The sequence below is a fragment of the Lissotriton helveticus genome, chromosome 7 (assembly GCF_964261635.1).
Source record: "Lissotriton helveticus chromosome 7, aLisHel1.1, whole genome shotgun sequence".
NCBI classification, from domain to species: Eukaryota; Metazoa; Chordata; class Amphibia; order Caudata; family Salamandridae; genus Lissotriton; species Lissotriton helveticus.
The window spans coordinates 470,398,661-471,552,093 of record NC_136068.1 but is presented as its reverse complement, the minus strand read 5'-3'; the positions used below and the strand labels follow the sequence as shown (position 1 = coordinate 471,552,093).

Here is a 1,153,433-nt window from a genome sequence, read left to right as displayed (position 1 = left end):
GCAAAAGTAAAAATTCGCCCCTCAGCATAGTCCGCATTATCTCTTTGGAATTTGTAAGCTTTTCTCTTACTAATTGTTTCCTCTTCCTTTTGGAGTCTTACCATCATATCACCTCGTAGTTTGATGCATTCTGTCATAAGCTCACCACTCGACGATTCAATCTCTGTATTTAGTTCTTCTATTTTTGCCTGTGCTTTCCGACGATCACTCTCAGCATAGCGTACTAATAACTGTACCAACCCGCGTGCGTGATCGAGATTCCACTCTGCCCACTCCCTGAGCATTTCTGGGTCAGGGTCCTCATAACTGGGGGCCAGCATCACTCGCAACCCCCGCGGTATTCTGTTGACCTCTAGATAGCGACTCAGGGAGCGGTGTTCCCACCATTTCGAAAGTTCACGCCTCATGAGTTTTTCCAATCTTTTAAACTTCTCTCGGGTGCTGGTCATTTCGCTCGCAGGTGCATCCTGTACTACTGACCCAGATGGCTCCCCAGCCGGGGAGTCATCAAACGCATTCAGGGCTTTCAATTCCCTTGCTTTAATTGCGTCTGCCGACATGTTATATATATATGAAATACATACATTTTCGTCATTAAGGCATGCATGGTAAATGTATGTTCATGGTAAAAATGTCCGTGGTATAGGCATATATGTGGTAATGGATGAATGGTAAAGTTTTATAAGACAGAAAGAGAAGACTTTATTCTTCTGATTTTAAGGCGCCACAATTTTAAACAATGCCGGGTTGCACTTTTCTTCCTAAAATCTCCACCTGATCCCTTTGTCTGTTTTTCGGTAGCCATCTTTTTATGGGCCTGTATGATAAGGAGAAAGGCGTGAGGTTAACAGAAAATATAATGGTTTTTAACTTACAATTATATCTAGAAATTAGCAATTTGATGTAAACTAACTACATTCGGTCTATAAGGTATATAATGCACTTATGTTTTTTAAATGTCCTGTAAAGATTATTTTATGTACTTTTTAGATAATTCTACTTGCTATAGGATTTTAACTTGTTACTAACTGGGGCTTGTTGTTGATCACTGTTTAAGTTGTGCTTTTATGATCCGTATTTAAGAGATCGAAAAAAGATTTTATTAATTGAATGGTAAAGGTATGTCATGGTAATGACTGTGTTGTAAAGGCTGCATCCCAATGTAGACTCCAGTATATCTTAAGGCCTGATTTTCAAGCCAAACCACTATACAGAATTCAAGTAGATAAATGTTAGGTTTCCTTTTATCTAGTGCACCGGGCACCTACATAATGTGCAATTTATTTACTTGTAGTGCCATAGATTAATGCAATGAAGGACTAAATATAATGCTTGAATGATATGAAAATGTAACGCTTGGAAATGTTTAAAAGTGAGAAGTGCTGAATGCGTCCTAATGTTACAGATATCTGATTAATCCAATGAGGTCCACAATGGAATTGGGCATTGGGACTGAAAGAGAGGTGGTTTCTCCAACCAGAGGCCAAGTACTGAATGGTAGTTGACACTTGGTGACACAATGTCACTTTTATTTTATTTGCATTTAATGACCAATTACACATATAAATCAACGTTTTGATTTAATGCACATGATATTTTACCTTTAGATTGACAATAATGACTACCTTTCACTTCAACTATTAATTGTAGTTAGAGTATAGTCAGAACAAGTTAGCATGAGTAGTGGTATGCCCCCCAAAAAATTACTCCATTTTAGTTATATGATATGCTATATGAATTTATAGAGTGAATAAGATACCTGAGGGCTTCCTAGTGCTGAATGAGTCATAGAGTACACTTGCGCGATTCTAGGCAATTCATATTTAAGGTTAGTGGGGGTGTAGCCGTGTTTTGAGCATTTTTCTGAAGCTTTCTCATTCATTTAATTTCTGAGCTCAGCTGGCATCACGTTCCAGGTGATCATAGAAATGTATTTTCTTGGGAAACAACCCTTATCCCGCAGTCAGAAAAACGACCTGTCTTTACAATGCAGCCACTACCCAAACTGCGACGTTATCACAAGTTCCTATAACCCACAAGTCGTTACAACAACTTGCTTTAGGGGGCGCGTTGTTAGACTGGTGTTGGGTTTTAAGCCCAACACCTTCTCTACTGTTGTGTAGACTGGAGTTGGAATAGTAATTTGGAGTTGGAATAGTAATTTACACTATTCCAAAGTCCAGCACGCCCTTAAGGCAAGACGTTGTAACGACTTGCGCGGTAAAGTAACGCGTGGTTACATCGCTGTTGAGGTAGTGACTGCGTTGCAAAGGCATGCGGGGTTCCGTCATTCAACCTGTACTCGTTAGCTGTGCATATTCTTTCCCTCATTCCAGGCACTAAGAGCTACCATGATTTTGTTCATCTGAAATGTTGTTCTTGAAACTTTGTGTGAAGGCCGTTTCTCAAAACGAATGATTTGAATGTTAGCTTTCTGTACCTGGGAAGGGATGGAGTCAGAGGAGAAGAAGTCCTCCCTATGTCTGATATCTCTGATGACCTGCTACTGGTGTTGCTTGTTACCATAATCACGTAAAAGGGGCCAACACAGAGCTCTCCCTGACTGTTTAAATTTGATTGGCTCCTATATTTTGAGAGCTCATACAATGTATCTTTTAGTGGTTATTTCATATTTTAATTGTGTGGCTCAGGCCCTAGTTAGGCTTGCCCCTATCCAACTTATATTTCCCTCTTTTGAGACCCACATGCTCCTTATATTTCTGGTCACAGAATTACTTTCTAGAGTAAGCCCATTTCTCAGAACCTTCATATGTTTCTACTTGCAATGCTAATTATCTGACACCTGCTGCTTCTGAATTCCCCAACACACCCTCAACCTAGTTTATTATTGGGGAGTTTCCCTTCATGGGAACATAAATGTGTCTCACTGTGCATATGTTGACTTTTAATAACTTGCTCTCACGTTTGCTCTTTGACTTGCCTGGTTATATTCACTTATGTTGCATACAGGTGAGTATTCATTTATGATTAATCTGATTCGATTTTTTATTGTAACTTTACATATTTGTGAATAAACCTTTATGGTTTGCAACTCTATCCTTCTCTGTTATCACTGTGGGGCAAAATCGGTTTCACTGTCATTGATATGTTACTAAATTTACAATGTTAGCTTCAGTTTGAGACAAAGATCCATCCAAGTGGATTTAGCTGAGTTTCCAGGGTGTGTCAAGTTTGCGTTGTGTAAACAGCATCCTTATCTCTCACGCTGTCACACTCAACAACTTTCTCCACCTCATATTCGATTTTAGGGCGGAGGTTCAATATAAGCCTGAATTTCCCCATAAACAATTACAAATCCATCCATCCCACCATCTGTATGTTTATCCCTAAGTGTATCTGTCTGTACGACGCTGTCTCTGTGCGGCTGCTTGCGTGCTGCCTGTTTATACATATTTGTGCCATCTGTGTGTGTGTGTGTGTGCACATGTATCTGTATGTCTATTGGTTCGTGTGCATGAGGGACTGCATGCCTGGTGGTCTCTGTGCCTGGATTTCTGTAGGTTTGCAGTTCTATGTGCATTAATGGCTGCAGGTGTTCTGCTCTGTCTGCATCTGTTGCAGCATGTGTGATCTATGGTAATACTTGTGCATATGCTAAGTGTCTTTGTGTGATTGACTTATACAAAAGCACTGACCTACTGGCTTTGACAACGTCTGTATACGTGCCGCTTTCCCAAGCTTCTCTAATGCGTTCTTTGGCATCGGCCTGTGTCCAAAAGAAGAGCTTGCTTCTTTAAAGCTGGGAAATAAAGGCTAAGAGGTGCTCATGAAAGTGCAAGATTCTAGCGATAGGACGTGTGGGACACTATACTGCTGGCAGGATCAGTGCAAGAATCGTGGCATCCACGGCGAAGGGACGTTTTACTGTCTCGTGCCCTGGAAACAGAGACATATTTAATTCTTTAGGGAAATCTGTGGCCTCAGTGTTGATGACACTCCACGCGGCTGACTGGCTCCTTCACAGAGCATTATCCATGATTCCAGCCTATGACAGCAGCGAGAATGCGAATGAGTGTGACATTTCGTGTGAGCGCACACTTCCTTTATGAGGCAAATGAGTGAGACTGTGTGAGTGCACACTTGCATTATGAGGTTAATGAGTGAGGCTGTGGGTGCACACTTCCATTATGATGTGAATGAGACTGTGAGCGCACACTTCCTTTATGAGGCTAATGATTGAGACTGTGGGTGCACACTTCCATTATGAGGTGAATGAGTGAGACTGTGAGCGCACACGTCCTTTATGAGGCGAATAAATGAGACTCTGTGTGTGCACACACTTCCAGTCTGAGCTGAATGAGTGAAACTGTGAGCGCACACTTCCATTATGATGTGAATAAGACTGTGAGCGCACACATCCTTTATGAGGCGAATGAGTGAGACTGTGTGTGTGCACACTTCCATTGTGATGTATTCCTATAGGTTCTGAATCGATCCCCCTATTCCTGACCCTATTCTGGTTAAACAAACCAACAAGTTAACTAGCAGTCAGCCCATGAGGCAGAAAACCCCCATGATGCAGATACCGTTATCTGACGCAGTCACACTACGGCACAGGAACGTGTTATCTGATTAGGTCATAACGCTTGCGATCTAATTAGACAAGCGATATTCCTCCAGCCCCTGATAAGGCATACGGAGTTCTCATAACAAATCAAACCTATGACAACCTGGGCAAAACCCTGCGGCCATTGTTTTGATTTCACCGAGAACTTCAGCAAAAGAATGTGCTAACGAGCAAGTCGTATGACATCCTTATTGACGTATCTATGTCCATCCTTACGTCAATCTCGGCACCTTAAAGGTATAAATATTACCGATATTGCCCTATGCAAACACACGCGGTGGTGACGAGACGGAGCAGCCATACTTGCCGAAGCGAAGAGCAGAGCAGACCCCGCTGGCGCAGCCCCGCCTTCCTGACGCGCTGAGAACGAGAAGCTGCTTTCTCCTGCCGAGAAATCCAGCACCGGCGCTTCCGGGTAGCCCTCGCAGGCAGCCTGGAATATCGAGACCAGAGAGAGAGATACCATCCCTCATTCAACCTAGATTCCAGGTACAGAACTGAATAACCCCTCGCAGAGAATTCTTTAGTTATTTACTTGGCAAAAACAAACTTAACTTAAACTGTAACTTTCTATTCCCGCCCACGTATTAGGCTTAGGTCAGGTACACGGGGTAGGCGTATTTAGAAACACCAGTTGAGTACGTTTAGTCAAATGTATATGTGTATGTAATATATTTTATTCATTTTAAAACATCTTATGGCTTAGAAACCATATCAATGTTTTTACAGTATTATTTCATACTATTGCTTTTAATGTATGCACTTTACTTAGCTATAAGTATTGCAATAATATCGATCCATTTCTCTTGTATGAGAAAAGAGACTGATCAATAAATAACATCTTTTATTGAACACGCCCGTCTCTTCCTTTTCTCTACAATCTGATGAGACTAAGAATGCACGTACTGACTGAGTAAAATAAATTGCCTTTTGTTCACACGACTCTCGAGATACACTCTTGATTAGGGGAGAGCAAAGTTGTCATGTTCTATGGTTGTCAGAAACTAAATCCCTTCTTGTCTAATCAGGGAAGTTAATTCCTTCCTGAACATTCGAGAAAGTTTCTAGTGAACTCTGAGCTAGCTGGCAAACCCAAAACTTTAAGTCTAATATCGACAGTAGTAGACCTAGTTAACGTCTGGTCTAGACCTATACTATTGAAGGTATTATTCCAATGCGCAGAGCCTATTGGGATCATAGGAACTACACTACATGGCGCCCAACGCGTTTGGAAGGGCGATAAAACTAACGTAAGACATTTAGAGTAACTCAGTCGTGCTTTCTCACTCAGACCCCTTTCTCCCATAATACTCCAAAGACGTCTGGAGTGGGTAAAAGGTTATATCCGCCAGACCTCGCAGGAGGGAACTCCTATGTATGGTTCTTGGTATAGTCAACGTTGAAGGATACACTGTTCCAAAATATTGTGCATCTAATCTTTTGTTTCCATAAGAAACCTGATCTGCAAACAAAAGAAATAACCATCCTGTCAGTAAAATGGGAGACAGTGATGAAGAAAGAGAGGCAGTTAGATTAGCAACTGAACTCGCAGCAGCTGATGCTACCATGCAGGAAGCAGACCAGGATATAATACTCATCCCGGTCATTAAAAGGAAATCTATAACCATAAAACTTATAGAAAATGGACTGACACCTAGAGGTGGTACAGTCATATTCGTAATTGAGGCACACGAATATCGGCAGACAGAGGTATACTATTCATGGATACATTTTCCAGCAGCAAATCCTGTAACAAAGTACTTCCACTATTACAAAATAGAGGAACCTCCTGAAACGTACACTCCTTTCGAGGAGGTGGAAGTACCACTCAAATTTCAAGAGCATTTGCTCTTATTTGATGGCGCCCTAAAACATAATAATCACATCACCAGGCTCGGTCCTTTAGGTAGACCAGGAGCAACGTGGCCGGTCCTAGCCGGATACACACCACATCCAGACATCGACGGGATGTCTGCAGCTAACCTGTTAACACAGCTAAAACAATTAATAAAAATACATAGACAATTAGTCCAGTATGTGATGCGGACTTCAACAATTCAGCCAGCGATTAAACTCCCACAGCTGACCCCTCACCAGGGGAACACAAATAAAATTACACCACAGAACATCCAGTCCTGCCTAGGTAAAGTACCGGCTAAACGGGAACAAATACCATTCTGGCTAGCGCAGAAAATCACCCAAATAGAGGCGGTGTTTCCAGACACCACCCCGCTAGAAAAGCACAGGATTCTGACTATCTGTCTTCCAATGGGAATCGCACCACACATTGAGGACTGTGACACTTGGGGTACAGTCTTTGCTTCCATCTACGCAAAAACGCACGGTGTTCCATCCATTTCGGTAATACCAGATGTGCTAAAACAAATTCAAGATGAATACGGTCCAGAACCCGCTTTAACTCTTGGTATGAAATTACTAAAAGACTTCAAGCAGGTCTCGGCTATATTATTAGCCAACATAAAGGGAGAAGCAGCAAACGTGGCGATCCGCCAGAGGTTAAAGGAAACAGATATAGCAGACCAACCAGCTGAAATTGCCAGAATCATAGTAAAATCCTATGAGGAACTAGGTAGAGATAGTTTAGGTGGAATACCAGTAAAACCACAACTGATTGAAAGTCCTGAAAAAATATTTTTTAATAATAATTCAACATCACAGAAAAAGAGCTGGGATGGAAACAAACAATCCAATCCCAAAGAAAAGAAATTCCAGTCCAGAGGAAGGTCTCCTAGGCGAAGAGAGAAATCTCCGAACCAAAGACACAGGTCACCCCAGAGTGACCCCTCTGGGAAAAGATATAACCTTAGAAATAGGGATAATATAAAAAAGCCTGATAGATATCAAGACATTGATACACGTCCCTCTCAATCTTTTCAGACTTCCTCGCAGAAATCGGAAAGAAGAGGACGATCAGAACAAAGAGAAGAGCACGCCAAGTCCAAAGACAAGGAACCTGCTCAGCTAAAAAAGAAATTACAATTTCCAAAGAAGAAGGTAGCCAGCATTAAAATAGTTAACAATGCCGAGAATTCTGAGGACACAACTAAAAAACGGGGAATGGGCTCAGACAATGCTAGACAGCGCAGCAGAAGTGAGCATAGCTCGCAAAGTCCTTATGAATCATCTGGAGACAGTGGACACGAATGAATATCTTCAAGTGGAAACTGCGGACACCAGAGTTAGCAAACCTCACAAAATATACGAAATAACATTGCGTATAGAGGGGGATAAGACTAGAAAAATAAGGGGACTATTTTGGGATAATCTCTCCAAGGGCTATGATATCCTTCTAGCTGAAAAAGACTGGCCACCAGAGTTTGTCAGGGATTGCCCTCATGGCGAAGAAGTAATTATGCCTGCCTTCTCAAATCATATCCCAATTCATAAAAAATACACACTTGCTAGAAAGTGGGCAGTGGCTCTAGCTCCTGCTTTATATAAAAATCACGTGGGATGGGATGAGGACTCTCCTCCTCACAAAATCCAGTTAAAATCACAACCTACTGCACAAAGGCAGTACCCAATTAAGCAAGAAGCAAAAAAACAGGTAAAAGAAATACTAGATCAGCTAGAATACCAGGGGGTGATTGAAACTTGCACCTCACAAATGAACAACCCTTTGTTTCCAGTCTCCAAACCAGACAATTCATATCGTCTAGTTTTGGATTACCGACACCTTAACACATGTTGCAAAACTTTTGCAGTGCAAAACTCACATAGTGCTGCACTAATGAATAACATAGTGCGCAAAAAATACAAAACAACATTAGACATCTCTAATGGATTCTTTTGTCAAAACATAGCACCAGAGAGCAGATATTTGTCTGCGTTCTCAATAAATGGCACTCAAAAACAATTCTGTCGGTTAGCCCAGGGGTACAAGAACAGCCCGGGAGTATTCTCAGCGAGAGTAACAGAATTACTACAAATATATGATGATGAAGCATTATCTTATGTCGACGACATTTACTTAACAGATGATGACTTGGATACTCACTTGAAAAGAGTGAACACCATAATACTTGGGTTCGCAGCAGAGGGTTACAAATTCAACTTTAAAAAATCCAGAATTGCCCATCTGACAGTCCTGTTCTTAGGATATGAATTATCAAGTGTAGCCTGGCTGACAATTTTCCAGAACTAGAAGAATTAAAAAATCTAGAATATGAAAAAACATACCCTCTGCCAATCGACATTCTGCCCTTACGACACTACGCTTGTGTAATCTATACAAACGGACATGCTCAACCCTCCGTTTGGGGAGAACAAGCATACAACCCCACATGTGAGATTACAAAAGAAGTGTGGCGCGGAGGTAAACTAAAACCTCTATTAACAAAAACACACTCAGTAGAAACTAATTCAGAACAACAAACTGAGATATTAGCTTTGAAAATGGCGCTAGATAATGCGGATCGCGAATTCCCGACACTTATAGTGTCAGATTCATATTACTGCGTCAAATCATATAACAAGGATTTGCAGACATGGATTCAAAACGGTTACAAAGATGACACAGATGCACCAATAAAGCAGAAACTGCTCTGGGAACAAATAGCTCTTTTACAAAAAGAACTACCAAAGACTCACGTGACACACTCACTGAGTCATCAACGTGATGGCGTTCACGTTGCAGGGAATTCATTGGCTGAAACAGCCACAGCGGTAGCCACTACATCGGCTCCCGTAGTTCGAAAAAAGCGTACATTAAAATACATTGACGGTGAAACAGTGCTGGCGGTGAAAACGTCATCAAAAGGCGACTGCTCAGCGCTACCGATCAACTATCCACTCAATTATACATACATAATCGATGCAAACTCCGTCCCTTTTGCTCGAATCCCTGGAGTGGGGGATAGAGTGATTCCAAACATGGACAGGAGAAACTTGTTAATCGCAGACGCACATATGGGCGAGGGTCTGAGACACCTCAAACTAAAAGATTCTCTGGAAGAATTACAATCACGGTACTGGTGGCCAGGCATGAGCCTGCGTCACACCATGTTTGTAAAAAACTGCCCAAACTGCAACAGAGATCGCAGTGGGGAGAGAAACAGTTTAATACCTCGTCGTTTTACTCCAGAAAAAATCAAGAGTAAAAAGGAAGGCTTGCGATTAACATATACAGGCTAGTTTCCACTTATAATGTAGGTCACCAGCACTCGGCTGACCTCTGGACTGTTATACAAAGATTTGCGAGTCTAAATGGCATATACGCTAAGAGCATGCTACGTTTGACCATTGTTTTCACTCTAGCCCTCCAGCCTGATGGGAAACATGGCCAAATGAGCATAGCACAGCGGGAATCTTCTCACTTCCTTCCTGAGGGATACGGGATGGTGTAAAGAAAAAACCAAGGCATAAAGCAATCTATAACGGAAAGGATATTAGGTTCGGGAGCTGGGTGGGTCAAACATCTAATAAGTGTCCAACGTAGTCTAAATAACTTGCCAAGAAATTCTCTGAAGGGATTCAGTGCGTACGAATTATTATTTGGAACTAGGATGTTGATCTCTGACATTGATAGTCAGACTTCAGTGGTAAAAGAAAAAAGCTTTGATATCAAAGACCGTTTGGCTATTTTGCAGGACTTAAACAAAACAAGAAAAGACCTGAGCAACATAAAATTGAAACAACAGCCAACAACCACTGAAGAACCACCACCTGTCCCAGCAAGACCTGTCTGGATTCCAAAAGTCAGGGATCTAGTCAGAGAAAAGATCGCGGTAAAGAAGGAATTTGGGCCTTCTTACAGAAAAGCAGTTCCTGTCTTGTCTATCAACGGGACAAGATCAGTTGTACTACCGCCACTTGCTGGTAAAAAGGAGAACCGAGTTGTATCCATCGACCTGGTAAAACCACAATCATGTGGCCGATAACAAACAGTAGGCCAAGTGGACTCCCAATAAGTAGCAGAACACCAAGGTTTGCTACCAGTACAGAGGTCCTAACAAAGAGGCTCATCACATTCGAAACGCCTACACAAGAACAACAAGGACTATGCAACAATGCAATAGAACTCAGACCTCTGAAAACCCAAATAAAAACATTTAGCAGAGACACACCAATCTATAATGAAGTACCAAGTGAAAATGCAAGAAACAGTAATCCTGAAGCAATTGGAACAATTGACAGAACTGCATCCGGCTACTTCATAAACTTCGATGATTCCTCTGAAGGCTTCAGTGAATCAAAGACACAGCCATCATCAAAAACCTTTAAAGATAAAGCTAAAGAACTTTTGAAACAACTGAAAGAAACATATCTGATTTCTCCATGGATCGAATTTTGGGTGGGTTTTGGTGCATTTATCCTCATACTTTGGCTCATCATGGTACTTACTTTGGGACGCTTCATTGAGGGAAAATATGCTAAAATGGACACAGCAAGTCAGAAAATCAACTTAATCCTCAAACCACACACATCTTCACACGTCGAGAAAAGAGAACTTTCTTCAGTCAACTTCACAGCCAATCCGATACCGGGTGGGGTAGCCTGGGACAACACTGACTATGAAATTTATGGTCCGGTCGAAATCCTGAAATATCCACACCAAATTAAGATCTCATTGAGTGACTTTGAAAAACCAAGCTCATTTGCTGATGATTGGGACTTCGAAAGCATTAATAATATGATGTCTGACTTAGTAATGTCTGCTAAATTTACCAAACATGATTATTTGCAGGGTTCTACAAATTATGATAGTATGTACTGTTATAACCACTATGGTAACCATTTTTTACATAGATCTGCACAACCTAGAAATGTTTTAAATTATAATCAATGGGAACATTGTGCAACCCCTCCAAAAGGAAGCTCAAGAACCTTCTATGACAAATATTCATACTTTTCAGGTTTTAACACAAGTAATGCTGAAGCATTTTATTTCAAATTGTCAAACAAGACAGGAACTAAGACCATGATAACAAACACAAAATTGATATATTCAGACTCATTCTTTGTTTAGAGCCTGCATGATCCCAGAACAAATGATATTTTTAAATGACACTGTTCAACAAACTACCTGTCTTGGCCTAGCCAAAATCAAAGACTTAAATAAACCATCTATTCCAAAGCCAACAATGAGCAGCAATAGCTCTATAGATGAAGAGATAGACGTAAATTATGTATTAAACCAAAACAGAACACATCCTGATTGGAAACAGTGGTTGATCTGGCCCACAGATACTAATAACTGTCAAGACAGATTCCTGAACAAAACACAGGGGTTCAAAATGACCAGGCCAGACCCTAGATATCCTCAAAGACATCACCCAGGGATAATAACCACCTACAGTGTGGGCAAATTATGCCTTCAATGGCTACAAACTTCCACACTGACAGAAATTAAGCAACACCTAACTTTACTTACTGATGGTGCTGACTTGCGTGATTTCATTATGGGACCGCGCAAACAGCGTCAAAAACGTTTCATAGCAGCCTCTGTATATGCAGCATACAATGAGGCCTGGAAGGTTACTCAAATTGAAACAGCAGAGAGAATACGGGAAATTGACCGTATTAATTTGGAAAAATCACTTTCTGTAGTGGACAATGGGTTAATGACTCTGTCCTCCAGAATTTTTTCTTTGGACAGCATTGTGTCTTCAGCAATCGACATATTATCGCAAGACTTACTGTAGCTGCAACACGGTCAGTCTCAATTGCGTTCTATTGTACAGCTTGGCTGGACGTTACAAAATCTACGTTCAGGCTATGTGCCTTGGCGTTTAATCAACACAACGTCACTATTCCAAATCTTTAACCTTACTGATAGACAAATCAGTATGGCACAAAAGGGTGCTGAATATACAATCTTGAGCATTGAAAAACTCGAAAGATTACCAGTGACAATGTCAGAACGACCTGTCAGTGAATGGATAATACATGGGATAATAAATATTCCAATCTCAACCTTCAGGTTTCAATACTGCCAAAAATATATACAGGCTGGCATGTACGAGAAATTGGGAAAGGGGTACATTAAAACAACATGGAACCTGCCCTATTCACATGCATGTGTCAGTAATAAAGGACAGAAAGTGTTTCTTAGTGGCAATAATTGTGCGATGTCACTAAGCGGCACGCTTCTGTGTAACGGAATTAGTTTGCATGGAGCCTGTGAAGGGAATTCATACAACCTTTCATGTCACCAGCAAGGCGCACCTGCAACAGAGATAGAACCATTCTTTCAAAGACTCTATAATGGGAGTTACATTCTAATTGTAGATCGCAGATGTTGTAGTCTTATGCCCGGGACTCCTTATCTCGTAACTACGACTGCGAAGGTCAAGTGCTGTGGACGCTCATTGTTCCCCAGCTCCTTTCCAGACAGGGAGGCAAGGGCATGGCCCAATTTGAAAATTACTTCTATTCGAATAGATACTTTAAGCAGAATGAAAACAGTGCTTCTTCAGACGCCTACAAGGCTCACGTCATCAAAAGAAACGTATGATCTACAAGTCGCAAGGACGACTGCAGAGATACATTCATTGTTATCAACTAATTCCCCCATACATTTCGCAGAAATCCTGAATGAAATCTTAAATATTTCTGATACCAATGGGGTCTCAAAGGTATTTAAGACAGTATTTTCGATGGCATTAACACCATTCAAAGCCATACTGGGTATTTTTCCAGATTTCGTCCATTCGATTTTTGGCGGACTTCCCCTGATCTTGGGACTAATTGCAGGAATGCTATTCTTAGTCCTTATTTTTCGTTATGGCAACCCATGTCACAGACAAAACTCTTGCGACAAGGGAAGAAACAATCCTAGCCATTGGATACCGGGACCGGATATCAAAAATCCTGGGACTCTCCCGGCTTAGAGACCTGAACATGACTTGGTTTCTATAATTTCGACCAATGTGGCAAAGATGTGTTTTACCTGTATTAAGGTGTCTGCTATGCGGAGAAGAATGCGTGTTAGACACCTGTCTGACGCTACAATAGGATGCGCCAATGGATGCAGAAACATTGTTGAGCCCGATCAAGGTTCACGCTTTGTGCTGCCCTCAAAGGCTACCAATCCTGATGACGGCATTCGTGGAAGCTTCACCACTACGATTGAGGGGTAGTGAAGTTCAAGATGAAAGCAGCATCGAACAGGTACGACCTTCTGTCAGCAATGCGAATCAGAATGTCAATGGAGAGAATCATGTGCACGAATGCATGGTTACACCTTTTTCCGAGTTAGTGGAACTTTCCCAGGAAGCTGTTGACAGTTTTTTCGAAAGCCTAAATGATATGATGTTCTCACCAGAGCAGAAATAGAGACTTTTGAGCAAGCTCGCACACGGCGTTCCCTGAATTCGGCCTTCATCTTTAAAAATAAAGTCACATGAACAATTTTACCTCCAGTTCACGGACAGCAATTTTTCAGCAGCCCCCAAATATTTTTGCATATTTTTCGGGACACTATCTTCTGCTTAAAGTAAGAACTATTCTTAGAGAACTAAGGTTTCTAAATTTTAGATAGCTTATAGACATTAGCTGCCCGCTGGTATGTTCATAAATATTTTATTCTGTGATGGAATGGTCTCGAACTTTTTTTCTGTATTAAGAGCCATTTCATGTGTAAATTCTCATATACCAAATAGCAATAATGTATAAAAATGCGTGATTACTTTGGCATTATTCTACAGCTTGAGTGCATACAATACATATGACTGCAATTTTTCAGTATATTTGATAATTTCAAAATGCATTTATGTATTTTGGGGTGGTAAGGTATACACTATACTCTATAGTATGTTTCACTATGCATAGATTAGTAAATATGTTCATAGTTAGCGTGGAGTGGGTGTGATGTATTCCTATAGGTTCTGAATCGATCCCCCTATTCCTGACCCTATTCTGGTTAAACAAACCAACAAGTTAACTAGCAGTCAGCCCATGAGGCAGAAAACCCCCATGATGCAGATACCGTTATCTGACGCAGTCACACTACGGCACAGGAACGTGTTATCTGATTAGGTCATAACGCTTGCGATCTAATTAGACAAGCGATATTCCTCCAGCCCCTGATAAGGCATACGGAGTTCTCATAACAAATCAAACCTATGACAACCTGGGCAAAACCCTGCGGCCATTGTTTTGATTTCACCGAGAACTTCAGCAAAAGAATGTGCTAACGAGCAAGTCGTATGACATCCTTATTGACGTATCTATGTCCATCCGTACGTCAATCTCGGCACCTTAAAGGTATAAATATTACCGATATTGCCCTATGCAAACACACGCGGTGGTGACGAGACGGAGCAGCCATACTTGCCGAAGCGAAGAGCAAAGCAAACCCCGCTGGCGCAGCCCCGCCTTCCTGACGCGCTGAGAACGAGAAGCTGCTTTCTCCTGCCGAGAAATCCAGCACCGGCGCTTCCGGGTAGCCCTCGCAGGCAGCCTGGAATATCGAGACCAGAGAGAGAGATACCATCCCTCATTCAACCTAGATTCCAGGTACAGAACTGAATAACCCCTCGCAGAGAATTCTTTAGTTATTTACTTGGCAAAAACAAACTTAACTTAAACTGTAACTTTCTATTCCCGCCCACGTATTAGGCTTAGGTCAGGTACACGGGGTAGGCGTATTTAGAAACACCAGTTGAGTACGTTTAGTCAAATGTATATGTGTATGTAATATATTTTATTCATTTTAAAACATCTTATGGCTTAGAAACCATATCAATGTTTTTACAGTATTATTTCATACTATTGCTTTTAATGTATGCACTTTACTTAGCTATAAGTATTGCAATAATATCGATCCATTTCTCTTGTATGAGAAAAGAGACTGATCAATAAATAACATCTTTTATTGAACACGCCCGTCTCTTCCTTTTCTCTACAATCTGATGAGACTAAGAATGCACGTACTGACTGAGTAAAATAAATTGCCTTTTGTTCACACGACTCTCGAGATACACTCTTGATTAGGGGAGAGCAAAGTTGTCATGTTCTATGGTTGTCAGAAACTAAATCCCTTCTTGTCTAATCAGGGAAGTTAATTCCTTCCTGAACATTCGAGAAAGTTTCTAGTGAACTCTGAGCTAGCTGGCTGTGGTAAATAAATAATTAATTACCGGTTCTATTTTTCAGGATACTCATATAAACAGATAGCTCAATAAATAAGAGTCAGGATTCGAGGTAGCTGGAGTCTACAGGCTTTAATCAGGCATAAAGGACAGGAACAGGACAGCCTGCATGGGAATAGGATGGCAGCTGCCGGGGACAGGATCTGGGAATAAGGCTGGCAATTGGCAACTTTTAATATGGGTGTACAGTATATATACTTAAACAAATACATTACATTCAATACAGTAGGCGTAGCAGTAGGCGTGACTCGTAGCAGTCGCGAAAGATAAGGGCAAAATGATGTAACAAGAAGGCGTGTACAGGGCGTATACATAGACATGTGATGTAAACGTAACAGAATATGTCATAAACGGGGCGGAAACATGGAGGGGGCTACCTGAGCAGCTGGGACCTCTAACCTAGTGGTGCGCGCAAACGGGCAATGACGTGTTACCAGGGAGAACTGGGGGCTATGACTTCTGCGCTAGAAGAGGAGACTAAAGTCTGGAGTGTCAGAGCGACATGTACCTAGGCATATCTAGTATCTGGTGTTTATAGTACATGTTGATAGAATCCAAAAGTTATCAGGGCAAAGGCTAACAGACTCTAAGACTGGTGCATGCATTATTCTACATGTATTGTGTGTGCTAGGAATATTCTATGAATATAGATGCAGTATTTCTCTTACATGGAGACATAAAGGCTAGACCGTGACGGAAACTATTGATGCGATTCAGTAGCTTAGGAATGCAGAGAAGGAGGGCTGGACTGATAACTAGAAACATAACATATTCTTGGCAGACTGGGAGGCAGAGCCAGGCCGGGCCGGGCACTGCGTGGCATGAAGCAAGCTAAGGGTCAGGGATGCAGGTGGGGGCTGTATCGCTCCTCGGAGAGGGTTCAGGAGACAGGAGCTGAATCTGAGTCCGGGCCCTTTTGAGGCCTAGAAACGGGGACAATTCAATGAATTAACGTGCACACTGTAAAATGTGGCAACGTAGGTTTACATAGGCCTAATATTCGTTGTTTTCACGAAGACTGGAAACTGACATACTAGAGATGGACACAACTGTAATTGCGTCTTTAATCGATCAGAGGGGAATACATGCATATCGATCATGCACATATAACATAAGATGGGGAACACGTAGGCACATATAACATGGCAAAATTTACTTTTCCACATTGCAAACCCAAAACTTTAAGTCTAATATCGACAGTAGTAGACCTAGTTAACGTCTGGTCTAGGCCTATACTATTGAAGGTATTATTCCAATGCGCAGAGCCAATTGGGATAATAGGAACTACACTACATGGCGCCCAACGCGTTTGGAAGGGCGATAAAACTAACGTAAGACATTTAGAGTAACTCAGTCGTGCTTTCTCACTCAGACCCCTTTCTCCCATAATACTCCAAAGACGTCTGGAGTGGGTAAAAGGTTATATCCGCCAGACCTCGCAGGAGGGAACTCCTATGTATGGTTCTTGGTATAGTCAACGTTGAAGGATACACTGTTCCAAAATATTGTGCATCTAATCTTTTGTTTCCATAAGAAACCTGATCTGCAAACAAAAGAAATAACCATCCTGTCAGTAAAATGGGAGACAGTGATGAAGAAAGAGAGGCAGTTAGATTAGCAACTGAACTCGCAGCAGCTGATGCTACCATGCAGGAAGCAGACCAGGATATAATACTCATCCCGGTCATTAAAAGGAAATCTATAACCATAAAACTTATAGAAAATGGACTGACACCTAGAGGTGGTACAGTCATATTCGTAATTGAGGCACACGAATATCGGCAGACAGAGGTATACTATTCTATACTATTCTATAAAAGACCTAGCGTAAGGCCTGCGTGTTGTTTCAGCCAACGCTGAGTACCATAAGGCAGGGCCTCCAGAAATTGCTCGAGGTAAATCTTCTCCATAACTGCGTCCATGTTGGCTTCGTGTGGCTTAAGCCAAAGGTCAGCGGCTTCCTTTATTTTATAGAACAATGTCTTAGGCAGGTCCCCCTGGGCTCCCCGTTCTTGGCGAAAACGCAACCGATGCGTTTCTTCGTCCACCCCTAGGCGGTCTAGGATGTACTGCTTGACAACAGCGTATGCACAAGTGCCATCCCGATTCACCATTTGGTACGCTGCTTGAGCTTCTCCAGTCAAGAGGGGGGCAAGATAAAACGGCCATCTGTCTCCCGGCCATGCACTTGCCCTGGCCGCTCTCTCGAAATTTAGGAAGAAGGCCAAGGATTCGTCCCCTGGAGCAAACTTTTGTAGGGGGACCACGGTACCAGGAGGGGGTGCGGTTGGCCTGCCCTGTCCCAACACAGTCAGAAGTTGTGTCTGCCCCTCGGCCAACCGGAGCAGGCATTCGGATTGATTTTGCATGGCCTGAGTAAAGGTTGTACGGTACGCCTCTGCTTGTGTGGCAGTTTGTCCGACTGCCCATTCTAGTTTCTCTTGTCCCTCCTTCATCTGTTGGATGACTGCTTCCATCCTGTATCGGGTGGTGGCTCGCTCCCTCACCTCCTATCTGGCTCACCACTTGTAAGGGAGAGGGTCTTAAGGAGGACAATAATGGCCAATAGTCGTTCGTAGGGAGTGGATCGTTGTTTAATTCACGATCAACAAAAAGAAACAGCTTGTTCACTCAGTCTCTGAATACACAATGAAGATCAAGAAGCGAGGTCCTCAAGTTTCTTTCACTTGGTCCGGGACTTCTTAACTTGGGTCCGCAATCTCGGCGTCATGAAAAACAAGGAAAACACAAACCGACCATTTCTGTCACGTCCGAGTGCTTCACTGAGAAGGAGGGCGGGAAAGGGGGAGTGATGAGTCACCGGGGCCCGACACCAAACATGATTGTCGTTTTCACTGGAAGTGAGACACACAGTGGGGGTACCGGGTCCTCCCTCAGTCCTCCCTTATCGGTTCCCACCCTGAGAAACAAACAATCCCCTCAAACGGCCCTGTACCTTGTCCAGCCACCCATTCCCAGAAGTGTGGCAGGGCGGTTCGTGGTGACGGTGGCCTCCAGGTGTGTTCCCTTCGTCTGCTTCTCGTCCTGGAAAGGCGTCTGCTTCTCGTCCTGGAAAGGCGTCTGCTTCTCGTCCTGGAAAGGCGTCTGCTTCTCGTCCTGGAAAGGCGTCTGCTTCGCGTCCTGGAAAGGCGTCTTGAACGGCGTCCAGCTCCCGATTCCCTTCTCCGGCTTTCGCCCTGTGTTGTTCCGGGAACTCCTCTTTATCCGCCCCCACGGTTGTTGATAGGTCGGGAGCGTCCGACGTCAGAGGAGCGGAGACCGCCTCCACCGGGGAGATCCAAGCTGCGTTAAAGGGACTGTAGGGTTCCTGAGGACGGGGCGGAAAGGAACAACAGTTAAGGTCCCCGCCCCGTTCCACGCTGACTCCAGAGGCTTCGTGACAGGTGATTAAGTGAGGCTCTGTGTGAGCGCACACTTCAATTCTAAGTTGAATGAGTGAGACTGTGAGCGCGCACTTCAATTATGAGGTGATTAAGTGAGTCTGAGTGAGCGCACACTTCAATTCTAAGCTGAACAAATGAGCGCACAATTCCATTATGAGATGAATTAGTGAGACTGTGTGTGAGCACACACTTCTATTATGAGGTGAACGAGTCAGACTCTGTGAGCGCACACTTCCATTATGAGGTGTACGAGTGAGACTCAGTGTGAGCGCACACTTCCATTATGAGGTGTATGAGTGAGACTCAGTGTGAGCGCACACTTCCATTATGAGGCGAATTAGTGAGACTGTGTGTGAGCGCACACTTCCATTATGAGGTGAACGAGTCAGACTCTGTGAGCGCACACTTCTATTATGAGGTGAATGAGCCAGACTCTGAGCGCACAATTCCGTTATGAGGTGTACGAGTGAGACTCAGTGTGAGCGCACACCTCCATTATGAGGTGTACGAGTGAGACTCTGTGTGAGCACACACTTCCATTATGAGGCGATTTAGTGAGACTGTGTGCGAGCACACTTCCATTATGAGGTGTACGAGTGAGACTCAGTGTGAGCGCACACTTTCATTATGAGGCGAATGAGCGAGACTCTGTGTGAGCGCACACTTCTATTATGAGGTGAACGAGTCAGACTCTGTGAGCGCACACTTCCATTATGAGGTGTACGAGTGAGACTCAGTGTGAGCGCACACCTCCATTATGAGGTATACGAGTGAGACTCTGTGTGAGCACACACTTCCATTATGAGGCGATTTAGTGAGACTGTTTGGGAGCACACTTCCATTATGAGGTGTACGAGTGAGACTCAGTGTGAGCGCACACTTTCAGTATGAGGCGAATGAGCGAGACTCTGTGTGAGCGCACACTTCTATTATGAGGTGAACGAGTCAGACTCTGTGAGCGCACACTTCCATTATGAGGTGTACGAGTGAGACTCAGTGTGAGCGCACACCTCCATTATGAGGTGTACGAGTGAGACTCTGTGTGAGCACACACTTCCATTATGAGGTGATTTAGTGAGACTGTGTGGGAGCACACCTCCATTATGAGGTGTACGAGTGAGACTCAGTGTGAGCGCACACTTTCATTATGAGGCGAATGAGCGAGACTCTGTGTGAGCGCACACTTCTATTATGAGGTGAATGAGTCAGACTCTGAGCGCACAATTCCGTTATGAGGTGTACGAGTGAGACTCAGTGTGAGCGCACACCTCCATTATGAGGTGTACGAGTGAGACTCTGTGTGAGCACACACTTCCATTATGAGGCGATTTAGTGAGACTGTGTGGGAGCACACTTCCATTATGAGGTGTACGAGTGAGACTCAGTGTGAGCGCACACTTTCAGTATGAGGCGAATGAGCGAGACTCTGTGAGAGCGCACACTTCTATTATGAGGTGAACGAGTCAGACTCTGTGAGCGCACACTTCCATTATGAGGTGTACGAGTGAGACTCAGTGTGAGCGCACACCTCCATTATGAGGTGTACGAGTGAGACTCTGTGTGAGCACACACTTCCATTATGAGGTGATTTAGTGAGACTGTGTGGGAGCACACTTCCATTATGAGGTGTACGAGTGAGACTCAGTGTGAGCGCACACTTTCATTATGAGGCGAATGAGCGAGACTCTTTGTGAGCGCACACTTCTATTATGAGGTGAATGAGTCAGACTCTGAGCGCACAATTCCGTTATGAGGTGCACGAGTGAGACTCAGTGTGAGCGCACACCTCCATTATGAGGTGTACGAGTGAGACTCTGTGTGAGCACACACTTCCATTATGAGGCGATTTAGTGAGACTGTGTGGGAGCACACTTCCATTATGAGGTGTACGAGTGAGACTCCGTGTGAGCACACACTTTCATTATGAGGCGATTGAGCGAGACTCTGTGTGAGCGCACACTTCTATTATGAGGTGAACGAGTCAGACTCTGTGAGCGCACACTTCCATTACGAGGTGTACGAGTGAGACTCAGTGTGAGCGCACACCTCCATTATGAGGTGTACGAGTGAGACTCTGTGTGAGCACACACTTCCATTATGAGGCGATTTAGTGAGACTGTGTGGAGCACACTTCCATTATGAGGTGTACGAGTGAGACTCAGTGTGAGCGCACACTTTCAGTATGAAGCGAATGAGCGAGACTCTGTGTGAGCGCACACTTCTATTATGAGGTGAACGAGTCAGACTCTGTGAGCGCACACTTCCATTACGAGGTGTGCGAGTGAGACTCAGTGTGAGCACACACCTCCATTATGAGGTGTACCAGTGAGACTCTGTGTGAGCACACACTTCCATTATGAGGCGATTTAGTGAGACTGTGTGGGAGCACACTTCCATTATGAGGTGTAGGAGTGAGACTCAGTGTGAGCGCACACTTTCATTATGAGGCGAATGAGCGAGACTCTGTGTGAGCGCACACTTCTATTATGAGGTGAATGAGTCAGACTCTGAGCGCACAATTCCGTTATGAGGTAAATCAGTGAGACTCTGTGTGAGTGCACACTTCGATTCTGAGGGGAATTAATGAGACTCCTTGTAAAGGGCAGGATGCGACGAGGAGGATGAGTGCTCTTCCGTGTGGTGCACGAGGCCGGTGGAATGGTGAATGGCTGAGATCTCTTTGGAGACAGTGGGGCCAGTGACTCGCTCTTGCATCGTCACCCTGGAGTGAGGGGGGTTTGGGCGGACCTTGCAGCCTTATCAGGAGAGCTTATTCCACAGTCCCAGGATGATAACAGTGATGGCGAAATCCGGTTTCACCCGGACGCTGCTCTCAGCCACACTCCTCTTATGAGGGCGAAGGTGAGGCCGACAACCTTCAGCTGTCACAGCCCCTCCTCAGGATGCCTTTGTGCTCGCCTCCTCTCACCTGTGCTCAGACACCGGGAAGGTATAACAGTAAAAAGAAACTTACCCTTCCAAAGAAATTAAAAACAACAATGCACTATTTGCTCCATAAAGAGAGCAATCAGATGCAAGTAAATATTTCAACTCAACCTCGCTTACACATTTGATAATGGTTTTGGTTAAATCATGACCAGGGGCGTTGCTACCATTGGTGCAGCAGGTTCAGTAGCACCAAGGCCTAAAGGCCCGAGGGGGCCCATTGAGCCATAAATATTGCATTATATGGCTACCCAAGCAGCAGGCAAAGAGACCATTTTCCTTGATCATGCCTGAGCCCATGGCATCTTCTACTGGGCATGGCATCATTTTGGTACATTCAAGGTTGGAACATTGTTTTCGTCTGGAGTGTGTGTTGTGGAACAAAGCCAATAGGAAGCATTCTTGTGTTGAGGCGGAGCTGTTCAGATGACATATTCTACAGATCACGTGGGATGAGGGGTCGGCAGCGGTGAGAATGACAGTGTAACAAGATATCTGTCCGATGTATATTGGACAGGATAGGAAGGCAAGGACAGGGTGGGGAAATAGGACACAAAAGTCTCGAGACAGGCCCCGACCCCCAATTTACTAAGGTGCTACCAACTGTGAACATTTTGGAGCAGTGTAATGTGGAGGTCGCGTGACTGCCGCACGGTTTCGGGTAGAGCCATGGGGAGGTACCATGAATATCTAGAATTCAGAGGACCCTTGTTTTTACATCTCCCCTGTACCTAGGGGGCCATATTGAAAGGCTGGGGAGCAATAGGCTCGATTTAACCTTCTGCTCCGCAGGCCTCACCCTATTGCTTCGTAATATTGACCTCTCCCTTGGGATGTATGACCAAGCCTGTCAGGCTTGGAGTCAGAGTGGGTGTGTCATGGTGGGAGATCTAGTTCACCAAGGTGTGCATTTAATCGCTCCAGCATGGCGAATCTGGCTTCCAAGAAGGAGAAGAGAGGCTTTACTATTTACAAGTTAGAAGTTGGGTCAGGAAACCTCAGGTTAGGGAATGTAGGGCCAGAGCACTGATGCTATTTGAAACACTTATTAAAAAACTACGGACTATTCAAACCTGCACAAGATCTCCTATTCATTAGGTCTGAACAAAACAATTGACGTAGAAGAAGCAACCATTCCAGAGCAATGGGTAAGGAAGCTTTGGCTCACCCTTGAGGAGGATGAAAGGAGCAAATCTTCCAGCCACATAATTATTTTGTTTAATACAGAGGAAGGAAGTGCCCTTTAAAATAAGAGACGAGTGGTGTTCCATTCCTGTCTGATGCACAGATTGAATACTCCTCTGTCGGACGTCTACTGCAGAGGGTGTGGAGAACAGGCAATGCTTACTCATGTCCTGTGGTCATGTCCGCGACTGAAGTGTTGGTGGGGTACACTTGACGAAAGGGCCTACGCTTGCTAGATGCCATTTTTTGGGGTGGAAAAGTCCCTTGCATGGTGATGGATGTGTACCCCTGCACTGAGTGCCCCCAATTGCAATGATTTCTGGATCCCCGGTGTAGATTTTTGTTGTCATGGATGAACACAAATCATGCTTGTGAGCCATGACGTAGGCCCGTCTGACTAATTGCAGTCTTCTTGGACCGAGAGAGATGCTCACAGCACTACCCTCATAGTGGTGAAAGCCTACTGCCTTTGCCAGGAGTTAGCAGAACGAGTGAGGTGGTGGAAGCATACTGTGTAGTTAACAGGTTTTTTTATTTGTTTCACTGGAGTGAGGCCTACAAGTACACTCATGTAAAGTTCCACTACTGTGTGCTTAACTCACCCCCTGGCCTACTTCAGGTTAGTATGTAGTGCGTGTGTGTTATATGTAAAATAAATTATGATGTAAAATTTCTATTGCTAAGTGGATCCATGGTCTTGTGTATGGTTTATAGACTATTGTCTAAATAAACTTTGATTTTACTACTACTACTAATACTATATACATGTGCTCAATGTATGTGTGCCTGTTAATGGTAAAATACATGGAAGATGTAGTGCTGTATGCAGCATGGGTGTTACGTGCATTTGCTGGGTGCATGCGTGCCTGTGAATGGTACAATACATGGAAAATTCTGTGTTCCATTTTGGGAGACTAAGGGCCAACTGGAGGAGCACGAGGAGGTAGAGGGGTCTCCCAGACAGCTTTGTGGATTGCTGCATTCCTGTGAGCTGGGTGGGACACACTGGATGAAGAGAGATCAAGCTGTTCAGTACTCTTCAAAGGGTGCTCTTTGAATCAGAGAGAGGTAACTGGGACAGGTGTTGGGCACATCTCAGGAAGGAGCTGGGGCTGATCTTTGAACCATAAAGAGTAGGGCTGAGGCCCTGAAGTAACCTTTTGATACATATATCACTGTGGTTGAAATCCATTGTGTGAACCTCTAGTCATTCCTATGGCCTGTGTTGTGAGGCTATCAGATTTTGAGTTGTTCCTGCTGTGATAATATGCTTTATGGAGGAAGGGTACGGTAAATGAGAGAGCACTTCAAAAAGAAGCATACCAGCAACATAATCTTGAAAGAATCAATCCTTAAATCACATTTGGTGTCTGGAAATGGAGTATAAGAAGGGGAGCAAATGCCCCCCAAAATTGTCAACTGTCAAGCAGTCAATTGGGCTGTGCGAGGATGAGAAGCTCCACTAGGTGTCTGCCTGTGACCAGGACTGGAGGCTAAGACCTGCCAGTCTCCCAGCTGGTTAAAGGGAATCCAAGACTACCTGCCCCTGGAGCCTGGAGCACCAGTGCCTGCCTTCGTGCAAAAAACAGTGTGCCCCCTGAGAACGAGGAGAGTGTTGGAGAATGCATGGTCCACTGGGAGATAATGGCCATTGGATCTCTGAAACAAGGTGTGAGGAGATGGTTTTTGCACTAATTGAGTGACTGGAGATGGAAGTCGATGACCCTGTATTCCAGGTGGGACTGCTGCGAATATTGCTGACAGGATGAAAGGCCAAAGCCAATGTGCAGAGTGAAGTCAGCTTCCCCGTAAGCCAGGTGGGGCTTCCAAGAAGATTGCTGCAGTGCTGAGTGGGCCACTGGGAGAAAAGCAAGGGGAGTTGTCTGGTCAAGACCATTATCAAGAGGAAGAAGCCACCGTGTTAACCCATGCATATCCAAGCCCCAACTGAGGATCTGCACCAGGAGCATAGAATGTCTACCCTCCACCTGTGGGGAGGACCCAAGGAAACTTACTGACACCAGAGGAGCATGGAGGACACCTGTCAGCTGCTCCCACAGTCCACATGTGAGGAACTTGAGGACATCCGATCACTGCCCTTGGAGGGCCACATGTCCGATACTCACAGGAGACACTTGCTGCAGCCTCCACGCTCTTGAATGTGGCCTTTTTGTAGACTCCGGTCATGCAGGTCCTGCTGGTACAGGTAAGACAGATAAACGGGCTAGACAACCTCGAAGGAACTTGCCCGTTATGTAGAGCTTCGGCCCGGAACACTTTTGACTTTAATTATAATTGGAGTAGGACTCCTGAGGTTCGGACTACTAGTGGGGCGTGGCATCCTGATTGTCAGGTTACCCAAAGATGTAACAGAATGTCAGGTTTATGAGGGTTCCCTAGAGGGCGGTTGAGCTAGACAGACCGGAGCAGAACATATAACTACATCTGCTCCTGGAGCCGTCATTTATGTATCCATTCAAATTACAATAAACCCTCTCTTCATCGACTGCCATTGTCTGCATATAACTACATGCCAACATGTATCACTACAATGGTGTCGAGCTTCAAAGGTCCTAGTGGTGTAAAGCAGAACTGTTCTACATGGATTTTTTTGGTAAGAATATAGGGGCATCTGTATGAAATCTGGAGTTTGCGATTCTCAAAATGTGATTTTTAGCGAATAGCATTTTGAGAATCGCAAAAGGTGATGTAAATAAAAAATCGCTAATAATTAGTTATTCTCAAAAAGTCGCAGAATTTTACTGCGACCCCGCAAATAGTGATTCCTTAATTGCGAATTCGCTATTATCACAAAAATAGAGAATCTGCAATTAAGGTGCAGCTTGATGACATCACACCCAGGAAGTGTAACTGCCCATGCTGTTCCAGATTGCCTGAGGCTGTGTCAGAGGCTTGGAGGAGAGGCAAATAACTGAGTACTGCACTCCAACTATTCCTAATGGATCCCCATGAGAAAGAGAAGGACAAGGAGGAGGCTGGGAGGCTGGGAGAAAAAGAAAGCAGAAGTTCTGCGAGAGGGAGCAGGAGGAGCTGATAGAGGAAATGGTACACAGCCATGAGTTGCTCTTTGGGAAAAAATCACTCCGTGTGCCAGAGTCAAGAAAAAGAAAAATATGGCTGGACTTCCAGGCAAAGGTAAATGCCATCGGTGTGACCCAGCGCTCTGTGAAGGACCTGCGCAAGCGATGGTATGATATGCTCCAGGTCCAAGGACAAGGTGGCAACCAGGCCAGCAGAGGCAAAGAAGACTGGTGGGAGAATTTCAACAGAAACAGAGTCTACACCCCTCGAGGAGTTGGTGGAGTCCACCCTTCTGCCAGAGAGTGTCAGTGGTGTGGCTGACATTGACAGCTTCGACCCTCCAAACACCTGTCAAGGTAAGACGCATGACAAACCATACCTCACACATCACCATCTCAATCACACACCCCAGAATGCACCAAGTACAAAGTAAATATACTACTCCAGTACACTTTTCCCAGCACACCCAGCAATGTATCATGGGAGATGTAGTCGCATGCATCATACAGTTGAGCAATAAGACACAGCAATGTAGAATCAGTATAAGTAAATCATTAAAGGCAAAAAATGCTAGACAGTACTTAGCTAACGCAAAATCATAAAACTTTATTCAGTGAACGATGTTGAGCAGAACACACAATTAAAATGTGCCTTTTCATGCACAGTAGCACCTGAAACACAGGATGACAGTGCAGGAGCTGAGGAGGCAGCACATACAGAGGAGCAGGCAGGGCAAAAGAACACAGAGGAAACCACACTGACAATACCTGTCCCGTGGAGACAGCTTAATATTGTGCCTCCACTGCCACTGTTAGAGGCAGAACTACAGTCCGAAGGGGATGATGCCCAGCCAGACCATGGCCAGCGTGCAGCACAGGTCCAAGAACAGCCCACTCTGCACCGTAGGGAGGAAACATGTATGAGATGCGGGCCAAGGGCGAGCACCAGTGCTGCTGCTGATGAGGAACACACAGGGTTTGCTGGACTGGAAGGCAGCATGGTCAAGATACATCACCTGCAAACAAGATCAATGCGGTCAATACACCGGCAGCTGGTCTCAGTCAACCACAACCTGAGTGACATGAGGGAAGGCATCAGGGAAATGACGGGCGCAATCAAAGAACTGTGTGCCACGATGAAGCAAGACCAGGCAGCCAGATGCAGAGGGAGACAACGTCTCTACAGCCGTTTGGACACCTACAGCAAGGCAGTCAACTGCCTATGCACTGCCACCTCCCTGCTGTCACGCCGCTCAGGGAGCATGCATGTTGAAATGGCCATTGCAGCCAGGATGTGGCCAAAGGCCTGGTGAAGGTGACGAATGCCGTGGAACAGCTGCAGACAGCTACCACACATGGCACAAGACTTCTGGGCTCAGGGGATAGTGAGGAGCTGTCAAGCAGGAGCAGCATCACCCCACCTGTTCCCGAATCCAGACTGCGCAGTAGGAGGCAGGGTACAACACCTGATGAGTCAAGGGAGAGCAGTCAGCACCCTGAGCGTGCGCCAGCAGGCCGTTCCGATAAAAAATAAACTGCCACCACAGAGGAAAGCCAATAGGTGAAGCAACCCATTGCATGTGGACTTGTGTTTCACCTTTATACATGCACATGTAGACATAACATGTGCAACATCTTGTTTCACACAAACTGTCTGTTAGGCTGTGTAACTGAATTCATCCTACTGCTAAATGATTAATTAAACACAATTGTGCACACAACATCTTTTGCATTGTGTCATCATTACTCACCTAGAAATAGTTTTGTGTTATCTCATCTCGTCTCGGTCGTCTGGCAGCTGCCCCAACACCACCTGCTGGTCTGCAACGCGGACCTGGGCCCTCATCCTAAGAAGCGTCTGTATCAGTAAGTTCTACTGGAATGCCTTTTTCCTAGCTATGTTGTGGAGGATGGCACAAGTGGCCACAATCATGCAGCAGGTCTCTGCACTGCATTGTAGTGCTCCTCCATTTTTTTGCAGGCAGCGGAACCAGCTCTACGGTATTTCAAATGTCCGCTCAATTACAAAGCTTGTAGATTTGTGTGCGCAATTAAATCTTCGCTCCTATGCATTGGCTGGATTGAGGTATGTCCTGCACTGCATATGCACTGTCTCCTACAAGATGAAGGACATGAGGTCAATCACTGTCCTCCCACTGCAGACCTTAACTGTATGTTAGAATGTTAGACATGCATTTACCTAGCAGGTAGCCCTCACCAAAATAGTCACCAGTGAGACGTCTGTACATCCCACTATGTCTAAATATACATTTTGCAACAATATCGTTGATGAGATATTTGGCATTGCAGATGACCTTTATTTTTAGTGAATGGTAAGATTTGCAGTTCCTAAATACATACTCATTGTTTGATGGGGGTTAGAGGGCTACATGGGTTCCATCTATGCAGCCAATTACGTGGGGAAATTGGGCAATCTGGTAGAAGTCCTGTTTTGTTTGCTGTAATGCCTGTTGTGTGCTGGGGAATTGGATGTGATGATGTAGCCTCTGTACCATTGCATCCAGGAATGCATGGAAGAAGAGGGACAGGCAACTCTGGGAGATCCCACCTGCTGCTGCTATCACCCCTTGGAAACTCTCTGAGGCCAGTAAGTGCAGTGAACAGAGGACCTGCACATGGGTTGGAATGGTTAGGTCCTGCGTGTTGGGTGATCCAGCAAGGGTTTTAGCTAGTCTATCAAGTCCATAATGGTGGCTGAGTCCAGCCTCTACTTCTCATGGATCTCCTCGTCAGTCTGCTGGAACAGAGTGAAGCGCACTCTGAAGATCCGTTCCTGTCGCCTCCTTCTCTGTGCTGCAGCCCGAATTCGCATCCACCTGGCTATCACATACAGCACTGCCATTGTGGAAGTCCTTGTTGCATTGTGGGCTTATTTAAATAGGTTGCACCTGGTTACCACCTGCTTTGAGTTGATGGTTAAATCCATGTGCAAAATTGCAAATCTCACAAATTCGCATTTTGCGATTTTTTCATACATCTGTTTGCGAATTTGCAAATTGCGATTACGCTATTTGCGATTTCCTGTAAATGCGTGTCACAGATTGTGAGTTTGCAATGACTATTCGCAGATTTCAGGCCTCGCAAAATTGGTATTCGCAATTTGTGATGTGACCCTATGTTATACATAGGACAAGTCTATTTTGTGGTCGCAAACACCGTTTTGTTTGCTATTCGCATTGTTTGCGAATGCAAAATAGCTTGATACATATGCCCATAAATCCTATTTCTTACTTCCTTTCAGAGAGGTACTGTTTTTGTATGCACTTTTTACCTCACCAGTGCGTTCTACCTGGCAGCCCTGTAGAAAGGAAGAAGCAGGCCTATTTAAAAAAATGTCTATATAAAAACCTGTGGTTCGAAGGTGCGCCGGTTTAATCGAGCAATTGCTGATAAAGCTTTGTGTGTCTAAGCTCACAAGTGTGTCCAAGTAATCTTGTTGCAGATGGATGTTTGCCCATGGAAAACATGGTTTGTGCATTCAAAAGCTGTGCAAAAAAAACCACTGTGGGGTGTTCCCTGACGGGGAACTTAACACTGAAAAAAATATCCTACAGAGAAAGAATTTTCATTTGCGTGGAAATAATTCCTCCAAACTGATTTTAACATTGAGCCTTGTTTTCATAAATAAATCTCCACGTTTTGCAGGACAGTTTTGTTATACGGCCACAGGTGGGCACTGCTTTCAGTTTATTGACGTTTTTTTCATGCTTCATTGTGTAAGCAGCTGTTGCGGGTTTTAAAGTAACACATTTGGTAGCTAAAGAGCAGCTTTGTTTAAAGTCGCTGCAGCCCTTCCTCTGGTCTTTCCTGAAGAGGTCCAGGCCTCCAGCAGCACGAGCGAATCCCCATCAGCTCTTTCATCTCATGGGTATAGTGACAAAGCTGCCAAGTGTTCAGATTGCTTATATGTGACATTTCCATGATTTCACTGACATTTAGAGTGACACTTTCATGCTGAGTAAAACTATGCAATGAAGTGCAGGGAAACATAAACATTATAATTTACACCCTTCTGAGCAATGACAGGCAATAAAATAAAATTGAATCTGCTGCAAACCCACTGAAATAGGTCAACACTTGCATAATAATGAACCAGGATATCTGTATGTGCTGTGAAAGCCTATCTTACAGTGTATAATAGAATTTTAAAGCAATGTTCATGTTCACAATGCTTCCAGTCAGTGGGGGCTCTTCCCTAAGGCGAAGGAGCCCCACTGCCTGGAGCAGCAAAGAAAGGAATACATAAAATGATAATAACGGAATGTTATTATTATTTTTTTTTCTCCTGCTGTGGCAGTGCTTGAGGGGGCGGGGCAGAGCTGCAGGGGAGGAGTGGTAGAACACTCCTGTGCGCAATTACTGTTTGGTTGGCCCTCTCGGGCCGCCCATAACCGTCATGCGCACTTTCCTGTTCTGCATGTAGGTTGCATTACAGCCTGCGTGTAGAACATGCCCACTCCTACAGCCTCTGGCTGAGTGCTGTGTCACAGCAATCAGACCAATCACAATGCTGCAGCGTTGTGATTGGCTTAGGGGTGTAAGTTTGGCTGCCTGCTTCCTGTTCCGACCTGGAGTCGGACATAGGCAAGCAGGAGAGAAGACGCGGGACCCGGCTGTGTCAAGGTACGTTTTTTTTATATGCATTTTTTTAAAGCAGCCCATGCCCCCGTCCCTCCACCCGCGAACCAGGCTGGCCGCCCCTGCTTCCAGTTGTAGGCGATAATCTCGTAGCACTGTACTATGATTTATCATTTTTCACTTAGTTGTGTGGTTATTTGGTATGTAGTCTCTTAAAATGAAAGAAAAACAGAATCATATACAATATGTTCCCTTCTTTCTGTTTTGGTATGAGATCTAAGCTGCATTGGGTGCTCAAGCCCACTTTTGCCTTATGACCCCGGAAGTTTACACTTTCACCAGAAAGTTAGGACTGACTTTAGTGTCGGATACCCGAGCATGTAGCTGGAAATTGCCAAACATCACTAACCCATATTTGAATAGTTTAATTGTTAAGTATAGATTAATTTTAGCTTGAACAAAAAACGGGAGCTTCCTATCTAAATCGAAAGTGTTTGAGTCTTTATATGGTATGCTCCTGTGCAGACTTCAGAATCAAGCTTAAAGTACCTTAAAATCCACAAACATTCCTGGTCCTCCTCAACAACTTTGTGTAGCTCCTAACAGAGAATTGATAACCAGACAGTGAATGCCTATTCTCCCAGCACTGAACGACTCTCTCCTATTTACTTATAATAAGTAAATAAGAGAGAGGTGTTTAGTGTTGTGAGCATGCAGCTCTCCTCTCAGCAGTACAGCAATCATGCTGCTTAAATGAAGCCCCTTGTAAAGAACTTCTCAGGGTGGTCCTGCGGGAGCTATAATGTGTGCCTAAAGTTTTTTATGTGGTGATTCAGATACCAACACTACAACACGTTAGCCTAACCCCTGATGCGTGCTACTTGGACGGGCTGTAGTGAACCATTCGACCTGCGCAGAGACTCTCTACATAAATGTGTGCAACCAGAACTCATTTAATCCAGGACTATGCATTTATTTATTTGAGTTTATATAGCGCTGGCTAGACCCGGAGGTATCAGACCGCTTTACATAAGGATCCACAAAGTTACAAAATTACATCAGTTACAAGTTACATCAGTTGCAAGATAACATTTCCAGAGCATTAGAAGGCGAAGTACATGGAGCTTAGAAGGGAAAGGGGAAGGGGTATAGTAGGGAGAAAGGATGAAGATAGGATGGACGGAGAGACGAAGGAGAGTCTGCCCAATGTCCGGCTAGGTAGGTGAGGTCCATGGAGGAAGTACACAGCCTATTTCCTCTATAGCTATCAGGTGGCTCCACCGGGCATCAGTCAAGCGGCTAGGTCTCAATGAGAAAACAGTTAGAGAGCAAGGAGGAGGAATAAATGGACCATAAAGGAGAAGTGGGTGGAGTAAAGGGGTAGGGGAAGAGTACGACGGAGAGCCGAAGTAAGGTCTGCCCAATGTCTGTTGGGTAGGCGAGGGGCGAAGGGGTAGTCCACAGCCCATCCCCTCTATATCTATCAAGTAGTTCCACCGGGCATCGGCCAAAAAGCTAGGTCTCCACGGTCCAAGGAAGGTTCACAGATTCGGTATCCTGAAGGGTAGGACGGATGGGGGATGAGTTTGAGGTCTGGTCGAAGTCCGGTTTATTCTCAGACGAGTAGCACGAGTGGTGGGGAACACAGTGGCAGCCATTTTGGGGTCAGTCAAGGGATCAACAGGTAGTAACAGGGAGGGCTTAAAAACTTGCTTGCCAAAAGATCATGGTGGTCCCCATGCCCTTCACCACAGACCTGGCCTTGGGGAGCATCCACCGAAGAACCAAAAGTATGCAGCAGCTCAGCAAGTAGAACAAGGACATGCTTGAAACATGCACATTAGATGGGATCCATCGCTATCTCAAGATTGAATGTGGGTATGAAGCACTCCGGACCCTCTCTGTGCAGAGTCTGACGATCAGGCACGAGAAGTCAACGGGTGCCACTTTCAACACGGCAACTGGGATGACCGGGGCAGCAGCCTGTCTTCCGCCAGTCACGGACGGCGAACTCCACTTCCGAGGGTCCCCACTGCCTCCTAGGGCTATCCTTAGAAAACCTTTTAGGGCCTTATAAGTAAATGCCTGCTGATTAAGTCTTCCTGAGCACTTGCACTTGATGACTGGCATGGGTGAGGTGTAGTACTGCAATTTTCACTGCTGAGCGCTGTCAGTGCTTGTTGATCTATGGGGAAGGCACAGACCCCCTTCTTCTTTAAATCCCTCCTGCTGTGTTGAGGTATTGGATGTTGCTGGGGCACCTAGCGCAAAACCCCCTCATTTATTCGGTCTTCTGCTGAGTGCCAGCTGCCATTTTAGGGTCAGACAAGGCTCCGGTTTGCTGTCGTTTTCTAGCCGGTGTCTGGCTGTCCGGTACTGAAATTGTTCCCGCTGCCCTTTAACCACACCCAGTCGTTTAATTGCGCCCAGCCTCACCGGATGTAAGAATTGCGCCTTCCAGGGGACCATGTGTCCGCAACGGGGGTCCCTACCAAGCTCCTCCGGTCACAGTATGCAGCATCCCGCTCACCGCTCATTCAGGGATCACGATGGGAGTGCAACCATCATAAAACCTCCCAGTCTGCTCCGATGAGGCGTATAGGTATCAGCAGCTCTTCCTCCCTCCAAGTGCGGCGGTCGCCATTTTGTGCCGCTCTGCTGCTGATCTCTCAAAAAAGATCTTATCTCAGTATGTGTGGCACTCGTTTAGCCCCTACTGGATCAGTAGCATTTTCGCAGCCTCTGAGAGAAGTTTGGCAAGTTTTAAGGGCGCTTATGCGCTTGGAACACTGACGCCGACCGGGAGCCGAGGTGAATCACATCCATCTTGCTGATAGAGTACATTGATGGACAGCTACATTTCATTCACAATTTACTTGTTAATATCTGTGATTGCGATGTCAATGCACTCCATAATAAATGTACACATGACAATGTCAATACCCGTAAAAGCAATGTCAATGTACGGCATAATATATGTGCACATAACAATGTCAATACCGGTAAATACATTGTCGATCTACGCCATGACAAATGCATGCATAGAAATGAGAAAAATGTGAGATCAATAGTCACCATGTTATATGTACATGTAGTAACATTCCTGTATCATTGCTGTCAAATCCTCCCGAGATGACCTCCCCATCAACCCCGAGCCAGACATACATGGTCAGACAGGCCCTGCGACCCAACCCAAGCCTACTGATTGATAGGTCAGAGGTGGGGTTACACTTAGCCCAAAGACAAATGCGCGAACAGGGAAAGCCCAGATTGATCACACAGATCAGCTTCACCACAAAAGTTAGTCCCAATACAACACGTTTGGCCAAAGGTGCGCACGTTCCCAGAATACCACAAAGTCAGATACCATATGTAGTTAGGATATAAAAAAAAGAGAGAGTGGGCGACCCAAACAACCCTTGATGGCTTGGGAAAAATAAATGATAAGGTGAGAGTGCCTTCAAGGGATTTATTCTAATGTTTCAATTATTTATATAGTTGAATTGTAAGGTCAAATAAATGATTGCCTTAGTGGTGGTTGATTCTGACTGTTTGATACCTCAATTTAGTAGTGTTCAGTATTTACAAAGTAAATACATTTAACATATATGATCCAAATCATCAATGTTAAAACATACAGAGCAAATAAAGAGCAAAATCGGGTGTGTATAGAAAAGTATTCACTTTTATCATATTCAAATTAGGGCACTATTTGTAAAAATATACAGACAATGCAACAGGAGAAAAGAAGGTTTTTCTTTCAGTCCGGGATATACGTGCCTCACCATGGGGTGGTGGGAACAACAGATTGCATGGCACCCCAACAATGACAGATTTGTAAACAAGATCACAAAGTGGCTAAGGTATATCGACGACCTCCTAATTGTATGGGATGGCACAGAGGAAGAAATTGAGGAGTACTTCAAGATCTTAAATACAACAGTTTCAAATTTCAAATTCACATATTCCATCAGCAGTGAAAGGGTTATTTTTCTGGACACAGAAATCTACATTGCAAACAACAAAATAGAAACCACCCTACATAGAAAGAAAACATCGACAAATGCCACCCTGCATGCCAAGAGTTTCCATAGAACCACAGTAATTGAAATATCCCATATGGGGAGTTTTTGAGCCTCCGGCGCATCTGCTCGGAAGAAAAAGAATGGATGAGTCATAGCCAGAATACAATTAGGAGATTTAAACAACGAGGCTACAAGGAAAATAATATTAAAAAAGGATGGCAACGAGCAAATGATAAAAAACGGGAAGGCACTTTGAAGATGAAAAAGCAAATATCCAATGAGGAACATACTATGAGAGATCCAGTCAGACTTGTTTTGGATTATACTAGGGAATCCAAACAGATTGTCCAGATTCTAATGAAAAGTTGTAAATGATTGCAAATTGACACCACGGCTGGGCAAATTATGGGCAAACATCCAAGTATTACTTACAGACGTGCCCAGAATCTAAAGGATAAATTGATACATAGTCACCATCAAAAATCAGGAAGAAAGAAGGGAACTGAATGGTTGAAGACCAAAGGCTTTATTAAATGCCAAAATTGTAGTCTGTCAAATTGCCAAAAACACAACTATGGCAATCTTGCCTAACAATAAAATATGGCAAATTAAGGAGTTGATCACATGTAAGAGCCAGTATGTTGTATATGTAATCAAATGCCCGTGCTCACTAAAATACATTGGCAGCACAAAATGTGAGTTAAAAAAACGAATGCTGGAACATGTACGAGCAACTGTGAATTGTGACAGGGGCGACGCAGTTATGAAGCACACGGAGACAAACCATGGAGGGGACTGGAAATTGCTACCATTCTATGCACTTGAGATGATCTCCACCCGTGAGAGGGGTGGAGATCGGGAAAAGAAATTAAGACAGAGAGAATCACGACAAATCTTAAATTTCCGAACTTTTACTCCGTGGGGTCTCAATCAGAGTGAGGAACTATATGTGCATCTTTGAAGGACTTGTTTTTGCTTTCTGTGCTGTTTTGGATATCCTGTTTACATTGGTTACATTTGTTATTTTGTTTGTTTCACTTTGGGGTGCAGACATTGTATTAATTTTTCTTTTAACTGTGGCAAGCAAAATGGTACATAATCAAGTTGGTAGAGGAAACAAGTTTGTTTTCCTTAAAAGACTTATTAACTGATAAAATGAACATAAATGCGATGGCGTATCTGGCCCACCGGAGGGCTTTAACATAGGAAATGAGCAAAACAAAGTAGTAATAATAAAAAATAATAAAAAATAGGTTGAGTAAATGATACTCTCCCGGGGGTACCCGTTAACAACTGTGGGAGTAAAATACCCACCAGCCCACTGGAGGGCTACAAATATAGGAAATAGGTAATATAAATGGTTGTGTAAACAACACACCGCGACTGGGAATACCTGTATCCATTAACCATGTCTTTCCCCCTATTTGACCACTAGCGGGTGATAGAACGATTTACTTTGGATTTAAGGTTAATTTATTTTACCTTGCGGTGTCCCTGCCCAAATGGCTGAGACACAACAAATGTTCATGAACTTTGGATTCAATGCCATCATTTTTTAGGGAGGGGTCCTTCCCGATGGTTTCGAGGGATAGTTTCCTTCTGTAAAATCTTTGGAATAAGGAAACTGTGTAAATAGATAAATACCACTAATACAAACTGTAAATATATACATAAAATATAAAAAGTAAAAAAAACACAAAAAGATATATATATATAATAAAATACGGCAGGTGATTAAAACAAACATAAATTTGTCGTACAATTAGTAAAAGTTTTCATTTTGATCTGCACTTATATCAATGTAAATGTAAATATAATGAACTACGAGTACCAGAATCCTTTGGTTAATGTCAGGATGACATCACAAGTCACATGATATAATGTGGAGTGTTTTTAATGGTTGGTTTTCAATTGATAGTTTGTAACCGTGAGCAAGTTATCAGGGGATAACGAAACGCGTCGGTTCTTTGTTTATGACCTGGGATTTGCTTTTGTGATGAAATAAGCAATAAAGAAGACTTGGGGATACTTTGAAACCCTGCGAGTGCTTGATTCATTACCCTTTTCGAGTAAGAGGGTGTTTGTGCATATATATATTTATTTATATATATATGAAACAACAGAATTCTAGTAAGTCCAATAGAATCCAGACGAGCCCGTAATGCTTTTTAGATGTTTATTTCGGCACAGCAAGCGATCGAGGATAACGCGTTTCGAACAACCCTGGTTGTTCTTGGTCACATGACCCGCGTTCCTCACACACCACCTTTTAAAGGTGTATTCACGTTTATTTCATCAATTTGTGCTTTATTACTTCATGGCACAAACAAAACATTTACATGGTACAAATTAATGATCCTCATTTATCTGATGAAAATGCGTGTAGAAAGTGACACAATCAATTATAATCATTGATCATTTGTGCAATTAATGTGAGAAAGTGCATAAAAAACCAGCTCATATTTTAGTTTTCATCTTTTTTCAATACAGTGGGCTATCTGTAATTTCAATATATAAATAAATACATATATATATATATATATATATATATATATATATATATATATATATATATATATATATAATATATATATATATATATATATATATATATATATATATATATATATATATATATATATATATATATATATATATCTGACACTGCTTCTCCCTCGCAGGATACGGAAACAGAGCACGGACCACAAAGCTGTTATTAAAAAATGCCTCAGTTTATTCCAGGTTCAGCATACAGTCAAACGAAGGCAGCCATGACGCGTTACGTCCCCGCAAGGGGGACTTGATCACATATTACCTACTGACGGTCGCCAGTAGGTATAAATAGTTAGGATTTTTTTTCTATGGGATTTTTGAAAATTCTATGTCTAATAACTTTGGCGTTTGTGGACGGAATTGGCTGAAACTTTCAGGAAAATGGAACATTTTGTTTCTGAGCAGCCCCTGAAAATTTGGAGGGGTTTCGTCAAGGGGGGGCCGAGAAAAAAGGGGGGTCCCAAAACACGTTTTTCCCATGTTAATTTCCATAGGGCGGTTGGCCTCACTTTTAGCTCGAACGGCTGAATGGATTTGCACGAAACTTGGCAGAATTGTAGGGACTGGTAGCCCGATGTGCCTTTGCTAGGTCTCAATATATGTGCTCCAGTGGATTTTGAGAAATTAACGTTCAAAAAAATATATATATATCTGTAACAGCGCTCCGGATAGCGCTCCGGTTCGCGTACTTGACGCGTAACGGAACTTCGCGAAGCGAAGCTGATTGGCTCTCCGGTGCCTGTCAACATTCTAAACAGTCCGGAGCGGCCGCCATCTTGTCTCTCGGTAGGATCGAGAGACAAGAGGAGGCCAAAACAAAGGGGGAAATGACCATAAGGGGGCATAGTAGATCCTCCCTGACCCCCTAGGTTTGATGTGGAGGCTTTAAAAGGGCCCCGCAGGGCAAAAAAAAAAAATATAATAATAATAATTTCCGGACACCATCTTGTCTCTCGGTAGGATCGAGAGACAAGAGGAGGCCAAAACAAAGGGGGAAATGACCATAAGGGGGCATAGTAGATCCTCCTTGATCCCCTAGGTTTGATGTGGAGGCTTTAAATGGGCACTTCGGGGGAAAAAAAAATAAATAAATTCCGGACGCCATCTTGTCTCTCGGTAGGATCGAGAGACAAGAGGAGGCCAAAACAAAGGGGGAAATGACTATAAGGGGGCATAGTAGATCCTCCCTGACCCCCTAGGTTTGATGTGGAGGCTTTAAAAGGGCCCCGCGGGGCTAAAAAAAAAGAAGAAAAAAATCGGTTTTTTTGCGTGGGGTGCGCCCGGTACGCGCACCGGAAAGCGGTCCGGGGAGCGTACTATGAGGAAAAAAGAATGATACTTTTCAAATATTGTATGTTTAATGATTGTTCGTTTTGTTGTTTTTTTTTGTTTTTGTTTATTGATTGTTCGTTTTGTTGTTTTTTTGTTGTTTTTTTAATTTATTTATTTATTTTGGTTGTACTTAATGAATTAGATATAATAATGAATAATGTCTCAAACAATTTTTAATTATTAAATAAAAATTTATTGGTCAGAATTTTCATAGTTCAATAAAACTTCCAGCATTACATCATCTGGAATCTCCTCAAACATGCATGTTTCTATGTCTTGTAAGCATTCAATAAATTGTTCATCCAAAGACTGATCCATAAAATCTTCATGTAAACATTCTTCATTTAAAATCTCCTCAGATGTAATGTCGAAGGAAACATTGATATTTTCGTGCTCCCCTTCCATTTTTTTGCTGTAAATAGCATAAAAAATAACTATATCAGAAGAGTTAGGGCACTGTTGGGTTTAAGTTCAGACAAGTAATTCTAATTTTTTAACAGTGAAGTTAACTTTGGGTAGTGTATGGTAACAGGCAGGAAGTAGAAATATAAAAAAGTGCCTGTGAAGAAGTGTAAGTAAATTCATAATTATAGCAGAGAAGCCTAAGTCAATCTATAAATATAAAAGAGGAGCCTATCTGTATCTATAACTATAGCAGGGGGACAGTAAATAATTATCAAAAAACGTTTTTACAAATTAACTTAAAGTGCTCCTTACAAATTATCAACTTACTTTACAGAGAGGTTAAAAATGCTATTGAAATGTACTTCAGGAAGTAGTAGTCAAAATGGCTGTGTTTCTCTCTCTTTCTTTATATATATTCAGGTACATAACCATTCAAATGTCAGGTAAAAAAAATAAAAAATGACAGGAACATTTTAATTGGTTGTCAATTCCAACACTTCAGATGTGTTTTGTGAAGTAATTTACCTCAGGGAATTTAGAGAGGTCTGTAGGTTAAATGGTTAAATGGAATTCCAATGAAATTTGTCAAAATGGTAGGGATTGGTATGTAGTATGAGCTAATCTATATTTGGTGAAAGTGTCTCCAGTGGTTTTTCTGTAAATTACTTTCACACCTTTTTTATGCGATCGCTTCTCACTGCGCGCCCCGGTACGCGAACCGGCAGTGTTACGGGAGTCCTCCATTTTGTGTTTCCGTAGAATTGAGATACAAGATGGAGGGCAAATAATGTTCAGAATGGGTAGAAGGGGGCATGGTAGACGTATCCTGACCCCCTAGGTTGTCTGAGGGTGGCTGAGGAGGCCCATATGTGCGAAAACCCCCCATTTTTTTTCAAATTTTCGCACGGTTTGCGTCCGGTGCGCGTACCGGGTAGCGATCCGGAAAGCGTAAATTGTGAAAATTAGTGACAAAAAGTTACATTTAAAATTTGTTTATAGTGATCATAGTTAGGGTAGCTCTGAGAAGAGCTTTTGGTTCTGTGGTACATTTAGGTACTTATAAGTACGTACCAATACATAGTCTTAAATTCAGGATGAAAACTCTGTTCCCCTCATCTGAGAAGTGAACTCCATCTCCTCTGTAGATATCTTGCATGTAGTAACGCAAGTTATTGTTGTAGATGCAGCCCATTCCATGGTCTCTCATGTAAGCTGAAACAGACTTATTTACATGCTTCCTCGATTTCTCAATTTGTGGACAAAATTGGTTGGACCACTTCCATTTCTGTCTTTGGCATATATTTGAATATACCAAGGCAGTTTGAGGAAAAAGTGCCATCAATTGCTCAAAGGTGTCCTTTAAAAGCATTTCCAGACCTACCCCAGTCAAAGTGTCCAAGTCATTTCCTCCACAGTGCACAATTAACAGGTTAGGTTTTGGCAAATGCAAAAAGGTTTTCACCAATGGTATCAATTGGTGACATCTTAATCCTCTGTGGCCAATCCACTTGATTTCCACGTTTTGTAAATTGAGGTTAGGTAAATTTCTGTTATCAGCATACTTTTGAGCCCAGTGGATGTAACTATGTCCAACAATCCAGACAGAAAACATGGTGAGAGGAGGTTCTGCTGCAGTCAGATGAAGTGTGGGAATGAAATGGCAGTTCAAACAGTAGGAGTTTGTAATGAAAAAAACTGTGGAGTTTCTGTGCTAATGATTCAGTAGCAGTGATTGGTGGATTTTGATTGCTGAAAACAGAAAGTTAGGGTGCATGGATGAGTTGTTTGAAAGATGTAATTTGAATGGTCAAGAAAAAAACATTTTAAGAAAGATTGCACTGGATACGCAGGTGTACTGAGAGTTCAGAGTTCAATTGAAACATTGTTGTGTGAACTTTCAAACACCAGAGGTCTTTCAGGAGGTGGTTGCTATGGAAAAAAGGCAGAAAGGGCAGAAGGGGGAAGGGTGTTGATTTGAAAAAAGTGAGGGAAGAGTTTTGATTGGGTGACATTAGAGATATGTGTGATGAATTACAGCATTTGTGTGCCATTGTTGGTTGCAATCTCTGGAGTGCATACCCTTTGCTCTTCTGAAGACAAATTGGTGTGTGTCTGAGACTGTTTTCAAACTTAAAAAGTATTTGCTAAGGTGAGAAAAGATTCATTTAATTTAAATAGAGAATAGTATGCTTTAGGGAGAAAATTCAGAAGAAAGTTGTGTATTTAAAATGTTGCTTTGTGTCTAGTGTTTTACAAATAGATTTTGATTCTTTGAGTTACATAGCCATGTTAAAAGTGACGTAAAAATGTTGCAAGGGCCTTAAAAAAATGCTTTCATGTGTCTTAGGGCATTTTAAATCACTTTCCATGAATATGGTTGAATAATTGTTTTACATGATGGGTTTAAAAACGTTTTTTGAAATCAATTAGGTTTGTTAATATGTACTGCTAGAGTTTCATAGGTTGCTTGGGATATATTAACAAGCAATTGAGGGCCCGATGTAGGTCGGTCGGTAACGGCCAAAAATCGGTATTTTCGGCCGTTACCGACCGGTATTTGAGCTTTGGTATGTAGGGACACATATGTCACAGAATCGGTTTATTTACCGATTGGTAAATTTACTGATTCTGTAAAATACCGAATCGGTATTTCTACCGATTAGGTAAATTTGGTATGTAGGTGAGACTCTTATGAGTCCCACAAGCCTTATCGATTCGGTATTTTAGCATCAAATTGAATTTGATGTTAAAATACCGATTCAGGTGTGCATGTATATGTGTGCATGCACACCTGTGTCATATGACTTAAGACCATAAGGCTTCAAAGCCCATAGGAATGAATGGAGCATTTCCGGTCGGTATTTACCGAATCGGTAAATACAGATATTTACCGATTCGGTAAATGGAACATCTGGATGTTCCTACATACCCCCCTTCTTATTTAGCGATTCTTAATTACCGAATCGGTAAAATTCGGTAATTAAAAATCGGTAAATAAGTTCTACCTACATCGGGCCCTCGAGTCCCTTTGATGTTATTTTTCCCATTTTAATTTAAGACATTTCCTCGTGGTGCAAGGTCCTTGTAAATACGCCCCCATGTGTGCTTGGCAAATTTAAATTTTGATTGTTTGAGTTACATAGTTATGTTAAAAGTGATGGAAAAAAAGGTGCAAGGGCCCAAAAAAACGCTTTCATGTGTGTTAGGGCATTTAAAGTCAGTTCCCCATGAATGTAGGTATATAATTGTTTTATATGATAGATTTAAAAACGTTTTTTAAAATCAATTAGGTTTCTTGATATGTACTGCTAGAGTTTCATAGGTTGCTTGGGGCATATTTACAAGGTCTTTGAGTCCCTTTGATGTTATTTTTCCCATTTTAATTTTAGACATTTCCTCGTGGTGCAAGGTCGTTGTAAATACGCCCCCATGTGTGCTTGGCTAATTTAAGTACTGATATTGTGTGCTTCTACATAGGACCTGTGTTGTGTATTAAAATTTAGACCAGAAAATCAAATTTTTGAGAAGGTCATATTGGTGTCTGCTTCTTCAAATAAATATTGAACTGAGAAGTATTAAACTGAGGCTAAATTTCATGTGCAACCCTGAGTAGGCCTCACCTCAAACAAACCTGTAGATAGTACACACCTTATCGTTATCTTGAATCAATCATTTAAAGTGTTAGGTGCAGATTTATGATAGCCGTGCGCCTCTTTTGTGCTGCTGTTCTGTCACTTTTATAATGCAACAGTGATTTACAAGATGTACCATGTTGCAAGATAGGCCTCACTTCATTGGTAGGCTTGCACATGTATTATCTCCTCTATATTCTTCAACAAGCCTAAATTTCATCAGTAACCCTGAGTACGCCTCCCCTCAAACTTTTGTGACGCAGCGGCGGAGCAAAAGATGCGCTATGTTGTGACATATTTATAACTTGAAGCATCAAGGAAGATGTGTCATGCTGTAAAGTCCTGCCCCACATGAAACGTGCGTTAGGTTTCATGTGGGCGTTTTGTTGCAGGGTGGGCAGTCATTTGCATGAAAGCCCTGTAAAACTAACACAGTAAAATTAAGAAGATTTCACTGAGTCAACTTTATGGCATTGCTGAATCAAATCTTTACGCCTGTTTGAAACAGGCATAAGGAGAGATGCACCATGCAATGTGTGGCTTGCTCCTGTGAATTGCAGTAGATATGTCGCGTTTATGACGTGATTCCTGCAATGCGCCGTTTTTGAGGAACAGATGTGTGATGCATCTGTGCTGTTTTTGCTGAATGGTGCTCTGCATTGTAAATGCGGTACATGATGGGTGACAGAGCAGTGGCGCACGTTAACTGGTGCATCCCTGGGGATGTGCCATTTAACATAAATCTGCTCCTTTAAATTTAAGTATAAGCAGGGGACACAGTGTTTGTGAGGTTATCTAAGGTTAAGAAGAGATGAGTCTTGTTCACTGAAAACTTGGACATAGGCCTCATCTCCTCAGCATCGCTGGACATGGTTAAATAATATCTGCAAAATGTTACTCTTGGTAAACAATTTTACTATTATAGTGTCTGATATTTGTCTCTTACTCTGCAACATCTCATTGTTGTTCTCTTTCTTTAAAGATAACGACAACATCAAGCATGAGTGATAATGAGGAATCTGTTGATCTCGATCTTATCATTGAACTTGTCATTGAAACGTCAGTGGAAGTAGATCCCTTGGATGATTTATATCCTGTGGATGATGAAGTAGTTGATGAGGATGCTGATTTGTCAGAATTGTATGACATAGGGTGGGCACCTGACCTGCTCGAGCCGATTAACCTATAAAGACTTTTAAAAATAAATTTAAGTTACTCGAAATGAAAAGTAACCATGTAAACCGTTTTATTAAACATTAAATACAACTTCAAAAACAAATTTTGTGAAGTGTCTTTAATGAAATAGTAAAATATACTAATAAAATTAGTTCAGATTCACATATAAAAGATCACAGGTCAAATGTAGAAGCATTCCATTTCTTTGCAACTACTTGTGAGTTTTAATTTTCATAATGCACTAAAAATTATTGTATGTAGAATTTATAACTAGTATGTTAATTTTTTGACGACTGTTATTGATTTACTGTTTGGTAATAGTGGTTAATAAATTTTTTTATTATATTTTACTACAGATTCAACTGAAGATTATTTCGAAATTAGACAATGCCGTCTAAGGATAGAATCCGAAAGGTTACAAAACGTCAAAGACAGCAGATTAATAAATGTTTACAAAAGTCCTCTACAATACAATCTCGTCAAGTCACCAAGAAAGCTCCGGGTAAGAGAACAAAATCATTCCTTAGAAACATTTGTAGAAACAAAAGTATACCTACAGAACAAGTTTTAGTCCAGAAGAAGAGAGCCAAGTTAAATGGAAAGGAAAGGCCAAACAAAAATGTTACTGGTAGAGCAGGAGATAACTCTGTGCATGGTAGTAGAAGGAAAAATCAGTTTAGGGACATTCGTAGACGAATGTTCCGCAACAGGATAATTGGTAATTTGTTAAAAAATATTAAGAAAGGTCAACAGAAAGTGGTTTTTATAAGAGAAAACAAAAAGTTGAGAAAATTATTGATCAGGCTTTTGAAATTAAGCGAAAGTTATTTATTTTGATAATCAATAGAATTAGGAAACTAAACAAGGTAATTTATGATTTAAAAACAAATAGTAGATGGAAGAGAAGAGTTAATCGTAGTAATTTTTGTGAAGTTTTTTCAGGAGAATGGATGCATAGTTCAAGTTCTGAGGCATTTTTTAATGAGGAGAGTTACTTTCAGGATAATGATTTGGTGCATGCAGTTGACACCAGTGGTCGAGCTTATGAGGTGAAAGATGGTAGTCCGGTTGAAAAAGAAAAACGTGTGACAACAGAGGCAGAAGAGGTGTTAGGTAATGAGGTTTTAGGAAGACGTCCTAAGGGACCAGTGTATACCTGGAAGTGTAGTAGTATTTGCAGTGTGTGACAGGATTCCATCAATTTGCTTTGTGATTTTGTACGGACATTTAATAAGAAAAGTTTGAAACAGAAAATGAAGATGTTGCAAGAATTAGATCCTTGCAGAGTGAGGGAAGTGACAGGTTTGCATGGTCATTCACTGGCTTGTCTTTCCAGGAGAGTATGCCAGAGTGTTTTTCATCATTTCAGGATGCTAGCAGTGCATCATAATAAAGTGAGGAAATTAGTTAGAATGTTGTATTATGCTATGAGTCCAGCAATTATGCTTAAACAATTATGCACTGCTCTTTTGCATGGTTCTGAAGTAGATGTGAAGAATATTTGTGAAGAAATTGAGTTTTGTTACTTTACAAGTAAAGAGGAGAATGTTGAAATTGACCCAGAAGAAGAGGGTAATGTCGAAGATAGTGTACAGGTTTCCAGTACAGATAATTTTCAGAAGGAAATTGCCACGTTTCAGGTGAAATCAAGTGAGAGGCCTAATTTCACTTGTGTGTGTTGTCGACGGACTTATTATAAGAATCAGACTAAGTTAGTGGATTTATACAGTACGGAGACAGCACTTTTATTTATGGTCGAGCATCTGCGGGCAGTGCTTGATGCAGGTCAAATGGCGGCGCTTGTTTTGTTAGACCTGAGCGCCGCCTTTGACACCGTCTCGCATGGGGTTCTCCTGCAACGCCTCGAGGAGGCAGGTGTGACTGGCACTGCACTACAGTGGTTCCTTTCGTTTCTTGCGGATCGTTCCTTCTGTGTGGCTGCCCCGCCCTACCAGTCCAAATCCCATCCTCTGTCTCTTGGGGTCCCGCAGGGTTCCTCGCTGAGTCCCACGTTGTTCAACCTTTACGTGAGGCCGCTGGCTGAGGTTGTGAAGCTCTGCGGTATGACCATGGTGTCATACGCAGATGATACCCAGCTAGCGGTCACGATCAGCGGGGACTCCGGGGTGGAGGCCTCCAGATTCAGGGATGGACTTCGGGTGGTGGCCAGTTGGATGACGTCCAACTGTCTCCAACTGAATGCCAAAAAAACAGAGGTCATGGTCTTTGGCAAACGGACGGAACTTTGGGGAGATACTTGGTGGCCTTCTGAGTTGGGCCCCACCCCCACTCCGGTCTCGGAGATTAAAAATCTGGGGGGGTGGTTGGACCCCTCACTCAACTTTGTCGGCCACACCAAAAGGACGGCGGCCTGCTGCTTTGGCATCCTGCGTAATCTGAGACCTGCACTCAAATACTTTGATGCCGCAACCCGTCAACTTGTGGTTCAGGCGACGGTATTGACTCGGCTAGACTATGCCAGTTCCCTCTTCATAGGGTTAAATCAGGCCGAGCTTACTCGTCTCCAGAGAGTGCAACATGCAGCAGCCAGAGCAGTTGTGGGCCTCCCTAGGTTTTGTTCGGTCTCCCACACCTTGTGTGCGCTACATTGGCTGCCTGTTAGGCAGCGGATCCACTTCAAGGTGCTCTGCATGTCCTTTAAGATCTTAAAAGGCCCTTCTGCTCCAATCCTGCACCATCTTTTGTGTCCTTATATCCCTGGCCGCTCCCTCCGTTCCTCGGATCATGAATTAGCAGCAGCTCCACGCTTTAAACGTAGTCGAGCTGGGGGACGCTCCTTCAGGGTGCGGGCAGCCGCACTATGGAACGCCCTCCCTTTGAAAATCCGGACCCTTGACGACCTGCTTTCCTTTCGCAGGGCCGTTAAGACCTTTTTGTTTTCCCAGCACTATTAAACGTAAAATTTTAAAATATTCTGTTCCCTAGTTATGTTGTGTGGCTACCCTGTCGGGCGCCGGGACGCTCCTTCGCTGGAGCAGCTGCGCGCATTACAAATGCCACTAACATAACATAACATATGCGAAAAGTGAAAGGGAAAATAATAGTGAATGGAAGGATTTTGCAACATACTTGATGGTAGAAAATTCTTTTGATTTGGGATTGGATCAACGTGTGTGTACTTATTGTTGTAACAAATTAAATCAAAACCGGATGCCTGCCAGAGCGGTTCATAATAATCTGGAATTGGTTGAGATTCCTTCTGAATTGAAGGATTTAAATACTTATGAATCTATTTTGATTCAAAGTATCCATCCCTTTCAGGCTATTGTAAGAATGGAGCCAAAGACAGGGAAATTGCCTCCATCAGATTTACAGAGAGGATTAAAGGGGAGAGTTGTTTATTTGCCTCTAGATTTGAAGAAAAACATTAATACAATTGGAGTAGAGAAAGTGGAAGAGGAACCTCTGGTTATCTTAGTTAATGGGGTTCCGACAAAGAGTAAGAAAATATGGCAAGATTTAGTAGATGTTAGGAAAGTCAAAAAGGCAACATTGTATTTGAAGAAAAACAATAAGTACTACAAGAATGTATATGTTGCAGAAGAGGAAGTAAGTGAAGAAGAGGATAGTGATTTGTGTGCTGGTCAAATTGAGAAAGTAGAACCCTCTAAAAATGAAGAAATATATGAACATTATAGTGTTCATCCTTTGCATTCCAAGGAACTCATGGGGAATGCTATTGAGTTGTTTCAAATGAAACAAGCCAAAGGGAGTCCCGTTAGTGTTTGGGAGGAAAGTTTGGAAGCTCGGTGTTTCCCACAGCTATTTCCAACAGGTCAAGGAGGAAGATATGATGAGCGACCTGATCAAATTCCTGCTTCTGAATACCGCACTTTACGATTGTATGCAGAAGATCCTAGGTTTCGTCAATGCATTCCCTATTTGTTTCATCTCCTGTTTGAAAGCGATCTGTCTGGACTGTCATATGCAGTGAACCATATCTTGAAAAGTGGTGTACACATGCAAAACATCTCGGCAAGTGACTTTATGGATAAAGTCAATGTGCAAGACAGTATTTTGGATTCTCACCTGATTAATCTCATGGCGTGTCAGCGTGGTACTAATGAGTACTGGTACCGTCGTCATGGTGATTTAAAATGTATGCTGAGGAACTTAGGAACTCCCACATGGTTCCTCACTCTCAGCTGTGCCGAGTATGGCTGGGAAGACTTACTTGAATTTCTACGAGAGGCAAATGGAAACATTGAAAATATCGAACTCAAGACACCCGGAGAACTGTGCTCTTTGGATCCAGTGAATGTATGCAGGTACTTCAATCATAGATTTGAAGCTATGATGTCTTTCATCATGAACAAGAAAAATCCACCTCTTGGAGAGGTGTTGGATTTCTTCTGGAGAAAGGAGTACCAAGCCAGAGGTGCTCCTCATATACATATGCTGCTGTGGATCAAAGATGCACCCAAATTTGGAACAGATCCAGATGACTTAGTGATGAGTTTCATAGAACAGTATTCTACATGTGCTGTTCCAAAGGCAAAGGAAGACAAAAACTTAAGAGAACAAGTTTTACGCTTCCAAAGCCATCGTTGCAGAAAATACTGTCGTCGTAAATTCAGAAACAAGGACAAGTTCTACACAAAATGTCGTTTCGCCTTTCCACGACCGGTGATTTCTAAAGGAAGAGTGAACAGTTTGATGTCTTCGCTGCGACATAATGTGATGAAGAAATCTCCCAAAAATACATACAATTTGAAAAGGAGCGAAGAGTCCAAGTACATCAACGACTACAACCCAGAGATTTTGTCCATGTGGAATGCTAACATGGATATACAGTTTGTGGCTGATAACTGTATGGCTGTGGCTCGGTATGTGACATCTTACATCACCAAAAAAGAAAAGACAGAATTGAAGGATATGTGGGAGGACATTTCCCATGAAAAGAGCCTCAGTAAGAAGTTGTACAGTTTCAGTTTGAAGATGTTGTCGCATCGAGAAATCGGAGCTTATGAATGTTCTGACCGGTTGTCTTCAGCAAGTCTCTATGCCAAATCAAGGAGTATCGTTTGGGCGAGTCTTGGTCTTGCTGCAACGCGTAATCGAGTTCTGAAACCTGTACGGGAAATTGAGTATTTGGCGGAAAAGGAGCCAAACAGTACAGATATTTTGAAGACCAACATGTTGGATACATATTATCCAAATAGAAGCAGTCACCTCGAGAATGTTTGTCTGTATGAGGTTCTGCAAAATTACATATTCAAGAGGAACATCAAAGAAGATATTGATAAAGGAGTGTATGCTGTAATTGGAATTGAGGGATGTCTGGTCAAGCAAAGAAAATGTCAATTGGTAAATCATCGAAAATTGAGTGGTGAATCTCCTGAAAGAAAAGAGTTTTTCTATTTAGCTCTTTTGCAACTTTTCAAGCCTTGGCGTGCAGAAGAGGAACTGCTTGGAGATTTCCTCTCTTACGAAGACTCTTTCAATGCCGCCAAAGAGACCATAGAATGTCCTGTTTTTCCCAAATATCTAGAAATGTTGAATGCGGAAATCGAGTAGGAAGCAACGATTGCAGCAGAGATTGCTAGAGACAATTCTCAGGATAGTCAGAGTTCTGTTTCATTGAGTCAGGATCCACTAGGAGGACCAGTTATCGAAAATGAAGCTGCCACTGCCATGGTTGAAGTGGAAAGAGCCATGGCACATGCTCAGGAGGATGCGGTTAACTTAGAAGACTTGGAAAGACAACTGAACGTTGAGCAGAAGAAAATATATGACGAAGTTACCAACCAAATTGATCATGGATTAAGTCATGAGAAGAAAGAGTGCTCATGTACGTCGTTGAAGCCTGTCCGACTGTACGTGAGTGGAGAAGCGGGAACTGGAAAAAGTTTCCTCATTAAAGCAATTTCATGTTATTTGCAGAAAAGGACTGAGTCATCGCTGTCTTGTGTTGTCACCGCTCCAACTGGACTGGCAGCACATAACATTAAAGGTATTACTTTGCATCGTCTACTGATGCTGCCAGTGGAGCATGATAACAAATTACAATACCCCAAGCTATCTGGAGATGCTTGTTGTGAAGTTTCAAGAGTCTTGAGGAAAATGAAACGTCTTATCATTGACGAAGTAAGCATGGTTTCCAATGTCATGCTTGCCTTTGTGCATTTGAGAATGCAAGAAGTTCTCAAAACAGAGTATGATGTGTTATTTGGTGGCAAACACATCATTGTTTTCGGTGATCTTCTGCAGCTGACACCAGTGAAAGGACAACCTGTGTTCAAAATGCTCACGCATGAAGATACCAGGAAGTGCAAGGGAGCATTGGCAACGTCAATATATGGTTAAACTTCAATTATGCTGAACTGCATGAAAATATGCATCAGGCGAAGGATGAAGTTTACAAGACTATTCTACAAGATGTTAGAATTGGAAAAGTGACCGAGCATGGGAAAGAAGCTTTACATGCACGATTATTGTCAAATTTGTATCCAGAACAAGACGTTGTGCCTGAGAATATTTTTCAGAAAATTACTGAGAAGAAATCTGGAATATGTTTGATGCCAACTCTTGCAGAATGTGCCATCTTCAACAACAAAATGTTGCATTTAGAAAACCAAGAGATTGTGAAACTGGAAGGTATTGACAGAGTAGAGCATATGGGATCAACAATTATTTTGTCTGAGAATTTGAAATCAAAATTGGATTCATTAGAGAAGACTATATCTAAAACTGCAGGTTTTGAAAAGACTCTGAATGTGTGCTTAAATTGCCGTATAATTTTAAGAAGGAATTTACATGTTGAAAGAGGTCTGGTAAATGGATCAATGGGTAATGTTGTTGATTTTGTGAAATACAGAAATAGAGATGGAATTGAATTTTTAAAAATTAAATTTGATGGCATTGAGGAAGTACAGCTAATTGGTCGTTGCTCTGCTAGGTTTTTACTTGTAAAAGACTTATATGTTAGCCGTAAGCAGTTTCCTGTTTGCTTGGCATATGCGGTGACAATCCATAAATCGCAAGGTTTAAGTGTAGACAGTGCATTGGTGAATATTGGCAGTTCTGTGTTCAAGGAGGGTATGGCATATGTGACATTGTCACGAGTCAGAACTTTATCGGGATTGTACTTGATTGAGTGTGATGTCACAAACATTTGTGCGGATCTAGATTGTGTTAAGGAATACAATAGGTTAAGAAGAGAGTATGCGCCACATTTGCCTCAATATCCTTTGTTTGAGAAACGTGTGGTAGGCCGGAACGAAGAAAAGTGACCAATAGTAGGGAGGTTCTAGCAAAAAGACGAAAAGTCGATGAACCTGAAATTATAAGCAGAAAGAAAAAGGATTCTGTTGAAGATGTTGTTGGTTTTCAATTTGAAAATAGTTCTGGTGTCAACTGCTATGCTAATGTAGTGGTTAATGTTGTCTTTTCTCTAGAAACTTTAAAACAACAGATTGTGATCAATTCGGATCAAAGTTTTTGCTGCTTGCTGAATTCTGTGTTAGAGAAATGTAGCACTGATAGAACAAAATTAGAAAGTGTGTCTGAAATTCGAAATCTGTTAGACAAATGTTCAGGTCAAACGCAATTCTCTCAAAATATTCAGCAAGATTGTCAGGAGTTTTTAATGTATATGCTTGATGTATTGCAAGATGAAGGTGTAGATGTAGATCACCTGTTTGGCCTTTCTTATCAATGGCAGCATGACTGCGAGAATTGTAGTGTATCAAGTACTAGTAGTGTAGACTCAGAAAGATTTATATATTTAACTTTGCCAGACAGTAAATCAGTGTCCTTTAATAAGCTAGTAAAATCAGCCGATCACAACATGGAGTGTAGCCAATGTAAGTCAGCAATGCTGTCCACATTATTTATACAAACATATGGCCAGTATGTCATTTTAATGTTCCAACGATGTAGGCCTGATGGAACAAAATTGACAACTTTAATAAAAAAAATTGTGGCTTCGCAGTTGTCAATATCAGGAAGGACTTTTGTAACTGCAGCAAATATATATCATGACGGTCCTTCAACAACATCAGGACATTACACAGCTTATTTAAAGTCTAGAAACGGCTGGTCATTCTGCAATGATTCTGTCTTAACTTTTTTAAGAAATTGCCTTTTGACCTTAAAAATTCTTACCTGGTGTTTTTACAACCAAAATTTTAGGGATAGCATCTCGTGATGTGCTCTGAGGAAATTCAAGAGGTTCTAATGGCTCCTACACTATTTGGCCTTGAGGATAAGTGTAGTACAGAGTCAAAACTTAAATGTGGAAATGTGGAACATGAGTGAGCAAGAAGGGTGAGATATTACTAATACAGGATTGCGAAAGTGATCTTGAACGTTTTCTTTCTAAAAGTTGCGGAAAAATAAAAAAATGACGGGATTTGCTTAGAAGAATTCCAAGTGTTATAAATGGCTCTTACACGATTTGGCCTTGAGGAAATGTGTGGTAGAGAGCGAGAAGTCATTTATTGTATGTAACATATTTGTCAAAATGATGGAGCTTTTCTTTCAGAAAGTGGCGGGCAGAAAATAATAGCAGCACAACAGAGTATAAGCTGTTCATAGGACATCCTTCGACGTCATGGAAAGTAAGTTACTTTTGAGGAGTTCTGATTTCTGATTGGATATGTTATATGGGTTTTTTAAACACAATCATTTTGATTGTGTTTTTTTTTCCCCGCTGTTATATGATGAATACCTTCAACTCACTGTTTTTAGTGAAATTTGATACATTCTGAGAACAGCAAAAATAAACTATTTAACATGTATAATATTTCTGTACCTTTTTGTATTTATGATATTCATTTAGAACTGTGTAGGAGGCATGGAGAAACTGAGGCTTCTGTAAGTATCAAGGGACGTGAGTAATGTACATTGCTCTGTTGCATACAGTCCTCACCTTCTCCATACTCTTGGATATGCTAGACTAAACCTGCACAATGACATACCTAAGCTGAGGAAATACAGGTGATGTGATTGTGAAATGAGGAAAAAAAATTGCACGTTTTTCAATTACATTACCTGTGTTTCCTAACATTATGAATCACATTGTGCAGATGAGGTTTAGGCCTGTCCAGGAATACAGAAGAGGTCTGGCCTTTGTTCAAGAGTGCAGTGGACATGACTCACTTCATTGGTAGGCTTGCACATGTATTATCACCTCTGTACTCTTCAACAAGCTTAAATTTCATTTGCAACCCTGAGTAGGCCTCACCTCAAACAAAGCTCTAGATAGTCCATACCTTATCGTCATCCTGAATCAATCATTTAAAGTGTTAGGGGCAGATTTATGATGGCCGTGCGCCTCTTTTGTGCTGCTGTTCCGTCACTTTTATAATGCAGCAGTGATTTACAAGATGTACTATGTTGCAAGATAGGCCTCACTTCATCTGCAACAAGATACCGTCAGTTTAAAATGTATATATTTAGGACTGTGTAGGGGGCATGGAGAAGCTGAGGCTTCTGTAAGTGTCAAAGTTGTTGCATACAATACTCACCTTTTGCGTAGTCTTTCATATGCTAGACTACATCTGTACAATGAGATACCTAAGCAAAGGAAAAACACAAGTGATGTGATTGTGGAATGAGCAAAAAAAATGGCACGTTTTTCAATTACATTACCTGTGTTTCATAACATTACGAATCACATTGTGTAGATGAGATTTAGGCCTGTTCAAGGAGATAGAGGAGGTCTGATGTTTGTTCAAGAGTGCATTGGACATGACTCACTTCGTTGGTAGGCCTGCTCAAGTATTATCTCCTCTGTACTCTTCAATAACTTAAATTTCATCTGTAAATCTGAGTTGGACTCACCTGAAACAAATCTGTGGATAGGCCACAACTTATCAGCACTTAGAAACAATCATTTAAAATGTTAGGGGTAGTTTTATGATGGCCGTGCGCCTCTTTTGCGTTGCTGTTCCGTCACTTTTGTGACGCAGCAGCAGTGCAAAAGATGCACCATGTTGCAAGATAGGCCTCACTTCATCTTCAACAATATACCCTCAGTTTAAACTGTATACATTTAGGACTGTGTAGGGGGCATGGAGAAGCGGAGGCCTCTAACTTTATTTGTTTGTAAAATTGGATGATTGTCAATCTTTTCCCTTGTCTTTTTTAATTTTTAAATACATGTTTTAATATTTTTCAAATTTTTGTTCTTTCTTTCACAGATTGAAAGTATAAAAATAACAAGTGACTTGGGGCCCGATGTAGGTCGGTCGGTAACGGCCGAAAATCGGTATTTTCGGCCGTTACCGACCGGTATTTACAAAATGGTATGTAGGGCCACATATTTTACAGATTCGGTAAATTTACCGATCGGTAAATTTACCGAATCTGTAAAATACCGATTCGGTATATTTACCTATTCGTTAATTTCGATATGTAGGTGGGACTCTTCTGAGTCCCACAACCCTTACCGAATCTGTATTTTACCATCAAATATATTTGATGGTAAAATACCGATTCCGGTGTGCATGCACATGTGTGCATGCACACCTGTGCCATATGACAGGCAGACCTGCCCTTAGGGCAGGTATGCCTGCCACATGGCACCCAAATCTTTTTTGGGGGTGCTAGAGGGTGTCAAAGTGACACCCCCTGCACCCTTGTCAAAATCTGTATTTACCGATTCGGTAAATACCGACCGGTAATGCCCCATTCATTCCTATGGGCTTCAAAGCCCATAGGAATGAATGGAGCATTACCGGTCGGTATTTACCGAATCGGTAAATACCGATTCTTAACGATTCGGTAAATGGAACATCTGGATGTTCCTACATACCCCCACTTCTTATTTACCGATTCTTAATTACCGAATCGGTAAAATTCGGTAATTAAGAATCGGTAAATAAGTTTTACCTACATCTGGCCCTAAGTTAACGAAAATTATAAGGTAAATGTTTTGTACTCTTTTCGTTACGTTTCTATCACATTTAACTTCTATTAGTTCCACTGCTTCATTTCTTTAACCCTCAGTTTTCAGCATTTGCTACTTCCCTCATTCCTTTCTCTATTACTTACTTACTCTACTCCTTCCACTCCTTTTCTCAGTCCCTCTGTTCTCATAGTTACTTAGTCTTGTTCACTCACTCCGTTTTGTATTACTCTCACTGTCTCTGACTCATCTCTCTTTCACTACTTCTTCATTATGCTTTCTCCCTGTAGTTCAAGCATACTAAGGGGCATATTATCAACACAGGCAAAAAAAATATCGCTGCTTTTATCGACAGAAAACTGCCGCAAAAGCAGCTTTAGCGGCAGTTTTCTGTCGCAAAAGCGGATTTAGCGGCAGATTTCTGCCGATAAAAGCAGCGATAATTTTATCGCCTATGTTGATAATATGCCCCTATGTTATTTACATTTCTTTGCTGTTTCAATCATTCCTTTTCTGTTACTTCTTCTTTTCTGCTTTCTGTTTTTTCTCTGTAATTCCACATGTTTTAATCTTATTTTGAACATTCACTCACATTCCCAAAAAACTCTTGTTTATTATTCTTCTCCTCTCCTTTTTTTCTTTCATTTCCTTATCTATTTTGTTTTTCACAATTATACCCTCTTCCATCTTTTCTTTGGTAAATAGATCTATTAAACAGTATCTCTGTGTTACTCCCTCTAGCTGTCTTTCTTTTAACATTACTCTCTGTTTCCTTCCATTATACTTACTCTTCTTTTTTTTTTTTTTTTTTTTTTTTTGGTTCGCTTCCGGTTCGCGTACCGGCGAGCGAACCGGGAAGCGAACCAAAAGAAATAGAGGTTCCCAGAGTGCTAAACATTCTAGCAATTTTTTTATAAAGGGGAGGTAGTTCTGAAAAGAACTTTTTTATTTATTATTTTTGTTGTTTTATATTTTTTTTATTATTTTTCTGAATTTTTTTTAACTTTTTTTTATTTTTTGAACGGTTTTATATATTTTTTTTTTTGGGGGGGGAAACGAAAACGATTCATTGTAAAGGGCTCAACAGGAGCAACAAAAAAAAAAAAGATAATTTATTATCTGAATCGTTTTGTACAAACATGATTGTCAATTGCTAAGTTGATTAGATTGATGCTACTTTCTCTGTAGCAAATCAACTGACCGCAACCCACGCACACTTGTTTGACTTCCCCGAACCTCATCTGTATATTTGGGACCATGTCCCTCGCCACTGGTCCCGTCACTTCCTGTACATTTGATCTACTGGCCACAGGAGGAGGGTTATCCTGCAGGTGACGTACCTGCGCAGCACTATAGTTGATAGGGTGCCACCTGTCCATATGGCGATGCATTGTATAATTGCCATAACTGTATTTTTTATCTGTCCCTCTGGACAGATCTTTCTTGCAGATAAGGCAAGTTACATACCGGGCATTCACTTTTCTTTGGCCCCGGGGATATTTAAAAAATTGCCAAATATAATTTTCTTTGACATGAGACCTCCTGGGCTCCTCAGGCAAAAACTGCCTCTCTTGCTGCTCTTCCTCTTCTTCCTCTTCTTCCTCCTCTTGCTGAATGATAACTTCAGCAGGTGGTCCTCTCTTCCTAGGAGGTGGTGGTGGTGGTGGGGGTGCACTAGCTGAAGCTATAACACTTGCCATTGCTAAGTGATGAAAAAAGGTCTTCCTCTCACAAAGATGAAAGTCAGAGTGAGGAAACAAGGAGGGTTTTCATCATTTGGGAAAAAAAATGTGTTCTAAACCAATGAAAAGTGATATTTTTAGGTCACATGACCTAGCCTTACATCATTAGGAAACCAAAAGTGAAATGAACCAATAAAAAGTGTTATTAATAAGTCACATGACCTGTTATGCTTACGTTACGCGCTCCGCGCCGCGGTCCAAATTGCTTCCGGAAGCTGCGCTTCGCGCCTCGCTTCGCGTACCGGAGCACTTCCGGGTGCGCTAACGCGACGTGTCAAATTACGCATTAGGCGACAACGCGATACGTCGCGCTTACGTGACGCATCACGATGTTGTTTTGTAACGCGACAGTTGCGCAAACGGAACGTTTACTGGCTCGCGGACCGGGTCGCGGCAGCAATTTGAGCTAACAGAAAGCTAACCGGTTCGCGGACTGGGAGCGAAACAAAAAAAAATGAAAAAAAAAAAATGTATTAATAAACATATAAAATATATTTTTCCTTTAAAAGAATAATACATTTTACAGCTTTTGATATTTGCTATTAAAAAACCATTAAAATTTACTGAAAAAACCATAGGTTATAGACCATATATAGTTAGGAATTAGCATTTACAAAACCTTGAAAATTCACTGAAAAAACCATAGGTTATAGACCATATATAGTTAGGAATTAGCATTTACAAAACCTTATTTTACTCACACAAAACCATTGAAATTCCATATATAGTTAGTTGCACTAACTATATATCGCGCACCCGCAATCCACTGCTGATGATGTCACATATTACATCATTCATGACATGGTCAGTGACATCACTGATGACATCACTGATGACATCTCAAATGACATCACTGATGACATCACTGATGACATCTCAAATGACATCACTGATGACATCACTGATGACATCTCATTTGACATTACTGATCACATCACTGATGACATCATTCATGTGATGATACGATGAGCCTCTTCAGACTCTAATATAACCTTAGATACACTCAGTGTAAACAGACACTCACAGACTGTCACTCATCCATGGAGTTACTCACACACCTAGTCAGTCTTGCAAAAAATCAATCACACCTCCATTTCCTCAACTATATAGTTATACACACCTTACTTATTGAAACATATACTAACACATATTTACTCTCTTATACAATCCCTGATACAAGTTCACAATGATCCATACAGCCACTCACACATTCACTGGCTCTTATGCACAGTTATTTATATATGTCAACTCTCACATGTACTGTGTTTTACATATGTACTTACTTTGACATGTAGCACTGAGATATCCATTCACTCACCAATACACTCATGCACACAGTCAACCGCCCATACAGCTGTTTCCACGTGCACTTTTGAACCCATACATCTAGTGAATCAACTGCTCACACATCTATGCACAGAGTCATACACCTCCCAGCCACCCACACACACACTCAGTCTCCCATACAAATACTTGGGCAACCAATCAATAACCCATATAGTTAGTCATATAGCTAATGATCAACACATGCAGCAGATTACAGAACAACAGACACAATGATGCACAAATTAAAACAGTTTAGTCACTAACCCATGCACTCAGTGAGACACATTTAATCACTCACTCATACAGTCAGTCATGCACCTACTAAATCCTTCATCCAGACACTTATACATCCACTCATTCTTCAATATGTAAGACATATTTTAACTTTACAGAAACATACAGTCACTGGATGTTGTCATCAGTGATGTCATCAGTGATGTCATTTTTTCAGTGAATATATATATTACCTACTGGCGGTCGCCAGTAGGTATATATAGTTAGGATTTTTTCTCTATGGGATTTTTGAAAATTCTATGTCTAATAACTTTGGCGTTTGTGGACGGAATTGGCTGAAATTTTCAGGAAAATGGCACATTTTGTTTCTGAGCAGCCCCTGAAAATTGGGGGGGGTTTCGTCCAGGGGGGGTCGAGAAAAAAGGGGGGTCCCAAAACGTGTTTTTAACATTGAGTTTTCCATAGGGCGGTTGGCCTCACTTTTAGCCCGAACGGCTGAATGGATTTGCACGAAACTTGGCAAAATTGTAGGGACTGGTAGCCCGATGTGCCTTTTGTAGGTCTCAATATATGTGCTCCAGTGGATTTTGAGAAATTAACGTTTAAAAAAAGATATATATCTGTAACAGCGGACCGGGCAGCGTCCCAGGACGCGTACTTTTCGCGCAACGGAGCTTTGTGAAGCGAAGCTGATTGGTTCTCCGGCGTCTGTCAACATTCCAAACAGTCCGTAGTGGCCGCCATCTTGTCTCTCGGTAGGATCGAGAGACAAGAGGAGGCGAAAGCGAAGGGGCAAATGACCATAAGGGGGAATAGTAGATCCTCGCTGACCCCCTAGGTTTGATGTGGAGGTTTTAAAAGGGCCCCGCGGGGCAAAAAAAAATAATAATAATAATAATCGAACGGCTGAATGGATTTGCACGAAACTTGGTAAAATATTAGGGACTGGTAGCCCGATGTGCCTTTGCTAGGTCTCAATATATGTGCTCCAGTGGATTTTGAGAAATTAACGTTCAAAAAAAGATATATATCTGTAACAGCGCTCCGCTTCGCGTACTTTTCGCGTTACGGAGCTTTGCGAAGCTGATTGGTTCTCCGGCGTCTGTCAACATTCCAAACAGTCCGTAGCGGCCGCCATCTTGTCTCTCGGTAGGATTGAGAGACAAGAGGAGGCCGAGGCGAAGGGGGAAATGACCATAAGGGGGCATAGTAGATCCTTCCTGACCTCTTAGGTTTGATGTACCATTTTGCCAAGTTTGGTGTAATTCCGTTCAGCCATTCAGGCTGTAGACGTATGTAAATGTCCTATGGAAAATTGCATGGGGAAAACACATTTGAAAGTGTTGAAATTTAGAACCAATTAAAATGTTACTTTGGTTTTGTATTTGTGTGTGATGAAAGTTAATTGGTTATGTATATATGTCAAATGAGAGGAAACCACAGCCATTTTGTGATACTACTGTCTGAGGTACATTTGTGAGGAATTTTTGGTGGTGAATTTCTGGTGTTTGATTTACACAGTACTAACACTTTTCCTACTTTTAAAAAGGTGAGTTGTTAATTTGTAAGGGGAACTATGTTGTACACTTGAAGATAATTTGAAAAATGTTTTCTGTTATTTATTTGCAGTCCTTCTGTTATACTAAATACTTGATAAAGTTAGTTTTATATTATGTATTACTAAAAACGATAAATGAAAGTGATTATTTTTTTCTGCAATTTACAGCAAGCAATTTCAAAATAAAATGGCTCACAATGAAGAGACCGTGGCAATTTCTTTTGAATTGTCCACTACATTGATTGAAATTGAGAGCACCAATAATGAAATATTGTCACAAGGAGGACATGACTTGTATGATTCCATTAGATTGATTGAAATGGACAGCACCAAGAATGAAATATTGTCACAAGGAGATGACTTGAATGATTCCACTACGTTGATTGAAATTGAGAGCAGCAATAATGAAATATTGTCACAAGGAGGAGATGACTTGTATGATTCCATTAGATTGATTGAAATGGACAGCACCAATAATGAAATATTGTCACAAGGAGGAGATGACTTGAATGATTCCACTACATTGATTGAAATTGAGAGCACCAATAATGAAATATTGTCACGAGGAGATGACTTGAATGATTCCACTACATTGATTGAAATTGACAGCACCAATAATGAAATATTGTCAGAAGGAGGAGATGACTTGAATGATTTTTTTGATCAATCTCTTGATGGCAAATTTATCGAGTGTTTGGAGACCATAGAGTTACAAGAATCATTATTGCAGACTTTTCATGAGGACATTGCTGATGAGGACATGTTACTAGTTCTTTCAAATTTAGAAAATTCTGAAGAATAAATTTATATTTAGAAATCAAAAATTGTTTGAGACATTATTCATTTTTATTTTTAATTTATGAGGTTGTAGCGAAGTGATTGTAGTATAAAATGAGACTTATAGTATAGAGTGCAACATTTTTATGTTACATGGTAAGTTTACTCATATTTACTTCCCTTCTGCCACTATATTATCTCCAATGTGTATTTGACATCTCTTCTTCATCTCCGGCCTCCTTTCTCTCACTGTGTGTCTCCGATGCATCTTATCGATGCTATTTTGTGTAATTACAGAAGAGAGTAAAATAAAATAGTTCGGAACGTGAAAAGGGGGCAAAGTAGAGTACTCCTCACCCCCTAGGCCTTTTTAGGCGGTCCCAAAAGGATCAGTTTCTGCTTTCCTGAGAGATTATGGTATGAGTTCCATATACCACAATAACTTGCATTACAACATGCAAGATATCTATCTCCTATTACCAACTTTTGGAGATATTCGCGCTAAGCGCGAATATCTCCAAAAAGTAACACCTGCCCTGAGCAGTTCTTAGCCATGTTATCCAATGGGAGGTGGATAACATGGCTAAGAGCATTAGCTCGGTAATGTATGAATATCGCTGAGTTTTTAGCGATATTCATGCATTGCGGCCGTTTATTATCGCATTTGTGATAAACCTTGATAAATGCAAGGTTTATCTTCGATAATTTCTGACGATGCTTAGCGGTAAAAAATTCGTTGGTAAGCATCGTTAGCGATAAATATCGCTTAACTTTGGTAATATGCCCCAACGTCTGTTAACGTTCGATTCGAAGGAAATGAGGAAGTGTTGAAAAACATTGTCTGCGCCATCTTGCCTTTTTTGAAATGCCACACTTTTGTCGTGCACGGCAGCCATTTTAGATGTCTTGACCAGACCCACTCTCTGCACGCTGTCGATTCGTAGCATGGCTCCTCACCCTCGCAAGCATCTTCCCCAGGCACTGGTCACCCCCGCTCTCTGTCTTATGCATGGGCAATAAACCTCCCCCCATCTGCGCTGCTCTTCCCTGAGAATCACACTGTGCCCGCCCGACACCTCCCTTTCGCCCTATTCACTACCGCACCCTCTGACACTCCTCTTCCTCTGTGTCCGATTGTCCAGGCTATCAGCTAGCCCTGCAGATGTAGTTTATGGCCCCAGCTGTAAAGAATCACCCCTCTTCAAAGGAGTTATAGTAGATCAAGGCCCACACCCGATGAGATTCGTCACACCACACGTGTTCCTACTATCTGAAAACTATCCTGTATTGTGATTGGGGAGGGGACCGAGCCTGAAGCGGAAGATTCCAGGAATGACTCTTTGTACATCAAAGTTTTTACAATTATGTGTCACATTAAAAATATATAGCACTCCAACAAAGTAGTAGGAATATAAAACTTTAATAACATATAAATATATACAACAAAACAAAAACAGTAAAAACATTTAAACAACGAAGAGACCGTGGCAATTTCTTTTGAATTATCCAATAGATTTATTGAAATTGACAGCACCAATAATGAAATATTCTTGTCAGTAGCGGTCTGTTGTGTGAATAGTTCCAAGGCAGCAGAACGCGCTGAAATCTAGATGGCACGAAAGTGATGTCTAGTAAGTTGCCGCCCAGCAAATAACGGCGTGGGGCGCCGCGGGGGTGAGTGAGTCCAGTAGGCACCACAGCTATTCTTACCGGCATTGCAGAAATACTGCTGGGGACAATGCCTGTGCTGTAGCAGGGTCACAGCAGAAACAAAAAGGATTCTGTTGAAGATGTTGTTGGTTTTCAATTTGAAAACAGTTCTGGTGTCAACTGCTATGCTAATGTAGTGGTTAATGTTTTGTTTTCTCTAGAAAATGTAAAAGAGGGGGAGGCAGTCCAAAGTTCCGTTAAAAGGGCAAAGGAAAGGATCGGTGGTTTGAACTATCAGTCAAAAAGGGGAGGGGGTGCAACCATTTTTCCTACAGGGTCACACTGTGCTTTCACCGGAAGTGAGGTCTGCAGGATTCTAGTAATTCAAAGTGAGGCTGGCGCCGACGTCCCGCGGATACAGTTTCGTCACTCCACGGGTGATCATGGCAGTCATTCCCCATCGGGGGTCGGAGACTCCCGCGGCTCCTCTAGAATCTTCAAGGTCGTGGAGGACTACGGTGGTGGAGTCAACCAGTGACCGGGCCATTTCTTTATGCTGGGCCCGCTCTTGCCAGGTCGACCGCCATTTTGAGAGTTCGGTAGCTACTGGCGATCGCGGGGTCAAATGAGCGGACGGGCTCCACCCTGCCGGGCGAGACGTTGCAGCATGGCCACAGTGGAAGAACTCTTTTCCGGGCGCCTGGAGCGCTGAGGGTGCAGCTGGGAAGCCTCCACTGGGGAGGCGGGAGAGGCCTGTTCGCACCGTCTCTCCCTCCCAGTGCACCCCACGGCGTCTCGCTTGAGATTTGTTATGGCCGGACCAGGCGATGAGGACGAGGGGGGGGGGGTCGGAGGCATGTGCAAGACATCCCCCCCCAGGGTTGTTGCAGCAATTATACAAGAAAGAAGAAGTGTCCCGTCCGTCTTCGGGCCGGGCTTCCGGTAGATGTCGGCCGGACGCCCCTGGCTCTGGCCCCATGAACGGGTTTCTTGGTTTATCGGCTGCAGCCGGATCCCGTCGGCCTCGGCCCCCCGACCGTTGGTGTCCGGACCGGAAGAGCATGTGGCGGGACTACCTGCAACTCTCAAGGGCCACCGCGGCCGGACTGGGAGAGAGAGGGGAGGGTCGAGGAGACATTCCCCCCCCCGCAACTGTTCAGCGTTGTAAAGGCAATCCCCTGGCCGGGTCCCGCTGGTCTCGGCCTCTCCTCCGGCTACACCCTACGTTAGGATCTCCTGGCCGAGGCGTGGCAGCAGGACCTGCCTTATATGGGCTGCTCCCGGCTGGGCGTAGCCGGAACCCTGCCCCACCTTGGAAGTTTCCAGAGTGGGGGCGGATGTTCTACTGACTTGCATTTTCCCTAGTCTATCGATTTTTTTGGCGTGGCAGGCGGTGGGACAGCGAGGGGTGATTTGGTTTCTCTTACTGTTTTTCTGGTCTCTCACCACTGGCATATTTTAACGTTTTCTTGTTTCTAGGACATTAATAGGTTTTATCATTACGTTATGTTATCGTTTCTTTGTTCGTTGTTTAATAAAAGTTCATGTTCATCAGTGGCCTACTGATTTTCGATTTCCTATTCTTTTCTTTCCAGGTTGTTTCATGCTAAAGTTTCTGTTAACAGGATACAGTGATCACTTCGTTATTATTGCATATGTCCTTTTCACTAGGGGTGCTCTCTGGTCGGGCCAGATGACGTATGTCTAGTAAATGGTCCGGGTGAAACAGGTGCATCAATCAGTGGGGAGTAGATAGGCATGACAGATTACAACGGGGGAGAAAGGTCCGCATTACGTACCCTTTCACTACTTGCAAAGATTTTCCTACGTTTATTTGCAAACAGGGAATACCTCCAAAAAGAACTAATTCCCAAACAGTCAATGTTCGGACAATCAATCAATCAATGAGGAATGAAATAGGTACGACGTGTTAAAGGCTTGCGTTACCTACCCTTCACTATCTGCAAAGGGAGAGAGAATATTCCTATTCTTCCTCGTTTGCAGGCAGAGAAGATCCTTAAGAGAACCAACTTCGAACAATTCAATGCTCGATTCAAACAATCAACAAGGGGTACTGTGAACACAAATGAACGCCGCTTATGTACATACGCATTGCTATTTTCAACAGGTTGTTCCTAATGTTTCTATTTTAGCGAGGTCAAAAAGAGATCCCATTAGTGGCCTACTGATTTTGCTCGATTCCTTTTGTTTTTTTACACGGTTTTTCGCTATCTGCAAAGACTAAACAGAGTATTTTGACTCTGTGCTTGTTTGTAAATAGAGAATGAACCAAAGAGAACAATCAATCAAATGGAGAGAGAAGCAGGCACGACGGATTACAAAGGGGGCAAAGGGCTGCGTTAACTACCCTTCACTATCTGCAAAGAGAGAGTACTCCTAATAGAAATGAGGGGTGGGGGGCAGCATTCAAAGCAGATCAGTGTGCATAAACACGAAAATGTTTTTACTTACCACGTACTTGACATTCGACAGCTTATGATATTTGCTATTAAAAAACCATTGAAATTCACTGAAAAAACCATAGGTTATAGACCATATATAGTTAGGAATTAGCATTTACAAAACCTTGAAAATTCACTGAAAAAACCATAGGTTATAGACCATATATAGTTAGGAATTAGCATTTAAAAAACCTTATTTTACTCACACAAAACCATTGAAATTCCATATATAGTTAGTTGCACTAACTATATATCGCGCACCCGCAATCCACTGCTGATGATGTCACATATTACATCATTCATGACATGGTCAGTGACATCACTGATGACATCACTGATGACATCTCAAATGACATCACGGATGACATCACTGATGACATCTCATTTGACATCAATGACCACATCACTGATGATATCATTCATGTGACAATACAATGCATCTCCTCACATTTTAATATAACCTCTGTTACACTCAGTGTTAAATACAGAGTATAATTTTTGAAACCATTGACACACCAATACTAGTTACTACATACGCACTCACTGATTCCTACGTCTACACACACATTCACTCATTCACCCATACAATCATTCATACATACAATCAATCATCTTTACAACACTATCATATGCACTCATACACCTATACAGACACTCACACTCTGCCACTCATCCATGGAGTTACTCACACACCTAGTCAGTCCTGTAAAGAATCAATCACACTTCCATTTTCTAATCTATACAGTTAAACATAGAGCACCTTACGTTTTCAACCATATACTAACACATACTTAGTCTCTTATACAATCATTGATACAAGTACACATTGATCTGCACAGAGTCACACACCTCCCAGCCAGCCACACACACACACTCAGTCTCCCATGCAAATACTTGGGCAATCAATCAATAACCCATATAGTTACTCATATAGCTACTGATCAACACATGCAGCAGTTTACAGAACAACAGACATAATGATGCACAAATTAAGACAGTTTAGTCACTAACCCATGCACTCAGTGAGACACATTTAATCACTCACTCATACATTCAGTCATGCACCTACTAAATCCTTCGTCCAGACAGTTATACTTCCACTCATTCTTCAATATGTAAGACATATTTTAACTTTACAGAAACACACAGTCACTGGATGATGTCATCAGTGATGTCATCCGTGATGTCATTTGAGATGTCATCAGTGATGTCATCAGTGATGTCACTGACCATGTCATGAATGATGTAATATGTGACATCATCAGCAGTGGATTGCGGGTGCGCGATATATAGTTAGTGCAACTAACTATATATGGAATTTCAATGGTTTTGTGTGAGTAAAATAAGGTTTTTTAAATGCTAATTCCTAACTATATATGGTCTATAACCTATGGTTTTTTCAGTGAATATATATATATATATGTATATTACCTAATGGCAGTCGCCAGTAGGTAGTAATAGTTAGGACCTATTATCCAAATAAAAAGCGTTTTTTCTTTTCCCAGTAACTTTGGCGCTGGTTGACGAATCTTTGCTAAATTTTCAAAACCTATGGCTCGCTCCGGTCAGCTCCTATGTTGAAAGTTTCGGCGTGATTCGTTATGCGGAGGGCAAGAAAAAAACGTGTTTTCTCCATGGTAATTCCCATAGGAAACTTTAGACACGGCTACAGCCTGAACTGCTGAACGGAATTACGCCAAATTTGGCAAAAAGATAGCCTTTGGTTCAGAAAGAACTCTTTTTGTTAAATGTTGTTAATCCGTTCAGTAGTTCCTGAAAACTAACCAAAAAAGAGGTAAAAAAATGCATTTTCCATAGCAAACTTTAGACACGGCTACAGCTCGAACTACTGAACGGAATTACACTAAATTTGGCATGAAGGTAGCCTTTGCCTCAGAAAGTACCCAGCTGAACAAGGCTGCCGTTTTGAACTTTTCATCACTGGATCAGCACGTCGCTCTATATGCTAATTAGAGCCTGCTAGAGTGAGTCTTACCTACTAAGGAATTAATGATGAAAAATGCAAAAACGAACATTTGAACTAACAATAGGAAGAGTGTCATTACGCGCTGAAGACTCCATGTCCCATCATGCAATGAAGTTATATTTTGCATACGCCCACCGGGGCCGTCACATGGTTAAATAAAGAGATGGTAATCATTCAGCTGCGCTTTCACATGTTGTTTTTGAGCCCAGGAAGAAGAGGTTGAAAGACCTTGAAACGCGTTGGCAACAATAATATATAAATGACTTACGAAGACAGGCTGCATCTTCAGAGCCAGTGGCAGAGCGAGGTCGTGTGCGCTCCCAAGCTGCAGGGAGCTTTGTTTTCAAAATTTCTACGTGGTGGTCCGACCGTGGGAAGCTGCACTATTGGAGGCTGGGAGACAAGTACCCAGCTGAACAAGGCCGCCGTTTTGAACTTTTCTTTTTTTTTATTTCAAATGTTTTTATTGAATCAAATTTCACATATACAATGTATACAGTTGTCTTTCTTGGGCTGCTCTTACAATGTATACTTGGCCTAGTGGTGCCAAAGAGAGAGAGAAAAGAGAAAAGAAAAAGGAGGAAAAAGGGGAAAAAAGGGGGGGTTCACTGCTTCAGATACGCGTCTAGGGCCTCCCACATGTCTTCTTTGGCTGTGTGGTTTGCCGCCTTGTGTTTGGCGGTAATGTTGTCTGCCCCTCGAAGGAAAGTTACCCAGTTAAACCAGCATTTGAAGGTGGCTTTGCTGGTGGTCTTCCAGTTCCCCAGAATGGTTTTTACTGCAGCCGTCAGGAGCACGTCGACTAAGTCACGTACTTCTTTGGATTGGAGCTGTGTCCCTAGGAATCCGGTGACTATCCCTGCTAGCCCTCGTTGTATCTGGCATCCCGTGATTGTGTCTATTAGGTTGTATACTTTATTCCAGAACGCTTTGACTTTGGGGCATTCGTATATCATGTGGGCTAGATCCCCCCTTGCCTTATGGCAGTTCCAACAGACGCTGCTGCCGCTTGCCCCAACTCTTTCTAGTTCCGCAGGTGTCCAGTGCAGTCTGTGTAGTATCCAGTATTTTGTTTGTGCTAATTGTGGTGTGATCTTGTTTTTGGACGCCGATGTCCATAGTCTGGCTCTCTCCTCTTCATTTAGCGGTCTCTGTATGGTCTCTTCCCAGAAGGCTATTGTTTTGTTGTTAAGAGTAGTGGTGCGTGGTGTGATTATTTTGTAGATCTGCGCTGTTTGTTGGCCTGTCTTGTTTAGGTTCTGTGCATACTGTATGATGGTTGGTTTGTGTTTGGAGAGGTTTGCTTTGGTGATGGCTGCTTTGATTCTTAGGAACTCGTAGAATTCCTTGTCTGGTAGACTGGTTGTCTGTTGCAGTGTCTTGTAGGTGAGTGGATTGTTCCCTACCTCTAGTTGAGCCGGCATTGTGATACCTCTGCTGAGCCATTCTCTGCTGTCTAGCGTTTTACCTTTGTATGTGATTTTGGTGTTGTACCATATTGATTCCCATTTGGTGCCTCTGATGCTTACTTCTAGTTCCTTGTCTACTCTCAGTAGTGCTGTTTTTGTGTTCCGTAGTATTGTGTTTTTGGCTTCTGGGTGTCTGTTTGCCGTGAGGGCCATGATCGGGTCTGCCCCTCCTAGAATGCCCCTCTCCAGGTCCAGCCATACTGGCCTGTATTCTGGTATTGGTGCAACCCAGTGTAGCCCCTGCTTGGCTAGGCATGCAGTTTGGAAGGCCTTGTAGTTTGTGAGGTTCAGTCCCCCCTGCTCTCTTTTTAGCCTGAGTTTCGCTAGGCTTATTCTTGGCTTTTTCCCTCCCCATAGGAACGTGTTGATGGCTTTGTCCATGTGTTTATGGAAGTCTATGGTTAGAGTTAGTGGCAGCATGGACAGCAAGTAGTTTAGCATAGGGGTGATCATCATCTTGATTGTCTCTATTCTGCCCCACCAGCTAACAAATTTGGGTCCCCATGTGTCTAGCTTCATCTTGATCTTTTTCAGCATTGCCTCCTCATTGTGCTCTAATGTTGATCTGAGGTCTTTCCCAAAGAGAAGTCCCAGATATTTTAGGGTTTTGTTTGCCACGCCAGGCCTGACGTGCCCAGGACTGTTCTGGTGGTGTGGCAGTTCATCGGTTTGCATTCAGATTTCTCCCTATTGAGTTTATACCCTGAGACATGTGCATATTCCTCTATTGTTTGTACGAGTGCCTCTATTGACTCTTGTGGGTTGCTTGTGGTGATCAGGATGTCGTCCGCGTATGCCGCCAGTTTGAAGGCTTGACCTTCTACTTGCACACCTGTGATCTGCGTGTTTGTCCTGATCATGTGGAGAAGAGGCTCTAGTGCCATCAGGAATAACCCTGGTGACAGGGGGCATCCTTGTCTCGTCCCCCTACTTAGGGTGAGTGTTTCTGATGTTGCTGCGTTGACCACCACTCGAGCCCGGGGGTTTTTGTACAGGGACATAATCATTCCTCTGTATCTTTCTCCAAATCCGAATTTGCGCATACATTGGTTTAGGAAAGGCCATGAGACCCTGTCAAAGGCTTTTTCCGCGTCTAGTGCGATCATTACAGCCTTCTCTGTGCTGTTTGCCGTGCGGTTTATTAGGTGGCAGAGCAGTCTGGTGTTGTCCTGTGAGAGTCTGTTTTTCAGGTATCCCACTTGTGTTTTGTGTATGAGGGCGGGTAGGTATGTATTTATTCTTGCTGCCATTACTTTAGCGTAGATTTTGCAGTCAACGTTTATTAAGGAGATTGGCCTATAGTTTTGTGGGAATTGGGGGTCCTTCCCTTCTTTGGGTATGACAATAATGTTTGCTTCCGCCATTGAGTCTGTCATGTTCCCCTTCTCTGCACATGTCTGGAAGACTCTGACTAGTATGTCCTTGAGCAGCGGTTGGAACTTTTTGTAAAAGGTCACTGTGAATCCGTCTGGCCCTGGGGCTTTGTTGGGTTTTAGCGAGTCTATGGCCATCCCTACTTCTGCTTTTGTTATGTTTTGGTCTAGCGCCTCACTTTGTTCGCTGCTTAGTTTGGGTAGGTCAAGTTTCTCTAGAAGGCTAGCCCCCCCGTCTGCCTCCAGTGCTGTGTCTGTGGTGTATAGGTCTTTGTAGAACCTCCTGAAAGTTTCGAGGATTTGTTTGTTCCCTGTGTGCGTTATGTTGTCTGTGTCGGTGATTGCCGTAACTGAGTGCTGCCTCTGTTTGGCTTTTAGGTATCCTGCGAGTGCCCTACCTACTTTGTTGGCTGAGCATAAGTTTATGGATTTGTATTTGTTTATCCATGTTGTGGCTCTTTCGCTTAATAATCTGTTGAGTTCGTACTTTTTCTTAGTTAGTGCTGTGAGTGTATTTCTGTCTTGTATGTTTGTAGTGTGGTTGTTTTCTAGTTCCTTTATCTGTTCTTCCAGTTCTCTAATTTTTTTGTTCCTCCCTTTGTTCATTCTTGCCTTAATGCTTATGAGTTTCCCCCTTATTGTGGCTTTGAGTGCATCCCATAGTGTCCCTTCCTCTGTGTCTTTTGTGTCATTGAATTGGAGATATTCTTTGATTGCCTCTCCTATTTCGGTGACGTTGGCGGGGTTTTCTAGTATGTCGCTGTTTAGACACCATCTCCTGCTTGGTAAGTCGTTGTGTTTCCCGCTTATGGAGAGGGAGATGTGGGCGTGGTCTGAGACTGTTATGGGCCCTATCTCTGTTTTGTCAGTCATGTGTGTGTGTGTACTTGACATGAGGATATAGTCTATTCTGCTGTACGAGTTGTGTGGTGTTGAGTAGAATGTGTATTCTCTGGCGCTGGGGTGCTGTAGTCTCCATGGGTCTGATAATGCAAGTTTGGTGCATAGGTTTTTGAGTGTGTTCTGTTCTTGTGTGCCGTGACTTGGCCTGTGCGGGTGTCTGTCTATGGCATTGTCCATCGCCTGGTTCATGTCCCCTGCCGTTATCAGTAGTTCTCCCAGTGGGATCTTGCTAAGTTCGCTTTCTACCTCCTCCCAGAACTTTTTCTTTGTAGCGTTCGGCCCGTAGATGTTTGCTATGTGCATGGTTTCTTCACCTCTCTTGATGCTTGTGACTAACCTCCTACCTTCCGTATCTGCCACGCTGCCTAGAATCTTGAATTTTCCTTTCTTGCTAATGATGGTGATCACCCCTCCCTTTTTGTTGACTGCTGGTGAGCATACCATCTCACTTATCCAGTTTGCCTTAAGCTTGTTTGCGTCTTCTCTGGACACTCTAGTTTCTTGGAGGACGTATACGTCTGCTTTGAGTCTGTTCAGGTAGTCTAGTGTCTTTCGTCGCTTGACGGGGTGGTTGAGGCCTTTGACGTTAAGCGATACTATCTTAATGTCAGTGGTTATCTGCGCTAGGCCTTGAGTGTTGTGTGCGGTCATGGTGTCTCTGTTAAATTGCTGCTGTCTGGGGTGGAACCTGTGTTTGACCTCTGTAGTCGGTGTATACCTGCCGCTCGCCACCAGTCTTTGGGCCCCCCCCCCGGGGTATGGATTGGGATGGGGAAGTGTGTGTGAGTAGAAGAAAGAAAGAAAAAAAGAGTTGATAGCCCCACCGAGCTATGATTGTCTGCGCTTCATGGCCTCCCCCCTGCCCTCTCTCCCTCCTCCTCCCCGCCTCCCCCCTCCCCCCTGTCAACGTACTGTAAACGTGCGACAGCAACGGTTCTCCGCCCTCCGCCCCCCCCGGGTACATTAGATCTTCCCCCCGCACCCTTCCGTGCTGTGTGTTGATTAAAGGATATCTTGCCGATCCATGATCCATGGGCCAGCCCAATGTTCTGAGAGTTTTTGTACTCTTGTCTGGAGATCTCAAATCCTTCATATCGTTTTCCCTGAGGTAGATGTCCTTATAGCAGTTCCTTAGTTCTTATATCCATTTATCATGAGGTAGGTGTCTTCTTCCAATTGAGGTAGCTATGTTTGTTTGAGGTAAGTGTCTGCGCGTTCCCTTGTGGGGAACGAGTCTTTCATCGGCGACCTGCTGTTCCTTTTTCTCCTGTCTCCGAGCCGTCCGATGAGGCTCTTCTCTTTGCCGTTCCCGGGCTCTTTTGTTCCATCTCTTCTTGGTCTGGCTCCTGAAGGTATCTGCGTAGCTCTGCCGGGTCTTCGAACAGTCGTGTGCCTTTCCTGTCTGATATCTTCATTTTTGCCGGTCCAACAAAGCTGCACGTTATCTTGGCCTTCTTCATCGTTTCTCTTAGTGCCAGGAACGCCTTCCTTGTTTCTACCGTGCTTTTAGAGAAGTCCTGGGTGATGATTATCTTTTTGCCCTTCCAGTTGAGGGATTGGCCCTTACGTGCGAAGGTAAAAATGGCGTCTGTGTGGTTAGCTCTCAGAGGTTTGCAAATGATAGTTCTCGGGCCTTTCATGTGCAGCTGTCTTTTGGCTGGTACTCTGTACGCTTTGTCAATCTCGAATGTTCTTTTAAAGTTTAAACCGGTCAGCTTGGGTATCAGTGTTTCGAGTAACGCTGCGCATGAGCCCGCTTCGTCTTCCTCCTCTTCTGGTATACCTAGGATTCTGATGTTCCCTTTCCTGTTTTTGTCTTCTTGTTCCGCGAGCGTTCTCTGCATGTCGCTAGAGATCTTGGATATGTAGCGAACATCTCTTTCCATGGTGCCAGATTTGTCTTCTATTTCGCTGATTCTTCTTTCCATCTCTCCTACTCTGCCCACTATTTTGCTCTGGTCTGCACGTATGGCTGTAAGCTCTAGTTGGACATTGTCCATGGAGATCTTTGTGGCTTTTGCCAGGTCATTGGCTTCGGTTATTTTTTTTAAGAGCAGGTCCATCGCTGTCTCCATGTTTTGCATCATCTTCAGCTTGATTGGCGATTCTAGATCTTTCTTAATCTTTTTGATGTCACTGGTCGTCATCCTGCCCAAACCTCTTCTTTCTTGATGACCGGACAGCCTTTCCTTCTTTTGCTGGTCTGCTTGTTGTGTACCTTGTGATGGGCTTGTTTTTGTGTTGGTCGTGTCTTTATCCGCCTTTGTGGTGCTCCCGAACGTGAACCTGTTGGGCCACCTTATTGTCCTTGTTCTTGTTTTCCCTGACGCCAGGGCTACTGTCCCTGTGCGTGGGTGTTTTGTCAGTCTTTTATCTGGGTGTGCTCGGTGGCTTCCTTTCACTTCCTGTGTCGCTAAGCTTGGACAGGCTCTTTGGGCTTCTGTCTTGCTAACCCACTTACGTGCTTTGGGCACCTTCTGCTTGGTGCAGGTGCCTCACCCCAGCCTCCTACAGCGTCTCTGACCCCCCCCCCCGTTTCCGTGGTACCTTCGTCGGTCACTTCTGGTGCTTCTGGTACTCTCTGGTGTGGGTTGTTGGGTATGGCTCCCCTCCCGGGGCCTCCCTGGTGTTCGCCTCGTTCCGTTCCGCACCTTCCGCCTTTTCCTCTTGCCGCTGGTGGCGCTCTATCTTTTTCTGCCCCAGGGTGCTTCGGCTGGACCAGGACTGCTTCCTGCGCCTTACACACGCTGCTGTTCGATTGGGTGCTTGGGCATTTGACTTCGCTGCGCCTGACGCACGCAGAGCCTCTTGTTGTTCCTCCCGCTATTGGGAGGGCCGCTGTCTGTCTGGGGTTCGGTAGAGTTCTGGTTCTTGTTAGCAATTGGTCTTTTCCCTTTCTGTGCTTGCCAACCAGTAAATGCCTCTTCTGTGATGGCCGCTGCCTGTTCCCCCTCTCTAAGATGGCCGCCACTATTTTTCTCACGCTTGTGCCGACCCTTGCGTCGTACCTCCTTGTGTGGCTGCCGGTTACTCCGTTTTCGGGTGCAGGTCCCCTCTGACGAATGCTGGCTTTTATCGCACTGCGCTTCTGTTGGTGCGTTTCTGATGTGTGGAGGTTTTCGGTACGATATCTTGCCAACCGGTGAATGCCTCTTCTGTGATGGCCGCTGCCTGTTCCCCCTCTCTAAGATGGCCGCCACTATTTTTCTCGCGCTTGTGCCGCCCCTTGCGTCGTACCTCCTTGTGTGGCTGCCGGTTACTCCGTTTTCGGGTGCAGGTCCCCTCCGACGAATGCTTCCTTTTATCGCACTGCGCTTCTGTTGGTGTGTTTCTGATGTGTGGAGGTTTTCGGTACGATATCTGGTTGCCCCTCCTAAGATGGCCGCCACTGTTTTGTTCTCACCTTTCACTTTATGATGAAACGCCGCGTTTGTTATTACGGGCGGCTTACTTGGAATTTTGTTTCCCAGTGATGGTCGGCGCTTGCAGAGAGATCCACAGCGTTTCGCTTTGCCCAGCCACCTTGCCTGGTTTTGCCCGGCTCAGCTTGGCTCCTCTCGCTCCGTTCTAGCGCTTGCAGCAGGTGATAGTTTCGCGGCTGTGCCCACTTTTGTTTTGCTTCTCCGCTCCTGCTCCTCAGTATGTGGCAGCTTGTACTTTGTTTATCGGCTGTAGTTTCCGCCGGCGAGCTCTACGCCGGATTGCACTGCGCTCCGTGTGCTTCCCTCCTGGCTGCACTTCTGCTGTGTTGTTCAAGCCGTAAGAGACGATTAAGATGGCCGCCACTTTATGGCTTGGTTCCTTGTCCTTTTCACCCTTTGTTATTTTTTGTTTGTCCTGGCCTGACTTTCGCTCGCTTTGTGCTTGTCTTCCGTGAGCTCTGTACACTGCGTCAACGCGTCCCAGCGTTCACTCCGTCCCAAACCTGGTGCTGTTTCCAGAGTCGTTGTGGCTGCTCTGTGAGTTTTTATTGCCCCGCCATCTTGGTCTGCTTCCTCGTTTCCCCTGTCTCGGGGAGTCTTGGCTTTTTCAGCTTTTTCCTCTGATGTGCCGCTCACTCTGGCTACCTTCCCCGCTGCTCTGCGTGTTCCTACACACTTCTTGCTTCTTTGTGCAGGAGTTTGACGTGTTTCGCCATTTTCTCGCTGCTCTTTACCCCCGGGGTCGCGGAACTCTCGAACTTAGGCAACCGCCTGCGTTGCCATCCAAGCCACGCCCCCGTTTTGAACTTTTCATCACTGGATCAGCATGTCGCTCTATATGCTAATTAGAGCCTGCCAGAGTGAGTCTTACCTACAAAGGAATTAATGATGAAAAATGCAAAAACGAACATTTGAACTAACAATAGGAAGAGTGTCATTACGCGCTGAAGACTCCATGTCCCATCATGCTATGAAGTTATATTTTGCATACGCCCACCGGGGCCGTCACATGGTTAAATAAAGAGATGGTAATCATTCAGCTGCGCTTTCACATGTTGTTTTTGAGCCCAGGAAGAAGAGGTTGAAAGACCTTGAAACGCGTTGGCAACAATAATATATAAATGACTTACGAAGACAGTCTGCATCTTCAGAGCCAGTGGCAGAGCGAGGTCGTGTGCGCTCCCAAGCTGCAGGGCGCTTTGTTTTCAAAATTTCTACGCGGTGGTCCGACCGTGGGGAGCTGCACCATTGGAGGCTGGGAGACAAGTACCCAGCTGAACAAGGCTGCCGTTTTGAACTTTTCATCACTGGATCAGCACGTCGCTCTATATGCTAATTAGAGCCTGCCAGAGTGAGTCTTACCTACTAAGGAATTAATGATGAAAAGTGCAAAAAACGAACATTTGAACTAACAATAGGAAGAGTGTCATTACGCGCTGAAGACTCCATGTCCCATCATGCAATGAAGTTATATTTTGCATACGCCCACCGGGGCCGTCACATGGTAAAATAAAGAAATGGTCATCATTCAGCTGCGCTTTCACATGTTGTTTTTGAGCCAAGGAAGAAGAGGTTGAAAGACCTTGAAATGCGTTAGCAACAATAATATAGAAATAACTTACGAAGACAGGCTGCATCTTCAGAGCCAGTGGCAGAGCGATGTCGTGTGCGCTCCCAAGCTGCAGGGCGCTTTTTTTTCAAAATTTCTACGCGGCGGTCCGACCATGGGGAGCTGCACCATTGGAGGCTGGGAGACAAGTACCCAGCTGAACAAGGCTGCCGTTTTGAACTTTTCATCACTGGATCAGCACGACGCTCTATATGCTAATTAGAGCCTGCCAGAGTGAGTCTTACCTACTAAGGAATTAATGATGAAAAATGCAAAAACGAACATTTGAACTAAACAATAGGAAGAGTGTCATTACGCGCTGAAGACTCCATGTCCCATCATGCAATGAAGTTATATTTTGCATACGCCCACCGGGGCCGTCACATGGTTAAATAAAGAGATGGTAATCATTCGGCTGCGCTTTCACATGTTGTTTTTGAGCCCAGGAAGAAGAGGTTGAAAGACCTTGAAACGCGTTGGCAACAATAATATATAAATGACTTACGAAGACAGGCTGCATCTTCAGAGCCAGTGGCAGAGCGAGGTCGTGTGCGCTCCCAAGCTGCAGGGCGCTTTGTTTTCAAAATTTCTACGCGGTGGTCCGACCGTGGGGAGCTGCACCATTGGAGGCTGGGAGACAAGTACCCAGCTGAACAAGGGTGCCGTTTTGAACTTTTCATCACTGGATCAGCACGTCCCTCTATATGCTAATTAGAGCCTGCCAGAGTGAGTCTTACCTACTAAGGAATTAATGATGAAAAATGCAAAAACGAACATTTGAACTAACAATAGGAAGAGTGTCATTACGCCCTGAAGACTCATGTCCCATCATGCAATGAAGTTATATTTTGCATACGCCCACCGGGGCCGTCACATGGTTAAATAAAGAGATGGTAATCATTCAGCTGCGCTTTCGCATGTTGTTTTTGAGCCCAGGAAGAAGAGGTTGAAAGACCTTGAAACGCGTTGGCAACAATAATATATAAATGACTTATGAAGACAGGCTGCATCTTCAGAGCCAGTGGCAGAGCGAGGTCGTGTGCGCTCCCAAGCTGCAGGGCGCTTCGTTTTCAAAATTTCTACGCGGAGGTCCGACCGTGGGGAGCTGCACCATTGGAGGCTGGGAGACAAGTACCCAGCTGAACAAGGCTGCCGTTTTGAACTTTTCATCACTGGATCAGCACGTCGCTCTATATGCTAATTAGAGCCTGCCAGATTGAGTCTTACCTACTAAGGAATTAATGATGAAAAATGCAAAAACGAACATTTGAACTAACAATAGGAAGAGTGGCATTACGCGCTGAAGACTTCATGTCCCATCATGCAATGAAGTTACATTTTGCATACGCCCACCGGGGCCGTCACATGGTTAAATAAAGAGATGGTAATCATTCAGCTGCGCTTTCACATGTTGTTTTTGAGCCCAGGAAGAAGAGGTTGAAAGACCTTGAAAAGCGTTGGCAACAATAATATATACATGACTTACGAAGACAGGCTGCATCTTCAGAGCCAGTGGCAGAGCGAGGTCCTGTGCGCTCCCAAGCTGCAGGGCGCTTTGTTTTCAAAATTTCTACGCAGTGGTCCGACCGTGGGGAGCTGCACCATTGGAGGCTGGGAGACAAGTACCCAGCTGAACAAGGCTGCAGTTTTGAACTTTTCATCACTGGATCAGCACGTCGCTCTATTTGCTAATTAGAGCCTGCCAGAGTGAGTCTTACCTACTAAGGAATTAATGATGAAAAATGCAAAAACGAACATTTGAACTAACAATAGGAAGAGTGTCATTACGCGCTGAAGACTCCATGTCCCATCATGCAATGAAGTTATATTTTGCATACGCCCACCGGGGCCGTCACATGGTTAAATAAAGAGATGGTAATCATTCAGCTGCGCTTTCACATGTTGTTTTTGAGCCCAGGAAGAAGAGGTTGAAAGACCTTGAAACGTGTTGGGAACAATAATATATAAATGACTTACGAAGACAGGCTGCACCTTCAGAGCCAGTGGCAGAGCGAGGTCGTGTGCGCTCCCAAGCTGCAGGGCGCTTTGTTTTCAAAATTTCTACGCGGTGGTCCGACCGTGGGGAGCTGCATCATTGGAGGCTGGGAGACAAGTACCCAGCTGAACAAGGCTGCCGTTTTAAACTTTTCATCACTGGATCAGCACGTCGCTCTATATGCTAATTAGAGCCTGCCAGAGTGAGTCCTACCTACTAAGGAATTAATGATGAAAAATGCAAAAACGAACATTTGAACTAACAATAGGAAGAGTGTCATTACGCGCTGAAGACTCCATGTCCCATCATGCAATGAAGTTATATTTTGCATACGCCCACCGGGGCCGTCACATGGTTAAATAAAGAGATGGTAATCATTCAGCTGCGCTTTCACATGTTGTTTTTGAGCCCAGGAAGAAGAGGTTGAAAGACCTTGAAACGCGTTGGCAACAATAATATATAAATGACTTACGAAGACAGGCTGCATCTTCAGAGCCAGTGGCAGAGCGAGGTCGTGTGCGCTCCCAAGATGCAGGGCGCTTTGTTTTCAAAATTTCTACGCGGTGGTCCGACCGTGGGTAGCTGCACCATTGGAGGCTGGGAGACAAGTACCCAGCTGAACAAGACTGCCGTTTTCAACTTTTCATCACTGGATCAACACGTCGCTCTATATGCCAACTAGAGCCTGCCAGAGTGAGTCTTACTGTCAAGCTTGTGAAATAGTTGCCTCGGAAACACCATGGAATTGACGTAATGTCCACAACTCCCCCTCACAGGTTCACTCTGCACCAATGATATGTTATAACTGGTAACAGAAAGTGATGCCAGTGTGGGGAAAGCAGGGAAACAAAACAAGGAAAGGCGGGGAAACACAGGGTCTTGGACGCAGGTAAGGTGTTCCTTTCAGGGGACCAGGAGACTTCTGTTAACCTTTCCCTAGGAGGCAAGAAATAGAGGTTAATACCAATCCCTATGTTTCTATGGATATATGATAGTGAATAAAGTAGTAAACTACCTGTTCGTTATACAGTATGAGTATTTGTGGATTCTCCAATGTCCTGTTCACATCACAGAATAAAGGGAGATAGGGAGAATACTGTTTGGGAATGCCTGGAAGGTAAATATATAGTATATTCCTTAGTGAGAATACTTCAAGTGAATAGCGTGAAAAGCTGGAGGAACATGTGTGTACCTGCTTGTTGAATGCCAGTGCCTATATTGTGGGGATCTCCTACGTGGAAAATGCCCTTAGATATTCTTCTGTTATCTTCACATCAGAATATAGAGAACACTGCTGCGTCATAGACCCTAAAATACATATATATGCATTACTGCTGTGAACCAGACCAAACCAAAAGATCATGTATCAGAGATTTCTAACTCTGATTACCTGTGTGAGGTCATTCTAAGTAATTTCCTGGAAACGAAACTCTAACCTATAGAGAGTCCAAAACATAAATCAAGGGACAGCGCTCTAAACCCTGCACTGTCCTTATAGGCACAATAACCCAAAAACGATACCAACAATATCATAACAATGGTCACTACCAAAGGACCAAAAAGTAAGGCACCTGACAATAGCCTCCGTACATAAAGAAAACGGTACCGACTCACCGAGTACGAATACCTGAATCAGACTAGGAAACTGCGGGGAACTGAGAACGCCGATAGGATTCCCGACGAGACCCGACAACCGCCACCACCGTGACCCGGAAGAACTGCAGCCACGACGTAACCCGGATGGAACGCGAAGCGTCTCCTGGATGTCGAGGAAGGACTAAATACTATTCACACGCATGCGCTGACCTCCGCGCATGCGTATCGGTGTCTCTCCGTGTTTTGTCAACCATTGCTGGCTCCAACAATGCCAACCACCGGACCGCGATCGGCACAGGCGTGACACTTACCTACTAAGGAATTAATGGTGAAAAATGCAAAAACGAACATTTGAACTAACAATAGGAAGAGTGTCATTACGCGCTGAAGACTCCATGTCCCATCATGCAATGAAGTTATATTTTGCATACGCCCACCGGGGCCGTCACATGGTTAAATAAAGAGATGGTAATCATTCAGCTGCACTTTCGCATGTTGTTTTTGAGCCCAGGAAGAAGAGGTTGAAAGACCTTGAAACGCGTTGGCAACAATAATATATAAATGACTTACGAAGACAGGCTGCATCTTCAGAGCCAGTGGCAGAGCAAGGTCGTGTGCGCTCCCAAGCTGCAGGGCGCTTTGTTTTCAAAATTTCTACGCGGTGGTCCGACCGTGGGGAGCTGCACCATTGGAGGCTGGGAGACAAGTACCCAGCTGAACAAGGCTGCCGTTTTGAACTTTTCATCACTGGATCAGCACGTCGCTCTATATGCTAATTAGAGCCTGCCAGAGTGAGTCTTACCTACTAAGGAATTAATGATGAAAAATGCAAAAACGAACATTTGAACTAACAATAGGAAGAGTGTCATTACGCTCTGAAGACTCCATGTCCCATCATGCAATGAAGTTATATTTTGGGGGGGGCGCTAGAGGGCGCACTGCGGGATGGCTGGCTCCTGAGTCAGCTCCGCCGGACGGGAGACTGCTGAGTCTGCTTGCGTCATGTTAATGGACCAAAAATAGTCGGACACCGATTACTATGCCGTCGGAGCATGTGAGGAGTCCCCAACAAGTGTTTCTGGCGGAATACAACTGTGCGCTGGAGTGATATCGGAGGTGATTAGTGCTGCAATCGGACGACCTGTCAAAATGGCGGGGACACTGAACGACAGCGGAGGACCAGGCGGGCGTCATCTGACTACTCTATGAACCCTCTGGACGCTGGCGGAGCTACGTGGCAAAGCCGACCATAGCACGGAGCGGAGACACGGGTGCGGACCCACAGAACAACAGACAGTGAGTACTTGGTGCGATGCGTTCCACTGCTCACAAAATGGCGGCCAGCGTGGAACGCACGGATATACGGCGGAATATAGCCCGATACCTACTCTAATGCATGTTAACACTGCCGGACAAGCTAACTGAGCGGGCCTCCACCTCCCCTGCGACGTCTATGAATGTTGGCGGTGAGCTAGCACGCAGTGAAATGCAGGACATGGCGACAACGCGGGCACGCTTTATGGGGACTCGAGGGACCGGGCTGTTGTAGAGCCAGCACTGCGGACTGAAGGCTGTGGGAAGGGTGTTAATTATCGTGGCCCCGGTCTCCCGTGATTGGCGCTCTCTCCACTGTCAGATGATGACCTGCGCTGGCTTGTGGTGAATTCATTGTTATCAGCATTGTGACTGCTGGCATGCAGTGGACCCTGTGGGCCATCCCTAGCATCTAAAGCACCTTTCCAGACACTTTGGTCCGGGACCACATTGAAGATACCACGAACGAGCGGCGTTGACTGGAAATAGTGATGGCACCAACTGCGTCTCACTATGTGTGGTGACAACTCGTGCAATACTACTGATGAAACGCGGCCTTTGCCATAGAATTGACGCACTACTAGCATACTGTCCCCGCCGTCTGAGGAGGTGCACGTGACGCGGGGCGTACTACTGGATCGCGCTCTGCCTGTATGCGCCAACGGTGGGAGGAAGCGCGTTTAGCTGAGGCCGTGAGGGTGGAAGTCACAGCGGCACCAATACAAACGAACTGTGCGTCACTCTAGGAAGCAAACTACCCAAGGTACTTTCATCGGATTCGGGTGCTGGAGCAGCCGCGACTACCTCCGCTGTGACGGTAGGCCTTTACTACCAGCGAATGACAACAGTAACCAGGAAGACTCACGCCGCCCAAACGCTACAGCGTCTCAACCGCGGATCACCAAGTGCAGCCGGCGTTATGGGCAAACCTGAAAAACAACAAACAAAGCTGTAATTCGAGGCTAAGAAACAGACCAGAGGGGCGGCTGGAGGATCGGAAACAGACGCTGACCCTGAGACCACTGAGAGGGAATTTTGAGGGCTATTCAGTGCAGCCTGCAGGAAATGAATGGCAAACTGGACACTCTCCCGCAAAGGGTGGACCACATGGCCACGAAAATGGACAAACATGGTGAGCGGCTGGTGGAGGCTGAAACGAGGATCTCGGCAGTAGAAGATGTCTCTAACACAAACGCGAAAACCTGCAAAGCCATGGAGAAAGCGTTGGACACACTGCGCATTAAGACAGAAGATTTAGAAGCGCGGTCCCGCCGCAATAATATTCGCATAGCGGGACTGCCGGAGACGACCAATACAGGGAAAATGGAACTCTACGTGGAGGACCTACTTAAAGAACTCTTTGGTGAGGAGGCCTTTTCTGCAGTGTTCTTGGTCGAACGAGCCCACCGTTCGCTGGCACCCCCCCCCCCCGAAACCAGGGGCACCTCCACGCATCGTCATAGCGCGTCTCCTAAATTACAGAGATAGAGACATGGTCCTGCGGAGGGCACGTGAAAAAGGAAACATTACCCACCAAGGGAACAAACTCGACTTTTATCCGGACCACACCATGGCCGTGCAGTTGGCCCGCAAAGAATTCCAGTCGGCAAAAAAGAAACTCAGGGATCTAGGAGTGGAGTACTCCATGCTCTATCCAGCGAAGCTCAAGGTTAATCAAGATGGTAGATCAACAATTCTGGTAACACCGCAAGCAGCTCATGAATTTATCAAAAAGCTGATCAAGAGGAGGAAATCGCCGGAGCAGGGAGAGCAACATGAAGACGAAAGCTGAGAAGGACATGCAGTTGCTGATTTTGCCCGGGAGGGCACATGACAGGTTGTCTTCATTTCCAGAACTTTACGGAGCAACAGGTACTGTGTGCATGGCTCGTATGAAGTGTGGAGGGCAGCTGGGGCTAATTGACACAGGTGGGATTGTCCTGTCTCCCGATGTGCCTGTCACATGTATACAGCAGTTCTGACATACATGCTCTACCAAGTACTGAGTGGTCAGTGCGACTGGCCGCGAACATTGGCGAACTTATTGACTGTGATAACTCACCTTCGCATGCAGCACGAATGGGTCGGGAACAAGGGACAAATTTAGATCAGAGAGACACGATCAAGGAGGGACATGTTGACTGAGTGATACTCTCATGCTATAGCCCAGCTGTACTACGACGAACTATATGAGTGTGCCCTGAAAGTGGAAATGTGGGGACAGATTTGGGAGGAGGGATATGCGATACTGGCACAGGGCGCACCATGGCGCATGTATTTGAAACGGTTTTTGGTCCTATAGACCACACAATATTGCTTACTGTGATGATGTAGTCTACCCGTCCACATCCACATATGTGGATGCAGATGTGTGAACCTGGCGGACCCCCGGATTGGGTGTCCCCCGATGAATGTTGGTTTCAAACGTTATCTGAGTTGGGGTATTGGCTTTGGCAGGATTGGGTTGCTGTAGTGGGGGGGGGACAATAGCATCAGTTGGGGAAGTTGTATATAATTCACTGTATCTGAGACACATTGCGAACTCCGCTCTGTATTATTTACCAGGGTTGGTAGCTGTCCGCAACACCGGCATAGGGCCGAACTGCACGCCACGCATGAGACACGACACCGAGCCCTTGAGAGGTGGTAGGGTCACACATTGATGTTGTGAATGGCGCTAACCTCAATCTTATCACTTGGAATGTCAGGGGAATGAATCACCCAAAGAAAATACGTCTAATATTTGCCTACCTCACCAGACATAAAATAGATATCGCTTTCCTTCAGGAAACGCACATTGCGGCACACACCACACCGACCATAGGGAGTAGATGGGCGGAAACCATCCATAGCGCTAACTATTCATCCTATGCAAGGGGGGTCAGTATACTCGTACGAAAGGGGCTCAACTTCCAGGTGTCTAAAGTGATTAGAGATCCAGAAGGCAGGTTTGTCGTAGTGATTGGTTTACTTAGACGTCAATCGATTGCTTTCATCAACACGTATGGACCGAACACTGATGACCCCAGTTTCTACACTAACCTGTGGCACACTATCTCCGACCTGCAGGTTCCACATTTGGTGTGGGGTGGGGATTTTAACATTGCCTTACAAGATGGGGTGGACAGATCGCCGAACACTGTGGAAACACACAAACAGGCACGCGCTGAGCTACTAGACGCTATTGAAGAACTACATCTGAGTGATATTTGGAGAACTCGTAATCCAGGAAGTACACTAGCTACATATGTGTCGGCAGTACATAATAGCTGGTCTAGAATCGACTATTGGTTGGGATCGAGAGATGTATCTCTGTGGGCGGTAGATATCAAGCACTTACCGGGCACACTCTCAGACCACAACCCTGTCTTGCTCTCATTACAGCTACCACATTACACACCACCACCCTTTGCTTGGCGATTTAACGCGACAGCCTTGCACGACACTGTATTCACTGAGACAATCCACAATGCCATAGAAGAATATTTTGTCCTCAACTCTCCCTCGATGGATGACAAGGGGGTTTTGTGGGAAGCTTTTAAAGTGACGATTAGGGGGAAATGTATTAGTACTACAGCGGGAATACTGAAAGACATCAGACAACAAATAAAACTTAGGGAGTCCAAGTTGCATGACCTGGAACTACGATATGCCCATACTCAAGATGCCACTATACTAGGGGACATAAAGCAAACCTTAACGGAACATAAGGAATACGCCACGGCAGAGCTAAAATACATAACCAAACGGGGTATCGCTAGAGCATATGGCGAAGGGGGGAGGCCCGGGAGGACATTGGCTCAAAAAATATGTACCGGTCGCATTCCGCAGCACATCCATACGATCCGCAGCGAAGCAGGAACGAATAGGTATGACATGCAAGGGATACTGGAAGAATTTAGTAAAGCATATGGACAACTGTATGAATCACAGCTCTCCGCGTCGCCTCAGGCCATTCTGGACTACATGGCGGATATAGAGTTGGCGTGGCTATCCGATGGGCACAGAGCATATTTGTCCAGACCAATCACAGTGGAAGACGTGACCGAGGTCATTAAAGCTCTCCCAAACGGTAAAGCGCCGGGGCCTGATGGCTTCACGGGGGAATTCTACAAAGCGTTTGCGGATCAGTTAGCCCCTCATTTGGTAGAAATGTATGGGGATGCGCATGAGAAGCAAATCCTCCCAGAGTCTCTGCGAGAGGCTATGCTTATAACATTACTCAAGCCTGGTAAGGACCCTGACCTTTGTGATTCCTACAGGCCCTTATCACTCATAAACGTCGACGTTAAAATTCTCGCCTGCCTGCTGGCGGCGAGGCTTAAACCTCTGATGACTGCACTGATTAGACCTGACCAATCGGGGTTTATACCTGAAAGATCAACAAAGCACAACACGAGAACTCTGTTCGCACTATCGCATTATCTAACGCCTGAAACCAAAGCAGCAGCGATCCTACTGGACGCTGCGAAGGCTTTCGACACAATAGGGTGGGACTATTTACACACAGTTCTGAGATGCATGGGTTTTCCGGTGATGTTTACGCAATGGATATCACTCCTTTACACAGGGCTATCAGCCAGAATACGGGTGAACGGTTTTCTATCTGACCCCATTGTAATAAGTAGAGGGACCAGGCAGGGATGCCCCCTGTCCCCTCTGCTGTTTGCGCTGGTGCTGGAGCCACTGGCTTGCAAAATCAGGCAGCATCATCATTACTCAGCCCTACAGTTTCCAACAAGGCCCTTACACATATCGCTTTACGCGGATGATATGGTACTATACGTCAGAGATCCCGCCCAGAACCTCAACCCCCTATTGAGAGAATACATTAAGTTCGGCCAGCATTCTGGCCTACAAATTAATTGGGCCAAATCTCAAGTGCTGGCACTAACTGATAGTACGGTCCCATTCACGTTGGACTACCCGTTAGAATGGCAAGATGAACCCACGAGATATCTAGGAATTTGGTATCATCGTGACCCCGAACTGGTCATTCGTACAAACTATGGTAGGGTGATCTCGGAATTAGAGGAGAAGATAAAAAGGTGGAACAAACTACCACTCTCACGGGCGGACAGGACTGCGATAGTTAAAATGGTAGTACTACCGAAATTCCTTTACTTATTTAACAATATTCCAGTCAAGCCACCAGCTGCACTTTTCCGTAATATAAATAAGTTGGTACTAAATCTTATCTGGGCAGGGAAACAAGCCAGGATACAACTTCGTACGCTTACACTACCGTACGCAAAGGGCGTATTATTTATGTGCACAAGCACAGTTCGCGTTCTTCTGGTACCATGAAATACCGTTTATGTCACACGTGGCGATAGAAACAGGGGACGCGCACCCCATCCCGTTGCCCTCCATACTACTGCACAAACGCCCTCCTTTACATGCAAACGATATCAATACAATTGACACTACTAACGCGGCGTGGCTCTTAATGGGTAAAAAGGCGGACAAACTCCCGCTGTATGCGCCGGAATTACCCCTAGCACATCACCCAGACCTATCAGTAACGCAAGAAAAAGTAGGCATGACGCTCTTACAACAAGCTGGAATAGATAAACTGGGGGATCTTTATGAAGATGGGCAGTTCAAACAGCTGGACACTCTGACCTACATTAGCAATCAGACGGCACTATTCACCTTCACCTATTATAGACTGCAGAGAGCAATGAAGGAACTATATACGGGGTATCCTGTTGAACCTAGTCCGCCAACTTCATTACAATATCTACTGACGACACCCACGGCGGCTCATATAGTCTCTCGATTGTACACCAGGTTACAGGACGACATAGCCAGCGACACTGACCACGTGCGGATTAAATGGAATACTGTATTGGTTGACCCACTCTCCACTGAGGACTGGGCTAGGGCGTGTATGCTTACTGACATGTTAACCCCAAACGGGAATCTGCGTATAATCCATTATAAATACTTACACCAAATATACCATACACCACGCAGATTACATAGATGTGGGCTGAGGGACGATTCAAAATGTAAGAGATGTAGAATGGAGGACGCTGATTTTTTGCATCTAGCATGGGACTGCCCCAAGGTGGCTGATTACTAGAAAGAGGTAACAGGGGCGTTGGGAGTTATGTTGGGCATGCCCATAGAATGTTCAGCGAAGGTGTGTTTGCTGGGCCTGGTTCCGGCTGTGCGCGCGACCAAGCGTAAGTACTGTGTGATAGCGTTGTTGATGGCAAAGCGCCGAGTGTCACTCCATTGGGACAGCAGAAGATGTCCCAAGTTGACAGACTGGTTAACAGATTTAACGTATTGCAAAGACACACTGAATACCTATGAGGAGGAACTACCTTCCGGCTCAAGACCCCGGGACTTCTGGATGTACCTGGTTGAATACTTAAAGGGGAGGGCACAGCCTGCTACAGGATCAGATCTGGAGTGCTAGTTGTGCTAGCAGATGCGTGGGAAAGCTGAGTGGACAGATGCAAAAAAAATACGAATTGCAATAAAGGAGTGAGAATGTTGTGATACAGTGATAGTTCTTTAGTCGTAGGTAACTTTACCTAAGTTTAGTATGTTATGTTGAAAAATGTTCTACTGTGCTATAACGTCAGATTTATCATACCTACAGTGCATGACCTGTCGAAACTGTCATATATTGAACGCCACCGGACCCCCGGGTTGTCGGTTTTAAGGCTGTATTATACTGGTAACGATCGCGTACTGAATACCATTGGGTAGCTGCCGGCCTCCGGGTTGTAGGCGAAATAGCGGTGTACTGTATTTCACTCGCAATAAAGCAGTTTTGAACCAAAAAAAAAAAATAATAATAAAAATAAATGAAGTTATATTTTGCATACGCCCACCGGGGCCGTCACATGGTTAAATAAAGAGATGGTAATCATTCAGCTGCGCTTTCACATGTTGTTTTTGAGCCCAGGAAGAAGAGGTTGAAAGACCTTGAAACGCGTTTGCAACAATAATATATAAATGACTTATGAAGACAGGCTGCATCTTCAGAGCCAGTGGCAGAGCGAGGTCGTGTGCGCTCCCAAGCTGCAGGGCGCTTCATTTTCAAAATTTCTACGCGGTGGTCCGAACGTGGGGAGCTGCACCATTTGATGCTGGGAGACAAGTACCCAGCTGAACAAGGCTGCCGTTTTGAACTTTTCATCACTGGATCAGCACGTCGCTCTATATGCTAATTAGAGCCTGCCAGAGTGTGTCTTACCTACTAAGGAATTAATGATGAAAAATGCAAAAACGAACATTTGAACTAACAATAGGAAGAGTGTCATTACGCGCTGAAGACTTCATGTCCCATCATGCAATGAAGTTACATTTTGCATACGCCCACCGGGGCCGTCACATGCTTAAATAAAGAGATGGTAATCATTCAGCTGCGCTTTCACATGTTGTTTTTGAGCCCAGGAAGAAGAGGTTGAAAGACCTTGAAACGCGTTGGCAACAATAATATATAAATGACTTACGAAGACAGGCTGCATCTTCAGAGCCAGTGGCAGAGCGAGGTCGTGTGCGCTCCCAAGCTGCAGGGCGCTTTGTTTTCAAAATTTCTACGCGGTGGTCCGACCGTGGGGAGCTGCACCATTGGAGGCTGGGAGACAAGTACCCAGCTGAACAAGGCTGCCGTTTTGAACTTTTCATCACTGGATCAGCACGTCGCTCTATATGCTAATTAGAGCCTGCCAGAGTGAGTCTTACCTACTAAGGAATTAATGATGAAAAATGCAAAAACGAACATTTGAGCTAACAATAGGAAGAGTGTCATTACGCGCTGAAGACTCCATGTCCCATCATGCAATGACGTTATATTTTGCATACGCCCACCGGGGCCGTCACATGGTTAAATAAAGAGATGGTAATCATTCAGCTGCGCTTTCACATGTTGTTTTTGAGCCCAGGAAGAAGAGGTTGAAATACCTTGAAACGTGTTGGCAACAATAATATATAAATGACTTACGAAGACAGGCTGCACCTTCAGAGCCAGTGGCAGAGCGAGGTCGTGTGCGCTCCCAAGCTGCAGGGCGCTTTGTTTTCAAAATTTCTACGCGGTGGTCCGACCGTGGGGAGCTGCACCATTGGAGGCTGGGAGACAAGTACCCAGCTGAACAAGGCTGCCATTTTTAACTTTTCATCACTGGATCAGCACGTCGCTCTATATGCTAATTAGAGCCTGCCAGAGTGAGTCCTACCTACTAAGGAATTAATGATGAAAAATGCAAAAACGAACATTTGAACTAACAATAGGAAGAGTGTCATTACGCGCTGAAGACTCCATGTCCCATCATGCAATGAAGTTATATTTTGCATACGCCCACCGGGGCCGTCACATGGTTAAATAAAGAGATGGTAATCATTCAGCTGCGCTTTCACATGTTGTTTTTGAGCCCAGGAAGAAGAGAAAGACCTTGAAACGCGTTGGCAACAATAATATATAAATGACTTACGAAGACAGGCTGCATCTTCAGAGCCAGTGGCAGAGCGAGGTCGTGTGCGCTCCCAAGCTGCAGGGCGCTTCGTTTTCAAAATTTCTACGCGGTGGTCCGACCGTGGGGAGCTGCACCATTGGAGGCTGGGAGACAAGTACCCAGCTGAATAAGGCTGCCGTTTTGAACTTTTCATCACTGGATCAGCACGTCGCTCTATATGCTAATTAGAGCCTGCCAGAGTGAGTCTTACCTACTAAGGAATTAATGATGAAAAATGCAAAAACGAACATTTGAACTAACAATAGGAAGAGTGTCATTACGCGCTGAAGACTTCATGTCCCATCATGCAATGAAGTTATATTTTGCATACGCCCACCGGGGCCGTCACATGGTTAAATAAAGAGATGGTAATCATTCAGCTGCGCTTTCACATGTTGTTTTTGAGCCCAGGAAGAAGAGGTTGAAAGACCTTGAAACGCGTTGGCAACAATAATATATAAATGACTTACGAAGACAGGCTGCCTCTTCAGAGCCAGTGGCAGAGCGAGGTCGTGTGCGCTCCCAAGCTGCAGGGCGCTTTGTTTTCAAAATTTCTACGCGGTGGTCCGACCGTGGGGAGTTGCACCATTGGAGGCTGGGAGACAAGTACCCAGCTGAACAAGGCTGCTGTTTTGAACTTTTCATCACTGGATCAGCACGTGGCTCTATATGCTAATTAGAGCCTGCCAGAGTGAGTCTTACCTACTAAGGAATTAATGATGAAAAATGCAAAAACGAACATTTGAACTAACAATAGGAAGAGTGTCATTACGCGCTGAAGACTTCATGTCCCATCATGCAATGAAGTTATATTTTGCATACGCCCACCGGGGCCGTCACATGGTTAAATAAAGAGATGGTAATCATTCAGCTGCGCTTTCACATGTTGTTTTTGAGCCCAGGAAGAAGAGGTTGAAAGACCTTGAAACGCGTTGGCAACAATAATATATAAATGACTTACGAAGACAGGCTGCCTCTTCAGAGCCAGTGGCAGAGCGAGGTCGTGTGCGCTCCCAAGCTGCAGGGCGCTTTGTTTTCAAAATTTCTACGCGGTGGTCCGACCGTGGGGAGTTGCACCATTGGAGGCTGGGCGACAAGTACCCAGCTGAACAAGGCTGCCGTTTTGAACTTTTCATCACTGGATCAGCACGTCGCTCTATATGCTAATTAGAGCCTGCCAGAGTGAGTCTTACCTACTAAAGAATTAATGATGAAAAATGCAAAAACGAACATTTGAACTAACAATAGGAAGAGTGTCATTACGCGCTGAAGACTCCATGTCCCATCATGCAATGAAGTTATATTTTGCATACGCCCACCGTGGCCGTCACATGGTTAAATAAAGAGATGGTAATCATTCAGCTGCGCTTTCACATGTTGTTTTTGAGCCCAGGAAGAAGAGGTTGAAAGACCTTGAAACGCGTTGGCAACAATAATATATAAATGACTTAAGAAGACAGGCTGCATCTTCAGAGCCAGTGGCAGACCGAGGTTGTGTGCGCTCCCAAGCTGCAGGGCGCTTTGTTTTCAAAATATATATATATATATATGTAAATATATACTAGCATGGTACTAGCATTACCATTTTCCATGAGAAACTGAAGGCTTGGAGGGAGAAGAATCTGATCGCAGAGTCAGAATTTAGATTCCTATGTGTCAAACAGCCGGTGTCCCCCTGTTTCTACATGCTGCCTAAGGTGCATAAGGACCAAGAAAATCCCCCCGGCAGACCTATTGTTTCAGCCAATGGCAGTCTCCTAGAGAATGCATCCATTTCTTAGATACATTTCTCTTTCCCTATGTCCTTAACCTCCCGTCCTATTGTAGGGACAGTACAGACTTCATTACCAAGATTGATGGTATCAGGTGGGAGAACAATCATTGGCTAGTTACTATTGACGTGATATCGTTGTATACTTGTATCAGGCATGCTGATGGCTTGATGGCATGCAAACACTTTCTGAGGGACAGATCTGTCTTTTTCCTTCATCAAATGTTGGAGTTTTGTTTACTAAACAATTTCTTTTTTTTTGACGATCGATGGTATAAACAGGAGGTGGGCACGGCTATGGGAAGTTGCTTTGCTCCTAGCTTTGCTTGCATGCTGATGGGGTGGTGGGAGGAACAAGTACTATGGTTGGATGCAAATGTCAATCACACCCGTCACATTGCCTTCTATACGAGGTTCATTGACGACATTTTTCTGATTTGGGAGGGCTCCAAAAGAGAACTGAATAAATTCCTCGCCTCCCTTAACAGTAATGATGTAAATCTGAAATTTACCAGCAAGGCAGATCAAACGGAAATGGACTTCCTTGATATAAAAGTTAGAATTGAGGAAGGGGCCATACAAACCAGTCTGTTCAGGAAACTGACCTCAGGCAACAGCATTCTACATGCCAAAAGTCACCATCCCAAGATTCTCAAAGAGAGTATCCCGTATGGGGAATTCTTAAGGGCAAAACGTAACAGTAGCTTAGAAACTACGTATGAAATGGAACAAGCCTCTATGAGACAAAGGTTCAGGGCCAGGGGTTACTCTAACCAGGTAGTCTCAGCAGCAAGAGAGAAAGCGAGAGCCGGAGACAGAAAGACACTCTTGACCAAAAAGGGACCTAGAACTACAGAGAACCAGGAATCCAATAATGTCAGGCTGATAACATCCTACAATGTAGAGGCGGGTAGTGTACGTGAGATCCTGAAGAGGCACTGGCACATTGTCAGGAGCGACCCGGTGATTGGCAAAACAATCAATAAACAACCCCAGATAACATACAGGAAGGCTCGCTCTCTGAAAGACATGCTAGTGAAGAGTTACTTCAAGACCCCCAAAAAAACAAAAGATTGGCTAAAAGAACAAAAAGGCTTCTACAAATGTGGCAAGTGCAAAGCCTGTGCCAATAGCAAGAATGTCAAAATGTACTCTCTCCCTACTGGTAAAAACGAACAAATTGGAAAGTTTATGAATTGTAACACTGACTTTTGTGTGTACGTGATTGTTTGCCCCTGTGCGAAGTTCTATGTTGGTAGTACCATCTTTCCAATCAAGAAACGCATATTGGAGCACATGAGGGCCATCAAAAATGTTGACATGAATTATGCCACTGCACGCCACTGGTTACGTTATCATAATAGCAATGTTAACCAATTGTCTTTCTTTGGTATTGACAGAATTCCTGCGAATCCGAGAGGGGGCAACAGACTCAAGCAGCTACGCATACTTGAATCCGAGTACATCATCCGTCTAGATTCAAGGAACCCCTTTGGTATGAACGAGGATGAGGAGTTACACGTGCACATTGGCTGAAGACCTTATGTTAGGCCCTCAATGACTTTATATTATCTCTGCACGTGGATTTCTCGTTACCTCCCTATCCAGCTGTTGTGTATGCTACCTTCAACACGCACTATCCCATTGGAGAGGGCTCTCTCCAATGATAGCTGCTGAGTTATGAGCTTCACAATCTAGCATAGAATTTGATTTCGGCAGTCCACACTTGCTCAGGCACGCAAGATAGTTTGCACTTTTTAAAAAAATGTCACCATCTCACTTGCGGTACTGTTTATTCTTTCCCTTGGAGCACACACCATATTTCCACCAATTTTTAACCACACAATCACACCCACAATTGTACCTTATGGTGCAGGTCTGAGGAGGCCGCCCATAGTCAGTATAGGGTTCACACCTTGCACCAATCACAGTGCTAAAAGACGCAATTTTAGCACCAATATAATTTTACAAAAAATTCTTATTTTTATCCATTTTTTAGGTCCGACTTAATCCCTATATGAGGATGGGCCTCACTTCCCACACCCCCCCAAGCTATCCCCCACCTTCCCCCCTTGACATAGCCCGACCTCCCGATTTATTGGATTAAATTTGGTGACGTCATCTGGTAGGATGAGATGCTACTCCCTGATTAAAACTCCCGCTCGTCCTGATGGATAGTTACAGGTTGGGAGAATGCCCTACCCAGATATAGGCCACCTGGCCAGGCGTAGGCATGTGCCTCTCCGGGCCATGTTCACTTGAAATATGAAATGGTTTAATAATGTAATAAGGCCACTTGGCCTAATACTGTGTGACTAATTTAACTTGGTATTGATGTGTAAATTTAAGGAGAATCAAATCCAACATGTTGAAATGTGCGATTGGCCACTGGGCCAGTATGTTTAATTTAATTTAATTTGACTTGCTTATTTAATTTACTCATTTAATTAATATGATGAAACTGGTTAATTAAAACAATAACAAAATGTAAAATGCAATTTAGCAATACACAAGTAATAGATACTATGCAAATATGTTTACATGTAAGACATTTAATTTCCCTTCTGAAAATGGCATCATGAAATGGTGACATAAACGAGTCTTTCTTCTATATAATTTGTAGTCCACAGAGGCCCTGTAGTTCGAACTTTGGAATGTGGTCCTATGTCTATGTTCACTGATCCCCTGGTGCACTTTAAAATGGTGATTGTATTGTTTGCTTGGTTGGCTATCGAAGAAGACCGCTAGGTCGAAACGCGTCACCAATAAACAACTTACACACGGACCCTGGAGTGCGAGTCTTTTGTGTTTCCTAAAGCTAGGAGTGGGAACCTCTTCTGACATATATATATATATATATATATATATATATATATATATATATATTTTTTTGGCACTGTCGTTTTCGGCAAACAGAGAACCACGAACCACCAGAAATGTAGGCAATCGATCTTTATTCTTCCTCAAATTACGTGTTTCGGGCATCACTTGCCCTTGATCACATATCTGAGAGAGCAGTATGCCATCTTTTTTAAATGCAGTGAACTCAAATCACGTGGTAAAACAAACATGATGAACATAGAAAACACACTGGCACGTTATTCTACTGGTTATGGAGTCTGTTTTTTAACCTATAACGTATTGTCTTACCAATATACAAAAGCATTCTTCTCAGTGGTATTGAAATGCACATAGTGAAAGAGAAACATACAGTACGAGTTAATAAATGCTTGCGATCAGACGATTATGGACATGAAATGATAATTTCATAATTATTTTAAAATACCACTGTGTAAAATACACCACGGTTAAATGTGTTTGTATAAATACCATAAAACCCAAGGATATAAAATAAAGAATCCAATATTGTGTTTAGGCATACACAAAAACAGTCATTAAAATACATAATATTATTTATGACCCAAAATATTTGTGCAAACCATCGCTACTCGTACTGTAAACTGTCACTCTGTGTAAACAATAGACCAAGTATATTTAATTTTTTTATGTTTTTTCACTGCATATATACTGATAGACTAGGATAAATACTTACTAAGCCACATCTCCCCTATATATTGGAATTGATCTCAATAATAGACACAATAAAAACCATGCAGAATGTATTCAAAAGTGCTGAGTGCTAAAGTGCTACCCTATGTGCATATCTAGAACATCATTAAAGTTCAAGTGCAAAAAATACCATTGTTAAAATATTATATTGCAAAAAAACATGTACAAACAATGCGAGCCTTAAATAATTAAATTCAATTAAAATTTAGTTAAAATTCAATTGAAGAGGCCGCATCGAGAACTGATTCCTATTTACAAAAGATTATTTCCCGTGTATACAGAAGTCATGGGAAACCAAAGTACCAAACATCCAGATTAACATAATTGGCTTGGTTTCGATTTTGTTCAGAATATTTATAGAAAATGATGCAAGTCTTACGTGTTGTTAAGAACATATGGGAACTTGCTGTCCAACTCTATATATACATATATATATGTACAAACATTGAAATGCAAATTTATATTACATGCTCTATTAACATGAAAGTGGTGCATGGGGCGCTTGTAAACAACAAGCATTTGCAATGCAATTGGTCTAACATTTTATCAACTTTGATCTATTGGTATCGTAGTGACAATTGCAGTTTTTTTAATACATAAATACAAGACATTGTCATTTACAATGCCAATACTCAAAATCTTGTGATTGCAAGACCTATCTGGTTAGCTAACAGGGCTACGATCCTGGACAGACAGGAGCCCTTTTGGGGGTAGAATTTTGCTCTTTCAAGCGCATGCTGAATTTTTTCCAGAGTGAAAGTTTGGAAATCACCCAGCCTGTAGGACCTGGAATTAGAAGAGGGGCTGTCGTTTAACTCAGCAGTAAATTGGTGTGACTTATTAGTGAAGTTTTGATAGATTAACTTGATCTTATCTTCAAGTTAATCAGCAAGAGAATCGCATAATTCCTGGGTTGCCTGAAATGTTTGTGTACAGGCAGGGGGGTGGACACACTCCTTAAGAGTTTTAAACAGTTATTTAGAGGAACTGGCTTTAACGAATGAATGAGTAAAGGGGTAGAGAAGAGTGTGACTAATGATGAAGTATAAGAACAATTAATAAAGGTGAAGGCTAAATGCTGTAGAGTTCTGCCTGATATCCAGAAGTATTACTGGGTGACACAACTTACCACCATCAATAGTTGGGGTTTTCTTCCCCCAGATGAACCTGCATTCCAGATGGACAGGCTCATTACGCAGTTATTGGGTTACCTCAGGGCTAACTATTGCACAGCAAGGAACACCTCTGTCATTTGCCCAACGGCAACTGTGGTTACTCTTGGGCATACAGCTTTGAAGGCCCTGGGATGGCGAGGTAAAATCACACAAGCTACTCCCCTTTGGGATACTGCGAAATTAGGTAACCTGGGAGCACAGCCAGGGTTTGATAAGTGGTCCTAATTGGCCTTTGCCAAGTAGGGGACCTCTGGGCTCATGGGGGCATTCTCCCCTGAATGGACTTCCAGCGCAATTATCAACTACCCTCCACCGAGATCTACTGCTATTTCCAGGTACGTCACACACTTAGGGCAGTATTGATAAAGGGAGCAGAGCTCCCAGAGTCTTCACCTCTAGAAGATTGCATATTAGAAGAATACATGCCATGGATAGCGACCACTTTGACTTTGACATATAAAAAGTTACTCCTGTCTGTGATAACTTTATTTCGGTCAACGGACAATAAAAGTGCAGATAAAATACATACAAAGCACAGAACATTAAAACAATAAATAAGGAGCAAGTCGATATTAGAGATAAAAAATGAATTAAACTCGACAGTTATCAAAAAGACCAGCGTATATAAAAATTCATAATTGATCACATATATTATAGGAAACTTTTCCTTCTACGCCACATGCCAAATAAGAAACGGGATACCGCAAAAACAATAGGGGGATGGGTATCATAGATTAAAACCCGACAGGCCTGGATGAAGTGTCGGAACCCAAGGTTCCTGCATAGTGGGACCAGCCAACATTTTCTTATAGTTGCATACGCAGTGCAGAAGAACATGACATGAGAAACATCTTCGCATTTATAGTTACATGCCGGACAGGCTACTTTGTCTAATTTTGCCCATTTACATGTAAATGCCCTGAGTGGCAGACTGCCATGCCTTAGCTGGACGTATAACTTCCTCGCAAGAGGTGGTTGTATTACATCTAGGAATTCCTCAAATCGGGATTCCATTTTTACTAGGAGGAACTCTATAGACAGCCTGCCCAGGGTTGCTGATCTCTGTACGGGTAGTTGATTCTGCCGCCTCATCAAGGTTTGAAGTTCCGATTTGGTTATCCTCGGGCAGCACAGCTCAGGGGTCTCCCAGAGCTGTGGCAAGCCTATCCGCGTACTAACAGCCCTAACATGGAGCAACCATGGGATGTTTTTACTTTTTAGGAGAGCCCATACCTCCAGGAATTCCGCTCTATAGGAAGCCAGTTCTGGGACTGACCACACCCTCTTCCAATAGAGCATAGGCCGTGCAGCTACGAGCTCCTCTATTGACTCCAAGCCCAGATCAAATCGCAGAGGAATAAGTGGTGTGCTTAGTGGTAAACCTATCAGATTCCTCATGAAGTTTGACTTCTCCCTCAGAAGATTAGATATATTTTTATGGCCCCAAAGTTCAGCACCATACGTTGTGGCCGTTCTGGCTTGGAGTCGATATATTTCAAGGACTGGAGCTGCTGGTTTGAGATCGGATGTTCGATGGACTTTGCTAATACCCCCAATTACTTGAGATAGCTTAAGGGCTGATTTGGAAATTTGGGAGCCCCAATCAATGTTCTCTGTCAGGGTAATACTAAGATAGACAAATGTCTTAACCCTTTCCAAGGGAATACCATTGAGAATAGGGTTTGGGCGGGTCTGCTTCGGGGGATTGAAAATCATAAATTTGGTCTTGTCCAAGTTTATTTCCAATCCCGTGGAAGCACAGAAGGTTGCAAAGCCGTCCTCTACTCGCTGAATGCCCGATGATGTTTTGGATAACAACAAAGTGTCATCCGCAAACATCAGAGCGGGCACTCTCCCAGTCGCTAACCTAGGTGCGTCACTGTCTATTACACTAGCTAAATGGTCAACAAGACCATTGATGTAAAGGCAGAACAATGTTGGGGCCAGGACGCACCCCTGGCGTACGCCCTACAAAACAGGAAAACACCCTGACAGATCTCCATGCCTCCCGCACCTAACTTGGGCATAATTTCCAGTGTGTAGTCTAATTAGAATAGCCAGTAGGTAGGGCGGGAGACCCAAGTCTGCCAGAACTTTCAACAGCTCTTCCCTGGGAACAAAGTCGAAAGCGGCCCGCAGGTCGACAAAGACAAGGTAGAGGCTGCCACCCTCCGCACTAAACGTTTTCCAAAATAAAACCTGCAGCCGAAAAATTTGGTCCAGAGTAGAAATGCCTGACCTAAATCCAGCCTGGAGTGTGGTCAATATTTCATTTTCCTCAATCCACCCGATGATCCTATCTAAAATGATTCTGCCCATTAGTTTTTGTGTTGTATCTATGAGACTAATGGGCCTATAGTTGGATGGGGTTAGCGGACAACCTTTCTTGTAAATGGGGACGATCTCAGCTCCAAGCCAAGTGTCTGGCGGATCAGTCCCCAATAAGATCTCATTGAATAGGACAACCAAATATGGTGCCCGTATTTTAGGTTGAGAGCGAAATAAATCCCCAGGCAGTTTGTCTAGGCCAGGGGTCTTGTTAGGAAGTAGCCTTGCTATTGCTGACTCGATCTGCTTCAGGGTGATAACATTGTGCCATTCAAGGTGGAACTCAACCCCAACCTCCTGGAACTCCCACTGCCTCCAGTCGCCCAAGGTCCCCGCCAATCGATACTCATGGTGGGAAGCTGGGGCGGCCGGCAGAGAAAGCACCACATCAGCCCCCGGGACCAAGTCTACCGAGCCCACCAGTCCATACTCCTGGGATGGTTCGTGACTTGGAGGGGATATGGTCTCTAACACGGCGCCAGCATAAAGTGCGCTAAAGTGTGCTTCCCACATTGAGGGGGCTATATTCGGAGCAAGTGCCGGGCCACCCCCACTCACACCCGAGCTAACAATAGTCCAGAATGTCTTAGAATCCTTCCTTTTTAGTGCGGATCTAAGCTCCTCCCACGTCTTCTCCTCCCAGTCCTTCATTCCCCTAGTGATTGCCTTTTTATAGAGCAGTTGGGATTTCTTAATACCTACTCTATCTTTACTTTTAATTGCAGATAGCAGATCTTTTTTTGCCTTCCCACAGAAGGCATCGTACCAGGGATGTGCCCTGACCCGCTGCGGGTTTTTCCCACCCACAGGGCAGAAGACATCCACTAGCTCGGCAACCAGCTGCTTGTGAATTTCCACGGCTCTACCATGGGAGCCAGTATCCCCCATGGCAGAGATGAGTGGTATTGCTCTATCATATATTTTGGCAAGTTTTGAGGGGGAGTCCTGAAGATGTGGCCATTTTACCCTTCGCCTATTGTTTGCTATCATGAGAGGGAGGATTGCACAAGTTGATTCAGGGGCCGGGTTTGTCAGCCCAAAACTCCCAGGTTTCAATGTTAAGACAAGGGCATTGTGGTCACTATCTTGTCTTGGGTGAACCCTGAATTCCAGCAGCCTGTCCCAATGTCTGGCCTCCATCATTATATAATCAATGATGGAGGTTTGGTCTAGTCTGTTGAATGTAGCCGACCCCGGTCTGTCGGGCTCCAACCTCCAGTTACACGCCCGCAGAGACGTTGTAAGGGAGAGTGATTTTATTTGAAGAACCAATGGGGTCCATGCCCTGACAGAGGGGATCTGTGGGTCAGGAACATGCCAGAACTGGTCTTCATCGTCCTGCTCACCCTGACCCGTACTCACAAGAGGCTCAAACTGACAGTTAAAGTCTCCTCCAAGCACTAAAACAATCGATGGGTCAAGGGTCTGCATAAAATTTGCTAATGCATCGATTGTGTCAGATTATCACCCACTCTTGACTGGTCTTGAGTAAATATTTAATATAGTCACCTGCGGCATGTTTTTGGGGGTTAGGAGTACACACTGGAAATCTAAGGAATTAGTTGGCAATTGGGCAGCCTGGGCACCCAAATGCGTGCCCACCCATATTGAAAGACCAACCGATGGTCTCCCCCTACCCTCAGTTGTTGCCAGGATGTCAAAGGTAGCATAACCAGGCCTTACAGTCTCCTCCAAAGCCCATGTTTCCTGCATCAGTCAGACATCATGCATTGCCATAAAGGATCCCCACTCAGGCACGGGCAGTTTATTTTTTGAACCCGGCCACATTCCAGGACAAAACTTTTATGCTTCCATCCACTATCCCAGGACTGGGTGATGGTTTATCCTTGCCTGTATCAGAGCCAACACCAGAAATTATAGTTCTAGACGCAGATGTCCTTGCCCTTTTTTTACCACTTAGCAGAGCCTTGTTAGGGGCACAGGGCCCCACATGATGGGTATTTTCCCCCAATTCCGTCCTACCCTCATTGGTCCAGTGTTGATCTGCTATTAAGCTTTCAGGGCCAATGTTGACATCATTACCCTCAAGAATGACTGCTCGGGTACCTGTACTACTCTCAATTGATGGTGTAGAGTTCAGCCCCACATGGCGTCAATCCACTCGCTCCAGTGAGCTGAACCTATTTCTTTGGGGAAATAGTGAGAGTAAAAGTTACTCAACAACATACCTAATGCACTGCAGCACTTGAGGGAACAATGGGCCAAGGACCTTGAGGAGCTAGAAGATGGTGATTGGGTGGAGGCTGTGGCATCCCTGAGGGTGGCGGCCATATGGGTGCCTTCCTATTGGTTCAATTAAAATGACTGCATCTGTCCTACTATGCCCAGACAACATTGGTTAAGATGGGTAGAGTGAGGATGGAGAGTTGTCTGCATGGGTGTGGGCAAATAGGCATGTTTGTCCATCTTGTGTGGGAATACCCATCCCTACAAAGCTTTTGGACAGCCGTGATGGCATATATGTGTCAAGTGACTGGGTGCTTGATTATCATCTCTGCGAAATGGTGACACCTTAACGTCTGGAGCGCAAGAAACCTGAATCGCATGGCACAAATATGGTGGACACAGGGACTAATGGTTGCTAAATGTAATATTGCACGATTTTGGGGGACAGAGCAGCCGCTCCAGTTGGGAAACTGGAAACGTGATATAGGTTGGTGTATGTTGGCTGAGAGGGTGGTATATGAAGGATGGGGTTGCCCCGAAAGTGGACAAAAATCTGAGACCCATGGAGTGCTTACAGGGGCAATATTTATAATGCTTTAGGGCCTGATTTAGATTTTGGCGGACAGGTTACTCCGTCACAATGGTGATGGATATCCTGTCTGCCGAAATATAAATCACATTATATTCTATTGGATGTATATTTTGTGGATGGGCTATCCGTCACCATTGTAACAGAGTAACCCATCCGCCAAGATCTAAATCAGGCTCTTAATTGCTTGTGGTCTGTGTCCCTCACGAATGTTAGCTGAGTTGATGAGTGGGGGTTCTGTTGTTATGTTTATTCAATTTATTGAAATTTCAGTGCACCACTATTCTATGTAGCTGTCTTTTACTGAACTGTCAAGCAGTTTTAAAAAAGGAAAGATGAAGGCTAATGTTTCTGAAAGTGTTGCACATGGCCCTTAGGGTCTCACCTACCATTGACCACAAAATAAAACGTATGGGTGAAGAAATACATTGATATTTTTAAATTATGACATAGAAAACTAAAGTAAAAAAAGAATCAAAGAAAAAGAAAAAGAAAAGGAGTTAGCAAAGAGGCCAGAGTTGTCAGCAACTATCGAAAATTGAACCAAGGACTTCTCTGTAAATACCATTGTAATATGTGAGAAGGAACCAGCATGAAGTGTTTGCTTGTGTAAGTGCATGGATGTAATAAGTCAAGCACATACCAGTTTTAGAGGTACAGCCTGGCTGACATCAGACGAGAATTATAGAGGTAGGAGAGGTGGGGAAAAGAGCGTGACATAGGGCAAGCTTGACAATAACTAAAGCCTCCACTTGAAGATACCCACAAGACCCTTGGTCATGAGGCACTGGAAAATAGGCATCCTCCCTTTCCAGGGCTCCTCGCCCAGGGAGGAGTAGATGCTAGTAACAGAAGCAGGATTTTACAGGGAAGCATGCTGGCCTTAGAACAAAGGTTCAGGCACAAGGCAATACTGCAAGCTTAATCACAAGTGCACTAAGAGTCCAGGGAAGCATGCAGGACTACAAAGCATGGCTACTGCAGAGGGAATTTGGAACAGTGATAAAGGAAAGAGAAAAGGGACTTTTGGAAAGGCCAATACTCCGGTTAAAGTGGAAACACTGGGAAAGTGGTTGGACCACCACTCAGACAAAGAAAGTGCAAAAATAATATGGATAGGCTTAATGGAGGTTTCGCAAACCCTAGAGTCGGCCCAAACATCCCTGATGGGCAGGGAATTTGCACAGCATCAATAGAATGAGAAAAACCTCATTGAAAAAAAATGTGGGAAAAAGTTCCTGAAAGTAGAATGTGTGGCCCATTTTAATTCATGCACGAATAAAAGCTGATTATACAACCTTGGAGCATTATACCCAAGAAGGAGAGAGGGAGAGTTCAGATTAATGGGCAACTTGCAAGGGCCAGAAGGGAGGGGGCCAATAAAAAACCATCACAAGGAGAGAAGGCCGCACAGTTCCTTACACCAGTGTGGGCAGAGCCATAGACATGGTGAAGAGCCGTGGAAGCGGAGATGATATGGCAAAATGTGATATTAAAGGTGCCTTTAGATTGTAGTTGTTACACCCAAACATAGGTGCTAGGAATCCAGGTTGACAGCATAATGTACGTGCAGAAAGCCATGCCAATGGGTCATTCGATATTGTGTTCGTTTTTTTTAAGGATTTTGCACATTCTTATGGTGGCTAGTGAGGTGGGAAGGAGGAATGGATTTGTCTTTGCATAATCTTGACAACTTCTTATTTGCAGAGCTGATGAGTGTGAAAACTCGTGTAGAAAGAAGGGTGTTGCATGAATTCTCGAAGATACCGGAAGCATCCAACAAAATATTGTATTTTTAGGAATAGAGCTGGACTTAATGAAAATGGGAAGCAAGGCTGCGTTTGGAAAAACTGACAAAACTAAAAGAGCTTATTGGTGAGAGAAAGAGAATGAAAAAGTGCGAACTGGGGAACAGTACAACAGCTACTGGAACACTTTTAATTTTGCATAGAAATATTCAGCACCAGGATAAGTGATTTGCAGGAGATGGGCAAATGTGATAAAAGTTGTTCAACAACTGCATCACAGAAAGAGCCTGAACAAATGAGTAGGGAGGATTTGGAGACAAGCAAGAGGTTTTTACCCAACTGTAATTTGGACTGATGCACAGTTGAGACACTGGCAGTTAGTTTTAAGAGAATTTGATAGCAGCATGCACAACATGTTTTGGTGGGATGTATGACGATACAACGCATGCTTTTACATCGCATGCCTTTACAACGCGGTTTTTACATCGCATACCATTACAACGCATAGCGCTTTTGGGTGTTGGATAGTGAATAGTTTAATTTACTATTCCAACTCCAGTCCCCGTGGACACTAGGGAAGGTTATTGGATAGTAAATTAACCTATTCCCTATCCCCAGCGAAATGCGTCGTAATAGTTTGCGTTGTAATGACCGCGTTGTAATGGTAGTGCGTTGTAAAATCGTTGTAAGTGATGTTTACCGTTTTGGTGTACTGGAAGAGTGCTTGGTGCCCTGAAATGTGACCAAAAAAGTGGATGGAGAAAATGTATGGCATTGCATTTATGGAGTGCATCTTTGCGCCGGTGATATCGGTGCCCTGACGACATGAGGTCAGCAAAATTAGAGTGATATTACTGAGAGATAATGAAACATTTGAGTAGGCTTTGAAGAGATTGTCTGTGAAGGAGAAATGCCTGAGTAAACTGTTGAGAGAATGGGGCTACAATGTTTGCCTTTGACCATTGTGAAGCAAGCAAAACATAATTGGTATGAACAACAATGTGGCTGATACGCTCTTGTTTAAGGTGGACGCGGTTCAATGGACTGGCTCCAGAGGGGGATATGTTATTCGGAATTGAAAGCAATTTGTTCAGAATTCTGTACATTGTTAATATTTTGGGTGGGTTTAGGATATCTAAAATATTTAGGAGAAAATGAGGCAATGGTTTGCTATGTGATAAGGTGAAGATGGATGAAATTGGTATGTTTGTAGCGAGGGAAGAGCAAAAGGGACCAAAAATGCAAAGGAGTGGTAGTATGGCTAAACGAATTGGAGGACGAGAGAGTGTGTCAATGGATGTGGGTGAAGACATTTTGCGAACACGTGCAGAGAATGGGAGAAAATATCTTTACACGTGAAAATGGAATGAGAGTGAAAGAAGGAGAAGTGCTGGTAATCTGAAGAAAGGGTTGGACAGGTTGTGGGTTGAAAGAGATAACATTTGGAGCTCATTTTTTCCACATCGAGGCAACCACAGAAGGGGTAAGGATAGGACTGAACAAAAGAGAGGTTATGAAACTACATAGGTGGTGGTCAGAAAAGTAAAGGGTGTATGCGAGGGACAACAGTGGACATGAATCAAGCAAGTGATGGTAATAATTGTTGTTTTAAGGTAGAAGGGGGCTGGAGATTTGGATATGTGGATATTTCATAGTATTATAGGTGGAAAAGAATATAATGGCTTGGGAATGCCGATAGGGTTATGCTTGAGAAGTAGAGGTGACACAGTCAGGTAGAGGGGATGAGATGGCCACAGTTACAGGAACAGGAAAAAAGATGCTTTAATAAGGTGATGTTACATTTCAGAGAGAAACACCCTACAAAAGACAAGACTAGCATTGATGAAGTTGAATAAAAAACAGGCCTGGTTCCGATAGGTGAAGGTTGCGGGGCTGAAAGGTAAGGTAGACACGATAGCTGCTGAAAAGAGTGTGGAGGGGCAAGGAAAGCCTCAGCAGTGGATAAAGAAAGAAGTGGATTGGACAGAGAAATTGGAAGTTTCTGTAAAATGCTGGTAGAAGGAGTAACGGATCACCCACTGATAAAGTATGATTGTCCAGAGATACTAAGGCAAGATGGAGTACATCCATCACGTGGAGGAATAGAAGTGCACCTGTCAGTACTGAGGACATCATAAGCGAATTTGCCGAGAAAAAAAGGAAGATAAACAGCTGGGTGGAGGCAAAAAAACAATTCCAAGTGTCCTGAAAATTAAGAAAATAACTGTTATGTGTTGCACATTAAATAAAAATGTCATCGAATTGAGACACATCAAAATACTGCAGCAGTCCCACTGGAGTGGACAGGCAACAGAAAGACAAGTTGATTCTAGTTATAAAGTTGAACAACATAAGGACGTTGGAATGTGGGTGATCGTCATGTTCTCTCCGAATCAACCACTGGTATCAGCGTAAGGCCTCAGAAGACATACACCTCCTCCCTTTACAAGTCAGAGCATTGCAGAAATATACTCTGTCTTACTTTTACAATAATCAAGTGGCGTTACATCTTGGAAGCAGTTTAGGCCTTTAGCACGTGGTGGATTTTCCAGCTGGCTCTAGGTTTGGTACGTAGCAGTCGTGAATACATTTATCGTCACTCCAAGGCCTGGAGTGCTTAGAAGGCAACGAGAAGCTTCACACTCCATCTGTTCCTCACCTTGGTAATACATCACATTCCCGAGTCAGCCCAGAGCACGCGCCCGGGGCCATAAAGACCCACCCGTGTGTACAGCTGTGTAATTAGCAGATTACAACGCCCTCGCCAGGCCTCGCAGATGTACATTGGTCAATACCATATCCTGTACATCCTACCTATAGGCGCCACATAGAACTATATAAGAGAGGGCTGGAAGAACGACTGGAACACGTCACTGCCTGCTTCTTTCGTGCACCGGATTCATTCGGAAAGCCAGGTGAGTTTTTATGCAACTGCCACTACTCTCACGGGTTTAACCGCTTATTTGTAAGTCTTTTTTTTTATGTCAAATGAGTGGCGAGGGCAAAGGTGGCCGCTTGTGAATATCAGTTATCGGTATCGATACACAGATAACAAATATAATGCAGACATCAACAGCACAAACTAAGCTCCACCAGCATAGCCAACACCAACACCTTCAGCAATAGCAGCGCAAACTTCGCTCACACCCATCACGTACACAGCACGTGCCGCTGCAGCGCGTGCATCACTCACATGGAACATGTGTGCATGCATGTGCAGCATGGGCAGGAGCTGGCAAAGCGTCCCTCTTACACAGCTCACGCCCTGCAGAAATGCAAGCTTCCTTCTCACAGAAATGCCCAGAAGGCACAGAGGCAGGGCAAGCTTCCCTTGCGCGGGGCCAGTGAATGTGCATAGAACAGAAACAGTGACGTGACGTTACGTGACGTGACGTTTGCGTGGTATGGAGTGAGAAGGGCAAACGGAAAGAATATGTTGTTACAGATTGACCACCACTGTCTTTAACCCCTCATTCCCCTGCTCTGTCCCCAGGATGATCGTGCTGGTTGCCTCCCTCCTGCTGGTAGAGTCTGCATTTGCTGCAAATAGTAAGTAACAAGCACAGATAACGCTAATAGGCTTGCCTTTTTCATAGAGCTTGGAAAGTGAAACACATATCCACACACTTACGCCTGGATACAGCAACTTCGCTACAGGCATCCTTACATGCAGACTGAAACCAACACCCATACAGAGGCCGAGGTACAAAGAACAGTATGGACCACTGCCCCCATACACACGGAACAACACCCCTACATAGAACAACTCACTCAAAACAACAGAGACTCGGGCACTCATACACACAGATAACACATGTGCAGACATACATTCACAGACAGCGCTCATGCAGTAGTAGATGCACGCACGACAACATACACATTAGTTACAGACCCCCTACACCCCATACATTGATGACCATAGGCACAACTGTCAAAAAATGTAAACAAAACACCCAGACATGCCTTCTTGCAATTAGTGAATACTTCTCACGTACCCATGCCCACAATGTACCAAAGATGCAGACACCCATGCACAAAGACCACACACACATGCACGTGCAAGCAGTGGGTGGGTGGTGGATGGTTAGATGGATGGGTGGATTAATTCATGGGTAGATTCAATACCTTCAATCTTTATGATATTTTCAATTAGTTCTGTTTGTATTTTGATACTTTGAAGGTAATCACTCTTTACTATGGTTAATACTACGCGAATGTTGCCTTTCTACCTCGCACCTAGTTCCTTTTTTCAGATTGCGAATAGGCGTTATTTTGGTGTGGTTTAGCTTTAGTAAATATAAATAAAGGGCATCTTAGACCCAGTTAACGAGGGTGGATGGGATGAGTACTTATTCAAACATCTTCGCATGCTTTGCATGCTAAGCACAAACACAAACAAATCGAACACATGCCACAAGCCAAGTAAAACATTATCACTACTTTAAGTTCATTGTCCAAGTATTTGAATACAGTTGTGTATTTTCTAGTTAATAACCCCTTAAAATATGTGCTGAAATGTTCAGCATCTCAACGTTCATAAAGAAGCATTTTCGAAGGGGTCACATAAACCTAAAATAACTCCAAACTTCAGCATCTGTGCATTGTTGTGGCTTTACTGAGGCCTTCAAATAAATATCTAACTGCCAGGGAGGGTTTTGATGCTCCCAGCAGCTCCACGGTGTGAACAGAAAATAAATCTCACACTGACAATCAGTAGAAAGATTTAAATCCTGTATGTCACGACCAGAATATGAATGGTGTGCCTGCCTTCTAGTTCAATAAATCTCTATACCGTGGAGAATAACCTGTGCATGCTAACTGGCAAATGTGAACATTTCTTGTCCTGAGGAAAAACGCGGTATTTCTAAAGCATCAATAGCCGTTTGATATCAGTCACTGAGCATGCTAAAAAAGCTACAATACCTAGATAACAATGGAATCGAAAAGGCGGCTAAATTTGCCTTTAAATGCACAATATACCATCTAATTAGCCTCTTTCCCACTGCAGCGTTCAGGCAGCCCATTGCATGCTCTGCTGGTGAATATCTACAGAATTCCAGTGGCACCGTTTCCAAAGTGTAACATCTGCAGACTTAAGCACATGAATGCTGCTGCAAAGTGAGTCACTTCTACACTGGATTATTGGGTTCTAAGGTACTTCAGTACCATTGACATCCTGTCCTTTATGTACCTTGTGCACGCGATTGGTTCAGGGATAGAATAGAATGTGTCACACTGGCAGCATTACCAGAAACATGTCACTAGACAGTGTCTCTACCCCACTTGTTACAACAGGAATAGTGACCAAGAAAGACTGCCGATCTAACTTTTTAGGGCGGGCATAACCCGTTATTTTTCTTTAAAAAAAAAAATATATATATAATATACACATAGACATGCACTTGCACTCTTGGCCTTGGGTGAGCCACCTTCAGCCATTACATTCTTCGGTTAAGGATCCCTCAGCCACTGGCACGAGACGTCAGTGGTGCTGGAACAATTTTCAAAGCGGGTGCAACAGCGGACGGTGCAGGTAAGCGCGGTGGGGCGGGGCGCAGCAGGGGGATGTCAACAGACGACAGAATATGAGTTATTGATTTATTTTGTTTGCCCTATTCCGTCGTCTGTCAACATCTCCCTCACTCCGCCCACCCCACCGCGCTTACCTGCACCGACCACTGCTGACTGAGCAATGCCATCAGCGAAACATCACCAAAGTCATAGGGAGGCTGCAAAATCATGCAGAGAACAAGTGTATCAAATGAGCCACGCCAGCAGCGCAACTAAACTTGAGCCCCGCCCCCCCCTGCAATGTACATGGAGGGGCCCCCCTCCAGACTCAATCAGGAGCTCTCAGGCCAAGTTACTGTGCTGAGGTAAGGGGGTCCTCTGATGCTCAGGGGAACCCCTGCACTGCGGGGGCTGCGTGGGCCTTTGTTACGCCACTGAGCCACGCCCATTCAGCAGGAGCATGGTAAGGGTATGGTATGTAGCTGGTGGTGCATTTTGGAGTACATTTCACAAATATATTACAAAAGCGAGGCGAGGTAGTGCACTATCTTTTACAGACAGCACATTTTCCATTGAAATGGTTAATAAGTGTGCACAGTCATGCAGTTTTATCGATAAAACTATAGAGAGAACAAACAACAAACCATGTAAATCTGTTTTCGGTGAAGATGTATCATTTGCACATCACTAAGTTAAGTGTCCTGATTTGTTTTGATGCTATTAACACAGTTGTTTCCATCACACTTGAGAATTACAAAAAGGTGCTTCATTTGTGCTTTCTTACCTGCTGATATATCTGAAGTATTTGTACAATCCCTTCACAGGTATTTACATTTTGTTGTGTTAGAGCGAAAATGATGTTCCACCGCCATTCCTTTCGCACTCGTACTCCAGCAAAATTGCCACATCATTTATTTTATAAAACCCTTTCACTTTGTGGTCAGAGAATGAAAAGTAGACTCCATTCTCCATGTTAAAAGAATAAGCAGCAGTTTGTCCAGAAGACAGAGCCTGATATCTGACCTCTGTCTTTGAATGCCCATAAAATGTCCTAAGGTAAAAACAAAGTGTAAAGTCATCTTTATTGCTCATTCACCTTCTGAACTCCAGCATGATTATTTCTGGGGGTGCTGCGGTGCCACTGCCTTCTTTCTGGACACCCGATGATGCTTGGTCAAGGACCGCCCTCTTACCTGCCACTGAGATGCTATTGACAGAGTGAGTGCACCATAAAGTATATCAAAAGGGATGGATGGAATGCTTGAGTTAATCCCTGCCACTGGTAATTAGTCGGGCTGCATCCCAATCCATCATTATTTTGCCACCTCAGTTTGGACCCAGCTATAAGCAAATCAGTCTTGACCGTCCTCCTATGGGAACAATCCAGCCCGATGTTCCTAGCCGGGTCCTCCCTAAACTGGAACACAAGCAACCCTGGACTAGTTTTGCCTGATTTTGCCCTTGTTAAGCGTTCACCAGCCGGGTATAGCTTGGCGAGTGCACCCAACAGCTCTTCTTTCCTGCCACCGGGATGCTGTTTACGTGTGAGCATGGCCGGTAGCTCTATTCCCCTTCTCTAGGATGTCACTCACAACCAGAGCACACACCCAGCGACTCTTCTCATTTGCTGCCAGGCCATTGCTGCTGTTAAACATGGCTGGTGGCTTTCTCCAGCTGCACACAAACATTAGCAAAGCCAATGGGTATGGCTTGAAAATCACCTTATGAAGTCAACTTATTGACTATGCCCATGCTTGTAAATACAATGTCACTGAAGCTAAACACACCAGTCACCTATGCACATTTTTAGGAGTCACCTATTGCAGATCAAACATTTCAGTTATGTGAAAGATCATGTTATCTAACGTCAGAAATAAGTCGTTAGGTGCTCTGGGGGCAATGAACTATTCAGCCTAATTACGAATCTGGCCCAATACTGTCTCCTTGCTGTCAGAGTCTCTTCTCACATCTTCTCCCCTTGACCACCTGCTCGCATTAACCCCTTTCACTTACTTACTCTCTTTCTCTACGTAATCCCTTTACTCACCCCTTCTACTCTCACCCTCTATGGTTTCTATCATCCATTCACTCTCTCAACACAACCACTCTTTCTTTGGAACGCTTACATGCTTTCCAGTTCCACCCACCGTCTCACCCCTCCACTCTCTCTTTAACCCCTTGTATTCTACCAATCAGTCTACTTTCTCACAGCCTTTAGTTTCTCTCACCTCCATATTCTATGGCCTGTCCAGTCACACTGATCAATCTCACACCCAATGTCTTTCGTCCCATTGCTTAAAACAACTCTAATATCTAAACCCACCATTCTCTGACCATCCATTAATCCGCTTGCCCTGTTCAACTTACTCACACTATTACATCGTCTGTCATCACTCTATTCACACTCTCAATCCTCTATTCACTCTGAGCTAGCCATTTACTCCCACCCTTCCATTTATCTCTTACCACATCATCCATTTTCTCCCCCCTCCACTCTCATTTCCCCTGTTCCCACTTTATCTGTCTCTAATCAGCATTCACCATTCATTCCTTCACCCCAGTCAGCATACTTATTTCTCTCTCATCCCTGTGCCCAGGCATCCACTGCCCCGTCGACTCTCGCACTATTCATGTTTTCTCTCCATCAGGGAACTCACACCTATATTTAAAATCTCATCGCTCCATTCACACTCTCACCACATCCATTACCTACCACTTATACAGTTTCACAATCATTTACTTTGATGCCTCCATACTCTCTAACCACCAACACTCTCACTACCTCCACAGTCTTGCCACTATGCTCTTTCCACTACAACCTGTCGCACATACACTCTCCGGTTCCACTTTCCCCCAGGGACCATCTGCTCTTTCATCCCATCCACCAACACACATTATTAACTCTCTCCCTTTTCCTCCATCTCATCTTTGCAACCTTTTCCCAATCCACGTTGAAACACCCATGAACTGCTTCATGTTCCACTGCGCTCTCTCAACCAACCTCTGTTCCACCTAGGGTTCTAGCTATCAGTATTACAAGAGGTGCAGTGGCATGAGGCTCGGAGGTATGAGAGTCCAAAACACTCCAATTATATCTGGTTTTGAAACCACTGGATAGAAGAAAATGAACACTGCTGAAAAAAAAAACTGCCATATCAGCACAGCTGGACTGGGAACAGACACCATCCCTGGCAATTCCGCTCAACCCGCCGCTTGGGAGGGGGATGAGGGAAGGTGTGCTACTGAGAAGTGTCGGCTGGGGCATGGGGGAAAGGGTGCTAGTGTCAAGCACCGCTGGTGTAGTGGTAAAGGGAGGGCCGATATTGCAGCACTGCTGCAAAACCGGCCCCCAATAACAAAGCCGACCCCATGGGTCAAAAAACATCCCCCTCCCTTCCGACCCACCGGAAAACGCCCGGTGCCCACTACGGCCAGTGCGTCCCTTCATATCAGCAAGGAACTCTAAATTTAAAGACCCACTATCCCAAACATAAAAAGAACCCTCCAAATATGAAATATCCACTACATTATGTTACAAAAATATAATACTTCGATGCCTATAATCCCAATTTAAAAGCCTGTGTCCAAATTCCAATCAGCCTTCAGAAAGACCGAGGCTATCGAGCCGTTTGGGGGCGAAACACGTGTTGGTTGCTCACAGTACACAAACAATATACAAGTGCAACATTCACTGGAGTTGGAGCGACACAACTATTACCAAATTAAAACAGAAATTTCAAAGAGACAGCAAGGATTCTGCACTTTTTTTTTTAACTTAAGGGTAGATACTTTTTATTAAAGGGTAGATGCACTCAATCCTTTCCGCAAGTATACCAATACAGAGGGTAAGTGGGTCCAAACCTCAACAAGTGGACTACCTACTCGGACTATGAATATTTCTCAACCGCGAGGGAGTGCTGGACCTTGATGCACACCATAACAAAAACTGAAATAAGTTATTATAGCTGAGTTCTCATGTCACAATTACTAACGTCAGAGTCAGCAAGCAGGGCCAAGGAGGTCATCGAGCAAAATTACAGGTGCAGCTTAAACATTGTAAATATAAATGTAAATGTATTTGTATTTATATAGCGCACTTCTACCCAGAGGTCTCGTAGCGCTGTATTCATACCGCTGTGGAACCCATCCTGGCTTTCCTGTGAAATGTCCACTACTGGGCACCCCCAAGCTGAGGCCAGACATCCAAGCGCTGCTGGGGCCGTTGTGGAGATTAAGCAAGCTATTGCCCAGAGTCACAGAGTGGGACCCATGATTAGACTAGGCACCGAGGCGAGAATTATCAGGTCCAGGGAAATTGAGTCCAAGAGCCGCCGAGGCGGGAATTGAACCCTGGTCCCGGGCCAGACCTCTGCATCAGCGTCTGCCGCTCTAACCATTGAGCCACGCTTCTCCAACATTGAAAATGGGAACTATTTTTTTTCTTCTGCTATGGTTTTCTAGAAAGAAAAATGTTTCATAGTGAAGAAGATATTTATGGCAACATGTTTGCTTTATATGTCATTGCAGGAAAGGTCATTGGGGGAAAGATCGAATCTCTGAATATTTCTACACAATCTGAGCCACAGCATGGTTTAATCTAATTTACATGAAACTGAATCCAATTTTTTCGTGTAAAAATTACTTACTACTTTTTTGTGTGTTTAATTTTGCAGTGCAGATTTATTCTGCTTTTATCATTCATGTCTAGAATGAACTTGAATGAGCAAAACACCAGTAACTGAAGCTGATTGTAGGGAGGGTGATGGTATGTCAATGACATATATGGAATAAAATATAGTCTGCCATACATTAAAAGAATATTGCAAGTCATGCCCTTATAAAGGATTTCGGTCTTCCGCCTCGTTGTTAGGGGATACTATATTACATATAATGAAAGTTACTTCAAATGTCTGTAGCATTTGACATGCACTTTATGAGGTAAAATATACTCATTTGTACATAATCAGAATATTGCAAGTCACAGAGGATTTCCATGATTTTATAGAAGCACAAGGCAAGTTCCCCTATAATGGCATGCAACTATAAGGTGATTAAAAATAGCCCAGTTTCCAAGGGGTATTTTTGTTCCTCCTAGTATGTAGCCCCTTAAAGGGTGTTAATATTGATGGAGAGAAGTATCTGAAAGGAAATGCGCTATTTTTCCTTTCAAATCCATTAAAACGTTTGGAGTTTGTGAAATGTAGAGGAGTGTTTTAATTACATAAAATATAATATTGTTTAAGGATTGCACCTTTTCTTGTCTCGATCTTAGAACAGGAAATAGTTACAATTTCAAATGCGTCTAGACTTTCCTTTAGAAAATGCTTCCTTACAATTGTGTCTACTGAGGATTACACAAAACAAAGAGTGATTGGTGGAATGCTTGTATTAAATTCAGTCCCTGGAAATTACTCTGGGACACATTCCAGTGAATCACTTTTTAGTATGAGTCTGAAGGAAGCTGTCGCTATGGCGACAATCTTTCGTATCTTAAAAAAAAATATCTCTAAAATGGGGCTTTTAGTCTGTCCATTACTTACCATTCGTTGACATAGTTATCATTCTTTCTTAAATGTATTTTTCATTTAATTGGTGGCCATGCGCTGTGATTGAGCCTATTGTGGCATTTTTAAATAGCACAAACTCGACCCCATCAGAAGGTATTAAGGTGCTTTACATGAACAAAAACTACTTTACACAAGTTTGCATTCATTTTTTTAAAAAGGCAGGAGATTTAGGGCCTGATTAATAGTTTGGCGGTCCTCCTGTAGGACCACCACCTGTGCATCCACAGGAGGACTGCCAAGTACATGGTGCATCCGCCCACCAGATTCTGTGTAGAATCCAGGGCTTGTGGGCAGGTCGGCAGCAGTCCCATGGTGGTGGCATGCTTTGGCTGAGGATTACAGCCAGCAGTCATGCCACCGCCTTGGGACCACTGCTACGCCCTGTGTACTGTATGGCATGCACCATATCGTGCATGCCACAGTGCATGCAGGAGCATGGACTTGTGCAGATTTCGCCTGGGGTGGGCCAGTTGGGAGCCCCTTTCCCTACCTTTCCGCCAAGCATTTCATGGCGGTCTTAGTGCCATGAACTGCTTAGTAGAAAGGCAGGTCATAATTCAATCGGCTGTGCCGGCCTCGCCACCGCCCCAAAAGTGGCTGCTAATCCGCACCCCCACTGCCGCAGGATACTGGTTCCTTGCGAAGGAGGCAGTTCTGTGGTGGTCAGACCGCCACACTCCTAATAGAGCGGGCAGACCCACAGGGGTGGCAGCGGTCGGACCTCGGACTGCCTTACTCACACCCGCGTGTCGGGTCCCCCCCCTCCTCCGCGCGACGCCAGCTCCACCCGGGTCCCCCTCCAGGAATCATAACTCCAGACAAGAGTGGGTAAAGTGCATGACGATAGCGGAACGACGTGGGGCCCCTCTACACTGACCCCGCTTTTTGCGACCACAGGTCCCTCCCCTCCCCCCCTGACCCCATAGTTCCCGAGTTACACGCCCCCAAGTTTAGTTTGGAAACTGGATTATCTCTTAACCATACCCTTTACAGTGGGCTTTGGACTAGAGACAGTCATACGGGTCGGAGGACAGCGGTAATCCTACCACCGACCACCTCCTCGATGCCTTCGGGCACCTCCGGCGGAGATGATAGGAGGGATAAACCCCCCTCATCAACAAATCAAGTACGTGATTAATTACCCCACTGCCCTTTGTTATAAAGTTGTTAATGTTAATTTGTACTACCAAAGCGATCAAGTTGATTACTGTATGACTTGTAACATGATAAAATCCAATAAAAAGGTTTATAAAAAAAATAAGGCCCTAAAGGCCAGATGTATCAAGATAACCTTTTGCGATTCTCAAATAGCGATTTTTTGAGAATCGCTATTTGAGAATTGCAAAATGGTATGTATGTAGAAATTCGCTATTTTTTAGCGATTTCTTAAAATTCCTTAATTGCGATTAGCAAATTGCTAATCGCAATTAAGGAATACTTTCCCATTCATTTCTGTGGGCCAGGAGGCCCATAGGAATGAATGTGAGATTATTCCCAATTTGCGATTCTCAATTTGCTAATCGCAAATTGAGAATAATTTCAAGGGTGCAAGGGTGTCTTAAGGACACCCTGCTGCACCCCTGAAATTGACATGTGTGCGCATATGGCGCACATAGTATGAGCGTCACATGGCACCTTTACAAATTGCAAAAAGTGCATTTGTAAAAGAATTCGCAAATTACCACCAACTACAAGTTGGTGGTAATTTGCGATTTCTTAGCCTAAATTCGCAAAACTTAAATGCTTCATACATAGCATTTAAGGAATCGCAATTTGCGATTCCTTAAATGCTTACGAAATATTAAGGAATCACAAAATTTGCAATTCCTTAATATTGCGAGACTTTTTTCTTCATACATTCCATTTTCCTATTTTTTTGTCGCAAACGCTGCTTTTTAGGGATTCGCAGCATTTGTGACAACATTTTTTTTTGTTGATACATCTGCCCCTAAGTGTTTTGCCCAGAATCACAGGATGTTGAGGCAACACTGTAACTCAAACTGCCAGCTGCTCTTCCCGCTCCCATCAGCTCGTCCACTCAAGTTGGGCCTAAAAAGCTGCGTCTTTCTCAGTGAAAATGTGCAACAGCACAGCATCTAGTGGGATGACTGTGGGTCACAATAACCAAAGCTGGGGCTGGTTGTAGGTGAAACCAGAGCACAAGCAGCATCAAAGTTGGCCCATTTCAAGCTATCTCAACTGATTTTGTTTTTCTTAATGTCGCATATGATTCATCTTGAGGCCATTAGCTTGGTTGACATTGAAACAAAGGAGTTTTCCCACATAAAAAGCCTATAAAACTTGTGATGAGTGCCACTATCATTTTCGCAATTTAAACCTCCTGAAATGTAAATCAGGTATTTGTGAGGGTCGGATTGCTTTTTACTGGGCAGTTGGGTAAGGCTCTTTCTTCAAAACACAACACGCACAAAAGGTTTATGCCATGCTTCAACACAGGCAATTCTCCGTCAAACAAAATACTATTCAAATTTTCCCATTTCACCCTCTGGCTTCTGACAGACAGCTTATAAATAAGGCTCCTTTGCGTTTTTACTGATTTTTACAGATAAATACAGACAGAAAACCATTTATTTTCCTGTCTGTATTTATTTTTAAATGTGGACAAAAACGGAAATTGGGTTGTTTTTGAGTGATTCTGAATGCTGTCAATAATGACTACCAGGCCAAAAGTTGTACAGGTTAACTGTCAAGGGGATTACAAAAATAAAGGAATTTTAGTAAAGAGCCTTAAACAGCAGTAGATTTGCACAACCATGATACTAAAATGTGCATGTTTTCTTGTAAGTTCATATTTTATCATCTGCGTGTGTATATATATATCATTGAAACCTGTCAGGCATTCAGGCACGAGTGTACATTAACCAATTAAATAAATTCAGAAATATACACATTTTAGCTTCATTTGTTCTCAAAACCTGAAATAAATATGGATAAATATAGGTAAAATTTGCAAAAAATAAGTATGGATAAATACAGATGGAAATGACAAAAATATAAATACCATAAAACCGGGAGCCCTACTTATAAAATGGCAGTAGTTAAGGCAGCTTTTTTGGTTGCTCTTGATAGAATTCTGTCCTTATTAACAATATCCAGATCATCAGGGAAATAATTAATTCAATAGATATTCATACTGTTAGTTTATGTATTTTCGTCTGTACTTGTGCGCAGCCCTTTGTCTACTTAAACCTCTGTGTTTTGAGCTTAAACACGGGAAACAACCTTTACAACGCAACTTTTACAACGCACTACCATTACAACAAAACTTTTACAATGCAACATCCATTACAACGCATGCCATTACAACGCAACCATTACAACGCATGACACTACAACGCACACCACTACAACGCATGTCTTTACAATGCAGTCATTACAACGCATACCATTACAACGCATAACATTACCATCCAACACTTACCCTACTGTTGCACCCCCTGGAGTTGGAATAGTAATTTTTACCCTTACACTATCCAACACTTACCCTACTGTTGCACCCCCTGGAGTTAGAATAGTAATTTTTACCCCTACACTTTCCAACACTTACCCTACAGTTGCACCCCATGGAGTTAGAATAGTACATTTTACCCCTACACTATCCAATACTTACCAAAACATGCAATGTAATGTTATGCGTTGTAATGGTATGCGTTGTAAAGGTATTATGCGTTGTAATGGAATGCGTTGTAATGGAATGCGTTGTAATGAATGTTGCGTTGTAAAAATGTGTTGTAAAGGTATGCGTTGTAAAAAAGTGCGTTGTAGTGACATACATCCCTTAAACACATGCAAGGTGAACCAGACAATTGTCTGCTTGAAAGCTGAGAAATAATGAACCGTTGGTTATGTAAGGGTTGTTTATTGTTTTGTATTGATGCAAAAAAACCAACTCTCAACTGGTCCGATGAATGACTTTATTACAAAGGTCACGCTTCTCTGCCAGCAACCCCAATCATGCTAGGACTTAGATCCTTCGTTTCCTTACAAGGGTGCGGACCAGAATGCTGCAATGTACCTAGTACTATAAAGAGTTACAACATTTTATCACTTTCTTTAGATGCCATTAAGATAAGGTGTAAATACTAACAATGGCTTTGTGTGTAACCTGGCTACAGACACTGAACGCTTGTAGATGAGTGAGAAGGCGTCACATGTTGCTGCACCTACATGCATATTTACTGAAATAGCACTTTATTGATTGAAGATGCCCTTAATCATTCTAATGTTATATTTAAAATACCATCAGTAGCCATGGGGTGCACAAATTTGGAATACATTGGGTAGACAAAGGTAGAAGCTGAAGGGCAATTTAAAAAACCCAATGAAGAACATGCATTGCTCGTCTGCAAATTGCAAAGACTGAAGTTAAAATTGCTTTTCTTCACATCCTTTAAGGGAACAGTTTAGGACGTGATCTAACATAGTGGTGCGCTGAATATCCTATTCTGCTTGCCTAATTGTTTATTGTGAAAGCATTACCGATTTCTCATGCGGCTACCAATTCATAATTTATGCTGTTATTCAAAGAGGCCCAGACATGGGTCCCTTGCTCACTGTGCCACTGGAGAAAAGCTAGCCTGGCTGATTAGGGCTGATACCCCAAAACTGCTTCCAGCATGCTTGTTTCCGGTCCAGGGAGGGCTTGGTTTTGCAGTTCGGGCGCGACTGTTCCCTTGTGGAGTAGGGTCAAGACTGGTTTGCATATGGCTGGGTCCAAACTGGGGTCGCGTGGTGATCAAGAAAATGATAGAATAAAACCAGATCTATGCGAATGTTTGCATTGTTCAACATTCCATTCATCTTTTGTTCTTTTTGCTCGTTATTCAAAGAGGGCCACAAAAGATGGTGTGAAACCAAACCGTCTTCAACATTACCAGTCTCTCTCTCTCTCAGTATGGGTTTTTGACAATGAAGGCAACATGTATTACAGATTTTCAGTTTTCAATGTACTTTATGTAAATTTGTGTAAATGTATTTCTTGGTGGACATCCTGCACACTATGCCAATCTACTCTATGCCACGCCATTCCACTCTATGCCACTCCACTCAATTCTACACAACGCCATTCCATTCCATGCCATTCCACTCTACACCACTCCATTTCCTCTACGCCACTCCAGTCCCCTTTACTCTACTCTATGCCACTCCTCTCCATTCTACACCACTTCACTCTATGCCACTCTACGCTAAGCCCCTCCATTCAACTCTACGCCTCTCTGCTCTACATCACTCTACTGCACTCAATGACACTCTACTCTATGCCACACTACACCACTCTAAGCCAATCCACCCTATGCCATTCTACACCCCTCTACTCTGTGCAACTCAACTCTATGCATATCTACTGTCCACCACTCCACTCTATGCCACTTCACTTTACACCTCTCCAGTCTACTCTGTGCCACTCCAGTCACTGCCACCCTTCTGTACAACATGACTAAAAGACACTGGCAAAGCCAATAGTTCTCGCATAGACGAGACCTATTGCCTTTGACAATTCTTGTTGCTCATTGTGCCACTCTAGACAGAAAGCAACCACGCGCAATAGTTTATAGTCAGCATTTCCATAGAGACGTCAATGGAATGAAAATAACGCTAGCGCATTGTGTTTCCTTTCCAGGGTTATTCCCTAAGCACTCTCTGCTCTACCAGCATGCTTTATAATCCTCCATACGATGGGAAAAGGGATTTCAATAGCTCTGCTCAATGTTGACACGTGCAAGGATTTCTGTCTATCAATATCGAGCTGTTTTAGATCTGAAGATCCTGATGAAAATTAAAGCTAACTGAGCGGCGGGCAGACAGCCAATTCACTTCATCTCTCAGCTAATGAGTGATAACAGGAGAGAGATGTGGGCTGGCGGTGCCTGGAGGAGGAGAGAACTTTCTAAATTAAATAGGCAGTTTTATAAATTAGGGGCATGTACTTACTTTTTTTCTTATTACAGGCTTATTCTGACACCAGACTTCACTTATAATTAGAAATAAAGGACATACCTTTCTAAGGATTTTACAGTCTCCCACATATCAAATCCTTGTAACTTACCATTGGGTTTACTTGCTCTACTAAGTGCCAAATTTAACTTTCAGTAGCACTATGAGAGGTGTGCATTAAACACTTTCACATCTCTATACAAGGGGCACATGCATCATTGGAAATTGCATTCGCAAATGGTGCGAATCGCAAAATTCGGCCGTTTGCGAATGCAATTCCCATTTTTGGGATGCATTATAATTTTTGTAATTTTCGCAATTTAAGAAATCGCAAAATTGCGATTTCTTAAATTGTCGATTGCATTTAAGGAATCTCAAATTGAGATTCCTTAAATGCAATGCATCAAACTTTTAAAATTTGCAAATTCGCAAATAAGGGGAGCAAATTACCATGAAGTTGACCTTCATGGTAATTTGCGAAAACTTTGAAAAATGCACTAAAGTGCATTTTTCAAAGTTCCATTTTACACACACACATGCCCTTGGGGCATGTGAGTGTGCAAAATGTACTTCTAAGCAGATTTCAGGGGGTGCATCAGGGTGTCCTTTGGACACCCCTGCACCCTTGAAATTGCATTCTTAATTTGCGAATTTCTAAAGGTGAATTGCAAATTAGGAATGTCTTTCCATTCATTCCTAGGGGCCTCTAGGTCCATAGGAATGGATGGGGAGGTATTCCTTAATTGCGATTCTCAATTAGAGAATCGCAATTAAGGAATTTTAAGAAATCGCAATTTTTTTAGCAATTTCTTGAATCATTGCAGTTTGCAATTCCTTAATTGCGATTCCTTATTTTTCGCAATTCAGGAATCGCAAATTACAATATTTATGCATGTGCCAGCTAGGGATGTAATTACAGGTTCGCAGTTGAAAATGCTTAATCTTCGAGCACCTTTTCCCTTCTCCCTGTGACGGACCTTTATAGGTGCCTGAAGAATAGATGGGTCAAGATCAATCACAATTCAGTGTAATTGATTTGGTCACACAGTAAAACTGAGTCAAACGTTGGTTTAAGTATGGATTTATTACAAATCCAAAGCCAAACTGACATACACAAGTCTCAGGAATATATTGAAAAAAATACAGAATCACTACAGGACGGCCAAAACGACGATTAAAGTTTAGCCTTAGCAAGATAAAGCACACAAGACATTCCGTGATATATCACAAAGGATCAAAAAGAGAATCTGACTATCTGTATAAGATTTGCTGTCCTCTTGCTTATAAGCATATAATGCATGAGGAAAATATATGGGCCAGATGTGTGAAACTATATTGCGTTTGCAAACGATGTGAATCACAAAATTCTGGTGTTTGCGAAGGCAAAATGGCCTTTCCTTATGTATGAAAGGCTTGTATTAGAAATGTAGGTAATCACAATGTTTTGCGATTACCTAAATTGCAAATGTAAAAAGGAAATCACAATTTCCGAATCCCTAATGCAAATGTGAAAAGCCTTTCCTAAATGCAAACTGTGCATTTAGGAAACGCTAATTACAATCAACTTCAAGTTAATGGTAACCATGTGAAATTTTTTTAAAATGCATTTTTCAAAGTGTCATGTAGCGCACACATGTCCCTAGGGCATGTGTGCGCTTTACTTGTGCACAGTTTACATTTTGGGTGTGCTGGGAACCCATGGCTTTGCATTAGCTAATTCGCGCTTACCTATTAGATAATCGTAAATTAGCAAATGCAAAACCATTCACATCTTTGGGCCTTTTGGCCCATGTGAATGAAAGGAGTCATATTACTGATTCGCTATTTAGCGAATCACTATTAGGTAATATTAAGGAATGGCAAAAATGTTACTGATTCCTTAATACATTACATTCTGTGATTACCAAATAATGATTAGGAAAAATCCCTATTTGGCAATCTCAGTACGTTGTAACCCATTATCTCCTAATCTAATTCTATGCTAAATAACTGAATAGGGAAACCCTCACTAAATCCATCAAAGAAGAAAGGTGTCAGCATAAGAACCACTGTAGAATTCCCTAAAGGTAAGAATATTGCATAGGATGAAGCCACAAAACAGCGATATAGCAAAGAAGTCGAAAGGGAATCTGATTAAACCCAAGGTGGGTTCACCTATTAAAACCTACAAAGAACATTCTCAAGTTGTACATCACACATTCCAGTATCGTTCCCTTTCCCACAAGGAAACTTGCCACTTTCCATTACTACTCCCATCTCCTGGTCTACGTATCCGAAACATCCTTGGATTACTCCCTTCTTCAGATATTATCCAACTGGTAGTACCCCATTTGTTCATTATACTTTCTCGACTTTGCCAAAGTTCATCCTAAAGCCTCACTGTTTCACGAACACAATATACCTTTCACGAACTAATGAATGCTTTGGTCTGCACCTGCACAGGAGAGAACTTGCAAGCGAAACAACTTTCACATTGAAGTTTAAATGTCTCGAACTGTAAGCTTAAGGCACACAGCTATGTTAACTTAGCAATTCAATATTATAATGGACGGTGATTATGTTGTGTACATACAATCAAATAAATGCAAATCTTTAATAATAAAAAAAAATGATACATCAACTGTACCTTTAATATACACAGTATTACTGGATAATCATGCATGTAAAACAAAATGATAACTGGACACAATTTATAAGCAACGCATTAAACACACATACAATTCAACGTCCATATTCCCTTGTGAATGCACAGCGTTAAATGCATTTTAGCGCACCACTTTACATTCTATTTGTATACAAGATAAATGTAAAATGCAAATGCTTAAGGCCCTTGGCCAACGTAACGTATTTAAATGCGCCATTAAGGATAGATATAAAGTTACAATACACCAATGTAGATATATATATATAGGAACTGCAAATTCAATGTTAATGTAATGCAAACCTTAATGTGCACACATACGCACACCCATATATCAAGAGTGTACAGGAAATGACATTTACTTTCTGTACTATTAGTGCACCATATTACATTAAAGATGTTACATCACATGAGTACATGAAGCCATATGTAATTATATACGTAGCCTAATCAAATATGAAAGGGGGGAGCTAAAATTATGCTGCTTGTTGGGTAGGCATTTCACAACAGGCTAGTGAGTTTGAATTTCATATAGGAATTTTCAGATATATGTCTCTCCCTTGTCACTGACACGCTAACTCACTCTGAGTAACCCCTACCGGACCTTAAGCCCCCTTTATAAAATTACATTGTAATAAGAGCATGGTGCCCTAGAACATTGCTTAGTACATTTGTACATTTCTGAGGATAGAGAAAACAGCTGGTGCTCCTTACTTCTTGTAAGAACTGGGGGTCTCTAGTTGGCTGAGGTAGGTACCTTAGGCCAAATAGGGACCCTTGCTTCTAAGTCAGGGAAAGGAAGGACACCTTCTCAGATAGCCCCTGCTCACCCCCTCGGTAGCTTGGCATGAGCAGCCAGGCTTATCTCCAAGGCAAATGTGTAAAGTATTTGCAACCAAGCTCTCAGTAACCCAATGATGACACCACAAATATACTCCACATGAGTTTCATAAAAAACAAGTATATGTTTATATTAAAAGATATACGATGAGACTACACGATAAAAATCCAACAAATGTGTATTTGTAATATTTCACCTGGAAGGTTATTAGGCCAGCAAGCCCATGTATTTTCTTGCAGTATTAATGAGCAATTCTAGGTGATCTAATGCAGTTCTAATGCATTGCTATACAGTTCGTAATGCAAGAATCAGGCACTTCGTAATGTAACAATAAAGCAGTTCATTATGCAACAATCAGGCAGTCCGTGATGCCAAAATAATGCAATGTGGAATGCAACAATCAGGCAGTTTGTTATGCAAAAATGATGCAATGTGTAATGCAACAATCAGGCTGCCTGTTATGTAGAAATAATGCAATGCGTAATTCAACAATCAGGCGGTTCATAATACCAAAATGATGTAATGCGTAATGCAACAATCAGGTAGTTCGTTATGCCAAAATAGTGCAATGCATAATGCAACAATCAGGCAGTTCGTAATACCAAAATGATGTAATGCGTAATGCAACAATCAGGCAGTTTGTAATACCAAAATAATGTACTCCGTCACCGATCACGATGCTCGGGACGGTCTCTATGCCACTCCTGCTGCCCCGCAGTCAGCTACTGCCAAAATATGCCCCCAACATGGGTATGGTGTAAAACAAAGTGTAGCTCCACACTCTGGCCCCGGTACTGCCACTCCTCGGCAAGTACGGGCTGCAATACCGACTTCAGCGGAGGCTCGCACTGCGAGAATGGGAAAGGCCGAGAGCGTTTCTCTCCTAGCCGCACCCCACCCTACGCCCGACACACGCTCGCTCGCTGAGCGTTACCTGGGGGTACGATTTAAATCTCCTCTCCTCGCGACTTGGGCCTCCGATGCGACTTCGTTGATTTTGGGCAGTAGATCTCGGGCCCCGCCGGGGATGGTTCGAGGTCCCTCCTTGGCAAAGACAGGCTCAGACCGATGTCACAGCTCCTCTGAGGATGCCTGTCCGGGCCGATGGCAATGATGAAGATCTCAGCCTGTATGAAGCACACACACCCAGCGTCGCTGAGACTCTCTTGAGTTCCGGGTGCACATGATCACAGGGCAATCCTCACAAAGGTCTCAGGCTGCACAAAGCACACACACAGCTTCGTCGAGACTCACTTGGATTCCGGGTGCACATGATCACCGGACGATCCTCACGAAGGTCTCAGGCTGCACAAAGCACACACACACAGTGTCGCAGAGACTTACTTAGATTTCTGGTGCCCACGATCACAGGGCAATTCTTATGAAGGTCTCATGCTGCAAAAAGCACACACACACAGCGTCGCTGAGACACACCTGGAAACTTTTGTGTTCCTGAGCTTCCACAACAGGGAGCCAACTCTCCTCGTGCCCTTGGGGATAAGTTACTTCAGGACACAGCACACAGCAAAGTCCTATGAAGCAGGGGGACACAGCACACAGCAAAGTCCCTTTAGCCTCTCCTTGGTTAAATCAGCAAACTGCAGGCCAGCCCCAGAACACACAGCCTTCAGTCTCTTCAGCTGTTTCTTCCTTGGCAGAGGTTCCTCTTGACCACGAAGTAGTTTCAATCCTTTACAGTCTTGATCAGTTCCATTCCAAAGTCCAGGGGTTTCAGCTCTCATAGATTTATCCCTAAATGTCTTTGAAGTCTTTGTGTTCAGGGGAGCACAGACCCCTGTCCAAACTAGTTCTGGGTGTCTCCCTGCCATTGACACCTTCTTCTTTTGATAGTGGGGGTCTGGATCCTTAATCACTGAGCAGGAGATGGAGCCATTGTTTTATGGCAGCAGCCTAGGCCCCTTCGCCTCCAGGGGCTAATCCTCCCCCCTACACTCCAGATGCAGGTCCGCCTGTTGCTGTCTCACCTCCTCCCCTGGGTCAAGACATTTCCCTGAGCCTATCACATTCAAATCCAGACAATCAATCCACAACCAGGAAGAGACACACAGAAATGTTAAAACACAAAAACCCAGCCACTTCTAAAAGAGTGTTTTCTAAACACACAATGCAAAAACCACCTTCACAAAAAGATGTGTTATTTAATTGTGAGTTCAGGCTTACTAAACTTCACCTCTCCATCTTAAGCCTATGGGAAGATAGGCTGGAAACATATTACAGAGCCTCCCCCATTTTGCCCTATGGGCAAGATGGCCTTTCAACAGTGAAAAACGAAATGGAGAGCATTTCACTGGCAGGACATGGTACACACCTCAGTACCTGTCCTACCTTTCACATACACTGCACCCTGCCCAGGGGGGTACCCTGGACCTACCATAGGGGTGTCTGATGTGCATAAAAAGGGAAGGGTAAGGCCTGGCAAGTGGGTTCACTTGTCAGGACAACATGACAGTTTAACAAACTGCGTGCATGCATTGCAGTGGCAGGCCTGAGTTCTCTCTTTAGGGCGACTTGTGTGGGTGGCACAATTAGTGCTGCAGGCCCACTAGTAGCATTTGCATTACTAGTCCGGGCACACATAGTGCACTTTACTAGTAAGGCAAATGTACCAATCATGGAAAACCAATTATCATTACACTTCACACAGGGAGCACTTGCACTTTGACACTGATCAGCAGTGGCAAAGTGCCCAAAGCATCTAAAATAGAGGAGGTAGAGGGGAAAAGTCCTCGAACAGCATGTGCTCACCTCACTTTCACACCACCTGGAGGCTAACCACTTCTTACAATTCAACCAGACAGGTTTCCGAGCACACCACAGCACTGAACTAGTCATGCTGTCGGTACTGGACGGACTGAGATTGAGGGCCGACTCTAAGAAACCTTGCGCCCTGATCCTATTAGATTTATCCGCGGCCTTCGATCTTCTCCTGTCGCGGATGGCCGATCTTGGGATTCAGGGCATGGCTCTCACATAGCTTACATCCTTTCTGAAAAACCGCTTCCAGAGAGTGCAGCTGGGCGATGCGGTGTCCAAGCCAGGCACACTTTCATGCGGAGTCTCGCAGGGATCTACATTGTCACCCCTTTTGTTCAATGCATATCTCCAACCTCTGGTAGCTGCACTGAATCAGCTGGAATGCTAAATTTATAACTATGCTGACGACACCCAAATTATCATTCAGATTGATAATTCCCCAGATGCCCATACCAGAGTTCAGAGCATCCTCAAATTCACAATCAACTGGATGTCAGCCAACTCCCTGAAAATCAATCCCAATAAGACAGAGGTGTTGGCCGTCACCACTGTCTCCAACCCATGGAGCAGTCTCTTCTGGCCACAAGAGCTGGGTAAATACCCCGAGCCAGCCATGGTAGTCAAAAGCCTGGGCATTAAGATCGACAATAAACTGACCATGGTCCAACAGGTGTCAACAATAGTGGTTGTCTGCTCTAACTTGCTAAGGCAACTGCGGAAACTGGCCCCCTCCTCACATTTGACACCCTTAAACAAGTGGTAGTAGCACTCATTATATCCAGGTTAGATTACCGAAACTCGCTCTACCTGGGACTCCCAGGCCATCAACTGGCCAGACTCCAGATCATTATGAACGACGCAGCCCGACTGGTGTTCAAAGTTCCTCGTCGCACCCAAGCCTCCCCCCTTCTTCGCCAGCTTCATTGGCTCCCGATCAGGCAAAGGACAAAGTTCTAGGGTCTTTGTATCGCACACAAAGCCATCTTCGGCCAGGCCCCGAGATACATCAAAAACAGCCTAGCAAACTACATCCCAAACAGAGCACTTCGCTCCTCCGAGGCTAGGCTCCTAGTCTGCCCCCGCTCTCGACTGGTCTCTCTCGGAGGCAGAGCCTTCTCCACCATCATTCCACAGATCTGGAATAGGCTACCCGATAACATTCAGAAAGAACACTCCCTGCTACCTTTTAGGAAAAAACTAAAGACCGTACTCTTTCAAGCGGCTTGGGGCATCAGTAAAGTACTCTCTTCCCATCACCAACCTAATGCAGATTTTCCTCTCTCACAGCGCTTGGTGATAATGTGCTATATAAATACAAATTACAAATTACAATTACAAATTACAAATTACAAATTACAAATTACAAAAGTCAGAGGTAATCATGCCAAGAAATGCCAGGTCTAACACTTCTCTTCTGCCATTAGCATTCATTGAAAGCATGATAGAAAATGTACACTGCGTGCAAATGGTTTGCTACGTATACTTCACAGCAATAAAATACACAGGCCATGAGGTTAGCAGATGGAAACTCTGTCACAAATGTGGGGGATGTCCCATCCACTGTATTACAAGTGCCATGGGGTATATGGTACTTGTATTAGGGCAGTGTAAACTAACAAAAAAATGGTTCTGCATATGCAATGCATGGATGAGATAAACAATAAAAAAATCTCATAATATTTTTCAGATGTAAAATAATCTTGCATGCATTCCAGTAGACCCTAAGCGATACAAACAAATAGCCAGTAGAATGAAAATTAAAATAAAGTACTCCTGTGTGCTGATCCAAAATACGATTGCCAATGGCTGAAGGAGGCTGAACCAAAACCTCCAAGAGTACGTATAGAACACCGTATGCTTGTTGTGAATAGCAATTGCACCACAACACGTCAAATCAAAAAATGATATCCAGCACTACTATTTGTTCTTCTAGCCAAGCTGCAATCTGCATTGCATTGCGTCTGGAAACAAATAAAATTAACTACAAAAATCATTCTTTCGTTGTTCCAGAATAACAGTGAGATAAACCATTTACAAAGGATGAAATATATATCCTGCAATGCATTTCTCATTATGAGTAAGAGAGGGGGGTTGAATTGCACACTGCTATGAAATGAAATGTGGGACGAACACATGACCCCTGCAAAGTAGCGCATAAGATCCAGAAAGGAGTAGATTCTGAGATTGCTGTATACAGTAAAAAAAAAATCTAACAGTAAATTCTTTAAACAATTATAACCAGAAGACAATGTCACATTTATTGTGTAAATGTACAGAAATTGTGAGGCAAAATAATGTATCTTTTTGTTAAAATGTGCAAAAACTTCAAACAAAACAAAATATATAGCATTGCCTCAAAGTACAGAAATTGCTCATTAAACCACTGAAATGTATTGAAAGAGTTTTTGAATATTTTGAAAAGAAGAAAGAGGTGACCATATTCACAATTTCGAATACTTTAAAGTAATATCCAACAGCCCTGACCAGTTCTACTCATCATCAACTAAGCAGGCATATCATAATTAAAGAGGTCTGTCAAATGCTGCAGGCCAATACACAACTTTAATTTACCCTATCTTACAGGTCCTAGCAACATACTATGGCCGCTTCTTGACCTTCTAACAATGATAATCATATAAGGGATGATATTAACAAAGTCCATTTCAGCAGATCTCCCCTCCATCTCTCACTCCACCCTTTGCCTACTTAGGGCCATAAGCAAAATATCTCAGAGTGTAGAAACCAATGTAGTAACCAGCTAAGTTGACTGTGATCATAAGAAATACCAAAAAGGAACCTGCCGAACTGCTCAAGTTCGCCAACTTACAGAAAATAATATACTGCATTACTGGTTCTAACATTTTTTCATCAATCACACAGTGGTCATCACGCACAACATGGAAAAACTTCCCACATAGTATGAAAACAAAGACAACACACTTCCAACCACACACCCTACATATTGTAGTGTGCTACCCATGTAGGCAAGGGATTTTGTGTCCAACATAGGGGTAGTAAGCGCTATATAAATGTTGCAGTGCAATATAATCCAAAGCTATACCTCATACAAAATGACTTTCCGCAAGCGGAATGTTGCCAATCCCACTACATCCTGTCTTCCTCATTAGTCTTACCAATGTGATGGCGAGTTCTGCCCATGAGACAGGCAGTGCTATAGCCCCCAACATACACTATGTTCATTTTAGGATTTCTCTTGTCTAAACCTTAGGTATAGTCTTTAACCTCTTTCACTGCTCCAGGGTGAAACCCCAATCCAATCCTAGATCTCCACCTGCAACAAGAGAGGTTTTTTCCTGCCTCTAGTTGGAGACATTCTTCCCTAATTCCTCAGTGGGTGTCCAAGCTCTTTCATATGGACTCCATGTAATGAAGAATACAGGTAAGTACTTGATCCATTACTACAGTACTACAGTTCTATTGTCTTTAAATATACTTCACTAGCGTAGGACTGAACAATAATTAACCTAACCCCTAGCAGTACTATGAGAATGCTGCACTCTACTGGTCATTGCTTATGTGAAGGCTGTAGTTTTTGAAAGCTTTTTTCCTTGCACCTTTGGCAAATATGGCTCTTGTTGTTACTTTCTAGTCCAGAGTCGATTCTCTTCCTTTGCTGGGGAGTACGGAGCTGGAGGCGGAACCGCATTCTCCGACTCAGGACCACATATGAAAGGACCAATCACAGCCCTTCGGATACGTGAGAATCCCAGCCACATCATTGGGTAAATTCTACATCTTCGTATTTCATGTTGTTAACTAAATGTAAAAGCATAGCACAGTCCCTCCTTTACCACACACTACCTATTTCTTGCCTTCTTATCTATCTCCCTATTTTTTCCATGTCTACCATATTTCCTGCAATCTTTTCCTCTCCTCTAACACTCACTACCCTCCCCAGTAAGAAACGCAAATCACCATTCTATTATACTCCATTGTTGGTCTCACAGTTTCCCCAGTGTACACATCAGATCTTTCTCTGCTCACTGAGTGCCTCCCTGCTTGTCCACCGGCCTTAGTGTTGTAGACTCTTTTCAACTCACTCTTAATTGGAGGGCAACGGCAGCACGCTGACAATGAAAGACAATTATATACAATAGTGGAGCACTACTCAAATGTACGCAGTAACATCACTGTACTTCATAGCTCAAACTGCAGAACACAAGTTCTTTTCTGTAGAGTAATTAGTAAATAAATAAATAAATGAATAAATAAATAAATAAGTGTGGCGGCCTCATTCAACAATCCCTAGCTCCAATGTCCAAATCACAAGTCTCCACAAAGTGTTAGTGTAAATAAGTTCTCCGCTTTATTTTTCAATCGTCAAATGCGTCCAATACATCCAAACCAAAAATGTAGCCAACACGTGTTTCGTCTATTGTAGGTATACCGACTTCATCAGAGCTACAAATTAAAACATAATTAACCTTAGTTCTGATGTTGGTCTAACCAAAATTGAGCTATCACCACAGTGAAAGTGACCACAAGAGAAGAAATTGTTTAGACCCCAAGCCAGGAATGTACTTATGGGTGTTGTTATATATTGGCAAACAATAGTGTCACAGTTCTACCTCAGGATAGTCCAATCACCAGAATGAATAAATCCATAAAAATTCCTTGTAAATTGAAAATAGAGAAGAAAAGCTGGAGATTAAGCTAGTGTGCCCTAATAATTGAGAGCATGCCATGCTCTCACCATAATACCGTGAATATATTTTAAGCCATGTAATGCTGTTTTAAATGCGTTCAAACGTAATCATGAACAATTCTATCGCAAACAATCTGAAGTGCTGCGGACAAGTATAATAGCTACAGTCTTCCAATAGCCTTAATAAACAAAGTCAAATTATCATAATACTGCTATTCGCCCATAAATCCAATACTGTTGTTATAATCCTGGTGTAAACTTTTTACCGTGTCAATTACCATGGCCGCCAGCCCTTGTCAGACGCAATTTCTTCAACTGAAATAAATGTATATTATTTGTAAGAAATATATAATTATGCCAAATAATCAAGTACATTATCCAATCCTATAACATATCAATAAACTCACTCTTTAATCTAAATGCGTATTATGCCAAAACACCTCCCAACCTCCCTGGTTTAGTAGTATACATATGGAACCATCCTGTGTCATGTATACACCAGAACTGGCTACAGTAAAGTTATCAAGGCACATATCACACTAATAATAAACTCGTAATCCCTAGAATTCCAATTGGAACAATCCCGCAATTATCAGTCTTGTAAAATATTGAACAAACACGCCAGATTATTGATATATCACATGTGCATGATACACTGGTAATTGCATTGTTACCATTTCGACCTACAAATCATCAGTTATCATTCGATAGCTAGCCATCACTAATATCAGCAGTTACCCTTTTATGTTCCATCGTAATTGTGTGGGAACACATTTTATTGTGCATTGGAAAATACTGTTGACAATATAGCTGTGAACCTATTAATATCAAAAATATAAAAACAGACTGTATTAGGTTCACCATAAAACAAAATAATAGTTGAATAGCTATAACTGAAATGAAATCCTTTTGTATCCACTATAAATATCCCGTCGATGGGGAGAACAACTATCACTATCGAGGTAAAAAAAAAAAAACTGTTCCCATGTGCGTTAACTATCTGCCTGATCTTAACTGACGGCAACATAGACCCCCACTGTCATTATTTATTTTATTAATTTAGTGCATTTTTATATAGCGCGGACATTACCCGAAGGTGTCAGAGCACTGTACAATAAGACCAGTTACGTTACATGAGAAAAGTGTCACACAATAGAACGTTACAAAAATAAACAGGAGACTAAAAAAGGTAGGGTACACAAACATAATATCCAACACAGCAAGCAAGGGTGAGGAATGTACAAGAAAAAATTAGAAATTTACAATGATGAGCGAACTTCCTAGAGGGGCCTGAGAATGAAAGAATTAGTTCTGAAAGTGTCTTCGGAAGAGAAGAGATTTGAGGTCAGCTTTGAAGATCCGGGTAGAGGAGAAGGCACGGATCAATGGAGGAAGCGAGTTCCAGAGTAAAAAGAAGGGGACCCCCTCTAAAGCTACAGAACAAGGTCAGGGAGAAGAGGGGAAAATTGTCAGACCAGAAAGATAGTCTCCCTCATTTTTTTTTTTTTTTTTAATATCTTTATTGGTTTTCGCAGGTAGCGCACATCATAAATCACAATGCGAAACAGAACTGAAGAAACTCAGCATATCATCCCGTGGATGTACAGAGCTATGCAATAGAAAATAACAAGGTGTCACAGGGCATTATACATTTATCACGTCGCAGAATTCAAAGAAAAAGCACGCAGGGATACCTTGGCTACAAAATAAATCACATATCGGAGAAGCGACAGGTTCATCTTCAGAAAAGGAGGATATCGAAGGAGCTAGTGAACCATGACGGGGCCCAAGGCGTGACGTGAGCAATTAAGGAGGTTCATGTAGCTGAGGGGATTCCAGAGAGTGTACAGTTACATAGTCATAATCACTGTGTGGCTGCGGTTGGTGTGTGTGGTGCAATGAGGTATAATTACGTGCCTGTGCATCTCCATCTGCCCGTATCAGTAAACATGTATGTGACATAGCGTCCGGGACTGTGCTACTAGGAAAAGCGTGCTGGTATTAGGCAGTACGTGCGCAATTCGATATTCGAACTGTTTAATAATAATGTGAAACTGTATGAACAATAAAATACTAAAAAATAATAGCAAAAGAAAAGAAAAATTTAATAAGTAAACAAAAGGAACGTCTGCGTGCTGTCGCTCATGTGTACTGTCGGTCCAAGGAATAGTCAGTGTGGGAGTCTGGAGGCAGTGTCCGCCGCAGTTGGGAAGCCTCCAGAGGGGGGGGGAGTGAACACCCCACGCCATTCAGGCGCTAGTTCCACGGTGTACTGAGGAGAGGCCACCAGTGTGTGAGTCAGCAGCGTGTGTATGTAGTGTGGCTGAAGTGTACTACTTAAGGGTACCAGAAATAAAACTGTGGTGTAGGTGCTCAGCGCTGCAGTCCGCCTATCTGCCAGGTGGGGTCAGGGGAATACACGTCTAGGCAACTCCATTGCGGAAACACGCCAGGTGGAAAGATTTTAGTGTATCATCCCAAAGCTGCGCAATAGGGAACTTCCGCAATCCTGCCGTTTCTTGTCTATGAAGGGTTGTGCTTTCCGCCTTCGCCCAGTTATCAAAAGAACTACGCCAGTAAGCTGCCTGAGGGGATTCCAGCATTTCCAGCACTTAGTGATCAGCCTCTTCGCCGTAATCAGCCCAAGGTCCTAAAATCTTGAGGGGACTCTAGTCTGCTTCGTCCTTTTATATAGTCACAATAGGCATGTTTCCCACGTGTGCCCCAGCTCCCCGCCAGCACCCTCCACCAGTGTGGACGTCACAGTGTGCCAGTAGGCCTGTAGTGTGGGGCATGACCACAACATGTGTAGGAGATCCGCGCCCACCAGTGCACATCTCGGGCACGCATATGTCAGGACGCCAAAGGACCTGTTGATTTTATCAGGTGACAGATATGCGCGGTGTATGATATAGAATTGAATGAGTTTGAAGTGGGAGTTGCGCGGGATATTGGTGGCGCCGGCCAGCACCACCGCCCATTCCTCATCAGTCCATGCCCTTCCTCTGTCTTCTACCCATTTATCACGTAGGGTTTGGGAGGAGCACTGCGTGTGGGCCAGGAGAGCCCGCACTAACCAATGAACCACGTGGGAGCCATGTCCCATGACATGCAAGTACTGCACCAAAGAGTGTGTCGGTAGTTCCTCAGAAACGTCGCCCCAAGCCCGCGTGAACGTGCGTATGAGCGTGGCGTGGAGTAGAAACTGTCCAACCGGAAGGCCCGTATCAGTAACTAGTGCGTCAAAGGGGATTAGGGCGCCTTCAACGTACAAATCACCCATTGTGTCTACTTCGGCACGCGTCCAGCGCTCCAGTGCTGCTTCCGTCACCACTCCCCCATCCCTGGACGTTCCCAACAGTGGAAGCACCGGGGCATACGGTGTCACAGCACGGGTGAGTTTTAGGCTTCTCACAAAGCATTTGCGTGCCACTGTCAGGTGCAGTTGTGACGGGCAGGGAGTCTTGGTTAAGGGGTGAAACAATGTATGGATCTGTGTTTGGGTCCAGACAGCGGTGCCCGTGGCAGTGTCGCACAGATTTTTCCCACTTAGCCATCGGCCACCCACTGCAGCTGAGCTGCTAGATAGTAGAGCTCCGGGTTAGGAACTGCCAAGCCCCCAGCATCCGGAGATGCGTAGAGTTTCTTTAGCGCCACACAAGGCCTTCCAGTGTTCCAGATGAGGTTCCTAATCAAGGAGTCTAGCTCACGGAATTTACGGGTCGGGACATAGACTGGGAGATTGACATAATAATACAACAATCTAAGCAAAACTATCATCTTTGTCAGCGTGACGCGGCTGGGGACATTTAGGGGGAGGGTCTTCCAAAAGGACATCTGTGTTTGTAGGGAGGAGATAGCTCTCACCAGATTGCCATTTAGCGCATCTGGCAGGGTTCAATAGATATAAATCCCGAGATAGCGGAACGTGGTGGGGTACCAATTGAGTCGTTCACCACTGATGCAGATCTCACACTCCTGCGTGTCAGCATCAAAGGAATACACTCCAGACTTGGCCCAGTTAACCAAGATAGTCTCCCTCATGACCAAAGTTTTTTATACACTGGAGTTAATCCAAATGAACAGTGTGAGCCCCCAGACCAATGTGTTAATCCACTCAGAAAAAATGATTACGACAAACCTAAAAAATATAATTTTTTTATTTTCATTTCTTTTTTCAAATAAGTTTTCAAAACTATACAAATCTATAAATATTTTTTATAAATAACATTTTTCAACATAGTTAAGTCACAAATCAGCACAAATGAGAAAAACAATACATTCAATCAAATCATAAAGACCCGGGAAGAGACAGACAGCAGCATCACAGCATCACAACAACCCATTCAAACCCAACTCACACATATCCAGACAAACATTCACATTCACAACATATCTGGGGGACACAATTACGGAATGACAAAGTAATTGAGATGACCAAAGACAAAAACTGCACAAAAGCAGGATGTTCTAAGGGCAGATTCTCACCGCATTACCTGAGAAGGATTGTTCCATCGATCTTTCCCTTTTGAAGGAGGGGTTCTCAAGCAGAAACTTTTCCGCATTGTGCAAAGGTCTAGAGCCTCCAGAATATTTCAATTTATTCGCCAGGTAACGAGGGGAGGAAGTGTGCAAGGCTTTGTGGGTGATGCAGGCAGGTGTGTAAACGGATCTTGCCTCAATGGGAAGCCATCGAAGAGAAGACAGGATAGGAGTGATGTGGTCTCTTCATTTAGACCCTGAAATAAAGCGAGCTGTTGAATGGAGGATGGATTTGAGAGGGGAGAGGAGGGATTTGGGTAGGCCTGTCAGAAGAGAATTCAGACACTCTGCTCATCACCACCCCCTTTTCTGAATCGTTTTTGGCCACTATAGGTGTGGCTGGGATGGGGCAGTGAGCTAAATAACGGTGATGGATCAAGCCCTGATCTTTGGACTGGGTAAGAGTGGTCTGCTTAATTCAGACACTCTGTTCATCACCACCCCCTTTTCTGAATCGTTGTCAGAAGAGAATGCAATAATCCAGTCCAGAGAGAACCAGCGATTGTCCCAAGGTTTTTAGGTCTTTCTCTGGGAAGAACTGACGAATCCCGCACAGAAGGCGCAACTGGTAACATGCATTCTTAGCGTTATAGTTTATACGGGAGATTGTGTCGAGTGTTTTGTCAAGTATGACACCTAGGGATGTAGCGCTGTCGACAATGATGGGATTATTGTTGAGTAAGTTCACCTGATCCAATGCCATCCAAGATTGAACAGGAAGAGGGGAGAGAGAGGTAGATAGGATGAATAATTCCATTTTGGAGGGATTTAGAATGAGTTGGTGAGCTAACATCCAGTTGTGAATAGAGTTGAGAGTAGAGTTGAGTAGTGAGAGATCGTGTAGAAGACACCTTGAGGTAGATTTGAGTGTCATCCGCATAGAGATGGGAATGGATCCCAGATTTACTTAGGGGGTTCCCTAATGGTTCCAGGTAGAGATTAAACAAAGTGAATGCAAGGTGAGAGCCTTGAGGGACGCCTTGACCTAAGCTAATGGAGGTGAAAGACTGTTCGCTAGCTTGATCATTTGGGATCTGTCCGAGAGGAATGAGGCAAGCCATTTAGGCACTGTGCCTTCCAAGCCCATTCTCTGTTGAAAAGTGTTAAGGGGGGTGTTATGATTAACAGTGTCAAAGGCTGCAGAGAGGTCTAGAAGAATCGGAAGACACAATTCGCCAGAGTTGAGTATATGCAGCACATCATTAATCACTTGCAGCAGGGCTGTTTCAGTGCTGCAATTTTGAATGAAGCCAGACTGGAAAACGTTGAGGAGATTATTGTCCATAATATGTAGGGAAAGTTGTTTCGTAACACATTTTTCTGTGATTTTCGAAAGAAAAGGGAGGTTGGTGATAGAGCGGAAGTTGTTGAGGTCGTTCGCATCAGCGGAGGATTTTTTTAGAAGAGGGGTAACCTGTCCTGTTTTGAGTGCAACAGGGAGGGAGCCTTGACTGAGGAGGAGATTAACTAGCCTGGTCCAGTAAGAGAGAGTATGGGTGTAGAAATCAATGGCGATGTCACTAGGGATGGGGTCAAAAGAATGGTTGGAGGGTTTGGTTTTGAGGATGCATTTGAGGAGGTCATCTTCCGAGATGACGTCAAAGTCCTGCCAAGTGACTAAGGATTTTCGCTCCTCAATGGGGGTGGGGTGGGTGACCTGATCCACTAGTGATTTGACCTTTTCATCAAAGAATGTAGCTAATTCTGCTGCTTTCTTTGTAGAATCCGCAGGCTTTATGGTTAGGGGAGAGCAGTTTGGGTTTTTGATGAGGTAAAATAGTTTTTTGGGTCTGTTTCTGGCTGAGTCGAAGAGGGATCTGAAATGTGATGCTTTTTCATGGAAGATGTGATTGTGGTATTTGGATCTTGCTGAACGTTAAAGAGAGAGATTGGAGGTGGTTGTAGATTGTCTTCAATGTTTCTCCAATATTCTAAGGTTCTTCCTTTCATCATAGAGAGCTTTATTGAACCAAGGTGCTGAGGGGGTGGGTCTTTTCCTTTTGCTTTGGAGTGGAGCGGCTTTATCGATTTCGACTACAAGGACTGAGAGGCAATGGGAGGTGAGATCGTTGACATCCATGATAAGGTCTATTCTAGGAAGTGAATGCATAGCAGAATTGCATAGAGTGTCGAGATCAATGTTTTTTGTGTTGCAGAACCAGGTAGAAGCTCTTTTAGGTTGGCCGAGAGTTATAACATGTGATAGGCGAAAACGGAAGGGAATGAGGAAGTGGTCTGACCAGTCTACATGGATGGGGGAGCAATAGTAAGCAGGTCTTCTTTGGATATAACAAGGTCCAGAATTGAGCCCTTGGAGTGTGTAATTTCCGAGCAATGCTGGAAGAGATCATTGGCTGAGAGAAAGGTGGCTTGTTGGCAGACAAGTCTTCAGTGGAGATTGAAGTCACCCAGGAAGATCTGTCTGTCACTTTGAGAATATTGGTCACTGATGAAGTCAGTGAGTTCCTCTAAAAAGGAAGAACAGTTTCTGGGCAAGTGGTAGATGGTATGGAATCTGAAGGGTGAGCCGTGATGTACTTGAAGATCTAGGGCTAGGCATTCGTATGTAGGGAAGAGGTGGTAGGAAAGGCTTTAATTTGAAGGGAGTTTCCGAAGATGATAGCGACACCGCCCCCAATGTTGTCTGTTCTGTCATTTCTGAGGATAGAGTAGTCAGTGGGTATCAGAAGATCAAACAAAGTATAAGAGGAGTCATTAAACCAGGTCTCAGTGAGGAAGAACATGTCAAGGTTGTGGTGGATGATATTGTCAGAAATTTCAAGTTTGTGTTTGATTGCAGATCTGCAGTTGTGGAGCAAACAGTGCAGCTCTGACGTAACTGTTTTGGTGATGGGGGTGTTTGGGCTGTTAAGGGAGATAGAGATAAGAATCTTGAATGAGGGTGCCCGGGGAAGAAGAAGGCTGGTTAGTTCTGACAGAAGAGATGGTCTGAATAGTGAACTGAGTAGAATTATTAGGAGAGGAAGGTGGAGGGGAAGTGATGTTGGTAGTCTTGTAGCTGGCCAGTAAGTTGGTGATGTCTGCAGAGGACAGACTGTGGTTGGCTTTATTGGGACCCTGGAACAAGGAACTCCTCAGGAAGTTGTTAGGGTAGGGGTATATCTTGGCGCTTAACCCCTCCCACGCTCATGACGAGCTCTGCTCGTCATGAGCCACGGTTCTCATGTGCTTATGACGAGCTGAGCTCGTCATGACCGCTAGAACGCTCAGACGTGGGGCTAATTCCCCTGCTGTGTTGGGCGTTCTAAGGAATGGGCGTGTTCATGACGAGCTTAGCTCGTCATGAGCACACGAGAAACATGGCTCATGACGAGCAGAGCTCGTCATGAGCACCGGGGCGCTGTGCGTGCCCCCCTCCCCCCAGCACAGTGGGAGAATCGGCCCCGCAGCCAAGGGGTTAAAAGTGAGATGGACGCTACAAGCTGGGAAATGGAAGAGATGAGAGAATCAAGTTTATTTTCCAGGGAGGGGAGGGCTGAGCACGGAGTGTGGGTGGCTCGATGGATAAGGGAGGGAGTGCAGAGGGTGAGGGAGGATGCGGAGGGGTGGTGGAACGGGGGTATTGGGGAGCAAGGGTAGAAGGTGGGGAAAGATGGTGGTCGAAAGGAGTGGAAGGTGATACAGTGGTGGCAAGAGAGATATTGTTACTGGTGTTGAACAGAGGGGAAGATTAGAGATCATAAATAGGAGGAGACAGTTGAGGAGTAGAGAGGGAGGGTGGGAGGTGGGGGGAAGGAGGAGGGTCAAATGAAGGCCAAAGGTACTGGGAAGAAGAGAAGAGAAGGGGCTGTACAGGGAGGGAAAGGAGGGGGGCAAATGAAGGCCAAAGGTACAGGGAGAAGAGAGGACAGGGGATGTACAGGGAGGGGAGGGAGGGGGGTCAAAGGAAGGCCGGAGGTATGGGGGAAAGAGAGAAGAAGGTGCTGGACAGGTGCTGTAGGCTATGAAAGGTGAATGTAGGGGGACAGGCAACAGGTGGAGTGGGGGAGTTGGGCTAGATGGTAATTAAGGGAGGAGTAAGGGACTGTAAGGTCAGAGGGAGGGAAGATGAAGGAATTACTGAGGGGGGAGACATGGTTGTGAAGCAAAGGGTGAGGAATGGGAGGTTGAAGAGAGATGGGAGGTGTTATTATTATTATTATTAAAAGGCTCTTCTATAGCGCATGGCCACTCGGGAGCATCCCAGCGCTTAAGGTGTAGGAGGATAATTTAGGGTACGAGATAGGGGGAAGAGTGGAAAAGGATAAGGAGAAAGAAGGAGGGAGGGGGAAGGTAAGGAAATTTGATAGGTAGACCAGGATGTAAAAAAGGTGGATTAAGTAGGGGGTAGGTAGGCGGGATTAGGGGGATCAGGGGGATCAGGGGGGAGGGGATAGAATTGGAATATCGGGAAGATGCAGCGTGGGGAGGGGGAGTGGGGGCCTGCGCGAAGGCAGACAAGATAGGGTGAAGATCATATTGGGAAGGGGTAAGAATGGGAGAGGAGAGAGCAAGAGAAGGGGGGGGACAAAGGGTAGGCCTGAATCAATAGCCCCAACTGAATATATGGATAATATAATGGTCCCCACAGCATAATCAATTACCAGTGTGTCCCTTAATCATAATATTAGGTCTCTCCCATGAGTGTATTTCCTTAATTTTATTGGCGCCATCATGTAACATCTATATATACTTCCGTCTCATCTAACAACATAGAAAACAGACTGAATTAATATCAGCGTGTTGAGCCAGCGCCATATTTGTATAGTCTCCTGACATATTTTATACAGGAAGAACATCAAATAATTATTACAACCCATATCCTAAGCCTTAGTGTGTTGAGGAGCGGATGACTGTAGTGAATTTTGTTAATACCTACTGTGTCTCAAATAATACTATAATCCAACGCTTACATCTTTTTCTATTACTCGTAATATTCATATCCACACCACCTTATCACATCTTATCAGATCTATATATCAAACGCTAACATATTTTTCTAGTACCCATAATGTCCATATTCGCACCAATTTGTACCATCTATATATAATCCCATCATGTAAACAATGTAAATATTGTACCATGGTGGTAACGGTGTACTAAACCAGCGCTATCTTTGTACAGTCTCTTGGGTAGTGCTGTTTAGAGAAAATAACTAAAAAAAGACCATGATTTATATGCAAAACAATACTATATTTGAAAAACGAAAAGCAAAAGGGAGTTATATATACATTATTCATAACTCATATGCACATTACCTCAGCATAACAAGTGTATTCAAAATCATGATTATTTAATAGGAACTTATATGTACATTTTATTATAATTACTCTTTATTTTTTTCATTGCGTTTGCGGACCTCTTTAAATTTACACCCTTCCGCAGTTTACTCATTTTATTTATGCTATATCTACTTACAAACTTACCTTATTTTAGATGTCAGTTATGATGGACGTTTGGATTTTATAATGATACCGTGGCTCTTTGATTGAGTTGTCTTTGTTTTGTTCCTTTTTAAATAATTATGATTTTGAATATACTTACGCCGAGGTACTGTAAATATGAGTTGTGGACGATGTGAATATAACTCACTTTTGAGTTAAATTTTTCAAATATACTAGTGCTTTAGATATGAATCGTGGTAGTTAAGCCATGTATGTATTAACCAAATATCGATTTGGTATTTGGAAGGGGCGTGTTTGGGGCACCCCTTCCAAATACTGAATCAAATTGGTTTGTAATAATTCTTTGTGACTGAATTTTGTTGTACAACATTAATCATTTACTACTTCCTCAAACGAGGTGGTAAGCCATTCACAAACAGGAAGGGTTCTCCACAGGACCTTCCCTTTTCTGACTGTTGACAAAATCCTTTTTTTTTCAAAAGCATCCTGTTTTCTATTAAGGAAATTGGATTGCAATTTTGTTAATGCTTTGTTTTAATACATTCACAGAAATGGTGGCCTGCTTACCTCAGCAGGCCACCATCCCTGTGATGGCTGCGATTTGCAGTTGATCACAGTTTGTGACTTACCTTATTATTATTCATAAGATAGGTCGAATTGCAGCCTACTAGGAATTTGCAATTTGCGAATTGACCTATTACTACCTAGGTCCATTTGCAAATTACCACACGAGTCACAAAAAATGCTAGTCGCAAGATTTGCAACTCGTATTTGGCACTTTGTGCTTGAAAGTAAATATCCATGCAAGATTCTGCATCACTTTGTATGACTTGGTTTAAGTCCTTTGTAAATCTGGCCCATTGTGTCGTTATCTCACTCTTGCAGGTTCTTTTCCACCTCTGATATCTCTTTATGTCACTGTTTTGGCTTTCTTTCGTTTCTGCCTTTCTCTTTCTTGCTCTGGGTCAAAGTCTTATAATGTAAAATAAGTGTTGGTCCCCAAAAATGAATGTAGTTCCCTACCACTACAGACACAAATTAAGCACCATTGCATATGAAAATCGACTAAAATCCATGATTATGAGGGATAGAGTAACATGCAGGCAGTGCAAAGAGGGGCATCCTGTGGTTACCTATCAAATTCCTTTCAATGACTGATTGTTTTTCCATTTTCTTCAGTCTCCAGATAAAGTATGGCAATGAGTGGAGCCAGTACTATGGCAACACTGCAGGGACAATCCTGGAGGTGAACCTTCACCCTGGTGAGTACATCACCCAGGCCTCTGGCAAATTTGCCTCCTACGTCAATGAACTGATTTTCCTCACCAACAGAGGGCGCCTCTTTCGCTTTGGTCAGCCCTCAGGCACCAGCTTCAATGACTTCCCACTCTACCAGAATGGAATTCTACGCTACGTCAGTGGGCGTTACTCTTCTGTCATCCACAGCATCGGCTTCCACTGGGATCGCAGTCCGTATGGTGACTGTGTCCACTGCGCTTTAGAAGAGAAAAAGCCAAGCAGCTAACTGTCTTTCCAGCCCACTTTGCATGTCTGTGAAATGTACAAATATATTCTGCAACCGCTTGTGTCCAATAGAAGAGGGACACCAGAACTGTGGATCCAAGTGTTTGCCTTTGTGTAGGAAATCCGCTATTCAGTACCAATGTTTTACCTTACTTTACACAGACAGCCAGCAATGTCATCCAACCAAATAAACTTACTATGCACTGTCAAAAAGCCTCTGAATTTATTTCTTGTTTCTTGGAAAAAGGACAGCATATATCTTTTGGAATAATGGAGAAGTCCTAACTACACCCCTGGTCAACCGTAGAATATTGGATCATTCATAAGCCAGATTTATGGTGCGTTTTATGATGTCAGACATGATTATGCTATATAGAAAGAGGATAACAAGTTCTTGGTATTATAGATAGGTGGATAACAGGCATTAGTGGCTCTAGGATCAAGCTGTCTATATGGGACCTAAAAGGGAAAACAGAGAAACGGGTCAAATATCCCTCATTGTCACACCACGGTTTCAGTCCAGAGTTTTCAATAAAGAACCTAATTAGTATTAAAATTTTTAATCTTAGTTCACTTCAATTGAACCAATTACATTCAATTAGCAGATTGAACTGATTTGTAAAAGGAACCTCTGAACTATAAACATAGTTACCCATGTAACTAATATTTATAACACAACACGAGGCACAAGCAACTCCTCAAAGCTCACAAACATGAACAACACACAACCAACCTTGCTAATCTAAGGCGCTAGATTTAAAATATTGTGCCCTCTAGGCACACTAGAAGAATTGATGGCTCTCAATCGACCAGAGTCTTGATGGCAAGGGCATTTAAAGGATTGTATTTCAACACTAAACTATCAACACTATCCTAGAAACTTGCACAGTAAGCAGAGATCAGAAGGCAAAATGGCCAGCTAGAGTGCAAGGTTTAGGTAGGTTTTCGGGAACAGTGTAGGAAACAGTGAATCAATCAATCAGGGGTTTGTATAGCATGGCTACTCACCAGTGAGGGTCTCAAGATGCTAGGGGGGCGTGGGTGCTGGTCCTTGTGAGTGTAGGATAATTCAAAGAGCCAGGTCTTGATGCCTTATTGAATTGGGTCAGCGACGCGGATTGCCTGAGGTGGAGGGACAGTGTGTTCCAGGTCTTGGCAGCGAGGTAGGAGAAGGATCTTCCTCTGGTTCTGGTCTTGTGGATCGTGGGGATGGAAGCTAGGGCGAGTTGGGCAGAACGTAGTTGTCTGGTGGGTATGCGGAAGGAATGCGAGGCGGTGGTTCAGGTTTGCTGGTCCTTCGTCGTGGAGGGTATTGTAGGCATGTGTGAGGAGCTTGAAGGTGATTTTCTTGTTGCCTGGGAGCCAGTGGAGTTGTTGGAGTTGTTTGGTGATGTGCTGTGGCGGGGGATGTCGAGGACCAGTCTGGCAGTGACATTTCTGGCGTTCTGTATTTTCCTGAGCTGTTTCTGGATGACGCCGGTGTAGAGTGGGTTGCTGTACTTGAGTATGCTGTTGATGAGTGTGTTTGTGACCATCTTGGATCCATCTGAATGTCTTTTGAAGCAGGCTGAGCGTATGGAAGCAGACTGAGGAAACTGCGTTGATTTGGCATTTCATTGTGATCGAAGAGTCCAGTATGATGCCAAGTTGCGCGGGTGGTCCGTCGGGTTGGGAGGGGTTCCCATAGTGGCTGCCCACCAAGAGTCATTCCAGGCAGAAGGGATAGGTTCCAGGATGAGTACTTCAGTCTTGTTCGAGTTGAGCTTGAGGTAGTGTTAGAAATGGCGGTCTCTAGCTCCCTGGGTAGCTTGGCACAAGCAGAGAGGCCTATCCCAAAGGCAATGTGTAAAGTATTTGTACTTAAAACACACCGTAATACAGTGATAACACCACAAATGGACACCACGCCAGTTTAGAAAAATAATGTATCTTTATCTAGACTCAACAAGACCAAAGCGACAAAAATCCAACATACAAGTATTAAGAAAAGTGACTTTCAAAAGGTTTTAGCAACTAAGTCCATAGGAAACTATGGCTGCGTGATTTCTTGCATAGTACCTGTCGTTGCGACAAAATATGCTGCAAAACTGGCCCCCAGTAATGAAAACATCCCACTGGGGTCTAAATCTGGCCCTCACCCTGGCGGCCCACCGGGGAAATGCCCCGTGCTCGCTCCGGCTAGACGGCCCAGTACAGGACTTTTGCAGTAAGTTACTGTAATCAAACCCATCTGGGTCCACGGATAATGTCTTCCTATGGAGGAACATATATGGAGGTCTCCTCTGTCTTCCAAACACTTTGCTGAACAATCCTCTCACAACAGCTTTATTTTCAGCGGCCAGTCGATGGTACTAAATGTACCTACGTAGAATTTTAGAAGGTTTTCAGTGTGCTATCGTCCAGGTTCTATTTGTCTATCCTGGGTGCAGAGGGCCTCAGGGATCAGGTGGAGCTAACTTGGTTTGAGCCCAGCAGCTGAGACTCTGTCAAAAATGTCAAATAGCACATAAAATGTATATAAACACCCCAGAAACCACACCATTCAAAAAGGAACTGAGATTCCATTCTCACCCACAGAAAAATGAAGGTTTTAGTGCGGCAAAGAGCTGTTCCAAGGTCAAAGTTCTGTTGTGCAGGCAACATGACTCACCTGGCTTTGATGGTACTTGACAAGCGGCACTAGACACCTTTTAACAGGCAATTGGTTACTTCTAGGGCAGGGAATGGGATAGAACCCAGAGTAAGTCCCACAGGTTTCCGAACTTTGGAGATCTGTACCTTGTGAATTGCTGGGTGCAGCAAAAGGTTTAAAGTGCAGCAGCATTCACAAAATCTATGGGAACCTGTTGGATCCTATTCTGAGTTGTAACTGGGGGCTGACATTTAAGGCCTGGGAGCAATTTCACATTTAAAAATGTGGTCCTCTTAGCCTGCATGTGACAAAGAGTTGCTTAAACTTTTCTGAAACGGCTGTGACTATGCTCAGGTAATAGAACTCTATCTAAACTCTACCCAGATGTTTAGAGTGAAAGGAATAAGACATTTACTTGTCTATGACTAGCAATAGACTCATACAGACTCCCACAAAGTAAATGGGACTAGCAGCTTTGATGGATTATTACAAGCTCTGTCCTTTCAATATCTCCTGCAAGTTGTGATGGCTTTATGATTGGTCTGTGTCAGCTGGTGTATACCCTATACTGGTCTTTTGTCAGTTTTGCACCCCCTCCCCCTGTCCTTTGTTTTTCTGGTTAGCGTTACTGCTCTCTTTCCTGAGGAGTCCAAAAACTCTTCTTCCAGATCAGGCCAGAACAGAGGGGGACTTCAGTGTACTACATGTGGTCACAAGTTTGTGGGATATTGCAGCAGGTTCAGGTGTACCGGTTCAGGTGACATGTATGTATATGTTATATTTCTGCAGTGCAAGCCCAGCCAAATGGCAGTGAAGTGCTGTACAGAGTCAACACAACACTTACAGTCAATGAGTGATATGGGAGGGAGTTGATTTGTGGACTGTTAATGCATTGTGATTTAGGGCCATATGTATCAAGCTAATTAGCATTCGCAAAGGCCGAAATTCTGCGAATTTCGGCCTTTGCGAATGCTAATTAGATAAATGGTATGTATCAAACATGTTTGATGCAAAATAAGGAATTGCAAAATTTGCTATTTCTTATTTTGCGATTGCACTTAAGGAATCGCAAATTTTGCGATTCCTTTAATGCAATGTATCAAACAAAAAATAATCAAAAATTGCCATTAAGGATTTGCAAACTACCACCAACTTCTAGTTGGTGGTAAGTTGCGAATTCTTTTCAAAAAGCTTTTTTACAAAAAACCAAAGGTGCCATATGACGCCCATACATGCCCTTAGGGCATTTATGTGCGCCATATGCTCCCAAATGTCTTTTTCAGGGGTGCAGCAGAGTGTTCTTGAGACACCCCTGCACCCTTGAAAAAATTCCTAATTTGCGATTAGCAAATTGCTAATCGCAAATTGCACTTTCATTCCTATGGGCCTCCTGGCCCATAGAAATGAATGGGTAATTTGCGATTAGCAATTTGCTAATCGCAAATTAGGAATGGTAAGGATTCGCTATTGAAAAGCGATTTTGTACATACATACCGTTTTGCGAATTCCAAATAGCGATTCCTTAAAATTCGCTATTTGGAATTCGCTAAACGGAAGTATGATACATACGGCCCATAATGTTCTTTAAAGACACGCCTCACTTGAGCTGGGGTGCAGAGCTTCTTCTGAGTCCAAAGGGAATACAAGGATCTGGTTCTGGGGTCTTGGGCATATGGAGTTCTAGATCATATCAAATTAAGTGGGCAATGTCTGGAAAGTAGGGTCCAGTGACAAGGTGCTCCACCTTTAAAAACTCACAACTCATCTCAAATCATCTTAGGGCATCTGTTCCTGGGCATTTTGTTTATAAATAAAGGGAGGTTTCAGGCACCATCCCCCCCAGCGGGGGGCCTCTTATATGTCCAGACATCTCTAAGCTCAACACATAAAACTGTGGGGAGTCTATCTTCAGGCAAGTAAGTAAGCTGACCAAACAGGGGAATTAAATTGGCATTCACATCATTTGTTCGTTCTTAGGCCTAAATGTAAATTCTATTCACGTATCAGCATTGATATGCTGTGTCTGAGGTGTAGATCCAGGACCTGCTGCAAAGCCTTGTAAGTCCGAGTGGCCTTAACCCTTTGGAGGGAGCCCCCATTTTGTTGCAGTGTTGAACACAATGCATATAGCCTCCATGCAGGTCACCTGTGCATAGTGTCACACCACATGCACTTGTGGAGAAGAAAGCAGATTGCATTAAAGGGGTCCCCTTGATTTACTGAGAAGGTCCCTGCCCAACAAGGCGAGAGGCACAGCTAAAAAATTATGTTCCCCTGTTTATGACTAATTTGCCACCACCCATCAGATTCTCCACAGCTTGGTGAAAGGACACTGATGACGCACCACTGTGGGTGGGGGTACACTTTAGGTGTACTCACTGTTCAGCAAAGTCTAGAAGATTCTAGCACCTAATTGGGGTAGTAGCAGCCAGTGGTTGCAAGGTTTGAGGCCAGTGAACAGATAAACAGGCAGGGTGGCCATGACACAAAACAGAGGAAGCATGTTTCAGCCAACTGTACGTAACACAAAATAGTCATCATATTGTAGCCCGTATGGATGGCCCAAGGTGTTCTGGTGTTGTTGACAGATAATTAATGTATACTGCATACGTTTAAAATTAACTCCTCTTATTACTGTAGCATTCAGTTTGTTAATTCTATTCCAAGTTATTCTTGGGAGCTGCAGACCTTCTTTTTTCCACCGTCTATCTCTAATTTTTTCGTATATTGGGCACACATTTATTGTCATAAAAAATGTTCACCCATGCGCTAACTGACCGTTTTACCGGGACTTCGAGAGCTTCACTTATACCTGAACTTATTGTTATAATTCTAGCATACATATTTTCCATAAAGTGCCTTACGTTAATGAATGACCATTTAAGCACATCCTTTGAGTGAAGAGGCCCAATTTCTATCTCAGGCCAGTTTTTCCAGGAGTCAGAATTAACAAAATCTCTAACTTACGTATATCCATTCTCCTACCACTTTCTTAAGATGCCAGTTTGTAACAATTTCTCCTCCCCAGTGTAAAGACGAGACAGCCTCGTTGATCCATTTATCCTAGGGATACTATAAAATACTAACAGTTGTGTTTTTCGTTTAAAAATCCCTTGGAGAACCTTATACCATACTTTCTTAGGATACTTAACTATTCTCTTTGGATCTAAGATTTTATATTTCATTAAGATTTTATTAGTAAAAAAATATATATATATCCATCTCCGGGGGTCCGACAGAGAAAAAAAATCTGTGACTGTTGTGTGCAAAATTTGCATGATAATACCCTCTTATATTTGGAAGGGACAACCTTCCCTCTTCAATAGGATAATTAAGTGCAAGTCTAGGTGCTTTATTGGCCCATAGCAAGGATGAGAACAAACTGTCTATCTCCTTGAAAAAAGACGATTGTAACCCACACCGAGCAGCTGCGAATAAAAAGTTAAATAGAAGCAGGATAGATATGCGTATGAGTGCCACTCAGCCTAGTATTAATAGTGGGAGTTGGTTCCTTCACGTTAAAAGAAGTTTAACTTTTGGTATCAGCTGGGTATAATTCAATTGGAATAGATCCTCCACTTTCTCCACCCTCATGCCGCCACCCCTACCTTCCACCCCAGTTCCTAGTTATGTCCTCTAGTTTGCACCATTGCAGCAAAGAGCTGCAGCTTGTTTAAAACACAATATGGTCTTTTCTAACATTTGTTCCTTTGCATGTTTAGTGCAAATGTTGCATTGTGCACCCCACGGACGAACAGTTTGCACTTTTTTTTAAGAACATACTTTATATATTTTTTTGGGCAACAACATGCTCCAAGAGCCATTTTATACATGTATATGCTGAAATATAGCATTGGCATAGATAAACAGTATGATATTTTGTTATATAACAACAAAGAGAAAAAGAAAAAAAACAAAAGAGAGGAACAAAAGAAAAAGAAACAACCTGCGCTAGAAGAAAAAAGAAGCAATCTCGGGTGACCGGGTCCCCATGTCGCTATCCTGGTGATCCATCCCTATCATCAACTTGTTGGCAGTAGACATAATGTAGTAGATGGGATGTGCCCTTTTTGGATGAACCTGGTCCTAGTAATCCAATGGGACCTAAACCAGTAGAACGTTCTTTTTTTCTGAGGAGATTCAGCATATGAAACTGAGACAAAGAAAAAACTTGGGAAAACAACGAGGGGCAGGAGAATTAACAGAAAATATAAGGATAGGCACGAGGAGGAAGAACAAGAACAAATCTTAGGTTTTACCTAGCGAGCGGGGGTACTGCCACTAGAAATTATGAGACCTTTATCAGATACCTATATCGGTTGTTGAACATAATGTATTACAACATGGTTTATCATTTTGTCCTCAAGAGGATTGTGATTTTGTACATTTGGAAATTGATCTTTTTAAATTTGCAAGAATTTGAAATTGAAAAGTTTCTTCTCTGATTATGATAAGAGATGTATTGTGGGCAGCATTGGAATAAAAAGATCTGAATTTACAATTTCTGATGTCCATACATTTATTGTTATCTTTATCTAATGAGAATGAAGTAGACATGAATGACTTACCTGGTATTTTAAATGTACAAACGGACTATAGTTGCACTGGTGGCGTAGCACAATCATTCAAAATCACCCCACAAGGTTATCGATGTGTAGCTATTGATTTATTTGTTAACAAAACTTTGTGATAAGGGCAGAAATATTGTGATTTTACGAAGGGAAGACTGTAACTCTGAGATCCATAGACAGATAGGTGATACAGAAAGCTTTAAGAAATTAAATAGGAATCCAATGCTGGATGCCACTGGTTTGTTAGCTACCAGATTATATTCTAGGAAAGAAATGGGACTCATAGATGAAAACAAGTTCAAATATCTCAATGTACAGCATCTGAGATATTCTTTTATTTACATCCTTCCCAAAGTACACAAATCAAGGGAGAAGCCACCCGGAAGGCCCATTATTTGAGGTATCGGAGCCTTACTGAACACCTATCTGAATATGTTGATATTTTCCTCAAACCTTTGGTGGTTAATTGACCCTTGTTCATCAGGAACACCACTGATGTGTTAAATAAACTAGAGGATGTGGATTGGGACTCAACACTACTGTTTACTAATTTGGATGTGGTGTGACTATACACATGTATTGAAAACAAGTGGGGGCACATTACCCAAAGATATTATGTATCTAAGAGAAACGCTAGTCTAATGGAACACTCAAATATGATCATTGAGATGTGTGATTTCAAATTCCAAAACAATGTTTTCTTATTTGAAGATGAATGATATCAACAAGTGAGGGGGACGGGTATGGGGTTGAGGTTTGCTCCCTCTTACGCCAATCGCTTTATGGGATGGTTTGAGAGGGAGCATGCCTGGACTGACAATATAATATTTTGGGGTTGTTTCAAAAACAACATTCTGATGATTTGGAGGGGTAGTGTAGAGAGTTTGACAGAGTACATTGAATATTTTAACAACACTAACATGAATGTGAGCTTCACTAATTGTTTCAACAAACATCAAATAGACTTTTTGGATATATGGCTGTACATTGCTAATAACAAGGTTCATAGCAAATTGTTCAGGAAAGAAACCGCAACTAATAGCTGACAGGGCCCACCCTGCATCTGTTATTTCAGGAATCCCTTATGGGGAAATGATTAGATTAAAAATAAATTGGAGTATGGAGGAGGATTTCAAGCTAAGTCTTATGGATCTTAAACAAAGGTTACGAGATCGGGCTTACCCTGAATCTATCTTGGATATGGAAGAAAAAGGAATAGCTAGCATAAAACAAAATGATACTCTAAAGAAAAAAATCCCAGAAGAAGCATGTAGAAAGGATAGCCTTGGTTACGACCTTCAACAGACATCATCACCAGATCTTTAAAATCTTACAGAAAAATTGTGACCTGTTAAAAGGTATAAAAGGGCTGACCTCTGTAATTACTGATAACCCACTGATCACATGCAAAAGAGGTCCTACCATCAGAAATACGATTATGAGGAATTATCCTGGACCACACATGGGGAGAACATGAATCCCCAACTGGTTGACTTCTTTACTTGTCGGGCGTGTAGTGTTTGCAATATTGGGGTCAAATGTAAGTATTTCCACTACAATACACCTAAGAGACGTAATTCACCAATTCATTAACTGTAATAGTACATTTGTAATATCTGTTATAATTTGCAACCGCTGCAAAGTTTACGTCGGTAGTACTATTAGAGCACTCACACTAAGAATTCAGGAACACAGGAGAGCTGTAAAAAAACAAAGATGACAGGTCTCCATTAGTCCAACACATGATTGCTAACCACCCAGATGAAATAGAGTTTGGGTTCCATGGAATCCAAAAGCTAGCAACTGATCCTAGAGGCGGGAACAAAGAATTGAGGCTGAGACAGAATTAAGCCAAATGGATTAGTAGACTAAGAACTATGTTTTTGACCTTAATTTGGAACATGAGCTACATTTCTTCTTGTAAGAAATTCTTTGCCACCTATTTCTGTAGAAAAGATATTGTGCACTATGGTACTGTTCAGTCATTTATTCTGATGAAGACTTAATGTAAACATATGACTTTGTGTGCCGAAGTCTCTTTGTAGTATAGATACACTTGGTGATTAGTTTATGATCGATTGAATGGGGATTATAACCTTTAGGGAAGCAATGATAGTATGGCATTTGGCATGATAAGGTGAATTGTAATGCTACTTTTAATTCTCATTCCATTATGCCAATGGTGTCTCACATTTGGAAGACATAGGTTGCTTGTTTTGGTGCATATGATGAGTTTGAAATGATTCTGCTAACACAGTTTTTCACACGCTTATGGTGCTTCTTATATAGAGCACATAGCTTGGCAGTACTCCCCTAATTTTGGATTTTATTGAGTACTATGCTTCAATATATTTTTGTGGCTGTTCACTTGTGCGTGTGACTACCTGTCTACAAGTGAAAACATATATTTTTGTTTGATGTTGATGATAAGTATCTTTGATTCTGTTGTTATTAGAACATATATAAATTTTTGATTAGGTTGACTTAAATATACTATGTAAGATCCTAGGTTATCTGTATGGGGCTTCTTTTAGAGCTTCTTCCAGGCCTTTTACTTTCAGCTGGACTGTCCTTTTGAAATATGATTCACGTTTTGCATTTATTTGTGGGTATGTTAGGTCGTGGAGCTATTATACATTTGATTTTATCGGGCTCCGCTTCGGGTTATCATTTAAAAAAAATGTTTGCCCATTGGGAAATTGGACTTAATTAGTTCTATTAAGGAATGATGATTTTTGGAATTTATTTAATTTAGATCAGCTTTGTTCTACATTGAAAATAATCCTTTGCCACTTATTAAGTATAACTCATATGGAAACTTACGTTGGTTAGTTACCATTTTTCAAAAAAAGACCAGAATCACAATTCTCAGGATTGGCTTTTTTATCAGGTGGAAATGATGACTTGCAACTGTAATGCGGATGTTGTACACACAGTATCTCCCCTCCGAATAGGAGCATTGTTTTTGAACATTCACGTGATTGGAAAAATTATGCGGAAAAGACCAGAATCACAATTCTCAGGATTGGCTTTTATATCAGGCGAAAATGATGACTTGTAACTGTAATGCGGATGTTGTACACACAGTATCTCCCCTCCGAATGGGAGCAGTTTTTGAACATTCAAGTGATTGGAAAAATTACGCTGAGTTTCTGAATGAAACCCTTACCGGGTTTTCTGCATTTATGCTAAATCTGGTGGCTGTTTGAGTTTTTACCTGATAGGATAATATTTTTAGGTGGGCGAGCTCACGTAACTGCCCTCACAGTGGTGGCGTGGAACTTGTCTTCTGTTTGGCTGGGTGATATGGCGGACCAGAGTGAAAACCACTATCGGTTTGAATGGTTGAGTAGAATTTGCTGTCTGTTTGGCTGCATGATATGGCAGACCAGAGTGAAAACCTCTATAGTTTTTCTGTATGACTATTATGCTAAATCTAGGTTTGACCGAACTTTTATCTGATAGGAACATATACTAGAGCGGACAGCACATTGAACCGCCCGTGAATGGTTGAGTGAAACTCGCTCTCTGATTGGCCGCGTGATATGGTGGACCAGAGTGAAAACCGCACCCGATTTTCGGCATGACATTTGTATTGGGTTGGTTAAGTGTGCCTCTGATAGGCTGATCTTTTTTGCGGCAACATGAATGCTTGATGGTTGGTTATGTCACTGCTTAAAAGGAGTTTAGGTGGTGGCGAATCCTCACTCACAGATAGACGACTGGCAAGAAGACTGAGGACATTTTCTCAGGAGGTGAGAGGATTAACTGTAGGTGAACACCTATACTTTTTGCCTATAACCCCGCTTTTGGCAACTTTGCACTCTCTTTGTGGGTAAAACATTTTTTCATGAAGGGCAAAACACAATTCTTAGCTAATGTAATAATGAATCAGCTATTCATGGGTAGATAGTTTGTCAATACTTGTTGTTTAAGCTAACCTTACCTTCTTTACGCTATGGGGAATCCCAGTGATTATATATTAATCAAGAAGGATTTTTTCTGATAAGATTCAACTGAATCTATTTATCAATAAAGAATAACTCAATTCTTGGAAATTCTTATCTCGGAGAGTATGATTAGATGTTCATCCCTTCTTTAGATTTTTTTATTTTTTATAATGGGATTCCGGACTGGGCTCAATTTGCATTTTCAATTTTTTATAGACCGAAGAACTGAGGCTTTAACTTGGGTGATTGATAGGACGGTATGGGGATTCACAACACGAAATATAACTATTCTCTTTCGGCAGGCCTGATCCATTGGTATTGATACCACGTCATATTTTGAGTGAGTTATTTGCATTTAGCTATGAATATTATTCAGCGAAAAATAAAGATTTAGAGACCTTACAATGTATTATAGTGATGATTCAGTGCTTATTAATTTTATATATCCTTAAAATTTATGCTGTGGAGATTAGTAACTGATTTTTAGAAGACTATAACATTTGTTCATGGGAGATTGGAGAAACGTGGAAATAAGATGTAGATGATAACAAACCTATCTTCTTTTTAGCTTCAAAGGTGACATTATGGGAAACTGGTTACCATCCCTCTTAGTGCATTGAGAACAAATCGACCTCGCCAGAATTTATAAGATTGTATAGATTCTTTGTGCATTGTGCTTTTTCTTGATGTCATGATCTACGTAGATCTATTATAAAATGGGTATAAAATGATTGTGAAAATAACTGTTATCATTATTGTAAATTAAAGTGTATATAGCAGGGGGTCCCTTATGCAATTTTGACTGTGTAATGATTAATGGATGGTCTAAGAATTTGGGACAGAACACACTAGTCTTGCTGATAGCTGTCTTGTCTGTTTTGTGTCTTTATTTGAGTTGTATGCTTTAATTTTGAAGTTATTTAGTTGATACTAAAAAAGAGTTTATTTAATTTTTTTTACAGCCCTGAAGTTACGGACAAAATGCATTTGCTGGACTGATGCATGTATTCATTCTTTTATTTGTGAAAATAAAAGCAACATAACTGAATTCAAGAACTATCAAGACTCCAGTCTCCATATGTTTAATTAATGCCATGGTTTAAAAGATTATATTGTACTTGACATTTGAATTGCTTTAGATATTAGTGTGCTCCTTGAAGTGTGGCTCAATGGTTAGAGCGGCAGACCCTGATGCAGAGGTCTAGCCCGCGACCAGGGTTCAATTCCCCGCCTCTGCGGGTCTTGGGCTCAAAAATTCCATGGACCTGATAATTCTCGCCTCGGTGCCTATTCCAATCATGGAGTCCCACTCTGCAACTCTGGGCAATAGCTTGCTTAATCTCCACAACGTCCCCCACAACGCTAAGGATACTTGGCCTCCACCTTGGGGGTGCCGAGGAGTGGACACCTCACAGGGAAAGCCAGGATGGGTTCCACAGTGGTATTCGTACAAGCGCCTTGAGACCCTTGCGGGTGAGTAGTGCGCTATACAAGTATCAATTTATCTTTGCTATTGGAAGAGAAATTAGTTTTCTCTGAAATTTGACCGCTCAGTAGTGGGGTCAAGTCAAGTGTGAGCACCTTTGTGCTATATCTGATTTTGAGGACTTATTTAGTGGTGCAGCCCATATAGCCCACACTACTGTTCCGTTACCTTTTCTTTTGTATACCTAATGTATGTGTTAGCCGTGGAGCAGAACCTCTACATCTGACGATGTGGGCTGTGGTGTCAGTGGGGTCAAGGCAATACCTCTATAATCTGACAATGCATGCAATGTTTTTGAGGGCATCCTGAGCCTTAAATACTGGATCCTCCAACCCCTTGCAGACATCTAATCCTCGCTTACAAACACCCAGCAGGGTTGAGGAATTTGCTTTTCAAGAGCGGGCTGTGTCCCATTTAGCCATGGTCAGACCCAGAAACAGCAGGTGGTGTTTGTATCTGTTACTACCAACATCCTCAGTGGTATGTATTAACGCAGGCTGTGGTGTACTGTGTAGGGTCCATCCTAGCACCACAGCCAGGCACCGAAACACTCCCTGCCAAAACTTATCAAGGGCCGGGCATGTCCATACCATGTGCAGGAATGTGGCTTCTTCCACCCCACCGTGTTGACAAGCTGGGGAGGCGATGAGCCCTGCCCTCCCAAGCCTCAGGCGTGTATAATATGATCTGTGTACATACTTTAGCTGGATCAAGCACAAAGAGACTGTGGCTCCATTGGGGGCTCCAGAGCCTCTCTCCAGTCATCATTGTCGATGGGAACCTATATCAGCTTGCCAGGTTTCTCTAAGAGTAACAAGTGTGGAGGCACTTTGGGTGACTAATGTCTGATATATTTTGGAACTGTTATGGTCTGCTAGGTCTCCCATGAGGAGTTTCCCTTCCAAAGGGATCAATTCAGGGTAGGCTGTGAGGTTTCTAAGATAGGGTGAAAGGGCATGATGGAACTGTAAATATTTGTAAAATTTAGTAAGCGCCATGGCATATTCTTCTTGTAGGTCTGAAAAGGATTTGAGAGTGATGCCTTGGAGAACGCCCCAGATGATGAAGAAATCCTGTTCTGGTCCCAGCCTTGGAAGCCCTGTAGATGTTGCAAGTGTGGCAGGAGGTGATTACACCATAGCGGGCCTCACACGTGAGACGATTCAGCCAGCCTATACGGTAAAGAGACTGTCTCCATGTTGGCAACACTACTTTAGTGGCCAGGGGAGAGCGGGGTTATTTGGAAATCCGTACAAATATTTGTACAGCGACGGATCCCCTAGCAGCCATCTCTCCATAGCATATGCTCGTTCATCTCTTGGGCCATACCACCAGTCATTTGGAACTTATAGGTGGGAGCCTGCATAGTACGACTGTATGTCAGCGGTCGCAATGCCCCCACAATAAGTGGAGAGAAAAATGGTGCGAAGTGGCAGTCTGGCCGCTCCGCCCCCCCACAGGAACCCATTTCGCATGGAGTTGATCTTTCTGAACCATATCTATGGAATGGGGTAGGGGTGATTTTGTAGTTGATATAAGTGCTGTGGGAGAGATATCATCTTATATATTGCTGCAGGGCCGTATAAGGATAGGGGCAAACCCGCCCATGACTTCAGCTCAGTTTTAACCTTAGCGAGAACCATGTCTATATTGAGCGCCCTGGAGACCTCCAGTCTATCAGTTATGAAGATCCCCAGATATTTCATGCCAGCCTGAGTCTGACAGAGATCCACGACCCATCTATAATCGCTGAGAGACCTGTGTAGAGGCTATAATGTGGACTTATTCACATCCTTAAAAAGACCTGAGGTCTCGCCAAATATTCACATGATTTGAAGGATTTGGGGGCCTGACCTGTGAAGGACTGTCATGAAGAAGAGAACATTGTCCGCGTATAGGGCCATTCAATCTGACACTTTGACAGATCACTCGAAGCCCCTGATCTGGGCATCCAGATGAACCCATGCCGCCAACGGCTCGATGGCTAAGGTGAACAATAATGGAGAAAGTGGGCATCCCGCACTGGTGCCCCGATCAATTGGGAAGGGTGGAGATACTCTGCCGGCTATACGCACCAATGCAATCAGCCCATGGTATATCATGCATATGTATGATATGAATTTGGGGCCATAATTTAGATGCTCAAGGAGGATAAATAAATAGGTCCACTGACAGAGTTGATGTCGGCCAGGAAAAGGGCCGCTGGGCGGTGAAGGCGGTCTATGGTGGCAATCGCGTTGTGAGCTTGATGTATATTGTGTTGTGTGGTGCACCGGGGCATGAATCCCGCCTTGTCCGGGTGAATCAGGTCAGGGAGGTGGGCCAGGAGTCTAGTGGCGAGCGCTTTGTTGAGGAGCTTGGCCTCCACGTTTAAGAGGGAGATCGGCTGATAGGAGGCATGGAGCTCCGGAGGTCGGAACAGTTTGTACTTTTGATTATATTGCAAACCCTGATAAAAACATTTACAAAAATAGAGACTAGAAGATTTAGCACCCAGTGATGCAATATTTTTGTAAACGAGCTTTAGGACACGATATACATATCAGACGATATTTCTGACAGCATTAATCTGACATACAAATCATCCGCAAGGTTTACATGGTGTCCTGCCTCAGAATTTATGTGGTATAATATGACTGCTCTTCAGGCTGCAGGTGTGGTCTTGTTACACTGAGTTCCTAAAATGTCTGGAGTGACTAGAGCACCCCAATGGAGAGGTGGGACTGACTCGTACTGCATGTGTCAAGGCCTTAAGCCACACCTGCTCAGTGTCAGGCTGTGGGTAAACCCTGCAGCCTCGTCTCTATAAGGAAGCTCTCAATGTTTATTGGAGGCTAGATAAAGGTGGTGAGTGCATGTGACTGGGGCAGGTTAAGCCAGGTTGGAGGTGCTGCATCTGGCCAGCAGGTTGAGTCAGCACCCAACACTGGTGTAGGAATGCTGAAATTCTAAAAGTGCGTGCCAAGGGATATTATGCAAAAGGATCTCGCCATGAAGGTTGGGAACCAGTAAGAGACAAAACTTCGGCAATGGTTTGAACCCTATTGATCTAAGATTGAAACCTCCAAAGGTGACTCAGTGAGGCGTCTTCATACTAAGCTTAGGCCGGGCCATTTGCCGTTACATAGATGGGGGTTAGTTGGGCTACGAGCAAGAGTGCAATAGCGTATATGGTCAATAGGTGGTCATATAATAAATGTGTTATATTGTGCCTATTATGCAGCCACCTAAGAGCCCATAGCTTAGGCCTCTTTGCCTTTCCAATGGAATTAGGTCTGTTTGGCCCTAACTATGAGTACTTCGGGGGCGCTAGGTGGCGCACATCCAAGATGGCCGCATACCTGTGAGGCTCAGGAAGCTTGGTGCATTTATACAACATTTATCCTCATTTCTACTATGGCGACATAGGTTTCACTGCTGCCTTCTGGGTCCTGAGTAAATCCGCTACATCTGTGCCAAGAATTGTGCTTCCTGAGATATCCTTGCTCTGCTGGTGAGGGGGTGTTGCCTGCGGGGGCTGCGGCGGGCTTACATGCTGGAGCCCTGACTCAGCTTCTGAGCTCAATTGAGATCCGCGGCCTGCCGCCATGTGGTGGTAGGCCCCAAAACCATCGGCCGGTCTGGACCGCGGCTCCATTGCCTCCACTGTATACTTTCCCTCATTCACTGACCTCTAATCTGCAATGGTCGCTGCTCCTTCCTGTATGGAGGATTGGACCCTTCTGGAGTGACAGACCGCTGAGAAATGCGGTATAGGCTGCATCGCGATATTCTCATTGACTTTTTAATCACCCGGGAAGCCATATATCGCACCTTGGATCTTCCCTGCTAGTTCCCTTTTGTGCTGGTTGTGGCCCTGAGTGCCGGCGGGAGGACGGTGATGTGCGTGAATGCTTCCGATCACACATCGCGGCTGTGAGGCGCGTCCCTGCTGTGCCGTCCTGGCGGGGTCCTGCTGAGTGACTGCAGGCTCATGCAGCTCTTCCACGATCCTGCAGGTCCGAGTGTGACTAATCTGTGAGGCTGCCCACATCGCATCACACACATCTACAGGCTTAATACTCTGCATATGGAGCTGGATTCTTGAAAGGTGCAGGCGTTTCCCAAGGCCCCCTATAGTAATGGCTGTGCACCATGCTATAGACCTACCCTCGTAACAAACTGCTGCTGACATGCTACCACCCACACCGCCACAGCATCGCTAACTGGGCATATTCTTGGCCTTTTTTTAGGTGTTTTATCACAGAATAAGGGAAGAAATATCCGCTACTTGACCTTCACACCGTGAAGCTGTGGTCAGAGAGCTCTCCGACTTTCGTAGCATTTACAGCCTGCATAGGTATCCCTGGAGGCGCTCCCTCAAGAAAGCCTCTGCCTTGGGGAGAGACCTTGAGTTATCGGGCAACAGCCCTCCATAGTGCTTGCAGTTCCCTCCGCTCCATCTCAGCGCCACTGACCATCAGTACTTTCTTCAAGCTGTTGCAGACCTGTGTAGTCCCGCAGGCCCAAGACCTTAACCTCCCTGCCGCTAATTGGGTGCTTTCTTCTTTCCACAGAGGAGCTGCTTACATGACAGACGGCGGCAATGGGGAAACCTGATGACCGTCAGCCACGCTTAACTTTGAATCTAAAAAAAACGCGACGAGGTCAGCGTCTGTGGTTGCTGAATCCGCAACTATGGATCACGCACCAACCACCCTGCAATCCTCTGGAAATTACGTTAAATCGTTGCTTATAGCGGTGCAACATAGCCTGTTGGATCTCTCTGGAAAGATGGATACTATGAACAATCGGCTTGACTTTTTGGTGCAGAAAGTAGATAAACATGATGGGCGATTGAAGGAGGCCGAAAAACGCATATCTGACAATGAAGATGTTACAAATCGAACGCAGACACAAGTGGCTCATATGGATCAACTTCTGAAAGTCATTGCGGCTAAGAATGAAGAAATCGAAGCCAGGAGCCGGCGCAACAACATTCGCCTCCTAGGTATTCCGGAGAGCACGAATACGGGACGAATGGAAGACTAAGTTGAACGCCTCCTGAAGAGCTCACTTGAGGAAGAATCCTTCTCGCGCACCGTTCCTTGGGCCAGCAGCCCCGTCCAAGAGAAGTCCCTAGACCCATCATTGCGCGTCTTCTCAATTACAGGGATCGTGATGTGGCACTGCAGAAGGCCCGTGAATAGAAGACACTGCAATTTTATGGCAACACATACTCCATTTACCCGGACTTTACATTAGCAGTTCAGGAAGCCGTCGGAAATTCCTCAACGTAAAGCAAAAGCTTCGGAAGGCTCAGATCGAGTATGCTCACTTATACCCTGGGCGGCTCTGAATTACGTACAATGGGAATCACGTCTTCTGTACGAATCCACAACAGGTAGATGACTTTTTGAAACCAACTTGAGACGCTCCCCACGCCGTAACAGTGCTTCCAGATCGCCTTCTCCTCTACATGGCTGACTGAGCGCACGATGTCCACCTGATATGCGCTGTGTCTACTTACATCGCCTCATGCTCACCATGTACTAGAACATTGTTAATAGCTACATCGTCCGTGTTTGCAGAGGACTACGCATAACTGTGCCTTCTGCTATGTCGATCCCACTATATAGACACATGAACAGATAAGTGCCCTTGGTATTTTTCTTTACCCTTTGGGACCCAGAATGTATATCTATATTATTTGCCTCATGCTAAGTAGATTTAAATGACACTCTGCAAATACTCTTCCCCCCTGTGCCACTCTTATCCGCTATGGGTTTACACCCAGGGACTGTGCTGCAGATAGAGTTAGGCCCCAGGAAGGGAATACTGCCCCCTGGCGACCCCTATGGGAGCTCCCATTTCCTACTGTTTTTTTCTCTTTCTGATGTTTTTCATTGCTATGTACTCTCATAATTTCATTGGACCCGGTTGGTTGTAATGATTCAGGCGTCTCTGTTTCTTTTTTGGGTGTGCTATGCTATGCCGGCACGTATGGGGTGTCGTTGTGGGAGGGGGTGGTAAGGTTTTCCTGTGTTCCTGCGGGGACCGCTTGTTGCAATGTTTTTTTAGGGGGGAGGGTTTGGGGTGCGGATGTTCTTCAATACTCTCGTACATATTGGACAGCTACAGCTAGACAGAGCCATGATTATGTGCATGGTTACACTCAAGTGCGATAATGGCAGCCTCAACGTGTATCAAGGCTAAAACTACAGAGATGACACAAACTGATCTTCCTTGTCTCAAACTGCTCACATGGAATGTCAGAGGCCTTTGTGACCCTTGCAAACGCCGTCAGGTGTTCGCTTACTTAGACAGGCACCACATCCAAATAGCCATGCTTCAGGAAACACATATGGACACTAGTTAGTCTCCTTTTTTCGGCACAAAATGGGCCTCTACATGTGTCTATTCGTCTTATTCCACCTACTCACGCGACACACTTATACTAATAAAGAAGAATACGCCATTCATAGTGGGGGCACATATAGTGATACCAATGGCCGAACCTGTATACTCTGGGGTATGCTGGCTATGCAGTCTGTCACTCTTGCTTGCAGTTACAGTCCCAACACAGATGATCCTGGGTACTTCACCGCCCTTTGGGGTCAAATATTAAAAATAGGCTCCACACATATCATATGGGGCGGGGATTTCAATACTGCTCTTTTCCCATCCCTGGACCGCTCTAACCCCCTTCCCCATCACTACACTAACACTTGAGAGACCTTGTATGGCCTGCTTGAAGATGCGTGGAGGTATGCCCATCCCATAACCAGAGAAAGCACTTTTTACACGGCAGGTCACTCCAACTGGTCTCGATTGGACTACTGGATATGCTCCCGCACCCATTCAGATCATGCGCCGGTGTACCTTGAAATAATACCCCTGTCGGAAAGGCGACCCCAGGGGAGACAAAAGGTGTCTGACTGTCCGCCCCGAGGCCCACCTCTCTGTATGGAATAGGCCGAGCGCCGTAGGGAGGCCTCCTTGGCGAGGCTCCTCTCCTACAATCGTAACAGCAGAGCAATCACACTACTTACAGATAGACACCACACAGGAAGGATGTTCACAAGAATCTTTATATAAGTTTTCAAAGCAAGTTCTTGGCAGGGTAGCGGCAAGGATCGAGGGATCCGTAATGTCGTGGTCTCGGGGGAAAGGGGGTAGCGGGACAGTCTTGGCACCCACTGGTGCGTGGATAGTTCAAGGGTTCAGGCCGCGACAGCGTCAGCAGGGCCTCGAAGGTGGTTCAGCTTGGACAGGCCGCGACAGCGTCAGCAGGGCCTCAAAGATAGTTCAGCTTGGACAGGCCACGACAGCGTCAGCAGGGCCTCGAAGATAGTTCAGCTTGGACAGGCCGCGACAGCGTCAGCAGGGCCTCGAAGGTGGTTCAGCTTGGACAGGCCGCGACAGCGTCAGCAGGGCCTCGAAGGTGGTTCCGCTTGGACAGGCCGCGACAGCGTCAGCAGGGCCTCGAAGATAGTTCAGCTTGGTCAGGCCGCAACAGCGTCAGCAGGGCCTCGAAGATAGTTCCAGGTGCAGGAGTTAGGATCAGGATCAGCCGCAACGAGGTCAGCAGGGCTTCGACTCCAGATACAACTACTGTCTTGATCCGGGGCTGGCCCAGATATAGGACTGGAGGGCTTTTATGTCCGGACCCTCGCGCCTGGGGGTCAGAGGGGCCGGGATGAAGGTGTCCAGACACCCAGCAGGGGGGCGGAGCCAGCGCCCAGGGAGCCGGGAGAGTGATCGATACCAGGCGTCCGGGGCGGTGGCAGGCCCATCGAGACTCTCCTCCTCCGGGGTCTGGTCGAGTGGCCACTTTACCACCTGGGAGGATCCTGGTGCCTCGATGTCTGGGCTTCGCTGGGGTCGGGCCCGGGATGGCTGCGGCCACGTGTTCCGGGCGTGAGGGTCCCAAGATGGAGTCGGGCCGGAAAGGGTGGCCTGGTCAGGGTGCCAGGCTGGCAGCGTTGGCGAGCAGGTCCTGCCGGGGTACCAGGGAGGGGGAGAGCTGTAGGTGGCCCGGGAGGCTGCTCGCGCCGATGGTTCGTGAATGTGCGTGTCAGGGGGGTCGATAGTCGGTGAATGGAGGGCCGATGTCGTCCCGGGCCCTCCATGCGGACGGGGCCGGACCACGCCACGAGGCCGTGTCCAACACACGTCCCCTCCAGCTGAAGGCGGGGAGAGTCACCCATCTTCCTGGGGGCTCTCTTCGTCGAGGCGGAAAAACCGGGACAGGCCGTCAGCGTTGGCGTGGTCACTGCCAGGGCGATGCTCCACAGTGAAATCCATGCCTTGGAGGGAGATGGACCATCGCAGCAGTTTGGGATTTTCGCCACGCATGTGCATCAGCCACCTTAGGTGCCGGTGGTCAGTCTGCACCCGGAAGTGGGTGCCGAAGAGGTAGGGCCTGAGTTTCTTGAGGGCCCACACAACAGCGAAGGCTTCTCTCTCGATGGTGCTCCATCGCTGCTCTCGGGCCAGCAGCCGCCGGCTGATGAAGGCCACAGGATGGTCAGTTCCCGCGGAGTCCATTTGTGATAGGACCGCCCCGATGCCGTGCTCCGAGGCATCGGTCTGGACCACAAACTCTCGGCTGTAGTCGGGGGCCTGGAGCACAGGGGCGGTACACATGGCTGCTTTCAAGGTCTCGAAGGCCACCTGACACGGGGGTGTCCACTGCACTTTTTGGGGCCGGTTCTTCGAGGTCAGTTCTGTGAGGGGGCCCACAATGCTCCCATAGTTCTTGATAAAACGCCGATAGTACCCCGTGAGCCCCAGGAAGGCTCGGACGGCGGTTTGGTTGACCGGGGGTTCCCAGGCTAGGATGGCGTCGATTTTGGGTTGGAGGGGAGCCACTTGGCCGCTCCCCACTTGGTGTCCCAGATAGGTCACGGACCCTTGGCCTATCTGGCACTTGCTGGCCTTTACAGTTAGCCCGGCCCGGCGAAGGGCGATCAGGACTTCCCAGAGGTGTTTCAGGTACTCAGCCCAGTGGAGGCTGTAGACCGCAATGTCGTCTAGGTAGGCGGCACTGAACTCTTCCAGCCCCGCCAGTACCTTGTTTACTAGTCTCTGGAAGGTGGCCGGGGCGTTTTTCATGCCGAAGGGCATCACCTTGAACTGGAAGTGGCCGTCGGGTGTGGAGAAGGCGGAGCGCTCCTGGGCGCCAGGGGTGAGGCCGATCTGCCAATACCCGGCGGTGAGGTCGAAGGTACTGAGGTACTTGGCGGCCCCCAGGCGGTCGATCAGTTCATCGGCCCGGGGGATGGGATGTGCGTCGGTTCTCGTAACAGCATTCAGCCCCCGGTAGTCGACGCAAAACCGGAGTTCTGGCGGGGTGCCAGGTGCGGCGGCCTTGGGGACCAGGACCACTGGGCTGGCCCAGGGACTGTCGGAGGGTTCAACTACCCCCAGGGCCAGCATCTTGGTGACCTCCGTCTGGATGCAGGCCCTAACTCGGTCGGGGACCCGGTAGGCCCGGTGTCGTACTGGCTGACTGTCCCCGGTGTCGACATCGTGGACACACCATTGGGTAACCCCGGGGGTGAGGGAGAACAGATCCGTGAATTGTCCCAACAGCTCGTGACAGTCTCGGCGCTGTGCGGGGGTCAGGTCGGGGGAGAGAGAGATCCCTTCGACGGAGCCGTCCTTCTCAGTGCACTTTAGGAGGTCGGGCAAGGGCTCGGAGTCGTCTTCGGTCCCATCGTCGGTAGCGAGTAGCAGGCTCAGTTCGGTGCGGGCAATATGAGGTTTGAGCCGGTTGGCGTGCAGAACCCGGAGGGGGTTCCGGGGAGACTCCATATCCACGAGGTAAGTGACGGGGCTCTTGCGCTCGATCACCTTGAAGGGCCCCGACCATTTGTCCTGGAGGGCACAGGGTTCGACCGGGGACATGACCCAGACCCGCTGGCCCGGCTCGAACTCGATGGAGGAGGAGTGCTGGTCGTACCAGCGTTTCATGTCCTCCTGACTGGCCTCCAGGTTGGCCTCTGCAAGGGCCCGGAACTTCCGAGTCTGGTTTCGGAGGGTCAGGAGGTACCGGTAGACATCCGGTGGTGTGTCTTGGACGGTAGTTTCCCAGCCCTCTTTGACCAGGCTGAGCGGACCTCGGACAGGGTGTCCGTACAAGAGTTCAAAGGGGCTGAACCCCAGGGATTTCTGTGGTACCTCCCGATAGGCAAACAGGAGGCAGGGCAGCAGGACATCCCATCTGCGTCGTAGTGGCTCTTCTAGGCCCTGTATCATCCCCTTGAGTGTCCGGTTGAACCGCTCCACAAGTCCATTCCCTTGGGGATGATACGGGGTGGTGAACTTGTATGTGACCCCGCACTGTTGCCACAGGGACCGCATATATTTAGATATAAAGTTTGTGCCCCGATCGCTCACGACCTCCCGGGGGAATCCTACTCGGGAGAAGATCCCCATCAAGGCCCGCCCCACCACGGGAGCGGTGATTGTTCTGAGGGGGATGGCCTCAGGATAGCGGGTGGCGTGGTCTACCAGGACAAGTATGAAGCGATGCCCTTGTGAGGTTTGAGGGTCCAGGGGCCCCACAATGTCTATTCCCACTCGCTCGAAGGGGGTGGTTACGACTGGAAAGGGTTGGAGCGGGGCCTTCACCTTCCCTCCGCTCTTTCCGCTGGCTTGGCATGTCGGGCAGGTGCGGCAGTGGTTATGTACATCAGTGCGCATTTTGGGCCAGTAGAAATGGGTCACCAGGCGGCTGTAAGTTTTGTCCTGCCCCAGGTGCCCTGCGAGGGGTACGTCGTGCGCCAGGTTCAAAAGGAAGTCTCTGAATCGCAGGGGAACCACTAGCACTCGGCTGGCCCCCAGCTCGGCAATTTTCTGTTCGCTATATAGGAGGTCGTGGTCCCAGTAGACCCAGTGGGACCCTGAGGTGTCCCCGGTAGCTTGGGCAGCGGCTTGTTGGTGGGTCCCCTCGAGGGAAGGGCAGGTCTTCTGTTCCTGCCGAAACTGTTCTCGAGTGGGACCACCCTCTTGGCGCCATTGGGCTAGTTCGGGGATGTCGCTGAGCTCGTGGTGGTCTCCGGGCTCCGAGGGCCTGGTCTCGGAGTCGCATTCTTCGGGGATGGCAGAGGGCGGTGGCTCGGGCCACTCCGGCTCCTCGGTCGGGGCGGCCTCGGTCGATGCCGGGGCTCGGGCTGCCATAGATCGGGTCGTCGCACAGACCCACTCTGGTAATCCCATCATTCCTAGGTGCTCTCTCCGCTCGACTTGGGCCCAGGGGGACCTCTCGAGGTCATTCCCAAGGAGGCAGTCCACGGGGGCGTCGTCCCGGACGGTCACCTTGAGGGTGCCCGACACTCCCCCCCATTCGAAGGGAATTCGGGCCATCTGGCATAGAGTTTCTGAGTTGTCGGCGGCCCTCACGGGGCAGCGTACGTTCGGGATGATCTGTTCGGGGGTCACCAAGTGGCAGCGGACGGCCGTCACACTGGCTCCCGTGTCCCGGAGGGCTTCGGTCCGTCGTCCATTGATGTGGACCCACTGACGGTATTTTCGAGTGTTGCTCGGTAGCGGGGCCTGGGGTACCAGGTCTCTATTGCCCAGGCAGGCTAGGGCCATGGCGGCCGGTTCATACTCCGTTTGGTCTTCCTCGTAGACCTCTACGTCTTCTTCTCTTTCTTCTCCCAGTGCTGCAGCAGCGAACTGGCGGGTCGGAGGCCCCGTGGTGCCGGGACGCTGGTTCATGGGGCAGAGGGGGTCACTGGCATAGTGACTGGTCCGCTGGCATCTGTGGCAAGTAATGTTCGGGTGGGGCCCCGGCCGTGCTGGGGGGTCCCTCTTCAGGGACGGCGAAGTGTTACTCGGGGGGTTCCCTGGAGGGGGACCCCGGCCCGAGGCCGGCGGGAAGCTTCGGCTCGGGTTCTGTCCTCCTCCGCCTCCCCGCTGGCGGGGGTGCCCCCGGCCGCCCTGACCGGGTTCTCCTATCGGTGTTCGGGGGACCCGGGTGCTCACCCATCGATCGGCCTCGACGGCGAGTTTCCGGGGCTCGGTTAGCTTGCTGTCGAGTAGATGCTGTCGGAGCTCGACGTAGCAGTTGTTGGAGAGGTGCTCCCAAACGATGAGGTCGAACAGCTGCTCGTAGGTGGACACTTTGCTGCCCTTTATCCATCCTTCCAGGGCCCTGCTATAAAAGTTCACGTACTCGACCCACGTGGTGCTGGGGATTTTCTTGCAGTCTCTGAATCTCTGCCGGTACATCTCGGGGGTGAGGCCATACCGGACAAGCAGGGCGTCCTTCATGTGGTCATAGGAGGACATTACGTCGTCGGCCAGCTCCAGCAGGGTGTCTCTTCCTTCGCTGACGAATCTCCCCCATAAGCCGGCACCCCAGTCTGATAGCGGAATGCGGTGCGCGGTCATGGCAACTTCGTACGCCTTGAACCATTGCTGGATATCGTCATTCTTGTAGTACTCCTTGACGATATCCTTCGGGATGTGGACCTTTGGGTCGGCAGGAGGTGAGGGGTTCCGGGCTACCGTGGCGCCAGCTTCTTCGAGTTTGGCTTTGATTTCGAGTTCTTTAAGGCCACGCTCGTGTTCGTACACGAGTTTTTTTTCTTCCAATTCTCTTTGCCGCCGCCTCTCTTCCAGATCTCCCTCTAATCGCAGTTGTTCAAGGGCCATTTTCTTTTCTGCTAATTGGAGTTCTCCGTCCAGCCGGAGTCGGGCTAACTCTAGTTCATGGAGCCGACTCCTCTCTCGCTCCCGGGCATCTTCGTGGGAGAGGCCCGGGTCCCTGTTGGCTGTTCTTTCCTCTATGGGGGCTATGACGGTACTCACGGGTACTTCTCGGACAATGTCATCGTTCGGTTGGGGTGGGGTTTCTCTGGACTCCACCCAGGTTTGCAGCGCTTCTTTGAAAGGGGGTAGCTCTATTGCATGACCGCTGTTTGACTTGAACCAGATCTCTGGCTGCTGAACTGACCCAGTGGTAAAATTGAGAGGTGGCGGTATTAGGGTCAGTGGATAACAAAGGAGTGGTATCTGTGAGCAGATTTTTTAAGCTGCATTCATCTATGTCATCCCAAGCCAAGTATGTTTGATGAGGGTTACCGTTAGATTTATTAATCGGGAGATCATGAATTTGTAGCGATGAAAGAATAAGATGGTGGTCAGACCATGTTAGAGGCAGTATTTTTGTAACTTGAAAGCCGGTGGCATTTGATAAAATGCCATCTAACATATGACCTCCTTCATGCGTGGGGGCATGAACCAAAGTGGCCAAGCCAAAGGTAGATAAGTCTGCTAATAGAGTGGCTGTGTCAGGATTATCAAGGGCATCAAAATGAAAGTTAAAATCGCCAAGAATGGTAAAAGGGGTATCTAATGCAGATACTTCCAAAAATGACCTGAAGGCGCCAATGAAATCACCTCTAGGCCCTGGAGGACGGTAAAGAAGAATCCCTTTAAAGGTGTAAGATGGAGACATTTTAATAGAAAACTCAATGGCTTCACACGAGGTCTGTACAATAATAGTAAACCTTACAGTGTAGGTGTCACGGGCGATAATGGCGATGCCACCTCCCTTTTTCTTAGTTTGCCTATCTAATCTGTGGGTGGTATACCCCATCGGGACTGCTATGACCAAATCCGGGTCGGATGCTGGGCCCATCCATGTTTCAGTCATGAACAGGAGATCTATTTTGTGGTCATACATACATACATACATACATATACATGGATCAACTCATGAATGTCTTGGCTATGCTTGCCAAGCGAGCGGACATTTGTGAGTGCTATCGTATATGTTTCCATAGTACGCAGTTTACTTTGCGGGGGTTTATGGATAGCGGGGATCATAGTGTGACAGCCCGAGCAGTAAGTTACAGGGCTAGCGAGCAGGGAGATCGGGTGGGAGATATGACAGGTTTCACTAGTCATGGGGCGAAAACGCATAAGCTGGGCGGCCGAGTAATGAATGCGAGGAGACTGGTCAAGCGGGCCAGGGGGGGTGGCCCTAGGCCCGGGCCAGGCGCGGACGGGCGCAGACGGGCTTGCCTTAGGCGCGCCTTCGGCGCGCCGTCGGTGCACCCGCTGCGCCCGCCCGCTGCGCGGACGGGTAGGTCCCTTGCTTATATACATGGTGGTGGGGGCAGAGGAGGGTGGGAGGGGCGCCGAGCTCTCCGGCCCGCCTTCCCTATCCAAGATGGCCCCTGAAGTGGAGATAAGGGTTTCCCAGCGCCTGGCAATATCGGCGTGGTGAAACTGAAAGAACCTCGGCGAAGTAATCTCGCCTCGAGGTGAGTAGAGTGTAGAGTGTCTAAAATCACACCATTAAAATATAATACAGTATTTAAAAATGTCAACTCGATTATAATTTCAATCAGCTTCTTAAATTTTGACAGCGTGCAGGGAACACAACAAAACCTCCGGCTTTGCGCCTCAGAGGGAACACACAACACAATCACTAGGGGAGAGGAGTCTCACCCTTAAATATCCTGGGAGGGCGGGAGGGGCGCCGAGCTCTCCGGCCCGCCTTCCCTATCCAAGATGGCCCCTGAAGTGGAGATAAGGGTTTCCCAGCGCCTGGCAATATCGGCGTGGTGAAACTGAAAGAACCTCGGCGAAGTAATCTCGCCTCGAGGTGAGTAGAGTGTAGAGTGTCTAAAATCACACAATTAAAATATAATACAGTATTTAAAAATGTCAACTCGATTATAATTTCAATCAGCTTCTTAAATTTTGACAGCGTGCAGGGAACACAACAAAACCTCCGGCTTTGCGCCTCAGAGGGAACACACAACAGAATCTTGAGGGTGTTCTCCTGGCTGGCACCTCTCTGCGGACATGTTGTCCTTCCTCAGTAGACTGTACGCTTATGGCATGGTCCCGTATCTGTGATCATATGCTTGCGCTTTGCTTATATTCCTCTCTTCTGCCACTCACTTATCATCCAGATATCTTGTTGTTACAGGAGGGCCTCTTCAGGAAGATGGCACGTGAGAGGAAACTCAATTACTGGGGAGACCTGTACATCAATGGGAAGTTTTGTACACTCCAACAACTATGTCCTGACCCACCTCCGTCCACTATGGACACATTTATTTATGCTCGCCTGCGTCACGGTATCCAAGCGAGCACCCTTCTGAGCCAGCCACACTGGCCTCTTTACACCATATTTTGCAGGCACCCTCTACTTCACACCTAGTGTCTGCACTTTACCATATACTATATAGTGATGTTGAATATCCTTCCTGTGCAGCGCACACTAAATGAGCATTGGAACTAGAACAGGACATCACTGACGAACAATGGCTGTTGTGCTGTAAACAGATGAAACATATCTCCTCAAACAGCTGGCTTCGAATTATTCATTATAGGTTTTTGCATCGCAGCTATCTTACACCGGTTAAACTTCATACATTTTGCTTACGAGACACTACTAGATGTTATCGGTGTAACAGAGGGAATGCTGATTCTTTGCACCTAGCTTGGGATTGCCCACATATACACACTTATTGGAGCCATGTCCTTACTGTCCTTGATGCTATGACTGTGCTGCCCGTCCCAAAATCCCCACTTGTGGCCCTACTGGAGTATACTAAGAAAATCGTAGCCCAACATCATAAATTTGTTTCCCGTCAGCCTCGCCATTGCCAACCGGCGAATAGCTTGTAGATGAGGAAGGGGAAGAGCGCCCAAATTTAAAGACTGGCTATCGGAGATGATATTTTGGAAGGATCAACTCTGTGCCTATGCTGAAATGCTCCCACGGGCTTCCCACCCGTGTGAGATTTGGGGCCCGCTACAGACATATTTATTGGAACACTCTGACAATGATGCACATTTGTTTAGTGCTTATTTTATTTTGCTACCCAAGTTTCATATTTGTATGTATATATCACCTCTCTTCCACATGACCAACATATGGAATCACTTTGGACTCCTGCAATGAACTTGTGCCTGTTGTTCTGCAATTATTACAGTCTATGTCGCTGCGTTGTGAATGTATTGGCTAAAACATTACCATGTTGTTGCCTTATTTTGAATAATGGTAATTCCTCTGTGATCGTGGAATCATCCATGTAATTGCCTTAGACCTTTGATTGATGGCCTTTGTATATTGTGCCTTTATATGCGATATTTGATTTCCTTCTGTCCTAGCTGTATGATCCTTGTGCTTGCTGTAATGTATTTTATGTTCTTTATGGAAAACTAATAAATACATGTTTTAAAAAAAATAATTATGAGTACTTCACAGGGGTTGGCATTAATTATTGTACACAATAAAATCTGATATCCTGTACTTTAGTATTCATCAGATGTGATAATTATCACTTACAATAGTTTAGCCATCACAGTGGGGCATAACATTGGTGTTTCCAAAAGCTAAATCTCCATGTGCAGCTACTCACAGGGCCTTTTTCTCTTGTAAATTTCGATGGGTTTCACTTGCCTAAATTCACACAGTGGATGCAAACTTCATGTCAACCGATGATAAGAGTGTGATACACTATGCCAATTCATAGTCTAAGTACTATGCAAAGGTGTTAGAGTTTACAAGGAAACCACCTATGGATCAGAATTTTCTCCTCTAGACTGGAAATAACCAGTGGGTCAGAATTTCCACCTCCGTTTGCAATGTGGCGCTAAGAGGGGTGATAATGGCAATATTTGCAAATTCAAGGAAACTTTCTTCACCTGAGGTAGTGGGTCATTTTAAAAGTAGGGCATTGCAGGAAACTTCTGAAAGTTTGTAATACTTTTTATCATAAAGTTGTAGGGCTTGATTTTATATTTGGTGGGCAGCCAGTCCTCTGCTAGGGCAATGGAGTAATTTACTCTGGAGTGCTGCTCCCCAAAATTTTGAAATGTTAGCTGGCCCAGCAGACATTCCAAGTGTTGACAGAAACTGATGTCCTGGCAGTTCCTGTCAATGCATTGTAAGTTTAACGGATGACTCTGTCAAAATGACAGAGCCGTACGTCAAATGTATACCTAGGCTTTCCTGTTTTCAGTTTCTATTTTTGGTAAATTCTGGTGGTGTTTTGTCAGTGTTTTCCAGTGATATCAATACCTACAAAAAACAGTGGTTACTCATTTCCACGCCATAAAAAACAATGGAAACCATGTTTTATCTGTGTTTATGGAAAGCTTTGCTTTTATTATTGCTGGCTTTCTTCATTGATGCATGGTATATGACAATGTACGTACAGTGTATATGAGGGCCAAATACATTTTTACAAGTCAAATTTATTGTAGTACACCATACAATATTTCTTCAGTGACTCTTTGGTCATTCGCGCTCTCTCTTTCCTTCCCATGTATACTTTTATTTGTGAAAAGGCCCTCTCAACATTGGCACTTGAGACTGGAAACGCCAAAACAGACAGTACACAATTTGCCAACTCTGGCCACTAACGTAGCTTTCCATGCCAGTACTGGTGCACCTCAAGGTTGATATTCTCTGGGCCAGGTTCTGCAACATATGCGTTGAACTGGGTGCATATGGCCTCAGAGGTATTAAAGCAGCCAAAAATTAAGCTGTACTTTTCAAAGTTCAGAGAAAATTCCCCTTCACGTTTTCTTTTGAAGCGTGTCATTGTCTCAGCAAGTCACATCTGGCATAGGCTGTCACTATTAGGTGTTTTTTTCAATTTCAAGTGGGTCTTGGTGACAAGATGTTCAGCAATTCGGCTTGCAGTCTTCCCAGTTACTATTGGGACATCTTTTGCCCACGCACTTCTTCAACCATGAAATCTTTGTTTTACAGCACATAATCTTCTGCCGTCTTTATTCTCCAAGGCATGTTGTTCTGCGCAAACTAGATCAATAAAAAAAACACTTAAAAACCGGTTGCGTACTATTGAGAAAATAATGATGCCACTAAACAGGCTGCCAACCAATTGGTGAAATTGAAGAACACATATTTGCGGCATAGCATAAGAATCCATTTTATGCTTTTTTTCCTTCAAATTGGTTCTGGATGTATCTTGTAATGTATTCTCAACTTTAATGTTTTTGGGTATTGCTAGAACGTATCGCATGTTTCTCTGGACAGTAGCTTCATGCTTATGCCAAAGATACCAGAATTTCAGTAGAGTTTTCTCAGTGAACCAAAATCCCGTCTCTGTCACTCAGTGGTAGCTAGTGATGTTTGAAAGTAATGGGGTGTAACATTCATCTTTGACTTTCAATGAACGCGCAAAGTGAGTGACGCCAACTGACCGAAGGGATTTCGAAGATGAAGGATATTGTCTCCACATTCAATAGGCATACAAATGTATGCAGACGGGCTTTACATTATTATCGTTAACTCACAACATAATTCAGAAGTGGTGGGGACTTACTGTTTGTTTTCATTTTACAATATTGCTACAGCACTAGCAAGATTTTTTCAGATTTGCGCTTTTTGTTTATCAGACAATGATGATTGAGTTCAACTGAGTACCCAAATCATAGTGACTAGTGGTAGTGGTTATGTCATGAAATCATTGTGTGTGCGCTAAGATGAAGCAATCGCTTTATAAGCCTTGTGGGAGCAGTTCACCCTGAAATATTGCAAATGCTGCTTTAATTACAAAAATGCGGTGAACAACCTTTACAACGCAACTTTTACCACGCAGTGCCTTTGCGACGCAACTTTTACAACGCAAACCATTACAACGCATTGCGCTGGGGGGCGCTCTAAGATAGGGAATAGGTTTAATGTACTATCCAACACCTTCCCTACTATCCACGGGGACTGGAGTTGGAATAGTAAATTAAACTATTCACTATCCAGCGCCCAAAAGCATTATGCGTTATAAAGGTATTCGTTGTAAATACCGCGTTGTAAAGGCATGCGATGTAAAAGCATGCGTTGTAATGTCATACATCCCAAAAAAGCTTTGCCTTTCAATTCATACGCTCATGGGTTAGTGCAATCTATAACCAGAAAAATATCCTAATTTCTTTTGAGATGGGCAGAGGCGCAACTAGAGCCACATTTCGAGGAGGTTGTGGGCTAATAAAAATTTCGGGGGGGTTGGGGGTTGGTAATTCTTCCAGCAACCTGCAGTGTGAAGATGCAGGGTCAGAAGAGGTTGCAATGCAACTGGTACTCATGTAAAGCGCTCTGATATCTCCGGCTCTTGTTGGCGCTAATAAAACACTACCCCCTAAAAAGTTAATAATAATACATGCCAGATTTTCATGATAGCTATGTAGCAAAAATTCACACACCAGTTATAACTGGAACTCCTTAACATGGTCAGTACAGTACAGAAAATCTGGCACTGATGTGTTACTCCTGGGCCTGCCTTGGGTTAGAAGAACTTGCTGAGGCTCTCCCGTCATTTAACCATGAAAAACCCAGAAGCTACCATAGGATGCCCTGCAGGCCCTTGAGTCCCGTACAGTGCCTGCTAGAGGGGTTCCCTGACATACTGGGGTGCCAGAAATCATCACTGCGGCACAGAGCAACCCATGTCAGCACTCCTCCTAACAAGAGGTGACCAGATCCATGTGCGTCCTCCAGTCCCCGCCTACACAGAATACCCAGCACTTTTCCAAAGCGTAGAAATGAATTACATGTATTTCTTCGTGTTTGTTTTAATTTTAAGTACTTCCTGGCTCTGTAAGGCCATCTGTTTTACTTCCAGTGTTTTTGTGCATTTTATTTCAAAAGCCAAACAGGACAAACTGAGTGAATTGACCCATACATCCACGAAAGGCCGTAGACAGACAGATCGAGTGCACAAAGAAACTCGAGGTGCAACTAGTGTCAAAAATTGGGGGGGGGCTAAGAATACATTTTAGCGGAGGGGGGCTAATTCTTCAAACAATTGGCAGAGTGAAGTTGAAGGGGCTCCACGAAGGGGTGAAAGAACAACAAGGCCTCGTTAGCTAAATGGTCTTTTAAAGACCTGGGAAGTACTCGGGTGCGGCTGCAGTAAAACGGATGCCAGACCACAACAGCTCCTCCCACCAGCCCATGTGAGCCAGGCAGGGGGCCTGGTGTTGCGCTGGCCCTAGGGGTGTCCAATGTCAGAAGAGGTTGTAACGCAACTGGTGCTCATGTAAAGCGCTCTGATACCTTCGGTTCACTTTTTTGGGGAGACTCCGGCAATAATCTCAAATATTCCAGATTTTGAATGAATGAAATAGCTGGATAGTGTTGTTTTTGCGTTTCAAATTAAAGAATTCAGTGAATTCAGTGAAAACACGGCATTCAGTGATACCTCAATGTAAAATTACCCCAGAATAAAGAAAACCACAGGTGCCGAATCAATTAACAGCCCTAAACCAAAAAGTCAACCCGTGATGAGCTGCCTGGAAAAGACTCTAAATCTTTGAGGTTACGAGCCATTATTTTTATGGGAGCAAAGTAATAATTTAAAGATTTGCCTGTCCCGGGGCAGCTTTCTTAGTGCAAATCCATCTACCTCTTCATTCAGAAAAGCAATTACTGTGGGATTACGTGTTTTAAAACCACAATCAACAGTAAATCTAAACAGTAAATCTCAGAGCGGCGCATTCTCCTCTGGAAGGTTTTATCTAATAATAGGGCAAACAGTGCGGTGTTTAGAGAGGGGCCGCGAGAGCCCAGCCTGTGTTTAGCCAGGTAGTTTGCATGACAATTTCACCTGTGGGTGGTTTGGGGATTAGCCTGAGTGTGAATAGTAAAGGGACCCCCAGCACTCATCCGTCTGCCTTGCCTCATGCTGGGAACAGGATTGAGGAACTGCGTGATTTAATCAGGAATGCTAATGATAGGATTCCGAGGAGCAACCAGCTCACAGCGGCAATACTTTCACGAAGAATGTACCTCTGCGGCATCCATCCCTGCAGCCTGTTTGGCTGCTCCGCTATCAGAGAGATTAATTTCTGTTTTTTCTTTTTATTATTGCCCCATAGGGTGGAGCGGGGCTGCAGCACACCAGGCTCTGGTTCCGGGGGACAGAAGGGGCCAGTGAGGGGCCCACGCTTAAGGACTCAGGCCGCCCGTCAACACTGAGTCCGTATGTGGCCCCACACAGGCAGCGCAGTGGGTTGTGTGCTGGCTGCATGGTGTGTACAGGGCCAGATGTAGGTAGCCTAATACCAGTCGGTAATGGCCGAAATTACCGAATTTCGGCAATTACCGACCGGTATTAGGCTTTTGAGATGTAGGTGGCCAATTTACGGATTCTGTAATTTACCGAATCGGTATTTTAAGGAATCAGTAAATTACCCCCCTTGCACCGAGGGGAGCTGGGGGCTCGGCATGCAGCTCGTGCTTGCCCTACTCCATTGTTCCTCTGGGTGCAGCAGTTATTGCCCGCTACCAACACTTCTCGGGCATAAAACACCCGGACCCTTCTCGCCACAGACGCGCCTGGTATGCCCCTGGCCCTATGCTGCTCACACTGTGTGGCGCGGCTGTCATGGCCCTCTCCTCAGAGGCTTGACATATGGTGACCATGCTGCATGGGGTTACAGCCAGGCCTCCGCCCCACATGCATGCATGCCTGGCTGTGTGTTTGTCCTTTAGAGTGCCGCTGCCCGCCAGACTTCCCTGACAGCCATGACCTCGCCCAGATCTGTTTAACAGCCATGATCCCCCGCACTACAATTACGTCCTGTTTTAACCATGGCCTGACGCCTCCCCTGCTCTGCTCGAGCTCACGGGTCTCCCCCTTTCCACCTGCCCCAGCTCCGAAGGGCCTGTCAGTTCATGCGCTGCGCTTTCTGTTTACCACTTGCCTGTATTCCCACTAAGAGCGTAATCACTTGACAGACAAAATGCGTGTCTCCCCCCCCGAGATTTGTCTTCATGCGCCTTTAAGATAAAGGGTAGCCGCTGCACGCCCATTAAGATAAAGTAAGTATCTTTAAAGCTCACATTCACACTGTAAGGATTTGGCTCCATTAAGTGGCCAAATGGTGCAACAACGGGGCAACAAATATGCAAATCAGTGACACTCGGTTTAAGCCGAGTCAGCTGATTTTGATCCGGTAGTGTACTATCGGGCAGAGTCGGTTTTAACCGAATTCCGGACAGCCTATGTATACCTTTTTTCATTTTTAAACAGAAAATCCCAAAGTGGGATTTTCTTTTTGGTAATAAAAAGAAACAATTTCCCCCTTCACAATGGGAGTTTTCTCCCATGGTGAGGGGGCATTGAACACTTTTCAGTGCCCCTTGCCACAAGGATTTTTTCTGGAGGTGATGGGCATTGGAAAATGAATGTATGTTCACCCATCTCAGATAAGTGGGCGAGCATCCAGCCAAACTTATGACGGCCCTTACTCCGTTAAACTGTCAGAGGGTTAAGACTATGCTAGATGGAGTAGTCTCTGCTGTCATTAAACTGTGACCAACCCAAATATAAAATCAGGCAGGCCAACCATTATGTTGGAGGAGAGGGAACTTTGTGTCCGTTGCGATGGAGTTCCCTCTCCGCCAACATACTAAACAGGCCCTCAGTTCAGATTTCTCCTTCACTTATACATAAAGAATACAAAAATAAAATATTTATGTAATGAAAATCAGTAGACCACATAGCTAGAGTTTCCTAGTCTCTTTGTTACAAAGTAACACCTGTCATCAGGCAAGTCACTTTAAGGTCTCTCTAAGGCTCCATGACCTCCAGATATATTTTGTTACATAGTATTTAATATTCACATCTGAAGAGTCCTGTAAAAAGAACATGGTTACAGAGGAGTAGGCCAATCACTGTAGAGTCCTGTAACCAAAAATGTTTTGGACATGAAGGGCCAGATGTAGGTAGCCTAATACCGGTCGATAACGTCCGAAATTACAGAATTTCGGCAGTTACCGACCGGTATTAGGCTTTTGAGATGTAGGTGGCCAATTTACGGATTCTATTCTGTAATTTACCGAATCGGTATTTTAAGGAATCGGTAAATTACCGATTCCTTAAAATACAGAATCAGTAAATGACTGAATCTGTAATGTAGGGAGCACTCAAATGAGTGGATTGCATAGTTAAGGATTCGGTATTGACCACCAACTAAAAGTTGGTGGTAAATATTGAAAACCTTTGAAAAAGCAAATTTGTGCTTTTCCAAAGTGCCATGTGGCAGACATACATGCCCTTAGGGCATGTATGTGTGCCACATGTGCACACATGCATGATTCAGGGGTGCAACAGGGTGTCAATGTGCCACCCTGCCACCCTTGAATGTCTTCCCCCTATTGCTGCCCCAGCCCTTGGTCTGTCCCTGGGCCTGCTGCGTGGCAGGCTGCCGTGGATGGGGTCCGGTAGGCCCGGGGAGCCTCCCCTGAGATGGGATTTGTCCTTCAGCCCCGGGGAGGGTGGCCTCCCCACCTCAGGCTCCGTCCTCGGTCCTGCTGCATGGCAGGGTTCCCGAACGAGGTCCCGCAGGCCTGGGGAGGCTTCCCCTTTGCCTCTTGGCCTGGGAGCCTGGGCTGGGTCCAGGGGCCCAACGGGCCCCTGGCTCGGGTACCCCAGTGATCACTCAGCTGGGGCAAGGTCGTGTAATCACCCCTTGCTTAGATATAGTATACCTATGTCTAAACCTATATCTGGACACATATACACCTATAAGTTACTCCTATGGCAGGCCTTAAACAATCCTGGAGGCAGAGTGCTTGGTTTATGTGAGATGGTGCTCTAGCATGAGCTGAGCCTGTCTGCAGCTTTCGGAACCATGTCCTTATAGCTGTTCCAGGGTATTGCCATACCATATACTCTTAAGTGCATTATAATCCTCGCGGTTATTGCTAACTTTGGTTTGGCTTTATCAAAACATGTCGTGTAAGGTGTCATACACTTTGAAATACTACCCCATCGCCGGTTCTGGCGACAGGGGTAGCATTCCACCCTTCTAGAGGGAGAAGACATGTTACTTTACTTAAATGTGGTTAAAACTAACCAGAGCCTCAGCATCACAAAATGGATGCTGCTGCCACAGACACAAGTCTGGCCTCCTGCTTCTGACCGAAACTCCGGCAGGGGAGGCCTGGACAAATGGTATCCTGTCACAGGGAGGTGTTCCACCACCCCAGACAGGAGATAGTGGATTTAGGCAGGCAGGGCGAGTGAAACTAGACACTGCCTGGGACGCACAAGGCTCCCCATGCATAGCCCAGTTCAAACCGGTGCTGGGGCACACCAGCCCCAGCTCTGGCACGAAACTGGACAAAGGGAAAGGGGTGTAACCACCCCCTTCCTGGGTCCACCCATAGGAGGGACCTAGCAGGTAATCCAGCCCCTTGATTTGGAATAAAGGTAGGAGCTGTGTCCATAGACATTAGCTTTATCCTGACTGAAACTTTGATAAAGAACTCTGGACCCTTCGACATCCCACTCGACGTGGAAGACTGAAGAATCTCCCTTGTGGTGAAGGAGTGACCACCCTGTGCAAACAGGCACCATCCAGCGCCCAACGATTTGCTTTGTTGCAGCTCCCGCCGGAGCTCGAGCAACAGAGATCAACAAGAACCAGATTCCCAGACATCCAACAGCCCGATCCACAGCCACAGCAAAGCTGAGACCCGTGGAGGTGACGTGAGACGTGGGACCAGCCATCTTGAAAATACTGCGAAGTGCAGACCGTGCAGCTCCCAAGGCACCCTCGAAGCTGTGCATTGGGGTTTGAGAACCCCAGCCCCGAGCAGCTGGTGCACCGAAGATCACCCCTCCACACTCATCGAGTGCTGCGTGGGGCCCTTTTGCATTTTCCTGCTTGACGCGTCTGTCCGGTCACTTGCCCGTTGGCTAGTGACCTCTATGACGATGAATCTTTGAATCTACTCTGCTGGTCTAGTTGCTTTAGACTGGCCCTCGCTCCCCTGAAAAGGAGCAACATCTCTGACCTTGCTGGTCCGAGTAAGAAGCGATCTTCCAATCCTGCGTGGGTTGCCTTTGCCAAGGCCTTGTTGACTCCGATCCGGAAGCTGATACCGCCGACATCGCTGACAGCGAGAGCCTTCGTGGGACAGCTCGTGTTCCACTCCTGGTCATCGTCGATGCCCCCGAGTCCACGTGGCAGCGGAGTCAAGCTTCTGGACAACCACCTGATTGCGCCCGACATTGCCTGGTTCCTTCCTGGTTCCATCCTGGTCACTTGCTAGTGACCCAGACTCTGTCCCCTCTGCTTTCAGGTACTCTACATCTTCGATCCACCCTTGGATCCAACCGGACTCTTCTCTCCTGGCCGCCTGCTGCATCTTCATCTTCAGGCTCCATAGAACTCCACGACGAAACCCGACACACTTTGGCACCTATGCACCCGCTTCCTGTGGGTGTGGTAACGATCAAACAGCGGGGCTCCTGTAGCGGTTTACACCTCTACTGTCCTAGTTTAAAGTGGCTAAGTTCTAGTTCAGTCGGAATACTTCCAAAACAGTAACATTGTAACTTTTACGCACCATTGACTTTGCATTGGTGCATGCGTGTGCTTTTAGCGCTGCACCCGAATCCCGCGGGCTACTCCCGTCCTAACTACTTTTAGTCCAGTGTAGTCCCAGCGATTCCCAATGCCCTAGGCCTTACCATTGTTCATAAAGTGGTTCTTATACCACTTATTTAGTATATGGTTTGAGTGGCCACCGGCCCTATCCATGATCGTGCAACTTGTGTATGTGTGCTTTTGTTTAAACACTTGTGCCTCTGGACTCATAAAGAGTACAGAGGATTATTCTAGTAATCAATACATATATTTTTATAATATATAACTTGTGTGGTGTCCTTTCATTTGATATTACAGGATTGCATATGGTAAAACAGCTGGCTTCACATGCCCTCTTGAGTTAAGCCTAAGACTGCTTAGTCCATGCTACCACTAGGATAGCTTGTCTATAAGGTTGACTTTACAACCACCACCATAAGGGTTGTTTGGACTAATACAAGGTGCTCACTAGAATAGTGAACATCATACATCAGGCCAACTTCTGACATTGATGTGCAGCGGTTGGGATTTGAGCTTGCTGTTGTTTTACCAATTGTAATCTTTATATCATTTGAAAGATCACATTAAGTACCATAGGTACATATAAACAAAGCTTATATTTATTTATTTATTTAGTGTATTTTGTATAGCGTGCAGCTACCCCAACGGTGTGTCCTGACGCTCCTGTGCGATTGTACATACTTAAGTTCTACTGAACTTAGTAGTTGTAGACTAAAGGGCTTAGCACACCCTGACTACAATTCACTAGCATGGTTCCAGTAGGAAAATACATAGTGTAGGTAAGTGCACACACTTACACCTCACTAGCCATGTCTGGCACAGGTGAACCAGCCAGTTCTCTGCCTGTGACAGGTGACGTTACCAAGGCACCTTCCAGCTATGGAAAACTCAGCTTCAGAGACTTGAGTGCCTTGTGCACTACAAGGGGGCTGAAAAAGGGTCACAACCCTACCATTCCAATCCTGATAGGAGTCCTAGAAAAGGATGACCTTGAGAAGTCTAGTGCAGGCCCCTCAGGCAATCCAGGAGATGGAATAATACCCCTAGATGATGATACCATCACCCCAGAGGTAGAGGATGAGGAGGTGGATGATGATCAAGACTCAGATGATCAGGGGGATATCCAGGTCCAAGTTAGGAGGCTTAGCCAGGCTAACTTGAGCCTACATGGGGATGGAGAGGTGAACCACCTTTCCAGACCTAACAGTAGAATACTCCCTGGCAATAGAAGAGAGAGATCCCTTTCCAGGGAATCTAACCTTTCTAATGCCTCAAGGGCTTCTCAAAGGGGAATGACTTCCCCTCAGAGAAAAGAGCATAAGGCCAGGATGAAGGCTGTCAAACTCCAGATAGAGAGGGAAGAGATAGCCCTAGCCCACGCGAAACTTGCTTAAGCAAGGGAACAAAAATTGAGAGGATTAGATTCCACTGTTCGCAGCAATTCCCCTAAAGATAAAGACAGGTCCTATGAACATTGAAACCTGACAAAGATTGTGCCCCCCTACAGAGAAGGGGATGACATCCACAAATGGATGACTGCTCTGGAGAGAGCCTGCATGGTACAGCAGGTTCCCCAAGACCAGTGGGCAGCAATCTTATGGTACTCCTTTTCTGAGAAAGGGAGAGATAAGCTCCTCACAGTTAGTCCTGGGGATGCTAAAAACGACACTGTCCTGAAGAGCGCTCTTATTGATGGGTTTGGCCTAACCACTGAGCAATACAGGTTGTTGTTCAGAGATACCCAAAAAGCTCAGACTCAGGACTGGACTGATTTTGTAGATTGTGCTACTAAGGCTCTGGAAGGTTGGTTACTTGGAAGCAAAGTACATGACTATACAGGATTGTATAATTTGATTATGAGGGAACAGATCCTTAGTAATTGCCAAAACCAGCTTTTGCACCAGCACCTGGTGGACTCAGACCTGACCTCTCCACAAGAATTGGGTAAGAGGGCAGACAAATGGGTCAGAACCAGGATTAGGCCTAAGAATCAGGGTGGTGACCAAAAGAAGGATAATTCCAAGGCTCAAGAGAAAGGTGGGGATAAATCAAAAGACAAGTCTCCCACAGGGCCCAAAAACTCCAAGGATGGGGGTGGGTCCCAAAACACTTCCTCTAACCAAAAGAAACCTTATTGCCATGCCTGTAAGCAGCCTGGCGACTGGAAGACTGACAGCAGTTGCCCAAAGAATAACAATAAGGAAAATATTCCTCCAAGTAAGGCTCCAACACCTCCTGTTACTATTAGTAGTAATCCCCCAGGTGGTGGGAGCACCCCCAAGAATTTGGCTGGGTTTACTTTTGGAACTCATGTGGACTCTGGCCTAACCAGGTCCCCTACTACAGCTACTCTTGTCTGTGAAAATGGCATGGGGTTTGCCAACTTCACTGCTTGTCCAAACACTTTGAGCAAGTACAGGCAGGAGCCCCTCATCAATGGTCAGAAAGTTGAGGCCTATAGAGACACTGGGGCTAGTATCACTATGGTGACTGAGAATCTAGTCCCCTCAAGGCAACTTTTACCTGGTGCCACATACCAGGTGACCAATATTGATGGAGTGCAGACAAATCATCCCATGGCAGTAGTAAATCTCAGCTGGGGAGGTGTCACTGGCCCCAAGAGAGTGGCAGTGTCAACAAACTTGCCTGTAGATTGTCTACTGGGGAATGATGTAGAAATCTCAGCCTGGGCTGAGGTAGAACAAGAACCCCATTCTAAAATGGTAAATCTCCATGGAAAAGTTAGTGGGGCTGTGATGGCCACAGCCCCAATCCAAGATGTCCTCCCTGAAAAGGTTGGTAGGGCTGTGCTAGTCTCAGCCCCATCTCAAGCAGACTCCTTCCCTAGACAGATTAGCAGGGCTGTGATGGTAACAGCCCATACCCAAACTGAGTCCCTTCCTGAAAAGGTTGGTGGGGCTGTGATGGCCACAGCCCAAACTCAAACATTCATGTGTTGTGAAGCCTGAAACTATGGATCACTCCACACAAACAGAGAGCATTGAGGAGGAAGAGAAATATCCCTCCCACCAGACTTTAGGAAAGGATCAGCCTCCTCAGGGAACGGATCTTACCCCTTGTGAAGAAACTGCCCCAGAGGTAGTCAGGCCTAGCCTGGCAGAGCCCCTGATGTCAGTGGACCCTTCCAAGGTGGGACCCAGTCTGGAGCAGGTAACCTGCCCCTCTCTACCCTGCATCAGCCAGCCCAGGGCTGCAGAGGTCAAGGAGGTCAGTGGACCCCAAAGGGCCCCCTGTCCAATAAAACAACCCCATCAGCAGATTAGGGGCACCAAAGCTAGCAGCCCTAGCAAGGTGAAAAATTCAAAAACTCCTGAGGGATCTCCCTTACACCTAGTTAGGAACCTCCCCCAGATGGACACTGTTGGGCACAGCCAAACCTGGGACCCAAAGGCCCCAAACCTGCCCTGTCCCTCCAGTAAGCCAACAAAAGGGACCCAGCCTCCAGCTGTAGGCAGCCAGAGGTTGACCCTGAGAGCACAGTGCAACTCAGTCATGGAAAGAAAGGCACCCATGGTGGATAGTGATTGGAGGAAGTTGAGCCCTACATTAGTGGAGCCTCACTTCAGTACTCCATCTCACCACCAGCCTTTTACTTTGCCAAAACACACCACAGGTAGTAATTCCCTATGGTGGAGACCCTCTGATACCCCTAGGGTGAGGGATTGCTTAGTGGACCATGAGATAGGGGGTAACCATGCTAGTGCAGGTCCCTCCTTATATGGCCACTCAGGCAATATAAGCTTACCTGGTCAAGGATAGCCTTATCTCCTTTCGTTTGGGGGGGTTATGTAGTAGGGTGGATACCTGACTATGGTTACCCCAGATTTTTTGCCTTGTGTTTAGCTGGTTTTCGACTTAGTTGCCTGGGATCCTGCTAATCAGGGCCCCAGGCTATCTGCTCTCTCCTTAAAATGGACTCCATGTACCCTAGGTGCATTACTAATTGGATATTGGGTCACCTTTTCAGCCCCTGTACAGTGTACTATAGGTACCCAGGGCATAGGTGCATCAAAGGCCTACCAGGGGCTGCAGCATATCTTTTGCCACCCCTGGCTGGCCATCCAAACTGACACAACTGGCTGATCAAAACATGTCGTGTAAGGTGTCATACACTTTGGAATACTACCCCCTCGCCAGTTCTGGCGACGGGGGTAGCATTTCACCCTTCTAGAGGGGTAAGACATGTGGATAACGGTAAACGCGGTTAAAACTAATCAGAGCCTCAGCATCACAAAATGGGTGCTGCTGCCACAGACACAAGTCTGGTCTCCTGCTGCTGACCGAAGATCCAGCAGGGGAGGCCTGGAAAAATGGTATCCTGTCACAGGGAGGTGTTACACCACCCCAGACAGGAGATAGTGGATTAAGGCAGGCAGGGCGAGTGAAACTAGACACTGCTTGGGGCGCACAAGGCTCACCATGCATAGCCTAGTTCAAACCGGTGCTTGGGCACTCCAGCCCCAGCTCTGGCGCAAAACTGGACAAAGGGAAAGGGGTGTAACCACCCCCTCCCTGGGTCCCACCCATAGGAGGGTCCTACCAGGTAATCCAGCCCCTTGATTTGGAATAAAGGTAGGAGCTGTGTCCATAGACATTAGATTTATCCTGACTGAAACTTTGATACAGAACTCTGGACCCTTCGACATCCCACTCGACGTGGAAGACTGAAGAATCTCCCTTGTGGTCAAGGAGTGACCACCCTGTGCAAACAGGCACCATCCAGCGCTCAACAGTTTGCTTTGTTGCAGCTCCCTTTGGAGCTCGAGCGACAGAGATCGACAAGAACCGGATTCCCAGACATCCAACAGCCCGATCCACAGCCACAGCAAAGCTGAGACCCGTGGAGGTGACGTGAGACGTGGGACCGGCCATCTTGAAAAGACTGCAAAGTGCTGACCGTGCTGCTCCTGAGTCACCATCGAAGCTGTGCATTAGGGTTTAAGAAGCCCCAGCCCCGAGCAGCTTGTGCACCGAAGATCACCCCTCCACCCTCATCGAGTGCTGCATGGGGCCCTTTTGCATTTTCCTGCTCGAAGCGTCTGTCCGGTCACTTGCCCGTTGGCTAGTGACCTCTACGACGATGAATCTTTGAATCTACTCTGCTGGTCTGGTTGCTCCAAACCAGCCCTCGCTCCCCTGAGAAGGAGCAACATCTCTAACTTTGCTGTTTCGAGTAAGAAGCGATCTTCCAATCCTGCATGGGTTGCCTTTGCCAAGGCCTGTTGACTCTGATCCGGAAGCCGACACCGCTGACAGTGAGAGCCTTTGTGGGACAGCTCGTGTTCCACTCCTGGTCATCGTCGATGCCCCCGAGTCCATGTGGCAGCAGAGTCAAGCTTCTCGACAACCACCTGATTGCGCCCGACATCTCCTGGTTCCTTCCTGGTTCCATCTCGGTCACTGGCTAGTGACCCAGACTCTGTCCCCTCTGCTTTCAGGTACTCTACAACTTCGATCCACCCTTGGATCCAACCGGACTCTTCTCTCCTGGCCGCCTGCAGCATCTTCATCTCCAGGCTCCATAGAACTCCATGACCATACCCGACACACTTTGGCACCTATGCACCCGCTTCCTGTGGGTGAGGTAACGATCAAACACCGGTGCTCCTGTAGTGTTTTACACCTCTACTGTCCTAGTTTAAAGTGGCTAAGTTCTAGTCCAGTCGGAAGACTTCCAAAACAGTAACATTGTAACTTTTACGCACCATTGACTTTGCATTGGTGCATGCCTGTGCTTTTAGCGCTGCACCCGAATCCCGCGGGCTACTCCTGTCCTAACTACTGTTAGTCCAGTGTAGTCCCAGCGATTCCCAAAGCCCTAGGCCTTACCATTGTTCGTAAAGTGGTTCTTATACCACTTATTTAGTATATGGTTTGAGTGGCCACCGGCCCTATACATAATCGTGCAACTTGTGTATGTTTAACTGTGCTTTTGTTTAAACGCTTGTGCCTCTGGACTCATAAAGAGTATAGAGGATTATTCTAGTAATACATACATATATTTTTATAATATATAACTTGTGTAGTGTCCTTTCATTTGATATTACAGGATTGCATTTGGTAAAACAGCTGGCTTCACATGCCCTCTTGAGTTAAGCCTAAGACTGCTTAGTCCATGCTACCACTAGGATAGCTTGTCTATAAGGTTGACTTTACAACCACCGCCATAGGGGTTGTTTGGACTGATACAAGGTGCTCACTAGAATAGTGAACATCATACATCAGGCCAACTTCTCACAATCGCTCTCACTCTATCTATCTATCGCCCTCACTCCATCTATCTATCTATCGCCCTCACTCTTTCTATCTATTTATCGCCCTCACTCTATCTTTCACCCTCACTCTATCTTCCGCCCTCACTCTATCTATCTTTCGCCCTCACTCTATCTCTCTGTCGCCCTCACTCTAGCTATCACCCTCAGTCTGTCTATCTATCTATCTCCCTCACTCTACCTATCTATCTATCTATCTATCTATCTATCTATCTATCTATCTATCTATCTATCTATCTATCTATCTATCTATCTATCTATCTATCTATCTATCTATCTATCTTCCTCACTTTATCTATCTATCTCCCTCACTCTATCTATCTATCTATCTCCCTCACTCTATCTATCTCCCTCACTCTATCTATCTATCTATCTCCCTCACTCTATCTATCTATCTATCGCCCTATCTATCTATCTCCCTCACTCTATCTATCGCCCTCACTCTATCTTTCGTCCTCACTCTATCTTTCGCCCTCACTCTATCTTTAGCCCTCACTCCATCTATCGCCCTCACTCTATCTATCGCCCTCACTCTATCTGTCGCCCTCACCCTATCTGTCGCCCTCACTCTATCTGTCGCCCTCACTCTATCTGTTGCCCTCACTCTATCTTTCGCCCTCACTCTATCTATCTGTCGCCCTCACTCTAGCTATCACCCTCAGTCTGTCTATCTATCTATCTCCCTCACTCTACCTATCTATCTATCTATCTATCTATCTCCCTCACTCTATCTATCTATCTATCTCCCTCACTCTATCTATCTATCTATCGCCCTCACTCTATCTATCTATCTATCGCCCTCACTCTATCTATCTATCTATCGCCCTCACTCTATCTTTCAATTTATCGCCCTCACTCTATCTTTCGCCCTCACTCTATCTTTCGCCCTCACTCTATCTTTCGCCCTCACTCTATCTATCTGTCGCTCTCACTCTAGCTATCACCCTCAGTCTGTCTATCTATCTATCTATCTATCTCCCTCACTCTACCTATCTATCTATCTATCTCCCTCACTCTGTCTATATATCTATCTCCCTCACTCTATCTATCTATCTCCCTCACTCTATCTATCTATCTATCTCCCTCACTCTATCTATCTATATATCGCCCTCACTCTATCTATCTATCTATCTATCGCCCTCACTCAATCTATCTATCGCCCTCACTCTATCTATCTATCCCCCTCACTCTATCTATCTATCGCCCTCACTCCATCTATCTATCTATCTATCTATCGCCCTCACTCTATCAATCTATCTATCGCCCTCACTCTATCAATCTATCTATCTATTGCCCTCACTCTATCAATCTATCTATCTATCGCCCTCACTCTATCTATCTATCTATCTATCTTTCGCCCTCACTCTATCTTTCGCCCTCACTCTATCTTTTGCCCTCACTCTATCTATCTGTCGCCCTCACTCTAGCTATCACCCTCAGTCTGTCTATCTATCTATCTCCCTCACTCTATCTATCTATCTATCTCCCTCTATCTATCTATCACCCTCACTCTATCTATCAATCTATCGCCCTCACTCTATCTATCTATCGCCCTCACTCTATCTATCTATCACCCTCACTCTATCTATCTATCTATCACCCTCACTCTATCTATCTATCGCCCTCACTCTATCTACCTATCGCCCTCACTCTATCTATTTATCGCCCTCACTCTAGCTTTCGCCCTCACTCTATCTTTCGACCTCACCCTATCTTTCGCCCTCACTCTATCTTTCGCCCTCACTCTATCTATCTGTTGTCCTCACTCTAGCTATCACCCTCAGTCTGTCTATCTATCTATCTCCTTCACTCTACCTATCTATCTATCTCCCTCACTCTATCTATCTATCTATCTCCCTCACTCTATCTATCTATCTTCCTCACTCTATCTATCTATCTATCGCCCTCACTCTATCTATCTATTTATCGCCCTCACTCTATCTTTCGCCCTCACCCTATCTTTCGCCCTCACTCTATCTTTCGCCCTCACTCTATCTTTCGCCCTCACTCTATCTATTGCCCTCACTCTATCTGTCGCCCTCACTCTATCTATCACCCTCTCTCTATCTGTCGCCCTCACTCTATCTGTCGTCCTCACTGTATCTGTCGTCCTCACTCTATCTGTCGCCCTCACTCTGTCTATCTATCTATCGCCCTCACTCTAGCTGTCTATCTATCGCCCTCACTCTATCTATCTATCGCCCTCACTCTATCTATCAATCTATCTATCTATCTATTGCCCTCTATCTATCTATCTATCGCCCTCACTCTATCAATCTATCGCCCTCACTCTATCAATCTATCGCCCTCACTCTATCAATCTATCGCCCTCACTCTATCAATCTATCGCCGTCACTCTACCTATCTATCGCCCTCACTCTATCAATCTATCTATCCATCGCCCTCACTCTATCTATCGCCCTCACTCTATCTATCGATCTATCTATTTTTCGCCCTCACTCTATCTATCTATCGCCCTCACTCTATCTATCGATCTATCTATTTTTAGCCCTCACTCTATCTATCCATCATCCTCACTCTATCTATCGGCCTCACTCTATCTATCTATCTATCACCCTCACTCCATCTATCTATCTATCGCCATCACTCCATCTATCTATCTATCGCCCTGTAGGAGAGTAGGGTCTGCTTTCCTATGGTCACCCCAATTTTTGCTTTTTGCTTCACTGGTTTTTTACTTAATGTGGCTGTGGGCCTGCTAATCAGACCCACAGCCTGCTGTTCTCTCTCTAAATTCAACACCATGTACTTTCGGTACATTACCAATTGGGTATTGGGTCACCTTATGAGCCACTGTACAGTGTACTATAGGTACCCAGGGCATAGGTGCATCCAAGGCCTACCAGGGGCTGCAGCATATCTTTTGCCACCCCTGGCTGGCCATCCAAACTGACACAACTGGCTGATCACTCAGCTGGGGCAAGGTTGTGTAATCACCCCTTGCTTAGATATAGTATACCAATATCTAAACCTATATCTGGACACATATGCACCTATAAGTCACTCCTATGGCAGGCCTTAACAATCCTGGAGGCAGAGTGCTTGGTTTTATGTGAGATGGTGCTCTAGCATGAGCTGAGCCTGTCTGAAGCTTTCGGAACCATGTCCTTATAGCTGTTCTGGGATACTGCCATACCATATACTCTTAAGTGCATTATGATCCTCGCGGTTATTGCTAACTTTGGTTTGGCTTTATCAAAACATGTCGTGTGAGGTGTCATACGCTTTGGAATACTACCCCGTCGCCAGTTCTGGCGACGGGGGTAGCATTCCACCCTTCTAGAGGGATAAGACATGTGGGTAACAGTAAACGCGGTTAAAACTAACCAGAGCCTCAGCATCACAAAATGGATGCTGCTACCACAGACACAAGTCTGGCCTCCTGCTGCTGACCGAAACTCCGGCAGGTGAGGCCTGGACAAATGGTATCCTGTCACAGGGAGGTGTTACACCACCCCAGACAGGAGATAGTGGATTGAGGCAGGCAGGGCGAGTGAAACTAGACACTGCCTGGGACGCACAAGTCTCCCCATGCATAGCCCAGTTCAAACCGGTGCTGGGGCACCCCAGCCCCAGCTCTGGCACGAAGCTGGACAAAGAGAAAGGGGTGTAACCACCCCCTTCCTGGGTCCCACCCATAGGAGGGACCTAGCAGGTAATCCAGCCCCTTGATTTGGAATAAAGGTAGGAGCTGTGTCCATGGACATTAAATTTATCCTGACTGAAACTTTGATACAGAACTCTGGACCCTTCGACATCCCACTCGATGTGGAAGACTGAAGAATCTCCCTTGTGGTCAAGGAGTGACCACCCTGTGCAAACAGGCACCATCAAGCGCCCAATGGTTTGCTTTGTTGCAGCTCCCGCCGGAGCTCGAGCAACAGAGATCAACATGAACCGGATTCCCAGACATCCAACAGCTCGATCCACAGCCACAGCAAAGCTGAGACCCGTGGAGGCGACGTGAGACGTGGAACCGGTTATCTTGTAAAGACTGTGAAGTGCTGACCGTGCAGCTTCCGAGGCATTCTCGAAGCTGTGCATTGGGGTTTGAGAATCCCCAGCCCCAAGCAGCTTGTGCACCGAAGATCTTCCCTCCACACTCATCGAGTGCTGCGTGGGGGCCTTTTGCATTTTCCTGCTCAATGCGTCTGTCCGGTCACTTGCCCGTTGGCTAGTGGCCTCTACGACGACAAAACTAGAAAACTACTCTGCTGGTCTGGTTGTTCCAGACTGGCCCTCGCTCCCCTGTAAAGGAGCCACCTCTCTGACCTTGCTGGTCCGAGTAGGAAGTGATCCTCGAATCCTGCGTGGGTTGCCTTTGCCAAGGCCTGTTGACTCCGATCCGGAAGCCGACACCGCCAACAGCGAGAGACTTTGTGGGACAGCTCGTGATCCACCCCTGGTCATTGTCGATGCCCCAGAGTCCACGTGGCAGCGGAGTCAAGCTTCTGGACAACCACCTGATTGCGCCCGACATCGCCTGGTTCCTTCCTGGTACCATCCTGGTCACTTGCTAGTGACCCAGACTCTGTCCCCTCTGCTTTCAGGTACTCTACATCTTCGATCCACCCTTGGATCCAACCGGACTCTTCTCTCCTGGCCGCCTGCAGCATCTTCATCTCCAGGCTCCATAGAACTCCACAACGAAACCCGACACACTTTGGCACCTATGCACCCGCTTCCTGTGGGTGAGGTAACGATCAAACACCAGTGCTCCTGTAGTGGTTTACACCTCTAGTGTCCTAGTTTAAAGTGGCTAAGTTCTAGTCCAGTCGGAAGACTTCCAAAACAGTAACATTGTAACTTTTACGCACCATTGACTTTGCATTGGTGCATGCGTGTGCTTTTAGCGCTGCACCCGAATCCCGCGGGCTACTCCTGTCCTAACTGCTGTTAGTCCAGTGTAGTTCCAGCGAATCCCAAGGCCCTAGGCCTTACCATTGTTCGAGAAGTGGTTCTTATACCACTTATTTAGTGTATGGTTTGAGTGGCCACCGACCCTATCCATAATCGTGCAACTTGTGTATGTTTAACTGTGCTTTTGTTTAAACGCTTGTGCCTCTGGACTCATAAAGAGTACAGAGGAATCTTCTAGTAATAAATACATATATCTTTATAATATATAACTTGTGTGGTGTCCTTTCATTTGATATTACAGGATTGCATATGGTAAAACAGCTGGCTTCACATGCCCTCTTGAGTTAAGCCTAAGACTGCTTAGTCCATGCTACCACTAGGATAGCTTGTCTATAAGGTTTACTTTACAACCATAATCATAAGGGTTCTTTGGACTGATACAAGGTGCTCACTAGAATAGTGGACATCATACATCAGACCAACTTCTCACAACGGGTGATAAACAAATATATACGAGTGGAAGAGAGAATAAAATACAACAGACCAGTAAGCTAGTGATAGGGAGTGTCGAGAAACTGTGATGAGAAGACAAAGTGAAAGAATTCGAGAGTGCAGAGAAATTAGAGTAACACGAGAATAAAATACAACAGAGCAGTAAGCTAGTAATAGGGAATGCCGAGAAACTGTGATGAGAAGACAAACTGAAAGAAATCAAGAGTGCAGAGAAATTAGAGTAACACGAGAATAAAATAAAACAGACCAGTAAGCTATCTACTAACAAGCTCTCGGCATTGCGTGGCGGGGGGCCGGGGGAGCGGATTTCTCTGAAGTCTGATGGGGGGGCGGGGGAGCGGATTCCTTTGAAGTCTGATGCCGAGGCTCAGACAAATGGTGTGCGATGTGGCTGGCGATGTGCACGCGCCCGGCTCACATGAACTGTACCCGATCCGCCGTTTGGGTAGACTTTTGAAAGCCTTAATATAATCTCACCAAACAAGCATTGCTAAAGCAATGCTGTAGGCGAGACCTAAAAAGGATTGGGCATTGGGGGGGGTATTGTGTGATAGGGACTCCTGGCATTCCTTGAAAATGGGGTTGATACAAGCAGGGCCATCCAAAGTTGTTATTTGGAAAGTTTGGGTATGGAGTATTGAATTGGGGACGGGGACCTCCAAAGAAACCCATGCCTCTCCCCCTTCTATGGGGCTTTTTCTCATAGTCACTGTCCCCACTACTAGAGCTGGTTCGATCAGATGTTCTCCGTTCTCTATTAGTACCATTCTTCATATCCTCAATTTTTTTCTGCGAGTATTCATCAGTAATATAGGGGTACACCTTCTCCCTAGAAAATTTCTTTAAGTCCTTCTGTAGTTTATCAACTTTAGATCTTAATAGATAGTCCTCATGTTCAGCTATGTCATTGTTTATCTCCTCTAATTTATTTTTGAAGGTGGCAGACAGGATTGTTGTCTTAATTCCCTGTTCGTTCTCCTGGATCTTAATGTAGAGGGCATCGGCTCTTCTCTTGGCTGTATTTATAATGAGAATCAGCCAATCCCTCGTACATTTCCAGGCGATTAGGGACCAATCCTTCCTAAAGACTGGATCTTCTAGAAAAATCAGGAGCTCATTTGTCACCAACAAACCTCTTGGTGCTGCATTCCCTCTCAAATATTCTGTTAGGATTGCCCCATGTAAGATAGTTTTGACATGGGATTTCTTTAACTCTAACAATGTATCCCAGCCTTCCCCTTGGACCAACACTTGGTTGGCCGTGGTGTCCCCAAGTAAAGATGGCCCTCTGAGGATTTCAGCAGCTGCTTCGTCCCCATAGGCCAAACCAATTTTTCTCTATGTGGAAATCCCCCTCAACTGAGACCCAATTGGGTATTGTTTGCTTTCGAGGTTGGGTTTAACAAAAGTATTGCCCCTGCAGCTCAGCGGCCGCTCTCAACACGGAAAATTCACTAGAACAGAGGGGTGAGAGGATCTAAACCCTCTTCGACCTCCCGCTCAGACTTTTATCACAAAAAGAAGGGGGATTAAAAAAGAAAACAAGAAAAGTATCTAAGAGTGAGTAAAGGAAAAAGCACCTTGCTTTTAAAACTGCCCTCACACACAGCAAGCTGTGTCATGCTTCATCATAGGGCTGCTAACACACCTCCGTGTTTACCCAACACTGGAGGTGGAACAATAGGGAGGGGAAGACAATACAACATACAGTGAAGAGTTAGTGAAAACTCAAAGGTGAGAAAATAGTGCAGGATCAGTCTAACTAAAAGCGGGTCCCAGGGGATCCTTATTACAATTTTAATATTAGGTCCCTTGTCCAGGATTTAAAATGAAAAACGCGGATGCTGAGTGGAGGAACTTATTATGAGACTCCACCTTCTCCACACTGCATAAATGTCGACATGTTTCAGCCGGCCATTGACAATGCCCCGGCTTTCTTCAGGACTCTCAGCTCTGTGAACCTGGGTGACACCCCTTGCCCTTCTACCAATTCAGAAGTGAGTAAAGGGGGATATCACCTTTCAAAAGATCCCTTCGCTTTGTGAAGGGGAACCTATATATATAAAAACAAAAAACAAAACAAAACATGACGCTGTCAGTGGCCCTTGTTTATATTCATATACAACGTAACCACTGGCAAACATTAATCTAAAAACGCAAGTTACTTGGTGCCCAACTTCCCATCATTCTCAACACACTCTTAAAAAACCTAGTGCTGCCCTCATCCACTGAATCTTGTGGTAGAGGGTGCACTATTAATGTAGTGCCCCTAGCCTAGTTGATTGGCCTTTATCACCAATTTTATAAATGATACCGGATTAATGCCATATTAACTGTCCAGTGTATAATAATCCATCTTCATCTCAGAAATCTGAGTGATCCAAGGAAATACCCATGGGACACCACTGCCCTCCAAGCTAATGTAACCCAACACTTACCGAGTTTATATTAGTAAAAAACTTGAAATGGTGGGGGAGGGGAACAGCTCCTATTAGCACTCTCAAGGGAAGCAAAAATATTCATTAAAAACATCACTCCCAATCTTGTTAATGTCCATATGAAGCTTGTATGACATTTTTATTGGGAAGCCTGTAGACGTATATTCTCCTTAGGTGAAGTAGTGTGGCTCACTGGTTAGAGGCGGCAGACCCGAAAGCAGAGGACGGCCCGGGACCAGGGTTCGATTCCCGGCGCGGCAGGTTTCTGGACCAGGGTCAGCGGACTCGATAATTCTCTCGCCTCGGTGCCCACTCTGATCAGCGATCACACTCGGCAACTCTGGGCATTAGCTTGCCTCATCTTCACTAACGGCCCCACCAGACCGCCGGGGATGCCTGGTCTCACCCTGGAAATACCCATTAAGGGACCATCTCTCAGGGAAGCCAGGAAGGGTTTCGCAGCGGTCGAAGCGCCTTGGGACCCTACGGGTAAGTAGTGCGCTATATAAATGCCTATACATTTACATTTACATTTACGTAAATTAGCCCCATCATTTATGTGCATCAAATATACCAGTGCCCAGAATGAACACCCGAGATGTGTCCTGTACCCCCACATCCTTTACTCACAGCTGGACCTTACTTAGTGGTATTCTGCCACTCTTAATTATCACAAGGCTTAACCCTTTGTTTCTTTCCAACCCTTTTAGGTAATAGAAACTAAACTCTCTGCCAGCCCGAGTTGGTATAAAAATGCCAGGACTGATAGTACATGCTCTCTACCCTCATACCCAATGCCGGCAACTGTGCCTACTCGAGTTCAACAATATTCGCACCCAAAACACCCTCAAGTGTACCAGAACACCTTTTGGTCCGTTTAATTGTTCACCCACGCGTCTTCTCAATCACTTGCTGCTTGCGAGGTAAACTGTTGGCCGACTCAACCGTCTCTCCCACCCGCCGTGTAGAGCATTTCCCCATTGTTAGGACGTCTCTCTGGAAGAGGTGAAACCACGCCTCCAACCGGTGTAGGACACCACGAGGGGAGCGTCAGTCTCATAAGCTCTCCCAACATTAAAACGCTAACCCCTCCGTACCTGCAGACAAATATAGCATCCATTTAAACACAAAATGCTCGTGATTAAGTTGCCTAATACCACTTGTAGCACCCTACTCCACTATCAGTATTTAAAATTAGTGAATAGGGGCTATGATAAATCTAATGAACCCTGTATCTTCAAAGGGCCTCTAGTGCCCAATTAGGGTGCTCCTATCTTTATAATAATGCAAATTAATGTCCACGAGGGACTTGACGGTACCATTGCCTTCTGCACACCAAATCTGAAAAACAGGGGAGGGAAGAGAGAAAAGGGGGGCGGGGGGGGGGGGGGGAGGGCTTGTGGTGGGGTGGGGGGTTTTTGTTGACTGGTTGGGTAGAGGGGGCAGAGTTCTTGAAAAAACTGACCAATGTCCTGATCCCCATTGATTGTGAAGGGAGGTGCCATCTCTAAATCTGCTGTTCTTAAACAAAGGGTAATACCTCAATTATGCAGCTGCCATCCTACCCCCCTAGGAGTTTTAGAGATTATTCAGAGTATTCCAGGGGATATCGTTGTTCAGCCCCCTGGAAAAACTCTGTTCCCTATAAATCCATTTTTGCTCTCTGATGAATAGGGTTCTATCTGGGTTCCCTCACTCATGTTGATGTTAGGTTTTTCCACAACTGTCCAAGTAAAATCTTCGGCAGAGTGCTTTTTCTCTACAAAGTGGTTTGTTAGTCTGATAACATTCCGTTGGCATCTGAATGTGGATCTATGTTCCATAATTCTTGTCATAACCTTTGTCTTAACCTTTCTAGTGGTCATTCCCAGTTTTAGCAGCCCTGCCAAGTTTCCCAAGTCCAAGCGTAATGTGCTGCTCCTGTCGGGTTTTTTCAAATAAGTCTTTATTTCGACAAACAGTCATAAAAGAAAACACAGTAAAACATAAAAACTACATTTCATACTAGTTACATCCATTTTTCTCAGTATACAGAAGAAATTCATTTTGATCTATCCGATCATTGCTATTTACAAGGCGTTCCAACTCAATCATTTAAAAAAATAAATACTATGTAAATATAAAATCCATTAAAATTCAGTGCCATATTTTCATCTCATAGGTTCATCAGTGCCAGTTTATAATGATGCAGACTGCTGTAATTTTAGTTTATTCCTACGTATTGTCCACATCCATTTTAAGAATTTAGCAAGTGCAATTACCATGCTATCAGTGTAATCTGTTCTAACAATTCTTAATGCCACAGATCCACTTTGGATGCCTTTCTGTATACAAATAGGTCTAATCCATTTAAGACGAGGGGCTTTGTAAGCTGGACATATAAATAAAGCATGAGCTAAACTTTCTGGTTGGGCTACACAGAAGGGACACATGTGCTGATCTTTGTTGCTTGACCATTTATTAGTAAATGAATTGATAGTTAACGATCCCACCCTATATTGATGAAAAAGTTTCCTATCATTTGGGATGGTAATGAGGTCCCAGTATCGCTCATAGGCGGGAATGTGTTTTTGTGCCAGAAAATCCCTAGTGAGCGATGGATCGATATGTTTTTGGTACTCCTTCTGAGTTATGTAGGCCCAGTACAACTCTTTTAAAATCTTTTGAGATGGAAAGGTGTTTTCTAAGGGATTTTCCCATAATTCCATCATTCCTAGGGCTTTAAAAAGGAGCTTGACCTGTCTAAACCATTGTATTTTGCCCCCCGAATCCATGTTCCTGGTTTCGAGAAGCGCTAGAGCATAGTGGGAAAGTTCGGGTGTAACCCATAGCCTCCTCCAATATGCAATAGATCTATAGCTAGCTATATCCTGTATTTTCCTACAGCCCAAATCCATAAACAAGGGTACCATTGGTGTAGATTGCGGGAGCCTTGTTAGGCACCGTAGGAATTTATTTTGTGCTTTGGTCAAGGCCGTGACGTCAGAAACCCCCCACAGCTCCGCCCCATACAGCATTGAAGCCCTAACTTTTGTGTCATATATTTTAAGGGCTGGCGCTATAGGTTGCGTAGCTGAGGTTTTTAACTCTCTCAGTAAGATGCCAGACAGCTGTGCATGTTTGGTGGTTAGATAGATCATGTGTGGCTTCCACTCTAACCGGGACCCCAGTGTGATGCCCAAATAGCTAAAACTATCAGTTTGTTCTAGAAGCTCACCATTCATAAAAACTGTGCCCCTTACTTTCTTGTGTCTATGCATTACCATAAATTTTGTTTTCGACATATTGATGATTAGACCATAATCATTACAGAACTTCTCGAAACAGCCAATTGCTTTCTGTAGCCCTTCTTGCGTTTTGGAAAGTATAAGGGTATCGTCTGCAAACATTAATAAGGGAACTGGGATACCATTTTGTTTGGGTGCATCTGTGTGTACTTCCCTATAGTACTCCGTGACTTTGTTTATCTACAGCGTAAACAGAGTTGGTGCAAGGACGCACCCTTGCCTGACTCCCTTTTCCGTTGCAAATTTGTCAGTGATCTGGCCCTGTTTCCCCCACCTGACCTGAGCGTAATTATTTTCATGAAATTTGATCAGGAAGGCTAGGAGTTCGTGTGGCATGCCTTGTTCGTGAAGCACTTGCCACAGCCTATTACGCGGCACAAGATCGTAAGCCGATTTCAAATCGACAAATGCGGCAAAGAGAGTACCCCCTCCAAGAATAACCCATTTCCAATATATGGCACAAAATCTAAAAACTTGATCCACTGTACTCGTAAATGGACAAAAGCCTGCCTGAAGCACAGACATAACCCCTGAATCATCTATCCAGTTCTGAATCCTGAGGAGGACGAGCCTGGCCACAACCTTCTGAATGCATGCGATTAGGCTGATTGGCCTATAATTCGAGGGATCAGCATGATTCCCTTTCTTGAATATTGGTATTATTTCGGCTCCTCTCCATACTTCTGGTATTGGCGAGCTCAGAGATGGCATTCGCCAGCAACTCTATGTACGGCACCCAGACCTCCCTACTATGCAGAAAAAGGTCTGCCGGAATCATGTCTGGCCCCGGTGCTCTTCCTCTCGGTATTGTGTTAAGAGCTTGTTCAATATCTCTCCTACTAAATACCAGCGGGGTACTCGCTGTGTAGTTTGCAATGAGGTCCAGACTTCCTACACTTGCCCCTTCAGGGCGTGCAAACTGTGATTTAAAGTGCGTTATCCAGCATTCTGGAGGGACAGAATTTTCGGGCTGCGGTTTGTGATTCCCTTTTCCCCATCTCACTACATTCCAGAAATCAGTCATGTTTCTGGACTTACTTGCCTCATAATTCATCCCAGTATTTATTGTCCCATGATCTTTTTGCTTCCTGCTGTGTTATTTTATAGTGATGCCTAGCATCACGTATAAGGAGCCTGTTCATTGATCGCACTGCTAGTGCTAGGGATTTATAAGCAGTTCTACAACGTTTACCATACCAGGAGTCTGGCTTCTTTCTGCTTTTACGAGGTGGATTTTTACTTTCCTTAATAAAAAATTTGCTAACTTTAAAAAAAAGAGCTGTGTGAATTGGGACCACCCTGGTCACATAGTCATCATCGGATGAGCAACCCTGTAACTCGGAAATTGCACCCAACACCAATGCGTCCATTTCTATAATGCAATGGCAATTGCCTAGACATTCACCCCACTTTAATCGCCTTGTATCGTTAGCAAGAACGATATCATTTGTTGTGTCCCTTACATCCCCTCCCTTGCCCTCCAGGAGCTGTATCTCTAGGCTAAGGGGATTATGGTCACTCTCAATTCTTTTAATAACAGTCATATCCCGAATAGCTGACCAAAAATCAAGATTGACTAGGATGTAATCTATCCGGCTTGAGCTAGTGCCATTATTAAATGTGGGACTACCGTGCTTGTCCCCATTGGCTGCTCTGAGTCCACACTCAAGGCATAAAGTCTTGAGTTGGAGAGCTGCCTGAGTCCACCTCTTTATGGGAGGTATGTTTAGTTGGGGGATTTGCCAGCTAACATCTTCTGCCTCTGTGAGATCAATATCAAATTGGTCTAGGGGCTCAAAGGAACAGTTAAAATCACCACATATCAATACATTAGCTTTTCCCCTAAATGTTTTTACGAGATGTCCCAGTTGATTAACCACCTCTGAAGATTTGCCTCCTGGTTTCCCCCTAGCATACACATTAAAGATTATTAGGTCTCTGCACATGGGGGAGGTTATTTTTACTATTAGAATATCCTTGAATTGGAATCTAATTGTGCCGTAATATACCCATCATCCTGCTTAACCCATATGGTCAGGCCCCCCATTGGCCTTCCCCTGTTTGTGTGGGTTGCCTGTATCGAGAAATTTAGGTATCCAGACCTATACTGGGGTTCCATTGCCCAGGTTTCCTGCATGGTGATTATTATATATTTATCCGTAAAATTTGACCAGTCCCTGGAAACCAATTTATTCCTGAGACCGGCTACGTTCCAAGACACTATAAACTGCCTAGCCTGATCTTTACTTATTTCGCTAGGAACATGCTCATCCTGTCGGTACACATCCTTCTCGGGAACGGTAGGTCCGGAGGAGTCATTAATCTTTGCTAACCCATCGCTCAGGAGGCTATCATTGGGTACTTCGACCTCTACTTCTACTATTTCTGACACCATCCTACTTGGTTTGTAAGAGACTGTACTATGTTTGATTGTATCTTCCCCTCTGCTCCCTTTACAAGCTACTTGAGGGTACATTCTGATCAAATCTTGTGGTCCCACAGAGGCTACTTCAAAGGCCGAGACTTTTTGAGCCGTTTGTATACTTAGGGAATCAACATGTGTTGATTCCACATAGGTGCCATTCACAGAGTGACGTGGAAATAGTCTAATGTGTTTACGCCAGCTGTTACTGGCTACATTGGTTCTCCCCAAAGGCTGATGTAAATCCAAGTTAGATATGTTTGACTTGGGAAGCCCGTGATCTTTGACTGCAGAACTGATAGAGTGTATTCGACCACCCGTATCCCATATATGCTGTAATCTTCAGTTGCAATCTTCCATGCCTGAAAATACATCGAACCGGTTTACTGTCTCCAAGGGTGTGAATGGTCTCAGATGATCCATTCTCCTATTAGCATTGGTGTTATACCTAGGGGGTACGATGTTCCACCCAAAAGGATCGACAGCAGGTACTGGATATTGTGCATGTAGATGGTGCCTGGTGTTATCTGGGATTGGAGGATAGATGTTATTAAATGATTGTCCGCTAGTGTAAGTTTGGGGGAGTACAAGGGATCTGGGATAGAAGTACGTCAGGGCACGAGGAATGATGCAGTTGTTATCATTACCGGGGGGCCAGTTTAGTATAAAATTGACCGCACGCGGATCTCTAAAGTTGACTACAACTACATCTCCATCAATGTCCTTGCCTCTTCCACCCAGCCATTGAAGTCGACGTACATATACTATTTCGCCATTGATGTTGTTTGCAATTGGTCTGTATATACTAAACCAGTGAATGATTTTATTCTTTAACTGGGCAAACCCTTCACTCTTATTTTCTGCCAGTTTGGGGACGCCTGTGAGGACAACCACAAACGGGACAGCTTCAGGTGGAAGTTCTACCGGTGGGCCCCTGATTGCTGGAACCTCTGGATACCTAATGCCTCCCATCACCCCTCGAGATTTCCCCGTATGTATCTTCTCCATGCCCCTTGTGGGTTGAGAGGCAGGGTTCGCGACTGATTTAATCGTCTGCTTTGGGGGAGATTGCTTATGTTGGTTGGTGATTATTGCTTTGGGGGGTTTGGATGACGCTATCGTCGATTTATTTGTGGCATTTGGGACAGATATAGTTGGCAATATAGTTAATGTTGGAGGTTGCACTGCCACATTCGATAATACCTTTAAAGGGCCATCCTTACTCCTAATTTCCAGCTCTATTACTTGGAGACGTTCCTCCACCCTGTTCAGCCTCTCAATGATTGATAGGGTGTAAGACCTGATAAGATGTTCTATACTGTCCAGTGTAACGGTGGAATGTGTTGGTAGCTGCAAGGATTCAGTAGAACCTGCTGTTGGTATGCAGGTACTAGCGTCCCTGTCCAGTTGTAAGGACGTCGAGGGGACTGTCGCGTCTGTCAATTTATCAGGTGCAGCTGTTACAACTTGATCTGTAATACCAATAGGCTTGGAAGATTTTCCAAAGTCAGAATGACTGATTTTTAATTTTTGCCATTCCATCCCCTTACGTCTTCTTTTGCAGGGTGGTGGACCATGGGCTGTAAGCGGCATAGTCTTCTTTGTCTTGCTTTGTGCAATTTTACTCTGTGTAAGAGTTGGGACAGTCCGGGTTTCTGTTATGCTTGTTAGGCTTGTAAAGCTTGGGGAAGGAATGTGGCTCAAAGGCTGTTCAGTGGAGACACTAGGTGTAGGTGAACAATCTCTAAGTAGAAGTGGCACACTCTCCAGAGATGTGAGGTCATTAATACCACTACAGCTACCTTCATTTAATGAGGGGGTATTGGACATGAGATCTGCCTGCGTTATGTTCTTCATACTTTCTACTGAGCGACGGCGCTGCGCCCTTCGCTCTGCTAGTGTTAGCTCTAAGTCTAAGTCAGTTGGAACTTTTACAAAGTATCCATCAAGAGTGCCATTAATTGACCCCCCCTGTTTTTCTACAATGGCTTTCTCAGGGCTTATAACCATAATAGACATTTCATTAAACAAGAACTAAATACCTGGCTGTAAATGTAAATGAATGAGCCCTGCCCGGCCTCACTCGGCCTCTGAGGGCCTAAGAGGGCCCGCCCTTTGCCCGGGCTTCGCCCGGCGTCCCGCGAGGCGGGGCTCACGCTGTTTTTAACCGCCTCCTGCCGCGGTTTCAGAGCGCACGTGGCGCATGGGCTGCTGGGTATTGTAGTTCTCTTGAGCTGCTCTCCCCTCGGCGGCCGCGCTGCGTGATGGTAAGTTACAGCGGGGCGGCGGGAGGCAGGGAGCACCACACCCACGGCTTCCCCACACAAACAAGAAATGTCCGGAGCAGCAAAGCGTCCAACAAAAGGGTCAGTGGCAATGAATTCTGTTCCCCTTGTAGTCTTGTTTACTGCATTACAAAACAGGACTACAAGTCCCACAATTCAAAGAAAAAAACCTGAACTTGAACAGCACATCACACATGGACCTGGGAAACTTGGCAGCTATTTCTTTGTGTGCTCAAGCAAACCATTCCATGCATTCACTCCAGTTTCTTTGTGGTGGATTAAATTAATAGGAGTTATTTGTTCCCATTAGTAGGTGTTTGGTAGAATTAATAGATGATCTGGTGAAGGTTAGGTATTGTTAGGTTGCAGGGGTATGCCTTTCGGAGTAAGAATATGATCTTGCAAATGCTCTGTGGTCAGTTTGCAGAAATAGAATAATAGAGATTATGGCAAACATGCATGTGACACAGTAGGTATTTGCGCAGAGAGGGAGATGGCATGCCGAGGATGGAAGGGAAGGAGAGGGCAATTTGTAAGAATAAAAGAGATGCAACAATAAGACGTTTTGAGAAAAGGTCGTTTTTCAAACTATATTTTAAAGATATAGAGGATCTTTTTCAAGCATGCAGTTAGATAATGCAAGACTACACAGAAACATTACTTGCATGTAAAGATGGCGCTATATTAGGTATTTCTGATACGCACTAGAATCAGGTTTGTTTTCACTGTGCGATTGTTTGAATTGTTCCACAAATACTCTACACATTGCCTCTAAGGTAAGCCTGACTGCTCTGTGTCAAGCTACCAGGGGGCTGAACACAGAATCATTTAGGGTTTTCTTGGGACTTTACCCTGACAAGGACTGTGGTTTCTGAATGAGTGGTGATTTACCCCCCTCAACTAGCAGCCCAATTTCTTATATAGCCCTAATGGGCAGCAGAGACATGGGCCGGCATTTACTCAAGGTGTAAGGATCGGCTGAATTGTTTTTATTTAGATTGGAGCAAACTATCTGAGAGAGGAAATGACATTATGGCATGCTGCAGGATGTGTTAGGTCTTTTACAATGTTGAAAATTTCCCCAAGGAGATTTTGGGGTGGTTTTAGTCTAGTATTGTGATGCATGTCATGATTGAACTAAGCAATGGTAGTGTTTGCTAGCCAATTTACCAATCAGCTTATCATTAGGGTTGGAGCAGGAGCGCCAAGCATTCTCCAACGTTTTGCTCCGTTGTTTAGCAGCCTTCAGCTCATTGTTGTACCAGGATGCCGTAGGTGTCTTATGGAAGTAGCACTGTGTCTTGAGCGGGATAAAGGAATACAAGGCATTGCCTAACTAATAATTAAAATGATCAGAGTCTACAGCGATGTGTGCAGAATTTCTAACAGGCTTAGACTTCAGCACTTCGGAGAGGTTGGTGGAGTTGACCATGGCCCAGCAGTGCAGAGGTAAACTGGGTCTTGAGTGGAAGTGGTAAGGGAACTGCCTAATGATCTAACTAGATGAGTAGAAGGGGGAAAGGTGTGGATACTGAGTGTGTTGGAAAAAATAGGGTTGAGAAGGTGCCCTGTTTTGTGAGTGGGGGGCCAAATCATGAAGGGATAAGCCTAAGGTACTTAAGGAATCTTTCAGGGAGACTGCAGTTGAATCAATCGGAGGAGATGTCAAGAAGAATATTAAAGGCACGAAGGACCAGAACATTTGTGAACTTCAACAAAAAAGAGGCTAATAATTCAAACAGATTGTCCACAAATTTAGTGGTCAAATCGGGGATTGGGGGGAGGTTGTCGAGGGCAAATGAGAAGGGGAATGGTGAATTAAATTTCTGTGTGAGAATCATTACGTCACCTAAATTATAAGGGCAAGGATTGAGGAGTGTGCTGGTAAGAGAAGATTCATAAATAACTGCAAGGCTACCCCCACACTTACCTTGATGGTTAACGTAAGAAATGGAGCAGCCCGAACGGATGGCAGCCGCAATGTCAGGGGAGGAGGAACCGCATAGCTAGGTTTTGTTAAAGAAAATAGCTTAAGGAGAGGAAAGGGCTAGGAAATCAAAAATATCCGGATGACGCTGTGGGAAAGATGTACTGTTGAGAAGGAAGCACTTGGGAGGGACCTCAAAGGATGGATCTGAAATGCCATGTGAACTTCAAACATTTGACACGGAAGAGAAATTGTATTGATGACAACCTAGAGAACTTCCAAACCGGTAGGGAGTGATGGACAGGAGGGAGCTGACTGACCAGAAGTGTTGATGTCAAGAAATTGAGAGGACGAGTATGTGATGTGTGAAGTGGAAGAACCAGGGTTCACGGTGCAAGGTGGGGAACAGGTACAGACGGGCAGATGGACTTGCCTTAAGTGTGCCTTCAGCATTCCAGCGGTCTTCCAGCTGCCTGCACGCACAACTGCGTTGTTTTTATGTGTTTCTATGGGAACCAGGGATGTTAGGCCAGAACACGCTAAGCGCGATGAAACCTGAGGGGCAAATAAAAGCCTTAACTGGAGCGCAGCTACTCCAACTGCAGCCACCTAGCTCCCTGAACGGCTGTAGCTACTGGAAACAAAGTTTAATTAAGATAACAGTGCACAATCAAAAGCATAAAATAATTAGAAGCGGTACTTAAACTGCATCAGCCCAGGTGTATGCCATTAGTGGAGATGTCTGGAGCCGGGCACCTCCAAATATAGGGAAAAGAAATACTCATGTTAAGGAGTAGCTCGAGGATTATCTGCCTCATAAATCAATGTCACAAAAGTGAAGATGGTGGCTGTCAATAAGAGTTAAAGGCGGAAGTCCTATAGGAGTGGTAAGAAGACAGACTGCCAATACCTGATCAATGCATTCTTTAACCTCCGTGTCAAGCATGCCGCTGGGGAAGGGGCGGGGCAACAGGTATATAGGGGTGGCCCCTCCTCCCTCGCGCCCACTTTTGCTGCTGCTCCCCATCAGCCCGGTCGCGTTCCAGGCTGCTCCCAGGCCTCTTCATCCGCCTCGGCCATTAGGTAGCTCCCCCTCCCCACTTCAGGACCCCCCCCCCTAGATCCTAACCCTTACCGAATTCCCCTCCCTACCGCTCACCCATTGTAAGGGTGTGAAGTGGGGGCGGGGGGGGACTGCTATTAATGTTGTCTCTTGTTGCAGGAGGAGTTACAGGGCGATCCCAAAACAGGAAAGGCGCAGGAACAGGACCTGAAGCCTCCAGTGCCAAGCGCACCATGCATAAGTCATACATGCTTCAAGGGGTCCTTATTGGGAATTTGGAGTACGACGGCGCCCCGTTAGTCCTTAGGGCGGTTGTAAACCTGAGCAACCGGGGGCTTGCCATATAGCGCTCCGCCCGGCTGGGGAAGGTGTGAGTCACTCTCCCTTGCTCAGTGGGCGGAGTTATGGTGGACGATAGGTTCACCGGTGGGAGGAGTAAGTCCTCCCAGGTACAACACCGGGCTATGGCCGCTGGTGGTTCTTTGGCTAAAACTTCAGGCGCCCTGCAACGAGGGGTTGCTGGGCGGACGGGATCGCCTGTAAGATAACCCACCTTTTATTTGTATAACAAATAAACCTGCAGCTCCTTTTCCAAAATAACACTGTGTCTGTGTATTATTGTATGAATACTGTGGGGTGCTGCGGGTCGTGGCGTAACGATAGAGGTACTATGCTGCTTTAACAATGTGTTGCCCATACTGCATCAGCTGCTGCATCCTCCGGAGCGGGGACTCTGCTGCTGCTGTTCCAACTCAAAGTTTGGCTCAGCCAATGGAAGACTGGCGAGGCTCATGCAGTCGGAATGAAGAGATTGCAGTCAAACAATGCAACCATTCCCGGCATGCTTTGTTTTACAGTTGTACTTCCGCTTTCTTTTAGCATGTGATATTGATCAGTGTACGTATGCGGAGGCAATCGTTTTGGCCGCCCTCTGGATAACAGTCCTTTCACCATGAATCTTCATTCCTCTTCTGCTACCAACATTTTAGCCCAGATCTTAGGGTTGGGGAGTGGGGTAGGGCAGGGCGGTAATAATATTTTAGTTCTCGCCTAAAGACAGCTCTTAGCTATCTGTTGGAGAAGACCTATATTTTGTATACTACCAATAGTTACAACGGGCCCCAGTTCAGCCCACTGCTTACCATTGGTTGCCTCTATTGTCAATCTCTTTTGCTTGCTCCTTATTCAATGGCTTTCCTTTCTCTTCCTGGGGTTGTCACCCTTCTGGAGCATAGCTTCCTAACCATTATTTTGATTGGAATACTATGTATCCTTCCACTGCTTAAATACAGGAAACTACTTTCTTGTTTTTCTTTCACTACTCGGAGGAAGTGCTGTCTTGCTCTTGTGTGTCTCTCCCACTATATTCCCCTGTGCTCTCTGTGTTGCTGACCTACCACTCCTGCTTTGTTTTTCTTCTTTGTAGAGCTAGTGTTCCATGAAGACCACGCAACGCACTGGGGTTACATTTCGACTTTGGAGGAAGCTTTTAAAATGCTTAATTGATTAAGCCTACATTTTCTTGCTGCGTACCTTTACTAAATTAATGTGCACTGATAATGCACTTTTATTTCTAATATTAACAGGTTACATGCCCTTAGTTGCAGCATTACAGGCAACAACCATAAACACCCCTAATGGAAGTGCATCTCATATGGCCAGCAACATCACTACCTGCAGAATAGGTTGTCACTTGCATAGGTGCATTTGTGTCTAAAGCTTCAATGCTTTCAGCGGTAAATGCTGATAAACATGCATACTATTATCAGGACCGCATTTAACCTCAGTGCTTTTAATTGCTTAATATGAGTGTAACGGGGTGGTGCAACACCCTACACTGGACATGGACAACGGGACTCCCCCTGGGGCTCTTACCATCCCCACCTACTTTGTTCCCTATTACAGAACGAACTTCCCTCTGTTGAGTTCGAAATGGGCGCCTCCAGTGACCAGGAGGAACCGTGGCCCTTTAACTGGAGAACAGGAGAGGAGTGGGCGGGGCTTCCCACGGAGGAGGCGGTGTTAAATACGGAAGCCGGAAGGGAGAAGGTGTGCTTGTACACCCGGAGAGACGAGAGCAGGAGAGGAGAGTCGGAAGAAGAGCGTGGTGAGGAGAGGAGGATTCGATCGGAGGAAGAACGAAGGAGAGCCGAAGCTGTGACAGCCACGGAGGAGACGCCAGGAGGCCAACGTTCCCACGAGCCGGGGAGGCGTGTGGCTCTCTCAGGTACGGAGACGAGTTGCGGGTTGGGTCGGGAGAAAGGGCAGCGCAGCCGAGTGATTGGGGGACCCCTGTCCCGGTGTACCTTTCCCCTTGAGCACTACACCCCTCACTGCACGAGAGCTATTGTGTGCTGCACTTTGGGAATTCCTCACTCCTTTTCCCCTCAAACGCACGAGTGCCGGACCCTCCACTGACCCCCTTCCTTCTTTGTGTTTTCCTTTGTGAGCGGCGCCACGGACAAAGATCAGCCCTTAGCGAGGAGGAGACCCGAAGGGCTACGCCGAACGGAGCCAGCCAAACCGAGAGCCCGTAGGAGGAGCCGCAGTCTATTCCCCAGAAGGACCCTGGTCCCTAGGAAGACCTGTACAGACTACTTATATGCTGCAATAAAGCCCTCTGTGACAAAAACACGTCTCCTGCCCATTCCTCACACCCCCGAGATAGCCGTTCCCGTAACAGTGGTGGAGAATGTGGGCACTACACCCATCTGTATAGAAGAGATGGAGGCAGTTGTGCAGCAGATGGATACAGTGGTGCAACAACTCGTGAAAGGACAGGACCGACTGGAGTGGGTCGTTGAACAACAACTCAACTCAGCCCAAGCTGACCGTGACATTCTAAAGCAAGCCCTGAGGGCCCGGGAGACCGACCCGTCAAAACCATGGGGGGAAACCCCGCTGCGAGCTGGTGGGAAAGAGCGGATCATACCTCATGGGTCAGGGGGGGTCTCTTTGCAGAAGTATCACCAGGAGAGGACCCCGACACCTTTCTTTTAAACTTTGAGAGGGCAGCCTAGGCGTGTGGATGGCCTGTAGGTAAATGGCCGTTCTTCTTGGCTCCTCTCCTGGTCGGGGAAGCCCAGGCGGCCTACCAGGTCGCAAACCCCTCGGGGGATACCCCATACGCTGACGTGAAACGCGTCATACTGGAGCATCTAGGCTTAGATGCAGAAGCATACCGCTTGAGGTTCCGAAAAGAAAGAGGCAGCCCCGGGGAGAACCTGAAAACCCTTTTTGTGCGTTTGAAAATGGCCGCAGATAAGTGGCTCACCCCTCACAGTAGCTCTAAGGAAGAAATAATGGACCGCATTTATCTGGAGCAGTACTTGGAAGCTCTGCCATACGCTACCCAGCGGTGGCTGAGACACCACCACGATATTACCACTGCCCAGGCTATCGAGATGGCCGCTTCGTTTTCCCGAGCCCAACCTAAAGCACCCGTTTGGGAAAGCGATCGATCCTCTAGACCAATTCACAAACCCGAGAAATGACCTCAGCGTGTGCCAGAACCTCCCCGACCTCGGAATTGGACACCTGACCCTCCCGGGCCCTCCGGTCCCCAATGCTTTGACTGTGGCAACTGGGGCCATATCGCCAGACTGTGTCCTCGTCGGAAATCCCCGGACGAGCCTATGGAGGTTGAATACCTCCCGAAGGCGGTGCTCTATTCAGCCGAGATGGGGTACGCATTCAGAGTAAGTGTGAAGGTAAACGGGTCCCCCATTCAAGCCCTTCTCGACTCTGGCTGTCGCCAGTCAGTGATCCAATCCCAGCATGTAGCCCCCGCCCAATATGTTCCCAGAGAGATAGTGAATATCCGTTGTGTGCATGGAGATATCAGACCCTACCCCATTGCCAACATTCCCATTCATCCATCACAGGGGGAAGTCCGGGTCGTTCGAGTGGGAGTCCTGTCCTTCCTCCCCGAGGACCTAATCATAGGTACAGACAACCCTGCCTTCCTCCACATGTTTCGCCAACACCTAGACCAAGTACCAGGGTCCCCCCTCCGCTCTAAACCCCGAGATCCTCTCCCTGCATTTGTTTCTCAGGAACCATGGGTGATGGATAGGAGTTTCAGATTCGCACAAACAAATGATCGCACCCTCTTTAATGCCTGGGAACAAGCCCATCAACAGCAAGGTACCACCCAGGGCCCCTATCCCCGGTTTCACATCCAGAATAGTCTGTTGTATAGACAAGGTCAGAAAGACGGCCTCTCTCAGCTCTTGGTGCCTCTCTCTTTCCGAGAGCAAGTGCTGTTCTTTTCCCACTGCCACTTGGTGGCCGGACATACAGGTGCGGAGAAAACCACCCAGACCGGAATATGTAAAGACGCTTCGGTGTACTGCCGGGAGTGTGAAATATGTCAACGTAAAAACATGACAAAACCGCCAGCTGTCCCCAATCATCGGGAAACCATTCGAAAGGGTCGGGATGGATCTCATCGGACCCTTACCCAAGACCAAGAAGGGGTACCAACACGTCTTAGTAGTGGTCGACTATGCAACCAGGTTCCCTGAGGCCTTCCCACTAACAGCCACCACCTCCAAGCAAGTCGCGGACAGGATGATAGAACTCTTCAGTCGGGTCGGGGTCCCAAAAGAGATCCTGACGGACCAAGGAACACCGTTCGTGTCCCACTTTATGAAAGAAGTTTGCACCAACCTGGGGATAACACAGATCCGTACGTCCGTCTACCATCCCCAGACGGACGGTCTGGTGTAACGGTACAATCGGACGTTAAAAACCACCCTCAGGAAAATGTTAGAAGTCAGCGGTATGGATTGGGACCAGTTATTGCCTCTAGCCCTACACGTCATAAGGGGTCAGACCCAGAGCAGTCTGGGCGTCTCATCATTCGAACTGTTATACGGTAGACACCCTCGTTCCCTTTTGGAAATGACAAAGGAAGCGTGGGAGCAGGAGGTCCCTGAAGAAACAACCAACACCCTGGAATACGCCCAGAGTCTGAAATCAAACTAGGAAGACTGAGAGACCTAGCCTACACCCACCTGGAAAAGATCCAAACCCGCCAGAAAAATGCCTATGATAAGGGGAAGAAATGGAGACATCTGAAAGAGGGTGATTGGGCTCTCGTGCTGCTCCCCTCATCCACCCAGAAATTTAGAGTTGAATGGGTCGGTCCCTACAAGGTACTGTCGACTATCGGGAGGACCATTTATAGGTTGAAATTGGGTCCCAAAAAGACCCAAATATACCATATCAACCTGTTAAAAAAATGGCTGGGCCCCTGCCCTCCGGAGTGAATCTGGCGACCAAGTCCCGACGACGGCCCCAGTAACCTCCCTAGATCAGTTGGTGATTAATGACGAGCTGGACGAACAAAAGAATCAAGATCTACGAAAAACTCTCGACCCATACCACTCTCTGTTTTCTAATACTCCCGGCCGAACCGCACTGGCAGAACACTGTATTGAGACCCCGCCAGGCAAAATCATAAAAATAAGACCCTATAGGGTACCAGAGGCCCGAAGAAACGACATCAGAAAAGAAGTACAGGACATGCTAGACCTAGGTGTTATACGCCCTTCCAGAAGCAATTGGTCCAGTCCTATCGTTATGATCCCAAAGCCGGATGGGACTCGAAGGTTCTGCATGGACTTTCGGGCCCTGAACGAAATATCCTCTTTCGACGCCTACCCCATACCCCGGGTGGACGAGCTCGTCGAGAAGTTAGGAGACGCAAAATACATAACAACCCTCGACTTGACCAAAGGCTATTGGCAGGTGCCCCTAAGGGAGGACGACTGTAAGAAAACAGCTTTTTCCACGGACGATGGCCATTACGAGTTTACAGTCCTCACTTTCATGGGGCACCTGCCACCTTCTAGCGCTTGATGAACACCGTGTTGAAGGACCTGACCAGGTTTGCATCGGCCTACCTCGACGACATCATCATATACAGCCCGGACTGGAACACCCACCTGACCCACCTACAGGCCGTGTTCACAGCTTTGGAACAAGCAGGCCTCAGTATCAATTTGAAGAAATCACGCTTGGCCTTCCAGAAGGTGAAATACCTCGGATACTTATTGGGACATGGGCTCATAGAGCCCCAAATAGAGAAGATCCGGGCTATTGCAGACCCCCCCTTCCCCAGGACTAGAAGAGAGATGAGAGCCTTCCTTGGTCTAGTGGGATATTACAGGCGGTTCATCCCCCAATTTGCCCACATAGCAGCGCCCCTCACTGACTCCCTTCGTAGTTCCGGGAAGTCCACTTCCCCTATCATCCCCACCGAACTGATGCAGAACGCCTTCCACTCACTGAAACACCGCATCACCTCTACCCCTGTCCTGTCCTCTCCAGACTTTACGATACCGTTTTCCCTATATACTGATGCCTCAGACTATGGAATCGGGGCGGTCCTTTCCCAGATCAGGGAGGATGGGTTAGACCACCCCATCCTGTACATAAGCCGCAAACTGTTCCCCAGAGAGTTAAAGTATGCGACCATAGAGAAGGAATGCCTGGCAATTGAGTGGGCGGTGGAGAAGCTGGCTTATTACCCTGAGGGGCACCCGTTTACACTTTACACCGACCATGCCCCTTTGCTCTGGATGGCCCCTGCTAAATTCAAAAATGCGAGAGTGTTGCGTTGGTTTTTGGCTCTTCAGCCCTACTCCTTCAAAGTGTTACACAAGAAAGGGACGGACAACTTGGGGGCGGATTTCCTCTCCCGCCATCCACTCCCCGAGAGGGAGTGTCCTAGGGGGGTGTGTAACCGGGTGGTGCGACCCCCTACACTGGACATGGACAACAGGACTCCCCCCTGGGGCTCTTACCATCCCCACCCTCTTTGTTCCCTATTACAGAATGAACTTCCGTCTGTTGAGTTCGAAATCGGCGCCTCCAGTGACCAGGAGGAACCGTGGCCCTTTAACTGGAGAACAGGAGAGGAGTGGGCGGGGCTTCCCATGGAGGAGGCGGTGTTAATTACGGATGCCGGAAGGGAGAAGGTGTGCTTGTACACCCGGAGAGACGAGAGCAGGAGAGGAGAGTCAGAAGAAGAGCCTGGTGAGGAGAGGAGGATTCGATCGGAGGAAGAACGAAGGAGAGCCGAAGCCCTGACAGCCACGGAGGAGACGCCAGGAGGCCAACGTTCCCACGAGCCGCCCTGCCACACACCCGGGGGAGGCGTGTGGCTCTCTCAGGTACAAAGACGAGTTGCGGGTTGGGTCGGGAGAAAGGGCAGCGCAGCCGAGTGATTGGGAGACCCCTGTCCCGGTGTACCTTTCCCCTTGAGCACTACACCCCTCACTGCACGAGAGCTATTGTGTGCTGCACTTCGGGACTTTCTCACTCCTTTTCCCCTCAAAAGCACGAGTGCCGGACCCTCCACTGACCCCCTTCCTTCTTTGTGTTTTCCTTTGTGAGCGGCGCCACGGACGAAGATCAGCCACTAGCGAGGAGGAGACCCGAAGGGCTACGCCGAACGGAGCCAGCCAAACCGAGAGCCCGTAGGAGGAGCCGCAGTCGATCCCCCAGAAGGACCCTGGTCCCTAGGAAGACCTGTACGGACTACTTATATGCTGCAATAAAGCCCTCTGTGACAAAAACACGTCTCCTGCCCATTCCTCACACCCCCGAGATAGCTGATCCAGTAACAATGAGTTAAAGACAGAGTTTGTTCACATACATATATATAAATGTGCTTCTTAACACCTCAACATTCTATATAAATCATACAACACAAAACATTGCTCACATAATCTTTAACATAACTATCCTTCGGCACACTTACTTAACAAATTGTCAAGACAAACATACACTCAAACTTCCCCGAATACACTTACTCAATCTATAACTGTTAGACTTGGCATCTTTTGGCGTGTTTCCCCTGTCTTTTTGCTTTCTGCCCTCCCGGTTTTGACTCTGTTTTTGCTAATTTAGTGCCTTTGCTCACTTTCTCACTGCTGTTCGGTGTTAAAATGCAAGTGCTCCTGTTGTAAAATATGTTATGGATTGGTGTTTCCATGATTGGTATGTTTGATTTACTGGTGAAGTTCCTAGTTAAGTGCACTGAGAGTGCCAGGCTGGTAAATCAAATGCTACTCGTGGGCTTGCAGCACTGGTTGTGCCACCCACATGAGTAGTTCTGAAACAGTAACTCAGATCTGCCACCGCAGAGTCTGTGCGCAGTTTGTAACTGCCATGTCGACCTAGCAAGTGCACCCACTTGCCAGGGTCCAACCTCCCCTTTTTCTACATGTCAGACACCCCAAGGTAGGCCAAAGGTACCCCTGTGGGCAGGGTGCTGTGTATGTTAAAGGTAGGACATGTCTTAAGCTGTGTGACATGTCCTGGTGGTGAATTACAGTGTATTTCGTTTTTCACCATTGCAAGGCTGCCTTTTCCCATAGGAAAGAATGGGGAGTTTGTTTATAACATCTTATACACATAAGGGGCCCTGGGAACAAGGTAGAGAAATAAAGTTTAGCATGCCTGAACTCAGAATCTAAAGATGCATCTTTCAGCGAAGGTGTTTTTTGCATTCTGTGTTTGAAAGTACTACTTTTAGAAAGTAGGTGATTTCTTGCTCAGCCATCCAGTAGGCCTCTGCTGGGTTTGTGGATTGACTGTCAGGTTTTGGGATGACATGGGCTGGAGAGGAGCAGTGGCTCCAGAGAGTCTACATGGGTCAGGAAAGGGATGAATAGACCTGTTCTGCATTTAGAGTAGGGGGAGGAGATTTCCTTTCACCTGAATGGGCCTGGTCTGCCTCTGACAATGCTGTCTCCACCTCCTGCCAGGAAGCTGCACCAGAGGGGACAGAATTGGTTCTGGCTGGGCACAGACATTCTCTGCCTGAGAGTACAAATGATTTGGGCTATAAAAAGTGGGGCCAAAACCCCTACACTTTAGAACTCTTTTGGGCCAAGAAGAAGAGCTGGAGAAGCTGTGAGAAGGAACTACCACTTTGCTGAGTGCTTTGCTGTGTTGGCCTGCAGTGGCTGCTTCTGTATTGGGCAGTGAAAGGACTGGACTGAACTTTCTGCAACTTCTTTCTTTGAGTATCTTCAAGGGCTTGAGGTAGAGCTTGCCCCCTGTTCAAGAAGTCCCAGGAACAGCAAAGACTTCAAGTTCTTCTGCTATCAGCACTGGGGACTGTGTGTTTTGTGCTGCAGCAGAAGAAAAAGCATCCTGACGCCTTCTACGACACCGCTGCTGACTCCGTGTCCTGAAGGCAACGCAGACGGCACCGTCGCAATGCCGCCACGCGACCCTGGTCTCACCGACGATGGCATCTGACGCTGCCACCAAGCCGCTGCTCGCACCGCGACCTTTGGGCACCCCACTTCACACCGCCTCAACAGGGCCGGACTGGGAACCAAATACGGCCCTGGCAAAGTACTCGGCTGCCCCCCCCCGCCCCCAGCCCACCTGAGGGGTTGGGGTGCGATCGCGCTCTTTGCCGGGCCGGTTTTCGGCTGATTTTGTTACAGGGCCGTTTTTGCAGCTATGCTGCATAAACAGCCCTGTAACAAAAACGGCCCCCAGGGGCCCAAAACCAGCCACCACCCATGCGGCCCACCGGGGGATTGCCCGTGCCCACAACGCACAGTCCGGTTCACAACGCCGCCTTGGTATCCCCGGCGCCACCGCTCCAGGCCGAAATCTATGCCACTGCTTGTACCTTGGTCCGAGGGAACCATTTGTAAGTTATATGACACACCATCCTCATCCCTTGGCCTACAGACACCAGTGCCATCTACTCCTGTTTGTCAGCCGCGACAGCGCTTCAGCAACGAAGACGCCACTGCCTGCACCATGACCTGCCAGCACCGTGACGAGCACCACGTCACTTTGCATTGTGACCCTGGCCTCACCGACGATACCATATTACGCCGCCTCCAAGCCTCTGCTTGCACTGCAACCTGAGGGCATTGCACGCCGCACCACTGAACTCTGCACCGCAGCACCTGACGCCTGCCGAAGCCAGCGCTCCTGACTTCAACCAAGAGGAGTTCGATCTGCAATGTGTGTGACTTCAAGGGCCTGACGACTACTGCACAGACCTACAGAACCAAAGCCTGTGGACGCCGTGCTTTCGGAGCTCAACTATAGGCCGCTGACGCCCTGCATTTCTAAAGGTGCTGTTTTGCGGGTCTTCCTGACACCATAGTTGGCCCGCAACGCCGCGGTCTGCCAGAACTGTTTGGATTTGTTAGTTCATGACGCTGTGATCTTCACGGGTGAGTAGCGCGCTCTACAAGCGTATTGATTGATTGATTGATTATGATAGCCCTGGACGGAGCTATCCACTTCAATGAACTGTATTTCAAGGTTATTTTGATAACTGAAGATTTCTATGTACTATATTGTGGATTTTTATCGTTTTTTTGTCTTAAGTATATAAAAATATTGGATATTTTTCTAAACTGGTGTGGTGTCCTTTTGTAGTACTTACACTGTATAACTGTTGGTTATGTGCAAATTCTTTACACACTGCCTCTAAGATAAGCCTGACTGCTCATGCCAAGCTATCAATGGGGTGAACAGGGGTTATTTTAGGAGTGTAACTCCCTTATCCTGACTAGAAAGAAGGGTCCCTTCTTGGACAAGGTGCAAACCATTTCCAACTAGAGACCCCCATTTCTAACAATAACCATCAAAATTTCCCAAGTGTTAGTAATTGGCCCATGCTCTCCATCAATACAAATATTTACTCATTCTCACAATCCACCTTACCAAATAGTCTAATCTCTTATATTTACCAGTGCTTAGTTTTTTTATTTTGCTTTTTATGGATGCTAAACAACACTGGGAAAAAGTATTTATAATGCCAATGGCTCTTCATTAGGACAGCCAAAATGGGCAACCTATTGGCTTTGCAAATGCGTGTTTCTCTATTTTGCACCTTTGACTCTGAAGGCAAAAATGTAGCTGCCGTTAAATATTCTTTTATTACAAATGTAACTTAATACACTGTTAGAATTTGGGATATCCAGTTGGCAGAAGTATGCACCCTGTCCACGTTGGGACCACAATCCAAGTCAGGGTGAGTTACAACACAACCTAAATTATCCTGTGCTCACCCTCTGGTAGCTTGGCAGAACAGACAGGATTAACTTATAAGACAATGTGTAAAGTATTTGTGCAATAGCTCATGCAGTAACACAGTGAAAACACCACAAAAAAGACGCCACTCCCAGTTATCAAAATAGATTATGATTTTATGAATGAAACAAGATCAAAACAACAAGAATCCATCCAGTAGAAGTAGAGATATGAATTTTTAAAGATTAAATGCAAAGTATAGCACTTAAAAGCAAGTAGCACCTAAAGAGTTAATTGGTCAAGCTGGACCAGGACAAGGTCAAGACTTCAGGCTGACCTCGATGGAGCGCGGGGGGACACAGGACCCATGCAGGCCCCAGAGCAAAAATACCTTGATTGTAACAGTGAGATGCGTCGATGATCCCCACGCAGGTCAGGTTTTGCGTGGAATTTCTCCATGCAACTGCGACAATGTGTTCAGTTCGTGAGCAATGCATTTGGTTCCGAGGTGCGGCAGTTCTGAAGGCAATGCACTGGGATTCTCCACGCTGTACAGGTGATGCATCGATCTTCGGCGATGCGTTGGTTCCCGAGTGGTGGTTTCGAGTGCGATGCAGTGGTTCCGAGTGCGATGTGCCGGTCTGGTCCCGCAACAGCAGCGATGTGGCGATTCTGCTCTTGTCGTAGAGGATGCATTGGTTACACTGTCGCAAACCCCTAACTCCTCTCCCAATGTCCCAGAACCGGGGTGACATCATTTGGCAGGACAGACTCACAAGCAGATGAGCCCAAATGTTGGAACAGGGGGTTCTAAGTCTTCTGTGTCCCTGAGACTTAAGCAACAGCAAGACCTTGAAGTCACTTTGGGATCAAGTGATGCCAGTCCAGTCCTTCTCACCCAGGCAGGGAAACAGTAAGCAGCAGGGCAGCTCAGAAAGGCAAGAGCAAAGTAAGGTAGAGTCTAGCAAAGCAGCAGTCCTGCAGAGTGGCAGTCATTTCACCAGCACAGAAATTCATCTTTCTGGCAGAGTAGTCACAGACCCAGAAGTGTACCCATTTGTTACTGCCAGAGGTATTTAATTTACAGGCCCTGGGCACATGTAGTGCACTTTACTAGGGACATACATTAAATTAAATATGCCAATTGGGTATAAGACAATTTAGCATGTTTAGGGAAGAGAGCACAAGCACTTTAGCACTGGTCAGCAGTGGTAATGTGCACAAAGTTCTAAAGCCAGGACAAACAAGTTCAGAAAAATGGAGAAAGGCAGGCAAAAGGTTGGGGAAAGACCACCCTAAGGCTGTTAGGTCTAATATGTGCCCCCCCCCCCAGCAAAATGGGGGGCGACCTACCCAAGCCCTTAGGAGCTCTATTCACTATGTTGGAAGAATCAGGAGACAGCATTGGAGTGGTCAGTCACTGGGCGATCCTCCACCATAAAGTCCATTCCTTGTAGGGAGATGGACCACCTCAACAGTTTGGGGTTTTCACCCCTCATCTGCATGAGCCATCTGCGCTGTCCATGTTTTGTCTGAACCAGGAAGTGAGTGCCAAGCAGGTATGGTCTCAACTTCTTCAGTCTCCAGACCACAGCTTCTCTTTCAATGGCAATGGAGGACCTCACCAATCCCAAGATGACCAACTTCCATCAGGGCCTGTTCAACCTCAGACGCACCCAACAAGTGGAAGGCCCCACCCATGGCTCAAGACACCTCCTGGACCCCAGCTTCAACAGCTGCAAATGGCTTCACAGTAGACAAGCCCACATCAATTACCTGATCCGACTATGGCCTCATCAACTTCAGCATACCCTTCCCACATCACCGCAGAAATACTATCGACAAACCTTCACAATGAGACTGGAACAAGATCTTAGAAGCATCCTGGGATTCCAAACTCCTACACCACTGGCTTGACATAACAACAACTTCCTTGAGTCGATATCCAATGTTAACGCTCGGAAAACTACCTGCACAAACACCCTGGAATCTCTCAAAGCCACAAAATCTTAAGAACCAGATTACAAGCAAGCTGGTACACGGAAGAGCTCAGGTTCAGCAAATGTCACTGCAACCAACTTGACCGCAGATGGAGAAAAAGTCAGAACGACACTGACATGAGCAACTTTAACCCCCAAACACATAAATAAGTGCTACCAAACGCTCTGCACTTACGACCGGATTGAATGCAGCACCAGAGCACCAAGGACATATTCCCCATCGTGAAATACTTCACCTCGCAGGTAGCAAGCTCCAGCAGCACAACCCTGTCTCAGGATTTCTGACCCAGCCATCCCAATACTTCAGCAATAAGATCACCAGTAACTGCGACACGTTCGAGTCTCAACCTGCCCCTTATACCCTCACAGCCCTCCTGTGCATCTCAGCCAACACCCACTGAACACGATGAAGGTCTGGTCCACCATCACCACTAAATAAATAGCAATGATCATGCAGCCCATCCACTTCAGAGCAGCCTTGGACCCATGCCCTCACTGCGTCTTTATCAAAGGACTAGACCCCAGCAGTGCAGCCCTCTCCCTGATCCTGAATGCTTCAATCATCCCAACCACCTATTCAGATGCCTGGAAACCAGCCATAGTGCTTCCCCTCCTCATGAAACCCTCAGCAGGACAAAGATGCTAGCCAACTACCAGCCTATCTCCTTTTTATGCTTCCTGGCAAAAGTCATGGAAAGGTTGATAAATACCTAGACACCCACCGTAACGACAACCACCTCTTCAACACCTCTCAGTCTGGATTCAGGCTCAACCACAGTACAGAGACCACCCTCATCACCACCATGGAGGAAATCCTAAAGGATCATGGACTGCGGTGACATTACATCCCTCATCTTCCTGGACCTTTCCCCAGCCTTCAACACCATCTCCCATCCCATCCTTATCCAACAACTGCACAAAGCTGGCATCCAAGGACGTGCAGCTGCTTCCTGAAAGACCTCATCCAGTTGTTCAGGGTGGCCCCCTTCACCTTGGACTCATGGACCTCATCCACAAGGATCCTCACTCAAACCCACTGTGTTCAAGGCCTACATGAACCAACTTGCCAGCATCCTCCGCGCCTACAGGATCAACATCATATTCTATGCTGATGGAACCCAGCTCATACTCTCTCTCTCTCTCTCTCTCTCTCTCCGATAAGACGCCAAACACCTGCACCTATTTCTCCAACTGCATGACCAAAGCTGGCAGATGGATGAAACCCAACAGCCTCAAGATAAACACAGATACGATGAAAGTAGTAATCGTCAGCAAAGACACCTTCCTTTGGGACTCCATCTGGTGACCAGACGGACTCCTACTCGCACTCACACCCCGCATATACAGAACCAGATCCAACAGCCTTGCCTTTTCTTACCTCAATCCTAAATCCTGGAATGACCTACCACTGGACATCAGAGCCCCCTCCTCAGTTCTTGAATCCTGCAAGGAAATGAAGACCTTGCTCTTCAACCAGACTCAGCCCTGGCTAATAAAAGCCCCTGCTTCAGTGCCAGGATAACATTCTGGGTGAATTGTGCACTATACAAATACTCATAACATAACAAAAAAGAATGAAGGTGAACGTGAAAGATAGGAAAACTGTTTCAAAAGCAGAAATGGGGGTGAAAAGGAAACTGCAACAGTGAGATAAAGAGACAGGAAGTGGAAGGTAGTGGAAGAAAGGGGCAGTAGGTGGAATCAAGACGAGGCTGCCTTGGTATCCGGCAACCCTGGCATTCAGCAGCACCGGTGGAATCCTCAAAAGAGAAACCTTTGGCCCTTCGGTTATTTTCTCACACACTAGAGTGCTGTTCAGTACCTGCCCTCTTTGGAATGTCATTTGGAATGACATTTCAGGAACAATGCAGTCCTTACTCCATCACTAGTCCATCCATTGCCTCTCTAAAATCATATCTAGGTAGCACTGCAGTTCAGTCCCTTGGTTTCTTTAATTGCAACAAAGGCCACCGTTAGTTTTTCTGCACCCGCCATCTACACCACAAACTGTGTATCCATTTGTGGACCTTTCGATAAGAAATCAATGATTTTGGATTAGAAAATGGAAACAAACAAGACTACAAGTGCTGAAATGCACTGATTTTTTCACATGAAAGTGTAGGACCAAAAAGCATGGGGCCCAGTGTGTGAAGTCAAACTAGCAAAATGTGTATTAGGTTCCGTATTTCTGCTTTCAAATAAACAATATGATTTTCAACATGTCTTGACAAAATACATTTAAAAAAAATAAAAAGTGCTGCACACATTCTTTTGACTTTTTAAAAAGTGACAGCACACATTTGACGTTCATGGAGCATTATGTTTGTGTCTTAACTTTCAAATAAATGTAATGTTTTGTCATTGAGGAATAAGATTAAAAAACTTTGCACCTGCCACACAAGTTCTTTTGCATGTTTCCCCCTGCTTAGTTATCCGCATGCTTATCTTTCCTCAAAAAGTAGTCCCTGCAAAAATCACTGTAATGCAAAGGAGGGGGGGGGAGACAAACACAGATCCATTCTTAAAAAAAATGAGGATGCTACCATTGGCATGCAGTGTCAGATGTGAATAGTACAGCTACCATAATAAATGCCTAGCTAAGTCCTCTGCTACATACAGAGGACATGTGCGCATCGCAGTGCCAGTGGGCCACCAATGAGAAGAACAAATGTGATATATCGGAGAAAGCTAAATCACTTTTCTGAGTCATGAGTCTTGTATTCCTCTCTCTACCATTTGCAATCCAACCCAAAGACGAACCCCCACATTTTCCATGACTGAGGCCAGTGCTAATAAGTCAAGTCTAAAAAGGGAAAGGTTGGCACGTAAAAAGCAATCAAATTCCTAAATGTAAAAATAAATTCTGAAATAAAATCTAAACAAAAGAACAATTATCATTAACAAACAGTTAAAAAAAAGTTCGTATGAGCCTGTATTATACACTCTCTACAAATAGCATTGGTTGGAGACACTTTCTCCTTAACAAATCACACGTTACTAAGCTTACCGGACGACGTCATGCCACCTTGGACAGAGTAGTTCATACTTGGTTTTCATCAAGCATCATCGTGCATTCTGGGAGTTGTAGTCTTCGTTCATACAGTTTGTCCCCAGTTTAGGGGTGTCCCACAAATAATATTGTTTTTAGGTCGAGCAGACGTACTCTCAATGCGTGAGCATTGAGAGTGTCTGTCTCGACAACTATTGTTGCCGCTTTTTGGGAATGTGGACACCTATCTGGCACGAGCGTTTCCCTTGCAGTTTTCACCGCGGGAGCGCGCGCGTCTGCCCCGCGCATGCGCAGAGTAACTCACAGCCATTTTTTTTTTTTTTTCAGCCCCGAACCGAATCAGGTATCAGAGCGCTTTACATATAGGCAGCCCCCACCCCTCTGCATGCACGCACACACAGGCGAGCGCATGCACACACATACAGGCACACGGCACACAGACACTCGCTCACACACACACCCCCCTCCCCCACAGTCACACACACGCACTCCAAGACACATACACACACGCACGCACGCACGCACACACACACACACACAGCCCGCCACTCGCGCGCGCGCACACATGCTCCCCCCTCGCCCCGCTCAGCAACCCACTCACCGGCTTCCTTCGTGCGGCGGCTCTCCTCAGCTGCAGGGCCCGGCAGCAGGACTCTTCTTCCCTCCTTCGGCACCGGGGCGCAGGGTAGGCTCCTGCCTGCTCCGGTGCTCCCCTCCAAACACGGCTCCAATCGCGGCTCTTCCGGTTGTCGCGCCGGCCTGCCTGACTTCCTGGTCGCAGGCCGGCAGAGTGACGGCGGTGATTTGCGGTACTTATTTATTTAGTTATTTATGCATTTTTATTAGCGCGGACTTTACCCGAAGGCGGTATTAATTTATTTATGTATTTATGCATTTTTTTTGTACTAATCAGTATGTATGGATCGTGACTTTAATTTTGTAAGATTCACCAGATAACAATGATGTGTCAGAGCGTTTGACTTTGACAATGCTTGTTTGTTTACTCACTGCCTCCTTCAGCAGCGCCTTGGTTTTGTCTGGGCTGATTCCTCGCCAGCTGTTCAGCATCCAGGCAGACATTTGGGGCAGACAGTCTCTAGCCAGCGAGGCCGGAGAAGCCATTAAGCGTAATTCTCTTAATTGGGTTCGTGCATGACACACAATGTGCACCTTTGCAACGGGTCCATTGAAACTGAATACATTCTAAAGCAATCACGAGAAGACACAAAGTAACCCGCCATTATGAAGCAACCCCAAACCGGCTTAGAACTGTAAGGAGCCTTTCCATGCCCCCAGAGCGCTTAAACAATAATACATTGAATAATAAAAAAAATAACGCTGTATTCTTTGTCGGAACCAACAGTTCAGCCTAACAAAATTCCTACAAGATTGCAGACAGGCAGAAATACAGCTGTAGGTGGTTGGACAATTGCGCTAACTCCCTAGGGGGTACTTTGCATGCAACTTTATCTTGAAAACAAAACAGCAGCCACAGAGCTCCCAAGATTCAGAGTTTGTGATTTTATAATGGGATACACCAAACTACAGGTCCCAGAATGCAAAGCAATAACCTGGACTGCATGGGAATTCGAGAGTTCTGCATACATTCTCTGCCCCCCCCCGCTCCCCATGTGCACCATATTGTTTGTGCATATTTAGAGCCAACAATCTTGACACAGCCTTGATTTTAGTTTTTCTCTAAGACCAGAACAGTATAGCTCACCACATGCAGTGAGTCATGTGTGACTGAGCAGAATCAGGTTTTTCGGCCAACAGCAGTGAGCACGGTGGGACTTTTGGGCCTATGGTTGTAAAGGGTATGTTAAACATGTGTAATACTGTTGACCGAAACATAACAGTTCTGATATGACGCGTGTTTGTTTCTTATAATACCCCTAACTACAAGAAACACCAAGAATTGCCACGCAAACATCCAACAACATAGTTGCCAAGTTTCCTAGGTGTGACTAGTTACTTAAATACCAAGACACAAACCTCACATGAACAATGTGTTTCCAAAACGTTTCAGCAGTAATCCTGTTTTTATTTGGACAATGTCAGTCTGTGCCATTTAAATTTGAATGCTGTTTACTTTTTTAAGAATCAACAAACCTCACGTGAACGGTGCGGTCTCAAAACGCATTGGCGCTAATCGAGTTTCAGAAATTGTGAGGAACTTTATAGTTAATGCTGTGTCTGTTGATATATTTTGCTTTCTACATTTTAATTAGGTTCCCTGTTTTTTATATCCAGTATATAAGTATATTGCTCTCTCATTACACTGCCCCCTCACACACTGTGCCCCCTCACACACTGTGCCCCCTCACACACTGCCCACTCACACACTGCCCACTCACACACTGCCCACTTACACACTGCCCACTCACACACTGCCCACTCACTGCGCACTCACACATTGTGCACTCACACTAGTTTAGGCCACACACACACTGTACCCTCACACACCCCGCACCCTCACACACTCTCATTACACTGCACCCTCACACACTGCCCCCACGCACTGCCCCCTCAGACACTGCCCCCTCAGACACTGCCCCCACACACACTGCCCCTTCACACACTGCCCCCTCAGACACTGCCCCCTCAGACACTGCCCCCTCAGACACTGCCCCCTCAGACACTGCCCCCTCAGACAGACTACTCACATACTGCCCCCTCACGCACTGCCCCCTCACACAGACACAACCCCCCTACACACACAAACACACAACCACGCACGCAAAACCCCACACACACGCAAACCCCGCCCACACACACGCAAAACCCCCCACACACGCAAACCCCCCCCACACACACACGCAAAAACCCCACACACATGCACAAACACACACACAACCCCACACACACAACCCCACACACACAACCCCACACACACCCAACCCCACACACACACAACCCCACACACACACAACCCCACACACACACAACCCCACACACACACAACCCCACATGCGCACACAACCCCACATGCGCACACAACCCCACACGCGCACACAACGCCACACACGCACACAACCCCACACACGCACACAACCCCACACACGCACACAACCCCACACACGCACACAACCCCACACACGCACACAACCCCACACACGCACACAACCATACACGCACACAACCACACACGCACACAACCACACGCACACAACCACACACGCACACAACCACACACGCACACAACCACACTCGCACACAACCACACACGCACACAACCACACACGCACACAACCACACACGCACACACGCACACAACCACACACGCACACATCCACACACGCACACAACCACACACGCACACAACCACACACGCACACAACCACACACGCACACACCCACACATGCACACACACACACACACACACAAACACACACACACACACAAACACACACACACAACCACAACCAGACACAATCACACACCAGGATAGCAAAACATAGCATAGCAAAACAAAACATAGCATGGCATAACAAACATAGCATTGCATAACAAAACAAAACCTAGCATAACAAAGCATAGTTTAACAAAACACAACAAAACATAGAATAACAAAACATAGCATAGAATAACAAAGCATAGCATAGCAAAACATAATAAAACAGCACCACTCAGCACCACTCAGCACCACCACAGCATCACTCCGCACCACCACAGCATCACTCAGCACCACCACAGCATCACTCAGCACCACACTCGGCGCCACCCCAGCATCACTCGGCGCCACCCCAGCATCGCTCAGGGCCACCCCAGCATCACTCAGGGCCACCCCAGCATCACCCAGCGCCACCCCAGCGCCACTCAGCGCCACTCCAGCATCACCACATCATCACTCAGCGCTACCCCAGCATCACTCAGCACCTACACATTATCAATCAGCACCACCACAGCAGCACCCCCACACACCACCACACACCACCACAGCATCACTCAGCACCACTCGTGTTAGACGGGGACCTGGAGGGTCGGCCGAGCACAAGGGGAGAGGCCTCCGGTGAGGGCCGTCTCCAGCGATCGTACAGACAAGTAACTTCCCCCCCCACAGATGGACACCACACGAAGATCAGAGTAACACCTTTTATAGGCAGTTCTTGAAGTAAGGTAGTACGATACAAGGAGATCAGGACACGATGATCCTCTCAATTCTAGTCTCTAGTAGGGGAAGGGGGTAGCGGGACAGTCTTGGTACCTACGGGTACTGAGGTGAAACGGCGGTAGCTCACAATCCTCGAGCTCGGTGGTCGGACGGGTCGGACCGCGGCAGCGCCAGCAGGTCCCGAAGAGATCGTAGGTGGCAACGGGCCGCGGCAGCTCCAGCAGGTCCCAACGAGGATGGAAGGTACAACGGGCTGTGGCAGCGCCAGCAGGTCCCACGAGGATGAAGGTTGCAGAAGGCCGCGGCAGCGCCAGCAGGCAGGACGATAGTTCACAAGGCAGGGCTGCGGCAGCGCCAGCAGGTCCCACGAGGATGAAGGTTGCAGAAGGCCGCGGCAGCGCCAGCAGGCAGGACGATAGTTCACAAGGCAGGGCTGCGGCAGCGCCAGCAGTCCGTCAAGGATGAGTTCTTCTCGGTGTCTCTCGACTCCAGGATACAACTGCCTTCCTGCTCTGGGGCTGCCTCGGTTATAGGTCTGGCGCCCTTTGATGTCCGGACCCTCGCACTGGGAGGTCGGGAGGTCCGGGATGAGGGAGTCCAGACACCCAGCAGGGGGGTGGAGCCAGCACCCGGGGAGGCTGGGGGCGATCGGCACCTGGCGGGGGAGAGCCATCGACACTTCTTTCTCCCATTAGCCTGCCAAGTGGTCCGTTCACCTCCTGGATGGATGGTGGTGCCGGGATGGCGGGGCCTGGCCGGGCCCAGGGTTGGGGTCGAGCTGAGGCCACGCGGCCGGGTGGTGCAGTGTCCAAGATGGCGGCTGGGCCGGGCAATGGGGCTGACGGGGGCCCGGGCCCGTGGCACAGAGATATCCGGGAGCAGGCGTCCCGGAGGGGACGGGTTGCGGGTTGCTTCTGCGGGTAGCCCCCGGAGAGCCGGTGTCTGGGCCCTGTCGTGCGGGGAGGGAGCGAGCCCTTCGTGGGGCCTGTCCAACATGCGTCCCCCCCAGCTGAAGGCGGGGAGAGTCACCCATCCTCTTGGGGACTCTCCTCGTCGAGGCGGAAAAAGCGGGACAGGCCATCCGCGTTGGCGTGGTCTTGGCCAGGGCGATGCTCCACAGTGAAGTCCATCCTCTGCAGGGAGATGGACCATCGCAATAGTTTGGGGTTCTCCCCCCGCATTTGCATTAGCCATTGCAGGGGCCGATGATCTGTTTGTACCCAGAAGTGGGTTCCGAAGAGGTAAGGCCGGAGCTTCTTGAGGGCCCATACTACTGCGAAGGCCTCTCGCTCAATGGTGCTCCAGCGCTGTTCTCGGGGCAGGAGGCGTCTGCTGATGAAGGCCACTGGTTGGTCGACTCCCTCGGGGTTCAGTTGGGAGAGGACGGCCCCGATGCCATGGTCTGAGGCATCCGTCTGGACGATGAACTCACGGCTGTAGTCGGGGGCCTGGAGCACAGGAGCGGTGCACATGGCGGCCTTCAGCCTCTCGAAGGCCGCTTGACAGTCGGGAGTCCAGTTGACTGTTTTTGGGTTGGTCTTGGATGTGAGTTCCGTGAGGGGCCCCACAATGCTGCCATAGTCCTTTACGAACCGCCGATAGTATCCGGTGAGCCCCAAGAAGGCTCGGACCTCGGTTTGGGTTACGGGGGGGCGCCAGGACTGGATGGCAGCGATCTTGAGCTGGAGGGGGGCCACCAGACCGCTCCCCACTTGGTGTCCGAGGTAGGTCACGGACCCCTGGCCGATTTGGCACTTGCTGGCCTTGATTGTGAGGCCGGCCCGTTGGAGGGCCTGCAGGACCCCTCGGAGGTGGCGGAGGTGGTCTGACCAGTGGCGGCTATACACCGCGATGTCGTCCAGGTATGCGGCGCTGAACTCTTTGAGGCCCGCCAATACCTGGTTCACAAGTCGTTGAAACGTGGCTGGAGCGTTTTTCATGCCGAATGGCATCACTCTGAAATGGTAGTGTCCATCCGGGGTGGAGAAAGCGGATCGTTCTTGTGCCCTGGGGGTGAGGCCGATCTGCCAGTAGCCCGCCGTCAGGTCGAAGATGCTTAGGTAGCGGGCCGCCCCCATGCGGTCAACTAGTTCGTCGGCTCGGGGGATGGGGTGAGCGTCGGTTCGGGTGACAGCGTTCAGACCCCGATAGTCGACGCAGAACCGGAGCTCGGGTGTGGTGCCCGGGGCCGCAGCTTTGGGGACCAGTACAACCGGGCTGGCCCAGGGGCTGTCAGAGGGTTCGATGACTCCGAGTGCGAGCATCTTGGAGACTTCTTCTTGGATGCAGGTGCGTACCCGATCTGGTACCCGGTACGGCCGGTGTCGGATAGGAGGACTGTCGCCAGTGTCCACGTCGTGCAGACACCAGGGGGTGACCCCGGGTGTGAGGGAGAATAGGTTTGCAAATTGCAGCAGGAGGGCCCGACAGTCTTGGCGCTGCTCCGGGGTCAGAGCCTCGGAGAGTTGGACCCCGTCCACCGAACCATCTTTTTCCCCGGCCCCCAGTAGGTCAGGGAGGGGCTCGGAGTCCTCTTCTGCCCCACTGTCTGTAGCCATCAGCAGGCTGAGCTCCGAGCGCACGAAGTGGGGTTTGAGTCTGTTGGCGTGGAGGACCCGGAGGGGGTTCCGGGGGGATTCCATGTCGATGAGGTAGGTGACGGGGCTCTTACGCTCGATCACCTTGAAGGGCCCCGTCCATTTGTCCTGTAAGGCACAAGGTTCGATGGGGGACATCACCCATACCTGCTGGCCCGGCTCGAATTCGATGGAGGAGGCATGTTGATCGTACCACTTCTTCATGTCCTCCTGACTGGCTTCAAGATTGGCTTTGGCGAGCTCTCTGAATCGCCGGGTCTGATTACGGAGGGTCAGGAGGTACTTGTAGACGTCTGGAGGGGTCTTCAGGGGGGCCATTTCCCACTCTTCTTTAACTAGGCTGAGAGGCCCGCGAACAGGGTGTCCGTACAGGAGTTCGAAAGGGCTGAAGCCGAGGGACTTCTGGGGGACTTCTCGGTAGGCGAAGAGGAGGCACGGTAGTAGCACGTCCCACTGGCGGTGTAGGGGTTCTTCCAGCCCCATGATCATCCCCTTGAGAGTGCTGTTGAATCACTCGACCAGTCCGTTTCCTTGCGGGTGATAGGGGGTTGTGAATTGGTAGGTGACTCCGCACTGTTGCCATAGGGATTTCATATATTTGGAGATAAAGTTCGTGCCCCTGTCGCTGACGACTTCCCTGGGGAAGCTCACTCGAGAGAAGATCCCCATTAAGGCTCGACCTACTACTGGTGCTGTTACAGTTCGAAGGGGAACCGCCTCAGGATAGCGGGTGGCGTGGTCCACCAGGACCAGGATGAATCGATGCCCTTGTGCTGTTCGGGGGTCCAGGGGCCCCACAATGTCTATTCCCACCCTTTCGAACGGGGTGGTCACAACGGGGAATGGTTGAAGAGGTGCCTTGAGCTTGCGGCCGCTCTTCCCGCTGGCCTGGCAGGTCGGGCAGGACCGGCAGTGGGTGGAGACGTCATTTCTCATTTTCGGCCAGTAAAAGTGAGTCACCAGGCGGTTGTATGTTTTGTCTTGCCCCAAGTGTCCAGCCAGGGGGACATCATGGGCCAAGTTCAGAAGGAAGTCTCTGAAACGGAGGGGCACCACCAGCACTCGACTGGCCCCCAGCTCCGCTATTCTTTGTTCGCTGTACAGTAGGTCATTGTCCCAATAGATCCAGTGGGCCCCTGCGGTGTCTCCTGTGCCCTGGGCGAGCGCTTGCTGTCGCAGTCCCTCGAGGGAGGGACATGTCTTTTGCTCTTGCCGGAATTGTTCTTGGGTGGGCCCCCCTTCCTGACGCCACTGAGCCAGGTCCGGGAGGTCTTGGGGCTGAGCGGGCTCTTCGTGGGTTTGTTCCGGGGTGTCCGCAGGGATGGAGTCTCCCTCTGAAGCGATCGGGGGAGGAGGTGCTGGCCATTCGGGTTCTTCAGATCTAGGGATGGTGTCGGCGGCCATGGACCGGGTTGTTACGCACGCCCAGCCCGGGAGGCCTAACATCCCCAGGTGCTCTCTTCTTTCAACGGCTGCCCACGGGGAACTCTCGAGATCGTTCCCCAGGAGGCAGTCCACGGGGGCATCGTCGCGGACAGTCACTTTTAACATACCGGAGACTCCTCCCCATTCGAAGGGGAAGCAGGCCATCCGACACAGGCTCTCCGAATTGTCGGCCGATCGGACGGGGCAAAGAACGTTTGGCAGGATTTGTTCTGGGGTCACCAGGTGACAACGGACGGCCGTCACACTGGCCCCTGTGTCACGCAGGGCTTCGGCCTTACGCCCATTTATGTTCACCCACTGGCTGTATTTCCTGGTGTTGGCTGGTAGGGGAGCCCGCGGGATCAGGTCTCTTCCCCCTAGGCAGGCCAGGGTCATGGCGGCAGGTTCCCACTCGGGCTGCTCCTGCTCCTACTCTTCAGGCTCTTCGGAGACTTGCTCTTCTCCTAGGGCGGCGGCAGCCACCTGGCGGGGTCCGGGGGTCTGGTTCTTTGGGCAGGTCGGGTCACTGGCATAGTGGCCGACTCGCTGGCATCGATGACACGTAACGTTGGCTCGGAACCCCGGGCGCATCGGGGGGTTGCCCCGGCCGGCCGGGGGCGGGGTGTTGTTGACGGGAGCAGCCGGGACGGCGTCTCTGCCCCGGCCCTGTCCTCCTCCTCCTCCTCGGGGACGATGATGACCTTGGTTGGTTCTGTTCTGCTCGTTTGGCCCACTCCGGGTCACTCGGGTGCTCTCCCATCGGTCAGCCTCGGCGGCGAGCTGCCGTGGGTCAGTCAATTTACTGTCGAGGAGGTGCTGCCTGAGCTCGACGAAGCAGTTGTTGGAGAGGTGCTCCCACACAATGAGGTTGAAGAGCTGTTTGTAGGTTGTTATGTTGCTACCCTTGATCCATCCCTCGAAGGCTCGGCTGAAATAGTTTACATATTCTATCCAGGTTGTACCCGGGATCCGGGTGCAGTTGCGGAACCTCTGGCGGTACATCTCGGGCGTCAGCCCATATCGACTGAGGAGGGCGGCCTTCATGTGGTCATAGGACGTCATTTGATGGTCCGGAAGCTGCAGCAGGGCATCCCGGCCTTCATTGACGAATCTCCCCCATAGACCGGCTCCCCAGTCATTTCGAGCGATCCGGTGGGCAGTCATGGCGATCTCGTAGGCCTTGAACCACTGCTGTATGTCGTCGTTCCGATAGTATTCACGGACCACATCCTTGGGGATGTGGACCTTCTGTTCGGTAGTACCTGGGGGGCGCGGTTGCTCGGGCACCCCTAGGTCTTTGTTCTGTTTGCGCATTTCTATCTCCGCTAGCTTGCACTCGTGTTCGTATGCCAGTTTTTTTTCTTCGAGTTCTCTCTGTCTCTGCTTTTCCTCTTGCTCTTCTTGGAGCCGTAAGTGTTCTAAGTTCATCTTTTGTTCTGCCAGTTTCAATTCTCCGTCTAATTTGAGCCGTGCCAGCTCTAACTCGTGTAGTCTATTTTTCTCTCGTTCTCGGATCTCTTCCCGGGAGAGATCCGTTCTCCTTTCTTCCGTCAGAGTGGTGTTTGTTTCCGGGGCTTCGGGGTCCCGGGGTCCGGCGATATTTGTCTCTGCCCAGGATTCTAGGGCGTGTTTGAAGTCCTCTTTCGTGCTCAGACCGGTGGTGGCAATGCCTAGTTCTATGCAAAATTGTTTTAGCTCTCGTAGTTGTACTCTTCCAGTTTTTCCATCTGGAATTTCTCTGCAGATCCGCTCTCTCTGGTCGTCATTGTGGATTAGTCGTAGGGTGAGTTACTCTCTGTACGGTTTACGCGTTGGTTCGGATCGCGCCGCTGGCCACCAATGTTAGACGGGGACCTGGAGGGTCGGCCGAGCACAAGGGGAGAGGCCTCCGGTGAGGGCCGTCTCCAGCGATCGTACAGACAAGTAACTTCCCCCCCCACAGATGGACACCACACGAAGATCAGAGTAACACCTTTTATAGGCAGTTCTTGAAGTAAGGTAGTACGATACAAGGAGATCAGGACACGATGATCCTCTCAATTCTAGTCTCTAGTAGGGGAAGGGGGTAGCGGGACAGTCTTGGTACCTACGGGTACTGAGGTGAAACGGCGGTAGCTCACAATCCTCGAGCTCGGTGGTCGGACGGGTCGGACCGCGGCAGCGCCAGCAGGTCCCGAAGAGATCGTAGGTGGCAACGGGCCGCGGCAGCGCCAGCAGGTCCCAACGAGGATGGAAGGTACAACGGGCCGCGGCAGCGCCAGCAGGTCCCACGAGGATGAAGGTTGCAGAAGGCCGCGGCAGCGCCAGCAGGCAGGACGATAGTTCACAAGGCAGGGCTGCGGCAGCGCCAGCAGTCCGTCAAGGATGAGTTCTTCTCGGTGTCTCTCGACTCCAGGATACAACTGCCTTCCTGCTCTGGGGATGCCTCGGTTATAGGTCTGGCGCCCTTTGATGTTCGGACCCTCGCACTGGGAGGTCGGGAGGTCCGGGATGAGGGAGTCCAGACACCCAGCAGGGGGGTGGAGCCAGCACCCGGGGAGGCTGGGGGCGATCGGCACCTGGCGGGGGAGAGCCATCGACACTTCTTTCTCCCATTAGCCTGCCAAGTGGTCCGTTCACCTCCTGGATGGATGGTGGTGCCGGGATGGCGGGGCCTGGCCGGGCCCAGGGTTGGGGTCGAGCTGAGGCCACGCGGCCGCGTGGTGCAGTGTCCAAGATGGCGGCTGGGCCGGGCAATGGGGCTGACGGGGGCCCGGGCCCGTGGCACAGAGATATCCGGGAGCAGGCGTCCCGGAGGGGACGGGTTGCGGGTTGCTTCTGCGGGTAGCCCCCGGAGAGCCGGTGTCTGGGCCCTGTGGTGCGGGGAGGGAGCGAGCCCTTCGTGGGGCCTGTCCAACAACTCGGCACCACCACATTATCACTCAGCACCATCACAGCACCACTCAGCACCACCACAGCACTACCACAGCACCACCACATTATCACTCAGCACCACCACGGCACCACTCTGCAGCACCACAGCACCACTCTGCAGCACCACAGCACCACTCTGCAGCACCACAGCACCACTCTGCAGCACCACAGCACCACTCTGCAGCACCACAGCATCACTCTGCAGCACCACAGCATCACTCTGCAGCACCACAGCATCACTCTGCAGCACCACAGCATCACTCTACAGCACCACAGCATCACTCTGCAGCACCACAGCATCACAGCATCACTCTGCAGCACCACAGCATCACTCTGCAGCACCACAGCAGCATCACTCTGCAGCACCACAGCATCACCCTGCAGCACCACAGCATCACTCAGCGCCACTCCAGCACCACCACATTATCACTCAGCACCACCACAGCGCCACTCCAGCACCACTCGGCACCACCGCATTATCACTCAGCACCACCAAAGCTTTCTTGCTTTGGGTTCTGTTTTATCTGTTATGTTGAGTTGACACTGTAAGTTGCCTGTGGAAAGCGCCGGGACACTCTTTTAGAGTAGCCGCGCGCTATAAAAATGCACTTTAACATAACATAACATAACAAAGCGCCACCACAGCACCACTCAGCACCACTCAGCACCACCACAGCACCACTCAGCACCACCACATTATCACTCAGCACCACCACATTATCACTCAGCACCACCACATTATCACTCAGCACCACCACATTATCACTCAGCACCACCACATTCTCACTCAGCACCACCACATTCTCACTCTGCAGCACCACAGCATTACTCTGCAGCACCACAGCATCACTCAGCGCCACTCCAGCACCACTCAGCACCACCACATTATCACTCAGCACCACCACATTATCACTCAGCACCACCACATTATCACTCAGCACCACCACATTATCACTCAGCACCACCACATTATCACTCAGCACCACCACATTATCACTCAGCACCACCACATTATCACTCTGCAGCACCACAGCATTATTCTGCAGCACCACAGCATCACTCAGCGCCACTCCAGCACCACTCAGCACCACCACATTATCACTCCGCACCACCACAGCGCCACCACAGCGCCACCACAGCGCCACTCGGCACCACTCAGCACCACTCAGCCCCACCACAGCACCACCACATTATCACTCCGCACCACCACATTATCACTCCGCACCACCACATTATCACTCCGCACCACCACAGCATCGCTCTGCAGCACCACAGCATCGCTCTGCAGCACCACAGCATCGCTCTGCAGCACCACAGCATCGCTCTGCAGCACCACAGCATCACTCAGCGCAACCCCAGCATCACTTAGCGCCACCACATCACCATCCGCGCCATCACAGCATCAATCTGTGCAACCATTTAACAACAACTGGTTCAAATATGTTCTCTCAATGTTTCACGCTTTAATACAAATGTCACAAAAAGATGGTAATATTTCACCTCTGTTCTTGGATTTTCATCACAATAAAATACACTGAACATAATCTTCACAAAAGTTATTTACAAAGTTTAAGCTATTTCCATTATAAATTACAATCACTTTTATTTAAGTATTAATTATTTTAAAAAATTAAAAGCCATTGTTATTTGTAATATCAATACATCTAAGTCACGTAAATACAAAACATGTTGCATTACAAATGCTATAGGTGTCACATTTGTGAAAGTTATAACTATTGGCATTGTAAATGACAAAGCTATTAATTTAGCTATTTTGAAAACCAACACATAAATAAAAGAATTGTCATTTACAAGACCAATAGCTCAAACTTTCATAATGCGAGACCTATTGCATTGCAAATGCTTGTTTTTATTGTGCTACAGCAACGAGGTCGATGAATGAACAAGTGTGTGATCCCGGCTGAATGAAAGAGGGCTCGTTGAATGCCACGTTTAGAATTTGGAGTTGAAGCCCATCCATTGGGTCATGTGGACAACCCGATGAAAAAGCAAAACATACTTTAAACTTAACAAATCGGTTGCATTCAGGGCCTTCGCATCACAGGAGACCACAGTTTTTGGTACCCAAATGTGATCAGTGTTTTTCTATTACCTGGACTGTAAAGTGTGTGAAGTGCTAGGCCTCTTAGGGCTGAGAGCTGATGCTTGATTTGTGTGCGAACAAGTATGAGTGGAGGCCATTGCCTCGGAGGCCACACTCTGTCCTCCCATTGGCCACCACGTGGGAGTGAAACGTGTAGCCCCGCCTCTTCACGACATATAAACGTATCAGGTGTGCTTGAAGTGCCGTTACTAGAGACACGGATCCTGCGAGGGTTTGATTTTTAAAGGTGTTTGCGTCTAGCGCGCCCTCTTTCTTGTTCGGGGCCTGGACTTGATCTGTTTTAATAACGAACTCTGATTGTCTGTGTTTGTTGCTAAAGATTTTTAAAAGTGCCCAGGGATCCCTACTAGCACGTGTGCTTATGGATGCTGGTGGGGTGGTTTTCCTTTGCTTTGTGTCGGTGCAGCCACTGGATGGACCGAGGGGTCGGGAGGCCTCTTTCTTGGGAGGTCCGGGAGATTTTGGGTCCTGGGCAGTGCTTAAAATGGGCCGGTACTGAGTACCGGCACTTCTCTCTTTTTTTTTTTTTCCCCCTCTGGAGTACCGGCACTTCTCCGTTACTAACGAGAGTACCGGTACTCACTGTAACAAGGCGGCATTTTAGGACATACATAGTTATGTGAGCATGCATTGTATTTGTACACTGCGGCGCATGCTCACATGATGTTAATTTCACAGAGGGGGACAGTGACGCCCCACGGCAGAGGAACTTGTGACGTCACCTTCTCAGGTACCTGTGCGGCGGGAAGAAAGAGGAAGCCAGGGAAGCCCTTTAAAAAGCACAGTGAGTTTGCTCTGGCTTTCCCTTTCTTCTTTTCGAGCACAGGAGAAAGGGAAACCGCCATAAAATGCCAGTGAGCAAAAAACAGTTTTCCTATAAGCGCCAGTGCCTGTCCGATTGAGAATCCAGCGACAAACCGCGTTCTGCCACTCTGGAGGCGAGTGCCCTGCGCGCCCCCAATGTCCTCGAGCCTAAAAAAATGAATGTGTCCGTGTGCACTGCAGCCTGCAGGGCCAGATACAGCGCTTCATCACCGTGCCCTACCTTCCAGGCTTGCACTCGATGCGGGGTGCTGGAGCAGGGCAGGGACGAGAACAGGTAGCTCTCTGTCAACTAGTACAATGCAATACATGCAATGGCACCACACATACATTACAGATTCAAGCAATTTGTCATCATACACACCCCAAAAAATTCTTGATCCCATAGAATATTTTTCATTGGCCCCGCACTTAGTCCTGTCTCTAGACCCGCCTCCTTGTCCCACCCCCTTGCCCCGCCCCCAGTTCCATCTGACGAGTACCTGCATTTTTTTTCTCCATTCAAAGCACTGGTTATGGGACAGTTTTTATAGGTTTGTGTAATGTTTTCCTGGAGATGCACATGATTATCTTCTGTTAAGGTGCGCCCTTCTGGGTGTTGTGTAGCTAGAAAAACAAACGACCCCCACTTTGAACCATACCACAAATAGCTCTAGCAAGCAGGGGAGGCAGGCGAACCGGCAGTTTCTCAGGAGGCTGCTTTTCCTGATGGATTTTTGAAATTCTTTACCTTTCCTTGTTGTTGCCATTCTTCTTCTAGTCTGTTCTACTTCCTTTCTGTAATTTTTCCCTCCCACCTTTGTCTTTCTTTTTTGTTCCTATTTCATCTATCATCTTTCCTTCTTGCCATTCCACTGTCCACCCTGCTTTCCTTCTCCATCCATTTGACCTGTTTTCCTTCCATGATTACTCCTTTCTATCTACCTTTTTTCTTTCTCTCTATTTATACTTTTGTTCCTATTTCATCTATCATCTTTCCTTCTTGCCATTCCACTGTCCACCCTGCTTTCCTTCGCCATCCATTTTACCCGTTTTCCTTCCATGATTAATCTTTTCTATCTACCTTTTTTTTTCTTTCTCTCTATTTATACTTATCAGTCAACATCCATCTGTTTTTTCACTCGTCCCCCTTCATCCTCCATCTTGGCGTCCCTTTCTATTCTTCTCTGCACTCTCCCTTCTCCACATACATACCTCTATTCTCCTTTCCAGCCATCTCTACAATAATCTTTCCACACTTCTAACATCCATTCCAACTCTCCTCCCTTCTTTCCATTACAAGAGGTCGTGCTTATGAGCTTCTTTCAGACCAGTCTCTCCAATCCTAGTCTAAGGAGCCATAAACCCCTGCCCATGCTTTCTATTACACAGAATTGTCTAGTGACATCCACTCCCGCTAAAGCTGGGTGTTAATTAATCCCCAGGTTTGGTACATAGTGTGGTCCTTTGTGCTAGCGGTGCATTGGTTTAACAATGTGCTTGAGCTGAACTTATTTCAGAGGTTTTTGCTTTGCATGCTGGTACTTGCAGTTCTGATTTTACGATGTGAAGGACCACAAATCCCAAAATGCATACCAATAGCTGGTGTGAATTAATTAGTTACACAAGGACCGCTGTAGGTTAATAGCTTTGCCTTTCCTAAGGGGGAGGTTCTTGAGTGGAACTCGAGTGATGGTGTTTCCTGGAGTGGAGTGGTAGTGCATGGAGAAACATTTTCATGTGTACTACTTGGGGTCAAACATGAAGTGGGCCGTCACCTTGAGAGGTTACTTGGTAGGCGGATAGTGGTTATTTTGTGAATAAACTACATTTTTAATAGGGACAACTGCAGTTTTAGCTTTGACTCGGATTGGCAAATTTTCTTGGAAACCCCTTTGCCATTGTTTGTTACATGTTTGGAATGGTGCGAAGGGGTGACCGTCTATGAAAGTGTTGTATTTATGGGAAAATAGTGTACGGTTAACTGGCGCGTGCTTTTTGGTGGGAGACGATGAATGGATTTGATGGGCGATATCTAGGCCAGCCAATGAATGTCACTTGGACATAACTTTTCCATTCCTGAACTTTGCTTTTGCATACCATTGTGACCAAGCCAATTGGGTCAATATAAAATAAACCAAGACTACAGCTCCCACAATGCACTGAGTTACTGTTGGCATGGGGGTTGTGCTGTCCCATGAGTGCATACATGGACTGGGGTGTCCTCCTTTATGGAATCCTGGAAAAGGGAGAGGGGTTTGTGATTGCATGTGGTTGACCAGGGCTTCCTGACCCATAACTATTGTGTATTAACTCTTATGTAAATGAATAGATTTTTTTTGTCTGTGTTGACGGTTAGTGCATACTTTATTTGGGTGGGGAGGTCCCTGGTTTAAGTCTTTAAGTTTAGTTTTGATTGGTGTTCTTCTGGGAGTGGGCCGACTTCTCTCCCACCAGCTGGTTGCAGGTCCCCTGGTGTCTTCTATTTTGGTGGAGTCCAGCACTCTAAGTAATGTAGGAAACTCTGATTGTAGTGGATGGAGCACCTATGCTTCAGGAAGGAAGGGAGTGAAGCAAGAGGCCCAGGTTGTTTTACTAAAATGGTTACTACTCAAAGACCTTGGAGTTCTCTGCACTGTTGCCACAAGGACTTCAGCAGATAGGGGCGTGGTTCTTGTTGCTGCTTGTGATGTCTGTCCAGGTTGGCTGGAGGACACTTTCCACAAGAGGAGCATCTCTGCTTAGCAGGTGCCTAGAGAAGCATTAACGTAACGCTTGGTCTGGGTGAGTTGCACATGGACTGGGGGAAACTTTAGTTCTACATTTCCCAGGGGAACCTCTGGGGAGTGAAGTCTCACTCCTCACTGGGAGTCAGCAGTTTCTCTTGGAGTATTTGTGAATGGAGAGCTTTTCATGGAGCTTTCTTTGGGGTTTTCAACTTGTGGTGCAGCAGGTTATCCCTTTTGGGGTCTCAGTACTTGGCTGTGGGTATATAGTATTTTTTTATTTACATGTGGAGGGGTCCACAGCAGCTTTTCTTGGGCTCTTGTGGCTGATCTTGGCAATTCAGTGTGCATTTTGTTTAAAATTTTTGTGATGGGGTGATTGTCTTAGAGTATTTTATAGGGAGAAAAAGGTGTGTAGGTAACTAGGGTGTGTTCTTGGTTGGGAGTGGTGAATGGATTTGGTTGGGAATGTATCATATGACAAGGTGTCTACATGCCAACAGAAAATTGTTTTTAAATATAATTTTTAACAGGGGGGTTGGTCCAGTTGGCTCAATTAAAATGTACCAGATTTTAAACTCCAGTTACCTGGACTAGGAAGGGGTTTGTAAAACTAAAGGAAGAAATTCCTTATGGGAAGTGACTGGGTTTACATAAGCAAATTGATTTGTGTCCCACCCGTGTTGTAGCCAACTGTAAACTTGAGACGTCTCGCATGGGCAAGGACTGGAATGAGTAAGATTAACTAGGGGGCAGTAGGCTGTCTAGGCAAACCCTAGTTTACATCTTGATGGCTATATCTCTGGTATGAATGTTTAAACCAATAATCAGTACTTTAATTCATAACATAAGTAAAGCTTTGAGTTGGGTGGCATTATCTCCTGCTGATACACTCTAATGGTCTAGTCGTTCTTGCAAAATACATTTTCTTCCTTTGTAGTCCCTCTCCTCTGTTTTTCACTGTAGTAAGTTTACCACTTATTGATATACATCTCCCTCCTGAATTTAAAACCAGGCTGAAAAGTGACTGAGTTTTGCTTCGCTAAAGCTTGAGGATGCCGACCACAAACGAAAAAGAGGAGCGTCGAAAGAGTTACAAGAAAAAATGCAAGAATACAAGTGTAAGTACACCAGAGATGCGCGCACAACTTTACTCCAGGCTTAGCTACATTTCTGTGGAGTATAGCATATTTGAGTGGCGCTATAATTATGGGTGATAAAATTACTTTGTGTTGTCTCCAAATCCTTGTTGATAGCTGGAGTCTGGTTCTCTAGCTTCACATTGGTAAAGCATTGCTGCGTTGACGTGGAGCTCCTGTGGCTTGTATCCTTTCAGATAGCTACTTTTCTTAAATATCACCACCATCCAATGGTGACTTGATTTAAAGGTCACATTGTGTCAATTTTTATAGCCTGGTGAGAAACCTAGTATGAGGTCTAGCATGAAGTCTCCATTTTCAGACTAACCTGAATCCTTTGATCATTTTAGGTTGTGTTTAGTTGTTTCTAAAGCCAAAGGACTTGTGTCTAAAAGTTATGAGTGAGACATAACCCGATTTAATTTTTGCTGTCTGCAGCCCGATTCTACATTTGATTGTGGCATTTGTACTAGTAATGAGTGCGTTTACTTATTTTTTAACCAATTTGCAGTGACGTCCTATGGCACTAAAGTTAAAATGTGTTCATTTGTCTGGTGGTATTTTTCAACAGTTGGTACCAATGCAACACATTCCAATATTTACATATGCTCACCATTAAAGCTACAACATTGTATGTTTTGCAAACTTCAAGTGTTCTACATCCTGGCTGCTTACATGGATGACAAACTATCCTGTTCTTTGAGCCTTGTACATGTCATGCATGCAAAAGGGGACCATATAGCTGCATTAAAGATTACTTCAATATGCAAATCACATTGTTTTATTTTTCTAGGGATCACTTTAAACGTAACCCTCTTGGTCTTTCCTTCCTTGAGTTTAATCAGTCTTCTGGTCCGGTCTCTGCCCAAGTCTCCAATGAAGTTCATAACCTGCACAACAAATCCACAGAAACCAAGAGTCTACCTTTTGGTGCTTCTTGTAGCTTGGATAGTAAAGATCTAAACAGAATTTTGTTTTGCCTGATTCGGGTATATATCAAGAAAGGAAGCTCTGACAGAAATTGTACTTACTTGTTAACTTGCCCTCCTGGGATTACCTATGTTTGTAAAATCTTAACCCCCCCCCCGCCCCCCACCCCACGTAAAAAAGTTTCAGCTGAATGTTTGATTTATTCAATGTTAACTGAAGCATACCTGTTTAGTCAAAGGCTGCTAGCGGATTTGTTTGCTCAAGAGGCTTCTAGGAGACCACTGTCCAGTGTTTATAATATCTGTGCTTTGGATATAGGATCTGCCACAGTGGTGTGTACTCTGCATGCTCTGGGTTCTAGCAATCCATCTTTGTTTTTCCAACCTTATTGGAAAAAGTGGTTACTCTGGTTGTATTCAAGTCTATGATAAAATCCGGAGGAAAAAATGTATTTCTTTACCTGGGTAGTCTGGGAGGTGGGGGGGGGGATGGAATTTTGGTTGAACGATCTGAAGGCCTTGCTCATTGGGTCCATCCTTCATGGGATTAAAGTCAAATAAAAAGTGAGATGGTGATCCACTTACTTTGTAAAACAACCCTTTAGTTGACCATGATCGATGCTTGGGGACATCGACACAACCAGGCCTTGTAGTGACTTAACTAAGTTGGAGGATATCGAGAGTAGACTGGCATATATTGCTGGAATGGAATTGCTGTGAGGGTGAAACAGCAAAATCTCATGTGAAGACTAGGAGTTGCTTCTGAAATGAACTTGGACATCAACTACTCCACAGATGTGAGGAATTTCAGCAGCAGAGAATTCATAATCCAGCTTTGAGGAGTGAAGTTAGGACTTTAAACCACAAAGGACAGGCGTGTAAAAACCAGATACAGGAGATGTTCACGCTCCAATGGAATATTACTGGTGGTGCCTCCATCAAACGTGCAATACAGAAGAACAATGAGATGAAAAACATACTTGGAACAAGGCGTTCATCCTGCAGTCTGACTTGAACAGACATGGGACAATTACAAACCTTGAGGGATGTACAAAATAGAAAAACCACATCTTTTTTTTAATTTTTAGGTCTCGACCTCCCAATGAGCAAGCACATTGCAGCTCGAGACAGAGTTGGATCGCGAAAGCTGACCAAGGGGCTTTGGCAGGCGGATTACGCAGAGTGCATGTGCCCGTGCACTCGCTTGCCATTTGCTCCCCGAGCCGCCTCACATCATCGCATCAGACCTGCCACAGCATCTGAAGCTTCCCCAGCGCGCGCTGGGCCTCACTTCTCCTCACACCCCAATTCCCTCCCGCCGACTTCAAAGTTATGTTATGTTAAAAAATGCTTGTTACCGCACACGTACACCAATTGGTTTCATGGCGCTCAAGACAAGTGGGGGGGACTCAGGGGGTGAAAAAGGCTAGTCGTAAGCCAGACGGAACAGGTGAGTCTTCAGAAGTTTACGGAGAGTGATGTAGTCCGGGGCAAGGCGAATGGAGAGGGGGAAAGAATTCCAAGTAGAAGGGGCAAGAAAAGAAAAACAAGCACCACCGTGTTTCTTACGTTTAAACCTGGGAGTGATCAAGAGGTTTTGGGCAGAGGACCTAAGGTGTCGTGATGGAACGTGGGGGTGGAGACTGAGAGAGATAAAAGCAGGAGCGGGAGTGGATAGAGATTTAAAGACGGTGCAACCCATTTTAAAAATACAGCGGTACGCTACCGGGAGCCAGTGAAGTCTTTCCAATAAAGGTGTGACGTGTTGGTATTTCGGCTGTTGGAAGACCAGTCTGGCAGCCTGGTTTTGTACCAGCTGGAGCCGGTGAAGGTGGTATGCAGGGATCCCACGTACAGACAGTTGGCGTAATCGATACGTGAGGTGACAAGGGCCATAATGACTAGAATGAGAGCCTCCGGAGATAGATACCTTCGGATTTTCCCGATTCTCCGAAGATGATAGAAGCAGGCCGAGGTAACCGCATTAATTTGGGGCCTCATCGAAAGGTCACAGGAGATGATGACGCCGAGGCTTTTCACAGTATTAACGGGGCAGGGGGCAGTACCAAGGGCAGAGGGCCAAAAGTTGGAACTCCAGGGGTTCGTGGACCCACCAATCAAAACCAGCTCGGTCTTGCTGGGGTTGAGCTTCAGCTGGCTGAAGTTCATCCACTCATAGATAGTGAGCATTATAGTTTGAAAGTTAGAGCGAGAAAGAGGGGAAGAATCAATGGGAAAGATTAGTTGCAGATCATCTGCGTAGTTAAAAATAGTAACAGAGGAGTGACGAAGAGAAGCAAGAAGAGGCTGCATATATAAGTTGAATAGGAGAGGGGACAGAGCAGAACCCTGGGGGACACCACAGGAAAGTGAGATATGGGGGGCAGAAAAAGAGGACAGCTGAACTGATTGGGAGCGGTGTTGAAGGAAAGATCCAATCCATGACAGGGCAGGGCCCTGGATGCCTGCATTTCTGACATGGTCGATCAAGATGTCATGATCGACCGTGTCGAAAGCGGCCGAGAGATCTAACAACACCAGGGACTGGGCCAAGTTCTTATCCGCCCCCTGTCTCAATGCGTCCATGACCGCTACCACCACTGCCTCCGTAGAATGGGCCGGTCTGAAGCCTGCCTGCTGATCATCGAGGAAATGGGATCTCTCAATGAAGGCGCTTAGGCAGCGGGTGACATGGGTCTCCAGTACCTTGCCCAAATAGGGGAGAAGGGAGATGGGTCGATAATTCCCCAAAACAGTGGGGTCAGATCCAGGTTTTTTTAGGATGGGTACTACCACTGCTTTTTTGAAAGCATCGGGGACAGAGCCTGTAGCGAGGGAACGATTGAGCAGGTCGAGGGGAGGGCGTGGGCAAGCCATGAAAGCGTCTCTTAGAATTTGGGGAGGGCAGCAGTCATGGGGGGAGCCAGAATTGACTGCCAGCAGGAGAGAGAAGAATACATCTAAGGACATGGGGGGGAAATTCGTGCAAACTGCAGGGGTTTAAGGGAAGGAGGACACTGACATGGGAAAGGGAAGGGGGGGATATTGTTTTTGATGATGGAAATCTTGTCTATGAAGAATGAGTTGAGGGAGTCACACAAAGCCTGTGAGGGTTGGGGCTGAGCCGTGACCCGGTCGGGGAGGGAAAATTCGGCCACAATAGAAAAGATCTCTTTAGTTTTTGATGCAGAACTGAGGATTTTTTGAGAATAGTAAGAGGATTTGGCCGAGATAATTGATTTTTTTTATATGATTTTAGTAGATCAGTGAAAATTATTTTAAATGAGGGGTCATAATTTCGCCTCCAACGGGGCTCAGCATGTCTAAGAGATGGCTTATCTGCCTTGAGTTGTTCGGTGAACCAACGCTGGGCGTCATGTGGGCGTTTGGATTTGATGGTTTTCACCGGAGCAACCACATCGCTGGCTTGGGACAACCATTGATCCACTATGGTGGTTTGAAAGTTCAGGTCAGAGTGATCGTTAGGGAGAGTAGTGGCGAGGGTTGAGTGAAAAAGGGGGATGTCAGCGTGTTTCCAATTACGTGCCGAAAAATTCGATACTAGTGGAGGGCGGGTGGGTAGTGACAGTTGAAATGAAAAAGTGGTCAGACCAAGTACAAGGGGGGGGAGAAATATCCAAATTGGTTGTCCATAGCTGATCAAGGATATGACCCTTGTTATGGGTAGCAGTGGAGATATGTTGCAAAAAATTAAGACCAAGTAATAGGTTTGTAAATTCGGTTGATGAGGCAGTTTCATGGGGATCTAGTGGCCAATAGTTAAAATCGCCTATGATCAAAATCCTGGCGGAGTTGATGGCCAGCTGAGAAATAAGATCGTCAAATAGGGACGAGAAAGAGTGCATATTAGCGGGGGACGGTAGACTAAAACACAAGTAAAGGAAATTTTAGGAGACATGAATTTTAAAGTTAGTAAGTCAGAATGTAGTATGGAGGTAGTAAGGGAGGTGAAATGTAGTTTAGAACGAATAATGGCGGCAACACCACCACCCAGTCTGCCAGAGGACCTGTTAGATTGAAGAATGTAGAACCCTGTAGGGATGGCGGCCAGGATATCTGGAGGAGAGTCCTCATGGAGCCAGGTTTCTGAGAGAAGCAGAATATCGATTTTATCGTTATCTAGTAATTGGAATACTTCAAGCTGATGTTTAGGGAGTGAACGGGTATTGAGGTAAACAATCGAGAGGGAACAGGCAGCTGGAGAGCTAATCCTGGTGGCAGTGGGGGCGGGATTACAGTGAGGAGATGGGGCAGGGATAAAAACTGGAGAAGTATGAGAAGGAAGGGAAGACAGGATGCCACAAGTCTGGGCAATAGTAGCCGCGTGGGGGGCAAGAGGGGCAAAACAATGGAGAGAGAGGAGATCCTGGGAGGAGTAGGTAATGCGGCGGGAAGCATGCATGGCCCCGGGCCGCGGACGGGCGCAGACGGGCTTGACTTGCGCGCGACTTCGGCGCGAAGTCGGCGCTCCCGCTGCGCTCGTCCGCTGCGCTTACTCCAGGTCACCATTTATGCCGTCCGACGTGAGCCACTAGACCGCTAACCTGCACGGTGGAGAGGCAGGGCGGAAGTGGTGCAGAGCCGAGCAGGAAGTGTCGCTCGTAGGAAGGACCCTCCGCACAAACGGCACACTGCCGGGGCGGACTGGGGTCGAGAGCGAGAATAATGAGGTGAGCTGGCTAACCAAATTAACAGAGTTGAATATGCGGGCGCATTTGCATAAGTCACAGAACAAGTTTAAAATACACAAAGTACACAACACAGCTCGTAGTCAGCTGAGTTGCAGGTTAAAAGTGTCAGCAGCGCTGGAACACGCCCGTAGCCTGCCCGCCACAGTTGTCAAAGGAACGCCGCTCCCCTGCTCCCCGACCCCCCCCCCCCTAATTCACCCCTGCTGTTGCTGCCCAGGGCCGCGCTATCACTTTCACGGCCGCGAGGCCGTGTCTCTTTCATGGCCAATGCTTGTTATTTTGCGTTGTCATTTTAATCTGCACGGTAGCAGTGATCATGTGACGTGCTTATGTTATAGAGTGAGTGCTACAACTAATTTCTATAGGTGCTGACTTGTCACTGCTCCATTCCCAGGCAGCTGCTGGGCGTGCCGTGCTGTACTCTTTGCTGACTTTGTTATATGCGCTGCTTTCCTCTCCTCTTCCAGGCAGCCGCTGCACCAGAGTTCCACCAGCTGCTGGGCATGTGGTGCCAGGCAGACTCGGCCCGCTGTACTCTGTTAGTAGATTGCTGCTAAAAATCTCCCCATGGTGACGGAGGATCTTCACAGTATGGCGCTTATTTCATTGTAATATGCACGGTAGCAGTGATCACGGGACGGGCTTATGTTATTGTGGGCAAAAAAAACGGGACTTTAAAGCTGACCCGAGTAATTACCAGTGGTTGAGAGTTCATGCATCCCATTCTTAACATGGTCTTGGACTGCCGGCCACCTCCCCCCTTGAACACCGACTGAATTACCCAATTCAACCAGTCAACACATGGGGGTCTTTGGAAGTCAAGGGGGGGTACGGGGCCCCCCCCCTGGCCGTATTTATTAAAATATAAAAACAAGTCAAAAATTTTAATCAAATAAACATTTCTGACAATTATTAAAATGCACACTTTTCAGACGATTAGATTGACATCCGTTCCGACATGGTATGATGGGCTAACCTTAACAAATAGCTAGTACAGCGTGTTTCCTAACGTAATCTAATCATCCTGAAAATTAAACTGCATTCTAATATTTTTAATAAAGTCCTACGGCAAGGTCGCCAACCGGTGTCAGATCCTTTTACAGCTGCGCTCCCACGTTGGAGATGCGCATGCGCAACCCAGGGCACGTTACACCCACGTGCGCTCCCTGAACTCCATTTAACCATAACAGGAGGGCCCAGACACTCGCGCACCTTAGTGACGTCATAGTGTTGTGAGGGGTGGCTACTAGCCTGAGGAAAGCGTAGACTCCCTCCCCGCACCCTTTAAAACGGGATATCATATCCTGCCCCTGAAGTTCTGAGAGAGACCAATGGCCCCTCCCGCGGGCGGCCCCTTTCGTGAATGGGTCCGCCCCCCCGTAAGGACCTTAAAATGCTGCTCACCGATTAATGACCTTACCGCCAGACACACATAATAAATACGACATTGCTATTCTAAAAGGAAAAAAGGCCTAAGGATAACATTTGTTAATACACAGCAAAAGCACAAAACATCTACATATACAGATACTCCTGTAAGCGGGAAAAAAGGGCCTAAGGAAAGAATTGGTTAAATATCACGGCACTGCACAAAATGTTTAAATCTGTTCTACCTTCCAGTAAACGGGAAATTCAAGGCCTACTGGATCAAGCCCCCCTACACCTATATTCCGGCACCTTGACAAACCTGATACTTACCATTTGCCAAGCCCCAAGGTCTGCTAATAAGGGATGGAGGGTGGGGAAAATTACACGGCCCCACGGTGGGGCGAGGAGCGAGCCTGGGAGCGCGGGCACAAAGAGGCCGCTTCCCGCGCTCCCCAGGCTTTTAACCCTTTCGCCGCCGCGACCCCGCCCCCTCGCCCCGGAAGCACACCAGTACTTCCGGGGCGAGGGCGCGGGGCAAGCGGCCCCGAAAGGGACGGGGTGTGTGAGGGGCCGGGCCCCGCCATGCTTGCGTGGGGGCCTATTGGCCCCCCCTTGTATCATGGTCTTGGACTGCCGGCCACCTCCCCCCTTGAACACCGACTGAATTACCCAATTCAACCAGTCAACACATGGGGGTCTTTGGAAGTCAAGGGGGGGTACGGGGCCCCCCCCCTGGCCGTATTTATTAAAATATAAAAACAAATCAAAAATTTTAATCAAATAAACATTTCTGACAATTATTAAAATGCACACTTTTCAGACGATTAGATTGACATCCGTTCCGACATGGTATGATGGGCTAACCTTAACAAATAGCTAGTACAGCGTGTTTCCTAACGTAATCTAATCATCCTGAAAATTAAACTGCATTCTAATATTTTTAATAAAGTCCTACGGCAAGGTCGCCAACCGGTGTCAGATCCTTTTACAGCTGCGCTCCCACGTTGGAGATGCGCATGCGCAACCCAGGGCACGTTACACCCACGTGCGCTCCCTGAACTCCATTTAACCATAACAGGAGGGCCCAGACACTCGCGCACCTTAGTGACGTCATAGTGTTGTGAGGGGTGGCTACCAGCCTGAGGAAAGCGTAGACTCCCTCCCCCGCACCCTTTAAAACGGGATATCATATCCTGCCCCTGAAGTTCTGAGAGAGACCAATGGCCCCTCCCGCGGGCGGCCCCTTTCGTGAATGGGTCCGCCCCCCCGTAAGGACCTTAAAATGCTGCTCACCGATTAATGACCTTACCGCCACAGGCCAGGTAGTTAACCGACTATCTGGCCCCCCCCCAACCGCCTACACTGAAAGGTCATAACTTCCTAATCCAAAACCCTCTACCCCTGCTATTTTGTTCCCTACCCCTATGGCATCCCTGACTCTGTCCACTGGACCCCCCACCCTGTGAGTAGAGCCTCTAATAAACGTCAACTCCTCATTATCAGCCGACTGTTAGTCTACTTGGTCCTGAGATGACCCCTTGTGGGATATTCTGTCATTAATGTGTAGGAAATAGTTTCTCCAACCAAGTGTAGATCCTCTTTATCGAGTGATTCTTCACCGAGTGACTCCGTGCACTCGCCTAATTCCCCCCCCCCTTTTACGTGCAGCCGGGGGGAAACGCAGCCCCCCCCATGGTGCAATCTGGGTCCTATCATCGTTACCCCATGTCCTAAAATGAACGAGGGTGTGGGGGCACGCCTCTCGAGGGTCCCTGCAGATGCTGTGACCGGGGGTATCCTGGTACTCCCATTCTACTCTTCCCACTGGCCTACTGTACAGTCTGCTAACCATCCACACCCAGCCACTACGCTCTGGAAGTGTTTAAGTGTATGGTACTACTTTTACCCCACGTCCTGAACCGGGGAAATGAGGCGTTGCATAGGCCTATCATTCCTGGGGTTGCCGAAGCTAGGAATGTACACCCTTGTGTACTGTCCCATCTCTACCGTTGTCACTTACCATTTGGTGATCTATGCATATCATGCTGACACTGGTGGCCCTGCGTGCACAGGCGCCGTTACTGTAGGTATACATTTTCCTGTTACGGCAAATACTGCCATTTTTGTGAAACCACATCCTGCTACATTACTGCCGCCAGCCCAATATACGGGCTTACACACCGAAACAATCAACTCTGTGTTGACACCTCTTGCGTCTTTTGATCGCTCGCCCATCACACTTGCGTTGTTGTTTGCCATCCTGTACCTGACGTCAGCATCCCTTGGGCTGTCCACCTGTAGCAGCTGTTGTGATGCGGAGCACTCCAGATATCCACCATGGACCCGGCCATACATAAATGGAAAAGATAAACACAAACCATTAGTGTTTCTGGCGATAACTGCTGTATACGTGCTAGTCTTACATTGCCATCCCTTGCTACGTTTGAGATACAATTGGCGTCAGATGCATACTCCTAAACACTTCCGACTAAGTGTTGCGCATCGCCTCAGTTTGTGTCCCCTGTAGCCTGACTGTACTAGTGTTACGAAGAGTGCCCTGTAAAATGGCCTTCAATAACGAATACTACCCAGTGTGTAGTGCAGTGACACAAAGGATGGAGTCCCCAGTGCACCCCATAACGCCCTCATGACTCCTTAAGGATGATTAGGATATCAGTTTAAAAGGAACAGTCAGTTTGTATTAACACCCACCCAATCACAACTTGATGAAATATACGTAATCTAAGTATCGAACCCCTCGCGCCTGACTGTTGGCTTCGACCGTGGCTGACAGTGGTAACACGTAATATAACTAAGGGGCAACCGTAACCTATATATATTATTCTCATGATCCCAGACTGAGCATCATTTCCTTAACAAGTTGCAAGTAACAGGTGGCCCTCCCGCTGCCACACTTGATTGTCCAATCAGTTCATATTATACCGCCACCTATTGTAAATCATGATGCAACATTAGTTTCAACAGATCAGGGTTTAATGTGTTACCGTTCATCAACCCATTCTGCCTCCCCCAGTTCAGCCCTGTTCATCTGCAAATCTGTCTGACCCTCCTGCCCATATAAGAGCACCAGCAGTATCAGAGATGGGATTTAGGCATGGTCACGACCTTCCTCTTTAGATCCACTCTACTATCGTGAGTTTTTGCGTGCTCTATGTCCTCTGGGGAAAGTACCTGAAACTAACAGGCCTACTATGGAATGGCAATTTCCTGGCTGACCTTTGGTATGGCTGACTTACTTAGGCAAAAAACAGGTGGGGAAGAATTAAGTGCCAAATGCTGTTAAGTTGACATGCAAGTGCATATAGGCCTAGGCAAGCACGTACGCCAGTGTAACTTGAATCAGCAAGCCCCCCGGTCACCCCGAACTAGTATTGTCGACTACGTAGACCACTCTGCCATGTTACCGTTGTAAGTAGCGGGCAGATACCCAGGTGAAGTGGAAACACCCAAAAATTCCCGCACCCAGAAAAATTATTATGGGGTTGCGGGGTCAGTGCAAGGACGGTGTCAAGCAGGGATCAGATTGCAGTGCCCGCCCAGCCATCATGGTCACATTGTCTAACTACCACATAAGTAGCTACCACGACCGTCTTGTCGCTGAGTCATAAAGGAACAGCGAGGGCACAGCAACTGTTATCCTAATGTCACAGTAGTTAAACCCATGTGGGCAGCTTTTCATGCTCCTTGCACTCAACCATTCTGACAAATGATCGTTTGACGTGTTCTTGCCCCACTGTAGGTGTACAATGGGCGGCATCCCTGAGATTAGAATTAACATATTAAATGCATTTAGATACAGTGCCTCTAAATATAACATTTTTTATAGCGTGTTGGTTTTCCTGCAAATCTGTCATGGGTGCAGCCCTCCTGTGCCTACATTGGACATTCCTGATTTAACGAAAAAAGATAAAATTCTTCCCATTTCAGCAGGCAATTTATTATGGCCCTGACCCATCCTTTTGAATAACTTGTGAGCTAACATGGCCCATTGCCATATTGCTATCACCAGTAGCCGGTGGTCACCCTGGCCAACTATGTCCTGAACCCACTCGTTTGTAAACAGGTGTGATAGGATGTGGGATAGTACTCAACCTACCCACACAATTCTACTTAAAATTCCCACTGCCTTATTGCAATCCCCAGTAGCAGGTGGTCCCCCGGTCAACAATTCCCTGGACCAACTTGCTTGTAAACAGGTGTGATAGGATCTGGGATAGTACTTATCCTACCCCACTATTGTACTTAAATGAAAATTTGTGAACATCAGAGGCTGGCAGTTGCTGGTAACTTGAGCCCAAAACCCCCAAGACAGGGGATTGACCCCTGGTCCCGGGCTAGACCTCTGCATCAGGGTCTGCCACTCTAACCATCGCGCAACCCTTCACCACCAAACTGGAGCAAAACAGTACTTGATATAAACGTGTAAACAGTAATACATCCACTCTGGGCATTTGAAACTGAACTGGACTAATTACGTCACTTCTAGCATGAAATATTATTCCATTGTGGCTCTTTAAACAGAAAGGAGTTGAGCCTATCCTGTTTCCACCTTACTCCCAAGATATGTGTTTTAATGGCAATTTAAGCATAATTGACGTAAAAGGTAGGGACAGGCTAGAACTTAGTGTACAGAAACCTCTGTCGCCCACGTGCAGTAATACTCTATCCACCAACCCTCAGTTCTATAGAGATAAATGTCTGACAAAGGGAGACACCCAGTAGCCGCTAACTGATGACCCAGGTCCCGGGGCATGATCGGTAATTATCATTACCCACTAATGTATGAAAAGAAACTTCGCTGAGGAGCAATTATGAAACAAGAACTGGATAATCCTCTGCTGGGCAGAAAAGTTTGTGCTTTGTTTCAAGCACTCCCGTGCTGTGGCTAGCCAAGTTTACCATTAGTGTTCATTAGAGAAATGAGACACTATTATGTAATATTTAATGTACCTTTGCCTAAAGTGAACACCAGTACCGTGCACCACTCATCTCTAAATGTTTAGGAGTTAATATCCCAGGCCCATGCCAGGGACTAACATCACGCATATGAAAGATGTGCTTTACAAAGACAGTCTATTCTCGCGGCATTGTGCAAGTGGTGACGTTATTGGCGCACTAGATGGCAGCATAGACCGTTTAACCAATCTATTTATCACGAACGAATCTCACCACCCGTTAAGATTGCCTCCGTGCATCTTCATGCCAGCCAGTGCGGCGTCTAAAATTGCTACCTACGAAGCCTTCCTCAAAATTAGCAATGGAAGGGGAAACCTATTGACGTGGTGGTACCCTCCATCTTACTTATCTGCTTTTTAAGGCAGCTGTATGCCCTAAAGTGCTCCTACCCTGGGTCTTTATTTATGTATTTATGCTTTTACATATAGCGCGGACTTTACCCAACGGCGACATAGCGCTTCGCGATAAGAACAACAATGATACATGATGAGAACAGTCCCCGAGAACAGATTACAAAAGCAGACGTTAAGTTACGTGAGGTAATAGCGACAAATGCGAGCAAACAAAATTCATAGGTAGCCAAAACTGCACAGGCAGAAAGTGACCCGTGTGCAGACCACAAGAGGAAAACAAAGTACAATCTGAGGTATGTTACTCTAAAATGTGCTAAACACAGCAGGCACAAGGACAAACGCCACACCGGCCTTGGTGGCATAAATTCTCCCCTCTGAAAATTTTTTGCGCCCTATTATGGTCGGCCCTTTCAATGCAACCGAGACGTGAGTGATTCGGCACTCGCCACTGTTCGTCCACATCAGAGTTCAGGAGAAGGGGGGAGTAGCGCTATCTCTGGTAATTCATCCCACCCATATAATAAATCTGGGAGCGCAGGCCTGCTCTGCCCCGTCATCCTGCAGGACCGGCTTACATCGCCATACTCTATGACCCAATTTCTTACACTCCAGAATGCCGGCTGCGGCAAAGAACCTGTGTGCCTCTTATGCCCCTTTTAGTGCTGCAGGACATAGTATACCACAAGTGCTGAAAGGATTAATATCCCAGCTGTATCATTCGTAATAACAAAACTATTAGGACACGCATGGTAATGCCGCAGCACAAACACAGCAGTACTAACCTTTTGAGTTCCACAAGTGATGTAGATAAACAGCGATATTCTAGCCCCAAGAAAATTCTTGCACAGAAATTAAACGTTCCTTTATCATGTAGTGATCTTTTGTTAACTAACTGAGAATCGATAAACATTAACATTGCCCTGCAAAACATACAACTGGCAGAACAATTCCCGTTGTTCGTCAAGTGCAATTCCTCTAGCTGAATCCCCTCACTGGTAATGTCCAGTTAGAATATGATGTGAGACACAACTAAGGTTCGTAAACGGCCTCACCTTTCACGGACAAACTAGTCAGCTCCTTTTCGACGCACCCCCCATGTCCACACTGCCCCAAGTATTCAAACCCCCATGGCACGGACAGGCATAATCACCCCCATGGCACATGGCACGGACAGGCATAATCGGACCCCCGTCTCCCCGTCAGCATAGCCCGGAGGCAACATTTATGACTGAGCAAAAGTGGGTTTAGATCATTTTGTCATGGCTGCGTGAGACATGTTATAGGATTTAGTAGCCGAAGACACTACTTCAATGTATGATGCTGTTCGAACTTAGCATAGCAAGGTACACACATGGATGGCCCCTCATTATAATGCAAAACACTCAGTTAGGTAAGCCTCATGGTTTGATTGCATTTGAGCAGGTGAAAAAACTGACATCCAGTCCTTAGAGCCCCGCATAACGAAAAACACAGCACCCGTGGCTCACCTAAAGCCCAACTGTCCTGCCCACTCCCGGGCTCCGTTCCGATTGATGGTGAATCCGCTCCGTGACGACACCGCAGTCCTCCCGCTGTCCTTCCGCAGTACGTCGGCAGAAAAACCAGGCGATCACCGCAGCCCATTGCAATCCTCAGGCACCTGAAATGAAAAACGAGAGAAAAATAACCAGAGTCCTCCCGCTGTTCTTTCCGCCGTACGTCGGCTGGAACCAGGCGATCACCGAAGCCCCTAGAATCCGCCGGCACCTGAAATAAAAAACAAGAGAAAATTACACGGCCCCACGGTGGGGCGAGGAGCGAGCCTGAGAGCGCGGGCACAAAGAGGCCGCTTCCCGCGCTCCCCAGGCTTTTAACCCTTTCGCCGCCGCGACCCCGCCCCCTCGCCCCGGAAGCACACCAGTACTTCCGGGGCGAGGGCGCGGGGCAAGCGGCCCCGAAAGGGACGGGGTGTGTGAGGGGCCGGGCCCCGCCATGCTTGCGTGGGGGCCTATTGGCCCCCCCTTGTATCTCTTCTTTACCTCTATTTTCTAAAACACTATTGATTCTAGCTGGGTGCATTAACAGTAAGTGCCTGACCGCACTAGTCTTGATGCTGCCTACAATCACGAGAATACTGACTGATGCGTGGAACTTCGAGAGTGAACTGAATAATCATAAAATACTAAGAGAACAAGACCTGACAGGCAAAACTAAAGAAACAATATCCCCAAAACGTATCTGTCTGTTTTTTTCTGAGATCTGAGCGGTCTGCATTTGAGAAACATGGTTTGCCCTTCACACTACCTCAGTATGAGAAATGGCAACAGTGGTAGCCCATGTAACCCTCCCCCCGCCCCCTCGGACGAAAATGCAAACACCGACGTGATCATTCTCCTGTTTGAGACCGTAACTACTCTGCTGTTTCCTCGCAAGGTTTCTCCCACTCTTAAAGCACTGTCTCCGTGCAGAGCACCCCCAGTTACTCTACTTTCTTCAACCTGAAAAGGTCTGAATTCTGAACTTTTTTTATTCAAACAACCCTCCGCATTAAGTCACCCGTTTAATAAACTATTTAAAATTGAGTCTGTCCGTTTGCAGTAATTTAATATATATTCATAAATATATGCGTATTGCAATAGGTCTCACATTTGTTTACTCCTCCCTCCATTCTGTCTTCTCCTTTCCCGTTCGATGAGCCTTTACTCATTCCCCTCTCCTTTCTCTTCTCTCCTGTCTCTCCCTCCCTTGCCTCTTTTCCTCCTTTCTCTTTATCTCCCCCTTTCTATTCCTTGTATCCTTCTACTTTCCTTCATTCTCCAGCTTTCTTTTTCCTTGAGGGTTTTCTCCTCCATTCCTCATTTCCATATTCGGCTGTCTCCCCTTCATTGCGTCCTCCCCTCTCCCCCTCCATTCCTTCTTTCTCTTCTCTCTCTTCCTTACGCCACCCCATCCATTACTTCTTTGTCCTCTCTGCTGTCCCCCCTTCCATTCCTTGGTTTTGGAGTATAGCGGCGTCAGTGCTGTCAAAGATCCCCCTTTTTCGGAAGTGAAACGAAGATTGATTATCACATTATTAGACCAATTTATAAAACCAAAAGTGTGCGTTTTAATACATTTTACATTGATTAGTGAAAAATAAAACACAATTGGAAAATAAAATTGGGAATCGTGGAGTCGTCTTCTACAGATGGTGTAAAATGTTTAATGTAAGTATCTATCAATCTTCCTGTGTGTGTCTCATCTGCAGACGGAACAGTGTAAATAACAGGCGTTGACACAGTTGTACCCACATAAGTGGTACTCGTTTTATCATCCCAGAGAGCGAAATAATGGATTGATTGTGCCGTGGCCGGCAGTATTTTGTTCGGGAGTTGCATAGAACAACTTTCTTGACCCCCATTCTGGAAACATGGCCCTCATTCTAAAGATAAGCAAATTGCAAACCTCGTGTTACACTGTTGTTGTGCAGCGGTCTCCACTTCTGTTTACCTTTATTTTTTTTATAAATTACACCTGAGATGTAATTGCTTAAATTATACTAAACCTCTTTGGGACCGTTGTTTATGCCCCTGCTCCTTACTTGTCCTGCCTGGTCTCCGCTTTAAAAGACCATTTACTTGTTAGCAAAGCTTTGTGTTTTCACCCATTCATCTCTGCTCTGCCTATTGCTGGAAGCAATAGCCCCCCCTCCCCCCCCCCCCACATCCGCTCTCTTAGCAATCCTTCATACCATCCAGAGCCCCTGCTCTACATTAGGTGCAATAATCAGACCCCCCAGGATATAGCGGCATGGATTCGCAAATTTAGCGGCACAAAAATGGAAATTTAGCGGCACAAATATGGAAATTTAGTGGCAATTTTGCTGCATTTTATTTGGCCATTTTTCCTACAACAAACAGATATCTTAGCTTTTTTAGTTATTTAACAACATGAAGCTATATCGAGGTGTTAAACTGGTACTAATGAGGTGCATCCAATGCCCATAGAGTGTTACCAAGTTGAAAAGTACCGAAATAATGACATAATCCAATGACAAATTTGCTACATTATACCGCAAAATTTGCCCTTTATCGCCAACAAAATTACTCAACCCTACTGCATAATTTAGCCTTCTACTGCCACATCATTCCAGTAACCCTGATTATAAACTTCCTTTTAAAAGCTTGGTTAGCCTAAAACGTATTGTGATTCTTTCTCTAAGATAAACATGGACCATTCTAAGATGGCAGTCTACTTTTCCACTTCCCACTCCAAATATTCAATTGCATTACAGAAAACAGCAGCATCACTTCATTTACACAAATACTATTACCCTTAACTAAATGTTAAAGCATACTAGAATATGGCACGTTTCTTGATAGAATACATTAGCTCACAAGGCTGTACGTTTCACAAATGCAGTTCATCTGTTTGTGAGCCGGACACATTTTTGTTGGGCAATGGAATTTCGGTGCAGCCTCCACACGGATATCTGGTGATTTGCCCAAGATCACACAATTGGGTTAAGTGGTGCTTGCCAATATAAAAGCTGAAATGCGCACTTGACCCAGCCACTGATGTAGAAGCCACTTGCCAAAACCCATAGTTTCATCTTTGCATCCTGAACGACCCTCGCCAGGGTACCTTTTCCACCCCAGCCCGTTGCATTTCCTGCCAGCCTTTCTGCCCAGCCCGCCTTGGCTCCGAGGTAATCAGCCCCACATGCGAACTCGGCACACGGAGCGCGTAGAAGGCCCGTGGCCCATCTCAGGGCGCTACTGTTTATTTGAACTGCGCCGTCCCCACTCTGCGCGGGTTCAAGCGGTCAGGGGTGTGGAGGCGCATTAATGGCCCGGGCGCTGACGTGGCAGTGTTTGGGCACAGGGCTCTCTGGATGGGCCCCGCTGCAACCCGCCCACCGGCCTGTCAATCTCCCTGACCGAGGGGGTCACGGGATGCCGTGAACCCAGACATGTTGTGACACGTGCTTCCGGTGTGCACGGCTTCGTGAGCGCCTTTGACCTCTTTGCGGGGTGCTCTGCTCCTCACGAGCCAGGTCACTTCAGGCCCAGAAGGATTCTTGTAAAATAACTATCAGTAATTCTTGTAAAAAAAAACTTAATCCGTAATGCTCTACATAATCCGTAATGCTCTACATAATCCTGATTTATGTACACGCTGTTGAACTGTGATGTGCGGTGAACTGTGTTAATTATATAAACATATTTCTCATGGTTTGGGTGCAGGTGAAGAGTTATTTGGGGTGTGCCTGTCACTCACGTCCTCAGTGGGGTCACAATCTTTCACTTCTTCCTCTAGACTACAGGACATGGATTAGCTTTTGTAAAAATACTGTGATTTCTACAAAAGTGCCGATTTAGCAGGCACTTACTTTCGTAAAAATCGCGGCATTTTTACAAAAGTGCCGATTTCGCTGCAAATTGCGAAATCGCGATATCCTGGAGGGTCTGAATAATTCACTACGGATGTTAAACGTGGGGGGGGGGGGGGGGTGTGCGCAGCTGCGCTTTTGAACCTGCAGCTCTATCAATCCATAGTGGTACTGATGAAGCAAAGCTTCGCATATTTTGCGGCTTGCCGAAATCAAGAACCTCGTTTATGTGTAATAAGGTAACAAAAGTGTATGTTTTACTAACATTTATTTTGTTTAGGCAAAGTTCCCGAAGCTTGCCTATGTGTATTTCTAATGAATTAATCCGTGTCCCTAAAAATGGCCGCCGCTTGTATTTTAGTTACTGCGCATGCGTCAGCCACACTCACGTGTCCTGACGCGTCTGCAGAAGTGGAGGGAAAGTTATGCGCATGCGTAATTCATAGCTGTGCTTATCATGTGGTACTGCTCGTGCCACTGCTCTTGTGTCCGTATCAATGTAGCTAACATTTAGATGCAATAAGTTTATTTCTTGATGATGAGTTAAAAGTACAAACCCTGTGATGTGTTTTCATAATGACATTATTATGTATTAATTTGTTTTCGCTTACTTTTCATGTACCGCGGGAAATGGGGGTCTGAGTGAGAGGAGAGCCATATTGGAGGTCCCTTCTGCGCCTGTGCGACATTCGGCAGCACGAGGGACCTTGGCTGATGGAACATAGCCAGTTGGCAGTGATGGGCGAGATGCTCCTGAGAAAGTCACCTCTGCCCTGCGAGAACAGCGAATGTTGCTCCTCATATGATACAATGTTAAATTATCATTGTGTTTCTGCACAGTTTCTCCTGGGAACCCCAAACCTGCTAGGCGGTACCCAAATATGTTAATGAAGGCTTCAAATCGTGTATTGTGATTGGTGTGTTACCCAAACCCTACCTTAGGACCAATCGAAATTGAGGGATTCTGACACTTTGCAACATTGGGGGGTGGTACACTGTCCCCAAACTGTATATCTACCATGGGTTCACCTAGTGAACCGTCCGACTTGTCTGGTTTAGCTGACCTGTCACTGACCCAACGCACTCAATAGGTGACTGAAAATACAGAGCACTGCGGAGCACTCTGTCCGAATTTGACCATAGACTAAGGTTCTACTGAACCTTAAAGTGCTGGCAAGGCACTTAGCTGGGAGTTCGCTGACCCAATCGGGGTCTTGATCGATAGCTGCAGAGCGGGTGGAGCGCAGGCGTTGCTTCCGAACTGTGGGTTCCGGTCCTGTCCTGAAGAGGGTCCTGTCCTGAAGAGGGTCCTGTCCTGAGGGTTTGCTGTCCTGTCCTGAGGGTCCTGTCCTGATTCCTATTCCGAGGGTATCCTGTCCTATCCTGGGTGTCCATTCTGCACCTGCTGTCCTTTGAGGGGTATCCTTCCTTGAGGGTTTCCTGTCCTTAACTGACCCGTGGCCAGGGTTTGGTTTCCACACCTTTCTAGGTAAATATTACTCTGAACCTCTTGAAATTCTTGCACCTTCTGAATTTCTAACTTTTGCTTTAATAAAGTTCAACATTGCATATGTGATATTTTCCATGCCTTTCTGCAACTATTGAAAGTCATTTATAATTTTTGCAAAGTTATTCCTATGCCTTCTCATTTGTTAGAAATTATATTTTGCATAGCAGTGTGTCATTTCCTGATATGGTCTAGAACTTCGTTGCCTAGATTGTCCAAAGGCCCTTTCACCTTAAGTGAAGCGTGTTATTCATTATAAGCTCTCCTATAGTCACCCACACTTAGTCTATCCCTGTCTAGATAATACTGACTTGCATAGTATTTTCTCGCTACATTTTATTTAGTACCTTGATGATTACTCTGTCATTATTTCTTCATGCTTATGTGATTTACGTTATCTTGGTTATTGATTGCCTTATTTTACTGTACCTCATGCAAGAAAATATTGAACTTTAGATAAACATTTTAAAACTTCCAGTTGTCCGTGGTCATTTTAACAGTATTTGAATGTTATTGGTTGGGTTTGTATTTTGCTGCCTTTCCTTTACAGCTAGCTCCCTGATTCATTGTGGTCATTAGGCACTCACATCGGTGGATGGTAAGTCGGGTGCACCGAAAATTGGTAGCAGGGAACACACACACATCAACCTGGTAGAGCTCGTGAAGTCACCCGATCGATGTATATGGTGATTTGGAAAGTATATGGGCCCTGAAGCCGGAAACGGCGGAAACTATTGGCCGGGTGGCCTCGCGCGCTCTATCAGTTTTCTGGTAGCTAGAGGATGGTTAGGGACTAGTTGAGAGTAAGGCAGGGATTAGTTGGACTAGTTAAGTCGGAAGCTGCTATTATATTAATGCTGCTATAAGAGCGGCTGTTCTAAGAGACCTGATCAATCTCTTGTGAATACGCACGAATAATATCTTGTAAAAATAATTCATGAATTTTTGTATTGTCATTATTCTTGTTCTTATATTGTTATATGTACTAATCCATGCATTTGTAAATCGAATCGTTAAGTGTTGTCCGAACTCCCCGGGGAATTGAAAGGGCAAGTGGTGAATAGAATCCATTGTCCTGAGGTCACAGGTTCGAGGAAAGTTAGGTGCAGGTTAGGATAACCGGGAAGCACTAACTAGGGTTTTCTGAATACATGTGTGAATAAATGACAGTAACGGGGTTCATTGGCAAAATTCCCATAGTGGCGTAACCTAGTAAGGGTCACATCGGAAGAGTAGCAGGTTCCTCGGAGCTAGCGTGAAAGCAGAGGGGTCCGCTGAGAAACCTTAAACTCGGAATATATCCCGGAAAGAAGTGGATGAGTTTAGGGGAATAACAGGTTCACCAATGCTAGAGTGAAGGGTAGGCGGAAGAGATCTGCCCGCAGCGAGTGAAAAGTAGATGGAAGTACTTTACTTGCAGTAAAAGAATTCTTTCTCTGTCTAGACACTTGAGCACTGTGGCGAATGTGTATTTGTTGTAAAATAACCAAGCACTGAGCACTTTTAAAGAAAGAAAGTTTCCGTTACCTTGTGAAGGGAGGGAGTCAGTCGCGAAGCGCCTCTGACGTCACTCTGTGCCGCGCTGGGATTGGTAGAAGCAGCGGGCGGGTAGCGGAGCTGAAATTTTAAAGGAGGGGTGAGCGCCGGAGCGTGGGAACTGTCTCACGAAGGGGCCGCGCACCCATTGGCGGAGCTTATTTTGTGTCGCGCACCCATTGGTTGCACGAATTTTCTGAAGCGCGTTCTGATTGGAGGTAGTTTGTAAACAAAGTTAGCGCAGAAGTCGTATGTGGCACTCGCGGACTACAGAGACTCGACCTGATCCAAGGCATTTAGGGTTTGAAAGGGATCAGTGGAAGGCTAACAGATACGATATTATGTACGGAACCAAGAGAAAAATGTCCCTTGTAAGTAAGGTGAAAAATTATTTTAGAACGGACAAACCGATTAAATCTAGAGAAGGTGTTCTTGTCCCAGCACCCAATACTCCCGCCTCATTCATGATGTTTGACCGAGGGTACAATACCTGTGTGTGGCTGGAGAATTGGGTGAAGTACACAAAAGATGACGGAGTATTGGCTTTTCCGTTAGATGGTACTTTCAATGGTAGGATCTTATTTAATTTAAGAACTCGGATGAATGAACTGCATCCCAGACCGAGACTAACACAGTATGAGGCATTAGAGGAATGGGAGATTGAGGCTTTTGAAAGAGCAAGACCCCGAATGGACAAGGGTTTGACCAAGTGGTACCCCAGGCAGAAACAGGAATCCAAGGATAAAAGGATGAAACAGTGGAGGCAGAGCATGATTGTTGAGGGTCTGTTTCCCATGATGCCGGCATGTCATAACATTGGAGCGGGTGAGAAAAGTACTGAAAAATGTAAGCATTGGGGGGCCCTGGGGGATTCAGATGATGAACTAATAGATGACATCTGTACCAGAAGTCCGCCACCTTACAATGAGGGAACCCGACCTTCCAGTGTAGGAGATGTTCCCCGACGCCACTTCCTAAAGGAAGAAGACAGGTCCATGGGACTGGGAGGGGGTGGTCAAGTATTGCCCTATCCTGAAAAACCCGAACTGACGGAAACAAGGGATATATATCCCAAAGTGCCCGCAAGTCAGGAAGAAAAATATTCACGTACGAAAACCTTTTTTCCCAGACCCTTGTATGAAAGCGAAGAGAAACCATCGAATTCAGGACTGCCTTTTGTTCAACCTCCATATGGGGAAGAGCGCAGGTCCTTTAATACTGGAACTTTATTCCCGAAACCAAATTATGGGGGAGGACCAAGTGAAACGCATCCTACTGCCCCGAGTTTTACTCCTCCGTTGACCCCACAGATATTGCATGACACAACTTTAAGAAGGGTACTAGTGGAAAAGGAGCAAGAGGCTCTAGCTAGACAAAGGACAGAAATAATTCAGAAAATTTCCCAGTTAAATACCAGTCCTGAGGCATTGACTATTCCAGTAACTATCGGACCGGTGGTCCCGTTATACGGAAATGGTCAGGGAAATCCGATTACTCCAGTTATGACCCCAGTCATGGCAACCCCGAGACAGGAACCGATCATCATAGATGATCAGTCCAGTGAGTGCGAGTCTGAAGTTGCGTTTTTGGAATTGCCAAACAAACAGACTGGAAAGGGAATACAGCAGAGGTATAACCCTTTTAATACAAAAGAAATTAAATTAGAGACAGCAACAGGTACTAGGAATGTCTCTCTGGTAACTCCGGATGAAATTGAGAGTTGGAGTCGTGAATTAGAGAAGCAGACTCCGCAAACAAAGCCTTTAGATCTCTACAAGCTGAGGGTCGAAATAGAAGAATTAATGGCAGGAAATGTGGGGTTGGATCGATTGAATACCTACTCTGAAGAAGAATTGTCGTTCATATGTAAAAGCTTTACAAGGAACACCAGAGTGCTCCACGAAAAACTGACCGAAACAGCAGTTAGTATGGGGGTAGATATCTCAAAATCCAAGCCCTTACAGAAACCGTACAGAGCAGACTTCTCAGACAAAGATATAGAACACCTGAATGTGGCAGGGAAGAAGTTGCAGATTAAAGAATTAATGGGGGTACTGCAGAAATGGGGAGATGTGGAAAGATGGAGAAGCAGGTGGGCGAAAAAGAGGGAAGAGGTTCGCTCCCGACAAGTGACTCCTGAGTTTGCTTTAAGGGAGGTAGAAAAACCTGAGCAGTTATGCCCCATGCGCGAAGTTCCAGGAGGGAAATATGTGCATGTCCCCTGGTCTAGGCAGGATATTGTGTCCTTCACGAACGATTTCCCAAAATTACGAGAGAAACCAGTTGACTGGTACAGGCAGGTGGAAAGGTTCGTGAAGGTACAGAAATGTCTGTGGAAAGACCTGGATGGGTTTTTCGACATTGTGGTTCCAGTAGATTTATGGACCCAGTGTAAAATAAACATAGACTGGCCGAGTGAGGAGTACCCCAGAAACAAGGAAACTGGAGAGCCATCAAAGGATGTCATGCGAAAATATGAGCAGGTAATTCAGCATTTGAAAGAAAAGGTGCCCGCAAAGGAAACTGATTGGACAAAAATAGATAGGACAACCCAGGAAAGGGACGAGACAGTGCACTCCTTCTATGAGAGGTTATTGCAGGTATTTAAAACATACAGCGGTATTGATAACATCGACCTGAAGGATATGACGCACTTTATTTACAGGTTTGTAAATGGTTTAAGACCTGAAATTTGTCAGTGGATAAAAGATAATAAAATCTGTTGGCATACTAAGAAAATGGATGAGGTCCTGCGGTACGCTAAGTACTGCGAGGACGAGATGGCAGAAAAGAAAAAGGCCCTTAAGGAGAAGGTTATGTGGGCTCAGGTGAAGCTCGCAGAACAACAGGAAAAACAATTGAGTAACATGGTTAAAAATGCTGAGAACAAAGGTCCTGGGGGAGGGGGTGGAGGAAAGCCCCGGCCCAAATTTAGCAGGGAAGAGGCTATGAAAAAATTTCCCTGCCATCAGTGCGGCGAAATTGGACACTGGCGAAACGAGTGTCCCCAATTAGTCGATGTTAATGAGAAAACTCCTGATTTAACTCCACAGACGCAGAAAGAAAGACCAAGAAAGACTCAACCCCAGGTAAAAACAGTTCAGGTGCCTCGAGCACCCAAGCAGGTATACAGGGGAAGACAGGCAGAAAATGAAGAGATAGAGGTTTGGGAAAGCGGGGAGAACAGAAATACAGCAACTTCGCAGTATCTGCTAAATGATACCTTCCTTTGTAACGATCAGGACTGACTGGGCCTGAGAGGGGAGGACGAGGAGTGCGTACTTGGCGCTTCCTTGCCGGTAGACCAGTCTGGACCATATATTGAAGGAAAGGTTGACGGAAATGATGTCACCTTCCTGTTGGACACTGGCGCTACCCGTTCTACTGTAAGAACAGTGGACGTTCCAAACCTACCCCTCTCGGGAGAAAATATCCAAGTAGTAGGTGTATCTAATCAATTGATTAGTACTCCTGTTACCGAACCAATGGAGATTTCAATTGGAAATTTTAAACAGATGCATAGATTTGTCGTCTGTGACACCAGTCCAGTGAATCTACTGGGACGTGATTTGCTGTGCAAAATGAACTGTACCATCTTTTGCACACCAAAAGGTGTTGAAATACAGACCCCAGATGAAGACGGCATTTATAAATTATTGTTGCTTAGACCTGACTCAGAAATTAAAAGATTGACCCTGCAGGACTTGCCCCAAGAACTACAGGAAGCTGTAAAGCCAGAGGTGTGGGATTTCACTGGAAAGGATGTGGGGTTGATGAAAGATGTGGACCCCATACAAATAGCCATCAAGGACAATGCAGTATATCCTAACACTAGGCCCTACCGAATGAATGCTGAAGTGAAAGCAGGTGTCACTCTGGAAATACAAAAATTATTGGAAGGAAACATCATACAGGAAGTGATGAGCAGCCCATGCAACTCACCGATTATGGGCATCAAAAAGCCTAGTGGCAAGTATAGGGTAGTGCAGGACCTGAGAAAGGTTAACAAAATTGTAGTTCCTTGCTGCCCTATTGTCCCAAACCCTGCAGTGATATTGTACCAGATTCCTTGGGATGCTGAATGGTTCACTGTGATTGATTTGTGTCATGCATTCTTTTCGATACCCCTGCACCCCGACAGCAAATTTCTTTTCTCATTTGCTTTTGAGGGTCACGTGTATTGTTGGAACAGGGTCCCTCAGGGGTATACAGAGAGCCCCTCTATCTTTAATCAGATCTTGAAAAAATGTCTAGAGACTTTGATCTTACCTGGGAACTCTGTGTTAGTGCAGTACATAGACGACCTTCTACTGGCGTCTAAAAGTCACCGGGACTGTGTAGTTGACACCATTGCCCTCCTAAATCATCTGTGTGAGAAAGGGCATAAAGTAGCCCCTGACAAACTACAGTTCTGTGCGAAATCTGTAAAATATCTGGGACACCAAATAGAAAAGGGTGTCAGAAAAGTCACATCAGAAAGAGTGAGAATAATTCAAAAAATGCAGTTGCCCCGCACTCAAAAAGATGTCAGAATGTTCCTGGGTGTATTAGGGTACTGCAGGCAGTGGATTCTGGGATTTGCAGCCTTAGCCAGGCCCTTGATAAAAATGACCACGAGAGGAATGCCAGATGTTGTACAGTGGGACGATGAAAGTCTAATGGCTTTCACGAGATTGAAGAACTGTCTGTGTACAGCCCCTGCGTTGGGAATGCCAGATTATTCCAAAGAGTTTGCCCTTTTCTGTGACACTCGCGATAATTGCGCATTGTCTGTCCTGACTCAAGAACATGGCACGACCAGAAGGCCTGTGGCTTATTTCTCTGCCACATTGGACCCAGTAGCTGCTGGGTTACCAGGCTGTCTGAAAGCGGTAGCTGCTACCTGTGCAAGTTTGGAACAGAGTGAGTCCATTGTCATGGGACATCCTGTGACCGTGTATGTTTCACATGGAGTGGTAATTCTATTGACCAGAACTAAAACACAGTATCTCACCCCTAGTCGGCTGACTAAATACGAGAGGATTCTTGTGGGTGCAGCAAATGTAAGCATTGTTAGGTGCGGTATTCTGAACCCTGCCACCTTACTCCCCGACCCATTGGAAATAGAAGGTGGGGATGATGATGAACATGATTGTATTGACCTGACAGAGTTCAGTACTAAGCCACGCCCAGACATAAAAGAAGTACCATTGCCTGAGCATGATAAAGAACTATTTGTGGATGGTTCCTGTCTAAGACATGAATTAGGAGGCTTGAGTGCTGCTTATGCAGTAGTGTCTTTCACAAAAATTGAACAAGCAGGTTACCTATATAACATCAAGTCTGCACAAGTAGCCGAATTGATAGCCATGATAAAGGCTTGCAAAATTTGGAAGGACTTACGCATAACAGTGTATACTGACAGTCAGTACTGTTATGGCGTTGTGCATGACTTTGGCCAATTATGGCTACAGAGGGAATTCATGACTTCCTCAGGTACTCCCATTCGGAATGCAAAAGTTGTTCATGACCTTTTAGAGGCCATCCAGTTGCCCAAAGAACTGGCAGTGGTAAAATGTACTGCTCATCAAAGGAGCATGGACAGAGTATCACTGGGAAACGATTATGCTGATCGAGTGGCTCAATGGTGTGCCAAAGATCGGTATATTGTAAATCCAAAACGAGGGGGGCCAGGAACCAGCTGCCAGCTTCAGGTGTTTGAGGAAGTGCCTACATGGGATGAGGTGAGAGAGTGGCAGGAGTCGGCTCCTTGGCAAGAAAGAGAGAAATGGAAGGAGGATGGGTGTAGACCGAGACGTGTGGATGGTGTCATCTTGGGCCCAACTGGTATGCCTGTGTTACCCCGACACTTGCTTGGCACAATGGCTAGATTAATACATGAAGGATCACACATTGGTAGGGATGCCATGATTCTGGTATTTCAACAGACTTGGTACAGTAAAAAGTTCAGGAAGGTAGCGGAGTCCCTCTGCCAGAGGTGCCTGTCATGTCAACAAATGAACCCAGGCAAGAGGACAATGGTTGAACTGAGCAAGATTGGGAGATCAGGGGGTCCCTTTATAAGGATACAGGTTGATTTCATCACCATGCCCCGTTGTGAAGGGAAACGATATGTCCTTGTCATTGTTTGCGTATTTTCAAAATGGGTAGAAGCTTACCCTACTCCTCAAAGTGACGCACTGACAGTAGCGAAGTGTTTACTAAAAGAACTGATACCTAGGTTCGGAATACCATGCATTATTGAATCAGATAAGGGTGGACATTTCCAGAATGACATACTGGCTGAACTCTGTAAGGCCTTTGGAATAAGGCAGAAACTCCATTGTGCATACCACCCAGAGGCTTCTGGAATAGTGGAACAAGTAAATGGAACTATCAAAAACAGACTAGCAAAGCTGACAGATGCTACTGGCATGACCTGGGTGAAGGCCCTACCCCTGGTCCTGATGGGACTGAGAAGTGTTCCAGACCGCAAGACAGGCCTAAGTCCCCATGAAATCATTATGGGAAGAGTGATGAGACAAGCATGGGTGCCAGGAAGCAAACTGTTGAGTATTACTGATGATTTGGTGCTTGAATACTGCAGAAGATTGGGTGACCAAGTGCGTTCTATCTCTCGCCAGATTGGAGACGACGGCATCCTCAATCCAACGACTCCTCTCCACAGCTTGGTTCCAGGAGATTGGGTCAAAATAAAGAAGCACACTCGATCAAGCTGTCTGGCACCAAGGTGGGGAAAGAAACGCCAAGTAATCCTGGTGACAACCACTGCAGTGAAGGTCGCAGGTGTTCCTCAGTGGATCCACGCTGGACACACCCAGAAGGTATTGCCAGACAGAGGATTTGAAGAAGAAGGGCAACCAGCAGAGGACCCTGAAGGAGCCAGACCAGAAGCAACTGACAACGAGCAGCCCAGCACCAGTCAGGTTGCAGGAACAGCAGACGTTGGCCCAGGAGTAGTTGACTACGAACTGCCAAGAATCCAGCCTGCTGAAGAGGTCCAGGAAACTGAGCCAGGAGTAGCTGAGGACGAGCTGCCAAGCATATGGCCAGAAGAATGGATACCGATGATTGATCTGACCGAAGATCCTATCAGAACAAGAGAACGACTTAGTGAAGGTAGAGAGTGGACTAGTCAGGAAAAGCAAGGCACAGGCGAAGAACCTCAGCCGCTTGAGATTCAAATCAAAACTGAGGAAGGAGAAGGACAGACAGGGACAGAGCAGGTATTCGATACACCACCGCGAACACCTGATGCAGATAAGGGAAAGACTAGAAATAGAGTGATAGTTCGAGCAGAAGAAAATCAAGAGATCGAAGTGCTTGAACAGGATCAGAGAGGGTTAAAAGAACGGGTTCAGGAAACAGAAACAAAAATAAAGACAATCGAAAGCCAAAAACAAAATATTCCTGAACAAGGCCAGATTAGCAACCAGGCAGAAGAATTTGATGCTAGCCCTGGAACTAGCCAGATAAGGGAAGTAGGAGAAGAAAGAGGAGAAGAATTACCACACGATAAAGAGAACAAGAGAATAAGAAAAGATAGTGAAGTCCAAGTACCAACTAAGAGACTAAAGAAAAGAAACAACCTTGAGCCTAGGTTTGTAAAAAGATTGAGACTAAGGATAAAGACAGTGGAAGAAAAACGTGCAGAAGTAAGAAGAAGTGCTCGAATAGCAGAGCAAGAAGAAGACTCTTCCAAAAGAAGGAGTGAGCGAATAAAAAGACAAAACAAAAAGTACAAATCTCCTGAATGGACACTGGTTTTGGAAGAACTTGAAGATCTTGATATAACTGACGTGAGCGACGGGGAGCCCGTCCCAGAGTACTCAGCTGAAGAGGAAGACGAACCACCGTGAATTTGCACAAAGTAAGCTAAGTGTGTAAAGCCAAAAAGAGGGGTTCGAGAGACTCCTTCAGAGCCCAAAATGTCTGATTCAACAGTGAATGGTAGACCTAGTTGCAGCCGTTTCAAAACGTGTTGCAAGGTGTGTATATGTAGTGTAGTAGTACTGATAGTTATCTGGATAGGATTAACAATTTTCATTCCCTTTGCTGTAAGTAAAGATACTAACATTGTCCCTACTGAAATTGTAAATACTGACAATGAGGAGCTAACAACACAGAGTGTAGAAAGACATGAGAGAGCATTGAGACAAACTAAACGAGACTTAGAAGCATCAGATGAGGGAGGACTACATTATCATGGAATGAAGAACAGGACACACTTAAATGTTTTCGCAAATTTGTTAATACACTATGTAGAGACTATGGAAATTGAAGATTGCTATGTCTGCATGAAGCTACCTACTTCGGTGGCTGAAGGCGTGACATACCATCATCTGCCATTGACATATGGAATTTCCTGTAGCATTTTAGCTAGTTTATTTTACAAAAGGGGACCGTTACAGTATTATTACTCTAACAATGACGTGATTTTTTCTGAACTTCCTATACGTGGGAACTTGAATCTTGTACATACCAAAACTGACACCATAAGATATATGGGAGACTACTTTCTGACTATAGGGAACATTGACATAGCAGACGCACACAGAGATAACTTGACTTGTTCTTTGCGTGAGCAGGAAAAGATGTTCCTGAACATGGCAGAGAAAAGGAGAATTAAAATTCAGAAGAAGGCTAATGACGAAAGTCAGAAAAAGCCAAAATGGGCAGAAAACATGGAAGGCACCTCATCTGGTGGAGCGGGTCCTGCTCTGTTGCTGGATTTTGAAAAGAAAGGCAAGCTATGTCTTCACCGCGAGAAGACTAGCTATTATAATAATGTTTTCATTGGTTCCAGTGAATGCGAACATAATTACAAGGTAATTGGAGGTTGGGGTTTCAAAAATGGGTCAGAGCCTGTGTTTCCTGGAATTTATTACATTTGTGGGGACAAGGCTTATTTCAAATTGCCGGATCACTGGTATGGAAGCTGCTACTTTGGCATTGTTTTCCCGAAAATATACCATGTGAATGGAAAAGCTGGAAGCAATGAAGTTACTAATGGCTTAGTGCGTAGTAAAAGAGAGAGTATAGGTGAAATTATGGGTAGTATTTTCAGTGCACTGATACCTGGAGTGGGAGTGGTTCTGAATACTCACAGAATTTGCAAATTGTCTACTATAGTAGATGTGCTGTCTACTGAAACAGCTCATGGATTTCTGCTGGTCAATACCGAAATGGTTGCGATCAGATCAATGGTTTTACAAAATCGACTTGCTCTTGACACCTTATTAGCGAAAGAGGGCGGAGTCTGCCGGATGTTGAAGGCGCAACATTGTTGCACTTATATTCCGGATAAAAGTGTGCAGATCAAAAGATATGTGAAAAACATTACTAATTTGGCAAAGGAACTCAAACCACTCGAGGTTGATAGTGCCTGGAAGAGACTAGTAGATGGTCTCTCAAATGTAGGTCATTGGCTTGCTAGCATAGGTAAAAGCTTATTATTCAAAATTCTGATGCCAATTGGTATTATAGGTCTTATTATACTTTCCATTTTCTTATGCTGTAAATACCGCAAGCGCACCAAAAAGCACGAGGTAAATGCAAGAGGAGTGAAACGAAGTGTGGATGAGATTGAATTAGAGGAAGTGAATGATCAGATATACAAAAAGGTGAAGACTTCTCACCCTGCTAAAACTGAAAGAGAAAAGTTAGAACGGTTGCTGGAAGAAATAGAACTTTATAAAGTGTGAAAGAAAGTTGGCATCTGGTTCCCTTATAATTTGTGATGATAGTAGATATCATCAAAGAGGGGATTGATGAAGCAAAGCTTCGCATATTTTGCGGCTTGCCGAAATCAAGAACCTCGTTTATGTGTAATAAGGTAACAAAAGTGTATGTTTTACTAACATTTATTTTGTTTAGGCAAAGTTCCCGAAGCTTGCCTATGTGTATTTCTAATGAATTAATCCGTGTCCCTAAAAATGGCCGCCGCTTGTATTTTAGTTACTGCGCATGCGTCAGCCACACTCACGTGTCCTGACGCGTCTGCAGAAGTGGAGGGAAAGTTATGCGCATGCGTAATTCATAGCTGTGCTTATCATGTGGTACTGCTCGTGCCACTGCTCTTGTGTCCGTATCAATGTAGCTAACATTTAGATGCAATAAGTTTATTTCTTGATGATGAGTTAAAAGTACAAACCCTGTGATGTGTTTTCATAATGACATTATTATGTATTAATTTGTTTTCGCTTACTTTTCATGTACCGCGGGAAATGGGGGTCTGAGTGAGAGGAGAGCCATATTGGAGGTCCCTTCTGCGCCTGTGCGACATTCGGCAGCACGAGGGACCTTGGCTGATGGAACATAGCCAGTTGGCAGTGATGGGCGAGATGCTCCTGAGAAAGTCACCTCTGCCCTGCGAGAACAGCGAATGTTGCTCCTCATATGATACAATGTTAAATTATCATTGTGTTTCTGCACAGTTTCTCCTGGGAACCCCAAACCTGCTAGGCGGTACCCAAATATGTTAATGAAGGCTTCAAATCGTGTATTGTGATTGGTGTGTTACCCAAACCCTACCTTAGGACCAATCGAAATTGAGGGATTCTGACACTTTGCAACATTGGGGGGTGGTACACTGTCCCCAAACTGTATATCTACCATGGGTTCACCTAGTGAACCGTCCGACTTGTCTGGTTTAGCTGACCTGTCACTGACCCAACGCACTCAATAGGTGACTGAAAATACAGAGCACTGCGGAGCACTCTGTCCGAATTTGACCATAGACTAAGGTTCTACTGAACCTTAAAGTGCTGGCAAGGCACTTAGCTGGGAGTTCGCTGACCCAATCGGGGTCTTGATCGATAGCTGCAGAGCGGGTGGAGCGCAGGCGTTGCTTCCGAACTGTGGGTTCCGGTCCTGTCCTGAAGAGGGTCCTGTCCTGAAGAGGGTCCTGTCCTGAGGGTTTGCTGTCCTGTCCTGAGGGTCCTGTCCTGATTCCTATTCCGAGGGTATCCTGTCCTATCCTGGGTGTCCATTCTGCACCTGCTGTCCTTTGAGGGGTATCCTTCCTTGAGGGTTTCCTGTCCTTAACTGACCCGTGGCCAGGGTTTGGTTTCCACACCTTTCTAGGTAAATATTACTCTGAACCTCTTGAAATTCTTGCACCTTCTGAATTTCTAACTTTTGCTTTAATAAAGTTCAACATTGCATATGTGATATTTTCCATGCCTTTCTGCAACTATTGAAAGTCATTTATAATTTTTGCAAAGTTATTCCTATGCCTTCTCATTTGTTAGAAATTATATTTTGCATAGCAGTGTGTCATTTCCTGATATGGTCTAGAACTTCGTTGCCTAGATTGTCCAAAGGCCCTTTCACCTTAAGTGAAGCGTGTTATTCATTATAAGCTCTCCTATAGTCACCCACACTTAGTCTATCCCTGTCTAGATAATACTGACTTGCATAGTATTTTCTCGCTACATTTTATTTAGTACCTTGATGATTACTCTGTCATTATTTCTTCATGCTTATGTGATTTACGTTATCTTGGTTATTGATTGCCTTATTTTACTGTACCTCATGCAAGAAAATATTGAACTTTAGATAAACATTTTAAAACTTCCAGTTGTCCGTGGTCATTTTAACAGTATTTGAATGTTATTGGTTGGGTTTGTATTTTGCTGCCTTTCCTTTACAGCTAGCTCCCTGATTCATTGTGGTCATTAGGCACTCACATCGGTGGATGGTAAGTCGGGTGCACCGAAAATTGGTAGCAGGGAACACACACACATCAACCTGGTAGAGCTCGTGAAGTCACCCGATCGATGTATATGGTGATTTGGAAAGTATATGGGCCCTGAAGCCGGAAACGGCGGAAACTATTGGCCGGGTGGCCTCGCGCGCTCTATCAGTACGTCCGGTCCAGCGCCTGGAGTCTGGGAGTAATTCCCGGAATTATGCCACATTTTCCCCTCCAGAGCAGTTAAACAATGTGAACGACCAGAACACTGGCAGCTCTTGCTTGCAGCATGTGTTTTTGTGATTTTTTTTTTTTGGTTGAGCGTGAAATGTGTTCTATCCAAAATGTACACAAAGATAAATTTCACAGAAAAATATAATGCTAAATGTCCGTTTTGCATATTGTACAATTGCCTGTAATGTTATGCAAAAGCTCTTGCTCTCACGCTCTTGCTCTCACGCGCCTCGCTCACGCTCTTGCTCTCACGCGCCTCGCTCACGCTCTTGCTCTTGCGCGCCTCGCTCACGCTCTTGCTCTCACGCGCCTCGCTCACGCTCTTGCTCTCATGCGCCTCGCTCACGCTCTTGCTCTCACGCGCCTCGCTCACGCTCTTGCTCTCACGCGCCTCGCTCACGCTCTTGCTCTCACCTCGCTCTTGCGCTCTCTCTGTCCTCGCTCTTGCGCTCTCTCTGTCCTCGCTCTTGCGCTCTCTCTGTCCTCGCTCTTGCGCTCTCTCTGTCCTCGCTCACGCTCTCTCTGTCCTCGCTCACGCTCCTCGCTCACGCTCTCTCGGTCCTCTCTTGCGCTCCCTCTCGCACAACCACAGCATCACTCGGGGGCACCACAGTATCAATCTGTGCAAACATTCAAAAACAACTGGGTCCAATATGTTCTCTCAATGTTTCAAGCTTTATTACAAATGTCACAAAAATTTTGATATTGCCCTTCTGTTATATTTTAGTCACAATAAAATGCACTGAACATAATCTTCACAAAAGTTATTTACAAAAGTTTAAGCCATTGCCATTATAAACTACATTAACTTTTAATTAAGTATTAATTTAAAAAAGTTATTTGTAAAATCAAGACTTCTAAGTCACGTAAATACAAAACATGTTGCATTAAAAATGCTATAGGTATCACCTTTTTTCAAAAAATAAAAGTATTAGCATTGTAAATGACAAAGCTATTTTCACAATTTTCAAAAATAACAAGTTTGTCATGTACAAGACAAATAACTCAAACTTTCCTAATGCGAGACCTATTGCATTGCAAATGCTTTTTTTTATTTTCATTTTCTTAAAATTTTACAAACCACCAAAACATCAACAGATGTATATATCGTGTGACCGGTTCAGCATAATATTCAATGGTCATGGCCGCCTATACAATCAAAGCTACACTCGTATAGTAGCTCTTCCTACTCTTCTCCCACTCCCTCCCATTCAGTTTTGGAGGTGGTTCCAGCACTCCATGTATTCTGAGGGCCTGCACTATGTTTCCCAGCTATTGTGAGTCTTGTCTGGTGGGTTGTTTCGTCTGTCTCATCCTCCATTTCCAAGCTGTAGTATCTTAGCCATGGCTGCCAAACATTTCATAAATTCTTGGGACGCTCTCTGGCAGCGTATGTAGTTTTTTCAGCCCCCATGTAGAGATCCATGTTAGCCCACCATGGTAGGCATGTCTGCCCTTCCTCAGTATTCAGCAATGTCCCCTTTTGCCCAAGTTACTTAACAGGTGTTTGTACCTGGGTACATCAATGTCAGTGGGTATACCCAGGAGGATATACTTAGTATCTATTGGCATCTGGGTTTCTAGTATATTATTCAGCTCTTGTATTCTACGTGACCAATATCTATTTACCAATGTGCATTTCCATAGGGTGTGTATGTATGTTGGACCCGGCCTCGTGGCGTGGTCCTTCCTGACCCGTGCAGATCCCCATGACCCTGATTCACCCGACCATTCCCTCCATGGCCCACATCCCCGGCACTGGGCTTCCCCGTCCTCTCCCTCCATTTCCCTGGTACCGAGGCCCATGTCCCTGCACCTAAGATGGCCGCCCCAGCCCGACCTCGGCGCCATACCCGGCCAGGGGGTAGAGCGCTCCCTGTGAGTGAGAGGTAGGAGTAGCTCGATCACACCTCCCACCTACCCTTGGGAGGTGAGTTTCGATCACCCATCCGGCTTCCCTGAGGGCTGGCTCCAGGCCCGCTGAGTGTCTGGGATCCCTTCAGACCCAACTTGAAAGGAGCTGCCCAGGCGGAACCCCCAACAACCGGCCCCCAGGTGCTAAGACCTCCGCCGGCGAGGACTCCGGACATCAAAGGGGAGCAGTCCTATATCAAGAGTGACTCTAGGGATGTTCCCCCAGTTGTATCCTGGACTACGTGAGCCCTGCTGACCTCGTCGCGGCTCCCCTGCAACCTGAAGACCACGTGAGCCCTGCTGACGCTGTCACAGCTCCTACCGAGCGGAGAAGGACTTCTGCCCGAGACCACCTGAGCCCTGCTGAAGCTGTCGCGGCTCCCCTGCAACCTGAAGAACCACCTGAGCCCTGCTGATGCTGTTGCGGCTCTCGTGCAACCTGAAGAACCACCTGAGCCCTGCTGACGCTGTCACGGCTCCCTTGCAACCTGAAGAACCACCTGAGCCCTGCTGACGCTGTCGCGGCTCCCTTGCAACCTGAAGAACCACCTGAGCCCTGCTGACGCTGTCGCGGCTCCCTTGCAAACTTTAGACTCCTGAGCCCTGCTGATTCGATCGCGGCTCCCCAAGACCGTAAGAGTTAACTTCCTTGCTCGAGCCCTGCTGATTCGATCGCGGCTCAGACTACCCTGGTCCGGCTGGACCCCAGATCACCTGTATCCACCGGCTCGAGGATTGAGCTGTGCGCAGGATACGCACCCGCGAGTAACATTGAACTTTGAGACTGTCCCGCTACCCTATCCCTACCGAGACATTTTTGGGTCCTTTCTCACCTGTACATAAAGATCCATTGCTGGGTCCTTTCTCACCTGTACATAAAGATCTCTGGATCATAAAGATCCATTGCTTTTCTTGAAGATAAAGAATATGTTCTCTTAATCCTACAGTGTGGTGTCCCTTTGTCGAGTGGTGCTAGTGCAGCGTGTACAATCCTAGATCGGAGGTCCTCTCCCGGAGGGGTCTCCCGCCAGTGCTCTGCTGTGTTCCTAGGAGAGGTGGGTCACAGGGTGGTCAGGTGTCGAATCTGCCCTCCCCTGGGATCGGCCCTCTAACCATGTAGGAACCACGATCTGTTTTACAGCGTAGACAATCTGGTGTCTCTGCCCTGCCCATTGTGTAGAGTCGCGCTCTGTCATAGTAGACCCTATGCAGGATCTTAAACTATACCGGTCGTAGCATGAGCTTAATCATAACCTCCCTCTGGTGCATCAGTGCTGCTTCTCGGTCAATATCCTCCAGTGGGCCTGTTTCCACCCATCTGCTTTTAAGGGTTATCAGCATATCCGGCATAATGTTTATCTTTGTCTTGTACGTTCAGGAGACCGCCTTGGACAACACCTCTTCCTGCAATAGTCTCCCACCCAATGGCGTGTATTCGGGGATGCCTGCAAGGTTAGGGTTTTGTCTTCTCCAAGCATGCTGTAGCTGTATATATTTGTATCATCGTGTGTTTGACAGACTGTATTCTGCTTGCAGGTCTGCAAAAGTAAGTAGGCCCCCGTTCAGTATTACATCTCCTAGCGTTGTGATGCCTTCTGTGTCCAAGTTTCTAAAACCCTGTTTTGCCAGCTCTGAGCATTTTACCTCCACACATCCGTGTAGACTTGGTTAGTTTTTTTTGTCCCCACCCAATTTAATTTCCGCCCCTCTGCAGGCCTCAATCTTCCTCTGTGTTGCTGGGAGTAACCCTCTCACTCCCGCTCCCCCTTATAGGTAGGGAAGATAGGAGTGTTTATGAAATTGTTGCCTTTCCAGGGCATACGTGGGGTGGTCTCCCGGGGCATGGCTCCATTAATTAATCTCTATTAGATGTGTAGCCCGATAATTGTCTTGAATATCAGACAGAGCTATACCTCTGTTATATTGACTGCGTTGTAATGTTTGCAGTGCCACTCTCGGTTCCCCCCCATCCCATAAAGTGCGTAGCTCGTCACTTTTTGCCTTGAATACCACTTCTGAAATCTTACAGTATGTTCTGAAGTATGTAAGAGTTTGGGAAGCGTGGCCATTTTAAACATGGCCGCCTTTCGCAGCAGCGTCACAGGGAGAAGTCTCCATCTGACCACGTCTCCTCTGAATTCAGCTAGAATACGCTTAATGTGCATGAGGCAGTCTGTTGTATTCATGGAGATGTATAAACCTAGATATTTAAAGCCGCCTTTGGTAATATGTAGACGCTCTGGTATTGCGCTTGGGTCTATGGGGTCTCCCACCAGGTAGACTTGATTGCTCCCATTGATATAGTACGCTGCATGTTTGCTATAGTCTTACTAACTGGAACGTCCGTGTGAGTGTCATGCCCGAGTTGGTAACTTAAAGCAGGATATCATCTTCATATAAGGAGATTCACTCAACTCTTAGCTTGCCTTCGTCATCTTGAAAGCCCTTGTAGTCTGGATTAGTTCTAATCTGGCAATGCAAAGGCTCCAGAACCAGTGCAAATGGCAGGGGGCAACCCTGTCTAATCCCCCTGTTGGATAGGAAAGTCTGCTGATTTGACTCATTGACTCTCCTGTGCTCTGGGGTTTGTATATAAATGCTCCGCCCATGCCCCGAATTCTGGTCTGAATCCTAACTTCACCAGGACTTGCCTCATAAACGGCCAATGCACTGTGTCAAATGCATTCTCTGCAACCAAGGAGAGGAGCAGCTGTGAGGTAGGCCTGTCTTTGACAGTGTCTAGCCAATTAGCCAATCTGCGCAAGTTGAGATGTGTGGCTCGTCCAGGAATAAAGCCAGTCTGGTCTTGGTGAACCAGGGAGTTAATTACTGGTAGAAGCCTCACCACCAATATAGAGGCGAATATCGTAGTTTCAACATTCAGTAGGGAGATGGGACGGTAGGAACTGCATTTTTCTGGGGATTTACCTAATTTCAGTAACTGCCACCATGGCCTGTCAAAGATCTGGCAGTAGTGTACCCTCTTGTGCCGCCAAAAAACAGGTTTAGCACGTGGGGGGCTAACGCACTTAAATTTTCCTTAAAAAAAAAAAGCTGGCAGCCAGCTTGGCCCTGGGGTTTTCCCCCTGATGTTTGTCTGGTGAGGGCTTATAGCACTTCATTTAAAGTAAGGTCTGTCTCTAGGGCATTGCAGTCCTCCTGTCGAAGTGGGTATATCTGTCATTAAGATAGCATATAATTTGTCTCTTCTACTAGTGGCCTAGCCCGTATAGGTCCGCGTAGTAGCATGCAAAGGCTCCTGCTATGGTGTGTGCGGTTGTGTCGTATCCATCTTGTATGTGGTAGACTCAGCTCGCCTCCTGTTCTTTCTGACCAAGCCAGAAGTTGTCCCACCCTATCCCCTGCTTCGTATGATCAATGGTGTGTGGCTTGTATTTGGGCCTGTACTTCTCATTCCGCCAGCACACAAAGTTCCCTCCGTGTGACTGCAAGTTGCCGCAATAGGGTTGGATCATTATGTGAAGTGACGTTTCTTTCTAGATACAAGCTTATGTTCTAAAGTTTCTATCTGTTCTGTGTCTTCCTAAGTTTACATGCTATTGTGTCCTGCAGCCTGCCTTATAGGCCTCCCATAGAGTGGCAGCCGAGGACACCAAGCCCTCGTTTTCTCTGAAGTATAGTGTAGTCTCTGCTCTTACTGTTCTGTCGTGGAGTTCCAGGGATTAAATCTCCAGTCCTGGCGTTGCCTGGGCCTCTCTGCACCATCAGCCATAGCGTTGAGTGATCTGAGATACACCATGCCAGGTATTCTACCTTGCCTATCGAGTGGAGTTCACCTCCTGGGCAAGGAAATGGGCCAATCTGGAGAAGACCCTTTGTGCCCCTGAGAAGAGAGTATGTGCAGTCCATTGGGAGGTGATGGTGCCAAAGGTCATCAGCCCTAGTAATCTCGCCAAGTCTGCTGGACTTGGCGAGCTGTCGAGTCTCTCATCCTCTATGCGGAGGAGCTCCCCTCATCCAGACCTGCTGATATATTTTGCAATATTTACGTTCAGTGTCGCCGGACAAGCCCCCACAGATTGTTGTAAGTGTACCTAATGATGTATATTACACCAGCATGACAATATCCAATTCATTATCTTTATAATCACTTTAGTGCTTCATGATTTGTAATTGTCGCCACATGTTATGACTGTTCTACTGTTTTGTATGGGACTGTTGCTGATATTGTGCATTACACATGCTTAACTAAAATTTCAATAAAGGCTTCTCGATTTGGCAGGCGAGTGAGCCGAGCGCAGTAGAGAGGTTGCCTACAGCCCATGAGAAGCCCTGCTATTGCTTGCCCGGATGAGATCTATCACCTGTCGGCCCAGGGAGCACCGAAGTGGGAAGCACTGACGGGCAGCGAGTGCGGCCGTGGAGGGTCCCTGTTGTGGGTGACTTGAAAATCGAGGGCCGGACATCCCTGATCGAAGCAGTCCGCCCCATTGAATCTGCCACGTGTGGGGCGCGCAGCCAGCGCTGCTGACTGCCCCTGGAATTGAGGTAAGGCGCTGTGGCCCCGTGACCAGCGTTCGAGGAACAGTGAGATGGGGGTGGCATGAGAGCTTGGCGCTGAGAAGGCCCAGCAGGAGCAGCGCAAAAATTGAGGCCTGTGCAGCGGGGCCCACGCGATCGGCCCGCCTGCTGCCTTCTACAGCCCGGCGAGCGCCCGCAAAGGAGGTAAGGAGTGGAGGGTGTGCCCACCAGCGCTCCTGGGACTGCAGCAGCCTGCTCCTCAACACCACGGACGTTGATCGGGAGAGGGTGCGCATGGAGGAGGCCCAGAGCAGTGACTGGGCCCCCAGGGGAGACCCAACGAAAGGACTATCAGGACAAATCAGTGGGGTGCCCCGCAAGCGAAGGAGTTCACCGGTCCTACCCGAGAGCGGCACCAGAAGCGGCCAAAGCAGTCAGCAGGCCAGACTAGGTCTGATGTATGTGTCACCGGTGTCGTTCCACCCCCCCCTCCCAAAAAGAGAGCGGCAACAGTGGCCCTGAGCTGATAATCCTTCAGGGTCCGGACGCACGCTACTGAGGGACCCGACCTTACACAAGTACCTGCTCTATGGTAGAGAGGCCCCACTAGCCATAACTGTGAACGAAGGGAAGCACGGAGTGGGAGTACTTGAGAGCCGTTGGTCTAGCCTCACAAGCCCGGCTAGACAAGGGGCCCTCTGGACTACAGCTCACGCACATACCAGTGAGTCGGAGCCATCCACACCTTGACAGAAGGGCAGGGGCCTACAGGAGACTGCTCACCTGCTGCCCTTACGGAGGCACGGATCCCTGGTGAAGGAACGGCCCACCTTACTGCCCTCGGAAGGGGGTTCTCGCTGGGCATCTTGCGCCCATGTGGCTCGGTCACAGGGGGGCCGGTCCCTGAGATCCCAAGCAGCCAGGAACGGAACTCGCTGGTAGGTGGCAGCGGAGTGTGGCCAGTGCAGGGAGAAGAGGCGGGCGCACGTTCACCGAAATGCTCTTTAAGGGCCCTCCCAAGGGTGACAAGGGTGCCCCCTCCATCAGCGGCCAAGCAACTCACGGACCAGGGGGAAGGGGAGGTACCCATACCCAAATCCTTCCCCCAATCTCTATTCAACTCCTTGCGTGAGGACTTTCTGACACTGAAGCGGGAAATGGCCGTGAGCATCGAACTTTGCAGAGACGTAGACTGTTTGGGTGAGCAGGTGGCGGCTGTCTAAGAGGCGGAACAGTCCAGTAGCGAAGAAGTGGAACAACTCCAGCAAGAGCTCATCCATCTCCAAGAACAGTTGATCTTCAGGCGCTTGCAGAGGACCTCACAGGTCCAGACAGAATAACCTCATGGTTCGAGGTGTGCCATCGAACGCAGACATACACATGGAAGAAGGGTAAAATAGGGACAACAAAATTGTTTCCCCCCATCTATTTCCATTTACGATTCAGTTTTAATTTCAATGGTGTGTATTCCTAATACATTAGTGATCCACTGTAGACAGTTACTCATTGAATACTTTCAAAATAGTAGTGATGGGTCCTGACGAATCGCCCGTTAATGAACACTAGCGAGAAACATGTCGACCAGATATTAGCACCCTCTGGAAGGGCTTTGGAAACAGAACATTCCAGACCCACCCTCCAGATTCTGATTTTAATTAGAGCAGCGGACCGCCAGAATAAATCATTCCTTGGTACCCCTAGCTTTATTTTAACCACTCACGTTGAGTCTACAATTCTTACTGGCCCCACACCCGCACTTCATCCAAACAGCTGTTGGAAAAAGATCTCCGCTAAAGAGCCCCTCTTTGAGGTGTTGCCCATTGTTTATTGCACCGCCGACCCAACGAGGAGCAAGCCCAAATGATGAAGCATGACACCCTGCAAAGATGTGAGGGCATTAAATCCAACAAAATGGATTCCCAGGGGTAATATCCTTTTACCCTGAGAACACTCGCATCTCCCAACGCATATCTTTCCTCCCTAGGAACAGCTCAGCAACCTCTATAGTATTTGTATCCTGGCATTCCTGCCCGACTTTCCTTTAAAAGAGAGAATCCTTCGGGAGGCGCGTCGGAAACAACCTCTCGTTCAAAGGGCAGCCGGTGGCACTTTATCAGGACCTTTCAGCCATCACACTACACAAACGGAAAGCATTTAAAGTAATCACAATGTTCCTGCGAGATAAGGGAGTCCCCTACTCATGGGGCCATCCCTTCAGATTGACCTTTAAGTGGTATGGGACCCTGCACCAGATGAGATCCCTACAAGACACCTGTGCCCTGCTGGGCATTGAGCTTAACGAGGAATCTCCCTTGCAAGAAGCCTCGCAGCGACCTTCACAGAGGGTGGCAAAGGGTTTGCTGCAGATTATCACCCAGAGCATACATGAAACCAGATCGTGGCACAGGAACAGGCCTCTGCCATCCAAGAGGTGTCCAGAGACACATCAGCAGTGGACTGACCTTGCTAGGAGAGGGGTCTCTTTCGCATCACCACCATGCAGGTCGGTGGGGGTGGATGGGGGGGCCAGACATGTCGCCAATGCCACACATTCCTACACATAACTTCACCACAGGCCTGTGTTGCGTGTTAACTGGCCTGGGACTATGAAACGACATTGGAGTCTGTTTGGGTTAGGGTGGGGGGAGGGGGTGTTTGGGTTAGGGTGGGGGAGGAGGGGTGCCACTTATCAGGCGGAGTGATGTTCAGCAGTTGGTTTGGTGGGGAGGGGGAGGCGGGAGGGCGGGTGGTCCGGTTGGGGTGCCAGAGTTGGGAGAATTGCGGGGTGGGAGGGAGCCAGTGTGCTGACAGGGGCTGAGGCCCGCGTGCAGGGTACAGTGCGAAAGGCAGATAGTAGACTGCTCAAGATTTACATCCTGTTAATGAATGTCTGAAACTACGTTGAAAGTTCTTATACTGAACGTGAAGGGGCTCAACAACCCCATTAGGAACAACCCCATTAGGCGGCATGCTATCCTGTCATATTTAGAAAACTCACTTATTCACTAAAGATTGGCATAGGATGAGGTCCCGCGCGTTCCCTTAACAGTTCTTTTCATCAATTCCTGACAAAAAGACGGGTGTCGTGATTCTGGCTGCCAAATATTTTCATGGTCGGGTTGGGGAGATCAAAGGCAGACTTCTTGCCCAAAGCATCCCGGTGGGAGGCATGACCATGACCGTGGGATCCCTTTATGCCCCTAACACAAGTCAGGAGCCCTTTATCAAAAATGCTTTGTCGGAGGCCCTATGTTCCCCCGACTCCTTCCTACTCATGGGGGGGGGGGCTCAACTTGGTGATGGATAAAGAAAAGGACCAGTCGGGCCACCACTTAGACAACGCAGGTGCCATTTCTGCGGCAGGGAAAGAGTGGTTGACGCTGAGGGACCTGTGGCTAGTTAAGCACCCCAAGACCTCGCACTACACTTTTTATTCTCATGTGCACCACACGTACGCCAGGTTAGACCACTTCATAGGCTCTTCTGAGTTGGAGACTCGGGTAGTGGATGCGAATATCACTCCCGCTGCCATTTCAGATCATGAGGCCGTGGAAATAATGTTTAGAGTCCCGCGCATCATGAGGGAACCCCTCCTGCAACGTAAGGAGTTAGTCCAACAACTCCGTAATGCATCACTGATTCTATCAAGCTTAATGACTGGCCGGACACGCCTTTGGCGGTGTGGGGGGCGTTAAAGGCAATGGTGAGGGGTGAACGAATAGCCATTTCAGCAACAGAGGTCCAAGACTGCAAAACCAAACCGGAATCCCTAGCGGCCAAAGTGGTTGAACTGGAACGGGTGCACAGTCATACGGGAGCTCCAAGTATTTGTAAACCGCTAAAAATCACCAGAGCTCAACTGGCAAGTCTAGATACAGATCGTGCCGAATACGCTTCTCTCAGACTGTGACACACACTACGTGGGGGAACAAAACTGGACACCTCCTAGCGAGCGCAATTCGGGCCAAGGTGCAGCGCTCCAATTTTAACCTTGCACAACAAAGAAGGGGAGGATGGACTATTGTGCATCTCTCTACAAGGCAAATCCCACACCCTGAGATGGTGCCGAAACTTACTTGCACGGCGCAGCCACCACCACGTTGAACACCGCAAACGCAGGGTCCTTAGAAGCACCTATCAGAATTGAGGAGGTGGCCAGCACCATCTCACGCCTCAAACCCCTGAAATTGCAAGGTACTGATGGCTTCTCCTCCGGTTTTTACAAGGTTTTCTGTCCGATACTCGCTCTGATTCTTACTAAACTCATTAACTCATTCCAGGGCCCTGGTTCCATCCCACCTGACATGCTAGAGGCTGACATCATAGTGATGCCTAAGCCGGGCAAGGATACCACCCAGTGCTCCACCTACCAGCCAATTACCTTAACCACTACCTCCAACTTTTCACGGGGGTACTAGCCTCAAGGCTTGGACCTTGTCTCCTGGGGATCATAGAACCGGACCAGTCAGGCTTTATCCCCGGTCAACAATGTAGCGACAACAACAAACTCTTCCTCTACTTAATTGACAAAGTCTATTTCCAACACTCAGATTCTGTGCTCCTGGCCATCGATGCTGAGAAAGCGTTCGATCGAGTCGATTGGGGTTCTCGAGAGGGTTCTAATGCACTTTTTGGCGTTGGGGGAAAAGCTTTCGAGTGTGGGTTGCAAGCTGCTACTATCTTCGACAGGCGAGGATCCATATCAATGGACTGTGCTCATGCCCCTTCGAAATCCAATGTGGCACCAGGCAGGGGTGTCCACTTTCACCCCTTCTGTTTGCACTCTATATCGACCCGCTAGCACAGAGGGTGTGTGATAATCCTAATATACACGACATAACATTTGGCGGGGAGCCACACCCAATCGGCCTCTATGCTGACGACATTTTGGCGGTGCTTGAAAGTCCTAGGCGCTCAGTGCTGGCCTTTCTAGAAGAGGTGGAGGCCTTCGGCATGGTGTCGGGCCTCAAGATGAATAGAGGGAAATCGCTGAAATTACCACATGGTAAAAATGCCCACACACAACAATGAGCACCCACGTATGGAGGGAACTACTAGTTCAGATGCAACTTCCCTACCTAGGTATCGTCCTTATGCCATCCACGGAACAAATGGTGTCCCTAAACTATGCCGAAGTAACCTCACAGATCCATAGCAATCTTAGGCGATGGCAGAAACAACCATTGTCCTTGCTAGGGAGGATTGCGGCTGTGAAAATGTCGGCACTCCCCAAGATACTATTCAATCTTTCAGACTATTCCAGTGCTACCTCCGGCCAGGACCATCAAGATGCTGTAAGAGGCAATTCAGCACTGCATCAGGGTTGAGAAGAGACGGCGTATGAACAGACAATTAGCTTTTTGAGGGATGGATGAGGGGGGGGCCGAGGGATTCTCTATCTGCAACAATACTTTCAAGCTTCACAGCTAAGATATTTGGAATGGTACAGGCCCGAATCAGAGAAGAGGTGGTTCTTCCAAGACTGGGCTATGGCGCAGACCTCCTTATGGAAAATACCATTCCTCCGCCGCGCACACAGACCGCGCTACCTCCAGAAATCACCCATTACGCGTACAGTACTGGGTGTGTGGGACTCGGTGGCTACTAAGTGGGAACTTGCATCATTCCCGACCCCACTAACTCCTCTACTGGATAACCCAGACTTCCCTCCAGGTACTGACGCCCACATGTTTCCACAATGGCGAGGCTCCAACTACAGATCGGCGGGGCATCTTTTTTACTTGGAGGGCTTACTACCACTCGCCAAACTGTCCCAGTTCTATGATGTCAAAATGCCACAGCTCTTTCAATATTTCTAACTCCGGCATTCGGTCACACAGCCTGAGACTAGTCCCTTAGTTGGTAGGCGAATGACAGGATTTGAAAAATGGCTAGTTACAAAAGATTCGGACCGTGGTTTGATTAAAAAAATCTCTGAGATGCTTTTTCCTCCCTCAGACACACCGATCGGCCAGTCAGAGGCGATGGAAAGAGGAATTGGGGATAACGCTCACAACCCTGGAGTGGCAGTCCATTTACTATAGGGCCAACCACACGGCTAGGAACACAGCGGGTAGGGAGTCAGCCGTGAAGCTAGCCACATATAGGTACCTAACCCCAGGTAGGTTACATAGGGGCAACCCGTCTCGAAGTTCGACCTGTTGGAGGGGGTGTGGTGAGACAGGTACTCTGACGCACCTTCTATGGGACTGCAAAGAGATCACGGCATATTGGACATCTGTCCTCCACCATGGATACCTCCCTTGACACCAAAATCCCACGGTTTCCATCCTACACCATTCTAGGACTTCCGAACACGCTCACTTGCCCGCTGAAATCCATTAGGGAGCGACAAATGGGTCTGGCATTGCAGGCAGCCTCCCAACACATCCTGTCTCTTTTGGAGACTAACACACGGCCCACTCACACAGGCTGGTTGCACAGACTTTGGTACTCCCTGGGGATGGAACGCATTCAAGCCACACTCGCGCAGACCACGGCCACCTTCCACACGATCTGGCAACCGCTGTTAACACTTATCCCAGGAATTTATCAAAATAACGTGCCCGAGATTACTACGCCTAACGGATGCAAACCATGCCACCATAGAATCTGAGACTGAGGCACCGAGTGCTCCACACTTACGCTCTATCTAACTCACACACATCGGCACACTAGTTGGGGTAGGGGGGTTGGGGGGGGGGGGGGTTTGTTGGCTTTGTTACTTAGCTTGGGTTCATAGGAGATCCTTGTCTAGATCCAAAAGTTATCATGGAGACGCCACCCGAGGACATTTGTGGGGCCTGACAGCCCCTGCAGGTTATGTGCAACTTTATGTAATTTTGCTTCAGTCTGCCATACCCATTCTCTTGTGGACTCAACACCACAATGCCATGTATTTGCTATTCTCTGAAACCTATAAAACAAGTTTAAACCCCCCAAAAAAGAAAAATAAATACTTACAACATTAAAAAAAAGTCTGCCAATGGTGTAGGGATTTGGGTTCCAGTTGCCATCTGCGTGTAACCTAGCCGTGGGTCTACGTCATTGAAGTCTCCTCCAATGAGGTGTGTAGAGGAGCCGAAGTTGCGCAGTATCTTACCAACCGCTTCCATAGTGTGGGCCTGTAGAAGTGGCGGGCATAACACTGACTAGTGTGTATTCATGCCGTTGCCATGTCCCTTGAACGGCAACGTAGGTCCCATTTGGGTCAAGGAAAATCCACAACTTAAGCAAAATATGTTCTTTGAGAGTGTGTGCAACTAGCATAACACGGAGGACGCCTGAGGTTTGTACCTTTATCCTGGAGAAGTGGCCTGCTTCTGTCATGTCTGAATGTTATCTTACAAACTCCTGGTCGCTTCTGGCCTCCAGATGCAAAGCTATTTGGACCCCTAGGTGTAGCTACTTTGTATAGAAGTGAAGAAATGCTCTGTTAAGTGAGCTAACGGAAGGTGGAACTTGACAGCCGGTCCTGTCTAAAGTGACCATGCAAAGTTTATGGTTCGGCTGAGCTTTCCCAATGTATATGTAGTTATATCTATTAATATGCAGACTGTTCAAAGTAGATCCAAGATTGGATTAACATTCTGTAACTCATTCTCATCTGAAATGAACTGTGCCAGTGTTGCTGACTTTTTTTTCTTTTTTGTTTGTTTGTACCTTTTTGTTACAATTTTATGAATTAAAGTAATAAATGCATTGCCTAGATCACTAGAATAAAACGAGTGGCCTATGTAGCTGTACTACATGAACATGCCGTATCTTTAAAGCACATCTATTGGGCTTTGGGATAAATATTGTCCCACTGCAAGGGGACCCCTCAATCTGGGTTTACCATCTTTTATAAGATCCTGGATTCTTCTTTCCTTGTTGGAGATTACACAGCTCCTATAACTGGGGGAGTATTATTGAGCATCAATTTGCTGTTTGTGTTAGAACCACCTTGGAAGATTTTTGTGATTCCCTTGTTGGAAGCAAACCAAGCCGCCTGCTCATACGAAGGTAACTAATTATAACCAGATGAGGGGATGGAGATCTGAGAATTGCAACTGGGTTCTGACTGGCTGGGAATTTTTTGGCATGTGTTTCTCATGCCAAAACTTCATGCTCACCATGTGAAGAAAGTGGTGCCAAGGTCCCATAGGTGGCCACCAGGGTCTCGGTATTGAAGAAACGTATGTCCTATTCCTTTCATGACTTGAATATTTTTGATCGATTTTAATCCAAAATTAAAGTTTGTGGGAATCTGTAATTACTCAGTCATTTTGATAATGCTAATTTCTACATTGACACCTTGCTGAGGTCACTATCCTAATCTAGAAATGTTGGCTTAAAGTGTGCATTGTCATTGTCCTGCATACATTGCTTTGCACCACTGCCATTAGACATTTCAGTGTTTTTGTTTTTTTGGGTGTTTTTTTAATTTTGCATGACTTTGCTGACACCTCAATCATTTTCGTGGCATACCTGCAGTGCCAAGTGATGTCCTAATTGTAAATGATGTGATAAAACCGTGAAATCTGCAACACTATATAATTGGCTCAGATGCAGCTGTAACAGGATACCAGCTATCGTCCGCATGGCAGGCCGAATGATTTTCATCCTCAGACGCAGTAATGTGGTTACTGGGGCTGGACCACTTTGAGGGTATCTAGCTGGATGTTATATCGAATATTAGCTGCTCATGGAATTGGTACTGCGAAGATCTCTTGGATCCCTCAGTAAATCATTTGATTGGGGGCACTATACCTGCCCCATGACGTTACCACCCCAACCCCCCCCCCCCCCCCACACACACACACTCCACTTCATCAGTAGTGAGTGGCACAGGGATCGTGAAGGAGGTAGAGCAGTCCTTGTTTCTCTATTTTCCCAAACAGGTCACAACTTTTACTGTGGCCGATGGTCTGGAGTCCTCCACCACCCTTGGTAAAGTGTTTCCTCTTATGTTCTAGGTGGTTGTACATGTGAACAGCTCAGTTGGAAGTTAAAGAATTTAAAGGATGCATATGAATTTGCTTAAGGATAGTTTAATGTTAAGCGAAGTAGGTCTGCAGAGAACTTTCAAAACTTCGTGTGGGTCCCCTCTAATCACTGGTTTCTCTATAGACAATTGGCTCAAACAGTGATGGCATTTAGGCCGAGGATCTCAATAATGAATCGTATCCCCATAATTGATTACTTATGGAATGGGGGCAACAAAATCAAACTAGTCTATAACCATTTAATGGTTGGCATCCAGGATGATTTGGAAAAAACGGAATCTGCAATTGCGGCGAAGCTAGGCGATCCAGATGCGGATTTAGAACTAGCACTTGCATTAGATAAGAGACTTTTACGATCCTCTAACCTACGGGCTCAGCACTACAAAAAGCTGTTTAATTTGTATCCTACTCCGGCGAAGCTGCATGCCTGGGGTCTGGTGGAGAACGATAAGTGCCCTAGATGCGATAAGGGCCCAGCTGACTTAATTCATATGTTCCATCAGTGTGATCAGCTATCTTTGACATTAAGGGAAATTGGAAATTTCTTGGAGGGGCTGCTAGAATGTAGGATTGTTCTATCCCCTTCACTAATGCTATTAGGGGTAGATAAGAAACGGCAGTTAGGAAGTGCTGCTGAAGCTTTGGTTTTTATATCTACTGCTGTACTTCGCATTTTAATTTCAGCAGGATGGAAAGATTCCCCCCCCCCCCCCACCTTTCAAATGTGGATAGCAAGGCTGCTAGATATGCATAATATCGAATCTTGCCTCTATGAGCTAAAAGGTAAAAAATACAGGGAATTAGGACGAAATATCTGGGCACCACTTGCTAGGTGGAGAAGATTGAATGGCTGAGTACGTTTTTTTAATATGTATCTTGATTTGCATTGTTTATTGAACTACTGTCAGAATATTTTAATAGCACAGTTTTAGATAACATATATTTATTACTGAATTATTATTAATCTGTATTATTAATTTCTTAATGTTTAATTGGAATAAGGATATAATGAATTTGTATATACCACTTGCGTATGACATCAATTATCTCAATAAAACATCTTTATTTTTTTTTAAAAACTTCGTGTGGGTATGAAGGGTAGTGGAGTCTTGGATTCCTCACTAAATTGCTTGGTAACTTTCAAGGAGTACAAGTTACACCATTAACCTCTGGTCACACGGGATGAAAGTTAACGTCAAAGCCTTAAAACCTGTGCAGTGTTGGCATATTATGGTCTGATCTGACACTGTTGCAGCAGTAGATCGGCCTTGACTTACTCACTTATAATGTCAGTCTCAAGGGTCCACATCTTTTAATAGTCCCCTAATCCAGCCAGCACTTGCCGTTACTGACTCTGAACCCCCTTTCCAGCACCTTCTGATGGGTCTAATATGAAGGCACTAAAATGTATTTAGCTTGTAGATTACTTGTAAACTCTGCTTGGAGGCAAACTTTTACCTTTGAAGGATCATACTATAGGAGGGCAGCTCCAACACAGGAGATGAAAAAACTGTGCTGGAGTCATTGTGCCTATTTTCCTGAGTTATAGGCTACTGGGTAGCATTAAAGCTGGTTACCTTGTAGGATTAATTTTTGAATACATAATTGCCATTCTCAATGATTTCTTAAAATGCTGGCATCGCACAATTTGATTCCTGGCAAGGCGTACTTTCATTCTACTGAGCTGGGTAAATGAGTATTATAAACCTGTTTACAGTCCATAAATGAGTGTGGGATAAGGCTCTTTATTATAAAAAAAAAAAATGATGCAACACATTGCATTGTAGCCTTTCCGACCACTTGTCAAGTGTCTTTTGGAGCATACAGTCCAGCAAGTGAGTTGTGCCCATAAATATATATGCTTCTATATTAGCCAAATTCTCCAGGTGGAACCTTGATGACTTTATGGACGGATTAGTCAACTTGTTGAATTCTGTCTGTAAGTTAATTTTTTTTTCACATGGTCTGTTTCATGGCAGGAGCTCAGACGGCGCAGAGTTGAGGTGTCCATGAAGATCAGGAAAGCAAAGAAAGCTGAGCAGATATTGAAACAAAGAAATGTTACTAGTTTTGACGAAGAGGATTGTCTCTTCCCAGAGCAACAGAAAGCTGGGGCGGCACCGGTGAGGACGAGAGCAAAGCTTAAGCAGAACGGGGTTATGGTCAGGATGGTTCTTTCTACTGATGTGAGTTGCTGGTGCCCTAAAATGTTGAAGCACCTAATTCTTATTCATTCCCTACACTGGGTCATTACTTGGCGATCAATGCCCCTTGCATTGGATCTCCAGGGCTCTTGTTCTGAAGCTATAGTCTAGGATTTTTCATTACCAGTGTTTGATCCTGCTCAGACTGGCCACCGGGCAATCTGGGGCTACTGTGCATCTTCTGTGGGGCTGGTGTCACTTACCTCTATCCCGGGATCTACGCTGCAATGGCTGTGCAGAACGGGCATTTACAAACCCTTCATCACTTGGCTCTCGGTAGTATCAATGGTGAACTGTCACGGCACCTCAGGAAGGTAGTGAGGAGGGGCATCAAGCTCTCAGACAGCACTCTTCCAGTTGTCAAATCCATTGCTTATCTTTTTTAAATTACTTTAGTTCACGTAGATGAGATGCTACATACTACAAAATGCTGTTGCAACTACCCACTGGTGCAGGCACACTGTACCCTGGGTTCAAGCTCCCCTAACTTCCCCGAACTAGTTGCAAAATATGGTACCGTGGATTATCAGATTCAGTGCTACCTCCTGTGCTCAGTTTCCCAGTTCTAGTGTGGGTGTATCACCAATGAAAGTCTCCCTTCTCTCACTGGTGACGGTCTGGGCTCGCAGCACACATCTGGTTCACCATCCCAAAGGAAGAATCCCCTGGCTGTGAACGTCTGCACTCTGTCCTGTTCATGTAACCAGATGCAGAGGCTGTACATCAGTCTGACTAGCATTACTGCCAGTCTCTGGTCATTTGTAGGTCCTGTTCTGGGTGCAGTGAGTTTGGCTGGGTCAGAGGTCATGGGGCCACCGAAGGCCCTTCTGAGGGTAGCACTGCATCTCACTACTCTGGGTGATGGGACAGTCGCTTGGTCCACACAAGTGGGGTCAGTTGTCAAAGCACACCAGTCTGCTTTATCCACACTTCAGGACCATGCTTTGAGGCTGGCTGCCTTCAGGGTTACAGTGGCATTCCACTCAGGAACACTTTAGCAGTGCCATCGTGTAGTCGTGTCAGGCAAGTGTCAGCCCCTCTAATCTTCCTGACCAGAAGGTCTGGTGCCAGGTACTTCTGCTTGTCACTTACTCATCACCTCCAGCAGCATCTGCACACTCACTCTGTCTTGGGCTAAGCAACATCCCCTCTCCAAGTGCTTCAGACATGGAGACTAACCTTGATTCCGATCAGCCTCCAACTAGTCTCCTCACCTTTGGGAAGCTGGATGCCAGCTTTGGTTGTCTATCAGTACTCTCGGTACTTTGCAGAGCTTCCCTTCCTTCGCCAAAGAACTTAGAATTGGACCATGTGTCAGCAGCTCCCATGTTAGCAGGCACCCCGTTCACTGTATTTGTACAATTGGGACCAGTTTGGTTAGCACTTCTTTCATGCGCTTTTTTCCAGACTCTGCTTTTGCGGATTGATGCTCCTCTCACCAGTGTAATCCTTAGTTGATAGCACTCACAGCCGAGTAGCAATAGTGTGGACGTTATGCACCTGGCCATCGACAGCCACTCTGAACAGTGATCAGGAAGAGGGACCAGACTGGCTTCACCTAAAGGACCCTTCAGACCCTTAAGAGGCTGCAGTTCTACTTTACACCTGTCCGATACCAAATTGCAGCCCTTTGAGACTAATCAGCAGTTCCTTGCAGCAAAACGACCTAATCGGACTTCAAAAGTAGTCTTGTATCTTCTTCTTCATTTCATTGTCTGGTTCTCATCCCTCCAGCTTTAGGAATGTCAGCAATACTCCAGTGTTTGGGAAAACATCCTCACCTTCCCTTGTGCACATGAACCGACCAGGAGATTCCCAAAAGGAACCCAGAGACTTCCATTAATCTGGTTCACTCATACAGTGCATGCACAATGTACACCATACATACATTAATTTGGGTGTTGGCACTAGGACGAGAGTTAACATGTATCAGCAACAGATGAGGTCTTGTCACAACTAATTCACAAAATACCGTAGTCTCCTCTACCACTCTACATGCTAAACCCGTGACTGGACAGTTCAAGGTCTAATAAATGAGGGCGTTTGTACCCCTCAAGGTCTGACCCAATAAGTCTTGCTTATGTCCAGAGGCTGGCCCAGCTCTCGTTTACACACTAGATTAGTGCCAGGGTAAGGCCAGAATCCAAAGCTGAGATTTCATATACTTGCTGTTGTCTCATGGGTGGACAACACATCTGTACACCATGTACCTAGTCCTCCACTCAATTATCAGGTGCTTCTATCTGAAGAATTCTATTATCTGCACTCATGTTTCATCTAATGTGGCAGGTCCAATCGCTAGTACAAGATTATCTTCATAGAATTCTCTGGTGAAAGAAGTGAAGTGGTTCAAATTAGAAGCGGTGGGATGATTTGAAAGGGACAGATTTGAGATTGGGTGAAGGGCTTTATGCCATATCTGGCTTTGGATGTTTGTGCAAAGTATTAAAATGAGTGGTGTAAACTAGTCTTTCTCACTACTAGACTATTTTCCAGAACTCTAGATATTGGTCTCAGGTGTTGCAGTATATGAGCCTCCTTTACTGCTTTTGTAAAGTACCAAATGTGAGGCCCTTGTCTTTTGCGATCTCACAATAAATAAGTCTGACCTCTAAATTATTGTAGTTCCTTTTAACTTCAGTTGACATTAGCTATGGGTTGTTTGGGAGGCTTCTGGTGCTGGTAGTTCGATCTGAAATGACTGTCAGTGTGCAGACTCAAGGTTTCATCACCCAATAAAATCTTAATGAAACGTGGTAATGAAATTGTGCAGATTCCAGGCTAATCGAGCTAGGTTTCCAAACTAAAGGTTTCAAGCTGTAGTGATGTTGCTCATATTGCTGTTGGCTCCTATTGGGGTGGATGAATGAAAGTTGGTATTGACTATAAAATCCTGTGGGATTGACAGTCCTGGAGGGTGAGGTAGTGAAATGCCCAGTCTTGTGGTCTTCTGGCTTTCTATCAATCTCCTTCTATCAATTCTTTACAGATTATGCCGATGACCTTTGTGGATACTGACCCGGGAACGAGTACTATAGACCGAAATGTTGAGTTGGAGTTAAAGCCGTTAGGAAGGTATTGGCCATTGCGCTTCCTGTATTGAGCTTCTATTTAGTTTAAATGTTGTCCTAGATGCTGGTTCATTGAAATTAATGACACTTGATTATGTTCTAAGTTAATTTGCATATTAGAACTTGACACTTGTGCAAATGATTTGGTCCTAGTCCTCTGTTTAATGTGGGCATTAAATCTACCCTCTAATGCCTCTGTTACAAGAACCTGAATTTTTCATGCATTAGAATTTGATTTTTTTTAGGGACACAGTCACGACTGCTTTGCATATGGCTGGGTCTGAACTAGGGTGGGGAAGGGAGCTAAAGAACAATGATGGATTCAACTCCGATCTGGGGGTGAGTGTCTGACATTTCAGCTCTCCGTCTTGTGTTTGCTTTTGGGTTGTTTATCTGCCTGCTCTTTGCCTCCGGCATCTCTTCTACTTTCCAGTGACTGGCACTTTCCAATGCAGTGCTGACAGACCAGTCAATAACCAGCATGGCTAATTGAGAAGTAAATCCACTGAAGATGTATGCATTTTGTTGCTAGTTAGTCTGGAAATACAGCTATCTAAAACTTTCTCATCATGGAAGACTACACGTTGCCTGAATTGTTTCAGATTGTGCTCACCTTGAACATCATCTGTTCATCCTTCCAGAGAGATGCTATTGGAGGAGAGGAATCCTCCCATTGATGAGGTCATTGAGCGTGGGAATATCCCCTTAACGGTGGAGTTGTTGGCCCGCGATGAGAACAGTACTCTGCAGTTTGAGACTGCTTGTGCCCTGTCTAACATTGCTTCTGGGTCCTCCGAGCAGACCAAGGCTGTGGTGGAAGGTGGAGCTATCCCAGCTTTTATTGCACTGCTCTCATCGCAGCACCCGCAAATTAGTGAGCAAGCTGTGTCGGCGCTAGGCAACATAGCAGGTAAGGGGAATTCTTTGATGTAATGGCAGCGTGTTTTGTTTTTCCAATTTAAGCTTTGATATACTAGTTCCAAAGGTATTCGTTAACTTGTGTAGTGTGCATGTGTTTAAAGAATGAACAGTATGTGAATATAAAGCAGATCATGCTTTTAAACTGGTGTTTCTTGTTGAACCAAATGGGTACTGTTACAGAATAAGGTTAACTGAAAATTAGCATACATTATTTAATCCAGTTTGTTCTCGCCATTAAATCAATGTTGAATAAGTAACCTGCAATGCATGGACTCTAAGGTAGCTTAATTTTTTGCTGTTTATCGTTGCAGATGCTGGCCCACTCTACGGAGATTCTTTGATCAAATGTAATGTTGTTCCCACACTTCTTTCCCCGGTGACGCCCCAGACACCAGTAAGTGACCTTTTGAAAATTGAATGTTGATCATAGTGACTTTCTATCTGTATACAATTATGAGTTCTTGATCTACAAGTAGGTGGTTTTAAATGAGCAAACTCCACACAGTGCCTAGAGTTATTCAAAATGGCCCAGTTCATCCAGTGTTAGCTTCCTGTCCATGTCTATTCAATGCCAGAGCCTGAGCACTGGTATGTAAAATGGTTTGTAGCTCTCTAAGGAAGGAGGATCTCAGATGGGAGCCTAGGCACCATGCCAACACCTTATATGGCGATTTGTATTCTTCTCAAGACTGTATGAAAATTCCTCTTCGAGAGATTGATGCAAATGCCTCGTTGAATTTGAGTGTCATGTAAACCGTTGTTGCTACAGCCTGTTGTAGCCCCAGGCATATGTCAACGTTATCCAAGTTCATGCTATGGATTGTCAGTTTATAAGGCATAAAAGCATGTTGGAGTCATTGGTCAAGCTAATCTCACTTAAATATCCCACCTGTGTAAAAGTTTGTACGTGCCAATTTTCCGTGAGGGGTTGATTAGCCAAATGTTCTACATTCCCACTGAAACAAATTGTTTTCTGTAGCTTCTGTATTTAGAACATTGAATTGAAATTGCTTGATGTAATTTAATGAAGATGGTGTAATTGTACGGACTAACATGGCTTGTAGCCGACAAAGGCTTTGGGAAAGACCATGGAACTTGGTTTTCAAAATGTTTTGAGTGGTTTAAACCATGTAGCCCGTTAAATGCTATCCTTTGGAGAATTCAGCCATTGACTTCAGGCAATCAAATTCCCCATTATCATTTGCTAAATCTTTGTGCGTATCTGGTTGTTATCGACAGGATGAGCTTTTGTCAAAGGCCCACTTCTCTTCCTCCTGCCCCCCACCTTCCTGCATCCACATACACCCACATTCTGCTGGTTGAACCCTTATGGATGCTGGTTGCAGTTACATTGCTTGCAGTGATTTTTGCCTTTCTTTGACCCCAAATATTAATTGGATACTTTGAAACATGGTCTCTTTGGGCAAGTTCTTCATTTTAAGGATCAGACTGTTTGTACATGTGAGCGCAAGCAGGGCTGACTCCTAGGTATCAACAATTTTACCTACTTTTTGTCAGTTATGTGGTGTCAGTAAGCCAGTCATTCCGATAGTTGGATGGCCTGGAAGCTCTTTGGAAAGTAATTTTGTAGAAGAGAAGAATGTGAAATGTTCCAAAGGACGCAATACTCTGACAAGGTTGAGGGGCTGGGGCTCCATAAACCACACTGCAAGTGGCTCTGAAAACAAATAGTTTAATTGTTTGCCAACTTTTATTTTTTTTATTTTAAAACTGGATATTGATGCGTTTGTAGTACTAAATATTGGGATAATATGGACTCTTCAGAAATGGATCTTTGCTAATTTTTTTGAATATATACCATACACCACCTCCACTTTGTTTGGTCTCCAAGCATATTTATTTTCAAATGCTCCATTTACTATGAGTAACCAGTACAGCAGGTATTAAGCTTGCTGAATTTTAAAATGCTCCTAAAACCTAGTAATATATTATATTGCACATGTTAAATTAAAGCACAACTCAATATCCGGAGTGCCTGTTTTAGTGAAGTTTAAGCATTTCCTCTAATTGTAAAGTTGTTTTTTTTTGTAGCTTACCACTTCACTTTGTCTAGAACACTTTTCGTTCACAACCAATTCTCACAGGGTCTTGGCATAAAGTTTGAGTGATGGGGTACACCTACCATTACTGCGCCCTTCCTTAGACTGAAATATGATGAGGAGCATTGATGGATGACTTCAGTACAAATTAAACCATGTCCCACACTTCAATGGAAGATGTTACTTAAAAGTAAGCATTAATCATATGAAAGTGATCAACTAGTTAGAGAATAGAAATTGCTAGAACTTAACCGGCAGAATAAAGGCTAGACCTCTATACTTGTGTTTGTGTTTTTTGTTTTGTTTTTGTGGCGCTATCTGTTCATTTGCACACAGGCACAGCTGTGGCATTTGCTTGATTGTTAGGGTTTTTGCCTGGAATCTCTTCAAGGATTGATAATGAACAGCTACGAAGACCAACTTAGTTGAAATGGGTGTCCAGTGATGCAGTACTGACTTGCATTAGTTGGCATACGGGGAGGTAGGTGTGCAGGGAAGGGGGTGGGCCTGCAGCTCCCCAACAAACACTTTGACGTTCAGAAGGTTAGTGGGCATTAACAAATGCCTTTACATTTAATTTTGAAATGGGTCAAATGTCAGGCTTGATCTTCTGACAAATGGCTGCTTATTCTTCACCTGGAAATTGCATTTGAAGAAAGACGTGGACCCCAAAGTGAGAGTATTTTGTAAAATGAACTGACCATTTGGAGGGGGGGCTCCCGGATATTGCTCCTTCTACTGACCCACAACTTGAGCTGTATAAATATTTCAACTTTGAGTAGTTAGAAAAGCACAAATAAAGCACTATTTTGTAACTTCGAAGTTTTGGAAACCAATATTTCAATGGGATAAAAACAAAGCACCTTTGCTTTGTGATGCACCAGTATCTATTCATTGAAACACGATTTCCACACATTTGTGGGCTGTATGAAGTTTTCAGTAAAACTTCATGGCTGCAAGAATGTAGGGACCATTTCATTAGAATTGTGCTGTCTGTAAAGTAGTGTTCTTCCACACCATGTTTTAGTAAGCTATTTGCAACAGTGCACTCCCAAATGCACCACTGGTTACATACAACACCCTTCCTGCTTTCATTTGCTACACTTTGAGGGTATTATCCGTTTTATATCAATGACTCAAATTGTTCCAGCACCACTGTGTGGGTGTTAACGTTTGAACAACTGTACAGTTGCTGCTACAAAACTGCATTGAGGCACATTGAAAGCTCTGCAACCCGACTATTTACTTATTTTGTGGTAGGCAGCCTAAAAAAGGTGGGAATTGGAATTTCTTTATTATGCATGATTAATTAAAACCGTTGCATACAATAACTTGTTATAAAACATCTGATCATATATATTTAAAAAAACTGTTATATGGTCCACATTTAATTTCAGTTACTCATTAAAAAAGGCGAAGTTAAGAGATGGAGGAGGGCGGATGCCACAGTTATTGGACTTCTTCCAATGTGCCATTTAGCCTTTTTCCTGTGGGTCGCAGTGTTGTTGTAAAGAGGGCCGTGGCCGATGTAGGGAGAATCCTCAATGTCATTGCCTTAACTCTTGATTTCCATCGACAACTTGTGACACTTCATTAGGAGGAACCTCTACGGAGTGTTTATAACTTGGATCACCGTGGAAAGCTTTTTTTACCACTTACTACTATTTTAAGTGTAACGAAGGTAGGAAGAGATTTTGGGACGTTGGCTCCGTTAGTGACTTCTCCCTGTTCTATTTAATGGGTTTATCCATTTGGCAAAGCTTCTGTTGAATGTTCCAAGGGCAACGTACGTAAATTTTCCAGTCGCTTAGCTGTTATGTCGAAAAACTGTTAGTCGACAATTTAGCTGCACTCTCTGGGTTGAAACACAGCCGAGCCGCTTGTCTACAGGTCCTAACTCTGTATTGGTTGAACACAGGTTTTAAAAGGCTTATTCTTATGTCTTAGGTTATTGCAAGTGCAAATGATGTGTAATAGGTCCTCCACTCCGCAGCCACAGAGGCGACAAGGCTGATCACCGCCTTTTCTCTCCCAAGGGGGAAGTAACTGATTAATTGCACCAATCCCCAAGCGGAGTTTTAAGAATTTTTCTTTTGTAGTTTTATTCCGATTTTCAAGTAAGATTGCGGTTTTAAAGCTTTATACGTATTCAGTACTATCCAACCGTGAGATCATTTGGATTGCGTGTTTTTATCTTCTGCAACTGACAGTTGTCGGGATACCTTTGCTACGTTTTTTTTAAATAGAGTGTGACACTGTAATGCTCCAGAGGTCTGTCAGTCCTAACAGTTTGAGTCCTGCAGATACTCTCTGGCTGGTGATTTTGTAGGGCGGAATAACTCTGTCCAAATATGGCTGTTCAGGGATCCTTCTGCTGATTCTTTGATTTTATGCCAGCATTTTACGTACGCTCCCCTTCTTTCGATTGATTGTTTTTGTAGCCCAAACTCCAACCGTATTTGGGCTGGGGAAGCATACCTAGGGAGGTGAAAGATGGATCGATATGCGTTATTGTATTTTCTATAGCTATTGCATCTTTGCCCTTCATTGCTGAGCTACCGTATGTTATTGTAGGATGAAGTTTTGCTTGCAGGACTTTTATTAATGGATCGAGTGTTAGGTCCGGCAGTAGCTCCTTTAGAGGTTTTATTGCCCAATATACCATTACCCCTTTCCTCCGTACGGATTCCATCTGTGGTTTGAATTAGTTATTTTGGTCTAATATTAATCCTAGGTATTTGTAGCTAGGTGCTTGATCTAAGCAGTGCCCATCCAGGAACCAATTGAAACCTTTCTTCCTATGATTTACTGCCATTATTCTTGTCTTACTATAATTTATTTTCAGGGTGTTCAGTTCTGAGAAGCTGTGAGTCACATTCAGTAGATGTAATCCAATAGGAGGTCGACTTATCAGAACCAAATCATCGGCATATAACAGATTAGATAAGGTTATTTCCTAGTTTTGGAGCATGGTTTTTACACTTGTCCAATTCCCCTGGTAAGTCTGCTAGATAAAGGTTAAAAAGCGACGGGGCTAAGACGCACCCTTGTTTTAACCCTTTTGATGTAGGGATTTCTTTTGATATGCGAGTCCCTGCACCTAGCTTTATCCTTATCCAGGTGTTTGTATGCAGGTTTCTTAACTGGTCCAGAAGCAGAGGTGGTATTCCCATCCCTTGTAGTTTTTGCCAGAGCTTTGTTCTGTCCACGTGGTCAAAGGCGGCTGTAAAGTCTATGAAGCATAGGAACAGGGGGTGTTTCCCCTGTTTTGCTGCATCCATTAGTAAATTTAGGGCCATAATATTTGTTGTTCCCTGACCTTGTCGGAACCCGGTTTGTGTTGGTGAAATAACGTGGTTGTCTGAAGCCCAAGTTGTTAGGTCATTTAAAATAAGCCCCGCAAAATATTTGACCTCTGTCTGAGTGCTATTAATCGATAGTTTTTTGGCTCAGACCTCTTCCCTTGTTTGTAAATCAGGCTTATGATTGAGCCTCTCCAAGACTCTGGAATAATAGATGTTTCAAATGCATATTTGAAGACCGGTTCTAGTGCATTGCTCCCAAATTCAGGATCATGTTTGTACAGCTTTGGCGGAATGCCATTGGGGCCTGGGGCGCCTGCCTGTCTTCCCTTTGCTTTTTGTTTCTGAATTAAGGTTGTTTCCAGGCTATTGGGCTTCTCTCTTGTACTTATGACATTACTTTGGGTCAGTGTTCAGTCCGTTTCCCTTGGTAGTTGGGCGGAAGCTTGGGAGAATTTTTCATCTAAATGGACATGGTTTTGGTTTAGCATCTCCTTCATCGAGCTGATCGCTCTCTCAGTGCAAGGAGTGGCGCTTTGAGCAAGTATAGAATTGGTTTCATTAAAATTATTATAAAGAAAGTCGACCCAGGCCACTTCAGAGGTGTTGGAGTTTATCCCAGGATGGGTTGGGCGTTGTAATCTATTGATTGATTGCCAAAACTTGGCGCTATTTTTCATGTTCGATTCGTAAAGTAATTTAACCCATAGATCGTTGTTCAGTGATCTTTTACTGTCCCATCTCCTTTGCTTTAGGAGAGCCTTAGATTTACGGAGAGATTGCTGCAGTTTTTGATCTGTCAGTGATTTATGAAGTTGCCTTAAGGTGTTTATGATCTGTTTCGGTTTTTTTGAGACAGGGCTCATAGCCTTTTTTGTTACGTTGACAGCCTTGCTGCTCTGTTTCTGATTAATCCCAGTTGGAATTTTGTCTCCCAGTGACGTGGTGAATTTTTCCCAACTGTCCATCGGATGTTCTGAGTTTTCCTTTGCACAGATTAGTATATTTTTTGCTGTGCTTGATACTAACTCCATGTTGGTTGAGTTGCATCTTAGTCGCTTGAGATTTATTGCTTCAACTGAAACTATATTTTTGTCCGCCTCCAGTAGTAGGTCTGTCTTTGTTTTCAGCGTCCACTCCTGTGGCATATGGTCACTCGCTACATTGTTACCTATTTTGAAAGTGGCTATTATTTTGAACAGTGATAAGGACATAAAAGTAAAATCCATGTTTTTGCTGAGTGGTATGTGGGAGCTGGTGGATTATCCTCCTTGAAGCAACCGTTTACGGATCTTAAATTTAAGTGTTCCTGAATAAGAAATTTGGAGCAACATGTTTGCTTCACTGTTTTTACGGGGTCTTGGGCTGGAATTCCCCATGCGTCTGTGTTCCTGGGTCGTGTCGTCATCATAAACTCCCCCCAGGAGATGCGTGTTAAAGTCACCGGCCAGGATGATGTGTTCGGTGTCCTCTTCTTCCATTACTCTTTTTAGTTCTTTACTCCGTTCTTTAGCTGTTTTTAATTTGTGTTTTGGATGTACATGTTTATCATTATTACCTTTTGTGCCTTTTGATCCATAAACAGTTGTACTATTGATGCCTGAATGCAACTTGGAGGAGTCATACTGATCTTTATAGGAAAGATTTTGTTTATTCGGGTTATTGCAAAAGGGGACTGTAGGCCCCCGGATCGACGTCCAAAGCCCTTCCTCTTTATTGCCGGAACAGAGCTAGAAGTATAACCTTGTAACTCGGGTGGTTTTTCTTCCTAGCTTTCCTGAATATAGAGGACATCGAAGCGTGTTAAGTAATTTAGGACTTCTTCGTCATTTAATTTGGATGTTAATCCATTTATGTTCCAAATACACATGGTTATCTCATTTTTTGCTAGTTGTGGATTTTGAAAGTTAGATTTCCCATGTCAATTTGGGTGAGCCGGTGTTGTTCGTTGTATGCTCTGCCAGTTGCTTGTAGGCGAAAAGCAGGTTAATGCCAAATGACCGAAGGTTGGAGAGCTGCTCCTTTTAAAATTGAGGAAGACTTATTGTGTTCGTTGATGGTTGCTGATCTTAAAAATACCTTTGGAAGGTATTTAGTTCCTGTATTCTCCTTGCTATCTCTGGCATTTTCCATCGGGTTTTTGTAACCTCTAGACTGGCCAGCGTGCTGTTTAACTGGAATTCAATTGACAGTAGGTCCAAGGTGTTAATATTCGCAAGATTGGCGATTGATTGCAGAAGTCTTAGTGCATTTCCTCTGTTCAAAATGTCTCCTCGGCCCCTTTATTTATAGTGGGGGGAAAAGATGATGGTGTCTATTTATTCTTCTGTATTGAATTCGTAGTTTGAATACTGAGGGAGCTCCCCCTTAGTTGTAGTGTGCTCTTCTGGCCTTATGTTGTTGGTGCTGTGTTGCAGCGTAAGCGTTGTCTCCTTAGGTTTACCGGCAGTATTTTGCGCCATATTGGGAGAATGTGTTTGAGTGGTGGGGCTCTTTTAATTCATCCTGTGTGGCTACCCTGCTTCATTATTGTGTGTGTGGCGACTTTAGTTGATGCTTTAATAGTCAGTAAGTCCTTGGTAGACGCGCTTTTCTTGCGATCAGTCTCCTGGTTGCTCTGGAGGTTATTGTGTGTTCTCTTCCAGGGGTTATACTTGATGCCTCATTAGTGCCATCTCCCTTCTTTGGGTTTTGTGTGAAGGGGAGGGGATCTCCTAGCCGTGGCGTCAATGGCACCCTAGATCCTTCTTCCACTGCATGTTCTGGAGAGCCTGTGAGCTGGGGAAGCTGTTTTCCATGGAGCTTGATCTGGTTAATTGTTCCTTTCCTTCCTTTCGCCGGGTGTTCGTTGTCAAGGAATCTTTGTCAAATGATTCATTTTTAGGTCTCGCTCTCGAGACCTATTGTCGTTGAGATGCCTCTCAAGGGAGACAGACCGGGGCATGCGCAGATTGTGGTCTGCGCACGTCTAGCCACGCGCACAGTGCCTGTCCCGCAGGCAAACCAGCATTCAGTTTCGCTTTCGCCCTATCATTGGAGCGACCCGCAATGGCGGGTCCGCTCAAGAAATGAACATTGATACTGTGCCTTCATCGGCACAAATAGAGAATGCTCATGTATCAGTTCTGTTCCTATTGTGAAGCGCTCTGACACCTTCGGCTAAAGTCCGCACTATACAAAAACGCAATAAATAAATAAATCCCCCACTCACCCGGTCTGCAGTAGGAGGTTCCTCCTCCACGGCAGCGTATGGCGTCCGGGAAGGCGCTGCGGGGTGGAGTTGGACTGTGTGCCCACTGGTTGCATGGCGACTAAACATGCGCTCCAGGCTGCCTGCAGCGCAAGGGCCGGTCTATCGAGGCTTGCAGGCCCGTGCATGCGCCTTCCAAAAGTGCATTGCAACCGCCCACTGCGGGGAGGAGATGAGTAATAGACCCCCGTGCTAGTGTGCGGGACCCTTGAGCCAATTAACAACCTGCAGAGATGCATGTAGCCAATCCCATGCCAGGCTCGAGGCAAATGAACATTGGAGAAGATCTCTGCAGCCCGCCCTCTCACGAGTACCTAAACCTATCGGTATGATGTAAACAGGGGTACAGCACGGGCTACGGAGGGACAACGACATCCTGAGAGATGGGAAGAGTGAGTGAGGGTCTGTGTGCTCTTGCTGGACGGACAAAAAAGGTCTGAACAAGCCCCCGGGTAATTTACATAACTTGATCTTGAGGTATGATAAGGTAGGTTAGAGAGAATTCCTTTTGCAGACTTTATAAATCTTTCCAGAGGAAGGAGCAGGGACTTGGGAAAGGTCAGCGTGTAGGCTGCTGAAGTAGTCCAATTTGCTTTGAACTGGCTGACCAACTCGTATTTTGACCATATGTAATAGGGTGTGCAGATGAGGAGTTCTCTAGAAGCAGTGGTAGAGAGGTGATGAAGGTTTCAAAGGTCAGGCCTCTTGAAATGTATACCCTGGTTTCTAGCTGAGTGTGCAAGGGTGAAAGTGTCGGGGGAGAACCAAACCGAATTGGCACATTTGTGTGTTCTGATATGTCATTGAGTTGATAGTTTTGGCTTTGAAATAGTTTACCAGCAGGGAACAGGTAGCCATTCACTGACGGACGTTTGTGAGGCAGTCCATGATTCTCAAGTGGGGAAAAGGAAAAAAGGTGTTCACTTTGGACCCTACCTTTTTTTTTTTTTTTTTTTTTTTGTTTTTTTTTTTAATAAAATCATCTCTTAAACTGTAATAAATAAAATGCTGGTCCAGGTGTAGAAATAATTTCAAAAGGGGGTGGTGATGGACAGAGTATCTGAGTTAATCAGAACACTCCTACCCAGTCAACAGATCAGGGCTTGATCCATCACCGTTTTTTTTAGCTCACTGCACCAACCCAGTTCAGAACCTGGCTATATGCAAATTAGTCTGACCCTGGCCCAGTGCATCATGGGAACAGGGCAGACCAAACTACCAAGCCAATTCTTCACTGGAAAGGGCCGAAGACGCCTGATATGGCAGAAACCGGTCTCCGGAAGCTTGTTTCCTTCCCAGTGTAAGAATTGGCTTTTGTAGTCTGGTCTGCCCTGTTCCCATGATGCACTGGGCCAGGGACAGACTAATTTGCATACAGCCAGGTTCTGAAACTGGGATGGTGCAATGAGCTAAAAAACGGTGTTGGATCTAGCCCTGATCTCTTGACTGGGTGAGAGTACTCTGCTTAATTCAGAGACTCTGTCCATCACCACCCCTTGTTGTAAATAATTTGGTCCAGGTGTAGATGCCTTAGGAATGATAATATGCATAGAAAGTGAGTGTGGATGAGGTAGGGCGCTTTTGTTATACCTCTCTCTCCCATGCCCACTTTGTTTTAGCGATCTGTTGGTCTGCATGAGGTTGTGTTCAGGGTAAGATCATGTGGATTTCACTGTGACATCCTTAGATCAGTTATCAATGATCGGCTGATTGGAAGTGTAGAATGATGTCCAAACGTTATTGTCACGCATGTTTGTAGATTTGAAATCAGAAGTTGGCAACACAGTCCGGTGTGTAAGTTGAGAATCTTGCTTAACTTCCTAAACTGGTTTGCAAGGGAATGTGAGATGATTGTTTAGTGGTGTGGTGTGTCTTTGGTGGGACATGGAGTAGTCATTGGACTGTAGGGTTAATGCTAATTGGATAACGATTGAGTGTGGTCTAGGCTTTGGGATCCATTGTGGTGTTCCTTTCACAGAGCAAAACCAAAGGGGACAGAATTAAATGGGTGTATGGATTAAATGTTTTTAAGCATAGGTGGAAGTGAATTGAGAGCCTGTCAAACAGGGGTTGCTGTCGGTTCTAGTGTTGGCCTGGCTGTCGGTGGTTGTTGTGTGGGCTACGAACAAGACAGAATGGATACTACTAACAATAAGGCAAGCTATAGAAACTGGTAGACCAATCAAGAATGTGCATGCACCCTAGAATGCATTCCAAGGCAGGGGTTTCTCCAAGAAACTGCAGTCACTGTCTTTGCTGAAACAGGGCCCATAAACAAGGCTTCGGAGCCTTGACCTACACCGTACACATCTTGTACCCACATCAGGAAGCAAAGTCCAAGCATCTCCTAGTTTCTTGAGAAGAGCGAAGTCGACATGTGTGGTTGCTTTTGATTGGCTGCCCCAGAGTTGGCTTGTGCACTGAGCTGCCCCAGAGTTGGCTTGTGCACTGAGCTTTCTCAATAGGATATGAACATGTCACCAGCAGGTTAAAACGTATAGATCTACAGCAGGTCCATTCTAAGGTGCGCCATTCGGAGTGTTTGCTCTTCCACCTGATATATCTAAAGCGCACTTTCTGTTGGTATAGATGGTGAGGTTTACTGTGTTTTTAAGTATTAGAATTGTAAATAACAATGCCTTCTATTTATGTTTTAAAAACCCAAAACATAAATAGAAGGCATTGTCATTTACAATGCCAATAGGTCAATCATGTGAATGCGAGACCTATTGCATTGCAAATGCTTGTTGTTGTTCTGTTCAATCTCTCTCTCTCGATGTTTTTATTGTCTCCAAGACTTCAGGTTCCATTTCTTTTCCCCTGAAGGTGGGTGGTTAGTTAATCACTATGATCTGGGTTTCATTTTTTGGTCTCAGTGGATAGTAAATCACCCAGTATTAATGGAAGCGTGAGTGGTTTGTCCACTATTGGAGCGCAAGTGCATTCTTGTTGTAACCTGTCTGTAACGAGGTAGGGAAACAGGACACTCGTGACTGGTGGAATCCTTACCCCACTGACTCTGCACCCCCTCCTTCTTTGCAGTCTGAACGGTGGAAGAAAGGACGGAGCGGACCCGACGACGAGGACAACACTAGCGGCTCCTTTAATTGGCCGTATGCCACGGAGGAGGAGGACACGCCCCCGACGGACGCCAGAATGACCGGATTGGTCAAAAGACGGGAAGTCATGTACACCGGGTGTGCGAGCACCTCGGAGGAGAGACAGGCGGAAGTGAGCGGTACGGAGGAGTGTGGCGAAAGCGGAGAAGACTAGGAAGGAGGCAGCCCGAAGGAACATCACGGAGGAGACGGAGAGACGGAGGACAGAGTAAAGCCAGGAGGCCAACGACCCCGTGGACCGCCGTGCCACACTCCCGAGGGAGGAGTGTGGCTTTCCCAGGTACGGCGGCGTTGGGCAGCCTGGGTGGGGAGGCGTAGTGACAGCGTGTAATTATTGTGAAACTCCCGGTTTGTTCCTTCCCTTTGTGGTTATCCTTCCCTTCCATTCCCGTTTTCCTCCCCGGTACCTCACGCCACCCCCCCTACCCTGATCACCGAGCACTATACAGATAAAAAAGCACGTCTCACTGGGTTGCCTTCACTACCCCGGGACCCTCGTGGTGCAACTCCCGTAGAGGATTGCGTACTAACGGCTTCCCTCTCTGTTGGTCTCTTGCATGTGCCGGAGAAAGCTGTAAAAACACCCTACCAACCCTCTACCAGAGAAGGAGAAGACCACCGTCACAGACCCCAGTGCATTCGCCCGAGAAAGACTGACCCTACGACATAGAAAGACGCTGATGTCAAAACCCCCTAGACCTTTGAAAATAAAGCCTTCTTTAACCCCACTACTTGGTGTCACGGTCGTCCCTACTCCCACGCCCACACTGGTGTCAGAAGTGGGATTCTCCCCTCAGGAAACGACCATGGCCATGGAACAAGTGATCCAAACCCTCATCGAAGGGCAACACAAACTGGAATGGGCGATCAGCCAGCAGATCACCACAGCAGATGCCGATCGAGAACTATTCTGAACATCCATGACTCAGCAAATGGACAGTATTCATAAAGTCGTACAGACTCCTGGCCTCCCTATACCCAGGTCAGCTGGTCCATACCCCTCAGGAGTGGCCTTGCAGAAATACGTGGCAGGGGAAGATCCCGATGCATTCCTGCTAAACTTTGAACGCGCAGCTAGGGCGTGTGGATGGCCCGAGGACAAATGGCCATTCTTCCTAGCTCCATTGACTGGAGAAGCCCAGGCAGCTTATCAGGTGGCCAACCACTCCGGAACCTCCTCCTACGCCGACATAAAAGCGGTGATACTGGACCACCTGGGAATGGATGCGGAGGCTTATAGACTCTGCTTCAGAAAGGAGAAGGGTATCACGGGTGAGAACCCTAAAACCATGTACCTGAGAGTCAAGATGGCCGCCGAGAAATGGCTAAGGCCTGATTTACGAAGCAAAGAGGACATCATGTCTAGCATCATCCTGGAACAGTTCATGGAGGTCTTGCCGTATGGCACCCAGAGATGGTTAAGGCAACATCCCGGGCTAACGGCGGCCCAGGCTATCGAGATGGCCTCCAACTACACTAGGGCGGCGCCCCGAACCTTCCCTTGGGATACGGACAAGAGTGGCAAGCCCAACCTGACTCCTACCAAACCGGATAAAAAGAAACAAGTCATAGAACCTTTCACACCCCGACCCTATCGAATGGAAGCACCCCCAGTCATGAAGGGGCCACAATGTTTTGAGTGCGGAGAGTGGGGACACATAGCCCGGATGTGCCCCCACCGAAGAACCACCGAGGAACCCATGGAGGTTGGCTACATCCCCAAAGCAGTGATGTACACCGCGGAAATGGGCCCTTCATTCTATGTAAGGGTACGGGTAAACCATAAAGTAAAAGCCTTACTAGATTCTGGATGTAGGCAATCAGTCATCCAGGAAAGATTGTTGAACCCCTCCCAGATAGGTCAGGATGGCATCGTTCACATTAGATGCGTTCACGGTGACGTCAAACCCTATCCCATGGCCCGCATAACCTTGCACCCAATAGGTAGGGAGCCATGTTCGGTGAAAGTAGGGGTGGTAGGGACATTACCAGAGGAGCTGATAATCGGAGTGGATAACCCTGACTTCCTATCCCTGTTTAAAAGCGAACTAAAAGACACAATGCCAGTGCCTACCTGTCAACCGAACCATGGGTTTCGGACAGGGGTTTTAAGTTTGCTCGGTCCAATGACCCGACCCTCGTGAATGCTTGGGAGGCAGCTCACATCTCTCAAACCTCTCCTGCTCCGGGGTATCCCAAATTCAGTATTGTAAACGACTTACTGTATAGGGAAGGGAAAGCAGGGGATCCAACACAACTAGTAGTACCGAAAGAGTTCAGGGAGCAGATTCTTTTCTACGCCCACACCCACCTCACGGCTGGGCATAGTGGTACCGAGAAAACAACGCAAAACATATTGCGGCTTTTCTTTTGGCCCGGGGTTTACAAGGAGGCAGAAACCTATTGTCGTCAATGTGAGGTGTGCCAAAAGAAAAACTTGACACGACCTCCAGCAGTTCCCCCTACAACCGCTGCCCATAATAGGCAACCCCTGGGATAGGGTGGGGATGGACCTGATCGGTCCCCTACCTCGCACATCACGAGTACATACCTATGCCCTAGTGATTATCGATTACAACACAAGGTTCCCAGAGGCCTTCGCCCTCAGCGCCCCAACCACGAAGAACGTAGCAGAAAAACTGGTAGAGCTGTTTTCACGGGTGGGGTTTCCGCGAGAGAGCCTAACGGATCAGGGTACCCCCTTTGTTTTACGGATGATGGTTGAGGTATGTAAGTTGCTGAACCTCCACCACATCCGAACGTCCGCCTACCATCCTCAAACGGACGGCCTCGTAGAGAGGTATAACCGGACTTTAAAAACGACCCTAAAAAAATTGAGCGCTGAAAATAAGGACTGGGACAAGATGCTACCACTGGCCCTCTATGTGGTGAGAGCCCAAGTACAGAGCAGTTTGGAGTTTTCACCGTTTGAGCTCCTGTACGGACGGCACCCGAGGTCTCTTCTGGAGATAACAAGGGAAGCCTGGGAGAGGGAGGAAGCAGCCGAACAAAGAAACCTACTGGAGTACACCCAGCAGTTGCGATCAAGACTTGGAAAGCTACGGGACTTGGCATACTCAAACTTAGAAAGAAACCAAGGTACCCAAAGACAGTACTACGACAAAGGCAAGAAGTGGAGGACCCTTGCAAAGGGGGATTGGGCCCTGGTGCTCCTACCGTCTTCTACCTAAAAGTTTAAAAGCGAATGGAAGGGTCCCTACAGGGTAATAGATACCATCGGGCGAACAACCTACCGGCTACAAATCACTCCCACCTGGAGACAAATCTTCCACATAAATCTCCTCAAACGGTGGATAGGACGGCCCCCTCGCTCGGCCAATTTGGTGTTACCCTCCCGTAGCCCCACCACCACTTTGGAGCACCTTCCAGTGAATACCGAATTGAGCAACGCCGAAAGAAAGGAGTTGTTGTTGACTCTACACCCTTTCTCCCCGATATTTTCGGACACCCCGGGGTGTACCCATTTGGCAGAACACCAAATCAGAACAAAAGGACAGGTGGTGAAACAGAGGGCATATCGCATACCCGCTGCAAAAAGGGCAGATGTGAGGAACGAGATACAGGATATGCTCAGGCTAGGAGTGGTAAGACCGTCAAAGTAACTGGGCATCCCCAATAGTCATGGTTCCGAAGCCCGACGGGTCTACCCGTTTTTGTATGGACTTCCGTGCGCTGAATGCTATTTCATCATTTGACGCTTTCCCCATACCCCAGGTAGATGAATTAATAGAACGGATAGGGGAGGCTCGGTACATTACAACACTCGACCTGACCAAGGGTTATTGGCAGGTGCCCCTAAGGGAGGAGGACCGACACAAAACCGCCTTTGCGACTGAGGATGGGCTCTTTGAGTTTAATGTTCTTCCTTTCGGACTCCACGGAGCCCCGACCACCTTCCAAAGATTGATGAACACCGTGCTAGCTCCAAACACCCAATACAGTTCGGTGTATCTGGACGATATAGTCATCTTTAGTACCACCTGGGAAGAACACATGGGACACTTGACCAGTGTCCTGACGGCCCTACGAGAAGCAGGCTTACATGTGAATGCGAAGAAATCAAGAGCCGCTTTCTCGAGAGTAAAGTACCTGGGATTTATGCTAGGGGAGGGCGTGATAGCCCCTCAAGAGGAGAAGATCAGAGCCATAACCAACACTCCGTTTCCTTCGACGAAGAGAGAACTGAGGGCATTCCTAGGCCTCGTTGGTTATTATAGGCGATTCATTAAGAATTTTGCTAGCCTTTCTGGTCCCCTAACCGACCTCCTACAGAAAAACATCAAAAACACCCTTCCGAATGCTCCCTCCGAAGAGGCCTGTGCTGCCTTCCAGTCCCTGAAGACTGCTCTCACTAAGAGTCCAGTCCTCATTCCTCCAAATTTTGAGAAACCCTTTTCCCTGGCTACTGATGCCTCAGACACTGGCATCGGTGCGGTATTGTCCCAGGAAGGGGATGACTGAGTCGAACATCCTATACTCTACGTGAGCAGAAAACTTCACCCAAGGGAACGCAAGTATCCCACGGTGGAAAAAGAGTGCCTGGCAATCCGCTGGGCTGTAGACAAATTGCGTTACTACTTGGAGGGAAAGCCCTTCGTACTATACTCGGATCATGTCCCCCTGCAATGGATGCAGAGAAACCGATGCCAGAATGCCAGAATCCTTCGTTGGTTCCTCTTCTTACAGCCCTTTGCCTTCACGATATTACATAGGAAAGGAAGGGACAACGGGAATGCCGACTTCCTTTTCAGGATGCCAGTCCTCCCCGAGCGGGTGGACCCAGGGGGGGGAGGGGGAGAGTGTAACGAGGTAGGGAAACAGGACACTCGTGACTGGTGGAATCCTTACCCCACTGACTCTGCACCCCCTCCTTTGCAGTCTGAACGGTGGAAGGAAGGACGGAGCGGACCCGTCGACGAGGACAACACTAGCGGCTCCTTTAATTGGGCGTATGCCACGGAGGAGGAGGACACGCCCCCGACGGACGTCAGAATGACCGGATTGGTCAAAAGACGGGAAGTCATGTACACCGGGTGTGCGAGCACCTCGGAGGAGAGACAGGCGGAAGTGAGCGGTACGGAGGAGTGTGGCTAAAGCGGAGAAGACGAGAAAGGAGGCTGCCCGAAGGAACATCACGGAGGGACGGAGTAAAGCCAGGAGGCCAACGACCCCGTGGACCGCCGTGCCACACTCCAGAGGGAGGAGTGTGGCTTTCCTAGGTACGGCGGCGTTGGTCAGCCTGGGTGGGGAGGCGTAGTGACAGCGTGTAATTATTGTGAAACTCCCGGTTTGTTCCTTCCCTTTGTGGTTATCCTTCCCTTCCATTCCCCTTTTCCTCCCCGGTACCTCACGCCACCCCCCCCCCCTGATCACCGAGCACTATACAGATATAAAAGCATGTCTCACTGGGTTGCCTTCACTACCCCGGGACCCTCGTGGTGCAACTCGCGTAGAGGATTGCGTACTAACGGCTTCCCTCTCTGTTGGTCTCTTGCATGTACCGGAGCCGGAGAAAGCTGTAAACACCCTACCAACCCTCTACCAGAGGAGAAGACCACCGTCACGGACCCCAGTGCATTCGTCCGAGAGACTCACCCTGCGACATAGAAAGACGCTGATGTCAAAACCCCTAGACCTTTGAAAATAAAGCCTTCTTTAACCCCACTACTTGGTGTCAGTCGTCCCTACTCCCACGCCCACACTGTCCTTGAGTGCTTCCTCTTGCCCTCGTTTTATTAGCCTATTCAAGTCTGCTAATTTCCGGTCAATCCCTGATGTAAAGTCCGCTAATGTTTGAAGTACTGTTAACTGAAGATCCATTTTATGAGATTGGTATTGCATTGTGCTCAATAGCGCCGCCCAAGTCTTATTGTTTTTTTCCTTTGTTTCTGGATTTGCACAGTTTGTTTGTATTTTTTGGTCGTGACAAATTCCTCCCATTCTTGTGATGCTAAGAAAGACATATCACCATTAGGGTTATAGTTACTTTCATGAAGGAACGGCTCACTCCATTCTGGTATTCTAATGTCTCGAGATTTACCTTGAGACGTTTGTGGTATTATGGTTTGTAATTGGTTAGTTGACTGGTGTGGGGTAATGGAGGTTTTTTTTTTAGCGTGTTTTGCTCCTTTGATTTATTTTCTGCCTGGTTGGCTGTTTTGCTGGTGGTGGTTTCGTGAAATCTAGTTGTTTAGTTTTATCAGACTAAGTTGTTGCAATGCTTTGCATGTTTTTGAGGCACCTTGTGTCTCCTCTGCCTGGTAGAGTGTTTGAATACATTTAGTGTCTGTTCTGATTTGTGACCTACCCAGCTGTTCCATTTCTGGAGTTTCAAGCTCACTCCCCTCTGTGACTGCTTTTAAAGGGCTGTGGGGGTTCTTCGTAGTTGTACAGTGAGCTCACCACGATTTCCTGCTTCATCTGCCTTTGGTCAATTTCAATTGCCCTTATTTGTTCTTCATGACTGTATCCATTGTCTTTTTTGTTTGTAAGCCCCATAGTTGGTTCCGGCTTGTCATTTTCTTCTATTTCTGGATTTTGTTGCAATTGTTGTTTCCTCTTCCCTTGGTTTGGGAAGATTATTCTTAATGAATTAACACAACTGTTTAATTTGGTCCCCTTGTTTGGCTGTTTGTTGGTTGCGGGAGTTGATCCTGGTTTCCTGGTTGCAAAGGAGTTTGCAGCCCTTTTTATTTCTCCTGTTTTTGAGAATATTACGGTCCCTGGGTCTTTTAGAAATGAGAACTTGGTGTATATTTTGGGCTGGAATAAGGTGAGGTTTCTTGACTGCGGTGCGCCCTTTATGCATATTAGGTCAAGCGTGTCGGGGCCTGAGCTCAAGGTAGCTGTTGAGTCTCTTTTTGCCTCCATTTTTATTCCCTCTTCTGATAAAGATTCTGTTAATGATTTCTTTTACTGTGTAGTTGAGATTTTTTAAATTAATAATTGGTGAAGGTGTTTTGAGGGAAGATCGGGGTCACGTTGGCCTCGTCGGTTTCTTTCTTTTCTAACTTCCCACGTTTTGTTTTTTGCCCAGGCGAACTGCCACCATTGCTGCTATCCCCGTTTTTCTCCCTCTTGTGTTCTTTTTTTTGTTTTTTTTCTGTGATCTTAAATTGATTAGCAATTTTCTTTCTTTTCCGGACCTCATAGTCTCCTACTAGCCTGCTAGCTGTAAGTCTGGGTCAATCCTAAATTGTTAGCGTCAAGATGCTTTAGGATTTTAGCCAATTCCAAGGTGGAGGTAGTGGCTCACCCTCTTCTTGCACCCCCGCAACTCACAATCCGGGCTCTCGCCTATCCTCTCCTTTCTTCCCCTCTCCCTTTACTGCTCCCGGGTGTTGTCAATTACTGTACTCACTGCGGTTATCGAGTCCTGGCCTTAGATCTCCGGCCTGATGGACCTCTGGCCCCTCCACCTGGTCCAGGCTCTGGGCTCCACTGCGCTCTCTGCCAGCTGTTACTCACTCTGCCACTCAGCCACCTCCTGCGGGGGAGGGGGGCAGGTGTCCACTAGCAGCTGCATCTTAAAATTGCTGCAGTACCGCCCCAGGGGTCCTGCCTCACCGTTTTTCCTTGATGCAATGACCAGGGTGACCCCTGTTTTGGTGGCAGCAACGGTATCTGCAAGCTGTGGACAACGCTGGCTGATAAAGTCCTGCAATGACTACCTGAATTTCCCAAGTGTTCCGTGGGAGTCTAACCGTGATTAGCCAGTCGGCCCGTCGGTCCCGTCTGCCCCGTGCCCCCCCTCCCTCTGGAAGGGCTGGGGGGGGGCAAGGTTGGCACAGGCTGCACGGCACGACTGAAGGCCAAGGCTGGAGCAATCTACACAGCTGCATGAGGAAGCGCAGAGGGTGCAGTTTCACAGCTCCGCAGCTCTCCCTGCAGTTTGCCTCCACACTGCGTCTGCTCTTTCTAAAAAGCACGAACTGGGGAATCAGACAGGACTAGAACTGTCATCCGCTGTGTCAGCAATTGCAGCAGTGGGAGCGTGGTCATCCGCCCCAAGCGGCCAGCAAAATGAAAGGTTCGCTGTGTGTCAACCAAATGTCAAGCTGTCAGGCGGGAGGGTGGTTTCTGTACTTGTGGTTCCGCTGCTCTATGGCTCCTAAGGCTCGCGTGGGGATTGTTTGAGGCTCGGTGCTTGTCTCTCTGCCCCCTGGTCGCGGCTCTCCACACCTGCGTCTCTGCGCGCTCGCCACCCTTGCCTCTACCTCCGCTCCGGCCCGACACGCCGAACGGGGCCAGGTGAGATCGCGGTGGTGTCGGGCGGGCGGGACCGAGTTGGCGCCGCGAGTCAAGAATCACCCCTCCACTCCTGCCACAAGAGTTCAGCTGGGGGGGGCGGCTGCACCACCGCGGTCCAGTGGAGCCATGGGGTCTTACTCCTGCTCTCGTCAGTAAGTCTGCGAATCGGCAAACTGCAACCCGACTAGTCTAGCACCATTCCTAATGGCTGAAAAGGTGGTACTGAGAGCTTGAATTTACAAATGTTGGCGCTTGGAGTAGTAAGTAGGGACTTGACCTGACAAGGTGTGGTTGCTTTGTGGTGGGTGTGCAGGCCAAGTAATTAAAACTTCCTATAGAAAATGACAGGAAATGAGTGATATCCAAGCTCCCAGTGCTGATCTAGCCTGGTCAAGAAGCCAAATGCTGTCTATGTATGACTCCTTGATGGAGAGGAGCAGGTGGTCCCCATCGCGTCTAAAATTTGAGGTTTGTGTGAACTATGCAGGTGGATGTATCTATAGCCTCAAGTTGCATGATTCAGGTTAATCATGCAATGAGGGCTGCAAGGGCTTCTCGAGGGACTGCTTGCCCAGTTGTGGTTTAATGATCCAATTTTTAGCCAAATAGCCTTGTAGAATTTGCCAGTGCTTCAGATATACAGTGGTGACATCCTAAATTAGAGCATTCTCCAATATTTTCTGTACCTATTCCTTTGTAAGCATAGGTGGTTGAGCGAGTTCTAATGGTACTGGTCACTGGTCTGACATTAATTTCACCCTTCCTTAGTTTCACGAGTCTTTCTTTCAGGTTGGCTTCCTGTGCAAAATCACCTGGACACTAAGGAATCTTTGCAGGAATAAGAACCCTCATCCTCCAATGGAAGCCGTTCTTCAGATCCTGCCAGCGCTAATAAAGTTGCTTCATTACGATGACAAGGATATGTTATCGGCCACCTGCTGGGCAATGTCATACCTAACAAATGGCTCAAATGACTGCATTGATGTCGTGGTGAACACTGGTATCGTGGAGAGACTTGTCCAGCTGTTGGCCAGTGAAGAGTTAGCAATTTTGGTATGTACAGATTCTCTCCTTTAATTCTCAGATTAGGCGATTGGATAATTCCTTGATTGTTTTGTGCTTGAAATAACTGATTTGTTTTGGGTTAACTTGCTAGCTTGTGTCCTACTTTAGGGTGGAAAACATGACTGACCCAAGCTTTCCATTTCTCTGGTCCATCACTGGGGAGATGGCCATTTTCAGTTTCACATTAAACATAGCTGTGGTTGGTTGTGCATGGTTTACGTGGTTCTTCAGGAGTTTGGGGGTGGAGAACAGATCTCCGCCTACCTCTATGGGATTGACAAATGGCACCTTATCCTGGTGATGCACTCACTGATTGCTCTTCTACATTGAGAAGGAGCTCCTTGGTCTGTCAGACCAGAGGGAAAGGCAACCGGTTTCCATTTCTTTCATAGTTCTGGTGCGAGAACTCCATCTTGACTGATCCATGGTTAACTTGCATCTTTGTTTGGATTGGGTAATTTAACATTCATTCTGATTTCAATCCCTTAAAATGGATATCTGATCAGTGGGTGCAACTATATATTCCTTTCGGGGGCAGTTCTGAATACTTTAATGTAGTTTATGATTCTTGGCTCCCAAACAAAGTACCCTTAGCTTAAAAAAACACCTTCCCAAAAAGTAATTTCCTTGAATCTAAGGACTACAAAATACAAGCCTAGTTCTACTTGTAGCCTTTGCTTGGGTGTTTGAACTTCAAATGCGATTCCTAAATTAATCTTTCCATTTGGGTATGTCTGTGATTTGCCTTGTATTTTCATCATGGTTCTGTAGATGCAGACCAGGATCTATCTTGGTTGACCAAAATTGAGGTAGATCCTTGAACAGCAGGCATGGCAAAGTCTTTCTAATGTTGCGTTTGTTCAGCTGATTACCCCATAGTGAACAATAGCTAGGCTTCGTGCACCAGAGCATCCATGCTGCTCAGCAAATGTTCCATTATAAAAACACCACCAGCTGCATTGCTGTCAATCAGCCATGCTTTTGTTTCAACCCCACCATGCAGCTTTCTTGTCTCTCTCTCTCTCTCTCCTGATAAATCAGCTATTCTTAAATTTAGGAAGGTATTGAAAGCGCAACTGTAGATGGACTGATTATCATTACTTTCTAAAAGCCTTTCCCTTCATCTTCTCGCATGCCTCCCACCAGATTATTGACCCACCTACCTAGTGATACCGGATTATCTGTTAATGTTTTGCCTCCACCAGGGAGCGGTCTAGCACAATCTTGGGTGAATTCCTTCTTTTATTAAGCAGTTTGCATTGATTAATTTAATTAGCTTGTATTTAACATAATATTCACTTGAGTAGATTAACTGTGTTGGTGCCACTAGTCCTGGTCGATCACCAACCGTATCCTCTACAATAGCTAAGATCCAAGTGAAGTGCTTCTATGGATTCATTGTGTTTTTAAAAGCATTTATTAATGCTACAGAGCACAAGGATCTCCTATATCATTGATTATAGATAACTTTTTGGTTCTAGATAGTGAGCACCTTTGTTCAACCTAAAAGGTAAACGTTGTCTTCCATTTCCAGACTTCAGCTCTGCGTACAATTGGGAACATTGTCACTGGAACAGATTTCCAAACACAAGTGGCCATCAACTGTGGCGTATTGTCGGTTTTGCCCCAACTGCTGCGCCACCGCAAGCAGAGTATCCAGAAGGAAGCGGCATGGGTGTTGAGTAATATTGCTGCTGGGCCCTCACAGCAGATTCAACAGATGATCAACTGTGGCCTGCTCCCGCCACTAGTGGAGGTTCTGAGCAAGGTAATGATGCACGTCTCATCTTAGTTTGTGATGAGTACTGGCAGGTGGCTGCCTCTGCGCGAACAAATTTACATTTTCATACCTGAATGGACTAATGTTGAAGGCTAACTATCCTGTAAGGAATATTATAGACCACTTTTCGGGCTATTGTAACTTTACTGCCATTATTGCTAAAGTTTCAGTGTTGGAGGGAATTGAGTGGGTAAGGGTTAGTGCAGTTCACTCAATCCGACTCTTCTGAGTCAGTTGTGGAAACAGTCAAAGACACATGCAAGATGGATAGTAGTCTGAAGTTGCTGCTTAGACTGTATTCTCCAGTTTACAATGTACCATTTGCCTGTTACTAGATCATTAATGGATGGGATAATGGTGCTGTAGGGTGCTCTATGCTCAACTTCATTTTAGTTCTGATGATTACTGACACTGGTGTTTACAGTAAATTTTGTGCAACAGTTTAAATTTAGTTCTGCACCTAGAGTAAAAAAATAGCCTTTTTGTCTTCACTAATTTCGTGGTCATAACCTACTTCAAGTGGTGAATGGATTCTGTTTGGAAGTAGTATTGTGTATGGCTGCTTTATCTTTCTAATCCAATGACTTTCAACAATGCAAGATATGATCAGTTGAATTGTATGTAGATGAGCAATCCATAAAGTTGCATCTGCCTTACTTTTCTGGGTGACCGTTTAATCTTCGTTTTGTGGGCTGCATTTTCTCTAGCTGCAATCTTGCTTTCTCTGTAGCTGCCAATGTAGCTTTCTCAACTTCCTCCTTAAAATTAGCATTGTCAGTATCCAACTTAAGTGGACAAAAGGAGAACATTAGTACTTGAATTTTAACCACATTCAGCCCCCCATCCTGCCAAAGAAAAGCGCTATTCAAATATTCTTTGGTCACGTGGACAAGCTGCCACCCCTTGACCCTTCTCAAATGAAAAAGTTCCTCTGAGGCTGGGGAGTACTTTCAATGCTTTTACTTCAAGAGTTATTCCTGCAGTACCTTCTATTTTACATTTGGATTTGTCCTACAATCTAAAATTTAATATACAATTCTTTTATCTAGAAAAGACAATGTGCTTCTATAATCTGCTTTAATAATGTATTTAAGCTTACTGTTGGACTTCTGCTGCTTACAAGAAATGGGCACCATGTGGCTCTAGGGTTTCCTGATTAACAAGTTCAGTCTACGGTGAAGGGAATCTAAAGTAAAGCATCTGAGCTGAAAGATCCTGTGCCTTGTAACTGGAAGCTCATGTGATCCAACCTTCGGTAGTTGCTAGAGCAGAACACCTCTAGGCAGCCTCTCCGCTTGCTAGGTTTTCTCTTAAACACTTGTCTGGGATCATTGTTAACTAAGACCATGTTGGATGTTTTCAGATTGTCTGGACATTTTGAGAATTACTCTGTCTAGAGCCACATTGGGTTTGAGGCTAAGTGAGCACATCTGTGGGAATAGGAATTGCTCTAGACTGCAATAACTGTACTCCTGATTCTTGTATCTAAAAGATTCAGATATTGTATTAAGATTTTGTACATGGAGCAGTAAATGGTCATCTGGAGTTTATAATCCAAGGGCTTAGTTTACCAAATTTCACTCTTGTTTTCCTAAATTCTTTCTGTTTAGAGTTGTGCACCATTATCTATTTTATACTGTACAATACTACAAATGTTTAACTTTGTAACCACTACATAAGTGCAACGGATTTTTAAACACCATTTTAGTTTCTTTTACTGTTCTTGGATGGGAGAACTGCTAATGCATATATTAGTTTGTTTAATGAGCACAGTCTGTTAAAAGTTTTTGAAGACTGGGGTGGATATGTCTGGCATCAGTCATTGAAGTGTTGGCACTAAACCTTGCAATTGTCCATTCTTAATCACAGGGTGACTTGGAAGCTCAGAAAGAGGCTGTGTGTGCTGTCACAAACTACACCATTGGTGGGACGGTGGAACAGGTGGTTCAGCTGGTCCTGTGTGGAGTGATGGCTCCTTTACTAAACCTGCTCACTTGTAAGGACAGCAAAGTCACTTTGGCCATTTTTGATGCCATTTCCAAGATCTTCATGGTGAGCAATCTGCAATGTAGGGTTATTGTAGCCAGTATGAGAATGCTGGCATTGGCCTTCAAAGACTGGTCTCAACTATATATTATGCAGTGCTCCGATACACACTCTGGTAGGGCAGTGCTAGAAAGTACTTAACAGTGTAGATATCCTTAAGTAAATGTGGTTTTAGTCTTAAGAGTGTGGGGCTATTGGGAGTTGGGATGATGGGAATAAAAGGCACTGTGCAGTGCATCAAGAGATTGTTGATCTTGTAAAGGTGAAGGGTGCCATTCTTCGTTCCCCAGGAAGCCGTGTAAAAAGGCTTAGGTTGCTGTAATTCAATGGTGGTTAGTAAGGGACACAGTTTACTGAAGTTCTTGGTCAAGGCTGCTTTGATGTACAATCATGACTAGGGAGGTCTGGGCATGGCTGACTTAAACAGTAGGGGATTTATGTTTTGGACATTGCTACCGAGCACAATCAAACTCGCTTCCATGAAGAGTGGCATAATTGGAGAGATCTAAATGATACAAGTTTAGTGGCTTTGAAATTGGTGTGGATGCTGCTAATATTCAATGGTGTGCTAAACTTTAAACACTGGATTAAATGTGTACCTTTAGTTTCCCATGGGTAGTTATTGAACCACTTGCCCTAGTTTTCATGCAGCCAGTGTAGCTGAATTGGGATTTTGATGATTAGCCTGCATAGGTTAGACTTGTCTAATTGACCTACCGCCTTTTCAAGAGCAACTGTTTGATGTCTAGTAATTGGCCAATACTGCTTCTCCATCAGCCCACCTTATTTTATTTCAGTTCTGGCAATTACAGATGTGTTTCCCAGAATCGAGATCAATGGCCACTCTTTGGGTTCCAGATTTTATACACTTATCAAAATTGCTCTTCTGCACTGCATATAAACACTTGCAGTCATTACTACTTGCCATCCTCCACGTGTGTAACTTGTCAAAGCTGAACTGGTGACCTTGTGGGATTTTTTTCTAATCCTTTAAAACCAGGTTTAATTTTAAGCGTTGCTCTTATTTTAACTTGCATCTGTAGTTTTCAGGGATGGTTAGTATTAATGAAATCACGCCACAACACCTTTACTGGTGCTGTAGAAAGCGTGTGATCTATACTGAATAAATTGTCAGTGGTGCTGACCATTCCTCTAGTTTAAGTATCTTGGCTTTCTTTCCAACGGTGATTCTGTTTCTTTAAAGCTCACTTCCTTTGATCAACAGGCAGCGGAGGAGCTGGGAGAAGTGGAGAAGCTCTGTTTCCTGGTGGAAGAACTTGGTGGCTTGGAAAGCATCGAAGCACTACAAACCCATGAAAACCACATGGTGTATCGAGCTGCTCTCGCACTGATTAAACAATACTTTTCATCAGAGGTTTGACTCCGGTTTGCTTTTAGTTTAAGTAACTTTAAGACCTCTTCTTTAGTATGTGTAGAAGCTCATTGAAACTGTTTTACCTACATGGTGAAGCCATGTGTATCCGATAAAATAAGTACAGAAGGGGAGCAGAGACCACTTTTACCTATCAGCTTTTTCATGGTATTTCGTCTTGACACTGACCAAATTAGTGTTCTATCTTGTACATGGAAATGTAAGGGAAGAATTAAATATTTGTCAACATGTCTTAGCATAATGTTTCAATGTATACCTAACATTCTCATTTTTGTTGTTTTTCTGCTCCTCGAATGGGGAATTATACTCCATTATCCAATGGGATACAGGAGATTAAAATGTTGATCCGAACCATGTTCAACCTTAATGCACTACCTCAAATGGCATCAATTCATACTGATCCTCACTGCTGTAGTAGTAGCAGTAACAGCTGTTTGGTGCTTTTATTATTTTTTGGGGGTGGAGGAGGGTTAGAAAAACCGAATTGTCAACATGTCAAAGTCACTTGGCCACTGTGTAGCGATATAATCCATTTAAATAAAAAAAACATTTTTTAGTAAACCTTTTATTGATTTTCATCGCGACAATCAAAAATACATCACATTTACTCAACATTCCTCCCCCCCCCCCGGTGAAATGTTTATTAGTTGGTTCCATTTCAAGTCCACCATTTTACTGATCAATTTCCATGTCCAATGTTCCCCCTGTAGGACACGATGAAACTGCAACAGACCGATAATCCACAGGCATTTCTGCACTATAACCGACACTGTTTACATACTATATCTAATCAAATGCACAAATAAGAAACCCCTTCCCCCCTCCCTTCCACTGGTGTGTTCCATGTATCCACAACAATTCAATAGTTAAGGTTTGTGTTGACTTAAAGCCAGGATGCCCTTACAGGGTGTTGCAGTTCCCCCTTGTGCCCCATCCATCTACTCCCTGTTTTCCTCAGTCGATTGGCCTATTAGCGTCTGGACCAACTCCTCCCATGCCTGTGCCGCGTCCAGCGCCTTCATTCTGACGTCGCTCCTGCTGGAGGTGAACTGCACACTCACTACCAGCCCACTTAAGTAGCTCGGCCTGCCATCTCTTAATGCTGGGACCCTCTTTCGATTTCCAGCGCATCTTTATTTCCCATTTCGCCAGCACCAGACTCATATCTACAAACTTACTTGTGACCTTCATCTTAGAAGTGTGAGAGAACCAGTGCAGAATGCATGTAGCCATATCAAAGTACAACTGCGCTCTGTGATTAAATTTAATAGGTCTCCCACTTCTTCCCAATAGCTTCCCAAGTTCGGGCACTCCCACAACATATGCTGCAATTCTGCTCCTACTCTTGTGCATCTAGGACACATCACATTGTTAACATTATAGTATTTCATGATCTTGCCAGGTGTCAAATACGTTCTATGTAATATAAAGAAATGCACCAGTTGGAATCGTGCGTTCCTTGTGCCCTTCCACGCCCTACACAGGGTGGGCTCCGGTATGGGCTTCCCAATGCTCTCCTACCATTTTATTTGCAGTGTATCTAACGGGGCTAAACCCTCCGTCAACCTCCTCGAGTACAAGCATGTAACTGCTTTAAACGTACCTGAAGCCATCACCACATACTGACATGCCATCATTGTTGTAGGCTCTATTAATCCCCCCCCTCCCAATGCTTCTGTATTGCCCGCACCTGGGCCGCATGTATCAGAAAACCTCCCCTCTGGAGATCAAACCTCTCCTGCAACACCCGATAAGGGAGCAGTACGCCATCCTCGTATAGGTCCCCTATCACTTGGATCCCTGTCTGCTCCCAGTCCCACAATGACACCCAATCTCCTCCGTGGGGCAATGCTGTCAGCATCCCTAGTGGTATCTCAGGCGCATAGGGGTGCTGCACACCCGCTCTCTGCTGGCTCCTATTCCAACACCACCTCAGCCTTCTCTTCCACTGTAAGATCTCCCAGGCCCAATTACTGTTGCATTACTATAAAGGATAGGACATGTCTTGGAATTCCCCTACCTCCCACAGATTCAGGGCCCCGGAATTCCCCGGCAACCGCCTGTGTAAGAACCTGTAGTTGGGCCGCTATATAATACAATTCCAGGTCAGGAACCGCCAATCTGCCCTCCACCTTTGGTCTCCTCAATGTTTTTAGTGCCACTCTGCGCCTCCCTGACCCCCATATGAACCCCACGATCATGGAATTCAAGTTGGTGAAAACTGAGCATGGCACCCATCTTCAACAGGGCTATCCTCCCAATCACCGACAACGGGAGGGTACTTCAAAATGCCACGCTTCCCTTTAGTGCTCGTATACATCGCCCTATATCGCCTTCTAACATATCACTGGCTCCATGATAGACATGCACTCCGAGGTACGCTAAACAAGACGGTTCCCACCGCACTGTCTGCGACATCCTAGGTGCCGCCCTCCCTGGTCTCACTGGAAATAAACATGTTTTAGACCAATTAACCCTCAGTCCTGAAACCGTCCCAAAATCTGATAGCAGGTGTGCCGCCCCCTCCAATGCTTTGTCCGTATTTGCCACAAACAAAAACGAATCCTCTGCGTATAACTAGATGTGCTGCTGCTCTCGTCTAAAAGCTAGGCCCTCATACCACTGTCCCGACCTAGCCCTCGTTGCCAAGGTTTCTATTGCTAAAGCAAATAACAGCGGGGAAATAAGGCAACCCTGCCGTGTCCCACGGGCTACCGCATATCGGGGAGAAACCATCTGCCCTACCTTTACTCTAGCTACTGCCGAAGTATATTGCACCGTCGTCCACCCCACAAACGCCTCACCCAGCCCAAAGTGCCCCATCGTTTTATACAAATATGGCCATTCTAGGCTGTCAAAGGCCTTTCCTATGTCCACTGAGAGGATTGTGGCCATGGGTGAGCCTTCGCAAGCTTCTCCCAAGACCCTCATCAGCCTCTGCACATTGGTGGTAGCATTCCTGGTAGGGATGAACCCCACCTGGTCTTCGTGGATCAGGCTAGTCCTATGCTGCAGCAGGCGCGATGCCAGGATCCGACTGAGTATTTTATAGTCTGTGGACAACATGGACAATGGGCGGTATGCTGCCGTGCCCGTATCGTCTCGTCCCAGCTTTAATAGTGGAACAATGAGGGCCTCTTGCATGGTCATCCGGAGCTGTCCCAAATCCCGTGCCTCACCATAGACCTCTAGGAGCCTTGGTGCCAATATGTCTATATATTGCATATAAAATTCAATAGGTAATCCGTCTACTCACGTGGTCTTATTCCGCGCCATCTGTTTAATGGTGCTCCTAATCTCTTCAAGCGTAATGTTTCGACCCAGGTGTTTCGCCTGTTCTTCATCTAGCTGTGGGAGTGTTACACTCTCCAAGAAGGACTCCATATCCGCCTCGTCTGCAGTTAGTGTGCTCTCATAAAGCTTCTCATAGTACTCCCTGAACCCATGCATGATCCCACTTTGTGTATAGACCGCTGTACCTTCATCCGACCCCAGTGCCAAGATCGGGGAGCCCTGCGGTATCCGATTCGCCAGCCAAGCTCGTAGTGTTCCTGCCTTATCGCCTTCCGCATGTGTCTTCTCAACATACTTCCTATAATCAAAACAGCGCAGCCTCTCTACCTCCGCAGCTAGCTACTTCTTAGCCTCCAATACGTCTTTCTGGCATTCCGGGTGCTCTGCCCTTGCTTGTTCCGCCACCCTCAATCGTTGGTCCGCTTTCTCAACATCCTGCAGCAGGGTTTTCCTTACTCCAGCCTCTCTACCTCCGCAGCTAGCTTCTTAGCCTCCATTACGTCTTTCTGGCATTCCGGGTGCTCTGCCCTTGCTTGTTCCGCTACCCTCAATCGTTGGTCCGCTTTCTCAACATCCTGCAGCAGGGTTTTCCTTACTCCAGCATACTTGCTTATGCATATCCCTCTTACTACCACCTTAAAGGCGTCTCATTCCACCGCCCTAGTGGTAGCAGTGCCTGCGATCTCATTAAAGTAATGAGTTATCCCCTCTTCCACCTCTCTACTGAACACTGGGTCATCTAATGTCTCTGGGCGCAATCACCATGTGGGTATTTCAGCCTTTTCTTTCGTCCAATGCAAGGTGATCAGCAACGGGTTGTGGGTGGAGAGGGTCCTAGTGAGATATTCAGAGTGTGTTACAGAAGGCACTACCAATGGGGAGCACAGTATTGCATCTAGCCTAACATGAAGCTCGTATAGTGCTGAGAAATAGGAATAATCCCTTGGCTGCGAATGATGTGACCTACGTACATCAACCAATTGCCACCTAGCTTGCCAATCAAGCCTATACTTGGACAATCTATGAACCGGTGAATCTGGTAAGGGGGGGTGCGACCTGTCCTTGACCGTGTCCACTATTGAATTAAAATCTCCCTCCAAGATTATCGGGCCCGCCAGGAAATGTGCCAGCATGCTGGACATTCGATCCAGAAACCTCGCCTTATCCACATTTGGGGCATAAATACTACACAAGGTTACCTCCCTGTCATACAAGCGCCCTTCAACCCCAACAAATCTGCCTTCGCCATCTATCGTTTATTTAAGCACCTGAAAGGGGACCCCTGCCCTGACCCAAATCAACGCCCCCTCGCAAACGCCGAATAATATGTGCTAAAAATCTGCCCACTCCACCTACGCTGCAATGTTAGGCCCTCTGACTTAAGATGGGTTTCTTGGAGCAATGCTATATGTACCCCCCTCCTGACCAGATATACATGGACCTTGTGGCGCCTTGTCATTGTGTGTAGTCCCCGTACATTCCAAGTAATAAATCGCAAATCAGGTACTGCTCGCATCATCACAATTCCGCCACTTCTCCTCTCCCTTAAAACCATTGAACACACCGGTGAACCCCAGGCCCCAACCCCCCCCCCCCCCCCTCCCCTCCCTCAGAACCGGTCCTAAAACAAAACTGTTAGTCCCCATCCAAACCATTCCAACACACACCTCATAACTAAGCCCAGCAGTAGTCCCTGCAGGCATACATTAAGGGCAACGGGGGTGGGTGGGTGGGGCCTAGTGCCAATGGGTGACAGCTCTCCCAAATTCATTAAATATGATCATGAAAGTTATTGCCTGGTGAAAATTGGCAAACACGATTTGGTAAGACCCACTTACTCTGCTGGTAGTACACATCAGTTTCTCCAAGTCTACTGAGCAATTACTTCAATTAGTAAAAAAGAATTGTGAGAGTCAGTCTTTGCTGGAAAACAAATTTGCTTTGACTATCCCTGAACTTCAAAATCAGGCGTAGTTTTGAGGAGCTAGAGTTCAAACAATCCCCCTCCTTGGCTTAAGAGGCTTAGAAGGGCTTTCATTTGATTCCCAACACCTGTTAAGTAGGTACAATTCCCTCACGTATAGTACGTCTTGCTAGAGGATGCTTAACTTGTCAAAGTGGCTTTAACTCGGTGTGGGTTTATCTTTATCAATAGATAATGGGTCCTTGCACACAGGTTAGAATTTAAGGGTTTTTAATATTGGTGATTGGATAAAGGTGCCATGGCCCATACCTCTCACTATAGACCAAAATATAATCCAATTCAAAGGGCCTCATGGGAGATCTCATGGCCAGAGGCATGCCTTTTTATCCGCAGTAGGATACTAAAACTCAAGAAGTTGACTGGACAATCTAGCCATGAAACGTGTTTTCAAACTGGAGGTTTGAGATGCAAGCTTTGTTTTGCTGTGAAAGGCTTTACTTGGCATTTTGATATATTTGAGATGGTAGCTGGGCTGTTCATTTTGTTGCACATGGTCCTACTCCTAAAGTCCAACCTGTGGTAGTGCCTTCAAATATTTTTTTTCTTTTTTAAAGGAATTATTTGACTTGGAAGCTTGGGCTTAAAGTTGGTTGGCTTACCCTTAGGTCTCGAAAAGGAGACGGTCTGCAGATCACAGCTAGCTTAATATGGCACTGACTACTTTTCACTCCATGGGTAGCTGTGATGCTCAGGCTATTGGGACAGTGGTGGTATGAATGGCTTGCAGTGTTCACACAAAGAACTGAGGTAAATCATTTTTAAAAAATATTTTTAGTTTTTTAAGAAGTCTTGCCAACACTTATGGGGCAAACTAGTCAGGTGCAACCTAGCACTGCTAGTTCTTACGAGGTGGTAAATTTAGTACGTAAGTGAGTAATAGGCTGTACATTATTTACCGCCCTTAAATGACAGAAGTGCTGTATGACATATTGGGCTTTGATTAAGGTGCTTGTTTGTATACTGCAGTATGCAGAGCATTCCACTGTGTGCTTCAAAGTAAGCATTTGGCGCAATGAGCACAAGCAGTTTTCCCTCTAGGAAATTTTAGGGTTATCCATAGTTTTTGATCTCTGGGTTCATATTACTCTTGATGAATTCGTTAAATCTAGATTATCTTGACCAATTGTGAATATATTTGTAAAGTTTGTGCAATTTTTATACTGTCTAATTTGTAGGTTCTTGTCAAATTTATCGTGTATTTTCCTTTTTAAAATCAAACTTTTTCCATGTAGGAGGATGAGGACAAGGACGGTGTTGCAGGAAGATGAGGACGGTGTGATTACAGTCCGGCGTGGCGACTACCTGGGAGTTATCTAAAACGATTGAGAAAGCACAATGTACTTTGATACCATAAAGAAAATCGGAGGTGCCTTAATACATGAAATGTATGACTAACGCACTGGAATCGGAAGTTTGGCGTCTCTCCAACCAAAAAAAGAAGAGCGGATTTTCCCGAACGCGACATGGATTACAATCCTTTATTTTTGTTTCTTGTTTGTCTGAGCAAGTTCATTTTTTGAAATTCTCCTCTGCTGATAAGAGGATTACCAAAAAAACCTCCTCGTTTTGAAAGTTTCCTTTTGTGGATGGAGACTATTTAGAGGGGCAGATAACACTTTCCCTGTCTGCAAAGTGAGGGCTGAGAAGGCTGCAGCCTACCACTGCAAGTTTATCTGTGATCTGATGAAGATCGATAGAATTGAAAATCCAGGTTTAGAGGTCCTATGTTTTTTCTGGCGGGTCCTGGTGAAGGTGGTCTCCATTGCTGCTGTTCCACCGAAACGCGATGGCCATTTTCCCTATATTGAGATCCAACTATTATGGTTGCATAGTGGACAACAGATATAATACGGCAGGATACTTTTTGTCTGTATTGAAGTTATGCATGTTTAGGATGAGTGTGTGAGTGTGTGTGGATGTGGTTCTCTACCTGGTATAATATGTTCTTTTGCAATTAATGTATTAATGTATTTATGGATTGCATTTGATATGTATCTAAAAAAAATTGTGATGTATATGGAATAATTTTCTACATTTAGAAAAATGATATAAAGAAATGAGAAAAAAGACTTTAAAATATAATAAATTGAATAAATAAAAAAAGATGTTTTGTGTATGCCGGTGCTGTCAGAGGTTATACCCTGTTAGAAAATACATATAGGTCAAGAGGGAGTTTCCTTTTTGTTGTTTATTTCTTCCCCTCTACGCCCTGACCTTTGAGTGAAGTTGAGAGGGTCCCCATCTTTTTCTATTCGGTGTTGCACTCGAGCCAGAGTCTGGTGAGGAAGGCTACACTTTAAAGTTTTGTAGTGAAGCTAAAGGTTCCGTTCATTTCTAAACTGGACAGCACTTTGGATTTCTTGTCATAGCACTTGGAGAAGAGACTTTTGGTCTCTTTTAAATTAATAAAGGTGGTTTTGCATAATCGTGTTATTTTGTTAGGATGGCATAGAAGTTAATAAAACGAAGATTTATTTTTCTCATAGAAAAAGCGGTGTGGTTGCTCCAACACCTACCTAGTCAAGTCTGTGTGGAATCAAAATTAGACCTGATACTGCACAACTTTCCTGTGTTGTAAACCACTTCCATTCTCCAAGAATCCACAAACTGATTCCTAAGTTACAGAAACCAACGTTGTTACTGTCTACTGAACAAAGTGCCTCCAATTCAAAGCATTCTTGCGGATGCCAGATTAGTGTTGATCTTCCTTCCATTGGAAGGCTCTTGTCTTGTGTACCTCACCCAAAAAGTCCATCCTATTGACAATTTGATCCTAGCATTGTGTGCCCCATTCTGCAGTTTGGCATAATTCTATACAAATTCAGAGGAGAGTTGGCCTAAGTGCTAGGGCAATTGACCTCTAATCTGGGGAACCAGGTTCGTGTCTCGGCAATGACGCTGAACGTCCTGTGATTCTGGGCAAATCACTTAATCTCCCATTGCCTAACAAAAATGAATGTGTTATATGTAACACAACTGGTGCTATGTAAGCGCTCTGATACCAGATACCTTTGGTCAAGTTTGCGCTATATAAAAACTGTGTTTAAAAAGAAAAAAAAACATTGTGAGGTTAAGGGCCCATATGTATAGATAAGTCTCCTTCATGGTACTTAAAATAACCTGCTTTACCAAACTGCCCAATCCCAGATCTGAATTGATGACCAGTGCTCCACTCTTGACCATTCACTTTACACAAAGCATGAGTATTCTGCCTCTAGGCAGGTCACCTTTCCATAGTTGTAGGATGGTCACCATTCTTTAGTATTAGTTTAGACTTCTCAACCTGCCCCTGGTATTTACAAATATTTTTGTCTTAGGGACAAGCCCAGAACTGGGGTGCAAGACAAACACCTCAGTGTTTTCATAATCTATATCTCGCATACTTTGGATTAGACACCACATAGCCCTTAACTCGCCCCCCCACCCTGGTCAACCCATATAGATTGCTAACTTCCCTGTGCCCCAACTTCAGCTGGTGCAAAAGGGTCCACTTCCTGTTCCTCCTCTCACTCCAGGGGGCTCAAACAGATCATTGGATAAATGAATTGAAACTCCCTGAAGTGTCGGACAGCAGGGTAGAAGTGTGCACAACTCCCAGCTGCGGCCTGTGCAGGTAAGTGGTGGGGATTTTTTTCAGACGATGGGTAAATTATGTAATTTTCCCTCATGGTCGTCTCTCTAATTCCTGCCCCAATGCTCTTACCTGCATAGGCTGCGGCTGACTACTTTAGTTCTCACATCAACTCCAATAAAGTTCTCTAGCGTGGTGGGAGCATTCAGAAGATTAACCTTGGGGGGTAATCTCGATCTACCTGTAGGAAGGTGGATATCTGACTATATGGTTACACCAATTTTTTTGGGTCTGCCTTTTTAGCTGGTTTTCGACTTAGTTAGCCTGGGGCCCTGATGAGCAGGAGCCCAGGCCATCTGCTCACTGTAGAATGGACTCCATGTACTTTAGGTACATCTCCAATTGGGTATTGGGTCACCTTATGATCCCCTGTATAGTGTACCATAGGTACCCAGGGCATAGGTGCATCCAAGGCCTACCAGGGGCTGCAGCATGTATTATGCCACCCTGGCTGGCCATCCAAACTGACACAACTGGCTGATCACTCAGCTGGGGCAAGGTCGTGTAATCACCCCTTGCTTAGGTGTAGTATCCCTATACCTACCATTACATATAGACACATATAACCTATAAGTCACTCCTATGGCAGGCCTTTACAATCCTGAAGGCAGAGTGCTTGGTTTCATGTGAGATGAGGCTCTCGCATGAGCTGAGCCTGTCTGCAGCTTTCGGAACCATGTCCTTATAGCTGTTCTATGATATAGCCATACCATATACTTTTAAGTGCATTATAATCCTCGCGGTTAATGCTAATTTTGGTTTGACTTTATCAAAACATGTCGTGTAAGGTGTCATACGCTTTGGAATACTACCCCCTCGCCAGTTCTGGCAACGGGGGTAGCATTCCACCCTTCTAGAGGGAGAAGACCTGTTGTTCCTGTTAATCCCGGTTAAAGTTAACCAGAGCCTCACCATCACAAAATGGATGCTGCTGCCACAGACACAAGTCTGACCTCCTGCTGCTGGGTGTCGTTCCAGCGAGGGAGGCTTGGACAATAGATTTCCTGCCTTGGGAGGTGCTAGCACCGCCCCAGACAGGCCATAGTGTATTGGGGCAGGGAGGGCTGAATGAAATGAGACACTGCCTGGGGCACATAAGGTGCTCCATGCATAGCCTGGTTCAAACCAGTTGCTGGGGCGCCCCAGCTCTGGCGTGAAACTGGACGAAAGGGATGTAACCCCCCTTCCCTGGTCCCACCCATAGGAGGGACCTAGCAGGTAATCCAGCCCCTCTGATTAGTATATAGGTAAGAGCTGAGTCTAGAGACTTTTGATTATCCTGAACTGAAACTTGGAACGAAACTCTGGACCTTCGACATTCTACTGCAACTAGAAGACTGAAGAATCTCCCTTGTGGTCAAGGAGTGACCACCTTGTGCAAACAGGCACCATCCAGCGATCTGCGGTTTGCTTTGTCGGAGCACAGAGCCCAACAAGAACTGGACTTCCAGACTTCTTTGACCCCGATCCACAGCAAAGCTGAGACCCGTGGAGGTGACGAGAGACGTGGGACCGGCCATCTTGGGAAACTTGCTCATTGCTACTTGTGCAGCTTCTGAGGCACCCTTGAAGTTGTGCATTGGGATTGAGAAGCCCCAGCCCTGAGCACCTTTTGCACCGAAGCACAGCCCTCCACACTTCACGAGTGCCGCGTGCGACCTGCTGGTACTTTTGTGCTCAACGCGTCTGTCCGGACCCTTGCCCATTGGCTAGTGGCCTCTGACGACAAACCTTTGAATTTACACCGCTTGCCTGGTTGCTCCAGGCTTGCCCCTGCTTTCCTGAAAAGGAAAAGCCCCCCCCCCCCCGACCTTGTTGGTCTGAAACAGAAGCCATCTTCGATTCCTGTGTGGGTTGCCTTTGCCAAGGCTTGATGACTCCAATCCGGAAGCCGACACCGCCAAAAGCAAGATCCTTTGCGGGACAGTCCGTATCTAGCTCCTGGTCATCGTTGACGCCTCCTGGTCCACGTGGCTGCAGAGACAAACTTCACGACATCACCTGATTGCTTCACGACATCGCCTGGTTCCTTCCTGGTCACTGGCTAGTGACCCAGACTCTGTCCCCTCTGCTTTCAGGTACTCTTCATCCTCGATCTGCCCTTGGATCCAACCGGACACTTCTCTCCTGGTCGCCTGCAGCATCTTTTCACAGGTCTCCATAGGATTCAGTGACGAAACCTGACATAACTTGACACCTATGCACCCGGCTCCTGTGGGTGAGGTAACGCGAGTACTCCGGTGCTCCTGTGGGTATTGACTGACTATCCAAGTGTCCTAGTTTTCAGTAGCTTTCTCCTAGTCCATCCGGAAGTGTCCTAAATCAACTAGTTTCTAACTCTTTCGTTCCCATTGTATTCCTATGAGAACCTGTGTGTGTGTGTTAAGACACTGCACACGCATCCTGTGGGCTTCCTGCTTCCTAACCTTTGTAAGTTCAGTGTAGCCCCAGCGATGCCCTAGGCCTACTCCCTGTTCGTGACATGGTTCTTATACCACTATTTTAGTATATGGTTTGCAACGCCCCTAGGGTTCGACTGTGTTTTGTGCAACTTATTGTATGATAATTAAGTATCTTATGTGCTTGTGCCTCTGACCTCAGAGTTCAGAGGGGTTGTGTTAGTAATAAATACATATATATTTTATATATAACCTGTGTGGTGTCCTTTCATTTGGTATTAAAGGGGTTACACATAGTAAAACAGCTGGCTTCACATGCTCTTTGAAGTTTTAGCCTAAGACTGCTTTGTCCATGCTACCACTAGGATAGCTGGTCTAGAAGGTTGACTTTACAACCATCACCATAAGGGTTGTTTGGACGGATACAGGTGCCCACTAGAATAGTGGCCATCACATATCAGGCCAACTTCTCACAGAACCCCTCCCCCGTCCTTGTTATTATGCATATCAATGTCCCGGGGAAATTGCATCTTTTTATTTTCTGTTTAGGATATATTAATTGTCATCCTTTTCTTAGTCATACCCTTTTGACTTATTGTGGTAAGTTCATTTTTTTTTGTAAGTTGATTTTATTTTTATTTGCTTTGGTACTCTACTGAGGACCACAAATTTAAGCATAATATTCAGGTGTTTTTTTTTTTACACCATTTAAAATTTCTTGTGCTAATACAAAGTTAAAGGTTTTAAAAATGTATAACTGACAAATTCATTTGGTGGAAATTTACATAAAATGATCAGTTCCTTTGCTGAGTTAATCCTACATTTGACGTATATGGATTGCAGATACCTCTTCCTTGCCATTACCACCTTTGGATTTGGACATACAAACATTAAATGCTCAACGTTCTGCTCTCCTCATTACACAAGTTGCATTTAGGACTTTCCTTTAAGTGTCATTTAGATGTTACAGTTTTGACCGGTAATATACCGAGCCGGAGCAGAACAATCGCTCTCCTGACACTATGATTTAGGTTGAAAGCGGTATACTGTTGAATTTTCTTATGTTATAGTTTCAATAAAATTCTTATGTAGATAGTTTAGAGCAGTGCGAAAAGTCAAAACTAAGCCTTGAAGTGAAATGTTTCAAAAAGAGCTTAAGCTGGGCTGGTGTCCAAGCTAGCAGCAAATTGGTGTTAGTCTCTGCTAGCTTAAAGGCTACTGACATGTTTTTTCTAAAAACGTGTTTGGATGAGTCACGATCAAATGTTTCTGTTTTGAGCAGGATCGAAGAGTTCCTTCCTCGGCATGCAGGAGATTATACGCCCACCTGATGACTTTGGCGATTCCTTGAGAATAGGAGCTGGTTAGTGAAAACTCGAGGCGGAGAGCTTGTACTGGAACAGCCTGTGACACCTTCGTTAGTCTCTGTAATATTTTCCCTTCTTTTAAGTCTAAGAAGTTCCATTGGTTTATGGGAATATATTCCAAGGCATATGATAGTACAGGCGGTATCTTGACACTATATACCTTAAGCAGGGAAGAGAAATGCCTGTGTCCTGATGCTGCGTATAATCTTGAGAGCTCCCACGTGTACATCAGCTTTCCTGGTCAAGTTCACAGTATGTGGCTGATTTTTTAAAGTCTTGGTGAAGATTCTGCCTAAATAGGTGTATTCATTTACCTCTTCCACCTTTTCTCCCCCGAGGGTCCAGTTGTATTTTGAGCTCTTTTGCTTTCCTGAAAAAGAAATTATTTTTGTTTTAGTGATGTTAATTATCCACCTTAACCCTCCTTCGTAGCCCTGACTGGGACACCACTGAAAATGGGCACATTACGATATGAGGCAGGTTAAGTGCTGGGAATTGCAGGTTCCTGCTTCCATTGACCTACCCCACCCTCCCACAGAGCTGATGAATTTCCTTTCCCAGCTTTTTCAGTGCACTTCTTAATTACCTTTTTAAACACTGGGTGAAACCAAGTTAGTCTTTTTTTTTTTCCTTTTCTCTCTCCCTCCAGAGGATCCTTGGTCTGAATCCCCAAAAAGTATATTGAAACATAGCTCTTCATTGTCCAAATTGCAAGCGTTGTCTCTGGGAGGCAACTGATGTAGTGGTATACCAGTTTCAACAAAAGCATCTCTAGACCCCACCCCCACTAAAGGAACAATCCTGACATTTTTCACACCATTATCCTTCAAGGAATTCACTGTGTATTTTGGCTTGGTAAGGATAATCTTGTTTGTATTCTGTACTTAAAACAGAATTGCAGACCTTTCCAATGCCTAATTGGAACTTGACACTCCTTTCCAATAAAGACCAAATAGAAAACAGGATTTTTTTCAATTGGAGAAAAAATAAATAGATCAGATGAGGCACCCTCCCCTCGTTGACATCTAACTGCATACTCGAAATAAACGTCATGACCTAGCTCAGAAGGAGAACCCTCCTAGGGAGTATAACTACAATATAGAGGAGGCAGAGATGGACGCTGGGAGGGGGAATTAAGTAAGCTCCCTTTGTCTGGTTTAAGCAAGGGATCATGATGGGGGGGGGGGTACCTCCCTTACTCGGCATATGGCAATCAGTGTCCAGGAGAGTGAAATCTTACCCAATCATTGCCTCTGTACTGGCAGCTGCTGGTGTGAACACTAGTTTCATTTCTTGAGGTTTCATCTGAAACGTAGCCCATGTGTATTTGCCCCCCCCCCCCCCCAATGGAGAACCGCAGTCTTTTATCGGCTTGTGGGGCATTGCCTGCCTGAGCATCAGCGAGGATTCCACTGTAGTTTAAAGAACAGTGGAAGACTGATTCCCTCCTGATCACCTCCAACCATCAGAGCCCCATCCTCCTGTGACGGCATAGTCCCGCTTAAGACACTTGTGGCATAGAGTACAGGACATAGCTAAAAGTGATGGCAGAACCATGACTAGAAATGTCTGGCACTGCTTCTGAGTCAGTTCTGGACCATTTTCGATAGAATCCAGTGATAGTTCGATGGGATTTAAAATGTTGCTGAGAACTTCTGGCAATGCAAAATGGCGTATTTGCTTCTTGGTTTTGCATAGGAGAGGAAGAAATGACACTGAGTGCAATTTCTTCAGTCATCGTATTCGCACGTCATGGCACAAACTGTGCCTGAAAGTTTGTCAGGCAAATGATCTGAGGAAATACTGCTCACAAGCACATTAGGCAACGGCCTACAGAATAGCTGGCACCTCAATGCCACTAGAGCAGTAGATGTTATCCAGCTATTCCACTGCCTAGGCTTCAAAAACTGACCAAATACAACCAAGTGACTAGTAGTGGACAGACTGATTGAATGAGGTGCAGAAAGCAGGCTCTCCTCCAGGGGCACAAGCTGTACAAATCCATTGACTGCTGCCTCCACACAAAGGGGGCTTATGGCTCTGCTGCACTTAAAATGACTGTGAGGGACAAGATCGCAAAGCCCAGCACTGTCACTGCTGTCTGTGCTGGACTGGCCACAGCCTGGTGTCATCCTAGGCTGATAGGCTGGTGTGCAAAAATGCAGAGACCAGCTCAATATAATGAACTTGCTGCCCCTGGGACTTCCAGGTGGGCAGCTCCGGCAAGATGGGGTCCCGCGATGTGTGCAATAGAAATTGCAGTCTAAAGTGCGGTGTACATGCCTTCTGTAGCAGCAAGCTGCACCGGCCTAAATCTACCTGTTTCTGGTCCTATTTAGAGAGGACTGTGGGCACCTAGGCCCTCACCTGCACTCCATTACAGCCGTATGAGCCATCCTGCACCACTTGGACCCAGGATCTCCTATGCTTAACTTGGCACAGCCAGAAGAGGTCCAGCTGGGCCTGGGCAAAAAACAGGAGACCAAAACCTATGGCCGCTGCCCAGGAGCTGCAGTGGAAGCACTTCACTGGAGTTTGGAGCGTGTGATGTCAACCCATCAGCAGAAGATCAGTTCTGTATGCAGAAATATGGTCAAGGGGTAATTGCCACTTTTTCAGCTACTTTTGGCATACGTCTTCAATTATAGTGCAGAACTTAATTTTCTTCCATTCCTGCTTACAGTGAACTAGAGAATTCCTTAGACACTTCAGGGCAACAGGACCCCCCCCCCCCCCCCCCCACACTTGGCATGCATCCTGCAAATAACACACTAGACACCAGTGTTAGATTGGGAATAAACTGCTGCAGGTTTATTTTATTACATTACAACGTTATGTAATCATAGTGGGTTATCTGACGGGCAATCCAAGGGCAGGCTGCATTCTCGCCACCTGCCCGCCTGATGAGCCAGGCAGCACCGTGGCGAACCACCATGTGCTGCCCCTTATGGTAAACATAATACTCACGCCCCTTGCGGGGCGTACTAGGCAAACCCCCGGTTGCACAGGCCCACAACCGCCCGAAGGACGAATGGGGCGCCGACACGTGTTCCCGGAACCTCCCATGAGGCCCCAGGTCTTAGGCTCTGGCACCCCTATGTGCTGAGGTTCAGTGCTGAACTTCTCTGCTTCCGGATTGCCCTGTAACTCCGCCTGCAACAAAAATTAGAACATTAAAACGTTCAAACTGTCCTCCACAAGCTGACACACCGGGTGAGAGGTCGGGAGGGAAAATGTGTGTCCCCCACGAGGACACTATGACGCGTCCAGTGCGGCAAAGAGGCAGAGAAAATGGCGAGGGGGGGCTTAAGTACCCCTCGCCCTGCCTGCCGCACCGGATGTGACCACCCAGCTCCTCCTAGCTCCCCTCGGGACCCCGCCTGCCCGGGGAGGAGAGAGGCTAGAGAGGGGCGGGGGGAAGCCCTCAGTGTCTAAGGGGCCGCCCTTCTAATGGCCACTGCGTGGCCTCGGGCAGCCGCATAGACACTTCAGGGCAACAGGACCCCACACTTAGCATGCATCCCGCAAATAACACACTAGACACCAGTGTTAGATTGGGAATAAACTGCTGCAGGTTTATTTTATTACATTACAACGTTATGTAATCATAGTGGGTTATCTTATGGGCAATCCAAGGGCAGGCTGCTTTCTCGCCACCTGCCCGCCTGATGAGCCAGGCAGCACCGGGGCGAACCACCATGTGCTGCCCCTTATGGTAAACATAATACTCACACCCCTTGCGGGGTGTACTAGGCAAACCCCCGGTTGCACAGGCCCACAACCGCCCGAAGGACGAATGGGGCGCCGACGCGTGTTCCCGGTACCTCCCATGAGGCCCCAGGTCTTGGGCTCTGGCACCCCTATGTGCCTGCTGAGGTCCAGTGCTGAACTTCTCTGCTTCCGGATTGCCCTGTAACTCCGCCACAGCCCGGCCGGCAGCAACCGTCGCCGCCCAGGCCCCCCACTACTTAGCTTCCTTCCTACCTGCAACCTTTGTCCTTATGTCCTGCAATTAACTTTTTCTCAGTTAGCAGTGTCCCTAATACGGGATACTAACACGTTTTTATACTATTGTAGCTTAAACTTGCTTACGCACGGCCATCCCAATAGCAACCAAGAGGCAGAGCCTTAGACTTTACGGTCAAGTACTGGTCTAACTGATTATTAGTGCATTGTGAGCATCCAATAAAAAGGGGGCATACTGTTGGAAGTTCAATTATGAGAGAAAGCACTTCGCTATTACTGAAAGAAAAATGTAAGGGAAGCTAAAGACCCGCTGTCCCAGCTGGTCCATCTCTCATAAACTAACATAAGCATAAAGATGGAAAAAGAGGTAAATAACCTGACTTTCAGAAAGAAAATATTCTTATTTCTGCAGCACATTAAAAATGGCAAGTTGACAGACTGGAGCTGGTCTTTATCGTTAGGATGACATTGCTTTCATACTCCTTAGTCCCTGAGATAATAGGCTCACTTGCACACTGTTCACCTCGCACTTCTGGCCTTCAGCCTTACCACTGCATGGCGAACCGGATTGTGCCCATCCTAATGCTTTCTAATCACTAATCCTGACCTTTCCATCCCTCTGATAGTATGGGGTCATGATTAAGAATGAGGAAAATCATGACTATAGGAGAAAAATTCATATTTCTGCAGCACAACGACGAGTGACGGATGTCGGACTGCTGCCGGGTCTTATAGTAGGCGACATTGCTATCTTACTCCTTAGTATATAGGAAAATTAGGCTCCCACATGCACTCCGTTCATCTGGCGATTCTAGCCTTCTGCCATACAACTGCTTAGAGGACCAAGAGTGCCCAACACAAATGTCTAATGGTGAACACATCTTCCACTAAGTGGGGAGCCTGTACGCCCAGGTTGAATTTACCCAAGACTTATCCCTGGAAGCCTGCTAGATCCCCTGTGGGACCCGGCAGTGGAAGGCACGTTAGCTGCTGTTTACCGGGCTCTCCCACTATGACCAATGCGAAGGACATGTTAAACAACGCAGTGCGTGTTTCCCGGAGTACTGGGATGCCGCTTTTCTCATAAGACTTTTGTATCCTAGCTGCCTCGCAAGATGCCATGGTTCCATGGGCACCTACGCTGTACAAGCCTGTGCAATCCAGCTGACAAGTACGGTCAGGGGGGAGATCACAAAGCCCAGGAAAGGGTGCAGCTGAGTACAGGCCACCCTGTCTTCTAATCAAAAAGGGCACAGGCCGCCAATAGTGCCCCCACACGACAGAGGTCAGGTAAGTTGTACAGCCTGAGCACTAGGTTGCCCCCCAAAACCTGGTAGGAGTTGGGTGTGGCACAAGCATGCTTCTTTCCGGCGCCTGATGCAGAAGTGAAGCGTCGCGACACTAAAACAAGATTCACATGCTAAGTATGATGATGACCAATGCACCTAGGAGTGTGCGGAAAAGACACTACTGTACCCGTCCCATTCTGCTTCAACTCCGGAACACCTCCTCCTCCCGGGCCGACAAGCTGACCTTGAGGTTCTTCTCCTTAAAAGACACCTCCCAAAACTACAGGCCCTCTCCATTGAAGAGGACCTAACGATATAAGATCTCCTATAATAAGGAAGGGCCCTCACATTGTTACCCAGAGGAAAGAGTCTGCCATGTACAGAGAATACTCTCTCTCAACTAACATGCACGCGTCACTTAACTCTACGTCACAGGGGCAAGGGCTTGCGTGCCTACAGCGCCTGCTGCATAAGTAAAGTGAAGGCGTGGGCCTACAAACTGACCAACAAGATCTCCCCTTACTTACATTTCTAGTAATTCTACTTTCCTCGGGTGTGGAAGTGTCTTCCCAGTGAGATCTTGTTGTAAGAGAGTCTGACAACTTGTCAAGTGATCTTCTACCAGTGTAATAACTCGAAGTGACGTACACTTATTACTAACCTCTTGAAACTGCTAAGTGCTACAAAGCAATGATTGGTTACCAGACCAGCACCAGTGACACTAACGCCTGCGTAACCATTCGCTCCTGGGTAGGCCTGTCTACCAGCAGGCAGGGTTGGTACCACCTGTGGCCCTGGAAGCCCTCGGAGAGGTGGCCCACATACCCGGCCAACAACACATGTAAACCAGCCAAAAGGCTGTTCTCACTGGGCTCATCCACAAGATAAGTTCGATACCTATCAAATGTTTAATGCTCAAAGGTGGAGACACAGGAGATAGCCAAAGCGCTGCTTAAAAGGCTGGAGAAGTGAGGAGAGAAAAGTGGCCAACGCCGTGGATGCACAAGTGGAGCCTGCCAGGGCATTCGCTTGGGAAAATTAGCAACTTATATGCATAAGACTACTCTTAAACAAGTAAATGGGGGCATTCCTCATCACACAGTGCGCTAAGCTATATCCTGCCACTACTGCAATACTCCCTGGTGCAGCCTAGCCCAGTTAGCCAAGGTAGCTATTCTGTAGTAACTCAGTTCTATTGGTTATTAGCTTTACAGTGCTGTCAATGGCGAAGGATTGACTGTATGGAGGTCCATCTAGGCTGTGCTAAAATTAGGATAATTAAGCAATTTATAGGTCTTGCCCTTTGCTAATAGGATCCAAAATAACCCCAAGCGCATTTCAATCTCCTGGAGCCTTAACCAAGAGGTGCAGTTAAAATCTTGTTATATGAACCAGCCCGGGACCTGCACTATTGTTAACTTAACCTATAGGAAGAAAAGGTCACATGACAATAGTCAATTCGCTCTTCCATAATACTGCTGTTGTCTGTCTGTTGTCCAAGGCTCTTGAATCTGGAAGGCAGCCCAACTGCTGTGCCATCAGTTTAGGAGCACGTGCTGCCACTCCGTATAATGTAGGGTCTACAGCCTGCAAGTTAAACTCATTTCACATACAAGTGGAGGAACTGTTGCAACCTCAGCCTGAGCCTGGACTGCCAATAAAATACCTGAAGAAGTAGATCCCTAAAAGACTGACAATATAATATTGCTCACGAAGTGATTTACAGCTGTTAAGAGAACTCCGGTGTAATTCTCTTGCTGGGGCCGTAATCAGCCACGTTTACTGATGGCCACCAAAAGCATTTTTACATACAGGAGCGCTGGGCCTATCATACCTCAGCGACCTCAAACACATTTTGAAATAGGAATTACTGGTGTACAGATAAAAAGATGAGGATACCAACAAAGATTATATAATCCCCATTTCTAAATTGACACTATGCTACAGATGCGCAATACTTGCCGAAAAATATGATGCCTTCGACAAACCTATATGTGGTACAACATTGGAAGACTATATCAATGGTATGCAAGTGAGCCATGCTAGTGCGCTCCTTAACTCGAGGGCTCGTGATAAGGGGATCAAACTAATACTCTGTAAAGCTGGAGGGTATGCAAAATATTCAGGGTACAGGATAGGTCATAGAGACTGAAAGTATTAAATTATTCGAACTAGAAGCAGGGATCAAAGAAAAGGATAGCTTTCAATGTATAAGTCTATATTGAACCTCTCGCACCCTCCATCGCAGACAGTGTAACCGTTCTGCTAAATCTCCTGATGATGCTGAAAGAATATTCAATATTTATCTTAGATATCTGATCATGACCATGTCATTTGCTACCTAAATGGCTGTTATTATAGTGTAATGGTTGGACAACTTATAGCAAGATACCAGTGGTACAGGATGTTGCACACAACGTCAAAATCCCACTATGCCGTGGTACCAACACAGCAACAAATTAGCGCTCAGGAAACAGTGAATTTCGATGAAATTCATAAGTTGCATCCTACACAATGAAATACTGGTAACGTTTTAAGGCTCGTGCACCCACGCCTGTTCCTGGAGACTTGGAAGGGAGGCACAATCGTTATGGGGTGAGAGTTCTAAGAAGTGACAGGTATTAAGGGTTAGCATTGTCACCGCTGACCCTCCCAATCAGACATCAGTAGCGCTTTGTCGTCCCTCACTCAAAATCGTATTGTGCCTTTCTTTAAAATTGCTTGTCATTTACAAAACACAGGTACATGGGAACAATAACCAGGAAAAGTTGTTTCAGCAAACCGGTATTTCCACTTCCAAGAATTCTGCACTCGGTGTCGACACATTAGCGCAAAGCATATTAAACCACCCAATCGCTCACGGAACGGTACGAAGGACTTCCTGTTGATTAACATTAATTCATTACATTAAATCATAAACCGATAAGAGTGCATAGTGTACTTTGGAACTCGATGACAATGCCCTGGAGCTGCAAAATTTGGCGAAACACCATGCCAAATGGAGAACGGTAAAACATTTTCTCAGGCCTAATCGACGCGGCCTAAGGTGCCAACGCTGCTTTAGCCAAATTGGTACGTTCCTTGTCATATTTTACATTAAGTTACTACAACTACTTTAATTTATGGCTTGGCCATTGTGATTCACATTCCCAGGGACGGCTCCTCTGCAGTGGCGGATTGTCAATCCTCTGGCTCGGATTGTGCGTTTCTTTAAAATTGCTTGTCATTTACAAAACACAGGTACGTGGGAACAATAACCAGGAAAAGTTGTTTGTTTGTTTGTCAATCCTCTGGCTCGGAGCCAGCAGCAAAAAAATAAAACTTTCAGTATTTAAATTTAAGCCGCTGGCTCATCCAGTGTGTGCAGGGAGGGGTGGGCTGAAGAATGGGAGGGGGGCTAGTACACTCCCTAAGTGCTTGTGTGTGTGTGTGGGGCCGGCCGTCTCGGGCTAACCAAAAACTCACATGGGCACTTGGGTTTCTCTAACCTGCCTGTATTGAACAGCTGAGTTACAGAACCCCCACAGACTCCCTTGTCTGAGTAGGGCGTCTTTCTAGCCAGCTTGGGCTAATCACTGCGCTGTTCTGCAGCTCAAGGTTTGGCCAGGGAGTCTGTGACTAGCCTGCAGTGTCTGCTGGGACAAGGAAGTCCCAGTACGAAGGAGTGATGCAGCCGGCAAGTTTAACTTGTTTTTCATAATCTTGTCATCCTGCACTTCGTATTGCTCTCCTCACCCGCACTTCCACTTTGTGTATGTTGCAGTCGCCCCTGCACATTTCATGCAATCCCCTACCTTGAATATAAACGTTACCGCCAGAACTGAGGCACACCCCTGGGTTTGCTGGAGGGTCTAGTAGCATTTGCAATTTGGTGACCTCAAGATCCAGTAGGATGTCTGTGCCAATGATCTGCCCCAATTGTACATAAAATGCAACAACTGTACACATGCAGCAGGTTCTCCATCTGGTTTGTGTACAGAAACGACCCACACAAGCTTTGAGTTGCACTACCGTCTTCAACACTCCTTCTGTAGCTACGTGACATTTTATTGTATGTTCCGGCTATTATTCACTCTTCTTGCTTCATCAGCACTAAATGATATGACACCTTCAGACTTTGCTGCTCTGTGGTCGGAAGTTCAGTAAAGACCGTACCTCCCTGACCACATCTGTATTTCCCTGTCAGACCTCAACCACCTCCATCTAATGTCTAAAAACAGATTCTAATATCGCCACCAATTCATAGGGGCTTAAGGGGTTGTCTGTTTGACAAATCCTGAACCTGTCCCTGCAATATCCCTCAAACCTGATTTTCCTTTGCTGGGAAAGGCTTGCCCTAATCAACAGCTACTTGTTTACCTCCCCCCCTTCTACAACACATCTCGCTGTTCCCTAATTTGTACGGGAAATTGCCCACTTTGTACAATTTCAACAAACTCCCATTGCTACCCGAGATTTGTTTGTCTGAATAAGACAAGCGTATGCATTGACTCAATCGTAATATTTCTCACTGTACTGCCTTGTTTCTCCCTGGTAATCCACCCATTGCATGCATATTAAAATAAACTTTCTTTCCACTATGAATGGACTCTAGATTTTAAATCCCTTTGTGAAAAGATCCTTTCCTTGTGCTAATCACACTTATTTTCTCTGGCCTAAGCTTTACTAACTTTCTCTTTTGAAATACCTGATTGTTGGGGGTGGCTGCCGAAGTGCTCTGTGTCTTCCAGCCGGCAACTGGGACCGCGACCCTGCTGCTAGTCTCCCCCTGCCTCTGTTGCCTTTCCAGACCACGGCACGGCCGCAGTGAGGGGGGACTCCATTTCCCAGCTCCCCTTGCGCCAGGAAGCTGCAAACACCCTGCCCAGCGTCCGGAGGTGCATAACGTTTGGCGAGAGCCCCGGTGGAGCGGGGCTCTCCTTTTGAAATACCTGATTGTTGGTGGGGGCTGCTGAAGCTCTGTGTCTTTCAGCTGGCAACTGGGACCGCGACCCTGCCGCTAGTCTCCCCCTGCCGCTGTTGCCTTTTCAGACCACGGCACGGCCGCAGTGAGGGGGGGGACTCCATTTCCCAGCTCCCCTTGCGCCAGTAAGCTGCACACGCCCTGCCCGGAGGCGCATAAAGTTTGGCGAGAGCCCCCGCGTCGCGGGATTGCGTGCGGGTCAAGCCCGGGACAAGGGCGGGCCGTCCGAGGACGGAAGAGGCCGGGCTGGGCCACCCCCCTTGGTTGTAGAGGAGTGCAAGACTCGTGTTGTCTGTTGGACTGAGAAACCGTATACAAAGTAAGACATTAAGACTGTTAGTCATTGTGAACAGAATCAGGATGATTCATAACATCTAATGTGGTATCTGCTAAGGTTATTATTTGGGTGTTTAGATGTGCTAGGGTAGTGTGTATCGAGGGAAAAACAGGGTAGGTATATCATTTTTCTAATAACTTCATTCTATCTATAGCATGGCTAGCTGCGTGAAAACCCGTTCATCAAAAGTTAAATCACATAATACCCCCACATCTCAAACCACACAGCCGGAGCCTAACCTATCGCTCCCGCGAAATGCACAGCCCACCGCGATTGACATCATGCTGCGGAAAGTCATTGGGGCAGTTTCTAGCGAGATCGACCTCAGAGAGACGCCTCTCCTTAACCCCAACAACCGACCCGCCTGCTTCTCAGAATAGTACTGACAGTGAGATAGTGGTGGTCTCCCCTCAGGCTACTTTGGCGTCACCCGCGTATGATATCCCTTGTGCTCAGATGCCCGTTGTGGCAGAAACGCTGGCAAATGTACCCGATAAAGAAGAATCTAGCTGCAAAACAAAAAAGTATACCCAAAGAAACCAGATGCCAAAAAATAAAAAGGAAGGCTACCGCATTGCCGTCAGAGTACATAGATTTAGAGGATAGGGAATCCCAAGCAACAGAGCACCCTGTTCCGCCGAGGTGGATGGCTCAAATAATTTTGGGCATACAAAACCATTTAGAAATGTTTATTGCAAGCCAGATTAAACCACTAGCTAGCAGGCTAGATAGAATTTTAAATGAATTAAATAAACGTGGTAGGACACAAGATACCGCTATGATCACCAAAACATCAACCAACACGGTTACTAGGGTCAATAGTACGGAGCCTCAATCACTGACAGAAATTACTAACCAAGGTAACAAGAATCAGCCTGTCAGCCAGGTACCAACTTCATTTAACACTACCATACAATTGGGGGCTGGTAACAACACGGGGATAGAGCCAAAGGGTGCAGACAGGGGAATGGATCAAGTGCAATCCCAGTCAAGTAATAACAAGCCTCCTACCCTATAACCAGTAGAAGTTTCTCACATAAGGCAGGAGAGCACTGGAAGAAGTTCGACTTCCGTGACCACTATTAACTTACCACCTGAAGCCTGCCCCTATGTGGTTGTACTGGTGGGGGTCCCGGAACTCAGGCCAGAACAGAAAGAGACGCACAATGAATTAAAAAACAAAATAAACTGGTTAAATCTGAATAGGCCCTTGCCAGAGAATAAATGTGCGGAGATTCTCAATGTGAGAAGAGTGAACTGGCTAGGCACAAGAATTAAAGACACAACAGGTAATTGCATAATAGTGAATTTCAGGGACACAAGTTTAGTGGAATACATATTGTACAATGGCCACATAAGCCCTATAAGTTCAATAAGACTACTACCATTGGGTTATTTTTATCCAGTGCATGGTGCCACGCTTAATGCAAGGCATCTGCCGGGTAGACCATGGCTGGCTTCAAGAGCACATAATGTTACCAATTATAGCTGGGAGGGCCGCATGCAGAATGTACAGGGTGCTGCCGAATGGACAAATAGATTTAGCCCCCTTACGTCCCTGGACGCTAACGATTGACTGTCTAGATCAGCTCACTACACCACTGATTCAATTGGGGCGGAGCTAGGAACCACTGGGGTACAGGTATTGACAGAATCCACGACAGGGTTGACTGATGTTATTGTCCCATCACAATCCCCGGATATGAGACTAATTTGCATGTACAGCATAAAAGGGGCAATATTCCGGAGTACGAGAACCAACATATTATGCAGGAAGGCCCCAATAGTGTAATGAGGCTAAGGGTGGTTCCAGCACAACAACCTATGTTTGCCCAGGGGGAACAGCCTGTGCTGGCAAGGTGGGAGGAAGGGTTAACAAAAGCACCCTCGGGACCAACGGATAGGACAAATGAATACTCACTAGAGGGGGGACTGAAAATTCTGTCATGGAATGTAGCGGGACTGTCGGGGAAGTTTCACAACAAAGAATGGCAACAATATATTAGTGGGTTCCAGGTTATAGCTCTGCAGGAGACATGGGCGGTGGATAGTACCCTGTATCACATAGCAGGATACAAATGTTTTTTTGTGCCTGCTCAAAAATCTAGATCGGGTAGGGCAATTGGAGGGTTAGCGCTATATGTTGACCTAAATCTAGAAGGAGTTTGGACATTGCCCCCTCTGGTCCTCATTTACCCTTCAAGGAGCTGGATTTACTGGGAGTGGGTGGAGGTTGATTTTATTCAACATCTATAACACGGGCTTGCAACAGGAACTAATTCCCCGATACAGGAATTAGATCATAGACTTAGTCAGGAGCTAGCTGGCAAGAAAGGGGTTGTAGAACCTTCTGTCCTAGTGATGGGTGACTTAAATTGCCATTTATGCCCAAACTTGTTTCCATTGACTGGTGATTGGTCATCTTGTACAATCGAGAAGGGCTCTCACTTTGAACACACTGTAGAGGGAACAGCCCTTAGCAAGCTTCTAAAATCCTACGTGTTGGAACACACTATAGACATGGTTAGCTTGGAGGAAGATGGATCGTTGACCCCCACCTTTAAAGGTAGAGGTTGGTCCGCCTATATAGATTATATTGTGGTTTCCAGGCTTTTTAGAAATTGTATTACCTCGGTCAGGATAGACTGGAGCATATTCAGTGACCACAATCCCTTGGTTCTTGTATTAATAGATGGAGGTAGGCCCAAGAGGAGTTTAGATCCGGATATTTAATTGAGAGCTACGGACCAGGGTAGACGACTGAGGTGGGCTAAAATCGACAGCAAAGTTTTTTTATAAATCTTTAATGGATAAAAGGGAAAATTGGATTGAGCAGTGCTTAGATCTAGAGATTGTGAGCAGCCCCCTGGTAGAGGCATTTCGGTCAGTCACTAGCCTGGTCGAAAACCTTTTAAAGGCAAAGGGCCCTGGGGGGAAATATCCCCCATTCAAGATGGTTTGATAACAAATGCTCACGTGCACTAAGAGACCTAAAAGCAAGCTTGAAAACTAAGCCAAGGGATAGACTAAGGATAATCCACTGTAGACAGATATATAAAAATGCTCTGAAACAGAGGAAGTCTTCACTTCAAGCTGAAGCGTGGGCCGATTTAAGGGAGGCTGGAGAAAAAAGAGACCAGACAGCATTTTGGAGAATTATCAATAGGCCATGCTTCCAGGACAGTACTACCCCAGACAAAGGGAACAATATCCTGCCCGCACAGTGGGTGTCTCACTTTGAGGGCCTCTATAATCATGACCTGGCAGGAGATGGGGTGGGGGTTCGGAGTGAATGCGGAGTACGGACGTAGAATTCTCTCTGGAAGAAATTACAAGGGGCATCCAGGGCCTGTCCCATAACAAAGCTCCAGGCCCTGATGGTACACCACCTGACCTATACCTAAGCAATGTTGACTTATGGGCCCCCATCTTAACAAGGGTTTTTAATGCGGCAGTCAAGTCCGAACTACCTCGCTCTTGGTCGACCGCAATAATTGTCCCCATCTTTAAGAAGGGCAATAGGGACAGCCCTCAATGTTATAGACCCAGCTCACTGATCTATGTATCGGCTAAAGTCCTGGGCCAGGTCATCCTTGAACGGTTAATTGACTGGACTGAAGAACACAGCATCATCGTAGATACCCAGTATGGCTTTAGAGCAGGAAGGTCCACCAGCGACCAATGTTTAAATCTGTACATGCTGGTGGCCAAATACACCAAAGCCAGCAATGAAGCCATATACATGGGGTTCATGGATTTAGCGGCGGCATTCGACCATGTGAACAGGAGCAAGTTTTTGGGCGATGATGAGTGAGATGGGCATTGACCCTGGCCTGATCAGTATTCTTAGGGATTTACATCGGGATACAACCGCACAAGTGCGCTATAATATGGATGGGGGGAATACTAACCCTTCTAGGTGTACCAGTGGAGTGAGACAAGGGTGCATTCTCGCCCCTTTCCTTTTCTCGCTCTATATTAACAATCTAGAGAGCTCCCTAATTGCCCTAAACACAGACTGCCCGAAATCAGGCTCGCGCCATATACCGGTGCTTTTGTACGCGGATGACGCGGTCCTGCTTGCCCGCACCCCGAGGGGTCTGCAGTGTCTGATTGACGATTCACTAATTTTATGGACACTTTAGATTTATCAGTGAATCTGAGTAAGTCATTCATGATGCTGGCAGGCACTAATCCCTGTAAGAAATTTGTATATAAGATAGGGTCTCACAACCTAGAGAAGGTGCAGTCTTTCTCTTATCTTGGCCTGCTTTTTGACGGGGCACTGAAATTTAAACCTCTAGTTGATGAGCGGTGCTCAAAACTCATATCTGCTAATGGTGCCATTACAAATTTTGCCCGCAGGCTTGGCCGTTGGTCTCCGGAACAACTTATGAACTTATACGGAGCCATAAGTTGCACCAAAGACATGTATGGGGCAGAAGTGTGGGGTTTTGTGGACATCAAGCAGTTGCAACTGGAGGAAGAAAAGTATTTAAGAAGGGTTTTAAAAATCCCAGCAAGCTCCCCGGCAATAATAGCCCACAGAGAATTAGGCAGACCATTTATGGAGGATCAGGTCAAGCTCAGGCCAATTATGGCATGGCTGAGAATCTGGGGAAACCAAGAAGCTGACCTGAACAGACAAATCATGAGAGACTGTTTGAACAGGGATAGGAGCCAGCATATCCCGTGGCTTAAATACGTGAAGGACACTCTAAAAGATTTAGATGAGCTGGACCTTTTTAATAATCCTCGAGCAGTATTGAACCTGGAAAAATTGAAGATTAAAAAACGGTTACTTGATCAGTTCGATGCACGCAGGGCACAAGTGGAAGCCTCGAAACGTACAGTCAGATCCCACTGCCTTATTAAGAATAGTGTGGGCATGGAACCCTATTTGTAACTGATGCATAATGCCCAGGATCGTTTTTAATGGTTCGTTTTAGGCTCAATTTATTACCTAATATACTGGCTGATCCACCAGGTTTTACCGTAACCATTGAGCAGAAGGGTGCCCGCCGCTGCGACAATAGGTCTCCGCAGGACACCCTTCATTTTGTACTTTTATGTTCTTATTATAGGTTCCCCAGACGGAAATTCTTGGTAGAATTGTAGCTCTCCATTGTAGCTCTCCATTGGACAGACCACAGCTGTGTTCCCTTCAACTACAAAAAGACTACGACCCACAAACACCAACAACAAATTCCCCGTAGAAACTGGAACAAAATCACCACCGACCAACTCTTCACATCGCTCCACCAACACCCCCTGCCCATTCATCAGACCCAAACCAAGCAGCCACCAACCTTGCACAATGGATCACCCGCAGCGCTGACGATTTAGCACCCCTGAAAAACAACCCTACCAAGAAAGATCACAAAAAAGCCCCCTGGTTCAACAATGAACTTAAGAAATCCAAGAAGACATGCCGATCCCTCGAGAAAGCCTGGAAAAGAAACCCAACAACCGAAAATCTAGCCACGTTCAAAAACACCACCCGCAAACACCATCAACTAATCCGTTCCACTAAAAAATCAGCATTCAAGGACCGACTCGACAACAACACCCACAGCAGCAAGGAACTGTTCAACATCGTTAAAGAATTCACCAACCCCTCAGCCGGCACCAATGACATCACTCCTTCCCAAGACCTCTGCGACTCCCTAGCCGCATTCTTCCACAACAAAATCGCCGACATACACAACAGCTTCAAAAACCAGTCCGGTGACCAGCCCACCCCACTCACCTCCGAACTAAATACCCCTCCTAACACCCTCTGCAACTGGAACCCAGTCACTACGGAGGACACCACCCGCCTGATGAACTTCATACACTCAGGATCGCCAACCGACCCTTGTCCTCATCACATTTTCAACAAAGCAGACTCCATCATCGCTCCCCACCTCCGAGATGTCATCAATTGCTCCTTCGACTCCGCAACATTCCCGGAAAGCTGGAAACACGCCGAACTCAGCGCCCTCTTGAAAAAACCCACAGCAGACCCCACAGAACTTAAAAATTACCGCCCTATCTCGCTCCTCCCTTTCCCTGCCAAAGTCATTGAGAAAGCTGTGAACAGTCAACTATCCGCCTTCCTCGAATCCAACAAATCACTCGACCCATCTCAATCCGGATTCCGAGCCAAACACAGCACCGAGACCGTCCTCATCGCAGCTACAGACGACATCCGAAAACTACTGGACAATGGAGAAACAGTTGCCCTCATCCTTCTCGACCTCTCCGCAGCTTTCGACACAGTCTGTCATAACACCCTTATACACCGTCTCAGCAACATTGGAATACAAGGAAAAGCACTGGACTGGATCATCTCGTTCCTCGCCGGAAGAACCCAAAGAGTCCGCCTCCCCCCTTTCAGATCAGAGGCCACCGAAGTCATCTGCGGCGTACCACAAGGTTCTTCACTCAGTCCCACCCTCTTCAACGTCTATATGAGTCCCCTCGCATCCATTGCTCGACAACACAACCTCAACATCATCTCCTACGCTGACGACACCCAGCTGATCCTCTCCCTCACCAAAGACCCAAACACCGCCAAGACAAACCTACACGATGGGATGAAAGAAGTGGCCGAATGGATGAGGAACAGCCGCCTAAAACTCAACTCGGACAAAACGGAAGTCCTCATACTAGGATCATCCCCCTCCGCTTGGGATAACTCATGGTGGCCTCCGGCCCTAGCAAACGCCCCCACACCTACGGACCACCACGTAATCTGGGCTTCATCCTAGACTCCTCCCTATCAATGACCAAACAAGTCAACGCCGTCTCTTCCTCATGCTTCAACATCCTACGTATGCTCAAAAAAATCTTCCGTTGGATCCCCAACGAAACTAGAAAGACGGTTACCCACGCACTGGTCACAAGCCGTCTAGACTACGGAAATACCCTGTATGCTGGAACTACAGCCAAACTACAGAAAAAACTCCAACGTATCCAAAACGCCTCAGCCAGACTCATTCTAGATGTCCCCCGCAGAGCTCACATTTCTAATCACCTGAAAGACCTCCACTGGCTTCCCGTCAACAAGAGGATAACGTTCCGTCTCCTCACCCACGCACACAAAGCCCTATACGATCTAGGACCCGAATGCCTCAACACGCGTCTTTCCTTTTACACCCCCACCCGCAAGCTTCGATCGTCCAATCAAGCCCTCGCCGCAATACCACGCATCCACAGGTCCACCATGGGGGGAAGATCCTTCTCATACCTAGCGGCCAAAACCTGGAACTCACTCCCCACCCACCTCCGCCTCACTCAAAACCACCTCTCCTTCAGAAAACAACTCAAAACCTGGATTTTTGATAAGTAATTTCTCACCTTCCCAAGCGCCTTGAGACCCCATGGGTGAGTAGTGCGCTATATAAATGCCAAACTTGAACTTGTAGAGATTTTAAAACAGGCGAAGTTAAGTCATGCCAAAGATGCCCTACTGTTTTTACGCCGCTCGTAGAGGTGTTTGCTGCCTGAATTGGAGGTTGTGCCTTACGGAGGTACTGCGAGGACCAGCAGCCCATTTTGACACACAGCTGCAGCCTCTTCCCTCAGCGCCCACGCCCCCTGCCTGGACTTTGAAATACTTCTCACGGCCCCCGCTCCGTGGGAGCCACTTGTAGAGGTGTTTGCTGCCTGAATTGGAGGTTGTGCTTTACGGAGGGACTGCGAGGACCAGCAGCCCATTTTGACACACAGATGCAGCCTCTTCCCTGAGCGCCCACGCCCCCGGCCTAGACGGATATCACAGACTCCATTTACCCACGACGCGGGACGTGCGCGGGTGCGCGCCGGGCGAAGCCCGGGCCAAGGGCGGGCCCGTTTTAGCCCGTTCGAGCCCGATAGAAACCGGACCGGGCCCCATCTCTTTCGTCCACCTTTAAATAAACTGTACCTACTTTGTTATTGTAAAACAGTACGCTTGGTTGAGGCTTTTTATATATCAACATGCCAGCACGGGAAAGCAAGAGCAGAGTTGCTGCAGGGGGGGCCTACTTTAACAGGTACCCTGGACAATTTTATCACAAGAGCAAACTCCGTAATAGACCAAGGGATTATTTTGATGGAACGCCGGGTGTCTCAAGATTTGGCCATGGCGAAAAGATCGTCCATGGGACATATCGCTACTGCTCGAACCCCAGAACACCCAGTAAGAGCTAATATAACTGAAGTTCATGCACTTGTTCACAGTATCCCTACTCCCCACGAGCAGGTACACATTCAGTCTGGGAGTGTCTTGCATTCTTTAAAAGGAGCAGAGGTTAACATGGAAACAACAAGGGATTCCTCACCACAACAATCTGATACCATGCAACTAAGGGAGAGAAGGGAGGGTGTAAAACCAAAGAGAAAGCGGGCTAATACAATTGCGGTGGGAGGTAGAAAGCCAAAAGTAGCTAAAGGCATGGGGAATACTGACATATCCCATAATCAAAAGGGGGAGGGCGAAAGGATCACTCAAACTAGGCAGACAGCCACGACATTAAACTCTCAGTGTGAAGATTTGGTTTCTGAAGTTTTACTAAATACTGACATAAGAAGCGAGGAAGATGAGGACCCATTGGTAAAAAAAATTGGGGTCCCTGTTAAAATGCTTTCTTACACCCCTGGAAGATAGACTATCACAGATCGAAACACAACTTCTTCAACGAAGCGATCACTGTGGGCCTGTCAGCTACTTTGAAGGAAAAGGAGCTATGCCCATGTATTGCATCATTAAGCACCGAGTTGGCTGCACAAGAAACCAGTAAATCCCCGCCCCTCCCAAAGCAACCGAATCTAAATAACTTAAGTGCACCAACGAGATTTTCCACCGTTAGAACTACCTGGTCCCGTTGTTTTCCCTGAGAAAGGCATCATTGCATCTAACACCCCCCCAAATGATGCTAGAGGGGGCCTGACATTAGATGCTCCACAGGGGAGACATATCATAAACCTTTCCCCAGAAACCAGCCCATACTTGGTTGTATTAACTGGAGTCCCAGAACTAAGTGCTCACACGGAGGAATCATTTATGACCTTGAAAAACAAAGTAGCACATTGGCTAAACACTAACCGACCCCTACCCCCTCATATGACGAGTAAAATACTGATGGTTAGAAGAACTGCATGAGTGGGGAACAGTACAAAAACAACTCCGGGTGACTGTGTACTGGTCAACTTTAGGGATCCCCGTACGGTTGACCATATCTGTAGTTGGAGAAATTATAAAACGCATTCACCCATAGAAGCCCGCCCACTTTCCTACTTTTACACTGTAACTGAAACACCTGATTTTGATGGCAACTGGATGCGGGTTAAGCATCAGAATTGGGATAGAACAGAAAGGGGGGGTATGGCCAAATAAATAGATGAACTCGCGAACCGGGTAAAATCAGGCTCTCCGAATGACTGCTGCCCTCCGTCTGCCTCAATCTACCCGACTGCATTTTACCTCTGCTGAATGGCTCCCTCAGCTCGGGTACTGTCCCCAGCTCCTTCAAAGAGGCCATCTTAGTGCCCCTCCTGAAGAAACCTGGCACGGACCCGGCGGAACTTGCCAACTACCGCCCCATATCTCTCTTGACATACTTTTCAAAACTAATGGAGGCCCACGTCACCCGGTGTCGCTCCAACTTCATCGAGACCTCCGGCCACCTGGAACCTAACCAGGCTGGCTTCAGGCCAGCCCACTCCACCGAGGCCGTCATTCTGGCAGTCCTTGACACGCTAAGGAGGAACGCTGATACAGGGATCTCCCAGGCTCTCGTACTCCTGGATCTGTCGGCCGCGTTCGACACGGTTGACCACAACATCCTTCTTCACCGTGTCGAGCAGGCTGGCATCCAGGGTCCTGCCCTCAAATGGACTCAGTCCTTTTTGACCGGCAGAACACAAGCCGTCCGCTTGGGCCCCTACACAGCGCCCAAAACTCCCACCACCTGTGGAGTCCCTCAGGGTTCCTCCCTGTCACCCCTACTATTCAACCTCTACTTTCGGCCCCTGATCCACTCGCTTCAAAACTGGGACATCACAGTGTACAACTACGCTGACGATCTGCAGATCATCTTTCCACTCAACTCTTCGAAAGCTGTGGTCAATTTCCATTCCGCCATGATACACATCCAGGAGTGGATGAACTGCAATCAACTAAAATTAAATACGGGAAAAACCGATCTCCTTCTTCCCGGATCCAGCTCCTCCCATTGGGGCCCGCAGTTCTGGCCCAACAAACTAGGCCCCCCCCCCGATGCCTGCGAAATCGGTAAAGAGTCTCGGTGTGACCATCGATGCCGAACTCTCCCTCAGACCCCAAGTTGGCACAGTCATCTCATCATGTACGTTCCAGCTTTGCAAAATCCGCAAAGTTAGTCATCTACTCCAACCAGCCGCTCGGATTCAGGTCATCATCTCCCTGGTGCTATCCCGCCTGGACTTCTCCAACTCCTTGTATCATGGACTCCCAAAATCACTACTACACCGCCTCCAGGTCGTGCAGAACCAAGCAGCCCGTCTCATCTACAAAAACCCCAAATGGCAGTCGGCTAAACCCCTACTGCACAAGCTGCACTGGCTGCCTATAGAACAGAGGGCGGCCTTCAAGCTAGGCCACCTCACGTTCAAAACCCTCTACTGTACCAGCCCCGCTTTCCTGACCTCACTCATCAACCCACACCGCCCTACTCGCAACCTCCGCTCAGCTCACCTCAACCCACTTGCTGTCCCCAAAACCAAAAACAACAAATTCGGTGGCCGTCGGTTCGCCCTCCTGGCCCCTAAATTCTGGAATCCCCTGCCCCTGACCATCAAATCCAGTAGCTCCCTCCTTCATTTCAGGAAACTGCTCAAAACCTTCCTTTTTTCCCCACCTTGCTAAACCCCGCTTCATCCGTCCTCAGCCTCACCTTTGTCCTACAGCGCCAGGAAACCCATGGTGTCAGCTCGCTTTACAAATCCCATTTAACATAACATAACATAACATAACAGAGGCGTCCCTACCGAAAACAGGTTTCGTTGTTTAGATATGGTGGACTGACTACGGCCGACTGTAAAACAAAAAAATGAAAGTAAACATGGGTCCTGGAATCAAAATTCGCAATTTTCTCCTAAGCGTACCGCATTAGGTAAAGGGGGAGGCAGTAACCGCATCATTGATAAGTGTGAGACAGGGAACTTTAATACCCTGTCGGTTTCATTACCAGTGGTGCCTCAAGAACAAGTGATGTCAGACAATCAATGGGGCATAGAAATACAACTAACTCAAACATCGCCGTGCACTAGTCTGGTTGTTTTAAACAACGACAGGGCCCCAAATAATATTGCATCTAAGAGCGATGTTACTACCCTACTATCCCGGAACGTAGCAGGTTTATCAAATAAATTTAAGGAGCCGGTGTTCTTGTCTTTTATAGAAAATTATTCAGTTATTTGTTTACAAGAATGCTGGGAGAGGGAGGAAATCCATATCCATGGTTTCCGTACCTTTCATACACCTGCTAAATCGTCAAGGAGGGGTAGAAACTCAGGGGGCTCTGTACTTATATTTCCAACACTGCAGCTGTCATTGTTGGAAAATATAACATGGAATCAGATTATTATCAGATTCTGCCATTGACCCTGGGAGGAAACCAAGCTTGTACGTTGATCAACCTTTATAACAATATTCCAAGGGAAGAACTAAACAAGGTCTTTGAGGGTCTTACACAAAGTCTGCAGAATTTGGTTGAATATACGCAGAGGGGGGGAACTGTGTTATATTAATGGGGGATTTTAACTGCCACTTATGTAATCATAGTTACTCGGGTGTTTGTGGGGTGGAGAATCTAAAGGGTGATCCTTGCTCCCATTTTGAACACTCCAACACTGGGAATCTTTTTAATTCTTTGATCTCCCAATTAGATCTGGGATTTGCAAATGAATTATGTAGTCCACCGGTTGCTTTGCAAACCACCTATAATGGCAGGGGGGGTTGTTCTGTGATAGATTTTGCCCTGGTTTCCAATAGTTTCTCATGCAATATTTGTGGCTTTGAAACGGGAGACATAGCACTAAGTGATCACTTTCCCATCAGTCTCTCCTTATATTCCCCATTGTGAAACAATAAGAACAATGATGCAATTGATAATCTTTATAACTATGGGTTAACCTTAGCAAAATTGAACGGCTACTCCATAAAATGGAATAAAGTAGATTCTACTGCCTTTTTTGCAACATTGTTGAAAAATCAGTACAAGGACTTTATGACCTGCCTATCAGAAAACATCTTTTGTCCTTCAGTAATTGCAGCCTTTCAGAAGATTTCTGAAGAAATCGGCAAGGCATTAAAAAGGACATCTAGGAAAGGCGCGAGCGCAAAGGCAGAGGGGTGGTTTGACTCAGCGTGTAGCAAGGCACACGCAGTCCTGAAAACAACCCTCAAGAGGGAACCGAAAAATGTTCTCGAGAAAAGAAAGGCTAGAGCCACATATTATTCTACTATTAAATCTAGGAAAAAGGAACTGAAGCAGGAAGCATGGCGAGTTCTACATCAAGCATGCATCCTGAAGGATAATATTGGCTTCTGGAAGGCAGTCAATGCCCCTTTCTTTGTGAATAGAAATACTGATTGCATAGAGACTGCCATAGATGAAGGAACCTGGGTAAATGACTTCACTACACTGTATACAAAAGATGAGCATGTGGGAACAGGGCACATAAATAGCCCCGGGAAGGGGGGACTAATCTACAGGGCTTGTTCCCATTAGACATTGAGTTCACCCTACCTGAAGAGGAATTAGCAATTGCAGAAAGCGCAGCTGTTAAAGCAGCTGGGCCCGATGGGGTCCCGGTAGATATCTATAAGTCAAATATAAAACTATGGGCGCCCCTCTTGATTAATGTTCTTAATAGCAGCAATAAAATAGGGTTTATTGACACTTGGCAACAGGCGATTGTGGCCCCAATATTTAAAAAAGGGGATCGAAATGACCCAAAGTGTTATAGACCCATTTCTCTTTTAGACTCCCTGATGAAAGTGGCAGGCAGAATTATCTTAAACAGACTGCAGTCATGGGCAGAAGAGACAGGTGCCCTTTCGAAATTTCAGTATGGTTTTAAAACGGGACTGGGCACTGTTGAACAAGGGCTAAATTTGGCAATATTAGTTGGGAAATATGTGGTGGCAAAAAAAGGTAACTTATATTTAACATTCGTTGACTTGAGTTCGGCTTTCGACTGCCTGAGTCACGAAATTTTATGGGATACCATGTCACAACTGGAAATTGAACCTAATATGTTGAATTTAATTAAGGAACTATATAGGGGCGCAGGGGCTAAAGTACGCTTTGGATGTAAGGGTGAATGTACATCTATATTCCCCATAAAGAAAGGAGTCCGACAGGGCTGCATCCTCGCGCCCTTTTTGTTTAATCTTTATATAAACAGTGTGGCCAATCACCTTACTTTAGATAAACTGGGCTTCCCCCAAATTAAAGACAGCCCAGTCCCTATACTACTGTACGCAGATGATGCAGTAATTATGGCCAGAACCCAAATAGGTCTACAACGGGCGCTCACCACGTTTTCAGATTATATGGGAGCCAGAGGCTTGAAAATTAATATTGGGAAAACTTTTAACATGTGTTGTTCAACTAAAATTAACGTTCAATGCAACACGTTTTTAGCAAAGTCAAAGATAGAGACAACGAATAATTTTTCTTATTTAGGGATTGAAATTTTTTTAAAAACTTTTTTTAATACTGAATAATTTTGTAATGTATTGTACTCTGTTGCTTTTGTGATTTTAAAACTAAAAATCGAATAAAGCTATCTTTGACTTTGACTTGACTACAAAGAGCAAATGACACATACACTTTATGTTGTATAATGAATTTCATTAAGGTATCAGTTAGGATGAGAAAAACTAGAGGTTTGAGCTAATGAATGTTAGAGATAAGCCTGTTTCTACCTTTTACCTGTATTGACTTTTTTTATGGAGTTCAGAGACTGTATTTAATTCGTTTTTAATTGTAGATATGCGCTTTTATGATTTTTTATTCATCGAATAAAGATTTCTGAACTGAACTGAACTTTCTCTTGTTCCACCAACCTTTTATAACTAGTGCAGCACCTCTGCTAACTTTGTTTGCTTTCAGCGGGGCAGTGAACTTGGACTCCCCCTTTTTTTTTTCCTCCCCCCTTTCTGATGGAAATTTTAAACATTACCCAGTAATGGGTTTATTATAAAAATTCTGCTTCCTGTAAGATTTTGTTTCCTCATTTTTGAGGATATATTTTGTCTGGGCAGGCAAACACTTGTACTTTTGTGAATTATTTCAGTCAATAATGATGACAATAAGGAAGTGCCTTTATCATTTAGGAATGAAAAAGGGGTCAGTCCCATGGTGCAATGTTGTGACATATTGTAATTACTAACTTTCTGAGTAACAACTGGACCCACATTTAGCCCTGAATTCAAAGCAGTGTGTATGCCGTCCTCAATGATACTCTTGCACTACTCAACCAACCCATCCAAGGAAGATGATCAAAACTGAGCTTTTAGTTCAATGTCCATACTGCACAAACATCTTCTCATATGGTTAGACACAAGTGTGTACTGCGGTCTGTTACTACAATTTTAGGTGTGCTTCCAGAACAAAAATACTTTCTAAAAATTTGATAATTGTCTCGGAGTAAAATGATTCTGTGAATGATGCATCTGCTTCAAGACCTAATCAAAGAGAAACCCAGTGTACCTATTACTGACTGGCAAGGTGGGCTAAGGCCCTGCAAAATGTAACCCTAGTTTTGTCTAAGTACTCTTTGAATCAGGTTTCGGGTGTAAGAGCATGCATGCGTTCTCAGTGCTTGTGTAGACACTCAGGACACCTGTCCATCTTGAGCATAACTATTCATATCAGGCACCAATAGGGTTGCTCAACCTTCATACGTGTCTTGGTGGTTCCCCTGTGACCTAAATGTGCCAAGGATATTATTGTGTTGAACAGTTTTGTAGGTGAGGCCTCACAATCCCTTTAGAGGACAACTCCATTAACCAAAGTGACATGAGTTATTTTTTCTCTCTCTCCAAATCGCCGTCTAAGAATGTCTCCACCGGCAAACCATGGAATGTATACTCCATAACCGTTCCCAAAATGCATTCTTCTGCATAAGCATTTTACCACGCTTGCTCACTCATAGCAGAGTGATGCTCAGCGATAGCATCTCATTTCCACACATTCTGCAGAATCCAGTACAAGAGTAAAATTACCTGGCACTGTGCTGGAAAAAAAGCCAGCGAGGAATAAATGTCCATCCAGGATATGCTCAGCAGTTTCCTGTATGTCACCAACCAATGATGCTGGAACCTCTCCAACCACTACAGGGTTGTCAGAACCTGGGAATTCATAGAAGTCCATTTTGGCATGGTCCTGCCACCCAATACTATTTCTGCCTTTCCGTGCTACATACACTTTAGTGTATGTTTCTCTATCCAGACAAGACCCATTAGTTTTGAAGTAGCCAAGCATATCGATATCATTCTCTCTGAACGTCTTGGGATTAACATCTGTGGGGAGTAATGTGCAATTAGTGCTCCACGACTCAGGAAATGTGGTGTCTCAGAATGGTGATGGGTGATCCAGAATCTGCCATGACCATCGACGGCATTACCAATGCGACTTTTACATGATAGACCCTCCTCAGGTGTGGACTGATCAGTACAGTCCACTATGTGGACAACATTTGAAGGGTTCTGCGCATATATCCACATTCACACTTCCAACCTTCACAGGTTGTTTCACATTCTTGCACGCGCTTTGAAAATTACCCTTTTTTTTTTTACACAGTAAACCTCTCTTGCCAACAGAAGGACAGCCAGGAAAATTACTGAGATGAGTTTTTGACCCACACCTATGACATGAACCAAAAAATCTTACCAGTGTTTAAAAAAGGTTCACTTTGGAAAACAATTAGTGATCTCTCGAGCTCTTGGCTAATTCAACAACTTCTTGCAAAGTTTGATTCCTGCAACTCAACAATCTTTCCAGAATCTTCCTTGAATAACAGTTAAATACAAACTGGTCACGAATAAGTGTCTAAGTAGGACCAAATTCACACGGTTTAGTTAGAACTCTAAGGGCTGTTGCATATTCTTCCAAGTTTTCATCTGGTTGTTGCTTACGCTTGCAGAAGATGACATTCAAGCATAATGATCAGTGGCGGCTGCCACTTAACGGCGGTTGGGGGCATGAAAATACATTTAAAAATAAATCATTTGGCTGCAGGCCAGCCGGTGCAGCCCTCTTCGGTCTATGCCGGGACTCAATGGACAAGAAGCTGGAAGCACACAGGCACCCAGACTCACCTAACCGATCATAAATCTGCCTTCCAGACCCATTTTGATTGGTCTGAGCGCGGTAGTTCGACACTCCGGCATGGAGTGGCAGCCTGTGCATGTTCTCCACCCAGGCTGTGCAATAATTGCTAAATGCGCATGACTGTTTGGCCTGCCAAACTGCCTTGCGTGGTTGAAGTGATCACCACTCCTCCCCCCTGCTCCTCTGTCACGGCTCAGCCCCGTCCCTAACCAGCTGACTGCAATGATACAATGATAATGCAGTATTATATTTTTGTTTTTCCTTTCCTGCTCACAGAGCAGTGTGGCAACGCTCCTCCGGCGTAGCGGAGGAGCCGCCCCTTATTGTTAGGCTTCTGAGAATTATTTTCGCATCCTAGTGATAGCCTCCATATAAACATTCCACTGACCATCTTCAGATGGCCCTGGTACAGCCGGTAAGCTGTCAAAAACTTGTTGGCCAGAATGGCCAATGCTTCCAAATTAAAAGGCAAATTTGCACACCGGTCTGTACCCATTGGCATCTATTGCAGCCAAAGGAATGGTTTACCAGGTTAAGTTAGAAAAGGAGGTGGCTGAGTAATTTACTGGTGAGTGGCCATGAGAAACATGTAGTAAATGTGCAATTTGCAAAACAAAAACCTGTACAAATAAACAGCCAACATCTCAAAAGTAGAGGTAAATAACACAATTCAAAAAAATTGAGGACACATCAATGTCTGAAGTGTACCTTAAATGTGCTCCTGTATCTGACAATGGACTCCAGGCAAGACTCAAGAGAAACGAAAATACTTTGACCAAAAATGCAGTAATAAAATGTAATGCTGAAACCCTAACACAAGTACCTAAATGAAAATGCAAAATCACTGCAGAGTACCTTGACAATGATGAAATGGTATGCCTGTTACTGAGTGTGTAGGCAATCTTTAAATGAAATACCTTGCAATATTACAATTCGTGGCTGGTATGCGGTGATGGAAGAGTCCTTCCCTGAAGAAAAGGTGTGCCCATTACCGAGTGTGAAGGCAGATTGTTGATGAGAATGCTCGTGTGTGGTGATTCAATGACAATCAAGACAAAGTGGTGTGTCTGTTACTGAATGTGCAGGCAGACTGTAGTTCTCCTTCAAAAATTAAAATTGCCACCACGCTACGCTGTGACGTGTGCTGCTGAATAATACATTGAAAATGCACACGCACCAGTTGTGTGAGAGCTCTCATGGCAATGCGCTTGGTGTTCTAAGACAAAGTGGAAAGTGTTGAAAAATGCCAAGCGTTCTTCCAAAGCAACCCTGAGGTTGTGTGGAGTACTAGCAAACCAGGGTACTCTTACCAAAGAACACCAAATGGCAATGGAGACACGCCTGTGCTCTTGTCTTGACAGCCTTCTCTGTTATGATGTTGCCCAACAGCAACTAAAGTTTGCCGTTAGTCAGCTGCATGCGTGAGCCATCATTACAAGGCACAACAGAATGCTTAGTCAAACCATAACAAATGCTACTAAGTCCGCGCATACAAGAATGCATATGACGTGCCAAACATTCAATCCACTAAACTCTTGGCCTGGGCAAACATGATCTCTCCAGTGTCATACATTGGATGACAGCCCACATAGGCCAGGGGGGATAAACCTAATAACGCTTTAGGGAGAGACTGCAGAGAACCGGTCTCTATGCTCTGCCATCAAATTAAATCCACAAATGACAGTAAGTACTAGTATAGCAAATTGGGACAATATGTCCCACAGACAAACTTCTCAAGGAGAGCATACAAACTCTTGTTGCAGGATGTGATCTGAATATCTAAGCTTCCTTGCAGTTTTTGGGGGACAGTTGAGATTAAGATATACTGTACTAGGTTGTTAATTATCATGCTCTGAAATGTAACTTTTTTTGGGTTATCAAAAAATACCAAAACTTGGACTACAGTATTCCTGACAGAAAGCTGTGTACTGAACAACTTGATGGCCACTGTAGCAAAGAGTGTACTGTTCAACGCTTGTAGGATATGCGCATTACTCTGGTCATGCATAGCTGCTAATTTGTAGTCCTCACAATCCAGATAACACAATTAAGCTGTTAATTGTTCTGCTGCCTTTTGCAAAATGAGTGTGAGCTTAGCGGTCATGCGCATTAGAAATGCAAAACTCTCTTGCTGTTTTAATGAGTGTGTCACAGTAGCATGCTCGATAGCAACAAGGTTGCATCTGTTAGTTAAAATAAAAAGAACTGTGGGAAGGTCGATGCCCCTTGTGTGGGAAAGAGCAGACTGCATAAAGGTGTAGGTACGTTGGGTTCAATCATGGGGCCAGTAAAAACAATTGCTTCCTGGGTCCTCTGCTAAAGTGACCTTTTTCAGTTTCGCTCACTTGAACTGATTTCTCGATCATGAACGTTCTCCCTCTGTCTCTCTACCCAGGGTCCTTTTATGGATTTTGGAGCCCCAGACAAGACTGCTGTTTTGTGTGAAAGTCTAAGTACATTTTAATATGATCTTACATCATGCAGGTTTGAATTGTTAGAAAATATGGCACTTAATTCAACATTTCTCCAAAATCCTTAAGACATGCACAGCTTGATAGCACAGACAGGCAAAGGGAAACCTGGGCAAGAAGAAACCATAAACTCACTAGAGGAGCCAATGTGTTAATATGGAGCTCTTGTTTTGAGAAATCTTTTGGTGTTAGTAGGACACCCAGGAGTGTAACTTGCAAGTTCGAGAATTAGATGTGGACAAGGGACAGTGCAAACAATGCAGCTCATGTGTAAGACAAGGGAACCCAAAAGGCTATAAAGAAAATAGCAGTTTTCTGAAAGTCTAGTCTATCAATCACCTACAGATTGTATATGTAATAAGACGGCCATTTTAATTTTGAACTAGTAGTCGTTCAAATGTTTCAAACAGAGGTGGATTTAGCTTCCATTTCCTAGCAGAAGACCATAGTGGGTAGCAGGAGGTACAAATCACAAGTTTAATACACAAAGCAAAAAATCACCGAAGCAAAGTATCAAAATGCTGGAAGGAGAGGGGGTCAAAAGAAGACAATTAGAGGTGAACAAAGGGACCCTTAAATTAGGGCAAGCTCATAGCATTTAAAGTGTAAAGGAAACATGGGGCAATTAGTCCATACCAAGCATGTAGAACTTTCTTGAGGCCTATTCTTTTCCTGGAATTGTTGTTTGGTCTTTCGTGGTTAAAAATCATTAGTAGTTCTGGAACCTAAACTAACCATGACATTTCTCCACCCTCAGTAGCCAACCGCAGGTTGTAGTTGGGCTATAGTGATGCAACGAGAAGCTTTTTCTAATGAGGTTTCTTCTAAGATTGACCCTTCTGTTTAGCAAATAGCCGCCCACTGTCCATTCCACCTTTCATTACAAGACCATACCATGTAGCCACTCAAACATGTCACCTTTTGTTTCATGCTGCCATCCATGTCAGTGTTGTGGGCTACTCTTTATAGGAGAGGGCTCTCATCCTGCTTTGTAGTGTTGGGCAATATGTGTGAGCATCAGCTGGAATCTCAAACCATTTCAATATTTAATTCAATTTATAGAAATGTATTGGTGCCTTAACCTAAGTCTTCAAAGTATAGGAACCATGAGTAAAAAACGACTCTTCACTCTAACCATGTGTGATACTAGTCTTGGTAATATTACAAGAATCCTTGTCTGGAGTCACATAGTGGCTCATCTATGAATCAAACCAAAAGCTGAGGCAGCCATTTTTCCATCTTTGTAACACACACTTCTGTATTTACTTGTGTCCCTTAAAGAATTTGTAAAATGTTTTGGACCACATATCGGACACAAAATGTAGAGTGTGGGGAAAGTGTGCACTTTTTCTATGGTAGTCATGCAAAGGGCTGACCACACACAACATGGTACTCCACTAGCCATGCTAAATGTAATAATGGAAACACCAGGAACTTAGAAGAAAAAAATAGTGCATTCTAGCAGTCTGGATGATGGAGACTGGGGTCTACCTTTGAGGGAGCTCTAAAGTGGGCATGTGTACTACAAGAGGCACGTATAAAAGGTTTTTATTTAGTTTTTTTGGAAGAATCCCTGTTCACACTGACATGTTCTATACCCCTTACACACAATTAAAGTATAAATACCTAAGTACACCTTTTACATATTTATTTATTGTATACACACCTCAAATGGAAATGTAGGGCACGTAATGTAAATGTGATTTACAAGGATGGAATTGCTAATAACGTTCCCTTATAAGTAATTATGCAGCATAAAAAACAAGGGCTTGGTGGTCATCAACGTCTGAATATCACCATCCTTCTGTACAGCTCACTGACTGCGCAGGTTGTGCTTCGAAACTCATGGTCCTTCTTTCTTTAGTTCCTTGTAACCTATGGTTTCTGGACCCAACTTGTGTGGGTAGTTGGGGTTATTTTTGTTCCAAAGTTCAGGGTTGTTCTTTTCCCAAGTGGCCTCTGAATGCTTCATCACATGCAGCGCGTACATTAATGAACCAATGGCTCCAAGCCCAATGAAAGCGGCTACAGGGATAAAGTTTGGGTTCTTTGTGACATTGCTCAGCACACAGCTGAACATGATAACTGCGGTTCTCTGGTTAGTCACTAGACTTCCGGTGTAGACTTTAATGAATAGTACCAGACCTCAATAAAGGGACAGCCTTTTTTTTTTATCTTCCAGCACTAAAAGTGATTCGATCAGAAGAATGAGCTGCAGGCTTGTGAGTGATCAGGGCTACACTTGGACATATGACCTTATTCTGGTGGCCTCTGAATGGTTTCCATGGTCATGTGACCACATTTGTTTGCTCACAATGGGACCAGCAATCACTTTGCTAGCGGGTTTCCTTGGAATGTTTAACTATTTTGATTCTAAAGCCTGTTCACTTCAGTCAAGGAAAACCACAAAATGTATGTTTTCTATCCATTATCACTGAATGCTGCAAACTAAATGACATTATCACTTGATGGTAGATTGGGGGGAGGGAGGGGGAATGAACAACACTTCCCTGGAAAGCCATGCACTTTATGGAAGAACTGGTTTTGTACAGTAGCCACCAGGAAGCTGCTGGATGGGTTAAATATGAATGTTCTACACAGCAACTTGGATTAACCATCTCACACATTGCACCCACTGTCTTTTCCAGCCTCTGTTCCTGGAAACAAAGGCTGGAACTTGGACTTGAATGTGGAACAGTGAGTACATTCTACAACCTTGCTTATGCCACTACTAAACTTGCGTCAGGGATTCCAAATGGAACATATCACATATTGAAACAAGAACATAGAAGAAATACATTGCAGACGAAAATAGTTACCACAGTGAATCCGTATACATAAAGAACACTACAATCGCCTTTCCAAAAAGTTTGATTAAATATTAAACCTATTACAACATAAAAGACCTGACATCCCAGACAAAATAATACAACACTGCACTTGAGATTGCAATAAAAGATCACCATACCTCGCACAAAACGGAAAAAATTAATGAAATGCTATCATAGGAAATGGCTAGAATGAAAATATGTACAGATTCGTAATATAAGTGTTAACTATTGTGGAAGAAAACAGGACACGTTCTGGTTTTCTTTTGTAGATTTATTTCTGGATCAAAGTACCCATGACCGGAGCCATTCAGCCACGGAGAATCCAACATCCAATCTGGAGTTGCTGGGATTCTTCGCAACTAAGCGGCAACGCTCGAGAATGTACAAGGAACAACAATAACAATGACCATGAGTCGCGTGGTAGCACGCAACTCATTATGAAACATAATATTATAGCATTACAACTTTAACTTTGACTGTTTGCAAGGCTGAAACAAATGCATAGTAAAATCCTCTTTATTCGGCTAATACTAGCAATAAAAGTATGCAGAGTTCCATAAGATTCACTGATAAAAATACATACAAAAGCCAATATAAAAGTTTTCAAATGACATCACATGAAAATACCATAATAAGTGACGTACTATAAAAATAAGCCATCTATTTGAAAACTCAGAAAAAACATGTAAAATATCTAATATGCCATGGTTGTTCTTAGCCCTTATAATACAGTAAGGATATAAACCTTATGTGACTTAAGGAAACTGTAGTAATAAGCTTGCACGAAGATGAGTTTCCAGATAGGATTTATTGTAGAAGCACAGCTTAACAACCACGAGTAGGAGAGCCAGACAATCCCTCAGCTCCTCTGCCTCCAACCAACGAACCAATTCAACCACAAACATTCCATATGACATAGTACAATTCCAAATAATACTCACTGAATGGAATACCACACACCTCCCCCTTTTTGAAAGAAAGAAAAAGTTAAAAAAAATAATAAAGTAAAATAAATGTAAAAAAATATATATATATATATATAAAAACTGTATACAAACAACTAGAAACGAACATAGTCTTTGAATTTTGATGGAACAAATTTAACACGTTCCCTTCTCCTAGGAGAAATTTCTTCAAGTTCAAAATTAGAAGGACAATTAGACATATTCTCACTAGTATTCTCATATTCATTAGAATTAGAACTATTTACATTTTCATCGTGATGATGCAACCTATCATAAACTTCATGAGTACCAGGAAAACTATCTAATTTATCAACCAAATCCTTTGAATTGTACATTTCAACCATTTGGTTTTTTGGATTGCAAACATCAATAGATGGTTTACACAAACAAATTATTCTAAAATTCCAAATTTTTCCACCTTCCACTCTGACAGCCTTGCTAAAGACTTCTATATTTTTTACTGGATCAGACCATTTAGACACTCTCTTATTAGTCTGTCCACCACATTTCACTCGCACAAAATCACCCACATTAAATTTGCAAACATTGTATCTTCTCTTAGAATTATATTGTACCATTCTGCTTTGATATTTGCCTATTCTATCCCTCACATCCTTGAGATCAAATTCATAAGAACAATTCCCTTTTAGCCACTACGGCATAAGTTTTGAACCTGGTTTCCTGCCACCTAACATTTCAAAAGGAGATAACCCAGTGACAGAATTAGGAGATGCACGATAAGTTAACAAAGTGGCTTGCAATGCTTTCTTCCATTTCAAACCGCTCTTTATTGCTAACTGACAGGACTCCTTGATCACCCTATTAAATCTCTCAACCTGGCCATTAGCCTGTGGAAAATAATTAGAAGTTATTTTGTGTACAACTCCACAATTGCAAAGAAAAAACTCAAAATCCTTACTGATAAATTATGGACCATTATCAGAAATAAGTTCCTCTGGTAGACCTTCTCTTGAAAATATTTCATCAAGAAATTCTATGACTTTCTCAGAAGAAACTCTTTCTACAATTTTTAACTCAGGCCACTTAGAAAGGTAGTCAATCAAAACTAATGCAAATAACTCCTTGCCAGACTGATAATTAAATGGATCAATAATGTCAATATCCAATCTTCGCCAAGGACCATTAGCATATTCAATAGGAGTCATCTCAACAGAAAGACTTTTCACAGATTTTTCACTCAAAGTACAAGGAGAACAATTCCTTGCCCATTTGTTCACCATAGCATCAACACCAGGCCACCAATAGTATTCCCTAATTCTTCTTTTAGTTGTTGACATGCCCATGTGACCTTCATGTGCTTATTTGCAAATGAATTCCCTGAGCTTAAATTGAGGTACAATTTTGTCAGCCCTTACCACCATGTCCTGACTAAGCATGAACTCATCTCTAATTGTAAACAAAATTAAGCTAATTCACCTGTTAACTTTCTTTCCTCAGCCCAACCCCCTGACAAAAATTGCTTGACCTGCTTTAACACATCATCTTGGCTCATAGCTTCAAACCAATCCTTCTCAGAAATAGCTGAAGAACCTTCTTGTCCTAAAATCAAATTCACATCAGCAACAGAATAGGCAACATCACATTCATCTGACTTACTCAAATCTGAAACATTGCTCAAAGGAAAACGTGACATGCAATCTGCATGAACATTCAATCGACCAGGGATATACACAACTTCACAGCGAAATTCCTGCAATTTAGCAGCTAATCTTGCCAAACGGGCCGCAAGTACTCTTCCACCACCAGCAGACAACATGGTGATTAAAGGCTCATGATCAGTCCTTAAAGAAAACCTAGTACCCCACAGAAACTGTCGAAAATGCTGTGCTGCCCAAGTACACGCAAGTAACTCCTTTTCAATTGTGGAGTATCTTAACTCAGCATCCCGAAGTGCCCTGAAAGCGTAAGATACAACAAATTCCCCAAATTTATCTTTCTGCATTAGAACAACACCTAACCCTAACATTGCTAGCATCCACACAAACAATACATTCTTTACCTACAGCATATGGTCTAAGAAACGGAGCATCAACATATTTGTTTTTAAGAACATCAAAAGATTCCTGTTGTTCTTTCCCCCAGAGAAATTTAGCATTCTTTTTCAACAACATTCTTAAAGGATGGACAATGGTCGAATAATTTTGTACAAATTTTCCATAGAATTCTGTAAGACCTATAAAAGAAAGTAATTGTTCCATTAGTATTCGAACTTGTCTGATTTTTGACAACAGAAACTTCTGGTTCAGAAATTTGCGTCTTGACAGATTGACTTCTAATTTCTGATACAAATAACTCAGATTGCTCAATCCCCTTTGCTATGTTTACAACAGCACATAATGAAGACTCCGTACCTAACCAAAGTCTTTCTTGGATCTTTGTACTCTTCGTCTTCATCATAATTTGGTCTTGAAGAACTTGCTTGTAAGAAATAGTTTCAAACGCACAAGAACATGCTAATGAGCGCAAAGCAGCTACATAGTCCTTGATAGATTCATCTGCTTTTTGAGAACGAGAATAACATTTAAACCTTTCCATTACAGTATTTATTTTCCTCCCAAAACGTATTGTCATCTGTTTTGCGGCTTTTTCAAAACCATCCATATCTCCAGCATCTTCAATAGGAGGTAAATTGTCAAATTCTTTAATACCCGCACCACCTAGACAATGTCTGAGTAAAGCAAGCTTTCTTTTCGCTGAACATCCATCTTTTTCTAAAACTTCTACATATGCAATAAACAAAGGGTACCTTAAATCCCATTCTATATTGGGGTTACCAGCAACTTGTAAAAAGTGTGGAGGAGCTGCAATGTTAGACATAGTTAATTGATGTAAATTACCCTGCTAAATCAAAATTTTAGGATCTTGCAAATGATAAAACTAATCATAAATATACAACTAATTAAAAATGTGGTTTGCGAATCCGTAGACATAGATAAAATATGAAAGGTGTGCGAGTCACCGTATGAGAAATCGCACAAGAAATGTTAAAACATTTCAAAATCGCTGCAAACACGAAGAAAATGCTCCTTTTCTTGGAGCAATATGGCCGCTACAACCGTGACGACGTGCGTGATGATGTAAACACTCCCAGCATGCACTGCAGAGTGACGCGTCAAAGATGAAAGAACACAATGGCTGAAAAGTTCTGTTGATCAGTGGGAATGGAAGAGAGAGCGCGAGGTAAGACCCAACTTCAATTATAACCAACAGCAAACCACCGCTCGATGAATGCTGTCAAAGGCAATTTCAATTTTAAACAACAGCTAGTTACCGCTTGATGAATGCGGTCTAGAGCAATGCAAATCCAAATAAAAACCACAGGAAGTTACCGCTCAATATGCGCGGTCGAAAACAACACGTTCCAAATTGATTCCGCACAAAGATTTAAACAAGGTGTGACCAAATCAAATGAGGTTTCCCAACCATCAACGGAAACGAGATCACTTTTGCCTTTTTACGAATGAGATTGAATCGGAAAGTGCATTACCGCACAGTAGCTGGTGACAGAGTATCTCCAATAATCACTTTGTTGCTTAAACAGGTGAATGCTGTCTTCATATAGTGAAATCCATCTACTCCCAATCGTCGCCAATATTTATGTAGTAATAAGCTTGCATGAAGATGCGTTTCCAGATAGGATTTATTGTAGAAGCACAGCTTAACAACCACGAGTAGGAGAGCCAGACAATCTCTCAGCTCCTCTGCCTCAACCAACTAACCAATTCAACCACAAACATTCCATATGACATAGTACAATTCCAAAAAGTACTCACTGAATGGAATACCACAGAAACATTTCAAACTCTGTCTTAGTCTATAATAAATAACTAAAATAATATTTTCAGTGAGCAACTGTACAAGACAAAGTAAAGTGACCAGTGGTTTGTTCAAGACCATTATTACTGTCATGGTTCTTGTCACTTAACCGCCACTCCTGGTGCTATAATGTGGATCCATTTATGAAACACAGGTGCACAACTTCTAATTATCCAGTGTGGGGTTAGCGGTGCAGTCTTTCCTGGTTCCGGTATTCCTGGGAGGTCAGCAGCGCGGGATTGGGCTTCCGGGTTACTGAACATATAACCCTCGTACTCCTTCCTGACACTACTTCTCAAGTCAAGTCAAAGATCTTTATTCGGATTAAAAAGACATCCATAAAAGTACATGTAAATCACAACAATCATCCATAAAGCACAATAACACAGTCATTTTAAAAAGCTAATAAAAGATGACATAATTAACCATCAATGTACATTACATAAAATACAGATATCAGGCAAAAGTGGTGATTTCAGAGAGTATGCAAGGCTTAAAATGGGATATACAACAATTAAAAACAATACAGAATCAATGGCTTTGATATGTGCAAGAGAACAGCTACTAGTGCAAATAAGCAGTGTGCAAACTGGGCAAGAAATAGTGCAAAACATATCAGACCATGTTCAATGATACTCGTGATCGAATAGCAGCTTTAAAAAAGCAACTGACTGAAAATTACTTCGTCAGAGTGTAACATCAGTAAATCTCCAAAGGCTAAATTAAAATTCATCAGGGCAGTCTTTCGAAAATATGGGATTAAATAATGTTTAGTGTATTTTGCATAAAAGCCATAAAAAAACATAAAATGTAAAAGGCTTTGTTTCCAACCTTGGTTACAGGGACAACTTAGGTTTTCCAATTTTTTGTTAAAGCCTAACGGGAAGCATAATAGATTTGTAATGCTCCCATCCCTGAACCGGAACAGCAGGCTCATGTTCCACTTGCCCAGCTTTTTACACAGATAGCCTTGGGGCATATCATAGGGCCTGTCACTTGGTACCAAAAGGGATATATACCTTATAATAGCTGGTTTTGCAAACTCGCTCTTTTCCCTCTCATTGCTGTAAAGGTTGTACAAGGCCCTTTTTACTAAGTTCTTATGCGAGCGGTCGATTGTTTGGGGAGATGTAAATAAATGCCCCTGCTCCACACTTGCTAGGCTTTTCTCAACCGCCCTGAGCCATGGTATATAATTGGCCCGCTCACTTTTTAGACAATCCGAGATGATATCACGGGTCAAAGAAGCCACTGAATTCAGCCATATTTTCAGCCAGAACAGGGCAGGTCTAGATCTTATAAAATCCTCTGTATACGGGAGATTCAATTCTTGATTGCACACAAAAGTTGGGGCACAAATACCCCCCCGCCCAAAACCTTCCTACAAAATCTATTCTCCTCGGTCTGTATATTGGTACAGTTCGAGTATCCCCACACCTCAGCACCATAGGTTCCTGTGGGTAAACATTGGGTCTTATAGATTTGTAGCAATGGTATAATAACCTCTGCATATTTAGGTTGACGGAAGGAGGTTATAGAGTTAATAGCTTTGCCCAGTTTGTTCTTCCCCTGGGCACATGAGGTTGCCATGAACCAGAATCAGAGAACAACAGGCCTAGATATGGAAAAGTGCATGTGCTTTTTAAAACATTATTCCCTGACAAAATATGGTTAATTTTATGTTTTTTGGGGCCACAACACATTATAAATGATTTATTACAATTAGTGCAAAGTTCGAGATCTGCCATATACGTGACAAATTCTGATATTAAAGTGCGCAGTGCATTGGGTGTGCGGCCCATAAGGACCGCATCGTCCGCATAAAGAAGGGCGGGAAGTGGTCTACCATTTACATGCGGGACATCACTTGTTCACTTACATACAAAACTACTTAATTCATTTATGTACAAGATAAAAAGCAAGGGGGCCAGGATGCAGCCCTGTCTGACCCCCCTGCCAATTAAAATATCACCAGAGACTTCACCATCATTATTCAATCGAACTCGGGCTCTCAAGTCACTGTGTAGGTGTGCCAAAAAATAAACCAAGGGTTCATCTAAACCATAATTCAACAAAACTGACCATAAACGGGAACGGTTAACAAAATCAAAGGCAGAACTTAAATCCATAAAACCTAAATACAAAGGGGATTTTTGGGGATGGTATATTTAGCCATTAATAGATTTAAGTTTAGGCATTGCTCCACAGTACCCACATTGCTTCTAAAACCTAACTGACACGGGTGTAAAATAGCATTATCCTCTGCCCAAGTTCTAATCCTGTTGAAGATGACCCTACCTAAGGGTGTGCAGTCTAAATATCGAGTCATTTATTTCGAATGGACATAATATCGACTCCAGAATATCGAGATGGCATTAATATCGAGGTAAGTAATATCGATGTATTTTTTATCGATTTTTATGTATGTTCAAAAATATCGATTGAAAAAATATCGAGTAAGTAATATCGTTAGAAAAAAATATGGATTTTTCTAGTAGTTTAAAAATATCGAAATTTGTGTTATCGACAGTCATGATATCGACTGTCATGATATCGACTATTAATATCGATATAAATAATATCTAATAGTTAAATGTACACTGTTTTAATGTTTTATTACTACATTTATTGTTAAAATATATGTTAATTTTGTATTTATTTATATTGAAATAATTTTAAAAATAAATAATAATGTAAAAAAATTATTCAAATACTATAATAATTTCTAGGAGCGGGTAGTGGGTTTTTAGGGGAATAGGGTGGGAAGTAATTTAAATATAATTAATTAAATATGTAAATGTATTAATTGGTATTAATTTTTTATTAATTGTTAATTAAAAATTTATTATTTAATATAAGATATTTAATTGGTAATTAATTTAATTTAATACATTAATTATATAAAATTTAATTGGTAATTATTTTAATTTCATTGAATAATTGCTAATAATGTAAATTTAAATAATTTATGTCATGTAGCGGGTTGTGGGTTTATAGGGGAATAGGGTGGGAAGTAATTTAATTATAAATAATTAAATATGTAAATTTATTAATTGGTAGTAATATTTATATAATATTTAAATAAATCATATATTTTTATTATATACAATTTAATTGGTAATTAATTTAATTTAATTTAATAATTGCTAATTATGTAAATTTATAAAATTTTTGACATGTAGCGGGATGTGGGTTTATAGGGGAATAGGGTGGGAAGTAATTTAATTATAATTAATTAAAAAGGTAAATTTATTAATTGGTAGTAATATTTTAATAATTGTTAATTAAATAATGTATTTACATTATATAAAAAATAATTGGTAATTAATTTATTTTAATTGTTTAATTGCTAATTATGTTAATTTAAATAATTGATGTCATGTAGGGGGTTGTGGGTTTATAGGGGAATAGGGTTGGAAGTAATTTAATTATAATCAATTAAATATGTAAAATTATTATTTGGTAGTAATATTTCATTAATTGTTAATTAAAAAATTAATGTTGATTATTTAAAATATAATTGGTAAATAATTTAATGTAATTTATTAATTGCTAATTATGTTACTTTAAATTTTTTCTTTTCTGTAGTGGGTTGTCTGTTTATAGGGGAATAGACTGGGAAGTAATTTAATAATAAATCATGAAATAATAATATTTATTTAAGGTATACAACGTTTAGAACACAGCGTTTACAATGCACTACCTTTACAATGAAACTTTTACAACGCAAATACCATAGCAATGCATGTATTTAGATCAAATGTTTTTACTACGCAGGTATTTTTACAACGCATACCATTACAACTTAAGTGTTGGTAAGTATATAATTATATTTAAAATGTTATAGGTTTGGATTGTTGGTTAAAGGGGTATTTTTAGGGTTCTGGGTCAGTTTTCAGTGTTTGGGTAAAGGGTTATTTTTAGGGTTCAGGGTCAGTTTTCAGTTTGTGGGTAAAGGGGTATTCTTAGTGTTCAGGGTCAGTTTTCTGTTTTTGGGTTAAGGGGTATTTTTAGGATTCTGGGTCAGTTTTCAGTTTGTGGGTAAAGGGGTATTCTTAGTGTTCAGGGTCAGTTTTCTGTTTTTGGGTTAAGGGGTATTTTTAGGATTCTGGGTCAGTTTTCAGTTTGTGGGTAAAGGGGTATTTTTAGGGTTCAGTGTCAGTTTTCAGTTTGTGGATTAAGGGGTATATTTAGTGTTCAGTGTTAGTTTTCAGTGTTTGGGTAAAGGGGCATTTTTAGGGTTCAGGGTCAGTTTTCAGTTTTTGGGTAAAGGGGTATTTTTAGTGTTCAGGGTCAGTTTTCAGTTTGTGGGTAAATGGGTATTTTTAGGGTTCAGGGTCAGTTTTCAGTTTGTGGGTAAAGGGGTATTTTTAGAGTTCAGGGTCAGTTTTCAGTTTGTGGGTAAAGGGGTATTTTTAGGGTTCAGGGTCAGTTTTCAGTTTGTGGGTAAAGGGGTATTTTTAGGGTTCAGGGTCAGTTTTCAGTTTGTGGGTAAAGGGGTATTTTTAGGGTTCAGGGTCAGTTTTCAGTTTGTGGGTAAAGGGGTATTTTTAGGGTTCAGGGTCAGTTTTCAGTTTGTGGGTAAAGGGGTATTTTTAGGGTTCAGGGTCAGTTTGGGGTTTTGGGTAGAGGTGTACAGGGTAAAAATAAGGTAAATTTTGATTTACATTAAATTAATTAAATTTAAATACATTTAATTAAATTATTTTCTATTAATTTACATTAAATAAAATATTATATAATTATGAATACTTACGTTGTAATGCTATGCATTGTAAAGGTATTTGCTTTGTAAAAACATTCGTTGTAAATAAATGCGGTGTAATGGTATTTGCGTTGTTAACGTTTCGTTGTAAAGGTATGCGTTGTAAAAGTATGCGTTCAAACGTCATACATCTTTTATTTAATTGTATTTAATGAAAATATTTGTAAATTAATTTATAATTATCAAAAAAATATTTGGTAATTAGTTGTAAATTAGTATTAATAGGTAAGTAATAGAAATAATGATAGTTAATTAGTAATTTTAATATATTAATTATTATGTTAAATTAAATAGTTAATTATTTGTAAAAAAAATTATATTTATATTATTTTTGGATTTATTTATTAATATATGAAGTATTTACTTTCCCTACTGTTGCACCCACTGGAGTGGGAATAGTAATTAGTATGGGTTCAGTGTCCAGCACCTTCCATGAGTTTACAATTGGTGAAATGGGAATTGTAATTTGTATGGTTTTAATGTGTAGTATGGTTTTGTGAGTTTATAATTGGTGCAGTGGAAATAAGAAGACATTTTTTATAGAAATCATTATTATTGGTAGGATACTATAATAAAGTTTTCACATTACATAGAAATATTTTGTATTAATTATAATTATTGTTATTGTAGTACTTAAAAGATTAATACATTTTTAAAATTATTAAATTTTAAAATGCATTTTTATATAGAATATTTCATATGTAATTAATATTTATGTAGAATAATAAAGAAGGAAACATACACAGGGTTAAATGCAATAAATGAAAAACAGTTTATTAACATATACAAAATAAATTGTAAGTAGAGATGTATTTTTTATTTCAATTGAAAATTGTAACCAAACAGTTTTTATTATCCCAAAAAATATATGAAGTGCATATATATGTTTTTAACACATAAATGATATTAACATAATTTTATGTTTATTCACATATATTGTAATTTATATAGTTAAAGAAACAAATTGGTAATATGTACTTTTCATTTAATAACAATTATTTTATTCACATAGACATTGAATATATTGTCATTCATAAATATGTACATTTCTTTTGTAACAGTAACATTTTTGTTTCTTACAAAGTAATCATATATTTTTTTTAAATTAATATTATGAATATTGAACATATTTATAATATTAATTTTTACATAGATAAACACACAAATACATTTTTATATACATACATAATGTTTAAACTAATATTTGCTATTTTTATAAAAAAATTATTTGTAACAAAGTTATAGATGCAAATTTGTTTAACATATAGATTATTTTCAAAATGTATATATAAATCATAAAATATTATTTAAAGTATCACATAACAGTTGAATAATTATTTGAAAGTAATGAATATTTAAGAAATAATTTTCTACAATTTAAATAATTATTTACACTTAATATAATACTCAGTGTATTTTTTTAAAGTGTTGGGATACAGAAATTAAAGAGGATTTTGCTGTATACAGGGACTACTTTTTAACCACGTAATGTTACTTAGGCTTATTTGGTGCTTCAACAGATCGCGGTTGGATGCTGCTTCGCGTTAGAGAGGGTAAGTTTGTTTTAATTGTATTTTAGAAGTTAATGAAGTTATTGTTAGTGTATGTGTGGTGTGTTTAGGTTTATGTAGATAGGGTTATTAAGAGAAGATTGTGTGTTCGGTGTTAGGTAGAGTGTACGATATTTGATTTTTACCGCGTTTTAGTTGTAGGTGTGTGACGTGAGGTAATATGTTTAAATGTTACTAAGATAATATGTTTGGTGTATAAATATGTGTTTTTATATATGTATGGGTGTTTTTGTGTGGGTGGGTATGTATTTTATTTTTTCCAGGTTATCGTCGCGTTTTACTGTTTTTGAGGAGTTCCTTCTTTGTCGATCAGAGTTGTGTGACGAGTATTATATACTCTTATTTTTGCACACAAATATTTTGGTTTTCAAGTTTTCCAGGAGCGTTTTTTTTCAACATTACTATTTTCGGGTTTTCTATCGTATATCGTGTCTATTACATTGGAGAGGAGTCGCTATGGATTTTCTTGTATTTGTGCTTATTTTTTTGGGCTTACATGGATTGTATGGGTTTTTGCAATGGTGTCGTATGGATTGCTTGGAATTGGATTACGTTTGAAGCTGCAACAGAAATGTAAGTATTTACAAATCATTTTATGGGTGGGGAAACTGTTTTAATTTTTGCTTTACTTACGTTGTATGTAACATTTTGTAAATACATTATCTAAATACATTTTATATATGTTAATATTATGTATTTGATAATTTAATTGCAAATTGTTACATGTAAAAATCAAGGAATTTAGAAAAAAAATGCTTAATGTAATGTGTATAGTTATGTTATGTTTTAAAGAATAGTTTTTGCAATCATTGATAGATATTCTAGTCCTTTGCTAGTTGGATAGAGGGTAACTTGACTTTAGAGTGTGTTATACATTTTTTTAGTTTCTTTGGTGAGTTTGGGTCCGATCAAAGTTACTGATTGCTCCATTCGGAGCTCCTGGTAACTCTGTTCTTTTTGTAAGGATTGTATTAATTTGTGAAGGGTAGGCGTTCCTCGGCCTGTAGTTGCTTGGAAGGCATTGTGCCATCCTTCAACTGCATTGTTTGTTTTTGCTTCCTTATTTAGTGTGCTAAGGTAGACATTCCACCAAGCTATTTGGTATTTGGGTTGTCTTCTATGGCCTGATCTGTGTAGCCTTCCTACCCATGTGTCTTCGAAGTAGTCAAGCATAGGGCTTAGTCTTTCTTCGTTTCTTTTATAGTAGGGGCTGTCTATTAATAAGTTATAGTGCTCAGTTACATCTGTCAGTGGAACATAGGCTAGGGCGATGAGTTTTTTTATTTGATAAGCAAATGTGCTATCAGTGGCGTATTGGATACTCAAGGTAGATTTTTGTAGATGTCGCCAGATACATTGATTAAAATGATAATAGCAACCTTGTATTGCTGTGTGTGGGTATGTTTTAAGAATGCTGTTTATCATTGCTTTTTCAAAGTCAATGATAATTTTTTGTGGAAAATAGTTGTTAGTATGTTGATTGACTTCAGTTAGTATTTCTTGATAGGTAGCTTGCTGTTTGTTTGGTAGAAGGGCATAAAGGAATGGAATATTTGCATTTTGGAAATGACCATGGATAGTGTATAATTGATAAAAAGGTTTGGGGCATACAGAAAAAGTACCGTCCATCATCCAAGTTTGGCATTGGGTAAGTTTAGTTATGTTGTTTGCTGTGGCAAACAGTAAAATTCTTTTATCTTTAGATTTGTTGTCATAGAGTAGAAAATTATCTTTATTGTGAGTTACAGAGAGTTCAGGGGGAATTTGCACTTCTTCAAAAGTTTTTGGTGTGGGAGGAGTAGTGCATGTTGCTCTTTTTTGTCTAGCTACAGTTCTTTTAAGAGATTCAATAGATGGTAATTGGCTAGAAGCATGTTGGGGAAGTACACTTAAATGGTGTTTCAGAATAGCAGTTGTTGGTTGATCAGTTCTAGTACTAGCTTCTTTAAGGGAATCTAGCATTTGTCTAATCTCTATTTCTGTTACATTGGGTGGGTGATTATGTTCCTTAGTATAAGTAACAGTAGTTTCCTGAGTTATAGCTCTACCATAACATTTGTTGGCATAATATTTCGTACACTTCCAAAACACTTTCAAATCTTTTTGTTTCTCTTGAGTGTAGACATATCCCATGTAACAAAGAAGCATTTTCCCTTTTTGTGAATAAATGAATTTAGCTCCTTCAGTCATGATTGTATTGTAGTGCTAGGAGGTAATTAAAAGAGAATGTCATTACATTTTTTGATAAAATAATGTTGTATTCTAATAATACAGTTTAATACATTTTTGATTTACCTGTAATTCTTTTGATGATTTCAAGTAGTTCTTTTCAGGTGTTGATGTTCTTCAAACTCTTATTTTCTGTGTATATATTTTTGTGCCTGTGGAAGTTGAGAAAATGTGTACAAATATTTTATTACTATTTATGATATTTAGCTAGAGGTTTTTAGCTAGTTTCTATTTAGTTACCTATCTATTAAATGTCGAATTTACATTTCAATTATATACTTACTTATTTATATTTAACTTTTGATGTCCAGGTGTTGTGTAGGTCTTCTGTATTTTCTTTTTGTCTGTAGGATAAATAGTAAATAAAAACACATATATTTTAGGTATTTGGCTTTTAAATATAGGTGTGAAGTTTGAGAGTTACATTTTCGATGGTTAATAATGTAGTAGTACTTACTTTAGATAGGTGTAGCTGTCTTTATGTTGAAGTCAATAAGTTTTCTTTCAGAAATCCTGCAGAGTTTCGTCTTCCTTTAGTTAGGAGATTTAGGCTGCATTTTTAGTTTGCTGTAATCTTGTTTATATAGTATTAGTCTAATTGTTTCAGAAATAGGATTGGTTGTTTAAATTGATAGTCTGTTTTTATTTGTGGATTTGAATTTTTTTACCTGTTATGCTAATTACTTTCCTTATATGGGTGACGCCAATTAACGTTTATTGAATGTGTAAGGCCTTATTTAGTATAGGTAATGTTATCTTTATATTTGTAAAGTGGAGGAATATATATAATTTGCAGTAAGAAATGTTTAGTTGTTCGGAACATTGTTTATGTATTATAAAATGTATGTTTGTATTTATTTTGTGTTATAAATGTTAGGAACATATATAGTATATTTTATCGATTTATATAAATAATTTCTGAATAATTATGAATCGTATGACTAAATTTTAAGATAATAAAGTGATTTATTCAAGGATGTAGTAACTTCGAATTGTAAAAAATCGATCAATTTGGTATCTATATTTTTGTATTCGATATTTTGACTGTTTTTCATTTATATATGTGATAATCGATGTTTTAGAAATCGATAATGTTGTTAGTCGATATTGTTGTAGTCGTTATTTTTTTTAGTCGATATTGTGGTTTCGATATTTTTGTGGTTTGTTGTTTAAGTATAGGCAATCGATAATTTTGTAGTCGATAATTTGTCATCGATATTTTGTCCAGTCGATATTCGGTCTGTCGAGGTTGTGTCAGTGATCCCTACCTAAGATCTTCAAGGTATTATCTATTAAAGATATCGGGCAATAACAGCCAGGGTCTGATCTATCGCCTTTTTTAAAAAATAGGCACGATAATGCTATTTCACCATGTTACTGGGACTGAGGTATGTGATAAATTATTGAAGATGTTACACAATAAAGGAGCCCAGAAATCAGGTTCTGATTTAGTTTGGTCGATGGATAAACCATCGGGCCCTGGAGCTTTATTCCCCGCACTATCTGAGATGGCATCTTCCACCTCCATTATGGTGATGTTCAGTGTAGTTAAGGGGGGGGCAGTGCCCGTGGAATTAAGTGGTGCCTCATAGATTTTTGAAAAATGGTCCACCCACACATCCCCTAATATATTGCAATTTATGGGGGTGATATTTGTTCCCATTGATCTTAAGTTCTTAACTTCGCTCCAGAACCCGGTGACATCTCTCAACGACGCTGTGCGGACGAGGGAATCCCAATGGTCTTTTAGTAACTCCTCTGATCTTATTTTTAAAGTGCGCTTGTAGCTAGACCTCAGTCTCCTCAACACAGAATGGTCCCATGGATCCGCTGCGAGGGCAGCCCTTAGTTCCCTACTTGCTTTGGAACATGAAGTGTCAAACCACCTTGGTTGTTTATGATTGGTGGCTAAGGCTGGTTTAGAAATCTCCTTTTTTATTGCCTTACAAAGACCTGTGAAGGCCTCCACAATATCATGTTCGGAACTATCGGTGGATAGACAAACAGACACTAATAAGGGATGCTTTTTAATAGTACGAGTTAAAACCCCCTTATTATCTATCCCCCTCCAGACCACCCTAAGTTTGTCTGTGGATGCCACCAGATTTTGTGCACCGATTTCTCTCTGGTTCCCCTGTTTTTTGATGGATTTAAGACTAATTAAAATCGGGTAGTGATCACTATATGGTACACTGGCAACCTCAGCCTTTAATAAGAGGTCCCCTAACAAAGAGGATATAAATACATAATCTATTGTAGTAGAACTCCCACGCCCTACATAGGTGGCCTCAGGTTCATTGTTCACGGTAAGGTTTGCCTTCTCCATAACATTGACTAGGTCGCGTGTGGCTAAATGGTTGAGCAATTCTTCTCCTCTTTTGCAGCTAGGGGTTCTTGGGTAAATGTGAGCATTAAAATCGCCTCCTATACAGATACCATCAAATTTACCCTATTCATGTCCATCAACAATTTCATCAATAAAATCAAATAATCTTATAAAATTAGCGTTAGGATGAGTTGTGAAGTTATTATTATAAAAATTGATTAAGCATAGCTTTATCCTGCTAGTATATATCAACGCCTGAAAATTCTTATCGTTAATAAGCAATGTTTCAATTTTAACTCCTGTCATAATCGTAACCCAAATAGATAGTCCCCCACTAGGTCGGCCCATGGCCGGGGTGGACACTACTTCTTATTGCTCCTGTTTCCGGATTCGTGACTATTGTTGTAAAGCAAGGACGTACTAGGATCTTGGAATTACTTGCTTTATTCTTGTACTTGAACCGCAACAGCAAAGAAGAACTCCACACAACTGTCTGCTCCCAGCTCTGTCCCAAGACCTCCCTCATCACATTCCACAGCCTGAGCTCTAAAATCCCACAAGCCCAGGGAAGGCTCGTGCACCAACACAACACTTCCCCCTCCTTACAGAATAGAAAAAAGAGTTTGATTCAAAGAGAAAAACATATCTAAAAGAATACAAAGTGAATAAAATAAAACCGCACTGAAATTTGTGTTGGAATGTACATAACTAAAGATATCACGTAATTGTATATGTGTGTCATGTAATCATCAAATCTCTTGGGTTTTACACACTTGCCTCTTGCCTAGGTAACCTCTTCCCCTTTATAATTATTTCCATTCGAACGCACGTTTGCTTCTCCCTTACTACATGCACCATTATTGGTACAGAGCAGTAGCGTTATTCCAACAGGGAATGACGTTCTCAAATGCACACAGAAAAAAGTTTCCTTTGTAGTTTGTAAGTTCTCTTTCAAATAAAGTTTTATTGAAACATTCAATACAAATAATTTTGACTGTTGTTTTTCACAATATCATTGTTGTCCTTATGTCGAAATTTTAATACATGGCCCAATGCATTTCGGGCATTATGCCCTTCCTCGGGGGAATTATTTAACTGTCGAAGGAAAATAAACACAACTGTAAAGTATTGTTAATATAGCGTACGCTTTTTTGTGTAAAGAACACACAAATTTAGAAACCTTATATCCCTTTGTGTGAATGTACACAGAAAATCATTGTGCAACACATGAGTTTTATGTCTCAAAAAATGTCTTCGACGTTTCAATAGCCCGTGTGTTCATATCATGTATGCTAGCATGCGTTGTCACATTGTAGATATTGATAGATCATATAACACCCTTTCACCATTACTAAAAATGGACCCCTGCCGATATTAGATCGTCATACCTTTCAAAACTGAAGAATATGTAGAATATGAGTTCATGGAAAATGTGAGTCGATGAATATAGTCACGCGTAATTCACCTGAGAAAATAATAATAATACCACCCAAGTTGCGGCGGTAATGTCATGGAGCTGGAGTCAATATTACCGTTAGTACAGTCACAAACATACCTGATGTTTTACAGCATATGCGCTAGTTCAATTTTCTTTAGGTGTCACCAGGGTTCGCGGACCGCGTTCTAAAAGGGAAGAACCGGAGCGTTGCTTAAGAAACGGGTCAAACCATGCCGGCTCTCTCAACTCGGGTATTTAAACGTAAAGACATTCACCATGTCGCGTCAGTCGTGTCAAATACAGATTCGAATCCTCATGCCGGTGCGTGAAGATGTTGTACAAAGTGTTCGGGAATACCGGATATAGCCGCTTATAACCCGGAAGTGCTACTTCTGTTCCACAACAATGGAAACAGAGAAAATACTACTGTTTGTGTTGGCTCGGGGCAAAACTAAAAATAGTGTAATATGTAAAAGGTGCAGTAGTTATACCAAACTTTATGGCCACTGCTAGCATGACCAAAATAAACGGTGCTGTGAGTCAAAGCGGACGTGTCGTGTACCTAAAAAGTCTGTGTGTGCATGTTTATCGTTACTCCTCGTATGTCAAATACACATAGTCAATTCGTAAAAAACATCAAAAACATTACAATAGCATGCTTTTAGCTGGATGTTTGTAAGACAAGACATAAAATTAACCAGAACATAAAATTAATTGTGGTACTCAAAAAATACTGATTCATATTCGGTATATGAGCGAAGCCAGTCCAGCTCATGATGTAAGAATGTCCTTTGAATTTATAAGAAGCAGTTCAGATCAATCCGATCGTTAAGACCCCTCGGTTGGGTCGTATTCAAATAAGTAATCCAAAAAACTTCTCTACGTAGTAAATATTGAGTATTGTCTCTTCCAGGTAACAAGGGTACAGTTTCCAAGATGAGAAATCGTAACTGACTGGGAGAGTGATTGTGATTATTGAAATGAGATGCCAACGGATATTTTACATTTTTGGTTCGAATGTTACTCTTATGTTCAATAATGCGTGTCTTTATTTTGCGTTCCGTTTTCCCAACATATGCTAGGCCACAGGGGCATTTAATCAGATAAATGACATTTCGGCTGTCACAGGTCGCAGTGACACGTAACGTGATGGTAAAGCCTTGACTAGGGTGTTTGATTTCTTTCCCTTTTATTATGGCGTTGCAATTACCACAATTGTGGCAAGGTAACGTACCTTTGTGCTTTTCAGTGCGAACTTGTCTCTTTCTGTTCAGCATTTCTTTGATGTTTTGGGATCTTTGGAATGCGAACCTTGGAGTATGTTGAAATATATTATTGAAGTCTTCCTCCAATGTCAGTAATGACCAATTCCTCAATATAATTCGTTTGATTTTCGTGCTCTCTGTTGAATATTTTGAAACAAATACCATTCTATCTTGGTTTGATGTTTTCGGGTGGACCTGCAATAATGACCGTCGATTGATTTTCATAATTTTTGATTTGGCTTCTTCCAGAATTCCCATTGGGTATCCTCGCTCTTTGAATTTGTCAATGCACGTCTGGGTGCTCTCTTTTAATGACTGTTCTGTAGAGGAGATCCTCTTTATTCTTAGCAATTGAGAATACGGTAAGTGTCTTTTCAATGAGTGTTGGTGAAAGCTCTGAAAGTGTATTAGGTTATTCCTGTCTGTGCTCTTGGTAAAGACACTGGATTCAAGTTTACCTTCATTCTTCTGTATTAACACATCCAGAAACGGTATCTGGTGTGTGTGTATGTTGTGGGTGAATTTGATCCGGTCATTCACTTCATTCAAATCTTCTATAGCTTGCTCCAACTCAATCCGTGTTCCCCTCCACAAGACGAATATGTCGTCGATATATCTCTTATATACTATTAGGTTTTTTGACCAAAGATCTTTGCATAAGATGTTATCCAGTTCAAACCTGTACATAAAGAGATTTTCATAGGCCGGTGCGGCACAATTACCCATAGATGTACCAGAACTTTGAATATAATATTCCTCCAGCCATGCAAAATAGCTGTGGTATAACGTGAAATTCAGAAGCTCCATTATAAATATCTTCAATCCTTCTTCCATGTCAGACAACATTAGAAATGATGCTACAGCATCTAATCCCAAGTTATGTGGAATTGAAGTATATAATGATTGGACATCAATGGTGCAGAGCAACATGTCGCTGGTGAATTGCGCCTCCTGTTCCTCAAGAATGGTCAAAACATGGGTTGTGTCCTTGATGTACGTGGTCATTGATTGTACCAGTGGCTGTAGGTGTCTGTCAATATTTCTCCCAACAGGTTCATGGATGGAATTGACCGTTGATACTATTGGTCGGCATGGCGGATGTGTTGGATGCTTGTGCACTTTTGGTATCATATAAATATATGGTACCGATGGATTGGATTTGATGAGATATTGTTTCTCTTTGTGTCCGATTACACCTAATTCAACAGTCTTGTTTATGAGAGTGGAAAGTATCTCCATGAATTGTTTAGTCGGATCTTGCTCTACTTTGTAATAGGTGTTCAAGTCATTTACGTGTTCGTTCACACGATTGTTATAAAAGTCAGCATCCAATATGACTAGGGCTCCTCCCTTGTCTGCTTGACGAATGATAATGTCTGGGTTCTCTGCCAATTTTTTGAGGATGTCTTGTTCCTTGATAGAAAGATTGGTGACCTTAGACTTTGGCTGTTTGTAAATTTTCTCTACCTCTTTACAAATCACTTTTTCGAATGCATCTAGAACCTTATGACAGTTGAATAAATCCCCTGAGGAAGGGCATAATGCCCGAAATGCTTTGGTCCATGTATCAAAATTTCGACATAAGGACAACAATGATATTGTGAAAAACAACAGTCAAAATTATTTGTATTGAATGTTTCAATAAAACTTTATTTGAAAGAGAACTTACAAACTACAAAGGAAACTTTTTTCTGTCGGCATTTGAGGACGTAATTCCCTGTTGGTATAACGCTACTTCTCTTTTAAACATTGCTTCCTAGACCCAGAAGGAGGAACTCAGATAGCACCAACTTACTTTTCTCTACTGTTTCACCCTAAAAGATCAACTACGAGTGCGACGGTTCATTTTCAAATTTCAGTCCATTATTGGTACACTCACCTTGAGTGGGACAATTAGATTTGGTCCCTTACTAGGATTGTCCAGCATCTGGACTTGTGCATTTACTAGTGTATTGGGTTCACTCACTTCCTTTGTCGGCACCACATCTGCAAACCAATCATACTTACTAACCTGTGCCTATTTACCAATCACTTCCTCCTCTTTATCATCTTTGACAGATCCCTTGAATAATGTAATTCTATTAGCGCTCCATACTTTGCCATCACTTAGCAGTGCAGAGTTGCATAGTATTTTTACTAGTTTAAGAGGGGAAGAGTACTTGCTCTCTCCCTTGCGTGTCAATCTCCCTTTCTTTATTTTACCGATATCACCCACCTGCAAGTTCACTTTTCTTGACTTATGTGCTTCAACATGCTTATCTTTTAAATTACCCTGCTTAATCATAAGAGACTTCTTCACATCCTTCACAGACCAAGAGACAATTCTAGTGCACTGCAACCACCCCATACTATCTTTGGTATGTGGTTATCTCCCCCTCAAAAGTTCAAAGGAGAATGTCCAGTGGACTGACCCTGGGTAATTCTGTAAGCACTCCCATCTTCTCCATCTTCCTCATCTCATCCTCCCAATCCTTCCCGTTACTGTACGCCAATTTGATAATTCTTTTTATCACCCAGTTGAAGCGCTCAACACTTCCATTCCCTTCTGGGTGGTAAAGAGAAGTAGTCCTGTGCACACTTCCTGTTTCTTTTATACATTTCTTGAAGTAGTCACCAACAAACTGTCCTCCATTGTCTGAATGGAATACAGAAATACATTTTTGTAATGATTGATCACTTCTCTAAGTGGCCAGAGTTGAAGATGGTGGAGAAGGTTGATACAGAGAACTTGTGTTTTTTAAGAGAAGTATTTGGACAGGAAGGAACATTGTTCAATCCTTGGGATGTGAGGACTTTAGTGAGCGGTGTGTGGTCAGTTTTCACTGTGACACATGTTCCCCATACATATTGTCTAAAGTGCTTGAGTCCCCAGACACACCAAAGAGCTTTTCTCTCAAATTTTAGGGAGGGGAAATACATCCACAAACATATTCTGACTGAGTTCTCTTAAGTCCACACATAAACGGACCTGACCATTGGCCTTGCGCGCTACGACAAGGGGGCGACCCAATCAAATGACTCCACATACTCAATTATCCCGTTGTCCACCAGTTTCTGGATCTCATTGACTACTTTATCCTTGACACTCAAGAGATTATATTTCTTACTTTGTGGATGCAAGGAGACACATTCTCCTTCAATACTATTTTATGTGAGAATCCTTTGAGTTTACCAATGCTTCCTGAGAACACATTTGGGGATTTTGTCACATATTCTTCACACAGATCTTCGCCCTCTGTCTTCACACTTAACACAGGATCTGGACTGTTGGGATCAAGTAGTATTCATAACTCACCTTGATCCCACCAATCCAATACACAAGGACCAAAGACAGATACATACAGACAAACTGCCTGCCTTTCTCTGAACTCGAAAGTGAGTTTACGATATCCCAGTAAGTCAATAGGTTCACCAGTATAACTTACAGGATGCACATCAGGGTTTTCCTAACAACACCAATCTTCCTACAGAATATTTCTTCCAGCTTCTTTTTGTTGATGATGGTGTAAGGTGAGCCTGAATCAGCCATAAGGGTCACTGGCTACAATTTCACAAACTGTTTTTTTACTTTGCTTGCAACTTGCATCACTGCCCTCATCACATATACAGAGGACTCTGTTCCCTTCCCCATCAGAATCAAGACTCTCATCTCCGTGTTCATACTCATCCACCACTCACTTCACTGACTTAGATTTGCGGCAAACAGGTGCATAATGACCAGACACTTTGCAATTAACACATCTCTGACCTAAGGCTGGACAATTCTTATTGTGTGCCAAGTGTGAAGAGCTACCTCACAGGTAAATTTTCCCTTTTAAATCAGAAAACTTCTCCATACGATCTTGTTTGTATCCCACTTTCTCTTTCACAGGTTGTTTCTCAACTTTCTTTTTGGACTGGTCATTCATGCGAGAATAATTTTCCTTTACTAATCTTACAATATCCTCACTGTTATCCAGTCTCCTATTTGCTACTACAGTTTTGGCACACCTAGTAGTTAGTTCAGCTTTGCTAATAATGGCACTAATTTCACGTAAACTTGCATCCCCATTAATCCAAAGTTTGACCTGAAGATTCAAAATGTTGCAATGCATAACCAGTTGATCCCGGACCAGTTTGTCTTCTATCACTCCAAACTTGCCGGATAGTGCTAATCTTCTTAAAGCTGCTGTATAGTCTTCCACCATTTAATTAGGCCCCTGTTTCCGGTGGTAAAAGTTGAATCTGTGCACTGCCTTGCACACTGTCGGAGCAAAATAAGCGTTTAACTCTGCGATAGCTTGTGTGAACACATTCACCTCGCCTCCAGACGAAGGTTTCTTCTCGATCCGGTTGTACACTCTTAATCCTCCAGGACCTAAACAATGTAAGAGTATTTGTTTTCCTTTCAGGTGGTAATTCCTTGCTCTCAAAGGTGTCTAAATAGTTTATGAGATAATCCCTCCACTCATCTCTGGCTTGTATTTTCACCATCTTTAATCATAAATAGCTGTGGAGCAGAAAGATTCATGGTTGCCATGATATAAATGTACCCTAGCACGAAAACAAATACTTGGAGAAAGGTGAAATATGTACGTTATGAACACAGAAAGTCTAAAATTCACTAAGATTTGAGCCCTATACGATACCTGATGTGCGTGTCATCGAAAATGCTGAAATGTTCGGAAATCCAGAAAGGCCAGGAGATCACGTGACAGTGATGTAAAACAATGGGTGTGTGTGTCACCGTGAGTGCTAGCTGGACGAAAATCCGTAGCGTATTTCCATGGTAGCGCTTCCAGTGACGTGTTCCCAACGTGTCCTTGTGACGTTTGCAATCAAACTCCTTGCGCCGCGCAGTTGAAATCCTCGTGCTACTAACGGGTGCTTGCGTGCGTCCCAAATGGTCACAAGCACACCAGTAAGTTTGAAAAGTCACTCTCAATTTAAATGTATCTTTTTTTGCTCCTCTTCTTCAGTTGAATTGAAGGTGGAGAAAGTATATTCTAGAACGGTCTTCTTCAAATGCTGTTGCGTAAGATAACGATTAGCCTTAAATTAGTCTTGTGAGTGGGGTTTAAGTCGCTCGTCACCATTGATGTAAAGCAAGGACGTACACAGATCTTGCAGTTGCTTGCTTTATTCTTGTTCTTAAACCCCACAGCAAAGAAGAGCCCCGCACAACTGTCTGCTCCCAGCTCAGTCCCAAGAACTTCCTCATCACTTTCCACAGCCCTAGAACAGCATGAGCTTGAGGAAAATGATATTTTGCCTGACCAAATATGTCCACTACATATACCCTATGTTACATGTCCTGTGCATGTCACCCATGCATATTGCCCGTAGTGGCCTGAATCCCTAGGCCTCTGCAAACATGTCCTGCAAGTCAAGTCATCAAGTCTCCCAAACGTTAAGCTAAAATGAAGGCCCATGTATTTGCATTTTGCATTGTGCTCTTTTAAATAAATATCGTACTGGTTGAGCCTGAAACCACTTTCTGAATTAATGTTTTCATGACTCTTGGCATACTGAGCTGCAGTCACGTCAGCAAGAAGCCTGCCAAGACGGTATTATGAATAACAGTTATCTGTTTGCTGTACAGAGTGGCATCCCTGCCCGGTGAGGAAAAGTAAACAGAACCCGTCCGATAGCCATTCTGTCTCCATTTAAGTGAATTACAGTGCTTGCACCCATAGAAAGCTCATGCAATGAACGAATAAATATGCCCTCTCTGTCTTTTAGTGACGAACAACCTTTTCTTCAGATAATACATCCCCTGACTCTAGATATCAGTTGTACTAGACGTGCTCAAGTCGCCTTGACACAAGAGATCTCTCTACTAGGTTGAAAGTCAGCTCTCCTCCCAGTTACACGTCAATTGCACGTCATGCTCAAAGTTGCACAAGTAGGGCAGAGTTCCAGCTGGTCATGCAAACTCCTCCTAAGTACCCACCCACCTATGACACCTACCTATCACCTACCTATGACTCATCAAAGTACACACCCTCATGTACACCCACATGTTCTTATCTCATTTACTTTCTTGCTCTGCTTAGCCTATGTACAAGAAATGTATATATACTATGTTCAGTAAATAATTGTTAGAAGACTCTTCCTGAACCTCAGAGGTGATGGAACATATTCTCCCTTTGACTCGAGTTATTGGAATAAAGCCCATTTTAACTCAGATACCACGGACTCTGCTTCTCACTTGATGCATGATACTTTGTTAATGCCTAGAAATTCTGCCAGGGTAATAATTTATTTACCACATAATTTGGCACCCTTACAGGGACATATCCCTTTCCCCACTCGCCGGAGTTGTGGGTCTAGTCTTTGCCCCCTTCTACAGCCGTGACGGACTTCAAAGTGCGCACGCCATCGGGATTTCCCGCTACTCCCTCAGGCCCAGGAGGAGGACGGACTGCGACCAGGCATCCATGTGAGGCATTGAGGAACGCGGATCGTCTCAACCAGAGGCCCAGCCCGTGAGAGAGCAAGGTCCGAGGTCTCCAGAGGTCCACCTGTTCCAAGGCGCAAGCGTAGTCAAGTCAAGTTTCCGAGGCCTTCAAGTTTCAAGTTCTGCTTTCCCGGTGAGTACCACTATGGGGAATGTATCAAGTTTCAAGACGGGCTCATTTTAAATGAGAACGGTCAAGATGGGTCCACGGTTAAACGTGGGCCCGGTAAAGACGTGTCTCAATTTTTTGGGACCGGTATGGTTGTACTGTATTTTCAGTGCTCAAAACTGTTTTTCAAGTACATGTTTAACTCTCTGTAATGGTATCTGTTTTAGTGTTTCAATGTTATGTTGTTTAGTGTGAATGATTGTTGATTGTTTCAGTCTATTTTTGTGTATTGTGTTTTCATTGTATTGATTTCAAACATGCCACTGTTTTCAAAGTTGCGTCAGATAGGGACCAGAAAAGGTATACTAGAATAGACAGTTAATATCCGGCCTAGAGACACACCGGGTCATGATATGTGTTAAAAAGTCAAGACCCTCTCAGAAAGACGCTATTGAGTTATGGCGCAAAGAGTGACACAGGAGATCAGAGAAAGAATTCAATAAAGCAGAGAGAACTAAAACAAGCAGAGAAAAAATAAAGCCAAAGAAAAAGAACTACGGGATAAGGGGGAACAGGTCAAGACAGAACAGACTGTTAGAGAAAGAAATTCCGTCATTACTGGTATTTATCCCACCCTGTCAGAAGAACTAGTTCAAGTGACCACCTCAGAAAGACCCAGTAGGTAGAGAACGCCACCACCTGTACCCTTTAGAGTATGTAGAAATAAGCCGACAGCATCTGAAGCGTTCATTTCCTTGTATCTAGACAAGTCCCTTCTGGACTGCGCAAGTGCCTTGTGAGTAACTAGTTGGTTTATTTGTGAATAGCGCCTTGTGATTAAGACTTGTGAGTAGTTTGTTGAATTTTCTTAAGTATAGCTCCTTGTAAATATGCCTTGTGAATAGCGTGTCATTTTTGTGACTTGTTGAGTTTCTTGTAAAATATGGCTTGTGAATAGCGCCATGTGGTTATGTTTTGTGCAGAGCATGTTATCATCAGGTCCCTAGCCATTACGTTAGGCAGGAGAGAGCTGGATCTCTTTCAAGTACTTGGAGAAAACGTTTTGAAGATGTGCGTATGTGTTATGTGATAACGTGGAGAAATTAGTTCATGACTTTCCCATGTACTGCAGTCATTGGGGAATGATTGTGCTTCAGCTGCCAAAGAGTTAATATCTTGTACTGAGTAGGCAGTATTTGTTTTAACATGCTGATCAACAAGGTGTTGAGGGATTTTGGCGTTTTTTTTCTGTTTGCGGGGGGGGGCGTGTTTTTGAGCAGAAATTCGTACCCGTTCCAGTGGAGGGATTTGGTTGCTTTTTGGTGAGGATTTAGGGAATAGCTTGGACTACTGTGATGCAAAATTTTAAAAGGATCCGAGCTGTGGAAGTGGTGGAAAAAGCATGTTTTGTGTGGAGGTGCGATTTGCCATGTTATCCAATGGGCGTATTTCTGAAATGTGAGATAAGGGTTTGCACCACGAAGAGTGCTTCAATGTTTTCACGGTTGGAAAGAAAATATGAAACAGACCCATTAGAGAATGTGCTTTAAATTAGTGTAATGCAACAGTGTTTTTTGTTTAAATAGGGATGTTTCTACAAAATATGAATTATTATTTTTCCCAATGCAAGCTGCCCTTTAGAATAGCGTTGTGACAGTTAATAGACTCAATTAGAAAACATGGGTTTTTTTGTTTGAAAAATTATGAATCTGGCCCTTTTAATAGGTAGAATAGAAGAGCGTGCACGCTTAATTAGGAAAGTGGCTATTTGTAAATTAATGAACGTGGCCCTTTTTGATAGCTACAATACACTACCATCTTAGTGCATTGCTAAGAGTCCCCTACATTAGTTTGATTTGCATTCATTTAGTTTCAAGGCTCACCTATGTACTTTGACAGGCTGCTGATAGAAAGGTATAATGTTGCACGGTAAAAGCAGTGTTCATTAAACAAGACTTGAAAATAGGATTTATTATGTCTGATTCAGAGGTGCAATACTTACACAGATGGTTTCAGATCAACATTTAGTGGAGAAGCCTCCATTGATATATGCAGAGAACAGTCCCAACGCAACAGTCCATGATAATTCGTTTTTTTTTTCTCTCAACTGCAAAGTGCTTAGCGTTGTGTGCAGAAGCAAACTGTCCCTTTTTGTGTGGTAATTTGCATGCTAAACAAATGCCCATGTTTCAAATGTCTTGCCTTCTAGCTGAATTAGTTAGACAAAAGTGTTTTTTAGAAAGTGGAGCTTTTAAGTAGCAGTACAGAATTATTTTAAAATGCTAGCATGTCACTTAGTTACAAAAAAAAAAAAACATGTCTTTATTAATTTACTTTTTGACACGTTTTAAATGTGCTTCAGTTAGTTAGAGAATAATGGTTCTGGCCTGGGAAGAGATATGTTATGACGTACAAGGAATGTGTTTTTCGACCTTGAGACAGTCCGTCCGAGACCGAGATGGCCTGGCTCCCAGTAAATGTTTATGTAAAGGGAGGGCATTTCCCTCTTGGAGCGAGCTGTGCCTGTCTTGTTGATATTGGCCATTCTCCAATTCTTTTCCGCGGACGAGACCGAGCTCTGTCTTCAGTAACTTGGCAGCTGTTCTCAGCTCTCAGAGCCTCCGTGATGAGCCGCAGAGGAATGTTTATGTAAAGGGAGGGCTACTGCTCAGACTTACACTAGCTTCATTCGCATGTAAAGAGAGGAGGCTTGCAGCTCACTCTTTAAGGAACTTGGCAGACGCTTGACTCTTTCAATGAGCTCAGCGTTGGCAGCGACCCAATTTTAGAGAAGTAGAGACGAGTGAGAGGCTTGTCACCTATTTGTTATGTTTGACACTGAGCCAGCTCCTGGCTCTGAGGGGAGGGGTAGGTGAGCAAGGAGTGAGTTCGTAGCGAAGTTACCTCCCCAGCCCCTCTGACTTGTGTACAAATAGTTGCTCTTCCTTACAGATAAGTCACGCTTGCAAATGTATAGTTTAAAATAGTGTAACAAGCATAATTGGCAGGAGTCTTGCTCTTGCAATGGGTTCAGCATCTGGCAGTCATTCAATTTTAGATCACAGTGTAGCCCGGCTTGGAGTTGATCCAAAGTTCCGAGCGCGGACATCTTTCTAAAGGGAGGGGCTGTTTCTCACAGAGGCTCCAGCCTTCTGTCTATGCTGGGATAATTTGGATTTTATTCAAATACATTTAGAGAACATATTGTAGGTAGTATGGTCATACTATTCCCAAGATTTAGAGTAGGATTTTAGTATAAACTGCAGAGCTTTTGGAACTAGGCTCCACTTAACTTAGAGGTTAACAGAGGTTTGTGGGCGTTTGTTTGAGGTTCCCCCAAAATACAAATTGTGGTTTTGGATTGAAAATTCATTTTTATTTATTTATTTATTTTTATGTAATTCATTTTTGCTGGATTGATGACATAGGGTCCTAGCATTTGCAGTCAAGCATTTAAGCGACAGCTAGTCAGTGTTTACATGCCTACCTGCACAGCGCTGATACAGTACATAAACTACATTCTAATTACAGCAAGATCAGAACCAGACTGTTGTGGTATATAAATAAATAATACCGGGACTATTTTTGAATTACATTAACAATAACAGATAGCTCAATAAATAAGAGGCAGGATCCGATGTGTCCGAGTCAGAAGGATTTATTCAGGCAAAAGGGAAGGGACTGGAACGGGACAGCCTGAAATAAAATGAAAAGGAAGGCAGCTGCAATGCTTCATCGACAGTGCAGCATATATATAGTAATACATTTCCAATACATTACATACAGTAGGCGTAACTTATGACAAACATATGATAAGAGTGCATGGGTGGAGAAAGAAGGCGTGTACAGGGCGTGTAATGAAACATGTGGTATGAAACGTCACAGGAGTGTCATGAATGGGGCGGAAACATGGAGGGGGCTACTCCACCAGCTGGGACCTTTAACCTAGTGGTGCGCGCAAACCGGCAATGACGTGTTACCAGGGAGAACTGGGGCTATGACTTCTGCGCTAGAAGAGGAGACTAAAGTCTGCGGTGTCAGGACGACATGTACCTATGGCATATCTGGTATCTGGTGTTTGGAGTACATGTCGATAGAATCCAAAAGTTATCAGGGCAAAGGCTACTTGACACTAAGACTGGTGCATGCATTTATTCTACATGTATTGCGTGAGCTAGGAATATTCTATGAATATTAATACAGTATTTCTCTTACATGGAGACAGAAAGACTAGACCATGGCTGAAACTGTTGATGCGGTTCAGTAGCTTAGGAATGCAAAGAAGGAGGCTGGACTGATAACTAGAAACATAACATACTCTTGGCAGACAGGCAGGCAGAGCCAGGCCAGGCACCGCGCTGCGCGAAAGGAAGTAAGTGAAGGGTCAGGGATGCAGGTGGGGGCTGCATCGCTCCTCGGAGTGGGTTCAGGAGACTGGAGCTTGAATCTGGTGTCCGGGCCCTTTTGAGGCCTAGAAACGGGGACAATGCGGTGAATTAACGTGCACACTGTAAAACGTGGCAACATAGGCCTAATACTCGTTGCTTTTATGAGAACTGGAAACTGGCATACTAGAGTTGGACACAACTATAATTGCGTCTTTAATCGATCATAGGGGGATATATGCATATCGATCATGCACATATAACATAAAGTGGGGAACACGTAGGCACATACAACATGGCAAAATTTACTTTTCCACACTGTGACATTGCATCTCTGACAGTCTTACACTTTCTGTGAAAAGCAAGTGGTGTACAACACTTGCTTTCCAAGGAGGGTACACCAGGTATACGGCTAACATAAGCATTTATTGGCCTTACTTCTTACTGTAGGCAATGGATTCCCCAGTATGCATATCTAGCCAAACCACTCATACAGTTAACTACACAGGAGGCAGCCATTTTGACTGTTCTCCCTTGGACACAAGAACACACCTTGAGGAATTAAAAAGAGAATTATGTCAAGCGCCAGTTTTAAGCGACTTCATGTTACAGTAAACATTTTATGCTTTTTTATGTTTTTTTATTTTTATTTGTTTTTACATTTGACTGTAGCGAGACTGACAGGATATGGACTGACATTATTTCAACCACACATAGAGATCAGACGTTGTAATATTCTGAATCCTGCAACACTTTTGCCCTCAAGTACAGTAAATGCACCACCACATGACTGTGTGGAAGTTATGAATATAGTGACAAGACCAAGACAAGACCTGACAGATATTGTACTCCCAGACCCTGACCTGACACTCTATGTGGATGGTTCATGCATGAGAACAAGTGCAGGAGAATCAGTAGCAGCCTATGCTGTGACCACAGGAAATAGACACACTGTCTGCACAAGCAGCAGAGCTCATTGCTCTGACACAAGCCTGCATAAGAGCTAAGCACTTGAAAGTAAACATTTATACTGACTCACAATACGCTTTTGACGTTGTTCATGATTTCGGGGTTCTGAGGAGAAAGAGAGAGGTTTCTTGAGACCTCCCATGGGACCAAGATTCAGCACAGCCAGCTTATTCAGGCCCTGTTAGAAGCCATACATTTACCTACAGCCATTTCTATCCTGAAATGCAAAGCTCATACCAAAGTTACAGACACCAACAGACACGACAAGGACAGAGGTACCATTACTGACATAAAGTATGACAGTCAGGGACCCTACACAAGATGTACTTGACATACATACACATGCCACAACAGATGAGATAAAGAATTGGACTGAACAAGGAGGGGTCCAGACTAACCAAGGTTAGATGACTAGGGGAAAAGGTACATTGTTTTCTTCTCAGCACATAGTCCAACACACTTGGGAGAGAAGGCAATGCTAGACAGCTTACAGAACATTTGGTTTAACAAGCAGAGAACATGTATGATCTATTACCAGTTCAATCCAGGTAAAGGCATTCCGGTGGAACAAGGCGGATTTCATCCTCCTGACCACCCTTTTGAAGTTCTCCAGATGGATTATATCCAAATGGACAGATGTAAAGGTTACAAGTATGTCCTAGTAGTTGTGTGTGCACTGTCTAGATGGACAGAAGCATATCCAGTTCCAGATTATACTGCTGTTACAACAGCCAGACAATTAGTGCGCAGTACTTCCCCAGCTATGAATCACCTCATGTGATCTACCTCATGTGATCTATTCAGATAACGATCAGCCATTCTCCTCTGAATTAATGAAACAAGTGTCCCTTCTGTTAGGTTATACATGGAAATTCCATTGTGTCAGACACCCAGAAGCCGCAGGCCTTGTAGAAAGACAAAATCAGACAATTAAGACAAAGTTGCTGAGATCTGTACAGACAAAGGCGTGGATTGGATGGTGGCCTTGCCGGTTGCCCTCTTTTACATGCGTATGGTAGCTCATTCCAGAACAGGCCTATCTCCTTATGAAGTGGTTTTCAGTAGACCGCCAAATATGTGGGGTACGCCTATGCCAAAGAAAAAAACTGATGTTGACAGTAACATGCTGACAGATTACCTGGCTTCCTTGATTTCTGCACTACTCTCTTGTTGTTCACAGGTTGCTGCTGCCTTCCCTGACAACACCCAGGTCAAGGAACATGCCATAGCACCAGAGGATTCTATACTTGTGTCCGGATTTTTGATCGTTCAAGTCCCCTTGAGCCACGTTGGAAGACGCCGAAGTTGGTGGAAGGACGTAAAGGCCGAACTCACCTTCATCACTATTTGGAACTTTGGAACTTTGGAACTTTGGAACTTTTATAAAGAACACTGACCTTTGCTAGAAAATACCCCTCAGCAAGAGTATAGGTCTAGATTAAGAACTAGCAAGTCAGACGTAGTTTAATTGTTTAAGCCCACCCGGTGGTGAATCGGTTAGACTCGATTCTGACATGTATAAGATCACATATGAGAATAGCAAGAAGAGAGATAAGAAGGAAAAGTACTGCAAGATAATACGCAGTAGATGTATAGTTACTTTGATCATCCTTTTTATTCTGTGCATTGTTATAATTGGTGTTAGTTTATTGCTACATGTTTTCTTTCCTATTTCCTCACATATACACTCTTCCAGTAACAGCACCGCAGAGCACACATTTAGTGACCTGCCACCTCATGAATTGTCATATCGACTTGCACTGCGTAACAATACATTTATTCGAATGTTACACCATTCTCACCAGACCAGCAATGCAACTGATTGCTGGGTATGTGGCCAACTGCCCCTCCTTATCAAGAAACGAAGGGAGTTCTGCCCTTCTACCCTTTACCGTTCTCACACAATGGTTCGTGTGGAGCATGGTTTGCCTTAATGACCTCAATAGATAGAAGGTACATAGCTTATCCAGGTGGCTGGATATATAGAAGCCTGAATAAAGTAATGAATGAAGCATGCTTTCCAGACAAAGACGGATTCCCCCAAAGAAAAGGAACAGATTTAGAGAATGAAGAGTACGAACAGGGAAATGCATCTGTTAATTTTATAATGTTAAACGTTCAGCCCAAGCAAAATACAGGTCCACCGTTTATTTCAGTCCTGCCAGCAAAAGGTGATTTATGTGTTAGTAAGAAAGGCTCAGTACATATGGGACATAGCGAGTGTAACACTGTAGTAGAGTTTAATGATAAAGGACTTTCTTCTTTCAAAACATCACGCCATACCTATTTCATTTGTGGTCAGACAGCCTATGTACATCTGCCCTTAGACTGGGGTGGGACTTGTTATATAGCATTCTTATTGCCACCCGTTTTTCTAGCCCCATCAAATTATCATAGAGATTCACGACTAGAACATGTTAGACAAAAGAGAGAGACAGATTCTGCAGGGATCGATCAGACTGAAACTGCTTGGGAGCAATATACAGATTTCAACAAAGGATTCTTTTTCTCCATAGGTCCCGTCCAAAACAGTAAACTGATACGCAGGTTAACAAGGACTCTTGAAACAGTTGTAAATGTAACTGCATCTGCCCTGGCGAACTTGACCCAGGAACAGTCTGCTATTAGACTTGTCGTTCTTCAAAACCGCCTCGTTCTAGACGTCATCTTGGCGGATAGGGGCGGAGCTTGTAGAGTCATCCGATCTAGTTGTTGCATTTTCATCCCAGATAATGCACCATCTGTGTACGAAGCAATAACAAGGCTCCACAAGATTGCTCATGCCATACATCAAGATCCAGGCACATGGACTTGGTCCAGTTGGTTCTGGGGTGTAATATCTGCTTGGGGATGGAAAGATATGTCCTTCCTAGGAATGGCCCTACTTATGGTATTTGGTTGCTGTCTCTGTCTGCAGTGTGGTCCGGCGATTTGCGGCCTGTGTGCCACTGCCTGTGTTCCCCATCCACGTTAACAAAGAGTTAAAGATGAACAAATGATTCCGTATGATGAACTATACGGTCTCATGAATATAGATGTATCCTAAAGGGTTATGTATGGGACAAGGAGGGAATGAGGAAAATGATATTTTGCCTGACCAAATATGTCCACTACATATACCCTATGTTACATGTCATGTGCATGTCACCCATGCATATTTCCCGTAGTGGCCTGAATCACTAGGCCTCTGCAAACATGTCCTGCAAGTCAAGTCATCAAGTCTCCCAAACGTTAAGCTAAAATGAAGGCCCATGTATTTGCATTTTGCATTGTGCTCTTTTAAATAAATATCGTACAGGTTGAGCCTGAAACCACTTTCTGAATTAATGTTTTCATGACTCTTGGCATACTGAGCTGCAGTCACGTCAGCAAGAAGCCTGCCAAGACGGTATTATGAATAACAGTTATCTGTTTGCTGTACAGAGTGGCATCCCTGCCCGGTGAGGAAAAGTAAACAGAACCCGTCCGATAGCCATTCTGTCTCCATTTAAGTGAATTACAGTGCTTGCACCCATAGAAAGCTCATGCAATGAACGAATAAATATGCCCTCTCTGTCTTTTAGTGACGAACAACCTTTTCTTCAGATAATACATCCCCTGACTCTAGATATCAGTTGTACTAGACGTGCTCAAGTCGCCTTGACACAAGAGATCTCTCTACTAGGTTGAAAGTCAGCTCTCCTCCCAGTTACACGTCAATTGCACGTCATGCTCAAAGTTGCACAAGTAGGGCAGAGTTCCAGCTGGTCATGCAAACTCCTCCTAAGTACCCACCCACCTATGACACCTACCTATCACCTACCTATGACTCATCAAAGAACACACCCTCATGTACACCCACATGTTCTTATCTCATTTACTTTCTTGCTCTGCTTAGCCTATGTACAAGAAATGTATATATACCGTATTTTCCTGCGTATAAGATGACTTTTCAACCCTTTAAAATGGTCTTGAGTGTCGGGGGTCGTCTTATACGCCAGGAACAACATTTTTGGGAGTGGAAACAACGACCAAACTGCCTTGCCCTTGAGCCTTTGTAATAATGGGAAGGCATGGTGTAAAATATGTATAGTTTTGTCAGTAGAGGGTGCTATTGTTTCAGTAAACGTGCCATGGCTGTGTTTGCACGTCAAAGCCTTTTCTGATAAGCATTGGTCTTCTGTAATCTTGTTTGGCCGACTAATTAAGCATTGCTGGGGTTAAGGAGTGTTCTGTATGGGTGTCATGGGCTCCCTATTCGAGCTGAAATGCGCAGAGCAAGAAATTGAAGGATGCGGTGCAACTTGTGGTAGTGCTGGAAAGGCACCCAGGGCAGACCTGTGTGCTGTTCACGAATGACACGCTATCACTAGAGTTATGCTGCTCTATAACAAAGGCCACGAGAGGTTTGCGGCAGGGGAAGACCAACATATGTGCAAGGCTGAGCAGAGTTATGCTGCAAGAAATGCCAAGTTATGCAGTATGATGCGGTACAACATGTAGCAGTATAATAATTGTTTGGGAATTTTAACATCTACTTCCGTTTACCGTACATATTTGATGACATGACATTGGAAGAGGGGTAGTCTTATACGGCGAGTATAGCATGAAACCTACATTTGATCAAGAAAAGTAGGGGGGTCGTCTTATACGCCCAGTCGTCTTATACGCCGGAAAATACGGTACTATGTTCAGTAAATAAATAAAAGACTCTTCCTGAACCTCAGAGGTGATGGAACATATTCTCCCTTTGACTCGAGTTATTGGAATAAAGCCCATTTTAACTCAGATACCACGGACTCTGCTTCTCACTTGATGCATGATACTTTGTTAATGCCTAGAAATTCTGCCAGGGTAATAATTTATTTACCACAAGCTCTAGAATCCCACGAGCCCAGGGAAGGCTCGAGAACCAACACAGCTATCTGACACTTGCGGCAATTTGAAGCTGCACTCCTCGCTTCCCTGACAGACAACGTTCTGACTACATTTCCAACGCAAGCCGTGAGAATGCCCTAGTCTTTGCTACTGCTTGTTCTCTGTTACACACTTAGTGAGCATTCATGGATCTGGTGGATATGCGCTTTCCTTTAGCTTTTGGATGAAGCGCTGGAGGGCTTTTCTTTGGTTTTCGAAAGCAGCGCTTTCCTTTGATGTTTGCAAGAAGCGCTAGAGTGCTTTTCATTGATATGAGCCCTACACGCTGAGGCACTTTCCTTTTGTGTTTGCAAGAAGCGCTGGAGAGCTTTCATTGATATTAGCACTGTGCCCTGGAGCGCTTTCATTTGTGTTTGCAAGAAGCACTGGAACGCTTTCCTTTATGTGTAAAAGAAGTGCGGGGGCACTTTCATTTATGTTGAAAATCCACGCCAGAAAGCTCGTATGTACTTTGCAAATAATACACATGGAGCGCAAATCTTTGAGTTCTTCATTCAGTGACATACTAACAGAGTGAATCTCTAGGGAGAGTTCCTGGACTGGAATCTGCCAAAACAATTTGCAGGGTGAATATATATATATATATATTTATAATGTTTCTTCTCTTATGTAGAGGGTGAGCAGGTGTGTGTATCAAAGAGAGTTGTGTGCATAGCCTTAAATATTTCCTTGTCATTTAATGTTCCATACCCTTCTCTCCTGTCTGCACTATCTGATAATTATGGCAGCAGTGAAACACTCAAACATGATTGTGAAGGAATTTGCCTCTTCTCCATATTGCCAAATGTTACAACCTCCAGATATGCCACCAGAAATCAGGTCAATACGGCAGTCGAAACTGCAATGGGGAGGTAAGGTATTGGCCTCTTTTTTAATCAAACACCACCAATAGATCGGGATATACTTAAGGTATCACCACCTGGGTGATGGCACCTGTAGCTGCCAATGGACAGGCATGGGTTTGTGTGAACAAAATCGTGTGACTTGGTCAACTAAAAGAAACACAGGATCCAGAATCTAAAGTGATGACCCTAAATACCTATTCAATCCGAGGATTGTGTGTAGCCAACCAAGGAATACCCAGAATGAGTTTAAACTGTGGGGCTTCTATGACGTCAAACTTGATACGTTCGTGATGGCCATTGTTTTAGGTCATCTCTACAGGTTCCGTCTGATTACGTATGGGAATGGAGGTTAGATCAGTACCATCTTCTGCCTTTACAGTTTGGGATTCTTATTGGTAAAAGTAGCTATGCTTAGTGCTATTAGGTACTGGGGGGCAGACTTACAAGAAGGTGCCACAGCGTGGCACCGCAAGCCCTTTGGCTGCGCCACGCTGCGTCACTTTTAAAGCACAGGAATACGACATATTTACAACAACATGTCGCATTCCTGTGCTCTCCCTTGCGCTGGTGCACAAACAGCTGCCATGCGCCGGCGCAGGCCCCCTTGCACCATGGTGCAAGGATGCCTGCGTCACAGGGAGGAGTGTTTTTGTGCAGGAAGGGGCACATTCCTCTTTCAATGCTTGGTGTAGAATGCAGCACGCATTGAAAGAGGAAGAAAACGAGGAGAAATGAAAACATTGCACCTCGCTACGCTACCCCTAGGGTGGCGTGGCATACTGATGCATTTCCAGGGTTTATGAATCTTCGTAAATCTGTAAATGTGTCTGGTTCCATGGGTGTTGCGTGGGAACACCTACAGCATTATCCATGGAACGCCCCCTTCACACAATGTGCTGCATGTAAAGGGGCTGTATTTCCAAGGACAAGAAAAGCCATGAAGGGTGGTTTTTCCTGTCCTTGTAAATATGGGGCAGAGAAATGCGCTGCCAGTGCGTCACAAAAAGTGACGTACTGTCAGCGCAAGGGGCTTGTAAATCTGCCCCTGGGTGTAAATGAAATTACCTGTAGCCCCAAAGTCATTGAGTGCATTAACATGCCAAGACTGGCTGTTTATGAACACTAAGGTAACAACCATGCTAGCATGATGTCGGAAAATACACAGTGCTATTCTTGAGGCCTCTTTGGATGATAAACCCAGTAGACCAACCTCAGCGCCTACAAAGCTAACTGGTTTCCCCTCATGTCGCCATGGGCCACTGGAAGAGCATATGGTCTGTTTTGCCTAGGTTTTGGTAGGTTTAACAGGACACTCTTTTACGTAGTGTTCATTCTTCCCACAGTATAAACATTGGCTTAGCTTTACTCTTATCTGCATAGGCTCTGTAGTATCAGAAGTTTTACACATGTCTATCTTAAGCTTCTCTCTGACCCTGAAGAACCTATTATCATCACCCCTACTTCTTTCAGATTTACGTTTCAGCAGCGTATAGTTGAGTTTTACCACCAGGTCTATGATGGCCCTTGTGTCATCCGGGGGTTCTGCCATCTGTGCTATCGGGTCTTTCAACTGATCACATAGGCCACGATAAAACACTGACATCTTTAAACTCTGGCCATCCTGATTCGATCACCAGTCTATTGAAGGTGGTCACCTAATGCAACAGGTCAGTGCTACCCTAATTAAAGGTTAAGCAGTTCATTGTCTGCAGCTTGTACAAATGTGTGACGGGCAAACATCCATTGCAGGGTATTCTTAAATACAACAAAATTGTACAAAATAGGGTCCTCATTTTCTCTAATGGGATGGGCTATTGGGCTGTGTCCCACCCAGATAAGAAAGAGCAAATGCAATCTTGGAAGCGTCATCAGGAAAAGCCCCTGCACGAGCCATTAAGTATAGATAACATTGATTGGGGGAAACCCTGAACTTGCTACTGTCATAATAGAAACATTCAGGAGCTGCTAAAGGGATGGAGTGTGGGGTACTCACCTGTATCTGGGTAGTGGCACCAGCAGAAGAAGTTGTTCCTGAAAACAGAGAAGCAGTGCCACTTGGGTGAAGCAATGGTGCTTTTAACACATCTTTCTGTTTGGGTTTAGCGGCAGAGTCACGACCCCAAGCACCAGTAGGTCTAGCTAGTAACTGAGTTTGTAAGGCTGTTACATCGTGCATTAGACTATGATTCTCAACCTGGATACATGCTAACATAGTGGCGATGTCCTGCAGGGTAATCTCTGGGTTACTCATATCGTCTGGGCAGGACAAGTGCATCCATTGTTAGCAATCTCTGGCTTGCCAATCATCACACTAAAACCCGCCCTCTACATCTTGCTGTTCCTAGATATCACTGCGCCCACCTGCAATGCAGTTAAGATGTGAAGCCTTACCACTGCTAAACTGCACACAATTATACTTAACTTTCTCAACTTCCGTGAGTTCAAAGAACTGACTCTCAACCCTGGTCACCTCCCCTGGTTTCTTCACTCCGACCCACTGGTCCACATAAAGCTCAACTGATGCAGTACCATTTTCACAATCATGAGACTTCTTTTACTTTTAATGGGTATTTCTAATTCAACTTCATTCACTGGGCATTGTTTGACTTCAGCATTACTCAACTTTTTTAGATTACATTTTGTCCTTCCTATCATAATTTATTTCAAAAGGAGATATAACCTGGTAGCCTCATGGGCTACTGTTGAGGACCTCTTCGATGTCTTAGCAAGCTGAAGTTCCCAAGTGAAGTTAACTGTGTTCTTCAATTAGGGTGACCAGAGTTTTAAAGCCAAAAACAGGGACATTATACAAAAATAGAAGAAGGACTACAATGTTGCTTCAACCCAGTGCACAGAATGACAGCGCTCCTCAGCAGAAAATGTCAGAAGAGACAGTAAGAACATAAATAAAATGCAATTTTTAGAGCCAGTAGCATGCCTCTTAATTAAAATGATTTATTTTAATAGCTGATAACTATCTCTGCTTTGGAAAACATGAAAATACACCTCCCACCGTTTTCAGTCAACCCACTCTAAAACTTCGGTACACGAGCTTAGTTTCCCTAAATCGGCTGCGACATCTGGTGAAACCCCGGGACTGGCCAGGCAAATCCGGGGCGCCTGGCCACTTTACCTTCAATGCATGACTGAAAGGCAGACAAACGTATGCAGGCGCATCCAGTTCCGCACCAGACCTGGTAAGTCGTGCCGTCCGGAAACAGGATAGGCCCCACACATGGTCTCCCGGGCCCCATGATTTGGCGAGTCCCAACTCTCACGCCGAGGGCGCCACCGCTGCCTACGCAGTCCCAACTCTTGTGCCACAGGCACCCCCGTTACTTATGCAGCTATGTTGCACGTGGTTTGATACACGGCAGGACTACAGAGCGGCAGATGCACCAGGCGGAGGCCTCCTTCCCTGCCATCCGCCAGAGGGCGCACAAGAGAATCATAGCTTCCAGCAAACAAACTTCTCGGCACTTCTCCCCCTCAGATCAGTTCCTCTGCTGTCTGTGGGGTCTGACGCCGACACCACCCAACGACGGTCTGGAAGGGTATTTATTTATTTATTTTATTTTATTTAATGCGATTTTTATATCATGGCCTTAAGCTGGAGATTCGCGTCTTTCAATCATGATTTTGTAGAGTCGTCGCGTACCCACGTGATGACGTAGGACGTGGTGGCCATTTTGAGCGGGCAGAAACCGCCGATTGTTGAGCGCTCCGGAGCTATTCCCGGCGCTTTCTTGATTAGTCCCCACTCCTAGACAGGCCGCGGATGACGACGTTTTCCGGCACGCGATAGAAGATTTAAACAACCACTATAGACCAGCAGTGTGCACGTCCATAGAGAGATACAATTTCCAACAAAGGAAACAAGAGCCGGGCAAATCAATAGACGACTATGTAGCAGCATTGAGGTAACTAGCTATCATGTGCAAATATGGCGCCCTGCACGATGAGTTTATAAAAGACCAAATAGTCATGCACACGACAAATGCTGCAATCCAAGAAAAATTATGGGTGAGTGGTGACGCTACTCTTAAGGAGGTCATTGCTATGGTGAAAAAAGCAGAACTTTCGAAAAGATGTGCAGACACAGTGAAAAGAGAGTCCACCTCGAGGGCCATGGTCAACAAGGTTGACGAGGCAGAACCACCGGAGAGAGGCAAAGCCCCGGCGGCGGAAGGGAAGGTGCAAAACAAATGGACCACGGAACCGCACAGCAAAAAAGACCAAATAAAGAAGGCACAAACACATCCAACAGATGTGGAAGCCCGTCCCACGCAGCTTATGACTAACGCTGTCCGGCGTTCTGAGCGAAATGCATGCATTGTGGGACACTTTGAAAAACTGTGTCACCGCAAGATGAGGAGACCAACAGTGAAACTTGTGATGCAAGGACAGGAAGAAGAAGGAGATGGCGGACCAGATGAGGAAGACAATGTACTGTGTGTCGAAAAACAGGTGCTAGGTATTGACTGCAGGCGCTGCAAGAAACCACAATGTGACATGGTCATAGGAGGGGTACCGATCAAAATGGTGGCTGACTCAGGCTCCCCATACACCATCGTACAAAGGACAGTATGGAGTGGTAGCTTCAAACCCAGTTTAGGATCACACCTGGAGCCCCCAGACATAAGGTCGGTCACATTCACAGGAGAACCCACTCCTATGGTTGGATATCGAGTCCTGAAGTTCGAGTTCAAAGATTGCAGTGCAGAGTGCAAGCTGTATGTGGCAGAAAAGGGTCTGTCTGTCCTCGGGTGGATGGATCAAGGCGACTTGGGCATACAATTGAACCCCGGAGGAGACACGCAGGTACTGATGACCAGCACGGAGCATCAACTGAACTTCCAAAGGATGAAAAGTGAGTTCCCCACAGTGTTTGGAGGAACGGTGGGCAAATTAGCGAAAATCACGCACAGAATAGACTTCAAGGAGAATGCCACGCCGGTTTCTCACAAGGTGAGGAATATACCAATAGCGGTCAGAGAGGCAGTAAAACAAGATTTGCAAAGACTGGAAGACAATGGGATTATCGAACCAATTAACTGCTCAGAATGGCTAGCTCCGCTGGTGGTAGCAAGGAAACCCAATGGTAAGGTACGTCTGTGAGTGGACTTGCGCAAATTGAACAAGTGCATCATAGTAGAGAAATTTCCGTTACCACGGATAGAAGAAATGCTGGCAAAGACAAAGGGGATAAAGTGGTTTTCCACCATTGATCTCACTTCGGCCTATCACCAGATAGCCTTACACCCCTTGAGCCGGAAGCTGACTTCCTTTATAACACCCTTCGGATGCTATCAGGTCCGCCGGATGACCTTCGGCCTAGCATCAGCAGCAGCAGTGTTCCAAAAACATATGCACAGACTGTTCAGAGACATAGAGGGAGTACAGTATTTCCAAGATGATATCTTGGTGATGGGCAAGGACCAATCAGACCATGACAAAAAGCTGGCGAAGGTGCTGCAGGTCCTGGAAGGAAATGGCTTGACGGCTGAATGGGAAAAGTGCCGGTTCAGAATGTCAGTCACCTACCTAGGTCACAAGATTGGCGAACAGGGCATTACACCCAAACAAGCCAATGTAAAGGTGATATGCGAAGCACCAGCACCCAAGAACAAAGAGGATGTGAGGTCATTCTAGGGGATGGCCAAATACTACAGTAAGTTTGTGCAGCACTTTGCCACCAAGACGCAGCACCTGAGGCAGCTTATACGTGACAAAGCAACGTTTATGTGGACAGAAGAGGCGCAAGGAGACTTCCAGAAGATCAAGGAAGATATCAGCAAAGCAGTACCGCTTCAAGGGTACGATCCACAAGGGCAATCCATATTAGCCACAGATGCAAGTGAGAAAGTACATGGGGCAGTCCTTATGCAGGAAAGGAAGAATGGAGAGTTGGCGACACTCAGCTTTGCATCCAGGTCCCTATCACCAACAGAACAGAAGTTCAGTGTAATAGAAAAAGAAATGCTGGCAGCGGTGTGGGACATGGGGACATTCCGCCAGTTCCTATGGGGTACGAGGTTCCTGCTCAAGACAGACCATAAGCCACTGGCCAAAGTACTCACGTCCTGTGTACAGGCAAGCGCTACACCCCGCATCGCCAAGATGACCCTGAAGCTGTTGGATTACAGATATGACATGGAGTACATCCCGGCGACAAGGAATAAAGTAGCTGATTTTCTCAGCCGAGCCTCAGCGATGGGGGAGGCACCGACCAGTGCAGACGAGGGCGAAGTCCAGGTGGCTTTTGCAGAAGACCGGAGAAAGTGATAAGCGGCCAAGAATGGGAACAAGCCTATGACCAGGATCCTGACATCAGGGACGTTAAGGACCTCCTGGGTTGGCTGGAAAAAAAACATCTCCGGGCAGCTGTCCATCGGAGACCAGGGGATCTTCCTGTTTAGAGGGAACAAAGTGGTTCTCCCAACGACAGTGATACCTCACCTGCTAGCTGTACTACATGAAGGTCACCTAGGTATTGTGAGGACGAAGACAAGAACCAAACAGATGTACTGGTGGCCGGGAATGGACATCCAGATTGAAAGGCATGCAAGGGAGTGTGACCAGTGCCAGATAGCAGACAAATCTCAAACCCTACTAAGGCCATCGCTAGGGAAATTTGACAACCCAGCAAATCCTTGGGAGGAAGTGTCTATAGACATTCTAGGGCCAGTACTGGATGCACAGCGGACCCCGAAGTATGTGTGTGTTCTCATCGACCGGTACTCAAAGTGGCCTGAAATTGACATACAGGAGGAGATGGACACGGAGACAGTCCTCAGATTTCTAACAGCCACATTCCTCAGAGAAGGCATACCCCGCTCCATCCTGAGTCACAATGGACCCCAATTCACTTCGGAAGAGTGGTACAAATACATGGAACAAAACGGGATCAAGACGAAACACACCTCCATATACCACCCGGCTGGCAATGGTCTAGCCGAAAGGTTTAACCATGTCATAATGGGTTCCATACAAGCTGCCATTGCAATGGGCAAGGATTGGGGAAAAGAAAGTGTGTAGCATGTTGTGGGCCTACCGAATAACACCCACCGGCACTGGGTATGGACCATTCCAGATCCTAATCCTAAGAGGACGCAATCCTTTCAACAAGGACAATCTAGCATGGAAGGAAAAGACTATCACAAGTAAATGGTCACCGGCCGTGGTCCAGCACAACTTGGAGAGAGCACAAAGAACATACACCAAGCACTACAATAAGAGCCGCAATGTAAAGGAGAACTCGCTAAAAAGAGGAGAATGGGTCAGAGTCAAAGTGGCCCAGCTGAAAAGGAAAGGGGACAGCAAATACAGCCAGCCCATGCAGGTAAAGGAGGTGTACGACAGAGCAGCCTTGCTTAGCGACGGAAATGTCTGGTCACAGGACCGCATGTCCCAATGCAACATGATATTGCAGTGGGCCAAAGAAGAAAGATCAAGGACACTACAAGACCAAGGTGAACCTGTAAACAGAGAAGTACTGTACGGAGGAGCGGAAGACTCAGGAGCAGAAGGAAAAGGAGCGGAGTTCGAAGAAGGAGACAATCCTATTGCAGAGGAACATCAAGTGGAAGCTTGTGAGACTACAGAGAGCGAGAGTCCCCAGGGAAATGGAAGGGGATAGGCGAACCCGGCCGAGAACAACATGGGGAGTTTCTCCTCTACTCCGGTAAGACGTACACGGGCTGGGAGAATAATAGTGAGGCCTGCCAAATACAGAGATTATGAACTGGGTGAAGCGAAATAAGTAAGCCCCGAGAAGAAGACTTTATAGTTTGTCAATGTTATATAAAGAAGGGAGATATGTGGAGTCGCGTTCTAGTCGTCGCGTACCCAAACGATGACTTAGGACACGGCGGCCATTTTGGACGGGCAGAAACCGCTGATTGTTGAGCGCTCCGGAGCTATTCCCGGCGCTCTCTTGATTAGAAATAAAATTACACTTAAATAACCACCCCTGCCTGGTGCCCATTATTTACAGCCCTCGCATCTTTACAGATTTTACCACTTGAATCATGTAGTGAACTGGTCCTATACTTTATTCTACGTTTCTCCAGATAATTCTTGATGTATTGTATTACAGGAAACCTAAACATCATTGCCACTCAAAAGCACCACAGACATTTCCTCACCTAATTTTTAGGCAGGGGGAAGTTAAGTGATTTGTCGAGAATCACAGGATGTTGAGCAGAACCTGGTTCCCTAGCTCCAAGGTCGTCAGCTCTGGCCATTACGCCACATCCTGTCCCACTCATTATATCATTATACTCAAGCCCTATGCAGCTGAGCATTGCCAAGAGACGCAGGCAGGTAGTGAGTACTCCATAAATGCTGTGAGTCAGTCCGTCAGCCTTGAACCTCATTAGCGATGTATTTGTGACAGAATAATCACGTCACTCTGAACATCAGACACAGCGGTCCTCGTTTTTTGTACCCTTATGCTCCGTGCCAGTGCACAACGCCTCGCGCTGGGGGCGATGCACTTTAAATCTGAGTGCAGGGAACCTTTATCCAATTTATACCTCTTTAATTGCAGCACTTCGGAAAGGGAAACGCCCCACAGTTTACTCTGCAATTATTTTACTTTAAATGTAAATGTTTTTAATTGCTCTATGCTAATAGTTTCCTTTTTGACGGAGTCTCAGAAGGGAGGGGCACTTCGTCACGACAATGCACCTCCAGCGTGTGGCTCATGGATAGGCAGGTCACGCTGCCACGCTGATGGCAAAGGGGTTGGTTAGCATGTTCTTCGTTTTCACTGACTCTGCAAGTCTTTGAATGACTTCATCGTGATAGAGCAATCTACACAACCCTTACGTTAAGCCATTGCTGATTCTCTCTCTGCTGAGAAACAAAAAATATTCTAAAGATGAAGCGACCAAATTAACTTCGACTAGTGGCAAATAATTCTGTCAATTCTGCTATGAAACCGTTGTAATGTAAAAATTCATCCTGAAACCAGTTGCGATTGGTGACCCGCAAAAATGGTGGGGCGATAAATACAAATAAAAACATACAAATTCACATAAACATTAAAAAAAAAGTTTAACTTACCTAAGCGGGCAGCACGTCCTCTGTATACTCCAGTCACTAGCTTCAGACTATTTTGAACGCGAGGTCCCACAGCTCCCTGTCCAATCCAGACACTGCTCTCATGCTGCACAAGTGAAGCGTCTGGATTGGTTTTTAGCAGGCTTCCTCAGAGCTTCAACGAGCACCCAAGGACTGTGCCTGCTCTCCGGTGAGCAAGTGAAGAGGCTGAATTGCGCATGTCAGTTTGGCCATAGCAAGGTATCCGTCCAAACTGACATACGCAATCCATACTGAAGGGGCCATTCGTCATTACTGTCAATCAGCAGCAATTATGCACTGGCCCTGCCCTCTCCGTTTGGCAGAAAGCCAGAAAAAGGAAATGGTAATGACATTTTTTTAATAACATTTTATTTTTCCAGCTTTCTGCGAAAGCAGTGTTGGGGCTGCGCTTCTCCGCTCCCATGGAGGAACCGCCGCTACCTGAACCTAAAGCACACCTATGCCATACTAATGCAGATAGTGCGCTAGATATGTGCTAAGTATAACAACAACAGTAACAATTTACCATTGGAGCTCTGGGGTTTATTGTCAGCATTACAGATGCTGCCAGTCAGCACCAGTTCCTATGCATCCCCAGAACTTCAGGGTCAGACTGATTTGCATATGGCCATGTCTGAACTGGAGTGGTGAAGTGAGCTAAAGAATGATGATGGATTAAACCCAGATCAGTTGACTGGGGGTGAGTGTTTGATTTGCTCAAGTGCTCCGTCCATCATCCCCTTTGGTATCGCTTTGTTCGCCCTAAGTTGCCAGGGTATGCAGAGATGTGGGTCCCTTAATCACTTTGCCACTGGATTCAAGCTAGCCTGGCTGATGATGGCTGATTAGCCAGAAACCAGTCCCAGGATGCTTGTTTCCGGTCAGGGAAGACATGGCTTGGCAGCTCGGGCTGGACTGTTCCCATGAGGCACAGGGTCAGACTGATTTGCATATGGTCATGTCTGAACTGGGGTGGTGGAGTGAGCTAAAGAATGATGATGGATTAACCCAGATCAGTTGACTGAGGGTGAGTGTTTGATTTGCTCAAGCGCTCCGTCCATCATCCCCTTTAGTATCGCTTTGTTTTCCCCAGAACATCAGCACAAGCTTGTAGATGAAGTCTGGGGTGCCTGCTCACAAGCGTGAATTTGCAAGTGTGGATTTACTCACTTGTAAACTTACTACTGAACCTAGTAGTAATTTTGCACTTTTTTTTGCTATTCACCATTTCCGAGTGTAAATTTACAACTAGGTGAACTTACAGGTATCTGCCCTCTCAAAACAGGAAGTGGAACCTGCAAGAACAGGATTTATGACTGTAAAATTGCTATTCATACATGATCAAACATAGGTGAGGTCTCCGCAACAGGGGTTGGAGATCTCCCCAATGCAATGTGTAGAAAAAATTATAAAGATTAATAATTATTAAAAACATATTAAAAATCTTTATTGTAAAATACAAAGGTAAAGTAACTTAAAATTATTATTACTAACCAAACAATAAAAAGTTACAGCACATTAACTGATAAAATTACATATTTAATAAATAATTAAATAAAGTGAATTCAATGAATGCATAATTATTCTTTAAAATAAAAAAATCAATAATATTTTATATTTCATTTTTATTCAGTACATTTTTACTAAGGCTTATCTGTTTAATAAATCTTAATTTGCTTTAATTTTTACTAAAAGTTATATTTAATTATTATTAACATTTTAAATATACATTTTTACATTTTAGAAAACATAATTGTAATTGAATATATTTTTTAACAATTTAACATATCTATGTATCTATATACAGATATGTATTGTAATTTAAAATTCTAAATATTTATTTTATTTAACATTATTTCCTATAGTGAGTAATTTTAAGATCTGCCTCTATTATTTTAATTGGGAGTATATTCATTAACTGTGAGTGGTCATGTTTGGTACTATTCCCCATTTTGCAGCCGCTTCCCTCGGTTCCACCCAACATTAACTATTAAAACGTCTACCTATATGTGTGGAGATCTCTGAACACGTGGCGGAAACCTCACATTGAAATGATAGGAGAGGTGGAAGCGGCGGTCTCCACACATAGGTATGTGAATAGCATATTGTAGTCCACAAGTAGTACTATTGTAGTACTCCCTGGCCTGCTACATTTTTCTTCAGGGGTCTCTGGTTAAAGTATATTTACACTAGTCTTGTTACAGAGGAACTGCAGCGGGGTATGCCATAACACTATGGGACGAATGGAGCAATCAACGCTGCAGCATCTAATATGAAGAAGCAGTGGTAAAGCATCTGGCTTGCGTGCAGAGTCTGAACTTAAACACTAAAGTAAAGCCTGCTGCAGTGAAAAAAACTAAGAAAAACAACTGCTTCCTATATTCAATGCATCTATAAGATAATAAATGTAATGTGTGGTGAGTAACTGTACTTTTGAGATGTGCACTAGTCCGTCATGTTTTTCAATGCAAGCACTCCATCTCTTGAATAGAAGTGAACAGAGGACTACACCGGGGAGAAGGGATACAGAAAGAAACAGAGGACTAAATGCCCAGAGAATTGACCTCACTAACAGAGACATAGGACTGCACTCCAGGTTAAGTCTATTCGTGAGCCATCTTGGAAGGGGCAGATCATTTCAAATAAACAGAAACTCTGTCTTTTCTTTCACTAGTGAAGCTGAAAAATAGGGCGACAATTTGCATTTGCTGTTTAATCGGTAAGCATTAGTATGCTTAACTTCTGAGCCTACCTGCATGCACTTTATGCGATAGTATTTCTTGCGCATACACGGTCTTCCTCCACTTAGTCTAGAGAAAGAGTCACTAAATACAGCATCGTTTCAGGATAGGCAGACCCGCACCCTTTTAGTCTATAACAATGTCAGGTCAATACCTAAAACAGGAAGGAACGAACTCATACTCTATAATTTACACTCCCACTATCTGTAAAAATGCCTCCAAAGCCTTTAAACACAACCTTTTCAGATCTAATCGAGAAACACTTATACTAGACCCATCCTAACATAAAAAATGGCGCATTTATTAATGACTTTATCTTCTTTTCCACGAAAACGGACAAATGGAGAAGCGCAATAAATAACCTAATGAAAATTCAGGAAACAAAAAACATTCCCTATGGTACGAAGTTGCTCACCACCCCCTCTAAGAAATTTAGGGCTACACTAAATATTACGTGTTATAAAAATGGCACGTTTCTCATTCAAGCGGCCAATAAAGATCTGGAACGCTTTGACGAAATTTTCTCAACACTAAAAAAACACATCCTCAACAGCTCCACTTTAAAAAGTATCCATCCTAACATTAACTCCCAAGCCAGTACAGCTCCAATTGGGAAAATACCGGCTATGGTTGAAATCCTCAGGGAGGGTGAATCAATTCAACCTACCCATAGGATATTGACCGACTGCAGCATCACTAATGATGAAATTCAAACTTTACATCAAGAAGCCTGCACTTCACAGACTAATGCTATTGGTAGCGCGCCTGCGCTAATCAGCATAATCTCCAATATTGAACCGCAAGTAATATGTCAGGATGAAAACTACTTGAGTGATAAGGAATCTGATTCCGCTAAGGCTATAGAATCACAGCAGACGGATCTTGCTTTGGCATTTGTAGTCAGCTCACCCAATGTGATACAACATTTTGTCATGTTGCCAATCGAGGAGTAGACAGGGTCAGTAACATACACCTAACTACTGTTCCCCCGACCCTGGACTCAAGCTCCCATCCTACCCCTAACACCGATTTCGACCCACTTTTGGGAACTGTTAGCAGGGTGGAAATCTAACAGGGGAATCAAGATCAAGTCACCGAGAATGAAGCGTTGGTGATCCTCAATGGGAGTCAAGTAACTGCCACTAAGCATAAGTTAACATGCTCAGATCCTGCTGGGATACTCAAAGCAAACCTTCCAAGAGAGACTCGCACTCAACAATCCACAAGCACCCCCGATAGACTAGAATCGGAAAGGATCAGAAACTCATAAACTAATATTGACCTCATAAACCTCAGCTCGCAATCTTGCAAAACCTACAGAGCCATGCTCGCCGCTATTAAAGATATGAAAAACCTTCTATGCTTGTCCGAACAATGGCTTGCAAAAATGGAGGCTTTTCAGTCTTCCTCCCCTGAAATTCAAGTTAAATACTGTTCCACCCCATGGCGTTGTCTAACCGAATTTACCGTCCACGCACACAACTCAACTATCTGACTGATAGTGAGTTAGTAGCCATTGTGTCTACTTACGAACCCACTCCTACCTCTAAAACTAAGATAGGCAAAAACAACAATATTCAAACTATCATAACGAACGGTGGTAGAACTTCTCAGGCAAAGTTTAGAAAGATCAATGCCAAAAATCTCAGGAAAGTGCCATTAATGCCCGAAGAATCTTTGCTACTTCCGAGCATTTCGCAGAAACATTTTCACTGCGCCCTACTCAACTGTCGCTCAGCAAATAAACAAGCGGCAGACATAGCTGACCTCATACTTACCCATGAAATCGATGTAATCATTCTAACTGAAACGTGGCTTTCTGACTCTTCATCGCCCTGCCTAGACCTATTAGTCCCCCCGAACTACCAGATTTTGAGGCAGGACAGACATATCAGAAAGGGTGGAGGCATTGCTTGTATACATAGATCTGACATTTACATCACAAAAATACAGGCTGATCCGTTAGAGTCTTGTGAATATCTAGGCATGTCCCTAAGATCGGCAGATATCCAGAACTGTACACTCCATGCACTATACCACCCCCGGGTACAAAAATCAAATTCTTAGACCAGTTGATAGATATCATTACCACTAACTCTAACCTGCAGTCGAACAATATTTTCTTAGGAGACTTCAACATTCATTGGGAGGATCAAGAGGACAATCAAATCACCCTGTTTAAATCCTTCCTGGATGCGCAATCCTTAGTCCAAACATGTCATCTCCCCACCCACAATAAAGGCTCCATCCTAGATTGGATCATAGCCAAAGAGAAATCAATTGAGAACACTGTAATCACACCTTGCGATTGGTCAGACCACCACATAATTACATTCGAAATTCCCCTCAGAAAAATCAAAGCGTCCACACAAGCTATTAAACCTAAAAAATGGACCAGGGAAACTAGAGGGATTAATTTGGAAATCATTGCAGCACGCTGCGAAACTGACCTGCAGCCACCCAAGAGAATGGTTGATGTCAATGACCTCACGCTGCATTATAACAAATCAATGTCCAGCATTTTTGAGGACATAGCCCCGCTAAAACTGAAAAGGTTCTCGGAAAAAGACAAAAACCCGTGGTTCAATGGTGCCCTACATGAAGAAAGAAGATCACTGAGACTGTCATAACGTAAATGGCGTCAACAACCCTCTTCACTCCATCTAACCAGAGACTATCCAGGAAAGCGTATAATAAAAGCATTATTAAATCAAAAAAAGAATTCTTCAGGAAAGAATTGGATAACGCCGTAAACAGACCTAGGAAACTATTCGATCTAATTAAAGATCAAGCAAATAAATCGGCCAAAATGGCACCAGTCATTTCCAAAACAAGCTTAAATAGCGAAGACTTCTCAATCTTCTTTACAGACAAGGCAAATTCATTTGAGAGGCAACTCATAAAAGCTGCTGAAGACATTGAAATGGTGAAAGGTATGGGAGATAAGGTGACGAATGAACAAGAATTAGTCAAACCTAAAAACAATGCCAGATGGTCAAGTTTTATACCGGTCAGTGAATTAGACATTTCAAAGATCATGTCGACCACGAAACCAAACAATCACTACCGGCGAAGTGTTGGTCTTCCATAAATCACCTGCTAATCCCGTCATGGACTAAGGTCATTAATGCCTCATTGTCACAAGGTCAAATACCGGCCTGCTTAAAAACAGGACAAGTCATCCCGCTCCTAAAAAAAACGACTGAGAACCCCTTAGATCCGAACAATTTCAGACCGGTAACCAATATTCCAATGTTGGCAAAAATTCTGGAAAAATCTGTCCAACCACAACTGAGTCTACACATCTCTAATTTCAAGTTTTTAAACGATTGTCAATCCGGTTTCCTTTCCAAACCACATTACGGAAACTGCAATGCTGCATATAGTATATGACGCTTTACTAGCTCTCGACCAGAATGAAACATGCCTATTAATCTTGTTGGACCTGTCATCAGCTTTCAACACGGTGAATCATGCTAAAATACTTGATCGACTGAAAAACAGAATGGGATTTGAGGGTACAGTGCTAACTTGGTTCAGCTCCTTTCTGGAGAATAGATCGCAAAAAGTAATTGTCAACCAAATACTCTCAAGCTCATCGAACAATACTATAGGAGTTCCGCAAGGGTCAACGCTTTCTCCGGCACTTTTCAATCTGTACGTAGAACCTCTTACCGAAATATTACAAAAAGCTAACATTGCCTTTCACATGTATGCTGATGACACTCAGCTGTACATCAGGGTCGCGTCGACTGATGACATAAAGACAATGAACCTAGCTCTAACGAGAACACTGCTATGGCTAACCAAGAACTACCTAAAGCTAAAACCTCAGAAAACTGAATTCCTACTGATTACACCACAGAAAAGCAGAATAATGATAGCAGAATGGGCCAACCTCATCACTGCTCTTGAGTGCACTCCGAAGATCGTTGAGTCAACTAAATCACTGGGTATCATTCTGGACAAAAACCTGAACATGTCAGCACATATCAACACAATGGCAAAAAACGCTAGGTTCCACTTAAACTACCTACGAAAACTCAAACCTTTTTTAAATAAAGCAGACCTCAAAACAGCAGTTCAGGCACTGGTCATTTCAAGGATCGAATATGGTTGCACACCCTTAGCAGGGCTCCCTAAGATCTCAACAGCCCCATTGAAAGCATGCCTTAATGCAGCCACAAGACTTTTAGCTGGATACAAAAAATTCGACCAGATCTACCCTCACTTGAAAGCTCTCAACTGGCTACCCTTCGAAGCACGAATTCATTTCAAGCTGGCATGCATCACTCATAAAGAAATACACAAAGAAACTCCAGTCTACCTCGCCCAGAAACTCACGCTTTCGGGAGGGACACGGTCTTCCAGGATTAAAGCGGATCTACTACTGAAACCGGCTAGTTTTTGTAAGAAAAGAACTTATGACAGGGCATTCTCAGGGGCAGCACCAAGAATCTGGAACGCCCTCCTCCCCTACATGAGAAGAATTCCTTCCAGCACAACATTTAAAAAGGAAGCAAAATTGTTTTATATGAGGAAATTTCTTCCCTAATACCTTCAGCTGATCAATCTGTATTTAATTCATTCCATGTCTCACTGTACTATTTTGGACTTGTTTATTAGATTTGGTCTTATTGTGTTCCATAGTACCATAGACATTATGGTGGTCACTCAGTTGAATACTATATATGTTTCTATACCTTTCAGAAGTGTAATTGTAGCAAATCAGTAATGTCTTGTAATTTGTAAAGATTGGTGTGTGATGATCATGTAAAGCGCTCTGACACCCTGTGCAGGGTCATGTTTGTGCTATAGAAAACACTAAATAAATAAATACACCAAACAGCCAACAGAATGAATTGAGAGAGAAATACTCTTCTAGGTGAAGCCAAAATCCGCTCTATGTATATTGTACAGAAATGTTAACAATAGGTTTGTAGATAGCTGCGCTGTCAAACCAGACCTAAAAAGGCCACTGTAACGTGACATGCTTGTGCTTACAATAAACAGCAGCATCTTGTTCCACTATCTTCAGTGGCGGTCCCTGAGTTTTCTGCCCAGCGTCAGCCGGAGTGAGGGGGGGGGGCTGGCGAGATCTCCGTTTTGTTTGCCCCCCACGGCAGCCAATTCAAGAAGGGGGGGGCAAAATGTGTGCCGCCTAAGGCAGACCGCCCCCCCTTCCTATGCCACTGACTATCTTGCAAAATGAACATAATATAAATAGCTCACTCATACATATTTAGTCTTAACCCCGACCCTCCTCCCCTAAGAGAAGTCACCCCCAACTGACTGACCACCTTCAACCTCCATTCGGACAGTCAATTGTGTTTATCCCCCCCCCCCATGTCATGTCTCTCCTCTCGGTTACAACCCATTTTAGGATCCTAGCGTAATTTACCGATTCATGCCTTTATATAGGTATAATTCACATTGCCCTTATATAGACATAAGAAATCATACCCATATTTAGACATAACCCATCCCGTCCAAATACAGGCATGGCTACTTCCACTAGTTCCAAAAAGCCACAACGATATCTTGGAAAACTCGGCTAAAGCAGTCAGGGACCTCCCCTTGCCTGAATATGAATTTGTCCTAGAAATCATGGAGATTTCAAAGAACTACCATTCCCTTGGGGTTCTTTGATGACGTTATTATGTCCGACTTTATGTCAAACTAGGCACCTTCAAGGTATAAATATGCCTACAGTTGCCCTAGCAAACACACGGTGGTTCAGGAGCAGCTCGACTATCTACTTGCCCGACGCAGCTCGCTACAGCATGTGTCGAAGGAAGCCGACCCTCCAGCTGACGCACTGATCGCGAAGCTGTCCTTTCTCACGCTGAGAATCCAGCTCCAGTGTTTCCAAGCTCCCCTCGTGGGGTGTTGGGAAATCGAGTCCAGAGACAGAGATACCAGACCTCCTTCATTCTAAAACTAAGGTATGGAGCGGATTAGACCCTAAGAGAAATCTTGGTTAGATTCTTGGCAAAGAAAAACTAAACCTATGCTACACCTCACTTACTTCTTCCCTCGTACTAGACTTAGGTTAGGTACATCGGGGTAGGCGTATTTTAGAAGCACCAGTTGAGTACTTTTAGCTTTGTTATTTATGTATGTATTTTTATATGGCTTAGAAACCATACGATGCTTTTACAGTATTATTTTATAATACTCTTCATACTGTACGCATTATACTTTGCAACCAGTATTACGATTGTAGCAGTTCACTTTACATGTCTGAGAAAGAAGACTGTTCAATAAACCCTTTTATTTAAAACGCCCGTCTCTCTATTTCTCCGCACCTCTGATGATACGAAGCATGCGCGATTGACTGAGTAAAATATCTATCTATTGTTTCCACGACTCTGAAGATACGTTTATTCTTGGGGAAACAAAGTTGTCATGTTTATGCAGTTGTCATAAACTAATCCCTTCTTGTTTATTCGAGAAAGTTTCTAGTGACCTCTGAGCTAGCTGGCACTCACAATTAAGTCTAATATATTCGATAGAGACCTAGTAGACATAAGTCCTACGTCAAATCTATAGGATATGTTATTCCAATGCGCAGAGCCTATTGGGAATATAGGAACTACACTACACTCTCTCTCTCTCTCCCTCTCTCTCTTCTAGACATGCAAGGCCAATCTTTAATACTCCTTGACTTATTTGCTTTCACTCACTGCTCCTACCATCCAGTTTTTTTTCTGCCTTTGATCCTCACCTACTGACACAAGTCCTTTGAGCTGGCCTTTCCACCCAGTGGTCGAGGCCAGCACAAAGGTTCCCTACCAGAGACATTTCCTTCAGAACATATATACATTTTTTTTTAAATAAATCTTTTTTTTAAGCAGTTGTTCAGTTCACAACAATACAAATTAAATGAAAAGTACATACAGTAATCCACTCGCAGGAGGCACAGAACATTTCCTTTTTTTAAAGTTTGCACTATCGGCCATGTTACATGCACAACCGTTTGGATACCATGTTTAAGAACATCTCTAACTGTCGACCTCTCAAAGCCTACTACGTGCGAAACTGCAAACACATTTTCAACAATGGCAAACAAAATTGCCCCAGAAACATACATTTCCGCCATCTCGGTTTGGGGACATCCGGCCAGTCACATTGAATGTTCTGACGATCACGCCATCCCTTCAAAACCCCAAGGTGGAGCCCGGCTGTCTCTGTCCCCTCACTGACCTCCTCATGCACTCTTAGGAAGGGCTGTTTCTCCCTCAGGTGTCTGGAGTGTGTCTAATGCTGCTGTAATGAGAGACAGATTTGTCCTCTAGTTCCTCTCTGATTTTAATCCACATCCTGTGTGAAGGAAAACAAATGCGCATGGCAAAATCATAAATAATGATTCAACCCAATTTGTATGTACACATGTTCGCTTCAGATATACATATTTTTTAATCTGGGTTTATTAGTGGGTTTGTTTATCGCAAATGATGCCCCAAGGGGAGACAGTGGAAGCTGGCACACGTGTGCATCAGCGGTTTAGACATTAATTTCACGTACACACTACATAAAAATGAGATAAACTAGCACAGTACAAACACCCTTGATAAAGACTGTTAATACTAAGGGGCATATGCGCATCAGAAACGCAGGGCTGCATCATATTTACAAGAATATGGTGCAGCCCTGCATTTCCCACTGCGATGGAGCTACACTTAGCAGCCTAGCACCAACGCAGGCACCCTTGCACCATAGTGGAAGGGTGTCTGCGTGCAGGGGAAGATTGTTTATGTGCAGGAAGGTCCCCCTTCCTTGCTGTTTTCATGTGTGCTGCACAACACATGAAAACAGCAAAAACGAGGAGAAATTAAACATTTCTCCTCGTTGTGCCAGACTACGACCAGGTTTTTCCTGGTCTTAATTCTGTCACTGCCTCCTATTTACGCCTTCTTTTGTAAATAGGGGCAGTGTCAGAATCAAAGGATGTTGCGGTGGAACACCCACAGCAACACCCAATGACCTCCTCTTTCACGCTAAGCATATCGAGAAAGGGGACCTTATTTACAAGGCAGCTTTAAGCCATGTTAAGTGGCTTAACTCTGCCTTGTAAATAAGGCAAAGCCCCTATCCCCACAGGAACGTACTAAAAAGTGACATTCCCTTGGCGATAGAGGCTTGTAAATATACCCCTAAGTGTGGTTTGTGATTTTGCAGCTTGATTGGTCTTAGTACAGTGTCCATATCATGACCCTCGGCACTTGCGAAGGGGCGCTGCTCTGTGGCAGTTTATATGCGTTTGTACTGTCTAAGGAGCATACATTTAACTCAGAATTTCTACAAGTTAGGCGTGAGCTCCAGGCAGCACAGTTCCAAAGCAGTGAGCGGCAGTCCCTGCTCCATGTTCCGAGCTGAGCTGTCTGCAGGTCGTGCCTGACTCGAAGATATTCCCAGTTAATTTTTGCACTTTAGACATTGCAAATTGTGCAAAATCAGGCACACAGCTGTGCCCTGCGTGAGCTCACCAGTTTATTATGCAACCCTCCAGAGCAGCGCTTAATTTTTGCCGGTGTTTTCCGGTGCTCAGCACTGGCACTTATTTGTAAACACCATTAAATATTTATGAGAAACCACCACATGGTGGCGCTTTGTCTGTGTATTTTCAAGCAGCGTTCATTAATGCGGCATTAAACTGTGTAATATAGCTCTAAAAAAATGATAGTACTTGAACTTAAAAAAAGAGGTGGGTCATGCAAGCTGCAGTGAACCAGTGAGTCATACCTTGGGCCCTGGCGTTTAATATTTGACAAATTAAGCTCTGCCCTGGAGCAACAATGCTTTGGGGTAGAAGTGTTTAACTGATTGGAGGCTTAAGTTGCGTTCTGATGGTTTGCAATGAATTCCATGCTGGGACTTCGGAGTAGACAGGAGAGTACTTATGCAGTGGCGTAATATTAGTCCCCACAGCCACCGTTGTGCAGGGGGGCGGAGCTCTAGGGGCCCCCCTCTGACACTGTGCACGGGCCCCTGGCCTGAGAGCTCCAGATTGGGGGGGAGGGAGGGCAGAATCCATGTACTTTGCAAGGGGGCCCCCTCAAGTTTCCTTATGCCACTGACTTATGAGCGTAGGGGGTGCAAGACTTAGCCCTCTACACAGAAGAGAATTCCGGGTTGGGTCTCTAATAAGGCATCGCTGCAGTTCTGTGAGGTGGAAAGTTGATACGAGAGGTTGAGCACACAGTGATTAAGTCCAGTGAGTAATTCAGGAATATCCTTGAACATTCCTATTAGGTGCATCCTTGTTCTTTAGAGAGCCAAACCTCTGGCATGTAACCGCCCAATGAGTCTAATGCCAGTGTGGGCAAATCCAATCTGGGTGGCAAAGTTAGTGTGGAAGGTGGTGATTCGTCATCACGTCAAATTTAGCCATCAAACAAATCAATTTCCACCCTTATGAGTTATAAGGTGAAGCACTTGTAGCTGTGGGCAATTGCAAACTGACTTGTTGGTAAATATTGCTGTTTCTATATTTGCTGTATCAACCACACTTTAGCAAGGCCTTTTTGCCCTGTGCCTTTAATTTCCATCACCTTGTGGGGCACAATAATAGGCATATGCAAGGCACTTATTGGGTGAGTATAGGTCTTTGTGGCACACTGAAGAAGTGAGACAATGTGTTGGAAATAGCCCTTTTTGCAGGGTTCTCCCCCAACTTTTTGCTTTTTCCTCCTATTTTTCCCTGACCTGTTTGTGTTGGTTTTAGGACTCTGGGCACTTTACCACTGCTAATCAGTGCTACGGTGCATATGCTCTCTGTGTAAACTGTGTTATGGATTGGTGTTTCTATGATTGACCTATTTGATGTATGTGTCAGTCCCTAGTAAAGTGCACTGCGCGTGCCAGGGCCCATAAATCAAATGCTGTTGGTGAGCTGCAGCACTGGATTGTGCCACCCACGCAAACAGCCCATAAAGTGTAACTCTGGCCTGCCATTGCAGAGCCTGTGTACAGTCTGGGACTGCCATGTCGACTTGGCGAGTGCACACACTTGCAAGTCCCTAAACCTTCCCTTTTCTACATGTGAGTCGCCCCTAAGGTAGGTCCGAGTTACCCCCCTGGGCAGGGTGCATTGTATGTGAAAGGTAGAACATGCCCTGGTGTCTGTGGCATGTCCTGATAGTGAATTACAGGCTACTTCTTTTTTCACTATTGCAAGGCTACCTGTTCCCCATAGGCCAGAGTGGGCAGTTTTGATTATAACATCCTATAATCCTAACTGACTCAGGGAACATGGTAGAAATTCGAGAGTAGTATGCCTGAACTCAGAATGATAAAATACATCTTTTTGTGAAGTTGGTTTTAACATTCTGTGTTTGAAAACACCCCTTTTAGAAAGTCAGTATTTTCTGACCTAAACATCCAGCCTCCCTCTGCTAGCTTGTGCATTGTTTGTCTGGTTTGTGAGCGACAGGGGGTGGGGTAGACTCCAGGAGACAGGGTGAGTTAGCACAGGGCTGAATAGACTTATCTGCACATAGATGGGTGGGAGGAGTCGCACCTGGGTCTGAATAGGGCTGTGCCTGCCTTCCACAATGCTGGCTCTACCTCCTGTGGTGCGTCTGATGACCCTGGCCTACACTGACAAAGGAAGAAGGAGCACACTGGCACAATGCACCCAGAACTGGTTTGAGCTAGGTACAGGACCCTCTGCCTTCAGAGGACAAAGGATATGGTGGTATAAATATTGGGCCCAGACCCCAGAACTTTAGATTACTTCTGAACTAAGAAACCTGCCAGGAAGATGAACCGGGAAAGCTGGAGGAGGAGTACTGCTCCTATGCTGCGTGTTGAGGGGTTGGCCTGCAGTGATTGCTTCTGTCTTGTGTAGGGAAAGGACTAGACTGTGCTTTCATCACCCTGCTGTTCGAATTTTCTCCAAGTGCTTGAAGTAGAGCTTGACTCCTGTTGGAAGTCTCAGGGATGGAAAAGACTTCAGAGAACTCGCTGGAATCAAGAAACCTGCCAAGAAGAAGAGCTGGATGAGCTGCCAGGAGGAGTACTGCCCTTTTGCGGTGTTGTTGCTTTGTTGGGTTGGCCTGCAGCTGCTGCTTCTACCTTGGGCAGTGAAAGGACTGGACTGAACTTTCTCTACTTGTGCTGAGTATCTCCAAGGGCCTGAAACCGAGCGGGCCTCCTGTTAAGAAGTCTCAGGGACTGCAAAGACTTCACCAACCTCTAGGCACCACTCCTGGAACTGCCATTTCAGTTGCCATAGAGAAGAGAGAACCGCGACCTACTCTGTCACCGACTCCGTCGCTAGTCTTGTGTCCTGAAGTTACCGCAGGATACACCGTTTCGCCGTGCACCTCAAGCCTTGGTCTTACTGCCGCCGTCTGCACGATCGTCACCAAGCCGCTGCCTGCAAAGCATCAAGAGGCACCGCAGCCCGCACCGCCTCGCTTTACTTTGCTGGCCTGGTTTCACCGACACGATCGCCACTGGCTTGACAACCGTGACCGCCTCGTCATGGACAGCTGTCCGACTCCGCCAGTGCCAATTCCCGCCAACCGGCTCTGTTCCTTGCATTGCAACCTGCCAGCACCTCATCGAGCACTGTCTCGCCCTGAACCGCAAGCCTTGGTCTCACCGATGACGTCTGCATGATCATCACCGATGCCGCTGCCTGCACCGCATCGAGAGGACACCATGCCCTGCACCGCTTGCACTTTGCACCATAACCGCAACAGATGCCATGACCGGCTCTGTGAACTGCACTGCAACCTGCCAGCACCGCATCGAGCACCGTCTCGCCCTGCACCGCAAGCCTTGGTCTCACCGAGGCCATCTGGACGATCGTCACCGAGCCGCTGCTCGCACTGCATCGAGAAGAAATCGCACCTTGCACCTCTTTCACTTTGCATCGCAACCACGACGGATGCCAAGACAAGCTCGCACCCCCGTATGAGCAGCCCTAAGAAAGGTACTGTTAACAAGTCTGTTCACGCGGTTGCTGGTCCGTACCGACGCGGCCAGCGGGAACTGCGAGACTCTGTTGATTTCAGTATCGCAGTAGGCTCAGACCAAGCTACCGACTCGTACAAACTGTGTTTTCAAAGTATTTTTGCCATTTAAAGATCTCTTGCGAACTAGCTATTTTTAAAGTACTGTATTGTGGATTTTTATCGTATTTGGTCTTGTCTTGAATATATAAAAACATTGGATATTTTTCTAAACTGGTGTGGTGTTTGTTTGTAGTGCTTACACTGTATTACTGTTGATTAGGTGCAAATGCTTTACACACTGCCTTTAAGATAAGCCTGACTGCTCTTGCCAAGCTACCAAGGGGTGAGCAGGGGTTATTTTAGGAGTGTAACTCCCTTATCCTGACTAGGAAGAAGGGTCCCTACTTGGACAAAGGTTCAAGCCCTTGCCAACTAGAGACCCTCATTTCTAATACAATGGGGTTAATTTTTATGGTGGAGTATTACAGTAGTGGTAATCTCTGCCAAGGACCTCAGGATCCCATGACCTCATAGATCTTATTAAACCATAGCTAGCAGTATGTATGCCCTCAAATGATCCTCTTTTGTGACTGGAAGTTTTGGGGAGTGAGGTCACCAGAAAATGCATTCTACATTGGACTCTCCTTATCAAATCGTGTACGGATACCAATGTAGGTCTAGGCAGACATTCCTGTAGGGTACACAATCCCATGTACCTAGGCACATCATCCTCTAGTAATCGTCATTAATCCAAATAATTCCCACCAGCTACCCTAAAAACTAGCATGTTTCTTAGCGCATCCTCTCGTCCGTCAAATCAGCTCTCCCTGGTGCGAGTACAGTGCTTAATTTGAGCCTCTGGTGCTTTTCATGAGCACCAGTTAAGGACACATTCATTTATAGGGAGATTAAGTTATTTGCCCAGAATCACCGAATGTTGAGCCCATGGTATGACTTGAACCTGGTCCCCAGCTCCGAAGTCGGCAGCTCTGGCCATTACGCCACATCATCTCCCAATTTTCATGGTTAGTAGTTGGTTCTGCTTTAGGTGGCGCTAACAGGAGAAATGGGTTGGTGGAAGCTGCCTCCTGACGAGAGCCACAGCACTTACTGTTTTTACAAATTAACCACTGCACCAAGTACCAACTCATTGCTGCTCTCCATTGCGATATTGTGGGAGGGTTGAGAGCTCTCCATCGGTGTGCAATGTCTCTCTTGGCCAACACCATTACCAGCATGACTACCCTACTTTTCCCTCTGGTGCCCTCCCCAAGTCGTCCAATAACCCTAGTAATTCCACCCCAGCGCATCACTCGGGTAAGGGTTTTAGCTATCAAGCTCCATAACCTGGAAATGCCAGGACATAGGCAGGCCATATGAAAGATAGATAAGTTCTTTATTGTGTGATTATTTAAAATCATTAGAATAAAAGCCTTGGATGCATTTTTATATATAAACCACATAACAAATAGTTATGTTGGCCTAATGGAAGGCTTAAAACTACACACGTAACATTTGTGCATTTTTAATAATACATAAATATAAAGTGCTGAATATTAAAATACTTAAAAAGATCTAAAGTGCAGTTTTTGCCCCTAAATGGGCTACAGAGTTGGCCCTATAACAGATCGTGATCTAGTCGAAAGGTACGTGTCCATGCTCACTACATCCTAACTCGCCCCATAACAGAACATATGATCTAGTCAAAAGGGCACTTATCCGTGCTCAATACATCTAAACAAGGCCCATATAAAAGTACAAATACTTAAGAGATTTCTCAAAAGCATGGAGGGCTTTTTGTTGAGCGGTGGCTGGCATGGCTCACAGGTGGCTGGGCGGGTGCGTAGGGTTGAGGGGGATGGGGGGAGTGGTCGTGTGTGGAAGGTTGGGATCGGACTACAAAAAAAAACTTACCTTGAGACCGGGGCCCACGTCTTCTCTGCTCCTGCTCTCCTGCCTCTGACTCTGACAGGAACAGGAAGCAGGCAGCCAGGCTCCCTTCCCTAAGCCAATCACAACGCTGCAATGCAGCGTTGTGATTGGTCTAGCGCCGTGATATGGTGCTCAGCCAGGGGCTGGAGGGTTGGGCATGTCAGGTGACAACCTTGTCTTATAACCAGTGTTTCCCTTAGAATACCTGGAAGTGACATTCAGTTTCAGTGTTGTATCGACTATTTCATTGCACTTTACAAAATGATGTTATTTTTGTCAATTGTTTTGTGTGGTTATATTCATATGGAAAAAGATTTGTGAAGGTTTTTTCAAACATATGATTTCAATATTGTATGTATGTGCGTCTTTTTAACATATTTTGATATCACCCATAAACTTTGGGAGGAGAAAAATAATAAATAAGATATATTTTTGTAATATATATGTGTGAAGTATAATCATTGTTTGGATATCTATGATACAATTGCAGCACAAATGTACAAGTAGCACTTTTGCCCAGTGCTGACCTTTTTTCCAATCGGGTTGGGCATGTTCTCCATGTAGGCTGTCATGTAGCCTGCATGGAGAACGGGGAAGTGCGCATGACTGGCCAAACAGTAATTGTGCACTCAGGAGTGGGCAAACCACTCCTCCCCTCAGTCCTGCCTCCCCTGCTCCTGAAGCAGAGCAGCCCCACCCACCTGCCTGCCGTAAAGAAGAGGACAGAAGCATAAAATGATAATAACTCTAAGTTATTATCATTTTATGTTTCTCACCACCTAAAAGCAGTGGGGCGACGCTCCACCATAGCGGAGAAGCCGCACCTGAGTTTGTCACAATTAGTTGTTCTATAGTGCAAAAACATTTGGGACCCACAAAAAAGCATTTAGAGTTTGTCGTGCCTTTAGCAGTCTATTGGGGGTACAGCGTCTAGTGCGCATGTGGGTAATGCCAGGGCAGCTTTCAGCTGTGAGGACTCGCTTCTCAGGCATGCATCAACGGCTGCGTGGCGAGTTCTAATCATTTAGAGGACGCCATCTTGGGTGGAGCCAGAATATTCTTAGGTGGAGCAGCTAATGCAGAGGATATGGATTAGTGAATCCTCCTGCTTTGCACAAAAGCTACAATGTCTATCATGCTCATTAAAGTTCCTCCGGCCGTGCCAGTACAGTTCCAATGGAACTAACCCCAATCGCAGTCTCGTTAGCTCCTGCTTTAAGGCCAAACCGAAGGGTGGGAAAGGTAAATCAGCAGGGCCCCTGGCTCATACAGTGAGGACGCCCATCTGCTTGGGCCAACTTCTTGATGGGGAAAGCATCATGTTCCCTTGAAATCACTTTTGCCTGCTGGGTTATCAGTCTGGAGACTATTGGCGCGGGGAGACCACTTGACCGAATCTCTTGGGCCTCTTGTGTATCCAATGCCAAGTTGAGATACTTGTGGCAGTTAATCAAGGATTTCTTGTTGTTTCCAAATTATGCTTTTCAACGTGTTTACTTTTGCTTGCTTAGCTTTTAGCAATAGATAACAAGCCCAGCGAGTGCTGTTTTGTGTGAGGTATGTCTTCAAGGCGCGCGCCCTTGAAAACAAATCTCCCGCAGAGGACATCCCAGGGTTCCATCCTGTAATATGTACAATGTTTTGCAGAAATGATACGTACTACGTTTGGAAAATCTTGACATTTTTCTTTTGCCCACTGTGTGCGCCTAGGAATCCACCTAAACCCAAACCCTGCTAATTTGAACAACTTTAGTTGGTGTGGATTTGCATAGCCTGCTATGGGTGTTTACACTGTCCTTTTCTCCATCACAACCCTATTTGGCAAACTTATCTAGGTTTTTATTTGGGTAGGGGGATTTATATAGGGTGAACTCGGCCCGAATGCATCAGAGCGCTTTACATGAGCACCAGTTGCGTTTACAGACAACACATTCATTTTTGTTAGGCACAGGGAGATTAAGTGATTTGCCAGAATCACAGGATGTTGAAAGTCCCTGCAAATACTCAACACCCTCCCCCACCCCCCCCCCAGCTTTGATGTCGTCCGCTCTAGGCATTAGGCCACATCCTCTACGGTCCTCACCAGGCGCGCAACACCCATTTGACTCAAAGGGCTTCAGCCCCCCCCCCCCTCGTGTGTGGCAGCTCCGATGAGACAGCTTCCCGGGCACACACACAGCCGCACCCGAGCACTTGCTTAAAGATTCATCCCCCTAGAAAAAAATATTCTTAGGTGCCTTTTAAACGTCAGCGCACAGACTAGTCTTACATCCACCTCACGCCTCCTTAAATCGCTATCAGCCACTCCCTGCTCCCTTGTCTCACTCCCGTCTTTCTCTTCCTCTGTATTTCTGCTTGGTTTGTTTTTCCTTCTCTTTCTTTCGTGAAATACGTCATAAGGGGAAATAAGTGCCGCCCCTGAAAATGAGTGCCAGGGGGCCCCCATTAGCAATCACCGACTCTAATCAAGCACTGTTCTGCTATGTAGCAGGGCTAAATAATAAAAAAGCTGTCACATTTGTAGTTGCATGCACCTCGCATGCGCACACCTACAAATTGGCCCAGGGGCTTTTTTTTTGTTTTATAAACTCGTGCAAAAGAATTTTATTTTTGGAGAGAGGGTATGCGCATGGGGGTGGGGGATAAGCGACACGGAGGGCGTGGGTAAAAGTAACACACACAGTGCAGGGGAGCAAACAGGCGTGAGGGAGAGCAACGTGGCGTATGCACGTGGTAGAATCACAGAGGAAAGTAAGCAATACAATGCGCAAGCCGGGGGTACACATGGGTGGAAAGCGTCCACCCACTATTTTCACAGAGTGGATGCCATCCACCCTGCCAAGAAATTGAACCACACTGAATAATGTGCTGAAGTCGTCGTGGTGTAATTTTCAAACGTTGGGACACATTCAGTAGGGTCTGCACGTTGTCTGCTTTCGATCCGCAACAACGTGCAGGGGGAGACGGCTCTCTTATTTCTGACTCTTGCTTGGCCCACAACAAAGGCCCAATTTGAGGGGTCCTCAGGCCTTCTTTTGTTTGAGTCTCCTGGCTGGGAGCAGTCAGGAGCCTCACACCTAGGAGTAAGTACAGCAGAGGGGAAACAAAAGCTCACACCTTGTTAGCACTTCACACATTCTCAAGAAAGGCAGTTTTTCATTTTGTTCAGTCCCTGTTTAGGAGATATGCTTGCACTGTAAGAATGTCAGATGCGTTGGTCTTTCCCAGTATTTACATAAAATAAATGTAATTTATATAACGCTTACTACCCCTGAGGAGGTGTTGAAATACTTTAGGTACCACTATTTTCTCTTGTAAAGCACTACTCATCCCAATGCAGGGTGTCAGAGCGCTTTATATCACACATACATATTACAAATAAATAAAATATATGCATTTGTAAATCATTGTATGGGGTGTGTTACACAAAACAGTGGGATTACAAGGCGTAGAGGTCATATAGCATCGTCCATAGCTCACTGTGCTGTATTAGAAGGTTTACAATGGAACTGCAAGCTACATAAGGATCTCTGTGTTCAAAGTAGTAACCCACTTACCAATCTACATAAAATAAAATCCGTCATTTGCATGTTACATGATGTGATTTGCATTAACCCTCTATGCTACTTTGAGTCACAACTGAGGCTAGACAAAACACAGATGTTTCCAGCAAGTGCATTAACCTCGAGAGTTATCTTACAATTATCTTACAATTATTATTCACTCAGATTTACTGGAAACACATAGATCTCAGTAGCAGGCGCCTTAACCCATAAGATATTTTAAAACACAGTCTTTGCAACCAATTAAGCAGAACAGTTTTACTGTCAGTTTGCTTCTTGTTGCCACTTTCTTTGTGGCAGAGCTAAAAACAAAAAAGTATAAGTTGAGGCCCAGATTTTGCGTCAGAGTTAAGTCACTTTTCTGGCACAACCCTGATGCAAAATATATTTTGGGATTTACAGTACCACACATTGCCCTGCCTTGCATAACCCTATGTCAGATAGGCATTAAATGTATTTTATTTACAAAGACTTGTAAATATAGGTTTGCACCAAACTGGCGAGTCTACCTGAATGAAGCTGGCATAGCAAGAAGAAATATATCCAACTTCCCTCGCTGCATTCTGCAGCACACATACAAAGAGGAAATAGCCTCATAGAATAGTTTTTGAGTAGCTTTGAGGAAAAAAAAACCGCAAACTTTTTCTTAGGGTCCTATTGCTGAATGCAAAGGTTGAAATAACCTTTTCCTTTCACTACTCTAAAATTGCTTATCCTTGCAAGTTATTTTTTCAGCCCCTTTTATGCATTCATCATTGTTTTCTTAGCTCTCCCCAATCTTCCCTTTCTGTTTTTTAGGTCTCGCTATTATATCCCGCAGGGATTAATAGCGAGTATATAGTAGGCAAAACAAACTCTTGACCAGGTGCGGATTACGTCCAATTCATGTGATCCAGTCGTGTGAGACGCGCGTGCACGTCAAACCCATCAGCCTCGCACCAGACTTCAATGGAATGTGCTCCCAAGCTGCTCCCGCGCCATCAGACTTCAAAGCAATGCGCTCCTGCTCCGCCCCCCCACAGCAATGCCATGAGCTTGTTTACAATAACGTTCTCATGTTGAAAATACCTTCCCTCCCTTCCACCATCACCATCTCCTGCTCGTGTTTTTACAATAACGACATTCTCGTGTTACTTGCAGCTTCCCGCTGCATCTCCTCATGTTGTACTCTCCCTTCCACCACCACCATCTCCTGCCTCGGCTCAGATTGGTTGCACCGACAGGGCAGAGATGAATGCTGTTTTTTTTCTTATTCTTATTACCTCCCTCATGTAAGTTTCTACAATGTTGCTCTATGTCACCCTGTCACCAGCCTGTTGCGCTCGCCAGTGTGCTTCTTCCCACTGTGTTCCTTCTGCGACCCCCCCAATCTCCCCTATGTTGCTTTTATTTATGTTTTGCAGTTTTATATAGTGCGAACTCGACCCGAAGATATTAAAAGCATTTTACATCAGTACCAGTTACATTATTTATTTTATTTTTTAGACAATGATTTGTCCAGAATGACAGGATGTTGAGCCAATGCGGAGACTCAAACCTGGTTCCTCCCCTTGCAAAGCCAGCAGCTCTGGCCATAACACCACATGCTTTCCCCACAGTTGCTTTCACTTTCAACCTCACAACCTCCCTTATTTTGCTTCGGCGTGCTCCCCCCCCTCGTTACTCCCCTCCACCACCATTATCTGCATTCACCCCACATTGCTCCAGGAACAATACATTGCTGTCCGAAATGAACGCCGTAAACAATAAGATGATATGTCGGCCTAATGTAAACATTATGCTGCAAGGCATTGTGTCAATCCTTTAAAGTAAACTGCAGGTAATGTGTAATATTTGTTCCGTAAAACGTGTGTGTGTCCTCCAGACATGACTCATCTCGCATGTATGTTTTAACTTTATTTCTCTTAGAGTCCGAGATAGTTGCCTACTGCACTTGCATGGACTCCAACCGTAACACCGGTTTTGTTCTGACCTTCACGTTTCTCTGTCTGTGTCTTCTGATTGCTACTGCTGGAAGTTTCCCATGCATGCACCACAGCCTGTGCAAACTCCACCATAAAGCATGAAGCACATACTGCAGTTTTTATTTAAAGCTAGTTAGGTAGGTAAAATGGGACAGTGGCAGTGCTATTTAGACAACAGAGAAGGGACACAGCTTGAAAACACTCGACTTGTTAATCCTCCTTGTGATAAGACCAGCCGCTGCCGCTCTGCTGGAAAGTTTGCTCGAGCTGTCTCCTTCACTAATCCTCACCTCTCGGTCTTGTCTGTCTCACCTACCTCCAGCGAGCTGTCTCTTTCACTAATCAATTACGGTGTCAAATGCCTATATTTGTTTAACCTGTACTTTCAATGATAATATTCAATTAATATTTTTGGGTTAACAAGCACCATTCCGCTTACAACTGATAGTAATTCACACTTTTTACTGCACCCTTGTGAGACATTGCTTATTACATGTAAATATTTTATAAGTGCCTGTTTCATATTTAGCCCTACTTTTACTTTTTTGGCAGTTTTATGTCCTGTGAACTCGCATTCAAGGTACTAGAGTAATTCTTTATCATTTTTCTTTTTTTCATTGTTTTAACTCAGGCCGTGTTTAGCTGGGATTCCATGCTCCCATTGGGTTGGTGTTAATCTTGAATTGCTTTCAGTCTTCAAAACCAACACTCGCCCTTACCTTTTCACCATTGCTTTTAAATTCTGCATATTTTATAGAAAATTTATGTTTTGAGGTTAACCAGGCTTTCGCTTACAAGCACCATTCGCTTGTTCTTTGATGTAAAGAGGACACGCACCACAGCTGTTGTAGTGGACAAGCAATTGAAGTCCAAGTGATTGTGATATTTTCAGAGCAATAAAAGGCAAATGATACATTCAGCAAGTGAATTGTTTTGTGAGAATAAGAGAGCGGTATGGTATTTGGGAACAGCAGTTGTTTCATTATGTGCTGAGGAACAGTATTGATCTGTGAATGTCCGTTCCAGTACAAAATGCCCAGATTTTCCAAACTACTCGCAGAAATAGAGTTAGATGTTGACATCTGTTTCTGAAGTGATTGTTTTTCGAGCGCTCTGCAGGTCACCATTTGCCAGCATGCGGCCGCTAGCGCTTTCATCCCTATTACTCCCCCACTCCCCCTCCCACCTCACAAACAGCATCGTGCCGTGAAGACTTGTTTTAGGTCTCGTTTTATTCTTTCTAGCATGCCGCATTAACATTCGTTCTATTATATAAACAGGCACACACAAAGAGAGTTGCATGAACATAACTGCTAAGGTTGCACTACAAGTTATGTGCAGGCCTTTCATACTTCGTTGTTAGTCTTTCTTTTTAGCGTGCCGCATCAACACACGTTGTCTTACATGGAGAGGCTGGCACACACACAGAGAGTTACATAAGCTTAACTGCACACATACACATATTCACAGCATCACTCAGGGCCAAGAATGCATCACTCAGCACCACCACAGCATCACTCAGCAACACCACATCATCACTCAGGGCCAAGAATGCATCACTCAGCACCACCACAGCGTCCCTCAGCGCAACCACAGCATCACTCAGCGCCACCACAGCATCACTCAGCACCATCACAGCATTACTCAGCACACAACAATATCGCTCAGGGCCACCGCAGCATCACTCAGCAACCCCACATCATCACTCAGGGCCAATAATGCATCACTCAACACCACCACAGGATGACTCAGCACCACCACAGGATAACTCAGCACCACCACAGGATCACTCAGCACCACCACAGGATCACTCAGCACTACCACAGCATCACTCTGCACCACCACAGCATCACTCTGCACCACCAGAGCATCACTCAGCAACACCACAGCATCACTCAGCAACACCACATAATCACTCAGGGCCAAGAATGTATCACCCAGCACCACCACAGCATCACTCAGCATCACCACAGCATCACTCTGCACCACCACAGCATCACTCTGCACCACCAAAGCATCACTCTGCTCCACCACAGCATCACTCAGCAACACCACAGCATCACTCAGCAAAACCACATCATCACTCAGGGCCAAGAATGCATCACTCAGCACCACCACGCATCACTCAGCACCCCCACAGCACCACTCAGTGCCACCACAGCGTCAACTCAGCGCAGAAATAGAGTTAGCTGTTGACATCTGTTTCTGAAGTGATTGTTTTTCACACGCTCTGCAGGTCACCATTTGCCAGCATGCGGCCGCTAGCGCTTTCATCCCTATTACTCCCCCCTCTCCTACTTCCCCTCCCACCTCCCAAACAGCATCGAGCCTTGAAGACTTGTTTTAGGTCTCGTTTTATTCTTTCTAGCATGCCGCATTAACATTCGTTCTATTATATAAACAGGCACACACAAAGAGTTGCACGAACATTACTGCTAAGAATGCACTACAAGTTATGTGCAGGCCTTAAATACTTCGTTAGTAGTCTTTCTTTTTAGCGTGCCACATTAACACACGTTGTCTTACATGGAGAGGCTGACACACACACACAGAGTTACATAAGCTTAACTGCAAACATACACATATGCACAGCATCACTCAGGGCCAAGAATGCATCACTCAGCACCACTACAGCATCACTGAGCAACACCACATCATCACTCAGGGCCAAGAATGCATCACTCAGCACCACCACAGCGTCACTCAGCTCAACCACAGCATCACTCAGCGCCAACACAGCATCACTCAGCGCCACCACAGCATTACTTAGCACACAACAATATCGCTCAGGGCCACCACAGCATCACTCAGCAACACCACATCATCACTCAGGGCCAAAAGTGCATCACTCAACACCACCACAGGATAACTCAGGACCACCACAGGATAACTCAGCACCACCACAAGATCACTCAGTACCACCACGGGATCACTCAGCACCACCACAGCATCACTCGGCACCACCACAGCATCACTCAGCAACATCACAGCATCACTCAGCAATACCACATCATCACTCAGGGCCAAGAATTTATCACTCAGCATCACCACATCATCACTCAGCATCACCACAGCATCACTCTGCACCACCAAAGCATCACTCTGCACCACCACAGCATCACTCAGCAACACCACAGCATCACTCAGCAACACCACGTCATCACTCAGGGCCAATAATTTATCACTCAGCACCACCACATCATCACTCAGCATCACCACAGCATCACTCTGCACCACCAAAGCATCACTCTGCACCACCACAGCATCACTCAGCAACACCACAGCATCACTCAGCAACACCACATCATCACTCAGGGCCATCACAGCATTACTCAGCACACAACAATATCGCTCAGGGCCACCATAGCATCACTCAGCAACACCACATCATCACTCAGGGACAAGAATGCATCACTCAACACCACCACAGGATAACTCAGCACCACCACAGGATAACTCAGCACCACCACAGCATCACTCAGCAACACCACAGCATCACTCAGCAACACCACATCATCACTCAGGGCCAAGAATTTATCACTCAGCACCACCACAGCATCACTCAGCATCACCACAGCATCTCTCTGCACCACCAAAGCATCACTCTGCACCTCCATAGCATCACTCAGCAACACCACAGCATCACTCAGCAACACCACATCATCACTCAGGGCCAAGAATGCATCACTCAGCACCACCACAGCGTCACTCAGTGCCACCACAGCGCCTCTCAGTGCCACCACAGCGTCAACTCAGCGCCACCAAAGCATCACTCAGCACCACAACAGCATCACTCAGCACCACCACAGCATCACTCAGCATCACTCAGCACCACCACAGCATTACTCAGCACACAACAATATCGCTCAGTGCCACCACAGCATCACTCAGCAACACCACATCATCACTCAGGGCCAAGAATGCATCACTCAACACCACCACAGGATAACTCAGCACCACCACAGGATCACGCAGCACCACCATAGCATCACTCAGCACTACCACAGCATCACTCAGCACCACCACAGCACCACCAGAGCATCACTCAGCACCAATGCAGCATCACTTAATGCCACCACAGCATCACTCAGCGCCACCACAGCATCACTCAGCACCACCACAGCATCACTCAGCACCACCACAGCATCACTCAGCACACAACAATATCGCTCAGGGCCACCACAGCATCACTCAGGGCCACCACAGCATCACTCAGGGCCACCACAGCATCACTCAGGGCCACCACACTACCACTCAGCACCGCCACAGCATCACTCAGCACCACCACAGCAACACTCACCACTAACACAGCATCACTCAGCACCACCACAGTATCACTTAGCACCACCACAGTATCACTCAGCAACACCACATCATCACTAAGGGCCAAGAATGATGCATCACTCAGCACCACCACAGCATCCCTCTGGAACACCACATCATCACTCAGGGCCAAGAATGCATCCCTCAGCACCACCACAGCGTCACTCAGCGCCACCACAGCGTCACCCAGCGCAACCACAGGATCACCCAGCGCAACCACAGGATCACTCAGCGCAACCACAACATCACTCAGCGCAACCACAGCATGACTCAGCGCAACCACAGCATCACTCAGTGCAACCACAGCATCACTCAGTGCAACCACAGCATCACTCAGCGTAACCACAGCATCACTCAGCACCACCACAGCATCACTGGTTCAAATATGTTCTCTCAATGTTTCAAGCTTTATTACAAATGTCACAAAAAGATGTTAATATTTCACTTCTGCTCTTGGATTTTCGTCACAATAAAATACACTGAACATAATCTTCACAAAAGTCATTTGCAAAAGTTTAAGCTATTGCCATTATAAATTACAATAACTTTTATTTAAGTATTAATTATTTTTAAAAAATCAAAGCCATTGTTATTTGTAATAGCAATACATGTAAGTCACGTAAATACAACACATATTGCATTACAAATGCTATAGGTGTCACATTTGCGAAAGTTATAACTATTGGCATTGTAAATGACAAAGCTATTATTTTCACAATTTTCAAAACCAACACATAAATGAAAAAATGTGTCATTTACAATACCAATAGCTCAAACTTTCCTAATGCGAGACCTATTGCATTGCAAATGCTTGTTTCTCTTGCTTTGGGTCTTGGTCTGCTGGTGAAAAATAAACCCCAAACTTCATGAGTGTAAGTGGGTAAGACAGAGTAAGAATACTTTGCATAAGAAAGTGTTCTCACCTCTGGAGAGTGCTGGATGCTAAATCTATCACATCTACATGGAAATGTGCTGCATATGGAATATTATGCCTCGTTGAGTAGGCTGGCGGTAGTGTTAGTTTGCTCAATTCTTGGGAAAAGGAGGCTTTACGCTAACAAAAGGCAACATTGTTTTATGTGTAGCTTACAAAAATGTGAATCCTCTGCCTAAATCAGGAGGGTTTGCATGTATGCTCAAATTACGCTCAAATGTACTCATGATAGACCTGCTAAACATATAACTGCGGGCCTTAGATCTTATGTCACTTCTTGTGATGCCATTTCCTGTAAAGTCTTTATCAAAAGGAGGATCCTTTCTGTGTATTAATCTTTCCTATGGTGACCCAAAGGCCTACACATTCAAATCCTTACCAGTTTTGTAATTATGGTATTTACAAAGATATTTCAAATAGAGAATCGTACTCCACACTAGAAAATCATTTTTTACTCTCAAAAGTTTATTATGTAGAAACACTTGTGTTTAAAACCATTGTTTAAAATTGCAGACAATTAGTATTATAATTTGGGTGCTCTGGTACAATCTTTAAATGCTATCTAACAATTCCAATTTACGGTATCTACCTCAGAGTCATTCCCCATTAAAATCATGCATTTTTATGCTCACAAAATAAATACGAAATACATATACACATTTAGATGTCCTACTGTCGACGCGTTTCGGTGCGTAGGTTTTACAATTATGGCACCTTCCTCAGGACGGACGAATTTAAAACCACAGGATTATTTTACTTCTTTCTAAAAAAAGAGAATACATATAATTAATATACTGTTCCTACAGAGAGATTTTATTCTAGTGGTGGATAGATCTAATGAGGTTTGCTTCTCGTAACTACCCTTACTTGAAGTATAGGGATTAGGGTCCTTCTATTGAATTCCAGGGCAGCTGTAACTCCTTGTGTGGTTGCAGATAGGTTCTTTCACTACGAGGTCTTTTTGAATCATTGACTTCTATAATGAAAGAGCGTGGAATTATATACCATACTGCAGAGACTTATGGCCTATTTTTACATTCATCAAAGGCCACTTACTCGTAAGGTTCTTATTGACACATGATTAAATGGTGTCTGTCGAGCAGGTACATGACAGACACCATTTAATCAGAACCTATCTGCAACCACACAAGGAGTTACAGCGGCCCTGGAATTCAATAGAAGGACCCTAATCCCTATACTTCAAGTAAGGGTAGTTACGAGAAGCAAACCTCATTAGATCTATCCACCACTAGAATAAAATCTCTCTGTAGGAACAGTATATTAATTATATGTATTCTCTTTTTTTAGAAAGAAGTGAAATAATCCTGTGGTTTTAAATTCGTCCGTCCTGAGGAAGGTGCCATAATTGTAAAACCTACGCACCGAAACGCGTCGACAGTAGGACATCTAAATGTGTATATGTATTTCGTATTTATTTTGTGAGCATAAAAATGCATGATTTTAATGGGGAATGACTCTGAGGTAGATACCGTAAATTGGAATTGTTAGATAGCATTTAAAGATTGTACCAGAGCACCCAAATTATAATACTTATTGTCTGCAATTTTAAACAATGGTTTTAAACACAAGTGTTTCTACATAATAAACTTTTGAGAGTAAAAAATGATTTTCTAGTGTGGAGTACGATACTCTATTTGAAATATCTTTGTAAATACCATAATTACAAAACTGGTAAGGATTTGAATGTGTAGGCCTTTTGGTCACCATAGGAAAGATTAATACACAGAAAGGATCCTCCTTTTGATAAATATTTGATACCCAGTCCTTTCTGGTCTTTGGGAAACTCTCTATTTTTTTGGAGATTTCCTGTAAAGTCGTCGCACGCAATACCATTTCCTATAATGTCAATTCTTGTGACATCGAGCACTGTGACGTCACACGCCTTGATGTCACTTGCATACTGCCTAACTAGGTTAGTCCCCCCACTTCTTTTATTAGGACTTGCGCCCTGAAGCAATCTAAGAGGGTGCCCACTGCAAAGTCAGCGGGGGAGGGCGGCGAGAGAAGTACATGTGCGACAGAGGAGTGCGAGCGTTGACAGGGAAAGATAAGTAACTAGTGAGACAGCTGGAAAACACATGCATTCTCGTAGAGTGCTTAAACCAAAAGAAAAAAGCATTTACAGTCCAATAGGTCTCGGGTTAATTAAGTTTGAGCAATTGGCTTTGCTAAATATTGCAACACCAACTGCAACAAAAGTCTATAAGCTGTAGGCCAAAAAAATGTGTATTTATTTTTGTAGCAATGGTGGCATGCTGCGCTTTAGATGAATATGTTTAAAAGTAAAGTGCGCCATACTGCTATTGCTACAATAGTTAATTGGGGATGTGTTAACAATTGATGTGTGCACTGATGGGTGGTGGTGTGTGTGTGTCTGTAGAAATTGTGCACTGATGGCTGGTGGTGTGTGTGCCTGGTGGAAGTGTGCACTGCCGGCTGGTGGTGTGTGTGCCTGGTGGAAGCGTGCACTGACGGCTGGTGGTGTGTGTGCCTGGTGAAAGCGTGCACTGATGGCTGGTGGTGTGTGTCTGATGAATGCGGGCACTGACGTCTGGTGGTGTGTATGTGTGTGCTTGGTGAAAGCGTGCACTGATGACTGGTGGTGTTTGTGCCCGGTGAAAGCGTGCACTGATGACTGATGGTGTCTATGCTTGGTAAACGTGTGCACTGACGGTGTGGTTCTGTGTGTGGCTGTGTGTGTGTGGTTCTATTTGTGTGGTTGTATGTGTGGTTGTGTGTGTGGTTGTGGTTGTGTGTGTGTGTTGATGTGTGTGTTGTGTTTGTGTGTGTGGTTGTGTGTGTTGTGTTTGTGGTTGTGGGTGTTGTGTTTGTGGTTATGTGTGTGGTGGTGTGTGTGGTTGTGTGTGTGCCTGTGGTTGTGTGTGTGGTTGTGTGTGTGTGTGTGTGGTTGTGTGGCACCTCCCTGTTCTTACCTGGGTCCTGCAACTCCCGCCAGTCTGTGACCAGAGGGCAGCGATCCTTTCAGCCCCCCCACACACACACATGTTATGTTATGTTATGTTATGTTAAATTGGCTCTTCTATAGCGCACGGCTACTCGGAGGAGTGTCCTGGTGCTTTGGCGAAGAGTGAAACAAGGAGAGGAACAGCAAAACAGTGCTCCAGAAAAGACACAGTTTACAGAGTGAAAAAGCCTTCAGATTACATAGTGAAAAGCCAAGTCTTTAGCTCCTTTCTAAAGGCTAACAGATTGGTCATCAGTCTTAAGGATCGAGGGAGATCGTTCCAGCACCGAGGCGCAAGGTACCGAAAGGAGCGACCTCCGATTCGAGAGCGCCTGATGGAAGGAACCAGAGCTTTAGCCTCGAAGGCAGACCTGAGAGCTCTTCTGGGGACGTAGAAGGCTATCCGCTTACGGAGATAGTTAGGACCAATTCGGTGGAGCGCCTTAAAAGCCAGAGTCAGGGTCTTAAACGTGACTCTCTTGGCAATCGGAAGCCAATGGAGTTGCTCCAAAAGCTCCGAGGCCCGCGCCCTCCGGGGAAGTCCAAAGATGGCTCTGGCCGCCGAATTCTGCACAACCTGCAGACGGGCCATCAGATATTTAGGAAGGCCCAAATAGAGAGAGTTCACGTAATCGAGGCGTGATCCTATCAGGGCCTGCACCGTAATTCTTTTGTGGTGAAAGGACAGCAAAGGGAGGAATTTCCGTAGCATCCTGAGGATGCCGAAGCATTTCCCCGTCAGCCCGATGATCTGAGGTCTCAGGGAAAGGTCGACATCGCACAAGAAACCAAGATTCCTCGCCTTAACTGCAACCGTGCTAGGAGGAGACATGTCACACGGCCACCATGACTTCCAGGCCGGATCGGGAGAACAGCCGAAGAAGAGCAACTCAGACTTGTCTGAGTTGCACTTCAGACTGTGTCCCTGAAACCACTCAAAGACGGCTTCAAGGCATTCCCGAATCCGCCCGCCGTCGAAATCTTCCCCCTTGCCACACGAAAAAAGAAGCTGGGTATCATCCGCGTAGGAGATGATCTGGGCACCAAAAGACTCCGCCACCGCCGCAAGAGGGGCCATATAGATATTGAAAAGGGTGGGGCTCAGGATGGACCCCTGAGGAACCCCCACCTCGAGCGGCAGCATTTCGGCGGAGAACGGCGGTGCCCAGACCACTTGCCGGCGGTTGGTCAGAAATGACTTAAACCAATTCAACACCGTCCCACGAAAGCCTATCTCCCAGAGTCTTGCAAGGAGACCGGCGTGGGGCACGGTGTCGAAAGCCGTCGACAAGTCCAGCAAGACCAAGATGGCTTTCCCCCCTCCATCCAGTATCTCACGGATGGCATCAGTGATCTCGAGGAGAGCCGTCTCCGTGCTAAAATTAGCCCGGAAGCCCGACTGAGAGTCGTGCAGAATGTTATTACTCTCTATGAAGGTGGAGATAGAGAGATGCACGTGCTTCTCGATCACTTTAGCCAGCGAGGGGAGGAGGGAGATTGGTCTATAGTTCGCATGTGCGAGGGGGTCTAAAGATGGTTTTTTCAGCAGCGGGAGGATAAGGGCGTGCTTCCAGGCATTAGGTACCTCTCCAGAAGACAGGGAGGCATTAAGCATAGGATTAAGTAGAGTGTTAACTGCCGGTGCAATTTTCCCCAAGCACTTAGCAGGGCAGGGATCAAGCGGCGAGCCCGATTTAAGCCGAGAGAGCAGATTCAGAGAGGAAGCATGGGAGATAGACGGGAAGTTCCAAAGCAAAGGACCCACCACCTCTGCAGCTAAAGGCCTACATGCTGGGGGGTCAACCAAAGGAGAAGGTGCCGGAAAAGAACCCTGGATGAGTTTAATTTTATTGGTAAAAAAATCACCAAGTTGACGGATCCAGGCTGCACTATGAGTATGGGTAGGTGTGCCGGATACAGGTGACACAAATTCCCGCACAACTTTAAAAATGTCCTTACTCATGCATTCAGCGGCATCAATTCTGCGCTCTAAGTACACCTTTTTTGCCTCAAAGATGTGCTTATGATAGACACAGATAAGCTCCTTATATTTGCTCTTATCTTCGAGATCATATCTCCGTCTCCAAACCCTTTCGGCCCTCTTACAGTCTTGACGCATTGTGGCCAAGAGTGGAGTAAACCAAGGGGCCGATATCTGTCGACACGCAGCCTTACTCGGCTTGCCAGGGGCAAGCTCCTCCAGTCTCAAGGACAGCCATTTCTGAAACAATTCCAGGTCCTGTTCCAGGAGACCTGTGAGCTGACAGGGATAGCGACCAAGGGCATCGGCAAGCATGTCCGCCGTGACTCGATGGAAAGGTCGGGACAGTCTTGATGCGTCACTCACCCCTCTGGAGCCAGAAGTCACTACAGCCAGGATGCAGAATTTGATCAGGTAATGGTCAGTCCACAGGACTGGCATAGGAGAAAATGCCTCTATAATCCTGGTGGAAAAAATCTGATCCAACACATGGCCTTTAACATGAGTAGGACTAGCCACATAAGGGATCATCCCAAATGGACACACCATGTCGGAAAGCTTGATGGTATCAGCGTCTAAAGGCTTATCCATGTGTAGATTAAAGTCTCCCAGAAGGATACAGTGCTCAGATCTGAGACACGGCACAGAAAGAGCAGCCTGCAGGTCATCGAAAAAGGTGCCCAGCGGGCCGGGAGCCCTGTAGATAATGATCCCTGAACAGGTTTGGTGGGGAGACAATTTAAGGGTGAAACCAAGGGCCTCACAGCCAGCAATGGTCTCCACCGCGAAAGTCAGGCAAGGGATGCTGTTATCCACTATAATTGCTACTCCACCACCTCTGCTGTTATCTCTATCTCTCCTAAAGATGGTATAGTTTGGAGGGATAGCAGCGGCAACATCGGGGGCGGAGCTGTCACTCAGCCATGTCTCAGTGAGAAACAGACATAAGATTTTAGAGTCTGTTAGCAAATCCCAGATGTCTGTGGAGTGCTTGCTGAGTGATCTGGTGTTAAGGAGATAGCAGGGGTACTGGAGGGAAATACAACCGGCAGCACCGTCTTCCTTAGGGGGTAAATTCCACCCACAGCCGGAACAGCCCTTCCTAAGCGACCGACCGCCCGGGAAGACATGGTGGCAAGCAGGCGCAGAATGCCTGAGCGCAGATAACTCACTAGATGAATAGCATAACATAACAGCCAGTATCAGAAACAGTGCTGACACACAATATGCACACCCATGTGCGTGCGCCCATGAGGTGCTAGTGCACAGGTAATGGGTGTGTGTTCCTGTCCACCCGCACCTCCCTGCCAGTCTGTGACATGGGGCCGGCGGTCCTCTCAGCCTCCCCCCACCACACTCACACACCCGTGTGCGTGTGTGCATGAGCGTGCGCGCGTGAGGTAATAGTGCACAGGTAATGGGTGGGTGTTCCTGCCGAGCCCGGTAGGGATTCAGAGCCAGTGAGGGAGCTTGCGGGACCGGCTCTGGGAGGGGGTTCACGACTCATGAGGCCGAGAGTTTCCGGGAGCAGGGAGCGCCCGAGGCTTATGTAACACCCGCATCATCCGCCCTGGCACTATCCCTGTTCTTCTCAGCGAGGACTGAGCCAAAAACCTGCCCCGCTGATTCTCTCCACCCGCCCGCTCCATTTATCCACCGCTGCGAGTTCACGATTCATTGTTTCCAATTATTATCCATTGCCTTCGCTCGTTAATTTATTCTCCGACTACCCTGTGATGTCAACCAAGCCTTGTTCGTGCCCAGTTGTGATATGCGCTGTCGTTTTTTTAAACTACGTACGTCTTCTCGTTGAAGTCCAGTTTAGTGGGGCATAAAAAAAAGAGGGAACCTGCAACACAGAGTAGCCCCTGTTTAATGTAAATGAGTTTATTGCACATATATATGTTCTAATCTCGGCATCCCATCATAACCAAAACGGTGTGACCCTCAGCAACTCACCCCGTCACTGTGTCAAAGTTCCATTGAACGATATAAAAAATGAAAGGGGTTGTATGCATTTTGGGGCCTGCCGCATGAAACTCTATGTGTAAGGTTTGTCCTTTGGGTTTAAAACCACCTAGAAGTCATTGGGTTCACTGCACAAATGTTCTAAATGTGTAGGTCTTGTAGGGATCCACAATTTCCCACTCCGAGTGGTCATTGGAATGGGGGTGGGGGTGAGGGGGTTGGAGTACTGAAACACATGAGACTTAAGACAGATCTGGACAGAGGCCTGCCTGTCTGTATTGTCTTATTAGGGATGGGGCGAGAAATAAGCATGTAGGGTGTACGGATTGTTTATTTGTAATAATCTACCAGAGAGAACGTCCAACAGGGAATGGAAACACGTATTTTCGTCTAGAGACCCCACCCACCCCTTCGGTGGGGGATAATGGGACTGGCCGGCACGGGGAGGGGGGCTTCGCATGGGGTTTCAGAGGGGCACGTGTGCTCTGAGCATCAGCAGGTGTGCAGGATAACCCTAGAGTGGGACTGAGAGCTAAGTCTGGGCAGGGTATGTTGTAGGAAGGGCAGCGAGTGGCACATGCGTGGTGAGCCTGGCCATCAGCACTTGTGCCAGGAGCACTGCCAGAGTGGCACTGAATGGCAGAGGGTGGCCCGTGCATGGTTTGGGGTTCAGTGGGTGAGGTTTCACGTGAGGGTACACGTGGATGATGGCTGGCGGTGCCTGCAGGGTGTGCATGGTACAGCAAGTGAGGCTTACCGTGGCCGAGCACAAGCGGCTGAACATCAGGAGCGGTGCCAGGCCCTCCAAGGGTGCCAGTGAGGGGGTGGATCTGGTGCCGCCCCTTCCGCCTCCAGAGACGAGGCTCCGGTGTTCTTAGCTCTACTCTCGGTACAACCCCCCCCCCCAGAGAGGCATCGATGGCGGTCGTACTCCCTTCCACCTACCAGGGGACCGGTGCATTTCCAGTGCATACACTGCAATTTTAGGTACGGCGAAATACAGCTGTGTGCCCAAGATCAGTCGATGTGTGGTCTAGTACTGAAGGCGAGACCAGCTAATGCCAGCTTTGCAATAAATGTTTGGAAATAATGCAACATTTTTCTCACGAGCTGTCGGGGGCAATGTAAAGCAGTCTTTGGCAGCCTTGGCATTTTTCAACTCCCTCCTTGTGCCCGTCCGAAACTGGCAACCCACACGAACACACACAGACAAACTACGGATGCCTGTTTATTTTTTGTTTTTAAATATACTGAAAAAACCGAGGGGATTAACCAATTATGTATTTGTTAAATACACAAGGATATCAATTTGGTAGATACCGCAAGTAAAAAAAATAACAGGATATTTTTCTATAACGGTACAAACTTCATATTTGCCGTTTCTAAGCGCTGTAAAACACTGGACATTGTTATCCAATTTAGCAGGACTTAATACACAATGCCTGTTACATCTGAAGCCACAGTGTGAAACGGAGGCTCACACGCTGTTATCCATTTACAGCGGGTGGAAAGCTGGCTAACCCATGCAAGCCTAGGAGCCAACACAAGGGCTTGCGCTACTTGCACCAACGCAAACACCTATCCACGCATGCCCTGCGCTTAAGTGACGCTCACCCCATGCTGCACGCGGTGCAGTCTTTAATAAACAGTCACTGCTAATGGAAACTCCACAAAATCACCTCTCTTCACCATTCTCAGTTTATGTGGAGTCGCGTGCCACGTAACGCGGCTATAATGTCAGTTAAATGGAGATCATGGAGTGCATGAATACGCAGGGGCGTAGGAGACACTAAATTTCTGGGGGGGACAGGGACAACCTTTTGGACTTTCCAGTGTCCTGATAAAAATCGACCATAGTCTGGTAACCGTACACTTAAAAGAATACAAACGCATAGTTTTGTAGTGAAACATTTATAAAGGCAGGCATGTAGTCACACTTTGCAAGCATGCTTCGATTGTTTTTTACATTCACAAAGTAATTAGACCAAATGTGAAAAAACTTGAATCTTACATCCTCATGCACCAAGCAAACAAAGATGGGACGAAAAAGGAAGAATAAACTGAATGTTCTTTGAGACGTGGATGATTGTGAAGGGCTGTACACATCTATAACAAATGTAAAAATGAGCAACTGACCAGTACATGGTGGACTCGTATCTGACCTCTCCCCAAGATTTGGGCAAGGAGGCAGACTAGGGGGTCCGTACCAGAGTGCAACAAAAGTCTCATGGTGGTCCTGACCCGAAGAAGCAAGATTATTCTAAGGCCCAAGACAAAGGTGGGGAGAAATCTAAAGAAAAGTCTTCTGACGGTCCTCAAAAACATTTCTCTGGGGGTAGGTCCCTTTCCTCTTCCTACTCTAACAAGAAACCTTGGCGCTATTTGTGTAAGGAAAAAAGTAAAAGGGCAAAGGATGACGATTGCTATAAGTCTAGCACCAATACTGCTACTACTACTCCTAAACCTTCTAGTGCCCCTAGCAATAGCACTGGTAGTAGTAGGGCCCCCAAGAGTTTAGTTGGGTTAACCTTGTGTACTAAAGGGGGTTCTGGCCTAGTCAGGACACCCACTCAGGCTGTTTTAGTCTGTGATGGTGGTACTGAGCTCAAAACCCTTATTGTAAGTCCCACTAACTTGGGCAAATACAGCCAACAGCCTCTCATCAATGGTCTGGAAGCTATGGCATACAGGGGCCAGCGTCACTGTGGTGACAAAAAAACTTGTGTCTACTGAGCAGATCCTACTTGGACAAATTTACCAAGTGACCAATGCTAACAATACCAAAACAGATAATTCCATGGCAGATGTCAATCTCAGCAGGGGAGGTGTAACTGGCCCAAAGAGAGTTGTGGCATCTCCTGACCTACCTGTGGACTGTCTACTGGGCAATCATTTGGAAACTTCAGCCTGGTCTGAAGTGGAATTAAGGACTCGTGCAGAAGTGATGGGAATTTCAGCCAGTGTCTTTGCTGTCATTAGGGCTGAGGCCAAGAAGTGAGGCACTGAGGGAGCCGTGGATCCTGAAGAAATGGACCAGCCAGCTCGCAAGAGAAGGAGAAAGAAGAATAACGATGTATCCTCCTATCAGACTTACAATGAGAATCAGCTTTCTCAGGGAGATGATCTCAGTACTTGTGAAGGAACCGTACCAGAGGAGCTTGGGCCTGACAAGGCAGAGCAACTAGGGGGTTACAAATGTGGGGGTGCCCCTGCATGAGCAGGACCCCCCTACAAACCCTGGAGTCGATTCTCCCGGCTTTGTAAGAGCGATCAGCCATTTTCAGGTTTATAGTGGACATCAGTTATTAGGAGATGTCTAACTAAATAATGGCTGCACTGGACCTGTATTAAACATGTTGGAATCATACCCCAACACTGACTCTGGTGCTAGAATATTGATCCCAAGTGCTAGGGGGCTCCTTAGATGACCCCCCTGTACTCCGAATAACAACCTTCAGGGTCTGCCAGCAACCTAGTGCTGCTGACCACAGACATGATTCTGCCCTCCTGCTGCTGAGCTGAGCTCGAGCAAGGGAAGGTAGAACAATAGGTTTCCTGTCACAAGGAGGTGTGACCACCTCCCAAACAGGACTTATTGTACTGGGTTGGGGCTCTTGCCAGTGGTGCTAGACTGCTTTGAAGAGCCAAATCTGAGCCTTCCTTGCATACTTCTGTTTGAGACAGTTCAGGAGCCCTTGGACTCCACAAAACTGGACAAAGAAAAGGGGAGTATCCCCCCTCTGTCCAGACCATCCTCTGGGAGGGATCCCAGAGTTGTTCCAACACTTTCCCTAGGGTACTTAAGGGCTCCCCTGTTTGTAGGTCCTCAGATTCTTCGTGGAACAAGACTCACCTCTGAAACCAAGACACTCTTCTACTGTTTGGACACTTGAACTTCGAACTTTGACTGGACCCAAGACTGCATCAAGAAAGGCTCCTGCTGTTCCTGGTCTCGCTGTTCTTCAAGTCTTCTGCGTCATCTGTGTCTGTGCATCACTAAAGTTCTCCAGAAGGCCTGTCGGCATCAAGGACATCCGAAGTAATCTCCCTTGGTGTGAAGGAGTCACTCCCCTGCATCTGCAGGCACCGCAACAAAGCTGACCAGTCTGCTGCTCCTGTCATCCAACAGACTTCAGGTAGCCCAGCAACACAGGTGGTGTTTCTACAGCCCCTAGAGGTCTGACCTGTCTTCTCTGCAATTTTGGGGGCAGTATAGCTCTTCAAAGCTGCTGGGACCAAACTCATGTTCACTGCGATGAATTGCCGTTGCCTAGACTTGTTGGCTCTGCACTCAAGAGATATTTGGGCTACAAGACAATTCACCCTCTAGCACCTCATCCCTCAAAGATCAGCAACATCACTGCATCCTCTGCACCGTGGGCCTCCATCTTTTGTGAGCTGCCTGAGGTCTTCTTGTGACTCGGGTCCTCTCGAGGGTCTTCCTTTGCTTCAGAGGGCTCCCCTGCTTGCGCAGAGCCTGCTCTGACTCTCCTGCACTTGGTGAGCCACTTGGATCTTACTGGTCCCAATGTTTGCATCTTTTTGCTTTCCACGCCATTTGCGGCTACCAAGGTTTGTTGGTCCTCCCACTAGACACCGACCACCTGAACACCGACACCCAATATGGGACAGCTTGTGCATGGCTCCTGGTCTTCCTCAGCATCTCCTGGTCTTCGTAGCTACAGCAACATGGTCACCATCTTCACTCTTGAACCTCCCATCATCGGTGGGGATTGTGCTTCCGTGTCTCCTGGTCACTTCCGAGTGGCATAGACTCTATCCCCTTTGCTTGCAGGTTCTCTTCTTCAAGAATCCACTCTTGGATTCCACCGGACTCCGTCACATGCTTCTTCAGAGGCATCATCTTTGAGGTCTTCCTTTGTTGTCAATGGCAGGTTGTGATGTCAATTAAACCCTATGCACCCGGCCTCCCTGGTGCAGGTAACCTGGTTCCTGGGGCATCCATAAGTGGGATGACTCTTTAACCTCCCGTCTTCCTAAGGGTTCCTTCTGTGTCCTCTGTGAAGGGTCCTTCTTTTGTAAAACTGCAACCACAACTTCCCCATTGACTTCCATCAGGCATGCGACTGTGTTTCTACTCTACACACAGCCCTTTGGGGTTCCTGGGTACTTACCTTGGGTAGTTCCTTGTGTCCACATCTCCTATGAGTTTTCTGGTCCAAGTCCTGTTCTCCTTGAAGTTTGTATTCCACTTTCTTCGCATATGGTTTGGTCTTCCCCTGGACACCAGTGTATATTTGAGCAACTTGCCTAATTATTTTGAAGTATTCTTGTGTGTATTGTTGATATCTCCGGGTAGGAGATATACCAATGTGTTAGTGATTGTGTTGCATAATGAATAGCCTTATTTTTATAAACACAGTGCGGTTCTTTTTCATCTAATCTACACTGTTGATTAAATGTGGTAAAACAAGGTGCTTTACACTCCTTCTGGCTAAGCCTGAAGGCTGCTCTCCACAGCTACCACTTTGAGAGCTTTCTATGGTTATCAAAGGCCACTAAAATCACCATACTGGTTGTCTGTATTAGCGCAAGGTGCATCACTCCTGAGAATGTGCACCATATCCTAAGCCAGCCTTCCACTAAATCGCCAACACCAGTTCTCTAATATACTTCTCCCAACAGTGCACAAGTCCTAAAAAAAAAAGTGGGGCACTAGCCAAGTTAGGCAGTATGTAAGTAACATCACAGTGCATGACATCGCTCGTGACATCACAGCACATGACCTCACGGGAAATGATATCACAAAAAATCACATCAGATTCTAAGTCCTTGCATATGTTACGCAGGTCTATTATGAGTACATATGAGCGCATTACAATATTTAACAAATTAGAGTTTGGGTTGAAGTTGTGCCAAAAAATGATGCAACCTCGGTGCAAGATCTAGGTATCCATGTATACATTTATTTAATAAAACTCTGTCAGAAAGAAAATGGCATCAAGGAGAAACATGGCTGTATATCTGTTCTGCTTAATTGGTTAGAAAGTCTGTATTTTAAAATATCTTATGGGGTTAAGGCACCTGGTGCAGTGATCTTTATGTACCCAGTAAATTTATTTTTATTTTATTTTTTGGGGTTTTATAAAGCACCTGAATCACCCAGGGGCATCTCCGCGCTACCTAGTCCTTTTTTTTCTGAAAGCGAGAGTTAGGGTACCAGAGTAAGTTTAGCGGTAGAGGAAGGCTTTAAGATGTTTCCTGGAAGTCAAATATGAAGGAGACTTTCGCAGTTCTTCCGGCAGGGAGTTCCAGTATTTTGGGCCTACATACGAGAAGGCTTTTCCTCCCAAGCGATTACAGTAGATACGTGGGATCGCTAGTAGGGCTTTACTGTTTGATCTCAGATTGCAGACTGATGTCAATTTGCAGATTTTGTTTTGGAGATATTTTGGGCCAGTCTCCCTCATAGCTTTAAAGACTAAGCAGCAGGTCTTGAAAAAAGCTCTTTTCTTCACTGGCAGCCAGTGCAATTCCTTTAGTAAAGGGAGTGAGGGGGTAACTGGTGGGCTGTTCAAGACCATCCTTGCTGCCGTATTTTGGATAACTTGAAGCTTTGCTAGCTGTGTAGATCCTACTTCCGCCAGCAGTGCATTCCCGTAGTCAATCCTACTGACCACCAGGGCTTGCACCACTGTTCTGCGATGGCTCAGAGGCAAGTACTCAAGCAAGCAATCTCAGGAAATAATGATAATAATGGTAAGTAAGATAACTCTGGAGGTAAATGCTCTTGCTGGAGAGACAGTTGTTTTGTCTAGTCCCAGTTTAAATCAGTGTAGCATAGAGGGTTAACATGTCTCACGCAAAGCACATCATGTGATATATAGATGACAGATTTTTCTTTTATGGGGTATTGATTTTGACACATAGATCCTTTATTTACTTGCAGTTCATGAATTGTAATCCTTCTAATATAGTACAGCGAATTATAAAGGAAAGAACATGTGACTCCTACGCCTTGTAACCCTCACTATCTTATGTAACACCTCCTGTAAATTGATTTAAACACATATGGTTTATTGTGAATGTATAATGTGTATGTGTGATTTAAAGCGCTCCAACACCCTGGATTGGGTAGCGCTATAAAAGAAATAAGACAAATTAGTGATAGCGCCAGCAACAACGACATCACACCGTCGCAAGACCTCTGCAACTCCCTCGCCACGTTCTTCCACCGCTAGATCGCAGATATACACGACAGCTTCGGACCCCAGACTCCGACTCTAGACACCAAACCAACGACCCCCACCATCAGCCTCAGCGCATGGACCCCCATCAGCACTGAAGACACCACTCGCGTCATGAACACCATCCACTCCGGCTCCCCCTCCGACCCATGCCCTCATCATATCTTCAACAAAGCCGACACCATCATCGCACCCCACCTCCGGAACGTCATTAACAGCTCCTTCACGTCAGCCACCTTCCCTGGAAGCTGGAAACACGAAGAAATCAACGCCCTTCTGAAGAAACCAACAGCGGACCCCAAAGACCTCAAGAACTTCCGCCCCATCTCTCTTCTCTCCTTCCCGGCTAAAGTCATCGAGAAGACCGTCAATAAACAGCTGACTGCATTCCTCGAAGAAAACAACTCGCTCGACCCATCCCAGTCCGGATTTCGAGCCAACCGCAGCACCGAGACCGCCCTCATCGCAGCCACCGATGACATCAGGACCCTGATGGACAACGGAGAGACAGCCGCTCTCATCCTCCTGGACCTGTCGGCAGCCTTTGATACCGTCTGCCACCGCACCCTAATGACTCGCCTCTACAACACTGGGATCCAAGGAAAGGGCCTGGACTGGATCACATCATTTCTCTCCGACAGAACCCAGAGAGTCCGCCTCCCTCCCTTCTGCTCCGAGGCCACCAACATCATCTGCGGCGTACCCCAGGGCTCCTCACTCAGCCCAAACCTCTTCAATATCTACATGAGCCCCCTCGCCACCATCGCACGCAAACACAAAATCAACATCATCTCCTACGCCGACGACACCCAACTGATACTCTCCCTCACCAAAGACCCTCTCACCGCCAAAGCCAACCTCCAGGACGGAATGAAAGATGTCGCAGAATGGATGAAGCACAGCCGTCTGAAGCTCAACTCGGACAAGATGGAGGTCCTCATCCTTAGACAATCCCCATCCGCCTGGGACGACTACTGGTGGCCCATGACGCTGGGCACCACACCGACACCCACGGACCACGCACGCAACCTGGGATTCATCCTGGACCCTCCCTCACGATGACCAAGCTAGTCAACGCCGTCTCGTCCTCATGTTTCAACACCCTGCGCATGCTCCGAAAGATCTTCCGGTAGATCCCCACTAAAACCAGAAAGACGGTCACCCAGGCCCTCGTCACCAGCCGACTGGACTACGGAATGCCCTATACGCAGGAACCACAGCCAAACTTCAGAAACGCCTTCAACGCATACAGAACGCCTCCGCACGCTCATCCTCGACATCCCTTGCCACAGCCACATATCCGCCCACCTGAGAAACCTGCACTGGCTCCCCGTCAGCAAGAGGATCACGTTCAGGCTGCTCACCCACGCACACAAAGCGCTCCACAACATGGGCCCCGAATTCCTCAACAACCGCCTCTCGTTCTACACCCCCACCCGCCAGCTCCGCTCCACCAGCCTCGCCCTCGCCACCGTCCCACGGATTCGCAGAACCACCACCGGAGGAAGATCGTTCTCCTACCTGGCAGCCAAGACATGGAACTCCCTCCCCGCACACCTACGACTGACCCAGGACCATCTCACCTTCATGAAACACCTCAAGACCTGGTTATTCGAGCAATAGCGGCACTCCCCCTCCCTTCAGCGCCTTGAGGCCCTCACGGGTGAGTAGCGCGCTCTACAAATGTATTGATTGATTGATTGATATTTAAATAGTTATTTGTGTAAATATTAGGACAGACCAACACATCTGATACAAGATAATGCAAGTTAGCTTAGACTATGTTTGAGGCTAATTGTTCTCATGTTCCAGGGCAAGGTTCAACTGCTCAAAATAAACATTCCAACAAAACATTGGGCTTTGAGTAGCTGAATTGCACAGTGTGAAACAGTCAAATGAGGTTGGGTCCGGACTCAGGGGGGACAGTATGCAGTCAGCCAGGGCCGATTGGGTCCGGACTCAGGGGGGACAGTATGCAGTCAGCCAGGGCCGACTTTAGGGCGGTGCGACCAGTGCCACTGCACCGGGCACCAAGCTCAGGGGGTGTCATTTGTCTCTGACCAAAATGCATGCGCTGTCCTTTTCCATTTCCACAACATTGTGAAAATAGAAGATGGAGAAATGCGCTCACGTGGTTGTGGATAAATGTACTCGGACAATAAATATGACCCTCTGAGGATGCCTTCTCTGCCGCTGCACATGCAGCAAGCACTGCTGCTGGGCCCAGAGTCCACCACTGTACCAGGCTTGTGCTCTGCAACAACAGCTAGTCTAAGCAGCCGTGCACCCTCGGGCTTCTGACAACAAGCATGAGGGCCCTCGCAGGAGCAACCCTCAGATACAGGAGAGGAACAGCACTGGCCTTCATCCGAGCGTCTGTCACAGGAAATTGAGGCAAAGCACTGTTGCTGAAAACACAACTCCTGACTTTTGGTATGTACAAGCCATCCCTGTCTCGCCATTTGTCATACCTTTACATTTTATTGTGAACAGTCTGCTTGTCTACGTTTTTACTTTACAGCCTGCCCCCTTTACACTGCTGTCCTCATCCACACTGTCTTACTTTACAGTGGTGGACAGTCTGATGTGCCTATTTACACTGCTCTCCTTCTACCAGAGTTTTTCATGGACCCCAGTGCAAAGATGAAAATGGGCCCTTCAGGCCAGTGGGTCCCAGCGACCCTGTGTGCTGTGGACAGTATGACCCATCTCTCTCTATGCTACTCTTCTGGTGTACAGCCTACTTGTGTGTCTAAACTGCTATCCCTTATATGCAGTCTATTTTTTGACCCTCTTTACACTGCTGTGGCTTGTCTTTATTTAAACTGCTGCTCTGCTGTGTATAGTCAGCCACCTACCAGTTTTCCGCTTCTGTCATGGTGTGTACAGTCTGGTATGGACTTTTTTTACGCTGCTTTACGTGCATATACAGTCTGCCATCTGACTAATTTAAGTAGCCAGGATACCAATTGTGGCCTAACGCATAGAGATTCTGACTTTGCAACTGGGCACTCAAGTTAAAGTCCCGGAGTTGGCTCACTATGCTGTGCTCTGTGTGATGGAATGAGGAAGTGGAACGCGCTGCCAAACTGATAGGATCACTGAACCCGATGGCAGCCTAAAGGGGGACCGGACACACCCTGGTACCTTCAGGAAACGAAGACGTTCTTGAGGGGCCCGCGAGCCGCCCACACTCACAATTTCAGACGACCATAAAAATAACGCATGCTTTATGTGAAAAAACGAGTGGCAAAATTTCAAAATAGGAAACGGCAGAAATACAACAGGCTCTCCCCTTACTTTAGATTCAGAAAGGCGCACAGACTCTACGAATCCATGAAAGTTGCTTTGGATGAACTGAACTTACCTCAAGTCCCCTGAGGTTTAAGAAACGAGGGAAATAATTCATTTGGCCCTGAAGAGAGTTTGTGAAGAATCCTCCCAAACTCGAAACGCGTAGGCGAACAGGATCAAGTCCTAAGTCTTGAAATATAGATAAACCGCTTAGGAATTTGAAGCCTACTAACACCTCTACCGAGTGGTGGTTGTGTTTTCAGCAGACTCATTGGAAGTCCGCTTGTCGGTCAAATATTGTGATTAAGTGCTCATTATGATGTGATTGAAAAATACTTTGACATTTTCTTCCCTTTTGTGTGATATGGGATCACTTTTTTGCACATTATTTATTAGTTATATGTTTCCACATTGTATATGTAATTTGATTTATGTTTCTGCGTTGTGTTGTAAAAATTAGACATCGCGACATTCATGGTCAGTACATGAAAGGCAATGGTATTTCTCTTGACTTAAAGAATATTCAGCAAAGGTTGTTTTTTACTGAATAAAACGGCGCAATTAATTGCCAAGATAAACATATTAAGTTTTGTTTATCTTTTTTCATCCGAAATTGAATGGTGTGAAATGTGAAGTGTGGGTTTCTCTCTTTTTTATAACGTGACTCTGGGCAAAGCATTTAATTTCCCCACACCTGGAAAAAAACATGAATCTGATTGTGTACTATAATCTAGTGTTCACATGTAGCACCGTGATCCCCTTCGGCCAATTTTGCGCAATATGAAAACTACAAAAGTAGGTAAAATGGTGGGTGGACACCCTGGGACATGCCTGAGTGCCCAGACGTCCCCTTGCAAGCCAGGACCCATGTCTTACAATCTAGGCTTTCTAGCCGCCAGTACAAGGCCTGCCATCCATGCGTCGTCTAAGCAGGCACACTTTTAAGCTACTAGGCAAAATGTTACTGCAAAGTAATCATTGCAACCAAACATATCCTCTCACTCAAGAAGGCACTCTCCATTCATATCATCTCTGGGCACCTGTGCTCCATTTCTTCGTGAAGGTCTGATACACAAGGGCCTAATCTGCTAATACTTTGTCTTCGTGTCTTATAGAGCATCAGATGTCATTTTTTTTGCATTTCCTTCTAGAAGTCTCATTTGTTTGAGCACCGCATGCACTAGCTGTGCTTCACTTAGCCTTGCGCCTGTCACTGTGTGTACTCACAATGCCTTGCAGCAGTGTGCGCCTATTGCATTCTGGGAACCTCGTTCTATTCCTTACTTTGTTTGCCTCTAGTCCAAATACCTTTCTTGTTTTCAGGAATACAGTAAATAGCACGTTTTACATCTCGTGCTCAGAGCGCCATACATATGAGTCCCTTTACAAGCATAGCAGATGAGTCATGGTTGAGCAACGGCACTCCTTCCCTTTCGTCATTAAACATATAGTCCAGTTCACTGAATGAAATGCATGCGAGCAGAAGCCGTAAAAACACCTCTATTCACAGCTCAGTTAGAAAACTCTCCCAAAGGGGCCCATTTCTCCTGTGCCCACCTGACTTGGAGTCTTGGGGAATTCGCTAGTTATTAGGATGGTATTACCGAGATTGTACACCTTGTCAGCTGGAATGATTAGGAGGAAGGTGGGGGTTTCAATTGTAGTATTAATACGGGATGGTTCTGAGTTCAGTTTGAATGAGGGTGGAGGCAGAGTAATTAGTGTGGCTTTTTTACACGTAGTAATGTTTGAGCAGCCAGTTGAATTGTTTTTTTCTATTTCATTTTAGTTAACCCCTGACGAAGAATCGTAAAGATTCGAAATGCATTGGGAGTATGTAAATGTAAAAAGACCACTTTCTAGAACATGTTTGACCTCACATGCCTACGGTAAAGCTTGGATTAGCAACGTTAGGCACTTGAAGTTGCTGAATAACCAATCATAGCGCAAACATGCTGTTTCCGTGGTGGTGAAGTACAAGTGAAGACGTATGGCTAAAGGTTTTGGATTAAGATTGACGAAATGACAAAAAATGTTGTAACTAAGGAGGAAGGATTTCCTTTTTCAGCAGTGCGACAGGTGGGCACAGGAGAAATGTGCCCCTTTGGGAGAGTTTCCCTTTACAAGCATAACACAAGTTTCCCCGGATAACTTAAAATAAAAAAGTTTGTTGGGGCGCCCACCGAGATGGTCTCACTGGGTGCCACCAACTCTAAAGCCCGCCCTGCTGTCAGCAATTAGCAAACTACCTCTCTTCCTTTGTGCTGGAAGTGCAGGCTGCAGGCAGTGGTGGAAGCGAGGGCGAGGTGTGAAAACATTCCTGTAGCTTTTGCAGCACAACAAAAGGGATCACAGGTCAAGTACAGGGCCATTAGCACGTCAAAGCACTCGCGCTTTGACATACCAATGGCCCTGCCACAGACAGAAGAGAGAGGTGAAATTCTTTCGCCCCTCGCCCCCTACCCTTGTCCTCCGCGTCCCCCCCACTACAAAATCTGGGGGGGATGTGTCCCCCTCGTCCCCCACACTTCCTACGCCCATGTGAATACGGCCTGAATTCTGCTGGAAACGCATGCAGCTGGCTGGATGAATGCAATCTCAAATCCCTGCAGGACTGGGGACCCCGGCATTACTACGCACGTCGGGTTGAAACCTCAAGACAAGGCAAAACATATCCTGCAGCTAAAATGAGGCTTTCTCCTGCCGGCCTCACGGTGAACTTCAAACGTCTACGCCGTGTGCCTCGCAATTTTCAATGGTCGTAATTTTTACTTTGAAGAGATATTTTTTATTCCTTGGGAAGCTTCACCTAAGAAGAGGGGATGGCAAAGGCAGACCGAGAATATACATTCAAAACATTAAAGTCTCATGGGGCCTCGTGCGTTGGTAACTTTGAAAACGGATTTCACGAAAAAAAATGGATTTGGCTGCAAAATGTAACTGCCAAAGTAGAAGCTTGAATATGTATCTTATAGTTGTATCACAAGAAAGAGCTGTGAAACAGGTCAAAGTGACCTGACTTTAACCAATCAAAACCCTGGATCAGTTATATTCGAGGAAAGACTAGCACTTCCGCATAAATACATAATTGTATGGCAAACTGCAACTATTTTTCTAAGTATTAAATGGCAATACAAAAATCAAAGGTTGGCACCATGCCTCTTTTGGTAATTTCATTCGTAAGGAGTGACACAGTTCGGCATTCAAATTGCACAATTTATCTAGAAGAATGCCGATTTTAGCGAATTAAGGCACATTTTAGAATGTATTGCTGCTGCAGCAGTAATTGTCAGCATACAGCATTGTTAATATGCATAAACAAGGACGGCTAAGTCAGTCCGGCTCGCACTAAAGAAACCAGCTTGCAATCGGGATTGTAAAAAAAAAAAAAAGCCCGCGAGTGGTGCGCGCGCGCTCGCCACTGCGAGTATATGTCTTCAATTATCGCGGCCGTGTCTGGCCGCGGTAATTGAAGATATATGGCCTTTTGTGTGCGTAACAGACACCAATAGGCCATGGGCGGGGCTATGCTACCGCCCATGGCCTATTGCGTTTTCTGTTTTAAAAATATATGCTCGCAAAGGCCAATGAAAATGGACCTAGGAAATAACACGCACGAGCTGCGTGGAATTTCCAGGTCCATTTTCGGAACCCAGAGAAAAGGACTCTGGCTGCACGACACTGCTGCGCAGTGTACACTAGGCCGAGACCTAAAAAGGGTTTCTCACATACAAAAGAAAAAGAAAACACACACATATAAATCCATATACATGGGTGTGCACACAGATGTATATATCTTTATCGTTACCTGATTATAATGTGGTCTAAATTATGCAAAAGAGTAAGCTGGGAAGTCTGGGTAGTTCCCAAGTTTACATGGAGTGCAACTCCTTTCTTTGGAGCACTCTACAACCCACCATATCTGCTCACCTGAAATGTCCATTTCTCTAGAAAAGTTTTTAAGCATAGGATTTGTACAGTTCCATCCACTACAAACTAGAAAGTGACTAACGGCATGATTACGAGTTTGGGGCTCTTGCTTCAGGCTGCCACGCCAGTGCCATGCTCCAAGACCACCAAACCCGTAGTCTGGCCGCCTGCCATATTCCGATTGGAATACAGGTTGGGCAATCCTGCGGCGGCAAACCGGCCCACAGCAGTGCCTATCAAAGGCTCATATGTGAGCCTTACAAAAGCAGCGCCATATAACCGCCATAGCGCATTCCAGCACGGCATGGACTGTGAAGTCCATGCCATGCTCGAACAGGGGGTGCATACAGACAGGGGCGCAAACCATGCATCCCCTGGCACAGAGACAACAGGCGTTTCCTCATCACCACACTTTTCATGGTGGGCTTACTGCCATAAAAACTGTAGCGGTGAGGAAACTCTGAATATTCTTGGCGGTGCCACAGAAGCACCACCAGCATATTGAAGGCCTCAGACCACTGCAAGACTGACAGGAATCGTGGATCCCTTCTTTTTTTTTTTTTTTTTAATCATTTTATTAATAGTTTTTTCAGTTGCATACATGGCACGACATTGTTATAAGCAAAATATATCACAATGAGAGAAAAAACAAAAGGAACAGTGACAATCAGCAGACCATATTCTGTAAAAATAAATATAATCACAAAAATATTCCATTCTATAGTATTCCATAGCTTCACTTACATACAGTTAAATCATAATCAACTGTCTAGTTTTTGTGTCTCTCACAATATTATAATAGTAGCATTTAAATACAATATATCTTATCCTAAATCATCAGAGTTTTACTCACAACTAATTTTTATTCTATTCTCCATCCTTCCATCTTGTAATTGTGCCCCAAATTAACCTACCCAACTTCCTTCCCCTTTTCCCTTTCCGTGCATAAATCTCTTTCTCCACATTATATATTGTTATTAGTTTTGCCAACCAGTTATGAAAAGTAGGGGGAATAGGGTCAATCCATGCAGACGCTATACATAATCTCATAACTGATATTGCTACAAATAAAAATTCCCTCCCCCTTCCTAGTACAACATCCTCCACATTCACACCTAATAGTATTGTCCCGGGAGTTAACACAATTTCTGTTCCTAAAATGTTGTTTATGAAGCTTTCTATATCTTTTTTAAGTGAATCTAGATGAGGGCACGTTGCAAATACATGCTTTAGATCAGCTTCCAGACTTCCACACCTATAGCACTTAATACCCACCGTACCTCCCCATTGTGCTATTCTTGCAGGGGTATGATATAAGTGGTATATTGTTTTGTAATGTTGCGCCTGTAATGGTGCCGAGCATAACAAAGAATATCCCTTTTCTAAAGAGATACCAAAGCTTTCCCTGCTAATGTTAAGATTGTCTTTCCATTTTTCACTCCATTTTTCATAATCATCTTGTTTTGATTTTATCAATTCAAAGTAAAACCTCTTGATGGTGCAATCTTCCCCTGATTGAACCACTTTCATAATCGGGTCGTGCTTAAAGCCCAGTGGACCCCCCTTTTTACTCAACAAGAAGCTCCTAATTTGTAAATATTTAAAAAATTGCCTGGTGTCTAGCTTAAATTTAGCCTGTAATTCTGAAAATTGAAGAACCCCTTGTTCCCCCATTACATCCCCCATACTTCTAATTCCCTTGCTTTCCCACTCATTAAATGTGGACCCCGAGAATATCTCTTGTGGAAGATTTGGATTATTTATAAATCTAGTATATACATTATATTTCCCCAAACCTACTCTCTTTCTAAAGCTTTTCCAAATTATATATGCTGCTATTAGCGTCTTAAACATTGTCCTTTTGTAATAACTGACCTCTGTAAATTTCAGAAACACATTCTCTACTTCCCTGCCCAAGGTTAATCCATAAATTGCCAATGTTCCAAATTCACTGAATTAGGAATCGTGGATCCCTGTGGTAACCGCGGTCCTATGGCGGTCCAACCATCAAACTCATAATATGGCAGATGGACCGCCTGGTGCTAGAACACCACCTCGGGTTTGGTGGTCCATCGGACTGCCAAATTTGTAATGAGGCCTTAAGTCTTTTGTAATTTTTACAGCAAAGTCTTTAAACATAGCATTAGCTAGTGCCAACCATGCCGAGATATAAAATAACCAAAGCTTTGTATTGAATAAAAGCAACCCTTGACACATGAGTCAATCAATCAATCATGTGACTTTTAAAGCGAGACTAATCACCCATAAGGGTCTCAAGGCACTGGTGGGGGGGACTGCTGATCCGTCCAAGGCACTGTGGTTCAGTAGAAGAGCCAGGTCTTGAGGTCCTTTCTGAATTGAGGCAGTGATGATTATGGCCTGAGGTGGAAATGCAGGGTGTTCCAGGTCTTTGCTGTGAGGTAGGAGAAGCATCTTCCTCCGGCCGTGGTCTTGCGGATACGTGGACAGGGCTAGTTGGGCAGAGCGGAGGACTCTGGTGGGTGAGTGGAATGAGATGCGGTGGTTGAGGTACGCAGGTCCCACATTGTGTAGGGCTTTGTAGGCGTATATGAGGAGTTGAAGGTGATTCTTGTGTTGACTGGGAGCCATTGGAGGTTTCTCAGGTGGCTAGTGATGTGGCTGCGGCGGGGGATATTGAGGATGAGTCTAGCGGAGGCATTATGAATGTTCTGCAGTTTCTTGAGGAGTTTTTGATGGATGCCGGCGTAGAGTATGTTGGCGTAGTAGAGTCTGCTGCTGATGAGTGTGTGAGTAACCATCTTTCTGGGTTCGGTGGGGATCCACTTGAAGATCTTTCTGAGCAGATGTAACATATGGAAACAGGAAAATGAGACTGTGTTCATCTGGTGGTTCATGGTGAGCGGGGAGTCCAGAATGATATTGAGGTTTCGTGCATGATCTGTGGGTGTGGGGGATCCAAGATCTGTGGCCCACCAGGAGTCATCCCAGGCGGAGTGGGTGGAGCCCAGGATGAAGATTTTAGTATTCTATGAGTTGAGCTTGAGGCAGCTGTCCTTCATCCAGGTGGCAACAGCCTTAATCCCGTCATGGAAGTTGTTCTTGGTGACTGTGGGTTCGTTGGTGAGAGAGAGGATCAGCTGGGTGTTGTTGGCGTAGGTGTAGATGTTGAGTTTGTGGTTCCTGATGATGACTGCGAGTGGCTCAATGTAGATGTTGAAGAGAGTGGGGCTCAGGGAGGAGCACTGTGTCACTCTACAGCTGATCTCTATGGGTTCAGAGTGCAACGGTGGTAGTCAGACTCTGTGTTTGGCCAGTGAGCAATGAGCAAATCCATTCCAGGGCTTTATCGTAGATGCCAGCTTCGTGGAGTCTTGTGCATAGGGTGCGGTGGGATGTGGTGTTGGAGGCAACCGAGAGGTCCAGGAGGATGAGGGCTGCAGTTTCACCTCGGTCGAGGAGAATGCAGACGTCATCTGTGGCTGCAAGGAGGGCTGTCTCTGTGCTGTGGTTGCTTCGGAAGGTGTATTGGGAGAGGTGCAGGATGTGGTTCTCTTCAATTAACTCAGAAAGTTGGCCATTGAGTGCCTTCTCGATGACCTTGACTGGGAAAGGGAGCAGAGAGATGGGTCTGAAGTTCTTGAGGTCCTTCGGGATAGCAGAGGGCTTCTTCAGCAAGGGGTTGATCTCTGCGTGTTTCTAGTTTTTCAGGAAGATGACAGAGTTGATGGAGCAGTTGATGGTTCAGCAGAGTTCGGGGTAATGGAGGTGGCGGCTCTGTTGAAGATAAGGTTCGGCAGGGGTCCGAAGGGGCTCCAGAAAGAATGCTCTTTAATATCTTGAGGGTGTTGTCAGCAGTAAGAAGAACCCAAATGAGCAGGGTCTGCTGGGGTCCGGTGTCATTGGGTGTGGTGGTTGCAGGTGGGGTGAGAGGTTATTTGGCATTAAGGCTGTTGAAGCTACCCTTAATCTTGCAGTGGAAGAAGGTTTCGAGGTTGTTGCAGAGGTCTTTGGAGGGTGGGATGTCTGCTGTCTCTGTGCTGGGTTTGGGGAATTCTTTGACCATGGTGAAAGGTTCTTTGCTATTGTGTGCATTGGTGTTGATCTTTTCTTGTAGGGCCACTTTCTTTGTTCTAATGAGGTGGTGGTGTGTGGTGGCAGGCAAAGGTACAGCTGCAGGTTTGGCAGGAAAAAGGGCCCTAAGTGTTATTTGGCGATGCCCGGTGGCAAGCAGTGTGTCGTCCGGTGTTTAGGGCATGGAGGGTCTTGGTGTCATATCGGTGGATGGTCCAAGGACCAGGGTCCGTGTCGCTGGGAGTGGACTAGGTGCCTTCGGCATGCAGCAGTGCGGCCACGCAGCAGCTGCCATTAAGTAGCGTGAGGGGAAGGGCCAGGCAGCTGGGAGGCGGGAGAAGCAGGTAAGCATGCTGGAGAGGGATGGTGCCGAGCAGCAGCAGGGACACAGTGATGAAAAGATACAAAACTGACAAGAGGAAAAAGTGGAAAAGGGTAAAATGCAGAAAGTGAAAAAAAGTGACAGAAAAGCAGAAAAATGCAGAAAGTGAAAGAAAGTAACAGAAAAGCAAAAAATATAAAAGGAGTAAAAAAGAAATGGTGGCAGTCCCAATCAGCGAGTCCCAGCAGCATGTGTCAGCAGTGTCTCACAAGCAGTCTATGGGTGGATTTTCAGGCCCTGCAGCAGGAGGGGGCCACAACAGCATACCAGGACCCCAAGATGTCAGCCAGGGCAGGTGTGAATGCACTCCAGGGCTGCCACCGGCCCCCTCGCAGTGAGAAGCACTGGTCAGCCACGGCGAGAAGGATTGGACAGCCACGGTGACCCCGCACTCAAGAAGGCAGCTGCATCCAAAATCAGCACCAGGCACAGAATCCCGATCCACAGAGCCACACGGGTGAGGCAAAGCTGGCACACCGCACCCCAGGACACCTCCAGCAGGTAGCCTCTCTGCCACGCTGCCCAGGCTCCCTATTAGCCCAATCAAGGCAGTCTGCGGCTTCAGCAAATCGAGGAGTGAGGTAGGAAAAAATGGGGGGAAGGATGCCCCCAGGGAAGTCCGGATAAGCAATGGAACAACTCCTCTGGCTGGTTCAACAAAGGTTTAATTCTTATTAGAGCTCTCCAGAGAGATATAGCTTTGACCAGACACAAGACAGCACCCAGTATAGGTGTCTCACACATACTCCCGAACACATATGTTTGCATACTTATATAAATATATACATATAGGAGTGTGTGCACACATATATGTATAGATCATATTACCTACTGGCGGTCGCCAGTAGGTATATATAGTTAGGATTTTTTCTCTATGGGTTTTTTGAAAATTCTATGTCTAATAACTTTGGCGTTTGTGGACGGAATTGGCTGAAATTTTCAGGAAAATGGCACATTTTGTTTCTGAGCAGCCCCTGAAAATTGGGGGGGGTTCATCCAGGGGGGGTCGAGAAAAAAGGGGGGTCCCAAAACGTGTTTTTAACATTGAGTTTTCCATAGGGCGGTTGGCCTCACTTTTAGCCCGAACGGCTGAATGGATTTGCACGAAACTTGGCAAAATTGTAGGGACTGGTAGCCCGATGTGCCTTTTGTAGGTCTCAATATATGTGCTACAGTGGATTTTGAGAAATTAACGTTTAAAAAAAGATATATATCTGTAACAGCGGACCGGGCAGCGCTCCAGGACGCGTACTTTTCGCGCAACGGAGCTTTGTGAAGCGAAGCTGATTGGTTCTCCGGCGTCTGTCAACATTCCAAACAGTCCGTAGCGGCCGCCATCTTGTCTCTCGGTAGGATCGAGAGACAAGAGGAGGCCAAAGCGAAGGGGCAAATGACCATAAGGGGGAATAGTAGATCCTCGCTGACCCCCTAGGTTTGATGTGGAGGTTTTAAAAGGGCCCCGCGGGGCAAAAAAAAATAATAATAATAATAATCGAACGGCTGAATGGATTTGTACGAAACTTGGCAAAATTGTAGGGACTGGTAGCCCGATGTGCCTTTGCTAGGTCTCAATATATGTGCTTCAGTGGATTTTGAGAAATTAACGTTCAAAAAAAGATATATATCTGTAACAGCGCACCGCTTCGCGTACTTTTCGCGTTACGGAGCTTTGCGAAGCGAAGCTGATTGGCTCTCCGGTGTCTGTAAACATTCCAAACAGTACGTAGCGGCCGCCATCTTGTCTCTCGGTAGGATCGAGAGACAAGAGGAGGCCAAAGCGAAGGGGCAAATGACCATAAGGGGGCATAGTAGATCCTCGCTGACCCCCTAGGTTTGATGTGGAGGTTTTAAAAGGGCCCCGCGGGGCAAAAAAAAAAAATAATAATAATAATCGAACGGCTGAATGGATTTGCACGAAACTTGGTAAAATATTAGGGACTGGTAGCCCGATGTGCCTTTGCTAGGTCTCAATATATGTGCTTCAGTGCATTTTGAGAAATTAACGTTCAAAAACAAGATATATATCTGTAACAGCGCTCCGCTTCGCGGAGATAAAATTATATCTGTATTACCTAGCTGTTGCTAACACCAGTTAGCGACGGCTAGTAGGAGATAGCGACCATCTTGGGCCCCACTTTGCATGTGAGTGATATTTATCACTAATGACATGCAAAGTGGGCATGCCAAGATGTTAGCGACTGGAAACAGTCGCTAACATCGCTATCTCCTATTATCAACTTTTGGAAATATTCGAGATAAGCGCGAATATCTCCAAAAAAGTAACAGCTGCCCTGAGCAGTTCTTAGCCATGTTATCCAATGGGAGGTGGATAACATGGCTAAGAGCATTAGCTCGGTAATGCATGAATATCGCTGAGTTTTCAGCGATATTAATGCATTGCGGTAGTTTTTTATCGTATTTGCGATAAACCTTGATAATAGCAAGGTTTATCTGCGATAATTTCTGACGGTAAAAAAATCTTTGCAATGCATCGTTAGGGATAAATATCGCTTAACTTTGGTAATATGCCCCAACGTCTGTTAACGTTCGATTCGAAGGAAATCAGGAAGTGTTGAAAAACATTGTCTGCGCCATCTTGTCTTTTTTCAAATGCCACACTTTTGTCGTGCACGGCAGCCATTTTAGATGCCTTGACCAGACCCACTCTGTGCACGCTGTCGATCCTTAGCATGGCTCCCCACCCTCGCAAGCATCTCACCCAGGCAGTGGTCACCCCCGCTCTCTGTCTTATGCATGGGTAATAAACCTCCCCCCATCTGCGCTGCTCTTCCCTGAGAATCACACCCTGTGCCCGCCCGACACCTCCCTTTCGCCCTATTCACTACCGCACCCTCTGACACTCCTTTTCCTCTGTGTCCGATTGTCCAGGCCGGTCCTAGGCTATCAGCTAGCCCTGCAGATGTAGTTTATGGCCACAGCTGTAAAGAATCACCCCTCTTCAAAGGAGTTATAGTAGATCAAGGCCCACACTCGATGAGATCCGTCACAGCAGAAGCGTTGCTATTATCTGAAAACCATCCTGTATTGTGATTGGGGAGGGGACCGAGCGTGAAGCGGAAGATTCCAGGGATGACTCTTTGTACATCAAAGTTTTTACAATTATGTGTCACATTAAAAATATATAGCACTCCGACAAAGTAGTAAGATTATAAAACTTTAATAATTTATAAATATATACAAGAAAACAAAAATAGTAATAACATATAAACATTTTTAGGGAAAAACAACGAAGTAGCGGTCGGCTGTGCGAATAGTCCCAACGCAGCACAACGTCCAGATTTCCGGCGTGGGGCGTCGCGGGGGGTGGGTCATCAGTAGCAAACTGTTGTGCGAATAGTTCCAAGGCAGCAGAACGCGCCGAAATCTAGATGACACGAAAGTGATGTCTAGTAAGTTGCCACCCAGCAAATAACGGCGTGGGGCGTCGCGGGGGGTGGGTCATCAGTAGCAAACTGTTGTGCGAATAGTTCCAAGGCAGCAGAACGATGGCACCAAGGTGATGTCCAGTAAGTTGCCGCACTGGTTTTGGTATCCTACAATGCTGCTCCGAATAACGGCGTGGGGCGCCCCGGGGAGGCGGCGTGAACGGGCCTCTCCAGGTGGAGTGTCATCTGTTGTAGTGGGGCGCCCCTTTACCGTTTCAGTTGCCATTCCGTCCGCTTTTGGTCCACTGTGTCAAAAGCCGCAATTCAGCTGAGTTGCGCCCACTCTTGCAGTGCAGCGATAGGCGGCTGTCACAGGACTCTCAAAATGGCGGCAGGCTCTTTCCTTTTTGGGCCTGGTCCACTGAAATGGCCCTGGGACACCTTGGAAATCGGACGCTTGTCTGCTAGGTCTTGGACCCCATTCTCGAAAGCGTCCCCTCCGCCTTGAGAATTCATCAAAAGTTTTGGGGGCCCCGACTCCTGCAGGCTTCTGGTGGGGAGCGGCTGCCATGATTGCTCGCGGAATGACCACGACGGAGCTACGAGATGGTGGTGCTCTCATGCTGACGCCAGTTTAGTCTGAAACATCCAGAAACAAGGTGGGGCTTTCATCGTTTGGGAAAAAAAATAAAGTTTTCATCCAATGAAAAGTGTTGTTTTTAGGTCATATGATCAAGCCTTCCATCATTAGGAAACCAAAAGTAAAATGAACCAATGAAAAGTTTTATAAACAAGTCACATGACCTATTATGCGGCATAGGGTATAAAATGCGGAGAAAATACGTTGGCACGTGAGGCGGCGTCAGTAGCGGACCGATGTGCGAATAGGCCGAAGGCAATACAACGCGCCAAGATCCGGATGGCACCGAGGTGGTGTCCAGCAAGTTGCAGCACTGGTGTGGCCATCCTACAATGCTGAAAGTCGGCGTGGGGCGCCCCGTTGGCCTGTGAGTTTGCGTCAGTAGCGGACCGATGTGCGAATAGGCCGAAGGCAGCACAACGCGCCAAGATCCGGATGGCACCGAGGTGGTGTCTAGTAAGTTGCCGCACTGGTGTGGCCATCCAACAATGCTGAAAGTCGGCGTGGGGCGCCCCGTTGGCCTGTGAGATGGCATCAGTAGCGGACCGATGTGCGAATAGGCCGAAGGCAGCACAACGCGCCAAGATCCGGATGGCACCGAGGTGGTGTCTAGTAAGTTGTCGCACTTCTGTGGCCATCCTACAATGTTGAAAGTCGGCGTGGGGCGCCCCGTTGGCCTGTGAGATGGCGTCAGTAGCGGACCGATGTGCGAATGGGGCCAAAGGCAGCGCAACAATATTTTCTGACTGACACCACAAGGCGCTGAGATGCCAAGATCCGGATGGCACCGAGGTGATGTCTAAGTTGCGGACTGATGTGCGAATGGGGCCAAAGGCAGCGTAACAATATTTTTTGTATGGAAGATACCACTAGGCGTTGAGATGCCAAGATCCGGATGGCATCGAGGTGATGTCTAGCAAGTTGCTGTACTGGTGTGGTCATCCTACAATGCTGAAACTCGGCGTGGGTCGCCCCATTAGCCTGTGAGATGGCGTCAGTAGCGGACCGATGTGCGAATAGGCCGAAGGCAGCACAACGCGCCAAGATCCGGATGTCACCGTGGTGGTTTCATAGTTGAGAGGCACTTCATCTGCAGTGGGGCGCCGAGATCCGGATGGCACCGAGGTGATGTCTAGCAAGTTGCTGTACTGGTGTGGTCATTCTACAATGCTGAAAGTCGGCGTGGGGCGCCCCATTAGCCTGTGAGATGGCGTCAGTAGCGGACTGATGTGCGAATGGGGCCAAAGGCAGCGCAACAATATTTTCTGAAGAGAAGACACCAAAAGGTGCTGACATTCCAAGATCCGGATGGCACCGAGGTGGTGTCTAGCAAGCTATGCAGTTGAGTTGTGTGCGCACTTGCGGCGAATAGGTCGAAGGCAGCATAACAATGTTTTTTGAATAGAAGACACCACAAGGCGTTGAGATTCGGTTACCACCGAGGTGATGTCTAGCAAGTTGCCGCACTGGTGTGGCCATCCTACAATACTGCTCCGAATAACGGCGTGGGGTGCCCGAAGGGGGGGGGAGCCGGCGTGAATGGGCCTTCCTAGGTGGAGGCTCGTCTGCTGTAGTGGGGCGCCCCTTTACCGTTTCAGTTGCCATTCAGCTGAGTTTCGGCTGCTCTTGATGCTACAGCGACAGGCGGCTGCAAGAGGACTCTCAAAATGGCGGCCTGTTCTTTGGATTTGGGCCTGGTCCACTAAAATGGCCCTGGGACACCTTAGAACTCGGACGCTCGATTTTTTTTTCCTTTCCTGTACATGCAAAAAAAGGTAAATGCCCGGTACGTTACACGCTTCATCTGCCACGATGAACTCTCCAGAGGAACCGAAAAAAAATTATAGTTGTGGTAACTATACCATGCATCGTCATATGGAGAGGTGGCACCAATTAATTATAGTGCTGCATAAAAGAGAGATTTGGAGGAGAACCCCTGACCTGCTAGTACATTCATCAAAGAAGTGGCACTGAGAGCTTCAGAGGCAAGGGAAACGGTCCCAAATATTTAGAAGAACTTTGGAAAGATTAAAATGACATGTTTAGATTGTGGCAAATTAATTTCATGTGGACAGATGAGTGTTACTCTAATAAATACAGCATATGAACATCATCATAGTCGATGGTTGGTAGAGACATTTTGACTATATCCTGGACCTGCCCGTCCTCGCCCAAAATGGCGCCGGAATAAATGGGACTCGTAACTCCTTGTTGTGTACTGGTTGCAGAACCTTGAAATCACGAGATACGTATGCAGTTTTGAAGCACATGGCGGGCGGGGACGAGAATTGATTGACTATTTCGACATCCCTATTGATATTAAGTTCTGATGTGTTATTGATTACTGTACTGTTGAAAGTTCGAATTAACGTCACTCATGGTACTTGCCCGCAAATGTATATCTAGATAATTTTATTGTAACTGGCCCTGTCGTATTTTAATTATAAAATGTACGTCCACCGATTCCGTAACTGTTAGACACCTTAGTTCTTGCAAACTAATGGCCCGCCCGTTACGTTCCTCTACAGTGTAAATGTCTATTCATCATATACGATTACAGTTTGCTCTGTGGCAGGCCCACGTGGTTATAGGCTCGTATTTGTATAATGAAATTTTCACAATAAAGGTTTTTAAAAGAAAACATGGTAGTAGTATATACATTGGTAAAGTTTTTAATAATAGTGACTGTTTTAGAATCATTAAAAGGCAAGTGAAATAAAGCAGACCAATTACATGAAGGGTAAAAGGTATAATACGAAGGAACGCAGTAAAGATAAATGGTCAAGGGCTGTTGTGTTTTCTATTCCTGCAACATAAAGTGATCGATAAGAATCTCATATTCAGGCGTATCGGCGACTAAGACAGCAGGTCGACCCTCTTTTGCTCAACGGCTCCGTCATGGGACGAAGAAACGCTCTTTTTCTCGAAAAAAGAATATATTTTAGTTGCAGGACAGTTGTAAAATTTCCGGGAAAGTACATTAGCCTGGAACATTATAACATATATTTAAGAAAAAATAATGTTCGGAAGTAATGAAAAGCGTAATTTTTAGGTCATATTGATGAAGCAAAGCTTCGCATATTTTGCGGCTTGCCGAAATCAAGAACCTCATTTATGTGTAATAAGGTAACCCGTGTATGTTTTACTAACGTTTATATTAAGTTTGAGTAAAGTTTGAGACGCTTGCCTATGTGTATTTCTAATGAAATTAATCCATGTCCTCTAAAAATGGCCGCCGCTTGTATTTTAGTTACTGCGCATGCGTCAGCCACACTCACGTGTCCTGACGCGTCTGCAGAAATGGAGGGAAAGTTATGCGCATGCGTAATTCATAGCTGTGCTTATCATGTGGTACTGCTCGTGCCACTGCTCTTGTATTTCGTCTAAATGTAGCTAACATTTAAATTGCATAAGTTTATTTCTTGATGATGAGTTAAAAGTACAAACCCTGCGATGATTTTTCATAATGACATTATTATGTATTAATTTGTTTTCGCTTACTTTTCATGTACCGCGGGCAATGGGGGTCTGAGTGAGAGGAGAGCCATATTGGAGGTCCCTTCTGCGCCTGTGCGACATTCGGCAGCACGAGGGACCTTGGCTGATGGAACATAGCCAGCTGGCAGTGATGGGCGAGATGCTCCTGAGAAAGTCACCTCTGCCCTGCGAGAACAGCGAATGTGGCTTCTTATATGTTACATTGTATTGATGTGCTACTGTTAGCTCATGGGAACCCAAACATGCTAGGCGGTCCCAAAATATGTAAATGAAGGCTTCAAATCGTATATTGTGATTGGTGTGTTACCCAAATCCTACCTTAGGACCAATCGAAATTGAGGGATTCTGACACTTTGCAACATTGGGGGGTGGTACACTGTCCCAAAACTGTATATCTACCCTGGGTTCACCTAGTGAACCGTCCGACTTGTCTGGTTTAGCTGACCTGTCACTGACCCAACGCACTCAATAGGTGACTGAAAATACAGAGAGCTGCGGAGCACTCTGTCCGAATTTGACCATAGACTAAGGTTTTACTGAACCTTAAAGTGCTGGCAAGGCACTTAGCTGGGAGTTCGCTGACCCAATCGGGGTCTTGATCTATATCTGCAGAGCGGGTGGAGCGCAGGCGTTGCTTCCTAACTGTGGGTTCCGGTCCTGTCCTGAAGAGGGTCCTGTCCTGAGGGTTTGCTGTCCTGTCCTGAGGTCCTGTCCTGACTCTTATTCCGAGGGTATCCTGTCCTGTCCTGGGTGTCCATTCTGCACCTGCTGTCCTTTGAGGGGTATCCTTCCTTGAGGGTTTCCTGACTTTAACTGACCCGTGGCCAGGGTTTGGTTTCCACACCTTTCTAGGTAAATACTGCTCCGAAATCTCTTGAAATTCTTGCACCTTCTGAATTTCTAACTTTTGCTTCAATAGAGTTCAACATTGCAAATGTGATATTTTCCATGCCTTTCCGCAACTATTGAAAGTCATTTAAATTTTGCAAAGTTATTTCTATGTCTTCTCATTTGTTAGAAATTATATTTTGCATAGCAGTGTGTCATTTCCTGATATGGTCTAGAACTTCGTTGCCTAGGTTGTTCAAAGGCCCTTTCACCTTAAGTGAAGCGTGTTATTCATTATAAGTTCTTCTATAATCACACACACTTAGTCTATCACTGTTTTAGATAATACTGACTTGCATAAGTATCTTTTCTCGTTACATTTTATTAGTACTTTGATGATTACTCTGCCATTATTTCTTTATGCATATGTGATTTACATTATCTTGGTTATTGATTGCCTTATTTTACTGTATCTCATGCAAGAAAATACTGAACTTTAGATAAACATTTTAAAAACTTCCAGTTGTCCGTGGTCATTTACACAGTATTTGAATATTATTGGTTGGGTTTGTATTTTGTTGCCTTTCCTTTACAGCTAGCTCTCTGATTCATTGTGGTCATTAGGCACCTGCATCGGTGGATGGTAAGTCGGGTGCACTGAGAATTGGTAGCAGGGAACACACACACACCAAATTGGTAGAGCTCGTGAAGTCACCTGATCGATGTATATGGTGATTTGAAAAGTATATGGGCCCTGAAGCCGGAAACGGCGAAAACTATTGGTCGGGTGGCCTCGCGCGCTCTATCAGTTTTTCTGGTAGCTAGAGGATGGTTAGGGACTAGTTGAGAGTAAGGCAGGGACTAGTTAGACTAGTTAAGTCGGAAGCTGCTATTTTATTGCTGCTAAAAGAGCGGCTGTTCTGAGGGAACTGATCACTCTCTTGTGAATACGCTGCTGAAATTCATGAATTGTTGTATTGTCATTATTCTTGTTCTTATATTGTTATATGTACTAATCAATGCATTTGTAAATCGACTCGTTAAGTGTTGTCCGAACTCCCCGGGGAATTGAAAGGGCAAGTGGTGAATAGAATCCATTGTCCTGAGGTCACAGGTTCGAGGAAAGTTAGGTGCAGGTTAGGATAACCGGGAAGCACTAACTAGGGTTTTCTGAATACATGTGTGAATAAATGACAGTAACGGGGTTCATTGGCAAAATTCCCATAGTGGCGTAACCTAGTAAGGGTCACATCGGAAGAGTAGCAGGTTCCTCGGAGCTAGCGTGAAAGCAGAGGGGTCCGCTGAGAAACCTTAAACTCGGAACATATCCCGGAAAGAAGTGGATGAGTTTAGGGGAATAACAGGTTCACCGATGCTAGAGTGAAGGGTAGGCGGAAGAGATCTGCCCGCAGCAAGTGAAAAGTAAATGGAAGTAGTTTACTTGCAGTAATAGAATTCTATCTCTGTCTAGACACTTGAGCACTGTGGCGAATGTGTATTTGTTGTAAAATAACCAAGCACTGAGCACTTTAAAAGTAAGAAAGTTTCCGTTACCTTGTGAAGGGAGGGAGTCAGTCGAGAAGCGCCTCTGACGTCACTCTGTGCCGCGCTGGGATTGGTAGAAACAGCGGGCGGGTAGCGGAGCTGAAATTGTACAGGAGGGGTGAGCGCCGGAGCGTGGGAACTGTCTCACGAAGGGGCCGCGCACCCATTGGCAGAGCTTATTTTGTGTCGCGCACCCATTGGTTGCACGAATTTTCTGAAGCGCATTCTGATTGGAGGTAGTTTGTAAACAAAGTTAGCGCAGAAGTCGTATGTGGCACTCGCGGACTACAGAGACGCGACCTGATCCAAGGCATCTAGGGTTTGAAAGGGATCAGTGGAAGGCTAACAGATACGATATTATGTACGGAACCAAGAGAAAAATGTCCCTTGTAAATAAGGTGAAAAATTATTTTAAAACGGACAAACCCATTAAATCTAGGGAAGGTGTTCTTGTCCCAGCACCCAATACTCCTGCCTCATTCATGATGTTTGACCGAGGGTACAATACCTGTGTGTGGCTGGAGAATTGGGTGAAGTACACAAAAGATGACGGAGTATTGGCTTTTCCGTTAGATGGTACTTTCAATGGTAGGATCTTATTTAATTTAAGAACCCGAATGAATGAACTGCATCCCAGACCGAGACTAACGCAGTATGAAGCATTAGAGGAATGGGAGATTGAGGCTTTTGAAAGAGAAAGACCCCGAATGGACAAGGGTTTGACCAAGTGGTACCCCAGGCTGAAACAGGAGTCCAGGGATAAAAGGATGAAACAGTGGAGGCAGAGCATGATTGTTGAGGGTCTGTTTCCCATGATGCCGGCATGTCATAACCCTGCAGCGGGGGGAAAAAGTACTGAAAAATGTAAGCATTGGGGGGCCCTAGGGGATTCAGATGATGAACTAATAGATGACATCTGTACCAGAAGTCCGCCACCTTACAATGAGGGAACCCGACCTTCCAGTGTAGGAGATGTTCCCCGACGCCCCTTCCTAAAGGAAGAAGACAGGTCCCTGGGACTGGGAGGGGGTGGTCAAGTATTACCCTATCCTGAGAAACCCGAACTGGCGGAAACAAGGGATATATATCCCAAAGTGCCCGCAAGTCAGGAAGAAAAATATTCACGTACAAAAACTTTTTTCCCCAGACCCTTGTATGAAAGCGAAGAGAAACCATCGAATTCAGGACTGCCTTTTGTTCAACCTCCATATGGGGAAGAGCGCAGGTCCTTTAATACTGGAACTTTATTCCCGAAACCAAATTATGGTGGAGGACCAAGTGAAACGCATCCTACTGCCCCGAGTTTTACTCCTCCGCCTACTGCCCCGAGTTTTACTCCTCCATTGACCCCACAGATATTACATGACACAACTCTAAGAAGGGTACTAGTGGAAAAGGAGCAAGAGGCTCTAGCTAGACAAAGAACAGAAATAATTCAGAAAATTTCTCAGATAAATACCAGTCCTGAGGCATTGACTATTCCAGTAACTATTGGACCGGTGGTCCCGTTATACGGAAATGGTCAGGGAAATCCGATTACTCCAGTCATGACCCCAGTCATAGCAACCCCGAGACAGGAACCAATCATCATAGATGATCAGTCCAGTGAGTGCGAGTCTGAAGTTGCATTCTTGGAATTGCCAAACAAACAGACTGCAAAGGGAACACAGCTGAGGTATAACCCTTTTAATGCAAAGGAAATTAAATTAGAGACAGCAACAGGTACTAGGAATGTCTCTCTGGTAACTCCGGATGAAATTGAGAGTTGGAGTCGTGAATTAGAAAAGCAGACTCCGCAAACAAAGCCTTTAGACCTCTACAAGCTGAGGGTTGAAATAGAAGAATTAATGGCAGGAAATGTGGGGTTGAATCGATTGAATACCTACTCTGAGGAAGAATTGTCGTTCATATGTAAAAGCTTTACAAGGAACACCAGAGTGCTCCATGAAAAACTGACCGAAACAGCAATTAGTATGGGGGTAGATATCTCAAAATCCAAGCCCTTACAGAAACCGTACAGAGCAGACTTCTCAGACAAGGATATAGAACACCTGAATGTGGCAGGAAAGAAGCTACAGATTAAAGAATTAATGGGGGTACTGCAGAAATGGGGAGATGTGGAAAAATGGAGAAGCAGGTGGGCGAAAAAGAGGGAAGAGGTTCGCTCCCGACAAGTGACTCCCGAGTTTGCTTTAAGAGAGGTAGAAAAACCTGAGCAGTTATGCCCCATGCGCGAAGTTCCAGGAGGGAAATATGTGCATGTCCCCTGGTCTAGACAGGATATTGTGTCCTTCACGAACGATTTTCCAAAATTAAGAGAGAAACCAGTTGACTGGTACCGGCAGGTGGAGAGGTTCGTGAAGGTACAGAAATGTCTGTGGAAAGACCTGGATGGGTTTTTCGACATTGTGGTTCCAGTAGATTTATGGACCCAGTGTAAAATAAACATAAATTGGCCCAGTGAAGAGTATCCCAGAGACAAGGACACAGGGGAGCCATCAAAGGAAGTCATGCGAAAATATGAGCAGGTAATTCAGCACTTGAAAGAAAAGGTGCCCGCCAAGGAAACTGATTGGACAAAAATAGATAGAACAACACAGGAAAGGGACGAGACAGTGCATTCCTTCTATGAAAGGTTATTGCAGGTATTTAAAACATACAGTGGTATTGACAACATCGACCTGAAGGATATGACACACTTTATTTACAGGTTTGTAAATGGTTTAAGACCTGAAATTTGTCAGTGGATAAAAGACAATAAAATCTGTTGGCATACTAAAAAAATGGATGAGGTCCTGCGGTACGCTAAGTACTGCGAGGACGAGATGGCAGAAAAGAAAAAGGCCCTTAAGGAGAAGGTTATGTGGGCTCAGGTGAAGCTCGCAGAACAACAGGAAAAACAATTGAGTAACATGGTTAAAAATGCTGAGAACAAAAGTCCTGGGGGAGGGGGTGGAGGAAAGCCCCGGCCCAAATTTAGCAGGGAAGAGGCTATGAAAAAATTTCCCTGCCATCAGTGCGGCGAAATTGGACACTGGCGAAACGAGTGTCCCCAATTAGTCGATGTTAATGAGACAACTCCTGATTTAATTCCACAGACGCAGAAAGAAAGACCAAGAAAGACTCAACCCCAGGTAAAAACAGTTCAGGTGCCTCGAGCACCCAAACAGGTATACAGGGGAAGACAGGCAGAAAATGAAGAGATAGAGGTTTGGGAAAGCGGGGAGAACAGAAATACAGCAACTTCGCAGTATCTGCTGAATGATACCTTCCTTTGTAATGATCAGGACTGACGGGGCCTGAGAGGGGAGGACGAGGAGTGCGTACTTGGCGCTTCCTTGCCGGTAGACCAGTCTGGACCATATATTGAAGGAAAGGTTGACGGAAATGATGTCACCTTTCTGTTGGACACTGGCGCTACCCGTTCTACTGTAAGAACAGTGGACGTTCCAAACCTGCCCCTCTCGGGAGAAAACATCCAAGTAGTAGGTGTATCTAATCAATTGATTAGTACTCCTGTTACCGAACCAATGGAGATTTCAATTGGAAATTTTAAACAGATGCATAGATTTGTAGTCTGTGACACCAGTCCAGTAAATTTACTGGGACGTGATTTGCTGTGTAAAATGAACTGTACCATCTTTTGCACACCAAAGGGTGTCGAAATACAGACCCCAGATGAAGACGGCATTTATAAATTATTGTTGCTTAGACCTGACTCAGAACTTAAAAGATTGACCCTGCAGGACTTGCCCCAAGAACTACAGGAAGCCGTAAAACCAGAAGTGTGGGATTTCACTGGAAAAGATGTGGGTTTGATGAAAGATGTGGACCCCATACAAATAGCCATCAAAGACAATGCAGTATATCCTAACACTAGGCCCTACCGAATGAATGCTGAAGTGAAAGCAGGTGTCACTCTGGAGATACAAAAATTATTGGAAGGAAACATCATACAAGAAGTGATGAGCAGCCCATGCAACTCACCGATTATGGGCATCAAAAAGCCTAGTGGCAAGTATAGGGTAGTGCAGGACCTGAGAAAGGTTAACAAGATTGTAGTTCCTTGCTGCCCTATTGTCCCAAACCCTGCAGTAATTCTGTACCAGATTCCTTGGGATGCTGAGTGGTTCACTGTGATTGATTTGTGTCATGCATTCTTTTCGATACCCCTGCACCCCGACAGCAAATTTCTTTTCTCATTTGCCTTCGAGGGTCACGTGTATTGTTGGAACCGGGTCCCTCAAGGGTATACAGAGAGCCCCTCTATCTTTAATCAGATCTTGAAGAAATGTCTAGAGACTTTGACATTACCTGGGAACTCTGTATTAGTGCAGTACATAGACGACCTTCTATTGGCGTCTAAAAGTCACAGGGACTGTGTAGTTGACACCATTGCCCTCCTAAATCACCTGTGTGAGAAAGGGCATAAAGTGTCCCCTGACAAACTACAGTTCTGTGCGAAATCAGTGAAATATCTGGGACACCAGATAGAAAAGGGTGTCAGAAAAGTCACTTCAGAAAGAGTGAGAATAATTCAAAAGATGCAGTTGCCCCGTACTCAAAAGGAAGTCAGAATGTTCCTGGGTGTTTTAGGGTACTGCAGGCAGTGGATTCTGGGATTTGCAGCCTTAGCCAGGCCCTTGATAAAAATGACCACGAGAGGAATGCCAGATGTTGTACAGTGGGATGATGAAAGTCTAATGGCTTTCACAAGACTGAAAAACTGTCTGTGTACAGCCCCTGCGTTGGGAATGCCAGATTATTCCAAAGAGTTTGCCCTATTCTGTGACACTCGCGATAATTGCGCATTGTCAGTCCTGACTCAAGAACATGGCACAACCAGGAGGCCTGTGGCCTATTTCTCTGCCACACTGGACCCAGTAGCTGCTGGGTTACCAGGTTGTCTGAAAGCAGTAGCTGCTACCTGTGCAAGTTTGGAACAGAGTGAGTCCATTGTCATGGGACATCCTGTGACTGTCTATGTTTCACATGGAGTGGTAATTCTATTGACCAGAACTAAAACACAGTATCTCACCCCTAGTCGGCTGACTAAATACGAGAGGATTCTTGTGGGCGCAGCAAATGTAAACATTGTTAGGTGCGGTATTCTGAACCCTGCCACCTTACTTCCTGACCCCTCAGAAATGGAAGGTAGGGATGATGATGAACATGATTGTATTGATCTGACAGAGTTCAGTACCAAGCCACGCCCAGACATAAAAGAAGTACCATTGCCGGAGCATGATAAAGAACTATTTGTGGATGGTTCCTGTCTAAGACATGAATTAGGAGGCTTGAGTGCTGCTTATGCAGTAGTGTCTTTCGAAAAGATTGAACAAGCAGGTTATCTATATAACATCAAGTCTGCACAAGTAGCCGAATTGATAGCCATGATAATGGCTTGCAAAATTGGGAAGGACTTACGCATAACAGTGTATACTGACAGTCAGTACTGTTATGGCGTTGTGCATGACTTTGGCCAATTATGGATGCAGAGGGAATTCATGACTTCCTCAGGTACTCCCATTCGGAATGCAAAGGTTGTTCATGACCTTTTAGAGGCCATCCAGTTGCCCAAAGAACTGGCAGTGGTAAAATGTGCTGCTCATCAAAGGAGCATGGACAGAGTATCACTGGGAAACGATTATGCTGATCGAGTGGCTCAATGGTGTGCCAAAGATCGATATATTATAAATCCAAAACGAGGGGGGCCAGGAACCAGCTGCCAGCTTCAGGTGTTTGAGGAAGTGCCTACATGGGATGAAGTGAGAGAATGGCAGGAGTCGGCTCCTTGGCAAGAAAGAGAGAAATGGAAGGAGGATGGGTGTAGACCGAGGCGTGTGGATGGTGTGATTTTGGGCCCAACTGGTATGCCTGTGTTACCCCGACACTTGCTTGGCACAATGGCAAGATTAATACATGAAGGATCACACATTGGTAGGGATGCCATGATTCTGGTATTTCAACAGACTTGGTACAGCAAGAAATTCAGGAAGGTAGCAGAGTCCCTCTGCCAGAGGTGCCTGTCATGTCAACAGATGAACCCGGGCAAGAGGACCATGGTTGAACTGAGCAAGATTGGGAGGTCAGGGGGTCCCTTTATAAAAATACAGGTTGATTTCATCACCATGCCCCGTTGTGAAGGGAAACGATATGTCCTTGTCATTGTTTGTGTATTTTCAAAATGGGTAGAAGCTTACCCTACTCCCAAGAGTGACGCACTGACAGTAGCAAAGTGTTTACTAAAAGAGCTGATACCTAGGTTCGGAATACCATACATTATTGAATCAGACCAAGGTGGACATTTCCACAATGAAATAATGGCTGAACTGTGTAAGGCCTTTGGGATAAGGCAGAAACTTCATTGTGCATACCATCCAGAGGCTTCTGGAATAGTGGAACAAGTAAATGGAACTATCAAAAACAGACTAGCAAAGCTGACAGATGCTACTGGCATGAACTGGGTGAAGGCCCTGCCCCTGGTCCTGATGGGACTAAGAAGTGTTCCAGACCGCAAGACAGGCCTAAGTCCCCATGAAATCATTATGGGAAGAGTGATGAGACAAGCATGGGTGCCAGGAAGCAAACTGTTGAGTATTACTGATGATTTGGTGCTTGAATACTGCAGAAGATTGGGTGACCAAGTGCGTTCTATCTCTCGCCAGATTGGAGACGACGGCATCCTTAATCCAACGACTCCTCTCCACAACTTGGTTCCAGGAGACTGGGTCAAAATAAAGAAGCACACTCGATCAAGCTGTCTGGCACCCAGGTGGGGAAAGAAGCGCCAAGTAATCCTGGTGACAACCACTGCAGTGAAAGTCGCAGGTGTTCCCCAGTGGATCCACGCCGGACACACCCAGAAGGTATTGCCAGACAAAGGATTTGAAGAACCAGGGCAACCAGCAGAGGACCCTGAAGAAGCCAGACCAGTAGCAACTGACAACGAGCAGCCCAGCACCAGTCAGGTTGCAGGAACAGCAGACGTTGGCCCAGGAGTAGTTGACTGCGAACTGCCAAGAAACCAGCCTGCTGAAGAAGTCCAGGAAACTGAGCCAGGAGTAGCTGAAGACGAGCTGCCAAGCATATGGCCAGAAGAATGGATACCGATGATTGATCTGACCGAAGATCCTATCAGAACAAGAGAACGACTTAGTGAAGGTAGAGAGTGGACTAGTCAGGAAAAGCAAGGCACAGGCGAAGAACCTCAGCCACTTGAGATCCAAATCAAAACTGAGGAAGGAGAAGGTCAGACAGGGACAGAGCACGTGATTGATACAGATCCAGTGAATAAGACTGAACAAGTACCCGATACTGAACAGGTACCTGAGACTGAACAAGTACCTGATATTGAACAAGTGCAGGATACAGAGCAAGTGTTCGATACTCCTCCATTAACTCCTGATGTGGATAAGGGACAGACGAGACATAGAGTAATAGTTCGAGCAGAAGAAAATCAAGAGATCGAAGTGCTTGAACAGGATCAGATAGAGTTAGAAAAACGGGTTCAGGAAACAGAAACAGAAACAGAGACAATTGAAAGCCAAAAACAAAATATTCCTGAACAAGGCCAGATTAGCAACCAGGCAGAAGAATTTGATGCTAGCCCTGGAACTAGTCAGATAAGGGAAGTAGGAGAAGAAAGTGGAGAAGAATTACCACAAGATAAAGAGAACAAGAGAAGAAGAAAAGAAAGTGAAGTCCAAGTACCAACTAAGAGAATAAAGAAAAGAAACAACCTTGAGCCTAGGTTTGTAAAAAGACTAAGACTAAGAATAAAGACAGTGGAAGAAAAACGTGCAGAAGCAAGAAGAAGTGCTCGAATAGCAGAGCAGGAAGAAGACTCTTCCAAAAGAAGGAGTGAGCGAATAAAAAGACAAAACAAAAAGTACAAGTCTCCTGAATGGACACTGGTTTTGGAGGAGCTTGAAGATCTTGATATAACTGACGTGAGTGACGGAGAACCTGTCCCAGAGTACTCAGCTGAAGAGGAAGACGAGCCACCGTGAATTTGCACAAAGTAAGCTAATTGTGTAAGACAACAAAGAGGGGTTCAAGAGACTCCTTCTGAGCTAAAATGTCTGATTCAACAGTGAATGGTAGACCTAGTTGCAGCCGTTTTAAGACGTGTTGCAAGGTGTGTATATGTAGTATAGTAGTACTGATAGTTATCTGGATAGGATTAACAATTTTCATTCCCTTTGCTGTAAGTAAAGATACTAACATTGTCCCTACTGAAGTTGTAAATACTGACAGTGAGGAGCTGACAACACAGAGTGTAGAAAGACATGAGAGAGCATTGAGACAAACTAAACGAGACTTAGAAGCATCAGATGAGAAAGGACTACATTATCATGGCATGAAGAACAGGACACATTTAAATGTTTTCGCAAACTTGTTAATACACTATGTAGAGACTATGGAAATTGAGGATTGCTATGTCTGCATGAAGCTACCTACTTCGGTGGCTGAAGGCGTGACATACCATCATCTGCCATTAACTTATGGAATTTCCTGTAGCATTTTAGCTAGTTTATTTTACAAAAGGGGACCGTTACAGTATTATTACTCTAACAATGACGTGATCTTTTCTGAACTACCTATACGTGGGAACTTGAATCCTGTACATACCAAAACTGACACCATAAGATATATGGGAGACTACTTTCTGACTATAGGGAACATTGACATAGCAGACGCACACAGAGATAACTTGACTTGTTCTTTGCGTGAGCAGGAAAAGATGTTCCTGAACATGGCAGAGAAAAGGAGAATTAAAATTCAGAAGAAGGCTAATGACGAAAGTCAGAAAAAGCCAAAATGGGCAGAAAACATGGAAGGCACCTCATCTGGTGGAGCGGGTCCTGCTCTGTTGCTGGATTTTGAAAAGAAAGGCAAGCTATGTCTTCACCGCGAGAAGACTAGCTATTATAATAATGTTTTCATTGGTTCCAGTGAATGCGAACATAATTACAAGGTAATTGGAGGTTGGGGTTTCAAAAATGGGTCAGAGCCTGTGTTTCCTGGAATTTATTATATTTGTGGGGACAAGGCTTATTTCAAATTGCCGGATCACTGGTATGGAAGCTGCTACTTTGGCATTGTCTTCCCGAAAATATACCATGTGAATGGGAAAGCTGGAAGCAATGAAGATACTAATGGCTTAGTGCGTAGTAAAAGAGAAAGTATAGGTGAAATTATGGGTAGTATTTTCAGTGCACTGATACCTGGAGTGGGAGTGGTTCTGAACACTCACAGAATTTGCAAATTGTCTACTATAGTAGATGTGCTGTCTACTGAAACAGCTCATGGATTCCTGCTGGTCAATACTGAAATGGTTGCGATCAGATCAATGGTTTTACAAAATCGACTTGCTCTTGACACCTTATTAGCGAAAGAGGGCGGAGTCTGCCGGATGTTGAAGGCGCAACATTGTTGCACTTATATTCCGGACAAAAGTGTACAGATCAAAAGATATGTGAGAAACATTACTAATTTGGCAAAGGAACTCAAACCACTCGAGGTTGATAGTGCCTGGAAGAGACTGGTAGATGGTCTCTCAAATGTAGGTCATTGGCTTGCTGGCATAGGTAAAAGCTTATTATTCAAAATTCTGATGCCTATTGGTATTATAGGTCTTATTATACTTTCCATTTTCTTATGCTGTAAATACCGCAAGCGCACCAGAAAGCACGAGGTTAATGCAAGAGGGGTGAAACGAAGTGTGGATGAGATTGAATTAGAGGAAGTGAATGATCAGATATACAAAAAGGTGAAGACTTCTCACCCTGCTAAAACTGAAAGAGAAAAGCTAGAACGGTTGCTGGAAGAAATAGAACTTTATAAAGTGTGAAAGAAAGTTGGCATCTGGTTCCATTATAATTTGTGATGATAGTAGATATCATCAAAGAGGGGATTGATGAAGCAAAGCTTCGCATATTTTGCGGCTTGCCGAAATCAAGAACCTCATTTATGTGTAATAAGGTAACCCGTGTATGTTTTACTAACGTTTATATTAAGTTTGAGTAAAGTTTGAGACGCTTGCCTATGTGTATTTCTAATGAAATTAATCCATGTCCTCTAAAAATGGCCGCCGCTTGTATTTTAGTTACTGCGCATGCGTCAGCCACACTCACGTGTCCTGACGCGTCTGCAGAAATGGAGGGAAAGTTATGCGCATGCGTAATTCATAGCTGTGCTTATCATGTGGTACTGCTCGTGCCACTGCTCTTGTATTTCGTCTAAATGTAGCTAACATTTAAATTGCATAAGTTTATTTCTTGATGATGAGTTAAAAGTACAAACCCTGCGATGATTTTTCATAATGACATTATTATGTATTAATTTGTTTTCGCTTACTTTTCATGTACCGCGGGCAATGGGGGTCTGAGTGAGAGGAGAGCCATATTGGAGGTCCCTTCTGCGCCTGTGCGACATTCGGCAGCACGAGGGACCTTGGCTGATGGAACATAGCCAGCTGGCAGTGATGGGCGAGATGCTCCTGAGAAAGTCACCTCTGCCCTGCGAGAACAGCGAATGTGGCTTCTTATATGTTACATTGTATTGATGTGCTACTGTTAGCTCATGGGAACCCAAACATGCTAGGCGGTCCCAAAATATGTAAATGAAGGCTTCAAATCGTATATTGTGATTGGTGTGTTACCCAAATCCTACCTTAGGACCAATCGAAATTGAGGGATTCTGACACTTTGCAACATTGGGGGGTGGTACACTGTCCCAAAACTGTATATCTACCCTGGGTTCACCTAGTGAACCGTCCGACTTGTCTGGTTTAGCTGACCTGTCACTGACCCAACGCACTCAATAGGTGACTGAAAATACAGAGAGCTGCGGAGCACTCTGTCCGAATTTGACCATAGACTAAGGTTTTACTGAACCTTAAAGTGCTGGCAAGGCACTTAGCTGGGAGTTCGCTGACCCAATCGGGGTCTTGATCTATATCTGCAGAGCGGGTGGAGCGCAGGCGTTGCTTCCTAACTGTGGGTTCCGGTCCTGTCCTGAAGAGGGTCCTGTCCTGAGGGTTTGCTGTCCTGTCCTGAGGTCCTGTCCTGACTCTTATTCCGAGGGTATCCTGTCCTGTCCTGGGTGTCCATTCTGCACCTGCTGTCCTTTGAGGGGTATCCTTCCTTGAGGGTTTCCTGACTTTAACTGACCCGTGGCCAGGGTTTGGTTTCCACACCTTTCTAGGTAAATACTGCTCCGAAATCTCTTGAAATTCTTGCACCTTCTGAATTTCTAACTTTTGCTTCAATAGAGTTCAACATTGCAAATGTGATATTTTCCATGCCTTTCCGCAACTATTGAAAGTCATTTAAATTTTGCAAAGTTATTTCTATGTCTTCTCATTTGTTAGAAATTATATTTTGCATAGCAGTGTGTCATTTCCTGATATGGTCTAGAACTTCGTTGCCTAGGTTGTTCAAAGGCCCTTTCACCTTAAGTGAAGCGTGTTATTCATTATAAGTTCTTCTATAATCACACACACTTAGTCTATCACTGTTTTAGATAATACTGACTTGCATAAGTATCTTTTCTCGTTACATTTTATTAGTACTTTGATGATTACTCTGCCATTATTTCTTTATGCATATGTGATTTACATTATCTTGGTTATTGATTGCCTTATTTTACTGTATCTCATGCAAGAAAATACTGAACTTTAGATAAACATTTTAAAAACTTCCAGTTGTCCGTGGTCATTTACACAGTATTTGAATATTATTGGTTGGGTTTGTATTTTGTTGCCTTTCCTTTACAGCTAGCTCTCTGATTCATTGTGGTCATTAGGCACCTGCATCGGTGGATGGTAAGTCGGGTGCACTGAGAATTGGTAGCAGGGAACACACACACACCAAATTGGTAGAGCTCGTGAAGTCACCTGATCGATGTATATGGTGATTTGAAAAGTATATGGGCCCTGAAGCCGGAAACGGCGAAAACTATTGGTCGGGTGGCCTCGCGCGCTCTATCAATATGACCAAGCCTTTCATCATTACAATAAGAAAAGTAAAATGAACCAATGAAAAGTTTTATTAACAAGTCACATGACTTGTTATGCTTACGTTACGCGCTGCGCGCCCCGGATGACTTCCGGATGCGCTAACGCGGCGCGTCATATGACGCATTACGCGACAACGCAGGTACAGAATATAGTCAAAATGTCTCCACCAACCAGCGGTCGGAACACAACCCCTTTCAGCAGGCTAAATAGTTCTGTTAAATGACAACAGAAGGGACAGGCAACAAGAACCATCAGTCAAAGAGGGGAGGGCTAGTTCTTCTCTACCGGGTTACATTGGGGCGCTACCGGAACTGATCGAATTGGTAGTCTACAGTGTTTCTGGATGTTTCAGACTGAAGCTGGGGTTAGCATGAGAGCAGCACCATTTCGTAGCTCCGTCGTGGTCATTCCGCAACCAATCATGGCAGCCGTTCTTTATCGTTATTTTGGGCGGGGTGGGTGGCGGAGCCGAGCTGTTTTGCAGCCATCATGGTGTGGAGTTCAGTTCATCTCACTAGTTTTGTATTTGTCATGAGGGGTTGTTCCTAATGTTTCTATTTTAGCGAGGTCAAAAAGAGATCCCATTAGTGGCCTACTGATTTTGCTCGATTCCTTTTCTTTTTTTTTACACGATTTTTCGTTATCTGCAAAGACTAAACAGAGTATTGCGACTCTGTGTTTGTTTGTAAATAGAGAATGAACCAAAGAGAACTAATTCTAAAACAGTAAATACTTGGATAACAATCAATCAAATGGAGAGAGAAGCAGGCACGACGGATTACAACGGGGGCAAAGGCCTGCGTTAACTACCTTTCACTATCTGCAAAGAGAGAGTACTCCTAATAGAAATGAGGGGGGGGGGCACCATTCAAAGCAGATCAGTGTGCATAAACACGAAAATGTTTTCACTTACCACGTACTTGACATTCGACAGCTTATGATATTTGCTATTAAAAAACCATTGAAATTCACTGAAAAAACCATAGGTTATAGACCATATATAGTTAGGAATTAGCATTTACAAAACCTTGAAAATTCACTGAAAAAACCATAGGTTATAGACCATATATAGTTAGGAATTAGCATTTAAAAAACCTTATTTTACTCACACAAAACCATTGAAATTCCATATATAGTTAGTTGCACTAACTATATATCGCGCACCCGCAATCCACTGCTGATCATGTCACATATTACATCATTCATGACATGGTCAGTGACATCACTGATGACATCACTGATGACATCTCAAATGACATCACTGATGACATCACTGATGACATCTCATTTGACATCATTCTTGTGCTAATACGATAAACCTCTTCAGACTCTAATATAACCTTAGATACACTCAGTGTATACAGACACTCACACACTGCCACTCATCCATGGAGTTACTCACACACCCAGTCAGTCATGCAAAGAAACAATCTCACCTCCATTTCTTCAACTATACAGTTAAACACACCTTACTTATTGAAACATATACTAACACATATTTACTCTCTTATACAATCCCTGATACAAGTTCACAATGATCGATACAACCACTCACTCATTCAGTGGCTCTCATGCACAGTTATTTATATATGCCAACTCTCACATGTACTGTGTTTTACATATGTACTTACTATGACATGTAGCATTGAGATATCCATTCACTCATCAATACACTCATGCACACAGTCAACTGCCCATGTAGCTGTTTCCACATGCACTCTTGAACTCATACACCTAGTGAATAAACTGCTCACACATCTATGCATAGAGTCACACACCTTCCAGCCACCCCCACACAAACTCAATCTCCCATAGAAATACTTGGGCAACCAATTAATAACACATATAGCCTCTCGTATAGCTAATGATCAACACATGCAGCAGTTTACAGAACAACAGACATAATGATGCACAAATTAAGACAGTTTAGTCACTAACCCATGCATTCAGGGAGACACATTTAATCACTCACTCATACAGTCAGTCACGCACCTACTAAATCCTTCATCCAGACACTTATACATCCACTCATTCTTCAATATGTAAGACATATTTTAACTTTACAGAAACATACAGTCACTGGATGTTGTCATCAGTGATGTCATCAGTGATGTCATTTGAGATGTCATCAGTGATGTCATCAGTGATGTCACTGACCATGTCATGAATGATGTAATATGTGACATGATCAGCAGTGGATTGCGGGTGCGCGATATATAGTTAGTGCAACTAACTATATATGGAATTTCAATGGTTTTGTGTGAGTAAAATAAGGTTTTTTAAATGCTAATTCCTAACTATATATGGTCTATAACCTATGGTTTTTTCAGTGAATTTTCAAGGTTTTGTAAATGCTAATTCCTAACTATATATGGTCTATAACCTATGGTTTTTTCAGTGAATATATATATATATAACTCACAAAATGATATTCCAGCACTCCGCTTGGTAGATGAAATTAAATTTATTTAGCACACTGTGAACGCCTACGCGTTTTGAACCGAATGGTTCCTTCTCACGGCAGCGTAAATCAGTTGTCCTACTTCACTTTCATTATTTATACATTTAGGGCATGATAATGCATTCTGTGATATGCAGTTTTATGCATTCGTATCATATTTGATTGTACATGTAGTTTAAATACCATCAATCATTTTCATTTGGATTGCTGTCATTTACAAAATTCATGTTATGTGAACATTGCAAAATTGTGTTAACCACGTCCATATTCTCGGCTGAGTGCCATGCTGCAAAGTGTTACATTTTTAAGAATGCACGATACCGCTGTTGGCAGTATGACAGTTGTCATACGTCAAAATGCGACTAGGCAGTATTATTCTGTACACATGAAGGAAATGTCATCATCCTAATTATTGTGCTGTGTTTGAGCAATTTATATACGTGGACAGGTAAACTTTATTTCTAGGGCTGAGTGCCCTTGCTACTGCCATACTTTAGTCACAACTGATGCCCTATTCAATTACCATCGATCAAAAAAAAAGGAGAAAAAGTTATTGTTCTTAGTTCTGCAATACAACAGCAGTCCATATATGTTACTGGTTATCATATTCAGGATTTTTTAGGATTTTGAGCAGCACATAGTGTTCAGTTTGTTATCCAGCAAACTAAAGATGGAAATAAAGTTCCTCGTCCCCATTCAATCCTATTGGTTGTTTGGTTTTGAATCGCATAATTAGTTTGGATTCAAGCCTTCGTAATTTTAGTTTCCTGTTTCCTCCACGTTCATTCTGCTGGATGGTTGCTAGGCCGATACCTCCTTCGACCTTCAAAGAAGTGCACCGAAGGTCGAAGGGGGTATTGTGGTGATATTTAACAGAAGCCCTGCGCTGTATGAGCTGACCGCCCTTCAAGGAACAGGCTTGTGTCGTGCGGCACTGTGGTGATAAATTAATGGTTGAAGCCTGACCTGCTTGCCCCCAGTCTTTGCAGTGTGCGGCAAGTTGGGAGCAGAGGAAAATATTTTCCGACTGCTGGCTGAAGGAGCATTTCAGAACAGTGAGTGAAACTGACATAACAAACTGTATGTGCTGGCGGACTTGGCCTTGAGCGCAAAGGAAAAATATATTAATAAGAAGTGTTTGCGCAATTTTGTCTTCTATAAATATGAAAGGACAGCGCTGTTGCACCTTTATAAATTTAAAAAGTTTTCCTTTGCGTGCTCTTCATGAAAAATACGGCCCATGCAAATCAGATATAAGTGGAAGTCACATGGGCCATTTTTGAAAAAAGAGACTGCCTCCCGTGATCAAGGCTCGAGTAGAGCAGAAACGTTGGGATTGACTGCTGCCACCTTCGTGCTGTCTCACTATTAAATGTAGTTGAAATGCAACTCTGCCAAGTGTCGGTGCACTTCTTTGAAGGTCGAAGGAGGTATCGTGGTGATATTTAACAGAAGCCCTGCGCTGTATGCACTGACCACCCTTCAAGGAACGGGCTTGTGTCGTGGGGCACTGTGGTGATATATATATATATTCTGCTCACAATTTCCGTTCTATTTTTTCAGGAAACACAGCACTCAGGAGGGTAAATCACAATCCACAGGTTTATTCTTTAGGAACCACACAAACGCGTTTCGGCGTACTGCCTTCGTCAGTGTCGATGACACTATGTGTTCAACATGCTAATAAAGTTTCTTAACACTGATGCACAAAGACAAAGGACAAAACCTCTCTGAAACCTTACAGGCGCCATCTTTGAGTATGCATAGATGATATAGCATTACCAACACGATCTTGTTGTATATATATATATATTCACTGAAAAGACCATAGGTTTCACACACGTTATAGTTAGGAATTAGTATTTAAAAAACCTTAGAAATTCACCGAAAAAAACATAGGTTTCACACATGTTATAGTTAGCTGGACATTTCACCCATACAAAACCTTTGAAGTTCCCCCGTTATAGTTAGTTCAGCTAACTATAACTCGCTTGCCCACAATGCACTGCTGATGACGTCACATATTACATCACTCATAACATGGTCAGTGACATCACTCATGACATCACTGATGACATCTCAAATGATGTTACTGATGACATCTGAAATGATATCACTGATGACATCACTGATAACATCATCCAGTGAATATGTGTTTTTAGGAGTACAAGTGGCAAGCTGCAGTGGTTGGATTTGCCGGGACCACAAGTTCCATGATGCCGCGGGACACTTGACCCGCCCATTTGGGGGGCGTTAAAAAGGCATGTTGGGACAGGAACCCGAGCACACCTGCAACCGCGATTGCCTCTGAGGAAGAGGGACACACCTTTGAAACGCGTCAGGCAGGTCGCGTTTGTGGCTGTCAGATCAAAACTGCTTGCAGCTTGTCACTTGCACTCCTAAATAAAGGCTTGCCACCTTGGTCCTGTGTTGGAGTGCTGCTCAATCTTTGGGGTCAGGAAAAGGAGCGTATATTTTTGGTGGCAGCCCAGCCGTCGAGCGGCACCACCCTGCGAAAAGAGGGAGGCAACACGGCAGGATATATGCCTACGCCGTCGCTGTGGAGCACAGACCGGGGATTAAAGTGGACGCTGTGGGCGGTGGCCCATCTGTGAGCTTGAAAAGGACAGAACATTAGTGCACCATCAGTGGTTGGATTTGCCGGGACCACAAGTTCCATGATGCCGCGGGACACTTGACCCGCCCATTTGGGGGGCGTTAAAAAGGCATGTTGGGACAGGAACCCGAGCACACCTGCAACCGCGATTGCCTCTGAGGAATAGGGACACACCTTTGAAACACGTCAGGCAGGTCGCATTTGTGGCTGTCAGATCAAAACTGCTTGCAGCTTGCCACTTGCACTCCTAAATAAAGGCTTGCCACCTTGGTCCTGTGTTGGAGTGCTGCTCAATCTTTGGGGTCAGGAAAAGGAGCGTATATTTTTGGTGGCAGCCCAGCCGTCGAGCGGCACCACCCTGCGAAAAGAGGGGGGCCACACGGCAGGATATATGCCTACGCCGTCGCTGTGGAGCACAGACCGGGGATTAAAGTGGACGCTGTGGGCGGTGGCCCATCTGTGAGCTTGAAAAGGACAGAACATTAGTGCACCATCAGTGATTAGATTTGCTGGGACCACAAGTTCCATGATGCCGTGGGACACTTGACCCGCCCATTTGGGGGCGTTAAAAAGGCATGTTGGGACAGGAACCAGAGTACACCTGCAACCGCGATTGCCTCTGAGGAAGAGGGACACACCTTCGAAACGCGTCAGGCAGGTCACGCTTGTGGCTGTCAGATTGAAACTGCCTGCAGCTTGCCACTTGTACTCCTAAATAAAGGCTTGCCACCTTGGGCCTGTGTTGGAGTGCTGCTCAATCTTTGGGGTCAGGTAAAGGAGCGTATATTTTTGGCGGCAGCCCAGCCGTCGAGCGGCACCACCCTGCGAAAAGAGGGGGCCACACGGCAGGATATATGCCTACGCCGTCGCTGTGGAGCACAGACCGGGGATTAAAGGGGACGCTGTGGGCAGTGGCCCATCTGTGGGCTTGAAAAGGACAGAACATTAGTGCACCATCAGTGGTTGGATTTGCCGAGACCACAAGTTCCATGATGCCGCGGGACACTTGACCCGCCCATTTGTGGGCGTTAAAAAGGCATGTTGGGACAGGAACCGGAGCACACCTGCAACCGCGATTGCCTCTGAGGAAGAGGGACACACCTTCGAAACGCGTCATGCAGGTCGCATTTGTGACTCTCAGATCGAAACTGCCTGCAGCTTGCCACTTGTACTCCTAAATAAAGGCTTGACACCTTGGTCCTGTGTTGGAGTGCTGCTCAATCTTTGGGGTCAGGCAAAGGAGCGTATATATATATATATATTAAATAAAGAATCACGACGCTTGTGGGATTATAAAAGTTTCTTTAATCCGCCTGCGCCAAACGCGTTTCGACTGCCACGCTGTCTTGCTCACTGGACAAAAGGAAAAAGCGCGCGGCCATTTTTAAATGAAGAAACTGCACGTAATGAACTACATGTCAAATGACATGAAAGACAGACTCGTAGTTTTTGCACGTAGTCACACCAATACATTGAAAATATTCTTTTCCCTGGCAAAACAACATGACAATTATGCTTGCAATAAATACGTTTCAGTGGTTCTGGCAAAAAAACATTTAAACATTATTTGGCAATTACAAGCATTCCGTAAATTACCTATGCACTACTCCGCATTTCACTAAAATTTGTCAACAAACTTTATCAACAAACTTATCGACAATGCTCGGATGCACAGTCCAAAAATAGTGCCCAAGTGGGCTCTTAAATATTATACTGATTAACAATGGGCTGCAAAATCAAAATCAAGCTCAAGTGAGCTCACGCATCCTCCAACTATGTCATCCTGCTCTGAACATGCCACAATTCATTAAATGCCAACATCACTAAATCAATACATTTATTTTGCCAAAATTCATTTTCGAATATAGTTTCTATGGGAATATCATCAATGTCAATTCAGTGAGTTTAGTGCATGTCTGTCCAAAAACTTCCTACTCGTGGTTAATTAGTACTCTTACTACAGGCGGCTACCCATACTTATTCACATGATTCATTTTTAAAGATGTGTATGTAAATCTTCCTCAATATTGAGGCCCCTAGGCTGTTTTGAGTCTAGCTTGATAATGTATCGAGACTCTAACAGTCTGAATTTTTTAAGGCGGTTACCGCCTCTCAAGCTCGCTGGAATGGAGTCAATCACATAATATGTAAGACCATTAGTATCTCTATTATGTGCACTCTCGAAATGTCGCGCTACAGGGTAGGATCTGTCAGAGTTTTTGATGGCTCGCAAGTGTTGCAAAATGCGTTTGTGTACTTCATTTATTGTGCTGCCTACGTATCGCAAGCCACAAGGGCATTGCAACACGTAGACAGCATAACCTGTCTTGCATGTGTATTTGCCTTTAATTTTTTCCATCCTGCTGGAAAGGCCCAGTTTGTACTTACTACAGTTTACACCATGCGTGCATGCCTTGCACTTTAGGCATTTTACAAATCCGTTTTTCTCTGTTAACCAGTTTTTTTTTCGGGCGTGGTTTTTTGAGTGTATTGCTCACTAGGGAATCTCTGAAAGATTTAGACTTCCTAAAAGTAATTTGCGGTCTCCTGTCGACCTCCTTCCCCAGAATGGGATCATTCTTGATAATATGCCAATGTTTGTTGAGTATTCTTCTCACCTTAACATGTTGTTTACAAAAGGTCGTTATAAACCTACACTGACTCTGTTTTTGTTGGGCGGTCTTCTGGTTTGAGAATAGAATATCCTCCCTTTTCTTTTTTGACGCTTTACAGATTCCCTGATCAATCCAATTCTCAGGGTACCCTCTTTCTTTAAATCTTCTTTTCAGCACCCCTAGTTCTTTTACTGTCTCTTCTGGGGTACTACAGTTTCGCCTAACCCTTAGGCTCTCTCCATAGGGAATGCTACACTTCAAATTCAAAGGATGAAAGCTCTGCGCATGCAGCAATGTATTACCACTTGTGGGTTTTCTGTAGAGACTAGTTTGCAGCCTTCCATTTTCTACATCAACTCTGAGGTCAAGGAAATTTACACTTTCACTGCTGATGGAACTGGTAAATGAGAGATTCAGATCATTAGATTGCAGGCTGTTGATAAATGCCTTGACGTCGCATTCTGTACCTCTCCATACCAAAAATAGGTCGTCTATGAAACGACTCCAGTGAACTATATGTTCCTCCCACTCTTTCTGGTACTGCGTCCGGACAACCTGCTCCTCCCACCAGCCCATATGCAAATTAGCATAGCTGGGGGCGAAGCAGGTCCCCATAGCAGTACCACACACCTGGTGAAAAAGCTGCCCATAGAATAGAAAAAAATTGCTTGTCAAACATTTTTCCACCATGCGTAAAATCATTTGAGTATGCGACCACAGAGTAATAGATCTTGTACCCAAAAAGTGTTTTACTGCACGTAAGCCATCAGAATGCCTTATACTGGTGTATAATGTGGCGACGTCTATTGTAACCAATAGATAGTCATCTTCCCAGGGTATATCGTAAATCCTCTTAAGGAAATCCCCGGTGTCAAGTATGAATGATGGAAGTGCCTTAGTGAGTGGATTGAGGAAAGAATCTACAAATTTTGAAGTGTTTTCCAAAGCACTGCCAATAGCAGATATTATTGGGCGGCCAGGGGGATCAGCAATGTCCTTATGCACCTTAGGTATTAAATAAAATACTGCTGTGGTAGGTTGATCAATTTTAAGAAACATGAATTCATCATGATTTATCAACGAGGAATCATACCAACTTTGTAGTTCATTGTTAAATTGTTCATTACTTTTTACCATCATGCTTTCCGCTACTCTGACATAGCATTTTTTGTTGTTCAATTGTTTGTATGCTTCTAACAGGTTTTTCTCCCTGTCCCAAAGAACTACATTGCCCCCTTTATCCGCATTACGTACAATGCAGTTATCACACTCAGATAGTTTGTTTATCAATGCATAGTACGCTTTTTGCTTTTTAGACATTTATTTATTGGGATAAATGTCTCTGCCCAAACTTTTTAGTTCATTATGCACCAGTTCATTATATACATCAACAGTATCTTTTGCTGCTGATGGAATAAATCTTGAACTTGGCCGAAAAGTAGTAGGGGCATCCTGGAAGATATCTATTTCCTCTTCCTAGGCAATTGCTTCAGCAATACTGTTGGCCCCTTGATCTTGTGCCACTATATTGCTCGCTCGTAAATCCATCATTAAGTCCATATCATCCACCACTAGGTTATCCTCATGTGTTGCTTCACCCATTCGATTGCCTGTGGTTTTGCGACTCGGGTTCATCAAAAAATGTTTTTTGAGTTTCAATAGTCTTATGAACTTAAAGAGATCTATTCTGGTCCGTACATAATCCAGATCCGCCTCTGGACAAAACGACAGACCAAGCTCCAGGATCTTGAGTTCCTCCTCAGTTAATTTAATGTTGGTCAGATTAATCACGGATAGTGCTTTCGTGTCATCCCCTACTTTGTCACGTTCTTCTTTTTCTTCTGATAACCGCGCCCTGCGGATTGCCCCCTTCCGGCGATTTGGCCTCTGCCTTTTCCTCTTTGCTGCCCCTCGTTTGCACTCTGTGTTTGTGGCCTTTGGCGCATATTGTATCTTCGCTCCACGTTTAAATACCCAAATTCTTCTATTACTGAGGGTATTGCTCCCTGGGCAGGAATATTCACGTCAAGGTCAGTGTCGGGATCAGAGCTTAGTCGTCTACTGGCTTCTGACCGTGCGTCTGCTCCTGCTGTATTTTTAGAAGTTTTCTGCTGCCTGATGGACTCATACCATTTGGCAAAAGTATATATTTGGCCATGATCATAATCTAATTTGTCCCTTATAAATATATGGGCTTTGCGGTCTTTGATAGTAGTCTCTAATTTCTTTAATCTTTCTTTGCACTCCGTTTTGAATTTAATTATGATGGATTGATCTTCTTCTTTGCTCAAATCAGAAAGCAAATTTCCTATTTCTGCCAAAATCTTCTGCCTATCAATGTCGGCATACTTGATTAATATGCCTAACATACGTCTGGATGAATCATTATTATTGGCAGCCCATTCCTTTAGCATTTCGGGGTTGGGGTCCTCATAGCTCGGGGCAACCATTACCCTGAGGCCCCGGGGAACTCGTTGCACTTCCAAATAATGCTGCAACGATTTAGACTCCCACCATTTTGACATCTCTTAACGCTGCAATTTCTCAAGTTTCCTTAGCTTTGTCATTAAATCGTTTTGCACATTACTTCCCACTTCTGGTGTTGTCAGGTCGCCAGATTGGCGCTAATGTCTGTGAATACATGGAGAGCCGCCTGCTCGCGCTCATGAACCTCCGCGGCGTTCATTTTCAATTACAACAGCGTTTAAAAGCTGTAATCCCAACCGGTTCTGCTCTTCGTGTTAAATCACTCGTTCAGAAACCTTCACTTTCTCCCCCGCTGGCACTCGTAAGTGAGGCTTACCCGGTTCCGTGATGGCGTCACGGAGCTGTCCTCCGACCCTCTTAGGCGTCTCCTCTTCTCCGGGGCTGACTTCTCTTGTTATGACATCCGTCTTCCAGCGATGTGGGGGGGTGGCAGCTATTTGAATCAGAGGTGCTGCTCAAGCATATCCTGCCCGCTCCAGAACGAAAGTTGCATCGTTGTGGGAGGACTCCTTGGGCCAAGTCCTATATATTAAATAAAGAATTACGACGCTTGTGGGATTATAAAAGTTTCTTTAATCCGACGCCGCCAAACGCGTTTCGACTGCCACGCAGTCTTGCTCACTGGACAAAAGGAAAAAGCGCGCGGCCATTTTTAAATGAAGAAACTGCACGTAATGAACTACATGTCAAATGACATGAAAGACAGACTCGTAGTTTTTGCACGTAGTCACACCAATACATTGAAAATATTCCTTTCCCTGGCAAAACAACATGACAATTATGCTTGCAATAAATACGTTTCAGTGGTTCTGGCAAAAAAACATTTAAACATTATTTGGCAATTACGAACATTCCGTAAATTACCTATGCTCTACTCCGCATTTCACTAAAATTTGTCAACAAACTTTATCAACAAACTTATCGACAATGTGCATTGTCGATAAGTTTGTTGATGAAGCGGGGGAGAAAGTGAAGGTTTCTGAACGAGTGATTTAACACGAAGAGCAGAACCGGTTGGGATTACAGCTTTTAAACGCTGTTGTGATTGAAAATGGACGCCGCGGAGGTTCATGAGCGCGAGCAGACGGCTCTCCATGTATTCACAGACATAAGCGGCCAATCTGGCGACCTGACAACACCAGAAGTGGGAAGTAATGTGCAAAACGATTTAATGACAAAGCTAAGGAAACTTGAGAAACTGCAGCGTTCAGAGATGTCAAAATGGTGGGAGTCTAAATCGTTGCAGCGTTATTTGGAAGTGCAGCGAGTTCCCCGGGGCCTCAGGGTAATGGTTGCCCCGAGCTATGAGGACCCCAACCCCGAAATGCTAAAGGAATGGGCTGCCAATAATAATGATTCATCCAGACGTATGTTAGGCATATTAATCAAGTCTGGCGACATTGATAGGCAGAAGATTTTGGCAGAAATAGGAAATTTGCTTTCTGATTTGAGCAAAGAAGAAGATCAATCCATCATAATTAAATTCAAAACGGAGTCCAAAGAAAGATTAAAGAAATTAGAGACTACTATCAAAGACCGCAAAGCCCATAAATTTATAAGGGACAAATTAGATTATGATCGAGGCCAAATATATACTTTTGCCAAACGGTATGAGTCCATCAGGCAGCAGAAAACTTCTAAAAATACAGCAGGAGCAGACGCACGGTCAGAAGCCAGTAGCCGACTAAGCTCCGATCCCGACACTGACCTTGACGTGAATATTCCTGCCCAGGGAGCAATACCCTCAGTAATAGAAGAATTTGGGTATTTAAACGTGGAGCGAAGATACAATCTGAGTCAAAGGCCACAAACACAGAGTGCAAACGAGGGGCAGCAAAGAGGAAAAGGCAGAGGTCAAACCGCTGGAAGGGGGCAATCCGCAGGGCGTGGTTATCAGAAGAAAAAGAAGAACGTGACAAAGTAGGGGATGACACGAAAGCACTATCCGTGATTAATCTGACCAATATGAAATTAACTGAGGAGGAACTCAAGATCCTGGAGCTTGGTCTGTCGTTTTGTCCAGAGGCGGATGTGGATTATGTACAGACCAGAATAGATCTCTTTAAGTTCATAAGACTATTGAAACTCAAAAAACATTTTTTGATGAACCCGAGTCGCAAAACCACAGGCAATCGAATGGGTGAAGCAACACATGAGGATAACCTAGTGGTGGATGATATGGACTTAATGATGGATTTACGAGCCAGCAATATAGTGGCACAAGATCAAGGGGCCAACAGTATTGCTGAAGCAATTGCCGAGGAAGAGGAAATAGATATCTTCCAGGATGCCCCTACTACTTTTCGGCCAAGTTCAAGATTTATTCCATCAGCAGCAAAAGATACTGTTGATGTATATAATGAACTGGTGCATAATGAACTAAAAAGTTTGGGCAGAGACATTTATCCCAATAAAGAAATGTCTAAAAAGCAAAAAGCGTACTATGCATTGATAAAGAAACTATCTGAGTGTGATAACTGCATTGTACGTAATGCGGATAAAGGGGGCAATGTAGTTCTTTGGGACAGGGAGAAATACCTGTTAGAAGCATACAAACAATTGAACAACAAAAAATGCTATGTCAGAGTAGCGGAAAGCATGATGGTAAAAAGTAATGAACAATTTAACAATGAACTACAAAGTTGGTATGATTCAACGTTGATAAATCATGATGAATTCATGTTTCTTAAAATTGATCAACCTACCACAGCAGTATTTTATTTAATACCTAAGGTGCATAAGGACATCGCTGATCCCCCTGGCTGCCCAATAATATCTGCTATTGACAGTGCTTTGGAAAACACTTCAAAATTTGTAGATTCTTTCCTCAATCCACTCACTAAGGCACTTCCATCATTCATAATTGACACCGGGGATTTCCTTAAGAGGATTTACGATATACCCTGGGAAGATGACTATCTATTGGTTAAAATAGACGTCGCCACATTATACACCAGTATAAGGCATTCTGATGGCTTACGTGCAGTAAAACACTTTTTGGGTACAAGATCTATTACTCTGTGGTCGCATACTCAAATGATTTTACGCATGGTGGAAAAATGTTTGACAAGCAATTTTATTCTATTCTATGGGCAGCTTTTTCACCAGGTGTGTGGTACTGCGATGGGAACCTGCTTCGCCCCCAGCTATGCTAATTTGCATATGGGCTGGTGGGAGGAGCAGGTTGTCCGGACGCAGTACCAGAAAGAGTGGGAGGAACATATAGTTCACTGGAGTCGTTTCATAGACGACCTATTTTTGGTATGGAGAGGTACAGAATGCGAAGTCAAGGCATTTATCAACAGCCTGCAATCTAATGATCTGAATCTCTCATTTACCAGTTCCATTAGCAGTGAAAGTGTAAATTTCCTTGACCTCAGAGTTTATGTAACAAATGGAAGGCTGCAAACTAGTCTCTACAGAAAACCCACAAGTGGTAATACATTGCTGCATGCGCAGAGCTTTCATCCCTTGAATTTGAAGTGTAGCATTCCCTATGGAGAGAGCCTAAGGGTTAGGCGAAACTGTAGTACCCTAGAAGAGACAGTAAAAGAACTAGGGGTGCTGAAAAGAAGATTTAAAGAAAGAGGGTACCCTGAGAATTGGATCGATCAGGGAATCTGTAAAGCGTCAAAAAAGAAAAGGGAGGATATTCTATTCTCAAACCAGAAGACCGCCCAACAAAAACAGAGTCAGTGTAGGTTTATAATGACCTTTTGTAAACAACATGTTGAGGTGAGAAGAATACTCAACAAACATTGGCATATTATCAAGAATGATCCCATTCTGGGGAAGGAGGTCGACAAGAGACCGCAAATTACTTTTAGGAAGTCTAAATCTTTCAGAGATTCCCTAGTGAGCAATACACTCAAAAAACCACGCCCGGAAAAAAAAACTGGCTAACAGAGAAAAACGGATTTGTAAAATGCCTAAAGTGCAAGGCATGCACGCATGGTGTAAACTGTAGTAAGTATAAACTGGGCCTTTCCAGCAGGATGGAAAAAATTAAAGGCAAATACACATGCAAGACAGGTTATGCTGTCTACGTGTTGCAATGCCCTTGTGGCTTGCGATACGTAGGCAGCACAATAAATGAAGTACACAAACGCATTTTGCAACACTTGTGAGCCATCAAAAACTTTACAGATCCTACCCTGTAGCGCGACATTTCGAGAGTGCACATAATAGAGATACTAATGGTCTTACATATTATGTGATTGACTCCATTCCAGCGAGCTTGAGAGGCGGTAACCGCCTTAAAAAATTGATACGGTTAGAGTCTCGATACATTATCAAGCTAGACTCAAAACAGCCTAGGGGCCTCAATATTGAGGAAGATTTACATACACATCTTTAAAAATGAATCATGTGAATAAGTATGGGTAGCCGCCTGTAGTAAGAGTACTAATTAACCACAAGTAGGAAGTTTTTGGACAGACATGCACTAAACTCACTGAATTGACATTGATGATATTCCCATAGAAACTATATTTGAAAATGAATTTTGGCAAAATAAATGTATTGATTTAGTGATGTTGGCATTTAATGAATTGTGGCATGTTCAGAGCAGGATGACATAGTTGGAGGATGCGTGAGCTCACTTGAGCTTGATTTTGATTTTGCAGCCCATTGTTAATCAGTATAATATTTAAGAGCCCACTTGGGCACTATTTTTGGACTGTGCATCCGAGCATTGTCGATAAGTTTTTTGATAAAGTTTGTTGACAAATTTTAGTGAAATGCGGAGTAGAGCATAGGTAATTTACGGAATGCTCGTAATTGCCAAATAATGTTTAAATGTATTTTTTGCCAGAACCACTGAAACGTATTTATCGCAAGCATAATTGTCATGTTGTTTTGCCAGGGAAAAGAATATTTTCAATGTATTGGTGTGACTACATGCAAAAACTACGAGTCTGTCTTTCATGTCATTTGACATGTAGTTCATTACGTGCAGTTTCTTCATTTAAAAATGGCCGCGCGCTTTTTCCTTTTGTCCAGTGAGCAAGACTGCGTGGCAGTCAAAACGCGTTTGGCGGCGGCGGATTAAAGAAACTTTTATAATCCCACAAGCGTCGTAATTCTTTATTTAATATATAGGACTTGGCCCAAGGAGTCCTCCCACAACTACGCAACTTTCGTTCTGGAGCGGGCAGGATATGCTTGAGCAGCACCTCTGAGATATATATATATATATATATATATATATATATATATATATATATATATATATATATATATATATATATATATATATATATATATATATATATATATATATATATCTCACACACTCTCTCCTTGCAGGAAAGAAACAGTCGCACACTCAATGATGAGGATCACAAATCATTTATTCCATGACAGCAGGGGCAATCCGATGCGTTTCGGTCATCACGACCTTCTTCCAAGGTAAGCCCGTAGGTAGTTATAGTTAGGACCTAGTTACCATAGGAAATCCGCAACATTCTATTGGGAATACCTTTGGCGCCGGTTGAGGAATTTGCGTGTAATTTTCCAACCTTTTGGCCAGCTCCGCTCCGCTCCTTCCCTGAAAGTTTCGGGGGGATTCGTGAAGTGGGGGCTGAGAAAAAAGGGGGTCCCAAAACGTGTTTTCCCCACGTTAATTTCCATAGCACCTTCTGACACGGCTACAGCCCGAACCGCTGAACAGAATTACTCCAAACTTTGCAAAATTGTAGGGACTGGTACTTAGATGTGCCTTTGCTATATTAGGTGAAAATTTCTCCAGTGTTTTTTTTGAAAATTAACTTCAAAAACACATATATATCCATAGGCGCGCATACCGGGGAGCGCACCAGGCGCGCTACGGGAGTGCGCGAGCGGAAAGCTGATTGGCTCTCGGGTGTCTGTCAACATTCTAAACAATCCGGAGAGTCCGCCATCTTGTGTCTCGGTAGAATCGAGACACAAGAGGTGAAAATAAAAAGGGGGAAATGATTAAAAGGGGGCAAGGTACACATCCCCTGACCCCCTAGGTTTTCCGAGGGGGGCCTAGAAGGGCCCTGAAGGGCAAAAAACCTTTTTTTTTTCTTTTTGCAATTTTCGAGGGGTAAGCGCTGGGTGCGTTCCCATGTACGCTCACCGGTACGCGCACCCAGAGCGTACCACAGGGAAAAACATTGAAAGAAAATAGTGTGAAATAAGAATTTGTATTGCTTAGAGGTAGGGTAGCTCTAAAAAGAGCTGTTGTGTTATGTGAGTGATTTAAGTACCTACAAGTAGGTACCGATGCAGAGTCTAAAATTCACTTCAATACAATCACTTCGCTACTACTTCATAAATTAGAAATAAAAATGAATAATATGTCAACAAATTTTTAATTTGTAAATATTAATTTATTGTTCATAATTTTCATAATTTAATAGAACTTGTAGCATGTCCTCATCTGGAATTTCCTCTTCAATCATATGATCAGGAATCTCCTCCTGAAAAGTGTGCCATGATGATTGTTGGAATTCTATTGTATCCAAATATTCGATACATTTTTCGTCAAGCGATTTATCAAAAAAATTATTTATGTCATCTCCTCCTGGTGATAAAATGGTGCTGTCAATATCCGTGACATTTTGAATTTCAATAAATGTAGTTGAAATTTCAAAAGAAAATTCCTTGGTCTCCTCATTCTGATCCATTTTAATTTCACATTTCTTGCTGTAAATTGTAGAAAAAAGTAATCACTTTCATTTATCGTTTTTAGTAATACATAATATAAAAGTAGCTTAATCAAGTATTTAGTTCTTTAAAATTAATTGGTAGTGTATAGTATCAGGCAGGAATTAGAAATATAAAGCACTGCATGTGATGAAGCCTATCTTAATCCATAATTATAACAGAATGACTGTAAATAGATAACAGAAAACATTTTCCAAATTATCTTAAAGTGTACAAGATAGTTCCCCTTACAAATTAACAACTCACCTTTTTGAAAGTAGGAGAAGAGTTAGTACTGTGTAATTCAAACTCCAGAAATTGAGCACCCAAAATTCCTCTCAAAAGTACCTCAGACAGGAGTATCACAAAATGGCAGTGTTTTCCTCTCATTTAAGATATATACATAACCAATCATACTTCATCACACACAAATTCAAAACAAAAGTAACATTTTGATTGGTTCTAAATTTCAATACTTTCAAATGTGTTTTCCCCATGCAATTTTCCATAAGACATTTAGACACGGCTACAGCCCGAACGGCTGAATGGAATTACACCAAACTTGGCAAAATGGTAGGCACTGGTAGGTAGTAGGGCTGTTTCCATATTTGTTTAAAATTGCTCCAGTGGTTTTTATGAAAAGCAACTTCAAAAACACATATATATCTATAGGCGCGCTCCGAGCGCTCACGGGTACGCGTACCGGGGAGTGCACCCGGCGCGCCGCGGAAGTGCGCGAGCGGAAAGCTGATTGGCTCTCGGGTGCCTGACAATATTATAAATAGTCTGGAGAGTCCGCCATCTTGTGTCTCTGTAAAATTGAGACACCTGAGGTGAAAGAAAAAGGGGGAAATGATTAAAAGGGGGCAGGGTAGACACCCCCTGACCCCCTAGGTTTTCTGAGGGGGGCCTAGAAAGACCCTGAAAGGCCACAAAACTATTTTTTTTTGCAATTTTCGCGGGGTAAGCGCTGGATGCGTTCTCATGTACGCTCACCAGTACGCGCACCACGGGGAAAAACAGTGTAAAAAATTAGAGTAAAAAAAAATTTAGAGTGCTTAGAGGTAGGGTAGCTCTGAAAAGAGCTGTTGTGTTATGTGGGTGTTTTTTGTACCTACAAGTTGGTACCAATGCAGAGTCTCAAATTCAAGAGGAAGACTCTATTCACCTCATCTGTAAAATGTACACCATCTCTCCTATAGATGCCTTGCATGTTGTAACGCAAGTTGTTGTGGTATATGGAACCCATACCATAGTCTCTGAGGAAAGCAGAAACAGTTTTATTCACATGTTTCCTTGCTTTCTCAATCTGTGGACAAAATTGGTTGGACTAGTTCCATTTTTTCCTTTGGCATATATTAGAAAATACCAAGGCAGTTTTTGGAAAAAGTGACATCAATTGCCCAAAGATGTCCTTTAAAAGCATTTCCAGACCTACTCCAGTCAAAGTGCCCAGGTCATTTCCACCACAGTGCACAATTATGAGGTCAGGCTGTGGTAGATGCATAAAGGATTTTATCAATGGTATCGATTGGTGACTTCTTAATCCTCTCTGTCCAATCCACACAATGTCCACATTTTGTAAATCAATGTTGTAAATACCTCTGTTACTTGCAAATTTTTCACTCCAGTAGACAAAGCTATGACCCACAAACCCGACTTTTGGCATCTTGAAGGTAGATGTGCTTCTAGTCAGATGAGTTGTGGTAATGAAATGGCAGTTTGAAAGTAGGAATTATGAAAAAAAGTGGTTGAGATTCAGTGCACTTGAAAAACAAGAAATGATTGGTGCTTTCTTAAAATTCACCACTGAAAATTAGGGTGCATGCTTTTTTTTGGAAAGAAGTCATTTTAATGGTTGAGAAAAGGTCATTTAAAGAAACATTGCACATGATTAGCTAGTACATTGAGAGGTCAAACACCCTTGCTAGATTCTTTTGCAACATACTATGATGAACTTTTGAACTGTGTGCTGGGTAAGGTGGGAGTTACCATGGTAACAGGGTGAATGAGCACTGGGGGGATGGGTGAATATTATGTGAGTTTTAAAGTGTTGAAATATACAACCAATTAAAATGTGCAGTTTGGTTTTGAATTTGTGTGGGAAGAATTTTGATTGGTTATGTACAAGAATATGGGTCTGAAATTAGAGGGAATCTGTGCCATTATTCTGAGGCTGCAGTGACAGAAGCATTATTCAGAGATTCTGCTTAAGAAAATCTGGTGTGTGTGACTGACACTGTTCTACATCTTCCAAGGCATTTTTAAAGGTGAGTAATGATTCTTTTAATAAAGATAGACTGCTGTATGCAGTATGGGGAAGATTAAGAAGTATATTCTTGCATTGTGTGTCATGTTTTTTGTAATGCTGTTTAAAAAATTGAATGGTGCATATTGGAAATGTATTTTGGAACTGAGTTAGGTTTCTGCTTTGTTTTGTAGTGGTCATTTAAATGGGATGTGCTCTGTGTTAAAAATGATTTATTATGGAAAATGTTTTCTGGTATGAAGTCTGGCTTTTAAATTTTGGTCAAGGATTACATTGAGTGTCTGTGTGAATTAAGGAACTATGTTTTCACATTTTTCAATAATGTCACCTGTGTGTGCTGACAGTTTGCCTCTCTTAGCTTAAAGGGTACTCTGTGCCTGTGTGTCATGTGCCTAAGATCACACTGTGAGTCAAGCATGATTTTAAATGGATCTGGATGAATAATTTGCTAAGTTGATGGGTTTAGAAATATGGAAATACATGTTTTGTTTAAGTCAGTTAGGCTTTAGCATATGTACTATTAGGGAATGATATTGTTTGTTGACATGAAATGTGCCTAACATCACACTGTGAGTCAAGCATGATTTTAAATGGATCTGGGTGAATAATTTGCTTAGTTGATGTGTATTCTTAAAGTCAGTTAGGCTTTAGCATATGTACTAGTAGGGAATCTTAGGCAGCATGTCTGTTAGGTCTCTTACTTCAGAAATAGGCTCTAAGCTGTGCAATCAAGATCCAGGGTGTGCCTTTCCAATAAAAAAGGAATGTTATGTCTTGCTTATATATATGTGGTCTGTTTTTTGCCAGTAGAGACAATGAGATAGTATTAGCACAAACACACATATTGCATGCAGAGACAGAGATGGTAGATTACATGTAACATCCTGGCCATGTGCCTAAGATCACACTGTGAGTCAAGCTTGATTTTAAATGGATCTGGGTGAATAAAATGCCTAGTTGATGTCTTTAAAAATATGGAAATACATGTTTTCTTAAATGTTACATGTAACCTACCATGTCTGTCTCTGCATGCAATATGTGTGTTTGTGCTAATAGTAACTCACTCATGTGGCTGAGTATGCTTGGGAAGACTTACTCGAATTTCTACGAGAGGCAAATAAAAACATTGAAAATATTGAATACAAGACACCTGGAGAACTGTGTTCTTTGGATCCAGTTATTGTATGCAGGTATTACAATCATAGGTTTGAAGCTATGATGTCTTTTATTACAAACAAACAAAAATCCTCCGCTTGGAGAGGTTTTGGATTTCTTTTGGAGAAAGGAGTATCAAGCAAGAGGTGCTCCTCACATACATATGCTGCTATGGATTAAAGATGCACCAAAAAGCAAGAAATTATACAGTTAGAGTCTGAAGATGTTGTCGCATCGAGAAATTGGAGCATATGAATGTTCTGATCGGTTATCATCAGCAAGTCTATATGCCAAATCTAGAACCATCATTTGGGTGAGTCTAGGTCTTGCTGCAACACGAAACCGAGTTTTGAAATCTGTACAAGAAATAGAGTATTTGGCGGAGAAAGAACCAGACAGCACAGATATTTTGAAGACAAACATGTTGGATACATACTATCCAAATAGAAGTAGTCATCTTGAGAACGTTTGTCTCTATGAAGTTCTGCAAACCTATACTTTTAAGAGGAACGTCACAGAAGATATCAATAAAGGTATATATGCTGTAATTAGATGTGAAGGCTGTCTGGTGAAACAAAGAAAAGGCCATTTGATTAATCATCGAAAATTGAGTTGTGAATCTCCAGACAAAAGGGAATTTTATTACTTAGCTCTTTTGCAACTCTTTAAGCCTTGGCGTACAGAAGAGGAACTACTTGGAGATTTTCTTACTTATGAAGATTCGTTCAATGCAACCAAGGATACCATAGAATGTCCTGTTTTTTTCAAATTATCTGCAAATGTTGAACGAGGAAATACAGCAAGAAGCTGCAATTGCAGCAGAGATTGCTAGAGACAGTTCTCAAGACATTCAGAGTTCTGCTTCATTGAGTCAGGATCCACTAGGAGGACCAATTATACAAAATGAAGCTGCCACTGCCATGGATGAAGTTGAAAGAGCCATGGAACAAGCTCAGGAGGATGTAGTTAACTTAGAAGATTTGGAAAAAGAACTAAACGTTGAGCAGAGACAAATATATGACGAAGTCACAGAACACATTGAGCATGGTTTATCTCATGAGAAAAAAGAGTGCTCATGTACATCATTTATACCTGTCCGACTCTATGTGAGTGAAGAAGCAGGAACTGGAAAAAGTTTTTTGATTAAAGCAATTGCCACTTATCTGCAGAAAAGAACGGAGTCATCGCTGTCTTGTGTTGTTACTGCTCCAATTGGGTTGGCAGCACATAACATTAAAGGGATTACTTTACATCGGTTATTGATGCTACCATTAGAGCATGATAATAAATTACAATACCACAAGCTATCTGGAGAAGCTTGTTCTGAAGTTTCCCGACTCTTGAAGAAAATGAAACTTCTTATTATTGATGAAGTAAGCATGGTATCAAATGTAATGCTTGGTTTTGTGCATTTAAGAATGCAAGAAATTCTTAAAACAGAGTATGATGTGTTATTTGGAGACAAACACATCATTGTTTTTAGAGATCTACTGCAACTTACTCCAGTGAAAGGACAACAAGTGTTTAAAATGCTTACACATGAAGATACAAGGAAGTGCCTAGGAAGCATTGGAAATGTTAACATATGGACAAAGGTATTAATTTTAGTAACGCAGCGCAGTGGTTTGCATGATGCGCTTCTCAGCCTAATTACATCGCGTTAGCACGCGCTTTTTAAAAGTTTGTTGTTCATCATTTAAATAAATCGGAAGCTGTCTTATATTTTAATAAGCACACATAGCGCTTACCCGCATTTTAATCAGTAATTTCACCGCTGTTTGGCGGGTCACTTATTGCCACACACTCACGCCTCCAGCCATCTTGGTGGTAGGCAGGGACGAAACGCGGCGCCATTTTGGTGAGCGCCCTAGTCTTTTGGCGGGCTGACCACAGCTCTACTTAAGACGGCTATTCTCGTCTGCTCGGCCCTGGACAAAGGTATTAATTTTAGTAACGCAGCGCAGTGGTTTGCATGACGCACTTCTCAGCCTAATTACATCGCGTAAGCACGCGCTTTTTAAAAGTTTGTTGTTCATCATTTAAATAAATCGGAAGCTGTCTTATATTTTAATAAGCACACATAGCGCTTACCCGCATTTTAATCAGTAATTTCGCCGCTGTTTGGTGGGTCACTTATTGCCACACACTCATGCCTTCAGCCATCTTGGTGGTAGGCAGGGATGAAATGCGGCGCCATTTTGGTGAGCGCCCTAGTCTTTTGGCGGGCTGACCACAGCTCTACTTAAACCTGCCAAGATGACGCGCAGCGGCAACGCGCAGCGGGAGCGCCAGACTCGTGCCGGAGTCCAGCCAGAGTCCTGCCCGTCTGCGCTCGTCCGCGTTGAGGCTGCGGTCGAGGTAAGGGATGCTGTTCCTAGGGTCACCAACTTAGTTAATTCCAGGGAGTGGTTAGGCTCCTTCAACAAATGCTCCTCTTCCTGCCACAATTCCCTATTCCCAGATACGTGGGACGGATTAGTTTCATGCTCGCATTGCAAGATGAAGTTTACTCCTGCGCTGGGCCCCCATGTCAATTTACATTCGTCCGTACTTCGGGGGGGACTTATCAACGTCAGGTCGTTGTGCAAAAATGCACAGCATATCCACGACCTGATTATTGAAATGCACCTAGATTGGCTATTTGTTACGGAAACCTGGCTTCGCCCATGGTGCAACCCGGACATAGCTGTGGCTCTTCCATATGCTTTCTCAATCCAGCGATTAGATAGGCCTTTACAGCGGGGAGGTGGTCTGGCAATAATTCATCGCAGCGCTATTAAATGCACTACGTTTGAGTTGCCAGACATCAAAGGAGCGGAGGCTATGGCCTTCTGCCTTGCCATCCACGATTCCTTTTCCTTCTCTGGTGCTTTGATTTATCGTCCACCTGGCCCATCTGCTGATTTTTTGGAAAGCATTGGAGATGCGCTGAGTGAGCTTACACTCAGGTTCACTCACTGCACGGTGATGGGAGATCTCAATCTCCAGCTAGATTCCCCTAAGGAACCAGGCACTAGTGGGTTTATGGATATTATTAATATACTTGGCCTTACTTTACTAACACTAGAACCCACCCACATACCAGGCCATGTTTTGGATTGTATTTGTTCTAACTCCGATGGCCTGTTGGTTAAACCTCCATATACTCTAACCTGGTCAGACCATAAACTTATTCCATTCCATCTCTTGGTTAAACAGAAGGCTCCGGTGAAAAGCGCAAAAACAAACTCTGTCAGTCGTAAGCCGGATTGGATAACTGCCTTCTCACGGCCTGATCTTTTGGAGAAGTTAAGAGTTAGTAAACCCGTTCTTACGGGTCACACTTTAACAGACAATTACCAATACTGTGAGTGGCTGGCAACATTTGGGTCGTCCTTGGACACAAGGAAGAAGCAAAGAAATGTATGCTGTCCTAAAAATAGAAAGAGTGCCCCATGGTTTTCATCAGCTCTAAAAGTCGAGCTGGGCGCAGTGAGATCATTGGAGCGTAGGTGGCGAAGGAATTATGAGGTGGCTGCCCGTGATTTATATAAATCCGCACGGAGGAATTACCATGCCGCAATTAAGCTGGCAAAAAAAGCATACTACTCAGAGGTTATCTCTTCTTCTGGCAAGGGACAGAAAGAGATCTTTAAGATAGTCAAGAGCTTTACCAATCCCACTGTACTCTCTCAGGAGATTCCACCTTCCCTCCCGCTTTGTAATGCCATAGCCAATTACTTTGAAAAGAAAATCTCTGACATTATCAAGGATTTTCCATCCATGCCACCTACTTCGACAAACACGGAAACAATGAGGATAGGCGCCATGACAACTAACACCTCTCGCTTGGACTCATTTACGCATATCTCCCTGGAGGATTCACATCAGGCTATTTTAGCCATAAAATCTGGATCTCCATTTGATCCCTGCCTGCCCATAGTCCTGCGGACCTTGGTTGAGGAGATAAACCCAATTATCAATAGTATCATCAACTCCTCATTGGCTACAGCGGTAATTCCAGGTGATTGTAAGTGTGCAGCGGTTATGCCACTACAGAAAAAAGCCCTGCCAGATCCAACTACTCTGTCCAACCTGCGTCCCATTTCCCTACTCTCTGCGGTGTTCAAATTAATGGAGAAATTCGTTAATTATCAACTCACGAGCTTTTTGGAGGAGAATAATATCCTGCACTCCAATCAATCAGGGTTTCGGTCCAAACATTCGACTGAATCTGCTCTTTTGTTTACAGCGGAGACTTTACGAATGGCATTGGATCAAGGGAAGAAGGCCGTCTTGATTTTACTCGATCTATCGGCAGCCTTCGATACGGTCTCACACTCCATCTTGATTGACCGTTTGGATAACGCAGGTATAGGAGGAATGGTGCTGGCGTGGCTTACTAATTTCCTCTCCCAGAGACGTCTGATAATAGTACTAGGTGACTATAAATCTGAAGAAAAGGTCATCAGCTCAGGGGTCCCACAGGGCGCTAGTTTAAGCCCTGTACTTTTTAATCTCTACATGGTTCCCTTGATTGAGCTGATTGCATCCTACCAGATTGAAGTTATATCGTACGCTGACGATACGCAACTGATCCTGGTATTGGATAGGGAGCTGCCTGGGGCTGAGGAAAACCTGATGAACTGTCTTACGGCTACATTTGAGTGGATGAATAACAATCACCTCAAGTGTAACTCAGGGAAGACAGAAATATTGCCCTTTGGATCCCAAAATCTATTTTCCGCTAAACAATGGTGGCCTGAGGATGCAGAAGCTCCTCCTAATACTATTTCCTCTGCGCAAAACCTGGGTATTAAATTTGATGACCAACTCTAATTCAAGCAGCAAGCGGTAGGCGTGGCTAGCTCATGTTTCCAGATTATTAAATCATTGAGGAAGTTTTTTGATCTTCTTCCTCTGGCAGCCAGGAAGACGGCAGCAGTAGCATTGATAACATCCAGACTGGACTACTGCAATAGTCTTTATGCAGGTACCAATAAAGCAGTGCTGCACAGGCTGCAGATGGTCCAGCATGCTGCTGCTCGCCTAGAACTTCGCTGGCCGAGAAGGTCATCTGCCTCGGCGGTGCTTAAGATCGTACACTGGCTGCCCATCCACAAACGTGTCCTATTTAAGGTCCTTGTTATCACCTTTAGAGCCTTTTAGTCACAAGGTCCAAGATATCTGTTGAATGGCTTTAAACGCTACGTGCCAGCACGCTGTTTGAGATCTGTCAATCAAAATCTTTTGGTGACTCCCAGATTTAGATTGGCTACCAAAGGGGGGAAATCTCTTTTTGTACTAGGCTCAAGAGCTTGGAATAAACTGCCAGCGCAGCTTCGGTGTATAGTCAAGGAGAGCGAATTCAGGAAGTCTCTGAAAACATGGATCTTCTCACTCTCGGATGTGGCTTCCAGAGCACTAGTGTAAAGCTTGTAATGCGTTGAAATTGCCTTCTGTCAACCAACCTTTTCCAGCGGGGTTGGGTGTTGAGCGCCAAGATGCTCCTTGGAGCGATAGTAGCGCTATACAAATGTGTGCTTACATTACATTACATTACATGGTTAAATTTCAAATATGCAGAACTGCTACAAAATATGCGACTGGCAAAGGATGAAAATTATAAAAAGATTCTACAAGATGTAAGAATTGGAAAAGTAAGTGAGCATGGGAAAGCAGCTTTACATGCACGATTAATTTCAAATTTGTTTCCAAAAGAAAACATTCTCCCAGAGGATATTTTTAAGAAAATTCCAGAAAACAAATCTGTCATATGCTTGATGCCAACTCTGCAAGAATGTTCAATATTCAACAACAAAATGTTAAAGTTGGAAAATCAAGAGATTGTGAAACTGGAAGCTATTGATAAAATAGAACATGAAGGAGCAACTATTATTTTGTCAGAAAAGTTGAAATCAAAATTGGATTCTTTAGAGAAGACAATGTCTAAAACTGCTGGTTTGGAAAAGACTCTGTATGCATCTTTAAATTGTCGTATAATTTTACGACGTAATTTACATGTGGAAAGAGGTTTAGTAAATGGAGCAATGGGTCATGTTGTTGATTTTGTGAATTACCGAAATAGAGATGGAATTGAATTTATAAAAATGTAATTTGATGGTATTGAAGAAGTACAACAAATCAGTCGTTGTTCTGCCCGATTTTTGCTTGTGAAAGATTTATATGTCTGCCGAAAACAGTTTCCTGTTTCTTTGGCATATGCGGTGACTATTCATAAATCTCAAGGTTTAAGTGTAGATAGTGCTTTGGTGAATATTGGAAGTTCTGTGTTCAAGGAGGGTATGGCATATGTTGCTTTATCTCGAGTCAGAACTTTATCAGGATTGTACTTGATTGATTTTGATGAGACAAAGATTAATGCAGATCTAAATTGTGTAAAAGAATATATTAGGTTAAGAAGAGAGTATGCTCCAAATTTACCTCAATATCCTCTATTTGAAAAGCGTGTGGTAGGCCGAAAAAGAAGAAATGAGAAAAATTGTAGTGAAGTTGTAGCAAAAAGAAAAAAAGTAGATGAACCAGTAATTGTAAGCAGAAACTAAAAGGATTCAGTTAAAGATGTTGTTGGATTTCAGTTTGAAAACAGTTTTGGTGTCAACTGCTATGCTAATGTAGTGGTTAACGTTGTTTTTTTTCTCCAAACTGTACAAGAACAGATTGCTAAAAATCGTGATCAAACATTTTGTTGTTTATTGAATTCTGTGTTTGAGAAATGTAGCAGTGATAGAACAAAAATACAAAGTGTTTCTGAAATTCGAAATGTTTTACACATATGTTCTGGTGTAAATCAATTTTTACAGAATATTTAGCAAGATTGTCAAGAATTTCTAATGTATATGCTTGTATTGCAAGATGAAGGTGTAGATGTAGAAAATCGTTTTGGCCTTTCTTATAAATGGCAGCATGACTGCGACAATTGCTCCTTTTCAAGTAGTACTACAATACACACTGAAAGATTTATATATTTGACTTTACCAGACTGCAAATCAGTGTCATTTAATAATCTAGTTAGACAAGCAAATCAATGTAAATCTGCAATGCTATCAACATTATTTATACAAACATATGGACAGTATGTAATTTTAATGTTCCACCGATGTAGACCTGATGGAACTAAATTGACAACTTTAATAAAAAAATTTGTGGCTTCTCAATTATCAATTTCAGGAAGAACCTTAGCAACTGCAGCAATTATTTACCATGATGGTCCTTCAACAACATCAGGACATTACACAGCTTATTTAAAATGTCAAAAAGGCTGGAAACACTGTAATGATACTCAATTGACTTTCAAACAACGTTTGCCTTCTGACTTACAAAATTCTTACCTAGTGTTCTTACAACTGAAATTTTAGGGAAGGTAATTGGCCTATGAAGATTGCAGCAGTTAATAAAACTTACTTTGCTGTTCAAAATTACTTTCCGAGTGAGAGTGATCAAGATAATAAAAAACATGTAGTTCTCATAGAGGTAGTATAAGTATATTACGTAGTGTGTGCTGTGAGTATTATAGAAAATATTAATAAAAAGTAAGCTAGAGGTGGAAATAAAACTATTGTTTCATAATGTAAAAGATGTTGGAGCTTTTCTTTCAGAAACTCGGGGAAATGAGAGATTAAGCATACTCTTGAGTAATTTCCAAAGAAAAAGACTTTCCATATACTATTTGGCCTCGTGGAAAAGTACGTGGATCAAAAGTGAGTTAAGATATGTTTTTTCTAAATTTTACATTATTTATTGTAACGTTGTATGGGTTTTTTAAACACAATCATTTTGATTGTGTTTTTTTTGCCCGCTGTTATATGATGAGTAGTATTGACCATATAACATATTGTACAAATTATTTTGTATTTTGTATTATCAAATATATATTATTCTCCCCTTGTCTTATCCTCACTCACCTTTTTCCACCCTCTATCACTCCTCTTAACTCACTCTCACTGGCCTTCCCTCACTCTACCTCACCTCCCTTCCCTTATTCCACTTTCCTCACTTTTCCTCATTCCTATTCCTTCACTGCCCTTTCCCTCTCTTCCACCCACCACTTTTCAGCTGTCAGTCACTCGACTTCACTTCCCTTTCCCTTCTTTCCTTTCTTTGCTCCCTCAATAATTCCCCTTCTCTCACTCAACGTACTCCATTTCTCTAACTCCTTCTCTCACTCCCTCTGTCCTCTCACATCCTCACTCCCCTTCCCTCACTCCCTCTCTCTTAGCCTCACTCTCTCAGTCCTCTCACTCTCTCACTCCTCTTCCATCACGCTCACTCCCTATAACTCATCCACACTCCCTTACTTACCTTTCTTTGCTCTCTCGCTCAGTCCCTTTCTGCCACTTTTTCCTTCCCTACCTCTATGTTCTCACTCCTTCACTTCCCTTGTCTCATGCTCACTTGCTTTTATCCTCTCTCTATCTTCCCTTTTTCCTCAACCTCACTGCCCTTCACTCACCCTCCCTCACCCTTGTTCCCTTACTCCGGTTCCCTCAGTTATCCTCATTCATCATCCTTAACTCCCCTTCCTCTTTCTCTCCTCACACATTCACCTTTTCCCAGTCCCTTTGCTTCACTTCTCTTCCCTTTCTTTCCTTCCTTTGCTCCCTCAGTCATTCTCCTTCCCTTACTCACCTTACTGCCCTTTACTCACTCTTTCTCTCACTCCCTCTGTTCTCTCATATTATCACTTGTCTTCCCTCACTCCCTCTCTGTTACCTTCACTCCCATTGTCTCCTCACTGTCTTACGACCCTACATTCACCCTCACTCACCTTCCATCCCTCATTGTCATTAATCCACCGTCATTCACTCCTGCTTCCCTGTCACTCACTCCCCTTTCTTTACTCCCCTTTCTTCCTTTAGTTTTCCTAATGCACATTCCTTTAGTATCTTACTCACCTTCACTTCATTTCTCTCTCCTGCTCTTCTTCTCTGTCACTGAATGTATCCATGTCATTATCCTTTTAGTAATTTGCTCTCCCTCTATTTCTTTTTAACTCTCTCTGACCTTCACCATTCCTTTGTTTTCCTTTCTGAGTCCTTCACTCCTACTTTATCTCTTACTAACCTTTTATGACTTTTAATCTCCTACTTTGTCTCTTGTATTGCAACATTTATATTATAAATATTCCAATTTACTTTTTTTCTCTATCACAGATATTAAATTTACTGAAAATATATAATTAAGTATACATTACTTATAAGGTAAGTTTGACGTACAAAATTTACTTTCTCAACACTCTTTTCCTTAACCTCACTACTCTTCTCTCATGCTCCCACACCCCTGTTCCCTTACTGCGCTTCCCTCACTTATTCTGAATCCCCACGTTTACTCCCCTTTTCCTCACTCCTCTCTCACACTCACCTTCTTTCAGACCTTCTCCTTTACTTTCCTTCCTCTCTCTTCCCTTTCTTCACTCCTTCACTCTTTTCCCTTCCCTTACTCTCCTTACTCCACTTCACTAACTCCTTCTCTTACTCTCTTTGTCCTCTTACTTCTACACTTCCCTTCCCTCATTCTCTCTCTGTTAGCCTCATTCTCTCCGTCCTCTTAGTCTCTCACTCCTCTTCTGTCACGCTCACTCCCTATAACTCAGCCATACTCCCACACTCACCTTCTTTCAGACCTTCTCCTTTACTTTCCTTCCTCTCTCTTCCCTTCCTTTGTTCCTTCACTCTTTTCCCTTCCCTTACTCTCCTTACTCCACTTCACTAACTCTTTCTCTTACTCCCTCTGTCCTCTTACTTCTACACTCCACTTCCCTCATTCTCTCTCTGTTAGCCTCATTCTCTCTGTCCCCTTAGTCTCTCACTCCTCTTCTATCACGCTCACTCCCTATAACTCAGCCATACTCCCACACTCACCTTCTTTCAGACCTTCTCCTTTACTTTCCTTCCTCTCTCTTCCCTTCCTTCACTCCTTCACTCTTTTCCCTTCCCTTACTCTCCTTACTCCACTTCACTAACTCCTTCTCTTACTCCCTCTGTCCTCTTACTTCTACACTCCCCTTCCCTCATTCTCTCTCTCCTACCCTCATTCTCCCCGTCCCCTTAGTCTCTCACTCCTCTTCTGTCACGCTCACTCCCTATAACTCAGCCATACTCCCACACTCACCTTCTTTCAGACCTTCTCCTTTACTTTCCTTCCTCTCTCTTCCCTTCCTTCACTCCTTCACTCTTTTCCATTCCCTTACTCTCCTTACTCCACTTCACTAACTCCTTCTCTTACTCCCTCTGTCCTCTTACTTCTACACTCCCCTTCCCTCATTCTCTCTCTGTTAGCCTCATTCTCTCTGGCCCCTTAGTCTCTCACTCCTCTTCTGTCACGCTCACTCCCTATAACTCAGCCATACTCCCACACTCACCTTCTTTCAGACCTTCTCCTTTACTTTCCTTCCTGTCTCTTCCCTTCCTTCGCTCCTTCACTCTTTTCCCTTCCCTTACTCTCCTTACTCCACTTCACTAACTTCTTCTCTTACTCCCTGTGTCCTCTTACTTCTACACTTCCCTTCCCTCATTCTCTCTCTGTTAGCCTCATTCTATCCGTCCTCTTAGTCTCTCACTCCTCTTCTGTCACGCTCACTCCCTATAACTGAGGCATACTCCCTCACTCACTTTCTTTCAGACCTTCTCCTTTACTTTCCTTCCTCTCTCTTCCCTTCCTTCACTCCTTCAATCTTTTCCCTTCCCTTACTCTCCTTACTCTACTTCACTAACTCCTTCTCTTACTCCCTTTGTCCTCTTACTTCTACACTTCCGTTCCCTCATTCTCTCTCTGTTAGCCTCATTCTCTCCGTCCTCTTAGTCTCTCACTCCTCTTCTGTCACGCTCACTCCCTATAACCCAGCCACACATTACCACACTCACTTTCTTTCAGACCTTCTCCTTTACTTTCCTTCCTCTCTCTTCCCTTCCTTCACTCCTTCACTCTTTTCCCTTCCCTTACTCTCCTTACTCCACTTCACTAACTCCTTCTTTTACTCCCTCTGTCCTCTTACTTCTACACTCCCCTTCCCTCATTGTCTCTCTGTTAGCCTCATTCTCTCCTTCCCCTTAGTCTCTCACTCCTTTTCTGTCACGCTCACTCCCTATAACTCAGCCATACTCCCACACTCACCTTCTTTAGACCTTCTTCTTTACTTTCCTTCCTGTCTCTTTCCTTCCTTCGTTCCTTCACTCTTTTCCCTTCTGTTACTCTCCTTACTCCACTTCAGTAACTCCTTCTCTCAATCCCTCTGTCCTCTAACTTACTCACTCCCCTTCCCTCACTCTCTCTCTGTTACCCCCATTCTCTCCGTCCTATTAGTCTCTCACTCCTCTTCTGTTACGCCACTCTCCCTCACTTATCTTTCTTTGCTCCCTCACTCAGTCCTCTTCTCTCACTCTTTCCTTCACTTCCTCTGTCTCCTCACTCCCTCACTCCCCTTGTCTCATGCTCACTTGCCTTTATCCACTCTCTATCACCACTCTTTCCTCAACCTCACTGCTCTTCTCTTACCCTTCCTCACCCCCGTTCCCTTACTCCGTTTTCTTCACTTATCCTCATTCCCCTTGTTCACTCCCCTTTCCCTCACTCATCTCCCACACTCACCTTCTTTCAATCCCCCTACCTCACTTCCCTTCCCCTCTCGTCCCTTTCGTTGTTCCCTCACTCATTTTCCTTTCCTCTCTCACTGCACTCCACTTCACTCACTCCTTTTGAATTTGTAAAGAATACAGCTCTTTTTGGAGAATTGGAGGTAGTTCTAAAAAGAACTGTTTTTTTCTTCTTTTTTAGGTTTTATTTTATTTTTTACATTTCCGAACGTTTTAAATTTTTTTTGTTTTTTTTCTGAACAAAAACAAAAATAGGGAATGCCAAACTGCTCAACAGGAGCAAAAAAAAGGGGAAAAATTAGGGCTGGCGAGGGCAGTGATGGTCTTCTCTTTTGCGTACAATTAGCATGATACTCTGCTCTCCGTAGCAAAGCAGTTCGTCACACTGCTTACATTTAATGGTGATGTCAGTAAATACAGGTTGAATGTTGGGTATCAGCTCCACTGCTCTTCCTCTCCCCGATGATGTTGCTCCTCCGGTGGAAGTTGAGGCACCATCTCTCAGGAGATTACGTGCCAGGTCCCTGACACTCTCCCGGGCCTAGTTCTGGGGGTGCCTCCTTTGAACATGCCTGATCATTGTTGAGTTGCCAAACCTATATTTCTTGGTGCGGTCACCATGAGAAAGAACAGTGTGGCAAATCTTACACTCCACCTTAGGAGCATTTACCTTCTTTTTCCCTGGTGGAATTGTAAAAAAATTCTATATGAAGTGCTCCTTCACCTTTGGCTGAGGAGGGTCCTCCTGGATAAACTCATCAGAGTCATCACTGCTGCTTGGTGGTCTTGCAGCCATTCTTTCCACTGAATTGAAGAGTAGAAGGGAATAGGTCTTGCTGTCTCCAAAGTGAAGGAGGTAGTGAAGGAAATAGGTGGGGTTTTCATTAGTTGTAAAAAAACTGTTAACAACCAATGAAAAGTGTTATTTTAAGGTCACATGCCTTGACGCGCTTACGCTGCGCGCACCAGAGCGCTTCCGGGGGCGCTTACGCAGCACGAATGTAGGCGCTTCCGGGGGTGCTTACGCGGCGCGCCTGAATGACGTTTTGCTAGGTTTTCGGAAATGCGTTTAAAGTTAAAATACGGTTATTTAAAAACAAAAATACTACTTTTATAAGTATGCCACTGAATGTCTTGCATTATTATTTACTTTAAATACATACTTTTTTTTTCAGCACGCGGGAATAGCGCTCTCGCTGCGCTCTCGGGTGCGCTTACCGGTGCGCGCACCCTGAGATACATTGAAAAATTAATTTTAGAAAAAAAAAAAATAAGAATAATTCATAGTTATAAAAAACAGCTACTAACAAAACGTAATAATTCACTTTAAAAATTGTAGGTTACAAACTCGATATAGCAAGGAATTAGCTTTTAAAAAACCTTTGAAATTCCCTGAAAAAAATAATAGGTTTCACAATCGTTATAGTTAGGAATTAGCATTTAAAAAACCTTTGAAATTCACTAAAACAACCATAGGTTTCACAAACGTTATATTTAGGAATTAGCATTTAAAAAACCTTTGAAATTCACTGAAAAAACCATAGGTTTCACACCAGTTATAGTTAGCTGAACATTTTACTCATACAAAACCATTGAAATTCCCACGTTATAGTTAGTTAGACTCGCTATAACTCGCGCGCCCGCAATCCACTGCTGATGATGTCACATATTACATCATTCATGACATGGTCAGTGACATTACTGATGACATCACTGATGACATCTCAAATGACATCACTGACGAAGTCCAGGCCACAATCCTTAGTTTAACCGTGCATTTATTTTGCAGCAAACTCAACGCGTTTCAGAGATCTAGTCTCCTTTGTCACGAGTGCGAGTGTAGGGTTGCATAAAGTTATATATACAGATCATGTGACTCTTACTAGTGATAAACATAAATAACAGACTCCCGCTGGTTCATTGCATGGGAGCTAGAAGACAGATTCATTTCTGGTTTACAACCGAAATTAAATTTAGAACAAGTGCATCAAAAGTCAAATAAATCTGACGACATTTTAGGCATATACATGTTACGTATTGTGGCAACAAAATACATTGAAATTTGTACAGGTAAAACCTAGTTGATTTCAGGCAGTGTGGCCTTCACATTTGTAGTCAAATTAGGGTCATTTCACAGACATTACTATTACACCCCAGTGGGCAATTGAAAATAAAATAGAATTACAAAAAATTATAGATTGCATTGAAGGTCAATGCCTTCACTGTCGCTGACTTAAACATTCAGTCATCTCATATTTAGTGCTATTTCGGCCCTTTATGCAACCCTACACTTGCACTCGTGACAAAGGAGACTAGATCTCTGAAACGCGTCGAGTTTGCTGCAAAATAAATGCACACTTAAACTAAGGATTGTGGCCTGGACTTCGTTTTTTCATACAACGTGAAACGAGGAGTGTTGGATTATAGGGCATTGCAAGCTCTACCCTGCCTACCGCTGCGAGAGGCTGGGGAAATCTCGCTAAATTGAGTTGAAATATGTATATATATATATATATATATATATATATATATATATATATATATATATTTCCACAACAATTGCTCCTTCTGACAACCCCTCGCCTTCAACAGGGGTGGCTCGTTTCCGGCGGAGCCACCGGCTTACAATATCCTTCCAGAAACGGCGTTCCTTAACGAGCACTCGGGCATCGTTGCACAAGCCACAGTCCACTCACAAGTCCAAAGAAGTTAGATTTATTACTTCATAAATCAAACGTGACGCGTTTCGCACTCCACGGAGCGCTTGATTTATGCACTCCGTGGAGTGCGAAACGCATCACGTTTGATTTATGAAGTAATAAATCTAAATTCTTTGGACCTGTGAGTGGACTGTGGTTTGTGCAACGACGCCCGAGTGCTCGTTAAGGAACGCCGTTTCTGGAAGGATATATATATATATATATATATATATATATATATATATACATATATATATATATATATATATATATATATCTGCAACTCACCTAACTTAAATTTAAAAAAATTCTTATTTTGTCACAACATTACACAAAGCACTGATTTAGCTTTTAAACGACACTTTAAACACATAGCAATTCACAGCACGAAACAAATGTCATGGTCGACAGCACCCTATGTACATTGCAACAACCATTTGGTATGCTAAATAGACCGCAAACATGGGACAGGGTGGTATCTGCATCCACTGGGAGTTGATTTAAGCCACATAAATTTGCTTTTAGAGACTAGCGACACCACCACACATGTTTTGTCACATATCACCCATCACACATGACAACACTCAATGTCATAGTTATAGACAATATATATCTGGAGATATTGTGATTATTGCGTCCACTTGGACAAGAGTTTAACTCACTAAACCAGGTCTGTGAGTTTAGCGTTTATCCAAATCACAGGGCGTTTGACTAATGATTGAACTGACTAAGATACTGTTGTTAATTGGTTTTGGTTTTAGTTCACATTAATTCACATTATCGCATATTGTTTTTTCATTTAAATTCATTATAATTCGTGAACAAATTCTGTATTCTTAATCTAATATTGCGTATCGCAGAGTGGGCAAATGTGAATGTAACATTTAGTCTTTTTCATGTACAAATGCATATAAGCAACCCATAGAAGGGGTTTTTACATGGAGTTTAAACACACACAGAACTTTTCTATGTTGTTTAAAATGTCAGGACAGGGTTGTCATGACAATCGGAACCAGTTGTAACCTGTCAAAATGTCTTTGTATAAAACATTGATTGAGGTGGCAGCCAGATGTAGTGAGCAAGGCGGTTGTATACCGCGGAAACGCGTCTCGGCTGTAAAACGGAATAAAGCATCGTACGAAGTTTGGACTGGTACTTGATATATATATATATATATATATATTTATATATATATATATATATATAAAATCACCACACAATTTCTTTGCAGAAACAAAATGACCTCTCACTCACAGGTTTTCCAAAATCCCCAGGCTTCTTTTTAATCCATTTACAAACAGGTATATGGAGACAACCAACGCGTTTCGCTATTTCTGATAGCTTGAACACGGTACAATGGTTGTGTTCAAAACAGCCGATAAAAACCTTTTTACACTATCATGTGATTTGTGGAAACATTCCTCCTTATGCAGTGTCTTATGGGAGAAGTAGTTCACTCTATTTATCCTCACTTACGTTATTCGTTTAGTCTTGCTTTGCAGTGTGTATTTAAGTCTCCTAAGGTTTTGAAGAGATTACCACTGGCTTTAAAGCCGTATTGAATTAACCCCAATGTTTATTTATTGTTTTATAAATAGTTTATATTTAAATCGGTATCTCAGATTTTGACTACTTTAAAGGATTTGATTTATGGGGTCCCCATTTGTTTAGAGTTTTCCTACGGTCCTATTCGTAACAGACTCGTAATATGGTTGGAATTCAGTATTCCATTCTCAATGGAGTTGTGCCCTCCAGTGGGCTTTAGCTCCTAACATTATTGCGTGTGTTTTCCGTCTTATCATTTGCTTACTTATTTGATTACCCTTTATTTATTTACCCTTTTATTTGAATATCTATTTTTATTTATTATTTTGTTATATATATGTATTTTTATGTGAAAGCAATGCGCCAGGCGCTTCGAGAGGGCTCACCATGAAACATCGTCTATCCAGCCTTCTTTTCCCCCATTCGATCTCACAGCCTCCCTCCAAAGGTTTCATCAGAAGTCCGACGCGTTTCGGGGAAGACACGCCCCTTCTTCATGGACATGGACAAAGTACACATTACACTCGCCAATTCGATTTGAATGCAATTTATGCAAAACGGGGCCGTCCTAAGTGGGCGTGGCTCATCATGCTGTGCTCCCAGGCATGCTGGAAGCTGTAGTCTCTGATGGTGAGTGTCAAATGTTCCTTAAGTAGGTTGTACATAATTGTCTTTGATTCGTCATCTTGATTATTTCACCTCCTAGTTGAAGGTAGGGGGGTAGGCTCTGGGATGATAATTATTTTCATGATGTTTCATGCTTCACAAGCAAAGATGAGTATCTTCGCTCCAGTCCTCGTCATGTTGTTAGCTTCAAGCATTCGACGAAGCGCAGCCCCTCCCACGGTCAAGGCAGACCAGAGAAATATGTGAAAGCAATGCGCCAGTCGCTTCGAGAGGGCTCACCATGAAACATCGACTATCCAGCCTTCTTTTGCCCCAATCGATCTCACAGCCTCCCTCCAAAGGTTTCATCAGAAGTCCGAAGCATTTCGGGGCAGACACGCCCCTTCTTCATGGACATGGACAAAGTACACATTACACTCGCCAAATTCGATTTGAATGCAATTTATTCAAAACCGGGCCGTCCTAAGTGGACGTGGCTCATCATGCTGTGCTTATCTTAAGTGTGGGTGACACTTAACCTCTGCGCACTGTTGCTATTCGCGGTTATCTATGATTCACACCGCTCATATGTTTTCACAAACACTTCACAACTTATAACTTTCAAATGAAAAAAAAGTTTATCAAAAGATATTCAACTGAAAATCAATCTTAACATTATACAATATATTTTTCTGATACAGTATTTACTTTCAATACATGTTTATGCAGATAAACAATATCCAAAAATCAATCCTTCAAATTCTTTCACGTGGATGACTTGTCCATTTATCTTTAGTGCCCAATGCATTTCAAGCTCATTGAGCTCTTCTTCAGGGGCCTGTAAACTGAATACAATTATCAATTACTCTACTGATGTTATACGAACAGAACACCAAATTCTCATTAGGTACAGGGTTTGTGAAAAGCTGGTGATTTAAAAACAATGGAGACTAGTAAAAGCCCAGATTGCCCACACCGCTGCAAAATGTGAAAAGAACAAACGAAAACGAAAGTCAAAGGGAAACTGACTCACTGGTATCGCAGTGACCAAGGTCTTCAAATCTAAATCATGAAACAACATGAAAAAGCATAAAAATAAGTTCGATACTCCCAAGAACTATGATTGTGGAATTACACTTAGAATCAACTGAACGCTCACTCTCCTTTCCCTTACCTTGTGATATACTCTCTGTGCATAAAACCGGGTATTCTACACTTGTAACAAACTTCCTCCTCCTGAAAATGTAAACACATGAGAACTCGCTCAGATACGGGGTTTTTTAAACCCTTCAAAACCAAGTGACTTCTATCCTGCCAATCTGTCTGCCAAACGCTCACCTCTGAATGTTAACCAAACTTCCAAGATCCTCTGGATATCCCGTTCCTGCACGCTATCTCCTGCTCGGTTCTCTGACCAGCTGTGCAAAGCCATCCGTAACCTCGCTCTTTACAAAGCGGCAAAACATTTACTAGAAGCTGAAAAAGGACTAAACCGGAACTAATCGGCCCGAAACCACGGGCGCCATATTAGAATAGGTAAAATCGGCGATAGTTTGAGAAGACGAAAAAGTGCTTAAAATAAAATAAACAAAAGGAAATAGGGGTTGAAAAGGGACTCTGATATGTGTTTAAAAGTGCCAACTGCTGCAAAATGAACATTATGCAAAACATTGTGCTTAGATGCATGCATCATTCTCATACAGATACAAGGGTGAAAAACCTCATATAAAACCCGATAAGTCTACTTTCTCATTTAACCCTTTCGGTTCCTGTGTGGCCAGATACCTTATCCAATGTATTTCTCTTTGGAGGAGGGATCTGGTTAGATCGACCCCCTCGTATGTTTTTACAACTTCCAATATGGAAAACCTGATTTGGGCTATGCTGTGATTATTCTCATTCCAGTGTTTCGCCAGATTGCTTTTCATATTTTTGTTTCGTATTGTGCTTTTATGTTCTGATATTCTCGTTTTTAATTTTCTCTCTGTTTTTCCTACATAAATTTTGCCACAGGGACATTTTATGAAGTAGATTAAATCTTTGGAGTTACAATCCCCATCGTAATGCAGTTCCACTTCTTTTCCGGTTTGTGGATGATGTAATTTTTTGCCTACAATCACATTCGAACAATGTACACAATTCTGACATTTCTTCATTCCTCTGTGGAAAAGTAAATTTTGCCTTGCCATATGTGCCTACGTGTTCCCCATCCTATGTTATATGTGCATGATCGATATGCATGTATCCCCCTATGATCGATTAAAGATGCAATTATAGTTGTGTCCAACTCTAGTATGCCAGTATCCAGTTCTCGTGAAAGCAACGAGTATTAGGCCTATGTTGCCACGTTTTACAGTGTGCACGTTAATTCACCGCATTGTCCCCGTTTCTAGGCCTCAAAAGGGCCCGGACACCAGATTCAAGCTCCAGTCTCCTGAACCCACTCCGAGGAGCGATGCAGCCCCCACCTGCATCCCTGACCCTTCACTTACTTCCTGCCAAGCAGCGCGGTGCCCGGCCTGGCTCTGCCTGCCTGTCTGCCAAGAGTATGTTATGCTTCTAGTTATCAGTCCAGCCTCTCGTCTTCACATTCCTAAGCTACTGAACCGCATCAACCGTTTCAGCTATGGTCTAGTCTTTCTGTCTCCATGTCAGAGAATTACTGTATTAATATTCATAGAAGATTCCTAGCACACGCAATACATGTAGAATAAATGCATGCACCAGTCTTAGCGTCAAGTAGCCTTTGCCCTGATAACTTTTAGATTCTATCAACATGTACTCCAAACACCAGATACCAGATATGCTATAGGTACATGTCGTCCTGACACCGCAGACTTTAGTCTCCTCTTCTAGTGCAGAAGTCATAGCCCCCAGTTCTCCCTGGTAACACGTCATTGCCCGTTTGCGCGCACCACTAGGTTAAAGGTCCCAGCTGCTCTCAGGTAGCCCCCTCCATGTTTCCGCCCACTCATGACACTTCTATGACGTTTCACATCACATGTCTCAGTGCACGCCCTGTGCACGCCTTCTTCTTCCGCCCATGTGTTCTTATCTTACGCTTGTCACAAGTTACGCCTACTGTATGTAATGTAATGTAATGTTGTACTATATATATGCTGCACTGTCGATGAAATGGTGCGGCTGCTTTCCTTTTCATTTTATTTCAGGCTGTCCCGTTCCAGTCCCTTCCCTTTTGCCTGAATAAATCCTTCTGACTCGGACACATCGGATCCTGCCTCTTATTTATTGAGCTATCTGTTATTGTTAATGTAATTCAAAAATAGTCCCGGTATTATTTATTTATATACCACATAATGGCGCCCGAATAGGGACGAGCCCCTTCCTCACGCGCTGGCGATGCAACGCCGGTCCCCTGACCCTCTGCAGCCGTGACGGAACAATACCGTGCACGTGCAGATATTTCTGCTTCAAGTCTCCCTCAGGCCCACGGAGGAGACGGAGACTGCGGTCCGACATCCAGACGAAGCGGTGTGGAATGCGGTTCGTCCCGACCAGAGCCCAAGCCGAGAGAGCAAGGTCCGAAGTATCCGGAGGCCCACCTGTAACCGAAGTTTCCGAAGTTCGTAGTCCGACGTCGTAGCAGTCCAGTCCAGTCCGAGGCCTTCCAGTTTCTGCTTCCCGGTGAGTACCGTCGCGGGGGAAGTATCTAGACAGGATCATTAGTTTGTTCCTGGTCCGTTGGGTTTGGGTACGCAGATCCAGTCCGAAGTATTCACCTAGGTGGATACGGGTCCTGACGTGTCTCTTTATGGGACCGGTATGTTCTGTACTGTTTTAGCAGTGCATCCAGTGATTCTAGTAAGTTTCGTTCTCGAGAAATTCATGTGTTCTGTTTTCAGTGTATCAGGTAGTATTCTGCTCGAACTGTTATTTATGTGTTTTTATGTCGTGGTATGAGTGTTTTGTTTGCTATTCTATTACTGTGATTACTGTGTATTGTGGTCCAGGGGTATTACCGAAATGCCTCTGTTCTCGAAATTACGTCAGTTAAAGACCAGAAAAGGGTTACTCGAAGAAGCAGTTCCTGTCCCTCCTAGGGACAGTCCAGGACATTTTATGTATCACAAGCATGGCTTAGATGCCATAATATATCTAGACTTATGGGCGGACTATACTAAGGAACTAGAAGAGAAATATAGATGGCCCGTATCAGGTACATGGGATGCCGAGTGCATCATGCGAGTAGAAGAAGCATTATGGAAAAAGAAAGCCAGACAGTCTCAGAAAGATGCCATCGAGTTATGGCGCAAAGAATCTCATAAAAGAACCGAAAAAGAATTCAGAAAAACAGAATTAAGTAGGGAATCCTCAGAAAAAGCCCAAGAAAGGGAATTAATCGAAGAAGGTGAACGAGTTAGAGCGGAACAGTCAGACAGACAGAGAAATGCCCTTATTAAAGGTATGTATCCTCTTCTTGCCGAGGGCTTGCCAAAAGCAACCCCGGAAGTACCCTGTAATTTCCCGCCACCATTGGTCCCGATTAAGCTACGTCACAAACCGACCGCAGCTGATATTTTTCTTTCGTCCTATTTGGACGATACAGTCCCGGAATATGCAAATCCTATCCCGCCTGCTCCCGTTAATAATGTAATTCCTGCTCCTCCAGCCGCTGGTCCCGTGGGTCCAGTTAATGTTACAGTACCTGTTACAGCACCCCCGGCCCAGCCCACAGTACATGCACCCGTTTTGCCAGTCACTCTACCAGCCCGTACAGTATTCACCGACGATTCTAGTTTAGGAGCCGCGGGGGGAGGTTCTCCTCGTACCCCGCCTGAACCGAAACGTCTGACGCTACATGAGCTAGCGTTACAGCGTACGCCAAAAGTGTCTACATACGTAGATATCATGCGAGGTCTTACTGACTGTTGTTATGATCCAGTTCCAGGCGAGGATCACATGGTCATATATTCATTACGTTTAAGACGGGTTGCCAGCTATCTGGTCACCCTGCCCGATATGGGAGAACATCTAGACAGAATATATCGTTTCATCCGTACAGGAGAAAATCCAGGAAGTATTCACGAAGCCATGGTTCAAAGAAAAGTCGAGACTCAGCTCATGATTTTAAAGTTCCTGATTAACTGTTTAGTAAGAGAGCAAGATTATCCAGAAAAAGATCCAGAGGAACTGAAAGTCCTGACTAGGTGGAGTGACAATATAGCCGATGGAAAACACAAGACACAAGGTTGTATAGAGAGTATGTACAAGAAAATTCGTAGGGAAATCATAAGTATACACGAGAAACGAGAAGCAAAAAGAGCAACCGAGAAAGAGAGTGACTCTTCTACTGAAGAGGTAGACAACGAGAATCCCGACAGAATAGCGTATGTAGGTAGAACTAGACTTTCCGACCGACATCCACGCCTAGATTACAAGAAAACTTTTCCTCTTCCAGTACCAGAACAGTGTTCTCTTGAGCAAGTATTCCAAGCTACCGATCACATTCTGAAATCACGAATAGGGTATAGCGAGCTTAGTACAATGCATGAACAAGAACTAGCCCGATCAGCAGTCCGATGGACTAGTGATTCTACCACTTTTCCTGACGAAATAGTGGCTCAAACTTTTCTGAAACTGCCCCCAGCCGAGCAACGTCTGGTGGGTATGTATATGATTCAGCACCTCATTACACTGTATGAGGAACAACATTCTGATCCAGGTCCGCTACATGATGTATTGAACGAGTTACTCCAGTACAGATGGAAAGGTCTAGGTACCGATTTAATTAGTGTCATTCTAGAACAGCGCCACAAATACCGAACGTTTCTCAATCCACATTTTGTTCACGTCTCACCCCCAGAAAGTAAATCATTCTACATAGACAGACAGAATTCATTACGAGAAGTACATCCAGTCAAGAAAGAGGGTGGTGGTCTAGAACGAGTATTTGTTTACACCCCTATCACAAAAATAGAACTCTTGTAAATGAAAAAGTTAATTCCCTGTCATGATAAAGATCCAGCAGGGTTTCACCGTGAATTAAAGGACATGCTCCGTATGGGAGAATACACGTATCCCGATATCATTAAAATGCTAAAGGTCCTGTTGCCTGCGGGCATATATGAAAAACTCAAGGAAAAAGAATGGGAGGTGGGAGAGAAAAAGATAGATTGGACAGCATTAGAAGCTGAAGATAATACACGAGTACCAGGTACCGGTCTTGGGGATAAAGCTAAAGCTTTGCCCGAATTGTTGATACAAGTTTTGCCAAGATTACTAGCCACGAAAAAGGAAGATTGGGATGCCATCTCAGCCTGTAAACAGAAACAAGACGAAGATACTAGTGATTTTTATTCTAGATTTGAGAAATGTTTTATTATTAATAGTGGTCTGAAAACGAGTAGTGAGTCGTATCCCCATCTTTTTGTTACCAAACTAGTCGAGAATTCAAGTCCACAAGTTAAAAATCGAGTCCTGAAAGTCGAAAGTACCTGGCAAGCTAATACTCCGTCACAGATGCTCCAGATGCTCCAGTACCACCAGAACAGAATCAGGGAAGAGCAGGAACACGAAAGGAGACGTATGAAAGATACGAAAATGAAAGTATTAGTTGCACAATCTGTTCCGCAAGACAGTCAGAAGAGGGGTCCGAATCAAGCCAGTCATCCTGCAGTTCCCGTTAAAGGGACATGCAATTACTGTAAACAGCCAGGTCATTTTATAAACGAATGTGCAGTTCTGAAACACAACATAGTTACTGGTAAGACTAAAGAAAGACCACGTCCGCCTAGACAAGAACAAGTTTCACAGACTTCCCAGCCACCACAGAATGCACAACAGACAGTTACAGCACCGCAGCCTATAGCTGCAACACAACACGTTACACAGCAGATGTACCAGTATGCACAGTCAGAGTATCCAGATTATCAGCCGTATTCATGAAACAGCCTAGAGAGGGAGGTAGGCTTGCCTCTCATCGAGATTCCTGTAGATCAAGAGGGTCCCTATGTACATAGTCAAGTATTAGGGAAAGACAGAAAGTTTCTGATTGATACAGGGGCAAGTAGGACTACCATCAGTCATGACGAGGTTCCAGGGGCTCCACTCTCAGGCTCTAGAAATGTTTCCCTTGGATTTTCAGGAAAGCCCATTGTTAATGAAATATCGAAACCAGTTACTCTAGAAGTTGGTCCATTGTCTCGAACAACAGACTTGTTACTCACGAAATCTTGCCCAGAGAATCTGTTAGGCATTAAAACACTGAAAGAATTAGGAGCAGTCATATGCTGCTCCCCAGAAGGGGTCCGTTTGTTCCTCCGTGACTTCAAAGGTCATTATGTATTACGTGATTTTGATCCAAGATTATTGAATGTACCACAGCATTTATGGGCGCAAGGTCCAACTGATGTAGGTTGTATGCATATCACACCCCATCGTGTGACCCTGAAGCAAGGTGTTGTTTTACCACGAATCAGACAGTACAGATTGCCACCTGAGGCTGTAGCAGCCTTATCCAAAATTATTGACGAGCTTATTGTTCAAGGAGTGGTTGTAGAAACTGACTCCAATGTATGTAATTCTCCTATCATTCCAGTCCTGAAACGTACTGATCCAAACGCACCTCCAGTTTATCGATTAGTGATTGACCTTCGAGAACTTAATAAGTGTATCATACCCCAGTACCCAGTAGTCCCAGATATTTCCTCACTATTAACAGCCATTGATTCTGAAGCCACATTCTTTACAGTTATCGATCTCAAGAACGCATTTTTCAGTGTCCCCATTCATCCAGACAGCCAGTTCCTTTTCGGATTCTGTTTAAATGGAAGAAGCTATAAATTCACACGAGCTCCTCAAGGTTTCACAGAGAGTCCTAGTATTTACAGTCAAGCACTTAAAAGACAACTAGACAATATTCACATGCCAACTGACACTGCCCTGCTCCAGTATGTCGATGATCTACTGATCACAGCCCGTTCTGAACGTGACTGCGAGCGTGCGTCACTTACAGTTCTGTATTTTCTGGCCGAGATGGGGCACAAGGTGTCCCCTTCCAAATTGCAATTCTGTGTCCAGCAAGTGGTCTACTTAGGACACTTACTGTCCAAGAGGGGTAGGCAGTTGACACCTGACCATATCCAGTTAATAGCACATCTTCCACAGCCCAAGACACAGAAGGAGGTACGAGCTTTTATCGGCCTCACTTCTTACTGCAGACAATGGATTCCTCAGTATGCATTTCTAGCCAAGCCACTGATACAGTTAACGACACAGGAGGCAGCCGTATCGACTGTCCTCCCTTGGACCCAGGAACATACACTTGTTTTTAATGAGTTAAAGAAAGCTTTATGTAATGCACCTGTTCTAGCAACACCGAACTACAGTAAGCCTTTTACACTTTTTGTTACAGAACGTGATGGTACTGCATTATCTGTTCTTACACAAGACCAAGCAGGACAATACAAGCCCTGTGCTTATTTTTCTAGCACATTAGATCCAGTGGCCCAGGCTCTGCCTGCGTGCCTCAAGTCAGTTGCAGCCACAGCTCTAGCTATCAGACAAAGTGATTCCATAGTGTTAGGACACTCCCTGACAGTACAAGTTCCACACTCTGTGGAAGTTCTTTTAAACCGAACACAGACTCAGCACTTGACAATTGCACGTTTAACAGGTTATGAACTGACATTGTTTCAGCCACACATAGAAATCAGACGCTGCAACATTTTAAATCCAGCTACATTGTTACCGTCAGTTACTTCAAATCCTGCCACACATGACTGTGTGGAAGTTGTTAACACTATGACAAAGCCAAGACAAGACCTGACAGACATTGCATTACCAGATCCTGACCTGACACTGTATGTGGATGGTTCATGTATGAGAACAAGAACAGGAGAACTAGTAGCCGCGTATGCAGTGACTACTGAAACCGAAGTTATAGAAACACATCGTATAGACACCCTGTCTGCTCAGGCAGCAGAGCTTGTCGCTCTGACCCAAGCCTGCATACGTGCCAAGAACCTGAAAGTTAACATATACACAGATTCACGTTATGCATTCAGAGTCGTACACGACTTTGGAGTGCTCTGGCAGGAGAGAGGTTTTATGACTTCTCATGGAACCAAGATTCAGCATGGTCTCCTCATTCAAGCTCTGTTAGATGCAATACATTTGCCGACAGCCATCGCCATCATGAAGTGCAAAGCACATACGAAAGTCACTGACATCATTTCCCAGGGTAACGATCTAGCAGATCGAACAGCCAAGCTTACAGCTCAGACTCCAGACATTCCAGTTAACACGACACAGACACACATTCCAGAACAGACTACTTGTATGACAGTTAAGGACCCTACACAAGATGTCATAGACATACAGTTACATGCTACTCCCGATGAAATAAAGAAATGGTCCGAACAAGGAGGGGTCCAGACAGATCAAGGATGGTTGACGAAGGGAAAAGCCACATGGTTTCTCCCCGACTCTATGGTTCAAGTCATTATTAACACCGCACATAGTCCAGCACATCTAGGAGAAAAAGCCATGTTAGACAGCATTCAGAACCTCTGGTTCAAGAAGCATTTACGAGCAGCAGCCAAGCAGAAAGTACGTACCTGCATGATCTGTTGTCAGTTCAATCCAGGTAAAGGTGTCCCGGTGGAACAAGGTGGATTCCATCCTCCTGACCACCCTTTTGAAGTCCTCCAGATGGATTATATTCAGATGGAGCGATGTCGAGGTTTCAAGTATGTCCTCGTAGTTGTATGCGCTTTGTCCAGGTGGACAGAAGCATATCCAGTTCCAGATTACACAGCTGCGACCACTGCCAGGCAGTTGGTTCGTGAGTATTTTCCCCGCTATGGATTACCTAGGGTTGTGTATTCAGATAACGGCCAGCCATTCTCATCCGAGCTCATGAAACAAGTTTCCCTTCTGTTAGGGTACCAGTGGAAGTTCCATTGTGTACGCCATCCTGAAGCAGCCGGTCTCGTAGAGAGACATAACCAACCAGACCCTGAAAATCTGCATCGCCAAAGTGTGTGCAGAGAAAGGTGTAGATTGGATAATAGCACTGCCAGTTGCCCTTTTTTATATGAGAATGGTCGCTCACTCCCGTTCAGGTCTATCTCCCTATGAGATAGTGTTTGGACGTCCCCCTAACATGTGGGGTACACCTAGACCCCATACCATTACCGATGTTGACAGTAATATGCTGACAGATTACCTTGCCTCCTTGATGTCTGCACTACAATCTTGTCGTTCACAGGTTGCCGCTGCATTTCCAGACAACACCGACGTGAAACCACACAAGATCGTTCCGGGGGATCTCGTGCTGGTCCGCAATTTTGATCGTTCAAGTCCGCTGGAGCCCCGCTGGAAGGAGCCCCGTCTCGTCCTACTCACCACCCGGACTGCGGTGAAAGTGGAAAACCGAAAAGGGTGGCTACACGCGAGCCACGTCAAGAAATTCCATGGACTCAAAGCTAAAACTTTTCTCAAGGACTGCCCCGTTCTCAAGGACTGCCCAGACAATGAATCTAAACTTCTCCTGTTAGAGGAAACTCCGCAGCAGGAGTATAAATCCAAGTTGAGGTCTAGTAAGTCAGCCAGTTTAATTGTCTAAGTCCCTCTCGGGTGAAACGGTTAGACAGGTTCCTGACATGTATGAGATAGACCCACACAGTGAGAGAGTTAGTCAAAACTCTAAGAGATGTATCGTTACTCTATTCTTTTTATTGTTCCTGAGTCTTATGGTTACATGCATAAGTTATGCTTTACATTTATGTTTTCCTATTTCACATGTACATATGTTTTCTAATGTTACAGTAGAGCACACATTTAGTGATCTGCCTCCTCACGAGTTATCCTATTGTCTTGCTATGCGTAATAATACTTTTATCCGAATGCTGCACTATTCACACCAGACCAGCAATGCCACCAATTGTTGGCTGTGTGGTCGACTCCCCCCTTTCCAGACACCGAAGGGAGTTCTGCCACTTTTTCCTTATCCTTTTTCACATAATGGTTCGTGTGGAGCATGGTCCACGTTAACGTCATCCTCAACTGATATGTCCCTTCTGAATCGAACATGTTTCCCAGACAAGGAAGGACTTTCCCATAGAACAGGGTTAGATCTAGAAAATGAAGTATATGATTTAGGTAATTATTCCTCGAATTTCATGGTTCTGAATGTTCAGTCCGATACTAGTCCAGATTTGCCTGCTATTTCAGTTTTACCAGTTAAAGGCGAATTATGTGTCAGAAAGAATGGTTCAGTACATCTAGGACACGGTGATTGTCATACTGTGGTCGAGTATAGTGACAGTGGGAAATCTATTTTCAAAGCCTCACGTCATTCTTATTTTGTTTGTGGTCAGACCGCATATGTTCGATTGGGATGGAACCTGTTACATTGCCTTCCTACTGCCACCAGTTTTCCTATCCCCATCCGATTATCACAGAAACACACATCTAGTACACGTTAGACATAGAAGGGAGACCGAGCCCCCAATTGTCGATCAAACTGAAACTGCTCTAGAACAATATCAAGACTTCAATAAAGGTTTCTTTTTCTTTATAGGTCCTGTCCAGAATAGTAAGTTAATACGTAGGTTAACCAGAACCCTTGAAGCAGTAGTGAATGAAACTACTTCTGCTCTAGGTAACTTAACTGAAGAACAATCTGCTATTAGATTTGTCGTGCTCCAAAATCGTCTCGTTCTTGACGTCATACTGGCCGATAGAGGAGGAGCATGTAGAGTCATCGGATCTAGTTGCTGCATTTTCATTCCTAATAACGCGCCGTCTGTTTATTCAGCTATAACCAGACTTCATAAAATTGCCCATCAGTTACACCAGAATCCAGGCACCTGGACATGGTCCGGTTGGCTCTGGAGTATCATATCTGCCTGGGGATGGAAAGTATTGTCATTCCTAGGTATAGCAGTAATGATCATATTCAGTTGCTGCCTCTGTTTACAATGTGGCCCTGCGATTTGCGGCATGTGTGCTACCTCTTGTATTCCTAGTCCTAAATCCCGTTCCAAGACAATTCAAGACGAGCAAATGATGCTATATGAACAGATAGATGGTATCATGAATATTGATGTTTCCTGATGGAAACGTAGGGCACAAGGAGGGAATGTGGAAAAGTAAATTTTGCCTTGCCATATGTGCCTACGTGTTCCCCATCCTATGTTATATGTGCATGATCGATATGCATGTATCCCCCTATGATCGATTAAAGACGCAATTATAGTTGTGTCCAACTCTAGTATGCCAGTATCCAGTTCTCGTGAAAGCAACGAGTATTAGGCCTATGTTGCCACGTTTTACAGTGTGCACGTTAATTCACCGCATTGTCCCCGTTTCTAGGCCTCAAAAGGGCCCGGACACCAGATTCAAGCTCCAGTCTCCTGAACCCACTCCGAGGAGCGATGCAGCCCCCACCTGCATCCCTGACCCTTCACTTACTTCCTGCCAAGCAGCGCGGTGCCCAGCCTGGCTCTGCCTGCCTGTCTGCCAAGAGTATGTTATGCTTCTAGTTATCAGTCCAGCCTCTCGTCTTCACATTCCTAAGCTACTGAACCGCATCAACAGTTTCAGCTATGGTCTAGTCTTTCTGTCTCCATGTCAGAGAATTACTGTATTAATATTCATAGAAGATTCCTAGCACACGCAATACATGTAGAATAAATGCATGCACCAGTCTTAGTGTCAAGTAGCCTTTGCCCTGATAACTTTTAGATTCTATCAACATGTACTCCAAACACCAGATACCAGATATGCTATAGGTACATGTCGTCCTGACACCGCAGACTTTAGTCTCCTCTTCTAGTGCAGAAGTCATAGCCCCCAGTTCTCCCTGGTAACACGTCATTGCCCGTTTGCACGCACCACTAGGTTAAAGGTCCCAGCTGCTCTCAGGTAGCCCCCTCCATGTTTCCGCCCACTCATGACACTTCTATGACGTTTCACATCACATGTCTCAGTGCACGCCCTGTGCACGCCTTCTTCTTCCGCCCATGTGTTCTTATCTTACGCTTGTCACAAGTTACGCCTACTGTATGTAATGTAATGTAATGTTGTACTATATATATGCTGCACTGTCGATGAAATGGTGCAGCTGCCTTCCTTTTCATTTTATTTCAGGCTGTCCTGTTCCAGTCCCTTCCCTTTTGCCTGAATAAATCCTTCTGACTCGGACACATCGGATCCTGCCTCTTATTTATTGAGCTATCTGTTATTGTTAATGTAATTCAAAAATAGTCCCGGTATTATTTATTTATATACCACACCTCTGTTGGTCACTTCTGTTTCTCTTCTAGGAGTCATCAGTAATTCTTTTAAATTCTTTGATCTCGTATAAGCAAAGATCGGCTTCTTGTCAAAAATCCCATTGAAATCCTCTTCATTCTTTAAAAGATCCCAGTGTTTGTTTATGATAGTTTTCAATTTCTGTGATGAAGTGGAGAATTTGGATACAAAAACATGCCTGTCCGAAGTTTTTTTTGGTTTCTGAGTTAATAGATTGTCCCTGCTGTATGTCTCTATCCTGATTTTGGCTTTTGTCAAAATTTCATCAGGGTAACCTCTTTCTTTGTATCTTAGATGTTGTACAGTAAGATTCTCTTGTAAATCCTCCTCATGTGAACAGATTATTTTGATCCGCATGTATTGTGACACTGGTAGATTGATTTTTAAATTCTTAGGGTGAAAACTTTGGAATAATAAAGAATTATTCACGTCTGTCTCTTTCCTGAAAACTCTGGTTTTTATCTGTGAACCTTGAATATTTATCAAAACGTCTAGAAATGGCAGTTCTTTGTCGCTGATAGCATGTGTGAATTCGATGTTCTCTGCGCAATGGTTCAGTCTATCAATCTCAAATTCTAGGCTGTCCTTTGTTCCGGACCATAGTACAAATATGTCGTCTATGAATCTGCGATATAAAATCGCATGTTCATTCCAAAAGTTGTTGCTAAAAATATAGTCAGCCTCAAATTTTGCCATAAAGGTATTAGCATATGCCGGGGCCCCAGCAAATCCCATGGACGTTCCATTCTGTTGTAGAAAAAACCTAGAGGACCATTGAAAGTAACTATGGTACAAACAAAAATGTAAAAGTTCCAAAATGAAAACTTTTATCAGAGTCCCTTTTCAACCCCTATTTCCTTTTGTTTATTTTATTTTAAGCACTTTTTCGTCTTCTCAAACTATCGCCGATTTTACCTATTCTAATATGGCGCCCGTGGTTTCGGGCCGATTAGTTCCGGTTTAGTCCTTTTTCAGCTTCTAGTAAATGTTTTGCCGCTTTGTAAAGAGCGAGGTTACGGATGGCTTTGCACAGCTGGTCAGAGAACCGAGCAGGAGATAGCGTGCAGGAACGGGATATCCAGAGGATCTTGGAAGTTTGGTTAACATTCAGAGGTGAGCGTTTGGCAGACAGATTGGCAGGATAGAAGTCACTTGGTTTTGAAGGGTTTAAAAAAACCCGTATCTGAGCGAGTTCTCATGTGTTTACATTTTCAGGAGGAGGAAGTTTGTTACATGTGTAGAATACCCGGTTTTATGCACAGAGAGTATATCACAAGGTAAGGGAAAGGAGAGTGAGCGTTCAGTTGATTCTAAGTGTAATTCCACAATCATAGTTCTTGGGAGTATCAAACTTATTTTTATGCTTTTTCATGTTGTTTCATGATTTAGATTTGAAGACCTTGGTCACTGCGATACCAGTGAGTCAGTTTCCCTTTGACTTTCGTTTTCGTTTGTTCTTTTCACATTTTGCAGCGGTGTGGGCAATCTGGGCTTTTACTAGTCTCCATTGTTTTTAAATCACCAGCTTTTCACAAACCCTGTACCTAATGAGAATTTGGTGTTCTGTTCGTATAACATCAGTAGAGTAATTGATAATTGTATTCAGTTTACAGGCCCCTGAAGAAGAGCTCAATGAGCTTGAAATGCATTGGGCACTAAAGATAAATGGACAAGTCATCCACGTGAAAGAATTTGAAGGATTGATTTTTGGATATTGTTTATCTGCATAAACATGTATTGAAAGTAAATACTGTATCAGAAAAATATATTGTATAATGTTAAGATTGATTTTCAGTTGAATATCTTTTGATAAACTTTTTTTTCATTTGAAAGTTATAAGTTGTGAAGTGTTTGTGAAAACATATGAGCGGTGTGAATCATAGATAACCGCGAATAGCAACAGTGCGCAGAGGTTAAGTGTCACCCACACTTAAGATAAGTTTCCTAGTTCAGGCACGGTCAGGACAAACGTGCCACCTACGCAGCACGCTTGGAGGAAGAAGGAATAATAATAAATATAAAAAAAACCAAGAAGCAAGTTCAGACAGTTTTTTGAAAATTCGAGTGCTCCTCCCACTTTCCATTCATCATGCTGTGCTCCCAGGCATGCTGGAAGCTGTAGTCTCTGATGGTGAGTGAATTATCATCTCAGAGCCTACCCCCTTACCTTCAACTAGGAGGTGAAATAATCAAGATGACGAATCAAAGACAATTATGCGCAACCTACTTAAGGAACATTTGACACTCAACATCAGAGACTACAGCTTCCAGCATGCCTGGGAGCGCAGCATGTTGAGCCACGCCCACTTAGGACGGCCCCGTTTTGAATAAATTGCATTCAAATCGAATTGGCGAGTGTAATGTGTACTTTGTCCATGTCCATGAAGAAGGGGCGTGTCTGCCCCGAAACGCGTCGGACTTCTGATGAAACCTTTGGAGGGAGGCTGTGAGATCGATTGGGGCAAAAGAAGGCTGGATAGTCGATGTTTCATGGTGAGCCCTCTCGAAGCGCCTGGCGCATTGCTTTCACATATTTCTCCGGTCTGCCTTGACCGTGGGAGGGGCGCCGCTTCGTCGAATGCTTGAAGCTAACAACATGACGAGGACTGGAGCGAAGATACTCATCTTTGCTTGTGCAGCATGAAACATCATGAAAATAATTATCATCCCAGAGCCTACCCCCCTACCTTCAACTAGGAGGTGAAATAATCAAGATGACGAATCAAAGACAATTATGCACAACCTACTTAAGGAACATTTGACACTCACCATCAAAGACTACAGCTTCCAGCATGCCTGGGAGCACAGCATGATGAGCCACGCCCACTTAGGACGGCCCCGTTTTGAATAAATTGCATTCAAATCGAATTGGCGAGTGTAATGTGTACTTTGTCCATGTCCATGAAGAAGGGGCGTGTCTGCCCCGAAACGCGTCGGACTTCTGATGAAACCTTTGGAGGGAGGCTGTGAGATTGATTGGGTCAAAAGAAGGCTGGATAGTCGATGTTTCATGGTGAGCCCTCTCGAAGCGCCTGGCGCATTGCTTTCACATATTTCTCCGGTCTGCCTTGACCATGGGAGGGGCTCCGCTTCGTCGAATGCTTGAAGCTAACCACATGACGAGGACTGGAGCGAAGATACTCATCTTTGCTTGTGCAGCATGAAACATCATGAAAATAATTATCATCCCAGAGCCTACCGCCCTACCTTCAACTAGGAGGAGAAATAATCAAGATGACGAATCAAAGACAATTATGCACAACCTACTTAAGGAACATTTGACACTCACCATCAGAGACTACAGCTTCCAGCATGCCTGGGAGCACAGCATGATGAGCCACGCCCACTTAGGACGGCCCCGTTTTGAATAAATTGCATTCAAATCGAATTGGCGAGTGTAATGTGTACTTTGTCCATGTCCATGAAGAAGGGTCGTGTCTGCCCCGAAACGCGTCGGACTTCTGATGAAACCTTTGGAGCGAGGGGGGGCGCTAGAGGGCGCACTAGCAGAATTGCCCCACCGATGTGAGGCTCCTGCAGCCTGGAATCTATATCCATTATTTATCCTATATTCCCACCACTTTTGCTCATCTGTGCCACACTGATTGAGAGAGGCTATCCTGCCGCGACCTCGGTGAAAGTTTCAGCCCTCCAGTGTCTGTCTAGCCGGAGAAACGACCGCCGCGAGATCTGCCCGGAGTGAAGCTCACAGCGACTGGACGGAGAGGTGGGCCTGACGACCTACGAGAGGCCGCTGCGTGCCACGATGCAGGTGGGCCCCACATTGCAAGCCCAGGCAGGACCCCCCCAGTGGTGATCAACGTGAGTGAATCCTGTATGCACGCCGGGAGTACTCTGTGCAAGGACCGGCACTGAGAGCTGGGCGGACGTTGCCGGAATGTCCGCTGAGGCCGCCGCGGCAGGGACGCTGCATTGACTGGGTGCCGGCGGCCAGAAGAGAAGGCGGACATTTTGCGCGGTGGCGGCGGGCGGCCGAGGCTTAGATGGCACTCGAGTCAGCTACGTTCCTTGGGCCCGAGGCTGTCGTGGACTGCCCGCGCCATACACAGCTGCTTGGATTGGGGTAATAAACAGTGCCTGACAGCTGAGGCTGCCTCCCCCTGTGCCCAACCTGGGTCCTACGCTCGTGACGTGCAGCTCAGCGACTGCAACCTGCTTGCAGCTGTGTGAACATCCTTGGACCCATCGCCCTGGCGAACATCATTGCACATGCTAAGTGACTTTACTTTTGATAAATGTACTAGCTAGCAATAAGCACTACTGATAAGGCGTCCTGAGGTGCTCTATATCCTGTCTTTGCCTACTTGCCACTGTGCAGTGATCCGTGGCTTCTTCCTGTGCTCCCACCTTCCCCTCCATGGGTTATGTGGAGCGCCTACTGATGGGTGGTGCGCCCTAGCTCGACTTGTTGCCTGCAGCGCTGCCGTTTCTTTCGTTGCCTGGAGGAGCTTGGCACTGGAGTAGCGACCAGTGCTATGCTTTGATTCTCGTGTTCGCGGACAATCCCTCGATTTGACCTGCAACCCGGGGTCTCATTACAGACGCTGCACGGTCAGGCTTCTGCCTTGCACGAGGGGTGCTTGCGTGGCGCTGTACTTGTGGGGCATCACTAACTCCAGCTGCATCTTGCCCACCACGGCAAACACGTCTTCCCGCCTACTTCAAGCCTCTGCCTACCACTCAATATGGGCAAACCAGACAACAGACAGCCCAAGTTGTCGTTTGACTCGACTGCGAACAAGAAGGGGTTGCGGAACGTGCAGGAGGCGGGCAGCTCCCAGACCCCTGCTCTAACGGACACTGACTTCCACCCTGGCACCTCAGACTTCCAACAGATGATGCAGGAGATGAGACAAGGGTTCGCTACTATTGTTGATAAGGTTGACAGGATGTCATCCAGAATGGACGCCATAGTGCACAAAGTGGATATTCATGAAGAGCGTATCACAGCGACAGAACAACGTATATCAGACAATGATGATACCACGGCTACACACATGACACAAATTGCGAGAATGGACAATGTGCTCAGGATCATAGCCGCGAAGAATGAGGAGTTGGAAGCCAGAAGCCGTCGCAACAATATACGCGTGATAGGTGTGCCAGAATCGACCAACACGGGGCGCATGGAGGACTACGTGGAGAAGATACTGGCAGTCGCGATTGGCCCTGAGGCATTCTCCAAACACTTTATTGTCGAAAGAGCACACCGCTCGCTGGCGCCGCGGCCTTCTGCTGGAGCTCCCCCGTGGCCCATCATTGCCCGCCTCCTAAATTATCGAGATCGTGATGCTGCGCTAAGGGCAGCCCGCACCCATCGCACACTTTCCTGTGATGGGCTCAGCTTCTCCATTTATCCGGACTTTACACCTGTGGTGCAGGAACAGCGGCGTAAATTCTTAGAAGTCAAAAAGAAGCTAAGAGAACTTCAGATCGACTATGCACTGTTATATCCTGACAAATTGAGGGTGATACATCTAGCGAAACAACACTTCTTTACTAATCCGCAGCAGGTCGAGGATTTTGTGAAACAACTTAAGCGAGAACGTGCGGAAGCCAGACGTCATAGAGAGGACAAGCAAGAAGACTTTCACTCGGCTAACGAGGATGAATGACACTATGCATCACCTACATGAATCCTGCTCTACTGCTTTGAGGGCCGCAGTGAGGCCGGGTGAGGCCTAATCTGCAGAATAGCCGCACACTACAGCTGATATCCGGATGAGCACTGGACGATGGTGGTAACGTATTCCAGGCACCCCCCTCCCCACTACCTGAGCCATGCCTGGTTTGGGCGACGGAGACAGGGGAGAGGTGTGGGGGGAGGCTAGGTGCGCTACTAGGCTGCACCCCGAAGGGTGTACCCCATTGTACTTATTGCCACTGATGCAAATGTTGGGAAGTTTGGGTCTTATTGAGGGTGGAGGGAGGGATGGGGTTTTTGGCAAGTTGGGGTTGCTTCAGTGGGTGGGGGTGCTCCTATTAGGGCGCATTGGTATCTTAGTGATGTTCTTCTTCTTTGTAGGAACCTATTGACTGCAATATCTACACTTGTCTCCTTTGGCTGCAGGTTCTGGTCAGTTTCTGATTTGACGTGCATTGTCTACTGTGCTTTCTCCATGTATTGCTATACACTTAGTGTCTCGATGCCTAATTGCTTATGCTATATGACCAGGCATCTGTTGGTGCTTGACGGCTGCTACACTATGTACCTATATGTTGGGCTTTCCGCACTGCCTGTACCATCATTGTCTGTGTTCCCACGAATCTTAACAGAGTCATGGCGACACGCCGCACACAATTCAATGGAGTATGATACACTGCATATCTTTCATGCTTTGCCAATTGTTAGAACAGTATTACTAAGGTTTCTGCATAGTGGGGGTCAGGGGGGGGACTGTTTGGTTGACATGTTCTGTTCTCATGTTACTCGTTGTACCTACTGCAATGTCACTGAATGTGGATTTGGCTGGATTACTTTGTTGTCTACGAGAGTTAGAGCTCGCGGTGCAGGTTACACACACAGGCAACAGGCTACTTATGAACACTGTTGTACATTTCATGCCCTCATTTGTTGCGCTTAAGCGGGACTTGTCGAGGATGGCGAAATTGGAGATAAAGCCACGCATTACTGATGGGTGACACTGACCTCAATATTTTAACTTGGAATGTTAGGGGGCTCGGAGATCCTAGGAAGCGACGGCAAGTTCTGTCCTACTAAGATAGGCACTCAATACACATAGCTTTTCTGCAGGAAACGCATTTTAGAATGTACACCACTCCCACCTTTGCTAGTAGATGGGCAGCGCATACTGTGTTCTCATCCTACTCTACCTACGCTAGGGGTACGACGATTCTGGTTAAGCGGGGCACACCATTTGTTATGGCTGGGTCCAAAATGGACGCTCAGGGATGCTACTGTATGCTATGGGGAAGGCTGGGGCACATGGCGGTCACCCTAGTGTGCTGCTACGGACCTAACATTGACGACTTTACGGAGCTGTGGTCAGCCATTGTGGGGACGGGACCACACCAACTCATTTGGGGGGGACTTTAATACGACACTGGACCCCACACTGGACAGGTCACACCCTTCCCCGAAACACTATACCAAGGCACGTGCGGAATTGCGCGCGGTAGTTACTGATTTTAGCTTAGTGGACGCCTGGAGAAGGCTCCATGGAGATGTGAAGGAAGGCACCCACTTCACCGCACAGGCGCGCTCCTGGGCCAGGCTTGATTATATATTTTTGACATCTCAACTCTACACCTCACTTCATCATGCACACCACCTCCCGAGGACTTACTCGGATCACTCCCCTGTGAAAATTACACTGCGCTCAGCAGACCTAGGCCCCCCTTCTACCGCTTGGCGGGTGCACCCCTCGCTACTACTAGACAACACATTTCAAGAGGAACTTAGAGACAAATGCCTAGATTTTTTCAGGAGGAATAAAGATTCTGTTAGTGATGTTGAAACTATTCGGGACGCATTTAAAGTAACGTTAAGGGGGATTTGCATTGCTAAAGGAGCAGGGTTGTTGAAAGGCATTACTTCCCGAATACGTACCCTCGAAAGGGAACTTAAAGATTTAGAAACGTCATTGGCTACTACCCCCTCAGACTCTACGCTCCTTACGATCCGAGAAAAGATCTCTGAATACACGGCCGAAGCAGTGAGAGAATCTAAATTCCGGGGCAAGTACTGGACCGCTCGCCGCTATGGTGAGGGTGACCGTCCTGGGAAGGCTCTAGCCTCCACGATTAAATTGATGCGTGCGCCCAACATCATAATAGAACTAGAGGGCCCAGATGGTATGGTGGTTTGTGACACGGAACAAATCCTAAATTCCTTCGTTTCCCACTACAGCACACTATATACCTCCTCTAGAGTGGGAGCACTGCAGTTACAGGATTATTTAGCAGACGTTTCCTTAGGCCGGCTTAGTGATGCCCAGAGAGCCTTTCTCAGCGCGCCTTTTGAGTTGGACGAGGTACGAGACGCAATTATGGGAATGCAGTCTGGGAAAGCCACGGGCCTGGACGGAATCCCAATAGAGTTTTACAAAACCTACATCGACTTTATGGCCCCTGTGCTCCGGGAGGTATATGAAGACGCCCTGGAGGTGGGCCATCTACCACCCTCGATGAGGACTGCTCTTATTATCTCTCTACTTAAGCCGGGCAAACCATTGAATAAATGTGACTCATACCGTCCCCTGTCCATGCTGAATTGTGATGTTAAGGTACTAGCCAAACTCATTGCTACTCGCATTAGTCTTCTCCTCCCCAATTTGATACTCCCTGATCAATCTGGATTCGTGCCTGGCAGGGCCGCCTCTCATAATTTGCGCACCTTTTTTTCTGTCCTTAACTCAGTGCATGAAGACCTGCCTATGGCAGCCGTATTTCTTGATGCCACCAAGGCGTTTGACTCCCTGGAATGGGACTATGTGTTCCGAGTTTTGGAAAGAATGGGCTTTCCAGCAATTTTCATCACCTGGATTCAACTCCTTTATGACCGCCCTATGGCCAAAGTCCTTATGAATGGTAGATTGACTGAAGCTTTCCCCATCACAAGGGGGACCAGACAGGGATGCCCCCTTTCACCTCTCCTTTTTGCGATTGCCACGGAACCCCTAGCCGCTAAACTGCGACAACATCATAAAGACAGTGCGCATCGATGCTTTCAACGGCAAATTTTAATTTCAATGTATGCTGATGATATTACTTTGTACATCCAGGATCCTTGCGTAAATCTGAACCCCATTCTCAGAGAATTTGTGCGCTTCGGTAGATTGTCTGGGGTCCAAATTAATTGGGGCAAGTCCTACATCTTTCCGCTTACAACTTCTACGGCGCGGTTTGACCTGGACTTTCCTCTCGCCTGGAGCGATGGTGATTTTAAATACCTAGGGATCCACATAGAGAGGGATAGGGAGGAGCTTATGCGCGCCAATTATGGTACTACCATGGATCGCATAATGGATAATGTGGCGCGTTGGATTACCTTGCCTCTATCGATGGCGGGTAGAACCTCCCTGATCAAAATGGTAATCCTTCCGAAATTACTATACCTATTTCTGAATATCCCGTTCTACCCGGGCAGATCCTTTTTTCACCAGCTCCGTTCTGAACTCATCAAACTAGTGTGGGGGGGCAAGTCGCCTCGTCTCAAATGGGACACCCTAATTCGTCCCTACTCACACGGCGGCTTCGGTGTACCGGATTTTGAATTGTATTATCAAGCGGCACAAGCCCACTATGCCTATTTCTGGGTTCACCAGCCCAGATACATGCCCCAACTTGCCGCCGACCACTGGTTAGCCCACCCTATCCCAATAGAAGGCGCACTCTACGCGTGGTTTCCGGCAGGGACAAAACACCCACGACAGTGCTGAGCACGGTCACTGCATGGGCTTGACTAATGACAAAACTCGACATGGCATTGTTATATGCTCCGTTATTGCCGCTGAGCTACCACCCAGACATGCCCTTATTGCAGGAGCCGGGATTCCGCAAACTATTACACAAAATACGGGTATCGACTTGGGGTGATCTATACCGTGACGGTACGTTCCGCACCATGGACCAATTGTATGAAGGGATACATCCCAATCCGCTTGAAGTATTCCTTTATATCCGGCTCCGTCAAGGTGTGAAAGCACTTACACCTACATTTCCACAGGAACCAATGGTTTTAGCCCCTTTGCAGACCTTGCTCCAAACTGATGCTCCATATAGATTGGTATCGACAATTTACAGGGCAGTACACACACAGATAGATTACCCGTCTTTACCTGCTGGGCTAAAATGGGATCAGGAGCTCGATAGCCCCCTCACTGACAGGCATTGGGGGTTCTGCCTTCAACACACAGAACGCATTTCAGCTAGTAGTAGACATTGAATCATACACTATAAATTCATACAGCGACCATACTACACCCCAGCCCGTATGTGTAGACTTCAACTACGAGCTATGAACAACTGTGATAGATGTCGTGCTCCAGGAGCAGACTTCTTGCATCTCGCCTGGGAATGTGACGCAATTTACCAATACTGGGTTCAGGTGATAACTGCGCTTTCTGAGATGACTCACACTACAATAACTCCCTCCCCGGTTCTGGCACTATTGGGATACGTGGAGCCCATACAAGCGGCACATCACAAATTTATTGCGCTGGCTCTTCTAGTGGCCAAACGGAGGGTGGCGTGTCGCTGGGGCAGAGGCAGGGCCCCTAAATTTAAAGATTGGTTGCATGATCTAATATATTGTCAGGATCAATTGAATACATATTCGGAACTGCTGCCGATTACTTCACGGCCATGTGACGTTTGGGCCCCCTTGCGGGGTTACCTTGCCCGGAATGATTCCAACTCTGGAGGGGGGTCACCTGCCCATAATCCCGCACAACCCACAGGATAGATACAACGGTGAATGTTCTATTCGGGACACCACCTCATCCTTGCTGTCGAGGGGGGGATTGTCCTTATCAGCGGCTGGTACACCTTCTCACCACATGATACGCCTGTTGGCCCAGCTGGAAAGAATGCCCTTATACTCTAACGTGTGCTTTTGCACTGATGAGACTTCTGCTGGACTGCGTTACGAAGAATTGAGAAATTACTATGCTATGAAATGTAATTAATTGTACTGCCTTCATTGATTGCTATGCCTGCTTTTTATATGATATTGTAAATATGTACCGGTGTTTCCTACATTGATTGTGATATGCCTATGCCTAAACTGTGTAACATTACTGCACTTTCTGAAGATGGTCATCTGTGAAAAAATTCAAAAATAAAGTTTAAAAAAAAATATATAAACCTTTGGAGGGAGGCTGTGAGATCGATTGGGACGAAAGAAGGCTGGATAGTCGATGTTTCATGGTGAGCCCTCTCGAAGCGCCTGGCGCATTGCTTTCACATATTTCTCAGGTCTGCCTTGACTGTGGGAGGGGCTCCGCTTCGTCGAATGCTTGAAGCTAATAACATGACGAGGACTGGAGCGAAGATACTCATCTTTGCTTGTGCAGCATGAAACATCATGAAAATAATTATCATCCCAGAGCCTACCCCCCTACCTTCAACTAGGAGGTGAAATAATCAAGATGACGAATCAAAGACAATTATGCACAACCTACTTAAGGAACATTTGACACTCACCATCAGAGACTACAGCTTCCAGCATGCCTGGGAGCACAGCATGATGACCAACGCCCACTTAGGACGGCCCCGTTTTGAATAAATTGCATTCAAATCGAATTGGCGAGTGTAATGTGTACTTTGTCCATGTCCATAAAGAAGGGGCGTGTCTGCCCCGAAACGCGTCGGCCTTCTGATGAAACCTTTGGAGGGAGGCTGTGAGATTGATTGGGGCAAAAGAAGGCTGGATAGTCGATGTTTCATGGTGAGCCCTCTCGAAGCGCCTGGCGCATTGCTTTCACATATTTCTCCTGTCTGCCTTGACCGTGGGAGGGGCTCCGCTTAGTCGAATGCTTGAAGCTAACAACATGACGAGGACTGGAGCAAAGATACTCATCTTTGCTTGTGCAGCATGAAACATCATGAAAATAATTATCATCCCAGAGCCTACCCCCCTACCTTCAACTAGGCGGTGAAATAATCAAGATGACGAATCAAAGACAATTATGCACAACCTACTTAAGGAACATTTGACACTCACCATCAGAGACTACAGCTTCCAGCATGCCTGGGAGCACAGCATGATGAGCCACGCCCACTTAGGACGGCCCCGTTTTGAATAAATTGCATTCAAATCGAATTGGCGAGTGTAATGTGTACTTTGTCCATGTCCATGAAGAAGGGGCGTGTCTGCCCCGAAACGCATCGGACTTCTGATGAAACCTTTGGAGGGAGGCTGTGAGATTGATTGGGGCAAAAGAAGGCTGGATAGTCGATGTTTCATGGTGAGTCCTCTCGAAGCGCCTGGCGCATTGCTTTCACATATTTCTCCGGTCTGCCTTGACCGTGGGAGGGGCTCCGCTTCGTAGAATGCTTGAAGCTAACAACATGACGAGGACTGGAGCGAAGATACTCATCTTTGCTTGTGCAGCATGAAACATCATGAAAATAATCATCATCCCAGAGCCTACCCCCCTACCTTAAACTAGGAGGTGAAATAATCAAGATGACGAATCAAAGACAATTATGCACAACCTACTTAAGGAACATTTGACACTCACCATCAGAGACTACAGCTTCCAGCATGCCTGGGAGCACAGCATGATGAGCCACGCCCACTTAGGACGGCCCCGTTTTGAATAAATTGCATTCAAATCGAATTAGTGAGTGTAATGTGTACTTTGTCCATGTCCATGAAGAAGGGGCGTGTCTGCCCCGAAACACGTCGGACTTCTGATGAAACCTTTGGAGGGAGGCTGTGAGATCATTGGGGCAAAAGAAGGCTGGATAGTCGATGGTTCATGGTGAGCCCTCTCGAAGCGCCTGGCGCATTGCTTTCACATATGTATTTTTATCAATACAGGGCAGTTTGAGCCCTCCTATTGAATGGGGTGATTGTTCTAAATTCTCACTGTAATACTTCCTTTTAAGCTATTTATTTTCTTATATTAATCTCCCAAATCTGTGGTCACAAACAGTTATATATACAGTTAATTCGTAAATTAATATAAAGTTCTTCTCTCTGATTCAGGACAAAGGAGTAAATGTTCTGAAATTCAAAATGTGTCTGGATTCTCTTTGTCTTAGTTTTTTCTCGCGGTTCCCACCTCTCTCACTGAGAGGTACCATTTCGAGAGCCCAGAAAGTTAATAATTTCCAGTCCCCTTCATGTTCCATGTCCATGTGTTTTGCGACTGCATTGCTGCGGTCTTTGCTCACCGTGGCTCGTATATGTTCTAAAATTCTCTTCTTTCATTCACATATCGTGCTCCCTATATATTCAAGGGCGCAGGGACATTCTATCATGTAGACCCCGGAGTGGCTTCTTTTCTGCAATATCCGCAGGGATTCTCTTTGTGTATATATATATATATATATATATATATATATATATATATATATATCAACGCTCCACTCGCACCAGCCTGTTGCACTCCAAGGCGGGTGCCTACCAGTCGGGGGTGCACCCGACAACAATATCCGCTCCAACAGTCCCTCCCCGCAATGCACGGGAAATAGGAAGCAGCACTCCAAATAGGTTTTCACAATGTTTTAATCTCAACAAAGCGCTTTCGGCACTCGGCCTTCCTCAGTAATGAGACGGTGAAACCTTCCCGCCAGCATTCATTTAAACGTTACGTTGCGTGCATGCACATAAACATCAAGAGAGGACTACAACATAAACCGGCATCCGCCATCTTTGAATGGGTTATTTTTCTGTATATACACAAAACACTTTTTAAACGCAAATAGCTAATTCTGTTCATATACAAGAATTAACATTCTAATGCAAAGCTCAATTATGGCTAAGATCATTAATCAAGCCCTGGATGGGCATAAACCATTTCATATGTCCTCGCTTTATCTCGCCCTGGATGGGCATAAACCAATAATGTGTCTGCAACGTGATACAACCCTAAATACAAACTACAATTCCTACTAAAAATCAGTATATCATCAAAATGGATAAAACCAACAAGAAGCAAAAAATAAGCAAAAAATGCAGTGAATCCATATTAATCCCAATTGGCAGTACTCATACTAAGTGAACAGCTAAGTCCTCATGCATATTCAACCCAATAGGTATTTTACTCAACAAATCTATAATGTACCGTGACTCCAGTCGCCTCAGCTTAGAGAGTCTATCTCCTCCCCTGGTACTCACTGGGACAGAGTCCAAGCAGAAAAAAGTTAATAATTCCCTGTTGCGTGCATGTTCTTTCTCAAAATGTCTAGCAACAGGGTAACTGGTGTCTGCATTCTGGATGGCTCTTTGGTGTTCTAAGATTCTTAGTTTCACCGGATTGGTTGTACTGCCCACATACCTTCTGCCACAGGGACATGTGAGACAGTACACAACGTAAGGAGTGGTACATGTGAGGAACTTCTGTATTCTCTTAGGTTCTTTTACACCAGGTATGTTGTATTGGGTGGTGCGTTTGCTGCCCTTACACGCCTTGCAGCGTCCACAAGGAAAGAAACCTTTCAAGGGTTCTGTTTTAGGTTTGGACTTTAGTTCATCATGATGACTATGGACCAGATAGTCTTTTAATGCTCTAGCTTTCCTGAACGTTACAAGAGGAAAGGAGGGCAGATCTTGTTTGATTATACTGTCTGTCATCAAGATGTTCCAATGTTTACGCAGGATGCGTTTGATCTCATTTGAATTCCTAGAATAGGTAGTTATAAGACGAAATTGTCCAGTGTCAGCGTTTTTTCTAGGTATTTTATTCTCTAGCAACTTGCTCCTTTCTAGAGTCTCCACTTTGCTTAAGGCTTGTCTGAGTACCCCTGTATTGTACCCCCTTGCTCTAAACCTTTGTATGCAGTTGCTTGCTGCTTCTCTGAACTCATTGTCTCTCGTATGATTCCTCTTGATCCTTAATAGTTCACCATACGGTATACTATTCACCAGGCTCTTGGGATGTCCACTGGTGGCATGCAGCGTGGAATTGCCAGCGGTTATTTTTCGAAAGAGCTTAGTGTGCAGATTACCCTCTTCAACAAAAATGGTTAAATCCAAAAAGTTCACTTCTGTTTGGCTGATTTCTCCAGAGAATCTCAGGTTATTATTATTGTGGTTTAAAACCTCTAGATATTCTTCAGCTACTTCAACTGACCCTTCGATGATGATGAACAGGTCATCTATGTAACGATACCAACATTTCACCATATCGTTCCATTTCTTATTGGCTGCAGACCAGGCTACCCGTTCTTCCCAATGTCCCACGAACAGATTCGCGAAACTGGGGGCTGAACAATTGCCCATCGCCACACCTGTTAGCTGTTTATATAGATTTTTTCCAAACAGAAATATATTGTTGTTGAGACAGAATCTGAGAAATTCAATCAGCATTTTGTTGTGTTCATAGTATTTCACTGGTCTGCTTTCCAGAAACCAGGAAATAGCTGTAAGTCCTTCATCATGTACAATGCATGTGTACAGACTGGCAATGTCGATGACCATCATGGTATACCCTTCAGTCCAATCAAATTGATCAATACAGTTCAAGAAATGTTTCGTATCTTTAAGATATGATTTCAGGTTCACTACAAACGGAGAAAGGAAAGAGTCAACATATATTGACAAATGTTCTGTCAGGCTGCCCTGGGAAGATACAATCGGCCTCCCAGGAGGATTTATTGGATCTTTATGTATCTTAGGTAGATAATAAAACGTTGGAGTCACAGGGTTCAAGCATCTCAGAAACAAATGTTCATCACCATTGAGCATATTATTGTTATACCACTTCAATAACATGTCGTGGTATTCTTTAATACTGTTATTGTATGTTGATTCGTTCACCCTCATATATGTGTGTGGATCATTCAGTTGTCGCAATGCTTCTTGCTCATATTGCGTTTTGGTCAACAACACTATATTCCCTCCTTTGTCGGAGGGTTTACACACCAGGGACGAATCATCACAAAGCTTTTTTAGTGCTATTTGTTGTTTATTGGTGAAGTTACCCCTGCCATGTCCCAATTGTTGATGACTTCTCAAAGATCTTAAGTCCTGTATTACAGCTTCAGAAAAAGTGTCTATCGCATCAGTACCTGTCACTGGCATAAAGGTAGACGTTGGTTTAAAGTTTGTAGCACCCCCTCTCTGCTGTACTCCCATGTGTGTTACCATTTGTGTATCTCTTAAGTCGATATTGTCCTCATCTTCCACCTCTCTTCTTAGCTCTTCTAGGGATCTTATTCCCGCAAGATCTCTACATGACATTATACTTTCATCACTGCTGCCAGCAGCCATTGGTTTTGGTGGGGGGGGTTTTAACTTGAAATACTTGTACAGTTTCAGCTTCCGGGTGAATTTAAACAAGTCTATGCGTGTCTGTGTGAACTCGAAATTTTTCTCAGGGCAAAATGTGAGTCCCAATCGCAAGATATTTTGTTCCTCGGTAGTCAAGATTTTAGATGTCAGGTTGACGATAGTTAAATTATCTTTAGTGTCTACATTTTCTTCTTGTTGGCATTCTTCATACTTCTGGTTAAGGGTGGCGAGCCCATGGTGTTTGCGGCTCCAGCCCCCCCTCCTCGTCTTCCTCTTGGTGCGTTTCTTTCCGGGGGTTTGCCCCTCCCCCCTTGATGTTGTTTGGTACGCATTATTTGATACTCCTCCTGAAAACCCGAAGTTTCGGGTACATCGTCCTGACCTTCCTCGCTTGATACTTCTAGCGAAGGCTCCGAGGTTTCAGGCACTGTCATGCTTGATGCTGTTTGTTTTTTCTTTAATTTTAGTTCCTTACGAGGTTTATCATATTTTTTTGAGAAGGTCAACACCCTTCCCATGCGATAGTCTTTTTCGTCCCTCTCAAATTTCTCCTCTTTTCTTAGTTTGATTTTTTCTTCATATTTTTTTCTATATATATATTCACTGAAAAAAACATAGGTTTCAGGAGTTATATAGTTAGGAATTCGTTTTTAAAAAACCTTTGAAATTCACTCAAAAGACTATAAGTTTTAGTGGTGTTATAGTTAGCTGGGCATTTTACTCATACAAAACCAATGAAATTGCTCCTATATAGTTAGTTGTACTAACTATATTTCGCGCACCCGCAATCTACTGCTGATGATGTCACATATTAGATCATTCATGACATGGTCAGTGACATCACTGATGACATCTCAAATGACATCACTGATGACATCACTGATGACATCATCCAGTGAATGTGGTTTGCTTCGTTATTTAAATATGCATTATATATATAGCAATTTACATTGAAGAATGAGTGGATATATATAAATAAATATTTGGATGGAGGATTTAGTAGCAGTATAATTGACTGTTTACTTGACCAATTTATAATGTCTCTCTAAATATAGTGGATAGTGACTAAACTGTGTGAATATCTGTATCACTTTGTCAGTTGTTGTGTAAACTGATTCTACAGTTGGTTACTAGCTATGTGAAAGTCTATATTAGTTATTGATTAGTTAACTGAGTATTTGTATGGGAGTGTGAAAGTGTGTGTGGTTCGGTGGGGGGGTGTGACTGTCCAAAGATGTGTGAATAGTTGATTCAGTAGATATATGAAGTTAAAACTACATGTTCTAACAGTTTGGGTGAGGGAATCTCTTTATGGGTGTGGTGATGAGCAAATATATTTCTCAAAGGTACAGGTCCAACAAACTAGAAAAATAAAAGGCAGTGTATGTGTCAGTTGTTGTATATAAATAAGTATACATAAGACACAATGATTGTGTGAGTGACTGTATGGATAACTGTATACATGTAATAATGATTTTATAATTCACTAAGTATGACTTACTATCTAAATGAATAGAAGAAGTGGTGTTTGTATAAGTGTTTCGCTAAGTAAATATGTAAGTATGATCCATTGTTTGCATAAGTGAGTAGGATGACTTCATATGTGAATAGGATGTGTGCTGTTGTTTAATGTCGATATAGATGTATAAGTATTTTTGATAGTGTTCTATTGTTCATTGACAGCATGTATGAGTGAATCCATAGGTAAGTGATTAGATGTGTGTATACATCTATGAATCACTGAGTGGATTTTTAGATACTTGTATTGCTGTGACAATGGATTTAAATATGATACTCTGTATTTTACAAACAGTGATGAAAAATTATAATAGTGTATGAAAAGGTGTATGTGATTGTCACGTGGATGATGTCATCAGTGATGTCATCAGTGATGTAATTTGAGATGTCATCAGTGATGTCACTGACCATGTCATGAATGATCTAATATGTGACATCATCAGCAGTGGATTGCGGGTGCGCGAAATATAGTTAGTCGCACAACATCACGGGGGGGTTCAATATTTATTCAAGGCGGACATGCATGCTATTTTTCCCAATGCATTTCGGCCACTCTCTCTGCCTTCTTCGGGAGATAGGAGTCTTCAGACATCAATGAGCTTCGCCTTCGGAACCAGTACTTGTTTGATCCTTTTTAATTACTTTCCTCTGGTGGGCGTTACAATAATCAGTTCGCAAGGCTTTCTGGTATCCGTAGGTTAGATGTCTTTGTAGTTCCGCCTTTGAAGTGCTGCCGTGATTTCCCCACACGCCTCTTTAGGGCACGTAAGGGACTACAACCAGGCTCCAGTACCTGGCGGCAGCCGCTGCCCTGAAGCTTTCCGCTGTCAGCACAATTGTCCTTTTGCGGGCAGGTCTGGCGCTCTTCTAGAGGTGCGTAACTCCGCGGCTGGACAACGCCGTAAGTAACATTATAACACATACACACACATATATACATATATTTACACATACACACACACACACACACACACATGTATATATATATATATATATATATATATATATATATATATATATATATATATATATATATATATATATATACGAGGCAGAGAACTCCGGGTAGTTCTCGAGTTTAGGTGGAAAGCAGCTCCTGTATGGAGAACCCTCAAAAACAGCAGCACTCTAAATTTGCTCACCTCAAATGTCTGCTTTTGTATCAAATTTCTTCAAGCCTAGGATTAGCACAGTGCCATCCACGCCTAGATAGAAAGGGACAAAGTCTTTTGCCATTTCTACAGCAACGTTTTAAAGCATAGGACTAGCATAGTGCTATTCAAGCAGAGCTGTAAAATGACAAAAGCCTTTTAACACTCCAGGCACAGTATTACAGCTTTGAATTGGTAAAATACCAACCAAGCCAACCCCTGACACGTGTTTTGCTCTCATTAGAGCTCTTCAGAGAGGTATAGCTTTGTCCAGACACAAAGGAGCACCCAGTATAAGTCAAACCAATACCCTTTTAGGCTTAGAGTGACACATACATTATGCAAAAAAGAAGCAGAGAACTCTGGGTAGTTCTCAAGTTTAGATGGGAAGCAGCTACTGTATAGAGCACCCTCAACACCAGTGACACTCAAAATTTGCTCACCTCAAATGTCTGCTTTTATATCAAAGACTTTGATAGAAAAGCAGACATTTGACACTATAAATACAACATCCAGAGTAAGAACACATGTAACAGGGGCAGTCCTCGAGGAAGGCTGCACAGGAGGAAAGCAGGTACTAAGGAGGGACTAAGAAACAATTTAGACAACGAACAAAAAATAATTCACAAAGACACTCAAAGGAGCCAATTAAGTACACAGCCAGAAAATGGGCAGGGTGTTAAGACCATATTCTGAATACAGCATGTCTCGGAGAGACAGCGCAAGCACTGCCAAAGCTAGAGCAAGAAATGTTAAAAGGAATATACTCAATAATTCGTCACAGAACCTATATGCACAGTGTGGATATGAAATGTTAGGGAAAAGTGGTGAAAGATAAATCAGGGATGATAGAGATCAGAAATGATGGGGTGATGGATGGGGATAAGGACTGAGACTAAGGCATGAAGAGTACGTAGTGTGAGATGAATACTGCATGAGGTATGAGGAGCAAGAGATGAGTACTGAAAATGGGAAGTGAGGGATGAGTGATTAGGAGTGAAGGCTGATAAATGAAGATTGGAGAGTAAAAATACAAAACCAAGGAAGAAGGGTGAGGGATGAGGAATGAGGAGTAAGGGATGAGAGTTAAAGAGTGAGAAATTGTGAGTGAGAGATTAAGACAGAGGTGTGAAAGGTTATTGAGGGACAAGGGGTAATGAGTGAGGAGTAAAGGATGAAGAGTAAGAGAGGAGAAGTGTAGGACAAGCAGTGAGAGAAGAGAGGCAAAGCATGAGGTGTGAGGTTTGAGAGGTGAAGGATGATGACTGAGGGTTTTGGCCCGAGCTGTGAAAAATTTGAAGAGTTGGGACAAGGAATCTGGCATGAGAAGTAAGGAGTAAGGCATAAACGATGAGGTATGAGGAAGAAAAGAAGAGAAGTGAAGGTCTCAGGATGAAGAAAGAGAAGGGAAAAATGAGAAATGAGAGGTTGGGAACAGGAAGCAAGGAATGAAGACCAATGAGTTCAGAATGAGAATTGAGGAATGGGAGACTAAGATTGAAAGATGAGAAATCTGAGGTAAGGTATAAACAATAAAGAGGTGAAAATGAAAACAATGTGCAGTGAGAGATGAATAATGGGAGATAAATAGTGAGGTATGAGGTGTGGAGGAACTAGAACTGATAAATAAGAACTGAATGGTGACAAGTGGAGAATGGGGGTTAAGGAGGGAGGTTTGATGAATGAGGGGTGATCACTGAGTCATGAGGACAAAAGAAATTGAAGATAGGGATGAGTGCTGAGGAATAAGAACAGAGGCATGTGGCATGAGGTATTAGATTGACCAAAAATATACAGGGTGGTGAACATTTTAAGACATAATCATTTGTCAATTGCACTTATCACACAAAGCGAAAAGAAAAGATGAAATCCAAGAGATATAGGATGAGTGATTAGGGGTAAAAGGTGAGGAAGAATAAAGGGAGCATGATGGAAGAAGGACTAGGTTCCAGAGCTTCTGGAGCCTTGGATTGTTCTTAAGGACACATTGAAACCCCAAAAGGACCTTCTTGGAAGAAGATTCAGAAGTTTGATATCATTTGGAGCATTTTTGTCAAAAATCTCCATGACTTGACTGACCTGTCGTCTAGAGCCAAGCCGGCGACGTGAAATCATGACTCGCCCTTGTCATCGTAGTGTGCCATATCACATTGGATAGTTCTCCTGCCCTTCCCTAATGGAGAGCATAACCAGAGAGAACCGTTCCTGTCAGGTACTAGTCACTCCACCCCATCCATGGCATCAAAAGGATTTGAGGTGGGCACTGTAAAACCAACAGGCCTCATCACATACTCAATTGCAGTACATACAGGGCCAATGCGAAGACATTACCTTTTTTTGCAAAATTATCACGTTCCCTAAAACAAGATGGTTTATAAAAATACCCCAGCTGGGATAACCAATCATAGACTCTATCCTGAGTTTGGGAAGCAGGCCAAATGACCTCTTCACTATCTGGGGGGAATCTGAAGTTTATAATTATACAATCACTACAATGATCCTTGGGTCCTAACCTCAACCATACCACTCTCCATGTGAGCAAAATCTCATTAGCCATGTAATAGGGGAACTTCCTCTTTTGGGCCAGCTAATTTAAAAATGTATTAGTCAACTCGTCCTGACCCTCCTTCTGATTCATTGATTCCCATTCAACTCAGGATCTCCTACCAAAACAAGTATATGGGGGCAAGATGCTGTGGTGATATCGGTCACTGGTTGCCTCTATATGGATACTGGCGTATTTAGCATAGGTGGCTGTATCCCCGTAGCTCCAGTGTTAAAGGACATAAAGGCCTTATTAACTCCTAAAATTTTTGATGTGTGCAAAGTAGCTGCAACCTCAGTCCCTTTACCATGGCTAATTACAGCATCTCTAGGTAAAGTGGCTGTGTGGCTGGTGCTAGAGTCTTAAACCAGTTTGAGTTGGCAGATGGAGTTCATAATCTGGGCACCATCCTATGCTTCTCATATTGAACATACAACTTGCTTTTGTTGGGATAAAATGCAATCGAGACCCCTTTTGATAGCCTCCAACCGCGCTGTCAATGAGGAAAGTTTTGTATGCAGATTGTCTTTAATGTCTCCAATACAGGACTCAATGAGGTCCATAGCACAAGAATGTATAAGCATGGTCCCCTCTAGGCTGGAATTATAAGGGTCAATAATGTTCGAGTCAGCATAAGGGCAAGCAGCGGTTAGAGGGGACTGAGACGTGTGCTGCTGTTTAAGTCATTTGGTGGCTCAAGAAGTTTGAGATGTAACTTTCAGGCATGCCCCTGTTAGATTAGGGGCCAAATGTGCCTCCTCCTCAATGGCTTGGTTGTTACCCAACCCCAAATGGTCCACTGCACTATTTGTACCAGTTGGGCTATCATAGGAAGCATTCCACGCTTGAATCATTTGGGACTCCCAGAGACAATGTCCTCTCAGTCAGGGCTATTTCTGTGAAATGATCCCCATAGCCCTCTACAACATTTTATCGATGCTGGTAATCTTAGAGGGAGATGGTGCTTTCGCCTGAACCTCCTGGCGTCTGCGTTTGCCCATTGTAATTTGGCGTAATCAAAACCTCAAGATCACGAGAGGCAGTATCCACAGAATAGAAACTACGGTAGAGCTATGCCCAAACACGTTAACAGATCCACACTATTCAGCTCTCCAGTACAATAATAGAGAGCACTCACCCCAGGATCATGATGTCAGAGGGTGGGCCTAGCCTCCTCCGGGCTCTAACGGGCATAGGACATGCCCGGCCGTGGCTCGCGCTGCAGGAGTTTGTGGATTGATTTAAGTGCTAGATAGGCTCCTACCCCTGGCCGCAAATGCAGGTGTGCGCCTCCTGGATCGATGGCAGCTAGGACGTGTAGTTCCCAAACAGTGGTGTAAGTCCAAAGAGTAATATGGGGGAGGGATGGAGGCATTATGGGAAATGGTATACACACTGATTCCTATGCTTTGGTGGTGCCATCCTGATGTGTGAAAAAAAATTCTGAGAAAAGAGGGATACTACTGGACTGCTAATCTATTAAAATATAAGCTTCCCCATGTGTTAAGGTGCTTTCATTTACTGTAGAAAAGTGCACTGTTTTGAATGGAGTTGATATAACACGAAAGCTAATTTAAAAATCAATTAAAAAAATTACATTATGGAATGGTTTAAATATGAGAACTCTTGAATTTGATATAAATAACAGTGAGACAAATAACAATGTTCTTGAAATTAATATGGGCATCACTGAAATTGGATATAAACCACATTGTGTTGCATGGAATACTGAATGAAATGGATACGGATGTGAATGAATTGGATATGGTGAATTGTGTGTATAACACATACTGAAAAGCATGTGACTGACAGCCAATCACAGTGGTTTCCTCTAACGTCGCTTTTTGGCGCAGGGAAAGTACTGTTACAGCGCGCTGTTGGACGTGTGGTGAGGCGGATCCGGTTAAAGTCCTCGGGCGCTGTGACACATGCACCCATTTATAGGGGTATGTGTAGTAAGGTAATCCAGACGTAGTAGGTTGTAAGATTTATATTTATTCCAGTAAAAGTGACAACAGGTGAGGGCCAAGGAAACGATGTCTTCTCCTCAGCAGGTCAGCCTACAACTGACTAGAACCTTAGAACACAAGTACACTCTACACTCTACATTCTATCTCGCGGTATAAAGAGAATGCATATTAAAGGAATATACAACATAACACATCCCCCCTCCCACACAATGAAAGGAAAAGATGTAGAACCTGGAAGGGAAAAATAAAGGAAAAACAAAAACAAAAAAAAGAAAGAAACACAAAGCCAAACAGCAAAATTCTACACATGAACAACATGTTATACAGTGAAATCCTTGAGCCATCTGGGGGCAACTCTTGTTCTTTTGTCAGGCAAAACACTGACCTTATCTTGAGTACCAGATATGCCCAGACTCGTGGAGGTAGATGCATTGGTGTTAGACAGGAAATCATGACTGCAACCCTCACCCACTCCCCCCTCAATATGCAGAGGAAGCTTTGGTCGCATTGGCCTATCCACAGATACAAAATCATTACCGAGTTGAGACTGAACCTGACTATTCTCAAAATGGTCCTCCACCCAATCAAAATTATTGACATCGGAATTTGGAAGAATCTCAATATAATTCTGATCAGGATTTAAAGCAATGTTTTTAAGATTCCATACTCTTCCATCATCTAATCTCACCGAATTCCTCAAAACCTCCGCAACTTTACATGGAGGTTCAAAGCGACTTTCCCCCTTTGGTACTTTGAAAGGCTTCTTAACTCTTACCCAATCTCCAACCTTGACAAAGACATCTCTGGTGTTGTGATGAGAGTCATAAAACTCTTTGCTCTTGTCGTGACTGGACAGCAAATTACTTTTGACCTCAACAGGAGACCAAGAAACTATTTTCCCATCAAAAAGCCATGCAGGGTTAAATTTACATCTTGCTGTTCTGCCTCTCATCATGGTGAACGGGGAAGTGCCAGTGCTGTTTTGTACAGTGACCCTGTATGACCAGACTGCTTTCTGAACTTGTACTTTCCAGTCGAGCTTACTATGTACTGAAGCCTGAATGACCCCCTTAATTACTCTGTTAAACCTTTCGACGGTGCCGTTCCCACTAGGGTTGTACAGTGCGGTAGTCTTATGTTTGATACCACACCTGTCAAAGTATTCCTTAGCCTGTTTGGACGTAAATTGGACACCATTATCAGATAGCACACAAGCTGGCAAACCCTCCATCATGAATATTTTATCTAAAAAACTAAGCACCGTCAGAGTGTCCACTCTGTCTACAATTTTTACAATAGGCCATTTGGAAAAAAGGTCAATGGCAACTAATCCATATTCTTTAGAATCCCCAATGGGTCCAATTATGTCGACTGCGACAGTGTCCCAAGGGAAGTCAGGAATTAAACCATCACTCATCCTGGGCTTGAACGTTTTAAGAGTCTTGTCAGCAGACCCACAAACTACACATTTCTTAACAAAAACCTCAGTTTCACCGTCAATTCCTGGCCACCAAAACATTCCCTTGACGATAGACTTGGTTCTCATAATACCAAAATGCCCCTCATGACAAAGTTGCAAAATTTTCTTCCTCAAGGATACGGGTGGAACAATTCTATCACCCCTAAAAAGTAAGTCATTTTCCGAGGACAATTCCATACGGATTTGCCAAAAAACATCCAATCCAGGAATACTCTTCTTTTTGGGCCAGCCCTTGCAGATGTATTCTAAAACATTTTTTAACACAATATCTTTGTCTTGTTCAGCCAACCATTCAGTTTTACTTATAGCAGGCTCACCACAGTCATGCACTAAAGCCACACAATACTCACTCCAAGGGTCATCTTCACATACTTCGAGAGGAGGTGGAAGTCTCGATAGACAATCAGCAATACAGTTATCCCTCCCAGGTAGGTAAACCATTTTAAAAATGTACTCCTTCATCCGCATAGACAACCTGGCTAATCTCGCAGATGCACCAGAGATGCCTTCACACGACAATATACGGATCAAAGGTTTGTGATCTGTACGAATGGTCACAGGCTTGCCCCAAACAAATGCTCGAAAATGTTCTAATGCCCATGCACATGCAAGGGCTTCTCTTTCGATAATGGGATACCAACTCTCCGCAGGAGAAAGGGCCCTAGAAGCAAATAAAATGATCCTCTCCTTACCCTCCTCATCAAGTTGTGACAACACGGCACCTAAACCCTTGTCACTTGCGTCAGTGGTTAACACACAGTCAATATTGGGGTCAAAACTGGCAAGTGCACTCACATTTTGTAGTTCATTCTTGATCAATTTAAACTCTTCTTCACACAACTCACTCCAAACAAACCTAGTGTTCTTTTTCAACAGTGCTCGCAAATTGTAAACCTTCGCAGCAAAATTTCTTATAAACTTGGCACAGTACTCAGCCATGCCAAGAAATGCTTTCACCTCATCTTTGGAAGCAGGAGCAGAGAACTTAACAATATTTTCAACTAAAGTTGGTTTAGGTTCAACACCTTCCTCACTAATGATGTGTCCCAAATATGCAACACTCCTTTGACTGAACTTGCATTTGGATAACTCTACAGTCAGACCAGCTGACTGTAAGGTTTCCAAAACCTGTTGGAGTTTTGAATCATGGCACTCTTTGTCTTTTGCTGCAACCAGGATATCATCCTGAAAAAATGAGATGTTCTCCATGTCCCCAAAGAGTTTGTGCATCAACCGCTGAAAAACAGCAGCGGCTGAGGCCAAACCAAAAGGCATGCGCCTGAACTGGTAACAACCAAACGGTGTAATGAACGCCGTTAGGTTCTTAGAGTCGGGATCTAACATTACCTGGTGATAAGCGGCAGAGAGATCAACCGTGGAGAACCATGTAGCACCCTTAAGGGAAGATACCATCTCGTTGATTCTAGGAAGGGGAAATTTTTCGATCACAATATTGTTGTTCAAATGGCGCAAATCGATGCACAAACGAATTTTTCCGTTGGGTTTCCGGGCAACCACAATCGGCGAAATCCATTCCGATGTTTCAATCTCTTCTATAATACCCTTGGCAAGTAATCCCTGAATCTCCTTTTTAACTTCCTCCCTTATCAGTATTGGTATCGGTCTTACTTTGTGAACCTTGGGTTGTGCGTCAGCTTTTAAAATTATTCTATGTTCAAATCCCTTCAGGGCACCTAGCTCCTTACTAAACACTTTGGGAAATTTTTCAGAGAGTGTTTCTTCCATTCTACTACAGTCATCCAAAATTAAAACTTTATCTTTATAGTTAGGATCTAAGATGATGTGCAATTTCTTCTGGTCGAACCATCCTAATACTGATGGTCCCACCTTTGCCACATATAATTTCGCTCTTGTGGACCTGCCCTTAAATAGAAATGTAAGCCACCTAAAGCCAATCATTCCAATTCTGTTCCCCGTAAAGCTGATTGGGCAAACATCTGATGGGTATAATTGCTCACCAATCTTCTTTACAAACTTCTTTCTCCAAACCTCTTCATTTATAATTGTATATGGGGACCCAGAATCTGCATACACACTTATCACCACTCCACCAAGAGATATCTCACAAATAGGTTTTCCTTTAAGGGAATCCTCTGAAATATTAATCACATAGTTCCCACGAATACTCTTTATGCAACATTCATCCTCACCATCTACCTCTTCCATACTCTCCCCCTCATCTTCATACACATATTTCACGTTACTGCGTCTGCGACACATCTTACTAAAGTGACCTAAAAGTCCACAAATACCACATTTTTTCTTTAACGCTGGACATAGTCTACTAAATGCTAGATGCTCTTTACTGTCACATCTATAGCATCTCCTATCTTCCGTGTTCCTGTTTTGAACTCTTGTAGGCTGACCAGTCCATCTCCCTTGTTGTTGTTGCTGTTGACGAAAATTCCTATTGGGGACCTGAATCTTACAAACAGTTCCCGACGTCTTGGACACATCTTTTTCGGTTTCTTTCACCACGGTGGCACACCTTCCTGACATTTCAGATTTTCTCATGATAGCTACCACATCGTCAAGAGGTGCATCTCCATTGACCCAAAGACGATCTTGCAAACCTGAGTTGTTGTTATGCATCACAAGTTGATCACGTATGAAGTCATCATGTAAATTATCAAATTTACAATCAATGGCAAGTTTTTTTAGATCATCCATCCACTCATCTACAGTTTCCTCTTTGGTTTGCCTCCTTTGAAAAAATTTGTGTCTTATGACCCCGATACATACTTTGGGAGCAAAGTATTTATCCATGTTTTTGATGGCATTCTCAAATTCATCGAGATCAGAATCATCAGTTTTACTCATTCTCGAAAATGTTTTTAAACCTATGGGTCCTAGGGAATGTAGAAGTAGTCTCTTTTTCTGTTCAGGTTTCATTTTTTTCGTTTCATCTACAGCTTCCAAATAGTTGATAAAATACTCTTTCCATTCTAACCATTTTATACTTGGTTGGTTACCTTTGACCCAAAATGGTTCAGGAGGACTAATGGAAAAATTTTGTTGTGCCATATTCGTGTCCTTATTAACAGTAGTAACCACGGAATCACCTTCTTCCATGCACCAGAAGGTAAAATACAACTTTCACTCGACCTTCTCACCTGTATGATGTCACAATATCCAAATATACATATATTTTATTTTGTTTTATTTTTATTCAAAATCACCTTACTGTAATGTCCGGAAAGTACCCCTGTAGATTCTGCCTTCTTCTTCTTTTTTTTTTTTATTGAAACGTGGCCTCCTCACGATCTGTCACAACTTCTCCTCGAAGTGCCGATCTAAAATTGAGTAGTAAACACAACGAGCTAAAATGGCCGCCACGTTGGGGTCATGCTGCGTGACCCGCGTCTGATGTCAGTTCCTGATAGAGGACGCGCTGGTGAATGACGTGCGGGCTCCTCTGGAATCAGCGCACGCAGTGGAATGGCGAGCGCAGTTGAACAATGCCAGTAGGATGACCACCAACGGCTGCTCGCAGAGGCCTTGACTAAACTAAGGTCGCGCTATGTAAGTAACGCATTCAGCAAGCGGTGGTAGTAAAAAAAATTATTGTAACTCACAGAAGGCTTTTGCTCGGTTTTTTTTTTTTTTGCTCCGGTCCGCTTTTCTTCCTATTCCTTTCTCTCTAAATGAGAATTTCCTTCGATATATATATTCTTTTTGAAAATTTCAGTCTTGTGAGAACGCTTTAAACGCCAGTTTCCCTCGTCGCCAATTTGTAGTAAAAGTGACAACAGGTGAGGGCCAAGGAAACGATGTCTTCTCCTCAGCAGGTCAGCCTACAACTGACTAGAACCTTAGAACACAAGTACACTCTACACTCTACATTCTATCTCGCGGTATAAAGAGAATGCATATTAAAGGAATATACAACATAACAGTATGGGAAAGCCTTAAGTATCCATGCCCATTATCGGCACGGAGCTTTGATGACCATTACCATAAGCTGCTGGAGGAGTCAGGCGGGCTTGGAAGGGTTTCTTCCGTGTTTGATGCATCTTTGGACCCGTGATCACGGTGGTGTGCCTTTTACTGCCCCTTTGACACCGCGCATATCTCTGGTTGAGGAAGGCTGCGGTGGGACGGCGTCAGCGGCCATGAGCCCGGATGCACTGGCGGTGAGAACACCGAGATTGTACTCAGCGTGCACAGCGGGGCTATCATCTCCCCTTGTGAGCCCCTTTTTATCAGCCGGCCCATGTACGGAGGTGTAGGAGCTACGCTCCGGATCTCTACTGGCGCCCTGGAAAGTGGTGACTGTAGGAGGCACCATTTGCTGCTGCATGATTTCCATCCTGCTCCTAGCCGTGCAAGCTGTTAGCACACTTCTTATAAAGCCCTCGAACTTACGTGCCTTTAAATGCTGAAAGGGATGCAGATAGACCCCTCGGTATCAGATTAGCGCTCTAACAAGGTGGTGCGCAATTCCTGCAGGCCAGTGCACATTTTTGGCGCGCTCTCTGCTTGCCATGGCACTTTCTCCGAGCAATGGGCAAACCAGATAAGACTCGCCTCAGCTAAGCAGTGTAGGCCGTCAGGGAGCAGAGAATCTGGAAGAAACACTGATAAGGGTGAATGTTCCAGAAACAAGGGATTAGCTCAATAGCAACGAAGGCAAGCAGTTCTTTCAAAGATGCTCACTTGCCCAGCTAATCAGTCCTAGCAATGAACTGGACAAGTGTAGACCGCTACCCCCATTAATGATCTCAAAAAGCACGATAGTGAGTGTGCACCTATTTAAATGAATCAGCAATTCGGAAGCCGTTTTTGAGACCCACGGAAGAAAATTAAAGTAGACGGTTTGGCACCCTAGCTAATAAAACCTGTATTGACATGATATTTGCGGTCTTGTAGTGGAATCTTGGCAGCCACTTTTGAAATGTCCGTGGAGTGAAAAACGTTCAATGTGATCCTAATCGGCTGTTGTCCATATTTTAGTTTGTAAAATGTGTACCGCGGCTCTGTGTTCAGAAAAGTGGTCTTTTAAAACCATACTGCTTACTTTCTGTAATGAGATAAAAAAATAGACATTGAAACGGGACCCTTCCAGGCAAAAACACTTGATTTCTGAATAATGAGCGTAAAAGGGTAAAGGTAACCATGTTCCTGCTTACATTTCACATGTGTTACTTAATCTTGCATTTCCTATGTGTTTGCTTTCTCCAGGATGGTGGTACTTTTTTTTAGGCAGCATATTACTCTTGTCTAGTGCATACTTTGAATTGAGTCACATCCAGGTGTTTATAGCGGGGCACAATTGGGTTGTAGCTGAAGGCAGTATGAATTTCTCTGTAGGCAGTATAGTGTTCATTGGGTGAGAGGGTGTGGCACTATGGCCAGAGCTGTCGAATTTGGAACTGAGGAACCAGGTTCAGCCTTCATGACCAGTTCATCCGACCACTCTCCTGAGGGAGCACATTCCTGTGGTAGACTTTAGAAGGCCCGCTAGTTCATAGAAGCCCTGGTGTATTAGCACCAGCAAGGGAAACCTAGTGGTGGCAAGTGTGGGTTAACCTTGAAGGCCTGTTCACCACAACCCACACTGAAGTTCTCCTCCAGGCTTGCAGGCAGGCCGAAGCATCACACCATAGAGCAGGGGTCTTCAAACTGTGGGCCGCGACCCCCAGGGGGGCCGTGGAGCGATGCAAAGGGGGGTCGCGCCTTCACAGTTACACTTCTGCCCAGGCCCAAGGGCTTCAGCCCCCTCCTCCCTCATCGTGTGCCGCAGCCGGGCTGCTGCTGCAGTGAAACTCGAGCTGCTGGGGGCTCGGCTGGGCAGTGTCTGGAGTCATCTCGAACCGCCCGAGTTTTTCACAGGTCTTTAAAGAGCATTTGCATATTTACATGCCTTTGTAAACTGGTTAGAGAGGCTTAGTTTTTAGGTCTCGCCTAGCTATTGCGTAAGCAATCGCTATTAGAGAGATATAGAGGTGCTCTAGGAAAGTCTACCAAGAGTGCTTTGCAATGCGGATTATGGACAGTGCATGTGCGCCCGGCGTGCGCTTGCCATTTGCTTTTTGTTTGTCACAAACCACCATTTATCTGTGCCTCGCATCAGACTTCAAAGGAATGCGCTCCCACCCCGCCCCTGCCACAGCAATGTCAAGAGCTTTTTTTTATTTTATTTTTTTGAATCCTCCTTTTAATAAGACCAGCCGCTGCCGCTCCCCGGGAAAGTTTGCTTGAGCTGTCTCCTTCACTAATCCCCACCTCTCGGTCTTGTCTGTCTCACCCCCCTCCAGCGAGCTGTCTCCTTCACTAACCAATTACGGTGTCAAATACCAATATTTTTTTAACCTATACTTTCAATGATAATATTCAATGAATATTTTTGGGTTAACAAGGCTTTTGCTTAAAAGCACCATTCCGCTTGCAATTGATCGTAATTCACACTTTTTACTGCACCCTTGTGAGACATTGCTTATCACATGTAAATATTTTATAAGTGCCTGTTTCATATTAAGCCCTACTTTTACTTTATTGGCAGTTTTATATCCTGTGAACTCGCATTCAAGTACTGGAGTAATTCTTTATCATTTTTCTTTTTTTCACTGTTTTAACTCAGGCCGTGTTTAGTTGGGATTCTATGCTCCCATTGGGTTGGTGTTAATCTTGAATTGCTTTCAGTCCTCAAAATCAACACTCGCCATAATAATCCACATTTGTATAGCGCACAATCACCCGTTAGGGTCTCTAGGCGCTGGGGGGCTGTCGGGAAGATTAAGCAAGCTATTGCCCAGAGTCACATGGTGCTGGGCTAACCTGCCGCCGGAGTCGGGGATCGAACCCTGATCCCCAGATTCCAGCGTCAGTCGCCCTGGCCGCGGCGCCACACCTCTCGACCTTTTCACCATTGCTTTTGAATTCTGCATATTTTATAGAAAATTAATGTTTTGAGGTTAACCAGGCTTTCGCTTAGAAGCACCATTCCGCTTGCAAATGACTATGATTCACTCGTTTTACTGGCATTTGCGAGATGCCACTTATTATATGTAAATGCGTGATAAGTACATGGTAGCCCTACACCTAATTTTTTTATGCAGTTTTATATCCCATGAACTTGCACATAAGGTATCGGAGCACTTTAGATAAGCACCATTTACGTTCCACAAGGGCACATTTAATTATGGTGGGCACAGGGAGATTAAATCATTTGCCCACAACAACAGCATTTTAAAGCCAACACTAAAACTCTACTCAGTTCCAAAGTTCCAAAATCAGCTGCTCTGACTGTTACACCACTATTTATTCTGTTCCAGCCTTATAGTTTCCTGTGACATCGCCACCCCTACCTAACAGGCTCCAAAGCTGTTTTTTAATTAATATTTCACTAGTATACAATTGGCTTCATCCCACCCTTATAACATGCTGCATATCTCACATCTCCAGCCATACTTTTTATTTTTTTGTCCCACTCTGGAACAGACCGTGCCCGACCCCCACCCTGTCCTCCCATCGCCCGCCGAACTGCACCCCAACCCAAACGGCCTCAGAAGGATGAAAGGCCCCTGCTGCAACCACCCCCTTAATGCAATGTCTCTCCTTCAAGCACCCCCCCTCCTTCCACGCACACCGACCGCCCCCCCCATTCCTCCACCTCCATTGAAACCCCGCATCCCAGGACGCCACCCCCCACCAGCGCCCCTCCTGTACCCATCCCCTTTCCGCCTCCTCCAGAGCCATGCGACCCCCCCACCTCCCTCACCCATCCAAACTGCGAGCCCAACTCCGCCCCACTGAAACCTCAGGCCCTTTCCCCACTTTCCCCAATTAGCCGCCAAAAATGCAGAGAGCTTGTTTTTTAATCCTCCTTGTGATAAAACCAGCCGCTGACGCTCCCTGGGAAAGTTCGCTCGAGCTGTCTCCTTCACTAATCCCCTCCTCTCGGTCTTGTCTGTCTCACCTACCTCCAGCAAGCTTTCTCCTTCACTAATCAATTACGGTGTCAAATGTTTATATTTTTTTAACCTGTACTTTCAATGATAATATTAAATGAATATTTTTGGGTTAACAAGGCTTTTGCTTAAAATCACCATTCCGCTTACAATTGATCGAAATTCACACTTTTTACTGCACCCTTGTGAGACATTGCTTATTACATGTAAATATTTTATAAGTGCCTGTTTCATATTTAGCCCTACTTTTACTTTTTTGGCAGTTTTATATCCTGTGAACTCGCATTCAAGGTACTGGTGCAATTCTTTATCATTTTTCTTTTTTTCACTGTTTTAACTCAGGCCGTGTTTAGCTGGGATTCCATGCTCCCGTTGGGTTGGTGTTAATCTTGAATTGCTTTCAGTCTTCAAAACCAACACTCGCCGTGACCTTTTCACCATTGCTTTTAAATTCTGCATATTTTATAGAAAATTTATGTTTTGAGGTTAACCAGGCTTTCGCTTAGAAGCACCATTCCGCTTGCAAATGACTGTGATTCACTCGTTTTACTGGCATTTGCGAGACGCTACTTATTATATGTAAATGCGTGATAAGTACATGGTAGCCATCGCATCCTCCACTGCAATCCCCCCTTCCCAACAGCGCCCGACCCCAAGCCATGTGTGTGTGTGATGGGGGTCCCAGCGCCCTCATGCCCTCACTCTACCGCCCTCACTCTACCGCCCTCAGGCCCTCACTCTACCGCCCTCACTCTACCGCCCTCAGGCCCTCACTCTACCGCCCTCACTCTACCACTCTACCGCCCTCACTCTACCACTCTACCTCCCTCACGCTACCGCCCTCACTCTACCGCCCTCACTCTACCGGCCACACACTACCACCCTTACTCTACCACTCTACCGCCCTCACTCTACCACTCTACCACCCTCACTCTACCGCCCTCACTCTACTGCTCTACCGCCCTCACTCTACTGCCCACACTCTACCAATACCACCGTCACTCTACCACTCTAATGCCCTCACGCCTTCACTCTACCGCCCTCACTCTACCACTCCACTGCCCTCACTCTACCATTCTACCGCCCTCACTCTACCACTCTACCGCCCTCACGCCTTCACTCTACCGCACTCACTCTACCACTCTACGGCCCTCACTCTACCGCCCTCATGCCCTCACTCTACCGCACTCACTCTACTGCCCTCACATCCTCACTCTACTGCCCTCACTCTACCACTCTACCGCCCTCATGCTACCGCCCTCACTCTACTGCCCTCACTCTACCGGCCACACTCTACCGCCCTCACTCTACCACTCTACCGCCCTCACTCTACCACTCTACTGCCCTCACTCTACCACCCTCACTCTACCGCCCTCACTCTATTGCCCTCACTCTACCACTCTACCGCCCTCACTCTACCACCCTCACGCCCTCACTCTACCGCCCTTACTCTACCACTCTACCGCCCTCACTCTACCACTCTACCGCCCTCACTCTACCACTCTACCGCCCTCACTCTACCACTCTACCACCCTCACGCCCTCACTCTACTGCCCTCACTCTAACACTCTACCGCCCTCACTCTACCACTCTACTGCCCTCACGCCCTCACTCTACCACTCTACTGCCCTCTCACTACCGCCCTCACTCTACCACTCTACCGCCCTCACTCTACCGCCCTCACTCTACCACTCTACCGCCCTCACTCTACCACTCTACCGCCCTCATGCCCTCACTCTACTGCTCTCACTCTACCACCCTCACTCTACTGCCCTCACTCTACCGCTCTACCGCCCTCACTCTACTGCCCTCACTCTACCACTCTACCGCCCTCACTCTACCACCCTCACGCCCTCACTCTACCGCCCTTACTCTACCACTCTACCGCCCTCACTCTACCACTCTACCGCCCTCACTCTACCACTCTACCGCCCTCACTCTACCACTCTACCACCCTCACGCCCTCACTCTACTGCCCTCACTCTACCACTCTACCGCCCTCACTCTACCACTCTACCGCCCTCACTCTACCACTCTACCACCCTCACGCCCTCACTCTACTGCCCTCACTCTAACACTCTACCGCCCTCACTCTACCACTCTACTGCCCTCACGCCCTCACTCTACCACTCTACTGTCCTCTCACTACTGCCCTCACTCTACCACTCTACCGCCCTCATGCTACCGCCCTCACTCTACTGCCCTCACTCTACCGGCCACACTCTACCGCCCTCACTCTACCACTCTACCGCCCTCACTCTACCACTCTACTGCCCTCACTCTACCACCCTCACTCTACTGCCCTCACTCTACCGCTCTACCGCCCTCACTCTACTGCCCTCACTCTACCACTCTACCGCCCTCACTCTACCACCCTCATGCCCTTACTCTACCGCCCTTACTCTACCACTCTACCGCCCTCACTCTACCACTCTACCGCCCTCCCTCTACCACTCTACCGCCCTCACTCTACCACTCTACCACCCTCACGCCCTCACTCTACTGCCCTCACTCTAACACTCTACCGCCCTCACTCTACCACTCTACTGCCCTCACGCCCTCACTCTACCACTCTACTGCCCTCTCACTACCGCACTCTACCGCCCTCACTCTACCACTCTACCGCCCTCACTCTACCACTCTACTGCCCTCATGCCCTCACTCTACCGCCCTCACTGGACCGCCCTCACGCCCTCACTCTACCACCCACAAGCCCTCACTCTACCACACTACTGCCCTCGCGCCCTCACTCTACCGCCCTCACTCTACCGGCCTCACTCTACCGCCCTCACTCTACCACTCTACAGCCCTCACTCTACCGCCCTCACTCACTCTATCGCCCTCACTCACTCTATCGCCCTCACTCACTCTATCGCCCTCACTCACTCTATCTATCACCCTCCCTCACTCAATCTATCTAGCGCCCTCCCTCACTCTATCTATCGCCCTCCCTCTATCTATCTATTGCCCTCCCTCTATCTATCTATCGCCCTCCCTCTCTCTATCTATCGCCCTCCCTCTCTTCCACACACCTCCTTCTCTAACTCTCTGTTCTCTTCTCTTCTCCCGTGCTGATCTGATGCTCTCTTCCACCCTGCCTCCTTCTCTAACTCCCTGTTCTCTTCTCTTCTCCTGTGGTGATCTGCTGCTCTCTTCCGCCCCGCCTCCTTCTTTAACTCCCTGTTTTCTTCTCCTGTGCTAATCTGCTGTTCTCTTCCACCTACCTCTTTCTCTAACTCCCTGTTCTTTTCTCCTGTGCCGATCTGCTGTTCTCTTCCACCCGCCTCCTTCTTTAACTCCCTGTTAACTTCTGCTGATCTGCTGCTCTCTTCCACCCCGCCTCCTTCTTTAACTCCCTGTTAACTTCTGCTGATCTGCTGCTCTCTTCCACCCCACCTCCTTCTTTAACTCCCTGTTATCTTCTCTTCTCTTGTGCTGATCTGCTGCTGTCTTCCACCCTGCCTCCTTCTCTAACTCCCTGTTCTCTTATCTTCTCCTGTTCTGATCTGCTGCTCTCTTCCACCCCACCTCCTTCTTTAACTCCCTGTTCTCTTTTGCTGTGTTGATCTGCTGCTCTCTTCCACCCGCCTCCTTCTTTAACTCCCTTTTCTATTCTTCTGTGTTAATCTGCTGTTCTCTTCCACCACCTCTTTCTCTAACTCCCTGTTCTCTTGTGCTGTGCCGATCTGCTGTTCTCATCCACCCCGCCTCCTTCTTTAACTCCCTGTTCTCTTCTCCTGTGCTGATCTGCTGCTCTCTTCCACCCACCTCCTTCTTTAACTCCCTGTTCTCTTCCCCTGTGCTGATCTGCTGCTCTCTTCCACCCGCCTCCTTCTTTAACTCCCTGTTCTCTTTTGCTGTGCTGATCTGCTGCTCTCTTCCACCCACCTCCTTCTCTAATTCCCTGTTTTCTTCTCTTCTCTGGTACTGATCTGCTGCTCTCTTCCACCGCCTCCTTCTCTTGCTCGATGTTCTCTTCTCTTCTCCTGTGCCGACCTGCTGTTCTGTTCCACCCGTCTCCTTCTTTAACCCCCTGTTCTCTTCACCTGTGCTGATCTTCTGCTCTCTTCCACCCCACCTCCTTCTTTAACTCCCTGTTCTCTTCTCCTGTGCTGATCTGCTGCTCTCTTCCACCCGCCTCCTTCTTTAGCTCCCTGTTCTCTTATCCTGTGCTGATCTGCTGTTCTCTTCCACCCGCCTCCTTCTTTAACTCCCTGTTCTCCTCTCCTGTGCTGATCTGCTGCTCTCTTCCGTCCCGCCTCCTTCTTTAACTCCCTGTTCTCTTCTTCCGTGCTGATCTGCTGCTCTCTTCCATCCACCTCTTTCTAGAACTCCCTGTTCTCTTCTCCTGTGCTGATCTGCTGCTCGCTTCCAACCGCCTCCTTCTTTAACTCCCTGTTCTCTTTTGCTGTGCTGATCTGCTGCTCTCTTCCACCCACCTCCTTCTCTAATTCCCTGTTCTCTTATCTTCTCTGGTACTGATCTGCTGCTCTCTTCCACCGCCTCCTTCTCTAGCTCGATGTTCTCTTCTCTTCTCCTGTGCCAATCTGCTGTTCTCTTCCACCGCCTCCTTCGCTAACTCCCTGATTTCTTCTCCTGTGCTGATCTGCTGCTCTCTTCCACCCACCTCTTTCTCGAACTCCCTGTTCTCTTCTCCTGTGCTGATCTGCTTCTCTTTTCCACCCGCCTCCTTCTTTAACTCCCTGTTCTCTTCTGCTGTGCTGATCTGCTGCTCTCTATCACATGCATCCTTCTCTAACCGGACACACACATACATACAACCACGCACACACACACACAACCACACAAACAATCTCACACACAATCACACACACACAACCACACACACACAATCACACCCAACCACACACACAACCACACACACATACAACCACACACAACCACACACTCATACAACCACACACACATACAACCACACACACAAAACCACACACACACAACCACACACACACAACCACACACACACACAACCACACACACAACCACACACATCTACCTATCGCCCTCACTCTATCTATCTGTCGCCCTCACTCCATCTGTCGCCCTCACTCTATCTATGTCACACTCACTCCATCTATCTGTCGCCCTCACTCTATCTATCTATCACCCTCACTCTATCTATCGCCCTCACTCTATTTATCTATTGCCCCCACTCTATCTATCGCCCTCGCTCTCTATCTATTTATCTATCTATCTGCCTCACTCTATCTGTCTATCTATCTATCTATCTATCTATCTATCTATCTATCTATCTATCTATCTATCTATCTATCTATCTATCTGTCTATCTATCTATCGCCCTCACTCTATCTATCTATCTATCTATCTATCTATCTATCTATCTATCTATCTATCTATCTATCTATCTATCTATCTATCTATCTATCTATCTATCTATCTGTCTGTCTATCTGTCTGTCTGTCTGTCTGTCTGTCTGTCTGTCTGTCTGTCTGTCTGTCTGTCTGTCTATCTATCTATCTATCTATCTATCTATCTATCTATCTATCTATCTATCTATCTATCTATCTATCTATCTATCTATCTATCTATCTATCTATCTATCTATCTATCTGTCTGTCTGTCTGTCTGTCTGTCTGTCTGTCTGTCTGTCTGTCTGTCTGTCTGTCTGTCTGTCTGTCTGTCTGTCTGTCTGTCTGTCTGTCTGTCTATCTATCTATCTAGCTATCTATCTATCTATCTATCTATCTAGACCTAGTTGTGTCTCTCCCCTGAGGCGGAAAGCCGGGGGCTCAGCCGATCATTGTAGTAATTTTAAAACTTTGATTTGCATTTACTGTGTCATTAGAATTTATACTTTGCCAATTTTAAAACTTACACATCCTGATCACGTCGGATATCGAATCCTGCTCCCCTGCGAAGCCGAATAGGTGCTCACACTGAGGGATTAAGGGTTACAGGCGCCATATTGGGTGAGGAAAGGGACGCGGTCCAGCTGCTGGCCGCCTCCCGCCCTCCCACGGTACTTAAACCGCACCAGAGCGCAGCTCGCTAACCTAGTTGTGTCTCTCCCCTGAGGCGGAAAGCCGGGGGCTCAGCCGATCATTGTAGTAATTTTAAAACTTTGATTTGCATTTACTGTGTCATTAGAATTTATACTTTGCCAATTTTAAAACGTACACATCCTGATCACGTCGGATCTCGAACCCTGCTCCCCTGCGAAGCCGACTAGGTGCTCACGCTGAGGGATTAAGGGTTACGTGCGGCCATCTTGCTTCGGGCTTACTAGCGCCCGCCCCGACAGCATGAGTGTTTAGTGCTTTTGGTTGAGGCTTGTTCTTTGACCCGTCGTCCTGTCATCATTTCACCAGCTGCTGGCCGCCTCCCGCCCTCCCACGATACTTAAACCGCGCCAGAGCGCAGCTCGCTGACCTAGTTGTGTCTCTCCCCTGAGGCGGAAAGCCGGGGGCTCAGCCGATCATTGTAGTAATTTTAAAACTTTGATTTGCATTTACTGTGTCATTAGAATTTATACTTTGCCAATTTTAAAACTTACACATCCTGATCACGTCGGATCTCGAACCCTGCTCCCCTGCGAAGCCGACTAGGTGCTCACGCTGAGGGATAAAGGGTTACAGGCGTCATATTGGGTGAGGAAATGGACGCGGTCCAGCTGCTGGCCGCCTCCCACCCTCCCTCTCCACTGGATTTAAGGACCATGAGTTTCCGTCCGCGCAGCGGGTGGGCGCAGCGAAGGCGCGCCAAAGGCAAGCCCCTCTGCGCCCGTCCGCGCCGGGACGGGGCCAAGGGCCATGACCCCTGCTCATGGCCTAGTGGAGCCCCAGATCCTCTACTCCAAAGCCGACCTCATTCAGCTTCGACCAGCCTACGGCAGCCATTGCACAAGATTAGACCCGGAGTCTATTCCAGATATCAGCACAAGCGGTCCTCACTGTAAGTCCTCTCTACCTTTCATTAAGAAAATTGCCAACCTTGGGAATACTAAAAATAAAACACCCACAAAAATAATAATAGCACTGGTCAATGCCCGTTCGTTAGGTAGGCATAGACAAGACATAGCTGATCTCATAAAGGATAGGAACATAGACATACTATTCATCACAGAAACCTGGATGGACAATGCATTCGATCCAGATCTAGTTGTCGCAGTTCCGCAAGGATACAAAGCCTACCGACAGGACAGACAGGCAAAGAAGGGTGGCGGCTTGGCAATAATTGCACGTAACACTTTTACGGTAAGAACGTCCGTCGTACCCTCACTAACATGTGAAGCTATGCATTTTGCTATTATGCTGACCCCCTCGCATAATTTCAAAGGAGCATTCCTATACAGACCACCAGGAGCTCGCTCAGACTTCCTCTCTAACCTGAATACAATACTTGAATCACTCGCAATAGAGGATTCTTTCAGGTTCTTAGGCGACCTAAATTTTCACTTAGAAAAATTAGACAATAAGGAAACAATAGCTTTATTGGCCGACATGGAAACTATAGGGCTCCCTCAACTGGTTACCTCTCCTACACACGAGGCTGGCCATACTCTGGATGGCATTTTCTCCAATCTAAATGGGATTCTTATACAAGATATTCTCCCGCTCACGTGGTCTGATCATCATGCCATCATTTGTGCAATTTCTATCTATGATGCACCCATTAATAGACCGGCTACTTTTAGCCGTGAGCCTTTCAAGGATTGGAAGAACATTAATAACGCAGATTTTAGAGGGCTATTGCACAACACCATCCCCATCATCTCCACTGACCCAAATATAGCCATGATGCAATACTCACAATGGCTAGATAATGCCACAAAAGTATTGGTACCATATAAAACAATATCCAGAAATAGAACGGCGCCTTCCGCCCCTTGGTTTACTGAAGAACTCAGAAAACAAAAGCAAATCTGCAGGAACCATGAGAGACACTGGCGTAAAGCCTACGACTCTGAAAGTAAAACCAGTTATAAGGAGACACTTGCCATTTACAAAAAAATGATTATTGAGGCCAAGAGGAATTTTTATAGCGAACAAATAGAAAGTGCCAAGAATTCAAACAAACAACTTTACGATGTAGTGAAGCAATTAGCAGGGAAAGCTCCCCATCTGGCCCCCCCCTTCCCAATCCTTCTGTGACGCTTTGGCCAATTTCTTCTTCAGTAAAGTTAATGATATTTACCTAGCTTTTTCTTCTACAGAGAATTCCATCACATCATCCATTTGCACCTCCCTTCCTGATTGCTCCCTAAACCAATTCAAAGAAATCACAGAAGCACAAACAATAGATATTATCAAAATTATAAAAACAGGATCGGCCTTGGACCCTTGTCCACCCAAAGTTTTCCCCCTGTCATGAACTTAATAGCAGAGGTGATTACACAAATATGCAACGCTATGTTTAAATCGGGGATTTATCCAGAGGTGTTGAAAAACACCCTGTTAAAACCACTTCTAAAAAAGCCACATCTGGATAAAGACGACCTAAAAAACTATAGACCAATAGCTAGCCTCCCCTTTCTGTCAAATGTGGCAGAGAAAGCCATGAATCATCAGCTATCTGACTACATCGAGGAACACCACCTGTTGGATAACACTCAGTTTGGGTTCCGTAAACTCCACGGCACCGAGGCGGCCCTTATCAAAGCGCTGAGGATATTAGAGTCATCAGAGACCAGGGAGGAACAGCGGTGCTTGTTCTGCTGGATTTATCCGCGGCCTTCGACACGGTCGACCATTCCACTCTGATCGACCGTGTCGAAAAAATGGGCATCCAACTGGCAGCCAAGAACTTGCTCGCCTCCTTTTTATCCGGAAGAACTCAGGCTGTTACCTTGGGACAATTCCAATCGGCCCAGCTGTGCCTTCCCTGTGGGGTCCCTCAAGGCTCATCCCTTAGTCCGACACTTTTTAACATTTATGTGTCGGACCTAGCAAGAGTCATCAAAGCATATGGGATGAGCCTTACCTCTTACGCCGACGACACCCAGTTGGTGCTCGCCATTAATAATGATGGAGAAGAGGTGGCGGAACGCTTCCAGGAGGGCATGCTAGCAATTGGAGGCTGGATGGCCTCCAATTGCCTCAAACTTAACTCCGAGAAGACGGAGGTTGTCATCTTTGGAAAACTCTCCCCAGGTTGGTCTTCCGTCTGGTGGCCGTCATCTTTTGGATCACTGCCAACCCCTGCCTCAAAGGTTAGGAACCTGGGAGTTGTCTTCGATGAAAACCTTAATTTCCCCGCACACGCCAATCAAATAGCCCCAACGCCATTCTACAAGTTAAAACTCATACGAAAAGTAATACCGTTCCTCCCCGATAGTGCCGGAAAAACATTGGTCAGCACATTGGTACTATCCTCTTTAGATTATTGCAATGGCCTTTTTGCCCATGCACAAACTCGGGTTGTAAACAAAATGCAATCTATACAAAATGCCGCGGCAAGATTGCTCTCCAGGACCCCCAAATTTAAACCAATTGCCCAAACAATTCGGAATTATCACTGGTTGACCATAAAAAATCGTATTAAATTCAAGACTCTCTGCCCGGCATTCAAAGCCGTACACAAACAAGGTCCACAGTTCCTCATAGATCAGCTCACAGCCTACTATCCTACCAGACAACTTAGATCCATGACACTGCATCAACTGGTAGTACCACGAACCAAGACTGGCTCCTGGGGGGACAGACGGTTCATTGTCGCTGCAGCCAGACTTTGGAACACCGTTCCACTTTCTATTAGGTCAATTGAATCTCTTTTACTATTCCGAAAAAAGTTAAAGACCTGGATGTTTGATCAGTAAACTACAGCACGATCTTACAATGGACTGGCTTTGTCATCTTTTCATGAGTCACGCACTAGGTCTATAGCGCCGAGACGCCCACCGGCATTTATTCGCGCTCTACAAATATCAAAAATAAATAAATAAATACATCTATCTATCTATCTATTGCCCTCACTCCACCTATCTGTCTATCGCCCTCACTCTATCTATCTATCGCCCTCACTCTATCTATCTATCGCCCTCACTCTATCTATTTATCTATCTATCTATCGCCCTCACTCTATCTATTTATCTATCTATCTATCGCCCTCACTCTATCTATCTATCGCACCACCACAGCATCACTCAGGGGCATCACAGCATCACTCAGGGGCACCACAACATCACTCAGGGGCACCACAACATCACTATGCGCTACTACAGCATCACTGAACGCCACAGCATCACTCGTCACCACCAGCACCACCACAGCATCAATCTGTGCAACTATTCAACAACAACTGGTTCAAATATGTTCTCTCAATGTTTCAAGCTTTATTACAAATGTCACAAAAAGATGTTAATATTTCACTTCTGTTCTTGGATTATCGCCACAATAAAATACACTGAACATAATCTTCATAAAAGTTATTTACTAAAGTTTAAGCTATTGCCATTATAAATTACAATAACTTTTATTTAAGTATTAATTATTTTAAAAAAAACATTGTTATTTGTAATATCAATACATCTAAGTCACATAAATACAAAACATGTTGCATTACAAATGCTATAGGTGTCACATTTGCAAAAGTTAAAAGTATTGGCATTGTAAATGACAAATCTATTAATTTCGCTATTTTCAAATCCAACACATAAATAAAAAATGTGTAATTTACAAGACCAATAGCTCAAACTTTCCTAATGCGAGACCTATTGCATTGCAAATGCTTGTTTTTTCCTGGTTCCAGTACCTCCTGGGCCCCCACTCTGCATGTTCCTTACAGTTGTATTTTACAATTACTGCTGTACTGTGAGAATGCATTTAATGAAAAGGAATATAAAGTAGGGTTGCCAAAAGAAAAATGTCTGCCTTTTTTTGTTTGTTTAAAGAGCCTGGAAACACCTCCTCTTGACACTTAATAGACTTTTAAATACAAAGTATGTATGCATTCCCTATGTGACTTTTCTGTCTTTTTTCTCTTTGTCAGTCATGGATCATTGAGGCAGCCCTAGAACACAATTAAAAGTGCTTTCTATTTATATTTGGTGTTCAAAGTATGCACAGACAAGTGCTGAAAATACAGCTTTAGGCGACTGCTTAATTTTGTACCGACTGGTCCATCAAAATAATCTGCTGGCAACCCTAACCATAGGACTGTAGGTTTGTTGCAGGATCAGCACATTATTTATTTCCTCCACCCTTTATTAATGCCGCAATAGTTTAACTTAGATCTTAAACCCTACGCCGTCGTCAATAACATGATGAGTTACTTCAAGTGTCTGGGAATGCACCCTGCATTTAGACAACTCGCTCCTCATTCTCACCCTTCACTTTCACGCTCACCCTGCACTCACACTGATCACCATGCACTCACACCATTCACCCACTCACCCTGCACTCACAGTGATCACTCTGCACTCACAATGCACTTGCGCTGTTCACCCTATACCTCACCCTGCAGTCACACGAGTACACTACTCATGCTGCATTCCTGTGACACTTCACTCCCCTGTCCCCCTCACTGCTCGATATGCAACCCACTCAAACAAGCCCATCAGTAATCATACATTCATTCGTCCCATTTTGAACTTGCATTCGCACCTAAATTCATAAATTTATACGCCACCTCACGCTCCCTGCAGTCACTGCTCTTACCCTGCTCTTGCACTGTTGTATCCCTCACCGTCCACTCACATGGGCACTCTTGTCACCCACACAGTGTGCAGAGGGTTAATGTGCCTGCTACAAAGAACGTGTACCATGCAGATCACAGAACTGAGTGTGAGTATAAAAAATTAAATTTGTCAGAAAGGTGCTATAGAGAGATGAGGTGCATTGTTGGTGAGTGGCAGTGAAGGAATTCATGGAGAAGGAGGAAACGGGGGTGATGCACCAAAACAACTGTTGCACCGTGTGCAACCAGTGTTAGGACCAGCCTTGGCTGGGAGTGTTAGTCCCCTCCGGCTTTCTGATCTAGTGACTCCCCTGCTTCAGGCTATTGTTATTATTTATATTTGTAGTGCGCTACTGTTACCAAAAGATGTCCTGGGGCTAATAACCATCTGCTGCCTGTAGGCAAATGAGAAACACAGAAGGAGAACCAGCCAAATGGGGTAACCTACAGAGCATAGAGGAAGGTTTTTATATCTTCCTAAAGGATAATAGATTCTTGGTGGAAAGAAGCAAAGGAGGGTGCAAGTTCCATAACTGCGCGGCCTGCACCAAAACAGTGAGACAGACAACTCATGCCTTCTTGAATTAGGAAACAATAAACAGAGTGGCACAGGCCGAGAGGAGCATACGGGTCCGGCCCGTATGCTTTGTGAGGAGAGATGAGGATGAGAGAGGACAGCAAGGGAGTGAGAGAATTCGATTGAAGAGGTCAGGGATGAGGAGAAATGTGAATTGCCGAAGAGAAGTGTGGACACACAAGAAGTGAGTATGAGCCAAAGGTGAGGGCTTCTGTTAGAACAAAGGGGAGATGTGAAAGTTGAATGGGGGACTGGAGAGGAGTAAGATACAAATAAACAAAAATTTGAATGGAGAGACGAGGTGAATGAGAAGTGCTGAGGGGCACAGGTGGTGACGGGGCCAGAAAGGCCATGAGATAAATGCGAGAGACTGTTAGAGATGAGGGCAGTGAAAAGAGAGAATGGCAAGAGGTGATTAAAGGTGAAGTGAGAGGTTGAATGGGGAGAGTTCAGAAGTTGTAAAAAGGGGTGAAAGAAAATAGCCTGCAAAGTGAGAGAGGGATCCGGGGTTAGGAGAGGAGAGAGAGGTGGAAGAGAGGGGGTGAGAGGAAAGCTGCATGGGTAAACTGCTTAACTCTGCACAAAACGGCCCGGTTTTTAAGGGACCCCTGCTTCTCCTGGCCAGGGCCAGTTGAGCGTCTAATGTGGCAGCACGTATTCCTGCGGTGTGGAAGGCCCTTCTCAAGGGTTGACTAGAAATCTTTCTGATGTTAATTGCTGTATTTTGGTTATAAACGGGTACTGATGGGGTGAAATCTTTCCTCAGTGTTACTGTGTGTAAAAAATGTCAAAATAAAGAAGCGATGCTATCCCAAAATACGCGGCATCACATAACATTACTTACATGTTCTTCCCACACAATTTAGTCAAGCCTAACGCGTAATTTGGTCCTCACCTGCCTCATAATTCTAATAGCCCTGCCTACAGGTTTAGAAGTTTTTGTCAGGAGGGGGTCCTTATGCCTCAAAATGTTGACAGGGGGGTCTCGGCATCCAAATGTTTGAAGACCTCTGTCCTAGAGCAACAGTGACTCTGTCACTGAGGTCACAGGACCCTTGAGGCCAGTCCGCCTCACCGATTAGAACTTCCATTGGGCTTGTTTTATCAGTATTAGTGCAACTCACCAGGGATCGGCAATGCAGGATTTACACGCACACCAAACTACGGGGCATATTTACAAGCCCCTATCGTCACCACAATGTCACTTTCAGTGATTTTGTGATGGCGATGGGGGCCTCACCTTATTTACAAGGCAGTGTTAAGCCACTTAACGTGGCTTAACTCTGCCTTGGAAATAAGGCACCCTTTCACACTGAATTTAGCGTGAAAGTGGAGGGCAATGAGTGTTGCAGTGGGCGTTCCACCACAACACCCATTGATTTTGACACTGCCCCTATTTACAAGGATGGCGTAAATAGGAGGCCATCCACTGCCTTATACGAGTGACTGCAGACCTAAGCATTAAAGCTATGTAATCACTCAGAAACGCAATGCGCAAACATGCCGGAGCTCCCTATATTATGCACTATATACAAAAGCTCATAGCATCGTGAAACACCCATAAATAAACAAAGTGGGACGCTAAGACACCTCAAATGAGCAAAGAGTATGGAGATCCTTCAAATCCCATGTGCTTATTAAGAACATGCACAATAAGTATCACTGCAGTCCATTATCCAAAGCTGAATCTGGGCCAGGATCACATCTAAAGGAAAGATACCAACAATGATACATATTTCCACGGCTATGTGCCTGGCCTTGACAAGCCTCCCTTCTCTCGACAGATCCCAGGACTGGCTGAGGTGCAAGGGAACAAGCAGTGGCGGGAGGAAGGTGCGGGAAAAAGGGAAAAACAGTGGGGAGGGGGTGATCAGTTGACGGGGCATGAGGGCGGGTAGGAGAAGACGGAGATTGTAAAAGCATGAGCTCTAGGTAGAGTTCTGAAAAAGAATTAAACAAATTAGGTCCAAAAGTGCTCGCAAAAGTGGGAGCAATGGTTGTTTTTAAGTACTTGGTCCATGCTCTTGGGAGGGCTAAACACTAAAAGAGGTATAACCATGCATGCTAGAAAAAAATGGTGACATAAAATATGAGACAGACAATGGAGTGAACAAATGGGAAGCATGTGGGCAGGCTGAAGCCCACATACTCAATACAGCAGTCTCTTCGAGAACGTACATGCACTGTCTAGCCAAGAGATAAAAAAAAACTGGCGTAGGAGCCTCAGTCGCACCAGCGTACCTTCCTTGCCTGCCCAGAGCAGAAATGATTATGCTTCACCTGTTGCAGTTCCTGCACTGGGTGACTGCTGCTCACATCAGAGGAAGGACCTATCTGTGCTGGCACCCGAGACTAATGAGAGGCACATTAGAAATACCCTCCAAATAATAGAAGAGATGAGGATTTGCTACTCTAGAGTAGTCTTCAAATACTTGGTGAGTGTTTGCCAACCTTGCAGTACTTTTGACAAATGGGGAGAATAGAAATATGGGCATGTTACATACATGCAAACATTTCAGAACAGCAAAGAGGGAGATTTGGAAAACAAAAATCGAGCGAAAGTTTTTTCCCCATTGACTTCTAATGAAGCTGGGGCAATTTTAGGATGGGGACACCTAAAAAAAGCAATTTATGGCTTCAGAATTGGGAGTCTCCAAGTCAGTTGGCATGTATATGTCAGTGCTGATTAGGAGCTTGAACAAACCAGTAGCATGCAGCAAAATGCAAAAAGGAGGAAGAGGAGGAGGGGCCGCAGGAGCAGAGGAGCTGCGTAAGCTCTGATCAACCCGAATCCGCAGCTTTGTCCAGTTTGTTTTCTGGCTTGCGATATCCCACCAGCGCCATCAGGATCGTAGGCACAGAATCCCAGTTGTGTTCCACCATGAGCCTTCTGCTGGAAGGAGCGTATCCAATTTTACCTCCAAGTACGAGCACGTCTTCAGTCAGACAGGGAGGGGGAGCAAAGGAAACCTGCCCTCCAGCTCGGGGGTCCATCTGGCCTGACGCCCCACCCAAGGGGTGCCGTGGGGGCCTTGACAATGCCAGGAGAAAGCTTAAAACAGCGGTTCCAGGGCACAAAGACACAGAACCCAGGACTTGCAGCAAGTGCCACAAGGTCACTGGTGGTTGAGGTAGGTGACCACAGCGCATTAGATGCCAATCTTGTACACAGCACCGAGCTGCACTCAGAAAAAGGAGGGGGGCATGATTAAGATCCCCCCGACCCTCACTCCGTCGCCCCCATTTGACCCCCCTCGCACTGTCACCTAACTTTGCCAGCGCCTGAACCAGGACTATCTGACTACTGAATCAATAACGTAGCCTGTCATTATAACTTAGACGGCCCACAAACTAGATGGCCTAGCCAGAACCATCCAAAGGAACCGGAGGAAGGCATCAGCGGCCTCCAGGTGACAACAACTGCACTTTAGCACAATCCATCAACAAGGCCAAAGGATGGTCAAAAAGAGATGTCCAGCTAGAAGCACAGCCAAAAAGAGGCCACTGAACCACGAGAGCCCGGCAGCAGCTGAAGGGGGGCGGGACAGTCTCCAACTAGAACATTCATGTATTAATTAATTACAGCCACTAATTCAACCTACAACGGAACCCGGTACAGAATCCGAACTGGAAATTAACAGCCCTCAGTGCAAATGCCCATCAAAGGAAGGACCATCTGTCTTGCTCTTGCTCCCCCTGCTCCCGCTCCCTCCCACACAGGGCAAAATCCAACGCTACTTCCAAAGAATCTCACAACCAAATGACCTCAGACTTGAAATCACGAAAGGCGCAAAGGCAACTACACCAAGATGCTCTCTCTTCTCAATAAGGACAGCTTCACTGATCCCTGCGCTACTCAAGTCCAGGAAGAGCATCCTAAGGAGATCAAACTCCCATCTTACACTCCACCAAGACTGTGACCCACATAGATTGGCTGCAAAAAATATCCATTATCACACCAACAGCGCGAATACACACAGGATACTCAGCACTGGTAACTAATACTCAGGCAAATACCTTAGCCACTCCGGAGAGACAATCTCCACATAGGGATCAAAGCCGACGGAGCACCTTAGATACTGAGCAGGGGCCCTAACAGATGAATTCTTAACAACTCTAGAAGCCCAAATAGATGCACAAATGGAAGCATCTCTGGCCCAAACACCTCTAATCACGTGAGCTACAAACACTCACTTTCACATGCTGCTTCAGTCGTATAAAGGTGGCAGCGGACAATCTAACCTGGTAAGCCCAGCAACTTTTAACCAGGAGAATTACTCCTTTTATAAACAGGATATAACAGCCAAAGCTCTACTCTGGCAGTCGCAAAAAATGGAGCTCCTCAGTGACATAATTCAGTCAATAGCAACCGGCCTAGTGGTCCTAGGAAACAGGCTAACTACAATCAAACACAAACTTGATCAGTCAGAAGGGGGCCACTTCTGCTCCTGTACCTAATTAATTGACAAACTGATATCACTATCAGAAATCCTGTGGGCTTTACTAGGCAACGCAAAAAAGTCCTGCTTGCCCACAAACACTCAAAAAGATTTCCCAGCCGTGCCAACTAGTATCCCCTCCCCATCAGGGGACCCAATACATCATTCGGTAACTCTTTGCGGCAGTGAAAGCTTGGCTGCAATCACCCACGCTAATGCAACTTCAACCCCTCATATAAAACCACAGTTAACCGGGCGCTCCACTCAGCAAGCCCCTAATTCTCTCTTCTCTGATGAACCCCCTCTCTCTAGAAGAGCAAAAAGAAACTAAAAAAACTCTCCAAAAAACAGCTCCTACAAAAAAGGCATCTGGGGACAACAGGCCTAGGTTTCAGAACAGGTCCTTCCAAACAACAAGAAAAGCCAGTCAAACTTTTCCCAGTCTTCAACAAGTACCTAAAACCAGGCCACAACCACAATATTATTAACTTAGTGGCACAGGATACAGGGGCCTGTTACCAGAAAATGCAACAGATGGTCAATCTAGGAGACAGACAGAGCACCCAAAGTACATCAAACATGAATAAACCAGAATAAAACAACTCACGTGAATGTGCCGTAGCCCCCCCTCAACCAATGGCCAAGCTAGGACCCACGGGAGTCAAGCCAATCGTGCACCAGCCCAGTATAGGAGACATATCAATCAACCAGTGCGAAGACTACCACACTAGCTTGCACCAGTGCACCGCCCAATCCACGGCTTCCGGCCATCCCTTTAGTGCAGAAAGTCTGGGCCCATCAAACGGTGCACATACCAGCATCACCCTGACTTACACTTCCGCCGGCACATCGGCGACGCCTATTCAAGCCGTAATTTTCACGCTGAAGCCCACAGAATAGCATGGTTGAAAGCATAAGAGATAAAGAACAGGAGCAGGATAATCTGTCAAGGGAGGGCACAATCATCCCGGACACCACTAGAACCATCTTGCAGGGCCTTGCATCCGAGAACGAATGAACATTAAGTCCAACCCAACCCAGCAAATCATCAGCGGAGAAATGGGCCATATGGGAGAGTAGTTGAAGTCCCCGCACTATAAACACGGGAGGAACAGGCTACAATCAAGCACCCAGGACCTCAGCACTTAGGGACCCTAAGCAAGCAAGTCCGGCAGAACATCCAAGTCCAGTACTCCCATCCCAGCAACCAGGAGAACCTACATATCACTGCTCCAAAGGTGACAGGCGAAAGATGGCAGAAAACCCCTCGTCCAGTCTATTATTCGTCCCCAACTATGCATCCGGCGTGCCAGCGGATATCGTGAATAGAGGGAACCTTCTAAGATTATTTCAACACATTCCTTCTTTGACCCCTCTACAGCTCAACTCCAATCAGTAAAATTCACCCATATCCCCGGGGTAAGGGTACCTGAATCCACAATTACCAACTGGGACTCAACAAGAATCAGAGACAACATCCTCATAGATGCCCCTATTTTAGGGGAATGGGGCATCGAGCTAGAGCCCACTCGGCCACGGAAATATCCCCACGTCGTAATTGAGGATCTCAAAACCCCACCTAGCGGAAGTATATTGAAGGGAGCTTGGGGTGCCACCCACGACTGGCTAGTAAGTTCATCTGTGGCATCTAACCCCCTGATAGTACACTGTGGCATGAAGGATCGGACCATCATCTGGCAATCCGCTGGCCAAAACACTGGGGGGGGGGCCCAAACTCAACTAACAGGGACAGCAACTTCCATCATGCCACCTAGCACAACGGAATTTCTTTTGTCATTAACTACTCAGCCTCATCATGCTGGAAAACTGCCATTAAAAGACCAACTTTCCATCAACTAGTGGAATGTGGCAGGGCTGTCCTCAATGCTACGCTCTAAACAGGGGCGCAACTTTCTAAATAGGAGCGACATCATTTGTCTTCAGGAGACGTGGTCACTAGCCCCCACGGCAATATAAGGGTTTATTGAAGTCTTTCAAACCGGCAACACACACAAGCTTATTCGGGTGGCCTTCGGGGGGCTAAATTCGACAAGAATGTCCAAGCTGATCCATTGAAGGTCTACAATGTGGCCAGAAGTCCTTTTCCCTGCTCCTCATTAACTGCTATTTGAACCACCGCAAAACTTCAAAAACACGCGCTATGGGGTCCTTGTGCTCGATCATAAAACCGACCATCGAATCTTATCCTACACATGAAATCGTGTTGGCAGGGGACTTTAACTCCAAATGCCTGGGTCACTACCACAACCCCGCGCAAATGAGTCGCGAACAAGACTAATTCAATGACCTACTCACTACATATGGCCTAAAATCAGCAGACCAGTTTCCGATGGAGGCGGAGAGGGCGGCCCGCCCCACATTCAAGAACATTTCCATAATTGATTACATCTTTATATCAAACAATTTAACAAATCGACCTCCAGAGTTTTGACATAGTAACCCGCTCAGAAAGCGACCATAATCCACTGGTCATAAATCTGAACTTACACCGTCAGATAGCTGACATTGGCCAGGAGCTAAGCTACTAAGCTAGGAGATGAATTAAAGACCCTGGTAAGGCGAATCAAGTGTCAGCCTTATCACTCACTCAAGGTAGGCAATTGGCTCGATAAAAAGAGACTTAAGCTACAGGACCAACCAGGAGACGTTCTCTTAACTAACTGGGACCGCATGACCAGAAATCTGGCAGCATCACTCCAGGATCACAGGGGTCGCCCAATGCGAAATCAGCAGTTACCTAGTCACCTAAAGAAACCTCTATCGCAACAGAGTATCAACCTCACGCGGAAGAACTTGTGGAAGAAAACCTGCTTGCTCAAACTTAACCCAACATCAGGGAATCTATTGGTCTGTTGGCTGTAAGGAAGCACAGAAAGCCCACAAAAAGAATACAACTGGGCCTTGAACTAAGCACAAAAAGAGGAGGAATGGAAAAAAATCTTTAAAATGCTCAAGAAAGGATCACATGCCCGATTCTGGCAGTATGTGAACACTCTGAAATCCCTTGGGCCTTCAAGGGCAAACACATACAGATGAGAAGGTCGAGACCATTTCATCACATATTTATACAAGACTGTACATGTGCTAGAGGCAAGTCAAAATAGTGTCTCTAAAGTTTGCAAAAATAGAAATCTTGTTCTCTAAGAATAGTTCTACTTTAAGCAGAGTATCATGTGCCAAAAAAAGGTAAATATTTTGGGAACGGGAAAAGAATTTCGCTTTCAGGGAAAAAAAATAGTTCCAATAGTTTTTTTAAAGTTCTGTTTATCAAAACTGAAGACCGAATTCAGAGTTCAGGGAACGCTGTGTGCTCGTGTTTTCAAAAGTTATTCTCGTTGTTAGGAGGGAACATTAACTCTGATAGGCTGGCAAAGAATTTGTCTACAACAGTAGGTGAAAGTTGGACCCTGTCCAAAAAAGTAGAATTAGTGCATATGTGAGAAGCATTGCCGTCATCGGTGTCTAGATCAGCAATGGTCACAGAAGGTTGTACCTGTGTGCCGCTTTCATCTCGTACCTCACCGCCACCTAATCAAAATGGTGAAGTCTCAACGAATGCCGTCATCAGAATAGGTAGCCGCTGGGGACAACACGTTGCATGAGCCGTTACCGAACCAAGCAAAGTATCGACATCCATAGGTACTGCTGATGGGAGTGTGAGACAGATGTCTAACACGCATTCTTCTCCGCAGAGCAGGCATCGTAGAACAGGTAGGATGCAATCTTGCCAGATTGGTCTGAATGAAAGAAACCAGGTAGAAACTTGGCTCTTAGTGGAGCCAAGCCGAGTACTTTAGTTATCCGGTCTCTGTATCTCATCGCTAGGAGTGTTTCTTCCATTGTAGCCTGAGTTTTGTTTGTGGCTGGACTTGGCAAATCGGAGCAGAAGGAACAAAAATAAGATTCCTGCTATGAGTCTCAAGATGAGAGGCAGGCCACCGAACACAGAGTGCACGAAATACGGGAAGATGCTCAGGACTGCTTCAAAGGGGGCTAACAGTCCAGAAACAACTGTCTTAAATACATGTGCAATGCTACTGGTATCAGACATGTTTAAGATTTGACTTAACATTTCTACAAAATGTACGGGGCAATTTGTTGATAATAATGCATGTATCTCTGCTGCTGTCCTTGCAACTTGCAGATCATACGTTTCTCTAGACGAGGTTAAAGGCACAGTTGTTTGTAAAAGAATGGATTTCATTCTGCTTAAAGTATCAATTCGAATAGAAGAGATATTCAGAGAAGGCCATATCGTTGCCTCCTTGTCTGGTTTGCTGTTTGGAAACAATACTTGCATACAGCAAGTGACCATGGAAGTTACACTGACGAGATAGGCCCTTCCTGGCACCATGCCACAACAGCTGCGGTCACTTATTATAACGTAAACTGCCGTTGGAAAGTTGTCTGAAAAAAGGCTCTATTTGTGTAGCAGGGGTGCCGTGCAGGTGGCATGAAAGGTTATTTGATGAACCTTCGCAGGCTCCATGCAAGTTAATTCCTTGACACAGAAGTGTACCGCTCAGTGAATTTTTACAGTTGTTACCACTAAGAAATACCTATTTTTTCCCCCCACTGTAACATCTATGTGTATAAGGTAGATTCCAGGTCAACTTGATGTAACCTTTACCCAACCTTTCATACAGGCCTGCTGGTATGTGCTTTTGGCAATATTGAAACTGAAAAGTCGTTATCGGAATTGTAATTGTGCCATGTATTATCCATTCAATGACGGGTCTTTCAGAGACTGTCAATGGCAATCTGTCTAGTTTTTCAATGCTCAGCACCGTATAGTCTGCTCCTTTTTGTGCCAAAGAGATTTGTTTATCAGTAAGGTTAAAGATAGAAAATAATGACGTTGTGTTGATTAGACGCCATGGCACGTAGCCTGAACGAAGACTTTGTAACCTCCAGCCTAACTGTACAATAGAACGTAATTGGGACTGGCCATGTTGTAACATTAGCATATCCTGTTCTATTATATCAATAGCAGATGATACAATGCTGTCCAGTAAATAAATTCTGGATGACAGAGTTGTTAAGCCATTGTCCACTACAGACAGTGATTTTTCCAAATTAATACGATCAATTTCTCGTATTTTTTCAGCAGTTTCAATTTGCGTTACTTTCCAAGCTTCGGCTTCGTTGTAAGCAGTGTATGTACCGGCGTATATGAAACGTTTTTGACGCTGTTTGCGAGGTCCCAATAAGAAATCTCGCAAGTCAGCACCTTCTTTAAGTAAAGTCAAGTGTTGCTTAATTTCAGGTAGTGTGGATTTCTGTAGCCATTCGAGGCATAGTTTTCCTACACTGTATGTTGTAATTATCTCTGGATGTTGTCTCTGGGAATATCTTGGGTCTGTCCTGTTTTGTTTGAACCCCTGTTTGTTGTTCAGGAATCTATCTTGACAGTTATTAGTGTCTGTGGGCCAGATCAACCTTTTTTTCCAATCAGGATTAGTTCTGTTGTGGTGTAAAATATGGGATACGTCTATTTCCTCATCTGTAGAGCTATTACTATCAGGTATGGGCTTTGGTATAGACGGTTTGTTTAAGTCCTTTATCTTGGCTAAGCCAAGACAGGTTGTTTGTTGAATGGTGTCATTCAGGAACATTATTTGTTCTGGGATCATGCAGGCTCTGAATAATGATTCTAAACCTTGTACCTGCCAGTCTTTTGTACCCCAGACAGTTTTTGTCTCAATGTTGTTTTTCCAAAATTCAAAACCAAATGTAGACATTTTTTCATAAAATTTTGTAAAATATATCAATTTAGTATTTGTCAACATGTTTTTCATTCCTGTCTTATTTAGAATTTTTAAATAAAACGTTTCTGGATCAGTTGTATTAAACCCTGAGAAGTATGGGAATTTCTCATAAAATGTTTTCGAGCTGCCTTTTGGCGGTGTCGGACAATGTTCCCATTGATTATAAGAAAAACATTTCTAGGATTAGCAGATTTATGCAAATAGTGATGCCCATAATGAATAAAGCAATACATTTCTTCATAGTTTGATGAGTCTTCTAAATAATCATGTTCTGTAAATTTTTCTAACATTTCTAAATCTGACATCATGCTATTAATATTTTCAAAGTCCCAATCATCAGAGAATGTACTAGGTGATACAAAGTCACTTAATGAAACCTTGAACTTATGTGGATATTTCAAGAGTTCAACCGGGCCATAGATGTCGTAATCAGTAGCGTCCTAATAATGTGTGCACACAACTTGTGTGCGCGTCCCATGCTAAACCACCAGGTATAGAAATGGCTGTGATGTTTACTGACGATAGTTCTCTTTTTTCAATGTGAGAAGATCTGTGAGGCTTTAGAACCAAGTTGATGTTCTGACTTGCTGTGCCATTGTACTATATTTTCCATCAATAAATCTTCCCAAGCTTAAAACCAAAATGAGCCAGAGTAGGAGGAAAAGTACACCTAACACAATTGGGTTTCAAGAGGCACAAGTTCCATGGCTTTGTTGCATAGTCCTTTTTTATTCACTGCAGGTTTATCAAATGTTATTAGTCTCTCAGTTTGAACCTCTTGAATTGTAGCAAGGTTTGGTCATCTGCTACTTCTTGGGAGTCCACTGGGCCTACTACTTATTATTGGCCACATGATTGTGGTTTTACCAGGTCGATTGATACAACTCTGTTCTCCTTTTTACCAGCAAGGGGCGGTAGTACTACTGATCTTGTTCCGCTGATAGCTAAGACAGGTACTGCTTTTCTGTAAGAAGGCCCAAATTCCTTCTTCACCGCGATCTTTTCTCTGACCAGATCCCCAATCTTTGGAATCCAGACAGGTCTTCCTTGGACAGGTGTTTTTTCTTCAGTGGCCGTTGGCTTTAGCTTTGTGTTACTTAGACTTCTTCTTGTTTCATTTAAGTCCTGTAAAACAGCCAAACGATCTTTGATATCAAAGCTTTTTTGTTCCACCACTGAAGTCTGACAATCGAGATCTTTAATGATCATTCTAGTACCAAACAAGAGTTCATATGGAGTGATTCCACCCAGAGAATGTCTTGGCAGATTATTAAGACTACGTTGGACACTTATTAGATGTTTGACCCACCCGTCACCCGAACCTAATACCCTCGCTGTTATAGATTGCTTTATGTCACGTTTTTTTCTTTCCACTACCGCATTTCCCTCTGGATGGAATGGACTAGAGTACCGCAATGCAATGCCCAAGCTGGCCATGCCCTCCTTGTAAGCTCGAGACCTAAACGTAGGACCCTGGTCAGAATGTAGCATGCCAATTGCGTATGTGCCGATAAAGACTCGCAAATCTTTTATAAAGTTCTGGCGTCAGCCGAGCGCTGGGGCCACATCCAAATGAATCTCGTCTTAATATTTATGGGATCGCATTTTTCCGTGTGGATGTCTGCATGTAGATAGCCTAATGCTGTCTAATAGCGGTGTCTGGGCTGGTATCTGGTCTGGTTCACAACAGCGATCTCTATTGCAGTCCTGACAATCCTTTGCAAAGTTATACATTTGCACGCTCATTGCCGGCCACCAGTATTGTGATTGCAATTCTATTAGAGATTTCAAGATCTCTTGGTGCCTCAGACCCATGTGTGCTTCTTGAATCAAGTAAGCCCTCCGGTTCGTGTTTGGAATTACTCTTTCCCCCACTCCAGGGAATCGAGCAAAAGCAACAGAGTTTGCATCAATTATGTATGTATTGTTGAGAGGTAATGCCGCATAGTCGCCTTTTAATGAGGCTTTTACAGCCAGCATGGTTTCTCCATCTATTTGTCTTTTAGAACGCCGGTTGAACAGCTGTCGTTGTGGCTCTGTTAGCCAATGAATTCCCTGCAACGTGAACGCCATCACGTCAAAGACTCTGCGTATGTATCACGTGAGTCTTTCGTAGTTCTTTCTGTAAAAGAACTACTTGTTCCCATAGTTTTTTATGCTTGATTGTGACACCTGTCTCATCTTTGTAACCGTTTTTTATACAGGTCTGCATGAAATTATTATAAGAATGGACGCGATAATACGAATCGCACACTATTAGTGTGGAGAATTCGCGATCGGCATTTTCAAGCGCCATCTTTAAAGCTCGTAGTTCAGCTTGCTGAGCTGTACAGTTTCTGAGTGATTCAGTTTTAGTGACCATTGGTCTGAATTTACCTATGCGCCAGCGACCTTTAACAATCGCGCATGCTGCATTGTATACTTGTTTATCCACAACGTAGTGTTGTGCAGATACGTCTGTGTAGATTACACAGGTGTACTGTTCGAGAGGCAGAATTTCGATTGACGGAGGACATTCATGTTCGTATTCTAGATGTTCTAGCTTTTTCATTTTGGGATCAAATGCGTGTATCACGTCTGTTGCAGCAAGATAATTTTCCCATTGTATCCATTTTGGATCTAATGCCATAGCATTTGGAATGCTCGGTCTTGTTACTCCCTCAAGGGCTGATACTGCTGTTAAAACAGATAAGCTCTACCCTTAGGCTAGGGCTCTTTCTTTTGCTACAGCAGTTTGAACCGCAGTCAGAATTTTTTCAGTAGAACTGAATTTCATTTCAGCTTGTGTGGACAAGTGTGATTTATAAGCTATTGGCACTGTTTCTCCCTCATTAGAGGTCAGGTACGTAAATCCGTATCTTCCTGGGATGACTCTGATTACAAGGTTGCGTTCGTTTGCGCGTGTTTGCAGTTTTGTTTTAGTTAACATGTCTGTTTGTATTGATCGTAAAATTTCTGTGTGTTTCTGAGTCCAGTTAATTGGTTTGAAATCAGGTTTTATTAATTCATAGAGTGGTTTAACCCTCTCTGCGTAGTTTAGAATGTTAGTTCTTCCGAAATTCAGGAAATTCAGGAAACCTAGAATTGATTGTAAGTTTTTCAGCTTGGAGTACTGCACACTTCTCTGAGAAGTTGTCTGCTAGGCTTTTGCCTTCACTTGATAACTCATATCCTAAAAATAGAACAGTGAGGTGGGCAATTCGTGACTTTTTAAAGTTGAATTTGCACCCTTCAGATGCGAACCCAAGTATTATGGTGTTCACTCTTTTCAAGTGTGTCTCCAGGTCATGGTCTGTAAGATAGATGTCATCGACATAAGATAATGCCTCATCATCATACATTTGTAGTAATTCTGATACCCTGGCTGAAAATAATCCTGAGCTGTTCTTGAAGCCCTGGGGGAGACGACAAAATTGCTTTTGGGCCCCCATACAGGAGAAAGCGGTCAAATACCTGCTTTCTGGTGCAATGTTTTGACAGAAGAAACCATTTGAAATATCTAATGTCGTTTTATATTTTTTGCGCACAATGTTATTCATTAGTGCTGCACTGTGTGAGTTTTGTACTGCAAATGTTTTGAAACAGGAGTTTAGGTGTCTGTAGTCCAAAACTAGACGATATGAATCGTCTGGTTTGGAGACAGGAAACAAAGAGTTATTCATTTGTGAGGTGCATGTTTCAATCACCCCCCGATATTCAAGTTGAGCTAAGATCTCCCTGACTTGTTTTTTAGCTTCTTGCTTAACAGGATACTGCCTCTGTGCACTAGGTTGATTTTTTAACTGAATTTTATGGTGAGGAGAATCCTCATCCCATCCTACATGATTTTTATATAATGCAGGAGCTTGGGCCACTGCCCATTTTCTTGCATATGTGTATTTTTTATGAATTGGAATGTGATTTGAGAAGGCAGGCATACTCATTTCTTCGCCATGTGGGCACTCTCTGACAAACTCTGGTGGCCAGTCTTTCTCTGCTAGCAGGATATCATAGCCTTTTGATAGGTTCTCCCAAAAGAGACCTCTTATTTTCCTAGTTTTGTCCCCCTCTATACGTAATGTTATTTCATATAATTTATGGGGTACACTAACTCTGGTGTCTGCAGTTCCCACCTGAATGCATTCATTCGTGTCCACTGTCTCCAGAAGATTCATCAGGATCTTGCGAGCTATGGTCACTTCTGCTGAGCTGTCTAGCATTGTCTGAGCCCATTCTCCGTTCTTGAGTTGTGTCCTCAGAATCCTCGGCATGTTTTATTTTAACACTGGCTACTTTCTTTTTGGGAAATTGTAATTTTTTACTTTGATGAGCAGCTTCCTTGTCTTTGGACTTGACGCACTCTTCTTTATGTTATGACCGTCCTCTTCTTTCCGATTTCAGTGAGGAAGTCTGAAAAGATCGAGAGGGACGTGTATCATTATCTTGATATCTGTCAGGTTTTCTTAATTTATCCCTATCTCTAAGGTTGTATCTTTTTTCAGAGGGCTCCCGTTGTGTGCGACCTGCCCCCCCGGTTTGGAGATTTATTTCTCCGTTGGGGAGACCTTCCTCTGAACTGAAACTGGTTTTCTCTGGGAGTGGTTTGTTTATTACCCTCCCACTTATTTTTTGGAGTAATGAGATTATTCCTAAAAAGTTTTTTTCAGGATTTTCAGTTAGTTGGGGTTTTAGTGGTTTCCCACCCAAACTATCTCTACCTAATTCTTCATATGATTTTTCAATTATTCTGGCAAGTTCAAAAGGTTGTTCTGCTATATCTGTTTCCTTCAATTTTTGGCGGATCGCCACAGATGCTGCTTCTCCTTTAATGTTGGCTAATAGTATAGCCGAGACTTGCTTAAAGTCTTTCAGTAATTTCGTACCTAGATTTAAAGCAGGCTCTGGACCGTATTAATTTTTAATCTGTCTCAGAATGTCTGGTATAACCTCCATAGACGGAACACCATGTGTTTTTGTGTATATTGAAGCAAAGACTGTTCCCCAAGTGTCACAGTCCTCCACATGTGGTGCGATCCCAATTGGTAGACAGATTTTCAGAATTCTGTGTTTCTCATTAGGTGTAGTATCAGGAAATACTGCCTCTATCTGAGTAATTTTTTGAGCTAACCAGAACGGAATTTGTTCCCGTTTTGCGGGTAATTTGCCAATGACTGATTGTATAGTCTGTGGTGTCATTTTATTTGTGTTTCCCTGGTGAGGGGTGTGCTGTGGAATTTTTATTGCTGGTTGGACTGTTAAAGTCTGCATGACATATTGGACCAATTGTCTATGTATTTTAATTTGTTGTTTTAGCTGAACTAAAAGTTCTCAGTTTTACATTCCTTCAATGTCAGGATGTGGTGTGTAGCTGGCTAGAACCGGCCATGTGGCTCCTGGTCTACCTAGTGGACCGAGCCTGGTGATGTGATGTTGATGTTTTAGGGCGCCAGTAAACCAGAGCTGATGCTCTTGGTAGGTTAGTGGAATTTCAACGTCCTCGATAGGAACGTATTCCGTTGGAGATTCCTCTATTTTGTAGTAGTGGAAATCGCGTGTCACAGCATTTGCTGCCGAAAAATGTATCCATGAATAGAATACCTCTGTCTGCCGATATTCATGGGCCTCTACCACAAATATGACTGTACCACCTCTTGATGATACTCCTTTAATTATAAGTTTGTAAGTTACACTCTTCCTTACATTGACTGAGATGATTATAGCATCCGGTTCATCTTTCCGGAGACTTGTGTCCTCCGCTAAAAGTTGAGCTGCCAAAGCATCTCTTTCTCTGTCGTCGTCTGACATTTTACTGACAGAAAGTTTGCAGATCAAGTTTCAAGGAAACAAAGATTAGGTGCAAAATATTTTGGAACACTGTATCCTTCAACGTTGACTAAACCAAAAACTAATACATAGGATTCTCGTCCTACTAAGTTTTGGCGGATATTAACCTTTCACCCACTCCAGATGTCTTTTGGAGTATTTACGGGAAAAAGGGGTCTGTGTGAAAAGCACGACTGAGTTACTCTAGTATCTAGCGTTAAATTATCGCCTTACCAAACGTTGGGCGCCATGTAGTGTAGTTCCTATATTCCCAATAGGCTCTGCGCATTGGAATAACATAAATGATAGTGTAGTCATAGGACTTAGGTCGACTTGGTCTCTATTGAATATGTTAGACTTAATTATGAATGCCAGCTAGCTCAGAGGTCACTAGAAACTTTCTCGAGTAAACAAGAAGGTGTTAACTTTCCTGAATAGACAAGAAGGGATTAGTTTCTGACAACCACATAAACATGACAACTTTGCTCCCTCCAGAATAAGGAGTATATCTCCAGAGTCGCGGAAACAATAGATAGCTATTTCGCTCAGTCAATTGTGCATGCTTAGTTTCACCAGAAGCGCAGAGAAATAGAGAGATGGGCGTTTTCAATAAAAGAGGTTATTTATTGAACAGTCTTCTTTCTCATGCAAGAGAAGTGAGTTGCCACAATTGCAATACTTGTCATGAAGTAAAGTGCGTACTGTAAAAGGAGTATTATGAAATAGTACTGTAAAAGCATGGTATGGTTTCTAAGCCATACGGTGTTTAAAATAGATAAAATATATACATAGATAAAATCATAACTAAACGTACTCAACTGGTGCTTCTAAGATACGCCTACCCCGGTGTACCTAACCTAAGCCTAGTACGTGGGAAGGAGTAAATGAGCTGCAGTTTTAGTTAAGATAATTTCTGCCAAGAATCTGAATCAAGAATTCTCTAAGGGTCTAATCAGCTCCGTACCTTGTTTATAGAATGAAGGAGGTCTTGTATCTCTCTCTCAGGACTCGATCTCCCAACAACCCGCAAGGGTGACCGGGAAACACTGGAGCTGGATTTCTCGGCAGGAGAAAAGATAGCGTCTCTCTCAGTGCGTCAAGGGCAGGGTCGGCTTCCTTCGGCACTCGCTACAGCAGGGCGTCGGGCAAGTAGATAGCTGATCTGCTCCAAACCACTGTGTCCTTTGCTAGGGCAGATGCTGGTATATTTATACTTGGAAGGTGCAGAGTTTGACGTAAGGTTGGACATAAGACGTCACTAAGAACTCGCAGTTCTTTCAGGACTCCAGGAGTTCTAGGACAAATCAATACAGAAGCAGGGGGAATTCCCAGGCTGCTGGAGGCTTGGTGTGTTTAAGAACAAGTTGTGCTTTCTAGGAGTCTATGGTAGTAGCCTTGCCGTATTTGGACTGCATTGGCTATGCTTAATATGGGTATGATTCTTATGCCTTTATAAGGATATGATTTGATATAACCGCACAAGGGCATACATCGGGAATATTTAAATAGGGTCCTAGATTCGTTTACAACAACAGTCCCAGCATCAGTGTGGAAGAACCACATGAGGCACCAGTTCCTTGCATACAACCCTATAGTTATCACAGCCACTGCCACACCGAAAGCGGAAGATCCACAAGCACCGATTGCAACCACAGAAATAGCAAAACTAAAAAAAATCGATGAAGACCAACATGGCGCTGGGTTCCCTGCCGGGATCTTTCAATCCTCCCCAGAGGGCTGGGCAGTGCTATTACCCCGCTATTCAACAACACGTACATATTGGGCAAGCTACCTGAATCTTGGAGAGGTTCAATATTATACACGATCCACCAAAAAGGAGACCTCCAAAATCCAAGCAACTATTGCCTAATAGATCTGTTAGATCTGGAAGCAAAGGCATACACCCAAATCCTATTGGAAAAATTGGATTCTTGGGCTGAAGAAAATGAATTGCTCCCCTTTTTTCAAACAGGTTTTCGTGGAGGAGCTGCTACAACTGACAACATAATGGCTTTATCTGCCCTTTGCCATTGAGCCACCCAGCTGAATCAACCTTCACTCTTATGCTGCTTCGTCGATCTAACCGCAGCTTTCGAACATGTTGACAGAACAACCCTTTGGAGAAAACTAGCAAACTGGGGCATTAAAACTTCGCTCCTAACAGTAGTAACGTTCCTCTACTCTGAAACCTGGGTATGGGTGAAAACAGGCCTCACATCTCTCTCAGCCAAACTCAGTACGTCCGGGGGTCTGAAACAAGGCTGCGTGCTCGCTCTCCTACTCTCTCAAACAGCTGCCTGGCCCTTCCCCGACTAGGCAACGGACCTCTACGCATTCTTCAATACGCGGATGATATTGTCATCATGGATCATTACTATAGTGGGTTTGCAACGTGCCTTGAGCAGCCTACACAAGTACAGTGCAACCTCATCATCAATTCAGACAGATCCATGTACTTGGACTGCAAAAGCAGAAAAAGCAAACCACATGCACCATAGGCTTCAGGACAATCAATGCAGTGCAAAATACAAGTATCTGGCGGTTTGGTTCACTGAGTCCGCTCAATCCTCTGCTCACAAAAAAGAACTGTCCAAGAATAGACGGCCATAACCTATGGTATAATGAAACTTAACAACAAGCTAAAAAGCCCGTCAGAAGAGAATATTAGAAAAGTCATCCAAGCTTCTCTCCTCCCAGCACTCTCTTATGGGCATCATGCGCTCCCGTGCGCTTTCTCATAAATTCTGGAGCGGACTCAGTACGAGGGCTACAAAAAAATCTTTCAACTCCCAAAACATCTCTCTAGAGCAAGAATCAGGCTGGAGATCAGACTGGTCAAACAAACACTAACCCTCGAGGCTGACTTGCTAAAATACTACATTCAAATCTTGAAATCCTCAGAGGGAAATTGTAAAAAGCAGCCTCAGACATGCATTTGAAAATAACTGGCTCCCCGTGGAACACACAGCTCAAGAAAGCCCTGGCCTTCACTGAAATAAATAAACTAGCACTCACTCTGCCATGCATCTCATATGCTACTTGGAAAAAACGCATTAACAAACAAGTTCAATTACCTTCGTTCTCGCAAGACCAGGCAACATTAAAAACGTAACCTTTCTTGGCTCTGCTGAACGCCTGATATGTGGTAATCACACCACAGCCTTACCTCTCTGCCTTGCTGAACCCCAAAATTAGAAGACAGATCATGAACATTCGCCTGTTAGCACTGCCAATAATGGACTTCAGCTGGGCCTGTGCAAACCAAAATGATAAAGGAGCATGTCGACTGTTTGACTTCAAACGAGAATCATGGCTACACCTTTTGTGCTGTTGCCCGGCCTTCGTAAACGAAAGGAGAATACTACTTAAGGAACTTTACCTGAGTGAAAAAGTAAGCACTTGCCTTGAGGCTTCGACAATAAGTTTCACACAAAACAATCCTCACATCCTGGCTCGATGTGGTAGATTTGTACAATCCATTAGGGATGCTCTCCAGCCCCATATTGGTCCTAGACCTCGCCCTCGCCATCGCAAAGTCCAAAAGCTGTTACCAGATCAGATAAAAAAAACCCTGTAAAGGTTGCAGATTTAGCCGTGGATGCAGCAATTGAGACCAGGACCTCAAATCATTTAACTCAAATAGAAGTCTGTGCTAAATTGGCATAAAGTCACATTGCACATGCACAAGCACTTTACAAACGAACAAGGACCAACAACAGTAAACAAGGTGTTTAACACCTTGGGTGCTTGAGGAGATCCTCTGCTGTGCTGGGCCATAATGGAAATGGGTGTGGTCATGACGAGCTCAGCTCGTCATGAGCACACGAGAGGTATACCTCATGACGAGCTGAGCTCGTCATGAGCATCGAAGGGGTTAAGGAGAACAGAAATGAAGGAAGATTTGGACAATTGACGAGCTAGACGGGTGACATCCTCCACCGGGTCCGAAAGCAGATCAACGGTTAAAAGTTCATTTGAGAACATGACGGCACATAACATTTGCACCATAACCTACAAAAATCTGTTATAATCTTCCATAAAGCTGCAAAGCACAAGCAAATTACAAGAAAACCAGTACTCACGAGGAGACAGGAAAGCAAACAAGATCGGGAAAATAGAAGAGCCAGATGGGTGACCATGCCACATGGCACCGGTTTAAGGATAGCTGATCTATGGCCAGCTCCTTGGGCTACTCCATTGCCCCTCGTCAACCTCAGTCAACCTTCTGCAACAGAAAGGGTTTTTTACCACATTTATACCTTCCCAGCCATGTGGGAGAGGTAGCCAAAGAGCAGGCCAGTACACCAACCCCAGCAGCTGTAGCCTCCAAACCCCTTTAGTTTGCCCTAAGGCATCCAGTGGGGGGCAGGATAGCCCATCACCTGCACCACAGGAGTTTGGAAACATCCGACCATTGTGTTTTGCATATTGTAAAATAGGGTTACTCCATCTCCTTTATGACAACACCTACACCCATGTCACCCACTTACAACCAGCTGATGGTGGACCACCTCTCCTTGTTCCATCTGAAAGTGTTGGCTCTCTTGGCCAAGGGAGCAATCAAGAGGGTGCCGGCACCAGGAGTAGGTCACTGTTTCTATATAGCTCCTTTTGGTGCCTAAAAAGGACAGAGGCCTCTGAGGCCACCATACTTTCCTAGATCAGCGTCTTCACAATCTATGTCTGAAAAAGGAGAAATGCAAAATGCTTATGCTCCCTCAAGTCCTGTGTGCCCTGCACCCGGGAGACTGGATGGTAGCGTTTGACATGCAGGACACATATTTCCACACCCCCATCCTGCCTGTCTATAGATGTTACCTGCCATTCACAGTGGGCCAATAGCAGTGGCGGCTTGCACAGATAACGCTGTGGGGCGGTGTGACGGGGGTAGTGGAGTGTGACATACGATGGGAAAGTAGAGAGTAACTTATTAAATAAATGAAAACACTTACTGTGAGCACGCAGCATCGCCGACTTGGCGACAGCATCAGGTGAATCTCTCCAACATGGTCCAGTTCTCTGAGGGAATTGTGAAAGATGTGCAATGGTGTGTGATGAACTACGACAGAGACCGGGCTTCACATCAGTATGTTAGAGCTTCAGATAATCTGCTTGGCATTGACAGCCTTTCTTCCTTCGATCAAGAGATGACTTGTACCAGTGTACATGGACAATACATTTGCCATCTGGTACTGCAACAAACAGGGTTGTGGACCTTTTGTCAAGAGTCTCTGTGTCTCTAGACATGGCTGGAACACCAGGTTGTTTCTCTGGTGGCTCATCACCTAGCGGGCTCTGTGAAGGCCAGGGTGGATGGAATCAAAGGATGATGCATAGTGGATCAATAATGGCGTCTCCATCCAGAGGTGGTGCAAGGTCTCTTTCAAGAGTGAGGAGAGCCTTTGCTAGATCTGTTTGTCACCAAAATGAACTTGCAATTTCTGCAATTTTGTGCACTAGTTTCCAAGGCATCTTTCGCTCAGAGACGCTTTATTTTTGAGTGGCGCTCCGGTGTCCTGTATGTCTTTCTGCCAGTACCACTTCTGTCCAGAGTTCTCGGAATGACTGGGTCCAAATCATTCTTGTGGTTCTGAATTGGGCATGGGAAGTGTGGTATTCCGAGCTGTTGAGCATGAGCATGGGTCCCCTAATCAGGCTGCCTCATCGAGAGGATCTTCTCTTGCAACAACAGGGGAGGGTCCTTCACTCAAACCTGCACACCCTTCACCTTTATGAGTGGAAATTGAACGGTGACAGTTGACAGCTTTCAAACGTACTCATCAAATCTGTGATGTTATTCTAGCAGCCAGGCATCCCTCCACCAAGTCAGTATACGCCAGCCGGTGGGATAAATTTGTTGGATGGTGTTCATATAGGAACATCAATCCTCTATCTGCACTCAAATGTTTGCAACATATATTTCCTCCCAGGCCATTCATGATGCCACAGTGGGACTTAATGAGCACATCCTTTGAGCCACTAAACAATTGCTTTCTGTTAGAAACTCGGGTCTATAGTTGGCAGAGGTAGGTACCTTTGTCCAAGTAGGGACCCTTACTTCTAGTCAAGGTAAGGGAGTTTTGCCCTTTGACAATCCCTGCTCACCCCCTTGGTAGCTTGGCATGAGCAGGCAGGCTTATCTCAGAGGCAGTGTGTAAAGCATTTCTGCACACATACAGTAATACAGTGAAGACAATACAAATGCACACCAAACCAGTTTAGAAAAATAAATAATATTTATCTAAACCAAACTACCAAAATAACAAAAATCCAACATATAGTTATCAATATTTGACTTTTAAAAGGTAAAAACAGTTCTGTCCCTAGCACACTATAGATGCGGCACTTTCAACACAAAGTACCTAGGATGCGTCAAAATCAGAAGCAAAAGCAGCCGCAGGGAAGGTGATGTGTTGGATCCTTATGCACTAGGACGGTGATGCATTGGTTCTTTGCTTCAGGGGAGGTGATGTGTCGGTTCCTTACTGCCACACAGGGGAGGTGATGCGTTGGTTCCTTACTGAAGAGGAGGTGGTGCATCGGTTTCTTAAAATGCGGCCCCGGCGTTGCTGAAAACTTGGCTCCCCAGTGTGATTCTTGGGTATTCAGGGATGCGTCAGTTCTCGATAGGGCTGGAACCGCGATGCATTGATCTCTTCACCCGTGGTCCCGTTGGTTCTTGCAGTCGCACAGCAGGGCCTGAGTCGGAGTCGGTACAGTGATCTCGGATTTTGGGGATCGGTACACGAGACTCGGCATGCAGCAATTTCTCCAGCCTCGGGCAGGCACTGTGTCGGTTTTTTCAGCAGCACGATGGCGAAGTGGGGAAATTGTTCCCACGCAGCTGTGTTGCGTCGGAAACAAATGCAGATGCGTCCCGCTTCTGTATTTGCTTCTCTTTTCCCAGCTCCAATCAGCAAGAACAACCTCCAGAGGTCCAACGCAGAAACAGGCACATGTTAGCAGGTCAGAACTCCTAGCAAGGAAGTTCAGCGGAGCTGGTGACGAAGTCTTTGCGTCCCTGAGACTTCAGAACAGGAGGGAAGCTCTACTTCAAGCCCTTCGAGATCTTCTTCAAGCAGGAGACACAGCACACAGTAAAGATTTTGTCCTCTCCTCGCCAGAAACAGCCACTGCAGGCCAACCCCAGACAGCACACAGCAAAGGGGCAGTATTTCTCCTTCAGCTTTCCCAGTTCTTCTCCTTGGCAGATGTTCCTTTTGAGTCCAGAAGTAATCTAAAGTCCTGGGGTCTGGGCCCCAATATTTATACTGTATTTCTCTTTCTTCTCTTGTGGCAGAGGGGCTCTGTGCTCAGAGTCAAAACCAGTTCTGTCCTCTCTGGCCCACCTTCCCGGCAGGAGGTGGAGACCGCATTGTCCAAGGCAGACCAGACCTATTCAGGTGGAGGAAAATCTCCTCCCACTACTCTAAATGCAACCCAGGTCTATTCAGCCCAACCCTGACTTATCCAGGAAAGGCAGGACACACTTTAACCCCCCCCCCCCCCCCCACCACCCACTGGCTGTCTGAAGAGAATGCACATCCCCAGCCTCTGTCACTCCAAAACTATACAGTCAATCCACAAACTAGCAGAGGCATACAGGATGGCTAAGCAAGAAAATACCCACTTTCTAAAAGTGGTATTTTCAAACACACAATATAAAAATCATCTTTACCAAAAGATGCCTTTTTATATTCTGAGTTCAGAGATACCAAACTCCAACTTTCCATCTTGTCCCAATGGAAAGTTATACTTATAAGATATTATAAATAAACTCCCCTTCTATCCTATGGGACAGATGGCCTTTCAATAGTGAAAGATGAAAGTCACTGCATTTCACTATCAGGACATGTCATGATGTCACACATATTAGTACATGTCCTACCTTTCACATACAATGCACCCTGCCCATTGGGATAACTTGGGCCTCTTAGGGGTGATTCACATGTACTAGAAGGGAAGGTTAGGGTCTGGCAAATGGGTGCACTTGCCAAGTCGATATGGCAGTAGAGACTGCGCGCAGACAATGCAGTGGCAGGTCTGAGACCCTTTTCAAAAGGCTGCTTGTGTGGGTGACACAATCAGTGCTGCAGGTCCACTAGCAGCATTTGGCTTACATGCCCTGGGCACACACAGTGCAATGTACTAGGGACTTAGTAGTAAGTCAAACAAGCAATTCAGGGGAAAACCAATCCATATGCACAATTTACATAGGAAGCACTTGAACTTTGGCACTGATCAGCAGTGGCAAAGTGCCCAAAGCATCTAGACCAGCAAAAACGAAATCCAGCACACAGCAAAAATAAAGGAGGCAGAAGCAAAAAGACAGAGGAAAACCACGCCAAGGATGCCAGGTCTAACATTTTCTCCATTTATGAACTATGAAGACTGCTTTTCTAATGCCTATTAGAAACCGGCCAGAAGGGTCAGCAAATTGCAGGCACTCTCTGTACACCCTCCCTACAACATCTTCTATCCGAACAATCTGGCACTATGGACACATGCCTCCATCTTCCTGAAGGTTGTGATTCCTTTCCATGTATGAATATCACACTGCCTAACTTCTTTTCTCCTCTTCAAAGTTCAAAGGAGGAGAGACACCACCATCGGGACCCAAAGAGAGAGTAGTTGCTCTACTTTGATCGCACAAAAGAGTTCCAGGTAGACAATCAACTCTTTGTGGGGCACCTAGGAGCTAAGAAAGGGAAGGCTGTGCTGAAACAGACCATCTCAAGAGGGATAGTGCTTTGCATAAATATCTGCCATGCATTGGCCAAGAAGCAACCCCCTGAGGTCTTACGTCCTCATTCCACCAGAGCCAAGGCTGCTACCACTGCGTTAGCCCAATGAGTCTCTGTCCTGGATATCTGTCAGGCAGCAACATGGGCATCTCTGCACATGTTAAGCAAGCACTACTACAAGAGTTAGGAGAAAAGTCCACCCATATAGATTCAACAATGGCTCATATGGAGTCCACAATTTCCAAGCATGACAAGGAGCTCACCAAAGGGGTAACAGAAAAGTCACTGGGTGAAATAAATCTCAAGTTTAAGTGTACAACATCTTTATTTCCTTTTTTTAATATAAATATATATATTTGGTCGAAGTACTAGTTATTCCAAACATCAGGCATCATAACATCTCAATAAATAAATAGAAAATTACATCAATAATTACACATAATAAAACATTATTCTCCCACATCAACCTCTCAGCAAACATACACTAACTGGTCAATCAATCACGCACATACATTCACACATGTACCACACTCACAGAAAGGTTCCTCAACATAATCCCCAGATTAACACAAGAGTGGGATCCAGCGGAGCCTTCATAGCACACTGCCAGAGAGTCCAGATCAATAATACAGGATCCCAACGTCAAGTAACGCCAACGATCGTTTCGGTACCTGGCCCAGATCTGCGGGCGCACCTTCGTCAGGGCTTTTACGCTGAGGGAGAGGGGAGGACACAGCTCAGGGATGATAAACCAGTGAAAAATCTGTTAAAAAGAGACTAAGTTTAGATTAAACAATCTCATATCTAGCTCATTAATTTACACATTTATATTCAGGTGTACAAAAGATCTGCAGAAAAGTCTAAGGCTTTTAAAGACTTCTACAATTTCATGAATCGTTGATGCATATTACATTACAGTAGATGTACAATTCAATATTCAACATTTAGCCGCAAGACTACATCCCATGCATGGTGAGCTCCAACATACAAGAGCAAATAATGATTTCATAATAAAAAAGAAAAAAAGCAATTAAAAAAGCACACACAGGAATCCCCAGTGGAGAAAACTCACAACTCGCGTTCATAACGCTCATACAAGACACCAGCACTCTTCAAATGTGTTCTCTAATAATGGTTAAGTGGCAATCCTCAGAGAGATTTTATGTCCTATTTCATAGTGACGATTTTCTAGTTTTTTTAATTTATTTTCTCTAGAGGGAGATGCGAACACTCCCTTGACAGGCCATGCTGCCAGCTACTAACCTGGCAGCGCATGATTAAACTTAAAGGATCTTTATTTTACCTGAACCGCTGGTATATTGATCCAAAAATGGGACGCTGTCAGTTCATAACAGGTCCACAGGGATAACTTCGGGCCCGCACTAATCCATTCAAAACCTGTTCTCAAAGAAAACCAGATTTGTAGAGAGGCTCTCCAGAAGTAATCACCATGAAGCTTATGACTATTTCAAGTGAGGCTCCATCATGGAGCTATCCCCTAACAGCATTTTTGTCAAAAGCTTACCAATTAACGAAGTTTGTTCCTTAATAGTTCGAGAGATTTCTTTCTCCACAGAGATAACGATTTCGTACTTCAAGAAGTCCCGTGTAAAAATATCTAGACAAAAAAATGTAATAAGTCAAGTTATGCAAGATGATTCAGCTTTCACCATAGGGACAACTCTCTCTTTTTTCACAAATAAGACAATATGGCCTTATAGATTAGTAAAGGTTAGGAACGGATGAGAATAGACCTGCTCCTAGAAGTTAACTTGCGGCGGTAAAATGCTAGAGAAAAACTAAATCACTAGTTGGTGTTTCTGGGGGCTTCTAAGCAAGGCGCTCGATCGAAATCCCAGTTTGCACATACCGTGAAGTGCACAACAGGAGTCTCGTATTCAGGCACACGATTCAGAGAGTTCCTATAACTTTTACGCAGGCAGCCGTAGCAGCTTCATTTTCTGCGAGGGATAAAAAAGTCGAATACAGGAGATAGATAAACATCATGCGACAAAGCAATTTTTCCAGCGATAAATACAGAGGCGCAGATGTAACAATTCCGTGACCTCCGTTTCTAGGACAGTCAGGTCCATTGTAACGGGCACTTTGTCTGTTTGGTCCTGTAGGACATCCTGGTTTAAATCAGCTTTGCTACCCACTTCCCTGGAGACATTGCTTGGGGTTTCTATTCTAAGATGTCTCTATCAGATGAACAAGTTGCTTACCTTTGGCAACGCCTTATCTGGTAGAGACTCTATGTAGCCGCAGATTCCTTACTGGCCATCCCATCATCCTCGCTCGTAGAACTGATTACCGTGTAGGGTTTCCCTTCTAAGGGCCATAGCATTTCATTCCAGTTGTCAATCTTCATTGTGGACCTGCATTCCTGGTGTGGAAAGTTGCGAAAGGAAATGACATCAGTGCTCCAGGGTGGCATTTATATAGGTATCGCGTATCTCATTGCTGGCCCAAACACCATTGGCACAAAGCCGAAGACGCCACCTACAAGCACACAGGGGTACAGCTTGAAAACTTCTGAATCTAGTCTGATGCCTGGGGAATATTGTAAGGAAAGGAATCTGGGGCTAGGTAGAGTCTCTACCATAGAAGGTATTACCAAAGGTAAATAAATTGTTATTCCGGTAAGGAACAGACTGCAATGGTTAGAGGGACCAGATAAGCAATTGCACAAGAAGAGGAGTGTGGCAGGTGAGAGATAGATACAGAGGTCAGGTCTCATTGGGACCAGGTGATGAAAATGGCATTATCGTGAAAAAGGAAGGTAGGAAGCTTGAGAGTGTCTAGGACTCCAGTCCCAAAAACACAGCAAAGTAAGGACAAAGCATGAAAGGATATAGGGAGAAAATGGCACAAGCAAAGAATAGAGAAGGAAAGGAAAAAACAGACTGCATGGGATACACCCAGTATGTGCAGGGGAGTGAAAGAAAGAAATGACACAATATTAACGCGAGGCCAGGAAGAGAAGTCTACTAGAGTTCATAACCTGTTGAGGTGGGTTGAGGTGGGTTGAAGCAACAATACCAGGATGGGGTACACATAGGAAGAGAGAGGACTAAATGCGGGGAATGGATCCAGGTAGGAATGGGATCCAAGGAGAACTGGCACATGTAAGTGTACAAGAAGGCAGGGGGGAAAGTCAAAGTGGTCAAGGCTCTGTAGGACAGAGGACTGAATGGAAGAGGTATCGCAAGCATGCAGAATGCTAACCACAACACCAGGGAAGCTGGCACAAAGAAACAACATGTTCAATTGAATGCCGGAGGCTGAAGGAATAGGATACTCCTATAGGTACCCCTAAAGAGTGTCTGCAAAGCCTGTTAACTGAATTGCTTTAGCTAAGCTGTGGGCTGTGTGCCCTTGCAAGTAGATTGAAAACAAAAATGTCGTAGGACCCGACATGGATCCAAGGAGTAGGAGGCACCTTCCAGTCAGCATCACACCACACAATCCATGGTTAAAAAGGGGAAGACACAACTGTGCCACAAAGATCAGCAGGCTCAGGTCTAGGGGCAGATTTACTTATAATTCATGTGACACATTGCAGCAAAGGAAGTTTCTATGCAGTGTTTTGTGAATGGGAGAGAGCTGAGAAGGGCCATATTTAAACTATATGGCACTCTTCAGCTCTCTTCAAGTGCTTGCACAATTATTGCTGCTTAGCAACAACACAGGCACCCTTGCATCATGCCACATGGGGGCTTGTGTTATGGGCAGGAATGTTTATGTGCAGGATCCTACAAAAAAACTATTCAAAGAGGCATTTTCTTCTTTCTATATGCAAAAATTTGGGAAGTTGGTCTCATTTCTGTTTCTGTTCTCATTGAAGCAGGGGAAAAGGACATCTTCCCTCGTTCCTTTGCTCTCTTTTAGCTTAATCATCTGTGGAAAAAAAGCCTGGCCCTGTTTGCAATGCCAGCATCAGTGCAAACCATGCCCTTATGACCTTCCAAGAATTACAGTTCCCCTAGCTAGCCACATACTCACTGCATAAGTAATGCAGGGCATTGGAAGAAAGATGTGACTGTGTTGATGTCTATATACAAAAAGAAAAGATTCAGAACTATGATTACTAAAGAAGTCTTTTACGTCCCTCTCCTACCTGAAGCACATAACAGTAGACCCACAGAGAGCAAGAGAGACTAGTCAACTATTGACAACCAGAGGCCTTCACAGTAGGGCATTGCATTAAAAATTAGGCGTATTTCATCAAAAAAAGTGGGTTTTACATTTTAATATCAGGCCTGCCTCACCAATCTGGATACGCCAAGTTGATTGGCCCTGCACAGGCCTGAAAATAGGGAAGTTTGAAATAATTTCCAAGGCCAAACCATTTCGTTTTCTGAGGAATTTCAATCTTACACTGTGGAACTGCTAATGAAATACTTTTTGCCATTGGTCCCCTTGAAGCTTTGGAGAAAAGTTTCCAAACTTATTGTGGTGCCTGAACTACTGCAGGAGGACACTTATAAGGTCCACAGGACCCAATGTGGAGTATTTTCAGACTCTCAGGGGCAGATTTATCAATGGGTTGCATTGCCTTTGAGCCATGCAAGGGGGCGCAAGGGCAACACAACTACTAATTCATATTTATCAAGCCATGCAAGTTCACCTTGCATGGCTTGATAAATCTAGACTAACAAAATGCAGCACAAATTGCTGTGTTGCATTACTCTGCCCCGGGGAGGTGTTTCATGGCTGGAGCATGGGTTTTCCTATGCATCCACCCAAGGATTTTGGTGCATTCCCAGATTTGCCATTACTGGTAGACCAGGGAATGGGGCAAAATGATATGCCTTCCCAGGTGAGGCGTTATGAGGAGAAATATCTTTATTTCTCCTCTTTTGTTCCCACCTAGAAAGAGGAAATGCCTCAGGGGATTGTTTTTGTGCAGGAAACAGTCCTCTCTGCAAAGCAGGCACCTTTGCACCACGGCACAAGGATGCCTGCATTGAAGCTTGGCAGCACATTGTGCGCCACTGCAAGCAAGTACAGGAATGTGCCATATCATGTTAAATATGGTGCAATCCTGCCCTTTCTCTTTCACCCAGCAAGGTGGCTTGCTGCACTGCTCTGCATGATATAATGATGAATCTACTACTCAGGGTGACAGGCAGATGGAAACAGCAAAGTCCAGTCTAGGTCCAGTTGGCACTGGTCAACTGGCGTTCTTGACAGTAATGTCCTCTTTAGCTTTTTTAGGTTCCTGGTGCCACCCAGGGGATCTGCCTCATGATCTATGGAGACCTTTCTGATCTTGGGTTTTAAGAAGAAGGGGGTCCAAACTACTCGGGTCCTTCTTGTTTGTCACAAAATCCAAGTGCAGCAGATTCAGTCTGCCTGGCATCCTTTTGCAAGTTCTGCATTTTTCTGAGCAATTACTAATTATGAGGGTCCATTATTGTACAGTTCATCTGCCTGAAGGGGGGCACCCTATGACACTTGTAGTTCCTCTATGACCAGTGGAGTAAATTCTCCCAGACTGTGACAACCCTACTTTTGCTGTAGTTCCTGTTTGTGTTACTCTAAACAGGCCAAAAATGCAAATGTCACAGCAAATCCACTATGGCAAAGGTCTTTGGCCACACTAAACTTGGGCTCTGAGGCTGTGAGTGAGGAGTGTACCATGATAATCCTAGTGCTGTCCCACATCTAACACTAAAATGCAGTTTGAAGCCCTCTCTGTACCCACAACAAGCCCAAAGTCTGACGCTTGGTAGGTTACAACAAAGCTGGGTCGTTCAGTAAAAGGCATTTGATACACAACAATTGTGCTGTCATTCTCCTCTCTCTCAGTCAAGTGTTAGATGTGGCTCAACAGACCTGTTAAGCAGGATTGGATACTACAGTGTCAACAGGATGCCCACAGCCTCCCCTGTGAATATTCTGTAGAATTTCGAGGGGTCATCTCTGCCCATTCAGGTTAGCCTAATTTTTGCTTCTGGGATGCCGTTCACACATTTTGTACACCTATTACAAGGCTTGAGAACAGACTGGGAGTTAGCCTTGTGACAGCTCAGGCAGATTAATGGTAACGTTCTATTTATTATTTCTATTTAATAAAAATTCGAAATCACTCTGGTTTTATATAGAGGACAGCAAGACCTGCCAAACCAAAAATAGCTTTTAGAGATTTATTGCTTTAGGGATGTTGTCATGTTAATTTTCAACATGTGACACTTTAAAATATCATCCAACGAAGCTTGTTGGCTACAAGGCCTACATAGGGGTGACTTACTGATATTTAAAAGGGAGGTTTTTACCTATTAAAAAGGGTTAGTTTAACTGTTTACTCGGCAAGCTTTACACTGTAGCAGTCAGGCTACAATGGTAGGCCTGATGTCATGTTTCCTTGTCGTACTGAGTGGAATGTACAATAAGTGCTGCAGTTCTCAGGTGACTTTTCCATTTCCATGTCTTGGATGTAGTTTCTACATCATGCACCTTAGCATGCCAATCAATGACTAGTCAATGACTAAAGGTTTTAGGGTTCAGAACACATACACTGTGCGCTGACAGCAGTGCCATAGTGTTCAGGGTCTAAAACATCAATACATTCAGCAAACAAAAGAGGTTGAGCAAGTAAAAATGAGCAATTCTTCATGCCCACTTTATCATTTTAAACAAGGGTTTGTCTTGCAGCAAAGTAAAGATTTCTTCATGTTTCAGATTTATTTCAAAACATGCCATATTCATTAGGATGGATGTCACATTCAGTTCAAAGCTTCTCATATTAACATAACTTTGACCATATTCATTTTAAGGCATAACAAATTCATTTCAACATCAGTCACATTCATAACAACATATATGAGATTCAGTACAGTGTAGGTCATTATCAATTTAACACTAGGTAGATTACTTTCAGTGCATTCCATGCTTATTCAATTGTGTAGCACGTTCTTTTAACATAGGGCAAATTAATTTTAACAATTGTTATATTCATTGCTATGCCAGTCTTATCCATTATGACATGAGTAATGTTTATTTTAACAGATCAAGACTTAATATAACAGGTGTCATATTCATTTGAAAGCGTGTAATTTCAAATTCAATAAACATGGTACTTATGTCAACATGTCATGTATGTTTCAATATGTGTTAGAATTATTTCAAGATGTGCAATATTCATTTCAATGGATGTTGTATTTAATTCAAAGCTTCTCATCTTCATTCAAGAGTGGGCCATATTCATTTTAAGGCATGCTAAATTAATTTCAACTGTAATCATCTTCATATGAACGTACGTCATATTTAGTTCAGTGTTACTCATATTCATTTTGGCACTAGTCATATTTATTTCAACTTATCTTTTATTTGTTTGAACATGTGCCATATTCATTAGACCATGGCTTGTATTCATTGCTGATTCTCTGGCATTCATTTCATGTGTGTAACAGTCATTTGAAAAAGCGTTGCATTCAATTTAATATGTATCATATTCATTCCAATGGATGTTGTATCCAGTTCAAAGCGTCTCATATTCATTTAAGTGTGGGTCATATTCATTTTAATGTACATCAAATTAATTTCAACTGCAATCATATTCATTGGAACACGTTTCATATTCAGTTCAGTGTTAATCATATTCATTTTGACACCAGTCATATTTATTTCAACTTATCTTATATTCATTTGGACATGTGTCATATTCATTTGAATATGGCTTGTATTCATTGATGTATGTCTGACATTTATTTCATGAGTGTCACAGTCATTTTAAAGAGTGTCAGATCCAATGTAATAGTTGCCATATTCGTTCCAATGTGGGTCATATTAATTTCAGCACCAGCCTATATCATTTCAATAAGGGTTATATTCACTGCAGTTTTTGTTGTATTCTTTTCAGCAACACCATATTCCTTTCAACATAGATACTATACATCTCAGTATATATTTTATCCAGTTCAGAGTGTGTGTTATTTCAATTGTTTACTAGATAGAATATTCATTCTGCCATGTTTCATATTTGTTTTAACACATGTTACATTCATTCTGGTGTGTGTCAAATACATTTTGCAGCACCCTGTGCATTTCAGGAGATGTCTTATATGGGGATCTGTAATTTTGACATGAACGGCTTCCCATACATTAATATATGCACAAAACATAACAACCAGGTGCATTACTCCAATAAATGGTCTTACTGTAATTAGAATGTGTGACTTAGAGGTCACAGCCACCAGATGTCATTGCCCTCGGTGGTCAGGCCATGGCGGTAGCTTGCGTGCTGGTGGCAAACATCAGGATGCCCTGCAGGACTGCCTGGTATAAAGCGGACATGGCAAAGACCCAAGGGCCCTACAGAATCATCGCCATGCACACTACTGAAGTTCGACAGCCAGTGGTTCCCTAGAGCCGGGGCCGAGGCACCATTATAATCTCAAGGATTATCTGATCTGCTCGCCTAGCCTGACAAGCATAGATCTCGCTTTTGCAAGACCTAAGAATGTCTGCTGTTCGTCATGGCTAAAAGTTAGTGGGTAATGGAAAGTGGAGTGTCGGAGAGTAGAGTGGAATGCTATAGAGTAGAGTTAAGTGTCATGGAAAGAAAGGAAGTGGAGTATCATGGAGTAGCATACAGTGTTGTGGAGTGTCATGGAGGGAGTAGAGTTTTGTAGAGTGGAAGGGTATAGAGTTGAGTGTCGTAGAGTGGAGTACAAGTGTCAGAGTTGGGTAGAGTGGAGTAACAGTGTCATAGAGTGGTGTAGGGCAGAGTGGAGTGGCATAGAGGGTGTTACGTAGAGTGGAGTGGAGTAGAGTGTTGTAGAGTAGAGTAGATTGTCAGAGTGGATTGGCAGTGAATGGAGTGGTGTAGAGTGAAATAGTGTGTCATAGAATAGAGTGCAGTAAAGTGAAATGATCTGGCATAAAGGGAGGTGCGTAGAGCTCCCTAGAGTGGAGTGGTGCCGTAGTTTAATGGAGTAGAGCATCATAGAGTGGAGTATTGTGAGTAGAGTGTCATAGAGTGGAGAAGAGTGGCCTAGAATGAAGTGGTGTAAAGTACAGTAGTGCAGAGTAGATTGGCGTAGAGCGCACTCATTTTGAGTAAAGTGGTAAGGAGTGCATTGGCATAGAGTGAGATGACGTGCGATGACGTAGAGTGGAGTGGCACAGAGTGCAGTAGAGTGGAGTAGTGTGTCATAGAATAGAGTAGAGTAAAGTGGAATGGAGTGGCAAAGAGGGAGCTGCGTAGAGTGCCGTAGATTGGAGTAGTGCCGTAGATTGGAATAGAGTGGAGTGGCATAGAGTGGAGTATAGCATCAGTGGAGCAGAGTTCAATGGAGTACAGCATCATAGAGTGGAGTATTGCAGAGTAAAGTGTCATAGCGTGGAGTGGAGAAGAGTGGCCTAGAGTGACGTGGCATAAAAGTACAGTGGTGCAGACTAGATTGGCGTAGAGTGCAGTGGCGTGTAGTGCTCTTGTTTTTATTAAAGTGATATAGAGTGCATTGTCATAGAGTGCAGAGATGTAGAGTAGCGTAGAATGCAGTGGCATACAGTAGAGAGGGCAGAGTAGATTGCAATGGCGTACAGTGCAGTGGTATATAGTGCACCAGCGTAGAGTGCACTGGTGCAGAGTGGAGTAGAATGGTTTTGAGCAAAGCGGCATATAGCAGAGTGGTGCAGGGTAGAATGGAATAGTGCAGGGTAGAGTGCAGAGGTATTGAGTAGAGTGGCAAAGAGTTCAGTGGTGCAGAGTGCAGTGGCATAGAGGGTAGTAGCATAGAAAACAGTGGCATGGAGTGCAGTGGTGTAGAAGGCAGTAGTATATTGTAAAATCATGCAGAGTAGAGTGTCAGAGTGGAGGGTCATAGAGTGCAGGGTTGTAGAGTGCAGGGTCGCAAAGAAGTGCACAGTACAGTGGTGCAAAAAGCAGAGACGTTGAGTACATTGGTGAAGGGTAGAAAAGAGTGGCTTAGAGTGCAGTGACAAAGAGTGCAGTGAAGCAGAGTTCAATGGTGTAGTGGGACGTAGTGAGCAGTGACATAGAGTGCAGTGACATAGAGTAGACGATTAAGCTACGGTTGACTGCTGACAGCTGAGTGTCACAGTATTAATATTAGTGTGGGTCAGAAGAATTATATATGAATTAAAATAGTATATAATACTCAGGCTATCTACAGGTCAGCTCTTGTTAACTTACCTGGATATAGAAAGTGGTTTACTAGTTGGGTTATTCCATATGCATGGTTTGTGTGATTATCTTTCTTTGTTGTATTCCATGAATGTGGGATGATGAATTTATCTTGGAAATAGCAATGTTTACAACTGCCTTCTGATGTCCATATGCTCCTGAATGCTTAAAATCAGTGAGTTCATCAACTTGGCAGCTTGTACTTTTTTGAGCGAATGCACGCCTCATGTAAATGCAACATGTGAGATAACAGCAAGCTAGTAGGGGTAATGTGGGCTACTGTCAGTGTCAGAGGTGTGGATACTGCCATTCCATTGGTCTATTTCTTCCTTGTAAGTGGCAGGTGGTTAGTAGGCGATGGAAGCACTTTACCGAACGTTCTGCCTTCCCAAATATGCCATTCTAATATGTCACAGGTATGAGGTGGATAACAGGCAAGTGTGGATGCCTCTACACACCCATGCATTGCCTGATCAGCCTGCCCCCTCCAGTCCTGAACCGGCCTGCCTCCCCTCTTCACCTCCACATTGGCTCCTTCCTGACCCACTAAGGACCCACAGTGCTTCCTCCACCTCTTGACGACTACCTTCAGTTCTGGTCTGCATATACATGGGCCAGATGCATCAAAGGGTTTTGCCCATTCTGTGTCTATGGGAACATGTGTTCATGCATATGGCCCTATGGCTTAACTGGGGGAGGGAGGGTAGTGGCTGGTATCAATCCATCTGCTTCATACCTTGAAATAATAGCAGGAAATTGACTTTACCATTCGCTTTTGCTTTTCACTTTATTGTAGGTGATTATCAGCAAAGCACTGTGCCATCACATATTCACCACTGTAGCTCCCTTTTGTTTTCTTCTGTCCATCTTATGCATTGCATCTCAAATTATACATTAACCCCTTCGCTGCTAGGCCTTTTCCCCCTCCTGTGCTAAGGCTTTTTTTGGTGTTTTGGGGTAGTGCGCGCTTAGGCCCTTGTAACTTTTTGACCACATAAGGGATCCGCGCCAAATTTGCGTCCTTTTCTTCCAACATCATGGGGATTCTAAAGGCGCCCAGGGTTTGTGGATTCCCTTGGAGGGGTCCCAGAAATTAACCAAAATATAGTGTTTTTTTTGTTTTTTTCAGAAAAATGGGAAAAACGGGCTGCAAATGAAAGCCTCTGGCTTTTTCCCTGAATATGGTATCAAAAAAGGGTTTGTGGGGCTGAATTCTCCATTTTCTCAGCTTTTAGGGAATGACAGTGTTTTGTCAGAGAACCGAAATTTTTCACTCAGTTTTGGCATTTTTCTGGGACATAGCCTATTTTTGCTATTTTTAGAGCTTTCCACCTCCTTCCAGTTAATGGTAGAAATGAGTTTGAAAGCAATAATGGATCCTGGAAAGCTTTACATTTCCGAAAAATAGACAAAATTCTGAATTCAGAAAGGGGTCATTTGTCTAAATCCATGAAGGTTTCGTTATAGAAACTAACAGTTAGATATTGGAATATTTGAAAATTTGTTGAAAACAACGGCCTTTTGTCTCAACGTTTTCACCTATAACTTTCTCTAATTTTGACAGCTCTTGGAAAGCAATATACCGTTACATCCGTTAGACCTTCCTGGTTGTGGGGATATATGGGACTTGTAGTTTCACCAAGAACCCGACGAACCCAGATCCAAAAACTGAGCAGCAACTTGCAATGGTATTTTTTCATTTACTGGGTATAGTGCACTTTGTCTTGGAAAATGTACACATGGAATAATCTGCATGAAAGACACCTATGTATGTATGAATTGGGTACAAATTATAGAGTTCAGAAACAGTATATAATTGCACATTTTCAAAGTTGGGAATACTCATACTAGCATGAGAATTATTGGTCATTTTTCATAAAGTTTTTTTTTCTACACAATATCTTTCATTCAAAGGGAGAAATGCAAGAAAGCTCAATTGGTAATTACAGTTGATTTACAAATCTGAATTACCCTAAGTGTCCCGATAAAAACGGTACCTCACTTGTGTGGGTCGGCCTTGTGCCTACGACAGGAAACGGCGCAAAATGCAACGTGCTCACACCTAAATTTTGCAGTTACAAATTGACCCTTTTTTGGCAAAGTGCCTACCTGTAGTTTTTGCACCCTAGTTCTTCCGGCACCTAGGGAAACCTAGCAAACCTATACATTTTTGAAAAGTAGACACCCAGGGAAATTCAGGATGGGATGACTCGACTGCCTACCACCAGGTTTTGTTACCCAGAATCCCTTGCAAAGCTCAGATTTTGACAAAAAAAAAACATTTTCCTCACATTTCTGTGGTGGAAAGTTCTGGAATCTGCGTGGATCAACAAATTTCCACCCACCCAGCGTGCCCCCAGGTCTCCCGAAAAAAATGGTACCTCACTTGTGTGGGTCGGCCTTGTGCCTACGACGGGAAACGGCACAAAATGCAACGTGGTCGCTCCTCAATTTCCCAGTGAAATCTTAAGCTCTTTGGACAAAGAGACTACCTTTTGTTTTTGAGCCGTAGCTCAACCAGCACCTAGGGAAACCTAGCAAACCTATACATTTTTGAAAACTAGACACCCAGGGCAATTCAGGATGGGGTGACTCGTCTGCCTACCCCCAGGTTTTGTTACCCAGAATCCCTTGCAAACATAAATATTTGACCAAAAAAACACATTTTCCTCACATTTCTGTGGTGGAAAGTTCTGGAATCTGCGTGGATCAACAAATTTCCACCCACCCAGCGTGCCCCTAGGTCTCCCAAAAAAAATGGTACCTCACTTGCGTGGGTAGGCATAGTGGCTGCGACATGAAACCGCGCAAAACGCAGCATGGTCGCATCTCAATTTCCCAGTGAAATTTAGCACGATTCGGACAAAAAGACTACCTTTTGTTTTTGCGCCGTAGCTCTGCCAGCACCTAGGGAAACCTAGCAACCCTATACATTTTGGAAAACTAGACAACCAGGGCAATTCAGGATGGGGTGACTCGTCTGCCTACCCCCAGGTTTTGTTACCCAGAATCCCTTTCAAACAAAAAAATTTGACCAAAAAAACACATTTTCCTCACATTTCTGTGGTGGAAAGTTCTGGAATCTGCGTGGATCAACAAATTTCCACCCACCCAGCGTGCCCCCAGGTCTCCCGAAAAAAATGGTACCCCACTTGCGTGGGTAGGCATAGTGGCTGCGACATGAAACAGCGCAAAACGCAGCATGGTCGCACCTCAATTTCCCAGTGAAATTTTGCACGATTTGGACAAAAAGACTACCTTTTGTTTTTGCGCCGTAGCTCTGCCAGCACCTAGGGAAACCTAGCAAACCTATACATTTCTGAAAACTAGACACCCAGGGCAATTCAGGATGGGGTGACTCGTCTGCCTACCCCCAGGTTTTGTTACCCAGAATCCCTTTCAAACAAAAAAATTTGACCAAAAAAACACATTTTCCTCATATTTCTGTGGTGGAAAGTTCTGGAATCTGCGTGGATCAACAAATTTCCATCCATCCAGTGTGCCCCCAGGTCTCCCGAAAAAAATGGTACCTCACTTGCGTGGGTAGGCATAGTGGCTGCGACATGAAACAGCGCAAAACGCAGCATGGTCGCACCTCAATTTCCCAGTGAAATTTAGCACGATTCGGACAAAAAGACTACCTTTTGTTTTTGCGCCGTAGCTCTGCCAGCACCTAGGGAAACCTAGCAAACCTATACATTTCTGAAAACTAGACACCCAGGGCAATTCAGGATGGGGTGACTCGTCTGCCTACCCCCAGGTTTTGTTACCCAGAATCCCTTTCAAACAAAAAAATTTAACCAAAAAAACACATTTTCCTCACATTTCTGTGGTGGAAAGTTCTGGAATCTGCGTGGATCAACAAATTTCCATCCACCCAGTGTGCCCCCAGGTCTCCCGAAAAAAATGGTACCTCACTTGCGTGGGTAGGCATAGTGGCTGCGACATGAAACAGCGCAAAACGCAGCATGGTCGCACCTCAATTTCCCAGTGAAATTTTGCACGATTCGGACAAAAAGACTACCTTTTGTTTTTGCGCCGTAGCTCTGCCAGCACCTAGGGAAACCTAGCAAACCTATACATTTCTGAAAACTAGACACCCAGGGCAATTCAGGATGGGGTGACTCGTCTGCCTACCCCCAGGTTTTGTTACCCAGAATCCCTTTCAAACAAAACAATTTGACCAAAAAAACACATTTTCCTCACATTTCTGTGGTGGAAAGTTCTGGAATCTGCGTGGATCAACAAATTTCCATGCACCCAGTGTGCCCCCAGGTCTCCCAAAAAAAATGGTACCTCACTTGCGTGGGTAGGCATAGTGGCTGCGACATGAAACAGCGCAAAACGCAGCATGGTCGCACCTCAATTTCCCAGTGAAATTTAGCACGATTCGGACAAAAAGACTACCTTTTGTTTTTACGCCGTAGCTCTGCCAGCACCTAGGGAAACCTAGCAAACCTATACATTTCTGAAAACTAGACACCCAGGGCAATTCAGGATGGGGTGACTCGTCTGCCTAACCCCAGGTTTTGTTACCCAGAATCCCTTACAAACATAAAAATTTGACCAAAAAAACACATTTCCCTCACATTTCTGTGGTGGAAAGTTCTGGAATCTGCGTGGATCAACAAATTTCCACCCACCCAGCGTGCCCCCAGGTCTCTCGAAAAAAATGGTACCTCACTTGCGTGGGTAGGCATAGTGGCTGCGACATGAAACAGCGCAAAACGCAGCATGGTCGCACCTCAATTTCCCAGTGAAATTTAGCACGATTCGGACAAAAAGACTACCTTTTGTTTTTGCACCGTAGCTCTGCCAGCACCTAGGGAAACCTAGCAAACCTATACATTTCTGAAAACTAGACACCCAGGGCAATTCAGGATGGGGTGACTCGTCTGCCTACCCCCAGGTTTTGTTACCCAGAATCCCTTTCAAACAAAAATATTTAACCAAAAAAACACATTTTCCTCACATTTCTGTGGTGGAAAGTTCTGGAATCTGCGTGGATCAACAAATTTCCATCCACCCAGTGTGCCCCCAGGTCTCCCGAAAAAAATGGTACCTCACTTGCGTGGGTAGGCATAGTGGCTGCGACATGAAACAGCGCAAAACGCAGCATGGTCGCACCTCAATTTCCCAGTGAAATTTTGCACGATTCGGACAAAAAGACTACCTTTTGTTTTTGCGCCGTAGCTCTGCCAGCACCTAGGGAAACCTAGAAAACCTATACATTTCCGAAAACTAGACACCCAGGGCAATTTAGGATGGGGTGACTCGTCTGCCTACCCCCAGGTTTTGTTACCCAGAATCCCTTTCAAACAAAAACATTTGACCAAAAAAACACATTTTCCTCACATTTCTGTGGTGGAAAGTTCTGGAATCTGCGTGGATCAACAAATTTCCACCCACCCAGCGTGCCCCCAGGTCTCCCGAAAAAAATGGTACCTCACTTGCATGGGTAGGCATAGTGGCTGCGACATGAAACAGCGCAAAACGCAGCATGGTCGCACCTCAATTTCCCAGTGAAATTTAGCACGATTCGGACAAAAAGACTACCTTTTGTTTTTGCACCGTAGCTCTGCCAGCACCTAGGGAAACCTAGCCAACCTATACATTTCTGAAAACTAGACACCCAGGGCAATTCAGGATGGGGTGACTCGTCTGCCTACCCCTAGGTTTTGTTACCCAGAATCCCTTACAAACATAAAAATTTGACCAAAAAAACACATTTTCCTCACATTTCTGTGGTGGAAAGTTCTGGAATCTGCGTGGATCAACAAATTTCCACCCACCCAGCGTGCCCCCAGGTCTCCCAAAAAAAATGGTACCTCACTTGCATGGGTAGGCATAGTGGCTGCGACATGAAACAGCGCAAAACGCAGCATGGTCGCACCTCAATTTCCCAGTGAAATTTAGCACGATTCGGACAAAAAGACTACCTTTTGTTTTTGCGCCGTAGCTCTGCCAGCACCTAGGGAAACCTAGCAAACCTATACATTTCTGAAAACTAGACACCCAGGGCAATTCAGGATGGGGTGACTCGTCTGCCTACCCCCAGGTTTTGTTACCCAGAATCCCTTACAAACATAAAAATTTGACCAAAAAAACACATTTTCCTCACATTTCTGTGGTGGAAAGTTCTGGAATCTGCGTGGATCAACAAATTTCCACCCACCCAGCGTGCCCCCAGGTCTCCCGAAAAAAATGGTACCTCACTTGCGTGGGTAGGCATAGTGGCTGCGACATGAAACAGCGCAAAACACAGCATGGTCGCACCTCAATTTCCCAGTGAAATTTTGCACGATTCGGACAAAAAGACTACCTTTTGTTTTTGCGCCGTAGCTCTGCCAGCACCTAAGGAAACCTAGCAAACCTATACATTTTTGAAAACTAGACACCCAGGGGAATTCAGGATGGGGTGACTCGTCTGCCTACCCCCAGGTTTTGTTACCCAGAATCCCTTGAAAACATAAATATTTGACCAAACAAACACATTTTCCTCACATTTCTGTGGTGGAAAGTTCTGGAATCTGCGTGGATCAACAAATTTCCACTCACCCAGCGTGCCCCCAGGTCTCCCGAAAAAAATGGTACCTCACTTGCGTGGGTAGGCATAGTGGCTGCGACATGAAACAGCGCAAAACGCAGCATGGTCGCACCTCAATTTCCCAGTGAAATTTTGCACGATTCGGACAAAAAGACTACCTTTTGTTTTTGCGCCGTAGCTCTGCCAGCACCTAGGGAAACCTAGCAAACCTATACATTTCTGAAAACTAGACACCCAGGGCAATTCAGGATGGGGTGACTCGTCTGCCTACCCCCAGGTTTTGTTACCCAGAATCCCTTACAAACATAAATATTTGACCAAAAAAACACATTTTTCTCACATTTCTGTGGTGGAAAGTTCTGGAATCTGCGTGGATCAACAAATTTCCACCCACCCAGCGTGCCCCCAGGTCTCCCGAAAAAAATGGTACCTCACTTGCGTGGGTAGGCATAGTGGCTGCGACATGAAACAGCGCAAAACGCAGCATGGTCGCACCTCAATTTCCCAGTGAAATTTAGCACGATTCGGACAAAAAGACTACCTTTTGTTTTTGCGCCGTAGCTCTGCCAGCACCTAGGGAAACCTAGCAAACCTATACATTTCTGAAAACTAGACACCCAGGGCAATTCAGGATGGGGTGACTCGTCTGCCTACCCCCAGGTTTTGTTACCCAGAATCCCTTACAAACATAAAAATTTGACCAAAAAAACACATTTTCCCCACATTTCTGTGGTGGAAAGTTCTGGAATCTGCATGGAGCAACAAATTTCCACTCACCCAGCGTGCCCCCAGGTCTCCCGAAAAAAACGGTACCTCACTTGCGTGGATAGACATAGTGGCTGCAACAGGAAACGGTTCAAATCGTACGGTGGTGAATTTACATTACCTTATTGCAAAACTACCTTGATTTTGGGGGGGGGGATCTGAATTTGTGGCCCGGGGCTCGGTGGTATTCTTTGCAAAGTAGCAAACCCAAACAGTTCTGAAAACTAGACACCTGGGGGAGTCCAGGGAGGTATGGCATGCATGGGTCCCCCAATGTTTTCCTACCCAGAACTCTCTGCAAACCTTAAAATTAGGTAAAAATTGCCCTTTTCCAAACTTTTTGGCGTGGGATCGCCGTGCCGGCAAAAAAGTCATACCACCCTGCGTTCCCCTTGTTCTCCCGAGTAAAAGGATACCTCACTTGTGTGGGTGCCCCAAAGCAGAACACCCCAAAAATGAATTTTGAAAAAAGTAGTTTTTACTCACATTTACGTTTTACAAATTAAGCACCCCAGCCTAAGTCACTTGCCTTTGGCCCACCCACACAAGTGAGGTATCATTTTACTCGGGAGAACAAGGGAAACGCTGGGTGGTAGGACATTTGTTCCGTCAGCGAGATCCCACCCAAAAAAGTATGGAAAAGTGGGTTTTTGGACCAAAATTTCAGGTTTGCAGGGGTTTCTGGGTAGGAAAACATTGGGGGACCCACGCATGCCATACCACCCTGAACTCCCCCGGGTGTCTAGTTCTCAGAACTGTTTGGGTTTGGTAGTTTCCAAAGATGCCTGCCAAGCCCCGGGCCAAAAGCTCAGGTAACCCCCTCAAAAAATAAGATTATTTGGCTAAAACCACACTCCGAGGCACCCTCCTCTACAGACCACCAGGACCCCGCGCAAAATTCAGTGAAGACATCACAGACTTCATCACTCCACACGCGCTCCCCTCCAAAGATTACATCCTTCTGGGAGACCTCAACTTTCACCTTGAAAAAATCAACGACCGCAACACCGCCACCCTCTCGGACAACCTCGCCAACCTCGGACTTAAACAACTGGTCACCTCCCCCACCCACATCGCAGGTCACACACTCGACCCCATCTTCACCTCCAGCAACCATGTCTCCTTCAGCCACACTACGGATCTCCTCTGGACTGACCACAGCTGCGTTCACTTCACCTACAACAAGCCGAAACCCATCATCCACCTCCAACCAACTCTACAAAGAAACTGGAACAAAATCACCACGGAGCAGATCTCCACATCGCTCCTTCTAACCTCCCCAGCCCTCTCTTCTAACGCCAACGAAGCCGCCTCCAACCTCACCCTATGGTTGTCCAACACCGCCGACACCTTAGCACCACTGAAAAAACGTCAACACAAACTTGGCATCAAGAAGGCCTCATGGTTCAACGATGACCTCAAGAAGTCCAAGAAACTCTGCCGCTCCCTTGAAAAGGCCTGGAAAAAAGACCCATCCACCAGCACCAAGGACGCCTTCATAAGCGCCATCCGTACTCACCACCAACTGATCCGAAAAGCCAAGAAAACAGCATTCAAGGATCGACTTGACAACAACGCCCACAACAGCAAGGAACTTTTCAACATCGTCAAGGAATTTTCCAACCCCTCGGCCAACTCCAACGACATCACCCCCTCTCAAACCCTCTGCGATTCCCTAGCCTCTTTTTTCCACAACAAGATTGCTGACATCCACAACAGCTTTGACAACCAACCCGGAAGCCAACCCACCCTACCATCAGCTGACCATCTTCCCCCTGTTAACACCCTTATAGCCTGGAACCCAATCTCCACTGAGGACACCATCCGCCTGATGAATTCCATCCACTCTGGATCCCCCACAGACCCATGCCCTCACCACATCTTCAACAAAGCAGACTCCGTCATAGCTCCGCACCTCCGAGACGTCATCAACTGCTCCTTCCATTCCGCTACCTTCCCAGAAGACTGGAAACACGCTGAACTCACCGCCCTTCTGAAAAAACCAACAGCAGACCCCACCGAACTCAAAAACTACCGCCCCATCTCGCTTCTTCCATTCCCGGCCAAAGTCATCGAGAAAGCTGTCAACAACCAGCTCGCCGCCTTCCTCGAAGCCAACAAATCACTCGACCCCTCACAATCTGGCTTCCGAGCCAAACACAGCACTGAGACCGCCCTCATCGCAGCAACAGACGACATTCGAACTCTACTGGACAATGGAGACACAGTCGCCCTCATCCTCCTCGACCTCTCTGCAGCCTTCGACACAGTCTGCCACAGCACCCTTTTACAACGCCTCAGAAACATCGGAATCCAAGGAAAGGCACTGGAATGGATCACCTCGTTCCTCACCGGAAGAACCCAGAGAGTCCGCCTCCCACCATTCAAGTCCGAGGCCTCTGAAATCATCTGCGGCGTACCACAAGGATCCTCACTCAGTCCCACCCTCTTCAACGTATACATGAGCCATCTCGCGGCCATCGCCCGCCAACACAACCTCAACATCATCTCTTACGCGGATGACACTCAACTGATCCTATCTCTCACCAAGGACCCCAGCACCGCCAAAACTAACCTACACGAAGGAATGAAAGAAGTCGCCGAATGGATGAAACAAAGCCGCCTGAAACTGAACTCAGACAAAACAGAAGTCCTCATCTTAGGTAAATCCCCCTCTGCATGGGACGACTCCTGGTGGCCAGAAGCCCTCGGAAATGCACCCATCCCGACAGACCACGCACGGAACCTTGGCGTCATCCTGGATTCTTCACTCTCAATGAACAGACAAGTCAGCGCCGTATCCTCTTCCTGCTTTAACATTCTTCGCATGCTCAAAAAAACTTTTCGCTGGATCCCCACCGAAACAAGGAAAACGGTCACCCACGCTCTAGTCACGAGCCGACTGGACTACGGAAACACCCTCTACGCAGGTACCACCGCTAAACTCCAGAAGAAACTACAACGAATCCAAAACGCCTCAGCCAGGCTCATATTAGACATCCCACGCAACGAACACATCTCTGGTCACCTTAAAGACCTCCACTGGCTACCCGTCAATAAGAGGATTACTTTCCGTCTGCTTACCCACGCACACAAATCACTCTACGACATCGGACCAGATTGCCTCAACTCTCGACTGTCCTTCTACACCCCCTCCCGCCAACTTCGCTCTTCCAGCCAAGCCTTCGCCACTGTACCTCGCATCAACAAGACCACCATGGGAGGCAGATCCTTCTCATACCTGGCTGCCAAAACATGGAACTCACTCCCCGCTTACCTTCGCCTCACCCAGAATCACCTAGCGTTCAGAAAGCAGCTTAAAACGTGGATATTTGACAAATAATCCTCCTCCCCCTCCTAAGCGCCTTGAAACCCTCTGGGTATGTAGTGCGCTATATACATTTTATGACTTGACTTGACTTGACTTGACTTAAAGGTAATGTTTTCGTCTCCACAGTATGAATTGGGCCTTTTCCTAAAGCAGCCGCTATGCCTAACCACGCAAGTGAGGTACCATTTTTATCGGGAGACCTTGGGGAACGCTGGGTGGGAGGTAATTTGTGTGAGCCCAGTGATGCCACGCTTGCCCACACTAAAACGTGTGAAAAAACTGATTTTTTCCAAGCAAAAAATGAGGTTTGCAAGGGATTCTGGGTAAAGGAACGTTGGAGGATCCACGCAAGCCATACCTCCTTGGAAGCCCCCGGGTGTCTACTTTTCAGAAATGTGTGGGTTTGGTAGGTTTCCCTAGATGGCTGTCTCGCACGGGGCCAAAAACCCGGGTAACCCCTCTTGCAAAAGCTGGTGGACATGAATTCTCCAGCTTTTGCAAGAGGGGTTACCTGGGTTTCTGGCCCCGTGCGAGACAGCCATCTAGGGAAACCTACCAAACCCACACATTTCTGAAAAGTAGACACCCGGGGGAGTCCAGGGAGGTATGGCATGCATGGGTCCCCCAATGTTTTCCTACCCAGAACTCCTTGCAAACCTTAATTAGGTAAAAATAGCACTTTTCCCAAAATTTTGTCGTGGGATCGCCGTGCCGGCAAAAATGTCCTACCACCCAGCGTTCCCCTTGTTCTCCCGAGTAAAAGGGTACCTCACCTTAACAGAGTTACTCAAAAGTCAAACATTCAAGCACGGCTATCTATTCCTCAAAGACACACACATACAGGTTGGATTTGGCACGAGGGCGAGTGATGGTTCAGTATATAAAATTTTATTAACAAGATATTTCAAAAAAATGAAATGCTCTGTCAATAAATAAATGCATAAAAACCGAACCAGTGACTCGCAACTCGTGAGCTGTAAAGCCACGACAAGGCACCAACCGTTTTACAGGCCATTCACGCACCTTTCATACCTGATACAAACAAGACCACTGACACCATCTGGAATAAAAGCAACACATTACAACAATCACAATAAGGGACAAGGTACACCCTAATGCAGAAAGAGAAAAAAAAACAATTATTACTGCACACCCATCTAATCCGCAAGCACACACACATACTGGTTGGATTTGGCACGAGGGTGAGTGATGATTCAGTACATACAATTGTATACGCAAGTAATTTCACAAAAATGAAATACACTGTGTATAATTGCAAGTATGATAAACTGAACCACTGACTCACAGCTCGTGAGCTGTAAAGCCACGTCAAGGCACCAACCTCTTTACAGGCCATTCATACACCTTTCGTACGTGTGACACATTCAAAACATTCACAATGCCAGCCGCGGACCCATCACATTTCAACACTCACACCAGCAAACAGCGCCATTCAAGGGCCCATCACTTTCACACGCCCACATTTCTGACACTGGAACTACACAAATTGATGGACTGCGTGGAGTGTCACTCAACAAGCAGTGTGTGCAGTGACCAACAGAAAGTAACTACTCACACACCGCCAGCCGAGCGCCAGTCCACCCACACCACCAGCCAAGCACCAGACCATGCACACCGCCAGCCAAACACTCAGCGCACACCACCAGCCAAGCGCCTCTCCACGCACACCGCCAGCCAAGCACCACTCCGTGCACAGACAGCTAAACACCGCTCCACGCACACCCTCCAGCCAAGTACCACTCCACAAACACCACCAGCCAAGCGCCACTCCACACACACTGCCAGCCAAGCACCATTCCACACACACTGCCAGCCAAGCACCACTCCACACACACCGCCAGCCAAGCAGCACTCCACACACACCGCCAGCCAAGCACCACTCCACACACACCGCCAGCCAAGCACCACTCCACACACACCGCCAGCCAAGCACCACTCCACACACACCGCCAGCCAAGCACCACTCCATGCACAGACAGCCAAGTACCACTCCACGAACACCACCAGCCAAGCGCCACTCCACACACACCGCCAGCAAAGCGCCACTCCATGCACAGACAGCCAAGCACCACTCCACGAACACCACCAGCCAAGCGCCACTCCACACACACCGCCAGCAAAGCACCACTCCACACACACCGCCAGCCAAGCACCACTCCACACACACCGCCAGCCAAGCACCACTCCACACACACCGCCAGCCAAGCACCACTCCATGCACAGACAGCCAAGTACCACTCCACGAACACCACCAGCCAAGCGCCACTCCACACACACCGCCAGCAAAGCACCACTCCGTGCACAGACAGCCAAGCACCACTCCACACACACCGCCAGCCAAGCACCACTCCACACACACCGCCAGCCAAGCACCACTCCACACACACCGCCAGCCAAGCACCACTCCACACACACCGCCAGCCAAGCACCACTCCACACACACCGCCAGCCAAGCACCACTCCACACACACCGCCAGCCAAGCACCACTCCATGCACAGACAGCCAAGTACCACTCCACGAACACCACCAGCCAAGCGCCACTCCACACACACCGCCAGCCAAGCACCAGCCGGCACAAACCACAAACACATTTAGAATTCTTTTTTTGAAAATAACATTAAACAAATGGAAATACCTACAAATCAGGTAACACAAAGTCTTAAAATAAAAACTTTGCACTAATGCCAATCCTTGAAACAAACTAAAAATGTTTTACAGAATGCAGACCAAGCAATTCACTTTACAGCTCAATCAAACTCCCAATAGTTCTTTTGCGTGTGGTACGATTTAAAACAAGCTGACATACACAATGCAGGCTTAGAAGGACAGTCAGGACAGTATATACGAGACTCCTTCCGCACGCCTCTTCGCCAACAGACTCTGCATCTTCTAGTCGGAAAGTCTCTAGCAGTAGTGGAAGGAATAGATTCAGGAAAGTGGCGATCTTGCAATCTAGCCACTTCCTCCACCACTCCAAATCTAGGAACACTTGCCTGCTGCACAAGTACAAGGCTGCCTATTATAGACTCCTGAAACTTAAGAAAAGTCATCTTCGTCCCAGGACAAGACTTCTGGTACACAATGAAAGCATTAAATGATGCCAAGTGGAACAGATGGATAGCCAACTTCTTGTACCAAACGTAAGCCTTTCGAAGAGCAGCATAAGGTTCCAACCTCTGATCTACTCTGTCAACACCACCCATGAACTTATTGTAAGCTAGAATGCACACAGGTTTGCGCACTTCAGCACCCTGACCCCAAACAGGCACAGGTACAGTACTTTCATCGTGGATAGTAGTCAGCATGTACACATCTCTCTTGTCTGAATACTTCACAGCTAAAAGCTCCCCACATCGCAATGCCGTAGACTGTCCCCGCACAAGCCTTTTGCAAACAAGTTCCTTTGGGAAACCTTTACGGTTACTGCGCATTGTGCCACAAGCAACAGTGCCCACTTTGGCCAACTCCTTGAACAACTGCACACCAGTGTAGAAGTTATCTACATATAAATGATGGCCTTTGTTAAATAATCCTCTACCTAGTTCCTACACAATTTTCTCAGTTACTCCAAAAGTAGAAGGACAACCAGGAGGGTTAATGCGGGACTCCTTACCAGTGTACACCCTGAAATTGTAGACATATCCAGTCTCACTGTCACACAGCATATACAGTTTGATTCCATAGCGTGACCTCTTACTAGGAATGTATTGCCTAAAAACCAAGCGGCCCTTGAACAACACCAAAGACTCATCCACTGCAATTTCTTTACCAGGGACAAAAATCTCAGAAAAACGATCAACAAAGTGATCAAGGACAGGCCGAATTTTAAACAAACGGTCACAATCAGGGTGATCGCGTGACAACGCTAAACTATTATCAGCAAAATGCATCATCCGAAGAAGAAGCGTATACCGATCACGACTTATGACTGCTGGAAATATAGCTGTTACCATCAAGGGACTAGTGGACCAATATGAAGTAATTGATGACTTCCTTATCAAGCCCATCAAAAAAGTTAATCCCAGAAACTTCTTCATCTCTTCAACATTGGTGGGAGTCCACCGGATTGCTCTACAATAGGGCTTAAGGCTGGCACTGTTGGCCCTCAAATATTGTTCTGCATATAAATTGGTTTGCTCAACAATCTCTTGCAAAAACACATCGTCAAAAAACAACTGAAAAAAATTAATTGGCAGAAAATTCTCTGTATTCACTCTACACCCAGGAACACCAGTGAACTCTGGCAATGCCGGCTGCACCAAGCCAGGGGGAACCCAGAGGCCATCCCTATCAACGGGGGGAGCAGCCACCCCAGCCTGCAGCACCGAAACATCTTGCTGCTGTTCTCCAACGGGAAGCCTAACAGCCACAGATACTTCTGGCTGCACAACACCAACAGAAGACGTAGCATCCCCAGAGGGCTCTTCCTGCACTACACCAACGGGAAGCCCAGCAGCCTGAGATGCTTCTTGCTGCACTACACCACCGGGAAACCCAGCAGGCCCAGATGCCTCTTGCCGCTCTACACCAATGGGAAGCCTAACAGCCCCAGATGCCTCTTGCTGCACTACACGAGCAGGAAGACGAAAAGCACCAGATGCCCCTTTGCGCACCACAGCAATGTGAAGCCTTTTGGGTGCAGGCTCCAGCCCACATGCCTCTTGCCGACGTAAAAAGAAAGGAAACCTTACGGCCCTAGGCAGCAGCACAGGTGCCTCTTGGCCCACTACCGGCAACACAATGTCCTCCTGTACCATAGGCCCTTCATCAGCACTAGAAGAAGAGTCATCATCCGATGATGATGATTCCATGCGAAGAGAAAACTCACTGCCTGAATCTTCTGCCGCTTCCTGGGAGTCCGAATCGGACTCAGACTCTGAACCATGGTCCGAGGAAGACTCAAAAAGCAAACCAAGAACCTGCTGAGCAGTAATCCTGCGACTAGCCATTATCCTTACAAAGCAAGAAGACTGCACACACAAGTGAACAACAACCTACACTGTGCAAAGTAAGAAGTAAACAAGGTAAGGCTTTCACTAAAAGATAAATACAATCCAAAACAATTTCACTCTTACAAAATATAGCTACACTCACCAGCACCTACTCTGTTGAGACACAGTGAAAAGAAATGAAATCCCACTAGAAAGAAAAAAAGAAATGACATTAGAAAACAAAGTGCACATCAAACACTAATGCTGAAAAAAAAAACACAGAGCCACACAAACTGCTAGAAGTACAACCTTTTTCAAAAAGACAAACATCAAGGAGAAGTAGTACAAAATACATTCACTTACCAAGCACAAGCAACTACACAAGCTGCAAACAGACACGCAACCTACAACAATCCAAACAGCAAAAGCCTGGAACAAGACAAAAATAGAGAAGAAAAAAAAATTACTACCACATTTCACAAACAATATAACAATTAAAAAAACAACACACAAATTTGCCCCCCAAATTAAAATTCGGCCAGATGGGCCATCAATTAGGGCTTAGACCAAATGAGATTAGATGAGGTTTAACATCAAGACACTGGATAATTTTTTGAATTTTTTTAAAGTGCCTGACCACTTTGGTGCCAGTCAGTCTTTTGCTACTACCAGTACCCATATCACACAGGGGCAGTAAGGACATTCATACACCTTTGTACGTGTGACACATACAAAACATTCACACCACCAGCCGCCCATCACTTTCACACGCCCACATATCTGACATAGCAACTACAGAAAATGATGGACTGCGTAGAGTGTCACTCAACTAGCAGTGTGTGTAGTGACCAACAGAAAGTAACTACTCACACACCGCCAGCAGAGTTCCAGTCCACCCACACCACCATCCAAGCACCAGACCATGCACACCGCCAGCCAAACCCCACTCAGCGCACACCGACAGCCAAGTACCACTCCACGCACACCATCCAGCCAAGTACCACTCCACACACACCGCCAGCCAAGCAGCACTCCGTGCACAGACAGCAAAGTAGCACTCCAGCACACCACCAGCCAAGCGCCACTCCACACACACCGCCAGCCAAGCAGCACTCCGTGCACAGACAGCAAAGTAGCACTCCACGCACACCACCAGCCAAGCGCCACTCAACACACACCTCCAGCCAAGCAGCACTCCACGCACACCACCAGCCAAGCGCCACTCAACACACACCTCCAGCCAAGCAGCACTCCGTGCACAGACAGCAAAGTAGCACTCCACGCACACCACCAGCCAAGCGCCACTCCACACACACCGCCAGCCAAGCAGCACTCCGTGCACAGACAGCAAAGTAGCACTCCACGCACACCACCAGCCAAGCGCCACTCCACACACACCACCAGCCAAGCAGCACTCCACACACACCGCCAGCCAAGCAGCACTCCGTGCAGACAGCAAAGTAGCACTCCACGCACACCACCAGCCAAGCGCCACTCCACACACACCGCCAGCCAAGCAGCACTCCGTGCACAGACAGCAAAGTAGCACTCCACGCACACCACCAGCCAAGCGCCACTCCACACACACCGCCAGCCAAGCAGCACTCCGTGCACAGACAGCAAAGTAGCACTCCACGCACACCACCAGCCAAGCGCCACTCCACACACACCGCCAGCCAAGCAGCACTCCGTGCACAGACAGCAAAGTAGCACTCCACGCACACCACCAGCCAAGCGCCACTCCACACACACCGCCAGCCAAGCAGCACTCCGTGCACAGACAGCAAAGTAGCACTCCACGCACACCACCAGCCAAGCGCCACTCCACACACACCGCCAGCCAAGCAGCACTCCGTGCACAGACAGCAAAGTAGCACTCCACGCACACTAACAGCCAAGCGCCACTCCACACACACCGCCAGCCAAGCACCACTCCGTGCACAGACAGCAAAGTAGCACTCCACGCACACCACCTGCCAGGCGCCACTCCACAAGCACCACCAGCCAAGCACCACTCACCGCCAGCCAAGCACCATCCAGCCAAGCGCCACTCCACACACACCGCCAGCCAAGCGCCACTCCACACACACCGCCAGCCAAGCAGCACTCCGTGCACAGACAGCAAAGTAGCACTCCACGCACACCACCAGCCAAGCGCCACTCCACACACACCGCCAGCCAAGCAGCACTCCGTGCACAGACAGCAAAGTAGCACTCCACGCACACCACCAGCCAAGCGCCACTCCACACACACCGCCAGCCAAGCAGCACTCCGTGCACAGACAGCAAAGTAGCACTCCACGCACACTAACAGCCAAGCGCCACTCCACACACACCGCCAGCCAAGCACCACTCCGTGCACAGACAGCAAAGTAGCACTCCACACACACCACCTGCCAAGCGCCACTCCACAAGCACCACCAGCCAAGCACCACTCACCGCCAGCCAAGCACCATCCAGCCAAGCGCCACTCCACACACACCGCCAGCCAAGCGCCACTCCACACACACCGCCAGCCAAGCAGCACTCCGTGCACAGACAGCAAAGTAGCACTCCACGCACACCACCAGCCAAGCGCCACTCCACACACACCGCCAGCCAAGCAGCACTCCGTGCACAGACAGCAAAGTAGCACTCCACACACACCACCTGCCAAGCGCCACTCCACAAGCACCACCAGCCAAGCACCACTCACCGCCAGCCAAGCACCATCCAGCCAAGCGCCACTCCACACACACCGCCAGCCAAGCGCCACTCCACACACACCGCCAGCCAAGCAGCACTCCGTGCACAGACAGCAAAGTAGCACTCCACGCACACCACCAGCCAAGCGCCACTCCACACACACCGCCAGCCAAGCAGCACTCCGTGCACAGACAGCAAAGTAGCACTCCACGCACACCACCAGCCAAGCGCCACTCCACACACACCGCCAGCCAAGCAGCACTCCGTGCACAGACAGCAAAGTAGCACTCCACGCACACCACCAGCCAAGCGCCACTCCACACACACCACCAGCCAAGCAGCACTCTGTGCACAGACAGCAAAGTAGCACTCCACGCACACCACCAGCCAAGCTCCACTCCACACACACCACCAGCCAAGCAGCACTCCGTGCACAGACAGCAAAGTAGCACTCCACGCACACCACCAGCCAAGCGCCACTCCACACACACCGCCAGCCAAGCACCACTCCGTGCACAGACAGCCAAGTACCACTCTACACACACCACCAGCCAAGCGCCACTCCACACACACCGCCAGCCAAGCACCACTCCGTGCATAGATAGCCAAGTACCCCTCCACGCACACCGCCAGCCAAACACCACTCAGCGCACACCGACAGCCAAGTACCACTCCACACACACCGCCAGCCAAGCACCGCTCCACGCACACCATCCAGCCAAGTACCACTCCCCACACACACCACCAGCAAACATGCCCAAGGGGTCGCTTCCTAAAAACTTTGTGTTAGTGGGCATTTTCCGCCCCCCCTGGGGGCAAAACGGCAAAAAAAACAGGCCGATTTGCCCCCAGGGTGGACAGAAAAACAAAAACACAATCATGTCCACCTGGAAGCGACCCTTACCCAAGGGGTCGCTTCCCAAAACAAACACATTGCCCCAACAAAAATCCCTGGTTGTAGTGGGTAATTTCTGCCCCCCCTGGGGGCAAAACGGCCGAAAAACGGGCCGATTTCCCCCCAGGGGGGGCAGAAAAACGAAAACATACTCAGACCCCGCCTGGAAGCGACCCTTGCCCAAGGGGTCGCTTCCTAAAAACTAAAATTACATCCCTGGTGTCTAGTGGGCATTTTCTGTCCCCCCTGGGGGCAAAACGGCAAAAAAAAACGGGCCGATTTGCCCCCAGGGGGGACAGAAAAACGTAAACAAAATCAATGGCCGCCATCTTGGCAAAAATCAATATCCCTGGTGCTAGTGGGGAATTTCTGCCCCCCCTGGGGGCAAAACGGCCGAAAAAACGGGCCGATTTCCCCCCAGGGGGGGCAGAAAAACGAAAACATATTGCCAGCCAGCATGGAAGCGACCCTTGCCCAAGGGGTCACTTCCTAAAAACTAAAAGTATATCCCTGGTGTCTAGTGGGGGCATTTCCGCCGCACAATCGCGACGCTGTGCGCGATCGTGAGGCAGAAATGCCCTGCAAAGAGACATCAGGGGAAAGGAAAATCTCTTTCCTCTCCCCTGATGCCTCTTCGCTGCCCCCAAACCCCCGCCAGCCTCGAGAAACCTACCTTCTTCCAGCGCGGTCAGGAAGCAAATGGCTTCCTGAGCGCTGGGAATCCCTGATGATGTCAGCGCGCGCTGTGCGCGCTGACGTCATCAGGGATTACCATGGGGGGGGGCGGGGGCGGCAGCGGAAGCTCTTCCACTGCCGCCCCCAGCAAAACAACGAGGATCAGAGAGCCTCGGGGGGAGCGCCAGCGCTTCCCCCGAGGGTGGGGCTGATGACGAGCTGGCCTTGTCATCCGCGCAGGACAGGTAAGCGCGATGACGAGCCCAGCTCGTCATTAGCCCCGAAGGGGTTAATCAATTGCTGATGGTGTTTTTATTGTGTATGATTTCGAATGGACAACTACAATGGATGTGTGTTCCCAAATACTTAATTTGTTAGAGAAATTACAGTGAAATAACCACTGTTTCTTGTATATCTGCCACCTCTTGATACAACTCCTCATCTATACGGTTATCAAATCAATGTGGTTACCTAACAGGGATAGAGACGGCTTTCTCATGCCGTTTGTGTGTCCACCACCACCTTGCTGCTTTTTGTTTAGTGTTAGCTTGTCATCCAGTGGCTAAGCCCCCTTTTACCCTTTCATCATTATAATCTTAACTTTTGTATATTTAACTCCTGTTTCTTTCCTAGCACTTGAAAAAAAGAATTCAATTTTATTTTTTATTATTTTCATCTTGCCAACAGATACAGTTTTGGTTATTTGTCTATATAATTATTAACAGTTGTAATTGGCTAGAAAATAATGATTAATTTAGGCTTGCTTCGTTTAGCATACCTATGCCTCACCAGGCGACACTGACAACTATTTGTGAAATGGTTCAGAAAAGACCATCTTATTTTAGGTGTACCAGTGTTCCACATGCATGTGTCTTTCTTTATTTCAGAAAATCAAAAAAAATACAGCCTCATCCATGGCCTGGTAATTCAAATGTATAATTTGTTCTTTTCTATTGAGGGAACAATGTGTTTCTGTGAACGTTGAAGGTCCTGTAGCCAAGCTTGTTGTAGTTGAACAAGCTATTATATTCCTGTGTTTTAAAATATATGATTTCATCTCCATAAATAAATATGTCCAGCTTTAACTAATAAGATACTTTAGCAAGCAGGAGTTTCTAAGGGTGGCATACCGACTAATAGATTTATAGGTTGTCATGAATGAAACATTTTTAATCCAACTCTTCTACGTAAATATATGACTTCATCTCCATAAATAAATATGTCCAGCTTTAACTAATAAGATACTTTAGCAAGCAGGAGTTTCTAGGGGTGGCATACTGACTAATAGATTTATAGGTTGTCATGAAAGAAACATTTTTAATCCAACCCTTCTACGTAATATCATGCTAACTGTGTAATATCATGCTATGAAAATGTGAGATTTCTGTCCCAAAAACATAAAAGACGTGTTCTTTTAGAGGAGAGACAGTTCTTTTGCAGTGATCTTAGGATTTTCTTTGGATACGTATCTATTAGGCCGTTTTATTCAGATATTTACAATTCTGCTAATACTTTCTATTTATTAATTCATCTTTTTGCTCTCTGTAATACTATTTTTGAATAACCCACAAGTTTATTAACTTTAAAATCGTGTCCTGTGCAAGTTTTAATTAGTAGCCTTGGACTAGTCAATATAGAAGAACCTCTGCTAGTCCCATTCCTGCCAAATGACCCTTTAATTTCTCAATTAAAGCATCAATAGATGGATAGATAGATATAATTACACCAACTTTACACCTTACTTTTCCTAATAAGCTTGGCGCAGATGGTCTTCTATTTGCCTGCTAAAAGTGGTGGAGGGGAGGAAAACAATTCAAGATTATACTTTCAATGTAGTCATGATTTAAAGGACCACAGACTCCGATCTTCAGTATTTTGGATTTATTATAAGGCAAAAAATATTTGAATATAAACACACCTCAATATCAGAGTATTGAGGAAAAGTGTTCTTCTGATCGGCATCATTTGTACCGGGACTTCATTGCTTTTTCATTGCCATCTCGTGTCAAACACTTCCACACGACCCACCTGGTAGTTTCTGCTGATGCCTGAGGAAAATTCTAACTGACACGACAAAAACCATCTTGCAGCCTGCATTTCTGCCCAGGAACTGTCACACACCCAACCCCCCCTGTTCTCTGCAGTTCCCCAGAAAGCCACGAGACACTCACACCCTGAGTAAACGATTTGTTTTCCATCTCCTGCTACCCAGCCTGGTAAACATCCATGACACCGTGATCAGGTTATCTGGACAATGGTCTAACTGCTGGGCCTTGATCAGGGTGATTAAACAATCACTTGAAAGACCGGGCTTTGATCAAGGCAATTGAACAATTACCTGAAAGACTGAGCCTTGATCAAAGCCGAGTGAACAATGATTTGTGTACTGTTGGGCCCAGCTCAGCCCGCCCAAGCACTGCAGGAGCGAAGCATGCACCAGTCCCCTTCCCGTATCCACCGAAAGCCCACTGATTAAAGTCCACAGTGAGCCCTCCAGTGAACCCGAAAAGAGGGTGGTTTGATACGAGACACCAAGTCTCCCACCCTGTAGTATAGCAGGACACGGCTCCCTCCTTCACGCCTCCGCACCTGTGGTAAAGGGAGAGAATGTCTCTCAATATGCAGTATACAATACAGCCTATTCATTCATGGCCATGGTCCACCAAAACATCAAATAACACATACCCCCTCCTTCTCCTTACCAGTGGGAAGTGCAGGCTTAGCTTCGTGTAGGAACTGGGTTCTCCACAAAAATAGTGCTCCAGGGAGATATAAACCCAGTTAGGGGCATCAAAACATAAGGTGTCCTGCAAGCACTAAAGGTGCATAAACAAGCACCGTGCAAAAAGGGGAAAAAAGAAAGCTGGGAACAAGTCGCGTAATACCAGCTACAAAAAAAACCCCTTTGATAAAAGATATGGCTTGGAAGGGGTAAACGGGAATAACTAGCGACTCTTCCTTCCTCAGCCCCAGCGCCAGCGTCCTGTGTTTACACAGCGTCCTGTGGAAACAGCGGAATGGCCCAAAACGTCACTTCCGCGTATGCAACGATGTGGACAGACGCCTAAGCCTAGGCGTCTGCCTGCGCGTCTGCCGGATGAAAAATGACAGCGCGTCACACCGCCGGTACAACCAATATGAGAACGGGAGCCCCCGCTCTCAATTCAAGCGCACACAATCACTGGCACAAAAGGAAGGAAGGGCATGGCTAACAAGGGTAAGGATCAAAAAAGTAAGAACAGGGGAAAAAACGGGGGAGAGGAGCAGGGAAAGGGAAACCAACTTACTGACTAACACGGAGGTAGAAATCAGGAACAGCCAAAAACGGGGATGAACAGGGAACACAAAAACGGACTGAAATCCCCCACGAGCCCGTGGGAGACTGAAAGGAGCAAAAAGGCAACAGAACTCCAATACAATGCAGGAACCAAAAACCTGGATACCAAGGCCACAACGTTGGCGATATCGAGCAATGAACAAGGAAGAAGGACACACATATATACCTCAGCCCCTGGTCATGTGATGGTGGCCCATGGTCACAGAAACAGGACTGACTGCCATTCCCTAACAGTACCCCCCCTTTACAACCCTTCCCACGGGACGGGGCTTCAAGGGATGCTGTCTATGGAACAATCGGACCAATCGAGGGGCATGAACACCTCCAGCTGGCTCCCAAGTCCTATCTTCCTGTTTATATCCCTTCCAGTCAATCAAATAAAGAAGACGACCCTTAACCCGCTTGGAGTCACAGATGGCATTTACCTCAAATTCCTCCTGACCATTGATAGTTAAGGGAGGAGGTGGGGGCAACTCCTGTGCAGAGGGTGTATACGGTTTCAATAATGAGGCATGGAACACTGGATGAACCCCATAGTCCTGTGGTAACTCCAATTTCATTGCAACCGGGTTAATGACCTGGATTATGGGAAAGGGGCCTACGTACCTGGGCTGCAATTTACGGGACCCTTGCAACCTCAAATTACGGGATGCCAACCACACCAAATCGCCCACCTGATATGGGGGCGCTGGGACCCGATGTTTATCCGCTTGTGCCTTCATGGTAGCCTTGGCCTCCACCAAACTTTCCCGGGCCAGACCCCAGATGTCACTCAATTGCTTACAAATCCCATCAATAGCTGGCATGCGTCCCGTGGGTTGAATGGCCACTGCCCTAGGGTGGTACCCAAGTGAACAATAGAACGGGGTCATACCCAAAGCCGAGTGCAAGCTGTTATTGTATGCAAACTCAGCGATGGGCAGAGCTGTCACCCAATCACATGACAAAGAGGTAATCAAACATCTCAGATACTGTTCCATTGTCTGGTTAGTACGCTCTGTCTGTCCATCAGACTGAGGATGGTATGCCGAGGACAAACGTATTTCTGTTTTCAAAACCAGACATAGTTCGGACCAGAAATGAGATATGAATTGCGCCCCCCGGTCTGATATAATCACCTCTGGCAACCCATGTAAACGTACTACAGAGGCCATAAAGACCATTGACATTTCTTTCGCCGTTGGAATCTTGCGAAGAGGTATAAAATGTGCCATTTTGGTGAATAAATCCACCACCACCAATATGGCGGTATATCCTGAGACCAATGGTAATTCCGTTACGAAATCCATACTTATGGTATGCCAAGGGGATGGCGGTACCTCCAAAGGGCACAAGAGCCCAGATGGTTTACAATGCGATGGTTTATTAATGGCACATACAGGGCAGGATTTCACATATCCCTGGATGTCCTTGATCATGGAATCCCACCAAAACCACCGCTCACACAGCTCTCTCGTCTTTCTCATCCCAGGATGAGCCACCAGTGCAGAAGAATGGCACCACTCCAAAACCTCGTCCTTTAGAGAAGGGGGGATTACCATTCTGTCCCCATGATATAACAACCCCTCCCTCTCTTTTACCTCGGGCACAGACAGCAAAGGGCTTAGATCAAGAAGCTTCAGTCGCTCCCTTACCAGACCAGGAAATTCATCCATCTCTGTTGCCCCTACAATCCGTGTACCCTCTATCATAGCTCTAATCTCTGTCACAGGTTCTTCCCCTTTAGGTTCATTATGTATTCGAGAAAGAGCATCAGATTTCACCTGCTTGGCCGCTGGCCTATAAGTGATGACAAAATCATATTCATTGAAGAATAGTACCCACCGCATCTGGCGAGGTGTCAATGCCCTAGCGGAACGGAAGAATTCGAGGTTTTTATGATCCGTATAGATGGTGCTCCCGAAGGGCCCGTAACACCTGAAGAACATGTTCTGAATGCTCTGCCCTTACCTCTGAAAACACCAGTATATCATCCAAATAGACGATAACCGTGCGGTCCAGGTATTCACTGAGCACCTCATTAATGAAGAACTGGAATGCCGCCGGCGCATTACACAGGCCGAACGGCATTACAGTGTATTCATAAAGACCATACTTGGTCCTAAAAGCCGTCTTCCACTCATCTCCGGGTCTCATCCTTATTAAATGGTAGGCTCCCCGCAGGTCCAACTTAGTGAACACGGTAGCCTTGCGGAGCTGATCTAACAACACGGAGATGAGCGGAAGAGGGTACCTATTCTTCACTGTGGCAGCATTCAAGATTCTATAATCCACACACGCCCTGAGGGTCCCTTCCTTCTTAGGAATGAAGAAAATAGCCGATGACACAGGGGAGGAGGATGGACGAATAAACCCGAGTCTCAACATCTCATCGATGTATTCCTTCAGATGTTCTTCCTCAGGTTCTGACAATGCGTACACCCGGCTACAAGGCAAAGAGACCCCCGGTACCAGATCGATCTTGCAATCATAAGCCCTGTTCGGGGGAAGTTCCTGGGCATTCGTTTTATCAAAAACGTCCTTAAACTCCAAGTACTGAGGAGGGACGAATCCCACATCCATTACAGCGCAAACCAAGGGGTCGATGTTGATCTGTGCCCCTGCTACAGCATAACAATGCTTCAAACAGTACGCTGAATCCAGCGTTACCAACCTCCGCACCCAATCAATCCTGGGATTATGCTTCTGCAGCCATGGTACCCCCAACACTAAACCAAACGAAGGGGCATCGATTAAGTCGAAAACCACCATCTCAGAATGCCCATTCTCACATGATAAACCCAAAGGTGCAGTCCGGCGGGTGATACACCCCGATGTCAGCTCAGTACCATCAATAGCCCTTACAGGCTCAGGTCGTTCTTTCAACTGCCAAGGAACCCCCAGTTTCTCTGCCATAGTGATGTCCATAAAATTGCCAGTGGCACCTGAATCCAACAACACCGACACAGAAACACATTCCTGAGTCCGTAACAGTAACTGAGCATTAATAACAAAATGTCTAGGTGCTTGGTCTACAGATCCGACCACCTCATACTGTTGACCACCACATTCACCTGTCCTATGGTCTATCTGAACACAAGCCACCTTCTTGCCGAATCCCCCACCAGAGGGCTTCACCGGACATTCCCTGGCGAAATGACCCCCTTGTCCACAATATAAGCACAGATTATTCTCCCTCCTTCTCTTCTTCTCCTCTGGCGCCAAAGGACCCCGTACCCCACCCAATTCCATGGGCTCAGGGGCCACCTTGTTATCCCCTGTACTCTTTACCTCCGCCTTTGCGTAACTACCTCTGATTGCCTGAAACCTGCTACGCTCGCCCCGCCTCTCAGAGACCCTATGGTTCAGTTTAACCACCAGATCTATGAATGCTGAACAATCCTCCGGTGGATCTACCACTTGTGACACAATGTCCTTTAGCTCTTCGCAGAGACCCTGGTAGAATATGGATGTTCTCTTTTCAGTGGGCCAATGGGTCTCAGATACCAGTCTGTTAAAGGATGCTATATAGGACAACAAATCCTGTCTGCCCTGCCGGAGCTTCATCAATTCCGCATCACTTGCCTGCATAAACGCATGCTTGGCAAACAGCCCCCGCATCAGTTCTTTGAATGCGCCATAATTATATAATACCCGATCATCGCTGTCTACCAAGGGTATCGCCCATTGAGCAGCATTGCCAGCCAAATAGGAGATTGTAAAGGCCACTTTTGCGGAATCGTCAGGGAAGGCACTCGGTCTGCACATGAAATGTAGCTGGCACTGGGTCATGAACATCCCGAATTTCTCACTATCTCCCGTAAATCTCTCAGGAGGAGCTAACGGCACTGCTACCGGAGAAGACACTGTAACATTAATGGGGTTACCAGAGCTGCTACCTCCCATTGTACCCTGACCCGTCCCCCCACTATACTGAAAGGTCGCAGGGTGAAGAATGGAAGAAGCTCCCCTTTGATGTGACTGCTCCCTCGCCCTGACGGCCACTAATTCTTGTTTTAAACCAGCGTTTTCCTGCTGTAGCTCCTGAACCTGTGACTGTAAAGTCTGCAATACCCCCATAATGTCCTGCAATGAGGGACCTCCTGAACCATCCCCCCCCGCATTCCCGTCCACGTCCATGTTCGCTCGGGCAGTGCTAAATACGTGGGCTCGATATTCTGTTGGGCCCAGCTCAGCCCGCCCAAGCACTGCAGGAGCGAAGCATGCACCAGTCCCCTTCCCGTATCCACCGAAAGCCCACTGATTAAAGTCCACAGTGAGCCCTCCAGTGAACCCGAAAAGAGGGTGGTTTGATACGAGACACCAAGTCTCCCACCCTGTAGTATAGCAGGACACGGCTCCCTCCTTCACGCCTCCGCACCTGTGGTAAAGGGAGAGAATGTCTCTCAATATGCAGTATACAATACAGCCTATTCATTCATGGCCATGGTCCACCAAAACATCAAATAACACATACCCCCTCCTTCTCCTTACCAGTGGGAAGTGCAGGCTTAGCTTCGTGTAGGAACTGGGTTCTCCACAAAAATAGTGCTCCAGGGAGATATAAACCCAGTTAGGGGCATCAAAACATAAGGTGTCCTGCAAGCACTAAAGGTGCATAAACAAGCACCGTGCAAAAAGGGGAAAAAAGAAAGCTGGGAACAAGTCGCGTAATACCAGCTACAAAAAAAACCCCTTTGATAAAAGATATGGCTTGGAAGGGGTAAACGGGAATAACTAGCGACTCTTCCTTCCTCAGCCCCAGCGCCAGCGTCCTGTGTTTACACAGCGTCCTGTGGAAACAGCGGAATGGCCCAAAACGTCACTTCCGCGTATGCAACGATGTGGACAGACGCCTAAGCCTAGGCGTCTGCCTGCGCGTCTGCCGGATGAAAAATGACAGCGCGTCACACCGCCGGTACAACCAATATGAGAACGGGAGCCCCCGCTCTCAATTCAAGCGCACACAATCACTGGCACAAAAGGAAGGAAGGGCATGGCTAACAAGGGTAAGGATCAAAAAAGTAAGAACAGGGGAAAAAACGGGGGAGAGGAGCAGGGAAAGGGAAACTAACTTACTGACTAACACGGAGGTAGAAATCAGGAACAGCCAAAAACGGGGATGAACAGGGAACACAAAAACGGACTGAAATCCCCCACGAGCCCGTGGGAGACTGAAAGGAGCAAAAAGGCAACAGAACTCCAATACAATGCAGGAACCAAAAAGCTGGATACCAAGGCCACAACGTTGGCGATATCGAGCAATGAACAAGGAAGAAGGACACACATATATACCTCAGCCCCTGGTCATGTGATGGTGGCCCATGGTCACAGAAACAGGACTGACTGCCATTCCCTAACATGTACCAAGCCTTGACCAGGTCACCATCTACAAACGTCGTCTGGATCTGGTTATCAACTGCAAACACTGCCCTGATTAAACAATGAACTAACAGCCAAAAGACTAGGATGAAAAAGTATAAAAGGCTTGTAAGCTGCAGAGTGAAGCATCAGCCTCCTGGGTTTTGTCTCTGACTAGCTTGGGACTCTGTTCCATAGCCCGGGCTATTTCAATAAATCTGGGTTCCTCCTGCAGACGAAGGCTCCTGTGTCTCCTTTCACTACGTATGAAGGGTATGGAAGATTTGGGCGGTTCCCCCGCCTCCGAGACCAAGTATGTGGGTTATTCCGTTTTTTCAGTATATAGGTACATAAAAATCAATACAGAGCTGAGTCTATCAATATAATTCATTTGCACATAAGACATAATGTGATGAACTCCAAAATCAAAACGCAGCAAAGAATAGAAAGCAGAGTCCAGTTCTCTTTTCATTTAGGAAGAACAAAAGTATCTTTCCCTACACTGATCTAAATGAGGGTCCTACCTATCTCCCTTGTATCATATCTCAAAAGTGTCAGCATGTGTTGACTTCCTAAGAAGTACTCACGTCAAATTGATCTGATAGCTTAACGCTATGGAGCTTGCTCTAAGATGCTCCTTCTCCTCTGAAAGTTGGCATAAGTCCCCCAAATCTGACCCTGTGCATCATACAGAAAAACAATGTTCAACCCACAATACGTCATGTGCTAACTTTTTCATTTGCAACATCTTCCAGTAAGTTTCCACTGAAGCTTTAATTAATTTGGCTCTTCTTCCAGCTGCCTTGGTTCCCAGATAGGCCAAGCACGTAAGGCGTCCTCCCTTCTCGCCTTGCAGTCTTCTTCAAAGACATTCCGGGTATCTCCTTAAATTCAAAATAATGAGGTTGAATTCCAGCACCTGCGGTAGGATGAGACCACACTATCTTCGAGCACAACAGGATTTATTTAATTAATTCTTGAGCAACCAAGGAATAGCGAAACTCAAAACAACCTACAATTGGGGCCTACAAGTTGGGCAACTTAAACTAAATATAATTACATTTCACAAATATAATTTCATCCTGCACATTACACATAGAGGAATTATATTTTCTAATACACACAACATCCTACTTAAATGTGCTCACTACATTTCAATACTTATTTGACGTGAATAAATGCATTTTAATAATCATAAAACACTTCAAACGACAAAAATACATGTGAGTGCGTTTACATCATGAGTATATTGCACCCATACAATTTAGAGTGCTGTAAGCGCTCTATCAGTTCCCTCCTCGTATGACTAGTGTCATAACACCAACCTTCCACCCTTTCACAAGGTTCTCCTTGTAGAAAAGACCGATCTAAACAGGAGTTGTAGCTTGCCGTCCCTGTCTAAATCTTTCCAACCCTTTAAGGTGCAGAAAGTGACTGTCCTGCAGTCGTTCTAATTGCTGCTCTCGCTTTTTCAAGGGATTCTCAGCATGTCATGCCCTTTGCCATTTGTAAGCCTTAATGGCTCCAAACAGTACAATTATACAAATGACAGCTATTATGATAGTTTTCAAGATGTATCCCGTTATTCCTTGTCCCAAACTTCCAAACTAGCTTCCTATCTTCCCAAATCTCTTACCAATTTGTTCCCATAGTCCATCAAAGGCCAGATCATGAAAATCTTGATGTATTTCTGAAATATTACTAATTTACTTCCTTATATCCATACTATTGTCAGGAATATAAGTACAACACTGTTGAACTTTCAATAATTTACAGACTCCTACGGCTTTTGCTAATAGCACATCTAAAGCAAGATGATTTTGAAGAACCATAGTCCTCTTCGAAACCATCTCCCCATCAACAAGTAATAGAATTTGGGCCGTATTCACGGAGAGCTTATCCACCAGAGTTGCCAACTTTCTAATTTTCACATCATTCAAAATCACACCTACACGTGGTATCATGGCTCCAAATACATCCCAACAACTTCTCCCGCACTCACACCACGTTTTCTTCTGTGAGATTTCTTTCCTTCCAAATGCCATAAATCATCCAAATGGAAGATCTTGGGGAATACCACAGCCAAATAACATGTACCATACCAATTTTTAGGCAATTTCACTTATCGCTTTTTCCACACACGAAATACGCATTTGGCACTATGGTCAATGTATAGAATAGCGCCTTTCTAATCGACTCCTCAATCAAGAAAATATGTTCAAAATCACTTTCACCCACAAATATATTGTCCTAATATGTGGACTGGTGTCTAATGCACAGTTTCCCTTTTTATTAAAAGTCTAAAGCTATTGGACTCAAGCTTCCCTTTGCCTTATGATCTAATTCTTCCTGGGTCCATGAAATAACTTTATGCTTCGGAAATGGTCTAAATAAGGTCTGCCTATGCCGGTCTTCAATCTGATCCACAAACTTCTTTTCGATATCAGTTAACATGCAGGTCAAATTGTGTCTATGGGCATAGGATCTATCTAAGGTAATGGTAGGTACAAAATATTTAGACATCCTCTCTACCTCCTTATAATAATCGTATTTATTCATGTACTTAAGAACGGGAACTTCTGAGAGTACTGCATCATAATTTGAAAAGTAGTACTCAAAATGTGCCTTACAAACATGCTCAACAATACACTACATGTAATGCCATAGGTCAAAGGTAAATGATGGTATTGAATGCCTTATTCTACTGATGCTGGCAGTTGCATACACACATAGCAGTCTTTCGCTTCCATTGTATCAAGATACTCATACAACAAACGAGCATATGCATTCAACGTGAAATCACCTTTTGACAGATCTACATGTAACATCCAAATAGTTTCCCTGATCATTTCTCTATCTTTTGTGGATGCACCCTCTTCTAAATCTGGGGCAGGTGGGATAAGTGTCACCTGTTCCTCATTTCTTTCGGTATCTTGTGACCCAACCAAAGATGTAACAATCACCACAGTTATGACAATAAGCACCACAACAATAAGGGTACCAATTAAACACTTCTGCTTGCGTCCAGAATATTGAGATTCCATTTTTACTCACTGATTGGAATTTAAGGCGCAAACGAAATCAATAAAGTCTCTTCTCTTCTTTTCTTTGCCATATCTTGTTATTTACAATGTCCTTTTATGTTTCTTTTCCCATTCGATTATTGCAATATTCTGTCCAGTATTACTGGCCTATTGTAGAGATGTAGTCAGCCCTAGCCCTCAGTTATTCTTCAATTGAAAGTCCCTAATTTAAATCTTCTTCCACTTGTGCTGAGGTTATCTTCTTTCTAAAGCCTAATGAGTTCTCAGGCGATGCATACTTTTGAGACGGTGCGCTTTCTCTTCTGGATCGTCTCAGACCATCCGGTCTCTCTTCTGTTTCACTTTGATCTGATTCAGACGTTTCAGGAATCAGAGCAAGATTTTTCTCAGATGCAAGCCTTATGTTCAGTCTTTCTTTTCTTGTTGGCCACTTTTCCACTTCCGCACCTGTTCTCCTCTCGTCCTCTCGATCTGATCCTTTTGCACCAGGCCGGTCACTTTCATCTGGTTCAAAGTTCACTTCTGCAATTTTGTCTATCTCAGGATCTGAACTCCACTCTGGAGCAGCTTGATCTCTTCTTTCTTGCTCAGTTGGTTGCTCAGCCCCATCAAGAATTCTTATGACCTGACCTGTTCCATCTTTTTCGGTTGTATTTTCAGTTGCACTTCTCGGAACAAGAGGAGTTGTTTCTTCCACAGGCTCTGGAACATGGCAAGTATGCGAGGCGTGAATCCATTTTGGCAATCCTCCACACTTCACAGCTGTGCTTGAGACCAAAATCACCTGGTATGGTCCACACCAGCGAGCATCAAGACAGTTCTTCCTCACGTGCTTTCAAACCAGCACCCAGTCACCAGGGTTTAGATCATGCAGCAGGTCTCTCAAGGTGGATGCAGTCGCAGCCTCGACCTGGTGGGACACAGAATTAACCACATCAGCCAGTCCCCAACAATAATCCAAAACAAAATCATCTGTGATGTTTATCAATGCTTAGCTGGCACCATAGGCAATCGCATAGCTCTTCCCATCAAGATTTTATGAGGAGAGAGTCCTGTTCTCCTATCAGGAGTATTATGCAGACTCATCAATACCAATGGCAGTGCATCTGGCCACTTCAATGAAGTTGACGAACAAACCTTTGACACTCTCATCTTGATTGTGCCGTTTATCTGCTCCACAAGACCTGATGCTTCAGGTCTTTAGCTACAATGCAATCGCCGATCAATTTGCAAAGCTGTACATAACAATTTCATGATTTCACTATGAAAGTGTGTTCCTCTATCTGTCTCCACTGAGGTCTGAAATCCAAATCGTGGTATCAATTCCCTTAATAACAGTTTTGCCACTGTGAGACTGTCACATCTTCTAGTTGGATATGCCTCAACCCAATGTGAAAAGATACACACCACCACCAAAACTGATCTCAGCCTATTGCACTTAGGCATTTCAGTAAAGTCCGATTGTATTATTAAAAAGGACCTCCTGATCTTCCAATATGACTCATCGCAACCACAGTTCTCTTTCCAACATTCAGTCAGTCAGCCAGAATAATTTTATTTCGCCAACACAATGTAGGCATAAAAAGTATACTACATATAAAAAAGAAAACATTTCACAACATTACAACACAGTTAGAATATTAAAAATGTTACAAAGCTATTACATTTAAAATACAAATTCATAGTTATTTACACAGTTATAAGTTCATCTCATTTGTAGGTATAACATTTTAGCCAGTTGTAGATCTCTTTTTTAGTGCCGATAATAAAAAAGAGGCTAGAGAAAAACAAACAAAAGGATCAGGTAGACGACTCAGCTTCTACACCCCCACCCGCCAGCTCCGCTCCGCCGACCTCGCTCTCACTACAGTCCCCCGCTTCCGAAGAGCGACCTCAGGCGGCAGATCGTTCTCCCACCTCGCCGCAAAGACCTGGAACACCCTCCCCATCCGCCTACGGCAGACCCAAGACCTGCTGGCCTTCAGAAAACTCCTCAAGACCTGGCTTTTCGAGCAGTAGCAGCATTCCCCACCCCAGCGCCTTGAGACCCTCACGGGTGAGTAGTGAGCTTTACAAATGATATGATTGATTGATTGATTGATTGATTGATTGATAGTAAAGGGCTACACGATACTGGTTAAAATTAATTTTACGCATATTAGGGATAATGAAACATTTCCTTTCCTCATGATAAAATGTACAAAAAAACAAAAAATGTATATCATTCTGTGCCAATCAATTATCACAAGTACAGGGTCGGAGTTCAGAAACAACATAGACATTACGGGAAAAACCCAACATTAGCGGGAAGTAATTTAAGCGAAACCTCAACAGAATGTACCTATGTTGCAAATTAGTAACAAAAGATAGATATGTTAAGTTTGGATTCAGTCAGTTTATACTAGGGCCAGCCAAGTAGAATTTAACTGTTGGCAGATTAATGTTTTTAGTCTCCCTTCTTATCTGTCGATAAGAAAGTAGTCAGGTTTTTAAGTACATTTTGGATGTAGAACTACAGATTGTAGGATCCAAAAAAAGGTAATGTAGGCCAGCGGCCTTCAACGTTGATTCAACATAAGTTAGCCAAATAATGTTACCTGCTCCATCTAGTTTAAAAACATCTTTGATAATATCTCTTGTCAGAGCAAGGGTCTCCTTTCGCCATATTGAGTGCCACATTAAGATCAGGGCCATTGCAATAAACAGTTAGGTAAGACTGTCCTCTCATCTGTCTACACCCAAATGCTATGTTCTCTCTTTTCACAGCCTGCTCTAACCCTTGATGCAACTTCCTCTTCTGGGACATCATCTTGCAGTCGCTTCACTTCATCCCAGGCATCCGCTATAGCTAACATCATGCTGAGCTCAGTGTCTTCTGTGCTCTCTCCTACATATGTTCCATTGAAAACACAGCATGTATAGCACAAAAACAAGCTACTTCATCAGCATAGTTATTTCCTTTGGTAACAAAGTCCTCTCCCTTCCCATAGGCTGCGCATTGAACTACTGCTATCTCTTTAGGTTTCCTCAAAGCTTCCAACAGTTGGCGTACAAATTCCCCATTACGGATGGGGGATCCTGAGGATGTCAAAAATCCCCTCTGTGACCATAACTGGCCGAAGTCATGAATCACTCCAAACCCATATTGGCTGCCAGTATAGATAGTCACTCGGACTCCATTCAAAATGATACAGGCATGTATAAGAGCAATAATTTTGGCTACCGAAGCAGAGTATACTCTTTTCAAACAGGCAGCTTCCACCACCCCCAAGATGGTGCACACAGCAAACGCTGCTCTCAAACACCCTTCATTGTCTCTTAAGCATGAACCATCAACCAAAATGATCAAATCAGATTCAGGCAGAGGTTCATCAACAATGTCAGGTCTGGGTTTGGTAGATAGCTCAGTAGCATCTAGGCAGTCATGCTCTTCACAATCTTCTTCCTCCTCTTGCGGAAGAGGAATCAATGTAGCAGGATTCAAGGTGGTACAGCGTTTCAGAGTGAGATTTCCAGAAGCCAATATCACCTGCTCATACTTTGTAAGTCTGTGATTCGTGAAATACTGTTTCTTGGTTCTTGTCATTACCAGCTCTACTGAATGTGGCACATAAACAATAAGGGGATGACCCATCACTATGCTTTCACATCTCTCAATGCTGACACCTGTTGCAGCAATGGATTTGAGACATCCGGGCAACGCAGAAGCTACTGGATCTAATGTAGTTGAAAAGTAAGCCACTGGTCTACGGGCACCTCCTTGAGTTTGTACAAGGAATGCTCACGCACACCCATCTTTTCACAGCAGAAGAGCGAAAACGCTTTGTTATAGTCTGGCATTCCCAGAGCTGGAGCACGACATAGTCTCTCTTTCAGCTTGAGGAAGACTCTCCAACAGTCATTATACCATGGTACCAGATATCACTAATGTCCGTTCGAGTCAATCACAACAGGGGCTTTGCTTGCAAGGAGAAATTTGGGATCCACTGTCGACAATAGCCGACCATTCCCAAAAACATGCAGACTACTTTCTGTGTTTTGGGGTTCAATTTGCAGAATCGTCTCTATGCGATCACGTGACACTCTTCATTTTCCCTTCTCAATTCAGTGACCTAAATACTGAACTTCATTCAGACAATATTGAAGTTTGTTTGGGGATACTTTGTGTCCATTCTCTGCCAAATGATTTAGCAAAGCCACTTTATCAATCCTGCAAGCATCCTCAGTTTTTGAAGCAACCAAAAGGTCATCAATATACTGAACTAGAACTGAGTTCTGGGGCTTTACTAGTCCTTCAAGATTCTTTTTCAGACTCTGACTAAAGATAGAGGGGCTTTCTGTATACCCTTGAGGAATTCGACACCATGTTAACACACTTTCGTCCATCCGGAATGCAAATAAATATTGGCTGTCTTCAAGCAAGTGTATGGAGAAAAATGCCTGACATAAATCTATGACTGTAAACCATTCTGCTTCACATGGCATCTGAAATAGTATTACAGCTGGATTTGGTACCACAGGACAACATGGAATCACAATTTCATTAACTCTGCACAAATCCTGCACTATTCTGTACTTGCCGCTAAGCTTCTGCAGTCGTCTAATAGGTGAGTTGCAGGAACTTCCTCATATCTCTTTGAGAATTCCCTGTGCAATCATAGACTCGATTACAGGTCTTATTCCAGCCACAGTTTCTGGAGTCAATTTATACTGCAAGTTTGTGGCAATTCTGCGTTTGGTTTAACCTGTATCTTAACAGGTTCAACCCCTCGAATCAATCCAATCTCCTTACCCATGAAATCCCACACTTTCGTAGAAACCAAGTCCCCCAAGTCGTGTGGCAAATCCTCTATGGTAAAAACCACAACGATTTCTGCACACTAACTTATATTAGCTATTTTAAAATCGTCATCGTCATCATAGGTTTGCCACTACACCCCTTGGAGTGCAAGATATGGTACAATTTAGTTTACACAAAAGGTCTCGTCCCAATAGACAGACTGGGCTTTAATTGCATACTACAAATTTATGTTTGTCTCGGAATGGTCCTATCCTAACAGGTAACTCATTTGTCATTCTCTGATTGGTGACTCCATTCCCCTGCCTCTTCCCTGTCCAGGTACCATCTGTTCACCCATTACTCTACCACCTCTTCTACCTCGACCCATTGCTCCTCCAACCCCTTGCATCTGATCGGGCCTTTCAGCATTCCTCAACTGCACCAATATCAACTTGTCTTTCATTTGCTTTTGTGCTGATTCTGCCTGGTCACTACAGTATTTTGCATAACGCAGAATTTCGGCCACCAACTTATTCTGCCAACATATCAAGTGTTGTTGTATCATCGAACTAATATCAGATTTCAATCCCAACACAAACTTCGAGACAAACTGTCCTATATTTTTCTCTCCAATCCATTATGCTGTTTAAAAGCCAACAAAAGTCCTTCATAATAGTCATGTACCGACTCTTTAGAATCTTGAGTAGTACGATCGATTTTAAGCCAATCAACAGTCTGCGGAGCTACCTTGGAGTGTAACCATGTAATCACTTGCTCATATTTTTTAATTACTTCGGGTGAAGGACCATGATTCACTGGATCTATGGCTGGTTCTGCAGTGGGCCAATCAATAGCAACCTTACACGCTGTCCCCAAATCACCTGGGACCACTATATCAAATAATGTATTCAAGTCAAGTCAAAGATGCTTTATTCAGTATGTACAGATACAACCATATAGCAACAGACATAATAAATAAAACAGCATACATATGATTCGGTATTTCAGAACATACTTCCACTGAAATATGTTCAAGATGTATCTGAATAAAACACAAAACATTATACAATTATTTCTGTGTCCAATATACAATAGCAGCATTTGTCCAATATTAATATATGTGCAAATGGCCTGATAAAGTGCAAACATTCAATACCTTCCTTCCTAAAGTGCAATATGCATTTAGCAGCACAGAGTCGAACATTTAAAAAGATGTCTAACTATGTCAAACTAAAGTTCAAGCGCTGTACCATTCTATCAGTGCCCAATATACAATAGCAGCAATTATACAACATTCATATATGTGCAAATTAGCATGATAAAGTGCAAAGTGTCAGTACCATCCTTCCCAAAGTGTAAAATGCATTTAGCAGCTCGAATCTGGAAAAATGAATTCATATAATAATTGATTTTCTTACAGAGATACATTTTAAAATATAAGTGGCTACATGAAAACATACATCTGGAGTCTCTAGGTTAAACATCAGTTGCATCGCTGTTTGTATGCCACGCGTGTTGTATTTTAAAAAGATGGGTTTCAAATAAAATTTTCTAAAAGAAGTATAAAAATTACAGGATAGCATAAAGTGACAGGTGCTCTGTTTGGATTTATCATCACAAGGACACAAACAGGTACCGGGGGTTCTTAACCACGGGAAAAGCCACTAGGTGGTGCACAATTCCCAGACGGAGACGGGTTAATACAAAACGATGGGAATTAATACTAACAACAGCAAGATAGGTTTGGAAGCCTTCATTGATGTTATATTCCAGGTAGAGATTGAATGTACTTTGTTTTGCATATCTTTCCATTCTAATCCCAGCTGTATATTTAAGGAGTGAGACTTTCAACTCCCGCTTCGATAATGTAGAACCTGTTGTTGGATCTTTAAAAATGTTTAGACCATACAGTGTTTTGTACCAGTGTTGTATATGGCTCAGCCAGGGGATATTTGATCGGCGATCAAGTTTAATACAATCGGTAATTACATCCTGCGTAAACTTTGTCTCCTCCTTTGCCCAAATTGAGCGCCATAGGGACAAAGGACGTAGAACAATTAAATCATTAACATGATTCATGTCTAGTTCCCTATGTATTAACTCAGTTGAAGCCCTAGCCGGGGCGCTGATTAATCGTTTTAAAAACACATTCTCCTCACGCTGGACCAGTTTGGCACTTTGGGCATCGTGCCCCCGAACCCCGGCCCCGTATAAGGCTGAAGATATACATCTTGCATTAAATATGGTTAACATTTCGTAAATTCTGCGACCCCCTAATTTGGCTGCAAATCTAAAAATACAACTTGTGTTCCTAACCATTTTAAAAAGAACACTTTTTTGTTCATTAACCCATCTCCCGTCTCCTGAAAAAGTAATACCTAAATAACAAAAACTACTGACAGCTTCTAATCTCTCCCCCTCTAACAAGAAGGGCTTGCATTTTCTTGGTCTCTTACCACAAATCATTGTAAACGTCTTCCCTTTGTTAATTTTCAACTTCCAGCTTTCAGTAAATACGTGGAATTGATTAATTAAATGTTGCAGTCCATTGTGAGTCCTAGAAAGGAGGACCGCGTCATCCGCGTATAGGAGGATTGGGATAGGGTTACCGTTGATGAAAGGCGCATCTGCATTACTCTGTCTTAAAATTTGATCAACCTGATTCATAAAAAGAGAAAACAGTAGAGGGGCAAGTACGCATCCTTGTCGGATACCTCTCCTGACTTTAAAAAAAGGGGTGCACTCACCATCTGTTCCAAATCTAACTTTACTAGACAAATTGTTGTACAGTCGAGCAAGCAGATGGATGATTTCAATAGGGGCACCCATTGCCAATAGAGTGGGCCAGAGCAGTGCGTGTTCCACCAGATCGAATGCTGAACTCAAGTCGGCAAAACACAGGTAAAGATTACCAGCTTTAGCTTTGGTATACTTGCCGACTATGAGTTCCAGGTTCACGCACTGCTCCATTGTACCCATTCCCCTACGGAACCCATACTGGACTGGGGATAAGATGTTTTTTTCCTCAGCCCAGGCTTCCAATCTCACTAATAGGGCTCGACTAAGAATTTTAACTGTCGAGTCCAAAGTGAGATTGGACGATAATTTCGGGCCTCGGACCTAGATCTTTTTTTGTAGAGGGGTACAATAATTGACTGACCCCATGTCAGTGGTAAACCATCTTCCACCGCAGCATTAAAATAACGTGTTAAAATTGGGACCCATAGGGTCATTTCATGTTTATAAAAATCCATGGGTACCCCATCAGGCCCAGGTGCTTTACCCCCCCTTACTATTTTTAATTGCCTCTGTGACTTCATCCAGAGTTAAAGACAACTGCATTTTCTGCCATTTAGAACATGTTGCTATATCAGTATTAAAAATAGACCCATCTAAATTAAAATCAGAGTTAAAAATCTCTGAAAAGTGAACAATCCATGCATGACAGCTGACATAAGAACTGACTTCAGGAATGTTATCATTCTTAAGGAAGGGGCCGTTGATAGTTTCCCAGAATAGTTTATGATTTTTCGTTTCAGCAGCCATATCAAGTTTGTTCCAGGCATCATTTTGCAACTCTTTTTTCCTGGATGCCAGAGCAGACTTGTAATTATTTCGTTCTTCTCTAACTCTATCTCTGTCTCTTGGTTTGTCATCAAGCACTTGTTTTAGCTTTTTTAGAGTCTGGGCACAATGTTTATCAAACCACACAGTTTTATTTCTTTTGTGCTTTCTGTTTCTTACGACCAAAGAGTTCTCAACAGTACTCGTAATTTTTAGAAAATTAGAGAGTAAGGCGGGCGCAGTCACATTTGGTGCTAGGCAGTAATCAACCTCACTGCTACATTTGCAGATGATATCCTTCATCAATTTATTAGGGTCTATTTTGGTCCATTTGATTCTCGTGCCGTTCGGTCTCACGGCCGTGATCCCTTGGACAGGCCTGCCATACACAATTGTTTTTGGGCCCCAACCCATTAGTTCCACTGAGATACTGTTATGGTCACTCACGGGCTGCTCTTTTACCCAGACGTTGGAATAAACAGAGCCATTAGACACCAAAATATGATCAATATTGGAGTGGGCGTCCCTCCCTCTAAATGTGGGGCACATTTCACTGTTTTTGTTCTTTGTGCATTCTAGTAGCTCTAGATTTAATTTAGCTACCAGGTTGTTCAGTGCACTACCATAATTACTGTGCGGAAAATGGTTAAAAAAGGTATTGTCACCCCCCGGATACTCTTCCCGGTGTCCACAAATCCCCTTCCGGGCGTGACTACAAGCTTTGATGTTAAAATCTCCTGTCCAGAGTATTACAGAGTTATTTTTTGAAAGTGCGATTGCTGCTTCAATTGCACGCTCGACATCCGGAACGAACTTATCCCAGTTGGGACCCACGATATTATTATAAAAATTCACAACAATTAAATCCCTGCCTTGGCTGTGTGTTAAGCGCAAGACTGACGCATGCTCACCCACCACCGCATATCCCCCAGCATTAAATTCCGTTAGCTTTGTGGAGACCAGAGTCAGTAGGCCGCCCTTTGCTCTACCAGCCTTAGATGCTACTGCTGCCACACTGTAGGAGGTGTAACCTTCAACTTGTATTTGTTCTCTATGCCATGTCTCTTGTAGGCATATTATATCATAACCATATATAATAAAGTTCTCCCAAAACGGGGTGCTTAATTTTGCAGCAATTCCCGCTACGTTCCAGGTGGTAATTACAAGGGAGTCGGCATAACTGCCTCCTGTGGCCTCAGGATGGTTAGTCAAAGATGGTGTTTCTGGACTCGCTATCATATTAGTCTCATGTGTAACGTTTACATTTGTCACAATTACATCATTATCTTTGCGTAATTCATTACTGGACAAGTTTGAATTTAACTCGGTTACAACTTTTACACAGCTTTGGCCCCCCAACTCTTTTTCCATGGTTACTGTATCACCAGCTACAACAATTTCGGAATGAAGGGCCATAGATAATCCATTCAGTCAGTCATTCTCCTCTAATGAGTTGAACAACTGAAATCTGTTGGAAATTGGGACCGTAAAGTTGTCATATATATTACACAATAAAGGAGATGAAATGGGGGCGACATTAGGATGGTTGATATGGGTGACTCTTGGATGCTGAAAAGAATGCGTGGTGATTTGTCTTCCTGACTGATTCCTATAAAAATAATCAAGTGGGAACAGCGTGATGTTATATTCTTGGTTAGATGGCATAGGTGCATGTAAAATCGAATCTCTCGCCCATCCAGTAGTCCTGTAATTTATAACTATGCAGTCCCCATTTATCTCCTTTTTATTTGGTCCCACCCATCCTACCCTCTGTGTAGTAATAATCTCACTAGCCCCTCGTATTGGGAAGCCACAGTTTTTCACCAACCAGTGCAGGGTTTTATTTTTTAAAGTTTCCGGATTTTCAAATTGGGTGGGCAGCAGTTTGGGGACATTAGCGAGGATCGCTACATATGGTCTACATTCCGGTGGTAAATTGATTGTGGCTGGGATGATGTTATTAGTGTGGCGCCTCGGTACTGGCAGATTCTTATTATTATAGACGTGTTCACCTATATTCCTCTGACCCCCAACGGCTTTCTGCCCAGTTATTGTATATGGGGAGGTGGTTGCCTACCGATTTGTTCCACTTGTGGTTGCTACCGAATTCACCGCCGTAGTAGGCACACTTGGAATTCGAGTTACTATACTTGATATATTTTTGCTCAGTCTCCCAGATGGTACATTAATTGTAGGAGATCTGGCTTGCATGCCCAGATGTTCTAGGACATCCAAGTTAGCTATACCCAATTTTTCTAGGTTCTCTACTTTGTTGCTTAGAATTTCGAGAGTTTCCATCACTGGTGCAATGTAGGATTTTATCGTTTTGTCCAAATATTTCACCAGTACCTCGACACTTGTTGGAATTAGTGTTTCCTTTGGGTATGTATCCTTTAAGTGTGTACCTCCGCTACATTGGTGTATCTCACCCTCCCTCTCATGGGCTACAGGAATTTGTACTACTCTCTTCTTTTTGCGTCTATATGTCTTACCCTGCTTATTGATTATCAACCTTTTCCCACTATGAGTAGATTTCTTTTTAGACGGGACAAGCCCGCAATCAATTTCACTACTTAACAAACTGGTGTCACTAGTTTCTACAATGGGGATAATGCCATTAGTGTCGCAAACATCCAGTTCCCCTATATCATTAGACACATCATTCCGTATTGTGGACTGCGGTATGACACTTGCTGTCAGGTCAGGCGTTATTGACAATCTACTCTCCCTAACACAGAACACAGCGGGTTCTAAAGGTTGTGGTACATCAGATTGACTTTGGTCATACCTTGGCAAACCTGCAAAAGATTGTAACAGAAGAGAGTCATGTGATAGCGTTGTTTCATTTGTAATGTTAACATGTGTATTGGCTACTGTTGGCGATTGGGTTTTTAAACACATACTAGCTGGTAAAGAGAGTCTCCTTTCTGTATTTTCAATAGCGTTAACAACAACCCCAATTGTTTGCTGCAGCATTCTGTCGATAGCGGTTAAGGTAGGTAAAGGAGTTGGCACCAATGTTTGTTTTCTTGTAGCGGAACGTGTATGCATAGGTGTTTTTCTTACCACCGCTCTGCTTTTACTTTTACCCTCCATCGGGGTTGTTATAAGCTATTACTCTTTGTAGTCAAGAACAGTAGGGGATTACCTTGGTTATGCAGAAGAAAACAAAGTCAAGAGGGGTGGCCCAGCCCAGTCTCCTGCGGTCTCTGAGGGCCCGCCCTTTGCCCGTGCTTAGCCCGGCACGTCCCGCGCGCGTCCTCGCAGAACGAGGAAGTAGCTGCTGCTTTATGCACCTCCTGGCGCGCTGACGATGGGGGAGTCGACCTGGCCACAGGGCTGCTGGGGGCTGTAGTGTCAGGAGCTCCCGACCGGCGGAGCCAAGCCCGGCCAGCCGGAAGTGCAGGATGATCTGCTGCAGCGGCGGAGCAAAGCCCGGCCGCCCCTCGGTCCCGGGGAACAAGCTGCACGCCTCAGTGGAGCCTCGACAAGCAGGAGGTAGGCTCTACCGACGTGTCACACCCAGGAACTGCCACACCAAAGCTTGTATTATATATTGAATATTGAATTGAATTGATCCTTTATATAATATACTTGGTTTGCACTTGCACTTGTATTTGGCCAATCCCTTTAATATTCAAGCCGTGCTCTGTCAACCAAGAATACAGTTAGAAATGAGACTGGGGATTAGGGACACCTCACCTCCTCCAACAAGTGCCGTTTCTCCTTTTTCCCCCCTTCTCTTTGAGGGATTCCTTTGATTCCTTTGATGGATGCCCTTCGCCCCACCTCTGCCAGAAGCACCAAAGCAGACAGAGCACGATTCGCTGGCTCCGTCACGCCACAGCGGCTCGTCTCCCAGGCCACCCAGGCCTGTCTGCTCCCAAAACCTGCGCCAAGCACTGGAAAAACGGTTGACAGCCAAAACCGCCAGCCGCCAACCGCCGACTGCAATTTAACCACCAAGCGGCAAGGCAGTATGGCGAGGTGGTAACGCGGAGGCGGCAGCAGGAATCAACAGCCGTCAGCAGCCATCAGGCGTCAGGGAAAGCAGCAGCCGTAAGGGAAAGCAGGGAGGCAGGAGAATGGAGCGGTAGCAAGGCGATGGCGGGGAAATCAAAAATCGGCAATCTGCACCCTGACTGCAGGCTGCACGGCACAGGAAACACAGCGCAGCTACGATACGTGGCTCCTCCTCTCTCAAACACCTTCGAAATCTTGAAAAACCGGTGTATTTGTTTATACCACTGGGCAGGTTTTTTTTTAACAATAAAGTATCATTGTAATATATCACGTGGTATATAATAATTTAGTGCACTGTTAATCATTGTTTCCGAATTATCACTTGTGTGTTGGGTCAAGGGAATCTCTCTTTCCTTCGGTACATGGACATAACCACCATTTTGTACTTCCCTCAGAGGGAAATTTCCTGCTGATCCCATACCTCCACCCGGAGGCGGAGCATCACCTATCCCTTTCTTGGCACTTTTCTTTTTGGCCCACCTCTCTTCCCACCTGCCTAATTCTTTCCACGCTCACATCACTATCACCAATTCAGTAATTTGTGCATTTAGTCCTGTTGTTCGCTTCTCTTCCATTTCCTTATCGATATAATGCAATCTGCATGTTCCCTGCATCATTTTAGTCTTTGTCAGATACACCTAATACCTTCGTGCCAGCTGTGACAAATGCATCATGAGCTCGCTTTGCCTTTCTAGGAACATCCTTAGCTAGAAAATAGTAACTTGCTTGGGTCATATGTCTCAATTCTGTCCAAAGACAGATTCCCTTCAATCACCTCATCTATTTCTGATTTTAATCTGACCACATCTAACAATGGTGCCTTCATTGCAACCTGTAAAACCTTCTGACCTCTTTCCCTTCCCGATTCCTCCCTGTCACAACTTTGTGTTCTCCTTGGGCCCCCTCTCTCCTCCATTCTCACAACTGGGCAACTTTCTCTTTCACAACTTCTACGTCTCCAATGGTCACCCTCACACACATTCTGTGGCCCAAATGGTACCCTAGGTGCTTCTTGTCTCAACCCCAATTTGTCACTTAGTATCTTTGACTCCCTCACCGGTGGAACCCACATTCTGATGTCTGACCTAGAATTTGCAAAAGCTCCTGTTCATCTTCGTTCTGACCCATTATCCATCCTTGAAGGATCAGCCGTAGCTGGCTGTGGAGTACTGGCTTCCACTGGTACTTGAACCATGCCTGTCCAACTCATTGTAAGACTCCCTCCAGATATAGTCTCTTCTTCTTGTCAATCAATCAATCAATGATAACTTTATTGCGGTCATAGACCATAAAAGCACAGGTAAAATATGCACATACACAAGATAAAATACATAAATAATTAAGAATACATGGTTAAAAAATTATTAATCAATGATTTATCAAAAGAAAGGTAGCAAACATCACAATTAATCATGATTTATCACAATTCATTAAAGTGAGCCTTCTGCGCCACATACCATGTAAAAACCGTGAAACCGCAAACACAATATGAGGGGAGGTGTCATATCTTAAAATTCTAGCAGCTTGTGCACATTGCCTTAGGCCAAAACCTCTGCATAGCGGTGCCAACAAGCATCTCCGTATTATACTATAAGCTGGGCAGAAGAATAAAACGTGAACAGTATCCTCTTTAATATTGTTACAGACTGGGGAAGTTCCCTCCTTTCGTCCATCCCATTTACAAGTAAATGCCCCAATAGGTAGGCAACCATGTCTTAATTGTGTATAGAGTTTTCTTGCAAGGGGAGGCTGTATTGAGTCCAAAAACTCCTCCCTCTTGGACACGAGTTTTACCTGCAAAAATTCTGTGGACAATCTGCCCAAAGTTGTCGAGCTATACAGCAGACTCAGGTTGTAATGTTTCAAGGAAGCCAAGAGCTCTATTCTCTTCACTTCCGGGCAGCTCTCCTCCGGGGTCTCCCATAATTGGGGCATACCAATTTGATGTGCAAGGGTTTTAATATGGGCTAGCCAGTGAATATTCTTGTTCTTCAACTGCCCCCAAACTGCAGTGAATTCAGCTCTATAATCCTCGAGCTCAGGTACTGTCCAAAGCATTCTCCAATGCAGGAGAGGTCGAGCAACTAGCAGTTCTGAGATGGGCTCTAAACCTAGGTCTAGTCTCAGGGGTGTGAGCGGGGTGCTCTGGGGGAGGCCTACCAAATTCCTCATAAAGGCCTGCTCCACCTTAAGAAGGCTTGATGTACTCTTATGGCCCCAGAGTTCTGCGCCGTACGTCACAGCTGGTCTAGCTTGTGTCCCATAAATCTCAAGGGCTGGGGCAAGTGGCTTAAACAGGGTTGTTCTCTGGAACTTGCCAATGCCCCCTACGATCTGCGACAATCTCAGAGCAGATTTGGATACCTGTGGGCCCCAACCGAAATCTTCAGTCAAGGTGACGCCCAGGTATACAAAGGTTCTCACCCTTTCCAGCGGGACACCATTTAATACAGGGTTAGGGCATGTGCGCTTTTGGGGGGTGAAAGATCATAAATTTTGTCTTTGCTAAATTAATTTCCAATCCCCTCAAAGCGCAGAATGATACAAAACCGTCCAAAACCCTCTGGATACCTGATGATGTTCGAGACAACAACAAGGTGTCGTCTGCGAACATCAGAGCAGGCACCCGACCAGTGGCCAACCATGGAGCGTCGCTGTCTCTGACATTGTCCAATTCACCCACCAGGCCATTTATATAAAGACTAAAGAGCGTGGGAGCCAGGGCACAGCCCTGGCGTACGCCTCTGGTCACGGGGAAGCGAGCTGATAATTCCCCGTTCTTCCCGCATCTCACCTGGGCGTAATTCCCTGCATGGAAACGCTTCAGGACGTCTAATAGATAGGGCGGTGAGGTCTAGTTCTTTCAGGACCCTCCATAAACTCTCCCTGGGGACAAGGTCGAAAGCGGCCCGCAGGTCTACGAAGACAAGGTAGAGGCTGCCACCCTCTACTCTTGCTGTCTTCCAAAAAAGGACCTGCAGCCTAAAAATTTGGTCCAGGGTTGAGATTCCAGCTCTAAAGCCGGCCTGAAGGGTAGTCAATACTTTATGCTCCTCCATCCACCCCTGCAGTCTATCCAGGAGGACTCGGCCCATTAGCTTCTGCGAAGTATCCAAGAGAATAATCGGTCGATAATTTGATGGCACTAAAGGGCAGCCCTTCTTAAAAATTGGGACAATCTCGGCCCCTGCCCAGGTGTCCGGTAGCTTAGCTCCCCAAAGGACCGCATTAAATAAAACAGCCAAGTACGGCGCCCAGATTTTTGGCTGGGAGCGGAAAAGATCTCCAGGTAATCTGTCAAGGCCTGGGGCTTTGTTAGGTAGCTGCCTGATGATCGCCAATTCCACCTCTTTAACTGAGATACTCTCTATGTCTCCAGGGTCCACCCTCGCCCTGGCATCCCAGAGACCTATCGGATTGCCCAAGTCCGAGGCCCCCCGCAGTCGATACTCGTGCGGGAGGTCTGGGGCTCGGGGCATCCGGAAGGCATCATCTGGCACCAATATCTCTGCCCCATTTAAATGTTCACTGGTGTCAGTCTCAGGGCTAGTGTAAAGCGCAGCAAAGTGCGCCTCCCAAACTAACGGAGCAATGTTTGGTAGGGGAGCCTCCCCTCCCTCTTTCACACCAGAATTAACTATTGCCCAGAATAGTTTGGCATCTTTTGCCAGGAGGGCACCTCTCAGTTCTTCACACCTGGCTTCTTCCCACTCCCTCTTACCCCTAGTGAGCTCCTTTTTATACAGCAGTCTGGTTGCCCTAATATTCACTCTGTCATTAGATTTGATTGCCGCAAGTAGCTCCTTTTTTAGTTTTTTGCATACATCATCGAACCAGGGGTGAGATTTCGGGACACGCCTTTTAGTTCCACTTACAGGGTAGAACACGTCCCCCAATGCCGTGACTAGCTGCCTATGTGTCTCCACTGCCTGATACCTGCAGGATGAGTCACCCATCTGGGTTATAAGTGGGATTGCAAGTTGGTACATTTTTGCTAGCCGGGATGGTGAATCTGCTAGGTGGGGCCATTTAACCCTCCTTCTATTATTAGCTAACATGAGGGGAGGCATCATCGCAGCAGGTTTAGGTTCAGGGTTAGTTAGACCGAAGGACCCCGGCTTAAGAGTTAAAACCAGGGCATTGTGGTCGCTATCATGTCTTTGTACGACCCTAAATTCCTTTAGCTTGTCCCAATTCTTAGCATCCACCATGAGGTAGTCAATGATGGATGTTTGACCTACTCGATTGAACGTGGCTATGGCTGGGCAATCAAGATCCAATCTCCCATTGCACGCCCGCAGGGATGTTTCAAGGGAGAAGGATTTTATTTGAAGAGCTAAAGGAGTCCATGCCCTGACTGGAGTAGTATTGAGCTTTGGAATATGCCAAAGTGCGTCAACTTCATCTTGCTCACCCAACTCCAGGCTACCCAGTGGCTCGAATTGACAATTAAAATCCCCCCCAAGAATTATTGACATAGAGGGGTCTAGCCCCTGGATAAAGGAATTCAGGGCTTTAATTGTTTCAGATTCTTGCCCATTCCAGGATGGCTTCGAGTAAATATTTATTATTGCTACTTTGGGGTTGCTTGCGGGTTTTAATAAGACGCACTGTATATCCAAGGAGTTTGTTTTCCCCTTAAGCTGAGTCAATCCACCTCTTCTAGAACACTAAACCTATTCCAATGTGGTTGCAATGGGAATAGGGGACCGTATGGAGACATACCCTCCCTCAATACCCCTCCATATGGCGTTCTCTGTGGTGGAGGATTGCATCCCCTGTTATATATGGCGTTCTCTGTGGTGGAGGATTGCATTCCCAGGTATTGTCCTATTCTCTGTTGACTTTCACTTATTCTCACCCTAGGGTCATATTCAATCAATCAATCAATCAAAGCTTTATATCGATAAAAATATCATGAAAGCATTACAAAAGGTTTAAAAGTGGAATATAGTTCATCACATCATAATAGAATAGAAATTGCAATGCAATTCTCCTAGTTCAATAAAAATTACGGCTTTTTGCAACATTTTAAAAAGAATGAATTTGAATAAGAACAAATTAAAAGAATAAAAACAATTACAATTGGAGTAGAACAAGTATACATAAGCTGGGTCAGGGTATAGCATTACAGATTTCAGTTATGCAATTTTCGTTCTCTTAAGCACTATATCAGATTTGAAAAGCCCTACGTATGGCCCTATGCCTGTTTAACCAGGCTCGTCCCAGAAACTTGGCAACACCATAAGCATATAACAAATTCTGGTCTGTTCTTAATATGCGTAAGGCAACTCGATGGTCTAGAGTGCCTAGGTGCTTACAGATTGGCGCAAGCCAGCGAGACCTAGCACTTGCGTAAGCAGGACAAGCAAAAATAAGATGTGCAATGCTCTCTTTAGAGTTCCCGCAGGATGGGCATTCTGCGGCTATATGATTGAAGGGGTGCCACTTCACAGTAAATTGTGCCAAATCTAAATTGAGTGTATAATGCCCTATCCCTTGGGGTCTGGATCACATCCAGATATGGTTTGAGGGCTCTAAATGGTTTGTGATGGAGGAAGTCTTCCGTCATCCTTCCTAGCTTTGGGTTACTATGATCTCTGGCATCTATCCAATCCCAATAAATGTGTTTCAGCTCTACTTTGCTCAGCAGACATTGGGTGTCCCATGACTCTTTTAGACCTAGGGTTGGCAGTAAAGCCTTAACATTTGAGATCCATTTTATCTTATAACCAGAGTCCAATCCCATTACTTCAGTAAATGCTTCGGCGTAGGTAGCAAGTTCGGGAGTACGCCTAAGGCGTGCCCAGTATAGCAGGGGGCAAAGGTTGGCCAGATCTCTAATGTGGCGCCTGCCCAGATCGTATAGCAGGTTAGGGGTGTACCCTGTGGTAGCATGACGAGGTCCCTGAAGAACTTGTTTTCTGATCTACTGATCTCATCAAGGTTATCAAAACCCCATAGTTTGGCTCCGTGAAAGGGCGAACTGACTGCCTTGGCTCCATACACAATGAGTGCTGGGGCAATAGGTCTACTATATGATGAGCAATGTTATTTGCTCAATGGCCCAGCCACACGTTTGTGGTTCAAGAGCATTTTGTCAAGATGGTATTTCCATTGCGCTTTATCTGAAAGGCGTATCCCAAGGTAGTCGAAGGTCGTGACTCTCTCGAGATAGGTCCCATCTAAAGTGATGGTATTCTTAACGGATTTGTGGGGGTTAAGGGTCATAAATTTAGTTTTAGATGTGTTTATGACTAGTCCCCAAGTGTTACAGAAAAGCTAGAACCTATGCAGGAGCTTCTGGAGGTCTGCCGGGGTCTTCGAGATCAGCAGCGTGTCATCAGCAAACAGGAGAGTTGGTATCTTGTTTCCTGCCAGGGCCGGGGCATCTGCCGATACTTCTTGCTCAAATCTAACCACCACGTTCATGTATAACGAGAACAGGGGGGGTGCCATCACACAGCCCTGGCGTACTCCCCTGTTTACTGGAATCTTGTCAGTAAGCTGTCCCTGGGATCCCCACCTTATCTGCACGTAGTTGCCCTCGTGTAGCTTTATAAGGAGGTTAAGGATCATTGGGGAAATACCTATGCCTTTCAGTGTTTGCCATAGCTTATCCCTGCGGACCAGGTTGAAGACAGTCTTCAGATCGATAAAGGTGACGTAGACTGCCCTTACCTAGCACCACCACCTTCCAATGGATCATGAGAAGCCTAAAGACCAAGCCACCGCCAAACTCAACCTCCAGGAAGGAACGAAAAACATTGCTGAATGGATGAAACTCAGCCGTCTGAAACTGAACTCAGACAAGACGGAGGTCCTCATCCTTGGACCATCCCCATCCGCCTGGGACGACTCCTGGTGGCCCACAGAACTGGGCACCACACCGACACCCACTTACCACGCACGCAACCTGGGATTCATCCTGGACTCCTCTCTCACGATGACCAAACAAGTCAACACCATCTCATCTTCATGCTTCAACACCCTGTGCATGCTCCGTAAGATTTTCCGGTGGATCCCTAACGGAACTAGAAAGACGGTCACCCAGGCCCTCGTCACCAGCCGGCTAGACTACGGAAGCGCCCTGTACGCAGGAACCACAGTCAAACTTCAGAAAAGACTCCAACGCTTACAGAACGCATCCTCACGACTCATCCTCGACATCCCCCGCCACAGCCACATATCAGCCCATCTGAGAGACCTGCACTGGCTCCCCATCAACAAAAGAATCACGTTCAGGCTCCTCACCCATGCACACAAAGCGCTCCCCGACATGGGTCCCCAATACCTCAACAACCGCCTCACATTCTACACTCCAGCACGCAAACTCCGCTCCGCCAGCCTCGCCCTCGCCACCGTCCCACGGATCCGCAGAACCACCACCGGAGGAAGATCATTCTCCTACCTGGCAGCCAAGACGTGGAACTCCCTCCCCGCCCACCTACGACTGACCCAGGACCACCTCACATTCAGGAAGTACCTCAGGACCTCGCTCTTCGAGCAGTAGCGGCACTCCCTCCCCCCCCCCAGTGCCTTGAGACCTCACGGGTGAGTAGCGCGCTTTACAAATGTACTGATTGATTGATTTAAGGCCTGGCCCACCGTTCCTGTGTGGGTCTGGAAGCCCTCCTGATATTGGGAAAGAATGTCCTCCTCCTCGGCCCACGATTGGATCCTCTGCAGTATGACCCTACCAATTAACTTCCGCATTGCATCTATAAGTTTGATAGGCCTATAGTTGAAGGGTCCTCTCTAGCCCCTTTCTCATAAATTGGGACTACCTCTTCTCCCTTCCATGAATCTGGGACTGGGCATCCTCCAAAGATGGAATTAATAAGAGAACAACATACTCAGCCCAGTTTTCCCGGTCAGAGAGGAACAGGTCCCCGGGAAGGCCATCGGGTCCAGGGGCTTTAGCGGGCACTATCTTTCTTATGGCTGACTCGACTTCTTTTAGTGTGACTGGGTCCCGGTCGCCCTCTTCGACAATTAATGAAAATTGGGTGAATTGGCCTTCCGTATTTAGGCTATTAGTCTCAGAATATAAATTACAAAAATGGTCATGCCATACCTGGGGTGTTATGTGATTGGGGATTTGTTCTAACTCACCCTTATTTGCCTATCTGACCAATGACCAGAAAAAATTAGTGTCTCTTGCTAGGCTGGCGTTTTTAAGATCCTGCCATCGGTTTTCATCCCAGTCTAACTTTGCTTGGTGCTGCGCCTCTCTGTAGTCGTGTCTTGCAACTTTAATGGCTAGGCTGTTCCTGGCTCTAATCGTAATTACCAAAGCCATCCGTTTGAGTCAATAATCTTTTGTATACCATATTTGGCCTCTTCTGGTTTGTGCAACGTTTTTAGTGAGCCTTTTTGGCGCTTGGAAATTAATACAGATTTTTTCTATGGTGCATAAATGTATGCTGAAAGCATGAGTTGGCCCTACTGCTGTTCCCTCTCTTAACTCATTTGTGCTTTTAAGAAGGACCTGCCTAATGGCCTCCATTTTTGCTTCGTCTAAAGCAACCTTGTACCATTTCAGGGCTCTTCTAGAGTTTGAGGGTCTCACCTCTTTGGTCACAGAATAGTTGTAATTAGATGGTGTAGAACAAAGTGGTGTCCAGGGGAACTTCAGTGACATACAAAGGGGATTATGGACGCTATCAGTAGTGTTGCCCACCTCCATATCTAGAACAAAGCCCCATAATCTGACGTCCACTAAGATATAGTCAATGCGGGAAGGGCTAGTTACTCTGTTATAGGTGAATGCTCCTTGAGCATCAGATCGTGTTCTTCCATTCACTATCCTTAAGCTGTATTCCAGGGTAAGTGCATATAATTGGATAGCCACCTGTGTCCATCGTTTTACCGGGGGAATAGTTAACGGGGGACGCCCCAATTATTATCTTCCTCCTCTATGCCAACTATATCTTCTGCGCTGAGTGGCTCAAAAGTGCTGTTGAAATCACCTGCAACTATAACTCTAGAGTGAGACAAGCAATCTGATAGACCTTGTTCGAGTAGCATAAGAGCGGATGAAGTTTTGCCCCCTATTGTCCCCCTTATGTAAACATTAAATAGATGCAACATAATACTCCCCCCCCAGGGCTCTTGATGGTGAGCCTCATGATATCTGGGCTCAGGGATTGACAGTTAGAAATACTACAGTTAAGGGCGATGTTAGCCCATATATATGGTCAGCCCTCCCGAAGGACGACCCCTCCCTTTGGTGGTAGCAGGTGTGTGCTAACAGCTGTAGCCCGGTTTGTATAGAGGAGCCACGCTCCATGTTTCTTGAAAAACACAGATACCGTAGCCCTTTGCCAATTCATTCCAATTGGGTAGTGATAACTTGCTACTAAGGCCAGAAACGTTCCATGATATAATTTTTAGCTGGCGAGTAGTAGGCAAGTCATGTGATTGATATCTACGGAGGGGTTGGGTCGTCTGGGTGAGTTGAGTCCATAAGCGGTGTGAGGGCCTGTGGTTGCTGCACTACCCGAGTCCTATTTAATGGTCAACCATTGGCTTCTAAAGATGACGAGCCTCTTGTCATCCCTGACTGGTGTTTATCGCTAGGTCTTGCTAAGGGTGGGGCTAATGGGAATCACCTGAGCTGTATTGTTGATGAGTCAGGGGAGCAAGTACGAAATTCAAGTGAAATTAGATTTTCTACCAAAATGGTACTTGCCAGGGTAAGCTCAATATGGTCTTGCGTCTGTGTGCGTGCTGTAAATCTCCTAGGCCTTACAATATGTTCCCGAATGAGTGAACAGCATCCCCTAACGGGAGGAATCCAGTGTATTGACTTGTTTATTAATGACTCCTCACTTTCGCGACCAACCGCGATATCTAGTTTGGGGACATTGACCACAATGTTCCCTCTAATTTTTTTCCTCTTTGTGCGGCAGTGGAGGGTCTCTGTGCGCTGCAACCATGGCTATGTGTGCCTGGAGCTAAACCGCGCGTGTCTGCGGCGCCAAATGGCACTCAAAACGTATACTTTAAAAAGTGAAAAGATGGTGCATTTTCACACATACAGCGCAACAATAAGGGTCTTAAGGGCAGTTTGCAAATTTATTGTATTGCCTGTATTTTCATTGTTGTGCCTTTGACTGCTGTTGTCTGTCTTCCCCGCTGCCTGTACATGGTCCGTGCCCCTTTTTCTTCCCTCTGTTCCCCTCGCTGTCCCCGTGCTCTCTCTGCCCCGTCTTTCCTTCTGTACCCCTCGCTGCCCGTGTCTCTGCCCAGTTTTCCCTTCTGTTCCCCTCGCTGCCCCGTGCCTCTCTGCCCGCTCTGCCTTCTGTTCTTAGCTGCCCCTATATTTCTGTATTTTGCCTCTGTGCCATTCGTTTTTTGTGCCCGTCTGCCCTCTGTGCCACTCATTTTGTGCCCCTTTTGCCTTCTGTTCCACTCGTTTTTTGTGCCCGTCTGCCCTCTGTCCCACTCCTTTTTGTGCCTTTATGCCCTCTGTCTCTGTCCCACTCGTTTTTGGTGCCTTTCTGCCCTCTGTCTCTGTCCCACTCGTTTTTGTGCCTTTATGCTCTCTGTCTCACTCGTTTTTTGTGCCTTTCTGCCCTCTGTCCCACTCGTTTTTTGTGCCTTTCTGCCCTCTGTCTCTGCCCCACTCGTTTTTTGTGCCTTTCTCCCCTCTGTCTCTGTCCCACACGTTGTTTGTGCCTTTCTACCCTCTGTCTATGTCCCACTCATTTTTGTGCCTTTCTGCCCTCTGTCTCTGTCCCACTCGTTTTTGTGCCTTTATGCCCTCTGTCTCTGTCCCACTCGTTTTTGTGCCTTTCTGCCCTCTGTCTCTGTCCCACTCGTTTTTGTGACTTTATGCCCTCTGTCTCTGTCCCACGTGTTTTTTTGTGCCTTTCTGCCCTCTGTCTCTGTCCCACTCGTTTTTGTGCCTTTATGCCCTCTGTCTCTGTCCCACTCGTTTTTTGTGCCTTTCTCCCCTCTGACTCTGTCCCACGCATTTTTTGTGCCTTTCTGCCCTCATGCCTTCTGTTCTGCTCGTTTCCCCAGCTGCTGTGGCCTTTTGTTTAAATATTGTTGTTAATCAGAGCCCCTTCACGGGCTCCGATTAACAGCAATATTTAAACAAAAGGCCACAGTCTGCCCCGCGCTTTACTAACAAAAGCGTAGAGACAGTTTCAAAACACAGCGCGTACTTTAGCACACGCTGTGTTTTGAAACTGTCTCTACGCTTTTGTTAGTAAAGCGCGGGGCAGACTGTGGCCTTTTGTTTAAATATTGCTGTTAATCGGAGCCCGTGAAGGGGCTCTGATTAACAACAATATTTAAACAAAAGGCCACAGTCTGCCCGCTCCCACATAGCCGCAAGTGCCACAATCCCCAGCAGCCCCCCGCCCCGCCTCCTTACCTGCACTCCTCGCGCCCGCTCATTCATGATCGCGCTGTTCGCTTCTTTAAAGAGGCCGGCAGCGCGACTCCTTCTAGTGACGTCCTGTGTGAGCGCTCCATGCGAGGTGGTGCGCGCTGACGTCAGGGGAGGTGCGCGCCCTAGAGGAAACGGTAATTGACCATATCAACTTTCTCCCTTCTGAATGAGAGATTGGCGGCAGATGGGTCCTTTTTGATGAGTTGGTAATCGTTTTTTTGCATTAGTGCCGGTATATGTTTTGTTACAATGCCAGGAGCAAAGATTTGCTGTGGGGCTGAGTTCCGGGAGCGCAGGTTTGGGGGCCTATACTGTCCATTATTAGGGGGGAAAGGAGCTATGTCGTCCTTTGTGGATAGAGGTGCAATCGGTCGGCCGCCTGTTTGGTTTCTTTCGGCCAGAGCGGGAAGAAGAGGTCGCTGTGGACGCAAACACTCTTCTGCCGTAAAACGGGGGGCTGCGTATAAGGGATGCTATTCGAAGTCAAGGTTTTAATTATATTGACAGATCTGTCGATCTCAGCTCTCAAAGCCCCTCTGTCTTGTCTAAGCGAGGCGACGAGCTGGTGTAGCCCTTGAGATGAAGTGTCTGCCTCCTCGCTACTCGCGGTTTGGGGACCGGGCATAGTTGTACTGGTCCTGGGCACCAGGGTATCAGAGATATCTGCCAAGACTGCAAACCTGTTTGTGCAGTGAATTATAGATTCTGGTGGACTGGTTCTAGTTGGCGATTTTGTTTGAAAGGGAGGTGTGTCTTTAATCTGGAGAACTATGTGTTGTAATTTGATGCCACACCAGCAGGTAAGTCACAGGTTTTGTTTATTGTTCGTTGAGATAAACGCACCCTCAGCTGCAGGCACTGGGTAAGGCTGTGTATGACAGGACAAACATTCCACAGCAGCCTTCAAGTGAACGTTCTGAGGATAAACCAAAAGGGGAGAGATGCAGGGGGGAACGTGAGGTGAAGGGGACAGTAGGAAGATTGCAACACCTCTTCCTTCATAACAGGAAAAGAGAGCAGAGTGGCAAAAGCAGGAGAGATAGAAAGAGGAGGGGAAAAGAGGAGGTGGAGGAAGAGATAGGAGAAGAAGTAGCGAGTGGGGAGTTAGAAGAGGGGAAGAGGGCAGGTAGCAATCAAGTAATAGAACCTAAAGGGTCTAGTAAAGAAGACCCAAGGTTAAACTGCTGGCTGAATAAGCAACAAACAGTATTCACAATGAAAATCCTGATGCCACCCTGGCACTTTACGAGGTCTAGTACCTCTTCTCAATGGAGGTTCCCATCCCAGCTCTTCTCTTGTCTCCACCCCGTTGCTCGTACTTGGTTCTGCACCAGTTTCTCTAGTGGCTACCCTGTCCATGCTCAATTTTTTACCATTCTCCAAAGTGACCATGTTTTTGTGCACCTCCTTAATTCTTTAAGGGGCAAAATACTTGTCCCCTTTCCTGCCCAACCCTTCTGGTTTCCTTATGTAGACCGACTGACCTTGTCTCAGAACCTTTTCTCTGGTAACCCACTTCTTGTCATACCACATCTTGTACTTGTCTTGGCGTGACTCTACATCCCTTATAAAGTCCTCCTTGTTCACTTTTACTGGCTCTTTAGGAAACAACCAGTTGGGTGACAATTTAGAGCCCGCTTTCGTTCCCCTCAACAATTCAAAGGGAGAGTAACCAGTGCCGAGGCTAGGTGTTGTGTGATATAACCATAAAATATCTCTTAGTGCCTGTTCTACCGGGATACCAGACCTTCCAGCTAATTGAATGCAATCTTACAACATCCTATTTGCTCTTTCTACTTTAGCGTTGGACTTTGGGCAATAAAGTGGAGTACGCACATGGTTCACAGACAAATCTCTTAGGAATACCTGCATTTCCTCCGACACCAACAGTACTCCGTTGTCTGTGACCAAAGTGGAGGGATGCCTTTTTTAGAAAATGTGTCGCTTAAAAACAAGATAATTGCCTTAGTGTCAATATTGTGTACAAATTTATGAGTGATCCAACTCGAGTGATAGTCAATAAGTACCAAAAGATACAATTCATGTGAACCCTAGACATGTAGGGGCCCCGTGATGTCCAATCCCAGCTTGTCCCATGGTGCTTCAGGAACTTGTACCGGAATGAGGGGAGCCCTCCTTATGGTTCGAGACTTAACACTAAGTCCACATGCATAACACTCTTTTACCTTATCTTCCATTAATTGATCCATTTTAGGGAACCAATACTCGGATCTTAATTTTGCCTTGCATAGGCTTCTGCCCATATGTCCTTCATGTGTGAGGTCCACAATATGATTAAACAACCCTACTGGGAGAACAATCTTTTCTGACTTGTACAAGTTACCCCCAACAATAGATAGGTCATCTTTCACATTCCAAAACGGTTGCAAACCCCACAGCAGATCTCTACATTTACTAGGCCACCCTTCAACTACCAGTTCCTTCACCTTTTGAATTACATCATCTTTTTCCATGTTCATGTTCCACAAATCTCTTGTGATGGCTGATTGTCTTATCTCTAAAACCATGTCCTTTTCCATGCCATCCTCCAAATCATTTTTTACCGGGGCCCTGGATAAAAAATCAGCTACCTTGTTTTCAGGACCAGGAACATGTACCATCCTGAAGTTATACCCTTATAGACCAATGCACCACTTAGCAATCCTAGGTGTCAAGTTTTCTACTTCTTTTTTTGCTAAACAAAGACAACAAAGGATTGTGGTCTGTGTGCACTTCAAATGTTATTCCCCATACATAAAAGCTGAAATGCCTCACCGCCCAGTATACTGCCAGAGCCTCTTTTTCCACAGTGGAGTAATTCTTTTCTGACACCGTGAGTGTTCTGGACGCAAAAGCCACCACATTTATCTTTGAGTCTTGCTTTTGTGCTAATGTGGCCCCAATTCCTTTAGCACTAGCATCGGTGAAGATTACTGTGTCTTTTTCCACGTTGAATTTCCCTATGAAAGGTGCTGATATGATGGCTTTCTTGATATTCTCCATTGTTGTGATCTGTTCAGTTCCCCATGTGAATACCGCATCCTTCTTCACTAAGTCTCTGAGAGGTTGGGAAATCATGGAAAAGTTCTTAATGTATTTCGCCATGTACTCTGCCAAACCTAAAAAAGCCAGGATTTCATCTCTGTTTACTGGAATTGGAGCACTTCTTATTGCGTCCACCCGATCGATTTTAGGCTTTATGCCCTCTTCTGATATTGTTTGCCCAAGATAGTCCACTGATGGTACTCCTATTTTGCATTTGCTCTTCTTAGTTGTAAACCCCAATTTCCTCATTTCTTCTAGCACAGTGCGTGCATTGCAGTCATGTTCCTTCTCATTAGAGCCATAAATTAAAACATCGTCCTGGAAACACAGAGTTTTAGGGCAATCCTTCAGCACATGTTGCATAGCTCTTTGGAAAGCTGAGGCAGCAGATGCCAGCCCAAACAGCATTCTCAAGAACTTGAAGTTACCGAATGGAGTGGTAAAGGCAGTCAAGAGCTGGGAATCAGGATGTAACCTGATTTGATAATATGCTGAGGATAAGTCCAGAACACTGAAAAATTTGGCCCCATGAATTGTACTTAACATTTCATTAATTCTTGGCAATGGGTGTTTGTCAACCTGAATATTTGCATTTAAGGACCTTAAATCCACACACAGTCTTATGCTCCGCCCCCCATCCTTGGTCGTGATAACAATGGACGCCAACCAAGCTGAGCTTTCAACTTCTTGTATGACACCTTGACTCTTCAACCTTTCTATCTCTAATCTCAGTGGTTTTCTCATCATCAAGGGAATGGAGCGTGTTTTATGTACTACCGGGATGGAACCCTCCTTAAGTACAATTTTATGCATGTAGTTTTTTAATAAGCCCAGCTTATCATTAAAAACATCTGTGAATTCCTCCACCAAATCATTTCCTATAGTCGGAGGCTCTAACAACAATACTTGTTTGTGATTGTTAGGATCAAGTTTAATCCCCAGTTCCTTCTGATGCCTCCACCCAAGCAAACTCGAACCCTGTTTGGTTATGTACACTTTGCCAACAGTGTGCCTATCTCGAAATGAAATCCTCATCTTAACCATACCTTCAAGGGGTATGGGTCCTCTGTTGTAACCAGCTGGAGAGATGTCAGCTTTTTCCAGCTCTAACAACCCTTCTCCAAATTTCTCTTCAAAATCTTTCTTGTCTATCAAAGTGAACGGAGAACAAGAATCAGCATATACCTTAAATTTCTGGCCATCCAACCCAATCTCACAGCTAGGATATTGTATTTCTTCCTCTAATTCAGATTCTTTAATTTGAAAGATGAAGGTTTTTACCTCCTCCCTCTCTTCCTCGTGATTCTCAACCCAATGTACTTTGGGTCAAAAAACATTAAAAAACTTAGCATAGTGCCCTTTTTTGTTACATTTCCTACACATCATATTTCTGGCTGGACACTTCCAATTATTTGCCAAATGATTAGTACTACCACACCTATAACATTGCAAACCCTCAATTTTTTTTTAACTTCCTCTCTGCTTTTAGTACCAATCTTGCAAACAGCCTCTTCACTAACAATGGTTTTGGAATCATTATTTTCCCTGAAATGTTCTGACCCTCTCATCTCTCTCATACAATGAGCAGTGTGTTCTAGCCCTTTTGCTATGCTGATAGCCTCTTCAAGATCTGGATTGCGTGTAAGTAACTCCTCCTGAACCTTCTGATCATTAGTACATCTGACCAGTTGGTCTCTGATCAATGAATCTGTTAGTGGCCCAAATTCACAGGTAGCTGACATACCTCTCAAGACAGCAATATACGAAGACATTTTCTCCTCTTTCTTTTGAACTCTTTTGAAAAACGTATGCCTTTCCAAGACCACATTTACCTTCACTTTAAAATGTGCTTCTAGTTTCTTTAACGTGTATTCATAAACATCTCCCACCTGTTCTCCTTCTAAAGGCACATCATCAACCAATCTCCCCGTGATATCCTCAAAGACCTTTCTTCCCTGTATTCCCAAATTGTGCAATAAAGATGTGTTGCTTTCTTATACTTGAGTAATTTCTTTCCCCAATGGCAATTAGATATGACTTAAATATACCCTCCCATCTTTTCCATGGTATCTCAGGTTCCCCCAATTCATTCAGAAAAGGAGGTGGCTGATTCATCCCTGAACACGCCATGTAGAAACAGGAAGAGGGTAAGGTAGGGTTTGAAAATTAGTGAAGTTATTAAAAAAACGAAAATCAGAGCATGAACCACACCTTACGCAAATAGCAGGGTAAACTTGCACTAAGGATGAAGTGAACAATAAAATGGATTCACTTCAAACAGTAAAGCCTACCTTAGATTATAACAATACTCCTATAAACCAGTGGTAGATGCACATAAGAACCATGCAGCACACGTATACTTTGTCTACACTTTTTTTTTTCCATCAAAACTCCTTCGATTTAGAAAGTCAAGTGTTTAAGGAGAGTTATATATTGAAAACTCGAGTCCTGTTTCTATAGCTGACCCCTAATTGCATGGCCCGCCCCTCTGGAAAATAGAGGCAGGAACACTCTCTGAGGAGGAAGCTACACGGAAGCTTCTTCACGTCGTGTTCCTGTTCACTCAAAAGATGCCTGAATTGCGCTGCAAAACAATGTTGTTAAGCCCCGGAAACCCGATGTGAGTTCAAATACTGGAGCAACACTGTGAATTGCACACTGCATGTAAATTTTTTTTTTTTTCTGTTTAAGTATGACGACGGTTGAGAAGATTTCACCGCTGAGGATGCCTGACGTCAGCACCAAGGACTCACAGCGCGGTCCAGTGCGCTTGGAAATCTCAACACTCGTAGCCTGCGTGAAGATAAACTTAACACCCGAGTTTTCCACAAAACAGGCCGTTGCTCACATGTGCAAAGTAACTTCACTCGTTCCTTCGCCACTATCCTTCTACAAACCCACCCGCCAACTAAGATCGTCCAATCAAGCCCTCGCCACAGTCCTGCGCATCCGAAAATCCTCCATGGGTGGCAGATCCTTCTCCTTCCTGGCTGCCAAGACCTGGAACTCACTCCCCTCTCACCTCCGCCTTACTCAAAACCACATCTCATTCAGAAAAGAACTTAAAACCTGGCTATTCGACAAATAATGAACCCCCTCCCTAAGCGCCTTGAGACCCTCTGGGTGAGTAGTGCGCTATACAAATGCTCGAACTTGAACTTGAACTTGAACTTCGCCGAGGCCACAACACTTAATTCGATCCTCCGCCCCAGTCTCCTACGATGAATCACTTGTGGGAGCAGTACATGTCAAATACGCTTTCCTTCACCGCTTCCGCACAGAGTAACGAAAGCAGAAGGTTGTAATGAAACTCCATGAGTCCGCTCACCACCAGCAAGTCAAAAATACAAATTTGGGACTCACTCTTACGATATCTCCAAGTTCATGGCACTCACCGTCAAGGAAGAGGTTCCACCAGACGGTTAAACTCAGGCAGGCCGAGGTTGCTTGAATATCCACAGTTCACTGGAAAATACATTTTACACTGTAAATTGCCTTTAACTTCTTCATCCAAGGGGTCCTGTGCCTCATATGATCATGAGCACTAAAGTGACCCTGTGCATCCACGATTCGCCTGCAGACGAACTAAAACAGGAAAGGATGCGCTGCTGTCCCTGTCACAGCATCCCATCCTCGTTGCCACAAAGGTGTTGTAATTTGACGCCACACCAGCAGGTAAGTCACAGGTTTTGTTTATTGTTCGTTGAGATAAACGCACCCTCAGCTGCAGGCACTGGGTAAGGCTGTGTTTGATAGGACAAACATTCCACAGCAGCCTTCAAGTGAACGTTCTGAGGATAAACCAAGTGGGGAGAGATGCAGGGGGGGAACGTGAGGTGAAGGGGACAGTAGGAAGATTACAACACTATGTTTTGCCCCCCTGTGGGTTCATGCGATGTTTCGTTATTATGTTTCAATATTTTACTCACAGGCTGTTTACCAAACATTGAGGGGATGGTGGGTTTAGTAGGTAAACTGGGACTGTGAGGTGGTGATTGAGCATTACTATTTGATAGGGATGTTTCAGTGCCTAGGATATCTTCACACTCGTGAATGAGGGTATCTATCCTGTCCATCACATAATTATTTGCAGCACGTTTGTTAGACCTTTTAGCTTTCTTCCCAGTCCCTACCCCCACCTGCTAGCCACTATTTACACCCAGTCCCTCCATTGACTTCCGTTTGCCCATATTATAGCCAAGTTAGAATTACTGGGGCTCAAAAAGGCAAAATATTGCAGTAGGCTCCTGGGTTGCACTGCCCACCAGATGGGTGATTAGATGAATATTTGATTCAATTTTCCCACTATATGTCCCGGCCGCTGTGCAGTATTACTGGAACAAAAATGAAGAACACGATGAACACTGGAAGGTATCACAGTCACACAGCACAGTACCTTTAGTTCATCCGGTGGGAACAGCACAGTCCTCAAGTAAGTAAATGGGCGGTGGCCCAGCCCAGCCTTCTCTGGGCTTTGACGGGCAAGGACAGACCCGCCCTCCCGCGAAGCGGGGATGTCAGTTGATTAAATAGACTCCGGGAAAAGCAGGCACAGGTGCGGGCAGAAGATACTAGCCCCCTGGGACTTGCAGTCACTTGTGGAAATCGTCCTCCTTGGCGCAGCGGCTCCCGCGAAGCAGGAGCGGCAAGCTGTTTTGTGACCTCGGGGCAAGCAGGCTCAGGTGCGGGCAGAAGACACTAGCCCCTTGGGACTTGCAGTCTCTCGTGGAAATTGTCCTTCTCCTTGGCGCAGCGGCTCCTGCAAAGCGGGAGCGGCAATCTGTATTGTGACCTCGGGATAAGTAGGCTCAGCTGCGGGCAGAAGACATTAGGCCCCTGGGACATGCAGTCCCTTGTTGAAATCGTCCTCCTCCTTGGCGCAGCGGGTCATATACCGAAACCACCTGTCCAATAGTAACTGGTACCGTAATGTTACATGCGACCTCTCCTGTCTCCGTAGCTGCATACCCTATCCCTCTAACCCTCCTGGAAGTCTCATTCCCACTGAAATCCTCCCGCTTACTCCTGTGGTCTGATCTTCTGAACCTGTTCATCCCACCTTTAGAATTTCATCTGATTGCTGTGTCTTCTCCATCTCCGATCTAGTGTCATAGGGTGGAAGATGTTCTGCTAGCAGTCTATCAAGAAAACTGTCATCTGTGTCACTGTCCTCTTCTGTCTTACTCTTCCCTCTAGACACTTCTCCTAATGATCAAAATGGATATAATCGATCTCCCTCTATGGTGTCTACTCTCCATCTTTTCAACTGTGCGTCCCACCTAGCACCCTGATATGCCTTCATTGCTTTCTTCATTCTTCCCTGTGAAGCTTCTCTTCTCTTCGCCATTGCGGCTCTCATCCAGACATCTAATGCCTCAAACTGTGTTGATCTAGGCAGAGGTTTCAGAGAAGACATAACTCCTCTCAGCTGGTACAGCACCTCCATACGAAATGACCCATAACGAGGGAAAGCCAATTCCCCTTCTTTCTCTGTAATTTTATGCCAATTTTGAAGCCACACAATACTATTGAGTCCTACAGTTGTTGCCATATAATGCGCCGGTGTGTCCTCTGGCGGAGCTTCTTCTCCTACCCAAGTCACCACCCCGGTGTCTCCTCTACACAAATCTCGCAGTACCTTAAAACATCTCATCATGAAAATCAATTATTTGCACTTCGATTCCAATATTCGACTTCGGACGAACTTCCACCAATCCCAGCGCGGCGTTACACCAACCCACCAATCCCAGCGCGACGCACACTGACATCACTGCTCGCTCTTTGCAGCGACTCACCCTCCATTACAATTTCACTCGCTCACACATTCATACTACAAGTAACTGTATATCCAAAAGCTATTTAACCAAGTAACTGCTCCTAACACAGTCACAGTAACTTACAGTTACATAAAACAAGTAATTGTCCATCCACTAAAAGATCAATAGCATACTCTTACGAGAACATTCATTCGCTGTGACCCCGACCTGCGTTGGTCACTCAATCGCCATAGTTCAGCCCCCGGTACCTGAGGCTTCCTAGTGCGACATACTCCTTCATTCACACAAAGTTCCCTATCACAAGTGAATCGTCGGCAGCGCTTCACGACACCCTAAATTTTGATCAGACAATTACAAATACAAAACTATCCCGGGATCTTGGACTTCTCTTGAGTCCGCTCACCAAACTTCCTGATCCGCACGTGTCCGAACCGGTAAACCTAAAAACCCGCAGTCACTCAACACACATCCCAACTTCGCAAGACATCACACAAATATTTCGTCACCGCAATTTAACACCCCACACAATTCCACGGTCACGCTAACATTGTTTCCGCCACACCGTCAACGTCCGCCGACCTCCATCAGTTTTCGCCGTCAGTTACTCCGTCTCCAGGGCCTTAATTTTCTCCGACCATACTCCTAATTTCTCTTTTCTCCCCTCGCCTTTAGAGGCAAACCATCCTCTGCTACCATTTGATTGTGCCAACTTTACTCCTTACTTTCCCTAATAAGCTTGGCGCAGATGGTCTTTTATTTGTCAGCTAAAAGTGGTGGAGAGGAGGAAAACAATTCAAGATTATACTTTGAATTTAGTCATGCGTTAAAGGACCACAGACTCCGATCTTCAGTTTTGTGGATTTATTATAAGGCCAAAATAAATGAATATAAACACACGTCAATATCAGAGTATATCGGTACATAAAAATCAATACAGAGCCGAGTGTACGAATATAATTCATTGGGCACAGAAGACATAATGTGATGAACTCCAAAATCAAAATGCAGCAAAGAATAGAAGCAGAGTCCAGTTCTCTTTTCATTTCATTTTCACTGATCTAAATGAGGGTCCTACCTATCTCACATGTATCATATCTCAAAGGTGTCAGCACGTGTTGACTTCCTAAGAAGTACTCACGTCAAATGGATCTGATATCTTAAAGCTATGGAGCTCGCTCTAAGATGCTCCTTCTCCTCCGAAAGTTGGCAGAAGTCCCCTGAATCTGTCCCTTCGCATCATACAAAAAGACAATGATCAACCCACAATACGTCATGTGCTAACTTTTTCATTTGTAACATCTTCCAGTAAGATTCCATAGAAGCTTTAATTAATTAAACTCTTTTTTCCAGTGGCCTTGGTTCCCAGATAGGCCAGACACAAAAGGCGTCCTCCCTTCTCGCCTTGCAGTCTTCTTCAAAGACATTCCGGGTATCTCCTTAAATCTAAAATAATGAGGTCGAATTCCAGCACCTGCAGTAGGATGAGAACACACTATCTTCGAGCACAACAGGATTTATTTAATTAATTCTTGAGCAACCAAGGAAAACCAAAAATCAAACAACCTACAATTGGGGCCTACAAGTTTGGTAACTTAAACTAAACATAATTACATTGCCCGAGTATAATTTCATCCTGCACATTACGCATACAGGAATTATGTTTTCTAATACACGAAAATTCCTACGTAAATGTGCTCACTACATTTCAAAACTTATGTGACGTGAATAAATGCATTTAATAATCATAAAACACTTCAAACGACAAAAAAACATGTGAGTGCGTTTACATCATGAGTATAGTGCACCCATACAATTTAGAGTATTGTAAGTGCTCTATCAGATAGATAGATAGATAGATAGATAGATAGATAGATAGATAGATAGATAGATAGATAGATAGATAGATAGATAGATAGATATTTTCTTCTCTTGACCGCCTTAATGCAATAGGCTTAACCTCATACCCCTGGTCCTCTTATTCTTGTCCTTTAGTCTGTAACCTTAATCATAACCCATTGCCTTTGATCCCTGATGCCCTTAGCATTTTACCTTTTGCCCTTTACACATAACTCCTTACATTAGCTATCCCTAACCTTATCTCTTATCCTTAAACCCTTACTCCCTTATGTAGGACACTGGTTCTCTATATAGTGCACTAAAATGAAGTACACTGTGCCGGAAGTCCAGTGGATACCCAACTGGTACACAGAGGTAAAAGTAGATCATTCTAATGCTCTTTTTGTGGTAGTGTGGGTAAGCAGTTAGGGTTATCAGAGGGTAGTGCTAAGCATTTGTTGTACTCACCAGAGACAATAAATGAGACACACAATCAAGAATAAATCTGAGGCCACTTTGTATAACAATAACATTCATCTTTAGATTTGAGAAGCAAGACTTCAAAATCTGGTAAATACTTTGTATACTTTTGGCGATTTGAAGAAAATGCAGTACAGTAAAAAATATGCAATTCTTTTAGTATTTCAGTGCACAGCGGAAGATACCACCAAATAGTTACTATCACGGACGGCGGGGAAAGCAACAGTTATCGCAGGTTTTCAATGGAGATCAGATGTCCACCAACACAGCTACCAGCGCGGTCGCTGGGAGAAGGTAATGGAGTTCAAAGGAGATGGGGGACTCCCAAACAGTTACCATTGTGGTCACTAGGAGCAGGAATCTGCCGTGGGGTTTCAGTTGGCAACGATCTCTCGGGTTTCTGAGGTGGACTTCACTGGAAGGATGAAGGTCTTTGGTGGCCCAGGCCTTGGGCTTAGCAGGACCTTTCGGATGTCCTGGCTAGGAGCGACCAAAGGTTGTAGGGGCACTATCGGCTGTGGTCGGGGCACAGGTGAGATGCAGGGCAGTCCATTGAGGATGGCGGTCGTGCCCATGTTGCTGCTTCAGCACAATTGACACCACATGCAAGAGGGTGCCGGTTCACGAAAATAGGGCTGTTTCCAGCATCGGGCACTAGGCTGTGAGGAGCCAATGGAGCTGATGGATGTGCTGTAGTGGTTGAGGGTGGTGAGTCTACACAATCCGTGCCGGTCCTCACTACAGTGTTTTTTTACTGGTGGAGGCCGAGAACTAGAGCCTACATCCCAAAGGGGGTTCTTGGCAATCTGTGAAGGCTGCAAGGACTCTGGGGTTTCTTGGAGGTCTTGCAGGTCTCAGGAAGGAGAGAAAGTTGCAGTTGTTGAGTTCTTTTGCATTTGGCAGAGTCTGTGCCAGTTTTTTCTGCAGTAGGGCTCAGTTCTTGAAACGTCTGCAGTCTTCTCTCACCGTCTTCATTCAGGTCAGTCGAATTTTAACACAGGTTCTCGGGGGCACCTACATACAGAATTTAGAGGCGTTAGAGGGGAGGTCAGGCAGTAGTCAATGAGCTGCTGACCTGCAGTGGCATATCCCTGGTTCCTAATAGGCTACAATCCCCATCCTCAAAATGGCAGCTATTGAAAAGTGGGTTCTACCTCACCTGTCCCACCTAAGGGGTGGGGCAGGGTGAAGGTAGACACATCTCCTAATTTACCTGATTCTCCCACTAGTTCTCCCATCAAAAGTGGAGTTCGACTGGGGGTCGCTGTCCACTTCTAACAGCAGAAGGCTGGGGGCAGGGTTCAAAGGCGGCATGTCCTTTGAAGCTTCCCGCTCCTGCTAGGCTGATCCTGCTTTGGGGAAGGTGTGACCACCTCCGCCCTGAGAAGGCTTTGTTCCTGGATCCAGAGAGCACTGCCCCCCCTCCCCCCATGGGTCCAGAAACATGTCTGGTGGTGACAGGCTGATCAAAACCAGTCAGGGGCAACACCAGTGTTTGGTAAGGTTTCAGGGGACCCTCTAAAAGGGTCTCCTGTGTGAATTTAATAATAATTACCAGACTGACATCAGTAAGGATTTATTAATATCTTAGAAATCAGTGAAGCCATCATGGAGCTATGAAACTTGTCTTGAATATTATCCAGCTCATGCACCCTGTTCACTTACAACACCCAGAATGGATTGGAAATTGTGGAGGCATATTTTCTCATGCTGATATACCCTCACATAGGATATAGCACACTCTGCCTTAGAGCTAAAGGCCTGCAGTAGGGGTAGCTTACCTATATCTCAGCAGTGTAAGAGTGCCATGGCACACAGGGCTGTGTGCCATGTTGACTCCTAGCAGAGTGGATAGCCTTGGTGAGGGGTCCTGTGGATGGCACAGTGCTGCTGCCCTCGAGGACCCTCTTCAGAACTCTCCCTCCAAGTACCAGGGGCAGAATTTGCCAGGGACTTACAGAGAGTCAATTGTGGTAAAGTTGTGGGGAAAGAGATCTGACACTGGGAACCTGGTTGGCAGGAGCCTAGTGCACTTCCAGTTCGAAATCACATCAGACAAAAAGTGGGGGCTAACCATGCAACAAGAGGCACTTTCCTACACCTTACCTTTATACACTTAACCTCATAGCCTTTACATTTTTACCCTTACCCTTAACACCTTACCATTAACACTGACACTTTCTTAACTAATTACTTCTAATCTTATCCTTTAGCTTTAACCATTTCCTTTTAATCTTATACTTTTGCCCTTAGCCCTAACTGTCTACCACTTCCTCTTACCCATAAATTTAACCGATTATATTTATCCCCTTGTCCGCTTGTCCTCAACCTCTTACCCCATGCTTCTTATGCATAGCTGCTTATCTCTCCTCCCTTGACCCCCTAGTCTTATCTCCTTACTCTAACCTCTAACATCCTCCCCTTAACCTCTTACCCTTAACTCCCTACTCATACCTTTGCACCATTAACCTAATACCCCTTTGTCCTTTACGCCTACACTAGTCCATAAACCCATTGCCCTTTCCCCGTACAATTATCCCCACTCTCTTATAATGAACTGCTTGCCCTAAACCCCTTAATCCTAACCACTCACCTTAACCCCTTGCCACTTACCTGTAACCCTTAACCCCTTACCCATACCTTTACCTTTAATGCTTTAGCTTTCCCTTAGCCTTAAAACGTTACACTTACACACTTATTTCCCTCTCCAACACTATCCCCAAAAAATATTTTCAGTGTAATATTACTTATATATTTTTTCATTATAATATTTACAATGAAATGACAAAAAATGAGCTGGTCTACTTGAAACTGTATAACACCTGGAAATGCTCACAACTAAATGTCAAGACAATTAAATGCATGAGAACAAATGGTACGTTCTCTTTAGCATGCATGTTAAACATGTAATTCGTTTTTTCTCACTCCCCCAACGCTTACCTTACCCCACCTGGTTACCAAAGCTAAAACATTGGTGGGCTCCTAAGAAACACTTTGAGCTGCATGCATCACCGATTTTCTACTAATTAGGCATGGTGCATAATTTTCAAACATTGTATTGCCCAATGTGGCAGCTGCAGCAGTGCAAGGATAATTTAAATGCTGCGTTCAATGGTGATCCTTCTTTCACTAGGGGCCTCATTAGGAACCCAGAAAATACTGAGGCCGGAGTTAATTATTTCAGACAGTATCTCCCCTCAACTTTTCTGGCAGCACAGGTTTTGGCCCTTCAATCCATGAGAGCCAATGGGGTGTTCGGCCCTAATGGTTTTCCTGGAGCATTTTTAAGGCAGATATCGACTTCTGAGTTGATTTGCTCATCCCCTTGTATGTAGGCTGTTTTCTAACTGCAGAGGTCCCGCGCTCCTGGAAGGGGTCCATCATTTACCCAATATATGAAAATTGGCGCAATGCCATCCCAGAAAATTATCAATTTTACTTACACTATTTGGTGTTGAGACAAAAGCCTCTGCAAACTTTTACTACATGAACTTGAGGCATGGCAAGTCAAAGCAAACATCAAACCATTTTACCAAACTGGCTTCAGACAACATTTCTCTACTGTGGATAACAATTTTGTCTTGTCATAGCAGGCGCATTGTGCTTCCCTTTCACCAAGACCACCCCTTTTAGTGTGTTTTGTGGATTACTCTTCAGCCTTTAATGGCGTTGACCGCAACATACTTTGGACCAAACTGGCATAGTGGGGCATTCTCCCTGCCCTACTTAGAGAAATCATCTCCCTCTACTCCGACAGATAGGTCCTCATGAAGATGGGCTCAGATCATTCAGCCACATATCAAATCCTGACCACAGGGGGAATAAAATATGGGTGTGTTCTAGCTCCCATGCTGTTTAAACTCTGCAATGCCGACATTGTACGCTCACTGGCCAAGTCTACCATTCTACCCAAGATTGGTTCCAATAGGCTTTCTATGATGCAATAAACAGATGATCTGCTCATACAAGACCAGGTTGAAAAGTGCAAGGCATTCCTTGCCTTCTTGCTGACATTGATGCTATGCACGCAGACTCTCGCTGCTACAGCTGAGCCAAAACTGGGGCTGTTTAGCTACCTTGCCTCGTTTTGCTCCACTACCCCCCTGTGCTGCCCTCCCTGTGGAGTCTCCAGACCCACCCCCCCTTGCTGCCTGCACAGATATTCATCAGCTCCTCCATCAGCTCACCCTCACCGGCGGTATGCAGATGCCGAGCAGTAAGAGATGAGCTGAGAGATGTTGAGGCAGGGTTGGGCAGGGCTGGACGAGGCAGGCCGCGGCATCAGTGCTGAGGGGTGAAATGCTTCCCTGCTTGCTGGTTCAGTGGAGCAACTTAGAGTGGTTGCCATTGCCGCTTGCTCCGGGGCCAGACACCCTGTGATTGCTCCATTACTTCCAGGTTAGAGGGATATCTCCAGTGCTCTACAGCTCGCAGTAGCCCATCAGCACCGGCTATTCCAGTTTGTGGCAGGAAAGAGCAGCTTCTTGTGGGAAGCGCTGTGGAACGAGGTGCTATACAAATTACAACAAAATACAATGAACTACAGAGTCATTGAGCTGTGTTTTACTTAAGCTAGTGCCTGTGACCTCCCCAGGCTATACCGACCCACCTTTTAAAAAATGGAGGCTTCTGGAGAGCCGCTGGGGGTCTCTCAAAGTCCAGAGAGTTAAACGTAAGCTTTGTGCAAGGTAACTGTGTAATAGGCGCAGTACTGTAGGGTTGAGGACTGCGGCATGCAGAAGTGGCCAGTCTAGGTGCTGGTGTGGCTTGCTCACCAACTAGTCCTTCCCCACCAAGGTTGTACTACACCATCCACCCATCTGCCGGCTGGAGAATGAAAACTTGTTCTGCAAAATTGGGCTGCTAGCGTCTTTTAATCTGAGATTTAAAGCCTCTAATAAATTGAAGAAATCAAGAGAACCAATAAGGGATATTTTTTTAAAAACATTATAGACATGACTGAGGGGCAAGGCACACAAACCAAGACTGTTCAGCTAGCAAGAGTGTTGAGGTAGGCCAGTTCCTAATAGCTAAATCAGCATCACTTGTATCAACTGTGTAAGTAAACACCACGCAGCAATTGATACAAGATTACTTTAGGAGAAAAGATCTCTCTTCTGGCAAGCCTCTCAGTGTGAACTCAGAAATAAGGACACCATTATTGGAAGGAGTGACAACCAGCTCACTAAGCATATCTCTGGAATCCATTGTGCATCCACAAGTTCCAGAGTCTGATACAATGACTTCTAATATCACGACTCTGTCCTTGGGATCTCCATCTGCAGCAAACCAAGTAAATCAAGAAACTACAGATTTCACAAACAATTCTGATGCAGAACTCAATTCGGAAACTGACTCAGTCTACGGACATGAAGAGACTAGCGCAACAGTAGGTAAGGACATGGATACCAACATCGAAATTGATCAAGTTGAACCATCAGTCAATTTTTTAACAATTCAATATCACTTGTCCGATTGCAGGAATTGGAACTCTTTGGCAATCCAGACTATACTATCCCACATGGACAGGCTTCAAACCCCAATAACTTAGATACAGGGTTAAGCCAAAATAACCAAAATTCAATTAGGGGAAATCATGAACCTAAATCCTTAGAAGAGGAGGACACACCCCGACCTTTCCTGTGCTGACTGGAATAGGAGAAATGATTAATACGCTGTCACAAACGTCAGAAATTTTAACATTTCAATCCTTACTACTATCTAACCAGGTTGTATTTCTCAAACAGATTGCAGCGGAATTGACGATGATGAAATAATATTGTAAAGTACTATACTTGATCAATCAAAACCTAAGCGAATTAACAACTGCCTCAAACCACCTTGAGCAACTCGATGATGTCATCGACCCTCTTCAACTTCTACCATTAAAAGTATAAAAATCTTATAGCAGATAACACAAAGAATCATATTTGACAAACCACCAATGAAAAAAGTTGCCTGTGATACATTGAATCTCAATTTGCCATAATTGCTGAAAATTCAAGAAAAGCCAAAACAACAACTCAACCTTAAGTAGACCTTCTGCTGAGTGATGAGCAAGTAAAACATGCTACAGTCACAGTGAGGAAGTCCACTACTACTTCACACATGGCAATAATGACATTAAGTGCTGGTGAGTATCTGCCAACTATTACTTCTGCCCCGGCCAGTTCAGCTTTGCCATCTACGTCCGGTACCTTAATGCCAATAACACAACCATCTTATTGTAAAGCCCTGCAATCAAGGGTGCATATTTACATGTCAAATAACAATCAAAAATATATTCAAGCTAGTGCAACTCTTTCTTCAGTGCCAAATAACAACTCGAAGCTGCTCAAAATGATAATGACTGGTGCAGCTAAGATAACAAAATCACTTTAAGCCAAGCCCTTCGATCTACCTGTCTTAGCCAATCCACATCCGACTCATGCAATACTGGTATCAAGAGAATCTCCAAGACTGAAATGTTAATATAATGGAAGTGTCTTCTTCCTGCAACAGTTAAATAGAGGGCAGTCACGTATGACAGCCACAAACTACCCAAACAGGTGTACCAAAATACCTACTCACAATGAGCCGGCCCTAAAGCAGGATAAGTGCATAGTAGACTTTACATCATCACCCAAATTAGAGGGCTCTCACGACATCTTAAATCATCAGAACATATTGACTTTACTGAATTCATTAGATGACCTAGAAGTCAATCGTTGTCAAACGTTTGTTTATTTGTTGCAACAAATAAAACTCCGATTTAGAACTTACTAAAACCACATGGTTTTAGCAAACAACGGCCCAAAGGATATTGACACTGAGAGACTGGGGGATCAGTGTGTCTCAACACGAAAAACTCAAACATCCACTCGTGCTCAGGAAATTACATGGGCATGTTGTTTCCCATAATCTCTCACCGACAATCATACCGCATAATAAAGGCCCAGCTACAATTATGAAAAGGTAAAGGGTGCCTTTAAGGGAATTTGTGCTAAATATATTTATGATTTCAAACTATTCGGTAGGACAAATTAATGATCCCAAGATTTAAACTAATCAAAGATTATTTGGTCACATACATTTCATAAATTGCAAGATAATGACAGTCAACAACACCGTGAAACAACACCGTGTCGCTTCACACGTTGTGTGTCTTCCTTCTGATGTGCAGCAGTCACACGTATCTTCACACAGATTGCTCTGTTTTAAATACAATTCAGGTATTTTCCCTTACATTAAAAGTCTTTAAAAACTTGGATATGATTGAAATTCAGACTTTAATCAAATACTCTTGTCCCCAGATTAGTATCTCTCTGCACTAAATTTGCCAGTAGACAGAGACATGGACAATCTCGTGGCATTCCTACTGTCCAATAAGGTATTTCAATATGCACACTAGTATTCTTCTGTTTGGTGAAAATTACCATAAGCCTTTACATTTTGGACATGTTCTGTATCCATCATAGCCTTCTAGCTGCTATCACAGATCTAGACTGCATGGCTTGTTTGATGTAACTCATTCAGCCTTAGGCTATCCACACCTTATTGATTTCAGAATAAGGCCGTAAATCAGCTTATTAAGCCATTTTTCTGTATCATCATTTTTTTGATATGTGACTCCGACTAAAGATGAGTCTATCTGGTATTTTACTACTGCTTTAATATCAATCTGTGGACATATGAGGATAGGATACTGTACTGTGATGTTAGGTGATTTTTGTACTTTAAATGATTGGAAACAATATGTATCATTCTTAAATAGAGTCTTCCTAAATGAAGTGTCTTGATATGATTAATATATTATATCGATGAGATTTATAATGATTGTATATATGGTTGTTTTTTCGTATTTATGTGTTGTATTTCAGTCAAAATCCGGGTGTAATATTTGATTGTTCAAAGTTTAGATGACCAGGTAATTGTAAATATTTTTGTTTCATTACCACAGGGCATTACAAATATAAATTACACAGTCCTGAAGATGGTCTCACAGATGAACACATAAGAGACCGAAACGTCAACCATCGCCTTCTCCTACTGTGAATTTATTTATAAACTTGTTGCATAGGAAGGGTGCTTTCAGTACCTACAGCGTGAAATATTGATTTACTACTGTAATTCCTGTAGTTCTGTTTTCTATATTTGTATATAAATATTTGCTGCCTTTTTTTACTCAAAGATAAACTCAATATTCTCATATACACCCGTCTATCTCTGTTTTGTCTTTGTGTATTTGTTTGTTGACTGTCATTATCTTGCAATTTATGAAATTTATGTGACCAAATAATCTTTGATTAGTTTAAATCTTGGGATCATTAATTTATACCGAATACTTTGAAATCATAAATATATTTAGAACAAATTCCCTTGAAGGCACCCTTTACCTTTTCATATATACTTACCCAAGCCCTCAAGGCTAGTTTGGGTTGCTCACTGTTATAAACCAGCTACAATTATGACATTTGAACATTTACAAATCACAGCAAGAGGAACTGCTCCAAATGTGAGACCAATCTCACGCCCAGAGATCTTACGAGCAACAAATCAATTGCTGCTCCAAAAAACAAATCGGTATATCAAATGTGCTGAGAACGTCGGAACCTGTGAGCAATTAACTTTCTATCATATCTTGGAATATAGCAGGCTGCCTGCCACAGGCAATCAAATCACGTGGTGGAAAAATGTTCAAACTTCATTCAACACTATTGTGTAATATGTTTTTGAGAAACCTGGCACCCCACTGTCTTAATGTTCCCAAATTACACTACACATAAAATCAAAGCAAAAAAAACGGCCTATTTATACCAAATGACAAGTGGCAAACACACATAATCTCCCTATAAAAATTCTTCAATCAACTGCTCATTCCAACCTCCAAGAGACACTGCAACATATCCTGACATGTCTAATAAAGAAATATCAAAATTAATAAGAAACTTTCGCTCTTCTAACGCGGCGGTCCAAATGTCATACCGATGGATCTAGTCAAATAAGAGGTCACTGTCTGGAGGACACTTCTGGAACAGCTATTCTCCTATGTAACTAAATCTGGACAGGTACCATCCTCTTGGAAAGGTGCGGTAACTCATCCAGTTTACAAGAGGGGCCCCAAGCATGATCTAACTAGTTACAGATTAATTGCATTCTTAGACTTCGAAGGAAAGTTATTTGCCAAGCACCTATTAAGCAAACTGAAGAATTGGGCAGAGGAACAACTGTTAGTACCATTAACATAACATCGATTCCGCTCTGGTTCTTCAACTGTTGACAACATCATGACATTAACTTTACTTGCAAAAATATTATTAACAAAGAAATCAATGTTATATGCCTGTTTTGTGGATTACTCCACTGCATTCGACAACGTGAATCGGCAAAGGTTATGGTCAAAGCTCAAGGAATGAAAAATCTAGCCTTGTTTGCTGTGTTGCATCTTCTCGTTGAACTACATTCCATTACGTGCCTCCAGATAAAGCTATCTACCGACCTTACCTTGATACAACAACTCCGCACCGACAATGGCCTCGGACAAGGTTATATTTTGGCCCCTTTATTATTTTTCTTGTACATCGCCGATATAACTGAGTTGTTAGAGTCAGACTAAGGCATCCTGCCCAAGTTGGGAAGTACACAAATAGTATATTTTGTTTACACTGACGATCTGGTGATACTGTCATAACACCAAAAGAGCTTCAACAACAATTAAACCACTTGAACAAATTCAACTTGGAGAATGGATCAATTGCTAATCAGTCAAACATTAACATCATGCCTTTTGGAGAATAATCCACGTCTGCAGGGTGGGTCCCAGGAGATTCTAGGATCGAAACAGTCAAACAATATGATTACCTTGGGGTGACATATGATAGCAAGATATCATGGTCTAACCATCTAGCCATCAGAAAGCTTAAGTCAACCATGATCCTCAAATCGGTTATAAGATTTGCAAATTTGTTTGGCAGTAAGGCAATAAAGTATCATTGAAAGCAACAAATATGAAACTCATTCCATACCTGCTATATACATCTCCTGTGCTAAATCACAAGACCATTGCTAGCCTCAATAACATTTTTATGCAACATGGACAGAATCTCCTTCATCACCGCGCCACTACCCCTCATTTTGTCATCAGGCTGGAATTACATCTAAAATCTGTATATCACTTCATTACAGTAGCACTCATTCATGCACTGTACAAAACGGTTCCAATATAATTTCTAATCCATCAGGAAATAGGAAAAACAACATACAAGGACATAGAGTTGTATATCTTATTGTCAACTGTAGAAATGCAAAAGTTACCTGACCTAGAGTCACTGGCTCAGCTAAATCGTGGAACTTTTACTCTTAGGCAGAGGGACTGTGACTTGGCTCAGGCTAAATAATACAATCACATGGGCTTAGTCTTTAATACCCTTTTTTCAGAGCCAAGAGTATTTAAGGTCAAACCTGCCAGAGAATATTAAAATATTTTTTTTAAGGTTCAGATTGTTTTATATCCTGATCAATGAATTTGAGGGGAAATGAAACCCGGTATTCAAACACAAAACCAACTGTTGACTCTGTGGACACACAACCAAACCCCTTTTGCATGTTTTATGTATTTGCCCCTAACTCATGTATTTTTTTAAAAAGTACCCGCAATCCTTTTTAATAAGGCAAAAGTAAGATCAACTTAGATGCTGTTTAAGTGTCAGGGAAGGTAGTGCAATAATAATGTTAATTACATTTTTAGATCATGCTTATAACGCATGATCCCTTGAATGTCTGTTATATTTAGCCTAAGTACAGGAGCCCTGATTGTACAATTTATCTCATTTAGGTTCGATCAAATCAAAGTATGAACACAGACTATTTAAAGAAAATATATCAACAAATTTGAGACATCCATACATTAAGGTAACCAATTTCTTGAATTGAAGACTGAAGTTCCTCCATCTGTGTACACGCTACACTAATGGCGTTGCCATACTTTTATGAAATATACAGAGACTCCACCGATAGACCCCGAAGGACTCACCCCGGCTGGGAAGTCAAAGACCTTGCGCCAAAACCTGATTGTACTGATTCAACCAAGCATCGAGAGGTAAAACATGAGTGCTGTATGTCTGTTCGTTAGTTGAAGGATGTTCATTTAGAATGGATAGTAAGAATGGTTGTCATCCTGTGTTTTTCAGGATATTCCTTCTTGGTCCTGAGGAGAACCCCCACATTTAAGGGGCTTTGAAACACGTCAACCTTTTGTTTTAGGCCAATCTGTCATTCCCTTTTGTTGTACACAAGTGAAAGATATAAAATATGTTAGATGGCCTTTGTTTTCTGATCAAGACAGTGTTGTATAAAATAGTTGTCTTTTAGTACCCCACCACCAAGAAATAGAATTAAATGTTCTAGGTGAGGGACTTCTTTTCCACTTTTTCTGACTTTTTTTCATTTTCTTTGACATGTGAGTGAATGTTTTTTGTATGCGTATGATAGTGACACAGAATGATTACAGTGGTTTTTCACGGTGTAAACGAGATTTCTTGTTTCTTCTAAAAAGGTTTTTATAAATTTCTCCTTTTTACATAAAGTTTTTGTAGATACTTCTTCTTAAAATAATGGCCCCCCTTGTAAATAGGTTTTTGAAAAAACTTCTTCCACTGAAAAAAATCCTTTCAAAAAGTACAACATTTCTGAAAAATAAGATGAAGAATTAAAAACAATTTGATTTGAAGATTCATTCAGACTGAACTAGTGGTCTATACAGCTGCACAATAAAAGGGAGCTCAGCCCAGAGCCACACCTGAAGAACAACAGATGCCTTGGAGCCACTGATCATGCAGCTCGGAGTCCCAAGAGGGCCACAACACCCACCGCCACCACCCCCAGGACCCCCCCACCCCCGGGCCCTACGCCAGGTATCCCCCGCGAACAAAGACATCAACTACATAAGATCATGAACAAAACAATTTGCATGATGTCGCAAAAATTAACATTCATGTGTGGTCAGAATAAAGAGAATCATTCATTCATCTTTGAATTCCCAAACAAAATATTTTATTAAATTTAAACTCAATACAACTATTTGGAAGAGTCATGGCGGGTCTTCTCTGGCCAATCTGTAAGTCACAGCCTGCCAGACAAAATTCAAGATAAGAAGGTGTGTCATGCGCTCATCAAAGGACAGAGAGAGAGAGAGAGAGAGAGCAAGAAAGGGAGAGAAGAGAGAGTGAAAGGAAGAGAGAGAAAGAGAGAGACAGTGAAAGGAGGAGAGGGAGAGAGAGTGCCGACACTGAGGACCCAGGCCTCACTGCTCACCTGCTGCCACCGGTGTGTCTCCAACCACGTGCCGGTATACACCGCAGTCCACCCCACCAGGTCCCTTTTTTGAAACAGAGTCTAGAATTATGAATGGCAGAGTTCATACCATTGCATAAGCCATCATCACTTGCCCAACCCTGCTCACACAGGCCTCACTGCTCACCTTCTGCCACCAGCGTGTCTCCAAGAGGGCCCGCCAGGTGCCGGTGCAAGCTCCAAGCCCAGGGCCCGCGACCTTTGCAGCCTCCACATCATGCAGCCCCGCACCGTGGGCCATAAGGTCACACACGTGATTCTGGGTCTTGATTTCGCAATTTCAAAGATGATATCACTGCACATGGCATCATCGTAGGCTGCACACTCGCCCAGTTCTTTAGGTACCACTAACTCTGTGTACCGCGAGGCAAGGCTACGTGGCAGTAGGCCCGCGCTGCCCTCTGGCTCAGGCCTACACTGCGCTCCAGCAGGGCTCACGTAAATCCAACCCGGTATGAACCGCCAGGACGGCGTATCATCGCAGGCTGCACACCAGCTCAGGACTTAAGGTGACCCTACCTCAGTGCACCGAAAGTAACCGTCCCATGGTGGTGGGCCCGTGCCGGCCGCAGTTTATCCAGTGCCAACAAGTCTGTGCAACGCAAGTCATGACCCTTTATGATTGAGTCTTGTGATGTCCCAGGCGGACGCAGCCATGTCACCTCCGGCAGTGGGGAAGAACTGGGACATGTAGCGATGTCGTCCCTCCCTTTATACGTAAGCCGAGTGTGCTGGGTCGGCGTACGCAAGGCCAGCATAGGGGTGTGAATAATTATCCATGGGCTCTGGGCGTGGTTAATTTCCGGGCTGGACAGGAAACCAACTTATGCGTGTTTCTCTGTCGCAGTGTCGGCGCCACACAGCCCGCAATCGACAATTTTGCAATGTTGCATGCACCCGGAGGACGGCCACACACAAAGGGATTGTACAAGGAGCGCAAGACTGCTCGGGCTCTTGGCTCATACATGCCAACAGTTGTGTGTGTGTCACTATTGGTGCACCATAAGCCTAAGGCCTAGCCTCCTTTGCAGCGCGAAAGCCACATCACATTTACGGAATGCAAGCAGTAGTCAGACTAACATTAGGGATGAAAGCACTTTTGTCTCAATACATAAGGCGGAAGGACATCTGCACCTCCGACCTTGGTCTTACATGCGGCAGGCACCCCCTGAGAGAGATACCATAGCAGATGATGAAGTCTCCCACACTACGCACAGCGCCAATGAAAGAGCAACGTATCCACACACCTCACACAGAGGTCCTTGCCCGAGGTACTCTTGCATGGAATGCCCTTGACACTTACCTACACAAAAACCCATAGGGCCAAACGTTGCACACACATACGACTCATTGCGCTGAGCTGTGGCGTATCATCCACATAACTGCCGCAGGTCAGAAGAGTGCCGGTTCTACGAAAGCCACCTACACAATGGCAGAACATCCCGGGCACATGCAAAACGCCTGTCACGTGGAACTGTACCATGACCGAATGCTGCCTGTTAGTGTCTGATGCATTGGTCTGCATGTTGTGGCCCTTGTCTTGCCTGTACTGACACGCACATGAAAATTAAGTCTACGCAACTGCACTAGTGTTCAACTGTTAAGAGTGTTGATTAGAATGACAAATCGTGTGCCTTAATGAGCATTGTCCATACACAGGGAGGGACTGACTGACGCATTTCACTTAGCAGTGAGTCCCTATTGCCAGCTCCACCTCTGTGAGCCAGACATTGTGGTTGAGATAGTTGGTGATAGACCGGTGCTCTTACGTGTCTTCAGCAATGTGAGTATGGTGTCCAACTTCTTGCCATGTGGATCAATGTGATCCATCACTACAGGCTATGTGCACCCAGTTGAGTATGAGTAGGTATGCGAAGAGATGTTCTGTTGTCAAATGTGATAGGGGACACTGCTTTAGGCCGGCCAACGACTTTGACATTTCATATACAGCCCTATTACTAACATTGCGTGGTGCAAAGTTGTGAAATTGAGCGACTGCTGTTTCAGAGCGATGAGGCCACAGCTAGTGCACACATTCCCAGTCATCTCACTGCCTATGTGTGTCACTGTCACACATGCGCATTTCTTTCATTTCCCAGGGTGTACCTTTTTGTGCAATCAATGTCCTTACATTCATCCATACTTTCATACTTGATCGATTATGGACATGACACATCGGTGTGAATTTGAATGATTTATTCACATTCGTTGGAGTGTCGGAGCTGGAGCAGTACATGGCCAATCAAATCCCACATTGTAGTCCAGCGGACGACCAGCCAGAGTCATTTAGGGATTGACAAGTACATCGGAAGAGGAAGAGTACAGTCCGCAGTTTGATTGCTGTGTCATTGTTAGGCAAACAGAATATGGCAGTCCATGTCGAGGTCGAATGTGAGTGTCGCAGAGTGTTTCGCGGGACAGTGGCAGGTGTTGTTACAGGGCATGATGCAGGGGGCAGAACCAAGCTGAAACAGGACATTTGGCGGAGAAGATTGCTACTGGCTCCCTCTTACTACCCAGGTGGAATCACCCGCCTCTTCATCCTCTATGTCATCTGTCTGACATGTGGGTGCCGATGTTTGGTCTGCAGCACTGTGTGCCATTGACACATCAGGGGCCGGAGATGTGTGTGGGAGTACCAGCAGCATTAATCTGCGACTGCCTTAGTTTCAGCAATGCGATGACCAGGGCATGGAAGATACCAACAACTTTTCGCTGGTGTGCATCCGTGGCAGCCATTCTTTCCGCATGCATACACTCCATGTTCTCCATTATCCTCAGCATCTGTGCCAACTCTCGGCTGACATTGCTGAGGCCACTCTGACTAGACAGTTGTTCTCCTCTCAGAGGCATGACTCCAGCGGTGTTGAGCATAGATTGTTGGACATCATGGAGCAAACTGTGGGTGTATGTTAGGGAGTGTAAGAGGTCCCTGATGGGACTTAGACACCCACTTACGTTATCTATTTTGGCTGCCATGTGTGCGAACCCCTCCCACACCTGTTCAGCCACCTCCTTCTGGAAGTCTAACACCTGTCCTTGGAATGCAATATTTTCTTCGGTGAGGTGGGGGGCGCCAGCCGTGGTGTTGGGTGCTTCCTGCTGTGTGGTCTGTTCAGGGGTGGGGTCTCCTCGTTGCAGCTGGGCTGCCCTGCTCGTGGAGGTGGTTTGCCATAGCTGTCTCTGAGCTGTTGTAGGGCATCAGTTTCGAAGGTCTGGGTGTCCTTTTTATCATCACTGATAAGTTGCCTGGTCTGCTCTGCCGGAGGTGTTGATTGTCCCTCTGCAATGTGAAGGGGAGGTGCATTTTAACATTGTGCTGACATGTATGTTGACGCATTGTTCAGGTTTACATACAGACTGCATGACAATGTACATTGTGACTGTTTGGGAGGAGCTGACTATTTGATATGGGACAGTAGACATTTGAACAACATCACGGATGTGAGGTTGTACACATACATTCTCATCTCACAGTTTGCTGCTATGCCAGATGCGATTGGCCAGTTTCTTCGCACAAGCGGAACTAGTTGTGTCCTCTGTTCTTTAGTGAAATTGTTGCACTTTGTACCACATTGTCGTCAATGCTGATGTGCTGTTGTTGCTATCTGTGTGTGCTGCATTATGGGTGTATCGCCCCTGCAGCTGTGATTTTGATGCCCCTTATCCCTGCAGTGCTGAGATGTTGCAGAGTTGGCTAATTTTGGCTCTTGGTGGGAGTTGGGACTCTTGGGCATGGTTTATCCGCAGATGTGTTGTTGCCATTAGGGGTTGTATGTGCACGTGGATGGGTCAGTGTGACCTGCTCCTTTCCGGATGTGTTCCACACTCGACCACCTCAGTGTCGTGGCGTGAAACTTGTCATGATAATTGGACTGCAGCCATGCTATTCGTCATGCAGTGTCACTTGCATTGTCAGTGTGGCTCACAGACACGCAGCTTTACTGGTTTTGACACATGTGCATGTGTTGGATTTTGAGATTGGTGCTGTGTAGGGAGGGACCTCTTTGTGTCCATAGTGGCCGGGGCCTACTTGCTGTTTGTATGTGTGCTGCAGTGTGCCAAGGGGATGAGGGACATTATCCAGAGTCATTCTGGGTGTGCAGTGTTCTCTACTTAATTGTGCATGTGTGCCATTGTGCCCATCTCCCCCCGTCCCCCCAGGCCCTATCAGTATTCACCCTGGTGCTGTTGTGTCACGTCATGTCGAGCAGTGTCCGGACCCGCAACTCCTGCCACCCTCTCCCCACTGATGACTGTGGACACCATTTCCTCCATCTCATCCAGCTGCTGGTATTCCGCTGGACTACCACCTCCAGTATGCATTTCTGCCTGATGGTTTCAGCAAGTTTCTTCTTGGTTTTGCGCTTCACATCATTCCAGCGTCTCTTGACCTCTCCAATTATCCTCCTCCTCACTCAGACTGCATTCACCTTGTCCAGGATGGCCTGCCATATTGCATTTTTATTTGCCAATGGACACGTTGAAGGTGACAAACAGTTGTTGGTGGTGTTCTATCACCTCCGTGATGATGATCCTGTTTTCCTGCGAACTGAACCTTTTCTTCCTCGTCTTCTTCTCCTTGCCCTTCCGTGAGCCAGAGGTCCCAGGCTGGTCCTCTTGGGGGCTTGTAGGGTTCTGGTCGTCCTCTGTACTTGCTCCGGCTTCCTCCATGGTGCTACGCAGTTTGAATTATTTTGTTTATGTATTTTAGTGCTTTTATAGGGCATTTTCCCGCATTACACGTGGGAATTGCAGGCCTGTCGCTGGTTATCGCTGATTTTTCAATCGCGGTTAGACACATCACAACTTTTTTCGTGTTTGTGTTTTTTTGCCGTCACGGTAATTTTATCGCAGTCATTTGATGCGTTAGCATGAGACTATTGCATGGTACCGCCATGTTGAGAACACAACGTTTACACAGCGTTAGTTTCCCGCGATAGACTGCGATGCGCAAAGTTGCGTTAAGCTAATTTTATGATAATTATCGTACGTTCTTGAGACTATCAACCTCAGACTCTTGAAGGCTAATTAAGATCTACTGTAGAAATTGTTTGAGACTGCTACAGTGTTAGGGATAAAAGTGCAATAAAAATGTCAATAATATTATTAGACTAGACTCATAAAGAATGAATTACATAATTCATGTAAATTGTTTTTATACTTTTCTAAATCTTGTATTCAATGAAATTCTTAGTAAGCGTGGGCGTAAAATCCGTTTCGGGGGCAAATTTGCGGATTTTTGACGATTCGCACGAATTTGCCCAATAATCCGCAAGTTCGCAAGCTACAAATTATTTTGCTTGGTCGCGCTTAAAAATACAATATCGCACGCGCGGCGTTGACTCTGAGCCTGCCGAGTTGTTTTTCTCCCGGTTTTGCGTGTGCTGCGCCATTTTCGATCTTGCTGCGTGATCGCGCGAGAGTTTTGCGAACGCAGTACGTTATCGCGGCTTGCCATCTTGCACAGCGAGAGTTTGACAACGCGAGTACGTCATAAAGGCCCGCGATCACACATTGCCGGAGTAAACAATGCCGAACACGTAGAAGCTGCGCGCAGCTGACTTCCGGCGGGAGATTTGAACAGCTCGTGTTCCCAAAATTGCAAAAATTGCAATTCTGCACAAGAAATCCACCGCAGGAAGCATGAACCTTGTGAAAATGATGATTTTGATCAGAATAACTCCTCAGATTGACATTTGGCTGCACTTTTTGGTGCAGGAGTCCATTTATTTGGGGTGGGGTGGGAGGAAGGAAGTGCCCCAGAGTCTCCAAAGTCCTGTCCCTGTCCAGCAGGCTCCTCCCAGTGCTTTGTCCATGTCCTGGTCACTTTTCATTTGGCCGTGGAGCTGGAAGGATTACTTTTTGTGGCTGCTGCTGGATATTTGTATTTGAGGATATTTTGGACTTTGGAGTTTGGATCACTTTTGGACTTGAGATTTTACAAGTAAGTTGGTGTTGTTTGTTTGGGGCATTGCAGTTGAGGCAACTCCAGTTCTAAAACTTTTTCACAACTTTTTTCACAACTTTAACAAAATATATATTGTGGTGGGTAGGTAGCCACAGTATCCAGTAGGCCCAGGGTTAGTCATGGGTGCATGATACAACTGTTTCTGTGATTTGTTTTAAACTTAATTCTCATTTATGTCATGGAATTTTAGCTCACTGTTATATGTTTTTTATTTTTTTTATTTTGGGGTGCCTGTATAGCCTCACTAGCCAGTATGCCCAGGGGTAGTGAGTGGTGCATGGACCAAGTCTTTCTGTGGGGTGTCTTGAATTTAAACATCATTGAGGGCATGGATGGCATTGGATTGTGGTGATTTTTATGTGTTTTTCGATTTTTTTGGGGTGTTGTTGGGGCCTGGCCATGTGGTGGGGGTCAAGGGGCCATTTTGAAGGCAGACAGTGTGCTCAGGCCTGCACCCATTTTGCCTTGCTTTCATCCATTATGCCCAGGGGTACTCAGTGGTGCATGGACCAAGTCTTTCTGTGGGGTGTCGTGAATGTAAACATCATTGAGGGCATGGATGGCATTGGATTGGTGTGATTTTTGTGTGTTTTTCGACTTTTTAGGGTGTTTAACTGATGTTCCTCTGGCTTCCATTGCTTTTAGGTGCACAAGAGAACCACCAGTGCCAGGAAGAAGTCCTGCAGCGGTGTGTGCAGCACAACATCACGTGACGTCACGTGTGGCCACAGACAAGACAACTCTGCAACTCGTGCAACTGCGGCCTGCTGTTCTGAGTTGACATCTGACGAAGATGGCCCCAAAGAAAGGTGGCCGAAGCGCCTCAGCAGAAGAAGCAAGGGCACCACCTACCAAGGAGACTGGTGTGACCACCGGCACCTTTTTTGGGGAAAAAAAACTACGCCTGCAGCAGCAGCGGTGTCCGTCGGGGACCACGCTGGAAGCAGCACCTCCGTTTCATTGGGCTCAGTGCCACCACGCAAAGTTATGTGTATAAGAGACAGTTCCCAACAGGTATCAATTAAAGGCAGTTCAAATGATGTATGCAATCAGCATTACAAAAACAAGAAACAAGGAGACACGTGCGATTTAAGAGTTTGTAATTCACTAGTTCATAAGGGGTGTTTCACATAGAATTACAGATACGAAGCACTGTACAGAGGCAATCATGTGACAACCCGAAGGCACTTGGTGAATAGTGATATATACAATTTGGTGAAAGGTGATGGTGCAAGTGCTGAACGTGAACAGCGTGATACGGCGCAAAGTGACAAAGATATATACAGTGAGGGCTCAGCAGGAATTGGTTTTGGTCACTTTAGTCATAAATTAAACATTTTTCAAATGTCGATGGCGTTTCGATCCCAGTGAGTCGGGATCGTCTTCAGGACTGGGTTGTCGGGTAGAGATGGTGCTTAGCTGCACAATGGCAGGCTGCTTGATGGTCACGGGTGGTGGCCGGAGTGGCAGCGGGTCCCGTTTGAAGACGAGCCGATGGCCGCGGTGTTCCAGGGTCCAAAGGCGGGGCCAATTAATAGAAGATCTGCAATAAGGCTCGAACCGGCGAGGGCAGATTTAGGATTGACAGCGCCTGAGTGAATCTAGGCGGCTGGATGCAAGGGTAGTTCGGGGCGGTCGGCTAGCTCGCGACGAGTTGGAGCAGTTCCCATGAGTGCTGCAAAGGCAGCCACTTTGGTTGTTCAATCATCATCGACCAGTGATGTTGGCTCATCACAAGAAAGTACCATCCAATCAACGCCGGGTGTAACTCAGCTGGCGAGTGTTCAACAACCACAGCCGCAACGACAACCACAAGTGCAACTAATACAAGCGCAAGTACATGGGCAAGGAGAGGCGCAAGTACATGGGCAAGGAGAGGCGCAAGTACATGCACAAGGAGAGGCGCAAGTACATGGACAAGGAGAGGCGCTAGTACATGGGCAAGGAGAGGCGCAAGTACATGCACAAGGAGAGGCGCAAGTACATGGGCAAGGAGAGGCGCAAGTACATGGGCAAGGAGAGGCGCTAGTACATGGGCAAGGAGAGGCGCAAGTACATGCACAAGGAGAGGCGCAAGTAAATGGGCAAGGAGAGCCGCAAGTACATGGGCAAGGAGAGGTGATAGTACATGGGCAAGGAGAGGCGCAAGTACATGCACAAGGAGAGGCGCAAGTAGAGGTGCATGGAGAGGTGCAACTAGAGGTTCATGGAGCGGGACAACTGCCTACAACGCTTGTTCCTCAAGAAGTAGGGGCACATCAGGAAATTGATATTCAAGTGGAAGAATCATCCGGGGAAGCCACTCCTCCTGAGGATGATCCATTGTCTTCCAGATCCCCAGCAAGAAAAAGGTTAAGGAGGGGTGCTACTTCTACTACTACAAGTTCTTCTTCAAGCCCCCTTCATTCTGATGACCTTGATCGTGATTGGAACCCAGCAATGCAGTCTGACAGTGAGGCACGCCATGAGCCGACAATGGTAGCTAAGCCTAAAAGGAAGGTTCCCGCAAGGCTTCGACTTATGGTTGATGACGATGAACAAAAAGTGGTGTCTTCTTCTGCTGATGAACAGTCTGACGATGACCCAGTCATCACAGACGTCACTCCAGCCCTAGCGGGCATGCAGCAGACAAACATTTTCACCCTAGCCCGAATGGCTGCTGAGCCGGATGTGGGCGGCGTGGCAATGGTACCACCACCAACGCAGTTAACTACAACACCAAAACGACCTACAGCTTCCATATTTTGTCGTCAGAAGGGCCGGCAGGGACCTCCATCCAGCTTGACCTCCATTACCTCAAGTAGTGGTGCTGTAAGTGAACAACAGAAACAAATTCAGCTACGCCCATCCTCCACTTCATCTGGCATTGAAAGTCAAAGTAGCACCTGCACCACCAGCAGACATCTCCAGTCCCCAGTTTGGGACTTCTTTACTGTTAGCAAAAAGGCGGAAAACATGGTCGTTTGTTCGATTTGTAAAGTATCAGTTAGTCGGGGTAAGCTTGGTACCAACTATGGCCAGAGAGGTCATCTCAGAAAACACCACCCTATCCAGTGGTTTTCGCACCTAAGTAAGATCGAGGAAGTCAAAAGTAGAACTGATCCAAATGTATCCATTGGCATTGCATCTGATGCTGACGAGGGGCTGATTGTGCAGGAGGGAAGTCAAGAACCGACCGACATTTTTTCCGGTACACCCAGTACCCCTCGCAGCAGCACTGCAGTGGTAGCACCCACACCCTCTACCCCTGCAACATGTATGAGGCACACTAAGAGTCTGGGACAGATACCAATGCAAAAAACGAAATCAATGAGCTTAACTGGTTTGAAGTCTGCATCATCATCATCATCATCAGTTAAAACGGTCCAGCCCACCATTAGCAGTGTGTTTTGGTCGGATGCGCCATTTGAACGCAACCACCCAACGGTACGTCTGTATAACGCAAAGCTGGCTAAAATGCTAGAGCTGGACCTTCTTCCTTTCTCTTTCGTGGAAGGGGTGTGTTTTCGTGAATTAGTGGCAACAGTCTGCCCTAAATGGAAGGTTCCTAGCCGGTCCTATTTTGCCAGGGTTGCTGTTCCAGGACTACATCAAGATGTGCTGGAGGTGATTCGCGCAGCTATTCTGAAGAGTGCTGTTCACACTATCCACATGACAACAGACATGTGGACCAGTTGCCAAGCCCTTGATTACATGTGCATCACTGCACACTGGGTCTCTTTTGCAGGGGTCGAACAACAGTTAAAACAAGCAGGTGTTGACAAGGAGGAAGCTTTTCAAGCTACTCGCAAACATGCAACAGTAGGCATGTTTGCCATGCAGAAATCTCACACTGCACCTAACCTTTTGGAGGAGTTTGATAGGAAGGTCTCTGAATGGCTGCATCCAAGAAATCGCATAGTTGGTTATGTTTCCAAGGATAATGGCAGTAATATAGTTAAGGCCATGCAACAAGGTGGCTATTTCAGAGTGCCGTGTTTGGCGCACAGTATTAACATCGTGGTGCAAGATTTCTTGAAAAATTAAAACACAGTCAGTAAGTTACTGAACACCTGCCGAAGAATCTGTACACATTTCAGCCATTCTTTTAAGGCCCGGAAGGAGCTGAGGAGCATTCAACATGAACGTAGACTGCCAGTCAAAGGACTCATCCAGGAGGTGGCAACACGTTGGAACTCAACCTTTTACATGCTTGAGCGTCTGTCTGAGCAGTGGGAGGTAATAAATGAGTATGTCTATAAACTGGGTTCTACTCACAAAGAGATGAGGCTAGAGTTGGAGGAATGGAAGCTAATTGCAAGCCTGACAGACATGCTTCGTCCTTTTGAGCTCTTCACTCGTGAAGTCAGCAGGGAGGACTGTTCTTTGAGCAAAGCTATCGCATTGTTGCGCATGCTAGAGCACCAACTGAAGGACGTGTCTTCAACGTTCAGAGATGATGGTGAAAAGCGAGAAGCATATGATTTGGCAGAGAAGTTATTAAGGCGCCTACTTCGCAATGAAAGGCTTACAAACATACATACAGAACAACATTACATTTGTGCCACTATTCTGGATCCACGGTACAAAAAGGCAGTGGCTAGCAAACCATTCATTCCTTTTGATGAAGCAGATGTTTCAAAGTACAAACATTGGCTAGCTGTGTCAGCCACTCGGTTCGAAAAAGAGCGGCAGAACCTTCAAGGAGGCAGCACAAGTACAACTGAATCAGCAGGCCATCCGGCGTCAAGTTCCACTTCTCAATCCGTGGCAGATGGGAGTCACTTTCCCTCACAGCCGTTAACGACACCAGCAACCGTATCATCATCCTCACCTGCACCAGGCCGCCCAAAAATATTGTCGGAAGGGGATTGGCTAACTCAGCAAGGGTTTGCTCAGTCCACTTTTGCAAAGGGCGCAGATGTTACGCAAAGTGGATCAACCATGGAGAACCTTGAGTCGTGGTGCAGGCCTATCTGGATGACCCAACAGAGGTCTGTCATAATGAGAACCCATTGGTATATTGGTATAGGAAAAGGTCTGGATGGCGACTGATCACCAACCTGGCTCTAAATTATTTGTCTTGCCCACTCGTAAGCGTGTCTTCTGAACATGTTTTCAGTGCTGCTGGTTATGTTATGTTATGTTAATAACTTTTATTGGGTGCACAGCTGCCCCAGCGAAGGGGCGTCCTGGCGCCTGATCAAGTGCCACAACACAACAAGTTGATACTGAAAAGAAGAAGAATCAGTCAGCAGAGACAAACAGGTGAGTTTTTCTAGCACGTCTAAAAAGGGTCAGGCTATTTAGGGCGCGAATATGGACAGGAAGGGAATTCCACAGTCCAGCTGCCAAGACACAAAAGGAGCGGCCTCCCATCCTGCTCAGTCTGAACCTAGGTTTGATTGCCAAAAAAAGAGATTCCGACCTAAGAGACCGTGTGGGAGCGTAGAAAGAGACAAGGCCCACAAGGGCAGGAGGTGAACAGAGTTTTAGAATCTTAAATGTAAGACAGAGAGCCTTAAATTTGAGTCTCTGTCTAACTGGCAGCCAATGAAGGGATGTCAAAACTGCAGAGACAGAACAACGTCTCGGGAGACCAACAATGGCCCGCGCAGCGGCATTTTGCACCCTCTGTAGCCTAGTGGCCTCAGCCTGATTTACTCCAAGCAACAGGGCACTCCCGTAATCCAGCCGAGATAGAATGGAGGCCTGGACCACCAGTTGCCGAGTAGGAGGGTCGAAAAATTTGAGGACTGGACGCAGTCCTCGCAGAATACCATAGCAGGTAGCTGCGATCCTCTTAGTATGGCTGGTAAAAGAGAGGTTAGAATCCAGCCAGACCCCCAAGTTCTTAACTTCGGCCGCTGGAACGGGGGATACCCCCAGCTCTGGAGGCCACCACTGATCCCCCCAAAGTTCTGCATGCTTCCCTAGAATCAGGACCTCGGTTTTCTTGGCATTTAGCTGTAAGCAATTACTGCGCATCCAGTTTGCCACAGCTATTAGTCCTGTACGGAATCTGGGCGCCATCACCTCAGGGTCCCCACTGAGTGTCACCGCCAGCTGCGTGTCGTCGGCATACGATGTCATGGTTAAGCCATATTGTCTGACGACAGCAGCCAGCGGTTTCACATACAAGTTGAACAAAGTGGGGCTCAACGCAGAGCCCTGAGGGACACCCAGTCCCAAAGGATGAAAAGAGGACTGACCAGGTGGAATGGCCACTTTGAAAAACCGGTCCGACAGGAAAGAGCGGAACCATTGGAGAGCCTTCCCCTCAATACCCACTTCCTCTAAACGCCGCAACAGAATGTCATGAGACACCGTGTCAAACGCAGCGCTTAGATCTAACAAGAGGAGCGCCGCTGTCTGCCCCGCATCCAGCACTGAACGCAAATGCTCGGTCATAAAGAGCAAAGCAGTTTCAGTGCTGTGTTGTGCGCGGAAACCATTTTGACTCTCGTCAAGAATATTGTTACGAGAGAGATGGGCAGACAAAATGGAGTTCACGTGTGCCTCAGTAACCTTAGCGGTCCACGGCAGGAGAGAGATGGGCCGATAGTTCTCAGGAAGCAGGGGATCAAGAGTGAGCTTCTTCAAGATGGGACTGACCACTGCCTGCTTCCAGGGGGAAGGGACCACGCCCTCGCTCAGCGAAAGATTGATCAGGTCCAACATGGGCTCGCGGCAGAGGGGCGGGAGAAGAGCAATAAGCTCCGGCTTCAGCGGATCTAGGGGAGAGCCAGATTTAATTTTAATTTTAAGGTGCCATTGTAACTTCAAAAAGGACCCGCCCAAAAATGTGGAGAGGTTAACAATAATCAAGATGAATCAGCACTTCATACCACCCGATTACAAAATACGTGAATGCATGCAGGAAGAAGAGGACACCGACTTAGGTGATGCCAACGGAAGTTCTTCTCTGTCACCAGACCTACTCCCGTCTCAATTCATAGACTTTGAGGACGAGCTCTACTTCCCTGACACCGAGGCCTGAAAATTACCTCCTTTTTTTCCGTACTTATTCACTTTTATTCCTGTGTGTCTTTCTTTGTTTTGCAACTTTTACCACAACAAAACTTTAATAACCTAATCACAACAAGTCCATCATCAGCACTGCCTTCATCTTATTTTCCTTATTGATTTGAAGGTGCCGCAGTCTGCATTCCTGATGTTCACAAGTTCACAACTCAATCATGCTCCTCTATCCTCCTCCTCCAGACTCCCTCTATCCATTTCCCTCAAGGCAGATGGATGGATTATGGAGAAAAAATTAAACTTTGTCTTCGTAGACGAGTCCCCTCAAGTAGGACTGAAATAACTGACTGTCTACATGCTTGCTGATTGCTGACAGACTTTCTTCTGAAATTTACAGGAGAGGCTGCCCTGTGGGCCCTCACTTTCCGAAGAAGATGCGGACAAAAAGCAGAACAGGTAATGAAGAATGAGAAGATGGCATGCAGTGGACGGCAATGGCTGTCTGTCTCTGTTGAACCCAATTGCTGTTTGTTTTTTGTGAACAGCGCAATTTGCCATGTTTTGAATATACCGGTGTTGGAGGTTTTTGGGGGTTTCTTTGGGGGTGTTCTAGATTTGCGGTGCTGGGTCGGGGGTTCTGGGAGCACTGCTGGCACAGTCTAATTTTGATTGCATTTGTTTTTCAGGAAATCCATGGTGAAAAAGGGGAGTTATGCCTAGCTGCCAAGCGCGCTTGGAGTGATTTTGGAATGAGGCCTAAATATTTCTAAGTGTGTTTTTCCGGTTTTTCTTTTTGCCTGTTTGGGGGTCTTCTACTTTTTTTCGCCTGGGTTGACGGGTCTGGGGGCATTGCTGGGAAGGTCTATTACCGGATAAAAGTGGTTTGGACTAAATCCATGGTGAAAAAGTTTTTCCGTTTTTGCTCACTTGCCTGTTTTTGGGGTGCTGTTTGGGGGATTCCTGGTATTTGGGGGTGGGTTTTGGGGTCTGGGAGCACTGCTGGCACAGTCTAATTTTGATTGCCTTTGTTTTTCAGGAAATCCATGGTGGAAAAGGGGAGTTAGGGCCTAGCTGCAGAGCGCGCTTGGAGTGATTTTGGAATGAGGCCTAAATATTTCTAAGTGTGAGTTTTTACGGTTTTGCTTTTTGCCTGTTTGGGGGTCTTCTACTTTTTTTCGCCTGGGTTGACGGGTCTGGGGCATTGCTGGGAAGGTCTAATACTGGATAAAAGTGGTTTGGACTAAATCCATGGTGAAAATGTTTTTCCGTTTTTGCTCACTTGCCTGTTTTTGGGGTGCTGTTTGGGGGGTTCCTGGTTTTTGGGGTGGGTTGGGGGTCTTGTAGCAACGCTGGGTATGGGTAGTTTTGATTGCAAGTGGTTTGAAGAAAATCCATGGTGGCAAAGGGGAGTTAGGGCCTAGCTGCAGAGCTCGCATGGATTGATTTTGGAATGAGGCCAAAATAATTCTAAGTGCCCGTTTTTGTATTTCTGCTTTTTGCCTGTTTGGGGATCTTCTACTTTTTTTCGCCTGGGTTGATGGGTCTGGGGGCATTGCTGGGAAGGGCTAATACCAGATAAAAGTGGTTTGGACTAAATCCATGGTGAAAAAGTTTTTCCGTTTTTGCTCACTTGCCTGTTTTTGGGGTGCTGTTTGGGGGGGGGTTCCTGGTGTTTGGGGGTGGGTTTTGGGGTCTGGGAGCACTGCTGGCACAGTCTAATTTTGATTGCATTTGTTTTTCAGGAAATCCATGGTGGAAAAGGGGAGTTAGGGCCTAGCTGCTGAGCGCGCTTGGAGTGATTTTGGAATGAGGCCTAAATATTTCTAAGTGTGAGTTTTTCCGGTTTTGCTTTTTGCCTGTTTGGGGGTCTTCTACTTTTTTTTGCCTGGGTTGACGGGTCTGGGGCATTGCTGGGAAGGTCTAATACCGGATAAAAGTGGTTTGGACTAAATCCATGGTGAAAAAGTTTTTCCGTTTTTGCTCACTTGCCTGTTTTTGGGGTGCTGTTTGGGGGGGTTCCTGGTGTTTGGGGGTGGGTTTTGGGGTCTGGGAACACTGCTGGCACAGTCAAATTTTGATTGCATTTGTTTTACAGGAAATCCATGGTGGAAAAGGGGAGTTAGGGCCTGGCTGCAGAGCGCGCTTGGAGTGATTTTGGAATGAGGCCTAAATATTTCTGTGTGTGAGTTTTTCCGGTTTTGCTTTTTGCCTGTTTGGGGGTCTTCTAGTTTTTTTCACCTGGGTTGACGGGTCTGGGGGCATTGCTGGGAAGGTCTAATACCGGATAAAAGTGGTTTGGTCTAAATCCATGGTGAAAAAGTTTTTCCGTTTTTGGTCACTTGCCTGTTTTTGGGGTGCTGTTTGGGGGGGTTCCTGGTGGTTAGGGTGGATTGGGGGGTCTTGTAGCAACGCTGGGTATGGGTAGTTTTGATTGCAAGTGGTTTGAAGAAAATCCATGGTGGCAAAGGGGAGTTAGGGCCTAGCTGCAGAGCTCGCATGGAGTGATTTTGGAATGAGGCCAAAATAATCCTAAGTGCCCGTTTTTGTATTTCTGCTTTTTGCCTGTTTGGGGATTTTCTACTTTTTTTCACCTGGGTAGATGGGTCTGGGGGCATTGCTGGGAAGGGCTAATACCGGATAAAAGTGGTTTGGACTAAATCCATGGTGAAATTTTTTTTCCGTTTTTGCTCACTTGCCTGTTTTTGGGGTGCTGTTTGGGGGGGTTCTAGGTTTTTGTGGGTGGGTTTTGGGGTCTGGGAGCCCTGCTGGTACAGTCTAATGTTGATTGCATTTTGTTTTTCAGGAAATCCATGGTGGAAAAGGGGAGTTAGGGCCTAGCTGCACAGCGCATTTGGACTGAATTCCAGGTAGGCCCGAAATTTGCTGTCTCACTTTTTAAGGTTTTGCTTTTTGGCTGTTTGGGGTGTTAAACTTGTTTCCGCCTGGGTTGAGGGGTCTGGGGGCATTGCTAGGAAGGTCTAATACCGGATAAAAGTGTTTTGGATAAAATACATGGTGAAAAAGTTTTTAACTTTTCAGAATTTTCGCTCACTTTCGTGCTTTCGGGGGCCTGCTTGGGGGGGTTCCCGGTGTTTGGGGGGGTTGGGGGGTCTTGGAGCAACGCTGGGTATGGATACTTTTGATTGCAAGTGGTTTGGAGAAAATCCATGGTGGCAAAGGGGAGTTAGGGCCTAGTTGAAGAAAGCGTTCAACACTATTTTTAACTTAGGGCTCGTTAGGGTTAGCAGTATTGCATGTGTTTGGGGGTGTTCGAGATTTTGGCAACTGGGTTTTGGGGTCTACTCTTGGAGCACTTGTCGAGAAATGTCTAATTTTGGTTGCAAGTGGTTTGAAGAACATCCATGGTAGGAAAGGGGGGATTTGGGCCTACTTTACTTTCAAAGTACGTTTGTCACCATTTTCCACTAGGCCTCAGACAGGTAGCAGTATCGCACGTTTTTGGGGTCTGATTGGGGGTATTCTACATTTTAGCGTCTGTGTTTAATGGTCTGGGAGCACTGCTGGGAAGGTCTAATTTTGTTCTAAAATCGTAGTTTACACTACACCTAGCTTGATGGGAAAGATCCGCAAAATTCGCCCATACTTATTTATCCTTCAAAAGGAGACTCAGAGTACGCCCTTTCGAAACTATTGTACTGTCGATTCTGAAACTGAAAGTGTGACTTTTTGCATACACAGCGTACGTACCTTATATTTTTTTGTCTCGGTGGTGTTTTAATATCACTTCCTGTTTTTCCATCAACATTTACAAGGCGGCTTTCACCCTGTGCAATGGAAAAAAGGATGAAGTCAGGCTTCACATTAGCGACCCGCAATTCAGCATCCGCCAGGCAGGCAGTGGACAGGGTGTCTTCTGGTGGTCACCAGCATTGATCGACGGAGCGTCGGATGGAACGGAGGAGTACCGCAAATAAGAGGAATGGCTTGATTCATGCAACTTCCCAAATTCAACAGGACAAGTACAACAACATACAGTAACAGTATCCATTCATTTCTACTTATCTTTTAAGTAATGTTATTGCTGTGAACTTCTATGAGTGTGACTCTGCATTTCTTTGCTCTCTGCTTCTAAATTCATCCCTCCAGCCATTGTATAGTTTTACTTTGCTATTTTTCAAACTAATTTAACCCCTTCGCTGCTCATGACGAGCTCAGCTCGTCATGCAGTGCACTGGTCGTGTGCTCATGACGAGCTGAGCTCGTCATGAACAATGGGATTTCTGAAATATGAGCACAGAGGGGGAATTTCCATAGCATTGATGTGGTTAATGAACAAAGTGTTTTCCGAGTGCAGAGATAGGCAAGTGAAAACCCATAATTACTGCAGCCCTGTACTGTCGCATTCTTTCATTCATTAGAAAGTACTACTTAGTTAAAATAACCTAACCATCCATTTAGCAATCAACTTCATGCCTGCAGAAGTGCATGCACTTCCTTTATGTCCCTTAAAATATTTATGGATATATTCGTATCCAAAGATTTGTTTATCTTCATTTGTTGTTTGTGCATGCTGTGTTTTTTTTCCTCTCTCAACAAAACTTTCCCAAAAAACCCCATTCCCATCCAATTTCCAAACCCTAACCCTCTTCCCCCGGGCTGTGTGGTTTTCATTGATGTGTGAGTAAATGACAGCAATAATTCCACACACTTGCTGGGGAGGATAAGGTCATAGCAACTGAAAATGAATTACATTTCAAGGCTGGTGAAGGAATCGAAGGATATATTCTTACTCAGCTTGACACAGACCCATGACTATTGGCATATCAAAGCAGATTTTCATGGGCGCAATGGAATGGATTGATCATGAAGAACATCCTCCTCCTACACGTGGCAAATGATTACACTGCTGTCTCCTTCACCATCAGTACTATTTCTTGTAGTAGTAGCCAATGTCAAATTCCACGCAAGTAGTAGTTATACTTTCAATACTTTTGTAGTGTAGTTCCTATTATCCCAATAGGCTCTGCGCATTGGAATAATATCTTCAATAGTATAGACATAGGACAGAGGTTAACTAGGTCTTCTACTGTCGATATTAGACTTAAAGTTTAATGTTTGCCAGCTAGCTCAGAGTTCACTAGAAACTTTCTCGAATAGACAAGGAGGAGTTTAACCTCTCTGGATAGACAAGAAGGGATTTAGTTTCTGACAACCATAGAACATGACAACTTTGCTCTCCCCTAATCAAGAGTGTATCTCTAGAGTTGTGTGAAAACAAAAGACAACTTATTTTACTCAGTCAGTTCAGTGCATTCTTAGTTTCACCAGATTGTAGAGAAAAGGAAGAGACGGGCGTGTTCAATAAAAAGATGTTATTTATTGATCAGTCTCTTTTCTCATATAAGAGAAATGAATCGCTATTATTGCAATACTTATAGTTAAGTAAAGTGCATACAGTAATAACAGAATTATAAAATAATACTGTAAAAGCATTGATATGGTTTCTTAGCCATATGATACTTAAAATGGATAAAATAGATACATACATATATACATTGACTAATCGTACTCAACTGGTGCTTCTAACTATGGCTACCCCAATGTACCTGACCTAAGCCTAATACGTGGGCGGGAGTAGATAAGTAGCAGTTTAAGTTAAGTTTGTTTTGCCAAGAGTCTGCTTCAAGAATTCTCTACAAAGGTTATTCAGTTCAGTACCTGGGATTTAGAAGGCTGGAGGGTTGGTATCTCTATCTCAGGGCTTGATATTCCAGCTGCCTGCGAGGGCGGCTTGGAAGCGCCGGAGCTGGATTTCTCGGCAGGAGAAAAGGCAGCGTCTCTCTCTCAGCGCATCAGAAAGGAGGGGCAGCGTCTGTGGGCTTCGCGGTCAGCTGGGCTCCTCGGCAAGTCTCGCTGCTCCAATCTTGTCACCACCTCGTGTGTTTGCTTAAGGCAATGTCGGTATTATTTATACCTGAAAGGTGCCGAGATTGACGTAAGGATGGACATAAATACGTCAATAAGGATGTCATACGAACTGATCGTTTGCACATTCTTTACTGAAGTTCTCGGCTAAATCAAAACAATGGCTGTGGGGATTTCCCAGGTCGTGGTAGGTTTGATTTGTTTTGAGAACACCGTATGCCTATTAGGGGGCTGGAGAAATAGTGCTTGCCTAATGAGATGGCATGCGCTATGACCTAATCAGATAACGGGCTTCTGTGCCGTTGTATGGCTAATCAGATAACGGGTTTCTGTGCAGTTGAATGGCTGCTAGTTAATTATTAACCAGACAAGGGTCAGAAATAGGGGGATCGATACAGCACCCATAGTAAATACATCACACCCACTCCACGTAATCTATGTCCATATTTACAAATCTAGGCAGAGTAAAAAAACTAGTAGTGCATGTGTATACCGAACCACCCCAAAATACAATTAAATGCATTCTGAAAATTGGAAATGCGAAATACACGAAAAGATGAGTATAGTTACTATATGCACTTCAAGCAGTATAATAATGCTAAATCTAATACGCATATTTTGAAATCAGTATGAACGAAATGCGGAAATTACACATGAAATGGCTCTTAATACAGAAGAAATGGTCGAGACCATCTCATCACAAAATCATAATACTTGCGAACATGCTAGAGGGTAGCTAATGTCTCTAGAGTAGCTAAAAATAGAAATTTTGTTCTCTAGGAATAGTTTTACTTTAAGCAGAAGATAAGTGTCCCAAAAAATCGTAAATATTTGGAAATGGAAGGGGAAAAAAAATGTCTCGCTTTCCGTAAAAACTGGTGGGAAAATTTCTTATTGCTTTATTTTCAAAGTTGAAGGCCAAATTCAGGGTGTATGGAACACCGTGTGCTAGTTTGTTCAAAGTCATTCTTTCTGCTCTGGTGAAAACATCATATTGTTGAGACTTTCGAAAAAACTGTCAACTGCTTCTTGCGAGAGTTCCACTAACTCGGAAAAATTTTGTAACATGCATTCATGAGCATGATTGCCTTCATTGATGTTTCGATCAGCATAGCTGACAGAAGGTCGTACCTGATCGATGCTGCTTTCATCTTGTACTTCACAACTCTTCAATCGTAGTGGTGAAGTCTCCACGAATGCCGTCATCAGGATTGGTAGCCGCTGGGGACAGCACAATGCATGAGCCAATACCGGACCCAACAAAGTCTCTGCGTCCATTGGCACATCCGATTGTAGTGTCAGACAGGTGTCCAACACGCATTCTTCGCCGCATAGCAAGCACCTTAATACAGGCATAACACAACTTTGCCACATCGGTCTAAATGAAAGAAACCAAGTCATGTTTAAATCTCGTAGCCGTGCTAGTCCAAGGACTTTAGTTATGCGGTCCCGGTAGCCAATAGCTCGGATTGTTTCTTCCATTATCGCTGGTGTCTTGTCTGTGACGTGGTTTGCCATAGCGAAGTAACAGGATCAAAAATAAGATGCCTGCCACTAGTCCCAAAAGGAGAGGAAGTCCGCCAAAGATGGAATGGACAAAATCAGGAAAAATACCTAGGATGGCTTTGAATGGGGTTAAAGCTCCTGAAAACACTGTCTTAAATACACTCGCGATTCCACTTGTATCAGAAATATTTAAGATTTCGCTCAGTATTTCTGCGAAATGTCTGGGGGAATTGGTTGATAACAGTGAATGAATCTCAGCAGTTGTCCTTGCAACTTGGAGATCATATGTTTCTTTTGATGACGTTAACATGGTTGGCGTCTGTAGGAGCACTGTCTTCATTCTGCTTAAAGTATCAATTCGAATAGAAGAAACTTTCTAACTGGGCCATAACCTTGCCTCCCTGTCTCGGGCATCGTTTGGGAACAATACTCGTTCACAGCACATGACCTTCGTAGTCACGGTTATGAGATAAGGTTTTCCGGGCAGCAGACTGCAACATCTGCGATCTACAAGTAGAATGTAACTCCCGTTCGAGAGTCTCCTAAAGAATGGTTCTATTTGTGTTGCAGGTGTGCCTAGCTGGTGACATGAAAGGTTATTTGAAGTCCCTTCACATGCTCCATGCAAACTAATACCCTGACACATAAGTGTACCCCCTAGTGACCTTTCACAATTATTGCCACTAAGGAACACACTTTGTCCTTTATTACTAACACATGCGTGTGTATAGGGCAAGTTCCATGTTGACTTAATGTATCCTTTACCCAACCTTTCATACTGGCCTGCCTGTATATATTTTTGGCAGTATTGAAACTGGAAAGTTGTTATCGGACTATTTATTATCCCATGTATTATCCATTCAATGACAGGTCGTTCTGACATTGTCAATGGTAATCTCTCAAGTTTTTCAATGCTCAGAATTGTATAGTCAGCACCCTTCTGTGCCAAACTGATTTGTTTATCAGTAAGGTAAAGATATTAAATAGTGACGTTGTGTTGATTAAACGCCAAGGCACATAGCCTGAACGCAGATTTTGTAACGTCCAGCCAAGTTGTACAATAGAACGCAATTGGGACTGACCGTGTTGTAACATCAGTAAGTCTTGCGATATTATATCGATTGCTGAAGACACAATACTGTCCAGTGAATATATTCTGGAGGACAGAGTCATTAACCCATTGTCCACAACAGAAAGGGATTTTTCCAAATTAATACGGTCAATTTCCCGTATTTTTTCTGCTGTCTCAATTTGAGTTACTGTCCAAGCTTCATTGTAAGCTGCATATATAGAGGCCGCTATGAAACGTTTTTGACGCTGTTTGCGTGGTCCCATAATGAAATCACGCAAGTCAGCACCTTCTTGAAGTAAAGTTAGGTGTTGCTTAATTTCTGCCAGTGTGGATGTTTGTAGCCATTGAAGGCAGAGCTTGCCCACACTGTAAGTAGTTACTATCCCTGGATGTTGTCTTTGGGAATATCTAGGGTCTGGCCTGGTCAATTTGAACCTCTGTATTTTGTTCAGGAATCTGTCTTGACAGTTATTTGTGTCTGTGGGCCAGATCAACCATTGTTTCCAATCAGGATGTGTTCTGTTTTGGTTTAAAATATGGTTCACGTCTATCTCAACATCTATAGAGCTATTACTGTTCGTTGTTGGCTTTGAAATAGACGGTTTGTTTAAGTCTTTGATTTTGGCTAAGCCAAGACAGGTAGTTTGTTGAATAGTGTCATTCAAAAATATAATTTGTTCTGGGATCATACAGGCTCTGAACAATGATTCTATACCTTGTACTTGCCAATCTTTTGTACCCCAAACAGTTTTTGTTTCAATGTTATTGTTCCAGAAATCAAAACCAAATGTATTCTTTTGCTCAAAAAATGAATCTGAATATATCAATTTCGTGTTTGTAAGCATGGTCTTCATACCTGTCTTATTTGACAATTTGAAATAAAATGTTTCTGCATTACTTGTGTTAAACCCTGAAAAATATGCATATTTATCATACAATGTTTTAGAACTACCCTTTGGAGGAGTAGCACAATGTTCCCATTGGTTATAATTTAAAACATTTCTAGATTGTGCAGATTTATGGAGATAATGGTTACCATAGTGGTTGTAGCAGAACATTTGATCATAATTAGACGAACCCTGCAAATAATCATGTTCTGTAAATTTAGCAGACATTACTAGGTCAGACATCATATCATTTATACTTTCAAAGTCCCAATCATCAGCGAATGTGCTTGGTTTTACAAAGTCACTTAACGAGATCTTAAATTGATGTGAATACTTCAGGATTTCAACCGGGCCATAGATTTCATAATCAGTATTGTCCCATGCTACACCGCCTGGTATAGGATTGGCTGTGAAGTTTACTGAAGAAAGTTCTCTTTTCTTGACGTGTGAAGATGTGTGTGGTTTAAGGACCAAGTTGATTTTCTGGCTTGCTGTGTCCATTTTAGCATATTTTCCCTCAATGAAATGTCCCAAGCATAGTACCATGATGAGCCAAAGTATGAGGATAAACGCACCTAATGTCACCCAAATTTCAATCCATGGAGAAGTCGGATAGGTTCCCTTTAGTTGATGAAAAAGTTCCTTTGCTTTGTCTTTAAAAGTTTTTGTTGATGGCTGTACTTCTGGTTCACTTGGATCTTCTGAAGCATCATCAAAGTTGATGAAGTAGCCGGATGCCGTTCTGTCAATTGTTCCAATTGCTTCTGGATTACTTTTTGTTTTTGGATTTTGCTTTATTTCATTAGCAAAGTCTGTAATTACATCATCGTAGGTTGTTGTTCCTTGATGAAAAGTTTTTATTTGGGTTTTAAGAGGTTCAAGTTCCATTGCTTTGTTGCATAGTCCTTGTTGTTTCACTGTAGATTTTCCAAATGTGATCAGTCTTTCAGTTTGAACCTCTGTGGATGTAGCAAACTTTGGTGTTCTGCTACTTCTTGGGAGTCCACTTGGCCTACTATTTGTTATCGGCCACATGATTGTGGTTTAACCAGGTCGATGGATATGACTCGGTTCTCCTTTTTACCAGCAAGGGGCGGTAGTACTACTGATCTTGTCCCGTTGATAGACAAGACAGGAACTGCTTTTCTGTAAGAAGGCCCAAATTCCTTCTTTACCGCGATCTTCTCTCTGACCAGATCCCCGACTTTTGGAATCCAGACAGGCCTTGCTGGAACAGGTGGTTTTTCTTCAGTGGTTGCTGGCTGCTGTTTCAACTTTATGTTGCTCAGGTCTTTTCTTGTTTCATTTAAGTCCTGTAAAATAGCCAAGCGATCTTTGATATCAAAGCATTTTTCTTTAACCACTGAAGTCTGACTATCTAAGTCCTGGATTAACATTCTAGTCCCAAACAATAGTTCGTACGGACTGAGTCCTTTCAGAGAATTTCTTGGCAGGTTATTTAGACTACGTTGGACACTTATTAAATGTTTGACCCACCCAGCTCCCGAACCTAATACCTTTGCTGTTATAGATTGCTTTATGCCTTGGTTTTTTCTTTACACCATCCCGTTTCCCTCAGGAAGGAAGTGAGAAGAGTCCCGCAATGCAATGTTCATTCTGGCCAGTCACCCCCCATAAGCTGTTTTTAGAGCTAAGGGAAAGATTTTGGTCAGAACGTAACATGCTTCTAGCGTATATGCCATTCTAGACTCGCAAATCTTTGTATAACAATTCCGACGTCAGCCGAAAGTTGGGGTCTACATTATAAGTGAAGATAGTCTCTACATGTTAATACGACGCATTATTCATACTGTGTTTTTATTATTTTTTGTTGATTTGATACATTCTGGAGTGAAACGCCATGGTAGTAAACCGTTTCTCTCGCCACTGCGATCTCTGTTGCAGTCTGGGCAGTTTTTTACAAAAATGTGATGATGCAGGCTCATGCCTGGCCACCAGTACACTGATTGTAATTCTTCCAGAGAATCTTTTAGCTTAAGGTGTCTGAGACCCTCACCCATATGTGCGTCTGCTATTAACAAGCCTCTCCTGTCCGTGTTTGGAATTACTCTATCCCCCACTCCAGGGATTCGAGCAAAAGGGACTGAGTTTGCATCGATTATGTATGTATAATTGAGTGGGTAATTGATCGGTAGCGCTGAGCAGTCGCCTTTTGATGACGTTTTCACTGCCAGCACAGTTTCTCAGTCAATGTATTTTACTGTACGCTTTTTTGTAGCTACGGAAGCCGATTTAGTTGCTACCGCTGTGGCTGTCTCAGCCAATGAATTCCCTGCAACGTGAACGCCATCACGCTGATGACTCAGTGAATGTATCACGTGAGTTTTTGGTAGTTCTTTCTGTAAAAGAACTACTTGTTCCCAAAGCACTTTTTGCTTTATTGTTGCACCTGTGTCATCTTTGTAACCATTTTGAATCCATTTCTGTAAATCGTTATTGTATGATTTGACGCAGTAATACGAATCGCACACTATAAGTGTCGGGAATTCGCGATCGGCATTATCTAGCGCCATTTTTAACGCTATTATTTCAGTTTGTTGTTCTGAATTATTTTCTACTGAGTGTGTTTTTGTAAGTAGAGGTCTTAATTTACCTCCGCGCCACACTTCTTTTACAATTTCGCATGTGGCGTTGTAAGCCAGTTCTCCCCAAACTGAGGGTTGAGCATGACCGTCTGTATATATTACACAGGCGTACTGTCGTAAAGGCAGAATGTCGATTGGCAGAGGGTATTCTCTCTCATATTCTAGATATTTTAATTCTTTCATTTCCGGGTCAAAATAGTATTTTACTTTGTCTGTAGCAACAGAATTTACCCATTGTATCCATTCTGGATTCAGTGCCGTTGTCGGTAAATTACATGGTGTTGTTAATGCCTCAAAAGCTGATTCTGCTGTTCTGACTGTAACCTGTCTACCGTCGGCTTGGTATTTTTCTTTTGCTACAGCTGTTTGAACCGCATGAACAATGTTTTCCTTAATGCTGAACCTTTTTTCAGCTTCTGTGTACAAATGTGATTTGTATGCAATTGGTACCTTCTCTCCCTCATTAGAGGTTAGGTACGTGAATCCGCATCTTCCTGGGATGACTCGAATCACAAGGTTGCGTGTGTTGTCACGTGTTTGTAATTTTGTTTTAACTAACATATCTGTTTGTAAAGATCTCAAAATTTCTGTGTGTTTTTGAGTCCAATTGATTCTTTTAAAATCTGGTTTTATAAGATCATAGAGAGGTTTAACTCTCTCTGCATAATTTATAATGTAAGTTCTTCCGAAATTTAGGAAACCTAGAATTGATTGTAAGTTTTTCAGTGTTCTAGGTGCTTGGATTACAGCACATTTCTCTAGGAAATTGTCAGCCAGGCTTTTGCCTTCACTTGATAGTTCATATCCTAAAAACAGGACAGTTAGATGGGCAATTCTTGACTTTTTAAAGTTGAATTTGTAACCCTCTGCTGCGAACCCAAGTATTATGGTGTTCACTCTCTTCAAGTGAGTATCCAAGTCATCATCTGTTAGATAGATGTCATCGACATAAGATAATGCCTCATCATCATATATTTGTAGTAACTCTGTTACTCTTGCTGAGAATAATCCTGGGCTGTTTTTAAACCCCTGGGGCAAACGACAGAAATTGTTTTGCGCGCCATTTATTGAGAACGCGGTCAAATATCTGCTCTCTGGTGCTATATTTTGACAGAAGAATCCATTAGAGATGTCTAATGTTGTTTTGTATTTTTTGCGCACTATGTTATTCATTAGTGCAGCACTATGCGAGTTTTGTACTGCAAAGGTTTTGCAACATGAGTTAAGGTGTCTGTAGTCCAAAACAAGACGATATGAATTGTCTGGTTTGGAGACAGGAAACAAAGGATTATTTATTTGTGAGGTGCAAGTTTCAATCACCCCCTGGTATTCAAGTTGATCTAGGATCTCTTTTACCCGTTTTTTTGCTTCTTGCTTAATTGGGTACTGCCTCTGAGCAGTAGGTTGTGATTTTAACTGGATTTTGTGAGGAGGAGAGTCCTCATCCCATCCCACATGGTTTTTATATAATGCAGGAGTTTGGGCTACTGCCCACTTTCTTGCAAGTGTATATTTTTTATGAATTGGAATATGATTTGAGAAGGCAGGCATAATTATTTCTTCGCCATGAGGGCACTCCCTGACAAACTCTGGTGGCCAGTCTCTTTCAGCTAGAAGGATGTCATAGCCCTTGGAGAGATTATCCCAAAAGAGACCCCTTATTTTCCTAGTCTTATCCCCCTCTATACGCAATGTTATTTCATATATTTTATGAGGTTTGCTAACTCTGGTATCTGCAGTTTCCACCTGAATGTATTCATTCGTGTCCACTGTCTCCAGATGATTCATAAGGATCTTGCGAGCTATGCTCACTTCTGCTGAGCTGTCTAGCATTGTCTGAGCCCATTCTCCGTTTTTCAGCTGTGTCCTCAGTATTCTCGGCATGGTTGATTACTTTAATACTGGCTACCTTCTTTTTTTTGAAACTGTAATTTTTTATTTTGATGAGCAGGTTCCTTGTCTTTGGACTTGACGTGCTCTTCCCTGTGTTCTGATCGTCCTCTTCTTTCCGATTTCTGCGAGGAAGTCTGAAAAGATTGAGAGGGACGTGTATCAATATCTTGATATCTATCAGGTTTTTTTAGATTATTCCTATTTCTAAGGTTGTATTTTTTCTCAGAGGGCTCCCTTTGGGGAGACTTGTGTCCTTGGTCCTGAGATCTTTCACTCCGCCGAGGAGACCTTCCTCTGGACTGGAATCTTTTTTCTTTAGGAGTGGATTGTTTGTTTCCATCCCAGCTCTTTTTTTTGAGTGTTTAGATTATTTTTAATAAATACTTTTTCAGGTTTTTCAATAAGTTGGGGTTTCACAGGTTTTCCACCCAAACTATCTCTTCCTAGTTCTTCATAGGATTTTTCTATGATTCTGGCAATTTCAAATGGTTGGTCTGCTATATCTGTCTCTTTCAACCTCTGGCGGATCGCCACATTTGCTGCTTCTCCCTTTATATTGGCTAATAATATTGCCGAGACCTGTTTGAAGTCTTTTAGTAGTTTCATACCAAGAGTTAAAGCAGGTTCTGGACCGTATTCATCTTGAATTTGTTTTAGCACATCTGGTATTACTGACATGGATGGAACACCATGTGTTTTTGTGTAAATGGAAGCAAAGACTGTACCCCAAGTGTCACAGTCCTCCACATGTGGTGCGATTCCCATTGGAAGACAGATATTAAGAATTCTGTGTTTCTCAACCGGGGTGGTAATACCGCCTCTATTTGAGTGATTTTTTGTGCTAACCAGAATGGAATTTGTTCCCGTTTTGCGGGTACTTTACCTAGACAGGACTGTATGTTCGGTGGTGTAATTTTATTTGTGTTCCCCTGGTGAGAGATCAGCTATGGAATTTTAATAGCTGGTTGCATTACATATTGGACTAATTGTCTATGTATTTTAATTAATTGTTTTAGCTGTGCTAAAAGTTCTGGTGCAGACATTTCTTCAATGTCTGGATGTGGTGTGTATCCGGATAGGACCGGCCACGTTGCTCCTGGTCTACCTAGTGGACCGAGCCTGGTGATGTGATTATTATGTTTTAGGGCGCCATTAAACCAGAGCAGGTGCTCTTGGTATTTGAGTGGTATTTCCACCTCCTCGAAAGGAGTGTACTCATTGGGAGGTTCCTCTATTTTGTAATAGTGGAAGTCCTTTGTTACAGCGTTTGCTGCTGGAAAGTTTATCCATGAATAGAATACCTCTGTCTGCCTCAATTACGAATATGACTGTACCACCTCTCGGTGTCAGCCCATTTTCTATAAGTTTTAAAGTTATAGATTTTCTTATGTTGACCGGGATGAGTATTGCATCCGGGTCTTGCTGTAGGAGACTATTGTCAGCCACTAGGAGTTGAGCTGCTATTCTAGCTGTCTCCCTTTCTTCTTCATTTTCTGACATTCTACTGTCAAGAAGATTTTGTTTATTTGCAGATCAGGTTTCTATGGAAATAAAGATTAGATGCACAATATTTTGGAACAGTGTATCCTTCAACGTTGAATAAACCAAGAACCATACATAGGAGTCTGCTCCTACTAAGTTTGGCGGATATAACCTTTCACCCACTCCAGACGTCTTTGGAGTATTATGGGGAAAAAGGGGTCTGTGTGAAAAAGCACGACTGAGTTACTCTAATGTCTTACGTTAGATTTATCGCCTATCCAAACCGTTGGGCGCCATGTAGTGTAGTTCCTATTATCCCAATAGGCTCTGCGCATTGGAATAATATATTCAATAGTATAGACGTAGGACAGAGGTTAACTAGGTCTTCTACTGTCGATATTAGACTTAAAGTTTAATGTTTGCCAGCTAGCTCAGAGTTCACTAGAAACTTTCTCGAATAGACAAGGAGGAGTTTAACCTCTCTGGATAGACAAGAAGGGATTTAGTTTCTGACAACCATAGAACATGACAACTTTGCTCTCCCCTAATCAAGAGTGTATCTCTAGAGTCGTGTGAAAACAAAAGACAACTTATTTTACTCAGTCAGTTCAGTGCATTCTTAGTTTCACCAGATTGTAGAGAAAAGGAAGAGACGGGCGTGTTCAATAAAAAGATGTTATTTATTGATCAGTCTCTTTTCTCATACAAGAGAAATGAATCGCTATTATTGCAATACTTATAGTTAAGTAAAGTGCATACAGTAATAACAGAATTATAGAATAATACTGTAAAAGCATTGATATGGTTTCTTAGCCATATGATACTTAAAATGGATAAAATAGATACATACATATATACATTGACTAATCGTACTCAACTGGTGCTTCTAACTACGGCTACCCCAATGTACCTGACCTAAGCCTAATACGTGGGCGAGAGTAGATAAGTAGCAGTTTAAGTTAAGTTTGTTTTGCCAAGAGTCTGCTTCAAGAATTCTCTACAAAGGTTATTCAGTTCAGTACCTGGGATTTAGAAGGCTGGAGGGTTGGTATCTCTATCTCAGGGCTTGATATTCCAGCTGCCTGCGAGGGCGGCTTGGAAGCGCCGGAGCTGGATTTCTCGGCAGGAGAAAAGGCAGCGTCTCTCTCTCAGCGCATCAGAAAGGAGGGGCAGCGTCTGTGGGCTTCGCGGTCAGCTGGGCTCCTCGGCAAGTCTCGCTGCTCCAATCTTGTCACCACCTCGTGTGTTTGCTTAAGGCAATGTCGGTATTATTTATACCTGAAAGGTGCCGAGATTGACGTAAGGATGGACATAAATACGTCAATAAGGATGTCATACGAACTGATCGTTCGCACATTCTTTACTGAAGTTCTCGGCTAAATCAAAACAATGGCTGTGGGGATTTCCCAGGTCGTGGTAGGTTTGATTTGTTTTGAGAACACCGTATGCCTATTAGGGGGCTGGAGAAATAGTGCTTGCCTAATGAGATGGCATGCGCTATGACCTAATCAGATAACGGGCTTCTGTGCCGTTGTATGGCTAATCAGATAACGGGTTTCTGTGCAGTTGAATGGCTGCTAGTTAATTATTAACCAGACATGGGTCAGAAATAGGGGGATCGATACAGTACCCATAGTAAATACATCACACTTTAGCATTTGTAAGGCTACATTTTGGCACTGTTCTAGTGTACTGTCATGTGCTATAGTATCTATCGTACCGTTCTAATGCTCCGCTAAGGCCAATCAAGGTTTCAATTTCTTTTTTTTCATATGCTGCAACTGCCACTGTGTACCACCACTAGTACCACCGCAATGATGCCATTTCAACCGCCAAGGATTGCCAACCTTAATCGCCATTTGCCATGCAGCCAGCCCTGTGCCTAGCCCTAATTTCAAACACGAATTACAGGTAAGATAAGCGCTTGGGGGGAGGAAGAATCATGGAGTAGTATGAGAGACGAGAGACTGGCAGTAGTACTAGTAAAGTCCTAGGACAATTGAATTCACTAACTCTGTGAGAGGCACTTACTTTTGTAAACATTTGGGCAATTACTTACACAATTTGAATCAAGAATCCACTTAAGTTTCAGGAAAACAAACTTACAGTTAACCCCCCCCCCCTCCAGCCTCAACTGCAGTAAAAACACGTATGCTATGTTTAAGTTGAAAGTAATAATTATTTATATCCCTAACAAAAATAAACTATCTCGCAAGACCCGACCCACCCCCCCTCCCTAACCCCAAAGAATGTCTGTGAAATAAAAAGTCCCCAAAGTCCAAAAAACCCAACTCCCAATTCCCACCCCCCAAAAGTCTTTAAAAAAGGGGCAAGGGACAGTCTCTCCTTCTCTAATGCCGCCGGCGGCGCACTTTTTGGGCCAGGTGGTCATGCTCCTTGCGGAGGTTCTTGAGCAGGATTCTCAGTTTCTTCTGCTCCTGCTCAAGGTAGGGCACCCTGAGGGTTAGGCGGTGCACGCGTGCCTTGCACCTGCTGTGGGGGGCAGCTGGTTTTTTTGGCTGCTTGGCGGTGGCGGGTGGCTGCGGTACCATGGCTCCGTACCGCTGGAGGCCTGCCCTGACTGCCTGACCCAGGGAGCGCGGAGGAGGATGCAGCTGTCCCTGTGGATGTTGTGGTGGTCTGCGACTGCGTTTCCTCCTCCTCCTGGGCCACCAGCCGCCGATATTCGGCGACAGTCGCCTCCAGTTTCCGTTGCCGGGCCCGTCTAGCCAGCTCCTTCCGTGACAGTTTGGAAGGAGCATCTATATGAAGAAAGAAAAACATAGTCTGTAACCAATGCTCTTTAAGATTAACACAAAAAAATTCAGCAGAAAGTTGTGTCACAGTAGAACTAGCAACTTGCAAGCACAGTACATAACATTTGTGGCCTGTATCTATCTAACCTCCCACTTCTTCAGCCTTGCTCTAACATTAGTGGGAGTTTCAGGAATCAATTCTATGAGCACTATGGACTCACTACATTAGAGTCGACTATGACAGTACACCAGTCTTATTCTTCTTCTTCTCTCTTGTTTAGCGAAATTGGTACGTAAACTTCTGGAAGCCAGCATAATGCCAGCGCAGTCAACTTGCACCCGAGAATAACAGATGCACGCCATGATGACACGGGCTTGCGTTACTGTACCACTCCAGGACATGCAGGTGGTGAAGGTCTTACTTTTCTATTATGGGTGGCACTGAGAAAACTCTGTTACAAGGGCTACTGCTTAATTAATTTAACTTTCACCCTACAGTGCCAATGACTACTAGAAAAGGAAAATGAAGAAGATAAATAATATGATTATCTATCCCTTCACAGGATATGTATTTGATTACATATGGGATGACTTTAGGTGCTTTGTTTTGTATTGAGTGAACACTGATAGGCCACACATGAATGACAGAGTTGTACTAAAATTATTAACAGAGGTAGTGAGTGGCCCCCGTAATCGCCGGATATATGCTGTGCTTGCAATACAAAGTACTGCTACTATTCATGGTAGTATTCGGAAAAATTACATGGATGGATTGTCCTCCTATCAAATCAAAAAGTAAACTAGTATCTTATTCTTTCTTGGTGGTCATTGACAGTTTCTTGTTGGGAATTGTCAAAGCATAAACATTTAGAAGACTTCAAAAGACATTATGGACAACCCAGAGGACTGCACTCAGTGCATAGAGATATTGATGAATAGAATGGGAGTTTCGTTTAACACCTTTTGCCAACTGTTCAAGCTTAGTTAGCTACACAGACAGACTAATAATAATAACCTAGTAGTACCACAGGGAGTCATAGTAGAGGCAGGATAAGAATTTAGAAACAGTCTACAAGAAGATCAAAGACGATGTAGGAAAAATCGAATGAGGAACGTTAGTAAAAAATAGGTACTCTAAAAGGTAGGGAAGTATAATTATTAATATTAACATGAAAACATACTGGGGCCAGCAGAGGAGCCCTCGCCGGACCGATCCTGGCCTTCCTGGTCCTCGTCCGCCGGCGCCGCTACCTCCTCCTCCTCTGTCCTCTTGCCCCTGGGGGGAGTGTACAACATGAAAGAAAGAACCAAACATGGATGATTGTTGTCAACCAAATAAAACATTTCAAAAGAACAATAACAAATTATTTCGGGGAAATAGCAACCAGACAACAATTGCACTACATTTATTGACCTATCTGGTGTGGTCTACTAGGATATTAGTATTGCTGGATTCGCGGACCGTCGACTTGGAAAGTTATGTAACTCTCTAAACCAACTACAAAAAGGTTCGACTAGGACTGGCAGGAAGCACTTCGGAGCACGCGAAGTGACAGACAAAGTCCATCGTGATTGCAGACCAGTGAGAACACTAAAAAGTAAGTTTCCTACTACATAACCAGTCATTAAAATACTCAAACTATCAATCCACCACAAACTCTTATTAGTGGCAGGTGTACAAAGGAAGGACTGGACTTGAGTCTCTAGGGGCAGATTTACAAGTCCCTTGCGTCTCTTTTGCTCTGTCGTTGCGTGACTTTTGTGACGCAGCGGCAGTGCAAAAGAGGCGCCTTGGTGCGGGATACATTAACGACGTGACGCATCTGGGAGATGCATCACGTTGTAAAGCCCTGCGCCATCAGGGGGCGTTCCGGCGCAAGGGAGGGCGTTCCTGAGCAGGAACGCATCCTAAAAGTGGCTGAGTGAAATCTACAAGATTTCACTCAGTCACTTTTAGGCCAATGCTGCCTCACTCTAAATTCTGCGGCTGCTTGAAGCAGACGTACGGCTTGACGCAGCATTGGGGAGATAGGGCACCCAAGAGCATTGCTGGAGCTGCGTCGTGGTTGCGACTCAACTCCAGCAATGCGCTGATTTTAGGGCACAGATGCGTGACGCTTCTGTGCCGTTTTTTCCCCATGGTGCACCGCATTGTAAATGCGGCGCACCATGGGTGGTAGAGGCGTGGCGCACAATTACTGGCGCATCCCTGCTAATTTGCAGGGATGCGCCAGTAATTGTAAATCTACCCCTGGGTGTCTAGCATTATGCAATTCTGTAAAGTACACTCATACATAATTACTCAGGCCAATGAAATGAGCACAAAAAAATCAAAAACAAATAAGCATAGTAGCACCGCCACTGAGCAGGAGAGCAGTGCACCTGAAATACAATCACAGAACATTTTGAAACATAATTTACCTACAATGTAATCGGCAGCATTATTGCTCTTCGGAAAAAAAAATTATTTGCAATATGATAACACATAGAGCAGGAGAAAACAGAGTAGTGATTAAATAGCTACTACTACTCAACAAGCCCGGGGATCTCGACACCTAGCAGGTCGAGCAGGTCGCGTTCACGGTCCAGGAGGTCGGACCACCGGTGCGTGGCCTGGTTGTAGGTGCGCCGGACCCGAGAGTGTTTGTACATAGCCCGGCACACCTTCTCCCACAGCTTCCGACGCTCCCGGAGCCTGTACCCGCTAGTGATCCTGCCGCCTGCCGCGATGGTCTTGGGGAGGCGGCGCTGCACATAGTAAACCAGTGCGGCCACCTCCTCCGCGCTGAAGATCTCCTGGACTGTGACGTTCTCCCCCCGCAATCGCCCGCATTGGAGCCGGGTACGGGGTGCGGGACCCTTCCCCTTCTCCTTTCCGGCTCCCTGTGCCATGGTCCTGTACAGCAGAAAGAAAAAAATGGAAAGAATAGGGAAAAAGTAAAGTACATTTTTTTTTAAAGTAGCTTTAAAAGTAACGAAAAGTTGAAAAAAACTAAAAATATAGATCTAGAAAAAAAGAGGGATAGATATAGAGTAGAAAAGATTAAAAAAAGTCCAAAGAAACAAAGGATTGCACAGATGAAAGGAGGATTAGAAAGCATGCACAGAACCATAGCAATGAATGAAAAAACAAGATGGCCGCGCCCATTGAGGACCGCGTGGGTAAGTTCGCGTGATTTTTCCCCCGCGAGTACGCAAAAACACGTGCGAACTTGTAATAGCGCGCCGCACACAACGCGACATTGCCAATAGCGCCCGGAAACGGAAATACGCAATGCGCACAAGATGGTCGCGCCCATGTACAACCGCTTGGGCAACCCCGCGGTCGGTGCGCTGCAAGCGGTGCGCAAATAAGCAAAAAAACGCGCAAACATGCAAAAAAAAAAGAAATCCGCAAATTCGCACGAATTCGCGGATTTCAAGTTCGATTTCGAGCAAATTCGCGCCCTGCGAATCTCGCGAAATTGCAGAAAAACGAATTTTGCAAAACTGAAAGCACTTAGCAGGTGCAAAAGTTCAAGCTAATTTGTAACCATTCCCTGTATTGCTTCCTGAGGGGCGCCTCCAGAGTTCAGTTGCCTACTTGCAACTATTCTCAGACCCTGCTCTGACCCTCAAAGCAGGGTCAGAGAATAGTTACAAGTATGGCACAATGCTCCTGTAAAAAAAATTAAGCTGCAACAGGAAGCACTTACAGCTAAGGAAGCAGGTGCCAGACTTGAAGCTCAAATTCAGTGACACATTAACCAGCCCCAAATTAATTCATCTCAGTTGAGGTTGGGAAGGTGTGCTTTCCCCCCATAATCGACAGTGGTAAACAAGAGGGTGGTAGTGGTGAACCAAAGGGTGACAGTGGTGAACCAGAGGGTGCTGTGATGAACCAGAGGGTGGCAGTGGTGAGTGCTGAACCAGAGAGTGGCAGGGGTGAACCAGAGGGTGTCAGTGATGAACCAGAGGGTGACAGTGGTGAACCAGAGGGTGCTGTGATGAACCAGAGGGTGGCAGTGGTGAGTGCTAAACCTGAGGGTGGCAGGGGTGAACCAGAGGGTGTCAGTGGTGAACCAGAGGGTGCTTTGATGAACCAGAGGGTGGCAGTGATGAACCAGAGGGTGGCACTGGTGAACCAGCGGGTGCTGTGATGAACAAGAGGGTGGCAGTGATGAACCAGAGGGGACAGTGATGATCCAGAGGGAGGCAGTGGCAAACCAGAGGGTGGCAGTGATGAACCAGAGGGTGGAAGTGATGAACCTGAGGGTGGCAGTGGTGAACAAGAGGGTGGTAGTGGTGAACCAGAGGGTGTCAGTGGTGAACCAGAGGGTGCTGTGATGAACCAGAGGGTGGCAGTGATGAACCAGAGGTGAACCAGAGGGTGCTGTGATGAACCAGAGGGTGGCAGTGATGAACCGGAGGGGGACAGTGATGATCCTGAGGGTGGCAGTGGCAAACCAGAGGGGGGCAGTAATGAACCAGAGGGTGGCAGTGATGAACCAGAGGGTGGCAGTGGTGAACCAGAGGGTGACAGTGGTGAACCAGAGGGTGCTGTGATGAACCAGTGGGTGGCAGTGGTGAGTGCTGAACCAGAGGGTGGCAGCAGGGGTGAACCAGAGGGTGCTGCGATGAACTAGAGGGTGGCAGTGGTGAGTGCTGAACCTGAGGGTGGCAGGGGTGAACAAGAGGGTGTCAGTGGTGAACCTGAGGGGCCCCTCCAGAGTTCAGTTGCCTACTTGCAACTATTCTCTGACCCTGCTCTGACCCTCAAAGCAGGGTCAGAGAATAGTTACAAGTATGGCACAATGCTCCTGTAAAAAAAAATAAACTGCAACAGGAAGCACTTACAGCTAAGGAAGCAGGTGCCGGACTTGAAGCTCAAATTCAGTGACACATTAACCAGCCCCAAATTAATTCATCTCAGTTGAGGTTGGGAAGGTGTGCTTTCCCCCCATACTCGACAGTGGTAAACAAGAGGGTGGTAGTGGTGAACCAAAGGGTGACAGTGGTGAACCAGAGGGTGCTGTGATGAACCAGAGGGTGGCAGTGGTGAGTGCTGAACCAGGGAGTGGCAGGGGTGAACCAGAGGGTGTCAGTGGTGAACCAGAGGGTGACAGTGGTGAACCAGAGGGTGCTGTGATGAACCAGAGGGTGGCAGTGGTGAGTGCTAAACCTGAGGGTGGCAGGGGTGAACCAGAGGGTGTCAGCGGTGAACCAGAGGGTGCTTTGATGAACCAGAGGGTGGCAGTGATGAACCAGAGGGTGGCACTGGTGAACCAGTGGGTGCTGTGATGAACAAGAGGGTGGTAGTGATGAACCAGAGGGGGACAGTGATGATCCAGAGGGTGGCAGTGGCAAACCAGAGGGTGGCAGTGATGAACCAGAGGGTGGAAGTGATGAACCTGAGGGTGGCAGTGGTGAACAAGAGGGTGGTAGTGGTGAACCAGAGGGTGTCAGTGGTGAACCAGAGGGTGCTGTGATGAACCAGAGGGTGGCAGTGATGAATCAGAGGGTGGCAGTGGTGAACCAGAGGGTGGCAGTGGTGAACCAGAGGGTGGCACTGGTGAACCAGAGGGTGCTGTGATGAACCAGAGGGTGGCAGTGATGAACCGGAGGGGGACAGTGATAATCCAGAGGGTGGCAGTGGCAAACCAGAGGGTGGCAGTTATGAACCAGAGGGTGGCAGTGATGATCCTGAGGGTGGCAGTGGCAAACCAGAGGGGGGCAGTAATGAACCAGAGGGTGGCAGTGATGAACCAGAGGGTGACAGTGGTGAACCAAAGGGTGCTGTGATGAACCAGAGGGTCGTAGTGGTGAGTGCTGAACCAGAGGGTGGCAGCAGGGGTGAACCAGAGGGTGCTGCGATGAACTAGAGGGTGGCAGTGGTGAGTGCTGAACCTGAGGGTGGCAGGGGTGAACAAGAGGGTGTCAGTGGTGAATAAGAGAGTGGCACTGGTGAACCAGAGGGTGCTGTGATGAACCAGAGGGTGGCAGTGATGAACCAGAGGGGGACAGTGATGATCCAGAGGATGGCAGTGGCAAACCAGAGGGTGGCAGTGATGAACCAGAGGGTGGCAGTGAGGATCCTGAGGGTGGCAGGGGCGAACCAGAGGGTGGCAGTAATGAACCAGAGGGTGGCAGTGATGAACCAGAGGGTGGCAGTGGTGAACAAGAGGGTGGTAGTGGTGAACCAGAGGGTGTCAGTGGTGAACCAGAGGGTGCTGTGATGAACCAGAGGGTGGCAGTTATGAACCAGAGGGTGGCAGTGGTGAACCAGAGGGTGGCAGTGATGAACCAGAGGGTGGCACTGGTGAACCAGAGGGTGCTGTGATGAACCAGAGGGTGGCAGTGATGAACCAGAGGGGGCCAGTGATGATCCAGAGGGTGGCAGTGGCAAACCAGAGGCTGGCAGTGATGAACCAGAGGGTGGCAGTGATGATCCTGAGGGTGGCAGTGGCGAACCAGAGGATGGCAGTAATGAACCAGAGGGTGGCAGTCATGAACCAGAGGGTGGCAGTGGTGAACAAGAGGGTGGTAGTGGTGAACCAGAGGGTGTCGGTGGTGAACCAGAGGGTGCTGTGATGAACCAGAGGGTGGCAGTGGTGAGTGCTGAACCAGAGGGTGGCAGTGGTGAACAAGAGGGTGGTAGTGGTGAACCAGAGGGTGTCAGTGGTGAACCAGAGGGTGCTGTGATGAACCAGAGGGTGGCAGTGATGAATCAGAGGGTGGAAGTGATGAACCTGAGGGTGGCAGTGGTGAACAAGAGGGTGGTAGTGGTGAACCAGAGGGTGTCAGTGGTGAACCAGAGGGTGCTGTGATGAACCAGAGGGTGGCAGTGATGAATCAGAGGGTGGCAGTGGTGAACCAGAGGGTGGCAGTGATGAACCAGAGGGTGGCACTGGTGAACCAGAGGGTGCTGTGATGAACCAGAGGGTGGCAGTGATGAACCGGAGGGGGACAGTGATAATCCAGAGGGTGGCAGTGGCAAACCAGAGGGTGGCAGTTATGAACCAGAGGGTGGCAGTGATGATCCTGAGGGTGGCAGTGGCAAACCAGAGGGGGGCAGTAATGAACCAGAGGGTGGCAGTGGTGAACCAGAGGGTGCTGTGATGAACCAGAGGGTGGCAGTGATGAACCAGAGGGTGGCACTGGTGAACCAGCGGGTGCTGTGATGAACAAGAGGGTGGCAGTGATGAACCAGAGGGGGACAGTGATGATCCAGAGGGTGGCGGTGGCAAACCAGAGGGTGGCAGTGATGAACCAGAGGGTGGAAGTGATGAACCTGAGGGTGGCAGTGGTGAACAAGAGGGTGGTAGTGGTGAACCAGAGGGTGTCAGTGGTAAACCAGAGGGTGCTGTGATGAACCAGAGGGTGGCAGTGATGAATCAGAGGGTGGCAGTGGTGAACCAGAGGGTGGCAGTGATGAACCAGAGGGTGGCACTGGTGAACCAGAGGGTGCTGTGATGAACCAGAGGGTGGCAGTGATGAACCAGAGGGTGGCAGTGATGAACCGGAGGGGGACAGTGATAATCCAGAGGGTGGCAGTGGCAAACTAGAGGGTGGCAGTTATGAACCAGAGGGTGGCAGTGATGATCCTGAGGGTGGCAGTGGCAAACCAGAGGGGGCAGTAATGAACCAGAGGGTGGCAGTGATGAAACAGAGGGTGACAGTGATGAACCAGAGGGTGCTGTGATGAACCAGAGGGTGGCAGTGGTGAGTGCTGAACCAGAGGGTGGCAGCAGGGGTGAACCAGAGGGTGCTGCGATGAACTAGAGGGTGGCAGTGGTGAGTGCTGAACCTGAGGGTGGCAGGGGTGAACAAGAGGGTGTCAGTGGTGAACCAGAGAGTGGCACTGGTGAACCAGAGGGTGCTGTGATGAACCAGAGGGTGGCAGTGATGAACCAGAGGGGGACAGTGATGATCCAGAGGATGGCAGTGGCAAACCAGAGGGTGGCAGTGATGAACCAGAGGGTGGCAGTGAGGATCCTGAGGATGGCAGGGGCGAACCAGAGGGTGGCACTGGTGAACCAGAGGGTGCTGTGATGAACCAGAGGGTGGCAGTGATGAACCGGAGGGGGACAGTGATAATCCAGAGGGTGGCAGTGGCAAACCAGAGGGTGGCAGTTATGAACCAGAGGGTGGCAGTGATGATCCTGAGGGTGGCAGTGGCAAACCAGAGGCTGGCAGTGATGAACCAGAGGGTGGCAGTGATGATCCTGAGGGTGGCAGTGGCGAACCAGAGGATGGCAGTAATGAACCAGAGGGTGGCAGTGATGAACCAGAGGGTGGCAGTGGTGAACAAGAGGGTGGTAGTGGTGAACCAGAGGGTGTCGGTGGTGAACCAGAGGGTGCTGTGATGAACCAGAGGGTGGCAGTGGTGAGTGCTGAACCAGAGGGTGGCAGTGGTGAACAAGAGGGTGGTAGTGGTGAACCAGAGGGTGTCAGTGGTGAACCAGAGGGTGCTGTGATGAACCAAAGGGTGGCAGTGATGAATCAGAGGGTGGAAGTGATGATCCTGAGGGTGGCAGTGGTGAACAAGAGGGTGGTAGTGGTGAACCAGAGGGTGTCAGTGGTGAACCAGAGGGTGCTGTGATGAACCAGAGGGTGGCAGTGATGAATCAGAGGGTGGCAGTGGTGAACCGGAGGGTGGCAGTGATGAACCAGAGGGTGGCACTGGTGAACCAGAGGGTGCTGTGATGAACCAGAGGGTGGCAGTGATGAACCGGAGGGGGACAGTGATAATCCAGAGGGTGGCAGTGGCAAACCAGAGGGTGGCAGTTATGAACCAGAGGGTGGCAGTGATGATCCTGAGGGTGGCAGTGGCAAACCAGAGGGGGGCAGTAATGAACCAGAGGGTGGCAGTGGTGAACCAGAGGGTGCTGTGATGAACCAGAGGGTGGCAGTGACGAACCAGAGGGTGGCACTGGTGAACCAGCGGGTGCTGTGATGAACAAGAGGGTGGCAGTGATGAACCAGAGGGGGACAGTGATGATCCAGAGGGTGGCAGTGGCAAACCAGAGGGTGGCAGTGATGAACCAGAGGATGGAAGTGATGAACCTGAGGGTGGCAGTGGTGAACAAGAGGGTGGTAGTGGTGAACCAGAGGGTGTCAGTGGTGAACCAGAGGGTGCTGTGATGAACCAGAGGGTGGCAGTGATGAATCAGAGGGTGGCAGTGGTGAACCAGAGGGTGGCAGTGATGAACCAGAGGGTGGCACTGGTGAACCAGAGGGTGCTGTGATGAACCAGAGGGTGGCAGTGATGAAACGGAGGGGGACAGTGATAATCCAGAGGGTGGCAGTGGCAAACCAGAGGGTGGCAGTTATGAACCAGAGGGTGGCAGTGATGATCCTGAGGGTGGCAGTGGCAAACCAGAGGGGGGCAGTAATGAACCAGAGGGTGGCAGTGATGAACCAGAGGGTGACAGTGGTGAACCAGAGGGTGCTGTGATGAACCAGAGGGTGGCAGTGGTGAGTGCTGAACTAGAGGGTGGCAGCAGGGGTGAACCAGAGGGTGCTGCGATGAACTAGAGGGTGGCAGTGGTGAGTGCTGAACCTGAGGGTGGCAGGGGTGAACAAGAGGGTGTCAGTGGTGAACCAGAGAGTGGCACTGGTGAACCAGAGGGTGCTGTGATGAACCAGAGGGTGGCAGTGATGAACCAGAGGGGGACAGTGATGATCCAGAGGATGGCAGTGGCAAACCAGAGGGTGGCAGTGATGAACCAGAGGGTGGCAGTGAGGATCCTGAGGGTGGCAGGGACGAACCAGAGGGTGGCACTGGTTAACCAGAGGGTGCTGTGATGAACCAGAGGGTGGCAGTGATGAACCGGAGGGGGACAGTGATAATCCAGAGGGTGGCAGTGGCAAACCAGAGGGTGGCAGTTATGAACCAGAGGGTGGCAGTGATGATCCTGGAGGTGGCAGTGGCAAACCAGAGGGGGGCAGTAATGAACCAGAGGGTGGCAGCTGTGAACCAGAGGGTGCTGTGATGAACCAGAGGGTGGCAGTGATGAACCAGAGGGTGGCACTGGTGAACCAGCGGGTGCTGTGATGAACAAGAGGGTGGCAGTGATGAACCAGAGGGGGACAGTGATGATCCAGAGGGTGGCAGTGGCAAACCAGAGGGTGGCAGTGATGAACCAGAGGGTGGAAGTGATGAACCTGAGGGTGGCAGTGGTGAACAAGAGGGTGGTAGTGGTGAACCAGAGGCTGTCAGTGGTGAACCAGAGGGTGCTGTGATGAACCAGAGGGTGGCAGTGATGAATAAGAGGGTGGCAGTGGTGAACCAGAGGGTGACAGTGGTAAACCAGAGGGTGGCAGTGATGATCCTGAGGGTGGCAGTGGCAAACCAGAGGGGGGCAGTAATGAACCAGAGGGTGGCAGTGATGAACCAGAGGGTGGCAGTGGTGAACCAGAGGGTGACAGTGGTGAACCAGAGGGTGCTGTGATGAACCAGTGGGTGGCAGTGGTGAGTGCTGAACCAGAGGGTGGCAGCAGGGGTGAACCAGAGGGTGCTGCGATGAACTAGAGGGTGGCAGTGGTGAGTGCTGAACCTGAGGGTGGCAGGGGTGAACAAGAGGCTGTCAGTGGTGAACCTGAGGGGCCCCTCCAGAGTTCAGTTGCCTACTTGCAACTATTATCTGACCCTGCTCTGACCCTCAAAGCAGGGCCAGAGAATAGTTACAAGTATGGCACAATGCTCCTGTAAAAAAAATTAAACTGCAACAGGAAGCACTTACAGCTAAGGAAGCAGGTGCCGGACTTGAAGCTCAAATTCAGTGACACATTAACCAGCCCCAAATTAATTCATCTCAGTTGAGGTTGGGAAGGTGTGCTTTCCCCCCATAATCGACAGTGGTGAACAAGAGGGTGGTAGTGGTGAACCTAAGGGTGACAGTGGTGAACCAGAGGGTGCTGTGATGAACCAGAGGGTGGCAGTGGTGAGTGATGAACCAGAGAGTGGCAGGGGTGAACCAGAGGGTGTCAGTGGTGAACCAGAGGGTGACAGTGGTGAACCAGAGGGTGCTGTGATGAACCAGAGGGTGGCAGTGGTGAGTGCTAAACCTGAGGGTGGCAGGGGTGAACCAGAGGGTGTCAGTGGTGAACCAGAGGGTGCTTTGATGAACCAGAGGGTGGCAGTGATGAACCAGAGGGTGGCACTGGTGAACCAGTGGGTGCTGTGATGAACAAGAGGGTGGTAGTGATGAACCAGAGGGGGACAGTGATGATCCAGAGGGTGGCAGTGGCAAACCAGAGGGTGGCAGTGATGAACCAGAGGGTGGAAGTGATGAACCTGAGGGTGGCAGTGGTGAACAAGAGGGTGGTAGTGGTGAACCAGAGGGTGTCAGTGGTGAACCAGAGGGTGCTGTGATGAACCAGAGGGTGGCAGTGATAAATCAGAGGGTGGCAGTGGTGAACCAGAGGGTGGCAGTGATGAACCAGAGGGTGGCACTGGTGAACCAGAGGGTGCTGGGATGAACCAGAGGGTGGCAGTGATGAACCGGAGGGGGACAGTGATAATCCAGAGGGTGGCAGTGGCAAACCAGAGGGTGGCAGTTATGAACCAGAGGGTGGCAGTGATGATCCTGAGGGTGGCAGTGGCAAACGAGAGGGGGGCAGTAATGAACCAGAGGGTGGCAGTGATGAACCAGAGGGTGACAGTGGTGAACCAGAGGGTGCTGTGATGAACCAGAGGGTGGCAGTGGTGAGTGCTGAACCAGAGGGTGGCAGCAGGGGTGAACCAGAGGGTGCTGCGATGAACTAGAGAGTGGCAGTGGTGAGTGCTGAACCTGAGGGTGGCAGGGGTGAACAAGAGGGTGTCAGTGGTGAACCAGAGAGTGGCACTGGTGAACCAGAGGGTGCTGTTAGCGGGAGAGGTGTGGCGCCGCGGCCAGGGCGACTGACGCTGGAATCTGGGGACCACGGTTCGATCCCCGGCTCCGGCGGCAGGTTAGCCCAGCACCATGTGACTCTGGGCAATAGCTCGCTTAATCTTCCCGACGGCCCCCAGCGCCTAGAGACCCTTATGGGTGATTGTGCGCTTTACAAATGTGGACTTTACTTTACTTTGTGATGAACAAGAGGGTGGCAGTGATGAACCAGAGGGGGACAGTGATGATCCAGAGGATGGCAGTGGTAAACCAGAGGGTGGCAGTGATGAACCAGAGGGTGGCAGTGAGGATCCTGAGGGTGGCAGGGGCGAACCAGAGGGTGGCAGTAATGAACCAGAGGGTGGCAGTGATGAACCAGAGGGTGGCAGTGGTGAACAAGAGGGTGGCAGTGGTGAACAAGAGGGTGGTAGTGGTGAACCAGAGGGTGTCAGTGGTGAACGAGAGGGTGCTGTGATGAACCAGCGGGTGGCAGTTATGAACCAGAGGGTGGCAGTGGTGAACCAGAGGGTGGCAGTGATGAACCAGAGGGTGGCACTGGTGAACCAGAGGGTGCTGTGATGAACCAGAGGGTGGTAGTGATGAACCAGAGGGGGACAGTGATGATCCAGAGGGTGGCAGTGGCAAACCAGAGGCTGGCAGTGATGAACCAGAGGGTGGCAGTGATGATCCTGAGGGTGGCAGTGGCGAACCAGAGGATGGCAGTAATGAACCAGAGGGTGGCAGTGATGAACCAGAGGGTGGCAGTGGTGAACAAGAGGGTGGTAGTGGTGAACCAGAGGGTGTCGGTGGTGAACCAGAGGGTGCTGTGATGAACCAGAGGGTGGCAGTGGTGAGTGCTGAACCAGAGGGTGGCAGTGGTGAACAAGAGGGTGGTAGTGGTGAACCAGAGGGTGTCAGTGGTGAACCAGAGGGTGCTGTGATGAACCAGAGGGTGGCAGTGATGAATCAGAGGGTGGAAGTGATGAACCTGAGGGTGGCAGTGGTGAACAAGAGCGTGGTAGTGGTGAACCAGAGGGTGTCAGTTGTGAACCAGAGGGTGGCAGTGATGAATCAGAGGGTGGCAGTGGTGAACCAGAGGGTGGCAGTGATGAACCAGAGGGTGGCACTGGTGAACCAGAGGGTGCTGTGATGAACCAGAGGGTGGCAGTGATGAACCGGAGGGGGACAGTGATAATCCAGAGGGTGGCAGTGGCAAACCAGAGGGTGGCAGTTATGAACCAGAGGGTGGCAGTGATGATCCTGAGGGTGGCAGTGGCAAACCAGAGGGGGGCAGTAATGAACCAGAGGGTGGCAGTGGTGAACCAGAGGGTACTGTGATGAACCAGAGGGTGGCAGTGATGAACCAGAGGGTGGCACTGGTGAACCAGCGGATGCTGTGATGAACAAGAGGGTGGCAGTGATGAACCAGAGGGCGACAGTGATGATCCAGAGGCTGGCGGTGGCAAACCAGAGGGTGGCAGTGATGAACCAGAGGGTGGAAGTGATGAACCTGAGGGTGGCAATGGTGAACAAGAGGGTGGTAGTGGTGAACCAGAGGGTGTCAGTGGTGAACCAGAGGGTGTTGTGATGAACCAGAGGGTGGCAGTGGTGAACCAGAGGGTGGCAGTGATGAACCAGAGGGTGGCACTGGTGAACCAGAGGGTGCTGTGATGAACCAGAGGGTGGCAGTGATGAACCGGAGGGAGACAGTGATAATCCAGAGGGTGGCAGTGGCAAACCAGAGGGTGGCAGTTATGAACCAGAGGGTGGCAGTGATGATCCTGCAGGTGGCAGTGGCAAACCAGAGGGGGGCAGTAATGAACCAGAGGGTGGCAGTGATGAACCAGAGGGTGACAGTGGTGAACCAGAGGGTGCTGTGATGAACCAGAGGGTGGCAGTGGTGAGTGCTGAACCAGAGGGTGGCAGCAGGGGTGAACCAGAGGGTGCTGCGATGAACTAGAGGGTGGCAGTGGTGAGTGCTGAACCTGAGGGTTGCAGGGGTGAACAAGAGGGTGTCAGTGGTGAACCAGAGAGTGGCACTGGTGAACCAGAGGGTGCTGTGATGAACCAGAGGGTGGCAGTGATGAACCAGAGGGGGACAGTGATGATCCAGAGGATGGCAGTGGCAAACCAGAGGGTGGCAGTGATGAACCAGAGGGTGGCAGTGAGGATCCTGATGGTGGCAGGGGCGAACCAGAGGGTGGCACTGGTGAACCAGAGGGTGCTGTGATGAACCAGAGGGTGGCAGTGATGAACCGGAGGGGGACAGTGATAATCCAGAGGGTGGCAGTGGCAAACCAGAGGGTGGCAGTTATGAACCAGAGGGTGGCAGTGATGATCCTGAGGGTGGCAGTGGCAAACCAGAGGCTGGCAGTGATGAACCAGAGGGTGGCAGTGATGATCCTGAGGGTGGCAGTGGCGAACCAGAGGATGGCAGTAATGAACCAGAGGGTGGCAGTGATGAACCAGAGGGTGGGAGTGGTGAACAAGAGGGTGGTAGTGGTGAACCAGAGGGTGTCGGTGGTGAACCAGAGGGTGCTGTGATGAACCAGAGGGTGGCAGTGGTGAGTGCTGAACCAGAGGGTGGCAGTGGTGAACAAGAGGGTGGTAGTGGTGAACCAGAGGGTGTCAGTGGTGAACCAGAGGGTGTCAGTGGTGAACCAGAGGGTGGCAATGATGAATCAGAGGGTGGAAGTGATGAACCTGAGGGTGGCAGTGGTGAACAAGAGGGTGGTAGTGGTGAACCAGAGGTTGTCAGTGGTGAACCAGAGGGTGCTGTGATGAACCAGAGGGTGGCAGTGATGAATCAGAGGGTGGCAGTGGTGAACCAGAGGGTGGCAGTGATGAACCAGAGGGTGGCACTGGTGAACCAGAGGGTGCTGTGATGAACCAGAGGGTGGCAGTGATGAACCGGAGGGGGACAGTGATAATCCAGAGGGTGGCAGTGGCAAACCAGAGGGTGGCAGTTATGAACCAGAGGGTGGCAGTGATGATCCTGAGGGTGGCAGTGGCAAACCAGAGGGGGGCAGTAATGAACCAGAGGGTGGCAGTGGTGAACCAGAGGGTGCTGTGATGAACCAGAGGGTGGCAGTGATGAACCAGAGGGTGGCACTGGTGAACCAGCGGGTGCTGTGATGAACAAGAGGGTGGCAGTGATGAACCAGAGGGGGACAGTGATGATCCAGAGGGTGGCAGTGGCAAACCAGAGGGTGGCAGTGATGAACCAGAGGGTGGAAGTGATGAACCTGAGGGTGGCAGTGGTGAACAAGAGGGTGGTAGTGGTGAACCAGAGGGTGTCAGTGGTGAACCAGAGGGTGCTGTGATGAACCAGAGGGTGGCAGTGATGAATCAGAGGGTGGCAGTGGTGAACCAGAGGGTGGCAGTGATGAACCAGAGGGTGGCACTGGTGAACCGGAGGGTGCTGTGATGAACCAGAGGGTGGCAGTGATGAACCGGAGGGGGGCAGTGATAATCCAGAGGGTGGCAGTGGCAAACCAGAGGGTGGCAGTTATGAACCAGAGGGTGGCCGTGATGATCCTGAGGGTGGCAGTGGCAAACCAGAGGGGGGCAGTAATGAACCAGAGGGTGGCAGTGATGAACCAGAGGGTGACAGTGGTGAACCAGAGGGTGCTGTGATGAACCAGAGGGTGGCAGTGGTGAGTGCTGAACCAGAGGGTGGCAGCAGGGGTGAACCAGAGGGTGCTGCGATGAACTAGAGGGTGGCAGTGGTGAGTGCTGAACCTGAGGGTGGCAGGGGTGAACAAGAGGGTGTCAGTGGTGAACCAGAGAGTGGCACTGGTGAACCAGAGGGTGCTGTGATGAACCAGAGGGTGGCAGTGATGAACCAGAGGGGGACAGTGATGATCCAGAGGATGGCAGTGGCAAACCAGAGAGTGGCAGTGATGAACCAGAGGGTGGCAGTGAGGATCCTGAGGGTGGCAGGGGCGAACCAGAGGGTGGCACTGGTGAACCAGAGGGTGCTGTGATGAACCAGAGGGTGGCAGTGATGAACCGGAGGGGGACAGTGATAATCCAGAGGGTGGCAGTGGCAAACCAGAGGGTGGCAGTTATGAACCAGAGGGTGGCAGTGATGATCCTGGAGGTGGCAGTGGCAAACAAGAGGGGGGCAGTAATGAACCAGAGGGTGGCAGTGGTGAACCAGAGGGTGCTGTGATGAACCAGAGGGGGACAGTGATGATCCAGAGGATGGCAGTGGCAAACCAGAGGGTGGCAGTGATGAACCAGAGGGTGGCAGTGAGGATCCTGAGGGTTGCAGGGGCGAACCAGAGGGTGGCAGTAATGAACCAGAGGGTGGCAGTGATGAACCAGAGGGTGGCAGTGGTGAACAAGAGGGTGGTAGTGGTGAACCAGAGGGTGTCAGTGGTGAACCAGAGGGTGCTGTGATGAACCAGAGGGTGGCAGTTATGAACCAGAGGGTGGCAGTGGTGAACCAGAGGGTGGCAGTGATGAACCAGAGGGTGGCACTGGTGAACCAGAGGGTGCTGTGATGAACCAGAGGGTGGCAGTGATGAACCAGAGGGGGACAGTGATGATCCAGAGGGTGGCAGTGGCAAACCAGAGGCTGGCAGTGATGAACCAGAGGGTGGCAGTGATGATCCTGAGGGTGGCAGTGGCGAACCAGAGGATGGCAGTAATGAACCAGAGGGTGGCAGTGATGAACCAGAGGGTGGCAGTGGTGAACAAGAGGGTGGTAGTGGTGAACCAGAGGGTGTCGGTGGTGAACCAGAGGGTGCTGTGATGAACCAGAGGGTGGCAGTGGTGAACAAGAGGGTGGTAGTGGTGAACCAGAGGGTGTCAGTGGTGAACCAGAGGGTGATGTGATGAACCAGAGGGTGGCAGTGATGAATCAGAGGGTGGCAGTGGTGAACCAGAGGGTGGCAGTGATGAACCAGAGGGTGGCACTGGTGAACCAGAGGGTGGCAGTGGCAAACCAGAGGGGGCAGTAATGAACCAGAGGGTGGCAGTGATGAACCAGAGGGTGGCAGTGGTGAACCAGAGGGTGACAGTGGTGAACCAGAGGGTGCTGTAATGAACCAGAGGGTGTCAGTGGTGAGTGCCGAACCAGAGGGTGCTGTGATGAACCAGAGGGTGGCAGTGATGAACCGGAGGGGGACAGTGATAATCCAGAGGGTGGCAGTGGCAAACCAGAGGGTGGCAGTTATGAACCAGAGGGTGGCAGTGATGATCCTGAGGGTGGCGCTGGCAAACCAGAGGGGGGCAGTAATGAACCAGAGGGTGGCAGTGATGAACCAGAGGGTGGCAGTGGTGAACCAGAGGGTGACAGTGGTGAACCAGAGGGTGTTGTGATGAACCAGAGGGTGGCAGTGGTGAGTGCTGAACCAGAGGGTGGCAGCAAGGGTGAACCAGAGGGAGCTGCGATGAACTAGAGGGTGGCAGTGGTGAGTGCTGAACCTGAGGGTGGCAGGGGTGAACAAGAGGGTGTCAGTGGTGAACCAGAGGGTGCTGCGATGAACCAGAGGGTGGCAGTGATGAACCAGAGGGTGGCAGTGGTGAACCAGAGGGTGTCAGTGATGAACCAGAGAGTGGCACTGGTGAACCAGAGGGTGCTGTGATGAACCTGAGGGTGGCAGTGATGAACCAGAGGGGGGCAGCGATGATCCAGAGGATGGCAGTGGCAAACCAGAGGGTGGCAGTGATGAACCAGAGGGTGGCAGTGAGGATCCTGAGGGTGGCAGGGGCGAACCAGAGGGTGGCAGTAATGAACCAGAGGGTGGCAGTGATGAACCAGAGGGTGGCAGTGGTGAACAAGAGGGTGGTAGTGGTGAACCAGAGGGTGTCAGTGGTGAACCAGAGGGTGCTGTGATGAACCAGAGGGTGGCGGTTATGAACCAGAGGGTGGCAGTGGTGAACCAGAGGGTGGCAGTGATGAACCAGAGGGTGGCACTGGTGAACCAGAGGGTGCTGTGATGAACCAGAGGGTGGCAGTGATGAACCAGAGGGGGACAGTGATGATCCAGAGGGTGGCAGTGGCAAACCAGAGGCTGGCAGTGATGAACCAGAGGGTGGCAGTGGTGAACCAGAGGGTGGCAGTGATGAACCAGAGGGTGGCACTGGTGAACCAGAGGGTGCTGTGATGAACCAGAGGGTGGCAGTGATGAACCAGAGGGGGACAGTGATGATCCAGAGGGTGGCAGTGGCAAACCAGAGGCTGGCAGTGATGAACCAGAGGGTGGCAGTGATGATCCTGAGGGTGGCAGTGGCGAACCAGAGGATGGCAGTAATGAACCAGAGGGTGGCAGTGATGAACCAGAGGGTGGCAGTGTTGAGTGCTGAACCAGAGGGTGGCAGCAAGGGTGAACCAGAGGGTGTTGTGATGAACCAGAGGGTGGCAGTGGTGAGTGCTGAACCTGAGGGTGGCAGGGGTGAACAAGAGGGTGTCAGTGGTGAACCAGAGAGTGGCACTGGTGAACCAGAGGGTGCTGTGATGAACCAGAGGGTGGCAGTGATGAACCAGAGGGGGACAGTGATGATCCAGAGGATGGCAGTGGCAAACCAGAGGGTGGCAGTGATGAACCAGAGGGTGGCAGTGAGGATCCTGAGGGTGGCAGGGACGAACCAGAGGGTGGCACTGGTTAACCAGAGGGTGCTGTGATGAACCAGAGGGTGGCAGTGATGAACCGGAGGGGGACAGTGATAATCCAGAGGGTGGCAGTGGCAAACCAGAGGGTGGCAGTTATGAACCAGAGGGTGGCAGTGATGATCCTGGAGGTGGCAGTGGCAAACCAGAGGGGGGCAGTAATGAACCAGAGGGTGGCAGCTGTGAACCAGAGGGTGCTGTGATGAACCAGAGGGTGGCAGTGATGAACCAGAGGGTGGCACTGGTGAACCAGCGGGTGCTGTGATGAACAAGAGGGTGGCAGTGATGAACCAGAGGGGGACAGTGATGATCCAGAGGGTGGCAGTGGCAAACCAGAGGGTGGCAGTGATGAACCAGAGGGTGGAAGTGATGAACCTGAGGGTGGCAGTGGTGAACAAGAGGGTGGTAGTGGTGAACCAGAGGCTGTCAGTGGTGAACCAGAGGGTGCTGTGATGAACCAGAGGGTGGCAGTGATGAATAAGAGGGTGGCAGTGGTGAACCAGAGGGTGACAGTGGTAAACCAGAGGGTGGCAGTGATGATCCTGAGGGTGGCAGTGGCAAACCAGAGGGGGGCAGTAATGAACCAGAGGGTGGCAGTGATGAACCAGAGGGTGGCAGTGGTGAACCAGAGGGTGACAGTGGTGAACCAGAGGGTGCTGTGATGAACCAGTGGGTGGCAGTGGTGAGTGCTGAACCAGAGGGTGGCAGCAGGGGTGAACCAGAGGGTGCTGCGATGAACTAGAGGGTGGCAGTGGTGAGTGCTGAACCTGAGGGTGGCAGGGGTGAACAAGAGGCTGTCAGTGGTGAACCTGAGGGGCCCCTCCAGAGTTCAGTTGCCTACTTGCAACTATTATCTGACCCTGCTCTGACCCTCAAAGCAGGGCCAGAGAATAGTTACAAGTATGGCACAATGCTCCTGTAAAAAAAATTAAACTGCAACAGGAAGCACTTACAGCTAAGGAAGCAGGTGCCGGACTTGAAGCTCAAATTCAGTGACACATTAACCAGCCCCAAATTAATTCATCTCAGTTGAGGTTGGGAAGGTGTGCTTTCCCCCCATAATCGACAGTGGTGAACAAGAGGGTGGTAGTGGTGAACCTAAGGGTGACAGTGGTGAACCAGAGGGTGCTGTGATGAACCAGAGGGTGGCAGTGGTGAGTGATGAACCAGAGAGTGGCAGGGGTGAACCAGAGGGTGTCAGTGGTGAACCAGAGGGTGACAGTGGTGAACCAGAGGGTGCTGTGATGAACCAGAGGGTGGCAGTGGTGAGTGCTAAACCTGAGGGTGGCAGGGGTGAACCAGAGGGTGTCAGTGGTGAACCAGAGGGTGCTTTGATGAACCAGAGGGTGGCAGTGATGAACCAGAGGGTGGCACTGGTGAACCAGTGGGTGCTGTGATGAACAAGAGGGTGGTAGTGATGAACCAGAGGGGGACAGTGATGATCCAGAGGGTGGCAGTGGCAAACCAGAGGGTGGCAGTGATGAACCAGAGGGTGGAAGTGATGAACCTGAGGGTGGCAGTGGTGAACAAGAGGGTGGTAGTGGTGAACCAGAGGGTGTCAGTGGTGAACCAGAGGGTGCTGTGATGAACCAGAGGGTGGCAGTGATAAATCAGAGGGTGGCAGTGGTGAACCAGAGGGTGGCAGTGATGAACCAGAGGGTGGCACTGGTGAACCAGAGGGTGCTGGGATGAACCAGAGGGTGGCAGTGATGAACCGGAGGGGGACAGTGATAATCCAGAGGGTGGCAGTGGCAAACCAGAGGGTGGCAGTTATGAACCAGAGGGTGGCAGTGATGATCCTGAGGGTGGCAGTGGCAAACGAGAGGGGGGCAGTAATGAACCAGAGGGTGGCAGTGATGAACCAGAGGGTGACAGTGGTGAACCAGAGGGTGCTGTGATGAACCAGAGGGTGGCAGTGGTGAGTGCTGAACCAGAGGGTGGCAGCAGGGGTGAACCAGAGGGTGCTGCGATGAACTAGAGAGTGGCAGTGGTGAGTGCTGAACCTGAGGGTGGCAGGGGTGAACAAGAGGGTGTCAGTGGTGAACCAGAGAGTGGCACTGGTGAACCAGAGGGTGCTGTTAGCGGGAGAGGTGTGGCGCCGCGGCCAGGGCGACTGACGCTGGAATCTGGGGACCACGGTTCGATCCCCGGCTCCGGCGGCAGGTTAGCCCAGCACCATGTGACTCTGGGCAATAGCTTGCTTAATCTTCCCGACGGCCCCCAGCGCCTAGAGACCCTTATGGGTGATTGTGCGCTTTACAAATGTGGACTTTACTTTACTTTGTGATGAACAAGAGGGTGGCAGTGATGAACCAGAGGGGGACAGTGATGATCCAGAGGATGGCAGTGGTAAACCAGAGGGTGGCAGTGATGAACCAGAGGGTGGCAGTGAGGATCCTGAGGGTGGCAGGGGCGAACCAGAGGGTGGCAGTAATGAACCAGAGGGTGGCAGTGATGAACCAGAGGGTGGCAGTGGTGAACAAGAGGGTGGTAGTGGTGAACCAGAGGGTGTCAGTGGTGAACGAGAGGGTGCTGTGATGAACCAGCGGGTGGCAGTTATGAACCAGAGGGTGGCAGTGGTGAACCAGAGGGTGGCAGTGATGAACCAGAGGGTGGCACTGGTGAACCAGAGGGTGCTGTGATGAACCAGAGGGTGGTAGTGATGAACCAGAGGGGGACAGTGATGATCCAGAGGGTGGCAGTGGCAAACCAGAGGCTGGCAGTGATGAACCAGAGGGTGGCAGTGATGATCCTGAGGGTGGCAGTGGCGAACCAGAGGATGGCAGTAATGAACCAGAGGGTGGCAGTGATGAACCAGAGGGTGGCAGTGGTGAACAAGAGGGTGGTAGTGGTGAACCAGAGGGTGTCGGTGGTGAACCAGAGGGTGCTGTGATGAACCAGAGGGTGGCAGTGGTGAGTGCTGAACCAGAGGGTGGCAGTGGTGAACAAGAGGGTGGTAGTGGTGAACCAGAGGGTGTCAGTGGTGAACCAGAGGGTGCTGTGATGAACCAGAGGGTGGCAGTGATGAATCAGAGGGTGGAAGTGATGAACCTGAGGGTGGCAGTGGTGAACAAGAGCGTGGTAGTGGTGAACCAGAGGGTGTCAGTTGTGAACCAGAGGGTGGCAGTGATGAATCAGAGGGTGGCAGTGGTGAACCAGAGGGTGGCAGTGATGAACCAGAGGGTGGCACTGGTGAACCAGAGGGTGCTGTGATGAACCAGAGGGTGGCAGTGATGAACCGGAGGGGGACAGTGATAATCCAGAGGGTGGCAGTGGCAAACCAGAGGGTGGCAGTTATGAACCAGAGGGTGGCAGTGATGATCCTGAGGGTGGCAGTGGCAAACCAGAGGGGGGCAGTAATGAACCAGAGGGTGGCAGTGGTGAACCAGAGGGTACTGTGATGAACCAGAGGGTGGCAGTGATGAACCAGAGGGTGGCACTGGTGAACCAGCGGGTGCTGTGATGAACAAGAGGGTGGCAGTGATGAACCAGAGGGCGACAGTGATGATCCAGAGGCTGGCGGTGGCAAACCAGAGGGTGGCAGTGATGAACCAGAGGGTGGAAGTGATGAACCTGAGGGTGGCAGTGGTGAACAAGAGGGTGGTAGTGGTGAACCAGAGGGTGTCAGTGGTGAACCAGAGGGTGTTGTGATGAACCAGAGGGTGGCAGTGGTGAACCAGAGGGTGGCAGTGATGAACCAGAGGGTGGCACTGGTGAACCAGAGGGTGCTGTGATGAACCAGAGGGTGGCAGTGATGAACCGGAGGGAGACAGTGATAATCCAGAGGGTGGCAGTGGCAAACCAGAGGGTGGCAGTTATGAACCAGAGGGTGGCAGTGATGATCCTGCAGGTGGCAGTGGCAAACCAGAGGGGGGCAGTAATGAACCAGAGGGTGGCAGTGATGAACCAGAGGGTGACAGTGGTGAACCAGAGGGTGCTGTGATGAACCAGAGGGTGGCAGTGGTGAGTGCTGAACCAGAGGGTGGCAGCAGGGGTGAACCAGAGGGTGCAGCGATGAACTAGAGGGTGGCAGTGGTGAGTGCTGAACCTGAGGGTTGCAGGGGTGAACAAGAGGGTGTCAGTGGTGAACCAGAGAGTGGCACTGGTGAACCAGAGGGTGCTGTGATGAACCAGAGGGTGGCAGTGATGAACCAGAGGGGGACAGTGATGATCCAGAGGATGGCAGTGGCAAACCAGAGGGTGGCAGTGATGAACCAGAGGGTGGCAGTGAGGATCCTGATGGTGGCAGGGGCGAACCAGAGGGTGGCACTGGTGAACCAGAGGGTGCTGTGATGAACCAGAGGGTGGCAGTGATGAACCGGAGGGGGACAGTGATAATCCAGAGGGTGGCAGTGGCAAACCAGAGGGTGGCAGTTATGAACCAGAGGGTGGCAGTGATGATCCTGAGGGTGGCAGTGGCAAACCAGAGGCTGGCAGTGATGAACCAGAGGGTGGCAGTGATGATCCTGAGGGTGGCAGTGGCGAACCAGAGGATGGCAGTAATTAACCAGAGGGTGGCAGTGATGAACCAGAGGGTGGGAGTGGTGAACAAGAGGGTGGTAGTGGTGAACCAGAGGGTGTCGGTGGTGAACCAGAGGGTGCTGTGATGAACCAGAGGGTGGCAGTGGTGAGTGCTGAACCAGAGGGTGGCAGTGGTGAACAAGAGGGTGGTAGTGGTGAACCAGAGGGTGTCAGTGGTGAACCAGAGGGTGTCAGTGGTGAACCAGAGGGTGGCAATGATGAATCAGAGGGTGGAAGTGATGAACCTGAGGGTGGCAGTGGTGAACAAGAGGGTGGTAGTGGTGAACCAGAGGTTGTCAGTGGTGAACCAGAGGGTGCTGTGATGAACCAGAGGGTGGCAGTGATGAATCAGAGGGTGGCAGTGGTGAACCAGAGGGTGGCAGTGATGAACCAGAGGGTGGCACTGGTGAACCAGAGGGTGCTGTGATGAACCAGAGGGTGGCAGTGATGAACCGGAGGGGGACAGTGATAATCCAGAGGGTGGCAGTGGCAAACCAGAGGGTGGCAGTTATGAACCAGAGGGTGGCAGTGATGATCCTGAGGGTGGCAGTGGCAAACCAGAGGGGGGCAGTAATGAACCAGAGGGTGGCAGTGGTGAACCAGAGGGTGCTGTGATGAACCAGAGGGTGGCAGTGATGAACCAGAGGGTGGCACTGGTGAACCAGCGGGTGCTGTGATGAACAAGAGGGTGGCAGTGATGAACCAGAGGGGGACAGTGATGATCCAGAGGGGGACAGTGGCAAACCAGAGGGTGGCAGTGATGAACCAGAGGGTGGAAGTGATGAACCTGAGGGTGGCAGTGGTGAACAAGAGGGTGGTAGTGGTGAACCAGAGGGTGTCAGTGGTGAACCAGAGGGTGCTGTGATGAACCAGAGGGTGGCAGTGATGAATCAGAGGGTGGCAGTGGTGAACCAGAGGGTGGCAGTGATGAACCAGAGGGTGGCACTGGTGAACCGGAGGGTGCTGTGATGAACCAGAGGGTGGCAGTGATGAACCGGAGGGGGGCAGTGATAATCCAGAGGGTGGCAGTGGCAAACCAGAGGGTGGCAGTTATGAACCAGAGGGTGGCAGTGATGATCCTGAGGGTGGCAGTGGCAAACCAGAGGGGGGCAGTAATGAACCAGAGGGTGGCAGTGATGAACCAGAGGGTGACAGTGGTGAACCAGAGGGTGCTGTGATGAACCAGAGGGTGGCAGTGGTGAGTGCTGAACCAGAGGGTGGCAGCAGGGGTGAACCAGAGGGTGCTGCGATGAACTAGAGGGTGGCAGTGGTGAGTGCTGAACCTGAGGGTGGCAGGGGTGAACAAGAGGGTGTCAGTGGTGAACCAGAGAGTGGCACTGGTGAACCAGAGGGTGCTGTGATGAACCAGAGGGTGGCAGTGATGAACCAGAGGGGGACAGTGATGATCCAGAGGATGGCAGTGGCAAACCAGAGAGTGGCAGTGATGAACCAGAGGGTGGCAGTGAGGATCCTGAGGGTGGCAGGGGCGAACCAGAGGGTGGCACTGGTGAACCAGAGGGTGCTGTGATGAACCAGAGGGTGGCAGTGATGAACCGGAGGGGGACAGTGATAATCCAGAGGGTGGCAGTGGCAAACCAGAGGGTGGCAGTTATGAACCAGAGGGTGGCAGTGATGATCCTGGAGGTGGCAGTGGCAAACAAGAGGGGGGCAGTAATGAACCAGAGGGTGGCAGTGGTGAACCAGAGGGTGCTGTGATGAACCAGAGGGGGACAGTGATGATCCAGAGGATGGCAGTGGCAAACCAGAGGGTGGCAGTGATGAACCAGAGGGTGGCAGTGAGGATCCTGAGGGTTGCAGGGGCGAACCAGAGGGTGGCAGTAATGAACCAGAGGGTGGCAGTGATGAACCAGAGGGTGGCAGTGGTGAACAAGAGGGTGGTAGTGGTGAACCAGAGGGTGTCAGTGGTGAACCAGAGGGTGCTGTGATGAACCAGAGGGTGGCAGTTATGAACCAGAGGGTGGCAGTGGTGAACCAGAGGGTGGCAGTGATGAACCAGAGGGTGGCACTGGTGAACCAGAGGGTGCTGTGATGAACCAGAGGGTGGCAGTGATGAACCAGAGGGGGACAGTGATGATCCAGAGGGTGGCAGTGGCAAACCAGAGGCTGGCAGTGATGAACCAGAGGGTGGCAGTGATGATCCTGAGGGTGGCAGTGGCGAACCAGAGGATGGCAGTAATGAACCAGAGGGTGGCAGTGATGAACCAGAGGGTGGCAGTGGTGAACAAGAGGGTGGTAGTGGTGAACCAGAGGGTGTCGGTGGTGAACCAGAGGGTGCTGTGATGAACCAGAGGGTGGCAGTGGTGAACAAGAGGGTGGTAGTGGTGAACCAGAGGGTGTCAGTGGTGAACCAGAGGGTGATGTGATGAACCAGAGGGTGGCAGTGATGAATCAGAGGGTGGCAGTGGTGAACCAGAGGGTGGCAGTGATGAACCAGAGGGTGGCACTGGTGAACCAGAGGGTGGCAGTGGCAAACCAGAGGGGGCAGTAATGAACCAGAGGGTGGCAGTGATGAACCAGAGGGTGGCAGTGGTGAACCAGAGGGTGACAGTGGTGAACCAGAGGGTGCTGTAATGAACCAGAGGGTGTCAGTGGTGAGTGCCGAACCAGAGGGTGCTGTGATGAACCAGAGGGTGGCAGTGATGAACCGGAGGGGGACAGTGATAATCCAGAGGGTGGCAGTGGCAAACCAGAGGGTGGCAGTTATGAACCAGAGGGTGGCAGTGATGATCCTGAGGGTGGCGCTGGCAAACCAGAGGGGGGCAGTAATGAACCAGAGGGTGGCAGTGATGAACCAGAGGGTGGCAGTGGTGAACCAGAGGGTGACAGTGGTGAACCAGAGGGTGTTGTGATGAACCAGAGGGTGGCAGTGGTGAGTGCTGAACCAGAGGGTGGCAGCAAGGGTGAACCAGAGGGAGCTGCGATGAACTAGAGGGTGGCAGTGGTGAGTGCTGAACCTGAGGGTGGCAGGGGTGAACAAGAGGGTGTCAGTGGTGAACCAGAGGGTGCTGCGATGAACCAGAGGGTGGCAGTGATGAACCAGAGGGTGGCAGTGGTGAACCAGAGGGTGTCAGTGATGAACCAGAGAGTGGCACTGGTGAACCAGAGGGTGCTGTGATGAACCTGAGGGTGGCAGTGATGAACCAGAGGGGGGCAGCGATGATCCAGAGGATGGCAGTGGCAAACCAGAGGGTGGCAGTGATGAACCAGAGGGTGGCAGTGAGGATCCTGAGGGTGGCAGGGGCGAACCAGAGGGTGGCAGTAATGAACCAGAGGGTGGCAGTGATGAACCAGAGGGTGGCAGTGGTGAACAAGAGGGTCGTAGTGGTGAACCAGAGGGTGTCAGTGGTGAACCAGAGGGTGCTGTGATGAACCAGAGGGTGGCGGTTATGAACCAGAGGGTGGCAGTGGTGAACCAGAGGGTGGCAGTGATGAACCAGAGGGTGGCACTGGTGAACCAGAGGGTGCTGTGATGAACCAGAGGGTGGCAGTGATGAACCAGAGGGGGACAGTGATGATCCAGAGGGTGGCAGTGGCAAACCAGAGGCTGGCAGTGATGAACCAGAGGGTGGCAGTGGTGAACCAGAGGGTGGCAGTGATGAACCAGAGGGTGGCACTGGTGAACCAGAGGGTGCTGTGATGAACCAGAGGGTGGCAGTGATGAACCAGAGGGGGACAGTGATGATCCAGAGGGTGGCAGTGGCAAACCAGAGGCTGGCAGTGATGAACCAGAGGGTGGCAGTGATGATCCTGAGGGTGGCAGTGGCGAACCAGAGGATGGCAGTAATGAACCAGAGGGTGGCAGTGATGAACCAGAGGGTGGCAGTGGTGAACAATAGGGTAGTAGTGGTGAGCCAGAGGGTGTCGGTGGTGAACCAGAGGGTGCTGTGATGAACCAGAGGGTGGCAGTGTTGAGTGCTGAACCAGAGGGTGGCAGCAAGGGTGAACCAGAGGGTGTTGTGATGAACCAGAGGGTGGCAGTGGTGAGTGCTGAACCTGAGGGTGGCAGGGGTGAACAAGAGGGTGTCAGTGGTGAACCAGAGGGAGCTGTGATGAACCAGAGGGTGGCAGTGATGAACTAGAGGGTGGCAGTGGTGAACCAGAGGGTGGCAGCGATGAACCAGAGGGTGGCACTGGTGAACCAGAGGGGGCTGTGATGAACCAGAGGGTGGCAGTGATGAACCAGAGGGGGGCAGTGATGATCCAGAGGGTGGCAGTGGCGAACCAGAGGGTGGCAGTGATGAACCAGAGGGTGGCAGTGATGATCCTGAGTGTGGCAGTGGCGAACCAGAGGGTGGCAGTAATGAACCAGAGGGTGTCAGTGGTGAACCAGAGGGTGTCAGTGGTGAACCAGAGGGTGGCAATGATGAATCAGAGGGTGGAAGTGATGAACCTGAGGGTGGCAGTGGTGAACAAGAGGGTGGTAGTGGTGAACCAGAGGTTGTCAGTGGTGAACCAGAGGGTGCTGTGATGAACCAGAGGGTGGCAGTGATGAATCAGAGGGTGGCAGTGGTGAACCAGAGGGTGGCAGTGATGAACCAGAGGGTGGCACTGGTGAACCAGAGGGTGCTGTGATGAACCAGAGGGTGGCAGTGATGAACCGGAGGGGGACAGTGATAATCCAGAGGGTGGCAGTGGCAAACCAGAGGGTGGCAGTTATGAACCAGAGGGTGGCAGTGATGATCCTGAGGGTGGCAGTGGCAAACCAGAGGGGGGCAGTAATGAACCAGAGGGTGGCAGTGGTGAACCAGAGGGTGCTGTGATGAACCAGAGGGTGGCAGTGATGAACCAGAGGGTGGCACTGGTGAACCAGCGGGTGCTGTGATGAACAAGAGGGTGGCAGTGATGAACCAGAGGGGGACAGTGATGATCCAGAGGGGGACAGTGGCAAACCAGAGGGTGGCAGTGATGAACCAGAGGGTGGAAGTGATGAACCTGAGGGTGGCAGTGGTGAACAAGAGGGTGGTAGTGGTGAACCAGAGGGTGTCAGTGGTGAACCAGAGGGTGCTGTGATGAACCAGAGGGTGGCAGTGATGAATCAGAGGGTGGCAGTGGTGAACCAGAGGGTGGCAGTGATGAACCAGAGGGTGGCACTGGTGAACCGGAGGGTGCTGTGATGAACCAGAGGGTGGCAGTGATGAACCGGAGGGGGGCAGTGATAATCCAGAGGGTGGCAGTGGCAAACCAGAGGGTGGCAGTTATGAACCAGAGGGTGGCAGTGATGATCCTGAGGGTGGCAGTGGCAAACCAGAGGGGGGCAGTAATGAACCAGAGGGTGGCAGTGATGAACCAGAGGGTGACAGTGGTGAACCAGAGGGTGCTGTGATGAACCAGAGGGTGGCAGTGGTGAGTGCTGAACCAGAGGGTGGCAGCAGGGGTGAACCAGAGGGTGCTGCGATGAACTAGAGGGTGGCAGTGGTGAGTGCTGAACCTGAGGGTGGCAGGGGTGAACAAGAGGGTGTCAGTGGTGAACCAGAGAGTGGCACTGGTGAACCAGAGGGTGCTGTGATGAACCAGAGGGTGGCAGTGATGAACCAGAGGGGGACAGTGATGATCCAGAGGATGGCAGTGGCAAACCAGAGAGTGGCAGTGATGAACCAGAGGGTGGCAGTGAGGATCCTGAGGGTGGCAGGGGCGAACCAGAGGGTGGCACTGGTGAACCAGAGGGTGCTGTGATGAACCAGAGGGTGGCAGTGATGAACCGGAGGGGGACAGTGATAATCCAGAGGGTGGCAGTGGCAAACCAGAGGGTGGCAGTTATGAACCAGAGGGTGGCAGTGATGATCCTGGAGGTGGCAGTGGCAAACAAGAGGGGGGCAGTAATGAACCAGAGGGTGGCAGTGGTGAACCAGAGGGTGCTGTGATGAACCAGAGGGGGACAGTGATGATCCAGAGGATGGCAGTGGCAAACCAGAGGGTGGCAGTGATGAACCAGAGGGTGGCAGTGAGGATCCTGAGGGTTGCAGGGGCGAACCAGAGGGTGGCAGTAATGAACCAGAGGGTGGCAGTGATGAACCAGAGGGTGGCAGTGGTGAACAAGAGGGTGGTAGTGGTGAACCAGAGGGTGTCAGTGGTGAACCAGAGGGTGCTGTGATGAACCAGAGGGTGGCAGTTATGAACCAGAGGGTGGCAGTGGTGAACCAGAGGGTGGCAGTGATGAACCAGAGGGTGGCACTGGTGAACCAGAGGGTGCTGTGATGAACCAGAGGGTGGCAGTGATGAACCAGAGGGGGACAGTGATGATCCAGAGGGTGGCAGTGGCAAACCAGAGGCTGGCAGTGATGAACCAGAGGGTGGCAGTGATGATCCTGAGGGTGGCAGTGGCGAACCAGAGGATGGCAGTAATGAACCAGAGGGTGGCAGTGATGAACCAGAGGGTGGCAGTGGTGAACAAGAGGGTGGTAGTGGTGAACCAGAGGGTGTCGGTGGTGAACCAGAGGGTGCTGTGATGAACCAGAGGGTGGCAGTGGTGAACAAGAGGGTGGTAGTGGTGAACCAGAGGGTGTCAGTGGTGAACCAGAGGGTGATGTGATGAACCAGAGGGTGGCAGTGATGAATCAGAGGGTGGCAGTGGTGAACCAGAGGGTGGCAGTGATGAACCAGAGGGTGGCACTGGTGAACCAGAGGGTGGCAGTGGCAAACCAGAGGGGGCAGTAATGAACCAGAGGGTGGCAGTGATGAACCAGAGGGTGGCAGTGGTGAACCAGAGGGTGACAGTGGTGAACCAGAGGGTGCTGTAATGAACCAGAGGGTGTCAGTGGTGAGTGCCGAACCAGAGGGTGCTGTGATGAACCAGAGGGTGGCAGTGATGAACCGGAGGGGGACAGTGATAATCCAGAGGGTGGCAGTGGCAAACCAGAGGGTGGCAGTTATGAACCAGAGGGTGGCAGTGATGATCCTGAGGGTGGCGCTGGCAAACCAGAGGGGGGCAGTAATGAACCAGAGGGTGGCAGTGATGAACCAGAGGGTGGCAGTGGTGAACCAGAGGGTGACAGTGGTGAACCAGAGGGTGTTGTGATGAACCAGAGGGTGGCAGTGGTGAGTGCTGAACCAGAGGGTGGCAGCAAGGGTGAACCAGAGGGAGCTGCGATGAACTAGAGGGTGGCAGTGGTGAGTGCTGAACCTGAGGGTGGCAGGGGTGAACAAGAGGGTGTCAGTGGTGAACCAGAGGGTGCTGCGATGAACCAGAGGGTGGCAGTGATGAACCAGAGGGTGGCAGTGGTGAACCAGAGGGTGTCAGTGATGAACCAGAGAGTGGCACTGGTGAACCAGAGGGTGCTGTGATGAACCTGAGGGTGGCAGTGATGAACCAGAGGGGGGCAGCGATGATCCAGAGGATGGCAGTGGCAAACCAGAGGGTGGCAGTGATGAACCAGAGGGTGGCAGTGAGGATCCTGAGGGTGGCAGGGGCGAACCAGAGGGTGGCAGTAATGAACCAGAGGGTGGCAGTGATGAACCAGAGGGTGGCAGTGGTGAACAAGAGGGTCGTAGTGGTGAACCAGAGGGTGTCAGTGGTGAACCAGAGGGTGCTGTGATGAACCAGAGGGTGGCGGTTATGAACCAGAGGGTGGCAGTGGTGAACCAGAGGGTGGCAGTGATGAACCAGAGGGTGGCACTGGTGAACCAGAGGGTGCTGTGATGAACCAGAGGGTGGCAGTGATGAACCAGAGGGGGACAGTGATGATCCAGAGGGTGGCAGTGGCAAACCAGAGGCTGGCAGTGATGAACCAGAGGGTGGCAGTGGTGAACCAGAGGGTGGCAGTGATGAACCAGAGGGTGGCACTGGTGAACCAGAGGGTGCTGTGATGAACCAGAGGGTGGCAGTGATGAACCAGAGGGGGACAGTGATGATCCAGAGGGTGGCAGTGGCAAACCAGAGGCTGGCAGTGATGAACCAGAGGGTGGCAGTGATGATCCTGAGGGTGGCAGTGGCGAACCAGAGGATGGCAGTAATGAACCAGAGGGTGGCAGTGATGAACCAGAGGGTGGCAGTGGTGAACAATAGGGTAGTAGTGGTGAGCCAGAGGGTGTCGGTGGTGAACCAGAGGGTGCTGTGATGAACCAGAGGGTGGCAGTGTTGAGTGCTGAACCAGAGGGTGGCAGCAAGGGTGAACCAGAGGGTGTTGTGATGAACCAGAGGGTGGCAGTGGTGAGTGCTGAACCTGAGGGTGGCAGGGGTGAACAAGAGGGTGTCAGTGGTGAACCAGAGGGAGCTGTGATGAACCAGAGGGTGGCAGTGATGAACTAGAGGGTGGCAGTGGTGAACCAGAGGGTGGCAGCGATGAACCAGAGGGTGGCACTGGTGAACCAGAGGGGGCTGTGATGAACCAGAGGGTGGCAGTGATGAACCAGAGGGGGGCAGTGATGATCCAGAGGGTGGCAGTGGCGAACCAGAGGGTGGCAGTGATGAACCAGAGGGTGGCAGTGATGATCCTGAGTGTGGCAGTGGCGAACCAGAGGGTGGCAGTAATGAACCAGAGGGTGGCAGTGATGAACCAGAGGGTGGCAGTGGTGAACCAGAGGGTGCTGTGATGAACCAGAGGGTGGCAGTGATGAACCAGAGGGTGGCAGTGGTGAACCAGAGAGTGGCAGTGGTGAACCAGAGGGTGGCAGTGGTGAACCAGAGGGTGACAGGGGTGAACCAGAGGGTGACAGTGGTGAACCAGAGGGTGACTGTGGTGAACCAGAGGGTGACAGTGCTGAACCAGAGGGTGGCAGGGGTGAACCAGAGGGTGGCAGTGGTGAACCAGAGGGTGCTGTGATGAACCAGAGGGTGGCAGTGATGAACCAGAGGGTGGCAGTGATGAACCAGAGGGTGGCAGTGGTGAACCAGAGAGTGGCAGTGGTGAACCAGAGGGTGACAGTGCTGAACCAGAGGGTGGCAGTGGTGAACCAGAGGGCGCTGTGCCCATACACGACCGCATGGGTAACTTCGCCGTGCAATCGGCCCGCGAACACGCAAAAAGCCCCGCGAACACGCAAAAAGCCCTGCGAACACGCAAAAAAACAAAAATTCGCAATTTCGCACGAATTCGCGAATTCTGCGGATCGCGAATTCGCTTTGTACGATTTCGCGGACGGCGAATTCGCAGATTTTGCCCATACTTACCCCAGCCCTGGGCCCCGTCCCGCGGCCTGCTGCCCCGCCAAAGGCCCGGGACGGGGTTGCATTATGCCCGGGGAGCCTCCCCTTGCTCGGCTGGGTTCAGTGGCCTCCCCACCCTGGGCTCTGTCCTCAGTCCCACCGCATGGCAGGGTACCTGGGATGGTGTCTGGTGGGCCTGGGGAGGCCTCCCCTGTGCCTCCGGGCCTGGGAGCCCCGGCTCGGTTCTGGGGGCCTGCCGGGCCCTGGGTTGGGTGCTCCAGCCCTGGGCCCGGTCACCTGGCCTGCCACACTGATAAAGGTCCAGGACAGGGTTCCGTTGTGACTGGGAAGTCTCCCCTTGCTTGGCTGGGTTCAGGACCTCCGGCCGGGGCCCCAGAGGGTCCCGGGGAGGGCGGTCTGCCCACCCTGACTTCATCCTCAGTCCTGCCTCATGGCAGGGTGCCAATGATGGGGTCCGGAGGGCCCGGGGAGTCATCCCCTGCACCTCTGGGCCTGGGAGCTAAAGCTGGGTCCAGGGGGCCTGCTGGGCCACGGGTTGGGTGCTCCGGCCCTGGACCCCATCCCCCTGCCTGCTGCTCTGCCAAAGGCCTTAGACGGGCTTCCGTTGTACCTGGGGAGCCTCCCCTTGCTTAGCTGGGTTCAGGAGCTCCGGCTGGGCACCGTGGAGGGTAGCTCCCCAACCTGGTCTCTATCCTCAGTCCTGCTGCATGGCAGGGTGCCTGCGATGAAGTCCGGTGGGCCCAGGGAGGTTTCCCCTGCGCCTCTGGGCCTGGGAGCCCTGGCTTGGTCCATGAGCCCCATCTGGCCCTGGGTCCGGTGCTCCATCCCTGGGCCACGTCCCCCAGCCTGCTGCTCCACCAAGGGCCCAGGACAGGGGTCCGTCAATCCCTTGCAGGTCTCCCCTGCTTGCCGAAGTGTCCGCGGGCCCCGGTCCCCCTCGCAGCCTCCATTGCTGGGGCCCAGATGGGGCCCTGGGCCTCCGGTCCCCCATGCCCCAGCGCCCACTCACTCTTCTGTTAGGGCACAGAGCGACCAGATGGCTTCCCTTTCGTGTCCGGCCATCTGGTCGCACCTTTCTCCTCGGCCATCTGGTCGCATGCAATGCTTTCCTATGAAGTGACCAGATGGCCAGGCTTCCCTGGAAGTCCCAATGAGGGCTCATTTGCCTCCCCGATCCCAGTGAGGGCTCCAGGAGTTCGTGTACTTTTGCGCCTTGGGTCCCCTCTGTCACCTCGTGTGCGCAGAATACAAGAAAGGGGTAATTTTCTTTCGGATTACTAGGGAGAGGGTCAGTCAGACCTCCATGAGGTCTGGTGATTCTGAAACAGGGGAAGGCAGAACCCGGGCCTGCCCGACGGGGCCCCCAGGGGTCCGGGTATGCACCTGCCTCTCAGCCCATTCCCGATGGTCCTTTTTCTCAGAGTTTGCTCAGAGCTCCGTGAGGTCTGACGATGCTGAGATGGGGGAAGGCAGCACCTGGGCCTGCCCGCTGGGGCCCTCACGGGCCCGGGTACGCCCCTGCTGCTCAGCCCCTTCCCGATGGTTCTTTTTCTCCGAGTTTGCTCAGTTAGACCTCTGTGAGGTCCGGCGATGCTCAGACGGGGAAGGCAGCCCGTGCTGGGGTCTCGGAGATAAATGAGCCCTCATCCGGACTTCCAGGGCAGCCCGGCCATCTCGTAGCCCTTATTGAAAAGCATTGCGTGCGATCAGATGACCATGGGGAAAGATGCGACCAGATGGCCGGGACCGAGAGGACTCCCATCCGCCCGCCCCGAGCTGAGCCTTCCTGGGAGGGCTCCCGCCTGCCCTAGCGGGGGCTCGGCTTCCCAGGGGCTTTGGGGACCCTGGCTGGACCTCAGGCACTGGGAGGACCACCGGACCCTAGGTGCGAACGTGCCCGACCTCCCGGAGCCCTTGCTGGGTCCCGGGAGGCAAATGAGCCCTCATCGGGACTTCCAGGGCAGCCCGGCCATCTGGTCGCCCCATTGGAAAGCATTGTGTGTGACCATATGGCCGAGGGGAAAGGTGCGACCAGATGGCTGGGACCGAGTGGACTCCCATCTGCCCGCCCGAGCCTTCGCATTTTGGCTCCCACCTGCCCACGCAGGGCTCGGGGACCCCAGCTGGGCCTCAGGCACAGGGAGCATCGCCGGAGCTCTCGGGCCCGGACGCCCGGGGGAGGACTGCCCGGGACCCATAGAGCCCGTCCCAGGCACTTTGCTATGCCGTGGGCCGGAGGAGGGAGGCCCCGGACGGAGGGGAGAGGTTGTCGGGGCATAGTCCATCTGGTCCCTGGCAAAGAACTGCCAGCCCAGGAGGGGTGTTCCGGCATACCATGCCCCTAGTAATCCGGAGGAAGCTACACCTCTTTCTGGGAACCTGTGTGCACCGCGAGGCTCAGGGGACCATAGGCATGAACGTGCCAGACCTCCTGGAGCCCTGGCTAGGATCTGGGAGGCAAATGAGGCCTCATCGGGACTTCCAGGGCAGCCCGGCCATCTGGTCACCCCATTGGAAAGCATTGCGTACAACCAGATGGCAGAGGGGAAAGGTGCCTCCAGATGGCCTGGACCAAAAGGACTCCCATCTTCCCACCCGAGCCTTTACGGTAGGGCTCCCGCCTGCAAATGCAGGGCACAGCGGGATCCGCTTTCCGGGGGCTCGGGGACATTGGCTAGTCCTCAGGCATGGGGAGGACCACCGGAGCTTTTGGGCCCGGATGCCCGGGGGAGGACTGCCCGGGACCCATGGAGCCTGTCCTGGACAATTTGCCACTCTGTGGGCCGGAGGTGGGAGCCCCCGGATGGAGGGGACGTGTTGTCCGGGCATAGGGGACCAAACGGACTCCCATCTGCCAGCCCAAGCCTTTGCAGTAGGGCTCCCGCCTGCCCTCGCAGAGCTTGGGGGCTCCACGTCAAGGGGGGCTCGGGGACCCCGACTAGGCCTCAGGCACGGGGAAGACCCCTGGAGCTCTCGGGCCCGGACGCCCGGGGGAGGACTGCTCAGGACCCATGGAGCCCATCTTGGGCACTTTGCCACACCGTGGGCCGGAGGAGACAGCCCCCGGACAGAGGGAGGTGTTGTCCAGGCATAGACCATCTGGTCCCCAGTAAAGAACCACCAGCCCAGAGGGTGGTATTCCGGCATACCCTGCCTCTTCTAATCCAGAGGAAATCCACCCCTCTTTCTGGGAACCCATGCCCACCGAGAGACTCAGGGGACCGTAGGCCTGGACGCACCCGACCTCCTGGAGACCTTGCTGGGTTTGGGGAGGCAAATGATCCCTCATCGGGGCTTCCAGGACAGCTCGGCCATCTGGGCACCCCATTGGAAAACATTGCGTGAGACCAGGTGACCGAGGGGAAAGGTGCGACCAGATGGCTGAGGGGATTGATGTGACCAGATGGCCGGGACCGAAAGGACTCCCATCTACCCGCCGTGAGCTGAGCCAAAGCGGTAGGGTTTCCCGCCTGCCCTTGCGTGGCTCAATGGGCTCTGCACCAGGGATCCTTGTCCTGGGCAGATGGACACTTGGCAGGCCATAGGGCGGGCGCTCCCACACCCAGGCCCTGACCGAAACCCAGGCCCCAGGGCCGGTCCCGGATTCTCAACCCAGCCAGGCCGCGGAGATCGGGGACCTTGCCCGGGCAAGAGGGACCCCTGTCCCAGGCACACGGACCCTCAGGACGGGGCTAATTTTCCACACATTATTTCCATAATTCCGCGAAAGTGGCATAGGTATATTTCCACCCAGCCCTAGAAAATAGGCTGAAATCGGCTGGCCCATGGCCCAGCCCTCCTCTCGATTTCTTAGAGTGCTTTTTTTTAAATAATTAACGACATGAAGTAGCCAAACAGATAAACCTCTCAGATGTTAAAAGCCATACAAAACAAACCCCAAGGCCAGCTTGGAGTTATGTGAAAATAATGAGACAGTAGAGAGAACCACTGACATTGAAAACAGATTTCGAGGGGTTCTTGCTTGCTTGCTTGCATCAGTCATGTACCATATTAGATATTAAGATTAGGAGTCGACCATCTTGGAAAAGTGTTGTTTCTGATGAACTGAGCACAATACTTCCTCCATAGCGGAGACAGGAAGAGTGAACCGAATGTGGATGGTACTTTAAGTAGTGTTTCTGGCCCCACCTTCTGTTTCACCGCCATGGCTACTGACAAGCTAAATATTTATGTGCTATTGCACATACAGCATGGCTTGCTTTGCTTGTGGTTTTTGATCATCCCTGTCATCCCTATATGCACATATAGCAGCCATGATCACATCTACATTTTGATTCTATTACTCAGAACTGAAATAAAGTCTCTCCAGTCCCTCACATCAGAGTTTTGGGACAATTAATAGTGGTAATATCCCTATTTTGTTTGGCTGGGGAGGCTTCTATGTGGTTTGCTTCAAGTGCATCAGGGGTACCTACTTTCATTGCTCAAAAGTAGTATTATCACAGGTTTGATGCCATACCCAAGGCTAGTTTCCATAATTCATAAACATATTAGCATTCCTGTTTATGGTGGTTGTTATCTAATGGAGGTGGAGGCGAGTGGGGCTAATATTAGTCTCATTTTCTTCTGAATAGCAAATATGTCTCTAAGCATTACAATTAAGTAACAAAAGCTTCAAAACTTAAGGACTGATTATGATGGCGGTCGGACGAAATGATGGGAGTGCCCGACTAGCTGTCAGCGGTCCCGCCATAGGGATTACAATGCAACCGCCTTCAAGGCGGTCGCAATGTGTATGTTTTGGATTGCGTCATGTGCTGCCCGCAAGCACAATCTGCAGTACAAAAAATACACACTTTACATATCCCTGCACTATGTGGCAGGCACCATGGCTGTGACTGCCACATGATGCAGGGACATGTAGGGGGGCACCTATCCCAAGGCCGAGAGCCATTGGGTAAGTCCCTTTCTGCCTGCCTTTTCATGGTGTATTAACAGCCATGAAACGGCCGGCGGAAAGGTACGTTGTAATTCCTACAGTGGTGCCTAAGCAGGCACCGCCACTGATGTACGGATACAAGTCCCTCTGACAGGCTCCTTCGGATTCATGATGACCCCCTACCATCTGCCCGCCATTGTAATGTGGTGTGCGGTCAAGCGGTCTCCGATGGCTGTGTGGCCTACAACAACGACCATTTTAGAGATACCTTCACTTGTTGTACCAAGCCTCTCTCTCTGCCCTCAGATACATTTGAGGCACTGTACTTTTCTAATAACTTTCTTCCCTCTGATTCTATTTCTGGTATCCTCTGTTATAGACCCCCAGGCCCTAAAACGACCTTTCCTTATGAAATTCTTAAACTTATTGAGCCTTATGTTGACAGGCCCCAATTTACTATTCTAGGCGATTTTAATTTTCATTTAGAGGCCACAGATACTAAGGATACGCTAGCACTTGTAGATGGCCTAGCTGCATGTGGACTAGACCAATTGGTCAATGGCCCCACACATCTGGCCTCCCATACGTTGGATGGCATTTTTTCAAATGACGCTAGACTTATGACTGGCACCCCTATTCCCCTCTCTTGGTCCGACCATCTGGCAGTTCCCTTTCACTTTAAAGTAAATTTCAACCTAGGTAATAAACCGAAGAGTAGCGTATGGTTCACCAGAAGGAACTACAAAGCAATAAATGATAACACCCTGTTACCTTTTATGAATGATCTTAGGTGCCCTTCCTCGGGGGATCCAAATAGGGCTGCCTCTGACCTCTCAAATGTCTTAGCCAGTGCTATAGATTCTCTTGCTTCAGTTAAACGATATTACTCAGCCCGAAAGACCCCTTCTCAACCCTGGTTTTCAGACCGCTTAAAAGCTATGCGTCAGAAATGCCGGAAACAAGAAAGGTCCTGGACTGCTCATCCTGACTCACGGGGGAAAGCCCTGCATCAATCTCTTCTTAGAGACTATGAGAAGGCGATAATGGAAGAAAAAAGGCACTATTTTACTAATCTGACGACCTCTTTAAGATCTCCTAGAGACCTTTTCAACATTATCGATTCTCTTTCGGCACCTAGACCTGCCGACCCTACCATCGAAACCCAGGAACTTTGTGACAACATAGCGAGCTTCTTCCACGATAAGATTGCTGATATCTACAGTGCTCTTGAAATCAGCAATCAAGAGCTAAATGCTAAGGCAGTAGGACCTTCCTTTTCAACCCCTGCTATTAATGAAAAGACTGATGCTCTGTTTAAACCATCGCTCACATGCTTCCCCCTGTTGTCTCTAGAAGATCTCAATCTTTTACTTGATGCTACCAAGTCCTGCTCGCCTCTGGACCCATGCCCATTAAAAATCTTGAAAACTTGCAGAGGTTCTGTGCTTCCCCCTCTATTGGAGGTTATGAACCTGGCGATCCGAGAGGGTATCTTTCCCTCCCCTTGGAAGACCGCCATTGTTAGGCCTTTGCTTAAAAAACCCTCCTTAGATCCAGGAATCCTGAAGAATTACCGTCCCATCTCCTTGCTCCCGGCCCCAGCCAAGATTCTGGAATCTTATATAAACCAAAATCTGTCTGCTTTCATTGAAAACTCCAACATGCTAGATAGCTCCCTGCACGGCTTTCGATCAGCCCACAGCACTGAGTCTGCTCTCACTGTTGTGACTAACAAAATCCGATCTGAGGTTGACAGGGGACACCCCTCGCTGCTTGTGTTACTAGATCTCACAGCAGCATTTGACACCTTGTCCCCGTCAATACTGATCTCCAGGCTCAAGGACATCGGATTAGGAGGCTCTGCCCTTAGTTTACTCTCCTCCTTTCTCCATCACAGGGAGCAGAGAGTTAAAATGGGCAACTTCCTCTCCGACCCCCAAAAGGTGCAATGTGGGGTTCCTCAGGGCTCCTCATTGAGCCCTCTATTATTTAACATCTATGTTATCCCACTTGCTAAGGTGGTAAGATCATTTGGCCTGGATGTGCTATCATATGCTGATGACACTCAGATCTTGGTATCCATCACCCAGCCAGCCTGTGAGACTGCCTCCAAGTTTAGAGCTTGTATGGAGGCAGTCTCCCAATGGATGGCGTGTAATTTCTTAAAACTAAACGGCAAAAAGACCGAAATTATGGTCTTTGGAGGGAGCCAAGATCTTTGGTCGAAGGACTGGTGGCCACCGTCCCTGGGAGATTGTCCGACCCCTACTTCTATTGCTAAGAACCTTGGCGTACAACTTGACCCTGTCTTATCTTTTGATTCTCAGGTAAATAGGACAGTGTCAAACTGTTGTGGCATTATTAGAATCTTAAAGAAAATTGCCCCCTACTTGTCCTTGGATGCCCAGAAACAAGCAACAGCTGGCTTAGTACTATCGAGGCTAGATTACTGTAATGCCCTTTATGGCGGCATTAATAAAGGCTCCATCTACCGCCTCCAAATGGTACAGAATGCGGCAGCCAGGTTGGTCTTAAGCCTTCCTAGGCGAGCTTCTGCAACAATGGCCAGAAGGGACCTTCACTGGCTTCCGATTCCATCTAGGATCTCCTTCAAAATTCTTTGTCTGGCCCATGGTGCTATTCATGGCTCAGGATCAGAAGGTATTAGATCTCTTTTGTGTGCATACACCCCCATTAGAACTCTTCGATCATCATCGAAGAATAGGCTTGTGGTTCCTAGGTTTGCAAAGGTAAGATGGGGAGGTAGAGCCTTTTCCACCTTGGCTCCCAAACTTTGGAATTCCCTCCCCCTGGAGCTCACCAGTCAATCTTCCTTAGCAATCTTTAAAAAACTTCTGAAAACCTGGCTTTTCTCTCAAGTATATTAGAGTTTGCTCTCCCAGTGGCCTCTTGGTCTAGTTATCTGGTAGTTTGGACTTTTATGTTTGTTTGTATTGCGCCTTGATGCCCCTTGGGGCTAAGTTTGCGCAGTATAAAAATGCCATTCATTCATTCATTCATTCAACGACCTGGTGGTGGCGGTCGCACCACCATCGTAATGAGACCCTTTTTAGGGCCTCATTAGAAAGTCCTTTAATTATTCCCCCCATAATTACTGATTCAAGGATGCCAGTAATGCCCTGGGGGTGGAGTTACAATTAATTATTGGTGAAGCCCCTCCATCTCCCCACGAGACATTCTCAGGATATATTTCCTATATCTGTAGTATGTTCTGTTGAAGTTAACTTTCTCTTACCCAGGAACTACTCGCCATCTTTGTAACCAAGGCACTGGAAATAAGTGGCTTTACAGGAGAAAATTATTTGCATGGTTAACTAAATTCTGTGGCATGAAAAAGGTTCATTATTCTGAATGTTTTGTGATTAAAGGCAGTTTATGGTGCATGTTTTATGTCAGTTTTACATGCTTGGGTGTCAATGCAAACCAAATCCTAATTCTTTTTTTTTTGTTTAAGAAGTTTTTATTGAGTTTTCAAATACATAAGACAAAAAAGAAAATAGAAACAATAAAATGAGAAATAAGGGAGATGCAATAATAAAATATACATAGCATAATTAAAATATATATATTTAGGCAAATAATATATTGGTGTAATAGGAATGTAACAATTGGAGGAAGAAAAGAAGCAAAAGAAGGAGAAGAGGAAAAAGAAGATAGAAAGAAAAGAAAAACAAAGAAAAAGCAGGGAAGGAAGGTCTAAAATTGTATAGGAAGATAGTATAGAGAAAGAAGAAAAGAACTAGTGTATGGGAGTATGAGTAGAGAGATATGTAGTAAAAGGTAGCCAAAAAAGATCAGATTTAATTTTTTGAGAGAGAGAAATGGAGGAAACAGTAGCATCCTGTGTTCATCACAAATAAAATTCCACCAAGTTACTAGAGATATTTTAGAATTGTCTTTCCAGGATGATAGGATACATTTTTTTGTAATTCTTTTTATTAAATCACACGAAAACAAAATTAACCAAAAATACAAACAATAAAATCACTGGGTAGCGTCCAAGCATACAATAGATGGTTTCACATCCTCCTGATGACAAAATACATCACAAAAAAGAAGAATCCTACGGGTTCAGGGATCCTCCAACACAACTTGATCATCCGGTGTGACGGGAGGAGCACAAATATCACCTCTATACACATCCCAGGCCCCCCATATTTCCCCCCACTTCTTGGGTCTCCCTCTGGCCACGTACACAGCTCCCTCTCTAACCATGCACCAATCCAGGTCTTCCATCCATTTTCCAATATGAGGCGGCTGATTCGCCCCCCATAATTTAGCTATTTTACGCTTGGCGATAGCACAAGCCAGCGTGACCTACGCCTTCCCGTGAGACTTAAGATCAGTTGGTTCCCAAACATTCAAGAGACAACGGCGCGCCTCCAACTCAAGGCTCACTCCCCACACCTCACGTATCTTACCATGAACTGCGAACCAATACCCCCGGATGAGGGTACAGTCCCATAACATATGCAGAAACGTACCATCCTCACCACAGCCCCGTCTGCCTTCACCACTTGCAGCCAAACCCATGCGCACCAATCGAGGGCCGGTGAGACATAACAACAGTGGAGGACCTTCAATTGCACCAATCGGAGTCTCATCTGGATAGCAATGACCCTTGGAGAGGCTACCGCCTCTCTCTAGTCCTCATCGTCAAGGAGGATGATAGGATAACTTTAAAAGCTAATGCAATAAAAAGGTCAAATAACATGGAAACAGAAGATGAATCAGCAACATCAGATGATAAAGAACCTAGAAAAACATTTTGTAATGATAAAGTAACATCGCATTTGAAAATTGATATGCAAATAGTCCAAACAGATTTCCAAAAGGATAAAACATTAGAACACTCATTAAGTTGATGGTTCAACGAGCCCGTATCATTAGAACAAGACCAACATATTGGAGAAGAGGAAGGTGAAAATCTAGAAATAGAAACATGAGTAATAATAGCTATATGGTAAATAAAATACAGAGATTGAGTTATACGAGCAGCAGCAGAAGCTTTGAATAACTAAAAGCCAGATGTAGGTCGCCAATTACCGGTCGGTAACGGCCAAATTCGGCCGTTACCGACCGGTATTTGGTGATTGAGATGTAGGGGCCATTATTTTACAGTATCGGTAAATTTACCGATTCTGTAAAATACCGAATCAGTAATTTTAACCAATTCGGTAAATCCCAGATGTAGGTAGCACTGTTTACAGTGCTACAGGCCTTCAGGATTCGGTATTTTATCACCCAATACAATTGGGTGGTAAAATACCGAATTCCAGTGTACATGCACATCTGTGCATGTACACCTGTGCCATGTGACACACAGACATGCCCTTAGGACATGTATGTGTGCCACATGACACACAAGCCTGGGATTGGGGTGCTACAGGGTGTCAAAGTGACACCCCGTTCACCCTTGCAGGATTCGGTATTTCCCATTGATTCCTATGGGCTACAAGGCCCATAGGAATCAATGGGAAATAGCGATTCGGTATTTACCGATTCGGTAAATACCGAATCGTACAGAATCGGTAATTTATTACCTACATCTGCCTGCTTCTGATTTACCGACTCTTAAATACCGAATCGATATGATTTGGTATTTAAGAGTCGGTAAATCGGAATTACCTACATCGGGCCCTTAGACCACAATTTATTCCAGGTTATGATAGGAAAAGAAACGGACAAATCAGTTTCCCACGCAGTTTCAATATGGGATTTGGGTCTTTCATTAACATATGATAACAATAACTTATATACACGAGCGGCTTTAGGTCTGTGAGTTGGAAATAAAAGGTATAGAGGAGTGGAAGGGGACAAAGATGGTGTATGAGTTGGAAGGTGAAAAGTGGTTAAATGAAATTGTAAGGCATTGAAAATGATGTTATATTCATTGAGACAAGAATCAGGTAAATGATACTGTACTTGTATGACATGAAAGGGAATAATAGAATTTTGGTGAAGTAATTGGTGTACAAAAATAATACCCTTTTCCTTCCAGTATTTGTAATAGAATGATTTACCTTTATATTTAAGAAATGTATTATACCATATAGTGGAGGATAAAAAACATTGAAACTGAGTAAAATCCTTAGAAAATGTGTTGTACAATAGATTTTGGGAGTATTTTAAAATAGGGTTAGTAGACAAAAAGGTACAGTTTGACATAAAAAGTACATGCTTAAAAGAAAAGTCTTTTAATGAGGAACGTTCAAAAAGGATCCATCTGGGAACAGGAATGTCAACAAAATCATAGGAAAGAGCAAAGGATTGCTTAATCGAAAAAGCCGAATGATAGGTTTTAAAGTTTGGGAAGTGCACACCACCCTCATCTTTGAGACGAATACGTTTATTTAAAGCAATTCGTGGACATTTGTTGTTCCACACAAATTTTATACAAGCAGAATTAATTTGAGAAAAATAGGCAATGGGAATCCGAATAGGTAACATAGACAATGTATATAATACATGAGGCACAATCATCATTTTAATGGTATCTAACCTACCCCACCAGGAAATGTACAGGGGGGACCAAGTAAGGAGGAGAGTTTGGATTTTAGTGAGTAATGCATGAAACATGAATTTAATTGTGGCAGCTAGAGATGAAGAAAACCAAATACCAAGGTATTTAATTTTTGAAGGACACCAAGCAAAACTAGTATTATTAAACATAAATTGGTAGCATATAGAGTTTAAAGGTAGGACGTCCGTCTTTGAAAGGTTAAGTTTATAACCGGAAATACTGGAGTATAATCGAACCTCATTCATAAAATGCGGGAGGGAGTCAACAGGATTAGACATATAAATCAATATATCATCTGGGTAAGCAGATATTTGAAGTTTCTATAGAATTATAATTGAAGCCAGTAATCTGCGAGTTAACACTAATACGTTCCAGGAATGGTTCAAGGCATAGGATGAATAGTAAAGGAGAAAGTGGACATCCCTGCCTTGTACCTCTGGATAAAGGAAAACATTTGGAAAAATGATTATTAACAAAAATACTGGCTCGAGGACAAGAATATAGAAGTTTAATAAAGGAAATAAAAGAAGACCCAAAACCAAACCATTGGAGAGTTTGAAACATAAATTGTCAATTGATACGGTCAAATGCCTTTTCGGCGTCTAAAGACAAGGCTGCAAGGGGAGTTTTGTATTTTTTGCCATATGAAATGATATTGGCAAACATTTGAGCATTGTCAGATGCCAATCTACCCTTCACAAACTCGACTTGATCAGTTTTAACCAATAAGGGAATGATAGTTTCAAGGCAGCATGCTAGAATTTTGGCAAAGATTTTGCAATCATAATTTATTAACGATATAGGACGATACTTTTTGCACAAATGGAAGTAAAGGTGCTGTAAAATTCAACAGATAAACCATCAGGCCCTGGGGCTTTTGACTTTTTTAAAGATTTGATAGCATTAGTTATCTCCTGAGTAGTGATGTCTATCCTTTCACTATTGCTCCACATGTGTGGAGATTTCCACACTTGTGTACCTACGTTTTGGTAGTGAATCTGGGAGCTACTAGGGAAGTAGATGGAAAATGAGGAATACTTACTACTAATTAGGAGGCCATTAGGGGGGAGTAAGGAATAGTTCAATGAGGAGTATAGGGGGGGTACAAGATACCAAAAATACCTTCCCAAAAAAAGTAAGGCATGGCTATTCACAAACTTCACTTCTACAGTTTCTACAGCAAGAAATCCCAAAACAGTAGTAAATGTTATCCTGTCCAGCTTTGCTGTGAGCCGAGCACCATACTTGGTCACTCACAGATACTGCAACACACCCTATTTGAAAATAATGGAGTCTGGGATTATTTTTAGTTTTTAACATTATAGATAGCTTTCTGGTTTAAAAATACCTAAATTAAACTTTTTAATAAATATGCACTAATATTTAAATTTAAACAAAAACACATTAATTTAACTTAAATTTACTAAACATTAATTAAATATTAAAATGCTAGAAGGAGCGTTGTTTTAGAAGGCTGATAAAAAGAATAATTATAAATCACATTAATAAAGATTTTTTTATTATGCATTTAATTTGATGGATTAATATGATGCAACATTTTAGTTTATCCGTTATATATTAGTAACATTTATTTCAAATTAATTAACTTTTATATTTTACATTATTATTTCGCATTGCAATATTTTTTATGTTTAAAAAAATGATCAATATTAATGATTTTTTCCTACTCTTTACCATAGAAAGTTCTCTGCCCCAGTGGCCGAGAACACCACCTTTGCATGAAATATTACTAGTATTAACTTTACACTAGTAAATTCTGGTTTTAATGTCAACTGGCTGTGAACTGAGGGAGCGGAGACATGTAAGTCTACACTTAGGGGCTCATTAGGATGGCGGACGGACCTGCGTCCGTCCGCCACCCTAGAGGAGGAGGGACCGTCCGCAGGGGCAGCGGCGGTCCCTCCAGTGCAATTAGGATGTGACCACCAGCCTGGCGGTCACATCCTCAATATTTAACATTGCGGCGGGTGCTGCTTGAAGCAGCACCCGTCGCAAGGTTAAATATGCATGCTTAGCATTTGCATGCACAAAGCGGCAGGCACCGCGCGGTGCCTGCCGCTTCATGCACGCAAATGCAGGGGGGTACCATAGGTACCCCCATGTGCACCCCCCACTCCCCCAGGGGGCCCGCAACCGCCCCCCAAAGAATTTACCGTATGCCTTTACACGGCGGAGAATCTGCCGCGGAAAGGCATCTGTTTTTCGCCATCCTAATATGGCTGGCGGTGTCTGATAGACACCGCCAGCCATGTTAGAGCTTTTCCGCGGAAAAGCTGCGGACCGATTTTGAGACCCACCGCCATCCTAATTTGGCGGTGGGTCTTTTGTGCCTCCCCAGCGGTTTTACCGCATCCTCCGGGCCAGCGGTGGCTTCCGCCGGCCCGGAGGATGCGGGAAAACCGCGATCCTAATCGGCCCCTTAGTTCTAAATCTACACTTGGATATGACGAATAGTCATACAGTGTAGGCTTATACCTCAGTGTAGTAATGAATCTACAAATGTGTAAAATTAGACATTTATATTTACCTTTGTAAATCAGTCTCAACACGTTATTGTTTCACCCACTCTCCTAATTAATGAGCAACACCGAGCACGGTAACACAAATTACCACACTTATAAATAGATTTTATAAAGCTGCTTAATGAGGACTGCAAGCCAAACAGTTAATTCCCAAACAATAACAAGTGCAAGTAGGATCCTATCATTCCACCACTCTTAAGCTCCCCATAACTCTAAAAACAACGTATCTCATCTTGCAGCCATTCTTCATCTTCTTTACTTGTGGTCATCCAGTCAAACCACTCACACCTCCCCATTCCTTAACCTTTTGACCCTGGCCCTCTTCTTTCCTCTCAAGTCATGCCGCATCTGACTGACACTCCCACATGCAGCCTTCCACCCCTAGCCAGCCCAGTCCTAATCGCTACTCCTAATCTCCATCCTGCCTGCAATCTGTTCTACTGTGGCAAACTTACTTCCAGGCCTGTCCATACTAAAGTAGACCTAAATAGCTATAATCAATATATATATACCTACAACCCTAAACACATAGGGATAGTGGCAGGAAAAAAGACCTCTAACCAGTCTGCCCACAAGAGCTAAGGATCCTGCAAAAAAGTGCCAGAAACATTGTCTAACTAACCTTATAACACTTTCCATGCACGCCTCTGCCTAATACCCATCCAACCATCACCAATACCGTTAATCGTGATTATCATCAATTGCCTGAAGAGGCTGGGTGAGGCAGGGGTGGGTGGTAGGGAGTTATTCCACATTTACTCTCATACCCCACCAGTTGCACCATTAGATGCTTCCCAGAGTAATCTGGTACCCCTATTATCCAGGTACCCTAGGCAGCTTCCTATAGCCCCTGTGCTGTTTAACTGTCACAGGTCTAACTTTGGTGTCCTTCATGTCTCCACAGAACGTCCACACTCACGGCTTTCATCCTGCTCATGACTTCAGTGGTATCTTCTGAGAGTAAGTATACTGGTTTCCTCTTTACTGTCTTATTCTTTAAAGGGCAAGATTTTAGTCAACAGGCAACCCAGGATCTCTGAGAATCTTACACACATCACAGAGCCAACATTGTGGGTCAAAGAGCAGTATAGGGTTCTGAATATGTACATTTCCATTGATTCATACCGCAGTTAGTGCTTGTATTAATCATAAGGAGTTCCAGTTGTAGCAAACAAGGAGCAGAGGCACATCTCAACAAACTTAATTGGCAAGGATCACGAAGAGTATTTGTAGACACCCTACCAACTGAAATTGAAAAGCTATTCCATTAAATCGGCAATATTATTAAATGTTTATTTTGAGCACAGCCCATAAAACACTTAATAAAAGATTTGTGAATACGTTTATAATTTACTCAAAAATACATTACATCTATTTTCAATTACCACAATGTAAAACATGTTAAAAAATACATATAAAGAAGTTAAAATAAGTACAGAGTTTTAGACAGTTATGACAGTCAGTTTAAGTGCAATTTAATAATTACTAGAAAGTACTCAAATGAAATTCCCGCTATTTTCCGTATTCAACAAACTGCTTGTAAGTAGATGCCAAAACCTAGCGCAATCGAGCTGCTACAATTTGTCCTTATAATTCTGCAAGCTCCTCAATAATGCTTCACACCCAACAGGATGCAAATGTGTCTCATCCAGGACCTCCTGGCTTTGGTGTAAGCCAGACAGAAAAATAGTGCATGCTCTACATCTTCCGTACTGCAATTGCAGAAAGTGCAGTTTGGGGTTTTATTGTGGCTGGAGTTCCACTTGTAAGTGAATTATTCACAAGCAATGCACCCACTCTCAATTGCAGAAGTAGGTATGAGCTAGAGGCGGTACGTAAATATCCATATACATTTCTAATTTAGAAGCAGGTTTAATTGACAGGAACTCTTCAACCAGCCCACCCGCCTTGGCATTTGGTTGGTATGAATGGGTCTTGTTGGTCCAATATTTCTCTATGACATCCCCTCTGTGTTGTTATTAACTAGGGATGGATTAGACTAATACATACCCATTTGTAGCATTCCAAGTTGCTGTTTGATGTAATTAAGACATGGAATAGAACGACTATTCCTTAGTCTAATGACCTCTTCCTGATCTACTCCATACAAAGCTGATTCCGAGGTAGACCATAGTCTAACCCAGAAAAGTAGTGGCTTCAGCCTTGCTAGATCTCCAAACAATTTAAGGCCCATTTTAAAACAAATGGGAACAGTTGAAGTGCTACTTGCCAATTTGAATAATGATTTAATGTAACTATTCTCTTTCTTAATCAGTCCATTCAGATTCCCTATGCCCCCCAATTTTTGAGCCGTGCAGAGATGCAGCTTGTGCTTTTGTATTATCAATGTCTATAACTGGGGATACTGACTTCGGAGTGGTCGCTTTGTAACATTTCATAATTGTAGAAGCATTGGGAAGAAGGGACAAGTTCGAGTCATTATTTGTGCCTTCCATTTAGTGGAGTTTTCAACCCTAACTCCCAGATAATCGAAATAATCTTCTTGTTGGAGTTTGGTCCCTCTTATTTAGAATGCCTCCTTAAAGAATCTGTGCACTTTCAAAGCCATTATATTTGTTTTGGAAGAATTTACTTCCCATCCTTGGAGGTCACAATAGTTGGCAAAGCTATTCAGAAAATTCTGTAATCCAGATGGAGTGCGGGATATTAATACAGTATCGTCTGCAAATAAAAAAGATGGTACGTTCTTTGGTATTACGATCTATTTTAGCGAACATTGGTGCAATTGAAATCCCAGTGCTATAAACGCTACTTAGATTTGTTGAGAAATAAGGTCATAGCTATCGCCAATATTTAGGGCTTGATTTAGATCTTGGCGGAATCAGTCAAGTCGTTGCTTTGTCAACAGTCTTTCCGCCCACCAACTTGTAGATCCGCCCGCACTATTTAGATGTTGGTGATTGCAAAGACAAAAGACCGGGCGGTCCTGAAATACCGCCAGTAAATGTCGACCCCGTTGACGGCAGGATAGGCAAAAGCGGGTGTTGGAGGGAGGATTGCCAGTTTTTTAGCCGGACCAATCAATATATGCCATCCCGCCAACGCAACTATGGTGGGGTAACCTCCACACATGAGTTAGTGGAATGGAACGTATATGAAGCACAAACTCCTGTTTACTCACCTTCCCCCTTCCTGTTCCACCATGGACCTGATCCTACACATACTGCCTCTGCTGCTGCTGGCTGTTCACAATGCAAATCAACACCGTTGTTACCCTTCACCTGTTAATTGTTTTCACTTGGCTGTTCAGATATGCTCAGTACTATTAAGGGGTTGATTATGAGTTTGGAGGTCCATCGGACCGCCAAACTCGCGGTGGCGTGGAAGTACCCGCCGCACTGGTGGTCCAACTGCTGCATTATGAGGGCAGTGGTCCCACTGCCACAGGACTGCCACAAGTGCTGGGGATCATTGATCCCTCAGTGGTGGCATGGTTGTCTAGGGCAGCAATATGCTTGGCGGTGCCACTGCGGCACCACCAAGCATATTACGACTTTCCAGACCTCCACACTTTCCATGGCAGTGAGCCCACCATGAAAAGTGTGGCAGTCAGGAAAGTAAGGGACCCTACAGGACCCCCTGGTTCTACTGTGCATGAGGGTGCATGCAGGGGGCACGTGTTGTGCCCCCCTGCCTGTATGCACCCCTGTTCCTGCACGGCTTAGACTGCACAGTCCATGTTGCGCAGGAATGGGCTTTGGCGCTCCCTCAGTGCTGCAGTTCTAAGGCTCATATAAGGGCCTTAGAGCTGCACCGCCACAGCCACACCAAAGCATCACCTGCTAGACCACGAGAAAACATGTAATCTGACGGGCGGTGTGCGGACGGCTTTGGTGGTGTGGAAGAGGGGTGCTAGTGTGGGGTGCCAGCTGATACTCTCCCTCACCAAGGACCCCCACACCGCCAAACCAACCTTCACGAAGGAATGATGGTCATTGCTGAATGGATGAGGAACAGCCGACTGAAGCTGAACTCGGACAAGACGGAGGTCCTCATCCTCGGATCTAACCCTTTCGGCCTGGGACGACTCCTGGTGGCCGACCGCACTGGGAACCGCTCCAACACCCACCGACCACGCACACAACCTAGGGGTCATCCTCGACTCCACCCTCTCCATGACTAAACAGGTCAACGCCGTCTCCTCCTCCTGCTTCAACACCCTCCGCAAGCTCAGTGGGATCTCCAAGTGGATCCCCACTGAAACGAGAAGAACAGTCACCCAGGCCCTTGTCAGCAGCAGGTTGGACTATGGAAACGCCCTCTATGCAGGAGCCTCGGCCAATCTCCTGAGACGGCTCCAACACATCCAGAACACCTGATCCTCGACACCCCTCACCGCAGCCACATCACACCCCACCTGAGAGACCTGCACTGACTCCCGGTCAACAAGAGGATAACCTTCAAGCTTCTCATCCATGCACACAAGGCACTCCACAACACCGGACCAACGTACCTCAACAGACGACTCAGCTTCTACACCCCCACCCGCCAGCTCCGCTCCGCCGACCTCGCCAACGCTACAGTCCCCCGCTTCTGAAGAGCGACCTCCGGTGGCAGATCCTTCTCCCACCTCGCCGCCAAGACCTGGAACACCCTCCCCATCCACCTACGGCAGACCCAAGACTTGCTGACCTTCAGAAAACTCCTCAAGACCTGGCTTTTCGAGCAGTAGCAGCATTCCCCACCCCAGCGCCATGAGACCCTCACGGGTGAGTAGTGCGCTTTATAAATGATTGATTGATTGATTGATAGTGTGGCGGCCTGACCCACACCTCCAAAGTCGTAATCAGGCCCCAAATTACTCCGGCAAGCTGTAGCAGACGAATGTGCAATGCATATGTCTCTAATATTGATGTTTAAGAAATTTGAATGAACACACCTCTATAACCACACTGTGTTCATACATCAAGTACCAGCTGCCTTACAAACAATTCAAGCAAAAATCGAAAACTCATTATACAGGTGTGTGGAAATAAAATATGTAAATTGTCACATGAAAAACATGGATCACACATCATTGGGATAAGTGCATGTAACCTCATGTAGAAATTGCACTAGCCAAGCTGTAACCCTCACCTCATAGATTACCTGTAAAATCAATGCCAGTCCCAAATATGAAGCGCTCTACATATTCATCCATGTAACATTTCCCCTTGTCTTGTGGAAGTCCTGTGTTGTATACAATTTCAGTTTGACATCACATTACAAGGTGAAATGCATATGTGTACATACTTATCAGTAATCAAGGTAAAACTAACACACCTGTATAAAAAAGCATGTCTCAATATCTATTTGTAGGTGCAAGTGTCCACTACTATGTTGAATAGCTGCACCTAATTTAAATTCACCAATACATACCAAGTCTATGCACTCTACAAAGTAGACAGTATGTAGTAGTCCCTGCTATCATGCTAAATAAAATTGGATAAGTGCATATTTTACACTGAAACATCGCTAGGAATCTTAAATTTTCAAAGGAAAAATAATGCCAGGACAAACTTGTTGAACAGAAAAATTGTGATTTAATCACTATGAGATAAGTCTGTAAAATAGTTTGGAAGAAGGCAAATGCAAGCCCAAATGGTTTCCTGTGCCTCAACTTGCTCCCATTGCACTGCCAGGGGAACTTCCCTGGAAAGGGGCATCTAGTGGGCAGAGCAGGCACCTTCAAAGATATTACTTGGGAGGGAGTTGATTGGGTTTGGCTTTGGGAGGGGTGTCCTTGGGCTTTGGGGTGGTTTTGGGTGGGGATATCTTGGGTTTGGGGGTGGTTTTGCACTTGGAATGGGGGCACCTTTCCCTGTTTTAGGGGTACCTTGGAGGTAGTAGGGGTGGGTATGGTCTTTTGAGGGGTTGTTTGGGATGTGGACGGGAAGGGTTGGGAGGTGTAAGGGGCAGGTGTGGGTTTGGGAGTAGTGGGTGTGGCGGGGCAAAGACAAAGAGAAGATGTCCATGGGAAAAATAGGGATGGTGGTCAGGAGGGAGCTGGGGTTTAGAGGTCGAGGGAGTGGAAATGTTGGGTGTATGTGTGTCTGTTGATGTTGCAGGTGGCTGTGGGTCTGGCATATGCTGTGAATATTTGTTGTATGGGTGAGTGTAGGCATTTCAGTTTTTTGGGCGTGTGTGCTGTTGAGGTGCTGGGTATGGTCATGGTGAATGTAGCTGTGGTGGTGGCCACTGTGTAATTGGTTGTAAAGGTGGTGATGGATGTGTCTGTGGTGGTTAGTGCAATGTATGTGGGTGTTCTGGGTTGCTGGATGTGTCTAGTAGTGGGTGCAGTCTAGGTGGGTGTGATGGTGGTGGTGGATGTGTCTGTGGTGGTGGGTACAGTGTATGTGGGTGTCCTGGGTTGGTGGATGTGTCTGTGGTGATGAGTGCAGTGTATTTGGTTGTGCTGGGGTTGGTGAATGTGTCTGTGATGGTGGGTGCAGTGTATGTGGGTGTGCTTGGGGTGGTAGGTGTGTCTGTGGTGGTGGGGGCAGTGTCTGTGGTTGTGCTTGGGGCTGGGGGGGTGCCCGTGTGTTTGGATACGTGTCTCTTTTTCTTTTTGTTTTGTTTGTGTGTAGGTGTGCTGCTAGTGTCTGTCTGAGTTAGTGCATGCAAAGGTCTCAGTGTGTTTGGGATAGGTCTGAGGAATAAGGAATTTGGATGAGGGTGGTGTGGGAGGTGGGCTGCAAGGTTGGGATGATTGGGATGCTGCGGTGAGTGAGGAGGCTAGACCTTGAAAATACCTCTGTAGGTCAGACATAGCACTGTGAATGCCTTTCCTGGTAGTCTACCATTTGTCTCATTTGACTGCCAAGGCCCTGCATGACATTCAGTAGTGCAGTCTGGCCCTCAGAGATATTCCTGAGTAGGTCAATAGCCTCCTTACTCAACGCACCCGGGGGACAGGGGCAGGGAGTGAGGTACCTGGGTGAAAGAGATCCCTGGCCTTTTAGCATGTTGCACACCCCTTACCCTCCGGGCCACTGTGTCACTCGGTGTTGGTACCGGAACTACCGTGACCAGATGCTTCACCGCCTGCGTTATCAACTTCTCCGTCGCCTGCTCCGAATGGCGCTGACATGACATATACAATAGTGCTGTTGGATCTGTGTAAACAGAACAGATTTCTGACCAGAAAACAGTTTTCTGATTTCACCTGCTCTCAAACTTTGGTTCTATAATAGCATAAGTAAATGCATGTAGGCAACATTTTAAGACGACACTTGTTCACCGTTATGTCATTCCCCACGAAAGCTCCCATATGATGTCTGACGTTGTCTCTTATCCATTATTATGTCTCTTCGGGAACTGATTCACACCTCGGAATGGTTGGTCTTTGTTGTACAGAATAGTGAACTGCTGTCACCAAAAAGGATATACACCAACAATACCTTTGTACGGTGTGTTCACTAGACCCTAAAATCTGCATACATAAGTTAAAAATGAATCAATGTCTGTCAACATATACCGCAATGTTGTACCAATTTTCGGAATCACTGAAAGCCGGTTACCTTTGTTTGGATATTTCAAGATGGTACCACTCACTTTAACCCCTTCCATGCTGATGACGGCCCCCAGCCGCCATGTACTACGGGGCTCGTGTGCTGATGACGGCTGGGGGCCGTCATAAACCCGCCCACTCGCGATTCTGCCGCACAGGCGCAGAATCGCGGCCGCATGGAAGGGGTTAAGTCAGTTAAGTATATGCCAAGTGTCAGCATTTTTACATGAATTATGTACTGAAGTAGCTTAGCAATGTATCACATACTATTTACATACTTATACTGTTGAAGACAGTCTGAAACTAATATTTGTGGGGATTGACAAATGACTACTACAACATAATGAAATAATAACTAGTCCTTGAAACATTTCTAATACACTTTAGTACAGAGCAAAAGCATCCTCACATTTGACTCCTAAATATCTATAGTTATTTGATACTTGTATCTTTGTGAAATTATTTCACTAAATATGATGGCTTTCACTGTAGTCAAAACGTTGTAGAATATCACATTAATCATAAATGATATTTACTTTAAAGATTGAAATGTGAATCACAATATGCAGCATAGTACACCTTGGTGCATTTCAACATTTGCCTAATGAGTCATGAGTTTGGCCTGAATCGGAGTTTTCCTGAAGAGATACTCCTACATATATGTAATGGAACATTCCATCTTCCAAAATATTTCAAGTTTCCCATTTTACTCCACCATTGATTATTCACCTGGATATGACAAAGAGCATTGAGGAATGGTTTGGGTATTTGTTACTCTGTCGCCATTGCATACACATTCCTGTCTGTGTGTCTTCAAAAATTGTATGCTTATGTCAATTATTTGGTCAAATGCAGACTGCCTTACACATTCATCATGCAAAACTGTCACTGTTTAACATGTATGAAACAGTATTTCTGATGCTGACCACATTTTGGATTTGTCTTGATATCAATGTGTAGCTATCAATTATGTAGTCACTAGTAATGTTGGATCACATGCTCACTCTGGTTTGTGTATCGTAACTTACCAATGTGATGGATGTTACATCAACTGTATCATAAGAGGTAAGTATGCTATGTCACCTGTAACAGGGCTAAAATGACTGAAGGAATATAAAATCTATACTATATAATGTTGTCTTAATGTATCCAATATATCAATGCTACTTTGATAGAAACCCCTTGTAAATACACTTGACCCATGTATATCCTAAGAATCGGGCCCGAACTGAACAAACACCACCTTGGTTTCATTTCCCGGGGCCTCTTTCGTTAGTTAGGAAAACACGTGACATGCTGCTGAGAGGAGGGCCTGAAAGGTCGGCCTGGGCTATGAACAGACCATTGATTCTAACTTAGGAAACTCAAGGTCGCATCTGTCTTTCTTGTAGGATGAGCACATTCTTGCAGGCGCCATGCCTGTACTCCGGTGTACCAGAATGAAAGGGAGGCACCTTTACTGACCTACCCCCGGAATACTTGAGCTAAGTTTCGAATCAATCAATTGTGCCTTATATGGGTTTTCCCGTTGGCTTCTCGAGAATTGGTACTTTTCCATGTACGGGGTTTCTATGAGGTATGCCGAAAGTATATATGCACTGTCTTGAATGTAATCCAGCAGTCTCCTCTGCACACCTATGAGAGTTGTGGCGAGAGGGAGGCTCCCCTATATAGGGCGCTTTTGCAAAATAAACGATTGAACCTTCTCCATTGCCGACTGACTTATTCTTGGTAAATAAGGTATATGGGCTATTGGTAAGTATAGCTCTATGGTATACTTTTTAGTACTTCAGTTGGCGACTCCACCGGGATTCCGCGATAGGGTAGAGGGACAGGGAGGGGTTCTGGTCGAGGGGGTGGACTGAAAAAGGATCCTAATTGAGAAACCAGTTTGTGGTAGAAAAGGAAAATTCCACTCTTCAACCCAGTGACCTTCCCAGCTGCTAAATAACCCTTCGCCGGAGTCCTTCGGGCTTAACCCGGGAACAGCTGACCGTGTTGGTCTATAAAAGAATTCGGCAGTGGAGAACGCGCAATCAGACCTGAGTGCACCAGGTGAGTGAATTGTATTGTAAATCCTTTGTTGATTTTGGAACGAGCACTTGTGAGAAGTGGCTCAGAAGAACAGTTAACCGAGTATGGAATGTAGTGGTTAGTGAACCACAGGGAATCTGGGGGTCTGACGTGGCAGTGGTGTGACTGCATGGGCAGATGCCCACAGACTTGTTCGGTGATTAGTTGGGACAACATCGGACGCCTTAGTGTTGCACGGGGGGTGCTCACTCGGCCGAATCCTCTTCGGAAAAGCCCCTAGGAGCAACTGGGTAAGCGCGGAGTCTGGGGTTGCGCCCATAACGCCCGGCCCAACCAGCACAGGACTACGGGATAGTCTGTAAGAGGGTTCGTGGTGCGCCTGTCTGATGATCCTAGGGCAGTCTTTGGACTGTCTCTTTTGTGAATTCTTTTAGTGGTCTGGAATCCAGGGTGATCGATTCCCCAAACAGGAGTCGACGGGCTGAGTATAAGACATGTCGTATGGAATTGTGAATTCATGACCGAAGTACTTTTATCGATCAAAACTTATGCACTTTAGGTATGTTATGTGAATGGAATTGTTTTGAGTTGAAAAGTGAAGGAGTATGTGGTGAGTGGACGCGTCCATGAGTGTAATTTCAGTTGGAATGGTATGATTTGTTGAATCCATAAAAATGTTGTGTTTAAGTAAATTGTGTTTTGGATGCTGCTGTCAGAGAAGTGGACGGCTGGAAGAAAGACAGCCTGCTCCTCAGGAAGGCAGTCCAAGTTTCGATATGTATGTTAAACATGGTATTTCTCCCATTTTGTTTAATACACTGTGGAATAAATATACTAAAGACAATGCAGAATTACAATGGCCTTTAAGAGGGTCCTTTGATGAAAGAAAAATTAATTACTTACAGAATAAATTATTCTTAAGAAGAAGCCGTCAGACTATGTTTGACTCCTTGACCTTATGGTTAAAGGAGGCGAAGTGACGGCGAATACGAGAAGAAAAATTGGTAAAGATTAAAGCAGGACAGACTGTATCCCAAAAAGCAGTGGCGTATGAAAAAGAAAAAGTAGAGAAGAAAATTGAGCAATTAGATAGACAGTTTCGATTACAAACAGATAAAAGTTATGTGACCCAAACCGAGGCAGAAGACGAAATAGAGGAACTATTAGAGGTTCGCTCTCCTCCTCCATATGCCCCCCAAGGCTTGTACCTGGCGGTCCCAGTGGACCGGACAGGAAGGGCGGGAGCAGCGGTGCCTGCAGTTGTTACCACACCGGTAGCCATACACCCTCCTGCTCCGTTGTCCACCCCTCCTACCCTTCGTTCAACTACCTCAGACTTGATTACTTTGTTACCTGGGTCGATCGCCGCCTCTCCCTTGTCCCCAGTATTTTTAACACCCCCAGCTGGAGGAACGATGGTCACCCCTATGGGGATGACCACTGCTTCTTCAGATGTCACGCCACGACGCCCTATGGGAGGGATGGAAGGTCGACGAGTTTTTACTCGATCATCCTTAGGAACTGAAGAAAGACGGGCTATAGTGATTCAGGCATCCCAATGGATGCGGAATCCGATCTATACTCTGGAAGATATTTGGAGTACTATGAAAGATTTTGAACTAGTTACGCAACTACTAGCATTGGAACGTATGGCAATAAGACTGATTTCCTTATGGGAGCAATGTTTTCAGGAAGGGCTGGCCCCCCAGATATTATGTGATATCAAAGACCGAGCTTTTAAATTAAAATTACAGGTCGAAGAAGTATTTCAAAATGTTGAAACTTTGATACAATATTGGGACCGAATGAATAGGAAATGTCCAAATGTAGGGGCACAGTATCCTATGAGAGAAGTGCACCCTCTTTTCCATCCAGAGATTCCTGAAGGGTTAGATGGAGGGGGACAAGTAACCAGACCACGTGTAGAGGCACGTTTCCAAGAGCAGTGGGTCTATACCCCTTGGAAGTGGAGTGAGGTTCTTACCTTAAAAGCCCAACTTCCTGACCCTCGGAAAAAAACACGGCTCATTATAAAGAATTGAAAGAAGCGGCACATTCGGCCGTTATGACTTTAGCTGACATCGAGTTATTTTTCGGTCTTCTGATCCCAGTAGATATATGGAGACAGGTGCATGATTCAGATCATGCTGCCGAACTTGGAAGAACCTGGGATCAAATTAAGACATGGGACAAAGATCGAAAAACGGGCGACAAGCCTAAAGATGAGATTTTAGCTATACCCGCTCGAATTATTACCTATATGCAAACCCTTATTCCCCCACGAAAGGTGGATTGGGATAAGCTAACGGCCTGCTACCAAAAGAAGGATGAAAATGTATCTGATTTCTTTACTCGGTTTGAGAAAGTATTTATTGACTTCAGTGGACAGGACTTGTCCACAGAAGGTGGCATACGGCTATTTGTAAATAGATTTGTCACTAATTTGTTACCAGAAATAAAGACACGTTTACAGGCTGTCGAAAGTACTTGGACCACTTCAACCCCTTCAGTTAATCTTAGCAGGCCCAGTATTATGAACATCGAGAAAATGAGAGCAAGGGTAAGTCGGATAAAAAGGTTGAGGAGTTAAAAACCCGAGTATTGCTGCAGCAAGTCAGCAGAGGGCAAAACGGTAGAAGGGGAGGAAGGGGCTCCTTCCCAAGAGGAGCAATGATTAGAGGAGGAGGAGGCCAGGTTCCTAATATAGGGATTAACCAGGGCTCCAATTGTAGACAGGAGGGACACTGGCGAGCCAAGTGTCCATTATTATACCGACGGGGTGGTTTTAATCGAGGAAGAGGAGGTACTGATCGGAATAGTATGAGACGTGGTGACAGGTCCGGCGATGAGTCGGGAAATAACTATTTAGATGATTTTCAGGGAAGGCAATATTATAATGAGGATTATCGGGAAGACGGCTATGATGGAAAAACAGGGGCCTTATGTACAGGGGCAATTGATGGGGACATCTGAGAAGTTTTTGGTGGATACTGGAGCAATGAATAGTTCTGTTGCTCATACATTGGTCCCAGGGGCTGCTCTGTCTGGGCAAAATAACGTATCAGTGGGATTTTCAGAAATCCCCGTGGTAAGCCCCGTTTCAAAGCCACTTCCCTTTACTATTGGCCCTGTTACTGTGGACTCACCATTCTTGCTTACTTCTAGTTGTGGCAAAAATTTGCTAGGATTGGATATACTAAAGAAAGTGCATGCTCGTATTTAATGTTCTCCTGATGGTGTGTATCTAACACTGCAGCCTCCTATTGAACATATGTCCCAATGTTTAGTCAAAGATGCACCTCTCCCTACTGAGTTTTCAGATATACCCCACACTCTTTGGGCAAAGGGGTATACGGATGTCGGATTGTTGAAAATACCCCCTGTATCCATAACTTTAAAACCAAACGCGCATCTACCACGTATTCCCCAATATCGTATTTCGCCCGAAGGTGAACAGGCTTTATCGCATATCATTCATGATTTAATTAAGAAAGGAGTGGTAGAAGAAACGGCTGCAAACATTTGTAACAGCCCCATTTTACCGTTTCTGAAAAAGGCCCTTCTAGATGGTGACCCTGATTATAAGGATACTTATCGTTTTGTAATTGACCTTAGAGAGGTTAATAAAATGGTGATTCCTCAATACCCTGTGGTTCCGGACATCACTGCAATCCTGACTATGATGCCCCCTACTGCACAGTATTTCTCAGTGATCAATTTGAAGAATGCTGTCTTCAGTATCCCAATACACCCTGACAGCCGTCATATTTTCGGATTCTCATTATCTGGTCGCAGCTTCAGATTCTGCCGCGCACCTCAAGGCTATACTGAGAGTCCTAGTATTTATAGCCAAGCTCTAAGAGCAGTATTATAGGAGTTAGTCCTCCCTCCTGGTAATGTTCTTGTCCAATATGTGGATGACATTCTGGTGGCATCAGATACGGCAGCCGGTTGTAAGGAAGCCACTGTTAAACTGTTGCACCATTTGGCGGCTAATGGTAATAAACTGTCCTTGTCTAAATTTCAGTATTGTCGACAGGAAGTGACCTAACTTGGTCATTTACTGTCGAAAGCGGGGAGAAGACTAACTCCTGAACGGATAAGTGTTATTACTAACATGTCTGTGCCCCGTACTCAGCGTGATGTTCGTGCTTTTCTAGGCATAACCTCTTACTGTCACCAATGGATTCCTAATTTTTCTCTTCTGGCTAAACCTTTGTTGCATCTGGTTACCAAAGATGTGCATGAACCCATGCCCTGGACGGATGAATGTCGAGATGCTTTTAATTCTTTAAAATTTGCTCTTCACCCGTTTTGGGTACTCCGGACTATTGAAAACCTTTTGTACTTTACGTGCATGAAGTGGACGGTTGTTCTCTTTCAGTATTAACCCTAGGTTTTGGCGGAAAGCAACGACATTGTGCATATTTTTCGGCAGTATTGGATAATGTTGCCAGGGCCCTTCCTAGCTGTTCAAGGGCCACTGCAGCGGTGGCGGTGGCCATTCGACAGTGGGAGTGGATTGTTTTAAATACTGATCTCACAGTGATGGTACCGCACGCTGTGGACATATTATTGAATCGAACAAAAACTCAGCACCTCACAAGTGCACAATTGACTGGTTATGACATCTATTTGCACCCCACATTAAAATTAAAAGATGTGCCACTCTGAATCCAACAAATATAAGAAGATCCCTTTTCCTGGTTTTAAATAACAGATAAGACTATAGAAAATAGTCCCTCTGTTCAACCCTGTTTTGTGGTAACCCGTGAGTATAGTCAATTCTTGAAGTCCAAAAACACAAAATAACAAATTTACAAATACACCATGAGTATGAACAATTCAATTTCAACACTTAGATATTAAATTCAAACACTTTGATATATGCAACAGTGGTGGACAAAAAAATGAAATTAAAAAAGGTTTTGCATTTGGTGTTAAGAATTTATTATAAAAAAGATCTGATCTGTTTGTACATCATTATTACATGAGAAATCACATACAATTTGTTAAAACATGATATTACATTTATATTCATAAGTAGAAATTGTCATATTACATTTATATTAAAAAACATTTAAGAGAAAAAAAGCAGAAACTGTCGACGCGGCGTTTCGGTGAAAAACGTTGGTCACCTTCTTCAGGACAATGCTTGCTTATATTAAAAACAATCTAGATTTGGGAATATATAAACAACAAAAAAAACATTTTTTTAAAAACCATTCCTCAATTTAGCAAAACCTATGTTGCATAATTTTTTCAGTAAGTCAAGTTTTGACCTTAAGGTCCTCTATTTCTACATGATTTAGTATTAGCCATTTTCTGAGATTATAACATGCATTTTATCTTAAGACATCTTTGACATTCATTATTACTACATCTTATTCTCAAAGTCCAAACACTGATAAGAATTCTAATAAACATATCCATAGGGTTTTCATCTATACATCTTCTACTATTTGTTATTTTGTGGACTCCCAATTTTTGGCATACTCAAAACTGAAGTGAGAAATATCTGATTCTTTTAAACGGATACTCACTATTAGATAATGTTTATGTTGCAGCTTGAATGAATTGGCTTTCTATTGTAGTATCGGAGACCTGTTGGGCTTCCAGCTGTTCAGTTGTACTAGACACAAAAAGGGATTTTATTAATTATCAACTCTTGTGTTCTTCTGGAAGTCTCTGTGGTTAGCAATCTCCTATCAGCATTTTGATTTACCTCTAGGGCAGGATCTTTTATGTGTCCTCTGCTCCTGACTTCTGTTCCTCTTTGTTGTCAGTTGGTAATTATTGTTACTGACTACTGTGGGAACAAAATTTACATACTACACTCTATTCTATTCTTCCTTTTTATTCCATATTTTTTTTTATATATACAGACTTCAGAAAGGTTTTTTCAATCCAAAAAATAATTTCCTACCTTATTTAGGATATAAAAGAGCCTTTGCAGTATCCTCTTATTAAAAAATCTTCCCTCATCCAATCGGTCTTTTATCTTCTAGTTGGTCCTAGAGAGGCTTTTGTAAGAATTGGTAATCAAAAAGGAGGGAGAATGATCAATTGATCCGGGGGGCACAATTACCACTAAGGAAAGTGGAAGGTCCAAATCCAGCTGGTGCCCTCAACAAGTGTGGGTCAACAAAAAGGGTGCTCGGCTGTTCCTTAGAAAAAGAAGAAGTGCATGTGACTGGTGTGACGGTGGTTGTGGAAACCGCACCTAGGGGCATCCATTTTGTTGGACGTATTTGCCTCACACACCCTTGCAGGTGTCATGCTTCATCATCGGCGTTGCTCCTCGTCGGGGAGGCGGTGCAATCCCCGACGGGCTCACCTCTATGAGGGGCTCTTTCACGGAGATCTTTTTTGTCCAACTGCCTTATGGTGAAGTGCGGGTATGTGGGTAATGTGATGTGTAGCCTGGGTGGTGATTAAAATGTAGTGGAGGGTACCGGAAAACACTTTATTCTGGAGGTCCCCCACTTCAATTAAAAGCGTGAATCTAACTCAGTAGGAGCCAAAAAGTTAGGTATAATGGCCCTAGATTAGATTGATTTGTAAGAATGACAGATTATTACTGCCTCTAAGTTCCCAGTAATAATACTTATGTTAAAAGTATACAGTTCTTACCTCAAATTCTAGTTGGTTTTTAGAGCTTAGATTCTTGACAGGAAGGTCGTTGTCCCAGTTCCTTTACTGTAGAGACATAACCTTCCTTGTTAGTCAAAGTTTACTGGTTCTCATTTACTCCCTAGTCATGTAGCGCTAGTCTACTATTGTATATTTTACCTTGGGGTTTTGTTTGAGAAATGATGTAGACCCTCTTGACTGTAGTTGTCTGCACCGTTGTTTTACTTCATTATAAACTTTCAGAAGGTTCTATATGAATGAAGGTATCTTAAATTAGTTTTTAAAGATTTTTTAATATATAACAAGTAACTCTGATTTGAATTAGTCCTCTGTAGGCTACCCTGGTTGCCTGGAGTGGGCTGCACTTACTTCTGATTTTCTGGGTTCTCCTCCACGACCGTCCTGTGTCTTGCTATAGGTGCAACTGAGACTGATGCTTGCTTCACTCTTCTCTTTATATTCAAGCTAATTGGTCAATTTAGTCTCAATTGTTGTTAATTGGAGCTTATTACTAGCGTGGTCCAGTGTTGATATGCAAACACGTCGGCCATCTTAGAATGTGTTTTGTGACGTTCCTTTCCTAGTCACCAACCTCTATCTTAGTCCTCGCGCTCGCTATTGTCCTTATTACGATCTAGTTTCTTCATTATAAGTCAGCTAGTACTATTTGATGTTTTAAAGATGTGTGTATAGCGGAAGACCGCAAGTCCGCTATATAGTTTCCTATCAGATCCTTATGTTATACTTTTATATTTGGTTCATTATAAGGCTTCTATATTTGTTGAGAGGGGTGTGGGCTTGCTCTTATGTCTCATCTTTTGCTCAGAAAAGAAATTCCTTGTATTGTTTATAACCTCGCGTTCTTAGTTGCGGCCATTTTGGATTGGGTCCGGGTTTGAATCTTCATTAACATGTTGTTTTTATGTTAGCTATTAATTCAAATGGTTCTCTGCTTACTGGAGGCGCTACCCAAAAGTTGTTTTCCCCAAAACTATTGTTGTTGTGCATTTCAATTTCGAGCTCGCGTTTATGTGCATTTCAATTTCGAGCTCGCGTTTTTTATCCCGGCCATCTTAGATTGGGTACGCATTAATTGATGCTACCAATAACTTCTTGTTTTTATGTTAGCTATTGAATTAAAATGATTCTATGCTTGGTGGGGGCGCTACCCGAAAGTCGTTATCCCCAAAACTAACGTTGTTATGCGTTTAAATTTCGAGCTCGCGTTTATGTGTTTTTAAATTTCGAGCTCGCGTTTTTTATCGCGGCCATCTAGGATTGGGTACGCGTTTGTTGATGGAAGCACAGTTTTCTCATCCACCATCTTGGGATGTCTATTCCTGTGCACATACATTGTCCGCTATCATGATCTGTGCTTTATTCACAGGCTCGCACTCTACGTCGCAGCCATCTTAGATTGGGTATACGTATATTCAAGGCTCGTTACTGAAGATTCCTATATGTTTTATCCCCGGGGTCATATATTATGGAGCGGCCACCTTGTTTATTAATTATTGTAATCTACATAATTTTCTTTATTATAATAACATTTTGAAAAATAAATAAAAGGAAGATAATTTTTTGTGTATTCATATTTTAAATCTTACTTCGAGGTTTCACAAGTTCTGATATTAAATAACAAAGGTATGATACTTATTGTGAGATCCTCGATGTAGTGTGATTACCATTTTAAATGGGTCCTTAGTTTTTAATACATGTGGAATAATCTCAGTAAATAAGTGGGAACTCCCCTCTATCACATTATTTAATTAGGGTTAGATGTTAGAGGTTTGCGCAGGTAATTTGCTATTTGCTCTCCCCTGAGGCGGAAAGCCGGGGGAATCTTTCTTTACCTGCTATACTTCGAATTTACACACGTCGCTGATTCACGAACGGCGCATTTTTAAAAAACTGTAAAATATTTTAATAGGCTGCTTTTTTAACCTATCCTACCTCGTGGGTGAGATTCCTTCGCCAGAGGTCTTCGCTCAGCTGCCAGGCACAGCGCGCTGCAATCAGGCGCCCTGACCCTCCCTAGGCGCCATCTTGGAGAAGGAAGGTCAGCGCTGCAGTGGCTAGAACCCTCCCGCCCTCCTCTACCCAACCACAAATAAAAACATGAGATCAACCCGTCCGCGCAGCGGGCGGGCACAGCGGGCGCACCGGCGGCGCGCCAAAGGCAAGCCGAAGGCGCGCCAAAGGCAAGCCCGTCTGCGCCCGTCCGCGCCGGGACCGGGCCGAGGGCCACGACCCCTGGCCCATATCCTAAAGATCCCCTCAGGGTCTACACAAAGGATGCTCTGAGTAATCTTAGACCGCCGAAGAACCATGCCTGCACTATATTTGAATACGGCAAGCAAAGTTGAAAGATGCTGTCCTCACTGTCAGTTTATGACATCAAATTATGGTGAGAATAATCTCACAAAACAACATTCTAAAAACAAGAATGTTGCCATGGCCCTCATCAACGCACGATCCCTATGTAAACACAGTCAGGAAATCGCTGACTTAATAATAGATTTTCAGTTAGACATTCTCTTTATCACAGAGACATGGACGGACGACTCGTCCGACCCGGACGTCGTCATAGCCACTCCTAAGGGTTACAAAGCCTACAGACAAGATAGACCCAGAAAGAAAGGTGGCGGGATCGCCATTATAGCTAGAGAAAATCTTGAGATCACAGTGAATCAAACACCGGACATCTCGTGCGAGGCTTTGATGTTTGTAATCAAACTTAGCCCGCACTTCAATTTCAAAGGGCTTCTGTTATATCGGCCCCCAGGAGTCAAAACGGTCTTTCTAACCAGTTTTAGCACACTTCTGGAATCTCTGGCCTTAGAGGATTCAATCACAGTACTAGGCGATCTGAATTTTCATTTAGAGGATAATAATAATAAGGAGACACGAGCCCTCATCGCGGATATGGAAACCCTGGGGCTCCAACAGTTGGTCACATCCCCCACTCATCGAGCGGGAAACATTTTAGATGGCATTTTTTCCAGTGTCCAGGGGTTCCATATACTGGATATTCTACCTATGCCTTGGACAGATCACTATGCGGTTTTCTGTACCTTGGCCATGGATAGAAGCCCAGTAAAAGCTACCATTCCCCTCCAGGCTATCTCTTTTAAAGCGTGGCATAATATCAACCAGTCGGATCTAAAACACCACCTGGACAACACCCGCCCGATAATCTCGGCTAACTCCAATATGTCCATACAACAATTCCACGACTGGGTGGGACAAGCCATGAATTCTCTAGTTCCTATTAAGAAAATATCTAAGAATAGGTCTACCCCAACTGCACCGTGGTATACGGACGAATTAAAATTACAAAAACAACAGAACAGACATTGGGAAAGACAATGGAGAAAGACTTACAGCCCAACGAGCAAGACTCGATATAAAGATGCCTTGATAATATATAAAACTATGATCATAAAGGCAAAAAAAATCGTATTACATGACGCAAATTGAGCAGGCAAAAAATTCCAGTAAAAAATTATACGATATAACTAAAGCTCTTTCGGGTAATACCCCTGACCTGACTCCACCCCCTTCTCAAGACATGTGTGATGCTCTGGCCAACTTTTTCTTTACTAAAGTTGATGTTATTTATCAAGCCTTCACAGCTAAAACCATCTGCACCAAGGCCCCTACCATCACTCTTGAGGTTCCAAAACCCATCTTAGTACCATCCTTTACTAATTTTACGCCACTAACCGAAGACCAGATATTAAACATCGTCTCGACAGTTAAAACTGGATCCATGCTGGATCCCTGTCCACTGTCCGCTCTCTTACCTGTGATGGACACGATTATACCAGTTTTGACACAAGTATGCAACTCCATCCTGCTCTCAGGGATATACCCCCATGACTTAAAAACTACACTGCTTAAACCACTGCTAAAGAAACCTGGAGCCGATAAGTCTGAGTTAAAAAACTACCGGCCTATTGCCAGTCTTCCGTTCATGGCCAAAGTGGTGGAAAAGGCCATGAACATACAATTATCTGAGTATATAGAGACACATAAAATGCTAGATGATACTCAGTACGGTTTTCGGAAATACCATGGGACCGAAACCGCCTTCATCAAAGCATCAGATGATGTTAGATTAATAAGAGATCAGGGCGGGACAGCAGTTTTGGTATTGCTGGACCTCTCGGCGGCCTTCGACACGGTCGACCATGGCATCTTGGTCGAGCGTGTCGGGAAGATGGGCATCTCCTCCACGGCAAGAGATCTCCTTGCTTCATTTCTCACTGAGAGAACGCAGGCCGTCACTCTTGGCCCCTTCCAATCTGTCAAGTTGTCACAGCCATGTGGGGTACCTCAAGGCTCATCCCTAAGTCCGACACTGTTTAATATCTATGTGTCGGACCTGGCCAATGTCATCAAGGCACATGGGATGAGCCTAACTTCCTACGCGGATGACACTCAAGTGGTTATGGCCATAGGAGGTGACGGAGAAGAGGTTGCCAAACGATTTCAGAGAGGACTGACAGAGATAGGTGAGTGGATGGCCGTAAATTGCCTAAAACTCAACTCAGAAAAAACTGAGGTTATGGTTTTTGGACAACTTTCACCGGATTGGCCCTCCTCTTGGTGGCCCCAAACGTTTGGTGCCCCTCCTAAACCGGTGACCAAAGTAAGAAACCTGGGAGTAATCTTCGACGATCGTTTAAATTTCATGGATCATGCCATTAAAGTGGCCTCCACAGCCCACTACAAATTACGCATGATTCGGAAAATAAGCCCTTACCTCCCAACAACTGCTATTAAAACATTGGTGAGCTCACTAGTCCTGACATCATTGGACTATTGTAATGGGCTCTTCCTTAACTCCCAAGTCAGAGTTATAAAAAAACTGCAGACCATACAAAATGCGGCAGCTCGCCTGCTCCTTGGAATCCCAAAGTTCGCACCTCTATCAGATGCAATAATAAAACTACACTGGCTGACGATTCAGAACAGAGCCAGATTTAAATCTCAGTGCATAGTTTACAAAGCACTAAATAAACAGGGCCCGCATTTCTTAATAGACCATCTGTGTCCTTACCAACCAACGCGTCAGCTACGTTCCGCCAATAGCAACCAACTATCGGTGCCTCGCACCAGGACAGTCATGTGGGGAGATCGACGTTTTGTGGTAGCTGCTTCCAAACTCTGGAACACTCTGCCTCAGGACATCAGATCATGTCCCACATTGTTCCAATTTCGCAAAAAACTGAAAACATGGCTGTTCAACAAATAAGTTTCATGGTATGGGGTACGAGATCAGAGCAATTAAGCTTAATAACACCGAGCTGGCAAATTAATCAGCGCCAAGACACCTTCGGGTACACGCTGCGCTTTATAAATGCCAAAAAATAAATAAATAAATAAATGAGTAAGCCACAATTATTTGTTGATAATGTACATCTTTGCACAGTTCTTCGTAGGATAAAACGTATTACAACTCAATTTTTAATACCTTATTTGGGTCGTCATCCGTTTGTATCCCATTTTGTTTATATTCTCCTGTTTGTTCCTATCATCATTGTCCCTTAGTCCTCTTATTTTGTGTAAGATTACATTATGCGGATTAAGCCATGTCTTCGAGTGATCAAAAGGACGATGTCCATGATTGTATATTTCGGACTGAAGAAGAAACGAAGGGACGTGTAGACCTCACTGACTCCCCTTTATCTGATCCACAAGGGGAGTTGTATGTGGATGGCTCTTGTTTTAAGTTACCAGATGGCACAATAACAGCTGCTTATGCTATAACTACCCTTAGAACAGTAGTAGAGACTGCTCGGGTTTCCCAGCATTCAGCGCAAGCAGCTGAGCTAATAGCATTATTAAGAGCATGTGAACTGAGCGAAGGTTTAAGAGTAAATATTTTTACAGACAGCCAGTACGCCTTTGGCGTGGCCCATAGTTTCGGGCGGCTGTGGAGGGAACGAGGATTTCTTACCTCCCAAGGTCAAAGAATACAACATGGCCCTTTGATTGAAAGATTGTTAAATGCTCTAACTTTACCAGAGAAGGTGGCTATCATTACGTGTAGTGCCCACAAGAGAATCATTGACACTACAGGAGAGGGAAAGGCCTTTGCCGATCAAGTAGCGAAAGAAACAGCACAAACTAAAACGTCCACGATGTTCCCCAGTGTAGCAACTCGATAGGTGGCGGAGTCTACAGTATGTGATAATACTATTGAAAGTGTTAGAGAATTGCAGAAAGAAGCCACTCCTGATGAATTCTTAAAATGGGAACAGGAAATAGGTCGCTTAGACAAAAATGATTGCTGGATTGACTTGACTGACAGAGATGGCTATTGTCTAATGCCCTGGTGTACGCAGTAGTAGTGATGGCCCATGGCACTGCCCACATTGGAGCAAAAGGTATTTGTCCATTATTGGACCCAGTGTGGAATAACTCGAATATCCCCAAGACGGCTGCCCATGTGGTTAAATACTGCATGGTCTGCTTACAGCATAATCCCGGTGGGAGAGAGACAGTTCTTAGTGGATATTTTGCGCCCCCTTCTTTGTCGTTTGAAGTGCTACAGATGGATTATATTCAATTTGACAGAGTAAACAATCTTAAGTATGTGTTGGTGGTGGTTTGTGCATTTAGTAAATGGGTTGAAGCATACCCCACCAAAGATAATACTGCCTTAGCCACTGTAAAAGCCCTGATTAAAGAGTTTCTGCCTCGATTTGGTTTGCCCCGAATTATATGGACAGACAATGGGGTACATTTCAATGCAGAACTCGTTAAATATATTTGTAAGGGGTTGCAAATAAAACAGAAATTTCATGCAGCACGACACACGCAATCTGCAGGACTGGTTGAGAAATATAATGGAGAGTACGGGTTTGAGTTGGCCTGATGCGCTGCCCCTAGCATTAATGTCAATAGGAGTAACCCCCCATTCTTGGCTGGGCTGTCACCTTATGAGGTTGTTTTTGGTCGGCCAGCCAATGTGTGGGGTGTCCCAAGGCCTTCCACGTCTTCCACCGGCCCCGGGTTACACCAGGTCGTCCCTACACGCAATCCCCGGCCCTTTCCTCTTCCTAGACCTCCTCCCAGTACGTTTAAACCAGCCTCGCCGGTTTCCAGCCCAGTCCCCATTCTCGTCACTTCCTAACCTGTCTGGGCACTGCGAGCTCCCTCCCTGCACCTCCCTGCACCTCTGGCACTCACACGCCCTCCCCTGCTTGGCTGTCACAGCGTTTTTGCTTGCCCAGTACCCTACAGCAGGTCTTCCTTTCTTCTTCAGATAGCTTGCGGTAATCCTGAAATTGCCTGGTATCCCTCTTTTATTCAAAACCTCTGACATTCCTTGTCCCATAGGAAACTGCCTGGATCTGAGCCTTGAGTGAGTCTACTTACCTTTGTAATTTCGCGCCCTTAGTTCACTCACTCTTCTGCTCTTAACCAGTCACATGGTAATTGCCAGCCACTCGCTTTTTCTACTCTTGGCCCTTTGATTGTGCCACCCTCTTCCTGACCTGTCTTCTCCTAGTCCACAAAACTGACCCTTGTACATACGAAATTTCCTTTATCCCCAGCACTGCTATTGTATTTATGTAACCGAGTCCTGATGATAGCCTAACCTTCCTACTGGCCTGAAACGCCGTCTTATTCCTTGTATCCATGTAGCATTAATTGTTTGGGTATTTCATACTGTGTAGAGACTTTTAATGTTCACTTTCCTTTTGTTTGCGTCCACCACAATCGCTGTATATACCCACTCACGTGTCACTTGCGTCGTCACTAAAACTTCACAAGCACTTGTACACTCTATATTGTCAGTCACATGTCATTTAATGTAACACAGTGCTTCCTCCTCATGTGATTGTACATATGAATTGCAATATGTCTAACATGATTATCATTTGAAATACACTAAATTTCTGATGAAATTTGTCTCCCTGGCTTCCTTCCCTCTTGATTTATTCCAATGTAAATTAATTGTACCCCGTATACTTGTTCGCCAAATAACACCCTAGCTTCGTCTGCATGCAACAGTAGTGCCACTGGACCTGTGTAATGATGCCTCCTATATCCCGTTCCCAGGCTCTCCTCACACGGTCTGTATGCTGCAGTTGAAGTGATAGGCATAGAGCCTGGAAAACCAGCGGGTTGCATCCTTATACTGGATGAGGGTGGTCAGAGGGGGGACTTTTGCTGGCTTCCCCGGGAATCCCGGCCTCTTTCTTGGGTCGTGCACCTCAGCCTGGCATAAATTAACAGATCGAGCAGAATAATCCTATAGGTTGATTTCAAATACTCTAATGACATGAACATCCCCTGGTCATACAGGGCTCCCAATGTTGCAAGGTGCTACACAGTTAGGGCATGAGCAGGTTCTGTAATAATGGAATTGCCGGGGTATAGGGACTAATTGTCCAATTGCCAATTACAATTTCTCCAGGCCCAACAAGTTGCTGCCACAGTGTTGATTTCCCTATAATTAGCAAGTATGCCCTGAGGAAGAAGTACCTGGAGAGGGTGCAATCCGTCTAAGCATGTTCCGGCTTTATGTATGGTATTCTGGCATCTAAGTGATACTGGTAGCAAATTGCGCCCGCATGACCAAATAGTACAGTTCGAAGTAGGGGACCTCCAGTCCACCCCTCTCATAGTGCAGCATGAGCATCTCCAAGCTGACCATTACCCTGCTGTCAGGTGCCCCCTCTGCCCCATTGTTCAAAGCCTTACACTGACTACCAGTAAGGCAGAGAAGCATTTTTATAAACTGTTGCATCACCTACAACTCTTTAAGGGGCAAAGGTCCCAGTTATCTTCAGCAGAAACTTAAATGCTATTTACCTACCAGAAACCTAAGGTCTTTGAACAAACCTTTGCTGAGTGTCCCCAGTATCCATCTGACTGGATGCGGTGGTAGAGCCCTTTCTTACCTGGCTCTGCTCTAGTGGAACAATTTACCTCTTCATCTTCGTTTCTGTACTGATTATTACAAATTTAGGACATTACTGAAAACATCTTTATTTTAATTGATTTCACTTTTGCTTTTGTCTGATGGCAGTGCAGAGATGCCCTTTGGGGTTAGTAGTGCGCTATATTAAATGTAATTAACATAACATAACTCTTGGCTATCTACCAGCCCATATTAGTTTTAGTTGGGCCCTTTGAAGAGTTTGAAAGAAGTTGTTTGTCAGCAGGGTTGGGATGGTTCTGAAAAGGTAGAGAAAACAGGTAAGTATAATTTTCATAATAGCGATTCGGCCCGCCAGGGATAGAGGCACGCTATCTAAAAATCTGCCTGTGACATAAGTCGGTCCATGGCTGGGCCATAGTTAAGGTGAATGACAATTTCCCTGTCTCGATTGAGCTCAGATCCCAAGTACTTCACTGTATCCGTCTTCCAGGGAATAGGAAACTCTAGGCCTGCTTGTGGAGTGTTTTCTGTGAGGGAAATAGTTCAGACTTTGATCAGTTGATGGACAACCCAGAGAATACCCAAAATGTAATGATATCATGGACTATGGGGCAATGGTATCTGCAGGTTTCTCGCATAAAGCAATATATCATCTGTGTACATGGACTGTAGGAGGTACCCGGAAAAAAGACAAGTTCTCTGTGTAGGTGGCTGTCCATCTGGAGCATCCCCAATGGGTCTAATGCTAGGATGATTAGTAGGGGGGAGAGTGGATGCCATTGTCGACTGCCTCTATATATGGGTATGGGATCAGACGTAAGGCCATTAACTTTCACTCTAGCTACTGGCTGTGTATACAGCAGCTGGACTAGGATAATAAACCCCTGAGGCACACTTATTTTGAGGAGTATTTCCATAAGAAAAGGCTACTTTAGTGAATCAAATGCCTTGTCGGCGTTGTGGAGTACTGCCGCCACTGCTAATTCTGGGTTCAACTGATTCAGGCTTGTACAGCCTGCACAGAGGTTGACAGCCGTCGATGTGTAGACAAAGCTGAACTAGACCAAGGTGATCAGCAATTCCATCAGCACCGAAAGTCTAGATGTCAACACTTTTTAGTCAGTATTTTATTATCAACATTTAACAATGAAAGGGGTCTATGAGAAGAACACATTTCTGTGCCCTTACTTGGTTTGAGCAATAATGTGATTGTTGGTTCTAGTACAGATTGCGGCTGTATCCCTCTCCCCAGGGCATCTGCATACACCTCGAGGAGTTGTGTGGCCCACATGTGTCTGTAGCTTCTATAAAACCCGCTAGTTAAGCTATCACCTCTCTGTGCTTTATGGTTTGGCAGTGCATTGATGGCAGTTAGGCTCTGCTCCTTAGAGATCGGGTAAGCTATTAGCTGACAGGGAGCATTGCCCACACAAACCATGGCTATGTTGCTGAGGTAAGTGCGGATGAAAGCTGCGGGCTCTGTCGGCCGTGAGGTGCATAGTTGATTATAGGACCTCACAAACTCAAGAGTAATCTCTTCATTAGTGGTCAATATCGTGCCATCCAGCGCTCGCAGGTGGGTAACATGATTTTGATGTCTAGATTACCTCAGAGGCAGTGCCAATGACATCCCTGGGCTTTTCTCATCACCATACAGTCAGGGCTGTGCATACTTGCCTTTATACTTTATCTTCATGTATGCTGTTTCTGAGTAGGATGGAATTAGACAATGTCAGTCCAAGAGATAGGAGTCATGTGGTGCATGGGCAGCCGTGTAATCAAGGCATTTAATATCATGCTCTACTTGCAGCAACTGCATACCATGCCCTTCAGTACCCCTGTTTTCTTGTCTATAACAATCCAGCAAATATACACCTTAAAGGCATCCCACAAACTGCCTGCATTGACACCAAGCCCTCATTGAGGCAGAAATATTCCAAAATCATCTCATGTACCTTGGAGCGGAACACATCATCGTAGAGTGCATCGCTTGGGAAATGTCAATAGGGCAGAGGCCATCTGGGAGATTGGAGGGTGAGGACAAGCTTGACTGGAGAGTGATCAGAAAGTTTGCAGATAAATGAGTTATTTTTGAAACCCTTGGAGCTGTGACTTTTGAGATCAGCCAATAATCTGTTTGGGATCGTGTCACATGAAGGGCGAGTATAAAACGTATTCCTGTGACTCTACATGTTGAGCACGCCAGATATCAATAAGGCCATACCCATCCAAATTCTTCAGACAGTGACCTCAGGGTGTGCAGTTTTGCATCACTTCTGGGGCTGGAACATATTTGCTGTGTGACAAGGACCATATTTAGGTCCCTTCCCGATAGGATCACATTCATCAGTGCTTGGGTAAGGATCATTCCAAGTTCCCGAAAGAAGGCTATGTTGGGTGCATAGGTGTTAACGATAGCAACGCTATTGTTCTCAAGGAGCCCATGCAAGAGGATATATCTCCCGCCGGGTACCTGTATGTTGGTGTGTGAGCCTAAATTGACCCTCTTATGAATCAATATGCACACTCCTCTGGCGCATGAACAATACGATTCAAAATATATGTGATTGCACCCTTTTGCAGCATAAGTCATAAGCCCAGATGTTGGGAGCCCTCAAAATGATTGTTAACATGGTTGATAGCAAACTATCAAAAACCAAAGGTGAAGATAATAGTAAAGACATGAATTCACAGACTCTCTTAATGGAAATGCTCTTGGGGCTCCTGTTCTCCCTAACACTTAGTTGTTCGCAGTCCGAATATGGAGGCACAGTGGCAAGGAGGGGATACAAGTAGGTGTAGATTCCTTTAAAGCAACAATGTTCACAGATGACATCCTGCTCTAAATGTTACCAGCCTGGCAGACCTTCTGCTGGCAGCAAATCAGGAGGCAAGACGTAGACCCGAAGCTTTTACAGGCAATCACGGTTTGAACATACCAGCGGGGAGAAGACAGGTATTGCACTTCAAATGAAGATGCAAGCATTTGACTGCTGATGGGCTAACATTAACACTCTTTGTAAAAATAATCCAACATGCTGAAAAGAGTTATGGAGCAGATCAAGTTCGAGCAGAAGAAGCTGAACATGTCTAAAGAGACATTGAGAAATGCCCGACAAGGGCGTCCAGAGTAAATTACAGCACAGTCTCCTTTTCATAATGGTCAGTACCAGGATACATCATGGGTGATCGTGAGCTTTACAGTTACACAGAACATAACAGATTCTATTTGCTGCTTCTTACTTGATATCAGAACAGGACCGAAAGGATGTATGAGATTACAACGCATGCTTTTACATCGCAAGTTTTACAACGCATGCCTTTACAACGCATAGCGCTTTGGGGTGCTGGATAGTGAATAGTTTAATTTACTATTCCAACTCCAGTCCCCGTGGATAGTAGGGAAGGTGTTGGATAGTTAATTAAATCTATTCCCTATCCTAGAGCGCCCCCCAGCGCAATGCGTTGTAATGGTTTGCGTTGTAAAAGTTGCGATGTAAAAGCATTGCGTGGTAAAAGTTGCGTTGTAAAGGATGTTTACCGGACCGAAACAGTGCAGACTCTGGATTTTAGGTAATTAGCTCAAAGTTGTAAGCCTCAATTATAAATATAAGTTCCTACTACGTCTGGGTTCTCCAGGCCTCTATCCCCTTTTGGTGGCCTTCCAAAGAGGAAAGCAATGGTGTTTCGTAGTCCATGCTTTTGTGGGGACATCTCGGGGAATAGTGCAATGGATCGAAAAGAGGTGCAAGACCAAATTCATCTCCTCTGTCCAGAATGAAGCTTGATATCTGAGGCAAGCTAGGCAGACTTCACAACATTTACAACACCCTTGCAGAAACCCCAATTTTACTCAGGGATGGAGAGGGTTGATAGATTTCCCTCAGTGTCAGATGATCCCTGGCCTAACCCTTGCAGACACCCCCTTTAGAGGGTCTGCATCAAAAACATTCCATGGTGTCTAATGTATGAATCCTTGCTGACACCTTCAGAAACCCCATGAATGTCTGGTTCACCACGCCCAAGAGGAACACATGTGTGTGCCAAGCCTTTGGAGGGATGTCTTCCTGTGTGAGGAAGACTACAGGGAATTACCATGATTTCGGAAAAGCTGCTGAAAATGTGAAAAAAGTTATGTCCAGTGCATAGTCCAAGCCGGACAGTCTGTATAAGGAAAGTCAGACACAGCCAGCGATTGAACCCTTAAGATGTGCAGCTATAAAAAATATATGATTATATAATGTTTCAACAAAGCCCAGGGGTGTTACCTGTGACAAAAAGACAGGTCAGGGCCGGCTCTAGGCTCATTGTGGCCCTGTGCAGGGAGCGTAGGTAGAGGGCCCCCCGGAAGAGGGGGTCCGGGCGGGGCAGAGTATGTAGCAATCTTAAAATTAGTACCTTTATAACATTCTGGGCATAGTTTAACTTTGACGACTTTGTTAGAAGAGACACTGCACATATACGATAACTGTTTCTTTAAGTCACGGATGGTATGCATTTTTGCTTGCACTATAGAAAGATCAGTACTATTGCCTTTGCCGCTAAAGCTAAATTATAATTAAAATGTTAATAAATGAATGTACATGCGCTGTAACACTAGTACAAAGGCAAGGCCACAAAATCCAGATGCACTGGCACTGCCCGTGCCCAAGTGTGTAAAAGAAACCTTTCCAAAACGAAAAGAATAACTGCTTTCACTGTAGCACATGCAGCCGAGCTCATGCTGGTCCTCAGACGTCAATCAGGAACGAGGAACACAGGTCGGTGTGGAGCCAGAGGCCACCGCTATAGCAGGGATATAATTGCATTAAGAGAGGCTAAAGCGCTATTCAGTGTTCTGTGTCCAGTTTCTCTGAGTGCAAGGCTTTCATCAGTCTTACTCAGTCTTCTGAGCAGGTAACCTTAGTTGTCATGTTAACTTGCTGCAGACAGAGACTGTGGGAGTAGCCTCTCTCTCTCTCTTTGGTGCTGTGTTCCAGACAGTAAGCTACAATTGCAGTGTACGGCTTTAAGAGACATAGTCTGTTAGGGTTGTGCTTTGCACACTCGGAAGGCGGTGCCAAGCTCAAGACCAGTCTGGAAGGGTGATGGGTTGTTTGTAAATTGGTCCTGGAAGGTTTCTGAAATGGAGACTTAATGGCATAGGGTCAACAATTCCAACATAGAGGATTGTGGGCCCGCTGTTCATACGGTGCCTCACACCAGAGTTGTATGGTGGCATATCGTGGTTAAGACCTCGTTGTTAGGGAAGTCGTGGTTGGGGAATTCGTTGTTAAAACATACAACCGTATTAGAGAATGGGCAAAGTTGTCAATTGGTCAGCCTCCCCACTTCTCCATCTCCCGTTTAACTGATACTATTTGTATATACAGATTCTTTTTTTAATTTGACATATGAGCCTGTCTAGTCTGCCCAGCCTTAATTAACACCTGCACTCTTAGCCAATGGGTGACAATTAAACCAATAATATCTTACTTGTTTCCTTTTAGTGTCTCGTTTTTCCACCTGATAGTTTGTACCTCAACTAACTCTGTACGTCTCTCATTCTACCTATCTCCCCATTTCTATGTACCCATCACCTTGCTGTCTTCCTCACCTCTCTCTCAATAAACTTCTCTTTACCCTGCGCCTCACTACCTCTGTCTCTCATGACCTAATCTTTCTCTTTTGCCACCCCTACCTCTTTATCACCTCTCTCTACCTTAACTCTCTAACTTACACATCTCATCACTTCACGACTCTGTTCCCATCTCACTTCTCTGTCTCTCTCCTCCATTTACTTTGCCTTCCACATAGTGAGATGAGAGAATGGACAAGGCAGGGGAACTTAGTGAAGAAGAAAATTATCAGTTGTATTAGATTTCACTTGATCCAAAAATGAAAATGGTGACTGCCTCTTGTGAAGGCATATTTATTTGTGATTACAAATAGCTAGCAGTTACATTTCCAAATGCTTGGTCCATGCCTTATTTTAATATTACGCACTAGTTCATTAAACATCTACCAACTCACCTCTACATGCTTTTTCTACAATTAGTGGAAGATTATGGCTAGGCACTGATTTCCATGTAAAACATTTTGGTGGGAGACAAATCTAGATCCAAGTGTAAAAAGACACGACTTTATTAAAAAAAAACATCGCTCAAGCTTTTTTAGGAACAATTTGGGTGATGAACCCTGAACACCTTGATCTTTCAGCTTTTGTGTGCCACCATATCTGAAAGTTTAATGTGCAACTCAGTGTTGTTCCTCTTCAGAAGGTCTTGTAGTTTTCTCAAAGAAGGGACCCTAAAATATCTTTTTACCCGGGTCCCTAAGAATTCTTTGAATAACTCTTCGTCACACACTGGCCAGGCAGTGAAAGGGAGGAGGGGGGGTGACTCAGGGCTTTGGAAGTTAGTAAGAGTGGAAGCCGGGGAGGCCGCCAAATCACTGCCAGGGGCCGCCACGAATATGTATGTATCCGATTCCTCGTGGCGGCCCCTGGGGTTTGCCGGCCCTGTGCAGGTGCACATTTTGCACATGCCTAAAGCCGGCCCTGGACAGGTACCTTAAACTGGCGATTTGCCTGTAGCTGCTTTCTAACTTTCCCAAATGCACTATACTCCTAGGCTCATAGAAGAAGCCCATACATGTGTGAGCCCCCACAATTAGAAGACCCAGAGGAACAATGTTAGGGGTCACACCTTGGCAGAGATATGTCCCTATACAAGTAAAACAAACGGCAATCACTGCGTTTTAGAAAGAAATGCTAAAAATCTAACAAGTGTCATATTTAACATGATCATCCCAGTCAGCCATTTAGGTTGAAGGCGGTCTACTACCCAGAAACAGAAAAGTTTGAATACGTAGATATTGATAATATGTAGTTTTGAGAGGTTTCCACAGAGCCCAGAAGCGATAATTGTGACCGCAAGATAGGTACCCCAAATGAACATGTCAGTTTTAATTGCTTGCCAGTTTTCCCACATGCACGGCACTCAGGTAATCGCCTATAGGCATCAAGAACCCATAGAAAACAAATATTTGTCTGGTACTGCCACACTCGGGAGAGAGACCCTGAACAGAGATGGTGGGTAAAGCCTTAGCAGGAAAATGTTCCTGAGTGAGTGAGACTAGAGGGAATCATCATGTTCTGCAAAGAAAATTGCAAAAAAATATGACAAATTTTACAGTTAGCGTGTTACACCAGCCAGCCTGTCAGGACAAGGTTATGCTGATTTATATTAGAACATTGGAATGTTGGGAGCTCCATTGAAAACAATGGAGTGCTCCGGGCTTATAAAGGCTGGTATAAGCCTGGAGCTCCAACATTCCAATGTTTCTTTGTTCACAGCTCTGGCTGTGAACAAAGGCTTCAGGGAACCTGAGGGGATTCCAATCCCCTCACGCTCCCAAAAGGCTTTGTTTTTTTTGTTAGAACATTCTGTCCTCTAGTGGCAGAATGTTCTAATAGCCTTATAGCCCTTCGTAGATGGGCTATAGCGCTATTAAAGTCCCTCTCCCTTGTTAAAGGCCCTCGCCTTCGGCTCGGGGCCTTTAACGCTGGAGAGGGCCTTTAATAGCCGGTATAGCCCTCTACGGTGGGCTATAAGGCTATATTAATAGATTCCTTAGGTTATTTAAAATGATAAAATATGTACTTTTCATACTTTCCTGAAAGTCTTGAGTTTGAGATCTGTCATCAAATGTGATTTTGCCACAATTTAGTGATCTGCGCAAATATTTCATAATTGATTGTGCAACGTACATTTCTTAGGAAAATGCGCATATATTTGGTACAGTCAGGCTCTAAAATACAGGGCATCATTTCATTACTTGGCTTTCCAAGATTTATGTTTGTCCATTTAAAAAAATGCAACAAAATATTGAGCACATTTCTCATGAAAAATGACATTTTCTCTGAATGTTTTATCATATCGGGCTATAATGACATATTGAGGCAGGGTTTGTACTTAAACGTAGCCCTGAAAAGCTGAAAAAAACACATTTTAGTTTGTATGGCTGCTCAAAGAGACCAAAGAGGTACATGTGTTTTAACAAGTTAATGATGTTTTTATGAAACAATCTCTGGCACACCAGTGTCCTAACACCCTGTCAGTGGAGGGGTTAACTAGCTGATATACAAATTAGGTTTTCCTGTGCTCACCATTAGAAAGAAAAAATAATTTGTGATTAAAATTGAGGGTCCCTCTAATACATATAGATTATTGATGTGCTGGTCTCCGCCACTACAGAGTTTACACGCTCTGTATCTGAACTGAAAGATGCATTATTTGCCACACAAAGTCTGTCAAATAAATCTTTAAATCCCATCCACTTGCATCCAAATATATGCTCAAGCTCTACTTTGGACTGTATATTTACAGCAAAGCACTAGAAAGAAGGTGATTACAATTCTCCAGCCCACTTCACCTGTACAAGTATAAGATGTTTTAACTAATGCCCCACAGTTCTTTAAAATGTATCATTTGCTTTTAATGTTTCCATTCATTGAAGTAAAACAATACCAAGCTTAAAAAACACTAAATATTCTTACTGTGCTCTGTAATCTCACTATATTGAAGAACGTATTTTCTAAAAAAATATAGAGAAGAAACTTGGGGTCTAATGTTCTAAAAATAGATGTGGTAAAAGTGTTTCCAAATTTTGCACTGATCTTTAACAAATACATTCTGTTTTTGTGAACTAGTCTATGTACTAATAGGTCGGTTCGCAAAAATCTGAATACCAATGGGTTGCACTTCAACCTTCCTCATAAATATTAATGACACAGGTAGCAAATTGTGATCCACTATGAATCACAGCCATCACAGGGATGATGGACTGTGGAAGCCAGCAGACCACCATGTCTGTGATTGGTTTTAAATTCAGCAGTTTTTTTTAATGCAACCCATTTTCCAATGAGAAAAATGGGGTGCATTTAAAAAAAAAGAAAATTGTAAAAACATTTTTTTTAAGGGTTGGCAGTGGTTTATTGGACTACTAACTACTCTTAAAAAATATTTGTGCAGTCTGTAATACAATAGTATATACCATTCCAAATCAGTATTTGGAAGGAACTCCCTAAACACGACCCTTCCAAATATCGAATAGGTATTTAGTCGCAGACCCAAATAATATGAATGAGGTAGATAGCAAATTCCGACTGACTATGAATCACAGCCATAACAGGGATGGTGGCCTGCTGAAGTGAGCGGCCACCATGTCTCTGATTGCTTTTAAATAAAAAATGTTTTTAATGCAAACCGTGTTTATTAAGGGAAAATGGGATACATTAAAAAAAAATATCAAAATTGTAACCAACATTTTTAAAGACTAGGCAGCCATCCATGGGACCACTGCCTGCTCTAAAAAATATTTTTTTCAACATTCTCAAAGGGGAAGGGGTTCAAGGGGACCCCTTCTCGTTTGTGAATGGCTTACTACTACATCTGTACAGTTGTTATTGCATTAATGTTTTGCAACCAAATTTCAGTTGCAAAACATTAATATATGTGTACATTGGTGAGCAAGGCTGGGAGCAGCCGAAACGCGCCCGATGGCGGTTTGACGAATAAACAACTTAAATAGCACATGGCGTAGTCTTCCTTGTTTAAAGGACTGGTCTGAATAAATTGGATTTACTGCAAGAATCCCCTTGATGACCCGCCCTTCGTCCTGGTGACAGCCTGCAAGTGCAGAAACTTACTGATAAATATATATATATATATATATATATATATATATATATATATCACCTACTGGCGGTCGCCAGTAGGTAGTTATAGTTAGGATTGTTTTCCATAGGAAATTATATATATATATATATATATATATATATATATATATATATATATATATATATATATATATATATAAAGATAAATATTGTAAATTAATTTTAGCAATATTAATTGTTGATTTTACTCTGTCTTATATGAAGTAAATTTAAGACAGGTATTTATGAAAACAGACTGAGGTTGAAATGAGATTTAAATATGTTTTCACTGTCTATGGTAGTTGAGAGGCGGAGTCATTTGTGATGTATGCAGTATTTAAATCACCTGTGTCTCTGGGTATGCTGTGTGATCAAGTCCGGGTTCCCCGGACAAAACGCGTCATGCTGCTGCCCATTTTGGATTAAAGCACTTATTTAACTTTCTTCCTTCGTTGTGGTCTGTACCTGATTTTGCGCTGGTGTTCGTTGCGCTGCAGGACTGTGGACTTCGATATATATTTATATATATGTATATAGCATGCCAAATCGGTAATTGGAAGGGACGCCCTAAACATGCCCCCAAATACTGATTCGGTATTTAGTCGCAACCCCAAATTGCAGATGCGTAACATGTTACCGCATGACCCAATTGTCCAAATAGGACATTTTGTGAACACAAAAATGTTTCATACATCTGGCCCAAACTCTCTTCCAGTGTTCCTATTTGATGTTGCTGTTCCAGGAACCCCAGCTGCCCCTACACATACTGCTGGCTGTAAACCTGAGTTGTGTGCCAGGTGGGTATGCTTTCATCTCTCACTCTTTAATCAGCCGCCCTCCCTCTCTGCAAATATTTGTGCAATTATCTTCTCATAATTTCTCTCTTCATTTAAGCCCATCAATGGCGGTCCTGCCTGCTGCCCTCCTGGCTCTCCATACTATAAACTGACACGATCCTGTGGGTGAGGCGTAGTTCTCCTGTTTGCCACTACCCATGGGACAAAGTAGTTTCAGGTTCCAATGAAAGCCCCCATTGTCCACACAGGAAGTAATTCCGTGTACCGAAAAGTGCCTGGGTACTCATATGATACTTTCTGATAAGCATCTGTTTACCAGGCAGACTTCAAAGCAGGGAGCCTGGATATAAGGAGAGATGGAGGAACAGAGAGAGACAGAAGCAAACCCACCCCTGGCATCTCTACAAGGAGAGTGAAGATCCCCCAGCACCAGGTAAGATGGACGCCTCGTTTATCCACTACAGTATGACAGGATTATTATTAGCAGTTTCAGCTGTCCTTAACCTAGCCTTCTGAGAGATCGTAAACCCACTGAACTTGCTGAGTTATCTGAACTCTCACCCGTACTCGAAGCTCCCGAAAACCCTCTCCTTGTTAGAGGGATGGAGTTGAACTGCCAGAGGAGAATATCAGCATTCAAATGTCGAATTTTGCCAGAGTAGCCTGCTCACTCTGGACGGGGAGCAGTTAAATCAAAGTGATTATTTGGCTAATGATAGTGACGGTGAGTGCATATATATTATTAGGAATGTTAAATTTAAAATTAAATGCTTTAGATTTGTTTTATATTATTGATTAGCTTATGTTTCAAGATAATTAAATTAAACTTTTAATTAAAAAATACAATTATTTGAATTAAAACAAAAACACACCATTCTAATTACATTGACTACAATTGTATTAAATATTAAAATACTAGTGTGGGTGTTATTTTATGAGGTTGATAAAATAATATTGATAAATTACATTAATATGCTTTAACCATTTAATTTTCTATTGAAAATTTAATTTGATGGGTTAATGCGCTGCAACCTTTTAGTGCATCAGCTGTAGTGTTATAATATTTAGTTTACATTTATTTACATTTTGATTTTACATGATAATATTTGTAACATACCCAAGAATTTATAAAATGTATTATTTTTTCCTGCTCTCTCCCTTCGGAAGCTCAATGCCCCAGTGGCCAACAACACTGCCTTTGTGCAAAAACGACCTAGTAGTAACTTCATAATAGTAAAATCTGTTTTTTTGTCAAATATCTTTTTATTGGTTTCAAAGATATAGGCATACACAGAAATGCAGAACAATATATAGGGGAAGGAGACCCCAATACATAATGTCAGCCGAACAGTACAGGGTGCTAACAGATCATATACAGTTTGTGGACTGGGAATTGGCGTTTTCCTAATAAAATAACCTTATCGGTCAACCTTTCCCGCCCGTAGAACATAAAAAGATGAGAACTTAAACTAAGGTGTCACGGTTAATAAAGAAACATCACCTACAGTTGCTGTTGAAGGTCACTGTCCTGGGAGAAGAGATCCCCTCTGTCCTTGAAGTCCTTTCCGCTCCTCGAGAGAGCCAATGGCAGTACTAGATATGAAAGAGATGGAGTGCTCGTAGCCTCGGACCATATGCAAACAGGGGCAATGCCCCAGATAAGCATTCTGCCAGGGGGCCCCACCCATAATCAAATCTCTTACGGGCGTCCTCTACAATGTCTGCCATTCTCTCCATCATCAATGCCCGCCACTATCTGGCTTGCCATTGTGTGAGGGAAGGGGTCTCTGCTTTCTTCCAAGCTGCCGCTATGGCTATCTTGGCCGCCCGGAGGCAGAGCCACATTAATGAGCGGTCCCCTTGCGTCTGGTGCTTCAGATTGGGATCCCTGCTGATCCCCAGGACTGTGTGTTCTAGCGTGTCTGGAAGCGGGTAACCCAAGATCTGTTTGATTTGTGCTAGAACCTTCTTCCAGAAGGGCTTGATGTGGGGGAAATCCCACAAGATGTGCCTAAAGTCACCCAGCTGCCCGCATCCCCTCCAGCCCCTGTCCGAAGCGTTAGGGAAGATGGTGTGAAGCCTCTGGGGGTATAGGTACCATTCGTACATAATATTATAGTGGGCCTCCCTTAAAAACATAGAGCCATTAAACTTGGGAATATCCCTATATAGTGAGGACCATTGTTTCTTCTGTAGTGGGGTGTCCAAGAGTGCATCCCAGAACCTTTGGTGTCACAGGGTGTGTGCGGAACCCCGCACCTGTATGAGGGAGTACAGGAAGGAGATGGTTCCCTTTAAAGAAGCCCCGGACTGGGCACATTTCTCAATGGGAAGTAAATCCCTGGTGGTGGACTGCGGTACCTGCGGTTGAAGAGCCCAGTGTTTAAGCTGCAAGTACTGGAATTCCTCAGCGGGATGAAGCTGGAAGGCCCAGGAAAATTAGGGGAAGGAGAGCAGTTTCCCTCCTCAAACAAATGAGAAAGCATAAGGCAGCCCCGGTCCCGCCAGTAAATTCAGTTTTTAATGTCGCCAACCACTGAACTGAGGGTCTGGAGATATGTAAGTCTACATTCAGGTGCAAATCTACACTTGGAAATGGTGAATAGCAAAAAAGTATAGACTTACACCTAGGTGTAGTAAACAATCTACACACGAGTAAACCTAAACATTTGTACTTACTATAGTGAATCAGGCCGAAAGCATCATTCCATCACCCACTCTCCTAATTAATGGGCAATATCAGGCAAGATAGCACTAAGTACCACACACCCATAAATAAAGTGCAAAAAGCTACTGATTAGGATAGGTCTGCAAACCAAATAGCGACTCCTCATCTCATTGCAGCCTATAACCTGTCCTACCCGGGCAAACTTACTTCCAGTCACTCTGCTACCAAAGGTGACCTAAATAGCTAAACCTACTGCCCTAAATACTAACATGAAGAAGGTAGGAGGTAAAGGGTCTCTAACTAGTCTGTAAGGAAGAGAGCAGGATAAAGCAGGAATGTGCCAGACACTTCACCTAACCCTACAACCCCTTTCAATAACCATAAATTCTCTTAACAGTGGCCATCATAAATCCCCCAAAGAGTCTTGTGGAGGGTGCCACAGTTGCTTTCACACCCTAGGCAGGTTCCTGGAGCCACTGTGCTGTGGAACTGGCCCCGGCCTAACCCTGGTCTTCTTCTTGTCTCCACAGAATGTACGCGCTCGTGGCCTTCGCCCTGCTCATGTCTCCAGTGCTATCTTCTGAGAGTAAGTATACTGGTTTCCTCTTACACTGCCTTGTTCTTTGGAGGGCAGGGGTTTAGTCGACAGGCAGGCCAGGATCTTTGAGTCGGTCACACACATCACAGAGCCAATATCGTGGGGCAAAGAGCAGTATAGGGTTTCAAATATGGGCAGTCCCAGTGATTCATACTGCAGTTAGTACTGGTTTTCATCCTGTTTCTTAGTGATCCCAATATTATCAAACAAGGAGCAGAGGCACATCTCTACAAAATTAACTGTCCAAGATCATGTAGATTATTTATAAACATGGAGTCACCAATAATGGAACAGCTATTCCATTACGTAGCCAGTGATATACTAGCTAGTGGTGGCCATTTTATTGTAGTGTGTAGTTTTTGACTAGTTAGCAATAAACTATGTCACAATAGTGTCACTTCCAGACTCTGCTGGTGCTCTGGAAGTACATGTGCATCTAGGTGCTCTAATAAGGCCTCTGCCTCCACCTTGCCAACCTTTACCCTTATTTATTATTAAACCAGTCTTATTGTCTGTGTAGTGCACCACCCTACAGCAGACAAGCAATAGCAATGCCAAAACGTCTGCTTCTTTCTTAGTTAGGTTAAGTGCTCGATAAGAACTAGGCAACATTGTGTGCATTGACCCTACATGCCATATAAGAAAAAACACAATAATTAAGCAGCATTTTGGGCTAGAACAATATGCAAGCAATGCCTAGGGCTCCTTTCCTAAACAGGCGGCTTTATCAAGAGAAAGCTATACCCTCAAAGAAGTTGCATTGTAAGTGTGAACTTGAGAGTTGTACATAGGCTGGTATTCCTTAGTAGATAGTTTTGGCAAAGGTCAGCATGTGTGCCTGCATGCCTTGACTTTGTGATGAAAAAAAAACTGCCACTCCAACAGCATGTTATCATGTCAACAAAGCTAAACAGATAGAATGAAATGGTGATTAGTGAGTAGCATTCTGTTTAGATGAAAGTCGAATCCATTCAAACAGCATTCATTCCCTAATTCCCTAAACCAAATGTCCATGAAACATCAATTAAATTGGCTCTGTGTCAAGAAAGTAAGTACATCAAAGAACAGACTGATTCAACTCTACCAAAATGTCTACATGATCCCTATCACGAAATCCCACTCAGAACATAAATGGGAAATTAAGGCATCCATGAAAAGCCAAAGAAATGATAGAGTGTCCATCCATGAATCGTGAAACCATGAAAAACACCTGGTAAAATAAAGACTGAAGTGGGTGAAGCAAAGCCCAGTCTCTCTTCCTATTTCTTAAAGTACTTTTTTGAAGGATTGATGACATGAGGGCACCTAAACAGATAAAGCTATCAGACATCAAAAGCCATAGGGAAACAAATAACAATGCCAGTTTGGAGTTATGTGAAAATAATGAGACAGTAGAGGGGACCACTGATATTGAAAGCAGATTGTGAGGGGTTCTTGCTCAATCGGTCATGTACCATAATAGATGTTGAGATCATGAGATGGCAAATGTGCTGTTTTAGATGAACTGAATATTATTATTATTATTATTATTATTATATGAAATTTGTAGCGCGCTCAGTTACCCAGGGGCATCCCGGCGCAGAACAGAACAAGGAAGGGAAAGCTCAGACTCAGTGTCTACACAGGAAACAAATACGTCTTCAGGAGTTTCCTAAAGTGCAGAATGTTAGGCTCCGAACGAATCTTAAAGGGCAGGGAGTTCCACAGTGCCGCCACTTGCACTGAAAAACGCCGGCCCCCAGAGCGAGCTCTTTTTACTCTGGTTAACTGCAGAAAACAACTCTGTCTCCATAGGGGAGACAGGAGCAGGGAACCAAATGTGGATGGTGCCTTGTATATATATATATTTTTTGCCGCAAAATGCATCCTCACATCAAAAAGTAGCACAAGAACACATTTTGTCAAAATATAGCACAAAATGACTGATTTACATTTTGTGAACTTTTGCCCAAATTTTCTGAAAGTGTTCAAAAGCAAGTTACACAAATTTCACACACCCCTAAATTAAAGTACACTTTTCAAATAACCTGACCGTACATCATCAAAGCCAAAAAACAATACTATACCGCAAGAATTGAGGCATCCAAAAACTCCTCTACGGAACTTTTTAAAACCGTCTGAGTGCTATCTCAACCCCAACAGGTAAGTACATTTAAACCTGACCAAGCATTCTGCAACACTGGAGGAAACAGCACCTCACAGGTGATTAGCAAGTTTTAGCACCCTCACCTGAAAATGTTACTCTCCATCAAATCTGGTTCCCCCATGAACCGTGCCCGCCAACGATCATACACTTGGTCTCTGGGCCGATTAGTACATATTTAACCCATCTCCTTAAAAGTGCTTGACTCGGAAATATACCCGTCGGTATGGAAAACAGCCTGCATAAGAACCATTTTTTAAAAAACTACTCTAGACCCCACAGACGTGAAGAACTATCGAACTATCTCCTGTCTGCCAGTCACAGCTAACATCCTCAAGAAGTCGATAAATCAGGAGCTAATGCGATATCTAGACACTAACAACTGTCTAGATTACAGCCAGCATGGCTTCTAGTCTTGTCACTCGACTGAGACCACTCTAACCATGGCAACTGAGGAAATTCGCAGACAGGTGGATGGAGGGGGCAGAGCCATCCTCATTCTTTTAGACCTCTCGGCTGCATTTGACACCGTGAATCACACAGTGTTAGTAAGGCGTCTGAGGGCCGTGGGAATTGGGAAGCTGACTCTGCCCACTCTCTTCTTTCCTGGCCTCTAGACAGCAAGGTATACATTGGGATAATATGCAATCCAAAGCTTTTTGCATACTGTGTGGTGTGCCACAGGGGTCTGCACTATCACCCACACTGTTCAATGTATACGTTGCTCCACTTGCTGAACTTATAAAAGAGCATGGTTTCTCGTTAGTTTCTTATTCTGGCGACTCACAGATTGTCGTCTCCGTATCCACACAGTTTGAGGACAATGCTGTAAAATGTCATGCCTGCATGACCCATATCATGAGCTGGATGAATCGTAACTATCTGAAGATCAATACTGATAAGACCGAGGTGATGGAATTTGGCAGCGGGCCGTCCCTATGGAACGCTACATGGTGGCCGGCAAAGGAAGGTCAATGTCCGGTTCCATCCAATAAAGTCAAGAACCTTGGGGTTATTTTTGACGACCAGCAACATTTTTCGGCCCAGATCAATAACGTGACCTCTTCCTGTTTCTTCATATTGAAGCTTCTCAGGAAGATATTCCCTTTTATACCACAGGATTTAAAGAAATCTGTGGTAGTTTCCCTCGCCCTCTCGCGGCTCGATACTGCAATGCGCTATATATAGGCATTGATAAAGCTGAGAGGCTAAATCTGCAATCTATGCAAAACGCTGCTGCTCGGTTACTACATCTCTTAACCACTTGGCTGCTAAGGCACCTGATGAGCTTCCATTGACTTTCCATTGAAATCAATGGAAAGTCCATGACGAGTTACCCTTGTCATTAGCGCTGAAGTGGTTAAGGACACACTACTTCTGCTGCTATGAGGTCACTGCACTGGCTCCCGATCCGGCAAAGGTCAGAGTTCAAAGCCCTGTGTCTTATTCATAAGATACACACCAACACTGGAGCTAAGAGGGAAATATAGGCCTAGGTCGCCCTCCACTCAAGAAGTCACAACTCCGATAATGACCTAGGTCTAGGGCAATCAATTTTTCATCGAGCTTGGGTATCTCATGTCACAGTCACTTACAAAAACCTCCCACTTTTTATATGCAGGGTAGGGGATACACCAGTCAATAGTCCATCTTAAAAAGCCCGTCTCCTTATCCAAAACAGTAGAACAACCCACACCAACATGTGATGGAAAAAATTGTGAGCGAGCACAATAGCACCTCACGGGCGCACCACCAATGGGACCCCTGGTAGGTACTCACCAGGGCGGCCCTGTTATCATCATTGGTGCTATCGTGTCTATAGAAATGGTGTCCAAATGAAAACAACTGTGTTAACAGTGATGAGTGCAGTGGAAACGATACAAATAACACAAATAGTGATGTCACACAACATATAACATATAACATAAAAGCGCATACAGCACGAACAGACAACTTTATTCTTGTTCCTTTATGCTGTTTGCGGACATTAAAAAAGTGAATATGGCTACTACCTATAGAGCCACTTTCTACTTGCCAACATGTTTCATTGCCTAGGTACTTTTCAGGCAATTTCTTCAGGGCATATACTTTTTACGCCACTGCATTGGACACCAGGGTTGCAAACACTGTTATCAAAGACATAATAAAATTGAAAACGAGTTTTACTTTACTGCTCAACGTGCATATTCAAATAGCCCCACTGCACAGAACGCACACCTGCCGTCATATTTACCCTCTGTCAGCAGATATCTCTCCTACCAGCCGAGAGGTGATAAAAACAAATTCCAGTTAACTCCTTTCGTGAGTCACGTGGTACCTCCTTCCGTAATTTGTAACTGAAAAATACCATAACAACATAAGAGTTTCATGAGCATTTCTCAGTCAGCCTGTCTCTAAATCCCTGTATTTTTTAATCATTTCACACCCCTTCCCTTAGCCCTCTCCATGAACGTTACCGATATGAGGAGTTTCGCCGGCTTTCTCTCGTCCCTCGAACAAGTTGCCACTCGGCTGTTCTCTATTTACATCCTTGTAAGAGCTGATTGGTTAGGCTGATCTCGCGATATTAAGCGGCCATCTTAGATCGGGCTAAGTCACATTACACACTGTTTAGATTGCTGAATACTCAGATGATCTCGCGAGATCACGTCTTCCAGTATTCCTAACAATCTCCGAGTATTTGAAAGTGTGTTATTATCCTTTTCTGTGTATTAACCATTTATTTATAGTCTCAAGTGTATCAGCACTCTATATTTATATTAAAAAATGGCAACATTTTTTTTGTATACATCGATAATTTTATACTTTACACAGGTTTCACGGACTTCTCCTCAATCTATCTTGACCAATGGACCTATCTATGCTCAATGGCACCATCTGTTGTTATTCTCTTAGCGTTTAGAGCATTATCTGGGTTGGTATATATTATCCTATCTAGAGGGTGATACAGTATACATATTTGTTCATTGTATAATCCAGACCTCTAGAGAGACAATTCATATTATCATCTCACTCCCAAGGCATATACCTAATATATGGGAAAAGGGTGAACTGACCTCCACCCAGTTCATGAGACACCCCTACAGACGAAAAGGAACACCAGAGCTGGCTTCAATGTAGCTTGTTCCATTCTAGAAGTTCGTTCAATCCTCTTTGTTCACTTTTCTCCCTGCAGATCCATCTGGCTTCTTTTGTTGTTAACACTCTCTCTACCGTTTGTGCATCTCCTGTTACTTTCTCCAATACCACCCATGTAAAAGTGTGTTTGTTCCTGTGGCAATGTTGTACCAGCTTCGTCGTGAGCTTCCCCGCTCTGATAGTACTCAGGTGCTCCTGTATTCTCAGTTTTATTTTGCGTGTGGTTAAGCCAATGTTTTCCAAACAACATTGACATTGGAGTCTGTATACCACATTGGTGGTATTGCAATTGCTAAATTGTCCCAACGACCATATTTTTCCAGATTGCAATTTTATGGTCGATGTTTTAACAGTCAGAGGGCATACGGAACAATTTCCACAGGGATAGTGGCCTTTGGGGATTGCACTCTACCTTGAATCCGTTCGTGGTTTTACTCTCGTATGTACTAACTTGTCTTTCAAATTACAAGCTCTCTTGAAAGCAAAACGTGGCGGGGGCATCTTGAATTCATTGTTTGATAGTAACGACCAATGTTTCCTGATTGATTGTCGTACTTTTGTTGCAAGAGGATCAAATGTCATGATGACAGGGATGCAGTCATCTTTCTTTCTTGTATTGGTCTCCAATAAGGCACTTCTCGGCGTATTCAGAGCTCTCTTTCTTGCTTGTTTGATCACTCTCTGGGGGTACTTCCTGGCCTTCAACTTCTCACTCAGGATTTCAGACTGTTCATTGTATTCTGCAGTGGACGAACAGTTCCTGCGATACCTAAGGAACTGACCCACCGGCAGATTGTCCCTCAGAGCCCTAGGATGGTTTGACTCATATGACAGCAGGGAGTTTCTGTCGGTGGGTTTTTGATGGACACTAGTTTTTAAGCCATTCTCTGTGGCCTCAATGTCCAAATCAAGGTATATAGCTTTACTTTTACTGTATGTCCAAGTGAAACGGAGACTCTGATCCTGTATATTCAGCCAGTTTAGAAATTCAAGGAGAGACGCTTCATCTCCTGTCCAGACACAGAGCACGTCATAAGTATATATCTCTTCCAAAGGCGCAACTGGCCTTTGAAAGGATTGGTGTTAGAATCGATGACGTGCTCCTCGAACTGGCCGACATAGATGCAGGCCAAGCTCGGTGCCATGGTAGCGCCCATCGAGGTGCCTGTTACTTGAAGAAACATGTTATCTTTGTAACAGAACAAGTTTCTGGTTAATGCCAACTCTATGCATTGTAAGACAAAACTCTGGGGGGCATCATAGAACCACTCCTGTTTCGCTAATGCCTGGGCCGCGGCTACAAGTGCGGCATCTTGGGGGATACATGAGTATAGTGACTCCCATGTCGATGGTAACTAGCATTTCCGTTACTGGATCAAATGTCATGTCGTTCAATATATTGAGAATGTCCATAGTGTCTCTAACAAAGGAGTTTTGTGTGATCACAGATTCGCGAAGGAAATAGTCGGCGAACTGTGACAGTGGCTCCAAAACCGCTTGCATTCCTGACACAATTGGCAGACCCGGAGGCGGCCGGGTCGGCTTGTGTATTTTTGGTAAAATGTAGAAGGCCGGAGTCATGGGGTTGGTATTCACAAGGAACTCCGCCTCCTTAGATGTTATCCACTTTTGTTCTTTTGCTTTGCCCACCAGATCTTTAATGGTTTCTAGGAGTTCTAGCGTGGGATCCCACGCTAGAACTCCTGGAAACCATTAAAGATCTGGTGGGCAAAGCAAAAGTTTATTTCTCCTACATGCAGAAGCATTTCATATGAACATCAGATTATATCACTACATTGAAAGGCAATTTTAGAAGTCATAACTTTTGAACATGAAACAATCATGGACTCCCACCATCCCTGATGACAATGCTATATTAATGAACTATGTGGCAATTCATGAGCACAATACATGTGGCATAGGTTATAATTGGAGTAAATGTATAGTCTGTCAAGAGAGATTTTTGTACAGTGCATACCATGACCTCAGGCATTTCAAGGTACCGTTGTGTAATTATGTAAGATAAGAAGGCAGGTTGTAATAAAATATTTGTACTTCTGCATTTATATAGAGTTTACTACCTTTATGTGGGGCACTGAAGCACATAAGTACATGGTCAGCAAGCTAATCCATGTAGGGTGTGTGGTTGGACAGTTGGTGTCTTTATTTTGTGATCCTTTGTGGGAAGTGTTTCTATGTTGTGCAATATGACCACTGAGGTGCGGTTACCGAGTTATGAAACATAGTAGCGTGGTGGATGAGATACAGTGATAGATAGATGTGCACTTTATGGTTTTTAGTAGGCTGGAAGCTTCGAAGCTCTGCAGGTCCGTATGATTTCTCATGATTGTAATCTTCTTACCTGGTTACTGCCGAGGTTAGGAGCACATAACTTGTTGAAGAGGGAACTTATACCAGGCTCTCTGGTTTCATATTGTGCATTGTAGACACTGTATGGGTATGTCTTTATCCCTGCTTAATAAATCTGGGTGTAGCTCTGCCTTTAGTAGTTCAAAATGATTTCCACAGATTTGAAGTAACTGTCACTACAGGTTGGAAATGTTTGCACCAAGAAATACCGTTTAATATATCTGCTTAAAATAAAATATTGACCCACAAAATGTTTGTTCCCACATATAAGCTTGTCATCTTCTGAAAATGAAAAATATTTTGTTCTCAATGTCAACTTTTCCTTCCGGTTGAATAAACTCAAGCACCCCAAAAAAGTATTCAGATTTGTAATGTGTCTTTGGTCACCAAAACCAGCTTTTCAATTTTAGGAAATCCAATAACTTTGTCCCAAATGCTATTTTGTCGTTGTGTTACGTACTCACATGCACTACTGCCCCAAAGTGGAGTAGTGTGGCTCACTGGTTAGAGGCGGCAGGCCTGAGAGCAGAAGTCAGCCTGGGACCAGGGTTCAATTCCCGACGCGGCAGGGTCGTGGACCTTGGTCAGCGGACTCGATAATTCTCGCTTCGGTGCTTACTCTAATCAGGGGTTCCACTCGGCAACTCTGGGCATTAGCTTGCCTAATCTCCACAACGGCCCCACCAATTCCGGGGATGCCTGGCTCCACCTTGGGGACTCCCAGCAAGGGACCATCCCACAGGGAAAGCCAGGACCACCTTGGGGACTCCCAGCAAGGGACCATCCCACAGGGAAAGCCAGGACGGGTTCCCCAGAGTTATACAGCGCCGGGACGCCCCGTTGCTGGGGCAGCTGTGCGCACAAGTATACTACATTTACATTTACATTTACAATTGGATAGAATGTGATTCTCACTCCCAATGGTGATGGAATGTTTTTAAGAGTCGGGGTGCTGGGCAGCAACATCAACGTGCTAAAGATGTAGGGTTGTGAAACACTCAAATGCTATTTAAATTGCAAGTTTGCTTAATGAGGGATTCCCATTAAGTGTGTCGGGGAGGTTGTGTGAGGTCTAGCAATGCCTTTAGGAGCATATATTAACAAATATAAGACTAGAATATGTAATGTGGGTTACAGTCCTATTATTTGTGCTTACATCGGGACTCCAACTTGGAGAAAATATCACACTTTTACCCAGCACAACCTTTGTCACATTAATCCTGGCAGAATTTGTATGTGTAATGACCGCACAGTCTGTGTTTTGAAGCTCTGAACAGGGGTAAAAGTGTTAATACCATGTTATCAATCATTACAAGGTGTAGACTGCAGGGTGGGTAGGTGACAGCACACCTGCAAAACCAAAGCTTTATTTACTGTGATTCCTGTTACCTCCTCCATATGAGTGGTCTCATAATGAGCCACACAGCATTGCAATGTTGCTGTTACTTTTTTGGAAATACTTTTTTGAGCCTTCACCTTTAACACGCTCTTTTACTCCCAGTGCCGATAGGGTCAAGTTACAAAGTGCCTGCACTTTTGAGCCAGAAAAAGTGGTAAAATAATTACCAGCAACTGGTCAGAAGAAGCTATCTGACGTGTGATAGTCAGTCTTTATCATCAGGGACATTTGTAAAGTGCAGCACATCACTCGAGAGTCTCATGGCGCTTGCAGACGGCTTTGATTAGATACTGGCTTAACCATCAAATAACCATAACTTCAGCTGTTTACGGAAACGGTAATGATCGGGGATGGTACGTAGGTAGGCAGGGATTTTATTCCATAATGCCGGAGTAAGAAAGGAGAAAGACCGTCCTCCTGCTCTGGCAATGTGAATTCTTAGGGGGGTAAGCAACGAAGTGTTGCTGGATCTGAGTACCCGGCTAGGCTGGTACCAGTGTAGTTTATTGGACCAGTATTTAGGCACCCTTCCATACATGTACTTGTGAATCAGACAGAGGGTCTTAAAAAGAATTTGCTTCTTTACTGGAAGCCAATGTAATGATCTTAGACAAGGGGCAGAGGAAGATTTGGGCGCGAGGTCGAGAACCAGCCTAGCTACCGTATTCTGCAAAGTTTGGAGTCTTTTCAACAGGTTTTCGTTGATTGAGAACAGTAGAGCATTTCCATAGTCCATACGGTTTATTATTAATCCCTGGACTAGTGGTTTCCTGGCTTCAATAGGAATCCATTTGAAAACCTTTTGTAGATTACGCATCACTCCAAAGCAACTGTCGGTGATGTGGTTGATCTGACTTTTCATAGACAGTTGATTGTCCATATAGACGCCTAAATTTCGTACTGTTGATTTAGGAGTTGGGCAGGGGCCGAGGTTTGAGGGCCACCAGTCATGAGACCAGTGCTCCTGAGCCTTACCAAAAAGCATGATCTCGGACTTTCCTCCATTCAATTGTAGGCAGTTGGAACGCATCCATCTGTCGATGTGGGACATGCATTTTTTAAAACGCTGCTTTGTTTCTGCAGGGTCTGGGCCAATGGTGACCAGAATCTGTGTGTCATCCGCGTAGGATATGACGTCAAAGCCATAGAGTCTGATCACCTTGGCCAGTGGCGTCATATACAGATTGAAGAGGGTCGGGCTTAAAATAGAGCCCTGTGGTACCCGCAATGCAGCTGCTCTCTCATCTGAAACATATTTGGACTGCAGTGACTCGATCAGCTAGATAGCTTTGGAGCCACTTAAGGGCATTTCCCCTGACACCAATCTCCCACAGCCGATGTTCTAAGATGCTGTGGCAGATGGTGTCGAAGACGGCAGATAGTTTGAGCTGGACTAGAAAAACTGACTGATGTTTGTCCAGAGCCAACCTGATATTATCCATTACTTTGACCAGTGCCATTTCGGTACAGTGTGCCACTCCAAAACCAGACTGTGAGGGGTCAAGCAGTCCGTGGGTCTCAAGGTGGGCCACTAGTTGTTGATATATGAGAGATTCCAACATTTTGCCCTAATAGGGGAGAAGGGATATGGGACGATAGTTTTGAAGTACATTTGGATCTGCTGTTGTTTTTTTCAGAATAGGTCTGACCCTGGCAGCTTTCCATATTTTAGGGAAAACAGCCTCCGAAAGAGATTTATTGAATAGATTTGTTAGGTTTTCTAATAACACAGGTGCAATAGTAGGGAAAATTATGGAGGTACTGGGTCTGTAGGTGAGCCTGACTTTATCCTTAGCATGACAGTAGTGACCGATTTTATGTCACACTTGACAAAATCATTTAGAATATGCAGAGGGTCAGAAGACAGGCTGGGCACATCGTCAGAATAAGAATTGTTATGTTGTGATGGAAAAGAGCAGTGATTGGCTAACATTTTATCTTCAAAGAATTCTGAAAGCGAGTCCGTCCATTCCTGGGAATTAGGAATCAGTGGCTGGTTAGTAGGGGTTGTAAATTCTTTCAAGATCTGATAGTGTTCTTTACAAGAATGTTCTGCCTGATTTATCTGATTTAACAGAAATAGTTTTTTTGCCGATTTGATGTCGTTTATAAAACTGTGATGAATTTTATTGTAAATTTTGAGATCATCCATGTTTTTGCTCTTTCGCCATTTTCGTTCCACGGTTCGACACAGGGACTTGGTGGTCTTTAGTTGATATGTGAACCAGGGAGCGATTCTGGGCTTGATTTTAATCTGGGTAAGGGGGGCTATTTTGTCTAACGCCATCGTGATTGCTTTGTCAAGGTCATGTGCTGTTTGATTTACACTGACTTCTTGGTCTGGGTGGTCTAGACGAAAGTGTTTAGAAAAGTGAGATTGAGTGACTTTCCTCCAAGATCTTCGTTATATTAGTTAGTTTCTGTGGTCAGTTTTGGTCATATTGGTAGAGAAGGCAAATTTTAACACGTAATGGTCTGGCCATAGTAGAGGGAGTGGGGGTTCTATTGTGATACCTAAAAAGTTGGTGAAAAAAAGGTCAAGTGTATGGCCGGCATTATCATTATGGGTAGGGCCTGTGACCAGTTGGTACAGTCCAAGCGAGTTCATGTTTGAGATCAGTTGATCGGTATCTGTGTTTGATAAAATCTCGGCATGATAGTTGAAATCTCCGATTAGAAGAAAATTATCGGAAGACAGAATGTGGGGAGCAATGGTCTCAAGCAATATTTCAGAGAAATCCTCTTTGGGTCCAGGAGTCTGTAGATTAGGGCCCCTCTCCAGGTGCCATTTGATAGGCCATCTATCTTGAAAATACATAGTTCTATGTGATTCGAGATTATGGTTTCTAAAGTTATGATGTTTAAATCCTCAATGGAGGCTACCAGCAAGCCTCCTCCTCTTTTCTCTTTCCTATCCAACCTAGTTATCTTGTACTGTGACGGAAAGGCAGTGTACACATCAGGGGATGCATCTTCATGGAGCCAAGTCTCTGTAATAAAACAAATATCGGGAGCTATACAATCTAGGAGACTCCAAATCCAAGGGACAGAATGGGTGTTCAAATAAATAGCCCTAACTAAGGGGCCGATTATGATGGCGGACGGACCTTAGTCCGTCCGCCACCATAGAGTAGGAGGGACCGTCCGCAGGGGCAGTGGCGGTCCCTCCGTGCAAATTAGGATGTGACCGCCAACCTGGCGGTCACATCCTGTATTTTTAACATTGCGGCGGGTGCTGCCTGAAGCAGCACCCGCCGCAATGTTAAAAATTTAAGTTGTGCATTTGCATGCACAAAGCGGCAGGCACCGCGCGGTGCCTGCTGCTTTGTGCACGCAAATGCAGGGGGGTACCATAGGTACCCCCCGTGTGCACCCCCACCCCCCCCTTCACCCCTGGGGGCCCGCAACGGGCCCCGAAACAAAACTCCGTATGCCTTTGCACGGCGGGAATGCCACCGTGTAAAGGCATGTTACTCCAGTCATCCTAATATGGCTGGACACACCGCCAGCCATGTTATTGCTTTTCCGCCGCGGACGGGAGGCGACCGCGGCATAAAAGCTGCAGACTGAAAAACGATCCCCCAGCCATCCTAATCTGGCGGGGGGTCTTTTTCAGTCCGCTGAGGTTTTCCCGCATCCTCCGGGCCGGCGGTGGCTTCCGCCGGCCCGGAGGATGCGGGAAAACCGCCATCATAATCGTCCCCTAGGTTAGATGTAGTAGATTTGTAATGACTAAGGGCACTTAGGGGTTAGTTTATATTAACGGGTCTGATTAAACATGCAATTTCTGGATTTCTATGTATGTCTGCTATTTGTTTTTCAGTAGGTTCTAGATATAATTTATTTAGGCTTTTCAGTTCGATACTAGAATATTTTAACCGTGCCATGATACCCTGTATTCATAAAGTTTCTGTAGACTGGATGGTGATTACGTCTCGGAGGAAACAGGCAGGGGTCCGGGCAGCAGGCAGCGTTTAGGTGCAGACAGGCACAGGCGGGTTTGCCTTTGGCACGCCTTCGGCGTGCCGCCGACGCACCACAGCGCACATCTGCGCCCTGCGCCGCTTTAAATAGGAAATAGAGGCTGGCGAGGGCTAGAACGCTGCTACAGCTTCCGGTAGTATGACCGGAAGATAATTGGTTGCCAAGCGACCCTCCGTTCAAGTCTGTCTTTGAAATGACATAAGACGCTACAACACAAGGTCTCTTTATTGTTACTTTTAAAGGTTATGTGGGGGTGTTGCTGCCCCCCCTCAGCCCTATGTCTAGCGACACTGCCCATTCCCACGCAACAAGGTCACATGTTAGGTGTACTAATAAGATGTTAGTGATGGGCAACAAGTGCCAGGGATACCCACTTGATGCCAGGCTGGGTATAAGAAGCAATGACATACCAGTGATAGCTGCCTTTCTGTCTATGTCCCCATTCAATGGTCTCTTTTTTCGGTTTCACTATTCTTTCCATTTTATTACCTTACTCTTATCACCTTGCTCTTTTTTCTTCCTTCCTTCTTATCTCTTACACTGTGTGCCTCCATGCAGGATCCTGTCATACCTCCTTCCTGTAATGTTGTGCATGGCATCCTTCTCTCTCTCGGTTCTTGCACGCTTACCTCAGAAGGTTTCTGCCTGTCAAGGGTCTTACCAGGGTTTCTTTGTTCTAGGATTTTACAGGGTTTCCCTCTCTCATGGCAAGGTTTCCGTCTCGCTCTAGGCTTTGCGGGTTTTCTTTCCCGAGGTTCTGTCAGGCCTTTCCTGTCTCTACATTTTGCATGTTTTCCCTCTCTTTAGGTTGTTGCAGGGCTACCCTCACAGAGTTTCCTTCACTCTAGGTTCTTGCAGGGTTTCCTTCACTCTCACTTCACTCTAGGTTCTTGAAGAGTTTTCTTCACTCTCTCTTCATGCAGGGTTTCCTTCACTCTAGTTCTGCAGGGTTTCCTTCCCTCTAGGTTCTTGCAGGGGTTCCTTCATTCGCTCTTCATGCAGGGTTTCCTTCACTCTAGGTTCTTGCAGAGTTTCCTTCACTCTAGGTTCTTGCAGGGTTTCCTTCACTCTAGGTTCTTTCAGGGTTTCCTTCACTCTCTCTTCATGCAGGCTTTCCTTCACTTTTGACTGCAGGGTGCTCTTCACTCTAGGTTCTTGCAGGGCTTCCCTCTCTGTAGGTTCTATCAGGTCTTCCCTTCCTTAGGTCTCCTATAACAGCTCCATTCCTTCAGTCTTCTGCAATGCTAAGTTGCTTCAGAAACATGTAGCGCGTGCTTCCATCCATGTCACTGCAGTGCTCATCTCCAGGTTCGTACAGCCCTCTACAGACCTTCTCTATCTCCAGGTACTTGCAGTGGGACTGACCCCACCACTTCATCTCGGTGACCTGTGCCAGAAAAGATGACAACTATCACCCACAGATAGCCTCATGTGGCCTCTTGAAGGTGCAGGAACCCAGTGAAGCAAAGCACCAGACAGGCTGTTTTTAAAGGGGAAAAGGTGTCTAGGACCAAAGAGAAATATTGAGAAAAATAACAGCAGAGCTTCTTTTACCATGACCTTGAGTAAATGAAGTGCAGTGCTCCTCAACTTAACATTATTACAGACCTACTCCAAAGGGAGTGAATACTAGGAAAGGTCAGACCAAATGGATTTGTTAAGGCTATTTGAATGTCTCTTCAGTGGTAAAATATTGTGTCAGTCCCGTGATGCAATTTTACCTCCGCTTATGTGGTGCTAAAACTTTAGGAGGTAAGGCTGCTAACACCTGTTAACTCTTTTATTCCTGTTTGTCTTTCAGTCAAGACTCGCCTGTCTTCATTCAGCGGGGAGTTTGGAGGAGGATCTGGTGTTGCGTTCACTACCTCTGGTGAGCACTCGTATGGGCCAATCACAGGCCTGCGAATCCGTGAGAGCACCAGTTACATCTTAGGGTAAGAGCCATGTTTTTAAACCACTATCCCACTTCTAAAAATACACAATGGAACCATCTCCACTCCAACTTTCATCCTCAAAAATGTTGCTTGATCTTTGTTGTATGATTAAGTGGCATTTAAGGTTTGCTTACTTGGGAATCATCAATCAATTACCAAAACAATTGGGTCGGAACTTTTTTTTGTCTTAGAAACATGAGTCTACAGTTCCCTTTGTTAAGGCAGATATTAGTAGAGGTGGAGCATATTATTCCCTTGGCTGCCCTTGTACATGGTGTCAAGCTGGTGGTTTGTGTTGTGGGATCCCGAGTTATTCATTTTCTTGGTCCAGGCTAAAATGGGTTGCTGTCATTTCTCCTTACTGAAAATCACTTGATCACCAAGGGACATTATTTCTGCCATGGTCTTGAGCAGAGGTTGGTAATCCCATAGAATATTATTGCATCCTTATTGTCTAATTGATAGAGAACAGATTTTCAAAGCAGATTAGAAGTCTCCTCTCTAAAGGGCCAATCAGCAGCTATTAGATTTCTAAGTATTTCATAATGTTCTGCCTGTCCAACCACAGGTCTATAGGAAATCCATGTGTAAACCTTGGCTCTATCGCTTATCCTCAGATCTAACAAATGCCACCATCGGACCAATTAACAAAAATTCTGTTACTGCTTTACTTTTCCAAAGACATTCATTTTCTAGTGTTTTACCTAATACCTCCGTTAGATACTCTAGGGATGGAGGAAAGGCAATTAAGTTTATTTTAGCTTTGACTTGAAGGTTTGTGTCTGCATTCTCACCTCCACATCACCCAGGAAGTTCTTCTTCTGTTGTTCTTTCTGTCTCCAACAATTCTAGAACAAAGTTGAGCAAATATATAATTTTAATCTGCACAGAGGATTGAGAATATGCCTCTCAATCGACTTTGTCATTAAACGAACAGTGGTTCTGCCACAACACACTTCACACAATTAATTCTTCTGTCCACCAAAAAACCGTGGATTACATTGAATGTCCATCAAACAATTTGTTAAATCTTACCAAAGTAAACTTAAATTAGATAGCTGTATACAGCAAAGAAAAAAATCTGAATATTAGAAGCATAAATGCTAAATAACTTAGGCCACACCTAAGTTACTGGAGGAGCGGACATTCCTGATCACACCTGACTGCAGGAAACCCTTCAAGATAACAGAAGTGAACAGCCCTAAAGTAGAGTCTGGAGAGAAAAGGCCATAATCCACATTTGCCACCCAGGCAAGCTCCAGTCTGACAATAAGTATGACAATAAAAGTCCCTTGCAGTGGTGGTGCAGTACAAATTTGAGGCTTGAGAACTTTACTTTACACTTTCTCCACTTGATCTTCCCTACAATCTTCTCAGTGTCTCCCCTCCTCTCCAATGTGTGAGCAAGGTACCCCTGTGTTCGCACAGCTACTGAAGCTCTATTAAATTATAAGAACATTGGAGATCTTGGGCTAGGAGTTCACCTGTATTGGGAGATCTGGAATGAAGAAGCATTGCAAGGCAATTATCAGCAGTTCAGAGTCATGGGTGTAAGGCAGAAGGAGGTACCAGAGAATGGGAGCAAACATAATCTCTCAGAGAGCAATGGTATGGACAGCTCTGAATTTAGGGGTGTGTGAACAGTGCAAGGCTACCCTCACATTCTTGGATAACAAGGCTGGAAATCAAGTATTGTGAGAATCACTGCTATTTTCCAGACTAATGCTGTAATGTTTTTGAAGGAGGAGATGCACGGTTACATGGGTAAGTTACTGAAAGCTTTTTGAGAAATACAGGCCAATTTCATCAGGTAGAGGGTAGGCAGTCTATATGAATGAGAAGTAGTCCATTTCTGAGTAGTGCAGGTGTAGATGGCACTGGAAAAAGGTGAAAAAGTGCAAAAGCAGCAGATTCCCTTCACTCAAAATATCAACAGGAAATGGAGGACCTTGAGAATCGCAGCAGAAGGAATAACTAAAAGGTAATTGAAATTTCAGAGGGAGAGAGTGGATGAAAAGGACTTGCATCAAAAAATTTTAGAATTTTTTGGAACCATCCTCCATCCAATTGGAGAGAGATTTCCTGGCATCTCAGGGGGTTTCGACTCATGCTAGGGAGCATGTATGGATACAAGTCTGTTAGGCGTGAGCTTGATGAGAGAAAGATGGTGTAACACTATGGAAGTGCAAATCAGCAAAGATATTTGGAAAGATGTCCTTGAGCTGGTTGAACTATGTATTAGTACCTGTTAATCTGAGGATGAGCACATATGTCCATTCCCCAACACATGCTGTAAAAAATGTCTGGATTCATAAGAATGGGAGAGTTTGGTCTAAGATGTCAACCAAGGGCAGGTGATCTATTACATATTGCACAGGACTGCCCTTCACTAAGAACATTGTGTTTGGTGTCAAGACGTTTTTTGTACACCTGTTAGGCTTTGGATTCAAGGTAAACACTCTTTCTAATTACTGCCCTGCCTTACTTTATTATTGTGTTAGTTTCTTTTATTATTGTTACTTGGATCATGGATTTGATATAGGAACATTCTCTTCCTCTGGTTGACCTATGGATGTACCAGAGGTAACAGATCATGATAAAAAAAAGCTGCTTTAATTCATTGCACAAGGGTGCCCAGTAAATAAGCACAACCATAGATTTGTTATAAAAAAAATACCTAAGGCCAGTGTGGTGCTGTTCACCAAGTACTGCACTGCAAAGCAGGACTTATGCACAAAAACCTGAAAAGGTGTAGGTTGATGGGTAATATTGCTCTTTGGAAATACCAAAGTGGAACCTACTTCCAAGAGACTTGAACACAGCCCTAATCATTATGGAGGCAGCCAGCCCTGTAACATATAATGTTTGCTATCCTTGCACTGACCTTGTCCACTAATATTCATGCTTCCACTTTACATTCATATCTAACTACAGGCTATATGCTGAGACAATGTCTCATAATGATTATGAAACTGGTACTTTGTAATCTGTTTCAAAATGAAATTTTGTTTTGTTTTGTTCTCATTACAATTTAAGGGTGGGTAGTACTAGTACATTACTCCCAACCCTAAAACAACTTTACCTGCTCGCCAGTCCCTGATATAGTAAAGACTGTGAAGAGAAAGGAGGACGAGGGGCTAGAGCTTTGATTCAGTGCCTGTAATTTTCATTACTCTTGGTCCTCTCTTCCTGGTCTGTCTGAGCTTTGACCTCACGGTGAGTTCAATGTTTTTAATAATAAGTGACTATAAAAAAGCTGACCTCCTATCTGGTGATATTTTGTAAATTTTCAGAAAGCGCTCATAGGCCACTTGTTTAGCTATGAGCTCTGTACATTTTCTATGCTGGAGAGACAATAATGTTTTCTGTTCTTTGTCTTGCTCTTTTTCCAGAATCCAAATACGGTTTGGAAGCAGGTGGAGCCAGGTGTACGGCAGCACCTCAAGTTCTTACCTGGAGGTCACTCTCAACTATGGTGAACACATCACACAAGCTTCCGGGAAGTACAGTACCTACATTAATGAGCTGATTTTCCTGACCAACCAGGGCCGTATGTTCCGTTTCGGCCAGCCCTCTGGCTCTTGCTTTAACCTCTTCCCACTCCACAGCAACACCGTTCTGCGCTACATAAGTGGGCGCTATTCAGGCTCCTACATCACGAGCATAGGATTCCACTGGGATAAGCCTCATGGCTATGTCTCCAATGGCGTTGGACTGGCCCAGATTCAGGCATCATAAGGTTGGGAAATATCCCAGTATCCTCTCGATTACATGGTTACCTATGGAGAAAAAGCAATAAAGTTCAGCATTAGCAACCGGGTCTCTCTTTGATCTCTTTCTTTTATGTGTGGTGGGAGTCGCATGTAAGATTACAAACAGGCCTTTTTTTACCAGCCTGGTCTATATTTTTATATCTATGCCAGTAAAAACATGAAACAAGCAGTGGAATCTGGTATTTTTTACATTTTGAAATCCAAACCTTCAAACATATGAAGAAATCACTTCAGAACTTGAGATCTGTTTAAATGATATCTCTATGTTTATTGAAACAAGCAGAGGAATCATTGCCACAACACAAAATATTACTGAGAATTTACCACATTTTTTCACCTACCAGTACTTGAACCTTCCTGTGTAGTAACCCATAAACAAATTGTCTGGAATTTGTTCCTGAGAAAGGTGGCAACTGTATCAGGTGTGAAGTGGGAAGGTATTTCAATTTCTTGACCTATTAAATCATTAGACTTTTTCCTGGACAATTAGATATTTGGGAATTGTGAAAGCTGCAGACTGGTAAGTGATGTTCTAAAGTCATCTGACACATTCAGCTAGCCCTTTAGGGTAAGTGTTTGGTAATCAAGTTGCTGGCATATTTACCCCTCTAAAATATTACAAACAAAAAACCTGCTGAGTGGAGACTAGTAAAATGAAACCCCCCGTACGGATTTCTAAAAATAATTTTGAAGTCCCTGGTAGAATTTTGCTTTTGGGGGAGTTTTGCGGTAAGGGTTGACCGAAGGAAACATTTTGTTCTACTGCTTATACACCAACATTTCCCTGATGTTTAAAATATAAAAGTGACTATTTTCCCAGCTGCCTGCCAAATAGTACATCATCTTTGCCATTTACCCAGCAAAAAGCACAATAGTTCATAATCGCTGCTGTTTAGCCAGCAACAGGCTAAATAGAAGGAAACATGTTTTTCTGCGGCTCAATCACCAACATTTTCTTGCCATATGTAAATTATAAAAGTGGCTATTTGCCAGGCTGCCTGACAAATAGTACATAATCTCTTCTATTAACCCAGCAACAGTCAAGATAGTAAATAGAAGAGATGTGCAATTTGTCTGCCAGCAGGAGGTGTGTAGGAGGTCCTTATCTTGCCGGGCTAGAGGATAAAGGGGACAACATGAAATGGTAGGGTAGTGGGCGTCTTGTAGTAGGGGTGCAATGTATGAGGCATTTGAAAGTAAGAGCATATACAAATGTACAATAATTTGTACAAAGGTATGTGCATGAATTAAGCTAAACTGTTTACAGATGGAACAAACTGTACAATCAATTTTGAATAAGGCATTTATATTATTTTAATATTCAAACCGGAAACGTAGGAATCAAACTTCTAGTTCAGGAGTTTCATTATATGCCACACAGATGTTTTGTACTGGAGTCTAGGAGTATTTGACTCTCTGCAAAGAATAAAGAGTATGGTTTTAAAGCATGCTACATAAATGCTAGTGTTTAGCTTCTTTTTAAGGGGGTTGTGCTAGCTTTGTATTTCACACCTTGCAACACAGAAGCAGTCAGCAAGCAGCTGCAAACAGGGAATGCAGACAGATGGTATCTGGGCCTCAGAGGATGGGACGCAGGTCATAGGTAATTGATGTATGAGAGCACAGTGTTTTGGGACATTTGATGGAGGTAAATTGTGTGAGATTCAGTAATGGGGCGTCTGTGGAATGGGCAAGTGAAAACAGGAGACAGGTAAGTAATGCATCTGGTTAATTGGCAGGAGAAATTCACTCTGTTGCCTGTGAATAAATACACTTGTTCATACTATTCACCCAGTAGAGTGGGTGTCAGGCAAAGATGTTTATTGGTTCCATGTCATGAACTTCAGTCACACTGATATTTTAGCCACCTCCCCAATGTATCTTGGGAATGGTAGTTTTGGCTTTTATCATGCGAAGCAGTGATTTAAGTAGGCAAGGTCCTGTCTCTACTGAGTCCTCATTTATGTCCTTGACAGTGTTGTCTCAGCAAAGAAACCTAGAAGCTAACAAAAACCTGAGGGTAAGACTTGGAGGCTGTCATTGTGAAGGGGTGCTGGTGAAGAAAACAGTAGAGCCAGTAGGAAAAGGATGATGACAAAGAGGAGAGTAAGGCCCTAGATATTGACAGCCCGGAAGGGTAGGATCACCAGAGCCAAGCGGACCAGGACAAGAAAAACCAGGCTAAGGGAGACCTAATCTACATGAACCAGGGTTACTAATGCCAGAGGGGACCGGAAACAAATAGATGATGAGGAGCAGGACCAGGAAAAACAAGCTTAATGGTACCGACACCAGGTTAAGAAGGTTCAGGAGGTCAGGCAGTATGTGGATCAGGGGGATCTGGACCCAGTGTACACGGGCCTGAAGGAACAGAAGGAGCAGAAGTAGAAGGAACAGAAGGCCCTGGACCAAAACTATGAGGAGCGTCTGAGTGCATCAACCAGAGCCAGAACCAGTGCCAGGAGTAGCCGACCCAGGTAGACAGACCAAAGAGGACTAGTACAGGAGCCCGATAGAAAGAAAGATCAGAAACAGGAGGGCCATGGTCACATACATCATATAAAGGAGGACCAAGGGGCCAGAAGCAGCTCAACCAGGACCAGGAAGAACACAACCAGAAAGGTACAGGGCTAGCAGGACCTGGAGACCCTAGATTAGAATGACCAGGGGGTATATAAAGGGTCAGAAAGTCTAGGCCCAGTGGGACCAGGAACAGAAGGTGCAAGAGGACTGGACTCAGGGGGATCATAAAACAGGGTGACAAGGACTACATTGGCCAGGGTGACCCGCAACATTGGAACTCTAAGGACCAGTGCCAGAAGGATGGGGAAGACGAGACCCAGGAGGACCATTACTAGGAGGATTATGCTAGAGGGGAGCAAGGTCACAGTGACAAGAACAAGGTGTCACAGGCAAACCAGGTGGATCAGTAGGACTAGGATGTGGCAGGAGGATAGGGGGACTAGGAGGGCTGCGGTAACCAGGGCCAGTGCAACAAGCACCAGAACACCAAATGCATGAGGACAAAGGAGTACTAAACTATGACTAGGATATATCGATCAGGAGAAGAAGGAGGATGATTATAAACAGACAAACCAGGGCAGTGGATACACCAGGGGAGCAGGACCAGTAGGACTTAAGGATGAGAATTGGGGTGATGGAATTGAAAAGGTCCAGAATCGAAAACCTGGGAAACAGGAGGCTCAGGATACAGTGGATTAGGTGCAAGAGTATATGGGAATGAAGAGCAGACAGACCAGGAACTACAGGACGAGATAGCCTTAAGGCTAGCATGAATTGGATGTCTAGGGATACCAGAACTAGGAAAGGCTAGGATGGTCTGTGGTGGGACAGGACAAGTTATTGCAGACCTAAGAGAGCAAGGACCAGGAGGACTGGGGCATGGAGGATCGAGACCAGATTAAAGAAACTACAAAGATGATGACCTGGAGGGCAATGGCCAGTAGTACCAAGAAACCAAGAAAAGCAGGAGAGGGACTAGGAAGACGAAGGTGACCAGAAGACCAGAGCAAGGAACTAAAGGGATCATAACCAGGAGGACCAGAAACAGGGCTAAGAGAGCCATGAAGAAGAGGACCTATGAGAACAGGTCTCGGATTACATAGTGGGGCAGAGTATGGGGACTGGACAGTGGTGGCCAGGAAGACCAGGATCAAAATGACGCGGCTCAGGGAGACACGAACAAGGAGAACCAGGATCAAGAGGGCCATGATTAATGGATGCAGTTACAGTAAAACTAAGAGGACAACATATAAATCCAGGAGTACCAGGACAATCCAAACCAGGAGGACCAGGACCTGCATTACCAGGGCTAGTAAGTTTACGGTGAGAAGAACCAGGACAAGGTGACCAGGGCAAGGAGGACCAGGGGCAAGAAGATCCACGCCAAGATACCCTTGCGGAAGATAGTGTGCTTTACAAATGCACATAACATAACATTAAAAATTAACGGAACCAGATGGGCCAGGACTGGGGGAACCAAGAAGCACCAGGTTGGCCAAAAGGCAAGGTTTATAATAACAAGCACAATAGGGCAAGAAGGACCAGGATGACTAAGACCAAGGAGTCGGCTAGGATGGTTGGTGAACCAGGTCAATGAGAAAAAGGCTCAGGAGAAACAGGAAACCAGGACCAAGAGAATCAAAGCCAATGGGCACATACTCTTGAAAAGAATCTTGAGTACAGGACCAGGGAGATCAGGACAAGAATGATCACTCTCTGGAGGTCCAGGCCACAGGGCTAGGAACAAGGTGGCCAGGAAGATGAGGAACAGGATAGCCAGGTCCAGGACAACCAGAGCAAAGAGGACCATGAAAAGTTGGTGTAGAACCATGATGAGAATGAGCTGGAGGATCAGGACCAGATCTTGGAGGTCTTGGAAGACTAGGAAGATTAAGAGTATGAGGATTATGGCCAATAGGACCCGGGGACCAGAATAGGCAAGTAAATGAGGGGACGAGTACCATGGATACCAAAAGGAACAGAGCAAGGATGACCAGGACCAAAGCAAGGAGTATTAGAAGGATCAAAACTAAGAGGACCCTGAGCAGATCTTGGAGTGCCATGAGGACCATGACCATATGACCAGGGCCCAGAGTACCACGTGGAGCAGAAAGGCCTGGACGTGAGGGTTGAAGGATCAGGGTGGGGAACATCAGGAGGACCAGAAAAGTCAGAACCAGAAAGACTAAGTGGGCTGGGTTTGAATGCCCAGGAGGACCAGGACCAAATGATGCGGGTTGGAAGGACCCAGACAAAGAGAACCAAGAGGGCCCAGGCCATTGGGTGCAGGACTAGAAGGACAATGAGGACTAGCCACAGAGCCAGGAGGACCAGGATGATCCAAACCAGGATGACTAGGGCTAAGAGGGCAAGGATCAGGACTCAAGAGGGCAGGTGGACCGAATGGACAAGCAGGACCAGTAGCTAATGTACTAGGAGATGGCTGAGCATGGTGAGAAAGATCAGAATGACCAGGTCAATGGGCCGAGGATCAAGAGGATCAGGAAGGAAGAGGAAGTGCTAAGAGAAGGGGACCTGGAAGGACCATGATGGCCAACCAGAACCAATAGGATTGAGCATACAAAGACCCAAACAAGGAGGACAAGCAACAAAAGGACTAAGTCTAGTGGACACAAAAGCAGGAAGAGAACACAAACTGAGAGGACCAAGAATAGGTAGACCAGTGCTAGGCAAATAAGACTAAGAGGAAAGAAGCCTAGTAGAACAGGACCTGGGAGATCAAGGAGATAGCCAGTCCACCAGAGCTGGCAGGACAAAAGCTAACCAAAACAGGGCAAGGAGATCCATTGGGGCTACAACAAAGAGGAAAAGGAAGATGAGGCCATGGTGGCTCAGGAGTATCAGGATCTGGCATACCAGGACAAGGAGGATTAGGACGAGGAGTTAAAAAAGGACAAGGAGAGATGGGATGACAGGAGCCAGGATGACCAAGCCAGGTAGCTATGAATAGGATGACCTGAACAGGGAGAGTCAAGACTAAGTGGACAAGCTACTGCAGATTCAGGATGACAAGATGACAAGGAGAAGGAGGACAAGGGCCAAGAGTTCATAAGAGGTTGAAGGAAGACCAGGAGAACTAGCAGGGGCACATGCAGTAGAGCCATTAAGAGCTGATCCAGATTAAGGAGGATTAAGTAGACCAACAGGATCAGAGTACGCAGGAACAGGGCAAGGAGGAGTAGTGGGGGTCACAGTCAAGGGGACCAGAACTGCAAGTGCCAAGGGGAGTAGGTGAACCAGGAACCAGGGTATCAAGACCAGGCTGGCAAGTATCAGGGGGCAAGGACAACCAGAGCCACGAGGACCAATGGGACCAGAACAGGACCAAAATGAGCAGGTCCAGCCGTAGAAGGCCTAATAAGGCGGACCGGGACCAATACATGCAGTACCAGGTGGACCACAAAGAAGACCAGGGCAAGAAGAATCAGCCTAACCCAAACCAAGAAAACTAGGAGGGACAGAACCAGGAGAACCAGGACAACAGGATTAGGTGGAAAAGGACCCAGCAGGATCAGGTTGAAGATCCGTAGTACCAGGATCTGGAGGCCCAGGAACATTTAATACCAGTAAGGGCCAGGAGGATGTGCAAGAAGACGAGGGTCAAGAAGGACTAGAACTAGGAGTGCCAGATTCAGGAAAGAGCAACAGGGTGGCCAGAGCTAGTTGGATGATGGCAGGATGAGGATCAGGAGGACCAAAATAACCCAGAAAAGGAGAACTTGGAAGAGGAACAAGAGGAAGACCAACAGCAGAAGGCACAGAAAGACCTGGAAAAGAAGGAAGAAGACCAGGAGCAGGAGGACACTTATGTGATTCTATGCCACATGAATTAAGATAACTATTTTGTAAACGGTTCTCATTCATGCTACTTATGTTGCCAACCTCTTCTGTTTTTAGCCCACTTGTAGAATTTGTAAGTATTTGCTAAAGAATCAGAGCACGCAAAAGAAATAATAATCCAGGACTGTTATACTCTGACCTCAGAGTGATGACACGCTTTATGATGCTGTTACAATAGTCTGAAGATGGATCTGGTGGCAGAGGGACTGAAAGTTGGCAGAGTGGTCTAAAGGTAAATGGGTGAAAAGGAGTGTGGTCTGGTTGCTAGACCTGATGGAGAGTAGGTACACCTTACTTAGACAGTGGAAGTGCATTGACTGCATCCCCTTGGCTGGAGGGTAGAGACCCAGCCATTACAGTGAGGGGGATGGATAAAAGGCTACCTACAGAAATTCTGCAAGTTTCTTGTTAGTAAAAGGCTACTGATTCGTTTTTCCTGAGTGGTGGCATAAGGTAGATGTTAAGAGTGAGGGATAGGTTAATGGTTTCCATTGTAAAAGTGACAATGTTGCTACGCATGGCTGCTCGTTAATTTGTGCCGGATGACTGCTTAGGGAGGCTAAAGACAGTCAACTGCTGAGCTATTATGGTTCTTTGTCCATGTTTTGGATACTCCCACTTGTGATGAGCACTAATGCTACGTCTGTGAGAGTCATCACCTCGCACAAGGCTGTGTCTGAGCAACAGCCAGAAAATGCCTTTTAAATGAGATTCATCCCAAATCAGTTCTGAAGCCTCAATGGTGGTTTCTCATGCGCTGTCTGGAAAATGAGAATAAAAGTGGAACTGTGTAATAATCACTCTGTAGGTCATAATGTCTCTGTTTATTCAGTGTCTTGTTTCTTAAAATGTTTGTAAATACCTTCTCTGGCTGTAGGGTTGTCAGAATACAGATTTTACACCATCTACCCCATTTAGGGTAAAATCTGGCTATAAGGGACAGGAAATAAAATAAGGACCCAGACTCTCTGGGAGAAAATACCCATTGTGTGGTGGCCATTTGTTTTTTTGTTGCAAAGTAAAACTCCTGCTTTGGGATTTTTTTTTAAACAAAACACTTTTGAAAAGTTTGCCAGCTGGCAATCATATCTGATGGTATTGTCTGTCAAAATAATATACCCTCATAAACAGGAACCACCTTGACACTAGTTAATGAAAGTATAGAGAGTTGTCCAGAGGGTCCTTGGATCCTTCAGGATGATGGAGCTATTGGAATGCAGTCATAGGGATAGTGGTGTGCTACCCCTTTCAGGACACAATTTCTGTGATTACAGCCAATCACAGGGTTGCAAATTGGCACCTGGCTAATGAATATTAATTAGGGAGGTCATTCTGGACCCCCTGAAATTAAGTATTTTGTGAACTGAAATAAAAGTTCATATGTTGGTTTGTAAAACTGGGTAACTAGTGAGGTTTCCTTGCTGTTTGCACGGCCGCCGGCCAAAGAGTACATGATCTTTGTCACTGGGTAAATAGTGAATTTTTCTTTGCTATTTGTACAGCCATTCACCATATTGTACACACTCTCTGCTATTCAGTCAGCAACCAGGTAAAAAGTGAAGATCTTTACACATAATATCTGCTATTTATTAGGAGACTTGGAAAATTGTGAAGTGTCTTAGCTGTTTGTATGGTCACTGGTGAAATAGTCCTTGATCTCTAATATTTTAGCCGGCAGCCAGATAAATAGTGCAGTCTCTTTGTTGTTTGCATGGTCACTGGTCAATTAGTACATGATCACTGCTATCTAGCCAGCAGTCCAAATAGTACAGGGTTTTGCCTTCTAGGCAATAGCTGCATAAATAATAAAGCTTCCTTGTGGTTTGAACGGATGCCAGCCAAATAGTACATGATATCTACTATCTAGTTGGCTGCCAGGTTAATAGTGAAGTTTATTTTCTATTAGCACAGCTGCTGACGAAATAGTACATAATCTCTGCAATTTAGTTGGCAGCAGGGAAAATATTGAAATTTGCTACCTATTTACATGCTGCCGGTCAAACAGTGCATACTCTCTCTGATATAACTAACAGCGGTGTAAATAGCAGTGGAAAATAACCATTTACCCAGTGGTCGAGTAAATAGCCCCTACCTTAAAATATGGCAAACATGGTTGCTGGTCATGTTAACAGTGAGTCTGCCATTTGTGCAATATATGTTATTATGCCAAATACAAGCATAACAGCCTTTGCATTCTACCTTTGCATTCTGGAACTTGTTGTCTTGCTTTCCACAAGTGTAAATATAGACCTGGAAGCATCTGTATGCACAAGCTTTTCCCAAAATGGCAGGAATTGCTTAAGGTATTCCACATAGAGTGACCAGTTGACAGCAGCTTTTATGCTTTCCAGACTCAACAATCTTTCGCCTCATTCTATGCTGAGATCCCCTATATAACTAAAGCGTCTTTAAAATATGACCTCAAGTTTCTCTGAAATGGGGGGGCGAGGCTTCGCACACAGCAAGATGGCTGCACCGTAGTGCAGCTCCGCTGGCCGCCGACATTATCCTTTGTCTATCCTGACTCCTGCAAGCCATCCGCACTGTCAAATGTGTGGTGGAGCATTCATCTGGTGGTGTTTTGAAGGTCGTGGTGACTTCTGGTAGCTGTGGGCGACTAACGCTGCCACATCGCCTGTGAGGCAAAATGGCGGCCTCGTAGAGTACGGTGTACGGAGCTAGAACACTAGGTACGACCTTGGTGAATATAACGGCCCCATGGACATTGCATTAAGGTCCGCAACCGATGTGGCTGGACCCGAAGTAGGTCGCACTGAGCATCCCCGTTTAACAGTGACTCGCTGTGGGAGACCACTGTTAGGCGGAGCCAAGAGTGCGGGTGCATGAGCAGGGCTGTGTCCAGCCTGCTGACCCCGTCCACGGCCCCTGTAGGTTGGGCTCTGTGTGTGGCAGCCTCGCTGGGGGACCTGTGGTGCTGGCGGCTCCCATGGTTCAGCCGGTGCTGTGAGTGAGATTTGCCCAGCAGGGGATGTGTGGGAGAAGGAGCGACGTGTCCCATCCCCATCGGCCTGACTGAGGGCGCCATTACGCTGAGACCGCCGAAAGCTGCGTGTGTTCCAGAGGTGAGGGTCTGCATCGTGGTGACATTCTGACGGTGTACGTGCTGATATCTGCGGTGAGTCTCTGGGGTGCACTGCTGGGGGAGCAGTGCCCAAACCGGACTTCTATTGTCGGACTTCTGCAGGGCCTGGCGGGTTAGACATTGTGGTTTTTGGGCCTCACCCCTTCCCCGCTGACTATTGCGCGGCCCTCGGGCCTAGTTGCATGCAGGGCCCAGCTTCCATGACACTGCGGCACCTCTTGCTGCCTACCTCACAAGGGCCTGAAAGCTGGCTGCCATGCTTGTCATCTGGCTACTGTTGCTGTACGGTGCCTCATTGGGAGAGACATAGTTTAGTGGTAGGAGGGTGCGTCACAGATCTGGACCCAGTTCTACAGCTCCACGTGCACCTATAGTGGGTCACCTTGTCGCTCTCTGCTCTGGATTGTGGTCTGTCGCACTGCCATGCGTGCTGACTGGTTGCTGGACACCCTCCTGGGTCCCCTGGCCTGAGCATTGGAGAACTCCTGCGACTTGATGTCAGGCTGTGCGCAGTGTTCAAATCTGGGGACCACTATCCCTTAGTGTGCTCAGGGCCTGTCATATGATCTGTGACACATTGGCGGGATTCAAATTGGCTAAGGAGGCTTCATATTGCGAGCAGGTGCCAGTGCCTACCTACCCCCGTCATCATGGTCAAACCTGACAAAAATCAATCCAGCCTTAACTTTGAGCTACGCAAATCAGGAAAATCTCAACAGACCATTCGGTCTCCGTCTGCACTCGAAAAATCGCTTGCGGCTATTCAGGCTAGCCGTATGGATCACATGTCGGCTAAGATGGATAGATAGGCAGCTAGGATTGGCGAGGCAGAGCTACGCATTTCCACCAAGGAGGACGGGTTGCAACAGGTCGCTACCAAAACAACGGACATGGAGAAGATCCTGGCAGTCATTCAAGCGATAAATGAAGACCTCGAGGCGCGCTCCCGGTGCTATAATATTTGCATTTTGAGTCTGCCAGAGTCCACAAAATTGGGGAGATTAGAAACATATGTAGAAACTATGCTCCGTGACATCTGTGGCATAGAAACTCTGTCTGATATATTCATTGTGGAGCGTGCTCATCGGTCGCTTGCGGTCCTCCAGGCCGATCATCACCAGTTTACTAAATTTTAGGGATCGCGATGCGGTGCTCCGCATTTCCAGACAGAAGGGCACCATTACCTACCAGGGCAACACCTGTCATTTTATCTGGATTTTACGGCAACAGTTCAGGCGGCCAGAAAGGAGTTTCACCAAGTAAAAACGATCTGATTGCCGAAAATGTACAGTATGCAATGCTTTATCCAGCACGCCATCGAATAGGAACTAACGACAAGGCCAAGATCTTAACAAGCCCCAAACAGGCCTTGGACTTTGCCAAGACTCTTTGGCGCAAAATACAGGTTCCTCCGGATACATCTGATAACGATGACTGACTGACAAGACCTACCTAATTGTCCTTGGATTTATAGGCCACCTCCTGGATTGTACACGGTCCGGTAGGTGGTGGTCACCAGTTTCATCGACCAGGATGGCATTGGGCCTCCCATAGGCTTGTGTTCGCTTTTACTTAGTCATGACAAAGTGCCATCGCTGGATTTATCTATACGCTCATATCCTTTTATGCTATGCTATTTTTGACCCCACAGAGACTGTAGGACTGTTGTAGAATGTTCTATGTTGGTCGCCATGCTGTTTGAGAACCGCAGCTCATTCATGCTGTGGCTTCTGCCACTGTAGGTTTCCTCCTTTCTCAGGTTGCTGTTTGCTTGCAGGAATACAAGATTGCACTAGGCGGCTACCTCCCTGTTCACCTGGTAGTTGGATGTGCAGCAGTGTCCCCCAATGGGTGTACCCCATGCTGTGCTCTGTAGTTGTTTCTACTTGTTGCGCTATGTTTTGATTTTGGGATGTGGCTTTGGCAAATTGGGACTGCTAAAGTGGGTGGGAGCGGCGGGTTTCACAGGTTTCTTTGGGGACTGTTTGTTGTGATTGTACTGCTATACTTGTTAGGCTGTCATCGTATTAATGCACTTGACTACGCCCTGCTTTGCTATGTGTGTATGCTTAGATGTTTCAAATCTGGTTCTAGGCGATAGATATACATGTCTAACCTGGAACATTTGTGGCCTAAATTCTCCCAAAAAGATACAACAAGTGTTTGCCTGTTTATATAGGCATGGGGTTCAACTAGCTCTCCTACAGGAGACGCACCTATCTAAATTGACGGAGGCCAAGATCGCGCAAAAATGGGTAGGTTACAAACTTGCCTCATCGTATTCTACCTACGCCAGGTGGGTGCCTATTCTATTCAAAAGGAGTCTGACATTTACACCACTCAAAACCTATACTGATAATGAAGGACTTTGGGCTATGGTACATGGTAAGCTGGGATGTCAATGATCACGATTGTTAATGTATATGGCCCTGTTGTAGATGATCCTCAGGTATTCATACAAATGCTCAGCATACTGCGCATGTGGCCGGAAGCAGCCATCTAGTGGGGTGGAGATTTAAACACACATTTGGACCCTTGCAGGGACAGATCCAATCCACTGGGTGCGTGCACTATTAAAGTTGCCCAATGCATAAGAGATGCCATGCTAGAACTAGGTTTGGTAGATGCGTGGCACTTGCGTGATGCCAAAATACACGCGGGTACACATGCCACACCAGCGCACAATAGTTGGTCCCGTTTAGACTATTGGCTATTGAAAATGGGGGCGAACGGGTGGGTCACGGATGCTGCTCCTCTTCCACGCACCCTATCTGATCACAACCCAGTGTGGCTGTCCCTCCATATCCCTTCAAACATTCATCGTCCCTTCACATGGAGCTTTCGTGCTGCTTCCCTACTTGACCCCACCTATGAGGATGCAATTAGAAAGGCAATAAGACAATACTTTGAATTAAACGTTGGCACAGTTGATAGTACGGCAACCTTATGGGAAGCTTTTAAGGTCACTGTAAGGAAAGTCTGCATTAGAACATCCGCAGGTATACTACGTGACCTCAGGGGCCAACTGTCCAAGATAGAGACGAGTCTGGGGGACTTGGAAAAACAATACATGGCCACACCTAGTGCTTCCACACTTGCCCTCATACATGAGCTGCTTGTGGAATATAACACTATGGCAGAAACTGAAACATGTCGCCAGGGCATATGGTGAAGGGGGCTGATCAGGACGGCAGCTGGCTACTAGGAAACATTTTGGGCCGAACATCACCACATTACTAAGATCGTTGATGCCCATGGGGGGGAACATTTCACACTGCAGGATATAGTGGATCAATTCAAGGATTGTTATACAGAGATGTATATGTCACTTGGGAGCATGGAGGATGATGCCCTAGACGCTTACCTATTTGATATTGCCTGTGCCTGGCTGTCAAATGGGCACCGCAAATATCTTAGCCAACCCATTGATGAATCCAATTTTAAAGTGGTAATACTCTCTCTCCCAAATAACAAGGCCCTGGGTCCGGACGGTCTTACAGCGAATTCTATAAAGCGTATGCTGACCTTCTGACGGCCTATCTTTTGGGGATGTATGCGGAGGCCTATGAGTCGGACATACTGTCTCCTTCCCTCCAACAGGCCCTGATCATCACACTTCTCAAAAAGGACCCTTGCTCTGTGAATCATACCGTCCTCTTTCGCTGATCAATTTGGATGCAAAAATTCTGGGTAAAATTCTATCCACCAAGTTTCAACCTCTAATGTTCATTGTAGTGTTACCAGACCAATCCGGGTTTATACCAGAGCGCTCCACTTCTCATTATCTGAGAACCATAATTGCTATGCTCCATGTTTTAGATCCTGATTTACCCACTGCGGCTGTCATGTTGGATGCAGCCAATGCATTCGACTCCATTGAATGGAGATATATGTTTAATATTTTTAAGCGGACGGGGTTCCCGGGCATCTTTTTGGGTTGGGTGCAACTCCTGTATACTTCTCCATCGATGCAGGTGCGAGTGGGGGGGCTCACCTCTCAGCCATTCTGAATTGAGAGGGGTACCTGACAAGGTTGTCCTCTATCGCCACTTTTATTCGCTCTCATGTCAGAACCACTGGCAAGTGTGATCAGACAGCGTCATAGGGAATCAGCACTAAACTTCCTGCATCGCCCTGTTGATATATCCCTGTATGTGGACTGTATGGTGCTTTTTATCCGTGAGCCGCACATATATTTGTCCCCTGTATGCCGGAATATATTCATTTTGGCCTGTTTTCTGGTCTCACCATCAACTGGGACAAGTCGGTGATAATCTCTTTGACCACAAATACTGCCCTGCCACCTATGGAATATCCGCTTGTATGGTCAACTGAATCAGTGAAATATCTGGGGGTGTGGGTGCATCATGACCCGGAGATTGTTATAAGAGAATTATGTAAAGGCCTACACCGTTCTTGAGCATTGCTGTCTTTAAAATGGTTATCTTGCCAAGATTTGTATATCCTTTTTGCAATATCCCTATAAAACTCTCCCAAAATTTTTTGCAATGGTGAAAACTCAGGGGCATATTACCAAGCTATAGCGATAATTATCGCTAAGCTTGGTTAGCGGCCAAAATAATATCGCCGAGCTTCGCCTATTTTTATCGCTTAGGATCCTTGTTATTATCTCCTAAGCGATAAAAATCGGCCGAAATGCATGAATATCGCTGAAAAGTCAGCGATATTCATGCATTACCGATCAAATGCTCTTAGCCATGTTATCCACCTACCATTGGATAACATGGCTAAGAACTGCTCTGGGCAGGCGTTAGCTTTTGGAGATAATCGCGCTTAGCGCGATTATTTCCAAAAGTTGGTAATAGGGGATAGCGACGTTAGCGACTGTTTCCAGTCGCTAACATCTTGGCACGCCCACTTTGCATGTCATTAGCGATAATTATCGCTGACATGCAAAGTGGGGCCCTAAATGCCCGCTATCGCCTATTAGCTGTCGCTAACTGGTGTTAGCGACAGCTAGGTAATAGGGCGGTAAAATTATCGCCGCTTTAGCGGGAAATATTCCCGCTAAAGCGGCGATAAGGCCCTTGGTAATATGCCCCTCAGTGTCTTAGACTTAAAAGGGGGGGCAAACAGGCAAAAGTAAGTTGGAACACGCTAAATCTGGACTATGTGATGGGAGGCTTCTGTGCGCCAGATTTCTACATCTACTATCTCTGTGCACAGGCGCAATATGCCTAATATTGGTTTCGTCCCCACGCTTTCACACCTCACGTTGCAGTGGAGGACGGCAACGCTCATCCTGTCCCCTTAGCTGGTATGATTACACACACAAACAGAGGAACGCCAAGATCAGAAGTCAACACCCTGGATGTTACGGTTGCTGCCTGGCAGGCTATTGGCAAACTTGCGAATAAACTTCCTATATATGCTCCGGCTATGCCATTGGGGGGCCACGCATATATTTTCACAAACACAAGGGAACCCGAAAGGTAGATACAGACCTTGGGTAACAGTTTAGTATTAGAACAATGGTCCTTATAACGAACAGTATAGTCATCAGGATAAATATAGACTCCAATCAGTGCTATATTAAGAGTGTCCGCCGGACAGTCAATTTAATCATTCAAAAATTTCAAAACCAAAAGTATAAACACACATCAATACGGTGGGATACAATCCTGCATTCTACATAGACACATGACAAGCACACTTTAGGACAGGAACATATCAGGCAAGAAAGAGTAGCTTGTGGAATATTGAACACAATTTCTAACAAGCTTGAGGAAACAGTAAATACACTTTTATTTTTATCAGATTCAATTAATGTGCAAACTGTTTACATTAGTTGACGACGTTTTGATCCTATTTAAAAATTAGTAGGATCATCATCAGGACAGTGAGGGTACAAGCCTGTATAATTAGAGATTGCCTGTGGGAAATGAGGAGAAGGGAAGGCGATTAGGCAGCGTCTAATACAGACCGTAAAACAGTGTACTGTCCGGGGGTTCAGGGACCAGCCCTGGTGTAAAGCAACCGCATCTTGCTCGTGATTGAACAACCGTTATTAAAATCGCAAGAAGACTCACAGCAAGGCAATAACTGTGAACAGAGATGGCTGGTGTGAGTGAACGTGAGCGTCAGGGTTACATTATAGAATGGAACCAAGCGTGGAACCAAGGACGCTTGCAATCATTCATTATAGGATAGTGACAAGCAAACTGATCTGAGTGGTACAGGCAAGAGCAAGGAGAAAAGGCCTACAATTGTATATAGACTGAGTGCCCGCATCGCATATGAGGTGTCGCTCGCTTGCATCATTTATTCTAGGATGGTGACAAGTGAATCAATCTGGGCGGTACAAGCGTGAGCAAGGTGAAAAGACCTACATATGTGTATGGGCCAAGTGCCCGCATCATGTTTAAGGTGACACTTGCTCGCAAGGGAAAATTGACTAACCTCAATTAGGCTTGCTGAAGGTTAAGCCACATACGCATTTGTTGGCGGTAGCCAAATTATTAGCATTTCCTGTGAAAGTTCAAAAACTAAGCATAAGATAACAGAAATACCAGATAACATCTGGCAAACAAGGAGATAACTCAGCGGGAATTCTCACCCGAGGATGAATAACCTGGTGTTTAAACTGTGAAAATAACAAGTCCCAAAGCAGCAAGTGGTGATGCACTACAGGGAAACGGAGGGGACGGATGAGTGAGGAATCATACGGATGGTCTAGCAAGGAGTCAGGTGACTACGCAAGGCAGCACGATTACCGTTATGTTGTTTGATCCAAGGCTCGATGGCAGGGATAACCATCGGCCAAGGGAACACTACTATTTATGTGTTGAGTGACAGGTGACTTAGCAAAAACCAGGGGGGTGGCCATATTGGATGAGGGTTTTAAGTAGTATGGAAGACAGAATTGATGTGGTGGAGGAACCACTAGAGAGCCAATAGATGGCAGTGAAGAAAATTAGAGGATAAAAGGGAAGCATATAGAACAAATACATTTTTTTAAGACAACTGAAAAAATTTGGAAAAATTACCAAGCAACTTGAATAACAGGGAGTATTTGGCAAAATATGGAAAAATGTTCAGGAACCATGGTAATTGCAAGCCACAACGCAGTTAGTAGGAAAAACATACAGATTACAAATTTGAAGCTGAAACAGTGAAGGCGGAGCTTGGTGCTTGGTGCAAGGAGTGGTCTAGAGCAAGGTGGTCCAGTCCTCATTCCTGTTCAGTCCATTCCTAATGCTGTTCATGCGGATAATCAGTTTGAACTCCTCTTTATTCAGGAGTTGTGCAATGTCTCCACCTCTTGGGAGTTTAACGTTCATGACTGTCCACTTAATGTCATCTTCATTGTGTCCTGCCTCGGTAAAATGATCCACTAAAGGCTCGTTGGGAGTTTTGCAGCGCACTATTCTCTTGTGTTGTCCGATTCGAGTCTTCACTTTTTGTGTTGTTTGACCAATGTAAAGAAGCAAGCAAGGACACTGAATCAAGTAAATGACATTGCAAGTATTACAGTTGGAAAATGATTTTGATTTGATTGACACATTATTAAAGGTAAAATCCTTGCCTTCTATAGTAAAATCACAAACATTACAGTTGCTGCATTTGGCGTGCCCAATTAGAGGTTCAATGATAGAGTGTGTAGCAAGAGTAGTGGAGGGTCTGGAGTTTGGTAGACCAGCCCATACCAAATGGTCTTTGAGATTGCGGCTTTTGCGGAAAGCAAATAGAGGGCGCTCAATGTTCAAATAGCCTGCGTTCTCAGTGGGCCAGTGTGATAGATTTATGGATGGGGTTGGAGATAGGGGAGAATGTGGTCACAAAAACTATACAATTTTTATCAGACTTGATTTTGGGGGAAAGCAGGATTTCTCTTGGGCAATACCAGGCTCGCTTCTGTTCAGTTAGTACCAAGCGTTTAGGGAGCCACGTGCTTTTAACTTGGTAGATAAGATTGATGCTTCACGAAAATATTCCTCTTTGGTGGAGCAATTATGTCTTATTTCGCACACATTGGGAGTAAGGTAAAGAGTCACATAGTGCTCGTGGGTGATTACTTTTGTAATGAAGCAAGGTGTTACTCTGAGTAGTTTTTCTGTATAGTCTGGTTAGTAGTTCAACCATTGGAGTGGAATATGGTTAGATCAAGGAAAGGAATCAAAGGTTTGTCATGAGTGAGGGTGAAATTGAGACCTAGACAATTATTATTCAGCCAGTGTAGAAATTGGTCGAGGGTCGCGACGTTATTGTGCCAAATCATGAAAATGTCATCGATATACCGACGCCATAATGTCACGCCGGTAAAGAAAGGGTAAGTGGAAGATAAGATGGTAGTCGTTTCAAGGTGGTCCATGCAAAGTATAGCTAAGCTGGGGGCAAAAACGACCCCCATTGATGTATCTTTGTCTTGTTGGTAATATTCCTTCTCAAAGGAGAAGAAATTTCTAGTAAGGCAAAGTTCCAATAGTTGCAGAATGAACAAAGTAGGGACATTGTGGTGGCGGGGCATGGAGTCAAGCACTTTCTGGATCACTGTCATCGCCAGAACTTGCGGGGTGTTAGTGTACAAGGAATATATATCCATTGTACAGAGTATATCACTGGTGGGGTCAAAAGGGTGGTGTTTGACTAAGTTGATCATCACCATACTGTCCCTACTGACATGCAGTCCCAGGTACAAAGTATTTGATAAAGTAGTCAACGTATTGACCCAAAGGTTCAAGTATAGAGCCGCACCCCAAAACTATCGGACGTCCAGGGGGGCTTATGAGGGTTTTATGTACTTTGGGAAGTGTGTAGATCACTAGCATGCGCAGTGATTTCACATTTAATAAAAGAAATTCCTTTTGACTTAGAAAACCTTCAGATTTCGCGTCTGTGGTAAACTGTAAGATTAGGTTTTGCAGTTCCCTTGTTGGATTATTGGGCAGTCTGCAGTAGTGGTCAGTATTTGAGAGATGACGCAGGATTTCAGACTTGTATGTTTCCTTCTCCTGCAGGACAATCCCACCACCTTTATCGGCAAATTTGATAATTAAAGATTTGTTTCTTTTAAGAGAATCAATAGCTTTCTTTTCAGTAAGGGAAATATTGTATGGAATGAAACGTTTCTTGCTCTCAAGTGTGGCCAAATCGTTCAATAGCAATTTTTCGAATGTGGATATTTCGCTTGGGATCATGTTGCCTGAGGGGAAGAAAGTAGATGTTGGGCCAAAGGGAGTGTTGGAAATTGCAGTGGGTGAGGGATTGAGCAGAAAAAATGCATGTAAACGCAGACGTCTAAAATTCTCAAAAGTTCAGTGTGCTGCTCCAGGAAGTTTGGATGGATGGTAGGGACATAGGACAAGCCTTTACTTAAAAGAGACAGTTCAGAGTCAGCAAGGATGTGTTTAGACAGATTAAATATGGGTATGAGTTGTGAAGATGCAGAGTCACTGTTATCAGAGTTTACCATTGCTAAAACGTCTGGCGTGTCTGTCGCTCGGCTGGGGGGTTGTACCATCGTTGGGCTTGTTTCACATGCCCGCATTTGGGTGGGCCGCCTTGGCCTCTGCCTAAAAAATTGGAACCAGGGTTGTGTGTAGAAGTGCTAGGGTTTTCTCCTGAGTCTGAGTTTTCAGATGAGTCAGCAGAGGTATCAGAAAAACCCACCAGGTTGTTGCGTCTATAAAACGACCCCACGGTCTAGTGTTCTGGAGATTGGCATATGAGCGAGTTGGGTAGAAATCTTTCTGTAGATATGGGTATGTGCATTCAGTGCTGTATCCTTAGATATCTTTTTTCACTTTAAGCGATTTCTTGTTCGGCTCTAATATGTAGAAGTCCTCAACTGTCTTCTGGACTTGTTCGAGCAATTTTTTGCCATCAGGGACTGAACAAGTGTCTTTGATTTGTTTTTCAATATCACTAATTTCTTTTGCTAGTTTCTGTGGCTGTATCAATGCTTAGTACTAACCAGTGTCTGGAGGAAGTGATTCCTATGTACCTGAAGTTGTTGACGTATTTGGGATTGTCTGTGAAGATGCCGGGTATGTTCCTTACTTGCAAACCAACCGGAATTATGCCAGCTTTCAGATATTCAGTAAGCATGCAAATCATCAGCTGAAGGCAGACTTGCTTCTTCTTACATTTCTCTAGTTGGTCAGAGAGGGATATGTTTGTATGAGCCAGGATATCTGTTGATTCAGTGTACAGGGAAGGTCCCTTGAGTATTTTCTTGATATATTCGTCAGAGTAAAGGGGTGCGTGGCCTGACATAGCAGTTATGCTGAATGGTGTTTTAAGACAAGAGTTGAAGTAAGTAAATAGAAACAAAGGGAAGCAGGGGTAGCACACTTACAAGGAGGGGAATAGGGACGCTCACAACGCTGTGGATGATTTGTTTCTGGAATACTGCTGGCCACCTGAGGGGGGACTGTGGGGCACTTTTTGCTCCCGCCCACATCTACTGACCCTGGGGTGTCTCCTCTGATTCCCCTGTCACCCACGAGGCTGTGCAACACTCTGGTGGCACTACAAGTCCCAGAGTGCACCGAGGTATTTCAACCACCCGCAGCTGAGCGAGAGACGTGCCCCGAGGTCTTTAAAACCGCCGCTTTCACCCCGCGGCGCGGGACGCTCACAACGCTGTGGGCGATTGGTTCTGGAATACTGCTGGCCACCAGAGGGGGGACTGTGGGGCACTTTTTGCTCCTGCCTACATCTACTGACCCTGGGGTGTCTCCTCTGATTCCCCTGTCACCCGCAAGGCTGTGCAACACTCTGTTGGGCCTACCAGCCCCAGAGTGCACGTTGGGAGTTCAACCACCCGCAGCTGAGCAAGAGGCGTGCCCCGAGGACTTTAAAACCGCCGCTTTCACCCCGCGGCGTGGGACGCGCGCAGGCCGAAGCCCGGGCCAAGGGCAGGCCCGTCCTTGCTCGTCATAGGCCGGAAGAGGCCGGGCTGGGCCACCTCCCTGTGCAGCTGATATCAGTGTGTCCAAGGAGAAGAAAAAGTGTGGGTAAACTTTCTATCAACCCCCATATAGACGTGGAGGTGTAGACTCATTGGCAGCAATCATTGGGCCCCGACGCAGCCCTATATGACCTGGACGGTGCAAAGACTATAATTAGACAGACTCAATAAATTCCGACCACAGAATTAAAACTTTGGTCTGCGGGCGCCCTGCTAAAGACTGTGGACTGCCGCACTATTGATAATAGGGGGAAAAGTCACAATCTACCTTCGGTGGTGTACTTCTTCTACTACTCCGCAGAGTTTAATTGGTTTTATTAACGTGGGCTGGGGAGCGTAAAAAACCCCCATTTTAAATGGGGAAAAGGGTGTGCCCAAGTAGGAATAAAACTGACTCTGTTCCCCCAGTCCCACAAACATCGATAGGCAAAATGCTACAGAGGGCTATTGGGGTGGTTAATACAGAAATTGAACTAACTGAGTGGAGGCCTGTCGCTCACCCCAGATATATTTATACATACATCTGACCCATTTATATCAGCAGCTACGCCCCAACCAGTAGAGGTCACCCAAACTGAGACGCCCACCCAGGATATTGCCCCAAAAAAGGCTATGCACAAGGATAGAACAGGTATAACTGCCCCTAAGAACTGCAAACGTAAGTCAACTGTCGAGGCTGGTCCTAGGAAAAAAAAACCTTGTGGGGAGAAAGTGGTCAGGGAGGATAGCAGCCCAGGGCATGGTTCCAAAGAGGCTATACATCAACCACCTAGCGGAGATACTCTCTACCCACCAGGGGCACATGACCTAATGGTCGCTTTACACAATAAAGTGAGGGACACACTTAGAACTGAACTAGCCCCTGTAATTACTAGATTAAATAATATCGAGAAATTGTTGGCTAAGGGGGGTGTGGGGATTGCCGCACAGCCTATCCTGTCCACAAAGAACAAAAGGGGGGGTGGTTAGTGACAGTGACAGGGCCACCCTTCCACTAATACATGTAATAAGGGGAGAAGATACTACGGAGGTCCCATCCACTACATCTGATGGTGGGGGAGGAAAAGGCAGACATGAGAAGAACAACAACAACCCCAGTGAGGTTTTGAGAACAGAGCACAGCCCCCCGGTCGCTGCACGCAGCAGCAGTCCTAATCCTCCAACTCGGAGGACTGACAACAACAAGAGGAGGCAGGTAGATCACGCTTACCAAGCCGATGGGAATACTCCCGGTGACCTCAACTTAACTCACATAAATCTCCCCCCGGCATGTGCCCCATATGTAGTTATACTAACAGGAGCACCATCAACTGCACCCAACGTGAGTGTGACCCCACTTGAACTTAGAAATAAATGCCTGTTCTGGATTACAAAATACAAACATTTCGAGCATGCCAGAGCAGGGGAAATAATTATGGTGCAAAGAGTAGGGTGGGTGGGAGCACGCAAGAAGTCAGACCCAGGGGAGTGTATTATTATTAACTTTAAAAGTCCCAATTCAGTTAGTAATTTACTCCGCACTCCAACCGACCGGCAGACTGCACCAACTGGCATTAGTCTTCGACTCCTAGATTTCTTCTACCCACAACAACAAAAATTATTAACAGATAGTGTGCTACCGCTACTGCAAAAACCAGGCCCTAAGATCATTAAGGAGAGAAGATGGGACCTTTATAGTAGGTACCCTCAATTCAACATCAGGGTGCACAATAGGTGCAAAGGTTTAGAGGAGGTGGACTGACTGGGAGGGGAGTATCAGGATAGAGAAAACCCCATAATCCACTGGCAGACCCAGACTCAGAGGGAGGCAGTAGGCTACTGTGGGCTCCTTTAGCTGGGGGGAGTTGTGTGGACGACGGTCCATTCCACGGCACTCTGCCTATGATCACACAGGAAGGGGGAGCCCCGGATCTATCATCTTTAGTAGTCCGGAGGGACTCCTATTGAGAATTGCCTGTGGTAGATGGCAGTGCCTGCGGACTGTATCCCGATGACTCGCTGGCCCTGGGTGATAGGGACAGTGTGGTACAGGGGAGAATCCAAGTACTGGCGATAGTATCAGAATTCTGTCCTGGAACCTGGCCGGAATTAAGAATAAACTACACTGTCCAGATTGGGGACGGTTTGTAGACAATTATGATGTCTGCTTATTTCAGGAGACATGGGCCCAGGAGGAATATCAAAGAGCAGGTTTTGCTCCTTTTAATATATTGGCTACCACGAAGGAAAAGGGGAGACCGTCAGGTGGCTTAAGTATCTGGGTGGGCACACATCTTGGCGTTACAGCTGAGCAGATTCCATCTAATACTGATTACGTGCAATGTGTTTTTTTAACACTACCCTCAAAAGCACAAATAGCCCTACTTAATGTCTACTCTAGACCTGTATCTAATGGGGGAGAATCGGGTGCTATAGAAGATTTGGGACACTTTATAATAACTCTAGATCCAGCAGCTGTACTGATAGTAGGAGGCAATTTTAATTGCCAGTTTGAGCCTCTAATCGATCCACCTTCAGATGGGCCTACTGAGGAGGATCGGTATTGGTTGATACCCGATCCACAGATCCCACCAGTTAAAGTTTGGTCCCCGCTGGTTTTAAAACTTAATTCCCTTACCCTGGCACTATCATTGAGGGCATGTAATGAGAGGACCACATCCGATAGACCGAGCCAGCTTACGTTCAATAGAGAAGGGCAGAACTCGCTGCTCAATTATATTTTGGTTGAAACTAGAACTTGGGACAAGGTTCTCGACTTCCAGGTTAACCAGAGGCAAGACAGCGACCGCAATGCTATAGCAATGACTCTAAAAGCAGGAAGTATGGGCTTGTCTAACCCCCTACTAGCATCTAATACAGAGCAAAATGCACTAACTCTAACGAACAATAGGCGGAGTGTGAGGTGGTGTCACATCCAGAAATCTCTACCCAAACTGGCCAATATATACCAACAGGTTCTACCATTTTTAATTGAAATGGGGGAGGTAGGAGGAGTGGATTCTTAAACAGGGATACAGGAGAGGCCCCTAAAAATTCACGAACAGCTAACGCTAAAACTGCTCGATGCATTCCATCCAGTGGGAAAGCCAAGGGCAAATAATGATTCTACGCACCCTTGGTTCAATGCAAATTGTGGCAATGCCAAACTGAATCTGCTAAATGCAGTGAAGGCAAAGGATAGGTTAGCAATGAAGCAGTGTAGGACTATCAAAACAGAAAAGAAAAATTGGGAAGCAAAGAAGTGGGAAGACCTTAGGACTGCCCTACATGAAAAAAGATCTGAAAATATTTTGGGCAATTGTTAGCTCTGGGGGAAGGGGAGGGCAACCTGCTCCAGAACCTAATATAGTGCCCACAGTTTGGGAAGCACACTTTGGGGCACTATATGCTGGTCAGAGCAAAGTGGGAATTTCTTTCCCCCCTCCGAAGTCCCTCCATGAGTATCGATTGGAGGGTGCTTGGGAGATCACTCTAGGTGAAGTAGAATCTGCCATCAATAAATTACAACCTAACAAAGCACCTGGCCTAGATAAGCTTCCCGGGGATCTTTTTCGAACGGAACCAAAAATCTGGACCTCGTAACTGTGTGCCCTTTTTAATGCCATCTTAAAGGGCATGGATCCCCGGACACCTGGCTTGGGGCTGAGATAGTCCCCATACATAAAAAAGGATGCCCCCTTCTACCCTCAAACTACAGGCCTATTAGCCTAATGGATACCACCCAAAAACTCATGGGACGGGTCATCCTGAATAGAATACAGGGCTAGATAGAGGAGAATGAGAGCCTAAGTCCCTATCAGGCAGGCTTCAGGTCGAGTACATCAACCGTCGACCAGATATTTAGACTTCAGGTCCCCTACTGGAAGACGGTGAGCATAGAGGGTGGCAGCCTCTATCTCATATTCGGCAACCTGAAGTCTGCCTTTGACTTAGTTCCTAGACGAAAATGCCGACCTTGGGAACCCACCCTATCTTTTGGTTGTGCTAGTGATATTCCACAGGGAGACCTACGCTCAAGTTAGGTGTGGAAAACATGGGGAACTATCAGCACGCTTCCCTGTTAAAAAGGGGGTAAGCAAGGTGTGCGTCCTTGCCCCCACTCTATTCTGCCTTTACATCAACGGGCTCATCGAGCACCTAATTAGTGTCAAAGATAGTGATGCACCAAGGCTAGTCTCGGGGAGGGTGTCTGCGTTGATGTTCACGGACGACACTTTGTTGTTGTTCAAAACATCAACGGGCATACAACGCATTCTGGATGGCTTTGCTGACTTCTGTAACTTGAGGGGCTTGGAGATCAACCTAACAAAGACCAAATTTATGATCTTCAATCCCCCCCGAAGACTACCCGACCGAATCCATCTTTAGACGGCACACCCCTGGAGAGAGTGAGGACCTTTGAGTACCTCGGCATCACATTAACTGAACATCTTGAGTGGGATACCCAACTGGCCAAGGCAAGCCTGAAGTTAACACAAACAGTGGGGGGATTATGAAAATGCACAGAACTGCCACGTTCAAGCCAACTGCTCCTGTCATAGAAATCTATAAAGTACAGGCCACTTTATACAGGGCTGAATTGTGGGGACACTGTAGGCCCTCTACTTTTATGGCCCAAGTTGGCCGAAATAAATTTACTAACTGAACTGAACTGAATACGGAGTGTCTCCCTTGCAATCCAGCAATAGCGCTAACCATATTTTCAAAAACACAAGGGAACCCGAAAGGTAGATAAGGACCTTGGGTAACAGTTTAGTATTAGAACAATGGTCCTTAAAAAGAACAGTGCGGCCAAACTCTGGAATCAGATGCCGTCCGTACTGAACCTTCAACCAAATCTTCGGATTTTTAGGAAGGAGCTGAAAATCTGGCTATTCTCCATGATCTAATGTCTTCCTTTGATGCTCCCAGTTCCATGCATCACAGTCAGCGCCAGGATGCTGCGGCATTCATGCGCTTAATAAGTAATAACTCAACTCAACTCAGGATAAATATAGACTCCAATCAGTGCTGTATTAAGAGTGTCCAGCCGGACAGTCAATTTAATCATTCAAAAATTTCAAAACCAAAAGTATAAACTCATCAATACAGTGGGACACAGTCCTGCATCCTACACAAACACATGACAAGCACACTTTAGGACAGGAACATATCAGGCAAGAAAGGGTAGCTTGTGGAATATTGAACACAATTTCTAACAAGCTTGAGGAAACAGTAAATACACTTTTTTTTATCAGATTCGATTAATGTGCAAACTGTTTACATTACTCAACGAAGTTTCGATCCTGTTTAAAAAAGAGTAGGATCATCATCAGGACAGTAAGGGTACAAGCCTGAATATTTAGAGATTGCCTGTGGGAAATGAGGAGAAAGGAAGGAGATTAGGGAGCGGCTAATACAGACCGTAAAACATTGTGCTGTCCAGGGGGTCAGGGACCAGCCCTGGTGTAAAGCAACCGCACCGTGCTCGTGATTGAACAACCGTTATTAAAAGGGCCATGCGGCACTATCAGTGACGCAGGAGGCTGGCCAAATGCATTCGTTTAGGGAAGCTGGTCTCAACTGCATGCAGGACCTATACCCAGATGGAAACTTCATTACATGTGAGGAACTCACATATATCACTCACCAGACTCCTCTCTTTCAATCCACTCTACACTGTATGTAGCTCACAGTTAAGACGCACTACACGTCTTTTCCAGCTGAACCCCCCCCCTACAATCCCTACAGCTAATATTGGTTTCCCTACTCGGTGCAAGCTGGTCACCAAACTATACAAACCAGCGCCAGCCTGCTTGTTGTAAAATTCCGCCTGCCTGAGGACCCTTTTTGTGGATTCAGCTGCGCTATCCCAGCGCAAGGAACCTTTTTCCCTGTTGCCTCCCGGTCCCCCCGCCGCCGCTCACCATTTCAACTAGCGGCCCTGAGCGGGGGGACTGCGGTGCCCACAAGCCCTTGCGACATTGTACCGCCTCCCTGAGACGATCACAGCGCCCAGAGGCGCATTAAAAGCCCACGCTTCCAGAGTAGAGCGGGAGACATCGCCAGCCTGCTTGTTGTAGAATTCCGCCTGCCTGAGGACCCTTTTTGTGGATTCAGCTGCGCTATCCCAGCGCAAGGAACCTTTTTCCCTGTTGCCTCCCGCTCCCCCCCGCCGCCGCTCACCATTTCAACTAGCGGCCGCCGAGCGGGGGGACTACGGTGCCCACAAGCCCTTGCGACATTGTCCCGCCTCCCTGAGACGATCACAGCGCCTGGAGGCGCATTAAAAGCCTGCGCTTCCGGAGTAGAGCGGGAGACATTGCCAGCCTGCTTGTTGTAGAATTCCGCCTGCCTGAGGACCCTTTTTGTGGATTCAGCTTCGCTATCCCAGCACACGGAACCTTTTTCCCTGTTGCCTCCCGGTCCCCCCCGCCGCCGCTCACCATTTCAACTAGCGGCCACCGAGCGGGGGGACAACAGTGCCCACAAGCCCTTGCGACATTGTTCCGCCTCCCTGAGACGATCACAGCGCCCGGAGGCGCATTAAAAGCCCGCACTTCCTCCGCGTCGCGGGACGCGCGTGGGCCGCGCCGGGCTAAGCCCGGGCAAAGGGCGGGCCCTCTGTAGCCCTCCGGGGCCTGACGGAGACTGGACTGGGCCACCCCCCTTTGTCTTCACGCCTCATGGAACTGTGTCTAAGGTGACTCTGACCCCACATATTTGTTGATGCTTAAATACCTGGTATAGGTATCCCTCTTTTTTAAAGCAAGTTGATTTAATCTGACTGTATGATAACTAGCATCAAGTGGGGTACAGTGTAGTATAGTACACTCATAGCTGCACCAAGGTAAAAATCATGAGTAAGACTAAAAGTACACCAATGTCGACTCGTTCTACTTCAAGAAAAAAGCCACAAGTCACCACACCACTCCCAAGTCTCACCGCAATAGACAGAATACTCCAAAAGACCATAGGAGTTGTTGTCAATGCGATAGAGAGCAGGCAGAGGCGCCTTTCACTACCCCCAAGTATGTGCCTTTCCATCCAGCCAATTCAGGGCACAAACACGAACGTAAATACCTCAGACATCACGGCGTACTCACAGGATTCTATCCTTATGGAATCATTTGCAGGTTTTCCAGATAAAGAGAATAACCAGCCAATTCTACCATACCAAACCCCTCCTCCTGATTTCGCAAACCGGGAAAGTAGGTTGTCATTGACCCCTAATATGCAAATAAATGCAGAACTTCCCATACTTACTATAGCGGTAGATGGAGCAGAAGGGACGGATGCCTGTATTATTAATGAAGATAGTATTCCATCTGATAAAGCGACCCCCCTCAAATAACCGCACGAGAGGGAGAGGGCACACAGGCAAATTGCCATCTACAAGAAGGGTGAGGGTCGCAAATAAACGTAGGGCAATATTGAAAGTCGTGAAGCATAAATCTAGATCTGGACAGGGGAGAAATGCGAGCCCCGCACAGAGGGTAACTAACAGGGCTGCACAAACTATTATACCTGCAGACCAAATACAGACAATAGCTACCCAGGGAACCACAGGTCATGACATTATTGATATTGAATTGACTAACCAGGCAAGTGATAACAACACTTGTGTGGAGACCCTTATGTCAAGAATGGAACAACTAATGAAGTCTCTTATGTTCCCCTTGTATGAAAGAGTAAAAACGATAGGGGTGAAACTGGAGAAGATAGAAGGAGTTCAACAGCAGAATAATGAAGTCTTGATGAAATATGTTAAAACTCCCCAAACACAGATCCAACATAAAACCATGATAAGCCAGTGAACCCTTTAAATAACAAGAAGATCCCAGATGCTGCATCAGGTACACACAAGATGGTCAAACAGATACAACCACCGATATTATTAGACAAAGGGCATAAGGAGCCATCAAAGGACTCTAAAAAGAACATCGATGGGAGCAGAGATGAGACGGCTCCTCCTAGTGTACAGTCTAGAGATGTAGGATCAGAAATCACAAATGGGAGGGATGAGAGCTAGTGGGCAGCTGAGAGTCTGAATAATAATAATAGTAATAGCCAGCAGGAGCAATCCAAAAGACCAAGGCCAGCCAATATGATTACACGCATTGACTTACCACCCAAATCCCACCCCTTTATTGTGGTCATGATAGGAGTACCATCCCTAGGAGAGGGGAAGACGGAAAATTATCGTGAACTAAAAAACAAGGTCAGTTATTGGCTAACTAGATATAGGCCCATTCCCTCATCTCTAAACGGCCAAATACTCCATGTCAGAAGACTAAACTGGGTGGGACAGAGGAAAAAGGACAAGGAAGGTGATTGTATCATCATAAATTTTAAAGACAGGCGTGTAGTAAATTATATTAGTGGTTGGAGGGAAGGGGATTTAGAAAGCAGGATCCAAACAGTAGATCTTATTTATTTCTATCCACCTCCCCTCATGGCCCAAAGAGATGTGTTTTCAAATTACACACACGGGAGTAGGTGTTACGATCACTATGACAACCAATTCATGGCTCAAGGCAATATGCGTACTAATTACTCACAAGAAAGTAGGTATCATGATTATTACGACAACTAATATAGGGTACCTATTTTCAACCGATTTGATGCTTTCCACTCTCAGGAAGGCCTTGAGGGAGTGGATTGACTTTGTGTAAAGACCCCGACATCAGCAAACGATAATTCCCTAGAACTACAAAATAGCGCTGCAAACAGGGAACAGGCGCAGGTAGTTTTGCGCTCCGTTTTTACCCAAAGGGCTAGTTCAAAACTACTGTTAGTTGATATTTCTGGGGAAGCAGATATGATCGAGAAACATCTAGGGCAACTGATGGCAGATAATGGATTTGCGAATTACAAAGGTCCAGTTAATGAATCTCCCGTACAAACCTGTAAACCTACACAAGTGCTAATAAGTGAGCGGAATAACGATTCTGTTTTGAAAATAGTCGTAGGGGATAGTATCGAAGACAGTCTTGTTGCTCCACTAAGGAAAGCTATTGAGGATCAAGTTCCGGACCCAGTAGAATTGTCGGTCTCGAGTTATAACGTAATCTCATGGAATATTGCTGGTTTAGCGGGTAAAATTAATGACCCGGCTTGGTTAGCTTTTATAAGATCTTTCTCAGTGATATGCCTGCTAGAGACATGGTTGGTAGGGAACAATGTATTCATAGAAGGGTATAAAAGCTTCTTTGTACCAGCCGAGCCGTCAAGGAGTGGCAGAGCTAAAGGGGGACTGGCTGTGTATATCGATTTAGCACTAACATGTACTGTCAAAAAGTATTCCTTTTGTAATAATGATATCCAAGTATTAATGGTTACAAGCGGGAAAGAATCATTAACCTTGATCAATTTCTATAACGCTGTAAACCAAAAAGGGGATTGTAGGCTTGTTGACCTATGTAATTTTCTTAGGAATAACTTGGAGAGCCTCTCACTTCACATCCTTATTGCAGGGGACCTTAATGTACATCCCTGTGGGAACCCAGCAAATACTGTAACTGGCTTACTGGGCTGTCACAGACTAATAAGCTTTCACTTTGATCATACTCGCCGGGGCAACTTGATGAATGAATTCTTGAACGAATTTGACTTAGCGTCAGCTATGTCTCTGGTAGATGACCTTACCCAAAACACACACAAGAGTAGACCAGGTCTAGAGATGGTATGTAGCTGTACTAGCGAAAGTGAACCAGTTGGATGCATGTGTGGACGCATACCATTGAAAACAAAGGCTAGAAAAATCCCATCAGACCACTCATATAGTGGGGTTTACGTCATGTGGGATATTACTGATCATTCCAAAGCACAGTCGACCATGTAGTGCCAATGTGGAAATGGATGTCAGTAAACTGGCCATGGTGTCCATGATGAAGTAGTGCTAATGAAGTGCAGTGCTCAGGTGACAGTGATGAATCAAATTGACTACACAGGCTCTGGGAGACGTTCGAACAGAGGTCTATGTGTCAAAGGTTAAAATCACGCCAGGTAGTAAGACTACTCTATGGCGCTTCGCAGGACGGTCGACATGTTTCAGCCTATGGGGCATTGCCCCGGCTTTCTTCAGGACCATGTATATAAAATATAACTACTGCAACTATGAATGATGTGTTAAGTGAGAAAAAATAATAAATCATAAATGTACTAAAAAAGTTACATATCTACCAGGAACTTTCACAGTTGAATGCCCACTGGAGGGAGAGAAGCATGTCTTCTTCCCAGCTTTGTGTGGTGAAGACCTCACCTCACCCGGCGACCGCTCGGGAGTATGAGGCCCCGCTCTGCCCGTCGGTGCCCCTGAATGTTGACCGAGCGGAAGTGGATGACCTTACCCTTCATGAAGTACCCACATACAAAGGTAACACGGGGGGATCCTATATTGACCACATACTTCTCTCCAGTGTCCTTGGCTCCTCTATATCAGGTTTTAAAATTCAGGAGAACCAACTTAGTGATCACAATCCAGTTTGTATTCAACTGGGAGGTAAGACGCTAAAACCACGAGAGAAGAGGTTAGACGGTGGGGCTTTAAAATGTACAGACGGTAAACCGCGTGTGATGCCGAGTTGTCACTTTGCGTGTCCCCAGCACCCTCAGCCCAGGAGATTCTCTCAGCTTTTGATGGTATTGTTACGAAAGTTGGGGCAATGTTAACCGTACACTCTTCAGGTCAGGTTCGTAGCGACCCAAAGTGGTTTGATCACTCTTGCTCTAAGGCAAATCGTGAGCTAAAGGCGGCTCTAAAGGCCAGACCTAGGGATCTGTCATGAATCCAGGCGTCACGTCTTAGCTACAAAAAGGCTTTGGTCAAAAGTAAAGCAGAAGTGAAAGCCTCCATCTGGGAAAATTTGTTAGATCCCAAAATTCTCGGAAATAGTGCGAAATTTTGGGAAACTATAAATAAACCCCTGTTTGAATCATCAGGCGATTCCTGTGTGGGCACCAATATAACAGAAGAAGAGTGGGTTTCTCATTTTAGCTCTATTTTTAATAGTAACATGCCACAGCCAGAATCAAAAAAGGTGTTTTAGGAGTTTACCCTCTGTGCTTTTCCATTCGCGAGGTTGAAAAGGGAATGAAGGGCTTATCAAGTAACAAAGCCCCAGGGCCCGACGGCCTGCCCCCGGACCTCTTTAAATCACGGGTATCGCTGTGGGCGCCTGTTCTTACCGCCGTGCTTAATGCAGCCGCTGATCACGGATGCCCAAGGTCGTGGGGGCGTTCCACGATAGTCCCAGTTTTTAAAAAAGGGGACCGCAACAGCACATCCTGTTACAGATCAATATCTTTAATTAGTAATCTTTATTGCTTGATGAATTAAAATCTTAGCAGCTCACACAGCAGTATAAAAAGTACATATATAGCATAAATTCAGAATTTCATTAAAAACGTGGTGCCAATGTACAAAAAGCGAACGGTTGGTTAGTTAAAAATCATAAAATATAATAGGGGTAAAAGTGTATAGTTCGAGTGAAGGCTGTGGGAGAGTGCCGGTCTGGAGGCAACACCTGTGTCCGTAGATCTAATGGTCGATTGCTTAATCATGTTCTGCTAGACTTTGTGTCGGTGAACAGTGGGGTCGAGAAGTTACCGACTTGAGAGTCTTAAGCAAGGGCGACTATGCTCAGGGTGCAGCGCAAAGTTTTGTTTGTGCAATTTTCATAAAGCGGACAAAACTACAGGTTAGTCTGGTATTGACCCCGTTAAAACATGCTTTCACTGCCTGTCTGCAAGACCGGATATGCATTTCATTTAAGTGCGGTTTTAACAGCTCTCTCCTTTCCCGGTCTAGAGACTTGCATATACACAGAAGATGCAGCATATCTTCTTTCGTTTCGCCGCATAATCTGCATGATGTGGTTGCAAATGATCCTTTCCAGGGGGGCATGTGGGGTTTGACAGGTAAAATGCCCATCCTCAATGTTAAGAAGCCTTCCTTTAGTGAGCCTGAGAAGCTGGTTCCGAGGTATGGTTGTGGCGTGCATTTTAGATAGCTTTGTATCACAAACCAGCTGTGGGCCCTCTTAGTTAAGCTTTCTTTGTCGTTTTCAATAGAGACAAGCTTTGCCGACTTGTTTACCAAGTCTTTAAGATTTTTAAATGGAAGTCCAGACTCCCAGACGTTTTCCAAGGCTAACATCCTAATCCCTGACTGAAGGTAGGCCTTGGCGGGGGAGTCATTTTTTCTTGATATTTCCTTCCATAGAAATTAATTCAATGATCCCGCCGCTGCGCTCTTTATTTTATGTATGCGGCCTTCCTACTTATTGTATTATTTGCTATTCCGAATTCAAGTCTTACTTGGGTAGGGGAGGTATATTTTGGAAGCTTGAAGATTATTCTAAGGGCTTTGGCGACCGTTTTATGCAGGGTTTCTTCATCCGACCCTCGCATGGCCTCACTGCCATAGGTTAACGTTGGCAACAGCTTTGCTTGGAGCACTTCAAGCAGCGGGAGCATGTTTGGGCCAGTAATTTTGTTTTTGAGATTTTTCAAAGTGATTGCTAGGATGGTCCCTCGCCTTTGAATCGCCTCCTTTTGTTACTCATACGACCCGTTTTTGTCAAAGATGATTCCTAGATATTTATACTCTTTGACAACTTCAAGTTCTCTCTCGCCCAGCTGCCATTTCAGTCGTTTTTTTGTGCTGCGCTGGTTTAGCACCATTATTTTTGACTTTTCTAGGTTAATTTCTAGACCGTTTTTTGAGGCGAAGTTGTTAGCGGTGTGAAGCAGATGCTGTAAGCCGACTGGGGTTTGGCTGATTAATATCAGGTTGTCGGCGTACAGTAGGTTTGAGAGAGGGAGGCCTCCCAGTTTTGGTGCATGGTGGTTGCAGTTGTCTAGATCAGTTGAGAGATCGGCCACAAAAAGATTAAATAAAGTTGGGGCCAGAACGCATCCCTGCTTTAATCCTCTGGTAGTTGGGATCCGCCTGGACACGATCGTACCGCCCCCCAGTTTTATTTGCACCCATGTCTCGGTATGTAAAGGATAAGTTGATTCAGGAGGGCGGTAGGTATTTCCCATTGAGCTAGCTTTGACCATAGTTTTCCACGATCTATGCTGTCAAAAGCGGCTTTCTAATCGATGAAACAGACAAATAGTGGTTGTCTTGTCGCTTTTGAGGAGTCAGCTAAAAGCGGAAGAGTCAGGATGTTTGTGGTGGTTCCTAGGTTTTCCTGGAACCCTGTTTGATTGATTGGGATTAAGGATTTTTCCCTTGCCCATTCCCGGAGTTCGGCCAGGATGACACCGGTGTAATACTTTGCCTCGATGTCAATGAGGGCGATGAGCCTGTAGTTTTTTGGGTCGCTCTTGTAGCCTTTTTTATAAATAGGGGAGATGATGGAACCTTCCCAGGATTCTGGGATTGTTCCTGTTGCAACGATGTTATCAAAAAGCCGAAGTAGTATACTGGACCAGTATTTCTGATCATGTTTGTATAGTGTTGGTGGCAAGCCGTTGGGCCCGGGGGCACCCTCTTGATGACTTTGCTTAATTCTGCCCTCGATTGTTTTTAAAGAGAAGCTGAGTGGCGAGTTGTACCTTTCGTGAGGTGGGGGAGGGCGAGATGAGGTTCCGCTAATTTTTCCAAATAGTTATGGGGGTCTGCGTTGAAACAAGTTTGCAGATGGTTTGTCCAAACATCCTCCGTTATATATGAGTTGATCCAAGGACCCGATGGATTCTCTATGCTCTTGACCGTTTGCCAGAATCTTGCACTGTTGTTCGGTTTGGCGTCGTGCAATAATTTGGCCCAGAGTGATTCCGTGTGGTCCTTTTTTGCACGCTAGATTATTTTCTTTTTCCTTGCTCGAAGTTTTCCTAGTACATCTAAGGTGCCGGCTGTTGCGCTGTTTTGGCGCAGGGAGCGGATTGCTCTGTTTATATCGCCCCTTAGTTGTCTTAGTTCAGCATGCTGGCTTGAAGTCAGATGAGGGCACTGGCTTGTTCCCACCCAGATGTTTTGTTTTAGCTTATGTTCTTGTTGTGCTGGTTGAGTAGCGGCCGGCAGGGCTGTTTGGCCCAGAGCTTTGGAGAAAGTATCCCAGGCGCGGACCGTGCTTCCTTCGATGAATGTGATTTCGTCCCACAATGTCTTTGCAGCGACTGATAACTTTTCTGGGTCGCGTATTTTGCATCGAATTCCCCCTTTGATGGGGGTGTGGGTTTGTGTATGTTAAGGCAGTCCCCTGAATACCAAGAGTGAGCTCTTGCGGTTGGTGGTCGCTGTGGTCGGACACCCCGATCCGGAAATCTTTTACTAGGCCAAGGAGTGGGAGGGCGAGGAAGGTGTAGTAGATTGCAGAGTTAACTGAGTTCCTATGAAAAGTTGGTGCTTGGGGTCAATCCCCTTGCATGCGACCATTTAGTGCTACCATCGATAGGCTTTCCAGCTCTCTGTGCAAGTCCTTTGAGGTTTTAGTTGGCTTGCTCCACTTGTAGTTGTCCTGGGAAATAATCCCCAATGCTCGATGTTTATCATCCTCTGGGTTGCAATCGTCTGCTCCCTCAGCTAGGAACATGTTAAAATCACCTGTTATAATGTAGTTCAGTCCTTCATCCTCCGTTATTAGCTGCGTGAGTTCGAGTATCAGCTGCTTTGCACCATTTGTCTTGCTCTGGGGGTGAATATAGATATTAGCCAGGGTTATGTGATGTAGGTTGCTTCGACCCTGCATTTCAAATTGTATTGCCAATATTTCAACAGATGTTGTATTTTTACTCAAGCGTTCTTTTCCTGCAGTTATAGCTTCAATCGAGGCGTAGACGGTCAGTCCGCCTTTGCGGTGCCCGTAGTTTGATTGTCGGACTGCAGGGAGATGGTAGGTCTTGTAGCCTTGGAGGTGCAGGGGTTCCTCCAGCCAAGTTTCTTGTAGGAGGATTAGGTCAAACTTTTGAAGGTATGATAGTAGTGAGTGGTCGTTGGTTTTAGACCCGAGGCCATTAATATTCCATGAACAGAGTTTTAAGTTCCTTTCCTTGTTTCCCTGTTCGAGGATCGGTCATCGGTTGTCAGTTCTTAAATTTATAGTTTTGGATATCCACGACCAGTCGGTTGGGGATAGTTTTTTTCTGCCCACCTGCCCCCCCGCCCATCAGAGGGCTGAGTCCGTCTGGGCCTGTGACCGAAGTGCTGCGGGCTCCCTTGAGGACTGTGCTGACATGGACACATTGGTTGCGGCCAGTCCCGCCGCTCGGTAGCCTCTTGTTGGGAGCTAGTTGGTGTTGTATCAGCGGGGTCGGGTAACCAACTCGTCGGGGCTGAAACACTCGGATCCCCCAAGCCTCTAGTTGTTGGTCTTCACTGAGGATTCTTCCTACTAATTCAGGTGTCGCCCACTCGGTTTTGGTTGCCTCTTGGTCTGAGAGATGTTTGAAGGTCTCAAATTCTACTGACAGCAGATCTTGAGTTTTGATCCCAGCTAGACTTCGGATTGCGTTTAGAATGTGGAGGATGTTGCCGCGGTTTAGGATATCCCTTCTGCCTTTGGACTTGTATTCAGGGACAAACAAAATTGTTTGTGTAGTGGCTTGCTGACATTGATTTGCCGAATTGCTGCTATCTGGACGCTTACGGCCTACGTCTTCAGTCAATAATTTAGTTTGGCTTTTTTCTGCTTTGTTTTCGTTGCCGAAGGATCGCTCTTTTGGATGAGGTTGATCGTCAGCATTAAATAAGAGAATTGTGGTTGTTTCAGTTGTTACTTCTGAATTTATTTGGGCAGTTGAGGGTTGATGCTGGGTAATGTCACGTACTGCAGGATGTATGCCCGTTGTTGGGTCCTCTCTTCCATGTATGCTGGGCTTGTGCCTACTGGTCGCTTTTTCCTGATGGTTTATTAGGTGTTGATTGTGATCCTTGGAGCTATCCTCGACTACTCGTGCTGGACCTCTTGGTGTCAGGGAGCTGGTTAAGCCTTTACCCGGCTGTTGAATCTTTGGTGACCCGAGTTCTTTGAGCTCCTGCTTAGGAGCGTTCTGTGGGTTTGGTACGGTTTGGAAGTATGTTTTTTATGGGTGAGTTCTTATGCCTCCCTTTCCTCCTTTGTTTCCTTCACTGCTTGGAGGATTGACATTTGTTCTGCTCAGCCTTACCTCCTGAGATTATTGCTACATGCATTTTTGGCTGGCTGATGGTTGCTACCGCTGGTTCCAGATTTATGGCCTCGACAGTCCCTGGAGGTTTGGGAGGAGACGGGTTGAATGTTTTAAGAGAACTTTTGATCCCGATTCTGATTTACGAATCTTGGCCGGCCTCTTGGATGGTCAGGTCCGTCGAGAGGGTTGCTTCTTCCTTTGTACTTTCCCCTGGACCGGTGCTGGGGCAAAAGGAGTTGAAGGTGATGGGTGAGTTCGGGTCTTAAGTGACCGGTTCTTGCGCCTCTTTTTGTGTCCATGTCTTGGGGCCAGTTTGATTGTTGGTTACTGGTCCTCTAGTGCTGGTATTTACACTGTCTCTGTCGAATTTTAAACGAGAGCCTATAGTTTTCAAATCAGTGAGGAGATCGTTCATCGCTGTCGGTAGTGTGGCGATTTTTTCCGCGATTAGGTGGCTGGTGCAGCTTGGTGGAATTATGGCTGTATCCCGTTGGGCTCTTTCAATAAAGTTGTTCATGTCTGAAAGTTTGCTGTCTATGCTGGTAACATGTAATGCCAGACAGTTGAGAAGGGTGAGCTGAATGTCCATTTTGTCGGAGTGGTATTCCAAAGCTTTGGTGGAGAGTTGCATGGTGTTTAAAAGGGAGGTCCATATACCTGATTCGCCTGGCTGAGATTTTACGTCCGCCTTTTTGGAAGTGTTTCCTAATCCTTGGGGGACCTCTTCTTTCTTGCCCTCGGATGTGTTGGTGGTAACAAGGTTTTCCCATTCTTCATTTGTGAGGGAGGCAATGTTGATGCCTCCTAGAGTTATATCATCTGATTCACCCTCCGTGTTGACCGTTGTGTAAAGTTGCTTGAGTAAGTGGACCTCAGAGTGTGGTTCCGCCGGAGTGTGCTTCGGGTGCGTATGGTTTGTGCTATTTCGAATGGGTAGTCGGACCGCTATTGACTGATTGAGGGGAGTTTCTTTTTTGTTGTCTGTGCATTTCTGGTTATGATTGTGATTGTACTTATTGAGTACGTAGTTACGGTCAATGGGGTCGGTAGAATCTGTTTTTGGGAGTTGTAGGATGAATGGCTCTCTGGTTGCCTTTATGACAGTTTTGTCCTCAAATGGGGGGGTCGCGAGGCCTGTAAAGTGAAATATGTCTGACACTGAGGCGCATCGAGGGTGACTTATAGACTGGCGGTGCAGAACTGTAATTTCAGGCTCTAGAGGGAACCCAGGTGGTACCCTAGATAGTTCCATTTCGTCCTCTTGAGGAGGCTGCGAAGCTGGTAGGAGCGTGGTTTCATTGCTTGACAGGGGCAGTTCAGGGGCGCCTCCTGTGGTTTTTTCAGAGCTGATTAAAAGGGGTGCGGTAATTGCCGGTGGTTTCGTTACTTCTTTTGAGGCCCCTATGTTTGACGTGTTTAAAGGGCTGTATCTCCTCTCCCCTGATTCGGTCGATTGGATATGCAGGCCGGTAACTGGTAAAACCGGTATGACTGGGATAATTCCTGGAGTGCCTTCCGATGGCTGAGGGTGTAGCGGAGAGGGAAGATCCATTTGGTTATTGGTGTTGAGGTGAAGTAACGCTCCTGCGTCTTTGATGAAGGAGAATTTGGAGTAAATTTTAGGTTGGAATTTTTTCGCCCCCTGAGGCGCATGTTGCTTCCAAGTGGTCATTGCTCCAGTCTCCCTTGAGTCTGGGTCAAGGTCTACTAGCAAGGTGTCTGGCGTACTTGTGACCTTTTCCCGTCCTATCCGAGTGTTTGGGACCTTTAATTGATTCCGTGGTCAAAGTAGCGGGTGGTGTAATCCTGAATAGATTAACAGCCTGGGCGGAAGAGCACAATATAATCTCCCCGATCCAATATGGCTTCCGGCCAGGCCACCCCACCATCTCACAGTGCCTCAACTTGTATAGGGTCCTGGGAAAATACACTTTGGCACGCCAGGGTACAATTCACATGGCCTTTATGGACCTCTCCTCAGCCCTCGACTGTGTTGACCGGGCTAAGCTTTGGGAGGTCATGGGCAACATGGGTGTGGAGCAAAACCTTGTTAATTTGCTGGCGGACTTACACCAGGACACCCGGGCCAACGTACGGTACTCCCAGGATCTAAAGGTAACTAGGGACTTTGGAGTACATCGGGGTGTCAGACAGGGCTGCATTTTGGCCCTGTTTCTTTTTAATTTATATATTAATAATTTGGAGGAGAATCTTTTAAATACAGGTGCAGATTACCCCTATGTCGGGCGCAAAGGGTTACCTGTCTTACTTTATGCGGATGACGCCGTTTTGTTGGCTAGGACCGCAAAAGGGCTTCAATCTCTACTTGACATCTTTTTTAGCTTTATGAAATCCCGAGATCTCGCCGTTAACAACACAGAAATTTTTGTAATGAATGTGGGGAAAGGTTATAAAAAGACGTTTTCATTTCATGTTAATGGGGAGAAGATTCCTACAACAAAAACCTTTTCATATCTGGGTGTCTTGTTCGACAACCAGTTGAAATGGGGCCCTGCAGTCAAGAGGAAAAGGGGGGAGATGATCCGGGCAAACGCGGCCATTTTTAACTTTGCCAGGAAAATGGGCAAACGCCCAATTGCCGCGCTGTTAGAAATGTATCAGGCCAAGAGCGTGGCGGTAGGCTGCTATGGAAGTGAGTTATGGGGGCACACGGCAGTCAATGACCTTATGGTGGCAGAAAATAATTTTCTGAAACAGCTGCTCGGGGTTCCTAGGGGAACTGCTAGCTTTATAGTGCATGAAGAATTAGGCACTCCCTTTTTAAGTGATACCATAGCGCTACGACCATTAATTTGCTGGTTAAAATGTTGGCTAAATAAAGACCTGCCTCTAAATCACCAACTTCTGAGAGAAGCTTTATGCTGGGATAATATGCTTAAAATCCCGTGGTTAAAATATCTAAAGGTTTGCTTCTCCAGACTGGGGTGCCCAGAGCTCTTTGTAAACCCCAACCCTATTATTATAGCTGATGTAGAGTTCGTGAGGAAATTGTTTTCCCTCTCACAGCATTTGTATCGTGAAGAGCTGGAATTAAATAAATGCAGTGTCCGGAATTATGTTGTTCTGAAATCTACACCAAGTATGGAACCCTATTTGTCCTGCCCGATGTCGGGCTATGATCGTTACTTGTTAACCAGGTTCCGTCTGGACTTTTTCCACCTATTGCTAGCTGTTCCAAAAGGCAGCCACCGAGGCCAAGTGCTACCACCCTGCGGCTGCGACAACGTGTCTCCGCAGGATCTGGTGCACTTTTTATTTATTTATCCTTTTAATGATATACCTCGGAGGTTTTATCTTAAGCCTATTCTTAAAAAACTGAATTTTAACCAAGTTAGACCTGCACTTTGTTATTTACAGCTGCTAACTCACGAATGCACTTTATTTGTAATTGGCTTCTTAGAATTGGCCATATAATTTAGAAATAGCATGGAGGGTTAATTGCCTAGAACTGTTGTTAATGTTGTATCTGATTAATGGTGATTGTAAACTCTGGATATGTGGCTTTTAGATATCTGATTTTATTTGTGTTTTTATTAAATTGTGCTTTTATGGTTGTTTTTGTATGAATAACCGAATAAAGATTCTGACTATGACTATGACAGTTCAAAATCAAACAGTGAGGGAGGTGGATAGAAGTCTAGCTTGATGGAATGATAAACTGGGAACACATCTGCAAACATGCCAAGAGATGTGGCCAACCAGACGCCGACTTCTGGCATCTAGCGTGGAGCTGCAGGCTTGCATTCCAGTAGAAGATGTATTGATGCGTAAACATGCGATGGCGAACATTTCTTTGCAATGTACACCTCTGATTTGTTTGCTCTGTTATGTACCCCAGATAAAAGGTACATTAGGGAAGTTTGTGAGAATCGCTCTTTTAATAGCAAAGAGGTACATAGCATTAACATGGGAGAACGTTTTGGCCCCACGCGCTGACAGGTGGATCAAAGATATGGTGTACTGCAGGGAAAACCTTGAATTATATGCAGAAGAACTCCCATCCTCCTCGAAGCCCAAGAACATTTGGGAACCACTATGGCAATATTTACTAACGCAGGCAATAGACGAATACATGCAGGACTGTTGAAAAATGATAATTGAGTATCAGGGGGCTTATTTACAAGCCCCTTGCGCCACTTTTGCGTCAATTTTAACATTGGAAAAGTGACGCAAAAGTGCCGCAAGGGGCTTGTAAATCTGCCCCCAGGTATTTTGGCCTGAGTATGGGTAACGATATGGGGTATCAAGGGTCAGGTGCAGCTATAACGCAAGAAGTTTAATCACAACAGTTTTTTTGCTATGTTACTGATTTTCTTCTTTTTATTACTGTATCGCCTTGCATGGCGGCAATGATGATTGTCTATTTTGAAAATTCAATAAAAAGAATTTAACAAGTTTCTCTGAAATTATAAATTCTCTCTAGGCATTATTTGTTTTTATTATATTTACAAACAAATTATGACAAGTTAGAATTTTTTTATTTTTTATACCTTACATATTTTCTTGTCCAGTCTGGCGATGTTGAAGCTCCTGGTAGAGAGTCACTACCTGAAGTGGTTAGTTTCTTGGCCAGATATTTAAGAGTGTTGTTTCTAAGGGCCTTGTAAGTGATGTGAAGAAGATGCAGGCCTGAAGGAAGAGCCAGCACAGCCACTTGCTTGAAACCCTTTACCGGCTGTGCTTCGGCATGCAGTATGGTGTTGAGTGGTGCCAAAGTAGTATCTGGCAGGTCACTGAGCAGTCTAATTATACAGTCAGATTTTTCCCTGAGGGATCCTTGCTTCCATTTTAACTAATCCATCCCAGCCCCTAAGATGATCGTACTGTGTTCTTGTGCCTGTTCTACAGTACTTTTAGAAAGTAGGTATTTTCTTGCCTAACTATCCAAGCCTGCCTCTGCTAGGTTGTGTATTCCTTGTCTTGTTTTTGAGTGACGGGGGCTTGGGGGCTCCAGGAGACAGGGTGAGTCAGCACAGGGCTGAATAGACCTACCTGCATGTAGAGTGGTGGGAGGAGTTGCACCTCGGCCTGAATAGGGCTGTGCCTGCCTTCCAAATTCTGGCTCCACCTCCTGTGGTATGTCTGATGACCCTGGCCCACACTGTCAAAGGAAAGAAGGAGTCCTGTAAACAAAGTGCTCCAGGACTTCCCAGAACAGGTTTGGACTAAGCATAGACACTCTTTGCCTTCAGAGACAAAGGATTTTGGTGTATGAAAGGGGGGACCCAGACCCCAGAACTTTAGATCACTTCTGAGAATTAAGACGCCTTTGCTGAGGAGAAGAACCAGGAAGCTGAAGGAGGAAACTACCCCTGTGCTGTGTGTTTGGGGGTTGGCCTGCAGTGGTTGCTCTATTGCCAAAGAAAGGAGAAGAGGACTGAGTGTGCTTTTCATCAAATTGAAGAAGAATCTCCAAGGGTTTGAACTTGAGCTTGCCTCCTGCCTGAAGTCTCAGGGATAAAAGACTTCACCAACCAGCTCTCCCTGAATTCCCTTGCTGGAAATTGAAGTGTCTGCTGTTGTGCTGGGCCTTCTGAGTGGCTGCGTGTCGCTGGGAGCTGGAAGTGCTACTCAACGATGAAAAGCATGTTGCCGCCGCAGCAGTTGCCGTCACATCGCCGAAGAAGTGAGCCGCCACTGCTGCCATCGCATCACCAAAGCATGTTGCATCACCGGAGAAGCGCACCGTCGCCACAGAGTGTCACAGGGCCTGTCGCGGCTCCAAAGATCTTTGAGTCGCAGCACGGCTGTCGGGCGTGCACGCATCGCATCAACGTTGTCGCATCGTAACCAAGATGCCATTTTATCGCATCATACCGGAGAGAAGTATCGCATTGAGGTGCCATACTGTCGCATCATACCAGAGAGCAGTAAGAAACCGACACATCACCTCCCCACACAGTAAGGAAGCGAGCATCAACTCCCCTGCGCGTCAGTAAGGAACCAACACTTCCACTCCCCTGAGTGTAAGGAACCAACGCACCACCTTCCCTGCGACCCTTTTTGTTTGCTTTGCGTTACGCATCCAAGGTACTTTGAGAGTAAAGTATTGCACTTACAACTTGAGAGAACTGAGCTATTTTCTACTATTTCAAAGTCTATTTTTGAGTACAGTATTGTGGATTTTTGTCATTTGGTCTTGTATTAAGTTTATATAAAAATACTTATTTTTATAATACAACCTGTGTGGTGTCCATCTGTAGTGTGTTATCACTGTATTACTGTATGTGTTCACAAATGCTTTACACACTGCCTCTGAGAAAAGCCTGCCTGCTCGTGCCAAGCTACCAAGGGGGTAAGCAGGGGTATTTTAGGAGTACCCTGACTAGATGCAACGGTCGCTATTTGGTCAAAGATACCTACCTCTACCAACTAGAGACCCCCAAATCTAACACCCCATAACTGCAACATGTTTGTCTTCTGACCTTCCCTTCCATTGTGGAACCATCAACCACGTCTACTGTTTTACCTTTACCCTAATCTTCCCTTTATCCTAGTCTACTTCCACACTCTGTGTATCTCTCATTCTGTCAGGGCTCATCGCGCGAGATAGCGCAGTACATTACCATGGGCTTAACGGGGGCGAAACTACAATTCCCATTGTGCCATTTGCGTTACCAATAAACGCACTGACGCAGACACGCTCCCAGACATACTGTCATCGGAGCAGTATAAATCAAGATGGCGCTCGGACAAAGACGCTGATTATTCCTGACGTTCTTGCTCCTTAGGAGAATCTGGACTGTAAGGGTGCGGATGCACCACCACCTGCTTTGTTGAATTGTTTTATGTGGATCCCGGAGACTTCCGAGATCACCACCCGCTTTCCCCCCGTTGGCGAGATGCACGCTTCCTTTGTGGTCTCTTGCGGGTGGAAGATCGGGTACGCCTGCTTTCCCCTCGTTGGCGAGATGCACACTTCCTTTGTGGTCTGTTGCGGGTGGAAGATCAGGTACACCTGGTTTCCCCCTGTTGGTGAGACACACAACCACTTGTGGTCTCTTGCGGGAGAAAGAACCTTTATTTGTACCTTGACTCTTCTTAGTATATACTCTCGTTGCGAGGGAACTGCGAGAGCCCTACTTCACTTTTGTGGGTTAACTCTTTGTTTTGGAATCCTTTCATCTCACTATAAAGTAATAGTGGGAACTACCTTAAGAGTGGTTAGTATCAAACCCTTTTTTCCTGGATAAGGGTGTATGTTGATACCAAAGTACTTGTGAATACCGTATGGAGCTCATGGCATAGAGCATTTCCAGTGCGGATGTTTTACTACCGAGAACTGATATAGGACTATATGGATCTGTAACTGAAACTGGACTCTGTGTTATCTTTCATTTCTAGGGGAGATCAGTTGGGGGTTTCCAGGGCTAAGCTGTTACAGTTTAGTAAGGGCCAAGCACAACTCTATGGAACGTAGGCAGGCACATATACATTTTTGTTGAGAAATCAGAATGAGAAGAAACATTAATTCTTTGTCTTGTCTATGGAAACTGACTTTATATTTCCTTACAATAGGTTCATGCTGGTTCCTTGTGATGACCCTCAGGTCTCACCCCATTTACAGCCAACCTTATTTTGTTTTACAGGTACTTATACATATACAATGAGATACGATTGTTACTGTAATGCTGCCTGTTAGCAAGGAATAGGTAGGAGTTGAACATCACAGTAAACTATTTCTCTCTCTTTGTTTACTCCTAGGTTTCCCTCTCTGCTGTTCCTACCCTTTCCTTCCCTCGGTTGACGTTCCCATTAGTCCGAGAGGATTTATTCTATCCGGACTTGGGGCTGTCGAGAGGTGGACCCCATAAAGCTTCAGCCTGACTCCGAGGAGAACCTGGTGCCGTGACACATTCCTTTATATCATGCTCCACTCACCTTCCCACATACTCTTCTGTTCCCCTTTACCTGTAAAATGAATCCTTCTTCCTACTGTTCTGCCTTCTCACCCTCACAACCCTCCTATGGCTCTGGACTTTGTCTACAGGAGAGGGCAGCAGTAGTTGTCTGATTTCAGCATCTTGGTGTTCTCTTGTCTGGTTGTCAGTGACTTGGTCTTCTCATAGAGGTGATGGCTGCAGTTGACAACATCAAGCAATGTGTGAAATCTGCTTTTGCATAATTACAGAAATTCGGCAATTATAGCATGAGCATAATGGTATTATTTTAGGAGCTTCACTTAAAAAGTGTTGCAGTTAATTTGCAAAACTATGAGAGATTACACTGGTTTATTGGTAATTTCGCCTAGGCCTTGTTCTCTTCCCTTACTAATGTGCCGTACATTCACCTGAGGGTTGCAGTGTTTTTCTTCCGTGGCAGATGTAGTGTCTGTAGGCGAGAGCTGCAGTCCTTGTCTCCACTGAGAGAAGCGATTACAAATGCAAACAGACCTGATTCAGGCAGGGGACGCCTGATTATTTAAGCCAAAAATGTTTTTTTGAAGCCCTCTCTCACCTACAACTGCAGTCAATGGGGAAAATGCATTGCACTGATTTTGTTTTCAGAATCTCACACTTTACAGATTCAAAATGTTGGCATGCGTGGGTGATCTTCAGTCGGAGTTTGCAGAGATCATCTGATATTTGGGTTTGCGTTTTTCTTGTATTTAGCATAACACTGCCATATGGTCATTTGGCCACATCATGGTATTGTTTTTAGACATTTTTAACAGCGGCTAGTATGTGCTAATATATGCATGGTCATTAAGCTGTGGACAGACAGAAGGGCCAGGATTAAGCGCGTTATTTGAAAGAATGCTGGAGAATGGCTACTTGCGGGCATGCATGTCGTAGGATATTCCCTAAAATGGTGTGGTACCGAAATATTGCTTTCAGAATATCGTCTGCCATAAATATCTAGATATCATAAAAAAACACTGATCCTTTGGAATCAGTATTATAAAACCTACACACAACTGGATACATTTATGTAAACACTATTTAGGATCCTATTTCTATACACAGTAAACTACAAACAAGCATTTACAATGCAATGGTCTCGGCATTATTAAAGGTAGAGCTATTGGCATTGCTCATGACATTTTTTTTTTTTTTTTAAATCATAAATAAATGGCATTGTCATTTACATTGCCACTAACTTAATCGTTAAATAAATGGCATTGTCATTTACAATGCCAATAGCTTAATAGCTCGCAAATGCATGACCTATTGCATTTACACGCACACAGAGCCACACATACAGAGCCACCCACACATACAGAGCCACCCACACAGAGCCACAGACACACACACATAGCCACACACATTTGGGTGATTAGCCACGCTTTTTGAACCTTGATTGATTGAATATTGATTGTTTATATTTCAGTAAACAAACTGTTCTGTCTAACCTGAATAAAAGAACAAAAATACAAACTAATCCCTTTTATGAGAAATAAAGCTTTTGAATCTTAATCAAACCACTCATCATTGACCAAACATTAAATGTTGTTAGTTAGCAATGTATTCAGATTGTGCTCCATTCTAACACAGTGGCAAAGATTTGTCGACCAAAGAAAGAAATATTCGGAGAAATTGTAGTTCCACTTAGTAAATCTTTAAGTGGAGCTGGTTATAAAATGTTCAAGAGATTTGCACGCTCGCATAACTGTAACTCGCTGTAACTTAGGTACCCTGCTACTGTTGTAAAGCGCTCTGAACCCTTCGGATCATGTCCACGCTATATAAAAATTGCAAAATTACAAATAAATACCCGGTAGAGCGCCCTGCTTATTCCAACTTGGGCCACATAAACCTGTGGCACTTGACACAAACCGTTTCTCGAATGCTGCTCCCTTCCCTACCTGTACCTGGAACAATCTCAATTCACCCTTGCTGCACATGAAAGTCCACATTCTGTGATCACCGCTTCCCCACACCTGGCACACTTTTGTTTACTATCTCACCGCCACATTCATGTAGTACTGGCCTCCAACCCTCGCTCATGCTAATGTACCTGGCAGCGCCTCTGTTTTAAGCTGTCTTCCTAGCCTGTGGCGTTGAAGAACAAACGTTTCTGCAGATCTAAAAGCCTGGCCAACTGTACCTGAAGAATTCCCCTACTGCATGGGACCGCTAAATATTAGCACTGATATCTCCCAGGACATTAGACCCCCACATTACCTGATAAAACCCCTCCCCATATTGTTGCGACCCTCTCCTCCCGCAACTGTAGCCATGACATGGCCCTTCCCTACTGTACCTTATGTCCTACTTTTCTTTTTCAACCCGACACTTTCCTACCTGAAAGACCCCCCATGGCCGCCGTCCAGGGCTGTCCAAAAGCCACGTTTCATGCCAGGAAGGCAGAAACTCCGATCAGTGTCCCCATCGACGCATAGGCAATGCGCACCCAGAGGCGCCGGCTGAGCGCCATAGGGAAGAACAGAGGAAACAGGCAGACCTTCCGAAGCACTTGCTGGCGCTGACAGCTAGGGCACAAAAGGGGGCGGGGTAGTCAGGGACACCGAAGAGGGACTAGGCCGGGCACACAGGGGAAGGGTATGGGCAAAGACACTAAGGACGGACTATAAATATATTGTAAGGGGGACGAGTTGATGCTAGATACAGAAGAAGGACAAGAGAGGAGACAAAAACTGAAGATGCCCGTTTGTTTTAAAGTGAAGACTGACTATCGCTGTTGGATTGACCCCGAATGGATTTCAGTCCAACTTTAAGTTTCAACAAGTGCAGCGCCCCATCTACAGTTCGTTTGAAAAATAAAGCAACGTTTGCGGTTCAGAGGTCCCCTCACACCCCTGGGGCAGTGTAAATACTGCACAAGTGATTGCTAGCCCTTATCCAAAGTATGTTTTGGGCACCTTCACAGAGGACACGGACAGACACGAACAGCGGGAGGGGGCGGGAACAGCGGGTGGGGGATTTTTTGGTTAGTTAACACTTTTCTACACGTTCTTAATAGGAGCAATATTTAATTAAATTATGATTTTTGTTCTCTCAAAAATCCGGGCGACATGGGTTTTTCGAGAGGAGTTAAAGCTTAACGGAATGGCCAACCACTTTTTTATTTCCATGATTGAGACAGTGACACCATTACAAATGGGGCGGAGCTGGAAAATGGACGCAATTCCCGGAACAGAACGGCCACGGCTTGTGCAAGGCTGGTGCAAGAGCTTGTATAGGGCGTGTTCTACGAATGTAAACAGTATTGCGCAGACACTGTAAACATTGACGGGTCAAACCTCCCGCAAGTTTACTATATCCATTTAATTAATTTATGTATCCTACTAGCGGACAGACACGAACAGCGGGAGGGGGCGGGAACAGCGGGAGGGAGGACAGCGGGAGCCACAACAGAACGGCCACGGCTTGTGCAAGGCTGGTGCAAGAGCTAGCAAAACTTACCAGCGGGCTGCCTCATGTCCTCTCACGGCTAGACGAGACAAACAATGGCGGACACAAGCTTCCGTTTTTTTGGATTTGGGGGCGTGTTCGGTGTTCAAAAGTAGGCGTGGCTAAAAAGTGGAAAGAAGAACGCCGAACACACCTCCAAATCCGAAAAGGACGGAGCCTATTTGGAGTGACGGCTCTCTCCTGCAATGGCTGGCCTCCATTTAGGAAGCCAGCCAATGGGAGAGAGCCAAAATTAGAGGCGGGATTAAGAGCCCCTCTAAGAAACATAAGATCTCGTTACTTCCGGTTCTGACGAACCGGATAGTACCTCGACCTAAAAAGGGGAGATTGACTTTGTGCACAAACCGACATAACTTAATGAGAATAGCAAAAATGTTTACTAAATTACAGACTTTTAAATAATATATTTATTAGTTTTTGGAACTATAAAACATCAAAAAGAACAAATCAATTAAATGGTGGTCGAGTGTCACATGACCAAAAGGGTGACAATCAGGGTTTCCTCATGCAGTTATTACAAATGAAGTTCAATATGGCTATGCATGTTTCAATTCTGGTGCACATGCCACATGAAATAAAAAGAGACGGATAGAAATCCAAGCACCATATAAAAAAGGCACACATTCGAAGAATGTAACAGTGAAAAGCACTATACAAATTATGATAATGTTATATCAACGATGAAGCATGCTGAATCCATTATTAGCCCACGTTCTGCCCTTGCCCAAGGTAATCACGTAAGTGCTTCCTTCACTGTGACCTTGGAGCAGATGTACAAACAATAGGAATACCAATTTCCTAATTGAGAGTCTCTCTGAATCTCAATTAGGAGATCTGTGTTCCTAATGTATGAAACTCATTGAGTTTGCATCACATTTGGAATCACAGCCATCACAGGTATGGTATCCTGCTGAAGTCAGCAGACCACCATGTCTGTGATTGCTTTTCAATAAAGTAATCTTCATTCTGTCTGCTCTTGAAAAATATTATTTACATTCTCAAAAAGAAAGGGGTCCCTTGGGGACCCCTTCCCCTCTGCAAAAGGGTTACCACTAGTTTTCAACTGGTGGTAAAGTATTACTGTTTTGCGACTGGAATTCGGATGCCAAACAGTAAGACATACCATACCTATTCGCTATTTGAAAGGGATGCCCTAAACATGCCCCTTCCAAAGACCGGATCACAAATGCGAAATATGATTCGGTAACAAGTTGCCGAACCGCTTTTTGTACATTTGGAAAAGCAGTTTTTCAATCGCAAACGTCCCGATTTTGCGTACTGGGCTGTTTGCGACTGTACGTCTGGCCCCTGGGTCTTTATTCCACGCAATGAACACACTTGTATTTTTAGGTCTGGCTTGACAGCGCAGTTGTCTGCAATAAACATTGTTTCCAATTCTTTAAAAAATAAAGACAGTGGACTATGATCCCACCTAGATGAATATTTCTCTTTTATCCTATTCCATTGTCTATCTTCCCGTAAGTCTAGTAATGCATAAGGTCCTATTTAATACTGAAAAGTAAACTCATGTCATTGTCAATTCAATTCTTTATCCCCTATGTGTCTTTTATTCAGAAGCAATCCTATTGATATTGCCTTTTCAGTACTAGAATTCCAATAGGGCATACTTTAATGCGTTAAAGAGAATTTTTGTTTGTAATCCTTGTAAGCAGCATTTGTGAATATCTATGTTGACATGCGTTGGCACATTAAAGACCGATTTACTGGCTGTGCCAATGCCTGTCTTCAATAACAACAGGGCAGAGGCAGTGAACCTTTGGCTCTGTTTGTCAAGCTTCTTGGTGGAATTAGCTCCAGCAGGTACTCCCTGGTATCACATGGGTTCTGCCCTCCCCTCCGCTCTTAAACCATAAATGGGCCTACTGCAATTATGTGTCAAAGATGCACTAAATGACGTAACAGGGTTGAGTACGCTGGGGCAGATTTACAAGCCTCCTGCGCCACTTTTGCGTCACTTTTCCCATGTTAAAAGTGACGCAAAATTGGCGTAAGGGGCTTGTAAATCTGCCCCACTGTGTGGCAAAATAACGGAAAACTACATGGCAAAGAAAAACAAGTTCTGCAGCATTTTATGAATCTAAAAGTAATTTATATAGCCATTCTCTGGCATTGCTATCTATTCAAGCATTCTAACACCCATTGATAGAAATGACATTCCAACGCTTAATGAAAGATTTGTTGAGATATAAGACCACAGCCGTTCGGAAGAACCAATTTAAACTGATATTCACCTACATTTACTAACGTGTATTTCACAGTAACAGAGAACACCATTGCTTTAACTCCCTGCTTTGTACCTCCTACATCAAACTTGTAAAAAATGCACACAGCAGAAAACTAAGCAACGTGTACACACTCACTGTAATAAAAAAAATGTTTCTTTTAATCTGCACGTCACAGTTATGTTTTATACTTCCCTTCCACTTCCAATATACCCGTGTGCCCCTACAACGTACGTGGAAAATGTTAGCATTTTCCAGTACATCACGCATTTAATACGTTTTTGCATCACTAGGAAATCAGTGGGATTCAAGACATCAGATTTTTAAAAGATGCTAAATCTTTGGAGTTAATCAAAACGCTGGGCACCCTCTTGAGATCAGTGGCTGTGAATATCTGGTGCTTTGAGAACAGCTATCAACAAGGGATTCTGCATGAACAATGACATTATTTTTTCTTAGAATAGAATGAATCTCAGCCCATCGCGTTTGATTTACATTTTAATAAGCTGTGCTTTGTTTCCTGCCATAAACAAAAGCCTCTAAACTGTTCACCAGCTTTGGATGTTGGCATAATATGGACGAAATTATCACCTCTGTTAATGACGTAATACATCAATCAACAATGCCTAGGACGTCAGTTAACGATTGGAAATTGTCTGGTGATGTGTTGCTCCCAGGATGCAATCATTGTTAGGTCTGTCATTTGAGACTGTTTCAACAGTCTCACTATACTACTGATTATCAAAAAATGCTTACATAATATGCATAAACAGAGGGGCTTCAGGCGAGTAGACCTCATTCATTGGTATGTGAAAGTGCCATTCATATTTTGGTTCCACCCATCATAGCATACCCGACTTATAGAGTGTTTAGGAAATAAGGTAGCTGTCTACAAATTGACTGTTTATTAGCTGGTGATTTGTGTTTGTCCCTTTCACGAATAATAATAATAATAACTAAACTCATTGCACAACTAAAAAGCTTTTATATATAAAAAAATCACTAGCAAAACGGCCACATCAATATTTTTAAAGCAAGCCTATGACAGTCACACTTAGGTGTGTTCTTTTTTCTTTTTGTGGCACATTCTTGCAATTGACCCTTGCACCAGCCTCCCAAGGTTAGACCTGTTGGCTTTGCCAATGCTTCTTAATATGTGTACCTGTTTGTGTTAGAAACGCTTCTTTAGTTGATAATGATGACAGACATACAGGTATGTGTAAAGCAGGAAGCGAAATAACAGCCTTAGAATTCTTCTGTGCTGAAAATACAGAGTGACCATGTAAGGTGCATGATGCATCTTCAGACATTTAGCATGTGTTCTCATTCCTCCAGACATAAAGGGGTCGATTCCGATTCGGGAAAAAACGCTCCGAATAGCCGCTCGGAGCGTTTTTCCCGTACGAATCGTACCCTGCAACGTCCCCTGTATGTACGATGAAGTACGATTCGTACCAGGAGCTGGACTCCATACGAATCGTACAGAGACCGTACGACTCTAATCTCCGTACGATTCTCCCTCGGAACCCGCTGTACGCGACATCTGTACGGTTCGCGGCTGGTTTTTACGACCCAGCAAGTACGATACGTGCCGGGGACGCAACGTACGACCCTTTTTCTACGGGAGCTGAAAACAGCCGTAAAAGCAGAGTTTGTGCCGAAACAGGTACGCAACGGCCCCCCCCGGGTACGGTGCATACCCCCCATGATCGCAGGGGTATGCACCGTAACCCTGCGATCATGGGGGGTACGCACCGTACCTCGCGATCATGGGGTGTACGCACTGTACCCCATGTTCGCTGGGTGTACGGTGCGTACACCCCATGATCGCGGGGTACGGTGCGTACCCCTGCGATCATGGGGGGTACGCTCCGTACGGTGTGTATGTGAATGTGTGCTTTTCCGTACGAATCGCACTTACCTGACGTGGACCGTACGAATCGCATCCTGATACCCTGGTCCGGATCGTACTCGCCGGGTCGTACGGCATCTGTACAAGTCGTACGGAGAGGGCTCCGGATACAATTCGGACGGACAGATTTTCTCCAGGATAGGAATCAACCCCTTAGCATGTGTACGCTATCATGAGAAGAAGGAAGAGATTATGGCTCACACGCTTTGAAGACCCCACCTCATTCATCAGTCATAATGTGCAGTTGTTTCATGATCTCATGGCTGTGACTTTGAAAAGGAAACAAGAGTTTCATCAAATCACAGACTATCTCAATTAGTGCAAGAAACCCTTTCATCAAAAAACTCACCTCGAATGCAATAGTGAGAGATATTTTGTTAAAACTTTAGATGAAGCTCTTTCCATCCTGTGAAACTGGAACAAGCATTAACATGGAACTGATTTGGAAGAAAATCGAATTAGCACACAACTTCCCATGTTGATTCACTCTTTGGTTACAACAGAATTTCTATTTATTGACAGAAGTTTTATTGTGTTGTAGATTTAATCGCAGGAAAAAATGACATTCAAAAATGATAAAAGCTTGTAGTTAAATCCGATTCAGCCAAATCACATTTTATTACAATCATGCATCAGTAAACACTCTTAGCATTGCAACTATATGAGTGATAGCACACTTCTAAGAAAAAATGGAAAATGAACAGAGGGCCCAAGTGTGAGAACAACCAAAACCAGAAAACAACAGCGATCAATTGTGAAAGGCAGGGTTTGGCCAGAAATTATACTCCTGGCGCCGAGCGATGTTTCTAGACCCTTGTTCCTCCAGGCTGCCAGCCGGAGTGTGTCTATATGGGGTTTCTGTTGGTCTTTGACTGCTTTCTGTGACGTGCCTTTTTACAGGCGAGTCTGTATGTTCTTCACCTTCTCTTGAAGGGGAGGTCGGCAGGAAGGTATCCTGTACTCCGTTTGTACCCTCAACTTCTCTTTCCATATCGTCGGGGGTATCTGCTACCTCCTTGAACCATGAGATGTTCCTTGTGACAGTGCGGTGACTCTCTGCACAGTCCGGATGGTGCCATCCATCCGACCACTGTCCAGAACTTGGGTTCATACAGGGTTCTTCATTTCCAGCCACGGTATCTGCCCTTGATGATAACTGTTGACCCCACTTGCAGTGGGCCCTCCAATGGATGCTTGCTTTGTAGATTGTGACTACTCGCCGGGATGCAGTCTCATGAAGGTTTCCAGATTAAAAGATGAAGCAGAGCACAGTTGGTTGTGCTATGTGGAGTCTGTCTGTAGGTGTTTAAGAATTGGTGCGGACATATCTCTGCATCTTCACCACGATCCACCCCAATCCGGAGAACCCCGTTCAGAGTTCTCATAAATCTCCCCACCTCCGATGGCCTGCGGTCACTGTGGGGTGATCTTTCTGTGTCTGATGGCTGGAGAGGCAAGGTGTCCTTGAAACTCATGCCCTTGGAACAGTGGCCCATCATGAATGGTATGCCGATCCCTGATACCTGGGCTGGAAAGAAATTGTTCCGGTCTTTAAAAAGTGCTCTCCATTACTTCCTGCAAACTATAGACTGATCAGTTGGATCGATGTCACCCAAAAATTGTTTGCACTAGTACCCTTAGACCAAATCCAGGGGTGGATGCAAGAGAATAATGTTATAAGCCCCTACCAAGCCGGGTTCAGGAAGAACACTTCCACCGTGGACCAAATATACAGACTCCAACTCATAATTTGGAAAACGGTGGAGGGTGGCAGCCTCTATTTGATTTTCGTGGACCTGAAAACAGCTTTTGATTGGGTGCCCAGAGCCAAACTATGGGGGGAATTGGGGATTTCATCTTATTTGCTAAACATGCTTATTAAGCTGCATGACGCCAATTATGCCAGAGTAAGATGTGGAAAAGGGGGAGAACTAACCACCAGACTCCCCGTTGGCAGAGGAGTGAGGCAGGGCTGTGTTCTTGCACCGACCCTGTTTTGCCTCTTTGTCAACACACTTATTGCCCAACTTACAGAGGTTAAGGACAATGACGCCCCCAAGCTAGCAAACTCAAAGGTTCCAGCATTGATGTTTGAGGATGACGCCCTTTTGATGTCCAAGTCGCTGATGGGAATCCAGTGGATACTGGACAGTTTTGTCATCTTTTGTAACAACAGGGGACTGGAGATTAACACCAAGAAAACCAAGTTTATGGTAGTCAATTCAGCCAAGAAAGCAGGCGCCAATCCCCACCTCAAAGGTATAGCATTGGAAAGGGTTTCTGTATTTGACTATTTGGGGGTTACCCTTACCGAAAACATGGACTGGGGTCTCAAATAGCCAAAGCTAAGCTTAAATTAGCACAGACTTCCGGGGGGATAGCTAAACTGCTAAGGGAATGGACCCTTAAACCTATTGGCCTGGTTATTGAAATCTATAGAGCTCAAGCACGGGGAGCCACGTTGTATGGGGCTGAACTCTGGGGCCACTGTCCTTCTACCCTTCTAAGCAAAGTAGAAAACAGTTTTGTAAGACAAATCTTGGGCCTTCCACTCAGCACCCCGTTAATCCCATTGTGGCTAGATCTATGCATAAGGCCGATTGAAGAGGAGGTTGCTCTACGACCCCTAGACTTTTGGCACAGGATGTGGGTGACCCCGGAGCTGGTAGAGTATCAGTTAGAAACTAAAGGGCTATTAGGTTTCCCAGGGGTGGAAAAAAAATTGCTTGGTTTGCACATATAAGGGACGAATGTGCAAGGATAGGCAAACCAACCCTCTGGAGTACAATAAACAAAGAAGGAGTGCTCCAAATTAAAAAAAGATTTTTCAGTCCAATGCTGTAATCCCAAAGGTCTTTATTTTCTGATTAGTCCAATTTTCTCAGTTTTTTAGTTTGATCAACAGAACAAAATATCCAATTCTTGAGATGAAAATCACATATGGTACAGCCTACGCGTTTCGTCCTAGACGGACATCATCAGGGCTGTAAAATGATAAACAAAAGAAAAATATGTTTACAATCATATCCATCTTCATTTGTCATACATATAATACAATTTTTTATAGAATTTTCAGACATTACATTTCAATTCACTGAAATTTCATGAAACTTTATTATCCCTGCCTATATGCCATTCTAAACTCCTTTTTATGCAGGCGTGTACATGCTCCAATATTATGAGTCTTAGAACCACCATTGAATTTGATTAGAGCCCACAGCTCAATTACACCCCTCACAGTAAGTTATATATTATAAGGCCCATACCTCCAACATCATCAAGATCCTGTCATCCAAGTTCTGTACATCAGTTTTCAATAACACTTATCGTTCTCTCTCTTCTCTATTGTATATACTATTCAATCACTTTAACCTGAATAAAGAAAATATATAAATGTGTATTTTTACATCCCTATATTCTATGTAGAAAAACCTCAATTATTATATCACATTCCTGTTGCCCAGGATCCCAATACTCACCATTAGTTGGCTTTATTCAATTCTCAGCGAAGTATATCCAATTCCTAGTACTTGTGAAAAACAGTTGGGTTCCCAGCTTTGCCCCAAATCTAAATAAAATATTTCGATAAAATTAATAATATGATATATCCTTTATTTCCAATGATATCCTACAACTGATTCACTATTCTAGTCACTAATACTCAATTTGCAGAGGTCACAACATGTCAATTTAACTTAACTTAAGAAATTAACTTTAACTTGGGCACCTGCTGTAACCCTGTAAGTGCTTCCTGAGCGGCGCCTCCTGAGTTGTTGCCTACTTGCAACTATTCTCTGACCCTGCTCTGACCCTCGAAGCAGGGTCAGCGAATAGTTACAAGTATGGCACAATTCTCCAGGCTGTCACAAAAAGTAAACCACAACAGGAAGCACTAACAGATAAGGAAGCAGGTGCCGGACTTGAAGCTCAAATTCAGTAACACAATAACCAGCCCCCGGTTGAGGCTGGGCAGGTGTGCTTTCTCCCCATAATCTACAGTGGTGAACCAGAGGGTGCTGTGATGAACCAGAAGGTGCAATTGGGAATCAGAGGGTGCTGTGATGAACCAGAGGGTGGCAGTGGTGAACCAGAGGGTGGCAGTGGTGAACCAGAGGGTGTTGTGATGAACCAGAGGGTGGCAGTGATGAACCAGAGGGTGGCAGTGATGAACCAGAGGGTGACAGTGATGAACCAGAGGGTGGCAGTGGTGATCCAGGGGGTGGCATTGATGAACCAAAGGGTGGCAGTGGTGAACCAGAGGGTGTCAGTGGTGAAACAGAGGGTGGCAGTGGTGAACCAGAGGGTGCTGTGATGAACCAGAGGGTGGCAGTGATGAACCAGAGGGTGACAGTGATAAACCAGAGGGTGGCAGTGGTGAACCAGAGGGTGGCAGTGATGAACCAGAGGGTGGCAGTGGTGAATCAGAGGGTGACAGTGATGAACTAGAGGGTGGCAGTGGTGAACCAGAGGGTGGCAGTGATGAACCAGAGGGTGGCAGGGGTGAACCAGAGGGTGGCAGTGATGAACCCGTGGGTGGCAGTGATGAACCAAATGGTGGCAGTGATCAACCAGAGGGTGGCAGTCTTGAACCAGAAGGTGGCAGTGGTGAACCAGAGGGTGGCAGTGGTGAACCAGAGGGTGGCAGTGATGAACCAGAGGGTGGCAGTGGTGAACCAGAGGGTGGCAATGGTGAACCAGAGGGTGCTGTCATGAACCAGAGGGTGGCAGTAATGAACCAGAGGGTGACAGTGATGATCCAGAGGGTGGCAGTGGTAAACCAGAGGGTAGCAGTGATGAACCAGAGGGTGGCAGTGATGATCCAGAGGATGGCAGTGGTGAACCAGAGGGTGGCAGTAATGAACCAGAGGGTGGCAGTGATGAACCAGAGGGTGACAGTGATGAACCAGAGGGTGGCAGTGGTGAACCAGAGGGTGGCAGTGATGAACCAGAGGGTGACAGTGATAAACCAGAGGGTGGCAGTGGTGACCCAGAGGGTGGCAGTGATGAACCAGAGGGTGGCAGTGGTGAACCAGAGGGTGGCAGTGATGTACCAGAGGGTGAGAGTGATGAACCAGTGGATGGAAGTGATGAACCAGAGGGTGGCAGTGGTGAACCAGAGGGTGCTGTGATGAACCAGAGGGTGGCATTGATGAACCAGAGGGTGACAGTGATGAACCAGAGGGTAGCAGTGGTGAACCAGAGGGTGCTGTGATGAACCAGAGGGTGGCATTGATGAGCCAGCGGGTGACAGTGATTAACCAGAGGGTGACAGTGGTGAACCAGAGGGTGGCAGTGGTGAACCAGAGGGTGGCAGTGATGAACCAGAGGGTGGCAGTGGTGAACCAGAGGGTGGCAGTGATGAACCAGAGGGTGGTAGTGATGAACCAGAGGGTGGTGCTGCTAAACTGCCCGGGAGCCCTGTGGGTGTGAGCCCCTGCGCTGCTGAGCTGCCCAGGGGTTGTGAGCCCACGCGCTACTGAACTGCCCCGGGGCCAAGTGGGTGTGAGCCCCCGTGCTGCTGAACTGCCCCGGAGCCCTCCCAGTGTGAAAATCATTCGTGCTAAATTGCCTGGGAGCCCTCTGGGTGTGAGCACACATTGTGCTTAGTGTCCCCCTGCCCCCAGTACATATATACCCGTACCGCACAGCACCATTATGCTCTTGCACCATGAAGTCTGGTGCCTGGATGCTCCTGATCCGTGTAGGTGGTACCACCGTCTGGTGCAGTCAAAATATAAAGTCATAACTTGCTACACAGCACCAATAAACACATGTCCCCCCTGGCACTGGTATGCACATATACCAGGCGTGGAGCACCCGCATGCCACTGCACCCTACTGCCCAGCGGCAGCATATGCCTGTACGGGGCAGTTTAGTATGAGATGGGACATTGTCCAGCAGCAGCAACTGCATGCGCCTGAATCCACTGAGCAGGATCAGAATGGCTTTGTACCAACACGGGCAGCAGAGCTATCTTGGACATCTGAAGGATTCTGGGGTCCTGTGCCAAACGTATTTTTGCATCCATGAGTTTCCCGCGCGCCATCCCCGTGTAGCTCCTGTGACCAGGAGGCTGCTTTCTCCTCATCTGCTGCTCTGCTCGGTCTCTGACCCTTTATAAACAAGATGCACGTGAACTCGCATAGAAACCCCGCCCGTTTGGCCCCATCCACCACACACTAGAGGTATGAAACGTCTTCCCGCCCGTCCCCACTATAATGGCCAGCTCACTCAAGGGACCTCGGAGCCTTTTGGCGGGCTGGCAAAGTTACAGGCACCAGTGGTCACATATTTGTGCAACTGGCACAACAATCCACGAGTTTGCGGGAAAATTCGCAACCTTGTGGACTTTTTTTGCAATTTCGCATGAATTTGCTGACTGTGAATTCGCAAATTTCGCCCATACTTACATACAACTCCCCTTGTGGGTCAGATAAAGGGGAGTCAGTGAGGTCTACACGTCCCTTTGTTTCTTCTTCAGTCCGAAATATACAATCATGGACATCGTCCTTTTGATCACTTGAAGGGAGGGGTAGTAACGTGGCTGGATTCAGAGTGGCACATCTTTTAATTATAATGTGAGGTGCAAATAGAGTCAATTTATAACCAGTCAATCGTGCACTCGTAAGGTGCTGAGTTTTAGTTCGCTTCAATAATATGTCCACAGCATGCGGTACCATCACTGTGAGATCAGTATTTAAAACAATCCCCTCCGACTGTCGAATGGCCACCGCCACAGCAGCAGTGGCCCTTAAACAGCTAGGAAGGGCCCTGGCAACATTATCCAATATGCACAAGGTCGTTTTTTTCCGCCAAAACCCTGGGTTAACACTGAAAGAGAACAACCGTCCACCTCATGCACGTAGAGTACAAAAGGTTTTCGGTAGTCCCGAGTACCCAAGACGGGTGCAGAGCAAAGAGCAGATTTCAGAGAATTAAAAGCATCTTGGCATTCATCCGTCCAGGGCAAGGGTTCATGCACATCTTTGGTAACCAAATGCAACAAGGGTTTAGCCAGAAGAGAAAAATTAGGAATCCATTGGTCTACAGTAAGAGGTTATGCCTAGAAAAGCACGAACATCACGTTGAGTACGGGGCACAGACATGTTAGTAATGACACTTATCCGTTCAGGAGTTAGTCTTCTCCCCACTTTCGACAGTAAATGACCAAGGTAGGTCACTTCCTGTCGACAATACTGAAATTTGGATAAGGATACTTTATTACCATTAGCTGCCAAATGGTGCAACAATTTAACCGTGGCCTCCTTACAGCCATCTGCCATATCTGACGCCACCAGGATATCATCCACATATTGGACGAGAACATTACCAGGAGGTAGGACTAATTCCTCTAACACTGCTTTTAGGGCTTGACTATAAATACTAGGACTATCAGTATAGCCTTGAGGTGCGCGGCAGAATCTGAAGCTGCGGCCAGATAATGGGAATCCGAAAATATGACGGCTGTCAGGATGTATCAGGATACTGAAGAAAGCATTCTTCAAATCTATCACTGAGAAATAATGTGCATTAGGGGGAATCATAGTCAGGATTGCAGTGATGTCAGGAACCACAGGGTATTGAGGGATCACTATTTTATTAACCTCTCTAAGGTCAATTACAAAACGATAAGTATCTTTATAATCAGGGTCACCATCTAGAGGGGCCTTCTTCAAAATCAGTAAAATGGGGCTATTACAAATGTTTGCAGCCGTTTCTTCTACCACTCCTTTTTTAATTAAATCACAAATGACATGCAATAAAGCCTGTTCACCTTCTGGCGAAATTCGATATTGGGGAATACGTGGTAGATGCGCGTTAGGTTTTAACTTTATGGATACAGGGGGTATTTTCAACAATCCTACATCCGTGTCCCCCTTTGCCCAAAGAGTGTGGGGTATGTCTGAAAACTCAGGAGGGAGAGGTGCATCTTTAACCAAACATTGGGTCATACGTTCAATAGGAGGCTGCATTGTTAGATACACACCATCAGGAGAAAAATAAATACAAGCAGGCAACGTCTTTAGTATATCTAATCCCAGCAAATTTTTGCCACAACTAGACGTAAGCAAAAATAGTGAGTCCACAGTGACAGGGCCAATAGTAAGGGAAGTGGCTTCGAAACGGGGCTTACCACGGGGATTCCTGAAAATCCCACCGATACGTTGTTTTGACCAGACAGAGCAGCCCCTGGGACCAATGTATGAGCAACAGAACTATTCATTGCTTCTCAGATGTCCCCATCAATTGCCCCTGTACATAAGGCCCCTGCTGGTCGGTCCCTGCTATGTCCGTGGCTGTCTCATGCATAATTGTGTCCATCATATCCATCCTCTCGATATTCCTCATTATAGTATTGCCTTCCTTGAAAATCATCGAAATAATTATTTCCTGACTCATCGCCGGACCTGTCACCAAGTCTCATACTATTTCGATCAGTACCTCCTCTTCCTCATCCTCGATTAAAACCACCCCGGCCATACAATAATGGACACTGGGCTCGCCAGTGTCCCTCTTGTCTACAATTGGAACACTGATTGATCCCTATATTAGGTCCCTGACCACCTCCCCCTCTCATCATTCCACCTCTCGGGAAAGAGCCCCTTCCTCCCCTTCTACCATTTTGCCCTCTGCTGACTTGCTGTAGTAGTACTCGGGTCTTCAACTCCTTAACCTTTTTATCCGACTTATCCTTGCTCTCATTTTCTCGGTGTTCATAATACTGAGCCATGCTAAGAATAACTGAAGGGGTTGAAGTAGTCCAAGTGCTTTCAGCAGCTTGTAAACGCATCTTTATTTCTGGTAATAAATCAGTGACAAATCTATTTACAAATAATCGTATTCCTCCTTCTGTGGACAAATCTTGTCCACTGAAGTCAATAAACACTTTCTCAAAGCGGGTAAAGAAATCAGACACATTTTCATCCTTCTTTTGATTGCAAGCTGTTAACTTATCCCAATCCACCTTTCGTAGAGGAATAAGGGTCTGCATATATGTAATGATTCGAGCGGGTATAGCTAAAATCTCGTCTTTGGGCTTGTCGCCCGGTTTTCGATCTTTGTCCCATGTCTTAATCTGATCCCAGTTCCCTCCAAGTTCAGCAGCATGATCTGAATCATGCACCTGTCTCCATATATCTACTGGGATCAGAAGACCGAAAAATAACTCGATGTCAGCTAAAGTCATAACAGCCGAATTTGCGGCCTCTGTCAATTCTTTATAATAAGCCGTAGGGTTTTTTCGGGGGTCAGGGAGTTGGGCTTTCAAGGTAAGAACCTCGCTCTGCTCCCAAGGGGTATAGACCCATTGTTCTTGGAAACGTGCCTCTACACGTGCTCTGGTTACTTGGCCCCCTCCATCTAACACTCTCCCTGCTTTCATTATATTTGTCGCTCCTTATATGGAGATCTTCTGCCTCCTCCGGTGGTTCTGTTACTGCCAAAACTTCAAACATATTGCTAATATGGACAGAAACAGTGTTCATTAGGACTCTTCCAGGACTCATTTTTCCTACATTCCTTGGTGTTAGAGAGGGAACTCTGGTCAAACTGTTCTCAATAGCATTCATACCGATATTAGGTGCCTCCATTCTAACCCTCTTGGCTAAGATGACTTCTTCAGGACTCTCCCCTCTCTGCAAGCTAAGCAAAACGCAGAAAAAGGATTTAAGGAAGGTGTAATTTTAATCGGTTGAGATGTTAGCTTTTTACCTTTCTCCCCTGTGTTTTTAAATGGGGATTTACCAGTTTTCCTATTCTGCAGAGCACTGGTCGCCCCCCCAACACCTCTACCATGATGACCCGGCTTTCCTTTGCTTACTTCTTTCACATCCTGTGCAACACTCAGAGGGGTCACAGAGGGGAAGACGTACCTGTCCCACCTTACCACCCCATATTCCTTGTCCGTAATGTATATCTTGAGGGCCTATTCCCGGCCTAACCATCCACTGAGGCACCTTTCTCCATAGGCAGGAACTGCAGACTTCTTAATCGCTTTTTCCTGTTATTATTGATCCATTTTCCTCACCTCAGGTCCTCTAACGAAGAAGACCGGTTGCAGCTCTCTGCTTCCAGAGGCTGTAGAGTAAATGTTAGATTGCAGAGGGGTAATAATTAATATTCTCACTTCAATCAATTCAAAGTAAAAACAAACAAAATATTAACAACAAAAACTTTTGAAAAACTAAATAAATAAAAACATATATATATATTGAAAATTAAAATACAAATATATTTAATGTTAAAAAATTTCAGAAAAACATATTATAACCTAAATGCACATGACAAATAACTACAAATATTATATTAAATAAAATAAAAAATTATTTTCACACACATAAATATGTTTTATTAAAAATTATTTATTATCAAAAACATTATTACATAGATTTTTTTTTATTTCCTACCCTATAACATCACACAATTCACAACCCACATCTAAATTGTATTAACAAATGTACTTACCTAATTAACATAATTAATTACCAATTCAAGAAATATTATTAATTAAAAACAAAATAAAACTCATTCAAAATTAATGAACTTCCCACTTTTTACCCCTATAATCCCCACAAACCACTAGTAAAATTAAACTGTAACAGAATTCATTACACAATTCAAACGTATTTGCAATTAAAAATATATATATATAAAAACTAATTATAAAGTAAATAAAATTAATTTACTCCCCTCGCTTTACCCCTAAAAAAGTAAAACACACACAAGAAAAATATAAACTACCCTAATTAAATATCAATTAATTCATTACCATTAATGATCAACCAATTAATAATTAATTAAACATTAATTACTTCCCACAACTTTACCCCTATAAGCCCCATTACACACACCTAAAATGAATTATGTGAATGTCATATTTAATTAAAAACTGATTATTAGTTAATTAGAAATAAATTACTTCCCACCCTTCCCTCCCTTTACTCCATAAACCCCACACCTAAAAAAATCACAGAATTACCAGAATTACTCATCACTTAATTGGTTCTTATAAATTAACAAGTAGTTATTAATTAATTAAACATAAATTACTTCCCACACTTTACCCCTATAAAGCCCACTACCCGCACCTAAAATTAATTGCACAATTTCCATAATTAATTTTCAATCAATTAATTAATATTAATTAAGAACTAATTATTAAATAATCAAACATAATTTACTTCCCATCCTTTACTCCTATAAACCACACACCAAAAAATAATTACACAATTTCCATAATTCATTTTCAATTAATTAATATAAATTAACAACCAATTTATTATTATTAATTAACAGCCAATTAATAATTAATTACAAATAAAATATTAACACTATAAAATCTAAATTGAATAAATAAAAATGTATTATTTTATTATAATTAAATTATTAAATTAAATATTCCCTAATAAACCCACAACCTGCTACGGAATAAATAAAAGCAAAATTTAATTAAAATAAAATTGATAACTACTAAAAATTTAACACATATACAAAAAAAATACAACACATACATTTAAAATATAAACTAATATACATAACAATAATAAAGAAATCGATATTTTAAACAACCAAATTTTTGTAAACAATACTAATGACTTCTATATTTTTATAACGATATTTCCTACCTTAAATTCGATATTCTTGACCACGATATTCTTTCTGTCGATCTTTCTGAATCAAGATATTTCCAACTCGATATTTGCGTCAGTCGTCGTTTCCAACTCTATATTCTGTCTCAACACATGTTATATCACTGCATTGAGAAGCATTTGTTAAAAGTGAGTTTTCAAACATGAACTTTTAAACATTCAAGTACCCATCCCTCATCCGACGACAATACCTTTAGTGAACTAACAGGCAAGTTAGTTGTTTTGTACATCCTATATGCGGGCTATATTTTTATTTTACATGGAGCTACATTATTGTACACTAAGACAAAAGAAAGATGTGTGTACAGCATGCATCCTCACATAATTACATTTTTCTCATATGCATTTATGAAAAATTAGGAGGCATGATAAAAGAAAATAATTGCCTAGGATCACACAGTTTGGGCAAGTGGCTAAACCGGGATCGATTGCAGGTTTTTTGGTTGAACACTGTGTAATCCAGCCACTATATTGTTATCCCCTTCTATCTCCTGTTTGACATCAAATTTGAATGCTTTGTCTTTCATTCTTTGAGCATGAGGTTAGACTGTCAGTAGCAGGCAGAGTCACATGAAAGCTCAGCTCGCATTGGGCTCAAGGGCTCAAAAGGACCTCAAGCTGAACCAGAGCCTGACACCTGGCTTTATCCTTCAGTGGCTCACCCACCTCTATGCTTTACTCTTGGTATTCTGTGCCTGAAATAAGCTTAGATGCTGCTACCAGTGTGATAAATGTTTTTTTGTGAGGTTACCCTAGCTGGCACTGCTGCTGGCCATCTTGTGCTGGTGCTGTGTGAGAGGTACTTACACTGCTGGCAAGTGCTGCGCATTGTGTTAGTGTCTGTTTACACACAGGCGTGGATTGCTGCTACGGATGCTGTCGATGTTCTGTGCATGCAAGGGAAGCTTGCATTGTTTCTGGTCGGATCGGCGTGTGTTCTGTAGGCTTGCGGAAATGGTGTACCCCTGCCTGGTGATGCACCTGTTTTGCGTGTGGAAATCTTGCTATGTATGTGAGTGAAGCTTGCCCTCATTAACCCCAGTGCTGTTCCTTACACTTGTACCAAATCTGAAATACTTATTCGTTGTACCTAAGGGAGACATTAAATGGTACTTGCCAGTGCCACATTTGTTCCATGTCTTTGAATGATGCTTGTGCCACCACACTTGTCCTATGTCCTTGAAGAAAGCTTGCACTGACTGACCTTGCAGCAGAACATTTTTTTTGCATAGCTTTGAAGGGAGCTTGGTCTGCCTGGCACTGCAGTACCACGCTTGCTCCATGTCTTTGAAGGAAATGTCCACTGGTCTTGCATTACCACACTTGTTTCAGGTCATTCAGGTAAGACTGATGCTCTTGACTTATGCTATATGTCTTAAGCGTGTGAGCCAAGGCCCTGCTGTGCAGCTGCCCTCTGTGCTCCATCTAATTCTGTGTGCTTTAGGTCTGACCAAAGGTCTGCATTAATTGTATTAGCAACCTCATGTTTTCTCAAAAGTAATACCTAATCTTGCTTAGAGAAAATGGTCTATGGATAAGCCCAATTCAGCTATTCATCAGAGTGTCATTCACATGTTGGTTCAGCCCTTCACAACAGCAGACATTCAGTTGGACAGTGCGTCGGCCTTCTTCAGCCATTGGCTTTCTCGACAATGTTTGGCTCTGCCGAGTAAACAGCTGCTGGCCTTTAAAATGTAAGGTAGCCTGAGTAACATATTTTGCCTGCTCACTCTGTGTTTCTCTGCATCCAGAAGAGTCTGACCTCAGGAGGTATTTCCTTGAGTTTATTCCCCAGCAGCTCACCTGTTACTGCAGACTAGTGCTCATTGAGTAATAAGAGTTGGGGCCTGTCTACTGCCTAAATAATTGTAAATTTTAACTGCAAATTTATTGTAAATTGATTGATTTTAGTTTTGATACGTGCCCTTTTATTATGACTGCATTTATTGAAAAAAATATTGATTAACACTATCCCTCCTCAAACAGAATTGTAAAATTATATTAGTAGAGTTGCATCCATATGACAATGCCTTGGATGAATATGTTCTTTTTTTAATGTACCTTTAATGATACAGTTGTATCGAAATAAAGATCTGATCTGAAAACAAAAATAAGAGTACTAGCAGCTTCTCTGCTATTGCTGTTGGACCACAACTTTCTTTTGCAGTGCCAGGCATTACTTCTGCAAGCTTCAAAACCATGCCACCATCTTAAAACGGCATTCTGCATACTCTATCATGTTTTACTTTTCCAAGAATGACAGACCAGTGAACCATTATTTTTTATTTTTTAATTGGTGAAGCACATGCCCTTCACATGTAGTTTGCATATTTCTTCTTTTGTATTTCATTGTTTGATTGTTTCTGCCATTCTTTCTTTCTTCATATGCTTGCACTACAAAGAAAATCATCACCGCGAGAAGTGAGGCTTCTTTTGATGCTAAAACTCTTCCAAGCACAGGTCCACAAAGATCAGCTGCACATAGTCTGTAGTGCTGGTCCAAGTGTAAAATGTAAATTTATACTTGTATAGTGCACTACTCACCCGCAAGGGTCTCAAGGCGCTTGTACGAATACCGCTGTGGAACCCATCCTGGCTTTCCCTGTGAAGTGTCCGCTCCTGGGCACCCCAAAGTTGGAGGCCAGGCATCCTTAGCGTTGTGGGGGCCGTTGTGGAGATTAAGCAAGCTATTGCCCAGAGTTGCAGAGTGGGACTCCATGATTGGAATAGGCACCGAGGCGAGAATTATCAGGTCTGAGCTCAAGACCCGCCGAGGCGGGGAATTGAACCCTGGTCCCGGGCCAGACCTCTGCATCAGGGTCTGCCACTCTAACCATTGAGCCACACTTCTCCAAGTGTGGCTGATGGTAGATTAGATAACATCATTTGACATCCAGGCTTCACTGTAGCTTTCCTCAACTGCTTTGCATTGCACTAGTGGACCAGATGCTCAACATGTACCTCCTGTGCCACATCTGTCCCCACTCTGCTCCTCCCTAGTGGGTGGTGTACTTGTGTGTGAGCAGTGTGCGTGTGTGAGTGCTGCCTAGCCAACATATTTTTGAGTGCACTTTGAGGGGTGTGCCTGTGTGCATGCAGGATTGAGGGTGATTTTTCTGCATGGTCTACAGGTTAAAAGTTGTCCCTGTGTGAGTGCAGCGTGGGGAGTGTGCCTATGTAAGGACAGCAGTGTGAGTATGGGCTCTCTGTATGTTTTGTTTTTGATGCGCATACCTTTTCAAGGGCCACCACCTATTGGCTTAGGTAATGTTTTTTAGGGTTAGTGCTTTGACTTGCAGAAATGCAGAGCAGGGAGTGGAAATACAATAGTGTCTGCATGAGAATGGTAGTGAGTTTTGATATGGCAGATGCAGACTTTGTTGAAGAAGGTTGAGGAGTGTCAGGAGGAGCTGACAGAGATGCCCCCCTAGTGAGTGAGCCCAGTTACTTTGCTTGCACTAAGGCCCATGGCAACCCAGCTCTGCCACTGGTTCCGCAGAACAAAGTTATACCCAGACCTCTCCCGCTGGCAGCAAGCCTGGGCGTGGGCCAGACGGCGATGCTTTCATCAGTTCTTATCCAGCCTCCCTCCCTCTCTTCAAACATCTGTGCAATTAATGTCTCATCATTTACCTCTTTATTTAAACCCAGCACAGGCGGCCTTGTCTGGTGCCCTGTGTCTGTCCGTGCCATAAACTGCCCAGATCCTGCTGGTGATGCCCAGCTCTGCCCCAGGGACAGGGTAGTATCCGCTTTTAATGAAAGCCCACATTGTCCACTCAGGGAGTGGCGTTGAGCATCACAAGAGTGCCTGGGTGCTCGTCTGGCACCTGCTGATAAGCATCTGTTAACCAGGCAGACTTCAAAGCAGGGAGCCTGGATAAAAGGAGAGATGGAGGAACAGAGAGAGACAGAAGCAAACCCGCCCCTGGCATCTCTACCAGAAGCGTGAAGATCCCCCTGCACCAGGTAAGATGGACGCCTCGTTTATCCACTTCAGTATGGAGGGATTGTTGTTAGCAGTTTCAGCTGTTAACCGAGCTTTCTGAGAGATTATTAACCAACTGAGCTTGATGAGGTAACTAAACTCATTAGCGACACTCTCTTAATCCCATTAATTATCTGGGTTTATGTCAATCAAACGTCATCAATAAAGTGCAATATGCTAATCTGAGCTGTCATTAACTCACCAATCTATCTTAACCTGCTTTGACAGGGTCATTCTAGTGCGTCTGGTCAGGTTGGTCTCTGGAAGTTTTACCGTCGCAAACTGTGTGACCATTCAGTCGGTGGCATATTCCTTCGGGTATGGGTATCAGCAGAGCATACGAGTGATGGCTGGTTTAATTATCTCAGGGTCGTTGCACAGATTGAAAACGCTTTCTTAATAATAAGTGATAAATTGTGCTTTATATAGCACATCTTTCCGACGTTTTGAACCACTAGGCTCTGTAAACAACAAGGAGACTATTAAACAAGTTACAGGTGTGGTGTCATTTTGACACCAACTCCTCTGATAAATGGGTAATATTAGGAGAGGCAGCGCTTACCAAAGACTTTTATATGAAGTGCTAAAAGCACTTTTTTAGGACAGGTCGGCCTCCCAAACAGGACATTTCAATACAATTGCAAGAAAGGGCCCTGCTCAACAATAAAAGTGTGATCCTATCATCCTCTCACTCTTAAGCCTACCTGAAGAGCCCCAAACACTCGCCCCAATAAATATTGTAATGAATTGGTCTGATTCACATTTTATCTTGATTGAAGTTTAATGTTAGGAGAAACCCAGAACCACCCTACCAGACGCAGCTGGTTAAACTGTCACCACACCACACTCGACAGTGAGCTCAGAGATAGAACCCCAATACATCATAGATGACATAACCCAACCTCATGTATAACATTCTAGTACAATATAACATATCTCCCCATCTTATACTTACAAAAAAACATGAAGAACAGAAAACAACAGAAAAGAAAAAAAATGACCATGTGAATAAACTACAGAAAAGAACGGAAAAGAAAAGAAAGAAATGACCATGTGAATAAACTTCTTTAGAAGATCCCCCAAGTAAAATTAAGGTATTTCCAACAAAGACAATGTCATCTCTAAGATACTCAGGTGCTCTTCACACCCACACTCTTCATTTCCCACCTGTCTCTAAGCACAAGAAGAACCCAACAACCCATCTCCTCCTCTTCCATAACCACTGTCTCTTACAACCACATCAGACACTTTCCTTCTATAACTTTCATTATTTTCCTTAAAAACCATCAGCAGACATCATCCAAGGCGACACTCCCTCTTTTCCAGCCTCCATCTGCAAATCCAACTTGCACTTTCCATTCTTCCTCTGATACAACGCCACTCTCTTCAAATTCCACGTCTGTCCTTACATCAACTTTACCCAACTTTACTCAATACTTGACCTTAACCCAATCACCAACATTGATGAACAACTTATCTGCCTTCTCATCAGACAATGAGTCTTCTACCTTTTAGAAACCGTACTAAAACGCATCCTAGCCGGAAGCAATTACCTCCTAACACCCCACAAATCCCATCCTCGTCGCCAAAATGTTGTAATGAATTGGTCTGATTCACATTTTATCTTGATTGAAGTTTAATGTTAGGAGAAACCCAGAACCACCCTACCAGACGCAGCTGGTTAAACTGTCACCACCACACTCGACAGTGAGCTCAGAGATAGAACCCCAATACATCATAGATGACATAACCCAACCTCATGTATAACATTCTAGTACAATATAACACATGTGTGGTGTCATTTTGACACCAACTCCTCTGATAAATGGGTAATATTAGGAGAGGCAGCGCTTACCAAAGACTCTTATATGAAGTGCTAAAAGCACTTTTTTAGGACAGGTCGGCCTCCCAAACAGGACATTTCAATACAATTGCAAGAAAGGGCCCTGCTCAACAATAAAATTGTGATCCTATCATCCTCTCACTCTTAAGCCTACCTGAAGAGCCCCAAACACTCGCCCCAATAAACAACGCCTACCATCAAGCCGCCATCTTCAGTCTTTCTTCCATGAGCAACAGATGCAAACCACAGTGGAGTGGTGTGGCTCACTGGTTAGAGGCGGCAGACCTGGAAGCAGAATCGGCCCAGGACCAGGGTTCGATTCCCGACGCGGCAGGGTCGTGGAACAGGGTCAGCGGACTCGATAATTCTCGCCTCGGTGCCTACTCTAACCAGGGGTCCCACCCGGCAACTCTGGGCATTAGCTTGCCTAATATCCACAACGGCCCCATCAACGCCGGGGATGCCTGGCTCCACCTTGGGGATTCCCAGCAGGGACCATCCCACAGGGAAAGCCAGGATGGGTTCCCCAGCGGTATACAGCGCCAGGACGCCGACTGGCAACAGTGTGCTTTACAAGTATACACATTACATTACATTACTTGCACCTCCCCCAGTCCTGAACCGTTTGACCCTGGCTTCTTCTTTCATCTCTAGTCAGGAAACATCTGACTTATCATGGCTTTCCAACCTAGCTGACAGACCATGGGACAGGATGTGGCATTACGGCCAGCGGGCCAGAGCTGCGACTGTAGAACTGGTGAACCAGGTACGATTCCTGGCATCAGCACAACATCTTGTGATTCTGGCAAATCACTATGGGCCTAATTTATGAGGCCCTTCTGCCACCGCAGTCGCACAATGTGCCACTGGCATATTTAGAAGGCCATGTAAAGTCATGTTAAGTGGCTTTTCCAGGACGTATACATATGTGCACCTTTCATGCAGAAAACTGCTTGAAAAGGGCGTTCCCAGAAACATCCATGGCTTTTTGACATTGACCCAGATTTACGAGAAATTGATAGTCTGAGGCAGCGCCAAAAACATATGCCTCCCCAGGCGTAAGGCAGGCACAACAAGGAGAAATATCTTTAATTCTCCTTGTTTTTCCTCTTTCTATGTGTGCATTGTGCAGCACTCATAGAAAGAGGAAAAATCCCCTTGTGATTGCTTTTGTGCACAAAGGTTTCCCTCCCTGCACAAAAATAATCATCCCTACAATGCAAGCACCCTTGCTCCATGGTGCAAAGGTGCCTGTTTTGGAGCACATCAGCCCATTGTGTGCGGGCACAGGGGAAAAGTACAGAAATGCGCCATATCTAAGAGATGAGGTGCATTCCGTCCCTTTTCTTTTGCAATAGGGCAGCGCAGCAGCAAGGCCTGCTGTGCTGCCCTAAGGCAAAAAAAAAAAATGAGGTTCTTAATCTACCTGTACCTACAAAAAAAAGTGAATATGACTTTATGTAACGTAACTGATGCTCATGTAAAGCGATCCAATGTCTTCGGGCCGAGTGTGCTCTCTACAAAACTGAAAAAATAAAAAAATACATCTAACTCACCAGAGCGGTCCAACCCATCTGACTTACTATCCAACACCATCTAAATAGCGACTCCTCATCTCCTGCTTGCCTGCAACTTGTCCCATCCTGGAAAATTTACTTCCAGTCACCATCCAACCAAAGTTGACCCAAATAACTTAAAAAACAAACCTACAGCTGTAAATAATGACAATCGGACGGAGGGAGAAGACTTCTTTTAACCTTCCTTCCCACGAGAGTGTAGGATCTTGTAAGAAAGTCCCAGGAAACTCCACCCAACTAACCCTACAACCCCTTCAAGCCCTGCCAGGCCCTAATACCCACATATCACCTATCCCCTATACGTGGCCAGCATCAATCTCCTGAAGGGAGACACTTCCTCTGCTTCACTCCAAGCTGGTGCCCAGTGGATGCTTTTAAGGGTAATGTTGTACTCATGTTATAATGGCACCCTAGGCAGGTTCCTGGCACACTGTGCTGTGGAACTGTCCTAGGCCTAACTTTGGGTCCTTCTTGTCTCCACAGAATGTACGCGCTCGTGGCCTTCGCCCTGCTCACATCTCCAGTGCTATCTTCTGAGAGTAAGTATACAAGTTTCCTCTTACACTGTTCTATTCGTTGGAGGGCAGGGGTTTAGTGAAACTCAGAAATATTTTTTTTTCGGTATCTGAGGCCATAATAGTGTACATAAAATACGTTAAAATACAATAATAAAAAGCTAAAACTGGAGATATTAACATACATTCAACAAATGTGCACATAAGTGCAATATTTTTGACAAAGTAATCGTTTACTTGACAGGCAGCCCAGGATCCCTGACACTGTCACACACATCACAGAGCCAACATTGTGGGGCAAAGAGCAGTATAGGGTGCCAGATTAGTGGAGTTCCAATTTTTCATGCAATGCTTAACACTGGCATTTAGCCTGTTACTCAATGGCCCCAGGTTTAGAAAAGGGCAGTGACACAAGTCAATAACATTACTTGCCCAATAGGCCAGTTTATCTATCACCAGTAAGTACTTAAAAAACTATTCCATTAAAGGGCCAGCAGTAAGCTAGCTACTGGTTATCTAGTTATTATCGTTTATAGTTTTTGAGCTAGTTAGTGGTAAACAATTTTAGAGTTGGGGTCACTTTTTCGGACTCTGCTGTGGCTCTAGAGGTACATGTGCAGCTAGGTACTCTAACAAGGCTGCTCACCTTTTTTGCCATCCTCTTTCCTGGTTTATTTTTACATCAATCTCCATTTTATGGTCAATGAAGTGCACAAACCTATCAGCAATTATAAAGAAATGGGTGTGGCGATGGAGGTCTTCTGACCGCCCTAATAAAACCAGGCAGTTTGGGCCGCTGGGACCACAGCAACAGCCAGGGATCAGGGACCCCTGGTGGTGCTGCAGCGGTCTTGGGGCTGCAATATGCTTGGCGGGCATCCGCGGTCCTGCCAAGCATATTAAGTTTCCTTTCCACCACAGTTTCATGGCAGTGAGCCTGCCATGAAAACCACGGATGAGAGGAAACAAAGGGGCAATAAGCTGCATGCAGGGGGCACATGTTGTGCCCCACTGTGTGCATGCACCCCAGTACCTGCACGACATGGACTGCAGTAGTCCATGCCGTGCAAGTACTGATTTTAATGTTCCCATAGGGGTGCCTATTTCATAGGGAGCCCTGTGGGAACACCAGACAGGATCGCCCGCCAGACAGGAGAAAACTCCTATTCTAGCAAGCAGTTCAACCACAGGTTTGGAGGTGAAGGGAGCGGGGCTGTTCCGCTCCTGCACCACCAAACTCGTAATGAGGCCCTAAGTGTTTTGTAATAGTTGGGCAGCATTGTGTGCATTGCCGCAGCTTTCATAGAAGGAAAATCCCATAACAAAGCAGCAGTGAGGGTACAGCAATGGGAAAGCTGCGAGCTGGGTCCCTTCCTTGATCACACTGCATTAGCAGCGTTACGTTGCACCCTCCAAAAGTCTTATGAAAAGAAGTTAAAAGATTATGGGGCTGATTACGATGGTGGAAGGACCATCACTGCCGGTCCGGCGGTGGCGGTCCTTCCCACTGTGGACTGCGGATTTCCCACCACCAGATTACGATGGCAGTGGGATCCAGGCCATGACTGTGGTGGACGCAAAGAACGTCCTCCTGGGAACCGCCACAGGCAAACGTTCCTATTGCTTGGCGGAGAGGTCTGCGTTTGTAAAATGGAGGCGGTGCCTGGCAGGCACCATCCTCCAAATTACAATGCGCTCCTCCGCCAGCCTTTCCGCAGCGGGTAAACCGCAGCTGAAAGGGTGGTGGAGATTGGTGTCGGGGGTCCATTGCAGGCCTCCAATGTTGGTGGGGAGGTATTGGTGCACTGAGGGGGTAACCATGGTACCCCCGAAATTTCATTGCACCAAGTGGCAGGCACCGCGTGGTGCCTGCCACGTAGTGCAGTGAAATGTACAACATGCCTTTTTTGACACCGCAGCAGAGCTGCTGTCAGCAGCACCCGCTGCAATGTTAAAGGTGCAGGATGCGACCGCCACCGTGGCGGTCGCATCCTGATTTGGTGTGTGGAACTACCGCAGGTATTGCGGACTGTCCAGGTCTCCACCACCATGGCCGACGGACTCATGTCTGTCTGCCATCGTAATCAGCCCCTCAGTCGGCGTCGCAAGTGTGAACTTAAAAGTTAGTCATAGAAAAACATTACATTACTTACTTCCAGTTGCACATTATCATGTCAACAAAAGTAAAACAAATGAACGAATAAGAGTAATTAGTGAATAGTTTTTATAAGAGTCTAAAGCATCCAAACAGCAAGCACAGACTTAACAAAAAATACATTAAAAGCTAATGGGAATAGAAATGGGACAATGTAGCCATCCATGCAATGCCATTCGTTTATGTGCATAGCATTATAAGTAACATTGGTTCCTCCAGGAAGGGTATATGAACAATGGTACACAGAACCACAGTAGGCCCTGTGATGGTATTCATCCCAACGGAGAAGCAATACATTTATTAAATATAAAACAATTGAAGGACAGAAAGCAAAAACATATACACAATTATGTAGGTTAAAGTTTGGATGTCACCAGATTTCCAAACCCCAGGCATTTTAGTACATGGTGATATAGCCAAAAATTACTAATTAAAACACTCACAATTGAACAAGCATCACAGAAATTCAAGTGAGCCAATTTGGCGTCAAGATGCAAAGTCCTGTACATTTATGTGCAGGCCATGCGAAAACTGGCAAACCATGAAACAACTGGTTAAACAGTGGTTGAAGTGGGTTGACCCAATGCCCAATTTTTCTCTACGTCTTTTAGTCCTTTTTTGAAGAATTGTACATGAGGTAGCCAAAAACACCAATGCCAGCTTGGAGTTGTGTAAAAATAAAGACACAATAGGGAGAGCAAGTAACATTGAAAGCAGACTGGGAGGCAGTTATTGCTGTCAATCATGTAACAAATGGCTAGTGAGATTGACTTGACCATACTGAAGAAGGCCTTTTCAGATGAAATCAGCACAACGCTGTCTCCATAGAGGAGGCAGGAAGAGAGAACCGAATGTGGACGGCACCTCAGGTGCAGTCCTCCTGTCGCACCTACTGTCACACCGCCATGGCAACTGCCAAGCTGTATACGTACGTGCTGTTGCAAACACAACATGGTTGCTCAGATTGTGCCTTTTAATTTTGGACATCTATCAGCTTCGCCCACATTTACATTTGATTTCCATTATTCTAATAGAGGTGACAAACTCTCTTCAGTCACCCGCATCAGAAATTTCGGTCAACTAATGGTGTTAGGAGTCCTACTCTGATTTTCTGGGGATGCTCTTTTTTGGGTTGTATGGAAAGTCTGTCTACTTGTATCACCCAAAAGTTATATTTTCAAATTCCATATTTCACAGGTATGAAGTCATACCCATGACTAGTTTCCATAATTCACAGAAATTTTATCATCCCCATTTATTATGGCTGTCACCAATAGGGATGGTGCGGGAGGGGTGCTGGAACCTTAGTACCTGTGTCTTCCCATTAGCAGTGTCTCTAAGCATGACAGTGGATTGGAATGGAAAGCTTCAAAACACATCGCTCAGCCTCATACTTGCATTTGTTTGGTTACCCTTTCCTCCAGTATAGCCCTGTTCTTATCTAACATATTGTTTCAATAGCCATTCAAGGGCCTCATTACAAGGACCCCAGATTTGTGCCTGTTAAGTCTGCCCACAGGAAACCTGTTAACGGGGTACCAGTAATGCAGGTGGGAGGCGGAGTTACTATAAATTACAGGTTGACTCCTGCAGTTCCCCTGAGAAATGAGGAATTACCAGGGAATCAGCAATTTTAGGTTCCTGTCCAACAGTAAATCCTCATTTTGCCTAGACTTACACTTTGAAATTCCTTCTGGTTTAAGTAGCACAATCTCTGGGTAAAGTAAACAGATTCACTGTGTTCCTGCAGACCTTGTATTTCTCATATTGCCTGTGTCACTGAAATTAAGTGTCCACCAGTAATGATGGCCTTGTGTTTGAAAAAAAGACATCTTTCTTCATGCTCATTGAACCCAAGTAGGCTAATGCATAACATGAATTAACAAGTATTTTTATGTGAAGTCATAGGGTGCCGCTTGTTTGATTCACACCTCTAGCTCTACTCAAGTGTAGGGGAGTTGGAATAATGGACAAGACACAGAGAAAAGTAGGGAACAAAAAAGGGGGAACAGAGCGGTGGAAGAAGCCATCTGGATGTATAGTTATTAGGCCTCAAAAAATCTACTTGCTCACTCACTTGTTGTGGCAGTCAGATTTTATCAGGGAGAGCTACTTTAGGGCCTACTTATCCATTCTTTAAAGAGAGGTGGAGCTTGCAAAGAACAGGTGGTTGTTCTGTTCATTCAGAAAGTGACGAAACAATAAAATTGCCTTTAAATCTTGTTTTTATCTTGTGACATTTGCTTTGCATTAAAAGACAGAGGTCAAATGTCGCTTATGTCTGCTTACAAATTGCTGCTTATTTTATACTGGAAATTTGGTATTCACTTTTCTTTCTCTGACTGCAAAGTTAGAGGATTTTGCAAAGTGAACTGTCTGACAAGACGGGAAGAAAAGACAGTTTGAAATGAAAGGCTATAGGAGGTCAGTTTTTTTTCTAACAGCTTTTAAATAGCTTGTGTAGGAAATGTACAAATATTTCGAAAAAATAGGAGTTAGGAAAGCACTTTTTTGGTAATTCTCAAGTATGATGGGAACAAAGGTTTTAATAGGATCAAAAGAAATCAGAACACTTTATTTGGTGATCTGCAAAAGATAAATGTTTGCGGAAACCTAATTTTCGACTCATTATTGCTGGTGATAATACTGCATGTCAGTTGGAAACTTTGTAACAATTTTAATAGAAAATGTGCAGTCTTTATAGGGCAGTGCACTACAACAACATGCTTAAGTAATATAATAGAAGTGAGAGTTATTAAACATGAACTGTGAAACATTCTGGCCCCCACCCTGATGACAATGCTATTAGTGAACTTAGCGGCAAGTCAGGGGTCATGTGTACCCTACATGTGGGCTAGATTCTTGCTATACGTGAAGCAATGTTTAGTCTATTAAATCCAACAAAATATATTTTTACAGCAGACCAGCTAAGTTCACATATTTGAAGGTGTTCATATGTGATAATGAAGAAAAAGGCAATTCAGTGAAATAAAATGTGTACATAGAATTACAGAATTTGAGACCAGTTTATGGGCCAAAAGCATTACAGTTAAGTCACGTGGAATATTCAAGCCGAAATTCTAAATAAGCTTGATTCGATATGGCAATTTGATTCATAAAAGCATACAGAAAAAGAAAACAATATACAATATTCAAGTTAAAAACTGATAAAACTAATAAATACCCATACTATTCAGGTAAAGCAGACAATGTGCAATATTCAAATCACTAAACCTGCAGGTCTGGCAACATTGTTATGATTTTTCCAGGCCTGGTTATCCCCAAATGCTAATATGGCACAGAACAGCACGTAAGTGAGTTTGAGGGCTGCTTTGGCCCAGCAGGTACGAGCAGGAGTGGTAACATGGAAATGCAGGGAAGAATGTGGCCAAAAAGCTACACCATTTCCAGGCAGTTTTAAAAGGACTCGTAGGAAGTACTAATAATAAAATCCAAGGCTGCTGCGTGATGCTCATCTTATACAGGAGGGTTGGGAAGTCTTCCTCTCAAGAAAAGCCTGAAACCATGGGCCAAATTGTGCATTTAAAGCACAATTTTCAATTATCTTGACTAAAAGGCAGGGGTTGTATACCCAGTTCTAAAGAAGCATGCATGAAACATTCGAATACAATACTTTTATGGTGTGCCTAATTAAACTGCCCATCCTCAGAGATTTCAATTTCCCTAAATCGTGCATAGATTTTATGAACAGTTCACATACACTGGGTATACAATTTATAAAATATGAGAGCATGCCACTCCTGTCCATATCTGATTTCATTATTATAGGTGACTTCAGGTGTCTAGCCACCTGCAATAAAGAAATGATAGAGCTGTTCAACTGTAATCTAAAGTTATTAAAGTTGATAATTTGTGTTTGCCTGCTGACAGAGCTAGCAGCCAAACTGAAAGGTAAGATGTTGAGGATCTTGCAGCTGCAGTTTACACAAAACAGCAAACATGAAACTGGCTTTTCTTTCATCGGATCCATTTTTCATACAAGTAACAGCGATGAGCAAAAAGGAGATATTTAATGGAACATATTTAGTTTTTGCACAATGAGGGCCATTACAGTAATAACAGAACTGCACATTGGGAGTCCCATCATTTTAAAAATCTGATTAACAATAAACTGTATTAATATCTTTTTTGCAAAATGCTTCTCACTGCTTTTTAATGTGTTTAATTTGACGCTAAATTCAGCTTTTATTCTTCAAGTCTGCAACTATACTATCTCATTCATATTAAAGTGCTAGACTCTAAGGATTTAAGTGGTTTATAAGAAAGGTGACGGAGTGACCATGTATTATAAGAAATAAAATAACCTCTGCCATACATTTTAAGGATATTGAAAGTCACCTTGGAGTTCCATAACCTTATAAACAAACTCCTTGGTGACATGCAATATCCTTATAATGCACAGCACTGGGCACATTAATCCATAAATATTGGCCTCCTGACATTCTTCAGGGTATATGTAGCATCCTTCTTCACTTCTTCTTTCCATCTTCTTATATATCCCCATCTTGCTCCTGCCATATTGTATTTTAGCCATATATTATTGCTATTTACATGGAGTGTTCAGACTAGGGAAATGAAAACGTACACAGATCTCATACTAAGTGGCCAGCAGAGCTGTTCCTCAATTTAGACTAGCCTCATAGATTCAGAAGCTAGTGCTCCCATATTGCCCCAGACAGCAGCCATATCCATATGTTAAGGCAATTTTACAAGCACTTGCTTCCGATAGCAGAACTGTAAATAAGGCGATACAACATATTATTAATAGATAGGTTGAAATACAACCACATGAACCTTCAAATAACAGTTGCAGCACGATGTCACCTCCAGGTCACCAAAAAATACTCATTAAATGCCACTTTCAAATATAATATGGACCTACAATATGTTTGTCTCCACATATCAGCTTGTCATCTTCTGAACGAGAGCACATTCGTTTCTCAAATACCAGCTTTGTTTTGGGTTGATCAGAACTCAAATCCTACAGAAAAGGGTTTAGATTTGTAATCTAACATTTTGCCACGTAAACCAGATTTTTATTGCAAACAAACCCATTAATTTTGTTTCAAATATTATCTTGCATTTTCATTGATTATTCACATGCATTACTGCACCCCCTTGGATAGAGTGTGATTCACATTCCCATGTAGCAAATTCACATGTCGAGGGGCCCATAAGATGCTAGTGATGGCCACCAAATGCCAGTGATGCCCTCCTGGTGCCAGGGTGTGTATGAATAAAATGAGTGTTAGAACTGGGGATCTCTAGTTGGTAATGGTTTGTGCCTTTATTAACACAGATACCCTTGCTTCTAGTCAGAGTAAAGGGGCTACACTCCTAAAATGACCCCTGCTCAACCCTGTGGTAGCTTGGCACATGCAGGAAGGCTTATCTCAGAGGCAGTGTGTAAAGCATTTGTGAACACATACAGTAATACAGTGAAAACATTACAGATGGACACCACACAGGGTTATAAAAATAAGTATTCTTTATATAGACTTAACACAAGACCCAAACGACAAAAATCCACAATTCAGTATTAAGAAAATATTTTAAGATGGTAGAAATAACTTAGTTCACTTTAGATCGTAAATGCATAACGTTTCTCACAAAGTACTTTTGGATGCATCACGCAAGATAAACAAAAGATTCGCAGGGAGAACGATACGTCTGATCCTTGCTTTGGGGGAGGCGATGCATCTGTTCCTCAGTGCTTGCGCAAAGTAGGCGTTGCGTCTGTTCCTTAACAGAGAGGAGGTGATGTGACGATCTTGTGGTGCGGCCCAGTTGCGATGCGACAAGATGGCGCCTTGATGCGATGTGACGATCTGGTGTGATGTGAGAAGATGGCGCCCTTGATGCAATGCGAGGACTTGACGGCGATGCATGCACGCCCAACGGCCGTGCGGCGACTCTGTAACTTGGGAGCCACGACAGACCCTGCGACACGCTTCTCCGGTGATGCAACGGCGACCCTTGCGGTAGCGACACACTTCTCCGATGATGCGACGGCGACAGCTGCAGATGCGACACGCTTCTTCTCATTGAGTCACGCTTCCAGCTCCCAACAACACGCAGGCTTCTGCAGACAGAATTCCCAGCAAGGAAATTCAGGGGGAGCCGGTGGTGAAGTCTTGTATCCCTGAGAATTTAGCAGGAGGCAAGTACAGTTCATATTCTTGGAGATTCTTCTTCAAGATGATGAAAGTTGCAAATAAAAGTCTTTCTCCTTTCCTTGGCAATAAAGAAACCACTGCAGGCGGCCAACCCCAGAAAGCAACACACTGGTACAGGGGAAGTCAAAGCTCCTGCAGATTCTCTGGTTCTTCTCCTTGGCAAAAGGTCTGTCTTGATGACCATAAGTGATCTAAAGTTCTGGGGTCTAGGTCCCCCTTTTTATACACACAAATCATTTGTCTCTGAAGGCAGAGAGTGTCTGTACCTAGTCCAAACCAGTTCTGGGTGCATTCTGCCAGTGCACAACTTCTTCCTTTGTCAGTGTGGGCCAGGGTCATCAGACGCACCACAGGAGGTGGAGCCAGCATTGTGGAAGGCAGGCACAGCCCTATTCAGGCCCAGGTGCTACTCCTCTCACCACTCCCAATGCAGATAGGTCTATCCAGCCTAGTGCTGACTCACCCTGCCTCCTGGAGCGACCCCAGGCCCTGTCAGTCACAAATCAGACATGCAATACACAACCTATCAGAGGCAGGCTGCATACTAAATTAGTTTTTACACCATGTTCCCTGGGTCAGTCAGGATTATGAGATGTTATAATCACACTGCCCATTCAGGCCTAATGGGACAGGTAGCCTTGCAATAGTGAAAAAAGAAATAGGCTGTAATTCACTATCAGGACATGCCACACACATCAGGGCATGTCATACATTTCACATACAATGCACCCTGCCCTAGGGCCTACCTTAAGGGTGGCTAACATGAATGAAAAGGGAAGGTTTAGGGACTGGTAAGTGGGTGCATTTACCAAGTCGACATGGCAGTACTAGACTGCACACAGGCTCTGCAATGGCAGGCCTGAGGCTCACTTTACAAACGGCTTCTGTGGGTGGCACAATCAGTGGTGCAAGCCCATTAGCAGCATTTGATCTACAGGCCATGGGCACACATGGCGCACTGTACTAGGTCTGACAAGTAAACCAAATAAGCAAATTATGGAGTCACTAATCCATTCCATCAATTTAATATAGGGAGCACTTACACTGTGGCACTGAATAGCAGAGGCACAGCGCCAAAAGTATCTAAAACCAGCAGAACATATCAAAAGTAAGGAGACAACAGCAAAAAATAGAAGGGAGACTCACACCAATGGTACCAGGTCTAACAATGAGTAACCAGCATATACCAGTGACTTTTGTTGTCTTTTTCTCTTTGCCCCTCACTTGATTTTTCTCTTTTGTTCTGTTTTACTATTATTTCCACAACAATGTTTATTTATCTTGCTCTTACCACTTTACTCTTTCGTTTTTTTCCCCTTTCCTCCCTCTAGGATTTTACATTGCATACCTTCATGCAGGACCCAGCAGCACCTCCTTTCTATAATTTTCTGTAGGGCTGTCCTCTCGTTAGGTTCTTGGAGTGCCTACTTCGCAGGGGTCCTCTCTGTTTAGGCTCTTACAGGGTTTCCGCTCTGTAGGTTGTTGCAGGGCTTCCCTCTCCCTCTGTTCTTCAAGGGCTTCCCTGGTAGGGTTCCCTCTCTCCATGTTGTTGCAGGGCTTCTTTCTCTAGGTTCTTACATGGCTTTCCTGTCTCTAGGTTGTTGCAGGGTTCACTTACTCTAGGTTTTTGCATGTTTTCCCCATCTCTGGATTGTTGCAGGGCTTCCCTTTACCTCAGCTTCTGTAGCAGCAAACTTTTAGGTGGTAATTCAGCTAATCCTGGTTGACTCCTTGTATCCTGTTTTGTCTTTCAGTCAAGACTCGCCAGTCTTCACACAGCGGAGAGTTCGGAGGGGGAGCTGGTGTTCCATTCACTACCTCTGGTGAGCACTTGAATGGGCCAATCACAGGCCTGCGTATCCGCGAGAGCACCAGTTACATCCTTGGGTAAGAGCTATGTTTTTAAACCACTCTCCCACTACCAAAAGTACACAATGGAGCAATCTCCAGCTAACTTTCAACCTTAAAGATTTTGTTGCATGATTTTTTTTTACAATTTAGTCTGCTGACCTAGGACTCATCAATCAATTACCAAAAACATATGGTAGAAGGTTTTTCCTTTGGGAACCTTGAAGCTATACTTTCCTTCGTTGATGCAGATGTTAGGAAAGTGAAACGATTTCTTCCCTTCTTTTCCCTTGTACACAAAGTAAATGGTGGTCTGTTTTGCGGGATCATGAGGTGCCCAGTTTCTTGGTCCCGGCTAAAAGGGGTTGCAGTCTAGGATAATTGACAGAGAATAGATTAGATTTCTAAATCTTGATAGATGTGTTCCTGTTCCGCCCCAGGCCTCCATGAAATCCATGTGTAAACCTTGGGTGGATTTCTTGTCCTCGAATCAATGGAAGTGCCACCTTTGGAATGATTACCAGAAATCCTGTTGCTGGTTTTACCCCTCTAAAGGCATTCATTTGGTAGTGCTTTGCCGAATACCCCATTAGATAGTTTGGAGACTTTTGGAGAGATGGGAGCGTGGGAGGGGATTGTGTGTCTTCAGTGTTTTCAATTCTATCTTGAAGGTTTGTGTCTGCATTCTCACATCCACGTGAACCAGAAAGTTCTTCTTCTGCTCCAGAACAAACCAGAGCAACTACAAAAATGTGCTCTGTCCACAGTAGTGAGAATAAGTATGGAGAGGACCAGATTACAAGTGCATGTTCCCGGGAAAACAAAATGACAGTCCTTACATCAACTTTGAGTGGATGTTCCAAATGAGCTATTCTTTGGTCTGAAAGCAGCCTGAAGCTGAAACTCTTGAGTCACTTAGACAAGGTGTAGCGGTTTAATTTGCACAATTGGACATGTTTGCTGAAAAACAATAAACTCTATTGGCTCTCTATACGAGTATGGCGGAGTGATATCCCTGAGGGGCGGTGGAAGAGAATGGGAAAACCACTCCAAAGCACTGGATCTGAAACCACCAGAGCCGTTTTTACGGGGTGCGGATCTGCAGTTGGTAAATCCGTGACTCAAGAGAGGCAGGGGTCGCAAGCAGAATCCCAGCCAGGCCCCTTCCACCCCCTATAGCACACGAGGGACCAAATAAAACTCCTGCTGACAGCCAGGCCACTGGCCCCTCCTAGACCCCAAGCCAAGCTTCCTTCCCTACATTTTCCACAGGATCAGAGCAGGGGGTAAACAAAAGCAAGTTCATCCTGGGGATCAGGGTAAACTAGCGGAAAATAATGCAGTTATTCTCTGCCTATGTTGTTCCTCCCCATTACAAGGACAAAAGTTCATGAGAGATGCACTTGGGTTTGGGGAAACTGTCCAGAATCCGTTATCTGGGCTCACAGTAGCTTCAAACCTAAATCCAGCCAACTTGTAATGATGAGCATATTGGATTAACCAGGCAAGAGCGGTATATTCATACACTCGTCTTATTATATCTTACTAAACTCAGGCATGAAATAGATAGATACCAAGCATAAATGAACACTGTACAGTAAACAACAAATCTAGGACATTAGCAGCATAACAACATGAACGTTAAATAACTGAGGCACACCTATGTGACTATAGGTGAGGCCATCCCTGATCACACCTGACTGAAGGCAACCCTTCAAGATGGATGAAAGTGAACAGCCTTGAAGTAGAGCCCGGATGGAAAAGCCTAGAGTCCACACCTGCTGCTCAGGCCAGCCCCAGCCCGGCAATAAGTATGGTGGTGCGGGACATAATTGTGGAGTACATGAGTGAACCTTGTGGTCTTAACTTTCTGCACTTTATACTTGGGCTTCCGTTCAACCATTTCACTCTCTCCCCTCCTCTCCAGTGTGTCAGCATGAGACTCCTGCCCATGCAGAGAAACTGAAGCCCTTTTAAATCACACCAACACTGAAGATCTACAGCTTGGCGTTCACCCGGAAGTTGTACAAGGAGATCTGAAACTGAGTAGGGTTATGAGAGGACCAGAAGCTGCTCAAGGGCTTGTCCATGAGGTAGAAGGAGCTACCAGAGAGTGGGAACTAAACCAGCAACCAATGGCACAGACCGCTCTGAATCTAGCAGGAGAGTGAACAGTACAAGACTACCCTACCACCTTTGGATAATAGGGCTGAAAGTCCAGCATACTGGGAGGCAATCAGAGTTATTCTTCCATATAATTCTGTAATGGTTTATTTATCGAAAATGAAGGCTGCAGACAGATACACCATATTTAGTAAGGACTGTGATGAGGAGAGTAAAACTCACAGTAATGCTTGGTACCTGCAAGTAAAAAGTGACTTAAAAAACACTTTCCACTTACGTAGTGATGTTTTTTAAATTTACGAAACGTGCTTACACATTAATTGTTCAGGTATGGACTCTGTGCTGGCTCTAGAGAGATGATGCAACAATAATCTAGTAATGTTTTCTGTTCTCTCTTTGCTCTGTCTCCAGAATCCAAATCCGGTTCGGCTACATTTGGAGTCAGGTATACGGCAGCACCTCAAGTTCTTACCTGGAGGTCACTCTCAGCTATGGAGAACACATCACACAAGTTTCCGGGAAGTACAGCTCCTACGTCAACGAGCTGATATTTCTGACCAACAAGGGCCGCATGTTCCGCTTTGGCCAGCCCTCTGGCTCTTGCTTTAACCTCTTCCCACTCCACAGCAACACTTTTCTGCGCTACATCAGCGGGCGCTACTCAGGCTCCCTCATCACCAGTATAGGGTTCCATTGGGATAGGCCCCATGGTTATGTATCTGGCCTGAACGGTACCGGCGTGGTCCAGATTCAGGCACCATAAGGCTGACAAATACCCTAGCCATCTTCTTGATTAACAATTTCTTATGGAGAAAATTCAATAAAACTCAATAAAATTAAACTGTAGCATCCTGACCATGAACGCCCTGTCTTTATTTGGTCTCTTTCTCTCTATTATGTGTGGAAGGTTCAGCACAGAGTATGAAGTAGGAGACCTTTCACTTGACCTGCTAAATTATCCTTTTTCCTCGAACTATGAGTCCTTGGGAATCATGGGAAGCTTTATGTTGATAAATGATGTTCTGTGCTATGTGACACATTCAGCTAGCCCTTTCAGCTAGGTGTTGGGTAATCAGGTTAGTGGCACATTTACCCCTACTAAATGTTACAAACCGAATAGCTGCAGAGAGAAAGGCTAGTAATAATCTATATCTCAGATATTTCCTAAATAACTTAGGAACCTCTGGTGGCTTTTTGCGGCTAGGACAGTTTTGCTGTACGAACGTTCTTTTGCTGGCTTGTTTGGCATATTTTCTTGACAAAAAATTACAGCAATGGTTGCTGGCCATGTTGACACTGAGAATGCCATTGTACACACAGACACACATATTTTTTATCATGAGTTAAAGGGATGTAATAATTAGGTGAAAATGTTGATTAACACAAACCGTTTTAAAGAATAAAACCATTGAAATTCACCAGTTATAGTTATCTCAAGTAACTAGAACTCGCAGTTGTCCTCACTACTTATTGTTACCAATACCTAAAAGAGACATACAGTGGGCTTTTCTTCCACCCCGAGGAGTATTTCTTCTTTCATGACATTCTACTTGTCACATCATTCCATCTTCCAAGAAGTGCTGTGATTACATCTAAAAAGCCAACTCAATTATGTACCTTCTATATATACGCTCTATCGGTCAGTACTCCTTTTGACATTTTTTCTCCAGTATTGACAAACGCAATAGGGCAGGCTTTAATGTGATAAAGAGGAGGTGCACTGGCACACTAAAGACTGATCTATTGGCGTTGTGAGTGTGTTCTGCACAGACACACAGAACACCGTTGTGCTAGCACTCTGCTTTCTACCTCCTATAGCAAAATCGTTTGTACAAAACATATATAGTTGCCATCAGCAGAAAATTAAGCCATATGTACATACTCACTGTAATCACAAAGCATTCTTTTTTTTAATTCTGCGCATCACACTTTTCTTTTGTTAATATTGGCTTCAGTTTCAAATGTACCCCAGGTTCACCCTGCAAGGGTCTGGGAAAAACATTTAATATGTTTGTGTCTCACTAGAAGCTATGTTAGATTTATTATATCAGACACACTTTAGGAATATTAGAAACTTTGGGCAGCCTCTTGAGAACAGTGACTATTAAATACGTGCTGCTTTGAAAACACTGGCAGCAATCAAAATGGAAATCTGAGTGAACAATGACACAATTCTTCTTTTTGCAGAGAATTCATGTCTATCATATTTGATTTTCATTTAAGTATGTACTGTTTTGTTTTCTGCCATAGACTAAAGCTACTATCCAGCACATAAGCTATAGTTGTTGGCATATTATGAAGGAAATTGTCACCTTGAAATACAGTAATGACTGATAGAGTATCAGTGTACTTTTGCAAATTATCTGGCAAGGTGTTGCCCACAGCATGTTTTTGAATGTGAATCCTATCAGACTCTTGCTTATTTTCAATAAAACATTGTGCATAATATACATAAATAGAGGGGCTTTTGGTCAGCAGGCTTTATCCACTGGTGTGTATAATTATCATTCGTGGTTTTCTTTCACCCTCCACAGCATAGAGCATGGGACAGTGGGACAGTCCACTTCACCCATTGGCTTCCTTCAGTTTGAATGCCCTCACAAAGCCTGTGTTCATTGTTCACTTACCTATTGCCTTTTATGCCAACTGGCATGTAGGGCAGCAATGAAGGAACTCCACTTCTGCATGTCTTTGGAAGTTTTCTATACAGTGTCACAACTGTGGTTCAGGGTCTTCATTTATGTTTCCACAGTTCACCTCCAGGTGTTCTTTGGCCTACCTCTCTTTTAATTCCTTTCTGGGGTCCAGTGGAGAGCTGTTCTTGTGATGTAGTCATATAGTCTTCTGATGGTCTGTCCTGTCCATCTCCATCTTTTTCTCATAATGATGGTGTCCTTGCTCTCTTGCTTGCACCTAGTGAGCAGCACTGGTTGGAAATGGTTAGCAGTCAGAAAATAAATGCATAATATTCTTCTTAGATTACTGATGTGGGAGGCTGATAGTTTGGTGATATCTCTTTTTGGCATATGCCAGCATTCTGATTTATACTAGAGTATTGACAGAATGCAGATCTGGCAGTCTCAGATTAGTGTTGACGCTGCATTGTGATGACCTCCACACATTGTTTAAAATCCTGAAGGCATTCCTGATCTTATTCGGTCTGCTCTTGATGTCACTGCCTGCTCCTCCATCATGTCTAATAATACCGCCTAGGTAAGAGAACTCTTCAGTTAAAGCAAGGTTAGTCCTCTCGATCATCCTTGGTTGGTGAAGGGTTGAGGATGTTGAGCATCATGACTTCTGATTTCTTAGTATTGATCTTCAGGCCCATTTTTTGTGCACGGATGTTGAGACAAGACGTCTTTTCCTGCATATGCTGGTGTGTATGAGAGAGCAAGGCTAGGTTATCCACATTGTCCTGTGAAAAGAATAAGGGCTTCACTCTAAATGTAACAAATAAATATTTTTACTGCAACACTGGGTGGGGAAGCATGTGGGAGAACATTTTAAAAAAATGTTCTCATTTAACAATGTTAACTTAGAAAAGCTTGGGCCTTTTTTCTTAAATAATAGTTACAATCATTTAACACTATATGGCTGAAAATAACAAAGTAAAAGACCTAGAAATCATGTTATGGAATGTAAACGGATTGAGGGTCCCCCCTAGAAGAAAAAGGGTACTAGAATATTTAAGACTATCCAAATGTAAGATTTTCCTTATCCAAGAATATCATTTACACAAAGAGGAATGGTTAATGATTTTAAAACACCGGAAATGGATTGAACATTGGATTTGCACAACTCAATCCTGTACAACAAAGGGAGTAGCCATCTTAATTAAAAAACGGCGTCTGTCATGTTGGGTGAGTGTATAGTCGATCCGTCGGGGAAGTGTGCGATTGCAAAATTAAAAATTAACGGAGTCTGGATGACGCTTGTAAGTTACTACGGACCAAATCTCAACAACCCGGCCTCCCTATATACTCTACTCTATCTAACTGAAGTTAATGACTTCATAGAGTTAGGAGGCTATTTTAATTTGGTCTTAGACCCAAGTCAGGATTCTACCTCACGCAGAGTAGCTTGTAACACACAAAAAATGAGAATGGCTGCAAGACAACTAATATCAGACATAAGGCTAATAGATATTTGGAGAGAGATGGCCAGTAAGTCTAAAATAAATGGTGGAAAATGAATATTTCACAATAAAAAATGAGGACATCGCTCAAGAATTGATTTATTTTTAGTGAGTACAGCAATAAGTAGAAATACTATCCAAGATGCCATGTTCCTGAGCACATGTCAGACCATTCTGCAGTCATCCTAAAAATAGCTATGCAGAATGCTCAAACATTTCAGAGGTGGACTATTAATAGAGCACTATTATTAGAAGGCACCATAATCGAAAAATTAAAAGCTGAAACTAAAGAGTTTTTCGACATTAACATCAATTCTGCCCCAATTCAAACAGTGTGGGACACTTTTAAGGCCTTCCTGAGGGGCTCATTAATAGCTATATCATGTTCACAGGTGAGGAAAATACAAGAAGAGACCAAAAAGTTGGAAAATGAGATTCGTAGATTACATGAAAGCCTTGAAAGGGAAAAGGGGAATTCAAATATCTTAGGAAGTTTAACTACTGCAAAACATAAACTTGCTGATTATTTAGAAACAATAATTTTAAAAAAGTGGGATGCTAGTAAATTGGCTCACCATGAATATGGGGAGGGATGTAGCAAGCTTCTCGCTTGGAAAACAAAAACTGACCAAACGAGAAACTGGATAAAGGATCTCAGATGTGTAGATACTGGCAATATCATTTCAGATGAGGCCGAAATCGAGGAAGCCTTTGTCCAGTTTTTAAAAATGTATATACAGAGGAGTAGACAATTGATGAACACCTCATGGATGAATGAATTTCTATCAGAGTTGGCCTTTCTTTCGCTGCAACAAAAAGAAAAAGAAAAAACAAATCGCCCTATAACTATGGAAGAAATACCTCCGGTTATTAGATCTTTAAAAAAGGGAAACGCAGCAGGCCCTGACTCCATCCCAAATGAGATTTATAGTATATTAAAAGAAGAACTGACACCTGTTCTTTTGCAATTATTTAATTCTTCCTTTGTAGAAGGCCACATCCCCCTGTATCATGGGAATAGGCAACTATTTCAATCAATTCTTTTAAAACCAAATAAAAGCCCAAAGCTCTGTGAGTCCTATAGGCCTATCCCTCTTCTAAACTGTGATCACAAGATTTATACACAGATTATCACTAAACGTTTGGATAAAGTGATGGGGCCGCTTATACACCCAGATCAAAAAGGGTTTATGAAAGGGAGGCAGCTCAGTGAATTAATACAAGATCGCATAGGAGCTATGGACATGGCCCAGAAGTATACGACTTCCTTGGCAGTAATGACATTCGATGCTGCCAAGGTTAATTGGTCGTTCCTGTTTAAAGTCATACAGCGTTTTGATCTGGGTGAAACATGTCTGACAGCAATAAAAGCCATTTTGAACTATCCTTCAGCAAGAATTCTGGTTAACGGGAAATTAACTAAATCAATACAATTTGGAAGAGGGACTAGACAAGGCAGCCCCCTTTCCCCGTTACTTTTTAATATCTATATCGAACCGTTGGCCTGTAAATTAGGAGCTTGCCGGAATATTACTCCCTTTAAGTGCAATGGATGGGAAAAGAAAATCGGGCTATATGCCGATGATCTCGTCATTTTCTCTGGTAATCTGGAAACATCATATACAGGAATTTGGTCAGAGATAGAACATTTTGGAAAAGTCTCAGGATACCTTCTTAATCAACAAAAGACAGAACTAATGAAATGGAATACAGATTTTGAGAGTATCTACACAAACAAAAATAAGGTACCTGGGGATCCAGATAGTCCAAAATATCGACAAAATAGCACAGGTTAACTTCGAGAAATTGATAAAGAAAGTAAGCTCTCAATTACAAGAAAGGGGGAGCGTTGTCGCTTTCCTTTTTGGGTAAATCAAATTTAATAAAAATGTCAATCCTTCCTAAATATATGTTTTTATTCAATAATATTCCTTTAGAGCTTCCTAAATTTTGGTTTAAGAAAGTGCAGGGCCTCTTCTTGAGTTTTATATGAGGAAATAAGAGCCCGAAAATAGCTCTAAAAAAACTCAGAAAGAGAAAAGAATATGGAGGAATTGCAACCCCTGATTTGTATTTGTATTTGTGCACTTTCCAGTTAAAAAATTTCCGGCAATTAATGATGGACAGTTCCATGTTCTCTTCCCTTTATAAAGCTCTAACTATTGATTTTACCTAACAAGCTGGGTGCTTCCTTCTAAAATTTGCCCACCCAAAATTTTTTCAAGAGGTAAAATTAAAGATTCTGCTGTCCGCAATAAAGCTCTGGACCCAGGTGAGATGTCTTTTAAAAATCCCATATTATAATGAGATCACACCAGTATGGGACTCTCCCAGGTCGCCATTGTGTTTACAAGATGCCCTAGCAGCCCCTTTGAGGAGTTGCGGGATCACCACTTGGGGGCAACTCTTATTTGAGGCAGAACTGATCTCCTGGCCTCATTTATTGGCGATTTGTGGAAACTGGGCCTCAAAGATTAAATATTATCAGCTGTTGAGTTGGACTAATGTCATCTGGAAATGAGCTAAAAGGGAACTCAAACTTGTCACTAAGGATAGTTTCTCGGCAAACAAAAATAAGTGGCAGAGTGGTACTGATTACTTGTCCAAAATGGGGAAGAGGAGCAGGCCTCATTCATGGAGGTATGGAGGAAGGATCTGCCGGACGAAGACCTCAAACATATTGGGAAAGTATCTATGTCTTCACTATGGTCTTGTATAAATGCTGCTCCTTTAAAAAAGAATCACCTTTTTACAGTTCACAAGGCCTATTGGACCCCCCAGAGAATATTGCAAATGGTAAACCGAGAAATCAAGAAGTGCCCCAAATGTGGAGAAAATAGAGCCAACGAGGTCCACATGTTTTGGAGTTGTCCGGTAATACATGCTTATTAGAATAGTGTGGGTAAGACCATATCAAATATTATGGGGTTCGATATAAATTTAACAACTATGTCGGAAATTTTTGGGTTACTCTCAAGGGAGACTAATGGAAGGGTACTAAATAAAAGCTACAAAGCTCTGTTTTTTACTCTGATATTATTAGCCCACAGGGAGCTCCGCATTAAATGGATCTTGTCCTGTTCGCCCACAGAAGAAGAATGGATTCATTCCATTCAGAGGATATCCTCCTTAGATCAATCTGGTATATTTACTAGAAAATCAAAATATTGGGAAATTTGGGCTAAATGGGTGGAGGTAGGTGCAAGTCACATATAGTGACATATAGTGTTTTATGAAACAAGCTTTACCCCTCCACTTTCTTAAATTTTGATAGGTGGAGGACAACAATGTTATGGTATCATTTTTGTAATTATGATTTCTGGGTCCAATGATTAAAAATATGCCTTAGACAGAGTCCCAGGATGGGATTTTTTGCTTCCCTCTGCAAAGAGAGAATATAGCAGTCTACCAAGATTTCAAGATTAAGGTTTGAGACCTACTCAAGTAATAGAAGATGCGGTTCTGGAGATACGTGGTATCCCTCTCTTCCTTTGGGAGTGTGACCAGGCCGGTAAAAATCTGCCTTTGAAAGCTTGAAAGGGTCAGAGTAATCTCTTCTTCATTTTGGAGCATATTTTGGTTAAATGAGAAAAAAAATAAAATAAAAGAATAAGGTCTACCTGATGCCTCTGGATTGGTCTTCAGCTGTGCATCACATCAATCAGTCAATGAAAAGGTTGAAGAACAATGCTGACATCACATATCCCTGTCTCACACCCGTCTTGGCTTCAAAGCTATACTACACTCTCACTTTCATTTAAAATGTACATAGAAGCTCTTTATGAGAATAATTATTTTCTGCAGTGTACCATTTGCTTCAGTATACACAGGAGACTGCCATGGTAGATACTGTCAAAGGCTTTCTCAAAATCAATGAGGCTGATGTATGTTGTCACTGTCACTTTGTGCACTGCTCTATAATGTTGCATAAAAGATCAGCTCATTCCAACCTCTGCCACTGCAGAACCTAGACTGTTCTCTCCTTAACAGCTTGTTCACGGCTTCGTAAATGCTCTGTAAAATGATTTTCTCCAGGGGTTTACTTAGGATTAACAAAAGGATGATTCCACGCCATGTGTTAAAGTACGTTAATGCTCCCTTCTTTGGAATCTTGATGATGATGCTTTCGTTCCAGACATCTGGTACTTTCTTTCCCTCCCAAATTGATGTAATCAGTGGTTGGAGGATTTTGGCTGATATTTCAGGGTCTGCTTTGACCATTTCTGCATTTAGGTTGTTTTGACCAGGAACTTTTCTGTTCTTCAGAGATCGGAAAACAATGATGATTTCTTCTTTCTGTGGTGGGATGGTGTTAATATCCAAATCTGTCTCTGGTTCTTGGATGTCCACTTTGCTTGTTGCCAGTTCAAGTCTTTTTTTAAGTTACTGGGCCAGCTTGCTTTCTGCTCTTTCTCTATTTAAGAGTAGTCTACCTTGCTTGTCCATGATATGGGTGTTGTATGTTGCACAAGATTTACCATTGACTATCTTCGTGACCTTTGAGACCTTCCCTTGTTCTCCTCTACTAGCTGCCTATTGTGATTGTTTGTCAAGGTTATCCACGTAAGCCCGCTTCTCAGCTCTTGTCATTCTTTTGAGTGCTCTGTTTGTTTCTATGTATATTTGCTTGTTCGGGGTAGAGACACTTCCTTCTCAGGAAAATGTAAATAAAGCACTAGATGGCCAATTTAGTTGCAAGTGCTGCGGATCCATAGTTAAGTGGAATAAGTTGTATCTGCAATATTGCATAATTCCAGTGGCTCTGCCCATAACTAGGCTGCCCTGTTTTAAGTATTTATTTGTGTGTGGATTTCAGTGGTGTTTTCTCTGTGGTTTGTACACATTTTGAAATCAGTGCTTATCAGTATTTAATCAGTTGCTTGATCCCCAAAGTAGACAAAAACTGTGTTTTACAGTGTTTACAAATCACATTGGTTTATTTGCAGTGATTTTATTTTTATAAAGCATGTATTTTATATGAAGGAGAAGTTATTTTAGCCTATTTTAGGCACAGAAAGTCTGTCTTTTGCACTCCCACTCACATCTCATTAACTTCTATCACTTCTGATTACCTCGCAGACACACTCTGTCTGGATCCAGTCTAGTTTACAGGACGAATAATGGATTACAAATGTACGAGTGCAATATGTTTTAATAAACACATTCCTGGGCACAGTTTGCTTCCTTCACCTACTCCTTACTGAATAATATGACATTGTAGGGGTGGTCAACACTGCCAACAGTACCTTATCACACCATTAATATTTTAAATCACACCAGAGTAAATCTAAGGCAACTGAAAGTTGATTTTTTAGGCATGCTTGGAACTGCTTTACTGCACTCTTTGCCTGACTACGTTAAGGTGGTGCTGCTGTTGTGGAGAAATTCTTAGGTGCCAATTGTCCCCCATGGCAAATTCCTCATTTTAAATCAGTCTGAACTTTTAAAAAGACATTGCAGTGCATTCTGGGAACTGAGGTTTTGCTGTTAACATTGTGATGATGCGCTAAAAACACCCAGGAGTTAAGTACAGTTGCCTAAAAATCCAGGATTAGCTGAAGGAATTACACATAACAATGGAACACCATACTACTAATAATTTCTTTTTGTATGAGGAAAATCTTGTCATGCTTTCACCAATATCTCCTGTGTATTGTGTCAGTACTCTTTTCACAGGTACCTATCCCTACACCTTGCATTGAATGATCAAAGCCTGATGTGTTTGGCAGATGGCCTGCTATCAATACTGACTTGTTAGAAAATGGGGCGGTTGTATTAAAGGGTTTTACCCATTTTGTGTCTGTGGGTAAATGAAATAGTGTGATTTGGCTAACATTCCTATGATCCAGCCATTTCACCAATCAGTGAAAGAATTAAACCCTGCCTTCTGCAGCACCATAGAAAGAGCAAAACACGTCTTGTGGTTGCTTTTGCGAAGGAAGGTGTCCCTTCCGCACAAAAACAATCACCCCTACAACACAGACACTCTTACAGCATGGTGCAAGGGAGTCTGTGTTAGCGCATGGCAGCCCATTGGGCGCCAGCTTAGCGGAAAAAGGAAAGGAATGCGGCATATCTTGTAGATACAGTGTATTCTTGCCCTTTTCTTTTGACGCACAGCAACACAGAAGGAGGGCTTGCTGCGCTGCTGTACATTAAAATATTGTAAATGAGGTCCAATATTCTTTACTATAATATTGAAAACTATATAACCAACAATAATATTCTTAACAACGATAGTACTTGCCTGAAAAAATTATATTCTTGACAACTATATATCTGCATTACAATATTTTTGTATCACAGTATTTGTTTTCTGATGTTTCTGTTGCTTGATATGCAACATTTAGTTCAAATATCACAAAGGGGTGTCCGCGAACCCACAGGCTGGCCCTGGGCATAAAAGTAGCATCCCCAGAATCTGTAATGAAAAACTCCTGGACGTGTGAAGACTCAGACAGACGGCAGCCTGAAAGAAGACTGGACCTGCTTACCTTGAAGCCAGGACCCCAGAGGTGCGTCAAGGCTGAGTTCTCTGATCACAACAAGTTCCAGAGTCCTGCCTTGCTTTCCAGCTGACCCGACCCAATGGACCTGCACTGGTCCCCACTGCTAGACTCTGTGGGAGTTAGTTCTGACCCCCAAGTCCACTTCTACCTGCCAAACTGAAGGTTTCACCAGATCTGACACAGAGCCCAGCAGAAATGTGCAATTCCCCACCGAAGACTTCATCAGATTCGCGCCAAGCAACATAGACCCCCAAAAAGTTGTGCCACTCCTAACTGAAAAGCCTCATCAAATCCAGTACATAGCAAAGCAGAATTCCGCAGAGTCCCGCAAAGCCAAGCTGTACCATTCTCACATTAAAGTCAGAAGGTGGAGTTGCCAGTGGGACAAACTGAGTCCTGCATCTTGACCACAATTCATCGGGGTCAACCCGACCTTGTGACTTTCTCCTGGTCCATGTGTGACCACTCAACTGCATTTTTGGTGATATTTTTACCTAAAAACTTTAAAACTGATTACATTTGAGTCTTCTGATTAGACTTTTTTAGTTTTGTTGTCATCGTATTCATTAAAATATTCTGTAGTCTTCTAAACTGGTTTGTGGTTTGGGGTTTCTCTTTTTGTACTGTTTGAGTACTGCATAAATACGTTACACAGTGCCTCTACGCTAAGCCTGACTGGTTTGTGGCAAACTACCAGACAGTTAGCACAAGTTTATTTAGTGACTTTTGTATTTCACCCAGACAAGAATTGTGATTATTCTCTGAAGTGGGTTCTTTCCCCCCTTTAACAAATAATCCAATTTCTTACATTGATGTTTAGCGGTGGGATTCAGTGCTTGTGTTTTAGCAGTGTGATTCAATGATTGTGAAAAAAACTAAAAATCCCTTTATAATCTGACAGCAACATCGAGGTTTGAATTCTCATTTATGTTTAAATCATCAATTCTTTTTAGGATTTTATCTAAATTCAATTCCGGCCTCATATTTTTGCACTTGTAATTTTTGCAGAGATGGAGATGAATCTCAACAACATTAAGAGCAGGGAACCAAAACCGGCCCTGGCAAAGTGCTAGGCCCCTCCCCCGCACCCCCCACGGGGGGTGGGGATAGGGGGTGCTGCCAAGCCTTTTGCCACAGCTGGTTTTCAGCTGATTTTGTTACAGGGACGATTTTGCAGCTATGCAGCAAAAATGGCCCTGTAACAAAAAAGGCCCCCAGGGGCCCCAAACTGCCCCCCAGCCGTGCGGCGCACCGGAGTATTGCCCTGTGCCTGCTACGGCCAATCCGGCCCTGATTGAAAGCTTAAAAGTAGGAGAGCTGAAGAAACTCTGCAAGGTGAGTGGGTTAACCTTGAAGAAGGAATCTACCAAAGTGAACTTCCAAGTAGGCCTCAGAGCCTATGAGGAGGTACACCTGATGCAAGTGGCAACACATGAGCAGGAGAAACTCCACCGCATCTGTAGGAGGAGGAAGAAGAAAATGATTTGGCTACAGAACCAAGCACAGAGGAGGAAGAAGAGATGCCCATTGGGAGGAGGTCATCTGCAATGTTCGCGACTGGAGGCCATGTTTCCTCCGTCTGTCTCACCCTATTAGAGCCAGGAGGCAGGTAAGCTGAGAAGGGCCTGAAACTGCAGCTAGCCAAGCTAAATTTTACTGCAGAAGAGAGTAAAGCAGCCACAGGAGAAAGGAAATCGGCCTTACAGGAAAAGCAGCGGGCCCTAGAGGAGAAGAAAATGTGACTGGCCATTGAGAAGAGCTAGCAAGAACAGGACCTGGAAGCCAAGAGGATCACAAAGTCCAGTGAAGATGAAGCAGCAACACAGAAGTGCCTAGAGGAGGTGAATGGGGTCGCATTCCTAATGACTTGGTTCCTAACTTTGTGGTGGGTGAATGATATTGATAAGTCATTTAAGGCCTTTAGGTGGCCTTGGAAATGCACTGAATCCCTGAGGAAGATTTGGGGGCAAGTCTCTGAAAGCGTGTGCCCACTTCTGGGGTGGATATCCTATTGACCTCAGAGGGTTGACAGGATGAAGGATCCCCTCAAGAAGAAAGCACTTGTTTTAAAATATGGTTTGAGCCCAATATAGTGTCACTTAGAGTTCAGGGACAGCCAGAAACTGGCTCACAGGTATTGAGTTGATTTCATGGAGTAAGGCCATTATAACGATGGATGATGGGCGGGAAAGTTAGTGACTATGATGGGTTGTCCAATCTATTTTTGAGAACGCACATGTTCAGTAATCGCTTTGTAGCATGGCACTAACACATGATTGATTTAAAACGTACTGCACCCAGTGAGCTGGTGAAGGAAGCTGGGTCTCCTCCTAATCTGGATTCAGAAAAAAAACACAGTACGGAAATCGCCCTCCTCACCACGACAAATGACATGTGCACCCTACTGGACAAAGGAGAAACAGTAGCCCTCATCCTCCTCAACCACTCAGCGGCATTCGACACAGTCTCTCACAGGACCCTAAACGTAGACTCCACGACACAGGAACCAGGACAAGGCCCTCGACTGGATCCGCTCCTTTCTCTCCGGCAGAACGTAGCAGGTCAGACTCCCCCTTTCCTCTCAGACCCTACACCTCCCACCTACTGAGTCCCCCAGGGTTCCTCCCTCAGCCCGACGCTCTTCAACATCTACATGGCTCCGCTCGCCCCCATCGTCAGAACCTACGGACTTAACATTGTGTCGTACACCGACGACACTCAACGCATCCTCTCCCTATTCAACAAACCCAACACCGCCAGACACAACTTTCGAGAAGGCATGGAAGCCGTCGCCAAATGGATGAAAAACAGCTGCCTACAACTAAACACCGGATGTATGACATTATAACGCATGGTTTTACCATACATGCCTTTACATCGCAGTTTTTACAACGCATGCTGTTACAACGCATAGCGTTAAGGGGTGCTGGATAGTGAATAGTTTAATTTACTATTCCAACTCCAGTCCCCATGGATAGTAGGGAAGGTGTTGGACAGTAAATTAAATCCATTCCCTATTCTAGAGCGCCCCCCAGCGCTATGCGTTGTAATAACATGCGTTGTAATAGTTGCGTCGTAAAGGCACTGCGTGGTAAAAGTTGCGTTGAAAAGGATGTTCCCCCTAAACACCAACAAAACAAAAGTACTCATCATGGGCCAGAACCGCAGCGCCTGTAACGACACCTGGTGGACCCCCGCCCCCGGAAACCCACTCCCCCCTATGGACCATGCGCAAAACTTGGGAATCATCCTGGACTCCGAGCTCAAAAGGGACCACTAGATCAACTATGTCTCATCCTCCTGCTTCCACACCCTCTGCCTCCCTCTGCCTCCTATGTAAGACCTTCAAATGGATCCCTCTCGAACACAGAAAGACTGTCACGCACGCCCTCGTCACCAGCAGACTCGACTACAGCAACGCACTCTACGCTGGAGTAAACAAAAACCTCACCAGCAAGCTACAGAACATCCAGATCGCCGCTGCAAGACTGTCTTGAACCTGCTGAGACACTGCCACATCTCCCAGCATCTGCACACACTCCACTGGCTCCCCATCGAGGCTAGAGTCACCTTCAAGATGTTCACCCACGCACAATTTATCCACCACTATGTTGTTATTCAAATGCCTTAAATCTACACAGACACAAATTTTGCCATTACTACGTCTGGCCACTACAATTGGAGAAATCCAATTTGAGGCTTCAATTGGTTCAATAATGTCAGCTGCTACTAACTTGTCAAGTTCCTTAGATACCTCTTCCCTCACTAAAATAGGAATGTTGCGACATTTGTGTACTTTTGGAGATGAATTATCTTTTAAAATGATTGTATACACAAATCCTTTGAATTTACCCAGTTCCTTACTGAAAACCTTTGGAAATTGTTTAAGAATGTCCCTTCCAAGACCATTACTCTCATCAATAACCAGAACCTGTTCTTTACGGTTTGGGTCCAATATCATGTGCAGTAACTTTTGGACAAACCAACCCAAAACTGGTGCTCCTTTTTTTGCAATGTACAGCTTAGCTCTACACTCTCTTCCTTTAAATCGGAAAAGAAACCAACGATAAGCAATTAAGTCGATTGTTTCACCTCCGTAACCCACAGGATGTATATCAGGTTCCAATAAACGACTACCAACTTTGTGTACAAAATCAGATTCCCAAAGTTCCTCATTGATAATAGTGTAGGGGGAACCAGAATCGGCATAAATCTTGATATGTACACCCCCTATTTCCATTTGACAGATGGGTTTGTTAATGCACGAAGCATCACTAATGTTCAGGACAAGCTTATTATGAACATTCATCACTAAATCACTTTCATCATTTTTACTTGCATCATCCTCATTTTCATCATCTCCTTCATTCACAAACTTAACATTTGCTTTCCTTTTACAAGCTTTAGTGAAATGCCCTTCCAACCCACAATTGGTGCTTTTAGCCTTAATCGCTGGACAAGACTTATTATCAGCTAAATGTTGCAAGCTGCCACATCTAAAACATTTGAGCTTATTCCCTACGTTGAAATTAGATTTATTGTAGGAAGACTTAGAATGACTACTACCCCATCCTCGTCGCCAGGGTTAAGGAGGACAATTAATGATTAATTTAAGTATCCTTTAATGAAATGAAGAGCTGTAGAAAATCAGGCAACATCCAAGCAGCTCAGGTCCACAGTATAACTCTCCTACTAAAACATATACATTCTAAATGACACAATAGTATTCTACAATCTAGTAAGTATTCTATATGACATAGTATTGTTCCAAACAAAGTAACATGCTAAAAGATAAGAACATAACACAGTGCTTAACAAAAGCGTGATTTATTGATTGATTTACTTTTAGATCAGTATGAGGGTCTCAAGGTAGGTACTTGATGGGAGGTCATCAGATGGGAGGACAAAAGAACATGTTTTTTAAAGGCTACTTCCGGCCCACTTGGCCTGATTGCTCTCAGTCTGTGCACATTAAGGGGGATCCCATCTGAGAGTGCAGGAGGCACGACCCTTCTCCCCCACCCCCTCTGCTGCTGGGTCTACCACAGGAATGACCAGTGTAATACCGGAGGAAGAGGATGCCCCAGTTAATTTTGGGGAGTGCAGAGGCTACCTTAGTGTCCCTGGGTGACAAGAAGATGATGTTTAAGGCTCACATGCCTGACAATATCAAGATGTATAGGAAGAGGGTCACCATCAATGGGCAGATGGTGGAGGCTCTGAGAGACACAGTAGCCAGTATGACTACAGTTAGGTATTATCTGGTGCATAATCATAGTAAGTGGTATGCTCAGAACATGAAACCAGTAAACACCTGGACCTGTGAAGACTCAGACAAAGAACTTCTTTCCTGATTGAATCCTGAAGGAAGATTGGACCTGTTGTCCCTGAACACAGGACAGCAGAAGTCAATTAATCAATCAGGATTTATAAAGCGTGGCCGATCACCAATGAGAGTTTCAACGCACTGGAATTGGTATATGCTTCATGGAAAAAGCAGTGAAAAATGAGGCAAAAGCAGGAGAAAGCAGGAGAAAGCAGTCAGAAAGATGGGAGAACGAATGGAGAAAATAGCAAAAAAACAAGGCAAAAGAAGGAAAAAAAGCCCAGAAAAATGGGAGAGAGGAAGGAGAAAGCAGAAAAAAACAAGGAAAAAGCAGGAAAAAGCATTTGGAAAAATGGGGGGGAAAGGAAGAAGTAAGTAAAAAATTAGGCAAAAGCAGGAGAAAGCACTCAGAAAAACAGGGGCAATGGAAGGAGAAAGCAGTGAAAAATTAGGGAAAAGCAGGAGAAAGCACTCAGAAAATCAAGGGGAAAGAAAGAAGAAAGCTGTAAAAAAAAACTAGATAAAAGCAGGAGAAACATTCGGAAAAGGGGGGAAAAGGAAGGAGAAAGCAGTACAAAATTAGGCGCAAGGAGGAGAAATAACTCTGAAAAATGGGGGAAAGGGAAGGAGAAAGCCAAAAAACAAGGCAAAGGAAGGAGAAAGTACTCAGAAAAACACAGGGAACGGAACGAGAAAGCAGTAAAAATGAGGCAAAAGCAGGAGAATGAACTCAGAAAAACATGGGTAACGGAAGGAGAAAGCAGTAAAAACTAGGGAAATGCAGGAGAAAGCACTCAGGAAAATAGGGAGAAAGCAGAGCATTGCAGCAGCATGAGAGAGCCTGACCTGGGGTTTCAATTGACTCCAAGGGTCAGTTGGCTGACCTTCTGTGTGAACTACAGGGTCACAAGACATTCCAGAGACCTTCCCTGCTTCCCAGCTGACCAGACTCAACTGTACCTGCCCTGGTTCCCTCTGCCTGCCTCTCTGGGAATGAGTCCTGACCCCTAAATGCTGGCCTTATGGTCCTGAACCCTTGGCTGGAGTCAGAGTGCACTTCTCCCTGCCTAACTGAAGGTTAGCCATGACGCTCCTGACTGAAAGCTTCACTAGAAATCACACCAAGCAATCAGAGCCCCACAGAGCTGCGTGGCTTCCAACTAAAAAGCCTCACTGGATCCAGCACAGAATGACGCAGAGTGGTGCAGAGCCCCACAGAGCTGTGCTGCATCGTCGTCACATGAAAGTCAAAAGGCAAAACCTCAAACTGGACGAGCCTGGTCCTGTATCTGGTATCTGGCCTTCTGGTGTGACCACATACCAACAGTTGGTCCTATTTTAGCTAAAACATTTACAAAACTCATACCTCCAGGTGATTGGAATTGTGCTTTTTTGGTGTCATTTTATTTATTGAAATATATTCTCTGTTATCTTCATTGTTTTTGGATTTCTCATGCTGTGTTTTCACTTTATTACTGTTCGAGTACTACATAATTACTTGACACAGTGCTCTAAGTTAAGCCTGACTGCCTTGTGCCAAGCTACCAGAAGGTTATGCACATGTTTATTTAGTGACTTTTGTGGTTTACCCTGAAAAGGATTGTGATTATTCTTTGAAGTGAGTTCTCACCTCCTTCAACAAATAATGACATTTCTTACAATGTTCAATTTTGTAAAGTACGCAAACAGAAACAACCTGCGTATTACACTGTTTAGGCAAGAAAGATAAGTTTTTTCTTAGCACTTTATTGCTAACTTTTATTTTTAGTCCGCCCTCAATTACCTGGAATACACACATGAGACATCCTTTCTGCTAGTGGTGTTTGACATTCAAGAGCAGACCGTGTTGACCAGGGCACGAGTTGAGGGTACACATGGGTAGACAGTGTCTATCCACTCTATACACAGGCCGAATGCCGTCTACCCTGCCAAGAGGTTGGGCCCCACAAAATAAGCTACACTTGTCCCTCTGCAATTTTCAGATACTGGGACATATTTCAGCAGCGCCAGCACATTGTCTGCTTTTGTTTGGAGCAGCAAGGTGCAGGGGGAATGGGTATATGAGAATCCAGCTGGCCCATAAAAAAAGTTTAGCCCCTTTGCCGTGGGGCTAATTACCCCGCGGTGCTGGTCTGGCTCATTGCGCTGCACGGTGGCGCTGTGCTCATAAACTGCTGAGCTCGTCATGACCGCGCCCATTTTTCAGAACGCTCAGCACAGCGGGGGAATTAGCTAGTGCGTGAGCGCCGCGGGTGTCATGACGAGCTCAGCTCATCTTGAGCACAGCGCAACCGTGCCTCATGATGAGCTGAGCTCATCATGAGCACGGATGGTGTTAAGTTAAAGGGGCATCAGGCCCCATTTTGTTGTATTATCCTGGATGGGAGCTATTGGGAGCCTCACACCTAAATGCAGTGGAGGGCAAACAAAGGCACGCAGCTTATCACTTCACAGGTGCTGAAGAGAGGCCTGCTTTTAACTTTGTTCAGTCCCTGTATATAAGGGATATGTATTAACTGTAAGAATTGACTATGATAAGTGTAGAGGATGCACAGCAATGTGTAGAAGCAATTTAGTTAGGAGATGGTTTTCTCGGTGGGGTGCGCTCCTTGGTTGCGTTTCCGTCAAAAAAACGCCCAATAGATTTATAAAGAGTTGTGTGCGCATGGAACATGCGGGTACATCCCAGGGAGGCACACCTGGATGGCTCAAAAAGCAATGATTCCACTGTGCTTTGGAAATGTTTATTTGTTCAAATTATTCATTTTTGGTAGATGATATTAATGTTCATATCAATAACCTTGAATATTTGGTCAACATATCGTTTCAAGCATGTAGCTCCGATGCATTTCGGGCTAAAAACGCCCTTTTTCAAGGAGCGCTGAAAGAAGAAGAAATTAACGAAGGTTAGGATCGTGAAAGCGGGTCACATGGTGAGAAACAGTGGAAAAAATTATCGGTGGGTGGGTATATGGAGTTTAAGTGACTAGGAGGTGAAATGCGGTAAAAATGATGACTCACATATCGCGATGATGGAGTGAACGTGAAGGGTGGAGGTTTCATGCGCTACGCAATGATAAAGTGAATGTGAAAGGTAAAGGTATCATGCACGTTTTGTCAAATAGTTCGAAACTGGATGAAAAATAAAATCGGGGAACAAATCAACTCATGCTGCCAAGGTGGCGTGCTCCGGTAATTGGAGTGTCAGCAGTTAGTTCGGGGGTTTAAACAAGCGGGTTAAACACTTACTTCATGCGGGAAAAAGCGTGCGTCTCGCTGTCAGCGTGCTCGGTGTGGTTGCACTAACGGAAGGTGGAGAATAAGAGGGTGGGGAGTTTGGTCGACATAGACAAAGGGTTAGGACACGAGTGGTGGTGGCCATCTTGGAACGGGAAACATAGAATGGTGGTGGTTAATAAAGAATAAGTGCAAACGAACAATGTGTCAGATAACAACCTTATATTACAAATAGATTACAAAAAGCAACTATATTCTGCCCGATCATTTAGTCCATTAGGTTTAAAGGTCTGTAATCTGTAAATCCATTCTAGTTCTCTTTGTAGGAGGAATTTGCGAATGTCAATGCCCTCTTTTTTGGAAGCTGTCTCTAACACAATAAACTGCAGTTGAGCGATGGTATGGCGAAATTCATTGAAATGTACAGCTAGATTCGACCTTTCATTTTTAGTGCGAATATTCGACTTATGTTCATTCATGCGTGTTTTCACTTTTCTTTCAGTTTTGCCAACATATAGTTGTCCACATGGGCATTTTATCGCATAAATCAGGTTCATTGAATCGCAAGTTGCGTTGACATGAAGTTTGATGGGGTTACCTTTCATCGGATGTGGTATGATGTTGCCTTTGATGATACAGTTGCAATTATTACAATTTTTGCATGGTATGGTTCCTTTGTATTCAACGTGGCTTTCGGATGCATTTGAAAGGATTTCTTTTAAGTTCTTACTGCGAGAGTATGCGAACAGAGGTAAATCTTGAAAACATTCCCTGAAATCAGGTTCCATTTGGAGAATAGGCCAAAATTTGAGGATTATTTTTTTGAAAATGTGGCTGGTGGTAGAATATTTGGATACAAGGACCATCCGTTTGGTCGTGTCAGCTGGTTGTTTTTTTTGCAAGCTGTCCTGTCTGCTAATAGTTGCAACGCGAGTTAGGGCATCATTGAGAATTGAGAGTGGGTAACCCCTTTCGGTGAAACGATTTTGCATTTCTGTCAATCTGGTTATGCATGTTGCTTCTTCTGAAACTATGCGTTTGATGCGTAGCATTTGAGAAAAGGGGAGATGTTTTTTTAATGATTGTTGGTGAAAGCTGGAGTAGTGCAAAGTGTTGTTGCGGTCGGTGCTTTTCCGGTACAGGTCTGTGGTGATTTTCTTGTTGATGATCTTTATGTTGACATCCAGAAATGAAATTTCGTTGTCGCTCATAAGCCATGTGAGTTTGATTCGTTCGTCCTTGGTATTGAGGGTGTTCAAAGCTGCATTAAGAGATTCCTTGGTGTCAGTCCATAAGAAAAATAGGTCATCGATGTACCTGACGTACATTTTGATTTTATCACAGAAATCTGGGTTGTCATAGATGTGTTGCTGTTCGTAGTTGTGCATATATATGTTAGCGTACGTGGGAGCCGCACAATTTCCCATCGCCATTCCTGAGCGTTGTAAATACCATTTTTTGTCGTGCTGAAAGTAACTATGGTATAAGGTATATACCATAAGTTCCATTAGAAACGATTGCATGGATGGTTCAATGTCACTTTGTAGTAAGGTTTGTTCGATCGCTTCTATACCTCCCTGATGGGGTATCGAAGTGTACAATGCACTAACATCAGCCGTGCATAATGTGATGGATTCAAGGGTGCTGATGTCCACTTGTTGTAATTTCAAAAGAAATTCGGTGGTATCCTTAATATAACTCCGCATATTGGTAACTGAAGGTTGTAGGTATTTGTCGATATATTTACCGACGTGTTCATGGATGGATCCTTTAGTGGACACGATTGGTCGAAAGGGGGGGTTTTGCAGATTTTTGTGTATTTTCGGTGCCATGTGAATGACAGGACTTTTGGGGTAGTTGCAAAGCAGGTAGTTTTTCGTGCGGTCTTCAATGATGCCGGTTTGGTGAGCATTAGTGACTAAGTTCGAGAGAGTAGTTTGGAACTCATTGGTGGGGTTGTGGTCTAATTCCAGGTAAATGTTGTCGTCTTGGATGTGTTCAAGTAAACGTTCATTGTAAAGACTGCTGTTCAAAATGACAATTGCTCCACCTTTGTCGGCTTTTACACACTTAATGTAAGAATGTCAGATGTGTTGGTCTAGCACAGTATTTACACAAATAACAATACTCATCTCATTGAAGGGTGTCAAAGACCTTGATATCACACATACACTTTATACATTGGCACTAATCATATGTGTGTAAGTCAATGTACAGGATGTGTTACATAAGACAGTGACAGTTACAAGGTGTAGGAGTCACATGTCCTTCATAGCTCACTGTGATACATTAGAAGGATTATAGTTTATCAACTGCAGGTAACAAAAGGATCTCTGTGTTAAAAGCAGTAATCCACTTACCCATTTACATAACATAAAAATATGTCATCTTTGTGTTACATAATGTGCTTTGCAAGAGACATATTAAACATCTATGCTACTTTGATTCAAAACTGGGAATAGACAAGACACAGATCCCTCCAGCAAGTATGTTAACCTCCAGAGTTATCTTACTGTTATTATTATTTCCTGAGATTTACTGGCCACACAAAGATCCCTGCAGCATGTGCCTTAACTCCATAGGATATTTTAAAGTGCAGACTTTGCCACCAACTAAGCAGAACAGATTTACTGACCTGTTTCTCCTTCCTGACAATTTATTTGTGGCAGGTTTTAAAAATAAAGGTATAAATCGAGGCCCCGATCTTGCATCGGCGCTGCGTCACTTTTTTGATGCAACCCCATCGAAAAAAATGTGGTGTTAAATATTTAGGGGCAGATTTATGTTAACTGGCGCATCCCCAGGGGTGCGCCAGTTAATGTGCGCCGCAGCTCCGCCACCCATGGTGCAAGGCAGGGAAGATGCGTGACACATCTTCCGGCGTACGGGCGGCGCATTGCTGGAGTCATGTCGCAAGTGCGACATGACTCCTGCAATGCACAGGGGCCACCCCTACATTGCATAGTGTATCACCCTTACGCCTGCTTCAAGCAGGCGTAAGGAATTGACGTAGAAAGTGACTGAGTGAAATCTTATAGATTTCACTCAGCCACTTTTAGGAGGCGTTCCTGCGCAGGAACGCCCCCCCTGCGCAGGAACGCCTCCTTATGGCGCAGGGCTTTACAACATGACGCATCTCCTAGATGCGTCACGTTGTAAATAGGGCGCATTGTTTGCGCCGCCGTTGCGTCACATAAAGTGACTCAATTGCGGCGCAAAGAGGCGCAAGGGCCTCATAAATCTGCCCCATCATGTGCTCAAATGTACTCACTCATGATAGACCTGCTAAACATATCTGTGAAGTCTTAAGAACTGATGTCACTTCTTGTGAGGTCATGGGTCGTGATGCCACCTGCGTTGTCAATAGTTTTGACTATGATGTCACCTTCCATGATGTCACTTGCATACTGCCTAACCTGGTTAGCCCCCCCACTTCTGTTTTAGGGCTTGTGCCCTGGTTTTGACTTTTACAACATACTCCTAATGCCAACATTTTATGTTAATATCTAGTTTGTTCAGCAATCCGTATAATCATTTATGCTAGTTTGAGGGATTTGTAAAAACTTACTCTGACGAAATATCCTTTGACGCAACTGATTGCCACTTTTTAGAAGCTTCCTGCCGCTTAGGGCTTCCTGTGTGCGAGAGAGAAAGATCCTTTTTCGAACTAGGTTCACATAGATATTATACGAACAGCATCAGACTACACAGTGGGAATAAATGAACAGTATTTCAGAGTATGACCACTAGATGGTAGTGTTGCCTAAGAAGCCTAAGTGGTTAAATAATCTCTTTGAACGGCATGCTGTAATAAGCAACAGTGCGAGCTTTCCTCACTGACGAGGGCCAGCACAGGCAGCATCGGTGCGAGCAGTCATTGATAAAATTGGACTGTCCTTCGTTTGTTAAAAAAAAGAAACAGTCACATTCCCTCGACAGGAAGCTACTGCAGCCTTCACAACCCATTGCCCCTGCCAGCGCTGCCACTCAATCAATCAGGGGCTTGTATACTCGTGAGGGTCTCAAGATGCTGGCTGGGTGGGGGGGCTACTGGTCGACTTTTTTAAATTTATTTATTCATTTATTTATGCATTTTTATATAGCGCGGACTTTACCCGAAGGCGTCAGAGCGCTTCACATTAGGACTTGCGTGGAGCATCATTCGAAGAGAAAGGTATTGAGGTCCTCCTTCAATTGGGTCAGCGGCCCGGATTGCCTGTGGTGGAGTGGCATGGTGCTCTAGGTTTTGGCAGCGAGGTAGGGGAACAAGCTTCCTCCAGGTCCGATCTTGTAGATCATGGGGACGGAGGCTAGGGAAAGTTGGGCGGCGTGGAGTTGACTGGCGGGTATGTGGAATGTGAATCGGTTGTTCAGGTATGCTGGTCCTTCGTCGTGTAGAGCTTTGTAGGCATGTGTATGGAGCTTGGAGGTGATTCTCTTGTTGACTGGGAGCCAATGGACTTGTCGGAGGTGTTGTGTGATGTGGCTGTGGCGTGGGATATCGAGAACCAGTCTGGCTGTGGCGTTTTGAACGTTCTGTAGTTTCTTGAGATGTTTCTGGGTTACACTGGCGTAAAGTGCCTTGCTGTAGTTTAGTCTGCTGGTGATCAATGCATGGGTGACCGTCTTTCTGGATTCTGTGGGGATCCATCTGAATGTCTTTTGTAGCTGGCAGAGCATGGGAAGCAGGCTGATGAAACTGCATTGATTTGGTGGTTCAATGTGAGCGATGAGTCCAGTATGATGCTGAGGTTGCCTGCGTAGTCCGCCTGGGTGGGGGTGAGGGTGGGGGATGCCAGTGCGCAGGCCACGAGGACTCATCCCAGGCTGAAGGGGTGGGTCCCAGGATGACTGCTTTGGTCTTGTTCGAGTTGAGCTTGAGGCAGCTGTCTTTCATCCAGGTAGCGATGGCCTTATTTCGCTGTAGAAGTTGTTTTTGGCGGTGGTGGGTTCATTGGTGAGGGAGAGGATCAATTGGGTGTCATGAGGTTAGGAGACGATGTAGAGTCCATGGCTTATGACAATGGCTGCGAGGGTGCCCTTTGGACGTTGAAGAGGGTGGGGCTCAGAGAGGAACACTCCACGGTGCACTCGACGGCTGATTTCTGTAGGTTCTGAGAGGAACGGTGGCAGTCTAACTCGCTGAGTCCGGCCGGTGAGGAAGGAGTGGATCCAGTCCAGTGCTTTGTCATGGATGTCAGCGTCGTGGAGTCTCATGATTTGGGTGGAGTGAGCGACAGTGACGAAGGAGGCTGAGGGGTCTAGTACTATGAGGGCTGTGGTCTCGACCCGGTCGAGGAGGAAGCAGATGTCGTCGGTGGCAGCGAGGAGTGCTGTCTCCATGCTGTGGTTGCTTCAGAAGACGGATTGGGAGGTGTCCAGGTTTCCGTGAAGAAAGCAATGTCAGCAGAAGTGGTGTCAAGGAGGTTCCGGATTTCTGTGGTGTGTCTTTAGAGGAAGCGCATGTTCAGGAGGATGCAGTCGAGCCGGGCAGAGGCGCTGTTGGTCGGCTGGGTGGCAAGAGGAGCTGGCATGTTGGCATGGGTGCAGGTGCGGTTGCAGTTTGGGCAGGTGAAAGGGTCCATAGGTCTTCTTCGGTAATGCAGATGACAGGCGGCATGGTGTACTTGGTTGAGGTGGGTAGATTTCTGGCATTGTAGCGGTGGAATATCCAAGAAGAAGGGTCCCTGCCGTTGTGTGTGGTCCAGGCACAAATAGGTGCAGATGGGCTTGTCTTTGGCATGCCTTTGGCGTGCCAGCAGTGCACCTGCTGCATACAGCCGCTACTGTCATAAGTATGGTGCGTGGGCTGGACAGCTGGGAGGCGGGAAAACGCAGGAAGGGACACTGGAGGGGGGCTGACCCACGGGGGAGCGCAGGGGCGATGAGGGAGAAAAACAGGAGGGAAAAGGAAAAAAATAAGCCAGAGGCAGAAATAAAAGGAGAGAAAGAGAGAAACGCAATAAGTGAGACAGGAAAAGCAGAACGATAGACAGAAGAGCAGTCAAGCAGCAGAACAGTGATGCACTACGACTGACCACCAGCGATGAGGCACAGGCAGGAGCCTCTGGGCACAGGAGGGTCTCGAACTCCTGATCTCTGGGTCAGCAGCCACAGATGGGGACAGCAGCATCTGCCAGATGGTGCTGCGCTGTGGAAGGAGCAAGTCCACTAAAGGATAGTGGACTGCACTTTCACCGCACAGTAGCCTTCATTAAGGTAGTGCTACGGGGTGAGTGGTCAGCTGAGAGGTGAGAAAATGCAGAAGGAACAGTGGAGGGGAACAGGGCAGCGGGGGATATCAGCGGCAGGGGTTATGAGGGAGACAAAACAGGAGGAAAAAGAAAAAGGAAAGAAAACAAGCCAAAGGCAGAAGCAGAAAGAAAAAGACAGAGAAATCAGAAAGAGAGACAGAAAAAGCAGAAAGAGAGACAGAAGGGCAGCCAAGCAGCAGAGCAATGACACTCTACCACTTGAGCACCAGGGATCAGGCGTACGCAGGAGCCTGCAGGTGGAGGAGGGCCTTGAACTCCTGACCGGGTCAGCAGCAGCAGCAGTTGGGGACATCAGCTGCCACCAGAAAGTGCTGCGCTGTGGAAGGAGCAAGTCCACATAAGGATAGTGGAATGCCAGTGCCACTGACAGCACCAGCACAAGTACTAACCATCACATTCCTAAATATGTGACAATTCAGCCAATTCTAGGACCCTAAAGATATAAGAATGATTGGACGACAGATATTAGTCATTTTAATGTATATCAAATTCATAAACTACTGTTGTACTTGGGGCCGGACTGGGAACCAGAACCGGCCCTGGCAAACTGCTCGACCGGCTCCCCTGCGGGGCAGAAGGGGTCCGGCTGAGCTGTTTGCAAGGGCCAATATTGTTACTGGGGCCGATATTGCTGGCTCCCGGTAACAAAAACGGCACCCCAGGGGCCCTAATCCAGCCCCCATCCTGGCGGCTCACCGGGGAAATGCCTGGTGCCCGCTACTGCTAGTCCGGCCCTGGTTGTACTCATCTCTAAATTTGAGCAAAGTTCACCACCAAATGATAGATTGTCATAAATGCTGGTGTTGACAATCAGGTGCCAGGCTTGACCACTGTAAACCTCAAATTAAGCACTGTAATTAGTGCATCAGAAGAGGGCCCCACAGATGGCCTATTTCCCCAATTAAGGCTGTCTTTTATGATCCAATCGGGGTTAGAGGTCTCATTCTATTGCAAGAGGGTCCATGACACTTTTGCGACACCACTGAGTACAAGCTTTTGCCCATGCACCCAAGAGCAGCTCTTCAAGCTTACCTCATGTACAGAAAACAAGTTAAAAAAGGGTGTACGCTAGGAGCAGAGGCCTACAATAGGTTCTTCCTGTTCTGAACGGGGTATGTAGACATAGACCTGTTATGGGACCATGTGCAGGACAGTGTGCCAGAGAAAGAGTGGGCAGATTTACCCATAGTTGCCCAGAAACCCTCCATAGTCCCTTACACTTCTATTGCTTTCTCGGAGTCCAAGAGACCGACGCATTCTCCATTGGCTATCTTGTAAGTGTGCCGACATTATATAATTAAAGATCATCTGCCTGCTCTCATTGACTCTTGATTCCCCCTCTCATTAATTCGCTTAAATCTCACACACCTTCATCTTTTCCTAGTAGATTCTCAGTCAGTCCTTAAAGACACTTATGATTTCCCAAAATCGACCCCATGCAACATTATGCTGTTCCTCAGCCACCCTCAGAGACATTCTGCAAGTCCTAGGACATACGCAGCCAGTCATGAGAGTCAGAGTCTGCCATCCCAACTCGCACTGAGACTCAGCCTTCACACTGAAACCACGAAACTATCCTCAGCTAACTATGAATTGCCATCTGCTGGCCCCTAAAGAGCATAAGATACTCCACGAAAGACCCTTACCTTATCCTCAGAAGCCCCTAGCTGGCCTACATGGGCCATCGCTGGCCTTGAAAGACCCTTGCTGGCCATCACTGACCCCTAATCCCACCTTCCTAGCCTCTCTGTTGGTTAAAGTGGTTGCTGCATGGATTCTTTTGCAACCCTACAGCCACCAGCTGCAATCTTGGGTATGTGTCTTCTTGGCAAATGTGCGATTCCTTGCAAAACTTGCTAAAAACTCTGGGGCATATGTTCAAAGAAATTTGGCGCAGCTCCACTCTCCCACATTTCCAAAACACAGGAGTGCACCTTTTTTACAACAATACAGCACACCCCTGTGGTTTCCCTAGCACTGGCACTAAAATTAGCTGCCTGGTGCCAACGCAGGGAATGATTGTTTATGTACAGGAAGGTGTCCCTTCCTGCACATAAACAATCAATAATGGCAATTGTTACTTCTATATGTGCTGCAGAATGCAGTACACATAGAAGTAGCAAATTGTCATTATGTAATGGTTGTTTATGTGCAGGAAGGGACACCTTCCTGCAGATAAACAATAATTCATGGCATATTGCTAAGAATGCAGCGCACATAGAAAAAACAATAACGAGTAGAAATGAAAGCATTTCTCCCCGTTTCCCCATTATAAAGCCGGCTCTTGCATGGCGTTAGTTTTTGGCACTGCCTCCAATTTACAGATCCTTGTAAATCTGGGGCAGCATCAAAATGCAATGGGTGTTGCAGTGAAACACCGAAAGGAACACATGATGGACGGAATGCTGACCAATGCACCCAGTCACAAAGATCTGGGTTTAATCCATTGTTCCTTTGCTCACTAAGCCACCCCAGTTTGGACCCAGTCATATGCAAATCAGTCTTGACCCTGCACCCCATGGGAAAAGTCCTGTCCGAACTGCCAAGCCAGGTCTTCCCTGGTCTGGAAACCAGCATCAAAAAGCAATGGGTGTTGCTGTAAAATTCCTACAGCAATACCCTTGCATGCCCCTTTCACGCAGATACCTGTGTGAAAGGGTATCGTCTTTACAAAGTGATGTTAAGCCACAAGAAGTGGCTTAACGCCACTTTGTAAATATGGAGCACGGCATTGCGCCACAGGAACGCTGTTAAAAGTGACGTTCCTGTGATGCAATGCCCTTGTAAATATGGCCCTTTAATGAAATAATGGGGGAATGTAAAATTAAGTTCCCGGGTCTGGTTTGTGCCCAGGGAGAACTTCCAAGAGGTGGTTTGTTTTAAAAACAAAATCCTTATTGAACAATGCTTTAATTTAATGATATAATGAAAGAACTGTACAGTGATATGTTAATTTTATTGCAAAAATGAATATAAGGCTTAACAGGTCACTTTAAAGTAATCCCATTTAAAAAAGCATCTCACCCCTGTAGTGGCCATAATTTTCTGTTTTAAGCGAGGCCATAAAATTAACGTATAGAGCTGAGCATGAACCAAATTTAGGTCTGTGGCCCTTTTTATTGCACGAGTAAAGACTTGAAATTAATGCAATCAGGGACACAAAAGTCATGCAAACCTATTACGATTTTTTTTTTATAAATCACGTTTATTTTACCTGCATGCAGAAGCGTTTCATATGAACATCAAATAATATCACTACACTGAGAGCCATTTTTAAAAGTGATGGTTTTTGACTAGGAAACAATTATGGACTACCACCATCCCTGAAGACAATGCTATATTAATAAACTAAGTGACAAGTAATTACATTGTAATTGCATTTATATAGCGCTTACTACCCCTGATGAGGCATCAAAGCGCTTTTTCGGCGAGTATCACACTACTCCGGGACCCATAGAGGATTAGTGGTGAATTAGTATGGTGAAATATGAAAGTAATTTGAGTGGTGGATATTAGTTAGTTGTTTGGAGTGAGAAGGATAGCGGAGGGGAAGAAAGGTTTACATTCATATAGCACCTGTTACCCCTGATGGGTGTTGAAGCACTTCCCTGGTGAGTAGCACGCTACTCCTGAACCCATAAAAGATTAGTGTTGAAAATTAGTATAGTGAAATATGAAGTAATTTGAGTGGTGGGTATGTTATTCAGGTATTTGGATAGAGAATGGTAGGTGGCGGGATAGAATACGGAAAGAGGTTTGTATTTGTATAGCGCTTGCTACCCCTGATTGCATTTTGAAGTCCTTTTTGGCGAGTAGCACGCTGTTCTGAAACCCATAAGGATTAGTGTTGAATTAGTATGGTGAAACATGAAAGTAATTTGAATGGTGGATATGTTAGTCAGTTATTTGGAGTAAGAAGGATTGGGGAGGGGCAGAAAAGGGAAAACGGTTTGCATTTATATAGCGCTTGTAACCCTTATGGGGTGTTAAAACGCTTTATTGGTGAATAGCACGCTACTCTGGAACCCTTAAAGGATTAGTGGTGAATTAGTATAGTGGAATATGGAATTCAATAAGTGAACATGTTAATCTGTTATTTTGATTGAAAAGGATAGTGGAGGGATAGAAGAATGAAGGATTTTGATTTTTTTTTAGGTCATAGCAGTAGTAGGAGGCCTTTGGATGAGTAAAAAGGGGTAATGAGCACCATACATGTTGCGCAGGTAATTATTACATGGAGTAAATCTATAGACTGTACGGAGAGATTTTTGTACAGTGCACACCCCGAACTCAGGCATTTCAAGTTCCTGTCATGTGATAATGTAGAAAAAGGAGGTATGGAGTCTTGAAATATTTTTTATTGCAGCATTTATATAGTTCTCACTACCCTGATGTGAGGCACAGAAGCACTTACCTGCATGGTCAGCAAGCAAATCTATGTAAGGTGTGTGGTTGGAAAGATGTTATCTTCCTTTTGTGATCCTATTTGGGAAGGGTTTCCATGTTGTGCGCGTTGACAACCGAAGTGCGGTTACTGGGTTATGGAACGTAGTAGTGTGGTGGATGAGAAGGTGTGACAGACAGATGTGCATTTTATGGTTTTTAGTAAGTTGACAGCTTTGAATTGCTCTGCAGGTCCGTATGATTTCTTATGATTGGAGTGTTCTTAGCTGTTTACTGCATATGTCAGGAGCATGTAATTTGTTGAAAAGAGATGCCGGGACTAGTACCAGGCTCTCTGATGAAATATTGTGCATTGCGGACACCAAATGGGTATCTCTTTATCCCTCGTCAATGTACCTGGGCATGGGGAGACTCTGGGAAGAGTGTGCAAGTTGCTTGGCCTTTAGTAGCTCACGATGAGTTTCACAGATCAGAAGTAGATCTCACTATAGAAAAGGTTGGAAACCGCTGCGCTAGGGACACTTAATGTCTTCATTGTTTCTTTTGTTTAGCTACTCTCTGCATTTTTACAAATATATCTGTAGAAACAGATATGTCACAGCCACGATTCCTCAGGACCTGTTCGCTGCCAGAATGATCCACCTCCAGGCACCTCCAAGTCTGAATGCTGTTATAGCACAGCCTATTTTACTGGCCAGGTGAGGGAAAAGCTTTTGGGGAGAAACTGCAGGAGGGAGACCTGAAAAGAAAAAACAAGAGATTTATAATTGCTGCTTCTAACCCCTCTCCTCTTTTCCCAATATCTTTAGCATTCTCACTCTGATAATTAACTGAACCATTGTTTTAGATTCCCATATGAACTGTGATGCTATGATTCCCTATAATGTAACAACACAACATGTGTTAATTATAAATAGCGTGTAAAATGCAGACATCATACAGAAGGTATTTTATTAATATTATATTGGAAACCTGCCAGGTCTTGCTCTTTGGATGACTTGAGCTGACCTTGAAGGATTCACTGTAAAAATAAGATGCAGCGTTGTTTACATCTTTACTATTGCACAGATTAGTCTTTTTTCCATAGGCATTTCCAAAGTTCACAATTTCAGTTTTGTTAACAATATAGTCTAGAAATAACAATTTGTGGTACCTGCCCGCAATAAATACACATAGGGGCACATGCATCAATATTGCATTTTGCGATTCCTTAATTGCGAAAAATAAGGAATCGCAATTAAGGAATTGCAAACGATTTCTTAAAATTCCTTAATTGCGATTCTCTAATTGAGAATCGCAATTCAGGAATACCTCCCCATTCATTCCTATGGGCCTAGAGGCCCATAGGAATGAATGGAAAGACATTCTCAATTTGCAATTCACCATTAGAAATTCGCAAATTGAGAATGCAATTTCAAGGGTGCAGGGGTGTCCAAAGGAAACCCTGTTGCACCCCTGAAATCTGCCTATAAGTACATTTTGCACAAACACATGCCCCAAGGGCATGTGTGTATGTAAAATGGAACTTTGAAAAATGCACTTTAGTGCATTTTTCAAAGTTTTCGCAAATTACCATGAAGGTCAACTTCATGGTAATTTGCTCCCCTTATTTGCGAATTCGCACATTTTTAAAGTTTGATGCATTGCATTTAAGGAATCTCAATTTGAGATTCCTTAAATGCAATCACAATTTAAGAAATCGCAATTTTGCAATTTCTTAAATTGCGAAAATTACAAAAATGTTAATGCATCCAAAAATTGGAATTGCATTCGCAAACGGCCGAATTTTGCGATCCGCACCATTTGCGAATGCAATTTCCATTGATGCATGTGCCCCATATTGTTTTGACACCTAAAGGTTCCATAATTTATCCTGTAGACATTCTTAGAGTTTGTGCAGAGCCGGTCTCGAACCTGCAAAGGATAACTCAGTTGAACATGTATTTACGCAGTAAACTGCTGCACATCCATTTCCAAGGTGCGCTGCCTTTCATTCACTGATTCCGCTGTGTCTTGAGAGAGAACCTCCTCGGTGTCTCGTCAGAAAACCGTCGATTGCAGAACATCTCAAATGGACGCAGAAAGCTGAACCAAACCCCAACCGCACCCGATCATCGTAGGGAGGAATAGTGAGCATGCAACGAAGGGCAGGACTCAGCTTTATACTCGAGCCCCTCCCGACATGGCCAAGGCGCGCATAGCATCTGGTCATTGTGGTCTTCAATGCTAGTAACACATTAAAAGACTACAAAAGAAAGAGAGAGTTTCTTTGGGTGAGGCTCATCAAAAGGCAAGGAAATCATATAGAAAGCAAAAAAACATAACTATAGACCATATGAACATACAAGGTACTCATATCACAGATCTAGGCTAAAAGTCAACAGGAAGGAATGGCCAAGAGAAATGTCACCAGTAGTTGGCAAGGCTAATGGCTCATGTATTTTGCCACATCTCTTATGGGGGTATACACGACAAGGCGCATGAAATGGTTAACACTAGACCTCCTAGAGTCGCTGGTGATGGTCATGACAGTACTCCACACTCTAGTGCGGACTCTAGGTGCTGGTTTATCAAGACTTAAAGTATGAAATCATACTACCAACCATGGAGCATGTATGTTTGTTGCTGGTTCCCAGGCATTACTTTCTGGTCCATAGCCTTTGCTTGAAACAAGTTACTACACAGTAGCACCCCGCTTACAAAAATCTAAAAAATGTTGTACTTCATATTCTTCCTTCCCTTGTACTAATAGAGGAGGTGGCTGGGTGTGCATTTTTGTGTCACCGGTTTTTACAATGACGTATGGAAGATAGGATGAATTTTCAACTGAGGAGGAAGCTCCAACTGATCTGCAACAGGATTTCTTTGTCCAATTACTTTGGATGGCAGGCCTTCTTATGATGGAATGTGATGTTCTTTGTAAAGAGACATTCCTGATCACCTGTTTTATAGCTCACTCCTGGACTATGTCGCTTTTTGTATGCTTTTTTTGTAACATCGTTTTGCCTTTTTTGATGTTGTACTACCTGAGAATGAGGTTTTAGAATGTTCTTGATTCGTGATGTTACGGTTGGTACTCTCTCGTCTGATGTATTTGGACTTTGCTTAAGCAAGTACTTAGGTTGGAAACCATACATGCATTGAAAGGGTTAAGTTTGGATGGATGAATGGTAGACGGAATTGTATGTGATTTTAGCTAACCAAAGAATGTCCACCCAAGATGTATTGGCAGAGGTAGCATAACATCTGAGGTATTGTTTCAGGGTTTGATTGAGTCTCTCCCTCTGCCTATCACTTTTTGGGTGATAACTAGTAGACAATGCCAGGGCAATTTGTAAAGCTTTACACCAATTAGCCCAAAAACTTGCCGTAAACTGAGTGCCACAGTTCGAAATAAACTTGCTGGGGATTCCATGTAAGTGCACAATATTGTGCAGAAACAGTTCAGCTAATTCACTTGATGTGAGTTCTTTTTTACAGGCTATGAAATGGCCTTGTTTTAACAACCAGTCTATGATCACCAGAATACATGTATATCCCTGATCAGGATGTAAGTCGGTAATAAAATCTAACAAACAATGCTCCCTTGTTTTTTGTGGAGGTTGCAATGGCCATAAAAGACCTCTTGGTTTTCCATAATCTCTTTCGCTTTGGCGCACACTTCACATTCTGTGATCCATTTATGAATATCCTGGGACATTGTCGGCCACCAAAAATTTCTTTGCGCCACAATCAAGGTTTGTTGTTGCCCTGGGTGTCCTGCACATAGATGAGCATGATGCCAGTTAAAATTATTCTGTGTAACTTTTCAGTGGGAATGTACAATTTAGAGTTATGTAAGGGCAATCCCTGTACTATCTGGTTTTGGGGGGTTGATGAAGCCACTCCAACCACTCCTGTACCGTAAACTTATTTCATACTTCCTCAAGAAAGTCTTCTGTTCAGATTACATTTAGAACCTTCATAGGGTCAATGATTGACCGTGGTGATTCAGACTAAGGTATTAAACGGCCTAGTTAAGGCGTCAGCCTTTCCGTTATCACACCCTGAACAAAAGGTGACTGCAAAGTCAAATTCGGAAAAGAATATCATCCACCGCAACTGACTAGGAGTTAGTACTCTTACTGTCTTCATCAACTGTAGATTGCGGTGGTCAGTATATACAGTAACAACAAGTCTGGCCCCCAATAAGTAGCGCCTCCATTCCTTGAAAGCATTTACATTGCCAACAATTCTTTTTCCACAATTGTGTAATTCTACTCTGCCAAAGGCACTTTTTTTTAACATATAAGCAATCAGGTGGAATTGGCCACAATCAATGTCTCTTTCTTAGAGTAAGGCTCTCTCAGCTATGTCGGAAGCATCAGGTTCCACAACATGAGATAATTGTGGGTTTGGATGAGCAAGAATTGAGCCTATGGTAAAGACAGCATTCAAGTGGTCAAATGATTTTTTTGCATCAGAGTTCCATTCAAACTTTACATTTTTCCATAAAAGACGAGTTTTCAGTTTATGATCTAGAGCCAATCTGCCCAGACCATAAACAGAAGACTTTCCCAATAAGGAACTACACTTCTACGGGCTTTCTAAATACTCAGGAACAGAGATGTCATTATCTTTCTAATATTGAAGATTTTGCACATGTTTTAGGAATCCTTTGCCGGTATATATTAGGAAGAATGTTTGAACAAACACCATAGTTATTTGTTTAATTGTGGTTGAAGCTTTGATCATATGACAGCAGTGGCAACTACAGGCATATTAATTGATTATCCCAGCATTGAATAACACGACGAGAAGGAGGACGGGCCCTAGCAATATCCGAACTCATTAGCCTTGATGAAGTCATGGGGATACTTCCTGAGATGAAATACGTATTGGCTAAAAGACATCTAGTCTGCAAAACAAAAACAACAGGGAATAAACCTAAACAGTCAAGACAAGAATATCTCTGTGTTTCTTGAATTATACTTTATTGAAATGCATATGATTATATAAATCGCGTGTGCCTCGATAATGTAACCATGATCAGAATATCGACGATCCCCTTTACGCTCTGCCCATTGATGATCCAACTGAAGGGTTAGATTGATCAACTTTGTGCAGCTTTGAGTTTGTGGATCTATTAGGGCAAAAACAACCTTTATCTCATCTTGATAATACATAGCAGCTCTTTTTTCTTCTGGACATGCTGTCTCAGCCACAATACTGTTGAAGTTTGTCAAATAGGTTACTAAATCACGATTTCCCTATTTCCGTTCCAGCAGTTCTTTATCTGCTGAGTGTGTGGTGGCTCTACTATGAAATACCTTTCAAATTCCTTGACAAAGGCTATCCAATTATGCAGAATGTGGTTATCGTTTTGCACTAAAGGGAGGGCCCAAGAGGCAGCATCTCCCTCTAAATAGGAAATCAAATATGCCACCTGCATGTAAAATGTAACTCAATTTGAGTCCGAAATATCTGTGTTTTTCCTGGGTCCCCGTAATATCTCTCTGGGGGTGCTAAAGGTATTTGTGGTGGTACAGTAACTGCAATGATGGGAGGTGTTGCACTGCCTTAGCTCGTTGTGTACACTATAGTAGGATATTTACCTAATGGAGCATCTAAAGAATTTTTATCTGGCACCCCTCTAGTCTCCACGCTATGTTGCAATTGTGTAACTTTATCTATGAGAACAGCCATAGTGGCTTTAGATTCTGCTAATTACTGCTGAAACCTGAACCAATACCTTCAAAACTTCATCTAATGAAGCTATTCTGAAATCAAACATGTCAGGAGGAACAATAACCTTGGGCTCACTATTATGTCACAACCACGATTCTTCAGGACCTGTTCGCTGCCAGAAGGCTCTACCTCCAGGCATCTCCAAGATCCAAGTACCACAAGCACATCTTCCTTGGGAAAGCGTCGCACTTCAAAACCCTCCTTGACTCAGTCAAAAATAGACCCAAAAAACTATTCGATCTCATCAAGATTCCTAACTGCTCTCCCCCAACCTCCAAGTTGGATGATTCTACAATGAAAGCATCGGATTTCACTATATTCTTTGATGAAAAAGTGAAATCACTTGTGGATCAGGTCGCTCATCCTACCCCTCCAGAAGTGCGCAAATCCTCAGCCATTTGGCAGAACTTTGACCCCATATCTGAAGATGCCCTTCTCAAGTGCATCCTCGAAACAAAGCCCTCCAACCACTCTCTGGACCCCATCCCCAGCACCATTGCCATTGACTTCTATACCCATTTCCTTTCCTATTGGACCACACTGGTCAACCTCTCCCTCTGTCAAGGCTCCCTTCCTGTCTCCTTCACAACTGGGCAGGTCACCCCTCTGCTTAAAAAACCCACTGCTGATGCGAATGACCTCAACAACTTCCGCCCCATCACTAACCTACCCTTTCTTGCAAAGATCACAGAAAGATGTGTAGCGAAACAACTCTCTCGTCATATCAAGGAAAATGATCTTCTTGACAATTGTCAGTCCGGCTTCATCCAAAACTGCAGAACTGAAACAGCCCTACTGCAAGTGGTTGATGACGCGCTGAGGATAGGGGGGGTCCTATCTTCTAATTCTCCTTGACCTTTCTGCAGCCTTTGACACTGTCAATCACAACACCCTCCTCAACACTCTTCAACAGAGAATGGGCATGGAGGGCACTGTGCTTAAATGGTTTGCTTCCTTCCTCTCTGATAGATCCCAAAGGATCAAAATAGCGAACAGTCTTTCATCTCCTGTGGCGGTAGGTCAAGGTGTTCCTCAAGGCTCTATATTTGCACCCACATTGTTCAATCTCTATTTAGAACCACTGGGAAATCTCCTAAGTAAATACGGGATCCATTATCATCTATATGCAGACGACACTCAAATCTACCTCAAGGTTGCCTCTACTCACGATCTCTCCATCCTAAGCTCTACTCTCGACTCCATTCAAAACTGGATGTCAACTCATCAACTGATTCTGAATCCCTCCAAAACTGAATTGCTCCTCCTCTCCTCCTCATTCTCTCCTCCCCCGGTCCAATCATGGACGGATCAGATGAATCTACTTAACAATAAACCCATCATTGTCGACAGCGCAAAATCCCTTGGTGTCATACTCGACAAAAAACTCAATCTAATCTCCCACATCAATTCCATTGCTAAGTCTGCTCGATACCAACTGTGCCTTCTTTGGGGAATTTGTCGCTTCTTCCCGGAGCAGGACCTTAAAACCCTGGTGCAATCGCTGGTCCTCTCCAGACTGGAATACTGCAATTTTCTTCTTACTGGCCTCCCCAAAACCCACTTGTCCCCCCTTAAATCTGTTCTCCATTCAGCAGCTTGTTTCATTTATGGGGCCAAAAGAAGCGACCACATCACACCGATGTTATCCACCCTCCGCTGGCTTCCCATCGAGGCTAGAGCTATCTACAAGACTGCCTGTATCACCCACAAAGCCTTGCACTCCTCCTCTCCTCGGTACCTTGTGAATAAACTGAAACTCTCTGGAGGCTCTAGACCATGGGTACTCACAAACTTTCTCTCGGGGGCCAAATTTACAGTTTGGTTTGTGTCCGAGGGCCACACCGGTGGGGCGGGTTCAGTGGAGGAGGGGGCGGGGCTAGAGCAACAAAAAAAACTGTGACCATGAGGTTGAACACAGGTCCCTGCAGTGGACTCCTTCGTCCACTGAGCCACCAGACCCGGCATACACACATTTCTCCCTCTCCCTCTATCTCCCTCTCTCTCCCTCTCTCAACCTCTCTCAACCTCTCTCTCCCTCCCTCTTTCCATATTTCTCCCTCTGTCTCACTCAGACTGTCTCACTCCCTCTCACTCCCTCCCTCCCTCTCACTCCCTCCCTCTCACTCCCTCCCTCTCTCTCCCTCTCCCTCCCTCTCTCTCCCCCTCTCTCCCTCTGTCTCACTCACTCTGACTGTCTCACTCCCTCTCTCCCTCTCTCTCTCCTTCCCTCTCCCTCTCTGTCTCCCTCTCTCCCCTTCCCTCTCCCTCTCTGTCTCCCTCTCTCCTTCCCTCTCCCTCTCACTCTCTCTCCTTCCCTCTCCCACTCTGTCACCCTCCTCACTCTGTCGCCCTCCTCCCTCCCTCTGTCTGTCACCCTTCCCCTCCCTCCTCCCTCCTCCCTCCCTCTGTCTGTCACCCTCCTCCCTCCCTCTGTCTGTCACCCTCCTCCCTTCCTCCTCCCTCCCTCTGTCTGTCACCCTCCTCCCTCCCTCTGTCACCCTCCTCCCCCCTCTGTCTGTCACCCTCTGTCTCCCTCTCTATTTCTCTGTCTCCCTCCCTCTCCCTTTCTCTGTCTCCCCCCTCTCCCTTTCTCTGTCTCCCTTCCTCTCCTTGTATCCCTCCCTCTCCCTTTCTCTGTCTCCCTCCCTCTCCCTCTTTGTCTCCCTCTGTCTGTCTCCCTCTCTTTGTCTCCCTTCCTCTGTATCCCTCCTCCCTCTGCCTCCCTCCGGCTGTCACCTCTCTCTGTCTCCCTCTGCCTCCCTCCTCCCTCTGTCTATCGCCCTCTCTCTGTTGCCCTCTCTCTGTCTCCCTCTGTCTGTCTCCCTCCCTCTGTTTGTCTCCCTCTGTCTGTCTCCCTCCCTCTGTCTGTCTCCCTCCGTCTGTCTCCCTCCCTCTGTCTGTCTCCCTCCCTCTGTGTGTCTCCCTCTGTCTCCCTCCCTCTCCTCTCCTCCCTCCCTCTCCCTTTCTCTGTTTCTCTCTCTCTGTCTCCCTTTCCCACCCTCCCTAGCTCTCCCTCTGTCTGCCTCCCTTTTCTTCTCTCCTTTCCTTCCTTCCCTCGCTCTCCCTCGGTCTGCCTCCCTTTCCCTCCCTCCCTCGCTCTCCCTCTCTATGCCTCCCCTTCACTCCCTCCCTCGCTCTCCCTCTGTCTGTGTCCCTTTCACTCCCTCCCTCGCTCTCCCTCTGTCTGCCTCCCTTTCCCTCCCTCCCTCGCTCTCCGTCTCTCTGCCTCCCTTTCCCTCCCTCCCTCGCTCTCCCTCCCTCTATCTCCCTTTCCCTCCCTCCCTCCTTTTCCCTACCTCGCTCTCCCTCTGTCTGCCTCCCTTTTCCTCCCTCCTTTCTTCCCTCGCTCTCCCTCTGTCTGCGTCCCTTTCCCTCCCTCCCTCGCTCTCCCTCTGTCTCCCTTTCCCTCCCTCCCTCGCTCTCCCTCTTTCTGCCTCCCTTTCCCTCCCTCCCTTGCGCTCCATCCCTCTCCCTTCCTTTCCCTCCCTCCCTTGCTCTCCCTCCCTCTCCCTCCTTTTCCCTCCCTCCCTCGCTCTCCCTCTGTCTGACTCCCTTTCCCTCCCTCCCTCTCTCTGCCTCCCTTTCCCTCCCTCGCTCTCCCTCCGTCTGCCTCCCCTTTCCTCCCTCCTTTCCTTCCTTCCCTCGCTCTCCCTCTGTCTGCGTCCCTTTCCCTCCCTCCCTCACTCTCCCTCTCTGCCTCCCTTTCCCTCCCTCGCTCTCCCTCTAACTGCCTCCTTTTCCCTCCCTCCCTCTCCCTCTCTCTGCCTCCCTTTCCCTCCCTCCCTCGCTCTCCCTCTGTCTCCCTTTCCCTCCCTCCCTCGCTCTCCCTCATTCTCCCTCCTTTTCCCTCCCTCCCTCTCTCCCCATCTGCCTCCCTCCCTTTCCCTCACTCCCTCTGTCTTCCACGCTCTACCTCCCTCTGTCACCCTCTTCATCTCTCCCTGCCTGTCTGTGCCCGGGCTGAGACAACTTCAGGGCACACACACACACAGCCGCACAAGCACTTCACAGGTCTTTAAAAGACCATTTGTATGTTAATGAGGCTTTTGTCTTTCACCTCTTAGCCACCCTGCCCCTACAGCTCCACTCTGACTATCACGGAATGCCCGTGCCCCTACAGAGCAGCAGAGTCTCGGCCCCCAGTGTTTGCAGACACTGTAATTTTTTTTTTTTAACACAGGTAAATTGTCTGCCACCAGGGAAGGCTTACCGGGCCGTACTTTGAGTACCCATGCTCTAGACCATCACGTAATGCGGAAAATCTACTGCTTGAACCTCCCACTTTCAAGAAGGAAAGATCAATGGCCCAATCCTTTTCAGGCAACGCGGTGAGAATCTGGGATTCCCTTCCTCCTCAGCTCCGGACCACCACCTCCTCCAAGGCCTTCAAAACGGACCTCAAAGTTCTCCTCCTCCAAAGACACCTCCAAAAGTAATTCACGCCCTCTCTATTATCTGAAGGAAGACCTCCGATTACTGAAAATGCTATTCTCCATGACTATGGAAGTGCCTTCCCAGTGTGTTCTTGTGGTTGGAGTGTTTGCCATTTATTGCAGTATTATCCTTGTACCTGTGTTTGGTACTCTTTTGTAACATGCACACGCCACTTTTCTCTTGTAACACACTGTTTGCTACCTCTCACATTTTGTTTGCTTTTGATGCTTGCACAAGTGCCACCATTGCCTACGTAACGTTTGTTCTTGTGCCTGAGTGTTTAACATATATTGCAGTATTATACCTCTAATTGTACTTTGTTTTCTCTGTAACCTGCACACTTGTCACTTTTTCCTCCTGTAATGCACTGTTTGCTACCTCATGTATTTTGTTTGCTCACAATTGTCACTTTTACCTCATGTAACTCAACGTCTGCTTTTGTAATTTGTTCACGTGTAATTTTCTCCTCGTGTATCATTACTGTTCCTATTGTGAAGCGCTCTGACGCCTTCCGGTAAAGTCCGCGCTATATAAAAACGCATAACTAAATAAATAAATCTCCAAGTCTGAATGCTGTTATAGCGCAGACTATTGGAGTGGCCAGGCGATGCAAAGGGTGTTGCGAAAGGGGAGGAGACCTGAAAAGCAAAATAACAGATTTACAATTTCTGCTTCTAACCTCTCTCCACTCTTCTCAATTTCTTTAGTCTTCTCTTCCTATGATAATTACCTGAACCACTGTGTTAGATTCCCATATAAATTGTGATGCCATGATTCCCTATAATGTAACAACACTTGTGATAACTGTAAATAGAGTGTAAAATGCCCAGATCACACAGCGTGCATTTTACTAATATTATACTGCAAACCTACCAGGTTTTGCTCTATGCATGACTTAAGCTGACCTTGAAGAAATCACAGTAAAAATATGACACAGCGTTGTTTACATCATTACTAGTGTGTAGATTAGTCTTTTTTCCATAGGCATTACCAAAGTTCACAATTTCAGGTCTGTTAACAATATCGTCTAGAAATAACAATTTGCGGTATCTGCCTCGCAACAAATATACATATTGTTTTGCCACCTAAAGGTTCCAAAAATGATGCTGTTGAACCTTCCTAGAGTTGGAGCAGATCGCTCTTACTGCCTGAGATGTGGGCTAATCTGGAACCTGCAAAGGATAACTCAGTTGAACATCTATTTCCGCGGTGAACTGCTAAAGGTCCATTTCTGCAGTGCGCTGCCCCTCATTTTTCGATTCCACCATGTCTGAAGAGAGAACCTTCTCGGTGTCTCGTCAGCGGAACCAACGATCCAGGAACACCTCAAACAGATGCAGAAAGTAGAGCCAAACCACAGTGGCAGCTCCTTCGCTTTGACAGAGAAGCGCCACCCCACTGCTTCTAAGCAGGGCCAAGTAGACACATAAAATGAAAAAAACAGAGTTATTATCATTTTATGCTTCGTGTTCCTCTGCTTTGATCAGGGTTGCTCTGTTCTCGAAGCGGGGCAGGGGAGGAGTGGTTTGCCCACTCCTAAATGCGCAGTACCTGTTTGGTCGGCCATCTCGGGCTGCCCAAACCAGTCATTCGCACCTTCCCCGTTCTCCGTGTATGCTGCATTACAGCCTGCATGGAGAACATACCCATCCCTCCAGCCCCTGGCTGAGCACTGTGTCACGGCGCTCATACCAAACTCAACGCTGCATTGGAGCATTGTGATTGGCTGCGGGGAGCCCTGGTGTTTCCTGCCTGGCTGCTTGCTGCCTGTTCCTGGAGTTGGAGGCAGGACAGCAGGAGCAGAGACACGGGATCTGGCTGCAAGGTAAGTTTATTTGTTTTTATTATACCCCACGTGACCAACTCCCACGCAACAACCTCCCCACCCCCTGGGACTCCCCACCCTGCCATTCACAAGTCATGCTGGCCGCCACTGCCAAACTACACCCGATCATCGGGGGGAGGAATAGTGAGCATGCGACCGATGGCGGGCCTCGCCTTACACTGGAGCCCCTCTCAACATGGCCCCTGCACGCATAGCATCTGGTCATTGTAGTCTTCAATGCGAGTAACATGTTGAAAGACTACAGGAGAAAGAGACAGTTTCTTTGGGAGAGGCTCATCAAAACAAAAGGCAAGGAAATCATACAGAAAACAAAAAAAACATAACTATAGAACATTTGAATATACAGGTTAGGCATATCACTGATCTCAGGCTAGAAGTCATTGAAAGGACTGAATGGCCAAGAGCAATGCCATCAGTACTTGGCCAAGGCTAATGGTTCACGTATTTTGCCTCATCTCTTATGCGGCATACACAGGGCCGGCATCAGGGCGGTGCGATCGGTGCCACCGCACAGGGCGTTGACTTGAGGTGGGGGCGCCCTGTTTGCAAATATATAATGGCTTGAAAACCACCTGCTGCCTCATTCCTTGCCTCCAGTAATTTTCAGACATCAATAAAAATGTCAAGATTACTCCAGTGATCAATGTTCTTCCTGGAAAGAGACAGAGTTTTGTCTAGTGGAAGTCTGACTCTTCCTAATTTTGCTCAGAGGGTTAATATGCCTGCTGCTAAATACGTGTGCCATGCAGATCACAAAGTGCATATAATGTTAATAGGTCAATAGGTCACTGCTATTGTCAGAGAGATATTTTTGTTACTTGCAGTTCATAAGTGAAAATCCTCATATAGAACAATGAGCTATTAACTATCATCAAAGGTCTGCATGCAAACTGTAATGTTTATATCAGACCTACATGTTTTTTGCCCTGTCTTTCCTTAACCTAATCTTGCAAAAATGGTTCATTTGGGTAGAAATGAATTATTAGTACTAAAGAGAACCCCAAAGAGTTAGTGTTATGTTTTAAATTCTGAATTTGTGCTCTTCCAGACCAAGGACTCTTAAACTATACTGCCTACCAGTATGGATGACCTGCGACTCCTACATCTTGTAATCCTCTGTCTTATGTAACGTTTCTTATACCCTGATTTACACTTGTGATTTTCTTTGTTAAATGTATGTATGATGTAAAGTGCTCTGATACCTCATGCTGGTATGAGTGGCGCTATACAACTAAATTAATCTGAAAGACTGGTTATGGAGATTTGAGGGGCACTGTTAACTGGTGATAGTGAGGGAATCTGTGGTGGAGATGGTCACTTGGGGGTGCCAACACACATTGTCGCACAGGGCACCACCAGTGCTAAAGCCGACCCTGGCCATACACGACGAGGGCGCATGAGATGGTCAATACTAGAAGTCCTAGAGTCGCTGGTGAGGATCTTGACAACAAAACTCCATAGAAAGTTCTTTCTATACAGCCTTTCCCCAAGACACAAAAAGAGGCTCCTGCAATATTTCCAGTCTTTTCCGTGCTCACAACAGAAACACTGGGCCCAAATTTACTATGTCTCTGAGGCATCGTAAAGCAACGCAAAGTAGCACTTTTTTTCTCAGAGCACAGGGCATTTAAAATGTGTCGTTTTTCAGCACAAAAAAAGCGCTTTGTGCAGGTTTGTGTCACTTTCTGTCAAGGAGCCATTACGGGTATCTACTTGCAGGAATTCGTGCAAACATCCATACGTTTGGACACAAAGACCGATTTACTAAGGTAGGTCGACTGCACTTTGTATCAGAAACCAACGCCTCCTTGAAACAGCAGGAAAATATTTTCATTTTTTTTAAAAACCACAGTACGCATGTATGCTTAAGAGCACAGCCCACATCCAAGGCGTGGAATCCTTCTGAAATGGGTCTAGGTGTGGGACTTTGTAGTGTACATGTATGTTATAAACCTATGCAGGACCATGCACTCACCTCTGCATGATGGTGCAAGACTGCGCACTGCTCAAGGTAGCCGGATTAAAGCATCTGTACAGAGTTGACAGCAGCAAGACAATCTTAGCAATTTATGGCTCTATGCTCTGTTTTCCGCCTTGTGCAATGCAGTGGACCAAATCTGATTGCTGTGTTGTATTGTGCAACAAATGTGCAAATCTCCCCATTGATATTGTATACTTCTATCCTCATTAAAAAATATTTTAAAACTTGACCAAATTTGAGGGGCATATTACCAAGGAGGGCGATAGGCGAATATCGCCGCGTTAGCGGCCGTTTTCGGCAGCTAAGCGGCGATAATTCTATCGCCCTATTAACAAGCTGTCGCTAACAGCAGTTAGCGACAGCTTGCAGGCGATAGCGAGCGGTTTGGGGCCCGCTTTGCTTGTCAGCGATATTTATCGCTAATGACATGCAAAGTGGGCGTACCCAACCCATTAGCGACTGACAGCAGTCGCTAACGTCGCTATCGCCTATTAGCAAGGCAGGCGTAGCGATGGAAATATTCGCGCTAAGCGCGATTATCTCCAAAAACTAACACCTGCCCAGACCAGTTCTTAGCCATGTTATCCAATGGGAGGTGGATAACATGGCTAAGAGAATTTCGTCGCTAATGCGTGAATATGGCTGTATTCTCAGCGATATTCACGCATTTCGCTGCTATCGCCTGGATTTTTATCGCTTTTGAGATGAACCTTGCTAATAGCAAGTTATCTCAGTGATAAAAACCGGTGATGCGCGGTGATAAAAGTGTTGCCGCTAACCCTACTTAGCGATACATATCGCTATTTGTTGGTAATATGCCCCTTAATTCCTTGAATATAGGGGAAAAGGTGTGGAATAGGGTTAGAGTTAGGTTTATTCTCATGTGTAGGATTATGCAAAATATTTTGGAATATAATTAGATTTAGAACCAGGGTTAAGGTTAAGTAAGGCTCAGGGAAGTGTTATGGACAATAGTTTATATATTATAGTTAGATAAAGGTTAAGGAAAAAGTGGTGTTGTACAACTATATCAAGTTTTTTTTAATCAACATGCAATAATATCATATCCAGAATATCGACTACCACTGTATTGTCAAGGTAAGTATATAAATGCAAGTCTAGATGTATCCTTCTTAACTCCACATCTTTTACCTTGACAAAGCATATAGAATCAAAGCAAGTACATGCGGCATTGAAAACTGTAAATCTACACGTAAGTTAATATATACTTACGTTGATCATACAGTGGTAGTTGATGTTCTGAACATGCGCATCAAAGCATTCCTTGTTATAGAGAGGGGCACACAAGGGTCTGCAGCCTTTCCTGTAATACAGAAGTGCCCCTGGAGCACAAAAATGAGTCTCAAAGGCCCATTATGCTTCTTTCACACTTCAGTGGATCCACTCGGTTTGGTCATAGTTAGAAAAAAACAATGATCTCTAAGCACTGTGCACTACCACTCTCAGGGTACAAAGCTCTCTGTTGTCCTTCGCGTTTACCCTAGTTGAGGAAGGGAGCTCAGCTTTGCCCTGCGGCCCTCATGCACATGTAGCGGAAAAATAGGGCCCTGCCTTATGGAGAGAAATTAACTACCTGAATTATTGCAAGAATATTTTTGTCGAATTCCAGGATAAAAGGTAACCTATGACTAGAAGCTCACTGTTTATTTGTGTATGTTTGACAAATAGTAATACTTACTTAATTTAATCGTTTACTTGAAGTGTGCCAAAGTTTTGTCCTGAGAGTCGTGCCCCCTAGAGGAGACCATGTATCCTAATGGGCTAATTACCTTCTATCAACTGCTATCTGTCAACAAGTCTTCGAGAGTTCTCATTGTTCTCAACAGAACCAACCATATTTGGGTTCTGGTTTGCCATCCACCGAGGATGGAACCCAGTCACTTTAACTTCAGTGTGTGTTGGACAACTGTCTGATGCCTGGTTGTCCAGGGTAGGTCTTACCACAAAGAATTTATGGACAGGAAGTCAGCTTTGATTGTCTCATGCTATCAGGGGTCACCCTGTCATCACCATAATCATCCAGAGCATACCACTTAGTAGGCTCCAACCCAACTGAACAAAGAAGCCATCCTTTCGAGTGGAATGGCTGACAATGCATGCAGTTAACCTTGTGGAATCAGGTGTATAGAACCATGCTTCCACAAGCTCTCCCTGTCCTGTGGGAAGGGAAGGTGTACTTCTGAACTGCTCTCCTGGAGGCATGCCTGTTATACCTGCTGCCCAGCTGGTGTGAACGTGCTTTGGAATGTTGGTGTGCATGGTGATGTAATGGAATGTGAGGATGCTTGGATGTGGAGTGTCAGTTGCAGTATGGGCTGAGTAGCAGGAAGGCTGCTCCTGGTGGGGCTCTATCTGGTAACATCTTACTTGAATAAAACTACCTGCTTAATACCTGGACTACCTGACGTCATCTTTACCACACTGCCTCATGCCGAAGCTCATGTGTCTGGGGAGGGCAGGACCACCCTGAGGCTGCAGTGGGATCACTGTCTCTGCATCCCCTTCAACTAAAAAACCCAGAGACCCCTGGCTTCATCTACCCAGGGTCAGTGATAGAAGTGGGCGGGGACGGAAGGGCACGGCGTGCCCCTACTTCTGAAAAATTGTTCAGTCCGTTCCCCTACTTCTTGCTTTCAAAAAAGCGTCCCGGGACGGCAAGAATAGTCCAACTTTAAAATGATAACTTTTTTCTTTCCGCTTCCAGGGGCTGCTCGCACTTCTCTGTTGAACTCCAGAGGCTGCAGCAGCCCCCGCCCCCCCTGAGCTCGCACAGACCGAGGGCAGGCCATTGTCATTCCGATTGAGGCAGATTAGCCCCTTTAGAATGACAATGCGCCCGCCCTCTGCCTTTAACATATCAAGTGCCCCTGAGATCGGAGTTGGTGATTAGAGAGGAGCTTTCCCCAAGCAGAGTACTGTGGGGAACTTGACACCTTTGTCAATGTTGTACACGGAGTGAAGTGAAGTGAACTGGGCAGGAGCAGTGACCACAGTGACCGGACAGAAGAGGCGACAGGAAAGGAGAGGTACTAGGGCAGGAGAGGTGTCAGGGCAGGAGAATTGACAGGGCAGGAGAGGTGACAGGGCAGGGGAGGTGACGGGGCAGGGGAGGTGACGGGGCAGGGGAGGTGACGGGGCAGGGGAGGTGACGGGGCAGGAGAGGTGACGGGGCAGGGGAGGTGACGGGCACGAGAGGTGACGGGGCAGGAGAGGTGACAGGGCAGGGGAGGTGACGGGGCAGGAGAGGTGACGGGGCAGGAGAGGTGACGGGGAAGGGGAGGTGACGGGGCAGGGGAGGTGACGGGGCAGGGGAGGTGACGGGCAGGAGAGGTGACGGGGCAGGGGAGGTGACGGGGCAGGAGAGGTGACGGGCAGGAGAGGTGACGGGGCAGGGGAGGTGACGGGGCAGGAGAGGTGACGGGGCAGGGGAGGTGACGGGGCAGGGGAGGTGACGGGGCAGGGGAGGTGACGGGGCAGGAGAGGTGACGGGACAGGAGAGGTGACGGGGCAGGGGAGGTGACGGGGCAGGGGAGGTGACCGGCACGAGAGGTGACGGGGCAGGAGAGGTGACGGGGCAGGGGAGGTGACGGGGCAGGAGAGGTGACGGGGCAGGGGAGGTGACGGGGCAGGGAAGGTGACGGGGCAGGGGAGGTGATGGGGCAGGGGAGGTGACGGGGCAGGGGAGGTGACAGGGCATGAGCTAGAGCAGTAACCGGGCATGAGCGGTGAAAGGACAAGAACGGTGAAAGGACAAGGAGCGGTGAAAGGACCAGGAGCGGTGAAAGGACCAGGAGCAGTGAAAGGACCAGGAGCGGTGAACAGGACAGAAGCGGTGAACGGGGCAGGAGCAGTGAACAGGGCAGGAGCAGAGAACAGGACAGGAGCAGGGAACAGGACAGGAGCAGGGAACAGGACAGGAGCAGGGGACAGGAGCAGGGAACAGGACAGAAGCAGGGAATGGGACAGGAGCAGGGAACGAAACAGGAGCAGGGAACGGGACAGGAGCAGGGAACGGGGCAGGAGCAGTGAACGGGGCAGGAGCAGTGAACGGGGCAGGAGCAGTGAACGGGGCAGGAGCAGTGAACGGGGCAGGAGCAGTGAACGGGGCAGGAGCAGTGAACGGGGCAGGAGCAGTGACTGGGCAGGAGCAGTGACTGGGCAGGAGCAGTGACTGGGCAAGAGAAGCGACTGGGCAGGAGAAGCGACTGGACAGGAGAGGCGACGGGGCAGGAGAGGCGACGGGGCAGGAGAGGCGACGGGGCAGGAGAGGCGACGGGGCAGGAGAGGCGACGGGGCAGGAGCAGTGAACGGGGCAGGAGCGGTGAACGGGGCAGGAGCGGTGAACGGGGCAGGAGCGGTGAACGGGGCAGGAGCGGTGACGGGGCAGGAGAGGTGACGGGGCAGGGGAGGTGACACTAGAGCAGTAACCGGGCGTGAGCGGTGAAAGAACAGGAGCGGTGAAAGGAAAGGGGCAGTGAATGGGGCAGGAGCGGTGAAGAGGACAGGAGCAGTGAACGGGGCAGGAGCAGTGAACGGGGCTGGAGCAGTGAACGGGGCTGGAGCAGTGAACGGGGCAGGAGAAGGAGAAGTGACGGGACAGGAGAAGTGACGGGGCAGGAGAAGTGACGGGGCAGGAGAAGTGACTGGACAGGAGAAGTGAAGGGACAGGAGAAGTGAAGGGACAGGAGAAGGAGAAGTGACGGGGACAGGAGAAGTGACGGGGACAGGAGAAGTGACGGGACAGAAGCAGGGCCGGACTGGCTACTGGGCAGTTAAGAATGCTGCTGAGCTGGGGGGTGATTTCGATAATGGGGACCTGCGTGAGCTAAACGAAAATAGTTTTGCTTTCAGGATTTCGCAGCACACGCAGGTCTCCATGGACGAAATCCGCCTCCACTGCAGTAAAATCAGGCAGCAGCTCGGCAGCATTCCTAACTGCCCGGTAGCCAGTCCGGCCCTGGACAGGAGAAGTGAAGGGACAGGAGAAGTGACGGGGGCAGGAGAAGTGACGGGGGCAGGAGAAGTGACGGGGGCAGGAGAAGTGACGGGGGAGGAGAAGTGACGGGGGCAGGAGCGGTGCCGGGGGCAGGAGAAGGGAGGGGGCAGGACTGTTCCTATTGGGTGCAGAATCTAGACTGATGTGCATATGGCTGGGTCAAAACTGGAATGGCATGGTGAGCAAAGAAACAATGGATTTAGGCCCAGATCTCTGTACTGGGGTGAATGTATGATATTGTTCTGCATTCAGTTGTTCTTTTTGCTATAATATGATTGAGCAGCTAGCTGGCGACATGAATATGAAGGAGCCTTTGTGGGTTTCCGTGAGTATTGATTCTCCTGAAGAGTTCCTTTCTCTTCTGAGCCCTGCATAACATGTGTACAGTAGGAGCCCTGTATTCATGACATCAATGTTTGAGACAAAAAATAATCATGGATTTCTGAACATTGAGTAAAAGCATTAAGGTAACATGTTGTTCCTGGTTAGTGTTTGCTTTTTCCTGAATTAAACCTCAAACATGTTTATCCATTGTTTTAATTAAATAACGTTATAAGCTGTAACTGGTCAGTGAAATGCTAAACGTACTAAAAATTGGTATGTTTTGCTATTTCTAGCCACGCCCCTGACTCCGCCCACTGATTAAATCTTCAGTTATTCCCGCCCCCTGATTCTCCACCCACAGTTCCCCTACTTTTTTTTCCCCACTTCGACCACTGCCCAGGGTACACAGCTGTGCCTGCTGATTTATATGGCTGACCGGCACCCAGAACAGGTCATCAAAGGCTGAGAGCTTTCTGTTATCCTTCTCCTCTCTAGCGAGGATCAAGGGGGTGAGCTGCTTGCCTTCACACCCATGGCAACCAGGCCATCTGCCCTCACGGAAATCTCCAGACCGCAAAGACTGCAAAATTGTTATTTCACCCACACTATTATTAGAATGGGTGCTACTTTATTAGAGCTTTTGTACAGATTTATTTTTGTAATTGAGGTCCTGCCACTGCAGGAATCTTACCAGTTACACTCTCTTTCCATCTCGTAGTTGGCAGCCTGCTGAGTCTTTCATTCCTGCCTCCAGGAGCAGTTCTGTGAAATAAAAAGGGCTCCTGGTTTTATGGTGTTTGTTTATTTATTGTTTATTTTTTAATATTTCCGTCTGTATTTATCCATCTTTTTTGGGGCTGTTCTATCTGTATTTATCCATATTTATTTTGTGTATTGTGTATAAATTAAGTTGTAAAACTGTAGATTTCCATATTTATTTCACTGATAGGACTCATGCGTTGATGTCTTTCGTGATTTAGCTATTTAAGCTGCTAACTATTACGTAACAATATATCCACTAAATATTATCTTTATACCACAAATGTATGCAAAATACATTTTTTTTAACAAAGCAATATCTTTCCGACTTTCAAGGCACCTATTGGCTGCTATAAAAGCAGAACACTGCCATCATTTTGGTATTGTTTAGAATATACCCCATCAAGCAAGATATAGCTAAAACTCACCTCAGGATTCCGTTTCTTGATATAACTCTCATCCTACACTGAACATAGGCCATTTTTCAATATTATACTTATACTAATTGCATTTATATAGCGCTTCATACCGCTGACATGGTGCTGAAGCGCATTTATGGATGCCTAATACGTCACTCTGTGGGATACCATGGATGGACGACAGAGTCTGCCATATAATATCATTATGGATTACATTTCTGGATCATTGTTTTATATACCACTGGCAAATAAGTCAAATAAAATCTAGAACATCAAAAGTAAAGTAAAATACGAAAACATGCTGACTGATTTTGGTGCAAGCCCTGCCCGTGGAACGCAACGAAAGTGATTTTTATGTGATAATTTGCGTCTCTGTGGAGGTGAAGTGACCTTTGGGAGTGGAATGCACGTCTTTTCCTGTTGAGTCCCGCGTGAATATCCATCACCGAACCACTTATTAAAGGAAATGAGGTTTTGTTTTCTCCGGTAGTAGGGTCCCATTACTGTAATGGCAGGTTCCGTCTCCCGTCATTCTGTGCGCGGAGTGTCAGGCACTAGCGCCAGGCACGCACCCCACCGGGAGCACGCCGGGTGACACCAGTGAAGGGATAATGGCTGGCGGCCTCGCACCCTGTGGTTAAGGGCTCTAGTCAACCAGTGGGGGAGCAGAGGCGTGAAGTGTGGGGGAGGGATGGGAGTTATTTCTAAAAATAGGCCTACTCTTCAGGCTTCGATTTGTTGCGTATTTCCGCGCAGACACCTTAGCCCTTCTTAAATAAGGAATCTTTCACACTCCGGGGGCCTGTTTCTTCTCCCTGAAGGGCTGTCTTATTCTTCTCACCCCAGTCCTCTATTACGTATGATCAGTGCGACCTAGGAACAAGAGTGTGCTACTATCGGCTACAAGAGAGTCTTTCCTGTGACTTTACATCAATACAGATTTGTGTATTGGGATAACACATCCATTGAACGGAAATAATTTGAATAAAGATTTTTAAATGCATCAAGTTCAAAAACTGAAGCAACATACAGTTGACAAATCGGCTAAAAGAATTCCTAAAAAGAATTCAAACGAGCATTTGTAAAGCCAAGAGAGTACCTTCTCCTGCACTGGTGCTAAAACAGCAGCCTAGTTCCAACGCAGGCACCCTTGATCATGGTGCAAGGGTACCTGCACTGCAGGGATAATTATTTATGTACAGGAAGGGACACCTTCCGGCACATAAACGATAATTAATGGCAATTTGTTTCTTTTAGGTGTGCTTCAGAATGCAGCACACAGAGTGAGGCTACTAGGAAAAATACTTTTATTTCTCCTCATTTTTTGCTCTTTCTATAACGCCTACTTTTGAATGGCATTCATTTTTACCGCTGCCTCAAATTTACACATCCTTGTAAATCTAGGGCAGTGTCAAAAAGCAATCAGTGTTGCATGAGTATGCCCAAATAAACATCCAGTACACACCCCTTTGACGCAGAAAAATTTGTGAAATGGTATGATATCTACAATGCTGAAACCATGCAAAGTGGATTAGCGCCGCATTGTAAATATGAATCAGGGCATTGTGCCATTGGAGCGTCGTAAAAAGTGACACTCTGTAGGAACAATGCCCTTGTAAATGCCCCGGAGTGTTCATTGATGTCATCAGCAGTCGAGACAATGTTTTCTGTGATGTCATAAGTGAGAGTGTTTCGTGGGATGTCGACTGGAGAGAGTCGTTGTGTTCTGCTGATGCATCATCATTCCATTCACAACAGTGGTTCACTTGAAAAAGAATAAGTGCCCAGGATCAAAGTTTTTCTCAGAAGCCTCCGGTTGGTGCTAGCAAAGGCTTGGGTGCTGAGTACCAAGCTTGTATAGTCTTGCCTTTTTAATTCAACACTATACTCTGTGATGGAGCAAGATTTTTGCAAAATAATGTTGCTCGATCAAGTCTGCTCATAAGTGTGTTATTAACAAAAACCAATGGGTATATTCACAAGAACGTGTGATAACTACCGCAGGAGTAGCGTTATGCAACTTTCAACATCGCAGCCTATCGCAGGAAAATAACCCTGTGACAACGCGGAATTCACAACAAGGCGGTAGCATGCGATAGAAACCAGATAACGCGGCAAATGTCCGCGTGAAAATCAACGCCATTCCGCTAAAATGCGATATGCGAACGCTAAAAAACATGCGAGGATGCCAAAGGCGGTACAAAACGTTGCGAAAATCCACAGGCCTGCAAATCCCACGAGTCTGGCGGGACAATGCACCATAAAAACCACAGAAATAATACACCAGAAACAAGCCAAAGCAGGTAGAAACATGGATGCACCCTGACCCAGCGCAGAGGCCAACTCGAACCCCACAGCCCACACAGACTACCAGCAACGAACAACGGGGTCGAGGAAGGCCAAGGAGAAGAGGGAGAGGAAGACGGGGTGCAGACTGCAGGAAAACAAGACCAGCGTCACAGGGTGACAGAACATTACAAGCAACTGACCCACTAGCAGACCACCTGCATTGCAGTCTGAGTGCCAAGGAGGCCAATCCAGGAGGCCAATTGGCGCCGGCATGACGTGACTACCTAAACAAAGAGCTATTGCAAAAAGGTTTTTAGTGTCAGCAAAGCAATGGGCGCACAGCCATTGATAGGTGCACATGAAAGAAACAGCAAATTAGGTGGTGCAACTGGGTGAGTGGAAAAACCCAATAACCACTCATAGGTTAAACCAGCTAGTTGGTTAAACACAAGGATTCATAGAAAAACACACCCTATGCACACACATATGGATATTCAAATCTACGTGGGTAGTATTACATGCAACAAGAAATACAGGTAAAGCTGCAGAAAAACAATCGTATCCAAAAAAAAGGGAGAGAAAAGGAAAATCTTCTGATCTTTAATTTTCATGTAGAAAACAGCAGCCAGCCGACACGTGTTTCATCGCTTGCGCGAATCTTCAGGGCTCCGAATGACTGTGTCTATGCCAAAGGTCGCTCTGCCAGTGATACTTCCGACCCGGTGGGGTCCTTGACCAATTCGAGTAAGAACACGGATTCCAAGATGGACACTGTCGTGTCTGTGTAAATCAACAGGAATCCCCGGAGCTTTTCTCGGTAAAACAAGGATTGGAGTGAGTAACTCCAAGTCTATTCTCTTTGTAAGTAAGTTATATCGAAGGGAAGAGTAGAGAGAGTTAAGTAGCTCCCAATCCCTATTGGTTTCATATAATCAACGACGCAATGTGTGTGCTGTTCGTGTAGCTCCCGGGTCACCGTGTTCCTGGTTGTGGTCGGAAGTATCACCGGCAGAGCGACCTTTGGCATAGACGCAGTCATTCGGAGCCCTGAAGATTCGCGCAAGCGATGAAACACGTTCGGCTGGCTGCTGTTTTGTACATGAAAATTAAAGATCCGAAGATTTTCCTTTTCTCTCCCTTTTTTTGGATACGATTGTTTTTCTGCAACTTTACCTGTATTTATTGTTGCATGTAATACTACCTACGTAGATTTGAATATCCATATGTGTGTGTGCATACGGTGTGTTTTTCTACCTTAACAAAGCACCAACCTGCTGCCAACAGAAAGGCAGTAACGGTGACAGGAGGTGGCAGTCCCATGCACCCGGAGGAGTTGGAGGAAACACAGGCCACAGTCATCAGTGTGGAGACGGTGCAAGGAGTAGGGAGTACTGACACAGCTCGAGAGGACCTGACACAACATCAACAGGGAGTGCCATGAACAGGTACTGGGGGGTGGAGGAGATGGGCACAATGGCATACATGCACAATGAGACGTAGCACACTGCACACACACAAACACCCAGGATCACGTGTCAGATCCCCTTTGCACACTGCAGCACACACACATAGCACGAACAGCACACCCACATTGACAATAACGAGGCACAACTTGCATATCCAACACTGCAGAACAGAGGACACAACTCGCTCTGCACATGTACAGAAACACCCCCATTACATCTGACAGAGCCAGAAACAGTGAAATGGAAATGTAAGCATACGACCTCACATCTGTCATGTAGTCCAAATGTACACTTACCCGCAGGAGAATCCAGAACCCCACAAACAGTCACAATGTACATTGCCATACAGCATGCAAACCAGCACAACGCACCAACATATATGTCAACACAAAGTCAACACGCACCTCCCCTTCACATCGCAGATGGGCAAACAACACCTTCAGCAGAGCACAGAACACAACACATCCGTGATGCCGGAGCGGACCACCACACCATCAACACCGACGCCTTGCAACAGCCCATGGATATCCCACGCAACCCCCCACCAGGACCCGGCCAGCCAAGATACTCAGGGGAGAACACCAAGCCTGCAACAGACCACATAGCAGAAATCACCCGCAAGCACACCTGACTCACAACACTTCACCCACCCACACATGGCACCCCAATGCCATGTGTGAGCACGCCAAAAGGAGGTGGCCCAACAGGTGTGGGTGGGGGCTGAACCCATGGAATGCGAACAAGGACACATACGTAGGGGTCTATCACCCTTCAGGGCCCACCCACACCCTACTAAGGAGACCCACACTGCCATAGAGACACATGCAGATGCACATGCACAGCACAGAACCACGGCCAGGGGCACTCAAATAGCAGTCACACACCCATGTTGGCTGTGCGTACAACGGTCCTGGCCACTCCCCTTACGAATTGAGTGGGTGACGACAAAGCTACATGTCCAAGCTCAAAATTGCTGCCTGCGGTAATATGTCTGCATCCGATGTACACAGCACAATGTAATGTCGTAGGGCCCAGGGCCACCATACATACTACAAGACCTCAGGAACACACGCAGATATCATGTTGAACTGGCTACGGGCACATGCGCCGGCCCCTTTATTGTCAGGACCACATCTACAGTGACACCTGTGCTTGATGTGTGTGAGGTGAGTGTGTCATTCCGCACGGAATGTCTGGTGCTGGCAAACACTTGAACATTGGACACCAGTACAACGGAAACAGAAAACACATGCAATACAGAGTCAACTGCTGAGCAACATGGAGTGAGCTGGAGAAAGTCCAGAGGACAGCCAACATGCAAACAGTAGTGTCCGTGAGTTGCAGTGCACTGAGGTTTGGACACTAGAGATGAGCGCACTCATATGAAGAAAAAGTCTTGGATTGTGTCCCTTCGATATATTCCTGATGCAGATGCAGTGGGGTGTGTTAGACCTACATCATCTTCCCCATTAATGTCTCAGGGCCCCCACACTGTTTGAGGTGACATACCTGCGCAACCGCTCCACAGCACAAAATACAATCAGCAACGGACAATGGCGTGCGGAGTACTGAGTCACTGGCATCTGGAGTGCTGAGCAGGGCATCAGGCAGATGATGGCATCCATGACAGGCCTGAGCAACTCCGTAAGTCTGTCAGGACTACCGTTTCAACTCTGGCAGATGGCGGTTGGATGTGGTCCTTGCGGTGGTGGCGTGTGCCTCCTGCGGTGATGCGTCATCTGGGCCGGTCTGGACTCACTTTGGTTTGTGAGCCCTGGTGGGACGCTTTCAGGCCTGGAGGTTGCGTACAGCGCAAGGCCACAGAGAAATGGCATTGATGACCCCTAGGCCTACACTTCAGGGCCCATCCAATGTCTCCGGAGAAGGGGTCCCAGACTTGACCAGCACAGAGTTAGTGGCCCCAGATGCACTGCGGCTGGCACAGGCACCCAGCCACAGGACGGTGACTTGTGGTGCAGTTAGAGGGGCCATGCGACCTGAGCGGGTCACCATCAATGTCCGGGGTGTATTTTGCGGAGGGTTTCGGGGACAGTGGAAGGTGTCTGATAGGGCAAGACGCGGAAAGGTTTGATTTTATCTGGAAGCAGCAAATGGAGGAGTGGAATGCGACAGCCTTGTTGCCATCACCAATTCGGTATCAGCTACATGAGGATGAAAACTGCCCCCTAGTCCACAGACTCAAACACCACCAAAGTTCGACCAGAGTTTCCATGAATGTCGGGGAACAGACTTAGTGGCACCGGGGCTGAGTGGGGATGCAGTCTGCGATGATGCCGGTACACTGATATGAACTCCGCCATTGCTGAATTATGACTCTGTGACCTACTGGACTGCAGTGTAGGCCGGAGGCAGCGGTCAGCGCGGGCCATTTACCGAGTGTCGCCAGCATAGGTTGGTGGCCCCACAGGCCTGCGTAGTTCAGGTTCAGTGGCACCACGTGTTCGATCACCTCCGTGACTGTGACCTGGCTTTCGTCCGACTGAGCTGCATCTTCCTCTTACTCCTCTCCGTTGGACCACTGGTGTGTACTCTGCCATACGTGAATTGCGACTAGGTGCTAGATGTGAGATCCACTGGTCTGCAGGTTAGTCTTGGTCCCCCATCCGCGTGTCGCCGGCTGGCGTTGAACAGGGTTTGTGGCAGCACGTGTCGCTGGATGGCATTGAACAGGGTTTGTGGCAGCACGTGTCGCAGGATGGCATTGAACAGGGTTTGTGGCAGCAGGTGTCACCGTGTGGCGGTAAACAAGATTTGTGGCACCATGTGTCACAAGATGCCCATATGGAACTATGCCTCACTGACAGGGGTGGTCTGGTGCTGTGGCCGCTGGCCCGGATTTGGGGTCATTGCCATTCATGAGCCAGGACAAAGTTTCACATATGTGACCTACTGGGCCACAGAGCATGCTGGCAGAATATGTCAATGATTATCCACAACACCACCTTTGCAGTGTACGGTGACACAGCAGAAATGGTCACATCACTTAGCGCATGGTATGTTTAAGCACATTACACCAGAAACCTGGCAACTTATTGGGAAGTTTTCCCTGCGAAATAAGATTGCTCCTTCTCTTATTCAAACAACATTTTTTACTCTCAATCTTCTACATTGGACCCCGGCTCGTTTGTATAAACTCAAACTTAAAGATAATGATCTTTGTTGGAGCTGTAATATAGCTGCTTGCACCTATCAGCATATGTTTTTTGAATGCTCGTTATTACAACCTTTTTAGGAGCTGGTTCACAAACACTTATTATTAATTTTTTATATTAAATTTGAGCTCAGTTTACCTCGAATTTTATTAGGTTCATGGGCTGCACCATTTCTGTTATCTTTGGACGTTACAGATATGCAATTGCTAGATTTGCTGCTATCAATTACTGTTAAGATCATATTAACGGAGTGGAAATCCTATAAGTCAATATCATATCATACGTAGTGGGCATGGGTATCGTTTCTCTGAGGGGCTCATACTTCTGTGGAGGAGAAACATTATACGCCTTCTATTTCTAGTGTTGTTTGGTGGTCTCTCGATAAATATATGAACTTGGCTTCACAAGGCTTGGTGGCTCAATATCCTTTTGTGTCTTCCTCTTAATGTATCTCCCCCATTGAAGTAGGTGTCCCGATCTCTTGCTTATCTTTTCTTTCTTCTCTCTTCTTCTTTTCTTCCTCCTTACTACTTTTTCTCTCTTTTTCCTTTATTTTGTTAATTGATTTATTCAAGCAATACAACTGATATCTTCGGATTATTTCTTTGCCTTTTAACATATTTTGATTGATACATAGATGTTATTTATGGCATTGATTTTATTTCTAATGTTGATTGCCTATTCATTTGATATTAGAACAAAAAAAGAATATGTCAATGAGGAAGGAGTAATGTGGGCCAACGTCGGGGGACAGCGGTGGTCTGAAAGGCTGGCAGGGACGCTGGCCTCGGGCTTGGAGCTTATTCTGGCATGTCGTGGACCCTCCATGACACACGCCGGTGTTAGATGCAGATCAGTGTGGCCTGGCTGCGTAGGCTCGGGCCTGCCGGGTTCGTGCCCCAGTGGGCCGGGGTACGACAGGCGCACAGGATCTCAGGCAACTCCGCTAATGAGGACGGCATTGTGGTGGGGAGGGAGGCGCTGCCCTGGCAGAGACGTTGGGCTTTCCGGAAGAGTACCACGCCCAGGGCTACGTGCTTTATATTCACACCCCTACGCTGGCCTGGTGTACGTCGGGCCATCCCACCCTGCTCACCCTTATGGGGAGCATAACAGGCAACATTTACGCAAGGACCCACACTGGCTGGGGTGACATGGTTGCGTCCACTACAGTTCATACACCAGAGGTGTATGTTGGCGTGTATATGGGTTTGTTCTGCATACTGCGGTCTGTCCAGCACTTCGCCACCACTCTTGGTGTCGTGTACTTTCCCAATCATGGTTCTACTGTATCCTTAATTATAAGCATGTCCCTAATTGGGGAACGTCCCCTAGGCACAAAGGTGACCCCTAGGGGTCATCATTGTCCCCACGGGACGTTCCCCAATTAGGGGCACGCTTATAATTATTTGTACCACATGTACTATGGAGTACACACCCTACTGAGCACACGCAACCGTGACAAACCTTGGGTATCACACAGGTTGTGCGAGTATACATCATCATTGATTCTACTGCATCCTTCACACATGCCTGGTTGCCACCTCTCCCCACATTTGTCTATTGTGTGGCTGAGGTGCCATGCCGTTGATTGGTCATGGTTAGGGCTTGCCAAGGTTACCATTGTAGGTTGTTCTATTGTGTCTGGTGGGTGGGCATGTTGTTGTGCATGTTGGTTGTGAATTCATGACGTGTGCATTGCCAGAGTTGTGGATTGCATGGTTGTGGAGTTGAGGTGAGTGGAGTGTTGATTGGGAACTTGCCATGTGGCTGTGCATTTCCCTTGGTGCCATCCTGGGAAGGCTGGTTTCAGACGGACTGTCGGAGGGTGGAGGGATCATGCACACTGGCTGTGTGTTTTGAGGCGACATTCGTGAAGGTCCCACGGTGTTCTGATCTTGCCTGCACATAGATGTGTGATTTGTGCTACCTGTTGCGCTGATTGTGTGCTGTGTCACCAGGGGGCACAGGTGGGACATGTGTGCAGTGGATTGCTCCCAACGCGTGCGTACATCCAGCTATGGTGTATGGTCCTTGCTTGGTCTCTAGCGGTTACTTCGCATTTTGTTGGCCGTATGGGGCCTGGGGTGCCAGGGTGATGGTGATGCCCAGGATAGGAGTGGGGGGCTTGCATGTGGCTGTCTGTGAGACTACGCCGACTCTGGTGGGTGTTGGTTGGGGTGTGCTAGGGGCCAACAGGTGCAGCACGACCAGCAGCTTGGTGTGGGGTGGGATATTGGTTGTCCGCTGTGTTGGTGCTGTTGGCCTGTTGGGCGATGACGGCCAGGATGCATAGGATGGTTGTCCCTATAGCCTGTAGTGGACAGTGACATTGTCAGATGCTGTGCCTGTGAGGCAGGTGGGGTCCTGATGGGTGCTGTCTTTGTCTGCGTTGCCTCTGTGGTGGTCCGAGGGGGGGGGGGGGTTGCCAGGTGGGTGTTGTGGCCCTCTTGGGTGTCCGGGCTGCATGTTCAGTTGCTCCATGACATCTGTTGCCCTTCCGATGACACCGTGGGCTGGGCTCCCTATTGTGGTGCAGGCTGCCGTCCGACTTTACACCAGGTCAGAGCAGGTGTAAATTTCCTGCTGCTAACGCGCCTTATCGCGTGTTTTGTGTTCTTATCGATGATTTGTCTGGTCGTTCTGAATGTTGAGGTGTGGTGTTGTTGCAGCATTGTGCACGGGAACGCCTACTCTGCATCTCATTAGAGATAGTTGCGGGTGTCCTCTGTGGCAATGTTTTTTGCGGCTGCTATCGCGGGAATACTGGTGCTGTGGGCTGGGCTGTTAGCACCTGCTTTTGAATGGTGGGGTAAATTTATCACATCTTTGGCTGCGATGAAGTGCTGTTAATTCGGCGATAGCTCCTTTAGAATATGCCCCCAAGTGACTAATAGTGTGAAAATTATTAAAACGGGTTTTGAAAAGTAGTGTGAAAAGTGTGCAAAAGAGAAAGGTCACATTTGTTAGTTAAAAGGCCCACAACTACTTTTATGTGCAGAAAGAGAAAACTTTTGAAAACATGAGGTTTCAAGGAGAAGCGAGAAGGGACCTTAATCCATGTATATTAGAAGTTACACCTTTAGCATGAAAAGTGCAAAATAACAGACACGCATTCAGAAATGGTTTGCGTGAATGCTACGTTTATTTCTGTTTAATAACATGAGCACATTAATCTTCATAGACGGTAATAAAAATAAGTATACATATTTGAGTCAAATAGAATAACAAAAACTAAAGCAAATGATTTTCTTTTGCATTTTCTTTGTGAACATTTAACCAAAACATGTTTTATTTTCCTAGACAAAGATGACTTTACAATTTTCCAGAAGGCCTCAAAACACTGCTGGAGTTATTTTCCTTTCACTAACGTTGGCGTCTAAAGAATGCATTTTGTCCTTCACTATGTTTAAATGGTTGATTTAATTGTTTAGTTGTGTAAACCGTATTTCTACAGAACATCCTTTCAGCCCAGAGAAAATGTTTTATCTTTCGAGGACTAACTGTGTTGATAAATGTTTCAAGCGCGAGCGTTGGAAGAAGAATACAATGATTTCCTCCTTTGCCGAAGGACAATTTGCACTAACAAAGAACTGTAGAAAGCTTAGCGAAATGGAGAGGGAGGACCGATCACCTTATGACTTTTGTCCAATGGGAATCCTGGATGTTCGTGAAAATGAAACATAGAGAGGGATGGATTCTGGGATTTAGGGTATAATTTACCAGTGTACGAAATGATGTTTTGGGAGTAGCCGTTTCCTTTTTTGGGGGGGATTTGGGGGAAATGCCCTTTTATTACTACTTTACACACTTTATAATGAAAGGAGAGATACAAAAATGGAAAGTAAAATTAAAATCAGAGTTACCATTTGATGTTTGTATGTGGTAGTTGTAAACAAACACATGAAATACCAGGAAATATTATGTACTTTTGGACCACTGTGCAAACTCAGTAAACACCAAATGTGAATCGTTTCTCCCGAAAACGGAAAATCAAGGGCTGGGTGATCGAAATGCATAATTTTAAACATGGATTGAATGCTAGAAAAATACGAGTGTGAAATATAAGAACTTTATCAACAAAGTACACTGTCATGCTTAATCATGAAGGTCACTGAGATTCACTGCTACAGCAATAATATAATGTTTATTAACTGAAACCTACAGCAGCCAAATAAAACAAGCATTGGCAAAGCCAATAGGTCTCGCAATGGCTTTGCGTTTTTTTCTTTTTCTTTACAAATCCGAGTTGGATTGGTGAATTAAAAAATTTAACACAATGGCATTTTTTAGGAGGTAGTAACACAGAGGACTTATGTGGGGGGAACTAACACGAATACTGCAGGTGGGGAATGAAGCATCACAGGGGAAGCAACATGGAGGGCGGGTGCCAGAAGCAACGCGGAAGGCACAGGTAGGGGAAGCAATATGGAGGGTGAGTAGGAAACAACATGGGCGATGAAGAGGAATGGGGAGCTTTTACGAGAAGCACACGTGGGCGAACACAATACTGAGGGAGGGGAGACAAGCACATGGGCGAGAGAGCAACAGCAGTACATGAGGGACACATCTGGAAAACAAATGCACTCTTGTACAGTGCCTACTGTTCCATTCGACTCGAACCTTCCATGAGCTGCTGCCGGGGAGTAGAATTAAAAACATGTGCAGCTAATAAAGCTCAAACAAATCAATTAAAGGCGTTAAAAGATGTTGACTCGGAGGGCGAACAAGTAGTTTATTCAATTTCCTCCAAAAACCGCCTACTCATGTACACAGGTTGCTGCAACTCAGGTTACTACCCTATTCCATTCACTCGTCACAAGCAATCTGCCGAACTTTGTGAAATATGGAGGAGGTACCCCAATGCAGTCAGAAAGTCAGGTACATCGATGGACGTGCCACACGCCAGCAACAGAGCCAAGGGCGCATGTTTTTTTTAACACAAGACACCCCCAGTCAGCCATAAATTATAGAAACTTTATTTTTTTAAACTAGCACGGAAATATTTCTAGCAGCAGTAGTTATTTCATTTATTTGAGAACTCTGCCACCAACTCAAGAATCAAGAAAACAGACTCTTACAGCTTATGCTACATTCCCACATAGAATATGTTATTAAAGTAGTTAGCGCGTGTAGCACTCACATCAAAGAACTGCCAGTTAAGGGGTCATATTTGATGTGTGAAAAAAAATCTCATAGGTCATAATCGTGTTCATGATGTGGAGGCTCAGTTTTAAGACGTAGTTTGATAAGGCAACGCTACTAACAGCCTGATTCATCAAGCCTAATTGCGCTCGCAAAGGGCCAGATTCTGAGAATCTGGCCCATTGCGAGCACAATTTTTGCATTTGGGATTCATCATCCCAAATGCAAAAATCGGTAATTGCTAATTCGCTAAATTGCGAGGAATTACATTTAAGGAATCTCTATTTGAGATTCCTTAAATGCAATTCATCAACCATTTTTAAATTGCTAATTCGCAATTTCGGGCCGCTATTTACCGAGAGGTCAGACCTCTCGGTAAATAGCAAAAACGTATAAAAATGCTTTTAAAAGCATTTTTCTAAGTTGCATGTTGCACACACACATGTCCTTTGGACATGTGTGTTCGCAACACCAGTTTCAATTTGCATTTAAGGGGTGCTACAGGGTGTCCTTTGGACACCCCTGGCACCCTTTAAATCGCTATCTTATTTGCGAGTAGCAAATTGCTAATCGCAAATAAGAAATACTCCCCATTCATTCCTATGGGCCAAAAGGCCCATAGGAATGAATGGGGAGGTATTCCTTATTTGCGATTAGCAATTTGCTACTCGCAAATAAGGAATGTGTAGGAATCGCTATTTATTTAGCAATTCCTACATGAATACCGTTTTGCGAGTCCTTAATAGCGATGCGCTATGAATCGCTATTAGGGGCTCGCAAAACGGCCCGTTGATGAATAAGGCTGTAAATCTCAAGATGAGGCAATGTGTTCCGACAGTTTTCAGAGCAGAGCCAGACTTGTGGATGGAAAGAATATCAGGGCACATAAACAAGTGGGTTTACAAAAGGAGTAGAATACTGCAACTTAGCCAACTAAAAAACAACAAGCATTTACAATGCAACGGTTTCGCCTTTGGAAAAGTTAGAGCTATTGGCATTGTAAATGACAACATTTTTATTTATGTGTTGGCTTTGAAAACATAAATAAATGGCATTGTCATTTACAAAGCCAATAGCCTAATCTCTCGCAAATGCGACACCTATTGCATTTACACCCACACAAAACCGGGTCACAAGCAGGCAACAGAGGCACACACAAAAACGGGTCGCAAGCAGGCAACAGAGGCACACACAAAACTGGTGTATTTATTTTTTAAACACAAAAGACACCAAGGGTGAGAGCAGCAAAACACACATACACAGAGGGTGAGAGGAGCAAAAGACCCATACACGCAGGGTGAGATCAGCAAAATACACACACACAGGGTGAGAGCAGCAAAATACACACACACACGCACAGGGTGAGAGCAGCAAAAGTCACCCAGGGCGAGAGCAGGAAAAGACACCCAGGGTGAGAGCAGAAAAAGACACCCAGGGTGAGAGCAGCAAAACACACCCAGGATGAGAGCAGCAAAACACATACACAGAGAGTGAGAGCAGCAAAAGACAAATACACACAGGGTGAGAACAGCAAAACACACACACACATAAGGTGAGAACAGCAAAATACATACACACAGAGTGAGAGCAGCCAAATACACACGCACAGGGTGAGAGCAGCTAAATACACACACACAGGGTGAGAGCAGCTAAATAAACAAACACACACACAGGGTGAGAGCAGCTAAATACACACACACGGGGTGAGAGCAGCTAAATAAACAAACTCACACACAGGGTGAGAGCAGCAAAATACACACACACAGGGTGAGAGCAGCAAAATACACACAGGATGAGAGCAGCAAAAGACACCCAGGGTGAGAGCAGCAAAAGACACCCAGGGTGAGAGCAGCAAAAGACACCCAGGGTGAGAGCAGCAAAGGGCACACACACACAGGGTGAAAGCAACAGAAGGCCACACACACAGGGTGAGAGCAACAGAAGGCACACACAGGGTGAGAGCAGCCAAAGACTCCCAGGGTGAGAGCAGCAAAATACACATACACAGAGGGTGAGAGCAGCAAAAGACACACACACAGGGTGAGAACAGCAAAAGACACACACACAGGGTGAGAACAGCAAAAGACACACACACAGGGTGAGAACAGCAAAATACACACACACACACACAGGGTGAGAACAGCAAAATACACACACACACAGGGTGAGAGCAGGAAAATACACACACACAGGGTGAGAGCAGCAATATTCACACAGGGTGAGAGCAGCAATATACACACAGGGTGAGAGCAGCAAAAGACACCCAGGGTGAGAGCAACAGAAGGCACACACACAGGGTGAGAGCCACAGAAGGCACACACAGGATGAGAGCAACAGAAGGCACACACAGGGTGAGACGTGACGTGGCTGTTCGAGCAGTAGCAAACCCCCCCAGCGCCTTGAGACCCTCACGGGTGAGTAGCGCGCTTTACAAGTACGATTGATTGATTGATTGAACTTACACAGTGGGGCCCAAAGGCGTACCAATGGAGCCTGACTGCCCAAAGATGAGGTGTAAGGCCTCATACAACTGTTGTAGCTGGGCAGGAGTCGCTCCAGCTCCCGGAAAAGTGGGGAGGCACAGAGGAAAGAGGTTATGAGGACGGAGGTCTAAAGGGATGACGGTCAGTGCCCCCTGTCGCATTGGCCAACAGACAGGGTTAAGTAAAAAAACACCTATGCTTCTTCGACCTCTTCTTGTGCTTATCTGAGCGTCCCGAAGATTTCGAATAGGACGAGGAGTGCGGGCTCTGCAACCATTCTCTGGACCTTCCTCTCGATTGAAAACTGGAGCGACGCAGAGCCAGCTTTTGGGACCGCTCCAGCAAAGCCTTTGGATTCATTGCCCGGCACTCAGAGCACAACTTTGTTTCATGGTCACGCTCCAAGCACCAGAGGCACATAAAGGTGCTGATCTGTCACGGACATAATCCGATGACAGGATCCGGAGGACTTGCATCCAGTTCAACGCTGGGACATCTCGACACATCACGAATCCAAGACTCAGGAAAAAATGTAAACAAAAGTAAAAAAAGAGTAGCCAAAAGCAGCTGAGGAGTAGCTCTCTCCAGATCTGCGCTTAGGCTGTTGCGAGAAAAAAACCAGAACTGACGTCATTGCACCAGAGCGGCATCTATGTAGGTCCTGCAACGCCATTTCCAGCACGCATGATGCAGACAACGGGTGTGGAGCCGACCGACACCACGTACCGAAGCGCAGGGGTACTGCTAACGTAAAATCTACGGATCCAGACTGACACCTTGGGGAAATTCTAAGGTAAAGAATCTACACCTAGAAATCTCTATCAGATATCAGCTTGCATTACTGATAGTGGTCCCAGTGTAAAAATGGGTAAACGTTTAGAAAATGTAACATATTAACAGCTATTTATAATGCTCCCATAATGATCCCTGATTAAACCCTAATTCAGGCAGAAGACTGAAGGCAAGAATTGTGAATGTCTACTTTCAAAATAAAATGTACACCAAAAAACATTCACATTGAAAAAAAAGTAACGCTAAACTATAGTGCAACGTTAGATACAAATCCAGAATACTGTTGAATAAATTTAATGACGAGGATTGAGTACAAATATTTTTTAAAACACACAAATTTGATTGGAAAATAGAAGTAAATTCCAGGGTAAGAAGCAGCTTAGTGGTTTTGTTCGATATCAGTGTAAAATAAACATAGGACCGGTGAGCATGCCTACCACACAGGAAAAGAGAACGTGCAGTAAGGGGCATAGAACCGAAGTCAGTTCTGGCTCCGACACTGGGTAGTGTAGCACCTGCAGCTGAGAAGAAGCAGCAAATACATGGTAGGATCTTCAGTTCTCACTCAACACGTAGCAAAAGTGAGGCAGTAAAGACTCGAACGTAATGATTAGGTGAAGCTCGGTCTGAGGGGTTACCCTGCTCTTTACGAGCCAAAAATGAGCCGAGATGTACATGAAGGACTGATACTAGCACACAACATGAGTGGGAGAAGGAAAGGAGAGAGACTGGAGAGGAAGAAGCAGTGCACAGCAGAGGAAAAGACTGAGATAGTGAAGAGGAAGACAGAAAATGGCTAGGAAGAGGCAGAGGAGAGATATACGGGTGACACCGTGGTGTAGGACAGCCGATCAAGAAAGGGAAGGACATTTGGCAGGGGAGCGTGGAGAAACAGAAATGGAGAGAAAGAGCAGAGGGAGGACAGCCATGTCATTAAAGAGGGGAGAGATTGAGACAATCTTGTTTGAAATGCAAGAAGGGCTGGACTCAGTCAGTGACGGTGACAGCCTGCACTACCAGCCTATCAGGGCCACCAGCACACCCTAGCATGCACTTATCCACCAATAGGTCGGTCTGTCGCTGCCTCCCTTCGCGTGAGCCCCTTCCACTCACCCTGGCCATATATAGCATGACGATAATTTGACTGGCTTGGCTCGTGTGTCTAAGAACCAAGCCAAGCACGCCCCCCTTCCCCTGACCCGGTCTATTTCGTTCTTTCTTACATTTTGTGTCTTGTCCACATCTAACAGATAGGTACGATTTACTTCTAAGACTTTGCTATGTAAGTGCAAATGTTACTAGTATTATTGCTGATAACGATTGTCTTTATTCGTTTTAATTGGGTGATATTAAAGAGTTATATTTAAGAATAATCCTCACATTTATCTACTGGGTGCCTTCGTCGAAATAACAAAGGTTCTCATTTGCCTGACTTCGGATGCTAAGTTAAAGAGAGACAACACAAATCCTAAAAGGAGAAGGCCTCAAGAATCAAACAGCCATAAGACGTTAACTTTCATATATGGTGCAGCAAGTGGTGGGGGAAGCGGGGAAGCGGGGAAGCAGGTGGAGCAACACGGGGTAAACGGGCATCAACGTCTAATATCATATTTGTTGTCTGCTTTAAACTGCGGGTCCACTGTGAGCGCCTTATGTTTATTAACTGCTCCACTTTGCCAGGCTTTTCTTTCAAAACGTTAAATGATGAAGACGGCGACGCGTGGAGTGCCCGAGGTTGGCCGAGCCGTGTCCCGCCAAGCAGCTCTGCTCAATTCTTCACCTGTTCATCCATTAAATCTTTGAGGTGGGTTGCTGCTTCAACCACCCCCACCCTACCCCCACACCACCCCCCACGCGGGCAGTGGGCCAGAAATTCAATCAGAAATTAATTGAAAGACTTCCCATCATTCCGCGCCCCTCAGAGCGCCGAGACTGCTCTTCGCGTGACATCTAGAGGGCCTTTCAATTCCCTGCATCGCAATTGGCAGAGCGGCGTCCTGCTCTCCGTGCCTCCCCTCCGCGGCTCCCCCAGAGAGCGCCGCGGATATTGCCGAGACCTCACGGGGGGAGAGAGGGGCACGGATGAAGCCGTTCCGACACTCGAGCGTCGGCCACACGCGCAGAAACTCAACCCTCCACAGACATGTGCAATTGTGGGAAGACAGTCAGAACTTTAATCACATTTCTCTTCAAGCACAGTCAGGGATTTGGAAAATGCGGTTATTCCAAGAGATGACCCAAACGCGCTGCTTAATCAAAGCCATTGCCGGGCCCAAGAGCAACCTGCAGGCTTTAATAACAAGCACTCGCACCCCCGAAAATGACAGACGTTTTCGGTAAGGCAGATTCTTTACTCTCCCGCTCACTCCCCACAGAAAAAAGCAATCGCACCCCCAAAAATGACAGGCATTTCTCTGAGCCATTTCCCCTGATTACGCTGCTCCCCGTGCCTCACTGGAAAGGGTTTTGTACCGCACCGTGCTCTACAATGTTTGCACACGGACAGCGGGAGGGGGGGGCGGTCGGGCACACGGACAGCGGGAGGGGGGGCGGGCACACGGACAGCGGGAGGGGGGGAAGGGAGGCACACGGACAGCGGGAGGGAGGGTGGTCAGAAAACAGCCAGCGGGACAGGGAACAAGACGAACAATGAACACAAACCGGTGTAAAAAAAAAAAAAGTCCACGCCCACACTGCCCACGTCTTCATGACGTTGCAGAGAGGGAAAGAACCGTCGGGAACGCCCACCAATCGCCTCGGGAAATGACGGACAGTTCTCTCTTCCAATGGCTAGCCTCCATTTATGGAGCTAGCCAATGGAAGAGAGAGGCTGAACTAAAGCACACAGTGTAAGACATGAGATTTTGCCCTGCGCGGAGCAACTGCTACGCAGTTGCAACGCCAGGGCGAAACCTAAAAAATGGAATGTGGGCTATTTAGGAAACAAACAAAACAAGCAAAAGCACGGCGCAAACAAAACAAGCAAAAGCACGGTTCGTTGTCTGTAAATAGTAACCTGACCCACAGGAATGCAGCTGCTTCCCTGCACGCAGCTGCTCGCTCCGTAGAGCAAAACGCCGTGGGAGTGAACATTACAAAAGAGGTGGGACATGCACCCGCCTTTAGCCATTTGCGTGCTTTCATTATTGAAAGACACACGCAAAAGCCAATCCAATGTGTCTGAGGAGTCAGACCCACATGGAGTAGACACAAAAAGCCTCACAGAACAGCACATGCACGCTGCTAGGCTCCTAAAAATGACTCAATAAAACCCCCGCACTCTCAGACTGGTAAAAAACAGAGATCTCTACAGTAGGGAACACTGGGTTTTTAATCAACAACGCGAACGCCTGAAACAAACCCCAGACAGAGTGAAATATGAAGACCGAAATCCATCATAAGATCTTCTGACACAAAGCAAGGGGGCTGTAGGCAGAATCAACTCTTAGTTCCTTTGATGAGATTAACACGACTATTAACCACAGAATGCAAAGGAAAAAGCAGGATCGGATTAAACACTTATACATGGAACTGTCATCTTCAAAGCTGTCTTGGAGCTTAGCGGCTAGACTCGGTCCACCATCACTACCTGCAAATGGTAGATCTCTCATAGCAGTGCCATGACTGTGCTCTCAGTCCAGGCAGTATCACAATCTGCTCAGTACAGGAAGGTTCCCCAGCAATGCGTCATCTGTGGGGCTTTCAGCTGGTCTTGGTTCTCAACCAATCATTATGTTGCATTCTGGGAGGTGTAGTTTAGCTTTTTACAAGCCACAAATCTCAGCATGAAAAGTGCCCCTGTTAGCAAAAAGGTATGAATGGTTGGAGGTGTTCAACGTGACATAGTGGAAGTTGTACACTGTGTCATTCAGCCCAGTGAGATGTATCCTGTTGTTTTTCCAGAGCTGACTTGGTTTTATAAGTGCAACCATTCAAAACCAAATACTTCTCTTACGGTCACCACAGTGTAAAAATAATGTATATCCAGTGCCACTGAAATTGCAAGATTCCGTGGTCGCGGCGTTTTCCACATACTAATGAATATGCTGAATTTGACACATCATCTGCTGCATAGTCTTCAGATTTTAATTACAAAAAAAATATCAAAAGTTACTAGAAATAGCAACAGTGGAAGGCCCTTTGCAAAAGTTGGCTGGTCATCTTTCACTTGCTACTGCTGTATATGGTTCTTACACTGGTACTGAGGTGAAATCTTTTTCCAGAATAAAGTAATACTGTCACAAATTGTCTCACATTACGTTGCATAATGCGGACTTTCCTAACGCACAGCATTAATTTCGTAACAAACTTCCCAACAAAATGCATATCTTTTTCTTTTTGTAATATTTTACACGCAATCAGTTTAAATGACTTTCATCATGAATGCAATTACATTAAAAGAAAAGGTTTTACTTGTTAAGTGATGCTGCTGGGATGCCGCACAGTTTGCGGTTTTTCAACTCCGCCTTGGCGTTTTCCGCAGATAGAGCGAGCGCAGGGGCCCCTCCCAACCTGCACCAGGGCATACTCTGTATGGAGCCAGGAGTGTTGGCACTCTGTGCCAGGTGGAGACAAGGGGTGCCAGGCTGGAGAGAAGAGGTGCCAGGCTGGAGACGAGGGGCTCAGACTGGTGTACAGAGTAAGGTGAACAACTGGCATGGGTGCAAATTCAGGACGGTGAGTGTAAAAATTCAGGACAAAGGGTCAAAATTCAGGTAAAAAATTAAGGACAGGAGGTCAAAATTGAGGACAAACTTCGAGACAAAAGGTACGTTTTACAGACGCATCAGAGGAGGTCGCGCAATAGGATATAATTAAGCCCATCCATATCCAAACATATTCAATCATTTGCAAATCTATCCATCATGTATCCTTTTTTCCATCATTTCACTCATCCATCACTCCTTCCACCCTTTCACTCATCCATACATTATACATCCATCCATCCATGCACTCTTCCACCCATCCATCCATTCACTCATCCATTCAACCTTTTAGCCTTTCACCCATCCAGCCATCCTTTCACTTACTCATTCATGCACCTAGTCACTCATCCTTTCACCCATCCACCCTTTCAGTTGTGGAAAAGTAAATTTTGCCATGTTCTGTGTCCCTACGTGTCATCCATCATATGTTATGTGTGCATGATTAAATATGCATATGCATTCCCCATGTCCGATTAATGACGCAATTACAGTTGTGTCCACCTCTAGTATGCCAGTTTCCAGTCCTCGTGAATACTACGAATATCAGGCCTATGTAAAGCTACGTTGCCACGTTTCTCAGTGTGCACGTTATTCCATTATAAAGTCCCCGTTTCTAGGCCTCAAAAGGGCCTGGACACCAGATTCAGCTCCTGTCTCCTGAAGCCTTGCTGAGGAGCGATACAGCCCCCACCTGTATCCTCGACCCTTCACTTACTTCCTGCCTCGCAGTGCCCGGCCCAGCCTGGCTCAGCCTCTGAGTCTGCCAAGAATATGTTATGATTCCAGTTATCAGTTCAGTCCTCCTTCTCTGCATTCCTAAGCTACTGAACTGCATCAATAGTTTCCGTCATTGTCTAGCCTTCACGTCTCCACGTTAGAGAAATACTGCATTTAATGGTCATTTAATATTCTTCATCACGCACTACATGTAGAATACATGGTCCAGTCTTAGAATCAAGTTAGCTTTTCCCCTCCTGACTTCTAGTTTATATCAACATGTTCTCTAAACATCAGATACTAGATACTGTTTAGGTACATGTCGCCCTGACTCTCCAGACTTCAGTCTCTGCTCCTAGCACAGAGTTCGAAGCCCCCAGCTTCTCCTAGTAACACGTCATTGCTAGTTTGCGCGCACCATCAGGTTAGAGGTCCCGGCTCCTCAGGTAGCCCCCTCCATGGTTTCCGCCCTATTCATGACATATTCTGTTACGTTTGCATCACATGTCTATGTATACGCCCAGTTACACCTACTTTTACCCTTATCTTTCGCGACTGCTACGCGTCACGCCTTCTGCTCCACCCACTGCTACGCCTACTGCAATGTAATGCTATGTGTTTGCGTTATGTATATATGCTCATGTATTGTTATTAAAAGTCAGCGCGCTCATCCCAGACCCAGCCCCAGCAGCTGCTGGGCCCTGTCATCCTATTCCTATGCAGGTTGTCCTGTTCCTGTCCTTATGCTGTATTAAACCTGCAAAACTCCTACTACCTCGAATCTTGACTCTTATTTATTGAGCTATCTGTTATGATATATGTCTAGTCAAAAAGAGAGGTATTATTTATTTATTTACCACATAATGGCGCCCGAACAGGGACTTGCCCTTTCCCCACGCGTCGGTGAAGCCACGCCGACCCCCTGACCCTCTGCAGTCGTGACGGAACTCTTCTGCGCACCGGCAGATATTTCTGCTTCAAGTATCCCTCAGGCCCACGGAGGAGACGGAGGAGGCGGTCCAGCATCCAAACGAGACGGTGGAGGAACGCGGCGAGTCCCGACCAGAGCCCAAGCCAAGAGTCCAAGGTCCGAGGTATCCGGAGGCCCACCCGTAACTGAAGTCCGAAGTTCGTCGTCCGTCGTCGTAGCAGTCCAGTCCAGTCCGAGGTTTTCCGTTCTTGCTGCCCGGTGAGTACCATTACTGGGGTAGTATCTAGACAGGGTCAATCTAAATTGACTCTGGTCCGTGGGTTGGTGGTACACAGACTCACAAACGAAGTGTTCACCTAGGTGGATACGGGTCTTGATGCGTCCCTTTATGGGACCGGTATGTTCCGTACTGTTTCAGCAGTGCATCCAGTAACTCTAGTCTGTTCCGTTCTCGAGAAATTCTTGTGTTTCTGTTCTCAGTATTCCAGGTAATATTCTGTCCGAACTGTTATGTTATGATGTTGTTCAATGTATTTCCAATGTCGTGGTATGCCTGAATTGTTCTCCAAATTGTTATTGTTTCTCGTGTATTGTATTGTGTTCCGATTCAAGTTTACAATGTCTCTCTTTTCGAGATTACGTCAGCTAAAAACTAGAAAGGGTTTGTTAGAAGAAGCAGTTCCTGTTCCGCCGAGGGACAGTCCAGGTCATTTTATGTATCAGAAGCATGGCATAAGCGCCATATTGTATCTAGATTTATGGGTAGAGTATACCAAACAGTTAGAAGAAAAGTATAGATGGCCCGTATCGGGTACATGGGATGCCGAGTGCATCATGCGAGTAGAAGAAGCATTATGGAAAAAGAAAGCCAGACAGTCACAGAAAGATGCCATCGAGTTATGGCGTAAAGAAGCTCATAAAAGAACCGAAAAAGAAATCAGAAAGTCAGAATTAAGTAGAGAATCCTTAGAACGAGCACAAGAAAAAGAACTAATCGAGATAGGTGAACAAGTCAAAGCCGAACAGTCAGACAGACAGAGGCATGCCCTTATTAGGGGTATGTATCCTCTCCTTGCCGAGGGCTTGCCAAAAGCGACCCCAGGGGCATCCAGTAATTTCCCGCCACCATTAGTTCCGACCAAACTACGTCACAAACAGACCGCAGCTGATATTTTTATTTCGTCCTATTTGGACGACACAGTCCCAGAATATGCAAATCCTGTTCGCGCTCCGCCAGTCCCTGTAAATCAGGCACTTCCCGCTTCTCCAGACACCGGAGTACCTGTTACGGTACCCCCGGTCCAGCCCGCCATACAAGTCCAGCCTGCATTTCCATTTCCCACTCTGCCAGGACGAAGAGCCTCAGTAGACCTAGACTCCAGTTTAGGGGCCGCGGGGGGAGGTACTCCTCAAACCCCGCCGCCACACAAGCGTTTAACGACAGCCGAATTACATGCACAAGCGTCACAGCGTACGCCCAGACATCAGACTGTAGCAGAAATAAGAAAATCCCTTGCCGAATGCGGCTATGATCCAGTCCCAGGCGAGGATAATATGGTTTTATATTCATTCCGCGTAAGAAAGGTGGCCGAGTATCTAGTCACCTTACCGAATATGAAAGAAGATCTAGACAGAATATATCGTTTCATCCGTACAGGGGATGATCCAGAAAGTATTAGCGAGGCCATGTCTCAAAGGAAAGCCGAGATCCAGCTCATGATATTAAAGTTTCTGATCAATTGTCTAATAAGAGAACAAGATTACCCGTCTAAAGATCCGGCCGAAATGAAAATCCTGACAAGGTGGAGTGATAATATAGCCGAGGGTAAGCACAAGACCGTCGGTGCTATGGAGAGTATGTACAAGAAAATCCGTAGAGAAATAATAAAGATACACGAACAACGTAAAGCAGCACAAGTAAGCGAGAAAGAAAGTAACTCTGATACTGAAGAGGTAGAGGACGAGAATCCCGCCAGAATAGCGTATGTAGGAAAACCTAGATTTCCAGATCGCCATTTACGCCTAGAACACAAGTCTATTTTTCATTCTCCAGCACCAGAACAAGGTTCACTAGAACAAGTGTTTCAAGCTACCGATCACATTCTGAAATCACGAATCGGTTACAGTGAGTTAAGTACCATGCATGAACAAGAACTAGCCCGATCAGCAGTCCGATGGATTACTGATTCTACCACTTTTCCAGACGAAATAGTGGCACAAATGTTTCTGAAAATGCCCCCAGCCGAACAACGACTGGTGGGTATGTATATGATTCAGCACCTCATTACATTGTATGAGGGTCAGCACTCTGATCCAGGCCCGTTACATGATATCCTGAACGAGTTACTCCAGTATAGATGGAAAGGTCTAGGTACCGATTTAATTAGTGTCATTCTAGAACAGCGTCACAAATATAGAACGTTTCTGAACCCGCATTTTGTTCATGTCTCACCTCCAGAAAGTAAACCATTTTACATGGAGAGACAGAATCCGTTACGAGAAGTCCACCCAGTTAAAGGAACGGGTGGCGAAATGCAGCGAGTGTTTGTTTACACTCCAATAACAAAGATGGAACTCCTCGAGATGAAGAAATTAATTCCCTGTCATGACAAAGATCCAGCAGGGTTCCATAGAGAATTAAAAGACATGCTCCGTATGGGAGAATACACATATCCAGATATAATTAAAATGTTAAAGGTTCTGCTGCCCGCAGGGGTGTATGAAAAGCTCAAGGAAAAAGAATGGGAGGTGGGAGAGAAAAAGATCGATTGGGCAGTTCTAGAAGCTGAAGACAAGGCACGAGTACCAGGTACCGGTCTTGGAGATAAATGTAAAGAATTACCAGAATTATTGATTCAAGTTTTACCTAGATTATTGACAACGAGAAAAGAAGACTGGGATGCAATCTCAGCCTGTAAACAGAAGCAAGATGAGGATATTAGTGATTTTTATTCTAGATTTGAAAAATGTTTCAGCATCAACAGTGGCCTCAAGACAAGTAGTGAGTCATACCCTCACCTTTTTGTTACTAAATTAGTCGAGAATTCAAGCCCACAAATTAAAAATCGAGTTTTGAAAGTCGAAAGTACCTGGCAAGCTAATACCCCGTCCCAGATGTTGCAAATGCTTCAATACCACCAGAATAGAATCAGAGAAGAACAAGAACACGAGAGAAAACGTATGAAAGACACGAAAATGAAAGTACTAGTTGCACAATCTGTTCCTCAAGACAGTCAGAAGAGGGGTCCGAATCAAGCCAGTCATCCTGCAGCTCCCGTTAAAGGGAATTGCAATTATTGTAAACAGCCAGGTCATTTTATAAATGAGTGTGCAGTTCTGAAACACAACATAGCTACTGGTAAGACTAAAGAAAGACCACGTCCGCCTAGACAAGAACAAGTTTCACAGATTCCTCAGCCACAGAATGCACAACAGACAGTTCCAGCACCGCAGCCTATTGCTGCAACACAGCACGTTACACAGCAGATGTACCAGTATGCACAGTCTGAGTATCCAGAGTACCAGCAGTATTCATGAAACAGCCTAGAGAGGGAGGTAGGCTTGCCTCTCATCGAGATACCTGTAGATCAAGAAGGTCCCTATGTTCACAGTCAAGTATTAGGGAAAGACAGAAAGTTTTTGATTGATACAGGGGCAAGTAGGACCACAATTAGTCACGCCGAAGTTCCAGGGGCTCCGCTCTCAGGCTCAAGAAATGTTTCCCTTGGATTTTCAGGAAAACCTATCATAAATGAGATTTCAAAGCCAGTTACTCTAGAAGTAGGTCCATTGTCCCGCACTACTGATCTGTTACTTACTAAGTCATGTCCAGAAAATCTATTAGGCATTAAGACACTGAAAGAGTTAGGTGCAGTTATATGCTGTTCCCCAGAGGGAATACGATTGTTCCTACGTGACTTCAAGGGTCACTATGTATTACGAGATTTTGATTCAAGACTGTCCAATGTCCCGCATCACTTATGGGCGCAAGGTCCAACTGATGTAGGTTACATGCAAATCACACCCTATCGTGTGACTCTCAAGCCAGGTGTAGTGTTACCACGAATCAGACAGTACAGATTGCCACCTGAGGCTGTAGCAGCCTTATCCAAAATTATTGACGAGCTTATTGCTCAAGGAGTGGTTGTAGAAACTGACTCCAATGTATGTAATTCTCCGATCATTCCAGTCATGAAACGTACTGATCCAAATGCACCCCCAGTATATCGATTAGTGATTGACCTACGAGAGCTTAATAAATGTATTATTCCGCAGTACCCAGTTGTCCCAGACATCTCTTCCCTATTAACGGCCATTGATTCCGAAGCCACGTTCTTTACTGTAATCGACCTCAAGAACGCATTTTTCAGTGTTCCTATTCATCCAGACAGCCAGTTCCTTTTCGGATTTTGTTTAAATGGAAGGAGCTATATGTTTACACGAGCTCCTCAAGGTTTCACAGAAAGTCCTAGTATTTACAGTCAAGCACTCAAGAGACAACTAGACAACATTCACATGCCAACTGACACTGCCCTGCTCCAGTATGTCGATGATCTACTGATCACAGCCCGTTCTGAACGTGCTTGCGAGCGAGCATCCCTTACAGTTTTGTATTTCCTAGCCGAGATGGGGCACAAGGTGTCCCCTTCTAAGCTTCAATTCTGTGTCCAGCAAGTGGTCTACTTAGGACACTTACTGTCCAAGAGGGGTAGGCAGTTGACACCAGACCGTATCCAGTTAATAGCGAGTCTTCCTCAGCCCAAGACCCAGAAGGAGGTACGTGCTTTTATCGGCCTTACTTCTTACTGCAGACAATGGATTCCTCAGTATGCATTTCTAGCCAAACCACTGATACAGTTAACGACACAGGAGGCAGCCGTATCGACTGTCCTCCCTTGGACATCTGAACATACACTTAGTTTCAATGAGTTAAAGAAAGCCCTATGCCAAGCTCCAGTTCTAGCAACACCGAACTACAGTAAGCCTTTTACACTTTTCGTTACTGAACGTGAAGGTACAGCATTATCTGTTCTCACACAAGATCAAGCAGGACAATACAAGCCCTGTGCTTATTTTTCGAGCACATTAGATCCTGTAGCCCAGGCTCTGCCTGCGTGCCTCAAGTCAGTTGCAGCCACAGCACTAGCTATCAGACAAAGTGATTCCATAGTCTTAGGACATACCTTGACAGTACAAGTTCCACATTCCGTGGAAGTTCTTTTAAACCGAACACAAACTCAGCACTTGACAATTGCACGTTTAACAGGTTATGAATTGACACTGTTCCAGCCACACATAGAAATCAGACGCTGCAACATTTTAAATCCTGCTACATTGTTACCATCAGTTACTTCAAATCCAGCCACACATGATTGCGTGGAAGTAGTTAACATTACGACAAAGCCAAGACAAGACCTGACAGATATTCCATTACCAGATCCCGACCTGACACTTTATGTGGATGGTTCATGTATGAGAACAAGTACAGGAGAACTAGTAGCCGCGTATGCAGTGACTACTGACACTGAAGTTATTGAAACACACCGTATTGATACCCTGTCCGCTCAAGCAGCAGAGCTAGTTGCTCTGACACAAGCCTGTATACATGCCAAGAACCAGAGAGTTAATGTTTACACAGATTCACGTTACGCATTCGGAGTCGTACACGACTTCGGAGTGCTCTGGCAGGAGAGAGGTTTCATGAATTCTCATGGAACCAAGATTCAGCATGGTCTCCTTATTCAAGCTCTGTTAGATGCCATACACTTGCCGACATCTATTGCTATCATGAAGTGCAAAGCACATACGAAAGTTACTGACATTATTTCCCAAGGTAATGATCTAGCAGATCGCACAGCCAAGCTTACAGCACAGACTCCAGACATTCAAGTTAATCCGACACAGACACACACTCCAGGTCCGATTACATGTATGACAGTTAAGGACCCTACACAAGATGTCATAGATATCCAGTTACATGCTACTCCTGAAGAAATCAAGAAATGGTCCGAACAAGGAGGGGTCCAGACAGATCAAGGATGGTTAACGAAGGGTAGAGCCACATGGTTTCTCCCCGACTCTATGGTTCAAGTCATTATTAATACCGCACATAGTCCAGCACATTTAGGAGAAAAAGCTATGTTAGACAGTATCCAGAACATTTGGTTCAACAAGCATTTACGAGCTGCAGCCAAGCAGAAAGTCCGTACCTGTATGATATGTTGTCAGTTTAATCCAGGTAAAAGTGTCCCGGTGGAACAAGGTGGATTCCAGCCCCCTGACCACCCTTTTGAAGTCCTCCAGATGGATTATATTCAGATGGAGCGATGTTGAGGTTTCAAGTATGTTCTTGTAGTTGTATGCGCTTTGTCCAGGTGGACAGAAGCATATCCAGTCCCAGATTACACAGCCGCGACCACTGCCAAGCAGTTGGTTCGTGAGTTCTTCCCCCGTTATGGACTCCCTAGAGTTGTATATTCTGACAACGGCCAGCCATTCTCATCTGAACTCATGAAGCATGTTTCCCTTTTGCTAGGGTACCAGTGGAAGTTCCATTGTGTACGCCACCCTGAAGCAGCCGGTCTCGTAGAGAGACATAACCAGACCCTGAAAATCCGTATTGCAAAAGTGTGTAAAGAAAAAGGTGTGGACTGGCTAGTAGCTCTACCAGTCGCTTTATTTTATATGCGCATGGTCGCACATTCCAGATCAGGTCTGTCCCCGTATGAGGTCGTTTTCGGCCGCCCCCCTAATATGTGGGGTACTCCTAGACCCCGAAGTATTACCGATGTTTCAAGTAATATGCTGACAGATTACCTAGCTTCCTTGATGTCTGCCCTCAACTCATGTCGTTCACAGGTTGCCGCCGCATTTCCAGACAATACCGAGGTGGCACCGCATGAAATCGTTCCAGGATCCATGGTGATGGTCCGCAACTTTGACAGATCAAGTCCGCTGGAGCCTCGTTGGAAAGAGCCCCGACAGGTCCTCCTCACCACCCGTACAGCCGTGAAGTTGGAAGGACGCAAAGGCTGGGTGCACCTTTCTCATATCAAACTTTTTAATGGACTGAAACCCGTCTTAAAGAACATTTCCCAGGATTTGAAGGATTGCCAAAGCATTGTTCTCAAGGACTGTCCCGCAAAAGACATTGCTACAACCCCTCCCCTGTTAGAGAAAACTCCGCAACAGGAGTACAAGCTAAAACTCCGGTCTAGTAAAATAAGTCAGTCAGTTTGATTGTCTAAGTCCTCCCCTAGGTGAAACGGTTAGACTGTTTCTGACATGTATAAAATAGACCCCCATAGTGAGAGAGTTAGTCAAAACTCAATCCGATGTATCGTTTTTCTATGTTTCATATTGTTTCTCAGCCTTATGATTTCCTGCACCAGTTATGCATTTTTCTTGTATTTCCAAGTTCTTCATGTAAATAAGTCTGCTAATGCTACAGTAGAGCACACGTTTAGTGATCTGCCTCCTCATGAACTCTCTTATCGCATCGCTATGCGAAATAACTCATTTATCCGCATGTTACATTACTCACACCAGACCAGCAATGCCACTAATTGTTGGGTGTGTGGTCGACTCCCCCCTTTCCAGACACCGAAGGGAGTTCTGCCACTTTTTCCTTATCCATTTTCACATAATGGTTCGTGTGGAGCATGGTCCACGTTAACGTCATCCTCAACAGATATGTCTTTTCTTAACAGTACATGTTTTCCAGACAAGCAAGGTCTCCCCCACAGAACCGGGTTAGATCTAGAAAATGAAGTGTATAATTTAGGTAATTATTCGTCGAATTTCATGGTCCTGAATGTTCAGTCTGATACTACTCCAGACTTACCTGCTATTTCAGTACTACCAGTCAAAGGCGAATTATGTGTCCGAAATAAGGGTTCCATACACGTAGGACATAGTGATTGTACTACTATTGTCAAGTATAGTGACAGTGGGAAATCTATCTTCAAAGCTTCACGTCATTCTTATTTTATTTGTGGTCAAACCGCATATGTTCGTCTGCCCCTCGATTGGGAGGGAACCTGTTACATTGCCTTCCTACTGCCACCCGTTTTTCTAGCCCCATCTGATTATCATAGAAACACACATCTAGTACACATTAGACATAGAAGGGAGTCCCCAATTGTCGATTATACTGAAACTGCTCTAGAACAGTATACAGATTTCAACAGAGGTTTCTTCTTCTTTATAGGACCTATCCAGAATAGTAAACTGATCCGCAGGTTAACCAGAACCCTCGAAGCTGTAGTAAATGAGACTGCCTCTGCTCTAGGTAACTTAACCGAAGAGCAATCTGCTATGAGATTTGTCGTTTTACAGAATCGTCTCGTCCTTGACGTCATACTGGCCGATAGGGGCGGGGCCTGTAGAGTCATCGGATCTAGTTGCTGCATTTTCATTCCAAATAACGCGCCGTCTGTTTATTCAGCTATAACCAGACTCCATAAAATTGCCCATCTGATACACCAAGACCCAGGCACCTGGACATGGTCCGGTTGGTTCTGGAATATAATTTCCGCATGGGGATGGAAAATATTGTCCTTCCTAGGTATTGCAGTAGCGATCATATTTAGCTGCTGCCTCTGTATACAATGTGGCCCTGCGATTTGCGGCATTTGTGCTACCTCTTGTATTCCTAGTCCCAAGCCCCGTTCTAAATCCCGTTCCAAGAAAATTCGAGACGAGCAAATGATACTGTATGAAATGATAGACGGTATCATGAAAATTGATGTTTCCTGATGGAAACGTAGTGACAAGGAGGGAATGTGGAAAAGTAAATTTTGCCATGTTCTGTGTCCCTACGTGTCATCCATCATATGTTATGTGTGCATGATTAAATATGCATATGCATTCCCCATGTCCGATTAATGACGCAATTACAGTTGTGTCCACCTCTAGTATGCCAGTTTCCAGTCCTCGTGAATACTACGAATATCAGGCCTATGTAAAGCTACGTTGCCACGTTTCTCAGTGTGCACGTTATTCCATTATAAAGTCCCCGTTTCTAGGCCTCAAAAGGGCCTGGACACCAGATTCAGCTCCTGTCTCCTGAAGCCTCGCTGAGGAGCGATACAGCCCCCACCTGTATCCTCGACCCTTCACTTACTTCCTGCCTCGCAGTGCCCGGCCCAGCCTGGCTCAGCCTCTGAGTCTGCCAAGAATATGTTATGATTCCAGTTATCAGTTCAGTCCTCCTTCTCTGCATTCCTAAGCTACTGAACTGCATCAATAGTTTCCGTCATTGTCTAGCCTTCACGTCTCCACGTTAGAGAAATACTGCATTTAATGGTCATTTAATATTCTTCATCACGCACTACATGTAGAATACATGGTCCAGTCTTAGAATCAAGTTAGCTTTTCCCCTCCTGACTTCTAGTTTATATCAACATGTTCTCTAAACATCAGATACTAGATACTGTTTAGGTACATGTCGCCCTGACTCTCCAGACTTCAGTCTCTGCTCCTAGCACAGAGTTCGAAGCCCCCAGCTTCTCCTAGTAACACGTCATTGCTAGTTTGCGCGCACCATCAGGTTAGAGGTCCCGGCTCCTCAGGTAGCCCCCTCCATGGTTTCCGCCCTATTCATGACATATTCTGTTACGTTTGCATCACATGTCTATGTATACGCCCAGTTACACCTACTTTTACCCTTATCTTTCGCGACTGCTACGCGTCACGCCTTCTGCTCCACCCACTGCTACGCCTACTGCAATGTAATGCTATGTGTTTGCGTTATGTATATATGCTCATGTATTGTTATTAAAAGTCAGCGCGCTCATCCCAGACCCAGCCCCAGCAGCTGCTGGGCCCTGTCATCCTATTCCTATGCAGGTTGTCCTGTTCCTGTCCTTATGCTGTATTAAACCTGCAAAACTCCTACTACCTCGAATCTTGACTCTTATTTATTGAGCTATCTGTTATGATATATGTCTAGTCAAAAAGAGAGGTATTATTTATTTATTTACCACACAGTCACCGTCCATCCTCCCTTTCTCTCTCCATCGACCCTTTCACTTAGCCATCCTTCCACTCCTCTATCTACTCATGAATCCATCCATTGACCATATCACTTATCCATCCATCCTTTCACGCCTTCACTCATCTATCCACCCTTTTGCCCATCTACCCTCCCTTTTCACTCACCCATCCATCCTTACATCCACCCTTTCACTTATTCGTCTATCAATTCACTGTTTCACTTATCAATTCATCCATCCATCCATCATTTCACTGATCCATCCACGCATTCACTTGCCCATCATCCACTCTTTCACTCATCCAGCCATCCTTCCACTCTTCCATCCACCCTTTTACCCACCCATCTACCCTTTTACCCATCCATCTACCCTTCCACCCATACAGCCATCTTTTTACCTTTTCTCTCGTCCATCCTTCCACTCTTTCCTCCATCCATCCTTTCTCTCATTATCCATCCATTCTACCCTTTCATTCATCCATTCACCCATTCACTAATCTATCCAGCCGTCCACCCATCTCTTCACTTACTCACTCGCCCACCTTTTTATATTAATTATCAGCTAAGCCTTTGTCTGCAGAGTTGCAGACAGAAGATGCCCGTCGGAAATGTCACCCTTGCTGTAGTTTCTAAAGCAAGTGGTGGGGCAGGATCACTATGCCCCTGTACATAGGCAATCTGAGTCATGAGTCATGCATGATGCACAGTGCCAGACCATGAGGTGACTGCGAGATGGTGTTGTTTCCAGGGCTTTAAGTGGGATGAAAAAACTGGGGGGTTGTTCAATGTCATTAAGGGGGTGGCTTAAAACACCTAAGCTAAAAATCTGTGCTCAGTATATTGTACCGCCTGACTGGTATTTTGCCTCTTCTGTCATTGTATCCAAATATATAACAAGTAATGTTACACCTGCAACAAGCCAGAACTATTGGCTTTGTCAATGGTTGTTAGTTGCATAAAATAAAAAAAGTAGCAATCATGGCTTCCTTGAATACTATATAGAAAATGCATCAGTTATAAAAGGGCGAGACTGTGAAAGGACTCTGGCCTCTTCTATTTAACTTCTTTCACCGAAGTCATCTGCGGCATCCCACAAGGATCCTCGCTCAGCCCCACCCTCTTCAACGTCTACATGAGCCCCTTCGCGGCCATCGCACGCAAACACAACCTCAACATCATCTCCTACGCCGACGACATACAGCTGATCCTCTCCCTCACCAACGACCCGGACACCGCCAGAGCCAGCCTCCAGGAAGGAATGAAGGACGTCGCGGAATGGATGAAGCTCAGCCATCTGAAACTGAACTCAGACAAGACGGAAGTCCTCATCCTGGGACCATCCCCCTCGGCCTGGAACGACTCCTGGTGCCCACCTGCCCTGGGCACCGCCCCCAAACCCACCGACCACGCACGCAACCTGGGCTTCATCCTGGACTCCTCCCTCACGATGACCAAGCAAGTCAACGCCGTCTCATCGTCCTGTTTCAACACCCTGCGCATGCTCAGAAAAATCTTCCGATGGATCCCCACCGCTACCAGGAAGACGGTCACCCAGGCCCTCGTCACCAGCCGCTTAGACTACGGAAACACCCCCTACGCTGGAACCACAGTCAAGCTCCAGAAAAAACTATAGCGCATACAGAACGCCTCGGCAAGACTCATCCTGGACATTCCCTGCCACAGCCACATCTCCGCCCATCTGAAGAATCTGCACTGGCTCCCCGTCAGCAAGAGAATCACATTCCGACTCCTCACCCACGCACACAAGGCCCTCCACGACGCAGGCCCCAAGTACCTCAACAACCGCCTCACTTTCTACAAACCAACCCGCCATCTCCGCTCCACCAGCCTCGCCCTGGCCACCATCCCACGTATTCGCAAAACCACCGCCGGAGGAAGATCCTTCTCCTACCTGGCAGCCAGACATGGAACTCCCTCCCCACCCACCTCCGGATGACTCAGGACCATCTCGCCTTCAGGAAGCAACTCAAGACCTGGCTGTTCGAGCAGTAGCAACCACCCCCCCAGCGCCTTGAGACCCTAACGGGTGAGTAGCGTGCTTTACAAATTCCCTGATTGATTGATTGATAGTTTCTTTTCTTGAACTGGATGCTCATGTAGCAGAATTTGCATTTTTGCGCATTTCTTCTGTCTGACAGAAGCCCTGCCCTGGACCCAGGCCCGAGGAGGCCACCACATGCTGTGCCAGCCCAGACTGGCCCATTATCATTCTGTGTGTGGCAATCAGCCCCACACAGAATGACAATGGGCGGGTGGGGCTGCTCTTGTGCTCCCAGGAGGAGTGCGAGGTTGCCCCATCAAAGAATTGAGGCCTTTCGCAGGGGAACAGCTCTGTTCCCTGAAAGGCCCAAAATTACGGACAAAAGGCATCTGTAAAAAGGATCCTCAAGGACAACGGAGGCTTCCACTCTGGTGAAAGGAAGTTGCGCAAACCCCCTTGAGTTGCAGGTCAGCGATGTTTGTGACCTATGACGTCAGTAGTTGGGCTACCCCTGAAGACTTGCCCTGGCTGTCAACAGTGACACGCCCAGGGCACTGAGGGGTCTTATCTGCAGAGCAGGCTCAAGGGCAGCGCCGCAGGCGCATTACCAGAGTTACCAACTCACCAAATTTCGGCAGGAGACTGTAAGTTTTTTTTTTTTTTGCCAAAATGGCTTTGGTTTTTTTAATTTTCTCATCTTTAAAGTTACCCCTTTTTAATTAAAGTGAACGGATACATTTAATTTCCTGAGTTTTTTTTCCTAACTCTTCAGCTTACCTGCTCGAAAAGATGGCATGCCAAGTGCAAAGAGAATTTCCTGTCGGTAAGTTACTTATTAAAGGATGCCCTTCCCTCTACAAAGAGCCTCCCGCAGACGCCTTCTCAAACAGGTCTTACCCTCCCCTTCCCCGACTTCGAGCACATTGACTCAGAGTAAAAACAGAAGAAAGCATGTGAAAATTGGAACCGTCCTGCGGACAGAAGCTTCCTATAGGAGACAAGATTCGATCCTGTGTGCTGTTGTTGGAGACTTCTTATTAACTGGCCATCCACGGTTGATATTTGGCAACTTTCCACCTTCTTGTGATAACTCACCTCTGTGCAACTCTAAACGGAAAATTAAAATGTCCATGTTTGTGCTGCAAACTTATCATCTTCTGTGATGACCCCCACCCCAACTTCACAGTATTCTCACAACATGCACAGCTATCAGTTGACCAAACATTTGACGTTAGTTGTGATAGCAAGCCACAAAAGTGCAATCAGACTTGTGGTTCACTTTAAATGATGGAGAAAGTGAACATATAAGCGCTATTACCTTAAAGCTAACAATTGCTGAAAGTGTCCCAGAGATTCTGCACAAGACATCACGCATACATGCAATTGAATGTTGCTAAGGCAGGTATGGGACTCAGTCAAAACAACTGAATTGTGTAGAAGTTGTAGTCTTGTTCCCTTCAAGTGAACGCCACTAATGCCCCAGACAGTAATTTTTTTAAAAAGAGAGTGCATACACAGAAATACATGATTCAAACATTGTCTGCCCACCTCTGTGCACTTCCATCATGGTTTGAACTCTAGTAAATATATATATATATTTTTGCAGTTTTATATAGCGCAAACTCGACCTGAAGTTATCGGAGCGCTTTACATAAGCATCGGTTGCATTACAAACAGATACATTTTTTTTAGGACACAGGGAGATTAGATTGAGTGATATGCCCAGAATCACGGGCTGTTGGGCTTCCCACCAGGCTCGAGCCTGGTTCTCCAGGTTCAGGGTCAGCCGCTCTAGCCGCTGGGCACACCCAGCCCCTTTGAGTTTTGTCTTGCCTTCGCTCTATTACACGCACTGTGCTCTCTACAGCGCTCTGACGCCAATGTTGTGTGGGGTCTGTGCAGTGGGTAGCCCCCAACAAGCAAACGTTCACAAACAAAAGCCATTTGCCTTTCGAAATGTCACCTCGGTCAGGATTAGTGGAGACCTAAAATGACAGGGAGATGTCTGCAGGCGGTGGGGCTCAGACCGCCATAAATTAAGGGTTAAGTGATTGAAAGAGGGGTTGTCATATTACTCAAAGGTGCGCTGCGAGATGCATTAAACTTTCAAAACGTGTATTTTTCTGTGCGAAAGAGGGGATATCTTATCAAAAACATTTTGAAGCAAGTTTACAACCCCGCAAGCACACATAAAAGGAAAGAGCGAAAGGAGGTGTAGGGTCTGAACGGGACAGATACAGAGCCCCGCTCCCTCGGAATTCCCTGGATTGTAGAAGAATTTTCCCAATGAAGACAAGGAGGCACTGCTCGCTCCCGCAGGCAAAATGCCGTGGGATGCAAGGAATACAGCTGCCCCCCTCCCCTGCGCGCGCCTGCTCGCTCCCGACAGCAAAATGCAATGGGAGTGACCAGTAAACAAAGAGGTGGGACATGCACCCGCCTTTGGCCAATTGCGTGCTTTCATTTTTGAAAGCCACAGGCAAAGGCCAATAGAATGTGTGGAAGTTTAAAAACCACATGGACGAGTTTGGTGATAGTCTTGAGTGATTCCAAGAGGCCTCCACATAAAGCAGCGCATGCGCGCAGCGCTAGGCTCGACCTAAAAATGGAAAAGGTGAAGTGGTCTTTCTTCCAGAGTGCATAGGGTTTTAGTGCAATATGCTGCATATAAGATCAAAAAACAATATTCGCAAGTCAAGGAAAGATAAGGTGCCAAAGAAGAAAGTGATAATCTACTTGTCACATAGGAATATTTCCGCCAACAGTCGGAATCCTGGACCACTTACTCAATGGACAGAAATATATGTCCTATAGATATTTAAAAAAATGTGTCACTAAGAGTACTTCATGTTCTGTGTTTATGAATATTAACAAATCAAGTTTTTTTTGCCAAGATAAAAACATTTGAACGATTTCTTTCCTTGTAAGATTACGCAGGCTGTAATTGTGACAGGAGAATTGTATTTAATAATGTATTTGTTTAAATCTGCTAAGGTGTATGCCACTATGTGAGGCCCGGGGGAAGCCCTACCTTATGAGTAGCCGTTTCCTATGAGAGGAGAGCCTTGCTGCTGTTTTCTCTGTGCTACCCTGGCTGGCTGCTGTCTTTGCTATACCTGACTGAGGCTCTCCTGATACTTTGCACTTAATCAGCTGGTGATGTTGCTTAAGCTATACCTTACAGGCCGGAGGGTTAGCTCTTCTGACTATTTGCACGCTGAGCAATAGTTTCCTACATTTGTATGAATTCTGAAATTGCATATTTATATTTGCAATTAAATTTCCCTTTTTCTCCTCTTCTAACCACTCATGCCCATTTATTGGGATGTTGTCATAAACTGTATTTCTTTTCTTGTAAACATACCTGAAATACAGAACTAATAAGAAAATTATGTTATACTTAATTGTATTTTTACGATGGCCATTCATATTCTGAAGTAATAGATAAAAGTGACTTGATAAGTAATCTGAGCTTGTCATTATTGATGGTTTACTGATAATATGTTATACTGCGATTAAGTTTGTTAGTTAGATATTTCCTTTGTCTTGGGTCCATATGGAGGGAATATCATCCATCTTATCATTACCCATTACCCTATTAGCTCTACTAAAAGGTTCATCTGAGGACCTGGAATTGTAAGTGGTTATTGAGTTCCTATGGGCCCAAACCCATAGATATGAAAAGATCCAGTATAATGAAAATAGTGATAATTATAAATTAGTCATAAAAAGTTTACCGTTTCTGCTGCATCAACCGTGGTTCATTTGTAAAAGAATAAGTGCCGGGGACCAAAGTTTTTCTCAGAAGCCTCCGGCTGATGCTAGTAATGGTTGGGATGCTGAATTCCAAGCTTGCATAGTCTTGACTCCCCTTCATGCCTTTTTAATTCAACACTATACTGTGCATGTCCCTTTTCTCGCTCTTGCATGTTCATCTCTGATTTCTCCCATCATCACTGTTTTTCCTTCTTTTTTTCTGCAGGACGAATCTTGCGATGTAAACAAGCATAAAATCTCACATGATACAAACAACAGCTACTTGTGTTCGCTTCATTCGCATTGTTGCTGTGCATTCACAATAGGATTTTAACCCAATCAAATTAATCCTATTTATGAGACTCCAGGATCTGGGTTGAGTAGTAGGAGGTTTAGGAGTAGCATTAGGGTGTCCAAGACTCAGATTAATCAAGAAGTTAGTGGTCTGACCAAGTATGTACTGGGGAGATTCTACCATGACAAGTAATGGTGTAAATATTTTCCATGTCTTTATAATTGAAGTTAAGGTCTCCTAGGATGAGGAAACTGCAGTACGCAATGGTATTGGGAGTCAAATATATCTGCTAGGATGGAGCTAAAGTTGTTTTGAGACCCCTGGGGTCTGTAGATGAGAGCTCAACCTAGGAAGTGGGATAAGCACAAAGACATACTAAACGAAAAATGTCAACGCTGTTGGTGCAAATGGGATCCACACTTGGTATTTATGATCCAAGGTAATAGGAACCCTATCACTCATTTTTGAGGATGGTCAATCTTGACAATTTTGCAGGTCTATGGTTTGGGAATAGAGACTTTTGGGCTTGTTGAGGTCCTGAGCCCAGGTTACAACACAAAGCATGGATCTGGGGTGTAACTATAAATAGTATCCCAGACATTGTGTTTAGAAAGCGATCTAGCATTAAAGTAGCAACAATTAATGACTAGGTGGGTATCATGCTGGGCGGGGGGGTCCCATACCAGGACTAGAGGTCACATGACTCGATGGGGCATTACTAGCTGACCCCAAGGTGGTGTTAGCTACTTGCTGACCGATGTTGGCGCGGCAAGAGGCCCTGCAATGCAATCAGGAAAAAAGGTCCTTCAATGGTGGCAGGAATACCCTTACAGGATTTATCACTATACATAAAGGGGCCCGATGAGAGAGAAGGAGCCACCGTTTGTATGTCAAGGTTCTGACAGGCTATTCACGGCTTGGGATCTTACAGGACTGGATTATCCAAATGCCTGGGGAATAGGGAAGGATGTTCTGAACTTGCCAAAGTTATCATCAAGTCGTAGATGTAGCAGGAGAGTGTCCCAAAGGCAGGAGCCAGAGCAGTAAGAGTTTGGCCACCAAATCTCTTCTGTCTAGCGGGTTGAATAGCGAAACGTTATCTGTTGGCATACTTGAGGCTTCTAGTTGGCTGGTAAGAGATAAACAGTTTTGTGGAGTAGTTTGGAGATTAACTATAGGGTGCTTTATGTACTGGGCTAGTGTATCTGGAGTTTTGAAGTCTGCACTATCTTTTACATGGAGCTATTGGGAAGCATTCAAGTTCGGAGCACTGTGGTAGTGTCATTTCAACTGACACACTATCCAGGCTGCATCATTTTGAGAAAGGAAGGTCAAGGCCACATTCAGCTATTGTAGTAAAGCAGATATTACAAGATATTTGTGAGGATTACAAGATTTTCTGACAGCAGAGAAGCAGTAGTAGCAGACTCTCTTTTGGTAGACAACGGTGGTGCAATGTAGTTTTGGACATTGCATTTAATACGGGCTAAATAAAAGCTCACTGTCAAAGAATAAACCCAAGTTTGGAGGTTTTCCATGGGGATTTGAAAGAGGAGAGGTCAATTCCTCCAACCAAGACAAAGAGGAGCAGGATTTCTGTTTTAACACCATTGAGATAAAGCCAGTTATTTTGCATCCAATGCTGGTCCGTGCAAGACAGCAGGAGGTCAGATTCATCAGAGTAAAGGTTGAACTGTGCCTTATCCATGAACATGTGGTAACCTATCTTGTAGGATTCTTAGGTGTCAGCAAGGGTGGGAATGTAGATCTTGAATAGCACTGGTGACAAGGCAGGTCAGTAGAGGGGAGATGGTACCCTGATCATGGGGAACAACTCGTTTACGACCTCATTCCGAGTTGGTTGTATTTATGGTGGTGAGAAACAAGGGCATGAGTTATTGCTTTGGGCTGGTATCGCCCCTAAATCTACCTGTTATGAGTTTTTTAAGTCCCTGGAATGGTGAATACTCTGCCAGATTCTGGATTACTGGTCCCTTTCCTGCAGGTTTGCACTGATGATCTTGACTTTATGTATCAGATGAATCACCTGCGTTGAGCAAGTGGCAAATGTGAGCAGGGGCATGGAGTTGCTGCATGGGTGGTGGGGTCGACAAGCAGTCCGCCTTCAGGGATACCCATGCCGTTCGGGCCTAACAATCTTTCACCTTGTAATTTCGAATATTGCACCGCCAGGCAACTCCGAATTGGTGGAGGCAACATTTCTGGTGGCAACTCAGAAAAGGCCAAAGCAGTGCTCAGGGTGGCTAGTAATCAGGCTGTGATATTGGCTATTCTAAGAAGGAATGGACTATATAGGTTGTTGGGAAGAATTTTGGCGGGATGATCGAAACCATGACATAACTGTTCATCTGATGCAGGCCAAAGCTGACAATCTTTTGGTTATCTTATCACCTGATGGCCGATGGTGTTGAGGTGCTTGAGAGTAATAGGATCAATGTGCATGGGTGTCCCTGTTTATAAAAAATGAGTAGTTATTTCTTGATATTTAATAGAGTATTCCCCATACCCTGCAGAGACAAGAAACCCTGATTTAAAGTAACTCAAGACAACATTTGCTTACAGGTGGTTAGATAATCAGCATAGTGGGCTTCGTGTAGGGTTGCCTCTGTGAAGACGCTGGAGTGTCGAATACCAATAGGTTGCTATTTTCGTTGCTGTTTCAATATTATCAACGCTACATGCTGTATGTCGGGCCCTATGGTAAGTGTCGGTCCATTCTTTCTGTGAAAATGCCCTACCCAGCTCTCTTTCCCACCGCAACTGTCCAGGGTTTTTCTCTGCCACCCGGCATGCGCAGGAGAAACCTATTTTGTCTTTTTAAATAACATTATTATTATTGCTATCTATAAAGGAGTTAAAGGTGTGGATTGATGTTAAGGGAGGTAATGGAGGTAAGGTTAATTTTAGGGTTATGGGGAGGGTAGAGGCAAATGGTGGTAAGAGTTATTTTAGGGTTTCGGTGTGGGTTTCGGTAAAGGGAGGAATGGGCAATTTTAGGGCTTAAAGCTGGGGAGAGATAAAGGAAGATATGGGTAATTTTAGAGGATAGGGATTAGGGATGGGTACAGGTAATGGATTGGTGGAGGTAAAAAAGGTAAGGGTACATTTAAGTATCGTAGAGGGAAGAGGGAATGGGAGGTCAGGAGTAAAAAATAAGTGTAAAAAATCGATATATGCGTACACATATATCAATACATTAAACAATATATGTATATATATGAACATTTATGTGTTTACAAATGCACACACACATATAAAACCACAAAAATGCATGGGAAATGTCCACAGTGTAATGCAACACGTAAAGTGTAAAGGTCAACGTGTTATATTACATACATGGTAAAGGCACGTGTAATGTATTATAATAAAGTCCCCTCAACTCAGGAGAGTTACAGCAGAGTCGGTACGTGACTTAGAAGGGGAGGTGGTTGGATGAATACGGTATAGGTATTACGAGCTAAACTAAATACATGCACTGCGCGCATTATTATGTATGATATAGCTTACCGGCATTTTATGCTGCTTTTCAGCTGTAGTCAGCATGCATATGATGTATTTTAGCTGTTAGTTGATTTCATACCTCATAGTATGTGTTCTATGTTTACTCATTAGTCCAGTGGGAAGGGCTATATAACACAGGGGCAGTATAGTGCCAAACTAGATTGATAAAGGCCTCTTGGAGGCTGAAACGCGTCTCTCCTTGTGCTTGGGAATGAGGGTGACCTGAACAATTAAAGAAGATGCCGAATCCTGAACCACTTCGTGTCCGTGCCTTCTTCCATGGTGCTGCTGTGGGAGGTGTTTGTTTGTTTCATTGAGATGCAGTATGAGCGGTCGTCATGCTTTCATGGAACACCAGTTGTTTGTGGCTCTCCCTTCAGACCGGCTTTGTGGAGGAGTACTGCAGTGCTATTGGAGGAACCCCCAGTTGTGGGGTCAGGAAGAGGAACGAGGATGACTGTGGTAGAGGATGTGGGTCTAATAGTGGGCAGTTCTTGCAACTGCCAGCATGGGATCTGTGTTTTCATCAGCAAGAAATGCTTTGCCCAGAAATCTGACACCATCTGGTGACTGGGTGTAGGAGAGTAGGGTCTGCTCCTATGGTCACCCCCACTTCTTGCTGTGATTCTCTGGTTTTTCGACTTTAGTGTGGCTGTGGGCCTGCTAATCAGATCCACAGCCCAGCTGTTCTCTCTCTAAATTGATACCATGTACTTTAGATACATACCTGATTGGGTATTGGGTCACCTTTGTGAGGCCCTGTATAGTGTACCATAGGTACCCAGGACATAGGTGCATCCAAGGCCTACCAGGGGCTGCAGCATGTATTATGCCACCCCTGGCTGGCAATCCAAACTGACACCACAGGCTGATCACTCAGCTTGGGTAAGGTGGTGTAATCACCCCTTACTTAGATATAGTATATCTATATCTACCTTATATATAGACACATAGTAACGTATAAGTCACTCCTATAGCAGGCCTCAACAATCCTGGAGGCAGAGTGCTTGGTTTTATGTGAGAGGGTGCCCTAGCATGAGTTGAGCCCCTATGCAGCTTTCGGGAACCATGTCCTTATAGCTGTTCTATGATATAGCCATACCATATACTCTTAAGTGCATTATAATCCTCACGGTTAATGCTAACTTTGGTTTGGCTTTATCAAAACATGTCGTGTAAGGTGTCAAACACTTTGGAATACTACCCACCCGCCAATTCTGGCGGCGGGGTAGCATTCCACCCTTCTAGAGGGAAAAGACATGTATGTTACTGCTTTACCCGGTTAAAGTTAAACAGAGCCTCAGCATCACAAAATGGATACTGCTGCCGCAGACACAAGTCTGACCTCCTGCAGCTGGGGGAAACTCCAGCAAGGGAGGCCTGGACAATAGGTTTCATGTCGAGGGAGGTGCTAGCACCTCCCCAGACAGCCTGTAGTGTATTGGGGCAGGGTGGGTTGAATGGAAAGATGCTTTTCCAGACACTGCCTGGGGCACACAAGGTGCTCCATGCATAGCCCGGTTCAAACCAGTTGCTGGGGCACTCCAGCCCAGCTCTGGTGCAAAACTGGAGAAAGGGAAAGGGGTGTAACCACCCCCTTCCCAGGTCCACCCATAGGAGGGACCTAGCAGGTAATCCAGCCTCTAAAATCAGTATAAAGATAGGAGCTGTGTTTAGAGACATTCGATTATCCTGGAACGAAACTCTGAAATGAAACTCTTGGACCTTCGGCATTGTATTTCGAGTAGAAGACTGAAGACATCTCCCTTGTGGTCAAGGAGTGATCACCCTGTGCAAACAGGCACCACCAGTAACTTGCCAAACTGCTTTGTCAACGCTCCCGATGGATCCCGAAGACTCAGCAACTCAGGAACTGGACTCTCAGACTTCTCTGACTCCGACACACAGTCACAGCAAAGCTGAGACCCGTGGCGGACACGAGAGACGTGGGACTGGACATCTGGACATCCTGCATCTTGCTAACTGTGCAACTACCGAGGCACCCTTGCAGTTGTGCATTGTAATAAAAGAAGCCACATACCCGGGCGCTATTTGCAGCAAAGACTAACCCTCCACACTCCACGAGTGCCACGTGGGGCCTGCACCTGCATTTCAGCTTGATGCATCTTCCCGGTTGCTAGCCCATTGGCTAGTGAGTCCTCTGAAGATGAACCTTTGAATTTACACTGCTTGCCTGATTGCTCCAGGCTTGCTCCAGCTTCCCTACAAAGGAGAAGCTCCCCAGACCTTGATGGTCAGACCTGAAGCCAATGTTCACTTCCTGCGTGGATTACGTTTGCCAAGGCTTGTTGGATCCAATCCAGATACTGACACCGCAGTCAACTAGATCCTTTATGGGACAGCTCCCATCCAGCTCCTGGTCATCATCGACACCTCCTGGTTCTCGTGGCTGCAGACACAAGCTTCACCTCTTAACCTGATTGCATCACTGGCTAGTGACCCAGACTCTGTCCCCTCTGCTTTCAGGTTCTTCAGTTCTTCGATCCACCCTTGGATCCACCCGGACACTCTTCCTTTGGCCGCCTGCAGCACTTATTTTACAGATCTTCATTGAAAGCATCGACGAAACCCAAGACCAAAAGACACCTATGCACCCGGCTTCCCTGGGTGAGGTAACTCGAGTACTCCAGTGCTCCCGTGGGTATTGACTCTCCAAGTGTCCTAGTTTAAAGGGGTTTTGTCGTAGTCCATCCGGAAGTGCCCTAAAACAGTTACTTTGTAACTTCTTCGTTCTCTTTTATAAGTCAATGGTAACTTGCGACTGTGTTCCCACACTGCACGCGCCTCCCGTGGATCTCCTACTTCCTAACCTTTGGTTGTCTAGTGTAGCCCCAGCGATTCTCTAGGCCCTAGGCCTATTCACTATTCCTGAAGTGGTTCTTATACCACTTACTTAGTATATGGTTTGTGAGGCCCCTAGGGCAAAACTGTATTTGTGCAACTTATCGTATGCTAATTGAGTAACTTGTGATGTACTTCGATCTCTGACCTCATAAAGTGTTCAGAGGGGTTGTGTTAGAAATAAATACAGATATATTTGAAAAATACCTTGTGTGGTGTCCTTTCATTTGGTATTCAAGGGATTATAATTGGTAAAACGGCTTGCTTCACATGCTCTCTGAAGTTTTAGCCTAAGACTGCTGGTCCATGCTACCACTAGGATAGCTTGTCTATAAGGTTGATTTTACAACCACCATCAATAAGGGTCGTTTAGACAGGTGCAAGGCGCCCACTAGAATAGTGGACATCATATGCCAGGCTAACTACTCACTTTGGTATGCAGCGGATGGGAGAAGAGCTTGCTGTTGTTTTACCATATAATCTTAGGATATCATTTGAAAGATCACATTAAGGTACCTGTAGGTACATATAAATCAAGTTCCTATAATACTTTAAGTTCTACTGCACTTAGCAGTTGTATTGGAAAGGGCTTGGCACACCCTGACTACAACTCCTAGAGAGGTTCTAGTAGGAAACCATTTAGTGTAGGTAGGTGCATACACCACACCTCACTAGAAAATGTCCTTGGAAGCAGGCCCTAGTGAACCTCTTCAAGAAGACACCCAGAGGGTGCCCTCTAAGTATGACTCATTCACTTTTAATGAGCTTAGAAGCCTGTGTGCAGTCAGAAAATTGAGACAAGGACAGTGTCCAACCTTCAATCACTTGGTAGATATCTTACTGGCTCATGATACAGAAAATGCATCAGACATAGATAACCAAGGTAGTAGAGAGGGGGGCCATCCATCCACATAAGAGAATGTTGGAGAGGATCCAGCACTATCTGATTAGGAGGTGGATGCTGAACAGGATGAGGTTAATGTACCTATCCTGGGCAACACAGGACTATCTGGGGGTGGAGAGGGCCTTGGTGGGCCCCCTCCTACCTTTCCAAGTAGGCCTACCAGGAGACACAGAAGGCACAGGTCACTGTCCAGTGGCTCTGAGCATTCTGGTGACGCAGTAGGGTCTGATGCCTCTGCTCTAAGGAGGATGACTTCCCCTCAGAGGAGAGAACATAAAGCTAGAATGAAGGAAGTAAATCATAGGATCAAGAGGCAAGAAATTTCCCTGGCAAAAGAGGCCCTGGCTCTTGAAAGAGAGAGAAAGTTACGTGGGTTAGCACCCACTGGTGGCAACAATATTCCTAGAGATAGAAAAAGGTCTCATGACCATAGAAACCTGAATAAGATTGTCCCTCCCTATCAGGTTGGGGATGACATCCACAAATGGATAACTGCTTTGGAGAGGGCTTGCAAAGTACAGCAGGCACCCCAACGTCAGTGGGCAGAAATCTTATGGCTCTCCTTTGCAGACAAAGGTAGAGACAAGCTCCTGACAGTAAGGGAACAGAATGCTGACAACTACTATGTCCTGAAGAGTGCTCTGAAAGATGGATTTGGCTAAACCACTGAGCAGTACAGGTTGCTGTTCAGAGATACCTAGAAGACACAGACTCAGGACTGGACTGACTTTGTAGATTGTGCTACTACGGCTCTGGAAGGCTGGTTGCTGGGCAGTAAGGTTAATGACTAATGGGAACGGTGGGGAGAGTACTTAGTCCGGATATTCAGAGCCTGGTGAACCTCTCGGTAACAGCGGGATGTGTCCCACGGGAATGGAAAAAGGCTCTAGTCAGACCTATTCGGAAGAACATCTCCTTCCCATGGACCTACATGTCCAATCTCAGGCCTATCTCCCTGCTGCCTTTTCTGGGAAAAATCATCGAAAAGCACACTAATAAGCATTTGTCCAACTTCCTGGAACAATCGGGAAGCCTTGATCCTTCACAGTCAGGTTTTAGGCCAAAATATAGCACCGAAACGGCCCTGCTGTCGATAACTGATGACCTCCGCATGTACCAGGACAGGGGGTTTTCTGTTGTCCTGGTGCTACTAGATTTATCGGCAGCGTTCGATACCATCTTGCATAAGATCTTGATCGAACGACTGACTATGAATGAACTAGGTGGCAAGGCACTGGACTGGATAAAGAGCTTTCTCTCCGACTGCACCCAATGTGTCACCATGGGTGATTTCCGGTCGGATGAGGTTAAGATCACCAAGGGGGTGCCACAGGGCTCGTGTCTGAGCCCAACTCTTTTTAACACCTATGTGGCCCCCCTGGCAGATATAACAAGAGCCTTTGGATTCTGTCCAGTGTCCTATGCTGATGACACTCAGCTGCTTTTCCCCTTTAAATTACTAACTCTGGAGGTTATACAATCTTTCTCCGAGGGGATGAAAGCAGTATCCCAATTGATGTCTTCCAACTTTCTTCAGTGCAATGTTGGTAAGACTGAGGTGATGCTTTTCGGTGAGGCTAAGGTGCAATGGTCCCCTGATTGGTGGCCACTGGATCTAGGACCAGTTCCCGAACCAAAACAAATAATCAAGAACCTTGGGGTACGTTTTGAGCCGGAGCTGACTATGAAACAACATGGAAACACCACGCTGTTTTTATCTTTTGGAGCGTGGTGGCGGCGCCACAAGATTCCATGATTCACTACTGCAGTGCCTGCCCTGGCCTAGTAGCGGCCCGCGGGCGTCGATCGTACACATTATAATATCCACATTTGCAAGTTCTACACACGGTCTTACGCAGCTTCAAGGAAAAAAAGGGAAAAATAGGCTAGACGTTGGTTTGATTGAGACTTTGGCTCCCGTAGTATGTCTGAACCTAATTTAAGGGCCGAGAAGCAGTTAAGGTAAAGGCCCTGCCCCGGGCTGGAATCTTGATTATTTAGTTCTGTGTGCGGTAGGCAGCGTGTGCAGATTTGTTTTCAGATTGCCACGTTTTGCCATGATTTTAATTGTCTACATAGCCACTAACCAACCCTTACTGTTAAATATAATAAATTTGCGGCGGGATGGTGAAGAGAACGTATTCTTTACAAGACGAGCAGGAAGTCGTTTTTTTAACATAAGACATTTGCAGCGACGTGAAAACACATCCTGTCCTATTTGTAAGGTCTCTTTTCATACTTAACCCCACTCCTGAATTGATCCTGCAATTTAACAAGTTAATATTTTCATGTTAAAGTAATACCCGTTATTTAGGATAACAAGGAACCAACCGGCAACCGCCCCTGAGGAGAGGGCGGGCAGGACACCAGACCTCTGCAGAAAGACGGACAGGACACACTGACAGTCAGGCCCGGCTCTAAAGGGCGGGCAGGACACCAGACCTCCGCAGAAAGACTGACAGGATACACTGACAGGCAGGCCCGTCTGGCGGCCCCCTGGCAGGATTTGACGGCCTCCGGGCAATGGCAGCGTGAGCGTTGTTGTTTTCAGTTTCACTTGCTCATCCAGCCAGCAGTTTGGGTCCCAGGGCCGTCAATCTTAGCCCTACTATACCAATGACGTGACGGCCCTGGGACAGCCCCCGCGCGCTGTGCGCAGTGCGCAACTGTGCACCTGCTGCTCTTAGCCGCTCAGTGACGCGTCACGGTGGTCACGCTCCCGCCAGGGAGAGTGCGTGACGTGAGTGAGCGGTGCGTCGTCATCGTGTGAGATTGAGAATAAAGAACAATTAACGTCGCCACCCGATCATCAGACAGAGAACACCTGTCCGACTCCGGCACTAGCTCGACTCTTCCCCGAGTCCGACCCTTCAAATTTGGAACGGTGAGAGTCTGACTCTGTCTCTGAGACGAGACTGCTCACAAAATATTTATAATGTAATCGCCTGTCTTTCCAGTTGAGCTGCCTAGTTATGTGAGTGTTAACAACTTGTCTCAGATGCGCAGCGTAGTCAATACTGAATGGTTTGTCTGCATTATGCATGTTCACGACACGCGTGTGTATGCACATTTGAGTGTGTGCCTGTGCATAACCGAGAACTCACGAATGCATGCGTCTGTGTGCTCCTCAACGTGTGTGTGTGTGTGTTCCTGTTGTGCGTGAGTGCGTGCATGCACATTTGTGCGTTCGTGAGCACGCGAATGTGTGGTTGTTTGCGTGAGTGTTTGTTTCTGGCTGCCTTTTATATGCACTAGCCGTGCTTGTTGAGTTGAAGGGTGACATACGAGCAGCGAGATACGCCTTGGTTAATGGCAAAGTTCCCGGGGCCCCCAACTACGCTCCCTGCACAGGGCCACCATGAGCCTAGAGCCGGCCCTGCCCCCCAGATCTTCATCCAAACCTCTGTTGGATAAACTCCATTGGTTATCCATTCGCCAGAGAGTGAATTTCAAGACTTGCTGTATTATACATAAAGGTTTACATGATTTGGGACCTGCCTATTTGGCTAATAAATTCGTTCCATATGTTCCTACACGCACACTCAGGTCAAGTGAGCAGTTACTGCTGAGGGTACCCAAGATCAGCAGGACCAGACTGGGTGGAAAGGCTTTATCAGTGGTAGGCTCTATCTTATGGAACGGTCTTCCTTTCCAACTGAGGCAGTGTTCCGATCATTTTTCCTTTAGAAAGCAATTGAAAACCTTCCTGTTTAAGCGAAACTAGCTGAGCTATGACATATTTAAGCTCAGCTAATCTGTGCGTTCTGGTGCAGTATTATTGTCATTGTCCTGACCCATGCTTGTTGCTGTCTTTGAGCGCGGAGATACTCCTTCGGGAGTTTATCCTAGCGCTATACAAACCCGCCAATAAATAAATAAATACAGGATTGTATAATTTGATCATGAGAGAACCAATACTTAACAACTGTCAGAACCAATTATTGCATCAACACCTGATTGACTCTGATCTGACCTCTCCCCAAGAATTGGGAAAGAAGGCAGACAAATGGGTCAGAACCACTGTGAAGCAGAAGGTACAGAACCAAGGTGGTGATCAGAAGAAGCAAGACCAAAAGGGTGGGGAGAAAGAAAAAGACCAAAAGTCTTCTTAAGGTCCCCAAAAAGCTTCTACTGGTGGGGGTTCCCAACCTGCAAAAAAGAAAGAAGGTCCTAAGAAGCCATGGTGCAAAGTATGTAATGTAAATACTCATTGGACCAGTCATTGCACCAAGAAGGAGGCAGCTCCAGCCACCATTGTCCCTAAGGCAACTGTTCCCCCTAATACAACTAATAGTGGTGGTTCTCAACAGAAGGGTGTAGTAGGGTTGACCCTGGGAACTGAGATGAACTCTGGCCCAGTCAGAATACAAACTCAAGCTGTTCTTGTATGTGATGTGGACATGGCTATGTCCTCTACTGTGAGCCCCAGTAACTTGGGCAAGTACATACAGACTCCTTTAATTAATACCAAAGTGGCTCAGGCCTACAGGGACACATGTGCCAGTGTCACCATGGTGACACCTAACTTTGTGGACCCTGGACAGATCATACTAGGTGACAGTTACCTAGTGACCAATGCAAGCAATGTCACTACCACCCATAGTATGGCGCTTGATAATTTCTCCTGGGGAGGGGTAACTGGCCTCAAAAGAGTTGTTGTTAGTTCAGACCTCCCTGTAGAATGTTTGCTTGGCAATGACTTAGAATCTTCAGTCTGATCTGAAGTGGAGTATAGGACTCATGCAGAAATTCTAGGTATCGCAGCACATGTCCTTGCTGTGACCAGGTCACAGGTCAGAAAGTGCAACACTGAAAAGGCCCTGGATCCTGAAATAATGGACCAGTTGCCTACCAAGAGAAGGAGCAGTAGGGTCAAGGCAGTGCCTTCCCCCTTGCCTCAGGATGAGGATCAGCCTTCCAAGGAAGCTGATTGTGAGACCCAAGAAGGAACTGTCCTAGAAGAGCTTGAGCCTGATCAGATTGAGTTTCTTGGGATGGGGGGACCTTCAAGGGCAGTTGGACTGCCCCTCTCTTGAACCCCTCAGACAGCAAGCTGCTGCTGAGGCTGCTGGGAATGCTAGTGGAACCCATAGAGTGTATTGGGATGAAGGGCTCCTGTATTCAGAGGCTAGAGACCCCAAGCCTGGTGCTTCCAGGAGGTTGGTCATACCTTTGGCATTCAGGGGCTTCCTTCTTACATTAGGCCATGATATTCCCTTAGCAGGACATTTTGGCCAGAACAAGATTTGGGACAGGCTTGTCCCTCACTTTCACTGGCCCCACATGTCAGAAGACACCAAGGTGCTTTGTCTCTCCTGTGTCACCTGCCAAGCAGTGGCAAATCAGGTGGCACAACAAAGGCCCCCCTAATACCACTACCTGTGGTGGGGGTTCCCTTTGAAAAAGTTGGGATAGACATTGTTGGACCAATGGATCCCCAAACAGCATCTGGGCACAGGTTTATTCTGGTGGTAGTGGATCATGCCACCAGATACCCAGAAGCTATTCCCCTAAGGACCACAACAGCACCTGTTGTGGCAAGAGCCCTCCTGGGAGTTTTCTCAAGAGTGGGTTTTCTGAAGGAGGTTATCTCAGACAGAGGTGCAAACTTTATGTCTGGATATTTGACTGCTATGTGGAAGGAGTGTGGAGTGAACTACAAGTTCACCACACCCTATCATCCACAGTGCAATGGTCTGGTGGAGAGATTCAACAAGACCTTAAAGGGCATGATTAAGGGTTTACCTGAAAGGCTTAGGCGAAGATGGGACATCCTTCTGCCCTGCCTTTTGTTTGCTTACAGAGAGGTCCCACAGAAGGGAGTTGGCTACAGTCCTTTTGAACTTCTGTTTGGGCACCCTGTAAGAGGACCCCTTTGTCTGGTGAAGGAAGGATGGGAGTTACCTCTCAAATAGCCTAAACAAGACATTGTGGATTATGTACTTGGTCTCCGCTCCAGGATGGCTGAGTATATGAAAAAGGCATCCAAAAACCTTTAGGCTAGCCAGGAACTCCAAAAAGTCTGGCATGACCAAAAGGCTGTACTGACTGTTTACCAGCCAGGGCAGAAAGTGTGGGTTTTGGAGCCAGTGGCCCCAGCAGCACTCCAAGACAAATGGTCTGGACCCCACACTGTTGTTGAACAGAAGGAAGAGGTAACCTATCTGGTTGATATCGGAACTCCCAGGAGCCCCCAAAGGGTGCATCATGTCAACAGATTGAAACCATATGTTGACAGGGCGGAGATGGGCTTGCTCATGGCTACAGATGAGGGACAGGAGGAGGAGAGTGACCCTCTCCCAGACCTGCTTATTCAGACCCTGATGATGGTTCAGTTGATGGTGTAGCCTTGGCAGGCAGCCTCACTGACCAACAGCAACAGGATTGCAGACAAGTTCTACAGTCCTACAGAGATATGTTTTCACTGACTACAAGTCAGACTACCTGGTGCACTGATGAAGTGAACACTGGGGACAGTCTGCCTGTCAAGAGTAAAATCTACAGGCAACCTGACCATGTCAGGGACTGTTTCAGGACAGAGGTCCAAAAGATGTTGGTTTTGTGAGTCATTGAGCCCTCAGAGAGCCCTTGGGCCAGTCCTGTAGTCCTGGTGCCTAAACCTCACACCCAAGATGGTAAGAGAGAGATGAGGTTTTGCGTGGATTACAGAGGTCTCAATGCTGTCACTAGGACAGATGCCCACCCAATACCAAGAGCAGATGAGCTCATTGACAGATTGGCTTCTGCCAAATTTCTGAGCACATTTGATTTGACAGCTGGCTATTGGCAAATCAGGTTAGCCGATGATGCAAAAGCCAAAACAGCATTCTCAACCCCAGGAGGTCATTATCAATTTGTGGTAATGCCCTCTGGTCTGAAGAATGCACCTGCCATATTCCAAAGGTTGGTGAACCAAGTCCTCTCAGGTCTGGATGACTACTGTGCAGCTTATCTTTATGATATTGCTGTCTTTAACTCCACTTGGGAAGATCACTTGATCCACCTGAAGAATGTTTTGGAGGCCCTGCAGAAGGCAGGCCGAACTATCAGGCTACCAAGTGCCAGATAGGGCAGAGCTATGTTGTGCACCTGGGTCACCTGGTAGGTGGAGGTCAGGTTCAACTACTGGAGAGCAAGATCCTAGACCATAAAGGACTGGACTGCTCCCATCACCCAGACACAGGTCAGAGCTTTCTTGGGCCTGACTGGGTACTACAGGAAGTTTGTCAAAAGTTATGGGTCAATTGTGACACCTCTCAATGACTTAACTTCAAAGAAAATGCCAAAGAAAGTTCAGTGGACAGTCAGCTGTCAAAAGGCATTTGATTACCTGAAGCAGGCCATGTGCACTGCACCTATTCTGCAAAGTCCAGACTACTCCAAGGAATTCATTGTTCAAACAGAGGCTTCTGAATTGGGTGTGGATGCTGTTCTTTCACAATTGAATAAAGATGGTCAAGACCAGCCAATAGCTTGTATTGGCAGAAGGCTGACCCCTAGAGAGAAATGTAGGTCAGCTATTGAGAGGGAGGCCTTTGCTGTGGCTTGGGCCCTGAAGAAGCTAAGGCCATACTTGTTTGGTACTCACTTCAAGATTCAGACAGACCATAAGCCCCTCTTGTGGCTAAATCAGATGAAGGGTGAAAATCCCAAACTGCTTAGGTGGTCCATTTCCCTACAGGGGATGAACTTTACAGAGGAACATAGACCTGGGACTGAGCATGCTATTGCAGATGGACTCCCCAGATATTCCCACTTAAAACATGACGAATCAACTGGTTAAGGTTAGTTTAATGTCCCTGCATAGGTTGTGTAGGAGTGTAGGAGAGTAGGGTCTGCTTCCTATGGTCACCCCCACTTTTTGCTCTGATTCTCTGACTTTTCGACTTTAGTGTAGCTGTGGGCCTGCTAATCAGAGCCACAGCCCAGCTGTTCTCTATCTAAATTGATACCATGTACTTTAGGTACATACCTGATTGGGTATTGGGTCACCTTTGTGAGCCCCTGTATAGTGTACCATAGGTACTCAGGGCATAGGTGCATCCAAGGCCTACCAGGGGCTGCAGCATGTATTATGCCACCCCTGACTGGCCATCCAATCTGACACCACGTGCTGATCACTCAGCTTGGGTAAGGTGGTGTAATCACCCCTTACTTAGATGTAGTATATCTATATCTACCTTATATATAGACACATAGTACCGTATAAGTCACTCCTATAGCAGGCCTTAACAATCCTGGAGGCAGAGTGCCTGGTTTTATGTGAGAGGGTGCCCTAGCATGAGTTGAGCCCCTCTGCAGCTTTCGGAACCATGTCCTTATAGCTATTCTATGATATAGCCGTACCATATACTCTTAAGTGCATTATAATCCTCGCAGTTAATGCTAACTTTGGTTTGGCTTTATCAAAACATGTCGTGTAAGGTGTCAAACACTTTGGAATACTACCCACCTGCCAATTCTGGCGGCGAGGTAGAATTCCACCCTTCTAGAGAAAAAAGACATGTATGTTACTGCTTTTCCCGGTTAAAGTTAAACAGAGCCTCAGCATCACAAAATGGATGCTGCTGCCGCAGACACGAGTCTGACCTCCTGAAGCTGGGGGAAACTCCAGCAAGGGAGGCCTGGACAATAGGTTTCCTGTCGAGGGAGGTGCTTGCGCCTCCCCAGACAGCCTGTAGTGTATTGGGGCAGGGTGGGTTGAATGGAAAGATGCTTTTCCAGACACTGCCTGGGGCACACAAGGTGCTCCATGCATAGCCCGGTTCAAACCAGTTGCTGGGGCACTCCAGCCCCGCTCTGGCATGAAACTGGAGAAAGGGAAAGGGGTGTAACCAACCCCTTCCCAGGTCCACCCATAGGAGGGACCTAGCAGCTAATCCAGCCCCTAAAATCAGTATAAAGATAGGAGCTGTGTCTAGAGACCTTAGATTATCCTGGAACGAAACTCTGAAATGAAACTCTTGGACCTTCGACATTCTATTTCGACTAGAAGACTGAAGACATCTCCTTTGTGGTCAAGGAGTGACCACCCTGTGCAAACAGGCACCACCAGTAACTTGCCAGTCTGCTTTGTCGACGCTCCCGACAGATCCCGAAGACTCAGCGAGTCAGGAACTAGACTCTCAAACTTCTCTGACTCTGACCCACATCCACAGCAAAGCTGAGACCTGTGGCGGACACGAGAGACGTGGGACCGGACACCCTGGACATCCTGCATCCTGCTAACTGTGCAACTACCAAGGGACCCTCGCAGTTGTGCATTGGGGTCCGAGAAGCCCCAGACCCGAGCGCCATTTGCTCCAAAGCCTAGCCCACCACACTCCACGAGTGCCGCGTGGGGCCTGCTCCTGCATTTCAGCTCAATGCATCTTCCCAGTTGCTAGCCCGTTGGCTAGTGAGCCCTCTGAAGATGAACCTTTGAATTTACATCACTTGCCTGGTTGCCCCAGGCTTGCTCCAGCTTCCCTACAAAGGAGAAGCTCCCCAGACTTTGCTAGTCTGACCTGAAGCCAATCTTCACTTCCTGCGTGGATTACGTTTGCCAAGGCATGTTGGGTCCAATCTGGATACCAACACCGCAGTCAACTAGATCCTTTGTGGGACAGCTCGAATGCAGCTGCTGGTTGTCGTCTACACCTCCTGGTCCTCGTGGCTGCAGAGACAAGCTTTACCTCTTCACCTGATTGCATCACGACATCGCCTGGTTCCTTCCTGGTTCCTTCCTGGTCACTGGCTAGTGACCCAGACTCTGTCCCCTCTGCTTTCAGTTTCTTCAGTTCTTCGATCCACCTTTGGATCCACCCGGACACTCTTCCTTTGGCCGCTTGCAGCACTTCTTTTGCAGATCTCCATTGAAAGCATCAATGAAACCTGACACGAAAAGACACCTATGCACCCGGCTTCCCTGGGTGAGGTAACTCGAGTACTCCGGTGCTCCCGTGGGTATTGACTCTCCAAGTGTCCTAGTTTAAAGGGGTTTTGTCGTAGTCCATCCGGAAGTGCCCTAAAACAGTAACTTTATAACTTCTTCGTTCTCCATTATAAGTAGGCTGTCCGGATTTCGGTTTAAACCGACTCTGCTCGAATTTACACTACCGACTGCAAATTAGCTGACCCGGTTTAAACCGAGTATCGCTGAATTTTTCACATTAGAATCACTACTTGGCCATTTGCACCTTTTGGCCACTTGAGGGCGCCAAAGCAGTACAAACTCAGCATCCGAGCTAGGCATCTGTAATTCGATGAATTATTTCACCCTCCTCCCGCTGTTCATGGCCTTCAGATACACTTTTACTTTCAGCACAGTGCGCTTTGCAATCGGTAATGAAACTGTGTCCCTCCCCGCTGTAATGTATTTCTCCTATGGGGCTTAAATTAAACCCCGAGCGCCAGAGTCTTTTAATCTCAGCGCAGTGACTCGCCGCCAGTGTCTGTGCCCTGAGGTGGAACTGGCTACATACACCACAGGAGGTGCAGAGGTGTCCGTTACCCCCCTGTTGAGAGAGTTAACGAGGCTTTGTTGTTCTTTCACAGGGGATTAAATAATGACACCTCGTCCGATTTTATTGCTGGGGTCACACATGGCAGGCAGCGCCTGCTGAAAACATGTGCAAGAGGCGATTGATCAGTGTTAGTATTGACAATTGCTATCGTTGCAGTTTTTGTTTGTATTTGCAGCGTGCCCACCGCTTTTAGTATAGAGGCCACAGCAGTCATGGCACGATGGTGTAATGAAGGTGTTGCGCTGCCACTCACCACACACTTTGACCGTCTTGTCCCATGAACGCCCTGGGGGCTTTTTGTAGGCACATTCTCATAACAAGTATCCCATACTAAATTCTAGAGGATAATTGTAGATACATAAAGCTCTGCACCAACTATCTACTACACCAGAAGTATCCTAAACCCGTAACCTACAAAGCAGCTTAAACATACTGCAATATGTGTCTTCTGAGAAACGCAGACCCCTGAAAAGTACTTTGGACTCCATTAGATGGTCACTATTTCTGGGTTCCGAGCAAGAGACTTAGCCATTTAATAATGTTTATCAGCTATGACATGGGCTTACTGCTTAGCGGAGACAGACGCCTTAATCATGGGTGATCTACGTCCATGGTGTCATGGCAGCTTTGCTGGAATAATTGAAAGCCCTCTAGAACATTCTGCCTAAAAGGGTAATAACATGCTATTTATTAAACATTATTTATGCTAGTATTTTATAATCAAACACATTATCAGGTTAAGAAGAAAAGGCAATGTATGTACTGCAACCTTTCATATATTGCACACTAATAAAGTGATAACACCCTGAAAATAAAGTTTCCCCACTACAAAAATGTGGCATAGCTAAGAGGCCAGAACATTTCAAAATCATACAGAAAACAGAAATTGGTGACTTGAACACCAAACTGACAAGTCCCAGAAGTCTGCCATCTGAATATACATTTCGTGGATAGAGTGCTGCAGCTCTGGGTTCGGAGGCTGTGCAAATAAATGGGAAAGTTTCTTTTGATAGCACCAAGTCTGATGTGATTATGACGGCCGCACTCGAGTACTTCACAGGTCTTTAAAAAGACCATTTGCAGACGTTAATAAAGGAGTGGGTGCCGGGGGACGGGCACTGGAAAAAGAGACGGCACCTAGCCAGGTATGTGGAGGTACGTGTCATGACCTGGATTTTTTACCACTACACGATAACGGATTTGGAAAGGCACAAGATATGTGCGACAGCACTAAAGAGAAAGAGCAAACTGCAGCCTCCAAAATAGAAAAACACTTTTTTTTAAAGAGTGAAATTGGGCGGGAGAGCATCTGCACTGTCTATCAGTCTTGTGATCAAAATAAAAGAAGAGAGGAAAGCAGCACAGATTTTAACTTTAAATAAATGAGGTTGAAGCATGAGCACAAATATCCACTCCGTCTGACAGTTTCAGTCAGCAACTTTATAACAGCCAGTTTTCCACCAGTCACTGAAATGTGTGTGCACACTGAAACGTGTGCAGATCACATTTATAATTGTTTCACCTGATCACTGGGCATTTACAGGTTAGAATCTGATGCAAGAGTTGCATTACTTACAAACAAATGCAGAGCAGTATTTCCTAAAATATTGGGATAGCAGAGACACCTCGGTGATCATGATCCTGGAGTTTAAAGTGCTTGTTATCCATCACAAGCACAATTTGCTTGTGTAGCACACACCATGTTTTTTTTTACCAAATCTGTGAGTGACATGAGTGAAATAAAGATACCCAACAGCAGACCTCCCCCCCCCCCCCCCCCCGGGTCATCTGGGCACCACCACATTGCAGAATATGAGACTACACAAAATAATCTGACGGGTTAAAAGTTGGAAATGACAGCTATAATGAATATTCGTATTCTCAACAGCTTGCAAACAACACATGCATGAATTTTGGCAGCAATGACAAGGGCGATGGGTGGTGCAAGCTGCAGTGGCCCCCTGGTCAGTGCCCCGGCACTGAATACTTTACATATTAGGCACTGATAGTCATACAATCAAACACATGGTAAAGAAGCTGTGGTCCAGGGTACAAACAAAAGAAGGAGGAAAGCCATTGAACAAAAGCACACAAATGAGATTGACAAAAAAGCCAACCAATGATCAGCAAAGGGCCGACCCAAAGCCTACTGTAATTATTGGTATAGTATACACCAGGTCTTTTGACACAAACAGCTAAAGGTTTGGAACGGCAAGACCTAAGAATGACACACTATTCTGAATCCACAAACTCAGAAGTGTTTTCAAAACTAAAGGACTTCAAATCAAATGAAAACTGAATTTTCCAATGGAGCGCTTATTTCCACTTTTATGAATGTGCATAGATAAACAAGCATCAGGCTCTGAAATACATAATTTGGCAACTTAAAAAAAAAGAGTGAAGTTTTGTCATAACAACTGAGTAAATGACGAACCTCTCAAAGTTAACCACTCCTCTTGGGGTAACAGTTCCACCTCTTGTTTACATTCGAGTGGCTTACCCACTGAAGGACACAGCCCGCCCCCTGGGTCCTACTCCAGCTACAGTCCCATGGAGCACCCCGACTCATGGCTCCACCTCCTGATCTTTGTTCAGGCTCACTCCTTGTTCAGGTGGCTTATATGTCCAGGGAGGCATCAGATCCGTCCTGGCTCAGACACTCCTTACCTCTCATCCAGTTACTGAGGCCTCTCACAGGGCAGCATGGTTCCTACAGACACCAACCTTGAACCTACAGTCTGGTCCAAAAAGGAAAAGGAAGGCACGCGCTGCAAGGTTATTGCTGCTCCTGGTGTGAGGAGGATGACTCTGTGGGGATGGTATGGGTGAGCATCAGGAGAGTCAGACGAAAGAGAGGAGGGGACAAGTCCTACCCCTTCTAAATAGAACAAAAAGTGACCATGGGAGAGGGTGGACAAGCATACAAAAGGGCGAAGACTACTCGTGAGATGGAGCTGGAAGATAAGACAAGGACAATGCCTTCGAGCACAGGATTGCAAATAACAATGCCTTTTATTTTTGTTTTTAAAACATAAATAAAAGGCTTTGTCATTTACAATGCCAATAGCTTAAACTCGCATAAATGCGAGAACTATTGCATTGCAAATGCTTGTTAAATCTGAGTTGCAGAATCATAGAACAATGGAAAGTATTTCATGACTTTAGTAAGCTTCTGAAATGTAATGCAGTATACAATTTCTGAAGAAAAATTGACAAAGCAATCAAACGCAAAGAGTTCGATAAACACCGGCAAAACACTGTTTCAGTTGTTTTTTATGGCGCGAAAATGAGTAAACACTGAAAAGCACTGTTTTTTTGAGGTATGGAGATCACTGGAAAACACTGAAAAAACACCACCAGAATTTACCAAAAATAGAAACTGAAAACAGGAAAGAATGGTAACTGGCGACTGTGTTCCCACACTGCACGCGTCTCCCGTGGGTCTCCTACTTCCTAACCTTTGGTTGTCTAGTGTAGCCCCAGCGATTCTCTAGGCCCTAGGCCTATTCACTATTCCTGAAGTGGTTCTTATACCACTTACTTAGTATATGGTTTGTGAGGCCCCTAGGGCAAAACTGTATTTGTGCAACTTATCGTATGCTAATTGAGTAACTTGTGATGTACTTCGATCTCTGACCTCATAAAGAGTTCAGAGGGGTTGTGTTAGAAATAAATACATATATATTTGATATATACCTTGTGTGGTGTCCTTTCATTTGGTATTCAAGGGAATATAATTGGTAAAACAGCTTGCTTCACATGCTCTCTGAAGTTTTAGCCTAAGACTGCTGGTCCATGCTACCACTAGGATAGCTTGTCTATAAGGTTGACTTTACAACCACCATCAATAAGGGTCGTTTAGACTGGTGCAAGGTGCCCACTAGAACAGTGGACCTCATATGTCAGGCTAACTTCTCACACTGGGCACTGCAGAGGCCGATGCCGATGTAGTGAGGTGGTTTTGGCGCTATCGATTTTGATGATGGGTCCCCCTCAACCCTGAGGTTGTGCCGTCTTTTAAGGTATTTTATGCTGGCCGTTTTTCAATGTATTTTTTGAATACCAATAGCATTTGCCCTGGTGTAAGACGCCTTAGACACTGACCCTGCAATTACAACAGCATTCGGATTGCCTTCGGAGTTGCTGACTAATCAGTTGCATTATGGGATTCGAAGTCTCGAGGGGTTTGGAGCACGTGCTAGATTGACTTGGAGGTACAAATTTTACCTTGAAGATAAAGTGGGTCTACACTTTATCCGGTCCCCGTGCCTCTTATCAGCAGCAGTGTGATGTCAACATCACGACAGAATTCACTGTGACTTTGCCTTTTGGGTCAGAGGTCATGTTGATGCGGATTTGTTAGTAGCTCGTGAGAGCTTTAACCGGGCCATTGGCAAAGCGTAAGGGACATGAACAGCAATGAACGGCAACATCAGTGTTTAAAATTTGTTATGATACAATTTATGATGCAAAGGCAACACAGGATTTATGTTTGGCTGCACAGGTTTAATGCCCGTATTAATCCCACTGTGCTGGATGTCGATGTAATTTACATGCACAATTGTCCATGCTGTATTTATTATAGGTATTACGAGCTAAACTAAATACACGCACTGCGCGCATTATTATGTATGATATAGCTTACCGGCATTTTATGGTGCTTTTCAGCTGTAGTCAGCATGCATATGATGTATTTTAGCTGTTAGTTGATTTCCTACCTCATAGTATGTGTTCTATGTTTACTCATTAGTCCAGTGGGAAGGGCTATATAACACAGGGGCAGAAAGTGCCAAACTAGATTGATAAAGGCTTCTTGGAGGCTGAAACGCGTCTCTCCTTGTGCTTGGGATTGAGGGTGACCTGAACAAATAAAGAAGATGCCGAATCCTGAACCACTTCGTGTCCGTGCCTTCTTCCATGGTGCTGCTGTGGGAGGTGGTTGTTTGTTTCATATATATATAATGCACACACATATATAAAACCACAAAAATGCATGGGAAATGTCCACAGTGTAATGCAACACGTTGTAAAGTGTAAAGGTCAACATGTTATATTACATACATGGTGAAGGCACGTGTAATGTATTATAATAAAGTCCCCTCAACTCAGGAGAGTTGCAGCAGAGTTGGTACGTGACTCAGAAGGGGAGGTGGTTGGATGAATAAAGGGAGGTCGGGAGGAAAGTCAGCCATTTTCTTTTGCTTTCTTCATTTCTTCTTTCTTTTCTTTCTCCTGATCTCTCTTCGATCATGGTTTATTATGTCAAAATCAGTGTAAAAATACTGTTGGCATCTTTTTAGTCCATACCAGATACCTATAGATTTTTTGTGTTTATGTCCCTTTCAAGGATGGGTGACATTTAGAATAGGGGTGTGTCTCTGAGAAGCATGCTAGAGCGTGATACTTAACGCTCTGGAAACCCACTATAAGTGGACAGAGGTACTTCACTCTGGCCCTGAAACAGAATAGTTATTTCCTGGTTCCCCTAAACAAACAAAGATAAAAAGAGGAAGAGGATAAATTGTAGAAGCCGTTTCATCAGGAAGAGTCCTGTCCTTAACTATTTCTTTTTTATTTGGCCATTATTTCTTCACAATCTAGTATATGAACCTCTCAGTTGACCTCTATTTCTTTATCACATGGGCTAAATCTGCTCCAATAGGGCTGTGCAAAAAAATATATTTTAAGACATGTGTTTCACATCAACATTCTTTTTATTTCAAATATAAGCATGGGCGTAAAATCCGCTCCGCTCGCGTATTTTTAGGATTTTCGGCAAATTCGCAATCCGCAAACTCTCGCGAATTTGTCCAAAATCCGTGAATCCGCTCGCGGCGAATTTTTTGCTTGGTTGCGGCGCGCGGCGTGGTGCACGGCGTTCACTTTCCGTCATTAAGCGTTTGCCGAGTTGTTTTTCTCAATCATATTTTGCGAGTGCCGCGCCATTTTGGATCTTGCTGCGTGATCCCGCGGAAGTTTGGCGCCCGCGAATACGTAATCGCGGCTTGCCACCTTGCACAGCACACCTCGCGAGAGTTCGCAATTGCGAACACGTAGTTGCGTCGGAAAGGAACAATCTCGCACTCGCGAAATAGAGATTTTGCAATTCTGCACAAGAAATCCACCAGCAAACAGGATAAACCTTCAGAAAATGATGATTTTTATCAGAATCACTCCTCAGGTTGACATTTGCATGGCCTTTTTTTTTGCAAGGAGTCCATTTTTGGGGGGGGGGGAGGGAAGGAAGTGCCCCACAGTCTCCAACTTCCTGTTCCTGTCCAGCAGGCTCCTCCCAGTGCTTTGTCCATCTCCTGGTCACTTTCATTTGGATCTGGAGCTGGAAGGATTACTTTTTGTGGGTGCTGCTGGATATTTGGATTTGAGGCCTTTTTGACTTTCTTTGGATCACTTTTGGATTAGAAATCAACTTTCACAAGTAAGTTTGTTTGGGGCATTACAGTTGCTGCAACTACAATTTTGGAACTTTTTCAGAACATTAAATACATTATATTGTGGGTAGCCACAGTATCCAGTAGGACCAGGGTTGGTTATGGGTGCATGATACAACTGTTTTGTTGAATTTAAACACCATTGAGGCCATGGATAGGCTGGGATTGTGCTGATTTTTGTTGTTTTTGTCGTTTTTTTGGGGCTGCTGGTGGGGCCCTTTGCCCAGGGGTGGTGAGTGTTGCATGGGCCTAGTCTTTCTGTGGGGTGTCTTCTTGAATTTAAACATCATTGAGGCCATGGATGGGCTGGGATTGTGCTTATTTTATTGTTTTTTGTCGTTTATTTTGGGCTGCTGGTGTGGCCTTTTGCCCAGGGGTGGTGGTGCATGGACTGAGTGTGCCTGTGGTGTGGTCTCACTCTCTTTAATGTAAACATCATGGATGGCATTGGATTGTGGTGATTTCTGGCTGTTTTTCTGTTTTTTGGGGGTGTACTGTTGATGTGGACTGGCCATGTGGGTGGTGGTGGTGGCCATCTTGAGTGCTGGCTGGTACAGGCAACATGTGCTTGGGGTGCAAGGGGCCATTTTGAAGAGAGGCAGTGTCTGAGGCCTGCACTTATTTTGCCTACTTTTCATCCATTATGCCCAGGGGTAGTGAGTGTTGCATGGGCCTAGTGTTTCTGAGGGGTGTCTTCTTGAATTTAAACACCATTGAGGCCATGGATGGGCTGGGATTGTGCTGATTTTATTGTTTTTTGTCGTTTTTTTGGGGCTGCTGGTGGGGCCCTTTGCCCAGGGGTGGTGAGTGTTGCATGGGCCTAGTCTTTCTGTGGGGTGTCCTCTTGAATTTAAACACCATTGAGGCCATGGATGGGCTGGGATTGTGCTGTTTTTTATTGTTTTTGTCGTTTTTTTGGGGCTGCTGGTGTGGCCTTTTGCCTAGGGGTAGTGGTGCATGGACTGAGTGTGCCTGTAGTGTGGCCTCATTCTCTTTAATGTAAACATCCTGGATGGCATTGGATTGTGGTGATTTTTGGCTGTTTTTCTGTTTTTTTGGGGTGTACTGTTGATGTGGACTGGCTTGGGGTGTAAGGGGCCATTTTGAAGAGAGGCAGTGTCTGAGGCCTGCACTTATTTTGCCTACTTTTCATCCATTATGCCCAGGGGTAGTGAGTGTTGCATACTTGCATGGCCCTAGTCTTTCTGTGGGGTGTCTTCAATGTAAACATCATGGATGGCATGGGATTGTGCTGATTTTTCTGTGTTTTGTCGATTTTTTGGGGTGTATAACTGAACTGATGTTCCTCTGTCTTCCATTGCTTTTAGGTGCACAAGACTCAAGAGAACCACCAGTGCCAGGAAGAAGTCCTGCAGCGGTGTGTGTGTGCAGCATAACGTCACGCGACGTCACGTCTGGACACAGACAACTCTGCAACTCGTGCAACTGCTGCCTGCTGTTCTGACCTGCTCTGAAGAAGATGGCCCCAAAAAAAGTTACCCGTAGCTCCTCTAGCAAGAAAGGTGCCAGTAAGGAGCAGAAGAAGCAAGTTACCAAGGAGACTGGTGCGCCGGCCGCCCCTTTTTTTGGGAGTAAAAAAAAAAGTATGCCTGCAGCAGCAGAGGGATCTGCTGGGGACCAAGCTGGGAGCAGCACCCCCGCTCCATTGGGCTCAGTGCCACCACCACCACCACGCCAACTTAAGGCCAAGCCCTTGAGTGCTGCAGAGGCAGCCAGTATAGTTGTTCAATCACCATCGACCAGTGATGTTGGCTCATCGCAAGAAAGCAGCAGCAATGTCCCTCAATCAACACAGGTTGTTGTAGCTCATCTGACGAGTGTTGAACAACCACAGCCGCAACAACTATCACATGTGCAAGTACAAGCCCAAGTACATGTGGAAGGAGAGGCAGCGCAAGGAGATACGCAAGCAGAGGTGCATGGAGGGTCACAAGTGCCCACAATAGTTGTTCCTCCCAAAGTAGGGGCACATCAGGAAATCGACAATCAAGGCGAGGTATCATTTGAGGAAGACACTCCTCCTGATGATCATTCATTGTCTTCCACACCCCTAGCAAGGAAGAGATCAAGGGTGGTGTCTACATCTTCTTCAAGCACACCTCCTTCTGATGATACGGATCAAAATTGGGAACCAGCACCACTGCCGTCTGAGAGTGAGGCACACCATGATCTGACAAAGGTAGTTAAGCGTAAAAGGAAGCTCGTCCAAAGTCTCAGACTTATGGAGTGTGATGATGAGGCTCAACAAGAAGTGGCGGATACTGCTGCTGATGAAGACTCTGACAACGACGACCCAGTCATCATAAAGGTCACTGCAGCCCCAGCGGGCATGCAGCAAACAGACATTTTGACCCTAGCCCGAAAAGCTGCCGAGCGTGATGATGATGATGTTGTCGACGAGGAGGCAGTGGAAACACCACCACAATCATTGGAGTTAAGTAGTACACCAACTCGTACCGCTTCCATATTTCTTTCTGGCAAGAAGGGACCTCCATCCACCTCGACCTTAATTAGTGGCGGGGAAAGTGCACAACGTACAAAAGTTGGGCAATCCAGATCCTCCACTTCATCTGGCATTAGCAGCATGACCACTACCACCAGTATCGCCGCCTCCTCCAGGCCCCACAGACACTTCAAGTCCCCAGTTTGGGACTTCTTTACTGTTTGCCCAAAAAGGGAAAAGTTCGCAATTTGTACCCTTTGTAAGCTTGCAGTTAGTCGTGGTAAATCAGGTACCAACTATGGTACTGGAGGCCAGAGAGGTCATCTTGAGAGACAGCACACTGTCCAATGGTTTGCGCACCTAGATGCGATCAAGGAAGCCCGAATTGGAAGTCAAGAAAACGTTGATGTTGCATCTGATGATGACGAGGAGGAAGAAGACGTGTCAAACACTTCACTTACACCCAGTACCCCTGTCAGCAGCACACCCCGTGTGAGGCACACTAAGAGTGTTGGAGCGAGTGAGACACCAACCCGCAAAAGTTCACCAGCGAGCATAATTGGGTCAACGAAGTCATTATCATCCCGTAAATGCTTGGTCCAGGGCAACATTAGAACCATGTTTTCTTCAGACGCGCCATATGAACGCAACCACCCACTGACGCGTCTGTATAACACTAAGCTGGCTAAAATGCTGGCTGTGGACCTTCTCCCTTTTTCTTTTGTAGAAGCGGTAGGTTTTCTAGAATTAGTGGCAACGCTCTGCCCTAAATGGAAGGTTCCTAGCCGGTTCTATTTTGCCAGAGTTGCGGTTCCAGCACTATATGAAGATGTGCTGGAGGCGATTGGGGCAGCTTTGCAGAAGAGTGCTGTTCACACTATACATCTGACAACAGACATGTGGACCAGTGGCGCAGGCGCTGATTACATGTGCATCACTGCACACTGGGTCTCTTTTTCAGGTGTTTAAGCAAAGCTAAACGCAGGTGTTGACCCGGACCAAGTTTTTAAAGCTGCTCGGAAACATGCTACACTAGCCATGTTTGGCTTGGAGAAAAGTCACACAGCAGAAAACATTTTGGACGAGTTTAACAAAAAGGTCTTTCACTGGCTGTCCCCAAAAAAACGCCAGATTGGTTATGTTTCCACGGATAATGGCGCCAATGTAGTTAAGGCCATGGCGCTGGGTGCATATTTCAGAGTGCCGTGTTTGGCGCACTGTATCAACCTGGTAGTTCAAAAATTCTTGAGTGATAGAGACAGTACAGCGTTCGAGGTAATGGCCACCTGCCGCAAAATGTGCAACCATTTCAGCCATTATTTTAAGGCCCGGAAGCATCTGAGGAGCCTGCTACTTGAACTTCGAATGCCAGTGAAAGCACTCATCCAGGAGGTGGCAACACGTTGGAACTCAACCTTCTACATGCTTGAGCGTCTGTATGAGCAGTATACGGTACTCGATCAATATTTCTTAACTGAGGGTACAGCTCAGAAGGACCTGCGGATGGGTGCGGCGCAATGGGACATAGTTAAAAGCCTGACAGACATGCTTCGTCCTTTTGAGTTCTTCACGCGTGCAGTCAGCCAGGAGGACTGTAATTTGGGAAAAGCTATCCCATTGTTGTGCATGCTGGAGCACCAACTGAAGGCGGTGTCTTCTGAGTTTGAAAAAGATGAAAAAAAAAAGACCCTTTTATTTTGTCGGAGAAATTATTAGAGCGCCTACGTGGTGATGAACGTCTTAAAAAGATCAACTCAGAACAGCATTACATTTGTGCTACTATTCTGGATCCACGCTACAAAAAGGCGCTGGCAGGCCAAGCATTCTTTCCTTTTGCTGATGAAGATGTTAAAAAGTACAAACGTTGGCTAGCCTGGTCAGCCAAGAGGTTTGAAAAAGAACGGCAGGATATTGAAGGAGAAGGCAGTACATCAGCATCAGCATCAGCAGGCCATCCCCAGTCAAAAAAATCCACTTCTGCACCTGTGGCTGTGGCACAAGTGACCTCTCAGCCATTAAAGACACCGGCAACCGGATCATCTGCACCACACACAACAGTAACAGTGGCTGCTGTAGAGGATTGGCTAACTTTGCTTGGGTATGGTTCTCGAAAAAATGTCACAGGCACAGCAAAAAGTAAGCAAAGTGGAGGAACCGTTGAGGACCTTGAGTCGATGGTGCAGGACTATCTGAATGACTCAACAGAGGTCTTTCTTAATGATGAGCCATTGCAGTATTGGCATGGGAAAAAACAATTGTGGCCACAGCTCTCCAACCTGGCTATAAACTATTTGTCTTGCCCACTCGCAAGTGTGTCTTCTGAACGTGTTTTCAGTGCTGCTGGTGGCATTGTAGCTCCCAAACGGAGCCGCCTCTCGCCCAAAAATGTGGAGCGGCTGACAATGATCAAGATGAATCAGCACCTCATACCACCAGATTACAAAGTACGAGAAAGCACGCCGCATGAAGACGAGGAGGACGGCAACGTAGATGAGGGGATTTGTTCTCTGTTCGGTGACACTGACCTCATCCTGCCTGAATTCGCAGAGTATGATGACGAAATCTTCTTCTTATTCCCTGACACCGAGCCCTGAAAATGAGACAATGAATCAATAACTTTCTTTTTCGTCCTTATTCACTTTTATTCCTGTGTGTCTGTCTTTCTTTGTTTTGCACAGTTAATTTAATTCAAACTTTAATCACCTAATCCCAAAAACAAGCCCATCAGCAGAACTTTCTTCACTTGTTTGCTTAGTGATTTGAAGGTGCCGCAGTCTACATTCCTCATGTTCACAAGTTCTGAAGAACATGCTCCTCTATCCTCCTCCTCCAGACTCCGATTTCCCTCAAAGCAGAGGGCTGGATTACGCCCAATGAAGAAAGACTCAGCACTTGTGGGGGTGTTCTACTTCTTTGCGGGTGAGTTGACGGCTCTGGGCCCATTGCTGTGAAGCTCTAATAACGGATAAAAGTGTTTTGGACCAAATATGATGCGGAAATTTCTTGCCGTTTTTGCTGACTTGCTTGCCTTTGAGGTGCTCTTTGGCGGGGTTCCGGGTGTTTGTGGGTGAGTTTTGGGGTCTGGGAGCACTGCTGCAACAGTCTAATGTTGATTGCATTTGCTTTTCAGGAAATCCATGGTGGAAAACAGGAGTTATGATGATGACCTAGCTGCACAGCGCGTTTGGACCGAAGGCCGAGAGATATTGTAAGTATGAGATTTTGCTTTTTTGCTGTTTGGGGGTGTTGTCGCGTGCTTTTTTGCGGGTGGGTTGGCGGGTCTTGGGGCATTCCTGGGAAGGTCTAATACCGGATAGAAGTGTTTTGGACAAAATCCATAAGGAAAAGCCTTTTTTTTGCTATTTCTTCTGACATCTTGCTCAATGTAGCGTTTTGGGGGGCTTCCTGGTGTTTGTGGGTGGGTTGCGGGGTCTCTGTCGAAGCACTGCTGCGACAGTCTAATCTTGATTGCATTTGCTTTTCAGGAAATCCGTGGTGGAAAACAGGAGTTATGATGATGACCTAGCTGAACAGCGCGTTTGGACCGAAGGCCGAGAGATATTGTAAGTATGAGATTTTGCTTTTTTGCTGTTTGGGGGTGTTGTCGCGTGCTTTTTTGCGGGTGGGTTGGCGGGTCTTGGGGCATTCCTGGGAAGGTCTAATACCGGATAGAAGTGTTTTGGACAAAATCCATAAGGAAAAGCCTTTTTTTTGCTATTTCTTCTGACATCTTGCTCAATGTAGCGTTTTGGGGGGCTTCCTGGTGTTTGTGGGTGGGTTGCGGGGTCTCTGTCGAAGCACTGCTGCGACAGTCTAATCTTGATTGCATTTGCTTTTCAGGAAATCCGTGGTGGAAAACAGGAGTTATGATGATGACCTAGCTGCACAGCGCGTTTGGACCGAAGGCTGAGAGATATTGTAAGTATGAGATTTTGCTTTTTTGCTGTTTGGGGGTATTGTCGCGTGCTTTTTTGCGGGTAGGTTGGCGGGTTTTGGGGCATTCCTGGAAGGTCTAATACCGATAGAAGTGTTTTGGACAAAATCCATAAGGCAAAACCTTTTGGCACTTTTTGTAACTTAGGGTTCGTTAGGGTTAGCCCGAGCAGCAGGATTGCATGTGTTTCGGGGTATTCTATTGCAACTCAGTTCTGGGGTTTTAGAGCACTCTTGGAGCGATGCTGGCTATGGATACTTTTGCTTGCTTGTAAGTGGTTTGAATACAATCCACGGTGGGTAAGGGTGTATTTGGGCCTACTTTTACTTTTAAAGTACGTTTTGTCACCATTTTTCTGCTAGGCCTCGTTTTTTGAGATCTGATTGGGGGTCTTCTACATTTGCGACTGGCTTTAGTAAGGGTCTTGGTGGGAACATTGCTGGGAAGGTCAAATTTTGTTCTAAAACACAGTTTACAGTACACCTACCTTGAGGGGAAAGATCCGCTATAATATTTTGGCCATACTTATTTATCCTTAAAAAGGTGACTCAGACAGAGTACGCAATTTCAAAAATATTGTACTGTCTATTAGGGATATCAAAGTGTGACTTTTTGCACCACACAGCGTACATACCTTATATTTATTTATCAGTGGTATTGTAATAGCACTTCCTGTTTTCCGTTCAATAATTACAGGCCGGGTTTCAGTCAACATTCGCCAGGCAGGCAGTGGACAGGGTGTCTTCTGTCAGTGGTCACCAACATTGATGGACGAAGCGTCAGCTGGAATGGAGGAGTGCCGCTAATAAGAGGAATTGTTTGCTGCATGCAACTTACTTACCAAATTCAACAGGACAACTCCAACAACATACAGAATACAGATACAGTATCCATTGTTTTCTTCTATGAGTGTGACTGCATGTGGTTAGCTTTAGTTTGTACCCAAAGATTTCTTTATCTTCAATTATTGCTTGTCCATGCTGTGCTTTGTTTTTCTTCTCTCAACAAAACCTACCCAAAAAGAAACCCCCATTCCCATCCATTTTCCAAACCCTAACCCTCTTCCCCCGGGCTGTGTGGTTTTGCTTGATGTCTAACTAAATGACATCAATAATTCCACACACTTGCTGGGGAGGATAAGGTCATAGCAACAGGCTGGTGAAGGAATACGAGGATATATTCTAGACTTACTCAGCTTCAGTACTATTTCTTGTAGTAGTAGGAGCCAATGTCAAATAAATTCAACGCAAGTACTAGTTATACTTGCAATACTTTACCATTTGTTAGGCTACATTGTGGCACTGTTCTAGTGTACTGTCACCTGCTATATTCTCGAGCGTACCGTAACCGTTGTAATGCTACAGTAAGGACAAACCAGGTTTCGTTTTCTTTTTTTCCATAGGCATGCAACTGCCACTGTGTCACACCACTAGTACCACCGCAATGAGGAAATTTCATCCGCCCAGGATTGCCAACCTTAATCCCCATTTCACGTGGAGCCAGCCCTGGGCCTAGCCCTAATTTCTAACACAAATTACAGGTAAGATAAGCGTTTGGTGGGAGGTAGTATAATGGAGTATTAGGACTAGACGAGAGATTGACGGTAGTACTACTAAAGTCCTAGGACTCTTCAGGAAAACAAACTTACTGTTACACCCCCACCCACCAGACTGAAAAGCAGTAAAAAACAGGTATGGTCAGATAAAGTTTTAAAAAGTATATTTATGTAGCCCTATCAAAATAATCTCCCTCAAGACCCTCCCTAACCCCAACGATTGTCTTTGAAAAGTCCCAAAAAGCACCCAACTCCCAAATCCCACCCCCCAAAAGTCTCTAAAAAAAGGGCAAGGGACACTCCACTACTGGAGGGTGCTGGTGAATTTTGCGGCCAGGGCATTATACTCCTTGCGGAGGGTGGCATGCTCGAAGCGGAGGCCCTCCACCAAGTTCTTGTACCTATGGACCTCCTGCTCCAGGTAGGACATTCTCACTCCTAGGCGGCGCTGGCGTGCCTTGCAGCTCCTGTGGGGGGCAGCTGGTCTTTTTGCTGCTTGGCGGTGGCGGTTGGCTTTGTTAGCCCGGCTCCGTACCGCTGGAGCACTGCGCTGGCTGGCAGCCCGTGGGGTCACGGAGGAGGATGCAGCTGTCCCAGTCGAGGATGTTGTGGTTGCACCGGTCGACTGCGTGTCCTCCGACTCCTCCAGGGCCACCAGCCGCCGATATTCCGCGACAGTGGCATCCAGCCTCCGTTGCCGGGCCATTCGAGCCTGCTCCCTCCGTGATGTCGATTTGGAAGGAGCAACTATATGAAGAAAGAAAGACATAGTCTGTAACCAATGCTCCTTAACATTAATAACACAAAGTGATTGAGCCGAAAGTTGTGTCACAGTACAAGTAGCAAATTGAAAGCACAGTACATAACTATTGAGGACAGTATCTATCTAACCTCCCACTTCTGCATCCTTGCTCTAACATTAGTGGTAGTTTAATGAACAAATTCTACGACCACTATGGACTTCCATTACAGTCGACTATGACAGTACACCAGTCTTATTCTTCTTCTTCTCTCTTGTTTCGGAAAATTGGTACGTTATCTTATGCAAGCCGGCAGAATGCCAGCGCAGTGAACTTGCACCCGAGAAAAACAGACGCACACCATGATGAGTGAGACAGACTTGCGTTACTGTACCGGTCCAGTACATGCATGTGGTGAAGCTATTACTTTTCTATTACGGGTGGCACTGAGAATACTCTGTTACAAGGGCTACTGCTTAATTAATTTACCTTTCACCCTACAGTGCAAATGAGTACTAGAAAACGAAAATGAAGAAGCTAAATAATTAGATTATCTATCACTTCACATGGGATGTATTTGATGACATATGGGATGACTTTAGGTGCTTTGCTTATTATTGAGTGAACAGTGATACACCCACACATGAATGACGTACTACTACTAAACTAAAGTTATTAAGAGAGGTACGGAGTGTCCACCGTAATAACCGGATATATGCTGTGCTTGCAGTTGCAATACAAACTATTGCTACTATTCATGGTAGTATTGGACAAATTTACAATTTCTTTTCCTTGCCTTCCCTACACTGGAACGGACGTGCGGGTGCGGTGTTACATGCTCTTCAAGGTAACACTTAGTTCATCCAGTGACCATCTACTCTCTCTAGATACACATGTGCTATCTAAGAGTCAGATAATACCATGCTCCAGGCATCCATCCATTCAAAGTATATGCACACATACAGTTTATGTTTCACCCACCCAGGCTGTTGTCCTTCCACCCATCCTTGCTTAATCATTGACCCTGCCATGCACCATACCATATTCTTTCCTTCCCAGCCACCTCGGGGGCCAAGCAAACACATATCATTCTTCTTTACCAGCCATCATAAAATTTCTCGTCCTTCCACACTTACTTACACCCTTCTTTCGCTTTTCGAATATATAGCTTACCTGTGCCCGCCACCACCGTGTCAACCCTCACAGGCACATTGGTGTCGTCCGGCACTCGCACCGCCTCCTCCCCAGAAGTGTTGTCCTCCTCATCCACCACCTCCGCGCTGGCCCCGCCACCAGATGTTCCACCTACAAAGTACATTTAAGAATGTTAGAATACACCACTCACTACTATATAATATTTGGTCTAGGAGGAATAAAGAAAGTTAAAAAAAACGAAATACAATGTAATAATTTGTAACTGTATACTCTACAGTAAAAATGTCCCTTTTTCCAGGGAAGGCTGTTGTCTTGCTGCACTTTTTGGCACAACTGATGAATGCTTGCTTTTTATTTTTAACACACAACACTTTTTCTCCTAACAGAAGCTTGACTTCTAAGAACACGATCAGGGTCAAGCTCAAGTTCAAACCAGGTGAGAGCTCAGCTCGACCACAAGAAATGTGTCCAATTAATCGTTAGCACTAAGCACTTTTCCATTTTCAGTTAAACGGTTACTTTTATGACAAAGTTGATTTTAATAAATGTGTTTAGTTTTAATAAATCTTTTAAACTTAAATAGACTCTGTGGTTTTTGGTCCTCCAGACTAGAGTGGATGAGCTAAAGGTTTTGGAATTTTTGCAAGCATGAGTGCCTCTGACACTTCTTGACTGTGACTCCGTACTCTTGCCCTGCGTAGGATAATCTAATGATCATTGGGGATCAATCATCGGTGACTTAGGGAGCTAAATGACTCTGCCACACTATCTAGTCAGTAAGGAGATTGGGGGTTCTTCAAAGTCTGATATCACTGAGGTATGTGGAAAGAAAGTCTACCTGCGCCTATTATAATTGATAAACAATGCACTATTTAGTGTTCATAGTTCGGTTTGTGCAGATTTGTCCCTGCAACAGTAGTAGAATGGATTGTCCTCCTATCCAAAACAAAAGTAAAGTAGTATCTTATTCTTTCTTGGTGGTCATTCACCTTTTTATTGTTGGCAATTGTCAAAGCATAAACATTTAGAAGACTTGAAAAGACATTATGGACAATCCCAGAGGACTGCACTCAGTGCATAGAGCTATTGCTGACTAGAATGGGAGTCCAATGGAATTGCCAAATGTGCAATCTTAGTTAGCTACACACACAGACTAATAAGAATAATCTAGTAATACCACAGGGAGTCATAGTCGAGGCAGGATAAGAATTTAGATCCAGTCTACAAGAAGATCAAAGACGATTTAGAAAAAATCGAATGAGGAACGCTAGGAAAAAATAGGTACTCTTTATTAAAATTAAAACTTACTGGGGCCAGCAAAGGAGCCCTCGCCTGCCCGATCCTGGCCTGCATCCTCCTGAACAGGACCCTCCTCCTGTGTCCTCTTGCCCTTGGGGGGAGCTGATGTACAACATGAAAGAAAGAAAGACCAGAAAACATGGATGAGATTTGTCAACCAAATCAAACATTTCAAAAGAACTATAACAAAATATTTTTGAGAAATAGCAAATAGATAGACAACTATTCCACGGGATATATTGACCTATCTCATGTGGTATACTACGTTATTCGTATTGCCTGATTTGCGGACCGTTGACTTTCAAAGTTCCTATGTAACTCAATAAACAGACTACTAAAAAGGTTTGCCTAGGCCTGGCAGGCAGCAGTCCGCAGCACGCAAAGTGACAGACAAAGTCCATCCTGCTTGCAGATCAGTGAATACTCAAACTATCAATCCACCGACCACCACCACTATTTCTTCTTATAGCCATGTGTCTAAAGGAAGGACTGGACTTCAGTCTGTTGGGGCTGATTTAGAAGTCCCTTGCGGCTCATTTTCCTCCATTGTTGCGTGACTTTTGTGACGCAGCGGCAGAACAAAAGAGTCGCCATGGTGCGATGTATATATTAAAAAAAAACGCATATGGGAGATGCATCACGTTGTAAAGCCCTGCACCATCAGGGGGCGTTCCGGCGCAAGGGAGGGCGTTCCTGCGCAGGAACAAATCCTAAAAGTGGGTGAGGGAAATCTACAAGATATCAATCAGTCACTTTTAGGACAATGATGCGTGACTCAAACCCTGCGCCTGCTTGAAGCCGACGTACGGCTTGATGCAGCATTGGGGAGATAGGGCACCCCAGAGCGTTGCTGGAGCTGCGCCATCGTTGGCACGCAACTCCAGCAATGCGCCGCCTTTACGCCACAGATGCGTAAGGCTTCTGTGACGTTTTGGGCCAATGGGTGGTGGTGGCATGGCGCACAATTACTGCCGCATCCCTGCTACTTTGCAGGGATGCGCTGGTAATTGAAAATATGACCCTTAGTGTCTAGCATTACGCAGTTCTTTACACTACACTCATACATAATTTCTCAGGCCAATGAAATGAACACAAAATACAAAACAAATAGGCATAGTAGCAAGCAAGGCTACTGAGAAGGAGAGCAGTGCACCTGAAATGCATAGAAGATTTTGAAATATAATTTACCTAATGTAATCGGCAGCATTATTGCTCTTGGTAAAGAACAAAGATTTGCAAATAACAGAGCCGGATAAAACAGATTAGTGATGAAATAGCTAGAAATGGCTACTACTACTCACCAAGCCCGGGGACCTCTACGCCGAGCACGTCCAGCAAGTCCCATTCCCGGTCCATGACATCCGTCCAGCGGTGGGTGGCCTGGTTATAGGTGCGCCGGACCCCAGAGAGCTTAAACATGGCCCGGCACACCTTCTCCCACCGCTTCCGGCGCTCCCGGATGCCATAGCCGGTTGCGATTTTGCCGCCTCCCAGGATCGTCTTGGGGAGGCGGCGCTGGACGTGGAAGATGAGTGCGGCCACCTCCTCCGCGCTAAAGATCTCCCGTGGCATCACTTGCTCCCACCTCAAACGCCCGCACGGGAGCCGGGCACGGGGTGCGGGACCCTTCCCCTTCTCAGGGTGCTTCCCGGCTCCCTTTACCATGGTCTGGGCAGAAATGAGTTAAATAATAAAGAAGAAATAAAATAGGGAAGAAGAAAATAAAAGAGTTTAAAAAAGTAGTTTAAAATTAACAAAAAGTAGCAGAAAACACAAAAATATAGAGCTAGAAAAATAGAGGGATAGATAATAAGTAAAATAGATCAAATAAACTTCAAAAAAAGAAAAGGATGGCAGAGATTCAGAGAGGATACAGAAAGCATGCCCAGAACCATAGCAATGAATGAGAAACAAAATGGCCGCGCCCATTCACGACCGCGTGGGTAAGTTCGCGCGAGATTTTCCTCGCGATCACGCACGAAATTGTACTAGCGAGCAGCACACTTTGCGAGATTACACATAGCGGCCGGAAACGGAATTACGTCACGCAAACAAGATGGCCGCGCCCGTGTACGACCGCTAGGGTAACTTCGCAAACGTATAGCTACAAGCGCCTTGCGAACACGCAAAAAATCACGCGAACATACACGCCGCAAAAAAAATTGTATTTGCACACATTCGCGGCTTCCGAAATCGATCTCGCACGGATTCGCGCCCCGCAAATCGCGCGAAATTGCAGAAAAACGATTTTTGCTAAACTGAAAGCAATCAGCAGGTGCAAAAGTTCAAACTTAACATTAGTAACCATTCACTCTAGTGCTTCCTGAGGGGCCCCTCCAGAGTTCAGTTGCCTATTTGCAACTATTCCATGACCCTGCTATGACCCAAACAGCAGGCTCATAGAATAGCTACAAGTAGACCATAAAGGTCCTGTGAAAAAAAATTGCACTGCAACAGAAAGCAAATTACAGATAAGGAAGGAAGCAGGTGCCAGCCAGACTGGAAGTATCAAAATTACTGACACATTAATCACCCCCAAATTAATTCATGGCAGTTGAAGAAGGGCAGGTGTGCTTGCTTTCACTGCAACAGAAAGCAAATTACAGATAAGGAAGGAAGCAGGTGCCAGCCAGACTGGAATTTTCAAAATCACTGACACATTAATCAACCCCAAATTAATTCATGGCAGTTGAAGCAGGGCAGGTGTGCTTGCTTATTTCACCCCCATAATCTACAGTGATAAACAAACCTAATGGGTGGCAGTGAGGATGTACCAGAGGGTGGCATGGGTGTACCAGAGGGTGGCAGTGGTGAAACAGAGGGTGCTGTGAACCTGTGATCATAAACCAGACTTAGAAACAACATAGTCGTGGCCGTTGCGAGCCGAAAAGTAAGTTTGCAATTGCGAAATGGTCCACAAATCCTCGCGAACGCTCGCCAACACAAAAAACGTAAAAATCCGCAAATCCGCGAGAGTTCGCGGATCTTGCGTATTGCGAATCCGTAAATACGCAAATTCGCGTACGCGAGATCCGCTAGATCCGCCTATGCAATTTTTTCCTGATAATTATACGTATTTCTTTTATTTCATCAACAAGTGAAAAAGGATTTTCTAAAAACACATACATGCTATTACAAACATATTTTTTCTTATTTTTCTTTTTTTGCACATGTCATTATTTACAATAAATGCTATATCACTTTATACAAACATATATAGCCAACAGTGACCCCCTATCTACATAGTAATAATTCGAAAATGCCTCAGTTTAATTTAAATTCACTCTAAACCACACCATTCAAACTAACAGTCAACCCAAAAACACATACACAATCAGGTCAGAAGGGGACAAAGATGTTTTCGGTCTCCATGACCTTGTCGTGGGCTGAACGCATACATCGTGGTCGAAGTGTGTTTAGGTGGAATAAACCTTATGCAGACCACCTTCTTCAGGACCTTTCGCATCAAATATTATTCTAATATGGTAGAGGAACAGAAAGAATCTCGTGGGAAAATAGCTGGCTTTGGTTTCCTTCTCATTAGTTCACCAGATTGAGTGCATACCACTCTTTTAACGTCCAGGCTCTGTAATGCCTGTGTAAAGTTCTTGCTAAAAAAGATTTTTCCCCGCGCCTTTTTGGCCTTCTGCAAAGTTGTAAAGAATCATCCGGTGCTCAACCAAGCTTGGCACCCCTGTTCCTGATTAGATACTAGCACCTTTTGCGTAGTACATTCTAAGTGGCACCTCCTGTGTAGTAGTGTAGTCTGCAAAAACGTTTTTAGTATGTCCCTCTGCGGTGCTCACACAGTGAGATCAAGACTCTCAGCTTTCGTACTGACACAAAAACTTCCCGTAGGCCGCAGACCTCTGGGGCAGCCAAGTTACCACATAGCCTTTCTTCACATACTTAGGATCCTGCCATCACCTGGGAGCGGTGAAGGTGTCTATCAATAGCTTTCGTGGGAAGGCCTATATACTTACCGCTACTCTTCTTCTTTAGCCTTTGAGCCTCCAAGGTACCCCCTCCAGGATGAAGTAGATGATCTAGAAGGGGAAAGAAAAAGAAAGAAGTTACGGAGGACCTTTCTGACCGAAAATGCCAATCTACAATTAGAAAATAAAAACACACCCATATTAAGAAACACAGCCTTCTCACTTCTTTTACCGCCCTTCCCTCCCACAAGTTTCAAGCTCCTTTTTCCACACAACAAATGCTTAAGATAGATCTCTAGTTGGAAAGATTGTCATGGTTCCATTGTTAATCTTCTTTAACACACACATACCATGCATGCATAGACCAGAACATGAGGACGGGTGTTCTCTTACATCGCTCATAAAGCATGGAAGGACCTCCCACTCCACCTCAGAGCCTCCCCCTCTCTTCTTGAACTCTGCAAGAAGCAGAAGAGTTGGCTTTTCAATTAACCAACCTACCTTAGGGCCAGGCACAGACACCTGCTCAGCTCCAGGATAACCTTACGGGCAAATTTCCAGGCCCTAATCTAAATGTGAAGGCCCGCATACTGGGGACAAACAGGCAGTTAGTAAATGAGAGCAAGGGCTGGTGCAAGATGCGGGACAGGAAAAAGGTAATGGGGAGGATGTCAGAGAACTGGAGAAGTTGTGGGCTGGTAGAGGGAGCATTCTTTCTGTGCTCTCCTATGCCATAGGAGGGAAGTAAGTGGGCTGATCCGCACATGACTCCACCAGCCGACTTTTCCATCTAGTAAAATCAGGCCCGGTATAAATGCACCTGGAAAATTTGAGTGCAGAAACACCAGGTCTCTTGTGATTAGGTATCCCACCCAGGAATGACTCATAATTGTGCCCATAATGCCTAGAAATTGCTTTGTCAGTCTACGTTTTGGATTCTGCAAAATAACATATAGTGACATAACAAGCTTTGGAATTACTTTCTGTCCTGATACCTCAATGTTCAGACAGAGATATCCCCAGGCCTCTCTGTTACTGCTGCCAACGCCTACTCATGAAATTCAACAGACTCCAGCTACTTGATGTTGTATCTCTATGTCTTATGGCAACCGCCCACTTCTGAAGCCCTTTGAAAGTGGACCTCTTTATCTCTGCCATCGGCCCTCAGCTTCCTCATTTAGTGAATTTGCACCTGGACCCAGAAACTGGCAATGCTGGTAATACATTCAGGCACTCAATGCCTGTTGCCCTCTTCTCCAATCACCCTGTTGTCCATCTCTAGACTCTTCATGACTTAAAGCTGCAAGATCACCTTCACTACTGGCCTGGCTTATATCAAGAGTTGGGCTGAGTTCCAAGCCTTTTATTAAATGCTTCAAGCATGCATCTGAGTCAAGGTTACCTGCCTCTAAAAGAGCTTAGAGTCCTGCATGGTAATCTGGGTCGTCTTGTGTATGGAATGGGATATGGATGCCTTTGAATCAATTTCCTATCAAGTAGCAAGCTAACATCCTTTCATGTGAGGAGTTTTCTCTTTGCATCATTAATTGCTTGGCTTTTTTTCTCGTTGCCTACCCCTAGATTCCGTTCCCATTGACAAATATCTTGAGATGTATAGGCTGATGATGGGAAGTTGCATCTCAGGCCCTTATCACCCAAGGCGGTCTTTAATGTGGGACATTAGTTTGCTTCTATTCCCTTTGACGCATTGGCCTACAGACTCCAGCCGCCTGCTTAACTTTGTTGTGTGCCACAGTATTGACTACAGAACTAATATGCTACAAGAGCATCATAATAGAAACATTGACGACCCAAAAATTGCGGCAGTAAGCACATATTGAAAAGTATAGATGCACTGTTTTTAATCTATACTGTTTTTAAAGTCGTACTTCTTAATTATACTTAACGTCAAAATATGTGGAATTAAGTATAATAAACCTATACATTACTTTGTTAATAATTTGGTATTCGATATTTTTGCTGCAAAAGTTTGTAGTATGAATTTCAGAGATCAATAACTGCTACTTAAAGAACTCTCTGCCAAGCCATTAAGACGTGTTTCTATTAAAATTGTCTTTGAAGTCCAACTCAATGTGCGAGATCCAAGTCTTACTGTCCCAAGCGTGTGGTCTACATTTCTGAGAAATACTTCTTTCTTTAACATTAGTAATTGGCTTTATTGGCAATTGGCGAAAGCCAAGATCAACATATTTAAATGTGTTGCACACCGATCTAAAGGTAATACGGCTCTGAGTCCTCCCAAAAATGAATTTCTATTTTTGGTTTATTGCTTCCCTCTTCAAAGCCTTCTATTTAAGAATGCTGCTTCCCGAGTACTGGACAAGCTCTAAACATGCCATTTAAAATGTGTTTTCTTGCCTCGCCTCAAAATTGAGATTTACCTAGCATGGTGTGAAAAAATTATTAGAAACACAAAGACAGATATTCTATCCCATCATAATCACTTTTGACACCTATGTACCCCCTTTAACTTCCAGATGGAATCTCTTCTGTCTGAGATTGCCTCCAACCTTTCTTCCATACTAGGTAATTTTCATTAGTATTCTATCCACTGTGTTTTCTTCTTTTAAGTTTCCCTTGGGCTTTCTAGTATTCTGTTGGTGATAATCTCTAGACTCCATCCTGTCTTCATCTCATAAACATAATGGCCTTTGTTTTCTTGGTTACTGGTATGTTGGTTCACAAAAACGTCCTGTTATTTCATTTAGAAGATCCGCTTGTTGTGGAATCTTCTTTGTTGGTTCTCACGGCTCTCTCATTCTGCTGATTGTTTCTGGCTAATGATTGGCCACCTCAAGAGTGTTGCATTCTGCTGTTGAATTAATCCATTAACCCAGTGGTTCCCAAACTTTTTTGACCTGTGGCTCCCTTGACCTAATTGGCAGTTGGCCGTGGCTCCCCACCATTTTCTTATCCCGGTGGGGGATGCAAGCCCAACCTCGGGAGTACTTCCAGTTGTCTCCCTGAAATTAATTGGGATGCGATGAAGGTATTATAACCATATTTGTAACAAAATAAAAATATAACAGTTTTTTCATAAAAACTTTAGGTCGCTGTGCCTTGATGGAATTCAGGCCTTCTGCATCCAGGATCAGGAGTGGTATTTCCATATCCATTACGACTTCCCCAACTCCAATAATTTAGAAACGAGCTGAAGAGACATTTTTTTTCAATAGCACTGCATCATGATGTAGTAAAAGTCCACTCTTAAAGACCAGCTACCCTGCCATGCGCACGTGGACTGTGTGTCTTTGCATTATATAGGGATTTTGGGTGCAGACAGCGAGTATATATGCTCGCAGATTTTGTGTTGAATAAATGGCTTACATTCCATACACAGGGCTAGCACAGAAAAACAAAAACAGATTTACAAGTACCAGAATGTAAACGTAAAAGTAAGACTGGGAGACCCATTCGCAGAACACATGAAACAATTGAAGCCCTCTCGTGTTTTACAGATCACTTCCATTAACAATCATGACCCATACGTAACCACATGCGCAGCTAACCAAACATTTAACGTGGTTAAACTCACATAAAAGACAATGACATGGCAGCCGAAGGTATAAAAGGACATTATCATAAATTGCAGCCAGCAGCTCCCAGAAGTGCCAGCGTGTAAAGGCTGCTGCTGCTGTGCGTGCTGCTGGGCCTGGCTGGGAGTGAGCATGCTTGCTGGGCCCTAACGTGCTGCTAACATCATGGTAATGAGGACTCGCTTTCTGCAGATTATCCTGCACCTTTTCGGGTGGTCTGATCTACCGTCCTCCCGGAAACGCCTCCAAGTTCCTAGACTCCCGAGCGACTCTCTGGGTCACTTCCTACTCCGTTACCCACATTTTACTCTTCTTGGGGATTTTAATTTACACCTTGAATCCTTATCTGACTCACAAACTAATAGCTTCTTACAGACCCTCGAAATCTTTAATCTTCAACAAAGTGTCTCCTTGCCGACTCATTCACTTGGACACACCCTCGATGGTGTCTGCACAAATTTCCCTTCACTTATCACCTTACCCCCTCTTCCCCAGATATGGACAGATCACAATCTGATCCCATTCTATATTATTAAGGTACACCCTCAAACCATCAATAGAACTAATCCACATCGCGTCAATTCCGTCAACTGGAAAACAGTCCAAGAAAACCTTACTCTTAATCCCATCCTTCAATCCCAGTCCCCCGTTTTATCTGGTAACATCGAACTGGACGCAAACCTCTTCAATAATTGGATTTCACAAGAAGTCAAAATACGGGACCCTACCAATCGCCCCTGTAGAACTCATAAAATAACAAAAACCAATGCCCCTTGGTTTACCCCTGCTCTAGCTACCGCCCACCTACTCTGCAGGAAAGCAGAGCGTAAATGGCGTCGAACATACCACAATGACGACCACCTCTCTTTTATCCAACAAAGGAAAATCTACCTTTCCAACAATAAATCGGCTAAGAAAATCTTCTACGTCAATGCCATTAATAAAGGTAATCAGAAACAAAAAACCTTGTTTACAATAGTTAAATCATTCACCCAGCCCAAAGCACTTCAACCTGAAATACCCCCTTCCCAAGATTTTTGCGACAAAATATCAGATTACTTCGACGAAAAAATAGCCTCCATCCCAAAAAACTTCTCCCCCCCACATACTTCGCCAGGGCCCCCTTCTCCGGACCAACTAGAAACCTCAGCTGGTAGATTTAAACATTTCACCCCTGCCACTCTAGCTCAAACCAGAGAAGCTATCCTATTATGTATATCCGGTTCCCCCTCCGACCCCTGTCCTCCCAAGATTCTCCACCAACTCATAGACGTGGTGAACCCTATCATCAATGTCATAGTCAACTCGTCACTTAGTACCGGATCAGTCCCTCGCCTATGGAAAATGGGCTTAGTCAAACCTCTCATGAAGAAGGCTAATAAGTCCCCGACGGACCTGACCAATCTCCGCCCGATCACTCTTCTCCCGGCTTTGGGAAAAATAACCGAACAGTTGGTCTACAAAGAACTCAAAATCTATCTGGACGCTCATAATATACTTCACCCGCAACAATCGGGTTTTCGTCCCAAACACTCAACCGAAACAGCCCTTATTGAATTATCTGACACAATAAAAACGCTGCAAGACCAGAGGAAGAAGGCTATTCTTATTCTTCTTGACCTCACGGCAGCGTTCGACACCATATCCCACCTAATCCTGATCAATAGACTGACGGACATAGGGATCTCAGATACTGCCCTATCATGGATTAAATCATTCCTTACTGACAGGTGCCAAACTGTCGCGCTCGGCCCCTTTCAATCCAAAGAGAAAAAGGTCCCCTCAGGAGTACCCCAAGGCTCTATCCTGAGTCCCCTTCTCTTCAATATTTACCTCATCCCCCTCCTATCCCTGATTGAATCATTCGGCATACCGGTTACCTCGTATGCCGATGATACACAGCTGATTGTACCCCTAGAGGACAACTCAACCAAAGCTGAGCTCAATCTCAAAAACTGCTTAACAGCGGTCTTCCACTGGATGGACACTAACCATCTTAGATGTAACTCTAGCAAAACAGAGATCCTCCCCATCGGAAAGAACACCTCTTTTTGCCCAGCCCTCTGGTGGCCGGATAACTCTGTTGCCCCTCCCCAGACCATAAAAACAGCCAGAAACCTCGGCGTACTATTCGACTCAGATCTATCATTCGATCAGCACGCCAGGAATGTCGCCGGCAGATGCTTTGGTATAATAAAATCTCTAAGAAAGTTTTTCAACTTTCTTCCCCTAGACGCCAGGAAAACAGTAACAGTCGCCCTCATAATCTCACGCCTAGATTACTGTAACGGCCTCCTGGCAGGGACAAAAAAGTCCACTCTGACCAAACTTCAAAGCGTTCTTCACACGGCTGCCCGACTGGTTCTAAAACTACCCCGTAAATCATCTGTCTCTGCAGCCCTTAGATCTTTGCATTGGCTGCCCCTCCATAAAAGAATACTTTTCAAAATACTCACCATCGCCTTCCGGGCGTTTAACACCATTGGCCCTAAATACCTAACTAGACGTTTCCCCCACTACATCCCGACTCGTTCCCTCCGTTCTGCCCAAGACAACCTCTTGTCCCCTGCCAGGTACAACTTGAAGACGAAAGGTGGAAAAACTCTAAGCTTCCTGGCCATCAAAGCCTGGAATAGCATGCCAAAACACCTGAGACAACAGACCCTTGAGAAACCTTTCAGAAATCTCCTAAAGACTTGGATCTTTAACCTCCCCGACGACTGGACTAAAGCTGCCATCTAGCCCCCGTTAACTTCCTCGACTGGGCCTTCAGGATTCTGAGCGCCATGATGCTCCTTCCGGAGCGAACGCTGCGCTTTAGAAATACCCCCTCAAATATCAAATATCAAATGTAGTTGTGGGGCAGGCCCCTAACCCTCTTCTTAGAGCTGTCACCTGTCAGAACCAAGCAGCTGGCCCTAATCACTACCCCACTTCCTCAATAACATGTAAATTAAATGCGGGCTGCAGCACTTGACTTTCCTGGCTTTGGCATTCGCTGGCCTCGCTGCACAGGCCCAGCTCCGATGCTCGCCCTAACAACACGGTTGTGCGGCGAGGCCAGCAAGTGCCAGGGCCGGGAAGGTTAAGTGTTGCAGCCCACATTTTAATTTACATGTCATTCATTTTACAGGGTTTGTGCCATCATGTTTGGGACGGACATGGTGAACGGCCAAGAACTACTACACCCAGAGGAGTCTGTCAGTCACTCCGAAGTTAAGACCCCGGCCCTTTTAGAAGGAGAAAGGAGTTTGGATTTGAAGTTTTAAATTGCCATTACTGCCTCAAGAACGTATACGTATACATATACGGAACCTGTTTTGAGGCCGTAAACCTTGTCAAGTGTATTTCAAGTTCAGGCATGGTATACGTTAACTTCTATGTGGCATTACTCATTCTGGAATTTTGTGCATGTTGTGTTAGCTGGCGAAGTCGCCCACTGTACTTACACACAGTCTGACCTTTTTGGATACAGTAAGAGCGGAGAGATTATTATACTTATGCTTGTGCAGGACACCATTCAGATAAGTTTATGGCGGGGTTGTGTGTGGATGCGATCGCTACACGGGGCTAAACGCAAGTTATTAGCAGGGATAGGTATTCAGGTACCTACATTTCTTACAGTGACATTTCAAAGACGTGCGTGGCGCCCCTAGCTAGTCCTAATGGCGCACCAGGGCGCCGCAGCGCACAGTTTGGGAACCACAGCATTAACCTATCACTGACTTCCTCCCCTGCCATGTTAGACTAAGTTGGAATTAACATGGCCTCATATCATTTTTTCTCTTGTCATTCATTCTTCTTCATTTATGGCTACTTTTTGCATGGGACTATCACTTTAAATAGGCTGTATCTTTGGTGTGGTGCTACAGGCCATGTAAAGTTCAGTTAACATATCATGCCCAGCCTCTGCGCAGACTTCCCTCAAGCATGCGTGTAAGCATGGTGAATGGTAACTGGACTCCATGTCATTTATGAGTGTTTGAATACTGAAGCAGGTGGGATCAATTCTGGATAGTCTCTGGTTTGATATGGCACTTAATGGAGGTTGTGATGAGGGTTTTGTGAGATTTTGATGAAAATAAAACATGAAAAAACAATTTTCATCGAACCATTGTTGAAGAATTTCTCATCATGAATGACTTTCATCAGGTTGACGAAACCAATCTGCTGAAAGTAATTCTTGAAGAAACTTATGTTTTTTCATGTTTGATTTTCTTTTGTTGCTTCTAAGTCGGGTTCCTCAAAACCCTATTCCTTCTTTTCAAGACCCTCTTGCTTATCCTCCCACTTTACTCCACTTTGTTTACTAACCCCTACTCCCTCTTCCCAATTTACTTCCTTTTGTACATGCCACCTAAGCCCCTCCCTGATTTACTCCTTTGTTTACAAACGCCTTACTCCCACTGCTGTTGTACTTCCCTTTTTCAAACTCCTTGCTCCCACTCCTGCTTTACTTCCATCATTTTTCAATCTACCCCTTCCCTTCTTACTGCAATTTTTTTAACAAACTCGACATTCCCCCTCCCCTTTACTTCTTTTTTTCCAAACCCCTTAATCTCATTCCCACTTTACTTCCTCATTTCAAACCTCTTACTCCTCCTCTTGTTTTAATCCACATTTTTACAACCCCCTTTCTTCCACTTTTTCAATTCTCCTACTCCCTCTCCAGTTTTACTCTTTTTTACAAACCCCTTATTCCCACTCCTGCTTTATTCGTTTTTTCCAAAGTCCTTACTCCCCTTCTTACCTTACTCCCTTTATTTTTTACAATCCCCTTATTACCCCCTTGCTTTACTCTTTTTTCAAACCGCGTAAGGCATCTCCCACTTTACTCCCTTTTTATTTACAAAACTCTTATTCCCCCAATGGCTTTACTCAATTTTTCAAAATCCTTACTCCCACCACACTTTACTCCATTTTTTAAACAACCCCCTTATTTACCTCTACTCATTCATAGCTCCCTGCAGCCTACATACACATACACCACGTTCCCCTCTTATCACTTTATCATGTCGTCATTTAAAATAAATATTTACTTTTTGTACATAAATATTATCACTTCGTGGAAAAGGTGTCTCATCATTTAGATTTTTCTTTACATTGAAATTTTGACATCGTGTTGTTGTCAGGCCCACTTTCTTCATTTAAGTGATTAACTGGCAGATGCATCAACGTAGCCTTTTGCTATTCCTAAATAGCGATTTTTAAGGAATCGCTATTTAGGAATAGCAAAAGCCTATGCATGTAGGAATCGAAGCAGGTGGGATCAATAGCGATAGCGATTCCGAAACATTCCTTAATTGCTACTCGCAAATTGCTAGTCGCAATTAAGGAATGCTGTCCCATTCATTCCTATGGGCCTACAGGCCCATAGGAATGAATTGGAGATTGCATGAGCAATTTGCGAGTACCAGTAGGTACTCGCAAATTGCTCATGCAATTTCAAGGGTGCAAGGGTGTCAAAATGACACCCTGTTGCACCCCTGAAATTGATCTCTGCACATATGTTTCACACACACATGACCTAAGGGCATGTGTGTGCGCAACATGAAACTTTGAAAAATGCACAAAAGTGCTTTTTTCAAAGTTTTAGCAAATTACCATGAAGTTCAACTTCATGGTAATTTGCAACTCCTATTAGCGAATTCGCTATTTTTTTTACTTTCATGCATTCCATTTAAGGAATCTCAATTTGGGATTCCTTAAATGCAATCTCAATTTAAGGAATCTCAATTTAGAGATTCCTTAAAGTGCGATTTTTGCATTTGGGATGATGCATCCCAAATGCAAAAATACCGGGAGCAAAGGGGCAGATTCGGAGAATCTGCCCCTTTGCTCCCGGTATTTACTTTGATGCATATGCCTGATAGTAAGTAAAAATGACGGATTAGCATGATGAGCATCCCCAAATAGTGGAAGAGTTGGTATTCATGAACTGGAAGGTGAAGGTGGAAGCAGGGCTACCTTTAGAAATGTTAAACTCACCTTTTTAGCAGGGGATTGCTGATTAATCCTTCCGGGGCACTGCCATTTGGTTGGTGGTGGGGAATGTGGGGGGGAGTCTGCAGGTTCAGTTCTAAGTGAGAGAGAAGTTTCTTGGTAGAGCCTGGGCTTTTTGCCTTCCACTCAGTGCCCAATTCAGGCAGGGTGTTGAGCTTAACACTTAGGGGGAGATTTACAAAAAAGTTGTGCAATGCAGCGCAGCCCTCCGCGAGGCTGCGCTGCATTGCGCAATAGGGAGGGAGCAGGAGAGCACCATATTTTCAAAGATATGGCTCTCTCCTCCCCTTTTCTTTGCGCCGGCGCAGATTACTGCTGCCGTGCGCCATGCACAAACCTCAGCGCCGTAGCTCTAGGGTTTGTGTGTGTCTAGTATAGGTTTTGTACAGGAAGGCTATCCTTCCTGTACAAAATACTATGCTTGACACAAGGGAAAGCTTTTCCCACTTTGTATGCGTGCTGCACGGTACAGCACGCATGCAAAGTCGGAAAAGGTAGGAGACATTAAAGCATTTCTCCTTCCTTGCGCCTATTTGAAAGGGGCGCAATTTTCTCACGGTAAACCCAATCAACTGTTTTTAGTAAATTGGGTTTAGCATGAGAAACCTTGGGTGGTTGCATTGGAACGCCCATGCATCACCCTTGGTACGCCCCTGTGGTGCAAAGTAACGCAAAGCAGCGCAATGCACTGCTTCACATTACTATTATGTTATTTCAGTGTTAAACAAGTTTAGCGCTGGAAAGTAAATTCCCCAAAAAGATTTTGCATCGTTTTGCGTCACTTTTGTGAAGCAAACATGGCGCAAAAGCGTAGTAAACCCCCTCTTAATGTGCCCATGTTATGGGTGGTTCTACCTGGAAAAAAAAAAGTACTATTTAACAAAAGGGGGGGAGGGAGAGGGAATAGTGGATTCTGTCTCCCCTGGCAATATTCATAAACAAAATGGAATCCACTCGGTGGGGTACGGTTGTTACCACAATGGTGGGGAGCAACCAGTGTTGTATAAATACCCCTCACACACCAACAGGCCCCTTGGTGTCATGCTTCATCATCGGGGTCTTCGCAAACCTCTACGGGATGCGGCGTGCTACGACTCACGGCTACGTAGGAGCACTATCTGTGAACTATGTGTTGGTGTGTGTGGATAAATAATGTGAGTGGTGAGGTGAAAGTGAAAAATTAAAAAATACCTGCCACGTGAGTACTGAAATTTTTTTTAATTGGTCTCCGGCTGGTATCGTTAAAAGAGTGCTGGAGTGGTTGTTATTTACTGGTTAGGGTAAAACAACCATGTTAGTGCGTCGACATGTTTCGGAGTTAAAAAACTCCTTCTTCAGGACGAGGATGTGCACTACTTATCCCCACCTTACTCACATGTATGTAGATATAAAAGTGTGCTCTACAAAAATAAGATTAGGTGAAAATGTACCTATCTGTGTTAAATGTTGTAAGGTCCGTTGCGCCCAATTGGCGGATAAAGACACCTGTAAATAGAAAGGGTCTAGTAAACCATAATGTAATACACATATTAAACTAGTGCTGTGTAAATACACAGAAGGGTAACAAGGAACAAAAAATGAAGGTCCAGGAACCCTATAAAGAAAAAGAAAAAACGAACAACAAAAGGACTGGGACACACATTCATGATCTCTGGTAAGGCCCTTAGAGGAGAAGATATGACACTGATGTATTGCTTACTTATAGTAAAAGGTCAAATGGCCTCATGAGCCCAAACGTTCAGAGGGGGTCCGTTCTACCCGTTATGGCAACCTGTGAGGTATTCAAGGAAATGAATCAAAGCATTGTAAGTCCTCGATCACAATAAAGGTTTTCACACCATCCATTGTTCCCATACATTCAAACACACTCACGGTTACTTCTAGGGCTGTCTGGCTTCCTACCCCTCCACGCGGCTCCGACGAGTGATTGTTTAGTCAGAGGTGAGCCTTTTTTTTATAGTCTTCCTTTCTCCCCAATTAACCACTAATTGAAAGCGGAATGAGACCATATCAGGGCCTAACCCTTCGTTTCTATTCCGCATCTGCGCGCATCGGGTAGGGCGTTCCCGTGAAATGCGCATGTGCGGAAGAGCGGTGACAGCCAACAGCGCCTGTGCATCACGGTGGTGTCTCTCTGAATGCGTCGGCACAGTGTCTGCCGTTAGCGCATGCGCGAGAGAAGTTAGTACCTCGCGTGTGTCGGCCAGGATGTTTTTAAATGGTCATAATCTTGGATATAAGGGCTAGCTGCCAAACAGAATAAGGGCTTGAAATGAGGTTTTAAAAATATATAGTAATTTTGGGGAATTACGATCATAAATTTCCTCGTTATTGAAAAGATCCCTTTAAGTAGCAAGAGTAGTTATCACTGCATGGTGATTTTTAGGTTGATATCGAGGGCGTTTTGATTGACAGGATTTTTGACACAGGTCACTTACAATAGGAAAGTGAAGAGAGGAGTTGCCTCATATTGCTCATGGTGGGGAAAAAAAGGTTACAGAAGTTCTAGAAAAAGGGATATAATGCAATATCTGAGTGGTTTTGACCATAGGGTATCAGGGTTTTTTTTAGTTATTAACGTAGTTGGCTCCATGGAATGGAGTCGTTCAACCCAGTTACATCTGAGCCTAGACGGAACACCCATCTCTGTTCTTTCTCGAATAAGCCTCTTTCTGAAGGCAGTTGTTCAATAACCGTCCAATGTATATCATTTACACAGTGCTGCGCTTCAAGGAAATGGGATGCCATTTTTGTTGTCTGTTTTTTGCATCTCACATTACTCTTGTGTTCATTAATTCTGTTTTTTACAGCCCGTGTGGTCATTCCCACGTACTCTTTTCCACAAGGGCATGTGATGAGATACACCACATTGCGGCTGTTGCAATTCGTGACAGCACATTGTTCCCACTTTGTGCCGTTTCTGAATTCAAGACTCAAGCTTTTTTCAGTCAGGTGGCAGTTGTTGCAATTACCACACGGGTAATGCCCATGTAGACCTTGCAGCCTTGTTTGCTGTATTGCATTGGTTTGGGGTCTTGTATGGACCAAGATGTCTTTCAGGTTCCTCCCTCTCCTGTGAGCAAAGATGGGTTTCTCCAGATCTAGATTCCCACTTGTCAGGATACGCCAATGTTTATTCACCAGCTTAGATACCTGGTTCGACACAGGGCTGTATGTTGTGACACAGACTGTTCTCTCAGTTTCCTCTTTTGGTGGATTGTCATCCAAAAGAGCTTCCCGGTTGTTGTTCCGGGCTCTTTTCATAGCCTGGTTGATGATCTTATTTGGGTATTTCCTTTGTTGCAGTTTTTTACTCAGATCCAGTGCTTGGATTTTGTACTTCCCCACATCGCTGCAGTTACGACGCAGGCGTAGGAACTGCCCATACGGTAAGTTTTCTCTTAGGTGACGTGGATGAAAACTGTCGAACCTAAGGAGGCAGTTCCTAGCTGTCGGTTTAAAGTGTGTCTCGGTTTTCAAAAGGCCTGCTTCATGATAGATGTTTAGGTCTAAAAAGACCATTGACTCATTGGACATTTGGTGGGTAAACTTCAGGAAATCATTCTGGCTGTTAATCCATTGCATGAAATCCATGACAGATTGGTTATTTCCTTCCCATATGACCAAGACGTCATCGATATAACGTCTCCAGGAGAGAATCTTACTCCTGAACGGATTGTCTTGGTGAAGGATTTTAGTGGTCTCCAGGTGGTGTACATAGAGACCTGCCAGGCTTGGAGCAAATGTGCTCCCCATGCTGGTCCCATGGCGCTGCAAGTAAAGGGTTCCTTCATATTCGAAGAAGTTCTTAGTGAGGGCCATCGAGATACATTCCATCACTACACCTCGTGGGTTATGGTAGTTCCACTGTTTGCTGTATAGTACTTCCTCAATGATGTTGAGAGTTTCATCGTGTGGGAGACTGGTGTAAAGGCTCTCCACATCGAGGCTCAGTAAAATTTGAGAGTCAGGATTGAAAGGGTGGTCTTTTAGCAATTGGAGTACGGCTTTTGTATCCTTAAGATACGTATCGGTGGCCTGTACCAGTGGTCTCAAGAAAGCATCTGCAAACTTGGAGAGGGGTTCCAGTATAGACGCGATGCCAGACACGATGGGGCGACCCGGGGGGTTCTCTAGATTCTTATGATCCTTGGGTATCGTGTAGAAATAAGGTACTCGCGGGTTTTTTTGTGTCAAAAAAAGAGCCTCTTTTTTCGAAAGCCAATCATGGCTGAGAGCTTCTTCCGTCATTGCTCCTACTCGGATGCGTATGGACTCTGTGGGGTCCTCATCAAGAACCTGATAGTTCCTTCTATCTGCGAGGAGTCTCCTGCATTCTAGGTCGTATGCCGTCGTTGTTTGGATCACGACAGCCCCGCCCTTATCCGCGGGTTTTATGACGATCAGTTTGTTTTGAGATAATTCCCTCACAGCTTCGTTCTCTAGTCTGCTCATGTTTTGAAAAACTCTAGAGTCAGTATCCATTTTGCCTAACTCCGACATGACTGCTTTTTCAAAAGCTAAGACCTCCACTGGAAGCTGATTATCCTGTGGTGTGAAGGAAGACTTTGGTTTCAGGCCCGTGTCGGATGTCTCGACTCTGGGTGCTTGGTTGTGGAAGAAAGCCTTTAGCTTAATAGTCCTAACAAAATCCTGGACCTCTTTGTGTAGGAGGAATATATCTGGCTTGTTCGTAGGGACATAGCCTAGGCCTTTGTTCAATACTTGTTTCTGCATGCCAGTTAATGGCCAAGGGGATATGTTTATAACTAGGTCCCTCTCTTGCTGGTTGACGCTTGACCCGCTGTCATGCTCCTGGTGTGCATTCTGGGGCCTGGCTCGTTCACCGGTTGCCAGGTGACGTTGTTCCCTCTCTTGTTCCTGCCCCTGTTGGATCCTGGGCCCCATGATAAAAAAGGCTGTTGATTTTGTTGTGGCATGGTGGACTGGTCTTCTCCCCATTGTGGGTACATTGGTCCCATTTGTGGTGGGCCGTACTGGTATTGAGGGAACTGAAAAGGGCCCTGAAAAGGGTTGAACATGGGTGGCCCTTGGAAACATCGCCATCCTCGCTGGCGTGGATACTGGTTTCTTTGTTGGCGGTAACCGCTTCTTTGTTGTCTTTTGTTCCTGAAACACCCAGAGTTGGTACTAGATGAGCTTCCGTCCGAGTTGACGCTGTCGGCATCACTTACGTTACCACTAGCCACATAGTCTGCTTTGGTGTATGGGTAGGCCCATTCAGCTGTGAATCGGTCTTTGTCTTTTTTAAATTTATTAAATTTACTTTGTTTCAAAGTGGCCTCAAATTCTGCCATTTGTTTATTGAGTTCTTCCAACCCTTTCTTTAGATCAGCGGGTTGGATATATCCTTTTAGTTGGACCTCTAATCTCTGTATCTCAATCTTCAATTCTTGGGATTTTTCACTTGCCGTCTGTACTATTAGTACTAACCAGTCCCTGGTACAATGCCAGGAAATCAAAGACCAGGCTTTTTTGAAGGCGAGGTCATCTTGAAAGATAAAAGGTTCATTTTTCACCAGCAAACCCTGAGGGGCTAGTTTGTTCCTTAAGTACTCCCTCATTAATAGACCGTGTTGGGCAGCTCTGATCTGGACTTTCCGTACGTTCGTCAATTCATCCCAATCCCCTACAGTAGGAGCTGGGTTGTCAGTACTTAAACCCTCGAATGGATTATCCTGCCCTTTTCAGTTCCCTCAATACCAGTACGGCCCACCACAAATGGGACCAATGTACCCACAATGGGGAGAAGACCAGTCCACCATGCCACAACAAAATCAACAGCCTTTTTTATCATGGGGCCCAGGATCCAACAGGGGCAGGAACAAGAGAGGGAACAATGTCACCTGGCAACCGGTGAACGAGCCAGACCCCAGAAAGCACACCAGGAGCATGACAGCGAGTCAAGCGTCAACCAGCAAGAGAGGGACCTAGTTATAAACATATCCCCTTGGCCATTAACTGGCATGCAGAAACAAGTATTGTACAAAGGCCTAGGCTATGTCCCTACGAACAAGCCAGATATATTCCTCCTACACAAAGAGGTCCAGGATTTTGTTAGGACTATTAAGCTAAAGGCTTTCTTCCACAACCAAGCACCCAGAGTCGAGACATCCGACACGGGCCTGAAACCAAAGTCTTCCTTCACACCACAGGATAATCAGCTTCCAGTGGAGGTCTTAGCTTTTGAAAAAGCAGTCATGTCGGAGTTAGGCAAAATGGATACTGACTCTAGAGTTTTTCAAAACATGAGCAGACTAGAGAACGAAGCTGTGAGGGAATTATCTCAAAACAAACTGATCGTCATAAAACCCGCGGATAAGGGTGGGGCTGTCGTGATCCAAACAACGACGCATACGACCTAGAATGCAGGAGACTCCTCGCAGATAGAAGGAACTATCAGGTTCTTGATGAGGACCCCACAGAGTCCATACGCATCCGAGTAGGAGCAATGACGGAAGAAGCTCTCAGCCATGATTGGCTTTCGAAAAAAGAGGCTCTTTTTTTGACACAAAAAAACCCGCGAGTACCTTATTCTACACGATACCCAAGGTTCATAAGAATCTAGAGAACCCCCCGGGTCGCCCCATCGTGTCTGGCATCGCGTCTATACTGGAACCCCTCTCCAAGTTTGCAGATGCTTTCTTGAGACCACTGGTACAGGCCACCGATACGTATCTTAAGGATACAAAAGCCGTACTCCAATTGCTAAAAGACCACCCTTTCAATCCTGACTCTCAAATTTTACTGAGCCTCGATGTGAAGAGCCTTTACACCAGTCTCCCACACGATGAAACTCTCAACATCATTGAGGAAGTACTATACAGCAAACAGTGGAACTACCATACCCCACGAGGCGTAGTGATGGAATGTATCTCGATGGCCCTCACTAAGAACTTCTTCGAATATGAAGGAACCCTTTACTTGCAGCGCCATGGGACCAGCATGGGGAGCACATTTGCTCCAAGCCTGGCAGGTCTCTATGTACACCACCTGGAGACCACTAAAATCCTTCACCAAGACAATCCGTTCAGGAGTAAGATTCTCTCCTGGAGACGTTATATCGATGACGTCTTGGTCATATGGGAAGGAAATAACCAATCTGTCATGGATTTCATGCAATGGATTAACAGCCAGAATGATTTCCTGAAGTTTACCCACCAAATGTCCAATGAGTCAATGGTCTTTTTAGACCTAAACATCTATCATGAAGCAGGCCTTTTGAAAACCGAGACACACTTTAAACCGACAGCTAGGAACTGCCTCCTTAGGTTCGACAGTTTTCATCCACGTCACCTAAGAGAAAACTTACCATATGGGCAGTTCCTACGCCTGCGTCGTAACTGCAGCGATGTGGGGAAGTACAAAATCCAAGCACTGGATCTGAGTAAAAAACTGCAACAAAGGAAATACCCAAATAAGATCATCAACCAGGCTATGAAAAGAGCCCGGAACAACAACCGGGAAGCTCTTTTGGATGACAATCCACCAAAAGAGGAAACTGAGAGAACAGTCTGTGTCACAACATACAGCCCTGTGTCGAACCAGGTATCTAAGCTGGTGAATAAACATTGGCGTATCCTGACAAGTGGGAATCTAGATCTGGAGAAACCCATCTTTGCTCACAGGAGAGGGAGGAACCTGAAAGACATCTTGGTCCATACAAGACCCCAAACCAATGCAATACAGCAAACAAGGCTGCAAGTTCTACATGGGCATTACCCGTGTGGTAATTGCAACAACTGCCACCTGACTGAAAAAAGCTTGAGTCTTGAATTCAGAAACGGCACAAAGTGGGAACAACGTGCTGTCACGAATTGCAACAGCCGCAATGTGGTGTATCTCATCACATGCCCTTGTGGAAAAGAGTACGTGGGAATGACCACACGGGCTGTAAAAACCAGAACTAATGAACACAAGAGTAATGTGAGATGCAAAAAACAGACAACAAAAATGGCATCCCATTTCCTTGAAGCGCAGCACTGTGTAAATGATATACATTGGACGGTTATTGAACAACTGCCTTCAGAAAGAGGCTTATTCGAGAAAGAACAGAGATGGGTGTTCCGTCTGGGCTCAGATGTAACTGGGTTGAACGACTCCATTCCATGGAGCCAACTACGTTAATAACTAAAAAAAACCCTGATACCCTATGGTCAAAACCACTCAGATATTGCATTATATCCCTTTTTCTAGAACTTCTGTAACCTTTTTTTCCCCACCATGAGCAATATGAGGCAACTCCTCTCTTCACTTTCCTATTGTAAGTGACCTGTGTCAAAAATCCTGTCAATCAAAACGCCCTCGATATCAACCTAAAAATCACCATGCAGTGATAACTACTCTTGCTACTTAAAGGGATCTTTTCAATAACGAGGAAATTTATGATCGTAATTCCCCAAAATGACTATTTATTTTTAAAACCTCATTTCAAGCCCTTATTCTGTTTGGCAGCTAGCCCTTATATCCAAGATTATGACCATTTAAAAACATCCTGGCCGACACACGCGAGGTACTAACTTCTCTCGCGCATGCGCTAACGGCAGACACTGTGCCGGCGCATTCAGAGAGACACCACCGTGATGCACAGGCGTTGTTGGCTGTCACCGCTCTTCCGCACATGCGCATTTCACGGGAACGCCCTACCCGATGCGCGCAGATGCGGAATAGAAACGAAGGGTTAGGCCCTGATATGGTCTCATTCCGCTTTCAATTAGTGGTTAATTGGGGAGAAAGGAAGACTATAAAAAAGGCTCACCTCTGACTAAACAATCACTCGTCGGAGCCGCGTGGAGGGGTAGGAAGCCAGACAGCCCTAGAAGTAACCGTGAGTGTGTTTGAATGTATGGGAACAATGGATGGTGTGAAAACCTTTATTGTGATCGAGGACTTACAATGCTTTGATTCATTTCCTTGAATACCTCACAGGTTGCCATAACGGGTAGAACGGACCCCCTCTGAACGTTTGGGCTCATGAGGCCATTTGACCTTTTACTATAAGTAAGCAATACATCAGTGTCATATCTTCTCCTCTAAGGGCCTTACCAGAGATCATGAATGTGTGTCCCAGTCCTTTTGTTGTTCGTTTTTTCTTTTTCTTTATAGGGTTCCTGGACCTTCATTTTTTGTTCCTTGTTACCCTTCTGTGTATTTACACAGCACTAGTTTAATATGTGTATTACATTATGGTTTACCAGACCCTTTCTATTTACAGGTGTCTTTATCCGCCAATTGGGCGCAACGGACCTTACAACATTTAACACAGATAGGTACATTTTCACCTAATCTTATTTTTGTAGAGCACACTTTTATATCTACATACATGTGAGTAAGGTGGGGATAAGTAGTGCACATCCTCGTCCTGAAGAAGGAGTTTTTTTAACTCCGAAACATGTCGACGCACTAACATGGTTGTTTTACCCTAACCAGTAGATAACAACCACTCCAGCACTCTTTTAACGATACCAGCCGGAGACCAATTAAATTTTTTTTCAGAACTCACGTGCCAGGTATTTTTTAATTTTTCACTTTCACCTCACCACTCACATTATTTATCCACACACACCAACACATAGTTCACAGATAGTGCTCCTACGTAGCCGTGAGTCGTAGCACGCCGCATCCCGTAGAGGTTTGCGAAGACCCCGATGATGAAGCATGACACCAAGGGGCCTGTTGGTGTGTGAGGGGTATTTATACAACACTGGTTGCTCCCCACCATTGTGGTAACAACCGTACCCCACCGAGTGGATTCCATTTTGGTTCTACCTGGAGACATCCTTATTACTACCTTCTGGGAGGGCCATCACCTTACACAAGCACTGTCTCTGCGCTGCAGCCAGATAATGGAATCTGAAAAGGTACTGCACCAAATGTATTCCTGAACCTTCGACAGAGGATCAACATTCTATTCCTGGACTTTGTGTATGAAAGTGGGACCCAAGCTTTTCTAACTCATTTCAGTTCCAAGCTTCTTCACTAACCTAAAGGAATTACTTGTCGAGCACTAAGGTACCACAAGTGCCTGCATCATCCTGAATCACTTGAATCCCCAATCTCAGGCCAAGAAATTAGAAATGGTATCTGATGCCTCCCCTGACGAAGAACACTGGGGGCTGATGGTCTCCAGCTGGAGTTCTATGCAGCATTCGGGTCTAAATCTTCCTAAAGCTTAATGGATTTTTTACAGACGCCAGGTGCCTTGAGATCCTCCTGCCCCCTGCGGCTGACGCTACGGTCATACCGATAGTGAAGCCAGGTAGAGAGATCCTTGCTATTGATCCTCATATACACCAGTCTCTCTGGGCAACATTATCACTGAATGCATCCTATCCCTGCTGTCAGACTTAGTCCATCCCGACCAAAATGGGTTATTCCCAGTTGTAACACTCCTTAAAATGTCAGACTCTTCTATTCATTTATGAGTGAGACTTCCGACGATAGGCCCCAGTCTTTCTGCATCTTTCTTGACCTGAAACATGCCTTTGGCACTTTGAATTGGAAATATATTTCCGGGTTCTCTGATGCTTCAGATTTGGCCACAACCTTTGGAATGGATCCGATTGCTTTACAACAACCACACAGCAGTAGTAAAAACTGGGCAGTATATATCTGACTCATGGTAATATTTCGGTTGGCTTTTACATTTGGAAGTTGAGTGGGACCACTCCCAATACTTATACCACCGCCTTCATGATTATTTATATATTTGACCCATACTCTGTGCTCAGGGGCATGAAACAGGGATGTGCCCTATCCCCAATCCTATGTGCCCTTGCGCTTGAACCATTTGCAAATAAGATTCAAAAATGCCATACGGGAGGGACCATTTGGTAGTCGAACACACATACCATCTCCTTTATGCGGATGACATGTTCATCTATGTAAGGGATGTACACGCATATGTGACTCCTATAGCCCCTCCAAGCAGGGCTGAGTGACACTGCTCTGGGTCTCCTGGGTTCCTTTCTGACAGACAGGATCTAACTAGTCATCTGCAGTAATTTCAGAGCAGAAGCGTTCCAGCTCCCTTTGAGGTTCGACAGGGATCCTACCGTAGCCCCACTTTATTCAATCTGTATGCCGCTCCCCTTGCTAAACTGGTGCATTTATTCAGCTTTAAGGTGTTGTCCTATGCGGATGACACCTAATTAATCATCTCCATATCAGATGATCTGCCACTGGTAGCAGAGAAGTTTAAACTCTGTATGAATGGCATTAGCACCTGGATGAAGGACAATTGCTCAAAACTGAATGCCGAAAAGACAGAGATCTTGGTTTTTGGGGCATAGCATCCGGGGTGGCCGGCACCCTGGTGGCCAGAGACCTGTAATCCTTTACTTTCACCAGGTGAATCTGCTAAAAAAAAAAAAAAAAAATTTATAATACCCTCATCTTTGACAATCAGGTCACAAGGACTGTGAGTTCCTGTTTTTTTTTTATTATCAGAACCCTGAAAAAGATCTTTCGGCTTAGTCCAACTGAACTCAGAGCGGAAGTGGTCATTACCTTAGTTACATTGAGCCTAGACTATTGTAATGCTTTATACCTGAACATCAATAAGTCCTTGCTGAAGAGACTGCTGGTCATTCAGAATGCAGCAGCAGCCTGGAACTAAATGTACATAAACATCTTTCAGTGAGGGAAGGCACTTGCTACTTCTATTGGCTGCCATTTCGGAAGCAAGTGATATATAAAGCGCTCTGCATGGTTCATTTGGCTCTCCACCATCAAGGACCTGCGCCTTTCAGCAGAGCATTCCATTGGTATATCCTAAAAGACGGGTCAGATCATCATCTCTTAGAAAGGTGGCCATCCCCAGATTCCGCAAAGCCAGGTGTGGTAGCCGCTCTTTCTCATTTGCTGCACCTCAGTTATGGAACACTTTTCTGGCACACATTGCAAGGTTGGACCCCTTTGTGGTTTTCTGCAAGCAACTGAAAACCTGTATTTTTTTCCTTCCATTATTGCAGCTCTCTGGTCTCCGTGGATGCCTTCATAACTGGCCTTAGTGCTTAAACGCCTTTGGCGCTTAGTGCACTCTGCAAATTTGGTCAACTCTCTGAGTTGAAGGTAAACTATAATAAATCCCTGAAATTTCCTCTCTGGAACGTCATGCCAGAGTGAGAGAATTACTCGAGGAAGAGCGGAATTGCCAGAGCTCTACCACTTTTAAGTACCTAGGTATCCACTTACATCATGAGCAAATAGATATTTTGGAGGGAAACTTGGGTGGAGCTATGAGATCGATTCCCTTGCTGGCTCAGTTCTGGACCTCCCTCCCTCCACTTTCAATGGCAGAGTTACACGCCCTGCCAAAGATGGTGATGCTTTCTCTCCTCTTATTCTTCTTCACAAACATTCTAGTGTTAGTCCTCATCAGGGTGCTCCAAGACCTTGATTCCCTTCTGTTAGATCTGATATTTCTAAATTTACGGTACTATCAAGCGTGCGTTGGCCCAGCACTGGGACATAGTGGATCTAGAGATGGAAGTCAACCTATTCCTCCTTACTCTGTATATACCGGGCCATGGCAGGCACCTGTTACATGGCTCCATAAGACATTTCAGTGAGACCCCTTGATCGTACTAGCCTTGTTGAGAAATAAATGAGAGGAATCATTGAGACTAGGACAGGTATTCAATGGCTCAGATTGGTTAAGAACCTTCGAGTATCACCCCAAAATCCCCAGGAATGCCCGATTTCATCGCATACTATTTAATATTCTACATGAAGCTTATTAACCTCCAAATGGGTTACGCCAGATTTACCCAGTGGCAGCTCCTCCGCTAAGGTGGAGGATCGGCGCCCCACTGAACAAAAGGAAAAATAAAATGATAACGTATCGTTATTATCATTTTCGTTTTCAAAATGTAGCCAGTGGCACGCGGGTGTGAAATGGCCAGAGCAGGTAAAGGAGCGGAGTGCACTCCTTAAGTGTGCATGACTACTTGGCTAGCCAGCTGCGCACTTTGCATCTTCCCCACTAGGCTTGCTTTGCACAGCCTGGTGAGCAACATGCAAAGCCTCCCAGTCCCTGTCTGAGTGCCAGACCAGGGCGCTCAGACCAATCACATGCTGCCGGCCGGGACTACAGGAAGATGATGAGGACGGAGGAGAGGTGGCGGCCGGCCTTTAAAGGTAAGAATGTTTTAATATCTTTCTTTGTCCCCCTGCCCCCAGCCTCACCACCTGGGTCCGATAGCAGACGCTACTGGATTTGCCCTGTGAGTGCTTGGGCGCAATGTCAGGCGACTAAAGCAGATTTTCTTTATATGCTGCTACAATTTTAATGAGAGGTTCTTTATGATATCTCACAAGCCACTGAGTGATCAGCGGATACAAAAGTCCAACACTGTCTGTTGGAGTTGCTCCCTAGACCTAAAAGCAAGAAGGCCACAACAAGAATCGTAGATTTCTCTCTCCTGCTGGCTAAAAGGGCTTATAACAATGAAGTGGAAGTATCCACTTCCTGCCCTGATTTTACAGTGGAGAAAGGAGGTCATCTGATGGATGCTGGCTGACAGTGCTGCCCTCCACAGGATAGTTATGAAACTATCCACTGGACACAATCATGCATGAATGACATTAGACCGCCATGATGTTGTGAGCCTATCCTCTATTAAACTAGGGAGCCTATCATTCTGTAATACGGCTGGGAGGTCTTACTCTCTACAGTAATGGTTTTATGTGGTTCCTAGCCTGGCACTATGAATCTCAGCAGAAGGGCTGGCCCCAATTACTTGGCCACCATTGCTTTTAGGAGTGAAGCAAGATTCACGCTGTCCTAATGTATCCTTGTGGTGAGATGTAGTGAGAATGAGCAAATTGTACTGTTTGTTGTGATGCTCTTCTGGCCTATCCAGTTGACAAGCCATATTTTGAAACTGTATCTATGCATCTATGCATTGTATGTATCGGATAAGTATTAGGAAAATGTTTCTGAAAACCTGCAGCATGTATATCTGACTGCGTTCAATGTCCAGTGTCATCTGCATGATATGTTCTCATAAAACATTAGGAAAAATGTATTTAAAAAAAATACTTCTTCACTGACCATGGATGGGGGAGGGACGGGTATGCTGCGGATTACTCGGAGAGCTGCTGTTATCAATGGCTGGTATCTGTGACGGCCATTGTTTGTTAAAGGTGAGGGTGAACCTGTAACCCCTTAATGCTTTTTTGTCTATCTAGTAACCCCGTGGACATTTGTACAATATCGTCACGGTAGTATTGCACAGTCCTTTTTATAATATTGAGCAGTGGTATGATTAAAGTACTCCTCTTTTTCTTAAACGAGAAGCACTGGGCTGGACATTCACCTATTGTGTCTGTTCTTTGACTCAGTGAGTTCTCAGTATCTAACCCCACCCACGCAGACTCCAGGGGACGCCCTGGATAGCGCACCTTGGCTACCCACTTCAGTTGTGGTAGGGCTGTACATGCTCCATGTTGCAGCTCCACAGTAGGACGGACCCAAGAAGCAACAGACCCCAACCCCCATGGTTGTGGCACAGTGGGGTCAGCTTGCCTTTGCACCTCCATCCTCAAACCAGATCTGACATGTAGTTCCTCATTACAAGAGCTAAATTCTGATCCTTGTGCAAACGTGTTTTTTCATAGGAACAGTGCTTTAAATGGGGCCGGTACTGTCCGGTACTGAGTATCGGCACTTTTTAGGTCTCGCCTACGCAACACACATGTGTTGCATAGAAAAAATGATTCAGAAAAGGGGGTGGTGATGAACAGAGTGCCTGAATTAAGCAGACCACTCTTACCCAGTCCAAAGATCAGGGCTTGATCCATCACCGTTTTTTAGCTCACTGCACCATCCCAGCTCAGAACTTGGCTATATGCAAATTAGTCTGTTCCTGTCCCAGTGCATGATGGGAACAGGGCAAACCAAACTACCAAGCCAATTCTTCTACTGGGAAGGAAACAAGCTTCCCGGGACCGGTTTCTGCCATTTCAGGCATCTTCAGCCCGGCTTGCTTGAATCCTGATGGTGCAATGAGCAAGGGACTCACATCTGAGTATACCCTTCCACGCTTATGGTGGACAAAATGATTCAGAAAAGGGGGTGGTGATGAACAGAGTGCCTGAATTAAGCAGACCACTCTTACCCAGTCCAAAGATCAGGGCTTGATCCATCACCGTTTTTTTGCTCACTGCACCATCCCAGCTCAGAACTTGGCTATATGCAAATTAGTCTGTTCCTGTCCCAGTGCATGATGGGAACAGGGCAAACCAAACTACCAAGCCAATTCTTGTACTGGGAAGGAAACAAGCTTCCGGGGACCGGTTTCTGCCATTTCAGGCGTCTTCAGCCCGGCTTGCTTGAATCCTGATGGTGCAATGAGCAAGGGACTCACATCTGAGTCCCCGGTAGCTTGTCTCCTTTCTGGTGAAGAATTGGCTTGGTAGTTTGGTCTGCCCTGATCCCATGATGCACTGGGCCAGGGACAGACTAATTTGCATATAGCCAGGTTCTGAGCTGGGATGGGGCAGTGAGATAAATAACGGTGATGGGGCAAGCCCTGATCTTTGGACTGGGTAAGAGTGGTCTGCTTAATTCAGACACTCTGTTCATCACCACCCCCTTTTCTGTTGCATAGAAAAAAGACCTTTGCCATGGGCACAGCTTTTGCCCTCTACGTTGCTTCTGCCCTCCTGCTTTGCTTTTGGCCTCGGTTTTGTTTCCCCCTCCACCCACCTGATTTAAAGAACGATTTTGCAGGTTTTTTTTCTTTTATTTACCAATACAACAGTAAATAAAATGGGGAAAAAAACACCTGCATCATTTTTTAGGCATGTGCATGTCTAAAAAGCGATGCAAGAGGCCGCATCCAAGACTTTATTTTTTATAAGTCCTTAGCCATGCTGCACAGCATTGGAGATGCTGTCCTGCATTGCTATAAACCATTGGCAAAGGAAGTAGATCCCAAGGGAGAGACTTATTGGCTTCACTGAAGCTTGTTATTTTCTTCATTCATTTGATTTCAAATAGCATTTTGGAGTTAGTGCAGGGGAAATAACAAAAGCATTGAAAAATGTGCGTAAAAGTTTAATAAGCTAACAAACAATTTTCTCACCTGAGTTCACAATAGCAATGTTAGTGGATAGCTCCATTAAACCTATTTGTAAGACTGCAGTGCCATAGTTAATGCCTAGATGCCCCTATCGTGATTACATTGAATAACAGTAATGCTTTTTTCTTGTAAACAAACATAACAGAAAAACGCCCAATTATTTCTAACTATTGTGAGATCAATGATGATGTCATTTAGCAGATGTACTGAGTTGGGCACAGCCATACAAATCTTGCATTGCTCATAGCTTTCCCTCTGGTAGCCTTGCAGTGCCTTTCCTAATCCTGGTCTCAAGGTTCATGAAGCCGGCAAAAAGTAAACATTACAACAGTATTCCTTTGTACTTTCCTTACTATCCTCTCCTTGTCCTTCAGCAGAAAATGGCAGACTGTTCAGGCACTAAGGATGTAACATGAGTTCAATCCAGTGATGTGTTTGAAGTTAAAAGGCTGACTGATGCCCTTCATCTTCACATGGTATTTTTTAATCGAAGTATGGGGTCCCCTATCATAATGTTTGCTTGAGCAATATGAATGGGATTTTAATGACTCAAATTTAGGTGGATGTAATTTAAAATATTTTAGATTTAAAATTTAGAGCTAACATTGTACTAATTTTGTGTCTCAATCAACAATATTGACAGTTTGAAGTACAGATTATTCCTTTGCTGAAAAGACTGCTTTTAACTCAAGCCAAAACAACATCATTTAAGGCTTCAGAAACAAAAATTGTATTCAGTGCTGCTGGTGCATTTTTGTCAAAGTGAGGATCAAGAGGAAATGTGTACATTTACCCATTCACTTGCCTCAAATTCCATTCACCTCCTTGAAACTTTTAAAGCCTGTATTAGTTTCCCAACGAACGTTGAATTAGTGATCGATTTAAGAATTATTTGCAACGTAATGTGATGCCACAGCTACAAATCTGCATCTTTGTCACATTGTGGAATATGCTATAATGTATCAGTTAAAGCACATGAGAAGCTGAGACTATCCACCCTCTTGTCAGGAGCCAAGTGACTTTTATGCAAGGTTGAAATTATTTTTACTAAAAGATACCAGCACGCAGCTGATAGTCTCGAATCCATCACATGGAGTGTCCTGTTCCAAATCAGACAACTTTTAGTGGCAATTCTGGGACCCATGAGAAGATTCCGGTGCAATCTGTCCAATATCCGGTTCCAGTGATCAGCCAATATCTTGGTCACTAATGGTGCTTCTGTTTTACTAAGAGTTCTGAGGCCTTGTTCATACATTGAATGATGATAATTCTAACCACCTTTGTGGTCCTCTACTTCATGTGCATCTTCAGAGACCACCCGCATTACCTGTTTTTATGATGTGGGCCTGTTAGTTACAGCATAGTGTACAGGAGCTCACAAGCTACTGTTTTCTTGTCCCCGACAATCTACAAAACAGAAGGGAAATACTTCATGTGATCTGCACCAGCTTGCACTACTGCGTTTAACTGTTAGAAAGAGCTGCAGCGGAAGTCTTAAGAGTCCTTAGTTGTCTTTGGGGACCAAGCAAACTACCAACGATATGAAATGCAGGGCCGTTATAGCCCGTAGAGACATAGAGCCAATTATCATAGATAAACACTGCCCTCGGAAGGATGTTTTTATCTTCCAACACTTTATCTTTCTTCCTCCATCTTTTAAAAATGTCCTCAATTAAGTTGGAGCATTGCTTCATCCCTCTAGGAGAGCAAGCACGTTTACCAACAGTTAATTGCTTCTGTGTTTCCTCAACCTCTTCCATAACAATATTGTATCTCTTCCTTGCTTAACTATCCTCCATTGATACATGTTTTTATTCCCATGACCTCGCTATAAGTGAGGGCTATTTAATAGGGGCATGCTCTGGTGTCCTCGTAGGGATTGCTTCGTGGCTACGGTGTAGGGTGATTGCTCACAGCTGTGATTTATTCCCTAATAAATGGACAAGTAAATGTCTTGTACTCATGTTACTTGGGCTTGATCGCTGGTTTTGAACTACCAGTTTTACCTATTGCTTCCACGGTGGATTTATTAGAGTTTTTCTGGTGACCTTTCCATCCGTGTTTGTTCTATAGACTGACTATATGGGAATAAGAGTGTGCCCACGGTTTGGGTTCACCATGGTTGAGTTTTTATTTTTTATTTTCTTACATCACTTATTTCATTATATCACAGATATGTTGTATGGTAGAATTTACCTTGATAAAAGGCTTTTTTTTTTACATTTCAAATATTTTTATTTTCCTAAATGAATTCATTATACTACAGTACAATGATAATGGTTGACACAAACAATTATCCGCATGGCAACATTGACAAGGCCAGATACTGAATATGTAGAAATTAAAATATTACAAAATAATATCTGTAGAATTTTGTGCAGAATAGAAAAAGGGAACGAAACAAAGAAGGCAGGAAGGAAGAAAAGAAGAGAAAAAAAGGAAAGAGGCAAACAATGAAGGCTATCACAATCAGTGCATTGTACGCTCAGGGTGATTGATCTTTTGCAAATAAAGATCCAGTTTGGACCATAAAAGCTGAGAGAATTTTTTATTGAAGGTAACATTGTGCAGTATATTATCTGCACTTCTGATAAAAAAAACAGACCCGCAATGTGTGATGTGAAATATTATTAAAGTTCTTCCAGTTGGAGAGTATAGTTTTAATGCCTATAAATAACAGAAACATAATATGAAAGCAAACCCTCATAAAGAATTTACCAAGCATGTGTACCCAAAGGGACTAAAACATGAGTTAAGGACAAATTAACATGAACAATATTAGATAGATTGACTTCAATATCTTTCCAAAAAAGGGCGTATATGCTTACAATAAAAAAACTATCATTGGCTTAGCCAATAGGTCTCGCTTTTGGGACCTTATAAGTATTTTGTTATGCAGCACAATATCCTTGGTGCAACAACATCAACCGTTGCATGGCTAGACACTTATAAGGTCCCAAGGCGAGACCTATTGGCTATGCCAATGCTTGTTTATTTTGAAAGGGAGAGTACCAGCACTTCTTAAGAGAAATGTAATACATTTAATTGGAGAGTACCGACACTTCTCAAAAACAAACAGGTACTCTGGTACAGAGTACCTGCACTACTATTTTTCCATTTCAAGCACTGATAGGAATCGTAATTACGAATTGCATTATAACTCAAACCCCCACAGTTTTCCCTGATACATTCCGGCAGGTCTACCTGCCGAACTTTGTGGCCGATTAGGATGGCGGACGGACCTGCATCCGTCCGCCACCCCAGAGTTGGAGGGACCGTCCGCAGGGGCAGCGGCGGTCCCTCCGTGCAAATTAGGATGTGACCGCCACCCTGGCGGTCACAACCTGTATTTTTAACATTGCGGCGGGTGCTGCTTGAAGCGGCACCCGCCGCAATGTTAAAAATGAAAGCAGTGCATTTGCATGCACAAAGCGGCAGGCACCGCGCGGTGACTGCCGCTTCGTGCACGCAAAGTCAGGGGGGTACCATAGGTACCCCCCATGTGCAACCACCACCCACCTTTCACCCCTGGGGGCCCGCCCCCAAAGAAAACACTGTATGCCTTTCCACAGCGGAAATGCCGCCCTGGAAAGGCATAAGACCTCCACCATCATAATATGCCTGGCGGTGTCTGATAGACACCGCCAGCCATGTTAGAGTTTTTCCGCCGCGGTCGCCTTCCGACGGAAAAGCTGCGGACAGAAAAAATATCCCCCAGCCATCCTAATCTGGCGGGGGGGATTTTTTCAGTCCGCCGCGGATATTCCGCATCCTCCAGGCCAGCGGTGGCTTCCGCCGGCCAGGAGGATGGGGAATATCCGCCATCATAATCGGCCCCTTTATTGGGGAAAAGGTCTCGAAAAATGCCAAAACATACGGAATTCGGTGTGTTAAAAAACAATTCCTCATTTTGCTTTTCAATACTCAGAATAGACAGGTTTTACCACACATGATAAATTGCCCACCTGGGGTAATAATGTTTACCACATGTGGTATATGCCACATCCAAATCCAACCAGGGCCTTGGTAATACAGCTTTCTGTTTTCATTATATAACGACTGCTTTATGATGTTTTGACAGCAGATAACTGTAATTGGAGTAAAATTGGCATATGATATTCACCTCCTTAGCTTTCAAATATTATTTTCTCTGAGCAGGGTTGCAAAACGCTAAATTGGTCTGACATTCTGGAGAAACAAGAGCCATCTAAGAGTAGCACAACCAAGGTGTGTAATTCCTCACTTTCTTCTCAGCGACGAATCATCAATGCAAATATGCAACATTGTTGGCAGAATGAAAGCTTCAAATGTCCTGGTTCAGCACTTCCTGGCATCCACTAATTAAGAGCAAGTCTTGGACCAGATCTCACAAGATTCATAAACGCTTCACTCCAACAAGGGATAGTGCCAAACAAATGAAGGAAAGTCATAGGAGCACCCTGCCTGAAGGACTGCTGGCCATTTTGATTTAGTAGCTACTGACCCATCTCAAACGTGCCCTTCCTAACGAACATACTAGCATCTGCATATGTCCTTTAGTGCCAGCCTTTCTTCTACAAAGGAGATGGATCATACTCCTGTGCTCCGCGCGCATGCAGGACAAACAGTATGTTTTTTGTGAGTATGGATGTGTGTGAATGAGACATACATGAAGAATAAGGGTTTACACGCTGTTAACCATGTTATCACAGATAGGTTCCCTGATACAGTCGGTCCACAGCATGGGCCCTACAAGAAAGCCAATCTATTTACATAAGCATAACAGTAGCCTTTGAGATAGCCGGATGCCATCTGCATACGGATCAAATGCTTATCACCACACTCACTCTAACCATAGTGGTCCTCTGGTCATGGCCTATGAATTAAGGCCACCACAGAGTCCTTAACAAGGAGGTGTCGGATTGCAACAAATGCCCGCCATTATTTCGGCAAACCCATCATCTCTAATATTGTGATGAATGGCAACTCTGGCCATGTTCAAGGCAGTCTCACTTCCTGGGAAAATATCGGGAGCCACTGCTAGCTCTGGATTTAATCAGTTTCGATAAATCTCCAGAGATATCCTTAACTGTGACGACTGTGCGGAGCGCAGTAGAGGCTTGACGACTATCTGGCTAGCAGCGGTTTAAGCAAGCCTATGGGTCCCGGGGCCGTGTCCGTTTGCCCTAGAACATTTCCCAATCAAATGCCCTACGGATGGAACTTAATTCTCCAAATCTATTCTCACCACTTAGGGTACAGAGTAGAAGCCCAGCACCATGCCAGGAAGACTCTCAAAACCAACCTGACACTAATATTCTCCCATTAACATACAATGAGCTGCTTTTTTGCAGCCTCACCCACACAATTGTGCCATGGGTGATAATCAGTCAGCACTCAAACACTCCACCAAATCCCTCAGTCACTCACTAAAGACCAGGGGGCATATTTACCAGAAAATGACGCAGCACTGTGCTGCAAGTCATCGTGCTGCACTGAGCTGCGTCATTAGAAAAGTGCAGGGATACGTCGTATTTACAGCAATACTATGCATCCCTGTGCTTTCCTATGTGTTTTCACACATTTGGCTGCCTAATACCAAAGCAGGCACCCTTGGACTAGGGTGCAAGGGTGCAGGAGTTGCGGGGATGATTTTTTTTGTGCAGGAAGTGACACCTTCCTGCACAAAAACAATAATCGATGGTGTTTTCCTCCATCTATGTGTGCTGCAGAATGGAGCACACTTAGAAAGAGCAAAAAAAGAGGAAAAATAAAGGTATTTGCTTCTTATTTAATTTTTAAACCATTTTTTATTGATTTTTGTTATCAGGGTCAGATTCAACACGTAGGGCTAGATTCTGATGCGGTTGGGAATGGCTTCGACCGTCGGTCAGAGCCGTTCCGACCACATCGGAATTGCCTGTTCTGATTCCTTCTCGACCGACCAATTTTGATGGGGTCGGTCGGAAGGGAATCCGAAACGCTATTCTGAATGGTCTCCGCCCGTTCGCCATTCGGAAAGACTGCAGTAATCCCTTTCAGGCCTAGGGATTATGATGGCAGATTCCCAATGCCTTTCTGCGGTGGCCTTTATGACAGAGAAAGGCATTCTGAATCTGTCTTTAGGGGCCCCCATCAGGGCCCCATGTGTGCCGAGCCACCAAATTGCAAAAAACACAGTTGATGGACAGAATGTAGAACAATGTCATACATTCACCCCAGTACAAGGATCTGGGCCTAAATCCGTCGTTTTTTTGCACTCCACACCACCCTGGGTTAGACACTGGCTATATGCAAATCAGCTCTGACCCTGTGCCTCATGGGAACAGTCCAGTCCGAACTACCAAGCCATGTCTTTCCCAGACCGGAATCAAGCATCCAAGGACCGGTTTCTGGCTATCAGCCTTCATCAGCCTGGATAGCTTGACTCCAGTGGTGTGGAGAGCCTGGGACTCACGTCTGGGCATACCCAGCCCACTCGGGGTGAAAATTGCAAAAAACAAAGTTGATGGACAGAATGTAAAACAATGTCATACATTCACCCCAGTACAAGGATCTGGGCCTAAATCCATCGTTTTTTTGCACTCCACACCACCCTGGGTTAGACACTGGCTATATGCAAATCAGCTCTGACCCTGTGCCTCCAAATGGCAGCCTAAGGGGCACCTAAGGTTCCCCCATTGATCCCTGCACCCGGTGGCAGGCACCTGGAGGTGCCTGGTACGGGTTGCAGGGATAAACTGCACCCCTGCTCTTTACAATGAGAGCATGCATTCCATTCAGAATGCATGCTCCCATTGTAAAGTATAGGATTTTAAACGAACAGGGTTCGGTCACATTCTACTTCATGGACTGGAACCGACGGCAGGAGGTTGTTCGGTTCCAGTTCCAAACCGATGTTGGATGGGCTCCGGTCCGTCCGACATCAGAATCGGGGCCATAGTATCCATCCATATATTGATATTCTTGTTTGAAACTTAATTGAAAAACACTTCCCTTGCTGAATCCACCCTCCTTCCCCCTCCCCAGGTGGAAAATTCAAAAGACAGACAAAATCGAACCATATCATGATAATAACAATCAAGGCTCACAGGGACTTACATTTAAAAAATTATCTCTTTGCTGTACCTTTTTCTAGCATCCCATTGCCTCATGTCCCGGACACCACTATTTTTCCCCAGGACATCTTTTGTATAATTACAATTGGTAGGTTTCATGAATCAGTAATGTCTTTGTGGGTTACCTCATTGTAAAATGTAAATGTAAATGTGGGATACTTGTAAAGCGCACTGTTACTCTACCCGAGTGTCCTGGCGCTGTGGACCACTGGGGAACCCGTCCTGGTTTTCCCTGTGAGATGGTCCCTTTCTGGGTATCTCCAGGGTGAAACCAGGCATCCCCGGCGTCTGTGGGGGGCCGTTGTAGAGATGAGTTAAGCTTAATACCCAGAGTTACCGAGTATGTTCCCTGGTTAGAGTAGGCACTGAGGCGAGAATTATCGAGTCCGTTGACCCTGGTCCAAGACCCTGCCGCGTCGGGAATTGAACCCTGGTCCCGGGCCGTTCTCTGCTTACAGGTCTGCCGCCTCTAACCAGTGAGCCACACCTCTCCACCTTGTTGTCAGTGCCTAGTTCAAACATTATCTGTCTCCATGCTCTCAGGTCATCCTCTAGTTTTTCATCTGGTCTAACTTGTTTCATCCTGAGTTCCTTGGCAGTAGCCCATTCAAGCAGATCCTGCAGCCACCATTCTGGGGTCGGCAGGCATGCATGTAGTCATTTAATAGTGATGCGACGCCTAGCCAATACCATCCCTAGGATTAAGCATTTACGACAAAGTTTCTTTTTGGCTGGGGCCGGGAGAAGGCCCAGCAATATCTTGGGGGGGGGGGGGGGGGGGGTGGCACCCTCCAGTTCCCAGTTTGTAATCTGTCTAAGAGTTTTGAGTATTTTTCTCCGGTATGGCTGTATTTGAGCACAGTGCCAGACTATATGAATAGAGTCAGCTGTGGGAGTTCTGCATCAACGACATTTGTCTGTTCTTGCGGGGTATATTTTTTGTAAAATCTTGGGAGTGAGGTACAGTTGATGTACACAATTATATTGAATTAGTTTAAATAGAGCATTTGTTCTGACAGTGCATGTCTCTTAGTGTATTTTTTGCCAATCACACGGGGTGATATCGTCTCCAAGGCTTTCCTCCCATCGAGCGTGGACCATTGGTATGATAGGTAAATCGCTCTCCCGTATAGCCCTATATAGGTGGGTGATAAGTTTTCATCATCTCACCATATCTAGTAGCCTGGCCAATGTCTGGGACTAAACAGGCTCCTCCAGGAAGCTAAGACATAACTCCCAGGCTGTAGCTGATATTTTATTATATTGTAGATATTGACTGGCACCTAGGTTGAATGATTCAATTGCATCTTCCCTGGTTATAAATTGGCCTCCTAAGTAGAGATCTTCAAGAACATCGCAACTTCCGTCTTTCCACTTTTTCACTGACATAGTTGTCTTTATATACGGTATGTGAAGGGCTTAAGCACCCATATTGGCATCTCTCGGGGAAATGGGGCTCTACGGAGAACCGTTGTGACCATTTGCTCCCATAATTGCCCCATCTGTCTGACTAAGTGTGGATAAGAGTCAGGGATGCACACCCCCAACCTGAGAAGTTCTGGCAAGCTTTTTTGGCATTCTATAGGACCTAACAACCTCTTTTCCCAGTTATCTGCTTCATCGAACCAATGAATTGTGTATTGTAGGTTTGCAGCCATGTAATAGTATTCTAGGTTCGGGAGTTCAATCCCACCTCTAGCTCATGTCTGCTGCAGTATTCGTAGGCTAATTCTCTTCTGTTTTGTGGACCACAACAGTTCCACAATGAGAGTGTCCAGTTCCTGAAAATATTGGTGAGGGGTCTTGTATAGTGAACTCTGCATGATGTGGAGGCTGCGGGGCAGTACCACCATTTTGACAAGAGCTGTTTTCCCCATCGACAGTGGAAGGTTTTTCCAAAGATGAATGGATGCATGTAACCCTGACAGGACCTGTCCTACAATTAAGTCCAGAAAATGTTGTCTTCCCCTGGCTATCTTAATGCCCAAGTAGTCGATCCCTTCAGGGCACCAGGGCAGTGGAAGACTTGAGAGTGCCGTGGAATCAAGGTTTATTAGTATTCCAAGTGGCATGATATATGACTTCTGGGCATTCACTGAAAGCCCTAAAGCAGCTTCAAAGTCTGATAATACTGTCTGCAGTATAGGGAGTGCCTCACTGGTCTCTCACAAGTACACCAGGGTGTCATCTACGTAGAGCAAAATAACATGCACAGATCCCCGAACTGTAATCCCCCAGTGTTTAAGCTTATTGTGGAGCAACAATGTAGGTGGTTCTATGGCCACTGCAAATAGTAAAGGAGATAGAGGGCATCCTTGTCTCGTGCCACGGCACAGAGAGAACGGTTCTGATATATAGCCACCAGTGTGGACCCTAGCAATCGGAGCAGTGTAAAGTATTTGCACCCATTTAATAAATGTGGGCCAAAATCCCATTTTTTCCAGAACCCGCCAAAAATACACTCATCCCACAGACTCGAAAGCTTGTTTGATACCGAGAAATGCAAGTGCATGTGGACCTTCTCCAGTTTCAGGGGCCTGAATGATGTGGAACAGTATACGGACGTTTAGCACTATGCACCTCCTGGGGATAAAACCACATTGGTCTTCGAGGAAAAGTGGGGGTAGAAGTCCAGCTGCCAAGAGCCCGCTCAATATTTTGACATCCATGTTAAGCATTGAGGAGGGTCTACATAAGTTCACCTTCTCCACTGGTTTACCTGGTTTGGGAATTAACACTACGATCGCCACCCCCATTGTGTCTGGAAGGCGTCCTACAGTGTAAGCTTCATTATACACTTCCCGCAATTTTTCTGCAAGCATGTCTGCTGGTTTGTGGTCAAATTCGTCAGGTAGGCCATCTCTTCCTTTTTTTGCTATTTTTTGATTTTGTAGTGAGGCAAGGACCTTGTCTCTAGTCAAGCCAGTCTCAAGCAGAGCCCCATTGTCCATTGTCAGGTAAGGCAAGTCGAGCCCAGCCAAGATACCATGCACAATAGATTCCGAAGCTGTAGTATATTCAGCATACACATCAATAAGATGTGCTTTTATCAGTTTGTTAATATTGACTTGCGACATGCATGGTCTGCCCCCTGCGTCTCGTAGCTCCGGAATAGGGTAACAAGACTGCTGTTGTTCGACCAATCTAGCCAATAATGCCCCTGTTTTATCCCCTTCCACATGTAATCATTGTCTGCTCACTGTATATATGTGTTTTCAAGCCTATGCCAACCATCTTATACTGTACTTCGCAAGCAGCTCCATTCCCCTAGTCTGTTGGGTTGTGTTGGAAGTATCTTCACTACCTCTGATAGTTTCGTTTAGTCTCATTCCAGGTCCCATTACATTTGCTTCTGGACTCCATAGGATGTAGTCATACACATTCCCCGGAGAACCACCATCATTGCCTCCCAGTTCTGAGCTTTGCTTTTGGAGCATCCCCATATTTTGCGTAAGTAGTGTCCCAGTGCAGTCTGGACTGCTACCAAGAAGAGGGGTCTGTTAGCGCCTCAGCACACTGGTGCCACTGTGGTGCTGCCGGGCATGGGTATCCTGAAGCCAATGACAACATGAGAGTGGAATGATCTGACGGGTACCTGGCAAGGCACGTCACCTCACGAGTTAATATAGCGAGGTTCGGGGTTATGAGAAAATAATCAAGTCTGCTGTATGTGCCTGATGCATGTGTGTCTTAATGCTACAAGGGAACCCAAACGGTTGACTGAGGACCATGGGGAATTATGCTTTAGAAGACAAAGGTCCTAAGCTTATCACGATAAGGAAAGTAAATAAAATTTAGGCCATAATAGGAAGCTATATTTATCCTCTGTCCAGCCGGACAGGGTATTTATTTTCAACAGATTCAAAATTATTTATATAAATAAGTCAAGGCACAGTCCTGTACCTTACTCAAGAACGACAAACAACACATAGGGAAAGGTTTCCACAGGCAAGAAAGAGCAATACTGGCCACTTTTACATCAGTGTTAAATTAAAGTTTTTGCCAGTCAGTACAAAACACAACTAAGGTACAGCACAATTGCTAGGTTGTGAAAGTACTGCTTATAGTCGACGTTTCGATACCCTTACGCTCTAATTACATGGGATCATCATCAGGACAACATTTAAAAAACATTTGCCTGTTTGTATTTAAAATTGCGACCACCTGTTGAAGAGGAAGGAAGACAGGGGGAAAGAAAATCATAGCCATGGGCTAAGTTAGAAACCTTCAGCAAGTCAATATGTCCATCTACCTTGTACATTTCACATTAATTCGTAATCAGCTAAACGTGTTTAAAACTTGGTGAATTTAAAGTGCGTCATTAAAGGGGCTTCCATGCCCGAGTGCGTTCGTGAATAGTGTCAACCACATCCGGTCTTGACCCACAGCGTTACTATAGCTATTCCTTTTAAAATAAAGCATTCTATGCGGAAGCGATTCAGAAAGGTTCAAAAGCAGGCACTCATGTACAGTCATACCGTGTCCGATGGTAGGGGATGGCACAGTGCACTTACTCGGAAACAAGCGGTTAACTCCCAATCCTAGCCTCACGATAGGGGAATGGGGTGCAGCTAGACGCTGACTCGCTAGTCAAGTGCTTCGGTTCGGCTGTGATACCTACGGGATTGAGGATGATTAGTGATAATTCTAAATTATTTGTATATCTTCTTTAGGAGATGTAACAGTTTTTACCTGCACGTCCGCCGAGTCTGGCTTCTAATACAGGTCTGAATAGGTAAGGACGCTGTATCTAGTGGGGGTAATAAGTGAAAAACTGACTTTTGGTCAAAATTGTTTTCAACCACTGAAGAGATTTGCACATTCTCTCCGGCGTTCTGTAGAAATTATCTTACCCATGTGGCATACTAGCCACAAGAAGGACGGGATTCTTGGGAACGGGAAGGACGGGGTTCTGTCAAGTCCTCCAATGCGTGATGAAGGTAATCCCAAGGGTATGCCTGTTGATGGGAGAAGGGGGGGAGTTGATGGCTTAGAGGTTAAGCCTCTTCGTAGCCGCTGTTATAACCTGTCCATCATGGGCATGGGCTTACCTTAGTATTTCAGTTGTTCCATAGTAACTGGGTTTCTGGTGGGAGAAGGAACGGTGTCCGATCTATCCGCTGCATCGATTACAGTCTGAATAGGCATTTCCACCGTGTTGCTTAAGGCAGCATGGTAATCGAAATAGAAAGGGGCCATTTGATGGCGGGCATGATGGAATTGTCAGTTTTGCCGCGAGGGCGGCCATTTTGGAGTGGGTTTGTTGCACATCTGGTGGTGGCGAGTGGATGGAATTATTTACCGTGAATGTGATTGGTGGGGGGAGTGATTACTATTTAGATGCGAACTAAAGTGATAGTGCATTTTGTGACCATAATTACGTTGATTTAAGATTTTTAAAAACCACAGAAAATAACATTTCCTTTTTGGGTATCAAAACACTCTGCATTCGTCTCCTTCTTTGGAATGAACATAGTCTGTGTGTCCGCTTTTTTCTGGGACAGGGAGCAGGAAAATTCATATTTACAGTAGGGTAGTCCAGTCTTCTGCTCGATTCAAACCATTTCTTATTGTATCGAATTGGATCATTGTCTTTAGTTCCTCTCGGTTGAGTATTTGGGCAATATCTCCGCCTCTGGCTGGTAGCTTGACCACTTTAAGTATTGTCCATTTTATGTCATTTTCACTGTGCCCAGCTTCCTCGAAATGATCAACCAAGGGTGCATTGGCTGTCTTACAACGTACACGGCTCCTGTGATGGCCAATGCGTGTTTTAGTCTTTTGTGTGGTCTGGCCAATGTACAATTTCGGACAAGGGCATTGTATCGCATATATTACATTCGAAGAATTACAATTGGAAAATGAGCGTCTCTCAAACGTGGTGCTATTGTGAGTGAATGATTTGCCCTCCACCGTGTATTCACATACATTGCAGCATCCACATTTGACATGGCCTATCAATGGTGGTAGTCCCCAGGCTGCCTCAAGTGTGCTTCCTACTGGTGTTATTGGTAATGCTGCTCTGACAAGGTGATCTTTTAAGTTTTTACTCTTGCGGAATGCAAAAAGAGGTTTGTCAATGTGTATTGACCCGGCGTTAACTGTTGGCCAATGTTTAATGATTGACCTTTTAATTCTGTTAGAGACAGGGGAGAACGTTGTGACGCATGCAGATCTTTCATTTGGATTTTTATCTTTTGGCATCAGTAAGACCTCTCGTGGGCAATACCATGCTCTTTTGAGGGCTTGTTTGACGATTTTTTTGGGTAGCCTCGATCTTTCAAATTATTAGAGAGGACCGCCGCCTCTCTGAAATAATCAGTTTTACAGGAGCAGTTTCGTCTAATCCTGAGGAACTGTGAGTATGGTAAGGAGTCCCTCAGCGCCCTAGGGTGGTTACTTTTGTAATCTAGAAGCGTGTTTCGCTCAGTTGGCTTTCTAAAGAGTCTTGTAAGGAGTTCACCTTCCGAATGATAGATGGTGAGATCCAGAAAAGATATAGAAGATTTGTCCCATCTTAGGGTAAATGTGAGACCGCAGCAGTTGTTGTTTAGCCAATGTAGGAAACAATTTAATGTTTCACTGGTCTGGTTCTAAATTAGGAAAATATCATCTATATAGCGCCTCCATATTTTAATGCCTGTGAAGAAGGGGTTGGATGGTGTCAATATTGACCCTACTTCCAGCTGGTCCATAAACAATATAGCCAAGTTGGGGGCAAAAATAGCCCCCATGGATGTCCCCTTGATCTGTTGGTAATACGTGTTATCGAAGAAAAAGAAATTTCTCGTTAGACACAATTCCAAAAGTTGGAGACTAAACAGAGTGGGGACTCTATGTGGGCGTGGACGGGTGTCAAGAATTTTCGGAATGACCAACAATGCTGCTGTTTGTGGAATGTTTGTGTACAGTGATTCCACATCTAATGTACACAGTGTTTCAAGTAGGCGATCATATTCGAGATGTTCCACCAGATTAATCATTGACATGCTATCTCTCACATAGCATGTCGTGGTGGGAACAAATTCTTTGATAAAATAATCTACGTAGGCCCCCAGGGGTTCCAGCACAGAGCCACATGCGGAAACAATGGGCCGTCCTGGTGGATTTGTTAGATCTTTGTGAATCTTGGGTAATGTATATATAACTGGTAGTCTTGGGGATTTGATGTTGAGAAAGTTATATTCTTTTTTGCTCAAAAATCCTTCTGTACACGTTTGGGATCTAAGTTTAGCAATGATCTCTTGGAGTTCTTTTGTGGGGTTCCCTGGGAGTCTTAAGTAATGATCTCGGTTGTTTAATGGGCGCATAATTTCAGCTTTGTAGGTTTCAGTTTCTTGTATAACAATCCCTCCCCCTTTGTCTGCGCTCTTGATAACCATGTCTCTATTGCTTTTAAGTGTTTCAATCGCTTTTTTCTCTTGAAAAGAGATATTATATGGAACAAAAAGTTTGCTGTTCTGGATTGTAGTAAGATCTTTTAGAACAAGTTTCTCAAATGCAATCATTTCTGGGGGTACCATCGTAGACGATGGAGAAAAGGTGGATGGTGGTCGAAAAGGAGTATTCATGATAGTCGTCGGGCTCGGATGTAATTGGAAAAATGCCTTCAAACGGACTGTTCTAAAAAATCTTAGCAGTTCCGTATGCAGTTCCATAAAATTAGGGCGGATGGTGGGCACGAATGAAAGGCCTTTTTTGAGTAATTGTAATTCTACATCAGCAGATTGTGGGTTGAAAGGTTAAAAATGGGTATAACCTCTGCTGATTGCTCAGTCACCATTGGTAAAAGTTGTTCCTGGTCCTCCTCTCTCCTGGGGGGTTGAACCATCGTTGAGGTTTCTTTACCCGCCCGCGTTGGGGGGTGTTGGGCTGGCCTCTGGATAAAAAATTGCTTTGGCCACCACCTCGTCTTGTATTTGCACTTGAACCTTCACCTGGGTCTGAACTATCGGATGATTCAGCCGAAGTGTCAGAAAAACCTACTAGGTTCTGGCGACGGTTATAGCGTCCCCAGGGTTTATTTGTCTGTGGGAAGGGGTAAGTTTTGTTGGTGTAAAAATCTTTCTGAAGATATGAATAGTTGTTCTCAACGTTATAAGATTTGATGTCTTTTTTTATTTTATTTGACTTTTTATTCTGCTCTATGCGATGAAAGTCTGATATAGTTTTCTCTAATTGTTCAAGCAGTTTTTTGCAATCAGGGGAAGGGTTTGTGTCTGCCAGTTGTTTTTCTATATCAAGGATTTCTATTTCCAATGTTTTTAACGTTTCAGTGGCTATATCGATCCCTAAGACCAACCATCAACAGGCATTAACCCATCAACAGGCATACCCTTGGGATTACCTTCATCACGCATTGGAGGACTTGACAGAACCCCGTCCTTCCCGTTCCCAAGAATCCCGTCCTTCTTGTGGCTAGTATGCCACATGGGTAAGATAATTTCTACAGAACGCCGGAGAGAACGTGCAAATCTCTTCAGTGGTTGAAAACAATTTTGACCAAAAGTCAGTTTTTCACTTATTACCCCCACTAGATACAGCGTCCTTACCTATGCAGACCTGTATTAGAAGCCAGACTCGGCGGGAGTGCAGGTAAAAACTGTTACATCTCCTAAAGAAGATATACAAATAATTTAGAATTATCACTAATCATCCTCAATCCCGTAGGTATCACAGCCCAACCGAAGCCCTTGACTAGCGTGTCAGCGTCTAGCTGCACCCCATTCCCCTATCGTGAGGCTAGGATCGAGAGTTAACCGCTTGATTCCGAGTAAGTGCACTGTGCCATCCCCTACCATCGGACATGGTATGACTGTACACGAGTGCCTGCTTTTGAACCTTTCTGAATCGCTTCCGCATAGAATGCTTTATTTTAAAAGGAATAGCTATAGTAACGCTGTGGGTCAAGACCGGATGTGGTTGACACTATTCACGAACGCACTCGGGCATGGAAGCCCCTTTAACGACGCACTTTAAATTCACCAAGTTTTAAACACGTTAAGCCGATTCCGAATTAATGTGAAATGTACAAGGTAGATGGACATATTGACTTGCTGAAGGTTTCTAAGTTAGCCCATGGCTATGATTTTCTTTCCCCCTGTCTTCCTTTCTCTTCAACAGGTGGTCGCAATTTTAAATACAAACAGGCAATTGTTTTTGAAATGTTGTCCTGATGATGATCCCATGTAATTAGAGCGTAAGGGGATCGAAACGTCGACTATAAGCAGTACTTTCACAACCTAGCAATTGTGCTGTACCTTAGTTGTGTTTTGTACTGACTGGCAAAAACTTTATTTAACACTGATGTAAAAGTGGTCAGTATTGCTCTTTCTTTCCTGTGGAAACCTTTCCCTATGTGTTGTTGTCGTTCTTGAGTAAGTTACAGGACTGTGCCTTGACTTATTTATATAAATAATTTTGAATCTGTTGAAAATAAATACCCTGTCCGGCTGGACAGAGGATAAATATAGCTTCCTATTATGGCCTATATTTTATTTACTTTCCTTATAGTGATAAGCTTAGGACCTTTGTCTTCTAAAGCATAATTCCCCATGGTCCTCAGTCAACCGTTTGGGTTCCCTTGTAGCATTAAGAGACTTTAGCGCAATCACTAGATTGCAAGGGATTATTCATTTAATCCGGACCCTCAGCCGAGGGTAGGCTCCCCTAGTACCCTTTCTCCCTTCAAAACTATCCTTATCTCTCTATTCTCAAATCAGCTCAAGTTAACATGTCCAAACACGCACCCCTTTACACTGATGATTATATAAAACAACTCTGCCAAAGACCTTCCCTCCTCTCCGACACCCCCGAGACACCTGATGTTACCACAAGTACACTACCAGAGCAATTAGAGAAACTTCGCAAAAAACAGGTGCGACTTGAATTAATGATTTTGATGATAACTGACTATTTGAAGGCTGAGGTAATACCATTGGGACTCCAGGTGCGCAACGTTCCGGGTATTTTCACTGATAATCCCAAATACATTTCTAATTTCAGTTATATAGGGACCACTTGCTCCCGCCACTATTTGGTCTTAGGGATCGATATAGCCACTGAAACGTTAAAAACATTGGAAATAGAAATCCTTGATATAGAAAAACAACTGGCAGACACAAACCCTTCCCCTGATTGCAAAAAACTGCTTGAACAATTAGAGAAAACTATATCAGACTTTCATCGCATAGAGCAGAATAAAAAGTCAAATAAAATAAAAAAAGACATCAAATCTTATAACGTTGAGAACAACTATCCATATCTTCAGAAAGATTTTTACACCAGCAAAACTTACCCCTTCTCACAGACAGATAAACCCTGGGGACGCTATAACCGTCGCCAGAACCTAGTAGGTTTTTCTGACACTTCGGCTGAATCATCCGATAGTTCAGACCCAGGTGAAGGTTCAAATGCAAATACAAGACGAGGTGGTGGCCAAAGCAATTTTTTATCCAGAGGCCAGCCCAACATCCCCCAACGTGGGCGGGTAAAGAAACCTCAATGATGGTTCAACCCCCCAGGAGAGAGGAGAACCAGGAACAACTTTTACCAATGGTGACTGAGCAATCAGCAGAGGTTATACCCATTTTTAACCTTTCAACCCACAATGTGCTTGATGTAGAATTACAATTACTCAAAAAAGGCCTTTCATTCGTGCCCACCATCCGCCCTAATTTTATGGAACTGCATACGGAACTGCTAAGATTTTTTAGAACAGTCCGTTTGAAGGCATTTTTCCAATTACATCCGAGCCCGACCCCTATCATGAATACTCCTTTTCGACCACCATCCACCTTTTCTCCATCGTCTACGATGGTACCCCCAGAAATGATTGCATTTGAGAAACTTGTTCTAAAAGATCTTACTACAATCCAGAACAGCAAACTTTTTGTTCCATATAATATCTCTTTTCAAGAGATAAAAGCGATTGAAACACATAAAAGCAATAGAGACATGGTTATCAAGAGCGCAGACAAAGGGGGAGGGATTGTTATACAAGACACTGAAACCTACAAAGCTGAAATCATGCGCCAATTAAACAACCGAGATCATTACTTAAGACTCCCAGGGAACCCCACAAAAGAACTCCAAGAGATCATTGCTAAACTTACATCCCAAGCGTGTACAGAAGGATTTTTGAGCAAAAAAGAATATAACTTTCTCAACATCAAATCCCCAAGACTACCAGTTATATATACATTACCCAAGATTCACAAAGATCTAACTAATCGACCAGGACGGCCCATTGTTTCCGCATGTGGCTCTGTGCTGGAACCCCTGGGGGCCTACGTAGATTATTTTATCAAATAATTTGTTCCCACCACGACATGCTATGTGAGAGATAGCGTGTCAATGATTAATCTGGTGGAACATCTCGAATATGATCCCCTACTTGAAACACTGTGTACATTAGATGTGGAATCACTGTACACAAACATTCCACAAACGGCAGTATTGTTGGTCATTCAGAAAATTCTTGACACTCGTCCACGCCCACATAGAGTCCCCACTCTGTTTATTCTCCAACTTTTGGAATTGTGTCTAACGAGAAATTTCTTTTTCTTCGATAACACGTATTACCAACAGATCAAGGGGACATCCATGGGGGCTATTTTTGCCCCCAACTTGGCTATATTGTTTATGGACCAGCTGGAAGTAGGGTCAATATTGACACCATCCAACCCCTTCTTCACAGGCATTAAAATATGGAGGCACTATATAGACGATATTTTCCTAATTTGGAAGCAGACCAGTGAAATATTAAATTGTTTCCTACATTGGCTAAACAACAACTGCTGCGGTCTCACATTTACCCTAAGCTGGGACAAATCTTCTATATCTTTTCTGGATCTCACCATCTATCATTCGGAAGGTGAACTCCTTACAAGACTCATTAGAAAGCCAACTGAGCAAAACACGCTTCTAGATTACAAAAGTAACCACCCTAGGGCGCTGAGGGACTCCTTACCATACTCACAGTTCCTCAGGATTAGACGAAACTGCTCCTGTAAAACTGATTATTTCAGAGAGGCGGCGGTCCTCTCTAATAAATTGAAAGATCGAGGCTACCCAAAGAAAATCGTCAAACAGGCCCTCAAAAGAGCATGGTATTGCCCACGAGAGGTCTTACTGATGCCAAAAGATAAAAATCCAAATGAAAGAATTGCATGCGTCACGACGTTCTCCCCTGTCTCTAACAGAATTAAAAGGTCAATCATTAAACATTGGCCAACAGTTAACGCCGGGTCAGTACACATTGACAAACCTCTCTTTGCATTCCGCAAGAGTAAAAACTTAAAAGATCACCTTGTCAGAGCAGCATTACCAATAACACCAGTAGGAAGCACACTTGAGGCAGCCTGGGGACTACCACCATTGATAGGCCATGTCAAATGTGGATGCTGCAATGTATGTGAATACACGGTGGAGGGCAAATCATTCACTCACACCAGCACCACGTTTGAGAGACGCTTATTTTCCAATTGTAATTCTTCGAATGTAATATATGCGATACAATGCCCTTGTCCGAAATTGTACATTGGCCAGACCACACAAAAGACTAAAACACGCATTGGCCAGCACAGGAGCCGTGTACGTTGTAAGACAGCCAATGCACCCTTGGTTGATCATTTCGAGGAAGCTGGGCACAGTGAAAATGACATAAAATGGACAATACTTAAAGTGGTCAAGCTACCAGCCAGAGGCGGAGATATTGCCCAAATACTCAACGAGAGGAACTAAAGACAATGATCCAATTCGATACAATAAGAAATGGTTTGAATCGAGCAGAAGACTGGACTACCCTACTGTAAATATGAATTTTCCTGCTCCCTGTCCCAGAAAAAAGCGGACACACAGACTATGTTCATTCCAAAGAAGGAGACGAATGCAGAGTGTTTTGATACCCAAAAAGGAAATGTTATTTTCTGTGGTTTTTAAAAATCTTAAATCGACGTAATTATGGTCACAAAATGCACTATCACTTTAGTTCGCATCTAAATAGTAATCACTCCCCACACCAATCACATTCACGGTAAATAATTCCATCCACTCGCCACCACCAGATGTGCAACAAACCCACTCCAAAATGGCCGCCCTCGCGGCAAAACTGACAATTCCATCATGTCCGCCATCAAATGGCCCCTTTCTATTTCGATTACCATGCTGCCTTAAGCAACACGGTGGAAATGCCTATTCAGACTGTAATCGATGCAGCGGATAGATAGGACACCGTTCCTTCTCCCACCAGAAACCCAGTTACTATGGAACAACTGAAATACTAAGGTAAGCCCATGCCCATGATAGACAGGTTATAACAGCGGCTACGAAGAGGCTTAACCTCTAAGCCATCAACTCCCCCCTTCTCCCATCAACAGGCATACCCTTGGGATTACCTTCATCACGCATTGGAGGACTTGACAGAACCCCGTCCTTCCCGTTCCCAAGAAACCCGTCCTTCTTGTGGCTAGTATGCCACATGGGTAAGATAATTTCTACAGAACGCCGGAGAGAACGTGCAAATCTCTTCAGTGGTTGAAAACAATTTTGACCAAAAGTCAGTTTTTCACTTATTACCCCCACTAGATACAGCGTCCTTACCTATGCAGACCTGTATTAGAAGCCAGACTCGGCGGACGTGCAGGTAAAAACTGTTACATCTCCTAAAGAAGATATACAAATAATTTAGAATTATCACTAATCATCCTCAATCCCGTAGGTATCACAGCCCAACCGAAGCCCTTGACTAGCGTGTCAGCATCTAGCTGCACCCCATTCCCCTATCGTGAGGCTAGGATCGGGAGTTAACCGCTTGATTCCGAGTAAGTGCACTGCGCCATCCCCTACCATCGGACACGGTATGACTGTACACGAGGGCCTGCTTTTGAACCTTTCTGAATCGCTTCCGCATAGAATGCTTTATTTTAAAAGGAATAGCTATAGTAACGCTATGGGTCAAGACCGGATGTGGTTGACACTATTCACGAACGCACTCGGGCATGGAAGCCCCTTTAACGACGCACTTTAAATTCACCAAGTTTTAAACACGTTAAGCCGATTCCGAAGTAATGTGAAATGTACAAGGTAGATGGACATATTGACTTGCTGAAGGTTTCTAACTTAGCCCATGGCTATGATTTTCTTTCCCCCTGTCTTCCTTCCTCTTCAACAGGTGGTCGCAATTTTAAATACAAACAGGCAAATGTTTTTGAAATGTTGTCCTGATGATGATCCCATGTAATTAGAGCGTAAGGGGATCGAAACGTCGACTATAAGCAGTACTTTCACAACCTAGCAATTGTGCTGTACCTTAGTTGTGTTTTGTACTGACTGGCAAAAACTTTAATTTAACACTGATGTAAAAGTGGCCAGTATTGCTCTTTCTTGCCTGTGGAAACCTTTCCCTATGTGTTGTTTGTCGTTCTTGAGTAAGGTACAGGACTGTGCCTTGACTTATTTATATAAATAATTTTGAATCTGTTGAAAATAAATACCCTGTCCGGCTGGACAGAGGATAAATATAGCTTCCTATTATGGCCTATATTTTATTTACTTTCCTTATCGTGATAAGCTTAGGATCATTGTCTTCTAAAGCATGATGCATGTGTGTAGCAGGAGAATTCCTTCTCCATTGGGTGTCTTTACCTCCATATATCTTTAAGACCTACTTCTCTTATTGAAATGTGTAATTGAGCAGTCATATGTGGTTTCGTATGCATCTTCGGGGGATCGCCATCTTGCAGCGGGTTTAATATGCCCTTGCAATCTCCAGCAAATATCAGATCACTACTCAAAAGTGGGGTTGAAACCACTATTAAATCAGTGAAGAACTGTGGTTGGTCAACGTTTGGGGTGAGGTACTTCTCCTTGTTGCAACACTTTACTGCCTCCTCTTGGTAGGTGTTAGAATCTGACGCATCTCCTGGTTTACAAAACCTTGTAAATCTGAGAATGCGTTACAATCCATGGGTGTTGCTTTCGAACGCCCACAGCAACACCCATGGAACACCCCTTTCCGCAGAGTAATGCATGAAAGGGGCCATATTTACAAGGCCATGAAAGCCACATAGGGTGGTCTTGAGTGGCCTTGTAAATATGGCTCAGCATTGTGCGCCACCGGAGCGTAAAAAAAAAGACACTTTGGTGGCTCAGGGGCCTTGTAAATATGCCCCTAGGCCTCTTCCTTCAAGAGCACACCAACTGTGATGCAAGGGCTCTGTACTGAAAGAGATAGACACAAATGCGAGACTAAATTAAATGAAAATAATAATTTTATAGGGCAGTAATGCCGGAAGGCGTCTACGGCTTACCGCTCTGGAAGAGAGGACCTGGGAGGATGTGAAAATAAGTGAAGATGATCCTAAGAGGGGACAAAATGACAAACTATTGGTTAAAAAGCTATGTTTTCAGGACTTTTACAAAAGCATGAAGACCTGTACATTTCTTCAAGAAAAGAGGGAGGTAGTTCCATCTTTTAGCTTTACAGTGAATGAAGCTCCTCCCTGCCTAGTGACCTCTCTTAACAATTGGAATCATAACATTGTGGGCAGAGGAGGACTGCAAGATTTTGGAGGGGCGGTATGAAATAAACTTCGGTTTCAGATATTCTGGGCTAAAGCCATTCAACGCTTTAAAGGCAATACAAAGTGCTTTGAAGTCAATGCACTTGCGAATAAGTAGCCAGTGGAGCTGAGTCAATGCTTGAGACCTAGAGTGAATCTTTGGAATCATAAGAAGCGCACATGCTGCGGCGTTCTGAAGGACTTGTAATTTGTTTATAAGTCTCTGCTGTAAATTAACATAAAGTGCATTGCAGTAATCAAGCTTCGAAAGTGTGTTAACCACTAGTTTCTGCATGTCTTGCAGAATGAATGGAAAGATCTTCCTCAGAATTTTAAGAACAAAAAAAGACAAGGACATCACTGCATTAATGTTTTTGTCTAATGACAATTTGTCACTGAAGATGATTCCAAGGTTCTAAGCTTTAGAAACTGGTGTGGGTAGGGCTCCTAGTTCCTGTTGCCACCAGCTTGCGGACCAGAAGGATGTGTGCTTGTGTTCTTGGATGTTTTCTGTTTATGGGATTGTGTGTGTGCGTCAGTGCGCATATGAGAGTGTTTGCTCACATTTGTGTGTGCTTGTGCATGGCTGTGCGTGTGATGGTGTGTGCACGCTGGATTTGTTATTCTCTGGCGGCCGCTGTCCTGGATATATACTTTAATTGCCAGATGCCTGACCTTAGGATGGCCACCAGAGTACAGTACAGTCCCCTGCCTATGGCTTCCATAGTGGTCCCCTACACGTTTTTACTTCCCTGGGACAACAATTGGACATTGACCAGACCTTGAACCTATTCCCTAACCTGCCTACACATCAGGACTTGGAACCTGCAGAACTTACCCCAGACTGTGGAGACCTAGCGATTTGGCTGATGCCCGGTGGAGCTACCATATAGCTAAAGAGGAGATGGGTTGTGGACTCCCCCCCCTGCCATCACCTACACAGCCAGACCTTGGACAGATTTTCTCCTTGTCTCTACGTCCTATCTTCCTCCTACCCCTTTTCCCTATCCCCTTACCCTTCCTTGCTCCATTCACCTTGTCCCCTAAGTTCTTTAAATGCTTTTCTTGATACTCATGTAACTTTTAACTGATGTAAATTGCAACATTATTGTTCCTCATGTAAAGCGCTCTGATTCCTTCGGGTCTTGCCAGTGCTTTATAATAATTCATTAATTAAATGTGTTCCCATTTAATAATCTCTCTCTTTGTCTACCTCCCTAGCTCCTATCCCCTCTCCCCTGAATTCTCTCACCTTTCTTGCTAGTCTACCTAGCCCCATGTGATTTGTGCCCTTTGACTAAGCACACTTTCTCCCCTTGTTGGGGAAAGATCCAATACTTATACTCTGGAGTCTCAGCGAACCCGCTGAGAGAGTCCACTGCGCCAAGGGAGCCACTCACAGCTGAGGTATGGTATGGCACCCCTTGCCAAAGCACTCCCTCTCCCCTTTTTGGGGAAGGATCCAGTATGTAGGCCTTGGAGTCTCAGAGACCCCTCTGAGAGAGTCCACTGCGTAAAGGGAGCCTTCCGCAACTGAGATAGGGAAGTGATACCACTTCCCCTGGGATCACAGCTTACTGGACTTTGGACGTTGCTTTGACTCGTCTACCAGTTTGTGTCTCCGTCGCCCTTCCCCTCTTTCCATGCGGTGTCCTTCACCCTCCCCTCCTCTTTTCCGCCTTCATTACCTGTCTACTTCCCCAGCTCCTTCCCCCTCCCCCGAATCTTCCCCTTGCTTGCTTTTCCCCTTACGTATTTGCGCTTATTGTTTATCTCGACCTTACAAGTAACTATGATGCCCTGCTCTAATAACTGTGTAACCTTTGTAACGATGTAACCTGTAACTATGATCTGATGCTCATGTAAAGAGCTCTGATACCTCCAGGTCTAGCCAGCGCTATATAAAACCTTTAAAATAAAATAAGTAAATAAAATAAATAAATTGATACCTAGCAGGAGTGCCTCAGATTTACTGGGATTTAGTTTTACGCAGTTATTGGACATCCAAATACTAATCTCCAGTATACAGATATGGAATCTACTCGCTGTATCTTCCGGATTGCCGGCCACTGATATGACTATCTGAGTATCGTCTGCATAACTAATGACTGAGAATCCTAACTTTTTGATCAGTGTTGCCAGGGGGAAACATAAAGATTAAAGTGTGTAGGGATCAATGATGAGCCCTGTGGGATGCTACATGGTTGTGAGAGGGTGTTGAAAGAAAAGTCATCTATGGCTGCAAATTGTTTTCTCTCCGAGAAAAAAGTTTTTAAAATGGCCAGGGCAGAGCCTCTGATACCAAGAGAATGAAGCCGGTCAATCAGAATATCATGGTTGACAGGATCAAATGCAACCTTGATCCTGTTGGATCTTTCTGCTGCATTTGATTCAAAGTCTAGAATAGGTCTCAACTCTTCTGAGGTGACTATTATGGCAGACTCCGTACTGTGTTCGCCCCTAAAGCTGAACTGTGAGTGGTCCAGTAGATGGTTGGATTCAAGGACTGTTAAGAATTCTTTGTTCAGCGTCTTCTTAATGACCTTGGCAGGGAAGGAGAGGTGTGATATTGGCCAATAATTATTTGGATCTGAAGGAGACAGGTTTGGTTTCTTAAGTAGTGGCAAGATTGATGCTATTTTCAATGCCTTTGGAAAGTATTCTTGGCAGATCACGTCATTGAAAATAATCATCAGTTGGTTGGATAATACATTTGGAGCCACCTATGAAATTTTAGGACAGGGGTCCAAAGAGGAGAAGGTCCAGAACTCGAACAATCGATAAGTTGAAAAAGAGGAGAGGAGTGTTGAATCAGGACTGATATCATCATGTAGTGAATAGCTCCCTGCTCGAGTTTTTGTAATTTGTATTCGATGCATAAAGTATGCTGATTGTTCTTTACACATTTCTATTCACTAATTTTTAGTTTGTACCATTCTTTTTCTGTTCTATTGTCATGAGCCTCCATTTCCGTTCCTGGTTCCTATAGGCTTGTTTACACTCTCTCAGTTTGTCCATGAACCAAGGCTGTGATGGAGAGGCTGTCCTATTGACTGTGATGTTTCTGGGTTAGCCGTCGAGTAGCCAGGTCTGGCCAGGGGTGGTAGTTAGTGATGGCATGATCAAGTTTTGTAGAAGGAGTTGGTGTAGAGGTCGTAAGAATCGCTGCTAAGTTAGTGGGATCTATTTTGTGCCATTGGTGACTTTTTCTTGATTTAGGTAGGACCGCAAACTTTGCAAGAATGGCTGCAGTTTTGACTTCAAACAGCACTTTATGATGATCTGACCATGTAAGTGGCAATGAGTCAGTAAAGGATAGCAGGCTATAGTCGGAAAAGACTCCATCCAATCTATGCCCAGCCGAGTGTGTGGGTGTGCTGACCAGCAGCACCAACCTGAGGCTACTCATCAGGCCAAAAAGGGATTCAAATTCTTTGTCATGGCCTTTTTCCAAGTGAAAGTTAAAGTACCCTAAGATTGTTAAATTTGCATGATCGACCTTAGTAGCCAGCCATTGGCTGATAGATTGTACAAATGGAACTCTAGGGCCCGGCGGACGATGAATTAGGAGCCCGTTAAAAGAGCTATTTTTGTTAAGGGTAAGTTTAAAACATAATGCCTCGCGCTCAAACAGGTTGGTGACAGGAGTGAAGAAACCAGAGACCCTGTTGTGATGAACTATCACAAGTCCTCCACCCATCTTAACTGCTCGGTCATGCCTAAAAATTGGAAAACCATCAGGAATGACTAACACTAAACCTAGACTTGAGCTGGCATTTGCCCAGGTTTCAGTGATAAACGCTACGTCCAGGCTCTAAACCTGTAAAAAAAGTTGCAGAATTCTAATTTGCAGAAGACTAATCACTGCCAAAACAATAGTGGTTATTGTCTTGGCAGTGATTAGGCTCCTGGGAGCCTCCACCGCTGTTACAGTACTAAATTGTTAAAGAACATAATATCACATCCTGTGCACTAGATTAGTGAGTTTAAGAAAACCTATGATGCGTTATAACTGATTTTTGACTGAGGGGCGACGCAACAGCAGTTGTACCCTGTTATAATGAGGCACCATGTGAGGGCCCAAACAAAAAACGAAGGGAGGCTGGTGCTAGACGCGGTCCGGACCAGAACGGGCGCAGACAGGCTTGCCTTAGGGGCACCTCCGGCGCATTCACGCCCTGCAGCCGGTTAAATGCGGTTCCCTAAGTAGATGCCAAAAAGTCTTGCCGGTGGTCTAGTGGCCCGCAGGGAGTAGGGATGTCAGGGAAAACAATGGGCTAATTGGAAAATGAGGGTGAGCAAAAAGTGTAACAATAAACAAATAAGCAGCACCTAGTAGATCTAAATATTTCAATGTAAAACAGATTAGGCAAAACAACATCATCCAAATGATTACATCATAGCAGCACCTGGTTTTAGACCTGGTCTTAGAGACCTGGTCTTCATCACACTTTCAACTTATATCCGCCATCAAACTGTACTGTACAAAGTCTAGAAACGCACAAACAAAAGACGCATAACTCAACAATGGGGAAACAATTTAACACGGGGTGGGAGATCTATTAAATGTTAGCAGGAATGAAGAGGAATGACCGCTATGGATCTTAACGAGGGAATTTACTGAAGGACGGATTGTGGCTGCAGCTCAGGGGTTTCATAGTCCAATCAATTTTCAGAGCAATAAAGTTGCTCGGTTTTAATTCTGTAACAGTATATTTGGGCTGCTTCCCTTTGAAACTTTAATCACCCTGGTAACCTTTCATGCAAACAGTCGCATCTGGCATTTTGGTGGCTTGTAAAGTGTCTGCGAGCATGGCGACAGACAGGGCAAAGATACTGGGATATGGTCTACGTATGTTGTCTAGGTATGCGCAGTCTCACAAACCTTTATGTGAGGTTATGTGTGGTGTCATAACTGGAAGGTGGCACGCTACATTCCTCCGCAAATTTAAGTATGAATGATCACATATTATATAGTCGCACAGTTCATGTTGGCAAGCTAAGTCTTGCAGAATTTGTGATGGCTGCAAGTTTGACCATAAATGGTAGTGGCCAGCACCTACTGCGGGTAGCTGTGCTCTATACAAGTACAATAACATTTACATTTACATTTAGTTCCGGGGCTTGCTCAGTAGGTCTGAGGTGATTCACCTTCCCGTGGACAGGTTGCCATCTCATGAGTTTCACTGGGACCTGGGAGACCGTCTTGTGGTGCGGGATCATTTCTTTCTTTTCACACTTCCACTTCTGGCTCAGGTATGTTGGGGTGTGCCTGGTTTCATTGCCTTTCTGGATGCTTCCATTTCTTAAAGAATGGAAGTCACTGTCTAATTTCTTCTTTGGGCCATGATCATGGTGCGGTTTCTGTCTTTCACAATCCACGACTCATACTCGAGGGGGATTTTAAATTTACTCCCAGGGTGGCAATTTGTGAGCAGTACCATGTCCCCTCATTGAAGGTGACTCAATCTGGCAATCTGTGCTCATCTTGCTGCTTTCACAGAGGTGGTGGGGAGGAGTGGGGACCAAGTTGGTGATGCAGGTACAGTGTCTTTTAAGATTCTTCTAAGCATCATGCTTGCTGGTGTGTAGTGGGCCATACAGTGTGGCATGCTGCGATACATTCTCAGAAAATGGTGATATTGAACATCCTCACCCAGCTCCATGCAATTCTGAAGACTTTATTTAGGGATCCCACCATAGAAGTGAAGTGAGAAGTGTGGCTCACTGGTTAGAGGAGGCAGACCTGGAAGCAGAGGTCAGCCCGGGACCAGGGTTCAATTCCCGGCTTGGCGGGGTCATGAGTCCTAAAATGTCCATGGACTCAACAATTCTCGCTCCGGTGCCTACTCGATTCACGGGTTCACACTCTGCGACTCTGGGCAATAGCTTGCTTAATCTCCACAACGGCCCCTCGCGGCGGGATGCCTGGCTTTCACCTTGCGGATACCCTGCCAGGGTTATCTCACAGGGGAATACCAGGATGGGTTCCCTAAGCAAGCGCTTAGAAACCGCTTGGTGATTTGCGCTATATAAATTCCTGTACATTTACATTTACATTTACTTTCAACTTCCCCAATAGCCTGGTCTATCAGGGGTTATCATCATTTGATGGCATGACATTGTTGGAAGTGAAATGGTGGGTCATAATGTGTGGAAGGGCCTATGGTAGACTGGACTCTCCTGGTACAATTTCTAGTTTTGGATAGATATGTACAAATGCTGCTGATGAGGCTACATCCATGCCAGGAAGTTTGCTGTGTGGATCTGTGATGACTAGAAAGTGTCTACCTTCAGGGAGCATTCAGTAATCTGCACTCTTGCCGTGGTTTTGTGTCATCTTCTTCAGTGATGGTGAGAGTGGTGCATTCTGGTGCTCCTGCAGTTTGGCACCACCAGCGTTCCCCCACTATTTGGTCAACCAGGATATCTATCTCTGGGAACCATAACTTTTCCTGGCGTCTGGATTTGGTTTTCACTGCTCCCTGATGTCCTAAGTGAACTAGGTGTATTACATGGCTTTGGAGAAATTAGGGTCTTACGAGATAGTCCCCTTGAAGATGAGATCACTTCAAACTTTTTATTGTGTTTGCAAATACAACTGGTTTATTTCTTCCTTGCCATGTGCCGGCGATAGGAATATTTGTCATGAATTCGCCTTGGCAGCCATTCGTACTTTCTGTAGGCATTCGTCTTGGCCTATGCTATGCAATCAAGTGAGAGGGCCTTTGGGCATGTCATTGATACCAAGTGGTTGGCTATTTATCAGCTTCAAGAATGTAGTCAGTTTTACAATAGGTTATAGAAAGGGGGTGGTGTGACATGTAATCCTCTGTAATATTGCACCCAAGCTGTGATGACAGTGGAAATTGGTAATATGCCCATATTGTTTAGTTCAATGCAGGTGTTGCATTTTCGCCACAAACAATGGCAGAATGTGTTTATGATCTGTAATGATTCAGAAATTATTTCCATACAGATACAAGTGGAGGTGAGCGCAGCCCCATTTGAGGGTAAATGTAGCGTTTCAGTTTGTGAATATCGCTGTTCTGTGCTTGAAAGGGCCTTGCTGGCAAGCGCAATTAGCGTGCTCAAGTTCAGGCTCCTTGCCACAAGCTTGCATCAGGATAGCTCCCTGTTCCACTGAGCTGGAGTCCACAGAGAGCCCAGACTCTCTGCTATGGGCAAAGTAGCTTTCTGTTGGTCATCTTGGATAGAGTTGATTGAAACACTTTTTGCTTTGGGGTACCCGATTGTCATGGTGCAGATGATTTGCTATTTGAATGGCGCTAGGTTGTTTTGACTTGACAAGACCAAGACTTTGGGCTAAACACCTTTCCAATGACTCCCAGTTCCTCTAGTTTCAAAAGCTCAGCTCTGACACAGGCCTCAAGATATTCTTTTGTGATAGAGAGCTGTGGGTTTTACAGTTGGGTCAATGTGTATCTTTACTGTGGGTGCTTTCAGACACCCTCAAATAATCTGCCAATATGTCAGAGGATGCTGTCAACTATTTGGGATTGCGCCCTTTAGGCAAACAGTGCTGTTGAGAAGCTGAGCAGGGTGCATCCTCCAGTGTTGGATACAAATAACTTTGTGTGGAATGTGTTTGTTTCATTGCTGATATCTGTGTGAAAAATGTCTGCCAGAGGTTTAAGCAACCTTGGGTGAAGAATCAAGTGGCTGTCGATACTACTTTTGGCCTTTGTCACAGTTGGCCTTACTGAACCTGGCTTATAATGTTCATACGTGCCCCTGTGTTGATGAGTGCAGTTACGTCTAGGCCTTATATCTTGTCTCTGCATGTAGGTTGGCTTCTCTTTTGGTTCCTTTCTCCACAGGTAAATGAGATCAAGAAGATAGCTTTCTCTTCCTCAGCTTCTTCTTCATGGTCCATTGTTTGTCTTCATCTGCCCTGATGGGGTTACACATTGTCATCTTCATCCGTGACTATGCGTACGTCATGACCATAGGTGCATCAAGTAAGTGTTTGTGCCTACCGCAGCCTGAGCATGTTTTCCCTTGTGCTGGGAACTCCCTTGCTTGCTGCTTCAGTAGATGTGGGACGTGTGTGCAAGTGATAGGGAGGTGGAGTGTAGTCTTCTCGTTGGTTGGTGGATGTTTAGGTGGTGGTTAATGTGGGCTGGTCCTTGGATGTGTAGAGTCTTATGTGCATGGGTTGGTAGCTTGAACTGACATCTCTTCTGTGTGAGGAGCCAGGGTGCAGCCTGAGGTGGGTTCCGGTGTGGGTTCATCGGGAAGGTCGAGGATGAGTCTGGCTGTGGTATTCTGTATGGCTTGAAGTCTTCTATATGTACAGTGCGTTGCCATAGTCCAGATCGGGTGATGAGGGCCTGTGTCACGGCACATCACATGTGTAGGGGCAGCCACTTGAAGATCTTATGTAAAATGCACAGAGTGAAAAAGCAGGCATAAGAGACAGCGTTGATCTGTATTTGATGGTCAGCTTGTTATCAATTACAATTCTGAGGTTTCTGCAATGGCTGGCGGGTGTGGGTGTCAGTCCTAGGTCTGATGGCCTCCAGGAGTTGTTCCATTGGTTGTTGTTGTATCTGAAAATTGGCACTGCCATCTTGTCCGTGTTCAGCTTCAGGCAGTTGTTCTTCTTCCAGTCATCGAAGCTTGTCATGCATCTGTGGATGTTGGTCCTGGCGGTGGCGTGGTTATCGGTGAATGAGAAGACGAGTTGTGTGTCGTCTATGTAGAATATTATGTTGAGTCTGACGATGTTGGCCAGTGGGGTCATATATGAATTAAAGAAAATGGGGCTGAGCCCTGGTAGACACCACGGACGATATCCTTGAGTTCAGAGGTGAAAGGTGGTAAACTGACCCTCTGTGTTCTACCTGTGAGGAAGGAGGTGATCCATCGGCGTGTATCCCTTTGGAGGCCGATATGGTGGAATCTTTTGAACAGTGTGTGGTGAGACATGGTGTTGAAGACTGCTGAGAGATTGAGGAGGATCAGAGCTGCAGTATCTCCTCGGGCGAGGAGGATTCAGATGTGGTTGGTGACTGTGATCAGGGTGGTCTTTGTGCTTCGATTTCTGCAGAAGCATTATTGGGAGGTGTTGAATAGCTGGTTATGATCAGGTGTGTTGTGAGTTGCTTGTGGATAGTCTTTTCCAGTACCATGGCCGGGACTGGGAACAGGGAGATTGGTCGGTAGTTTTTGAGTTTGCTGGGGTTAGAGGAGGGTTTTTTGAGAGGACCCAGGTAAATAGAGTCTACCCACTAATGTTAGATAGGGGACGCCCTCTCCCTTTGATTGAGGCCTGGGAAGGCTCAGAAATAACCCTTTGCTTGGGAAAGTGCAAACTGCACAGTGTCTGTTGTCTTTTGAGACACAGCCTTATTGCAGGAAGATTTGGGTTTGCTATTAGTGCAAAATCCACTGTCCAAGCCTTTGCAGGGTCTCTTTGTCTGAGTAAAGAAGGCTCAATAAACATCTGAGAAGTGTTAATGTGCACATACTAGCACTGTGATGCAAGCATCTGGACTTTGAAATGCCCTCTCCTTCCTCTCTCTCTTTTTCTGACACACATGTTCTTGACATGCTATCCTAAACTATTTGAGTCTTTTTTTGGTAGGAGACAGATTGCATTTTAAGTGTGGCAAGTACAGGTGGGGCAGTCACTTGGTGCTGTTAGCATGAACTACTTTCACTTTGCAAAATGGAAAGCAAAAAGGGCTTTACAGTTAAAATGTAAAACACAGTGGCAGGATGTGTTAGAGAAAAGCCAAACATTTATAAATTCAGTTTTATTTTTATTTTTAGTCTACACGTTATACATGATACCTCAGCCTCTCTTAACTTTCCACATGCCAACCTGTTGCATTCTGCGCCTGTGTGAAAGGGGCTAGAGGGAGTGACGACAGTCCAACAGGACCATTTCAAGACAAAATATCCGGTGCATTCTGCACCTGTGTGAAAGGGGCTAGAGGGAGTGACGACAGTCCAACAGGACCATTTTAAGACAAAATATCCGGTGCATTCTGCGCCTGTGTGAAAGGGGCTAGAGGGAGTGACGACAGTCCAACAGGACCATCTCAAGACAAAATATCCAGTGCATTCTGCGCCTGTGTGAAAGGGGCTAGAGGGAGTGACGACAGTCCAACAGGACCATCTCAAGACAAAATATCCGGTGCATTCTGCGCCTGTGTGAAAGGGGCTAGAGGGATTGACGACAGTCCAACAGGACCATTTCAAGACAAAATATCCGCTGCATTCTGCGCCTGTGTGAAAGGGGCTAGAGGGAGTGACGACAGTCCAACAGGACGATTTCAAGACAAAATATCCGGTGCATTCTGCGCCTGTGTGAAAGGGGCTAGAGGGAGTGACGACAGTCCAACAGGACGATTTCAAGACAAAATATCCGGTGCATTCTGCACCTGTGTGAAAGGGGCTAGAGGGAGTGACGACAGTCCAACAGGACGATTTCAAGACAAAATATCCCGTGCATTCTGCGCCTGTGTGAAAGGGGCTAGAGGGAGTGACGACAGTCCAACAGGACGATTTCAAGACAAAATATCCGGTGCATTCTGCGCCTGTGTGAAAGGGGCTAGAGGGAGTGACGACAGTCCAACAGGACCATTTCAAGACAAAATATCCGGTGCATTCTGCGCCTGTGTGAAAGGGGCTAGAGGGAGTGACGACAGTCCAACAGGACCATCTCAAGACAAAATATCCGGTGCATTCTGCGCCTGTGTGAAAGGGGCTAGAGGGAGTGACGACTGTCCAACAGGACCATCTCAAGACAAAATATCCGGTGCATTCTGCGCCTGTGTGAAAGGGGCTAGAGGAAGTGACGACAGTCCAACAGGACGATTTCAAGACAAAATATCCAGTGCATTCTGCACCTGTGTGAAAGGGGCTAGAGGGAGTGACGAAAGTCCAACAGGACGATTTCAAGACAAAATATCCGGTGCATTCTGCGCCTGTGTGAAAGGGGCTAGAGGGAGTGACGACAGTCCAACAGGACCATTTCAAGACAAAATATCCGGTGCATTCTGCCTGTGTGAAAGGGGCTAGAGGGAGTGACGACAGTCCAACAGGACCATCTCAAGACAAAATATCCGGTGCATTCTGCACCTGTGTGAAAGGGGCTAGAGGGAGTGACGACAGTCCAACAGGACGATTTCAAGACAAAATATCCGCTGCATTCTGCGCCTGTGTGAAAGGGGCTAGAGGGAGTGACGAAAGTCCAACAGGACCATCTCAAGACAAAATATCCGGTGCATTCTGCGCCTGTGTGAAAGGGGCTAGAGGGAGTGACGACAGTCCAACAGGACGATTTCAAGACAAAATATCCGGTGCATTCTGCACCTGTGTGAAAGGGGCTAGAGGGAGTGACGACAGTCCAACAGGACGATTTCAAGACAAAATATCCGGTGCATTCTGCGCCTGTGTGAAAGGGGCTAGAGGGAGTGACGACAGTCCAACAGGACCATTTCAAGACAAAATATCCGGTGCATTCTGCCTGTGTGAAAGGGGCTAGAGGGAGTGACGACAGTCCAACAGGACCATCTCAAGACAAAATATCCGGTGCATTCTGCACCTGTGTGAAAGGGGCTAGAGGGAGTGACGACAGTCCAACAGGACGATTTCAAGACAAAATATCCGCTGCATTCTGCGCCTGTGTGAAAGGGGCTAGAGGGAGTGACGACAGTCCAACAGGACGATTTCAAGACAAAATATCCGGTGCATTCTGCGCCTGTGTGAAAGGGGCTAGAGGGAGTGACGACAGTCCAACAGGACGATTTCAAGACAAAATATCCGGTGCATTCTGCGCCTGTGTGAAAGGGGCTAGAGGGAGTGACGACAGTCAACAGGACCATTTCAAGACAAAATATCCGGTTCTTTTTTCTTTCCTACTCCCTCCCCCCACCCCCCCCGGCTCTCCCTCAAGTGCACCTCTGCGGGTCTCCTTTCTCTATTTATCTCATCTCAGTGATTCCTCTACTCCTCCGGTTTCAACTTCATTTCTTTTCTCACCCTCTCCTTTTACCCTCCTCTCCACAGTCTTCTTTCTTACACCTCTCTCTCACCTTCCACCCATACTCTTTTACACCTAATCTCTCATGTTTCCTCTTCTTCTCATCTCATCTTTATTTCAAGCACATATTCTCGTAGGCACTCCTATCTCTTACTTGTATCTACATCTGTAGCTCCACAGGCAAGTGTAAGATTGTTACCATGCCACCCCTCTAGTAATTGTGCCACACTGGCTAATCACATTGGTAATATGACACCTCCTGAAGGAGGACCCCTAGATATCCACCTATTATTCCCTTTATCCTCTCCACTCTCCTCTGTCTCACCCATCATCCATTCTTTACCACGCCTCACCCATCTAGAACAAACATCCAATTACCCCCCTTCTTCTTCCACACAGGCTCACAACATCCTTATCTTTGCCATCTTGCTCCTCCCATTCTCTGTCACCCATATTCTCTTTTCACTCCTATATGTAATATTTTTTCACACGTCCCAAATCTCTCATTCTTCTGACACCCTGATCTTGCGTCCTCCATCACACTTTCCAATATCTTTAAATACACGTGCCTCACTCTCTTCATTGCTCTCCTCACACTCAAACGTTTCTGCAAATGTCCTTAAAATCCATTTTCCTCGGCTTCCCCTATTACCTCTTCACACCCTTCTGTGAACCTCTTGTCTCCCACGTGTTCTCTTACTAGCCTGCTGTCTGTCTCACTCGCACTCTGGCAACTACTTTTTTCATTCCAACCTCTCATTAAAACTTCTCTCTCTTACACACATGCGCACACACACACACACACACACCCCTCTCTGAAACCCAACTGTCCCGATAAACCCCACTCATGCAACCTCTTCCTTCCTTCCTTCCTTCCTTCCTTCCTTCCTTCCTTCCTTCCTCCTTTCTCGCACCACAACCCCTCAAACTCTGCCTTCTCTCTTTCATACCTCTTTTTTCTATCTTTCTTTTTCTCATCCCCTGTTTCTCCTATGCGTACTGACTCTCTCAGACACACGCTTTCGAAGAATGGCTCTATTTCTTATGCTGTCTATCACAGGGGCACTTTTGAATTAAACATTTACAAACTTTTACAGGTGAAAACTCTGTGCTTCACAAAAAGGCAATAAAAATTAGGCGATATTGGCCTAGTGGCCTTCCTTTTAATGCTAGTTGGGGTAATCAAGAATGACTGTAGACTTAAATGTAGGCACTGTTTAATTCAATATGAAAAATGGCCAGTTATTTATAAAACTAAACAAAACAAAAAAAGCCAAAAAAGCATTGCCCAATTTGAAACTGTTGGTCTTGTGTGGATTATTTTGTTTTTTCCGGTGTTAAAGACTTTTACTTCTACAGCTGTACCTCATGGGCAGTGTTATTCCCTTTAAAAAGGAGGATCTCATGGGGTGGTGGCAGCACTTCCTGGGATGATGTCTGACACTTCTGGGCATTGTTTTTCAAAATTAGTCCCCCCCACCATTTTATTTAGGAATTTTACCCTGGTTATGGCACTGCTCTTCGTAGGCAGGCAGTGACATGGGGCAGTTGCTGCTTCTTTGTCACCAATCTAGGCAAGTATGGTGACAGAAAAGCTATGGACACTGCTATATGGTCTAGAAATGTCCACTGAACTGTTGATCTGTGATGAACACCTATTTATATCCTGACGACTTGCCAGGCGTCAGGATACAGCTTATTGGGAGAGAGAGTGGCAATGCACAGACTACAATTGTGTGAAAAAAAGCTGCTTTATTGAAACAGGTGCACATCACAAATACATTCATGGGCAATCCGCTTTAGGAAACTAAAGCCTTGCTATACATCAATTGAACTATCCAATATCTACCCCCACACCTACTGTCCCATCCACATACCACACCCTGCAGTTTTCTCCTTCCTATTGTACTGCATTTTAACTGTTTGCAACCATATCTTTACCCTGCATCCTAAGACTCCTGTATTAACATTGCAGTAACAAAACTTCCTACACTTAACCTTGAACGTCTTGCCTATTTCAGGTGAGAGGTTCTTCACCCCCTACCTTTCCACGTGGCTCACCAATGGTAATGCCAATCAAACATCTGTAAACACATGCAAAACTTACTAGGCCACCGCCTCCAATGAACAAGGCTGCCTACTGACTTTTCGTGTCATCACCGTCAGGCCATCCTCCCTAACAATGAATGTTCAGATTGCGTGCCACACCTCTCTCAGCTCCAACAGGTACAATTCCATACCTATACACGAAGGATGCACACCTTCAACTTTGAAAAATTCCATATTGTCATACTTGATATCTGTGTGACGTATGCACCCGAAACCAACTTTCCTACAAAACTGACTCATCTCCCTATTCACCTTCCTATGTGCCCAATCAATCGATGATGGCACCCTCCAATTTCTCCATGGCATACCTATGTCCTTAGAAGAAAGAAACCTGACCACTGGGCTTTTATCTGCAATAAGTCTAGCTTCATAGCCTTCAACAGCACCACACCTTTATCCAGTACAAAACCATCCCCCAAATAGAGATTTGTGCAGGTGCTCCATCCTCCGCTGCGCTCTGGATACCTAAAATTCTGCCCAGGCGCTGACTGTATGCGCACCGTGTCGACTTAGCTAAAGACCCTACCACCAGTTCCACCATCTTGTGTTTCTGACTGTTGTGGAAAAGTAAATTTTGCCATGTTCTGTGTCCCTACGTGTCATCCATCATATGTTATGTGTGCATGATTAAATATGCATATGTATTCCCCATGTTTGATTAATGACGCAATTACAGTTGTGTCCACCTCTAGTATGCCAGTTTCCAGTTCTCGTGAATACTACGAATATCAGGCCTATGTAAAGTTACGTTGTCACGTTTCTCAGTGTGCACGTTATTCCATTGTAAAGTTCCCGTTTCTAGGCCTCAAAAGGGCCTGGACATCAGATTCAGCTCCTGTCTCCTGAAGCCTCGCTGAGGAGCGATACAGCCCCCACCTGTGTCCTCGACCCTTCACTTACTTCCTGCCTCGCAGTGCCCGGCTCAGCCTGGCTCTGCCTCTGAGTCTGCCAAGAGTATGTTATGATCCCAGTTATCAGTTCAGTCCTCCTTCTCTGCATTCCTAAAAACTACTGAATCGCATCAATAGTTTCCGTCATTGTCTAGCCTTCACGTCTCCATGTAAGAGAAATACTGCATTTAATGGTCATTTAATATTCTTCATCACGCACTACATGTAGAATAATGCATGGTCCAGTCATAGTGTCTGTTAGCCTTTCCCCTCCTAACTTCTAGTTTATATCAACATGTTCTCTAAACATCAGATACTAGATACTGTTTAGGTACATGTCGCCCTGACTCTCCAGACTTCAGTCTCTGCTCCTAGCACAGAGTTCGAAGCCCCCAGCTTCTCCTAGTAACACGTCATTGCTAGTTTGCGCGCACCATCAGGTTAGAGGTCCCGGCTCCTCAGGTAGCCCCCTCCATGGTTTCCGCCCCATTCATGACATATTCTGTTACGTTTGCATCACATGTCTATGTATACGCCCTGTTACACCTCTTTTCACCCTTATCTTTCGCGACTGCTACGCGTCACGCCTTTTGCTCCACCCACTGCTACGCCTATTGCAATGTAATGCCATGTGTTTGCGTTATGTATATATGCTCATACACTGTTATTAAAAAGTTATCCTTCCTTAGCGCGCTCATCCCAGATCCAGCCCCAGCAGCTGCTGGGCCCTGCCATCCTATTCCTATGCAGGTTGTCCTGTTCCTGTCCTTATGCTGTATTAAACCTGCAAAACTCCTACTACCTCGAATCTTGACTCTTATTTATTGAGCTATCTGTTATTCATTTATTCATTCAAAAATAGGGTATTATTTATTTATTTACCACATAATGGCGCCCGAATAGGGACTTGCCCTTTCCCCACGCGTCGGTGAAGCCACGCCGACCCCCTGACCCTCTGCAGTCGTGACGGAACTCTTCTGCGCACCGGCAGATATTTCTGCTTCAAGTATCCCTCAGGCCCACGGAGGAGACGGAGGAGGCGGTCCAGCATCCAGACGAGACGGTGGAGGAACGCGGCGAGTCCCGACCAGAGCCCAAGCCGAGAGTCCAAGGTCCGAGGTATCCGGAGGCCCACCCGTAACAGAAGTCCGAAGTTCGTCCGTCCGGCGTCCAAGCAGTCCCGTCCAGTCTGAGGCCTTCCGTTCTTACTGCCCGGTGAGTACCATTACTGGGGTAGTATCTAGACAGGGTCAATTTAATTGACTCTGGTCCGTGGGTTGGTGGTACACAAGCCCACAAACGAAGTGTCCACTCCGGTGGATACGGGTCCTGACGTGTCTCTGTATGAGACCGGTAAGTTTCGTACTGTTTCAGCAGTGCATCTAGTTTCTGTTCCAGTCAGTTCTGTTCTCGAGAAAATTCATGTATTCTGTTTTCCGTATTCCAGGTAGTATTCTGTTCGAACTGTTATTTTAAATGTTCTTCATGTATTTTAATGTCGTGGTATGAATGGGGAATAAGTATCGTGTTCATTGTGTATTGTATTGTGTCTAGATTACAGTCCAGTCATGCCCTTGTTTTCTAAGTTACGTCAGTTAAAAACTAGAAAGGGTCTGCTGGAAGCAGCAGTTCCGGTTCCGCCTAGGGACAGTCCAGGTCATTTTATGTATCAGAAGCATGGCATAAGTGCCATATTATATCTAGATTTATGGGTAGATTATACCAAACAGTTAGAAGAAAAGTATAGATGGCCCGTATCGGGTACATGGGATGCCGAGTGCATCATGAGAGTAGAAGAAGCATTATGGAAAAAGAAAGCCAGACAGTCACAGAAAGATGCCATCGAGTTATGGCGCAAAGAAGCTCATAAAAGAACCGAAAAAGAAATCAGAAAGTCAGAATTAAGTAGAGAATCCTCAGAACGAGCACAAGAAAAAGAACTAATCGAGATAGGTGAACAAGTTAGAACTGAACAAATCGAGAGACAGAGGAATGCCCTTATTAAGGGTATGTATCCTCTTCTTGCCGAGGGCTTGCCAAAAGCGACCCCGGAGGCATCCAGTAACTTTCCGGCACCACTAGTTCCGACCAAGCTACGTCACAAACCGACCGCAGCTGATATTTTTATTTCGTCCTATTTGGACGACACAGTCCCAGAATATGCAAATCCTGTCCCCGTTCCACCAGTCCCTGTAAATCAGGCACTCCCTGCTTCTCCAGACACCGGGGTACCCCTTGCAGTACCTGCTACGGTCCCCCAGGTCCAGCCCGCCATACCAGTTCAGCCCGCATTTCAATTTCCTGCCACACTAGTACGAAGAGGATCAGTCGACGACTCTAGTTTAGGGGCCGCAGGGGGAGGTACTCCTCAAACCCCGCCGCCACACAAGCGTTTAACGACAGCCGAATTACATATGCAAGCGTCACAGCGTACGCCCAGACATCAGCCTGTAGCAGAAATAAGAAAAGCCCTTAATGAATGTGGCTATGATCCAGTCCCAGGAGAAGATAATATGGTTTTATATTCATTACGTGTAAGAAGGGTGGCCGAGTATCTAGTCACCTTACCGAATATGAAAGAAGATCTAGACAGAATATATCGTTTCATCCGTACAGGGGATGATCCAGAAAGCATTGGCGAGGCCATGTCTCAAAGGAAAGCTGAGACCCAGCTCATGATATTAAAGTTTCTGATCAATTGTCTAATAAGAGAACAAGATTACCCGTCTAAAGATCCGGCTGAAATGAAAACCCTGACAAGGTGGAGTGATAATATAGCCGAGGGTAAGCACAAGACCGTCGGTGCTATGGAGAGTATGTACAAGAAAATCCGTAAAGAAATAATAAAGTTACACGAACAGCGTAAAGCAGCACAAGTAAGCGAGAAAGAAAGTAACTCTGATCCTGAAGAGTTAGACGACGAGAATCCCGACAGAATAGCGTATGTAGGAAAATCTAGATTTCCAGATCGCCATTTACGCCTAGAACACAAGTCTATTTTTCATCATCCAGCACCAGAACAAGGTTCTCTAGAACAAGTGTTTCAAGCTACCGATCACATTCTGAAATCACGAATCGGTTACAGTGAGTTAAGTACCATGCATGAACAAGAACTAGTCCGATCAGCAGTCCGATGGATTACTGATTCTACCACTTTTCCAGACGAAATAGTGGCACAAATGTTTCTGAAAATGCCCCCAGCCGAGCAACGACTGGCGGGTATGTATATGATTCAGCACCTCATTACATTGTATGAGGGTCAGCACTCTGATCCAGGCCCGTTACACGATATCCTGAACGAGTTACTCCAGTATAGATGGAAAGGTTTAGGTACCGATTTAATTAGTGTCATTCTAGAACAGCGCCACAAATATAGAACGTTTCTGAACCCGCATTTTGTTCATGTCCCACCCCCAGAAAGTAAACCATTTTACATGGAGAGACAGAATCCGTTACGAGAAGTCCACCCAGTTAGAGGAACGGGTGGCGAACTAGAACGAGTGTTTGTTTACACTCCGATTACAAAGATGGAACTCCTAGAGATGAAGAAATTAATCCCCTGTCATGATAAAGATCCAGCAGGGTTCCATAGAGAATTAAAAGACATGCTCCGTATGGGAGAATATACGTACCCAGATATAATTAAAATGTTAAAGGTTCTGTTGCCCGCAGGGGTGTATGAAAAGCTCAAGGAAAAAGAATGGGAGGTGGGAGAGAAAAAGATCGATTGGGCAGTTCTAGAAGCCGAAGACAAGGCACGAGTACCAGGTACCGGTCTTGGAGCGAAATGTAAAGAATTACCGGAATTATTAATACAAGTTTTGCCTAGGTTATTGACAACTAGAAAAGAAGACTGGGATGCAATCTCAGCCTGTAAACAGAAACAAGACGAAGACATTAGTGATTTTTATTCCAGATTTGAGAAATGTTTTAGCATCAACAGTGGCCTCAAGACAAGTAGTGAGTCATACCCTCACCTTTTTGTTACTAAATTAGTCGAGAATTCAAGTCCACAAATTAAAAATCGAGTTTTGAAAGTCGAAAGTACCTGGCAAGCTAATACCCCGTCCCAGATGTTGCAGATGCTCCAATACCACCAGAATAGGATCAGGGAAGAACAAGAACACGAGAGAAAACGTATGAAAGACACGAAAATGAAAGTACTAGTTGCACAATCTGTTCCTCAAGACAGTCAGAAGAGGGGTCCGAATCAAGCCAGTCATCCTGCAGCTCCCGTTAAAGGGAACTGCAATTATTGTAAACAGCCAGGTCATTTTATAAACGAGTGTGCAGTTCTGAAACATAACATAGCTACCGGTAAGACTAAAGAAAGACCACGTCCGCCTAGACACGAACAAGTTTCACAGACTCCTCAGCCACAGAATGCACAACAGACAGTTACAGTACCGCAGCCTATTGCTGCAACACAGCATGTTACACAGCAAATGTATCAGTATGCACAGTCTGAGTATCCAGAGTACCAGCAGTATTCATGAAACAGCCTAGAGAGGGAGGTAGGCTTGCCTCTCATCGAGATACCTGTAGATCAAGAAGGTCCCTATGTTCACAGTCAAGTATTAGGGAAAGACAGAAAGTTTTTGATTGATACAGGGGCAAGTAGGACCACCATCAGTCACGCCGAAGTTCCAGGGGCTCCGCTCTCAGGCTCAAGAAATGTTTCCCTTGGATTTTCAGGAAAACCCATTATAAATGAAATATCAAAGCCAGTTACTCTAGAAGTAGGTCCATTGTCCCGTACTACTGATTTGTTACTTACTAAGTCATGTCCAGAAAACCTATTAGGCATTAAAACACTGAAAGAATTAGGTGCAGTTATATGCTGTTCCCCAGAGGGAATACGATTGTTCCTACGTGACTTCAAGGGTCACTATGTATTACGAGATTTTGATCCCAGATTGTCTAATGTTCCGCAGCATCTATGGGCGCAAGGTCCAACTGATGTTGGTTATATGCAAATCACACCCCATCGTGTGACTCTCAAGCCAGGTGTAGTGTTACCACGAATCAGACAGTACAGATTGCCACCTGAGGCTGTAGCAGCCTTATCCAAAATTATTGACGAGCTCATCGCTCAAGGAGTAGTTGTAGAAACTGACTCCAATGTATGCAATTCTCCGATCATTCCAGTCATGAAACGTACTGATCCAAATGCACCCCCAGTATATCGATTAGTGATTGACCTACGAGAACTTAATAAATGTATTATTCCTCAGTACCCAGTCGTCCCAGATATCTCTTCCCTATTGACAGCCATTGATTCCGAAGCCACGTTCTTTACTGTAATCGACCTCAAGAACGCGTTTTTCAGTGTCCCTATTCATCCAGACAGCCAGTTCCTTTTCGGATTCTGTTTAAATGGAAGGAGCTATATGTTCACACGAGCTCCTCAAGGTTTCACAGAAAGTCCTAGTATTTATAGTCAAGCACTTAAGAGACAACTAGACAACATTCACATGCCAACTGACACTGCCCTGCTCCAGTATGTCGATGATCTACTGATCACAGCCCGTTCTGAACGTGCTTGCGAGCGAGCATCCCTTACAGTCTTGTATTTCCTAGCCGAGATGGGGCACAAGGTGTCCCCTTCTAAGCTTCAATTCTGTGTCCAGCAAGTGGTCTACTTAGGACACTTCCTGTCCAAGAGGGGTAAGCAGTTGACACCAGACCGTATCCAGTTAATAGCGAGTCTTCCTCAGCCCAAGACCCAGAAGGAGGTACGTGCTTTTATCGGCCTCACTTCTTACTGCCGACAATGGATTCCTCAGTATGCATTTCTAGCCAAGCCACTGATACAGTTAACGACACAGGAGGCAGCCGTATCGACTGTACTCCCTTGGACATCTGAACATACACTTAGTTTCAATGAGTTAAAGAAAGCCCTATGCCAAGCTCCAGTTCTAGCGACACCGAACTACAGTAAGCCTTTTACACTTTTCGTCACTGAACGCGAAGGTACAGCATTATCTGTTCTCACACAAGATCGAGCAGGACAATACAAGCCATGTGCTTATTTTTCGAGCACATTAGATCCTGTAGCCCAGGCTCTGCCTGCGTGCCTCAAGTCAGTTGCAGCCACAGCCCTAGCTATCAGACAAAGTGATTCCATAGTATTAGGACACTCCCTGACAGTACAAGTTCCACATTCCGTGGAAGTTCTTTTAAACCGAACACAAACTCAGCACTTGACAATTGCACGTTTAACAGGTTATGAATTGACACTGTTTCAGCCACACATAGAAATCAGACGCTGCAACGTTCTCAATCCTGCTACACTGTTACCATCAGTTACTTCGAATTCTGCCACACATGACTGCGTGGAAGTAGTTAACATTACGACAAAGCCAAGACAAGATCTGACAGATATTCCGTTACCAGACCCCGACCTGACACTTTATGTGGATGGTTCATGCATGAGAACAAGTACAGGAGAACTAGTCGCCGCGTATGCAGTGACTACCGACACCGAAGTTATTGAGACACACCGTATTGACACCCTGTCCGCTCAAGCAGCAGAGCTAGTTGCTCTGACACAAGCCTGCATACACGCCAAGAACTTGAAAGTTAATGTTTACACAGATTCACGCTACGCATTTGGAGTTGTACACGACTTCGGAGTGCTCTGGCAAGAGAGAGGTTTCATGACTTCTCATGGAACCAAGATTCAGCATGGTCTCCTTATTCAAGCTCTGTTAGATGCCATACATTTACCGACATCCATTGCTATCATGAAGTGCAAAGCACATACGAAAGTTACTGACATTATTTCTCAAGGTAACGATCTAGCAGATCGCACAGCCAAGCTTACAGCACAGACTCCAGACATTCCAGTTAACCCAACACAGACACACACTCCAGATCCGACTACATGCATGACAGTTAAGGACCCTACACAAGATGTCATAGATATCCAGTTACATGCTACTCCTGAAGAAATCAAGAAATGGTCCGAACAAGGAGGGGTCCAGACAGATCAAGGATGGTTAACGAAGGGTAGAGCCACATGGTTTCTCCCCGACTCTATGGTTCAAGTCATTATTAATACTGCACATAGTCCAGCACATTTAGGAGAAAAAGCTATGTTAGACAGTATCCAGAACATTTGGTTCAACAAGCATTTACGAGCTGCAGCCAAGCAGAAAGTCCGTACCTGTATGATATGTTGCCAGTTCAATCCAGGTAAAAGTGTCCCGGTGGAACAAGGTGGATTCCAGCCCCCTGACCACCCTTTTGAAGTCCTCCAGATGGATTATATTCAGATGGAGCGCTGTCGAGGTTTCAAGTATGTCCTTGTAGTTGTATGCGCTTTGTCCAGGTGGACAGAAGCATATCCAGTCCCAGATTACACAGCCGCGACCACTGCCAAGCAGCTGGTTCGTGAGTTCTTCCCCCGTTATGGACTCCCTAGAGTCGTATATTCTGACAACGGCCAGCCATTCTCATCTGAGTTGATGAAGCATGTTTCCCTTTTGTTAGGGTACCAGTGGAAGTTTCATTGTGTACGCCATCCCGAAGCAGCCGGTCTCGTAGAGAGACATAACCAGACTCTGAAAATCCGCATCGCCAAAGTATGTAAAGAGAAAGGTGTGGACTGGCTAGTAGCTCTGCCAGTCGCTTTGTTCTATATGCGCATGGTCGCACATTCCAGATCAGGTCTGTCCCCGTATGAGGTCGTATTCGGCCGCCCCCCTAACATGTGGGGTACTCCTAGACCCCGAAGTATTACCGATGTTTCAAGTAATATGCTGACAGATTACCTAGCTTCCTTGATGTCTGCCCTCAACTCTTGTCGTTCACAGGTTGCCGCCGCATTTCCAGACAATACCGAGGTGGCACCGCATGAAATCATTCCAGGATCCATGGTTCTTGTCCGCAATTTTGACCGCTCAAGTCCGCTGGAGCCTCGCTGGAAGGAGCCCCGACAGGTCCTCCTCGCCACCCGTACAGCCGTGAAGTTGGAGGGTCGCAAAGGCTGGGTGCACCTTTCACATATAAAGAAGTTTTATGGACTGAAACCCGTCTCAAAGAACATTTCCCAGGATTTGAAGGATTGCCAAAATACTATTCTCAAGGACTGTCCCGCAAAAGACATTGCTACAAACCCTCCCCTGTTAGAGAAAACTCCGCAACAGGAGTATAAGTTGAAACTCCGGTCTAGTAAAATAAGTCAGCCAGTTTGATTGTCTAAGTCCTCCCCTAGGTGAAACGGTTAGACTGTTTCTGACATGTATAAAATAGACCCCCATAGTGAGAGAGTTAGTCAAAACTCAATTCGATGTATCGTTTTTCTATGTTTCATATTATTTCTCAGCATTATGATTTCCTGCACCAGTTACGCATTTTACCTGTATTTCCCAGTTCTTCATGTAAATAAGTCTGCTAATGCTACCGTAGAGCATACGTTTAGTGATCTGCCTCCTCATGAACTCTCTTACCGCCTCGCTATGCGAAATAATTCTTTCATCCGCATGTTACATTATTCACACCAGACCAGCAATGCCACTAATTGTTGGGTATGTGGTCGACTCCCCCCTTTCCAGACACCGAAGGGAGTTCTGCCACTCTTTCCTTATCCGTTTTCACATAATGGTTCATGTGGAGCATGGTCCACGTTAACGTCATCCTCAACAGATATGTCTTTTCTTAACAGTACATGTTTTCCAGACAAGCAAGGTCTTCCCCACAGAACCGGGTTAGATCTAGAAAATGAAGTGTATAATTTAGGTAATTATTCTTCGAATTTCATGGTCCTGAATGTTCAGTCTGATACTACTCCAGACTTACCTGCTATTTCAGTACTGCCAGTCAAAGGCGAATTATGTGTCCGAAATAATGGTTCCGTACACGTAGGACATAGTGATTGTACTACTATTGTCAAGTATAGTGACAGTAGGAAATCTATTTTCAAAGCTTCACGTCATTCTTATTTTATTTGTGGTCAAACTGCATATGTTCGTCTGCCCCTCGATTGGGAGGGAACCTGTTACATTGCCTTCCTACTGCCACCAGTTTTCCTAGCCCCACCCGACTACCATAGGAATTCCCACCTAGTACATACAAGACCCAAGAGAAACCTCCCGATTGTCGATTATACTGAAACTACTCTAGAACAATATATAGATATCAATAAAGGTGTCTTTCCTTATTTAGGTACAATTGTGAATAGTAAACTGATACGTAGATTAACCAGAACACTCGAAGCAGTAGTAATTGAGACTACTTCTGCTCTAAGTAATTTAACCGAAGAACAATCCTTTATGAGAATTGTCGTGCTCCAGAATCGTCTCGTCCTTGACGTCATATTGGCCGATAGGGGCGGGGCCTGTAGAGTCATCGGATCTAGTTGCTGCATTTTCATTCCAAATAACGCGCCGTCTGTTTATTCAGCTATAACCAGACTCCATAAAATTGCCCATCTGTTACACCAAGATCCAGGCACCTGGACATGGTCCGGTTGGTTCTGGAATATAATTTCCGCCTGGGGATGGAAAGTCTTGTCCTTTCTAGGTATTGCAGTAGCGATCATATTCAGCTGCTGCCTCTGTATACAATGTGGCCCTGCGATTTGCGGCATTTGTGCTACCTCTTGTATTCCTAGTCCCAAGCCCCGTTCTAAATCACGTTCCCAGAAAATTCGAGACGAGCAAATGATACTGTATGAAATGATAGATGGTATCATGAATATTGATGTTTCCTGATGGAAACGTAGTGACAAGGAGGGAATGTGGAAAAGTAAATTTTGCCATGTTCTGTGTCCCTACGTGTCATCCATCATATGTTATGTGTGCATGATTAAATATGCATATGTATTCCCCATGTTTGATTAATGACGCAATTACAGTTGTGTCCACCTCTAGTATGCCAGTTTCCAGTTCTCGTGAATACTACGAATATCAGGCCTATGTAAAGTTACGTTGTCACGTTTCTCAGTGTGCACGTTATTCCATTGTAAAGTTCCCGTTTCTAGGCCTCAAAAGGGCCTGGACATCAGATTCAGCTCCTGTCTCCTGAAGCCTCGCTGAGGAGCGATACAGCCCCCACCTGTGTCCTCGACCCTTCACTTACTTCCTGCCTCGCAGTGCCCGGCTCAGCCTGGCTCTGCCTCTGAGTCTGCCAAGAGTATGTTATGATCCCAGTTATCAGTTCAGTCCTCCTTCTCTGCATTCCTAAAAACTACTGAATCGCATCAATAGTTTCCGTCATTGTCTAGCCTTCACGTCTCCATGTAAGAGAAATACTGCATTTAATGGTCATTTAATATTCTTCATCACGCACTACATGTAGAATAATGCATGGTCCAGTCATAGTGTCTGTTAGCCTTTCCCCTCCTGACTTCTAGTTTATATCAACATGTTCTCTAAACATCAGATACTAGATACTGTTTAGGTACATGTCGCCCTGACTCTCCAGACTTCAGTCTCTGCTCCTAGCACAGAGTTCGAAGCCCCCAGCTTCTCCTAGTAACACGCCATTGCTAGTTTGCGCGCACCATCAGGTTAGAGGTCCCGGCTCCTCAGGTAGCCCCCTCCATGGTTTCCGCCCCATTCATGACATATTCTGTTACGTTTGCATCACATGTCTATGTATACGCCCTGTTACACCTCTTTTCACCCTTATCTTTCGCGACTGCTACGCGTCACGCCTTTTGCTCCACCCACTGCTACGCCTATTGCAATGTAATGCCATGTGTTTGCGTTATGTATATATGCTCATACACTGTTATTAAAAAGTTATCCTTCCTTAGCGCGCTCATCCCAGATCCAGCCCCAGCAGCTGCTGGGCCCTGCCATCCTATTCCTATGCAGGTTGTCCTGTTCCTGTCCTTATGCTGTATTAAACCTGCAAAACTCCTACTACCTCGAATCTTGACTCTTATTTATTGAGCTATCTGTTATTCATTTATTCATTCAAAAATAGGGTATTATTTATTTATTTACCACACTGTCCACAACTGCTCAGGCATGGTCATCTTGCACCTGTCCACCTCTGTGTCCAACCCACGGAGATCCTCTCACTGTAAATGAAACAAGCATCCACAATGTCATTGTCTATGCCACAGAACATGCCATGTCCTGAACAAAATATCATGCAACTTGCAGGCAAGTACAAAAACCTGCAGCAGTTTAACACCTGCGTGTCCCTGGTAGATTTTCTATTCACAATCTGGATCATAGACATGTTGTCCTCCCTGAGCAGCACCCTCCGGTCTGCCAACTCTGCTCCCCACAATGTGACCACCACAATCAGAGGAAAAAATGCCAAGAACACAGGGGCGCTAGAGGGCGCTCTGCGGAATGGCTGCACGCTAGTGCCGCTCCGCCGGTCGGGGACATTATCTTGCCAAGAACTCTTGCTTTTGGTGTCTCCTCACAAGAAATGAGCATAACAGTTTGGAACTACTGCCTGATAAAATGCATGCATAGGATACACATAATTCACTGCTGCCACGAAGAAATTCAACTCTGAAGGTGAGCCCCCGGCACAGCGGGCTGAAATAAAATGGTGGCGGCGCACTCTGTGGCGTAGGACTAAACAAAACCAAACTGCAGCTCCAGTAGCGGTGCAATGACGAAGCCACCACCGCTCGGCTGTTAATCGCCACACGACAATGGAAAAAACCGAGTGAGTACGGTATCACTAGCGGCTTTGTCAGAGTGCGGGATACAGGATGAGGTGTGGGCGAAAAACTGCATGGTCAGCAAGATCATTGAAAAGCTGCACTATAGCGGGGGATCACCCGTTAACGCAACAAGTGACCTGTGGCGCAGAGGGGCGAAGACCCGATTGATCATAGGCAACAGATTGCAATATAGTGATTGAATTGGCACCAGTTCAAACCTTGCCAGGGACTTTCAAACACTGATTGGCTGCTCGCGGGGCATTCTATTGCCATCAAGTGGACTGCGCGATATGACGGTGTGGAAGCCGCGATGGCGGTTGCATACGGCAGATCGACATTATTGTAAAACAGCTGATCGACATAATAATTATCCCCATTATAGAGGCACATAACACAGCATTCACTTGTACGCCATTGGCTACATTTGATTGGACACTGCAAGGGATGGCTACGATCACCACACACTCACAGTGAAATAAGTGTGCCCCCACTGCCTGTCCCCGCTCGCATGGACTGTGTTGCGTCTCCACATTCCCTGCGTGAAAGAAGATATGCGGGCAGCCGATCCCCGTGACCCACCAAATGAGCATTGCGCAATTAGCGCTTATCAATCAGGGACTCCTCCGTTGACTGTGAGCAGCAGTGAAATAGAGTGCACCGCTTCTCCGGTTCCGGACTACAGGCAGTCAGTATTGAGTGCTGCAAACACTGAATTAGACTTTCTTGGTGGCTGTACTGGGATGGGCAAAGCACGACCTTGTTGGATTACATAGGAAATGTGACCTGAAAAATATCTCACACAAGGACTGTTCCGATTGCCACTGAATTGTAGCTACAATATAGTAACATATAGCCAGGGGGCAGCGTGCACACCATACAATCAGCATAAGAGTAAACCAGCAAATATCACTTCAAATTGATCGTGCAGAGGTGCCAGTGTCATGACTAAAACAGACAAACAGCAGCCAAAACTCTCCTTTGATTCCCTCTCCATAAACCAAAAACAGTAACGGCGCATTCTGACACTGAATTGGACACAGACCAAGCACAAAAAACTAATATGGACGCCGCCCTACACGCCATACAGATGAGCCTACAAGCCATAAATGGCCAATTGGACTCGCTCACGCAGAGAGTGGACAATATAGCTGCCAAGCCCGATAAACAGGGGGAGAGACTGAACACAGCAGAGGTGCGCATATCAGCGGTCGAAGACGAATCCAGCTCGACAACGTGCAAATGCACAGAGATAGAAAAGATCCTGGAAGTTATCAAACAGAAGAATGAAGACTTAGAAGCGAGATCCCGTCGCAATAACGTGCACATTATGGGAATTCCAGAGAGTGCCAACAAGGGTAGATTGGAAACATATGTGGAAAGTATGCTGAGAGACATCTTCGGAGCTGAACACTTCTCCTCCGTGCTCATTATTGAACGAGCCCATCGATCACTGGTGCCACCACCACCACCGCCGGGAGCCCCGCCGAGAACCATAATTTCTCGTGTCCTCAACTACAGGGATAGAGATACGATCCTACGTATGGCGAGGGAAAAACAGCAAATATCCTACCAAGGAAATACTGTATCCTTTTATCCTGGTTTTACGGTGGCAGTGCAAGCGGCACATAAAGACTTTCATTCTGCCAAGAAGAAGATAAGAGACATGGGCATTGAGTATGCAATGTTGTACCCTGCAAAGCTGAGCATAACACACGATGGACGCACGAAGATCCTTTCCACACCAAAGGCGGCGCAGGACTTCATAAAAAAGACCCGTTCACGACGCAAAGCACAGAACACTGGGAACTCTGATACACCTAAGGCCAGTGGTAATGTATATGACACATTTAATAGCTAAGGCTGAGATCGGTGATTGTCCATAATTGCATATAAATGCCCATAGAATTGACGCTCACATTATGATGGGCGCTCAAACTCATTATGGTATGGCAAATGTATGACCATGGAGATTGATCCTAAAACAGGTAGATTACCACATATAAAATGTCATACACTGGACTGCTCACCAACTGGCAATGAACAAATTTGACCTGACTATGTACCGAGGCAGACAACCAGGATTCCTACTACTGTACATGTGTAGGGGACTTTTATAATAATGTGTACACAGGTTGAGATCCTACAATGTTATATTAATAAGTGCTCTTAAGGCCTTAGTTTTCATTTGTATATCACTGCTTATTACACTCTCTTATACCACATATATTGCACCAAACGACTCATGTAAAACCCGGCCACATCTGTATTCACGGATGTAGATGTGAGCACTGGGCGACCGCCCAAAGGGTGCTCCCTGCAACTGTTAGTACAATGGTAGTGTTGCTTCTAAGGGTATGTCTTTGGCATGAGTGGGATGCTGAAGTGGGTGGGGGGGGTTAAGGGTAAGTTTAGTGTTGTTTTTCGTTTACAGGCTTACATCAAAAAAGTACATTATAAAGAGTTATGGCATGGCTGATTGTCTCAGTACGAGCATGGAATTGTTGTACATTATGCATTGCGGTTACAGGAGGAGAAACTTTTTTATACTCACCAGACATTGTATGCTAGACTATAGAAACTAAACTAAAATCATCACAAATTTGATTATTATCCTGGAATATTAGAGGTCTGAATGACCCCAAGAAAATCCGGCAGGTTTTCGCCTATTTAAATCGCCATCACATCAATATAGCAATGTTACAGGAGTCCCATCTTGCTAAAACAACCAAATGTCTGTTAGGCAATAGTTGGACTGAGACAGTAGTTATGACCTCGTACTCCAACTATTCTAGAGGTGTACTTATACTTGTGAAAAGGGGAGTACATTTTCATATAGATCAAACCATAACAGAGGAACTTGGCCGGTATATTATCATTACAGGACATATTAGGGGGCACCATATCAAACAGATTATTACCTATGGACCAAACATAGACGATCCTGAGTTTTTCCAGAGTCTATGGCGGAAACTTAGAGATCTTCCTGAAATGGAATTGTTATGGGGTGGGGACCTAAATCTGGCTAAATGAAGATCTAGATAGATCGAGTGATACTAAAGAACTACATAAGCGAGCGGTAAAAATAGTGACTGTTGGTATGAAGGAATTTAACATGTTAGACATTTGGCAACTGTGATATCCAAATTGTACAGAAGCAACCCACCATACTACTATACACAACAGTTGGTCACACACAAATTACTGGCTGATGACTGAGAAGGTCGCTACATGGACAAAGAACATACAACACTTACCGAAAACGCTATCCGACCATAAGCAGGTCCTATTAGTTATTGAACCCCCTAATTACATACAACCTCCATACATTATGGAGATTTAATGCTAAGGAGCTGCTGGACTCTTCATATATTACTTCTATTAGACAGGCTATTGAGGAATATTTTACATTAAATCAACCCTCAGTTGACAATCCTAGTCTTCTGTGGGAAGATTTTAAAGCGACCATACGTGGAGTATGTATTAGCACAAATGCAGGCATTCTGAAAGATATTTGTCAACAGCTCTCCCAAAGGGAAACCAAACTAAGGGCCCTAGAACAGGACTTTGAACACACTCAAGATACAGACATACTGGGTGACATCAGGAACATAATGTCTGAATATCAAGACTTTGCTGAAGATGAACTTAAATACATATTAAAGCGATGCATTGCTCGTACATAGGGGAAGGGGGAAGACCAGGACATGTATTGGCACAAAAAATATGTAGTGGTCGCGCCACTCATACCGTACTTAATATCAAAGACCAACATAACATATTACATTATGACACAGAAGGTATATTGAGAGCATTCATGGATACATATGGTGAGTTATATACCATGAGCGACATTGCGAATCCACAGGAAACAATGCAATATCTTGAGGATTTTGCAATAGCATGGCTATCAGATGCCCAATGGGAATATCTGTCGCAAGCTGTCACAGTGGTAGAAATTACAGAAGTGATGAAAACATTGCCTAACGGTAAAGCTCCTGGCCAAGACGGCTTTACTAGCAAATTTTATAAGGAAGATGTCGACCTAATAGCCCCTCACCCTGTAGAAATGTATGGTGACGCTCATGATAAACAGATATTACCGCCCACATTAAGAGAGGCCATGATTATAGCTCTTCTGAAACCTGACAAAGACCCAGAATTATGTGACTCTTACAGACCGTTATCATTCATTAACATGGATACTAAATTCTTAGCTAAACTGATTGCCAAACGTCTTCAACCATTGATGACTAACATTATATTGCCGGATCAATCGAGATTCATACCTCATCTCTCCATGTCCCATAATATTCGTACCCTATTTGCATTATCACATCAATTAAGCCCTAAATTGCAGGCAGCCACGGTTCTATTAGATGCGGCTAAAGCATTTGACTCAGTCGAATGGACCTACATGTTCACAGTATTTAAAAAACTAGGGCTACCTCCAATACTACTGCCGTGGATTAAAATACTGTATACAGCACCAGTTGCAAGAATAAGGGTGAACCAATATGTATCAGATACAATACAGATCACACATGGCACACAACAGGGATGTCCCTTGTTGCCACTTCTATTCCCGATCGCTTTGGAACCCCTGGCATTCAAAATATGGCAATGTTATAAAAATAAGGCCCTACAATTCCCTCAACGTCCTTTAAATATATCATTGTATGTGGATGACATGGTCCTATATATTCGTGACCCCATTGTTAATTTATCCCCCCCCCCCCAATACAGGAATATATTACATTTGGACGACATTCGGGACTTCAAATAAATTGGGGTAAATCAACAAATGTCCCCTTTACAGAAACTACTAGACCTTTCCCAGCACAATTTCCATTAGAATGGCAGAATGGCCCTATGAAATACTTGGGGATCTGGTATCATAGAGACCCTGACGTGGTCATACAGATAAATTACGGAACAGCCTTATGTAAATAAGAAGAGAAAGTGGAGAAATGGATTCAATTGCCGCTCTCCTTGGCTGATAGAACGACCATTGTTAAAATGGTAATATTGCCCAAATATCTGTACCTATTCAATACCATCCCCATAACACCACCGGCGGCAGTATTTCAGAGACTATTATCCATTGTCACTCGACTTATATGGGCTGGTGAACAAGCACGCATTGAAAAGCGGGCGCTAACAATTGAAACGTGAGCGCTAACACTGCCCTATTCTAAAGGTGGCTTTAAGGTACCAGATGTTCTCCTTTATTATCTATGTGCTCAAGCGCAATATGCCCATTACTGGTACCACCCGATCCATTATTTGCCGCATATGGCGGTTGAAGACAGCGATGTGCATCTAATTCCACTACCTAATATACCGCCACACCAATGCGCCCATGTGAATAAACATGAAATTAATAAAATTCGCACTAAAAACATGGCATGGCAGCGAATAGGAAAACTGACACATAAACTTCCATTGTACGCACCTGCAAGGCCATTGCAACACCATCCGGCCTTGTCAGTGACCCAAGTGAAAGTTTTAATAGAATTGCTACAACGCGTAGGAATAGATAAAATGGAGTATCTATATATATATAAAATTACAATCTAAGGAAATGATGAAACTTCCAAAAAAAAGCTCTTTAACTGTGTATATATATCTATAATTTTGTATTTGTTCAGCTGTATGATATACACGTCCATATGTGCTAATATCATTAATGGTCAGAGGATGATTTTTATTAACGATAAACTCAATCAAGATTAATTAAACGTGAGTTTATTGTTTATTCTAGTGTGATGACTGGGCTCAGTCAGATATATTAGAATTGTGGGTCTGATGTATTTAGATGTGGTGATTTTAAGCACATTGCACTTTCTTAACACAATATTGCACTTATTCTTTTTCTACATTGAAACTGTGTACTGACGGCTCTGTCCCACAATAGCAATTGGAGATATGTAAATATATGTGTATAAATGTATATGAAGCGTTTAATGAAATATATGTATATTTTTTCATTAAGATCCAATGGGTATTTTACCGATATAATTATAATGAAATGTATTTGACGTGGATTTGTAGTTAGTTTTCTCTCTATCTCTATGTGAGAGAGCCCAATCAAAACACAGCACCTGCACTTTAAAAACGACACCCTCACAATTATTTGCTGTCATCTAAGCAAGGCACCTGTGTGCCGAAACGTTATGAAGCCGGCAAGCGAATAAACATTTGAGCACCGCAAAGCTTTGGTCCGTGCATTTGTGTTCCTGGGGCATGCTGTGGCGAGCTGCGGCGCACCGGAAAACTTTGGTTTGAAGAATATATATATATATATATATATATATGGCGTTTTCGTAGAACCTGATGAATTTCATTATATTAGTAATCAAACATTGCTTTTCAAATTCACATATCATGGGCTTCGAGGCGCCATAAAATATCTATATCCCACATTCCCTACCGACCCACCTACATTAAAAGCGTTGCAAATGATTATCACTAATCCCCATAACATACATCTTGTAACAAAACTATATATATTGCACTAAGAAGACTTAGACGGTAACACAGCTAAAGCATTAGATAGGTGGAACAAACTGTTGGAAGTACAAATTACTGATGAGGAATGGACTACCTGTTGCGCCTTAACTGATATGCTCACCCCTAACGGTAATCTGCACATCATCCATTATAAATATTTACATCAAACCTATCATACACTGCTAAAATTACATAAATGTGGGCTCCGACCTGACGCCTGATGACAAAGATACGGTACAGATAATGCCGACTGCCTTCATTTAGCGTGGCAATGCCCTCAGATCAGAATCTATTGGGAGGAAGTTATAAGAATCTTAAGTGATATGTTGGATACGAAAATAGACTGCACAGATATGTTTGCTGGGACTGTTAGCGATTTTACTGTCGGTAAAGCGTAAATTTTGCACAATAGCGTTGTTATTGGTGAAAAGGAGGGTTTCTATGTATTGGGGGAGCAAGAGATATCCAAATAGTAAACAATGGCTCCGGGATATGGCATGTTGTAGGGATAATCTGAAGACATATGAGGAGGAACTCCCTGCTAGATCTAGGCCAAGAGACTATTGGACAATTTTAACGGACTATCTTCAAGCTCATCAAACTATATTGACATCCTTTAATGCAGAGTTCTTCAAACTGTGGGGCGCGCCCCCCCGGGGGGGGCACGACACCATCTCAGGGGGGCGCGCACTCCACCCTAACATCTTGCCTTTGTTCCTCTCACTGTCACGCCATGAAAGTCTTCACCCATTTCAAATCGGCTTTCTTTTTTTTGTAGAAGTCCGGTAACAGAGGGTTGGAGGGTGGAGGGAGGGTAAATTGCCAAGGCACTACGTGCCGTGCTTTTGTTATGTTAAGATAAGACACATTAACTGTCCCAGGAGGGGGTTAATTCGTATAGCTGAAATGCTTCGCTGCAGTGGGAGGCAGGAAGTCTCTCTCCTCTGCTAAAATGAAAGCAAACAGACAGTCCTGTTCCTTTGCGTTCTATTTCATAGTAGAAGATACTCCTTGCCTCCCACTGCAGTTGAAGCATTTCAGCTGTACGAATTAATGACAGTGCGAGAAAAACAAAAATGACACTACACTTTCATTACACGTCATGTTTTAATACATCAGCTACCGACGACGGAGAGCAAGCTGAGTTCACGGACCATCAGTGCACTCAGTGGACAGGTGGTCATGTTACATTTGTTGGCAGATAGTATGAGACACCATGGCAGGGGAAATGACCGTCCTGGGATCTGCAGCTTTGGCTTTTCTGTTTGCCGGATATTTTGCACAACAGTATTTACTGCTGCCTACAACAAGCGTAATTGAAATTGATCTTGGGACAACATATTGTCCTGTTGGGGTGTTCCAGCCTGGCACAGGTGAAGTGAAGGTCATACCCGTTGAAAGCGGCCATCGCAGTATTCCAAGCATAGTGTTTGTAATGTTCTTTGCCCCACACTATGCACAGAGTCCAGGTAGGTATGATTGCTTTATCTTTATTACCAAATAAACAAGTAATTAGAGCACAAGGGCGCCGAGCGTCTACACAGCGACTGCTCCGGTCGCCAACTGCCGTTTCCCCGTTCGCGCCTTCACTCTGGCGCCTACTGCGCATGCGCGCGCATCGCGCTCCTGTCTATGGCGTGACGCGTCATCGCGTTCACGCTCATAGACTAGAGCGCATCCTACATATCTCCCCCTTTTTAACAATAAACAAAGTTAACTTTTCAAACTCTACGGGGTTGTCCCTGGTTCCCCAATGTTCTCTGGCTGGCTGCCAGCGTGCCAACTTATAGTTAATGTCCACACATTTCATAGTCTCTATATCTTGAGGGCACTGTAACTGCCCGGCCACTACGGGTGTGTCTTACCGGCATGTTCTCTTCCACCTCTCTGTCTCCGCCTGGTCTCAAGCCATCTCTCCGATCTCCACTCTGTGTTACTCCAGTCGGTGTGACATCTCTGACTGCGCACCCTGCGCTGGAATTTTCTATCTCACTGTCCTCTCCTATTTCCTCGGGAAATACCTCATCAGCCTGCTCAGGTCGAGGCGTGTTCTCGTGGAAGTCCTTCTGTGTCTCTGTCTCCTCCAGCTTGGGCCATACGACTATCTTGTTTACTCTAGCCATGCGGTCTTGGGACCACACCCTGCCATCGCTGAGGAGGGCTGCTCTACCTCGCACCTCCTTGACTTGTAGGGGCTGACTATATTTGCTGTCACCTTTCTTTTGAAGGGTAGGGAGTTTAACCCTAACCCACTCTCCTTCCTCCAGCTCTGTTCCTTTCACATTCCGACGTTTGTCATAATTCGCAGCATAGATCTTCTGGGCTTTTTCCAAGTTGTGTTGAACCACCGCAGGGGACCATTTACTAGTGATGGTCTTCTCCCTCCACACTACATTGTCCCGTGTGAACGGATGCCGTCCTCTCAGCACTTGAAATGGACTGTACCCTACCGCCGTGGGGGTGATCCTGTAGGACCACAGCATACTCATTACCTCGGTCTCCCAATCCTTTCCCTGCGTGATGGCCGCCTGTATGGAGCCCATCAGCACACGGTTGAACCGCTCCACCTGACCGTTGCATGCGGGATGATACACTGCCGTGTGTTTGGATTCGATACCATTTCTCCTCATGAACCTAATCCATTTGTCCGAGACAAACTGCGGGCCATTGTCACTGAGGATGGTTTTGGGGATGCCTTCCCTTAAGAAAACTGAAGTCAGGAATCTCAAAATTGTGTCAGTGTCCATGGATTCTTGAATGTCCACCTCAGGCCATTTTGAATACTTGTCCATTACCACACATAAATACTTGTTCACTCCTTTGCTGTCCAGGACCGGTCCCAGTATGTTGATTGCCACGTTCTCCCAAGGTCCCTGTGGCGTGTCAAACTTCCCCATGGCCGGTCGGAGTGGCCTCAGCACTTTGTCAGCGCCTTGGCATTGGCCGCACTCCCGTACTTGCCTTTCAATGTGGACATCCATGCCTGGCCACCAATACATCTGCTTAACGCGTGCTTTGGTCTTTACAATACCTAGGTGGCCCTCGTGTAGTAGAGTTAGCAATCTGGGTACCAGTGAATCTGGCGGCACGACTCTCTCGCCCCTATAGATAAACACTCCAGAATCACTCAGGGACAGTTCTTCCCTTATTTCATAGAACCTCCGTACTCCATCAGTGAGCTTCCTTTTGTCGGGCCAGCCTGATGTCAAATGTCTCTTGATCTCCACTTTTTCCATGTCCTGATCATAGGCGGCCTCCCATTCTTGGACACTTATCGATCTCTCATAGTCCTCCATACTTGCCACCATCTCCTCCTTGTCCAGGGCATCCTCCGGCGCCACTTCCATCGCCGCAGCCCTGCTGAGATAATCCGCGACCCTGTTCTGTGTTCCCGGCAGGTATTCGACATCATAGGTGTAATCGAGCAGCTTCAGAGTCATTTTGGCTATTCTCGGGGTCGCTGTCTCATGACCCGAGGAAGTCAAGACTTTGATCAGGGGTTTATGATCCGTTTGCAGCTTGAATCTCGTACCCCAAACGAACTGTCTGAATCTGCCTAAAGCCCAGGTGACGGCCAGCATCTCTTTTTCAATTACGCTGTATCTTTGCTCCGTCGGAGACAACGCACGGGAAGCAAAGCAGATCGTCTCCGTGGCACCATTATCCCTCACTTGTGCCAGAACCGCCCCTAAGCCCTTATCACTGGCATCCGTGGTCACCACGGTCTGGCCCGAGGGGACAAACCCTTGCAATGGAACAGCTTGACTGATGCAGTCTTTGATTGTGTCAAACTCCGCTTGCGCTTCTGCGTCCCACTCAAACTTGGTCTTGTCTCTGATGAGTTGCCTCATTCTGTACGTCCTGGTGGCAAAGTGTCTCACAAACTTACTATAATACTCGGCCATTCCAAGGAACGACCGCACCTCCTCCTTGGAGCTGGGTGCCTTTGCATCCTTTATGGCCTTCACATTTCGTTCTTTGGGTGAAATTCCACTCGTGCTGATCTCATGGCCCAAGTAGGTCACCGAATGGGTCCCTATCTTGCACTTACTCCATTCCGCCGTTAGCCCCTTGTTCTGCAACACTTCCAGCACTCTCTGCAACTTCCTGTCGTGATCTCCTTTGGAAGAGCCCATCACCAGGATGTCATCCTGAAAGTACTGTACCCCCGGAATGTCCTTGAACAACCGATGCATCAGCTTCTGAAAGACAGCCGCTGCGGATGCCAGGCCAAAGGGCATCCTCCGGAACTGGTAGCACCCAAATGGAGTAATGAAGGCGGTGTACTTTCTGCTCGATGGATGCAGCTCAATCTGATAGTATGCAGACGTGAGATCTATGGTGGAAAAGTGAGTCACACCTTTAGTCTTGGCGAGCATCTCCTCGATTCTGGGTAGGGGAAACTTCTCCACGATGAGACTTTTGTTGAGCTCGCGGAGGTCAACGCAGAGCCGAACCTGCCCGTTTGGCTTCTTGACCACAACCAAGGGGGATAGCCACTCCGCACTATCCACCGGCTCTATGACGCCTTGCTCCTCTAGCCTCCGGAGTTCCTGTTGTACCGCTCCGCTGGTAGACATGGGAATGTTCCTGACTTTATGCACCACTGGTACTGCGCCCTCCTTGAGGACCATTTTGTGAATGAACTTGTCCAGTTTTCCCACTGAGCCGTCAAAAACTTTGGGGTATGCTGACTTCCAATCTTCACCTCTCGTGAGGGGCCACTCGTCTGTCAAGAGAATCTGTTCTTTTCCTCCCGGGTTGAGTATGATCCCCAGATCTCCTGCATCTCTCCACCCCAGCACTGAAGGTCCTCTCTCCGCTATATACAGGGTGCACGTGGCTGACCTCCCTCTGAATTCGAATGTGAAGTCTCGGCACCCCACCAGGGGAATGGCATTTTCCGTGTACGAGATGGGTCTGATGTCCGGCGGCCATAGGTCTGGCCCCACCACAGGCACAAAGTCTTCCTCCCATATGGATCTTTGCACGATGGTCCAAGGGGATCCTGAGTCGACGGCCACGTGTACCTTCACTCCCCCTATCAACATGTCCGTGCGAGGCTTGTCTCTTCGCTTCCCCGTCACCTCAAGTACTTGGTCCTCGATGCATAACACCAAGTCGTCGTCATCCAGGTCGTCCTCCCCGCTGACGTCGGCTGTGGCCGCATCGACGCACTTGACCGTGGATTTCTTCCCCTTCTTGCGGCAGACTTTCTCAAAATGGCCGACCAGGCCGCAAAACGAGCATCTGGCGCGGAACGCGGGACAGCGTTTATCCTGCGCCGAATGTGCCGTGCTGCCACATCTATAACATGCAAACTTGTTGTCTGAACTAGGGCGGACTGCCTGCTTCCCTGTCCATCTCGAGTCCTTCCTCTGATCTCCATACACTCCCTTGGGTTTTCCGGGCTGGGGTGCCTCATCTATCTTGTTAACCAACTGCCTCGGTGCGTTCTCACGTTTGGCTGCCTCCGCACCGCGCCTTGACATCTCAGCCTTTTTGACCATCGCCACAACTTCTTTAAGGGATGTCTCACTCTGCGCCCACAGTTTGTCCTGGACAGACCTGCACGTGGTGTGCATGACGATTTGGTCTTTTATATAGTCCTCCTGAAGACCTCCATACTGGCACGTGATGGCCAAGCGTCGGAGCGCTGCCACATAATCATCAATCGACTCACCAGCCTCCTGCTTCCGCTGTTGGAAATTATACCTGTCTATGGAGACACAAACTGCTGGACGGTAATGGCTGTCCAAGTCATCCAGTGCGTTTTTAAAGACATCTGTTTCAGTCGCTCCCCTCTCCTTGGGCACCAGATTCTTGAACACTCTCACCCCCTCCGGGCCCAGGTTGTGGAGTAATAGTCTCTTCTTCCTTTCCGGGGTGAATGCCCCTTCATTTTCATCTTCGAGTGCTTCAATATAGTTTTGAAAATATTCCTTCCAGTCCTCCCATTTTAACTGTGGTTCGCCCGGTCTAGGCAGGAATGGAACAGGGGCCATCAGAGCAGACGCTTGATTTGCCATTCTAGCCTCACCTCTGGGGTCGACCGCCTGGGCACTGTGTTGACTGGGCACACCGGATGCTCCTGCACTCCCTGCCGTGTTCCCTTGCCCTCTGGGGCTGCCTGGTGTGCTATCCCTTCTAGTCTGCGTGGGGTCGTCGGTTTGCGCCCCTTCCTCTGTCTTGGGGTCAATGCCTTTGGCTGCCAGGGTGCTGGCTGTGCTCTCCTTCCCTTGCCCAGCACTGACCTGGTTGTTGGAGCTGGATAGGATGGTTCCCGTGCTTTTCAGCTACTGCCACGCCCTCTGCTCGTCTTTTTGTTTTCCTTGTCGCTGTTGTCCTACTGCTGGAGGTGTGGGGCTGTCATGGAGTGTCTGCTCCTGACCACTGTGGTGCCTGGTGTTCGTGGTCCCAGCCTCGTCGCCAATGTAATGTTCTTTGCCCCACACTATGCACAGAGTCCAGGTAGGTATGATTGCTTTATCTTTATTACCAAATAAACAAGTAATTAGAGCACAAGGGCGCCGAGCGTCTACACAGCGACTGCTCCGGTCGCCAACTGCCGTTTCCCCGTTCGCGCCTTCACTCTGGCGCCTACTGCGCATGCGCGCGCATCGCGCTCCTGTCTATGGCGTGACGCGTCATCGCGTTCACGCTCATAGACTAGAGCGCATCCTACAGTGTTATTCACAGAAGGAGACATATATGCAGGATATGATGCCTTGGATCTCGCAGATGCTAATCCCCAGAACACAGTGAATGATGCAAAATGATTAATAGGCAAAGCCTTCACTCAGGATGAATTGAATCATGAAAGTAGCAGGTATCCGTTCAAGGTTTTACATAAGAATGGAGCTGTTGAATTTTCTGTAACCACCAATGAAACCTTCACTGTAACTCCTGAGTATATTGGACCTCAACTCTTGCTAAAGTTTAAGAAGATGGCTGAGAGATATCTCGACATTCCATTTTTAAAGGCTGTCATTTCAGTACCAGCAGAGTTTGATGACAGTGCTTAATTTGTAAAATAAAAAAGTGCCGGTGCTAAAGATTTCTCAGAAGAACGGGGTCATTGCTATGAAAGGTCGAGGTGGTGAATACTAAGGCTGCGTTGTCTTGATTTCACCTCATGCCTCTCGCATTCACCAACAGAACTCCCTGCCATTTACCTCACACTTTCACATTAATTTTCCTCCTTTTTAGGTCTCGCTGGTGTTAGCAGCGCGAAGGCAGGACGGCGGCTGCGCAGGATTCGTAGCCCCTGCCCTTCGGCCGCCTCCGGGGCCCCGCCCTGCTACCGCGCCATTGGCTGAGCGCCCCTCAACGCTGGCTCGTCCCCAGAGCTCCTTGCTAGTTAAGTGTGGAATGCCAGCCCTTGTTTTAAATATTGAAAGTACCTACAAGTCAAGATTATAGAGTTCAATATCCATTTCTCTGCTGGTAAACAGTCCAGTCAATAGTCCAGCGTCCACTGCTCTCTGCACATGACTTCACTTCAGTAAAAGGCCAGATCAGCCCTTTTTGCAGGCCTACTAATTGGGAACAGACCGGTTCTCTTCATTAGGTTGACTGGGCATGCTACGGGAATTTAAGACGAAATTCTTTAACTACTTCTCTGTATGGCAGCAGTGTTTTAAGAAAGGTCAGCAGTAGCACTTCCTTGTCACTTTTAAGTGAGGGCAACTACTGGGCAGTCAGTCGCCCTACCATTGCATATAAATGGATGTTATCACTCATTATGCCAGTGTATCGGACAGTGGTAGCTTACTTTAGGAAAGGGAGATTTACGCTTGATTAATATGGAGGAAGAATATAAAAATAGCTAAGTAAAGTAACTGATGTGCTCTACTATGGCTGCGGTAAAACCTCCAGTATTGTGTCCAACTGGATAGGAGTAAAGTAGCTGAACTGTATATGTATGCAAAATATGGAAACTTCTCCTTTGTCCACCCAATTTTTAGCAAAAAGTCACACATTTCATGAATCTTGTAAAACAATAACTATCAAATTTTACAATTAATTTGTAATTTCGTCCCCCGTGTCCCCCCCCCAACTAATTTTGCAGTGATGCTGGAGGTGATGCTGCAAATTATGTGTGAAAGATCTGAAGGGATCGAACAGGTCAGAAGAAGTACTGTGGCATTCCAGGAGCCAAGCAGCATGGTCATGGACTTAGCTTCATTGAGGCAGTTGAAGCTGATCCATTGAGCATGGGTGAATCATTCTATTTCACTCAAGTAATTTACCATATTCTGCGGTGTCCCAAGATGGACATCTGTATCCTCCGTATAGACATGTTAACCTATGCTGTGGTTGGCTGTGAATGAATCTATGTAGATGAGGAAGATAACAAAGACAATTTAAACCCTACGGCTCTGGTGACATTACTAAGATTCTGGATGGGACAGTTTCACGTGCTTCAAGTCAGTCCTCATTCCAGTCACCTGAGAATAGTACCCACCATGTTGGACGCTGTACAAGACACCCTCTCGCCCTCACACCCCCTCGCCCTCTCACCCCCTCACTCTCACACCCCCTCACCCTCACACCCTCTCACTCTCGCACCCCCTCACCCTCGCACCCCCTCACCTCACACCCCCCCACATCCTCACACATCCCCTCACCCTCACACAACCTCACCCTCACTCCCCTTCACCCTCACTCCCCTTCACCCTCACTCCCCTTCACCCCTTCACCCTCACACACCCTCACACCCTCTCACCCTCACTCCCCTTCACCCTCACTCCCCTTCACCCTCACTCCCCTTCACCCTCACACCCTCACACACCCTCACACACCCTCAACCTCACCCTTACTCCCTTTCACCCTCACTCCCCTTCACCCTCACTCCCCTTCACCCTCACTCCCCTTCACCCTCACACCCTCACACCCCCTCACCCTCACACCCCCTCACCCTCACACCCGCTCACCCTCACACCCTCACACCCCCTCACCCTCACACCCCCACACACCCTCACACCCAATACCCCCTCACACCCCCTCACCCTCACACCCCCTCACCCTCACACCCCCTCACACCCACTCACCCTCACACCGCCTCACCCTCACACCGCCTCACCCTCACATCCCCTCACCCTCACACCCCCTCACCCTCACACCCTCTCACCCTCACCCTCACACCCCTTCACACCCCCTCCTACCCCCCTCACCCTCACCCTCACTCACCCCCTCACTCACCCTCACTCACCCTCACACACACTCACACACCCTCACCAGCATAGCATAACAAAACATATCATAGCATAACAAAACACAGCATAGCATAGCATAACAAAACACAGCATAGCATAACAAAACACAGCATAGGATAGCAAAACAGAATATAGCATAACAAAACATAGCATAGCAAAACAAAACATAGCATAGCAAAACACAACAAAACATAGCATAGCATAACAAAACATAGCATAACATAACAAAGCGTAGCATAGCAAAACACAACAAAACATAGCATAGCATAACAAAACAAAGCATAGGATAGCAAAACATAGCATAGCATAACAAAACATAGCATAACAAAACACAACACATAGCATAACAAAACATAGCAAAACACCACAAAACATAGCATAGCTTAACATAACACAACAAAACATAGCATAGCAAAACAAAACAAAACATAGCATAGCATAACAAAATATAGCATAGCAAAACAAAGCATAGAATAATAAAACAAAGCATAGCATAACAAAACATAGCCTAGCATAACAAAGCATAGCATAGCAAAACAGCATAGCATAACAAAACATAGCATAGCATAACAAAACACAGCATAGCATAGCATAACAAATCAAAGCATAGCATACAGCATCACTCCGCACCACCACAGCATCACTCAGGGGCACCACAACATCACCATGCGCTACCACAGCATCACTGAACGCCACAGCATCACTCGTTCGCCATCACAACATCAATCAGCGCTACCACAGCATCAATCTGTGCAACCATTCAACAGCACCTGGTTCAAATATGTTCTCTCAATGTTTCAAGCTTTATTACAAGTGTAACAAAAAGATGTTAATATTTCACTTCTGTTCTTGGATTTTCGTCACAATAAAATACACTGAACATAATCTTCACAAAAGTTATTTACAAAAGTTTAAGCTATTGCCATTATAAATTACAATAACTTTTATTTAAGTATTAATTATTGAAAAAAATGTAAAAGCCATTGTAATTTGTAATATCAATACATGTAAGTCACGTAAATACAACACATATTGCATTACAAATGCTATAGGTGTCACATTTGCGAAAGGTATAACTATTGGCATTGTAAATGACAAAGCTATTAATTTCGCTATTTTAAAAAACAAAACATAAATAAAAAAAATGTCATTTACAATACCAATAGCACAGACTTTCCTAATGCGAGACCTATTGCATTGCAAATGCTTGTTCTCCCCTTGTCACTATTTTTCCGTTTTTCTCTTCCTCCTTCTTTTACCTTTTTGTATTTTCTCTCTTACTTGGGATCAAATTATGTTAAGAAAAAATAAGTGCTAGTACCTAAAATAAGTGTTGGTAGGTCCTACCGGCAAAAACTGGCTTGAAATAAAGATTGCAATAATTTAAATGGGACAGAACTAGTAATTCGCTATAAAACCTTATATATTCAAGTGCCAAGTGATTGCCCTGTTCAAAAGCAAGCAATACTTTTATGTTATGTTATGTTATGTTATGTGGTTTTTATTAGGCGCACAGATGATCCAGCTAAGGAGCGTCCTGGCGCCCCACTTCACTTTTAATGAACCGATTTTCAATATATCAGGCACTGTTCAGCAGAAGTACATTACTCTACGTGGGAACAGACACTACAAAACATAACTATTTTTAGTGGCACAGCACAGACAGAATCAATATAGCAACGAAGAGTATGTCACTCCCCAGAAGAACAGCAACTCTTCTTTCTTGTACTTTTGGGGAGCCGTACATAAGCACCTGGTGTATGTTTCTATCCTCAATTGTTTTTAACCCACGCCAGTGCTAATGCATGTATAAATTAATACCGTAAATCAGGTGTCAAGTGTGAGGATCGCTGATGATGGCGAGCATGAGAGAGAAAGGGAAAGAGCAACTAAGTGAGATAGAACAGAAAAGAGAGGAACGGAATACGAGGCAGAGTATGATGGAGATTAAATGAAGGAGAGAATTAGAAGGAGAGATTGCTCTGTTTTCCTATGCAGCGTGAAATGACAAAACGTGCTGTAGCAACCGCTATGTAAAAGCAAAATAACAACAATGCACTCTATAATTTCATGCCCTGAAGGTACTAATTCAATAATTCACATTTGCATTCTTAGTATGCTGAGCAATATAGAGAAGTTATTTAATAATAATGTTATTAACCACCCAGAGGCAATTTAAGTTGTGCCACGCAACATACAGTGGCCCATAGTAACTTCGATACTATAGAACACAAAAGGTCTGGACTAGATATCCAGAGTTGTGTGTCTTAGCTGTCACGCACTGGGAGGTGTTAGGAATTACAAATACTCGGTTATGCAGGCATGAATCTTGGCTCACGCTCTCACAGCCACAACACTCACCGGGACTCGAGAGATGAGAACACTCTGCGCAGAGTCAGAGAGGTAATTATATCATGAATGCCATATATGATGTGAAGACGCCTGTAGACCTGGCCCTGATAAGTAAGTGCTGGTGCTAAGCCCCGGAAAGCACTGGCCCAAATTAAGCTCCTATTAATGAATGGTGTACAGTATAACCAATGAGACATTGAAACAAATAAAATATGCACAAAGAAACACTGGAACAAATATAATAAACATTAATATGTACTTATTGTCATTATTTGCCGGATATGGCTCGGGATATGCGCGTGGCTGTCTATTATGTAGTGTACCAGATTCCAGAAATTTCTGTTGGGTGGTTGGGGGGATGGGGGGGGGGGGCAACATCTAAACAAATTCAGCTAGGGGGGCTCAACTTCCAAAAGTTTGAAGACCTCTGCTCTAATGAGTGAAATATTATAATTCAATGGCACACCTTGCAAAATCTTGAAATGTACAGTACTGATTTTCATTGTCAACGATGTAACTTGTAACTTGTTTTTTTTAACTTGAAACGAATACAGATGTAGGCCTGTATTGTTTTATTTTTGCTGTTTTTGTATGAACATAATAAAAACGTAATTTAAAAAAATAATTGCAAGAACTTAATGCTCTTGCCATTATTCCGTGCACTAACACCCTTGCCAGTACAAGCCACAACCCAAACCTCCTGCCACATCTGGGAAAATCTGCACATCCTAATTCAGATCCCTCATGTCTAATGAAATTCCATTGAAGACATTCAAGAAAAAAACTGCACATCCTGAGATCTTCTTTGGCCCCTGCTGATAGTCACATGTGATGATGTGGCAACGAGAATTCTGGCAAGGCCAAACCCAATCTCCTGCAAAATGTTCTCCCTGCTCTGACCATTCTGTAGGTGAAGTTTAGGGGCTCTTGCAACACATGGATCTCCCTCACCTTCACCTTGTTTTTGCCTGTAGGCCTCCCACCAACCTCTGCATCATCTCATTTTTCCCTTTGTGTCCGGCAGTAACCTTGCCTCCATTGTTTAAGAATCAGTCTCAATCCACAAGAAAGACAATACCATACCCGGCCTGTCTTCTCTGGTGCTAGAGGAACACCCAGGTCACACATAAGCTCTTGAAAACTTACCAGCATCTGCTAGCAGTCCACCGAGCCCAGTGCCCCCATAAAGAAGAAATCATCCAATTGATATGTCGCCAGATCGTGGCCTGTGGGCCACATGAATAGCCACTGCAGCAACAAACTGAAACACCCATAGAGCGCACATGATATTGAGCATCCCCTCGGCATTGCCTTGTCCATGTACCACTGGCCTCAAAATGCATGCCCAATAACAGAAAATCCTCTGGGTGCACTGGAAGCAGCCAAAAGGCTGACTTCACATCACACTTTGCCATTTGTGACACTTTGCCGGCTGTCACCACCAGTGCCATGGCCATGTCTACTAGTGAATATGACACTGAGCTCATGTCTTCTGAAATAAAATCATTGACTGACACATCAGACAAATGCTGTATCAACCAAAACTGCCCTTTTTCCTTCTGGGCACCACACCAATTGGTGACAAAATCAAAGCATCCATCAGCCAGTCATCAAAGTGGCCCTCCATCTGGCTCTCTAGTACTTTCTTGACCAGTTTATCCGGCACTACCTGCTGGTGTTACTTTAAAGCTGCAAATTGTCTGTCTCCTATTCCTGGGGCCCTGGACCCTAAATAAACACCCCATCTAAATCCATCCTGCAAAACCCTTGCCTCCTCTGGCCGATCATAGAAGCCCAACCAGTGCTCCAACCTGTCTACTATAACTGACGTACAAGCCTTTTTTTACCTGATCCCAGTGGCTGTTGCTGTGCCTAATGGCCACCAGTGTATGGCTGCCACTGACATGTTTTCTTTCCTTGGTGCCCACTCACAGCCCTGAAGCAATGTATGAGGGCATGCTTTGCGTTGTACTTGGAGCAGTAGTGCCGTAACTTGCAGTACTCCCTTGTACACAAACCCTTGTAGTCCCAACAGGCTCCCCATGTCCCGCTGTGCCCCTTTGCTTCATTCCCAATCCCTCCCCAGGTGGGGCACCTCTGAAAGGGTCAATACACAATCTGTAAGCCTTTGGTCATGAAGATAGTCTTTCGAAACTTTGTCGGACCCATAGTGTGCTGCCAAATGTCTATGTAAAACTCCCCCCACTTTGCCTTGGGATCCCACGCCAAACATGCCCAGAACTCCACATCATAATGAGCCTAAGCATACCCTCCAAAGGTAATTTGATCTTTGCGTATAATGTCCATGTATTTGAACATCACCACGCATTGCTCCGGAAACTTCTCACAGAAGACACTGGTGTATATCAAGAAGGCCGTGGTTCAGTTCTCAATCATCAGAGGAACCTTCGGCCACTTGGCCAGCTCATATTCCTCCTCTTCGGACCCTGTTTGGAGTGCAGCTTCTTGTGAAGGAGCTTGAACATTTCCACATATTTCGCTTTCAAATCTTTTCTTTAATCGGCAACATCATACGCGCCCCCAAGAGCTTCCTCATCCCCAAATAAGGGAGCCTCTTAATCTTCAACTCCTTGCTTTCCAATCCCTCCTTTTTGTCATCTTTGTCATCTTTACTATTTCTGGCATTCAGCCCTATACTGCTACCACCATTATTCTCCATCTCTTTTACCAGCTCTCTTTTTCTGCTACCTTTTACTTCATGGGTACTTACCCAATATCAGCTACATACCTAAACTTACACAGCTACTCCCCCACCCCCCATTTGTCACCCCCTGTATCCACACCTGTGGACATCATTACTGGACACATGCAGGCTACCAGGCCCTTCCCTGACTCCAAGGTCAGTGGCCGTACAGATGCTTGCCGCCTTGCCAGTGGGCTCCATGTCTCCAACTCTATACTCTGCTGTGTCTTAACACACTAGAAACAAACACTTTAGCAGAACTCACGGCCCCTTGTCATCCCAGAGCCCCTACATGCGGTTCCTTGTCCCGCACCTCATCTTCCACCAGACTGTACTCAGGGCCGGTCCTAGGATATGTGGGGCCCTGGGCAGAATAGGAACATGTGAGGCCCCTAATCAGAGACCATGCGGAATCGGATCGGGCCGGCTAAAGAAAGGTTTTTTGGGGGGGATTTTTATAATTAAAATTAAACCAAACTGCACACCCTCGACTGGGTTTTGTCAATGGTTGTTAGCTGTTTAAGCTAAATGAGCAACAACAATAAATTATTTTCCTTTCACCTTGTTGCGTTGACCAATAAGTAGCTCTTTCACACACATTTGCATAGAATCACAACTGGAATGCGGGACCATTGCTCTTTGTGCACTGCAGAGAGGCCATATTTTGAATGATCATGTAATCTGAACACCTTTTTGACCCACAGACAGGCATAATGTGAAAGTTGTACTGCCTTCATCCTCAACTCCGAAGTGCTCAACTGTAGCCTGTTAAAAACACCTGGAGGCAACAGTACAAAGGGTGCATCATCCAAGAGTAATATGCTGTGAAATGAAATACAGAAACACACATGCTGAAAATAGCTAGCACTCTTGAGGAAAGCAAGATTAATTAAAGCATGTGAAATATAAACAGGAACAAAATCACTGCATTGTTTTACTCTAACATCAGGACCACTGGAATTATGTGGCAGGGTGAGTAAATTATGCGGCATGAAAATGCTAATTATGCGGCATAATCCGGCACATTTTGAAATAGTATTACTTCATTTTTTTGCCATTTCTAACCTTGGTAACACTGTTTGGGAACCGGTTGCACCCCATTAGTACCAATTTAACACCCAAATTTAGCCATGAGAAATAGGATGTTGACTATTCCAGCTTTTCAAAGGGCCTTCTCACATGCGCAAGACGTGTTGCTGCGTTTTTAGTAACTTTTGAACTGTTGGAGATAGAAAGCCATTTTGTTGTTAAAATCTGTAGATTATGCAGCAGATGATGGATTATGTGGCAAATGCGTCAAATGCATAATTGTGCAGAAATCGCTGCACAATCGCATTATTCCAGTGGCCCTGCCTAACATGCAGCATCAGACTGGGAAAGAAAATAGGCCCCAGTACCAAAATAAAAGGGGCCCCCATTAGTGAGTTAGTTAGCTAGAAAAGTGTCTCATGTTTGCAAACAAGGGCAGTTTTAAACTTGTAAAGCCCTGCTGTATAAGTTTTTTTGTAAGGTATGGAAGACTGCACTGATTTTAGTTGCTGCAGGCAATAAAAGCTTTAATATCATGAAAATCAACAGTAAAAACGGTCTCACCTGACCATAAAGCAGGTCAACAACAAGCCAAAAAAACTGCCAACATACTGACCTGACAGCAGGGCTTTAAGTGGGATGAAAAAACTAGGGGGGTCTTTCAAAGGGGCATGGCTAATGTAGTTAAGGGAGTGGCTTAAAAACATGCAAGCTATATAAATCTGTACTTATCATAGTGCGCCGCCCAACTGGTATTTTGCTGCTTCTGTCATTGCCTCCAGATAAATATTACAACAAGTAACATTACACCTATAACATGCCAGTACTATTGGCTTTGTCAGTGATTATCAGTTGCATACGATAAATAAGCAACATCTATCGCTTCCTTGTATATAATATCGAAAATGCTCCAGTTCTGACATGATGGGACTTTGAAAGAACTATAACGAGTGTTGTTGAAGTTGCATTAAGGGCAGCAGAGAGTTGTGCTGCTGCAGAGTTAAGTTTTGTGTTTTCACTCTGAGGGTGACTGCAAAAATGGAGAGCGGCCCGTCTCATCACCTTCTTTTCTGAACTTTCATTTGTTTTGGAGACACTAGATTAATGTTTTTGCAGGAAAAGTTAAGGCCCCTTTTCAATGTCCATATTAATTTAATACCAGGTTTAAGACTCGAGTAACCCAGAAGACTTTAAACTCTGCTCCATCCACTTTTGCATGCTGATACTGCTTCTCTGCATGCACCTCTTGTCTTGTTGACATACTCACACCTATCTACTCCACCCCCCCTCTCCCCCCACTTTATTCTGTTTATCTTACCCCTGTTATTCACTCCCTGGTCCCTTTCCACTTGTCCTAGGTGAGGAGTTTCCATTGTGATGCGCCGCCATTCTTTTGCTCTGCGCCCAGCAGGATATTTTGCCTTTCATTCATACAGGGGCAGGGCGCACTTCCCAGGCAAGGGCACTTTAATTAACTTTCTAATCACTGTCAACGACATGCAGGTGCAGCCATTAGGCCCACAGAGACAGGACTGCAGGGGAGAGTGAGAGAGTGATAAAAAAAGAAGAAATGTAATCTCCTAGGGGGCCCCCTGGGCCTCGGAACTCTGTAGTCCTTAAAGGCGCGAGGTCCCAAGGCTGCCAGAAGGCGCGGGGGCCCTGGGCAGCTGCCCATGCTGCCCATGCCTAGCGCCGGCCCTGACTGTACTCATCGTACTCCACAATTGTTCCACCCAGTGGATCCTCCTCCATCACTTAGCTTGGCCTGCTCTCACCATTGGATATGTTACCATAAAGCCTAACTGTGTCGGGGCCCAGCGTATAGTGTCCAGGGGGGCAGTATCAACACCACAATACTGCTGTGGGAGCCAGAGGCCACCAGAAGCCTTCCTGTTGGTAGTGCTAACGAGGTAGCTCCAGACCTTCTTTTGCCAGCCGTGGAGGGGACCCCTGCCGCAATCCAGCATACCACACCAAGCCCTGCCATCACTTCTCCTCAGAGCACATGAGCCACACCAAGCTCTTCTGAACCTGCCACTCCCCGAAGCCTGCAAAAAAGAGGACAGAACTGGTGTACTGGCACCCTGCACCCTCTGAGCCTGCTCCGCCTCCTCCTCTGGGACCCACAACCATTGGTCCCACTCTTCTCCCTCACCTGCTCACCATCCCAAATACCACTTGCTATCCCCTTCACCTGCACACTGTTGCCCCGCCTCACAACTAGGCACTCCAACTACCTGCCCCTCACTCTCCTCTCCTTCCTCCTTCCCACTCTTCTCAGACATTGCATCTACAATTGCAGAGACAAGACCTTTAACCTGCAGGGGCCGCCCCACCACATCTACCCCCTTGTGCCTGGCCTGCCTCAAACCCCTGCTGTCCCCTACCCTGCTGCTCATCCCTCTCAACCCCCCCACTACCCATGGCCCTCTACCACCCAATGCGTACAAACCTCATGTGGGGCCCTCTGCAGCCATTCCCACCTCTTCAGCCGGGATCCCTGACGAGAATCTGCCTCCCCATTCGCTGGAGCACCCAGCCCCCTTCTTTCTGTGCTGCTTGTTAGGGCCCCATAACTGTGGGGCCCTCAATACTTGCTGCTGAGGCCCCCACTAACTCCTCTTTTCTCATGTGGCATGCTGCCAGAAGGAGACTCCAAAATGGCTGCCCGCACTTTCGCATAACCCAAGTCAAACAGGAAGATCATCCTGGAGTGATTCTGAAGTCATTCGATGACTTCAGCCAGGCGATTCCTGCAATTAACTGGGGATGTCATCCGAAGCCATCCTGAAGTCTGCCCACAGGGCAGAATATTTAAATGGGATGACTTTATCTAGAGTCATCAGAGAAACTACTCCAGGATTAAGGCCCGATTACTTTAGTGGAAAAGATGTGATGAGCTTGAACTACTGCCGGATGATCCCATGCTGATTACAGGATTAGGGTGGATTACTCCAGGATGGGTCCCTGATTACTTCAGTGGAAAACATGTGATGACCTTGTACTACTCCAGAATGATCCCATGATGATTTCAGGATGGGGCTGTATTATTACAGAATCATTTTGTGATGACTTCAGAATGAGGCTGCCTTACTCATGGATGATCCAAGGATAACTTTAGAAGGTGACTGGAACCGTACTAGTTGATTAATTAATAATGGGTATGTATTGCCGCAGGATGGGTTCTGGCTGTATTACTGCATGGCGGTGTAATAGTAATACTTGATTGCCATTCACAAGATGTTAAGAAATACAGTTGTATTACTTTGTTAGCAGAGCAAATAATGGTTACAAAAAAAAGCATTGGCAAAGCCAATAGGTTTTGCCTTTTCGACCATGTGACTTGCCAATGTCTTTTGTCGATGGTCTGTAGTATCGGTTAAAATAAAAAGGCATCGGCAAAGCCAAATGGTCTGGCCTTTGCAAGAGCTATTGTCTTTGCCAATATGTTTTAGCCATATTGTACACGAGCGTGGCTGTTCAGCACGGCTAAAAGTTAGTGGGGTAAAGAAGAGTTGCATGTTGAAAAGTGCAATGTGATGAAGTAGCATAGATTCTAGCGACAGAGTGTCATGGAGTGGTGTAGATCAGAGTGGCGTTAAGTGTTGCGTAGACTTGATTGCTGTGGAGTGGCATAAAGTGGAGTCGTGTAAAGTGTTGTAGAATCGAGTGTCTGAGTGGAGTGGCATGGAGTAGAGCGGAGTAGTATGTTGTAGAATAGAGTGGACTAAAGTGGCATGGAGGGGGTTAGGTAGAGCGTTGTTGAGTAGTGTTGAAGAGTGACATAGCATGTAGTAGTGTTGTAGAGTGGAGTGGCAAAGAGTTGAGTAGAGGTTTATGGAATAGAGCACCACCGAGTGGAGTATCAAAGCTTATAGTGTGTTAAAGTGCAGTAGCCTAGATTGAGGCAGTGTAAAAAACAGTGGTGCAGAGTAGACTGGCGTAGAGTGAACTGGTTAAGTAGAGTGGTGTAGAGTGCATTGGCGCAGAGTAGAGCGATCTAGAGTGCAGAGTAGATTGCAGTGGTGTAAAGTAGATTGTTTTAGAGAAGAGTGGCATAGAGTGGAGTGGTGCAGGGTAGATTGCAGAGGTGTAGAGCAGAGTAGTTAAACAGTAATATTTGATGTTAGTGGAGCTCTGACAACTTTTAGCCCTGGTGCCACTGAACTTGCTGCACCATTCAAATCATGACCCTATTGTCGGTAAGGTAGCTGCACTTATGACTGCCTGTTTAGTAGTAAAATATTACAATATTTGGTGTTTAGAGGTGTTCCTAGAGCTTTGAAACCCGGTGTCACTGCACCTGCTGCACCATTGAAATGATGACCCTATTGCCTGCAAGCTAACTGCACTTGTGGTTGCCTGTTTAGGAATAACATATAGCAATACTTGGTGTTTAGTAGGGTGCCTGGAGCTTTTGGTCCTGATGCCATTGCACCTGCTGCACTATTGAAATCACAGCCATAGTGCTTGCTAGATAACTGCACGTGTGACTTCCTGTTTAGTAATAAAAGATAGCAATATTTGGTGTTTAGTGGAGTTATGACAACTTTTGGCCCTGGTACCACTGCACCTGCTGCACTATTTAAATCAAGTCCCTTTCAAATGCAAGGTAACTGCAATTGTGACTGCCTCTTTAGTAGTAAAATATAGCATAGTTCTTATGTATTAACTTTATTTTTAACATCCATTGTTTATTACAACATTTAGAATATGATCATAATGACCAAATAGCTTAAAAAATCAATCACATAATGCCTACGAAGTGTAAAGAAAAGTACTGGAGGCATGAATAGGAAATGCCACAAACATTCTCTAAGGCTAAAGCATCTGGTTTACACAACTAAATAATAACAAGCATTGGCATAGCCAATAGGTCTCGCCTTTGGGAACTTATAAGTGTTTAGCCAGAGATATTGACTTTACCTATGTCTTTAAGCTGTGCTCTATGGAAGTCTGCAGCATGCTGAAAGGTTATAATAAAGAAGTGTGAGAAGCATTTTTGTTACCTTAGATATGACCAAAAAAGCATTATGTACAACTGAACTACCATATTAAAAAAGCGTTAAAAATAATGTCTTGAGTTTTTTTTTCCTTTCAATGCTGGCAAGTTGTATCTGCCTGTCCCAATGGTTGCTTGTTGTGGGGTTTTTTGTTATGGGGGGCATAAATAACAGGAGGGTGATGGTCAGTCAGTCAGTCAGTCAGTCAGTCAGTGAGATAGTCAGTGAGAGAGAGTCAGTCAGTGAGAGAGAGTCAGTCAGTGAGAGAGTCTGTCAGTGAGAGAGTCAGTCAGTGAGAGAGTCAGTCAGTGAGAGAGTCAGTCAGTGAGAGAGTCAGTCAGTGAGAGAGACAGTCAGTGAGAGAGTCAGTCAGTGAGAGAGTCAGTCAGTGAGAGAGTCAGTGAGCGAGTCAGTCAGTGAGTGAGAGAGACAGTTAGTGAGAGTCGGTCAGTGAGAGTCAGCCAGTGAGAGTGAGAGTCAGCCAGTGAGAGTGAGAGTCAGCCAGTGAGAGTGAGTCAGCCAGTGAGAGTGAGAGTCAGCCAGTGAGAGTGAGTCAGTGAGTGAAAGAGAGTGAGTCAGTGAGATAGTCAGTCAGTGAGAGTGAATCAGTCTTTTAGCGAGAGTCGGTCACTGAGAGAGGGTCAATCAGTCAGTGAGAGTGAGTGAGTCAGTCAGTGAGAGTGATTGAATGAGTCAGTCAGTGAGAGAGAGTGGGAGAGTCAGTGAGAGTGAGTGAGTCCGTCAGTCAGCGAGAGAGAGCCAATCAGTCAGTGAGAGAGTATGTCAGTGAGTGAGAGTGTGAGAGTGAGTCAGTCAGTGAGAGAGAGTGAGTCAGTGAGAGTGAGTGAGTGAGAGTGAGTGAGTCAGTGAGAGTGAGAGAGTCAGTGAGAGTGAGTGAGTCAGTGAGAGTGAGTGAGTCAGTGAGAGTGAGTGAGTCAGTGAGAGTGAGTGAGTCAGTCAGTGAGAGTGAGTGAGTCAGTCAGTGAGAGTGAGTCAGTCAGTCAGTGAGAGTGAGTCAGTCAGTCAGTGAGAGTGAGTGAGTCAGTGAGAGTGAGTGAGTCAGTCAGTGAGAGTGAGTGAGTCAGTCAGTGAGAGTGAGTGTGTCAGTCAGTGAGAGTGAGTGAGTCAGTCAGTGAGAGTGAGTGAGTCAGTCAGTGAGAGTGAGTGAGTCAGTCAGTCAGTCAGTGAGAGTGAGTGGGTCAGTCAGTCAGTGAGAGTGAGTGAGTCAGTCAGTCAGTGAGAGTGAGTGAGTCAGTCAGTCAGTGAGAGTGAGTGAGTCAGTCAGTGAGAGTGAGTCAGTGAGTGAAAGAGAGTGAGTCAGTGAGATAGTCAGTCAGTGAGAGTGAATCAGTCTTTTAGCGAGAGTCGGTCACTGAGAGAGGGTCAATCAGTCAGTGAGAGTGAGTGAGTCAGTCAGTGAGAGTGAGTGAATGAGTCAGTCAGTGAGAGAGAGTGGGAGAGTCAGTGAGAGTGAGTGAGTCCGTCAGTCAGCGAGAGAGAGCCAATCAGTCAGTGAGAGAGTATGTCAGTGAGTGAGAGTGTGAGAGTGAGTCAGTCAGTGAGAGAGAGTGAGTCAGTGAGAGTGAGTGAGTGAGAGTGAGTGAGTCAGTGAGAGTGAGAGAGTCAGTGAGAGTGAGTGAGTCAGTGAGAGTGAGTGAGTCAGTGAGAGTGAGTGAGTCAGTGAGAGTGAGTGAGTCAGTCAGTGAGAGTGAGTGAGTCAGTCAGTGAGAGTGAGTCAGTCAGTCAGTGAGAGTGAGTCAGTCAGTCAGTGAGAGTGAGTGAGTCAGTGAGAGTGAGTGAGTCAGTCAGTGAGAGTGAGTGAGTCAGTCAGTGAGAGTGAGAGTGTCAGTCAGTGAGAGTGAGTGAGTCAGTCAGTGAGAGTGAGTGAGTCAGTCAGTGAGAGTGAGTGAGTCAGTCAGTCAGTCAGTGAGAGTGAGTGGGTCAGTCAGTCAGTGAGAGTGAGTGAGTCAGTCAGTCAGTGAGAGTGAGTGAGTCAGTCAGTCAGTGAGAGTGAGTGAGTCAGTCAGTGAGAGTGAGTGAGTCAGTCAGTGAGAGTGAGTGAGTCAGTCAGTGAGAGTGAGTGAGTGAGTCAGTCAGTCAGTGAGAGTGAGTGAGTCAGTCAGTGAGAGTGAGTCAGTCAGTGAGAGTGAGTCAGTCAGTGAGAGTGAGTCAGTCAGTGAGAGTGAGTCAGTCAGTGAGAGTGAGTGAGTCAGTCAGAGTGAGTGAGAGTGAGTGAGTCAGTCAGTCAGAGTGAGTGAGTCAGTCAGAGTGAGTGAGCCAATCAGTCAGTGAGAGAGTATGTCAGTGAGTGAGAGTGTGAGAGTGAGTCAGTCAGTGAGAGAGAGTGAGTGAGTGAGAGTGAGTGAGTGAGAGTGAGAGAGTCAGTGAGAGTGAGAGAGTCAGTGAGAGTGAGAGAGTCAGTGAGAGTGAGAGAGTCAGTGAGAGTGAGAGAGTCAGTGAGAGTGAGTGAGTCAGTGAGAGTGAGTGAGTGAGTCAGTGAGAGTGAGTGAGTGAGTCAGTGAGAGTGAGTGAGTCAGTCAGTGAGAGTGAGTGAGTCAGTCAGTGAGAGTGTGTCAGTCAGTCAGTGAGAGTGAGTCAGTCAGTCAGTGAGAGTGAGTGAGTCAGTCAGTGAGAGTGAGTGAGTCAGTCAGTGAGAGTGAGTGAGTCAGTCAGTCAGTGAGAGTGAGTGAGTCAGTCAGTCAGTGAGAGTGAGTGAGTCCGTCAGTCAGTGAGAGTGAGTGAGTCAGTCAGTGAGAGTGAGTGAGTCAGTCAGTGAGATTGAGTGAGTCAGTCAGTGAGAGTGAGTCAGTCAGTCAGTGAGAGTGAGTCAGTCAGTCAGTGAGAGTGAGTCAGTCAGTCAGTGAGAGTGAGTCAGTCAGTCAGTGAGAGTGAGTGAGTCAGTGAGAGTGAGTGAGTCAGTCAGTGAGAGTGAGTGAGTCAGTCAGTGAGAGTGAGTGTGTCAGTCAGAGTGAGTGAGTCAGTCAGTGAGAGTGAGTCAGTCAGTCAGTGAGAGTGAGTGAGTCAGTCAGTGAGAGTGAGTGAGTCAGTCAGTCAGTGAGAGTGAGTGAGTCAGTCAGTGAGAGTGAGTGAGTCAGTCAGTGAGAGTGAGTGAGTCAGTCAGTGAGAGTGAGTCAGTCAGTCAGTGAGAGTGAGTCAGTCAGTCAGTGAGAGTGAGTGAGTCAGTCAGTGAGAGTGAGTGAGTCAGTCAGTGAGAGTGAGTCAGTCAGTGAGAGTGAGTCAGTCAGTCAGAGTGAGTCAGTCAGTCAGAGTGAGTCAGTCAGTCAGAGTGAGTCAGTCAGTCAGAGTGAGTCAGTCAGTCAGAGTGAGTGAGTCAGTCAGTGAGAGTGAGTGAGTCAGTGAGAGTGAGTGAGTCAGTCAGTGAGAGTGAGTCAGTCAGTCAGTCAGTGAGAGTGAGTGAGTCAGTCAGTGAGAGTGAGTGAGTCAGTCAGTGAGAGTGAGTGAGTCAGTCAGTGAGAGTGAGTCAGTCAGTCAGTGAGAGTGAGTGAGTCAGTCAGTGAGAGTGAGTGAGTCAGTCAGTCAGTGAGAGTGAGTGAGTCAGTCAGTCAGTCAGTGAGAGTGAGTGAGTCAGTCAGTGAGAGTGAGTCAGTCAGTGAGAGTGAGTGAGTCAGTCAGTGAGAGTGAGTCAGTCAGTGAGAGTGAGTCAGTCAGTGAGAGTGAGTCAGTCAGTGAGAGTGAGTCAGTCAGTGAGAGTGAGTCAGTCAGTCAGTGAGAGTGAGTCAGTCAGTCAGTGAGAGTGAGTCAGTCAGTCAATGAGAGTGAGTCAGCGAGTCAGTGAGAGTGAGTCAGCGAGTCAGTGAGAGTGAGTGAGTGAGTCAGTGAGAGTGAGTGAGTCAGTCAGTCAGTGAGAGTGAGTGAGTCAGTCAGTGAGAGAGTCAGTCAGTGAGAGTGAGTGAGTGAGTCAGTCATGGAGAGTGAGTGAGTCAGTCAGTGAGAGTGAGTGAGTCAGTCAGTGAGAGTGAGTGAGTCAGTCAGTGAGAGTGAGTGAGTCAGTCAGTGAGTGAGTGAGTCAGTCAGTGAGAGTGAGTGAGTCAGTCAGTGAGAGTGAGTGAGTCAGTCAGTGAGAGTGAGTCAGTCAGTCAGTGAGAGTGAGTCAGTCAGTCAGTGAGAGTGAGTCAGTGAGAGTGAGTGAGTCAGTCAGTCAGTGAGAGTGAGTGAGTCAGTCAGTGAGAGTGAGTGAGTCAGTCAGTGAGAGAGTCAGTCAGTGAGAGTGAGTGAGTGAGTCAGTCATGGAGAGTGAGTGAGTCAGTCAGTGAGAGTGAGTGAGTCAGTCAGTCATGGAGAGTGAGTGAGTCAGTCAGTGAGAGTGAGTCAGTCAGTCAGTGAGAGTGAGTCAGTCAGTCAGTGAGAGTGAGTCAGTCAGTCAGTGAGAGTGAGTCAGTCAGTCAGTGAGAGTGAGTCAGTCAGTCAGTCAGTGAGAGTGAGTCAGTCAGTCAGTGACTATTTAAATGGTGAGAGTGAGCAGTGTCGCGATTGTACAAATCTTGATCTAGTGGTGTGTGCAAGTGAAGCCTAGTAACTTCTGGGAATGGTGAGTGAGGGGTGATGTAAGTGGAATGGTAAATGCTTCTGGTGTAACAAAAATGTGTGGCTAAATGGTGTAGGGGAAAGGGTGGTGTTGACTGGATGTTGTAGTCAGACCATCTTAAGAGTTACTGAGTGATACCAGTACTAATCAGTGTTAAGAAGCTTAGTGGCCCGAGATATATGTCAAAGGCTTAGCAAAGTGACAAGGGAAGATGTGAGTGGTGTTAATAGGCATAGGAGTCGTTTTAGGAATAAGGGACAATAATCTCACTCCCCATCATTATGGACACTTTCTCAATCCTGAGCTTCTAAACTACACATTTTTGATACATGGTGTAATAGTCTAATTAGTTCAGTGGAAGCAACTCAGGACTGCAAGACATAAGATCGAAGAGGACAGGAAACCGAATGCAAAATGCTATGGAATAAAGTGAAATAACTGTTTTCGCCCCGATTGGCTGAGATTAATTTAAGCATTTCATCCATCACTTTTTTTGTGTACTTCACTGTGTCGTCCAGACATTCTGCAATACCTGGCCGAAGAACCCTAACTTGGACAAAACCGGTCCTGGGTTGCTTGTGTTCCGGTTAAGGGGGGGCCCTGGCTTGGTAGTTCAGGCTCAACTGTTCCCACTAGTACAGGGTCAAGACTGATTTGCATATCACTGGACCTGAGGTGCAATGGTGTGGAAAAGGAAGATGGATTGGGGTGCGGCCCGAGTAATTACCAGTGGCTGAGATTAATTTAAGCATTCCATCTATCACTTTTTGCATACTTGATTATTACGTGGAACTGACAGCTGTCTTAGAGTCTGCATCTGGAGGACATGTTACTGTGTCAGAAACGTGAAGATATACCATCCATCGTAGGACCAGGTAAGATAGTCAGTGAATCTGGCTGCTGGCACTAGTGAGTTAGCCCAGGTAATAGATACTTTGCAGTGGAGCTTCTTGATGTGTAATGGAAAGAAGCATACAGAAGGTATTGAAGAAAGCAACAACCTTGCATGTCTAAAGGCTACCGAAAAAGGTATGGCGACACTGGAGTTCTCATTCACAGTCAAGGCCCAGCCGAATGACACTTACCCTGAAAAGACACAGGACATGTCTTCTAGCCACCGTTTTACCTGTGCTCTCCAACATCCAGCAGCACCTGGTCTCTTCGGACAACATATTTGAATTTTGTAATGGAAGCCTTTTCTTCTTTCGAAACACTGCTTTAACTTTGTATTGAAAAGTGTGGGAGGTGGAGAGTATTTTAATTGCAGCCAGAAACCTTTTTTTCTACAAATAATCATAAGGCCCACAAACAATTGTCATGACTGTAATGATTCTATAGGCCATCCTGTCACATACCCCTTTCATCCCTCTGTCAACTACATCACTGGCTATGTGCTACTTTTGCCCATTCCCTAATCAGTTACTGCTCTCTAGTGCCAGTAATTCTGCTAAGTTGAGATCACTCGCTCCACTCTTACCGCAGTCTCTCCCTTCGTCGAAAAAGCGCTTAGATGCCTTATCAGGGGTAATAATCGCTATATAAATCAATTACAATACAATACAGTGCATGAACTATCATTGTATTAATGTATCAGGCATGTATTGCAACGTGTAAACTTTCTGATGTGGGGGTAGGAAGGAAGAGTGGCAAAGGAAGGAAGCAGACAGATGGAAGTCATGAAAGATGTGCAAGAAGGAAAAACAAAAGGAAGAATGTAAATGGAGAAGAGATTGATGCAAAGGCACACAAAGAATTTGAAGAGAACTTGGGAAAGCAGAGATAGGGAGTACAAGATTGGAGTGGAACATGGTGAAAGTGAAAAGAGGAGAAGAAATGAGTGAGAGGCAACGGAAGAAGAGCAGTCCTAGAGGAAAGAGCGTGAATAGAGAGAATGAGGAAAAGACGTGAAACTGAAAAATGAAAAGCAGTGAGAATAGGGACAACAGAGAGAAAGGGGAAACTAGGAAACAGAGAAGAGCATGAGGGGGAGAAGGATAGAAGAGAGGTGAGAAAGAAAAGCTGAGTGTAGGAAAAATTTAGCTATGCATTATTAAACAGATGTATGGTTGAGGGATGACACGGTAGTAGCATACTTGGCATGCTGCAATAGTGGCTAGTTGTGCTGTCCAATACACGCAATAGTAATTATTTAAGTGGGTTAAGGTCTGCTGAATTTAAAATATATTTCTGTAGCATCACCATAGTTGCGCCTGATGCGAGATAATAAAGTGCCAGTAATGTCATCGGGATCAAACTTTGGTGGAGATCGGGTTCTGAATATTGAAAGAGTTATATTACATGATTAGGCTAGAAAACACATAATTCTACTGCCATCTCTTTCAAAATGAAGTCATTCGGACAGGCTTCCACGTGCACCTTAGAAATAATTCAGCACAAAACTATACCCACCTGAGTCTGCTCCACGGTTGTGTTGAGATGTGAACAAACATTACCTGCCCCTCCCCCCCCCCCCCCCCCCACACACACACACATTTGCTGCAGTGTCTTAAAGTGCCAAGCACATCCATGCAATCTATTCCTGGTTCCATTCGCACATTTTGAAGATCGACAAAGTAATGAAAGCACAGAGGAGCAGTGGACTCCTGCTTCCACCACCGCTCCCAAACAAAGCGCTACATTTTATCACCGAATATTAAAGAGTAGCGGGTTCCCGCCATGTGAAGGACAAAGGGCAGCGTTTTCCGAGGAACCCAAAGTGCGAGTAGAGGTGGCAAAAATCAAACCCATCGCACTTGCTGCCTCTTCCCCCTGCCCCACAGCTAAAATACCGAAAAAACTGAGGAATGGGGCTTTGCGGGGGGTGGCCGACCGGAGGGAGGCTCGCCCCCCCGGGGATTTTGGGGCTCCGGGAGGAAGGGGAGGGGAACAGAGAGGTCAGGACACAGGAAGGGCTTTTTGGGCTGGTTGGGCTGGGTGGCGCTTTTTGGGCTCCTTTTGGGCTAGGGGCTTACTTAAGCGGCCATTTTAGGTCACTAGTCACCATTTGTTGGGACAGTGACACAGCAGCCGGGCTAGGTTTAGGAGTTTTTTGTGGGGGATAGAGTTTTGTGTGGTGGGTGCTGTTAGTTTGACATACGTTAGATTGCAGCGTGATAGCGTGAGGGAGAGCGTCTTGGACTCACTTGGTCGATCGTGGCTGGTGGTTTGGCGGCGGTCGGTGACGCGGTGGAAACAGGCGGACGCGGAGAGCAGGCGAAATGGCGGCGGACGATCTGTCAGATCCAAGGGTGCGGGAGGCTCTTCGCCTGCTGGGAGAGGCCGGAAGGACCGATCTTCTACGCAACGAAGTGCGGGTAAGGCCACCGCGGCGCGCTGCTGATGGCGCCGCGGCGGCCGTTGCGGCCTGTGACCCACCGCGGTCACGTGTGCAGAAGGGGGAGGGGGCGGGAGCCGCGAAGAGGGCGGCGCGAGGTGGCGGCCTTCAGGCGGCTGGGGCGCCGAAGCGCAGGAAGGCCACGGGGAGGAAACGCGGTTCGTGTAGGAAGGTCCCTCTGGTCTTTGTGGGAGATGCGGTGGGGTTGGAGGAGGGTGGACATGACGGGGGGCGGGGGGTGATGGCTCTGGAGGAGCGGGGGAGGAGGCTGCCGGGAGTGTAGTACCTGCAATTGAAGCGAGGGCGGGGGTGGGCGAAGGATGCGAGGGGGGAGGGGCCGGGGGACTGGGGCTACTGGTGGTGGAAGATGGGGGGGATTGGAGGGGGAGGGGGGCGAGGGGTTTGTGGAGGGGGGGCAAGGGGGTACAGGGGAGGCGGGGCATGGTGGTCTGGAGGGGGTTGGGGGGGTTTCTCCGCTACTCATTGAGGATACAGAGGGGGAGGAGGAGGTGGGGGTGGGGGGTGAGAGTGGGCAGGAGGTGGTGGACGATGAGGAAGAGCAGGACAACCCGATAGGTGGTGGGATTTTAACCCTGGGTGGGGGTCGGGAGGTGCTGGGGGGAGGGGGTGCGCAAGGGGGTAGAAGGGTGCAGGTGGGGGGTTGGGGGATGCGCCGGGGGGTGGGGGAGGAAGGGGGTGGGGGGAGGTTTTTTGGGGGACATAGCGGGGGTGAGTACAGTTTTGAAGGTGCGGGGGGGAGCAGCGGGGGGGATTTGCGTGGTTGGGGTGGGTGGGGGGGTATGGGGGGAGGCCAGTGGGGCGGCCCAGGCGGGGTGGGAAGCTGGGGGTGGGGGGAGGGTGGGTGGGGGGGTCGCCCGGCGTGGAGGGGCGGACATTCTGCGGCAGGGGGGAGAGGCGGTTGGGAAGGTAGTAGAGACGGTTATGCCCCGGCTTGCTGGATTTCCCCGTTTTTCTCTTGGCAGGAGCAGTGGGGGAGGGGCTCGGGTGAGCAGCATGCGGCTCCACCCCGCCGAGTGGATGGGCCGGCTCTGCCTAGTACGGGCGGTCGCGCTCCAACGAGGGACCTGGGGTGGTCCGAACGACGATGGACGGAAAGCAGCTCTCCAGCGCCCCCCTCCCGATGGGTCGATCCGGCCGCCGGGGGACGGGGATGGAGCAACGAGGCAACGGTTTCTTCTGCTTACCAACATGAGGGTAGACGGAGAGTGAGTGTAGATCTGGGGGCCTTGATGACGGAGTGTAGAGACAGAGCAGGGTTGAGTAGGGTGTCTACTGGTAGGATTGTGGCGGAAGAGGCAGTGAGTGCGGAGTTGGAGTCGGAGGAAGAAGGGGAGTTGCGGGAGGCCGGGGAGGTTTGTAATGTTGTTGCCAGTGTTTTGCAGGAATGCCCCCGGCAAGTGGTGCCGCGAGTGACGGCCCCCCCTGTGGATCTGGTTAGGCGGCGGGATCCGGTGAGGACGCCAGCCTTGACGCCAGGTAAGACCAGTACGGGGTCGGGGAGTGGCTTGGGCACGCCTCAAGGAGGCAAGGCAGGGGGAAGTGGCGTTGGAGGACACCACGTGTCGGTGGGGACGGATGCGGAGGGTGGGGATACGGTGAGACTGGTGAAGGGTAGGTATGTGATGGATGCCGGTGTGTGTACTGAAGCGATTTGCTGCTCGGCGGGGTCGGGCGGGTCCTCTGGTGCGTTAGTGGCGGCGAGTGTTGGAGCGACAGGGAGCGGCGAGGGCCCGGTTGCGAGCGCGGCGGCGGGGATCGCGGGGACGGACGGGGGGTCAGGTGGAGCGGCTGCGTCGAGTGTCGGGGGGAAAGAGAGCTGCGACGTTCCGGTGAAGAAATTGCCGTACATGGGAGTGGCGAAGCCGTTGGGGGCGCATTTGTCTTTGGCGACCAGGGAAAAGATATGGAAGGGGGAGTATGTTGAGATATTTAGGTTACTACACAGGGAGTTGATGGCGAAGGAAGGGTCGAAGGAGGAAGAACAGGAATTGGCACGGCGGCCGAGGGTGCCGGTCACTATTGAGAACTGGTCAGCGGCATTCTTAATCTATGCGAGCGTCTATTGCGAGAAGTATCCTGACAGGGCGGTCGCGCTGTTCAAGTACATGGACGTAGTGCGGAGGGCGCAAGTGACGTACGGTGGCAATGCGTGGTCGCATTACGACGAGGAGTTTCGGGCGCGTATGGCGTCGGACCCGGAGGCGAAGTGGGGGGAGTTGGATGCGGACCTTTACCAGCAGACAATGAGTGGGGCGAAATTTGGCCGCACTATTTACACGGCCAGTGGTTTGCCACTGGCTTCCACACCCTTTTCGGCTCGCCCCACCCGTGGGGGGGTGGGGCCGGGGGGAGCCGGGAGCTTCCAGAGCGGGGGACCCTGCTGGGACTTTAACAGGGGTTCCTGTCTCCGGCAGACGTGCAAGTTTAGGCACGAGTGCTCCTCGTGTGGTAAAAGACATCCCGAATCGCGTTGCTGGGGGCTTTGGGGAGGCCCCTCACAGGGTCAATTCCCGGCTCCCGGACCCGGCAGGGGGAGAGGGGGGGGAAGAGGGGGGGCGAGTACCTTGGGAAAAGGCTCGTACTCCGGTTAGGCTGGATCGGTTGGAACCACTCTTGGAGGTGTATCCGCGGGCGGATGATGCGTCGGTGCTGCGTCGGGGTTTCAGGGAGGGTTTCCGGTTGGGGTACGAGGGTCCGCGGATTGCTCGTTGGGCGGAGAACCTGAAGTCTGTGAACGCGCACAAGGGCATCGTCCGGGAGAAGCTTTTTAAAGAAGTGAGAGAGGGGAGGATGGCGGGACCTTTTGTGGTGGCACCTTTGGAGGATCTGATCATTTCGCCCATTGGGGTGGTCCCGAAGAAAGAGCAGGGTCAGTTTCGCTTGATTCAACATCTCTCGTGGCCGGAAGGCGCGTCGGTGAACGATTTTATATCGGCAGACTTGGCGTCGGTGTCCTACTCGTCCGTGGACGTTGCGAGAAAATTGGTGACGACGGCGGGACGAGGGGCGCTCATGGCGAAATGCGATGTAAAATCGGCATTCCGGTTGCTGCCGGTTCACCCAGAGGATCATCAGTTGCTGGGAATACAACTGGACGGGTTGATTTTCGTGGATAGAGCGCTTCCAATGGGGTGCTCTGTGTCATGTGCCTTGTTCGAGCGATTCAGTTCCTTCTTGCAGTGGGCTTTTTCCTGGCGCACAGGCTCTGAGGCGATTACGCATTATCTGGACGACTTCTTCCTGGTGGGTACCCCTGGTTCAACGGACTGCCAGCAACAGCTGAGTAGTTTTATGGACTTAATGAAGTATTTGGGGGTGCCTTTGGCGCCAGAGAAGACACAAGGGCCCAGCACGGTGCTGTCGTTCCTCGGGATAGAGCTCGACTCAGCGGCCATGGAAGCACGCCTGCCGGAGGACAAGAGGTCGGCAATGGTGGTTCTGGTGAGGGACATGTTGGCAAAAAGGAAGGTGTTGGTGCGAGAGGTACAGGTTTTGCTGGGGCACCTGAATTTCGCGTGCCGAGTGGTGCGGGCGGGGCGGACGTTTTGTCGACGGTTGGGATTGGCGTTGTCTGGGCTGTCGATGCCTCATCACCACGTACGGTTGCCGGCGGGCGCGCGAGAAGATCTGTGCATGTGGTTGGCTTTTTTGGAGAGGTTCAACGGTGTTCCCATGGCGCCGCCGGAGGAGTGGGAGTGGGACGTGACAATGTCTTCGGATGCGGCGGGAGTCGGCGGTTTTGGACTCTACTGGGCGGGTCGGTGGTGCGCGGAACAGTGGCCGGAGCGATGGCAAGCGGGGGGGAGAAGCATTGCCTTTTTGGAGTTGTTCCCGCTGGTGGTGGCTGTGACTGTGTGGGCGCGCGAGTTGGCGCATAGGCGCGTGTTGTTCAAGGTGGACAATATGTCGGTGGTGCAGGTGGTGAACCGGCAGTCTGCGAGGGAACCTCAGGTGCTGAAGTTGATGCGCGTGTTTGTGTTGAGGTGCCTGGAAAACAATATCTTGTTTCGGGCACAACATGTGCCGGGAGTGGACAATGACATTGCAGATGCTTTGTCTCGTCAACAGTGGCGGAGATTCCATGGGCTAGCAACGGAGGCGGAGGCGGTCAAGACGAAGGTGCCGGAGGAGATGTGGTTAGTGGGAGAGCGCGGGTCATTCGATTGGTGAGGTCGTCTGTGGCGGTGTCCACGTGGAAGAGCTATGAACAGGCCTGGCTGGAGTTTCTGCGTTTTGGAGCGGTAAGGCAGCGGGACAAGTGGCGTCGGGAGGAACAGGTGGTGCAATTCATGTTGGGATTGATGGACAGAGGTTTGGCGAGAGTGACTATTGCGGGCAAACTGGCGGGGGTGGCGTTTATGGGTAAGCTTTGGTGGGGCTATGCTCCCTCGGCGGGGGAATTGGTAGGGCGTCTTTTGGAGGGGTGGGAGAGAGAGAAAGGGGCCCGGGTGCGGCAGAGACGGCCCATTACGGAGGCGATGTTGGAGGGGTTGCTGAATCGGATGCCGGTGGTGTGTAGAGATCAGGATGAGGCAGTGCGGTTTTCTACATTGATGTCGTGGTTGTACTTCGGGGCCTTTCGGGTGTCAGAGCTGGTGGGTTTGAAGGGGCAGGCGGGAGTCATGTGGGGGGACGTGGAGTTTCGGGGAAGGGAGGTCGCCGTGCGGCTGCGACGTTCCAAAACCGATCAAAGGGAGAGGGGCACGTGGGTGGTACTGGGTCCAGGGGGCAAGGAGGCAGTGTGTCCAGTTGAGTGGGGGCGGCGGTTGGCGGCCGGTGGAGCACAGGTGGGTACAGA

The 1,153,433-nt window shown here is 45.3% G+C and overlaps 4 protein-coding genes and 3 long non-coding RNA genes across 8 annotated transcripts; 5 read left to right on the top strand and 2 right to left on the bottom strand.

Annotated features, from left to right (window-relative positions):
* The first annotated feature begins 104,943 nt into the window (after nucleotides 1-104,943).
* LOC144768627 (zymogen granule membrane protein 16-like) lies at nucleotides 104,944-141,773 on the top strand. The gene is made up of 4 exons (XM_078652437.1): nucleotides 104,944-105,048; nucleotides 105,627-105,682; nucleotides 129,034-129,166; nucleotides 141,216-141,773. Exons 2-4 carry the CDS (start codon nucleotides 105,628-105,630, stop codon nucleotides 141,559-141,561), a joined length of 534 nt encoding a protein of 177 aa, XP_078508563.1. The 5' UTR covers nucleotides 104,944-105,048; nucleotide 105,627; the 3' UTR covers nucleotides 141,562-141,773.
* Nucleotides 141,774-236,499: 94,726 nt separating this feature from the next.
* On the top strand, nucleotides 236,500-328,909 carry LOC144768626 (importin subunit alpha-5-like). The gene is made up of 10 exons (XM_078652436.1): nucleotides 236,500-238,555; nucleotides 288,597-288,740; nucleotides 291,811-291,896; nucleotides 292,534-292,802; nucleotides 293,125-293,207; nucleotides 313,605-313,868; nucleotides 315,415-315,648; nucleotides 317,530-317,712; nucleotides 318,932-319,081; nucleotides 325,610-328,909. Exons 1-10 carry the CDS (start codon nucleotides 238,490-238,492, stop codon nucleotides 325,643-325,645), a joined length of 1,515 nt encoding a protein of 504 aa, XP_078508562.1. The 5' UTR covers nucleotides 236,500-238,489; the 3' UTR covers nucleotides 325,646-328,909.
* Nucleotides 328,910-342,136: 13,227 nt separating this feature from the next.
* On the top strand, nucleotides 342,137-805,714 carry LOC144766826 (uncharacterized). Its single transcript, XR_013597945.1, has 6 exons — nucleotides 342,137-342,311; nucleotides 680,620-680,753; nucleotides 722,857-722,963; nucleotides 770,819-770,874; nucleotides 805,409-805,490; nucleotides 805,588-805,714. It is a non-coding gene; the product is annotated as an uncharacterized LOC144766826 (long non-coding RNA).
* Nucleotides 604,139-605,784, bottom strand: LOC144766824 (uncharacterized). Its single transcript, XR_013597944.1, has 4 exons — nucleotides 605,690-605,784; nucleotides 605,345-605,437; nucleotides 605,123-605,217; nucleotides 604,139-604,582 (listed from the first exon to the last, which is right to left on the bottom strand). It is a non-coding gene; the product is annotated as an uncharacterized LOC144766824 (long non-coding RNA).
* LOC144766823 (uncharacterized) lies at nucleotides 784,411-786,543 on the bottom strand. Of its 2 annotated transcripts, XR_013597942.1 has the most exons (6): nucleotides 786,461-786,543; nucleotides 786,251-786,340; nucleotides 786,092-786,157; nucleotides 785,184-785,267; nucleotides 785,002-785,090; nucleotides 784,411-784,633 (listed from the first exon to the last, which is right to left on the bottom strand). It is a non-coding gene; the product is annotated as an uncharacterized LOC144766823 (long non-coding RNA). The 2 variants fall into 2 exon arrangements; XR_013597943.1 differs by lacking the exon at nucleotides 785,184-785,267.
* Nucleotides 805,715-805,822: 108 nt separating the features above from the next.
* LOC144766825 (zymogen granule membrane protein 16-like) lies at nucleotides 805,823-827,539 on the top strand. The gene is made up of 4 exons (XM_078650548.1): nucleotides 805,823-805,923; nucleotides 808,689-808,744; nucleotides 823,592-823,724; nucleotides 827,117-827,539. Exons 2-4 carry the CDS (start codon nucleotides 808,690-808,692, stop codon nucleotides 827,460-827,462), a joined length of 534 nt encoding a protein of 177 aa, XP_078506674.1. The 5' UTR covers nucleotides 805,823-805,923; nucleotide 808,689; the 3' UTR covers nucleotides 827,463-827,539.
* A 71,545-nt stretch (nucleotides 827,540-899,084) lies between these two features.
* On the top strand, nucleotides 899,085-912,322 carry LOC144766821 (zymogen granule membrane protein 16-like). Its single transcript, XM_078650547.1, has 3 exons — nucleotides 899,085-899,167; nucleotides 909,250-909,382; nucleotides 911,879-912,322. Exons 1-3 carry the CDS (start codon nucleotides 899,113-899,115, stop codon nucleotides 912,228-912,230), a joined length of 540 nt encoding a protein of 179 aa, XP_078506673.1. The 5' UTR covers nucleotides 899,085-899,112; the 3' UTR covers nucleotides 912,231-912,322.
* The last annotated feature ends 241,111 nt before the right edge of the window (nucleotides 912,323-1,153,433 follow it).

Bases quoted from the DNA above. Each gene is read 5' to 3' on its own strand.
- LOC144768627 (XM_078652437.1), top strand. From the start codon at position 105,628: ATGATCGTGCTGGTTGCCTCCCTCCTGCTGGTAGAGTCTGCATTTGCT. The intron at 105,683-129,033 runs GTAAGTAACAAG...GTTACTTTCTAG, and splicing joins GTCTGCATTTGCTGCAAATA to TCCAGAGTCGATTCTCTTCC. The intron at 129,167-141,215 runs GTAAATTCTACA...CATTTTCTTCAG, and splicing joins AATCCCAGCCACATCATTGG to TCTCCAGATAAAGTATGGCA.
- LOC144768626 (XM_078652436.1), top strand. From the start codon at position 238,490: ATGCCGACCACAAACGAAAAAGAGGAGCGTCGAAAGAGTTACAAGAAA. The intron at 288,741-291,810 runs GTGAGGACGAGA...AATTCTTTACAG, and splicing joins AGAAAGCTGGGGCGGCACCG to ATTATGCCGATGACCTTTGT. The intron at 313,869-315,414 runs GTATGTACAGAT...TTCCATTTCCAG, and splicing joins GTGAAGAGTTAGCAATTTTG to ACTTCAGCTCTGCGTACAAT.
- LOC144766825 (XM_078650548.1), top strand. From the start codon at position 808,690: ATGTACGCGCTCGTGGCCTTCGCCCTGCTCATGTCTCCAGTGCTATCT. The intron at 808,745-823,591 runs GTAAGTATACTG...TTTGTCTTTCAG, and splicing joins TCCAGTGCTATCTTCTGAGA to TCAAGACTCGCCTGTCTTCA. The intron at 823,725-827,116 runs GTAAGAGCCATG...CTCTTTTTCCAG, and splicing joins AGCACCAGTTACATCTTAGG to AATCCAAATACGGTTTGGAA.
- LOC144766821 (XM_078650547.1), top strand. From the start codon at position 899,113: ATGTACGCGCTCGTGGCCTTCGCCCTGCTCACATCTCCAGTGCTATCT. The intron at 899,168-909,249 runs GTAAGTATACAA...TTTGTCTTTCAG, and splicing joins TCCAGTGCTATCTTCTGAGA to TCAAGACTCGCCAGTCTTCA. The intron at 909,383-911,878 runs GTAAGAGCTATG...CTCTGTCTCCAG, and splicing joins AGCACCAGTTACATCCTTGG to AATCCAAATCCGGTTCGGCT.